Source organism: Felis catus, chromosome F1 (assembly GCF_018350175.1).
Source record: "Felis catus isolate Fca126 chromosome F1, F.catus_Fca126_mat1.0, whole genome shotgun sequence".
Taxonomy (NCBI): domain Eukaryota; kingdom Metazoa; phylum Chordata; class Mammalia; order Carnivora; family Felidae; genus Felis; species Felis catus.
Genome location: NC_058384.1, coordinates 45899633 through 47053065, shown reverse-complemented (window position 1 = coordinate 47053065; position 1153433 = coordinate 45899633). Strand labels below are relative to the sequence as shown.

General features: G+C 34.7%; 1 long non-coding RNA gene, 1 other non-coding gene and 2 pseudogenes across 3 annotated transcripts; 1 reads left to right on the top strand and 3 right to left on the bottom strand.

Annotated features, from left to right (window-relative positions):
- Window positions 1-160424: 160424 nt before the first annotated feature.
- LOC101087038 lies at window positions 160425-210327 on the bottom strand (annotated as a pseudogene).
- A 24127-nt stretch (window positions 210328-234454) lies between these two features.
- On the top strand, window positions 234455-774580 carry LOC111558377. 2 transcript variants are annotated; one of them, XR_006591608.1, is made up of 7 exons: window positions 234455-234526; window positions 269798-269931; window positions 329100-329264; window positions 527291-527349; window positions 718596-718645; window positions 740861-740914; window positions 773298-774580. It is a non-coding gene; the product is annotated as an uncharacterized LOC111558377 (long non-coding RNA). The 2 variants fall into 2 exon arrangements; XR_002739206.2 differs by lacking the exons at window positions 234455-234526; window positions 269798-269931; window positions 329100-329264 and adding an exon at window positions 516673-516952.
- On the bottom strand, window positions 551659-552545 carry LOC101090668 (annotated as a pseudogene).
- Window positions 774581-1033733: 259153 nt separating the features above from the next.
- Window positions 1033734-1033818, bottom strand: TRNAQ-UUG. The gene has a single exon. It is a non-coding gene; the product is annotated as a tRNA-Gln (tRNA).
- Between the last annotated feature and the right edge of the window lie 119615 nt (window positions 1033819-1153433).

The window sequence follows — 1153433 nt, the reverse complement described above, 5'->3', positions numbered from 1 at the left end:
TGAAGATAGACAGATAAATGAAGTACAGAAATTGACCCACATTTAACATGTTTAAGTAAAAGGCCAATATCATTATTTTATCAGGGATGTGCAAATTAGGGGCATAATTAGATATCACTTCACATACACTAGAATGGATAGAAGACTAATAATATCAAGTGTTGACAAAAATGTAGAGCTACTGAAACACTCATCTTGCTGTTGAGATTGTAAAGTGGTACAACCACTTTTGAAAATATGTTGACAATGTATTTATTAATTTAAATTTATACTTACCACATATTTCATTATAATATATGGAAGTATCTCAGAGCAATGAAAATGTATGTCCATAAAAGGACGTCTACACAATGTTTATAGCAACTTTATTCATAGCCCAGGAACGAGAAATGAACCACATGTGCATCAACAGGTGAATGTGGAAGCAAATCGTGGTATGTTTGCACGATGGAATACTAATTGGCAATAAATCAAATGAACATCTGATGACACAACAATGGCCGAGTAATGGACACCAGAACAATGTGTACCTATTGAATTATTTTATTTGTATAAAGTTTTCAAATAGGTAGTCTAATTTCTAGTAATAGCAACATATCAGTGGTTGCTTGGGGCATGGGTTTAGGGGAATTGACTATAAAGGAATAAGAATATTTTATATTGATAGAAATGTTCTATATTTATTAAACTAGTGGTTCCATGTTTGTATCCATTTATCAGAACTCATCAGACTGTCTACTTAAAATGTATGTGTGGTCTTGTATACTAATTAAAACTCAATATTTATTTATTTGATTAAATAAAAACAACCAACAACTAGTAAGGATGGCAAGTCTTTGAGGTGACCTGCTCAAAGGCAGAAGTCTTTACTAGGGTGTACCTGTATCCTCAGTATATTTAGCCAAGTTGTAATTTGGGTGCCTTATTGTGTGGTCTATCCCAACAACTTTTGGAAGCCACATGATCTTTCCATTACTGCTTCCTCACATGGGATATTAAGTAGGGACATTTGGGCTCATGAGGCCCTTGAGACCAAAGAAGAGAGGCTGGGGGCACTTGGGTGGCTCAGTGGGTTAAGTGTCTGACTTCATTCAGCTCAGGTCATGATCTCACAGTTCATGAGTTTGAGCCCCACATTGGGCTCTGTGCTACAGCTCAGAGCCTGAAACCTGCTTCAGATTCTGTGTCTCCCTCTCTCTCTCTGCCCTCCCCTGCTCACTCTATGTTGTTCTCCCTCTCAAAAATAAATAAACATTAAAAAAAATAGAAAAGAACAAAGAAGAAAGGCTGAATTTTCTGGGTAAACAACTGGAAGGCAACAAAAGGCTGGTGGTGATTTGCAGCTCTTCATAAGGCCCTGGCTGAGAGGTTATGGGAAGTCCAGGTCAATCACCACAGCACCTTTCAATGGCCTGACAGGAGCATCCTTTGGTATACCATGCATGTAAATGTCACCTCAGACAAAAAGGAACCAGAAACCTAACGGAAATAGGTCAGCCGAGGAATTGTCAGGGAAAACAGGAGTCTGAATTAGTCTCCCTTTTGTATAGAAACTTCTGTCACCTCTGTCAGAGAAACATAAACAGAGCTCAAAACTCTTGAGAGAGTTTAATGAAAGATAATTCTCTGTGAAACTTAGAAAACATGGATCCTATCAAAATTGGGGACCATAAGTTTTTCTGTTGACAATATGTTGGATGGTAATAAATATTATCAGGAAAAACTGGGAAGGGGAAGGAAATAAAGACGTTCTACAAAGGAAGGAAAAATATAGCAAATTTTCAGTAGCAAAAATTGAAACTAGGCAAAGTGGTAAATAGCTTTAAAATGCTCTGAGAAAGTAGTTGTCAACTAAAATTGTGTATTCAGCAAAAATATATTTGGAGAACAAGGAAAATTGTCTCAATAGAGACATTTTCAGTTAAGTAAAAACTGAGACCACCCATAGATCTTCACTAAAGGACTTTTTTTTTTTTTAGCGCTTATTCGTTTTTGAGAGACACAGAGAGACAGAGTATGAGCCGGGAAGAGGCAGAGAGAGAGGGAGACACAGAATCTGAAGCAGTCTCCAGGCTCTGAGCTGTCAACACAGAGCCCAACGCGGGGCTTGAACTCACAAACTGCGAGATCATGACCTGAGCCGAAGTCAGCAGTCGGACGCTCAACCTACTGAGCCACCCAGGTACCCCTTCACTAAAGGAATTTCTAAAGAAAATTCTTTTTTACTTTTTTACTTTAGTAAAAAAGAAGAAAAAAGAAAGGGAGGGAGGGTGGGAGGAAGGGTGGAAAGGAAGGAAAGAAAGGAAGGGAGGAAGGAAGAGAGGATACCAGAAAATAGATCTGAAATGCTTGAAGGATTTTTTTAGTATAATGTTACGTTAGTTTCAGGTATACAATACAGTGATTTAATAATTCTGTACATTATGCTATGCTCCACAACTATAACTACCACCTGTTACCATATGACACAATTATAATGTCATTGACTATATTACCTATGCTGTACCTCTTATTCCCATGACTTATTTATTCCATAACTGGAAGCCTGTGTTTTGCAATCCCTTTTACCCATTTTTTAAAATTAGGAATTGGTAATTTTATGGTATACATAACATGTTAGTGGTAAAAAGTATGTTCATAATGTTTAAATTGAGGGAGTTGAAAAGATCATGATCAGTGGTCAAATTTTGTTCTTAGTGTATTCTAAGATTTTTTTTTTCATTTTGGGAGAAGACTGAGATAGTGATTAAATTTTACTTTTGATAAATTAAGTTTGGAAGGTAAAATTTTAAGGGTAAATTTTAAGAAATAGGAATAGTATATAATTTCCCAAACTAGCACAGTGAAAGAATGAAAAAAAACAACCTAACAAGTAGAATAATTCTATATTCAAAAATATCCATTAGTAAAACAGAAAAAATGTGGTATCAAAAGCAAAAAGTAAGATGGGACACAGAAGTTCATACATATCAGTAAGTAAAGTAAATATACTTAATTTCATATTTTAATAATAGAAAATTTCATATTAGAGTTTTGGACATTCTATATCCTGTTTGTGAGACCAGATAAAAATTCAGATCCAAAAGTACAAAGTAAAATGATGGAAAAAGTTATAGTAGACATTTTAAAGAAAACAGTGCTAGGTTAGTTGTAGAAATATCAACAATATGAAGAAATTTATAATTTAAGGCAAAATGCTATGTTAATGATAGAAAAGTGATAAAATGTTCAGTACTTCAAAAAAATTCAAAATTTGTATTCACATAATAAACATTAAATATATAAATTTACAGTATTGAATTGCATGGAGGTATCATATTTCACTACTGAAATAGTAACCTTAATTACATAATTATTTACATGCAATTGTAAATAAATAGATATATAAAATCTCATTCTTTACATTGTTCATCACAGTAGCAGATATCAACCTAATTATTTTGATCGCTGATAAATGTAGTAGATCAAAAATTAAGATAGTTTTATAAAACATAATAAACATTCATATCTAAATATGTATTTAATATATATGTACATAGTATAAATGTAAGTCCTGTTCTTCTGAAATATATATAAAATGGATCATATATTATTAAGAAAGAATAACTCTCATCAAATTTTATAAAAGTTTATATCATACCATGTGCTCTTATTGAAGTTCAAATAAATAAAAAATCCTTTTGTTATTTTATTTTATTATTTTATTTTAATAAATATACTCATATAAATATAAAACAATGCTAATAGAAATTACAGGTGATTTATTCATCAACAGTAATGAAGAAAACACATGTCAAACACAGGTGCGCCCCAGAGCAAATAATCCGTCAAAGAGTATTTTTTACTAATACAAGGGGCAATTGTAGAAAAGAATAAAGGCTGAAGGTTAGTAATCTTGTCATCCCCATTGAAAATGTACAAAAAGAATAATGTTATATTCAATAAGTAATAAGTCTTGATAATAAGAACAGAAAAATAAAATAATGGTAGAGGAAGTGAAACCCAAAATAAGGAGGAGGAAGAGGAAAAGATGAGTGGAAGAAAGGCAGCCAAGGAGGTAGGAGGGAACCAGAATAAACTGGAAGAGGTAGAGAAGGTGAAAAGGAAGTGGTGGGATTCAGGAGACAGACTGTATGCAGGGTACAGGTTAGGCAAAAAGAGAGAATACAGAAGTGTTACATGGGTACTTTAAAGGATTTATTCGTTTCTATTCATAAATTAGGAAGTAGGTATTATGATTCTTAATATTATGATACATATATTATTTGGTTATTTAATTACACAGTAAAATATATATTAAATGTAGGAAGGCTTCCAGTTCCTTCACAACAGATCAATGAATATCTCCCATGGTAAACAGATATGAAGTGCAACGAAATATATGAAGAAATATGTTTTAGCCGTTGGGAATAGGCCTCACAGTAGTGGATCAGTGAGAGAAGGAAAACTTCACACTCTGCATATGTTATCTATTCATCTTGTGTTCCTACCTAAATGCACCAGGGGGATAGAGTCCAGAGAACAGTGACCCCACTGAGCAGAAGGAAAAAAAAAGAGAGAGTGAGAGAAAAAAAAAACTACAGAGAAAGAGCCCAGAAGTCTGCACAGGGCTCTCTTGATTTTTGGTCAACTATTAGGCTCTATATGTGCACAGAGAGACTTTTGTATATTTATTTACAAATACATATGTGTGAATAAAAACAACTTTAAAAAAGAAACACAAAAATATTTATTAAAAAATTTGTACAATATTCAACAAAAATATAATGATACAATTAAAGTATACACAAATACTGAGTTATTGGAGGGAAGCATTCAGTATTTGCAGATATAATTCTTCACATTAATCCATAAACCTAACTCAATATTCATTAAACCTTTAGAGATACTTTTAAAAATTTGACAAAAGGACTCTACATTTCATTCATCCAAAAGTCAAGAACATTTTTGGATCAAAATAATGTTGGTGGCATTTGTACTATCACAGTATCAGAATTTATTATAGTTGCCATAATTAAAATGTTGTGGTTTTGTACTCATAAATTGGTGAAATGCAGACTAGAAATGGAATTATGCGTGTATGAAAATTTAATATTTTAGTAGAGGGGATTTCAATACTGTGATGGAAGAACAGACTATTAAATGGTATTTAAATAATTCATTATGCATTGAAGAGAAGACACCTGTCTTATAATAAAACTCATGCTCTACAACTGTAGTGAACTGTTTATAATCCAGAGAAAATAATATGTAACGTGAAAAATTAAAATTATAGTGGAAAATACAAAACATTAAAGTATACAATACTTGACCCTACAATTCAATCCTACAAATTTATCTTAAAGGAATATATATATATATATATATATATATATGTATACATGTATATATATGTATATGTACATATGATTTTTTATATATGACACCAAAAACACAAGCAACAAAAGCAAAAATCAAAAAGTGGGACTATATCAAACTAAAAAGCTCTACACAGCAAAAGAAACAATCAACAAAATAAAAAGTCAATCTACGAACGTGAAAAAAAAATTTGCAAACCATATATCGTTAAGTGGTTAATATCCAAAATGTATAAAGAACTCATACAACTCAGTAACAAAAGAAACAACATAATTTAAAAATGGGCAGAGGATACATAAAAATAAATTCAAAATGGATGAAAGACCTAAATGTGAGACAGGAAACCATCAAAATCCTACAGGAGAAAACAGGCTGCAACCTCTTTGACCTTGGCCACTGCAACTTCTTACTTGACATGTCTCTAAAGGCAAGGGAAATAAAAGCAAAAATGAATGATTGGGACCTCATCAAGATAAAAACCTTTTGCACAACAAAGGAAACAATCAACAAAACTAAAAAGCAACCTGTGGAATGGGAGAAGATATTTGCAAATGATGGATCAGATAAAGAGTTAGTATCCAAAATCTATAAAGAACTTACCAAACTCAACACCCAAAAAATAATCCAGTGAAGAAATGGGTAGAACACCTGAATAGACACTTTTCCAAAGAAGACATCCAGATGGCAAACATACACATGAAAAGATGCTCAACATCACTCATCATCAGGGAAATACAAACCAAAACCATAATGAGATACCACCTCACACCAGTCAGGGTAGCTAAAATTCACAACTCCGGAAACAACAGATGTTGGTGAGGATGTGGAGAAAGGGGAACTCCACTTGCACTGTTGGTGGGAATGCAAACTGTTGCAGCCACTCTGGAAAACAAGGCGGGCTTTCCACAAAAAATTAAAAATGGAACTACCCTATGATGCAGCAGTTTCACTATGAGGAATTTATCCAGAGGATACAAAGATGCTGATTCGAAGGGACATATGCACCCTAATATTTATAGCAGTGCTATCAACAATAGCCAAATTATGGAAAGAGCCCAAAAGTCCAACTGATGAATGGTTTAAAAACATGTGGTATATATATATATATACACATACATGTGTATATATATATATACACACATGTGTATATATATATACACACATACATATAAATATACATATACATATACATATACATATACACATATACATATATATATATATATATATACACATACATATACAATGGAATACTACTCAGTGATGAAAAAGAATGAAATCTTGCCATTTGAAACAACGTGGATGGAACTGGAAGTTATTTTGCTAACTGAAATAAGTCAATCAGAGAAAGATAGATATCACATGATTACACTCATATGTGGAATTTGAGAAACTTGAACAGAAGGTCATAGAGAAAGGGAAGCAAACATAAGATAAAAACAGAGAGGGAGGCAAACCATAAGAGACTCTTAAATACAGACTGAGGGTTGATGGGCATTAAGGAAGGCACTTGTTGGGATGAGCACCGGGTGTTATATGTAAGTGATGATACACTGGATTCTACTCCTGAAGCCAAGACTGTATGTTAACTAACCTGAGAATAAAAATTAAAAAAAAAAATGAGCAGAGGAATTGAATAGATTTTTTTTTCTAGAGAAGACATTCATATGGCCCACTATCACTGCAATTATTTAATATTTTACTGTCCAATTTAGCCAATGCAGTTGAGCAAGACTAAGTAACTAGACTTATAAGAAAAAAATAAAGAAGACCTCAAATTTCTTTAGTTGCAAATTAGATGTCTGGATGTCCAGGAAATCAAAGAGTGTGGTAGAATGAATTAATGATCCCTGTATACTCCCATGTCCTAATCACTGGAATATCTCATGACCTTCCTAGCAAAGGGACTTTGCAGATGTGATTAAGAACCTTGAGGTGGGAAGATAATCCTGGGTAATCTAGGTAGGTCTAATATAATCACAAGGCTCCTTATTAGAGGGACATAGGAAGTATCAGAGTCAGATAGAAGGTGATATGACAGTGGGAGCAGAAGTACCAAGAGGAAGGGATTTGAAGATGCTCCACTGCTGGCCTGAATATAGAGGAATGAGGTTGTGAGCCAAAGAATGCAGGCAGCCTCTGTAAGCCAAAATAGGCAAGGAAACAGATTCTCCTCGAGAGCCTCCAGGAGGAACCGGTCCTGTCAACACCCAGATAGGGCTTCTCTAGTCCAGTAAAACCGATTTCAGACTCTTGGCCTTCAGAACTGTAAAGAAAGTGGATTTGTGTTATAGTAAGATACTAAGTTTATGGTAGTTTATTACAGCATCAATAGGAAACTAGTATAAAGGGAATCTATCAAGAAAATACAACAATATAATTTTTTAAGTAACAGGATATGGAACTAATCTCTGAAATAGGTAGTTATCACATACGCAAATTATATTCAGATAGAAGTCATTTTTAAGAATAAAAGCGCTATTTTCCATAATAACACAAAAGAGAAAATACGTAGTAAATACTGTAAAAGCTGTGCAAAACTTCTATCATAAAATCTTTAAAACACTCCTGGAGAGTCCCAAAGTAGACCTGAATGAATCAAAGAGGAGAGGCATCCCTTTATGAGTCAAGGTTGCGTGTATTGGTTCTTTGAAACACATTCTGATGATCTTATTAATTTTCTGTGCTTTCTGTAGTATCCTCTTAACTAGTATGGAAATCCATATATCTCTATTAGTGGCAACATAGAATGCCAACCTGGGACTGTCTTTCTGCTCCAATATCTCTTCGCTGTCAGATTCTCCATGTTTTAGCAGTTCAGGACACCTGAATGTCCACATCCATTGACTCAGGAAATTTAATACCAGAAATTATCATAATACCATGATTTGGAGTGGATGTAGGGGTATGAGTGTTATTGTGTTAGTTCTGCTGAAATGATACACCTCAACAAATTATGTAGAGTAGGGGTTTGTTCCCAAGGCTAATAAATCACTACACAGAGAATACATTACTTAACGCCTATTGTTTTCAGGTGTGAACTCTAGTTATTAAGCTCAGGAAAGAGAAATACCACTTTTGCCTTAAACCATTATGAAAGACAGAAAGACAGACACACACACACACACACACCCCTTAATAACAACTTATCTAAATTTTACATCTGGAAACTGAAGCTTGGATAAGATTATGTAAGTTTTCTAAGGTAAAATATTTATTGAATGACAGGATTAGAATTTACCTCAGCTCCAACAGGGGCATAAGCTCATGTTGTAACCCCAAACCCACAATACTTCCATTTACTATGTTCTTCCCAAACAACATCTATATGAAATATTATTTTTTTCATATACCCTGCTATTATACCTGGGTTTCAAATTCATATTTTCTCTCACTTCCATTGTGGTTTTATTCTTTTTCCATCTACTAGTTTACTTTTGTGATACTCTTACAATCACCTGCTCAAAAAGAGAGCTCAAAAGATCATGTATCAGAGATGGAAAAAGATGGAGAGACAAAGAACCCTCTTAAAAGTTTCAAGATTGGGAAACTTTAATTTTCATGATTTCAAGAGATAAATGGATGAAAATACCAGACATAACAAAAGAAATATAGAGGTAAATGCAGTATAAGAGAAAAGGTAGTATGAGATTACAGAGCCAAGAGAAGAAAGTTTAGGCAGGGTGAAGGTAGGTGATCGATGCTGTCAAAAGGAGCATTAATGTCAAACGAATGAAGACAAAAATATCTTCATAAGGACAATGTGAGGTATCTTTAGCCAGTAATATTATTTACACTATCTCTATTGATTGTAGAATACCTTCCAAGTCCACTTTCCAACTACCTTCCACATATTTAATGCACTTTTGTCAGTAAGATTTCCTGCAAAATCATTTAAAGGCTTCTCTAGGCTGACCTTATCTTCAATTGTGTTTGTGATGGAGACACTAAAAGGAATGTGAAACTGGTTACAGTCTCATTACGGAGTTAAATTATCACCAATGACTGAGTTTTATGATGCCTAATATTCCAAAATATTCATATCATCCTTATGCTCATAATATTTTGTTGGCTATAGATACATCAAATCACAAAGAGCTAATCTGCTAATCTTTATAACTTGGTGAAGAAACGAATATATTTTGGAAGTTTTACTTCTTAAGATTATGTCGTATCCTCATGGGATTCTCACAGTATTTTGAAGAAGAAATGGAGAGAGTCTGACCAATCCACACTCTTTGGGGTATCTGAAGGTCGTTATTTTATGGAAAGTGAAAGTACTACATTTTAGGTATTAACTCATGAGTGATATATGCTGACATTAAGGCTGTTGAGGTCTAAGTGATAAGACGTGAGTATATGAGCTGCTGAGTTGGTTGAGAGGACAAGATATAAATTCAGGTTCACTAAAACTTGTTAGAGCAGCAAAAGTGCTGGCTTTAGTGAAAAACTCAATGGGATTTCTTTTAGATAAACTGATAAGCTGCCCTTTTTGTTGGTAGTAAGGCATATTCTTATTTGAACCAGATGCCACACTTTCTGCTGAGTATGTTCTAAGGTTTTGCCTAAGTTGCTGACCAAAAGAGAACAAATTGCAGAGAGATTTGAATTAGTAAAAAAAAAAAAAAAGTAGTTTTGTTGTTGTTTTGTTTAGTAAAAATAAAATGTTAAGATATGGAATGATTTTACTTTAGGGAAAAATGCATTTCTTTTTTTAAACACCTTTATAGAGATATATTTCAGATATAAAATTCACTCATTTAAATTGTATAGTTCAGTCATTTTTCATATACTCACAAAATTGAGCCACTATCCCCACTAAGTTCAGAATGTTTTAATGACATTGAAGAAAAAAAAAACTGTGTCTGTTAGCAATCATACCCTATTACTGACATTTCTTCCATTCATAGACAGTCACTAATCTACTTTCCCAGCTATAGATTTACTTATTCTCGACATTTCTTGTAAATGGAATCATGTAATATGTGGTCTTTAGTGGCCTGCTTTTTCACTTAGCATGTTTTTAAAGATTCTTCATGTCGTAGTGTATGTCAGCACTTCAATCCTTCCTTCCTTCATAAATTATTGTTTATAGAGATCTGATTGACATATAACAGTAGTTTCAGATGTATAACATGACAGTTCAGTGTTTGTGTAGATTGTAAAATGTTCACCACACTAAGTCTAGTTACCATCCATCATTCCTTTTATTGCTGAATAATATTCCATTGTATGGTATATCAACCACATTTTGTTTATCCATCAGTTGATGGACATTTGGACTGCATCTACTTTTTGTACTATTATGAATAATGCTTCCATGAGCAGTTGTAAAGTTGTATACAAGTTTTTTTTGAACATATGTTTTTATTTCTCTTGGATATATGACTAAGAGTGGAATGGCTGCGTTATGTGGTTACTCTATGTTTAACAATCTGAGTAACTGCCAGACTTTTTCAGTGTGGCTACATGAAAAGAAGGCACTTCTGATAGTTTAAAAATAATTCTGCAGTCTGCAAGATAAGTCAGCAGAGTGTAGTGGAAATTAAATGGAATGGGAAAAATCTGGATCTGGTCCCAGCTCTGCCACTAATTAGTTGTTTGACCTTAAGCAATTCATTTATATTCTGTAAACCCAGGTTTCTTCATTTGTAAAATAAGTGTGTTTCTTCAAACAAGCACAACTCTTGAATATAATTATAGCTACTTTATTTTTTGTTTTTTATTGTTTCTTTAAATTTGCTCCGAGGCCTAATTTTTTCCTTGGCCCTGAATGAAAAACTTGACCAGGACCTGTGACATCTCTGACTATTATTAGGTAATATAAAGACTTATGGTCACTTTTGGTCACAAAACATGATCTCTATTCAGTAGTCAAATTGTCCATCTTTATATAATAGCCCCAAATCTGAATCTGATGTGAATTAGAGGCTTCTTCCAGTTTCAGTTTAAACAGGGAATGCTGTTGTTACTGACTCCTTGTGGGTTGGAGGGTGAAGAGGAGTATTAGGAAACAGGAGCGGGAAAGTCCTTTTTTGCTATGATCTATTGTTAATGATCTGGTTTGGGTCCTTTCTGAACTTGGCAGATGTTTAAAACTAACATTTTGTTCTGGTGATTTGCTGGCAGTCTTTGGCATTCTGTGGCTTGTAGATGCTTCACCCTGATATCTGGCTGAGAGTCTTCATCTTCACGTGACATTCACCCTGTGCCTGTATCTCTATGTCCCCATTTTTTAAAATAAGAACACCAGTTGTATCGGATAAGGACATTCGCTAATGACCTCATTTTAACCTGATTGCCTCTGTGAAGAGTCCTTGTCCCAATAAGAGTACATTCTGAGGTACTAGGGCTTAGGACTCCAGCATACATTTTTTAGCAGGACACATTTAAACCCATAATAATTCCCCAATAGATGTTCCCTCCTTGTGATAGGATTATTCTTCTGTGCTGTTTGCCATGTGACTTCATAGTACTTCCCAACAGGCCCTTCATCCTGATGACTTTGGGCTTGGCCATAATGCTGACTTTGACTATTGGCAGGGGCAGATGTGACCATGTCAAGAGTTCCAAATAGGGGCTATACAGAGCAAGTGTGTTTCATCTCATCCCCTGGAGATCTGTCAGCCATGAGAACAGCACACCCTTCATATTACTTCTCTTCCAATTTAGATTTCTGAACCATAAGACACATGGATAGAAGAACTTCTGAGCTCATATTGTCCATCCAAGCTGCAGCTGTCATGTGACCAGAATGAGAAATATGTTTTGTTCTTATAAGCTATTAAGATTTTAGGGCTATTAGTTGCCACAGAAAAAATGTGATTTGTATAGACCTTTTATTTCTTTTTGGAAATACCTCATCCCTGGGATATCTCACCTGTACTTCACTGATTCAAGTGATGCATCTCTGGGTTGTTGATTCCTTCCTCAGCCCCTGTTCACTGATCATACCACTAGTCTCTATCCTAAGTCTATGCTAGGCAGTCATCTTTGATTGATAGTATTTAAGATCAACCTACACTGCCATCATTCTCTTTCTGGCCCATCTGTGTTATGGAAAATGCACACACATCCTTTGCCAGAACAAACTCTTGAAATGAAAGACATCCAAAACATTCAGTTCTTTTATGACTCACTCACTAGCCAGCCCACTTCTAGCCCTCTGGGTGTTTTAGGCAAGTAAGAGTCAGGCATCAGCCCTGTAGGTGTTTCTAGTCTTTAGGGAATGCCTAGTAAGTGCTCCAAGTTTTTTTTTGTGTTGTCTAATGAGTCTGTGCAGATATGCATTTATGCAATGCAAATTTCCTTCAAGATAGTTTACTGTGAGCATCATAGATGGCTGGAAGCTCTAGCTATTCCCTCTTTCAGTCAGTAATGATGCTTGTATCAAGGCCCTACTTCCCACTCAGTGACTAAACACAGTGGGGGTACTAGTGCCACTCAAGGGAATTCCTATAATTAGGTTTGCTGGGTAAAAGATGGGACACCAATTAAATTTGAATATCAGATCAATTATTAGTAATTTTTTACTATAGGTATTCATGCAATATTGGGGGAATAAATATACTAAAAAATATTTTTTGTTGGTCTGAAATGTAAGTTTAGCTGTAGGGCACCTGGGTGGCTCAATCAGTTAAGTGTCTGACTCTTGATTGTGGCTCGGGTCACGGTCCCATGGTTCATGAGTTCGAGCCCAGTGTCTGGCTCTGTGCTGACAGTGTGGAGCCTGCTTTAGATTCTCTCTCTCCCTTTCTGTGCCCTTCCCCACATCACAATAAACAACAACAACAACAACAACAACAACAATAACAACAACAATAAAACTTAGCTGTGTGTTCTGTATATTTATTTTCTAAATCTACTTAGTAATGACAGTAGTTGCTTGAGCACACCTCACCATCGTGGCTGAAAATTACTTAAAATGCATGAACTCTTCCTATTCATTGTTTCTTTAACTCTCTCCTTTCATAAGTGTCAGACCTGAATCACAGTTTGAATGTTGCCCTGCCCATTCCTGCCTGTCTCGTTTTATCCTTGACAGACATCTCCCATAAAAGCTCTGGCATGTCTAATTTCATCTTGCACCTCTCAGACGACCTGAACTGACACAGCATTTGATGAAACTTGTATCTTCATCTCTGCTGAAAATTCTGTCCTGTGGATATTGAACTAGATGATTGCTAACATTCTTCCAGCTACATCTTATGTTTCTAAGTTTCTTCTTGGGTAGAGAGATCACAGTATAAAAAAAACATTTCAACTGTACTGTATGAAAATGAAAGTGAGACTTTAAGTTGTTTAAGGCTGATTTCTTATTCCTCTAGTCTTCCTCTGAAATTCTATAGAAATTAGCTATAGTGGAATGCTGTAAATGGTAGACAAATGAAGTGAAGAATCAGGTCACCTTTCTTCCACATCACAAAAGCTAAAACCTACAGACCATGTTCTAGCTGGTGCTCTCCTGACTGTGAATGCTCAGGTGATAGAACTAAGGTACTGAGTTTCTGTTATGTTGAACAGCTGCAGTCTCTGGGCTTGAACTTCAGCCTGCTGATCAAGCGAGAGGAGGAACTGGCTCCTCTTCAAACATATGACTCAAAAATCCCTTCTGTGCAAGGGGCAGGTTCCTCTCTTGGAATCTACATGCAGTCCTACTGAATACTAGTGCACTGGACATATTGGAAGTGGACGATGGGGGACAGACACACTTACTATTTTTTAAATTTCCATTGATTTTCTCCAGTAAAATATTTTCAGAAGGCTGAAAATGTGTTCTGTCTGGCCATTGTCTTTGTGTTATTGAAACTGGCAGTATGACCTGAGTATTTGTCTTAGCATCTGAAATAGGCTGCTAGAAACAAATCAAGGGACCAGAGTCAAAGTCTACCTCAGGAGTGGGAAAGGTTTACCTTAGTTGGTATGGTATTCTTGAGATGGTGTGACATTTCTATGGTGGTGTATAGTTCAGGAGATGGGAATCATGAGGAAGGGGCACTAAACCCCATGGGCCACGTGACCTCCATCATCTTTACCTCCTGATAAAGGAAACAACCTCAATGTAGAACAAGTGAGCCAACAGAGCTACCACATGGGCTTCCCTGCCAAATCATCATCATCATTGCAACAGTAACAACAGTCACTATTATTATTTTATGAAACAATTGGGATCCATATGCTATTGTCCCCAATCCCACCTAAATACTTTGACCATTTAGTACATAAGATATCAAGAATATTGGGGGAGGATATGGACAATCTGAAGGGTGGGGATGAAGAGACTCCAAAACTATGCCCCTTACATATCAGATTAGGATGTTAAAGCATCCTAATGTTGGTACAATGGAGTGACTTCTAAGGTCTAAGGAGTTGTCTCCTGGGACCCCATTATCAGGCAACACTATTACTGTCTCTCTCAGATCTCTTTTACCAAACAGTGCCTCCAGTTTCTTGCTGCTTGAGTGTTGGCTATAAATAGTTCACAGTTCTATTCTTCTGAGAATTGTCCTTGACCAGGGGGAATAAATCACCCAGAAATGCTGGAGAGGTAAATATCTCTTTCAGAGGAAGCTCATGGCCAGTTACTAATAGACACCGGCTATACAGGGTCACCTCCATTGCCTCAAGCAATTCTGTGTTGTTCATAGTGGTTATTCATGCTCCATAATGCCCCATTAGATGAGGCTAAAGTTAGACTTCAACTGAACCTACCTCTTTGACCAGCATCTTTCTCAGTTAGATCTGATTTCCCATTCCTATGCTAGGTTCAGCTGAGAGCAGTCTCTCCATAAATCATTTGCTCAAGAATACTTGCCTCAGGCTTTGCTTCTAGAGAACCTGACCTAAGACGGAGAGGCTTATACTCTCACAGCAGATAAATGATGATATAGTGGAACAAGGCAGGTCAGCTGTTTCTCAATTCATACTGCTATTGGATCCCAGCCCCTCTTATCACCAGGATTGAGGTTGGTATTTCCCCACTCATAAAACTTAAACGTCTCCATTAATTCAAGAGTCAGGATTCCTCTCCAGAAATGTGATGTCTGATAAACTCTGCCAAATTTCTTTGTGCTGCTTCGGAAAGTAATAGGTAATGGGTTAACACATATCTGATACTGCTTCTGGGTCTATGATTTTCCCTTAATAAATACTGAACCAATAAGTCCAATGAGAATCATATGTGCACTTGTTTGATCAACAGAAAAATCTCTCCTTTAACCACCAAGAAAAGGATAAAAACTGGAAGGAAAATAATGTGGAACTTTCAGACACTTTGCTTCTTTAAGAGTAGATGGAAAGCTTTTGTGGAGCTTACATTTATGAATGAAAATTCTTTTTTTGTCATTTTTTTTCATTCTGCATTATTAGTTTGTCACATGCTGCTTAGAAATAATATTCAGTGCTATTACTCTCAGTAAACAAGTGAGAACATGAAGTGGAATTTAAATCATGATTTCCATCGAGTGGAAAACATGGGCCTAGTTTTAGAAGTATAAGTTTAGAGAGAGTAATCGTGACCTATGATTTTAGTTTGAGCTTCACTAATCTGTGGACTTGTGTGTGGTAGAGTTGCTTTAGTAAGCTTTGTCAAAGGACTACTTTTCATGTGTATACCAAATAGAACCTAGCACATCTTAGGTTGTCGTTGTGTACTGTTGATCTACCGGTGGGAAAGGAAAGAAGAGAAAGGAAAATGGAACACATTTTACAGACCCGAGAGTAGAGGTACAAGGTAATCATCTTGGAATAAGAAAGGGAAAAGCACCTCTACAGTTTGAAGAAAAATCTGAAGCTTAATGTACTTCAAGGTGTATTTCATTGCTATATTTGGTTATTGATGAGTGTGTAATCTCTTCTTATGATGTTATACTTGTCAGTAAAAGGAAGATGGCCTCTTAACAATATGAACCTCATGGAAGATGCATCTTTTCTCCTTCGAGTATACATTCTTGCTCAACCATTTACTAGTGTGTAGGGAATTGACTACATTTCTTTGTGTCAGAAGTTGCCTCTTCTGTAATATGGGGATAATAGTTTTTATCTTAAAGCATTATCCATATTGAATTCAATAATAAAACTACTGGCACATAGTAATGGATTGATAAGGTATACCTATTTTTATGTTTCCATTTGCTTTTTATTGTTTTCATTTACCCAAATTCAAAACCCACATGGCTGCTTCAAAATATTTTGATATAACAATGATGAATGTTTAATGTTTACTACTGCTTTTCTTATTTTTATCATGTTTTCAAATATTTAAAAAATTAGTCATTTTTAGCACCTTAAATATTATATCTTAACCAGTAATTTTAACTCCTCTTTGTGTAGGAAAGAGAACTAACATTTTTTGAATAACTATTAGGAACTGATGCCAAAGTGACATGACTTTATTTCATAGCTTTCCAATTAAAAACATACCATATCTGTAGAAAATTTTGGCAAATACAAATGTGAAGGAAAAATATGAGTTTCCCATAACTCCACCAGTCAATGCAACCATTTTTAGACTGTATATATACTTTTTAATTTTTAAAATTAACATCATCATGGGGTGCCTGGGTGGCTCAATCAGTTAAGCTTCCAACTTCAGCTAGGGTCATGATCTGATGGTTCAGTCCCTGAGTTCAAGCCCCACAATGAGTTCTGTGCTGTCAGCACAGAGCCTGCTTCTGATCCTTTGTCTCCCTCTCTCTGCCTTGCTCATGCAATCTCTCTCTCAAAAATAAACATTTTTAAAAAATAAATATAATCTAATTATAAGACTAATTCATGTTCTATCTTGTTTACTGGTCTTTTTAAGGCTGTTTAAATTTACTTTGTAACTGCTGATTCATTTTTGGCTGGGTCTATCACTGTAACTATCTCATGTCTTAGATGCGCTCTTATAAACAGAATGTAGCTGGGTTTGTTTTGTTACATAATGTTCTAATTGAAGAATTGCATCTGTTTGTACTGTTTGTAATTACTGGCATATTTGGGCCTAGTCTTGCTAAGGCGTGTTGTACTGTCCTTTTGACTTTCCATCTCTTCCTTTCTCCTACCTTCTCCCTTTTCTTACTCTTTTCTCTCTGTTCTCTTCTTTTGGATTGGGTTGGGTTTCTCTTTCATGTAATTTTTTTAACTACTAGTGTGAAAGTACACTTAGTTTTTGGTATTTTATTTCATTTTGTTTTATTTTTTAATGTTTATTTATTTATTTTTTTGAAGCAGTGGGGAAGGGCAGAGAGAGAGGGAGAGAATGAAATCCCAAGTAGGCTCTCTGCTGATAGCACAGAGCCAGACACAGGTCTCAAACTCACAAACTGTGAGATCATGACCTGAGCTGAAATCAAGAATTGGACACTTAACCAGTGGAGCTACCCAGGCACCCCAGTTTCTGGTATTTTAAATGTTACTCAAGTGATTTAAATGTGTATATCTTAGATAACACTATACAAATGTAATCAGTAATTTTACTCCTTCATGAATAATTTTATTTACTAACTTTATTATATATGATATCATTTCTCAGAATGTTTTTTTATTCATCCTCCAAATTAAATATTATTTTTACTCTGTGATACAGCTGGCATTTTAAACATTCATATTTACCATTTCCTTTCTTGGTTATTCATTCTTTCGTGACAGACCTTCTACTTGGAGTCACTTTTCTTCTCTACAAAATACATACATATTTTTATAAATAATTCCTTTAGGGTGGATCTAAGGTACTAAGTTCCTTCAGATATTATTTTTTTTGGCGGTGTCCTTATTTAGGTTTTATGTTTGAAAGACAGTTTTTCTCAGTGTAGAATTCGAGGTTGATAGTATATTTTGTTGGTTCATTGAAAATATTACTTGTTTTATGTACATATATATGTATATATGTATTTATAAGTTTTTATATAATGATTTTTTAGAAATCATCCTGAATAAATAGAAGCTTTTTATTTGTAACTTTCCTAGTTTATTTTATTATTTTTAAATATAATAACTGTATTACATTTATTTTCTATTCTATATCTGGTAATTCCAAGATCTGTAGTCCATAGTTTTGATTCCATAGACCACCCATTCACTGCTCTCCTCCTTATGGGATCTTGCACATGACAGTTCCATTCAACTACTTAATGTGAGATTGTGAATTCATGCTTCTTGGACTTTAATTTTGGGGAATTCTTTGAGTTTTGAGTTTAGAGTGAGTTCATTCAGCAAGAATATGGGTTTGCTTTTATTAGGCTCCTAGGGGCCAACACCAACCCAAGACCAATTTCCAGAATATTTTCCTCAAGGTTTTACTGGTCACATAAGTAGGGTAAATTCTAGCCACCACCTTTTGTATTGGGGTTTCTTCTTAAAATTTCTCAGGGACACCATTATTTTATTATTCACTCTCCTTAGAGCCCAGGCTGCGAAAAGAATATTTTTGTATTCTTCCTTCTCAGAAGATGATAGGTAGATAGATAGATAGATAGATAGATAGATAGATAGATAGATAGTTTTATCTTTATTTTTTATACCTTTATTTATCATCCTTTGGGTTTTGATCATTATTTCAGAAAACTTTCAGATTACTTTGGTTTTATACAGAAGTCTCTCATCAAATCTCCCAATATATATGGTACTAAGGTTTTAACTCTTTTACCACCAACCCCATTTATGGCTTCATAAGACCAAGGATCTAGGACTGCTACAAATCTACTAAATTTTCTATTACTGAAATTGATTGAAAAGGATGGATTGTTCCCATTTATCTTCATTTTCTTGTCCACATTTGTTCCTTGCCCTTCTTTACCCTTTGATTTTCTTTAGACAGAAGACATCTAGGAACTACATCATCCAAGTTTTTTGTACATTGTTTCCTTCTTGGGTTCAGACAATGGATAGATTGGCAGTGGTTCAGAAGATTGGACAGCAGGATTCTTTCTTTTTGCTTATTTATTGCAGATTTGGGAATAATTTTTCATTCTACATTTAAAACACCTGATGGGTGGTCCTTCTTCCATGGCTCTAAACTGCTTGTAGTATTCTCTAACACCATCACCTTTTTTGCCTCTTCAGGCCCCAGGATGGAAATAGTGTGCCACTGTTGTCACTCTCTAGATTCTTCATTACCCTCTTTGTGCCCTAAGCAAGAATCACACCCCTAGATCAACAATCCACTTCATAGCCAATTTTGATTCCCTAAATCTTACCCAACTTTGGTAACTAGTATCTCCACTACATCCCGTACCTTCAAGTAGTTCATCTGTTTCCTGCTGGGATCCCTACTACTACAGTATTAATATTCCAATTGTGTTGCTGAGGGAAATGTGGTAGTTTGCATTATTTGGTAAGCTGGGATCTGTTTCCCAGAGATCCCTTCCCAGAATATATTTTCTAAGTATATTTATTTATTTTGAGAGGTAGGGTTAGAGAGAGAGAGAGATTGAATCCCAAGCAGGCTCCGCCTGTCAGTGCAGAGCCCCACGCTGGGTGTAATCTCAAACTGTGAGTTAACAACATGAGCCAAAATCAAGAGTTGGATGCTTAACCAACTGAGCCACCCAGGTGCCCCTTCCTAGAATATTTTTAGGTTAGAGTTGGCCGAATAAAAACTTGGAAAGCATGAGGAGACATTACTCCTTACTGTCCACTGTGTCATGCTTTACTTTTTTTTCTGACTACTGACTCCTTTGACAAATTGTGGTTTCAGACCAATTGGGAGATGCTTTACCTCAATCTCACAGACTAGTTGCTACACAAAAGCAAAAACTTCATTTTCACTGTGAAGATGCCTGGAATAAAAGACTGTAAGAAGAGAGAGACCCAGACATCACAGCCATTCCAACCATACCAGATGAGGCCTTAGACTTGTGAGTGAGGCCACTAGGTACCCATCAGCCCCCATCAAGGCATCCAGATAACTGGAGCCTGGAGCCACATCAGTGATCCCAGGAAAGCCCAAACAAAGAAACACACAATCAAATCTCGCAAAAAATCAATGTTGTTATTTTAAGCCACTAAGTTTTGGGATTTTTAAAAAACTCTAGACTGTGGAAATCGGTACGTAAAAGTGATGTGTTATTGTAATAATATTAAAAAAAAACAAAAACAAAAATATGTGACATAGACTTTGGGACTTGGCTAAGGGAAGAATTTAGAAGGATGGCAAACAAACTACTACTGGAGACCAGAAAGGTCCTGAGAAAACCATCAGAGGCTGGAGAAAAGGCAGTCTTTGTTATTTAAGTGGCAGAAAAGTTGGCCAAAACGTTGCCTGATAATTTGGAAGATCGAAACTAGTATGAACTGTTGGATCTGACTAAGGAGGCTTCCAGGGAGGATGTTGAAATGCCAGCTGGCTTCCTTCAGTATCATATGATCAGATATAGGAAGAAAGAGATGATACAAAAATAGAACTATACATTCCAGAGAGAGTTGATGAAATAAGGACCAATATTTTTGGTGCTGGAAAATAAAATCTCATTTCTAGTCTCCCAGCCAGAAAAACATCATTAAAGTAAAATGAAACCTAGGGCCACAAATGAAATAAAGGTATGTTTATAAGACCTTCTGTTGATACTTACAGAAGATGTGAGGCAGTGTCAGGTAAACGCCATCAGCTAGGACAGTAGCATCCCCCAAATTGTTAAGTATTTTCAAGGGGGGCCTGAGTGGCTCAGTTGGTTAAGCATCTGAGTCTTGATTTCGGCTCCAGTTATGATTTCATGGTTCATGAGATCAAGCCCAGCATCGGGTTCTGTGCTGACAGCATGGAGCCTGGTTGGGATTTTTCTTCTTCCTCTCTGCCCCACCCCTGCTCATGCTTTCTCTCTCAAAATAAAAAAATAAACATGAAAAAAAAGTGTTTGTTGTCAAACAGCTTCTTATGTTCCCCAAATATAGTGAGGTTATCTTGGACCCTTGAGCCCCACTTAAACTGTTAAATGTAATCCCGGTGATAGGAAGAATCCCAAGTGACCCCAGTAGAGTAACTACCCACATTTCCAGCACTGCCCAATAGGTAGTGTGGTTTGTTGTACAGTAATTAGTTACCAATACAAGCTACTCCTCATTATTTATAACTGGATGTGTGATTTAATCCTAATTCAATAATCTTTTTTTGTTTATCTATGAAATGCTAAATAACAACAGCTTACATTGTTAGCCCACTATGGAAAAAATATGTTAACACCTGAGCATCTTGTATTTTCTTTTTAACATTGGCAGATGAAGTATACCTGGGGAGAATTTAGAATTACACGAAGAGATGTATTATTCCATGTAAAGGAGAGCTAGATTGAATTTAGCTGAAAGCTCTCTGTTGCTTTATTTCTATTAAATATTCTATTAAAGCTCTCTATTGTTTATCTTCATTTTACTACTTTATCCTTTCTTTTTAAATCCCCTCTTCAAAAAGTATGTGTGTTTAATAGTCTTTTAGAATAATAAAGCTAATCTGACCTCCAAACTCCATCTTAGAATTACAAAATCATCTTTCTCTTATACTTAAGGTTAGTCTCTCTGGTACATTCTTACTCTTCAAAGGACTTACAATGTTGGCATCAGTTATTTTTCCTCAGCATTGTAGTATGAACCCCAGTTCAAAGAGAGAGATTCGTAATCACTGCCAGATGCCAGGGACCTGGGATAAGTACATATACTACAGATGCTACTCCAGATTTGGAAGAGGCATATTTTGACCCAAACAATATATTCATATACTCTACATGCAGTTACTAGAACCATCACCAAACAGCTGACCCTGTGTCACTGCTAGGTCTCTGATTCAGGCAAGTCCTACACCTTTTGTCCCACCTGAATTAAGGCCTCCTTGCCCTCTATGGGGTACCGTGCAATGCTGGCCATCCTTAGGGTCACACATGACTGGCAGGTCACCATCTTGGAAACATTCCCTGCTCAGTGCTGCCAGTCTCCATGTTATCTCTGCCAGCACTCTGAAACTGAGGATTTCTGCTGAAGGCAGTCAGCCTGTTTCTTGTCATCCCTGCCCACAGCTGTGGTGATGACATTCCTGGTTTAGCAGTGGTTTCTCATGGTGCAGAAGAGAAAAAAACAGTGTTTTTTTTTTTTTAACAGTGTTAGTTAGGAATTGTTGCCTTCTACCAAGCCATGCTATTTAGAATCTAAATATCAGAGTTAGTTGTTTACCTTCACTAACACAACTGTTATTTATGAAGCAGATTTGGAGTAAAAGGTAGATTAAGTCTAGAGAGATGTCCAGCCTTAGTAGGAATCTGTTTCCGGAACCTTCCCCTCTAATTAGCATTGAGCATGTACAGATTTCTTTGACCACATGATAAGTCTTGGGGACCCTTAGTATCTACTTCTGCTAAACATAAGCTATGCCATTTCCACTTGGCATATATAATCAAAAACTATTGAAACTTGAAAGGGAAGAAATTAGACTCTTGTATTTGTTGTTGTTGTTCTCAGATGGTATGTTGGTCTGTATGAAAATGTGTTCTTCCTAAGCAATACTTGTGTTTCACATCTAGGGAGAACAGAAATAATGTGGTCAGTGTGAAGGAAATAAAAAAAATGGTAAAAAAAAATTATTCCTGGTAGATAGGCTGTCAAGTATCAAAATTGATTCATTTTCTCACAAATACCGGGAGGGATAGAGCCCACTTTAAGTGTTTTATGCTTTTTATGGGCTTACGATTTTTCTATCTATATCTAAAATACAAAAGAAAGAGATTCTTCACGATTCTTTTGAAGGCAGAAGAGATGCTGTAAGGAATTCCTGTCATAAAACCTAAAGAGGACTGCTCTGTTTCTGAACTGTCAGTCTCACTTTTACTAAAACATTTTGGCAGTCATTTCCCTCAGCATTGTCAAATGTGTCATTGATAATAGTTTTGCATCATAAAGGGGAGGGGGGGATATTAAGAACTTAATTCTCAACACTTGTCAGTTAGTGGTGTCATTGAGAGTTTAACACAGGAGGTAGTCTGATTCCTCTGAACATGTAACCCAAAGTCTTACAGAGTGATAGAGTATGTGATGGGGGCAAGGGACTGGGTATTTATTGAGGGTCTATAATGTGTTTCGTGCTTCCATATTTCAAATTCTCCACAACCCTATGGGGACCAAATTAATTATCTTCCAGTTCCACAAGAATGAACTGAGACCCAAATAGGTCAAGTAAAATCTGAAGGTCCCAAATCAATCAGTGTCTCCTGGGACCGGTGTTCAAGTCAAGCTAACTCTAGAAGTAAGTGCTCTTCTCACTGAAGCATGTTGCTTAGTGCAAGTCTGGGGAATGTGTCAGATGGGGGGGGCAGAGGTACGTCATCTCTCTTCAAAAAAACGTTAAGTAAATAACAAGTATGGTAATTAAGATTATCGGAAAATGGAGTGGTAGTTGAAATCCCTTAATGACAATATTATCATGTTATAAACTATTGCATACTATAATAGTTTGGACTGTTGTGGGTAGGACTGCCGCTGCCAGCAAGACTATCATTTTATCCCCAACAGAAAATTATTTTTAAAAATGTGATGTGTTTACTGTAAAGCCCCTGGGCATATGTACAAGAACACAAACAGCATTTACATATCTATTATCTATTAACTGACACTGCATTTGCCAGGCATTTGACACAATTAAGCAAATGCTTGACTGAACAGATGGGTCTTATAAGGATCCCTAAGGGCATGTCTGCATTAACTATGCCAAGGGGGGTTAATGCACCCATTTGGCATCTGCGTGCATTTTCCCATCAGCATATACACTACTGCTTTGCATGGTTGCAAATGGGTCCATTTTTGTCCCAGAGGACTAAGTGTAAATGAATTGAGCTATTTCCAGTTTGTTCCATTTTTGTCTTCTGTTTGAAATGTATCCCCAACAATAGCAGATTACACCCTGTGATTGTTTCTTGTATTCATTTACTTGAAAATGGCCTAATGTTTTTATTTGGTTTACTAGTGTGTCAAGGAATTGAACACTTTTCTAAGGCAAAGTACATAGCCTTTGAATCGTATATTTTTGGTTTGTGTAGTCTCTAATGCCAAGTTATAATAGCTAGAGGAGGAAAAAAAAAACACAACTCAGATCTTTATAGTAATAATAAAGAATCGAACATTACTATACCTGACAAAGGAAGTATTTGTCTTTCACTAAACTATTTCATGGCCTCTGAAATGAAAACACAACCCCGGACATTATACACTTAAATCAGTAATGTTAGTCTCCCTTTGTTGTCTTTTGGATGTATATCCATCTCTCTGGGAAATGACCCTAACACATCAACTAAACTTTTTTTTTTTTTTTTTAAATTCTTGGCCGACTTTTCGTGGCCTTTTTCCAAAGCTCTCTTAAAAGGACCACAGTGCAGGACTTGCTGTGTTGTCAGTGGATGCTTCAGCATTTTGTATGTCACCCAGAGATTAAGCTATACCATGAATCAAAACAAAGATAGGATAAGTGTTAGGGTTAATTATATATGAGGAAACATAGACTGTATTCTTTGAATTCTGCATTGGTCTATAGCTATAGCAGAAATGTTTGGGAAAATGGATTTTGTGTCATCCTTCATAGCTAATGGAGCTCAACATTAAAAGCCAAGCAGCCCTGAAAGTATGTTGCACACTGGAGATCATTATGTAGGAGTATAAAATTAAACAAAACCCAAAAATGATGAAAAACTCAACATCATTTTAGCATTGTAAGACAGGCAAATATTTAAGAAATGAAATTAGCTAACAGTCTTGTCAAATCAGGCACTAGAAATGGAAATTAGGTTATTTTTACTGTTTTTCTCTTTAAAATGATTCCTTCAGCAGTGTTTTGTCAAAATATATATTTGACTAATTAAATGGGTGAGAATCTCACACTGGGCAAATTCCTTGTAACATTTCTTTACACAGCCCATTGCTTTTGTTTTCTTTATTTACTGAAAAGAAAAGAAAGAAAAGAAAAAAATAATTTTTTCTTAGATCCAGGTATAGTGAAGTAACCATAAAATCTATTTCATTTAAAAAGTACATTCTGGGGGCGCCTGGGTGGCTCGGTCGGTTAAGCGTCCGACTTCGGCTCAGGTCATGATCTCGCGGTCTGTGAGTTCTAGCCCCGCATCAGGCTCTGTGCTCACAGCTCAGAGCCTGGAGCCTGTTTCAGATTCTGTGTCTTTCTCTCTCTCTGCCCCTCCCCTGTTCATGCTCTGTCTCTCTCCGTCTCAAAAATAAATAAACGTTAAAAAAAATAAAAAATAAAATAAAAAGTACATTCTGTTGTATGTAAGTTATGAATCACTAAATTCTACTCCTGAGACTAATATTACACTATATGTTAACTAACTGGAATTTAAATAAAAAACTTGAAAAAAGTACATTCAAAAAATTATAGTGTGTGTATTTTATTTATTTACTTACTTACCTATAGCTTTTTCTTTGTTTTTAATTGAAGTATAGTTGGCATACAATATTGTATTAATTTCATATGTACAACATAGTGATTTGATAATTATGTGCCTTATGAAATGCTCACCCCTGTAGCTATAGCTACTCCCTGTCACCATATGAACTTACTACAATATTATTGACTATATTCCCTATGGTATACTTTTCATCCCTGTGGCATATTTATAACTTGAAATTTGTACCTCTTTTTTATTCAAGTATAATTAACATAGAGTGTTATATTATTTTCAGGTGTACAATGTAATGATTCAACAATTCTGTCCATTTCTCAGGGCTCATCAAGATAAGTGTACTCTTAATCTCCATTTTCTATTTCACCCATCCCCTCACTCACCTCTTCTCTGGCAACCACCAATTTGTTCTCTGTATTTAAGAGTCTGTTTTTGGTTTGTTTGTATTTTTCTATTTTCTTTGTTTCTTGAATTCCACATAGAGTGAAATCGTATGGTGTTTGTCTTTCTCTGACTGTCTTATTTCACTTAGTATTGTACCTTCTAGAATCATCTGTGTTGTTGCAAATGACAAGATTCCATTCTTTTCTATGTCTGGGTAATATTTTAAATTTAAGAGTGTTACCTGCTGAAATAGGAAAGTATTTATCTGGGATTTTCATTTTTTTCTACTTATTGTCCACATTACAAGATATTTCCTAGTGTTTGAATATAGTAGGCTAGACTTAAGGAATTGTTGGTTCTAGAGTGAAAAGAGACCTCCAACTTTTTCTACTGTAGCACAATTAGTTGAATAATCTGAAGCTTCTACAGTTTGTGAGTCAGTCAAATAACAGGTTAGTGGTAAACTTAGAATTAACTTGACTATTTTAAAACAGAGCGCTCTTTTTTTTTTTTTTTTTTTTTTTTGGCCTAGTACAGTGCTACCCTGAGTCCTAGATGAATTTGGATTTTATTTTCTTTTTTAAAAGTTTATTTATTTATTATGAGAGAGAGAAAGAGTAGGGAGAGGCAGAGTGAGAGAGAGAGGATCCCAAGCAGTTTCTGCACTGTTAGCGTAGAGCCCAACATAGGGCTGCAACTCACAAACGTGAGATCATGACCTGAGCAAAACCAAGTCAGATGCTTAACTGAGTGAGCCACTCAGGTGGCCCTGGATTTTATTTTTTTTAATTAGTTAATACATACAGCACGATATAGGTAAGAAAAAGAAATAATGTGTTTATATGAGCACCTAACTTAACAGAACTTAAGCAATACATTTAAATATGACTTTATACTTCTCTCCATCATATGAACTACAGTGTAGTACAAGTCAAAGTATACATCATTTCTCTAGAGGTATCCAGTATTAATGTCATATATATCCATCTAAGCCTTTGTGTCTATGTTTGCATATTTAATTTTATAAAAGCAGTATCATACAGTAGATGCTATTTTGCATTTTGCTTTTTTTACTTGACAATATATAATGGATATAATGTCTTGTCTGTATATTTATCTTAAAATAAAAACCTATTCTTGTCTATATTTCTTTATCCACTTATGCTAAGTACTTTTATGGGATGAACTCCTAGAAGGGACCTAATGCTGATATTACTACATTAGACTCTGCATCACAGAGTTAGTTGGCCTGGAACAGACATATGAACATCTCTTGAAGATTAAATAAAATCCATAGTGGCTTGGTTTACTCTGACAAAGGTAGTAAAAGTCGGACTATCGTTCTGCCAATACAGTCATCTCAGTTCTAAGGTAGGCTTTATATTGAAATTTAAGACCTATTTAACAAAATACTGAAAATCAAACTAACATGTCTTAAAAATATCCCACTTGATCTCTGGATGCTAAGGCCAGAACTCTATGAAAATTAATCCATAGGGCTTTAGAAGCAAGTCCAAGGAGAGCTGTCAATGCAGATGCCTAGCACAGCCTGGCACTGGGCTCTGAAGACTGCTCAGAGAGCAGAGGTTTTCAGTTATCTGACCTGCCTCCTTCCCTGAAAATACATTAAGTGTCAGTCATGGTCCTGGAGAAGACAGAGCATCCCAGAACGCAATCTAGCAAATCACACTCAATAGAATGCTGATTTGCCTTGCAGGAATTGGATGGAAAATTTGCATTTTCTCCTTTCTCTTATATTCTGTTTCTGTTTTGTAATTTACTCAATTACACACTTCTTATTTAATAAACCCTTGGCAGAGAAGTTACAGTACACAAAAACATGCATTTCTCTCTCTTACTGGTTATATTACTATAAGCTAATAATATAATATTATTATAAGTTAATAATATAACATAGTACCAAACCAGAACTATTTTTATCAACTTGTTTTCTTGTTCCATGGGTATCATGGACTGAAGCGTGATCCTCAGCACCCAGTTACCCCTGCAGTATATCACCTGCAATGCTTTTAACTGGAGAAGCTCAACTATAGTTTATACTCTGTGTTTGAACTATCACAGAGAAACTAAGTGGCTTTTTTGGTCAAGGCAAAATATTTATTATGAGTCATCAATATATACTGCATAGTAAGGCATTATTTGTCACAGATGGTCAGGCAGTGGTTATATGAGTATCTTGGGAGTACTGCCAGTAGGCTTAGACCAGCTTCTCAAAGAAATCCAGACACAGTCCTGTAAAGTTGAACTATGAGTAGTTTTGATGAGGGTTTGGGGTGATGGTGGGGGGTCTGGAGCTGAGGACCAAGAAGGAATTCTTAAATATGTCTTTCGTGCATAAAAGTGATTTTATTAAAGCAGGTACCGGGACCTTGGGCAGAAAGAGCTGCACTGGGGTTGTGACAAATGGCTATTTTATACTATGGAGACAGAGAAGTAAAGTCAAAATGGAGGGCTGCAGAGGGACTTTGATATGCCAAGGAGGATTCAAGACCTCCTGAGGTCTTGCTATTGTGAAGCTAAGGTTGTTTTCCCTCTAGTAAGGCATTAACATTAGGACAATAGGAGTTCCTAGAGAAATGTTATCTCTGTATTTGCCTCAAATACTTGTCAATGAGCTCCAGGTTATGAGGAAATTTAATTTTACTTGTCATTTCCTTCTTGCCTTTGTTTTCATATCACTATTGAGGGGTGATGTTGGGGCTTCAGGAAAATGAGTCTATAGGGTTCTGGAGATTAGGCTATTGATAAGATTGCCTTTTTCTTGTAATTTACTAAGATATTTGTAAACTAATATATGTGTAAACCCATATCCTGTAGGACTGTGATCTCTATCACTTGGCCATTTGTTTCCTTTCCTTTGTCCTTGGGTAGCCTGGTGCCTGAGGAATATCACATACATCCTACCTGGGGGTTGGTGGGGAGGAGACTGCACTAACTTGCACTTTGTCCTCAGCTTGCCTCAAGCTCCTTCATCTGTTTGTTGGGTAATCAGCCACATAACTGCTTCCCTTCCTCCCCAGTCTGTCATCTACACACAGCGCACGTGCGTGCACACACACACACACACACATACACACACTCAACACACACACATAGAAGGTAGTAGTTATTTAAGAGTTCATGGGAATCTTCTTGATTAACTTTTAGGATAGTTACACCCTGAAACCTTCTTAAAAAAAAATCCAAAAAAGAAAAACAAAAAACAAAACCAGAAAAATCCCAGTTCTTTGTTTTATTCTAATTCCAATAAATCTTTTGCTTTTTCTAAGACAAAATTTGGGGGTAATCACTGTATTATGGAAACTATGCTTAAATTTGTAATGGAAATGAATGTCCAATTAAAGGGAATTTGCAGTTTTATTTTCAGGTTTTGTTTTAGAGACATTTTATGGTTCTGCCCTGGTTAAATTCTAGTTGTATAAGAATTGCATAGAATGTCTCAGAATTGATGTGGTACAGAGGACAGCCATTGTATGCTAGATTTCTCTCCCATAAGAATTCTGAAGGATGTGTGTACTGAGACAAGGGAAAAATTTGGTCTTATGGAGCTTTTTGCACCTTGATCAAAGATATGTCTTGCCCCTTTATCACAAAGTGAGAAATTGTATATTTTGAGAATATCATAAAATACCATAGCCATCTTATTTTTGTCATCTAGTCCTTAGTCTTTAGTTTTCAGAGTAATAATTTGACCTTAATATTTTACAAGCACGTAAGTAGCACATTACATAAAATGAAGTAAGAAAATCAAATTGTTTCATTTGTTTGACTTTTCTTAGATCAGCAGAATGAAATAGGATTATGGAGGCCTAAATAAAATCTACTTATTCTTAAGACTAAATCCTATCTTTCAGAAAGAATCTGTGCCACTGCAGTGACACATTCTCTCCATAGACATTCTTTCTGCTTCCCCCCAAAAGTTTAAGCTAAAACTACTCAGTGAGAAATTTTGTCCAAATAAAATAGCAGGTGGATGGGTTAGAGCATTGCTAAAGGTAACATACAGAGATGTGATTTGTTCTCTTTCCAAAATATGATAATTTCTAATCTGTAGTTTTTTTTCTAGTCTTTAAAAAAATGTCTATACTTGAGCTTTGCGGAAAAATTGATACATTTGCTTTTAAAATAGTTGCTGTTTTTACCCCAGTACATGATATTTAAGAGACTACTAAGTTTAATGTGTTTTAATGTTGCTCCTCAAAAAGATGTGTGGTATTTTCTCCTAAGTGTTTAATATCTTTATTAATATCCTAAATGCCAAAATGAGATTTCTGGAACAGAACAGAATAGGTTACTCTTTACTTAGAGCAAATAATAAGTGTGTTAACTTCCTTTTGCCCAAATACTTATCCCTGTGGTGGTATAATGAGAACCAGATGTGATGCTCTACATAGTGGGGTCTACTGCATGTGAGGAACTCCAAACATGAACCCAGGCACTTACATAGGGAAGAGAAGCAGCTGTTCTCCCTCCGCTTCTGAGTCTCCTGGGAGACATGATGGGGAACTGGTTCTTCTCTTGGGGGAATGTAAACAAGTTTCTCCTGGAGGGAAATTAGACTAGTGTCTCCCAACTTCACAATGCACAGAATGTCTTCATGGCTCCAGGTCTTATCACCCTTCGAACATAAACATATACCTCATGGGAGGTAAATCTGGAGTTCTCACTATCTCTTCAGTCATAACTTAATGTCCAGGCTTGTTTTTTAGCCCAGATCCCAAGTTCCAGTAAAATTTTCTTAGAAAGTTCTAGTTATGTAGAAATACACAAAAAATAATATTTTTTTCTAAAGCACGTTTTCTTTTGGAGAGTAACTTTCTGTGTCTGCGTGGCTAGCAAATTTGTGGAGCAGCTTTTAAAGTCTTTTTTTTTTTCTTTTACTTACATGATTAGGGCAGATCAGTTACCATTATAGACATGACTATCAAATGTGTGGAATAATTGCATAGTTAGCTAAAAATCAAGCATGTTGAAGAACAATGTCCATGGGGCACTGGTTGATGGCAAGGGCCATCAGGTTTTAGCACTTGGTCCCATCGGGTTTCAAGGCTTGGTCTCAGCATTTTTGTCATCCAAGTAGCAAATGGTTTCAGTCAGCACAGCCATCTTGAGAGTGATTGAAGAGAGGTAGAAGGAGAGCTAGGAGCACAGTCCTGGTGTGAAAGACCTTTTTGGATAATAGTAGTAGATGTCTTTAAGAGTTATCTACGGTCATTGCTGTCATTGTACATCATGGGTAAATGGGTAAGATGAAAATAGACATTAAATGCTGTGGGAACATTTATCCTATTGACATATGACCCACAGTGAGGTCAACTATTGACCAGAAGGTAAGTTCCATGAGGTTAAGGACTTCTTTTTTGTTTTCTAATTGCTGTATTCTCATCACCCACAGAATGAGTGAACAAGAGTAGGAGGAATTAGAAAAAGTGAGAAAAACTCTAGAATTAGTTGAAAGATGCTAGTGTTTTTTTTTTATTATTTTTTTTATATGAAATTTATTGACAAATTGGTTTCCATACAACACCCAGTGCTCATCCCAAAAGGTGCCCTCCTCAATACCCATCACCCACCCTCTCCTCCCTCCCACCCCCCATCAACCCTCAGTTTGTTCTCAGTTTTTAAGAGTCTCTTATGCTTTGGCACTCTCCCACTCTAACCTGTTTTTTTTTTCCTTCCCCTCCCCCATGGGTTCCTGTTAATTTCTCAGGGTCCACATAAGAGTGAAACCATATGGTATCTGTCTTTCTCTGTATGGCTTATTTCACTTAGCATCACACTCTCCAGTTCCATCCACGTTGCTACAAAAGGCCATATTTCATTTTTTCTCATTGCCACGTAATATTCCATTGTGTATATAAACCACAATTTCTTTATCCATTCATCAGTTGATGGACATTTAGGCTCTTTCCATAATTTGGCTATTGTTGAGAGTGCTGCTATGAACATTGGGATACAAGTGGCCCTATGCATCAGTACTCCTGTATCCCTTGGATAAATTCCTAGCAGTGCTATTGCTGGGTCATAGGGTAGGTCTATTTTTAATTTTCTGAGGAACCTCCACACTGCTTTCCAGAGCGGCTGCACCAATTTGCATTCCCACCAACAGTGTAAGAGGGTTCCCGTTTCTCCACATCCTCTCCAGCATCTATAGTCTCCTGATTTGTTCATTTTGGCCACTCTGACTGGCGTGAGGTGATACCTGAGTGTGGTTTTGATTTGTATTTCCCTGATAAGGAGCGACGCTGAACATCTCTTCATGTGCCTGTTGGCCATCCGGATGTCTTCTTTAGAGAAGTGTCTATTCATGTTTTCTGCCCATTACTTCACTGGGTTATTTGTTTTTTGGGTGTGGAGTTTGGTGAGCTCTTTATAGATTTTGGATACTAGCCCTTTGTCCGATATGTCATTTGCGAATATCTTTTCCCATTCCGTTGGTTGCCTTTTAGTTTTGTTGGTTGTTTCCTTTGCTGTGCAGAAGCTTTTTATCTTCATAAGGTCCCAGTAATTCACTTTTGCTTTTAGTTCCCTTGCCTTTGGGGATGTGTCGAGTAAGAGATTGCTACGGCTGAGGTCAGAGAGGTCTTTTCCTGCTTTCTCCTCTAAGGTTTTGATGGTTTCCTGTCTCACATTCAGGTCCTTTATCCATTTTGAGTTTATTTTTGTGAATGGTGTGAGAAAGTGGTCTAGTTTCAACCTTCTGCATGTTGCTGTCCAGTTCTCCCAGCACCATTTGTTAAAGAGGCTGTCTTTTTTCCATTGGATGTTCTTTCCTGCTTTATCAAAGATGAGTTGGCCATACGTTTGTGGGTCTAGTTCTGGGGTTTCTATTCTATTCCATTGGTCTATGTGTCTGTTTTTGTGCCAATACCATGCTGTCTTGATGATGACAGCTTTGTAGTAGAGGCTAAAGTCTGGGATTGTGATGCCTCCTGCTTTGGTCTTCTTCGTCAAAATTCCTTTGGCTATTCGGGGCCTTTTGTGGTTCCATATGAATTTTAGGATTGCTTGTTCTAGTTTTGAGAAGAATGCTGGTGCAATTTTGATTGGGATTGCATTGAATGTGTAGATAGCTTTGGGTAGTATTGACATTTTGACAATATTTATTTTTCCAATCCATGAGCAGGGAATGTCTTTCCATTTCTTTAAATCTTCTTCAATTTCCTTCATAAGCTTTCTATAGTTTTCAGCATACAGATCCTTTACATCTTTGGTTAGATTTATTCCTAGGTATTTTATGCTTCTTGGCGCAATTGTGAATGGGATCAGTTTCTTTATTTGTCTTTCTGTTGCTTCATTGTTAGTGTATAAGAATGCAACTGATTTCTGTACATTGATTTTGTATCCTGCAACTTTGCTGAATTCATGTATCAGTTCTAGTAGACTTTTGGTGGAGTCTATCGGACTTTCCATGTATAATATCATGTCATCTGCAAAAAGCGAAAGCTTGACTTCATCTTTGCCAATTTTGATGCCTTTGATTTCCTTTTGTTGTCTGATTGCTGATGCTAGAACTTCCAGCACTATGTTAAACAGCAGCGGTGAGAGTGGGCATCCTTGTCGTGTTCCTGATCTCAGGGAAAAAGCTCTCAGTTTTTCCCCGTTGAGGATGATGTTAGCTGTGGGCTTTTCATAAATGGCTTTTATGATCCTTAAGTATGTTCCTTCTATCCCGACTTTCTCAAGGGTTTTTATTAAGAAAGGGTGCTGGATTTTGTCAAAGGCCTTTTCTGCATCGATTGACAGGATCATATGGTTCTTCTCTTTTTTTTTGTTAATGTGATGTATCACGTTGATTGATTTGCGAATGTTGAACCAGCCCTGCATCCCAGGAATGAATCCCACTTGATCATGGTGAATAACTCTTTTTATATGCCGTTGAATTCGATTTGCTAGTATCTTATTGAGAATTTTTGCATCCATATTCATCAGGGATATTGGCCTGTAGTTCTCTTTTTTTACTGGGTCTCTGTCTGGTTTAGGAATCAAAGTAATACTGGCTTCATAGAATGAGTCTGGAAGTTTTCCTTCCCTTTCTATTTCTTGGAATAGCTTGAGAAGGATAGGTATTATCTCTGCTTTAAACGTCTGGTAGAACTCCCCTGGGAAGCCATCTGGTCCTGGACTCTTATTTGTTGGGAGATTTTTGATAACCGATTCAATTTCTTTGCTGGTTATGGGTCTGTTCAAGCTTTCTATTTCCTCCTGATTGAGTTTTGGAAGAGTGTGGGTGTTCAGGAATTTGTCCATTTCTTCCAGGTTGTCCAATTTGTTGGCATATAATTTTTCATAGTATTCCCTGATAATTGTTTGTATCTCTGAGGGATTGGTTGTAATACTTCCATTTTCATTCATGATTTTATCTATTTGGGTCATTTCCCTTTTCTTTTTGAGAAGCCTGGCTAGAGGTTTGTCAATCTTGTTTATTTTTTCAAAAAACCAACTCTTGGTTTCGTTGATCTGCTCTACAGTTTTTTTAGATTCTATATTGTTTATTTCTGCTCTGATCTTTATTATTTCTCTTCTTCTGCTGGGTTTAGGCTGCCTTTGCTGTTCTGCTTCTAGTTCTTTTAGGTGTGCTGTTAGATTTTGTATTTGGGATTTTTCTTGTTTCTTGAGATAGGCCTGGATTGCAATGTATTTTCCTCTCAGGACTGCCTTCGCTGCGTCCCAAAGCGTTTGGATTGTTGTATTTTCATTTTCGTTTGTTTCCATATATTTTTAAATTTCTTCTCTAATTGCCTGCTTGACCCACTCATTCGTTAGTAGGGTGTTCTTTAACCTCCATGCCTTTGGAGGTTTTCCAGACTTTTTTCTGTGGTTGATTTCAAGCTTCATAGCATTGTGGTCTGAAAGTATGCATGGTATAATTTCAATTCTTGTAAACTTATGAAGGGCTGTTTTGTGACCCAGTATATGATCTATCTTGGAGAATGTTCCATGTGCACTCGAGAAGAAGGTATATTCTGTTGCTTTGGGATGTAGAGTTCTAAATATATCTGTCAAGTCCATCTGATCCAATGTCTCATTCAGGGCCCTTGTTTCTTTATTGACCGTGTGTCTAGATGATCTGTCCATTTCTGTAAGTGGGGTGTTAAAGTCCCCTGCAATTACCACATTCTTATCAATAAAGTTGCTTATGTTTATGAGTAATTGTTTTATATATTTGGGGGCTCCGGTATTCGGCGCATAGACATTTATAATTGTTAGCTCTTCCTGATGGATAGACCCTGTAACTATTATATAATGTCCTTCTTCATCTCTTGTTACAGCCTTTAATTTAAAGTCTAGTTTGTCTGATATAAGTATGGCTACTCCAGCTTTCTTTTGGCTTCCAGTCGCATGATAAATAGTTCTCCATCCCCTCACTCTCAATCTAAAGGTGTCCTCAGGTCTAAAATGAGTCTCTTGTAGACAGCAAATAGATGGGTCTTGTTTTTTTATCCATTCTGATACCCTATGTCTTTTGGTTGGTGCATTTAATCCATTTACATTCAGTGTTATTATAGAAAGATACGGGTTTAGAGTCATTGTGATGTCTGTATGTTTTATGCTTGTAGTGATGTCTCTGGGACTTTGTCTCACAGGGTCCCCCTTAGGATCTCTTGTAGGGCTGGTTTAGTGGTGACAAATTCCTTCAGTTTTTGTTTGTTTGGGAAGACCTTTATCTCTCCTTCTATTCTAAATGACAGACTTGCTGGATAAAGGATTCTCGGCTGCATATTTTTTCTGTCTAGCACCCTGAAAATCTCGTGCCAATTCTTTCTGGCCTGCCAAGTTTCAAAGGAGAGATCAGTCACGAGTCTTATAGGTCTCCCTTTATATGTGAGGGCACGTTTACCCCTTGCTGCTTTCAGAATTTTCTCTTTATCCTTGTATTTTGCCAGTTTCACTATGATATGTCGTGCAGAAGATTGATTCAAGTTACGTCTGAAGGGAGTTCTCTGTGCCTCTTGGATTTCGATGCCTTCTTCCTTCCCCAGTTCAGGGAAGTTCTCAGCTATTATTTCTTCAAGTACCCCTTCAGCACCTTTCCCTCTCTCTTCCTCCTCTGGGATACCAATTATGCGTATATTATTTCTTTTTAGTGTATCACTTAGTTCTCTAATTTTCCCCTCATACTCCTGGATTTTTTTATCTCTCTTTTTCTCAGCTTCCTCTTTTTCCATAACTTTATCTTCTAGTTCACCTATTCTCTCCTCTGCCTCTTCAAGCCGAGCTGTGGTGGTTTCCATTTTGTTATGCATTTCGTTTAAAGCGTTTTTCAGCTCCTCGTGACTGTTCCTTATTCCCTTGATGTCTGTAGCAAGAGATTCTCTGCTGTCCTGTATACTGTTTTCAAGCCCAGCGATTAATTTTATGACTATTATTCTAAATTCGCTTTCTGTTATATTATTTAAATCCTTTTTGATCAGCTCATTAGCTGTTGTTATTTCCTGGAGATTCTTCTGAGGGGAATTCTTCCGCTTGGTCATTTTGGATAGTCCCTGGCGTGGTGAGGACCTGCAGGGCACTTCCCCTGTGCTGTGGTGTATAACTGGAGTTGGTGGGCGGGGCCGCAGTCAGACCTGATGTCTGCCCCCAGCCCACCGCTGGGGCCACAATCAGACTGGTGTGTGCCTTCTCTTCCCCTCTCCTAGGGGCGGGATTCACTGTGGGGTGGTGTGGCCCGTCTGGGCTACTTGCACACTGCCAGGCTTGTGATGCTGGGGATCTGGCGTATTAGCTGGGGTGGGTAGGCAAGGTGCACGGGGGCAGGAGGGGCAGGGTTAGATCGCTTCTCCTTAGGTATCCTCTTCAGGAGGGGCCCTGTGGCAGCGGGAGGGAGTCAGATCCGCTGCTGGAGGTTTGGCTCCGCAGAAGCACAGAGTTGGGTGTTTGCGCGGAGCGAGCAAGTTCCCTGGCAGGAACTGGTTCTCTTTGGGATTTTGGCTGGGGATGGGCGGGGGAGATGGCGCTGGTGAGCGCCTTTGTTCCCCACCAAACTGAGCTCTGTCGTCAGGGGGCTCAGCAGCTCTCCCTCCCTTTGTCCTCCAGCCTTCCCGCTTTCCGAGCAGAGCAGTTAACTTATGACCTCCCAGAAGCTAAGTCGCGCTTGTTGTGGGAACACAGTCCATCAGGCCCCTCCGCTTTTGCAAGCCAGACTCGGGGGCTCTGCTTGGCCGGCGAGCCGCCCCTCCGCCCCGGCTCCCTCCCGCCAGTCCGTGGAGCGCGCACCACCTCGCCGCCCTTCCTACCCTCTTCCGTGGGCCTCTCGTCTGCGTTTGGCTCCGGCGACTCCGTTCTGCTAATCCTCTGGCGGTTTTCTGGGTTATTTAGGCTGGTGTAGGTGGAATCTAAGTGATCAGCAGGACGCGCGGTGAGCCCAGCATCCTCCTAAGCCGCCATCTTGCCGCTTCAAGATGCTAGTGTTTTGATATCACCTGATTTTGATTACTCTTGGTGCTTAACACTTTTGTCATTTCTTTCTTTATTAAAATTATATCCTTCCTTTGTTTCTTTTCAGATATTTAAAAATAAATACTCATTCTATCTCTATAGACAGCTTCTTGCTTTAATGAATTGCAACTACTGAGCTCAGTTCTTAAATTTGGGCACTATTTTCTCCCTTTACCTCTTCCCTGGACTATGTCATCCCAATCCTCAGCTTTAACTACTCACTAAATACACACACTTTCTGAACTCTAGCTTTTACACAGATGTTTCTGCTAAGTTGTCCCTTGATTCTTTGTACTCAGTTTGCATAAAGCTGAATTATCATCTTTCCTGACAATATGCGTCATGTCCTATATTTCTTCCTTTTGTGACTAGAACCAATACCTTCCTTAGTACAGAAGCCTGAAACAAATTCCCCTCCTTTCTCTTTCTTCCATTAGAGTGTATTACTCAAAATCACTTATTCTCTACTTTTCATTGCCAGAGATACTTTCTTCTTTGGTCTGTATCAACCTTGTTTTATTTTCTAGTTTTCCTTGGTTCCCTTCTATCCTGTATACTTCTGCCAAAAGAATAATCTAAAAGATAAATATCACATATCTTATTAAATTTTTAATTAATAAATTTAATTAATAAAATTATCTTTCAAGATACTTCTCAGATACTCATAGTCTGAACTCGTCTTTCTCGAAGGCAGATTTTACACTTTATCTCCTTACACATATTTTGTCTCTATCAGTAATTCCTTTATCCTTTTACTCAATAGTCAAATGTTCATTTTTTTTTCTCATTTAACAGTCATTAAAGGAGGACCTATTATGACCCAAGGGATTTATCTGGGAGCTGGAGATATAGCAGAGAACAAAACAGTCATAGTCTCTTTCTTCAAGGAATTTGCAGTACAGTAAGGAAGATTATAGATAAACAAGACAAATAATTACAGATGTAATAAATGATACACAGAAGAATTACAAACTACCTACAATAGAAATGCTTGACTATGAAGTAAGGAATGATATCCCTGTGGAAACAAAAAGTATTCTGAGCTATAAATAATGAGGAAGAGTATACTAGGTGTTCAGGGGGAAACATCCTATTAGGAAGGGTAAAAAGATGACAAAAAGACCCTGAATCATGGAAAAATATGTATACCTGGAATGATTCAAAAGACCAAGTCCATAGAGGAGAGAACAAAGAGAATGTGGCAATGGTCCACCCATGCCATGCTATTCTGTATCTTCCTTTCTCTCCTTTGTTGGACCTTTAATATTTCAAAACAGCTAAAGTGTCACCATCTCCTCTAAGAGCACTCAATTTGATTTTTGTTTGTTTGTTTGTTTGTTTGTTTTTAGTGCTCCAAAGTCACCCTGTAGACTTCCATCGTAAGCTTATTTTATATTTCTCCCTACTATGATGATGAACTCCTTGTTGGAAAGCACCATATGCATTTCTTCAGGCTCTCCACAGCCCTGGGCACATAGTGAAAAGTCCATGACTCTGTTTCATAATAGAATATATAAATGAAACCTGAACAGAAAACTACAAGGAGGGGAGCATGGGCACTGTGGACACTTGATTGTGAAGTACTATACCTACTATTAAAAACATTCTTCTAACAGTTCCTCCTACATCTTGAAATGAGTGACAGGATATGTTGCAAAAATTAATTGGTATTAGAATCATACTTGCCCATAGTTTAAACAATGCATCAGGCTGTCAATCTCTTTGTCACATTTATAAACATTTAAGCTCCCCAAATGTTCAGAATCTCGGAAAATCAACTGGAACAGAAGCACAATTCTTTGTCCTTCAAGGAACTCTATAGCAACTAGAGAAACTCCTTTATATGGATCTGCAGGGATTATATTATTTCAAATATAGTTTTACTCGGAACCTTAGAGGGCAACTGCTGAGAAAGAAAGTGCCCTGTAAAGAAGAAACCTGTCTTCTATTCAGGTTGCTCCAGCTATCATTATTAACTTTGCAGGTAGATCTTATATATATCAAATCAAACAAACAAATGAACTTCATTTATTCAGAAATTACGTTCTGTATCTCACACTGAGTTGCCCTACCTTTTGAACTCATTAATTTTAGAATTCCCTTAGCATTTATAGTGGCTTATTTCATAAATTTTAATAAAATCCTATTGGTAGTCTGCATGCATTCTTTACATGAATTTCTTCTACATTAATAGGACTTTGATTTATATTTAGGGCTCACTGACCATTTGCTCTTTTTAAGCAGGGGTATGTATTGTAATCAATCATGGACCACTCTAAAAACATTTTATAAAAGCACTACAAGGTCCCAGCATAGCAGAAACTCAGGAATAAAACAAAAAACAAAAAACAAAAAATCCCACAACAAACATTCAATTTATACTGTACAGACTTTACAAGTGAAATTTTAAGGTGTTATTTAAAGATATATATTTCAATTGTAAGTGCATTTATCTCCTTTATACTATATGTGTGGTTTTTCAATATAAATAATCATGTACAAGAGAATTCTCTTAGACTTAAGAGTTTTGTTGAATGGCTTGCATCTCTAAGGACAATACCGACCATTAACAAAGTCTGCACAGCTACAGCCAATTCATACTACAAATAAAAGTTTTATTGGGCACAATTTTGGAGTATCTGTGTCAGTAGGATCCAAGTGACAGCAATAGTGGTATGAATTCCCAGTTGGGAAGGGTAGGATTTTAATAGATTGTAGAGGCAGTACTTTTATATCACATGCATTGAATTTGATTCATTTCAAGTACTTAGAGTTACTTTTATTTTTTTCATATTTAAATATCTTAAACACATACATACCTATATGTGTAAAATATATGCACAGACATACATATATCTTTTACAATTAACTAAAATTAGTCATTTTTCTAGACTAGTGAGGAATGCACAGATCTACCTATTCCCTTATACAAAACTTACTTTCATTTCTATTTTTATTTAAAAATGTTTTATTATTATTTACTTTTGAGAGAGAGAACAGGGAGGGGGGCAGAGAGAGAGGGGGACAGAGGATCCAAAGCAGGCTCTGAGCTGCCAGCAGTGAGCCTGATGTGGGGCTTGATCTCATGAATCCTGAGATCATGACCTGAGCCGACTTTGGATGCTAAACCAACTGAGCCACCCAGGCACCCCATTTCTACTTTTGTTTTTATTCCTGTTAATGGTAGATAACATTTATTGAGCATCTGGTGTACTCAATTACACTTCCCATTTACTATTAACATTAATTATTATGACAATTGTATGAGATAGATAATTCCATGCTCATTTATAAATGTATAAATTGGGATTTGAGATGCATTTTGGCAAATGGCCCTAAGTTGTATAGTTATGTAGCAGGAAGTAGGCATAGGTTTTAGACATAGTTTTTCATCAACCACACAACCAGAAATCTTGCTACTCTTTATAATTGTTATTTTTTCTGTAGTAGGCACTTTTTCACATGTTACCTGAAGTATTATCATTGGTATTTAAGATGAAGATTGTTATTTATTTATTTATTTATTTATTTATTTATTTATTTATTTATAGATGAGAAAATTGAAGTTATGTCAGGTCAAGCAAATTTCTCACATAGATTCTAGGTGACATTGTTGGGATTCAGACTGGGTTTATCCAGTTATAAAGATTGGGCTCTTCAAGCTCTACCATACTCAGTAGATGGTTATCAAGTGTTTCCTGTATTTCTAGAAACATACTGATCACTAGGAAAATGTAGTACACTAGCTATACACATTTCTGTTTAATTGAAAGTAATCTAGTGGTTGTCACTATCTAAATAGATTGTCACTACTAAGTAGATCTTTTGATACTAATGCCCTAAATCATACCTAATTTGAATCTCAGGATGTCATTGCAGAATAAAGGAAAGGGGGGTTGTTGTTTATAAGGCATGAGAAGCTTTCTCTGATGAAGCTGAAATTAATAAAAATTCTGATGGATGTCTTTAGTCTATAGAAAGGAGGAAAGGTATGCCCATTTTGGGATTTTAAATATTTATAGAATAGCTAGCTAATTCGTGTAGTAAGGGAAGAGTGGCACACATTAACTACAGAGGAAAAATTGGAGACCAGTCGTGCAGGGTGTTTGTAGGCTATTCTCACAATCTGAATTTTAGTTTAAGAGAAGTAGAAATGAATAAATATTCATGTTTGCACTTTAAAACTATCTGCCAAAAATTTGAAGAAAAGATTGGAGAAGGATAAAGTTAGTGATTGGAATTACAATGAGGCTAATGATTTATTCCAGAATTCCAGAAGAAAGAGAATGATTTCCTAAATTAGTATGGTAGCAGTAGAAATGACTATAAATGGATAGATTAAATTCCTTTCTTAATTCAAAAAACATTTGTAGAGAGTCGACTATATACCAGACATTATTCTGGTTGCTTGGAATACAACAATAAATAGAAAGAGTCAATGGCCTTGTTTTTATGGCTTTTATTCTGGATTATTTAGGAAGCCATTAGTTTTATGCAGAGGGATGATAGGATGATATGTGACATGTATTTACTTGAGTTTTGTGCAAAGGGGTGATATGAGCAGATAGGTATTTAGTGGTACCATATCTTTTTTTTTAAAATTAATTTATTTATTTTGAGAGAGAAAGTGCACATGCATGCACAAGTGGAGGAGGTGCAGAGAGAGAGAGGGATAGAGAGAATCCAAAGCAGGCTCCACACTATCAGCACAGAGTCCAACTCCGGGCTCGATCCCATGAACTGTGAGATCATGACCTGAGTTGAAATCAGGAGTTGGGCGATCAACTGACTGAGCCACCTAGACACCCCTAGAGGCATAATTTCCTAAATAAAATATAGAACATTATAAAAGGTACACTTCAGGTAGGAAAACAATGAATTCTCTTAATTTGAGATTCCAGCATGATGTCCAAGAATATATTCACAGGAAGTACTTGATTTCATAGGTGAGAGCTTTTCAGAAGAGAGCTTTGGACTAGCAGTATCATTTAGGGGTGTGTTAACATTGGGCTATAATTAAAATCACTAGATAACTGTTGAGGGAATGTACCACACTGTGAAATAAGGATAAAGCCAAGACTGATTCCTAAAATGCCTATGTTTGAGGATCAGGTATATGAGGTAGAGCCAGCCAAAGTACATTCACTCTTGGTTTTGTGCATTCTGTGGGTTTGGACAAATGTATAATGACATGTATCCATCATAAGACATCATACAGAGTATTTTCATAGTTACAGAAATCATCTGTGCTCTGCCTATCCATCCTTCTCTCTGTGCCAGAAACCACTAGTTTGTATTGTCTCCATAGTTTTTTTTTTTTTTTTTTACCTTTTCCAGAATGTCATATATTTGGAATCATACAATGTGCAGTCTTTTCAGATAGGGTTCTTTCACTTAAGTAATACACACTTAGGTTTCCTGAATGTCTTCTTATGGCTTGATAGCTCATTTCGTTTTAGCACGGAGTAATATTAACTTATCTGCATGTGCCACAGTTCATTGATCCATTCACCTAATGAAGGGCATCTTGGTTGCTTCTAAATTTTGGCTATCATGGAAAAAGCTGCTATAAGCATTGTAAACAGATTGTTGGGTGGACATACATTTTCAACTCCTTTGGTTAAATACCAATGTGCATGATTGCTAATTCCATGGTAACAGTATGTTTAGTTTTATAAGAAACTGTCAAACTGTCTTTCAAAGTGGCTGTGCCATTTTGCATCCCCACCAGTAAAGGCTGAGAATTTCTGTTGCTCCACACCTTTGCCAGCATCGGTGTTGTCAGTGTTCTGGATTTTGGCCCTTCTTCTACGTGTGTAGTGCTATCTCATTGTTGTTTTCATTTGCCTCTCTCTAAAAATATATATTAATGAGCATCTTTTCATATGCTTGTTTGCCATCTATGTATCTTTGGTGAGGTGTCTTTTAAGGTACTTGACTCATAAATAGGGTATTTGTTTTCTTAGTGTTGAGTTGTATCAGTTCTTTGTATATTTTGGATCAGAGTTCTTTAACAGATGTGTCTTTTGCAAATATTTTCTCCCATTCTGTGGCATGTCTTCTAATTCTCTTGACACCATCTTTCACAGAGCACAAGTTGTTTTTTTTTTTTTAATTTTTTTTTCAACGTTTTTATTTATTTTTGGGACAGAGAGAGACAGAGCATGAACGGGGGAGGGGCAGAGAGAGAGGGAGACACAGAATCGGAAACAGGCTCCAGGCTCCGAGCCATCAGCCCAGAACCTGACGCGGGGTCTCGAACTCACTGACCGCGAGATCGTGACCTGGCTGAGGTCGGACGCTCAACCGACTGCGCCACCCAGTTTTTCTGGAAAACCGACTGCCCCAACAAGTTTTTAATTTTAATGAAATCTGGTTTATCAATTATTTCTTTCAAGGATCATGCATTTGGTGTTGTATCTAAAAAAATCATTGCCATACCCAAAGTCATGTAGGTTTTTCCTTATATTCCAGAAGTTTTACAGTTTTAGTTCTGTATTTTATACTTAGATCGGTAATCCATTTTGAGTTAATTTTTGTGAAGGATGCAATGTCTGTGTCTATTTTCTTATTGTCTTTCTTTCCTTCTTTCTTTCTTTCTTTCTTTCTTTCTTTCTTTCTTTCTTTCTTTCTTTTCCTTCCTTCCTTCCTTCCTTCCTTCCTTCCTTCCTTCCTTCCTTCCTTCCTTCCTTCCTTCCTTGCATGTGGATGTACAGTGTTCATCATTTGATGAACAGACTATCTTTTCTCCATTGTATTTCCTTTACTACTTTATCTAAGATCAGTTGACTATACTTATGTGGGTCTATTCTGAGCTGTCCATTCTGTTCTATTGATCTATTTTCTTCTTTCACCAATACCATAGTGCCTTGAAGACAAAAGCTTTATACTAAGTCTGGAGTCAGGTGGTATTAGGCCTCCAACTTTGTTCTTCTCTTTTTGATATTATGTTGGCTATTTTCGATCTTTTGCCTCTCCATATAACCTTTAGAATTAGTTTTTCCATGTCTACCAAATAACTTGCTGGGATGGGAAGATTGTTTTTCAAATAGGTTGAATACTGTTTTATTAAATAATAAGGACAGAAAATAATAGATTGTTTTATAAATATCTAGATGATTCATTATATTAACAAGGATAATTACATTTGAGTATTGGAGCTATAAGGCAGATTAACTTGTTAGGGAAATATAAAGGGGATGAGAAAGTGTGAAAGGAGAGTATAGACAACTCTCTGACATTGCAAAGAGTAAGTGGTCAGGGAGACATGAAATAGTTGCTAGACTATGTTGTGGGATCCAGGATCTAGATTGAGGTCTGTCAAAACTACAGTGTGCTTAGTATGCCACCTCTAAAGTACACAATAGAAAATCATTGAGTTTTCCTCTTAAAATCTAGGTAACTGACAGTCTTAAGTGACAACACAGTGTAAAACAGGAGCATTAGGTATATCTGTGTTTGAATCCTTGGTCTACCATGTGATCTTAGGAAGTTATCCGTTTTCTTTGAGCTTTGTTTCCCTTATTTGTAAATTGGGGAAAATAATACTACTTTATGGGGTTTCTGAATGGGTTTATGTATAAGTATACTTAGAAAAATACCTGGCTTTTGGTAAATGCATAGTAAATGGTAGCTTTCATTTACTATACTGTAGTGTGCCATCTTAAAGGAATATCACACATGTGTGATGCTGTCTTGCCAATGACTTTACTATTACAACTAACTAGGACCCATCTCACCTTGCAGCTGTGGCTACTCCATATTTACCTTTGGTTTGTGCACTTATCCTCGATGAAGTGCCCTGGATAGGGAGTAGATTGGTTTTGTTTAATGTAGGATATAGAAAGTATGGAACATAAGTAGTTGAGATCATTTTTTTAACAGCTTTATTTAGATACACAGTTTCTATAGATTTGCCTATTCTAGACATATTATATACATAGTGTATACCTAGAAATATACATATTCTTTCACTTAGAATAATGTTTTCAAGGATCATTCATGTTATAGTGTGCACTATATTTCCTTCCTTTTCATTGCTAGAAAATATACCATCGTATGGATACACTACATATTTTATCCAGTCATCAGTTGATGGACATTTGTATTGTTTCCACTTTTTGTCTTTAGGAATAAGCTACCAGAACATTTGTGGAAAACTTTTTTTCAAAAACATATGTCTTTATTTACCTTGGATATATACCTAGGAATTGAATTGCTGGATCAATGATAATCCTTTATTTAACTGAGCAACTACTTGACTATTTTCCAAAATGGCTGTACCATTTTAATTTCCAAAATCAATGCATGAGAGTTCCAGTTTCTCCATATCTTCACAAGCTCTTGTTATTATCAGTCATTTTTATTATAACCATCTTAATGAGTGTGAATTAGTATATTATTATTGTTTTGATTTGCATTTACTTGATGGCCAATGAATTGAGCATCTTTTCATATGCTCACTAGCCATTTGCATACCCTCTCTGGAGAAATGTCTATTCAGGTTTTTTGCCTATTTTTATTTTTTATTATTTTTAAAGTGTTTTTTGTTTTATTTTTGAGAGACAGAGAGAGCATGAGTGGGAGAGGGACAGAGAGAGAGAAAGACACAGAATCTGAAGCAGGCTCCAGGCTCTGAGCTGTCAGCACAGAGCCCGACGTGGGGCTCAGACTGACAAATCATGAGATCATTACCAGATCCCAACCTGGCACTCAACTGACAGAGCCACCCATGCACCCCTTTTACCCATTTTTCAAAATTGAGATTTTTGTCTTTGTATTATTGAGTTGTATAAGTTCTTTATGTATTATGTTTGTATATTCTAGATGAAAATCCATTGTCAGATATGTGATTTGCAAAACTTCTCTCCCATTTTGTGCATGATCTTTTCATTTTCTTGATGGTATCTTTTCCTCTGATGATTTTTAAAAAAGGATCTGTGAGTAGGACAGACAAGTAAAAGTTTATGGACTACTCTTAAGCTGGCCTAGTGTAACTCAATGGTATTAACGTTTTTTTCATGATGTGCATACAAATAAGGTGCATTTATGAAATACACAGATTTAGTCAGGACTGGAATGATTGCAGTGCCTTTCTCCTTCCTCTGATTTCTCACAGTGGCTTTGTAGGGGTCACACATGGGTATTTTATAGGAGCTCTGGTGTAAGCCCTTTTATGCCCTTTATCCTTATTCTCCTCATAATTATGTACTGAACACAATTCTGTGGAGGGAGCACAGAACTTATCACCATCACTACTGCCAGTATTCTCTATGAAAAATAGCTTCCCTACTTAGAGTGCTGTCTCCTAATTTCTTTTTTACTATTTAATGTAGAAAATGAGGAAAGTACCCTGGATATCTTGATCACTGTGTCAAGCTCGGTTTTGAGAACTACAACTGCTACACTAAGTCAAATAGTCAAGGTGATTGAAGAAAAAAAAATAGCAATATAACAAGGCATCCTATTCTAAACAAGAATATCACAAGAAATAACGATAGCCTTCATCTGAGGCTCCATCTCTTGCTCTGTTGGTCACAGTCTGAGAAACCAGATCATGAAAGTCATCACTAGTATGAATGTGCTCAGGAGAAAGCCCTGAAGTCAATCAAGAGATAGCAGTTTTGGAGCACTTGGGTGGCTCAGTAAGTTAAGCTTTTGACTTCAGCTCAGGTCATGATCTCACAGTTTGTAGGTTTGAGCCCCACATTGGGCTCTATGCTGACAGCTTGGAGCCTAGAGCCTGCTTTGGATTCTGTGTCTCCCTCTCTTTCTCTGCCCCTCCCCAGCTTGTACTCTGTCTCTCTCTCTCTCTCTCAAAAATAAATATAAACATTAACAAATTTATAAAGAGATAATCACTTTGGGTTTGGCTTGCCACTGACTTGCTTTAGAAATGTATGGATGCTTGTAGCAGGTGGTTTACACATGTGTCTCAGTTTGTTCTTCTCTAAAGGAGTAAGAATGATCTGTCTAGAGGGCAGTGTTTATGTCTGGCACAATTAACTGGTAAGCCAAAGGTTTGGGCAATGAAATGACTTGTTTTTGAAGGTAGCCATAGCCTTCTCAGTATGGATTAATTTCTTTTGAGTTCTTAGCTCAGTATCTGAAAGGGAATATGCCCTTTGTGCTTAATAGATGCTATTGATATTACTGTTACTAAGGTCTAGAATTATTGGAATGTGCTGTTTAAGTCATGATTTTTTCATTTTAAATTTTGGATTAATTAAACTTGTTCACAATGTGTCTCCAAATGAATTAATGTGAGTCCATTCTAAATCTTTAAAATACTACCCAAACATCAGGTTAGCAAAAATATAAATGCACTATAACCAGCAGCCATCAAACATCTATCACTTCTTGCCCTACCTCCTGCCTCGTTCCACTCAAATTTATTCTACTTCCTCTAAGTATGATCTCTTTGAAATAGAAATCTGATCATATAAGATTATAATAGCACCCAACTATGTATACATAGTTTAGATAATAAAAGTTTATTCATATAATCTTAGGCTTAATTTAGACTCATCAAGGAAAGTGCCTGTGTTATTTACATGTCCTAGTCAGGTTTACAATGGTATTATTTTGAAATGTCATAGAATTTTTGGATGATGAAATGAAAATTTGTTGACATTTGGATTAGTATTCCCTCTGCAAAGTTTAGGCTGCTTTTCCAAGCAAAACTCTAGAGAGTTTTAAATATCAAAGAGTACTTCAGTTATAAGTTGTTTAGCTAAGAGTTAAGCATTTTAAAATTAAATATGATTTGAATTCAAAGTGATAAATTGTTGACACTTTTTAAAAAAAATTAAATGTTTTTATTTATTTTTGAGAGAGAGAGAGAGAAAGAGACAGTGCGAGTGGAGGAGGGAGAGAGAGAGAGGGAGACAGAATCTGAATCAGGCTCCAGGCTCTGAGCTAACAGCACAAAGCCTGATGTGGGGCTTGAACTCAGGAATTGCAGGATCATGACCTGAGCCAAAGTCAGATGCTTAACCAACTGAGCCATCCATTTGCCCTAAATTGTTGACACTTTTGAAACAAGACAACTCAAATATGAATGTAGCTTTCAAGGTCAGCAATGAATAGGCTAACTTGATCGTCATAATTCTGCAAAAAAATGTCATACTCTGATATTTTGTGAAGGGTTTATTTTACTTGAGTTTGCACATTAACAAGTGTTATGCTAAGCAGTTCTAGATCTAATTGCATTCTTGACTCTTAGAGGAGATGTAGTCACAAATCAGACCACTGTAGTGTATATCACTTACTCTAACACAAGGCTGATTTGTTACAACAGAGCGGAACCAAAGCAGTAGGTGTCTGGGAGTCTTGAAGACTCTGCAGAAAGTCTCCAGGAAGTTTGAGAACAACCAAGCAAAGCATACTGGTGAAAATATAGGCTCAACATTTTTCTGCCTTCTTACAAATTTGTCTTGTGAAGTTCATTACCCTTTGTTACTCATAAGTCCAGACATTTCCCTCTCTTCCACTTTCCAGAATGTTTACTTTCCAATTCCAAGGTAAACAATTTATAAATGAAATTGCAAGATATGTATGCACTCTTAGCACATGACTATGAGGTCAAAAGGAATCCCAGTGCTTACATGAGGACTCAGAGGTAACTGTGAGTTACTTCTTATGAAAGGGATAACAGAAAAGGATCAAATCTGGGTTTTTTTTCTTTAAATTACTGAATCATAATTGTTCAAAACAAAAACTTTTATGTCAGCAGGAATAAAATTTAAATGTCTAATATTCTGGTAAAGAGAGCTTTCTCTTCATCCCATCTCTATGTCTATAACACAAGAAATACTTGTGTTTTGTTGATAACATGTTAATATTTTATAGAATCCTTGTGTGAAATATAAGTTTAGGGGTCCCTGGGTGACAGTCAGTTAAGCGTCCGACTCTTGATTTCAGCCCCATTCATGATCTCATGGTCCTGAGATTGAGTGCCTCATTGGGCTCTGAACTGGGTGTGGAGCCTGCTTAAGAGTCTCTCACTCTTTCCCTCTGCACCTCCCCTCCCTTTGCGCGCGCGCGCGCGCGCGCACGCGCGCGCGCACACACACACACACACACACACACACACACACACATGCTATTTCTCTTGAAAAAAAAAAAAAGAAAGAAAAAGAAGTTTAACTGAATCATCTAGGGAAAAGTCTACCCGTTTGTGCCAAAAGACTATTGTCAGAATTAAATTAAATATTATACAGAAAATACCTAACAGCATTTTTGCCTCAGTGAATATTTATAAATGAAATTGCAATGAAACACTGATTAGTAAGAAAGTTCTCTTAACCGGAAATCTTTCTCCCCTGTCTTCTTTATAAGAGAAACTACATTTCTGAATCTGAATTACAATTTTTTTCATTTACTGTGTTATCTTTGGCATGATAACGTACCCAAAGAGCTGTTTTGAGGATTTAGTTAGAAAGTGTAAGTACTTCCCACGTTGTTCTGCCCAAGAAATGATAACTGTATGGGACTTATTTTAATAATTATGATTATTTTATGCATATAAATTCATTACACCAAATAACAAGCTTAGAGAAAATGTGAACTTAGGAAGTGTTATTGGAAAAACCCTAGTTCAATACACAGATGATTGAATATTAAATCACAAATTTTCTTTTTACCTTTGACGTACTAATAAGGTTCAGAGATTGTCCTCAATTTATACCTTATTTCTGGTACCTGGTTACTTGCTATACATGCCTGTCTTTACAACTGTTTTCCCCGTGTTGCTCACTGATAGCCATCTTACTCAGAACCTTACATCCCATTTCGGGGCGCCTGCTCTTCACCTGCCGCCCTGGATTGCTGCATAATTCTGGCTGCTAGATTTTCTGTTGTCTGATTTAAACTGCCTGTGTGAACAGGCCTATTATTCTGAATTTCTCTCTTTGATTTTCACTACTTTTTTCTTTACCAGATGTGCCATTCTTGCCTGACTGAACTGATTTCTCTTCAGGATTTTCAGGGGCATGTGTAACTCCAGTCAGTCTGCCTTTGGGAATGCACACATGCATGTGTGTGTGTGTGGGTGTGCAAACACCTTTCCTACACACACACAAATCTGCCTGCTTTCTCATACTAGACTGACCACCAAAACTTCTTGGGTTCTGTGCTGACAGCTCGGAGCCTGGAGCCTGCTTTGGATTCTGTGGCTCTCTCTGCTCCTCCCCTGTTTATGCACTTTCTCTCTCTCTCTCTCTCTCAAAAATAAATAAGCATGAAAAAATTTAAGAAAAAAGGAAAGGAAAGGTTTTCCTTTTATCTTTAAAGGTTTAATTTATCTAAGATTGATTTTTGTAAGAATGAGAGATAGGAATCTAATTCCAATGGTTTCAGACCATTTATGAAAAAATCCACAAGTTACCAAAGTACAATAATGCAAACTAGGTTATAAGTCAGGTTTCCCTCAATGTGTGGATTTCATTATGGTCTTTGTATTCTCTTCTAGTAGGTTTTGCTTTAACATTTCTGCATAACGTTAATCTCACCCCAACTTTGTTATAAATCTTGTTTGTGATAAGGCACATTACCTCTCATAGGTCTTCTGTCTTTGATGTTCTTGGCTCTTTGTTACTTCATATAAATTTTAGTTTCATATAGTTTGTCATGTTCTACCAAATAAACAAACACATAACTTTTATATATTAATTGACGTATTGAATCTATAGATCAGTTTGGGAAGAGTTGGTATGTTTAAAATGTTGATAGTCATTGTTTACAAATATATGTTTAATACATATTTTCTTTTTGTATGGTAATGGTATAAACAAGTGCAATTGAATTTGTAAGAAACCAGCTAAATCTATAAATTCTAATTTTGCTTTCCTATATACACAATGTTATAATAATGATAGTTTGAGTCATTCTTTCTAATCCTTTTAGTTATTTTTTCTTACCATTGAGAATATGTAGAGCAAGGTTCAATAAAGTTTCTTATTCAAAGGAGCATCTATAATATGCCACCATTAAATTCTGTATTTATATATGTGTGTGTGTGTGTGTGTGTGTGTATATATATATATATATATATATATATATATATATATATTTGTATCTTACATGTACATTCATACATATATGTACATATATACATGCATATATACATGCATGCAGTTACTGAATTTCCTGTTCATTTTTAGCTTTTCTTTTAGTTTTTGAAAAATCTGTGGTTATTACCAATTATACCTACTGTGTGATCTTTGTGCTTTAATTTTTTTTTATCTGCCAGTGTATAATTGTAAGGACTAACTGCATGTCTAATGATAAATTTAGGTAAACCTAATGATGAATTGGCCATTATAACTACGGATGAATCTAGCCTGTGTTTTATTTTGCATTTTTCCATGTATCAGTGTAAGAAAGTGTTAGTTTTAATTTCTTAATCTATACTTGACTAGCATTAGTTTCAAAGTAATATTGGCAGGGCACCTGGGTGACTCAGTTCATTGAGCATCTGACTCTGGATTTTGGCTCAGGTCATGATCCCAAGGTCATGGGATCAAGCCCCACATTGAGCTCTGTGCTGAGCACGGAGCCTGCTTCAGGTTTGTTCTCTTTCTCTGTCTCTGCCTCTTTCTCTCTCTCTTTCTTTCTCTCTCTCTCTCTCCCTCTGCCCCTCTCCCCTGCTCATGTAATCTCCTTCTCTCCCCACCCCAAAAATTATATGGGCTCCATAAAATGAATTCTGGGAATGTTTCTTCCTTTTCTATTCCATGAAAGAATTTTTGTAAGGTTGGAATTATTTCTTCCTTGAATGCTTAGTAGAAAGTCACCAGATAAAATATTTTGGCCTGAGATTTCAATTGTGAGAATAATTTTGACAAATAATTCAGTTTCTTTAAATTTAATGGGAATATCCAGACTTTCTAATTTTTTGTGCTCTATTTGGTGCATTATAATTGTCAAATTGTCTTTTCTCATCTGTTTTCAAATATATTTTTTGTAATACCCTCTTATTATGTCTGTAGTGCCCTCTTATTTTTTTTTTAAATCTCTTCACCTCTGTATTTGTAGCTGTCATTCTGCATATTATATAATACTGCTTTAAATTTTTTTCTTGAGAAACTTGAACAACTATCTGTGTACTTTCCTTTATATGAGTATTTTATTTTCCTTTTCCTTTCTTTATCACTTTCTTCCTTCACCTTATTTTGGGGGAAGGTGAGAGGGGCCAATTTACACATTTTTGCCTTGTCAACTTCTAAGCTTGTATGTTTAGTTTATTAATTTTAATCACTATTTTAGTTCATCAATCCCTCATAAAGCCCAAACCTTCTATCTGAAATTACATTTATTCTATCTGAAGTGTACCCTCTAAAATTACCTTTAATGAAATATGTTCATGGAAGATTGCAACATAATTTTGCTGGCACTAAATGCTAGCAGTATTAAAGTTAGTATTCTGCTGTGTTTGGGCTTCATTTCTTGCCAGGTGTCTGGTTAATTTTATATGCTTTTATGAAATTCTATATGCTTTTTTGTTTTGTACCTTCTTCGTAATGATTGTACTTTTTTCCCCTAGAAATTTTACTTGGTACCTTTAAAATCTGCTAGGTTATTTGTTAGTTTCTGCTCCTGACTCATATTTAAAATTTTTAATTTTCACTTCTTTATGCACATTGTAGTATCTTTCATTCTCTGTCTGAAAATGTCATCTGAAGTATTTACACACCTGATTCTGCCAATGCTTTAAAATTTTACAAATTTTTAAATTGAAGTATTACATACCTATAGAAAAATGCAAATATTATAAGTACACAGAAGGCTGGTTTTTTTAAACAAGATTAGCACATATAACAGATCCTACATCAAGAAATAAGACATTATTGGCACCAGAAAAACTCCTTCAGTACTTTCTTGGCATAATCCAGTTTCTCTTCCAGAGTGCTCCTTTTCTCATCGCCACACCACAGGTCAGTATTGCCTATTTTTATTCAGTAATGACTGATGTGTCTGTATGCTTTTACCTTTTCATTCTTTTGTGAGATTTTTCCATGTTGTTTTCTGCAGTTGTGGTCCATTAATTTCTGTGGCTGAAGAATATTTTGTTATGTGTAGAGAGTCTTTTATAGTGCTGATGAAAACTTGCATACTTTCTATTTTGTGGCTATTACGAATAGTGCTGTAATCTGTATGTGTTTTTTGGTAAACTTACGTATGCATGTTTGTTGGGTATACACTAGGAGGCAAATTAATGAGACGTAGATCATGTATATGTTCAGCTTACTACATACTTCCAGTTTCCCAAAGAGGCTAAACCAATTGTCAAAAGCAACCCATACTCCCAATAGTTTCATATGAGTTCCAGTTGCTCCACAGCCTTACCAATACTTACTCTTTTCTATCTTTTTAATTTTATTATTCATTTTTTAAATAAACTTTTGTTTTAGAATAGCTTTAGATTTAAAGAAAATTGGGAACAGGTTCTGGTTCAAGATGGTGATGTAGGAAGACTCTGAACTCATCTCCTCTACAGAGCACACCAAATTACACCTATTAATAGAACAATTCCTCCTAAAGAAGAATTGAGGGCTGGCTGAGAAAATACTGAACAATCAAATACAGAGACTGGCAAGAGGACAGCAAGAAGGATGGAGACACACCATGGTTTAAAAGAGTAAATAGCATATACAGCCACAGCTCCAGCTAACCAGCAAAAGTCACCAGTCACAGTCTGCATAGTGGTCACCATGCACAATACCACTTCTTCAACTTTAAAATTAGCTAATCCATATATAAACAATCCATATAAACAAACACAGAAAGTCAAACAAAATGGTGAGATAGAGGAAAATGCTTCAAAAGAAAGAATAAGGGAAAAAAACAATAAAAGAATGAAATGAAACAGAGATAAGCAATATGAACAATAAAGAATTTAAAGTGATGATCATAAAGATAGTCACAGGACTGGAGAAAAGAATGGAAGAACTCAGTAAGACCTTCAATAATGAGATAAAAAATAATGAAGAGAACCGATCAGAAGTGAAGGATACAATAACTGAAATTAAAAAAAAATACACTAGAGAGAATCAACAGTAGATTAGAGGATGCAGAAGAACATATCAGTGATCTGGAAGACAGGATAATGGAAAGCACATAAGCTAAACAGAAAAGAGAGAAAATAATTTTTTTAAATGAAGATAGATTGGGGTATGGGTGGCTCAATTAAGTGTCCAACTCTTGATTTTGGCTCAGGTCATGTGTTCAGGGTCATGAGATCCAGCCCTGTGTGAAGCTCCATGCACAGCTTAAGATTTTTTTCTCTCCCTCTCTCTCTCTTTGCCTCTCTCTCTCTCTCTCTCTCTCTCTCTCTCTCACTCTCTCTCTCTCCAATTAATAAATTTAAAAAATAGAATAAGAAATCTCTTGGACAATGTCAGGCAAAGAAACATTTGCATTATAGGGGTCTCTGGAGAAGAAGAAGAGAGAGAAAGGTGTAGGTAACTTATCTGAAAGGGATAATAATTAAAAACATATCTAAACCTAAGGAAGGAAATAGACATCCAAGTCCAAGAAGCACAGAGTTCTTAACAAGATGAACCCAAGGAGGTCCACACCATGGCACATTATAATTAAAATGTCAAAGGTTAAAGATAAAGAGAGAATCCTAAAAGCAGCAGTGAGAGAAAATGTTACCTACAAGGGAAAACCTGTATGGCTATCAGCTGATTTTTCAGCAGAAACTTTGTAAGCCAGAAGGGAATGGCATGATATATTCAAAGTGCTGAAAGGAAAAAAAGAAAACCACAACCAAGAATACTCTCCCCGGCAAGGTTATCATTCAGATTTGAAGTTTATCATCACTAAACCAGCTTTACAAGAAATGTTAAAGGGACTTCTTTAAGTGGAAAAAAATGCTTATAATTAGACAAAAGAGAAATATGAATAAAAGTTGTAGAATATGACAACATATACATAAAATGTGGAGGAAGGAGTAAAAAGGGAAGAGAAAGTGAAAAAGAAAAAGAAAACAGATTTTTTTTTTGTTTTCCAGTTTTAGAATGTGTTTAAACTTAAATGACCATCACATTAATATAGACTGCTGTTTACTTAAAATGTTATGTATGACCCTCATGGTAACTACAAACCCAAAGCCTATTATAGATACACAAAAAATAAAGAGAAAGAAAGCCAAATAAAACACTATAGGTACTTATCAATCACAAAGAAAGAGAAGAGAGATGAAGAATAGAACAAAGAAGTAAGAAAAAACAAAACAAATCTTTAAAATGACAATAAGTACATACTTAGCAGTAATTACTATAAATATAAATGACCTAAATTCTCCAATCAAAAAGACAGAGAGTAGCAAAATGAATTAAAAAATAAATAAGACCCATCTCTATGTAGTCAGATGTAAAGACACATGCAAACTTAAATTGAAGGGCTGAAAAAACATTCACCAAGCAAATGGAAGTGAAGAAAGAGCTGGGTAGCAATACATCAGACAAAATAGACTTTAAAACAAAGACTAACAAGAGACAAAGGAGGATATTACATAATGACAAAGGGATCACTCCAACAAAAGGATATAATAATTGTATTATATATCAAGATACTAGTATCATGCTAGTATCATACTCAACACTGGAGTACCTAAATATATAAGGCAAATATTAATAAGCATAGGGAAAGTGGTGGTAATACAATAATAGTAGAGGATTTTAACACTCCACTTACATCAATGGATAGATCATCCAGACAGAAAATCAGTAAGGAAACAATGTCTTTGATTGACACATTGGAACAGAAAGACATAAAAGACAAATACAGAACATTCCATCCAAAAACAACAGAATATACATTCTTTTCAAGTGCACGTGGAACATTTTCCAGAATAGATCGCATATTAGGCCATAAAACTAGCCACAGTAGATTTAAGAAGATTGAAATCATACTATGCATCTTTTCTGGCCACAACAATATAAAACTAGAAATAAGTCCCAAGAAAAAATAAACTGGAAAAAATACAAACATGTTGATACTAAAAGTCCAATGGGTCAATGAAGCAATCAAAGAACAGGTAAAAAAAAAAAAAAAAGAAAAATATATATATCATGGAGACAAATTAAAATGAAAACACAAGAGGGGCGCCTGGTTGGCGCAGTCGGTTAAGCGTCCGACTTCAGCCAGGTCACGATCTCGCAGTCCGTGAGTTCGAGCCCCGCGTCAGGCTCTGGGCTGATGGCTCGGAGCCTGGAGCCTGTTTCCGATTCTGTGTCTCCCTCTCTGTCTGCCCCTCCCCCGTTCATGCTCTGTCTCTCTCTGTCCCAAAAATAAATAAAAAACATTGAAAAAAAATTTTTTTAAAAAATGAAAACACAAGAGTCCAAAAGTGACAGTAGTTATGAGAGGGAACTTTATACCAATACAAGCCTACCTCAAGAAATAAGAAAAAAACTAAAATAAACAATCTAACCTTATGCCGAAAGGAACTAGAAAGGGAGAAAAAAACAAAGCCCAAGGTGAATAGATTAATGGACATAATAAAAATCAGAGCTGAAAAAAATGATATAGAGACTTAAAAAAAACAGTAGAAAAAAATAAATGAAACCAAGAACTGATTCTATGAAAAGATAAATAAAATTGGCAACTCTTAGATTCTTCAAGAAAAGAAGAGACAGGATCTGAATAAATAAAATCAGAAATGAGACAGGAGAAGTAACAACTGATACCACACAGATGCAAACGATTATAAGAGAATACTATGAAATATTATATGCCAACAAACTGGACAACTTAGAAGAAATGGATAAATTTCTAGAAATATACAATCTTCCAAAACTGAACCAGGAAGATTAGAAAATCTGAATAGTAATTTTACAAATAACAACATTGAATCAGTAATTAAAAGACTATCAAAAAATAAAAGTTCAGGACCAGATAGAGTCACAAGTAAATTCTACCAGACATTTTTTTTAACCAGACATTTTTGAAGAAGAGTTAATACCTATTCTTCTCAAACTATTAAAAAAATAGAAGATGAAGGAGAACTTCCAAATACATTCTATGAGGCTGTCATTACCCTGGTACCAAAACCAGGCAAAAGACATAACAACAAGAGAAAACTACAGGACAATATTCCTGATTAACATATATGCATAAATCCTTAACAAAATATTAGCAAATTGCTAATTGCACAAATATTAGCAAATTGCACAAAATTAAAAAGACCATTCACCACAATTAAGTGGGATTTATTCCTGGATGCAAGGATGGTTCAATATTTGCAAATCAATCAATGCCATATGCCACATTAATAAAACAAAGAATAAAGATTATATCATCTTTATAGATGTATAAAAAGCATTGACAAAGTATAATATCCATTCATCTTAAAAACCTTCAACAGAGTAGGTTTAGAAAGAACATACCTCAACATAATAAAGACTGTATATGAAAAACGCACAGCTAACATCATCCTCAACAGTGAAAGACTGAGAGCTTTCCCTCTAAGATCAGGAACAAAACAAGGATGTCTTCTCTCACCACTTTATACAACATAGTACTCGAAGTCCTAGCCATAGCAATCATACAAGAAAAGTAAATAAGAGGCATCCGTATTTGTAAAGAAGGTATCAAACTGTCACTATATGCAAGATAACATAATACTACACATAGAAAATCTTAGATTCCACAAAAAACTACTAGAAGTAATAAACAAATTCAGTAACATGGCAAGATATAGAATTAATACTCAGAAGTCATTAGCATTTCTATACACTAACAATGAAGTCACAGAAAGAAAAAAAACCAATAAAACAAAAAAATAGCAACACAATTTACACCAAAAAGAATAAAATACCTAGGAATAAATTTAACCAATGAAGTGAAAGACCTGTACTCTGAAAGCTATAAAACACTGATGAAAGAAATTGAAGATGACACAAACAAATGGAAAACTAGTTCATGCTCATAGATTGGAAGAGTTAATATTGTTAAAATAGTCCTATTACCCAAAGTAATCTACAGATTCAGCACAATCCCTGTTAAAGTACTGATAGCATTTTCCACAAAATTAGAACAAATAATGCTAAAATTTGTATGGAACCACAGAAGATCCCGAATAGCCAAAGTAATCCTGAGAAAGAAGAACAAAGCTGGGGATATCACAATTCCAGATTTCAAGATATACTACATAAATAGTAATCAAAACAGTATGGCATTGATACAAAAATAGACACATCAAAAGAACTGGATAGAGACCCCAGAAATAAACTCACATTTATATGGTCTATTAACCTATGACAATGGAGGCAAGAATCTACAATGGGGGAAAAGATAGTCTTTTCAATAAATGGTGGTGGGAAAACTGGACAGCTACATGTAAAAGAATGAAAGTGGACAACTTTCTAACACAAAAATAAACTCAAAATGGATTAAAGGCTTAAATGTGAGACCTGAAACCATAAAAATCCTAGAATAGAGCACAGGGAGTAATTTCTCTGACACCAACCATAGCAACATTTTTCTAGATACATCTTCTAAGGCAAGGGAAAGAAATGCAAAATAAGCTGGGATTCATCAAAATAAAAAAACTTTTGTATAGCAAAGGAAACAAGCAGCAAAACTAAAAGACAACTTACTTAATGTGAGAAGATATTTGTAAATAATATATCCAATAATGGGGTAATATCCAAAATAAAAAAAAACTCATACAACTAACTCAACACCAAACAAAACAAAACAAAACAAAACAAAACAATCCAATTAAAAAATGGGCAGAGGATCTGAGTAGATATTTTACCACAGAAGACATACAGATGGGCAACAGACACATGAGAAGATGCTCAACATTACTAATTATCAGGGAAATGCAAATCAAGACCTCAATGAGACAGCACCTCATGCCTGTTAGAATGGCTAAAATTAAGACAAGAAACAAGTGTTGGCAAAGATGTGGAGAAAAAGGAATGCTTGTGCACTGTTCATGGGAATGTAAATTGACATGGCTACTGTAGAAAACAGTATAGAGTTTCCTCAAAAAATTAAAAATAGAAATATCATATGATCCTATAATTCCTTTATTGGGTATTTACCAGGGAAAATGAAAACACTAATTCAAAAAGATATATCCACCCCTTATTATTTACAATAGCCAAGACATGGAGGCAACATAAGTGTGTATCAGTAAATAAATGGATAAGGAAAATGTGGTATATGTACACAATTGAATAGTACACAGCCATAAAAAAGGACGAGAACACGATTGAATAGTACACAGCCATAAAAGAGGATGAATTGTGCCATTTGAGAAAACACGGGTGGATCTAGAAGGTATTATGCTAAGTGAAATAAGTCAAACTGAAAAAGACAAATACACAGGATTCCACTCATAAATGGAATCTAAAACAGTGAATAAACAAAAAGCAGAATCATACTATAAATATAGAGAACAAACTTATGGTTGTCAGAGGGGAAGAGAATGGGAGGTTGGGCAAAATGGTTGTAGGTGAGGGGGTTATGGAATGAGTAAGTCATGGGAATAAAGAGCAGAGCATAAGGAATACAGTCAATGATATTATAATAGCAATGTAATGGGACACATGGTAGCTATACTTATGGTGAACATACCCTAATGTGTAAACCCCGTCAAATCACTAATTTGTACACATGGAACTCATGTAACATTGTGTGTCAACTATATTCAAATAAAAAAAAAAGAGAACTTAGGAAGATAGTAAATTAGAATAAGGGAGCGTTTATATATACTCCACTCCTAGCAGTCTGACTTGTTTGTTTTATCTGGGTTTTGCTCTTGGCAGGGTTGTTTGTGTGTGTATGTGGTGCCTGACTTTTTTTTTTTTTTTCTTTATCTTTCAGATTTCTTAGAGTCGTTTTCATCAGAAAGGTCAGACAAGGAATCTAGTCCTCTGTGTTACTAGGCATGGACGTTTAAATTTATTCTTCAACTCACTTCAATATGATCTCAAACCTACCAGATCTTGTTGTCCATCCCAGTGAAATACTTTTCTTCTCGTATTTTAGCTTTTACTTAACAGCAGCTTTTGCTAGTCCTTTACTCCTATCCTTTTATCTTTTATTTTATTTTATTTTATTTTTCTACTGGCTACTCCTTGGCAGACACTTTTTGCTGCTTCTTTTCTTCACAATCAGATCACTAAATTTTGGAATGGATCATTCCTCATATGTTCTGTATACCATCCTGCTCCAAGTTTTTAAATAGTCTGTATGGTAATCACTTTCAAACATATCAAGCACAGATCGCTTTGCGGAGCTCCATTTTTTTTTTAATCCAACTGCTTATAACATCTTTCACTTGGATATTTCATAAACTTCTCAAATTTACTATATCCAAAAGGGAATTCTTGATTTTCTCTGGTTGCTCGGTTCAGGACTTTACATGTATTTTCCCTCTTTCCGAATACACATTCACTCTTTGACTCTCTCTCTTATCTACAGGTCTTATGTAAGATAGTGCCTGCACAGGGTGGCTTTTCCCTCCCTAACTAGCTTCCAAATATGTGCTCTCTATTCTATTGCTGTGATAGTTTTCTTCATGGCATTTCTCACAGCCTGCTGTTACTGGACCCTTTCCCTTATTTCATTATATTCTGTCTGGCATATTCCTAAGGAAGCTCTGTGGGGCCAGATTCATGTATGTCCTCATAATTGCTGTATTCCCAACACTTGCCACAATTATAATTAATAGCACCTAGTAAATACTTGGTAAACATTTGTTGAGTAAATGCTATTCTTACTTTTTAAGTCTTTTATAAGATGCAGTAAAGAGTGTCAAAGTCTTAGCAACTTTGGCAGGAAGACAAAAGCAGGGAAACTGCAGATTTCACTGTGATTTTGCTTGGAGAACTTTAATATTTAAAAAATATGTTTCTTATTCGGTCGTGGCTTACTCCAGAGTCCTAGGTTTTGCCTGTGATGACACATTATTTAGAGAACATGGTCTGGAAGAAGTGGTGTGACTTGAATTCAACTCAAGGGATATTGGAAAATCTCAGTATTGCTTTGCACAAGCCTGTGCTAGATCAACAAGAGCGGTGATGGAGGGATGTATTCTACATATTAATAAACACTCTTGTGAGAAAGCATTTTCATTGTGCATTTCCTTCAGAAGAGAATTTCAGAACTGACCAAGTGTCAAAGGTATTGTGTGCATTGCCAGGTCAAGGAAAAAATCAAAATCTCTCTTATTCCAATCATGGGAGTCTTTTACTGAAATTTAGTGTTTGAGCAGAATTGAGTTTTACTCTAAATTTACTAACACATTTTCCATTTACTTCAATTTTTAGAAGGTGGATGTTTTTTCTGTATGACCAAAAGAAATAGCTAATCTTTGTAAAGATTGGCTTAAGTTTTAGCTTTCGTAGAAAATATACTTCCAATGCAATGAAGGTATTTTATTTTAGTTTGTGTTTTGCTGAAGGGAAGAAGGGAACAGAGAAGGGGAACAAGGAAGATGAGGTGGAATGGGAGTACTATATTTTTTTTTGTAATGAGACTATCAAAGGTATCTCTCAAAAAAGAAGGGATATCACTGATATTAAACCACTTTTAGTACATCTAGTCCTGATTTTTACTATTAGCTTTGCTATATTTCAGCACATTTTTGCAGTCAGAAAATTATCTTTGACCATTAAATGTGTTTTGTTTCTCCGTGCTTTGGTTTATGGGAAAAAAAGGCATAATAACGATTTTCTCATCTGCTCTCAAAAGCACTGTTGTTAGAGTTAATTAGAGAAAGGTGAAACACCGTGCTGTCCTCAAGAATCAGTATTCGTATGTTAAATGCAAATTAATGTTATTTATGTTTGTTTTATAACAATTACTTCAGTCATGAAATAATCAGCAAATTCAACCTTATTTATAATTTCTTACACAAAAGGATCCTGTATTTTATAAAATGTCATTGTTTATTAAAATTCACAGATAAGTTCAAGTAACCTTGTTTAATGCATCATAATGCTGTTTATACTGTTCACTTTGTAAGATGTTCCCAAGCTACTTTGTCAACAACATTCTTAAGCAGGTATTCTGAGCATGAAGATAATAAAATTCTTGTTTAAAGTATTAAGAAGTCATAGATGCTGTCCAGTTTAATCATAATTGTGTAGCTGATAGGGCAGGCACATACAGAGCATGTGTTTAGTAACTTACTAAAGTTTTGTAGCTTACTAAAGTTTAGTAACTTACTAAAATAACGATGAAAACTTTCCATTTATTCATGCCTGAAAAATATGACCCATCTTGTTTCCTGATGTTTTTTGGAATAATAACATTAATTGTGTAAATTTGGTGAATGAATGGACTAATCATTTTTATCAAATGGACTAAGGATATGGCTGGATTATCCTAGAGTTCTGCCTTCATTTCTGAGAACTCCCAAATAATCTATGGAATCCTATTGACATTGCTTTATGCATGATCATGCATTTGCAAGTGCACACACACACACCTCACACAGTCTCTGAGGTTTTTTTGTTTTTGTTTTTTTTTTCCAGACTTAGCGACATGAAACAAAACTATATTGTTATATTTATATGTCATGATCTTTTTAAACAAATATGATTTAGGATTAGATTTAGTGACTTAGAATAATAACAGAAATTAGGTTATTTTTAACAACTCAACGCATTGCTCTAAGACAAATAGAAAAGGACAAAAATCTTTGTGGGAAAACGCGCATTATATAATATAGTGAAAATAAGTTCAGGATTTTAGAGCAGAAAGTTAGAAATACAGTAAATCTTTGGATTGAAATTGTCTTGTTCTGTGATTGTTCTACAAGATGAGCAAACAATTCTAGGGGTGCCTGGGTGGCTCAGTCGGTTAAGTGTCCGACTTCGCCCCAGGTCATGATCTCACGGTTCGTGAGTTCTAGCCCCGCATCAGGCTCTGTGCTGACAGCTTGGAGCCTGCTTCCGATTCTGTGTCTCACTCTCTCTCTCTCTGCACCTCCCCAGCTCGTGCTCGCACTCTGTCTCTGTCAAAAATAAATAAACTTAAAAAATTTTTGAAAAAAGATGAGCAAACAATTCTAATAAATTTTAACTTGATAAATGAGTGATGTCTTCAATATGAGTAGTACATTACTCTGGATGTCACATGATCACAACTGAGTCAATGGTTCTTCTCTGTCTCTCTCTCACTGCAGGATTGTGGGTGATCATCCCCCATGTTTGGATGCTCAGTCTCAGCCCATGGTCTTTGACAGAAAAAAGTGATTTTTTCACAATGTTGGAAGGTGCCCACAACAGGTACTGGTATATTTTTTGTCACTTTAGAGCACCTATGGACAGTCTTTTGCTTTTCCATACAACAGTAAGCTTAGGAATGCTTTGCTTCATTCTAGGTCAGGATGTCTGCAGATATAGACCCTTTCCTCTGCTACCTTATTGCCAGTTACATTAAATACAGTAAATAAGAAGAGTTCATTAATACTGTACTGTAGTCAACATCCGTTAGTGATAGTGAAAGTTATCGTACACAATAACTCTCCTCTCTCTTATTTCCCTCACACCAGCCACAAAGGTTTTCAAAGGTAAGTGCGGGTTAACTTGTTTATTTTTGTTTATATTTTATATTTTATTTATTATTTTGTATCATATTAGAGTATTGTAATCATTTTTATATGAATATTTTTGAGTTGTGAAATGATTCATCTGAGTTTCCATTATTTCTTATGGGGAAATTCACTTTGATATATACGTGTTTTGGATTATAAGCATGTTTCTGGAACAAATTATGCTTGCAAACCAAGGTTTTACTGTATTCTAGATTGGTCTTTTCATTTTAAAAATTAGGATAATGTTCTTGTAGAAATTACCTGGTTCATGGAAGAGTAGATAGCTGTCAAAAAGATTATTTGAATTTCAGTTTCATATTATTTTTCCCTATTGTTCTCTCTTGATTGACTTAAACATTTTAGAGCACTAACCCAATATAGTCTCATTCATTCATTTATTCAGTGTCCATTTCTATTAGAATATAAGTCCCTTTTGGGCAGAATTTTGTTCTTAATCATTGTATCCTCAGTACTTGAACAGTGTCCAGAAAAAAATGTGTGTTCAGAAAATGGATGTTGAATAAATTAAGTAATTGTGAATACAACTTGCCATTCACTCCAATAAATTATTGTAGCCTGACTTCTATCATGGCCACCCTAAAGAGTGTTTTCTGGCAGAGTGCACCATTGAACTTTATTTCCAAATGCAAGTATCACTTTTTAGTTTTTTTTTCCAACATAGCTTTTGCATTAAGTATTATTCTTGGAAAAATGATTTTCATAAAATAAAATACATGAGTTTTTAATTATCTCTAAGTAACCTGTGTGATTCCCTGTGTAACTACCACCCTAGTTAGGAGATACTGTGTTTATGTCACCCTGTAAGTTTTCCATATGTTTTTTCTGTCAATTCTCCTCTCACCATAGGTAACCATTGCTGTGATTTCTACTATGCAGGTTAATTCTGTCTTTTCCTGCACTTTACTTAAATGGGATTATAGATGATATATACTTTTGTATCTGTATTATTTTGATAAAATTAATATTTTTGAGATGCATCTGTGGCATGACATTGTTCAGTTACTTTTGCATTTTTATTAGAATGTAGTATATCATTGCATGAATATACCAAAATGTATTACTTATTTTCCTGTTGATAGACACCTGGGCTCTTTTGAGTTTTTCCCTATGATGATTAAAGCTGCTATATATGTTCTGATAAATATCTTTTCTGAGTATATACATTTTCTTTCTTTTCCTTTTTCTTTTTTTTTGAGGTGACAATGTCTTAATGAGGAATTCCTGGGGTATAAAATGGTTTTATATTTAAATTTAAAAGATATTGTCAAAGTTTTTCAAAAGGTTGTACCATTTTGTATCCTCACAAGCAATAGTGAGGGACTATTAATTATTTTATGTTTTCTTCAATAATCTTTTCCATTTTAGCCTCTTAATGCATGTTTAGTGCACACACACACAAGTGAGGGGAGGCAGAGAGAGAGGGGGACAGAGGATCTGCAGCAGGGTCTCTGCTGAGAGCAGACAGCCTGATGTGGGGCTTGGACTCAGGAACTGCAACCTGGGCAGAAGTTGGAGGCTTAACCGACTGAGTCACCCAGGCGCCCCTGCTGTTTTATTTTTATTACGCTGATGACAAATGATGGTGAGCAACTTTTTTGATGCTTATTGGCTCTTCGTATGTCTTCATTTTTAAGTCTGTTGTTCAAGCAGTCCAACTGTTTTTAACAGATGAGTGATTTGTTCTCTGTATTATCAATTTGTAGGCGTTCATATGTATACATATATACTTCATATGTTGATTTATATATGTTCTTCATTGTGGGTTTACTTTGCCTTTTAACATTTAATTTTAATTAACCCTATATTGTCATTTTTATTTGTCCTAGATTAGAATTTTTTTTTTATCTATTAAAAAAAACCCTTATCTATCTCAAGGGCTTGTTAAGATATTCTAAGTTGTCTCCTAGATGCTCTATATGTTTAACTTTTGCATTTAGGTCTATAAATTTACTTTAAGTAGATTTTTGCAGATGATGTGAGATAGGGGCTAAAGTAAATCTTTCCATATATAGATTTATAATGTTTACAGCATGATTTGTTGGAAACACCATCATTTCTCCACTGGGTTATAATTACACCTTCTTCAAAAATCAATTGGCCATGTATGTGTGGGTTGATTTTCATGCTTTCCATTTGGATCCATTGATTGAAATGTTTACCCTTGAGTGAATAATACAGTCATGATAGATCAGTTTTATGGTATCCTTTAAAATCAGCTATTGTAAGCCTTCCAGTTTTATTTTTCCTTTTCAAAATTATTTTGCTCTTTTAAATCCTTTGCATTTTCCTATAGAATAGAGAATTAGCTTGTCAATATCTATAAAAGAAAACCGTTGAATAGGATTGCATTGAATCTATGTAAAATTTTGGAAGGCATTTATATTTTAACAATGAGTCTTATTTGTAAATATAGACACATTAGGAACATTTTGTTTAGTTTATAAATATTTGGAGATTTTGGAGATGTCTTATTGTTATGTATATTATATTACATCTATTTTCCAAGAAACATGATCTGTGTGATTATATTCCTTGACACTTTTTGATAATGTTCTCAGGCTTTGCATATGGTCTATTTTGTTTTATGTTCCTTGTGTATTTAGAGTGAATTGAATGTGAGCCCTGCAAGTTTTATTTAAGAATCTAAGAATGAAGATAAAGTGAAATTGTTAATACAGTTGTTCAAATTTTCTAAAGCCAAACTTTTTTTAAAAAGCATATTTATTTATTTTGAGGGAGTGTGTGTGTGTGTGTGTGTGTGTGTGTGAGAGAGAGAGAGAGAGAGAGAGAGAGAGAGAGAGAGAGAGAGAGAACATACCAAAATGGGAGGATTGTACAGAGGGAGAGTGAGAGAATCCCAAGCAGTCTCAGCACTGTCAGTACAGAGCCCAGCATAGGGCTCAAACTCAGAAATGATGTGATCATGACCTGAGCTGAAATCAAGAGTCAGACACTTATCTGACTGAGCCACCCAGGTGCCCCTAAAGCCAAACTTTCTTAAACTTTTTATTTTCTACTTACTAGGAGTGGAGTGTTAAATTAAATCTCTAAATATGATTGGCATATGATAATGAATTTTTGGATTTATCCCTTTAGTGCTAACAAATTTGGCTTCATGCATTCAGAAACTCAAGCTCTATTATTAGGTGTTTCAGTATGAATAATCTTTGTTGACCTGTCTACAAGGTAAGTGACCCATTCCTTTGTAATTTCAAATCTATTATTAATCACATGCAATGAATTTTTAGTGTCACATATTACATTATCTAATTCCTAGTACTTACATTGGTTATTTAAATAATTTTCGTATCTCTCCTGCAATTTCCCATTGCTTTAACAACTAAACCTATATGTTTCTTCAAATTCTTTAACATTATGTTAAACACTATGTTCACATTAGTTAAAATAGCTATTTTAAAGTCCTTTAATTGAGGTCATTTGTGGGGGCTAATTTCTATTTGATGATTATTGTTAGTATGGGTCATATTTTTCTGTCTTTTTGGAAGTCTAGTAACAGTTGAATCTATACTCATTAAGTTGAAGAATCCAAAAATCCAAAATCTTCCTCTAAATAGAGTGCTAGGCTTTATTTTAGCAGATTCTTATATTAATGATGGTCTGCATTCTTTCACGGAGGCTTGGTTTTAGGCTTTATTGGGACAGATCTATTTTGGTATTGCCCTTGTTCCTAGAATATTCCTTCCGGGGTTTCAATGGAAAGTTCAAAATGGTGACCATACCCATCCCAAATGGCAGGACTTGAACTCCAAATGTAGTTTTCCAACCATTGGGCAACTGCTGAAATCTCTAATCACCTTTTTAAGGTTATCCACTCTTGTTTTATCCTAGCTTATAGGGAACCTTCCCTTCACAGGCATAGTTCAGAAACTTGGAATTCCTTTCTTTCTTCTTTTCTCCCCTAGATTTTTATCTGTTCTGGATGTTCCGAAATTTGCCTGTGATACCTCCGCCCAATTAGATGACCATTTTCTACAAGATCTCTATTCTTTGGGTGCCAGGGGGACTGAGGAGTACACTTCCAATAAAAACCTGGTAAATGGGATCTTATCACTGTTTTTCCTTTCTTTCACTGTTTTTGTCTGCTTCACTTTCAGCCTGCTTTTGATTGCTCACCAGTACCTCTGGACTATGTGTGCATTCATATTCCATAGTCCAGAATTTTTAACAACACGAGGGTTAGGGTGATACAAACTACATTGCCATTGTTGGAGTCTGGAAGTCAGTATGTAGAATGTGTTTTCAAACTATTATGTTTTTTTGGTTTCTGCAGTCCACAAAGCCCTTTGGATCTTTTTTTTTTTTTTTTTTTTTTTTTTTTTTTTTTTTTTTTACGATTCCCAGAAGCTCTCTTTCATCCACCATTCTTCTAATTGCTGTCCCTCAGGCTTCCATCTTTCGCCTATATTCTGCATGTTCTTTCATGGCTTTTATATTGTGCAAAAGCATTTATTACACCCAAATATATTTTCCTTTGTTTTATTCTTTACCTTGATATCAGTTATCGCAACCATTTACTGTACATCTCTATTAGATTTGTCCCTCAAATTCTTTACTGACTTGGCCCAAATTCAGTGTCAGATGAACAGTGGCCACTATCACATTCTTTGGATTGGAGCCTGCCTCAAAATCTCTGAACTCAAAGAGACAGATACGGGTTTGGGAGGTGTGTGTGGGTTTTTTTCTGTCACAGTGGCATTTTAGTGTAGGTCTCACATTGTTGATGCCATTTTAATTTTTCCCTTGGAGCATGAGATTCCAGAATCTTGAAGCCAGAGCAGGTCACAAACTCAAGGAAAACAAGCTTCACTCAGTTTTATGACCTGAAATTCCCACAGCAATACATGATTAGTCTCTCAGCAGATATCCCAGAGTCTTATTTCTGTAATACTCCTAATAAGACACCTGTCATGTTTCATTCATATCTGTAATCATTTCCTGTGTGAGGTACTTAATAGGTATTTGTTGACTAAATTAATTTATTTAACAAACATTTACTGAGCATCTACATTGCATAGGTATTTGGAATAAAGCAATCGGTGGGGGAGACAAAAATCTCTAGTCTGTGGTATAAATGACGTTTATATATATATATCTACATATATATATATATATATATCTGCATATATATATATATATATATATATATATATATATATATATATCTACATTTATGACTAAACCACAGCTTATTGTTCTGCTCCTACTTTCTTAATCATACTGGCCTGAGAGATTCTGTGTCTGATCATAGCTTTCTCTGAATCACTCATCTTCCAAATCTCATATCCATTATAAGCCCTTTATGCCTAAACATTGCTTATTATAAGCACTTTATGACTAAAAATTCCTTAAAGAGTAATGTCATTTCTACCAAAACATTCCACAATTATCATTGAGTATGCTAAGTCAGATGCATTTGATATTGCCAAATACTACATAAATGACATACCTTTACAATTGCATTTCCTATAACTGTCATTCAGAACATTCTCTTTCTAAAGATTTTTATGATCTGTAGAATGTGGTTTGAAAATCAAAGGAGTATAAAGCATTTTAAAATATTCCAGTCTTCCTTGAACATGCATAATAGCCTTTGAAAATATACATTTCTTGAAATAGTGTCATTTGCTATGAGATTTTTTTGTGCTAATACAACTAAAAGCAACTGAATTTTCATATATTTATTTTTTAAATTAAAAACAATTTTTTTTGAGAGAGAGTGAGCAAGTTGGGGAGGGGAGGAGAGAGAGGGAGAGAGAGAGAATCCCAAGCAGTCTCCATGCTGTCAGCACAGAGCCCGATGTGGGGCTCAATCCCACCAACTGTGAGATCATGACCTGAGCAGAAATCGAGTTGGACACTTAATTCACTGAGTCACCCAGGTGCCCCTTCATATATTTTAAAATAGATCCTATGTAGTTGACTACAAAGAAGTAACACGTTACTGAAAGGATCTATGAATATAGTCACTCTTTTATCAGAACGTGGCTTATACTTTAATAAGTTTAACAGAACAATTTTTTAATTTTCTTACACCAAGAACCTTTGCTATCTAGCTTGCCATCATTTTTAAATGGAGAAAAATCAGTAGAATTTTTTTTAAAGCAAAGTAAGAAAGATATAATAATAACTAACATTAATCAAGCTCCTCTAGTACACTGAGAACATTTAATGTTTTTCTCATTTTGCTGGTGGTTTAGAAAATGGGCTTTTAAAGAAAAAAAAATTGATCCAGATCTTGGCTTTGCTGCTTGCTAGCTGTGTGACTTTGGACAAGTTACTTAATCCCACTAGTTCTAAGGTCTTTTCTTGTAAAGTAGGGCTAAAATGACTTCAAAGGATTGTTTTGCTAATTGTATAGAACACCTACAAGTCACAGTGCTATACACATAGATGGCACTCAATAATTTAGCTAAAAATTATTTTTATTACAAACAACATTGAAGGTAGGGTATTAGACTCTCTTACAGCTGAGGAGAGTCATTCTTTTACCATTTAACCTGAAGAGTAGAAATATTTGTATAGGAATGGGGAACCATTTTATTTATTTAAAACATTTTTTTAATGTTTATTTTTGAGAGAGAGAGACAGAGCGTGAGCTGGGGAGGGACAGAGAGAGAGACACACAGAATCTGAAGCAGGCTCCAGGCTCCGTGTTGTCAGTACAGAGCCTGACGCGGGGCTCGAACTCATAAACCATGAGATCATGGCCTGAGCCAAAGTTGGATGCTCAATGGACTGAGCCACCCAGGTGCTCCTGAATGGGAAACCATTTTAGATTTAACTACTCAGATTTTATTTGGCAAATATTTGGTGACCAATGAGTTCAAACCTGTTCTGACACTAAGTCACTCATAGAGTCTCAAAAATAAGTTTACCATATTTGCCACTGATGAATTGTGGTATATGAATTGTGTGTATACAGAGACATGTACATACACGCACACCCATGCACACTCACACATTTTTATCTTTGGGCTGCCAAATGCACTTAACCACTTAGTTTCCTTCATTGTACTTATAAATAAACTGTTACCCACATCAATTTTTGAAGACTTCATTTTTTAGAGTAGTTTTACGTTTATAGAAAAATTGAAAAGGAGGTACAGGTGTACCCTTTCCCATACATGCATAACCTTTACCATTATCAACATCTCCCACTGAAATGGTACATTTGTTACAACTGATTAACCTACATTGTAACATCATAATTATCCAAAGTCCATAGTTTACCTTAGGGTTCATTTTGGTGTTGCATATTCTAGGAGCTTGGAAAAATGTTTGTTGACATGTATCTATTATCATAGTATCATACTGATAAAAATCCTCTGTGCTTCACCCCACATCATATTGAAATTGTAATGTGAAATTTACTTAGTTATCAATCTATTAAATTAATTAGTAATTAGGAATTAGTAATGAAACTATAGGCTGATAACTTCAGAAATGATGTTTTTCATCCTTTTAATCTTTTAATTTTAAAATAAAATTGATTTGCTTTCCGAATACATTGTATATCTTCTTTCTGATATACTGAATATAAATGACATTTTCCCCCCAAAGGCTTTGCTGGTAATGTAGAGTGTTTTTGGTTTTAATCTATATCAAAAGAAAGAGGTACAGTACGCTACTCTTCATAACCAGTTTTTGTGTTTTTTTAAACAGAAAGGATAGGTAAGAATCCTCATCCATCCTTTTTGTCTCAACAATTCAGTATAATGGCTTTTATTTGGTTCACTAGTAGAGGTTCCACCAGGCCCCATGCATACATTTTTAAATTGCAGTTTGAATCCTTCACACTAAATCATTTTGATAGCATATTTTTTTTTCCCTTCGGAGGTTAAAAAAACACAACTCTTGACTTAGTTTGAAGCAAATAATCCTTTTAATGAGAAGATGAACTCAGCCACAGCATTTCTTTGATTTTTTTTGAGTACAAGCGTGTTAATTAGAAATGAGTCAATGGTAGCAGGAAGAGTTGATACCCAATTTAATTACATTTCCTTGAATTAATAGAATTAGGTAGCTGGCACACTGTATTCTTCCTGTAATGCATTAACAACATTTTTTTATTAGTAGTAAGAATTTATAGTAGTTCAAGTAATAATTTATCTTGCATTAAATACATCTTCTCAGATTTAGTTGAAGCTAAGTATTCTTTCAGAATTTGTATGATATGTTTAAAACTTTTTCAGAAAATGCAATATTCTTGTTAAAACGATTAGGAATTTAAGACAAAAGACTTGGATTAATAAATAGAGCAGTATTTTACTTTTGTACTAGTTAAAAAAAATCTTGAAACATTTTAAAATATCAAAGTGACTGATTTAAGAGCTCTATAAAAACAGCTAAATTAGGCGCAAATAAAATTATGCCCTTAACAGGTCAAAACACTATATATAATCTGCGTTGCCTTGAGATTGCATTCGAGGAGGTAAACTTAAGGATAAATATCATCTATGAAATCTTTTAATGCTTAAAATCTTATCAGGATATCTAGTTCGGTTTTCATAATTTGATTTTGTCAATTTTTATAAGTCCTCTATTTACAATTTAGGAGAAAAATTGTGAGAACATTTACATTTATTTCTTCTTCAGAATAGCAGTTTTCACTGTACATTTGAATTACCTTTCTAATAAAAAAAATTCTCTCTTAAACCTTTTTGGTCCCAAAGTATTGCTGTTTTTCTCCTACCAAAAATATTTCTCCTAAATTAAGGAGAACTGGAGGAGGATTAAATCTCCTCTACAATGTTAGCCAACATTCCTGGTAGGATTTGGTTAAACATTAGTGATTAAAAAGATACATTGTAAGGGGTGAATGGGTGAACAGTGAATAATTTCAAATCTAAATGATTTAGAGAATCCAAGATCATCACATTAATCTTGGGTTAACATACTAATGTGTGTCATGACACTCAAGATATAATAGTTCCTAGAAATTAGTAGAAAAAATACACTTATTTATTAAATATATTTTCTTGCCTAGTATAATGTGAAAAAAATCACTTAAAATTTTTTTTAATGTTTTTATTTATTCTTGAGAGAGAGAGAGAAAGAGAAAGAGCGTGAGTGGAGGAGGGCAGAGAGAGAGGGAGACACAGAATCTGAAGGAGGCTCTAGGCTCTGAGCTGTCAGCACAGAGCCGGACGTGGGGCTCAAACTCAAACCGCGAGATCATGACCTGAGCTGAAGTTGGATGCTTAAATAACTGAACCACCCAGGCACTCCAAAATATAATCACTTTCAATTATAAAATAAATGAGTGCATAATGTGTTGCCATGAGCATTATATTAAAGATTGTTTCTTTGAATAATGTGTTCTCATCTAAAGCTGAACTCAGGTATTTCTGAAAATTGGTATGTGCTGTCAACTTGTGTGCTGGCCACAGTGATACTTTCTTTGCTTTCTTTTGAAATATCACCCAAGTACTGTATATTTGAATGAATGATACAAGTTAGAAGCAGTGATCTGACTGTGGAAGGATAAAAATTCAAAAAGAATTTATTTCTACCTTAAGGCTTAGAGAAATATGATGTATTTAGAGCACTCTTTTTCAAAACTACACAAAAGCAGGACACAAACAGCTCATTAATACATGTCAAACAACGTTGACCTACAATGAGATTTTTAGGTTTAAAAGAAACTGTTGAGAAATGTTTTATTTTCCTTGAATCATTTGTTCCTTAAATTTAATTTCTTTATTCCTAAGGCCATTTGTCATGAATAATTAAATGATAGCCATTAATTGAAATTCAGGTTCTAAAGGCAAAGAGAAATAGAAGTTTAAGCTAATTTTGTGTATTTTTTGGTTTATTCAGTTAGGGTAACACTAAATTTAAGTCCATAAGATTTTGAAAAATATGTATATAACCTATAATATGTTATTATATAAGAACTATTCATATACACACATGTATACACATAAGAACTATACATATATAGACACACAAATTTGACCATTTTAAAACTCACTTTATTTAAAAATTAATTTTCCATGATGTCACAAATAGCATTTTGCCTAACAATCAAAGAGGTAATGAAATAGGGATTTAAAAATAAAGGCAAACTTTGGCCTAAGACTGATTATGGGAAACCTCAGTAGATGTTCTCATGGAAATAATTTCACTCCATGAAATTTATGGTTTACTTATTTGTGAAAAGAGAGGTTGGATTAGATTTCTCTAACAGCATTTTAATGACATAGAGTGGTAATCAGAATTAATTAAAAAAGAAGTTTCAAAATTGTTTGTTAGGTGCCCAGTGAATACATGGCTTTTACTGTGAGTTCCTACCCATAAAAATTATAATTTACTTTGTTTACTTTGTATTTTGCTATTTTGTTTTAATATATCATGTAAAACATGAATGATAACATGTACGCATTATAAATATGAATACAAGCTGGAAATTCTAGCAAGAGAGATTAATGTCCTGTGTGTCCACCCGTTTCATTAAGAATATCTTAAAATCGCCAAAGTGCCATAAAATAACAAAATAAATTTTATAGTGGCTCTAAAAATTTAGAAAAGTATGCCTTCAGTGGAGCACCTGGATGGCTCAGCATGCAAATCTTGATCTCGTGGTCATGAGTTCAAGCCCCATGTGGGGTATAGAGATTATTAAAAAAAAAACAAATAATAATAATAAACTTTAAAAATAGTCAATTAGCACGTTTTTTTTTAAAACATATGCAGCCAACAGTACAACATTTTTTGAAGAATTCTTGGATAATCAAAAGCAAGTGGAATTATATTGCAGGAATGGGGAAAAAGCAGAGAAAACAACAGGTCAAACACATTTAGCAAAAAACTACTATAGATGTAAAAAAGCTCTTCCAAAAACATTCAAGTTCAGAGACAACATACACAAAAGAACCTGGAAGTTCAGGACCAATTGTCAGAATAATTAATTAGGATTACATTAAGGACAGATGGGTACTGTAGTCAGCTTATAGTGGCAAGCAGCAATATTTACTCCGAGGTTAAATTGTGAAAACTGCTTTCCAACTGTGAACTACTGTCTGAGAAAGGGTCCGAATATAAATATTGGGGTTTAAGAAAGAAGCAGAAGAATACCCAAAGTAACCCAAATTATAAGAAAGAAGAATGGAATGGAAAAGGGGACTCTGATTCTGCTCTTAGCCATCTAAGTAAAGCATTTAGTATTGCTTAGACTAACTCATATTCTGCTGAGACCACAGTACTACCCTTTCATTATATTTCCTTAAAGAAAAACTTTCACTCATCACAGAGAAGGAGTCAATAAAACTTAAGAAAAGATGCAAAGAAACAATATTTGAGGAAAAAATCCAACACCATAAAAATCAAGACACCAAATTCAGCAATTGAGATTTAGGAAGGAGATGGAGAAGGAGAAGGAGAAGGAGAAGGAGAAGGAGAAGGAGGAGAAGGAGAAGAAGGAGAAGAAGGAGAAGAAGGGGGAGGGGAAGGGGGAGGGGGAAGTATCACATATTCATCAGTCATTACCACACAACCTTAAATTTTCAGTGGCTTAGAACAACAATGTCTACAAATGTTCAGTTTTATCTCTGGGGCTTCTAATCTTTCTCATTCTCATTTTGGAACCCAAACTGATGGAATAGCTAATATATAGAACATTTCTAATAATATCTTTCTAATCCTCCCTCTTATCTCTTAGACCTTTATTTAGACCTTTATTTTTCCCCCATGTGGTATTATTAAATAGCATTACCTTCTTCTCTAGAAGGTTGGAACCTGACAATCTCACATCTCACAAAGACTCAACCAACAAACAAAGGCTCATGAAGGCATTTTCTCAGCAAGAGTGTTTTTCCTTTGAAAGGAAGTCTCATCATTTAAGACCAACCGTTAAGACAATTAGCCTCCTTCAGTGGACAGGGAAGCAGGGGAACCCGCTTAGAAAGTTATCTTTAACTCTATCAACATAGATGTTCTACAGATTCTCTAGGTCCAGGTGGAGTGATTTTGGTATATATACATCACTACCAGGGATTTATTCAAAACCAAATATTTACAAACCAAATGTAATATAAGGCAAGTGTTTATATTACTCTCTCTCTCTCTCTCTCTCTCTCTCTCTCTCTCTCTCTCTCTCTTTTAAGTGAGTGAGAGAGAGAGAGCAGGAGGAAGGGCAGAGAGAATCTTAAGCAGGCTCCACATGGAATCCGATGTAGGGCTCAATCCCATGCTCAGCGTGAAGCCCCATGAAGGGCTTGATTCCATGACCCTGGAGTCATGACCTGAGCTGAAATCAAGAGTTGGACATTCAACTGACTGAGCCACCTAGGCGTCCCTATATTACTCTATATAGACCAAATATAAAACTATCAACGAAAATGCTTCTGCTGACAAATGACTAACCTCATGTGATATTTATGTCAAGCTTCTTACTAATTGAAATAAATTTCTTTTATATTAAATCTCTTTTATATCTCTTTTTTATTAATTTACTTTAGGTAGAAATCTTATTCTACCATAGCATAGATAAAAAAATACTCTGTTGAGCTTTCATGATGATGGCAGCAATGGCTTATTTTACTGTTGAATAATACTTTCTAGAGAAATTATCATTGAAATTGTTCATACATTTCTGTTACTCTTCAGTCTTGTCTTAGAAAATGCTGCAACTACAAACTAGAAAACTATCTTTTTTAACAAAAATGTATCATGTTTTTGAAAAGATAAAAAGTATTTTGGAAATGTATTACAGTTCTCTTATTTTGCCTTTTGCATAGAGGGCCCATAACATCCTTACTTTCAGAGGCATCTATGTGCCTCTAAGAAATACTGGATGGTTATTGAATCATTTGAGAGTGAAAAAAATTGTGTTTAGGAACTTGAAATTTCCAAAGATAAACTCTTGAAAATTTGACCTTGGTAAAACTATATATAATTGGTTTTTATCTCAAGAAAATAAAGCAGTTCTAAGCGACATTTAATTTTATTATAATTCAGAAAAGCATATTTATGATTGATCAGGAATCGGGATACAATAAATGGAAAATTTCTACCAGAAAAGGAGAAATACATGAATGACTTAAGTACCTGTAGTTTGTGGGAAGGAGAAAGGAATTGAAGACAGGAGAAGCAGAGGTGATTCATATTGTTCTTTCCCTTGCCTTCCTGAGCTAGGGTTCTTCGTGACTATATCTGTTAGATAGGTTGAAGAGAAAACTGAATGCAGAAGTGCGTTATCATACTTCCTTTTTAAAACCCTGGAGGAGATGACCAGGCAGGGTAATTCAGTACAAATACAGTGTGTGAAGGTACAAACACATCTGTAGTGGAGGGAGATGATTATCTAGATTAACCTCAGTTATTTCCATGTGACATTGAAGGAATTGAGAAGTTCCTGCTAGTTTATTGCAAAGAAGAAAAAAGAGAGATTATTTTAAATATCACTGAGAATCTGGCTAGAGAGTTAGCAGATGTGTGGTCAAAGAGTGTACACGATAGCCCTGTAATCAAATAGTTCAGTACAGGCTATCTATACTAGAAAGTCATGGCTACACCTCAGAATATTGTCTCAGGCCAGGGACTCTCTAGGTTGCTCTAAGTTAGGAAGTGCTGAGAATGAAGCCAGTTAACAAAAACAGACTGTTGGTTCCCCAGCTACATATTTTAGGAGCAGAAACCAATAGGATTCCCAGGGATGGGAGTACACTAACCACACATCAATAAACACCAGCTGGCACTCCCCCTAAGAAGAGAACAGCTGTGCCTCAGTGGAATCCATTGCAAGAGCCAACATGAGATTCATATTGTAGGTGAGAGTAAAGGGAGGAAAGAATTTGATCTCATCCCTCTAGTTTATCTTTTTATATCTTTACCTGAGGGAAAGCTGGGAAAAGCTGAAATATCATTATTTTCAAGCTGGGAAAAGCTGAAATATAGTTAAATATTAAATGTACTCATGGGATGATTAGGTCACTTACAGAAATAAAGAAATTGCCACATACCTATGTAGGACCATAAAAAACATTTCCAATGCCACTGCAAAAATGATGATAAAAATGCGTCATTTTAAATAAACATGTGCCTTTACATTGACAATTTTTTTAAATGAATCATAAGTACAAATTTGTGGATAAACACATTAAAATAATTTCAAGTAAATTTAGTTATTATAAAATAAAGCAAAATACATAGTAAAATTTTTATGAACAAAAGTGCTGATTGTAAAAAATATCTAATATATAACATTAAATTAGTTTAAGGAAAAACAGTGATTGTACATACATATTATATAATATATATTACTAATAATATTACATATAATCAATTTATAATATATAATTATATATAATAACCAACATATTAATATATTATTGTTACAGATATATATTACAGATCAAACCACATCTCTAAATTATTAGTTAAAACAATGTAACTTCATAAGAATTTGATATTTATGTTTTAATGTAATTTTTTTAATGTTTATTTTTTTTTTTTTTTGAGACAGAGGGAGACAGAGCACAACTGAGGGAGGAGCAGAGAGAGGCGGAGACACAGAATCTGAAACAAGCTCCAGGCTCTGAGCTGTCAGCACAGAGCCTGATGCGGGGCTTGAACCCACGAACTATGAGATCATGACCTGAGCCAAAGTCGGATGCTCAACCGACTGAGCCACCTAGGCGCCCCAATATTTATGTTTTAAATAACAGTCTAGCTGCTATGAATTTAAATATATTTTGGATATATATCATAGTATTATATGTAATATATTTATTTATATATTTATCTCACAATATGTCATAATATATATTAAATTAATGGTAGATATTATTTATAGATATTTATAGATTTAATGGAATATATTAATATAATTAATAATAGATATTATATTATATATCCCAAATATATTTAAATTCATAGCAGCAGGACTTCTATTTCAAACATAAATATCAAATTCTTATAAAATTATATTGTTTTAACTAATAACTTAAAGATGTGATTTAATCTATAATTTTGCTAATTTGAGGCAGTTAACCAAAATGGGAAAATATATAGACTCTAGAACCAGATCAGCTGACTCTGCCTCTAGCTAGTTGTGTGAACTTGATTATTAACTCTTTGTTCTTCAAAGTCCTTATCTGTGAAATGGTAATAATAACAGTACTTACTTCACTGGATTGTTTGCAGACTAAAATTAGAAGTTATTCTATGCTATATAAAGTGGTTAGAATAGTGCATGGCACATAGAAAACACTGTACAAGGCTTGACTTGTATTATTGTCTTCAACTAGTGGCCATCAGAAAGATTCCATAGCAAATATTAGATTATGCAAATTTCAAAAACACTAATTTCAAAATCAGATAAAGTATTCTTTTTCTCATTTTTCATCTTAGAAATATTCAAAATTCCAATTCCAAATGTAGAATCACCAAGCCAGTGCATTATTTTTCCAGTTTAAATTTTGTTTCTAAGTGATTTTAGCCTGATTTCTGAAGTAGCTTATACAAAAATAGATGAAAAATAATCTACATATTTGGGGTAAGCTGTGATACATGTTTTCCAGACTTTTTAAAAAATATATTACTTAGAATTAAAGAAGTTTGTGAAATATTTTCATACATATAGTGCTAATTAAAAGCTATTATGAAAGCATCTTCAGCTCAGGGGTTTTATAAAGTTCACTAACAATAGGCAGAATCTGGACGCTAATAGCTATACAGGCTTACCTAGGCAAATGCAAGCTTAGAGCTCTCTGTTAATTAAAATCAAAAAATTTATAGGAGAAACTCTACTTAACTATTGAGGTGCAAAAATACTTTTCCTTACCCTCAGTAGACCTGTTATATTTGGTTAAAATATATTTTTAACTCCACTTTGACTGTTTTTGCCTCTGCTGGGATAAGATAGTGTAAGAGAACATCACTCCCAATGAAGCAACCAGTAAAGTAAGATAGTTTATAAAATCATAGCTTCTTAAAATCCTTCCCAGAACTGAGGACACAAATGTAAGTGAACAAAATCCAATAAGTGTGAAACACTGTTAGAAGAGACCCAAAGCTGCTTTGAACTCTGTAGGGCAGAAGAGAGAAAACATCCATTCATGAAGGCGAGAAAAAAACAGAAAAATTAAAAAAAAATGTATAGCTTAGTGAGGGCTAGGATGGTAATTTAGAATCCCTAAGATCTACGTCACTACGTCCCTAAGATCTGACGTCCCTAAGATCAAACGTCACAAAAAACGTTTGCAGCCAATCACCAACTCTTTACCATAGGACTTTATCAACATTCAATTGGAGTATTGGGGACAGAGCAAGAAATGAGAGAAACTCTCCCTGCCCAGGTGCTCCAGCTTTCAAGGAGAGTTGCCTATGAGTGCCATAAGAGCAGGAGAGCTCAGAGTGACCTTCCTTGAGGCTGAGGCACATCCTTGCTAGCTGAGGGTAGGGTAGCAGTGAGAGAAAACTAGATTCTGTGTGTCATGGATCACATGACAGAAACTCCAGCTGGGATAGGGGCAGAGGTGCTGAGAAAAATCCCCTGAGCAGGAGGTACGGGTGCTTCTGCTGACCTCTGAGGGCGGACAAAAGAAATGAGAAAATCCTCTCGGTACTTCCAGCTCTCCACTGTGTAATGAGTGTGACTGCTGGTGGCTGGGCAAGGGGCCTGGGTGCCAAAAGGTACAAGCTGAGGTGCAGGCATAGAAGATTGCTTATGGCTGACAATGGGACAGTAGAACTAAGGTAAGTCCCCCAGACACCCATACAGGTTCATACTTGAAGAATAGTTAAAACTTATTCCAGACTTTGATGTCTTTCTTACTTAATGTTGTAAATTACATTTGAATTTTCACGTACTGACATGTGAACTCCATAATCCTAGGAACCTGACTCCTTCACACCAATTCCTTCAACACTGAGGTCATACTTTTTGTCTTTCAAAAGTCCACCCTTCTTGCTGACTATCTAATTAACTTCTGTTTTCTGGTCTGAATAGAATCTCTAGTTATTTAATCTTGTGCTGAGCTGTCATAAATATAAGTAATTACATTTATATGTTCGTATAATGACCATAATAATGGTCAGAATGGATACTTAACCCATTTCCAGTTCAAGTTACTATCTATCTCTGCCTTCCCACATTATCTTTCCTACTTCACAAAAGATACTTTACTTTTTCCAGAGCAGTGGTGCACCAGCATCCTATATTTTCTATCTTTCTATAAATAAAATACAGAAGACTGTAAGTTCTCCAATATAAGGGAAGTGTCACTCCATCGCAGTTTTGCAGGTTGTTGTAGTATCAGATCAAAGAGTTGTGTTGAGGATGCTCTCGTGTTGGTTCATTGTAATAACAAAATAATTCTGGAATTTTTACTCATCATGGAATGTGTATTTCAAAACATTCAAGACATTCAAAGACACATTCAAGGAATGTGTATTTGCTTTTAAGGAAAAAAGAAAATACTGATTTTAAGTCCTGGTTCGGTCACACTTTCTGTTAGCCTTAGCAAGTATTGTATTGTACATTTATATGATTATAGTAATAACCTTGTCTATAAGATTTTGATGGGATAAGGAATATAAATGAATGGAATTTGTATTCTTTAAGCACCATGTCTATTAAAGATATTCTGTTACTACTCAGAAAGTTCTTCATACTGATCCTGCACTTTACATCTTTTTGTTTTATTTTATACATTTGCTTAGAATCTCCATAATGCTAGGGGACAAAAAGTGAATAAGTATATTCACTTTTCAACAAAGCAGTGTTTTTAAAGACGATTATCATACTCATTTAAGTATCTTTTTTTTTTTTGTAGCTGATGAATTCCCATATCCCCCATTGTTCTCCATGTTACTCATTATTCTGAGTTTTCTGCTTGGACTAATGAAGAAATGTTATAAAGATTGCAAAATCTTTATTGATTGCCCCTAGGTGAATTCCTCAACTATGAGTTTTTATTAACTTACTGAAAATTCAAAATATAGGTCAATTTTTTAAAAGACATTATTTTAGAGCAGACTTAGGATCACAACAAAATTGAGAGGAAGGTTCAGAGATTTTTCATATACTTTTTTCCCCATACATGCATAACGTCCCCTGTTAGCAACATACCCATCAGAGTGGTATATTTGTTACCACTGACCAGCCTACGCTGACACATCATTGTCACCCAAAGTCCATAGTTTACATTAGAGTTCACTCTTGGTATTTGCATTATATGAGTTTGCAGAAATGTATAATGACATGTATCCATCATTATAGTGTCATACAGAGTCCTCTATGCTTCACCTATTCATCCCTCCCTTTTTCCTAACTTCTGGCAAGCATTGATTTTTTTTTTTTTTTTTTTACGCTGCCTCCATAGTTGTTCCTTAGAGTTTAATTTCTGAATTCCCAGCCTGTGTTTCTTTTATTTCCTTTTATTGTCTTAGTAATATTAGCAAGGACTTCCAGTATGAATGTTGAAAAAGAATGGGGATTTATTGGATTTCATCAAATACTTGTTCTGCATCTATTTGTATGATCATATGACTTATCTTTTTTAGCTTGTTCATGTAAGTGATTGTGTTAACTGAGTTTTAATGTTGGACCAGCCTTGCACATCTGTAATAAATTATTGTGGTTGTGCTGTAAGTTGTTTTTATCAATTGTTGGATTCAATTTGCTAATATTTTGTTGATTTTTATATGTTACATGCATGGGAGTTATTGATTTGTAATTGTTTGTTCTTATAATCCTTTTGTCTGGTGTATGTGTGATCTGGCCTCTGGTGTATGTGTGGCCTCTGGCCACACATTCCCTCTGCTTCTGTCTTCTGAAAGAGACTGTAGAGAATTGATGTAATTGCTTCTTGAAATGTTTGAGAGAAATACCAGTGACCCCAGGTGTCCCTGGGGCTTTCTGTATTGGAAGGTTATTAATTATTTATTTAATTTCTCTAATAGATATAAGTCTATTCAGATTATCTAGTTCTTGGGTTAGTTTTGACAGATTGTGTCTTTCAAAGAATTGGTTATTTCATCTATGTTATCACATTTGTGGACATAGAGTTGTTTATAGAATTCCTTGATTACCCTTGGATTTCCATTGGATCTGTAGCAATCTCCCCTCTTTCATTTCTGATCATAATAATTTTTGTGCTCTCTTTTTTAAGTTAGCCTGTCTGGAGGCTTATTGATTCTATTGATCCTTTCAATGAACCAGACTTTAGTTTCATTATTTTCTCTGTTGATTTCCTGTTTTCAATTTCATTGACTTCTGCTCTAATTCTTATTATTTCTTTTCTTTCACTTACTTTGTATTTAATTTGCTCTTCTTTTTCTACTTTCTTAAGGTGGATGCTTAGATGATTGATTTTGGATCTTCCTTCTTTTCTAGTATTATGCATTCAATGCTCTAAAGTTCCCTGTAAGCGCCATTTTTATGCATCACACAAATTTTGAGACATTGTGTTTTCATTTTAATTTAGTTCAAGTTGTCTAGCTATCTCAGTTGGTAAGGCATGAAACTCTAAAGTTAGTTTGAATATTTTAAAATTTCTCTTGAGATTTTCTTTGGCCCATGCATTATTTAGACATGTGTTGTTAAATCTTCCTGTATATGGGGATTTTCCAGTTATCTTTTGTTACTCACTTCTAGTTTAATTTTGCTTTGGTTTAAGAGTAGAAATCGCATGGTTTCTTCTAAATTTGTTAAGGTGTGTTTTATGGCTCAGTATTTAGTCTGTCTTGGTAAATGTTTCTTGTACACTTGAAAATAATGTGTATTCTGCTGTTGTTGGATGAAGTAGTCTCTAAGTGTCAGTTATATTCAGTTGATTGATTCTTTTGATGAGATCAACTATGTCATTTTCTGCCTGCTAGATCTGTCCGTTTCTCAGGGAGGAGCGTTGAAATCTACAGCTATGAGAATGGATTCATCTACTTCCTGCAGTTCTATCAGTTTTTGCTTCACACACTTTAATGCTCAGATTTTAGGCGCACACACATTAATGATTGTTATCTCTTCTTAGAGAATTGACTCCTTTATCATTATGTAATGCCCCTCTTTATCCCCAGTAACTTTCCTTGCTTTGAAGTCTTCTCTGTCTGAAATTAATGTAGCCACTCATGTTTTCTTTTGATTAATATTAGTATGTTATATCTTTCTCTACTCTTTTATTTCTAGTCTATATGTGTCTTTATATTTAAAATGGGCTTCTTGTAGACAGTGTATGATTAAGTCTTATATTTTGGTCCACTCTAATAATCTCTGTCTTTTCCTTGGTATATTTAGACCATTGACATTTAAAATGATTATTGATATAGTTGGATGAATATCTAACATATACATGACTGTTTTCTATTTGTTGCCTAGTCTCTGTGTTTTTTAAAATTTAATTCCAGTGTACTTAACATACAGTGTTATATTAGTTTCAGGTGTATAATATAGTGATTCAGCAATTGCATACATCACCTGGTGCTCATTACAAGTGTACTCCTTAGTCCGCACCCCCTCTAGTAATCATCAGTTTGTTCTCTATAGTTGAGTCTGTTTCTTGGTTTGTCTCTCTCTCTTTCTCTCTCTCTTTTTTTCCCTTTGCTCATTTGTTTTTTTCCTTAAATTCCACACATGAGTGAGATTATATATTATTGATCTTTCTCTAACTTATTTCGTTTAGCATTATCCATCCACATTGTTGAAAACGGCAAGATTTCATTCCTTTTTATGGTTGAATAATATTCCATTACATGTATTATATATATATATATATATATATATATATGTATACATACACATATATATGTATACACATATGTGTATACATATATATATGTATACACATATGTGTATACATATATATGTATACATACACATATATATGTATACACATATGTGTATATATATGTATATACACACACACACACCTTATCTTCTTTATCCATTCATCTATCAATGGACACTTGGATTGTTTCATTAATTTGGCTATTGTAAATAATGCTGCTATAAATATAGGGGTGCATGTATCCATTTAATTGGTGTTTTTGGGTTTTTTGGGTAAATAGCCAGTGGTGCAATTACAGGATTGTAGGGTAGTTCTATTTTTATAGTTTCTGTATTTTTGCCTTTTCTTCTTTTTTCTTGCTTTTGTGGTTTTAATTGAGCATTTTGTATGAATTTATTTTCTTTTTTTAGTATATTAGTTATACTTCTTTTTGAACTTTTTTTTTTAGTGTTTGCCCTAGAGTTGCATTATCCAATTACAACTAATCCAAGTCCATTTTCAAAGAACACTACGCTGCTTCATGGATAGTGTGCATATCTTTTAATAACACAATAACCCTAATTCTTCCTTTTTGTTTCTTTTATTGTTGCTGTCATTCATTTCACTTATATGTAATTGTATATGTATATGCATAAAATATATATAAGCATACATAATCAAATACAATGTTGCTATTATTAATTTGAACAAACTGTTTTCTGTAAGAGCAATTAAGAATAAGAACATGTTTTTATTTTACCTTCACTTATTTCCTCCCAATGTTCTTTCTTTTTCTGTAGATCCTACTTTCTTTTTTTTTTTAGATCCTACTTTCTAATAATTTCTTTCAGTGTTTCTTACAATGAAAGTCTACTGGTGATGAATTTCCTCCATTTTTGTTTGCCTGCGAAAGTCTTTATTTCTTCTTCAGTTTTAAAGGATAATTTTGTGGGGTGCAGAATTGGAGATTGATGGGTTTTTTCTCTCAACACTTTTGATATTTCAGTTCATTCTGTTCGTCCTTGCATGATTTTTGAGAAGCTGGATGTAATGAATATCTTTACTCCTCAGTAAATATAGTATCTTTTCCTTTTCTTTCATTACTTTTTGTTTATCTTTGATTTTCTTATTGCTGGAAAATGATATGCCTTGGTATAGTTCTTTGGCATAGATTCTAGTCTAGTATTCTCTTGGATCTGTGGTTTGGTGTTTGACATTAATTTGGGGACATTTTCAGTCATTATTGTTTAACAGATTTCTTCTGTTCCTTTCTTTTCTCCTAGTATTCCTATTACATATGTCATATCTTTTGTAATCATCCCATAGTCTCCAGATATCTTTTTTTTTATCTGTGTTCTTTTTGCTTTTCAGTTTTTGAGGATTCTACTAATAAGTGCTCTAGCTCAGAGATTCTTAGCTCAGCTGTTTCCAGTCTCCTAACATGAGCTCATGAGACGCATTCTTCGTTTCTGTGACAGTGTTTTTTATCTTCAGATTTGTTGTTGTTCTTAGGATTTCCACCTTTCTGCTTACATTGTGCAATGGCCCTTGCATGTTGTCTACTTTATCCATTAGAGCCCCTAGCACACTGATCATAGTTATTTTAAATTCCCAGTTGGATAATGCCAGCATCCCCTGCCATGTCTGGTTGTGATGTTTGTTCCGCCTCTTCAAACAAACTGTGGTTTCTGGCTTTTGGTATGCCTTGTAATTTTTTTCTTCGTAGCCAGACGTGATACACTGGGTAAAAGGAACTGCTGTAAATAGGACTTTCACAATGTTGTGGTGAAGTGGAAGAGGAAATGTTCAATAGTCTTATGATTAGGTCTCAGTCTTTTAGAGAGCCTATACCTTTGGATTGTGAGGTGCACAGGTGCTTCTCATTCTCCCTCCTTATATGGGACAGGTGGACTAGAGTGGGCTGGAGTTGGGTGTTTCCTTTCTCCCACGTGGAAGACTAGAACTGGCTGGACTTGAGCATTTCCCTTCCCCCAAGTCAGTTAGGCTCTGATAAAATCCCAACAGGTAAGGCTCTGGTTAAGTAGTTTCACTTGTGGGTAGACCTTGCCAAGAGCAGAGTGCTCAGATGTATTTCAAAATGGTTTCTTTTCCTCTCCCACTCCTGGAAGCTGGAGAGGAGTTTTCTCCAATATTTACTATGAGAACCTGGTTGAACTCCTGCAGGTAAGCCTAACAGTAGGAGGGAGGAGCCCCCATGACTAATTCCCCTTGGAGTTTTTAATTCTTGGATTTATCTGCACTGAGCCTTCAGCAATTTGTCAATTATAGTTCACATTTTCCTGTTTTGGGATTTGTTCTGGCAGAGGCAATCAGCTCATGAGTTTCTGTTCCTGTAAGCTGAGATTCTCTGTATTTGTCTGTTTCTCCAATTTTGGGTACAATTGTTTTCTTTCTGACCTTGCTTTCCTTAGGAATCTAGGAAAGGTTGTTGATTTTCAGCTTGTTTGGCTTTTAACTTGTTAGGACAGAGTGGCAACTTCCAAGCTCCTTAAATGCAGAACTGAAATGCATGGAATGATTTTGTTACAAGACAGGCTGTGTTTTGTGAATGGAGGTCTCTGTCTTTGGATTTCCCATGAGATTTAGGGATCCATGTTCAAAATAAAGACAGCTGTTAGGAAAGTAGCAAGCACAAAGCAGTTTATTAACGTGGAAATACACTCTCAAGGTGGGAGAGCAAGGTTGTTTTGGAATTGGATATTACTGAGTTTGTCTGGGCTGGGAGGAACTGGGAGGTACAGTGGGGTGGTCTCTAAGGTAGGCTGCCTCCAGTCACTTGGGAATCTCCTCCCACAGGTTGGGAGGGGGAGTTTTGACCCTATAAGGTTTGCACTGAAACTGTCATGGCAGCCGTTCCACATTGGGAGATGCTGTACCTACAATTAAATGAATTATAATGAGTCTGAAGATTACCCTGTGGCAGAGGTGGAAGGGGAGAGCATTTGTTGGGCACCTGTGGCTCCTGATCTGTCAGTCGCTTGAAAGCCACAAGGTCAGGATGCTCCTATGTAGCTTCTACCTAACAATTTTAATGTTTTTCTTTATATATCTAAGATTTTAATGGATTAATTTTTGTTTTATCTCTATAGGGGATATTCAGTATTTTGAAAAATAAAGATGATAATGTGGTTTAGCCTTCTTATAAAGAACTGAACTTTATCCATTAGAAACAGAACTGTGCTTTCGTATAAATTTTTCAGGCTATAAGAATTACATGACTTATTTAAAGTACTGAAAATGATATTTGATTTTACCAGCCTTTTCAGATTTTATTTATTAAATGTTTTTCATGGGCCTGTTCTTAGAAAGGAACTGTTATTAGTGTGTTGATTCCATAATTTGAAGATAAAATTGCCTATCTTTATGGAACTTCCAGTGAGTTTTTAATTTAAATAATGTTTTTTTATTTGTAAAATTTTCCTTTTTGTTATTTAAAAAATTTCTATTTCTTTATTTACAATTTCTACCTTTTCGGGGCACCTGGCTGGCTTGGTAAGTAGAGCACGCGACCCTTGACCTCAGGGTTATAAATTGAAGCCCCACTTTAGGTGTAGAAAGTACTTAAAAATAAAATGTTAAAAAACCCTACATTTTCAGTCATCTCAAGTATTCATTTCTTCACCTCACATAGTGTGGTTATAATTGCCGCACTAACATCTTTATATGATAATTACAACATCTGAGTCATCCCAGAATCAACATCTCTTGGTTGCCTTTTCTTCTGAGAATGGCTCATGTTTTCCTCAGTATTAATGTAATAAGTTTGTGTGTTTTAAAGAATTTTTTTCTAACGTGTATTTATTTTTTTTGAGAGAGAGAGAGATCAGGAGAGGGGCAGAGAGAGGGAGAAAGAGAATCCTAAGCAGGCTGTGTGCTGTTAGCACAGAGCCCAATGCAGGTTTCGAACTCAAAAGCTGTGAAATCATCACCTGAGCTGAGATCTAGAGTCAGATGCTTAACCAACTGAGCAACCCAAGTGCCCTTGTTTTGTTTTGTTTTGTTTTGTTTTTAATTGCATCCTGGACGTTGTGAATGTTGTGGTGTGTTGACTGCATTTTGTGACAGTCCTCTGGCGTGTTTCTTTGTCAAGTTTAGGCCCAGCGTGTTTCATCTGGTGTTGTAGTGGGTTCAAATCTCAGTTCTTTTCTCAAAACTTTGGTCATGTTGATTTGGGCCTCTCTCATTTAAACCTGTGAGGTTCTGGGGTTAGGATGGGATTTTACAGGTGACTCGAATGTCAGTTTAGTTCTCAAAGTCTTTATTATACTAATTTGGACTTGTGCAAAGCCTGTCCGGTCCACACACGAGGCTGGGAGTTTTATAGGATTCAGTACAAAAATGCTAGCTTCTCTTTTCAGTCTCCTCCTCCCCTAGGATTTACTCCATGTATTCTGACCTAACTGGGCTTTATTCCATTGTTCTGTGGCCAGAAATACCCAGATATTCTGTCAGAGTTTTTGCTATTGCACTGTGCAACTGGTGTCTACCCTTGGTGCAAAGCAGTGAGAAGAAACAAAAATAAAACCAGGAAACTCACCTGTGACTGTGTTGCTTCTCCAAGTTTTGACTTCTCTAGGTCACCCCTCTGATTTTGTTTACTTTTCAGGTTCCTCGAGCAGTTTTTTTTTTTGTTGTTGTTTTTGTTTTCTCTAGTAATGTCTCCAAACGCTATCGTTGTAATCAGCGAGAGGGATGAGTGTGAGGGGCTTAGATAATCATAGGCAGAATGGATATTCCCATAAGGCATATATTTTTAGTATGTTGGCATTTCCCTCCTACAGTGAGTAATTGAGGGAGTTGTTCCTCACGTTTTGAAAAGTAATGTTTGTAGCATTTCTTAAGGTGTGTCTGATAAGTCAGTTTAAGGTATGGGCTGCTGAACCAGGATTGGATTTAGTACTAAATTGAACACACATGGCAATTAATTGGCACCGATTAGGTTAGCGTGCCTTATGGCTACCCAGCTGCTTGGCAGAAAGTAAGGCTGGGAAATCAACTTTCATGTTTGCCATTTAAAATTACCCATATCTATTATTTTTGAATCTGAGCAGCTGCTATCTTTTCTGAAAATTGAACAAACACATCTGTCTTAGCAAGCTGCTAGGTTTAAACAACAAAAGGTTTCTGTTAAAGTAAACGTTTGAAAACAGTTTAAACCCGTTGCTCTTACAGCTCTATCAGGTATTCCTATGCAGCTTACTTTTTAGCTACAAAATACTTTCACTCAAATTAAATGCAATGTTATGTTGAATCACTTATTACTAAGAGGGGGTAAAGATAATAGAATTTTCTATTACTTGAGTATCTAGTCGTTAAATGGTAACTGCCATAGTCCTATCCAAATTAATGATTAGATTTCCAAGAAATATATATATATATATATTTGCTTACTGGTGTCAATAGGTGTGGCATGTTGTACATGGATCCTGTTGTTGAACATTTTGTGCGAGCACAATATTTTAAAACACACAGCAGTAATACTTAGTATTGATTGAATTATTCATATACATTCTCAGGATGAAGATGGAAAGAGAATCACAGCATCAATAAATACAGGGTATGATTCTATTTTAGAAATCCTCGGAAAATCATCCTGCAAGTCTGTAAGAATTTTCTCATTAGTTTTCCCTTTATTTATATATGATATCCCCTGTGTTCAGTAAGTGGGTGTGTAATTGATTTTAGTCTGGTGTTATACACATTGACTTCTCTATTTTCCTTGTTCTGAGAACTTTCATCTTCATTGTTTGTTACAGTTTTTTGAAGCTCATGATTCTAAACTGAATACATTATGTGTAAAAATTTTATAATTATTAGAATTAAAATGGCATTTGCCATTTTATGTTTAGAGTTGGATGATGAAATAAAGGAATTATATTTTTCTATGAAAATGACATTTTCATAAATGAAACTTCAAAAATAAAAATGGTTTAATGGATACAGATAAAAGCAAATTTAGAATAAATGAGATGTTTCTAACCTTTGACAACTTTTATTCCTAAAATATAGCTGTTGATTATTTTATGAAGAAAATAAATAGTATTAACAGAAAGTATCTTTATCTGGAAAAATAACTAGGTTTCTAAGCTCCTGTATTGACTTGCTAGGGCTGCTGTGGCAAATTACAACTGAGTGTCTTTAAACAGTAGAAATTAGTTGTCTTACAGTTCAGGAGGCTATAAGTCAGAGATTGAGGTATCAGTAAGGTTGGTTCCGTCTTAAGTCTGTGAGGAAGACCGTTCTTTCCTTGCCTCTCTCAAGAATTTGGTGGTTTACTGGCAATCATTGTCTTTCCTTGGCTGATAGATATATCTGCCTAAGAAAGTCATCTTCCCATGGCATTCTCACTGGTGTCTGTGTCTCTTTAATCTTTAAATGGTAACTGCTGTAGTCAAATCCAAATTAATGATTAGATTTCCAAAGAACTATTTTTTCTATGTCCAAATTTTCTCTTTTTATAAGGACACTGGTCATATTGGAGACTCACTAATGACTTCATTTTAACTTGATTGTCTCTATAAAGACCTTATCTCCAAAAGGTCAGATTCTGAGGTACTGGCGACTAGGGTTCCAACACATCTTTTCTGAGGAGACATAGTTCAACCCATAGTAGTACATGAATTTTAAATCTGGGAATATGTGAGCTAGGGATTTATTAATCATTCCCTCTCTTTTGTATATTTAGATACTTTCCTAGAATATAAAAACCCACTTCTGCTTGTTTGTATTCAACTCTTACTTGTTTTAGAGAAAACACTGGTGAAAATTTAATGAAAATTATTTAATGATATAAGGGCTTATTTCAATAAATGAATAACTTATTTATTTTCTGTTCCATTCAAATAACAAATATTTTTAAGTACTCAGAGAAAACAGACTTTCATTTAATTAAAAAAAAAATTCAAAGGACTCTGCCCTCTGGTGGGTTGGGTGCCTCCAGACTTCACCTCTGCAAATAAAGAAGTCATTGTCTAAGTGCAAAGCAAATAAAAAGATAAATAAAAAATTTAATTAAAGCATGAATTTTCTTTTTTTTTTCAATATATGAAGTTTATTGTCAAATTGGTTTCCATACAACACCCAGTGCTCATCCCAAAAGGTGCCCTCCTCAATACCCATCACCCACCCTCCCCTCCTTCCCACCCCCCCCCCCCCCCCCATCAACCCTCAGTTCTCAGTTTTTAAGAGTCTCTTATGCTTTGGCTCTCTCCCACTCTAACCTCTTTTTTTTTTTTTTTTTCCTTCCCCTCCCCCATGGGTTTCTGATAAGTTTCTCAGGATCCACATAAGAGTGAAACTATATGGTATCTGTCTTTCTCTGTATGGCTTATTTCACTTAGCATCACACTCTCCAGTTCCATCCACATTGCTACAAAGGGCCATATTTCATTCTTTCTCATGGCCATGTAGTACTCCATTGTGTATATAAACCACAATTTCTTTATCCATTCATCAGTTGATGGACATTTAGGTTCTTTCCATAATTTGGCTATTGTTGAGAGTGCTGCTATGAACATTGGGGTACAAGTGGCCCTATGCATCAGTACTCCTGTATCCCTTGGATAAATTCCTAGCAGTGCTATTGCTGGGTCATAGGGTAGGTCTATTTTTAATTTTCTGAGGAACCTCCACACTGCTTTCCAGAGCGGCTGCACCAATTTGCATTCCCACCAACAGTGCAAGAGGGTTCCCGTTTCTCCACATCCTCTCCAGCATCTATAGTCTCCTGATTTGTTCATTTTGGCCACTCTGACTGGCGTGAGGTGATACCTGAGTGTGGTTTTGATTTGTATTTCCCTGATGAGGAGCGACCCTGAGCATCTTTTCATGTGCCTATTGGCCATGTCTTCTTGAGAGAAGTGTCTATTCATGTTTTCTGCCCATTTCTTCACTGGGTTATTTGTTTTTCAGGTGTGGAGTTTGGTGAGCTCTTTATAGATTTTGGATACTAGCCCTTTGTCCGGTATGTCATTTGCAAATATCTTTTCCCATTCCATTGATTGCCTTTTAGTTTTGTTCGTTGTTCCCTTTGCTGTGCAGAAGCTTTTTATCTTCGTAAGGTCCCAGTAGTTCATTTTTGCTTTCAATTCCCTTGCCTTTGGGGATGTATCAGGTAAGAAATTGCTATGGCTGAGGTCAGAGAGGTCTTTTCCTGTAAAGCATTAATTTTCTAATGGTTCCACTTCTCCAAGAAAATATCCTCATTAATGCTTTGAAAACCCTATACTGCAGAGCCAGAAATCCTGAATTTTTAAATTGTGATCTGAGTCAACAATTGTCATTATTCTTATTGTTAAAAATGATAAAATAATTAAAATAATGAAAGGCCTGAAGCCGTTGGGTTCAGTACTTTTTCTCTGCACCACAGGTCCTATGTGAGAACCTCATGTCTAGAAAGCCTCCATTCATAGGAGGGAATCTTCCCAAGATTTAACGGTGGGTAATGGTGAACATACAGCAAAAGCTTTGGGAACCAGGCATGTGCACAACAGACACAAACCAACATAGCAAGTACATTGAGAACTGAATTAACGATTTTAAACTACCACACAAAAGGGGAAGCGGGACTTCCCTTGTGAATCCACTTTGAATATGTACTGCTGAATTATAAATAGGAGTCTATACAGTATAAAATTCACATTTTCCAGGATACAATGCAAAATTATTTAGCATATAAACAACTAAGATTATGTAACAAATTCTCCGGTGGGGCGGGGAGGGGGTGGGGGACAATGAATACATACCCACACACAGTTGTCCCAAAGCTGGAACTCTCAAAGACTTTAAATCAGCTATTATAACTATGTACCCTGAGGCAAAGGAAAACATATTTAAAATAAATGAACACATCTAAGATAAACTTATCAAGAATTATTTCACATTTACAACATTTTATTGTTGTAAATGCTCTAATTACTGAATACTATACTTTGCTTATTGCAGAGATCCTCAAAGTGAGTAAGAGAAGCCCTCACTATTTTGCCTACAAAACTAAACACATCAAAAGACCAGAATACCTGTTTTAATGGCTGATAAAATAGTTTTCCAGATAAAAATAAGAGGGATATTGCACAATTAAAAAATTTTTAAGGTATAAGAATAAATATGTATGATCCTCAAAACATGTAGTAGAATATTGTAACATAAAGATAAAATTATAAAAAAGAAACCTAGATTATATGAAAAAGATTAGCAAACACTTAGTTGACATTTTAGAACCTTATATTCAGTAGCTGGAGAAGACACACTCTTTTGAAGTTCTCATTCTATATCCACCAAGATAGACCACATCGTTTGTTGTAAAATGTATCTCCATAAATTTAAAAGAATTGAACATTGAATTAGAATGTTTTCTGACCACAGCAAAATTAAATTAGAAATCCACAACAATAATGAGGAAAATCCAAATATCTATATATTACAAAACACATTTTTAACAATTCGGGGGCCAAAGGTGAAAGCAAAAGTGATATTAAAAAGTGGTTCGAAGGGAAAAAAAAATAGTGCCACATATAAACATTCATGAGAAAAAGGCAAAGCAGTTCATGGAGGGAAATTTTAAATACTTTCTTAATGCTTCTAAAGTCAGGGACCTAAGAACTTACATTACCAAGCTAGTAAAAAAAGAGATAAGTGGACCCAAATAAGTGGAAAGGAGGAAGTAATAAAGATAAGAGAAATCAATGAAACAAAAAAGCATATACGTGATAGAGAAATTGAACAAAGACAAGAGACAAGAACAGAAAAGATCAACAAAATTTATACATCCCTAAAATAACCTGACCAAACTTAGTAAAAGAAAAGAATACAAATCAATAATATTATAAATAAAAAGATTATCTAACAGAATGAGTGCAGTGTTATTAGCAAAAATAGTTTTGACGTCAAGGCTGGACATTCTGTGAAAAATCAATGTTTAGGGTAGTCAGCCTTCAATGTAATGTTTTTTCCAATGTAAAGTAGCTGTCTTTTCTATCTGAATGTTTGGTGTCCTATCTTTCACATGTCTAGGTATAGATTTTTTTTGTTCATTTAAAATTTAGGGGCTATTCTTGGATCTCATGATTTTTTTTTCATCGGTTACTAAAATCCTTAGTCATTATTTTTTCAGATTTTATCCTTTCCTTATTTCCTCCATAATTTCTTTTTGAAATTCTAGTTAGCCAGTAGTCAGACCTCCTCAATATCTTCTAAATTATATTTCACATTTTCCATCTTAGATTCCCTGTGTAGTATTTTGTGTAATGTCTTAATATCTACCTTTCAGTCTTGAGCTGTATACATTTTACTGTTTAAACTTGACACTGATATTCTAATTTTAATTATTAAATTTTTACTTCTAGACATTCTCCTTTTCCCCCACACTTGTCAACTTTAATAGTCTATTTTTACTCACACTTTCAAAAATATTCTTATATGTCTTTTAAAATATCTTTATCTTTTATATTATGGTTTTTACATACAATTTTTATAGAACCAGGGCTACAGTTTGTTGGTTTTTCTGATTATTAGATATTACGGAGCTCATATTCTTTTGTATTTAGTGATTTATTGTTTGTTCATATTCATTAAATTTACTTTTGGTATTTATTTCTATCTTGGTTTAAAAAATTTCCTCTCCAGAGGATATATGTGTTTACTTCTCCCAGTTTTATAGGATACTATTATCCTGTTACCATGTTGAGTCTAGATTTGTGTTGGGTTCTTTACGACCAAGGGGTAGTGTAAACTCTACCGCAAAACTTTGTGAAATTGTGATCAAGAATCCTCGTGGCAAATGTTTATCTTTCTTCCTCTGCAATTAGAGCCAAGACAGGTCATTTTATTCACTTCCTCCCTTATTGGGACAGGTTTCTGTTTGTTTGTTTAGGATTGTTTTGTTTCTTCCTTTCCTAAGTGACTCACAAGCGTGTTGCCTTTCGGGAATGCTAACTTTCTTGCAAAGTTGTACAATCAGATCCATTTCCTAGGTTCTGCTCTATGGCTCCAGTGCACAGCAGCCTCCTCTGTGGATTCTTTTTTGTTCGTTTTCCTTTTTTAAATGGAGAGGATGGGAGGACTGTGAGCTCAGTCTACATTATTTTTTTCCTTTCTATTTTTATGCAACCTTTTTAGGGATGAGGTAGTCAGAAGCATTTGTTTTCCCGAGCATTTAGTTTTTCATATTGTTGGTTATGGAAACTAACATTTTAAATCAACATTTATCATGGCATTTGGAAGATGTATTGGTATTTTACCCCTTGCAGGCTGATTCAGTGTATTAAAAATTTTGCATATTCTTTTACAACTTTCAACTGTCCAATTTAAATGGTTTGCTAGTTTAACATATGATTAATATATATCCATCTCGTTTCACTTTAGCCTTAACAAATTAACACCTATTTAGGAATAATATCAATATTAAATTAGGATGTAAACTTTTGGAATGCCTCATCTCCCCTCTGTTAAATCTACTCATTTAATTACCTCTGAGACCTATCAAAGCTAAGCTGTCTCCAACTTCCTAAAATATATTCCTAGAGGTAAAACTATTCAGAATCCCTGTTTCTTCTCAGGACATGGAATGGACGATGCAGAAATAAATCTGATGGATTTTTATTTACTCTTTTCCTCAGACTGAAGGAGACTCCTAAAGAAATAGATTAATATTAGCAAATTGTGGTATAATAAACAGGAAATGGGTATAATTATTTTTAGTTTACACATGTGTTTAGAAACCACTGTTTACAGAGTGTTTAGTAAGTCAAGTCTTCTAATTTCAAAAACAAATGTTTACTGAATAACAGTTACAATGTGAACCACTGTGCCCTTATGCCTATGACTTTTCACTGTGCAACAAAGTGTAGCCTTTTCTTTTTTGTCTGTGGCTTCTCCATGATCACTCTTGGTAAATATACTTCAAGAATAGAAAACCATGAGAACTCAAATTGCCCCTCACCCACAAGAAGAGTAGTTCAATTTATCCCATCTTGTATTCTTTCTGGATGATAAAACCAAGCCTATTACTCTAGCCACAGATGATTGTGTCAGTGATTCCCATGGCTGTTGCAATAATTTTATATTGACTCAGCAAAAGAAAGACCAACCAACTCAGAATTGTGAAGTGAAGGCTTTCCCAGCGTGTTAGCCCATGCTGACAGTGCAGATCTTCTCTTTGGGGAACTATGAATCGTTAAGTAAAGAGAGAGGTATTCTACCATTTAAGCTTGTTCCCTGTATGGTGAGGTTGTATTTCAGCTCTCTAGGATACAAACAATAAATTTCAGAATATCTCAAACCCAGGAAGTCTAGATGAGTGAGGAAGTGATTCTGTATAATACCGTGATCCTTCTTAATTCTGTGCCTAACACAAGAATCATGAAAGTATTAGTACTTTCTTTTCTGGGAAGAAGAGGTGCTACCTTATACTAGATACTCTTTAAGATTTTCTAACCATCGATAGTAGCCTTTTTGTTTGTGTAGATTTTTCTCTCATCCACATAAAAGTGAATTCATAGGAACCAATATTGGATTTAATCATCATGTGTGTTTACCTTAAATTATAAAATGTGTGTAATTGTTATGTGTATAATTGGAATAGCTAAAATCATCTGCATTTGAGGCCTCAGCAAAAATTCCGATTATGACTTTCTTACCAATGTGTGTGAGGTTAGTTGGATGGATAGATCAGAGTAATTGAATAGGGGTCAACAGGTAAATAATGCTGCAAGATAGTATTTATTAAATATTTAAAAATATGCCAGTCAGTGTTCTAAATGCTTTATGTTCATTAAATATGATCTCCACAACAGGACCTGGAAGTCATACTGTTTTTATCTGGGAGAGATGTATCAACTTGCCTCTTGTCAAGATTGTAGCAAACATTGAAATAGTGTGCTAACCTTCATCAACCAACTCCAAGGATTATAATCCTATGTTCTCCAGTTTTTTCTTGGTATGTCCATGCATTCTCTTCATCAGAAGCAGCTGAGAAACTCATTAAAAATGCAGAATCCTAATATCCATATCAGACATTTAGCATTTTAATCTCTCGACTTCAGTCAGGAGGTATAATAATTAATAAATAATGAGAATTCTAGGTGACTGTGATCTTGAGATTCATAGTACTATAAGTAGGTTCTAGATGTCATGAGGCTTTTTCAAAGCCAAGAGAGGAAGCTTAAATGGAAAATCTCTTATAAGTCTGTGAAATAAAAACAATAACAATTCTCATTTGAACATGGCTGCAGAAGAGAATCACTTGAGAGTTAAAGCAAATAAACACATAAATGTGGCTTGGCTCTATTCCAGACCAATTAAACCTGAGCCCTGCACATCAGTACTGCTCCCCAGATGATTTTTAATGGGAAGCCAGGTTGTTTACTAACATACAGCCCTAACTACTTTTGGAAAAGTCTCCCTTATTAAATGCAACACTTTCAAACAAACAAACAAACAAACAAATAAAGCATCCCCCCGATTTTCTCTGTTACATTTAACAGGATTTTGGAATGGTTTAGAGAGTGCCACCTGATTATTCCTCTTTTTTTTTTTAAATGTTTTCTTTAAATTTATTTTGGAGAGAGCGTGGGGGGTGGGGGGGTGGGGGTTAAAGAGAGAGGGACAGAGGATCTGAAGTGGGCTCAGTGCTGATTTCACCAAGCTGGATATGGGGCTTGAACTCATGAACTGCACGATCATGATCTGAGCTGGTCAGACACTCAACTGACTGAGCCACCCAGGTGCCCCTGATTATTCCTCTCATTCACAGTAGTTTATATAATCTGTGCATATATGACAATGTTATTACTCATCTTCAGCAAACTAATTACAATTAATATGATGATATAATAAACTTTGCTCTCCTATCTGACTTTTGAATTTTTAGAATAAATGATCTTCAGTTTATTTCCCCTTACAAAGATTTACACCATAATGCCTTGTCATTGCTCAAATTCCTGATAAGAGAGTATATTTTATAAACTGGAAATTCAGATTATAACCAAAGGTTGATCTAAGAATTTTGGGAGAGCTAAACTTAATTACCGCAACAAAACTACTCCATCCTCTCAAGTCGATTTATATGCCTAGAATGTATGAGATGCACAAATACAGGCTTTGTGATGAGCCATCCTGCTCAATTTTAATTTTCTGAAAATGTTCCATTATCTCCCCCTAGAATTTATAAAGACCGTTTGTTCTTTAGTTGGATAATTCTATACCCTTGTCATTATGGAGGGAAGTAGAGTTAGGAAAAGGTAAATTAAGGTAGCAAATGTACTTTAGAAATGACGACTTTGCTTGAAAACTCATTGTTAAGGCATATGAAATAAAGCGTGCAACCAATGATTCAAAATAATTTGGTTCTACCATAATTCACTTGAATGTCTGAAAGTTTCATGGATTTCTAGTTAGAAGAAAACTGCTAGAACTCTTAAGCAAATAAAAATGTCTTTTTAGATGAATATATATTTAGTTAATGCAATATGATTATGAATGGAAGAACAGAACTTTTGTAATCTAATAACTTAGAATACCTGTATTTTATTCTTCTAAATATATTTTATTATTTGAAATTGCCTGTAATTTATATACTTGCAATGTAGATAATAAAAGTTAATATTATCTTAGACTATTAAGATTTCTAAATAACCACAATCTAGAAAACTCGGACTTTTTTTTACTTTATTATCTTTTACAACATTATTGGACCTGTTTCTTAGAATAGTTGTATATAGAGACTTCCTATAAAAAAATCAGTCTTCAATAAACAATCATTATTATCCCAAAGAGACTACTCATAACAAATGGTCTACTGAATCTGGTCAGCAACTTTGATCTTGCTGTAGATCAAGGACCAAAGATACCACAGTTACCTGCTGACTTGCACTTTTTTCCCCAGAGATATATGAAGTTCTTTGTGATTAAACTGCAGTTGAAATTGCTTTCACATAAATAGCTCATAGTTTACTTTGCAAGGGTGAAGGTGGTAAAAAAAAACCTCATATTTTCAGAGTTGAAGATGACATAAAAACCCTTCTTTGGAATTTGTTAACCAGAAGTTTGAGAAAGACAGTGGGTTTTTTATTTGTTTGTTTTTGTTTTTTGTTTCTTGGGTTTTTTTTGAAGCTGATTTTAAAAAAGCAAATAAAACATGTTAGAAATTCTTGCTATGAAAATATTCATCAACAATGTTGATATTCAGATATCCAAGTCTTTGTCTCTGTTTTTCCATAATGCTGTTCATTGTTGGAGTTGCCTTAGCTAATTCTCAAAATAAGTCAGCTACTATTTGACTGTTTCAGTGTATTGTACATTGCATATTTTCAACTGATTTTTGTTTTTGGATGAATTCCAAGAAAAATAATGCCTTACTAGTCGATATACATAAAACTGACTTAGAAATGTCTTTGGTGTCCAGCCTATCATTATGTAGTGGTGTCTATTTTATTGGACTATACAAATACATTATTGTTTCTCTTCCCCCCCCCCCAGCTTTATTGAGATAGAATTGACATATAGAAATTTTGTAAGTTTAACATAAAACATGATGATTTGATATATTGTGTATACTGTGAAATAGTAACCACAATGTTAGTTAACTCCTCCACTACTTCATATAATTACAGTTTTTTTGTGTATGTGTTTTGAGAACCTTTAAGATCTATTCTCTTACCAACTTTCGAATACGTGTACAGTTAACTATAGTCACAATGCTCTATATTTTCTCAGAATTTATCTATAACTGGAAATTTCTACCCTTTGATCACTTTTATCTATTTTCCCCACCTGCCACCCATCCCTGGCAACCACCAATCCACCCTTTGCTATGAATTCAGTTTTTTGAGGATGTGGGGAAAAGGGAACGCTAATACAGTGTTAGTGGGAATGTAAATTGGCACAGCCATTATGAAAAACAATGTGGAGGTTACTCAAAAATTAAAAATAGAACTACCATATGATCCAGCAATACTTCTTCTGGATATATATCCAGAGGAAATGCAATGAAAACAATGAAAAACAATGTGGAGTTTACTCAAAAATTAAAAATAGAACTACCATATGATCCAGCAATACTCCTTCTGGATATATATCCAGAGGAAATGCATTCACTCTTTTTTTTTAAGTTTATTTATTTATTTATTTATTTATTTATTGAGAGAGAGAGAGAGAGAGAGAGAGAGAGAGAGAGAATGAACAAACAGTAAACAGTGGAGGGACAGAGAGAGAAGGAGAAAGAGAATCCCAAGCAGGCTCTGTGCTATCAGTGCAGAGCCCCATTCAGGGCTTGATCTCACAAATCATGAGATCATGAGCTGAGCTAAAATCAAGACTCAGAGGCTTAACAGACTGAGCCACCCAGGTGCCCCTGCATTCACTATCTTCAAGAGATATCTATCCCTCTCATACTTGCTGTAATATTATATACAGTAGCCAAGACATGAAAAAAACTTAGTATCTGTTAATAGATGAATGAATAATGACCTTGTGGTGTGTGTATAAATCTACATATAGGGGTGCCTGGGTGGCTCAGTTGGTTAAGTGTCGGACTTCATCTCAGGTCATGCTCATGTCATGATCTCATGGTTCGTGGGTTCAAACCCCGCATCAGTCTCTGTGCTGACCGCTCAGAACCTGGAGCCTGCTTCAGATTCTGTCTTCCTCTCTTTTTGCCCCTCCCCTACTTGTGCTTTGTCTCTTTCTCTCTCTCAAAAAATGAATAAACATTAAAAAAAATAATCTATATATAGATATTAATGCTACTGTTTTACGTGTGTAATTTCCAATTTAGATATGTGTGAATGTATTTTTTTATAGATTTAAGCCATTTACATTTGTCCATATGGCAGATACTCTTTGTCATTGTTGTCCTATTGTTTGGTTATCTTTTAAGTGTTTAAATTTTGAGCAAAATCTTTCCAAGTGATACACATAGTTTGTTACTGCTTAAGCCAGTATGTTTGTTCCCTACACAATTAGTTGTAAGAAAGTGTGTGTCTAATAATATTTTATTTCTAGTTTTAAATTTACCTTCTAAGATTTTTCATTTTAGTATTAATACATTCCTAAAAATATTGCCTTATTTGCCAGCTTTATATATATTTAATTTATATAGAACTGTAATATATAATTTATAAATATAAAGGTATTTATATTATGTTAATAAATATATGTATATATAAATTTAATATATATATTGCCAAGTTTTTATGAAGAATCAATAAGCCTACTACTCTTATTGCTGACTTCTTTCCCACTTCCTTTCTTAAATTTTGTTAGTTATCTACATGTTTAGGATGTGTAATGTATATATTCATCCTTGGCAATTCTAAAATCTGGGCTTCATTTAATCTTATTTCTAGAGTTAAATTTATTTAACATTCACTGTTGGTTCTTTTATAATAATTTCCCTCATTATCTTGTGTTGGATGAAGTTCATACTCTTTTAATGTCCTAGGGAAGGATTCAACAGAAGAATATTCTCTGAATTTGTGTATATTTTAATATTCGCAATCTTTGTTCTTGAAAGATGACGTATTGGGTTTTGATTTATTGCCCTAATGGCTTTACAGGTGTTCTTTCCCTATGTTCTAGTGTTAAATGAAGATATCTGAGACCGGCATGATTTTTCTTTGTGTAAATGATTTGTATTTCCTCTTTGCATGCTCAGTAAATCTTCATTTATACTGAAGAGCAATGCCTTTAATAGGACATCTTTTGTGTTAACTGTTACACATCAATATTCTACGGTATGTGGTGTTCTCTTTCAGTATGTGGAGTTAGATCACCTTTTATTTTACATAAATGTATTAAATTATACCTTGATTTTATTCTTTGGGGGCTGCAATTTTGTATATGTTGACTTGCCCTTGCACATTTTCTGTGTCTATAATTTCCACTGTAATGTGTTTTAACTCTTTAATTTATTTTAAGTTTCTATTTTTGGAGGCACCTGGGTGGTTTAGCCAGTTAAGCATTTGACTCTTGGTTTCAGCTTGGGTCATGATCTCATGGTTTGTGAGATGGAGCTCCCCATCTGGCTCCATGCTGACAGTGTGGAGCCTGCTTGGGATTCTCTTTCCCTCTCTCTGCCTCCCTCCCCCACTTGTGCTTGGTTGCTCTCTCAAAAATAAATAAATAAACATTAAAAATACCTTTGAAATTTCTACTTTTTTTCTTTTCTGTCATTCTTTTTATAATTCCTTCTCTTTTTCCTTCCTTCCTCTATTACTTCTATTTGTTTTCTTTCCCTTTCTTTCTTCTGTTTCCATTTTCTGTGTCCTTTGCTGTGATTTCTACAGTGAACATTAGTTTTTCCTCTTCTTTCAAATTGCTCTTTCTGTAACTATTTTTACTGTATTTCATACCTTAGTTCTACCAACTGGTATTTTATCTGCTTCTGTTTCTTACCATTTGTTCCCTGAAATTTTTTTTTTAAAGATTTTATTTTTCAACGTTTATTTATTTTTGGGACAGAGAGAGACAGAGCATGAACGGGGGAGGGGCAGAGAGAGAGGGAGACACAGAATCGGAAACAGGCTCCAGGCTCCGAGACATCAGCCCAGAGCCTGACGCGGGGCTTGAACTCACGGACCGCGAGATCGTGACCTGGCTGAAGTCGGACGCTTAACCGACTGCGCCACCCAGGCGCCCCTGTTCCCTGAATTTTCATAATTCTGCCTTGTGATCTTTGTAAAGGTAATTATTTTGCAAATAATGTTTAATTTTATAAAATTTTAGTTGGCCATATTTATTCCTTTTTACAGTGTTATTTAAAAAATTTTTTTTATTATTTATTTATTTTTGAGAGAGAGAAAGAGACAAAGTGCGAGTCCGTGAAGGGCAGAAAGAGAGGGAGACGCAGAATCCGAAGCAGGCTCCAGGCTCTGAGCTGTCAGCACAGAACCCAACATGGGGCTGGAACTCACAAACTGCCAGATCATGACATGAGCCAAAGTTAGACGCTTAACTGACTGAGCCACCCAGGAGCCCCTGCAATGTTCTTTTGACACGTTCTCCAAACAAGTTTCTGATTTCTTATTTGTTTTTCTTATAATATCCTTCTAACCATGCTGTATCACTTTCATTTTTATTACTCAAATCTGACCATATTAATTTTCCTATATCAGCCATTTGACAGGTTTCCTTTAGAGAGAGAGTGTGTTGTCTTCCAGGCTATTTGGGATTCACAACCCATAGTGTCTCTCCTCCTTCTTCTCCTCCTCCCCTCCCCCAAGTTTCTTTATTTAGAAAGAGACAGACAGTGTCCATAGTGTCCCTCCTCTTCCTCCTCCCCTTTCCCCTCCTACTTCCCCTCCCCCTCCAAGCTTCTTTATTTAGAAAGAGACAGAGACAGAGACAGTGCCCATAGTGTCTCTCCTCCTCTTCCTCCTCCTCCAAGTTTCTTTATTTAAAAAGAGGCAGAGTGCAGGTTGGAGAGAGGCAAAGAGAGAGGGAGAGAGAGAATTCTAAGCAGGCTCTGCATTGTTAGCACCGAGCGTGATATGGGGATTGAACCAGGAAACCATGAGATGATGACCTGAATCAAAACCAAGAGTCAGACTTGTAACTGACTGAGCCAGCCAGGTGCCCCCATAGTGTCTCTTCTTATCTGATACTTCAAATGCAGACAATATCATTAACATAGTTCTGCTGTATTTGCTTTTGCTGTAGATGGATTCCCTGCCTCCTCTCAAATTCTGATAACACTTCTGATCCCAGTGTCTGCATCTTTTTTTGCAAACAATAAATACATATTTTCCACGTCAGTGTCTTTTCTTCACCTGTACTAAGTGTTTTTATTCTAGTGTTTTCTGAAATCTTTTTTATTGGTCCCTTCTTAAGTCTCTTTGTATTTCTTTTCTTCACATCTTTTCAAATTGGCCTCTACCATTTCTTTAGCTGTGAAACAGATTTAAACTGCAGGTGATGAATGTTACCTACTTCTACCAAAATCATAATGTATTTTTTGTTTCTTTGTTACATTTTCATGCTTTATGTGAAGACCAAAGGAAAATGCTGAATTTTGAATCTGTGTGCCAACTGAAAATCAAGAAATGTACTGTTAATAATATTTACTTCACTAAAGAAAATAGAGCACACAGAAGTTAAGCCATATACACCAAATTAGGAAACCAATAAGAAGAAGCTTCTACCTAGAAAATCTTGCCCCATAAACCACACTCAAACTTATATAATATTTCTTAGAAATTCAAGTATGATTCTAGTTCTAAGCTAAAAATTATCACCCCAATTAAAGCAAAATATTTTCCTCAAATGAGATTGCTTATGATTGAAGATCTACCTATAAAACCATAACTTATTTTATTCTCTAATTGCTCTTATCTGGAAATTATATGAACTAATGCTCAGTAATTGAATATTACACAAACAAGACAAGTATGCATATATTCTCTTAAATAGGATCATATGCCTACATTTTTATTTGTGTTTTAAATCAATTTAAATCATTTTTTGACACTCTTTTACATTGGAATAATCGTGCTTATCTTTTGGCAACATACAAACTTTGTTTAAATGTTGTTTCAAAAAGAAGTATGTTTTGTTTTTACTCTGGTATCATTTCTGTAGCCTTACTAATACCCTAGTCCTTTTATTTTGCTCTTTTTTCCCATGGGGAAGAAAAAAAAACACCCTGTCACTGAGGATTTTTTCTTCTGTTTTCATGTTCTATATGTTAGATTCTCTCTCTGTTCTATTATTCAGTTTTTCTTTCAACTCTTCTTCTGTGTGTTCTAAAAAGCTGATTGAGAATTTTTCACAATTTTATGCTATGGTTTTAAAAGAAAACATTTTTTTTTTGGTGTTTACTTTTATGGCTACTAGGAAAATGTCTTTCCATTTATTGACTTTGATATTCAAGAATAAAAGTTCCGTGTTAGATCTACTTTATTGTTACTTTCCCCCCCCTCTTTATATTCAGCTTTATTACTTCTGAATAGATGTCTCCTAAGACTTCTGTGAGGTGACTTTACATAGATTTATTTCCTGTGTCTCACTCTGCTGTGACAGTTTATTCCCTTATGTTTTACAATAGGCCTCATCCTGATCTTCAAACACAGTTAGAATAAACAAGTTGCAAACACTCTTTGCTCTTTGAAAGTGAATAGGAAATAGGTATTTGCAAGTTTTTAAAAATTCCTACACCTATCATATTTCTTATTTTACTTTCTAGAGTTAAATGTATAGTGGAGTAACAGAAAACTCAAGGGGTTCTCTCTCTCTCTCTCTCTCTTGCTCCATGCCCAACAGAGAGCCCCCATCTTATGACCCTGGGATCATGACTTGTGCTGAAATCAAGAGTTGGACACTCAACCAACTGAGCCACTCAGTTGCCCCAAGGGATTCTCTTAATGTAAAGTCTTGTTATTCTATATGTGAGATTGAAAAAACTTTGCACAAATTGACTGTTACTAGACCGATTGGCTTTTGTTACCTCAATGTACTTTGTTAAATCTTCTGGAGACATTTTTATTGCTGGTTGATGTAGTCATCTCTCCTAAAACTGTATCATCTACTAGCAGCCTTATTTTCCTTTTCTTTGTGTTAGTAGTATCTTACATATAAAGTTGAAAAAATTCTCACTTTGAAATTTAATAAAAATATACCTTGACAATGTAATGTACTTATATTTAAGGCATCATAAAAATAATTATTGAAAGTGTACACAAATATTACAAAATAATGAAATATATTTATGCAGTCTCCATATAGAATAGTTTTTAGAGGTTGAAATAAGAAGAAAGTTGAAATTTTTGCTGAGGTCAGTTATACATATTTAATGATAAATGATTATGAAAGAAATAAGCATATTAAGGGTTTTAAAAGAGACAAAGTACATAATATTCATCAGAAATATGTGATGACTCAGGGATAGTCACTTAGAGTTTTTGATCTAGATTTTTGAGCTAAGGAGAATGCTCAAAACCATTTCAATTTAGTAATGAGCAACCTTGTATTCATATCATAGAAAATCCATTGAAAATAATGATTATAGACCAAATGTTATTTTAGTAATAAATTCTCTTTTGTCAAGATATTAAATATCTGAAATCTAGCATAATGCATCATTTTATTAATTCCCAACCACTGAAGTCATAATTATGATTATGGTAATGAAGTTTTGCCTAAAATTTTAGAATTTTTCATTCCAATGATAAGATAGTCTCAATATAAGTATCGCTTGTCCTTCTTTGGTTAATACTATCAGTTAATATAGCTTGATTCTTATATAATCTTTTAAGTATTTTTCAATACAAAGAGGCAAAACAGCAAATTTTAAATTTCACCTTAGAAAGACATAAACACACACATAGGTAAATGTAAATTATATATACATATTTTATTATAAAATGTACTTATTATAAAAGGTAAAAAAAAAAGTTACCAGTGGTGTCAATAACGACCCAAGATCTGACCTTTACTGCCCACCTGCTTGTACACATTGACCTTTGTCCCATATTTCTCCTTAAGCTGTTCATTCCACCTTATCTCTAACTAAGGCAAAAGACCCATGAGCATAACATCCTCTGATGGAAACCAAACTACTCCTCAAGCAATAATGACTGCCCAGGACACCTAGACCAGTTTGAACTTAGTCCCCAACTCATGCTTGAGCAGATGGACCATGGAGTGACCTCTAGAATGACTTACCTTTACCTCATTATAATACTAAAATCTCTGCTCCAGGAGGAGCACAAGCCTCATTTACATACAATGTATGTATAGCCGTGTTTCCTTAAGTCACATCTTATGGTCACCTGTACATACAGTGACAGGGCTCTCCTATCTAAATATTCATCTAATTCTAAATAAAAGGAATCCATTCACCCCTGCTCAGGGAGTCGTAGTTTCAAAAGTTATTCCCTGTGGTCTCCTTATTTGTTGCAAATAAAGTTTCTATTTTTTTCTTATGGATTTCTTATATAGTTATACACACACGTGAATAAAATCTATCTTCTTCCTCCTTCCCTACCTTTTTCTCTCTTATCTCTCATTTTTATAGTTGCAGATATGTTTTCAGTTTGTAGCTTGTCTCTTGACTCTAATACATCTTTTGTGGAGCAAACTTTTCAATTTTGAAAATAGTAAAATGTATTACTATTTTCCATTATTTGCCTGTTTTTGTTTTCATAAAAAGGCATTACTGTGTAAGTAACAGTGCAGTGATTGAGAACATGGTTCTAAGCCATTTATACTGGATTTGAATCTTCACTCCCTTCTACACTAGCTGTAGTAATCTCAGGCAAATTACTTAAATCCTGTGTGGTAAGTGGAATTCTAAAATGGTCCTTAAGATTTCTGCCCCCTTTTATGCATATTCTGTATAAATCCTTCCTCTCCCCATTTTTTTCTGATGATTGCAGAACTTGTGGATATGATGGGATATCCTACCTGAGATAGGAACTTATCAGTTGACTATTAGTCAAAAGGGAGATTTTTGCAATGGGACTGACTTAAGCAGCTGAGTCTTTAGAAGGGACTGATCCTTCCTGAAGTTAGAGGGAATGAAGTGTATAAGGGCTTATGCCTTAGGAGAAGTCCTTATGTCAGATAGACTATAAATGTGAGAGAGAGAGGCTCATGTGGGAAGGACCTGAAAGCGGTCCCTGGTCACCTGCTAGCAAGACAATGGGGACTTCAGTCATATGCCCTCAAGGAGATTATTTCTGCAAACCACTAGGAAGGGAATCTTTCTGGTGGAGCCTCCAGATGAGTACACAGCCAACCAACACCCTGATTTCAGCCTTTTGAGTCCTGGAGCAGACATTCCAGCCAAAAGTGTGCGTCGTTCCGGACCCAGAGACTCATGAGATAATATGTTTGTGATGTTTTCAGATTGCAAGCTTGCGATTATTCATCAGTGGAAAACTAATGCATCCTTGAGGCCCAGTTTGCTCATTTATAAAATGAGGATGTAGTAGTCTCTAGTTCATAGAGTTGATTGTTGTCAAGATTGCAAAAGTGCTTGGTGCACAGTGCTTGATCAAGTGAGCACTATAAAAATGACATATTTTAATGTGAGGAATATATTCTTCCATGTTTTATTCTGAAACTTTTAAAGGTTTTGCTTTAAGTTTATTTTCTACTGGATACTAATTTTTGTGGAGAATCTAAGGCAGGAATCCGTCCTCCCTCCCTCCCTTTCTTCCTTCTGCAGAGAATCAATGGTGTCAGCACCACCAGTTGAAAATTACATACTTCCCTCGGTGATATGAAATACCATCTCTTTCATTGGCCAAGTATTCATCCATGAACAAGTTGATTGTTCTGTTCTATCATGTGTTATATTGATTTCTTTATTTTTTCTTGTATCGATAACTTAGTCATTAACACAAGTCTTCATATCTGTTAGGGAAAATGCCATCATTTTACCCTTCATAGGCTTTCCCTATTATTTTTCCTTTTGAAAGAGTAAGACACCCATGTACTTTAAAAATGTTAACTATATGCACCAGTTTTTTTTTTCACATATATATCATCATGGTAACTATTATCCAGAGCAAGATGCAGAATATTTATGGTATGCATGTCATTCATGCACAATGAAAGTCTATAGAAACTCCTTTTTTTTTAGATTATGTATTTATTTATTTTTAAATTTATTGTCAAGTTAGCTAGCATACAGTGTAGTTTTGGCTTCAGGAGTAGATTCCAATGATTAATCACTTACATGCAACACCCAGTGCTCATCCCAACATGTGCCCTCCTCAATGCCAATCACTCACCTCCCCCACCTCCCCAATCCCTAACCCCCACCAACCCTTAGTTTCTTCTCTGTATTTAAGAGTTTCTTATGATTTGCCTCCCTCTCTGTTTATTTTTCCTTCCTGTCCCCTATGGTCTTCTGTTAAGTTTCTCAGATTCCACATATGAGTGTAATCATATGATATCTCTCTTTCTCTGACTGACTTACTTCACTTAGCATAATATCCTCCAGTTCCATCCATGTTGTTCCAAATGGCAAGATTCCATTCTTTTCCATCACTGTGTAGTATTCCATTGTATAAATATATCACATCTTTATCCATTCATCAGTTGATGGACATTTGGGCTCTTGTCCATGATTTGGCTATCATTGATAGCACTGCTATAAACATTGCAGTACATGTGTCCCTATGAATCAGCACTTCTGTATCCTTTGGATAATTTCCAAGAAGTGCTATTGCTGAGTCATAGAGTAATTATATTTTTAATTTTTTGAGGAACCTCCACACTGTTCTCCAGAGTAGCTGTACCAGTTGGCATTCCCAGCAACAGCGCAAGAGGGTTCCCATTTCTCCACATCCTCGCCAACATCTGTTGTTTCCTGAGTTGTTAATTTTAGTCACTCTGAACAGTGTGAGGTGGTATCTCGTTTTGGTTTTGATTTGTTTTCTCTGATGATGAATGATGTTGAGTGTCATCTGGATGTGTTCATTGGAAAAGTGTCTATTCATGTCTTCTGCCCATTTCTTCACTGGATTATTTGTTTTTCAGTTGTTGAGTTTGGTAAGTTCTTCATAGGTTTTGGATACTAACCCTTTACATCATTTGCAAATGTCTTCTCCCATTCCATCAGTTGCCTTTGAGTTTGTTGCCTTTGAGTTTTGTTGATTGTTTCCTTTGCAGTTTAGAAGCTTTTTATCTTGATGAGGTCCCAGTAGTTCATTTTTGCTTTTGTTTCCCTTGCCTCTGGAGACATGTCAAGTAAGAAGTTGCTGCAGCTGAGGTCAAAGAGGTTGTTGCCTGTTTTCTTCTGTAGGATTTTGATGGTTTCTTGTCTCATATTTAGGTATTTTCATCCATTTTGAATTTGTTTTTGTGTATGGTATAAGAAAGTGGTCCAATTTCATTCTTCTGCATGTTGCTATCCAGTTCTCCCAGCACCATTTGCTAAAGAGACTGTCTTTTTTCCATCGGATACTCTTTCCTGCTTTGTCAAATATTAGTTGGCCATATATTTCTGAGTCCATTTCTGGGTTCCCTGTTCTATTCCATTGGTCTATGTGTCTGTTTCTGTGCCAATACCATACTGTCTTGATTTTTACAGCTTCATAATCCAGGCTAAAAAGTCCAGGATTGTGATGCCTCCAGTTTTGGTTTTCTTTTTCAAAATTACTTTGTCTATCCAAGGTCTTTTCTGGTTCCATACAAATTTTAGGATTGTTTTTTCTAGCTCTGTGAAGAATACTGGTGCTATTTTGATTGGGATTGCATTGAATGTGTAGATTGCTTTGGGTAGTATTGACATTTGAGCGATATTCTTCCAATCCATGAGCATCAAATGTTTTTCCATTTCTTTGTGTCATCTTCAATTTCTTTCATGAGCTTTCTATAGTTTTCAGCATACAGATATTTTACCTTTTTGGTTAGGTTTATTCTTCGGTATTTTAGGTTGTTGGTGCAATTGTAAATGGGATCAATTCCTTGAGATCTCTTTCTGCTGCTTCATTATTGGTGTATAGAAATGCAACTGATTTCTGTACATTGATTTTGTATCCTGCTACTTTGCTGAATTCATGTATTAGTTTTAGTAGATTTTTGGTGGGGTCTGTTGGGTTTTCCATTTAGACTATCATGTCATCTGTGAAAAGTGAAAGTTTGACTTTTTCTTTGCCAGTTTGGATGCCTTTTATTTCATCTTGTTTGATTGCTGAGGCTAGGACTTCTCACACTATGTTAAACAACATTGGTGAGAGTGGGCATCCCTGTTGTGTTCCTGATCTCAGGGAGAAAGCCCTCAGTTTTTCCCCTTTGAGGATGATATTAACTGTGGACCTTTCATATATGGCTTTTATGATGTTGAGGTATGTTTCTTCTTTCCTGACTTTCTTGAGGGTTTTTATTTTTTTTTTATATATGAAATTTATTGACAAATTGGTTTCCATACAACACCCAGTGCTCATCCCAAAAGGTGCCCTCCTCAATACCCATCACCCACCCTCTCCTCCCTCCCACCCCCCATCAACCCTCAGTTTGTTCTCAGTTTTTAAGAGTCTCTTATGCTTTGGCTCTCTCCCACTCTAACCTGTTTTTTTTTCCTTCCCCTACCCCATGGGTTCCTGTTAATTTCTCAGGGTCCACATAAGAGTGAAACCATATGGTATCTGTCTTTCTCTATATGGCTTATTTCACTTAGCATCACACTCTCCAGTTCCATCCACGTTGCTACAAAAGGCCATATTTCATTTTTTCTCATTGCCACGTAGTACTCCATTGTGTATATAAACCACAATTTCTTTATCCATTCATCAGTTGATGGACATTTAGGCTCTTTCCATAATTTGGCTATTGTTGAGAGTGCTGCTATGAACATTGGGGTACAAGTGGCCCTATGCATCAGTACTCCTGTATCCCTTGGGTAAATTCCTAGCAGTGCTATTGCTGGGTCATAGGGTAGGTCTATTTTTAATTTTCTGAGGAACCTCCACACTGCTTTCCAGAGCGGCTGCACCAATTTGCATTCCCACCAACAGTGCAAGAGGGTTCCCGTTTCTCCACGTCCTCTCCAGCATCTATAGTCTCCTGATTTGTTCATTTTGGCCACTCTGACTGGCGTGAGGTGATACCTGAGTGTGGTTTTGATTTGTATTTCCCTGATAAGGAGCGACGCTGAACATCTTTTCATGTGCCTGTTGGCCATCTGGATGTCTTCTTTAGAGAAGTGTCTATTCATGTTTTCTGCCCATTTCTTCACTGGGTTATTTGTTTTTCGGGTGTGGAGTTTGGTGAGCTCTTTATAGATTTTGGATACTAGCCCTTTGTCCGATATGTCATTTGCGAATATCTTTTCCCATTCCGTTGGTTGCCTTTTAGTTTTGTTGGTTGTTTCCTTTGCTGTGCAGAAGCTTTTTATCTTCATAAGGTCCCAGTAATTCACTTTTGCTTTTAATTCCCTTGCCTTTGGGGATGTGTCGAGTAAGAGATTGCTACGGCTGAGGTCAGAGAGGTCTTTTCCTGCTTTCTCCTCTAAGGTTTTGATGGTTTCCTGTCTCACATTTAGGTCCTTTATCCATTTTGAGTTTATTTTTGTGAATGGTGTGAGAAAGTGGTCTAGTTTCAACCTTCTGCATGTTGCTGTCCAGTTCTCCCAGCACCATTTGTGAAAGAGGCTGTCTTTTTTCCATTGGATGTTCTTTCCTGCTTTGTCAAAGATGAGTTGGCCATACGTTTGTGGGTCTAGTTCTGGGGTTTCTATTCTATTCCATTGGTCTATGTGTCTGTTTTTGTGCCATCTTGAGGGTTTTTAGAAAGGATGCTGTATTTTGTCAAATGCTTTTTCTGTATCTATTGACAGGATCATATGTTTCTTATTCTTTCTTCTAGTAGTATGATGTATCATGTGGATTGATTTGCAAATATTGAACCAGCCCTGCAGCCCAGGAAGGAAATCCCAGTTGACCATGGTGAATAATTCTTTTAATATACCGTTGAATTCTATTTGCTAGTATCTTGTTGAGAATTTTTGCATCCATGTTCATCAAAGATATTGGCCAGTAATTCTCCTTTTTAGTGGGGTCTTTATCTGGTTTGGGAATCAATGTAATGCTGGCTCCAAAGAATGAGTCTGGAAGCTTTCCTTTCATTTCTAATTTTTGGAACAGCTTGAGAAGAATAGGTATTATCTCTGCTTTAAATGTCTTGTGGAATTTCCCTAAGAAGCCATCTGGCCCAGGACTCTTATATGTTGGGACATTTTTGATAACCGATTCAATTTCTTTGCTGGTTATGGGTCTGTTCAAATTTTCTGTTTCTTCCCATTTGAGTTTTGGTAGTGTGTGGATGTCTAGGAATTTGTCCATTTCTTCCAGATTGTCAGTTTGTTGGCATATAATTTTTCATAGTATTCTCTAATAATTATTTGTATTTCTGTGGTGTTGGTTGTGTTCTCTTTCATTTGTGATTTTATCTATTTGGGTACCCTCTCTTTTCTTTTTGAGAAATATGGTTAGGGGTTTATTAATTTTGTTTGTTCTTTCAAAAAACCAGCTGTTAGACCCATTGATCTGTTCTACTGGTTTTTTCAACTCTATATTGTTTATTTTTGCTCTAATCATAATTATTTCTCTTCTTATGCTGGCTTTGGGCTTTCTTAGCTGCTGTCTTTTAGTTCCTTTAGGTGTGAGGTTAGGTTCTGTATTTGGGAGCTTTCTTGCTTCTTGAGATAGATCTGGATTGCAATGTATTTTCCCCATAGGATTGCCTTTGCTGCATCCCAAAGGGTTTGGACTGTGGTGTTTTCATTTTCATTTGCTTCCATATATTTTTAAATTTTTCTTTAATTTCCTGGTTGTCCCAATAATTCTTTAGTAAGATGTTTTTTAACCTCCAAATACATTTGGGGGCTTTCCAATTTTTTTCTTGGGGTTGATTTCAAGTTTCATAGCATTGTGATATGAAAATATTCATGGTATGATCTCAATCCTTTTATACCTGTTGAGGGCTGTTTTGTGACTTAGTATGTGATCTATTTTGGAGAATGTTCCATGTGCCCTCAGGAAGAATATATATTCTGCTTCTTTGGGATGAAAATTTCTAAATATATCTGTTAAATCCATCTGGTCCAATGTGTCACTCAGAGCCATTGTTTCCTTATTGATTTTCTGCTTAGATGATCTGTCCATCATTGTAAGTGGAGTATTAAAGTTCCCTTTAATCACAGTATTGTTATCTGTACATTTATTTATGTTTGAGATTATTTATATATTTGGGTGCTTGCACATGGGGAACATAAACATTTACAATTGTTAGCTCTCCTTGATAGATAGCATGATAGATGGTTCTCTATTCCCTCACTTTCAAGTTGCAGGTGTCCAGAGGTCTAAAATGAGTCTCTTATAGGCAGCATATAAATGGGTCTTGGTTTTTGTTTTTGTTTTTGGTTTTTTAATCCATTCTGATACCCTATGTATTTTGATTGGGGCATTTAGTCCATTTACTTTCAGAGTGATTATTGATAGATATGGATTTAGTGTCATTGTGTTACCTGTAGTTTTCATGCTGGTGGTGATGTCTCTGGTCCTTTATAGACTTTGCTGCTTTCTACTCACAGAGTCCCACTTAGCATCTCCTGCAGGGCTGGTTAGTGGTCATGAACTCTTAGTTTTTGTCTGGGAAAGCCTTTATCTCTCCCTCTATTCTGAATGAAAACCTTTCAGGATAAAGGATTCTTGGCTGCATATTTTTCCTATTCAGCACATTGACTATGTCCTGCCACTTCCTTCTGGCCAGCCAAGTTTCAACGAACAGGTCTACTACTACCCTTATGTGTCTCTCTTTGTAGGTTAAGGCCCATTGTGCCTAGCTGCTTTCAGAATTCTGTCTTTATTTTTGTATTTTGCCAGTTTCACTATGATATGCTGTGGTGTTGAACTGTTTTTGTTGATTTTATGGGAAGTTATCTGTGCCTCCTGGACTTGGATATCTGTTTCTTTCTCCAGATTAAGGAAGTTCTCAGTTATAATCTGTTCAAATAAACCTTCTGCCCCTTTCTCTCTCTTTTTCTTCTTCAGGAACTGCTATGATATGGATATTATTTCTTTTCATTGAATCACTTAGGTGTCTAAATCTCCCCTCATGGTCTAGTTTCCTTTCTCGCCTTTTCTTAGTTTCATCATTTTCCATAATTTTATCTTCTATTTCACCTGTTCTCTCCTCTGCTTCTCCCATCCTTGCTGTCACTGCATCTAGTTTATTTTGCATCTCATTTACAACATTAAATTTTTTTAATGTTTATTTATTTTGAGATGGAGAAAGACAGAGCATGAGTAGGGGAGTGGCAGAGAGAGAGGGAGACACAGAATCTGAAACAGGCTCCAGGCTCTGAGCTGTCAGCACAGAGCATGATGTGGGGCTCAAACTCACAGACTGTGAGATCATGACCTGAGCTGAAGTCGGACACTCAACCGACTGAGCCACCCAGGCACCCCATCATTTACAACATTTCTTAATTCATCGTGATTATTTCTTAAGTCTTTGATCTCTGCAGCCATAGATTCTCTGCTGTCTTCTATGCTTTTTCAAGCCCAGCTGTCAATCTTATAACTATTATTCTAAATTCTTATTTAGATACATTGTTTATATCTCTTTTGAGCAATTCTCTGGCTGTCATTTCTTCCTGGAATATCTTTTGAGGATTATTCCATTTATCATTTTGGCCAGGTTTTTGTCTCTTACATGTTTTAATAGTTTGTTATATGTCCTGCACCTACGAGAACTACTATTAAAAAGTGGTCATACACTGTCTAGGGCCTGGAACCTCAGGAAGTATTTTTGGAGTTTGTTGCATGCACTCTTGTTGCTTCTTTGGCTCTTCTGTCCCACTGCTTGTAGTGGTGGATTGTTTGGACCTTCCACCAGGTGTGCTTTGATTTTTTTTTTTTCATTGATGTAACCCTGGAAAGAAGGAAAAAAAGGTATCTATCCCATACAAAGGTAGAAATGAAAGAGGCAGGAAAAAACAAAATAAAACAAACAAAAAAAAAAACAGGCAGAGAATTAAATAAACTGTAAGGTTATCCAGAGAGAGAAAGAGAATAGAGTAAAAATGCCTGATTAAACAACCAACTAGAACAAAGGAAATAATTATATATATAATTATATATATAATTATATTATATATATAGTAAGAATGACCAAAAATCAAATAAGAAACTAAGAGCCTGATTCCAAAGAGAAGAAAAAGAGAAAAAAAAAAAACAGACCAGCGTATAAAACCTCAGGACAGTTATCTGTTGGTGCCTGGGACCGGTGGCTGTGCAGGTCTGGAGGAGAGGCTATCTGGTTACATCAGTGTCAGTCCCAATCCAGGAGATAAGCAGTTACCAGGCATGGAGAGGCAGGGATGGTGTAAGAGCTGAGTGGTTTTCCATTGTGTGACTGTGCTGCATTTTGTTAATTTGCCTGTGAATAGGTAGTTTGTTTTCAGCTTTTGACTGTTTAAATATGGTGCTATGAACATTCTCTTGGAGGTCTTTTACTGATATATGCATTTATTATCTTGGATACATATATAGAGAAAAATGGAATCACTGGGTTATTAAATATATATTTAATTAGAAACTTCTAACTAGTTGTCCAAAATTTTGTATAATATTCTATTCAGTGCTGTATGAAAGTTACAGTTGCCCAATGTTTCCACTAATACTTAATTTGGGAGGTTATTTTATTTTTAAACCCATTCTATTTTACTTTAGCTGGTCATTCCTTCATGATAGTTTCATTTTGCTTTTCCCTGATAGCACATTTTCATATGTTTATATGATTATTGGCCATTTGAGTATCTTCTTAGTGAAATATCTCTTCAGGTATTTTTTTAATTGGGTTCTTTGTCTTATTCTTATTGACATTTATTTTATATTCAAACATATGCAAAATACACGTGCATGTGTGTATATACATACATATTTCATTTTTGTAAATATAATTTGTAATGATACAGATGATTTTATTGGAATAAAGGGCTTAATGTAGGGGGAAAAGCTTGCAAGTCATTAACAGAATTAGTTAGCATTTATTGAGTGTATAATGACTGATGACACAGATATTTGTTGAGCATTAACTATTCCAGGCATTGTGGTAGGTGCTGAGAATAAAGTATTGAAGAACATAAATACAATTCTGATCTCATGGAGCATAAAATGATAGACCATACACAAAACAAGTCAATATTTAATTGTAATATGTACTTAAAAAAATGTATAGGCTGCTCTTAGAGTGATTAACAGCTATGCATCCTAATCAAGGAAGGCAGGAGAATTCTAAAGAAGGACCATTGAAGTTGAGGCTTTAACCATGTCAAAGAAAAATATGGTACAGCACTCAAATTTTTTTGTTATCTGATGGAAAAGGCAGGCAATCACAGTTAATTACAATATTGTTAAAGGTAATGATAAGAGGAATTCATATAGTATATAAGCATATAGAAGGAACAAGTGACTCAGTTTGGCTAGGTATCTTTTTTTTTTTTTTTTTAGTTTATTTATTTTGAGAGAGGGAGGGAGGGAGAGGGAGGAAACTAGTACAAATGAGTGGGGAGGGTCAGAGAGAGAGAGGGAGGGAGAGAGAGAAATCCCAAGCAGACTCCACATTGTCGGCACAGAGCCTGATTCAGGGCTCAAACTCAGAAACCATAAGATAATGACCTGAGCTGAAACCAAGTGTCGGTACTGGTACTTAAACTTTAGGTACCTAGTATTATCTTTATGGTGCATTGATAACAAAAAATATTAGGCAATGGTCTTAGGTACCATGTTGTAAATGAACTTGATGAAGTTTGTGATACAAACTGTCTACAACTAGACAGCCAGGTATACCAAACAGATTATGTTAAACCAATGTAAACCGACCTAATATAAATGTTAGTGAAATAGATTATTTACTTTAGGATTTCAACATACATTTACATGTTTGTGTCTATGGCACCAATAGTTTTTGAACAAGGATAGTTTGAAGTCCATCAGCCCCCAAAGAAATTCTGCATGCACACAACATATAGGAAAAATTAGAGCCTGAATTAATCAGCTGGGTGACACACAACAATTCCTTTTTTTTTCCCACACAAGGATAGATCATCAAAAGCAGTCTCAGATTTGCTTTCTGATGTCTAACATGATTACTTGTATTTTTTATAACTTGAAAAGACAAACTAGCTGCTATTATGCAGATTGCCACTATTGGAGTTTGAAGACTGTGCTCTTTTCCTTCGTCTGGAAATTCTTTAAAATTCTATAATGCCAGTTGAGGGGCCTTCCCTCCCTACTCAACTTTGTTTTACATCTGACAGAGTGCTGATTTTTGGAAGCAATGGTTTCATAATATAAGATTTCAGATCATAAATTAATCATTTTATCAGGTACTAGAATAGAATTAATGTTATATAAAGAGAATTTACTTGTTCAAAATGGGTAGAATTTGTGTTTAACATTTGAAAATACCAAATGGCTTTACAATTCCTTGAAGAATATTTTTGTTCTAAGCCTATGTAATAATAACGGGGGAAATATAAATAAAGTACACTTTCTCAATTTTAAATGTCTGTTCTTTGATTTAAACCAGTGAAGTATAACAAGCACATAACACAGAGATGACTTCTTTGATTACTTCTATTTCCTGTATACTTACTTGAATTTTGAAAGCTGCCTCTACTATTTAAAGGAAGGATATGTAACATCCTTTTGTTGTTTATAAATTATTTGTTTTTATTACTCAATGTCAAATACTTTCTTTTGATGCCCCAAATCGGTGTTAATGTTTTATATAAGATATAAATGATGAGTTAGCTCAAAAGATGAGTAAATTTGTGGCAGCTTTCTTCAGGAAAATTGATCTGAATAAAAGTATCTTTTACCTACCATATCTGGGCCTGTATAACCAACTCATAAGTAAGGGAAAGTAGCTGCAGGCAGTCACAAGCAGATTGTTTTAAATTCTCATTTGAGCAGCCAGAGGGACAGCTTAAAGTGTTAGACCAGAAGACATCGTTGATGCAGGATTATTGGAAGGTGATCAGTACCTCTCCCATAGAAAGGAGAAAATGAAACTGATTCATATTTAGTTCAGGTTGATACGTGTAATATAAATAGTTAAGCATATTAAAGAATTCAAAAGGGAGAAGCATTAGGAAGGAGGACCTCTTCATTTTATTGAAGCAAGATTAATGCTTTTTAATCATAATAAATGGACATTGAGTAAAACACTGAAAAAGACCCATCACCTGCAGCCGGCAAAATGCTTCTGTAGCCAGAAAAAAAGGCAAATGATGCATAAGCCAGAGGGCCTCAATAAATGATTGAGCAGTTCTCAGGCTAGAAAAGTAATTTTTTTTTAACTTTTAATGTTTATTTTTGAAGGGGAGAGGGAGAGAGACAGAGAGAGAGAGAGAGAGAGACAGAGAGAGAGAGAGAGAGAGACAGAGAGAGAGAGAGAGAGAGAGAAAGAAAGCAGGGGAGGGGCAGAGAGAGAGGGAGACACAGAATCCAAAGCAGGCTCCAGGCTCCAAGCTTCGAGCTCTAAGCACAGAGCTGGACATGGGGCTTGAACCCATGAGCGGTGAGATCATGACCTGAGCTGAAGTTGGACACTTAACCGACTGAGCCACCCAGGTGCCCCTAGAAAGATAATTTAAGTAAAGATAAGGAAGTAGTCATTTCATTATCTAAATACATGGCAGTGTTAGAAATTTTTGGTAAGAATGCCACACTTGAAGAAAATATGTAGAATGGTTACAGGTAGGTACCGTGATGTTCACCTGCTGGTATCCAACTCTATGGTTATCCATATACAGTCCTGTGCTGTTTCCTAATAAGTCCACTGTGTGTATTAGTTATCGTTTTTTTTTTGTTTGTTTGTTTGTTTAAATAAGGGTCATAGTGTCTAAGTTATGTGCACTATAAATCCGAAAGGATGTCTCCTTCACCTTTATAGTATGCACAACTCAGATCCTCACAAGTGTAGGCATTAAATAGGTATTTTTTCAATGAATGAGTGGATGAATAATATTATATAAATTTTTAACAATGAGATTTTATATTGACACTTGGGTTTTAGTTCTATATTTATTTCTTTGTTTCCAAATTCAATTAAGCAATCCATTAATCTAGCATACCATTCCAGGCTTGCTTCCATTGTGTGTACAGACTGCATTTCATAAATAAGTTTACCTTCACTATTCCTCGAATACACTTTGAACTGTTACTTTTTGCTATTGTTCTATTAGAATGCCCTCATTTCCTCTCATTCTCCTCTTAAAATTCTATTTATCCTTAAAGTACAAGTCTTATGTACTCTTTCAACCATGACTAAACACTCATTTCCAAATAATGGAAGTAATCAAAATAAACTAAGATTGTGATATGAAAGCACTTTAAAATACAGTACTTTTTCCTCCCTTTATATTAACTCTACTCTCTTTTTCAAGCAAAATAGTAATGGTCTCACACGTCTCATGTATATAGTCATTCTTGTTTGTTATTTTTTTGTTGTTGTGGGCATTTTCCTTCCTTAGCATTTATTACTGTATGATAGGATAGATATTTTTTCCTAGCATTTATTTTTGTCTTCTGCTTTATCCTGTAAGTTACAGCAGGGTAGAAATTTTTGTGTTGTTCACTAATATCAACTAGTAAACTGAGTGCTTAGAAAAGAGCCTGGCAAATAGGCAACATACAACAAATATTTGTGGGGGAAAATGATTTGATTTCTTCTGCTTTCAAAGAACTCTCATTTAATGTCTCTCTCTCTCTCTCTCTCTCTCTCTCAAAAATAAATAAACATTAAAAAATTTTTAAAAAGTTGTGGGGGGCGCCGCCTGGGTGGCTCAGTTGGTTAAGCATCCTACTTTGACTCAGGTCATGATCTCATGGCTCATGAGTTTGAGCCCCGTGTCCAGCTCTGTGCTGACAGCTTGGAGCCTGAAGCCTGCTTCGGATTCTATGTCTTCCTCTCTGTCTGCCCCTCACCCGCTCGCGCTCTCTCTCTCTCTCTCTCTCTCTCAAAATAAATAAATACATTAACATTAAAAAAATTAACTCTTGGGGTGCCTGGGTGGCGCAGTCGGTTAGGCGTCCGACTTCAGCCAGGTCACGATCTCGCCGTCCGTGAATTCGAGCCCCGCGTCAGGCTCTGGGCTGATGGCTCAGAGCCTGGAGCCTGTTTCCGATTCTGTGTCTCCCTCTCTCTCTGCCCCTCCCCCGTTCATGCTCTGTCTCTCTCTGTCCCAAAAATAAATAAACGTTGAAAAAAAAATTAAAAAAAAAATAACTCTTCAATTCGTAATCTGAATGAGATCCTTGAATGCAGTTAGATGCTAATATATTGTCACATTGTATTTGCAACAGGGACCTGATTGTTATATCCCAGATTACTGCTGCTGTAAGATGTAATTCTTTCTTGAGGTAATCCTTCTTATTTATTTTTTTTTTGTAACAAAAGTCTAGAGCTGAACATTATAACATCATAAAACCAGTTAATTCTAGGAGTGAAGTAGGCTCTGGTTTTATGCAGCATTTTTTTTTCTCTTCAAATCTGTAGTGGGAGTCATTCATATTACTATTTTTTAACAGACTTCTTTTCATGAGTTTTTGTCAATTAGAAGTACTCACAATATATTCTAATTCATCAAAATTTTATAAAACATATAATAAGGAGTGATATAGGTGTTTCTGTTTTGCAGTTTTAAAGTAATTCAAGAAAATACTGGCAAATACCGTAGGACTCTGACTTTAAACAGGGAACGAGAGGTGTCAGGGTTGTGGTGTGGTGATTGCCGGACCCTTTTGCCTCATTAATGAATATATAATTAAAAGGTGATAATTGTGCTCTTTACTGTAATGAGGTGGAAGTGAATTGTAAGTAAAGTTTACCTTTTATGAAGAGAGATGAACAAGAAAGTCAGGAAGTGTATAATCAAGGATGCCATGTAGGTTATTGATCTGATACTCAATTCATACCATTTTATGAACAACATTAAATCTTTGTACCCTCTCAATTAACTGTGGATCATACATATTGACTGACAGGAAATTTAGAGTTATTTAAAAATCTATGGCTCTTTATTGAAATTCTAGACTGTTGTCATTTCAAATACACAAACAAAAAGGGTGCTCTGGAGTTTCGAAAATATAATTATGATAGACTACAAACCTCTTTGTTTCAGCTAGGACCATTCTACATACCAGAATACTCTTTGAAACTTTGAAAATGTCAATCTCATTTAGGTGTTTACAAACACCCTTTTATCCTAGAACTTTGGATATTGCTTAGCTTCTCTTCCTCGGAGGATTATGGTGGCTAGTAAGTTAATTTTATGCCTATGCCATACTATATGCAGTAGGCCAGATCCTCTAAAGTTAGGCAATTTAAAAATGATATCATTTGTTGAGCATTACTTTGAATCAGTTAAGGGGCCATTTATTAAATGATGTTTTAAAAGTACTGACAATTTTTAGGGGTTCCAGGGTGGCTCAGTTGGTTAAATGTCTGAATCTTGATCTCAACTCTGGTCATGATCTCATGGTAGTGACTTTAAGCCCCGTGTTGGGCTCTATGGTGGGTGTGGAGCCTACTTAAAAATAAAAATGTACTGACCATTTTTAAAATGTTTTTAAATGAAATAGTTGATCTAAAAGAATAGTCATTGTCTTTCTTACTTGGGCAATTAAGCCAAATAAAATTTCTCTGTAGAGAAATAATCAGCCTAATGTAAATAAAATTCATAACTAAGATTAAATAATGCATAACATCTTTAAGACTATTAATCTTCAAAATTCAAAACTATTTTTTTAAATGTTTATACTTAAAATGTTTGATATTTCAGTGTTGGTTTTGAGTGAATTTTAGGGTAGTTTAGGGGTTTAGAAATAATTATTTTATGACCATTTCACATTTTATCTTTTAGATTTTCCTGACATAAATGTATATTTTTTCGTGTGTGTTACCATATCTCTTCTCTGAAAAGTTTTAGCCTTGACCTGGGATTCATTTCCTTTTATATAATGTTTTTTTTATCTTGAGGCAATTCTTGGCTTTGTCAAGGATACCAAAGACAAAAGAATCAAAAAGCAATTAAGCTCTTGTCTTTCTTGTTCCTGAAGTTATTTTTTTGTACATTATTTTTCGTTTGATCTTTTGTGATTTGTTTTACAAAATGCATATATTGCTACTCCTGAGCAATAGACTCTCTTCAGGGGTCTTTTGGTTTCTCATAAACTACTGTGATAATTTATTGGGTGCTTTCATAATCCTCACATAAAATATTTTGTGATTTATATGTCTTCATGTGTACTGGCTTTGCCATAAAATATCTTTAACTTTTATGATTAGCTATTCCAGTGTACCTCATAACATTCAATAGCCATGCATAAAACATCTGATGATTATGCTGTTTGAAATCTAGCTTCAAAGATTGCAATTTAAATAATTAGGAAATTGGTGAAATATTTTTCTTGTGTTTGATGGATTCTCCCCCCCCCCCCAAACTACTAAAGCAAATTTCTCTAAAGTATTGGAATTGGTGCCACCCAACACATACCAAGTGTCGCTTTTGATTCTATTAAAACAGATTTCAGGGGCGCCTGGGTGGCGCAGTTGGTTAAGCGTCAGACTTCAGCCAGGTCACGATCTCACGGTCTGTGAGTTCGAGCCCCGCGTCGGGCTCTGGGCTGATGGCTCAGAGCCTGGAGCCTGTTTCTGATTCTGTGTCTCCCTCTCTCTCTGCCCCTCCCCCATTCATGCTCTGTCTCTCTCTGTCCCAAAAATAAATAAACGTTAAAAAAAAATTAAAAAAAGAAACCAAAAAAACAGATTTCAGTTAGTCACTGTAATAAACTATTCTTATGTGCAGATTCTGTGCAGTGCAATGTTTGGTTTCATAGAATGAGACAAATGATATCAGTATATTGTTTATTGGATCTGATGTACAATAAATCAGATGAAAGCTTAGCCCACATACCATGCTGCAAAAAAATGATAATCAAATTTAGAAAGTCTAGATGTCACAGAAAGTTGATTCTGTGTCTAAATCCTAATGTATGAAAATAATTTTTTGATCAACCTTAACCATGAATTTCCAATTCTTAATGTCATGACGTTGAACATGTTTATGAATCAAAATTGAGTGGCATGCTGCTGTTTTGCAAGAAGCCTACATATTAGTGTATATTCCAAGTCACCAAAGGCAGTGGTTTTAGTTGTCCACGCACTCATACAATAAAGATTGAGTGGGAAAAGTCAAATGTGATATATTTTAAAAATGAGAAGCACTTATTTAAGCTGAAATATGGCTTAGTATAATTTACATAAAAGCGAGCAATAATTTCTAGATAGAATGTTTAACGTTATTGGATTTAAACAATATTAGGCTATGGGGTGTATACCACACCTCTACCTCAGAAATGTACCCAATGATAGAAAGCTGGGGTAAAGTCAGAAAGAAATATGTGTCTCAAAATATATTTTATGGGAGTTATAGCTATAAGCACTATGATATAATGTACTTCTGAAGAAAATGTGTTTTTCGTGTATGTGTGTGTATTAGAATCTTTTTCGTCTTCTTGTTTTTTTTCCCCCCGTTCTACCCTTTAACTAGGTGTATATTTGAAAAGGGAGGGGATGCTGTGTCCTGCCAGCTTCTCAGTCCCACGTTACATGTTGTGAAGTTCCATGTGGTAGCCATGTTTGACATATGCTGCTGATGTCTTAGTGTTCCCAAGCCTGTGAATATAAATTAGTGCCACTTTTAATGTTTTTTAATTTTTTTTCTTTTCAGGTCATTATGATATGATCATACATCCTTTTCTCTGTTTTCTTTTACCCTAATATTTTCAGTCAACCTAGCATTACCTTTGCTCCTGTGAACTTTTGCCATGTGTCATCTGTTACCTAAGAAAGAGAAAATGAGACTAATATCTAGAAGCTAGTTCCCCATATAGTGATTTCAGATTGTCTTACCCTTAGGTCTTTGTTACTTTCTGTATACTGAGTGGTGAATGTTGAGGTTCAAGTGGGATGTTAGGTCACTGTTTTAGGTGCTTTGTTCAGTGCCATCAGGAACATAATAATAGGCATCTCTTAGTTGGGCTGGGGTTCTATTAAGTGTAAGGATTGCATTAGTAAAACCATTTCTGGACTGTGGTAGGTGGAATTCTAAAATCTTCCCCCAAGATTCTACACTTCCTTTTAAAGTTCCAGGCTGCGTGATGGGATATTATTCTTGTAATTAGGTTGTGTTATATGCCATGCTTGATTTTGGAAGACAATCTGGGTTGGCCAAACTAATTCACAAGAACTGTTTAAAAGCAGTAAATTTTCCCCTTGCTGGTCAAAGAAAGAGAAAAAAGATTTGAGGTATGAGAAGGGTTCAACACAGTGAAGTTTTCCATTGCTGAGATGGAGGGGTCCACATGGCAAGGATCTGAGAGTGGCTCTGAGTAGCTGAGAGCGTCCATGGTCCACAGCTAGCAAGCCTTCCGGGGCCTGGATCCTACAGCCACAGAAATGAATTCTTCCACCAACCTGAGCAACTTTAGGAGTCCATCTTTCCCTAGTGCCAAATGAGAACGTAACAGCTGATACCTTGATTTTAGCCTATACAGTCCTCAGAACAGAGGATCCAGTTAAAGTGGAACACATTGATTGACCCACAGAAACTGAGGTGATAAATGTGTATTGTTTTCAGATGTTAAATTTGTCCCAGCACTAAACAAAACAAAATAAAACAAACAAACAAAAAACCTAATACAGGCAGCAAGTGACTCCTCTTTTTCAAGATTCCTGTTAGATTTTTCATTGCCCCTGATTGTATGGTCAGTTGGAGCCATGTTGGTCCATAGGACTGATTTTGATAATTTTCAAAATCAAAATAAATAGAAAAGACCAAAAAAGTCTTCTCAAAGAAAAATACTTAGTACGTTGAATTTAAATATATTGAATAGATACACAGAAAAGGACACCACCAGTCTTTGCCTGCTTTATGGTCTAATGGCAAAGCCCCATTCCACCTCATAAACAGTGGTTGGGGTTTTGCATTGCATTTGCATCATGAAAGGGTCTTAACAAAGAGGGCCCAGAAGGCAGATATCGATTGTAAATTTCACAGTGGTAGATTTTTCAGCTTCAAATTTGTCATAAGGTTTTCTGTTGTTTGATTTCCTGTATCAGTTTTGGAAAATTAGAAGACATCTCTTCAAATATTGCTTATGTCCCCCTTCATTCTCCATCAAGTACTACAGTTCTTTTCTGAGATGCTTGCAGTATACCCCCTACATCTCTTCTTCTCATTTTGACATTTTTTAAAATCTTTTTTTTTGTCTTTCTGAGTTCATTCTGATTATGTTCTTCCATACAATTTCATTTAGCTGTGTCTAGTTGGCTGATAAGCCTACTCATTGAAACATTAATTTCTGTTATTATATTTTTCACTTCCCCAATTTGAATTTATATTTTTCTTCAGAATGGTCTGGTTTCCATTCCTGGACCTAGATTACAATACTGTCTTTTTATAGCAGGAATAGCTATTTTGAAATCTATATTTCAGTGCTTCATTATTTGGCTTCTCGATGAATCCATTTCTAGTCTCTGTTATTTCTCTTATGTCTGTATAATCTTATCTTTTTTTCCACATGTACATGCTTTTCTTTTTAACTAAATGCCAATTTTTATGAATACATGGGAGTATAGAATGGCATTATCTCCCTCAAGAGAAGTTTTACTTTTTATTTTGATGAAGCTGGATAACTTTAAAAAAAATTTTTTTTAATGTTATTTACTTTTGAGAGAAAGAAAGAGTACGAGCAGGAGAGGGGCAGAGAGAGAGGGAGACACAGAATCTGAAGCAGGCTCCAGGCTCTGAGCTGTCAGCACAGAGCCTGACGTGGAGCTCGAATTCACAAACCAGGAGATAATGACCTGAGCAGAAGTCAGAAGCTTAACTGACTGAGCCACCCAGCCTCCCCAAAACTGGATAACTTTAATCCAATTATAGAGATTGAAATGATTCAAAGCTGTTACTTCTTGTATGAACATGTCTGAATGTGTTTGCAGGAGTCTAAACTCAAAGCCTGGTTAGGAGGATGACCAAGCTATTAACATATTTTTTTTCTCAACTCATGAACCTCAACTTTGTTCCTCTTAGACTCTAATCCCTTGGGGCTATCAATCTCTCAAAATCTCCTCTGATTCTTATTCTGTCAGTTCTGTTTCTGAACTGTTAGAGAATCCTGGGAGAAATACATTACAAATATTACTTCATGTTTCTGGCTTTCTTCATACTTCTAGATTGGAACCTGAGATGTATATTTTGAATCTTGTTACAGATTTTCTAGTTTCTTATCAATAGGAGGGTTTTTTGGTTTCTTTAGATGGTCATTATCCAAAGCAAAATTAGTTTAGCTATGTATGAGTGTGTGTGTGTGTGTGTGTGTGTGTATAAATTTATATGTTATTTATAGTGTATCTAACATTTTATGCTTATAAAATATCTTTGATTATAAGTCAATGGGAAGTCCATAAGCTTAAGGTTCAGCATTTACCTGCATGGTAAGTTTGCCAAACATTTATAGTCTTTTTTAAAAAAAGTTTATTTATTTTGAGAGAGACAGAATGAACAGCAGAGGGGCAGAGAGAGAGGGTGAGAGGGATAATCCCGAGGAGGTCCCAAGCTGTCAGCACAAAGCCCAATGGGGCTTGGGCCCAGAAATATACATTCCAGTGTACATTGGAATTTAAATGTACATTGATAGGTTTATGTTGAACACCTTGAATAATGTAGTAACATTAAAATGGTTTCACTTCTTATTTTAGTGTTGGTCGATAAGAGCTAATTGGAGGTTTCTGTTTTGTTTTGTTTTTAGCTAGATCTTGGCTAGAGGCTGGAGAGTTTTTCAAAGCTATAGGTCTCTAGTTCTATATGTGTATGTATATATTATATATGTATTGCTCTCTAAAAAATTATAGTATAGTTTTATTTGATAATATTATGTGTAAAAAAGACTGCCCTGAAATAGAACCTTCTTAGTCACTCAAAATATCCATTAGATGAACAACATTTTATTTCCAGAATATAATATATATCTAAAAACTGCCATGAATATTCTGGTTTTTGTAAATGATATGCATGATTGCATAGCATCAGAGTTCAGAACAGGCAAATTCTCAGTCTTAATATTTAGGTCATTTTGGGCTTAGGGAATATATAAAATTTGCATAAACATCCATTCAGAAAAGTATTTTTGCTCCTCTTATTAAGGCACAGATAAATGAATCATAATTATATTTTAGGTAATTTTGAATTAACTCACTCTGAAAAAGCGGCTAATTTCAAAAATAATTTTAGTATGGTTATAGGTAATTTATCTAGTTGCTATCAGATAATATACACAAGGTATATTTTTGGTCCTTAGGTATTAGTTACATTCCTTCTAATGTATGGTCCAGACTAACATTTCCACTCTCCAAAACATCTTCTAAACTAAGTGCTTTTAATCAGAAGATGAACTGAATGCTGCATATAAACTAATGCATCAGTGCAAATACATCATTCATGGAAAAGCAAATAACGGTAGAGAAAAAATGGAGTATTGGGGTACACTAAACTTAGAAAATAACGCATTCATATTATAGTATCTTATCATCATTGTTATTGGCATTATGTATGCCCTGAAATTAATAGCTTATAGAATATTATTTCCTCCACATTGATGCTGTTTTATTAAAGAACATTAATTAGGGTCCCAAAACTTTCAACTAGTCTGGAAAATATTAGATATATTCTCTTATTTTATCAGAATTCATCTTTACTTTTTTTTTGTCATTTGGCAACTCTTCCTAGGAATATTTCTGTGAAAATGAATGATAACTATGAAATAAATATTTATATGAATTAAAAATAGTTATATTTGATTATCAGTAACTTCTGTTAAGACTAAAAAATAAACTAGTATGAACTGACTTTATTTTGAGAAATATTTATTTTCATAGGTGCATGCTATCCTATGAACTTTGATTATTAGTGTTAAAATATTACCCTAGTGCCCCTAGTCTCAAAAGAAAAATGCCATTATAAAAATAATAATAATAAAATTGAGGTTCTGGTGGTGCTTTGTTACATATTCATGTTCATGCCAAGAAAATTAAACATGAAGGTAGAAATACATATAGAAAGAGATGAACTCAATCAACCATAAAACGAGAGTTTTGAAATTCCCAAAAGATACAATGACATTAAATTGCTTAGAAATATGGGTCATTGGAAAAGTGGGAAGTTTTTTTTTTTTTTAAGGGTTAAGTTTGTTCTGATTTTGTATTCTCTCAAAGTACAATTTTATAATATTTTATGCTTCACTATACCAAAACTCATTAAAATTTGTATTTGTATAAAATTGGATAAATGTAAAACTAGGTGACTTTCTACTTAAGATCGGCATTTAAGCAAGAGGCAAAGAATTCTAAAACCTTCTACTCAAGACACCAGAAAGAGCTTTGCATTTTGATTTATTCATTAGTGCCCTCTTTCCTTTAACAATGATCTGTTGAACCCCCACACTTTGAGATGGACTCCTTGACAGTCACGGAAGACGCAAAGAAACATGATGGATGTGTTAAATATATAACCTCAATGATCTGAAACCCTTGACAAAAAAAAGGGCATATTAAGGAAGAGAGCAATAGAAAACTCTCCTTGCAGTGCTGGCGATGTTATTCAGAAGGCTTGTTGTGTGAGGAGGCCCCAACTGTGGCGGCTAAGAAAAGCTGACTAATGGAGCTGTGGCTTGAGAGGCTTACTAGAACTTACTTGACAAGGGGGTAAACCTTAGGAAAAGTTAGGGAGTCTAGAGAAAGCATGTGCTGAGAAGAACGAGCAGTGTGGTGGTGTTGCTTAAGTACAGTTTGAGAGTGGCAGGAAATGGGACCAAAATGATTTATGGTCAGAAAGAGGTGTCTTTTATGACACATTAAGGATCATGGACTGTAGGCTGTGGACTGATAGGGTTTGTTTTTTTTTATTCCCCAGGTAAAATATCAGGCATAACCCAAATTCCCTGTTACAATTTCATGCTATATATAAACTGTGATAATTACTGAAGGCTTCTAAACTACTCAGTAACATGGGTAAATGGTCTGTTCAAACAGATCACCCTGGAAGTTGTTATGGAGGATGACTCTGAGGAAAATAAGATAAAAGGCAGAAGGACTAGTTTATTGGAATATCCTAGGAATGGATCTCAATCAAGAAAGGGTTAAAATGACTATTACTACAACTGCCATTATTATTAGTGGCTACTTTTATGTATGTTCTGTATATGCAAGGCACTGTGTTAATCGGTTCACGTATTATCTCCATTATAATGCCAAGAACAAATCTGTGAAGGTGATATTTATATCCCCAGTGTTAGTCCACATCCTCCACAAAGCAGACACCAAAAGGGGACCAAATGTGCAAACATGTTTTCCTGTATGGAAATGCCTGTGTGGGAGAAAATGCCGAGGGATCCAGAGTAAGATGGGAAGTCTTCGGACTCTGGTGTCAGTCTGACCTACACTGGAGGGAAAGGGGATTGAAGGCTGGGTGGAAGTGATCCAGACTGCTGCAGATTTTAAAGTAGCTTTGTCAAGACTGTCAGGGAATGTTAGAGCCAAAGCCAGCAGTTATTGGAGTCCTCTCTATCCCAGGAATATGTGTTGCTTAGTATCCCTGTCCCGCTCTGGTGCTGACTGGAAGCAGCCCCCCAGGAGGCGTGGCCTCAGAGAAAACGTGGCAGTGGATTTCAGAGCCTAATGACTGAGGCCCCTGGTCAGTTATGATTCCCCTGGCTGGAGGTCTATGAGAATGATTTTTACAGCCAGAAATAGCTATACAATTTGTATAAACCGGTACAAAATTTAAAAACTGGATGTTTGTTAAAAAATATTGTTAACAATTTCAACATAGCAGCAACAGAGCGTTAAATCAAGTATGCGCTTTTCGAAGCACAGGGATATATGAGCCTGCACAGGTCATGTGCCCACGAAGTCACCTCTGCTCATAGCCACCACAATTCCCCTTAGTAGATGAGAAAGTAGATGTTAAAAAGTTTTCTCAAGCATTATTTAAAATAGCCAATAGCAGTTTTAGGTCCACAATAAAATTGAGAGGAAGGTATAGCAATTTCCAATATCTTTCCTTCCCTCATACATGCATAGCCTACGCCATTAGTCACATTTGTCACCAGAGTGGTCTATTTCTTACAACTGATGAGTCTATATTGATACATCATTTTCATCCAAAGTCCACAGTTTATATTAGGGTTCACTATTGGTGTTGTACATTGTGTGGGTTTGGACAAATGTATAACAACATGTATTCATCATTATATCATCATGTAGAGTGTTTTCACTCCTCTAAAAATCCACTGTGCTCTGCCTATTTATCCAACCCTTCCTTCAACCTCTGGCAACCACTGATCTTTTTATTGTCTCCATAGTTTTTTGCCTTTTCCAGAATGTCATGTATCCTACAGTATGTAACCTTTTCAGATTGATTCTTTCATTTCTAAGATGACTTGAAGTTTCTCTGTGTCTTTCCATGACTTGATAGCTCATTTCTTTTCTCTTCTCTTCTCTTCTCTTCTCTTCTCTTCTCTTCTCTTCTCTTCTCTTCTCTTCTTTTCTTTTTTCTTTTCTTTTCTTTTAGAGAGAGAGAGAGAGACAGAGAGACAGAGAGAGACAGAGAGAGACAGAGAGGGAGAGAGAGAATCTTAAGCAGGCTCCATGTCCAGCCCAGAGCCCAACACAGGCTTAATTCCATGACCCTGGGATGATGACCTGAGCTGAAATCAAGAGTCAGATGTTCAACTGACTGAGCCACCCACATGCCCCTAATAGCTCATTTCTTCTTAACAATGAATAACATTCCATTATCTGGATATATTACAGTTTACTTATCCATTCACTTACTGAAGGGTATTTTGGTTGCTTCCAAGTTTTAGCAAATGTGACTAAGCTACTATGAACATCATAGATTTCATGACATGTAGATTTTTGTCTGGCCTTAAGTTTTCAACTCGTTTGGGTAAATACCATGGTATATGATTGCTGGGTCATAAGGTAAAAGTATATTTAGTTTTATAACAAATTGTCAGATTGTCTTCCCATGTGGCTGTTCTGTTTTATATGTTTACCAACAATGTGTTTGCTAGCATTTTGTGTTCTCAGTGTTCCAGATTTTGGCCATCCTGATAGATGTGCAATAGTATCTCAATGTTGTCTTAATTAATTTGCATTACTCTGGTAACACATGATGTGAAGCATCTTTTCATATACTTATTTGTCATGTTCCTCTCCTTTGGTAAGGTGTCTGTTTGGGTCTCGGCCCCATTTTGTAATTGAGTTGTTTTCTTGTGGTTGAATATTAAGAGTGTTCTGTATATTTTAGATAATAGTCCTTTATCAGATGTATTTTTTGCAAATATTTTCTCACGGTCTGTGGCTTGCCTTTCCATTCTCATGACATTATCTTTTGCAGAGCACAAGTTTTTAATTTTAATGAAGTACAGATTATTAATTATTTCTCTAATGGATCGAGGCATTGCTGTTGTATCTAAAGAGTAATTGCCATATTTAAGGTCATCTAGATTTTCTCCAATATTATCTTCTAGGTAGTTTATAATTTTGCATTTTACATTTAGATATGAGATCCATTTTTAGTTAATTGAAGGGTGTAAGTTCTGTATTATGATGATGATGATGAGGAGGAGGAGGAGGAGGAAGATGGTATTTGCATGGGAATGTCTAGTTGTTCCAGCATCATTTGTGTCTTTGCTATATTGTATTGTTTTTGCTCATTTGTCAAAATGAATTGAGTATACATTTGTGGGTCTATTTCTAGGCTTTCTCTTCTGTTCCAATGATCTGTTTGTTCTTTGACCAATGCCACACTACCTTGAAGTGGAACGCTGCCTTTATGGTGGGTCTTGAAGCTGAGTATTGTCAGTCCTCTATGATTATCCTTCAGTACTGAGTGGAATCTGAGTCTTTTGCCTCTCCATATAAACTTTAGAGTCTGTTTGTTCATACCCACAAATAATTTGCTGAGATTTTGTTTGGGATTGAACTGAATCTGTAGATCAGGTTGGGAAGACCTGACATCTTGACGATATTGATTCTTCCTATCCATGAACCATGGAATAAGGATTAGTTCTAAAAAGGTATGATAGATGGCAAAGTCCATAGGAATTGAAATTGGCTGAACTGATGAATAATGTGATAGGTTGAATGATTTTTTGTAAAGAATGTGACATGAGATTCTTGCTTAACATAAATTGGTACCTATAGCAGAGACAGATAATTCAGGAAGAGAAATAGGTTTGCTGCATAGATCCTGAGAACATTTTTGGACATGCTGATTTGGAAGTGCAGTGGGACAGCTAATTGAAGATTTGAAGGACACAGCTGTGGACATGAATCAGAAGTTTGGGTGAGAAGCCTCTTCAGAAATGAAAAATGTGTATTGTCAGCACATTATCAGTTTATTGACCCATCTGAAATCAGTGATGCACAGACTCAAGGGTTTTATTTTTATCCAATTATTGCCTTTGAGAAAGAAAAGAAGTAGCCCCCTCAGCTGTCAACTGACAGCTGACCTTGCAGTAACAGCTAGGCCACAGAATTCCTCTGCTGAACAAAACCATTTCAGAGAACAGCAATATCAGACAAGGTCATTCTGTGACAGTGATGGAGTGAGACAAAAACAAGACCCCTCTGTAATCATGACTGAGCACAGATAAATGCAACAACACTGTTCATACCACAAAAATGACCTAACATCCCCCTCTCCAGGCTAACTTGAATGCCTACTTCTTTCCTATTGATTTGTACTTTTGCCCTGTTCTCTATGCTCTCCTTTAAAGAGGTACCCAGTAACGGAACAGTTCATTCTAAACGACATTATCTAATTCAGAACAACAGCATGGGGTTCTTGATGTTTCCTGGTGATGCAGACTGTGGCTTCATGGTTTTAGGGATGTCATTCCTGACAAGTCCTATCGTTGTGTGGGGTTTCAATAATATACTTCAATTACTGTTACCTTTTCATGGGCCCAAAGTCAATTCCTTGGTAGGCCAAAATGTAAGAATGTGAACTTTACTGATTCACATCTTGTTCTTCTAACATCATGACTCTTTCATTGTTTACTCTCTCTACTCAAAAGGGCAGAAAAGTCAGATCAGCTGAGCTGTTCCATAAGAAGCAGGGTATAGGAGGTATAGGCTCTCATCTCTGATATCTGTGTGTTATTTGACACACCAAATACCTGAGAATGAAGCTCCCTTCTTTGATATTAATAGTGATGGAAGGAAAATGTATGCTTTTGCCATGTGGGGAAAGGTGTGTACCTCATCACACCTTAAATGTTCTATCCAGTAAAGTAGTCACTAGCCATAAATGGCTATTTAACTTATTCAAAATTAAATGCAATTAAAAATTCAGTTTCTTGGTTCCATTAGCTATATTTCAAATGCTCAGTAGCCATTTGTGGCTTGTAGTACTGTATTAGATAGCTCATATATAGAACGTTTCTGTCATTACAGAAAATTCTACTGGACAGACTGCCCTACAGAAGAAGACACAGACTGGCTGAATAGAATAGGATAGCAGAACAGATTCATTAGTTTATTCATTTTCTATTGCTGTGTAACAAATTATCACAAGTAAAGAAGTTCTATGAACACATTTTATCCCACAGTTTTATGTGGTTCAGGAGTCCAGGCATGGCTTATCTTGAGCCTTTCCTTGGGATCTCACAGACTGCAGTCAAGATGTTGATCAAGTTGTGTTCTCATCTATAATTTAGGATCCTCTTTGAAGTTCATTCAGGGGGTTGGGAAAATTCAGTTTCTTGTAGTTACATGACTGAGGCTCCCAGTGTCTTTTCAGCTGTCAGACAAAGTCTGCTCTCAGCTCTTAGAATTCGCCTGCAGTCCCTTCCCCATGGTCCCCTGGACCATTCACAACATAGCTATTGTGTTCTTCCAGGGAGGTAGGAGTACGTTTATCTGGCTTTTTGCTCTGTGAGCATCCAGAGGAAATATTACGCTTTTAAAAGTCTCACCTGATTGGGTGAGACCCAAAATAATCCCCCCCAATATAACATAATATAATCAATTATGAAAACAGTATCTCATATTATAGGTTCCTTCCGAACTTAGTGGAATCATACAGGGTGTTTACACCAGGAGAGAGGTATCTTAGAAGTCAGCTTAGAGTATTGTCTGCCACAATTAGCCTTTTCATTTTCGAAGGGGTGTCTTAACCCCAAAGCATCGCTGCCTCCTTTATAATGTGAAATCATTGACATAAACTTATTTCAGGTTTAGAACTCATTTATCAGATTCGTAATGGAAATCTTCTCTTCAGCATTTCTTAAAGAGACAAAAGTGGTTAAGATCAAGCAGAGAAACAGGAGGAAGGAAAAAGTAATCGAGGAGGTCAGCAAATATTTAAAGGATGAATGGAGTTAGAGGAGCAAAGGAAAAGTAGCTGGATAATCTGCACAGAAATAGAATATTTTTCTGTCATGTCAAAGAAGCCAAAGGAATAAGAATTGTTAAGAGAGGGGTGCCTGGGTGGCTCAATCGATTGACTGACTGACTCTTGATTTCAGCTCAGGTCATGGTATCATGGTTTGTGGGATGGAGCCCTGCATCGGGCTCTGTGCTCACAGCAGAGTCTGCTTGGGACTCTCTTTCTTCATCTTTCTCTGTCGCTCCCCTGCTCATGTCCATGCTCTCTCTCAAAATAAATACATAATAAGAACATTAAAAAAAAAGAATTGTTAAGATATTTAAAAAATTTATAACACAGTCAAATAGTGGAGAAAGTTTGGATTTTAAGGAGAACCATTGATTTCTCAATGATTTAGACAGTGTCAAGTGTAATAGATTGTGGAGGCAAGGTTTATTAGAAAAGATGAATTAAGGACACGTACGTACAATGACTACTTGAATGAAGATGTAGTATGGAACCTGAAAAACGAAGTCAAAATAGCTTATATTTGTTTTGTATTAAATTTTTGCTGCTTGTTACTTCTAATATGAGAAAGACCTGAGGTTATTTGTAGCTATTAGGAAAGGAGCTGTGAATAATTAAAAGGTTTGAAAACCTATGAGAGAAATAAGGCATCATTGATAGAATAGGGAATCTGGAACAGAAGAATAAAAGTAGGTGAAGGATCAAAATGTAAATAAAAGGCATCCTTGGCTGCAGCAGGAGAAGGTATAAAAATGAGGATAGAAATACAAATAGGTACATTTGTAAAGTGAGTGGGCAAGATATCAAAGGAGAATAGATTAGATGCGTCTAATTTTCTAAGTGAAACAAATTCAAAGAATGTCATTTGTTGGGAGTAAGAGGTATAGGCATTGAGTAAGAAAGTTTATTAACCTGGTAAAAGTTAGGAAAATGTACTATAACCTTGAGATGATCAAAGCCACATAAAGGAATGACAGAAAGTATTAGGGCACAGTGGAAGCTGGGGGTCAGGCTTTTTATTGGCATCAGTTTGCATAAGTATGTGACTTTCTACAGCAACAGTTAATCGTATTATGTATAAAAAATAATGGAGCACAAGTGTATTGAGGGAAGGTTTACTTTTCACTATTTTGTTGGATTTTGGAGAATAGGTAGGTGACCCAAAATGGAAATAGTGAAGACCAGGGGAAAAAGAGGCTAGATCAACACTGGTAGACTGAGAGAAAATACAGTTAGAAAGATCGTGTAAGAAAGAATCAGAAAGATGGGGCACAAGTTGGATGTGAAGAGACAACCTTGGATTTATAAAAAAATAAGGGCATAATTTAATTTTGTTACAGCAGTTTTTATTGAAGAATTTTATGTAAATAGTTTTATTTGTCCACTGTATATGTGATCCTTGGAAAGTTCTTATTTTTAATTAAATAGCAATCCAGTTTCTTTAATATGCTTATAAAACATGAAGACTTACTAAAAATCACTAAAATGCTTCCATAAGAATTGAGGTAATGTGTTATTACATGTTTCAGCATGACCTTAAATATGCAGAAGCAATGAGACAAAGCATGCAAAGATAATGGCACTTCTTTGCCAAATCAGTGTAAATAAAGAGTATGGAAAAAGTGCCATTTTGTGATGACATCAAGTGGGATTTTGACGTGATGTACTGGTCCATGCTGTCAGTTTCTTTTACTGATGGTCAATCTGCAAACACTTTATGGGAAGGAGGAGCCTGACAGTTTGTGTAAATTAGCAAGCGTCAAAAATCACTAAGTGCTCTCTCTTTTTTTTTTTTCAGTATATGAAGTTTATTGTTAAATTGGTTTCCATGCAACACCCAGTGCTCATCCCAAAAGGTGCCCTCCTCAATACCCATCACCCACCCTCCCCTCCCTCCCACCCCCCATCAACCCTCAGTTTGTTCTCAGTTTTTAAGAGTCTCTTATGCTTTGGCTCTCTTCCACTCTAACCTTTTTTTTTTTTCTCTCTTCTCTATACAGTTAATGTCTTTCAAACATTATACACTTGTATTCTATTTAGGATGGTTATTACCGATTTAAGGGAAACTCATAAAATAGTGTATTTAGAAAATAGACCCTACAGTTAAAAAAAACTATTAAGATACGTTAAAACTAACAAATTATGATCCTAAGTTGACAGTGTCACATAGAGAAAGCCTATTAATTCATTGTCTTAAAAGACACTTTTATGGAAATTTCTAATGAAAAGCAAAACAACCACATTTCATCTTGACTGTGGGAACTCCATAAATGATAGTTATTTTGTATTTCAGTGAATTGGTGTCAAAGGACAACCACAACAAAGAAATTATTTGGAGGAAAATAAAAAAAATAATCTGGTCTCTGGAATAATGTAAGAATCTATTTTTGATACGAAAAGGAAGACTGCTGTTATGCAAAAGCACATTAAGTTTAATTTTGGCCTGTTTGTTTTCTAAATCAAGACACACTTAACTTACTTTCTCATAATGAGGACACATTTTGTTTGCAGTTACAGTAAACCTCTGTCTTTATGCCAGTGCCACTAATTTTAGAATAAAATGTGATTATTTTTCCAGTGTCCCCTGTTTTATAAACACATAATAAATCATATGTTTAAAGTAAAATGCAACTGACAGGTTTACATTATATTCAATAGGATATATAGTGTTGAATTTGAAGTATGCAAAATTATGTATATAAATATTCTCTTCTTTCCTACACATGTTTATTTAATGATAACAGAACATTTCTCAAGAATGGAAAGTATGTAGCAAACAACTGAAACAAATCTGGTGCAAAACTCTACACTGTAGCACAATTGTTACAGGGTTTTTGCTTAAGAGAAAAAAAATTAGTATATTTTAATTCGTTTTCTTGAAATGGCACTTGTGGTGTTTTATAATAAAAAATTTGGTCTCCCTCCCGTTTCTGGTATTGAGCCCCTAAAACCCTGGAAATTAAGTATGGTGAGCAACAAAGGTACCCTTTGTTACGTTAATGAGATAACTTAAATTTTTTTAAATGTTTATTTATTTTGAGAGAGAGAGAGACAGAGAGAGAGAGTGTGAGCAGGGGAGGGGCAGAGAGAGAGAGAGGGAGACACAGAATCCGAAGCAGGCTCCAGGCTCTGACCTGTCAGCACAGAGCCTGACATGGGGCTCAAACCCACAAACCATGAGATCATGAACTGAGCTGGTCAGATGCTTCACCAACTGAGCCACCCAGGTGCCCCTTAATGAGGTAACTTTTTGATCCCACCTTAGAATGGTGGCTGGAGAACCAACCACTTGATCAGAGGGTTAGAACTTTCAGTCCCACGCGATGATTTCCCTGGAGAAGAGAGGGGCTGGAGGTTGAAGGAATCACCAGTGGCCAATGGTTGAATCAATTCTGCCTATGTAATGAAGCTTCCATAAAAACCCAGAAGGACAGGGTTGGAGAGCTTCTGGGTTGGTGAATGTGTGGTAGTTCTAGGAGAGTGGTATGTCTGGAGGGTATGGAAGTTTCCATCCTTTCCCTGTACTTTGCCCATCTCTTCCATCTGGATGTTCCTGAGTTACCTCCTTTTATATTATAATAAACCAGTGATCTAGTAAATGAAATGTTTCTCTGAGTTCTGTTAAAGAAATGACCATGGTGACGGTTTTTATATTTGTTAGAAAAAGAGGCTATACATTTGTAAGGAATTGACAGAATAAAGAAAACAGATATTTGGGAACTGTAATTAGCAAGGAATTTGGGGTAGAATTTGGGCTGAGGTAGTAGATTATGGGGGGGAAGTAGCAAGGTTTGTTTTCTACAGCTTTGTCAGCTTTAAAGTTCTTATCTCTGATGATAAGGATGTCTTTTTACTTAGTACAAGGATGGTACCTTTCATATGGGATATTTATTTCCTGCTTTCAGGGGGACTGGCTGTTTCCCAAGTAACTTTTATTTAAAATAATCAATTTATCAATGCGGCACATTTTGGGGTGGCTGCCCTTATCCCCTACAGAATTTCTGATTTATAGCCAGCCAGTTGGTCAGAAGTACAGGTAACAATCCAGGCTTCAGGGGTCTGAAGTGAGGGGAGTGGGGAGTCTTGTAGAACTGAACTCATTCCTGTGCAATCTGATGCTACTGTGGGTAGATAGTGTCAGAATTGTTTGTTGATGTAGGGAGAAACCCTCTCTTCCATGTTGGACGTTGAGTCCAGAACCTAATTTAGCATTGTCTTATAGTGTGACTACATTTGAAGTAAATAAGGGGTTCCTGGATGGGCTCAGTCAGTTCAGCATCCAATTCTTTTTTGTTGTTTTGTTTTGTTTTGTTTTGAGGGGGGTGCAGAGAGAGAGAGGGAGACAGGATCAGTCACTGTAGAGCCCAGTAGAGATCATGACCTGAGCCGAAGTTGGACCCTTAACTGACTGAGCTGCCTAGGCACCTTGAGAGTCCAGTTATTGACTTTGGCTTAGGTCATGAGCTCATGGTGTTACATAGCCTGGTCTGGATCACCTGGCAGAAGAACCAAGGGATACTCAGAGATCTTGGAAGGCAGGAAGTTTATTTTACACAAGCAGGCTCAGAGGGGATAACTCTCCAGAGATCTGAGTCCCAAGCATAAGCAGAGGGGACAATTTATAGTATGTTCACATGGCAAGCAGGGTGGGAAGAAAAACCCAGAAGGGGAGTCTTTGGGCAGGGTCTGGAATTCCCTTATCAGTCCTGTCAGCCATCTTATAACAGACTTTTACCTATCAATGGTTTGTGGGATCGAGCCCTACATCAGGCTCTGTGCTGAACTTATTTGGGATTCTCTCTCTCCCTCTCCTTCTGCCTCTGCCAGCTTGTGCTTACTTTCTCTCTCTTTTCCTCTAAATATAAATAAATAAACTTAATAAGTGCACAACTAAGGAAGATCAACTGTATAAAAGTGTTACAATTTCTGTCTTAGCTTAAGTCTCTAGTTCAATTCAAAACACATTCATTTTCACCCATTTTTGATTTTGGTCCTCTTAACACCATTACAGAAAATCTCAAACTCATCCTTTTCTTTTTTATTATAATTTTTAGATAGATTCTTCTGAATCTTATAAAAATGAAAAATTTTCTCAAAATATCTCAATTTCCTTCCTTCTCCATACCAAACAGTTCATGCAAACCCTTTCACTGGTTGCCATTTAGACTTTAAATACTATACCAAATCTGCATTTTTATTTTTTAATGTTCATTTACTTTTATGAGAGAGAGAGAGGGACAGCACAAGCCGAGGAGGGGCAGAGAGAGAGAGAGAGAGACAGACAGATAGACAGACAGGCACAGAATCTGAAACAGGCTCCAGGCTCTGAGCTGTCAACACAGAGCCTGATGAGGGGCTCTAACCCATAAACCATGAGATCAGGACCTGAGCCAAAGTGTGATGCTCAACTGACTGAACCAGCCAGGCACCCCCAAATCTGCATTTCTTGATAAATCACATTTTTATGTATTTTAACTATTCATTCTAGATAAAGGAAAATAGTTCCTGTCTATAGCTTCTTCCCACTGATTTCCTCTAATATCCTAATTCTGCCATCTATATTTTTACTTTTAAATTCATAAAGTTTAAATTTTTAAAATATTATCTTCTGTATTATAGCTTATGCATCTGTGATATCTATAGGTTGGTCCTACAAATGTAAAATGAAATAAGTGTTCATGATGTAAAATATTTATGACAGTAGATAGAAGTAGAATTATTGATCTATAGCAAAAATGTATTCTAATACATATATTTCCTTGGAACAAAGAATTCTACAGAATGAAGTGGTCTTTGAATACAGGCCACTTTTATGCATCAGTACAACAGAAGGCAGTCAATCTTGACATTGAACTACACATCAGACTCTGACTTCAGTCCATGTAATGCTCCATTTAATACAACAGAAGATAAATAAAATAGAAGCTGGGCAAATATTTGTAAACTAAAGTTAAACACTGTAGAAGAAAAGTGTCACAATGATTTGAGAGCCTTTAAGGGCATAGAGTTTGTGATTCAAGGCAGGATTGTTAACAACAACAAAAAAAACCTAAAAATGACCCTTATATTTACTTTGCATTGCAGTGCAGTGAGTTACCAGGACAACAGTCCCCGTTCTGTCAGTGGGACAGGCTATGTCAAGCTTAGCTTCCCAAAGGAGCAGAGATGGCTCCTTATTTTCTAAAGTAGAACTCCGATTAGCCATGAACCATATGTTATCATGTATTGGGCAACTGGCTTTCTCAGATAATTAATGTGAACAGTTATGACCCAAATCAGGTGAGAAATTGGTATATTCTTTTCACTCTCACAAATTGTTCTTGTGCTATAGAACAAAAGAGAGTGCGTTGGTCTGAATGTTTGAATCCCCCCAAAATTCACATTGGAATCCTAATGTGATTACCCAATGTGATGGTGGTAGGAGATGGAAACTTTGGGAAGGTTGAATAGGTTTTAAGGGTGGAGCCCTCATAGATAGAATTAGTGTTCTTATACAAGAAATCCCACAGAGCTTCCTAGCCCCTCTGACCATGTAAAAACACAGAGAAAAGATGGCAACCTAGAAGAGGTCTCTCACTAGAACCCTACTGCTTAACTAGATGTTAGCTCTTTGTACAAAATGAATCAGTTGAAAGTAAGCACTATCAGAGCTTCTCACTCATCCTATATAAGCCTCACTTTCCTGGGGCACTTACAGATATATATACTTTGGTAAACTATATTTAATGGATTAAGAATCATTGGCAATGATTCAGAGACAGATGAATACCATATGATTTCACTCATGTGGAGTTTAAGAAACAAAACAGGTGGTGTATCCTAGGGGAAAAATGAGAGAGAGGCAAACCAAGAAACAGACTCTTAACTATAGAGAACAAACTGATGGTTACCAGAGGGAAGGGTTGGGGGATGGGTGAAATAGGTGATGGGGATTAAGGAGTGCCCTTGTCCTGATGAGCACTGAGTGTTGTATGGGAGTGTTGAATCACTGTATTGTACACCTAAACCTAATATTACATTATATGTTAAACTAACTGGAATTTAAATAAAATCTTTAAAAAAAAAGTTGTTAGCATATAACACATTGAACTAACCAGGGGATACATACCTCTGTTACTATATTTAGATACTTGGTTCTGATACCCTTCATTGTCAATGTGAAATTCATAGTTGTCTTTTACTAACAATTTAATTTTTAAAATTAGAATTTACTATTTTTAATGCTAAATATTTCATATAACACATAAGTGAATAAGAAAAACATCCAGATATTTACTGTTCACTTTAGGAAATCATGATAATATTTCCTTCTCTTTCTGAGAGATAACCACCATCAAGATACTTGGTGCTTTATTATTACTGTGCATTTCTATACATATTTACGTAAATTTTAACTAGACAACATATAGTATTTTGCATATTTTAGCAAATATCAATGTCTTTAAAAATCTATAATAGTTCCCAAACCTTTCTTTCTTTATTGATATTTTTCGATCTTTGCCACAATTTGAAATAAGTTTGAAACATGTTATTTCAATTCTCCTTCAGAGTTTATTTGAGTATTTTTGCCTTTTATGTGTTCAGAGAACTTGTGTGACAATTTTCCTTTTGGTGGCACTTTTTATTAATAGCCAAATATTTGGAAAATCTGGCAGTCATTATTTATGTTCTTGTGCTAGATGAGAAAATGAGGGTTTCAGAAGCTCAACTAGTAAATGATGCAGTTGCGACTTGTGCGTAGATGCCTCAGCTTAAAATATCTTGCCCTGAACTGGTGGTCTGCAGTTTCTTAGTATGTTATAGTTATTTATGTATCACTCTATAGCTTTCTATGTCTTTTGAGGAGGACTGGCTTTTTAGACAACTTTGTATACCCCTGGTGCATGTTGCCTTCTTTGAATAGGTGCTTCATACTTGTTACTTCCTTTCACCTGTTAATCACTTAAATGAATGGCCTTCTCATGCTTTGTTGTTCAAAGGCCAAAGAAACTTAATAGTACCAATAATCAGAATAGGGCAGTCACGTCACTCGAGTCCAACCTTGCTTGCCGAAAGATGTAAATCTGTGTTGTCTGCTTTGAGTTGACAGATCCTATACATCTTGGCCAGAGTCTGAGTATTTGGAATGGGAGAAAAACTGTACAAACATTTTAAGACACTTTTATAAGTTTCAGGTGTAAAACATGAGAACCAGTCTTTAAAAACAAGAAAAAAACATGATGAAAATCTGTATAGAAATAGACCACACACTGATTCTATATGATTAAAACATCAGTTCAGAGTGAAGAAACACCACATCTAGAATCTGAGTGAAATGATTCAACCAAAAGCCAAACGAGGAGAGATTCAAAACTCTGCCTTGTAGAGCAGGGGCTAATAAAAGAACGAAGGAATATTAAGAAAGTGTTTAGCATCTTTACCCCGAAAGGTAACAGAAAAGAAAGAAGCCCAAGTGTATGAGATAAAGAAGAGTGAATAGAGTCATTGGAGGGATGGTTAAAGGAAAATTTATATAAGTAATTGTAACCAATACATAATGTTAAAATATTTATTTTATGTAGATACAGAATATAACTTCTTTTGTATAATTGTATTAAAAATGTGGAAGGACTTCATAAAAAATTACTCTAAAGAAATACTCCTTTTAAATAATTATACTTACAAGGATAAGAGTTTAGAGATAATATAACTTGCCCAATTCGACCAGCTCTTAAATGGTGGATCAAGGATTTGAACCCTGAGGTTGGACTCATACTTACTAAACAAATTCTCCCTGTGTAGACATTTTTTCATTAGATCAAATGCCTAATTGTATACTACTCTGGACAACCACAGTGTATCTAGACATAGCTAACTGTAGATATTTGACCAGAAAGCAATTAATTCACCTCACTGGAATCATTAGGTATCCTCAGTCTCAATTCAGTGGCGGGAACCATCCTAAGTATGACCAGCTCCATTTCCTGTGATATAACATGGTACCCAGTAAACAGGCAACTTATGTAAGGAAGTCATCTAAACCAGACCCTCACCCTAGTCCTAGCAAACCAGGACTATTGCTACCTGAAGCTGCATTTGTGAGAGAATGAATCTATGAATCCTTTTTCTGATGTCTGGTTTGTCAGCAGCAATTGTCATAGCAGTATAAGCACCAAGATGTCTTTACATGGATGTTAAATTGATTAAACAGGGCCATTAGACAGAGGTGGTTCTAATACCTTAGCGGCCTACATAAGCAAAAACCAAAACCTAAGCATGTAAGTGCTTCAAGGTTAAGAAGTCAAAACTTAAGGACAATCAATCACAGTCGACTAGGTTTTCTCAAGTAAAGCAAATGCTTAAGCTATGGCCAAATCATTTCCTTGTTTTGTTTCTGCCTTTTTTCTATAAAAGTCTTGTCTTCAGCTCTGGTTGGTGGAGGGCTAATAACCACTCCTACCTTGGCTTCGCCCAATTTGAATTGATTTTTGGCCAAAGAAACTCTTAAAAATTTAATATGCCTCATTTTATCTTTTTAACAGGTGTTTCTGGCCATGGGAACTGACACAAAATTAGGCTGTAGCCAGTACTATAGGGAAAGTACTGGCATTCTGTGTGACATACAAGCAGCACGACCCCAGATCTTCCCTACATAGACATTGGCTATCCCTGGAACTAAGGAACAAGTTATTCTTGGTGCTATTAGATTTTTTTTTTCATACCGAGTAAATGTTGTTTTGAGGGAGTGAAATCAGAAAAAGGATTAATCTGAAAGCAAGAACTTCTATCCCTGAGATGGAACCCTGATACTGATCTTGACATTCACCCTAACTCAAGTTATAAATAAATTCCTAGAGAAAACTTTAAACTGAATCCTAAACAAACCTCCAGTATCACTTCTCTCCCCAAATGTAAAGCTATAAAGGCTTCAGTAGCTGATATCCCGTCTGTCAGATGGCCCTGAACAATGAGTTGTACAATAAGTAATCAGAATATGTCAGGGGACAGTGAAAGAGCAATGATTTTAAGCTGTGCCTGTCGATAACAAAAATTTTATTATGATAAAAATTAATGACTTAGTGATATTGTTGAAACACACACACAATGTTTCACAAATATATGAATTAATACATGTTGGATTTTTTTTTAAGTTTATTTATTTATTTGGGGAGGGGGAGGAGAGAGAGACAGAGAGACAGACACTCAGAGAAAGAAGGAGAGAGAAAATCCCAAACAGGCTCCATGCTATTAGTATGGAGCCTGAATCAGGGCTGGATCTGATGAACCATGAGATCATGACCTGAGCAGAAACTAAGAGTCAGATGTTTAAGAGACTGAGCCATGCTGGCACCCCTCATGTTGGATTTTTAATAAGTAATTACAGTAATATTATTTAATATTCTGAGTTATTGTGAAAAATACCCTAAGTCCTTGAGCTGAATTCATTTTGTGAAGTATCTTGACTCTATAAACGAAGGGCATCATTATCTCTCTTAAGAGATAAAGTAAAACAAGGAAATCAGTTAGTTGCATGACGTTGACTGATTTTAAAGTGAAGCAAAGACCTTTATGTAGTTCAGGAAGTTGGAAAATCACTTGGAGGACAATGGAAGCTATCAACTAATTCAAGGCATATTGCTAGAGAAACAGATTATGTCATTATATGAAAGGATGTTCAGTGTGGTTCACATTTTTAAAGTTTGGTCTGTATCAATGGTTTTCAGATCTTAACATACATCATAATCACTTGGAAGGCTAATTGAAACCCAGAATTCTAGGCCCTAACCCTAGAATTTTGGATTCAGTAGTTTTAGGATGGGAACCTAGAATTTGACTATTCTAACTTCCCAGCTGATGCTAATGCTTCTGGTCCAGGGACCACATTCTCAGAACTACTGTTTTTATTTATTCTTTTCGAATTTAGGTGAATGTAAGAATGCTTATGGATCTCGTTTAACTTCCATGGCATGGTTTCTCCCCTAATCAGTCTCATTCTGGTTTGGGTGGCTCCAACAACTTGAATGTGTATGTGTGTGTGTTTTCAAATACCTAAAGTGATTTTTATGATGAATTAAGATTGTGAAAACACATCTCAATACGTGGGGTGAAAAGGAGGAGAATAAACGAATGATTGATTCTGATAGGCATAACAGTGGATATCTATGGCCACCTGAGTGCTAATGCCGACCCCTGAGTAAATTGATCTGTTCTCATTTTTCCCATAAGACTGAATTTCTGGTAGAACTGTGGCTTATTATTTAAACTGCTTAAGTACAAAAAGTGACTTAAGAATTCAGTCTTTGGACACTCAGCAATCAAAACAACTGCTGTAACTCTTACTCATCCTGAAGACAGAAGGTTCCGGTTTGGAAGAGGATAATTGAGTTTAATATTTTTAATTAGAAATCTTCAGTTAGTAAACCAGAATTTGTATCAAGGGGAAGCATATATATTTTTTAGAGCAATTTCAATTACAAGAGATTCTTTAGACAAACATTACCTACAATTGTTGCAATTGTTTTCAGGAGTCACACATCTTTCTTTGATACTAATAGAGCACTTTTGAAAAACGTAGTGCAATGCAACTGCATTGTCTCAGGCTTAAATAGTAAGGTACTTCCATGTTTTTCCACTTCTGATTTGGATTGAAATAAGTTTATGGTGAGTAAGGATCATTTTGGAAATAATTCAAAGTTCAAATGTAAAATGGTACTTATATAATATGTAACTTGAAGGTATAGTTTATTTCTTTTCGATATCTGAGAACTGAATGCCAGTTGAGGAAGAAATTACTGTCCCCAAAACTTCACAAAAAATGCTGTAAGAGGATTTAAAATTGATTTTGGAAGATGTATGAATGATAAATTGGAAATAATGTGAAGTGTCATTAAATATTTTTTCCACCAAAAAATCTAACAGTATTATATGGTTTTTTTTTCTATTTCTTCTTAGAGCAAATGCTGAGCCTAATGTTTCTAACAGCTATGTATGTAACTCCCATTTCTAGTCATTCCCATACTTTACAACCCGCAGTTCCTGAGGCAATATCAAAGTGGACAAATAGTAAGCCTAATCAGATAGGACTATAATACAATGTTGCACAAGGCAAGCTAAGTGTGTTTTCTGTGTAAATGCATTATTTCCATAGCTCCTACAGGAATAAGTGCTTCTGATATAATACCATTTTCTATGAAAAAAAGTGTTAGTTCCTGAAGGAAATTCTTCATCATTCTGAGAAATGCCATTAAAGTCAGCAAACAGCTTCATGTAAGGGTGAATATCCATTTGAAGAAAACAGCAGAATTACAAAAAAGTAGGGGAAAAAATCTGAACAGCCCATCAATTCAACCATATAACCCAGAGCATTTTAAATACAAAGTATTTCATAGACATGCATGTTTCAAGTGGTAGAGGTTGTGTGTGTGTGTGTATGTGTGTGTGTGTGTGTGTGTTTTAAATATTTTAATGTTTATTTTTGAGAGAGAGCAGGAGTGGGGGAGAGGCAGCGAGAGAGGGAGACACAGAATCTGAAGCAGGCTCCAGACTCCGGGATGTCAGCACAGAGCTGGATGTGGGGCTCAAACCCACGAACTGTGAGATCATGACCTGAGCCGAAGACGCTTAACTGACTGATCCACCCAGGCGCCCTTGTTTTTTCTTTCTTTCTTTTTTTTTTTTTCTTTTGAGAGAGAGAGAGAGAGAGAGAGAGAGAGAGAGAGAGAACAAGTGGGGGAGGAGCAGAGAAAAAAGGAGACAGAATCCGAAACAGGCTCCAGGCTCTGAGCTGTCAGCACAGAGCCCGACACAGGGCTCGAACTCACGGACCGTGAGATCATGACCTGAGCCGAAGCTGGTCGCTCAACCAGCTGAGCCACCCAGGCGCCCCTGAATATTTTTATGTACATTTGTTGAAACATAATATTTGTCACCTACATAGCGTCAAGTGAATACTGTTCATACCTTCAAGAATGTTTTATTATAGCTTCTTTGTAGAAATGTTGACAGTGCTTCTAGACACAGTATATAGGAGTAGTTCTTATATAGTCTTGAATTAAGTGAAAAAAGGACTCCAAGGAATAATTGAATTAACATGTAATAATGGAGTTCTTGGCAAAAAAAAAAAAAAACCAACAACAAAAAAAACCCAAAAACTGGATACAATATAATTTTTATTCAGGCACCACAGGACTACAGTTCCTCAGAGAAGACAAACTCACAAAGTGAGGCCCACGATTGCCCTATTGTCTGCCTGTGGAAAACTGCAGAGAGATGGGATCTGAGTGGGCTGTTGGACCTGCTGAGCCGAGGAGGCAGAGAACAAAATCTGGGGTAGTGCAGGTTGGGACATTTTCTCTTCCTCATATTACTAACAGATAATTAGGAACGTTTTTATAACATCTACTAACATGCTATATAACAAATATTTTTGGATATTTACAATGGGAAATTCTGGTATGTAGTCATCTTCCTACATAAATTATAATTCAATGTGAGGCCCCAGTGTTAAGCAATGGGCTTCTCTCTTATTCCCTAAGAAGCAGCTTAGGTGATTGCTTTGAATCCTCCTCTGTCTTCTTTTACCATACTGCCTATTAATCCTATCTGTAGCACAGATTAACCAAACTTGATGTTACCTATAATTTTGGATCTCTATATATTACTTATCTTGTTATAAATTTTAACCTGTTGATAATTCTACTTATACATCTTGCTCTTGAACTGAACTGAGAGTGAAGGTCTATGAATATCTGGCCATTTTAACTTTCACAGTCATCCACTGTCTACAATAGTATCATTTCCAAACCTAACGTAACTCCCAGGAAATATTTTTTTTTAAATATTTTTTTTCAACATTTATTTATTTTTGGGACAGAGAAAGACAGAGCATGAACGGGGGAGGGGCAGAGAGAGAGGGAGACACAGAATCGGAAACAGGCTCCAGGCTCTGAGCCATCAGCCCAGAGCCCGACGCGGGGCTCGAACTCACGGACTGTGAGATCGTGACCTGGCTGAAGTCGGACGCTTAACCGACTGCGCCACCCAGGCGCCCCCCAGGAAATATTTTTTAATGGCCCAATCTATTATCTATGTAATTGGACAAAATAGCATTCAGGAATGAATAATTCCTAGACTTTACAACTCCTGCCCATGTGGTTTTTATTTGCTACCTTTTACTGATGCTATATACTCCATGAATATTTTCTGTATGATTGAATTTTGGACACCAGATCTCACATAGGCACCTTTGTTCTCACTTGCAGTTACTTCTCTGTTTTATCTTTATATTTGTCTTTATCCGCCCCTTGTGCTGTGTTCGACATTATCAATTTTGAATATGTATTTACTTACATAATAGTTCTAGATTACCATTCTGTTAAGCAGTGGGTAGGCAGAATGATAATTATCAACCTTGGAAACCAGTCCAAGAAGAAAATAGTCCTGGCTGTGACCATGAGATATGGGCATCAATTGCCAACATAGAGCTTCTCAGAAATGTGAATGAACATGTTATACATTCCCAACTCTTCACACTCAATCTGTGTCTGCCACTTTACTTACCCTTCTTACAATTGCTTCCTCTCATCTGCTGTTATAGATCCTGTTGCCATATTGAAAATCTGATTTAGCTCTTGAATCTTAAGGGCTGACATATCAGAAGTCAAAAAAATACACTCCTAGATATTTCTATAAGAATTCAGAAGAAGGTTAATGAATTTCAGAATGCTTTATAATTATGTAGTTATTACAGCTGGTGTTGAAATAGAGATGCCAAAAATCAGCAGAGCAACTGTTGTTTAGTCTGAACCATGTTTGAGAAGAGTATAAAGGATCTGTAATTCACGGAAATTGGTTGCAAATAATCCGGCACAAATTAGGACCAATGTTCCTTTAAAACTCCTTTGTATTTTTTTCTCTTTGAAGCAGGACTGTTACCATTAAAGTTCAAAATATCACATTCTATAAAAGAAATCCCTCTTGGGGAGTTTTCCTCTGAATTCCCATCTACTTTCTCTGTTACGTCCACACTCCTTTCCCTCCCGATTTCCTTACTGAAACACATACAGCTATAAAATTTTAGTGGCAAGAGTAAAGTTACTTGGGTCATCTTTGTATTTTGGTTAGTATTATTGGCTGTTGTGTGTGGAAGATGTAGGATATATTTTGAGGCATGTGGAATTAGACTGTGAGGACATAATGCATATTACTAGATAGAATATGTTTAGCCAGAGAGAAAGAGTTTGAAATTTGGTGATCAGGGTACAACCAGTGATCCATAATTTGATCCATATTCTGAACTCTGAAGGATCATTGAATGTGTACTTAAATCACCCAAGAAAAGAAAAATACAAAGAGCAGTGCCAACAGTAGATCAGAAACCTGAATACCGCTGTGAAGCTACCGTAATGGGATGACCTCAGAAGGCAGAAACAAAAAAGAAAACCAGGAGAGAAAGCAAGAAAAAGGAAAGGGTGTGATTTCTCCCATATTCTCTGCCTCGTGGGGCCCCTTTACCATCTTTTGGCTAAAAGGAGGAGGATTTCTTTTGGAATTTTTGCCATGTTTGCTCATGGTTCAGTCCAGCTCTACCATGTCAAAACAGGGAGAAAAAGGTGGGGAAGACAACTGTGAAATTCAACCACTTGAGGATCATAATGGTTGGACTATGGGTTCCTCTGTGATCGACCTGCTGCTGTTAACTTTTCATCATCCTCTGTTATATGCAGTTGCTGTTTGTGTTACTAAGTCCTGAATTTTTATAGTGTAATGATCAGGGGAGTTAGGCTATAGGGATCTCACCCCATCTTGCCTGGTAAGATTGCCAACCACAAGATTAATGTATCCAATACAATAGAATTTGCATAGACCAGCAATACTAACTAGAACATAAGAACATTTGGGTTCAGTGGCAGTTGGGAAACAAAATGGAAAAAAATAAGACCAAACTTCTAGTGAGTGCATTATAAGAGGGTGACCTCCAGATGAAATAAGATCAAAATATGATCTGTGAAACTGCAAAGAGTATGGATAGTGTGGGATATCAATGTATCATAGGGTGGGAAAATATTGCTATATACATGAAAAGCACACGGCATAAACTAATGACCAAATGAATTTGATTTTGAATACAATGAATTTGAATACATCAAAATTGAGAATTTCTATTCAGTAAAATAAAGCACATCTTAAAAATAATTATTAGATAGTAACACTTTGAGAAAGTGTTCTTATTGTCTAAACCTGAGAAAGGATTAGAATATATAAGGAACTCCTAAAAATCATAGAAAAGACTAGAACCCCAATAGACAAGCAGTTTTTAAAGAGGTATCCCAGAAAGCTAAAAATCATATAAATACCGAAATTCATTTTTAATCAGAGGAATACAAAATAAAATAATGATGGATAATACTTTATGCTTATAAGATTAGAAATGTAGAGAAGGAAGTATGTGTATCAGAACCTTCATGCACTGCTAGTGAGAGTGTAGTTTGGAACAGCCATCCTGGAAAGCAATCTGGCAGTATTTAGTCAAGTTAAGAATGTGCATGATTTATTCCATTCCTCAGTATATATTTCAAATAAATTCTAACACTGGTGCATAAAAGGACACATTAAAGGATATTCAATGTGGCATTCTTGTGACATTGGAAAATTGAAGTCAATCTGTCCATATTAGGAGAGTGCATCAGTTATTTATAGATCCGTGAAAAATGAAGCGGTTAGAATAAACAGATTCAATGTGCTCATACAACATGGATGAAGCATAGGAATATGTGAGTTAAAATGTGATATATATATTTAAATTATATATATATATATATATATTTAAAATTTAACATGTCCCAGAAAGAATACTTATAAATAAAAAAGCAAATTATTAAAGTCATTAGAATTATTGTCTTTGGAGCCATGGAGGAAACAGGAAAAGTGAATGGAAGTAATGCAGAATAAATACATAAGACATTTTAATAAAATAAGAAATTATACAGTATTTTTTATAATTTTCCTTGAATTCTAAAGTACAATGAGCTCAGTCCCCATATTTTTTAAATGTACCTCATATATTTTTTAAATGTACAAAAAAATAATAAAATGTTGTCATAAGGATACAAAATATTTTTTTAAATTTTTAAACATTTATTTATTTTTGAGAGACAGAGAAAGACAAAGCACAAGCAGGGGAGGGGCAGAGAGAGGGAGACACAGAATCTGAAGCACACTCTAGGCTCTGAGCCATCAGCACAGAGCCCAATGTGGGGCTCGAACCCACGAACTATGAGATCATGACCTGAGCCGAAGTCGGACACTCAACTGACTGAGCCACCTAGGCACCACTTTAATTTTTTTTTAACATGTATTTTTCAGAGGATACAAAATATTTTGGATGAGGCAGTAAACAGTGAGTGATTAACTTTCCTTAGGGAACTTTTGTTAATCTTCCCTGGAGAACTTTGATCTGCATCTTGAAAAATAAACAGAAGTTGACCATAAATGTAAGATGAAACATTCCAGAGGTAAATATTGGCACTATATCTAGGTTTTCTTCCTATTTTGTAGCCTCTCTTTCCGTATAAAGATGCTACAACTTGAGTTGTTTTTATAAAACACAAGAGTGACCATCTGATTCTTCCACAGCTTTAAAACTTCAGCAGCATACTGATTTCTATAAAATACATTACAGATTACAGTTTTTAATTTTGTGTCTCATCACAACCCTCCAATTAACATTTGTCAACTTTCTTCATGTCTCAGAATGGTAGGTTGGAATGTTGCATTGTGACTAGTATTGGATCCCATCTCTCAGGATGTCTTCTGTTAAGGACACTGATGGGGAAGGAATAGGATCCTGAAATTTAGAATGAGGGCATATGTGCTGATGAAGCTGAGGACATTGAACGCCTAAATTTTTCCGAGTCTCTTTTGCCAATAGAAGCAGCCCTTTCACTCCTGTCTGAGAGCGTTAACCCTGCTTTTCCTGAAAAGTTTGTAATAGCCTCCCATGAAGTAGTTGCCTAGGAAGACAGCTGATTCTCCTCAGGACCTACCTCTACCCTCTTTGCATTTAAGCCTGTAACTAGACTCATATCCAGAAGAATTTGAAGAGAGAGGTACAAAATGTAACCCATAAGGAGTTGTACCACACTCCAAAATAATTGCATGAGATTTTCTAATTTATATGGACAGAATACTGGATAATAGTGTAGGAATGAATATTAAGGGTATGGGGCAATGATGGAAGAAACTAAAGTTATATCAAGACAAATTTATTGTTGTGGGCCCACTAAGTCGAGATTCTTGATTCATTGTTGTAGTTCAAGGGCTTAGAAAGGGCTCTAACATTTTGTTTGGTTATTTGGCTAAAACGGTTGCCTACACTAAAAGGGGGCTAAAATCCAGAAATGATTTGGTATGTACTGTAGAGGAAGGTATCCAAACGTTTAGAGATTGGAACTTTAGGAAGGGATTTATTGTTTAAGACCAGTTCACCCACTATTTCACCATGACCTTAAGAAAGGAATTTGTGAGAGGAGCCCTAGCAGGTCACAAATTAGTTACTCTACCCAGCAGGTCACAAATTACAGTGGAAGCTACTGCCCTGGATTAAAAACTGCTGCACTGGGGATAACTGGATATCATGAGGCAGGGTCCAAGAGGTGACCTGTTTTCCAAAGGTAAGGTCATCATGGTTGTTGTAATGGACAGCAGAGTCAAAGCACTACTCAGAATAGTGTAACTCAGAGACTTACTTTGTTGACTAGTTGATCATGGATTCCCAAGAAGTGAAATAGTCTTCTACTAAATTCTTGTTTGGCTTTATAAAGGGAAGGCTTCTAGATCCAGTGAGCAGAAGTCCAATTTGAATCAAAAAAGAGTTACAGTCCCTCAGTCAATTTCTAGACTCAAGTCAGTTTCCAGATCCACACTCTGTGAATGAAGGTGAAGCAGGTTTCCTTGAGGAAGACCCACTACACTGCCAAATATTTCTACTTTAATCTGTCTTCCAACCTTCCCCAACAGGACCTTTGGCTTATTACCACAGTGAATGTGCACTTGGGGAAAAGGAAATAATCAGACTTTACAAGGGTTAATAGATACTATCTCTGAATTGACACTAATTCCTGGAGGTCCAAATACCACTTTGATCCATTAGTCAAAGTAGTAGCTTCACAGTGGTCAAGTGGGTCTCCAGACCCATAGTTTGGTCATATCCCTGATTTCAGAATGTATAATTGGAATAGACATACTTGGTAGTTAGCAGAATCCTCATAGTGATTCCCTAATCTGAATGAGGGAAATTTTGGTAAAAAAAAAAAAAAAAAAAAAAAAAAAAAAAAAAGCCAGGTAGGAACCACTGTCTTGAAAGAGTAAACCAAAAGCAACGCCACATTGCGAGAGGGATTGTAGAGACTAGTGCCACCGTCTGGGACTTGAGTGATGCAAAGATGGTGATTCCCACTGAATCCTCATTTAACTCACCTATTCGTCCTGGGCAGAAAACATATGGATATTAGACAATGACAGTGAATTATTATAAATTTAATCAGCTCCAATTGCAGCTGCTGTATTGTGTTTATCTTTATTGCTACGAATATATCCTCACTATCCTATCTCTGTTGTAGATCAACTTTCTAGGTCTGTATCATAATTTAGTAAACAGAGAACTTGACTACATTTCTCTTCCTTAAGATATCATACTTGCCCATTGTACTGATAAGATTATGCTGATTGGACCTGGTGAGCAAGAACTAGCAACTATTATGGATTTATGGTTAAGATATTTGCATGTAAGGTAGTGAGAAATAATTCCGACAAACATTCAGAGGACTTCTACCTTCAGAAAAATGTCTAGGGATACAGTGGTGTGGCGCATGTGGAGGTACATTCTTTCTGGGGTGAAGGAGAAATTGTTGCATCTGGACCATCTTGTTTTCATTTCTCTTTTTTTCTTTCTTTCCTTCCTGTGGGTTACTTGAACATTTGGGGGAGTCCATCCGAACTTATTTAGTGAGTATTATTTACTGTATCTCTTTACATACATTTTAGCATGATTGCTTTGGGTATTACATAAAACATATGTATAGTATAACATGTATACTTACAGGAATCGATTGGTAACAGTATTTACCACTTCAAGTGAAATGGGGAAATACTCCAGTTAGATACCTTTATCTTTTCCATGTTTGAGTATCATTGTCTTAAGTATCAGGTGGGATTAAACATCTTTGTTTCAGTCATCAAATATGATTATAAAATGCATGAAGAAAGAATAGTCTGTTGTATGTACTCATCTTTCTGTTCTTTCCATGGTCTCTTTTTCCTTTTCGATGATCTAAGTTAACTTCCTCATCACATCTCTTTTGTTTGAAAAACAATCTTTAGGGGTGGGTCTGCTAGTGATAGATTCATTTAGTTTTCTTTAACCTGATAATGTTTTTATTTTCTCTTCATTTCTGAAGTATAATTTCACTGGTTGTAGAATTTACCAATGACATCTTTTTAAAATTATTTATTATTATTTTTTATTTTCTTAGCTCTTGAAAAATACCGTGCCACTTTCTTATGGCCTCCATGGTCACAGATGAGAATTTACTGCCATTTTAATTGGAATTTTCTTATGCGTAAATCATCTTTTTGGCTATTTTAAAGATTTTTTCTTTGTATTCAGCCTTTTGGCCTGCTTGGTTTATCTACTGCTACCTTTGCTCCCAGTGGACCCTGCTGGCACTATGCAACGGAGCCGAAACAGGTTGCTTGGCTTCTAAGTAGGGGGGTTGGAGAGTCTGGAGGCTGCCATCCAAGTCTTCTGGCTGCCCTATGTTCCCGAGCAGATGAAAAGACTCTTGGGCTTATGAAAACAAAGTGGTTGTCTGGATCATGGTGTTTGTTGTGGTTGGGTCCCTTCTGCCTGTTCTGCTCACTTGTCAGGTATATTTGGGAAGACCAGAAGAATCTTGAGCACATAGGACTAACAAGCTTCTAGGAAAAGGACTCTTGCTATGACTGGATCACTTTTTCTTGTTCCATGGGCCTTCCCTAATACCCTTGAGTGGGGAGGAGAACCTTTTCCTGGAAGGAGATGCTTATTGACTGGGATGCTTCCTGTAGCTGGGTCTCTTTTGTATTACCTACAGATTCTAGAATCTCTTAGCTAAAAAGTGAAGGCTCACCCCTGGCAGCAAAAGAGAGTGCTTCCCTTGGCCACTTATTTTTGGGTTCCCAGTACATCTTCCCTTCCTAGTAGTGTTGGGTTCTTCTGAGGTTTTCAGAAAGATTCTCATCCAATCTGACAGAGGCATAAACTTTCCTAGCTGCCTTCTGTTGCTGGTCAGGAATGGCAAGAAGGGAAGTCTGAGTGTTCTTTATCTCTTAGGTGAAGGGATAACAAGTTGGCCTGACACCATGGTGTTTCTTCAGTCCTGAGGCTGCAAAACAGTTCACCTGCTTCTTGCCACTGTTAAGAATTTCTTCTTAGTTTTGTCTCATGTCATTTCCAGAGTTTGTAACTGTGATTTAGCAGGATAGAGCAGGGGGTAAAGGTCAACATCATCTTTTCAGACCAGACATTTTTTATTTAATTATGATCATTAAAAACATGTTTATTATTTCTAGTTAATTCTTACAGAATTTCAGTTGATCTCTGCCTATCATTAAAATTACATATTTGTTTAACATCTTCATAAATCAGTTCTGTGTTTAGTGTCTAGTTTATCTTATCTCATTTACCTTTTATAAATTTATTATGTCTTCATTTTACAATTGAGGAAAATTTAGGCTTAGAAATGTAACTTTCTCAATTTACTTAGCTAGTAAACAGAAGAGCAAGGATTAAAAGTCTAATTAGACTCAGTCCCAATACCATTCTATTTTCTTGGCTTTACATAGACTCTTTTGTGAGAAAAGCACACATAATTGGGTGTTTCTTTTCTTCACATAGAAGTAATTAAAACTCCTGTGTGTGTGTGTGTGTGTGTGTGTGTGTGTGTGTGTGTGTTTAATAAGGTCATGGGTGACACTACTGCTGTCCATTCCCCACAGATAAAATAAATATGACATAAACTTTGCGAGGGTATCATGTTTAGTATTATTAGTGTTTTTGCTTATGCCAGTATTATGCCTATTTTTTTTTTAATTTTTTTTTCAACATTTATTTATTTTTGGGACAGAGAGAGACAGAGCATGAACGGGAGAGGGGCAGAGAGAGAGGGAGACACAGCATCGGAAACAGGCTCCAGGCTCCGAGCCATCAGCCCAGAGCCTGACGCGGGGCTCGAACTCACAGACCGCGAGATCGTGACCTGGCTGAAGTCGGACGCTTAACCGACTGCTCCACCCAGGCGCCCCTATTATGCCTATTTTTGACGGTAGCATGACTGAGCTAGTTACTGGAGAGACTCGCATATTTTCTAGTGTGACAATACAATACAACCTATTCTTGGACATATGTGTATCTCAACAGATATGTTTATAAAAATGGGGAGTTATTTGCTAACCTAAGAGAATTATATTTCATGATTATATTTTCTTGTATCTTTTTTAGAGTCATGCTTATTATTGTTCAAGTTTAATCTAAAGTATTGTTATATACATCTAAGAACTTCTGTCATCTGATATTGATTTAAAAAGGTATAGAAGCCCCCCGTGTATATTCCTTATTAAAGGATACAAGTTCATCATTATATACTATAGGCCTTATTTTTAGAAAGAACTGAATTCCTGAAAAAAAAAAACACATTAGTATTTAAAGGAAGCAGCATAAAAAAGGTATCTTTTCTTTCTGTACCTAAAAACAAAATATGCAGGTCTTATCGTGAGCTGCAAAATAATCTTCCAATACTATTAATAGGAAGCATTTTGAGGAATTCTCCTTCCAGCCAAGATAGGGAAATAGGAACCAATTTATCCTTCTGAGTGAAATAATTAAAAAATAAATCAAAATGTATGAAGTAATGTTTTTCAAGCCATTGAATATTAGGTAATATAGAAGAGTGATCCTTAAACACAGGAAACAAAGAAGGTTAGGGGAGAAACTCTCCAGCTACCACCTTGACAGATTTTCCAGTCTGTGGTGCAGGGAACAGGTACCTGGGGAGAGCCTGGCTGACTCTCTAGGTTGAAGTGATGTAGCTAAGATTTTTAGGGAAGTCATTAAAGATAAAGTTTACAGGGCAGGGAATGGAAAGGAGAGGGATTCATAGAGAACTCCAAATATTTGCAGAAGGTCCCCTTCAGTAATGATGAGATCACACTTAAAGTAGTGAAGACACTCCTTGAGAATGGGAAAAGAGCCACAAGAAAGGATTAAAGGAAACAGTACTCAGTACTCACATAAGACCAAAAACTGGGCCTGTTTTTACCATATATTATGGAGTTGTGGGTATAGTACATAAAAAACTCTTGCTTAGGAGTGGAAGATGCTTAGATATAGACTAAATGCTATGTCGTGCATATATTGGAAAAAAAAAGATACAGATTAAATGCTACCCTAGACCTGCCTAACATATCTTAAAAACAAGATATGAAACAAAATGTAGGTCATAAAGATACCCTAATATTTTTGTACACTTAATAACAGTGCTTCAAAATACAGAGAACAAACAATGATACATCTCCAGGGAGAAGAAGACAAATCTACAGTTACAGTTAAATATTTTTATACCACTCTCAGTATTTGATAGACCAAATAGACTAAAAATCACTGAGGATGTAGCAGACTCACTAGCATTTTAATGAATTGAAATTTGTACACATTCCACCAATAAAAGAAGCTACATTCTTTTAAAGTCCACATCAAATATTTAACAGGACTTTCCTTCCATAGTCTGAACAATAAAACATGTTTAATAAAATTTTAAAAGAATTATGCTATACAAAGTATATTCTTTGAATATAAGAATTCAATTTAAAATTAATCCTGAATATTCCCAAATTTTTGAATATTAAATTAAAAAAATAAAATAATCTAGACATTGAGGAGGAAATGAAATTAAATTGGATGTTTAACTGTATAAAACTGAAAACGCTATTTATCCAAATTTGTGGGATTCCACTAAAACAATATTTAGGAGATGATTTATAACAGTAAGCACCTATATAAGAAAAGAAGAAAGGTCTCAAATCAAGAACCACAACATTCATTTAAATAAAAACAAAACCAAAAACAACCTAGAAAATGAAGAATAAATTAAACCCAAAGAAAGGAGGAGAAATACAATAATAAAAATGAGCATGGATATTATTAAACAGAAAGCAGAAAAGTAATAGGAAAAATTACAGTAACCAGATGTTGGTTCTTTTATTTTTATTTATTTCACATAAGGAAGCATTTACTTGAGGTTTAACATGAAATCCTACAAATAAAATTCATATAAACACAAATCTACATCCAGTTATAACAGATAGCAAAAGACAACGTATAAACAAAGAAAACTAATTGGTGGCTGTATATATTTGGACACAGTTGTGTCTTGTACAACTGATCTCAGATCAACAGATGACCAATCTTCAATGCTGTCTTACAAGATGGGTTAACTTTAGCAACCCCCTGCCATTTTCTTCAATGTCCTCCTTTAGTATGGATGGTAATTGTCTTGGTTATTGCCATGCCGTCCAGAGGCCTTGCCATATGTGCTCTGTTGGCCACTGTGGTCTGCATATCCCTGTCCATTCATGTCCATAGTTGTCATAGTTATATCCAGTATAAGCATGGCTGCCATAGCCGCAATAGATTTGATCACCACCATAGGCACTATTGTAATTTCCATATCCTTGATCATAATAGTTACTAAATCCTGGGTTCCAGTTGTGGTGCTTACCTCATCCATGATGCCTGGTACCACTCCTCCTGCAGGTGCAGCTCCAGCTGCCGCACCACTTCCTCCTTTTTGTTGTTGTTGCTGCCTATATACCTCTTTGGGTTGTGCAACTTTGATCCACTTCCCAGAACCAATTTGATGGTCTCTGCTTTCTAATGATGTCTTTACTGACTCTGTACACACGATAAAACAAAATCATCTTGTCTCATGTGTTTTTGTATCCATGGGAATTCAATATTTTCAGTCTCTCTAAAGGCTTCAGAATATTCTTTAATTTGTTCTTCAGAAGTATCTGGGCTCAATCCACTCACAAAAACCCTGATGGGGGGTTCTTTTCCTTTTAAAGCTTTGGCCTTTTGGATGTCTATCAAACTGGTCTGTCATCCAGTTTGTGGTCCTTCAGTGCCAAAACCTTATCAATGCTAGCAGCATCTTTGAAAAGCACATATCCAAATCTTCTTGATCTTCCAGTCACTGGGTCTGTTTTAATTGTACAGCCTACAACATCCTCAGATTGAGGAAAGATAGATCTTTCTTGTTTCTATCCCAGTTCAAGCCTCCAATAAACATTTTACTTTCATCCTGCTGATTTTTGCACGTTGATTTTGTTTTTCTCTATGTTGCTATACTTTTTCATGTCCTGCACTGAGGCGGCGCTGTCCGCCAGGGTGCTGGTGTGCAGTCCCAGTGGCAGCAGCAGCGGGGGTGGAGCCTGGGATGCTGCTGGCTCTAAAATAGCCGAAGAGAAAAGTTGGTTCTTTCAGGGGATCAGTAATATTGACAGATCTCTGGCGAGACTGATGAGAAAAGGAAAACATGCATGACAAATACGAGAAATGAGAAGGTTACATCACTACAGGTTGTACAGAGAGTAAAATGTTAATAAGGGGGCTGTAATTAGAAATTTTATGAGTGTAAGTCCAACAACATAGAAAATAGGCAAATCTAAAAGCCATTCCTAATAACTCTCAACAAATAGAAATACAAGGGAACTTCCTTAAAGGAAGTTTGACAAAGGGCTTCTGTGAAAAACTTAATGCTAATATCATGTGTAATGATTAAGACTAAATACTTTAAAAGGTCAGGGAAAAAGGAAGAATGTCTGCTTTCATTGCTTGTATTTCATACTGAATTGGAAGGGCTAGCAAATGCAGTAAGAAAAAAATAAAAATAAAAGCATTCTGGCTAAGAATAAAGTAAGAAGAAGTAAAGTAGTTTTTATTTACAGAATACACCCTTGGCTAAGTAAAAACTTCAATGGAATTTAACAACAACAAAAAAAGTACTAGGACTTGTAGTTGAGAATACGGTTTCTAGATTTAAAAACAATATACTTAACAATAAGTACCCTCAAAATTTAAAATAAACCATTTACAATAGAAAGAAAGTGTGGTAAGTTGATTTCAAATATTATTTGAAAATTCAGATATCCTAATGTAGGCAAAAAGACTTTGCAAACAAAAATTTTGAGAATGCACAATGTCTGATTTTAAGACTCGTTATAAACCTCTATATCCCATGTCAATGTGGAACTAACATAAAGATAGATAAAAAGATTAACAGATGAATGAAAGAAAGCAGACAGTTCAGAGATGTGTGTGTGTGTATATGTATATATATATGTTTATATACAGAGAGAGAGAGATAATGTACATAAAGAATATATAGGAAGAATAATCTTTTAAAACAAAAGTGTTGAGACATTTATATATCAGTATGCATAAAAAGAGTCTTAAATGCATACATTGAACAGTATAATAAAAATAACTCAAAATGTATCATCAACATGAAGATAAGCTACACATTTTTAGATTTCCAAAAATAAAAATTAGATAAAAACTATGTATCCTATGTGTATGCCAAAGTATGATTTATTATATATATAAATATATACATATATATATATTGAGCTTATTAAAAAATAAGAATTTCTTTAAAAGATACTATTAAGGGAATTAAAAGATAAAGAATGGGAGAAAAGATTTGAAAATCACATATCTGATAAAAGACTTCTATACAAGATTATAATTCTCAAAACTCAGTAATAAAAAATGGTGTATCAATAAAAAAATGAACAAAATATTTCTAGCAGATAACTCACCAAAGAAAATCACAGATGGCAAACAAGTCCATGAAAAGTGTTCAAAATCATTAGTCATTAGGGGAATGTAAATTAAAACTGCAATATAATACCACTACCTACACATTTGAGTAGTAAAAATAGACAGAAAAATTGGGGTGCCTGGGTGGCTCAGTCAGTTGAACAACTGACTTCGGCTCAGGTCATGATCTCACAGTTTGTGGGTTCAAGCCCCACGTCAGGTTCTATGCTGACAGCTCAGAGCTTGGAGCCTGCTTCGGATTCTGTGTCTTCCTCTCTCTCTGCCCCTTCCCTGCTCGCACTCTGTCTGTCTCTCTCTGTCAAAAATAAATAAACATTAAAAATTATTTTTTTTAAATGGACAAAAAAAAACCCTGATCATACAAACCATTTGCAATGATATGCAGGAACTGAAACTTTTATATCCTGTGGGTAGGAATGTAAAATGGTACAACTTTTCTCATTTAGGAAAAAAGTTTAGAAGTTTGAAAAAAAATTAATGTAAAATATAGTAGATCTACCATCATCTGTGTATTTCTAGGTATTTGTCCAAACCAAATAAAAACATATGTCCCAATACACAGACTTATGCATTACCATTCGTAGTATCTTTGTAATAGTAAAACCTTAAAATAACCCAAATGTCCAAAAAAAGTTGAATGCATCAACAAACTATGATATAGCTATACATTGGAATACTACTTAGCAACAAAAAATAATTATTTACTATTACAAAACACAATATGGGTGAATCTCAAAATAATTATTGTGAAAGAATCCTGACAAAAATCATACTCTGTGTTTGAATTCATATTAAATTAAATCAAATATATGATAAGAAATAAAAACCGATTAGTGGTTGCCTGGAAACAGGGTTTAGATGGGGGAAGGGCTGGAAGGAGGAATTAAATACGCAGGAGGAACCTTTCAGCATTGATGGGTATGTTTAGTAATGGATAATGGTTTCATGGATATGCCAAAGTCATAAAATTGAACAGTTTAAATAAATGCAGGTTAGTTTTGCAGATCATAAAAACACATTCTGGTTCACTTTCAGAAAAATAGAGCCAGATTTTCTCATGTCACATGTACCAACTCAAGAAAAATATTATTTGTAACACAATCTCAGTCACATACTTAATCTTACAAAGCTTCACAAGTTCTTAATCATAAGCATCTGTGTACAGGTATTTAGGTAGATAGTGTAGCTGATGTGATATGTTTATTAAGCCCTATGAGCAATGTTAACAACAATTATACTCCTCAAGCTAATAGAACATTCATGTTTGATGTTTAAATAATTTCATTATCAAGATGAATAATAGGATTGACTTTGACAACTTTGTTAATTACTGATTTTGACAGGAAGCCAACACTAATTAGAATTTCATTTTTATAAAATGAATACACTGCTTGTAATCAGCCAAACATCCCTCAATTAAGTCAGAGCTCTAATATTGCCCATGTTGTCATTTTAATTACTCCCTAATATATGTAGAAAAATAAGTATTTATGTTAATTGTAAAATATTACTTTATAAACAGACTAATTCATATGTGAATTTTTGGTAGTCTACTGCCATTTTGCTACATGTGATAGAGACATAAAAAGTATGTTTAGCACTTCAGTTATATTTAAAAACTACAAGTTTCTAAGGATTAACCTTTTATAATTATTTTAGAAATAAAAATGTTTTACTCTCCTATGGGAAAGGTAACATTGCAATAACTGCAACAAAACCCAAGTTTTCTTTGGGGTTCCTCAAGTTTGACCTGCAGGGCACAGATTGATAGTGTGTCCGAAGTGCACCCCAGCCAACTGGTAGACCATATGGTTCCTTCCCAGTTCACTTGGAATTGTTGAGTCTCATCTGTTTTTGGAGAAACTTCTCAAAGAAAGTCATTCTAGTCTGTCCTGTTTGTTCATGCCAATAGCAAGGTGACATTTCCACTCCATGAAATGACTGAGAATGAAAGTAGTCCCACTTGGGGGGTCCACAACATGGTAAGTACCCCTTTCTTTCCAGAAGTACCTTGTGTATCATTTTGTGTATCATTGAGATTGTATTTCTTGTATGGGGAACTAGGCATTAAATTTCATCCTCCTGAAAAAATAGTGATTTGCACCTTAGGGTTAGTCATAAGAATCCTTCAAGTATTTAAAATCATGGAAGACATCCAGACAGGTCAGGCTCAATTGGTTGAATTGTCTTACTTTTTGTCCAAGGTGGAGTCTGGAGATCTTTAATACAGCCTGCTGTTTCTGAATTGATGTTTCAGACCAAGTAGAAAGGTCAATACAGACACTTAGGGAGAATGCCACCTGGCTTTCTAAGCTAAATGCTGATGGTTTATAGGGTTTATTCAGCTGAGAGTGTGGGCTACAAGGTTGAATCAATAGTACAAGTTGTTATCATTTTGCTGTTAAGGTCGTATTGGTAGTAGCTTTAGTTAAATGCCACATAAAACATTTCAAACTGATTTGGTTTCGGCCCTGTCAGTCAAATCAGAATCAGAGTGGCAGACAGTATACATGTATGGGAAAATTCTAGTGATTTGATATAGAAATGAGGGTTGGTTATTATTAGGATATAATTCTCCCTAGATCTGTTTCATACTTGAATGACTTCTATTAAGTTGTGTTGTTTGAACTATCTTTTCAAGGATGTTTATACAGCAAACATCATTGGAAGACAGAGATAGTATCTCACTCCAGGGCGGAGGGCACAAGGATTTCTTTACTATATAATCTGTCTTTCCATGGCAATAGTTAGGCTGGCTTGCAAACACCCCAGTTTAAGACATTGGAGCTTTCTAAGCTTGAGGTTCCTCAGATATAATCCAAAACCTCTACATTCAGGACATCAGATGGGCCTTCTCATATTGCCTGGGGGGATGGTAGGTGGAAGGAACTGATGGTAACAGGAAGGTTAAGGTATCTATTGTGCCTTGAGTAACAGAGTTCTTTGTCTCTGACTCAGAAGTCTAATGTTTCTTGCTAACATCTATGAAACTGTGTCAGGATAACTCCTTGGTTTATAAGCAAGGTAAAAATCTCCACAGTTCTTGCCTCCCTTCCCTCATTTTGTAACCAAAGCATTAATTTCTGAGAATCAGATTGGTGATTCCTTGAACAAAGAGAAAAAAGTGATTGGGGCAGCAGTTATGGCTTTTTATGTTTTTTTGCACAGTTGTTATACTACTTCATGGAAGCTTTATTTTGTAGGGACCAGAGTCTTTATATTGTCAAAGCCAAAATTCTTTGAAAAGTTTGGGGGTCCCATTTTGTGAGTAAAGTCATTCTAGTAAATAGCCATAAGTCCTTGGGGGGAGAACTGAGGGATACATTACAGTGTATAATTGCCATAATTTTGTCTGTTCCTTCTCCTGGACTCCTGGTTACTTCTTTAGTCAGTCAGTTTAAGTTGTGAAAACTGGTTCAGATCTGAATTGGCATAGTTTGTGACTTTAAACCAAGGTAGCTATGAATTGTCCAGGCTCTATTCTTTTGTGTAGATTAAACAGTGCCTTTTTTGGTTACTTATATGTTTTATCTCAAGGGAATTCATGGTCTCTTGACCATCCCCAAGGATTTCTAAGGATTCGTTCACCTGTTTGCTACTCAGATATTGATATTCTTTATAATAATTGCAAACAATTTGCCTCTGATAGTTAAACATCATTATTGTCTCCTTTATGTCATGCCTTGTGCTGCTCAAATGGTCAAATTTATGATAATGTATCCTACCATCAGCTCTGACATACCAAGAACATCTACCACTTTTTTCCTAATAATGCCAGTACCCTACTCACCGAAAGTGTCTGTAAGGCACTTTCCTAAAATTATAGTCAATTGGTAGGTTGATGTTGTTACTCTCTAAATCCAGGAGGTTGCTACCATATTGATAACATTTTCCAACTCCGGGTTCTGACCTTTTGTTCAAATTCTTACCAGATCCACTCCTCCCCCATCAGTATGTGTGGACTAAGTCCTCCAGATCACTGAAGAGATAGTATCATTCCTCCTTTAGCTGACATTGCCCTTTCTTTGTCAGGTTGTGTAGTGACAATCCTAATTGTTAATCTTATGGCTAGGAGGTGAGGCAGAGTCAAACCTGAGTGAAGCATGTTGTCTTGAAAGATAAAGTAGGCTACTTCTGAAGGTCCTGTGAATGAAGTAGGCCTAGGATTTCAAGGGTTTTTTTTAGTGCATATACTTGGCTTTCTCAAACTCATGTCTCAGTCTCCTAGTCCTCCCAGATCAGGATGCCTACATTTTCATAGTGGACTTGGTGGGTTTGAGAATTAATATCATTATTCAGCTTAATATTCAGCTCCATTGTTGTCCAAGTAGCTTTGTGATAGAGTGTGCCAATCTTATGTTTGCCTATAAGTAAACAAACACAACCCAAAGTGGGGACAATGTGGGAGTGGGAGCTTTATCTATATACTAGTGGGAATTACAGGAGATAGAGTTTGAGTTTAGACCCCTGAGGGAGGGGCCTGGTGCTAAGAGTCTAAGGGGCCTGGTAATAAGAGTCTAAGATCAAATAGAGTTACAGCAAATAAACTTGGTTCCTTGCCAGAATTTGTTGATATCAGATTTAGGGAGGTGGGAGGGGAGGTTATTCAGATGTGGCCAGTAACTGGAGGAAGAAGGAGAAACTTCAGTGTTAACTGAGGGGAACAGTCAACTTGTCTGACACAAAGAAACACATTCTAGTAATTTTGCTGTAAAGTGAAGAGAGAGGGTAAGACAGAACTAGAGCACAGGTCTGTTACCAAATATTGGACTAGCAAGAACAAAGCAGATACCCTTCCTTTTCTTTCTGACTCTAATCTCCTATTCTTCTTCCTTTGTGGCCTGCAGGTATAGCTTCACCCTTTCCTTCTCTTTTAGCTTCCTCGTTTCTATAGTGCTCTTTGAGGGGTAAAACATGTAGCCCACAAGGTACACAGGAATAAGAAAAGGGATGGAGGTATTCTGCAGAAACTGGCTGAAGCATATTGGGCAGGTAAAAGGGATTACAAGCCACTATCTCTAATCCCTATGCTTTTGCAAATACAAAATTCTCTTATCCAGATGGTATCTTGTTGATCAGGGAGAGAAAGATTGGGCATCTAGTAGTTAGTTCCACATTTGTGAACAATTGAGAAGGAGACCAACGTTAATATGTTAATCTTAATATATTAACAATGAAGAATCTATCTCAGGATCAGGGAGAATGATGACTATGAATCTTTTTATTGAAACATATTATCAGTGGAAGAAAGTAGATACAGACCACAGAAGAAAATACATGAGAGAAGGCAGGAAACTATAAAGGAGCAGTAACTTAATTTATTATTCATTTATTAGCCAATTTGAGAGAATTAAATGGAACCAATCTATTATTTCATCAACAATAGGATGCTGATAATGGTGCTTTAAGATAAAAGAAATGTATGTTTAAACAATATTAGCAATTAAAATAAACAAAATGTTCATATAAAGCCAATATAGTTAAAAGTATATTTCCTTTATTCCTTTATTGACTTTCCCTCAGGAAAAAACTAAGAACCATAAAGTCAGTAATTGTATGAACATTTCCTTTTAATGTCATGAGGGCTGTTGAATTCTTAACTGCATTGCCTTTCTGAAACATGGTGTGTAATATGGACTTAAGTGTGATTGTTTTTTTTTCCTTTCTGAATGTACACAAATTAACTCCATATTATTAATTTGGGTGACTATTCTCCTAAAGCAATTCCCCCCTCCTTTTTTTTTTAACTAAAGCATTTCCTAATAATAGAATTCTAGAATCTGAGATAGTTTCGAAAAGAATATATGAGACTTTCAAGAAAATTGTCAACTTTCAGAAAGAAGTCTGAGTTAATTATTCTCTTTGGGAAGATACTGTCTGAATATAGAAGGAAAATAGAAATTTTGTAAACTGATATTGGATAAACAGGAACTGACTCAAAAGAATGTGTGCCATGCAACATCACCAATACAAAATGTTTAGTGAATGCTTACACATAGAACCTATTCTAAATGAGGCAAATACAAATATACAAACCTTCTCTAGAAGGAATTAATTGTTGTTGTTAAAAGATAGCATATGCTCAGTACCAAGAGCAAGGTGCCTGTGTGGCTGGAACATGGTCATCTGGGAGAGAACAGTAGAAAATGATTCCTGAAGAGTGTTGTGGCCAGATCATGTAGGGCATTTTGGAAAATAGTAAAGATTACCAATTTTATGTGAAGTATGAACTTTGGAGGATTGTAAGCAATGAAGAGACACCATCAGATCTGTGTTTTGAAATGATTATTCAGACTGATGTATGGAGAAATGATTATAAGGGGAATATACTATAGAATATAAATAAGGGATACCAATATGGGGGCTATTGCATAGTTGGATATGTGATGGTGGTGGCTTGGATTAACATGACAGTACAGTTGTTGATAAGTGATCAGACATGGGATATATTCTGAAGGCAGAGGACAGGATACTCATCTGTTTTTCTTTTTTTTTTTTTAACATTTATTTATTTTGAGAGACAGTGGGGGGGGGGGGGGAGGAGGAGGGGCAGAGAGAGAGGAGAGAGAGAGAATCCCAAGCAGGCCCTATGCTGTCAGTGCAGAACCTGATGTGGGGCTTGATTGGATGCTTAGCCAAGTGAGCCACCCAGACACCACAGGATATTCTTCTGTTTTTATCTGGAGTATGAGAAAAGAGCAGTCAGGATGCTTATAGGGTTTTTGGCTTAGGCAATTGCATGAATAGGATTGACACATAATGAAGTAAGAATTTGGGGATGGATCATGTTGTGTATGGGATATCAAGATTTCCATTTTGGACATGTGTACTTAGTGGAAGGATATACAGTAAAGCCTTGGATTGCACGTAATTTGTTCTATGAGTATTCCACAAGATAAGCAAACATTTCTAATACATTTTAACTTGATAAATGAGCAATGTCTTGCAATACAAATAGTATGTGATAGCAAACATCACATGATCACAACTGAGTCAATGGTTCTTCTCTGTCTCACTCACTCACTGCAGGATTGTGGGTGATCATCTCCCATGCTTAAATGCTCAGTCTCAGACTGTGGTGTTTGGCAGAAACCAATGATTTTTCAGAACGTTGGAATGTGTCCACAAATGGCTCTAGTGTATTTTTTATCACTTCAAAGCACCTATGGATAGTCTTTTACTTTTCCATGCAAGAGTAAGCTTAGGAATGCTTTGCTTCATTCTAGGTCATTGGGTAGATTCCTTGTTAAAATTGCACAAAAAGAAAAAGATTCCATTGGACCAATAGATAGCAGTGATTCCATTAGTGATAGTGAAAGTCGTCCTATACAATTACCCTCCTCTCTCTTGTCTCCCTCACACTAGGCATGAAGGTTTTCAAAGGTTAGTGCAGGTGAATTTGTTTAATTTTCTTTATATTTTGTATTTTGTTTTTATTTTATTCTTTATTAAAAAAATTTTAATGTTTATTTTTGAGAGAGCATGAGTGGGGAAGGAGCAGAGAGAGAGAGAGAGAGAGACACAGAATCCAAAGCAAGCGCCAGGCTCTGAGCTGTCAGCACAGATGCTGATGTGGGGCTTAAACTCACAGACCGCGAGATCATGACCTGAGCCAGAGTCAGACGTTTAACTGCCACTGCCACCCAGGTGCCCTTATATTTTGTATTTTCTTTATTATTTTGTGTTATATTACAGTATTGTAATCATTTTTATATGAATATTTTTGGGTTGTGGAACAAATCATCTGAGTTTCCATTATTTCTTATGGGGAAATTTGCTTTGATATACAAGTGCTTTGGATTACAAGCACATTTCTGGAACAAATTATGCTCACAAACCAGGGTTTTACTGTATATAGTTTGGGGAAATATTTGAACCAGAGAAAAAATTGTGGAGTCATCAAGGTATATATGCCATTAGAAGTCATAGGATTAGTCCAGTGGTAGAATTATCATTGATTCCAGACAAATCATAGTTTGAGTGTAATAGTAAGACATGAAATTCTAGGACTAAACCCTAAGACACTCCACATTGAAAAGTTGGTCTAAAAGGGAAGTAGAGTCAGAGGAAAGCGTGAGAGGAGAAGACCACGGGAAGCCCAGTGTAAACCCTATAAGTCTCTGTTAAATGTCGCCTCCTTTTCCTTCCAGTCATTTTTACAATGTTATGTGTTTATTTAGCTGTTTATATTATTAATGTCTTTATTAGAATGTAAATTCTTTGATAAATTGCTCATCACTTTATATCTAATCCATGCCATGGCGTCCACCATACCTAGGTGCTAAAAAAATATTTGATGGTTAAATAATTACTTTGTAACATTATCCACGAAATACTCTTTTTTTAATGTTTATTTTTGAGAGAGAGAGAGAATGAGGGGGGAAGGAAAGAGAGTGAGGGAGGCAGAGAATCCGAAGCAGGCTCTGCACTGTCTGAGCCGAAGTCAGACACTCAACTGACTGAGCCACCCGGGTGACCTCATGAAATATTCTTTCAGTGAGTAATATGAATGATAAAAAGTATTTAACTTCATAGAGGTTTTTATTGATTTTTTCTGTGAATATCAATATATTGAAATCCAAATATTTTATTGTACTTCTATTGCTTTCCTCAGATTATACATCTTTTTAGTATTTATAATTTTATGTATATTTACTATTTTCCATAGATAATTCCATTTTCAAATTTACACACAGAAATATTATATTAAGGGTCTATAAATACTGTCATACATTTAAAAAAATATATTTTATGGGCTCACTTGGTGAAGTGTCCAACTCTTGATTTCAGCTCAAGTCATGAACTCATGGTTTGTGAGATTGAGCCCTATGCTGGACTGTCCTGACAGCATGGAGCCTGCTTGGGATTCTCTGTCTCTCTTTTTCTCTGTCTCTTGCCCCGCTCATGCTCGCTCTCTTTTTCTCTCTCAAAAAAAATAAATTAATTAAATAATTTTATTTTATATTTATTCCTTTAATGTATCTGGAGTACATCCTGAAGAAAATTGTGATGTGAAGAGGAAAATATAATTTTTTTTCCTGTCAAGAAAATAACTCTAGCACCTTTTATTTAATAGTTATTCCTTTCAAGATAAGCATAAGACATTATTTTAGAAATTCATTCTAGTAAAACTTACTTATAGAAAAATGTGTAAGTCATAATGCATAAGTTGTATGATTTTCCACATAGTGAACATGCTCATACAACCAAGACTCAATTGTAACCAAATTCTGTTTATCTGTCTATAGATTCATGATGTTTCTATTTGCCTCATTTAAAAAAAGTTTTGTATATTAAAAATGTGATTTTAAAATGTAGATCGAGGTGTATGTGATCTAAAATGCATTGATTGGCAGAATCCAAGAAACTGGTCTTGCATCCCCGTCACTCTTTCACCCCAAAGTAACACTGACATCCCTACCTCACCCACCATAGATAGTGTTGCATTTTTAAAATAAATTAGATAATGCAGGACACGTTTACATATCTTAACTTTTTACCTGCTCAGTATTATGTTTGTGAGATCCATTCCTGTTACATGGCAATGGTTCATTCATTCTCATTGCTCGCTCTGTGGTACTCTTGTGTATCATGTTATAAGCCTCCATTTTTCTGTTAGTAACCATCCAGATGTTTATTATATTTCAGTCTTTATGATAATAAAAATTCAGTGTTTCATTGGACAAGTTTTTGTATTTCTGTTATGTATATGTGTAGGAATGTGTTGTCTACTTAGTTTCAGTAGTTATAGCCAAATAATTTTCCAAAGATGTGTATCAGGTTAAAATTTTACCATCAGTAAATAAGGGTTATACTTGCTCCATATTTTGCTTTTTTAGCAACTTTGGTTCGTTTGAGCAATATTTTGCTGTGGTTTCATTTCTATTTCCTTGATTACCAATAAGTTGAACAATTTTCCATATGTTTATCTGTTATTCAAATATCCTCTTTTTTGAAATGAGTATTCAAATCATTCACCTATTTTTCCATTGTGTTTGTCTTTTTGTTATTAATATGTAAGGAATATATATTATATGTTACTATTTAACTATTTTATTATAGCCCAGTTTATCAATTCCTTTTTTACCCTTTATATTGAGAAATTTTTGTTTCCTAATATAAAATCTTTATGTACTCCTAAGGTCATAAATATATCCTCCTCTGTGTTCTTTTATAAACTTCATTGTCTTAACTTTCACATTTAGATTTACAATCCATCTAAAGTTAATATTATGTGATATATAATCAGTTGACATATATAAATATATATATATATACATATATATGTATATATGTATATATATATATATATATATATATATGTATATATATATATATTTAGGTCATGATCTCACAGAGAATTCACGCCCCATGTAAGGCTCCACCCTGACAGTGTGGAGCCTGCCTGGGATTCTCTCTCCCTCACTCTCTGCCCCTCCTCTCCTCAGTCTCTCTCTCTCTCTCTCTTTCTCTCTCAAAATAAATAAATAAACCTAAAAAAAATCTTTAGAAAAAAGTCTGCCTCCAGATTATCTATTTTTTTTCCTGTGTTCTATTTATCTGCCGGTATCACTGTATTCTAACCAGTGTAACCTTATAATGTTATAATACCCGATAGTGTAAGTTCTCCAGTTTGGTTCTTCTTCCGGTTTGTTCTAGCTGTCGTAGGTTATTCATGTTGGCATATACATTAAAAAAATAGCATTTCAACTTAAAAATACTGTACTTTTGATTGTAATTTTGATGAATCTATACATAGAATTTGAGGTGAATTGACATCTTTACAATACTGACTCTCTAATTTATCTCATGGGGTATCCCTTCATTTATTATGTCATCTTTAATTTCTCTCAGTTAAGTTTTATAGTGTTCAATGTAGGATTATTACACATCTTGCTTTTATTTATTTTTATATTTTATATCACAAGCTATTATAATAGTTCTTTAATGAAAATGCTCACATGGTTTTTGTGTGCTCAAAAATATTATTTTACTTTGACTTTGAAAAATATTTTAGTGGAATATGACCCTTTTGATTGACAGTCAGCACTTTAGGATGAAAATTTAAAACCCATCTACTGCATTCTTAACTTTTGTTATTGTATTTTTCACTTCCAGAAATTATCTTTGACTCTTTTATGGATGCCAATTCTTTGGAGAAGTGCTCTAAATTTTTATCTATTTTGTCAATCTTATTTTTTGTTAACTAGAACTTATTAAGCATAGAACCTTAAAAGTCTTTGATAATTTTAATATATGGATCATCTGTAGGTAAACTTCTGTTGACATTTTTTGTTACCCTCATTTGTGTCGTGCTTAGTTTGCTTGGCAAAATTTTTATTAAAAGCCAGACGTTGTGACAAAAAAAAAATTAAAAATTCTAGATGATGTAAATGCCTCTAGAGAGAGATCACTCTTTTCTTTGCAAAATGGGTAATGCAGGGATTGAGCTGAGTTTAACCCAATTTCCAGTTTTAGACACTTTCTATTTACTCCTGCTTGCATTTTACATTGTGGTCTCACCTGCCCAGCAGTTTCATAAGTTGTTGTATTTATCAGGGACCCACCAGCCTGGCAAGATAAGAATAAAACTTGTCTTCTCAACACCTCAGGGCTTCAGAAAACTATGATAATTTACAGAAAATCTCTGCCTTGCATTTTAGTCTCCACTCTATACTGCTTGAAAATTCCATAATAATTTTGGTAGAACATCTGGTACATTTTTGACCTCAGTTCTCCATTTTTGTTTCACTAGAGTCCTCAGCCTTTAAGTCTCTAATTTTTTTTTTTTCTGTTCAACTAATGTAAAACTGTCAGTGCTGTGCCCAGCCACATATACAACTTCCGGTTTGCCTGGAATCAGCAAATATCCTGTAAGACAATATTGATGCAGTATGATGGCCTCCTTTTTGAGAGATTTCTCATGTCTGGGATTTTTTTTCTGCTAAAGTCGAATTGCCTCATCAATTTACCTGTGTCTTCAAACACTGTTTTTGTTATATTTTCTTTTGTATTTTATGTAGATTTTCTAGTTGAGTATCTCTCAAAAGAGACTCATTCTCACTATGTGATATATTCTTTTTTTTTTTTTAATGTTTGTTTATTTTTGAGAGAGACAGAGAGACAGAGCATTAGCAGGGGAGGGGCAGAGAGAGAGGGAGACCCAGAATCTGAAGCAGGCTCCAAGCTGTCAGCACAGAGCCAGACATGGGGCTCGAACTCATGAACTGTGAGCTCATGACCTGAGCTCAAGTCAGACGCTTAACCCACTGAGCCACCCAGGCACCCCGCCAGTGATATATTCTTAAATCTCCAAAACAAGAGAATAAATTCTATAGATCTTGGTCTGAAGAAGTGCATGCACACACAAACTCTCTGTATATATATATATATATATATATATATATATATATATATATGTATATATGTATGTATATATATATGTATATATATACAATTATTACAGTGATTACTGTTCATCAGGAATATAGTCAACTGTATTGCAATAGTGTATGGAGACAGATGGTAGCTACGATCTGAGCATAGCATAACCTATAGACTTGTGGAATCATCATGCTGAACACCTGAAACTAACGTAACATTAGGTGTCAACTATGATTAAAAAAATGAGTGCTGTTCACTTTTAATCTATAGGTAGTCTTATTTTTTATTTTAATTTTGTTATGTCCCTATAGTTTCAAAAATTTCAGACAATGAAAATGGAGAACTATCCTTAGCAGAGTTAAACTTAAATTGAAAAGGAATATGATTTATTAATGAGATATGTGTGGGTGCTATTTGGAGTTTTTAGATTATTCTTTTATAATTCAATAACAAAAATGTATTTAGTGATAAACATTTTGTTTTGATCTATCAAAAATAAATTTAAATATTATTATAACATCAGGGATAGTGATAACTGTCATTTATTTATTTTTCATAAACAGAGTTTTTATTATTATTAGAGTAAGCATGGTCTTCTAAAGACCACGTTGGTTATCTTTGGTTTTCCTGGGGGTGGGGGGAAGAACTCTGTGCCTCTGCTACTGTTATCTAATAGATTTTTACCTATGAACAGTTGAATGAGTTACAAGATTGCTTTTTAAATAATACATGAGCTTGAACCCTATGATAACATTTTCAGAGGATAATTATTTGCTAGAAAAATGTATTTGAGAGCATGTAAGAATCTTGTGAATCCTTTCAGTCACTTTAAGTGCATATCTAAAAAGCTTCCAAATTAAATATACAATGCTGGCTGATGTTCACTTGTTATTTTAACTCACACTGACAGTTATATACTACCTCTGTGTATATACTGTTTATATATGTGTTGATGTACATGTATTATATACATGACTATATACCTTGTGGCTGTTTCTGTGGTGCGAACATCAACATCAAGCAGTATGTATTCAGAATATTTAGTTTAGGTGGATTATTTTAAAGCTGTTTTTGAGAGAAATTTAAACTGTATTCTGCATTCTAAATGTCTTTAGAAGTTTCAACATTTGATGGAATTAAACACACAATTAAAAAATATGATTTAGCTTGTTTTGAAGTGTGGGGTTTATAAATATTGTTACCAAGGTGATGATTTCATTTAATGAAAACATCCCTTGACAGAATCAGATTTGGGACATGAAAAAGTTCAGTTAATAATAGTTTATGTAATGGATGAACAACAGAAGTTACCTTTTCTTATTAGGAGGTATTTATTTATTTACTGACTTAGTTACTTACTTACTGAGATGAGAGAGTAGCTTTAATGGATTCCCCAAATGCATAATAGCCAGAGAAGCAAATCGGGTCATGATAAATAAATGAGGATTCTGGTACACTTCATTTTTAAAAGGTGTAACTATTTCCTTATCTAGGGGAAAGGTAGCTGGCAGTGGGTATTTGGGGAAGATATTATTCCATTATTATCACAATTAAAGGCTGAACAGTGTAATGGGTAAGAATCTAACATCAGGAGTGAGATTGCCTTGGCTTATATCCCAGCTGTACCATTAACTAACTGCATGGTTTTGAGAAAGTTACTGTGTCTCACTTTCCTCATCTTTACAGTTGAGGAAATAATAATATTAATAAATACGGTAAGTGTTGAGGTTTAATTATTGTATGTGAGATGCTTTGAACAGCACTGTTATTATCATGGAGATCAAATATTGAAATAATTTCTGAGAAAAACAGGTAATATATTCACATTTGCATTTTATTTGAAAGAGATAACAAACTTTCTTTAATGTATTATTCTTATGACCAAAAATACATTTTGGAAAAGGTGCTGAAAACAAACATGTGTAATAGCCTACATTATCAGAGTTTGCCTTTTGAAATGTTGAGGATCAATCATATTGTTGAGACTTTATTTTTCTTTGCCCAATTAGTATTTTACATGTGGTATTTTTCTATCACGGGAGTTCATGTTTTTTAGCATAGGATATAAGTAGGATAGCTACTTGCCATTTTTTTACAATGAGAAATTCAAGCAGTCTTCTGTAATCTTTAGATCTATCTGCATCAATCTTTGGTAGTTTTTTATTCCTTTCGTACTAAGATATTCCATGATAATCTTATACTTTCTCTGCTCCACCTCTGGGATCTTCAATTTCTCTAAGAAGCTTTGCTTCCTATAACTAGGGTATAGTATTTAGAAAACATCTGGGTATTGATAATTTCATTGCTCCCAGGCTGTCATTGCTAAGTATCCTCAGCAAACATTTGTTTATATCTATCTTATCTATCAACCCACCCACTTACCTACCTGTATGTGGGTATTAAAAACCATAGACAGACATTAGAATCCTCCAATTCCAATCTAATTAGCACAAGGTTCTTCTAGCATCTCTTTAAAAATATTTGTAATTTCCTTTTCCAACAGAAAGAAACAAATCTCCCATTTCCTACATTTATCATTTGCTTAATCTTCAAATACAAATGAAGTACTTGATTCAGACTCACTAATCCACATCACTATGGAAAATGAACCTACTATCAAGAGTTCAACATGGGTTTATAGTTCTTTGATTTTTTAGCGGGAAGCACAAACACCTTTAAAGTGTCTGCGTGATATTTGCTGATATGTTGGGGAAAGCAAGACTAATTCAATGTAAATGGAAAGGAAACCTCATAAGTACATGGATATAGAGAACAGTGATGCATGGGTATGGGTATTACTTTAACAGTCCATCACATTGTGTCACTGGACCCAAATGACTCCTAACCCTTCACATTTAACGTATACTCACTTATAAGGTCCCCCAAGTCTTATCTAATCATGGATTCAGGATCATAATCCATTATTTTGTGAGCATATCAAGTCTAGATGTACACGATGTACGTCCTCTTCTTTCAAAGTTCTCTGAAGCAAAAAGACAAGTTATCCAGCCTGCATACTGTTTCCAAATGGTTACACTCTGTGGTAGGCAGAATTCTAAGATGCCCCCCAGATTCCTCCTCCTAGTGTACATGCCCCGAATAGTTGTTTCTCTTTCTGTGGGGATGGGACCAGAGAATATGATGGTCTTTCACATGATTAGATTACTGATCACTTCACTTTCAGTTAATCAAAGGGGTGATTACCCTGAGTGGGCCTGATCTGAACAGGTGAGTCTTTTAAAAGACGGTGAAGCATCAGAGACATGCTTCTTTTGATTTAGAAGGAAACACACTACCAGTTCGTAGAGAAAACCGTGTGGCAGGGAATGATAGGTGTTCTCTAGTAGTAGAGGTCCTTCATCCTGCAACCAGAAACTGAATTCTGCCAACAGTAATCTTGGAAGAGTTACCTGAGTCTCGGAAGAGATGATGGGTCTGCTCAACACCTGGAATTGAGCCTGGTGAGACTCTGAACAGAGAACATGGCAAGTTGTTGGTACCCAGATTCCTAACCCATAGACATTGTGAGATAATAAATTTACGTTCTGTTAAGGCGATGGTTTGTGGTAATTTATAATGCAGCAATAGAAAACGAATGTGTTCCCATTTAAAACAATAGAGAGGAAGAGCTTGTTCAGAGAAATTGTGAAAGTCAGGCACATGTCTCCGGTTTTCTTATCCTAACAGCAGGGAATGGTCTCTGATTTAGGCCCCAGTTTTGCTCCCTAGGAGCACTTTCTTAGCCTGGCTTTCTCTGTAGTTCTTGGCTCTACCCTTTAGACTGTCCATCCTTTTTCAAAAGAAATGGTTCATGTTTGCAGCAAAGCAACCCTCCTGCGGTGTCTGTTTCAGAAATGGGGCCAAGAGACCTCATTTAATTTCGAATTTCCTCAGCCCCTGCTTCTCAGTCCAAGCTGGCAGGGTTTTTAATAGTACCCTTATTTAAATAACTTTGTGAGTTTCCTATGACATTTTGGAAGGCTTACTCCCTGCCCCAAAAGTCACATTAATTTCATGACAAACTTCTCTCTACCTTAGGGGTGTCAGGCAACTATGTAACAATATTCATATGATTTTTTGAATTCCATTTTTGTCAAGCTGATAAGATCTATTAGGCACAGCTTAAATCTCTCTGAGATCTTTAGAAAAGCCTTTGCTACTATATCTTTGCTTTGATCTTTACCTTGAGGCCACTTATTGCTTCAGAATCTTTGCCAGACCCAGAGACTTGAGATGGAAAAGCTTTATTTTCCAAACCAGCTGATCGTGACGCCTCCATTTTTTCCCTCCAAATTGACCTTGCAACATGAATGATTCATTTTTATCTCTTCTCTTTGTTCTCATACCTTATCCTACCCAGCTAAAAGAAGCCAGCAGCTATTTTGCAAATGTGGCTCGAACATGTCCTTAGCCAGATCCTCTAGCTCCTTAGGTCCAGTTACTGTCTTTCCGGGAACTTTCATGTTGGCCAGTTGTTCTGTCTCTACACACTTGGGTCCCCACTATCCCATCCTCCACAGCAGTTTCCTCACCACTTTTACAGACACAGTAGCAGTTTGTTTGCTGTTCCTCCAGGCTTGACATTAGGCCTCTCCCTGCTGTTCCTCCTCTAGTACCAGCCTCTCCTGCTGCTGATGGTCACAAAGACAAAGCAGTATTTTAGGTTTTTGTTATGACAGTGCTCCATTTCAAGGCACTATTTCTATTCAGTCTGTAATTGTACACACACACACACACACACACACACACACACACACACCTCAAAAACCAGAGGCTTAACACACCAACAATATTTTTTCTCATAATTCTGTGGCTCTGCAGTTTGGGCTGGATTCAACTGGATGTTTCTACTACTGTTTTCTACTGGAGGTACTCGTGTGACTGGTCATTCAGTTGGGGCTGGATGGACTCACAGAACATTAGGTGGTTACTGTTGATTGTCATCTGAGCTGCATGTCTACAGCTTACTACCTGGACCTCACACATTAGAAATAATACAAGAAGCCCCAGTGAGAGATGTGTGTGTGTGTGTGTGTGTGTGTGTGTGTGTGTGTGTGTGTCTGCTTTTGTTACTTTTGCTCTTGTCCTATTAGACAAAGCAAGCCCCATGGCCAAAACCAGAATCAATGTGGAGATGACTACAGAGGACATATATACATATGTATATGCATATATATGTAATACATACAGAAAGGTTCGTTGGGTGTCATTACTCTGACACCTTTCCGTTTGTTGATAGGTCCTGTATTTTTAAAACTATGGGTTAAAACCCTAACCCTGTGACTCCCCCAAACCCCAAATGCCACAGTTACTTACAATTTTGGGTACCATGCCTGGGTTTGCTGTGTGCATTTTTCAGTGTACATTGGATCATCTGGTTACCTACATGATCATCTGGGGCGCCTGGGTGGCTCAGTCGGTTAAATGTCCAACTTCGACTCAGGTCTCCATCTCGCAGTCTGTGAGTTCGAGCCCCGCGTCCGGCTCTGGGCTGATGGCTCGGAGCCTGGAGCCTGCTTCGGATTCTGTGTCTCCCTCTCTCTCTGCCCCTCCCCCGTTCATGCTCTGTCTCTCTCTGTCTCAAAAATAAACATTAAAAAAAAATAAAATAAAACAAAATTAGTTTTCCTAAATCTCAGAGAGTCTGGTATGAATTTTTTTTCTGCCTTATTACTGAATTATTTATATTTCTTGGTTCCACTTGAATTTCCAGAGGTTCTCTTTATAGAACATTCACCTTCCATCCTGTCCTGACATCCTTTTTCTGTTCCCCTCGGGGAGAAAGCGCTTTCTTCTCTAAAGAAGAGGCAATGTCATCTTTAAGTTATACTGATGACTGTGGATGAGCTCTTTCCTCAAGTAAGTTATATTGTAATTAGAAAGGAAGATTTCTGAACAATTTAATCTTATACTAACCCTAATTTAATTTAGGAGAGTATGGTTTTGAAGAAGTAAGCTTGAAAGAATCTTCTCTTTCTGCCCTGCTTTCTTAGTAAAAAAACCATGGTATAATTATGATTTTTTCCTTAAATCTGTTATACTAGTTCATGATTTGAATGTATTTTTTAACTGACTCAGGATAAAAAAATCATTTTTTTAATAGTATAGACATTTGAATATAATCCCTGAAACTTAAATAGCCATCCTCTTTCACCCTGAGTGAAGATGACAACATAAAAAAGGAGAAAATAAAAAGAAGATTAAGAAAAGAAAGAAAGAAAAGAAAATCCTATTGACTTTTGAGTCATTAGTTCTGGTAAATTCTGTTACTCTTTTTTTTTTTTGTCTACATATATTTAATGATTATCCTCCTTTTATACATACTTAGGAATATTTTTCTCTGCCACTTGCAACTAGCACTATACTTGATTGATATAAAACCCTAATTAAAACATTGATTCCAGGATATAAATAAATATTCTAGAGAGGCTATTACAAGGAAAGTTCAATTATAACCACACATTACCAAAAATTAATGATGGCTTTTGTGGTATGCAAAAGGCATATATTTATATATAATATGTTGAATCTCAATTTATACTTTTTCTATAAAAGCCACCTTTCTGTCACCTTCCACATCATCTATTTTTTGTTTAGTCTTGCTTGTACTAGTCATTAATCCTGCAGATAGGCATTTATCATTTACTTTGATGTACATACTATGCTTTGTTCTTGGGAACAGTCATCAACAAGGTACATTTCATTCATTCAAAGAGCTTTTTGTCTACATTAGGAAAAGAGACTTTGAAATTGAAATACAACATGATGAAAGTTAGTTGGGGAGCTTTCTGGCATGATGGAAATCTTTATTTTAATTGGGTATTGCAGCTGTATGTATTTTTAAGAACCCAGACATTTACAAATAAAATTGAAGCATTTTGTTGAGTATAAATTATGCTTCAATAATGTATCCATTGTGATAAGATACAATAATAGGAGTAAATAATGAAGCAGCAGGGGTGGGTGCGTGGGTGGCTAGTGGGTTGAGTTCGACTCTTAATTTCAGCTCAGGTCATGATCTCAAAGTTGTGGGATCAAGCCCCACATTGGGCTCCACACTGAATGTGGAACTTGCTTGGGATTCTTTCTCTCTCCCTCTCTCTCCAGTCCTCTCTTGCTTGCATGCTCTCTATTCTCTAAATAAATAAGTGAACATTTAAAAAAATAATAAAGCAATAGGTATTTACTTGCTTGTTTCTACAGTTGTGCTCCAATTTTATCTTATTTTCACTTTATACATATTCTATTCTAGTTTGCCTTGCAATTATATTTTTCTTCTCTGTTTCCCTTTCTTTAGGGGTATTCCTGTGGCCTTTACCGTATTCTGGCTATGGACTTAAATTTGATCAAATGTTCTTCTAGTGGGTCATGAGCCTGCTGAGGGTGACATAATTTTTCTTAGTTCATTACACAGTATTCCTGACTATAGGAGAAACTCTACTGAAAAGAAAAACTTTAAAACATGTAAAACAAGGAAATAATTTTGCAAAATATTACAGGGATAGATGGATAAGAGTGCATAGTTGAGACTGAGGAAATAAGAGTCAGAAAAATGATGAAGTATATTAAAAACACACAATTCATTTATGTGTTTAGACTTCAGCTTAGGCTTTCTGCCATTTTGTTTTTATCTTTTTAACAGATAATTATTACTTTTTTTTTACTTGATCTTATTTTTAATAAAGAAAGCATATAACTCAGGGTAAAAGTAGAATAACTCCAAGTTAGAACTAGAGCAATTTGACTGCCATCTGGAAGAGTGACCTAGTTGCTGACCTCCACAGTTCTGAGTTACTGGCCTCCATGCTCTTTGATGTGGAGCTAGAGTCTCTCACCAGGAAGTAATTTATATGCAGAAAAATGATATCAACACAGCTCTAGGGAACCATCTTCCTTTATTTATTCACTGGGCATGTTTCTTTAATGGGAATTTCAATAAAAATAAGTACCCGATATTTAAATATTTAGTTTCTAAGTAATTTTTAAGATGCAGATTTCAACTTTTATATTCTTAGGAGTATTTTTTTTAAGAGTGCCAGAACTTAGCTTTTGGTTTTAGTTAGTAAAGCATTGTTGAGATCTTTAACATTATTTAAGTACTTTATAATATTTCTCTAGTATGTGCTTTGAACATATATTCACTTCCCCGAATATTATTGCTTCAAAAAAGCCTTAGGGGAACTTGTGAGACTTTTTTTTTTATGTATATGGATTTTTACTTTTTAAAGAAAGGCTACATTGAATTGCCAAATCAGATCTTTTTGTTCTAATTTGCCAATATCAGCTGTAGACTGAAGCAACCACATGTCCAAGGCTGTCAAAATTTAGAAGAATGAGAAGGAAAATTAGTTTGGATTTTCATTTCACCCTAGATAACAATTGATTTTGCAAACTTTTATAGATTTATGTTTGCAAGGATAGACTTTGAAAAATATTTTTCTTCTTCATAAACAATGATCGTTAAATTGAAATTGTCCGAAAGAACTATGGTACTTTTAATATTCCCTTTTGAAATATATTTTAAATTAGGGGCACCTGAGTGGCTCAGTTGCTTAAGTGTCTGACTTCAGCTCAGGTCATGATCTCGCATTCATGGGTTTGAGCCCTGCATTGGGCTCTGCGCTGACAGCTCAGAGCCTGGAGCCTGCTTTGGATTCGGTATCTCCCTCTCTCTCTCTGCCCCTCTCCCTCCCACACTCTGTCTCTGTCTCTTTCAAAAATAAATAAACATTAAAACAATTTTAAAAAGATATACTTTAAATTTGAACAGAATGATATTATTTATAAACTATTATCAAACAATTATCATATAGATCCTATTCCCTTGTTTTCAGTTTTTGAAATTATGAAAATATTTGATTACTCAATAGAGAAATGACCCTAATTTTAATTGAACTTACTAAGTATGTGTATAAAGTAACTGATTTATTAAATCAGGTATATTTATGCATTTTAATAATGTTATAATTTAGCCAAGTAGTTTACTTAAAATATTTTTATTTTTTTTATTTTTAAAAAAAAATTTTTTTCAACATTTATTTATTTTTTGGGACAGAGAGAGACAGAGCATGAACGGGGGAGGGGCAGAGAGAGAGGGAGACACAGAATCGGAAACAGGCTCCAGGCTCCGAGCCATCAGCCCAGAGCCTGCCGTGGGGCTCGAACTCACGGACTGCGAGATCGTGACCTGGCTGAAGTCGGACGCTTAACCGACTGCGCCACCCAGGCGCCCCTTTAAAATATTTTTCTTAAGAAAATGCAAAGTAACATCAAAATATAACAGAAATTTTCTCTCAAATTGATATTGTGTAGAAAGAAAAAAATAGATTTTGTAAAGAAAATAAATACTTAAATTTACTTTAAATCAAAAAACTGTCATCTGGGAGTTTTTGAAGATCAATACAAAGTGAAAATAAACTGTGAAATAGAATAATTTTATGTGACTATATAAACTGATCACTTTTGAAAAATTGTTGGCTGGAGGATTATTTTAATATTTTATTTTTTTTATTTTTTAAGTTTAGTTATTTGTTTATTTTTTTTAACTTTTGACAGAGAGAGACAGAGCATGAACAGGGGTGGGGCAGAGAGAGAGGGAGACACAGAATCAGAAGCAGGCTCCAGGCTCTGAGCCATCAGCCCAGAGCCCGACGCGGGGCTCGAACTCACAGACCGCGAGATCGTGACCTGAGCTGAAGTGGGACGCTTAACCGACTGAGCCACCCAGGCGCCCCATAGTTATTTGTTTATTTTGAGAGGGAGAGGGAGAGAGAGAGGGAGAGAGAGGGAAGGAGGGAGAGAAAATGAGTGGGGGGGGGATGGTGGGGAGGGGAAGAGAGGGAGAGAGGGACAGAGGATCTGAAGCAGGCTTTCTACTGACATCAGAGAGCCTGAAGCAGGGCTCCAGTTCATGAACCGTGAGATTATGACCTGAGCCAAAGTTGGCTGCTTAACCAACTGAGCCACCCAAGCACCCCTAATTTTAATATTTTAAACGAATGTTTTTATACAGAGTTAAGGGGCAACATGGTGATTGTATTTTAAATAGGCAAATATTTGATTTGCAAATAATGGGGAGTGCATGCAATTCTAAGTTGTATATATTCTTCTGTGATGGAGAATATAACATTACTTTGGTTGGTATCACTCAATTTGGCTATTTTCTGGTGTTTCTGTGTAACAAGCCACCCCAAAATCAAATGATCTATAGCATTTTATTATTCTTAAGTATTCTGAGTGTCAGATTCAGAAAGGGAAAGTAGGGACAGTTTTTTGTTATTTACACATTGTCTGGGGCTTCAGCTAAGGGTGGGCTAAGGGTAGCTTGTATAGATGGGGTTGAAATACTTGAGACTCAATTATTCAATTCTAGGATGGCTTTTTTTCCCCCCTGACACATCTGGCTCCTACTGGGATGGCTGAAACAGAATCAGCTAGTATTGTTTATTGGAGTGTTGCAAAAAACAGTATGGCAGCTGAATACAGCTTTACTCTGCAGCTTTCACAGTATTTGCTGGAGCACTTTCTCTAGAATTACTTCCTCTGGGAACCCTGATGTGCCATGCTAAGTAGGCCATTTACAGACATTCCAGTCAATAGTCAATAATCAGCAATCTTTATTTTACCTGCCCTTCAACTATCCCAGCTCAGGATTCAAAGCACCACATCTGATAGATCTTTAAAATGAAATTTTCTATAACTGAAATATTTGTACACATTGGCTGAATGTATATAATTGCTGAAAAGATGCTTTTAAAACTCAAATCCTAGCCATTATCAATTATTGTTATTAATTATGTTCAAAATGGCCTATAATTTCATAATTTTGACATTCTTTTAAGAAGTCAGATTCCTTCCTAATTTGTGACCATACTAATTGTTATAAATTTTGTGTTTTGTTCAAAGAATAATTAATAGTCTCTGAATGTTTTGTACTATCAATTATATGTCTGGTTATATCTGCTGTAATTCCTGCAACATCATTATCATCCAATAGATTATTTTGAAATTCCAAAACTTTCCCTGTTTCACAAAAAATTTAATACTTTTCTTTAAAAAAATTCAAAACCTTTATGTAAAACTCATTTCTTTACAATTTGGTAATAATTTAATAAAATAGAATTTATTTACAAAACACTTTTCTTATATTTAAGGATGGATCACTAACTTAAGATGAGAAAACTCATCTTTTTAATATAAAGTTGTACTACCTACATCTAAAAATACTGGAAAAAAAGTGAAACTGACATTTTAAAGAATTCTCTGCCTCATGGAAGGGAGAACTGGTACAAAATTGCCAATGGAAAACAAAATTATGAGAAGTATACCTTTTTTGGGCTTCATATGTATTTTTTAATTTACCAACTTGTATTTCATGCAACAAAATAGATGAATAGTATATGGTACCACTTAAATTTCCATTCCATGTTGATTCTAATCATTCAGAATTAAAAAAAAATAGAAATTATAAATATAGGTATGGTAATTTCTTAATTGTCAACAATTGTATATCTTTTCAAATTGGAAATGAAGAAGTCAGAGAAGTATCTTACAGAGTAAGTTGTCATATTTCATTGGCTGGAGAGAATACATCATGGCTGTGACACCACTAATGCATTGTATAGTTGCTATAACTTAATGCTTGCCAAATGAAAAATCATAAAGCAAATGATGGCACAGCTACTCTTCAGTAATACAGTAACTTGTTAAATTACAGGTTTAACTGCAAAAAGTAAGTTAGTATCTGATCAGTGGGTGGATTTACAAGTGTGACTAGGCTTGCTCTTTTTCCTCCTTCCTTCCTAATTATTCAGTTCTGTTCCTTGTTATTGCTGATGGTGTGTGTGTGTGTGTGCGCGCAGTAACAGTAAATTTCTGACATAATCAAATGTTAGGTATGTTTTTAAAAATCTCCTGATTTATTCTAGCGAAACTCTGTTAACACTTACTCTGATGTTGCCAAAGCAGTGGTATGTAAAACTGCTGGTGCCATAGCACAAATCAAGGCAGTGACACCAAAACATTGTTAGTAGTCACTGTTCTTCACTGCCATGTACTGGATCAAAAAAAAAAAAAAAAGTCAAGTTTCACCAAAGAACGTCTTTAATGAAAATGAACATTATTGAATTTTATTAAATTTGGACACTTGAATATGCCACTTGAATTTGGACTCTTTTTAATATGCCCACTGAGATTTAGTTGGCATACCATCAACTGCACCTATTTAGGGCATGCAGTTTGGTATGTTTTATCTGTGAAACCATCACTACAATCAGGATAATGAGCAAATCTATCGGCCCCAGACGTTTCCCATGCTCCAGAGCAATCTCTCCTTTCTGCCTTTTCAGGCCACCTCTTTCACTACCTATCCCCTGACAATGAATGATCTGCTTCATTGTGATTTAGTTTGTATTTTCTATATTCCTGCAAGTTTTCCATCTTTATATCTTCTTTGGGAAGTAGCTGCCTAAATCATTTGTCTATTTTTTATTCAGCAGTTCACTTTCTTATTGAGTTTTGAGAGCTCTTAATGTATTCTAAGTCTTCATCAGATGTGTAATTTTCAAATATTTTCTCTTACTCTGTGTCTTGTTGGCTTTTTATCTTCTTAATAGTGTATTTTGAGGGAGAGAATTTTCAATTTTGATGAAGTCCAATTTATTATTTCTCTTCTTTAAGAAACTATCACTTAATGAGTTTTGGTGTAGTATCAAAGAAATATATCTAAGATTATCTAAGATTATCTGAAATGACTTAAAATACTATAAGGTAAGAATTTAAAAACTGTTGCAACATGTTAAATGCAGAAGCAATACAGGAATTCAGCTCTCTTGTGGCAAGCTAGACCTTAAGGAAACTTGCAAAAATGTAATTCAATGCCAATCTTCTCATTTTTTTGTTCACTTTGGAAAATATAGTTATTTTTCATAAACATTTTATATTAAAATGTAGCATGTGTATTATTGTTGTTTTAAGTAAATTAATACATATATATTTTTTAAATACTGTCAGTTCAAATTGCTAATATGGCAAATATTAGTAGATACATCCACATAAACAAAATCTCTGAGTGGGGAGGGCTTAGTAATTTTTAAATTATGTAATTTAAATTACTGTGTAAAGAATCCTAACACCAAAAAGTTTAAGAAACCCTAATTTAAGACATATATGAAAAATATATGAATAGATATCATTCTTTCCCTTCTATACATAAGGAAATTAATTGTCAGATAAGTCAAGGAAAGCTTAGAATCTGACTCAGGCTTTGCTTTAAGAATGGTTATGGAAAGTAAAGAAAAGTATGATGAATAAGGGAAAAGGAAAAATAGGCTAAAAAAAAGAAAATGGTGCATAGAAATCTGATCCTGAGGGAGAAGAAAGGTTTATGAGTTCATGTCATTAATAGACCCTATTTTTGCAGTCTAATGTGCTTTCAGTAAATGTTTGCACTTTCTAAAACTAATTCTACTGAAATTGCTAGAATATTTTGTTGTTGTTTTGGTATTGACTTTTGGGTTTCATTGAGAGAAGATAGGCTAAAGTAAAACAATCATTTGTTTGAAAGTAATGATGCCTTCAGGAAATTATAAAGAGTCTTTTTTTTTTTTTTTTACTGTTTCTCTTTTCTTCTCTGTCATCAATTTATGTTTCATTAAAGCACTCTTCTTCCGACACACAGTGCTCTAATTTTTTTGAGGGCTCACTAGAGCAGACATATAAGAAATTTTAAATTCCTTCTCCTCTTTTTCAACATTATTCTTTAAAAATGACTTTAAAAATATGTTCCATTGTCTCGATATTGTTCTCTCTTAGTTTGGTGACTCATAACTTGCTATTAATAATTTGTTAAAGAAAAGCAATGATATGATTTCTACCTCCTAAAGATATATACATTTTTAATGCATATTTTAGGTAATACATATTTCTGAAATGGATATGAATTTTTGGATGACTTTATAATTAGTATTAATCACATTTTTTATTCATGGAGGATTCTTTAAATTATACTTATTTTTGTAAAATTTTTATTAAAGGCTATCTAATTAACATACATAGAGTTCTTATTGAATGCCAGATACTGATTAAGCATTGGAAAAACAGTAGTAAAAAGGTAGATATGGTCTCTGTTTTCAAAGACCTTACATTCAGAGAAGCATAGACAAATATCACTAAGCAAATTAATTAAAAATTTAAAAAATAGAATCATTACACACAGTAATAAGGATTATTAGGAACGTAAGCCAGAGAAGGAATGTGGACCAAATGAGAGTTTAGTTGTTCTTTTATAGGCAGGACAGAAAAGTCTTGTAAGGAATTTGAACTGAAAAGTAATCATTAAAAGGAGCAGTTGAAGGTGTGCATGGGTGCTCAGTCCGTTATGTGTCAGACTTTGACTCAGGTCATGATCTCGCAGTTCCTGAGTTTGAGCCCTGCTTTGGGCTCTGTTCCGACAACCAGAGCCTGGGGCCTGCTTCGGATTGTGTCTCCCTTTCTCTCTGCCCCTCTCTAGCTCGATCTTTGTCTATCTCTCTCTCTCACTCAAAATTAAATAAGCATTAAAAAAATAATAATAAAAGAAGCAGTTGAAAGAGAGGAAAACTTTCAAGTCAGAGTGAACCACAGTGCAAAGGTCTATGTGTGGAACTCACTCAGGTGCTCAAAGGAAGAAAAAAACTGAGTTTGCCAGATCAAGGTGGCAAGAGTAAGGGTTACTAAAGTCCATAAGCTAGATGAGTGCTAGATCACATAGAATTTTGCAGATCAAAATAAGAAATTTGCATTGTATTCTAAGTGCAGCAGGAAACCATGAGAGAAAGAATGGCATGATTTAAAGTTATATGGATTACTCAAGCTACTTTGCAGCTAATTGAGAGGGGAAGAACAGAAGCAGGAAGATCATTTAGAATATTTTCTTATTTCAAAGAACATCCAGTGTTGGCTCACATGAGGGTCTCCCTATTTGGAGGAATTTATAGTACCAGGAAGCAAGATGGGAAAACTGGAATTGGAGGCATCAGAAGTGGTGTTTGTTATTGAAACCGTGAGGTCAGACTTGTCTAGAGCAAATACATTCAGAATTATCCCCTAGAAACAAATACATGTAAGTAGAAAAGAGGTAGTCTAGTTTTGGGTATGCCCTGCTGATTATTAGGGTATGTTTACACAACTTGCAGTTTATATGATTATTTTCACATCTTGGACATAATCCTTTCTGTTCATTTCTAGTAAAAGATATCCAACTATTAGCATATTTGAACTTTTTTTTTTCCTATTATAAGAATACTTTCCAAACTTGTCCTGTACTGAAACTATTTCTTTTAAGATGAGAATATTTAGTGTTTACAACTGATTATCCCATAACATATATCTTGCAGTATTAAGCTTCCAGATATATTTGAGTCTTCAATAAGCATGTTAAATGTATTTATCATTTGAAAACATTCCACATTTTCTTTTTATTTTTAATGTAGTTGCCATGGTAATCATAGCGGTAACTTGATGTTTGCCTCAAAAAAGGAGCCATGTCATTTTAGACAGAAAGGTTGAGAAATGTAGTTTCCCAACCTTTCCGTATCTTTTTCCTTATTATTAGGATAACATAAAGTGATGACAGTTTTAAAGTTTTGAATATATAAATGCCAACTTGCTGGAGAGTTTGTAGCATGTTTTAGGTCTTTTTGCTTCATTTTGCTGTAATGTAAATAGTAATTGACTACCTGATTTTACCACTTAAGCAACAGTTGTCCTACTGTTATAGTTGTGTGGCATGAAAATTGACTCCCTGTGTGAGTTAGAGACCTTGAATCATGCTACATAATGAGTGGTTACATAAATTATTGGCAAAGCTTATAGTAGAAGTGGAACTACTTCTAAAATAATATTTAAGACTTGAGCGGTGTAATGTGCTATGTCTGCAAGTCTAAACTTTAAAATGGGTTTCCTTATGTGAGTTTTTTGTTTTATCTGAGTCAACTGCCTATTTAAGCTAAACTTTAGCTAAACTTTAAATCCTCTTTTCTGAGAAAACCTTGTATAGGAGAGAACTGCTACTTGACTTTGCAATGTCTATTTTCCTCTTAAACCAGTGAAACCTGATTTTTATTGAGGGTGGCAATACCCATGCTTTTTTATCAGGTAAAGATTGCTATAGAGGTGTATATAAAAAGTATGCTAGTCTGTAGGGCTTCTGGGAAAGCTTTTTAAAAGGTTCTAACTCAACTGCAAGATTTTCTATTTTCCCTTTTTTTCTTACATACTTTCTAGAAGTTATGGCTTATTGCTTCAGAGGCCATATTGGGCCCTAAAGTACTTTGGGCATAGGAGCTTTGAGCTAAGGATGGCTAGGTAGAAATATTTTAAGAGTAGAGTAGAGTAGAGTAGAGTAGAGTAGAGTAGAGAGGAGAAGAGAAGAGAAGAGAAGAGAAGAGAAGAGAAGAGAAGAGAAGAGAAGAGGGAAGGAAAAAGAAAAAAGGATTGTAGTTTTTATGTCATTCTGGAGCCTCCTGTATTACCTACCTGTGGGTTTCACGTTATATAGAATAAAAAAAGCATTGGCTAGGTCACTAGATTTTCTTTTATATGTTGTCAGACATACTACCTGACGCATTTACCTTACATAACAAAGTCACTTGTTTAATGTACACATTTTGGTATTCAGTATCTGCTACCAATATTCATAATTCTCTTTGAGGTTTACTTTGCTTGTTCTTTATGAGCTGATATGAATCTTTCTTTTAACCTTCACAACAACTCTGTGGAGTATATTATTATCTCCCTTATCTGATGAGAGAAGTAAATACTAGAATGGGTAAGGGCTTTTACCAAGGTCACATGGCTTCTGAGTTCTGTTGGTATTTCCATCTACCCAGCCTGACCCAGAGGCCACATTCCTTTTTTCCAAATTTTTATTTAAATTCTAGTTAGTTAACATGTAGTACAATATCCATTTTAGGAGTAGAATTTAGTGATTCATCATTTGCAGATAATACCCAGTGCTCATCATAACAAGTGCCCTCCTTAACGTTCATGACGTATTTAGCCCATCCCCCTCCCACCTCTGTCCAGCAACCCTCAATTTGTACTTTATATTAAGAGTCTTTTATGGTTTGTTTCCCTCTCTCTCTTTTTCCAATTCCCATATATTTGTCTGTTTTTTTTCTTAAATTCCACAAATGAGTGAAATCATATGGTATTTATCTTTCTCTGACTTATTTCACTTAGCATAATACTCTCTAGCTCCATCCACGTGGTTGCAAATGACAAGATTTTGTTCTTTTGATGGCTGAGTAATATTCCATTGTGTATATACACCACATCTTCTTTATCACTCATCAGTTGATGGACATTTGGGCTCCTTCCATAGTTTGGCTTTTGTTGATAATGCTGCTTGCTATAAATATTGGGATGCCTGCACCCCTTCAAATCTGTATTTTTCTATTTTTGTGTAAATACCCAGAGGCCACATTCTTAACTGACAACTCTATCTGCCTTCTAGACTACTTTAGATCTGTGCCTGAAATAGTGCCCCAAAATGGAGTTTGTGGAAGGATATTTTGTTGGCTAAAGAGAGCCAGCTCTAAACCTGGTAATAAGGTGACAATTGTCTGCAATTTTATTCAACATTTAATTAATTTATTTATTATTTAATTATCTGGCTTAACAAACATTTCTTGTTGTTGGTTTTAAACTTTGTGCTTCAAGGAAAGAAGTTAGTAATAGATAAGGAGAAGAAAGCTGTTTCTTCTAACAGGCTTACCATTAATAATCTATGAATCAAATAGGAAAGTGAAATTCATCTCAAGATTATAAAGGAAACAATGATGATATAATAAAGGGTCAAAATAATGCTGGTAATAAAGAGTAAAAATTCTAGAAAATCCTCTGTGGTAATTAATGAATGACATGGGTCCTATCAATTAATTTATTGAGATATCAGAGATATCAATTAACTTATTGGGTAAACACTATCTGCTGAAGTATATGTTAAGCTCAGTATATAAATTATCATATTTAATTCAAGCAACAATATTATGCTAGAGTGCAATACTTACTTACCCCACTTCATAGAGAGGTGGAAAAGTAAAGAAATACTAGATAATTTGGCATACTGAAACACAGACTCCATGAGAGTAGGAACAGTATCTTATTTCATGTTGTATTGTTTCTCTTAAAACAGTACCTTTCCCATAGTAGATACTCAATAGTATTGTCTGTGAATAAAAATCAGACATCTGGGAAGGGAAAAAGGTAGTTCTAAGAAACCTTGCCTTGTTTAACTCCACAGCGGAACTTTATACCACTATGCAGCATTGTTTTATTTGGAAAGTTAAAAATTCTATTCTGAAAATACAAATCTGAAGAGACAGTTCAAAAATAAATAGATACAGGTACAATTGTTAATTACTTTTTTAATGTTTGTTTATTTTGAGGGAGAGAGGTAGGGGAGGGGCAGAGAGAGAGAGAGAGAGAGAGAGAGAAAGAAAATCCCAAGCAGGCTCCATGCTGTCAGCACAGAGCCCAACATGGGGCTTGATCCCACGACGGTGGGATTATGACCTGAACCGAAATCAAGAGTCGGAAGCTTAACCAACTGAGCCACCTGGGTGCTCCACAGTAGTCATTATGTTTATATAATACTTATTGAGGAAGAACCCTTGACAATTAGAACAAAACTAGGGATTTTAATGCCCAGCTTATATAAAGCAAATTATTTATATATGTATTTTTGTTATTTTTCTAAACTCATTGAAAGAGTGTAAATATTAAGATTAATTTAAAACTTGTGTTTCTCCCTTTTCTCTATTTTATTTCTTTGCCAGGAGCATCTGCTAATGCAGGATCTGTGCAGGGATGGACTCATAGATATTTTTCATTAAGCCTAAACCTTTTACTGAAATACTAGGATTATGATTTAATATAATGTTTATTGATTTTCACTTAATAAAAAAAGCAGTAGAGATAATAGTAACTCAGAAGTACGCTTACTCTGCCTTTTCTGTTTCTCCAAACTGACTCTGATGGTCTATTGTGATAATGCATATGGAAACAGCATATCCAATTTGTGATCTAAATACCATTGTAATTATGTGTATCTGTCTGTCTGTGTGCACTGATATAATATTTATCTGTGAATGTGTGAAAGAGGTATTGGTTGAACTCACCAGATAATCGGATAATTGAATCTTAAAGTATTTATACATATACTCATATATTTAACAACTGTTGAGCAACTATGTGACATATATAGAAAAAGATATCAGTATTGACAACAATTAAATCTTGATTCTGACTGTCCTGCTAAAATTGAAATAAGAGAAATCAGTTCTTCTCAATCTTTCTTTTTTCTCTTATTGTCCCCCTAAGGAGCTTTTTTAGATGTTATTTTCCTAATCACTCTCCCATGAAATTTTAATACCACATATATACTGTATATTTGTTTATGTATTTTATGTATGCCTGTGCTTTATAAATTAAAAAATATATATATATATTTATATATAAATAAATTTATAAATTTATATTTATAAATATATTTATTTATATATTATATGTATTTATATATATTTATAATATATATAAATATATATATTATTTATATTTATATTTACATAATACATATAGTTATATATATTTATATATAATATATACATATATATTATATATACATATATATTATTTATATATAAATTTATAAATATATTTATAAATATATAAATTTATATATATATATATATTTTTTTGCCACTAGACAGATCAGATTTATTGTCCTTGGTGATACCTCTCATGAGAATGCAGGACATAAATGATCATTTGTATAGTGTCATCAGTAAGAATTCATGATAATAAAAATAAATGACTTGATGCAGACTCAATGAGACTTACTTCATTATTTAATTACAAAAGTGAAACTTAACTTTGAAGTGCTTATAAAATATGTGCACAAAGTTTTTGCTACTACTGCCTTCAGGAAGTGGAGCCTAATCCTTTTCTTAAGTGTGGGCTCGATATTTCTTTACAAGTATATATTTGAATACATATATTTGTGAATTTATCTTTACAAATTATTGTTTTTATTCTGCAGATAAATACAAAGAAGTAGAATTACCAGGTTGTATGGCATTTTTATTTTTAATGTTTTAGGAACCTCCAGACTGTTTTCTGTAGCGGCCGCACCAATTTATATTCACAACAACAGTGCATGAAGGTTCCTTTTCCCTCCACATCCTCACCAACATTTATTTCACGTATTTTTTAAACACAAAAAATGAATTCTAGTATACTTAACATACAGTGTCATATTAATTTCAGGTTATTTCTTGTCTTTTTGATATTAGCTATTTGGACAGGTGTGAAGTGTTATCTCATTGTGATTTGATTTGCATTTCCCCGATGATTAATGATGTTGAGCATCTTTTCATTTGTCTGTTGATTATCTGTATTATTTCTTTGGAAAATTAAAAACATGGGTCCTTTGCCCATTTTTTTAATCAGATGGTTTTTTATTCTGTTTTGTTTTTTGATGTTGAGTTGTATAAATTCCTTATATATTTGGATATTACCCCTTATTGGAGATATCACTTGCAAATATCTTCTACCATTCGGTGAGTTTCCTTTTCATTTTGTTGTTGGTTTCTTTAACTGTGCAAAAACTTTTTAGTTTGATATAGTCCCAATTGCTTTTGTTTCGCTTGCCTGAAGAGATAGATCCAGAAAAATATTGCTAAGGCTGATGTCCAAGAGAGTACTGTGTTTTCTTTTAGGAGTTTTATGGTTTCAGTCTGAAATTTAGGTCTTTAATCCTTTTTGAGTTTATTTTTGTGTATGGTGAAAGAAAGCGGTCCATTTTCAGAAAGATGCACATGGCAGGGAGGTGAGGTCACCTGCAAACAGCAGTATGAGTGAGCCATCTTGGCAGTGGATCCTCAAGAGCATTCACGCCTTCAAACCCTTGCAGTCACCGCCAGTATCTTGACTGCACCCTCGTCAGAATCCCATGTCAGAGCAATATAGCTCAGGCCACCAGAGAGCTACTCCCAGAATTCTGACCCACAGAAACCATGAGATAAAGTTTGTTTTAAGCTGCTAATTTTTGTGGCAATTTGTCATGCAGCAATTGATAACTAAAATACCATGTTTAATGTGTTTTTTTCAACTATTTGCTTTGTTTTGATAAAATTATTCTCATTATGGGAATAGATTCTGTGGAATTGTGTTATTACATTTAAATATTACAGCCAATTACCTCTTCTACTATCCTAACTTTTTGTGTTCAAGGATCTGCAAAACTTTAGATTTTGAGCTGTGGCAATAATAAAATTTAATTTTATGTTGGCATGTTATTTCGAGTTTACAATCACTTCATCATTACATTACCATGTTTAAATGTTCAATAATGCCGAAAGGTACATTAATCTTATTTTTCTACTTTAGGAAGTGGGATAAAGGCTCAGAGCTTTTAAATATTATGTTCCCAGAGTCACACAGCAGGTGTCTTAGTGCCAGGCCTTTGATTCAAGAATAGTGCTTTTTCCAAGGCATCATTTTGCCTACTAATGGTTTCTAATATATGACATGTGAAGATGAAAGAAATGGATATAGGCTGGCTGTATTGCCCCTAATAAAAAGTATCTATCTGAGGCAAATTATATTGGAATATTAAAATACGCATTTGTAGTGTGATCATTTTAGGCAGATTGTCAAATAACTACATTAAGTGAAACATTCTAAAATATAAATGATTAACTTCTTAGAAGTACATTATTTATTTTTAACTAAGGGTTTCACTATAAAAACAAATGGAGAAGGAATCATAGTGTCATGCTATATCATCACTGAATTATGGTGAAGTATGAGTTTGGACGTAACGTGGTGAAAACGCACCTTACGTCTTCATCCATCTGCTCCTTTGAATTTTAGATGCTTTCTTTTCCTTATAGATTATTTTTGTATTTTAGTGGCATGTTTAGGAACTGGAACAAGATTCTTATTGGGATTATTGGAAGAATTTTGGTAGTACTTACTATTTGATAGTTAAAAAACAGAATTACATAGATTCCTAAAACTGATTTTTTGAGCAATACTATTTCTTTGAAAATTACAGTACTCATTTGGGATTGCTCATTATAATGAATTAATTTAAATCATATAAAAAAGGCACTGCTATGATGGTCTCCTTTGGAAACAGAAACAGCATCATATTAATTTCTAAACAATTGTATCTAAGTTTTGTAAAAGAATCTAGCATGTATTAAATTGACCATCTGCATAGTTTAGGATCATCAAACTTAAAAATAGCATGTTATATTAAATGTTATTGTCTGATACTTCTCCTGGAGAATCTAGCATGGTGGGATGTATAAATACAATTATATTTCACTAGGATATTAAGACTATATATACTAGGCAGAAATATAGTGTGGTAGGTAAGCACATAATAGACTTAGTGTGTTTGAAACCTAACTCTGTCACTTATTTGAAATCATGGACAAGTTACTTTCAATTCTCTATTAATTTCCACATTTTTCTATATTTCTCTTAAGCCACTGAATTTTCTCTTATGTATTAACAGTAATAGTTTATAACTGATGAACTTGCTGGTATCATGTTTTATTTGCATAATTTTTTTATTCATTATTTTTTGTTACTATTAATAATGCTTAATATGAGTACTTAGAGTGATACTTTGTATAATTAAGTATTCAATAATATTATATATTATTATAAATAGTATAAACTACCTACATCCACCTCAAACTACTTGTACAATCTATCCATAGTACAATTTCTCCTAAGACTTCTGTAAATGACTTAGTATTTTATATTTCCAAAGGCTACTCTGGGAACTGTCCCAGGCTCAAAATGAAGATTTTTTTTTTCATCTTTCTAATAGGTTAATTTTTACATGTAATTCTTTTATTGTTGTAAAATAAAGATCTGTGGCTTTTTTGTTGTTGTTGATTTTACATTGTAATGAGAACATTAGCTAGCTTATGGTTTTTATTATCACTTATATATGAGTTTTAGGGAAAGAAAACATCAACAGTAATCTTGACATAATGTATTTCTTTAGCTTCTTGTAATGGAAGATGCTTCTTTAAAAGATTCTATTTTCTCTCTGTGCCATGAAGAAAAAAAATTGGGAGGAGCACACTGTGTGTAAATGGTGTGTTATATAAACATCTTAGGTTAATGGGAAGTGAATCTTCCAATTTGCTAAGAGGTTTTAAATTTTTTTTTTAATTTTTTTTTCTTCAACGTTTTTATTTATTTTTTGAGACAGAGAGAGACAGAGCATGAAGGGGGGGGAGGGGCAGAGAGAGAGGGAGACACAGAATCGGAAGCAGGCTCCAGGCTCCGAGCCATCAGCTCAGAGCCTGATGTGGGGCTCGAACTCACGGACCGTGAGATCGTGACCTGGCTGAAGTCGGACGCTTAACCGACTGCACCACCCAGGCGCCCCAAGAGGTTTTAAATTTGATATGCCTTTCTGACTTTGAAATCACTCATACATTTGGATATTTGGAAAATCCTATATTGTAGAATATAGGGATTTTTCTATGGATTTTTTGTTCGTTTCAGACCATGATCCACCTTGTTTTCATAGTCATCATCATACACCAAATGATCTAATATTTCTAAGTACCTCTCTTATGTTTGTGTTATTCCTTACAGTTTATAAAACATGCTACCTTTATATCATAGCACACATGAAACTTCTAACAATAGTCATTATTTTCATGTCATAGATGACAAATATTGTCCTATATAACCTATTAGAAATGTACGGACTCAGTACTTAGAATTGGATCTTGTTACTGTAAACCCAGTGATGCCGAGGCCATGTTATATATGGTAAATGAAATCATTGGTTACAACCCTTTGTTCTCCTCTTACTCATACACATCTGCCACAGCCACGTGATGGATGGAGTACACTTCCCTGATACTATCACCCATGTGACTTGCGTTAATAGGAAGTGAGTAGATGTGATGGTGGTGAGGCTTGAATGCACTTGTGTGCTCATGATGGCTCTCTTGCACTTGTGACACTGCCGTGAGAAGTTGCCCATCAGCTAAAGGAGTCAGAGAGACAACTAAAGTAGACCGAGGACTATGTGAAGCATGGAGCCAGGCTGAGCCCAGTCTGACTCAAAATCTTTCAACTGTCTGACCCATAGGCACACAACAGTGTTTTCTGAGCATTATTGTGGCAGTAGCTAATTAACACATCATGTGTTAAAGATGAATCAACTGTGCGAAAAACAGATATGGAGATACGGGGAAATTAAATATACAGTCTTAATTAACCCTTGTGTTATTTAAAACATAGGGGTGCCTATGTGGCTCAGTCAGTTGAGCGTCCAACTTCGGCTCAGGTCATGACCTCACAGTTCGTGAGTTTGAGCCCTGCATCAGGCTCTGTGCTGACAGCCCAGAGCCTGGAGCCTGCTTCGGATTCTGTGTCTCCCTCTCTCTGCCCCTCCCCTGCTTGTTTTCTGTCTATCTCTCTCTCAAAAGTAAATAAACATTAAAAATAAAAAAAACATAGTTAATAAAAACATGATAAAGTAAATGTATTTTTCCATTCAATCAACAGAATGATGGTGGTGCTATACTATGTAATCACGTGGCAAAGAATTGAGCTTCCACTATCACGTCAGCTCTTCCATTCCCAATGGACAAATTTTCCCAGAATGCAACCTAGAAATTTAGCTACAAAAAAGATATTCCCTTGTATGTTGGTCTCAGCATATTGATAGTGATGCTTTCAGCTTGGAATGCCTGAAGCCCTCAAGCAGGTATTATTTGTGGTGAGTCCCTATAGACATTTCCCCGATCAGAGACGGTGCTGTGTCTGGACAGGCCCTTGTCATTCTTACTATGATTGCAAGTTGCACCTCAGCAACAACCATCTGATAACTTTGAAAAAAAAAATGTTTTTACTGACAAGTTCTGGAGGCTACATGGTAGGCCCGAAGACCACGTGCCTTTATTGGGATGTCAAGAGTGGGGTTCCTAGAGTGGGGATCCTTGGGTTGACTCTTTACTGGTGAATTAATAATGTGAGCAGGAATTAGTGCAAGGAAAGGGAAAAGTGTGTCACTGAAGCTATAAGTTATCTAGATCACCCTGGATGTTCTAAAAAGGAGAATTTCATGGGTAAGAAAGGCCTGGCTCCTTATCTAGTTATTTTGCTAGTAGCCTGTCATACAGGTAACAATGTGTTTATTCAACATGGATGTCTTTGAAATGGATGCCTCAGCAATCAAAAGCTTAATGTTGCATGCACTAAAAATTATAATCAAAAAGGCTTATTGTCAGGCACTTACACTACATGTTTATATATGAAAAACATGAGAGGCATTTCTCCTTTTTTAATTTAATTTATTTTTTTTTATGTTTTTTTTTGAGAGAGAGGGAGACAGAGTGTGAGCAGGCGAGGGGCAGAGAGAGAGGGAGACACATCATCGAAGCAGGCTCCAGGCCCTGAGCTGTCAGCACAGAGCCCGATGCGGGGCTCAAACCCACGAACTGTGAGATCATGACCTGAGCCAAAGTTGCACACTTAACCAGCTGACGTGCCCAGGCGCGACTTAACCACCCAGGCACCCCGGCATTTATCCTTTAAACCACTTTTTCTTTTTCCAAAAATGATGTGTCTCTTAAAATGTCTCGGTCATAAAATGCTATAAAAAACCGGAATATTCTGAACCCTCTCCCAGTAAATTTATTGATATATATCTATATGTGTATATATATGCACATATATATGCATATATGTATACTATATAATATTTACCAGGGAAATACTTAAAAGAATAGATTTTTCAGTTCCTAAAGTTTAAAAATCATATATGTATATATTTTGTCATATATATTATATTGTATATTATATAATATATTTTATGTATTTTAAGTTTAGGGAATAGCTCAGTGCATTTGGGGAGAGATTTTAGAGATAAGAACTTCTGATCTACATTATAATTTCTTTATGATGAATATTTAATTAAATATGAAATCACACTAACATACTAATTTTTAATTGTAGCAACATTAATGTTCATGCCTAGATAAGTCAACTTCCTCAAGTATATAAACTAGATACACCTCAGAAATATTTTTGTTGTTGGTCAAAAATTAATAAATATTTTTCATTTATTTACCTTCCCAAAGGTAAATAAACCTTTGGAGTGGAAGAAACTTTTCAGTTCTACAGATTTGAGGATAAAATAATTAACATTTGAAAAGCGTTGCTTCAACTGTGAACAATTATTTTTATAACTTACGCTTAGAAGTATCTATTAAAATTGCCAAAATTGTTCCTTTTCTTTGTTTACATACCTCTACAAATTATTCTCTTTAAAAAAATTTATTTAAACTTATTTATATATTTTGAGAGGGGGAGAGAGAGTTAATTTCTATTCTGATTCAATCATGATTGTAAAATAGGCTTCGTATGATTTCAATTCTTTTAAATATTCCTAAGCTTGTTTGTGGTCCAGAATATGGTATTTTGATGGACGTTCCTTATGTTCTTGCCAAGAACCTGTCTTCTGCTCATATTGGGTGGAGTGTCCTATAAATATCTATTCACTCTATAGTTATCCATTAGTTCCCATTGGCTAGTGTTCTTCAAATATTTCATACTTTTACTGAATTTTTAAACTTTCCGTACTGGTTAATAAAACAAAGTTGAAGACCTCAACTATAATTTTGGATTTGTTCCAACTCCCCCTTTTAGTTCTATGACTTTTTATTTTATGCATTTTGAAATTTTGTTGTTAAGACACATAGACATTATTATCAGTGTGAGGTTTTTTGGTAGGAAAAGTTGACCAATTTTTTATGATGCAGTGTTCCTCTTACCCCTGCTGCTATTCTTTCTTCTGAAGTCTTTTTTTTTCTTTTTTGTCTAATATTTTAGTCACTCCAGAATTCTTTTACTTAGTCAAAAACTATATTTTCCATTATTTACTCTTAACTTATGCATGTCTTTATACTATATACTTTATACTTTATATATCTGTCATTCTCCTTGTATTGGTGTGTTCTAGAACTTTTGTGTTTAATACGATTAAGATGGTTAAACTTAAATCTACTGTTTTGCTTGTTGCTTCCCTTTGTCTGTTTGTTTCTTTTCTAAATCTCCGTTCCAATGATTTACTATATGCCTTAGGAGTGAGGCACACCAATAGGAGTAGAGCTGAACCTGATTGAAAGGAGTTGGCCTAAAGCTAGTTATTCCAATTCGAGAAGCTCTGTAATGGAGTATTACCCCTCAGGACACTTGGGAGAATACAGGCATATGGGCACCTGTTACAAAGAGGTCATCATTATCATTCAGTGGGAGCCAGAGAAAAGTGATAATTCAGACCTTAAAAAAAAAGTCAAATATAAGTGTGTCACATATTCATCTATTCATACTTTTATCATTTTGGAATATCAGAGGTGAGACAGAAGAATAAAAAACAACAACAAAACAGCAACAAAAATTGACACATTGAGGATCACCTTTTAGGGTGCAGAAGGAGGATCATATTATAATAAGAGAGAAAAAATATTAGCACTAGCAAATTCAGAATAGTACGCAATCTTACTATCCAAGCGGAGGAATATTTTTAAGAAATGAGGGTGAGAATATAAATACCACCAAGAAATCACAAAAGATGATCTCTGGATTTAGCATTTAGTAAGCCATTGAAGACAATCAGAGGTAATGACTTCTGGGACCTTATTATAGTAATATGGATTCACGAAACTTGAGTAGATGTTGTAGAAATGTATTATGACAGTAATGGGGGGAGGAACCTGCCTAATAAGCAATGGAGAGTGGCAAAAGGGTTAAGCAATTGAAAAGAGATCTGCATGTGCAAAAGTTTAAAGAAACAGGAATAAAGACTGAAGATACATCAGAAAGAGGGAATCTTTGAAGATACAAACAAGGGGGGAAAGTGGGAAAAGGGGAAATTAGTAATTAGTTCCTAAATACACCTTCCCTCTCCCTCCCCCAACCCAGCCACAAGGGAAGAAAAAGATGGAAATTCAGCTCTATCCACGTGTTGAGAATGAAATCGTAATGACCACATTATTTTAGCAATACAGCAAAACTCTTATTTTTGGTAAAGCCCACCAATTTTCTAACTTTATGTTCTCTTTCTTTGGGGGGAGGGGGTTTCAAAGGATTCCTTTGGAGTTTAAAGGATTTGGAGAAAAATGGGAGTCAATCATTTTACCCCAGCGTCAAGGCGAATAGTTCAATTGCATTGGCCTATTCAAAGCACTTTAAGAATTGCAGAACTCCTAAATGGCACAGAGGATAAACTCATCAGCCAAAGTTCTCTTTCTGATATTGTATTCAGGTTGGGTTTTTGAATTTTGAAAAATTGAACTAAAATCAATAGGAATCCCATGGGCCATATATTGTTATGTTTACTTTTTATGTGTGTGTGTGACAATAATTAATCTCCCAATGCACCACAGACAACTGTGTGTTCAAGCTGTAGAAAGTATTCCCTCATGGTATCTGCAGAAAGGGTGCAATTTGTCCTCTTAAAATAGCAGAGTTTTGAGAAGCTATCACAATTCACAAAGGACATTCAGATTCATATGGTAAGGTTAAGTGACATTTCATTTGCATTTTTACTTTCCAGGCTTCCTTTGTATGCTGGTGAGCATTTTGAAATGCTTGTAGGATCTTTTAAAAATGGAAGCCCTGTTCAAGTGTTTCACCAACTCCACTAGTTTACCATTACGGTAAAGGTAAAATACTCTCAGCTTTCCATATTTTCCACAGGGGATAACTGGCAATATATTGTTTTTCCTTCATTTTGTCCAACAAAACCTAGATTCATTCATTCCCCTGTCCCTTTCTCCCACTTATTTGAACATGCACTTGCAGGAAACGTGTGTCAGTCACTGTGGTGAACATTGACAATACCACAGAGGGGATAACTGGCAGCATACTTTCATTGGGTTTACAATCTAGCTGACAAATTTGAAACGTGAGATTTTACTTGAGATTGTATACAGAATGTATTATGAAGCATGTAATAGAGTACTTAATATAAATCTCTGGGTTCTTGTTTGCAAAACCAGAAACATGTAACTTAAGCAGCAAAGGAATCTTTTTGGAAGATTGTCTAGCAGCTCAGAGAGTCCCAGGAAAGATGGAGGGCCAGGCTCAAATAGGAAGCAAGGGAGAGAAGACATGGCCAACATCCTGGCCCAGGCACTGTTGTCCCAGGATGTCCATGTTGTCATTGTCTTGACCCTGAAGGTGTCATTTTACGTTGTCTAAAGGATCCTACAGCACTGAATCACTCCATTAGGATTCAAAGTCCTGCAACACATATGCTTTTATCTATTTGGCAAATACAATGCTCACCACCTGTTACTGGCTATGCTAAGTTCTTTATGTATTTTGACTCACTGAAAACTCATCATAACCCAGGAAGCTGGACAGTGTTATGATGTCCATTTGTTTTTTTTTTTCATTTTAGATTTGAGGAAGCTGAGACAGAAAGTATAAGGAACTTTTCCAAGGTCACATAGCCAGAAAGTGGCGCAGCCTCTCATTACGCTATATTGCCCTACCTGACTGATGTGTGACCTCTGCAACAGGCACAGGGAGAGGGGATTTCTGACCTTCTTGCTGTCCTTAGTGGGAGGGGAGCACTCTGCTTCCCATCAATTTTCAGATTCCCCTCAAGTTGGGAGTTTAGATACTGGTTAGCAAAAATGAAAAAAAAATCTTCACTAGCCAGTTTGGAAGATATTTCCATTTACCTTCTTTTTTTTTTTTTTTCAACGTTTATTTATTTTTGGGACAGAGAGAGACAGAGCATGAACGGGGGAGGGCCAGAGAGAGAGGGAGACACAGAATCGGAAACAGGCTCCAGGCTCTGAGCCATCAGCCCAGAGCCTGACGCGGGGCTCGAATTCACGGACGGCAAGATCGTGACCTGGCTGAAGTCGGACGCTTAACCGACTGCGCCACCTAGGCGCCCCTCCATTTACCTTCTTTATCTAGTTCTGACTCGGTTCTCAATCTGTGCCTTTTATTTTCCGATCTCCAGGAAGAGCATTCTCTAGAGGGTAGAAGCTCCTTTTATATGAAGCCACTGTGTCCTCAACCTAAGTAGCATTACAGCATCTTATCATTACTTAGCCCCTTGGTTTTCACATTCAGAAATACAGAAGGGATGGTTTGAGAAAAATCCTATTCTTTCATTCTTGACTTTGTTACTTAGAAAATGTAGAATCCATGTTGTTTTTCCTTGATCAGTGTAATAATTGCTGGCACAATTACAAAATGGGAGGCATTACTTTCAAATCAGTGGAAAGTAACAAAGAACACACATCAGAAAATGAGTTAAAAAAAACCTAAAAGCATAAAACAAAATAATAGAAACAAATCATACAAGTTATTTAAAAACTTTTTAAGTCACCACTCAGAAGCAAAGTAACATTAGGTTTAATTAAAAGTTGCTTCTGAGTGGAAACTACAGAATGAATCATACCTGGCATATACTAGGCCCTCTAGTTGCTGAGTGAAAAAATCTATTTTCCACTTACAAAAGATTTAGCTATTAGGCAATAAATACAAACAAAAGGATGCTATCATACTGATTAGAAAAGTTCCAACACAGTGTTTATGATTAAAATGAAAACTAGCATAACATTATTAATTTTAGACAAAGTGAAGGAACGTAAAGGAAATTAAAAAATTTGCGGTTAGTTGAAAATAATACTTGGAAATATTTAAGTGGCAAATTACATGTCACTAAATATAAAGTGAAAACTGTTAGATAGGTTCTCTAGTTGGTTCCTTAAAACAATCAAGCAAATTAAAATGTGAATATAACTTACCATAGTATGGCAGATACTAAAAAATACCATGATTTCTATCATTTTTTTCATCATTCTTATTACCCTTTTATGATCTCTTTAGAATTACAAAGATATGTAAGTTGGTAATATTAAAAATAAAATAAATCAGTAAATATTAGAGATTAAATATAGAAGTGACACAAAAATACTTGAAAACTTATTTGTGGAAAAGGCACCTGATTGCCTGCCTGGCCACTCTTCCACGTTAGAACACAATGTATCTAAGTAAAAGACATTTCTCAACATCCACTGCAGTTTGGTTTGGTTATGTAACTATTATCTGGCACATGAGATATAAACTGCACCTAGTAGACACTTGGTAGGTGACTCTATAAAATGGAGGCAGGGGAAGACAACTGGGGCAATCACATTTACCCTCACACTGATGCCTAGAACACAGCAACTTGTCTTGGGCTATGAAGATATAACCGTAAAACTGTAAGAGAAAGAGGGAAGCCTAGTTCTTGATAAAACCATTGAGCTACTTTACCAACCCTGAACTCCAATCCCTAGACTTGTTTGGCATGAGGAAGCAGACATCTTTTGTTTAATTCACTGTTATTCTCATACCTCTTAAGAGCAGTTGACTAGAATTCCTTAATAAAATAGTATATCAATAAAGTAGCCAGATATAAACACAAAGTTAGTATTTTTTATGTATAAATATATGTATAAATATGTACATATATGTGTGTATATATTAGATATTATGCACACACACACACATATATATATGTATATATGTTAGAACACGTAATGAACAAATGCGCCTATTCACAAAAGGAATATAATTCTTAGATTTGAAGAAATTTAGCATGAATTGTGCAGGGCTTACATGAATATTATAAAATTTACTCTGAGTTTAACAAATTGAAAATAATATAGTATAGACAACAGAACATCATAAATCAGTATGAAGATACAATGTGTTCTCCACTAGATTTCATTTAAAACTGGTGAAAATGACTCAACTTTATCTTGAGTGACAAATGAAGAATCATAAAAAACTGAAATACAAGATTAAAAAGTGTTTCAAACGTAACAGTACAGTTCAAAAAGTTCTTAGTAATTAGTGACTGAGTAGTATGTTTTATTAAATAAAATATTTATTTTAAATATATTTAATATTTGCTATCATGTCAGCGATTGAACTAATTCACTGAGCAAACTCTTGAAACAAACATAGGTTTGAGAAGCTATGAGCAGAATTTGTCAATAATGTGTCACTATGACAGACTCAGAACCATATAAATAGCTAAAAGTATTTTAATGCATTGTGTTAAGTACAAAATTGTGACAGATATTTAAAGTGACATGTGTTTTATGATTGATTTTCAAAACATTTTAAGTAAAAGCTTAGGTAGACAGCATAATTCTTATAAATTTCCATAATCTGTCATCTGTGAGGGTTCACATTTATAATATAATAGGTATGCTGTTTATTTGTCATCAATGTGTTTGAAATGGTCATGCCTAACCCATGTTCTTTCAAGACTGGGAACACCTTACATATATCTATCTATCTATCTATCTATATACACATATATATACATATATGTATATGTATATATATGTATGTATGTATACATATGTTTGTATGTATGTATATATATGTGTGTGTGTGTGTGTGTATATATATATATATATGTATATATATATATATATATATATATATATATATATATATATGAAAAAGGAAATTTAGGCCCTAAGAAAAAGAAACAGTACTTATACACATACACACATTCCTATATATATATATATATATATATATATATATATATATGTATTTATACATATACATTCTCTTATATAATATATATACATATACATTCCCATATATATATATATATATATGTATACATACACACATACATACATAAATATATATCTCTGTGTGCGTGTGTATATCTCACAAATCACAAGTATATATATTTGAGTTTTTGTGTGGAGAATCTATGAACCTTGAATTTAAGGAGTGGAACTTTTATTTTCCCCTAAAGTTTATTTATTTGAGAGAGACAGAGACAGTGTGAGTAGGGGAGGGGCAGAGAGGGAGAGGTAGAGAATGAATCCCAAGAAGGCTCCTTGCTGTCAGCACAGAGCCCAATTCAGGACTCAAACTCTTGAAACTGTGAGATCATGACCTGAGCCAAAACCAGGAGTCTGATCCTTAACAGACTGAGCCACCCAGGCACCCTAAGGAGCAGAACTTTTGATCCTATGTATTCCTTCCTCTTGGCTGTCATGTTAGGATTGATCTAAATCTGTCCAATCAGAATGAATCTCAAAAAGTTGTTTACTTCAGCTTGCATAGAAAAGAAGCTCTCTCAAGGAGGAGGAAGGGGTAAAACAAAACAAAACAAAACAAAACCAAAAAGCGAAACATGGAGACTGAGATCGGATGGTGTCCTATCTACCTTATCAAATTGTGCCTTCAAGTGAAACTCATGCTTGATTTTTCAGCATTAGTCAATTCCTATAAATCATATTTGTGGTTTAAGAGTGCATGATTTTGATTTTTCTATAACTTGTATCTGAAACAACTTGTATAGTTGAGTTCATACACTTTGAAAATGATACGAAGGCCAAGTGTACAAAGTGACAAAGACAGTTCATAAACGATGGAAGACCTGAGACTAGTTTTCTTGGTAGAGCTAATAGGCAGATTTAGGCAGTTAGGACAAGACACTAAACCCTCTATGGGAGACATTCCACAAGAGCTGAGTGTTACAACCAGAGGGAGATGCCAGCAGGGCAGGCAATGTGGACTACAGCTGGGGTTGGGGGCAGGGTTATGGAGAAGTTTGAACAAAAAAGAATATTCACCTAATGACTACATTAGATGGTTATAACTTGATGACTATTTATTAGTTTTGACAAATCACAAGCATGTATTAGACCTATCAGACACAGTTCAGAGCATATCACAGGTGGCTCTAAGCCTGGTGGTTGCTAGGCATAGGCTGTTTCTATTACCCTTTAATACCCAAACACAGCTGAGGATAATAATGCCTGACAGTGGTATGGATGAGGTTGGTGAAGAAACTCTGAGGTTTTCTTGCTGCTTTTTATCATCTCAGTTAATTGCTTAATGATAAGCATCTCTCTAGGTTAGTTGTTCAGCCAATTAAAGAAGCTGCAATAATGTATTTGGAGAATAAATCTGCTGTAGCCCAGCCTCACCTCTGCCATAGTTTTTTATTCCATTCTCACAATGCCCCATAAGCAGGATTAGAAAGCCAGGTCAGCCAAGAGTGAGACTGTCACCTAACTCCCACTTCTGAATGGAAACAGGGTGACTTGGTAAGAGATTAATATCACTGTCCCCAAATTCTAAGATCTGAGGTCTCAAAGATATGTGGTCCCTGTCACATTTTCATTCCCCTTCATATATGCCCATAACTTTGGAAGAGTGCTATAGGCAACATAACCAGCTGGCCATGAACAAACATATGCTCAAAGGTTTCATGGCATGGATTTTGGACCCTCTTGGCAATTAGCTTCTGTGATTTTCCAAGCCTCTTAAACAGCTTTATCTTCTGTAAAATGAGAATAATAAAAACAGTAATGTTATTAGTTTGTCTTGAGAGTTGTTTAATGCATATACAGAGTCTAGCAAAGGTCCAGAAAGAGATTTCAATTAGTGATAGTTATCATTTCTTTTCTCTATTTTAAGAATTATTCCCCAAAGATCAAAGAGAATAGTTTTATAGACCACTTGATGCGCCCCAGCTTTGGACTTTTGTAGTAGGTGGTTAGCCTCCCCAGGTGGGGACCTGGGAGTTTGTCATAGGTTGAAAAATCAGAAAGTCTTCCTCCAAAGTATTACAGTCTACTTACTGCTGGAGGAGACCTTGCATAGTTTAAAGATGATTCAGGAGGCACGTTAGGAACTTGCCATACTTTCCTGCCATCATGGAGATCAGTTACCACGTTCCTGTGAGTCTGCCAGGAAACTGCAGTGGGGAGCACTGTTGGTCCCTTACAGACCCTGTTGGATGGAGAGATTCTGTTACCAGCAGTCCAGCTAACATGCGAGGGAGAGGGGAAGGGGGGCACCAGGGGGCTGTGGGCAGGGGCCGGGGTATGGCCCTGCAAGCAGGATGGCAAAACATTTGTGGGCTCCGTTGGGTGTGGTTTGGGGTCAAGGCGATGGAGCAAGTCAGGAACGAACTGGGAGGATGCATTGTCATTTTGATAATGATTGTAATAAAAAAGACGTGCTCTTGGTGAAACACGTACACAGTAAGACGCAAACATGCCGAGCCCCTCCTGCCTTCCTTTCTTTGGACTCTTCCTCCTTCCATCCTACTTCCCACAGGTAAGCTTTGCCCACATTCACCACACATGGCAAAATGTCGCGTCCTCGGTCTTTTTAAAACATAAATGTGCGATTTGTGGTTTTTCGACATAACGTATCTTGGATATCTTCCTGTAGCAGAGTGATCTGCTTTGTTTTTAAAACGGCTTTGAGTGTGCGAGTAATACATGAATGTATGGTACTTGTAAAAATGGAAAGCGCACAGTCACAGAGTAGGTGACTGCCGTAACCTGTCCTCTCCCTGCCCTCAGAGGTGATCACTGCTGACAGCTCAGCGATGTCCTTCCAGATGCTTTCTCCTGTGTGCATGTGTAAACTGGGGAGGGGGTTGGCGAGTAAGGAGGGAAGCAGCCACAGAGTGGTATAGATAATTAAAAAAAAAAAGACATAAATAGGATCCCTATTGTCCTGAGTCTGTCCGTCTGTTTCTGTTTTTTAAATTACTTTCTACTCATTGGTAAGAGAGAACACATGGAAATCATGCCTACATGTGCCTTGTTTTATTTCTATTTAGTTGATGTTTACCATGTAAGATATCACAATGTATAATGGATCTCCAAGTAAAATTCTTGTGTTACCACTGAACTTTCAGGACAGTGAAGCAGAATAAATTGGGTTGTAATAGACTCCAGAATGTCTAAGTACATAGATAAGGGAAAGAATGCATTCCTAACAATATGCGTCTAAAATTTAACAAATGGTATTAACGATATGTTCTATTAGAAAAATATATATATATGGGGCGCCTGGGTGGCGCAGTTGGTTAAGCGTCCGACTTCAGCCAGGTCACGATCTCGCGGTCCGTGAGTTCGAGCCCCGCGTCAGGCTCTGGGCTGATGGCTCGGAGCCTGGAGCCTGTTTCTGATTCTGTGTCTCCCTCTCTCTCTGCCCCTCCCCCGTTCATGCTCTGTCTCTCTCTGTCCCAAAAATAAATAAAAAACGTTGAAAAAAATTTTTTAAAAAAGAAAAAAAATATATATATATGTTACCCTAATTGTGACATCAAATGAAACATCTTTTAAGAAATTAATAAAATTTAGAAACATATGAGAGAAAATATATAATGCTTACATTATAAAAATTGGCAAAGGAAATACACATATGGTTTACAAAATAAATGTATAAGACTAAAACAAAAACAAAGTCCAACCTTAACAATAAATTATAACAAAATTTATCATATAAAATTGATAAAAGCATTAAAATGCTGGTGGTTTTTTGTTTTTTTCAATCCTGGAGAGACTATTGTTATGCTTTCTCATTTTGTGGGAATGCAAGTAGGTAGAGTCTCTTTAGAGTAAAATTTGGTAAATTTATGTATTTTTAAAGTTTATTTTTGAGAGAGGGAGAGTGAGTACACACAAGTGGAGGAGGTTCAGAGAGAGACACGCACACAGAGTCTGAAGCAGGATCCAGGCTCTGAGCTGTCAGCACAGAACCTGATACTGGGCTGAAACTCACTGACCTTGAGATCATGACCTGAGCTGAAGTCGGATACTTAACCTAAACTGACTGAGCCACCCAGGCACCCCTAAAATTTGGTAAATTAAAAAAATCATATTTCCATTTATAAGATTATGATGAACTATTTATTTAAAAAATGCTTTCTTTTTAAGTTGATATATTTTTAGAGACAGAGACAGCATGAGTTGGGGAGGGGCAGAGAGAGAGAAGAGGAGAGAGAGTGAATCCCAAGCAGGCACCACACTGCCAGCACAAAAGCACCATGTGGGGCTCAAACTCATGAACCGCCAGATCATGACTTGAGCCAAAATCAAGAGTCAGACAGTTAATTGACTGAGCCATCTGGGTGCCCCAGATGACTATTTAAAGGAGGAGGGAAAACACATATTTATATTCCTTACTGTACTATTCATAACTGTAAAATATTATAAAAGTGGAAGGGTTTAACAATATGGCTAATTGACTTATACTTAAGGGACTATTTAGTAGTCATTAGCAAAATATCACAATGTTATCACACTGTTATCAATCCCAATGATTGTGATTGTGATACTATAACAATGTTAACAATGATTATTGACAAGAGAAACAGATCTGGTGTGATAAAAGAGAGAGACAAAGAAAGAAAGAGAGAGAGAGAGAGAGGGAGAGAGAGAAAGCAAGCAAGCAAGCAAGCAAGCAAGCTAAAACTTTCCTCTTTTAGCCCAGAGGAAAAACATGAAAACAATAAAAGTGACAAAAAGTCAAGAACCTGGTATCATCTAGCACCTGGTATCTGTTCTTTAAATGTTATCTCCGACTAAAATGTCCAGGAATTTTTGTGTAGATGTCTGCTTCTAGATCTCAGGTAAGATGTACCAAATGAGTCGTGGGTCGGGTAATGTCAAAGGGGATCAAACCGGTCTAGGAGAATGTCGTTTCAACACAAGCAAACAAACACAGCATTTCCTTAAAAAATACCAAATCTATAACTATCCGTGCGTTCATAATGACAACTTGAAAAATATTTTACTATGTGCCATTCGAACTTGATAAGGAAAAAGTCAAGTAATCAAGTAATTATCTTTGATGATCTGTGGTTATATATAAAATATGTCAGATGATGGGGCGCCTGGGTGGCTCAGTCTCCGTGAAGCGGCCGACTTCGGCTCAGGTCATGATCTCGCGGTCCGTGAGTTCGAGCCCCGCGTCGGGCTCTGTGCTGACAGCTCAGAGCCTGGAGCCTGTTTCAGATTCTGTGTCTCCCTCTCTCTCTGACCCTCCCCCGTTCATGCTCTGTCTCTCTCTGTCTCAAAAATAAATAAATGTTAAAAAAAATTTTTAAAAAATAAAAAAATAAAATAAATATGTCAGATGAGTAACCATGGATTTGTGGGGGCAAGTGGATCAATTCTTCTCAGTAGAATAATCCTACCTAATAATGCAGGAGACATAATTTTTTTAATTACAAATTTAATATCTCTTTTGAGATTCATTAATCTGATACTGCTGCAACTACGAGGTGAATGGTTAATGGCAAATTTGTAATAAAGGAATCAGGTCAAACCCATCTGGGCTCATTGACTAGCTGTAGCATATCCAGTTATGAGACATCCTGACTTTGTTTATCCTCATGTGGATATAATAGGATTGACATCACCTGGAAGGCATTCTTTCCCACAGCCTGAATTCGAATATATTCAAGCCTTTAGATTTTTAAGGTTTATTTTACCTTTATTATTTTTATTCCACTTTATTGAAGTATGACTGACATGTAAAAATATGTACATATTTAATATATACTTAATGTTTGCAGATAAGTATACATCTATGAAACCATTACTACTCTCAAGACCATAGGCATTTCTATCACCTCACAAAGTTTCCTTTCACTTTGTTATTACTGTTGTTGTCATTATCATCATCATCTCGTGGTAAAAACATTTAACATATACCCTCTTAGCAAAATTTATGTATGCAACACAGTATCTATTTTTAGGTCTAGGTACTATGCTCTAGAAGAGACCTCCAAAATGTATTCATCTTGTAAAACTGAGACTTTTTACCTTTCACTGTCACCTACCTTTTTCCACCTCCCTGCTGCAACTCCTGCCGTCCCTAAATAATATCCCATTGCATGTATATACCACATTTAATTTATCCATTCATGCATTGATGGACATTTAGGTTGTTTCCAAATCTTGGCTATTGTGAATAATCTACAGTGAAGATGGAAATACAGGTATCTTGAGATCCTGACTTCATTTCCTTTGTATAAATACTAAGAAATGGTATTGTTGTATCCTATTGTGGTTCTATTTTTAATTTTTGGAGGAACTTCTATTTTATTTTCCATAATGGTGACAGCACTTTTCATTCCTCCCAATAGTTTACCAGTGTTCTCTACATCCTTGACAACACTTGTTATCTTGTTTTTTGTTTGTTTGTTTTTGTTTTTTTATAACTTAAATCCTTGGAGATGTGGGGTAATATCTGTTTGTGGTTTTGATCTTCAATTATCTGATGATTAGTGATGTCAAGCACATTGTCACTAACCTGTTGCCCATGTGATTTTTGGAGAAATGGCTCTTCATATTTTTGCCTGTTTTGAAAATATTTGTTTTAATACTATTAAGTTGTAGGAGTTCCTTATATATTTTGAATATTAACCCCTTTTCAGAAATGTTTACAAATATTTTTTTATATCATTGGTTACTTTTTGTTGATTATTTGCTGTGTAGAACCTTTTTAGTTTGATACGATCTCCCTTATTTATTTTTCCTTTTGTTTCCTGTACTTTTGGTGTCATATCCAAAAAATCATTGCCAACGCCAATGTCAAGGAGCTTTTTCCCTTTATTTTCTTCTAGAAATTTTATGGTTTCACTCTTATGGTTAAGTTTTCAATCCATTTTGAGTTTGTTGCATGTGCTATGAAATAGGGGTCCAATTTCATTCTTTTGCAGGTGGATATCCAGTTTTTCCAACATTTATTGAAGAGTATGTCCTTTACTTATTTTGTATTCTTGTTACCCTTTTTGAGGATCAGTTGACCATATATTTGTGAGTTTATTTCAGAGCTCTGTCTTCTGTTCCATTGTTCTATATGTCTATTTTTATGCTGGGGCCATACTGTTTTGCTTGCTATAGTTTTGTAATATAGTTTGAAATCAAAGAGTGATACTTTTAGCTTTGTTCTTTGTCAAGATTATTTTGGCTCTTAGGGGACGTTTTTTGTTCAGTACGTATTTTAGGAGTGTTTTTTTTTTCTTTTTCCTTTGCTTTTTCTATTTCTGTAAGGAATTTTCATATAGATTGCATTGAATCTGTAGATCTCTTGGTATAGTACAAACATTTAAACAATATTAATTTTCTCAGCCCATGAACACAGGTTATCTTTCCATTAATCTGTATCTTCAGTTTCTTTCATCATTTTATAGTTTTCAGTGTACAGATCTTTCACCTCCTTGATTAAATTTATTCCTAAGTATTTTATTGTGTTTGATGCTATTGTGAATGCAATTGCTTTCTTAATTTCTTTTTCAGATATTTCATTGCTAGTGTATGGAAATGCAAATGATTTTTGTATGTTGATTTTGTATCCTACAACTTTGCAGAATTCATTTTTTAACTCTAACTGCTTTTTGATGGAATCTTCAGGGCTTTCTGTAAAATAATATCATATATCTGCAAACAAAGTCAATTTTACTTGTTTCTTTCAAATTCTGAGGCATTTTTATTTATTTTTCTCAACTAATTGCTTTGGCCAAGACTCCAGTACCATGTTGAATAGAAATGATGAGAATGGTCATCTTTCTCTTTGATCTTAGAAGAAATGCTTTTAGCTACTCACCATTGAGTATGAAGTTAATTGTCGAATTGTTATATATGACCTTTATTATTTTTTGATACCTAATTTTGTTGAGAGTTTTAACCATGAACAGATACAGAATTTTGTCAAATTCTTTTTCTGCCATCCTTTGAGATGATGAAAAGATTTTTATCCATTCCATTGAAATGATTATAATGTTTATTGATTTGCATGTGTCCTTGCACTCCAGGGATAAATCTCATCTGATTATGTGGTATGATCCTTTTAATGTGCTGTTGAATTAGATTTGCTAGTATTTTATTGAGAATTGTTGTCCCTGTGTTTGTCGCAGATATGATCTTGTAATTTTCTTTTTTTTGTAGTATACTTATCTGGCTTTAGTACCACAATAATGCAGTCAAGACTATATTTAACCATCTCCCAGGAAAGTAAATAGAGAAAAAGTTAAGAAAAGAAAAAGGGACCCAATAAGAATTAGTCAACCAGAACTCTAATATAGGAATTCTCTTGGACAAATTGGTTTCTTCAGCATATTTAAGGTTTGAGATGTGAAAGAGAGACCTAAAAGAAATGAAATATTATAATTAACTTTCTTTAAAACCTGTTTTAAATGTACCAACTATGAAAATATATTTTGAGATATTTGGGGAAATAAAGTTTGTTATTAGATGATATTGAGGAATTATTTTAATTTTAGTAGGTAATAAGGTATTATAGTCATGGGAAATATAAAAGACTTTATGTCAGAGAGCCATCATAAGTTATTTATGGGCGATATGCTATAATATCTAGGGTTTGTTTCAAAATACTTGTGATAAAAAGTTGTAGGTGAATAGATTAATTAGATTGGTCAAAAACCCATTACTTTTAAAACTAAGTATATAATTTCTCTGATTCTACGTTTTGTTTCTGAAAATTTCCATAATAAGAAATCGAAAATTTTATCATAAAAAGAGTTCTTTTTTACCTTCCTTAGAAATGATCTTTTTTTAAAAAAAGTATAATAATACAAGTATTCTGAGCACTGAAAGTTATAAGGCAATTATTTTTCAGATTAGGGTTGATTTTTTAATAATATTCTTAGATTTGGCAGTTTGCTCATTGCTATTGATTTCCTCTTCTTCAGACTAAAAAAATGATTTTAAAAAAGCAATTCTGCTTCTGAAATTTCTTCCTTTACATTATGAAATCTATCTATTTTTGGCCAGTCTTTAACTCTTAGTAATTTTCTGCCTCCAGCTCTCTTCAGTACAGAATTCGTATCTTTAAGTTTCATGAGTCTGTTAATGGAAAATTAAGTGCTCATTCTTTGTTTTACAGAAATTAGTAGTGTTTCCTAGTGTATCTTTGAAAGTCACTCATAATTTTGCCCCATGAAAAATCTGTCAGGTTTCCTTTCCACTGTCTCTTCTAACTTTATATCTATATATGACTGGCTCTGGGCCACTGAATCACAGCTTTTCTTTGCCTTGGCCACCGGTGGGGAAAGGGATTTTTTCATTTATGCTTTCTTGCCTTCTTAAGTGTGTAGCAGACACATAGCACTTTCTGATATCAAGCTGTAGAAATTTATAGGATTTAATGGAACCCTAAGGAAGAACAGCTTTGAATTAATTACATAACGCAGAGTAGCTTAAACCTGCTACTACATGGGAATATTTTACAGCCTTCTGGTGTAGACCCATACACATGAACTCTTAGAATACATCACATTTCCAAGCTCCACTCATGTGGCGGGCCCCAGCTATCCATCATCAGTAGTGAACAGAAAACACCCAGAAATTGCAGAGCTCACATTGCCAAAGTTTCCAAAGATGCTTAAAGTTACCTCTGTGCACCATTTCATGACCAAAAATCTGTCTGTGGGGCCTGAAATGTAGCTGGGGATCGGAAGGTAGATAGATGGAGTATGGGTGACAATAGACTTTTGCCTACATATCCTAAGTGGTGGTGACCTCTAAGACTGTGAAAATAAAAATCTTAGTGGAGGCCATTTGACAACAGGACTATGAAACCCTTAGAGAATTAAGTCAAAGGTAATATCTAATTATTGTTCTCTTATATCAACCACTTACTAGGCAAAGACAGTTTCAGTTGTTCAGATATTAGAACTTGGTTAAGTGTGTGTTATCTCCTCGTAGAATTAGTGATAATAGACATTCCACCTTTTTCAGGTGTTGATTTGGGCTTGAGAGGATTCTTTTGAGTCCATAATATTCATCAGCATCCTAAAGGCACTCAAGATTTCTAGAATATTTATGTAAAAAGATGTTCATGGAATCAAAGTGCAGCTTTGCAGTGAATATCTGAACTCCCCTTTGCTTCTCTTTCATATAGTTTGCCTTTCTTGCAACCAGAGGGTTCTTCCTAAACTCTCCCATGGAACACCTGGAGCACAGTGGTTCGTGACTGGTTTATTTTTCCAAGTTTAGAATAATAAGTATGAACACCACGTTATTTTTGTTTGGGCTGTACCGTATAAAGCGTCCTCCAAAATGAGGTAACATTTATCACTGCACATTTCTTTCTGTAGTCGTTTCCAGAACTATAACTGGAGAAGAAATACAGGTTTGACTTGAAACTCAGGGGTACAAAATTTTAAAATAGTAACTTCATAACAATCATGCATATGTTTACATTCGGATTTACATTCGGATCTTCCAACTTGATTTCTCTTAACTCTTTCTTTGCCCTGAGTTTAAGCCTTCCCTTGCCCTCCAGAAGCAACTTTGACACTTGAGAAGGATGGACTCAGTGTAAAGAGAAGTCTCTTGGTCCAGAGGCTTTTTTTTTTTTAATGTGGGTTTGAGACCATATCTTCCATTTCTTATTTCCTCTCCCCACTTTAATCCACACACATACCACAACTTCAAAGCATTTGTTTCCATTGTGCCTTTTTGGAACAAATTTAAGTATTGCTTGGCCTTCTGTAAAGTAGACAAAGATAAAATTACTGATAAGCATCTTTTATTTTTGGTAATTTAGCAGTTGCTTATAAAAATAAAATACACATCTCTCCCTAGCAATGTGTAGTTTACAAAGAGAGAGTGAACTCTAAAACCATACAGGAATTATTGCTACAGAAACCTACACCAAATCTCCCTAAACAGTATCACCAATAGTACAAAATACAGTAATGCCCTCAGATATTAAAGTCTATATCAAAAGTAACCTATAATATGTATCAGTGAACCTAACACTTAATACTTCTGACTTTATATATATAATATATAATGTAATAAATATAATATAATATAATATAATATAATATAATATAATATAATAATATTATATATCAGTGAACCTAACACTTAGTACTTCTGACTTTATTCAGATCCCTAGATCATTATTTAGTTACTGTATCTTTCTCTCCTTGATTTATTTTATGTAGTTCAGGGTTTCTTTTCTTTTTCTTTATTTTTTCCTTTTTCAGCATTTTCTCTTGGTAATTTCAATCGATCTGTTTTTTAGTTCACTGATCATTAACATTCCCTTTTTTCTCATTTCTAATCTAATATTGATCCCATCCAGTGAAACTTTCGTTTTGGTTACTGTACATTTTAGTTCTGTAATTTTTCTTTGGCTCTTTTATGAGATCTTCTATTTCTTTAAGATTTTAAGTTTCTCATTTGTTTCAAGAATATTTATAATTGCTCATTGATGCATTTTTACAATTGATACTTAAAATCCTTGTCAGATAATTCTAACATCTGAGTCATCTCAATGTTATAGTCTGTTTATTGCCTTTTCTCATTCAGGTTATGATTGTTCTTTTTGGCGGTTTAAGAGGTTTTCAGTTGTATTATATTATGAGACTTAATTCTACTTAATCTGTCCTTTTATCAGGCAATCACTTCTTTAGGTGTATTATACAGATTTGGGGGGGGGGTTGAAATTCAACTCTCTTAGATTTGCTGACACATCCAGACCAGGGAGAGGTCATTTTTTCATTAGTGTTAAGCTGGAGCAAGTCAGGTGTTGTCAAAATTATTTTGTTCTGTTAGACCAACTATTTCCCCCAACGCTTTCTTTAGAGGAACAGGTTCTTTTAGTGTGTATAGAGGTTTTTATATGTAGAAGTATCCAATGGTGGTTCTAGTTTGCTGGTTTCTCCAGTGCCCTTTATAAAATATATAGGAGGCAAAAAGAAAATGTAGGAGCTCACTGCCATGTCATTTCTCCAGTCCTGAAAGTCCCTAGACAGGTCTAATTCTTCTTACCATCTTTCAGTATCTTCATAGGCTTATTTGTTGCATCATGCCCAGTGATGTTTAGTTGTAACAGAGAGGATTAGGAAAGAATGGGGTCGGGGCGCCTGGGTGGCTCAGTCCGTTGAGCGTCTGACTTCGGCTCAGGTCATGATCTCACAGTCTGTGAGTTTGAGCCCCGCATCGGGCTCTGTGCTGATGGCTCAGAGCCTGTAGCCTGCCTACGATTCTGTGTCTCCCTCTCTCTCTGCCCCTTCCCTGCTCATGCTCTCTCTCTCTGTCTCAAAAATAAATAAAAACCTTAAAAAAAAAGGAAAGAATGGGGTCACCCTCTTTTGCCCAGCAATTTTATTTTAGTAAAACCGACACAGTTATACCAAGAATATGGGATGGATATCACTGCAATTGTATAGTCATTCTGTCACACTAAGGATAGCAACTGGATTGATGCTAACTGGTCATGCCACCCAGGTATTTGTTGGGTAGTCCTCAGTGGGATCCAGTGGTTGTATTGCACAAATCTTTGGCATGGCTTTTTTACCTAACTGGTTGGCTACTGCAACTTGGGTTTTCCCTGGGCATGGTGGGTTGGAAGGGAGAATCCACCCCATGGAAACAAACCTTGCCAACATCTCTTTCCTCATGGTCATATGGGCACATCATCTATTCCACTGGTATAATCATTTAGCTGCCTCCTTCATCCCCTTCATTGGCCTGGGGGACATTATAGCCTACTTAGAAATCCTTACTAAATTCACCCAGCAAACAATGAATGATAGCCAGCAAAGCCTATCTTTATTGAATACCAAAATGTCTCTAATGAGAAAAGCCATCCTCCAAAATGGAATGGCCTTGAATGCAAGGAGGCACCTGTGCCATTATCCAAACAAAATATTAATATCCATACCTGAGAACCTGCTGAAGTATTGTACTTATTAAATCACATGAGGCTACATAGAAGCGAATGTCCTCAATGATCCAATTTATAGCCTAAGTGAATTAACAAGTCAGTGGTTTGTATCATGGGGACTTTAATGAAAATTAAAAAAAAAAGAATTATTTATTTTAAGTATCATTTTCTTGGGTCACCTGGGTGGCTCAGTCAGTTAAGGGTCCAACTTCAGCTCAGGTCATGATCTTGTGGTTCATGAATTTGAGCTCTGCGTAGGGCTCTGTGTTGACAGCTCAGAGCCTGGAGCCTGCTTCAGATTCTGTCTCCCTCTCTCTCTCTGCCACTCCCCTGCTCATTCATATTCTCTCTCTCTCTCTCTGTCTCTCAAAAATAAATCAACATTTTAAGGAATTTTTTAAAAAGAATCATTTTCTTACTCTGTATTTTCTCTTGTATGTGCCTATACTGTGCGGGGGCATCTGTCTCCAGTGCAGCCAGATAGCTGCATTACGAACCACCTCCACACTAATGAAACCCTTGGCTCACTGTTCAGGGCACAAAGCAGAAGAGGGAGCATGTGAAGTTGTAAGAGCCAGTCCTGAGAGATGATGTGTTGGAGGTCACTGAAAGGACAGGAATACTGGTTTACCCCAGAGGGGTTGGAGATTCCTCACCAGCTCCCCTGACCTTGGAATATAGTTCTGCCACCATTCCCACAGTGGGAGCCATTTTCAAAAGGTAGCTTTGAGAGAGTAGATGGTACTGAGACTGCATGGATGGTATATGGGACTGAACTCCATTAATGCCTCTACATAAACTTTTAAGGTTCTGGCAGGCAGATGGAAAGATCGATTCTTCTTGTGGCTACCCAAAACAAGCCTCTTTGCTTTATGAGCAAGTTTCCTTGCTTATCAAAACCACCACCTACCAATCTGGAGTGGTCTGCCTCTTTCTTCAGTATCTCTTTGCCCTCTGAGCATGAGGCAGAGTTTCAGATTTCACTGGGGAAGCTCTTAAATTTGCAAACCAACAATATAATCCTACCAGCTGGGTCCTTGAAAAAATGTGACTATGAGTTAGGAGGTTTATGCAAAGCTTTAAGACACTTGGGAATTGGCATCTAAGGAGATCAAGCTGATGATTTTAAAAGAATTACCAAGCTTAGAAATTTAAATAGAGTATTTCAAGGAGTTGCTTGTTGGCTGAGCTAATCATGTTATTTCTGGTGCTGCTAGATTTGTTATAAAATTAAAATAGGGATTTGTGTTGGTTCAGTGACCTTTGGTATTTGTAGATTGGGAAATGACTATATATGATTATAGTGTTGTATGTGTGTGTTTCCCTTCTGTGTTCTGTGTGCATATCATCCTCGTGTTTGTGGTTGTATTTATTACAGTTTATTTCTCTATACAAGTGTGGTGTGCATTAGGACTAACAGAGCAACATTAATTCCTAATGCATTCCAGTTAATGATTAAATGTGTGTAAACTTTTAAATCATAGATAAAAGTCATGTGTTACTAATGTGATCTCACTTAAAATTTAAAATGAGGAATTTTCATTTTCCTTTATATTCTTAAACATATTTCTTGTATAAAATTTTTTGAAGATCTGCAGCTGCATACAATAACTATAATTTGAGAATTGAACCAATGATTAGAAACACATGCTTATGATTTAAAGCCAAGCTTGAAACTGTTAATTTAAGGCCAGTGAAGAAGTTATTTCTTCAAAAATAATTACTTTCTAACAAAATGAATGTTAGTATAAACTTAAATATTGGTGGCAATAAAGCTAAGTTACTATTTTATTGTGCACCATGATATAAAGGGGCATTTGTTTTTAAAATCTCATTCCAAAAAATTAACTTTCAGTAGTTAATTGAATTCATGATGTGACACACTGAAATATTCTATCAAATAGTCTCTAAATTACATTGACAACTTTCTGCTAAGAATGAAAGGTTTTTTTATACTAATCAATAATGTAGTACTCCTACTCTCAATTATTTTTTTTAAATCTTCTGTGATTAATAGGACCCTGCTTAATAAGACACAGATAATCAGGATGTTTAGAGTTGGCACAGCTTTTAAAGAACTACCAGTAGACCTGCTTAATATAAAATCTTATTTAAAATTTTCAAAAAGAGAGAAAAAAGAAAACATTTATTTCCTCAGCTCAACTACACATGATTATCTTGTTATTATGACGTTAGATTTTGTTCAAATATATAAACCAGTAAATAAAAGGCATGGTTTTATTCAGGATACTCTCTGACTCTTTACATCAGAGAGTGCTCAAATGTGGCTAGCGAGGTTTTAGAGGTTTCATCCATTCACTTTATGTTTGTGAGGTTCATTCATTAACACACACTTTGGTTGTGTTTCTTGCAAACATAGTTAATTCATGGATTGGAATGTATACTTCGGGAATCGGGTTTTATTTATTTATTTTTTTTCCTACCTTTCTTAGCACTTTTAGTTAGTACATAAAATAATTTCCTATCATGAAACTGTAGCTGCATATGTGGTTTCCTTAACTGAATTAGGACATAAGTAAGATCTGGTTATCAATTCTTGATTTCTTTGTGTATGTGTATTGTATGTAAAATGATCTGTCTTATGTGGATTGACTTTTTAGATCAGCTTGATTTAAAGGAGCCATGGTTCTCTAATCCATAAAGAGATAATGGATTTGTAAACAATGGATTACAAACTCTCTTTGAGATTGGTCACTTAGTCTTACTCTGATGTCACTCAGCAGTCCTCACTCAGGACACTGGAACTATAGTTATCCAGACATTTTCAAAATATAGTGAAGCTCAAGTAAATTGTAATTGTATTATCTTACCAGGCTCAAGGTAGCCAAGGCATAAAACTCAAATTCATGCAGACACAATGTTCTTAGCCAAGACCTGCTATGTGACTTAGGACCAATATTTTAGTATATTAGGGTTAAAGCCCTCTTTAAAAAATGGGATTAGCCGGGAGCACCTGGTTTGCTCATTTGGTTGAGTGTTCGACCTTGGCTCAGGGCTCAGGTCTTGATCTCAAGGCTCCTGAGTTTGAGCCTCTCCTTGGGCTCTGTGCTGACAGATCAGAGCCTGGAGCCTGCTTCGGATTCTGTGTCTCCCTCTCTCTGCCCCTCCCCCACTCGCTCTGTCTCTCAAAAGTAAATAAAAACATTTAAAAAATTTAAAAATGGGATTGACTGAATATTTCCAATATCATTGTCTTTTATGGTAATGTTATCATCTGCAATATTACTTCTTTTAAAACCAAAATATTACCTTGATATCCAGAAATTGTCCTTTGCTTAACAGATGTTAATGCTATCCTTATAGTATGTTTCATCCTGATGCTCTTGACTTATTTATTTTTTTCTAATAGAAAAAAAATCTGAGTTCATTGTGTATTCAAAGTATTAAAAATATGCAGAAATGGATTTTTATGACTCTATAATCTTATTAAATGCTTAACCACAGGAAGCAAAAAGATTTATTCAATCAAAATGACTTTATTAAAGAGAAAGTTAAAGAATCAAAGCTGCTGTTTTCTCTCAATGTCTAATAGGAATAGCATGTATTTCTACATTTTAGAATATTTTAATATACCATATTTTTTGGCATCTTAGATTTGTATCTAAGTACTACCATATGACCTAAATAGTAACTCATTTCATTTATAAATGTTGTAATTTGTGAAGACTGAAGTCCAAATTCTGATTCAATGGCTTGGAGGGTCTTTCCTCCTGTGAGAAAATTATGTCTTTGGTAAATAATACATGTTTGCTAATATGTTTAAAATTAATATTTTTTTTTCATGTAAGTACTATATGGTCTTGAGATTAGAACGTTTTTTTCTGAGAACTCAACTGGAAAGTAATAAACACTTATAACATCTGCCTCTCTATATATTATTTTCACTCTTTTAAAATATTTACTTTTTGATCTTGTGACATGTCATACTATATATATCAAATTTCTAGTATTTTAGTGAAACACAAATGAAAGTTGTTCTGTTTCTGATGATATTGCATGCAACTCTTTGCCTCTTTTTTGTTATTTATCTCACTTTCAAAATTGCCATTTTAAATTACGGTAAACACTGAATAATGTTTTACCTTTACAGAAATGTGTATTTTGGTGGTTTATAACAAAGAAGACATCTTGTGTGAGCCACCAAGGTCAATAAATAGAACATTACAAATACCTCCAAGCCTTATTTCAGTCTCTCTCTGATCACTCATAGCTTCCTATTCCTGTTCCACAAGTATACTTAAGTAACACGAAGTACACTACTGCATATATATACACACACATACATAACCATGCATATATATATAGCAATTCTTTCCTCACTCTTTTTTCCTTTTAAGTATGAATCCTAAAAACACCGTTACTTAATTTGGAATGATTATGAGTTTTATATAAATGGTATCAGACTAAATATTGTCTGTTTTTAAAGTTTTTTTTTTTTAACTTTTATTCAGTATAGAGAGCATGAGCAGGGAAGCTGATGTTTATTTTAATGTTTATTTGTGTGTGTGTGTGTGTGTGTGTGTGTGTGTGTGTGAGAGAGAGAGAGAGAGAGAGAGAGAGAGAGAGAGAGAGAGAGAGAGAGAGAATGAGAGGGAGGGGCAGAGAGAAAGAGGGAGACACAGAATCTGGAGCAGGCTCCAGGCTCTGAGCTGTCAGCACAGAGCCTGACACGGGGCTCAAATTCATTGACCATGAGATCATGACCTGAGCTAAGGCTGAACACAACCAACTGAGCCACCCAGGTGCCCCTATTCATTTGACTCTTGATGGCAGTTACATATGTCTGTAATTTGGCTACTACAAAAATGTCTTGGTGTACTGTATATGCATTATTCTTGGGTAAATACTTCAGTTTTAACAGTTCAAGAGTTGTCACATTTTTTATCTCAAAAATCCTTTACATTCTTAAAGCTTATCTTTTTTAGGGGTGCCTGGGTGGCTCAATTGGTTAAGCATCAGACTCTTGATACTGGATCATGTCATGATCTCATGGTTCATGAGTTCAAGCCCCATATTGGGCTCTGCGCTGACAGCGTGAGCTGGCTTGGGATTCTCTGTCTCCCTCTCTCTCTCTGCCCCTTCCCTGCTCATGCTTTCTTTTTCTTAAAACAAATAAATAAACAAATGTTTATTTGTTTTGAGAGAGAGAGAAAAAAAGCTCCAGATGGGGAGGGGCAGAGAGAGAGAGGGAAAGAGTGAATCCCAAGCAGACTCCACCCCCTCAGCAAAGAACCCCAGGTGGGGCTTGAACTAAGATTCAGGCACTTAACCGACTGAGCCACCCATTCTTGTTATTAAAGAACCAAAGACCTTCTGTTTATGTGGATTATTATTTTTTTTTCAGTGTTGATATTGTATTCGATATTGATAGTTACTATGTTAGGCATTAAGATGAGAATATTTAATTATATATATTTAAATACTAGACCCACAATATGTAAACACAAATAATAGATTTTTGTGAAAAATACATTATTTTCCAAAGAAACAAAATAGTGAGAAGATGGCGTTGTTTTACATTTGTGCAAATCCATCAATGTCTTGCTCCCACGTCTGATGAAGATGGGTAGGTTCTCACATCTGCTTCTGCATATTCAATCTGTTGAAATGTCACACATCATGTAACCTCTAGAAAACCTCACTGTATACTTATGAGCTATGGAGAGCGAAGAAAGAAAATCACATCTTAGAGTTATGAAAATATTTTTCACACACAGACCTTATAAAAATGTTCCAGGACCCCCCGGTGATCTCAGGGCCATACTTTGGGAACTGTTGTGGTAGCTAATGCTCAACTGATTTGTAAAGTAGTTATACTCTCATTACTACAATGCAACAGCTGTAAGGATTGTAGGATAGCAGTTTTCTTTATCACTTTTCCAATAGATTTTTTAAACCTCTCTTGTAAATTTTAGCTAGTCTGGTACATGCAGAGTGGTTATCTCACTGTGGCTTTATAATTTTCAGTTTCCTATTTATCAGTGAAGGTCAGAACTTTTTTATATGCTTATTCCAATTAATGTATGTTCTTTAGAAAGTATTAGTCCAGGTCTCTCTCTCTTTCATTTTTTCTTAGACTGTCTGTCTTTGCCATATGGATTTCCTGAAGCTAATTGCTTTGAAGATTTTTTTTTTCTTAACCTTGAGGTTTCAATAATTTTACTTTCTATGCTTTGGATGGGATTCTTTTTAATGTCCTTTGGGGGTTTATATATATACTTAAATTTCCTATTTCATGTATTTTATAAGTTTTGGAAAATTCTCAGGCATTGTTTTTTTAAATGTTACTTCTGATTCAGTAACACTACCTTCTCCATCTAAGGTTTCAATTTCACGTGCAAACTATATTCACTGCATTTTCTGCACTCTCCATAAAACTTTGTCTCCATGCTTCATTCTCCATAGTATCTTTCATGTTATCTTCTAGCTCCTGACTTACGCCTTTAGCTTTTCTTATTTTTAAACAAATATGAGTTAACCATAAGCATTTCCCTCTAGACGTGGCTTTAACATTATCTTAAATCATTTAATATGCATTTTCATTATCATTCAATTTTTCTTCTATTTAGTCAATAATTTTATTTATTGTCTTTTTTATTCTCCTATAGTTTTGATTTTTTTTATATTGTGTGTTTTATCTTATACATATTGTTTTGTCTATATGTGATAAGCTTAATATGTAGAGTACTTGTGAGATTATTCATATCTATTTTTTCTTTTTTATATATCATTTCTATTGTTATTCAGACATTCCTGATAATTTTTATTATTGGAGAGATATTATATTTGAAAAGTTGTCTGTAGAAGTTATTTGAGGCCCAATATTACGTTATTTTCCTTCTGAAAAGATTTATGTTTCTTTCCTACCAGATGCATAGTGTCATTGGCAATGAGACAGCTCAGTCTCTGACATTGACCTGTGAACTTCCAGGTCAAAACTATAAGTTTTCATCTCTCTCTCTCTCTCTCTTTGATAGTCTTTATTCTTCATTTTGTATCATCTACATTATATATTCTACTTGGACATCTTATTGTTAGTAGTAGAGAAGAATAATTCTAGATCCTGATCTTCACAATCTCAATACTATGTGAAGGCAAGGAACAGCCAGCCACACTGCTTTGGAATGCCCTGGACACCAACCGGTACCTTTGCCTTAAAATGGGGAATCTGTCAAAGGGATACTTAGCCTTTCCATCCTGCATTCCCACCATCAGGATTAATGAACACCGCAAAGGAAAAGAGTCCCCGATTTCCAAAGGAAAAGAGTCCCCGATGTTTTCTTAAGTGTTCTCTAGAGCCTGGTCAGATGATTCTTTCTTCTCTTGTTAGCTTTCTGATGCTTTCAGCAGATTTATATAAATAATATCTCTATATAATTATATATTTGTATATAATCCCAGCCTTCTTTTGTGTGTTTAGTAAAAGGGTTTGAGCTGGGGCGCCTGGGTGGCGCAGTCGGTTAAGCGTCCGACTTCAGCCAGGTCACTATCTCGCGGTCTGTGAGTTCGAGCCCCAAGTCGGGCTCTGGGCTGATGGCTCAGAGTCTGGAGCCTGTTTCCGATTCTGTGTCTCCCTCTCTCTCTCTGCCCCTCCCCCGTTCATGCTCTGTCTCTCTCTGTCCCAAAAATAAATAAAACGTTGAAAAAAAAATTAAAAAAAAATAAATAAAAGGGTTTGAGCAAATTATTCAGTCCTCCATTGGTGGAAATGGAAGTGTGATGAAAAGATTTCAAAATATCTACTTACTTGCATCCTGTGGTCACAATATTGTACTCCCTCTATAGTCACATGTTGAAATCCTAACCCCTAAAGTGATAGTAAAGTGATAGTATTAGGAGGTGGGGCCTGATAGGATTAGTGCTCTTATAAAAGAGACCTGCGAAAACTTCCTTGCCCCTTCCACTGAGAGAGGACACAGAGAGACAGTGGTCTATGAACCAAAAGGAGGCTAAAGCCAAAGTCTGCTGATGCCTTGAACTTGGAGTTCTTAGCCTCCACAACTATGAGAAAGAAATGATTATTGTTTAAACCCCCCAGTCTGCGATATGTTTCTTTTAACAACCCAGATAGACTAAGACACTGAATTGTTACAGTAGTTAATCACTCTTCTCTACTTTAAACACCTTTGTCCCTTGGATTCAATAACACTTCATTCTCTTGGTTACCATTTTATATCAGTATCTTCTTGTCAGTCTTTTTATTACTTTTTCCTCATCTCTGACTAGTCAGTATTGGAGTGTCCCAGGACTTAGTCCTTGATTCTTCTACTCTTTATATTCACATCCTTGGTGGTTTAATCCCATATGTTGCCTGAAAAAGATTTATATACTGAAGACCCACCAATTTATGTCTTCAACTCACTTTTCTCCCCTGAAATTTATGTATATCTCTTGCATGACATCTCCACTTGGATACTTAATAAGCATCTCAAACCTAACTTGTCCAAAAACAAATTTTTGATTTACTCCCCCTCCTCTCAAAATAATTTTTTGTATTTCATTTTTTTCCATGTCATAAATAGAAGCAGCATCCTTCCAGTTTTTTAGTCATCTTTTACTTTTTCTTTTTTTTTTTTCTTTCTCTTGTAACTGACATCCAGTTCTGTAGGGAATGCCATCTCTGAGTCCTTCAAAATACATCCAGATTATGACAACTTTCTGACAATCTTTTTTTTTTTAAATTTTTAAACCTTTATTTATTTTTGAGAGAGAGAGAGAGAATGAGTGAGGGAGGAAAAGAGAGAAAGGGAGACACAGAATCCAAAGCAGTCTCCAGGCTCTGAGCCATCCACACAGAGCCCGACGTGGACTGAACTCATGAACCATGAGATCATGACCTGAACTCAAGTAGGACACTTAACGGACTGAGCCACCCAGGCTCCCCAGCAATCTCTCTTAATACTAACTAATCTGGTTCAAGTCTTTCCTTCTCTTCTGCATTGTAAGATCAATGTGGCACAGATGTGTCTGCCATTCCTGGGCCACTTACCTAAGAAGTGAACTTCTGTCTACTTTAAGCCATTGTATGTTTGAAGTTTTTGTGTTCCCCTACTTATGTTTAACATGTATTCTATTTTTTTTTGTTTTGTTTTTTAAAAAAAATTTTTAATGTTTATTTTTGAGACAGGGAGAGACAGAGCATGAACGGGGGAGGGTCAGAGAGAGAGGGAGACACAGAATCTGAAACAGGCTCCACGCTCTGAGTTGTCAGCACAGAGCCCGACGCGGGGTTCGAACTCACACACTGCGAGATCAGGACCTGAGCCGAAGTCGGCCGCTTAACCGACTGAGCCACCCAGGCGCCCCTAGCATGTATTGTAAATAACACAACATTTAAATACAAAATTTTTTGTGCTCACAAATATTTAGTAAATTTGCTTTTATAGTAATGATGAAAGCCACCATATGTTACCTGCCTCTGAAACCTCAGTAAGCATGGATAATCTGGCGATTTTACAATGCAGGCTCTGGCTTAGGGCATCTAGATTTTGGCCCGGGGAATCTACATTTCTAAAAGCTCCCAGGAGATACTGACGTTTCTGGTCCTATGCCACATTTTGATAGTCATCTTGCTAGAACAAACTATCAGCCTGCCTCTCATTACGGACGGCATTACCTGCTGATTATCTAGTTGCAAACCAAATGAGTTTTATGAGTAGGTTTTCATAAGTAACCTAGTCAAAAGCATATTTCTTTCTAATTTTTCTAAGACCTTTTACTTATCCATTTATTAATGGACTGACATAAGGCCAAAGCCAAGAAGGTATTTTGGGGAAGGAGATCTACAGCTAAAATAAGCCTTAGCTTATTTTACTTCCACTCATCTGGATGAGGTCTGATATGGCCTCCATAATCAGTGTGCTTGGTATACTAATCATTTCCCAAAAAGGAGAGAGCAACAGACTTTACTCTGGAGGGACCATAAGTGCAATTAGCTGTTAGAATTAAGGCCCTATAATAATGAGCTCAGGAAAGTTCCTGCTGCTACCACAAAATCTCAACACCTGTTTTGTGGGGCTGAACAAGTGTGAATCTGGAACATCTAGAAATTTCTGTGAGAGAAAACAATTAGTTCAAATGAGGTTTTCAATAAAATCCAAACACCTGACAGTGGTAAAACTAGAGTTCTTCTGTCTCAAGAGAATGAGAAAATTAAAACTGTCATTGGGAAGCAGCAGGAAATAGTGCAATTTGCTGTGAATATCTTTCCTTTTTCCTCTTATATTTGGGAATTAAAGGGTTGTGCTAGAATATCACACTCAATCTTTCTCTGAATTTTTAAAAAAGAATTTAAGGGAGAATAAGACAATCATGTTATTTACCATTTAGGAGGATGAGTCAAATTTTATGTTGCTAGGAAATATGGAACCCACTTGAGGAGTTTCTACATTTATTTATCTTACACCTCTCTCTCTCTCTCTCTCTCTCTCTCTCTCTCTCTCTCTCTCTCTCTCTCTCTCTCTCTCTCTCCTTTAAAAACAAAAAAAGAAGGGCGCCTGGGTGGCGCAGTCGGTTAAGCGTCCGACTTCAGCCAGGTCACGATCTCGCGGTCTGTGAGTTCGAGCCCCGCGTCAGGCTCTGGGCTGATGGCTCGGAGCCTGGAGCCTGTTTCCGATTCTGTGTCTCCCTCTCTCTCTGCCCCTCCCCCGTTCATGCTCTGTCTTTCTCTGTCCCAAAAATAAATAAAAATGTTGGATAAAAAAAATTAAAAAAAAATGAAAACAAAAAAAAAGAAAAAAGCCATGTTTTTTTAAGCTTGTATGAAACATGTTTTGCAGAACATTATTAGCTCAGCAGGACATGTGCTGTTATGAAATTTCTTCTCTACGAATGGGACACATTGAGGCACTCACTACGTTGAAAAAGTTAGGACATTTGAAAGTATATGAAGCTGGTTTTCATTTACTTATAGTATATGGAATAAACTGTAGAGTGTAAGAGATTAATCAAATTTTAAAATGTACAGGTCTTTAAATCTCCCAGTCTATTGGTGCATGAGTTAGCTACTACTGTGTAACAAATCACTTCAAAATGTAGTAGTGTAAATAATAAGTGCTTTATTTACTCATGATTCTCTGGGTCAGCACTTTGGGCTTTCATGTGGTTTTCAAGTAGTCTCACCTGGAGTCAATCTTGTGACTGCAGTCATTTGGCAGCTCCACTGAGAATGGGTAATCTAAAATCCTTAATTCCTGTGTCTAAGCAGTTCATGGTGGCTGTTTGCTTGGTCAAGTACATACAGCAGGTTAGGTTGGGCTCCATAGCAGCATTCTAAGATAAGAGCCAATGTGCAGCTTCTTTTCAAGTTCTTGATTACATTGTTTTCGCTAGTGTCCCACTGGCCCAAGTAAGTCACATGGCCAACCACAGATTCATTGTAGGAAGGGGGATTACACTCAAGTATAGATGCAAGAAGAGGGGACTCATTGGAGGCTATTACTTTCAAAATCTACCACACCTCCCTTCAGGAATCAATATGACAAATCCGGTTTCCCTATAGGATTCATAAAATTAAAGATACACACAATATACCTTGACTGTAAAATCTTAATCCGTTATATTTGGTTCTTCTGTAACCTTAGTGGAGAATTCTCAGGAGTGCAAAAGTCAGTGAAAATATTACTAGATTTGTTGTTAAGACCCTTACAAATTTCAGTGGTGTTCTCCTTCTCAGAATAGCATGGATAATTTATGAACAATTTAATTTTTTATTATATTTTACTTCTCAGTAGCCTGGTTTCTTAACAATTTGGATATATTCCATTTGATGTTTCAGAATTTGAATATGAGTGCTCTGCCTTGAGCCCTAGAAGTTCTCTTTGAAGAATCATAAACATCCACTGGATTAATTCTAAAATTCTTAAGAATTAATGCTGATTTTATCTATAATATAATCTTGTCAATGATGCCTACTGTGACTCCCTATTTAAAATTGCCTTCCCCAATCTGACACTTTCACAATTCAAAACATGTTATATTTTACTTTTTAAAATATATTTATTGTCTTTTTCCATCCTCTGGAATATACACCCTAAGAAAGCAGGGACACTTTGTTTCATTAGCTGCTTTGTTGTAAGAATCAGAAAGACTGTCATATCATAGTTGCTCAGTAAATATTTTTGGATGAATGGATGTATGGATGAAAGAACAGCTCAAGTATTTTAAATGAGCACACTGCAAATGCAATATCCTAAAACCATAACCCATCAAAAACTTTAAAATATTAACAAATGATAACAACATGGTAAGTTGTGTGAAGTGGTGTCATCAGTTGGCATGGGGCTATTGCCATTTTAATTAAGTGGTCAAGAAAAGTCTCTCTGAGGAGACCCATTTAAACTTGAACCTAATAGTACAGGAGGATTTACATATACTAATTTCACTCCAGCAGAAGTCACAACAAACACAAACCTGCCCCAGATTTAAATGAGTTTAGTATGACTGAGAAACACAGGACTGTATTTGTGCAAAATGGCACAGAGAGACTAACGTGTACGAATTCTGTAGATTTTTATGGAGAAACAAGTATGTGTTGAGAATTGTGTGTAGAACAGGAAACAGGTGTCATGTTCTCATAGTGTTGAGTGGTATTACAGGGGGAAATAGAAGCAGAAGCCAGGTCATCTGAGGTCTTGAGGACAGTAGGAAGACCAGCTTTTATTAACATGATTAGAGCTTTTTAAACAAGAGAATGATATCATTTGATTTACCTTTAAAAAACCATTTGGTTGATGCTTAGAAAATGGACTCAGGCTAAAGCTCCTTTTGTATATTTACTGGTCATTTATGTGTTTTTTTTTCTGTGTATGTCATGGCTAATGGCCATTTTATTGTTTTATTATTGTTATTTTTCTTATAAATGATACTAACTTCTATTTTTATAGCTTGAATTATTTTTTCTAGTGTGCTTATTTTTTTGTTATGTGAACATTTTGAACTTCTTTTAGCTATCAACGGTTTCTTTAATGATTTTGTAGTGTCCTAAAAAGTCTTGCCTACTACATATTATAAATGTAAAATTAAGTAAAGCAAAGCATATAAATAAATGTTAGATTTTTTTTCTAGTGCGCACACAGTTTTTTCGTGTATGCTAAAATGCTGGTATATTTAGGATTTATTTTGTTTTAGATACTGATTATTGATAAGTCTTCTTTGCTCCCTCCTGCCCTCTGTTCCACTCCTCCTACCCTTATATTCCTCCCTCCCTCTCTTCCTTCCTTTCTTCCTCTCCTTCCTTCCTTCCTTCCTTCCTTCCTTCCTCCCTCCCTCCCTCCCTCCCTCCCTCCCTTCCTTTTTCCCAATGACTCTGTTCATTTGTGAAAGCATCATTTGTCTCTGAAAAGAAATTCCACCTTCATACACTATAAATTTTTGTATATATTTTGATCTGTGTCAACTATCTAGCCAGTTATATTAATCTCTTTGTTTTTCCTATTAGTCTCTTTATATCCCAATAGTAAACAGTTTATTTTATTGTAATTTAATATACATTTTCACAAAATCAGGCCCCACTCTTTACTATAGCTGTTATCTTTAAAGAAATTTTCTAGTACTTTTGTGTGTTTAATATTTTCATAATGAAATTCAGAATCCCCTTATGGAATTTCAAAAACAAAACAAAACAACAACAACAATAGGATTTTTTTTTATTACAGGTGCATTAAATTTACCTGGAGATGTCAATCAAATTCACATCTTCACATTATTGAATCTTTCTAAGACAAGGTAGGATTTTTCAAATTTTAATACTTGATATAAACTTAACTCTTCTCACAGGACCTATCTGCATGCTTATTAAGTATATTTTTAAGCTTTGTTTTTATGATAACATGTATATAAGAAACTTACTGAGTTTTGTAGTTTAATTTTAAACCAAATGACAAAGTAAATTCTCATGATTTCTATCATGAATATAATAAGAAAGAATAAATTGATTACTGTTAAGAGCTTTTATCAGAATAGGTAGGATTGTATAATAATATACATATGCACCTTATAAACATATTTTATTTAAGTATGTATATACATGTATAATTAATACCATTGCTGTTTTTACAGTAATTAGTACTGAATATTATTATTATTGAATAAAAACTTTAAAGAGAATAAATTGAAAATATATAATATATATATTTTGAATATAAATACACAAATAAGGGGCACCTGGGTGGCTCAGTCAGGTAAGTGGCCGACTCTTGATTTCAGCTCAGGTCATGATCTCAGGGTTCTTGACTTTGAGCCCCGCACTGGACTCATGCTGACAGGGTGGAGCCTGTGTTGGATTCTCTCTCACCATCTTTGTCCTTCCCCCCTCATGTTTTCTGTTTCTCTGAAAATAAATAAATGAACATTAAAATCTGTCTCAAAAAAAACATTAAAATAAATACATATATAATATATAAATACACAATATCTATGTATCAACTTACTGTTTTTTTTTCCGAAGTGTTTTTTGCATCTCAATTTACTTTCCTTTGAAGTGTTTTAAATAATCACAGCTGAACTTTATTGAAGGCTATTTCTCTTTCTCTGGAATTTTATCATAGGGCTTATATTTATGGCCTATTAGTATATGTTATCATGTTTATGAATACACAACTCCTTTGAATGCTATTTATTAGTATATTGATCTTGCCTAGTAACTCTGGAATTGAGTTTCTGATATTTAATTCATGGTTTTGCATTTGTAGTCAAATTGTACTGGTATGTAGCTGTCCTTATTTTGTACTCTTTTATTGAATTAGGAAGTCAGTATTTTGCTGGTTTCATATCTATGGTGGCTTTGTTATGTCCTTTAAATTTGGGAATTATAGAATGTAGATATCAACTCTCTTGGTTAATTGATGATATTCTTCTGTGATAGCTTCTGTAGTCAATCCTTTTTTTGAGATGGGAGTTGTTAGATGAATTATTCTTTAAAAATTTACATGTGAATTGTTGGGTTACATATTCTTTTTGTTTCTCTTAGTGCCTTTTTAAAATAATTGATATTTTCCTGAAAATCATTCATATCATGCAAGTTATCAAATCTGTTTTTATAAGTGAGATACACTTTTGTCATTCTTGGATTATCTCTCTACCAGTCATCATTTATTCAGTTTTGTATCTAATTTTGTAAAATTTTTCTTCAGTTTCTTGAGTTAATTAGCTTTTCATCAGTTTTTTTAATTTACTTTTCCTAAACCTTAATTTTTGATATATTTTTCAGATTCCATACTATCTTTTTAAAATAATTGTGTAATCTTTACAATTCTCTTTGCTGTGATTTTTTTTATTTCATTATTATATTACAAATTTTAAAAAATGTAATGGTTTTTTTTTTTTTATTTTTGAAGGAGAGAGAGAGAGAGACAGCATGAGCAGGGTAGGAGCAGAGAGAGAGTGAGACACAGAATTTGAAGCAGGCTCCAGGCTCTAAGCTGTCAGCACAGAGCCTGATGCGGGGCTCGAACTTAACGAACTGTGAGATCATGGCCTGAGCCAAAATCGGAACTTAACCGACTGAGCCACCCAAGCGCCCGTTATATTACAAAATTTTAGTTGAATGCTTAATTATTTATATTTATTCTTTCTTATTTTGAAATGTTCATGCTTCTTATTTTTTCTTTGTCCATTCAAAAAAAAACATATTCATTGATTATGATGTGTAACGATTTGACTAAATTTTATTATAGATATCTTATAACTGATATTTGATTCCCTCTTGGAATAAGAGTTGTTAAAGGTTTTTTGTGTGTAGTGATGTCACAGAAATAGCATAGAAGAGAATTTCAAAAATTGGCCCCTCCACTGAAGCAACCATCAAGTTGGCAAAAACTAAGAAAAGTTTTTTAAAAGTTTGGGATATAATTAAAACCTTAGTAAACCAGGGAAGTGTCTAATAAAGAATAAGACTCTTAAATTTTGGTAAATTAACTCACCTATCATTCCCCATTCCTCAGATTTGTACCAGCCATTGCTCATGTTCCTGGGGCAGCTTACTGATGCTGGGGAGTGGAGAGGGATAGAGGGGAAATAAATAAGTATCGTGTTTTCAAAAAATTGTTTGCATGCTTATGGTCAGTCTGAAGGTCCATGAGAGACCAGTGTAGGGGTGGCCTTTGTTTTACTACCCTTTTGGGCTGCAGCAGCTTTCATAGCAGCAGCTGTAGGGAGCACATGTAAACATTTGTGCCACCCATAGCTTCCTGGTACAAGGAAGAACAGATGGAGCGAGCAGTATTCAAATCAATAATCATGAGAAGGAAGAGGCTGAGAGGCAATATCTTGGAGGAAAGGTTAGAAGAGCCACCATGTAGATCATGGAATCTGGAGTCCCCAGTTTGGAACACTGGTCCCTGGTTTTGGAAGGAGCATACAGTGTTGGCAACCTATTGTGTATGTCTGTCTTAATCTGTGTGAGGTCTACCTGAAGGACTGGAGGAGACACCCATCTATTTACCTAACTCAGAATTTAGGTTGGAAGAGCAGTGTACACTGATCAATAACATGCAAGTGGAACTAATCTAGGGACAAAATTACAGTCTACACGTGTAATAGACCGCCTAAAGCCTGGGAGCAAAACTGGGTAGAACATCTTTGAACAATTTGGACATTCAAAAGCAAACGTGTATATAGGGAACTTTAGAAAACAATTATATGCCCAGGACAAGTTGCATGAACAAAAAGACTTGAAAAGAACTGAAGTTTCACTGTGGGCTGAATCCTAGGCTCACTACAACCATGGCTGGGTGCTGAAGAGGTGTCCTGGCACAGAGCCAATCTGTGAGACTGGACTAGAACTCTTACCTTGTACAATATATAAACATTAACTCAAAAGGAATCAACAACCTAAATATAAATGGCGACAGACAATACTCTTAAAATCTAGGGGAAATCTTCATGGCCTTAGTTTTCCATAGATTCTTACATATGACATACAAGGAGTGAGTAAAAAAAAAGAAAAAAAATAGATAAATTGGACTTTATCAAAATTTAAAACTTTTGTGCATGAAAGAACATAATCAAGAAGGTGTAAAGACAACTTGAAGGTTGGGTGAAAATATTTGGAAATTATATATCTGGTAATAGTCTAATATACAGAATTTATAAAGAACACTACAACAGCAAAAAAATAAGCAATCCAATTTAAAAATGAGCAAAAGATTTGCACAGATATTTCCCCAAATAAAATATACAAATTGCCAACAAGTACATGAAGAGATACACAACATCATTAGTTATTAGACAAATGAAAATCAAAACCACAATATAATACCCCTTTCCACACTTAACACATAACAAGTGTTGGCAAAAATGTGAAGAAATCGGATGCTCACACGTTGCTACATGGCATGTAAAATACTGTGCAAAAGAGTTTGGTAGTTCCTCACGAAGCTAAACACAGACTTACTGTATTACCCAGCAATTCTTCTCCTTGGTATAAACTCCAAACAATTGAAGACACATACTTAAACAAATACTTGTATGTACATGTTCATAGCAGCACTATTCCAAAAGTTCGAAACAAGTTTCTTATAATAAAATCAATTGGTTTATTATACTAAATGCAATCTTAAGTATTTTATTTTAAGCTTTTTAAAAAATTTTTTTGTTTTCTGACTGTCATGTGTAATCTAATATACAATTATAAATACGCCATCAAAATTATCTACATTAGATAGATAATATCATTGCCAATTTCTACCATATTAATACATTTAAATTAATAGCTTTTGTATGAGGGAATACTTACCTACTCAGCAGTTCTTACAACTTCACTTTAATTATTTCTTCTTTTGAATTAAAGTGAAATGTAAGGATTAGCTTATGAATATTACAATACTTTTTTTTGTAAAGGCATTTTTCAGTCTATTTATATACCATTTATCTTTTTTTTTTAATTTTTTTTTAACGTTTATTTATTTTTGAGACAGAGAGAGACAGAGCATGAACGGAGGATGGGCAGAGAGAGAGGGAGACACAGAATCCAAAACAGGCTCCAGGCTCTGAGCTGTCAGCACAGAGCCTGACGCGGGGCTCGAACTCACGGACCGTGAGATCATGACCTGAGCCGAAGTTGGACGCTTAACCAACCAAGCCACCCAGGCGCCCCTAAACCATTTATCTTTAAGTACTCATTGAGAGGTATTGTTATTTTTACTGAATATTAGATTTAATTATATTAGGTGACTGAATTTTGAGTGTTTTTCTCTTTCCTGCTGTTCTTTTCTAATATTGCTTGAATCATTTATAATGTTAATAGTTTTATATAAAGATTATAATTACCTTCTATAGTAAAAGTTTTACAGAAAAAAAAGGCAATATGTTACAAAGCAATTGTAAATAGCCATAATCTTTAATTTAGTATTTTCTAGAAATATATCCCAATGGGAATATATGAAATACTGACCAAGATTTATGGATACATGTGCATTTGCAGGGAAATTAGAAGGATTTTAAAAACCTATCAATAGGTAAATAATAAAATGAGATAAAATGGTTTCATTTGATCTTATACTTACAAAAACCATGCCAACTTTCTTTCTCCTCCATCCTTTCATGTTCATGCACTTTATCAGCATTTATACTTGGAATAGTCTCTTGAGTGATCTTTATCTTCTCCTTAGGCAAGCCTCAGGTAAGACACTGATTAGGTCAAGCCATTATAAGCTTCATATTTCACCAGAATGTTCTCTTTTTTAGCATTATCAGAGAATTTATTTTTTTATATTTTTATATACTTATATTTATGTAGATCTTCACAAATGATTACGATGTCCACAAAATCAAGAATTTTGTGTTTTTCTTACTTTTTTTCAATATGTTTTCACAAATTTGGTCACTCAGTCAATATTTATTAAATGAATGAATAATTATAAATTATGTCATCACCAATAAAATTACAAAATTGTGCAGGGTTCTTTTAGAAAAATAGAAATAAATTTCTTGATGCATTAAATTAAACTAATTAAAAAGACAAAGAGGAATATAATTTTTCTTTGTCAATCTTTTGATTTCAAGTATATTCAAATATACAAATTAAAGAAAAAGACTAGCAGGGAATAATTTAATAAAAGTATTTTATGAATATAAAGCTTGTGAATATTCTATTAAAAGTTAGGAGTTGGTCCTCTATTGAAAATTATTAAAGCTGATCTTCAAATGCTTTAGAAATGAAATCGGTATTAGATTAATTAAGAAACCAAGAGATGGGGCATCTGGGTGGCTTAGTCGATTGAGCATCCGACCCTTGATTTAAGCTCAGGTCGTGATCTCATGGTAGTGCAATTGAGCCTGTGTTGGGCTCTGTGCTGAATGTGGAGCCTGCTTGAGATTCTCTCTCTCTCTCTCTCTCTCTCTCTCTCTCTCTCTCTCTCTCTCTCTCTCCCCTGCTTGTGTGTGTGCTCACATATGTTCTCTCTGTCTCTCTCTCAAAATAAATAAATATTTAAAAAAAACAGGGTCTTAAAAAAAGAACAAGATCTTAGAATCTAAGTGTGAGTATAGGACCTATTATGTATTACAGGGAGGAGATACCATGCATTTTAAGAAACTTCTTTGCCCCCCAAAATAAATATTCAATAGGTATTTCTTAATATTCTGAGAAATACAGACTTTCTTTACCCAGTCTTTTACTATGAACCTGGTCAGTAAAGATCACAGAGAAAATCAGAGAACCTGTTCTGTTAAGAAATAAGAACATGTGATTCAAGTCCAGTTCTTAACTCCTCTGAGGAATTAAGTGTTGGTGAGTTCAATGTTTTATCACTTTCCATCTGAAAATCCAACTAAAATAACTATGAATACACACCAAAATAAAGATATATGGCCATTGCTCATGACTTTCTCATGATTATTAGTCTTGCATACCCTGCAGTGATTCTTCTGGTAAATAAGAATGATAGCATATAGATGTTTGGTGTATTAACTAAAAGGTGTTTAAACTTGCTGAAGCCAAGGGTGTATATTATAATAATAATGAATCTTATTTTTTGTATGGCTTATTATTTATTTCATATCTTCCTTTAGATATTGCTTAAAATAGACATAAATGTATATAATGAAACAAAATTTTAAAATGACTGTAACTCCTATTTTTATGATATAACATGCTTTCTTGGTATTATTTGAATTTAAAGAAGTTTTAATACCCTGATTAACTAGAATAACAATCTCTTCAGGTGAAGATATTTATTCAGTTTCCCAAGTATGTGGATCATAAGTTACCTGCTGTACTCAAATCACCATTGATGGGAATGATTTGCTGAATCAATGGTACATTAATAATTAAAGTGCTATTTCTGTTTCCTATAAATCACTATGGAGAAAATTGAGTCATACTTTCCATAGGCACATGTGGAAAAGGATCATAGTGAGAACCTATGCTAACCGTAATTTTACAGAAATAGATATTTTACCCATTAGAGCTAGGAAGCATATCAAATCATTTTGAATACACATGCTGCTCTACTTACATTATTTTGAAATGTCTTCAGCATAGAACAAAGAAAGAATTACCATTATGTCAACTCCTGGTTATCCTAATTACATTACAAAACCAAGATCTAATTTGTAATCTTCATTAGTTTTAGGAGAAAATAGAGTTGTGTCACTTGATGAAAATCTATGCCAAAATGTTCTGTGAAATTTAGCGTTATTCTCAATTTCCAGGCACATAAATGCTATTATTATCTAACAGTATGATGTTTCTCATATTCTAAAGTACTAGGAAAATTTTTTTTTATTAAAAGAGGAAAGGTAGATTAACTTTAAAAACACATCTTTATATTATTGAAGTAATCTTTCAAATGCTTAACTTGGATAAAGTACCCAAGAACCTCTGAGTTCAGGGTCACTGCAGAGTCAAGAATCCAGAACTACTAAAAATTGAATCAAAGCTAAATACTTTTAAAAAAACCAAGGTGAATGTTGTCCTGAGGTATTGATTCAAACATAGAATGCTATTTGAAGTTTACTTTGATGAGGTGAAAAGATGGAGGAGTATTGGGAGCGTGAGGGGGACACAGCTAGTAAAAGGTATAAAGGAAAGCTGATCTCTCTTAAGCTACCCTTCATGTGCCTAAAGTTTTCCAGGCTTTCCTGGTAGAAGGTCATGATATGTTCTGGCTTATTTCTAAGGGTGGAGTTATGCTTCTACACATGCTTTTGTGTTCTTCCCTGTTGCAGACTTTGAGACTGGAATCCTCTCTTGTCCAGCAAGAGAGTGGACACACAAATGAATACAATACAAGAGAGGCTAATGTCTGGGAGGGGACAAGAACCCTGAGTATGGGTCCTTTCTCTGTATTTATTAGGATCAGAAGGCTTACATACGTGATGGACGTGCAGAAAGAAACAATAAAACAGTAACCATTAACTCATGTGTGTGAGAAAAAAGTGGTTTTCAAAAATATGCGGTGTTAGGGGTTAGGGTCAAGACAAATCAAAATCTTGGCATTGTGCAGACAACTGTTTTACTGCTGGCACCAGGCACTGTATCTGCTTATCTTAACTTCTCTAGGGGCTAAGACAGAATGTGATGCCTCATGGTTAACAAGGCATTTTTCTTGCTAATTAACCTGAAGTGCTTTTGCCCTGCAGTGGCTTTCACCCTATACTTTGTCTTATTTAATGACTAGCCCTGGGCACTTTTGTCCTGGGCAGCTTTCTATCTCTACCTGTTCTCGGATGCTGGACACTTTTGTCCTATGGAAGTGACTTTCCACTCTCTGCTTTGTTCTACACTGAGCACTTTTGCCCTGTGGCAGCTTTCCACCCTAAACCTTGTTAACCCACTGGTGAAAGCTCAGAGAATTCTTTTTTTTTTTTTTTAATATAGTTTATGTCAAATTGGCTTACATACAACACCCAGTGCTCATCCGGAGAATTCTAACTTATTCCCTACACTTCCTATTCTCTGTGTAACAGTGTTAGTCCTGCCCTGATGAATTTGCATGTCTTTCCCACTATGTCTTCCAGTTTCTGTATCATGATGGCAGGTAACCTTGATGAATACCAGGTAGGTCTGTATAGATAGTGGCAAAGAGTCAGTATGTTGTACATTTGTAATCTTTGTACGAATGCTCTGGTAGGTAAGATAACGAAGTCACGTGTGGACTGAGAGGTTAGCAAGAACGATAACGTGGGATTTCTGTTTCAAGGCAAATAAGCAGTGCAAAGTTATAAACTGGACAAGGTTACAGGTGAGTGAGTGGGTACAGATCTTGTAGTGAGCACAGGTACTCACAGAAATGGGTTGATATTTGATGGCCAGGCAGCTTGCCTATGTAAAAATTTAAGTCAGAGTAGTTCAGTCATGGGCTTGTTGCCTTCTATAAAATTAAATAGGTTAAGAAGTAGTGCTTTATGCCACATATTTCTTACTGACTCATTTGATTAATGGAAGACCTATCTGTGAGTGGAAATGAGGAGTGTGGAGGGAACATATACAAAGGTGAACCTGAAGATAGGTTTAATGCAAATTTGTCTCCTATTGCCCATTGCCTATATGGTATTCTCCTTATAAAAGCAGCATATAACCCACACTTGTTAGAGTTTATCCTGAAGGTCCCCAAGTATTGACTAGCCTTGGCATGGTAGTGGACCATGATATAGGGATATAGCCACAGCAACAACAAAATCTATTTAATTATATATTTAGGTGGAAAAATATGTTGAAGTACTATGCTCATGATTAATACTTTAAAGTATTTTGAGCTAACAAGTTATCTACAAGATGAATAGTATAAAAACATTATTCCAGGACCAGTGCATTCTTTCTAGTCACTGGACACCAAAATGGCAAATGGAAAGGTAAATGTGGATGGCTATGGTTTGATTTGAGGACATCATTATTTAGTTACAGTTTACAAACAAGTATTGACCCCAAACTGGCTCAACTATAAAATACATTTGTTGGGGCACCTGGGTGGCTCAGTTGGTTAAGCAGCCAACTTTGGCTCAAGTCATGATCTCGCAGTTGGTGAGTTTGAGTCCCATGTTGGGCTCTGTGCTGATAGCTCAGAGCCTGGAGTCTGCTTCAGATTCTGTAACTCCCTCTTTCTCTGTCCCTCCCCTGCTCATGCTCTCTCTCTCTCAAAAGTAAATAAACATTAAATAAATAAATAAATAAATAAATAAATAATGCATTTGTTGACTTTATACAAGACTTAGGCCCAGTGGCTCAAACAGTTTCATCAAGGGCTCCCCAGTTCCCTATGTGAATGTTTTGTTTTTGTTGTTTCAACTAGGTTATCAGGCTTCATAAGGGTGACTGTTACCCCACAAGGATGTCCAAGATGTTGATTTCTGATCAGGCAAATATTGGTGGTATTCTCACATATCACATATTCACATTACATCTTCTGGGGGAAGAGAGAGGGTCTCTTCTGAGAACCTAATAGAAGTCCTATGCTCCATTCCCATTAATTAGACAAAATTGGGTTAAATTCTCATCTTTGAACCAACTATTGCCAGGAGAGAGACTGTTTGATTGTCTTAACCCATAAAACTAAAGAAGGGAAACTTAATGCTACCAAATCATATGACTGAGAATAGAGGAATGGCAGAAGGATGGGAGAAAGAGAAAAGAAAGAAGAAAAAAATGAGGCATGCCAAAAGGGCACTGGAGTTAATCTGAAAGAACTCCCAGTGGCCAAAGTGGGAATAATTTGAGCAATTCTAGAATTTGTGATGAATAATACTGAGTAATAAGTCAAAGAACAAAATAAATACCCATGATTCCACACAAGTATTATAATCAAATAATATAAGTAAATGGATAAAATGTACATCTGACTTTTTGGAAAAGAATTCCAATTAATAAATGTAGAAAGAATGAAGGAAGTATAAAAATCACTGTTAGAACTCCACAGCTGTAGGGGCTTCTCGGTGGCTCATTTGGTTAAGCATCCAACTTCAGCTCAGGTCATGATCTTGCAGTTTGTGAGTTTGACCCCTGCGTTGGGCTCTGTGCTGACAGCTCAGAGCCTGGAGCCTGCTCTGGATTCTTTGTCTCCCTCTCTCTCTGCCCCTCCTCCTCTCATGCTCTGTCTCTCTCTCTCTCTCAAAAATAAATCAACATTAAAAAATTTTAAAAAACCCACTCCACAGCTATATTTTCAACAGGCAAGATCCAAATAGTTGTATTACAATAACAAACACAAGTGAAGAAAAGGACTGTATACAGAGATATACTATGGTCACTGCTATGGCTGTTGCTATGAGTCCTTTGCCTCTGACTGAGGAGTGACAGATTCTTCTATCTTCCATGTAATTGTGACAGGCTACCTTGTTAACCTTTACCATGGTAAAAACTCAGACCCTTTATAGTTATTGACACTCACTGTAAACTACTGTTTCTTATAAAGCAAAAAATAAAGTCATCCTTACTATAATAGGATATATTAATTATCAAGAGCATCATGAGTGTTCTTAATGTTAATAAATATGACATTACATAGAACGGACACTAAAGTTTAGAAGGAATGTAAAATTTTCTAGGGAAACCCTGAAACCTGCCTTCTGCTATCACACTTCTACTCAGGCAGCTCTTATTTATAATATTGAGCTTCTAATTGTTAAATAAATTAAACAGTTTTCAATTTCTGGATCACTGGACCTGTCACATTGAACATTTTGATCACTCCATGCTACTTAACGTTTTTCTCTGGGGTCTGCAACATTTTCTTTAAAATTTTTTTAATGTTTTCTTTTATTTTTGAGAGAGAGAGACAGACAGAGCATGAGTCAGGGAGGGGCAGAGAGAGAGGGAGACACAGGATCCGAAGCATGTTCCAGATTCTGAGCTGTCAGCACAGAGCCTGACACAGGGCTGAAACACACAGACTGCAAGATCATGACCTGGGCCGAAGTCACATGCTTAACTGAGCCACCTATGTCCCCCTGGGGTCTGCAACATTTAATCTTATTCTACTTTTACTTATCCTTTCTCAATGAGATATCTCTTATCTTTTATTTTTAATTATTATTAATATATATTATATATATATATATATATATATATATATATATATATATATATATATATATATAATTTTAGAGAGAGAAAAGCCTGAGTGAGAGGGTATGGGGAAGGGCGGGGGGGTGGAGGGGGAGAGAGAGAGAGAGAGAGAGAGAGAGAGAGAGAGAGAGAATCTCAAGCACTCTGCACTCTCAGCACAGATCCTGACACAGGGCTTGATCCCACAACCTTGGGATCATGACCTGAGCTAAACTCAAGTCGGACACTCAACCAACTGAACCACCCAGGCATCCCTCTTCTTATCTTTTAAAAGGTTGCTATTTTCCTAGGATTTGCCAATATTGAAAGTTTATCCACCCTTCATAGATTTAATTTCTCAAGTTTAATTGATCACTTTTTACGCTTACTCTGATCTCTCTCTCTATATATCTACCATTCACCTAAGTTGTAACTTCTTGCTGGATAATTCTACCAGAAAACTTGAATATAAAAAAGCTGAACTTGGGGCGCCTGGGTGACTCAGTCGGTTAAGTGTCCGACTTCGGCTCAGGTCATGATCTTGTGGCTCATGAATTAGAGCCCCACGTCGGGCTCAGTGCTGACAGCTCGGAGCCTGGAGCCTGTTTCGGATTCTGTGTCTCCCTCTCTCTCTGCCCCTCCCCCACTCACACTCTGTGTGTGTGTGTGTGTGTGTGTGTGTGTGTGTGTGTCTCAAGAATAAATAAACATAAAAAAACCCTGAACTCGAAATGTCTATATTTTAACCATATTTTACCACAACTTTTTGTTTGTTTTATTAGTTGGCAGCATCACCCAATCAGATGCCCGAAAGTCATCTTTGACTCTTTCGCCTTTATATCCCAACTCTTGCCAACCACCTCTTCCCACTGAGCTTTCTCAGGCTCTCCATATCCTTTCCATCTTTGTCAGTATTGCTAGTGGTGTAACTTTCATTTATGGTTTTCTGTGCTTGGATTGTGATACTTAAAGTTAGCTTCTGTTTTGCTGCTAGAAATTCGTCTCCTTCTGGATGTCCATAGGATAAAATTGAAATTAGCTCTGAATTCAAAAACCTCTGTGAACTATGCCCTGCTCCCTTTTAGGTTTTGTTTGCATTGAATTCTATGGTCAAGCAATACTAAACTATGAATTTCTACTCCAGCCCTACTACATACAGATGAAACACTCTCTCACCTTCAAGCTTGTGCTCATGTTGTCCCCTGCAGTGCATACATGCCTGGAATAATTTCATCTTTCCGATATGTTTACAAAACAAAACAACAAAACACAAACAGGTCTTCCTTTAAGAATCAGCATAGCTTCATTTTTTTTTTTCAGAAAAGCGTCAATCCTAATAATTTAATGAGTATTTTGGGGTATTCCATTACTTATTTTTGATACTCCTATAGTATGTTGTAATTCCCTTTATTATAACCACACAGTGACTTTTGATCATCTACTTTTCTGTGCTTCTAAGTTGGTGAATTCCTTCAGGTCAGGTGAAGTCAGGAAACATGCTTTATTCATTTTTTTTTTGTTTTGTTATTTGGTTTTGTCCATTAGTGACTGGTGCAGGTTCATCAATTAAAAAATCGTTGAATAGGGGGCCTGGGTGGTTCAAAGTCGGTTAGGCATCCGACTTTGGCTCAGGTCATGATCTCATGGTTTGTGGGTCCGAGTCCCACATCGGGCTCTGCGCTGACAATCCAGAACCTGGAGCCTGCTTCAGATTCTGTTTCTCCCTCTCTGTGCCCCTCCCTGCTCACACTCTGTCTCTCTCTCAAAAATAAACATTAAAAGCAAACAAACAAAAAATAGTTGAATAGAATGGCCAAATGCTAAGTGATGTATTTATATCTATATATGCACACACATACATATAAGATCTCATCTATAACTGAAAATTGACTAAACCATTTCGGCTATTCTGAAGCTGTGTCATTTATTAAATAATACCAAAGATGTCTCTGGATTGCCCTTTAGCAAAAGCAGCAGAATTTAGTGTCTATATTTAGCAAACTGGCTGCAGAGCCTGTATGAAGCTACTTCAGACTAATTTCCAAGTCATTTATTTTAACAGCTACAGCATTTCTTTAAACCAATCCAGCCTTAATGCTTTCCTCCTAAGCAAATGTAGGCTCTGAATTAAGAAAAATACAACATAACTCTGATCTCCTGAGCACCAGTTATTTAACAAATAATTTATGTACTCTTTTATACTTTTTTGACTAAACATTACCATAATAATTTGAAGCAAACCCACTGTTGAACATGTACATAAAAAATACATATGTAATATTTTGTAAGTATGCAAAATATATATTTGTACCTTTCAGGAATTATTGGAACACATGTATATATTCTTTCCAATAAATAAGTGATATTTATCACTTTATTAAAGACGAACTGTAAGATTTTACCTAGAAATAACCATTTAATGATACCTTCTTACATTTTGAGATGCTAGAAAAGTCCATATTATCAGGTGTCTATGAATAAATAATATAAAATTTATATGTTTGTATATGAAAATATATCTAAAAACTCCATCTAGATTTCAGTCATACTTGTAACCCTATTTGGGAACAGCACAATTATGGTAACAAATAAAAATGCTACTAATTAAAAAATATATTATCCAAGCACTATTTTTTAATCCAGCTCAAATTCAGGCAAATAAACATCAACATTCATTGATTCATAATACTTGTACCGCTATGCACTAGCCCCATAAAAAAAAATCTAGTATTAAGACCAAATTGGTGTATTGGAAAAAATGTGGAAAATATTTAATAAGAAAAATTTTTGTGAAAATAATCACAAATTATAAGTTAACTATAGATTAAATGTTAATTAAATATGAATCCCACTAGAATTCTTTTTAGGTATGTATCTTTAAAGTTACTTTTTACTTGGGGCACCTGGGTGGCTCAGTCGGTTGAGCGAACGACTCACGATCTCTCGGTCCATGAGTTTGAACCCCGCGTCAGGATCTGTGCTGACAGCTCAGAGCCTGGAGCCTGTTTCAGATTCTGTGTCTCCCTCTCTCTGACCCTCCCCCGTTCATGCTCTGTCTCTCTCTGTCTCAAAAATAAATAAACGTTAAAAAAATTAAAAAAAAATAAAGTTACTTTTTACTTATAGAGGCACCTGTGTGGCTCAGTTGGTTAAGCATCTGACTCTTGATTTTGGCTTAGGTCATGATCTCACAGTTTGTAAGTTTGAGCCCCTCATTGGGCTCTGCACTGACAGTGTGGTGCCTGCTTGAAATTCTCTCTCTCTCTCTCTCTGTCTCTCTCTCTGTCTCTCTCTCTGTCTCTCTCTCTCTCTCTCTCTCTCTCTCTCTCTTCCTCCCACCCCCATCTCTCTCTCAAAATAAATAAACATTAAAAAAAAATAAAGTTACTATTTACTTATAAATAGAATATATCATTTAAAAATTAGTAACTATTACTAGGCTAATAACAAAAATAGCAGCTCTCTAATAATTTTTAAGTATAAATTCCTGCTGCTTAGATGGCATCATTTTTTGTAAAGTTTTATTTATTTAAGTAGTCCCTATACCCCACTTGAGCTCTGCTTGAACTCATGCTGGAACTCACATCCCCATGATCAGGAGTCACATGCTTCTCCAACTGAGCTATCCAGGCACCCCAGATGGTATTATTTTGAACATGTTTAATTTTTCTGAGATTTTCCTTTATATTACATGACTAGTTTTTGATATTAGGGTTTTAGAAATAATATGATTTCTTATTTTAAAAGATGAGAGTTTCTGTTATATCTAGTCCCACACTGAGCTTTCCTATGTGATTCTCCCATTAGAGTAGTATTACCATTTTAATCAAATAATATTCTGTTTTTTATGTTATGATTATATGACTATTTTAGCTAAGATACATAAAACACTATGATTGCCTTGTATTTCTTATATGACATTTGTGTTTCAATTTTTTTTTCATGTTTATTCATCCTTGAGAGACAGAGAGAGACAGGGGCATGAGTGGGGGAAAGGCAGAGAGAGAGAGAGAGAGAGAGAGAGAGACAGACAGACAGACAGACAGAATCTGATGCAGGCTCTTGGCTCAGAAGTGTCAGCACAGAGCCCAACCTGGGGCTCAAACTCACAGACCATGAGATCATGACCTGAGCTGAAGTTGGACACTTAACCAGTTGAGCCACCCAGATGCCCCGGCATTTATATCTCTAAATTAAAGTTAATAATTGTCTCATTTGTTTTCCTTTGACAACTTAATTCAAATTTTCACCCTACTCTGATTTATCTGGTTGGTTTTTAAACCCACTGCATATCTGTTCTGTAGGGAACCTTCTTAACTATAATTTGGTAATTCTTTAATTCTGTTGCAAAGGAAAAAAAAAACATAAGTGAAGAATGAACTTTACATAAAAGTGGTGCAAAGATATAAATGTACATTAGGTGAATGTCTATATGTTGAACAATTTTATGCCACATACACCCAGATCAAGAAATACTGCCTGAACTCTGCAAGTCCCCCATTATTCTATTCTCTAGTCACTGTTTCCCAGCACAACTTCTATTCTAACTTCCAACACAATAGATTAGTTTGGTCTCTTCTGTACTTTTCATTAATGAAAAGAGTCTAAAAGAGTATATGCTATTTTTGCTCTTAGTCTGTGCTCTCTAAATTATTTTTGTGAGATTATATTATATGGACTTCTACCATGTACTTATTAGTGTATATTAGTCTACTGTATGGATGTATTCCACTGTATTGATTTATTCTAGTATTGGACATTTGGGTAGCTTTCACATTTTGTTTTATTTTATTATATGTAGCCCTACTTAGATGTTTAGTGTTAGTGATTTATTGCCTTTTACCTCTTGGTGTTGCTATTAAGAATGTGTTGTCATTCTTATTACAATGTTCTAGAAATTCACAATGGTTTTGTGTGTGTGTGTGTGTGTGTGTGTGTGTGTGTGTGTGTGTGTTTCATTAATTGTATGTAGCACAGAGGAAATTATTTCATTCTCAACACTGGTACCTTCAATACTCAAAAATAATCCAGTGCAATTTACTTGGTAATTTACACCCATTTCATTTCTTCCTTCTCTTTACATTTTTATTATTTGGCTAGTTTTCCTCTTGGAAAAATTCTCTAAATTTCTTATTGATTTCAATGATATTTCATTGCTTTTAATTTTGTCCCTTGTCTCAAAGATTTCCTTAATCTTTTTTTTCCATTCCTTTTTTGAAATTTTCATGTTTTGGCAGTCATATCTTTATTCCAAAAAGTACTTTATAATTCTGATTATCTGATTTTCCTTTTTCTTTTTTTTTTAATTTTTTTTAAGGTTTTATTTATTTTTGAGACAGAGAGAGACAGCATGAACGGGGGAGGGGCAGAAAGAGAGGGAGACACAGAATCAGAAGCAGGCTCCAGGCTCTGAGCCATCAGCCCAGAGCCCGACGCGGGGCTCGAACTCACAGACCACGAGATCGTGACCTGAGCTGAAGTCGGACGCTTAACCGACTGAGCCACCCAGGCGCCCCATGATTTTCTTTTTTCAATAAACTCCTCTTTGTGTTTCAGTAATGCAATACCTTCTGTTTTTCCTTTAAGAAACTTTTTATTTCCCAGTATTTTTTCCTTTGTCCTAATATTTGATCAGATTGATTTTTTTACCATTATCTATCATGGTATAGACTTTTCAGAAATATTTGTTATTCCTTACTTTTATCTTCATCTAATCAGGGTCTCATATATGGATGGAAGTTTGTCTGCTGTTGGGAGTAGAACAAGTCACTGAAGGATGCTACAGACCTATAGCTACTTTTTTTTTTGTTTTTCCCCTTTTCGAAAGTCCATTTCTCGAAAGAGAGTTTACTTTGTTTTCTTGTTGTAAAATTTTTGGCTTGAAGCCTCCTGGGGGTTGGGGGGAAGAAAGGGGGGAGCTGGAGACCTTACCATATGCATCTTATTCAAACTTCCTGATTTCAGCACGGTTTCCACCATTACTTCATCTCTTCTCCAGCTTCTAAAATTTTTTAAAATACATTCATTTCCTTTTATTGTCTCTCATATTATTCTTTTTAACCTTTTGGTTTATGCCCATTAAAAAAAATCCTCTGGGGGAGCCTGGGTGGCTCACTACTTTAAGTGTCTTTCAGCTCAGGTCATGATCTCACGGTCTATGAGCTGGAGCCCCACATCTGGCTCTGTGCTGACAGCTTGGAGCCTGGAACCTGCTTCAGATTCTGAGTCTCCCTCTCTCTCTGCTCCTCCCCCACTCACACTCTCTCTCTCCTTCAAAAATAAATAAGCATTAAAAACATTAAAAAAATCCTCTGACTGCAATATTAGTGAGGTTCCAAAAGGAAATGGAGATGGAGACAACAAAGTGCATTTAACTCATTATGTTTAACCAGAAGATCTCCTATCACTTCTAAGTTCATTAATATTCCTGCAAATTAGGAGGTGAGAATGCATGAAAATTTGTCATGTTTTATTTCTTTCACTGATTTTTTTTTAATTCTGTCATCGCATAACTATCCCTTGACTCTTTAGGTGCTGTGCCAAAGAAAGGTCCTATAGCAGTTAACCAGAGAGAAAGACCTCTGCCTGCAGGACCACCCTTTGCATCCCCTATGGTGTTCAAAAGGGGAAAATATTCCCTGATTGAAGGTGAAGGAGCCAGCTCTTCAGTGGCAGGGTGATAAAATTTGGGCTGGGTCAATAGAGTAATGCCCTGAGGCTGTTCTTCAGGGGAAAGTTTCAAGGGACAGGCAGTGATGGTCTCCTGGGTGAATGCTAGAATACCTTGCAGCTGCCCAGAAGAAAAACTGGTCCCAAGGATTTGCATGAATGCCTGTTTTTTGTTTGTGTTTCATATGTGTTTGCATGTGTGTCTGCATGCAATTGTTTTTTTTCTCCACCTACTGTGTGAAGTATACTAAGTTAACTAAGTGCTTTGCTCTTTCTCAAGAGCAGTGTCAAGATGGGGAACCCAAGGTACCTTAGGATCAGCTGCATACTGTGTACTGGTACACCTTGGGTTCCAGGTATAAGGGCCATTAAAAAAAAAGGGAATTTAGGCCTCATGATATCAAATAAATGTGTCTTGTGATTTAAAAAGAAATAGCATGCTAACAAACATAAAGAAGAGTATTCTAATCTTGGATACCATGCTGGTTTCCCTCAGATGTTTATGGATGATTTGATACCTAAAGGGTAAGTAAAATTAGACAATGTAAATCTGGGAGCAAAAGGGAAATCTGGGTTATAAAAGCATTTTAAATACTGGGAAAACCATAATCAAAGACCCTCAGATGGAAAATAACCTTGAATGTTTCAGAAACTTTAAAAAGTTAGCATATTTGGAAGATACAGAATAAAGTACTTTGCCAAGAATGTAATTATTGAGATAGGTAGGAGAAAGATGATTCAGGATCTTCTGTTTTACAACTTACTGCAAAAGTAACATATAGGAGGGTCTTAATCATATTTACATTTATAAAAGTTCTCTTTTAATTCTGGGGAAGAAGATGTATTGAAAACTCAAACCAAGGATTAAGCGAGTGGACAGAAGAAAACCCAGTCTGTTCTGTTATCATGTATGTTTGTATAATGCAAATTATCTCAGCCAAGTAGTTAAATAGAGGATTTGTGTCAGTATCACACAGAGTTTGTATTTTTGCATACCAAATTTTTCCTGTATTTATAGCGCCAGTATAGTGGGAAAAAAATAATAACTTTAGGCAAGAGGGGAAATTTCTTTTTGGCTGCTGCACAAACGGGCACTTTTCAGCTCTAAGAAAGTTAAAATGAGTGCCTGGGATTTCTGTTTCTGGGAGGTTGGAGTAGCATAGTTTTCCCTGTTCTTTCCACCACATACAACTAAAACCCCTGGGAATTACATACAAAACTAACTTAAGATTCAGAAAAGGGGAGAAAAATAGGCAACCAACCAGGGGCCTTAGAACCTGAGGAATGATGTGGTGCGATCCCTCCATTTTCAGGGAAAAATAAAACTATCAGAGACAAAGAAGAATATTATATTATAAATGAGTCCCTCCACCAAAGATAGCATTCCTACATGTGTACGCACCTAACCCCTGCAAATGATGTGTCGCCAAAACTGATAGACCTGAAAAGAAATAGACAAATCCAAAATCAGAGTTTCGTGCATATATGCAATGAAATTATACGTATACACATGATACTGGAGCATTTGGACATTCATAGGCAAAAAAGTAAACTGGGACCTAATTTTCATACCTTATGCAAAAATTAACTCACAACAGATTACAGACGTAAATGTAAAATACAAAATTCTGAAACTTTTAAGGAAAAAAATAAACAATCTTTAGGATCTAAGGGTAGGCAAAGACTACTTATACTTGACCCCAGAAGCATGATACATAATAACAGAGATTGATAAATTTGATTTCATAAAAATTTCCTTTGTTAAAAAGAGATAAACAAGGAGATGTTAAGGGATAAAGAAACAAACTACAAGGTAAGAATTATTTATAAACCACATATCTAATAATGATCTACTATCTAGAATTTATAAAGGACTCTCAAAACTCAGTCATAAAAAGCAAATGATCCAATTAGAGTATGAGCAAAAGACATAAAGAGATGTCTTTGTCAATGAAGACTACATACAAATGGTAAATACGCACATGAAATGATGTTCAACATAATCAGGGAAATTCAGTTAAAACCTGCATACCTAACATAATGGCTAAACTAAAAAAATGGTGACAGCATCAAATGCTGGTGAGGATACAGAAAAACTGGGACAATCGTACTGGCATAATTTTAAATAGTATAGCAACTCTAGAAAATACATTGTCAACTTCTTTCAAAAAAATGCAATCATTATACAATCCATCAATTAAACTCCTCAACATTTATCCCAGAGAAAGACAAAGTTATGTTCACAAAATGCCTGTGCAAGAATGTCTATAATAGCTTTACTTATAGTAAGCATAACTGGAACTACCCAAATGTCCTTCACGGTTTGAAGGGTTCTATAATACATCCATAGCATGGAGTATACTCACCACTACATATGAACAGATAATTGATACATGTAACAACTTGCACATGCATTTGTACATCCCTAGAAAATTATCCTATAAAAAAAACAATCCAAAAAGGTTACGTTTTATAGGATTCCATTCATACAACCTTTTCGGAATCTTATATTAATATAAATAACATGAAATGTTAATATACTATAATGATATCCTATAATATAATTAAATATAGAAATATAATGGAAAATAGATTAGTGAGTGGCTGAACCCAATTCCCATCTTATATGATACACAGCTCCTGAAACAGTTGCATTCTTCCTGTGCCCACCTTAGTTGTAACTATCTATAAGCTAGCATTTCTACTATGAATGTATACATGTATGTGTGTGCAAACACACACACACACACACATATTTAATATAAAAGTCAGCCTTCAGCTATTTTAAGCTTTGCCAGCCTGGATTCTTCAAGTCATTTCCTGAAGTAGCAATTATTCATTAATTTATTTATTCATATATCCATTTATTAATACGCTTATTTGTTAATATTCTGGTAAACAAAGTTGCATAGATTTTGACTGGCCTACCACTAATCCTGTTTTCTGTATAATTTATGTTTTATCAGTGCATGATTTTGCAGAATATGGAGTTTGTCAGGAATGTCAACATTGAGCTATATGGAAATACATGTAGATATATTGTGAGATCTTTTAAAGACAAAATCAACTAAATTTTCATTGATGAAAATAAAGAGGTAGAATTAATGTTGTCTTCAAAATTCAGCCTCGAGTGCCTGGATCCAAGACTGGTTTAATAGATCAGACAAACACTAGTAGATAAAGCATAGATTTGGGGGGGGGGGGAACACCTTAAGATTTTTATATATTATTTTGTTGTGTTCTGAAGTCAAGAAAGAGTTTTGAGATAAAGGTATTAATTTTGGGGTTATTGGAAAGCATGATGCTGTGAAAATACATAAGATTAACCTGGTAGGTATAACAGAGCAAGAATGAAAGAGAATTGTTGGATACAGAGCCCTGATTAAATCCAGTATTCATCTCTGTCGTCAAGAAATTTACAAACCAGGAGAATAAACTATTATAAAAATCATATTTTAAATATTTAAAAAAAATGGTTGACTTTGTCAAATACTGCTCAGACTTTAGTAATAATGAGGATTCAAAAGTATCTCCTGAATTTAAAACAAGTCTGTGACAACTTGAGCAGATTCATTCACGTTGTGGAGGCAGGTTGAAGATTAGAATGTGTTGAGTGATGAGTGGGAGAAGAAACACCCATGAGTTGCTATCTTTTTTAAGAAATTCAGCATTGGAGTTATTTTTACTGGGTAGATTTGGTCATAAAATCCAGTTTTGCCATGCATCCGTTGTGTGAACTTAGGCAATGTAATGTTAAGAAACCAAAGAAAACAGAAATCAAGCAACAATTTCTAGTAAATATCCCTCTATTATTATTATTAAAAACTGGCACTAGAAATGTTGCTTGGGAGAATATATTTTCAAATACCTGAAGAAGCTAGGTAGAAATGTTGAAATCTCAAGAAGATGAAGATTGGCAGAAGCCCAAATAACTAAAAGATGAGCAGCACTTGTTAAAAGGTTTGAGGCATATAGGGGTTAAGGAAACATTTACAACTCCTTTGTGGCTCGTTCTTTAGTGATTGGACAAAGCACCGTTTAAAAATAATGTTATTTTTCTTCTAATTGAAATTGTGTCTATAATTTTTCTGGTGGCAATGAAAACTTTCTTGTCCTCTTTACTGATCTTCAGTAGTCTCCAGTATTCAGTTATGTTTTATGTCTGTGTAAATTGCTTAGGCTGCATTTCACATCTTTCACATCTGAGTTAATGTGCTGCATCCGAAAGTACATGTGGGAATTTGCAGAACCCATGGGGATAAATTTTGGACTCCCACAAGTTCTGTATTTCAGTGTTTACTTCAATTATATGTTCATCATAAAGAGAAAGTCTTCATTTGTCATTTGGATTACAATCTCACATGCATGTGCATCAGCTCCTTATAAGTATAATGGTAATAATAGGATTGTTTTGAGTGACTAATATGACACAAAAATATAGGAAAACTCATGGTTAGGGCAAAAATATCTTTATTATTAAATATCTAACCTATACTAAGAAAAGGGAAATGTCCCAAAGCAGCCCATTTGGTCTTTGGACATCTCTGAGCAACCAAAGCATCCTCCTTATAATAACTTCAAATCCCTAACACCAAAGTATCTATACATCAGCCCTAGTTCTTCCAACTTGAAAACCTTCATACAAGCCGATGACAGTTTAATGTGCATTTATATTATTATTATTTTTAGGAAGTTGAAGGCACCCCCTATTCTTTTCTAAATAGTTCCTTTTTTGGACTAAATATCTCCCGTTCCCTTAAATACATGATAGGCCTCACATTTCCTCATCATTATGGTATTTTTTTTTCCTATTGCAACCCCCTGAGGGGTGTGGCACAAGCTATCAGTTATATTGAGCAACTCACTTGTACCTTTTTGTCATTAACTTGACTCTTTCTTTTTTTAATATTTATTTATCTTGAGAGAGAGAGAGAGGGAGAGAGAGAGAGAGAGAGAGAGAGAGAGAGAGAGATGGCGAATGAGCATGGGAGGGGCAGAGCGAGACAGAAGGAGACAGAGAACCCCAAGCAGGCTCCACACTGTTAGTGCAGAGCCCGATGAGGGGCTCAAACCCAGAAACCATGAGACCATGCCCTAAGCTGAAATCCAGAGTCAGACACTTAACCGACTGACCCACCCAGACACCGCTAACCTGATTCTTAACAAGTTGCTCTGTTTTTTAGCTCCTTGAACACACCAAGATTTTTCCAATTTCATAGCCTTCATATACTCTGTACTATAGACTTGGAATGCTCTTTGTCCCACTTGTCAAGAGACTAGCTTCTTCTCACATTATTTAAAACTTACCCTAAATGTCATTTATTAAGAGAAACATTCACTGACAGCTAAAAGCTTGCCAGCGTTTAGTATTTATCTTGCAATCCTTTCTTTCTCTCTTTCTTAATACTTTTAACAACACTGGATTACTTAATATTGTTCTCTTTGCTTTATTTTTTATTTGTCTGCTTCCTCACAGAAATGCAATACTTCCATAAATGTAGGGGCCATAATTGAATTTAAATTGCTGTTTCTGTAATACTTCAATCAGTAACTAGCACACATGCTTAATTAATATTTGTTTAACGAGTGAATAGCATAATGAGTGAGAAAATGAAATGTGTTAATGTTTTAACTCATTATGTTACAGATAATTTACTTAATTTTTGTATAAGAAGTGTAAGTGGTATATAAGAAGAGTGGACCTACTCTTTATCAGATCTAAATATGGGCATAAATAATCTGTGTCATTCAGCTCTCTGATGCTCATTTATTCAGCTGGTGCCTTTGAATCACTCAATTATATATTAAATCTAGAATTAAATTTGCTCACCTGGATCAGTATCTAAGGTATTGATTCCATGGACCTCATATAGTTTCAGAAGAAAATAGGCAAAATTATTAAAAATAAGTTTTAGTTTCCTTATTTTTTACCATTAGCAGTAGGATTAAGGTGGATTCTACTTGATATGGGGCCATGCCTAAATTGATCAGCTTTGCCATATAAACCTTATCAACTGTAGTTAACCTATATAAACTGATTCTTAAATATTTATATATTATCTGAAGATTTTTAGAAGTCAGTGTTTGAATTTAAATCTTGGAACTTGTAATGGAAATATCAGTTACACTAGGGTTCCAACCTCCATAATGTCAGATCTGCCTTATAGCTCCTGATAGATGGCAAACGTAGACAGTTTTGTAAACATATTTATGTAAGGGAGTTTGTAAGTTTTCTCTTTTGTACTTCTTATATTGGAAAAAATGCGTGATCCTATAATTTGACATAGCGTCTGATTTGTGATGCAATGTGCAAATATCAAATTAAAAATAAAACTCCAGCCTTATGCCATATGTGTGATGTATGTGGGAATGGTGAATGGTGGTGTGTGTGCATGTGCTGAGCAGGGAAAAACCACTCGAGATAAAATGGGAGTCACCAAATTTGAGCAATGTGAAAGTATACAATCAGAATCTAACAGGCTGAGCTCAAGGGTAGCAGAGACTGATAAAGGAATGAAGCAAATTAAAATAAGACCCTGAAGAAGAAATGCAGAAAGTCATCTAGTTGTCTCTGTGTTCATTTGCTACAAAGCTCTCCCCATTCCTGGCAAGATCCACTTAAATTTCTAGAACTTCTTCCTCATCATTTCCACAAAGGATTCTTGAACTCAGAGTTCATTAACTTACATGTCTATTAGTTTCATATTACCTTCCATGCTACTAGTCACTGTATACACCTGAGATGACTCTGTTCTGTGATTAAAATATTAACCTCTCTTCTCTCTTCATATCTCTAAGTGGTACAGTCCCTATTTAAAAATGATGATCCCCATTCCATGCACTTGACGTACTTTAGTAATAATAGTGGATTTTTTAAATCCTTAAAACAAAGTATCGTGAACATATTTACAACTACTAGTGACAGCAAGAAAGTCCTTTTTACCTTATCATCCTCAGGAAATTAAAAAACTTGGGACCTCATAAATCTTGATGGTTTGCATGTTCTTAGAAGGGAATGCATACGATTTCTTCAGAGGAAGGTATCATACACAAAATGAGATGGCAATTAAAAAGAGTTTCCTGAATGAAAATATCCTGTCTTCTTTTGCCAAATTATATTTGGAATTCTTTTGGTAGTGACAGGAACTTTTAATGTTCTTCGGAGTTACTCATGCAGAACTATGGAATCGGAAGGTGAAAATGATGAAGTTGTAGGTGTAGAGAAATACTGTCACACTAAATGAGATAATTCAGAGTGTTTCAGACACTTAATCCAAATAACTCATTCTTGTAGCTTGTTTCTTTTTTGCCTTATATTCTGTTTTAGGAAGGGCAGACATGATTTTGGTGCCAGGAATCTATACTACTAAATTTCAGTCCAGATTCTACTTCCTGTCAGGATAAACGTGGACAGGCCTTCAAATGCCTCTCTAATATTGGGATTAGAATAACGCCAGACTATTATGAAATGTGCATATGAAATGAAATTAAATGTGGTGATGAGAATGTGTTTATTTTGAAGAAAAATGCATACAGCTGTTATACTTACTGATATCCATGAGCACACAATTTGGTCATACCTAGCAATCAGCTTTGCCATAATCAATGAACTAATGGAAAGTGGGCAGAGCTTAATTCTCATTTTACTTTGGCAGTTCACTTGCTAGCTTTCTGCCTTAGTTTTCTGTCTACACGTGAAGATAACTTCTGGACTTACAGAAAGTACTCTTAGGGTCAATTTCTTATTTTTAGTACTAATACAAAAGGAAGAAGTGATGTGAATTTTATAAGAAGGCAAGTCATTCAAATATAGTTCATCTCAATACTGGCATGTATTTTGGTAAGTTTTTTCACGGGGCATGTGACTTCTAATTTTCACTGTAGAATGTTAGTAATACTGATTTATCTGTTCTGTCTCATTAATGCTCAGGGGAGTATGCACAGATTTTTTTTTTTCTGGATTTCTATTCTTCTTTCAGTGGTTATTTTCCTTCTCCTTGAAAAACTTTCTGTAATATTCTTCTAGTATAGGTTGTGATGATTGAAGTCCACACATAACAAAACTCAGTTTATTATTTTGTTTTTCTGAAGACATGCTCATTCATTCTCAATATTCAATGGCATTTTTGCTTGACTTAGAATTTGAGAAAACAGTATTTTTCTTTATTTTCTTTTTATATTTCAGATTTTTATAAACATTTTTAATTGCTTTCTGATCTTTGTTACTTATGTTAGAAAGCCAGCTATCAGTCTTTTGTTTGATCTTTTTGAAGATAATATATCTTTTCCTCTGGCTGCTTTTATGATGCTGGTTTTGTTTCATTTTGTTTTTAGCTTTCTACTTTGATTAAAATATGCCAAGGTAGAATATTTTATTATGTTGTTTTTATTTGCTAGTGTATCTATATTGCTTGAGATTCTCTGAGCTTTTGTAGTATTAATATGATGTTGAAGCTACCTACTGAGTTCTTAAATATCAGGTATTGTTTTCAGTCTTAGAATATCAATTTTATCCATTAATTTTCTTTCTAGATTCAAAACCCCATTGAAATTTTCCATACTTTTATGTACTTTTGTCATGTTTTGTTTTTGTTTCCTTGAACTTACAAACCATCACTGTTTCCAAGTTTTGGCACTATTCACATCTTTTATTTATTCAATTTGTTTTTTGCCTATATAGTCTAAAAGGGAAAATATTGAGTTATGGGATCACAAGGGAGAAACAAAGTCCTGGTGAAAAAAACGTATACTTTAAATAAAGGTTGCCTAAAGCATTATCAGTCATCTCTGGACTTTTTCAGTTATGTGAGCAAAAATATTCCCTATATATTTTCTATATGTTTGGTTGTGGTATTCTGTCTGCTATCACAGATGTGTTAATAGGATGTGGGTTAAATTGGGGTTGAACATAAAGTGAGGAGAGAGAACTAAATTACTCTGGTGAAAATTGCTAGCATTCTGTGGAATTTTCTATGCCAGGATATGGAGGGTTAGGGACACAAAAAGTATTTTCTTCTTAACTCAAGTTTTAAGGAGATCAACCAGAGGGCACAGTAGTTCAATAGGATTCCCTGGAGCACGAGACATACAGTGGTTTCTAATTGGTATCTCAACAATGTAAATATAGATCTGTGAATATAGCCCTTTTGGCAGACAGAAGAATGTGCATTTCTCATCTACCAGATCTGACTTCTAAATTTTGCTCTAAAACAAGAATATTTTCCCTGAGAAATGAGTCAGTATAATAAAAAGTGGGTATTTTTGACAAGGTTATGGGCTACATAATGTCTCATTTTTCCTCCGAGAGGCAGTTTGACAAACTTGTGTTTACATTACAGGTCATTGACTCCAGATACTTCCAGCAGATTCACTATAATTCTTGCAAAGTTCAAGTAAAAATTTTTTCCTCTTTTATTTTCTCTCCATTGTGTCTCCTCCTTCGGTTGAGTACACGCTTGTCTCATAAGCCCGGTGAAGGAGCATGAAGAACTGACTCTGGAAGTAGATTTGCCTCTGTGAAAGACAAGCCCTTTGGGGCACCTAAGTGGCTCAGTCAGTTAAGGGTCCAGCTCTTGATTTCATCTCAGGTCTTCATGTCACCGTTTGAGTTTGCACTGACAGTGCAGAGCCTGCTTGGGGTTCTCTCTCTCCTCTCTCTGCCTTCCACCCCTTGCATATTCTCTCATTCAAAATAAATAAATGCACTTTAAAAAGAGAGAGAGAGAGAGAGAGAGAGAGAGAGAGAGAGAGAGAGAGAGAGAGAGAGAGAGAAAGCCTTTAACTTCCTCCCATCGCATTCCTCCCTAGGTAAATGGGAAAACTACCCTAAGGGGTTGGATTCCAGGAGTGTTTCAGGGACAATTTTATTAGTAGGGGAGTCATTGTTAAAAGGCTATGTATTTGATGTGATTCTTGTTTTCTTCATGGTGACAATACCTAGTAAAAGTAGAGAGCTGAGCCATGATGTGCTTCCTATAGCTGGAATCTGGTTACGAGGCTCTTTTTCTCATGAACACTATTACTCACTGAGTTATTGTTTAAGTCAGTCTGAGAGTGTGAAAAAAATAAAAAATGAAATCCAAAATTTGATTTAAGTTTAGAAAATTGATCTTTCTTTGTCCATATACTCCTACAGTGCTTACTAAACTCCTTAACATTGAGAAAATAATTATTTCATAGAAATGTTAACATGAATGCCATTACATTTCACAAATCATAAAGCTCTTAAATATACATTAATATACATTATTCTCATAAAACCCCATACGTTTGTATATGTAATATATGTAATATATTGTAATATGTAATAAATATTATTGACTTCTGAACATGGGTATTTAGATGAAGTACACAATGTTGAAGTAAATGCTGAATCTACCTATTAACAGAACAAGGATTTAAAATACAAATCAGGGTTTTTTTTTCTTTTACTATACTTTAAATTCAGAAGAGTTTGTTTTGTTTTTTTAAACAAGTTCATGAGATTTCAATTCTGCATGACTATGTCAGTGAGAAGCTTAAACTCCATTCATCAGATAATCGCTTGTTTGTTGGTTATTTACCCATTGAGGTGTTTTAAAAGCAGCAATTATAAAGTTTCACAAAGGAAACAATTTTTTTTTCAATACTAATGTCTTACACATGAAAAGCAATAGAATAACCTTTATGAGACTTGAAAACAGAACAGAAAGAACCCAAGAGTTGAATCAGAAATCACAGCTGTGATGTTTTACTCAGGCACCAACTCTTTCCGCAACATGTCCAGTAAGGCTTTGCGCCTGATGGCCCTCAGGTTTCAGCCCTCTCATGGATTTGGCCTGGGCAAATCTCTTGTTTTTCCTTTTGTTATTTCATGCCTCTAGGAGAATTAAAGTAAATAGACTGTGAGCAAGAAAGATTTTATTTATATACAATAAATAATATTATAAATAAAATACTATAATATCAATGTAAATAGCTAATTAATGTAATATAATACATATATAATTCTGTGCTTCTTATTCTAAATTCAATAAATCCTCCAAATAGTGTGTGATAAAAGGTTTGTAAGGCTTCATAAAACTTCACATTGTATCAATACCCTTCACTTTAGGTAAAATAGCTATAGGTGTAATTGCCTGTTAGCTGAACATCTGTTACTCAGTTTATTGAGGTTTAATTACTTACATGACTCTGGTTTGCAAAACAGTTATGTTAAAGGTGCTTTATATTTTAAAAAATAACTTTGAATAGATTATTTTTTTCCCTCAAGCAACAAATGGGGTAGATATTATTCTCAATGTTTTATCCCCTAGAAACCTAAGACAGAGATTAATAAATAAAGTCACTTGAAGTCCTTCAGCTTATAAAATCTTGAACTTCAGCTACACAGGTCTTACTTTTCAAGAAGCTGTGCTCATTTTAGCGTTCTTAATGTCACTCCCTTGTTTTGAAATTTAACAGTTTTGATCACCTTAGAAATTAAATTGGAAATATTAATTGTGAGTCTTTTCAATGGGGGAGTCGTTAGCATATTTTTCTTACTAATAATTGTTGTCATCTAACTTTTAAAACCCTTCGCTTAGGTTAAGAATTAAATCTTTGCAAACCATACCTGTTCTATACATGTATCTGCCATTCTGCAAATTACTCATTTTTATATTTTAGCAATAAAATTATTATTTTCCCATGTAAGGATATAAATAGTTATAAATTGGATTTTCTCAAATATGAAAGTGGGACAATGAAGCAAACTTGCAGAGACAATGAATTATTCTATTTTTCTATTTAAAATACTGTGTTCAAAATACTGTTTTTCAACTTCACTCCAGAAGAATTGCCCTAACTTTTTAACTGAAGCCTGTACAGAAAAAACAACAAAAAATATGTATACTTTTGACATATAGACCAGCTTTTATAATCCTTACCTAAATAATGTTATCTCACATAATTTTCATTAGACAATTTGTGACCTTTTAAATACTATAATTCTGTGGAAATTCTTATTCATGTCAGATTTTGTTATACATATCAATGATTTTAATTAGTTTAATAATTTCCTTTTAAAATAGAAGATAATTATATATATATTCTTTTTCTACAAACCAGAAAAGGGTGTTTGTTCTGATTTTTTTCTTTAATAAAGTCACCCTCATCCTTTGAAGGCAGTGCTTTGAAATGTCACCATTAACACTTCCTTTTATAAGTGTTAAAATTATAATAGGCCCACACAAATAAGAGGGAGGTGCTAATGGGCACTTTATTTTTCCTGAATGCAGAATATCTGTCAGAGAAGAGATGCTGCCCAGCTTTTAAAAGCTTGGTGGTTTCTTATTAAGGGAGATTTACATGAATGGCCAAAAAGATAACCATGATAAGCTTTTATACTGTGCAAAATACAGAGATATAGAATGTAAATGTTATAACAATTTAACATTAATTATGGGCTTATTTTTGTTGCATATGAATAGAAATTACTTTTGTCTAGATTATTATGGAACAACCTATTTCTGACCCAGTTAAATGGTTTTTGGACCCTAAACTCCTCACACGTTCTTGATATACCAGGGAAAAATCTATGCACCCATTAACTTTCATTGAAGATAGCATAAAGATACAACATGAACAATAATAGCTTTAAATTGTTTTGTGATGAACTATACCATATGTTTCTATCTGGACTTCTCAGAATCCCAATCATCCAAAAGCTTGAACAGCTGCTGCCATTTTGCAGATAATTGCCGTAAGATACATTTTGTCCTTCCATGTGTTGATTTCTCCTTGTTTCTTGAAGTCCAATTGGATGCTTATCACATTCCTTTTTCTAAATGAGTCTGCTTTCCTCCTGAGCTCACTTTGCAAACTAAAGACTTTTATCCAGGAAAAATTCCTCCAGGTGTGTATCTTTCCAAGATATATATGAGAATTGACGATGAAGATTTATCCTTTTGCTTATTCAGTATTCAACAAATATTTAGATTAGGTCTAACCTTTAAAAATGTAGTATGCTTTTCTTTCTTCTCTGAATAATGGATTGTGATTCTTCTCCAGAGTTGCTGTGTGATGCAAAGCATGGAGAGCTTGTGAGCCAAGGGGGATAAGGTTGTCTTTTTTGTTGTTACTGTTGCTTTTAAAAATTTAAACATTTCTAAATCTGAAAAGTTTTTTCTTTAAATATTAATTTTAGGGAAATAGGGTTATTGCAAAAGGATAATGGCAATATTGAGTAATTGGTGATTATCATGAAGCCTTTTTTCTTAAATGTTCTTCACCTGTAACATGTTTTTAATTATATTTCATATAAATGTATATTATCCTCTGATCATTTAACTGAGAATATCAGGTTTTTCTCTTTAAATTTCTTCTTAGCCTCTAAATTTTGCAGTTCTAAAAATACTGACTGGCATAATGTAATAGTGTGAAACGTAACTTGCTTTTCCAAACCTGTAGGATCATTAAATATATGGAGTACTGTACGTATAAATGGAGTGCTTCTTTTCCTTTAAGAAAAGACAGCCTGGGGTGCAGGTTCATCTCTGTGGTGGCAGAAGTTCTGAGACTATAAGGAGCAAGGACAGTAGCACTCACAAAGCTATGATGTTGGCAGGAATGAGTGATTCCTCCCTTCTTTTAAAAGAGTCCTTTAACATGGAAAATAGGGTGTTGTCTTCAATGACCTTTTATCAAGTATGCTTCTCAAGCATGTTCGAAAAGGTTAAATCCACAAAATTATTTACATCACAACATGGTGATCAATTTTGTTGTAATGTCCTCCTCCCAAGAGAACTTACCTGTCTGAAAGGGATATGAATCCAGAAAAGACAAGAATGTGATCTGCTTGAAAAAACAGTTGCAACTGTTTAAATCATATGGTCCAGTTAACAAGGTCTGATTTGTCCCACTGTAGTTTATGATCCTGAAGCAAACAATGGCAGGGCACACTTTTTCTTGACTGACATTTTTACTTTGTCTATGTTTCTGTTTTTTTGTTTGTTTGTTTGTTTTTAACTTACAAATAATGGTTACAGTCATACTTACTAGAAGACATTATTTTAGTTAAGGGCTGAAAATTGGAGCAAATTGCAAGCTTCCTTGTCATGTCTATTAGTTGGTAGGTTTCACTCCACCCAAATAATATTTAGACTTTAAAAGGGTGGTAACTAGGGTGGAAGGGAGAGCAAGTATTCTTTTGATCCCAAGCTGAAATATTACTACTAAACAAAACATACATTCCTAGGTTCAGAAATTGGCTGAGTGTTTATGTGTGGGAAGGATATCACAAATGTGGACTACTAGGAAAATTTCATGCAATTAGATTTGTAATACTTTATTCGATCTTATGGAGGTAAATCTTGCTAAACTCAGTGATTACCTTTTGATATTTTCTGACTTATTCAAGTGTTTAAGACAAAGACATTTCCTCTTGGACTATGAATAAATCTTTTCACTGTAGTAAAATTACATATTAAGTAACTTTTCCTGTATTATTGTTGGATATGTCATATATTTTCTCCAAATTTCTATTAGTCAAGCAACTACCTGAAAATTCTGACTTAACTTTTAAAAATATATGTCTAATATATATTGCCATTAGTTATAATTTGATCATTGATCTCTATATCTAATTCAAATAGATCATGACATGATATATGTAAATGTGTTAAAATCTTCTTATCCTTATTTTTGTGGATTTTATAAGCACAAAATTTGATTAGCTTAATTATAATCTGTGGCTTATGATTTACTATTATCATTAGTTCATGTGGCATTCAGATTTTATTGAACTTAGTAATATCTTATTAATATTATATGATATCATGTTGTGTCATATCATACCATATCATCATATATCCTGACCAAGACAGACTTAATATTTCTCTCAGCTTGGCTAAACTTGAGGTTTTTCCTGACTATAGGCCCCTGACCTCCCTTTTCTTAGAGCATTTACTTTAGAAAACTTGAGATTATAAATTCTTTTCTCTGCTCCTTTGAGATGTAAATCTTCTTACAGCCTGTTAAGGTTTTGCAACCCCAAAATATTTTCCTAGAGGACCCTGTATTGATCCTTTCCAGATGTAATCATCAAGAAAGATGGGACCCCTATCTTCCAGGCTCACTGGGAGGGGAGGAGTCTAACTTCAGTTAGTACCAGTTAGCAAACACAGATGGTCTATCACACTGACTAACCTCCTTAATGTCCTTTTCCACTAGCTCACCCAGTTCTTGAAACCTCTTGCCTTTTATTTCAACAGAATTGATTTCAATTGATTTCAATAGTCTTGACTTCTAATGTAATAGTCTTGAATAAAGTCTTCCTTGCCTAACTGTGTCTAATGCAATTTCTTCTTTGAGAGCTCCAAGAACTAAAATCTTACCTGCAATCTATGTTCTCCTTGTGCATTTCATTCCCCTACCTTCTATATAAACACAATCACAATCCTGAACTTCAGGTTTCTCCTTCCTTTCCACTTTATGTGTTTTATTTTTATTACATGTATATGAATATCTAAAAATATTTTTTATTTCTTTATCTTTTCTTGATAAGAATTTTGAATATTTGGTTAAATAGATTTCCCAAATGGCTATATTAAACATCAGTCTACCATGTATTTTCCAAAACTTGATAATATCAGTCTTTTATCTCTCATTTTTTCTCTCTCCCTTTTTAAACAAAATAATGGGAATGCCATTGAAAGATTTTCCACATTAAGAACAAGAAATTTTCTTTATCAAAGGTGTCTTATAAAATTATATTAAACTGAAAAAAATAAAATGACAATCCACAAGCTTGATGAAGACAAAATCTATAAAAACATGAGCAGGACTTTGAATGGAGAGCATATGTTATCAATAAACATATTAAGAAGTTATTGATTTTGTTAAGGATCAATGGAATGAAAATCAGGAAAAAATATGAAAATAAAAAAATGTAGCAACTCTTGAATGTAGATCCTCTACCAGTTCACATTGGTGACAGTCTTATTATTCTACTAATTGCTATGCATATTCTTTTGGATTTAATACTCAAAAAAAATCTATGTGATATTCCCAATTAAAATAAAAAGGAAAAAATTGGTGATATGGTGAAATAATTTCTGAGAGTATGTTTAAAGAATAATTCAATTTTAAACTATATTTGCTGTGCTAGAGTTACAACAAATGCCATGTTCACATTTAGTATCTAATATTATTACACTATCTGATAATATTATTATTTATCTAATATTACACTAATAATATTTACACTAATAACTAGAAATATGTTATTATATTGCAAGCAAATGTACATTTCCTAAGTGTACATTAGAAATTATATATAACACCATTGAAATGTTGATAAGAACCCCCTTTATGAAACCCCAAAATAATTACATTGAAAATCTCTCACTGTATTCCTAACAATATTAATTATTGAAAAATTCTTTTAAAACTTTTATTTGGGTAATTTTAAATATGGAAGTTTTAATTTATTGATGTATTACAGCAATTTGGAATTAAAAAAAAACTTTTATTTTATAGTAGACTAATGAATTATAAATATTTAAACACAGAAATAACAGCATATATCACTAACATTGAAAATATCTGGAAAAGTATACAATAGAGTAGTTTTAAATTATACAATGAAACATCTTGGATATGGAAGGGCATTTTGACACTTTGTCTCTTGGATCAATTTTATGTTTATAACAAAATTGAAAAGGGGGGTACGAAGATTTCCATGTACCATCTACCCCCATACATGCATAGTTTCCTCCTCTAAATATCAATATTACTCACAATGTACCCACATTGGCACACCACAATCAATTAAAGTCCACAGTTAACCTTAGGGTTTACTATTGATGTTATCCATTCTATGGTTGTTTTTACAAAGGTATAATGTCATATAATCCATTCTGATAATATCATACAGTGTGTTTTCACCGTCCTAAAATGTCTCTCCTCTGCCTCTTCATCTCTTTCTGCAGTCCTGGCAATCCAGTGACTTTTTAATCATCTTTATAGTTTTGCCTTTTCCAGAATGTTATATAGTTGCAATAATGTAATATGTAGCCTTTTCAGATTGGTTTATTTCACTTAGTAATATTCATTTAACATTCCTCCACATCTATTCATGGATTGATAGCTCATTTATTCATAGTTCAGAACAATATGCAATGTCTTAATATAGGACAGTTTACTTATCATTTCACCTACTGAAAGACATTTTGACTGTTTCTAAGCTTTGGCAGTTATGATTAATTAAGCTGCTATAATCATCCTTGCACAGGTTCTTGTGTGGGCACAAGTTTTCAATTCCTTTGGGTAAATACCAAAGTGTGTGATTGTTGGATCATATGGTAAGATTATGTTTTGTTTTGCAGACAACTGCCAAACTGTCTTCCGAAGTGTCTACACTAGCTTGCATTTCCACCAACAAAGTCTGAGCGTTTCTGTTGCTCTCCATCCTCACCAGAGCTGATGTTTTCAATATTGCAGATTTTGACCATTGTAATAGGTATGTAGTGGCATCTCATGTTTTAATTTGTATTTTCCAAATGAAAATAATGTGAAGCACTTTTCACCTTATTTGCATGTGTATACCTTTTTTTAAGTTTATTTATATATTTATTTATTTATTGGCGGGGTGAGGGAGAGAGAGAATCCCAAGTAGGCTCCATGCTCAGCCTGGAGCCCGATGGGCAGCTTGACTCATGAACATGAGAGGGCAACAAAAATCCAGATTCAGGAGGCACAGAAATCCCCCAAGAAATGCAACCCAAGATGGTCCACACCAAGACAGATAGCAATTAAAATAACAAAAATTGGGTGTGCCTGGGTGGCTCAATTGGTTAAGCATCCAACTCTTGATTCTAGCTCAAGTCATGATCCAATGACCTGATCTAATTAATTAAGTATATCTGTAAAAATTAAGAGAAGCACAAAATAAAAGTTTGTAAAATATGATACCAAATATCTGAAACATGGAAGGGAGAGGAGTAAAGGATGAGTTCAAAATTAAGCAACCATCAGCTTAATATAGACTGCTATAATGTTATATATGAACTTAATGGTAACCACAAATCAAAAAACAGTAATAGGTATGCAAAGGGTAGAGGATATCAAGTATATCACCAAAGAAAACCAGCAAATCATGAAAAGAAGGAAGGGTCAGAAAAAATTACAAAGACAACCACAAAGTAAGTAACAAAATAGCAATTGATACATACCTATCAGTTATTACTTTGCATGTAAATGGACTAAATGCTCCTAAAAAAAGATATAGGGTGAAAGAATGGATAAAAAATCAAGACCCCTTTATATGCTGCCTATATGAGACTCATTTAAGTCCTAAAAATACTTGCAGATTGAAAGTGAGGGGATAGAGAAACATTTATCATGCAAATGCATGTGACACAAAATCCAGAATAGCAATACTTATATTGAACAAAATAGACTTGAAAACAAAGTCTGTAACATTAGACAAAGAAGGACACTATATAATAATAAAGGGGCCAATTCAGAAAGAAGATATAGCAATTGTAGGGGTGTCTGGATGTTTCAGTCAATTAAGTGTCCAACTCTTGGTTTTGGCTCAGATCATGATCTATGATTCATGAGACCAAGCCCGGTTTTGGGCTCTTTACTGACAGTGTGGAGCCTGCCTGGTATATATTCTCTCTCTCTCTCTCTCTCTCTCTCTCTCTCTCTCTCTCTCTCTCTCTCTTTCCCTCTCTTTCCCCTCCCCCACTCCACTCTCAAAATAAATAAAGTTAAAAAAAATAAAGATATAAGAATTGTAAATATTTATGCCCCCAACGTGAAAGAACCCAAATACATAAAAATAGTTAATAACATAAAATAAATAATTGATAGCAACACAATAATAGTAGGAGACTTTAACACCCCACCTCCATTGATAGCTAATCCAAACAGAAAATCAACAAGGGAATGGTGGCTTTGAATGACACACTGGAACTGATGGATTTAACAGTTATATTCAGAACATTTCAACCTAAAACATCAGAATACATTCTTTTCAAGTGCACACAAAACATTCTCCAGAAGAGATCACATATTAGGTCACAAACAAACCTCAACACATTAAAAAAAGGTTGAAATCATACTACGCTTCTTTTCTGATACTACTATGAAACTGGAAATCAACCACAAGAAAAAAAATCTGGAAAAAGCACAAATACATGGAGGTTAAATAAGATGCTCCTAAACAATGAATGGGTCACTCTAAAAGAAGAAATATAAAAGTACATGGGAACAAATGAAAATGAAAACATGATGGCTCAAAACCTTTGGGATATAGCAAAAGTTGTTCTATGAAGGAAGCTTATAGCAATACAGGGCTACCTTGAGAAGCAAGAAAAATGTCAAATAAACAACTTAACCTTACACATAGAGAAGCTAGGGGAAAAAAACGGCAGAAGGAATGAAATAATGTAGATGAGAGCAGGAATAAATAAAATAGAAACTAAAAAAAAGAAAAGAGAGAAGCAGAGAAACAGAAAAGACTCAAACCAGAAAAGAAAGAGGAGAAATAACAACCAACACCACAGAAAACAAACAATTGTTAGAAAATATGAAAATATTATAAAAAAATTATATACCAGCAAATTAGACAACCTAGAAGAAATGGTTAAATTTCTAGAAATATATAACCTGAAGCAGGAAAATTAGAAAATTCAAACAGACTAACAAGGAGATTGAATAAACAATAAAAAAGAAAAAGCTTCTGACATACAGAAGCCCAGGACCAGATGGCTTCACAGGCTAATTCTATTAAACATTTAAAGATAAATTAATACCTATTCTTTTCAAGCTACCCCCCACCCCTGCAAAAAAAAAAAAAAGGAATATTTCCAAATTTATTCGGAGACTAGTATCACCCTGATACCAAAACCAGATAACAAAAACACAAAAAAAGAGAACTAGAGGCCAGTATCTCTGATGAACATAGATGCAGACATCCTCAACAAAATACTAGCAAACCAAATCCAAAAGTACATTTAAAAAAAATCATTCACCACAATCAAGTGGAAATTATTTCCTGGATGCAGGGGTGACTTAATATTCCCATATCAATCAGCGTGACATACGGCATCAATACGAGAAAGTATGAAGCTCTTTTGAGCATTTCAATAGAGGCAGAAAAAGCATTTGTCACAGGACAATACCCATTCATGATAAAAACCCTCAAAAGAGTAGGTTTAGAGGGAACATACCTTAACATAATAAAGGCCATATATGAAAACCCCACAGTGAACAACATCATACTCAGTGGAGGAAAAACTGAGCTCTTTTCCCTTAGGTCAGGAATAAGACAAGGATGTCCACTGTCACCACCTTTATTCAACATAATACTGCAAGTTTTAGCCACAGCAGTCAGACAACAAAAAGAAATAAAAGGCATCCTATGGGTAGGAAAAAGTAAAACTTTCAGTGTTTGCAGGTGACATGACATTACCACCAAAAAAACCCTGCTGGAACTGATAAATGAATTCAGTAAAGTTGCAAGATACAAAATCAATGTGCAGAAATCTGTTGCATTCCTATCCACTAATCAAGAAACCACATGAAGAGAAATTAAGAAACAATCCCATTTACAATTGCACCAAAATAATAAGATACCTAGGAATAAACCTAACCAAAGGGGTGAAATACTTGTACTTTCAAAACCATAAAACATTAATGAAATAAATTGAAGACACAAAGAAATGGAAAGATGTTCCATGCTCATGGATTGGAAGAACAAATATTATTAAAATAGTTATACTGCTCAAAGCAATATACAGATTGGATACACTCTCCATCAAAATACCAACAGCATCTTTCACAGAACTAGAAAAAACAATCCTAAAACTTATATGGAACCACAAAAGACCCCAAATAGCCAAACCAATCTTGAAAAAAAAAAGAAGCAAAGCTGGAGGTATCACAGTCCTAGACTTCAAGTGATATTATAAACAGTATGGTACTGGCACAAAAATAGACACATAGATGAATGGAACAGAATAGAAAGCCCAGAAATAAACGCACAATTATATATGGTCAGTTAATCGTTGACAAAGCTGGAAAGAATATCCAATGGGAAAAATACAGTCTCTTCACATATTGTTGGGAAAACTGGACAGCAACATGCAAAGAATGAAACTGGGCCACTGTCTCACACCATACACAAAAACAAATTCAAAATGGAGTAAAGACCTAAATGTGAGACCTGAAACCATAAAAAATCTTAGACAAGACAATAATGTCTCTGACATTGGCCATAACATTTTTCTAGATATATGTCAGGAGGCAAGGGAAACAAAAGGAAAAATAAACTATTGGGACTATTTCAAAATAAGAAGATTTTGCGCGGTGAAAGAAACAGCAAAACTAAAAGGCAACCTATTGAATGGAAGAAGATATTTGCAAATGACATATCTGATAAAAGGTTAGTTTCAAAAATATATAAAGAACTTCTATAATTCAACACCCGAAAAACAAATAATTCAACTCAAAAATGAACAGAAGTGAATAGACGTCTCTCCAAAGACGACAGATGACCAACAGACACATGACAAGATGCTCAACATCACTGATCATCAGAGAAATACAATTCAAAACCACAATGTGATATTATCTTACACTTGCCAGATTGACAAATATAAACACCACAAGAATCAACAAATGTTGGCAAGGGTGTGTCAAAAATGGAACTCTCTTGCACTGTTGGTGGGAATGCAAATTTGTGCAGCCCCTGTGGAAAACAGTATGGACGTTTACAAAAACAAAATTAAAAATAGAACTACCCTACAATCCAGTAATTACACTACTAGGTATTTACCCCCAGAATTCAAAAACACTGATTCAAAGAGATATATGCACCCCTCTGTTTATAGCAGTATTATTTACAATAGCCAAATTACAAAAGCAGCCCAAGTGTCTATTGATAGATTATAAAGAAGTTGTGGTACACACACACACACACACACACACACACACACACACACAATGTAATATCATTCAGCCATTAAAAAGAATGAAATCATATCATTTGCAATATCATGTATGGAAGTAGAGAGTATAATGCTAAGCAAAATAAGACAAAAAAAGACAAACACCATATGATTTCACTCATTTGTGGTATTTAATAAACAAAACAAATGAGCAAAGACCAGAGAGGAGACTGTGGGGGATGTGTGAAATACTTGATGGGAATTAAGCAGTGCACTTGTCATGTTGAGTACTGGGTGATGCATGGAATTGTTGAGTTACTCTATTGTACACCTGCAACTACTATAACACTGTATATTAACTATACTGGAGTTAAAATTAAAAAAAAATACAAAAGAATTTTCTGAACCATTTTGTAATTGAGTTATATTTTTAATTTTTTTTGAGTCTTAAAGGTTCTATATGCTCCCATATGTTTACAGCAACATTATTTACAATAATCAAGGTATGGAAGCAACCTAGGTATCCATGTGTCTATTGATAGATGAATGTATAAAGAATATGTCACACTAACACACATACATACACATATACTCTCACATCAATGGAATATTATACAGCCATAAAAGGATGAGATCTTGGAGCACCTGGGTGGTTCAGTTGGCTAAGTGTCTGACTTCGGCTCAGGTCATGATCTCACAATTCGTGGATTTGAGCCCCACATTGTGCTCTGTGGTGACAGCTCAGAGCCTGGAGCCTGCTTCAGATTCTGTGTCTCCCTCTCTCTTTGCCCCTCACCACCTTGTGCTCTGTCTCTCTCTCAAAAATAAATAAACATTGGGGTGCCTGGGTGGCTCAGTTGGTTAAGTGTCCAACTTCAGCTCAGGTCATGATCTCACAGTCCGTGAGTTCGAACCCCGCGTCAGGCTCTGCACTGACAGCTCAGAGCCTGGAGCCTGCTTCGGATTCTGTGTCTCCCTCTCTCTCTGCCCCTCCCCTGCTCATGCTCTGTCTCTGTCTCAAAAAATAAATTAAAAAAAAATTTAAAAAATTAAAAAAAAACATTAAAAAAATGAAAAAAAAAAGGATGAGATCTTGCCATGGCAACAACATGGATGGACCTAGAGGGTATTATACTAAATGAAATAAGTCCTACTGAGAAAGACAAATGCCATATGATTTCAATCATATAAAATCTGAAAAAAAATTAAATGTATAAAACAAACAAAAAGCAGATCCAGACTTATAGGTAGGGAGAACAAAATGGTATTTGACAGCAGGAAGAGGAGTAGAAGGGATAGGAAGAATGGGTGTAGGGGAGTGGCAGATAAAGACTTTTTTTTTTTGCATATTTTGGGTAACAGTCCTTTATCAGATGTGGCTTTTGCAAGTATTTTCTTCTAGTGTATGATTTTTCTTCTCATTTTCTTCATTGATTTTCTCAGAGCAAGTGTTTTTAATTTTAATGAAGTCCATATTATCAATTAATTTTTTTCATGGTTTATGTCTGGTGTTGTATCTAAAATGGCATAGCTATACCTGAAATCATCTAGATGATCTATGTTATTTTCTAGGAGTTTAATAGTTTTGCATTAGATATTTAGGTCTATCATCTGTGTAGTCTGTGTCTAGATTCATTTTTTGCAGGCAGATGTCTTGTTGTTCTAGCATCATTTGTTGAAGAGACTGTCTTTTCTCCATTGTATCATCACCTTTGTGCCTTTGTCAAGTATCACTTGACTACATTTATGTGACTCTATTCTGTTTCATTGATCTGTTTTTCTGTTCTTTCACCAATATCACATTGTCTTGATTACTGTAGTTTTATAGTAAGTTTGGAATGAGGCAGCAGCAGTCATTCAACTTTGTTCTTTTTCTTCAATATGATATAGCTTATACTGGGTCTTTTGCTTCTTTAGATAAACTTTAGAATTAATTTGTCTATATCTACAACATAATATGCTGGGTTTTTGATTGAGTTTGCATGGAATCCACAGATCAAGCTGGGAAGAACTGACTTCTTGACAATATTGAGTCTTCCTCTCCATGAACATAAGGTATCTCCACATTCATTTAGTTCTTCGATTTTATTCATCAGAGGTTGGTAGGTTTGCTCATGTAGATATTACACATATTTTATTGATTTATACCTAAGTATTGCATTCTGGGGGGTGCTAACATAAATGGCATTTTGTTTTTTTGTTTCAAATTCCACTTGTTTGTTGCTGGAAAGTAGGAAAGCAATTTATTTTTGTATATATTCGCCTTATACAGAGAGTTTTTATCATAAATTAGTACTGATTTTTCTCAAAGGATTTCTATATCTATTGACATGAATATGATTTTTCTCTTTTATTCCATGGATGTGATGGATTACATTAATTGATTTTTGAATATTGAAACAGTCTTGCATATCTTGGATAAGTTCCTCTTGGTTGTGATGCATAATTGTTTTTTATTCTTGCTTAGTTTCATTTTGCCAATATCTGCTGAGGATTTTTGAATCTATATTCATGAGAAGTATCAGTCTATAGTTTTCTTTTCTTGTATATCTTTATCTGGTTTTCGTATTAGGGTAATACTCTCCTTATAAAATAGGAAGTATTTTCTCTGCTTCTATCAGCTTAACTAGATTGTAGAAAATTTGTGTTATTTTCCCCTCAAATGTGGTAGAATTCACCAGTCAGCTTATCTGGGCCTGGTGTTTTCTGTTTTGGAAGGCTATTAATTATTGACTTAATTTTTTAAAGTAGTTATATTCATATTCATATCATGTACTTCTTCCTGTATGAGCTTTTACAGATTGTGTCTTTCAAGGAATTGGCCCATTGAATCTAGGTTGTTAAATTGGTGGACATAGAATTATTTTTATATTTTTCTTTTACCCTTTTAACTTCTATAGGATCAATAGTGATATTCCCTCTTTTACTTCTGATATTACTAATTTGTATTTTCATATATATATTTTTGAAATTTCCTCTAATATATATGTTCAATGCTATAAATTATCCTGTAAGCATTGCTTCTGCTGCATCTCACAGGTTTTGAAAAGTTGTGTTTTAATTTTTATTTAGTTAAAAATATTTTAAAATTCCTCGTGAAATTTTTTCTTTGACCAATGTGTTATTTATAAGTGTGTGTCTAATCTCCATGTATTTGGGGATTTTCCATTTATCTTTCTATTATTGATTTCTAGTTTAATTTCATTGTGGTCTGAGAGCAGACGTTGTATTATGTTATTTTAAATTTGCCAAGGTATGTTTTTTGGTCCAGACTGTTGTCTGTTTTGGTGAAAAGTGTATATTCTGCTGTTGAATGAAGTAGTCTATAGATATCACTTGTATCCATTTGATTGATGCGGTTGTTGAGTTTAATTAATTATGACCTTAGTGATTTTTTTTTCCTGACTGAAAGAGCTGTCCATTTGTAAGGGATGTGTTTCCCTATATGTTTAGAGTTTCCACCTATAATAGTGAATTCACCTATTGCTCCTTTCAATTCTATTAGTTATTGTCTCACAAAGTTTGACACTCTGTTATTAGTCACTTTAAGAATTGTATGTCTTTTCAGAGCAGATGAACATAAGGGAAGGGAAACAAAAATAATATAAAACAGGGAGGGGGACAAAACAGAAGAGACTCATAAATATGGAGAACAAACTGAGGGTTACTGGAGGGGTTGTGGGAGGGGGATGGCCTAAATGGGTAAGGGGCAGTAAGGAATATACTCCTGAAATTACTGTTGCACTATATGATAACTGATTTGGATATAAATTTTAAAAAATAAAAAATGAAATTAAAAAAAATTATGTCTTTTTAGAGAACTGACTCCTTTATCATTATATAATGTCCTTCTATATCCCTGATAACTATACTTAAAGTTTGCTCTGTCTGAAATTAATATAGCTCCTCCTGCTTTCTTTGCATTAGTGTTAGGATGGTTTCTTTTTCTCTACCCATTTACTTTAACCTATATGCGTCTTTATATTTAAAGTGGGTTTCTTGAAATAACATATAGCTGGCTCATGTTTTTTGGTCCACTGTGGCCAGACTTCTGTATTTTAACTGAGTGCATTGCACCTTTGAAATTCAAAATGATTACTGATATATTTGAATTAATATCTAACATATCCATTAGTGTTATCTGTATATTGCCCTTGTTATTTGTTTTTGTTTTGGCCTTCTACATTTTTTTTTTGTCTTTTGAACATTTGATTTCATATTTTCTTCTCTTCTAGTATATCAGTTACACTTTTTTTTAGTAGTTGCCCTAGATTTTGCAGTATACATTTACCACTAGTCCAAATCCACTTTCAAAAAATACTATAAAACTTTATGAATATTGTGAATAGCTTATAATAACAAAATAATCTTAAGTTCTTCCAATGCTTGCATCATTGTTGTCATTTGTCTCACTTATATATAAGCATACATGAGGTATATATGATGGCATGTTTATACACATAAGGTGTATATAATCATACTTTAATACATTGTTGCTATCATAATTTTGATCAAGCTATTATCTTTTTTATCAATTGAGAATAAGTCAAATAAAAACTTTTATTTTAGTTAGTAGTGAAGTTATTTCCTCTTATAAGTTCTTCCTTACTTTATGAGATCCAACTTTCTGAACAATTTTTTTTCCTTCTCTCTAAAGAACTTCTTTCAACATTTCTTGCAGTGTAGGTCTACTGGCAGAAAATTCTCTCAATTTTTGTTTGTCTGAGAAAGTATTTCTCCTTCACTTTTGAAGAATAATTTCACAGGATACAGCATTCCAAGTTGGTAGTCTTTTCTTTCAAATTTGTGTATTTCACTCCATTTTCTTGCTTGCATGACTGAGGAGAAGACTGATGTAATTTTTACTTTTGTTCCTTTAGAGTTAAGGTGTTTTTCCTTTGAGCTTCTGTCAGCATTTTTTTCTTAGATTTTTGTTGTTCTTGTTGTTTTTCTTTAATTTGAATGTGATATACCTAGATGTAGTTTCTTGGCATTTTTCCTGCTTGTTTTCTGAATTTCATGGATGTATGGTTTGGTGTCTGACATTAAGTTAGGGAAATTTTTCAGTCATAATTTCACATATTTCTTTTTTTTTTCTGATGATGATATTCCCATTATGTGTATGTTACATCTTTTGTGGTTGTCCACACTCCCTGGATATTTTTTCTTTCTTTCTTTCTTTCTTTCTTTCTTTCTTTCTTTCTTTCTTTCTTTCTTTCTTTCTTTCTTTCTTTTTTCTTTCTTTCTTTCTTTTTTCTTTCTTTCTTTCTTTCTTTCTTTCTTTCTTCTTACTTTGCTCTCTTTGCTTATTGGTTTTTAAGAATTTTATTAATACATTTCTAGCTCAGAGAAGCTTTCTTCATCTATGTTCAGTCTACTAATAAACTCATCAAAGGTATTCATTTCTGTTATGATGTTTTTGATACCTCTAGGTTTTTTGTTGTTGTTTTTGTTTGGTTATTTCTTAGGATTTTCTCTGCTTATATTTCTCTCTGCTTATATTTCCCATCTGTTCATTTTATTTTATTTTATTTTTTTAATTTCATTTTTTATTTTTTAAAATTTACATCTAAATTAGTTATCATATAGTGCAACAGTAATTTCAGGAGTAGATTCCCTAGTGCCTCTTACCCATTTAAGCCATCCCCCCTCCCACAACCCCTCTAGTAACCCTCAGTTTGTTCTCCATATTTATGAGTCTCTTCTGTTTTGTCCCCCTCCCTGTTTTTTTATTATTTTTGTTTCCCTTCCCTTATGTTCATCTGTTTCGTCTCTTAAAGCCCTCATATGTGTGAAGTCATGTGATTTTTGTCTTTCCCTGACTGACTAATTTCGCTTAGCATAATACCCAGTTCCATCCATGTAGTTGCAAATGGCAAGATTTCATTCTTTTTGATTGCCAAGTAATACTCCCTTGTATGTATATATACCACATCTTCTTTATCCATTCATCCGTCATTGGACATTTGGACTCTTTCCATACTTTGGCTATTGTTGATAGTGCTACTATCAACATGGTGGTGCATGTGTCCCTTCGAAACAGCACACCTGTATCCCATGGATAAATGCCTAGTAGTGCAATTGCTGGGTCGTAGGGTAGTTCTATTTTTAGTTTTTTGAGGAACTTCCATACTGTTTTCCAGAGTGCTGCACCAGCTTGCATTCCCACCAACAATGCAGTAGAGATCCTCTTTCTCTGCATCCTTGCCAACATCTCTTGTTGTCTGAGTTGTTAATGTTTGCCATTCTGACAGGTGTAAGGTGGTATCTCATTGTGATTTCTCTTTCTGTTGCTTCATTGTTGGTGTATAGGAATGCAACTGATTTCTGTATGTTGATTTTATATACTGGAACTTTGCTGAATTCATGAATCAATTCTAGCAGTTTTTTGGTGGAATTTTTTGGGTTTTCCATATAGAGTATCATGTCATCTGTGAAGAGTGAAAGTTTGACCTCCTCCTGGCTGATTTGGATCCCTTTTATTTCTTTGTGTTTTCTGATTGTAGAAGCTAAGACTTCCAATACCATGTTGAGTAACAGTGGCGAGAGTGGACATCCCTGTCTTGTTCCTGACCCTAGGGGGAAAGCTCTCAGTTTTTACCCATTGAGGATGATATTAGCGTTGGGTCGTTCATATATGGCTTTTATGATCTCGAGGTATGCTCCTTCTATCCCTACTTTCCTGAGGGTTTTTATCAAGAAAGGATGCTGTCTTTTGTCAAATGCTTTCTCTGCATCAATGAGAGGATCATTTGGTTCTTGTCCTTTCTTTTATTGATGTGATGAATCACATTAATTGTTTTGCAGATATTGAACCAGCCCTGCATCCCAGGTATAAATCCCACTTGGTCGCGATGAAGTGTTTTTTTAGTGTATTGTTGGATCCGGTTGGGTAATATCTTGTTGAGGAGTTTTGCATCCATGTTCATCAGGCAAATTGGTCTATAGTTCTCCTTTTTAGTGGGATCTCTGTCTGGTTTTGGTATCAAGGTAATGCTGGCTTCATAGAGTTTGGAAGTTTTCCTAACATTTCTATTTTTTGGAACAGCTTCAAGAGAATAGGTGTTAACTCTTCCTTAAATGTTTGGTAGAATTCCCCTGGAAAGCCATCTGGCCCTGGACTCTTGTTTTTTGGCAGATTTTTGATTACTAATTCAATTTCCTTACTGGTTCTGGGTCTGTTCAAATTTTCTATTTCTTCCTGTTTCAGTTTTGGTTGTGTATAAGTTTCTAGGAATTTGTCCATTTCTTCCAGATTACCCATTTTATTGGCAAATAATTGCTCATAATATTCTCTTATTATTGTTTTTATTTTTGTTGTGTTGGTTGTGATCTCTCCTCTTTCATTCTTGATTTTATTTATTTGGGTCTTTTCCTTTTTTCTTTTTGATCAAACTGGCTAGTGGTTTATCAATTTTGTTAATTCTTTCAAAGAACCAGCTTCTGGTTTCATTGATCTGTTCTGCTGTTATTTTGGTTTCCATAGCATTAATTTTTGCTCGAATCTTTATTATTTCCTATCTTCTGCTGGTTTGGGGTTTTATTTGCTGTTCTTTTTCCAGCTCCTTAAGGCTTAAGGTTAGGTTGTGTATCAGAGATCTTTCTTCCTTCTTTAGGAAGGTCTGGATTGCTATATACTTCCTCTTATGACCACCTTTGCTGTGTCCCAGAGGTTTGGGCCTGTGGTATTACCATTTTCATTGGCTTCTATGTACTTTTTGGTTTCCTCTTTTTCTTGGTCTTTTTCATTCTTTAGTAGGATGGTCTTTAGTCTCCAAGTATTTGTTATCTTTCCAAATTTTTTCTTGTGGTTGATTTTGAGTTTCATACATTGTGGTCTGAAAATATTCATGGTATGATCTCAATCTTTTTGTACTTACTTAGGGCTGATTTGTGTCCCAGTAGATGGTCTATCCTGAAGAACGTTCCATGTGCACTGGAAAAGAATGTATATTCTGCTGGTTTAGGATGAAATGTTCTGAATATATCTGTTAAGTCCATCTGGTGCAGCGTGTCATTCAAAGCCATTGTTTCCTTGTTGATATTTTTATTAGATGATCTGTCCATTGCTGTCAGCGGGGTGTTGAAGTCTCCTACTATTATGGTATTACTATTAATGAGATTCTTTGTGTTTGTGATTAATTGATTTATGTATTTGGCTGCTTTCACATTTGGCACATAAATGTTTACAATTGTTAGGTCTTCTTGGTGGATAAAAAAAATTAAAACTAAAAAAATATTAAAATTAAAGATTAAAAACACCCACGAACACAAAATTCGAATAGATGATGCTAGATCCTAGGTGTGTATTGGTCTGGATGTTGAAAGTGGTTTGACAGATTAGAGAAAAAAACGGGGGAAAGGAAATCGTTTGAGAATTTTAAAAAATGAATACACTGAAGTAGACTAAAATGAGATGATGGGGTAAAATAGAATTTGAAAAAATATACACAAAAGTAAAGAATATAGTAGAAAAAATTAAAGAAAAATATTTTTAATAAAAGTTAAAAATAAATATGAATTTCTTCTTTTTTTTGTATTTAAGAAAAAAGAAATGAAAAAGAAAAAAGAAAAAGAAAAGAAAAGGAAATTGTTTGAAAATTTGAAAAGGTGAATACACTGAAATAGACTGAAATAGACTGAATACACTGGAATAGACTAAAATAAAATGATGGAAGTAAAATAGAATTTGAAAATATTTACACAAAAATAAAAAATATAGTAATAAAAATTAAAGAAAAATGTTTTAATAAAATTGAAAATAAAAGTGAATTTTTTCATTCTGTAGTCAAGAAAAAGAAAGGAAGCATAAAAGGGAACAAAAAGAAAATTGGAAAGATGAACCTGCTAGCAGATTGAAGTAGGACTGAAATTACTTCATTTTCCCCTAGAAGTCAGTGTATGTAGTGCTTTATAATGTATAAGCTGGCAGTGAGACTTGTGTTCTTGAAGAGAGAGGTTGGCCCAGTTGGGCGGGGCTCAGTGTAACAGCTCCGCTCTCCACTAGATGGCGCTGCTAGGGGTGGATTGTTGCGGTGCTCGTAGGTGCCTATGTGCATGCGCGGTAGTAGTGGACCTGGTGTCACCCAGCTACCCATCCTGTTCTCCTGGATCAGCAATTGCACACCTGTCCTGTCTTAAGCTCTCATCCACTCCCTGCTTTTTCACTCTCTGTGACCAGGCCCCAGGCAGTACCGCTCTCTCGAGTTTTGTCTCAGATGCGGCTGTTTTCCCCAGCCCCTTACCAGCCCCTTACTTCTGAAGGACTGGAACGGCTTTGACCCGTTCTGCCCCTCTGCGGAGGGTCTCACAGAGCAATGGCCGAATAACAGCTGCACCCAGGAAAGCTTGCGGGACCCTGTTGCTGCCGGTGCCCTGAGACTGTGTCCAGGTGCCGGCCCGCCCCAGAAAAAGTTCGCGAGATAGTGTAGCAGCAGCTTTTCAGGGATAATGGAAAATCACAACACACATCTGGCACCAGGCTTCACCCTTAACGACATTGTTCCAGCACCAGCGAATGTGGCTGCCTCCTGGGGTCTGCAGGGACCAGGTGGCTTCAACAGTCTCTACCAAATGTCCTTCCAGCAGTGGAACTGCTTTTCCCTGTGTGGCCCAAGGACCTCCCGGACCCCACTCTGTTCCTGGGGATTCGCCCTTCCCATCAGAGCACCGCCAGGTATGGAGCTGCAGAGTTGCAGCTTTTGCGCTCCCCTTGTTTACAGTCTTAATGGAATTTAAACTTTCTCCTTTCTACCTTTTTAGTTTAGTCCCTGCAGCTGTTTCCGATGTTCCACTTTCTCTCCAGCTGCTTTTGGGGAGGGGTGCTTTACCTGGTTTCTCCCCCCCCCACCCCAGTCTCCGTCCTTTCTCCACTTGCAAAAGCACCTCCCTTCCTGCACCTTCTCGCTCCCCAAGTTCACTTCTCCGTGCTGTGTACCTGCTGAATTCTGTGGTTCAGGTTGTGCAGATTGTTGTGTTAATCCTCCAGTCAGTTTTCTCGGTGTGTAGGATGGTTTAGTGTTGGTCTGGCTGTATTTCATGGACGCGAGACACACAAAAAACTTCCATGCTGTTCTGCCATCTTGGCTCCTCCCTCCTCCCATCTGTTCTTTTATGCTGTCTGTTTTATCCATTACAGCCCTCAGCATATTTGTTATGGTTGTCTTAAATTCCCATGCTGAAATGCCAACATCCCTACCATGTTTGGTTCTGATGTTTGCTCTGTCTCTTTGAATTACATTTTTTGCCTTTTTGTCTTGGTATGTTTTGTAATTTTTTCTTAATAGTTGGATATTATGTATCAGGTAAAATGAGCTGCTGTAAATAGGCCGTTAGTGATGCAGTGGTGAGCTGTGAGAGGTGAAGCAGCTTTCTTTTTCTTCCTTTTTTTTTTTTTTTTTTGCTAATGTTTAGTTATTTATTTTTGAGACAGAGAAAGAGAGAGCGAGAGACAGAGAGACAGAGTACATATAAGCAGGGGAGGGTCAGAGAGAGAGGGAGAAAGAGAATCCCAAGCAGACTCCATGCTGTCAGTGCAGAGCCTGACTTGGGGCCTGAACCCACAAACTGTGAGATCATGACCTGAGTTGAAATCAACAGTTGGACACTCAACCGACTGAGCCACCCAGGCGCCCCAAGAAGCAACATTATAGTCTTATGATTAGGTTTCAGTCTTTTGTGAGCTTGTGCCTCTCAACTGTGAACTTCATAAGTGTTTCTCAGTTCTGTCCCCGTCTCCACTTATGTGGACAGGATGGCTAGAGTGGGCTGGAGTTTGTTGTTTCCCCTTCCTAGGTCAGTTAGGCTTTGTTTATCCCCCACAGGTCAGGCTCTGGTTAACTAGTTTCCCCTGAGGGCAGGCCTTGCTCAGAAGAACAGAGTGCTGTGGTGTATATCAAGATAGTTACTCTCTTCTGGTGGAAGCCCAAGGGGGATTTTTCTGTGATATTTACTGTAGGATCCTGGTGGATGGAGCTTCGGGAGGGAAATCTCACAGTATTGAGGGACTCCTTCCATGACCGGGCTTATCTACCCTGAGCCTCTAGCAGTTTGTGCTGTGCAGTTCAGGCTTTTCTATGCAGTGCTTTTCCTGGGGAAGTTTCTGCTTTGAGTCTTACCAGCAAATTGTGACTTCCTGCGTTCGCTGGTCTGTCTCTTTAATCTTGGCGGCAATGGCTTGCCCTGTGTCTCCACCTCTTGGATACAAGAAGAGTTGTTGACTTTAAGGTCTCTTCAACTTTTAACATGTTTTGACATGTTGCTGACTTCAAAGTTCCTTACGTGTGGGCCTGGAAACTAGAAGTCCTTTTGCTTTTTTGGAAAGGTTTCAACTAGTAAACAGGGATTCCACTCTAGGAAGTAAAGGAGAAAGAAGAAAAAGAACAGGGGAGTGGTGTGTATGCTAGGTAAGAATGGTGACTAGGAGCCCAGTATCTGGAGTTTGAATCCCAGCTTTGACAAATACTGTCCTCTCTAGGATTAATTTCCCTTGACTACAATAAACAAATAAATAAATAAAATAAAAAAAAATTCATAATAGGAGTAACTGTGTTTAGGGTGCTAGAGATTTAAGACTTAATAAACTTGCATATTGAGAACAATGCCTGATACATGTAAGTTAACTCTTATATAGAATTTACATTAGCTTTGTATTGTGTTAGTTTGGTATTACTATTTGATTTTAACTATTGAATAGTCTAACTCCCTATCTTTAAAAGTACCCTTGTAGAACCCTAGAGAGTTGTGTATCATTCATGTCTAGGATGTTCTAACTTATACTCAGTCTCAGCCTCATTCACAGTTGCTCTCTTAATTGAAATCCCTCTATGTGTTTTATAGGAAAACATAATTTTAGGAATAGAACAGGATCTTATGTTTTTATTGAGCTTCTAACCCTAAAAAGATGGACATTTTATAGTATACTGATAGATTATTGTACATTCACAATTGGAAAAGCTCTATATGATAGAATTATCTATCTCTTCAGGAAACCCATTCAATTTTGTGGATAGTTTTCATTATTTTCTTTATAACACATAAATATACAGATTTTTGTATGTTTAAATGAACATCACTTTTTAATTTTTTTGCTACTGAGCCGGATGTACTCTATCATCATTTAATACCATTTAAATGGAAGTTTTCCCCACCACCTTTGCCCTATTTAATAGTGTATGTTTTCATATTATACTTTGAGTGTTGCTAACTTTAAAATTTTTTATTCTGGCATCTAAGATACCTATATTCTTGCCAGTTTTGTGAATTAACCTGTCATATTGTCTTATAGTCTTTTCTATATGAAAACAAAGAAGTTAAGTATGACATTATAGCAGCTAAGGAAACATTTAGCAATGCAGGGGGAAAATATATGGCCAGATCAAGAAGGTCTAGTGAATTATTAAAGTAGTTCAAAGGTTGATTTCTCAAGATATAGTTGATTTTTTTTTCACACAGCCTTGGAATTATAAGCTGAAACTGCAGAGGTAACAGAAAGAGCAAGACCTTTGACTGCCATCCCTCCTGATCAAGGGCAAAAAATATTGGTTAACGATGTAAACTTGGACATTGTTACTGTAAGGAGTTATTTCTTGTTTTAAAGGATGAATCCACAGATCCCTTAGCTGTTAGCAAGAGAAAAAAGATCAGAGAAGATAATTTGCAAAAGCGGATGTATGTGAAAATTCACAAGAGAAATTCACACACAAAAGAGAGCTGAAAAAGTAGAAAACGTTTAAGGTAAAGACACAAAAACTCAGTGCATTGATAGAACAATCTAGAATGTTACAGCTGCTTAGGGAGAAGAGATGGTGAGATACTGTGTAATTTCAATTGCTATATCACCTTAATCCAAAATGTCATTCCTAAGGTATCTTTATATACTCACTCATTTCATCTCTTAATATTCCTCTAAGTGATTACAAATAATAATTTTAGTCTCTAAGTTTCTTTAATTCTGAGTGTTTAAGCTTTGTCATTCTGAGTGTTTAAGCTTTGTGTCTTTTTTTTTAATGTTTATTTATTTATTTATTTATTTATTTATTTATTTATTTTTTTATAGAGAGAGAGAGAGAGTGAGTGAGTGGGAGAGGGGCAGAGAGAGAGGGAAACACAGAATCTGAAGCAGGCTCCAGGCTCTGAGCTGTCAGCGCAAAGCCAGTTGTGGGGCTTGAACTCACAAACCCTTGAGATCATGACCTGAGCTGAAGTTGGATGCTTAACTGACTGAGCCACCCAAGAATCCCTAAGCTTTGTGTCTTTTGAAGCACATATTTGTTTATCAGGAATTAAGCTATGTGTTTGGGATTTGATATTTCCTTTCTAATAGTTCATTGTTTTTTATATTAGCCAATTAAGATTTCCATATAAACATAACTAATGTTTTTTTCCATGTAAACACATTTCCATATAAACATAACTAGTATTTTTCTCTGTAAACAATAAAATCTTTTTAAAATGATTGTTATAGGGGTGCCTGGGTGGCTCAGGCAGTTGGGCGTCAGACTTTGGCTCAGGTCATGATCTCACGGTTCGTGAGTTCGAGCCCCGCGTCGGGCTCTGTGCTGACAGCTCAGGGCCTGGAGCCTGCTTCAGATTCTGTGTCCCCCTCTGTCTCTGCCTCTCCCCAACTCATGATCTGTCTCTCTCTCAAAAAATAAAAATAGAGATTAAAAAATATTTTTAAATGATCGTTATAAAAACATATCATACATTTTATAATACTTAATGTTATTCTTAGAGCAATTAAGGTTTATTTGACATTCTAGTCATCACTATGAACATTCATCACTGTAGTTTGCAGTGACCTTATTCTGTTAACCACTTACAACATTTTTCATCTCTGATCTCTTTGTCACGCTGTCATCCTCATGTCTCCTGCCATCATCATTCTTGCTTTTTAAGAGTTAAGTCTACTTATAGAGTATTTCTTCTCACTCACAGAGTAAAAACTGTTGTCACCTGGGGATTAGTTTGAGTGGTCAGAGTTCTTTTTATGAAAAAATGAAGTTGTAAAAAGAAATTTAGATGGCCAGAAAGCTATTCTCTGAGTTAGAAAATGACTCCTTATCATTTTTAACATTTTATAATTTTTAGTTAACATTTTGTACATCAGGTGATATTAAAAAACATTATAATTTAAATAATTGTCTCTGTCTTTTAAAGTTTACAGAAATAAATATTACACAAGTTTCTTCAATTTGGAAAGAGATGCAAAAATTAGTTAAAGGATGTGAGCAGCTTTTTTATACTTCAAATCAGTATGAAATGACTCAGAAAGCTGATTATAATCTGCTTTAGCACAAAGAATATAATCAGAGCTTGTCAAATCAATGTACTTAGAATCATTTTACAGTGTAAGGGACATTTGATGACTAAAGCTGAATCTTACGTAATGGTTTAAAATAAATATATCCTTCATCAATACTACGGTAAAATGTCAATATTTTATTATAAGCATATCAAGTTATATTCAGGCATATATATCACTATACAATCACTGGATATACTTCATAGTTCCTTTGCACTTACTGTCTTTTTTAGTATTAAAATTTTGAAATGTACGTGTGTGTGTGTGTGTGTATGTGTGTGTGTGTAGTCCCCATGTCTGTGTGTGTCTTTGTGTATATGTATACATGTAATAGTATACAAATTGAACACAACGGAAGTAATTCTCCTTCCTACCCACAAACCACTGTTGCTTCTAACAGAGGTAACCACTCATCTTTGTTCCATATGCATACTTCTGGAAATATTCAGTGCTTACATACAAATGAGCACATACTGTACCACTTTTATGAACCATGTTTTTGACATATCTTGGAGATTGTTTTATTTATGCATATGTAGATCTAAGTAATTATTTGTTTTAGTCACAAAATAGCATGTTTCACTGTTTATTGTTATTAATATCGATGAGCATTCGGTTGCTTCTTTCAGTAAAATTCATATTGCAACAACATTATAAATCATCCATCTTTGTACACATACATTTGTGAAAAAAATTTTGATGTGGATTTCTGGGTCACAGGTATGCAAAACAAGTATCTGAAAGTATGCTCCAGTGATTAAATTTCATGCTAATTTGTAATCCCGCTTACAATATATGAATTTTTCTTTGTCTCCTAAACCTTTCCTACAGTGAGTACCATGAAAGTTTTTAACCAACTTTTCATTTGTCTGAAAGTCATTTTACTTTTAATGTGCACAGCTAGTTTATGTATGGCTTCCATTTTCTAATAAGTTATTAATCTGTTATTGATTTTTAAAGCTTTTAATTGTTACACAGATAATACTTATTGTATATTAAACACACGTACTTTCAACTTATCCTTGCTTACTGTTTCATAAATGGAGGTGATAGGGTCCCATCTATAGTGATGAGTTTACAGTGACCTTGACAGAAAACAAACAAAAACTCTAGACATCTAGAAAGAAAGAAAAGGTGTTCCAAATCAAATGAACCCTTCATTTCATCAATGAATCATTTCTTAAATGAATCAAATCATTAATCAACGTTTAATGTTTTAAGAAACTGATAAGTATATAATGTAGGACCAAAAAAAATGAAAAAAGAATGCCCCTTCCACAAGAAGAACAATGTCCATTTTCTTATAGATTTTATTTCTTTAAAAAAATTTTTTTAACGTTTCTTTATTTTTGAGACAGAGAGAGACAGAGCATTAACGGGGGAGGGGCAGAGAGAGGGAGACACAGAATCTGAAACAGGCTCCAGGCTCTGAGCTGTCAGCACAAAGCCTGACACGGGGCTTGAACTCACGGACCTCGAGATCATGACCTGAGCTGAAGTCGGCCGCTAAACCAACTGAGCCACCCAGGCGCCCTTCTTACAGAGTTTATTTCTTAGATACAGTGCTCTGCTCTTTCATACATATTCATGACAGATTTTCATGAAGTAATATATACTTTATGAAATGTAAATTGTGCTTTTTGGTCACTTAATCATTCTGATCCTGAAATTGAATTCACTGTTGACTTGGGGATTGCTCTGGCTTCCCTTTCTTTCTCCCTCCCTCCCACCCTTCCTCCCTCCCTTCTTTCCTTAATTCCCCTTTATCTGCCTTCTCACTTTACTTATTTATTTTTTTCTCTCTCTAACTCTTGAACGCTTGTTCTTTATCATCACGTCAGAAAGGCCATTCATGGAAAACAACATGGTTAATGTTGGCTACAGAGTTCACATTTGTGCTGACTTTGCTCAGGACTGCTGAGACAGGTGCCTTCCTTGCCATTGTCCAGCCTTGGTTTAGTCTTTACACCATTTATCAAGATGGTTCCTGACACCATTAAGTACAAGGGTGTGTTTCTCACACTGTTTTCCTCCTACTCCCTTGTTTTTTTGTTTGTTTGCTGTTGTTTTGCTTTAGAGAGGAAAAGTATTAAAGAAATTTTGCTATACCATCTTTTCTAAAATACTTATTAACATTTATTATTAATAGTCAAAACAGCAGCAGAAATATTCTTCTAACAATATTTATCTTAGTGGGTAAGATCTTCTGTAACTTCTTTTTGAAGAACAACACTAAAACAAACAAAAATTAATAGTTAATAAAAGTTTTCCCATACAGATCAAGGAGAGGAAACCATGTCTTATTAATCTGTTGTTATGTTGTAGTTGTAATATTTTAAAGGCTGCTTCAGTATGAACTATTCACAAGGCTTTAACTTCATTTTTTAAGGGTGAGAATAGTTTTAAGAGATTCACAGATGCATGCCATGCATTCATTGCACATATAAAATCCTTGCAGGTATGAAATTCAATCAATAATAATTTTGTGAAGACTACAGATGCAGTTAGAAAACATCCCATTCTATTTGTAACTTAAATATGCCTCTGTGTTTGAAACTCTGGTCTATCATTTTTTAAATACTTTCCAATGGCCCCTACCTGTTTGCATACATTGAAGTTGCCCTAGATATCAAGAATACTAGAGTGACTGATACATCTTCTATTCATTTCATGTGTATTTATCTTTAAGTTAATTTGCTAGTTTCATACCAAATATATAGAATCGTAACACCACAGTTTGAAAAATAAAGTTGTCTACAGGTTTTGGGGACAGAAACAGAATACTAGCTAGCACATATATGTGTGCATTTTTTAAACAGATATTTTTCTAGATCTTCTAAGTAGTATAAGAGATTAGTGCATACGATCATCTTATTTTAAATGTGAAGTGCCTGGTTATGAAGTTTCATTGTAATACTGGAAGACATATGGAAGACTTTAATCCTCATCTACCTCATTGACACACTAGATATTTTACTAGATACTATAATGCTTCTCTGTTATCCCTTTAAAGGTATATAATATTATTCTCACATACATATAGAAGACTTTATAAAACAATCCTAAGTAAAATTAAAACACTAATCAAGCCTAAATTTGGTAGACAGTTCTCATTAATTTAAATAGAAAAGTTTGAAATACTCAGAAAACAAAGCCCTATATACTTGTTATTTGATGATAGGTATTTATTTTTAATTTTTATTGAAGTATAGTTGATGTACAATACTATATTAATTTCATGTGTACAATGTAGTGAATTGGCAATTATATATATATATATATATATATATATATAAATGCTCATTACATGTGTACTTACCATCACCACCGAAAGTTATTATAGCTATTTTACTCACAGTCTTTAACAAATTTAATGTGATGTTTATAAAATGCTTTATAATCTGTGAGTTTCTAAAGAAGAAAAAAAATTTGAGAGCATCCAGAAGCCCATCATTTACACAGCCACTGTTATAAATATATATGTATTTCTTACCACTTCCCTTGGTGGAACATTGTAAATATAGTATCTTTTACCTGAGATCATATGATGAATTTATAACCTGAAGATGATAATTAAATTCACCATGATAGTTTCTCCTTTAATGTCAGGAAACCTACTTTAAACAGTCACATGCTGTCCTCTCTTATGGAGACATTTTAATTAATTCTACCTTTTTTCTAGTATGTCACCAATTAGTTTTTCCTCTGAAGATATAGGTAAATATATATGATAAGCTTTTACAAAATAAAATTCTGAGAAGAAGAATATGGTTATTTTAAAAACTTTTTATATATACTTTAAACTTGCTATCAGAAGAGTCTAAGTCTATATACCATTCTTCAAGCCATGAATGGAGGTCTTGATTTTGCCACATTTACTCTACTTGTTTTTAAGAAAATCTCCCCACTGATTGTAAAGATATACAATTTAACAGTGATATGGTTGGAACTGTTTTCCCATCTTACTGAATATTGGTATTTTTATGATTTCCCTCTCAGTAAACTTAGCTCGTTTATCTTTTGATATATTTGCCTTTTGAGTAAATATGCTTTTACTTCCATTGCCTTGATATACATACTTGTTATATTAGTGCTATTCCATTGCTTTTGAGAAGACAAAGAGAAGGCAAGGAGGTAGATGAACACACCTCCCTCTTTGCATTGTGTCACTTAGGTTCTCTGCTCATTTATTCCCATTTTCAGAAATAATGAAAATAATGCAAGCTGCCAAATGATTATAACCATCTATAATCAGGTTAACATAGATTATTTAGACTTCTACCTCAGGTGCTTTGTGACTGCAATTTAATTGAAAGAAAATAGCACTGTCAATTAAAAATAGAGTGAAAAGTGGGTCGTGACTGAAATGCAGGTTCTTTAGAAGCAAAGCAAGTAAGGTACAATTAATAAAATTCTAATTGGACCATGTGAAAACAGATAATTTGTCTGTTCTTTTGTTCATCTATAATTGAACATACAGCATTTGAGTAATTATATAAATAAAATAGATGCATAACATTTATTCTGATGAGAGTAATTAGTAAAAATTATACTTTTAAATTGACTTCATTTTCCTCAAGAACAATACTAAGATGGGATCTGGTTCGAGATTAAACATGAGATGTAAGAAAGGCTCCTCAGCTTTCTCTTTATAGAGGAAAAGTAAAGAGAAAAAGAAAAACTTCCCTAGAATTGTTAAAGTCAGGGATGTTAAGTCTGGCTTAGATGGGCAGTCAAGGAAAATGGGCCCTGCATTCAGCAAGCATGCGAACCACCACTGGAAAAAAGTGAGCAGGGCAAGTCGTTCTTGGGAATGTTGTTGGCATGATTACAATTCTGTAGGGGACGCTGTAGTTGAAGTACATCTGAGTGCAGTGTTTTCTCATGTGCTTTATCAATTTAAAGAATTAGAGGATTAGAAAGTGATGTTGAGGACATACTCGACCTGAGAACACTGGGGACATACCAGATGTTAGATTCTGGAAGTTGGGACATGGTTTCAGAGCTTTTTATAAGAACACATGTGTAAACACTAGCTCAAGGAATGAGAATTTGACAAGTCCACAAATGTGTTGAAGGTAATTCACAGAAAGGACAAATAGAGAGGGGGGAGGGAATATGGGCAGGAGGGAAAAAGGAAAGGTTTGAATTGTTTACTTTACCTGCTCTAAAATCAAATGCTTAAAAAGTATTCCATTTGATATGACTTCTTGCCCTCACATCATAACACAAAACTGTTTACAATAATGTACAAGTGTTGAGAGAACATTTGGATATGATTGACCAGCAGTGGTTTTTTGGGGGGGATGATTCTTTGACAAAAAAGCTGTTACCAGTATTCTCTTGCAATAAGAAAAGTAAAACAATACATCCATTCCCCTTTTCTAGTATAAGAAGTTGAAGTGTTTGTGGCCCAGACTAAACAATGGAAAATGCTTATGGTTTTTAAATTTGCTTTGAATTTAAAGTAATTAGAAGGTGACAGGTGGCTTGCTAATGTCATTGTGCTCCCCTCACTCCCCTCTTAGCTTTCCCTTTTCATTCTCCATCCCCTGAGGTGGTGCTTTGCTCCTGAGCGCTGGCAGGTCAATACCTTTTATTTTAGTGACAGAGATAATGGGCTAAACATGAAAAACAGGAAGGAGGACACTAAGTGGATCTGCTGCATTTGGAAAGAGTTAAAATCTGTAGAGTAAAAGAGTAGAAGCTGAAAATAGGGAGGAGTGGTGTACTTTTAATTTTTGTTTTCAAACTTTTATTTATTTTTTTTTTTGTAGGGGAGAGGAGAATGAAATAAGTCAGAGGAGGATTTTGTTTTCCTACCAAAGTTGACTTTTTAAAAATGTTTGAACATACATTAAGGTAAATTGCAAGTAAAATGATATACAAAAAATAAAAGTTGAAATAAAAATTTCTTCATCTCTTATCAGTAGTGTTTTTCAAATTGGAGTCTTGATGTAATACTAGATATATATTTTTTAAATAACACATTACTGTTATTCTTCTGAATAATTATCTTATATCCATGTGTCTTGAAAGCCCCTGTCCAGAAGTTAACACATAATTCCTTTCTAGCGATGTCGTGAACTAATTTCAGGATAACCTTCTATCAGGGAAATGAACTGATACATTTTCAGTGTTATAAAATAAGCCATTTCAGATGGAGCACATGCATTATAATTTTTCTTGGTTCTTGCTTCCTAATTTGTATTACTCCGAGGAATTTGACCCTGAAAATGTGTTATATTTGAGAAAAAAATGACTATTTTTAGATAAAAAAAAAACTCTTCCGAGGTAATGGTTCATTTCATTCACCACTTACGGACAAAGAATTTGTGTGTGACTTAGAAAATACAGCTAAGAGGGGCGCCTGGGTGGCTCAGTCGGTTGGCTCAGTCGGTTGAGCGTCCGACTTCGGCTCAGGTCATGATCTCGCGGTCCGTGGCTTCGAGCCCCGCGTCGGGCTCTGTGCTGACAGCTCAGAACCTGGAGCCTGTTTCAGATTCTGTGGCTCCCTCTTTCTCTGACCTTCCCCTGTTCATGCTCTCTCTCTGTCTCAAAAATAAATAAATGTTAAAAAAAAATTAAAAAAAGAAAAGAAAATACACCGAAGAAAATCCCATCATCCAGAAATAACCTATTTTTCCTGGCAGTTCTATCAATTTCATTTTCATGTATTTTGATATATTATTGTTAAGTACATATGTATTCATGATTGTTATGTCTTCTTGGAGGAATTGATCCCTTTATCATTAGGTAGTACCCCTCTCTATCCCTGATAACTTTTCTTGTTCTGAAATCTGCTTTGTCTGAAATAAACATATTTTTATTAGTGTTAGCTCCCTATAGACTGGGTGGATTAAACAACAGAAAAATATTTTCTCAAAGTTTTGGAGTTTAGAAGTCTATGATCAAGGCACCTGTAAGGACTGAGCAGGAGAGGTGATAAGGACAGAGGAGAGAACAAAATGTAGACTGAGAGAAAGGGAGAGAGAAAGTTCTGGTGTTTCTTCAGGAGGGTAAGATAGGACTGGTATTTTTCACAGTAATCTCAGGTAATTTTAATACATAAAGTCCAACTACCACAGGTTGAGACTCACTATTCTAAGGTCTATTTATGTAGTAATGTACTAGAATTTTCACAACAATCCTATTTTGTATTTGCATTTATTATCCTCATGTGTAGATGAAAAATCTGAGCCACAGAGTGGTTGAACTTGCCAAAATATGCACAGCTAATAATCATAAATAAGCATTTTAATTCCAGACGCTGTTTGTAAACAGTACCTTAGACCAATTATATGGATAATTGTCAAATGAATCTACGTATTTTGATCTGAAATAAAGATCTGAAAATAGATCTTTAAAACTTAATACAAGACTTTTTTTATTATTTACATACTAATTTAAAATTTTTTTTCAACGTTTATTTATTTTTGGGACAGAGAGAGACAGAGCATGAACGGGGGAGGGGCAGAGAGAGAGGGAGACACAGAATCGGAAACAGGCTCCAGGCTCTGAGCCATCAGCCCAGAGCCCGACGCGGGGCTCGAACTCCCGGACCGCGAGATCCTGACCTGGCTGAAGTGGGACGCTTAACCACCGACTGCGCCACCCAGGCGCCCCTACATACTAATTTTAAAAGTAAACTAAAATCTTAAAAAATGGCAATTTAAAATATTTAGATAGAGTAAGCACATGTTAAGCAAATATTTAGGTTGCTAAATATTTAAGCAACTATTGAGATATCTAAACTTTTAGATATTGAAAGGGCTGAAAGATCACATACTATTTCAGAAACTTAAGGATGGAAATGGAATTTAGTAAAAATAAAAATTAGCATAAAAATTAGATTATTACGTTAATATATGCCTAATTCTTATTTTCAATTCCAAACCTAGTAAGAACCTGCACCTTAAAACTGAAGATAAATATTGATAATAGAGGATAAAAGTGTTTCGTAGAACAATATATTTTTATATTAAAAATATTAGCACTAATGTTTTTCAGAAATTTGAATTTTCTGTACTTGCAAATTTCCAGAAAGGGGAACAACCTGCTAAGAATTTAGAGAAATAAAAATCTAAATAAGAATGGATTATATTTTCTTCACTGCAAACTGGCATGTTTGCAGTGCCAGTTCTCAAAATGGAAAATTGAGAACAATGAGTATTGGAAAGGATCTGATCAAATTGAAACTTCAAACTCTTTTATAAGAAATATAATTTGTTACAAACGATTTAGAAAATAATTCTTTCCCTCTCTTTGTTTCCATCTATTTTTTTGAATATAAATATTGCTGGTAATAACTTCCTGATAAGAATATTGACATAAGCTCAAATATTCCTCAATAATACCCATGTCAATATAATGAAGAAAATCATCACTTTGCAGAATGGTGGTTTCTCAGTATTAAGTTGTCAGAATTATCCCTATCCTGAAAGAAAATATTTTATCAGCTTTCCTAGATAACATTAAATTTAGGTCTTGTAATCATACAATACTTCTAGCAGTGTGGCACAGTGGGAAGTGGAATATCCTTTTCTTCTTTCTACACAGTGTGATCATTGCAGTGTCCTAAATTTAATAACAGAGAGACACTTAAGAGCAATTCTGTCACTCACTAGCTGTTTAATGATCAAGTTCTATTTTCCACAATTTGTGTCATCTATTTCCCATGTGTAAAATATATAATTATTGTACCTTACATGAAGGCTGTGAAAATCAATAAATTCATGGATATGAATGAATGTGCATTTTAAACTGGAGCTAGAGAGCATTATGCTAAGCAAAATAAGTGGGTCAGAGAGAGATAAATACCGTATGATTTCACTCATGTGGAATTTAAGAAACAAAACAAATGAGCAAAGGGAAAAATAAAAGAGAGAGAGAGAGGCAGACCAAGAAACGGACATTTAACTGTAGAGAACAAACTCGATGCTTATCAGTGGGTGCGCGGGGTGGGTGAAAGAGGTGATGAGGATCAAGGAGTACACTTGTGATGAGCATGGGTTCAGGTACGGAAGTGTTGAATCACTGTGTTTTACATCTGAAGCGAACATTACATTGTATGTTAACTAACTGGAATTTAAATAGAAATTAAAAAAAAAGAAACTGTAGGTCATTATGCATATTTTAGGTACACTTTTATAAATCTCTACTTCAAAAAAGTAGCCAAGAGGATAAACTATTTAATAGCTGTTAATAATGTAGCATTTGCAGACTCCCCTCTTTGCAAGGGCTTAAAAACATGATCATATAGTGTTGAGGGTTTCTCTGCTGTCAGCTGTAGTTTATTTACACTCTGCCTGGAACACTATCGCCACTTCTAAAATGCAACAATACTCAATACTCGTTTTGTTAGGTTCCTTTTGGAAGAGTTAAACATGAGAATGTTTCTGAATTAAGTATTTTTGGAAGACTATCATGATATTAATTGACACTGAAGGGTAAAATATCATTTTTGTAGAATTTACTTTTATGCTATATGTGAAAAACCTAAATGGCTAAATAGTTTTTTTTTCCTTTTTTTTTTTTTTTTTTTTAGAGAGAGAGTGTATGTGAACAAGCATGAAAATGGGGGAAAGACAGAGGGAGAGAGAGAATCTTAAGTAGGCTTCATGCTCAGCACAGAGACCAAAGTGGGGCTCGATCTCATGACCCTGGGATCATGACCTGAGCTGAAATCAAGAGTCAGATACTTAACCGACTGAGCCACCCAAGTGCTCCTAAATAGCTTCTGTCACTTTATTAAAGGCATAATTTTAAAGATATATATGAAGTTGTAGAATCTTTAAAAATCTTAGTTACAATACAGATGTGAGCTTAAGCCAATGAATATGAAGAGACAGAGAGAAGCTATCTGAATGTACAGCTCAAGTTAAAACAATGTCATGTCATAAGTGCATAATCCTGATGGTTTATAATAAAGAACCTATGTGAAAGATGTTACTATGCCTGGATGATCTATTATCCCTCTGATAGTTGTGTTTGCAAAGTTACATACAAAGAGGCTGAATCTCTTTTAGACATGAATCTTCAATTAGAATAGCCCCATACCCCTTTGGTTGGATAGTCAAATGTCCTTTGGTTGGACATTTTTGTGCATAATCCAGTCAACTATCTTTTTCTATAACATGCAGTTATCAACATAGCAGAATATGTTTTGATTTATCTCTGTCTTAATGTGTCATTAAAATTTGACTTCTTGGGGCGCCCAGGTGGCTCAGTCGGTTAAGCGTCTGACTTTGGCTCAGGTCATGACCTCACAGTTTGTGAGTTCGAGCCCCGCGTCGGGCTCTGGGCTGACAGCTCGGAGCCTGGAGCCTGCTTTGGATTCTGTGTCTCCCTCTCTCTCTGACCCTCCCCCACTCACACTCTGTCTCTGTCTCTCCCTCGAGAATAAGTAAACATTAAAAAAAATTTTTTTGACTTCTTAACCATGTGTTTCAGAATCTTGGGAATTTATTATCTTGGGTCCACCCACTTTGCCTCTGCAAATAATTCAAGTAGCATTTCCAAACTGTGTATCAAGAATCTGATGTTTTAATAAGATTCTCTGGTAATATTCAGGCACTGAAGTTGGAGGAACACTGTTCAGCTTGTATTTGTGGATAATACTTACTCTTTCAACATTTAAGGAAGTAAAAAAAATACCTCCATATATGCTCTTACCAGTCATTATTTAAACTCTTATTTTATGTAGGAGAACCAAAGAAACAGTACATCTTTGACCTTATTATCAGAAGGGTCTTAGGCTGTGATGCCTTAGGCTAATCTCTGACTTGTCCCAAGGTACCTAGGCTCTGGCTTTCCCACTAAAATTATTACCTTCCTGCTGCCATCAACAGTAACTGCTCTGCTGCTGGCTCTGACTAGAGCATCTTACCCATGCCTCTATTCTGTGAATATTCAAACTTACAGCTCTTGCATGGTTGGTTCCCCCCCCCCCCCATCACCCTTAAAAAAGTAGCTTCATGGGGCACCTGGGTGGCTCAGTCAGTTGAACATATGACTTCAGCTTGGGTCCTGATGTGACAGTTCGTGGGTTCAAGCCCCATGTCATGTTGAGCTCTGTGCTGACACCTCAGAGCCTGGAGCCTGCTTCCAATTCTGTATTTCCCTCTGTCTCTGCCCCTACCCTGCTAACACTCTGTCTCTCTCAAAAATAAATAAACATTTAAAAAGTTAAAAAAAATAGCTTCAATTTTTCCACTGTGAAATCCACAATCATAAAATTAAAAGAAAAAAAAAAAAAGAAAATCTTCCAGTTTGGGTAAGCATGTTTTGAAATGGATAACTTCATTCACCTGTGGTTGTACGTGTAAATTAAGATGTATTTCTGTTGAGCAATGTTCAATTTAAGAACCTTAACTTTTTACACTTCTAGTTATTTATTCTGAGAAAATTTTAAAGCTAAGCACAAAGTTCATATTTAAAGGGGCTCATTATAATATTCATTATAAGAAGGGAAATTAGGAAAGTATTAACTATAATAAATAATAAAGGAATTACTCAAACAATATGGTACATATATAACATAGAAAACTGCGTAACTAATATTCACATTTTTATAAGACTAATGACAAGGAAAGAAAGCTGGATATATAAGTGAATATAGATTACACTCATTTTTAAAAATATACATGTATAGGAAAATATAAAGGTAATAAGTACAGCTGACTCTTGAACAATGTAGGGCTGAGGGCCACCAACTCCCAGGAAGTTGAAAATCCGACATGTAACTTTTGACTCCCCCAAATTCAACTGCTAATAGCTTACTCTTATCAAAGCCCTAGCAATAACAATATGTATTTTAAATTTTATATATATGTATATGTGTGTGTGTGTGTATATATATATATATATATATATATATATATATATATATTACATGCTGTATTCTTATGATAAAGCAAGCTAGAGAGAAGTTATTAAGAAAGCCATAAGAGAAAGCAAGTTTCAGTGATGTACTGTATTTATTGAAAACAAAATCCACATATAAGTGGACTCATAGTTCAAACTCATGTAGTGTTGTTGAAAGGTCAGCTGTGTAACAAAATGTTATCTCTGGATTATTTATGCCTCATATCATTAATTATACCATATAATATCCAATATTTTCTAAAAATATTTAATATATGTATACTAAAGGTATGTTTAATATAATCACCACCTTTTATATATATGTATGGCCAGATGCAATAATGTTTCCATCACTGTTGGTGGCAGAGGGAGAGAACTTTAAATATTATCCTTATGTTTCTAAGTATTGCCTGCCTAACCCAACAATTCTTGTTAACTTGATTATCTTACCTAGAAACCAACAAGTAACTAACTTAATCTCAATTATTCTTCTAAAATTATTTCTGAAACCACAGTTGCAATAAAATGATTTTACATAGAATAAGTTTTATGTTATTTAACTATCATCATATCTATGAGCTTCCATAAGACTCCTTTTGAACTTGAGATTTTTTTTTCCCTTTGTGGCTTGAAATATTTTAAATGAACATATTTAAAAAGAAATAGCATAGTTTGAAGGCCAAGTTAGTTTTTCACATAGCATTTTCAAAATAAACTTAAGTATTTATGTAATTCATAGTGTGTTTTTTTATTTTTAAATATAATTTATTATCAAATTTGTTTCCATGCAACACCCAGTGCTCATCACAACAAGTGCCCTCCTCCCTGCCCATCACCTGCTTTCCCCTGTCCCCCACCCCCATCTACCCTTAGTTTGTTCTCAGTCCTTTAGAGTCTCTTATGGTTTGCCTCCCTCCCTCTATGTAACTTTTTCCCCCCTTCCCCTCCCCCATGGTCTTCTGTTATCTTTCTCAGGATGCACATATGAGTGAAACATAGTGTGTTTAAAATTACTTTTTCTGTCTTTAAAAATTGTTCACCTATCCATAGAGAAAGAGGACCCTGGGTACTTTGTTTTTCTCCTCCTCCTCTTCCTCCTCCTCCTCCTCCTCCTCCTCCTTGTTCTTCTTCTTCTTTTTTCTTGGGAGAATGGTTCTTTGAGTAAGAATATTCTGTAGATAAATATAAATGCAAATTCTGAAGTATGTATTTAACAGTTGTAAAATTAGGAGTGGGATCTGGCTTATATGAAGTATATACATGAGGCACAAAAAAATTGTGTGTCGACCATGTATCTGATCAGTTTTTATGTCTGATATCTATAACCTACATCTGTATCCTACCATCAAAATGGTGTTTGGTTTCAGAAAAAGAGTATTGTTTTCATTGGTTTTAAAAACACCACTATAGGGGCGCCTGGGTGGCTCAGTCGGTTGAGCGCCGGACTTCAGCTCAGGTCATGATCTTGCGGTCCGTGAGGTCGGGCTCTGTGCTGACGGCTCAGAGCCTGGAGCCTGCTTTGGATTCTGTGTCTCCCTCTCTCCCTGACCCTCCCCCATTCATGCTCTGTCTCTCTCTGTCTCAAAAATAAATAAACGTTAAAAAAATTTTTTTAAAACACCACTATAAAGTTAAATCGCTCTAAGGACCCTGGTTGTGATGAGCACTGGGTCTCTTATGTAAGTGATGAATCACTAAATATACTCCTGAAACTAAAATTACTCTACATGTTAACTGAGTAGGATTTAAATTTAAAAAAAGAATTAAAATTAAGAAGTAATAAAATTCAATTGAAGAGGGCAAAAAAAAAAGAGAAAATTCTTGTCACATCTGGTATGTTATGATTTTTTTTTGCAAATTCCAGATGTTATCCACAAGTGTGCACACAGTGTTCAAGCTATTTTTATTATTTTTAGGTATTTCACTCTCCAATGGCCATATCATTAGTTAAGAAATGAGCACCAGCTCCTTGGTACTATGCCTTTTGTCTTCCCTATTCCATTGTTGTATCACCATCCTCTTACAAAAGTTTGGAGTCAGACTTAACTTCTCCATACCTTTCACTCCATACCTCTTCATTAAATCTTACTGATTATATATCCTAAAGATAACTGAATCTCTGCTACACTTCCTTGTGGTGGAGGTGGAAAATAAGTCCTCATTACTTGTTTTAATTTAAGATGATCCCCAGTGCTATTGAAAATGGGTAAAATAATTACCCTTATTTTCCAAAAAGAGATGCTAAGCACATTTGTAATACTTGCTAATGAGAGCCCTCTGGCCTATCAGCATCCTTCAGGCTAGATAAGATAATGAGATAATTCATGGGAAAAGTAAGGAAATTTTTCAGAAAGAGTGTTCAGAGTAGCAGTATGCTCATCCCTGCCCTCCAATCCCCTTCCTTAATCTTAATCCAAGGGGATTAGATGTAAGCAGTCTTTAACAGACTCTTCTCAAGAGAACTACTTTGCACATCAAAACTGGAGGTGTGATTTATGTTTTAGATCCATTCCTGAAGGAGGAGTGGCGAGAGACAGTAACTCTCATGCTGTGCAACTGGCAGTAACATGCTAGGAAATGAGCAGCAAGGAGAATGTCTCCAGAACTCCGGGACGTGGCTAGAGATATCTCTGATTTACAAAACAACCCTCTAGGGAAATGACCAGCATTCAAGGCATCTGTCCTATAGACCTTAGGTGCACTTTCTCCAGATTATATCAACATTAGTCAAGTAGAATGGTTTTTGATGCTTCACCATTCCTTCCTTAATTTATTTAAATACCTAGAGGAGAGTATGACCACCCCTATCTCCCAACTGCTGGAGAATTTACTGGACAAGAAAAACTAGGTGAGCAAAATTTTATTTAGGTGAGATTGATATTTTGATATTGAAATGAACTTTTTCATCTTGAAAATTATATTGTTCTTTATCACCATAAAGTACCTGGAAAGAGATAGGATCCAACGAAGATATTTTTCAGGGTGGGGAGAAGATATGATAACAGCAAAATTCAATATATGGTAATAACAAATGAAATTATTTCCTTTTTCTGAAGTGTTGATTTTAGTGCATTCGCTTATGTAAATTTCATCATCATTTTTCTATGGCAGTGATCTGTTTCAATAGTATATCCACTTCTTTATTTTTTTTAAGTTATTTATTTATTTTGAGAGAAAGAGAGCACAAGCAGGGAAGAGGCAGAGAGAGAGGGAGAGAGAGAATCCTAAGCAGACTGTGAGATCCTGACCTGAGCAGAACCAAGAGTTGGACGCTTAACTTACTGAGCCACACAGGTGCTCCAATAGTATATCCATTTCTAATTTTCCCATGTTTCTAAGGAAAAAAACATGACCCCATTGATGACCAAGTCAGCATTTTCATGTATAAATATGGTTATGTATTAGTCCTTGTGGATATTTTTCAACCGCTTATTTTAGCTAAAAGATAAATGATCAGCTTCTTAAAGTAGTTCTTCTTCCCTCTTTAGCCTCATTTTTTTTTTCTGCACTCATCTTCCAGTTGGATTCTAACCTCCAACTATAATCAGCTGCTTTTTGTTTGAGGTGTAACTCATATATAACATTGTATAAGCTTGTTGATTTGATACATTTATATATTGCAGTATAATTATCACCACAGCATTAGCTGATGCTTCTATCATGTCACATAATTTGTGTGTGTGTGTGTGTGTGTGTGTGTGTGTGTGTGTGTGTGTGTATGAGGTGAGAACAATTAAGATCTCTTCTTTTCATTTTTTGAGATAGCTAGTCTTTTGTATAATTTTCTCTGTATGTGTAATATTTTTTTCTAATACTCTCACTTATCTAATCTGATGAACTCTTCTTACTCATGCTTCATATTTCAACTTGAATGACTCTCTCTGGGCATTTCCCTAAAGATTTGAGGCTGGATTAGATGTTTATGAAGTATGCTTCAAAATATGTACTCATGTTTTTTATATCATCCAGTAAACTACAAAGCACTGGTGACAAGGAGTCATGTGTTTCTCCAGTGCCCAACACAGTGCAATCGTAATGGTGTTTAACATGTTTCTGAATGACTCAGTGAATGGGAAACAGACAAATCTGCATGGGAATATAACCACATAGGCATTTTTGGTGTTGTTCTGCTAATAAGTATATATCAGGCATGGTGTGAGATTATTTTGTTTTGAAAATATCTTTTGCTGCATTGAGACTCCAATGAAAATAAAGTTGCATTGAGAGAATTTCCTATCATCTAGGAAAGCCTCCCAAAGGCAGATATGTTTTCTTTATTGAAGTGGCAAATTTACTTTATTATTAAAATCAACAGAAAAATAGAAAAACACAATAAAGAAGCTGAAAATAAAACAGGAAACTTTTTCAGGGAAGCCAAACTTAATATACTTTATGGATATTTATGGAAATATTGCATTATTTTTATTTCCTCTTCCACTTCTTTATAGACTTTTGTTAAATGTATAAGCTATCCCCATGCTAACTGTCCCTGCTCTTAGTTTTGAAGTCTGCTAGTTTATAGTGATCCCTTTTCAAATTAAAGATCAGAGATTTAGCAATCTTGATGCAGGACTCTTTTAATGTAATAAGGATTATTACTGTGGCTTTTTAAAGTTAAATCTACAGAGAAGTTTTTGAAGTGAGCACTAACCTGGTTCATTTAAAAAGCAAAATTAGATTACTCAGTTTACCTTAGTTCACAACACATGACCATTAGGTTTCTTAATGGATTTGGAAAACTTAATAATACCTTGCTTAGATTAGATTTTATTAGATTTAGTTGTCATTCATACTAACTTTTAAAGATCTGTAGACCATATAATCAGATTAGAGTCCCAGACTCAATGGCTTACAATGTATTATAACATTTATACTGGTTCTTCACAAGCACATAAAGTCACTTTTTATTGAAATATAATTGACATACAATATGATATTAGTTTCATTTGTACAACATAGCAATTCAATATTTGTATACATTGTAAACTGATCACCACAAGTCTAGTTACCATCTGTCACTATACAAAGTTAATACAATATTATTGACTGTATTCTCCATGATGTGCATTACATCCCCATGACTTACTTGTTTTATAACTGAAAGTTTGTATTTCTTGATCCTTTTCATCACTCTTTCCCCTCCACTACCCTCTCCTTGGCAACCATCACTCTATTCTCTGTATATGTGAATCTGGGTTTTGTTGTGTTGTTTTTTTTAGATTCCACTTATAAGTGAAATCCTGCAGTATTTATCTTTTTCTGACTTATTTCACTTAGCAAACACTCTCAAGGTCCATTCATGTTGTCACAAATGGCAAGGTTTTTCTCCCTTTTATGGCTGAGTAGAATTCCAGTGTGTGTGTGTGTGTGTGTGTGTGTGTGTGTGTGTGAGAGAGAGAGAGAGAGAGAGAGAGAGAGAGAGAGAGAGAGAGATTTTCTCTATCCATTAATATATCAATGGCAACTTAGGTTGTTTCCATATATTGGCTATTGTAAATAATGCTACGGTGAACATAAGTGTGCACATATCTTTTTCAAATTAGTGCTTTTGTTTTCTTTAGATAGAGACTAAAATGGAATTGCTGGATCAAATGGTAGTTCTATTATTTTATTTTATTTTATTTTATTTTATGGTATGGTATTTTTTTGAGGAATGTCCACACTGTTTTCTGTACTGGTTGTGCCAGTTTACATTCCCTCCAGAGGAGCATCAAGATTTCCTTCTCTTTACATCCTTGCCAACACATGTTATTTCTTCTTGATACTAGTGGTTCTAACAGATGTGAGGTAATATCTTATTGTGGTTTCGATTTGCATTTACCTGATGATTAGCGAGTTGAGCATCTTTTCATGTATCTGTTGGTCATTTGTACATCTATTCAGATACTCTGCTCATTTTTAAAATTAGATTGTTTTTGTTATTACTGAGTTGTAGAAGTTCTCTGTATATTTTGTATATCAATTCCTTATCAGATATAAGATTTGTAAATATCCTCTCCCTTTCAGTAGATTGCCTTTTCATATTGCTGATAGTTTGACATATGTTAATGGTTTTCTTTTCTGTACAGAAGCTTTTTAGTTTGATGCGGTCTCATTTGTTTATTTTTGGTTTTGTGTCCTTGCCTTTTGAGTCAGATCCAAAAAATCATCGCTAAGACTGATGTCAAGGAACTTGCAACCTACATTTTCTTTTAGGTGTTTTATGGCTTCCTGTCTTACATTTAAATCTTTAACCCATTTTTTTTTAAATTTTTTTTTCAACGTTTATTTATTTTTGGGACAGAGAGAGACAGAGCATGAACGGGGGAGGGGCAGAGAGAGAGGGAGACACAGAATCGGAAACAGGCTCCAGGCTCTGAGCCATCAGCCCAGAGCCTGCCGCGGGGCTCGAACTCACGGACCGCGAGATCTTGACCTGGCTGAAGTCGGACGCTTAACGACTGCGCCACCCAGACGCCCCCTTTAACCCATTTTGAAGTAGTTTTTGTATATCAGTAAGATAGTGGTCCAGTTGCATTCTTTTGTGTGTGGTTGTCCAGTTTCCCAACAACATTGATTGAAGAGACTGTATTATTCCCCCAATGTATATTCAAGTCTCCTTCATTGTAAATTAGTTGACCATATATATGTGTGTTTACTTCTGGACTCTATTCTGTTCCATTGATCTATGTGTCTATTTTTATGCCAATGCCATACTATATTGATTTCTATAGCTTTGTAGTTTTAAATCAGGGAGCATGATGGCTCCAGCTTTGTTCTTGTTTCTCAAGATTGCTTTACCTACTTGGGGGTCTTTGTGATTCCATACAAATCTTAGAATTATTTGTTCCAGTTTCATGAGAATGAATGCCATTGCAATTTTGATAGGAATTGCATTGAATCTCTGGATGGCTTTGAGTATTATGTACATTTTGACAATATTAGTTCTTCCATTCCATGAGCACAGAACGTATTTCCAAGTGTGCGTGTGTGTGTGTGTGTGTGTATGTGTGTTAGTTTCTTCCAACAGTGCCTTATAGTTTTAAGTGTACAAATCCTTCACCTCCTTGGTTCAATTTATTCCTAGGGTTTTTTTTATGCAATTGTAATTGGGACTGTGTTTTGATTTTTCTTTCTGGTAGTTCATTATTAGTGTATATAAAAAAGAGATTTTTGTATATTAATTTTGTATCCTGCAACTTTACAAAATTTACTTATTCTGACAGTTTTTGATGTAGTCTTCAGAATTTTCTATATATAGATGTCATCTGCAAATAGTGACAATTTTACTTCCTTACCAATTTGTGTGTTTTGTATTTCTTTTTCTTTCCTAACTGCCAACACTGTGTTGACTAAAGTGGCAAGAGTGGGCATCTTTGTCTTGTTCCTGATCATAGAGGAAAAGCTTAAAGCTTTTCATATTGAGTATGATATTAGCCGTGGGTTTGTCACATATGGCTTATATTATGTTGAAGTACATTCCCTCTATACCCACTTTGTTGAGAGTTTTTATCATAAATGGATGTTGAATCTTGTCAAATGCTTCTTCTGCATCTTTTGAGATAATGGTATGATTTTCATCCTTTATTTTGTTAATATGGTGTATCATGTTGATTGATTTGTGAATTTTGAACCATTTTTGTATCCCTGGAATTAATTCACATGATCATGGTTTGCTAATATTTGTTGAGTAATTATGCTCTATATTCATCAGGGCTATTGTTTTTCACCTAGAACTAACTCTAAAGCAGGGATTAGGAAATGTTTTCTATAGAAGGCCAAATAGTAAATATTTTAGGCCTTTTAGGCCACACATGGTCTCTCTTACATATTCTCTTCCTACACACTGCTGTTTGATGATCCTTGCTCTAAAGCATGAGGTAATTTCACTTTGCTATGCATAGTAAAATAAATGCTTAATGATTGTTTAGAATACAAATAAATAACACTCTATTACTTTTGTAAAATCTTTATTCCTGGAAAAGGTGACACATTTTCCCACATATATGCATATTTACTTAGCTTCATTAGATTTATTCACAATGCCTAGTCATTTTAAATGTGTAAAGCACCACTGGACCACCAAGCACACTTCCCTGTTAGTTTATGTATTCTTTGGATCACTTCAGTTATGTTGTGAGGAACAGGAGGAGCACAGGCTGCAGGTTCACATAACTTTCAATTCTATCCCTGCTTGGCCATTTACCATTAGTACAATCTTGAGCAAGTAAATTTACTTTACTATATTTACCTCAGACTCCTCATCTGTAAAAGGTGACTAAATGATACAACCAAGCTCTTGGTGTTGTCCCAATTTATAAAAGTGTCAAGTAGTGAACCCTCAATAAATATGTTGTTATTATTACTTTTAATCTAGCTAGAATCTAGTATGTAGTATTACAGCTGCTAGATTATTTTTTATTTCAGTTCAACAGTAATGCCCTGAACTCCAGTGATATAAGACACATGCTAATAAATGTAGGGGATTTGGCATATGTTTCTAAAATTAGTAAGGCAGTATCTCTGCCCTTGTAAAAATATGAAATAATTATCAGAGTAATAACAACATGTGACTGGATATCATGAATGCCATCGTGGTTCCAAGTCATGAGGAACCACACTAAGCACCGCTCCATTAGGTTGTTCTATTAGAACAGCAAAGGCTTTTATGGAGAATATATAATGTGTAAAATACCTTTGAAAAATTGTAAACAAAATTAAGAGATGGTAATGAGTGAAAGGCTGCTGTAAATGAAGAAATAATATCAGCAAGTTTCCAAAGCAAGATAACACAAAGTATATTCTAGCAATGAATATAAATAAAGACTAACAAAAATCATTTATAGGTAAGCAGGTTTATTAAAATTAAGGATACAGTGAGTGCCAGGATATGGTCTATGTACTTGCCTTAATAGGCTACCAGGAGACATTGAAAGTAAGTCTGTTTCTACAGTACAGAGTCCCACAATTTTAAAGTGATTGATCTAATGGGGAATGTACGATAATTCATCGCCACAGATGACTGGCTGCATGCTAAAAAGTTATAGCAACGATCTAAGTGTGACGTAATCCGGACTGAAGACAGTGCAGTAGTAACAGAAAAGATGAGATTGACTAGAAAGGATAAATTTTTTACTGATAATTCTACAGGACTACACATTTTTTTGTGTGTCTAAACCATATATAATCAAAGATGAATACTTGGTGAAAACCCTTGTGAAAGGGAGAATAGTGTACCATTAGCAGGGATGGAAAACTTGAATGGGAAAGTTTTAGGAATGGAGGACGTAATGGAAGAACGGGTAGAATGGTCGCTGGATAGAGAGGAAAAGTCGAGACATAGGGATTAGTTTGACAGAGTCATCACTGAATTTGTGGATCTAAGTAAGAACTCGAAGGCAAAGACTTAGGGAAAGAAGCAGCAGGAGTCCCCAGCACTTTTCTAGGAAGCATTGTCTTGCAGATAAGGAGAGCATTAAAAATCAGCTTGAGAACTGACAGTGTACAGCTCAAAACTTTGAAGAAGAAAATTGACATTTTTATAAAAAATTGACTAGATTTCCAAATTCCCCATCCCTGAATTCAGGATTTTGGTTGTGCTGCTGATTTACATTCTGTGACCTATTAGTTATAAATATAGAAGATACCTGAGAGTATTAGAAAACACTGATAAATTTTCTAAGAAATATCTGTGAAAGGTTGTGGTCCTCATGATATTGAAATGTAGACTCTAACTATGAATGGGCTGTATCTTCGACCTCATTTAGTAGCACTGGCAGAGTCCCTTGCATCTGTCAAACATTCATCCAACATGTATTCAAAATATATTGATCACCACATCTCAATCTTCAAAGAAATTATTCTTTTGCTATTATTCTTTTTGGTATATTTAATAATATCTTATTCCATTGTACACCAAAAAGTAAATGGACACTTTCAAAGCTATTTTATCTAAACTCCAAATGTGCAGGTTCCTAGAGTTATGCTAAATCATAGCAATCACAGGCATCATTAACAATAGTATTACTTAGCTACTGCCATAACCGCAAACTTAATTATTTCAAACAATAATTTAATTTCATGTTCAGTGTTCTGTGTGGCATTTACAACTTGACCAAAATAGACTGGATTTCAGACTCCAAATAGGAGGTTGGATTGGAATCTGTTCTTTTTATCTCCTATTTTGGAATTTCTGGAACAGCATTCTGGAAACGGAATCTGCCCAGAGCATATGGAATGCCCCATACTGAGATACTGATTATCTGGGTAGTGTTCTTATTGCAGGGTATCAGTGCAAAAGAGGTGAACCCCAAACTTGTCCTAGTCAAGCTTCCACTAAACTCACATTCATTAATATGTCATTGGCCAAAGCAAGTCACATTTCAAACCCCAAATCTAATGGTAGGGATGGAAATCCTGACCAACAGGTATATGTGTCAAAACTACAAATATATGATACTACCTTGGAGAGTGAGATGTTTGGACCAATAATTGATTCAGCTACAACATAGAAGCTCTCAGCCCCATTTCCTCAGCTTTGTTTTTTTTTTTGTTTGTTTTTTTTGTTTGTTTGTTTTTGTTTGTTTTTTTTTTTTTGGTTAGATACTTTTCTTGAATGCATCTGTAAATTTTCAACATTCTCTTGATTATGATCATCAACATGGATTAGACTGCCCTTTTTCTAATAAATAATACAGTATTCAAGGACACTTGTTAAATATCAAAACCAGCACCAATGAAAGTTTTTGTTTGTTTGCTTGTTTGTTTAATTCATGGAAATGAGCTGGCACCTAGGTGTATTTTAATATAGTATCAGTAGGATCCTGCATGTTTTCATGGCCCGTGTCTCTAACATGGAACTGTTCATGGACTTTGTCATTCTCTACATCCTCAGTGTTGAGACTTTTGTCATCGAGTATATTCTCTGCTTTTAAAATTCATCTTGTCATATGTGTTCAGTTATTTTTGTTGCATAAAAAGATAAAAGAAGTCATTAAATCATTAAAGATATACTAAGCACTTATATATGTTAGATATAATGTAAATCATTGGCATCTGAGTTTTCTCTTGATTATACATTTGTCATGTGGTGGACATTAAATGGATTCCATAGTGAGATATATACAGTTTTAAATATAAGAGCCTCTGCTTATTAGGTATGTGCCTTTGGGAAACATATTTAAACTCCCCTCTTTGTTTATGCATAAAATGAGAATTATAAATCTATTTCATAATGTTTTATGAATACTAAATAAGTTACATAAATCATGTTGCCTCACGTTCAATATATTTAGTTACTAAACCTTTTTATCCATTCATCAATAGATTTAACAATATTTTTACTGCTTTTCAACAGCAATAATCAGTAAATCCAACAGTCTATTTTATATCAAGTTTCTCCTTATGTAAGCTCTGGCTATAAATTTACCTTTTTAAAAAATTAAAGTTCCATAATATTCACTTTTTCTTTTAAAATTCTTTGATTAAAAATATTACATGTGATCCTTTTAGTAGTCTCTGAACTAGTGATCTAATGATTGCATAAAAACTATATAAAACTATAATGACTTTTTGGTAGTTCTGAATGATGTTATTTTTCTAGCTTATGTTATGCCCTAATGTTCAAATAAGATATTTATAACTATCACAAATGGCACATTATTTTTAATTAAGGTTAAGTAGTCAAATCAACTGATTTTTGGAAATGCTGTTCTATTCCTGCAAGAATGATCTTTATCAACAGTACATTATATTCTATTTTTCTTATTGTACTTTCTCAAGCAGTTTCACAGAAGAATTGAGGTACAAATAAATAAAACCTGTGTTTATCACAGTGGGTGGAAGAAAAATGACAAGTTTCATATCTTCTTTCCATGGCAGCTGTCAGACAGGGGAGGAGTCGAGACAGTCAGCAAATTGAATGACCCATCGAAGAATTGCATTTGGAAGTAATTGTTTTATTTTGCCTTTCCTAAGAAGAGTCTTAAATCATAACACAAATGAGAACAAAGACAGAGACTCTAAATGTACAGGAGCTTTTAATTATGTACACATTAAAATTTATCCATTGTAGATGGTTTCCGTTTCAGAAAAACTGAAAAAAGTTACATATTTTCCTTATATAGTCTATCATGTATACCTTTCTTACTGGAATAACAACGAATATAAACACACGTAAAGGCTCGTGTCCAATTCTGTGTGGTATTATAAGTGCATGGCTCAAACCAGAGTTAGGAAACACAATTGTAATAGCTAGATCCCTGCAAGCTTGGGGAAAATGGCCCAAGAATATAACTGGGTGCAAAGGCAATTACAATGAAAGTGTCAATGAAGAATATTTAATAATAAATAGTCATGACAAAAATTGAGTTTAAGGAAGGAACATGATGTGTCCAGTAGTGGCCAAAGATACAGAGAAGTCTTTCAGTAAGAATCATTAGTGTTAGTCTAAATAACACATTCCCATGAAACTATTTTTCTTGGATGATACTTTAAAAAAATATAATTGAAAGTATGCAATAAAAGAGAAAAAACATGTCTAGTTTATGTCAGAGAGGAAATACTTGATGGATTCTTACTCTTCCAATATATGATGAGGGTTTCAATGTAGAAAATGGGGGAGTGAAGTGATTATATTTTTATTTTACTAGTAACTGAAAATCATTGGAATTATTGATAGAAGGTTAAGTACAGTGAATGACTTAAAAATCTGTTTGGGGGACATTAAATCACCTGTAGGTACTTGGCTTTTTAACATGTATGTCAATTGAGGTAGAAATTTGCTTATTGGCAGAGAAATAAACTAAATTATTTTTCAAGCCCCTTTTGTTTTGATGATTGATCTGTGCATAAAGAAATTTAAGGCATTGTTGGATTAACCTCCTCAATTTTCTCCTTACAAATCAAGCAGTTAAGCACTTACTTTATGTGTAAACTGCAAATTTAATATGCAAGGGTACTGGCTCAGACCCTCCTAAATGTTATGAAGCTGTAGCAATGGAACTTATGGGACATATTACTAAAAAGTTATAAAAGAGAATCTGAGGCATAGCATCATACCTGAATTCTCATGAAACGTTTAAAGTTCGTTTTTAAATGACTAGAACACAAAGTGGCAATAAAACAATAGAAGATTATGCACTTTTATGAGTGTCCTGATGCAAGGTGTAGTGTGCTCACAAAGTACAGAGTTACTAGGGGTTATATATTTCCCATGGGTTTCAGGGGAGCGTCATTGATTCTGTGACTTATAAAGTTTATTAATACCTAGAGATTTTTAAATATAATCTGAAATAAGTAAATGTAAGACAAGTCAATTATAACCACTTTATTGGCAGGTGCAAGATTATTTTATGTAAATTACAAAAGGAAGTGAATATAGTAATTAAGACCCTGAAAGACTCTGGTACCCAAACTTCCATTAGGAAAAGAAAGAACACAATAAAGAGGAAATTGGGGGAAAAAAGCCTAATTATTTTGCCTCATAACATTATTAAATTAAAATTTATAGTGTAAAACTTTGTACCAATTATTATTAAAATCAGTTTATATCAACAGTAGCCAAATTATGGAAAGAGCCCAAATACCCATCAACTGATGAATGGATAAAGAAGATGTGGAATATACATACAATAGAGTATTACTCAGCTACAAAAAGAATGAAATCTTGCCATTTCCAAAGACGTGGATGGAGCTAGAGAGTATTATGCTAAGAAAAATAAGTCAGAGAAAGACAGATACCATATGATTTAACTCGTGTGGAATTTAAGAAACAAAACAGATGAACATAGGAGAAGGAAGAAAAGAAAGAGAGAGAGTTGGAGGCAAACCAGAAAACAGACTCTTAAGTGTAGAGAACATACAGCATGCTAGAGGGGACATGAGTGGCATGATGGGTTAAATGAGTGATGGGGATTAAGGAGGGCACTTGTGATGAGCACTGAGTGTTGTATCTAAGTGATGAATCAGAGAAACCAATCTTACACTATATTTTAACTAACTAGAATTTAAATAAAAACGAGGAAAAAAAATCCGTTTGCAAAATTTAAATACTAGTTTGTTTCCCAAATAAATGGTTTACACAGAACTCTGTCCTCACAGCTCTCATTCTTTCTTTCTATTCTTTCTTGATTACCATGTTTATTCTCAGCATCAGACTATATGAAGATGGTTGGCCTTTGAGTTTCATTTCCATGACATTTTCCCACATATACGTGCACGTATGTCTTCACTACCATTACTCTAGCTTGGATTTTCACTGTTTCTAATGAGCTTGAGCATGTGTGTGCATGTGTGACACACATAAGACACACACAGCACACTTTCTTTCTTTCTTTCTCTAATTAAAGACTCTAAGATATCTGTATTTTATCTGAACTAGACTTCTGTGACTGTTCTTGATCCCTCTATCTTATTATTTTAAAATCTTGAAATATCCTTTTTCTTATTCTCTGGCATAAAGTATATGAACCCCACCCATTCCTTCGGGAAGCTTTATAGGATTATTCCCTGTCTTTTGTTTTGAAACATTATTTTGCATTAAGTATTTTATTACACATTTCACATTCCACCTACTTTCAATGAAATTTGTGGTTATCTCTGCTCTTAGAGTGTAACTAGTTAAGATCATCTTTTCATCATGGTATTTACCAAAATAAGAGATACTTAGTATGTATTTGCTGAATTGATTTCAAATAACATGGTAGACGTTATAGTTTCAACTTAGTAATTGCAGTGGAAGAGAAAATTGAAACAAAACAGATATTTAGTGATTTTGGTAGAATTGTATCATTTAACAACATCAGAAATGAAGTTAAATGCTTAAATAACTTGTGTAATATTTTTTGCCATATATTCACACATATATGCTGTGCTAGGAACTGTGTCACTTTTGGAGTACAAAATGCTCAAAACTCTTCCAAATGTGGAAAATGAAGCATGCAAGCAATCAGTAACAGTGCAACGCTATAAATACAGTGATACCATCAGACATCAGATAATCTTGTGACATAGAGGAAGGAGTTTTTATCTCTGTTAGGGGTGTGAGGGTCCAAGGGAGTTCACAATGGTTTCTCATATGAACTCCTGACATTTTTAACTCCTTACCAGATAGAAATTCTGCTAAAGTCATCAATAATTTTAAAGACCTCCATAAATATTAAATCGGTCATTTTTGGAATATGGATCTTGGATAGCTACAAAAAGAACAATTCACTTGTGGGAGATATGGGGTAAGTAAAATATTGAGGATCCAAAGTATCTTAAAGTTGATTTTAAAAATGGAAAAATACCTTTTTTATACCATACACAAAAATGAACGTAAAATGGAGTAAAGGCTGAAACATAGGACCTGAAACTCTAAAACTCCTTGAAGAAAACATGCAGAAAAACCTTCATGATGCTGGTCCTGGCAATGATTTCTTGAATTTAACACCAAAAGCATAGACAGTGAAACAAAATATAGACAAGTAGACTATATCAAACTAAAAGCTTCTGCACAGCAAACAATCAACAGACTGAAAAGGTGACCTATGGAATGGTAGAAATTGTTTGCAAACCATCTATCTGATAAGGAGTTAATATTCACAATACATAAGAATCTCTTACTACCCCATAACAAAACAAAAAACAACAACAAAAAAAAACCCTCCACAAATAAACAAACCCACAAGCAAATAACCTGATTTAAAAATGGCCAAAGAACTTAGAGCTTATTTCTCCAAAGAAGACATATAAATAGCTAAAACATATATAAAATGGTGCTCAATTTCATTAATTATCAGAAAAATGATAACCAAAATCACAAGGAGTTATCATCTCACATCTATTATGATGCCTCTTATTTAAAAAATGACAAGTATTAGTTAGGATGTGGAGGGTTTGGAACCCTTATATACTGTTGTTGGGAATATAAAATGGTGCGGCTACAGAAGAAAACAGTATGGAGGTTCCTCAAAAAATTAAAAATAGAACTACCATATGATTCAATAATCCCACTTCTGGATATATAAATTAAATGCACCATAACAAAATGCATGTAATAAACATAAAACAGTATTTAGGGGTGCCTGGGTGGCTTAGTTAGTTGAGCGTCTGACTCTTGATTTTGTCTCAGGTCATGATCTCACAGTTTATGAGTTTGAGCCCCATGTCAGGCCCTGTGCTGACAGCACAGGGTCTGCTTGGGATTCTCTCTGTCCTCTCTCTCTGCCCCTCCCCTACTCAAACTCACTCTCTCTCTCTCTCTCTCTTTCTCAAAATAAATAAACTTAAAAAAACATAGAACAGTGTTTAGAAAGTAATTTATAGTTGGGGCACCTGGGTGGCTCAGTCAGTTAAGGGCCCAACTTTGGCTCGGGTCATGATCTCATGGCTTGTGAGTTCGAGCCCCATGTCAGGCTCTGTGCTGACAGCTCAGAACCTGAAGCCTGCTTCAGATTCTGTGTCTCCCTCTCTCTCTCTCTGCTCCTCCCCTGCTCATACTATGTCTCTCTCTGTCTCTCGAAAATAAACATTAAAAGAATCTAAAAAAATGAAATTTAAATAGCACTGAAAATACTAAAAAGAGAAAGATCTAATATTAGTAACATAAACTTTAAGAAAATAGAGAAGGGGCGCCTGGGTGGCACAGTAGGTTAAGCGTCCGACTTCAGCCAGGTCACGATCTTGCGGTCCGTGAGTTCGAGCCCCGTGTCAGGCTCTGGGCTGATGGCTCAGAGCCTGGAGCCTGTTTCCAATTCTGTGTCTTCCTCTCTCTCTGCCCCTCCCCCGTTCATGCTCTGTCTCTCTCTGTCCCAAAAATAAATAAACGTTGAAAAAAAAAAAGAAAATAGAGAAAAAAAGTCAATGATAACTAAATCAAGGAAAAGAAAGGAATATAATTAATATGAGAAGAAATAAGTGAAATTGAAAACAGAAAACCAGTGGAAACAAGAGCTGCTTATTTGAGGTCAATAAATTGATAAACCTCCATATTATACTGGCAAAGAGAGAAAACATCAATTATAAATATTAGGGACTAAAGAGAAGACATTATTACTATTCCTGTAGACATTGAAAGCATAATAAGGAAATGCTAAGAACAAAAATGCCCATTAATTTCACAACTTAGATGAAACGAATCAATTCCTTAAAGACACAAACTACTAAACCTCAGTCAAGAAGAAATAATCTAAACATATGCCTGTCTATTCAAGAAATTGAATCTGTAATTTAAAAACTTCCATAAACAAGGTCTCCAGCCACAGGTGGTTTCAGTGACAAATTGTAGCAAATATTTAAAGTGAAAATGTTACCAGCCCATGCAATCTTGGCTGGGCAAGAGAGGAAGCAATGGTAGGGAGTGGGAGAAGAAATAGAAGTAGGGATGGTGAGGAAAACCCAAGTGATTTAACAGGAAGCTCTCTTATTCTACCAACAGATTAAAATTGTTAGAATCTTTCAAATTAGAGAGAACTTTTCTTCATCCCTCAAATGTATCAAAACCATGGTATTACCTTTGCTCTGACTATTTGCAGTGCTTTTTGCTCATATTCAGGGGATTCAATTCCTTGTTTTATTTGGTCTATGTTCAAATGTCACCTCCTCAGAGAAGTTCTTCCTGAAACCCTCAGTAGACTAAGCAATGTTTTCTAACCACTTAATTGACTTTATTAGGATTCAGTCCACTTGTCATTATCTCAGATAATGTGTTATTATGTGTTTATGCTGATAGTGTGATTTACCTGATTTGACTGAGAGTTTTCATGTTTGTTCATCACTATTCATGTTTATCTTTCTTATTCCCACTTTTTGGTTGAAAGGGTGTAGGAAGAATATGCAGATACTGTAGGACTATATTTGGGTCAAAAGCATGTAAAAATGACAGCTAGGCTCACACAATCCTTTTAGAAAGGCAAACTGTCTTTACAAATTTATATGGTGAGTCAATATTTGATTTGGGAATCCATGGGTCGTTTTCAAAATGGGCAAACTTTGGGTAGCCTCCAAGTGCTTTTTCCCATATGGTTCTAAGAATTTGTCAAAGCAGGGGGCTAACATCTACTGAGTACTGGTCGTATGTCTGCCATTGTCCTATGTGCGTGGTAACACACACTATTTATTTGTGGTAAATATTTATTTTAACTATTTATGGTAACACTATTTTAAAAGTATACTGTACAGTCTTATTTTAGCTCACATGAAGAGAAGGATTCTGTAGGAATAAAAGAAGGATGATGCATATTAAACAGCATCCAACTTCTGCACTCATTTGTATATAAATTATTAGGAAGATAGAAAGTTGTATATGCATGTGTGACTGTGTGTGTATGTATGTGACATGCACTAAACAGCTGATCAGGTTGAACCGAAAGATATTTGAGAGAACACACTAAAAAGGAGTAGGTTCTGTATTCAGAAACAGTGCTGAGAAATGAGATGCCATTCAGCCCCAGGGATCAGCGAGTGCCAGAGCCTGAGGGGACAAGGGTTGAGGCAGAAGCTGAAGGTACTGTTTAACAGATCACCCACACCAAAACTGGAGATCATTCCTACTTTTTAGAAAAGAATGTGCTTCATGCGACTCATGCTATTTTACTCTATCAGTACTTTCTCCTAGTCATCACTGTCTTCCAGTGCTTGTATTCATTATTGTCCTTAAGTACCTGATGCCATAAATTTATCTATATTTTGAAAACTGCCATTATTTTCCTAGATTTCAACATTCATACATTAGATATGGGTGGCTTTTCATTGTCTTGAACTCTCCACGTTAAATGACTTTTCTTTTTATTCCATCTCAGCAAAATATAACCACATTCTAAAATTCACAAGAATTCAAATCTACTTCAGTATTCATTAATTCAAAAATTCAAAATTTCAAAATTGAATTCAAAAATTCAAAATTGACATTAATTCAAAAATGTCATTGTCTTAACGTCAATGCATTATTATTTTCTTATTATTTATTCAGTCATCCACACCAGACCTATTCTCCATCCTAATACGTTTTTATTTCTCTCTAAGAATGCTTTCTTTTTCAGTCCGTCTGTATGCCAATGACCCCTTAAATCTGCATCTACAGCCAGGATCCAGGATTTTTATTTTCCATTTGCATCTTTATTTGGATTTCTGATAGACACATAAAGTAAAGACATTTTGAACTGAACAAGTGTGTTTTTTCCTTTGACTCACTTGTCCTTCTGTTTTCATTTTCAGCGTCAACACCACTACCTCACTAGTTATTTAAGCCAGAATTTAAAGTAGAATCTTTGACTCTTCCTGATCGCTCACCCCCATATTCTATCTGTTGCCGAACATTTTCTAATTCATCACTCAGATTTTTCTCACCCTGTCTCACCCTGACTTTCTTATGGGTGCGTCCTATCATGGCTGGAATTCTCTAACAATACTTCAGATATTTTCTCTACACATCCTTGAGACCCTTCTGAGCTATTCAATATACTGAAGACAGTGTGATATTTTTGAAAGGCATATTTAATCCAGAAAATCCCTGATAAAACTTGGATAACTCAGATTACAATAGTAAAATTTTGTAGACAAACTAAACGTTCAAATTTCCACACAGGGCTTGGTCAGAGGGGAGTGTGGAGAAGGCGATGTGAAGACTCAGATGGACCGGCCTCCAGGCCAACTCTGTCAATTGTACATTTGCTTTAGGTACTTCTATCAGACTCTCTAAGGCTTTGTTTTCCTCATTCTTAAAATAAAATAGTACACATCGTGCTGCTAGTTGTGAGGATTAAGCCAAGGGACTTACAACCCAAAGTAACATCAAGTCCTGCTATAGTAATTTCTATTCTTACTTTGTAATAAGACACCTGTCAGTTTAGTGAAGTAGGGTAGTGTGTGTGCCAGGAGACTCTCCTTCATCGGAGTGGGCTTGCTTTGCTCTGCAGCTCCGCCCACCCAGGCTGTGCAAGAAAACTGGGTACTTTGATTGCCTGTGGTCTTCTCACAGCTCCTGACAGAGCTGATGGAGGACCTAGTAAAGTTATATCTGAGCTGAGGTATTGAAAAGGACAATAAGCTCTAGCTGAGTTTATTGCCTACTGTTCTTACCATTTCAATTTTGTAGAAAAAAATAAAGTGTCTTTCTAAGTAAAACTAAATTGGTAGGAACAAGCAAGGCCAAATAATTCTTGAGTAATATCGAATAAAATGAATGTTGGTTGTGTCTCAAGACTTAACCAGATATATAATAATGGTCCTAGAAAAATTCTTTATGTGAGGTTTAGTTAAAATATATTTGAAAATAGCATTAGCTAAAGAGAGGCTACAGTGGGCGTGGTGATTATTCTTATAATACTGATGACAGGTACTGAGCCAATACTAATGATATATTAATTTTAAGTACAGTGCAACATGCAAGAAGCCAGTAATGATTTTATTAATATAAAAAGTAACAACCAGTATTTAGTTTTAGTATTAATATAAAAAGTAACAACCAGTATTAATATAAAAAGGAACAACCAGTATATTCCATTGACTCAGCTAGGTCTTTTCCCCTTGTTTTTATAGGCTTTATCACAAACATTGACTAGAAACAACTTTTAATTAGACAGGACTACGCATGCTGTTAGTTATTTCATGCCACTATATGACCATTCTTTATTAATGTAAATTAATAATTTTAAAAGTAAAAGGTTATCTGTTTTTTTTTTAAATATTTTTTAACATTTATTTATTTTTGAGACAGAGACAGAGCATGAATGAGGGGAGGGCCAGAGAGAGAGGGAGACACAGAATCTGAAGCAGGCTCCAGGCTCTGAGCTGTCAGCGCAGAGCCTGATGCGGGGCTCGAACTCACGGACCATGAGATCGTGACCTGAGCGAAGTCGGACGCTCAACCGACTGAGCCACCCAGGCGCCCCAAGTAAAAGGTTATCTGTAACATGAAAAACTGCTCAATTGAGATTATTATTCACTTGATTATGTTTTAATTAGCCTGAATTTATATAAATTTATAGTAAGAAAACAATTAGCAAATTTATAAATTATTCTTAGACTTCAGGGACAAGTTTGCAAAAGAAAAAAATGTATACTATCTTTGCCATATTAAGAGCAAATATATATATATATTATTGCCATATAAGAGCAATATAATTGCCATATTAAGAGCATATATATATATATATATATATATATATATGTATTATGATTTACTCTTTTATAAAAATTAGTTTAAAAATGCTAATGGGAAGAACTTCAATAGATTTGTAGGTCCCATAAGGACACATATTTGATGATATAATAAGGAATTTTGCCATAATTCAAATCATTCCACTTAAAAAACTTCATCAGTAATTCACTTCATCCATTCATTCAGAATACAATAACGGGAAGTAATTTTAAGAAAGAAAAATTTCTTAGTGTTTAGCATACAGAAATTGATACATTTTTGTTCTTGTCCTTAAATATGGTTGTTTGGGGAATGACAAAGGTGTGGATAATTTATGGCCTTACAGTGGGATGAGTATAATCTCCTCATATATATAATGGCGGTAATAACAGTGTATTCCCTTCAAGGGATAAAGTGGGATCATATAAATAAAGTTCTAGTACAGAGCATATTAAGAGAAGACCCTCACTTATGGTTAATATTAAAAATGAGTGCAAATGAGTACCAAGAAGGATCACTTTCTGGGAGGCACACTAGGAGAAAACTGAATACTACACTATCACTCTCAGAAGAGAATATCCTTGGAGTCATTATTCATTTTTCTTTTCTTGTCATCGTCCAATTCTGATCTGTTGTTAAATCCTATTGCTTTGACCTTCGAATTCTGACCACTTCTTACCGTTTTCCTATTAACATCTTGTTCTGAGTCACCATCATTTTTCCTCTGGATTATTGATACCGCTGTTTTAGCTCTTATCCCTGTAGAGACTATTTTACATTCAGCAGACAAAATAATCCTATAAAAGCATAAATCAGTTTATGGCAACTTCACCAAACCAGCAAATTAATATATTCCATTTACAGAATGAAAGGCAATGTCTCCACAAATCTGTATGTGACTTGCACCTTTCTCCTTTATGGTTTGACCTCATCTCCTACCTCCCTCCTCTTTGCTTACTCTGTTGAAGTCATCCTGTAAGGTCTCCTTACTATTTCTTAAACATGAACACGCAGCCTTGCCAAAACAATAATGTGTCATTCTCACTGCCTGGATGCTCTTCTCTAGGTAGCTACAGGGCTTCTTCTGCTGAGTCAGCTTTTTAGATCTTTGTTCACTTATCACTTCCTCATCAAGATGTTCCCAAACCACTTTATTATAAATTATCAAGTCCCTCCTATCTAAAACCCATGGTGGTTTTTGTCTTCTTTCATTGCTTTATTTTTCCCATGGTACTTACTATTTTCTGATGTTTTTGTATATTTATTTATGATGTCTCTCATACTGAAATACACACTCCACAACAGCAAGGATGTTTGCTGCCATATCACCAGCAATATTACCACTTAGTGCTCAAAAAATACTTCTTAAATGAATAAAAAGGAATAGGAGCAAATGAGATTGGAGAGAGAGGCAAAGGATAGAGCTTTTTTAATCATATCAATATAATGCCAAGTCTAACCTCATTTTAGAATCAGGAAGATTGTGATAAAAATACAGTTATACACATTTTCTGATTTTAAGTGGCTGTCCTTTAGCCCTTGCCTATGGCTTACCTACGTGCTCATATTGTCTTACTAATTTGAGGAGAAATAAGTAAGCAGATATCTTATAAGCATCTTATCGAGAAACACAATAATAAATCAATAACATACCTTCCAGGTACATTACATGTAAGAAGACAGTAATGTAAGAACTATACTCTATATTTAAAGGCATTTATTTAAGATTAGTCTTTCAGAATTAGAACATATTTTTATCCTGTTTCCTTTAACTTTTAAAAATATACTGTAGAGATAAATTCATTTTAGCAAAGGTCGCCACCTAAAATTAAAGGGCACATTTTCATTAACATTTCAAGTTATGTGCTGCTATAGTTAACAAAACTGAAAAGACAGTTTAATGAAACCTGACTGTATTTAGTAAAGGCAAGTTTATTAAATGCACATTTAAAATTTCATATTTACATATCACACTCTGTAATTACAGTGATTTAAGAACTATTAGCAGCAGAAAATAACCACAGAATTTGTAAACATATAAAATATTTACACAATGAATACTGTTCAGTCACAAGAAGCTCTTTTCTATATATGCTTATTATTGACAGGAGAATTGGAAGAGGTGAATAGTACCTATGTGAGTAAAGTGAAACTTTAAGCAATTATATAGTAACCTTTGGCAAGTTAGTTTTTGCTATAATAAGCTTCTAGTTAAAATACATGCATATTTACCTCTCCCCTTCTCTCACTCTTTTTCTTAGAGAACATTATATTCACTGGTAAGAGAAGAACTTGTTCTAATTCCTGTTCTGCCACTATTAGTTGTGCAAACCTGTGCAAGTTACTAGGGTTGGTTTGAGGGAAAAAATGAGTACATGAAAATGTCTGACGATTTTTAAGTGCTGAGTACATATTAGCTTTCCTCCCTTCTTCTAGCATTCTCTTCCACTCTTTTCCTCCTCACAGTGTTCCTTTCCTCAACATCTCCCTTACAGATAGGAAAGCAATTCAGTCATTAACCTGTGATTGGTATGGCTTCGTTTTAAGTGAATATATCTTGAGGAGTGATAGGGAAGGAATTTTGGCAATAGTAACTAATAGTTATTGAGTACTTAATATTTGCCAGACACTGGTCTACATGTTTTCTCATATAAATTTTTATTTATTTTTTGATAACTCCTTGAATAGGTATAATTATTTTGACATATAACACATGAGGAAACTGAGGCATAGTAGATGTAATTATTTTTTCTCATGGTCATCTTTTAAGTGGCAGAGGAGTAATTTAAATGCATGAGATTTGGCTCTGAGGTCTATGCTTTTGAGCACTGCGTTTCCTATTGGGAAAAGGATGAATATCACCTGCTGTAGAACTTAATATATCTCGAGAGCAGGAGATATTTTCAGCGTGTTTGAGAAAAGCCATCTGGATACTCTTATTTAACCACAAGGCAGGCCATCATTGTTTATTCTGATAATACAGTTCTTTTCTTTACAGTTCTTTGATGATTCTCATCAAATTACCATTGCTGGGATGTTCTATATAATGGCCCTGCATTATTATTTAGTTGTCGTAGATATTGTGACTTCTCACACAAATCAAAAGATCTTTAAGGACAGTTTTGATACATGTTAGAGTAAATTTAAAATATTTTCCTTACATCTTATTTATTTCTCTTGGCAAAAATGATTTTGAAGGGGGTTAGGGTGCTCTGTATGTTTATGTTGCACAGAGGAAAAAAATGATTGTAAGTTCCAAATGCTTTTTGTACATCCTCCATAGAAACTTGAAAGATGTTATACAGTGTATGGGCTCAAACATATTTTTGACACAAAAATGGGAAGAAAATTTGGTGTAGAATCCTTTCTAAACTTGTGTTCTGGTTTGCTAGACTTTGAATAATGAAGCCAAGGCAGCAATTTTAATATCTATCTGTACTCTTAGGCCCTTCTCTGCCACACTGTTACAAGCAGCAAACTCACGCTCTAATCAAGGAAATGTGCTATCATGTCCAAGGCAAACCCATCTGTTTGCCCAATTTTACTCCTCATGCTCAGCCAAGTCCTAGAGGATAACAGTCCTAGGCTACAAGGAAGCATTCAGTTGCCACTGTTTCCTAAACCATACTTTCCAATATGTTGCTCATAATAGATACTGTTCAACTGGATATCTCTGGATTCAGTTTCATCTCCAGTCATGAGGTTTAACTGCTATTTAGATAAGAGACCTATTTATGCATATTAAATATATATGCAAGATGGGGGTGACACCATAGCTTATGAGTATAGTAGTCTAAATCCACATACCAGATGAACAACATGTATTAGTGAAAATTCTCTATACTCAGGCAGAGAGTTGAGTTCTAGTAATTGAGAGAGGAACTGGTAGGAAGTCAGTCCTAGGAGAAAAGAGGCACAGGCACAAGGGGAGAAGGGCAAAGATTAGGAGAGATAAAGCATAGCAATGGGCTTAGTGGCCAGCAATTAATTGAAATGCAGAGAGACTGATTCCCTCTAGTGTTGTCCTCTAGGTGGCTTAAATGTTAAGGATTACTCAGGATCTGCCTTGGGGCTGGAGGCAGTTCCAAGCATCCTGATGGCCAAGTCTTGTGGAGGGTAAAGTAAATGGACTAAAAATAACAAAAACTCATTTCATTTGGATTGGGATGACCTCCCTAATTACAGAAGGGGGAGATTTACATTTTAGAATGAGGTACCCTCAGTCTACTCTCATAAACCCCTCCATAAGAAATGGAGAGTTGGCAGGAAAATATCTTTGCAGCGTTAGAGATCCGTATTTTATTTTTAGTTATAGAAATGACAATAAGTCCATTCTGTAATTGGAATAAGACCAGGTGGGTGGCTTTTCTACGTTTCTTTGTGCTCAGGATCTGTTCTACTTTTCCCTTATCCAGCAGTGGAACCATGTGAAAAATATTCCTATCCTGCTGATATTTGTGACTATTTACAAGCCTATGTAGGCTAGGGGGAGGTCCCTAGACTAGAAAGAGTAGGAGGAAAGTAGGACTGTTAAAATGATAGGAGAAGTTAAAGGAACATAGACAAATGTATGAAAGAGAACAGAGAAATCCTTGGAAAGGCCTCACTCCACAGGGCAATAAACCTCTCTGTGAAAATTCTTGAACTAAGAAGATCCCTTCTTAATATTTAGGCAAAGGGATAGGCTAGTCAGGCTAACATAGGTACATTACTATGCGATTATTCTCCCATTGCTCACCACCTGCCTTGACACACACCCTATCATCAGCAGGCTAGTGGGATTCTTTCAGCAATGGAACAGGAGGGCTAAAATTTGCAGACTTCAGTAACCATCAACTATCATATGTGGATAGGACTGTTTCTCTGATTGCTTTCTCAGCTAGGTCACTTCCTTATTTGACCCTTATAAGCCTTTGCATTGTCACTTATTTGTCACAGCTCATAATGGTGATACTACATTTAAAAAATATGTACTTTTTTCTTTCAAGTTCCTTTGTTCAGGATTATTCTTTAGTCTGTGGAAGCATTCATTTGCTTTAGAAATAAATAGGATTTATAGCAGGAATACAAAGAGAATGAAGGAACAAATGTATTCACCTTTTGATATCTAAAGTAATATTTCAAGACTTGAAAATCAAGCTTTTTTTTCAGATTTTCTTAGTTCTTTCACCTTTCATTGACATATAATCTACGTTGTTGATTAGATCAGAAATTTAGTAAGCTTAAGCTGTAGTAATAGCAACTCCAGATATGAAATATTAAAAGCCCAATCATAAGAGAAGAGCATAAAAACCTAATAGTTTCTATCCCTGGAAGACTGTGGGAAAGGAGAAATGTCAAACCAGTGCAATAAATTTGTGCTAATCTCCTGGAAGATGGAGGTGGGTTCAAAGGCCTAAGAAAAAGTTTAGAGTAGAGGGACTTTAGCCTACTTTCTGTACAGAACCTTGGGAAGAACTTGCTATGTGTGGTGTCTTTAGGATGGGAGCTAATAGAATAGCAGTTGTAGAAACCACAGAGTGTGGCATCTAGATGTGTACTTCTGTTTCAGTGATCCTGTTCTCCACAACTATTGGAAAACAAAAACAAAAACAAACAAAAAACAGAATCAGAAGGTTGTTTATGTCCATAGAGGCCATGAAAATGTGCCTCTCCTACTTCTTCCCTTTGAAAGCATAATTGAACAATATCCCAGCTGCTGACACTTTGTATCCGCCATTGACTTTTTACCTAGACCACACATTCACGGGCTGCTCCCAGACAATAACTAAGCATGGAAAGGGGAACTAATGCAGACCCATTCATGTGAGGTATCAGACATGTCCAAGAGTCAACTTTAGTGTAAGGACTCCCCTTTGGCATTGCTCCCAAATTCTTAGAACTGCATTGTGATGTTAAGGCTCTTCCAAATAATCCCCACTTCCTTCTTCCTCTTCTTCACAAGGGTCAGATTTTCATGATAGCCTGAAGGGTCTCCTTGATGCCTCCCTTCCAAAGTAAAAGACAAAGTAAAAGATCCATGCAGCAGTCCCACTTGTGATGAAATCAACCCTGCCGTGTGGCCAAAAAAAAAAAAAAAAAAATCCCTGGTCATAAATGCCAGTATTAGGAAACAATGCAATGTGGAGCTCACAATGAATTTCAGCTCTCAGTATGTTATTGGTTCCTGGAAGAGACCAGAATTCTTGATCATAATTACCAAATGACCTGACCATTATTACTGAGGGTCTGTCAGGCCCATCAAGCCGTGAAATTGGACAGGCCTATCTACAGTTTATCCACAAATAGTACAACATCAATCGTGATCAGGACCAGAGGCATTAGTAAGCCACAGAGGCACAAAGTAGCCCAGATCCCTATGCCACCCACCAGAAATGCCCTCCACTGGCTTGTACCTATGACCCTATGGGGAGGTATCTTATTGCCAAGTAAAAGAGGAATAAAAGGCCTGAGCTTGGATTGTGGATGATTTGGCTGTGTATGTGGGTGCCAACTGAAAATGAACTGCTAGTTGCCTAATACCAGAATTTGAAGGTCACCTTAAAAGACAGTAAAGAGGGAAAACTCCCCATGGATGGAGGCAGTGACCAGAGCAAATGATCATCTACTTTGTATGGACAGAAAGCATTTACCGTGGAAAAGACATTGAGCAACTGAATTTAAAATGTCTTGGTTACTTGGCATTAGCCAGCTTTGTTGTGGCCACAATGGAACTGGCAAAATGGCACATGAATATATTGGTTATGGTTGCAGTGATAGAGGCTATATATAAGCCCATAAATATTAATTACCACTTATAAAAGCTAATTAGCTTTTGAAATTTCTGAAGATCTAATCTGCCAACAACAGAGACCAATGCAGCCATGCTGACATGACAATATATTTCAAGGGGCTGAATGGGTACTCAACAGCAAGTTAGCTACATTGGGACCTTTCTGTCTTGGAAGTGAAATTAAGCAGTTTTTCCTCACAGGAGTAAATACCTATTCTTGATATTGGTTTGACTTTTCTTCTTGTAGAACCTTAGCTGGCAGCACTATCCAGTGGTTTATGGAATACATCACCTTCAGACCTAGAATCCTACACAAAATAGTATATGACCAGGGGACAATTTCATGTTGTAGAAGTACAGGAATTGACCCATAACTGTGATATCCATTGGGTATATAATAAACCACATAATTTAGAAGTAGTTGGCCTCATAGACCACTTGGCATATTTTACTAAAGGCACAACTGAAGCACAAATTCAGAGGCAACACTCTCAAAGGATGAGTTGCCATCCATAAGTCATATCCATTAAGTCAAAGATATCCTCCACCCCTACATAATGTTCTATCCCCAATAGGAAGAACACATCACTTTGGAGACCAAAGAGTGGAAGGAAAAGCACTTCTAAAACTCCCAATGGCCCACTGTAAAATTTTGTCCATCCTGTTCACATTCTTCTGTGTTCTGCAGAAATGGAGGTCCTGTGTCATACTCTTGCCAAGAGTCACAGAAAAGGTCTCATGAGAGCAAACTATGGATGCCACTAGGGAAATTTTGATTCCTTGTATCCAGAGACCAGCAGGCAAGAAGAGTCAACATCTTGACAACGTATTTGCCCCTGATCGTCAGGATAAGGTAGGGCTGTTTTGTTTTGTTTTTGTTGTTGTTGTTGTTGTTGTTGTTGTTGTTGTTGTTGTTGTTGTTTACTTGAGCCATGAAAGAATATATATGGAATTAAATTGTCTCGCTTGGGTGCTTTTCCTTGCCCCTTTATAACTGAATCATGTGTAGCAACTTGGCCTGAGAAAAATATGATTGCCAAGGACCCAGAATTAAGGAGTCATCTCTGGGCTCTCAGTGTGAGTCAGTCTCTGCTCTAAAGCCATTGACACTTGTTTTTAGGCTATCAGCATATCATCAAGTCACTCCTGACAGAAGGACCAGTTCCATGGCTTTGCCTCTTCATTGCTGGCAAAACAACAAGAGATTTCAAGTGCCCTGTGACAGGACAGTAAATGTGATGATACAGATACTTCCCTTCCATTTAACTCCTTTTCCAAATCTGGCAAATTGAATGTGTAATAGGTCTCCCCACTCAACCTGATAAAAGAGCCACTTGAATATTGTTATCCAAAAGAAAGGACTCTAGATCAACCCTTAGTTTACTTTTCCTTTTTGGTAAATCAGAATGCAGTGATTAAAGGTCATGTAGTGGAGGTAATAAAAGGCTAATTTTTTCTTAGGCAACTGCTTAACTTCCCAGTTATTCCAGTAGAGGGAGATCGGTCTCTATGGAGGAAACTGGTCCTTTAATGACTCAACTGCAATATCCAAATACATCAAACAAATGCACTTCAGTTTTTTGACATAAGAGTGTTGTATTTTCCCTCCTAATAGTGGCCAAGGGTATTCTCTGGCTCCTATTTTGTAGGAGAACAAGGAAGAATCATGGTGCCATTTGGGCTGCTTATTTCAGTCCTGCCATTCAGATTCTATCCATTGACTGATTCCTGTTCATTAGCATGTACAACACTCAAGGATTCATTTATTACACTCCACCCCACTAACACTCAAAACTTGAACAAAAGAAATGACTGATAATTCCATGGGAGTTTTATCATTCCTGAACCTGGCCCATAGCTTGTCAGAAGGTGTTTCCAGCATGGAGTGACATGATATTTTATTGAAGGCTAGAGGGCAGCATATGCAGGTGAGGGAAGTCATTACCAAGGTCCATGGTGCCTGTGACAGATGAGTCAAGGGTTTGGTCAGCAAGAAGGCATTGACAGAAACCCAAGAACTCTATTTATGTAAAGAGAAGAGCCTAGGAGATACACTGGCCAGGGCATGCAGCGGAGAATTCTATCAAGATGCTCTTGATAGAAAGGGGGTTAGCCAAGTGACCTTAGAGCCCATATATGGGCCAGGTCAGGTACAGCCCAATGGAGGTAGCACCTAGTTGTGAGATCAGGGCATATTGCTTCCCACAGACAAGAGGACCACACTCTTTCCTTAAGACCAAACAGGGAAATGGAGAGCAGAAGATGAATAGTCTTGGGGAATGCCTGGGTGGCTCAGCCGGTTAAGCATCCAACTCTTGGTTTTTGCTCAGGTCATGATCTTGCAGTTGGTGGGATTGAGCCCCGCTATGAGTCTCTGCACTGATAGTGCTGAGCCTGCTTGGGATTCTCTCTCTCCGTGCCCTCTCCTGCTTGTTCTTCCTCTCTATCAAAATAAATAAATAAACATTAAAAAAGATCAATATTCTTGGAACTAAAATTTGTATTGAGTTAGTTGTTTCTCTTGTTTCTTTCACCTACATAAACCAACAGCCTCTTACTCTGGGGGTTAGGGTGTTCAATGAAGTTGATTATTATAATTAGAGAAAATGATTAATTGTATTTTCTTTTACAGCTATAAAGTGAATTAATTCGTAAGCTTTTTTACACATAGATTCAAGATGGTAAAATATTAGCATATATTACATGTGTATGATTTGCATGTATTTCTGTGACAGTGTCTTATCCCCTTTTCATTGATTACTACACATTTCAGATTCTCAATTTTTTTCAAAATTACTTTAAATCTTGGCTACTTTATGATATCTGTTTTCCTCCAAATATCCTGTATAAGTTTTTATTGCCACCTAACAGAGTGTCTGCTTTGCTTATATTAGTCTTTTCAGTGTCCTGTTGATGTAATGATCATAAGGTATACAGCGATAACGCTAAACTTACAGCCCAAATGCTTGGGTTTCAGTTATGATGCCTGCATATGAAAGTTGTGACCTTGGGCACTTTCTCAGAAAGGTTCCTGAGCTTCAGATTCTTTGTCTGAAGAGTGGAAATTATTTCTTATGTATTGAATTATTGTAAAGTTCAAAATTGAACAAGATAAAGCATAGGCAAACCCATTGTAAAGTAGAAAATGCTATGTAAATATAATTAATTATTATCATTAAATATTCTCCTCCAGTTTTTTAAAGTTTTGAGTACTCAATTTGTATGTCAGTGCCAAACTGTTTCACATCATTTCTGAAGACTGCATTTTTCCTCTAGACTTATTGGAAATGCATGGAGAGCTTCAAAAGTACATAGCATTGTCTTATCTCCAACAATCAGTCGTTTGAGAAACTCGGGTGGTGAGCCTGAGCAGCAGTATATTATAAATATTTCCCTGATCTCCATAATGTACAGACAGGGTTGACCCTCAGGTGAGGCCTAATTAAGAGAATTAGGAGAATTCTTTACGTGATGTAAAAATATTAATATTCCATGAGTCTTTGATTATATGACTATGAGTTCTGTTATTTGTGCTAGGAAATCAGAAAAAAAAAGTTACAGCAGAAAGCTGCATACCAATGTTATGATTAGGGTTGACATTGGTATCTGAGTGTCATAAAATTAAAATTTATATTTTTATAGTTTATATTCAGTGTTAAAATGAAGACTGATATTTGCAAAGGACTATGCTTAAAATGTTGATATTTAAATGTTTTCATCAACATCTAAAAGTCTCTACGTGCTTGTTTTACACTTTGCCCATTCAATTAAATAAATACAAACTAGACTTTAGGCCAAGCTGTTATCCAATAACAGAAATTGTGGGCTTTCGTGTCTTAAGGAAAACTGACTGCTGTTCAGACCACTGGTACTAAAATATAGAGCACAGTAGACCCCTTTATCCATTGGGGATATGTTCCAAGACCCACAATGGATGTCTGAAACCGGGAAGAGTGCCAAACCCTCTCTATTCTGTTTTTTTTCCTGTACAGGCATACCTATGATAAAGTTTAGTTTATATATTAGTAAGAGATTAACAACAATAATAATAAAATGGAACAATTATGTCAACATACTGCAATAAAATTTACATGAATGTGGCCTGTGCTAATTGCACAGATGCTGACACAGTTTGACCCTCTTACCAATTACCAAGTTCTGAGGACAAATCCGTTATTTTATGACAGACATTTTTAGCACCCATTGAGTGCCAATCATCATGCTAGGCACTAGAAAGACAGAGATAAATAAAGCAAAGTTTTTCTAACTAAGGAATTTATAACCTAGTAGAAGAAGCAAACCACAGAAAACAGATAATTTCCACATAGTGGAAATTAAGTGGTTATATTTTGTAATGTTATGTTTAGGTTACGTGGTTCATGAGGGGAACTCAACCCTTCTCAGAGGTCCAGGGAAGAATTACAAAGAGATATTTGACTTGATTCTTTGAAAATAAATAATTTTTTTTCTTGTTTGTTAAAGAAATAGAGTGGGAAAAATTCTTATTTTTCAGGGCAGTAGTAAAAAGTCACAGATATATGAAGGAGAACATTGCATGCAGGAAATTATGACCTGTTCTATATCACTTGCACTAATATAGGTAAGTGAGACCATAGAGATAGTGGGGGGAAGGTCAGAAAGAATCTTATGTCTTGGTAAGGGATATGAGTGTTATCATTTGAAATAGGATTTCATGAGCATTTGTCTGAATCTTCCACATGTCCCTGAAATAGTCTCACATTTCTTAAAATTGTGTAGGGTTGTAGAGAGGATTAGAATTTTCAAAAGACTTGTAAAATTGTGCCTTGTTTCCATCATTCTTGAAAATGAAAAACAAAATATGAGTTTGTATTAGTCATTTATGAAATTATTCACAGGAAAATTTTGTTGTCTGATATCTTACTCCCATTTTTATCACGTATTCATCCAGCTTTTTTTTTAAAAAAATTAATGTTTATTTTTGAGGGTCAGAGAGAAGAGTGTGAGCGGGGGAGGGGCAGAGAGAGAGGGAAACAGAATCTGAAGCAGGCTCCAGGCTCTGAGCTGACAGCACAGAACCCAGTGCAGGGCTTGAACTCATGAACTATGAGATCATGACCTGTGCTGAAGTCAGATGCTTAACTGACTGAGCCATCCAGGCATCCCTTCATCCAGCTTAAAACCAGTTCTTGGACCTTTTCCCTCAAGGTTGTTTTGTTTGTTTTTAATTACACAGAGTTTTTTAAACATAGTAACAACAAAGTATATTTTATAGCTAGTAATTATGTTTCTTATTTCCAAATATTGGCTAAAAAAAGGATTCAAAATATAAATGCTTAGGTTTTGTGTTAGGTCAGATTACTGCCATTAGTTGAGTTAGTATTTTCCACTGCAGAAAGGTAGAGGAAATGATTTCAAGGGAGAAACCAACTCAGAAATGTAAGAGGAAGTAATGGCAAGAAGGGATTGTATTTATGTCTGGTGTTCTTCTTCAAGCCAAAAAGGGAGGATATCAATGCACACAGCCCACTTTTGTAATCTCTTTCCCCGGAATTACCCTTGATGTTTTGTATGTTCTATTGAAAGGAATTAGATCTTTTCATTTTTTGATTATTTAGCTTTCAGTTTATCTCTTCACATATATGTTATATAGAAAAAAGTGATTGTGTCATCTACACAACAGTTTGAATTTATAGTCTGAAAACAAATAAGTTAAATAATAGTTTCCTTTACTCTTATCTGTTGTATTATTTTTCATTATCTGAAATTTGACTAAATAATGTTTCTTCCTCCAAAGTAGCTGTCACTGATAGCTTTCTTAACCCGAGTCTTAGAAAGAATTTGACAAAGCTGTATCTCTTTCTGTCTTTAAAATTTTATTTCTTTCTGTTTTTATCAGTCACTATGAAATAATAAATATTAAAAATGGCAGGCAATATATTTTAAGTGCTACTGTTAAAGCATTGTTTCCTATAAATAAACAAGCCTGTTTCTCTAGAGCTTAAATAGGAATAAAAATTTGATACACTCTCTTCCCCCATCAAGCAGCTGTGGCAAGAAGCCATTAGGGAGTTGTTAGATTTGCTGAAGTTTTCCATTATGCCAGGTATTAAATTAACTGTCGTACGTGTTCTGGAGTGAAGGGAAGGTTGTAATCTTATGAGGATGCTTAACATGCTGACATTTTCATTGCTCTGAATATAAGTAGACATAATTACTGACTCTTTCTATAGGTTTTTACATGATATGTTGACCAGCAGCAATGAGTGTGCTTGTGAAGACATTAAACATCCCCAAATAATGTCTTTTTTAATGAAGTGGATCTTAGTGAAATCATAAAATACCTTTAATTATTTTGTACCAGTAAATTAGTGTTAGGGTATAGGCTATGAATGCTACATGGTTCAAAATAGACACTGTATTGGAATTAATGCTTTTGGAATGGAGGAGTCCAAACTGAGTGTTAGCCATAGTTCATGTCTGCTGTGATGTGTTCTTATTGCACAGTGCTCACTGGCTGATAATGAGATTTACAAGTTGAAATCCTTAGTGTATTCTTCCCATAATATAACAGTTTTCCTGCTTTTACTATTATTTCTAAGCCCCCATTTGTCTAATTTTCCTATGTACTGGGATCAAATGACTACAATGGAGTAGATATTGCATTATAAGTAGTTGCATCCTACTTCCTACATAGGATATTTTTTGCTTATCTGCATCCCTCCCCACCCCAAGTCTTTTTTCCAGGATTTAAAATTCTGTTCTTGAAATCCAGCCCATTATGATAAAGCGACTTTCTACCTTTCTGGATCTCTGAATAACTCCCTTCCTGGATTTATTTGTCTGTACATAATGCTCTACCTTGGCTCTTTTCCATTTTCGTATACTTTATAAGAGAAAGCTTTGCAATTCTCAAGACAAATCAGGAACAATATGTCATTTTTTAGCCCAAAAGTTACTTCTGTAATAATTGAACTGGTTTATAAATTCAACAAATGTGTAGGAATAAAATATATTCTCAAGTTGTAAGGATTCACATATCTACATAAGTTTAAGTATAACTGCGGGGCTTTGCTTTTCAGAATCATTCAGTCATTCATTCATTCATTCATTCATACTAAAGTGACTTAGAGAACCTAATATTTGTTGAGCTCTAGTCTAGTTATTTAGGATATAACTGTATACATTTATGTAAAGCTATACAACTATAAAATATGAATATAAAATATATTTATTTTATGTATCATTTTGTTTATGGAATATTATATAATTTATGAATTCAATATCAAAAGATATATGCCCTTGTCCTTATGTTTTAATGGGGCATGCTAGTGAAAAATGTAATAAATAAGTTAACTATATACTATTTTACAAGCTTGTAAAGTCTATGAATAAAATAGTACACAGTGGAGAGTAGGTATTGTGTAGCACAGATACCAGGTAGACCAGAAGGCCTGGTGTGTTCACATGCTTTAGCATCAGCAAGGGAGCTACGTGGATGGAGTGGGGTGAGGGAGGCAACAGTTGTAGGAAATCAAGTAGAGTGGAAAGAGGGTGAGGGTGGTGCACATAATGCAGAACATTGTAAGCAACTATGAAGATGGTTCTAGCAGCTATGGAACTTCATGTGAAGAGCTGTTATAAAGTACTGAGCATAAATTTTCCCTCTCTTACTTGGGCTTTTAAAGGGATTATTCTAGCTGTAAATTTTGGGGATGTTTTGTGGGATGAGAGATAGAATCAGGGAGACATTTTTGAATGTTCCAGATATAGAATGATAGTGGAGATAGTGGTGAGATGAAGGCTGTAGCCGTGAATGAAAAAAAAGTGGTCAGATTCTAGATGCATTTTGAAAGCAAAGCCAAAATTCTTCTGTGATCGATTGACTGCGAGATGGGAGAGAAAGACCAAAGATATTCATGTAAAGTTTTGTCCCATTATCTGGATCTCACCTGACGTTAAAGACAAGAATGAAACAATGATAGAACATACTATTGATCTGCAAGGCAGTGGAAGATAATTTAATTTTCTCACAAAGTTTCACATCCTATGGGAGGAAAAGAAACATTTAAGGAGTATTAAAAAATTACATATCTAAGCACCAAATGATACATATATGTTTTATTCATTTTTTTCTAATGTGCAATACTAAAAATTATTTGCTGAAATACACACAATAATGTTGAAGCTGCCAAAGCATAGAAGTTGGTTACGAGGGCTCAAACACATAGTGTCATTACATACTTCCATTATAGCTCTTCACAGAATAATTATATAAGAATGTAACACATTAGAAACATATCAATATACTTATCAATGTTGGGGATTTTCTTATGCAATGTTTAAGACTCTCCAATAAAGAACTCATGATATCTCCAGTATATATTTATCAAAAGATATTGTTTCTAAATGCCATGAGACACAAGCTAGGCATCATTTTCCCTATCATTCTGTATTATCCTTTTGACAACGTTCACTTTTCTTGATTGAGGTTGTAGATACTCTTAATTTTATTGTTCTTAAGTGTAGTTTTGGAGATTTACATTCTAAAGCCCGAGGGAATGCATTTCTCTTACAGAATACATCTAATATCCCTATTTAAACGGTGCCCTGATCAGCATAACTAATCATATACCTAATATTCTTGAAAAACCATCCATAACACTGTTGTGTATTTGTTTTTGTTTTGTTTTGTTTGCTTGTTTTTAAATTAGAGTAGAAAATAGTATGGATGTTGTGATATTATGAGTTATAATAATTATATCCCTTTGGTCTCCAACCCCATTCCTGACATATAGCTCCTAAAACCTTTGGGATCTGATTAGTGATGAGAGCAATAGAAGTCTTTTGTTATCTTAATGAGATAACTTTTGAGAAACACCTAAGGATTGGGGTTGTTCCCTAGGAGAACTAACCATGTGATTCCAGGATTGTGTCTTTCAGTCCCACTCCTCTCATTTATGGGGAGAGGAGAAATGCTAGAGGTTGAATCAATCACCAATGGTTAATGAGTTAATCAATCATGCCTGTGTAATAAAGCTTCCATAAAAACCAAAAGGAGGGGGTTCAGAGAACTTCCAGTTTAGAAAACCAGAATGCTTTCACGGGTCCCATACTCTGTGAGGACAGGAGCTCCTTTGTTCAAAACCTCACCATATGTAACCATTCATCTGGCAGTTGATTTGTATCATTTAATATCCTTTGTAATAAATGGGTAATATACTGAGTAAATGGATTTTCTGATTTCTGTGATCAGCTCTAGCAAATTAATCAAACCCATGTAGGCGGTTGTTGAAACTTCTAATTCATAGCCAGTTGTTTGGGACGCCTGTGTGGCTCAGTTGGTTAAGCATCTGACTCTTGATTTTTGCTCAGGTTATGATCTCACAGTTCTGGAGTTCAAGCCCCGTGTTGGGCTCTGTGCTAATAGCTGTAGCCTACTTGGGATTCTCCCCCTCTCTTTCTGCCCCTCTCCTGCTCTCATCTGCTCTCTTGCTCTCTGTTTCTCAAAATAAATAAATAGACATAAATAAAATAAATAAAATAATAAAATAAAATAAAATAAAATAAAATAAAATAAAATAAAATAAAAAAAACAATTCATAGCCAGTTGGTCAAGAGTTCAGGTAACAACCTAAAGTACAATTGGCATCCTTAGTTGGGAAGGGCCCCACCTCTATTTGTAGGTGAATGATCAAAAACACATGTAACAACCTGGACGCTCCTTTCTCATCTTCTAAGTTGATCACCTGGTTCATTTTCTATCTATGTTACTTTACGATTGACTCCATCTGAACTTCTGGATTCAAATTTTATTTATTTATTTATTTACTTACTTACTTAAACTTTACTTTTCAAAATGACTTTGACTTGACTGATCCTCTCCACCCTCCTCCCCCCCCCCCCCCCTCCCCGGGCTAAAACTTTCTATATCAGCCTGAATCTAGTGTCCAGATACTTAGATAGTTCTTTCCTGATGGTAGGGAGTAAAGGTTGGGTAAAGTGGGAATGGAAATTTAAAATTTTAAAATTATCCCCCAAGCTAATGATTTCTAGACTTTGGGATTTTAGAGACCAATACATTAGTCTTTGGTGGATTGATATTAAGTTAACAACATTTATCAGTGAAGACTGTTAAAGTGGAGCACTTACCAACTAATATAATTTAGTTTTTTAAAAAAAGAAAATTTAACCTACAAAAAACCCCATATTCTCACTCATTTATTCATTTCACAAATATTTCCTGGGCACTTATTAAGTGCCCAGAATATTTTTTAGGCCCTTAGGATACATGTGCCACTCTAGACCAATCCTATAAATTAATTAAATGCAACTCCATAAAATATTAAAATTTTCCTTTTGTCTTTCTTATTTTGTAAAAACATTGACATGGAATAAACTTTACAGATTGGTCTCTGTGATTCTTTTTTAATCAATGTATTGAACTGAGTTATTTTAAATGTCAGTAAATGACACTATTAAGAAAGCACACTTCTATTTAAATTGCTTTATTATGTGAAAAGTGGACCAGATCATTGGGATTCCCATCAGCAATCAAAATTCTTTTATAAACAGCTTTCCATCTAATTGTTCTTCCAAAGTTGGACAAGAGAGCTGAAGTTAGGAAAGAGAAGAAATGTAAATAAAAATAAGGAGATAAAGAGAGACTCTTTGGAGTAGTAATGAAGGAATATATAATGCATATATTATGAAGAAGAGTTTATGTGTGCTCTGATTAAAAAACTAACAAAACAAATGATGCAATATACCAAGCATGTATTTGAGGATATTAAAATTAATGATATATCTTTAATTTAGGCCTAAATAATAAATTATTCTAGTATATTTAGAACTATATTTAATTTGCAAAAAAAATAAAGAACAAAATTCACTTTTTACTTACATTGTTTAAAATAAATCTATTTTGTAACAGAAGAGCATCTGCAATAAAATAGTTCCAGGGAAAACACTGAATATAGATATCACAATGAAAGCCTAAAAATAGATATAATATTCTTCCTTTAAGAGAAAAATAAAGCTAATTTATTCTTGCACTTGACTGTTTAGAGACACTACATCATAGCATCTTATTTATAGCCTCTCATAATGTTTTAGGAAGACTTAAGATCTCATTGTCAAAGAAAAACAACTAGCATTTATTAAGGGCTCTCTGTGTTCAAAGAGCACAGTGCTAAATCTTAGGGAAGAGATAAAAACGATTAAGACTTAGGCCCTTCTGTCAGGGAGTTCACAATATAATGTGGTAGAAAAATTAAAAGAAAAAATCACAAGAAAGGGCAGTGGATGCCAGATAGAGTAACACACTCTGAAAAGACAAACTGAGACTACTGTGTTTTCCTATGGAAGTAGCAGAAACCTAAATAGAGTAGGTGAATTTTGTGTTGTGTTTTGACAGAGCAGGAATTCAATATGGTAAATGGAGCTGCTATTAGAGTGAAAAATCTAGAAAGAAGAACCACAAGTTTCTCTGCAAGGAGTAGTGGAGAAAGATTTAATGTGAGTGGTTTATGGGCTATGGGTTGAAGATTTAAGAGTCATGTCAGAGAGTTGGTCGTTGGAGCTATCCTGTGATTTAAATAGTTGAAAGTGACTGCAGGAGGCAAGGAAAGAGGGCCGAAGATAATGTCTGAAGGACTGCCTTTTTCTTCATTCATTTTCTTCTTCTTTTTTTTAACCTGAGGAGAAAGAAGAGCCAGTACAGTGTGCGTACAAAGACTGATGGCATATATAAGAGGAGTGCATTATTATGCAAGACAAATGAGAAAAGGATTTCAAGAATAACAATGAGAAAGAAAAAATAAATATTCAGAGTCCAGTCAGAGGAGTTGGGTGCTTCAGAGGGGTGAACAGGATGAGGGCTGAGAATAGGCCAGGGGAATTGGAAACAAAGGTGGATACTGAAGATCTTGGAGAAAATACTGTCCTGAACATTGCGTAGACAGATATCAGACTTTAGGCATTCAGGTATGAATGTAAATAGAAGCAAAAATACTGCAAAATTATAGACTAATTCCCATTTGGGTATTTTATAAGATTTTCTGTTCTACAAGAGAGTTAGTTTGGATAAAAGGTGTTCAGATTTCCTCTTTAACTCAATATATTCTTACTTCTCTACCTAGGGTTTTACTCTCTCTCGTGTCATTTCAGATTATATATTATATGGGCTGCCTATTAGCAGAGAAGGCCAGTCATTCAGACAGTGACAAATGCTGACCTCTGATCCATAGAGCATTTTATTCCATCGCTTCTCTCCTCACTCACAGCTGACCTTCTGCCCAGCTATTCCTTAACTGGGGACAAATGGATGAAGACCAATCCAGCTATATTTCGTTTCCTGGTTGGTCCTTTTCTCACATATGCCTTGATCTTGTAAACTCTTGAGCCTTTAAATGATCAATTTAAGCAAAATGTTTTTCCAAAAATAAAAGTTTGACATATGCTGTCTGATATTGCAAACTGTCTCTGAGATCCCGAGATAAACACAAAATACCTTTTTTAAAATGTCTTATGAACACATTAAACTACACTTACCAAGGTTAAAAAAGGAAAGATCTTAGCATGGTTTGATCATTCTTAATTTATTTTATTTTCTGGGCAATAGAAATGCCAAATTTTAGAATAAATTTATTCTGATAGCCTGGGGAAAAAAAGGAAATTTAATTTCTTGTTTATTATAATTGATTGGCAGCAAAGAGGGTATTATGTCATTAAAATAATTCTAAATAGTTGACAGTTATCATTATAACAGCTGTTCGAAAGAACAACCAGGATGATGATGCCCTTGAGGTCTAAAAGTCAAAATGTCAGACAGCAAAGAGGCTAGTGAATATTAATTAACTCGGTTCAGAGAACAGAGAGGAAAGATAATAGCAGATACCTTTTCTAAATTTAAGGTACTTAGTGTCAGCTTTTTTATTATACTACAGATGTTAAAAATTAAAAATAGAGGGAATCCTACATTTTCTTGTTCAATCCTTCTCTTCTTCACCTGTCAATGGCATTGCTATCTTCCCTTGAAAACTATCTTTTCTGTAATATGATGCTATCCCAGCATGCCTACCTATGCTATAATTTCTCAGTCTCTTTAAGTGCTTTTTCTTTGAATTCATCCTGTAACTGTGAACATTTGTCCAAGTTCTGTCTGTCTTCTATCAATTTCCAATGAGTCAAAAGAGACAGCTAGCTAAGAGTACAGATGCTAATAAAGCCAAACCACCTGGCTATACCGATCCTGCCACGCATTAGCAGTGTGTACTTGAATAAATTACTTACACTCTCAGGATTTCCAATTCTTCTTTCACTTCCCAATGTATCTCTGTTTTTATGAGTCTGACTTAGAGTGTATCCACTGCATCATTAATAAAAGTGATAAAAATCAAAATAAGCACAATATACCTTCTACAGTTGAGTGTTTTATTGGGTAACCTTTTATTTTTCTTTGTGTGTCTTCCTTGGAAATCTCATCCTCTGTTGTCACTGTTACTATTATTCTTACATATCTTCTCCTATATTTTCCTGAGTCAATACCTTTTATACTTTGCAAATCTCCTGGAGCATGCCTCAGTGACCAAGTCTTGTTAAGTCCTCCTTCATAGTAGCTCGTATATAATCACTTTCTGTCACTTTGGATATAAATATTAAATATCTACCAAGTGCTGTCATTGAGACAGCAATGGAGAGGTAGATCAGGTAGATTCTCTTACGCAGTTCATGCTCTAGCAATGAAGATGTCCATTTACCTGTGGGGAACAACATAATAGAAAAAGTACAGGCTGATAAGAAGGACAAATAGGAAAATTATATTCTAGGAAATTGGGTGTGATGGTTAATTTTATGTCAACTTGGCTGGGTCATGGTACTCAGATATTAGGCCAAATACTAGTCTAGATGTTTCTGTGAAGGCTTTTTTTGGTGTGTGATTAATATTTAAATAAGTAGATATTGAATAAAGCATATTCCCCTCCATAATATGGGTGGGCCTCACCCGATCAGTTGAAGGCCTTAAAAAAAAAAAAGACTTTCGTAAAGAAGACAGAATTATATCATCAGGCTGCTTTTGGACCTGAATTACAATTCTTCTGTGGGTGTCCAGACTGCTGGACTACCCTGTAAATTTTGGACTTGTACCTACACAATTAATCTTGTACCTTAAATCTATCTTTCTCATCCATTCTCTCTTTCTCACCACACACACACACACACACACACACACACACACACACACATTTTATTGGTTCTGTTTCTTTGGAGAACACTGACTAATACCTAGGGCTAAAGAAGACTTTCTGGAAAGTTACTTTTTTTTCTTGTTTATTAATTTAGTACTTTTTAACAGTTCTACTGAAGTATAATTGTTAAGAAAGGACAGTACAAAACCAAGGAATGTGGTTGCTGGATCATACAGTAAGAGTGTGCTTGGTTTTGTAAGAACCTGCTAAACTGTCTTCCAAAGTGGCTGTACTATTTTGCATTCCTACCAACAGCGAATGAGAGTTCCTTTCCCTCCACACTTCACCTGCATTCAGTGTTGTCAGTGTTCTGGATTTTGGTCATTCTAATAGATGTGTATTGTTACTCATTGTTGCTCTGATTTGCATTTCCCTGGTGACAGATGATGTGGAGCCTATTTGCCATCTTCTTTAACAAAGTGTCTATTAGATCTGCCTTTTTTTTAAATTGGGTTGTTTGCTTTCTTCTGTTGAGTTTTAAGGATTCTTTGCTTATTCTGTATAACAATCCTTTATCAGACATGTTTTCTTTGTAAATATTTTCTCCCAGTCTGTGGCTTGTCTTCTAATTCTCTTGACATCGTCTTTTGTAAAGCAGAAGTTTTTAATTTTAATGAAGTCCAGTTTACCAATTGTATTATTATACTTTTGCTTGAAAAACACCTTTACAACAAAGAATTCTTTGTTGGTAGGTTGCATTTCCTTCAGCACTTGAAAATAAATCATTGCATGGTCATTTGTTCTCATTTATGTCATCAGACCACTAATGAGTCTTGTCATTATTTTTTAAAGATGTCTGAATGTTTTTAATATTCTCTCTTTCCTTTTGACATTTTATTTCATTTTTTAAAGTTTATTTATTTATTTTGAGAGAGAGAGAGCATGTGTGCATGCATACATGCATGCAGGGGAGGGGCAAAGAGAGAGGCAAAGAGAGAGGAAGGAAAGAGAATCCGAAGCAGGTTCCACACTGCCAGCACAGATCCCCACACAGATGTGGGGCTTGAACTCATGAACCACGAGATCATGACCTGAGCCGAAATTAGGAGTCAGCCCCTTAACTGACTGACCCATTCAGGCACCCCTCCTTTTGATTTTAGATGTTTGAATATAATATATATTGTATTCTTTATATATATTTAGTTTGCAGTTTGAAAAGCTCTTTAAATCTGTGACTTGATATCATCGATTACTTTTGAAAATCATCAACTATTATTTTTAAAATAATTTTTAGGCCTCATTCTGTCTTACTTCTGGTCAGACTCCGATTACATATAAGTTAAACCTCTTCATTGTGTCCCTTTTCTTTCTGTGTTCTTTCCTCTGGATATTTTTTATTTGTTTTATTCTTCAAATTTTTAATCCTGTTTTCTGCTACCTAATCTAATTTTCAATGTAGCTTTTTACCCCTCAATTTCACATATAACATGGCTTTCATTCTTTTAATTTTTTTAAATGACCATTTTCTAGAATTCAGGTCCCTTATGAAAATTTCCAACATGTTTCCATTTTCGTGAAAATACTAATTACACGTATCTTAAAATCTGTTTCTCAAAACTCCAAACTTTGACTTTCCTCAGGAAATGGAAATTTATTTTTTTCTGTTTCTTCTCTTATTATCATCATGATTATCATATTCATTCTTGTCCATTATTAGGGCATTTTTAAAAGTTGAATTCTGAACATTGTGGAAGAAAAATTCTAGAAATAATGTAACCTTTTAGATCCTCATTCTTCATAGAAGTTTTACTTTTGTTTTTCACGGACAGTTCAGTTAGGTCCACATTACTTTAATCCAGTATAAAATTAAGCTTACTTAAAGCTGGATATCAAACTTTTGGAGAGCTGTTCTACATCTCATTGACATTGAATTCCAGTGCAAGTGAAAGCCCAGTATATTAATCAGAAGCACTCCACCTCCGTAAGACATGGACTTCAATACTGCTTCCATTCTTGCAAAACTATTGATAGCTTTCTTCAGTTTCCAACCCCAAGGGCTCAATGTAGGCTACAAGTACATAACCATAATTCAATCAGTAATTGACCTCATCTTTGCTGTGGTTTCAGCCTCTGTGAAAGCTAGTCTCTTTCTAGTCTGCAATTACTTTTAGAGAATATTCCTTCAGTTCTCACAAGTGGAAAACTGAATTATTTACAAGTGCTTCTTCCCCTTGGTGGGTCTTACATTTGATTCCTATTATCTCACCTTTGAGAGATTGCAAAAATCTTTGTTCTCTATTTTGGCTTTTCACCACCTCATGTGGATTGTTAAATGCCAAGAGGAAGAAGCACCTAAGACATCCAGGCTCACTTCTGTACTTCCTTTTTTGCTCAGGATCTACTTCCTTAAAATTCTGGCAGCCTTGGGGTATTTTTTTGTTTTGTTTTTAATTATCCGTGTTTTTTAGTTTGGGGTTCAAAAACCTGTCTGATACAATCTAAAATTTAACAGTACTATAAGAAGTACTTGTTATTTACATGTAAAGATTCACCCTCTTGTTCCAATTATGCATATGATTTTTATTTTTAAGCATATGAGGATCACCAAAATTGATGCTAAAAATTATTTAAATATATTTTCTCCCCCCCCCAGTACTTAGTACTGTAATATGTAGCACTAAAGAAGTCTTTGTAATTTTCGTATATTAAGTATAAAGAAATAACTTCTGCTTAGGTTGGTAAATTTTCATTTTTATTACTAACTTCTAGACTAGTGGATACCTTAGCATTAAAAATACATTTTTTTAAGGAATAAGACTTATATAGCCTAATTAGCTCTTGGGACTTACTGAAGTCACAAGGCCAGGATTGAGCATCTTACATATTATTAATAAGTTATCTGAAGAATAATGGATATTCAATAACTCACTCCATATTGTGGTAAACATTGGGTGGCAAAAAAACTTATTTTAGATCATGGGAATAAATTCCCGACTTATTTATGACAGCCACAGGAAAGATAAGATTTATCCAAGTTTGTTTCATGAAGAATAAGTCCTTAATTAATAGAAAATCATGGTAAATGATAAGAAAGGATCAGGGCATAAACTAATCTCCTTGCTTGGTCTTTTGCTTGCATGATCATTACATATCATTATAACTCTTTGAGGTAGATATTAGGCTTTTATAGCCTAAATAAATTTCCCAAGATCTCAGAGGCAGTAAGTGAGGTAGAAATTTGACTTAAGAACAGTACTTTGTGATTTCAAAGTCAGTTTTTTAATGAAGTTCTTCTTACTCCTCATATTACTTCACAAGTTTACAATTTATAATGTATTTATAATGTAGATAGTGAAATAAAAGTTAATTCTCAATTTTCCTTTCATAGCCAACTATTTTCAATGATTTGTTAATTGTTTATTACTAATAAATACATAATATTAAATATAATAATAGGGATAAATGTGGGAAATCAAGAATTCTTGGGACACATGAAATTGACTTTTTGTTTGTTCTAACTCTGTTTACCTGTCAACTCTGGTTATTAAATCTTACTAGATGTGGATACCTAATGAGACAATATATCTCAACATTGAGGTCATTTAAATAAAGATATTTTCTGACATTATTGTAGGTAGTAAGGGGTAGCAGAATATGCCGTTCCAAAATATAGGAGTTCAGGGCATGCAAGCCCCAAATATATTACTTTAGCATAAGGGCTATTTTGAGCCAAAGGCTGTTAAGAAGAAGCAGATGCAAGAAAAACTCTCTGACTTCCCACTAAATGCCTAAAGTCAAGAAATAAATTTACAAAGGTGTCCCTCTTTCCTTCTCTCCCAGGAAGGACAAACGTTAATCCTGGGAGACAACCTTATATCCTTATTATGCACAAGGTAATAAAGACTTAAATCTGTGTAACAGAACTTAACCCTGTTTACCATGCTTTTTTCCTGGTAACCTTCCCATAAGTGGCCTCCCTGCTATCTTTTGTCTTTGGCTACAGATGTTGTTTAAGCTGGAGTTCTAAACTACCTCTTTGAGTTAATAATTTTTCTCTGCATTTCTCTTTTTTATACATGAGTGATTGATGTTAATAAACTTCTGTTTTCTTGTTAATGTATCTTGTATTACAGGAGCCTCAGCTAAGAACTCAGAAGGTTAGAGGGAAAATTATTTTTCCTGCCTACAATATAGCCTATGTTAAATTAGAATGTTTCATTTAGTATTGGTTCTGATTAGTTATTGTGGACAAACAGAGCTTTGCATATGCCATCATATAGAAGGAATATATATGTTTTAAATACTTGAAAATACTTTGTAGTCATAAATTATTAACTTGAGGTATTTGTTTTTATGTACTTACCAAATTATAGGCACTTTTTCAGTCACTGTGTCTGGCATTGGGGATAGGACAACTTGTCTCAGTGGCCGCACAGTCTAATAAAAGGGATGCACATAAGGACAATACATGCAATCTTGAGCATTCAGGGAATTAAAGCGTAAGCACCTAATTAGACAATGTGAGTGTACAGCAGTTGCAAGGGGCATAAAAATAGGCAGAGAGTTTGGATAACTGCAAATCATTTTTGATGGCTGAATGTAGAATACAGAAAGCTAGAGAAAAATAATAAAATGTTAGAAGGCTGGATAGTGTAGAGCAAGTATCCTGCCTGTAGATGGTGAAATGCAAACACATTTACTCTCTTTACTTTACCATAAAACTTACATTAAATTAAGTCTGAATTGAAGGCAATTTATAGAGGTTGGAGATCTTGATGTGTCAAGTGGTCAGTAACAAAAATGGTCCTGGCACCTACAGCTTAAGAAGAGGCTACTCTTGGGGTACCTGGGTGGCTCAGTTGGTTGAACATTTGAATCTTGATTTCAGCTCAGGTCATGATTTATGGTTCAGGGATTAGAGCCCCGTGTGGGGCTCTGCATTGATGGTACAGAGACTGCTTGGGATTTTCCCCATCTCCCTCTCTCCCTCCCCCCCTCTCTGCTCCTCCCCTGATCTCTCTCTCTCTCTCTCTCTCTCTCTCTCTCTCTCTCTCTCTCTCCCTCTCCCTCTCCCTCTCCCTCTCCCTCTCCTTCTCCTTCTCCCTCTCCCTCTCCTTATCCCTCTCCCTCTCCCTCTCCTTCTCCCTCTCCCTCTCCTTCTCCCCCTCCCTCTCTTTTCTCAAAATAAATAAAAAACAGAAAAAAAGAAGAGGCTACTTTTCTTTCTGGGAAGGACTGGAATGGTAATTTAGAATCATATCTGCTCTAAACACTGAGGCAGTGTTCTCCTTCTTTAACTTAATAAACTCTTTTTACATTTTCCATTCCTTAAAAGTGAAGAGATAATAGATTACAATGGAGAGATTGGCTACAGAGCCTAAGGCAGAGGAGTCATAGTAGACACTTGCTGAACTAATTTGTGTGTGTGTGTTCTTTTAGAATTGCCTGTTGCTAACACAATGTTAGTCCTTGTCAACTCAAGTGATTCAAGCCAGCTGGCCTGTGGATTAGTGTTTTAGGCAAAAGTTTTAGCAAGTATAAAGGAGTATTGTTTTTACACAAAATACCCTCTGCATATCTCTGTGAATCGAAGATGGCAATTAGATGACTGGTTGAAAATATGAATTTTCAGGTATTAATTGATTATCTGTCAAAATGACTAACACCTCACTAAGGAGATTTGGCTTGTACAAACAGGTGTGGAAAACACTGAAGGAATTTAAGCAAGGAACAAATATAACAACATTTGCTTACTTGAAAGATTATTCAGAAGACAATGAGCGGAGGAGAGAATGAAAAGAGATAATTCCTGTAAATTAAAGTAAAATTATAAGCCTGTAATTGTTAAGTATTAATGATACTCAGATTTTTATATTAGCTTGTTAAAAACTTAATTCATACTCATTATTTTTCTTAGAAGCTATCACACGATTAGGACTTTTCTATTAGTTTGTATAGGCTATCACTTTTTGCTAACCCTTCTCCAAGAATTGGGGGAATTACAAGACACAAAGAAAGAACCATTAGTTTTTGTTTGTTTGTTTGTCTCATTTTGATTCACTGAAGACACTAAGTAGTGAAAACGTAACTTTGTATTTTATTTCATTGCTAGTCTTTTAAAGAGAAGCAGAACACACAGGTTGGAAGCCCTGCAGTTACTTACTACCTAGTGTCAGTTTCCTTTATTGAGATACAGTGCTCCAGCTTTCATTAGAAGTCCCAACTTCCCATTAACAACCATGTGATATAATCACTTACTCCTGAGGTGAGCCATGTTAGACTCAACTCATGCTGTATAATCAGCTTCATTACAATATTAATTTCTTCCCAAAAGGGCTTAAAATCCAAATGGAACTAATGTAAATAAGGAAAGCATGCTGTGAAGCTTTGGGGAAAGAAATTTCTCCTTTGTCCCATAGCAACTAAACTAGATGCTTCTTTTAACAGGATGTAAGACTTGATCAGCACAATGGTGTTCCATGTATTATAGGTATTTATTTTCCACCCTTATACTAGTCCATATGTTTCAGAGTAAGAGAGGAGTGTGTGTGTGTGTGTGTGTGTGTGTGTGTGTGTGTGTGTGTGTGTGTGTAAATTGTAGTAGGTCATAGTCATCTTTTTTTTTTTTAAGCGTACTGACCTAAAGAACAACTGAGGGAGAAGGTTAAAATTTATCATTCTTCTGTGATTCAACTTGAAGTGAAACTCACAGCCCCTTAGTTAACTGTCTACAATTAACCAGTTACCTAGCATAGTTAACTATGATCAACAATTTAGTTTTTCTCGTTTTATTTTCAGTTACATAAATGGAACTTTTGTCAAATCATAATAAAGTTTCACTTGCTAATAAGAAGAGATATGCTATATTTGTAAGCTCTGAATGGTTAACATGAGGCACATATTACATAGGAGATATATGTGATACCCAATCTTAAACGGCTACCTTGGGATATAATGTCTTAGAATTTTATTTTATTTTTATGAAGAGTCATAGATTTTAAAATGAAATTTGCTTAACATGAAACATAAGATTTAAGAAAACAGGTATAGAAAACTTATTTTTTAAAAATTGTCACTGACCCAACTTTGGCTGCCTGTTGCCGGAAAGGCCAATACCCTAGAGATGAGTTTTGATTGGAAAGGAATATGAGCTTTATTCAGGAGGCCAGTCACCTAGGGAAAAGGTGGACTCTTCAAAAGCCAACTCTGAGGTTTCTGCCTGGTCCGGAGATTTTTAAAGGGATTGAATCAGTTAAGGCAGTACAGTGGTCTGTGACATTTCTTGGTTACATGCAGACTTGATAATGCCAGCTACAGAGTTATCTTAGTGCTTGGAGATTGTGCAAGAAGTTCTAGTTCCTTGGTGCCCAGGGGAAGTTGTGCAAGAAGGTCTGGTTCCTTGGTACCTGAAGCTGGTTGTGCAGATTACTTTGTTCTTTCTGCAAAGGAGGGCAAGATGTATAGATGTGCAAAAAGAGGTCAGTAAAGTCATTTGTGTGACCTTAAAAAATAAAAACATTTGCTCAAGGATTGCTGGGCTAATCAGACAGCTGAGGGAGCTTCTGTGGCCTGAGAAAGTTTTGGTCCTTCATTCCCCAAGACCAGTGGTCTGTGAATCTCAAAGAAAGCAAATTAGTTTTATAACACATCAAGGGCTTTAGGTCAGCAAGCAAGGAGTGTGTTAACTTGAAGCAAGTTAACCCTTAAGACTGCCGGGAGTGCTGTTATAAAATGAGTAATTACTAACAATGCCAATACCTAGAAAAAACATTACTAATATTTGCTAAATATCACTTTAGACATTTCTCTAGAAATTTTGTCAGTTATATAAAAAAAGAAAAATAAATCGGTTTGTCATATGCAGCATTAAAATTATTATATTTAAGTTGATTCTGACCCAAGGGTGAAAAAAGAATATACTGAATCTTAAGGGATTTATAGTAAATGCTTCTTTTTAATAGGAGATGTTAATTGAGGAATATTCTTTACAAAGAAATAAAATAAAGAGATTAGAAAAAAAATTAGTATCATCATATTTAAACAGATTTTATAGGGCACCTGGGTGGCTCAGTTGGTTAAGCTTCTGATTTCGGCTCAGGTCATGATCTCACAGTTTGTGGGTTTGAGCCCCACATTGGGCTCTGTGCTGACAGCTCGGATCCTGGAGCCTACTTCAGATTCTGTGTCTCCCTCTCTCTCTGCTCCTCCCCCATTCATGCTGTCTCTCAAAAATAAATAAAAGTTTAAAAAAAGTAAAAGAAAAAATTAGCTTTTATAAATCAAGATCTTGTTATAGAAAGTAAGGAGATTATATGTGCATGCTAACACTTTCCAATATTCTACCTTCTGATTGGTTACATTGTTAATTTTAAAATATAAAGGTTTAGGGGCATCTGGGTGGCTCAGTCAGTAGTGTCCAACTTAAACTCATTTCAATCTCCTGGTTTGTGAGTTCCAGCTCCACATTTGAGCCTGCTTTGGATCCTCTGCCTCCCCCTCTGTGTGCCCCTCCCTTGCTTGCTCTCTATCAAAAATAAACACACACTAAAAAAATTCACTTTATTAAAAAAAAAGTTTTATAGCATTTATATTCTATTTTCTCAGATTTTTAGTCTTTGCTCTTTTCTAAATGTATTTAATACTTAACAAATCATTTTACCTTATTTTCTCCATTTTGCTTTGTTTTGAATCGTATTCTGTCCCATGGCTTGATCTTCATATAAAATTTTAATAATTTTTGATATGTACTCCCTTTCCTGGATTCTAATATGATGAAAATGTCTGTTTTTTTTTTTAATGTTTATTTATTTTTGAGAGAGAGAGCAAGCGCAAGCACGCATGGGAGGGACAGAGAGGGAGGGAGACACAGAATCCAAAGCAGGCTGCAGGCTTGGAGCTCTCAGCACAAAGCATGACGTGAGAGTCAAACTCACGAACCCCCGAGACCATGACCTGAGCTGAAGTCAGACGCTTAACTGTCACCCAGATGCCCCGCAAATGTCTGTCTTTTACCATCAGACCTGAAAGGTTATTTGCATAATTATAACATTTTTAGTCCATGTTTTTTCTCAGATTTTTGTTGGAATTACTCCATTGTCATCCGTAGTGAATGTTGCTACAAAAATTCTGAGGCCTGATTTTCTCCATATAGGTGACTCGTTATTTGTTTTAGCTTAGACCCACATTTGATTTCCTCTTCATGATTAGGTTCACTGCCTTCACGTGGATGCTTCTTTTCCCACTGCTGACACTCAGTGAGGCATTCACTGTAACAAAATCTTTATAAGAAAAAAATTTGTTCCTAGATAGTCTAAATTTTGTTCTCTTGTATTTTTTTAAATTCTGTAGAAATACTAGTTATACCCTGCTGAATCTCATTTGTCTGATTTCTATAATTAATCAATAACCATTTTTATGTAATTATTCATCTCCATTCTTTCTGGCGTGATTTCCTCTGCTCAACATCATAGTTCTCTCAGGTTGGTTTTTGTTTTGTTTGTTGTTGTTTTGTTTTTATTTTGATGCTTATCATATGGCATGAAAACCTCTGCTGTTTAACATTTTAATTTTTCCTACATTTCTTTCCTGGGATGCCAGTCTGATGCTTTTAAGGCTTATATTTTTCCTAAAACTGTTTAAATTAGGCTTTTTAGAAGAGAACTTGTTATTTATAACCCCCTTCAGATTTTGATGAACTCTTCTGTGTTTGAACTAAGCCTTTTGTGAAGTCTCCATTTATCTGCCTCTTAATTTTGTCCTTTTTTTCCCACTTTCTTTTCTTTTTAATACGTCTTAGGACATTTCTTCTGTTGATTTATTTGTGATGATTTTTCAGTTCTGAAAAGAGAAAAAATGATTACCTTTGTCCACAACTTTGTACTTTAATCAAATTATTTCATACAGGTGACACTTAGCATTGGCTAATCTATATATTTTTCTAACCTGCCAATTTTCAGAAACAGCTCAGCTGGCTCTCAGCATGGGTCAGCCATTAGAGTGTTGGCCGACATGTGCAATATCTATCAGAGTTTGAGGTCAAGGTAATTCTCCATCTTTCTATATTTTTTTTCTCTTGTTCTTTCTGCTGTATTTTGTGGGGTACGAAAGAGGAAAATAAGGAAGAGGGTTTTATTCCACTGTCTTTAAACAAAAATTTTGTTTCATAAACTGCTATAGCTGAATGTGAACATTAGTGGCCATTTAATTGAACCATTCTGCTTTACAGATTGGAAAATTGGGTACGAGAACTTGGTGGCAGAACTAGAACTAGAAGGCAAATCGTCTAATTTATGATCCAATGCAAAGGGCATTTCTGTTGTATTCACAGGCAACAATAATTCTCGCCCCACCATTATCTCACTGATGTCACCATGGCTCCTCTTCTCTCAGAGCATGGGTTACTATTGAACTTCCTGTCTTTCTTTGGCTTTATTGGTAAAATCTGATTGTTTTGGATACAAAGCAGAAGGCACAGATGGAATCAAAAACTGCATGTTGTTTAGTTTTTCTTGGCTGGAAAGGAGCTCTTAGGCTTTATTTTTCGCTAATCCTGTTTTTTTTCAGTGGAGGAAGGAAAAGAAGTAATAACAAATGACTCAAGAGCATTCACGTTTAGTACAAAATTTATTTTTGAAGCTACAAGGTCAGTGATAGTTCTTGAATCCATAATCTAAGCAGAATGATTTTTTTTTGGTATGACTTTGTCAGAACTGATACAGCAGATCTAGCTATAATATTTCCATTGACACCCTAGGGTTCTGACCTTCATAGATGAAAACCTTTATGGTTTTTAATCATCCACATCTATCAAAATAAAGAGAATCAAATCTAAGAGGAAGTAGCCTCTGCCCTAAGACCAGAGGTTAAAAAGCCTTGTCCTCTCTTCTCTGCTTTTGACCCATTTTTCAACATTGAATTCTTTAAGTCTAACTAAGTAAACTTTACTTACTTGTTCTAATCTGAAGGTCCTGCCTTAATCTTTAGAAGTCACTGACCTTGATCAGATCTAGACCCTAGACTCACTTGCCTGCCCACGTGTGTCTAAAGCAGTGCCATTCTTCTCTCTGTATTACACTTGCCTAGGATATGATTTATTGACTGGTTAAAATGCTACTGTTTTCAGAGTCCTTCTCTATAAGATGCATTACTCCACTGGTGTTCCTTAATCTGTTTCAGCCCAAAGAACAGCATGACATGTTTCTAAAAGAATTTACTAGAACTATTTTTAGAAGTTTACATTCCCTTTGGAGATTTTTTCTTGGTGTGTACCTTTTCAGAGTTGTATCTAAACATGTTGTTTATGAAACTGTTTAATCTTTTGAGGTCTTAATTTCAGTTAAATTAATAATTGTTAAAGCTCCATTTTCTCTCACATTGATCTATAAACATTGTATAATTGGGGGGGTTCTCAGAAACTTGGATTCTAGTTTTTTACTGTCTTTACCTCCTGCCAACCTTTTATGATTCATCTGAGGCATTATCATTTCCAGAAATATTGTCCTGACTTTTTCAGGTTCCCTTTTATATTTCAACAATTCCCTGTTCATAGCTCTTCCAGTATCTTTAATAATAGTGTGATAATTTCATATTTATTTTTCCTTTTCTTACACATCACTGTACATTCCTAAAAGACTTATTCATCTTGATTTTCCTGGAAGTTAGCACAATGAGTAGTAGGGAAAGTGTTCAACAAATGTTTGATGGACAAATAAATAAATCAGTAATGTGAATTCTGCCTTTGCTACAGCAAAAAGAGGCTGAATCAGGCAAATTGTAATAATGCCCTCTCCCCATCTGAAATTATGAAATTCTTTATTTTGCAGAAGTTTGGAGTATTAAAAGAAAGAAGAAACTGGGGCGCCTGGGTGGCTTAGTCAGTTAGGCATCTGTGTCTTGATTTTGGCTCATGTCATGATCTCATGGTTCATGAGTTTGAGCCCCATGTCAGGCCCTGCTTAGAACCTGCTTGGGATTTCCTCTTTCCCTCTCTCTCCTCTTCTCCCTCCTCTTCTCTCTCTTTCTCAAAAATAAATAAATAAATAAACAAACTTTTTTTTTTTTACAAAAGAAACTTAGAATTTTACAGTTACGTAAATTGAGTAAAGCATCTAGACAAAAATCTGTATCTTATGATAAGCAAGAAACTGAAAATTTTCACTTGTTGAAAATACAGAATTTGTAAATTGCAGAATTAAAGCTGCGATCTTATTCTTCTTATAAGTGTGATATCATTTTTTAGTGACATATGGCACAGTTATGGAAGTAAGAAATGTTAAGCGATTGGGAAAAATATATATAATGGTAAATATGAAGTACAATTAAATGTAATAGATATTTAGTAAAGTAATAGGGACATGGGCCAGGCAGGATAAAAATTAGACACAGAAATTTGTAGGATTTGGATAGAAAAGGGAGTGCAGGTAGATAGCAACATTATGAAAAACATGGTGGGCATGTTTCGCTTGCTTAGGTATTTCAGAAGGTAAGTTGTGGTCAAAAGTGCCAGAGGCCCCTGGCTTACTTTGGGAGATTAAGAATTGAGAATTACCAATTTAATGTAAGCAGTAATTTTCATTCAATGCTCCTCATGTTTACCTAAAAATATTTTTCTGTTATTGTTATGGAATTCATCAGCTGCATGTAGGTGAAATCATCATCATCATCATACTGCCTATTAAAATAGATAAAATAAAATATTATTAAAATAGTATTCTACACTGAACACTAAGTTATCACCATGTTGGTAATTAGGTCTCTGTTGTTACTATGTTTTTGCCTTTCTGAACTCGTAACTTTTAGTAGTATCCTACATTTTCTAATTTTTGTTTTTGTCTCTCTGTACCTACTTTGTTTTATGGTACTCTCTCTGTTCATAGATTATAAAGATTATATAATGCCCATATGCTTGCATTTTTTAAGATTATGAGACATTTTATAAGTGTTCTCAATGTTGCATTCATAGTTTTTGGAAACCAGTGTAATTTATTTTTTTTTTTCCTTTTTTTTTTTTTTTAGGGTTAGTGAAATTTGTTTATTTATTTTAGGTTTAGTATTTAAAATTTTTTCAAGTTTTTATTTAAATTCCAGTTAGTTAACATACAGTGTACTATTAGTTTCAGGAGTAGAACTTAGTGATTCATCACTTAATGCACAACACCCAGTGCTCATCATGACAAGTGCCCTCCCCTGTACCCATCACCTATTTAGCCCACCTCATCTCCAGCAACCCTGTTTCTTCTTTATAGTTATGCATCTGTTTTCTGGTTTGCCTTTTGCTCTTTCTCTCTGTTTTCTTCCCCACGTTCATCTGTTTAGGGAAACCAATGTACTTTAATGGAAAGTCTCAAGTTTCACGACTGAGCTATGAAAGTTTACAATCCTCCTTCAGACATTTATATATAAAGACCTCACTGGAAATTTTAGTCAACCATTGAATAAACCATTACTTTATTCATTACACAATATCTTGAGCCACTGTTATTTATTTGACAAAACAGAAAGTGACTTAATCATTTAGTGTAAAATTCCAGTCACAGTAGTGGGGCACTGGCATTTTTTGTAAGTTTTTCTTCATATATGTATCAGTGGTGATGACTTTTTTTTTTGTAAACCCCTTTCCATTATTATACATGCATGTTAGAATGTAAGAATACTTGAACAATATTTAATAATCATATTTGCATATTTATGCCTTCAATATATGTATATATTCCCATTCCCATGTATATATTCCCTGCTCTTTTACTTTTATTATGTAGCCACAAATTTTTAAATGTTTCCAGATGAGAAAGACATTTAAAAGAAAATACATAAGTAATAAATTGAAAATTTGACCTGCTTCTGCTTTCAAACTTTCTTGATATTTATAAATGCAAAATTATTTACTGAGACTCCACTTTCCTATTTTTATTCAGATATCACTCCTCCTGCTCACAGTGAATTTGACTTCTTAAGACAGATAATTTTGCCCTTGAGATGTTAGGTCACTTTCTGACATCCTGTAAAAGAGTCCACATCTGTTCAAATGATGAATACTCGATCCCTTGTGGATTTTTATTTGTGGGAAAAAGATATCCTCATGGTTATAATTTTATGTTAGTATTCAACCATGGTTCTATTGTTTTAGCCCAAGTGAGGACTGATCTGTTCCCTATTCTTATGCCTAAATATACGTCTGAAGAGGAAAAATAGCGTTTATTTAAGGGGTGCATAGCCAGAAAATGACCTTTTAAAATTTTAAGTGAGTTTTAAAAGCTATTGGAGTTTCTTATTTTCTGGTTTTGCCATTGAAAATATACTTGTACTATCCCTTTACCTTCTCTGATAACTTTTGCACATTTTGTCCATTGATTTTTCAAAACTAACTGGTCTTGCTTGGGTTATTGTTGATTTTTTTTCTTAAATTATCAAACTAGGTGAAGCATACTAGGTGAAATCAGAGGCCACAAAATTTTCACGTACCTTTACTGGTATTTCTATTTGAGAAGATTAATTGTAAAGAAGTTTTTCACTTATCACCAGAAAAATCCAAATTATTATACTTACAGAAAAAATATGGGAATCAGCAAATATTTATTGAGAACATATAAATTAAAAAAATTATAAAGCTATACTATTATGTTACTCACAGTCACATATGCCTATTTGAATTTAAATTTAAGCTAATTAAATGTAATAAAATTAAACTTTCTCTTCTTCATTGGTAGGAATCACATTTCAGTTGTTCCATAGCCATTTGTGGCTGGTGGGTGCTATATTGAATAGTGGAGAAATAGAACAGTCCCATCATAGCACAGAATTCCATTAAACATCACTATGAGTCTTGACAGTGGATTTTTTTTTTCTTTAGAACTCACAATAAATAAAATTGATGAACTTTCAATAAAGAAAATATATACAAGTATAGCAAATTACAGTAGATGATAAAGAGTATTTTGATCGACAATATAATAGCAGTCTTTGTAGACATGAAAATATTGTTTATTTTCCAAATAACAAAGTACTGCATTAGCTAATTATTGTATTAGTTAAAACTGGCATTTTCCTGTGTGGCTTGTTTTATATTTACTACCTAGAAATTTATCATTTTGAAATAATTTTTGCTTACCTCTCGTTTTACCTATTATACCTCCCATTGATTTGTTTTATTTTATTATGATAGCTAGGCTCTTGAGAACAGTGTTGAATGTAATGGTCATAGCAACATTTTTTTTTTTGTGACCAAAATGAAAATGATTCAAAGTTTGACTGCTAAGTATAATTCCTACTGTAACTGTTGTTTACATAAATAGATTATATATCTACACTTAAAATTTTTAACTATTTTTATTATGTTTACAAAGTCTTTTCAGTAATTTTCAAATTATAATTAAATATTTTATGCTTATCTATAGTTTACAACCATAAGCAATAAAACAGCATTTATTATACATAGTATTACAACCTATAGTACATAATAGATACTATTTCATAAAAATAGAATGAAATAAAACCCCATTTTAAAAAAACAGAAAAAAGAAATATCTGATAGAAATAGAAATGTGATTCTGTTGCATAAAATGTCACTAGTCAAAGGAGAATGTTATAAAATTCACATTTAAATAGATTTTCTTTAATTTCATCAGTTGCTCAAAATTACAGCATATTTTCATTTGCTTTCTATTTGCACTATGAATTTTTTTCTGTAGCTTTGCTTTTGTCCCAGAGTTTATAATCATCTTCATTTCATATCTTTTGCTAAATAAATAAGCAAATATTTACACCTTCTCACAAAGATTATCCAAATTAATTTCCTTGCACCTTTTTAAAGTATAAGTAATTTTCTCATATCTCTTATTTCTAATTATTCTTTCTTCTGCTCTAAAACATTCTTCTTTATTACATTGCTGAATATTTGTTTCTCTGTGAACTAATTGCTTCTTCCCATATATGACTTTTGTTGCATTTGGAATTACCTTATTCATTTGTCACTTTCTTTTTATTCTTGGCTATCGATTTGCATTTTTGAAATAAAATTTACATTTGTGTTTGATATGGGTTTTCTATGTTGTCATTCAGATTTTTTCCACTGACCTTACCCAGAATGGGTAGGTTGATTACATTGACTTGCAGGTCTCATTTTAAGGCATTTAGGTGGAAAGCAGTCCATGAAAGTGCCCTACATCCAGTCAACTCAGAAACACCAATCTTCACTAAAATTCCTAGTGTCTTCAGTCATGCTATTCAATTTCTTTAGAAAATGCATACCTGGTTTTAACTTGGTGCCCAATATTCCTGTCTTTATGCAGGTAGGGCCAAAATTGGAAAGATTGCCAGTGGGTTCCATGTATATCCTGTGTTACCTGAACACTGTACCCAGGTCCATTTGCCTGCTGCACTTTCAGTGAGCTTGGGAATTCTTTGGAGTCATAATGAAAACCACTCACATCTCTGCTCTAGCCTTCTGTTATTAAGGTTTTGGTCAGAGAATATGCTTCTTCATTCTTCACTATGACTCTTTCTACACTCTCACACTCCATTTTGCAGAAATGTGTCCAAAATTATTGTTGCTTTTCCACACCCTGGCTTCTCAGGATTGTAAAAGGCAATAAATTTGTTGATTTAAGCAATTTTTCATTTTCATAGGAATTCTGGGAGGATGAAAAGGGAAGAAAGAGTCATATGCTTTAAGAGACATATTTAACTGCTCTTTTTTCTACCAATGATAACAAACCAATCGTTTTTAATTTTTTATTGAGGTATGATTGATACACAAAAAAGCTGTGCATATTTAAGGTATATCTCTTGATGAGTTTTAATTAAGGTATGCACTTATGAGACTATCACTGTATACAATACTTTGAACTTAACCATCACCTATAAATATTTCTTCCTTTTTTAAAAACACAACACATTAATTCTTATAGTCTCTTCCCACTCAGCAAAGACATTCCCTGCATCCACTTTCCCCTGTAATCTTCCATATATTGTGAAATCATCTAAGCATTTTTTAAACATTTTATCTCTCTGTTGAAAAAGTAATGTTTACAGTTGTATTATCTTTATGTATTTATGTATTTTAAAACACAGTTATGTTGGTTTATTTGTCAGTGTTTTCTCACATGAGTACTTTCTATTTTATCAGTACTTTAAGTTCTTCCATTTAAGAAAATCTCTATTGTGCCCTTAAACTTGAGTATTTGCATTTATTTACCATGGACAGAATCTATGTTCAAAATCATTTTGTGGTGCCTGGGGGGCTCAGTTGGTTGAGCGTCAGACTCGTGATCTACTCAGGTCTGCCTCTGCGTCTCTCCCCTGCTTGCTTGTTTTCTCTCTGTCAAACAGCAACAACAACAACAACAACAACAAAACATTGTTTTCCCTTCAGAGCTATGAAGATTTTGTTTCATTATCTAAGTTTTCTCTACTCAAAATCAGTGGTTGATATGACAGGTTTTCATTTAACAGTTAACCTGTTTTGTGTTCTCTTGAGAAATTTTAATAATTTTTTTCTGCATTATTAGTATCTTACATTTTATCATTTTGAGTTTAGGTATATGGTATATTTTATTATTTTTACTGTCTGCCAAAAAAAATCTAATTTAATGCCATTATTACTTTACCGATGTCTACGTTTTTCTTTGTATTTGAATTGTAAACTACTATGAGTTAAATTTGGGCCCCTCTGTTTTTATAATCTATGATACTCTCCTTTCACAATATGTTTGCTTCAAACTTCATGCCCAAAGCCAAACTTCAGCTGTGTTTTTCTGCTGTAAGTTTTAAATACTGAATTTTTAGAATATTTATGTTTACATGTGAACTTGTCTTAACTTTATCAAAAATTTGTGTCAGTCTGTTCTTTGATTGCAGATAAATATCCTCATATTTTTGTATACTGTTTTCCTTATTTAAAAATTTTATTGTCTATTTGATCAACTATTTTGTTTTTGGGAAAACCTTTCAAAATTTCAAGCTAATGACATTCTATGACTGGTGATTCTTAGTTCTCTACCTATGCTAGAATATCTGGACTCCACAGTAATGGTGGCTGGAGTGCATATCATCAAAGCAAGTGATGATGTATATAAGAATTTTTGGATTCCTGACTAGATAGTTGCATGAGTACATCAGATCGAAGACTAGGAAGACAAAGCTGCTCATTGAAGGCCAAAAGTTCCCTGTTTGATTTTTTCTAGACTCACCACCTGTTTTAGAAATGTCCCACCTCAGAGAGTTGATATTCTTGATTCTAGCCTGTGTGCAAACACTGACATCAATATTCAGTGCTCAGGATCAACACATTTTTTTAATTTGTTTGTTTTTGTTTTCTTTTCTTGTCCTACCATCCAAGTCTAGCATCTACCCCTAATCACACATCTGAGTGTAAAATTAATATTTTTGGCAGTTTCTTCTGATAGTACCCTTCCTTCTTTGCAACACAAGTTTGAATTTATGTTAATTCATGGTCTTCTCCCCCAACCCCGGCCCAGTGATATTTAGAAGGATAGATAGGTGAAGACAGATACTTCCTTATCTAACAGGGATTTGTTTTGTCCTCATATTTTCCTCAGGATCTGACTCATAGATAGTACATGCATAGCAGCTGAGGCAATTTGTTATTAATCTTACACTTGTGATTTTTGAATTATCAACTTCTTTTTGGGCAGTAAATTGATTCCATTAAACTTGTTTTTTGAGTACACATCCTGATTCTGAATTTTAAGTCCTTAATTATATACTTATGTTCAATACCACATTTATACCTAGGGGGGAAATTAAGCATAATAATGATGGTATATTGTTCCCCTCAAACTGCAGGGACAATGACTTATGGCTTTGGTGATGAAAAGTAATTGTTTTCTAGTAAAGGATTCATCACAATTAAATTTTAAAATCTTTCCTTGGATTGCTCTTATGAATTAAAGAGCAAAATGAATCTTACCTCATTCCATTTTCAGATGCTAATGATTAGAAGTGATTCCTAACATTATAGCTATTCCCCAATATTATCAGTGTTTTATTATTACTTTTCAGAAAGTAATATATCTACTATTGATGAGATGAAGTGAGAGAACTCAACTGAATGCTTAAAAATATCTGTTTCTTAAGCTTTTCTTGAAGCTTGCTGTTACTTCATCACTGTACTTGACAATGAGCCTTTTAAGCAGAGCCTGGTAGATATATAACATAAAAGATTGTATTTTAGTGTAAAAGTCCTTCTGACAATGAACACTTAAAATGTAGATCATGTAAGAGGGAAAAAAACTTTGAGAAATGAATTTAGCTTTGCCAAGTATGTAAATGCCTATCTGTAGTGAAAAATATACTTGAGTAAGTATTCACTCTATGATGCACATTTGTGTTTAGATAAAAATATAGCAGCTGGAAATAGGGAGTTATAAATCATAGTCTTTTTTTGCAAATGAAGAGTAATGAGTAACCTTATCTAAAATAAGATAGAAAATCAAACCAAGAACTTTAACTGATAAACTAATAGCACTAAAATGAAATGAACAGATTTTTCTACAGCTTAAGCATGTATTTTATAATATTCTCATTTTTAAAAGTGCATAAAATAGTTTTAAAAGCCAAGTAACAAAATACAAGTCTAAAGGAGTAGAATGTTAGTCTAAATTAATGGATCTTATTTTTGAAAATCTGCTAAATCCTCTCAAATATTATCTGCAACATGAGTATATATTGGGGTAGTGTGAATTCATGTAATTTTCTAAGTGGGTCAGGACATTTGTTTTTCTTAGAGTGTAGGACACTGGAAATACGCAGACTCTCCCCAGAATGTTCGGTCTGGGTAAAGTGAAATAAGGCAAGGAATTGATAATAAGGAAAATTCACAGAGGAACCTTTGGAAGAAATTGTCAAAGTTCTTGTCATTCTTCTAACCATCATCAAGACATTTATGGAGATTCAAGAGATTTCTCATACAGAGTGACAGTGCTTGTCAGAGGGAAGTCTGTTCTCTCACCCCCAAATGAATAGTCTCTAAGCTGCAGAAGTCTGGTGTTTCTGAACATAATGGAAGGTGGAGTATATCTGATCATAGAGTGGAGATATTATCATGTGACTCCTAGACTTAGGGCAGAGGAATGTGTTGGTTATTGACTTTTACATTATGACCTCTTAAAGAGACTGAGTGAAATGTCTGTCACATGGAGCATTAGTTTCCTATGGCTACTGTGATAAATTACCACAAACTTTGTGGCTTAAAACAACACACATTTACTCTTGTACAGTTTTGAAGTCCAGAAGTCTGAAATCAGTATGATTGGGTCACAATCAAATTGTCAGCAGTGCTGGCTCCTTCCAGAGTCTCTAAGAGAGAATCTATTCCTTGCTTCCTCCAGCTTCTGGCGGGGGAGCTGTCTTTCCTTGGATTGTGGCTGCATTACTCTAGTCTTTAAGGCTAGACGACTTCAAATCTTTTTCTACTGTCTTCACATCACCTTCTCCTCTATGTATCTAAAATCTCTCCCCATCTTTTTTTTCTAAATAAGAATATCTGTGATTGTATTTATGGACCAGTCATATATTCAGAATAATATCTCTATGTCAAGATTGTTAATTTAATCTAACCTGAGAAGACCCGTTTTTGCCAAAGAAGGTAGCATTTATAGGTTTCGGGAATGAGCACTCTTTGGGAGGTCAATTTGAATCTACCACATGGGGTCAGAAGAGATGACTCAGTGAGTGAAATTTTGCCCTTACACTCAAGGCCCTAATATGAATTTACAAGAATAGATTTAAGGAAGATATCTAGGATTCTGTGCTTTGAAAGGACATTCCATTAAGAGGCATTACTTACATTTCCAAATCAATTAGTCATTAAAATATGTGTGTAAAAATATTAAGAGGTAAGTAAAATATTAGACTCATATAAAACAAATTGTTTTTAAAGGAAAAACACATATTTGAAAAAAAGTACTATAGAAAAATTCTAGAAATGCAAATGTAGTAGAAATGAAAATGTAGAGGTGAATAATACCATATTAGAGGTCCTAGAGAACTTTAATAACCTACTTACATTAATGGATAGATGATCAGAGAGAATTTCAATAGGATAATGTAGGTGAGCAAACAACATGTTAGACCAAATGGCCTTAACAGATATATAGTAAAACCTAGGTTTGTGAACATAAGTCATTCCAGAAACATGCTTGTAATCCAACACTTTTATATCAAAGCGAATTTCAAGAACCATTGGCTCAGTTGTGATCATGAGATGTTTGGTGTCACGTACTACTTATATTGCTCGTTTATGAAATTAAAATTTATTAGAAATGTTTGCTCATCTTGAGGAACACTCATAGAACAAGTTACTCACAATCAAAGGTTTTACTATATACAAAACATCTCATTAAAAAGTAACAAAATAGAGCAGCCTGGGTGGCTTAGTCAGTTTAGCATCCGACTTCAGCTCAGGTCATGATCTCATGGTTTGTGGGTTCCAGTCCTGCGTCGGGCTCTGTGCTGACAGCTCAGAGCCTGGAGCCTGCTTCAGATTCTGTGTCTCCCTCTCTCCTGCCCCTCTCCTGCTACCACTCTGTTTCTAAAATAAATAAACATTGTTTAAAAAAAAACAACAGAATATACATGTTTCTCACGTGCACATGGAACATTCTCTAGGACAGGTTGTATCATATACAACAGAAAGTCTTCATAAATTTAAGAGGTATGACATGATATCAAGCATTTTTTCTTATGAGAAGTGTATGAAACTAGAAATCAATTAGAAGAAGAAAACTGGAAAGTTCAGAAATATGTAAGATTAAATAACATGCTACTTGGACAACCAATGGGTCAAAGAAAAAAATCAAAAGAGAAATTAAAAAAAAATACCTTGAGACAAGTGAAAGTGGAAATATGCCAAAATGTATGGGATGCAACAACAGCAATTCTAAAGGAAAGATCATAGTGATAAATACCCACCTCAAGAAACAAGAAAAGTCTCAAATAAAACATCTAACTTTATACCTCAAGGAACTAGGAAAAGAAGAACAAATAAAGCCCAAAGTTAATAGAAGGAAGGGAATAACAAAGATTAGAGGAGAAACAAATGAAATCGACAGTGCAAAGACAATAGAAAAAGGGCAATGAAACTAAAAGCTAGTTCTTGGAAAAGAGAAAAAAAATGACAAACCTTTACCTAGACTTAGAGAGAGAGAGAATTAAAAAAGGTAAAATCAGAAATGAAAGAGAAGTTACAACTCATACCCCAGAAGTACAAAAGATCATAAGAAACTAGTAAGTATGAACATTTATATGCCAACAAATTGGAAAATCTAGAAGAAATTGATAAATTCCTAGAAACATACAACCTACCAAGATGAATAATGAAGAAATAGAAAATCTGAGTAGACTGATTACTAGTAAGGAGACTGACTCAGTAGTTAAAAACATCCTAACAAACAAAAGTTCAGAACCAGAGAGCTTCATTGGTGAATTCTGCCAAATATTCAAAAAATTAATACCAATTCGTCTCAAACTGCTCCAAAAAATAGAAGAGTAGGCAACTTTTCTAAACTCATTTTACAAAGCCAGCATTACCCTGATACCAAAACCAGACAAAGATACCACAGGAAAGGAAAATTATAGGCCAAAATCTCTTATGAACATAGATGCAAAAGTTTCCACAAAATATTAGCAAACTGAATTCAACAACATATTAAAAGAAAAATATAACATGATCAAGTGGGATGTATTCCAGTGATGTAACACTGGTGCATCATGTACAAATAAGTCACTGGGATATATCACATTAACAAAATGAAGGGTAAACCAATCATACGACCATCTCAATGAATGCAGAAAAAACAGTTGCAAAATTCAACATCCATTTATGATAATAATCCTCAACAAAGCAGGTATAGGGGGACTGTATCTAAGCATAATAAGGCCATATGGGACAACCTCATGGCTAACATAGTAGTGAAAAGCTGAAAGCTTTTGTGTAAGATCAGAAACAAAACAAGGATGCTCACTCTTGCCACTTTTATCCAACGTAGTGTTTGAAGTTGTAGTCACAGCAAATGGGGGGAAAACATTCAAATTGGAAAGGAAAAATAAAACTACCACTATTTGCAGGTGACATGGATTATTTATAGAAAACACTAGAGATTCCATAAAAAAAGTGTTAGACTAATAAACAAATTCAATAATGTTGCAAGTTACAAAACCATTACACAAAAATCTGTTGTATTTCTCTACACAAATAATGAATTATCTAAAGAGAAACTAAGGAAGCAACCTCATTTACAACTGCATCAAATTAGGCATAAATTTAACCAAGAAGATAAAAGTCCTGTATAGCAAAAGTTTTAAGACATTAAGGAAAGAAATTGTAAAAGAAAGATATTCCTTGCTCATAAACTGGAAGAATTGATATTGCTAAAATGTCCATACTACCTAACGTAATCTGCAGATTCAGTGTACGTCCTATCAAAATTCAAATGACATTTTTTTATAGAACTAGGACAGATAGTCCTAAAATTTCTACAGAAGCACAAATGCCCTGAATAGCCAATGCAATTTTGAGAAGGAAGAACAAAGCTGAAAGGCATCACCCTAATTTAAAACTCCAGTACAGAATAATAGTAATTAAAACAGTATGGTATTGGCATAAAAATAGCTGTACAGACCAATGAAAGATAATGGAGAAAATAGAAATAAACTTGGACATATTTGATCCACTAATATTTGACAAGTAACCCAAGAATATACAATCAAGAAAGGACAGTATCTTAAATAATTGATGCTGGCAAAATTGGATAACTACATGTAGAGACGTCAAATTGGAATGCTGCCTCACACCACTCATAAATATTAACTTAAAATGGATTAAATACTTAGTACACATAGATCAATGGAACAGAATAGAGACCCCAGAAATAAGGCCACACCTATATGGTCAATTAATTAATGATAAATAGCTAAGAATATACATTGGGGAAAAGATGGTCTTTTCAATAAATGGTGTTGGGAAAACAGAATATTAAGACTGAAACCATAACACTAGAAGAAAACATAGGTCATAAGCTTCTTTTTTTTCAATATATGAAGTTTATTGTCAAATTGGTTTCCATACAACACCCAGTGCTCATCCCAAAAGGGTGCCCTCCTCAATACCCATCACCCACCCTCCCCTCCCTCCCTCCCACCCCTCCATCAACCCTCAGTTTGTTCTCAGTTTTTTTTTTCAATGTTTATTTATTTTTGCTACAGAGAGAGACAGAGCATGAACGGGGGAGGGGCAGAGAGAGAGGGAGACACAGAACCGGAAACAGGCTCCAGGCTCTGAGCCATCGGCCCAGAGCCTGACGCGGGGCTCAAACTCACGGACCGCGAGATCGTGACCTGGCTGAAGTCGGACGCTTAACCGACTGCGCCACCCAGGCGCCCCTATTCTCAGTTTTTAAGAGTCTCTTATGCTTTGGCTCTCTCCCACTCTGACCTCTTTTTTTTTTCCTTCCCCTCCCCCATGAGTTTCTGTTAAGTTTCTCAGGATCCACATAAGAGTGAAACCATATGGTATCTGTCTTTCTCTGTATGGCTTATTTCACTTAGCATCACACTCTCCAGTTCCATCCACGTTGCTACAAAGGGCCATATTTCATTCTTTCTCATTGCCACATAGTACTCCATTGTGTATATAAACCACAATTTCTTTATCCATTCATCAGTTGATGGACATTTAGGTTCTTTCCATAATTTGGCTATTGTTGAGAGTGCTGCTATAAACATTGGGGTACAAGTGCCCCTACGCATCAGTACTCCTGTATCCCTTGGGTAAATTCCTAGCAGTGCTATTGCTGGGTCATAGGGTAGGTCTATTTTTAATTTTTTGAGGAACCTCCACACTGTTTTTCAGAGCGGCTGCACCAATTTGCATTCCCACCAACAGTGCAAGAGGGTTCCCGTTTCTCCACATCCTCGCCAGCATCTATAGTCTCCTGATTTGTTCATTTTGGCCACTCTGACTGGTGTGAGGTGATATGTGAGTGTGGTTTTGATTTGTATTTCCCTGATGAGCGACATTGAGCATCCTTTCATGTGCCTGTTGGCCATCCAGATGTCTTCTTTACAGAAGTGTCTATTCATGTTTTCTGCCCATTTCTTCACTGGGTTATTTGTTTTTTGGGTGTGGAGTTTGGTGAGCTCTTTATAGATTTTGGATACTAGCCCTTTGTCTGATATGTCATTTGCAAATATCTTTTCCCATTCCGTTGGTTGCCTTTTAGTTTTGTTGGTTGTTTCCTTTGCTGTGCAGAGGCTTTTTATCTTCATAAGGTCCCAGTAGTTCATTTTTGCTTTTAATTCCCTTGCCTTTGGGGATGTGTTAAGTAAGAAATTGCTATGGCTGAGGTCAGATAGGACTTTTCCTGCTTTCTCCTCTAGGGTTTTGATGGTTTCCTGTCTCACATTCAGGTCCTTTATCCATTTTGAGTTTATTTTTGTGAATGGTGTGAGAAAGTGGTCTTGTTTCAATCTTCTGCATATTGCTGTCCAGATCTCCCAGCACCATTTGTTAAAGAGACTGTCTTTTTTCCATTGGATGTTCTTTCCTGCTTTGTCAAAGATGAGTTGGCCATACGTTTGTGGGTCTAGTTCTGGGGTTTCTATTCTATTCCATTGGTCTATGTGTCTGTTTTTGTGCCAATACCATGCTGTCTTGATGATGACAGCTTTGTAGTAGAGGCTAAAGTCTGGGATTGTGATGCCTCCTGCTTTGGTCTTCTTCTTCAAAATTCCTTTGGCTATTCGGGGTCTTTTGTGGTTCCATATGAATTTTAGGATTGCTTGTTCTAGTTTTGAGAAGAATGCTGGTGCAATTTTGATTGGGATTGCATTGAATGTGTAGATAGCTTTGGGTAATATTGACATTTTGACAATATTTATTCTTCCAATCCATGAGCACGGAATGTTTTTCCATTTCTTTTTATCTTCTTCAATTTCCTTCATGAGCTTTCTATAGTTTTCAGCATACAGATCTTTTACATTTGGTTAGATGTATTCCTAGGTATTTTATGGTTCTTGGTGCAATTGTGAATGGGATCAGTTTCTTTATTTGTCTTTCTGTTGCTTCATTGTTAGTGTATAAGAATGCAACCGATTTCTGTACATTGATTTTGTATCCTGCAACTTTGCTAAATTCATGTATCAGTTCTAGCAGACTTCTGGTGGAGTCTATCATTTTCCATGTATAATATCATGCCATCTGCAAAAAGTGAAAGCTTAACTACATCTTTGCCAATTTTGATGCCTTGATTTCCTTTTGTTGTCTGATTGCTGATGCTAGAACTTTCAACACTATGTTAAACAACAGCGGTGAGAGTGGACATCCCTGTCGTGTTCCTGATCTCAGGGAAAAAGCTGTCAGTTTTTCCCCATTTAGGATGATGTTAGCTGTGGGCTTTTCATAAATGGCTTTTATGATCTTTAAATATGTCCTTCTATCCTGACTTTCTCGAGGGTTTTTATTAAGAAAGGTTGCTGAATTTTGTCCAAGGCCTTTTCTGCATTGATTGACAGGATCATATGGTTCTTATCTTTTCTTTTATTAATGTGATGTATCACATTGATTGATTTGCGAATGTTGAACCAGCCCTGCATCCCAGGAATGAATCCCACTTGATCATGGTGAATAATTCTTTTTATATGCCGTTGAATTCGATTTGCTAGTATCTTATTGAGAATTTTTGCATCCATATTCATCAGGGATATTGGCCTGTAGTTCTCTTTTTTTACTGGGTCTCTGATTTAGGAATCAAAGCAATACTGTCTTCATAGAATGAGTCTGGAAGTTTTCCTTCCCTTTCTATTTTTTGGAATAGCTTGAGAAGGATAGGTATTATCTCTGCTTTAAACGTCTGGTAGAACTCCCCTGGGAAGCCATCTGGTCCTGGACTCTTATTTGTTGGGAGATTTTTGATGACTGATTCAATTTCTTCGCTGGTTATGGGTCTGTTCAAGCATTCTATTTCCTCCTGATTGAGTTTTGGAAGGGTGTGGGTGTTTAGGAATTTGTCCATTTCTTCCAGGTTGTCCAGTTTGTTGGCATATAATTTTTCATAGTATTCTCTGATAATTGCTTGTATCTCTGAGGGATTGGTTGTAATAATTCCATTTTCATTCATGATTGTATCTCTTTGGGTCATCTCCCTTTTCTTTTTGAGAAGCCTGGCTAGAGGTTTATCAATTTTGTTTATTTTGTCAAAAAACCAACTCTTGGTTTTGTTGGTCTGCTCTACAGTTTTTTTTAGATTCTATATTGTTTATTTCTGCTCTGATATTTATTATTTCTCTTCTTTTGCTGGGTTTAGGCTGCCTTTGCTGTTCTGCTTCTAGTTCCTTTAGGTGTGCTATTAGATTTTGTATTTGGGATTTTTCTTGTTTCTTGAGATAGACCTGGATTTCAATGTATTTTCTTCTCAGGACTGCCTTCACTGCATCCCAAAGCATTTGGATTGTTGCATTTTCATTTTCATTTGTTTCCATATATTTTTTAATTTCTTCTCTAATTGCCTGGTTGACCCACTCATTCGTTAGTAGGGTGTTCTTTAACCTCCATGCTTTTGGAGGTTTTCCAGACTTTTTCCTGTGGTTGATTTCAAGCTTCATAGCATTGTGGTCTGAAAGTATGCATGGTATGATTTCAATTCTTGTATACTTATGAAGGGCTGTTTTGTGACCCAGTATGTGATCTATCTTGGAGAATGTTCCATGTGTACTTGAGAAGAAAGTATATTCTGTTGCTTGGGATGCAGAGTTCTAAATATATCTGTCAAGTCCATCTGATCCAATGTATTATTCAGGGCCCTTGTTTCTTTATTGACCATGAGTCTAGATGATCTATCCATTTCTGTAAGTGGAGTGTTAAGGTCCCCTGCAATTACCACATTCTTATCAATAAGGTTGCTTATGTTTATGAGTAATTGTTTTATATATTTGGGGGCTCCGGTATTCGGCGCATAGACATTTATAATTGTTAGCTCTTCCTGATGGATAGACCCTGTGATTATTATTATATTTTACATTTTATATATATACATATTATATTTTACCCTGTGATTATTATATATTACATTGTATATTATATATATATACATATATATATGTATATATATACAATATACATTGTATATATATATATATATTACATTATATATTACAATGTAAAATTATATATTACATTGATGTAAGTATGGCTACTCCAGCTTGCCTTTGACTTCCAGTGGCATGATAAATAGTTCTCCATCCCCTCACTCTCAATCTAAAGGTGTCCTCAGGTTTAAATGAGTCTCTTGTAGACAGCAAATAGATGGGTCTTGTTTTTTTTTTTATCCATTCTGATACCCTATGTCTTTTGGTTGGCGCATTTAGTCCATTTACATTCAGTGTTATAGAAAGATATGGGTTTAGAGTCATTGTGATGTCCATAGGTTTCATGCTTGTAGCAATGTCTCTCGTACTTTGTCTCATAGGATCCCCCTTAGGATCTCTTGTAGGGCTGGTTTAGTGGTGACGAATTCCTTCAGTTTTTGTTTGTTTGGGAAGACCTTTATCTCTCCTTCTATTCTAAATGACAGACTTGCTGGATAAATGATTCTCAGCTGCATATTTTTTCTGTTCATCACATTAAAGATCTCCTGTCATTCCTTTCTGGCCTGCCAAGTTTCAGTAGAGAGATCAGTCACGAGTCTTATAGGTCTCCCTTTATATGTTAGAGCACGTTTATCTCTAGGCGCTTTCAGAATTTTCTCTTTATCCTTGTATTTTGCCAGTTTCAGTATAATATGTCGTGCAGAAGATCGATTCAAGTTACGTCTGAAGGGAGTTCTCTGTGCCTCTTGGATTTCAATGCCTTTTTCCTTCCCCAGATCCGGGAAGTTCTTAGCTATTATTTCTTCAAGTACACCTTCAACACCTTTCCCTCTCTCTTCCTCTTCTGGAATACCAATTATGCGTATATTATTTCTCTTTAGTGCATCACTTAGTTCTCTAATTTTCCCCTCATACTCCTGGATTTTTTTATCTCTTTTTCTCAGCTTCTTCTTTTTCCATAATTTTATCTTCTAGTTCACCTGTTCTCTCCTCTGCCTCTTCAATCTGAGCCGTAGTTGTCTCCATTTTATTTTGCAGTTCATTGATAGCATTTTTTAGCTCCTCCTGGCTGTTCCTTAGTCCCTTGATCTCTGTAGCAAGAGATTCTCTGCTGTCCTGTATACTGTTTTCAAGCCCAGCGATTAATTTTATGACTATTATTCTAAATTCACTTTCTGTTATATTATTTAAATCCTTTTTGATCAGTTCATTAGCTGTTGTTATTTCCTGGACGTTTTTCTGAGGGGAATTCTTCCGTTTCGTCATTTTGGATAGTCTCTGGAGTGGTGCAGGACTGTGGGCACTTCCCCTGTGCTGTCTTGAATAACTTGCATTGGTGGGCGGGGCTGCAGTCAGACCTGATGTCTGCCCCCAGCCCACCACTGGGGCCACAGTCAGACTGGTGTGTGCCTTCTCTTCCCCTCTCCTAGGGGCAGGATTCACTGTGGGGTGGCGTGGCCCATCTGGGCTACTTGCACACTGCCAGGCTTGTGGTGCTGGGGATCTGGCGTATTAGGTGGGGTGGATCAGCAAGGTGCACAGGGGCGGGAGGGGCAGGCTCAGCTAGCTTTTCCTTCGGAGATCCGCTTCAAGAGGGGCCCTGCGGCACTGGGCTGGAGTCAGACCCGCTGGAGGGATGGATTCGCAGAAGCACAGCTTTGGGTGTTTGTGCGGTGCGAGCAAGTTTCCTGGCAGGAACTGGTTCCCTTTGGGATTTTGGCTGGGGGATGGGCTAGGGAGATGGCGCTGGTGAGCACCTTTGTTCTCCGCCAAGCTGAGCTCTGTCGTCCGGGGCTCAACAACTCTCCCTCTCGTTGTCCTCCAGCCCTCCTGTTCTCTGAGCAGAGCTGTTAGCTTATAACCTTCCAGATGTCAAGTCCTGCTTGCTGTTGGAACACACAAAGCCCCTCAGCTTTTGCCAGCCAGACTCAGGGGCTTTGCTTGGCCGCAGGCTGCCCCTCCGCCCCGGCTCCCTCCCGCCAGTCCGCGGAGCGCACACCTCCTCTCCGCCCTTCCTACCCTCTTCTTTGGGCCTCTCGTCTGCGCTTGGCTCCGGAGACTCCATTCTGCTAGTCTTCTGGTGGTTTTCTGGGTTATTTACGCAGGTGTAGGTGGAATCTAAGTGATCAGCAGGACGCGCGGTGAGCCCAGCGTCCTCCTACGCCACCATTTTCCCAGGATCCCTGGTCATAAGCTTCTTGACATAGGTTTGGTTGATGAGTTTTTGGATCTGACACCAAAAATGAAAATAAAAGCAAAAATAACCATGTGATATTATATGAAACTAAAAAGCTTCTGCATGGCAAAAGAAGCCATCAACAAAATTAAAAAGTAATATAATTGGAGAAAATATTTAAAATCATATAGCTAATAAAGGGTTAATATCCAAAATATATAAAGACTGATAGTACTCAATAGCATAAAATAAAAAAAAAATATCTGATTAAAAAACTGTAAGATCTGAGTAGACATTTTTTCCCTGAAGACTTACAGATGACCAACAGACATATTAAAATATAATATACTCAATATCACTGGTCATTAGGGAAATGCAAATCAAAACCACAATGAGGTTATCTCCTTACACCTGTTAGACTGGCTATTATCAAAAAGACTAGAAATAACAAGTGTTGGTGAGTATGTGGAGAAAAGGAACCCTTGTGCGCTGTTGGTGGGAATGTAAATTGGTGTATCCACTCTGGCAAACAGTATGGAGTTTTCAAAAAATTGAAAATAGAACTACTATATAATCCAGCAATTACACTTCTAGATATTTATCTGAAGCAGATAAAAATTTGAAAAGATATCTGTATCCCCATGCTCATTGCAGCATTATTTACAACAGCCAAGCTATGCAAACAACCTCACTATATCTATAGAATAAATGGATAAAGAAATTGTGGCATGTATACGATGGAATAGTATTTATTCTTTAAAAAATAAAATCTTGTCATCTGTGACAACATGGATAGGTCTAGGGGTATAATGCTACATAAGTCAGACAGAGAAAGACAAATACCACACGATCACTCTTACATGTGGAATCCAAAAACAAACAAATCCATGCTCATATATATATATATATATATATATATATATATATATATATATATATATACATATACATACACATACAGGGAACAGAGTGGTGGTTGCCAGAGAGTCGGCAGTGGTGGGGTAGGGGAGAGGCATGGTAGGACAAATGGGTGATGGGTCAAAAGGCAAAAAGAAAAACAAATTAAATAAAAATGAGATATTAACAGGTAAAGAAAAAAATCTTTACAATGTACTTTACGCCTTTCTTGCCAATGAACATTCTCATATAAATGAAAAAATGTGTAACAAAACTAAAATTTCGATGGAAAAAATTCATATCGATTTTTAATATACTTTTAACTCCTTAATTTAAGGAATTGATAAAAATTATTTAATAATATTTAAATAGAAAATGAAATCTTTTTGTTTTTGTATTATTTTTTTTAGTGTAAGCTCTATGCTCAATATGGGGCTCGAATTCATGGCCTAAGATCAAGAGTAGCACACTCTCCTGACTGAGCCAGCCAGGCGCCTCAAAAAATGTTGAAATATTTACGTTATAATTGGTTAACTCTCTCCAGTAAGGAGTAGTTACACAAATAAATTTAAAACTCAAGACAGTACTGAAGCCAAAGAACTCCAAAGACAAGGAGACATAAAAATACCAAGAAAAATAAAATCATACAATTATTTGACATAGAAATCACATTTCTAGTATCTCTGTCAAGGTAAGTTTGAAAAAAAAATTCTTTCATTCCAGAAAGAACCAATAAAACAAAAAAACAAAATATAATGAAATAGTTATGTATTGAAGAGGGAATAAATAGGATAGAATGAAGAGGGGCAAAGAAGAAAGCAAAGCTTCTATACATGTACCTTGTTTTATTACTTATACTTTGAAAGAATGTAAGTAGTTTACATATTTTAGAAAGCAATATTATAGGAAAAAGAAAAACAATTCTAAAACTTGAAGATGAACCGGGACTAGATTTATATCAAGTTGGCAACATAACCAATTATAACAAATGATTTTGAAACATGTTTATAGTGACTATAAAGCTTAGCAGAGTACAAATAGATATTCAAAGAAATGTTAAACATCATTCATGAGTCTTATTTTAGTATCATCATTTTTATTGCCATTTGAAATTATCAAATGTATATTATAGCATAAAACAAGCAAGAAAATATGGTGTTTTAAGAGCCAAGATTTTTAGCATAATAAACAAAAACCAGAGTTAAAAATGTTCAAAGTTTAAGTAAATCACTGTAATCTTAAAATTCAAATGACTTTATCTTTTAGAAATAAATGTATTTCTTAGCTCTCCACTGAAATAGCTGGAAAATGATATTCTACAAAAAAAAAAAAAAAGTTTGTGTCCCGAACACCCAGATTGTGGTTTCTAAATGCCATTTTTCCTGAAAGAAATGGAGTTAGAAAATGGAAGATTTCAGATATCAGGCTGAAAAATGCACATAGAATCAAGGAATCTTGTACCAGAAGGCAAGAAGCTACTGGGATTATGTTCAAAAGGGCAGAGGAATAAACTTGAGGAAACTCTCACTATCCAAGAATGGAACAATTTGAGCATGAAATGAATAATAATTCACTTATTTAAATATATAAAATATATAAAATCCATTTGGAATTCTAGAGAATCAGTATCTTATTCTCAAAATTAATAAGGGAAAATTAAGCCTATATTCTCTTTTTTTCTAAACTAATGATAAGTGGGGAAAAAAACTCCTCTTCATGATAAATACAAAAAGATATCTTTTAAATGAATAATAGAGCTAGTCAGCCATTGTAAGTGGATGATGCAACAATCAAGTGAAAGATTAATGAGAAATTTTATAATGGCTGAATCACACTGACAAGACCTTTACGTGGTGATCAGTCATTAATGCAGGGAGAATACAGATAATCACCTGTGAATTATTTTTTATAAATAAATCCTCTTATCTAAGAAAGTCTCTAGAGCTAATTATACATGCATTTTTTTTAAATGAGAAGAGTAACAAATTTCAGGATTCTATTATGAAGCAATCACATATATACAGGAAGTATCTGTAATAGTGATTCAGTGTCTTCAACAAATGCATGACATGTAAAAAAAAAGACAATTGGTACAGATTAAGAAGTTTTAAGAGACATAACATACAAATACACTTTGTGGGTCTTGTTTTGATTCCCCTATTTGGATTAATTAACTGTAGAAAGACACTTTAGTCAGCTAGAAAGTTTTGAATATGGAATAGGCATTAAAATATGTAAAAGTATTGTTTTTTGTTAGATTGGATAAAGTCATTGAGATTATTATAAAACAAAACCAAAAACTCAGACATTTGTGAAATATATTCAATTACTTACTTGTAAAATTAAAAAAAAATAAACTATCTGGAATATGTTGGAAATTACTCCAAATAGAAAAAATGAAAAAAAGCCAAACAAACAAAAAACAAAAGCAGAAGAACACAGATTAAAAAATAAAGACTAGAAAGATGTTTATAATTCTTAAAGTTGGGTGAGAGATGTATGGGGTTCATAATTCTTTCTGCTCTTAGATAAAGTAAAATTTCCATTTAAAAAAGAAAAACTGAAGAGAGACACAGTACCACATAAAGAAGCAATCATTTGACTGACAGTAGGTTTTACAACTGTACTAATAATGGCCAGAAGATAATGGAATAATATTTTCAAAGTGCTGATGAAAAAAAAAAAAGCTGTCAATCTCAGATTGCCTAATCTTTTACATATCAATCAAAATTGAACATGATATAAAGGGACATCCCATTCAAAGACTAGGACTTTACTAATAAGTGAATGTGAGGATTTTTGTGTAAGATGTGTTGAAAAATAGTGGTTAATTATATTTTTAAATGTCTTGAAAATCTCTATCAACTAGGTGACAATTGTGATATGTCAACTGGTAAAAAATGAGAAATAGACAATAACTACAGAGGAAGAGACCTAGTTAATGCAAAAGCATGGCATGCATGGGCAGTACAAATATATATTCATAACTAGATTATAGGATGCCAGGAAGTATGTGGTAAGGGCTAAGACTGCCAGAGAAACTGTCAATCACAAATATAGTGCCTTGTCTTCCTATAGAATTTGAAAATACTGCATAGAAACAGAATATTTTTCAAAGGTAATTAGAGAGATTATTACTAAAGTCAAGGTTACATTAGAAGAGGATCCCTCTGTTAGTAGTAATATGCATATTAGATTTTGAGGAGAAAAGATAGAACTTGAGGGGAAAAAGGAAACAAAATAGGAGATTATTTCATAATTAAAAATATTACAAAATCTGCAACTAAAGTAACCAAAATGTTGATAAAAATAAAAAGACAGATTTAGAAAATATTTAGGAGGTGAGTCTGAAGAATTTGGGTAATGTTTGGTTCAGAGTGTGGATGAAGTATAAAGATACAGGACTCACTCCAGGTGTCTGTCTGGGTGTTTTAGGGGACAATCATGCTGTTCTTTGAAATGAGATATACAGAATATACAATTTTAATAACAGAAGCAAATGTAATACATTTAGCTGCATATTGTTGAGTTGGTGGTAACCTTGTGGCATTCAGGTACAAATAACCGCTGAGAATTTAACATATCTGGTGTAAAAATGAATATATTGTTCTGGAGCTTAGGAGTGAAAAGGGTAATATTTTAGGAGCTACTGTATTTATGACAGTGGATAAATATCTTCCAGCTGGAATGAGAAAAGAAGATTAATGAGCCCTGAAAAAATGGGTATTTGTAAGCTGAAAATATACAGGGGAACATTTCGTGAATGCTACGGTATTTGCAAAGATGTTATGAAAGAAACGAGGGGGTGTAGTCACATATGAGTTAGAGCTTTATCAAAGATACATATTTAAATTTTAAAAAGTTTTCTACATTACTAAATAACATTAGAAGAGCCTTTTCCAGAAGAATTCTAATGTAATAGAAAGCACAAGTAAAATTTAAGTATGGAAGGACATAAGTGGCATAATCTCCTCCTACAGTTTTGGGGGGTGGGGGCTAAAAGGAAAGGCAGGGTTTGTTTTCTTGTTTTTGTGTTCTTGTGGAAAAGCTAAGGAAAGCACATCTAAACAAAATGATAGATATGCTTTTGAAAAAATAAATAGTAGATGTTGCAAATTCAGGGAAGAGGGAGGACCAAATAATTAAATGTGTAATTTCTGGTCAGACATGACAGGAGATTGGATCAACACTTAGGTGGGAAAATTAAACTTGAACTGTAATAGCACATCTAGTTCTCAGAGAATGCAGATAGAAATGAAGTAAGAGCAAACATAGAGGTGTATTTAGAGATATGAGCAAGCGTGGAGATTGAATTTTTCTATAGAGAGCTAAGATACAGGCTACAAATGTACAGCTCAGAAATAGAGTTATTATTAAGCACTAAACAAACCACTGAAGTTAAGAAACATGAACGTGTTTTTTCTTCTGCCCCACTTCGTCAGTCCCTGATCCAAGGCAAGCGGTTTGTAGCTTGGAAACAAAGAATAGGAGTGCCAGGGTGGCTCAGTCAGTTAAGCGTCTGACTCTTGATTTCATCTCAGGTCATCATATGATGGTTTGTGAGATCAAGCCCTGTGTTTTGCTCTGCACTGACAGTGCAGAGCCTGCTTGGGATTCTCTCTCCCTCTCTCTGCCCCTCTCTAGTACACACATACTCTCTCTCAAAATAAACAAACAAACAAATAAGAAAGAGGAAAGGGATAATGTATTGAGGAAGATGTCAAAAGAGTGGCTATAGGGATTTACCTTTGATTAGAGAGTTAAATAGATGAGTATCATAGAGCTGAAAGGGTGAAGGTCATAGTTACACAAGGTATCATATGGAACTCACAAAAAATTATAATAGGAGTTTAATAAATATTTTAATATTATTTTTAGAATTTTTAGAATAGCACTGATTCTACCTTTTTGTAATGGTTTCCTATAGCTACCATAACAAACTGGCTCAAATTGGCAATGTGGCAAACTTCAGAATGATAGAAGTGTATTCTCATAGTTCTGGACACCAGAAGTCTAAAATTAAACTCAGCAGATCCATGCTCTAGGAGATAATCCTTTGTGTCTTCCAGCTTTTGGTAGCTCCTTTTTCGGCTTATTGCATAACTCCAATTTCTGTCTCATTTTCACATGGCTTTCATTACTGTGTCTTTGGGTCTTCTTTTCTGTTTCGTCTATGGACACCTGCTATTAAACTTAGGGTTCACTCTAATCCAGGGTCACCTCATTTTATAATCTTTAAATACAAGTGGAATGACCCTAATTCCAAAAAGGTCATATTCTGGGATTGTGAGTTGATATATCTTTTTTGAGGGGGTACACAATTCAACCCCTTACCCTAGGTATCTTTAAGGTAAGTTTGTGGATGTGTGGCCTTCCCTCAAAGGAAGAAGTATACTTGAGGAAAGTTAGTGCAATTCAGGTTAGGATTTAGAGGTGGAAGGAGGATTCTGTGAAGTGGTTAAATATCTAAAACCATGTGTGGTCACACAGGAAAGTGGTGGTATGAATATAGGCATACAAAATTCAGGGCACAGTAACAAGTAGAAATGTAAGGGGGGAAAAAACAGGTGACTGGAGTGGATTGGAGGATGTTTGCATTTCAGGAAGTGGCCAATGGCAATAGGGAAGAGTATCCTAGAAGGACTCACCTAGATATTATCTAGTTTCTGAAACTTTTCACAGAATTCAAAGGGAATGTTGTTGAGAAGTTTTCTGGCACATTTGAAAATAATTCTCCTGAAAGTTTTAACCAGATCTTTCCCAAGAGATATTTCTAAAGTTACAAATGGTAGAATAGGTTTTCTCTTGTTAGATTATTGCTAGTAGGTTCAGGGCTCTAAATAGAGAAGAATAGCCATGATGTCATCACTTTCTTTAGATAAAGTCAAGATAAGAAAACTTTGAATATAAATAATAAATTATTAATAAATAATTGTACAAATGTTGCAATATTTTGTTTAGTTGGAAACTATCAATTTGACATAATTGCAGGTTTTGTTAATTTGTTTCCTTGTGCATCTTATCTGAAGTACACAAAGCAGTTGCCCTATCGTTAATGAGGACATTTGTGACAGGCAGAGCTGTGTTTCAACAGATTAGGCTACCACACCAGAGCAATGTATTTTACAATCTTTCTTTGTTCAGTTAAAAAAAAACTACTTCTGATTGAAAACTTGGAATTTATTTCCAGTGAATTTCCTGTACGTATTTGAAAGTTTGAAAGAAGGAATATTAACATAGAGTTCCTGAATGATATGTGAAAAATGTTAAACATTAAATAAAAATTAAATTAACTTTCATATGGGTAATTTCTTCCTTGTATTTTCATCTCAAAGTCAATAGAGAATTTATTTTTAGTAATGAGATTTCTAAACTTCTTCATGTTTTTAATACACTCTCCCAATTTTAAATAATTTATTTTAAAAAATCACTAAGTCATTCTAAAATTAAGCATTCTTCTGAACTCTGCCATAAAACTTTTATCTCATGGTTCTATATATGAACCCTAAATTGTGTCTGATGACATTTTCTACACAGACTAATAATATATTGCTTTACAGTAGCAATGATTATATAATTCTCTTGCATTGTTTATTACTTCCAAATCTTTTCGAAAGCATTCAATGCATGATGTATAGAAAAGTAGCCCTATTTATAAATCAGGGGAAAATGTATATATACAATGGTGACAGTCATCTTTATATGCAAGTATATTTTCACAAAAATCCAAAAAAGAACTAGTAATCAACAATATTAGAAAATACAGATACTATAGTTATCTGTAGTTCTATGGTGCCCAACCACAGTGGTTCATAAATGCCAGTTACTGTTCCTAGATAAAGGATTGATTTATATGACTATTCATTAACTAGTAACTTATTAATTAATTTACTTATTAATTCCCTCATAAATTCTTTACCAACTTGCAAGTGCCAAAGATATCTTAGATACTAATTAAGACACTAAGATTACAAGCATGGATGAAGTATAGCTTCTTCAGTTAGTCCGGGTGAAATGTCTTTTCTTATTAGGATTTAAAGTGAATTTTTAAAATTTTGTTTATACTGAGAGAAAGAGAGAGTGAGAATGTGGTGGAGAGGCAGAGAGAGAGAGGAAGATAGAGAATCCAAGCAGGCTCTTCACTGTCAGCCTGGAGCCCGACACTGGGCTTGATCTCACAAACTGCAAGATCATAATCCAAGCTGAGAGGTGGAGTCAGACGCTTACCAGCTGAGCCACGTAGGTGCTCCTAAAGTGAATTTTATTAGTTACTGATACTATACACTGATATGTTGATTCACATAGCATACAGCCTCTATTTTTGTTTATTGAATCCATATAGCATCTTACTGGATGTATATCATATAAAAAGATATAAAGAATCCTGGATAGTGACTCTTAGTGACGTATAACCAGGGCTGGCAAATAGTTTAAAGTAATGAGTATGTATTTACTTCTGTATAAAAAATAATATCAATTAGACTTAAAAATCAATATAGTATGGATATTTGAGAAACATTTTTATTTCTCATTTTTAACCTATATTTCTTTATTTTTTGAAGACTTTGTATGGAAGGTACAGAAAAGTATATAAATTATATTCTTAAGTTAAAATGGCATAACTCTGTCTGCTTAGGTTTATCTGATTTAGGTATCCTAAAATATTTTCTACAGTTTTCAGGAATGACACAAAAATTATTAGTAGTTATTGCCTTTTGGAAGAGCAAGTAGGGTAGAATGAGTGGTGTTCCTTTTAAAAAATAATTTAAAAATAATTTTTAAGTTAATTAAATGATAGATGAACAGTATATTTTTATTGAGAAGCCTAACAAAGTTGGTTAATGCCTTAAAGAATTCAAATATCCCCTTTGTGTTGGAAAGAGTATAAAATTTTAGTACATATGCCAACATATATGTCATTCTAGAGATCCTTATTTCACTAGGTATTTTAGCTTGTTTTTAAAAAAATACGATTAAGATACATTGGAATAAATGATAATTACCATAAGAATTTTGATTTCTTTTCTTGGCAAGCTTTGAAAAATCTTTCCAAGCTCTGAAGAAGTTCTGATTTCTTGTGTACAGCAGTACTAGAAAATATTGGTTATTAAACCTCTTTTTAACTTAACAGGATGATTCATTACCTTATTTGAAAAGTAACTGTTGAGTAGCTATTATGGGCTAGGGATACTCTTTAATATCTGAAACTTTCAATTTAAAGATACTTAATTGAGACTGAATATTGCAGTTTAAAACATTAATGCCTCTTCACACACACATACACACACACACACACACACACACACTCACTCACAGGGGAGTCTTGTTTGGGATCTTGTGTCACCAATATATCCCTCCTTCTTTTGGGCTTCAAAATATTTCCTCTAAATTACTCTCCCTGAGTCTATAAACAGCAAATTTCAGCTGTGCTTTGAGCCTGATTTGGTCACTTTTATTGTTTCTTGCAACCTAGGTAAGCAGCAGAGCTGTTCACATAGAACATTTACTCTTCCCTATTTCCCAGTCCCCTATCAGTTCATCAGAACTTCCCATTGCATTCTACAGACACATTCTACATGTCTTTCAAAAGGTGACAAGTTTCACCTTTGGGCCAATGCGTAGAAGAGACCGCGAAGAAGTTTGCGGGTAAATTGTTCCCTGCCAGCAATGGTGCCACCCCATAACAGCTTACATTGACTTGGAAGTGACTCTGTGGATCAGGGCCTGCCATCCCAAACCCCATCACTGATACATGCTATACATGGGAAAACCAAGCCAATCTTTGTGGTATTAAGCAACTGAAGCTGCAAGATTAATTTGTTAGTGGAGCTGAATAGAATTTATCCTAAAACACCAGTGATCCATTAGTTTTCTACCCAGCGATATTCTTTTGTTGTTGTTGTTGTTGTTGCTGTTGTTTGATTTGAATAAAATCTTGATTTTATTATTCACCTAGTCCAGGAAAGATACTTAATATCCTTGCTTCTCAGCAGTCTCTTCTGTAAACTGCTAATTTTAATCACTAAACTATACCTTTGTTGTAAAAATAAAGGTTAAAGAGATGTTATTTTCTTGCTTCTTTTCCTTCAATAACCTGGCTTCTGTATTATTGAAGTCTCCTGGGGTGCCTAACCTTTTTATTTGTTCTTGTTTCCTTGAGTGACTCATCTGCTCTTACTCAGCCACAGAAAAAAACAGCACCAAATCTCTACTCTCAGAATCTCCCTTTCCTTAGCACGTATATTTTATTCCCTTAAAGCTCTCCTTTCTTTTCGTAACGTCAGTGAACATTTCTATGATCATAGTCCTGTATTTATCCAGCCAAAAGGTCTCTTCTTAACTCCGTACTTCTTTTCTAACTTCCTGCTAGATGTTATCTCGTATGTCATAAGCTCAGCATGTCCAAACATTTTACTTCACCATGTCTCCCTAGGTAACATTTTCCTTCATGGTTCTTGTTAGCATACCTATTCTTAGTTGAATTATTTAAAATGTTCTCTTCCACCAACTGATTACAAATTATTAAATCATAGTGCTATTATTTTATAGTTATTCTCTTCTTTTGATAAATTTACATTGGTTCAGGCTCTATTAGGCTTACACACATGGTTCCACATTGTGTACAGAATAAAGTTTAAAAAATATGTATAGGGGCTCCTGGATGGCTTAGTCAGTTAAGCAACCGACTTTGTCTCAGGTCATCAGCTTGTGGTTGGTGAATTCAAGCCCCATGTCAGGCTCTGTGCTGACAGCTCAGAACCTGGAGCCTGCTCGGGTTCTGTGTCTCCCTTTCTCTCTGCCCCATCCCCACTCTTGCTCTGTCTCTCTCACTCAAAAATAAACATTTAAAAAATATGCATATACACACATACCCACACACACTTTTTAGTACTATTCTTTCTCAATAGAACCCCAAATCCTATTTCCAATTCTGCACTTTAGCCACATAATTGTATTTCCCTCTTTCGTGAACATAGCACTAGAAAAGTGTGAGAATAAGATCATAGAACTTTGATTTTTCTCAATTTCCTCTCTCCAACTGTATCTGAATATAAATAAACTCCCTGTCAGCTATGTACTCTAGAAAGATTATTTCATCCAATAGAAAGTAATCTCTTCCTGACCTCCTACAGAATTTGGTTCTTGCCTTATAGCACCATCACGGTGTGCTTTACACTTTAGTAATTGAAATGTTTATGGATTCTCTATTAATACATGGCTTATAGAGAACAGCAAGAAATGCCTTAATCTTCTTCTATTTCTCATAATAACTAGAACCGTCTGGAAACACTTAGTAATGCTATAAAATTGGAGTCAACATCTTTGTTAGATTATCTGTAGAAATTAAAATATAATTCATTTATAATAATTATGTGAGCTAGGCCTATAATCTGTTTAGATTTCATCTATAAATTTTATGTGGGGTAAGATGCATGGATGTATATTTACAATCCCCACCCATGCCAATAGAATAGCTAATGCTGTTTTTGAAAACAAGTTATATTAGAACATTATACAACATAAAAATAATTTATTTTTATATTTGGAAAGTCTGCCTCTATTTTATTAGCATACTTCTGTGCATGTCTACTATTTAGCTGGAGCATATAGCCGCCTTGGTAATATGCTACACCAAAACAAATGACACAGTATGAATTAAAAATTAGGGATGCCTGGGTGGCTCAGTTGGCTGAGCATCCAGCTTCAGCTCAGGTCATGATCTCATGGTCTGTGGGTTCAAGCCCTGTGTCCAGCCATATGCACTGGAAGCTTGGAGCCTGTAGTCTGCTTCAGGTTCTGTGTCTCCCTCTCTCTCTCTCTCTCTGCCCCTCCCCTGCTTGTCTCCCCCCACCCTGTCTCTGTCTCTCAAAAATAAGTAAACATTAACAAAATTAAAGTTTATAAAAAACTTAAAGCTACTGTGAAAACTACTACACACTCATGCATTAGAATCAAAAGGGCTGGCAATAACAAATGTTAGCAAGGAGATTTCTATTCAGAGCGTATGTGTAGGCATTTCATATAAGGAATTGCTATTTTGCATATAAACTCTAGCTCTAGTTGTAGAATGATTGTGTTTATTGAATCTAGTGATAAAAACCAGGATTTATATTCTGCATGTACTTGGCATTCTTCTAGTAATTCAGTTTTACTCTACCCTATGCAAAATATTTCATAACATATTAGAATGGACAATAATATATAATGGAATACAATAACATAATAAATATAATAGTAAATATAAAGGGTAGGGCGCCTGGGTGGCTCAGTTGGTTAAGCATCTGACTTCGGCTCAGGTCGTGATCTCACGGTTCATGAGTTCGAGTTCCGTGTCGGGCTCTGTGCTGACAGCTCAGAGCCTGGAGCATGCTTTGGATTCTGTGTCTCTCTCTCTCTGTCTGCCCCTCCCCGACTCATGCTCTGTCTCTGTCTCTCAAAAATAAATAAATGTTAAAGAAAATTAAAAAAATATATAAAGGGTATAATAATATCAATAAGCCAATCCTTTAGCAATAGTTTGGAAGCACTCCTCAGAACCACAGAACACCTGTATAGCAGGGACTTGGAAATAATTATCGGAGACAGAGAAGCCTGACATCCTGGGAATGTACTGGGAGTGGTTTGATACTCACTATACATCATTAAAGGAGAGATTCATGTGCTGTGGTGCTCTTTTAATTATGGAGACAATATTTATCTAAGCAGTTTACCATGTACCTAGAAAAATTGCTCACCTTTAAAAGAATTCATAGTCAGAGACCTCTTTTTTTAGCAAATCCAGGTTTCTCAATCCCTGTCTCTCTTATCCCAAAGATGACAATGATTGAAATCTGTGTAATAGACTGGGTTAAGGTAGTGAAGAATTACAACAGATCCTAAAAGAAGAATTACTATGAGTAGTCCCACTTATCCATTTGTTAATTTTGGTGGAAGACCATGCTCTTCCATGTGAAAAGGCACTTCTACTTCCTGGCAAAAATCTAATATCACTGTACATATATGATATATGATAAACAAGCTGTAGGAGTCTCAGCACACAAAAAGATATGTGATCTCATTTTATGTGTGGTTTTGCACGATATGGTAGAATTAGTTGGAATTGAACTGCAATAGCTTTGGGGAATATGCTGGAAGGTGATGAGGAGAAAAAACCATGCTAGGGCTTTTCAAATCTTGAAGTAATTTGTACTGCCATCCACTATTCTTATTTAGAGCTTGCTGATGTGATAGATGGCCCAATTTCTTTCTATTTATTTATATTTTAATTATAGGCATTCTTTTGAAGGATAACATGTGCTCTGAATGGTGCTCTGTTTTAGTCCAAATACCCATCTTACTATGAAGGGTTCGGGATAGTGACACTCAATTGCATATGATGGCCCACTTTTAAAATGGGTCTCTTGATTTCCAGAATCAGGAGCTCTGACGATCTGGAAGTTTTGTGATTGTTGGTAGGAATACTATCAGCTGGACGTTTCAGGCTTATGTTGTTAGAAGAATAGAAAAAAGAGAGAGCTATGGTATACTCTGAATTCAAAGGATTTATAAGCAGAGGCCAATCTGTTTTATGTAACATCATCTTCATTTACTATTGTGCTGCCATTACCATAATGAAAGGTAATGGAAAAGTATTTAAATTATATGCATAATGGACTGCTCAGAATTCATGAAGATAGAGGCTAAGTTTTCTTCACTAGATCAGGGAAGTTGAAATAGCCAAATACAGGAAAAAGGCAAGAGAACCTGGAGGTAGTAAAGAAGGAGGGAGGTAATAAGATCACTGGCACTGTGGAAAATGTGGTTGTGGGCTCATATTTTATGTTAGTTTTCTTTCTGTTACTAGTGAGTGTGGTACTTAGAATTTTCAAGCCATATCCATTGCCATTTTTTACTTTTCCTAAACAGTGTTCAAAGTGCTAGCATCTCTACCATTTAATTTGCAGAACAAAATTGGCAAGAATATTGGAACTGAAAGAAATTACAAAAATACAATGACAAATGGTCATCACTAGTTCACAGGTTGCAAACCAGCAAGATACACTCAAACTAATGGAATCGCTATGATAAATGAACACAAGTTGACATTGCCATGTGATATTGGACTCTAAGACTTAAAAGGTCACTTCAAGGGACTCTAAAATATCTGTAACTTCCTGATTGAAAAACTGAATATAACTTTTGTGTTGCAATAGGGATAACTCCATAAACTCAAGACAGCTGTGTATAGAAATACAATCTAGGTGATATAATAACACTGCCAGAATAAATAATATTCTTCATTTAGAAGTATAATTTAAGAAAAGAGAAAATGAGAGTGATTATTCTCAGAATTGCTATTCTTTGTTAGGAAGTCACTTGTATATACTAACATGTAAAGAATTCTTGCACATAATTGCCTCTGCTCGGTAATTCCCTTTCAACCTCATATATACAGGCACTGAACTTTAATTGTTGTAAATGGTATGACCATAACTTTACTTTCAATTCTTAGCAACCTGGCCAGGAAGTTCATGGAATACTGATGAGTAATGCATAAGAAAGTCAGAAAAAAGGTAGTAAAGCAATTGTGAGTTTTCCTACTCATTATTTCCTGGAGGACAGGGATTATATTGTTTACTTATATTATCTGCATTTCTGAGCACTTGTCAGTTGACTTATGGTAATGATATACTTCAGTGAAAACATGGGAAATAGAACAAGTAATATAGGAGACTTACTTTTTTAACATCTGTCAATTTCCATAATGGAAGATTAGGGCTAGAGGTCAGGAAATGACTGAATTTGGGAGAAAATATATGGAGAGATAGGAAGAAAAACAAGTGCTATTGGATGCTTCCTAGTGTGTATCTCCTAGCATAATTTTAGCAGTTGACTTAAAAAATATGATTGTAGGGCACCTGGATGGTTCAGTCAGACTTGGTTTTGGCTTAGGTCATGATCCCAGGGTTGTGGGATCAAACGCTGCTCAGACTCCACATGGAGCATGGAGCCTGCATTCTCTCTCTTCCTTGATCTCTGCCCTTCCTCTGCTTCCATGGTCTGTCTGTCTGTTGTCTGTCTGTCCTCTCTCTCTCTCTCAAAACAAAACAATCAAAACACCGTTGTTTATAATTACTGTTGTATGGGAAAACAGTGCCAAGAGGAATAGGCAAGATGGCTGCTTAGGAGGACGCTGGGCTCACCGCACATCCTGCTGATCACTTAGATTCCACCTACACCTGCCTAAATAACCCAGAAAACCGCCAGAGGATTAGCAGAACGGAGTCTCCGGAGCCAAGCACAGACGAGAGGCCCAAGGAAGAGGGTAGGAAGGGCGGTGAGGCGGTGCGCGCTCCACGGACTGGCGGGAGGGAGCCGGGGCGGAGGGGTGGCTCGACAGCCAAGCAGAGCCCCCGAGTCTGGCTTGCAAAAGCGGAGGGGCCTGACGGACTGTGTTCCCACAACAAGCGCGACTTAGCGTCTGGGAGGTCATAAGTTAACAGCTCTGCTCGGGAAGCGGGAAGGCTGGAGGACAAAGGGAGGGAGAGCTGCTGAGCCCCCTGACGACAGAGCTCAGTTTGGTGGGGAACAAAGGCGCTCGCCAGCGCCATCTCCCCCGCCCATCCCCCAGCCAAAATACCAAAGAGAACCAGTTCCTGCCAGGGAACTTGCTCGCTCCGCACAAACACCCAACTCTGTGCTTCTGCGGAGCCAAACCTCCGGCAGCGGATCTGACTCCCTCCCGCTGCCACAGGGCCTCTCCTGAAGTGGATCACCTAAGGAGAAGCGATCTAAGCCTGCCCCTCCTGCCCCCATGCACCTTGCCTACCCACCCCAGCTAATACCCCAGATCCCCAGCATCACAAGCCTGGCAGTGTGCAAGTAGCCCAGACGGGCCACCCCACCCCACAGTGAATCCCACCGCTAGGAGAGGGGAAGAGAAGGCACACACCAGTCTGACCGTGGCCCCAGCGGTGGGCTGGGGGCAGACATCAGGTCTGACTGCGGCCCCGCCCACCAACTCCAGTTATACACCACAGCACAGGGGAAGTGCCCTGCAGGTCCTCACCACACCAGGGACTATCCAAAATGACCAAGCGGAAGAATTCCCCTCAGAAGAATCTCCAGGAAATAACAACAGCTAATGAGCTGATCAAAAAGGATTTAAATAATATAACAGAAAGTGAATTTAGAATAATAGTCATAAAATTAATCGCTGGGCTTGAAAACAGTATACAGGACAGCAGAGAATCTCTTGCTACAGAGATCAAGGGACTAAGGAACAGTCACGAGGAGCTGAAAAACGCTTTAAACGAAATGCATAACAAAATGGAAACCACCACAGCTCGGCTTGAAGAGGCAGAGGAGAGAATAGGTGAACTAGAAGATAAAGTTATGGAAAAAGAGGAAGCTGAGAAAAAGACAGATAAAAAAATCCAGCAGTATGAGGGGAAAATTAGAGAACTAAGTGATACACTAAAAAGAAATAATATACGCATAATTGGTATCCCAGAGGAGGAAGAGAGAGGGAAAGGTGCTGAAGGGGTACTTGAAGAAATAATAGCTGAGAACTTCCCTGAACTGGGGAAGGAAAAAGGCATTGAAATCCAAGAGGCACAGAGAACTCCCTTCAGACGTAACTTGAATCGATCTTCTGCACGACATATCATAGTGAAACTGGCAAAATACAAGGATAAAGAGAAAATTCTGAAAGCAGCAAGGGGTAAACGTGCCCTCACATATAAAGGGAGACCTATAAGACTCGTGACTGATCTCTCTTTTGAAACTTGGCAGGCCAGAAAGAATTGGCACGAGATTTTCAGGGTGCTAGACAGAAAAAATATGCAGCCGAGAATCCTTTATCCAGCTAGTCTGTCATTTAGAATAGAAGGAGAGATAAAGGTCTTCCCAAACAAACAAAAACTGAAGGAATTTGTCACCACTAAACCAGCCCTACAAGAGATCCTAAGGGGGACCCTGTGAGACAAAGTCCCAGAGACATCACTACAAGCATAAAACATACAGACATCACAATGACTCTAAACCCGTATCTTTCTATAATACTGAATGTAAATGGATTAAATGCGCCAACCAAAAGACATAGGGAATCAGAATGGATAAAAAAACAAGACCCATCTATTTGCTGTCTACAAGAGACTCATTTTAGACCTGAGGACACCTTTAGATTGAGAGTGAGGGGATGGAGAACTATTTATCATGCGACTGGAAGCCAAAAGAAAGCTGGAGTAGCCATACTTATATCAGACAAACTAGACTTTAAATTAAAGACTGTAACAAGAGATGAAGAAGGACATTATATAATAGTTACAGGGTCTATCCATCAGGAAGAGCTAACAATTATAAATGTCTATGCGCCGAATACCGGAGCCCCCAAATATATAAAACAATTACTCACAAACATAAGCAACCTTATCGATAAGAATGTGGTAATTGCAGGGGACTTTAACACCCCACTTACAGAAATGGATAGATCATCTAGACACACGGTCAATAAAGAAACAAGGGCCCTGAATGAGACATTGGATCAGATGGACTTGACAGATATATTTAGAACTCTACATCCCAAAGTAACAGAATATACTTTCTTCTCGAGTGCACATGGAACATTCTCCAAGATAGATCATATACTGGGTCACAAACAGCCCTTCATAAGTTTACAAGAATTGAAATTATACCATGCATACTTTCAGACCACAATGCTATGAAGCTTGAAATCAACCACAGAAAAAAGTCTGGAAAACCTCCAAAAGCATGGAGGTTAAAGAACACCCTACTAACGAATGAGTGGGTCAACCAGGCAATTAGAGAAGAAATTAAAAAATATATGGAAACAAACGAAAATGAAAATACAACAATCCAAATGCTTTGGGACACAGCGAAGGCAGTCCTGAGAGGAAAACACATTGCAATCCAGGCCTATCTCAAGAAACAAGAAAAATCCCAAATACAAAATCTAACAGCACACCTAAAGGAACTGGAAGCAGAACAGCAAAGGCAGCCTAAACCCAGCAGAAGAAGAGAAATAATAAATATCAGAGCAGAAATAAACAATATAGAATCTAAAAAAACTGTAGAGCAGATCAACGAAACCAAGAGTTGGTTTTTTGAAAAAATAAACAAAATTGACAAACCTCTAGCCAGGCTTCTCAAAAAGAAAAGGGAGATGACCCAAATAGATAAAATCATGAATGAAAATGGAATTATTACAACCAATCCCTCAGAGATACAAACAATTATCAGGGAATACTATGAAAAATTATATGCCAAAAAATTGGACAACCTGGAAGAAATGGACAAATTCCTGAACACCCAGACTCTTCCAAAACTCAATCAGGAGGAAATAGAAAGCTTGAACAGACCCATAACCAGCGAAGAAATTGAATCGGGTATCAAAAACCTCCCAACAAATAAGAGTCCAGGACCAGATGGCTTCCCAGGGGAGTTCTACCAGACGTTTAAAGCAGAGATAATACCTATCCTTCTCAAGCTATTCCAAGAAATAGAAAGGGAAGGAAAACTTCCAGACTCATTCTATGAAGCCAGTATTACTTTGATTCCTAAACCAGACAGAGACCCAGTAAAAAAAGAGAACTACAGGCCAATATCCCTGATGAATATGGATGCAAAAATTCTCAATAAGATACTAGCAAATCGAAATCAACGGCATATAAAAAGAATTATTCACCATGGTCAAGTGGGATTCATTCCTGGGATGCAGGGCTGGTTCAACATTCGCAAATCAATCAAGGTGATACATCACATTAACAAAAAAAAAAAGAGAAGAACCATATGATCCTGTCAATCGATGCAGAAAAGGCCTTTGACAAAATCCAGCACCCTTTCTTAATAAAAACCCTTGAGAAAGTCGGGATAGAAGGAACATACTTAAAGATCATAAAAGCCATTTATGAAAAGCCCACAGCTAACATCATCCTCAACGGGGAAAAACTGAGAGCTTTTTCCCTGAGATCAGGAACACGACAGGGATGCCCACTCTCACCGCTGTTGTTTAACATAGTGCTGGAAGTTCTAGCATCAGCAGTCAGACAACAAAAGGAAATCAAAGACATCCAAATTGGCAAAGATGAAGTCAAGCTTTCGCTTTTTGCAGATGACATGATATTATACATGGAAAATCCGATAGACTCCACCAAAAGTCTGCTAGAACTGATACAGGAATTCAGCAAAGTTGCAGGATACAAAATCAATGTACAGAAATCGGTTGCATTCTTAGACACTAACAATGAAGCAACAGAAAGACAAATAAAGAAACTGATCCCATTCACAATTGCACCAAGCAGCATAAAATACCTAGGAATAAATCTAACCAAAGATGTAAAGGATCTGTATGCTGAAAACTATAGCAAGCTTATGAAGGAAATTGAAGAAGATTTAAAGAAATGGAAAGACATTCCCTGCTCATGGATTGGAAGAATAAATATTGTCAAAATGTCAATACTACCCAAAGCTATCTACACATTCAATGCAATCCCAATCAGAATTGCACCAGCATTCTTCTCAAAACTAGAACAAGCAATCCTAAAATTCATATGGAACCACAAAAGGCCCCGAATAGCCAAAGGAATTTTGAAGAAGAAGACCAAAGCAGGAGGCATCACAATCCCAGACTTTAGCCTCTACTACAAAGCTGTCATCATCAAGACAGCATGGTATTGGCACAAAAACAGACACATAGACCAATGGAATAGAATAGAAACCCCAGAACTAGACCCACAAACGTATAGCCAACTCATCTTTGACAAAGCAGGAAAGAACATCCAATGGAAAAAAGCCTCTTTCACAAATGGTGCTGGGAGAACTGGACAGCAACATGCAGAAGGTTGAAACTAGACCACTTTCTCACACCATTCACAAAAATAAACTCAAAATGGATAAAGGACCTGAATGTGAGACAGGAAACCATCAAAACCTTAGAGGAGAAAGCAGGAAAAGACCTCTCTGACCTCAGCCGTAGCAATCTCTTACTCAACACATCCCCAAAGGCAAGGGAATTAAAAGCAAAAGTGAATTACTGGGACCTTATGAAGATAAAAAGCTTCTGCACAGCAAAGGAAACAACCAACAAAACTAAAAGGCAACCAACGGAATGGGAAAAGATATTCGCAAATGACATATCGGAAAAAGGGCTAGTATCCAAAATCTATAAAGAGCTCACCAAACTCCAGACCTGAAAAACAAATAACCCAGTGAAGTAATGGGCAGAAAACATGGATAGACACTTCTCTAAAGAAGACATCCGGATGGCCAACAGGCACATGAAAAGATGTTCAGTGTTGCTCCTTATCAGGGAAATACAAATCAAAACCACACTCAGGTATCACCTCACGCCAGTCAGAGTGGCCAAAATGAACAAATCACGAGACTCTAGATGCTGGGGAGGATGTGGAGAAACGGGAACCCTCTTGCACTGTTGGTGGGAATGCAAATTGGTGCAGCTGCTCTGGACAGCAGTGTGGAGGTTCCTCAGAAAATTAAAAGTAGACCTACCCTCTGACCCAGCAATAGCACTGCTAGGAATTTATCCAAGGGATACAGGAGTACTAATGCATAGGGCCACTTGTACCCCAATGTTCATAGTAGCACTCTCAACAATAGCCAAATTATGGAAAGAGCCTAAATGTCCATCAACTGATGAATGGATAAAGAAATTGTGGTTTATATACACAATGGAATACTATGTGGCAATGAGAAAAAATGAAATATGGCCTTTTGTAGCAACGTGGATGGAACTGGAGAGTGTGATGCTAAGTGAAATAAGCCATACAGAGAAAGACAGATACCATATGGTTTCACTCTTATGTGGATCCTGAGAAACTTAACAGAAACCCATGGGGGAGGGGAAGGACAAAAAAAAGAGGTTAGAGTGGAAGAGAGCCAAAGCATAAGAGACTCTTAAAAACTGAGAACAAACTGAGGGTTGATGGGGGGTGGGAGGGAGGGGAGGGTGGGTGATGGGTATTGAGGAGGGCACCTTTTGGGATGAGCACTGGGTGTTGTATGGAAACCAATTTGTCAATAAATTTCATATATAAAAAAAATTACTGTTGTATGATGCTTTCCCACACAATATATTCTGTATAAAAAGATCCTGATACAGAAGAGAATCCCCTCAAATAATTTTAGACTAATGGACAAACACAGGAAGAAAAGAGAGGATGGAGAGCAGAAAGAAATGAAACTGAGGGAAGCAACTATGAAAAAATTATCAGAGAAAATTCCACTGAGGAAGAAAAAAAGAAGGGGGAAAATGAGTAGTTGAAGAGCTTAGACTACATGTGATTTCATATAATATATTGACTGTCATATATTAAATACATTAACATGAAGTTATGTACATACACTCTCAGAGAGAGGAGGAGAGTAAATGAGAGAGCAAGAGAGAGAGAATCATTTTATTTTATTTATTTATTTATTTATTTATTTATTTATTTATTATTTTTTTTAACGTTTATTTATTTTTGAGACAGAGACAGAGCAGGAACAGGGGAGGGGCAGAGCGAGAGGGAGACACAGAATTGGAAGCAGGCTCCAGGCTCTGAGCAATCAGCCCAGAGCCCGACGCGGGGCTTGAACTCACCGACCGTGAGATCATGACCTGAGCCGAAGTGGGAGGCTTAACCGACCAAGCCACCCAGGCGCCCCAGAGAGAGAGAATCATTTTAAATATTGGGAATAGGGAATAGGAATATTTGATCTAATTTGGAATAAATCAGTATTGATGTTGGATTGTGACCGACTTGTACACTAAAGGTAGAATTATCACATTTTTTTAAATCTCACCTGCAGATTTTCATTTCGTCTGCCATTTTATTTTAAAATTTCCAGAAAAAAAAAGTTTATATTTTCCAAGATGAGTTTGTTGCATGGCAGTTATGTGTGTTTTGTATTATGGTAGATATGGCAGAATTGGGTGTCTTGGGTTGAGAAAATCTTTCACCGTTGACTCCTAATCTTAATTAGTTACCTGCTCCACTTGCTTATTCCTACACTATCTTTTCCACTCCGTTGCCTTGTAGTGACAAGCAGTGATGCTACATGCCTGCCCAGGGCTCTACTTGTCAAATTGAAGTCACAGAAAGCATAGCACCTTGTTTTGGATAGAGCTGGATAAGATAAATCTTGTTTTCCTCTTCTTTCTGTTAACAGCTAGCGTCTTTTGTAAAAAAAAAAAAAAAAAAAAAAAAATGGCCTTTTCAAACTGAATACATAAGATCTAGAAGGTTGGAACTGCAGAGGGCCAGCTTGCAAAGCCTAAAGCCAAATAAATTACTGAGCTATTGTGGTGTAACAGCACGTTGGGAACATAGGGACTTTTTCACCTCTTTTATTGGATTTAGGTCAAAGAAGGATCAAGTGAAACTATAGCTCTCCTGGGAGTGAAAGGATGGATGGCTATAAGTGGTTTCTGGTGTTGGCACTGATCTGACCTTAACAATCTTTGTTAAAATAATAGCCACCTTAAAATGAACATCTATTAATTGATTAAAAGTATAATGATGAAGAAAAAGTATTATTCACATGTAAAAATAGTTGTAGTACCTGAACTTCTGTAAGATTACAAAATATGTAATAGTCAAGTAGCTATTTGAATATTACTTATTGCTATGTAATGTTAACTTACTTTTATGATACATATTTTTTAATGTTATGATATATACAATGTGGAATTTTCAGTTCAGTTGTCTGAGCTTTATTCTTAACATTGGGGCGTGAATGATGGCATTGAGAGGCATAGATAGCATTTTACAGCTAACACAGCATATTCACATGCTGTCTTAATTATAATAATAAAGCTGGCACAAGACTGTGGCTGAGGCGTTTCAGAGAGCTTGTTCACGTTCACAGTTACAAAGTAAGTGTTTAACAAGGACCCACATCATGAGAATCTCTCTCTTCTTCAAACCATTGTCTTTAAATAGGACTAGTATCATTTATCACATTTTTAGTTATTCTTGAGTTTTTTTTGAATAATCTACTTTGGGAATCATATATATATATATATATATATATATATATATATATATATATTTACACACATTAAATCCATTTGGTCATTAACAAATATTTCTTAAATACATACTAAGTGAGAGCTGCCAATACCTGGCAGAGAAGTGTTAGCAAAGAAAAGGAAAGGGCACTGCTATCATGTAGCAAAAAAAGTATATAGAAATAAATATAATAAACAGAAGAGTGACTTTGGTGAAAGGTATAGTGAATTGCAAGATGCTATAGGAGTATAGAAAAGATGTATGACCTAGTCCGGAAGGTGAAAGATTTCCAGAGAAATAAATTTTGATTTGCGACCTAAAAGTGTTAGACATTACTAGAGTAGTGGGTGGGAACGTTGTTCACTCAAATGGGAGAGCATATGTGGGGAAATCTGGGAGAAAGCACGATACAATGTAAGAACTGAAGGTAAATCCACTCTATCTGGAGAGTAGAAAGAAAGGAGAGGTGAAGGGGAGATCTAAAGGGGCGAGTTCCCTCAGAGTCACAGAGACAGGGGTGCCTGGGTGGCTCAGTCGGTTAAGCATTGGACTCTTGGTTTAGGCTCAGGTCATGATCTCCCAGTTTTGTGAGTTTGAGCCCCATGTCAGGCTCTGCACTGGCAACACTGAGCCTGCTTGGGATTCTCTGTCCCTCCCTTTCTCTCTGCCCCTACCCCACTTGCACTGTCTCTGTCAAAATAAATAAACTTAAAACAAAAGATTCACAGAGCCAAAACCACAGAAGAGCTTTCAGTCAGTATCTGATAAGAGACTTAACAGTGGTGGCTGGAATTAGTTTGGGCTAGAAGTGGCTCACAGATGGCTCACACGTGTGCGTCTCTTTCCAATTGCACATTCACATTGTTAGCTTGAGATCAGCCATTGTGGGGGTATTCACACAGCAGAAATCACCACAGGACCACTCTTAGGATACTTCTGAAAGAGAATGACTGTACAATGTACAGTGAGAAACGATGTGAGAAGGCTCATTAAATGTTTATTGCAGTAACTCAGGTGAGATGTAACTTAAATTTAGATTAGGAAATTGACAGTGAGAATCAGTATAAATTCTTTTAAGTATTTAGGAATTTGAAATAGGATTTGTTGATTGATTGGAGTTGCGAAGTGAATGAGAGAAAGCTGCAAAGAACAGAGACCACATTTCTGTAGTGAACAATTTGGTGCAAAGTCCCTTTTGAGAAGGCCATAAAAATATCTTACCACAAACTGGAAAGATATTTTCTCCTGGATATTGGCTACTGAATATCCATTTGCTACTGGATAATTGTATAACTGTTCCTATTTTGTCTAATATAGATAGCTCTAGCAAACATGAATTTTCTTTTCAACTCTAATCTGTGGAGTGGGCAATAATTATTCAAAGTGGGATGCAGAAAGGGATTTTATGAACAAAGAAAATAAATATACCAGTGTTAGTAGCTATAACAAGAGTAAAATTAATACACTTAAAAAAAGGTTGGTGAGATCTTAGGAGACACAGGTCAAGCAAGGAGACAGGCATGGGACTATTAGCATTCTTTTGGCCACTATAGGGATGGGAGAAAAATACAGAGTTGGAGTTTGATGCAAGAGAGAAACAGCCTGTGGCAGAACAGATTCCCCTGCGTGGAGCCGTCAGAGTTATAATAATTATTTCATGCTGAGGAATAATATTATAAATGGAATAAGTAGTAATTTGAGCTGCTATACTTGGTGAGAAGATTTCAGAGAACTTTGGGAAGATTTTGTGATGAATAAGGATAAGGACACAAAAGGAAAAATCTGAGCAGTTCTCTTACCAGCTTGATCACAATCAAGGCCAGTAAGTGAGGTCCTAAATATCATGTCATCTCACAAGTTTTGAACATTGATGTTGCTACTTGCAAAACGGTCTTGCCAGAAAAATCAACTTCGTTTTGCTTAGTGACATGTAGGTGTGTAAAAATAATTTAGCACCTGTAGAGTTACCTTTTTGAAGATCACTCAACTAGTAAGTGATGGAGTCAGCATCAAACCTGAATTTAATTTCCCAATAACCTACAATACCACCCATGAAATTCAAAGTTATTTTTCAAATCTTATTTTAAAGATAATGACATTGTAGGTAGTGATGTTCTTAAAACCAGTTTGTTAACAAATTAAATCTTTTTTTTTTAACAAAGGAATAACTACCAACAAAACTATTTCCCCTTCCATATTAACCTGATCAGAGGCCAAAAGAAAACAATAAAAATAAAAAAAATAATAGCAGCTGCCTCTTATAGTTTACAGCCAATTCAATAAAACTATTTTTGAGATTGTACCATGTTCCTTATGGGTTCATGATTCATAAATTCTTTATTATTTGTTAAAGGAAAATAGTAAAACATCAGAATGTATCACAAGCTAGGAATGAGGCACATAAAAGGATAGTTGAAGCTCTTAATTCCATTTCTAGCATTTTAGGTTTTTATGCAGAAAAATTGTGTGAATCATTTTAATTTGAAAAGGTTCTGTTTGTTTTTTGTCCTTTTAGAATATATACAATCACTCAATATACTGCTTGTCAAAACCTGCCAGTATAATTTTGGTATGTTGTACATACAGACACTCAATGTTAAATTAAGGAAAGACTGCTTTTGGATAATTAAACGTGGAAAAGTATTGGTTATGTTTGTGTTTTGTTTTTGCAAGAAGAGGAAAACTAAAGTACAAAGAACATTTGTTCATTAAAAGTGTCTGAAACTTAAGTGAAAAAAAAGAATTACTTCCATTCTCCTGGTCAGACTCCAAATTGGGTAATTGCATTTTTGCTTTTCTTACAGTTTCTTTCCAGCTTCCAATGCAGCTGCTCTCCTTCTCTATCCTTATGCTAAACTACAGCCAGGGTGCCTATGCATAATGTGAGGCAGCAAATTGATTTACTCTCCAGAGAGAGGCGAAGCAAAGAGCAGGAGAAGGGGGATGGACTCTGCTTCTTTTTTCTGATTCTAAAAATGCTATGTAATTTAATTACTACATATTTGGGGGGAAATGGCAATGTGTATGTAGTATTTTCCCTTTGTTATCACGCTTTGTCTCTAGGCACTAGCTGTGGTAAAAAGAAGTAACATAAAACAAAACGTGGTTAAATACAGCTTTAACAAAATGATATATAGTTTAACCACACACACACACACACACACACACACACACACACACACACACATAGTTGGATAAACTATAGTGTTCATACACATGCTTCTTAGAAAAGGTTTTAAGTAAATTTTCTTTAGCATGTAGGGGGTCTCTGAGAATTGTGTGACCCTGTAATACATAGACATGATTTTTATATAGATAAAAGTGGATTAAAAATGTGTCATCTTCAGTCTGCCAAATGATTTATGATGTGGTAACATTCTATAAATATATTAAAGCTGAAGATATGTATACCGATGCCTCAACTAAATATATATGTGCGTGAACCAAAAAATATTTACATGAATTGATAATAGCAATAAAAAAAACTATTGGGGTGCCTGGGTGAGCAACCGGCTCTTGGTTTTGGCTCAGGTCATCATCTCATGGTCATGAGATTGAGCCCCATGTTAGGCTCCACACTGAGCATGAAGCCTGCTTGGGATTCTCTCTCCTCTCTCTGTCTCTCTCTGTCTCTGTTTCTCTCTCTCTCTTTCTCAAAATATATAAACTTAAAAACAATAGAAGTAAAAGAATAAATACTACATAATTCCGTTCATAAATGAAGTTCATAAAGAGACAATATTAATCTAACTTGTCAGAAGGATGAGAGGGTGATTGAGAGCAGGACTGAGGGATTTTCTGAGGCTAATAATTCTCTCTCTCTCTCTCTCTCTCTCTCTCTCTCTCTCTCTCCACGCACACATACACCTGGCTTTTGCTTACATGGCTATATCCACTGTGAGAGAATTTATTCAGCTATACAACTCTGATTTGTGATGCTTTCTATACATATTTTATTAACTAACAATATATTAATAAAAAGATTATTAACATTTTTAATAATGCCATCCTATCCATCTGCTAAAATTCTTTGTATATATTTTAGTGAGTTTTAGTAGTGGTGATAATTGCGTCTTGGGTTCCATGAATTTCTTTAGGGTGACCATGTATTTTCATTTCTGCCTAAACAGCAATTAGCATAGTGGCTAACAGAGGAAAGTACTCAATACTCGTTTTTTTAAAACCTTTTTTTATGTTCACTTATTTCCGAGACAGAGAGAGACAGAGCATGAGTGGGGGAGGGGCAGAGAGAGAGGAAGACAGAATCAGAACCAGGCTCCAGGCTCTGAGCTGTCAGCACAGAACCTGATGCTGGGCTTGAACTCACAAGCTATGAGATCATGACCTGAGCCGAAGTCGGACGCTCAACCGACTGAGCCACCCAGGTGCCCCTCAATATTCATTTTTAAAATGAGGGAGCAAATAAATGAAACTTTGGTATGTATTCCAGGCTCTGATATGTTTAGAATTAGAAAACTAAAAGTGGCTTTTGTTGTTCTACAAACAAGTGTCAGATAAGTAATGAGAGAAGGAAATGATATAAAGGAGCCAATAGCAAGGGAAAGGGAGAGTACCTGAGAAACGAAACCCAGGAAATCTGATGAAACAGAAATCTGGAACCATTTGGTCCAGGAACAGATATTCCAACATACCTCTGAGTTTATCTCTGTGTTTATCAGGTTTCACTTCTATTCTTAATTCTGCTCCTTTAAATAAGGACACATATTGGGGCGCCTGGGTGGCGCAGTCGGTTAAGCGTCCGTCTTCAGCCAGGTCAGGATCTCGCGGTCCGTGAGTTCCAGCCCCGCGTCGGGCTCTGGGCTGATGGCTCCGAGCCTGGAGCCTGTTTCCGATTCTGTGTCTCCCTCTCTCTCTGCCCGTGCCCCGTTCATGGTCTGTCTCTCTCTATCCCAAAAAATAAATAAATGTTGAAAAAAAAATTAATAAAAATAAATAAATAAATAAATAAGGACACATACAAGAAATTTATGATATGCAGGGTTTCATTGTGGTTTCTTTCATTTCTGTGTACATATAAGATTGTATTGGATGATATCTAAAAGTATCTTGTTCAAGCCGTCCTTCAAAATCAAAAAGATAGTTTATGGAAAAACAGTAAATTTTCCCAGAGAATTCTCCCAAGTTAGTAATTTTGTCTACTTTTCCCCCAATAAGTTCCATTGTGCCCGTATTTCTCCATAAATTTTTTGTATTATTTTAATGATTGATGTAATCATCTTCATTAATATAAAATAGCTTTAATAAAAAATGTTAATCTGCCTCACTGAACTTCAAATTCCTGGGCAGCAGTCATAGGCCTGTTTTTTTCAGGCCTGTATCTTTTCCTCTTAGCATAGTATTAGGGATATAGAAAGTGCTGATAAAAATGGGTTAACATAGTGATATTTTATGCTAAAATTCACAGTGCTCAAGTCTACACAGTTTTAATTATCTATAATTCTAATCCATAAGGTGAGCTTGTTCTATTTATTTGCATTATTAAAAAGTGAGTGTTGTGTCGTCCACAGGGTAGTAACAAACATGATCACTTTGGGTAAATATTTCACTTGCTATCAGATGTTGATGTTTATTAACATTCTAATGCAGTCATGTCACTATGAGGAAATGGTAAATATGTACCTAATTGAAAATGTGCACAGGGACGCCTGGGTGGCTCAGTCAGTTGAGCATCTGACTTCGGCTCAGGTCATGATCTTACAGTTGTTGAGTTTGAGCCCCGCATCAGACTCTGTGCTGACAGCTCAGAACCTGGAGCCTCCTTCTGATTCTGTGTCTCCCTCTCTCTCTGCTCCTCACCCTACTCATGCTCTGTCTCTCTCTGTCTCTCAAAAATAAATAAACGTTAAAATTAAAAAAAAAGAAAATGTGTGGACCCAAAAAACCTTAGCAACTTATTGTCAAGTGACAAAAGTAAAACAATTTAGTAATGGTTTGATGTCCTTTATTCAAGAGAAAACAATCTATGGATTAGAGGAATACAGTAACCCACATGTAATGGAGCACTCTTCCTGAGTGATGTGGGGAAGAGTGAATTTAATAGAATATGAGAAGAGTCAACATGGAAACAAACCATGATTGGCTAGGAGGTCAGGGATTTCCTTATAAGGCTTAGCAGGTCCTGTTTCCTAGGGTAAGGTAAACTATCTAAAGCAGATTTGGAGGATTGTGCTTGGTAGATGTTAGGTTTCTTCAAAAGGTGTTTTCCATAGGTGCAGGCTGACTTAGGTGAAGATTTGTGACATGGTCAGGGCAGCCGGGTGGCCCAGTAGTTTAGGCATCCAACTTCGGCTCAGGTCACGATCTCATGTTTGGAGCCCCACATCAGGCTCTGTGCTGACAGCTCAGAGCCTGGAACCTGCTTTGGATTCTGTGTCTCCCTCTCTCTCTGCCCCACCCCTGCTTGTTCTCTGTTTCTTTCTGTCTCTCAAAAATGAATAAATGTTAAAAAAATTTTTTTTTGTGACGTGGGCTGGGCCATTGGGGCAGCCTTTGTTTTGTGGGTCCCAAATGTAAATTAACTTTACTACCTCAATAAGCCAAATGATTTATAATGTTGAGACATCATCCTATAAATACATACATGAATACTTATCTGTCAACAATTCCATTCATAGATATATCCTAAGCATAGATATAGACATTTGCGCACCAAAAAATGTTGACAGAATGTTTATAACAAAAGATGTATAGAAGATTGGATGACATAAGAGAAGATATTTTCAGTTCAGCCTAGATCAAGATGGCTCCCTCTACCACTGTTATATATTTTGTTATTCTCATGTTATTCACTGCTTGCAACATGTATTTATTCTTTGTACAATCACACTTTCTCTGATCATTGTTTACACTATATTTAGTGTCATTTTTAAAAAAATGATAATTGAGTATAGGCTCTAAAGTCAGACTTCTTGGGTTTGCATTTTACCTATTCACTTACAATGCTTGCCAACTGTAAATTTAAATTCCATGCCTTGTTACCCTCACCTGCAAAATGGGGGAAATAAAAGTATGACCACAAATCTAAGATGACTATGAGGGTTGAATGAGGTGACAGTTGTGTCACACTTACTAAGTACTACCTGTAATTAATGTTCAACATAATATATATTGTTGTGGTTATTGTGAATTTTACTGACAAATATAAATGTCTATTTGAAACTATGAGTATAGAAAGAAAAATGTTGGCAAAAGAACATGGGTGAGGTAGGGAAGAACTCTAGATTTGTGTTCCTGCTCTGATTCCCAGAGTGTATGATGTCATTAAACCTAATTAACCTCTCACACCCTTAATATTTCCATATTTAAACGGGGTTGATAATTCCAATTCCATAGAATTATTGCAAGTCTTTCTTTCTTTCTTTCTTTCTTTCTTTCTTTCTTTCTTTCTTTCTTTCTTTCTTTCTTTCTTTCTTTCTATATATTTGTTCTATAAATGCAAAGATTTCTTAAAGTCAAATATAAGGCAGAGTTTGGCATGTAAAAGATATTTAAAATTGAAAAATCCCTTCTGTTACAGATAAACACTCACTATAGGAACTTAATAAATGTGTTTAAATGCTAATTGTTTATCTCCCTTGATATTCTCCATTATGTTTTCTTGATCAAATAAACACGTTTTGCTTTACCATGAAAGTTAATGACAAAGACTTAGACTCAAGGAGGTAATATGTGTAATGGATATATTCATGTAGTAGATACATTTTCCATGATGTTTGGGAGAGCTTTAGAAGACAGGCCCAAAAAAAGCATAAAATCATGTATCACAAAGTGTTGTGAATGTAATATTCAAAGCCTTATTGGCTTCATTTGAAAGAATGAGCAGAACCGAGAACTATTTTATAAATGCAGAAGAAACATGTTAATTTATTAATTCTAGAGCAACAAAAGCAAAGAAAAATGAAAACAGACATTTGGTATGAGAACTACAGAATAGAAGTATTAACAGGCTTTATATCACCAATTTACATTTTGTCTTAATTTAGTTTGACAATAACAGCAAGGAATATCAAGGAATATCTGGACAAAATTATTTAATCTATCTTTGGAAAACAGGTGTAAATAGATGATATTTAGGCAGACATTTTACAACACAATCATATGAATAATTAATAAAAAATAAATATCTCTTCTAAAAGAACGTGTATAAAATTTGTTCTGGATTACTTATACTTTATTTTTTTTAATGTTTATTTATTTTGAAAAGAGAGAGAGCAAGTGCATGTGGGAGTGGGGAGGGGCCGAGAGCAAGAGAGAGAGAGAATTCCAAGAAGCCTCTGTGCTGTCAGCACAGAGCCTGATGCAGGGCGTGATCTCACAAACCATGAGATCATGACCTGAGCTGAAATCAAGAGTTAGACCCTTAACTCACTGAGCCTTAACTGACGGGTGCCCTTCACTTTATAACTTTAAATTAGAAATTGAAATTTCATTTTAGATTGTGTAATGATGATTTTTAAAAATTATTTTAATACAGTTTATTCTTGACATAAACAGACAAAAAATGGATTCTAATTTATTTCATTTCTCTGCTGAGTGTGGCGTTTATTTTATATTTAATAAAATACTAGTACATATACCAGCTTCTACTTGTTCACACTAAGACATTTCTCCTTTTCCTATCACTGTAGTTGTTATATAAAAGATGCTGAATTCATGTTTCCTATTCAGAATCAGTACAACATAAGCATTCAATAATAAAACATTTTTTATAATATCTCTATATGTTGTCATTACATTCCTCCAAAAAGACTTTGCTTATGTTCTCATTATTATATAGCTCTAAAAATAATGATGTTACTTGAGTGCTCTGATCCTGAAAAAACAGCAAAAATTAAGAACTCTCCCAGCATTTGTGCTCTACAACCACTCTTCCCCATATGACTTAGATAAGAGTGAGGGATGTCTCCTTTGTTTACCTATGAGAGAGCCAAACACAACCCTTCAAATTCCCATTCTCTTTTCATAAATGATTAGCTGGTTCCCATTGATGAGCTGGAACAAAATGCTCATTAATCAAACTTTGTTTAAGATACGCACCTTCTCCCAGACCTAAGAACCCCTGGCTCATCCTTACTCTGAACCAGCAGAAAACCTTTCTTCAACAGGTCTTCCTGGAAAATAGGCCAGCTTTAGGGTACAGTATTCTTTGCTCTATCTGATCACACCAGTTTTTCATCCCATTCCTCCACATGCAGTTATTTTTAGCCTTGTTTACTCCTCCTTAGAAGAAAATCTCATTTTTCATGACCCTTGAGACCCTTGAGGAGTTTATTATGATCAGAGAATTCTTCCTAATAGTCCCCCTCCTCTGTTTGTCCTCTTCCCACATTGCAGTCATCCTTTTAAATGAAGTCACTTCTTACTAAGCCTGGATTAATTTTGTCTCTGTTTCTGTTTGTTTGTTTGTTTGGCAGTTATCTTATTGTTTCAGCTTAACTTAAATATGTAATTATGATATCTTGACTCAAGCTTCTCTTGAATATAAATTCTATTTTTAGAAGACTTGGATCTATTTGCTAATAGATATGATAGAATGATTATATGTTTCCAAGATTAATGAATGTAATAAAACTTTAATCATCCTTGCACATTTCATGAGAGCTCAAGTATTTTCATCCAAACTCAAAATAAAAATTGAGGGAGAAAAAAAAAAGATGCACAGAATTGTACAGCTCAAAGCCTCATTAGAATTCAACAATTCTAAACTCCTCGTTTATAGATGAGATAATATGAGAGTGCAGAGGTAAACCGTGCCACCCAAAATAATACATTTCATAAAAAGTGGAATCCTGAGAAGATATTAATTATACAAGCAAAAATTGTTATGTTCCTCATCTGGCACTAAAAATGAGCTTCCAATTTCTTTCAAAACCCGTTAGGCAGATCCAGTCAACCTCAGAGTTCTCATTCATTTTCTACTGCTTTGTATTAAAGTATAAATACATTTGGACAAGTCCACGGATCAGAATTATATAGCTAGCTAGCTGAATTTTCACAAACTGAGCACACCTGTACAAACTGCATCTTCTCTGTCCATTGTATACCTTAATTTTAGTTTTTTATTTTTTTAATTTTTATTTATTTGGAGAGAGAGGGAGAAGGAGAGAGAGAGAGAGAGAAAGAGAGGTGCATGCCAGTGCATAAGCAGGGGAGGGGCAGAGAGAGTGGGAGAGAGAGAATCCCAATCAGGCTCTGAGATATCAGCCAAGAGCCCCACGCATGGCTCCATCTCATGAACCATGAGCTTATGACTTGATCCGAAATCAAAAATTGGCTGCTTAGCCTAGTGAGCCACTCACGTGCCCCTGTATGCCCTTGATTTTAAAGCCAAATCTTGAGATTGTTAATATACAAAGCCTGAAGAAGAGCCAGAGAACATAATTGTCTGATCATGGGCTGATTTGTGTTTGAATCAGGATGTGCCACTTAGTTACTGTTTCATGCTGGAATGCTAATAACCTTTCAAAAACTCAGTGTAGCCATTTATAAAAGAGGGCATTAACCCCTCCACTGACTCCATAAGAGATAAAGGAGATTGTGCGAATTGTGGAATGCAAGCTTAACATATAGTGAACACTATGAAAAAAATCAGTTATTGGTACTAACTAGTCTAAAGACCCTCTAATTCACCTGAAGAATGACTTATATCTGAAAACAACCTCTCATGCTTTCAACTCTCTGCATCCCCTTCATACCCACCTAATGTCCTTTCAGCTGATGCTCCTGCCCCTGAGCAGTCAAGACCTAAAGAGTAAAATCACATGATAGTATTAATTGCTTCATCAAAATGTATTATTTCTAACCCTGGCTAGCTATTCAACCCTACTCTGCATTTTCTTTCTTCTTTCTTTTTTTATTTTTTTTTGTCTCTAATTGGCTTCTCTTCACATCTGCAGTACCAACTAGTTTCTTTTAACTCCTCACAAACCCTTCATCTTCTCTCAGGCACTTTACACGCATGTGGATGTTTTTGCCTCACTGGTAACTGAGAAGATCAAAACCAGCCGTTCTTTGGATTTCTTCAACTTCTCCTGGTCCCATGTGTTTGATGGCCTAGATCTTTCCCCATGGCTCTCCATTTCCCTTGCCAGATTTGAATTCACATTATTGTGTGTCTCTCAACCCTTTCCCTTAATTAACCTTGCAGGCTTCCAATGACTCATATACGCTTATATGTGATGTGTCAAGCTCTTCCAATTTGGCCTGACCCAGAACTGCATGTCTGTGCTTTTGATTTTTCTTTTTTCTTTTTCTCATTTTCGTGGAATTGATTTAAACCTATGAAATTAAATCCAGAATATTTGGAACAAAAATGGGAGCACTTTTTAAAAAGATAAGAAATTTGGAATGTTCCTTTTGGAAGTTCAGTAATTAGTCTTTAACAGCATAGCTGTCTGCTTCACTTGCCTATATAAATATTATATGTGACAAACAGGCTAGAGTTGTATGTTGATTTGAATAAAATACATGTGGTTCTGAAGCAAATACTATGATAGTTTGTTAGAATTTTAAATTGTAGCTGAGTAATCTGAGACTAGGAGGAAATTTGCTATTTCAATTCCACAGATACTGCAAGAACAGAAGATTTTCTTGGTGTTGTGCACGTTTGGAGTGACAACTGATAAAAGTGCCAGTGGGCTCTTCAGCTCCCATGATGATGATGATGATGATGATGATGATGACTATTTTAACTTTTAGATTAGTTTCATACTAGGTGTGAAATATCATTTTCTAACAGAGAAAGGAGAATTATCAGAAAGTACATTATTGGAGTTTAGACTTTATAAAATCATGATTAGGAATTTAATTTTTTAACTGTATCAAGAAAACCCACAACAACACCCGAGCATGTTTCAGTAATATAAATAGGAATTTGGAGTCATTTATCTGAGACTGCAATTACAGGAGATAAGGATAATGGGAAAGTGTCAAGGAAAGTTTGGAGTAGGGGGTGGGGAAGTGATGGAATGGAGAGACAGGTGAATAGAACTGGAAGTTTGAGAAATGAGTCCAACTCTGAAATCTCTGATACACAGGTGATGTCTACAGTGCATTACAGAAAAGAAGGGAGCAGGTAATTGAGAAACCCATAAGCAGGCTAAGCACAAAACAACCTAAAAACCATGCCTAGACATGATTTAAGAGTAAGGGAAAGGGGCACGTGAGTGGCTCAGTTGGTTGAGCATCTGAGTCTTGGTTTCAGCTCAGGTCATGATCTCACTGGTTCATGGATTGAGCCCTGTGTTGAGCTCTTAGCTGACAGTGTGGATGGAGCCTGCTTGAGATTCTCTCTCTCTCTCTGCCTCTCTTTCTCTCTCTCTCTCTCTCTCTCTGTCTCTCTCTCTGCCCTTCCCTCCCCACCCCTCAAAAATAAATAAACATAAATAAAAGAGTAAGGGAAATTTCCTAGTCATGAAGAACCATTCTTTCTTTATAAATGTCCTGTGTTAAATCCCACTTGGCTTTGAACACCATAATTCAAGACTTGTTTGAAACTGAAAGAGGTAGAATGTATTTTGTCATATATTATAATCAAAATGTTGCAATATATGTAGTTTAAAACAAATCACTCTTACATAAATATAGTCACCATAAAACGAACTGTATTTGAATTCAGTATATAAAATCTTGTGTACATTTTTCTATAATTAATGTGTTTGTAAAAATCTATTCAAAGGGAACTTGGTTTATTCTATTTTATCCCTATTTTGCCCAGTATTTGAAGCAATGAGAACAAATTTTCATGAAAGTGAAAATTGAGATCAATGGAAGGTTTTATTTATTTATTTATTTAATTTGGGTGGCAGGAGTTTGGTTTTTTTTTTTTTTTTTTTTTTTTTTTTTTTTTGGACAGGAGAAGGAATTCTCATGTTTCACATGATATTGAGTTATATGTTCAATGTTCATCTTGAAACTGTGTAATTTATAGTATTGTAACCTAAACTTCTAGTCTGATAAAGATGCTATAGAGAATTTAGAGTAAAAACGTTTTTGGATATTTATTGAATGTATGGATGGATCAGCTAAAGTTTAATCACCAAATTGCCTTGTTTTACTTAAAAATAACTTGGCTAAATGCAGTAGTGCCCTTTAACACAGTGCTGTAGTGTATTATTTAAAGAGATCACTAAAATATAACAATTGAAAACTTTCTGTTTTCAGGAAGTTTTATTGGTTGTGTTTCACTATTCCATACCATTTTGAGTGGATGAGAAGTAAATTTAAACCTGCTCTTAATTGACTTACTGCTGTCATTATCATTGTACATAATTTTTACTTTTGGTGGCAGGTCTAGCTTTTCCTTGATGACCACAACTTCCAACAAATTATCTCCTTTCTTTCTAAAATGGAAGCCATTAAAAATAATTAATTCAGTTAAAATTCAGCCAGGTTTTAGAGAACTATATATAATGAGTTTTCAGAAAGTTAGCACATCTAATGGAGAAGCGAACTTTCAAAATAGATGCATGGATAAGACCAGTTTAACAATATAAAAGTTAGCAAATACAGGCAGCATTCAGTTGGATAGATTGGGGGTTGGAGGTTAGATGAGCTAAGTGAAGACTTTTACTGTCCTAGAGCAAATTTTTCCCCAAGGAGAGTTTTCCTGACCCCTTGTATTCCCTGTGCTTGCCTGGATCAAAGAGGCTTGGTTTACAGTTTATTTACTTGTCAGATTCACTTTATGTTCATATTCTGAAATGAAAGTGGGCCTCTCTTTGCACAGTACCATGATATATTCTGTGTAATAACATTAAATATCCCTGGCAGCAGCAGCTCATAAAGCTGCTATTTAACTGTTACAGCATATGATGAAGGCTGCCCTACGTACTGTGAATACCTGAGGTTACTAGCACAAGAAAGGCTGATTGACCTGTTTAAAGGTCTGATCTCTTAAACTTTGGGGTACAGTGGTGAGAGAGAGAGAGAGAGAGAGAGAGAGAGAGAGAGAGAGAGAGAGAGAGAGAATTGTGTGTATATTGGAGGGAAACAGGAGACACCTAGGCACCATTTCAGCTTTATTAATAAAGCTGTAAAATTTCCCCTAGTTTTTAATTCTCAAAATAACATTTGTGAAGCATATCAACATTTGGAACATTTAACCTTAAATGTTTGAGACATTTGGGTAGTTTATTTACTTTTTTCCAGGTTTAATTATTGAATGTGTAGTGTGATAAATGTATTTCTAACTTGTACATAATCAACCTAAATATTATTTTTCTTTTTCCAGGCAACTTCTTAGTTATCTTAGGAACTTGATGCATGTGACAGATGGGAATGACAGAGAGAGTAGAAAGGATAGACCCCATTAATGAAAGACCCATTAAAATAAACCATTTGACTGTGATTAAGTTAAAAGAGATAATCACCTAATTGTGTCTAATTGTGCAGAAATGGCTCTATTTTTTTTTTTTTTTCATTTTTGCAAGATGGATATATTTCAAAATCCTGGCTCTATTCCAAATGCCATGCACTGTGTATTAGCTTCTGATTTTCATAACTTAAAAAACATTACTAGAGATGTGATTTAGAAAGTAATATAGTTGATATTTTGCTTCTGAACATCGTACCATAATTTCTTTACTACATGGGGGAAGAGAAAATGAAACAGTAGTAAAAGCAATTCAGTTATGTGGGTGTTTGTGTATGTGTGTCTGTGTATATGCCTGTGTTTATTTGCACACACACATAGTAGCTCCCATCTCAAAACAATTCTACAGTATGAACGTACTGTTACAGTTTATTTTTTACAGATGAAAATTACAAGGCACACAGAGGTGAGGAAACTTACCCTATTGCTAGCTAATGGCTGAGCAAGAACTGAAATGGAGCCCAGGAAATCTTGCCACAGAGACCTGGTACTGAAGCTTCATGTTGTACTGCTTCACTTGGAAACATAAGTGAAATACACTTTATCCCTTAGAAAATCTAGGTGTACATCAAAGGAAATACAAACATTAAACATGTGTTCAATGACATTATATGCATTAACATGCATATGCATGCATTAACACTTTCAAGAACTTAGAAAAAAGTCAAGATGCGACTTGGAAATGAGTCTTAACTAGGAACTTCAAGTAGCGAATTCCAAGCGTAATCTGAGGACCCTTAAGAGGTATTCAGAATATTTCAAGGCATCTGAAAAGTTTTTCCTGTCCCCATGACATATCTGTGTGAGGCTTGAGTTTTTACACTCAACCAAAGCAATATACTGTAACAAATCAAATGCAAAAGTAGATAGGAGAATCTAGCTGTCTGCTATTAAGTCAGACATTAAGGTGATTTGCAAAAATGTAAAATAATGACATTCCTGTCATTAGTTTTGGAGGGTTCTGAAAAGTATCTTAATTTTTTTATAAAAGGATGTTACTTATGAAACATATAATAGGTCAATATTGTTCTTTTAAAATTTATTAATAATTAATTTTTTCTGGTTTTAACTTCTAAACTGGTAAGTATCATTACATTAAATCCACTTAAACAACAACTTTTAGGATATTTTTTATTTTAATGAATCTTTTTAAAGTTAAAATTAATACTGAACAAAATGACAAAATATAAACATTTTAAATAAAGAATAGAATCCAACCCTGTTATTTGTACTGCTCTGCCGCAGTTGCCTTACCTTAATCCTGCCCCTGGTTTCAATCAAACTTTATAATAAATAAATAAATAAATAAATAAATAAATAAGCCAAAAAGGGACTGCAGACTGTAGTTTGCTGATTTTATTTTTTTAATGTCACATTATAATATTTTTTTGAGAAGAGCTTTTATTGTTAGGAAACTTATATGTGATTCTTACTAATTTCAACATTATAGATGAATTCTCCATGATCTTTATGTTAATTTTATGAATTAATGTTTTGGTGGCCTTTCATGTAAATTTTGTGTCATAATTCTTTTTTTTTGGTATATATTTTACTTTTTATTTTTTTTACTTTTTAAATTTTATTTAAATCCTAGTTAGTTAATATATAGTGTATAACTATTTCAGGAGTAGAATTTAGTGATTCTTAAAGTAAAAAATTGAGAATGTAATGATTTAGATAATCACGGGCACCTGACTGGGTCAGTCAGTTAAGGGTCCCACTCTTGATCTCAGCTCAGCTCTTGATCTCAGGGTTATGACTTGAAGCCCGCATTGGCACATGGTGTGGAATCAATAAGTAAGTAAGTAAGTAATAGAGCAAGGATAGGCAAGACTAAAGCAAGAACAAATAGTGGAGACCGGAGTGAGCATGGCAAATGTTGATCACATTGAGGACACCCATCTGAGACAATTACTGGAATGAATAAGCTTATGTCTGAAGATAGTGGGAATAAGATTGGTGGGATAGGGTTAGAACACTTCTGAAATATCTAAAAGAGCAGGGTTAACAGTTTAAATATGATTTCATAATATCATATTTTCTGAGGTTGCAAAATGCCCTGATTTAAATGGATTTAAAGACTGTATCCAGCTTAAGTAGGGGGCTGATAACAACTGCTATCAATGAAACTTATTAAATGGATTCTTCCATGGAGATCAAGATCCAGAGTGTCTAGGAATAGGATTAAGATGATGGGGATGGGATTATGGAAATCTGGGCTAGTACTAGGCATATGAAAAAAGTAAAATTTGCTAAAACTTGCCTGGGTACAGTGGATGCAAAAGAAAAAAAAAGGAATTAAAAGTGCATATAGGATTCTGCATATCGACTATTAGAATAGACACAAAGAGTTTTTTCTTATTCTGTGTGTAACTTCCAACATACCTCACAAGTTTTACAATATTTACTGATTCCGGAGCTGTCATTGAAAATGTTCTTTGATATTTTATTACACATTTTAGTATTCCTCTTGCCTCAGGATACAAAAGTTCAAGCAAGTTGTTGATTAAAATATTCTCTTCAAAGAGCAATACATTTACATTTTGCACAGCTAGTCAGTGATATTTCGGTATGTGAATAATCGGCCGGTAAAAGTACACAAAATGACTGGAGTGTTGAAATTCAACCTGGGGTTGTACCAATAATATTTAACAATTTGTAGAACAGAAACACTGAACAACTAGAATAGAGTTGGCTGAAGGGACCTGCATATCCATTTCAGAGAAAACAGTTGAAATTTAAGCCATAGTCTCCAGATAGATTAGTTCTGTGTCACATATTTGAGGACACTCTGTGAAATCTAATTGAAAGTGAAGTGACTAATGTTACCAAGAAAAATCACCATTCATATGACTGAAGGTTACAGTCAAATAGGCTTTTTAATGGCCCTGCAGTTAATAGTCATTTACTTTACTTTTCCTCTGCTGGTTGAAAACACGGTCACGCTCTGTGTTCAAGTTAACATACAGAAATTAACTGCAGTTTTTGAAATATAAGAACCCAATGAAAACCCTTGCTACTGTAAAAACAGTAACATATATTTTGCTTTACTTGTGTTAGTGAATGAAAAGAGATCAAGTCAGTGAGTGCTTAATCTCCTTTTAAATTCTGTCTCAAAAAGGAATGGTGTATGTTGGTGAAATTCAAAGCTGTTACGTTTGTTCACTGAAGAAAAGACCTGAGCCATATTTTGTTTTCTTTCTCTAACTCCTCTATTCTGAACTATTTATTAGTTTTAGAGTAGACTGTGGTAACCACTGGCTATCATGATTATAGAGACTACCACAACTGAGTACATATGGTTACTCTGCTTCAGTATTTTAAGACAGTTCAATATTGAGAGGTAGACATGTTGCAAGTGGAGATGCTTTACCCATTACAGACAGGCATTCAAGGCCAGCTGTACAGTACGACATTGAATAAGTCCCCTAACCTCTTGAAACCCCACCATCTTCATGTGTAAAATAAAAATGATGATAGTACCTGCCTCATAAGTTATTGTGAGAAAATCATTTATTTATGATATCTACATGTAGATATTGTTAGTTAAATATACGTATATGTGACATATGATAAAAACATTATTATAGAGCATTATTTATTTTAATTTTATTATGAAAACCATTGTATAATAATCGGTGTTGGGGCGCCTGGGTGGCACAGTCGGTTAAGCGTCGGACTTCAGCCAGGTCACGATCTCGCGGTCCGTGGGTTCGAGCCCCCCCCCCCCCCCCCCCCGTTGGGCTCTGGGCTGATGGCTCAGAGCCTGGAGCCTGTTTCCGATTCTGTGTCTCCCTCTCTCTCTGCCCCTCCCCCGTTCATGCTCTGTCTCTCTCTGTCCCAAAAATAAATAAAAAATGTTGAAAAAAAATTTAAAAAATAATCGGTGTCAACAAAATTTTAGTAAGCAGACTTGCAGCCAGTTTGTCTTTTTGTTGTTCCTACTTCTTCCCTCTTGCTCTGCCCCTCCTTCTATCCCCTTAACTTAAAGTTTCGCTTTATGTAGTGAGTATATAAATGAAATTTTCAACAGTAGGGCCTTCAGACCACTTGCTGCTGGTGGCAACGTAAGATTATTGAATTTGGCTAGAAGTACATAAATACCTAGTAGAACAACCTGCCTTCATGTGTAGTTATGTTCAACAAATCTAAAGATAATGCTACAGCAAAATAATATTAAAAATATCTTACTGACCTATTTTTACTGCGAGTATAGACTGGCAGCCAGGAAACTACAATTTATAGAAGCTCACTTAGAAAAAAATGTGCATATGTCCCTACAATGAATTATTTGTACATTATGGTCCGGTCTTTAATGTCTCCCTTGAAGGTCATCTGTATAGTTAATCTATATAGAGGAAGCAAAACAGAGAAGATACTCCAATAACTGATAAATATTTATAAAGTAAAATATTTAATGAAATAAAATAATTTTATGTAATTTGTCTTATGTAAAATATTACATGCACATTCTATAAATACATTATTTTGAATTGTATGCAATATTATATGCATATTATACTCATAATAGTTGTGTGTTAATATATAGGAATATATACACAGATATATATATATATATATATATATATATATACATATAAAAGTTGTAGAGATAGAGACTGAAAGAGTATGAATCTGAGTCATGCAGACAGATTTTCCTCACAAGTTTTTGTGTCATCATTCATTAAATAATTGCTTTACATATGAATTTTATTTTAGCAGTAGACACACATTTTAAATACGATAATTCACTATATTTTTATGGAAAGAAGTGTCACTAATAACACTATATTTGGCAATAACATATTACCAAGTTCAATATATTCAATTTATTATAGATGTAGAGTGGTACTCCAAACATCTACATTCATTTTTTGCCTTTAGGCACTTTTGCTTCTCAAGTATGTATGTATTCACTGAGAAGAACTTCACGAATTTGCTAATTCAGTTATGAAACATTAATTGATTCTCAACTCTGTATGTTAAACTGTGAACCCATATAGAAAACGCAATGATTCCTAAAAGTGAAAGCAACTGTTCTATTTTCTAAAATTCTTAAGGTGATTGGGACAGGAAACAAGATATTAAAATAAGATTTGTATTAATACTCTAATTTGTTTTCGCACTGGGATATGTACCTTTTTATCACTGAAACTCTATCATTGAAACATCATTGGCCACTCTACTGTGCTTGAGCATATTGTTTTGTTTACAAATATATCACATTTTTACTTGTATTACCAGTAGCTTATCAGCTCCCTTTTTTAGTGCAGCGGCTCCATGTTACTGCTATATCAGAGTTAAAATGTGGTACTTTAGAATCAGAAACCCGCTGCTGTCGTTGGCAATGTGCAAAAGTGTCTGGCGGGTCCTCTCTTTGAAAAACATATCCCTTCGATGTAAAAAGCCTTAAGCGAATCTACAAAAGCCAAGGAAGCCTGTATAAAAGGGGATTGTGATTGGCACAATCATGGTGAAGCCTATTCATGTGGGAACAGCATATGTGACCCAAATGATAAAAGTTAGGAGCATGCCAATGACTGCATTCTGAAAGTCAAATAAAAAGCACATACTTCAGAAGTCAGTTTTTTTCTGAAAATAATTGCATTTCATTATGCAACATGCTTTGGAATGTTTATGCATTAATAAGTAAAAAAAATTTCTCGTCTAAAGAAAAGCAGAGAAAGAAACACATATTCTTTCTTATGGGAATATATTAGTGATACTTCATGCAAATCAATAGCTAAAGGGTTAAATTAGGGCCTGGTTGCTCATGTGGTGCAAGCCTTATGCCTCAGCTCAGTCTCCTTTCTACTCAGTCCAAGCCTGGCAGAATATTCGCTTTGGCATAAGCAAACAAGATTCGTCTCTTTAATATACAGTCAAAATTCAGTGCGTGGAAAAATAATTTTACTTTTATATTCCCTTCTTTCTCTGAGGCTGTGTTAATACTGGCACGGATTTGGTAATTTTCTCTCAACTTCTTATTTACCAACAAAAAATTACACATTTTAACAGTCAGGGGGTTTTGTGTGTGTGTATAAACTTTTGAATATTTCAAACATCACTGATAATGTTGGAGGAAATAATGAATCTATGTAGCCCCCTTTTTGTAAGGAAATGTGTACATTCCATTCCATGCCTTGAAGTATAGCTGTTTGAAAAATGACAGAAAGGATTATGAAGGTAAATAGTTGTAATTTATTCATCTTTATTATGACAGTGAAGTGAAATATATTTTTCTAAGAAACTTTTCCTCAGAGGATTTGTCTGTTTTTGTTTTTGTTTTTTTTCCTCTAAGAAATTTGGTTTTCTAACTATTTTTAAGAGCTCTATTAGGTATATATCACAGGGGCAGCTGGTGGCTCAGTGGGTTAAGCATCTGACTCTTGATTTTGGCTCAGGTCATGATCTCACAGTTTATGAGTTTGAGCCCCGTGTTGAGCTCTGCCCTATGTCAGTGTTGGAGCATGCTTGGAATTCTCTCTCCCTCTCTCTCTGCCCCTACCCCACTCATGCTCCCTCCCTCCCTCTCTTTCTCTCTCTCTCTCTCTCTCCCTCTTTCTCAAAATAAAGAAATAAACTTAAAAAATATTTTAAAAAAGATATATATCACAGCATACAACTGAAGTGTATAATAGAATAATTTTTAGTTTATTCGCCAGTTGTGCAACCATCATCCCCCAAAGAAGGCTTATGCTCATTACCAGACACTCCCCATGCCTCCCCATCCTCAGCTCTAGGCAACCATGTATCTACTTTCTTTTATTTTTTTATTTTTTTATTTTTTTATTTTTTTATTTTTTTTTCTTCTTTTTTTTTATTTTTTTTATATGAAATTTATTGACAAATTGGTTTCCATACAACACCCAGTGCTCATCCCAAAAGGTGCCCTCCTCAATACCCATCACCCACCCTCTCCTCCCTCCCACCCCGCATCAACCCTCAGTTTGTTCTCAGTTTTTAAGCGTCTCTTATGCTTTGGCTCTCTCCCACTCTAACCTGTTTTTTTTTTTTCCTTCCCCTCCCCCATGGGTTCCTGTTAATTTCTCAGGGTCCACATAAGAGTGAAACCATATGGTATCTGTCTTTCTCTGTATGGCTTATTTCACTTAGCACCACACTCTCCAGTTCCATCCACGTTGCTACAAAAGGCCATATTTCATTTTTTCTCATTGCCACGTAATATTCCATTGTGTATATAAACCACAATTTCTTTATCCATTCATCAGTTGATGGACATTTAGGCTCTTTCCACAATTTGGCTATTGTTGAGAGTGCTGCTATGAACATTGGTGTACAAGTGGCCCTATGCATCAGTACTCCTGTATCTACTTTCTTTATAGATTTGCCTATTCTACACTTTCAATGCACACGAAATCCAAAAATCTGTGGTCCTCTGTGACTATTGCTGTTGTTTATTGTTATTTTTCACCTAGCATAATACTTTCAAGTTTTATCCATGCCTCCTCATTCATTTTTATTTCTGAATAATATTGCCTTTATTGACCTACCATTTTTAATTTATACCATTCCTCAGTGGGTGAGTATTTGAACTGTTTCCAGTTTTTGGCTACTATGAATCCTATCGGTATGGACATTTGAGTAAGTTTTTAAGTATATATTTGTTTTCATTTGTCTTGTATAATTTCATTTCTCTTGAATATATATCTAGAATTGAAATTGCTGGGTTATATGATAACTTTATGTTTGACTGAGGAACTGCCCAGTGCTTTTGCAAAGACGCTGAACTGCTTTACATTTTCACCAGCAATGATGAGTTCAAATTTCTCCACACTCTCACAAATGCTTGATATTTTATGTCTTTGATTATAGCAGTTTAGTGGGGGGTAGAGTGTTCTTCATTGTGGTTTTATCTGCATTTCAGGGATAGCTAATCTCAAGCATATTTTTATGTTCTTACTGGCCAGTTGTAAAATAGTTTTACAGAAATGTCATTTATATTTGCTCATTTTTAATTGTCTTTTTTGTTGTTGAATGGTTAAGATTTTGGTTCTTTAAAATTTTTTTCTGAATGTAGTTCCCTTATCAGATATATGATTTTCAGATATATTTTCCCACTTTATGGTGACCTCTGCCCTTTCTTGAAGTATCCTTGAAAGGTATCCTAAAACCTAAAATAGTTTACATATCATTGAGTGCAATTTATTTTATTCAATTGTCTGTCCTAGGAACATTTTTGCCTAAATCAAGCTTTCAAGATTTAATCTTATGTTTTTTCTAAGAGTTTTCTAATTTTGTTTATATATTTAGGTCTATGATTTCTTTTCAATTCATGTTTATTTATGATACACAGAAGGGTTCATCTTTTTTCTTTTGTCTATGGATATGAAGTTGTTGTTGCAGCACTAGTTGAAAAGCCTGCTCTTTCTCCCATCAAATTGTTTTGGTACACTTGTCAAAAATTAATTGATCACAAGTGTAAGAGTTTATTTCTGGACTCTCAGTGCTATTCCACTGATCTTCTCTTCTTTTTTTTTTTTTTCTCTCTTAACTATAATCACATTGTATTGATTGTTATTGGTTATAGCAAGTTTTGAAATTGATAAGTGAGTCTCCTTCATTCTCGTTCTTTGCTGAGATTGTTTAGGCTCTTCTGTGTGTTTTTCTATTTCCATATGAATTTTAGGATCAGTTTGTCAGTTTCTGAAAAAGAATCCACTGGAATTTTAACAGATATTGCATTAAATCTATAAACAAATTTGAATTGCTAATCAAATCACATGTATTATTTTTATTGATAGACTTGAACACGTCTACCACATTACTTTTTGTTTTCTTTATGTCTCATACTTTTATTTTAATTCTTCTGTTGTTTCTTTACTGCTTTCTTTTGCTTAAGTGGATATTTTCTAGAGTAACATTTTAATTCCCTTAATGATTTTTAACTCTGTATTTTGAGTTATTTTTTAATGGTTATCCTAGCGCTCAAAGAATAAATCTTATCAAAAACTATCTCAAATTTATAACAATTTAATTTCAGTGCACTATAGAAATGTTATTCTGCTATAACTTTATTCCCTCTTCATTTTGTTTACTATTATTATTTTATACAAATGCATACATGTGTATGTGTATGCACACATACACATGTATATATAACATAGCATATATATCTGTCATATACCCAAACATGCATTGTTAAAATATAGGATTTACATTTATTTTATAAGATTTTATTTTATTCAAAGAAGTTAGGAAAAGATAGGAGCATATGTATTTAGTATATATTTATGGAGTTTGTTATATTTACCTCTTTTTCCCCCATTTCTTCGTGTTGATCCAAGTTACTATCTGATGTTACTTGATTACTCCAGTATAGCTTATTCCCACCTACCTCCCTTGCCTTATGATTGTCAGATACGTTGCACATTTATACTTTATATGACTAACAATGCAATTATACACATACTGTTTTTTTTAGCAGCTATTAAGTATGTTGAGAAGAATATGCAATTATCCTACCTTTCGTAATTATCTGTGTAATTTATTTATTGGTACTTTTTTTTCTTATGTACCTTAGGATTACTGTTTGTGTCACTTACTTTCAGGTCAAAGAACTCCCTTGAATATTTATTGTAATATGGGCTTGCCAGGAACAAATTCTTCAGTTTTTGTTGATATGTTAGTGTTTTTATTTCACTTTCATTTTTGTTTTTTTTTTTTTTTTTTTTTTTTAATTTTTTTTTTTTCAACGTTTATTTATTTTTGGGACAGAGAGGGACAGAGCATGAACGGGGGAGGGGCAGAGAGAGAGGGAGGCACAGAATCGGAAACAGGCTCCAGGCTCTGAGCCATCAGCCCAGAGCCCGACGCGGGGCTCGAACTCACGGACCGCAGGACCGCGAGATCGTGACCTGGCTGAAGTCGGACGCTTAACCGACTGCGCCACCCAGGCGCCCCTTTCACTTTCATTTTTGAAAGACAGTTTTGCTGATTATTAGATTCTGGGTTGAGTCTGTTTGTTCTTTCAACACTTTGAATATGTCAACTTATTGTCTTCTGGCCTCAATTTTTTTTTTAATAAAAAGTTAGGTGATAATTTTCTTGGAGTTTCATTGCATATGATGAGTCACTTTTCTTTCAAGGCTTTCTTCTTGTTTATGGCTTTCAATATTTTGGCTATGATATGTCAGGGTTGCCTTTCTTTTTATGTATCTTTGAGTTCATTGAAATTCTTGGGTGTGTAAATTTTTGTGGGTTTTTTTTTTGGTCAAATATGAGAAGTTTAACCCATTATATATTTGCATATTTTCATTTTTAAAAAAATTTTTAAAGTTTATTTATTTATTTTGAGAGAGACAGAGCATGAGCAGGGGAGGGGCAGAGAGGGAGAGAAAGAATCCCAATCAAGCCCCATGCTGTCAGCACAGAGCCCAACGCAAGGCTCAAATTCATGAACCATGAAATCATGACCTGCGCCAAAGTCAGGAGTCAGACACTCAATGACTGAGACACCCAGGTGCCCCTGCATATTTTTCATCTTTTTTTTTTTTTACCCCTACCCTTCTGGTTTTCTCATTACATGTAAGTTGACATATTTTATGGTGTCCCAAATTTCTCTGAGGTTCTCTGATCTGTTTCTTATCTGTCCCTCAGATTGAGAAATTTCTATCAATTTATTTTCAAGTTCACTGATTCTTTTCTCTGCCAGCTCAAGTCTATATGTGAGCCCCTGTAGTTAAAACTGCATTTCAGTAATTACACTTTTCAACTCTATGATATTTGTTTGGATATATATGTATGTGTGTGTGTGTGTATGTATATACATATACATGTATATATATATATATATATATATATATATATATATATATAATTTGAATTTTAATGGTATTCTCTGTTCAGTGAGACATGATCATCATATTTTGCTTTCCTTTATTTTATATTCTTTGAATATGTTTTTAATAGCTGACTTTCTTCCCCACCCATCCCCCTACCTACATCCCCTCTGGTAATTATCAGTTTGTTCTCTGTAGTTAAGAGTCTGTTTCTTGGTTTCTCTTTCTCTTCCTTTGTTTGTTTGTTTTGTTTCTTGAATTCCACATACAAGTGAAATAATATATTGGTCTTTCTCCAACAGACTTATTTCACTTAACGTTAGACTCTCTAGCTCCATCCATGTCATTGCAAATGGCAAGATTTCATTCTTTTTTATGGTTGAATAATATTCTACCACCTCTTCTTTATCCATTCATCTGTCCATGGACACTTGGGCTACTTCCATAATTTGACTATTATAAATAATGATGCAATAAACATAGGGGTACATTTCTTTGAATTAGTGTTTTTGTACTTTGGGGGTAAATACCTGATAGTGCAATTACTAGATTAGGGCAGTTTTGTTTTGTTTTGTTTGGTCAGGGATGGGGGGATGGTTTTCTTCATTTATTGATATTATTTATTTTTTTAATTTAAATTTTAGTTAGGTAATATTCACTGCAATATTGGTTTCAGAAGTAGAATTCTGTGATTCATCACTTGCAACACCCAGTGCTCATCATAAGTGCCCTCCTTAATCCCCATCCACTTCCCTCCATCAGCCCTTACTTTGTTCTCTATCATTAAGAGTCTCTTGTGGTTTATTTCCCTTTTTTCTCTTCCCCCCAGCACTTCATATGGTAGTTCTATTTTTAGCTTTTTAAGGAATCTTAATATTATGCAGAGTAGCTACACCAGTTTGTATTCCCACCAATGGTGTATGAGGGTTCCTTTTACTCGACATCCTTGCCAACACCTGTTGTTTCTTGTGGTTTTTATTTTAGCCATTCAGACAAGAGTGAGGTGATATCTCATTGTAGTTTTGATTTTTATTTCCCTGATGATTAGTGATGTTGAGCATCTTTTCATGTCTTTGTTAGCCATCTGGATGTCCTCTTTGGAGGAACGTCTTTTCATTCCTTCTGCCCATTTATAATTAGGTTATTTGGTTTGGGCGTTGAGTTGTGTAAGTTCTTTATATATATTGGATACTAACCCTTTATTGGATATGCCATTTGCAAATATCTTCTCCCATTCAAAAGCTTGTCTTTTAGTTTTGTTGATTTTTTTTTTTTGCAATGCAGAATTGCAATGCAATTCATTTTGATGTAGTCCCAGTAGTTTATTTTTGCTTCTGTTTCCCTTGCCTCAAAAGACCTATCTAGAAAAATGTTATGGCCAGTTTCACAGAAATTACTGCCTGTGGTCTCTTCTAGGATTTTAATGGTTCCCTGTCTCACATTTAGGTCTTTGCTCCATTTTGAATTTATTTTTGTGCGTGGTGTAAGAAAGTGGTCCGGTTTCATTATTTTGCATGTAATGCAAAGTCCCAGCTTTCCCAACACTCCTTTTTGAAGGGACTTTTTTCCATTGCATGTTATTTCCTCCATTGTCCAAGATTAACTGACCATATAATTCTGAGTTTATTTCTGGATTTCTGTTCTGTTCCATTGACATGTGCTTATGTTTTTGCCAGGATCATACTGTTTTGATTTACAACAGCTTTTTAATATAACTTGAAATGTGGAATTATAATACCTCCAGTTTTTTTTTCATCTTCAGGATTGCTTTAGCTATTTGGGATCTTTTGTGGTTCCATATAAATTTAAGGATTATTGTTGTAGGTCTGTGAAAAATGCTTTTGGCATTTTGATAAAGATCTCATTCAATCTGTCGATTGTTTCAGGTAGAATAGACATTTTAACAAAATTTTGTTTTTCCAATCCATGAGCATGGAATGTCTTTCAATTTCTTTGTGTTGCCTTCAATTTCTTTCATCAGTGTTTTATAGCTTTTAGAGTACAGATCATTTGCCTCTTTGGTTAAGTTTATTCCTAGGTATTTTATTATTTTGGGTGCAATTCTAAGTGTGATGGTTTTCTTAATGTGTTTTTCTGCTGCTTCATTATTAGTATACAGAAATGCAACAGATTTCTACACATTTATTTTGAGTCCTGTGACTTGACTGAATTCAATTATCAGTTCTAGTATTTTTTTGTGGTGGAGTCTTTTGGGGTTTCTATAAATAGTATCATGCCATCTGCTAATAGTGAAAGTTTTACTTCTTCCTTACAAATTTGGATGCCTTTATTTCTTTTGTTCTGATTGCTGTGTTTAGGACTTCCAATACTATGTTGAAAAAAGTGGTGATAGTGGACACCCTTGTCTTGTTCCTGACCTTAGGGATTTAATAGATGTTCTATTGTCTTTTTCTGCCAACTCAGCAAGCCTAGTCCCCTTAAAGGCAATTTCTACTTCCTGCTTTTCTTCTTGTATATGAATCACATTGCCTGTTCATTTGCATGTCTTATTTTTGTTGTTGTTGTTGAAAACATGGTATGTCACATAAAGTATTATAGCAATACTAGATTCTGATCCGTCCTGTCTCAGGACCACTTGTTCTCTGCTTGTTTCCTTGTTTGTTTAGTAACTTTTCTAGACCATTCCAGTGAAGTCAATTTTCCCTGCAGACTGAAGTCTCTAATGCTGGTTTTCAAAGGTGCAGACTTGGTGTGTGCCAGTCACTTTGACCCCACATCCCCAGGGATGGCAGTGTTTTTAACAGGATTCTCTTTTCCATTATCTTGTTCCCTGATTTCTCTCTTAAGCTTCCTATTTCTATCAGTTTCAAACAGAGTTGTTAGGTTCCACTCATTTTTAGCTGCTTGCTATATGGCTACAGGAGTCTCTGTTCCCAAGAATTGCCTCTCCCCTGGCAGAAACTCTGTGCCACCGTTTGGGAAACAGATGTGAGGACAGCAATCTATATCTCTCAGTGTGTCACTCCTGGTTTATGGGCACAGACCTGGTCAGTTTGGTAGTCTCTGAGCATTTTACCATTCCTCTTATAGTGAAACATTTGACCTAAAGATAAGCTGGGCAAGGGTGATGGGAGCCCAGTATTCTGAGCCTTCAGTGACTGAGTTAAACTTCTACCTTACAAGTGGGTGCTAGATGAAGGAAGTGGGCCTAAACCTCTTATCTCCCCTTGCCTGAAACAGCCCTTTGGCCATGTATAGTTGAAGTAGATGAGAAGGCTGGTGGCCTGCTCCTTCTGGAATAAGGAAGAAATCTTCTGAACTGGAAGATTTGGTGAGTGGGGTCTCCTTCCCTCTTGGTTGTACTCTCCTAGAGTACAGTTCCAGAACTGCCTAGGGGGGAAGTGCTGGAAAGAGCTGGTTTGGTTTCAGTGTTTCTGACTCTCACTGTTATGGATATATAAGAGGATTTCTTGAGTACATGTTTCTACACTTTCTTTTTACCCTGAAGGCATTCTCCAGAGACTTTCAGAGGTTGTCTTTATGATAATTTGCATAAGTTATGGTTGTTTTGCTAGGAATAGGGTTCACAGGGCTACTAATACCCCATTCTGGAAGTACTCTCTTCACCAATTTCTTTTTGAAGATTTTCCTACATACAAAATCTTTGCTTTCACCTTCCAACTGCCCCAACATCAAACTTAGCCTCTATTTGAATATGAATAAATATTAAATAAGTAAAGGTGTATTTATATTTCGGATAAATATGTGGTATGAATTATTACTGAAAATAGTTCACTACCATCAGCCCGGTGTTTATTTCTCTTCTTAAAGCAACTAACATCCTCACATCAGTCATTTGTTCATTTTCAACCATCCTTCAAGTGGGCCTTGGTGGGACCATGAATTTTCTTCATACCCCAAATATACCTTTTTACCACATATGATTGAAAGTAATAGTTGCTAGTGAGAAAAATAAACACACTAAGGTAATAACAACATAATTCTTCTCTCTATGCTCACATGTATCCTTAGCCTAAGAAAACTTCTCTGTTTAACTCATAGGAAAATATATCCTGATGGAATTAAAAGTTTTTTTTTTATAATTTAAATATTAATATTTATATGAAGCAACTTTTTGTAATTTATATTCCCAATTCTGAGTTTTTTGCCAGGAAGTAATAATTAACAAAAATAACACAAACTTACTGGGGAAGAAAAATTCATTTTAATCTCATCCCTTTCTCTTATAGAAGCATCATAGTTTTGAAGCACAGACACTTACTGAAGTGATCTACCATTCTTTGTAAATTTGATTTTGTAAATAAATACAGTACTGAGAAATGGTATGCTACTATGACAAATACCTTAAAATGTGGACATGGCTTTGGAATTAGGTAATGGGTACAAGCTAGAAGAATCTGGAGGCCCATGATAGAAAAAGCCTAGATTGTCTTAAACAGTCTTTTGGTAGAAATATGCACACTAAATGTATATTTGGTGAGGGCTTAGAGGAATTTGGGAATATGTTATTGGGGACTAGAAAAGAAGGTAATGTGATCAAGGACTCATAAGTTGGAGTGATGTGACCATAAACCAAAAGAGAGTCAGTGGCCATCAAGAATGGCAGGGGCAAGAAATGGATATTCATCTTGGACATTTAGAAGGAGGCACCTGTACCAACACTTTGATTCCAGCCCAGTGATATTGATTTCAAACTTCTGTCCTCTATAACTGTAAGATAATAAATTTAAGCCACCAAATTAGTGTTAATTTGCGATCACAATCCCAGGAAACTATCCCATATTTAACTTGGAGTTTTAGTCTATTTGCCTCTGAAATGGGTGCTCTAGGATAGAAAGCCTTCCCACCTAGCAATCTTTGAAATATATAGTATAGAAAATCTAATTTTTAAAAATGAAAAAATAAAAGGTGCCATTGTAGGAATTTCACTTGTTCATTTATATTTTACCCACTAAAAATGTATGTGGATAAGTTAAATGAATCAGTAGTATTATTTAAATATTTTCTATATGTCAAGTGCCTGTTATATCTCAGGATATGGGCAGCAAAATATAATTAAAATTTACTTTTTCCATCATAAAGCTCACTTCTAACACAGAGTCTAACACATAAAGAAAAAAAGTGAAAGTAATGAAACAAGTTCTGTGCAATTAAAAAAGAAAAGAAAGAAAAGAAACAGTTATAATTGCAGAGGCAAAATAACTGTGTTTGGTGCTTAGGCCATTGTTCTAATGACAGGGGTATGTGAAATGTTAGTAATTACTAGGATATTTTCTCTTGATTATTTCATCTCTCTCTTTTCAAGGCAGATTGCTAATTTTGAATCCAAAAGAAACTAAAAACACAAACATATAAGGGAGGTAATGGCTTTTTTTTACATTCTGTGTACTTCATCTTAAAAAAATGTATGTATGTATATGTATACATGCATATACATAGACACAGACACATGCATGATGAAACTATCTGTAGTATAAATATGCCATCTCTGGAAGAAACAGAGCCAATATATGTAGGCATATTCCTAGTGCTAATTCAACCGATGTCTACTCCTAAAGCTGATATAGTACCTGGAAAGAAACTACTGCTTCATGCCCATGATTCTAAAATTGGGGCATCCAAAATAACACTAGGATCTTTAAAGGACTATTTAGGAAGAACCAGCCTTAAAAGTTGTAGGACAGTTTGCATTTTCTGTTAAGGCACTATTTTGTGACCAGATAGTCAGTGTTTGATAGACATACTATTATTATAATAGCTTGGAAGGCAAGTGATTACCAGCGGGCTAAACTAAGAATGGGCTACATATTTCAATATTATTATTATTTATTAAAAATGCCTTTAAAGAGCATTCTATTCACTTAAGCTTTGGAGGCATTCTCAATGATACTGAAGATCCCAAACCCGTGAGCCATCATTGAAAATTTTGGCTCATATGTAATACACTCAAAGATGATATTTGATATAGTTATATGTTTATTCTAATTTAATGAATTTCAGGGGCACCTGTCTGGCTAGGTCGGTTAAGCATCTGACTCTTGACCTCAGCTCAGGTCTTGATCTCAGGGTTTTGAGTTCAAGACCCACATTGGGCTCCACACTGGAGCATAAACTTTTTTTGAAACATTGAAACCTCACTGCTTCTTTTAATGTATTTAAGCATAAAGACTCATTTTGTGTCAGTATTAGGTTTTTATTGTGGCTTAACTCATTTGTTTCACATGTGTTAATGAGACCACGTCATTAATTTAAATCTTATTTTTCAAATAATCAGTCACATCTGTGTTGTTCCTTGGCCACCAATCAAGCAAACTAGTTCAGTCACTCCTGCCTCTCCCAAGGCTCTCTCCAACCTTCTTCAAGCATAGGGTTCTTACCTCTTTTTCACTGGAACACTTAACGCTAGCTGCTGTAAACCCAATAAAACTTTCATCTGGTCCATAGAAACGTTTCTTCACATTTTGAATAATTCTTTTCTCCTCTCCTGATTCAAAGGAAAAGGATTTTGGCTGTTGCTGTTAAATTTTATGTTCTTTAATGTATTCCCAGGGCTTAACTTAATGTCTAATATATATGGTTAGAATTCAATACATGTTTTATATATGTCCCCTTTCTTCCAGTTTTCATAAAGTATACTTAGCAAGATTAATCTTTTTCATTTCTCTTATCTCATCCTTTCCAATCTCAGCTAGGTTCTTAGTTCATCTTGGTTACTTACCCTAACATTTAAAACAACAACAACAACAACAACAACAACAACAACAACATGTAATAATGGTTAGAGCTATTGTGATAGGCTACCTGTGTTCAATTTCTAACTCCATTACTTACTAGATATATGATTATGGGCACATCATTAATCAACCTGTACTTTTGTTTTCCCATCTAGAATTGGATGTAATATCACCTATCTTACAGGGTTATTAAGAAGATTAAATAGGTTACACATGGGATACATATAAAAAACTTGGAGCAGTGCTTTGCACATAGTAAGAATTTAGCAATATGCCTGTTATTACTCATCTGTTTTACTCATTATGTTTTTCCTTTCTCTTGGCCTATCGCTTTGCTTGGGACTTTTCTTACTACAGTGCAAAATCTTCATATACATCTGATTTCTCTTTAAATTTTCTGTATATACGTTTTATTTGATTGTCAAACTTTTGAAAAATATAAATATTTTGTTTTCATTCTTGGAATTCATACCCATTAATAGAAACAACAACAATCTCATTGAAAAATGAGCCAAAGGCATGAATAGAAATTTTCTTAAAGAAGACCCACAAATGACCAACAGGTACACAAAAATATGCTCAACATCACTAATCATAAAGGAAATGCAAATCAAAACCTCATATCTGTCAGAATGATATTATCATAAAGCCAAGATCACTTTCCTGCGATGATCAACTAGGGTGTACATCAGACACAAAGATAATTCTGGAATAAGATGCCTCTCCTCTGCTAGTAAACAACAGAAACAACAAAACAAACAAACAAAAAAACAAAACAACATAATGCACCCAGGGCAGAGTATAGGATTTATGTTAAAAGTCACACACTCGGTCCTTTCAAGAATCTTGTAATATGGAGCATCTTTTATGCCACTCTTAAGATGGTGACTGCATCTGCTGATCTGTTTGAGATGCTTCTATACCATCATGTGGCCAGGGGGAGCTGTCAGCCATACCAATTTCTGCTATTGACAAACCCCTGTTTTCATTATCAACCAATAGCTGCCAATAAAACAGATTGTCAATAATAGATTGGGTCCCGGGAGCCAAGTCTGAGAAAGACATGTAGGCTGATTCTCCCTCCCTCCAAATAGACACAAACTTCCTAGACATAATGATGTTTGAAAAGACTGAAGCTGGTCTTCATCAGCCTTGTCTTCATCTCTATGATGCAGTAAGAGATACTAGCACTGTTCAACTTCATACATTTTCATCTGTCATGATGATATATGCAAATTTCTAAACGGAACTATCTGCCTCTCCTGGACTCTTTCCATGAGGACAAGAACTTTTTTGTTTGTATTGAGTAGATATGACCTGTACTCCAAATTGAGCACCTAGCTTTTCCAAGATTTTTAATTAAGACTTTCTTCTAGGACCTCATGTCAACTTGCTGGTCAAGATTTCAGGGAGTGTTCTTCCTGGGAAAGGGAAGGAGGCAGTGTAGTGCACAATTCAAGCATGAGCCTATCCCTGAGTGGGAGTAATTGAGTTCATGACAATAATATTCTGTTAGCCAAATAAGGCCAAATAGCCATTGATACAGAGCAAGACTTTGAAGCCCAGAAGGTTAGTCTGCCTTCCTTGGCATGGGTAGTTTGTGATAATAAAACCACCCTTAACTGTCTGTGGTGCACCAAGCAGGAATTTATGTAGAGCAACTCATCATGTTATATGTAGGTTAAAATAAAGAGGCTAAGTAGAAAAATCCTTGTCATGGGTATAGGAATTGGCAGAAGGTTCTCTTAAGAACTTCAATCAGTACCTTAATATCTTTCTTTCTGGGTTGATCTGGGCTGCTGTAAGGGAGAAATTCAGGGGTTACTTACAAACCTTCTTTCATTTATTCATTGCCCTTGTCTTTTACTCTTTCCTTCAGAAAGCTCAGCAACTATCCTGACAACCCTTGTAGGTTGAAATCATATGTTGGCCCATCATGAGAGAAAACACTTAGAGAGCCATCATATATTCAGGATGGATGAGCTAAGAGATATGGGTTATCTTATTCAAGACTGGCCACAGAGTGGGCCAGAGCTTCCTCCAGAGGCTCATGTAAGCATGCAGTTTTAGGTAACTCAGCTGACAGATTGGTGACAGTATGGCTGGGAGCCATTAGACCTCTCTGCCATGCTGCTACACTGACCCAGTTGTATCCCAGAAACTGTAGCAGGGGAAGATGTAGTGTACCCCCAAGAGGTGAAGTTGGATATACAGAGGCGAGTATCATGTTTCCACATCATATTTCTGCAACCACTGATTTTATATCCAGCCCTTTGCACACTTGAGGGGACAAAGAGATGCAGATATTTTTTAGTTGTAAAGTTTATGATCATACAACCCAAAGACTGTGGTCTATTTATGCAAGTTTGGCTGAGGCTCTGTTTGATACCTGAAATGCTTCAGAATGTAATGGGAACTGGGAGCCCCAGGCACTTGCTACTGTGTAGGTCTCTGTCAGTTTCCATTTGAAAATGCTTTTCTGGAAAATGTGTATGTTTCCCAGGTACTTAATCTTGTTTAGTCAATAGAAAGACACACTAAGAAACAAAAAACAATGCCATAAGAGTAAAGGGGAGGAGTGGGACTATCTAAAAGAAAATACCATTATGGTACACTATTTGATTTTGAATCAAGTAATAATGCAATCAAAATAATCTAAAAATTATTTGTTGATATTACTAGATTGGTGTTAAAGGAGCAAAAATGTACAGGACAGTAACATAGTAAAAGGAATGCAAATAGTTGATGTATATATAAAACATTTCTTAACTTTGTTATTAATCAGAAAAATACAGATTTAAAAAGCAATGAAATAATGTTTTCAACCCTAAGACAAGAAAACATTTTTAAGGAGTTATAATTTGGATACTGGCAAAAGTGTGAGAAAACTAATGTTCCCATAATCTGCTAGTGGGGATGGAAATTGGGTCAGTGATTTTGGGGAACAATTACATAATGTATTTAAAAATTTAAAGAGGGACTACCCCATATTCGTTTCTATGTTTATTTCTAGGAGTATGTCTATATGTGTTAAGCATTGCAGACAAAGGTTATTGCTATTCTGATAGTCTATGTTCTCACATTTATTCTGCTTCATCTGTTAACGTTTGAAAGAATAATGCTACATGTCTTCTACTAGGGTTGTGGACTTATACATATCTCCTGTCAGCTTTATCAATTGTCTTGTTATTTCACTGTTCTATTCTTACTCCATTTCTGAATGTATAATTTACTTACTTTTCTGTTTAATTCTTTTTTTAGCATTTTATTATTGCTTTGCTTTGGATTTCTTTAATTGCTAATAAGTTTGGGCATTTGTTCACATGTTATTAGACAGCTATTTCTTTATTTTTGGTGTTTATCTAATTTTTTCGTTTGTTTCAAATTTTTATTTAAATTCAGTTAGTTAACATATAATGTAATATAGGTTTCAGGAGTAGAATTTAGTGATTCATCACTTACATATAACACTAAATGCTCAGTTGTGTGTGGGATATCTTTTTTGGCCTTCCTCTAATTTATTTTTTCATGCTTTTTTATGACATTATTTTTGAATTCTTCTTGAAATTGGCACAGAGCTAGAATCTGTTCCATCCAACCAAAGTACCTTTGATTTTATTAGGTGGTTGAGCTATTTCATATATATTGTTTATTAATAAATATTTGACATACTATGCTATTTTATTTAATGTTTTTTCTTTATCATGTTTTATTGCTGTTTATTTTCCCTTTCTCTCAATTTGTGAATTTGGTAATTGTTTTTAGGTTTATTTATTTATATTTTGAGAGAGACAGGGAGCGCATGTGCTCATGCATGCAAGTGAGGAAGGGGCAGAGAGACAGGGAGGGAGTGAGAATCCTGAGTACAGTCTGCACTGTCAGTACAGAGTTTCATGTGGGGCCCGAACTCACCAACGGTAAGATCATGCCCTGAGCCAAAATCAAGAGTCTGATGCTTAACCCACCGAGCCACCCAGGTGCCCCTGGGAGTAGTCATATTTTCTTGGTCTTGTTCTTCTTTTAATATTTTAGAAGATATGCATTTATTTCATATTAGTAACCACCCTAAAAATTTAAAGTTCCCTGAGAATGAGTAGACTAATTAATATATGTATATTTTTACAACCGATGACTTAATTACCTTAAATGGCTTTGAGTCCTTCCTCTTATGTCTCCATTCACCTCCTGTGTTCAGATTGTCATCATTTTAAGAATCTTATAATTGTATTTTTTAACAAAACACAATTTTAAATTTGAGATATATACATAAATTTAAATTTTTATATTTAAAAATTTTTATGTATTTATATTTTATATATTTAAATATATTTAAATTCTATAAATTTAAATTTAAATTTGAGATTATATATATGGATATATATATATATATCTATATATATATATTTTGCTACTCATTATTCATTTCACTTTGAAATTTCCTTTTTCTTGCTGGAATATATGATCTTAGGAAATGAATGGAAGTCTTAAACTTTTTGAGTTTTAGTATGTCATTTTCATCTTCAAACTTGAATGTTAATCTGGTCAGAAAAAGTGTCATAAGTTTATTTTTTACTATTATTTTAACTAAACTTTTTAACATATTGGATATATTGATCTGTTTTGCATCTAGTGTTCATATGAGGCCTCTGATATTCTGATTCTTCTTGTTATTTGTATATTTTTTCTCCTCTTTACCTTGGGTTTGGCTTTTGTTTTTCCCTTAGTGTAATCATTTTAAATTTAATAATTTAACTCTAACTTACTCTGAATTAGCAAGGCGTTTATTCTTACACTTTATTAATTTAAAAAATATTCTGTTTAGCTCATACAGTATTTCATCTTTGTGTTTCTGTTTATCTTCATTCTAGAAAAGCCTCATCCAATTATTTTGTTTTAATTTAATTTTAATATAACCTCCACGAATGCTCTCTATTTTCTTCCTCCCTTCCTCTGGGATAATTAACCATATAGATCTTTCAAGTTATGCTTTTATTTATTTTTTTTTTAATTTTTTTTTAATGTTTATTTTTTTTTCAACGTTTTTTTTGTTGTTGTTTTGTTTTGTTTTTTTTTATTTTTGGGACAGAGAGAGACAGAGCATGAGCAAGGGAGGGGCAGAGAGAGAGGGAGACACAGAATCGGAAACAGGCTCCAGGCTCTGAGCCATCAGCCCAGAGCCCGACACGGGGCTCGAACTCACAGACCGCGAGATCGTGACCTGGCTGAAGTCGGACGCTTAACCGACTGCGCCACCCAGGCGCCCTCAATTTATGCTTTTAATCTCCAATATTGTAAATTTTCTTATAATATCTCCATCTCAAACCCTTTTCAGGCTACATCTTGGGAAAACTGTTGGCATTATCTTGTAAATACATATACATTTCAGTAAATATATTTTTACATTGATCTCCAATTGACTTTGCCAGCATAGAGTGTTTGTGTTTTATTGATGTCGTAACGTTCCATTATCCTCAGATAATAATAATTTCATTTATTTAAGGTTGTCTTCTGGTTGTGCTATTTCTTACTCATATGCATATTCTTCTATTTCTTGAGGTTTTCTTAAATTTCCAAAAATATGGTCATTTAAAATAATTGTAGTTGAGAGTATCTGGGAACTTCTGTCTTACATGTTTATCTGTCCTATGTAAAGAGAAGCCAGTACTTCTATGACTTGCATTTTAGCCTTTTTTTTTTTTTTTTTTTTTTTTTCATTTCGGTAAGACTAGAGGAGGGATTGGGTGTGTCATGGAAGAGCTTATGGTCTGTAGTTAGGGAGGTGGTGCTCCCCATTCGTCTTCGCTGTTACCTGTAGCCTGGAGTACTGTTGCTCTGTCTAGCCATTGGGGGATATAATGTTCCTGTCTGGAAATAGACGTTACTATTGTCCCAGGGCCCCCAGAATTTCTGAATCCAGGAGTGGAGTACCTTGTGGCCACATCCAACTTCTGCAGCATGACTATCCTGGATGTGATTTGAGTATCAAATTCTTTATAGGATCTTTTCTGATGTTTATCTTCCTAGGATGCTTCATATTTTCTTACTAGTATTATCCATGTATTCTAATATTTTTAATCCTATCTATAAACTTTAGGAATTTGGTTCGTGAATAGAAACCTTTAATAGATTATCAAGTTTCTAGAATTCCTTAGTCGTCTTATCAAAAGTCATTTAGATAAATAAAAAAACGAAATTACAATTGAAATGAGAAACCATTTAATTATATATTTAGATAATTAGGTGAATAAAATAGAAGGAAGAGCATTTTCCTAATTTTAGTTATGGTTCATCTTCAAAAGTATGTACACTATTAATTCTGTAGAACATTCAAATTTTTATGATTTAAATATTGTGACTATTTCACGATAAATAAATGTGGTAGTGATTTACTATTTACTATTTTATGGTTATGTGATCAGAAAGAGTGTTTTATTTATCAATGACACTGAAATTGTTTTATGTCATTGCATGGAAGTGATAAATGTTATCTTAATTGAAGCTGAATCCAGTGATGGTTTCTGAATGAATAAACATCATTACTGAAGTAGAATACTATTATGCGATTTATTTAGGCTGAACCACGGGTAGTATTAGTACAAAAGGTGGCTTAATCTTGAATTTTACATTAAACACACTTTCACATATACACCATATATTAGTGTTCGCTAGAGAAACCAAATGAGTAGATGATAGATAGATAGATAGATGATAGATAGATAGATAGATAGATAGATCTGTCTGAGCAGTTTTAGGGCTATGATTTGAAAGTAGTGTCTCCCCCCCCCCAAAAAAATGGTCTCTCCAGAGACTTGAATGAATCACTATTGAAATAATTCACGTGTATAGTGTATAGAGGTTTATGGTTATAAAAGTGTACAATTTGCAAAGGGATCCCTAACTAAAATATAATGAACTTACAGTTTTTTTTTCCCTATTTACAAAACCTGTTAAAATTTAGTCTTACTGGGTCATTGTCGTTTTCTTCTTACATAGGTAGATCAGATATAACCATTTCATTTATAAGGCAACTAAGACTCAAGAGATTAGGCAAAACCCGAGACCAGGAAACATCCAGGGGATAGCAGAACACACACCTGGCTTGTGTGACAGATGTACCCGCACACCATCCTTATGGTACCTAGCCTCTTCTTTGGATTGCAAAGGTATACTTGCACATTTTTTTTATCCCATTAGCATGTACTCATTTATCACATAAACCAGCTGTAATCTATTAAAGACCAAGGACAGGAGAAAATAAAATACTAAGCAGATACGGTTTTTAATGATGTTTCAGTAGCGAAGGGCTTGGGAGTTTAAAACTTTACTGCTGTTACTGAGGGTTCAGGGACACACAAGGCATGAGGCAACAAAATAGGAAGGTAGTACTAAGAAATTAAAATAAATTATTAAACATTTTAGTAATAATAATAGAAATAAAGATCCTATGACATATCTTTTCTGTTTATAATCAAACTAGTGCAGAAGTGATGACAAAATGATAAAAATATGGTGTGTTGGATATACCATATTACATCAATTATTAGTTATTGTATTCTTTTTGGAAACATGTTTGTAAACAGCTAACATGCATGTTACAATATCCATATTCTTTGGTTTTAAATCAGTAACTTCACTTTCAGTAGTATTTTTCTAAAAAAGAATGAAGATGTAACCAACCTTTTATAGGACAGCTGTTTTATGTGAACCATACTTATAAAAAATATATGATTTTATCACTTATGTAAAATCAGCAAATTGAAAATTAATAATTGGGTATTTGATTATCCCAAAATAGAATAAAGTGAATAAATGCCTAATTAAGTAAATAGTAGGTCATTACAAAAATATTCTGTGAAAAAATTGTATAGAATTATGTTTATAAGATAACATTAAGTAAAGACAAACTATGCAAAAATATGTACATATGTATCAGATACATAGAGGGAGATACAGATATCTAGATATATGTATGATCATATCAATTTAAAATTTACACAATCAACTGAAAGAAAATAAAACAAATCCAAACCTATTATATTATCTTGGAAATGAAGATAATAATAACCTTTGATGTTTTTTAAACTTTTATTTAAGTAATCTCTACCCTCAATATGGAGTTCAAACCTCATGACCCTGAGATCAAGAGTCACATGCTCTACCAACAGAACCAGCCTGGTGCCCCAATAACTTTTTTATTTTTATCCTGAGTGCTTTTCTCTGTTATTTTTTAGATTTCTAAAATGATTGTGTAAAATTTCTATGAACATTATTTATTATTTCTATAACTCTTATAGGAATTTGAGAAAGGTAAGCTTTTTCTGGATAAGTTTTCAGAAGTAAGCTTTTTCTGGATAAGTTTTATTTCCCTTTGAGGAACATTAGTTTCAAGCTAATGTTCAGATATTGCCATACTTTTTCATAATTCTAAAAATATTAGAATTGGTAAACTTTATACTGAAGCATTAATTCTGAGTGATACTGCGAGTGCTAATTACATAGGACAGTTTTTCTTCTTTCTTTCTTTTTTTTTTAAAACTTGTCCACTGTGTTTTTAAGGGAATCTGCCTTTCATTGGTTGCTAGAGTGTCCAAGTGAAGAGATTGTGGTGGATCTTGTAGGTGAACAATCTTATCTAAGCACATTTATTCTATGCAGATGGCTGTGATGTGACACAAGAATAGCTTCATGACCTTGATGTTCTTACCACCTAAATTGAAAAAAAAAAAAAAAAGCTTAAAATCACCTTAAAACCTCTGCTAACACTTGGACTGAATCTAACTCATTCTACATATGAATAGAAACAATGTTCTGGGGAATACTGAAGTTAGTTGGTGTGATTAAGCTTCATTTAAACCAGTCCCTAAGGTGATTGTTCTCTTCTTTATATGTATTCCGGAGAGAGATAATGTAGATGACTATATATATATATATATATATATATATATATATATATATATACACACACACACACACACACACACATATACATACACACACACCAGGACTGACATTCCTAGGATTGACAAAACTATGACCGACATTCACTTGAAATCTTAAAAGGATGCTATTAAATATATTAAATGTTATTGTACCCTAGGACTTAAGGGAATAATCATTATTTCCTTGGAGTTATAGTGTCTAATTTCTGTGATAGGTATTGGGAAAAGGTGAAATAATAGATGTGATTCTTGGAACATCAATTAATATGAACAGAATTACATTTTAATGTTAATTTTAGGAGAGTTTGTACTTATTCCAAAATAGAAAATTGGTTACTTAGATCTAAAGACTTCAGTAGTTTAAACTTGAAGTATTCAATTTCTGATGCAATCATAACCTGCATGGTATTTTCAAATCCAGTAATCTAATAGAATTAACATTTCCTCTGTCCTTAAATAAATGGTACCTTCAGATATTTCACAAATCGAGACAATCTAATAGCCACTTTTGAGTAGACTATGAAGGGATAGAAAAAATTTAAATTTGATTTTGTAGCTTATAAGTAAATGGATAAAAATGGTAAAATCTATAAATTCATGTAGTTTATGCATACAGAAATGCTATTTTTTAATTCTTATGGCTTATTTAGCCAACTTGACATCTCGAGGTCATTTAATTGAGCAAAATTCTTACTTTTATTTTTTGTGTCTGTAGAATATTCAATTTGTTTAAGTAGAAATAAATAAGTAGAAATAATAAGTAAACTTTAAAATTTTTTTATTATATAAACTACCACTTCCATTTAGGGTATGTAGCAAGCAAGATAAGCTATAAACAATCATAGTTAAAAACCATCAGAGTACTGAAGATCCAAAGAGCTCATGTAGTAAAATCCAGATAGATACATTTACTTCCTAGGAACACAGAGACCCATGGCTGTTTCCATTCCTGGTTGAATGATAGAAGCAACATCCACCATAGAGAGAAATAAGGGGAAAAAAAATAAGTTGATCTTTTAATGAACTCATGGTAGCATATGCATGCTGAAATGACAAATAAAATATTTTGTATAGCCTCAGCCCCAGTGTGAGTGTTCTTCCACCCACTGACACTTTCCCGTGGGCTCATACCAAGCACACAGAGAAGCAAACGAAAGGCTGGGAGCAGGGCAGGGGAGCTGAGATACACCCTCCTGGTTTGCATGGGGTATTCCCAAATTTAAGACCGCAGTTTGCTGAAGAGCTAAAATAAATCTCTAGAGTACCTCAAGATTCTTCCACGTGTACTGCAGTGAACCTCTAATGGCTGGAGCAGAGCAGAATTGCTCAGAGAAAACCCAGTAAGATACTCTGGACCTTCACTAAGTGCAGTGTACTAGCCCTCCAATGTTTGGAGTCAAGGCAGTCAGGGGAAGAGTAGTCTCCTGAGGTGCAGAATGCCAGTGGAAGGATTGCAGTGCAAAAAACCCGGGAGCACAAAAAATACAAAAGCCAAAACTGTAAAATAGAAATAAATGTTCCAAGGGTTGGAAGGCTGGTGGTTGAATTGTAAATTGTAAAGAGATCTTTGAGTCTTACAAGTTTTCAGACCCCATGCCCTTTGAAGGAAAAATGATCTCACCATCAAGATATTTTAAACAATGGCAACTGCATCTGTTTAGAGCTGCAAAAAATTCTAGGCATTTCTAAACTATGGACTAGACTTATCCAACTATAGTGACCCTATGTATAACATTCTGAGAAAAAAATGTCTTTTATTTCTACTTCTGTTGATCTTTCACACATTAGTGGAATACAATAAAACTAATATATGAAAAATACAGAAAAGCAAATAAGATCACGGACAAGAGTGGAAACAGTGAATAGAAACACGTAGAGAGACAACTGAGAATTTGAAATTATGTGACAAGGATTTTAAAATGACTATAAAAAGGTGTTAAAGGAGGCAATGGAAAATATCGACAGCATACAGAAACAAATAGATCATTTTACCAGAAGTTAAAATTAAAAACAAATAGAAATGGTAGAAAATACTTGGTAATAGAATGAAGCATTTCTTTCAGTGAGCAAACACCACATACAGTGCTGTAATCAGTGGACTAAAAGACAAGTTAATAAACATTATTCAAAATGGAATACAAGTAGAGGAAAAAAGATGGAAAAAACACAGAAGAGAGCATCTAATATTTGCACATCAAATAGTTTAGCATTGAGTAGCTCAATTGAAGTAGTGTCTCATAATTTATTATTGCATTTATCATTTCATTCTTTTTGTTGTTTTCAGATAATACTCGAATGTCATCACAGTGATGAAGCAAAGCTATAGATATCATAGAATTGACATTTGAAATATACTAACAATTTATAATTTCTTTTAAATTTTGGGTTGAGCACTATCAAATTTAATCGACTAAAGGGCAGAGGCAATAAACATATCAAATCATATTTTTACAACCGTTTTTTATGGATATAATGAAGCATTTTGGATTTATTTCCTTTGACAAATATTTATTAGATATCTTTAATTGTGCATACTTTCATGTGTATTTGGACAGGATTTACCTTGTAGCTCATCATATCTGATACATAGAATTTTTCTTCTCTTATTTCTTATAAATTGTAGAAGACCAAACTTGACCCTAAATTTTACCACTCATTAAATCCTTTATATATCCATATTTTATTAAGGTTACTTTTATTCAGTGCTCTGCAAAGTAAATTTGTGGCAGCAATTATATAATTCACTCAATCTGTTAACTTGTGTCCTGGCGAAGATGTAGATACCACTCCCAGGCCTGACCCTCCACATCTCCCACTTGCTCTCATCCCCTACCTAGTGACTGGACAAAATGAGAACATTCCCCGATCTGGGCCCAGACTATATGGGGCAGAGTTGACTAACCCTGCCTGCACTCTATCGCACTCAGTACCAATTAAAATTTATATGAAGAAGAAGTAACAATCTCCTGAATTAAATGGTTGAACCCTAGTGTATATCTATTATAGCAGCTTGTGTTACCCTGAATAATATAATACTTTATTTCTCATTGAGTTTTGTGATAAAATGAAGAACTTGGCCGTAGACAAATAACAAAATAAAAACAAAACTAAAAAATAAAAATGCATAAAAAAGGATAAACATGGTGTTCCTTATCAATTTCCACTTTTTTTGGTGGGAATTCTGTCATAGTTTTATTTGTATTCTTGTAAGAGGATTCTCCCACAGAGAGTTGTGACACTGAGACTGGACTTTGTGCCGGCAAGACTCAGTTGGGGTCGTGCCTGAAGAACTGAACCCCGGATGCCATGTGGCATAGTTTTTTATGCACTTTCTATTTTTTTTTTTTGTCTCCCACCTATGGTAACACACAACATGAAGTCTGAATAAGTGGTCTCATGGTACAAGGTGGTGAGGGATGTCACATCTGTATAACTAGGTTGCCTTGAGTTGTGGTTTTTGTTTTTTTCCATTCCTTAGGGAGGGGACCCTACCAGGTTCTAAGTCCACTGTGCTTTTGTTTTAAGTCACCTCATTTGTAAGAAGTTTTCTTTGTGTCATCTGTGGTGCTTTGCAGTACCATAGGTATAGTTGCTGGTAAATGTTATTTTGCTGGTACATGTTATTCTGAAGGAATAAATGGAATGACTAAATATTTGAATATGTTATTTATTTAGTTTACCATGTTAAAAGATTTCATTTTTTGTAGCAAGAATCATATGACTAAGCATATTTATACATGACATGTATATTGTCTTAGTCTGTAGAAGAACTCAGAGACAGGGATTTAAAGCAAATAAAAAAGGAAGAGTGTTGATAATCTTTGGCAATTATTTTTGATTGAATAATCAAGCATTTATTAAAAGCCTTTTCTATTTAAGGTGTTCTGTGAGTGCTAGTTATGTAAAGATAAAAACATTTCTTTACTAATCATATAGTCCAATTAGAAAATCACATAGGCAAAAATTACACACAATGAAAATTACATTAATAGCAAAATGTTATTATAAAGAAAATCACATATTAACGGTGGACCACTAAGAACAGAAACTAAACTGTTTGTGGTATGAAGTTAGTTTAAAATATAATCTCTGAGGAAATTAATTTTAGTTGAATCTGAGAACTCAGTGGTCAAGAAGAGGGAGTTGGATTTTCACAAGCGAATGAAAGAGATTGTGTAAAGGCATGAAATTGTGAGAGAAAGCAACACTTTTTTTAGGAAGGACAATATTTCAGAAGAGTTAGCAAAGGATGTGGTAGACATGATTAAAACCTTGATATGCTATGGATATCGTTTCAAGGTCTTTGGACTTTAATCAGAAAACTACCAGATGTAATTGGCGCGTTTTAGTCTGGTAGGTGACATAATCACTTTTACCCACTTGTCCTGCAGCCCTGTTGCCAACCATGACAATCTCATCAGAGGAATGGGAATCTTCCTAGCTCTTGTCTCCTTTATTACTTTCCCCCCTGCAGTCTACTTTTTTTAACTATAGGAGCCAGAATGTTTCACTCTACCTTTAGTCTGCTCGTATTTCTCCCATGCTTGAAGACCTCCAGCAGATCACAGTGAAATTCAAATTAGAAAATGAAATTCAAATTTGTGGCCAGAGCCGACATGAATGGGACTCTGCCTACCTCCCTGAGGCCATATCCTACCTCTCCCCTTATTATTTACTGTTTCATTACTATGCTGGCATCCTTATTTTTCATTAACCATATGTATTTCATTGAATTTTTTCCCTTTAGGTATCATATGGGCAGATTGAGAAAAATACTCCTCTAAGTTCACAGCACCTTTAATCACTGGAGTCTTTATTGTTATTATTTTATTTTACTGTGTTAATTTTTTTTAATTGTGCGTCTCCTTGCTCTACAAAAACATCATCCCACTTTTTAAGTATAGAAATTGGAGTGTATGCAAAGCCCAAGTTTGATTTTTTTAAAATTAATGTTTATTTATTTTTGAGAGAGACAGAACATGAGTGCGGGAGGGGCACAGAGAGAGGTGGAGACAGAATCTAAAGCAGGCTCCAGGCTCTGAGCTATCAGCACAAAGCCTGACGCAGGGCTCAAACTCAGGAACTGCAAGATCTTGACCTGAGCTGAAGTCTGACGCATAACCAAGTGAGCCACCCAGGTGCCCTCAATTTGATTTTTAATCAATTAGATCATTCCTTCATTCCATTCATTCAGTTTTGTAGCCAACACCCGTTGTCTATTCCCCATCTAAAAGATTCTCATGTATTTTTATTAACATCTGTTCTTGCAATAGGGGAACTGTTATTTTGTGTGCACCTTTTTGTGCTATTTCTGTAAAGTGTTTTGTTATACATCTCACACTTCTTTCATTAAGAATTCTTTTTTAAGATCCATCCATTTAGCTAGTTGTGTCTCTATTCCATTGCCTGAAAGCAATGAACATGCTCTGTCTTTCTTTAAGGTAGATACTACTTTTAGTTGCTGCTTCTCATATACTGGGCAGTTATTAGTAGTAGCAGACAAGTCAGCTTCAGTGGTTGGAAATTCGTGTTGATCAAAGCCACTTGCTTAATATTATTTGTTGAAAGGACATGTCTTTGCTTTAAAACTGTAGTGGTGTCCTCTATAACTTTGCCACAAGCCCAATAGAAAATATGACCTTCCACAGAAATTTTGAACACCAGTGAAACAAAAAAAAAATAGTCCTCGTGTTGCATCTTAAACCATCATAGTGAGCACAGCCACCCAGGAAACCATAAGAGTGGGTCGAAGGAGAGACAGCAATATGACAGATACAGGCATTTTGAAAATGTAAGAAACAGTTTATGTAACTTTCTTGGACTGTGGCACATGCTTACCCTAGGTCTATATAAACCAGACTTACTTGATGAAAAAATGGTACTAAGAATGCCTTAATTTATGGTTATATTGATCAGATTATTCACAATTGAAAGTGGAAAGTTTGGGTCCCTCTGTCATGTTACCTCATGATCAGGCATATCGTCTCAACTAGTGTCTGATAGCAAGCCAAGAACTATTTTCCATCTCTGGAAAATGCATCTTTCTAAGATCTCTACTAAATGTGAGTCATTTCCTTCTTCGGGGTTTTCATGAGGATGGTTCCACCAAGGTAGTGGACCAGTGTGATGTCCCCTGGAAGGATGAGATAGTCGGTGTTTCTTTGCACTGCCTTATAGCCAAAATTGAAGAACTGATCTAAATCTGAAGGAGGATGTTCATATTCTGCTGCCCCTGCTGTTTTTTCTGTGGTTTAGACAATGCCCATTTAAAGAGTTGCATAGGACCCGCTAGGGGCTCTGTACCATGCTCAAGTAAGGACAAAACAGCCACAAGAACAGTTTCTAAGAAGGTTGACATCTGCTTACCTTAATAATTTGTCAGGATCCAGGGGTGCCTGGGTGGCTCAGTTGATTAAGCATGTGACTTTTTTTTTAATTTTTAGTATTTATTTTTTAAGAGAGAGAGAAGGAGACAGAGTTCGAGTGGGGGAGGGGCAGAGAGAGGGAGGCATGGAATCTGAAGCAGGCTGCAGGTTCCAGGCTCTGAGCTCTCAGCACAGAGCCCAGCATGGGGTTCAAACCCACAAACCATGAGATTGTGACCTGAGCCGTAGTCAGACACTTAACCGATTGAGCCACCCAGGCACCCCTAAGCATCTGACTCTTAATTTCAGCTTAGGTCATGATCTCACAGTTTGGTTCCTGAGATGGAGCCCTGAGTCAGCTCTGGTATTAACAACACAGAGCCTGCCTGGGATTCTCTCTCTCTCTCTCTCTCTCTCTCTCTCTCTCTCTCTCTCTCTCTCTCTCCTACTTGCACATATTCTCTCTCTCTTTCTCAAAATAAATAAATGAACTTAAAAAATATTTTCAAATAATTACAAAATATGCATTCTGAAGAAACATGAAGTGATATTTCATACATGAAATCAATTTGTACATAGGAACTTTTTTTGTTAGTAAGCTCTACGCCCAATGTGCGGCTTGAACTCATGAACCTTAGATTGAGTCACATGCTCTGCTGAATGAACCAAACACCCCTCTAAACAGGGAATTTTTAAAAGAAAAAAAAAGAAAAAGAATAAATGCATAGTTTAACTATATAAAATACCATAGTTTATAGAAGATCATATGATAAAATTTTGCTAAAAAGACTTTTGTTATAATTTGAAAGGGAAAATAATATTGGAGGAGATCAGAAAGTAAGCTATAAAATTAAGCTGGATAAATGTTTCGTAACCGTTGAATAGCATAAAATCAACGATATTTTAGGATGCCCTTTAGAAACACAAACCGGATAAAACAGCAATTTCTGTTGGAAGGAAAATCAAATTCTCTGACTCTAATATAAATGAGCAGGGGATTTCTCTGAAAGCTTTTAATCCACTCCAGCAGTCAATCTTCTTATAGAAAGAGCTGTCCTATTATTTAGACATTCAAGTAAAATTCTACCTAAATTAATAGTGATTGCATTGTAATAAGAAAATAAGAACTAGTTTATGTGTGTAAAATCTCCTTTAATTGTGGAAAGAGTGTATAGTAAAGTCCATTACAAAACAAAAAGTGTTCGTACTGTTAGCAAGTCTCTTCTAATCAGAGAATATAAATAGTTCTTTCTGATTTAACTTTCGTAGTATAACCCATTTAGTGTTGAAGGGATGGAAATTTGAGAGTGGCCCCTCTCCTTTATTCAATTGATATTAAAAAAAAACAACCCAGTGGTGAAATGGCCTTTAGTCTAGACTATGAGACTACACCATGTGTAGTCTTTATTTCTACAACATGCTTTTGCGCTTTACAGACTCTCTCTCCCTTTCCTCTCTCTTTGTGTTGTGATGTTAGTTACTCCATTTCCCTCACCCTACCCCAGTGCTCAGGCATAATAGTCACTTACTTACAGGTAATTATGCTACTTGATGTATTGGGTTCATATTTTACGGGAGCTTAGTAGGGGGGGAAATAATGGACTCCTAATCTGGTCCAACTCCAGGTGATTTATCTAAACAACAAACAGGTATGTTATATTCCTAAGTTTACCCTACCGATATGCTTTTAGCTGTGGCCTAATTTTAAAATTGTCCCTATTGGATTTCCTCCTGGCCCAAAGTGCATTATCAAAATTCTTCTACTTTGATCCAATCTTTAAAGAAAAAGAAGTTTGTGAAACAGCTTTCTTGCCATATGTTTTATATAAACTTCAATAACACAAAGCAAAACTGTGTTTCTGAAGTTGACTATGTTTCTATCAGAAAATATACTTCTTTTCCAAAAGCTCTTTTTTTAATTAACTTTTTGTTGTTTATCTCACTGTTCTTCTAATTTCTTGAGATTCATGTTTTGCCAGTTTTCAGTCTTTCTTTCTCTGTGTATATGAATCTCTCAACATATATGTTCCTTATCAATCAGTTGAAAGTATTTTCTAATTTCCAGTATATATTTTTTTTCTTTAACCAGTGGATGGTTAAGTGATATATTTTATCCATCTCCTCTTCCCCTACATACTCAATATCAAGGAAAATTTATTTGCCATACCCTGAGAGTGGAGATGGGAAGGATGGTTTTTTATTTTCCCTTCACTGAGAGTTTATCTTTTTTGATTAGCAATGGAACTGAACCAATGTGAGTTTGCTCCTTGGTGAATCAGAAACTGCACCAGTTTGAGTTGTTGCACAGACATTTGCTGCAAATAAGATCATGGGGAATGGCTTCCAAAGCCATGACTCCCTGAGAGAGGGTGAATGGGTTCCTTTGGCTTAGGATTAGGAAGCATATTTAAATAGGGAGGCCTTGTCACCCTATGTAGAGGCATGTGTAAGGTCTCACATGAGCCTTAAGGAAACATGCCTTGTGCATTATGTAAATAATGCAATATCTTCTATTTTAAGAAGAGCTTAGGGGAAAATGTGAGACAGAGGTTAGTGAGTACGAGCAGGTGGGCAATAAAAGCCAGGTTTTGGGGTGTAGCTGGTGACAGCATTGGGTCTGTTATTACACTCTCTACTTAGGCCCTGGGATTCAAACTTGTTGTTCTTGTCCCAGGAATTTATCGAAACAGAAAGTGCTATCAGGCAACTGTAGATTCAGTGCTTTTCATGCCTTCCTCAGTTCTTGCCTTCACTAAAATCCTGAACTGGTAATTCCTTAATATCTTGTCATTTCTTCATTTCTCACCAAAGATGTTTGAGCACTGGGTGTTGTATGGAAACTAATTTGTCAATAAATTTCATATAAAAAAAATAAAAAAAAATAAAAAAATAAATAAAAAAAATAAATAAAAAACAAAAAAAATATGTTGTATAAAGAATTTCATTTATTATATTCATGAGATTCTATTAAAATATTCCAGTCCATCATGGTCTCCCTGCTCCCCACAGGAAATACATTTGCTTCTGTTTTGTTTTGTTTTATTTTATTTTATTTTATTTTATTTTATTTTATTTTATTATTTTATTTTTTTAGTTCTTCAAGAGATGCTGGTGGACTTGGAATAGAATGTGAGCCAAGTGATTAGACTGGGCACTGAATCAATGAGGCTTATGACATTGTATGGGACTAAGGGAAAATGGGGAAAGGTATGGAGAATAAAGTTTCAAGGGATGTCACTTTTACAACAATTATATATATATTTTTTGCATTTGCTTTTTTGGAATGCACCTATATTCTCTTCATATTTCATGGGATGCAATATCTTCTACTATTTTAAGCATACTATTCATAGTTTCATGAATCTATCCCCTGTGTCCTTTATTGCCTCATATTCATTTGAGGACTTCTTTTTTTTAATATGAAATTTATTGACAAATTGGTTTCATACAACACCCAGTGCTCATCCCAAAAGGTGCCCTCCTCAATACCCATCACCCACCCTCTCCTCCCTCCCACCCCCCATCAACCCTCAGTTTGTTCTCAGTTTTTAAGAGTCTCTTATGCTTTGGCTCTCTCCCACTCTAACCTGTTTTTTTTTGTTCCTTCCCCTCCCCCATGGGTTCCTGTTAATTTCTCAGGGTCCACATAAGAGTGAAACCATATGGTATCTGTCTTTCTCTGTATGGCTTATTTCACTTAGCATCACACTCTCCAGTTCCATCCACGTTGCTACAAAAGGCCATATTTCATTTTTTCTCATTGCCACGTAATATTCCATTGTGTATATAAACCACAATTTCTTTATCCATTCATCAGTTGATGGACATTTAGGCTCTTTCCATAATTTGGCTATTGTTGAGAGTGCTGCTATGAACATTGGGGTACAAGTGGCCCTATGCATCAGTACTCCTGTATCCCTTGGATAAATTCCTAGCAGTGCTATTGCTGGGTCATAGGGTAGGTCTATTTTTAATTTTCTGAGGAACCTCCACACTGCTTTCCAGAGCGGCTGCACCAATTTGCATTCCCACCAACAGTGCAAGAAGGTTCCCGTTTCTCCACATCCTCTCCAGCATCTAGAGTCTCGTGATTTGTTCATTTTGGCCACTCTGACTGGCGTGAGGTGATACCTGAGTGTGGTTTTGATTTGTATTTCCCTGATAAGGAGCGACGCTGAACATCTTTTCATGTGCCTGTTGGCCATCTGGATATCTTCTTTAGAGAAGTGTCTATTCATGTTTTCTGCCCATTTCTTCACTGGGTTATTTGTTTTTCGGGTGTGGAGTTTGGTGAGCTCTTTATAGATTTTGGATACTAGCCCTTTGTCCGATATGTCATTTGCGAATATCTTTTCCCATTCCGTTGGTTGCCTTTTAGTTTTGTTGGTTGTTTCCTTTGCTGTGCAGAAGCTTTTTATCTTCATAAGGTCCCAGTAATTCACTTTTGCTTTTAATTCCCTTGCCTTTGGGGATGTGTCGAGTAAGAGATTGCTACGGCTGAGGTCAGAGAGGTCTTTTCCTGCTTTCTCCTCTAAGGTTTTGATGGTTTCCTATCTCACATTTAGGTCCTTTATCCATTTGGAGTTTATTTTTGTGAATGGTGTGAGAAAGTGGTCTAGTTTCAACCTTCTGCATGTTGCTGTCCAGTTCTCCCAGCACCATTTGTGAAAGAGGCTGTCTTTTTTCCATTGGATGTTCTTTCCTGCTTTGTCAAAGATGAGTTGGCCATACGTTTGTGGGTCTAGTTCTGGGGTTTCTATTCTATTCCATTGGTCTATGTGTCTGTTTTTGTGCCAATACCATGCTGTCTTGATGATGACAGCTTTGTAGTAGAGGCTAAAGTCTGGGATTGTGATGCCTCCTGCTTTGGTCTCTTCTTCAAAATTCCTTTGGCTATTCGGGGCCTTTTGTGGTTCCATATGAATTTTAGGATTGCTTGTTCTAGTTTCAAGAAGAATGGTGGTGCAATTTTGATTGGGATTGCATTGAATGTGTAGATAGCTTTGGGTAGTATTGACATTTTGACAATATTTATTTTTCCAATCCATGAGCAGGGAATGTCTTTCCATTTCTTTAAATCTTCTTCAATTTGCTTCATAAGCTTTCTATAGTTTTCAGCATACTGATCCTTTACATCTTTGGTTAGATTTATTCCTAGGTATTTTATGCTTCTTGGTGCAATTGTGAATGGGATCAGTTTCTTTATTTGTCTTTCTGTTGCTTCATTGTTAGTGTATAAGAATGCAACCGATTTCTGTACATTGATTTTGTATCCTGCAACTTTGCTGAATTCATGTATCAGTTCTAGTAGACTTTTGGTGGAGTCTATCAGATTTTCCATGTATAATATCATGTCATCTGCAAAAAGCGAAAGCTTGACTTCATCTTTGCCAATTTGGATGCCTTTGATTTCCTTTTGTTGTCTGATTGCTGATGCTAGAACTTCCAGCACTATGTTAAACAACAGCGGTGAGAGTGGGCATCCTTGTCGTGTTCCTGATCTCAGGGAAAAAGCTCTCAGTTTTTCCCCGTTGAGGATGATGTTAGCTGTGGGCTTTTCATAAATGGCTTTTATGATCTTTAAGTATGTTCCTTCTATCCCGACTTTCTCAAGGGTTTTTATTAAGAAAAGGTGCTGGATTTTGTCAAAGGCCTTTTCTGCATCGATTGACAGGATCATATGGTTCTTCTCTTTTTTTTTGTTAATGTGATGTATCACGTTGATTGATTTGCGAATGTTGAACCAGCCCTGCATCCCAGGAATGAATCCCACTTGATCATGGTGAATAATTCTTTTTATATGCTGTTGAATTCGATTTGCTAGTATCTTATTGAGAATTTTTGCATCCATATTCATCAGGGATATTGGCCTGTAGTTCTCTTTTTTTACTGGGTCTCTGTCTGGTTTAGGAATCAAAGTAATACTGGCTTCATAGAATGAGTCTGGAAGTTTTCCTTCCCTTTCTATTTCTTGGAATAGCTTGAGAAGGATAGGTATTATCTCTGCTTTAAACGTCTGGTAGAACTCCCCTGGGAAGCCATCTGGTCCTGGACTCTTATTTGTTGGGAGGTTTTTGATACCCGATTCAATTTCTTCGCTGGTTATGGGTCTGTTCAAGCTTTCTATTTCCTCCTGATTGAGTTTTGGAAGAGTCTGGGTGTTCAGGAATTTGTCCATTTCTCCCAGGTTGTCCAATTTGTTGGCATATAATTTTTCATAGTATTCCCTGATAATTGTTTGTATCTCTGAGGGATTGGTTGTAATAATTCCATTTTCATTCATGATTTTATCTATTTGGGTCATTTCCCTTTTCTTTTTGAGAAGCCTGGCTAGAGGTTTGTCAATTTTGTTTATTTTTTCAAAAAACCAACTCTTGGTTTTGTTGATCTGCTCTACAGTTTTTTTAGATTCTATATTGTTTATTTCTGCTCTGATCTTTATTATTTCTCTTCTTCTGCTGGGTTTAGGCTGCCTTTGCTGTTCTGCTTCCAGTTCCTTTAGGTGTGCTGTTAGGTTTTGTATTTGGGATTTTTCTTGTTTCTTGAGATAGGCCTGGATTGCAATGTATTTTCCTCTCAGGACTGCCTTCACTGCGTCCCAAAGCATTTGGATTGTGTATTTTCATTTTCGTTTGTTTCCATATATTTTTTAATTTCTTCTCTAATTGTCTGGTTGACCCACTCATTCGTTAGTAGGGTGTTCTTTAACCTCCATGCCTTTGGAGGTTTTCCAGACTTTTTTCTGTGGTTGAGTTCAAGCTTCATAGCATTGTGGTCTGAAAGTATGCATGGTATAATTTCAATTCTTGTAAACTTATGAAGGGCTGTTTTGTGACCCAGTATGTGATCTATCTTGGAGAATGTTCCATGTGCACTCGAGAAGAAAGTATATTCTGTTGCTTTGGGATGTAGAGTTCTAAATATATCTGTCAAGTCCATCTGATCCAATGTCTCATTCAGGGCCCTTGTTTCTTTATTGACCGTGTGTCTAGATGATCTGTCCATTTCTGTAAGTGGGGTGTTAAAGTCCCCTGCAATTACCACATTCTTATCAATAAGGTTGCTTATGTTTATGAGTAATTGTTTTATATATTTGGGGGCTCTGGTATTCGGTGCATAGATTTATAATTGTTAGCTCTTCCTGATGGATAGACCCTGTAACTATTATATAATGTCCTTCTTCATCTCTTGTTACAGTCTTTAATTTAAAGTCTAGTTTGTCTGATATAAGTATGGCTACTCCAGCTTTCTTTTGGCTTCCAGTCGCATGATAAATAGTTCTCCATCCCCTCACTCTCAATCTAAAGGTGTCCTCAGGTCTAAAATGAGTCTCTTGTAGACAGCAAATAGATGGGTCTTGTTTTTTTATCCATTCTGATACCCTATGTCTTTTGGTTGGCGCATTTAATCCATTTACATTCAGTGTTATTATAGAAAGATATGGGTTTAGAGTCATTGTGATGTCTGTATGTTTTATGCTTGTAGTGATGTCTCTGGGACTTTGTCTCACAGGGTCCCCCTTAGGATCTCTTGTAGGGCTGGTTTAGTGGTGACAAATTCCTTCAGTTTTTGTTTGTTTGGGAAGACCTTTATCTCTCCTTCTATTCTAAATGACAGACTTGCTGGATAAAGGATTCTCGGCTGCATATTTTTTCTGTCTAGCACCCTGAAAATCTCGTGCCAATTCTTTCTGGCCTGCCAAGTTTCAAAAGAGAGATCAGTCACGAGTCTTATAGGTCTCCCTTTATATTTGAGGGCACGTTTACCCCTTGCTGCTTTCAGAATTTTCTCTTTATCCTTGTATTTTGCCAGTTTCACTATGATATGTCCTGCAGAAGATCGATTCAAGTTACGTCTGAAGGGAGTTCTCTGTGCCTCTTGGATTTCAATGCCTTTTTCCTTCCCCAGTTCAGGGAAGTTCTCAGCTATTATTTCTTCAATTACCCCTTCAGCACCTTTCCCTCTCTCTTCCTCCTCTGGGATACCAATTATGCGTATATTATTTCTTTTTAGTGTATCACTTAGTTCTCTAATTTTCTCCTCATACTCCTGGATTTTTTTATCTCTCTTTTTCTCAGCTTCCTCTTTTTCCATAACTTTATCTTCTAGTTCACCTATTCTCTCCTCTGCCTCTTCAAGCCGAGCTGTGGTGGTTTCCATTTTGTTATGCATTTCGTTTAAAGCGTTTTTCAGCTCCTCGTGACTGTTCCTTAGTCCCTTGATCTCTGTAGCAAGAGATTCTCTGCTGTCCTGTATACTGTTTTCATGCCCAGCGATTAATTTTATGACTATTATTCTAAATTCACTTTCTGTTATATTATTTAAATCCTTTTTGATCAGCTCATTAGCTGTTGTTATTTCCTGGAGATTCTTCTGAGGGGAATTCTTCCACTTGGTCATTTTGGATAGTCCCTGGTGTGGTGAGGACCTGCAGGGCACTTCCCCTGTGCTGTGGTGTATAACTGGAGTTGGTGGGCGGGGCCGCAGTCAGACCTGATGTCTGCCCCCAGCCCACCGCTGGGGCCACAGTCAGACTGGTGTGTGCCTTCTCTTCCCCTCTCCTAGTGGTGGGATTCACTGTGGGGTGGGGTGGCCCGTCTGGGCTACTTGCACACTGCCAGGCTTGTGATGCTGGGGATCTGGCGTATTAGCTGGGGTGGGTAGGCAAGGTGCACGGGGGCAGGAGGGGCAGGCTTAGATCGCTTCTCCTTAGGTGATCCACTTCAGGAGGGGCCCTGTGGCAGCGGGAGGGAGTCAGATCCGCTGCCGGAGGTTTGGCTCCGCAGAAGCACAGAGTTGGGTGTTTTCGCGGAGCGAGCAAGTTCCCTGGCAGGAACTGGTTCTCTTTGGGATTTTGGCTGGGGGATGGGCGGGGGAGATGGCGCTGGCGAGCGCCTTTGTTCCCCACCAAACTGAGCTCTGTTGTCAGGGGGCTCAGCACCTCTCCCTCCCTTTGTCCTCCAGCCTTCCCGCTTTCTGAGCAGAGCAGTTAACTTATGACCTCCCAGACGCTAAGTCGCGCTTGTTGTGGGAACACAGTCTGTCAGGCCCCTCCGCTTTTGCAAGCCAGACTCGGGGGCTCTGCTTGGCCGGTGAGCCGCCCCTCCGCCCCGGCTCCCTCCCGCCAGTCCGTGGAGCGCGCACCGCCTCGCCGCCCTTCCTACCCTCTCCGTGGGCCTCTCGTCTGCGTTTGGCTCCAGCGACTCCGTTCTGCTAATCCTCTGGCGGTTTTCTGGGTTATTTAGGCAGGTGTAGGTGGAATCTAAGTGATCAGCAGGACGCGCGGTGAGCCCAGCGTCCTCCTAAGCCGCCATCTTTTCGAGGACTTCTTTTTTGTTTATTTTGTTTGTGTTTGTTATCACTTATTAGAGATTCGTCCCGGACTGATGATCCTTGGCTGTCAGATAATATTAGAATCTAAAAAGCTTATTTTAAACTTGGCATATTTGGAAGGGGACTTATTAATTGTTGGGACTAATTAGGAGATAATAGGAAGTAAACCGTGTCTTAAGAAGCACATTTTAATGTCAGTCTCGGTGGGTTTTCTTTGTGGGCTGGCCATTTCTCCAGAAAAGGAGACTAAGTTAAGGCAAATCCCTGGATGTCTTACTGTTCTATTTGTAGGCTTTCATTCTGTCCTGCTGCTTCCGTGTGTCAGCATGCTGTGGCTCTCATGTCTGACTGGTGTCCACATTATACAAAATCTGATTTTCAAAATCTTTATAGAATGAACATTCCAAACCCTATCATAGTGGAGAAGAAACAGTTATGTGCTACACAAAATAACAGAATTCATTTAGAGTTCAAGGGATTCTTATTCACAGTTTTAACCCTTCAGTTTTGTATCTCTATCCCACATCTCTTCAGTGTCAGTGACTGCTGATAAGCTACTAAATTTGGTAAATTGGGCTTATTGATTTTCAGAATAAAAATTGCATTTTCTAGTTTTTCTTAAAAGTAGGTGTAATCTTCTATTTATATTACTAGTGAGATGCAGGTGGATATATGTGACATTTCCAAAGCATCTGTATTAAAATTGCTACTTCTGCCAGATTATGACTTTTTTGCTATGTTTTTGTTCTTCCATCTTCCAATTTGCTATGTTGATGTGATGACTGGACACTTGCAATCATCTCAAATCATGAGGTAAACCTGAGGAAGGAAGCCAGACACTGGAATGGTGGAAAAGAAAGTTGGAATCAGGATGGTTACCATCATCTAATCCCTGGGCTGGCTACCTTAGTACTAATTTTTTCAAAAAGAGAAATGAAATTTTACTTCTATTCAGTAATTTTAGCTTGAAATTGAAAGTATATTATTGAATTTAACCTAACTCAAAATTCCTTTCAATGACATTTGTTGCTTCCTATTCCTGAGCCTTTGCTCAGTTCTGTAACACAAATGTGTCAAGAGTGTTATGAAATATATGGAACCAGAGATTCAGTATTGCTTCTAGAGGGACACTTTCCATAGATTCTACCCTTTTCTTCCCAACTCTTCATAAATATCCTGTTGGTCATCCTAGTATAGTGTTCTTTGGGCACATGGAACAAAAAGTTTCATTAGCAACACAGGTGTTGTATCCATAATAGGGAGTGGAACACTCTGTGCTTCTCCTTTTCTCCTTGGCCTTACTCTATGCTCCTTGTCTCAAGAAATGAATTAATCCTCATTGCATCCACGGTCTGTACTGACTCAGGAGATTTGCCATCAGACCAGATTTCAAACTAGCCTCTCAGAAGGATGCCATAGATGACAAGTCATAGACTTCTCCTTGTATCCTTACATGGTGGAAGGTTTCTAGGGAGCTCTAGGGACCTCTTCTATAAGAGCATTAATGTTTTTCATGAGCACTTCAGCCTTGTGACTTAATCGCCTCCCATTAAACATTAGAGCTTCAATGTATGAACTTTGGTGGAGAGGAGGACACAGACATTAAGAACATAGCAGGGGAAGTGACTGCTCTAGAGTTTCTGATAGCCTAAACCCTGCCCACCCAAGTAATTGGAAATGTCTGCCCTTTAACTTCATCACCAAATGATCATTCCCAGATACTGCAGCCTTAGAGTACTCAGTTTTCCCTACAGTCATGATGATTGGTATTTCTGGAAAACACTTTCTGACCTCTCTCATACATGCTTAATCTTCTACATGAGATATATTTTTACTATATACCTTTTTTAAGTAGTAAATGGTGAGTTCTCTTTGAAGGCCCAGCTCTATGTTTTCTTCCCTTCCTGTGTTCTGCTTAAACCTTCAAGTTGAATTTATTGATTTCTTATGTGTTCTCTTATCACTTCATACTAATCAGTTAGATAGAAGTTACAGAATCATTTGGTGATACCACAATGAAACCATTATGGCCAGGATGAGGGTGGTACATTCAGTGCCCCAGACAGAATTTCTTTAAGTAAAATCCACAGAATCTGTAAGAATGTAGCAAAACAAAACCACATTTATTTAGTTTGGGTTTAAAATGTATATCACAATCTTTTAAATTTTTTTTTCAATGTTTATTTCTTTTTGGGACAGAGAGAGACAGAGCATGAACGGGGGAGGGGCAGAGAAGAGGGAGACACAGAATCGGAAATAGGCTCCAGGCTCTGAGCCATCAGCCCAGAGCCCGACGCGGGGCTCGAACTCATGGAGTGCGAGATCGTGACCTGGCTGAAGTCAGACGCTTAACCGACTGCGCCACCCAGGCGCCCCCTATCACAATCTTTTAAAGACACAATAAGAATATTTAAGTGATCGATATTGATTTGTCTGCCCCTTTCTATTATCGTCACTACCACCATTTCCCCTCCCTGGTCAGGACCTCATTTTTATTTGTGTGTTTGTTTGTTTGTTGGTTGGTTGGTTGGTTTTGTTTTTTCCCCCCTTTATCTGTGAACATACCACGGAGAATCACAGAGCATATTCTTCTTCTTGCACTTTTCCTTCTCCTGTTCCTCCTCCTTAGTTCATTTACATCCATTTGAGCCCTGGCCACCGGCACCTTACTTTTTCTTATATTTGGTGCCTGTTTTCTTACACACTCAGCTTTCTTTCAATCATATGGAATAGAGAAGGAAACGTGGGAAAAATGCATCTGCGTGTGAATTTGCCCTGATGGTGTGTTATCTTGAGGAAGATGAGGCGTCTTTAAATACTTCGCAGTTTAATAATTGTCTGGTCATCTTCAGTATGATTTTTTTAATGCTAAAAGAGTGTCAATACCTAACCGTAATCTGAATTTATACTTGACTCTAGAGGAGGGAGAAATAGGAAGCCAATAAGTCCCACTCAATCTCAATATACTAGTCAGTTGAGTTTTACCTAATGGATTGATGAGATTCTTAAAAGCAAGTACTATATCCTATTCATCTTTTCATCCCTAGCATCTAGAATGGTGTAGAAAACATTAAGCCTCTTCATATAGGTTTCCCAGAATTTAAGAAAATATTATTAGGTATATACAATACACACTTAACTAGTTTAAAATAGGTTGGGTTTATGTTAACAAATAATATCTGCGGCACTTGTAACACAATATTTGAAATTACCTAGTCAGGCATTTTTAAATACCCATTAGAGTACTTTGGAGTTTGGGAAAGAGTATGTATTTTAGTTTCTAAATATTTTATGTAGCTGGAATGAAGAGCTACTTTTCAGAATAATAAAAATTTGACATCACTTTAATGACTCAGCCAAATAGTATTTTGAGTGCTCAGAGAAAAGTTATAATTCAGTCACTAAAATATAAATTTGCCTTTTTCTCTGAAGTATGCTTACATGTCACTACGACATTTTCTCGTACTTTTTGATAGGATCACATGTTGTGATAGCATGTGCTTCAAATAATGCATTTGTATTTTTATAAGACAATTAATCAAAACATCAAGGTATCTTCCATTTTATAGTAGTGATTTCACTGTTATTCAGGAGGACATACAAAGTGTTACTCTATGCAATATTACCAACAATCTCGTTTGGTCTCTGTAAGTGTGTAGCTGACTTTTGAATATGTATCCAGAATCATGCAAAAACAATAAGAAAACAAAAACAGAAACAAAAAACATAAAACAAATAGAAAGCATGCTCCAGTGTGTTGTTCTTAGGTGTAGAGATAAAGCTCTTTACTGGTCACTTGCAAATAGTCATTGAGAACTCATGTGCTTTATTATGTTCTAGGTTTGGTTCTGCACTAAAAAGTTTTGGCCTCTATTGTGGGTAGAATTTCCTGGGATCTCTGAGACAGAGTTTTCAAATGGAGGCTTCTGTAAGGAATTCTGAATTGGGAATGATCCTACAAAGTTATACCAAATTAGGAGAAAGGAAGCAAGGAGTTTTTACCTCCAATATCAGTCATTGAATGCAGACCACCATGAGAAGGGAGCATGACCTTCAGTAAGGGTGCTCCTTTCAAAGGAGGCAATCAGTGAAAGTTGTTGATGGGTAAGAGCTATCTGCTGGCAATACTCACATAAGCTAGGGAATGTGAGGATAGATGATGTATAGATGGATAGATGGTAGATAGATAGATGGATAGATAGATAGCTAGATAGATAGATGATACATAGATAGGAGACAGATCCTTAGTAATTATTTTTTCTATTTCTATTTTAAGCAATAAAACATAAATTACAAAAATTTATTCTTATTGATAGAACAGAAAGGCCTGGATTATTCCTTAGTGGGCTATATTATTCTTTTAGTGCACTAAAAATTTTAAGGTAGAAAAAAATTCTGTCTTGGTAGTTTTATGTGAATGGTTCTATGTGAGTTGGCCAAGTTAATGGATTTGACCCTTCTTACTAAAGGTAATGGACTGATATGGAAGCTTAAGTAGAAATGAAAATCTAAATGTCTATGTGAAATACAGATTTGAATATCCAGTTGGTGATAATATCACTCTAAGTTAAAATTAGTTCTAGTTCCTCAAAATGTATGATTTTGACCTTCTCCAGAGTTCCCTTATGCAATTCATTTTATCTTTAATGAAAGAAGAATGTTAGACAATTTTTAACACTCAAGAATCATAGATTTATGTCTTCTACATACTTTACTTTGTAGCTCAGCCAAAACAGGCAAAATGATTGAGTAAATTATTTTTATAGTTCTAACCTATGTAATTATTTTCTATGAATTTTAATCAAGTATATTATGTGATTAATTATATTGAATATTATTTTATTAGTAACCCTTTTAATTTTATGAATTTATTCAGAATCAGGGGGACACATTGGGAGTAATAAGCCAATGTTATCACTAATCATTAAAATAATTTGTATTTTATTCATTAATACTACAGTTCCTTAGTCAGTTCAGCATAAGAGCTGATGTCCAGGCCGTATCTGCCATACAACTTGCATTTTTGAAGTGCAGCATTTAAACACAGGAATGCGAGTAAGTGTATTATTTGAAGCCAAAACAGTAGTGTTAATAAATAATATTAACCTTCAAGTATGTTTGTAAAAAGAGGAAATCCTAGGAAATGGTGCTGAAATTCAAATAGATATAAATTACCAGTTACTTTCACTTAAAGTTTTTTCCTTTAAATTGCTGTTACCAAAACTTGAAATACATAGCAGTAGATGAAAATATATTCTCTAAAACTTTCTTGATGCCAATGCCCAGAATGGAGAACATGGTAGATTTCCTTTCCAAACTCTAGCAAACATATCTGACAGGCCTGGCAACCCAGACAAATTTTGGAAAGCGCTCAAACCCTCTCACACACAATGGCAGTCAGAAAACGAAAGCGTTCTGCAAGCTCTTTTTCATTGCTCTTGCCAATGTGCAAATAGTCCCTTTTTATAGATATTTGGAGTTATCTTTGCATGCAAAATTTAAACATTTTTGAGAACATGTATGGTTTTTAATGATACTTCTATGAAAGACTGTAATTAGGACCTCAATTCTATGATGAAAAGTAAAGGTAAATACGTGCTTATACGTTATTTAAAAAAAAAAAACTGTATTAATAGCCATCAAATTAAAGTTACTTAAAGAACATATCAGTGATATTTCAGATCGCTAGTTTTAAAGCACTGAATTTATGACAGTATACTTAGACTGTCTTAGAAAATGAAGTATTCACTGTTTATTTTGTGTGTTGACTGTTATGTCATTCACAGGAATAACAAAGTTCTGTAATACTTTTAACAGATTTAGATGATATTACTTAATTTATGAGTGTACAAATATGAACCAGTCTTCAAATATATTCATAGAAATTAAGTCCATATCATCTTTATATCAAAAAGAGACATATTAAATTTTAATAAGAGGTTTATATACTGAAAGATTTATTAGAAAATGCTATTTGATATTTGTTTTCAATATGTAGCTTTATGTAACATATACTCTTGGGGTTAAAAAAAGAAACTATCTGCACATAAATAAGCATTATGTAGTATTTCCCATTTAATTCACAAGTTATCTCCAAGATTTTTTCTTTGTAATCAATTGATGTTTACCCCAAACTACAAATTAAAATATTCTCCATCACTGACTTATTTTTTACAGTTTTCAATTAGGTTTCAGGGATGATTAAGCAAAATAAATTGCCTCTACCAAAACTCAGTTTAAGAGCTTTTTTCTTTCATTTTCTAGTAAACAATAAACTAAGTATTTGAAATATAGAAAAGGTGAAAACAAATAAAAACATATGTAAGGTTATCAAAAATAAATTATAACTCATATATTAAATGTTCACAGAAATAAATGTTCTTTAACAAACAAGAAACTCTGAAAGACTGGAATTTCATTTTAAATGAATTCCTTGAACAATTATTGCTGTGACATTAATTAACTTACATTTTAATACAGAAGTTTTACAAAGAAATACTGTGTGTGTGTCTGTGTGTGTGTGTGTGTGTGTGTGCATGTGTGTGTAATGTGTTTAAATTTTATCATGTCTCAACTTCATAGAATTTCTTGGATCTACAGATTGATGCTATTGAAGTTGTGGGAAAATTCTCAGACATCCTGTCTTCAAGTCTTGTATCTATAAGAGATAGGGTTGTGGGACTAATCCCTGGTATGTGCTGAATGTGGAATCTGTTTAAGATTCTCTTCCTCTCTCTCTCTCTCTCCCTCTGTCCTTCTGTCTGGCTCTCATGCTCTCCCTCTCCCTCGAAAATTAAAATAAATAAATAAATAAAAGAGACTATGGCTTTTTGGCTTAAAATGGCCCTGGAGTCACCCGTTATCTGTAGGCAAAAAATGAACTCATAAAATTGCTCAGCAGTTAAGAAGGGCAAATTTTCCAATGTCTGATTACTTTGTGGCAAAAATGGCAATGAAGGGGGGCGCCTGGGTGGCGAAGTCGGTTAAGCGTCCGACTTCAGCCAGGTCATGATCTTGCGGTCTGTGAGTTCAAGCCCCGCGTCAGGCTCTGGGCTGATGGCTCAGAGCCTGGAGCCTGTTTCCGATTCTGTGTCTCCCTCTCTCTCTGCCCCTCCCTCGTTCGTGCTCTGTCTCTTTCTGTCCCAAAAATAAATAAACGTTGAAAAAAAAATTTAAAAAAAAAATGGCAATGAAGGAAGATGACTCACACAGAGGTGGAACAAAAAAATCTACAGAGATAAATTAACCATGTTGCTCTTTCAAGGTACAAAAATAACTCAAGAAATATGATAATATTATTTATTTTTATTGCCAGGGTAGACGTCCCCTCAATATCTCTTCAGCAGGACTTTGGGACCATTTTACGTGGTACTTTCTGTTACTGTTACAGTGTTTCTATTTCTCTAATTACATGAAAATCCATGATACAGTGCTTCATACCTTCATGTAAGGAATTTTTGTTTTTCTTCCCCTGTGAGGGGATGAGTGTACTTTTTTTCCCCTTAATTTAACCCATCCTACACCTTCCTCGCCTCTTCCTCGCCATCAATTTGTTCTCTATAATTAAGAGTCTGTTTCTTAATTTCTTTCTCTCTCTCTCTCCTTCTCTTAGATGAATGTATTTTTAATGAGAAAAGGAAAATTAATTAAAGGGTATTTAATAAATTGAAAGAGGGGTGGGTGGAGACATTAGTACTATGTACAAACATTTCTTTTCTTTTTTCTTTTTTATGTCCAAGTATGAGGTAAGATTGTACTTCCCAACTCCCCAGACATTAAGTTTGGCTAAGTGATTTACTTTATCCAGTGAAATGCAATTGGAAGCACATTATCCCTTCTGGTAGAATTTTGAAGAGTCAGTACAGGGTTAGGTGTGTTCTACCTTTCCTTCTTCCATAATCAATGGCTATATTTCTAGAATAGGTTGCTCTCAGAATCTGGTTACTAAAAAGAGAACAACACAGAATATATACCTACCTGAATTGTATATGAACTGTGAGCCAGAAATACATCTTTGTTTTAAAACACAGATTTGGGGTGGGAGCCTGTGTGGCTCAGTTGGTTAAGTGTCCAACTTCGGATCAGTTCATGATCTCATGGTTCGTGAGTTTGAGCCCTGCATCAGGCTCTCAGCAGCATGGTGTCCACTTCTGATCTTCTGTCCCTCTCTCCCTGCCCCTTTCTGCCTCTCAAAAATAAGTAAACATTAAAAAAAATAAGCAGATTTGGGATTAGTACTTACTACAGCAAAATATAACTCATCTTTACTTGTTAAAATTATCTCCCTGTTTTTATCCTCAACTTTCTTTAAACTTAAAAATTTCCCTAGTTTTTGGTATATATTCTGTTGTTATTCATTTAAATAGAGCTTATTTTTTAATCAATACCTTAAGTATATAAATACAAACACACACATACACATATGTTGAAATACATGTCTGAAATAAGAAAAAAAACTACAGTTTTATATAAAGTAAAAATGTATATATTAAAAGAATTATTTCTTTGATAGTAAATTATTAGGTATTTTAGAGCATATTTATATTTAAGCACAAGTTTGATTTTTGAAACAGGTTTTCTCCAAAAGTGTCAATTTCTGTCTTGTGTTCTCTGTAAATAAGATGAAACCATTTTTTCCCTTTTTTGTTTTATTCTGTGTACAAATTTTTAAAAAGAAGATAATCAGTAGAACTATTTAAGGGAATATTTTGGACTAAGCTCACATTCATAATTCTCTCTCCCCTTTAATTTTCCACTGTGATATCTCAGCAAGAAAAATAAGCTTAACCTGACCTTGACACCAAATAATGTCATTAGAAAGGTTTGCCGTATTGATAGAGCTTAGGGAAAGGACCATCATTTTCTGGATTGTTTTTTCAAGATTTTATTTTTAAGTAATCTCTACACCCAATGTGGAGCTCAAACCTATACCCTGAATATCAGGAGTAACATGCTCCACTGATTGAGCTGGCAAGGCTCCCCAGGACCATAATTTTTCACACTACTTGTGAAATCCTAACACAGATGTGAGAGCACCTTAGCACTACACAGATGTAGCTATCCTCACTAGATCCCTGCAATTCACCTTCAGAGTGGTCATCCAACATTGATGTTAGAGAGAGACATGATGGGAGAGTATTCAAAGTAGCTAAGAGATGACTGATAATCCCAGGTTTCACTTGTAAACTCCTGACAATGGTAGCCTCTCCACCTTGTACTACAAATACATACATCTTAGCAGAATTTCTCATTGACTCCCCACCTTTGCACCAGCCTACTTGATCAAAAATGTATTTCTTGTCAGATAACATGTTTTAATCCATTAGAAATTAAGCCAATGAAATATAATCACCAATAAGATAAATGTAAAATAGGACCACGGTAATTATAGAACCTTATTTCAAATATCCAAGACAATTGTGGTTGGAAAGAAAACTAAATAAAATTCCCAAATATTGAGACATGGACAAAATTACATGTCTAGGTAAATGGTAAAGCTCAAATAAAGTATTACACATATTGAGAACATTTGGCAAGGCTTTTTAATGAGCTTTTATTTCTTATACTTGGAATTAATAGTTATAAATGGAAATGGAAAACAACCATTAAAAATTCAAACAATAAACAAAATAATAAAACCTATAATTATAAAACCTATAAATAAGTAAAACAGAAGAGCGTAAGAGTCAGAAAAAAACTCACAATTTAAGAAAGGGCATAAAACCCAAAATATCAGCCTATCACATTACTAGTTGGGAAATTATATCATAAACATGTCATTTCTCATGAAATTAATATATTTTGCAATTTAAATCGGAATGCCAACAGAGAATTTTCTTTGATGGGAAGTGCATGAAAACCTGACTCAAAAATTTTAAGGATTTTTGAAGACGAAATGTGAATATTTTCCCGTACCATGTTGCTAGTTACTGGGTCTGTTTTGTCCTTGGTAATTTGATGCTAGCGTTCTTGCCCTAATCACTACAGAATGTAGGTCACCTCGTGAATAAAGTTTCCGCTGTAACAATTGAAGAAATATTATTAAAAGATAAAAATTGGTCTTAAAACTTCATCATCATTATCATTATTTTAAAAAATACCAAATATCCTTTCTAAGTATAATATTGGTGGTAAGAGATAGATTTCCCATGCCTTTAGTTTTTCATTACTTTGGCGGAAGAATAATTGTTCCATGGCCAGCTTTATAGCTGTCCCCCCATCTCTCCCAAGTCTTTGCCCTGCTTTTCTTGGCACACAGCCGCCCAGGAAGAGACTACATTCTCCAGCTTCTATTCACTTGGGTGTAGTCATGTGACCATTTTTTTCTCCCAGGTGGGCATGAGCAGGAGTGAGCTCAGCCTCAGGATTATTTTCTAAAACAATATTTTCCCTAGATATACTCTACCCTTTTCTTCACTTGGATGCACCTGACTGTGTTAGTTGTGTGTATAAGGCTGAGATGTTCTGCTTAGTTTGGATCCCCAGATCTTTGTGTCACACAGATCCACATTGGAGAGAAAACTATAGCCCGTGTAAGGCACTGTATTTAGGCATGGGTGTGCAAAACAGGCTAATTTAGTAATTACTCATTGATATGTGCAAGAAATTATGAATCCCCTCAGAGATTTTTATACATTTGAATACTTTCGCTTGTCCTTGAAAAATGGCAGCTCTAGAACAAAGGTATACTACAGTTTCTTAAGTAGAAATGTGCAGAATTTTCAAGGGAGCTTCTAATAGAGTCCATTTATTCATTATTGTGAGGTTTGATTTCAATTATGTAATGTAATGTCAGCCATTTTCTTAATTGATATTGATATTGTGATAAAGATTTTAGATGGGCTTTAAAATTTTAATTTTTGTGAGAACATTCAATGCTCATATACTGAACTTAGATATCATTCCTCCTTTTTTTGCTTGTTTTATGCTAAGCAATATAACATTTTTCTTTAAAAAATAAGAGTTTTTTTTTAAGAAAATCATGTTTTCCTTGAATAAGTTAAATTATGTTGAGGGGTGCCTGGGTGGCTTAGTGGGTTAAGGCCTGACTTGGCTCAGGTCATGATCTCGTGGTTCATGAGTTCCAGCCCCACTCTCGGCTGTGTGCTGACAGCTGGGAGCCTGGAGCCTGCTTCAGATTCTGTCTCCTTCTCTCTCTGCCCCTCCCGACTCACGCTCTGTCTCTGCCCCTCTCTCTCTCAAAAATAACCAAACATTAAAAAAATTTATATATTCATAGAAATATAAAGCATGGTATGGAATAACTCCATTCTTACCATGGATACAAATTATTTAATATAGCATTTAGCAGTAGCATGATAGGCTTACAGGTTATTTCCTATATTTTTACTACTAAGTAAGTTTTGTTATAATGAGAAAGTGTTGTCCGGGTTTAGCAGTTATTATAATTTTACCATATTCATTATCACCATTAAACTGAGTCAAAATTGCTGAAAAAACATCAGAATCACATTAGACTTGTTATCAAAGTAGATAATACACAAGAACCACAATGAGTAAGCTAGGTTTATATATATATTTTTAAACTTTAGAAACAAAGGTCTTCTATATAACTTTAGAAGTCATTTTAATTACCTTTGATTTGTTATTCCTGTAACCTGTCTCACGATTGGCAGGACTTTAGCACACACAACCTGAGACTTCCACAGCTATATGCAAGCGGTGTGGGAACAGCGAGTCCTGAGCTATTTCTGAGCTGCTGCTTCTAGGAAACATCTAAGAGGGTGGCACAGGAATTCCTTGGTGTGACAATCTCTATTTTTTGTTTATTCTCCTTTTTATAAAGAAAGGTTTTGAACCTTCATACTCACGCATGTCATAAAGAAGAAAGTGATTCCGTGGAGAAAATGTAGCTACCTTAGTAAGGGATCAAAGAGAATATAGATGTGGAGGATTCAATTTAGTGAGACAGAATAGTAGTACTCATTACATAGCCGTAGACAGTATTTGGTATCACATATTGGAGGCGGAAGATTCTGAACAAAACAACTGATAAAGATCCATTGCTAACCCTGTATTTTGAGGGGAAAAAAATCAAAAAGCAAAAATATAAAGCACACAACAAAGGTTTCAGAACTAGAAAATAATGTGGAACAATAACAACAAAAAAAACATAAGACAGAAGTAAATCTAGTCAAGAACACAAAAACTCTTTCATTGACACCCGGTTCAATATTTTTGACATGCCCTTATTTATTTATTTGTTTTTAATTTTTAAGTTTATTTATATTTGAGAGAAAGAGAGAGACAGAGACAGAGAGAAAGAGCACGAGTCGGGAGGGGGCAGAGAGAGAAGGAGAGAAAGAATCCCAAGCAGGCTCTGCACTGTCAGTGCAGAGCCCAATGCAGGGCTCCACTGACGAACTGTAAGATCATGACCTGGCTTAACTGACTGAGCCACCCAGGTGCCCCTTAATATGCCCTTATTAAGGAGTCGGAGTCCTACATCTACCTTTTTCAGATTCTTTACCTTTTTGCACATAAGTGTATTTAATAAACTGTATACAATTATTTGGACAAGGAGAAGTTCAACATTCTTAACAAATTCTTACGTGTTTGATACTCTTAATGTTTATTAATGATAAGTAAAACCTATTAAATGACTTAATGATCAAATAAGTGTGGTAGGATGTATTCTTGTTTCCCACTACTCACTGCTGTTCTCAAAAAGGATTTTACATTCCTACCTGTTGATGTGTGACTTTCTGTGCTTCCTTATGCTATTGGCATTAGGCTTGGCTGTGAACTGTCTTTGGACTGATTGATCAGTGCAAGGCAGGCCAGTTCCAAATAGAAACTTTAAGAAACATTGAAGAGTTCCATACACTCTTGTTTTTTCCCCTCTCGTGTAGGAATTACATGTCACAGATATGAGTGTTTCTTCAATCTATTCTAGACTGAAGAAGATACGTGGCATGTAGCTGCACCTGTAGCAAACCAGTCAATAAGTAGAGTGAGAAAAAGATAAAGAAATCCATGTTGTTAAAAGAAACTGATCCTTGGCATTATTTGATACAGTGCCATAGCCTGGGGTAAACTCAGTGAATGAGTGACTAATTGGGATCGATATTTAATGGTGTTTATGCACACTGCTTCTGAAAGATATCAAGTAAAAATTTAATCTGCACATTTCATCCAAACAATCTTGAAACATTTGATTTCCTTTGAAATCTTCCCACTTATATTTTTAAGAAAACAGCTTTACTAAGACATTACTTTAGTTCAAAAAGAAAGATAGAAAGCTGTAATGGAGGTTTTTGGTTCCCTGAGAAAACGTGAAAGAAAACTGCTCCAAAATCAATCTTTCCATTATCACTCTGTTTGGCAAGGCACCATGGTAAGATTCCAGATACATGAGGAGCATGACTTTCTTTTCTGAAAGAGAAGATGACTGTTGTTGAAGGATCAAGAGGAGATATAAGAAGGGGTGCAGGGACAACCTGTGGTCATACAAAGAATAATGTCCATTTATCATGCCAGTAGATTTTAGAACTAAATATATAGGAAAGTTGAATTTCTAGAAATGTGTCTATGTGTGTTTATGCCTGGCAACTGTTTGGAAGTTCTTAAAATCTCAGGGGTATGGACCCACTTTAAGATTCCTAACCTAATCTATATATTTAGGAATGTGATAACTTGGTCAAAGAAAATACAGATGGTCTCCCAATTTATGATAATTTGACTTAGGACCTTTTGGCTTTGTGATGGTGTGAAAGTGATTTGCATTCAGTAGAAACTGTACTTCAGATTTTGAAATTTGATCTTTCCCAGGCTAGTAATAAACTGTAGGACACTCTAGCAATTCTGGGCAGCTCCCAGTCAGCCACATGATCACAAGTTTCAACAACCTATATGCTTATAACCAATTTGTGTTTATACAAGCATTCTGTTTTTCACTTTCAATACGGTATTCAATGAATTACATGATATTTTCAGCATTCACTATAAAACAGGCTTTGTGTCAGATGATTTTTGCCCAATCTTAGGCTAATGCAAGTGTTCTGAGCACTTTGAAGGTAAACGAGGCTAAGCTATGATGTTTGGTAGCTTAGGTGTATATTAAATGAATTTTCGATTTATGGTATTTTCAACTTATGATGGGTTTATCCAGATGTAACCCCATTGTAGTCGAAAAAGACCTGTGCAAGTCAAATAGTATTTACTTACTTGATATATAAAACAGTTTTCTATGTTGATATTCATTAGAACAGCAATTCATGAAGACACCTTTTCCTCCTAGATAACTAGGTTTTGTCAGTCTTTCAAGAATTTCAAAGTTGTTTGTAAAACAATATCTCTTTGTGGTTGTAATGTATTTTAGATTTTCTCCAATTCTCAAAGAATGATTCTTCTTGTGGTTATGGTTTGGGTCTAGGCTATCCTGCCAATTTGCTTGCTATTAGTTTGTTGTCTTAATTACTATAGTTTTTAAGTCAAAAGCTTGTGGGTTCTTCTATAATGTCTGGATTTTGAGGGACTTAAGTTATTTCTAAAGCTGCTGTCTCAACGCCACAATTTTTCCAAGTATAACCATCTTTACTTTTATTTTAATGATGAATGTAAGTAGTTCTTAACCCATCACCAAATGTGAAAAGCAAAACAATGCCACTAAATTGCAGCTACCTATGAGTTTCTCTTCCATCTTATCAACCTGCCTTCCTTTACTGAAGATATAATTACTTCTTAATTATCCTTAATTTTTATCATGCTCCTTATATTCATATATGTCTACACACACACAACATGTGCTTTCATAAGCTAAATGGATTACTAAAGTATATATTATCTGCTAGTAGTCATCTTAAACTCAATATAAATAAAATCATATTAATAAAAATTTATTTTACTATTTACTATTATATTATAAAGATTCATCCATGTTTTTGAATGTTGTTGTTTTTACTAATTTTCAAGGCAGTTCCCATCTATTTCAATTATGTCCCAATCTATTTATACATATCTCTGTTTCTAGAAGATTTTGTTTCCAAACTTTTGCTATTACAGTGGTACTAAAAGCATACTCATCTACACACTAAAAGAGGATACCACCAACATTAAGATATTTTCTTAACATTTATTTATAACATTTGTGTATCTAAACATTGACATAAAATAATATATTTTGAGTGTATAAAAATTCAACAGAGAATCAAAACGCTAGAATAAAGCATATGAATTAGTAAATTGTTTTTCAAATATCAAATTCTAAAATCACTACATTGAATAATATTAGTGATTAAATTTAGAATAACTTATAATGTTAAGATTTAGAATAACTTACAGTGTTAATATTTCTAGCACAATAACCGAAGGAAGAGAATTATAACATAATCCAGACTTCTAAATCTTGATTTTATGTGATCTGTTTACAACTCATTAAATATAATACACTGTCAGAGTTACTAAGAATAAGGAGATGTAGTTTGTTTTGAGTAATACCTTTATTTCAGTGAAGCTGGTTGGGTCTGGGTAAGTTACCCCAATAATTGTAATATGGTAGATATTGAAGGATTCTGGGAAGATGATGGAATAAGAAACAGCAGGAATTTCTTTCTTCACCTAAGCAACAGTTTCACTAACAGAGTGTGTCTGATGTCCATATTTGGAACTCTGGAGTGCTTTAAAAATTTGCAATTTCCAGGGAATGGTTTGGATGGTAAATTATGATTAATTTCAGTCAACTTCATAATAAAACATAGTATCAGCAACCTATTCCCCACCTGTCAGGTCTGTGGCAGGAAGCCTTGCACTTGTTCTAGGATCAGTTTGCACACAACTTGTGAGACCCAATTGGGCTGAAAGGACCTTGTTACCAAATATTAAAGATCTGTGCGCTGTTCCCGGATTGCTTCTTCTGATATCAGAGGTGCAGACAAAGAGGCAAGTAGCCTTTGTTGTTATATCTGCGTATCAGCAATCAAATATAATGGATTAATTCCTTCAGTTAAAAGACAGAGATTGGCTAGATGTATGTTTTTCTTTTCTTTTTCTTTTCCTTTCTAAAGAAAATTTATTTATATTTTAGCTAGCATACTGTGCAATATTGGTCTCGGGAGTATAGTTCAGTCATTCATCACTTACATACAACACCCAGTACTTATTGCAACAAGTGCCCTCCTTTGTACCCACCACCCAAGTAGCCCTTCCTCAACTCATCTCCCTCTGTCAACCCATAGTTTGTTCTCTGTTGTTAAGAGTCTCTGGTGGTTCATTTCCCTCTCTTCTCTTTGCTCCCTTCCCATATGTTCATCTGTTTTATTTCTTAAATTCCACATATGAGTGAAATCATATGTTATTTATCTTTCTTTGATTGATTTGTTTCACTTAGCATAATACATTCTAGCTCCATCCTTGTCATTGCAAATGGCAAGATTTCATTCTTTTTAATGGCTGAGTAATATTCCATTGTATATATCTACTAGCAAAATGAATTTTTAAAAACTGATACAACTATATAGTATCTATATGAAACTCACTTTAGATCCAAAGACACATAAAGGTTGAAAGTGAAAGGATGGAAAAAGATATTCTATGCAAATAACAACCAAAAGAGAGCAGGGGTTACATATCAGCTTACATTAATAACAGACAAAATATAGATTTGAAATAAAAAAGTAATGAGATAAAAGGGCATTATATATTAATAAAAGATGTCATACAGCAAAAATATTTATCAATTATAAACATTTACATATCCAATAACAGAGCATCAAAATATATAGAGCAAAACTTGACAGAATTAAAGGGAGAAACTGATGGTTCTACAGTAACAATTGGAAACTTGAATATGCTATACTTGACACACTATATAAAAAGCAGAGGATAGCTAGTAAAATAGAGGACTTAAATAGCAAAGAAATGAACTAGATTTAACAGAAATATACAAAACATTCTACGTAACAACAACAATACACATTTTTCTCAAGTTTATAGGGACATTTTCCAGGATAGACCATATGATTAGCCACAAATTCAGTCTTAGTAGATTTTAAAAGATAGCTGTCATATAAAATATCTTCTCTGACCACAATAGGATGAAGCTAGAAATGAATAAATTAAGGAAAACTGGAAAATTAATAAATTTGTGGAAATTAAGCAAGAAACTCTTAAAGAACTAATGGAGAAATAAGAAATCACAAAGGAATTAGAAAATGCTTAGATATTAATTTAAAAAAAACCCACAGTATTCCAAAACTTATGAGATGCAGTGAAAACTGTGCTAAAGGGGGTATATATATATATATATATATATATATATATATATATATATATATTTACATTAAGTTATAAGAAAGATCTCAACTCAGCAACCTAACTTTATAACTTAAGGAACTAGAAAAAGAACAAACTAAACCCTAGCTAACAGAGGAAAGAGAATATAAAAGATTGAAACAGATATAAATGAGGTAGGGAATAGAAAAATGATAGAGAAAATCAATGTAACAAAAAGTTTATTTAAAAATATCAACAAAATTGACAACCTTCTATCTATGTGGACTAGGAAAAAAGAGAGAAGTCTCAAATTACTAAAATCAGACATGACAGTGGGACATACTACCAAATTCACAGAAATAAAAAGAATTATAAGAGAATACTGTGAACAATTGTACATCAATAATTTGGGCAACCTAGATGAAATAGACACCTTCTTAGAATCACAAAATGTATTAAGACAAAATCATGAAGAAACCGAAAATGTGACTAGACCCATAGCAAATAAGGAAATTGAATCTATAATAAAAAATCTGTTTCCTCCCACCACCCCACCCCCAAAAAGCCCTGGACCAAACGGCTTTACTGGTGAATTTTACCAAATGTTTAAGAAGGAAATAACACCCAATTTTTTCAAATTATTCCAGAAAATTGAAGAAGAAAGGACACTTCCTAACTCATTCTTTGAGGCCAGCATTACCATAATACCAAAGCCAGACATAGACATTACAAGAAAAGAAAAGTACAGATTAATTTTCCTTATGAATATTGATATAAAAATCTTCAGCTGAGCTTAGCAGCATATTAAAAGGATTACACAGTCTGAGCCAAGTGGGATTTATTCTTGGAATGTAAAGATCTCTCAACACACAAAATCAATAAATGTTATACATCATATTTACAGAATAAATGGGAAAATACACAAATGATGTTGAAAAAGCATTTGACAAAATTCAACACGCTTTCATGATAAAAAAAATATTCAACAAAGTAGGAATTCAAGGAAACTTACTCAACATAAAAACAGCTATATATTAAAACCTCACGTTGAGTTACATTCAATAACGAAAGGCTAAAAGCTATTCCTCTAACATCAGGAACAAGGAAGAATGCCCAATTTCACCACTACTATTCAGCATAGTGCTGGAAATTCTTGCCTGAGCAACGAGGCTAGAAAATGAAATAAAAGGCACCCACATTGGAAAGGAAAGAGGAAAATTAACTATATCTGTTCACAGATGATACGGTCTTATATGAGGAAACCTAAAGATTCCACACACAAAATCTGTGCTGACACCTCAGAGCCTGGAGCCTGATGCAGGGCTTGAACTGATCCATGACCTGATCATGACCTGAGTCAAAGTCAGAGGCTTAATCAACTGAACCACCCAGGCACCCTGGTCAAATGATTTTTGACAAGGATGTCAGACCATTCAATGAGTCTGACTTTTCAACAATTGCTGCTGGGAAAATTGGATATCCACCTGCAAAAGAATGAGATTAGACACTTATCTAACATTATATTCAAAAATGAAAATGGATCAAAGACCTAAATATAAGAACTAAAGTATAAAACATAGGGTAAAAGCTTAATATTGGATATGGCAACAATTTCTTGGATATGAAAACAAAGGCACAAGCAACAACAGAAAAAATAGACTTTATTAAAGCTTTTTTAAAAATATGCATAAATGACCCTGTCAACAGAGTAAAAGGGCAATTTACAGAAAGGATGAAAATATTTGTGAATCATGTATGTGCCAAGCAATTAGCAGAATGTACAGAGAACAACTAAAATTCAACAACGAAAATAGAAACAACTCAATTCAAAATGAGCAAAGAACTTGAATAGACATCTCTCCAAAGAAGGCATGCGAATGGTCAATAAACACAATAAGTACATGAAAACATACTCAACGTCACTAATCATTAGGGAAATGCAAATCAAAGAGCTACAGTGAGATACCACCTCATACCTATTAGGATGGCCATTATTAAAAAATATATAGAAAATGACAAGTGTTCTTGAGATTGTGCAGAAATTGGAGCTCTTGTGTACTGTTGGTGGGAATGTGCAATGATATAGCCACTATGGAAAACAGCATGGCACCTTCTCAGAAAATTAATAGAATAACCTTCTGATACAGAAATTCCACTTCTGGGTATTTACTCAAAAGAAATGATAGTTTTGAAGAGATATCTGTGCACCCATGTTCATAGAAGCCTTAATCACAAAAGCCAAAACATAGAAGCAACTCAAGTGTCTATTGGCAGATAAATGGATAAGAACATGTTACACACACACACACAGACACACACACACACACACACACGCACACAGTGGAACATTATTTACCATTAAAGAGGAAAGAAATTCTGGTATATGCTATATACATGGATGAACCTTAAGAACATTAGGCTAAGTGAAATAAACAAGTTACAAAAAGATGAATATTATATGATTCCTCTTATATGATGTGTTTACAGTACTTAAAACTATAGCAATAGAAAATAGAACAGTGACTACTAAAACCTGAGTGGAGGGGCAAATGAGTTATTGTTTAAATAGGTATAGATGGGGCGCCTGGGTGGCGCAGTCGGTTAAGCGTCCGACTTCAGCCAGGTCACGATCTCGCGGTCCGGGAGTTCGAGCCCCCGTCGGGCTCTGGGCTCATGGCTCGGAGCCTGGAGCCTGTTTCCGATTCTGTGTCTCCCTCTCTCTCTGTCCCTCCCCCGTTCATGCTCTGTCTCTCTGTGTCCCAAAAATAAATAAACGTTGAAAAAAAATTAAAAAAAATAAAATAAATAGGTATAGAATTTTAGTTTTACAGGATAAAAAATAGTTCTGGAGGTGGACAGGGATGATGGTAACAATATAATGAATATTTAATACCACTGACCTGTACACTTAAAAATGGCTAAGCTGGTAAATTTTGTGTTATGCACATTTAATGCAATAAAAAACTGGGGAAAATAGAGTAGGTATTAATTTCTAATCAAAATATATCTTATGTTTTACAAAGAGAAATGCACTTTTTGGGACAGTATGTTGTGATCTATCTAGTTCTTATTGGTGAAATATCTTCATATTCCTCATGTTCTGTATGTTGCCAACATAGAATGTTCTGTACAAATGACACTTAAGTACTAATCATATACCAACTGAAAAAGAGCATATGAATATACATGTCTTGAACTATTTTTCAAAAGCAGGCTGTAAATTCTTTCAATTTTAGTGGCAACTGTTTGGCGATTGCTTCCTCAGGATGATTGAGAAAAAGTACAAATACTGTAATTAAAATGAAAAATGGGGGCCCCTGGGTGGCTTAGTCAGTTGAGCATCTGACTCTTGATTTTGGCACAAGTTATGATCCCATAGTAGTGGGATCAAGCTCCGCATTGGGCTCCACACTGAACATGGAGCCTGCTTAGGATTATCTCTCTCTCTCCTTCTGCCCCTCTCCCCTGCTTGTGCTCTCTCTCTGTAAAAATAAAATAATAAAATAAAATAAAATAAAATAATAAATAAAATGAGGTGGGTGTTTGGGTTCAATTTGCTTAATTTTAGACTCATCAACTAAGCTTCAAAGTACTTTGTCTAGAAATAAGAAAAAATACTTTTTACAGATTTACCAAAATAAAATATTTTGAGATTATTTTATGGTTTGAAGTTTTCTAACAATAGTAATAGGTCAAACTGTATATTTGTAAACTCTTTTGACTCGATTCTTTATGACTTCCTGGAGAATTTGTGACAAGGTTATGGTACATTCCTCTTCCAAGCTCATTATTTTATTAAATCATCTAAACTCTCACATACTGTATTTTTTTTTCAGAAATGAGAATGTCAGCAGTTTGTTCCATTTTTATAATGAACTACAATTATCCTACATTAGAAAAAGATTTTTACTTTCTGATGTCAGATTATTTTTTACAAAATGATTCCCAACTGAACACAAGGGTATAATTTAATTTCTGCTGACATCATAAACTACGAGTTTAGCATAAGTATTTCATGAATGACAGAAGAACAATTAAGTTAATTTATATCTTAAAGATTTATTCCAACAGAATGAAAGTTTTTAAAAAAGCATCTTCTATTGAAATTCAAATAATCCATTTTCTTCATAAAGGGCAGTAAGGCATAATATGCTCCCCATAGAGTCATTATTTCATAAGTAAGATTTACATAGCATAAAAGATTTTTATGTTATAATATGAAAAATTAATTTTCACATAATTAATATATGGTCATAGGTTATTTTAAGTATTTTAAATATACTTCTCTTTTCTTAATTTTTCTTTGCTACTCAGAAGTCTTTGTAAGAATCACAGAATGTATAGCATTATTTTTCATTTTGTTAATTACAAACAAAAACACTGTAACACTCATATTGAATTACTCTGACAATATCCTACATTGTGATAAATTGTACATACATCATGTGAGATCCAGCAAAAACTTAAATCACATTATCATGTTCTAAATTAGGAAAGTACCTTGGCTCCTTTAAAGATTATGTTAAATATATATGATTTTACAATTAGCAGTGAGCACTTTCCCACAGCGTTGACGTCAATTTATGAATATACTGACTGCATATTTTCTTTGTGTATAGCAATTCAGCCGTCACAATGAATCAGAAACCTCATGTGTCGAAGCTTCCTAAACATCTTTTAATTCTGCACTTTCCTCTTTATTTCCATTTCTGGCCCTTAGTGTGATCCACAATAACTCTTTCTTTGTCGAATCTTATTTACTTTTCCCTTCATTGTTGCCGTTAGTCTTCCTAACATACTATCACATCTATTTAAAATTCATCACTGGGTCTTCATCCTTTGTGTACAAATCTAAACCTTGTAGTAGGTTATACAATATTGTTAAAGATATGTTTGTAACTTCTTCTCAGGTCTGGTCTTTCTTTAATCCATGGATGGGGAAAAAATGCAAGCTAACGACAAGTTTGTCAATGTTATGAGTCTTGGTAATTAACTAGTAGATGCTGAATACCCTGGACCCTCTTCATTTCAAGGTTGAATACATCTTAGGTATTGCAAGAGCACAGTGGCCAGATAAAACCAACATTCATTGTATCCCTTTTACATTCAGTAGGTTAACGTGAAATTTACAGATTGCCAAGCACTTCTACAACTTCTCACTCATCTAGCCCCAAATTCTACATGATGCTTGTAGAACTTTTTGGGATAAAATGATGAAGCAAACACCATTGTTTCTAATCTGCATAATTTAATTTCAAAGTATTGTGGTTTTAACTGCCCAAGAGTTTTTATTTCCTTATCTCTTGGTGGATATTGTGAAGAGTTGTGTTGAACATGAAGCAATCCAGACAAGATATTGTTTATAGCAGACAGAAATACAGTCCTGTAGCCACGAGAATGTTGTTAGGAATGTGTACCATCCCTTTCTACTTTCCTCATGTTATAATGAAAATAGGGCCCATTTTATTAAATGTTCCTCTTCCAATCTATATCCTGAATCTCCACCTGTCAGCATCACACCTTTGGTTATCTTTTTTTCTCTGTGATATTTAGTATGTTTCTTTCATTCAGTATGTTTCTTTCATCTTTCATTCATTCCATTCAGTCATTTCTATTCTCATTGTCATTTAAGTGTACATGAAGTTCTTTTGTATGAAGACTTGTTTTTATTTCTATATGCCACTCTGGTTGTGGATATTTGTCTTATTTCTAATTTAGAACCAAATTTCATAGATAGATTTTCCACACTCTGTTTTTTTCCCTCTTATAGCCATTCCTAAATCTGCTAAATCTAGATATGCCTTCTATAACACAGTGACTATGCTCCCTGAATCCAAACACTTTCTACTTCCAATTTGTTTGACTTTGTTAATTGTAGAGCTTGGGAGAATACATAATTCTTGAATTAGGATACAAACATGCACACACACACACACACACACACACACACACACACACACAATGTCCTTCACAGTTTGTATTAATTTCTTACTGCCATGTCACACTCAAAGTAGTCAAAATTGAGTTGATTATTGCCATAAGCTGAATGTTTCTGTCCCCTTCTCTGAATTTGTATGTTGAAATCCTAATGCCCATGTGATGGTATTAGTAAGTGGAGTTAGGTCATGAGTGTGGAGCCCTCATGAGTGGAACTAGTGTTTTTTTTAGTTTAATTTAATTTAATTTAATTTAATTTAAAATTTGAGAGATAGAGTGGGCAGAGAGAGAGGGAAAGAGAGAGAATCCCAAGCAGGTTCCTCACTGTCAGTGTAGAGCCCAGTGGGGGGCTTGAACTCACAAACTGTGAGATCTTGATGTGAGCCAAAACCAAGAGTCAGTCGCTTTACTGACTGAGCCACCGAGGCTTCCCAAGGGATTAGTGATTTTCTAGAAGAGACCCTACAGAGCTTATGTCGACCTTCTACCATGGGAGGACATAGACCGAAGTATTAATCTACAGCCAGAAAGAGGATTCTCACCGGATCATGCTGGTATCCTGATCTTAGACTTCCAGCCTCCAGAACTGTTAGCAGTAAATTTCTGCTGTTTATGAGCTCCACCAAGTCTAAAGCGTTATAGCTGCTCCAATGGACTGAAACCGTTATCTTCCCATTACAAATATGACCTTCTGCCATTTCTCTCCATTTCAGTGATTCTTGCTGTCCTCTCTCTAGTCACTGAATTAAGTAGCTAGAGAGGACAATTTATTCCTATCACTCAGTTACTAAAACATACACATAATTTAATCTTATTATTACTTGGATATATTCATTTTTCCCTATTGAGACACCACTATTTCTTTTCAGGTCATTGTCAACCCTTGTCTAGATTATGACAAGAGACTTGTAATCGTTGTCCTATAATTTATTGTTCACACTACAGACTCAGTAATTTTAGTAGCATTCACATATAATCATGTCACTCCTCTAGTTAAAATCATGTAGTGTTGTCCCCAAAACCAATGATAAAAACAATTAATAGTGATTATATTAAAATAATAATGAAAACAAAATCAAATATTTGTATATCAAGTATCATATAGCAAGTACTAAGTGAATTGCATATATTAACACATTTACTAGTCAAAACATCCCTATGAAATATGTACTGTTGTTATCCTCTTTTTGTCTTTATTTTGCTATTTTTGTTATTTATTTCTTCATTTAGTTATTTAAAGATAAAGAAATTGAGGCAAAGACATTTGCTCAGCATCACACACAGCTGAAAAAAGCACTGTCCAGTACAAGAGACAAAGCTCACAGTACTGTTCACATGGCCTGGACTACATATTTCCTCAATCCTCTTCTGACACATTAACCTTAATGTTTAGCTCTAAATAATTTGAGTTGCTCCATAAGTCTTTATCTTTTTACTTGCAGACCTTCTTATCTCCTTTACACTAAAAAAACTCTTTTAAAAAAAATTTAACATTTATGTATTATTGAGAGACAGAGAGAGACAGAGCATGAGCGGGGGGGGGGGGGGGGGGGGGGGGGGAGGGGTGCAGAGAGAGAGGGAGACACAGAATCCGAAGCAGGCTCCAGGCTCTGAGCTGTCAGCACAGACTCCAACGTGGGGCTCAAACTCACAAATGTGAGATCATGACCTGAGCCGAAGTCGGCTACTTAACCGACAGAGCCACACAGGCACCCCTAAGAAAACTCTTTATTTGGCTAATCTTGTATCCTCCTTTAGTCTCTCTTTTAGGATCACTTCCAAACAGAGACTTTTCTTACTCCCCAGATCAGGGTGCACCCCACAATGTGCATTGCCAGAGCAGTCTTTACTACCTCTATCACAGCATTCTTATGCCTTACAATTACCTAATTATTTCCCTTGCTGGTGTACAAGCTGTTTGAGGCCAAAAACCTTCTATAGCTTGTTCATTGTTATACCTTTAGCCCTGGGTAGAATCTCTTCTCTGACAAGCACTGAATATGCATCAGTTGAATAAATAAGGACTCTAAATAGTAAGTATACACTATCAAGCGAAACTAAACATTTACGAACCTGAATACAAGGTCATGGTTCTTCATTCTATACCTCACAATGCATATCAAGTAAAACTTTATTTTCGCCATAGATTATAATTTATCATTTAAATGGTGGTTAGTATTTTAGGGTACCAGTCAGAGCCTTGTACTCCTTCCACTTGACTGAGTATCAGTTTGGCTGTATTTTATGTAGGGTGATGACAAAAACACCTTGTTTAAAGTACAAAATAAAATGACAGTTCCTCGCTTCCTTATATGTTTTTGCCAGCAGATGTGTGTTACTACACATTCTCTCTTAACCTGAACTACGAGTCCCTGACACAGTTAAATATGCAAATACTCATAGCTATTCTGAATTTTAAAATATTATTTAAATATTGAACTGAAATGAGCCACATGAAGAGTAGAATGATCGGCCATTCTAATGTTGAAGAAGGAAGCAGAAGGGAAGTAATTTAGGAATGTGGTTCACCCATGGAGAGAAAGGCATGCCAGGAAAATTATAGGGATGATTTTAAATAATCAGAGTAGAGATACTTGCTTCATTTTTCGAAAAATTATTTTTAATAAAAGTTGTATATGCTGGGGCACCTGGGTGGCTCAGTTGGCTAAGCGTCTGACTTTGGCTCAGGTCATGATCTCGTGGTTCATGAGTTCGAGCTCCATGTTGGGCTCTGTGTTGGGAGCTCAGAGCTGGGAGCCTGCTTTGGATTCTGTGTCTCCCTCTCTCTGCTCTTTCCCCACTCATGCTCTCTCTCTCCTTCAAAAATAAATAAACATAAAAAACAAAATTAAAAAAATAAAAAAAATTGTATATGCTTAAGGCTTATTCACTATATATAGTAGTGACACAATTACTATAATCAAGCTAGTTAACATATCATCCCCTCACCACAGTTGCCATTTTATGTATGTGTGTATGAGGAGAGCACCTAAAATCTACTCTCTTAGTAAATTTCCAGTATTTGACCCAGCATTATAAACTGTAGTCCCCATGCTGTGTATTAGAGCTCTAGACTTATTCATGCTAAATAACTACAACTTTGTACCCTTTGGCCATGTCCGATTGCCCCACACCCCTTGTCCTGGTAACCACCATTCTACTCTCTGTTTGACTTTTTTAGACAGGGAGATTACACAGGTTTTTTTTTTTTTTCCTTTTTCTGTGTTTGCCTTATTTTCCTTAGCAGAATGTCTTCCAGGTTCATCCATGTTGTTTGTTGCAAATGACAGGATCTCCTTCTTTTTTAAGACTAAATAATATTATATATACACACACACTTAGTATTATATATATTCACATATTTTTGACATTATGTATCTACATATATATTTAACATTATATTTAGTATTTCATATATATTTTTTCTTTAATATTTCATCCATTGACAGATATTTAGGTTAATTCTATATCTTGGCAACTGTGAGTAATGTTGCAGTGAACATGGGAGCACAGATATCTCTTCCAAGTGCTGATTTAATTTCTTTTTGGTGAACACCCAGAGGAGGTATTGCTGGATCATATGGTAGTTCTATTTTTGTTTTCCTAGAGACCCTCCATACTTGTTTTCCATAGTGGCTGCGCCGATTTACATTTCTACGAACAAGCTACAAATGATCTCTTTTCTCCACATACTCACCAACACCTGTCTCTGGTCTTTTCTAAGATAGAGTCGAAAATTAAAACTGAGTTTATCAGTTTGAAATCTCAGTCTTCCAGCTAACCCTAATTGATTTTAAGGACCAAACTATAAGATATAATAGGCACAAACAGTACTTTTCTTTTCTAGCAAGACCAACTTAAATGTAATATTATTTACTTATTTGCCATATATGATGTCTCAATGCAAAGGGAATATGAAACTACCCTTGTACTTTAAGTTCAATTAAAGTTTTTAAAAAGTCAGTATCCAGCTAAGAAGCCTTTGTTGCGTAGTGTTTCTTTTGTGAGCTACTTGAGTGTTGACTCGTGTGCGTGTATGTGTGCATATTAATTATTTGAGAGACTTCTCTAACCTAATTGCTTCCAGAGAACTTTAAATTACACAGTTTCAATAAGGATTCACAAGCTTCTATGGGACACACCATTCATTTGTGTGGATGGGTTGCTCCAAAGCTAAAAGTTAACACATTAGATACTGCCTATGGTGAAGCACAAACAGCAAAGATGAGTGTGGTAGCATAAGACAAATGTATATTGAATAAGAAGAAATTTTAAACTTCGACCTGTTGACTTTCGTGTCTAAACTAATACAGAGAAGCTTGTCCAGTGAGAAACATAAACACAACTTAAACAAAACAAAGAAACATACACATGAAATAATAAAGGCAAAGAAAATATGATTTACTATATATGTGATGGGCACTTCATGAATTTGCTAACTGGGGCTAACATTATTTCATATTTTGACCCAGATTGCTGTGGTCAGATGGATATGTTGTGAGTTAAATACTTGTTGGCATTTAAAAACATATTTCTTACATTATTCATTTTTAGAACGCAGAATTCAATGTGGTGATCACAGAAACTATTTTTCATAAACTCCTAAACTCTATCACTTTTATCTGCAAACACTTCATGAGTTCCAATATAATATTGTAGTAGAAGAGGAATGATAAAGCTTTTCAAAACTGGAAATTCTTGTCTGAACAGAATCCTTTATCTCTGCTTCGTCTACAGGGAAGTGTTACAATGATGAATGGCTTTCAATTCCCCTACTTTCTTCTCCTTAGCATTACAAATTTTCATTCAGTACCCAACTCTCCTGTCTGACATATTCTGCTTTTCAGATTGAAAAGTCCCATTATGGGAGCATTTGAACCTTCCTTTCAGTAGTGATTTGGAGCAAGTTTATAGTCTGTTTATAATTTCTGTCATTTTCTAGTTTGTATAGTGCATTCATGTAACTAATATTCTGACTTCAATAATGTTCACATCACCATCATTTAAAACTTCCCTCACTTAAATGACAAATATCTCATCAGAAACATAGAAAATTGCCTTTGGTAAAGTTAGGAGCCATCAAGGATTAAAATCTAAGAATCTAAATTTCTAAATTTCACTCCCTGAGCTTTAATTTAAATTTGGAGTAGCTAGCTGTCTTTTAGCCAGTAGTATAACAAATCCAAGATAAGGCAGATTTTTTTGCTAAGCTAAAACATAGATGTAACAAATTTTGCCCTTCCTTCAATTTCACACAAAAATCAAATAATGTGGGAGAAAGATGTGCCCTTTCAAACTTCCTTAAATAAAAAAACTGAAGATAATAAAAAGGCATAGATAAAAATCATATACATGTATACATATACATGTATAGACAGATATATGTATCAAATACTTCCTCATTTTTCAGTCACTTCCGGCAAAATCAATGAGGTAAATTTATTGAGTCAGTGGGGAGCCTGGAAAGCAAGAGTTCTGCTTGGTGTACTGGAAACAGAACACACGTCTCAGGAAGTAGTCGTATGTTTCTCCCTTTTGGAAAATAGCTTGCATAGAAATGAAGAGACTGGCAGTACTTACGTGCATGGTTCCCTCCCTAAGAAACATGATTAGGTATCCCAAATATCCCCCTTAATACCTGTGCCCTGGTAGAGAGGAACCATGAATAGTTCAGGTGATCCATTTGGGGACCTGCTGAACCTAGAGCAGGAAAAGCAAATGAAATTTCATGCTAAGTGGTGGGTTTAGCTTGCAGAAAACAGAAAATGTTGAGAAAAATGAATGTGCATATGTAATGAATAAATTCTCATGTATCAGTAAAAGCGTGAGGAAACCCTGTTTTTATATTCACCTTCATGGATTATGCCTGGTCTGAGCAGAATTTCCTTCACCCAATAACCTCTTTCCTCACCAATTTCAGTTGAAATAATTTGAAAGCAACAGCATGTAGAATATTCAGGTAGAAAGATTATTTTGGACCAGGACCTTATCTATGTGTGCAACAAAGCCATCATTGAAAAACAGAAAAATGCTAATTGTGACATAAGCTTCCCTTTATATTTGGACCAGAGTGATAAAATGGAGTAAGAAGACATATAGTAACTCCGGTGCTAAACAAATGCAAGTTATATTTTGGGTGCCCTTGTGATAAATGCCTTTTCCTCTGAGATCACAGTTCCAGAACAGAGCCAAGAGTAGCCTCTCCAACATTGCCAAACAGCAGCTCAGCAGTGCCATAGAATGCAACTTGACCCCTTGTCTTGATCACTGTGACAGCAGCATAAGGTAGGGGAGAATGTTAACCTTTCTTTCCAGGTGGCAAGTGCCTCTGGAAGAGGATTTATCAGCCCAAGCGTTGGATGTACTTTTGTGCAGATTGATTAATGTAGTTGCAACCACCTCCTGCCCTAAGGTGTTGGGCCTGTGTTTGTTGTTCTACTTATTGCACAGGAAAGTGGATTTTCAAAAAATTGACTGTAATAGTTTGAAAAGGGGCATTTATAAATAAAGAAGTTTCAGTTCGTACAAGGAAGGACTTGCAGCAGGGGGATTATTTCGGAGGCATTTATAATTAATAATAAAAAGATGAGTTTTGAAATTGAATAATATATTTACATAATAATTTCATATGGTAAGTTTTCTGTGTTCTCCAGAGAAGTCTTTATTTATTACTACACATATAGACACTGAGCAGATGTTAAGGCTCTGGATTAGGTTCAAATCCTGGCATCTCCATTAATCTGGGGAAATTACTTACTGCCTGTACCCTCATTGCTTGTCTCATCTGTAAGTGTAGATCATAATATTTCCCCCTTCATGTGTTTGATGGGAGGATTAAATATGTTAGTGCATATAAGCTTTTCAGCAAACGTTAGTATTATTGTAATTAATGTTGCTGTGTCTAATAGCTTTTTGTAAAATGTATATTGTCCCCAAAGTGCTCATTATTGAGCATTATTATATAAATACAAACACAATAAAAGACAATAGCCTATATTCATGTCATCATATTTTTTTAAGTTTCTTTATTTTTTTGGGGGGGGGGAAGTGCAGAGAGAGAGGGAGAGAGAATCCCAAAAGCACGGAGCCTGATGCAGGGCTCAGTCCCATGAACTGTGAGATCATGATCTGAGTCGAAATCAAGAGTCAGATGCTTAACCAATGGAACCACCCAGGCACCCCATCACATATTATTTTAATTATTTTAATATGCAACGTATTGAAATATCAACATATTAACAATAACCATCTGAGCTATGTGAGTTTAGATCAAATTAAAAACTTTTGTATATGGATATAATTTCCATGTTCCTAATTACTATAATCATGTAAAAATAGTAAAAATTATATAATCACTATTAAAATCATGGTAATATATATGCTAGAGTACAATGATTTATCCACATTAAAAGTATAAAATTTCAATGTAAAAATTAAAAGAAATAATATGTACTTGGAAAAATACTTGCAAAAGATAGGGCAAAATGTCAGTTTTTTAAACACAAGTAATGATTTCATATAATTACCTTAAAAATCACAATATTCTTGGGGCGCCTGGGTGGCGCAGTCGGTTAAGTGTCCGACTCCAGGTCACGATCTCGCGGTCCGTGAGTTCGAGCCCCGCGTCAGGCTCTGGGCTGATGGCTCGGAGCCTGGAGCCTGTTTCCGATTCTGTGTCTCCTTCTCTCTCTGCCCCTCCCCCATTCATGCTCTGTTTCTCTCTGTCCCAAAAATAAATAAAAAACGTTGAAAAAAAATTTTTAAAAAATCACAATATTCTCAAGTATTAAATAGACAAAAAGATAAATTGCACATAGAAAATATAACTAGACACTAGTAGGTATTTACTTAATGAATACAAAAATACTAATTCAAAGGGTTCATGCACCCCAATGTTTATAGCAGCATTTTCTACAATAGCCAAATTATGGAAATAGTCCAAATGTTCAACCGATGAATGGATCAAGAAGTGATATCCATATTATATCTATATCTATTGACAGATAAGTGGATACATATAGATGATACATGTTGAGATATATATAATGGAATATTACTCAGCCTTAGAAAGAATGCAGTCTTGCCATTTGCAATGACATGGATGGAGCTGGAGAGTATTATGCTAAGGAAAATAAGTGACTGAGAGAGAGACAAATACCATATGATTTCCCTTATATGTGGAGTTTAAGAAACAAAATAAATGAGCAAAGGGCAAAGGAGAGAGAGAGAGAGAGAGAGAGAGAGAGAGAGAGAGAGAGAGAGAGAGAGAGGCAAACCAAGAAAGAGACTCTTAACTATAGGAAACAAACTGATGGTTGCCAGAGGGGAGATGGGTGGGGGGTGGGTAAAATAGTAATGGGGATTAAGGACTGTACCTGCTATGATAAGCACAGGTTGATATATGGAAGTATGGAATCACTATATTGTACACCTGAAACCAATATTACACTGTATGTTAACTAACTGGAATCTTAGTAAAAGCTTAAAAAAAGAAAACATAAAATATAAAAGAAAATATAAACATGTAGACAATCACCCTTATTATTATTAATAACTAACCTATAAAATAACATTTTATTTCAATATTTTGATAAACAAAAAGAAGACTACTTTTCAAGTTCGTATGTGTGTTTGACATGGTTTTATACTATTGTGTTTCTGTTAGACACATGATCCCTATGTGTTACTCACATATAGATTTCTGCAGTTTTATGCATACTCTTTTATCAACCCTATTTCACAGCCGTAGAAATTGAAGCACAGATATATTACACTATCTTCCTAATGCCTCATAAATAGTAATTTATACTGCATAAAATCTGCATACATGTATTATGGATATATTGTACACATATATATTATATATTTTTTTGCATAAAATACAGTATAAAACAAGGGCAAGGATGGGGAAACATTTTCTATAAAAGACCAGATGATAGTTTAGTCTTTGAATACCATATAGTCTCTAACAACTACTCAACTCTGCCATCATCAGAAAAGCAGACATAGACAATACCTACAGGCATGACTATCTTTTGTGAAAATGTTATTTACAAAAACAAGTGGCAGACTGATTTGGCATATGGACCATAGTTTTTTGACCCCTAATCTATGGCGTATAATGTGGGTGTAATGATGAAAGGTTTGAATAGAGAAGGAATAACTGAAGTAGCCTTGGGAGCCAGGTGATTCCATCCCCACTAATGGATACTGAGGTCTGAGGAAGGATTAGTAGTTAACCATGCATTGAGGGAGGGGCATTTCAGGCACAGGGAATGGGAAACAAAGAATATACTGCTGCAGAGCATCTTAATTTATGAAATAGGAAGGGCACTAATGTGACTGGAGTTCAAAGCAAGAGACATAAGAAAGGAAAAATCCATGCAGAGCACTGCAAACCGCGCTGAAGGATTCTTACAGTTGTATTAAGAACGATGAAATCGGGGTGCCTGGGTGGCTCAGTCAGTTGAGCGTCCGACTTTGTCTCAGGTCATGATCTCGTAATCTGTGAGTTGGAGCCCCACATTGGGCTCTGTGCTGACAGCTCAGAGCCTGGAGCCTGATTTGGATTCTGTGTCTCCCTCTCTCTCTGCCCCTCCCCTGCTCATGCTCTGTCTCTCTCTTTGTCAAAAATAAAACATTAAAAAAAAAAAAAAAAAACAAAAAAACCATGAAATCAATTCAGTGGTTTTCCTTCTTATAAATAAAGATGTCTTAGAATAGTTTTCTGGAAACACACACAGAGATGGAAGGTTGTAAGCAGTAAGTTTTTTGGGTGTGCTCTCTAGGGATACCCTATATGAAAAGAAAGGTGGGTTTGGCAGAGGAAGACGGTGATCCATGCAATTCCAGCCAAGGTCACAACCTAGTTTACAGGGAACTTGGAGATGGTCCTTCTGAGTTGCCCCAAATGGTGACAAGAGGAGAGGGCTGGTGAGATTTGTATCAATCAGTCACTGGCCAGGGTTTGCCCCATGGGAAGGGGTTTGTCCCTTGGGTAGAGCCCAAGATTGGTTGAAGCACTTCATGTAGACCTACAGTAATTTCTTTTGTGGGGTCAGCATTGTGCTGAAAACAGCAGCTATTCCTAGTGACTGGAGAATATCTTCTACCTGTTTCACCATAGGAGAAGGAATCTGGGAGGATCACCTTAGACTAGACTGGATTAATGTTTTGATGAGATTATTCTGCCTGTCAAGTAGAAAATGTATTGGTAAGGATCAAATGAGAAGCGAGAGAGACCTGATAGGAGTAAATACAGTGGTTCAGGTCAAAGTTAATTAAAATTGAATGAGAACAATGGTGGTAATAGACACAGAGAGTAACTATCAGTATGAGATATAATTTGCGAGGTACAGTTCATGGATTTAGGAATATCTTGCGTATGGAACATAAGAGAAATGGTGAGTCAAGGACAATTTTTGGTTTCTCATCTGCAGAATGTGGGAGTGACTGATCTGTTTCCAAGGATTTCAAATATTGGAAGAGAGGCTGGGTTAGTTCAAAAATCATGAAAAAATTTGGAACATGCTGAGACTGAGCTAACTTCAAAGGGTGGTTATGAGTAATGCATAGGATTTTGCTTTTTAGAGTTTGAGGCTGACAATAAAATGTAGAATGTATTGGTTTAATCCATGATAACTAAAGTTATGTATGTGAATGTGGTTGGCCTATGTGGATCATATAGATTTGAAGACGAGTAAACTTTGGAAGATGTCTTCAGGCACACCAGTATTTAACAACCCAGTAGAAGATATAAGAACAAAACAGGAGGGACTCAGTTGGTTAAGCATTAGACTCTTGATTTCACCTCAGGTTACCATCTCAGGGTTGTGAGACTGAGCCCCGAGTCAGGCTCTGTGCCAAGTGTAGAGCCTGCTTGGGATTTTCTCTACCTCTCTCTAAGCTCCTACCCTGCTCATGGGCGTACGTTTTCTCTCTCTCTCTCTCTCTCTCTCTCTCTCTCTCTCTCTCTCTCTCAATAAATAAATAAACTTAAAAAAACAAAAAACAAAACAGGAGATTTGTAGTTTAATTGAAGTTAATTTAAGGGAGTATTTTAAAAATAAATAATCAACACTGTTGATTACTACTACGTTAATACTGAGATACACATTAACTAAAGTAAGACAGAGCGATTTCACTTAGACTTAGCAACAGATTGACAATACAGTTTGGAAGGGATTGGATAATTAAAAAGTACATAAAATGCTAACAAAATGAAGGTCAAAACAAAACCACACAACAAAGAACAGCCTTCAAAAGCAGTTTCAGGAATTTGATTTTGATGCAGAGGGCAGAATATTATATGTATCATAAGAGTACAGTTATTTCATACATTAACCAGAACATGAATCAAAACATTACCAGCAGATGAGAAACTCCCTTTTCTCTTGTTCAGTCACTGCTCTTACTGATAAGCACTATTCTGATTTCTAAAAGCATAGGTTAATTTTGAATGTGTCTGTACATTGCATGAATGGAATCAAACAGTACATACTCTCTCGTATCTGCCTTTTTAAAAAATCAACATTATATTTGTGAGAAATGTTCATATGGTAACATTTAGTTGTATGTTATTTAACCCAGGAATAAACATATCCCATGATATGTTTATCCATTCTGCTGCTGGTGGGCACTGGGTGGTTTGCAGCTGGGGGCTATTATGAAAATCACTGCAAACAACAAGCTAACACAAATATTTAAGTGAACATATATGCATTTCTGTTGGGTATATAGTAATCCAGAATGGAATACCTGTATCATAAATTATACCAATGTTCAGCTTTAGTAAGTATGGCCAGTTTTGCATTGTGATTTTATAAATTTACACTCTTACCAGGACTGAAGTAGTTTCAGCTGTTCCCTATTCTTATCCATACTCAGTAGTTGCTCTGTCAGTTGTTGAGTGGAGCGAAATTACATTTTGCCATCTCATTTCCTGGAAAGGCACCTAATCATATGTTTATTCTCTGTTTGGATATCATTTTTTGTGGTTTTTTAAAAAGTATTGTTCCCCCATTTTTCAGTGGAGCTTTCTGCCTTTTTTTCTTACTTGTAGAAATTTATTATATTTTTGAGATCTAAGTACTTTGTTGAATAAATGTGCTCGGGATTTCTTCTTTCACCATTTGAGTTGCATTTTTTTCTTTATGTTAGTATAATTTAATTTGTTGTATTTTTATCATATGATTACCACTTGTGTGTCCATTTATAATGCATATTCCAACATCAAAAGATATTTTCCTATATATTCTACTAAAAGCTGTATTTTTACCTTTCAGTTTGGAATCTTGCAGTCCGTCTGGCATTATTTGTGTAAGCTAGGAGCAATATACTTTTTTTTTTTTTTATCCTATTGATTCAATAGCATTTAAAAGAACATTATCCCCTACTCCCACACTGCTCTCCCCTACTCCTGACCCTGTACCACTGTGTTGCGTTTGTCATTGTTTAGGTAAGATATACTTGTGATACCACTTTTGTACTCTCTCTTATATTTCATTGGTCAGTACCGTTACTTTGTAATAGGCCCAGTGTTTGATACTATAAATTCTCTAGCTTTATTCTTTCTGTCTTTTCAGGATTGCCTTGCTTATATTAGCGCTCTTCAGTCTCATATACATTTTAGATTCTGCTTATGACTTTTAGTAAAAAAAAAAAAAAAGGAAAGATAAAAACCTTGGAATTGGAATGTATTGTACCTATAGATCAATTGAAAGAAAAATAAAGTCTTCCAACCACAGACTTATTGTATACCACCACATTTAATGTTTTAGAGTTTTTAGTGTATAGATCTTATATATTATTTGTCAATATTTTGTTTCTAGACTAGATGATTTTTTTCATCCTATGTAAATAGTAACATTTTACGATACTTTGTTTAATGATATTATTTATAAACATTTTTTTCTATTGGCTTTATATCCAGTGACATTGCTAAGTCAAATATTTATTATGTTAAGTTTGTCTGTAGATTCCTTATTTAATTGTTTTTTTTAGGTATCTAATTGTATTCTTTTATTTATTGTTATTTATGCTATTCATTTATTTTCTTGGCTTGTTATATTGGGTAGAGATTCCATTACAATTTTAAATAGAAGGGGTAATAGTGGGCATCCTTGCTTCATTTCCTATTTTAGGTTTTCTATTTTGGAACACTCTCAATAATTCAGCATATCACCATTTGGTAAAAGAAAATTACAGTAGGTTTTATACATAGTCTTAATTAGATGAAAAAAGTTCTCTTCTATTTCTAGTATGGTTAGAAGCTTTTTTAAAAATTATTATTTGCATGTTGTATTTAGTCAAATTTATTTTCTGCATAGGTCAGGATATTTTTTTCCTTATTTTCTTTGTAAATGTGGAGAATTACACTGAGCAATTTTCAAGTTTTAAACTGATAATGTATAACTAGAATTAACCTCACTAGGTACCTATATAATATTTGATACTATTTCTTGAAATTCTCCTGTATTAGGTCATAAGAGAAATTTTCATTAAAAGTTTATTTCTCGTTCATATAGTATCTGACAGTATCTATCTGTATTGATAGAAACATTGTGTTCTTAGTGAATTGGAAATCTAGGCTCCTCCCCAAGATTATATTCCCATCTGAACACATGGATTGTAACATTAATGTGGCAGAGTAAGCGAAATTTAGGAAACACATAGTTCTTAGCTCTGTGAAACCAAAAGTGACAAATTTCAGTAATAGCAGAACCCATGGATAAAACGAGGTACAATACTTAACTGCAAAGAAGGGTTGAGAATATAAAACAGTACCTGGTACTACTTACTGCCTCAACGATTAAAATTATATTACAAGAATATTATTCCCTTTTCCCACTCCCTATATTCAGCCCAACTTCTGGTCGAAACTCCTGTTTAGGACATCCCACCAATATTACTGAGTTTGCTCAGCCTTCACATTTAAATTTTTGGTTTGTTGGAGTGTCATTTTCTTTAGCTAGCATATTTGAACTCATTTTAAGTAGCTGGATATTTACAGTGATGTCTTTTTTTTTTAACGTTTATTTATTTTGAGAGACAGAGAGAGCTCATGTGCGGGCAGGGGAGGGGAAAAGGGGGGAGGGAGAGAAAGAGCCCAACTTGTGGCTAGAACTCAGCATCTGTGAGACCATGACCTGAACTGAAATTAAGAGCTGGACGCTTTACCAACTGAGCCACCCAGGAGCCTCTACAGTGACTTCTTTACAGAGACATTCAATATATATTTAGTTAATGACTAAAACAGTGAATGAATCCTGAGTTTGAATTCCTTATTTAGCATGTATTCCCTATACTATATACTTTAAAATCATTTTTCTTGGATATACTAAAAATGCAACAGAAATCCCTTTTGTTTTTAAAAGTATCTTATACACTTAAAAATAAATGTAATAAAATATTATTCCCATCAATGTATTGTAGTGCAGTATATAATGCATTGATTTCAAGAAAATCATATTATCAACAGATTATTAGGGCCATGAATTCCTAATAACCTCTTTACTTAATCCTGAACGTTATTATTTTTTACTTCATTGGAATTATATTTGGAGGATTAGACCTCTTTCTGTTAATCCTACTTAGTAATATATTGGCTTCTTTAATATGAGTCTGTACCATTAAAATAATATGTTAACTTTAATGAGCTTGTTGAAGTCAAGTTTTCAGTGCTTTTGCAAACCATACTTTCCCAAGGAAAATATTCCTTTTGCACTTATATAATTATTAACATATGACTTCTTTTAATTTACAATATTCCACAATGAGGTACAAACAAATAAACAAGCCAAAAAATGAGAATGTATAGCTGCCTTGTTTAAATAAATGAAATCTATTCTTAAAAAAACAAGTCATTTTAGAAATGAGCTTTTAAAAGATAGCCATTCTCCTTTCCTTTTTTTTTTTTTTCTCATACAAAAAGCACTGACGTGCTTCAGTCCTTTATTCAACATTTATTGTGCTGGGTACTCTGTTGGGCATGAGAGTCACAAAAGAGAGAGAGAGAGAGAGAGAGAGAGAGAGAGAGAGAGAAAGGGGGAGCGAGAGGATCTCTGCCCATAAACAGAAAATAATCTAGGAGGAAAAATTAGACTTGATCACAGAGACATTAATTTAAAGCTGTCATAAATTCTGCACTAGAGATACAGAGAGCCCATTAGAGTAAAAGCTTAAGAGACCCAAAAGGATAAATGAAGAAACACATTTCCTTTATGACTTGGTCACAGTTTAAAGTTGCATTTTTACTTTTCTGCATTCAGTGTCTTTATGAACTTTTCCATCACTTCAAAGAACTTGAAGTTTCAGGGCAATTCTTAGAGTCACTTTGAAATTCTTCCCATGTATTCAGCTTTTATTGCAAGTGTCTGCCACTAGGTGATTAATGATTGTTCATTAAGTATAGTTACTATGGCCAGACTTTCCATGCATAAACAAGAAAGGGGAGACAGGAATATTACTATTTAAAATTTTCACTGATTACTTCTTATAAATTAAAACATGTATTTTATATGTGACACAATTTAGTTGGCTTAAGTTTCTACATATATTATGTAAAATGTATATTATAAATGTTAAAAAGTAGCAAATAATTCTCAGAAGAGATTATGTACCTGTTACTAATCTATACTGGGATCAATTGTTTATGTATTCAGTTGTGTCTTTCCCTAATCCTCAAACTCCCCCAGAATATATTTTGTTTTATTTTATTTCTGCTCTTTTTCAATGATTATCATCGTTCAACAACATTCATCATTCAGCAACATTCATTCATTAAACCTTTTACAACTAATATGTACAAGATATTGTAAACTGTTTTTGAATCCCTTTATTACTTGCTGTTTATATTCTTCCAGGAAATCTTATCTTGATACTTATTGAATTGTCAAACTCTTCTATCCTGAGCTTCCTGTTTAAGGACAAATAATTCACATTAGTTTGTGCCCCATTACTTCCTAATTCCCTAAACTGAAGCTGTTTCCTTGACTCTTTTCAGTGGGCTAAATTGGCAGACTTCAAACCTTGATGCGTGTTAAAATTATTTAGGGTATTTATTAAAATCCAGACTACTGGCATCTGTTTTCAAAGGTCTCATTTGTTAAAGGTAGGTGTGGACTCAGGGGCATGATCCAGTACAGGTGATTTTGATGTAGGTGATTTGCATGATACAGACCATCCTGAAAGAAATATGAAGATAAGTTAAGAATAGTTATGTGTGAATGTTGTTAATTAAGCATATTATTTTAATATTCACATTGAGTAATAATACTATGTGAGACAAAATAATGGCTTTCTCCAAGGTGCCTACATCCTAATCCCTGTGAATATCTTAGTTTATGTGGAAAGGAGGAATTAGGTTGCTGTTCAACTGAAGATTATCCTGTGTTATCCAGGTGAATCCAGTGTATCACAAGGTCCTTAAAAGTGGAGGAGAGAGGCAGAATAGTAGAGTCCAAAGGAATTATGACTACTGAAGGATGATTAGAGAAATACAACATTGAATGCTTTGAAGATGTAGGGAGGGGACCATAAACCAAGGATCTAGGGAAGCCTCTAAAATCTGGGAAAGGCAAGGAAACAGATTCTCCCCCAAAGCCTCCAGTAGGAGTGCAGCCCAGTCAACAACTTGTTTTTAATCCACTGAGGCATGTTGGACTTCTACACTGCAGAAGTGGAGGATGATAAATTTGAGTTGTTTTAAGCCTCTAAGTTTGTGGTAGCTTATTATAGTAGCAATGGAAAACTAATACAAACACATGGCAAAGGTGTTTGGAAAAATCAATAAGAAGACATGAAAAGCAACAATCTCCTTCCCAGTGCTTCTCTACTTCTAGTTCTGCTCCTAGAAGTAACTCTTTTTAATCAGTGGCAGGTTTGTTTTTTTTTTTTTTTTGGTTTTACTGGTATTCACTTTCAAAGATTTAAATATTATCTTTATGCTCCTATTTCCTGATATTTCTGAAGTAATATATATCCATTTTTCACTAAAACATTATAAGAATTAAAAGATAGATACTTGTTTCCAATTCCCCATTATCTCTCCACTTCTGAGAAACCAAAAGCTTTATAGTATATTTCTTGTTGGATTTACATGTCTTGTCACATTATATTCGAAAAATATCACTAATCATTTCTATTTGAGATAAATGTGTTAGTATTCTAATTTAATACTCCACCCTTCCCACTGCAACCTTCTGTCAGATTTAACACTATATGTATTTATAATATCTCAGTTGTTAACATTTTTATCATTTGCAGAACTATAATAATAATTATGCTCCATAGATAGATAAATTATAAACGTTAACCACAGAATTTATATTATCAAGAGCATCTAAACATTTTCCTAATGGATAAATTTGTTCCTTCATTTTCTAATTTGTATTTTCCCCTAATTACTTACTATTAGTGTTAAATCGGTATTACATGCTCTGAAAGCTTAGAGTTTACAATATACATTATAATGATATATTTTACATTATATATATTGATATGCCATATATGACAAAAATAGCACAGAGTGTCAGAGGGTAAAATAGATATACAGCTTACAAGGTATTTATTTCAAATTATAAGTACAAAATTAACTCTAAATAGACTATAATAAATTAAGGATGCATATCCTAACACCTAATAGGGAAAAAAAAATTGATGCAAAGGTGTTAGCTAAATTGCCAATAGAAGAAATATAATAAGAAAGAATACTCATTTAAGACAATGTAGGAATGAGAGGCAGATACAGAAAAAGAAAAAAAAATGTTGCACAAGTAGAGGAGAAATAGTAAAATGTTAAACTGAACTGCAAACCTATCAATAATTTTGCTAGGTATGAATGGTTAACTGAGATTTTATTGCTATTCCAAATGCAGACATATTTTATTATAAAATATTGTGTCACCACTGTTTTCTCCTGAAAGTCTTTAAGCTATGGAGTATATCAAAGTCACGGTGGTGGATACAAGTTGCCAACAATTGTAACTTCATCTTTGAAGCCTGAATTTTATCATTGGAAACACATATTACCAATTTCCTTGAACTGACAGATGCAGTGCCTTCATATATAAGAAAATATCTGCCAAATACTCAAGCCAGAGTCACCATAGTTTGTCTGTCATGGATTCTCCCAAGCAAAAATATTCCATGAAAAAGCAGCTAGTTTTCATACTTCAAAGAAATGTACAAGTGCTTCTTTTGAAGACATTCATCATACCTCTATATGCATCAGAAGAGCTATATACCTATTTCCCACTTCATCATACAGAATATTAAAAAGAAGTATATTCAAAGGCTGGGATTTAATACATTTAACAATTTTTATTGCTTCATCAAGGACATTCTTAAGTAAAATGGACTTTTTTTTTCTCCCTGCAAATTTATGGTAGTGGAGAATACAATGATTACTATTACAGTTTGGTGCTACTTCTTTGATTTTCTGATGAGATACCAACAATGTTACTCAGTATCACGTTTGCATTATTAATATAAATGTCAATACAGTGAAAAGGCCAGTATTGTTTTATTATCATGAATATGACATTGATTTCATCATACTCTCAAAAAGTTAATTATACATATAAACTACATATGTGTGTCAAAAATCCAGCAAAAGGAAAACTAAAAACACCAGGTTAATAAAATAGTAATTAGTAAGAGTTTACTGTGCACACAAAACCAGTGTGCAACCTTGGAGCTGCAAACCAACAGTGGAATGAGACTCAGAGATATATTTTTACAAGGCAGTGAAAATACAGAGGCTGTTTGTTTTTTATAAAATGATTGGTTATAGCATCAAAGTTTTTCTAGTGGCAGGTTATTTAGTGATAGAATTGGTTAAAAGTGCTTACCTTATGCCATTTTGGGGGAACAGATTGTTTATGATTTTTAGAAGCATTTATAAGAAGCAACCCAGTTAAGTTTTACTTATTTTGCAGAATAAGCTAAATTAAGATTTGCTTATGTGACATAATTAGTTTTGTTTGCTCAGGCAGTTTTTGAGTCTGCTCTTCATTTTGTATTTAATTTTAATATATAATATATATGAACTGTATATGTGTGTGTGTGTGTGTGTGTATTTCTATGGGGAGGGGCAAACATAAACAATCCTGGTTAAAGGGTATACAGGAGTTTCTTATACTATTCTTGTATCTTTCTGAAGACTTCAAAGTATAGCAAGATTAAAAATTGACACCAAAGTTGGTTAAATATCATGAAGTTACAAATTGTCAAATCAGATGCATGAGAATCAAAAATCTTACCAATTCCAAACATTCTAATAATTTTATTGATATGAGTAATTGCAAAGGACAGGGAGAGCACAGAGTTCAGTATTTCATTGCCCTCTCCCAGATTTTTTCTTGCCGTGTTTGAATGGTTTTTGGTCCCGGTTTAACATAAGAAGTTTCTGAGAGGCTATGTAGTACTCACTTACACAAAAAGGATCTATCTCAGTGATAAGATACTTTCATTTTTCTTTACTCCAATAATCACATAGCTTACACAAAAATTTTGGGAAGCCATGCCCCATAAATCCAGGGTTGGTTTAACGTAATCTAACCTAGACAGACCAGATAGGGAGCTCTACTAGTAAATAACATTAATGTTTTTCAGGAGGTGTATCATTAGCATCTTATAAGGGGATTTGACTAGATCATCTTTCTTACTTTACCTGGCTGTTCCTGATAAAGGAAGAAAATGGATTGCAGGACTACTCCTAATACTTTTGTTCCCAACCAGAAGGTGAATGGGGGAATTCTAACATATCTTTACAAATAGTTAAATCCATATTAATGTAACTAATCACAATTAGGGATATTAATGGAAACCTTCCTAATTAAATTTATGAAAGAGAGAAATCTGAACATTAGCTACGTTTTAGGCTTAGGTATAAACATGTTTTGCTTGAAATGTATTTTTCATAAGGATCATTTTGTTCCTGAAATTCATTTTTTTTTACCAAAATAAGTTCAGAAGCTCAAATAAATTGAAGCTTCTACATTTTTAGTAGTATATAAGACAAAATAAGTTGGTGAGCAATTAATCCACTCTGCTGACATTAAAATTGTGAAGGAAATCTTTCAAAAACTGGTCACTGTGTCAAATGCTACAGTGAAGTAAGTTAATGTGAAAACTAAGAAATAACTATGGGCATGTCTGGGTGGCTCAATTGGTTGAGCTTCATACTTTGGCTCAGGTCATGATCTCATGGTTTCTGAGTTCAAGCCTGTCATCAGGCTCACTGCCATCAGTGCAGAGCCCTATTCAGATCCTCAGTCCCCCTCTCTCTGTGTCCCTCCACCACTCGTGTGTGCTCTCTCTCTCTCAAAATTAAAGATTAGAATGACTATTGAATTCAACAACATACGACTGACTTATCCAAAACAACTTCAGTGGTGTATAAGGGAAAATACAGATTTCTATAGATCCAAAGGTGAATGGCATCAGAGAAAGTCAAAACCTTAGTTTAGTAAAGCCCTTCAAAGTGTTTTACTATAAGGAGAATAAGAGCAGTAAATGGAAGAACATATGGATTCATATACTTTATTTTAAAATGAGAGATACAATACTGTATTTCTATTCTGATAAGGATGATCCAGTAGACAAACAAAAATTTTATAATCTGAGTATAGTGACATTAACTGAAGGATCATAATATTTGCGTAGGTCAGGGAATAGGTTCTAGTACAGAAATGAAGAAGAAAAGAGAGTAGCAGAAATAATTTATCCATTGTAACTGTAAGGAAAATGGAACATGGAGGTAGAGATTTATGGAAATTTTTGCGAACATGATACAGCATATGTCTACTGATAGCTCCCCCTGACACACACCTCTAATCCCCATCCCCTGCCCAGTAAAATAGGAACCAAGATTATTAACTGGTAGTCAAGACTGGGAGTTTTGAAGTCTGAAGGAAGAATACAAGGGTGAATAGGCTAAGTGTAAGAGAAAATTTCTCAGCAAAGTGTAAAATAGTTGGGTAGTTCTCTAACCAACAGAAAGTTTGTGGTTATAAATAATAATTGAAATGATTCAGCATGTTTGGCATGTCTCAGCTGCTGAAGGATAGTGACCTTGCCTCTTTCATTTCCTTGTATTCAGGATCTATCATGGATGCTTATGGTTAACATGAAATATTTTGGAATGAAATAAATATATTATATTGATAGATGCTGATAGAAATTTTAAAACACATTCTAATTAAAAGAAATGAAAATATTCAAATAAACTAAAAATAGAAGGAATTTTTCTCAATCTTATAAAGAATATTTATTCAATAATTTATTCAATGGCAAAAATCTTACACAATGCCAAAATTCTTATTTTAAAAATGTGGCTCTCAATTACTTGACAATCACCTCATCCAGAGGTGGGATCTGTGTTCCTTACTATGAATGTGAATGAACTTTGATTGTTATAAATAAAGTTCTTTGGAAATGATATGACCTGTCTTTCTTGGCTAGGTCATGAAAAGTGATAGTTTCTGCCTTGCTCTCTGGAATATTCATTCTTGAAGCCACCAGGTAACAAGTAAGCAATCCAACTGTTCTGAAGATGCCATGCCTAGAGGAGCCCAGAGTAGCTCATGCTGAGACCACACATAGAGGCTATAAAATAGAGATATGTAGCCAGCCTTCAGCTAAGTACTTCCCTGCCCCCACTCGTCCAGCTCCTGGGCACCAGCATCTGGCTGCAACCACATTAGATAATGACCTAAGACAGAAACACCTGGTCAAGGCCCTCTTGAATTTCTGGCCCATAAAGATTATGTAAAGTAATAAAATGATTTCTTTATAGTTTTAAACCACTAAGTTTTAGGGTGATTTGTCATGGAGCATTACATAAACAGAACAAAATTATATATGCAGAAATAAGACAGTGTTTTTTAAGCCTATTGGATACTGTTCTCTCATTTAAAAAGTGGAAAAGGTGATTATATGAAAATATATTTATCAACATGTAAAAAAAAAAATATATATATATATATATATATATATATATATATATATATATATATGAGAGAGAGAGTGATTAGAAATAAACATGTCATTGCTTTCAGAAATTAGGGAATTTTAAGTAGAAAATCTAAAAAAAAAAATCAACCAGGAAGAAAACTATTCAAACAAAAAGGAAGCTAGTAAGGTGACCAGATAAAAGAAACTAGATAAATGCATTTAAATCAGTTTCAGTTTTCGGAACTGGAAAACCTCATGACAAAATATGAGAAAAAGTACCTTTTAAATAATACAATTGACAGAATGTTTAGGAGTAAATAAGCAGCAAATATCTAAAAATTTTATTAGGATATTAATGAAAACATAAAATAAGATCTAAATCAATGGAGAGAAAAACATCTTCCTAAATGTTAAGCTCTGAAATTCTGAAGATTTTTAATATGTCAGTCAATATAATTTTTCAATGTAAATTGATAAAGTGATAATAAAATTTACTTGGGTGAATAAACAGAAGAAAATACATCAAAACTTATTTTTTAAGTAAAAAAATATGGATAGGCTTTTCTAACAAAATTGAAATTGTGATGCTATATTTTAAAGTAACAAAGGATAGAATACATTTTTTATTAGGTCCTAATCCTATAAAAGAAGAATTCTTTTTTGGTAGAATGCATTTTCAATAAACAATAAGATTAAAGTCAGTTTGTTGAGCGCCATCAAAACACATTACATTTCATTGCGTGTAAATAATGATAAAGTATGGAGCAAAGCTTTCAAATTTTTAGAATTACCTTTCAGAGAATCCTATGGCTAATGTAAGGTACTGTCCTAAACACTCACAACTTTCTATTGTTCATTGTTAGATAATGCTGAATAAATGGAGAAGGGCAGCGAGTACTCAGATATTCGTGTTAAGCACTATCCAATAACTGGAGTAGAGAAAGGGGCAACTTAGAAACAAAAGCATTATGTTTAATGTTGAAAGAGCCCATACCCTCCCTATCGTGGAACTATGTTAGGTTAAATTATTTGAATGCTACATATTAAACATGTTTTCATATTGATAGGAGCTTTGTTTCTGTGTGAGGTGAAAATGAGCGATAGACATTTATTAAATATAATCCATTAGATACTAAAGAATGATCAGTAATTCTTGTCACTCAAGAATTTCCAGCCTTCTCAAGTACTAGCTGCTATTTCTTTAGCCTCATAAAATGTTTGGAAAGGAATTTATGACTTTAACTCCTGTGAAGTCACATTTATGATGATGCTCCTGCGACTATTTTATTTGATGCCTCATAAACGACAGTGGAATGTTTATTTTTAAAACATGGGTTTTAAAAGTTAACACTGCATTTTTATTTGATTTAATCTTTCATTTTATGATGAAGAATTTGCATTGCCAATGACTTTGCATCATAGTGTATTAATGAGAAACATGAAAAAAATTGTGTAGACCTTTCAGATATTATGTCAGTTGAGTTATATTTTGATCCACAAGTGCTGGCATGTGAAATATTCATAACCTCAATAATCTATTATTTTGTGATTCATGAAGGCAGGTAAATCATTATATGTCCATCCTGAAAAAAATTTATGTTTTTCAAATAGAAACACTTTTATGCCAAGATTTGAATCATTTTAGAATGGGAAAAAATAATTATTATATTTAGAGCTGGTGTTGATGGTATCCTATTATATTGGTACAAAAACCTACTAGTAGGTTAATTCTGAAACCTGGTGTGATAGAGAAAATACTTACTATGTACCTCCTCTGTGCACTGCATCACTCACTGGGAATTCAAAAATGGCAATGACGTGGCATCTAATCCCTGCCTTCATAGTGTCATTTTCTAGTTAGTTTATATAATAGATCTACATACATTATGTCCCATAAAAAAACATTTCAAACAATCTGTGTTTCCTTCTAATTATTTATAAATATGTATGTATATACATACTTGTATCTTTGAGATGTTCTAAAATATTGTATAGATTTATTATATTTAAACATTAATATAATGTGCTAAACAATTGTATGTGTGGTATATGTATATATAAATATTTATACATATAAAATTGAAAGGTTCAGTCTCATTGATATTTCTTCAACAGTCATGAATTACTGATTGTAATGTAATGGAATCATTATAGTTTTACTATTGATTGAATATTAACTTATTAATTTAATCAAACGGTGAACTAATGAATAAACCAAAATGAACTAATTTAACTCCATTGGCAAGACACATTACATGCCATGAGGTAAAAGTATTAAATTTATTTCATTAAATGTTGTAGAAGCTATTTTTCATCTATGATTAACAGCAAACACTATGGCATTCTTTTAATGTAGACTATATGACAAAGGTCAGAGTAGAATTAAATATTTCCAAAAGCTATACTTGATGTAAAATTCAGTTATGAAAGCAATAGCTTATGAGTGAATTTACTAATAGCAACATAGGAAAGGATAAGACCATAAGAAATATTTTTACATGATTGAAACTATTAATAATGAAATAAAAGAATGAGAAAAATACAAGAAAACAAGATTTGGGAGTTAAAACGGAAAACATCAATTCCAGAAGAGAAAAGACATTTCCATGCTTAGAAAGAAACTTATGTGAAGTGAATCCAATATTCAGCATTACCAATGGGGGAAAATATTTTGAAAAACTAATACAGAAATCCTCCAGGTAGAAAAAAAAAGCAACATATTGATGAAATTCTTGGCTAATATTATGTTTCTTACTAGAAAGAAGGGTTCTTCATTACCATAACATTTTCATAATCTCATTTTACATATTTAATATTCTAATATTTTATTAGATTTTTATACTTAAGCAATATGCATGAGAGTTTACATTTATACAACATCTGGTTATCTACATTGGATTAGATCATTAATGGGCTTCTAAAAATTATTGACATGTGATATCTATCCCAAAAAGAAAAAGATTAAATCAGAACATTTAGAGGTATTTTCAAAAGCTTCCTATGTGATGATCATGTTTAGGGAGAGTTGGGATACATAGCCATAAAAGCTCTTCAGATTCAGCCAACCAAATGAACTCATGTTTTTCCAATACAATTTAGTTGTTTTTTGTTTGTTTGTTTGTTTTGTTTTTTTCCAATAGCCCCTGCAACAAACAGGACACCATCTTTCATCTTGTTCTACAAGCCAGCCGGGGAGCTATTTATCACACTTCCCTTCTTTCACTTCCTATGTCTGATACAACATCAAATCAGCTTTACCCTCTAAATATTTTGCATGGCTGGCACTGGTTATGTTTCTACATCCTCTCATAATGATCTATGATGATAGTGTCCCTAAACTCCCGTTCCACCTGTTAACTCACAAACAATTCTCTGCACTGTAGTCAAGGCTACTATTTTAAGAAAAAAAATCTAATCATGTAGCTTTCTTCCATAAAAACTGTCTTACTAGCATAAATAAATTTCAAATGGATCATTACAAATAATATTAGTATTATAATTAAGGCATACATTGATTCATTTTCAGGGCAAACAGTGATGCCTATCTTATGATTATATGAACAGTTTATGTATCAAATATTATATTTAATACAGAGTTGTGGTAGGCTACTAAATTATTTCCTACTGAATCAGAATTAATATCAAAGTAACTTGTTGCATATGAACACCTACATTTATGCACAAGGTTTCTATGTATTTTAAGTGACTGGGTTCTTAAGCTTGACGATTATTACAGTATTATGAATAAGTACTTGACAAAAATGGAATTAATAGACATTACCATTTTACATAAAATCAAATATTTTGGCTGAATATGTTTTTATAGTTCATTATCAATTCACAGGGGACATAAATGTTTTTAGATATACACCAAGTAGCCATTTCCTCCTAGATTTTTTTTGTACAAAAAAAGGTATTTAGTGCTAAATGTTTTTTTAAGTTGGCTGTTTTTATTTTTATTTATTTTTAATAATTGAGATAATCATGCCTTAATGTTAAATAGGCATTTACTCCATGTAAAGTATATGCTTTCTACTCCATAGATAGTTATTTGCCCTTATCATCTTATAAGCCCTATGGTTCCAGGATTTGAAAAAGGTAATTAAATATAAAGCAGAGGGTACTTTTGTGGAGAAGGCACCTAATAATAGAGGTTAATTAGCTGCTTGAATGGCAACAGGGCTATAATGAAAAGCCACAAAGGACCACATAAGCAATTAAAAACAGAGCAAATACCTTAGAATCCTATTGTATTTTTTACACACCAAATTTAATAAACACCACACAAGTGTTTTCTAGGATTTACACGTTCAGTTTTAAAATAAAGACACCACAATTTTATTTTATTTTTTTCTTTTGCAAGTTTTTCTTTAAATTACAGTTCATTTAATAATAGTTTTATGTGTAGAATTTTGTGACTCATCACTTACACACAACACCCAGTGCTTATAACAACAAATGCTCATCACCCATTTAATCCATTCACCTGCCCACCTCTCTTCCTGTAAACTTCAGTTTGTTCTCTGTAGTTGGGTTTCTTATGGTTTGCCTTTCTCTTTTTCCCCTCTATGTTCATCTGTTTTGTTTCTGAAATTCTACATATGAATGAAATCATATGGTATTTGTCTTTCTCTGACTGACTTATTTCACTTAGCATAGTACACTCTAGCTCCATCCATGTTGTTACAAATGCCAAGGTTTCATTCTTCTTTATGGCTGAGTAATATTCCATTATATATATATATATATATATATATATATATACACACACACACACACACACACACACACACACACACACACATACCACATCTTCTTTATCCATCCATCAATTGATGGACATTTGGGCTCTTTCCATAATTTGGCTGTTGTTGAAAGTGCTGCTATAAATATTAGGGTACATGTGCCCCTTTGAATCAGCATTTCTGTAACCTTCGGATAAATACTTAGTAGTGCAATTGCTGGATCATAGGGTAGTTCTATTTTTAACTTTTTGAGGAAACTCCACACTGTTTTCCAGAGTGGCTGCACCAGTTTGCATCCCCCACCAACAGTGTAACAGGGTTCCCATTTCTCCACATCCTCACCAACATCTGTTGTTTCCTGAGTTGTTCATTTTAGCTATTCTGACAGGTGTGAGGTGGTATCTCATCATAATTTTGATTTGTATTTCCCTGGTGATGAGTGATATTGAGCATCTTTTCATCAGTCTATTAGCCATCTGCATGCCTTCTTTGGAAAAATGTCTATTCATGTCTTCTGTGTATTTCTTAACTGGATTATATGATTTTGGGTGTTGAATTTTATTAGTTTTTAATATATTTTAGAAACTAACCCTTTATCAGATATGTCTTTTGCAAATATCTTCTCCCATTCAGTCAGTTGCCTTTTAGTTTTTGTGTTTCCTTTCTGAGCAGAAGCGTTTTATCTTGATGAAGTCCTGGTAGTTTATTTTTACTTTTGTTTCTCTTGCCTCAGGAGACATATCTAGTAAGAAGTTGGTATGATAGATGTCAAAGAAGTTGCTGCCTATTTTCTCCTCTAGGATTTTGATGGTTTCCTGTCGCACGTTTAGCTCTTTCATCCAGTTTGAATTTATTTACTTATTTTTTTGTATGGTGTAAGAAACTGGTCTAGTTTCATTCTTTTGTATGTTGCTGTCCAGTTTTCCCATCATTTGTTGAAGAGACTGTCTTTTTTCCATTTGATATTCCTTCCTGGTTTGTTGAAGATTAGTTGACCATGTAGATGAGGACACCACAATTTTAAAATGAGAAATCTATGTCTTATTTTACAGCTCAGTTTATTTTTTTAATATGTTCTCTCTTTACTCTGTGATATTCAGTAAATATTTGAATCTTTTGCCATTTAGAATTACAGATCTTCTTGCCTTAAGTGCAAACCTCTTTATATTCTCATTTTAGAAAGAGTGACAACATTTCTGCAACACCAATGATTGTAGTATTCAAATTAGATTTTTTTTGAGAAGAGCAAGAAAGAGGGAGAGGGGCAGAGGAGAAGAGAGAGAATCTTAAACAGGCACCACACTAAGCACGGAACCTGATATAGAGCTTGATCCCACAGCCCTGGGATCATGACCTGAGCCAAAATGAGGAGTCAAATGCTCAACCAACTAAGCCACCTAGGTGCCCCTCAAATTAGAGTTTGTAAAAGTAGCACTGTTTGACTTCTTCTCATATATTCATTGTTTTATGTTACAGTTCATGTTACTGGTCTATTACAACAGTTCGTATTCAACTGGAGTTCAGCCAGTGTAGATGCAGGATTTTTTTCCCCTCTTGAAGCAAAAATGTGATTACAAAATATTCATAGATATAACAAGATGTGAAAAACAACACTTTCTCATCCAAAATAATGGTAAGGAAACAATCATTGATTGTCTTTTCATTCCAGGCACTAGGTTAAGCATTTGCCTCATAAGTTCTTGGGGAGACAGACTTGCAAATACAATACATGGATGCCAAAATTCATCCCAGCATTGCAGAGGTTGTAAAACTGTATATCCCTTTCAGAACTTTCTAAATTAACCCTGGTCAGATGTGGTTAGTGGTTACTGGACAGGGAGGAATCCCCCAAAAGACAGAGTCAGAGAACAATGAATAAGATAATTCTCCTAGAAAACAGAATCTATTCTAATGAAAATTTCCCCTTTGCCAGAGCAAGGGTTTTCCTGATATCTCCATCAGGAATTTTTTTTAAGCTTCTAAATGAACCAACTATGACTCATTGAGCTATCTGACTATTTAGTGAGGAATTCCTGAATCTCCCAACTGGTCCTTCATCTCCATGATAGAATGAAAATAAGATTGGAGCCAAGTATTTTCGTTGAGAGACTTGTTAAGGGTTATACCTGGTTGTTAAGTGATCAGTGCCCTGATGTTATATTATCAAATTAAGGTCATAAAAATCTAGCAATACAGAAAATGATGGTATAGAATAGGCCTCTTAACAGTTAGTGACTATTTGTAGCAAGCTTTAATACAACATCCAGATCCATAATAGACTGTGAAACTTGCCTTAAACTATTTTAACCATGTTAAGTCCTTCCTTAGCCACATAGATGCCAACTTTGATATCCTAGAAACTGTAGTACAGTATGATAAAGAATAATAAAATAGACTAATAGATTTTCCCATCCAGGGTGCATGAGAATTAGACTCATAAATTGATAACAAATTATAATTTCTAGCCTTAAAACCTTATATTTCAGGGGGTATTTTTGGAAATGTGGATGGATAGCACTAATCTTACATACATACTTTTTAAACTAAATGGAAGGTGATAGTGGCTTTTTATAAAAGGCAATACAAGTTTCAATACTGGCTGCATAGCAAATGTCATGAATAAGAATATGGATACTCTTTCCTAATAGAGTCACATGTAGATAGTTGAAATTATTCTCTATGATGAGGTCAGGCATTTTAGGATTGTGAAGAGAAATAGATAATACTCCTGTAAGGTCCTTTGTCTTGAGTTTGGGGATTACCATGAAGCAGTGCGCAACCCAATAATTAGTGACTGACATAGATTGTCATGACCACAGTTAGGGGTGAAAAGTGATGGAAGTTACAACATGCTGTGTCTAATTGTAAGAAAGTGACAAAGGAAAAGAACCAGACTCCTGGCATTTGAATTTGAATTCATCTACTTTTTACTGAGGTTTTGTAATAAGAATAATACTAATTTTCATTGATGAGGTTTTTTTTTTTCTTTAGCTTCCCAGGTCTAGACTCTGAGTCTTTGAGGGAGGCAAAAATTCTCAGACTTGACCCAACTAAATTAGATTTCCTCTCTTTAGATTTGGGCCCCAAATCAGATTATTCTAACTGCAATAGACTTGTTTCCTTCTTTCCGCTTTTCCCTCCTTTCAGGAATCCACAGACCACACAGCAGCTTCTTGACACTTTCCTGTCCTGGAAGTAAAGATCTTATCTAATTGAAACTTTTACCCACAATGTTGGAAGGAAGAATGTGAGATGTGGAAAATCACAATCACTTAAACCTTTCTAGCACTCTGTATTTGTTTTACCTTGCTACATTCAAAAAGCATCTTTCAAATGATAGCATCATATATCTTTTCTCTCAGCTAACCTTCTGAGAGATTTTATTTTTCCATAAATTAGTTGTCTGAATTGAAGATAGAGGATAGATAGACACATATATTTCAGATGTCTTCCATATAAACATATTTTATCAGATTTATGTTTCTTATTTCTAGATATACACATATTTTCAGTTTAAGTGAATGGTAAATAAGCTAAATATAATCTTCGTATATAAGTTATATGTTATAAAAATGATTGTTCAAAACCTACTAAAAAGAAAAAAAAAGAGAATATAAGTAGCCTCATTTGAAACAATGCTAAAAATTTAGCAAATATTCTAATATTTAAAAAATCTATAAGGAAATCTATAAAAAATCTATAAGGAAAATCTATAAGGAAACAATATTAGTAAAATTGTTATATGGGAAACATACTATGAAATTGATATTAAAATACATATAGATTCTGTAGAAATGAATCTAAATAATATGAGCAGATAAATTTTAATATCTGATATTCTAAATATATTACAGTTACATTTTCATCTATACAAGTCAGATATCTCTTAACATTTCAAAACTTAACAAATTATTTGCCATAGGGCTTTGGTGTGAATTAACAAAAAATATTGTTCCTTTTGTATTAGTATATGCAGATTTTCATGTTCATATGTGGTTAAATAAAATATTAGATTCCTTCCTATTAGAACTGTGGTTTAGAATACCATGTTATGAATTATTTTCAAAGAAAAATGGTAAAAGCCCTGATTGTTTTTTAATAAACCATGTTAAACGGAAAGATGGGACCACCGCAGATAAAATTTCACAGGGTTGGGAATCTAAGGCCCTGGTATAATTCATGGAAAACTGCTAATGCTTCAGAAGAAGACAGGTGGATTTTATAGTTCCAAAAATCTATTTCTCAAGAGTATAGAAATAAGTAGACCTTATGGGTGATCAATGATGAGGATAAATGGAATAGAAGGAGCTTAGAAGGTTCTTTGGAGATCACAGTCATCTGTGCCCTGAAGAAGAATATATTCAGAATACTGAATTTGTTTTCATAATTAATACTTTTCCAGTTCCAGTGCGTGAGAAAAAAGGAGCAATAGAATCCTTTTCTGAGAAGTCCAGAATAGAGCAAGCTATTATATGAAGTTTTTAAATATTCTGGTAACTTCTAGGTCATGAATTAATGACTACTTTATCAGAAAGAACTGAAGACAATTTAATAGATCCATTTCTAAACAGTGTAATAAGACTATTTATAATGGGAAAACATTGTAGCTTTTCTTTACTATAGTTTAAAATGATTGTCTTGTCTTGGACAAGAGTAAGCCCTGTTGGGAATTTAGGACATTATATATAACAGAAAATTTTATTTATTTATTTATTTATTTATTTATTTATTTATTTATTTATTTAAAAATTTTAAAATTTAAACATTTATTCATTTTTGACAGTGAGAGAGACAGGGCATGAGTGGGGGAGGGGCAAAGAGAGAGGGAGACATAGAATCCAAAGCAGGCTCCAGGCTCCGAGCTGTCAGCACAGGGCCCAACACAGGGCTCCGGCTCATGGTGTGCGAGATCATGACGTGAACTGAAGTCAGACGCTTAACCTACTGGGCCACCCAGGCATCCCCATAAAAGAAAAAGAAATTTAAATCAAAGAGTTAAAGATCATGTAAATGATCATTAATTTTTTTTAATATATTATTGTTTGATGGGCAAAATCAGTTAAACCGACAAAGTGAGAGATAAACAATTGCCTCTGATATTAGAAAAAGGGTTCACATAATTAATTTTGAGGTAATCTGTAAAATACTAATCAGAGATGTAATTAACAGTTGGTATTTTCTCTTCATTTTTAAAACAACTGCTTCAGTGAACATCTTGAAATCTAGTTATTAGTGTAGCAAAAATTTTGGTGGGGTGCCTGGGTGGCTTGGTCATTAGAGCATGTGACTCTTGATCTTGAGGTTTTGAGTTCAAACCCCATGTTGAACTTAAAAGAGATTACTTAAAAGAAATCTTTAAAAAATTGATGTATTAAAAAATTAATGTAAATAGACTTTTATTCAAATATATACTTCTTAGTTTGTATAAAATACATCCGAGTTTGGCAATTGGATGGCAGTCTTTTCAAAATCCTCTCTTCACTTGAAACAATTCTATTATTAATGTACCTCTTCTAGTACAAAGTAGGTCTACTAATAAATATTGTGTACCTATTTTTATTTCTCTTGTTTGCTGATTTAATGAGTTTTCAAACTTTATTGAAGAAAAATTGGCAAATATATTGTATATATTTGAAGTGCACAACATGATTTTATATTATGTGTAGTTTACTACTATATATTTATAGATATATAGATGGATAGATACATACTTTCCCCAAATAAAAAGTATATGTGATTTTCTGTATTCCTTGACCACAAATCATATTGCATACTCATATTATAGACATTGGCTTATTATAGCTCGCAAAATTTTGCTATTCCAACGTGTTACTCAAGAGGTAATCAACTCAAAAATCAATTCAAGAAATAGTCTCATAATTTGATGACTAAATACTGAGGAAATTTTAATTTAGTTATATTTGTATAAAATATTTATTTTCACTAAAGTACATGTGAGTTCATATAATGACAACAGCAACAATAATAATAATCCTTCCCAAATAATAAATTCTCTGAAGTACTGAACTAATTATATCATGAGAAAGTTGATTTTCAAAATATTGAAGTAAAGTATCTAAATATCTTCTCCTTTTCTCTTTACTCTGTATCAGTTGGTCACTCCCTGGTCTCATTTATTTACTTTACTGTGTTGTAATAGAAGGTAAGCCCCCTGAGGCAGGGACTTTGTCAATTTATTCACTCAAATAGCTCCACTTTCTAGGAGAATACTGAAAATAGTGGAGTTACAATAAAATTGTCCAATAAGTAATTGATTAAATTTAAATTTTTTCACTCTTTATTTCAGGAAATTGTATTAGTTAATCTCCTTTTGTCTGTGAAGTAAAATTTGTTTGGAAAGTTAACTGGAAGCATGTAAGCAATTGTAATTACAGGGTGTGTTTATAAACGTTTACTATCTAAACTGAACTACACATTGTATTTGGAACTTTTTTCCATCTAATATTGGTCATTCTTCCTATCTGTGTGCTCTCTTAGCTTGTTTCAAGAAATTCTGTGTATGTAGCCAGACTCAAGAGAAATTGTTCCTTCAGAATATCATGCTACTGTGGGATCTCAGCCATACTTGCTTTAGTTTGTTTTTGCCAATGTTAATTCTAATGAGTACTATTGTTACTCCTCCTGGTGGAATCTTTAATAACTTAATTATTTATATAAATGAGTTTGGTTGTCTATGGATAGACAGTTATGTAACTAATTAGATAAATAGTATGCCAATCCTTTTTTTTTTTTTTTAATATTCTCAGCCCTCTAATGTCCATAATCTGGGTCTTATTCACATTTACCTCTTCTGTAGTTACTTAGGGCTCGACAATTTTGTTAGATGAATGCATAAATGATATATAGGAAAAATTTTTACATAGAAAATATCATATAAAAGCTTTTTTGAGGCTGTTGTTGTTATTTAATATGGTTACTGAACTCTAATCTGAGATTCTGGTCCTGCAGAACACAGCAGGAACTACAAAAGCTAATAATACCAGTCTATGAGTTTTATGTGTACTCTGTGAAGTAAATTATATTAAAAAAATCTCTTCCAAATACCAAATAATTATTTTTCAATAATCAGAAGTGACTATTTTATATTTATTAACATTTTATGCACAGCTTAAATATTACTAATTTCTGTAAAACATCCTTGTCCCAATTATTGTTAAACTCCTATGTAATGCAGTTTTTACAAAGTATTTCATTATCTTAAATTATTTTCAGTTCTGATATGGAGACCTGGCTAAATCAAAAACAGCATGATTACTTTCTCTAGTCATAGACTTGCAAACATTCATATCTCACAAAAGTATGCCATTTATCACAAAAGGAAATGGATGTATGAATTAAGTTTGCTCAGGGCAAAACTTTCACTGTTACTGACAAAACAAGTAAATGCACTTGCCCAGTTAATGGCCAGTTAATAGTGTTACCATTATACACCAAGGACAAGCTATAAGATATAGACAGATTTGATATAACATAAATAAAAATACTTTACCAACAGAGTAGAACTTGCATAGATTTTGATACTAAAACATATATGTATATGGTTTTTGCAGAAAACTTCATTAAAATGGAAATTGGATTTTCATTGAGAGTAGAAAAAAATAGCAATTTGGGACAAATTCATTGTTGCATGTATCTATAATGTGTGTCTGTAGCATAATTTTAGCTATATAATTGGTTTTCTTACAAAAGTCAAAAGCCCCAATTCTTCCTTCAGTACAAAGCAAAAAAGTATACACATATAATTATGAATTTTATATGAAAAACAAATGACAGAATTTTGCTTAGTATGTTTATTTCACAATGTTAGCTACTGATAAAAATGTACAATATGTCTAAAGCCAAGCAATATGATATGAGTTTATGTTTAGTGGGAAAATAATAAACACATTTGGTTTTGTGGCTTTCTATATAATTATCAATATTTTATAGTAATCTTTTCATAATTAACTATTTTGACTTGTTTGTTGATCAAACTACCATAATAATGAGTCTAAAGTTACCAGAGTGAGAAAAATAAAAACTATTTTTATAAATGTTTGTTGTAAGCCCTGGATCATATGCTTTATATAAATTTATGTCACCAAATGTAATGATGATTCTAAAGGCAGGGTGTATTACTTCCATTTTACAGATTAAAAATACAAATAAACATTCTTAGGAATGAAATGATTTTCTCCAATAAATCTTGCTGATATCTGAGACTCAAACCACTTATCAGGAATTCAAACATGGTTTTTTAGACTCCTGTGTCCTGGTACTTTTTCCAAGATACAAATCGCTTTTAATTTTCTGTATATTTTCTGGCAAAGCTCTGAAGTATAATGGACCTATGTTAGCAATATGGATTATCAGATCATTAGAAAAAGCTTATATTCAAAAGCTTAACATTTTCCCCATATTTTTGTTAATGTAATTAAAAAAATTTCTCAGTAGGTAAAAAATAGCCACGAATCAAAATTCAAAAATTCCAGGGACTAAAATTTCAAAAGTGAGTCCCCTTTTATGCCCTTGCCACCTGCTATACTATTTCTTTACAAGAGTCAGCTATTGTTAATGTGGAAATGTTGGGGTTCAGAGTGAATGGACAAGAAAGAATTCTTGAGACATCTTCAGTACAAATAGGTGGTTTTATTAAAGTACGGGGACAGGACTTGTAGGCAAAAAGAGTTGCACTGGGGTTGTGAGAGTTGTCCGATTATATACATTCAGGTTGGGACGGGGTCAGGGATATCTTTAAATCTCTAAGGAATTTTGGAAGCAACTTTTCCAGGACCTTGAAAGGGCTGGTTATTGTTAGGAAAAGGTCATTTATTACTGTCTAATAAAAAGACCCTTCAGATGTAAATCAGTAGACCATATGCTTGGAGGATGATTGCTAACATATATCTTCAGGAGTGAGATAAACGATGTTTCCAAAGGAATTTTCATATGTTAAAGGAGACTTATGGTATCCTGGAGGTCAGGCTAATGTTAAGCTAATATTGCCTTTGCCCTTAGCAAAGTATCAATATCAAGGCAGTTGAGTTCCTGGAAGAGGGTCACTCTGCCTCTCTCATGGACTTGTCAATAGGCTGTAAGTTGTAAGGTAATGTAATTTTTTCCTTGGCCTTGGTCCCTCACATCAATTGTTATCAGTTCTTTCTGTATGTAACTAGATATAATTTATTCATATAAAAACATGCATTTATATTTTATTTAAACAACTGGCATGATGCATCAGAAAAATAATTTTGTCTAATCTTCAGAAGTTAATTTAATTTTAATCTGATGCATATTGGTAATCAATCAGCTAAATAATAGAGATACTGAATATTTGGATCTCCCTATGTGGTATATTTATTGAGAACATGGTCTATGAAGTAGGACAGATTTGGGTTCAATTACCAGATGTGTCATGTGCTTAAACTTTATAAATCTCATGTTCTTGATCTTTAAAATCTGAATAAACTTCTCAGGATTTCTAATAGAATTGAATGAGGTGACAGATCTGAAAAAAACAGTAATAATGGTGAACGATAAATATTAATACATGATACCTATTATAAATGTTAGTCATGCTGATTAGTTTTGTTGATAAAGTGTATGTTTAACTTTTTTTTAAGGAAAATATTTTAGGAATTTGATCATAAAATATAAACCTCTTTGTTCATTTAAAATCATTTTTCATCAGGGAAATATAAATCAAAGCCACACTGAGATACCACCTAATACTGGTCAGAGTGGCTAAAATGAACAAATCAGGAAACTACAGATGCTGGTGAGGATGTGGAGAAACAGGAATCCTCTTGCACTGTTGGTGAGAATGCAAAGTGGTGCAGCCATTCTGGAAAACATTGTGGAGGTTCCTCAAAAAATTAAAAATAGAGCTACTCTATGATCCAGCAATAGCAATGCCAGGAATTTACCCAAGGGATACAGCAGTGCTGATGCATAGGAGCACATGTACCCCAATGTTTATAGCAGTGCTTTCAACAATAGCCAAATTATGGAAAGAGCCTAAATGTCCATCAACTGGTGAGTGGGTAAAGGAGATGTGGTTTATATATTCAATGAAATACTACTTGGCAGTGAGAAAGAATGAAATCCTGCCATTTGTAGCAATGTTGGTGGAACTGGAAACTATTATGCTTAGTGAAGTAAGTCAGTCAGAGAAAGACAGGTATCATATGTTTTCACTTATATGTGGATCTTGAGAAACTTAACAGAAGACCATGGGGGGAGGGAAGGGAAAAAATAGATACAAATAGAGATGGAGGGAGGCAAACCACAAGAGGCTCTTAAATACAGGAACAAACTAAGGGTGGATGGGGGATGGGGAAGAGGGAAAGTGGGTGATGGGCATTGAGGAGGGCACTTGTTGGGATGAGCACTGGGTGTTGTATGTAAGCCAATTTGACAATAAATTATATTCATAAGAAAGAGAAAGAGAAAGAAAGAAAGAAAGAAAGAAAGAAAGAAAGAAAGAAAGAAAGAAAAAGAATATTTTTAAACAGATTAGGAATCAAGTCTTTATAAAACTTAAAACTAAGTTTGTCTTCAAATAAAAGATACTTGTAAAATTTTTCATGCCAGTATTTAGATAATTACATCCTATGTTCTCCTATTTTTAAATTTGATTTATTTATTTTGAGAGAGAGAGAACATGGGCAGGAGAGGGTCAGAGAGAGAGGGAGAGAGAGAATCCTAAATAGGCTTTGCACTGCTAGAATGGAGCCCGATACAAGGCTCAATCTCACGAACTGTGAGATCATGGACAAAACCAAGAGTCAGATACTTTACTGACTGAGCCACCCAGGCACCCCATAGGCTATCTTCCTTTACCTATTTTAATGAGTTTATTATTTAACAGATAATATAGATATATAATATGTTATATGTATAATATATATGTTATATATATATATATTATCTGTTAAATAATATATTTATTTTATAATTATTTTTAATAATAAATATTTTTTTAAAAATAATAAAATTATTTTATAATATATATTTATATTATATATTCCATATGGTAAATATATTTATATTATATATTATATATATTTATATTATATATATATATATTCCAAATATTAAAACATGTTTAATGTAGTCTATGTGGTCATGGCCATTAGGTTATGAATGTGTAATAGGTCATTATTTCTCAACATTTTGTTTGGGATTTACGCAGGTTCACATAACGGTTTGTTTAAATCAAGTCAAGTGGTTATTCATGCAGAGCTATATCAGCAAAAAGGGACCAGTACCTAATCCTATCTCTTCAGGAGCTGTGAAAAGATATTCTGTCCTCAGTACCTAGCATAGTGGCCAGAATATTTGTTGAATAAATGAATAAAGAAGCAAATGACATTTAAACACTGATGTATACAGTGTGAGGTCCTAGAATACTTGTCACATCCTGCTTCATTTGTATCAACAGAAAAACTCCATGCCAGAAATTCAAAAGTTAGATTGCATAACAGGGCACCTGGGTGGCTCAGTCAGTTGAGCGTCTGACTTCAGCTCAGGTCATGATCTCATGGTTGCTGGGTTCGGGCCCCGCGTCAGGGTCTGTGCTGACAACTCAGAGCCTGGAGCCTACTTCAGATTCTGTCTCTCTCTTTCTCTCTCTGTGTCCCTCCTCCACTCATGCTCTCTGTCTCTCTCTCAAAATAAATAAACATTAAAAAAAAAGTAAAATTGCATACTAATAATTATCTGGTCATTGTAAGACCTTTTAAATAAAAAGAATAGGCTGAACATATGGAGGAACTCTGCTTTAAAATAAAAATAAATATTAAAATATACATAATAATATTTTTCATGACCTCCTCTATAAGAAACTTTGATCATTTAAATAGACAACTATAATTCAAGGGTAAAAGGAAAAATCTAAAGGCTCATTGTGGTCATTTAGATACTGGCTGCTAACTGAATTTATTCCTAGGACTATAGAGGGTGATCAGCATCTAAGAGGCCTGTGGGAGCAAGTGATTTCCTGACTGAGACCTAAAAATTACTGTTACTGTTCCTCCAATTTCACATGTATACATTATATGACTTGTCTTAATAAATAATTTTTTTTTTTAATTCCCCTTGTCTTTGGATTAAAAATGAGTTAGGGGAATGGAGAATAGCATCAAATAGTGTTGACTGGCTGCCATTCAAACATCAAAATAAATCCATTCCATTGGATTCCATGGAAATCATGGGCAAGTTTTTGGAACAAGATAGAGATGAAAATAAAAACAAACATTAAGAGTCAGAATAGAAAGTAGAAAAAGTAAGTTTACCAATGTATTAAGAGATGACTATGGAAATAAGGAAAGGGTCAGTGTTCCATTTACATGGAAAGAGGGTTTTGTTAATGTTTTGTTTATTATTTTGTTTTTTTTTAATTTTTTAATGTTTCTTTGTGAGAGAAAGAGAAGGAGAGAGGCAGAGCATAACACAAGTGGGGTAGGGATAGAGAGGGAGGGAGACACAGAATCTGAAGCAGGCTCCAGGCTCTGAGCTGTCAGCACAGAGCCCAACATGGGGTTTGAACCCACGAACCATGAGATCATGACCTGGACTGGAGTCAGATGCTCAAGGACTGAGCCACTCAGGTGCCCCTGTTATTTTGCTTCTTTTTAAGTGAGAAATGTTTGAAACTTTCAATGCCCTATAGTGAAGTAGAGTACGTGAACTGCAGGAGGGATAAAGGCTTATCAGGTGGCTCTGAGCAGGACAAACTGGGAGAAGTTCACATGTTGGCCTTGCAAATAAGAGACATTTCTTTCATTGTGATAGTTTCGTCAGAGTGTGCTGGTTAACTATTTGTGGAATATTAATTAAGATGTCACAAGTCATATTAGGATAGTTTTGAGCAGACAGAATTAATCGTACATCGGAACTTATCATCCAAAGTGATAATAAATTTGCTGACTGCTATGATGGCGTGGTGTTCCACAGAACGTGTAATGGGCAACCCCGCCCATCTGAGTGCTCAAGAATGCTTTCCATAATAGTTTTTTGTTTAATTAAAAAAATGTTTATTTTTGAGAGAGAGTGAGCATGGGGAGGGGAGGGGCAGAGAGAGAGGGGGACAGAAGATCCAAAGCAAGGTCTGCACTGACAGCAGCAAGCCCGAAGAAGGGCTCAAACTCACAAACTGTGAGATCATGACCTGGGCTAAAGTCCATGAGATCATGACCCGAAGTCCAGTAATCAACTGACTGAGCCACCCAGGTGCTCCCTGATGAAGTCTCTTTAAAAGGAGTTGTTCCTACTTTTTACATTGAGTAGAAGTTAGCTCAGCAAGGATTTGAGAGTGAGGCTAAAATTTCAGTCATTGTACAAATCCCTGTAGGTAGAAAGCAATTGTTTAGACACCTCAAAGGAAACCAATATGGATAAAGAGAAAGGTTTGGAGGGCGAGGTGGCAAGAAGGAGTATTTTTTTAAGTTTTTTTTTTTTTTTTAAGGTTTTACTTATTTTTGAGAGAGAGAGTGAAAGTGGGGAAGGGGAAGAGACAGAGGGAGACACAGAATCTGAAGCAGGATCCAGGCTGTCAGCACAGAGCTGGACGCGGGGCTCGAACCCACGGACCGCAAGATCATGACCTGGGCTGAAGTCGGACGCTTAACTGACTGAGCCACCAAGGTGGCCCAATGAAGGAGTATTTTAAAGAGTTAAGTTTGAAAAGTTTTCAGTGTCCAAATAATGCAGGGTTTCCTAAGCCATGTGACCTATTTAGATGGCATTTAAATGTTGTGGAAGCCTCTTATTAGGATTTTAAAGCAAAGGGAGTGATGTGATTTGAGGTATGTGTTTAAAAGTTCACAAAATAGTGAATTAATGTTAGTGTGAGAGACGAGAGGCAAGAGTGGAAACAAAAGACTAAATAGGAGAATGGATCCTGAAAAACTTAACAGGAACCCATGGGGGAGGAGAAGAAAAAAAAAAAGAGGTTAGAGTGGGAGAGAGCCAAAGCATAAGAGACTCTTAAAAACTGAGAACAAACTGAGGGCTGATGGGGGGTGGGAGGGAGGGGAAGGTGGGTGATGGGTATTGAGGAGAGCACCTGTTGGGATGAGCACCGGGTGTTGTATGGAAACCAATTTGATAATAAATTTCATATATTTAAAAAAATAAAGCTGCCATAAAAATAAAAAAAAATAGGAGAATGGTATTACAGAAATTCAGGCATAAGATGATGTAAGCCTTTACAAGGTAGCAGCCTTTGGCATGGAGAATGGAAGTTTTCAGTGACAGGTAGTTTATTTTTTTTTTAATTTTTTTTTTCAACGTTTATTTATTTTTGGGACAGAGAGAGACAGAGCATGAACGGGGGAGGGGCAGAGAAGAGGGAGACACGGAATCGGAACCAGGCTCCAGGCTCTGAGCCATCAGCCCAGAGCCCGACGCGGGGCTCGAACTCCCGGACCGCGAGATCGGATCGCGAGATCGGACCGCGAGATCGTGACCTGGCTGAAGTCGGACGCTTAACCGACTGCGCCACCCAGGCGCTCCACTGTGACAGGTAGTTTAAATCAGTGGGCCTGATGATGACCAAGTGAGAGCTGTGTGCAAGTGGCTTGTACTTTTTGACTGACATGCTTGCTTCTACATGTTCTGGGAAGAGAGCAGAGCAAGGTAGTTCATTACATACAGCAATAGAACACAGAAGAGTTTGTCTTGGTGAAACAGGTTGCACTTTAGTTTGCTTTCCTTGACTCAATCCATGCAGTTCTTTAAAAGAACGGTCATCTGAAGTTTTTTGCTTATAGGTGAGTACCTAATAGCTAGATTGATGAAATAAGGTAGAATGCAATAAGGAGATTGATTAGTTCATGTTTTGACTTCTGATTACTGGAATCTTTCATTTAAACCCTGGTCTCATTCCTTCCAGCCACTGTATCATATATTTCCAAAATGCAAGCCTGTTTTGGGTTCTGCAGTCAAATTGTGTTTTTCCTTTGCTACCTTAGGCTCTAGAGATACTCTCAGCTGAATTTTTGTCTATTCTACTTTAAAATTTCTGTTACTCTATCTGCTTTGATCTTCCCAAGCATGGTAGAGAGATGGCTAGAAGCTTATCAAACACTTATTCTCTATTACGTCTCTTTTCTTTTATGATGAGTCCTGTTATATACATTTCTGCATGCTGGAAAGTCGTGCTGACATTCCACAATATTGCACTGTAGGAGGATTCTCTCTGTGAGTCCTTATAAGCTGGTATAATAATAATAGTGATAATTATTATTTTATGCTGTAATAGTAATTATTATTATTATTATATAGTATTTGTAACTTTTACTATCACCAGTACTGTTATTATTTTACATTACTTTATAGGCTATAATTTCTGATACAATATTAAAGAGGACTAGAGTATTGGGATAGTTATTTTAATACCCATAGCTGTAAGAAATCTTTCAAAATATAACCATTAAGAATAATGTTTTCTAGGGGCACCTGGCTGGCTCAGTTGATGGAGCATGTGACTCTTATTTTCAGAATTATGGGCTCAAGCCCCACATTTGGTGTAGCGATTACTTAAAAATAAAATCTTTAAAAAATAATGATGATTTTCTATGGGTTACTTTTGTAGATACTCTCACTCAGGTTAAATATATTTCATTTCTAGTTTGCTATGAACTTTTTGGGTGTATCTTATAACACAAATAGGTATTATATTTTTATAATTAAAAAAATTATTAATTTTGAGGGAGAGAAAGAGAAAGAGAGAGAGAGAGAGAAACACAAGCAGGGGAGTGGCAGAGAAGGAGGGAGAGAGAGAGTCCCAAGCAGGCTCCACACTCAGTGCAGAGCCTGACCCAGGGCTCTATCTCACAACTGTGTGATCACGATCTGAGCTGAAATCAGGAGTTGATGTTTGACCGTGAGCCACCCAGGTGTCCCTAACTTTTTTTTTTAATTTCAATTTCAGTATAATGAACATATAATGTTATGTTAGTTTCAGGTGTACAATATAGTGATTCAACAACTCTATACATTACTCAGGGCTCATCAGTATACTCTTAATCCTGCTCACCTATGTCACCCACCCCTGTCCCCCATGTCCCCTCTGGTAACCATCAGCTTGTTCTCTATAGTTAGCAGTCTATTTTTGGTTTGCCTCTCTTTTTCTTTGTTCATTTACTGTCTTTCTTAAATTCCATATCGTATTTGTCTTTCTCTGACTTAATTCACTTGGCATTATATACTGTAGACACATCCATGTTTTTGCAAATGACAAGATTTCGTTCTTTTTTTATGACTGAAAATATTCCATGGTGTATATATACACCACTGTTCTTTATACATTTGTATATCAGTGAACACATGGGCTGCTTCCATATCTTGTCTACTGTAAATAATGCTGAAAGAAACATGAGAATACATATATCTTTTTGAATTATGATTTTTGTATTATTTGGGTAAAAACCCATGAGTGGAATTACTGGATCATATGATAATTCTATTTTTAATTTTTTGAGGAATCTCCATACTGTTTTTGAAAGTGGTTACAACAGTTTCTATTCCCACCAAAAGTGCATGAGGGTTCCTTTTTGTCCATATCCTTGCCAATATTGTTGTTTTTTCTGTTTTTAATTTTAATCATGTGAAGTGATATCTCATTGTGGTTTTGATTCACATTTTCCTGATGATTAATGATGTTGAACATCTTTTCATGTGCCTGTTGGCTATCTGTATATTTTCTTCCGAGAAATGCTCACTTTTAATTGGATTATTTGGGTCTCTTTGGTGTTGAGTTGTGCAAGTTCTTTATGTATTTTGGATATTAACCCCTATTGGATATATCATTTGTGAATATTTTCTCCATTCAGGAGGTTGCCCTTTTGTTAATAATCTGTTTGATTTTTATTAGGCATATGGTGTAAAATATTATTTATATAGTACATAAAATATTTAGAGATTAATTTAGTTACTCGGTGAGATTATCTTCTTCAAATCTAGATTTTTTTTTTCTGATATTAGCAAACTATTAGGGTAGAGACAGGTATCCTTTATTGAATAGCTGAATGAGTTTATTCACTGGTTTTAGTTTTAGGGTAACTTGGTCCATTTTGATTTCAATTTTACTTTAGAGTGTAACCAAGAATCATGCAATGTTTACCAGGTTCATGTTCCCTAGTGGGTCATTAACTCCATTTTTGATGTCCACATAAATCTATAGAAATATCTAAACCTTGTTCAAATTCTTAGACTCTCTTCAGTCAGAATTAGTAAATATTTTGATGATAAAATGAAACCAAGTATTTTCCCTATCTCAGTACTTTCTTTTCTTCTTTTCAGGACCTTGGCCCCTGAAATACTTGTTCTGTTGGTAATTCACTGATAACTTCAAATAACAGTGTTCTTACTTTTTCTAATTTTTCTAGTTTTTTTGGTGGGTGGACTGCTCAGTTGCAATGTTGTCTGCTGTAGGCAGAATTCAATATTTTCTGTATTGCTATTGCTTTTATATAGTTTAGTTCACTATATTACAGATGCCTTTATGATCGAAGCCATAGGACTTAATTTTAATTTTTCTTTTCTTTCTTTTTTTAAGTTTGTATTTAAATTCCAGTCAGTTAATAAACAGTGTAATATTAGTTTCAGGTGTGCAATATGGTGATTCAACACTGCTGTGCAACATTCGTGCTCATCACAGCAAATGTACTGGTAATCTCCATCATCTATTTTACCCATCCCCCCACCCACATTCCCTCTGGTAGCCATCAGTTTGTTCTCTATAGTTAAGAGTTTGTCTCTTGGTTTGCCTCCCTCTCTTTTCCCCTTTGTTCATTTGTTTTGTTTCCATTTGAAAAAAGATAATTTTATTTTATTTTTTATTTTCAAAGGAAGAGAGAAAGAACGAAAGCTAGTGGGGGAGAGGGCCAGAGGGAGTGAGAGGGGAATTCCAAGAAATCCCAAGAGATAATTCCCATGCTGAGCATTATATATACATCACAATTTTTGTTTTGTTCATTTCTATGCTTTCTTGATTTATATTTGCTTCTTTCTCTTTACACTATATACTCAGTAAGTGACTTAATTATTTTAACCTAATTATCTGGAAAATACTCAACAATATTTTGTGTTATGTTGTTTTAATTCACATTTAATGATAATATTTTTGTCAATTGAAATGATTATCTGTGCCAAGAAATAAGTGCAAATGGATTGGCAAAATAAAAGATTGTAATTTTTTTAAAACTATTTTCTATTATTTTCCTTTAGCATTCTGGAAATCCTGTTTTTTTTTATATTTCAAATAGTAGAGTTATAATTTAAATTATTACACCTATATTTATATATTTTTAATTGCAAAGAGAAGATATCTATTGGAAATCACCCATATATTTTCAAAATATATGTACCTTTATTTCCTATGCCCTTCCAAAACTCTTATTCATTGGCAATATGTGAAGCTTCATAGCCAGATTTTTAATATTATTTTTTTTGTTTTGGTTTCACATATGTTTATTTAAAAATTATTTATGGCTTTTCTCTGTTATCTCTACATTAATAACAAGTATTCAAGTAGAATACAGTATTAGTTCCTTTCAATGCCTACTGTATGTCCTTTTATACTATAATTTTCCATTCTATAGTTCTTTATTGTAGCCTATTCTTGTAATTTGATGGATTAATTTTTTTAATCATTTTCCCATCAGGAAGCGTATCTGGGTGCTATTTTTCCTCAATTATTGCACCTATGATCAAATATTTCTGTTGTTTCACACATGGGTGCTCTGTGGCTGAGTTGTAAAGCTGTAGCTCACAAATCTTTTTTTTTTCCCCTAATTATTCTATACAGTTATTTTCTAGTGTTTAATATTTGGACATGAGGTATGAAGATTTTCATTTTTAAAAAATTATTCACTAATCTGTTTTCCACCCATGGATGCTTGGATGATTTTGTTCTGTCTATTTTAATTTCAACACGTTTAATCTCTAGTAGGGAGATTTCTTTTGTCAGATCTAAATGTGAAAATTATAGCAATTAAATTTGATAGCTATTCTCCTGGGAGTCAGGTGCACCCTTTATTTTTACAGCATCTACTGTAAATATATTTGAAACAATAATAGGCCTGGCAGAGGAATGTGAGAAATAGAGTTTAATGCTGAAAATAAAATTATCTCTTAACATACCACAATAGGAATCCCAGAGAATCTCTCTCTCTCCTTCTTCATGGTGAATTCCTACTCTTGAGGAGTTTGATCTAAAAGGTAGAGGACAAATTCTACCTCTAATTGTTGTTGTTGTTAGTAATTCTTAAAGCCTATTAATACCTACATCTTTCTTAAATGAATCCCATAGCAAGTCTTGGGCTTTATGCAAATAAGCCTTTGACAGCTTTGCTGAGCTATTTCAAACTCCTAGAGCACTAGTCTTTTTATACCATGTTCTCAACTTCACTTATTCTGCTAAAGTCCCATATATTATCTAATTTAATAGACATAAAATATAATAAAATGTAAGCTACTTTTGAATAAATGTCAACGCCATGTGTTTTCATGCCTTGCTTTTCATTGGTAAAGACATTACATTTTATTTTCAACACATCTGTATCCTTTATATTTCTGAAGTACTTATTGGACACATGCATGGCCTGGGATCATTGTGGAAAACAGGCTCTAAGGTTGGTCCCATTTATCTTTGCCCCCTGGCATACTTGTTAATCCTTCCTGCTCTCAGTGTTATCTAGACTTATTGCTTGACTTCTAACAAATAAAATATGGCAGAGTTTGTAGAATGTCATACTGAAGTTAAGTCATAAAAAGGTGGTGGCTTCTGTCTTTGTGTTCTCTCAGCTTTGCCTTGCATTGTCCTGGGAAGCCATTTACTGTGTCATTAGGGAACCTTATAGAGATGCTTGCATGAAGAGAAACGAGGGCCTGCTAATAACTACATGAATGAGCAGGATCTCACTCTCAGCCAAGGCTTCAGAAAATAACACAGCCTTGGTTTACAGCTTGCCTGCAACCTCCTGAAAAACCTTGAACCAGAAACATATAGCTAACCTGTATCTGGTTTCCTGTACCACAGAAACTGTGAGCTAAAAAAATTGGTTGTTTTGACTGGCTGAGTTGGAATAATTTGTCCCACAACTGTAGGTAACATATAGTGTTTTTCTTATTTGTATTTTTTCTCTTCACCTAAGCAATATCCATAGTCTCACATATTAAGGTGGGGAACCTAGGAAAATAAACAATTATTCATTTAATCATTATTAAAAGATGCTGCAGAGGGAAATTGTATTTTTTTTCTTCACCAAATACACAATTTCAAGAATGAGTTCCACAAAAGAATAAAGGCAAAAGTGATACCTTTGTAGTGAAAGTAATTACCCATATTAATCATGGCAATAGATAATGTCCTAAATCATACGCACACCAACTTGAATTCTGGCCAGTTTATTGAATTGACTGTTTCTCCTTGATTTGTCTTGGTTCTTTACCATTTTAAAACGTTACATGTTATTTTTGCTGCTATTGCTGTTGTTATTTTATTTTACAGAAATTCTCCAGGAAGTAGGCTTTATTTACATGAGGCCAAGAACTAAATTTGGGACAATTAAGTAATCTTAACAATTTTATTGATAGTTTTTAAAAACAATAATTGCTATGATATATTTCAGGATACAATTTCTTTCATGTCAATAATAAAAGATTTAACTCATGTATTTTTTGAGGATCAAAAACATGTCATTTTTGAGGATTGAATGCACAGACAGTAGCTAGGTCAATCTCTTTTGGAAGCAACACTAACGCTTTGAAGTCATCAGGAAGATCATGCAATGCCAAAGGAAAAGAAATACTGTGATTTATGGTGATTCTGTATTTCCAAATATATTTTCATAACCATTTCTCTATCCTAAATTGCCTTTGACAAACAGATTTTTTTAAGTGTTAACACTGTTTCTTTAAAACAGTCCAGAAAGTTATCATGATAACAGCTTTCAAAAATGTCATGAAATTTTAAAATGTAGTGTCAGGTAGGAAGCTCATGAAGTCAAAAGGTCAAGATTCTAAAAACTGCCAGGGACTATGGTGATACATGTTGTTATATTGAGTGAAAATAATTTTTGCAGCTTTTTATTTTAGGTTAATTTAAAAACACTTACATACGTTATTATTATTTATTTCATGTGAACTGCAGCAAATCGAACTCTCTAATAGAAATCATGTTTCTAACCACAGAATTTTACAAAGAAAGCAGGTCTTAATTTAGGTGTAATCTGAAAGCTTCTAAGATCTGTTACATTCTTTTAAAAACCTTTTGGAAAAGTTTCAGCATCAGAGTAGTCCTTAAATCTTGGTAAAAACCATAATATTGTGACTTATCTCCTTATAGATCACTGCTGTATAATAGACTAATGTTTTCATGTATAAAACAAAATAAAACAGATTTGAGTATAAGAGAATCCCTTTCCTCAGTACATAGTAAAGATTTTCTGATTGATAGTGAACTGACTATGGTAGCTTGCATAAAGCGACCAACATCCTCAGTTCTGGGCAGAGTGGTAGGAGTTGTTAAAAAGAAAGGAATTACATATTCATTACCAAAATATTTTCCTCTCTTACTAATCAAGTTTACACTTGGAACTGTTTAGCAAACTCTGTGACAAATATTTTAAACCATAGAAGTGAAGAAATTATAAACTTCGTATCAGTCCATTGTTAAAATATTCTATTACATGGTAGAAAATATTGTGGACTTACTTCTGGAAGGGGCCTGAGAAAGCGAATATTTCACAAGTGAATTCATTCCTTATTTGTTTACATATTGTTTAGAGTAGTGTTTGTGTTAGTTTCCTAGTGCCTTCATAAGAAAGTACCACAAACTGGTCAGTTTAAACAACAAAAAATTATTTTCTCTAAGTTCTGGAGGCTAAAAGTCTAAGATAAATGTGTTGACAAGGCTGGTTCCTTCTGGAAGTGATGGGGGAGAATCTCTTCTAGCCCCTTCCCCCTGCTTCTGGTGATCACTGGCAATCTTTTGTGTTCCATGGCTTTTGCTGTATTGTCCCAGTTTTTGCCTTCATCTTTACATGTCATTCTCTGTGTGTGTGTCTGTGCCCAGATTTCCCATTTTTAAAGGACACCAGTCATATTGGATTAAGAGCCCATCCTATTCCAGCATGACCTCTTCTTAACTAATTACATTTGCCATGACTCTATTTCCAAAGATGGGCACATTCTGAAGGACTTGGGATTATGACATCAACAGACGAATTTTGGGGTTGTAGAATTCAATCCATAACAGTGTTATTGATGGGCAATGAGGTGGTGATGCAGCTGCATGGGAGGACCCTTAGGGGCCAAATTATATTCATTTTATTTATTTTTTATCTTGAAGACTAAATATTTTTCTTCTTATTTTCTCTTCAAATCTTCCAGTCTCTCTACTTTTTACTTTTGAATATTTCTCCTCCAGCTTCACTTATTCTGATCTTAGTTTTGAAAAAAAGGAATAAACAAAAATTACCATAAAAAAGCAAATTCTGCAAGTGCTCATGGAAATTTTTTCTGTTTTTCACTTTTCTGAATAGCAATTCATTTCTATAAACTTTTATTACATGGAGACTTTATGAAATTGCACTACCTTTTTCTTATTTTGGTCTAGGTAGAGTTTAGGGGATATAAAATATTGACCTTTTGGTACCTTTGCGAGAACGGAAGATGGTGGAAATGTAGAGAAAATACATATATTAAGGAGTGAATATTTATGTCCACCCAAATTCATATGTTGAACCCCTAAACCCCAAGTGATATATCAAGAGATGGGGCATTAGGAAATAATTAGGTCTAGATGAGATCATGAGAGTCAAGTCTTAATGGTGGGCTCAGTACCCTAATAAGAGGGGAAAGAGACCCCAGGGCTTCCTTCTCTACCAGGTGAGGATACAGTGAGAAGTCAGCCATCTGGAAACCAGAAAGAGAGCTGTCACCAGAACTCAACCATGTTGATACCCTGATCTCAGGTTTCCTAGCCTCCAGACCTGTAAGAAATAAATGTCTGTTGCTTAAGCCACCCATTATATGGTATTTTATTATAGCAGCCAAGCTAAGACAGATTGATCTTCAAATATAAACCTATCACATAGCATTTAATTGTATATCAGAGAATGTTGCTGGGAGATCTTATGTTCACCGTCCTTAAGTGTTACTTGTTGAGGGTATCTAATAGAACAGAAGGAGCTTAGTTTAGCTGAAGAGCCCTTGGTGACTTTAAATAATTATGTTGCAGATAATGACATCAGGGTACAGCAGGGTAAATATTTTGTTCGAAGAGACACCTGGGATGGTTGAAACTATGGTCATTGTTTCATGAAATCTTGTTCAGTGTACTATAGTAATGTCTCAGTTAATGTCTTGAAATAAGAGTGTGATTACTTTGGTCATTTTTTAAAATTACAAAATAGACGAATTCTATTTCCAGTTTCTGATGAAAGAAGCATAATGATGCTGCATTAGCAAATGGAAACCCAATTAACCAAATACATGTAACATCTGAATAATTACTTCTAATATTAAAATAATTATTACATAATTACAAGCTTCCAATGGACTAAACTGCATTTTATGGAGCCCATCAATTAGCGAATGTCATAACATCTTACTGCGTATAAATAAAACCCAGTACAACATTTTCATTTTATTTATAGACCACTATATGTTAGTATTTTATTTTAACTGCATCCATCATAGTTTATAGAACTAGCTTTTGGTGTCAACAGATGAAATGTTTAATGAGTTATGATCAGAAAAAGGAATACAGATGTACTGTATGTCAAATTCTCTTTTCCTCATTAGTACAGCAGCTGTTTGGCTGACAGTGTGAATGATGTTTTAGTGTTGTTTCTAGATTGCTTTTATAATTTATGGAAGTTTTGGATGGAACTTCCCAAATTCTTCTTTCACTTATTTTTCAAAGAAGCAAGATAAGATAACCTTAAGTATATTATCTATAATATTATTAAAACATGATTATATACACAATGACCAAATAACCAAATAGTATAAATTATATGTTATAACTGAACCCACAAAAAAATGAGATACAAAAATTATATTTCAACATTTAAATATAATATGATTTGTAAAAGCATAAAAATCTATATAACACTTTATGAAGAATATAAAGACCTATACATCTTACTATTTTAAGAAATATATATCTCAGGAATATTCCTGAATGGAAGACTTAAATTCTCCCTCAGGACACTCACATAATTAATTTAGTTCAAATAAAAATAAAATTTGAAAATATTAAAAGAATATAGAATAATTTTTCTTAAAATATTATTAAGCTACAATATAAAATATTAGTTACTGGGCAGGAATGGGCACACATATTAAGAAATGATTGACGCAGTGGTGGTACAAATAAAATTGGCTGACATTTAGATAATTTGTTTTCTAACTAAAGAAAATTGAAACAGTTTGGAAATGAAGGAAATGTAATGTACAAATTGATTAAACAAGTTGAATGGGGTGAGTGAAATAAAGATTATGGACTGGGTATATAAATCCATTACAGAAAAACTAGTTTTAAAACCCCAAACAAAGAAACACTGTATATGCCATGATTATGCACCAAGCTTAAACACATGACTGGCAGAAATTTCATGTGAAACATTTTAATTGTCTAAATGCATAGCAAATCAGACTTCATTCTTAAAAATAATGATAGTAATTATTAAATATATTATTTCAGAGTGTTCATCTAACAACAGGCAAAGATAAGTAGTCATGGTAGTTTATTAGAATCCTAAAGAAAAAACTCACAACACCCCTGTTATTTGCTCAACAGCCAAAGAATTCCTATGTGAATAAATACCTAAGAGTCACTCTTTTTGTAAGGTGTTATGATGGTGTTTTTAAAAAATTCTTTAACTTTATACATCTTACTCTTTTAATACTGAGATCACTTCGGCCATTAATAGTGTTATGAATTATAATATTTTAATTTTATTTACTAGAGTTCATATTTGAAGTGTATAAATTTCTACATAATGATATTGAAATATTACCCCATCTTAATTCATCACAGGAAATGGTGAATTGATGTTGAACAAACATGATAAATTGTTAAATTTTAATTTCAGATTCTGTCTTTGCTGCAATCAAATTTGTATCCTGATCCAAGATGTTTTGCTTCATTCAGGTGGGTCCCTGCATTTTCACACAATTTAGTAATGTGCACAAATTTAAACAAAGCCCGAAGCTCACATTAACCTAAAAACACTAACTCTCACTGGAGAATTTCCTGTGTATTACAAAATGACATATATTGCATTACTTAATTTATTCTTCAATTCAAGCCATTTTAGTACTTTCTTTTTAAATGTTTTGTAGGCAAATTAAACTCTTAAGAAAAATGTATTGGCTTTTCTTTTGAAAGAAGTAACCTAGAACAATTTGAAGAAAATTAGGAAGGTGAAAAGAAATATAGAGAAAGACTATAGTATATAATACTATTATCAATTGTCTCTGCTTAGTTTTTAACTTTCTATGACTGTAGAGATCAAGGTGTTTACTGATTGCTTAGTATTAAAGCACTCATATGCTTTCATTTTATTTGCATTCGTATATTAAAGATTTTTCCTTTATCCTTATACAGTTTAAAATGGTCTCCTACACATAATCCAGGATAGGTATCCATGTTACATATACACTTAATTTGCCAAGATTCCTCTAATTACTTTGCCATTGTGAAACCCATGAATTAAAACCTTTATTCTCTTAAATTTTTTTTTTTTACATTTATTTATTTCTGAGAGACAAAGAGAGATAGCACATGGGTGGGGGAGGGGCAGAGAGAGAGGGAGACACAGAATCCAAAGCGGGCTCCAGGCTCCGAGCTGTTAGCACAGGGCCAAAGCGGGACTCCAACTCACAAACCAGGAGATCATGACCTGAGCCAAAGTAGGACGCTTCACTGACTGAGCCACCCAGGCCCCCTAACCTTTATTCTCTTTAAAGTAAGAGGATGAAGGTTACTTCCAATCTCAGATATCTGGCTAGGCAGAGAAGGTCACGTCCTTTCTTTTGTAAATGAATTAAAACAGATAAGCAGACAAACAAAAAGAATGGTAGGAATTACCTATCCTGATCCAGGTTGCCATGACTGTCCATATTGGTGTATATGTCGTCAGATGCCATCATTTTTATGTCTGGGCATTGTTTTGAAAGAGGAATTTAATTTATGGAATCTCTAGTATGCAGAATATTAAAATGTATTCACAGTATATGTATATAATTACCCATTTAAATAAAAAAATAAATGGGTGATAAAGAAATGTAACAGGAGAAAAGTAAGATATTTTAGAGTCAGTGAAAAATGTAATAGTGAGGTAATAATAATTTTTATATTATATATTAATTCATTCTGCTTATATCAGCAGCAGGTACAAAATCCAAAGTTTGCTTACTATAACACTGTAAGTATACTAAATAACATTTACTTTTGAAGAGTCTCAGTTGTCCTTTTTTGGATTGTCCTATTTTTAGATTTAATTCATTGTTATATATTAGAATATCCACCTTTATGGCCAAAATTATGGCAAAGAGCATGGGTAATAGCGGTAGTGGAAAATATTTAAATATTAGATGAAAGTACATCCCCTATTTTAAACCTATAGGATCCCAGGGAACCTGGCTGTCTCAGTTGATTAAGTGTCGACTTAGGCTCAAGTCAAGATCTCATGGTTTGTGAGTTTGAGCTCCACATGGGACTCTCTTCTGCCATCTTGGGATCCTCTGTCTTGCTCTCTCTGCCCCTTCCCTGCCTGTGTGTTCTCTCTTTCTCTCTCAAAAATAAAATAAACATTAAAAAAACAGAAACTTTAAGAGTATCCCAAGGAAGTATTTTGTATTGTAAATATTTTGAAAGTAACATACCATCGAAATACACTGCATTATAGATAAGCTAATTGTTTTTCTGGGTTAGAGAATTATTTCTGAGTATCGTCAACAACTCCCTTTTTCCTAAAAATATGTCTGAAAAATATGCTATGTTTTAAACATAAAATATCATTACCAGCTGATACTCCCTTATAGTTTCATATTTCTGCCTTCCATTAATTTCACTTTACTCTTTGTATATGTTTGTTCTTAGAATTATGAAAAATCAGAAATATGAATTATTAATAGTTACTACTCAATTTTTCCCAAGATAATTTATCATTGATGCTTTTGCTCCCCTTGAAATCTTTCTAGAGTATTTACTAGCAACCAAATAGCAGCAGATACAATCATCTTCCTAAGTAAATAAAGCAAAACAAAAAGTAAAATGTTCTAAGAATCTGCTAGCAGCCACACACCAAATTTGGCCAATCTGTTTGTTATTATTGCCATCTTCAATTCCTTCTTCAGTTATTACTTAACCATTTGCCATTTCTATAACCTATGTCCTATAACCATATTCAAAAGGCTAGATTTTGAATATTGTTCATAAATATATGTAACTATGAATTATAGCAAAATTAAGGACTATAAGAACAGGAATTTTGACCAATAGTATATTATTATTATTAATTCAGTCACTAACAAAAATAATGTCCCATAATACATGCATGTTTTAATAATTTTTTAAAGTTTATTTATTTATTTTGACACACAGAGAGAGGAGAGAGAGACAGGGGAGGGGCAGAGAGAGAGGGAGAGAGAGAATCCCATGCAGGCTCTGCACTGTCAGCACAGAGCCCTACGTGGAGCTTGATCTCATGAACTGTGAGAGCATGACCTGAGTCAAAACCAAGAATTGGACGCTTAACCAACTGAGCTACCCAGGTGCCCCAATAATTATTTTTCTTTTCTATGGATTAGTGACTATATATATATATATATATATATATATATATAGTCACTAATCCATATATATATATATATATACATATATATAGTCACTAATCCATATATATATATATATATATATACATACATACACACACATGTATATATACACACACACGTATGTATATACATATATACATATATACATATACATATATATATACATATGTATATATACATATATATATACGTGTGTGTGTGTGTGTGTGTGTGTGTGTGTGTGTGTGTGTGTGTATGGGCTCTGTCTCTCTCTCACAAAAATAAACATTAAAAAATTAAAAAAAATAGAGCTTACAATAGAGAAGAAAAGAACTATTAAAATCCAATGTAACTTTTTTTTTACTTTTAAAGGAGAGGTAAACACATACATAGAAATAAGTCATATGCAGAGTTAGATAACTGAGAAAATAAACTAGGAGGTAATAATTTTATATAATTGTAATTGAAAAAGTTCTAAGTTACTGTGGATCATGAAATAACCTCCAGGGAATAATGCAAGTTTTTAAACAATGAGAGTTAGTTAGTATACATTTGAATGCTATCTCAAGGAATTTTCTTTTAAGTGACTAGATTTTAAGAGATTGTTTTACTCCAACCAAAGAAAGATTATATGCTTATAATTGCCTTGAAATCCAGTGAATCTGTATACAAAGTTTAGATTTGTTAATTTTCACTTTAGGAAATAAACTTTTTGTTATTGTGGATAACACATTTTCGTATGTGTATGTCCTTTTACACATAAACACACACATATAATAAACTGTTCATCAATGTTACTATTTATACATTTTCACATTTATTTCATATTTAAGTGACTTCTAGGCTTAACATAATTTGTAATTCAATGCACGCCATTTTAAATAAATTGGTAAGCCTTCCACTGTTGGTCATAAGGAAGAATCATTCTTCAAACTTACTCTAAAATAATCAGCTTTTAGATAATTAAGACGTCATTTATGTATAGACACACACCCATAAGTACACATAGGTCTATAAGTCATGGTCCAAAGAAGGATTGGGGGTATATGAACTGGAACAACTTCTATTCAAGATAAATGTAGAAAACACGGATACTTTGGTGTTACCATGCTGGGCACACAGAGACAAAGCGTCTAATTATTGAACTGGGAATCAGTGAAAATTAAATGCACCAAGTAGCTTCTGAATTGGGCCTGAGATTGTATAAGGCTTTGTAATGTAATGTGTTATTTGTGAGGAAGATTAATTGCACTCTCGAATCGCATAGTAATTAGATGATATAATGGATTAATAATATTTTTCTGACAAAAACTCTGAAAGCACTTTGAGCTTCATAGGTTCTGTTGAATATCACCACAAAATGCTTAACAACGTGAATGGCTCTATGGCTGGTGCTATTGAATGAACTTGCTTTTAGAAAAATATTGGATATTTTGATTCGGGCAAAAGTGAATATATTTTAAAGAAGCACCCTTATAGATGGTTTAAAATAACATCAGTGACCGAATGTATCTGACCTTTGAATGCCACAAAATGTCATTCTAATCTTGAAGCATAGAATGAAAATAAAGTTTCACTTACCATGGTTTGAAAATGATGCATTTGGTTCTTTGCTTATATATTACCATCAACAGAACACCTAGTAAAAGTCTGTTTTGGTGTTAAACAAAAAGAACCACAATTGCTATTCTTTTAGTATAATGAATGTTAAATATTTTCATTGTATTGGGAGTTATCAAATATTGGATCCAAGGAGAGTATACTGTCATCGCCATTGCCTCATAGAGGTATATATACCATCACGAAATAGATCACTCAATTTTTATATATGTATGGATCATATATTTTGCATTGAACAACATTTTATTTAGTGAGAATAAGAACAAAGAACTGGAAAACAAGGCTTCAGATGAACTTAAAGTGCAGATGATAAAGAGAATAAAGCAAGACAAAACATGCATTGCATTATGTTAGAGGATGTATGAGGATCTTAGACTGTCAGAGAATAAATAATTATATACAGGGGGAATTCACTATAAAAGGAAATAGTTTGAAAATGCTGCAAATTGTTGGATATAAATAGGTAGAAACCAACAAGCGTGTTGTGTGTTGGAGACAAACAAGTACAAGTGTTTAGGGAAAAAATTCAGTGCAAGGCTATTTTAAGAAAAATGGTGCAGAGTATGATTTAATAAAAAAGGTGAAGGGAAAGCAAAGTGAACTTACTACTATACCGATAGTACCTACTGTATCCATAGGAAACCTTAGTACCATAGTAACCATAGTACCTTGGGGATTGTTCTTTACTATCACTAAAATCTTCATGCATCTTCCAAATCCACCCACCTAACATGTAACAGGTTTCCACTATCAGAATTAGGTTCATTACTGAGTTGTGAATCTGTAAATTCTTATTTTACAAGTTGCTCCAGGTTGTGTTTATATTTAAAATGGAATGGCTGTGATTATGAAGAGATTTGTATCATCTCACAAACCCATTGCTTTGTTTTCACGATTTACATTTACTCTATGTCTTTTGTTTTGTTTAGTCTTTGTTTACAAAAATTTCCACAGTGTAACAATTTATACATTCTTATGTACTCACCAATTGGGTATCTGTAAGGCCAGTCTTGTCTTTAGGATAATGTATCATTGTATCTCGCTCATGAATAATAACTTAAACAATTGTAGATAGAAATGGACCATAAGATGTTACAGTAGTAGAGTGAGAAAAGGCACAGAAGTCTGAAAAAGCTACACTTTCCTGGGATTAGGGATTTTGTAAATTATCTATTGCTGTGTAATGAATTACTTCACTACTTAGCAACTTAAACAGCAAATGCTTATTATATTAAAGTTTTTGTGGATCAGAAATCTGGTAATAGTTCAATTGGGTGGTTCAGCCTCAGGTTCTCTGATGAGGTGGCATTTAAGATAGTGGGTTTTCAGTCATGTCAGAGCTTAACTGGGGTTAAAGAATCTGCTTCCTGCTTCACTTCCATGATTGTTGGTAGGGCCGCTTACACAACATGGTAGCTTGCTTCCCTCAGAGCAGGTGATTGAAGAAAGAGAAAGAGAATCCAAGATGGAAGCTATGGTCTTTTTATAATACAATATTGGCAGTGACATACTATAATTTCTGTCAAATACCATTAGTATTTGTGACCATTAGTCACAAAGACTAACTCTGGTACAGTGTCAGAGTGAAGTAAACAAAGATGTGAATAGCAACAGGTGGGAATCATTGGGACCCTTTGGAGACTGGTTGCTATACAGTGCAGAGAATTCTACACAACCAAAGACAATACCCCTTTCCCCTCCCAAGGAAACATTTGGCAACATTTGGAGATAATTTTGGTTGTCAGAACTGAGACTGTTGTCTCTGGTATCTAATGAGGAGGGCCGGAGATGCTGATGGACATCCTATAATACACAGGACTGGCCCCCAAAACTAATTTCTATCCCCACATGTCAATAATGCTGAGGTTATAAAACACTGTTGAGCCAAGCTAGAAAGTATACAGGAGGCTATTAATAAAAATGATTTGTGACATGCAAATTCTCCAAATATTATTTGCATATGATATTCCATGGAAACCAACGAAGTAGATACACAAATAAAACAAGAGAGGAAAAAATACTAAAAATAAATAAAATGATCAGAGAGAAAAAAAAGGTGTTTGTGTCAGGTCTTCTAACCTTCTGACAAATGAACTGAGAAAATATCTTTAAGAGTTGCGTTAAGAACTGCTTTTATATAAACAACAATATACCACTCACAAAGAAATATATTTTCCTGCCATTTTGGTTTTTCTTTCCTCTTTTATCCAATAGTTAAGAATGTTCCCATCAAACCAGGAAGTGGTTTCTGTTTTTCTAATTTTATTAATACTATTTAGATTTATCACTGCCTAGCAGAGATTGCCATCTGCATGTTTCTAAATTATTTTAGAAATTATTTTATTATTTTATTTTAAATTTATTTAGAAAGTTTTCCTTTGTTGTCTAATACGTGCTCAGTTTTATAATTTTATATTATATTAAAAGCATCTTTTGTGTGTTCTTATTCTCTTTAGGATTATTTAATATTTGTTTTAAAACATCCATCAATTTTCTAAACTATCTTCTCAAAGAATCAACTTTGGTGTTGTTATTTCATTCTGTTTAATTTTTGGTTTCTTGTTTCATTAATTTTTGTTTTTTATTGATTTTTTTTCATTAGTTGAATCTCTTATTGTTACTCTAAATTATTTAATTTATAAATTTTTCTCTGTATGTAATTAAACCAGATGTCGGTGTTTGGTTTATGTTCTTTAGACCAAATTGGTTACCATGTTCTTTAAGTCTTCTTCATTTTGAGTATTTTGTAATTTGTTTTTTTTTTTTTTTTCAACGTTTATTTATTTTTGGGACAGAGAGAGACAGAGCATGAACGGGGGAGGGGCAGAGAGAGAGGGAGACACAGAATCGGAAACAGGCTCCAGGCTCTGAGCCATCAGCCCAGAGCCTGACGCGGGGCTGGAACTCCTGGACCGCGAGATCGTGACCTGGCTGAAGTCGGACGCTTAACCGACTGCGCCACCCAGGCACCCCTTTTGTAATTTGTTTTATTTCCAATTACTAAGAGGACACGGTCACTCTTTAATATTATTGTCCTTTTATATAAATTAGAATACTTTATTTATATATGTATTTTTGTTTACTTATTTATTTACATGCATTTTTGTGGTTCAGTTGTTATAAATTTATATTATTAAATTATCCTGATTCAATAAGTATTAATCATAATTTTTTATTAATGTTCTTTGCCTTAATGTTTATTCTTATCTTATGTTAACATAACTTTACCAAATTTCTCTTTGCCTAATTATATTTTCAGTTTGTTTTTTCACAATTTTTATAATCATTATGACTTAGTTGTGTCTTTGAAAAAGATACATTTATGTAGGCGTGAGTATATTTGTATATATACATATATAGATATATATTTAATATGTATTCTTAGAAATATAGATATATGCATATTGTATATATGCAAATTATACTTATATATATTATATATATAATTCTTCTTTTAGTTTATAAGTATATTCTATTTTTCATGTTAATTGATATGTGTTTATTCACTCTCCTAATTTGAACATTCTATTTGTGTTTTCTATGGTATTCTTTTTCTAATTTTTCACTGTTTATTTGAATGATTTTTTTTTCCTGTTTCTTTTTTCCATCTGTTGTTACAAGTGTGAAACACTATTAATGTTACTTAAGAGGATACTTTGCAAAAATTTCTGTGACTGTAGTTTAGAAAATCTATAATTAATCATTTGGATGGTTAAAGAACTCTGGTGTGCTCTATCTCAGATTATCTCTTCTTAGAATCATGTCTATATTAACATCCTATTATTTTTTTCACTGTTTTCATTTCATGTCAGCTTTATAACTACAAGGTTATAGTGAAAATATTTTAATTATTCAACATTTATTTAGAATATCCACTCTCTCTTTGCTTACTTTTCCTTTCACATCTCAGAAATCTCTGTGATAATTTTTTTTCTTAAAATGTGAACTCTAGAATTTCCCATTAGATATTGTATTTTGAATGGGATATATTATTTCTTTGAAAAACTGCTTACTTGCTCTTACCATTGAAAGTTACTTTTGTTGATTGTATAATTAGAGGTTGACAGTAATTTTCTATCAAAAATTTTGTGATATTTAGTAATTTTTTTTGTCTTCCATTGTTGTTAAGAAATCACTTAAATTTGGGATATTCAATTTAGTTAATTTAATTAGATATATCTAATTAGATAAATGGTTAGGCACTCCTAGCTGCCATGATTTTTTCTTTCTTTTCTGTTCTCTATATTTTTGTCTCCTTTTGTAACTTGCTGGTTTTCTAGTACAAACTCAAGTGAGAGAAGTCCTGAAATTAAATATTTTCAGTATCGATGTTGATGTGTCATGCAAAGTGCAAAGGATGAGACAGATTTCCTTTGCCAGAGTTTGGGTGTGCTTTTTTTATGTAGGTTACACTGTATCTATATCTCTGTCTCTATCTTATGTATGTCTGTGTGTCATGTCTCTATCTATCTATCTATCTATCTATCTATCTATCTATCTATCTGTCTACCATTTGTATATTTAGGTTATAGACCTATGTGGATTCAAGCTTTAGAGAGGGAGAGATGGAGATATCAGGAATTTACCCTTAAGGTAAAGGGTTTCACTGTGTACCTAATATCCTTTATTTCATTTTTACACAAATATAAACCCAGATTTCTATTTGTGATGGCAAAGTACCTAAGTAAAAGAGTACATATTTCATCATTCTGTGATATAGTTATTTAAAAAAATGTTCATTTGGTGCTATTATAAGATTTGGGGAATAGCCCTTTCACACTTGGCATACATTTTCTTTCTATTTGGAATACAATTGAAATGCCAGGATTTCAACTAGTCATATTTAGACCTTCTGGAAGGGTACTAAGTATTAAAATACTGATAAACACTAAAGATTGCTTTTGCCTAAGGCTCAGAAGACTACTTATACTGTTATATAATAATTGGTTGATGTCATTTTTTTTTTTCCACCAGAACTTTCCAGATGTTGCTCCCTGTTTTTCTAGTTGGATTTTTTTCTAAAAAGATATGAATGGCAATTTTTATTTTTGTCACCTTCCAAGTAATATGCCTCTTTTTAGGGGGGTTTATAGTAATTTTATTATTTTATGTTTTGATATACTTTTCTTTGTATTTATTCTCCTTGGGTTTCATTGAGCTTTGTGGAAATGTTAATTTATAATTTTATGAAATTGAGAAGTATGGATTCTTTAATTGTCCAACAATTTTCTCTTCTGCTGGGTACTCTTGTTATTCTATTGTAATTATACGTTTTAGACAACTTGATGTTTTTCCTCACATAAATGAAACTATTTATTTTCTTAGCTAATTTTTTCCCTCTATTGTCAGTTTTTTTGTCCTGTCTTAAATTTCACAAACTTTTTCTTCTTTAGTATCTGATTTCCCTTCAGCCTAACTGGTAAATATATCATTTCAGTTATTATATTTTTCAGCTCTAGAAGCTCAAATTGATTTTTTATAATATCTGTTCTCAATATTTTCATGTTTTCATTTTTATCGATTAATATATATTCATAATAGTCCTCTTAGAGTGCTTGTCTGTTGATTCCATAATATTTGCCATTCCACTGCCTATTTTATTAATTAAATTTCTCTTGATTTTCAGTCATATAGACTTCTTCACATGTCCAGTAATTGTGTCAATTGTAGGACCATGTGATTTACATTGTTGAATGTTTTATATAATATATATTTTCTAAATATATGTGTGTGTATATATATGTATATATACACATATATATGTATATAAATTTAAATCATATGTGTGGATTTATTTTTGGTTCTTTTGTGGGGGATTTTGTTGTTGTTGTTTATCACATACTTAATGAACTTACAAATAAGCTGGACTCTTCAAAGTTCTTTAGGGCTGATCTGCAGTTACCTTTGCTCTAAGGCTGCATTAGTCCTATTTTAAGGGTGTAACTTCTCTGGGATTTCTACAAAATTGTCTCTTGTGTTTAAAAATATCTCTTTTCTCTAGGTGATTTGCTCTAGCGTTATGTGAGCATTGAATATTCTTCCACCTATAGCTTTCCTGTGGTTTTACATTCCCTGGTAGATTTTCTTTGACTGGGTTTATGGATTCTTGCCCTTTTCTTAGTATTTATCCTAAGGCAAAAGGAGCCTTTATGCATGTTTTGAAAATTTGAAAATTTGGTCTCTGAGTTTCTTCCTTTTCTTTGGTACTCTGTCATTAAAGTTTCAGCCTCCTCCACTTTCCTAAACTCTGATATACGTGTCCTTAAGTTGGCGAAATTACTGTGATGTTCTTGTGTTTGCCATCCCACAGAAGGTACTGTGTTCGGTAGAGTCTCCTCATGCAGAATGCTCTGATGATATCAGAACTTACTTGATTCTCTTCTGTTAGAGATCACAGTCCAGTGATGCCCCTTATCCAGTGTCTGAAACAATTGCTCGTCCCATGTTTTAGGTGTCTATGGAGGTCGGATATGTCTGGTACCATTTACTCTTTATGGCTGAAACCATGTGATGGTTTTGCAAGTTCTATGTTACATTTTTGCTTTTTTTTTTAAGTTTTAACTCTCAGTTCTCAATTTATGGCCATTCTCTAGTAATATGCTGAAAAATAGGGGCACGTGGGTGGCTCATTCGGTTAAGCATCTGACTTCGGCTCAGGTCATGATCTCACCATTTGTGAGTTGGAGCCCCACATCGGGCTCTGTGCTGACAGCTCGGAGCCTGGAGCCTGCTTTGGATTCTGTGTCTCCCTCTCTCTCTGTCCCACCCCCTACCCCCCTCCCCCCCCACACACATACTGTCTGTCTGTTTCTCTCTCAGAAATAAATAAACATTAATTTTTTTAAATATGCTGAAAAATTGACCCATCTTTGAGGTTTATTAGTATTTGGCTGTTGTACAGCTGTGTGATAGGTCAGGAACAAGTATTGTTCTTTTAATGTTAGTTGTTTTTGCATTTATAAATATAAGTCCTGCTTATTCCTTTTGTTTGATGATTGTTTTTTGAATCATCTGGCATGACAGAAATTATATAGCACTATATATGACTTTGAAGATCGTTGTGGCACAAACACTAAAGAAAGTATTCTCATTAAAGTTTGGAAGGTACTTCCAAGCCATAATCCTAGACATAGGATCTAGACTGTGAAAACCTGCTCCATCATCTATTTGGATCTGCCTTACATAAGCAAGTAGCATTGTCCTTTTAGTTTTGTTACAAATTGCCTAATAATGCCAATTTCTCTAGAATTCATCTTATATCTGGTGTTAAAGATCAACATGTTGGAAAGAACCAAATGTTAAGAACCATCATTAAAAAGATCAAACCTCAGGGGCACCTGGGTGACTCAGTCAGTTAAGCGTTCGACTTTGGATCGGGTATTGATCTTGCGCTCTGTGAGGTTGAGTCCCTGTTGGGCTCTGTGCTGACAGCCCAGTCCCTGGAGCCTGCTTAGGATTCTGTGTCTCCAGTTCTCTCTGCACCCCCCACCCCCTGCTTGCGCTCTGTCACTCTCTCCCTCAAAAATAAATAAACATTAAGAGAAAAATAAATACAAAGTCACCCCCCCAACTCAGCAAAGATACAAATTGCCCAGGGGCGCCTGGGTGGCTCCCTCAGTTGAGCGTTGCACATGATCTCGCGGTCTGTGAGTTCGAGCCCCGCTTCGGGCTCTGTGCTGACAGCTCAGATCCTGGAGCCTGTTTCGGATTCTGTGTCTCCCTCTCTCTCTGTCCCTCCCCGCTCATGCTCTGTCTCTCTCTCTCTGTCAAAAATAAATCAGCATTAAAAAAAATAATAAAAAAATTGTCGGTAAAATAGAGAACAGAAGTGTAAAGGAACACAAAAGCCTGTAGCAGTCCATGGCTCCAGCACAGAAGATTTCCTGCTCCAATGGTTTGGGTTACAGATTAACTTCTATTTTAGAATAAAGATATATAAAATTACAACTTTATGTTCCATATGTATTATTTATAAAACATTTTATGGGAAATGATTCACAAGCCTTTTTTTGTCCTTATGAATATATTCATTATATTTTACCAACTTTGTCCAAATTTCCAAACAATTTAATAGATTCTTTCCATCTTATTTTTGTAGGTATCATAATCTTACACAAGTAGTTTATTTTTCATCATGCAGTATGCTTATACCATGCTTCCAACTTTCTGTTTTAGAATCTTTTATTTTGGAACAGGTGAACACTTTTTGTTTTAGGACAAAATTATTCTCTTTTGTTTCTTTACAAACAAAATCACACTGATGACCCTTGCATACATCTGCTTCTGCCTTTTACGTTCCTTCAGAATGAGCACACATATTTACATAATGCAAATGCACTTACCCATCTTTTTACCTATTAATTTATGGTTATTTTATAATGTATTAAATACAAACAGGGATATTGTAATTATTTTTGTCTGGAATTGAAAATTATTTCTCAGTTAATTCAATGTAGTATTAGTTTGAGGACTTTAAGGATGTTGAGATAACAATTCAAATTAACATTGATTTTCACTTTATAACATTTAAAGAGATTTATAAGATTAGACATTTGAAAAAATCCATTGTGATAATTATATTTAGTTGACATAGTTATATATATTTGTAGTATTAAACAATATATGTGAAAAGTGTTAATTTACTAGAGATCTAGAAAGTTTAAACATGAGAAAAAACTTTAGGCATAGACAAAAAATATTATTGAGCTATAATTAGGGAGAAAGAGAGTTGTTTGCAAACAAATATTATTAACTCACTGTAATTTTCTTAGAGATGGACCTTTTTTTTCCACTCAATTTGTAAGTATCTCTATTGATAGGTCAAGTATTTACAGACATTTAAATCTTGCTTGTACATCCCAAGTATTCTAATCTCCTTCTTTCCAATAATTTTATTATAAGGTCATTAGCTTAAATCACAATTAAGACATTCTTTACAGGTTGATGTTTCAATGAAAAAATTTACCCTAGAGTAATTAAAACATTTAAAATATTAGTAATTACTTTCTGGGAGAATTTATGAAAAATCTTTCCTATGTTAACATTTTTCCATAATGGTAACTGAAATTTATAATTGTGCTTGAAATTATTCCATATAGAAAGATAAATACAAGAATGAGTACATTATCCAGCCAAGAGGAAGTGCAAGTTTATCAGCCAGTGAATCTGTAAGGAATTGACTGGTAGCCAAAAATGGAACATCACTTGAGAATGCCTTGGTACAAGAATCAGCATACTCCCAGAGAGTAGAATATATGGGAACTAGCTCTCTTTCAAAGCAAAATTCTCTTATACAATAAAGAATAGAAACATTTTTGTAAGGTTTTAAAAAGGTTCCTCAGATAGTTTATGCAAATGATACCAATCTCAGGGGAACTTCTTAAATTGGTATTCCTTCAGATGAATTCAGACTGATATATTGGCTCTTTGTCTGTTTTTTGACTTATGAATGTAGTCTGATAGATATATAGTGATGTAGCCAGTAAAGTAGACAGATAGAATGGTTAGTAGCAAAGCAGTGTTCATACAGATATTCAGCTAGGAAAATAAGTATAATTATGATCATCCCACCAAAAAGCCATGGGGATCTTTATTCCTAAGATAAAGTAAATAAATTCAACACTAAAAGTCACAATGGCATATCCAAGGCTTTGACTCAGCATAGAACATGTGATGAATAAATTGGTCTTGGCTAAGCTGAGATTTGCAAACATAAAACCTATTACTGAGTTTATGGTAGAGAGAATCATGGCCAAATCTTGTAGAACTTTCAATTATTTAGAAGCCCACCAGCCAGTTGCCACAAAGTTAAGTTTCTTTAGTGAAGCAATAGAAAATATATACCAAGAGAACTGGGGAGTGTTTCATAAGAAAGGCATTTGGAGAAGAGTACTTCAAGAATTTGATGAACTAGAGTCAGTCACTGAATGGTCTTGGCAGGGTGGATCAGTTTGCATCCTAGGGAACTGCTTGAACACTAAGTGGAATGCATGATGCTGAAGTGTTGATAGACCAGTTTTCCTGTAGTATTCTAGAAACATGGGACTCAGTGTGCTACTTAAATGAGTTTGAATTTAAGCATTTGTCTTACATTTCAGGCTAACTTTTTTTTAAGTCGTAGTATATTTTGCAAGTTTTGATTGTTTCTGTATCAATTCTTATGTGTTTTATCCAACATTCTTATGCATTATGTAGTATAAGTTTCTTTCTTTTTCAGTATATGTCATGTCAAATATTGCTGGAAATGGAAATGTCACATTATTTTGAAAATGACAAAAGAAAAAAATTAAATATATGAAAACTTTGCATTTATCTTTACTATCATGAAGTTCCCTGGTGACTGCTTTTAGGTGTATCCTCTTTCCTTACATCAAGGCATACTTGGATAAGTAGGATTGTTAATATCAACCAAAGGTAGATCATTTTGAAGTAAACATAACACTGAACATCCAGCATCCCTGATGCTAGAAAGGTTATTCCGTATTGCATGGTGTCAGTGATTTTGCATATTTTTGAAAACTGTCTTGCTGTGCATTCAACCTAAAAATTGTTCTATTCTTGCCTAGGTTCAATCCAGAATAATATATATTTTCTACTTGAAAAGAGCATAGAGAGAGAAGTCATTATCAGATGTGGATAGGAAATGATTTTCTAGAACACATTTTCAAGAAAAGTAAAATTTACTGCATGAAACTATTCAATGTTTAATAGTTGTATAATAATTGGAAAATATACATAAATCTGAAATTTTATATTTTAGGTAAAGGTAATAACAATTTTCTATTCTTGGAATATCCATTCTATTAAAACTTGAGTCATTTGGACAACAGATTACATTTGCATTCAGAATTTTGGTGGTCATTAAAAGTATATTCTGTGACTGTCATCAATTATAGCAGATGATTATTTCTTTTTGAAGTGATCCAAATGACAGTTCTGATAGAGAGCTAAGAGGAAGGGACTTGATGGATTTATATCTGTGTGCGTGTGTTTGTGTGTGTGCGTGGGTGTGTGTGTGTGTCGAGTATTTGCACATTACATAAGACTGAGAAGGAAGTTCCCTTGGCTAATACCATCTGATCATTTGTGAGGTAGATGCTTGTCACAAGCCCCATTATTCTGTCTATAAATGACATGGAAATGCTAAGCAGATAGTTATGATATGCACTTATAATAATAAATAAAAAACAAAACCAAACTTAACTAATGTCCCAATTCAATTTACGATATGCTTGATATAATTGAAATCCATGCACATCAAAAATTCAGATATGTATTTGTAACTCTGCATTTCTCTAAGAAATATACTAGGGAATAAGCTATAATTTATTCATTAGAACATAAGAGAAACAATTGAAAGTAGAGTCATTTATTGTTTTTAGGATTATGCTTTTATGTTTATTTCTTGAAAATGTTTTATTACCTATAACACAAAATAAACACCGGACTTACAAATAGAAAATATTAGAATCAACAATAATGAACTTCCCAATAATTAAAAAGGCACTTTAAAATTAACACACGATGAACTTAAACATGTGTGTGACAGATTCATGTTTTATTAAACTTGGGTGCACCAAAGAAACACAAAAATTTGAATTGAAGTTGCACACACACCAAAAAAGAGAGAAAGCCCATAATGAGAACCTGTACTGGGAGAGATAAGCTCAAATATGGAGGGGAAAACAGTCTGGATTCCTTTGAAGACTTGTTTCTCTTCAGTTTCTAATTGACACTCTGAGGTACATTTCACCAAACTGACTAATGTGCTATAGAACAGAAAGTAAAAGTGCCAAATAAATTTTTCCTGATTATGTCAAAATTAAAAATAGCATTTTAAAAAACTGCCCTATGTGTCTGCCAGTTGCAAAATGTCAGCTTCAATACGGCACATTGGATAAAAAAAAAGAGAAAACAATGGCACAAAGCAATGGCTTGACAAACGGGAAAAATAACTATTTGATATAAAAATGCTGTTGCTCATTTTTAAAATACACGGCATCATCCATCCAGTATTGTTACCTACAATCTAATTTTCAGTGTCTCTATTAAATTTCTGAAGTTAACATGTGAAATGTATATTCTTAAAGGCAGGTATAATAATTATACTTAATACCTCCATGGTTATTTAAAACATCATTCAAGCTGTTTGTAATAAGGTTTGGTGATCATTTAGTTTGCATTCGTTAAATGATGTAGAGGTTGACAAGAGAGACTGATTTTAGCTTTGTGATTCTTATATATCCAAATCAGAGAAGTTAAATCAGTAACTGAGATGATTTATCATACCACAATGATTTCACAGACGTATTTTGTAGAAAATATATGCTATTATTAATGCACATTGTGTTTTTATTATATATGGCCAAGTTATAAATGACATTTAATACGTTTGATTAAATGTAACGTTTAAGACGTTAATAAGTTTTTGGGTGCCAAACTTATCTACTGAATATTGATTTTACATATTTTCCAAAGTGTAAGTTTTGGGAGGTGTTTCAGAGATGTAAATTAGTTACTTAGAACAGCTTCTGAAAGAGAGAGAGAGAAAGAACATTACATTATGATTCCCAATTCTTTTCAATAATTTATATTTACACAGCAGAGCATGTAAACTTGTTTCAATGAATGATTAATATAAATGAAGAGGGAGGTTAAAAGAAGAAGGGATGTTAAAAAGCACAGTATCAGATTGGTGCATATTTTATAAATATTCTGATATACATTCTAACTAACTTTTGGAAATAAAAAAATATATTTACTCTCAAGTAGTGCCTCAAGGTTTACAGAAATGTTCACTGGAAAAGCGAAGACTATGTTAGCTAATTATGTACTTTTTGATTTTTCTTCAACTTTGCTACAAGGCATCCTCTTTGAAATTACCTCTATAAAAATCTTCCTCTCTGTCTTATGTGACTCCAATACATAGACTGTCTATCTCATCACCAGATCATTTATTTATTTCCTTATTCAACACACATGTATTTGGTGTCTCAAAAAGGCTTGACCTCATGCCAAGAAGTACAAAGGTGAATAAGGTAGATGCAGATATCAGTATCGAAAATTCACATCTTCACCTGCTAGATACAAAGTCCACTAAGCTAAAGACCACTAGAATTACTTATGTTTCCAAGAAAGAACATGACATTCATTTCACATTTATTATGTGATCGGTAGTAAGTGAGGATATTTACAAATAAATTATCTCATTTAATCTCCAAAACATGCTGTTGGCTAGTTGTTGTTAGCCACAGTCTCAGATGAGGAAACCAAAACTCAGAGACATAAAACAGTGTTCCCAATGTCCTCAGGTTGGCAAGTAGTGGACTCAATACAAATTCTGTTTCAAACCCATGTCAAACACAACTTCATTAGATCCAGAATCAATATAAGATGGTGGTCTGTTATTCTTTATTTGGCAGATAATTTCAGCCAAATTATAACTTCTCTGAGATTTCCTTTTTAAAAATGATTCTCCCCTCACCTCCTAGCTATTGTGAGAAAAAATATAAGTAAGTTATCTAAACTCTAGAGACCAAACAAATTAAATGTTCCATTTACCTGGAATAATATCAGCTTATTATTCTATGGCTATAAATGTGTTCATCTCTTCTCAGTCATAAAGTTCCTGGAGGGGAGGCCAAACCTCAGCAAGCTCATGGGGAGAAGCATATGAATTAAAGCAGACCCCCCAAGGTTTCTCCAGATTTGAAGATTTATGAGAAGGGTTACTCAGACTCAACTGAGTTTGCTTACACTTTATTTTATTACTGAGCCAACAAGCAAGCAGTGCAAAGGAGAAGATCAAAGATAGATGTGGTTGGAGTAAGTGAAACCTTACAGTGCTCTCCTTTACATCATTAAAATTTGTGATAGCAGCAGATACATAAAGTGAAGAATATGCCAGTTCAGAGGAGCCCAGGAGCCCAGTGACTTTTATCTTGCTTTAAATTAAAGTGGGTTGTTTTAACCCTCCATGTTTACTGTATTGCCATAAATAGAATTTCACTTTATATGTGCTCACCCGCTTTTGGTTTACTTTATGCTGCACCATTGAGCTTGCTCAAGACTTCAATGCAGCTAGCAGGATGCAGGCTGTCCCAGTTCAGATAATTGATATAGCTGCTGGAATGTAGCAGAGAGGAGCCAAGTAGATAAGGAGCGTGAGTGACTCCAGAGTGAAAGAGTAAGGAGGTTGCAGTGGCTTGCCTCAAGAACTGGCAGGTGCCTGAGCAGAGAGGCAGATGCTTGGGGTGTAGGGGCAGTAAGGAAGAGAGGCACACAGCAGACACTCTTCTATCTACAGGTAAGCCAAAGACAAATCGGGGTGTCCTGAACTCAACGGATGACCTTCCAAGGCACCCGGCAGAGCTAAGCCAGGGCACATGAACTCAGTGATGGGAAAGATTCCCAGAAGCCAGGCAGCTAAAATGGTTCAATCAAGAATTTTCCAAGTTAATACAAAGATTATACCCGGAGTTGGAAAATGAGGTTAAAGCAGGACAGGGAAGAACAATGTCATGTGTGCACAATTGTCAATATAAAATCCAGCCAAAGAACAGGGTGTTTTCTTGTTATGTATTCTTTTATTTCTCATTAACGCACATGGGTATTATGAGTGGGAAAGCATTAACTAACTTGTTAATGATTAATACATTAGTCTTTATAATCTAATACTCTTCATCTCAATGTGCCTTTTCATTTTTCATAGGTAGGCAGGCCCTAAGAAAGGCATTAATCATTTGTATTAAATGAGAACTTTTGTAGTCCAAAAGATGGAAATACATGCTCAGAAAGTTGCTATATATATTTTTTATAAAGTGGGAGTGGGAAGTCAGAGTTATTTCAGAAGGAACAGTGATTGTATCTGTTGAAGGTATATTTTGTGTTCATATTTGCCTTAACATACTTTTGTATGTAATGAGGCTGCCATTAAATAAAGGTTCAATGCTACCTCCTCAGACAATGTCTGCAGTTTGATGCAAACCCCACTCAGAGAAGTGAAGATATGTCATGGTCATATATCATGCCCCCGACTTGCTAGAATTCCACCGAAAGGAAATTAGAATGAATAGTTTGTATATTACAGTTGTATATAATATATTTGGAGAGCTGGAAAGATATATTAATGGGGTAGATAATGTTTACATAAGTGATTACTTTTGCTAGGCACCTTTTGAGCATTTAGCACACAGAATTATAGACATGCACACATATATTCATACACATATATTTTTCAACATTTAATATACATACAACTTTGTGGCATACATGCTTTTGTTTTATATTTTTAAGTTTCTTTTATTTATTTTGAGAGAGAAAAAAGAGCAAGCAGAGGAGGGACAGAGAGAAAGGGAGACAGAATCCCAAGCAGCTCCGCACTGTCTGCACAGAGCCCAATGCAGGGCTGAACCCACAAACCATGAGATCATGACCTGAGCTGAGATCAAGAGTCAGACGCTTAACTGACTGAGCCACCCAGGTGTCCCTGTTATCTTTATTTTAAATATGAGAAACTGAGGTTCAGGGAAATTATGTTCCCTGCCCAGAGGCAAACAGCTAATTAGTGGTAGAATTGTTATTTAATCATTGTCTGTGTGGCTCCATAAACTTGTTCTAAACCAACACCTTATGCTGCTTTTTCTTAGATATGGATAGATCTACAGATGCAGATAAAACTGAAAGTATAAAACATAAATGTCCGTACGAGACAGAAATATTCCAGTACCACCCCCCCACCCCACCGCTTACTACATTATGTAGGACAGTCAAGAAAAGATGGCTCAGAGGGAGACACAAAAGGAAACTCAAAAAGAATATGTAAAAAAGGTGTGAGGGCTGAAGTGGGGGGGAAATAGATATTTCAAAAAATAAATCGTTGAATTTATATGTGTGTGTGTTCACATGCACACATATAACAGATTTTAATAAAATTTATGGTTTTAGGGAATTTACCAAAAAATATTAATTTCTTTCTGTTATACATTCCATTGAATAGATAATATCAAAGCTATGTATGTGTTTAATATCTTGGTCCTATGTGAAAACTTTTATAAGATATAAAAAGTGATATCCAATTTTTAATTACATTCAAGACAGAAGAACATATGCTCTTAATAAAGGTATGTGTATTCAAACTGTGAAATCACTCGGAGTTTTGTGCTATTCCCAGAGGTTTATGGAACAGCAGTTGCTTACATTTCATGATTTTGTTTTTATTGGTTCAGGAGAATTTTCCCACCATTTTATAGAAGATCATTTAAAACGTATGATACTAACTTAAGGCTTTCCATTTCTTTGGAGATTGGAAAATACATGTTCTTTTATACATATTTTACTGCATAATTACTATTTTTATATACACCAGGAGAACGAGCAAAACAAGTTTATTTTATTTACCACTGTATATTCACTAGCATTGATCCTGGCAATAAATATTGAATTAAGTAAGTTAATCAAGTATATTTGAAGGGGGAAAAGTACAGGAATAAACAGTGTACCTAGATTTTCATTGTGAAGGGAGTAGATGCCCTAATTATGAGAGCTATTAGTATCCATTTAGGCTGATTCTTACCCATACTTACTAACAATCATTTAGCATGACACAAAAAAGAAAGCAATTACACATTTGCTTACCAATTTGTTTATACTCTAAATAGAAAAATAGAACATGAAATTTCAAAGTATTTGATAAATTAAGACTTCTATGTGGCATATCTTGTGAAGAATACAAAAAAGCCAGCTATAACTGATGGAATATACATTTTAAATTATGATCTAACTATAAGAGGAAATATTTTATAAAAGAACTAAAGTGAAAACTGAAGGAAGTTAAAGCAACATATGTTTGCATTTTTAATTTAAATGTAATGAAATATAAATATAATGATATTACTGGATATTTTAATTTTTCCCATTAGAGGTTCTAATTTTCCAGTAGGTTTAAGATAATGATGATAAAGGAACAAAAGAAAACTTTAGAGTGGAAAATAAAGGCACATATATTCTACAGCTAAAAATAGCAGGTAAAATTCAAGTGGATTGTTAAAACATGCCAAAGTCCTCTTTTATGTTTTATTATTAATAACTCAACCCACTTAAATGAATACCTCTATATACATGATATATGAGCAGTTTGATCGCATACTTTCTCCTGATGAGAGCTAAAGTTTACAAAGATAGCTTTTGCTTTAGAACTTCTAGAACTTTGCTTTTCGTGGGTTTTAGCTCTGCTTAACAAGCTTATTCCATCTCCACAGACTCCCAGCCATTGCCCCATTAGCCTCACATCTGGCAGGCTTTTCCCCTTTGTGCTGCCTTGGTTTCTTTGATTGCTTCATTTGGGCATAAAATCAGGCCAGTGCTACTGTCATTGCTCAGGAAACTCCTGTCTCATCTCACTACCAGGGCTGATGGGCTGATATCAGTGCAAAGGAGAGGCCACTGCCCTATTGGAACAGAAAGAGAGGTGAAAAATGTGTCTTTGCTCTTCCTTCGTGTTTTAATGTAGAAAGTACTCCTCCCTCCCACCAAATCTATATAATGTGTTATATATAATAGATCAAAGGGAAGTCTTCTTTGGAGGAGGTTTTCACATAATTAATCTCAAAAGCATTTCAAAAAAACCCAAATTATTTAATCTTCACAGCCATGTCAAGCTTCCTCCATCCATATTCCTATGACATGAACATCTATACCATCCATTTAGGGAGCCAAGTTAGAAAATATCTTCCAAGTATCTTCCTTGGCTGCTTTCCAATAAAATTATTACCTTTGTTAAAATGATATACTATTTATTATAATTAAAATTAAAATTAAATCTTAAGGGACTCTTAGGTGACTTAGTGGGTTGAGCTTCTGACTCTTGATGGGTTCAGGTGGTAATCTTGTGGTCAGGGATCAAGCCCCACATTGGGCTCTGTGCTGAGTGTGGAGCCTGCTTGTGATTCTCTCCCTCCCTCTCTCTGCCCCTTCTCTGCTCACACAGTCTCTCTCAAAGTAAATAAACATTAAAAAATAATTCTTGGGGCACCTGGGTGGCTCAGTCGGTTGAGCCTCCAACTTCGGCTCAGGTCATGATCTCGCGGTTTGTGAGCTCGAGCCCCGCATCAGGCTCTGTGCTGACAGCTCAGAGCCTGGAGCTTGCTTCAGATTCTGTGTCTCTCCATCTCTTGGCCCCTCCCCTGCTCGTGTCTGTGTCTCTCTGTCTCTCAATAATGAATAAATGTTAAAAAAATTTAAGAAAATAATTCTTACATTTTCTGCACTAGTCTGTATATTTTTTTATGAAAAGCCAGTGTAATTCCTCTAGAGACTAGTTCTCAAACTTCAGTGTTTTGGGCCCTGTATAATTACTGTCTCTGCTCTTACTGTTTTCACTGTAAAACGACTTTCTTTTTATTAATTTAAAACGGTTGCACAGGAATGAATGGGAAATAAGCCATTTGTAATAAGTGAAATTTAACCATAGCATAATGTCCTTACTCTTAGCTGCAGAATGCTCTGATTCTCCTTTTGAGGGGTAGTAAATGTCAGTGTTATGTGAAATACTTTTTCCTTACTGATATAACCAGAAATACTGAAAAAAATCTAAAAAGTGACCAAGTTTCGGTTTATGAAGTTAAATGTTTTGCAGTTTCTCTGCATTTGCAACAATTTAAATTCTTGCTCATCTTCAGAGAATGTTATCCCACACTCTGTGCTTCATACAGACAAGACACCTGTTTTGTATTAACGATTATATCCATAAAGCATTGAATTAGACTGCTAGTTTTATTGATTTAATTACAGTTTTGAAATGTCCTAGAGTAGAGCTTACATATACACACAGTCTGAAGGTAGGCATTAAGAGTCTAATATGTTACCTCTTATTTATGAAGGGATCCATATATTCTGTATCTTTCTGTTTTCATGTGCATGGCTTTAATTTTTAAGGCCATATCATGATCCATAACAGTTTCTGGAATTCATTCACATCATCTCTCATGGACAGCAGAAATGAGAAAGGAAAGACAGCCCCCCACCCCCAAGGCAACTTCCTTTCAGCATCTTTGGACTTCCAGACAAGGTGTTTGTTTATGTCTCATTGACTAGAAAGTATAGTCATATGGCCACTCCTACTTGAAAGGGTGAATGGGAAGTATCCTTTGGGCTAAGTGCAACCTCCAAATAATATCATTGTTAAGATACCAAGAAACAGAGGTCAATGGCTGCAACTAATGTTATCTAACCTCGTAATAACTCCTGGCAGGGCCTAACCATATTTTAAAAAATAAGTCCACTAATGTATAACAAAATAACACATTATGTCTAAAATGGAAATTTATCCTGTGAATCCAAGGTTGGTTTAAAATTAGATCAATTTAATTGATCACGTGTAAGCATTAACACATATATATGTTAATGTTATGTTAATATATAAAGTTGATATGTTAAACTTTCCCAATCTTGTAAAGAACATGTAAAAGGTGCCATGCAAGCATCAGACTTAGTGGTGAATATTCGAAAGCGTGCATCCCCTTGAGATGCGGAATAAGACAATTATGTCCTCTATCATCAATTCAGTTCCAAGGTGTTTTGGACAATCGATTCAATACAGTTAAACAAGTAAATATTATAAAGTTTGAAAAGAAATAAAGGAGAAAGTATCCATAGATACATTATTACAGTTAATAAGAACTTGAGCAAGATTAGTGGTATAAAATCAACATATACACTTCAGTATTATGCCAGCAAAGTTTTAGAAAGTGGAAATTTATTTTTAAAATACACTTTATTTTTATTTTTTATTTTTTTTTCATAATTGAGTTTTTATTTGTTGTTCTGAGGATCAGTACAGACAATTCAATTTGTACATAATTCTTAACGTACGTACCGAAAACCTACAAAAACCATGTAGTTGTGGTTCTTTTCTCAAAGTTATTCCAGTGACCTTCCAGCTTAAAATTTGGAGGCAAATTTCCCTTAACGGTATATCAAGTACCGGTATCTTCAAATGTTGATACGCTGTTACACTGTTAAGTCCCATTAATTCACAATTTAATGTCATATACGCTACATACTCAAATTTTCAATCTCGCACAGCACATTAGCAAAGTTACTAGGAAACTGGACTACCACGACCAAGATGTTACAGAATGCACAAAATTCTGACAGGGAGACAGCCAAGATCAAGGAGTGGTTTTCTTTAGCAAAGAATTCTACCAAAAACAACATGGGAATAGAAGTAATTTAAAATGTTCAAGACATATTAAATGCACAACTGACTCCAAATTGCCATTTAGTATGCTTGGTATTATAGGATATAAAAACTACCCCATCTATGGAATGTTAAGCTGACACCCAAGACGATCAAAGCCTCACATATTCAATATCCCACTATTTTCTGGTTGTACCAAAAAATAAACAACCAGCAAAAGATTTCACCTCTTAAAAAAAAAGCATTTACCCTTAAAAAATGGGATGAGATGGGATTCCCTCCTTCTTAAAAATGTTTTGTAGAGCTACTAAAAAACTTGCATTTATAAAATAGTTGATAAAAATATTCCTCTGGATTGTACAAGAAGGGAGACAGGGACCACTGGTAAGACATGGGATATGATACTAAACAGACTTGGCTTCTTTCTCTCCTGCTTCATCAGAGGGTGGACTCTCCTCGTTTTTTGTTTCTCCGTTTTCTGCAGTTAAGTCTTCTTTTGTTTCTTTGTTAGCCACTTCAGCCTGTTTTCCCTTTGCTCCCCTTTTCCCCTTTGTTTGCACTTTTTTGTCTGAAGATTTCCCCTTTCCCGCCGCCTTTTGTGGCTTCGCTTCCACTTTTGCAGAAGCAGGTTTAGCTGACAACCTCGCCGACCTCCTCTTGGGCTCCTCCTTCGCCGCCCCTTAGGTGGAGCTGGCCTTCCTCTTGGGCATCTTGGGGGCGGGGCGGGTGCGTGCGGGTGCCTATGGGCCGCCACTCACTGAGAGCCTTCGAGAAGCTGGTCTGCCTCTACATTTTATTTTTAATTTTTTAATTTTAATTATTATTTCTTTTGAGAGAGACAGAGACAGCGTGTGAGCAGGGTAGGGGCAGAAAGGGAGGGAAAGACATCGAGTCTCAGGCAAGCCCTACATTTTTAATTATTCTCAGCAAGAGTTCTAAAGCTATGGCAAAGATTGGGCTATTTCATTGGTGTTCAAATCAAGAGTCTTTTGATGAAAATGAAAATGGTTAGATAAAGCACTGAAAATAATACAAAAAAGGATCTATCTCTGAGAAAATTGAGAATATGGAGTGAATGCTTCAGTTAATGGATGAAAGAAAAGCATATGACTCGGGAAGAAGGAGCCAAATGGAGGAGATTGGATTCTTGTTACTGATGGAGAGCTTAAGTGAGTAATCATGGAATCTTGCTTAATGGTTCCTTGAATTGTAATGAATTTAGGTCTGCTCTCCACAAAGCCCTGGGTAATTTGTTCTCTTATTTGACTAATGCATGCTTTCTTACTTTACCTGCCCATACCCTACCTCACTCTTGAAGTAGCTGTGGAAGAGTATATGTTTAGCAATAGCACATATTTAAAAGAGTCTATGCCTTTAGTATGGTTGCTTGGGAAATAGAATTTATCCAAAAACAGAAAATTTGAACTTGATTATGGCATTACTATAAGGTGAAAAATACAATTTCTATACTCAACATGGGGTGGAAGTTGAATTACTTACCACAGGCATTAGTGGAACAACTTAAAAATCCTATATATTCTCTTATTACGCAGGAGTGTGGTCACGGAGATAAAAAATGACAACTACAACTGTGCACCCTAGAAAGCAGGGCAAAATAATTCAAGATTGACCTCAGAGTGCTCTTCCTAGGAGTTCTTACCAGCTAAAAACGCAGCATGGTGGGTGTTAGCCCTCATCAGGTTGGCAATCATATTTATAACCTAGAGACTCACATACAAAAAGGAAACAAAAAGTAGCCTATCAGTAGAGTAACGCATAAGGTTCATAAGATTCACTAGTCTTATCACATACTCCACTGTGCAAGTGTGTGGTAAAGCGCCAGCCAGGGTCATCATATTAAGTGGCTGCAATGCTGCCTGGCAGTATTTCTGAAATTTTGATCTTTACCAAAAGATGGCACTGCCAGTGTTCTGTTTGTACCACTGGTTTTACATAGGTTACGTTGGTAGTGATCATCTTCTCTAGACTGAAGACTGCTAAATGATAATATCTAGACTGGGCTGGGAATAAAACTAGAAGACACATGGAAAACTGGAGTTTGTGAATTCTGAGGCTAATCAGAGAAAGATAAATTTGGCCATAGGATACACCTCTGGATGATTATTTTGAAATAGCATTGGATTACTCTCTGGATAGAGATTTAATTATTGGGTTGTTGTATTTGTGGTTGCTAGGTAATATTAGTAGGGAATATTGGAAAATACATGTTTTGGATGAAAAATGTGTGCGTATTTACAACTAACAAGGTGTATAATGTATAATATTAAGAAAAACTGCCTCAGCTGTGGTTTATTGAAGAGATAATTTGTAATACATTGTCTAAGGTATTGTTTGAATATGACTTAAGTAGTTGTTTGTTCATTTTGGGTTTGTGTGTGTGTGTGTGTGTGTGTGTGTGTGTGTGTGTGTATCTTGTGACTCTCTTTCCAAAGGCCAGGGATGATTGAACTATACATAGCTTCCTTATGCAAAATAAGAGCTCACTTGTTGGCCAGCATGTTAGGACGTGACATAGTGTGAAAACACACAAAAAAGGTTTTGAAAAACAAGGGCTCAAAATATCTGTAAACAAGGATAGAGTTAACAATCCTTGTGAATCAGTCTTCTTGTTTTTGGAACTTCAACTTACAGTATAATGAAACTCTTAACCTTGTAACAAGAATAGGAATGAAAAAGCAAGAAAAAGCAGATTTATGGAGAGTTTTTTAGCTAAGTTAAAAATGAAATGCTTGAGGGGTGCCTGGGTGGCTCAGTTGGTTAAGCATAGGACTCTTGATTTTGGTTCAGCTCATGATCCCAAGATTGTGGGATCAAGCCCTGCGTTGGGCTCCGTGCTGAGTGTGAAACCTGCTTGAGATTCTCTCCTCTCTCTCTCTACCCTTCTCCAGCTCTCTCTCTCAATAAACAAACAAACAAACAAACATTAAAAAAAATAAAGTACTTGACAGCCATTCTCAACATGGCTGTGTTATTAGAATCCCCTAGAAAGATTTTAAAAAGTACCAATGCCAGGGCCCCTTTGCAGATCCCTTTGGACCTAGATGTGAGAATGTATTTTTTAAGATCTTCCTGACGTGACATGCAGCTCACATTGAGAATAAATGCACTACACTCAAATTCCTATAGTAAAAATCCCTGGATCAGTAGACTTACGTTTAGTTTGAGTTCAGAAGGCCTGCTGTATTGGAATAAGTTTCAGCTGTCTGTAACAGAAACCTCCGGAAATCTAAACGTCCAAAGCTAGTGAAGTGACTCTGTTGTTGTCAGGAACTTGCTCTCCCTGTTGAGATCCTCTTACGGAGGGAAAAGAGAACAGATACTGAGGAAGCAGCCAACATCACAAGAGACTAAGAAGTGCTATTTTCTGCTCTCTGATTCCATGAGAGCCCCTTCTGAAAGGCATTTGAAGAATCTTGTGTAAAACAAAGTTAAACACTTGCCTTTATTGCAGAAGTTTTCAGTCTTTAACATATAGAAAAGCAACTGAATTTCCAAGAGAAATCGACCATTTGGTGATCTCCACATTTACTTGAGAAGTTTTTAAGAATAAAATCTAGTATTCTCTCTCCCTCCTCCCCCACCCCACGCACAGTAAAAATAAACAGAAAGTTCCTTTTGAGAAACACTCCAATACACATATTCATCATACAAATACAGGTTTCTCCCACTATCCAAAAGTAGAGCATTCCTATGAAACTTTTTATAAGCCTAAATGCTATAAAGCATGGAAGCAATTTCCATTAATGGACACATTTCGAGCATTCCCAGACCCCCAAAATAAACTCCTTCTTTGGCTTTTAGGACACATCTTGCTAATGGATGCACAGAAAAAAATCGAGATAAAGCACAGATGCTCACAGAGTTCAAAGCTCTGACTGCTAGTTGCTGAGATGCTGATTGTGGTTCCTGGGGAACTTGCTGGCTGGGGCCAGTCTCTCTGTTGGCAGAACGTGCTCCCTCTCTAAGGGCTAGCTGCAAAACAAATGCTGAACACTGCTTTTGCTTTTTGTATTTTTTCATAAAGGCAAAAATGCTCTTTGGATTTCTTTTGGTAGGTGAAAATAGGTGCTGACAGTAGGGCTTCAAAGTGAAGTAACGTGATGTGAACTTTCGAAAAGCAGGAGTAACTGTATATGGTAGTTATCCCTGTTTCCTCATATCGGTCTACTACTACTTTCTAAGTAAAGGAGAGATTCTTGGACTTAGATATTTCAGGATATCAAAAATAAGTTTTAAAATATATAATTATGTTAGTTATTTTATATTTAGTTTTACTTTTATAGGAATCTATTATTCCTGCTCCATTTTCAAATAACCCCAGGGAAAATGTGGCAGTTAGTCATGCATCATCCCATGCTTCGTTCGTCCCTAATACTGCTATTTGAACAGAAGTTCCTGGTTAATAAATTAAATAGGAGAGATTATGATATCCTGTTATAAGGAATTAATTTTCATGTTATGCCTCAAAGGAGAGATAACTCTTCCCATAGAGAAGAATTTAAAATTTCTCTTCTTTTATAAGAGTCAGGTTCCTGGTGCTTATCCCAGTGAAAATGTTCTCTAATATTATCATAAAAGTACTGTACCAATATATGTTTAGGGAGCCTAAAGGCTTGGTCGTTTGTACTCAAGTAAAGTCAGAAACTAACATTTCAGGAGCACCAGGGTGGCTCAGTCAGGTGAGCATCTGATTCTTGATTTCCATTCAGGTTGTGATACCAGGGCTGTGGGATTCTCTCTCAATCTCTCTCTCTCTCTCTCTCTCTCTCTCTCTCTCTCTCTCTCTCTCCCTCTCTCATAAAAAAAAAGATAATTAATCACTGACAGTGTTAAGCAGTGCTACTTACATGTATCACAGACTATTAAAGGGAACAAAACCTCTACTGAACTGAGCACTCAGTAGAGAAAAGATGGTATATTAAGCAAGAGTAAATCCTAAGTGTTCTTACCACACCAAAAAAGAAAAAAAAATAACTAATATGAAGTGATGGATATGTTAGTTAGCTCTGTTGTGGTGATGATTTCAAAATGTCTGTGTATACTAATTGAACATTTTATATGCCTTAAATATATGTAAGTTTGTCAGCTATACTTACTAGTTCTGGGGGAAAAAGAAAAAGAAGAAAAATTTGAGGAAAGTTAATTTGCCAAACTTGTTCACTCATATAGGTGTAAATCCTATGGAAATGTTAATAATGTAACATCTACAATCAGACAGGGTTCAGTGAGCTTGCCTCCAGGGGCTCCCACACTGCACCTAAAAGGGTCTGGAGACCCATCACTGGCCATTTCAGGTTCACAGCTGACCCCAAAGTCTGTGGGCCTATCACTTGAGGCACAAGCGTGCACGACTCTTCCAGGATCGGAGGACCACAGAAGCTGGACAGGCCTGGGCCCAGGCCTGCCTTGGTGATTTTGGACTTCACAGGGGTGTCACGGGTTCCTACCTGGATCCCTGAGTACCCATAAAGGCACGTTATCTGTGGATTGCTGCCGAATCATTGTTGCTGAGGGGAGGATATGAGTAGGAGAGCTCTTAACTTTTGTCTTGCTGACATCATTCCTCTTTGTCTTTTAATATCTCTGCCAGATTTTGTTATCAAGGTAACGCTGACAGGTGATTAGTTAGAAAATTCTCTGTGGACCACATTTATTTCTGTATGTCTGATGAGTGAGGCTCTGATGAACTTTTATTCCAGACAACCTTTACAAGTTCTTCGTACAGTGAACAGCTTTGGCAAATAGACATATTGTCTGCCTTTGGGAGGTTACTGTCTGGTAGGAACAGGTAATATCTCCCTCTAAAGCAAGGATTAGGTAGGCTTCAAAAAGATCTGAGTTCCCTAAGCCTGATGTCCTTGACCTGAAAATAACTTACTGTGTGTACTAGAGTCAACTGGCTCTCTTTATATTACACTAGGATGATGGCTTATGAGTTTAAAATATATATAAAATTAAAATACTGGCAAACAGGATAAAATTTACACAGCATATAAATGGAGTTATACTATTCTACATGCCTTACATTTTAGAGGGAGTTTTAAAATCACGAACTTTTCTTAAGTAAAAGCATACGTTATGTTCTTACATAAAAGTGTGACTTTTGTAATTCATGTAGCCACAAAAAGAATATCAAGTTAGTATACAATTAACAAGCTAATTGAAAGAAAAATGGAATAGTGAAATATTAGTTAAAAAATGTTGAGAGAGAGAAACACATTATTTATTTTTTTATTTTTTTACGTTTATTTATTTTTGAGAGAGGAAGAGAGACAGAGCATGAGTGGGGGAGGGACAGAGAAAGAGGGAGACACAGAATGGGAAGCAGGCTCCAGGCTCTGAGTGCTCAGCTCAGAGCTCGACACAGGGCTTGAACTCACAGACTGTGAGATCATGACCTGAGCCAAAGTCGGACGCTTAACCGACGGAGCCACCCAGGCGCCCCAAGAAACACATTATTAAACACGTAGTAAAATAGTAGACTTAGCTAAAACATAATGTATTAAATGTATATGTACTAATATATCCATTTATTTATTAAAAAAATAATGTTTATTTATTTTTGAGAGAGAGAGAGACAGAACGCGAATAGGTAAGGGGTAGAGAGATAGGGAGACACAGAATCCAAAGCTGGCTCCAGGCTCTGAGCGGTCAGCACAGAGCCTGAGGCAGGGCTTGAACCCAGGAAACATGAGATCATGAACTGAGCCGAAGTTAACACTTAACCGACTGAACCACCCAGGTGCCCCAATATGAGGCTAATATATTCATTTAAAAATCTCTTAAGTTCACCTGATGGCTCAGTGGGTTGAGCGCCTGACTTTGACTCAGGTCACCATCTTGCGGTTCCTGAATTTGAGCCCTGGATCCGGCTCACTGCTGTCAGCACAGAGCCTGCTTGGATTCTCTGTCCCCTTCTCTCTCTGCTCCTCCCCTGCACTCACTCTCTCTCTCTCTCTCTCTCTCTCTCTCTCTCTCTCTCTCTCTTTCTCTCTCTCTCTCTCTCTCAAAAATAAAAAAAAAATACAACTTAAAGAAAATGTGCTTAAAATCTGTTAACCTCGATCAAGATGGACAAACATTTTCTGTAAAGAACCTGGTATAAATGTTTGGATTTTGTTGGCCATATAGTTTCTATTACAGCTACTCAACTTTGCTGTTGAAGCATGAAAGTAGCCATAGACCATATGTGACTGAATGAACAGGGTTGTGTTACAGAAAATTGAGTTTACAAAATAAGGGGTGGGAAGTAGTCTGTTGACCCCAGGTCTACAACTTAAAACACTATTTAGTAATATATTCTTAATTGTTAATAAGAAATATTTAAAAATATGCATAAGAAAGCTTGAAAGTAGTAGGATAAAAATGGCAAGTATGAGGTGTGCACATATTGTTTAGCTATACTAATGGCATGTAAAACACACCTATAAAATGTATTACCAGAAACAAAGAAATCACTCCCAAATATATTAATGTCAAATAACAGAAAAACTAAAATGCTAAATTTCTATAAACCTAAACATATAATTTGAAAGTACATTAATCAAAACAACCGGACAAAAACAACAGGAGAAACAAATTTAGAAATTGGGAGATTGATCATAATTCTCTCAGTAACTGACAGGAAAAAAAAGGGCAACGTTTATTAAAAACATGAAAATTGAAATACATGAAAATTATAAAATACATTAAAATAAAAATTGTCTTAATTGACATTCACAGAACATTGTATACAATTGTTGCTGTGAATTTTGTCTTAAATTTTAAATCATTAAGATGCTATTATTATTTATAACTATCAATTTATATTTATGTTTGTTCATATATTTCCTCTTCCATTGCTTTTCATTTTTTCCTAGATATTTGTGCTTCCTTATGCCTCAAGAATGCCCTTTATTACATCCGTCAGCAAAATTCTTTTGGTGACAGTCTTTCTATTTGGTTTATCAGAAAATTTTTTGTTACCTACCTTCATTTTATAATTCTAAGCCAGTAGTTGTTTTGTTTTGGTACTTTAAAGATATAATTCCACTTGTTTTGTGGCTCTTAGTCTTTCTCTTGAGAAGCCAGTTGTAAATCTTAAATCTCTTTCCTTTAAAGAAATATGTTCCCCTTCCCTTGTCTGTTCTTTATCTTTTTGGTTTTCGGTTACGACTTGACTACCTGTTATTTTTTGTTTGTTTGTTTGTTGTTTTTTGTTTATTTTTGTATTCATCACAGATTCATTTCATTGAACTTCTTAAAATTACAGCTTTATGTCTTTTTGCAAATACTTTTTTTTTTTTTAATTTTAGAGAGAGAGAAAGAGAAAGCATGGGGAGGGGTAGAGAGCAAGGGAGATAGAATCCCAAGCAGGCTGCATGCTCAACCTAGAGCCTGCTGCAGGGCTTGACCTCATGACCCTGGAATCATGACCTGACTTGAAATCAAGAGTCAGATGGTCAACCGAGCCATCCAGGAGACCCCGTTTTGAAAATACTGTTTCTGTTATTTTTGGAATCAATCATAATATGTTAGATCTTTTCACTATGTTCCATAAATATTTTATGTTATTTTTGTTTCATTTTCAAATTAGCTTTCTCTGTATGTTTTAATCTGGATATTTTCTGCTGTGCTATTTTACAGTTGATTTTTTCCTTCTTCAACTATATCTCATCAACTGTTAAATCTATCCATTGAGTCCTAACTTTTAGATGTCATTTTGGGTTCTTAAATATCCATTTGAGAACATCAATTATACTCCAACTATTTCATTATATTCTCCAGCTTGTTATTAATTTGTTGAATTAATTAATCACAGATATTGGGCCTGCTTGAAAATAAGTTTGAGTTTTTGTAAGACCTGTTTTTTTTTTTTATAGTTTCCTCTTATGCCTGTGCTATAGCCTGTGGTAGTTAAAACTGAAAACCCAAGTTATTTATCAATAATCCTCTTTTTTGCTGACCTTGGAACTACCCATCCCTTGTGAATGGCTAAAGCTCTGTTCAGCCTCAAGGGAGAGAGTAAGCCTAAATATTTTGCTTCCCTTTTTCTTTAAATTCTAGGTATTAGAATTCCTTGATACCTTACTAGAATTTTGACACTTTCATGTAGGTTTTAGTTCCCAACTGTGTCTATTTTTTCTAGGTGTTCTTAGTGGGAGTGCATTCACATTAAGCTAATCCATGATCACTAAAAGCAAAAGTACTCTTTGCCTACATTTTTGGTATTGACCTTTACTGGGATGGGAAAAACTAGAAGGGAAATAGTTTGGTGTTTATAAACATTTGACCTTAAACAAGATAGAGTTGAGATGCAAATGGGATACATGAATAAAATTTTCTGATGGCAGTTGGATATACAGATTTATCATTTGGATGATTTTAGTTATAATTTTGATAATTAAATCCAGTGAGATGTAAGTTCTTCTAGGAATAGAGCTTTAGATACCAAGTATAAAAGAGGGTTTAGATAAAAGTTCTATGGAATTGCAAGATTCAGATTATAATGGAGAGGAAGGATGCTGTTAAGGAAAATCTTAAGCAAGCAAAGAGGAAGGAATGAAGTCAAGATAATATGTTGATCTGAAAACTAACAAAAGAAAAATATTTCAAGAAGGAAACAATAATCAATTGTGACAAATTAAGCTGTACATTTCATTAAGATGAATCCAAAAATGTATCAAGTGGACGTAGAATTTGTAATGAAGTTTTTCTATTAGAATCATGGGGTAAAACAAACAGAAAAAACAGCGGAAATGGGATAAAAATGAATGGAATACTATAATTTCCAGTAATTTTATGAACTAGAAAGGCTTTTAAAAACCTCCTACTCTAAAACAGCAAGTAATATTGTGCACAGTATAACAAGGAACATTTTACATGCAAAAGTAAGTTTGCAGAAACATAAGAAAAAATCCCTAGAGGCTAGAAACAAAAAAAGACCTGTAAATAAGGCTATGAGTTGAAACAAAAATTTCTGCTGCCCATCTCTGCAACAAAAGACTTACATTTGAAACACTGCATAATAATATTACAAAATATAATAGACATATTAGACAATTCTTGAAAATAAATAATAAAATCACCCAAAAATGTGTTAGGTGGTGCTAAAACATAAATTAGAGTAAATATTTTTAAATGCATATATTTAAATGGAAATGATCGGAAATAATGGGCTGGACTCAGACATAGGATATAAGAAAAGGATAAACAACAAATCTAAAGGGAGTAGGAACGGGAAAATATAAAGTTCAAAAACAATATATGGAAAATAAATTAAAAGACTCAATATAGTTTAAGGGTGATTATTTCAGAAGATAAATACAAAATTCTCTCTGAAATTGGCAAGAAAATGCACAAGAAATGTAGAAAAAGATCTTTTAAAAATTAAAAAAAGAAAAGAACTATTAACCAATGGATTTGGAATGTTGATGGTTAAATACATTTGCAAATTGAATGATTTTATCAAAAGCTAGTAGTTACTAGAATTTATTAAAAGAAATAGAAAGGCTGAATAAATATATAATGATTAGGAAAGTGGATTCATGGGGATCTGGGTGGCTCAGTCAGTTGAGGGACCAACTTCAGTTCAGGTCATGATCTCAGGGTTTGTAAATTCGAGCCCTGCATAGGGCTCTCTGCTGTCTGTGCAGAGACGGCTTCAGATCCTCTGTTCCTCTCTCTCTCTCTGCTTGTGCTTCCTCTCTCAACAATAAATAAAACATTTAAAAAGAGTGGATTCAGTAGTAAAATTATCTACAAAAGTAAAATGAGTACACAAAATAAGTAACAACAATAAAACATCAATCAGATAGTAACTTTATAGTATGTTTTCACTAACATTCTAAGGACATATTTTTCTAAACCTGTGCAAATTCTTTAAGATGATAGACACAATTTTATTAAGATTGTATAACCTTGATTACAAAAAACAGTGTTCGAAGTTTATAAATTTGTAGATTACACTGTTATTAGTTATTAGCAGATACATCAATATGAAAAGAAAACAAAAGCAACCTAAATCCACCAAAGTATAAGAAACCTAGTATATAATGTTCAAATTGGGTTGTTTCAAGGAGTAAAAGACTGTTTGAGACTTAAAAATCTATTGATGCAAGTTATCACATTAACAGAATAAGGGTGAAAAGGATGACAAATGATTCTTCTCAATAGATGTAGAAAAGGACTTCAGTAAAATTTAAAAAGTCATACAAACTTTAAAATTTTGGATCAAACAAGGACATCCCTAATTTTGAAAAGAGGTATTGATCAAAAGTCAATAGGATCTCTATACATAATGATCAAACATAAAAGACTTGAGTTTGAAAACATAAATAATTTAAGGTGCCTAGATAATCACTTCTTTTTCAGTATTGTCCTCCAAACCCTCCAAGTACAGCAAGAAAGAAGAGCATAAAGATTCATAAGGGTGAAGCAAGAAAAGTATTATTTTCAGGTTATCAGTCTTTTCATATAAACATAAAAGAATATATAGGCACATTTTTTTGTATTAGCAGTGTTATTAAATATATAATCATCAAAATAAATTTCAACTTATATACCAGCACCAAACAATTATAGAAACATACTTAAATAAACTATAATGTCAGCAGAAACAAATTTGATGAGGATTAAATCTATCAGAATATAGTCTAATAGGCATACTTGTGAAGAATGGAGACTACAAGACAGTCGAATAGATCTATCAAAACTTGAAAATTACAAAATTAGCATTTCAGATCATGAATGATCATTAAATAAATAGTTTGGTACAACTGAATGTACTTTAACCACATATCTGACATATTAAAAATTAGTCCAGAATTAAATCTTAAATGTAAAAGTAAAATCTTTAATATTAAAAAATATATTCATCTAAATATCTTTATAAAGGAAGGACTTGTTCAACAGCACATTTGGTGAAAGCAGCAAAAGATATGATTGACACATTTTGTTACATTTATATTAAAAGGATAAAAGGGATGTGAAGGATGTGAAAATACAAGTTTACACACAAATGTAAAGACATGAAGATACCATGTTTAAAATATAATAGGCAAACATCTTCAAAATAAAACCCGATTGTTAAAAAAGTTCTTTTTTACATAATCTGCATAATCAGAAGATAAATATAGAAACTAGTTATAAATCTTTAGACTATACAAAAAAAAAACTGTGTTCCAAATGCTAAATACCAAAATTACTTGCCTGTGTGTGTTGTGTGCATGTATCAATTTTTAGCAAAACTGAAAAACTATTCTTGCACATGCTGATGAATATGGAATACCTTCTTGGAGTACCTGTCTAAACAAGACCTCAAGAGTAATTTCTTAACAGCATTTTAAGAAGAATGAAAAAGTCTGAGGATGTCAAAAGTTTTAGTGGAGATCTAAAAACTGTTACCTATTGTATAAATTAGTCTAATGAATGAAAAATTAATTACTTTTTCACTAAGCTTATAAAACTAGCACAACCCAATTTGCAGCAAAGTACATAATACAGAAAATACAAACATACAAATGTTAATTCACACTTCCCCCCATGATGGTAGCAAATTAAGTACAGTGAATTCAGTAACTTAATACATTAAACATATAAAAACCTGAGATTGCCAAATGCAATTTTAATGTATGATTTCAATATTGTATTCAACACCCTTATGTCAAAATATAAAAATAATGATATGATAAAGAAAATAAACGTCATACAATCATGCCTTCTGAGTAAAAATACCTTTAAAACTAGAAATAAAATTATCCTTTTTAAATATTAAAAGAAATGGTATCTACTTTAAAATATCTTATGGTGAAAATTGAAGAAATATGAGGTAGCCCCATTGTTTTATACCACTTGACTATTCAGTTATTTTAAATGTTATTGTACAAATGTTTTAATGCCTTCCCTTTTCTTTTCTTTTCTTTTCTTTTCTTTTCTTTTCTTTTCTTTTCTTTTCCTCTCTCTCCTTTTCTCCTCCCCACACTTCTCATTGGTATCTTTTCACCCTTTACACTCTACTTGGGCAACCCTGCTCATAGCCTGATGTGTGTCCTTTCAAACAATGTTAAATAGGTTTTGTCTCCAGCTCTATCTCAGTCTCTGTGTTTATCTCTACAGTTAAAGTACTTACCTAAATACTTATTAAGTTAATTATCTGAAAACATACTTACCTGTTTGTTTCAGAGTCCAGACAGGAGACAGAGACTATATCAGCTATTTTAACACAGAGACCTTAATATCAATAACTGTCAACTAAAGATACAGAATTATGAAGTTAAAAAAATGCAATGAAAAGAATGTTAACATAGAGAGGTAGTAACTACAGAAAACAGCAGTCCTAAAGCATGGGGAACAGAGGAAAACTGTGAAAATTAGTAAGGAATAGACTCTTTGGCAGAAGAACACTGTGCAGAGCAGTGTTGGCTGAGCTTGAAGAAAGGGTCTTTTGAGGCTTGGACCAGGTCTGTGAAGGGATTGCCAGCTGGATGATGTCGTAGTCCCTAAGGTGGGTGAGCCTGATTTCCTGAGCTTTAGAAATCTGCAAACTGTGTTCACCCGCTGATACAGAAAGGAACTGCTGATGCCAGGGGAGAAAACATGTACTATATAGTCAAAAACCAACAAACAGAAAATATATAAGGAACAAACAAGAAGGTTCTATCTTTCATTGGCCAACCCATCACAGGACACTTGGCACACTAGAAATGCAGTTTGCAGAGCCCAGCTCTGAAGTCGTAAACTTTAGAAGTTTAGCTTCGGAGCTGAGAGGCGATAACTTCATAAATGGCACTGTCTATCCTTTTGGCCACACAACATCTATATGCATACTTCCCTTAAAAACAAACAAGCATGTAAGCAATTCTGTCCTTGCTTCGGGCCACTTCTTTGTCAAAAAAAAAAAAAAAAAAGACCTGAACAATCATAGATCCAGGTCTAAGTTCTGCACTGCAAAATTTTCTTTACCTCTCTTCCTCAGGGCCACCCATGAGTGAAGGTATAGTGTGGCAGCCATTTACTTCTGGGTGGTGCTAGCAATCTAAGTAGAATGCATTTGAGAATTTCTGTATAATAATTTAGGAAAAGTGCAAATGAATAAATAATGATTACTAGCAAAACAACTAAGTTACAACTCAAAATTATGCAGAAGAGTTGCAGATAAACACTAGTGTATGTGCAGATTTGAAATACCATTTACTGTGGACAATTATGAGGTTGAGTAATAATATATACAGAGTGCCTCAAATTCTCTTTTTTCTCCTACAGTTTAGGTTAGCATAGATCATTTGCATGCATAGTGGCCAATGTCTAGTAGAGAAGATTCCCGCTCTACATATGCTTAGCACAGCAGAGAGTGGCTGGGGGGAAGGGTGGGGGGCACCCATAATCATATAACAATTGGAGCAGAGAAGTGGCCTTATTAAAGAGAGGCAGGCTGGAGACCAGAAGCAGGATTGAGATAACTTACATATGCTGAATCAGTTCTTGTTAAATTACCTGGAGGAGGAGGGGATGAACCTACAGAACCATCCAGATTTGATTGTCTTAACGATGCCAAATGCACATAACACTTCAGTGAAAACAAAAACAAAATAAAATAAAAGATAAAGGTACTGAAAAAAATAATAAATGACTACTTACATGAGTGGGAAAGAACTTTGTGAGTATAACACATCTAGGGAAGTAGCCATGTGAAAAAAAAAAACATTCTAAATCAGTAGATACCTTCTTTATTAGAAGAAATATTGTTAGTATATACTGAAATCTGTAATGGCACTATGTCTTTGTGGTCCTTTTCTCTAATTTTACTAATTTTCTATGACTAGCATATATTTCTCTTTTTATCATGGAAAAATAAAATGGGAATTGTCTTCTGTATGTTTTTAATTGACCTATTAAAATTATTTGTCAGGTAAGTATTTCTTTTTGCAAACTTTAAGAGAATTAATAATTCCTGTGTTGCATACACTAAGCATAATTTCAAACCTTAAAATGATCAGGATATTCCAAAAATGGCAATTGCAAAGGAAGGAAAAGTTAAAAGCAATATAAATTGGCATAGTTAGTCTATTATTTTAGAATCTGCCCAGCACAAATTGGACTGGTATTCACTCCTTGGAAGATTATCCCTGTTTCTTCCCACTCCAGCCATATGGGGAGAGCCATATGGTTGTGATTGCCTTCAAGTCTTTACTTAAATGTCGCCTTATCAGGGAAGTCTTCCCTGACCATCTTATACTGAACATAACATCTCTCCTTTGTTCTTCATGCCCTTTACAGTTTTATTTTTTTGCAATAACAGATGACAACCTGACTTAGTGATTTTATTTGTTTCTCATCTTTGTGCTCCACTAGCTTATAATTAGAGCAGGGATTGAAACTTTATTTGCTGTTTTATCCCAAATAAGTAGAAGACTGCAATGGATGTGATAGGGGCTTACCTAATATTTTTGAAGATTCAATGAACATGATCACATCTCTGTTTTAGAGAAGTCAAATAAATCTTTCAAAGTACTTCCCAAGGACTTTACTCACCTTATTAGGTAAAGAAGGGCTGTCTAGTCTTGGGATGGCAACAGAGTGAGATGGTAAGCTACTGACAATCCACAGCTATGTTTCCAATAATACGGTAAAGGACAGAATAAAATAATGAGAATGATGTACGCAAAAACTAAAGATGATCGATTGCAGAGAAAGTCCGAGAGTCTAGTTTCTTATTCCAATAATACTTAAACTGCGCTGTGTGTGTCATTGCCATGGTTTATTTATATAAGCAACGTATTTCCTTGTGCCTAAACTTACAACATTTGGGGTTCTGTCACTTTCAACAAATAGATTGCTGACTGATTATGTTAGAATTACATAACATACTACAGAATGTAAAGTTTAGGGCTTTAAATAATTCCTAGTCGATTTTAAAAATTAAAATTAAAATTAATTGAAATAGCCAGTGAGACCTATTAGACTGAAGAAATAAAGGAAGAATATTGAATTTGTAAGAAATAAAATTACTATTCTCTGGAGTTTGATTTGATTATCAATTTGTATTTCCTCATTGTTAGTGAAAGAGTATAACTCCAAAGCAGCTTTGGCCGAAGTTCTAGTAAAAGTTCCAGTCCTTTCTGTACTAGTTTATGTAAAGGTCATGAGAAGCACTAAGCAAATGTTATTTATTTTTATTACAGCTTCTTCCTTGTTTAAGTATTTCTTCAAATATAGTATGCACTTGTTCAATTTTTACTCATTTATTTTATTAAATATTGCTGTTTTCAATTTGTTTTGCAAAACATCAGCTATTAGAGTTAGTTTTTAGAGGAAATATCTGTACGATGGTATTTCTCTTCCCACCCCTTTTCTCCTTCAAAAGGTAATCTGAATATAGGAAAACTGAGGATATGTGTTCTCTCTACGAGGTATGGAAAATAACAGTAGTTTAAGTCCTTTATGGTGAATGATCTTTTCCTCATAAAACCAGAGGTGAAAATAGCTTCTTCATTGATCAGCACGAAGATATTTTGTAGAACATTAAACATCCCAATTATCAGCAATAAATGCAGAGGTTTCCTAATTACACTCTTAATGCGAGTTGCAATTTACTCATCAAGACACCTCATAATTAAACTAACAATCCTTCTAATCATAGGATACTTGATTTACCTTTGTAACTGAGAACTTTACATAGACTATGGCACACAGTAGGCATTTGGGAGATGTTTCTTATGACTATCGTTCAGCTGAGCTGATCCTTAACAGATTAGAATTTTTTTATGAACTTTTAATTTTAGAACAGCTTTTGAATTACAGAAAAATCTAATTTAATAGTATAATGGATAGTATAAATTGTTCCCATATAACTCCATTTACTTCTATTTTTATTTTATTGCCCAAAGTTAATTATATAACTGTGAACAGATCAAATGATTATCATATATTTTGAATATTGTCCATCTTTCTCACCAGAAAGCAAACTCAGTTAAGTAGGAAGCTTTCTATTCCATTCACTCTGATATAACCTGTTCATAGAAAAGTGCCTCACATATAGTGACCTCTAAATAAATATTTGCTTAATGAATATATTTCAATAGGTTGTTCATAAAATAAAATTAGTCAATAATTTAAAGCATTTAGAACATGATCTGGCACATAGAAAACATTGAATAATATAAGCTACTCCTATCCAATAAAACAAAGTTATATTAATAACTACTGTTTATTTACTTAACCATAACTATTTACTATCTTCTGTCTGTAGGTAATGTGGCGGGCACATGCGTGCATGCGTGTGTGTGTGTATGTGTGTGTGTGTGTGTGTGTGTGTGTGTGTGTGTTTCTAGCTCTATTGAGGTATTATTGATAAATATAAGATTGTATATATTTAAGGTATACAATGTGGCATTTTGTTATGAGTATACCTTCTATAATGGTGGTCTGAAAGATTTTTGTATATTGATTTTTCATTTCCTTCAACAGGAAGGTAGTATCTATTTCCCTGACCCTTGAACTGACCCTTCAGTTCAGATGGGGTTTGTGACTTAATAATATGTGTCACAAATGACATCGTTGCAATTCTACCCCTACGCCTAAAAAGACCTTGCAAGCTTGTCTCGTTGCTGGAATCTTCCCCAGACTAGTGTGAGGGGGAAGTGAAGGAGAGGTGTACGGGCCAGCCTGAAACCAGCCAACCTCCAAATATGTGAGATAATCTACCCTAGGTTGAATCATGTAGCCCACTGACAGCGCACTGCAGATGCATAGGATCAGCCAGACGTGACCAAAAAAATAGCCTAACTTACCTATATATAGTGAGCAAAATAAATGGTTGTGGTGTTACGCCACTGAGTTTTGAGATAGCTATTATGAAACAGCTAGCTATATTTATAAATACAGTAGCTATATGATGCCCTGAGACATCAAGCAGGAACCTGGCAGTACAAGGTCAAATCAGAGAATGGGACCCTTGGCTCTTTGGCTCTAAGATTTTAAGGCTCATGTTTAGAAAGAGCTCTAGCCTGTCTTTTGTTGGGATAAGAGATAAGGTCCAACTGAATTATGACATAACCGTTATCTTCGCCTATAGTTGAGTCTTACAACCATTACATCATTGATGGGAGTGTACCACCCCCTATCATTTTCAATAAGTAGCTTGAAGCCAATGCATCTACATAATGTGGAAGCTTTGGATATGGTCCAATATCAATGTTATTACTAATACTGAAATCATTGGATTGATGTTAGGACATTTTATACATTATTTTATCAATAAATTTTTTACCACCTAAAATATATTGGAAGTCTGTGGTAATTTTTAGTGTGGAAAGAGTAGTAATTATATTTTAAGATCCTAACAGTGTTGAAATAGATGAGAAAGGAAGACAAACCTTAGATTTTTTTCAGCCAAACCTTAGATTATTAAAGATTGCAATTTCAGCTTAATATTTTTCAGCTAAATACAGGATTTCAGAGTAAACCCTTGATAAAAATATTAAAAAATTCTGGTGTTACGGGGATTAAAAATGGATATGTATAAAATAATATAGAAAGATTTTTTTCGTATAAAAATTAATATACAAGAAATGACTGTACAGTATGACCAAAATTGGCTCCATGATTTAACTAATTTATTTATTTATTTATCTTTTAAAATTTTTAAATGTTTATTTCTGAGACAGAGAGAGACAGATCATGAGTCAGGGAGGGGCAGTGAGAGAGAAAGAATCTGAAGCAGGCTCCAGGCTCTGAGCTGTCAGCACAGAGCCTGACGTGGGGCTCAAACTCACAAACCATGAGATCATGACCTGAGTTGAAGTTGGTCGCTCAACTGACTGAGCCACCCAGGCGCCCCACTAATTTAGTCTTTTAAAACCCTAGAGGAATATTATATATAATTCATAATTAAAAAAAATGAAGAACCAATCACAGAAAGGATATCACAAGACAGAAAGGAGGGCATGCACAAAGAAAAGAGAAAGGGACTGTGGAGACAGAGGGAGAGAGATATTATATTATGAAGCCAACAATAACTTAATTCTGAGTTAATGAAATTGGAATCACAGAACTTACATAATCTTGGCGATTGGATTTGGGGGACTTGGCATATATCATTTTTATAGTGATATTAGGTATAAATTCAATACATGATAGAGTAAAAACAGCTGGAGAAAAAAATAGCACCTATCTTAAGTATCAGTAGACATAAGGGTTTTTAAGAGTCTGTTCAGATTTTTAAATGCTCTTATTGTTAAAAGAGTTACTTTTGGGGCACCTGGATGATTCGGTCCTTTGAGCTTCCCACTTCAGCTCAGGTCATGATCTCACGGTAGGTGGGTTTGAGCCCCACATCTGTCTGTATGCTGACAGTGCAGATCCTGGAGCCTGCTTTGGGTTCTGTGTCTCCTTGTCTCTCTGTCTCTCTCTCTCTCTCTCTCTCTCTCTCTCTCAAAAATAAACATTAAAATTTCTTTTAATTAAAAAAAAGTTAAACTTTTACAGAAAGAAGCAGAGAAAGGTTATCTAAGACATTTAGCATTTTCAAAAATAGCCTGAACAACAAGTGAATAAGAATGAATATAATAGCAGACATTATAAAACATTATAAATATTATAAACATTATAAAAATTCATAATTATCTTCAATCAACTTTTATTTTCCATCTATTATTTTCCTTTTAACTTTATTCAATACTTGAAGTTAAATTTTAAAGGGAGAAATGGTATTTTGAAAATAACTTTGTGACTTTAATGGTGTATTTTTAAAAGAACTTCTGAAATCCTGCTCATCCAATTGCTTTGTGATAATAGAATTGTTCTCTGTTATAAATGATGCACTCTTTCACAAAATACATTATTTCCTAAAGAAACTGGTTTTTGCCAATAAGAGAAGCCAGGTTTATTGCAAAGCAAAATACATATTTCTCTGAAAATTGTTTTTACATACGGAATAGAAAAGTGTCTTAGTAAAAGATCATGATTCACTGGATACAGTAATTACATGACTTCAAAGGACATGCCAGTATTAAAAATATGCTGTATTTCCTGAAAATGAACAATTTTTATTTTATCTTATTGTCACGTTAGACACTTTTTTTGTGTGAATTAGAGGATGTCACGTAGTAACTGCTGAATTTGCAGATGTTAAGAAACTGTGTAAATTCGCAGTAAGCATTTTCATCAAGCTGAATAAATGCGTCATTTCTGTTTAATATAGAACAGGTTTGCACCCATTCCTGGTTCATTACTGAGCTGAACATTTTATTTCATTAACATCATGTACTGGCATTTTTGTGTCTTAGCATAAATTTTGTAGGTCGAATAAAATATAAGTGATTAAAAATAAAGACCGAGTTTAAATCAGTGCCTACCACATTGCCTGGCATTGGTAGACATTCAATAAATTTTGAATATTTAATTAATCACCAGAATTACACTCCATTCTTAGTCATGTTATAGGAACTATATATCTCTATCTTTATGTTTGCATTCCAGAAAATGTTGCCTTAATTAGGAAATGTGACATTTCAGCTCTTTGTTTGTTTAATCCTCCCAAAATATATTGTATGAAAGCAAAGATAAATAAGCAAAAATAAATTTGCTTTTTGTATATGTTATACCTAAAACATAATCACATCCTATTTTATAATTCTTATTCCTAGAGGCAATTTTTATCCTTTATTTTACAGCAAAGGATCAAACAAATTAAATGATTTGTTCAAAAAGATTCACCCAGTTATTTTAAGGGGAAGACTTGGGATTTGAACCATTATTTTTTATCTCTAATACTTCTTACTGTTTATAAAATAAATCGTTTATATAAGAATTGGAATAAGAGTATATCCAATTCTTTTAAATTATAGATAAATAATATATTTAACAAAGATATACGTAAAAAATCAAGAAACTAAGAAATGCTGAATATTATAAACTCTCAAATTGATTTTAAAATAATTATGAATTTTTATAATGTCTGCTATTATATTCATTCTTATAAATGCATTTGGTGTTCAGGCTATTTTTGAAAATGCTGAATTTCTCAGATAACCTTTCTCTGCTTCTCTCTGTAAAAGAATTTCTAGGCTTATGAAAGGAGAATTGAGTGAATTATATTTTGTAACAGCATTAGGGAAAAAGGACACACCTAGACCCAGCTTTTGGTGTGACTTAGCTGGAGTGAATTTATCTCTTGTGTGAGTTCCTTGATCCATTAATCATTAAACATGCAGCTTACCTCTAAAGCTGATATGAGCAACAGTTGAAGTTATACTCTGCTATTACGAAAAAATAACCATCCTCATTTCCTTTATCTCTCACTAACTTAAGCCAACATGGCCTTTGCTATGTACTGTGCCATTAGATAAGCCATCACAGTCTATGTCCCCTGCAGTGGGGTGAAAATTTACCATGGAGAGCACCATAGTGAGAACATTGGTTCTTTTAGAGGAGGATCAGAAATCAATTACATCAAAAAGAAAGAAACACTGTCCTCATCTCCATATTGTACTAGTACCTGGCAGAGTTTGAAACTACAAATACTTTCTGGAGAAATTAATTGGATGTGGATCTGAGCTTAACATCTAAAAGGATACTAGCATTAAAGAAAATAAAGTATAAAAATGCATAAGATTCTGTCTAGTCTAATTTGGCAAAAAAAAAAAAAAAAAAAGAGAGAGAGAGAGAGACCTGAATTTGAGGGATGAAGATTAAAATGCTGTTCTTTGGGATTTATACTTGAGGATGTAGAAGTTGAGGGTGTAGAATGATAAAGAGCTGTAATACCAATATAGAAAAGGAATATTATAATTTAAAGTGAATGTTAAAAATACAGAAACACACTACTATGACATTGCCCTAAATGAATTCCTAATAATCTCTTAATTTCTATTTTTCCTTTCTATTTTTTGTTGTATTTGTGTGTATATCTGTGTCTGTGAATCCATGCTATAAAAAATATTATAATTTACCTTTGGAGATTCCTTGATAAAATATTTTTATATTTTACCTTCCTCAAATATGTGTAAGATGAACTTGTTAATTTCATAAATTTTTTAACATGGAAATATATACTGTGAACAGTGGCAAAGGATATCTTAAAAATTGGTAGATTGTTCTTATATTTTCATCTTATTCATAATATTTATTTGGCAAAATTGATATACTCAGTACATAAAAAGATACTTTTAATGATTAATGTATGTAAAACCCCTTTATAAAAACTATACCACTCTGAAATTGGCATTGCTATTATAATTATTAATATGTAAAAAATAAAAGCATATTTTATTACCAAGTCTGTTTCAACACGTCTAAAGTTGGAATTCATACTTATTCTTTCTAATGTCAGCTACCAACTATTTACAATTTTATTATTACATATTTAATTACCTGTTTTGGATTATATTAGTATGTATTCTATATTTTATATGTTTTATGTATATATATCTATATATTCTACATATGTACAGAATATTCTGTTATATAAATATACACGATATTCTAGTACATAGAATATATACATATATTATAAATAATATATTAATATATTACATATATAACATCAATATATACATATCCCAAATTTTATTATATTCACACTTTGGAACTCTGTTCAGCAATAAAGTGAACTCCAAGTTTGCACCAAAATAAGGAATAATCTGAGAAGCATAGTGATGAGCAAAAGAAGACAGACACACAAAAAATATGCTACCATATGATTTCATTACATAAAGTTTAGAAAAGCAACTAAAAGTAGTCCGTGCTACCAGAAGGCAAGATAGAATTCTCCTGGATGCAGGTAGAGGGGGTGGTAAACATGAAATGGAAGAAAACATGAAAGAGATTTCCGGAATGATGATATATTCTGTTACTTGATCTGGGGGCTGCTTACACGGGTGTGTTCTGTTTATGAGATTTCATCAAGCTGAATACTTTGGTATGTGCACCATTCTGTATATAGAAGATTGAGAAGGGAGAAAGTGGAGAGAATCACCATCACCTTAAAGATATGATTTGGAAGTTGGATGTACCGTCTAGCATCATGACTATAATTAGGTAGAAGGAAGGGTGAGAAATGTGGTCAGTTTTCTAGCAGCCTGGTATTCAGCTAAAATTTGTGTTCTAATACCAAAGGACAAAGGAGCAAAATGGAAATTGAGAGACAACCAGGATTTCTGCTGTAATGAGTCAGGCTTTATTTCCTGAATGGTGTTAAATTGATAGTTCAGTAATGGTGCCTTTCCCCTGAATTAAAAATATATTAGATGTTGAAGTGAAATTTAAGGAGCAATGAAGGAGCAATTTTCTCAGTTGGAAAAAAAAATCTTGGTAAGACATTAGAAAATTGCTTGAGATTTTGTAAAAATGAATAGTCACAAAAAATTCCTGACATTTTACCTATATAGACATATTCTTTTGTTTGAATCGTACTAGAAAATTGCTTATATTTGAATTTTTTTTGTATACGTACAAATATTCTGGGAAATTATTTTGTGCAGATCATTTAAAGTCAACACCATCTCAATGGAGATCTGACAACTGATCTGATTGAATGAGGCAAAAATGTGGACAATGCTGAAAGAACTTAGTTTAAGGGCTAGGACTAAATCAATCTTTATTATTTGACAGGGTAAGGCTATGTTGCAAACTGTAAGTCATTGAGTGGCTTTTTCTTATTCATAGTATATAATATTAGATCTGAAATATTAGGTCAGAACCACTTCTTATAAATTAATTTAGTCACTATTTGGTCAAACAAGCACTACATAGGGAAAAAAGAGGACTTCTATAATAGGAAGGGAGTGGTAGGAAAAGTGACCATCTAGGAGTACCTGGCCCACAGAGAGGGATCATCCTTCCTTCTGGTCAGTTATCAATATGTTAGGAAAGGACAGACACCAGGTTCTACAACAACAAAAACAAACAACCATGAACTGAAAAAATACCCTTAGATACTAGTGCAATATCCCTCCATAAAACAAACAAACAAACAAACAAACAAACAAACAAACAAACAAAAACCACTAACAAGTTGGTTTTTAAATGGCTAAACTATATCTAAATGCTAAAAGTGATCTGTGGACCATTAATTGCAAACTTTGCATTACAGCTTGAAATGCATATTAAGGTACTGCAAATTAAGTATATCATTCCATCAAATTTGAAATACTGATTTTCATTATTATTTCTTAATTTTGTTAATGCTAAGCCATCATATTTGAGGAACATTTTTAGAAAATTTTTATAGGAAAACTAAAAACAATTACAGAACTCTTTATTATTTGGTGGATAAAAAGTGGGTAAATGGCAGCAAACCCAAATACTCTTAAATAGAAATAAAAAGGACATAAAAGAATATAGATATCACATTGACAAATTTTTATAAGAGTTGATACATTTTTACACAACTGAACAGTGGGATATTTACAAGAAAGATGTCGTGTTTTAGTGTCCCACTGTATCTAATTAAGTTTTGTAGGTTTAAAAATATTTAAAACTCAGACTTAAATGTGGGATGACAATTTCAAGCAAGCGTTCAATAGTTAAAACTTTTCAATAATTTCTTGGATAAATAGTTTTTTTTCTTAACCTTGTTTCTCCCCTCACCAAAGATAAGTAAAATATTTACCTATGCAGAATATGTAAGCCAAAGAGAAAAGCTTCCCTACATGTACCTGTACATATTTTTGCCTTTCCAAAATTCTATATATGCTCACATATAGACTCTAGAAGTGATCTATTAGGAAATCTCCCGTTCCTCTAATTGTGCTGTTAAAATTTTGAAATCTAAGGTATTTTTTCTTTACCACTGAAATTCATCTTCTGAGTTTTGACTCAGTTTTGCCTGGTGACATATTTTTGAATTATATTATCAATGAGTTTATTTAGCACTATTACCTTTGAAAGACTATTAATTGTTTTAGCTTCATATTCATTTTTTTTCTTCACACACACAAAAAGTTGAAGTGTTTATACATGTAAGAAGTAACAGATCATGGAGGCAGGTGGAAGGACTGGAACGAGGAGAGTGGAATAAACAGCATTAGGCAAGAAATGGGTTAGGAATGAGAAGAGGCTAATCCAAATCAATGCTGTAGTAATGGAACCAAACCGAGGATTAAAAACAGTCAGAAAATCCATAGAAGAAAGCGGATATTAGGTATATGTGATAAAAAAAGAGGCCCAAGAGGAATTCTAGGAACACATCAAGACAAATATGATTAAAGCATCAGGACATGTAGTATCTCCAGAGAGTTGACGTAGGCAAGTATTGAAGAATCTAGCAGTTATGAAACTCATCTCACAAGGGGTCTACAATGTATAAGGGAAATCTGCACTTCACAGATCAGGTCCTCAAGCGCTGAGGTTCATCAACAGATTCAAGACCAATAATGCTTATTGATTGCCAATAAATGCAAAGAAAAACAATAGCTAATGTTTCAAAAGTGCTTGCACTATCATTTGGCAGATGGATATCATACATAATCTCATTTAAAATGACACTTCTGACAGGAAGCTATCTTTATCCTTATTTTATATTTGAAGAAATTCAGGCATAGCGATTTTAGGAATCATGCCCCATGTCACTAAGTTACTAAGCGGCAGACCTAAGAACTCAGTCCTGGTTCAGTAGATGATGTATCAGTTTCCACTTTCTACTAGTTCGTGCTGAATTCTACTATTAACTGCTGTTCAGTTGCTTCCAACAACACAGATCTATTCTCTTCCTGTTCTGGAGGTCAGAAGTTAGAAGTATACAGCTTGGTCTAAAGTCAAGCTGTCAGCCAGGCTACTTTCACTGGGGAAGGCTCCAGTGCATGGTCCATTTCATCCACTATGTTGGATGCCTTTTTCCAGTTTCTATAGGATGCTTCTATTTCTTGGCTTGTTGCCCATTCCTCCAGTTTCAGGGCCAGTAACTGTGGGCTAAGTCCTTTTCATACTGCAACATCTAAGGTTCTTCATAGTCAGAGCCTCCTCTAAATCTTTTTAGGACCCTTGTGATTATGTTAGGCCTACTTGGATAATTCGGGCTGATCTTCCTTTCAGAACATCAGCTGATTAGCGAAACTACTTCCACTTGCATAGTTACCTCAGCTCTGCCATGTAATGTAACATGTTCACAGGTTCCAGGCACTAAGGGTGAGTGTCTTTGGGGGATGGGAGGGGCATTGTTCTGCCGGCCACAGACATCAAAGCCTTTATTCTTAATCCTGACCTTTAAGGCTTCACCCAGGCAGGGGAATTTATATGGGTAATAAAGTTATGAACGCAATGTTAGCTCCACTCTCACCTCTTTGTCTGAATATTTTCTAGCTTTAACTCTGAATCAGGACTAATCCTCAAAGGTATGTAATCTAGAAGCAAGAGCTAAAGACAAGTATGAGCCTGGTTAGAAAAGAGAACTTTTATGTTCTGTTTTGGTTTGGGTTTGGTTTTGTGCTGATGAAAAAAAGTGATGGATATGACATGCCAGGAAAGTGTTCAAAAAATAAAATTTCTATTTTCTTATGTACATGTTCAAGTAATATATTTTTAGGGGAAAAAAGGTAGTGAGAGGAAATATAGAAGACAATTTTCAAAAATTAAGCTCTAGATAGATGAAAGGGCATTGTGTTAGAAACATGTTATAATGCTGGTCTACTCAGATTTCTCTCTAGGAAATTCCAGCATAAATTATGTGAAAATGATAGTATGATAGAGAAAGTATTTTAAGGTAATTGTGAGAAAGTCTTTTGAAATATAAAAACATAGAAAATGACATTAAATACATAAACTTATAAAATCCAGCTAAGAATCTAGAGATTCTTTTTTTTCCTTTTTTTTTTAAATTTAAGTATAGTTGACACACAGTATTACATTAGTTTCAGGTGTATAACATAGTGACTCAACATCTCTATATGTTATGCTATGTTCACTGTAAGTGTAGTTACCATCTGACAGCGTTCAGTGCTGTTGTAATAGCATTGACTATATTCTCTATGGTGTGCCTTTTACTCCTATGACTTCTTCATTCCATAACTGGAAGCCTGTATCTTTCACTCCCCTTCACCCATTTTGCCCACTCTCCCACCCCCCTTTTCTTTGGCAACCATCAGTTTATCTCTGTATAGGTCTGATTCTGTTTCTTATTTGTTTATTCATTTGTTTTGTTTTTTAGATTTCACAGATGAGTCAAATCATATGATATTTATCTTTCTCAGTCTGACTTTTATCATTTAGCATAATATTCTCTAGGTCCATCCATATGGTCACAAATGGCAAGATTGCATCCTTTTTATAGCTGTGTAATATTCCATTGCACAAAATAAAAGAAAAAAGTTATGATTTAATAGAATCTAAAGATTCTTAAACCTTTTGTGAATGACAAATTTGAGAAAAATGAAAATTTCCTCTATATTATTCAAGAGCTGTGGTCAGTTGGGAGTATAAATTGCTTGGCAACAACTAATAGGTCATCTCTAAACAATAAATATTTTTTGTTGTTCCCCTCCTCTTCCTCCCCCTCCCACTCCTCTCCCCTCCCCCTCCCCCTTCTTTCTTCTTCTTCTTTCTCCTCCTTCTCTTCCCTCTTCTCCTCCTCCCCCTCCTCCCCTTCTCCTCCTCTTCTCCTCCTCCTCCTCCTGCTGCTGCTGCTTCTTCTTCTTCTTCTTCTTCTTCTTCTTCTTCTTCTTCTTCACTTGACCAAATAGAATTATAGGAAATGAAATTAGATGGTGATATGATGGAGAGAGGGATGAAGTGAGGTGGAAATGGAGATGGTCAGCAGTGTTCAGGCAAGCACAGGGACACTCAGATCGATTATATTTTAAAAACAATGCAACAATTTATTATATAAAAAGAATGTGCTTAATTAACATCATCTTCATGGAGTTGGTGTGTGTGTGTGTGTGTGTGTGTGTGTGTGTGTGCATGTATGTGAGAGAGACAGAAAGAATGAGACAGAGTGAGAGGAGAGCACCTGGAATCTACCCTCTTAGCAAATTTCCAGTGTATGATGTAGTAATATTGACTATACTCATTGTGCTGTACATTAGATCTCTAGAACTTATGTATCCTATATAACTGTAACTTTGTCCCCTTTGACCAACATCTCCCCATTTCCCCCACCTTCCTCTTCCGTTAATCACTATTCTACTTTCTGCTTCTGTGTATTCAATATTTTTTTAATTTTTTATCATAATTTTTATTTTATTTTACTTTTTATAATTTACATCCAAATTGGCATATAGTGCAAAATGATTTCAGGAGTAGATTCCTTAGTGCCTCTTACCCACTTAGCCCATCCCCTCTCCCACAACCCCTCCAGTAACCTTCAGTTTGTTATCCATATTTATGAGTCTCTTACGTTTTGTCTCCTTCCCTGTTTTTATATTATTTTTGTTTCCCTTCCCTTATGTTCATCTGTTTTGTCTCTTAAAGTCCTCATATGAGTGAAGCCATATGATTTTTGTCTTTCTCTGACTGACAAATTTCACTTAGTATAATACCCTCCAGTTCCATCCATGTAGTTGCAAACGGCAAGATTTCATTTTTTTTGATTGCCGAGTAAACTCCATTGTATATATATACCACATCTCCTTTATCCATTCATCTATCAATGGACATTTAGGCTCTATCCATACTTTGGCTATTGTTGATAGTGCTGCTATAAACATGGGGGGTACATGTGTCCCTTCGAAACAGCACAAATGTATCCTGTGGATAAATGCCTAGTAGTACAATTGCTGGTTCGTAGGGTAGTTCTATTTTTAGTTTTTTGAGAAACCTCCATACTGTTTACCAGAGTGGCTGCACCAGCTTGCATTCTCACCAACAATGCAAAAGAGATTCTCTTTCTCTGCATCCTTGCCAACATCTGTTGTTGTCTGAGTTGTTAATGTTAGCCATTCTAACAGGTGTAAGGTGGTACCTCATGGTGGTTTTGATTTGTATTTCCCTGATAATGAGTGAAGTTGAGCATTTTTTCATGTGTCAGTTGGCCATCTGGATGTCTTCTATGGAGAAGTGTCTATTCATGTCTTTTTCCCATTTCTTCACTGGATTATTTGGTTTTTGGGTGTTGAGTTTGATAAGTACTTTATAGATTTTGGATATTAACCCTTTATATGGTATGTCGTGCAAATATCTTCTCCCATTCCATTGGTTGCCTTTTAGTTTTGCTGATTGTTTCCTTCTCTGTGCAGAAGCTTTTTATTTTGATGAGGTCCCAGTAGTTCATTTTTGCTTTTGTTTCCCTTGCCTCTAGAGATATGTTGAGTAAGAAGTTGCTACGGGCAAGATCAAAGAGGTTTTTGACTGCTTTCTCCTCGAGGATATTGATGGCTTCCTGTCTTACATTGAGGTCTTTCATCCATTTCAAGTTTATTTTTGTGTATGGTGTGAGAAAGTGGTCCAGGTTCATTCTTCTGCATGTCGCTGTCCAGTTTTCCCAGCACCACTTGCTGAAGATACTCTCTTTATTCCATTGGATATTCTTTCCTGCTTTGTCAAAGATTAGTTGGCCATTCGTTTGTGGATCCATTTGGGGTTCTCTATTCTATTCCACTGATCTGAGTGTCTGTTCTTGTGCCAGTACCATACTGCCTTGATGATTACAGCTTTGTAGTGCAGCTTAAAGTCCGGGATTGTGATGCTTCCTGCCTAAGTTTTCTAAGATTGCTTTAGCTATTTAGGGTCTTTAATGGTTCCATACAAATTTTAGGATTATTTGTTCTAGCTCTGTGAAGAATGCTGGTATTATTTTGATAGGGATTGCATTGAACATATAAATTGCTTTGGGTAGTATCGACACTTTAACAATATTTGTTCTTCCTATCGAGGAACATGGAATCTCTTTCCATTACTTTGTGTCTTCTTCAGTTTCTTTCATAAGCTTTCTATAGTTTTCAGTGTATAGATTTTTCACCTCTTTGCTTAGATTTATTCCTAGGTATTTTATAGGTTATGGTGCAATTGTAAATGGGATCGATTCCTCAATTTCTCTTTCTTTTGCTTCATTGTTGGTGTATAGGAATGCAACTGACTTCTGTGCATTGATTTTATATCCTGCAACTTTGCTGAATTCATGAATCAATTCTAGTAGAAGTTTTTTGGTGGAATCTTTTGGGTTTTCCATATACAGTATCATGTCATCTGTGAAGAGTGAAAATTTGACCTCCTTCTGGCTGATTTGGATGCCTTTTATTTCTTTGTGTTGTCTTATTGCAGAAGCTAAGACTTCCAATACTATGTTGAATAACAGTGGCGAGAGGGGACATCCCTGTCTTGTTCCTGACCCTAGGGGGAAAGCTCTCAGTATTTCCCCATTGAGGATATTAGCGTTGGGTCGTTCATGTATGGCTTTTATGATCTCGGGGTATGCTCCTTCTATCCCTACTTTCCTGAGGGTTTTTATCAGAAAGGATGTTGTATTTTGTCAAATGCTTTCTCTGCATCTATTGAGAGGATCATATGGTTCTTGTCCTTTCTTATATTGATGTGATGAATCACATTAATTGTTTGTGGATATGGAACCAGTCCTGCATCCCAGGTATAAATCCTACTTGGTCATGGTGAATATAATTTTTTTAATATATTGTTGCATCTGGTTGGCTAATATCTTGTTGAGGATTTTTGCATCCATGTTCATCAGTAAAATTGGTCTATAGTTCTCCTTTTTAGTGGGGTCTCTGGTTTTGGAATCAAGGTAATGCTGGCTTCATAGAAAGAGTTTGGAAGTTCCTATTTGGAACAGCTTCAAGAGAATAGGTGTTAACTCTTCCTTAAATGTTTGGTAGAATTCCCCTGGAAAGCCATCTGGCCCTGGACTCTTGTTTTTTGGCAGATTTTTGATTACTAATTCGATTTCCTTACTGGTTATGGGTCTGTTCAAATTTTCTGTTTCTTCCTGTTTCAGTTTTGGTAGTGTATGTTTCTAGGAATTTGTCCATTTCTTCCAGATTACCCATTTTATTGGCATATAATTGTTCATAATATCCTCTTATTATTGTTTTTATTTCTGTTGTGTTGGTTGTGATCTCTCCTCTTTCATTCTTGATTTTATTTGGGTCCTTTCCTTTTTCTTTTTGATCAAACTGGCTAGTGATTTATCAATTTTGTTAATTCTTTCAAAGAACCAGCTTCTGGTTCCATTGATCTGTTTTGTTTTGTTTTTTGTTGTTGTTGTTTCGATGGCATTAATTTCTGCTCTAATCTGTATTATTTCCTGTCTTCTGATGCTTTGGTTTTTATTTGCTGTTCTTTTTCCAGCTCTTTAAGGTATAAGGTTAGGTTGTGTATCTGAGATCTTTCTTCCTTCTTTAGGAAGGCCTGGATTGCTATATACTTTCCTCTTATGACTGCCTTTTCTGCGTCCCATAGGTTTTGGTTTGTGGTGTTATCATTTTCACTGACTTCCATATACTTTTTAATTTCCTCTTTAACTTCTTGGTTGGCTGTTGCGACCGGCACAACAAACACCGAGATCAGGGTCCTGAGGGTAGGGGAATGTAAGAAAAAAAGAGAGAAGAGAAGACAGTTTGGGAACAGGAGGGTCCCCTGGGCTGATGGCCCAAGTGACGGCTTTATTGTTGCTGTACACAATCCTTTATATCCAGATTCTTATGGGTCAGGCCATTTAAGAATAAACAGGTTTCACATAATCTCTGCCAACCAAAACATTTAGTTCTGTGTTTCTTTTGAATTTTCTAAACGGGTCACAACAAGACCTTGTTGATAAGATTGCTAGCAAAACACAATTCCCATGTTTGTTTCTATATGACTCGGGGTAGAAAAAGGGAGGTAGCATTACCGCCAACACCTGCAGACCACAGGCTTCAGGAATTAACTTTCTCAGCCTTGACAAGGCTTTTGTATGCCCTTGAAAGTGGGGGAATGGGATGGGGAACCACCAGGTTGGCTGAGTCAACAGGGAACTGTTGCTCAACCCGGTTTCAGCTTGGCACCGGGGCCCAGCATCCCACAGTTGGCCCATTCATTCTTTAGTAGGATGTTCTTTAGTCTCCAAGTATTTGTTACCTTTCCAAATTTTTTCTTGTGGTTGATTTTGAGTTTCATAAGCGTTGTGGTCAGAAACTATGCACGGTATGATCTCAAACTTTTTGTACTTGCTGAGGGCTGATTTGTGTCTCAGTATATGGTCTATTCTGGAGAATGTTCCATGTGCACTAGAGAAGAATGTAATTTTCTGCTGCTTTAGGATGAAATGTTCTCAATATATCTGTTAAGTCCATCTGGTGCAGTGTGTCATTCAAAGCCATTGTTTCCTTGTTAATTTTTTGATTAGATGATCTGTCCATTGCTGTGAGTGGGGTGTTGAAGTCTCCTACTTCTGGTATTAGTATCGATGAGTTTATGTTTGTGATTAACTGATTTATATATTTGGGTGTTCCACATTTGGTGCATAAATGTTTATAATTGTTAGGTCTTCTTGGTGGATAGACCCCTTGATTATGATATAATGCCCTTCTGCATCTCTTAGTACAGTCTTTATTTTAAAGTCTAGTTTGTCTGATATAAGTATGGCTACTCCGGTTTTCTTTTGTTGACCATTAGCATGATAGATGGTTTCCATCCCCTTATTTTCAACCTGAAGGTGTCTTTAGGTCTAAAGTGGGTCTCTTGTAAACAGCATATAGAAGGATCTTGTTTTCTTATCCATTCTGTTACCCTATGTCTTTTGACTGGAGCATTGAGTCCATTGACGTTTAGAGTGAGTACTGAAATATATGAATTTATTGCCATTATGATGCTTGTAGAGTTCTAGTTTCTGGTGGTGTTTCCTGTCCTTTCTAATCTTTGTTGATATATTTTCATCTTTTCTCCCCTCAGAGAGTCCCCCTTAAAATTTCTTGCAAGGCTGGTTTAGTGGTCACAAACTCCTTTAATTTTCGTTTGTCTGGGAAACTTTTTATCTCTCTTTTTATTTTGAATGACAGCCTTGCAGGATAAAGAATTCTTGGCTGCCTATTTTTCTGATTCAGCACATTGAATATATCCCGCCACTCCATTCTGGCCTGCCAAGTTTCTGTGGATAGCTCTGCTGCAAACCTGATCTGTCTTCCCTTGTAGGTTAGGGACTTTTTTTCCCTTGCTGCTTTCATGATTCTCTCCTTGACTGAGTACTTTGTGAATTTGACTATGATATCTTGTTGATGGTCGGTTTTTGTTGAATCTAATGGGGGTCCTCTGTGCTTTCTGGATTTTGATGTCTGTGTCTTTCCCCAGGTTAGGAAAGTGTTCTGCTATGATTTGCTCACATAAACCTTCTATCTCTATTTCTCTCTCTTCCTCTTCTGGGACCCCTATGATTCTGATGTTATTCCTTTTTTATGAGTCACTGATTTCTCTAATTCTTAAATCATGCTCTTTTGCCTTAATATCCCTCTTTTTTTCTGCTTCATTATTCTCTATAATTTTGTCCTCTATATCACTGATTCTCTGTTCTGCCTCATCCACCCTTGCCGCCGCTGCATCCATCCCTGATTGCAGCTCAGTTATAGCATTTGTTATTTCATCCTGACTAGTTTTTACTTATTTAATCTCCGCAGAAAGGGATTCTAGTCTATTTTCGACTCCAGCTAGGATTCTTATTATTATGATTCTAAATTCTGGTTCAGACATCTTGCTTGTATCTGTGTTGGTTAAATCCCTGGTGGTTGTTTCTTCATGCTCTTTCTTTTGGGGTGGATTCTTTCATTTTGTCATTTTGAAGGGATAAAAGGAATTAATGAGGTTGAAAAATTAAAATTAAAAAAATTAAATTAAAAATATTATAATTAAAAATATTAAACACACACACACACACACACAAACTGAATAAATGATGCTAGGTCCTAGGTGTATTTTTGTCTGGGTGTTGAAAGTCGTTTAATAGATTAGAGAAAAAGTTGGAAAAAAAAAGGAAATTATTTGATAATTTGAAAAATTGAATACACTGATATAGACTAAAATGAAATGATGAAAGTAAAATGGAACTTGAAAAAAATTACACAAAAATAAAGAATATAGTAGAAAAGAGATAAAAGAAAAATATTTGTAATAAAAATTAAAAATAAAAATGAATTTTTTTCTCTTTCTGCATTCATGAAAAAGAAAAGAAACAAAAAAAAGGAAATCATTTGAAAATTTGAAAAAGTGAATACACTGTAGTAGACTAAAATAAAATGATGGAAGTGAAATAGAATTTGAAAAAATTTACACAAAAGTAAAAAATGTAGTAAAAAAATTAAAGAAAAATATTTTTAATAAAAATTGGAAATAAAAATAAATGTTTTCTCTTTCTGTATTCAAGAAAAAGAAAGAAGGGAAAAAGAGGGGAAAAAAAGAAAATTGAATAGATGGACCTGCTAACAGATTGAAATACGACTGAAATTATTTTGTTTTCCTCTAGAAGTCAGACTATGAAGCGCTTTATAGTCCATAAACTAAACAGGCAGGGAGACTTGTGTTCTTGAAGTTTGAGTTGGCCCAGTTGGGAGAAGCACAGTGTAATGGCTCTGTTCTCCACTAGATGACGCTGCTAGCCTACTGGGGTGGATTGTTGAACTGCTCATAGCTGCGTATGCGCATGTGCGGGAGTGGTGAAAATGGCGCCACCCAGCTATCCAGTCTCTAGTATGAGAACTCTGTTCTCCCCAATCAGCAATTGTGCACCTGTCCTCTGTCTTCAGCTCTCGTTCACTCCCCTACTTTTTTACTCTCCATGACCAAGCCCCAGGCAGTACCTGTCTCCCAAGTTTTATCTCCAAAGCAACTATTTTACCCGGCCCCTTACTTCTGAAGGACTGCAGCTTTGACCCATTTCACACCTCTGCAGGAGGGTATCACTGAGCAATGGCCAAATGCCGGCTGCACCCAGGAATGCCCGCTGGACCCTGCTGCTGCCAGTGCCCTGAGACTGCAGCCAGCTGCCAGCCTACCCTGGAAAAAGTTCACGCGATAGGGCAGCAGCATCATTTCAGGGGTTATGGAAAATCACAACACACATCTGGCACCAGGCTTCACCCCAATGACCTTGTTCCAGCACCAGTGAATGTGGCCATTCTCTGGGGTCTGCTGGGACCAGAGTGCCTCAACAGTTTCTACCAACTATCCTTCCAGCAGTGGAACTGCTTCTCCCCGTGTGGCTCAAGAATCCCCCAGACCCCACTCTGCCTCTCAATATTTGCCTTTCCCACCAGAGCACCACCAAGTATCAAGCTGTGGAGTTGCAGACTTTGCTCTCCCTTTGTTTACAGTCTTAATGGAATTTAAACCCTTTCCTTTCTCCTTTCTCCCCTTTTAGTTTAGTCCCTGCAGCTGTTTCCAATTTTCCACTTTCTCTCCAGCAGCTTTTGGGGAGGGGTGCTTTTCCCATATGCTCCCCACCATCTCCATCCTCTCTCTGCCCTCAAAAGCGGCTTCCTACATGCTGTGGCTTCTTGCTCCCCAAATTCACCTCTCCACGCCATGTACCTGCTGAATTCTGTGGTTCAGGTTGTGCAGATTGTTGTGTTAATCCTCAGATCAGTTTTCTAGGTGTGCAGGATGGTTTAGTGTTGGCCTGGCTGTATTTCATGGACACAAGACACACAAAAAACTTCCATGCTGTTATGCCATCTTGGCTCCCCCCTTCTGTTGTGTATTAAATATTTTTAGATACTACATGTAAGTGAAATCATGCAGGGTTTCTTTCTGTGTTTGGATTTTTCACTTACTGTAACATCCTCGTTTTATCCATTATGTGGCAAACAACAGGATCTCCCTGTTTTTAAGGGCTGAATAATATTCCTGTGTGTGTGTGTGTGTGTGTGTGTGTGTGTGTGTGTGTGTGTGTGATTGTGCTTGTATATCACAATTACTCCTCCATTCATCCATTGACAGATTTTCATATCTTGGACATGGTAAATAATGCTACAGTGAACATAGGAACACAGATATCTTAGGTAATAATTTCATTTCCTTTGGGTGTGTACACAGAAGAAGGATTGCTGGGTCACATGGTAGTTCTATTTTTAATGTTTTCATTTCATTCTGTAAGTGTATATCAAAGCATCATGTGTATTTTATTTTTTTTTAATTTTTTTAACGTTTATTTATTTTTGAGACAGAGAGAGACAGAGCATGAACAGGGGAGGGGCAGAGAGAGAGGGAGACACAGAATCTGAAACGGGCTCCAGGCTCTGAGCTGTCAGCACAGACCCGACGCAGGGCTCGAACCCACAGACCGTGAGATCATGACCTGAGCCGAAGTCGGACCCTTAACCGACTGAGCCACCCAGGCGCCCCACATCATGTGTATTTTAAATATATATCTTTTTTTTTAAATAAATAAATGATATGGGGCATCTGCATGGCTCAGTCAGTTAAGCATCTTCAACTCACATCATGATCTCGTGGCTTGTGAGTTCGAGCCCCACATCAAGCTCTGTGCTAACAGCTCAGAGCCTGGAATCTGCTTCAGATTTTGTATCTCCCTCTCTCTCTGTGTCTTCTCTGCTCATGCTCTTTCTCTCTCACTGAAATATAAATGAACATTAAGAAATTTTTTAAATAATATTAAAAAACTAAAAAACATAAAAACAAAAAACATGCTTAAAGATACAAAGAAAGGCAAATTTAAAAAAACAAACAAAGAAACATATGAGTCATACATGAACCCAAATAAATTCCAGGTATCAATTTAGTTGCAGACAACTAAGACTTCTGAACATAAAAAGCATTATAACAAAAGGGAGCAATTTTATGTATCAGTAAATCAAAATAAATCAAGTTTTTTTGCAACTGTATGTCACTTGACAAAAGTAGAACCACCACCAACAAAAGGATGGTAAAATTACATATATAGAAACTAAAGTACAGTCTTTTAAATTGCCCATGGTAGATATAATCTAGGGTGCCCTGACTAGGTTATGTTGAAGGGCAAAGGTGACAGAATATCACTACCTTAGTTATGTTTCTTAACATATGATTCTGTTTAGCAGACTCAAGAGAGATAGTCTTCTGCTGGCCTTGAAGAAACAAACAGCCAAGTTGTGAACTAAGGAGAGGGTCATGCATTGGTAATCTGCTGGAGGCCCCTGAGACTTAAATGTGGCCATTGGCCAACATCCAGCAAGAAAATGGGGACCTAATTCCTGTAAGCACTAGAGGATGGATTCTGCCAACAACCTGAGGGAATTTGGCAGATGATTTATTCCTAGTCAAGACTCTGGTTAAGACCACAAATGCCAACATCTTGATTGCAGCTTTGTGAGACCTTGAGCAAAGAGCTCAGCTAAGCTGTGGCCAGACATGTCCCAGAAGCTATAATGTAATATATGGGTATTGTTTTAAACCACAGTTTGTGATTATCTTTTTTTGCAGCAATATGTGCCACATATATGTGTGTGTGTGTGTGTGTGTGTGTGTGTGCACATATATATATACACACACACATATATATGTATGTATGTATATATCCATACACACACACGTGTGTGTGTGTGTGTGTGTGTGTGTGTGTGTATCTTGATTTAAATAGTGAAGGATGAGATCTATACATAGCTTAAGAAAGAATTGTCATCATCTCCTGAGATATTTGAAAAACCACTTTCATATATTGAAGATAACTCCAAGTTCAGGATATGTTTTGATCTGATTCTACTAGCATGGTGAATCTAAATATGATAGATAGGACTGTGGTTATGACTGATCTTACTGCAGCTTGTAAGCATTTGTGAATTTGAGCACATATTCAGATATATTAAAGGAAACACCTGGGGAGTGGTGATTCTGAATAAACTGAAAGAAAAATAATCCAATTAGTTATTTATATTAATTTTTAAATTTTATTTTTGTTACTAAACCCCTAAGAGATTGTTAAATTGGTATAAGACAAAGTATTGCAGAGAATATAATATAAAAATTAGCACTGCTAAACTTTTAAGTACTGCTAAAATATACAAAAAGTGGAAATGCAAATGTAATGAGATTTAAATAGAACACTATCAGTTCTGACATGAAATAGACAAAAGCATACTTTAAGGACTTGAGCAGCATAATTAATAAAATGGGTGTGATCTTACAGTAGAAAGTTGGTATTGTCTTTACTTTCTCCTTGTTTTTAGATTTTTTTTATTAGACTTTATTTCTTAAGGCAGTTTTAAGTTTACAGAAAAATTGAGCAGAAAGTAGAGAGTTCTCCTATACCACCCCTCCCACTCCACACAGTTTCCCCTATTTTTAACATCTTCCATTAGTGTAATACATATGTTACAATTGTTATTCATAATTGGATTAAATTGATACTGATAGGTTATTACCAAAAAAGTACATTGTGTAAATTATGATACACTGTATGCATTCTACATTCTATGTGAGTTGACAAATATATAATGCCATTTTTCCATAATTTGAGTATTCTAAAAAATAGTTTCATTGTCCTAAAAATCTACTCTATCTATTCATCCCTCCTTTCTTCCCCAATCCCTGGACACCACATATTTTTTATTGTCTCTATTTTCTAGAATGCCATATAGGTATAATCATACAGTAAGTAGCCTTTTTTGATTGGCTTATTTCACTTAGTAACATGCATTTGGTTTCCTTTATGTCTTTTTATAGATTGATAACACATTTATTTTAATCATTCAATAATATTCCATGGAATGGGTACATCATAATTATTTTTCCATTCATCTGTTAAGGGCATTTTATTTATTTCCAAGTTTTGGCAATTGTGAACAAAGCTGTATAAACAATTATGTGCAGATTTTTTGTATGAACATCAATTTCAACTCATTTGGGTAAATACCTAAGTGTGTGGTTACTGGATCATATGATGACACTATATTTAGCTTTGTAAGAAACTGCCAAACTCCTCCAAATTGGTTGTGCCGTTTTGCATTACTACCAACAATAAATGAGAGTTCCTATTGCTCCACATGCTCTCTAGCATTTGGTTATTGTCAGTATTTGGTATTTTTTTACTTTTAGCCATTTTAAGAGTTGTATAGTGCTTTCTCATTGTCGTTTTAAGTTGCAATTCCCTAATTACATCTAACGTTGAACATCTTTTCTTACGCTTATTTGCCATCTGTATATTATTTGGTAAAATGCTTATTCAGATCATTTTCCCAATTTAAATTGTGTTGTTTTCTTATTGTTGAAAATTCATCATATATCTCATATGTAAGTCCTTTATCATATATGTGTTTAGCAAGTATTCTAGTTGATGGCTTATCTTTTCAGCATTTTTCACAGAGCAGAAGGTTTTCATTTTAATAAAGTCTAACATTAGTATTTTCTTTCATGGAGGAGGTTTTTGGTGTTTCATCTAAAAACTCAGTGTCAAACCTTAAGTCATCTAACTTTTCTATTTTGTGTTATAGGAGTTTTATATTCTTGTGTTTTACATTTAGATCAATGATCCATTTTGTGTTAGTCTTTGTGAAGGATATAAGTTATGTGTCTCGATTAATTATCTTGCATGAGGATGCATAGTTGTTTGAGCAGTGTTGTTGAAAAGGTTATCTTCTCTCCATTGAATTGCTTTTTGTGTCTTTGTCAAAGAACTTCTGACTATATTTGTGTGGGTCTCCTTCTAGGTTCTCTATTGTGAGCCAAGTTTTTAAGTGTTCAGGCAAAACTTATAAACACTGAGTGTGTATCAAGGAAATGTGGTAAATTCCCTGAGCAGATTAATATTATCCCTTTAAAAGCAATGAGAAGTTTAAAAATTTAAATCAATGCTTTTAGGTAAGTGTTATGCCAAGAAAAAATATTTTTAAAAACCTAATATAGTTTTTAAATTAATGGGCTTAATAGTTTATTATTAAGAAAATATTATCAACATTCTAATGAATCCAAAAAGGATATTAGCAATTCAACAGAAAGGAGAAGGAAAGGTAGAACATTACTGGATTTGAAAAAAAAATATCGGGGCGCCTGGGTGGCACAGTCGGTTAAGCGTCCGACTTCAGCCAGGTCACGGTCTCGCTGTCCGTGAGTTCGAGCCCCACGTCAAGCTCTGGGCTGATGGCTCAGAGCCTGGAGCCTGTTTCCGATTCTGTGTTTCCCTCTCTCTCTGCCCCTCCCCCGTTCATGCTCTGTCTCTCTCTGTCCCAAATAAATAAATAAATAAATAAATAAATAAACGTTGAAAAAAAATTTTAAAAAAAGAAAAAAAATATCCGAATGAATTGTATTTGGAACTGTATTACACCTATATATTAGGAAAGAACTGACACCATTTGTTGTTATTTATTTTCTATTTGGGTACATAGTATTGTCTTTCTAATCCAGTTTATTAAATCAAAAGTTTTGAGAACTTTAATATATATGTAGGTTTATATTGCAATAAATATACAAATTTTGTTTTTGTATGATTATTTTCTAGCTGAGTGGTTGGGGGCATTTCCTCATAGGACCAGATTTTCTGAGTGTAATTTAGTTCTGTTTTCATTATTTTCAGGCCCCTGAAATTGCCTATCTATGAAAAGCACAGAATCTTCCCTGAATAAAAGTAAAAAGAATTTATTAACTTTTTGATTTACTAATGGCTCTCCATTATAACATGGGTAATGAAGTCTGAATTGTGACTAGGCAGCAGTCTGCTAATACTTGCTGGTTTCTACTTCTAACATGAATTTGCATTGATTTACTACATACAAGACACAGAATAAAACTATTAGAGACTTATCTTAAATCATAGCTGGGAGTGTGAAATAAATTAGTTAAGAGTTAAGGAAAATAACAGTATGATTGGACATTATAACATGAAGCTTTTTAATGTTTGAATAATTGTGTAAATGATTCAGTGAGAAGTCGTGTGTTTTGATAAATTAATCTTGTGGAGTGAAACATAAAATGTACACAGAATACTAAGATATGTTTCAAATGAGACTTGTTGCATAGTTAATTTATTCTCAGTAGATTTATGTATGGATTGTTTACCACCAAATTAAACATGAATGATTTAGAGACATTCTTATGAACTTCAAAGTGGTAGATTCCCTGAGCTTGCTATTTTAAAGGCTCAACAAAATTATGCAAATCTACTACTACTAATAATAAATATAGTAGATATAGAAGCACAAGCAATACCTTTTTCCTGCACTAGTAGCATGGAAAAAATAGTATAAACTGAAGAAACTACATAGAATGTCCAATAATAGTGGTCATTTTGCTTGTCATAGATCAACTGATTACTAGTTACAGATAGCATAAAATCTTTCAACATAAAATAAAATTGGTGTTTTTCTCCTTGGAATATTATAAATATGCATGAAGTTCAGAGAAAATAACTCTAAATTATTTTTAATGCTAAACAAAAAAAGAAGACAATATCATTTCCTGAGAAAATTGTGAGAAAAGAATTAAGGAAGTCATTTATAGAACTTTTAAAATCTCTCTCTTAATATTCTCTACCAATCCGAACATTTGATGTGTTTTTTCCTAAGGAATGTTTTGATTCATATTTCCAAACATCTTTTAGAGCATTTCAAACTTCAGTGTTCCATATCATTTACAATGAGCATTTTATACAAAGAATTGTTTAATTTTAGGGGTGCCTGGGTGGCTCAGTCGCTTGAGCGGCCGACTTCGGCTCAGGTCATGATCTCACTGTTAGTGAGTTCGAGCCCTGCGTCAGGCTCTGCGCTGACAGCTCAGAGCCTGGAGCCTGCTTCAGATTCTGTGTCTCCCTCTCTCTCTGCCCCTCCCCAACTCATGCTCTGTCTCTCTGTCTCTGTCTCTCTCTCTCTCTCTGTCAAATTAAATAAACATTTAAAAAATGAGAATAAAAGAATTGTTCAATTTTAAATGTATGCCTCTTTTTCTTGTTCTCCAAGGCTCTCTCTTTTATCTCTCTTCTCTCTGCCTCTCTTTTTCTCTGTCTCTGTCTCTCCAACTAGCCTGACAGAATACGTCCAAGTTAAAATAAAACCATAACTTAGCAATAATCAGTCATCTTTCAATTACAAATGCTACATCTGCATAAATACCCATTGCCCTTGTGATGTAAGAGCTTTGTTAATTGAATACACAAATAAATATTATTTCTTTGGAGGCATATTAAAGATTACATGGTAATCGTAAAAAAAAATTATTTGCCCAATGTCAATGACAGTAAATAGAAAACAATAGCAAGAGGTAAGTAACAGGAGCAATGAGGTGAGTTTATTGTATCCAGTTGTGGAAAATCAACGCCTCCACCAGCCTACTTAGCCTCAAATAACACAATTTCCTTTCTTTTCCTGATAAAAAGATAAATATACACCCAATAATTTTTTAAGAAGATATTCTTTAGGTAAGGACAATCCCTCATTATTTTTTCCACATTCTATTGGGCTGATGAAACTGATTAGAAAAACATCTGGACCCCTCATTCAAAGTCCTCAGATCCTTTACATTTAAAAGTTTTATGCTGAAGGGTTTTGAGTGAAGTTACAAATCCAGCATTGATTTGTTTTGTTTCCCACACTTTAGTCAGCAATATCAATATCTGGAAAGTAATTGAATTGATTACTTGTAAACATGCTTGATGGCAAATTATAGAGAGTTGGATGCTGGATTTTATTAGCTAGTAGAGGCTGGCACATAAAACCCCTTTCTAGTCTTGCACCAGTTTATTTTAGATGCAAGGGATTTGGTTCCTAAAGAACAATTTGACCATTCAACAATGTAACTACACTTCTAGAAAATTTCAAATAATTTTGAATGTCAAAGTCGACTGGAGATATGTTCTGGTAGATCAACCACTCAGATAATTGAAATTAAACTCTCTAAAGGAGGCAATTCTAGTTTACAAGCTTAGAAAATAAAATGCACAGTCAATAAATAGTAAATAATGTAATGCTTCCAGTAGCACATGGCAGTAAAAAAAACCAAGAAGTTGATAATTGGTTATAAAGCAATATCTATTAATTGACATTTCAATTAGCAGAATATCTAATATTTCCTGAGTATATTATAAAATTAGATCTCTAATGTAAGAGTGTTTCTAATTACTATGAAAGTCTGAAAACTATTACCAAAATAATATGGATTCACACTCAAGCACAAACTTAGTTACAAATTAAAGGGAAATATAATTTACCATCAATACTATTCTTTGTGTGCAGTGTTCCAAGTTAAAAACTCATGTTGATGGCTGTGTTTGTACAGACTTGTAAATAATGAACAATTATATTGTTTTGCTTTTGGTTATAAGCATTTAGAATACCTCATTGAGATTTATCTTTTTATCATACCATCACTAATTTTCACAATGGTTAAAAGTATAAGTTTAAATATTGACACAAAATAATATTTTTATTATAACAATATATATATATGTATATATATATACATATATACATATATATATATATGGATTACAAAGGTAGAAAAAGGTGGCTCTTGGGCCAAGAGTTGGTCAGTAGATAGGCATCTAGGGGCCAAAACTTTGCTTTAACTTAGAAACTAATATGCCTTTAATCTGGTATATACTTTCTGTTTGTCAAAGAATCTAATATTTTCTGTTGTCATATTTGACCAGACTTGCACTTTTATTTTGATGTCTGATGCCTGTAGGCATTTGATTTCCCTAAAATGCATGTTTTTTAATGGTCTCTGATTATCTAGTATTGGTATTACCACCTCATGTTTGATCGAAGTGGAAGGTATATGGTATCATGGGCCAAAGAGCATTATAGATTAATTCTAGGTTGATAACTCAGCCCCACACATAAAAAACTTGTTTGTTTTTAAGAGAGTAGCATCAGCACAGTAAATGGGGAGATATGGTAGAAGTTTACACTGACTTAATTTTAAGGTCGTCATATAAACTCACTCGATAGAATTGTCTCATTGACTTCTTCAGTTGCATTTTTTCCTCTTCTGGCCCAAAAGCCATAGGTTCTTCTGCGTTATATAAACAGGTTTGATACTGATCTCTTCCTCTCTCCCAGCTCAATCATGACATTCTCAGGGAATGGTCATTCCCATCAAATCTATCAAGGTATTTCCTCCTCCAAAAGATTATTTTCCCATGAAAGATATTGTTTAACTCTATGTTGTAATGACTGATTTTTTTTTCACATTGATACTTCTTTTAGAGTTCAACAACTAGGTAATAATCTCACTTGGATTTAATTTTCTCAAAAATATTTATGTATAAATCACAGACAAATTTGAGCAGATTTTCACCCAAATAATTGTAGAAATGAATGGCACAAAAGTATGTGACAAGTTATAAAAATTTTGTATGGCTGTAATTATATAAAACAATTTGATATAAATGGGAAAAAATTAGCCAGATCAATAAATATATCTATGCCTTTGAACCAATAATTACAGGATTGCTGGAGATTTATCTTGAATAATGTATTTTAAAAAGAGCTATTAATCAAAGTGTACCCATCAACATGATCAATACTAATAATAAAATAGAATGAAATAGATTTTAATCATTCATATACTAACCATAAATACTATAGAAATATCAACATATCAATTACTAAAAAATGTATAAAAATCAGAAACATTAAAAATTTATGTAAGGATAATATAACTTCTTATAGTAATATATTAAGAAGTATAGCTGCTAAGTAATATCATAATAAGTCTATATATTTATTAATATAATTATTAATAATCCCACTGAGAGGAAGAAACATACTTGTGAAATGATTGGTACTTATGAAATCCTATAAAGAATTCCCCACAATATGGAGTTGTTTTAGCATTATTTCTCATATTTGACTTTGAGAATCAGGGAAAGGTTTTTTTTTAATTCAGCTTTAAGTTGCTTAGCATTCATAGGAAAAATATGTAATTCCTCAATAGAATGAAGAAATAGTTAGAAATGCAATATTTTTCAATAATAACTAGGTAAAATATGGGGAAAGGTAAGAACTATGTGTTTGTTCAAGCTGCAATCAACAACTATATTGTGCAGAATTCAAAGCCACCACTGATTTATTTGCCATATAAAATAAGATATTAAATTTTCCTTTTCATTTTCTTTCACTTTCCCTCCATTTGTAGAGTTGTTATTTTTAAGTGCAAGGCATGTGGTTCTCATTAATTTGGTCACTAGGAAGTTTCTAAGTGCAAGATGTTTCTTTTAATGCTTTAAATTACTTTTTATTGCTGCTAAGAATGAAAAGATAAACTTGTCTTATCAAGGAATAAGGATTGCATAGCCTACATTCTAAAACTTTTTTGAGTTTAATATAAAACATTATGAATGATTTAATTCTGATCACCTTATAGACAAAATCTAGAAAAATACAGGTAAATTTTAATTTAATGAAGATATTAAAATCTATTCACACCCATAGAGAGAACAATGTTATACACTGACAAAATTTATAGCTGCACTGTACATATATTTTTTAGTCAGATTTACTGAGTTAAAATTTATATACTATCAGGTTCATCATTTGCATCTGGTTCTCTGGATTTTGAAAGAAGTTGTTTAATGACCACTGCAATCAGGATATAATATCTTGAATACCACAAAATTTCCGTCATGCTCCTATGTAGTTTATATCCTTCCCTTAATTCGTGTACTGGACACAACTAGTATATCTTGCCCAGTACTTTTGCTTACTCAAACATGTCTTAAAAATGGATCGTATGGCATCTAGTCTTTTAAGTCTGGCTTCTTTCACTTAACGCATTTGAGATTCATCCCTGTTGTTGAATGTATCAGTAATTCATTCATTCTTTTTACTGATCAATAGCATTCCATTCTATGCCTGTACATAGTTTGCTCTACCATTAAAGTCAAAGACATTTTGATTGTTATCATTTTGTGTTTAAACCACTGTAAACAGTTGCATGCATGTTTTTTGGTGAACATATATAAACTTTTGCTTGGGAAAATAGCTAATCAGAATTCATGGTAGTAAGAATAAGTTAGTTTATAAGGAACACTCTCAATGAATGTATCATTTTATAATTATATCCATACGTCCTCTGTATCTTTTTCAGCATTTAATATTCCAGGTTAAAATTGGAGTCCTGTGTTGTGAATATTTTCTTCTTTCATGTTTTTAATGCTGTTTTGATAAACAGATTTTTTAAATCAATGAAGTCCAATATATATCGACATATATATCGACACTTGGTAATGCTAGACACCAGGATGTATTTTATTTTATTTTATTTTTAAATTTTAAGTACAGTCTACCTCCCCCCACCCCCAATGTGGGGCTCAAACTCACAACCCCAAGCTCAAGAGTTGCATGCTCTACCAATTGAACCAGCCAGGCACCCTACACTAAGATATTTTAATAATGAAAATAAATTTGTCCTAATTTATAGATCTGGCTAATAATACTGTATATCTATATCTATATCTGTTTTTATCTACATCCACTTATCTATACAAATCTAATTAACATCTTTAGTTGTTGCTTCATAGACATCACAGAGCTTTTTACAATGTGTGGTCCCATCAACCAACCTCTTAATTTCTATCCCTTCCTGACTCAGTAAATGATATCTTAATCTATGCAATTGCTCAATTAAAACTATCTGGGTCCCATTCTTTACATATCATTTTTGGTTTTTGTTTTCTGTTTTTTTTCCTCACACAGCATATCTCACCCATAAGCGAATACTGAGAATTAGAACTACAAAATCGGTCTTGATTCCTTCCATTTTCTTCTGTACTCCACTGTCACTTCCATGACCAACTTCCACCGTTTGCCTCCCACATAGTTGATAAATTTCTTACTATTTCCACTGCATTCTTTTGTTTAGAATCAACTTTCCATACAGACTCATGAATGATACTTCTTAAATATTAAGTGGACATTTGTTCCACTTGGAATGAACTAAAACTGTATCTCTACCAACTAGTTCAAGCTCAAGTTATATGGAACTCTTTTCATTTACTCAGCTGTAGCCTCACTGGGTTGTTAGTTCTTTAAAAATGCCATGTTTTTGTTTGTTTTGTTTTGCTCTCTTCTCTGGTCTTAACACATGTTGTTATATCTTACCAGAGGTTGTTCCTTCAATTTTTATTTTGCAAAAACTCTTCCTTCAAGTAGTAGGTCAAATGTCTCTTCCTCATCTGAGACTTCCTCCACTGTTAATATTTTGATGACCATTTGTATCCTAGTATTCCCTTGTATAACTTGATTACCACAGCTTTACCTAACATCACGTGTCCCTAAAATACTTGCAAAGTAACTTAAAAGATGCAAGAGTGATGTTTTCAGGAAATGACTCATTAACCCCAAGAAATAGTTTGCACTCATTCATATTTTTTGAAAAAGTTTGAATTTGTTCATATTCCTTTTTACACCATTGACAGCAAGCTTAATTTCTCACAAATAAAAAAATGCCAAATATAATTTAAATGCTGAAAAGATAAGACAATGGAATATAAACCAATATAGAAAATATTGAAACCAATATAGAAACCAATAAAAAAGAAATACACATATATATTTGTATATATATATTTGTTGCTGTAATTTCTGTGTGTGTATATATATATACATATATATATATATATACATATATACATATATATATACACACATATATATATACACATATATATATGTATATATATATACATATATATATACACATATATATATGTATATATATACACATATATATTTGCTGCCTCCTCCCTGACCCTACCAGTTTTTACCAATCACATAAACCAAAAACACATTTTATCAATCATACATATAAAGTAACAGTATTTTATACCCATACTGTGCACAGGTGACTTAATAACAGCCAAAGGGATAAATATTTTAATTAACTTGTGAGCACTCTGTTGGATTTAGTACAGCATAGTAGTAAAATTTTATGTTTTCTCCACAAACAGTGGTGACCTTTCCATAATTTCCTCTTGGAAGCAATTGTAGGATAGTTAAAAGAAGTAAAAGAATCATTACCACATGTTCACAATTTTAAGGCAGATTATTGCTCTCTGAATATAACCTGCTTTATCCATCTATTGGTTGTAAATATTAATTCACACGGACAAAAATTTTGAATACATTTTACTTATGAAATCTATTTCGGTTTTATGACAGTAGTCATAAAAATGAATTACATAGAAATTCCAAATTGATTATTCTATGTAGATGAAAATGAGAATAAGTACAATTTAATCAGCTCTATCTATCCTTAAATTTATAATGTTCAAGCAGGCAGACTTGTTTCACAACCTGTAATAAATGCTTATGGAACATTTGAATGGGTTTGTATTTGACTTAAGCAAGGAACACATGTTCACATACATTTGAGTTTAATATCTTTAATTTCTCTATACTTGTCTGTTTTGCACCAAGCCTTTAAAGAAGATAAATCATCACAAAAAGGACAAAGTGTCTTCCACTTACTTAAGCAGTCCCGTTTTTTTAGTTTCAGCTTTCCTACATCTCTGTTCCATATACCTTCCTTTTTTTTTTTTTTCCTATCTTTTTGGATACCTATTCTCATTTTACCCTTGCAGTCTGTACTTCTTCTTGGACATCATTTGGTAAATATTTTGCCATCTATTTAGGCTGTATGGGACAGACACCAGGTAGCTCTATCATTCTGAAAGGGACTGAATGAGATTCCATATATCTGAACACAAAAGACATTGAACTAATGCACAGTATTTTACCATTATGCTTCTTACTGCTGTCAAGAAAGAATGTTTAAGAATCTGTGTTCAGGGGCGCCTGGGTGGCGCAGTCGGTTAAGCGTCCGGCTTCAGCCAGGTCACGATCTAGCGGTCGGTGAGTTCGAGCCCCGCGTCAGGCTCTGGGCTGATGGCTCGGAGCCTGGAGCCTGTTTCCGATTCTGTGTCTCCCTCTCTCTCTGTCCCTCCCCCGTTTATGCTCTGTCTCTCTCTGTCCCAAAAATAAATAAAAACGTTGGAAAAAAAAAGAATCGTGTTCAGTTTTGAAGAACAGTTTCATGGTTAAGTCAGGGTAGGTACAGGCAAGGTGAGAATATTTTCCTGTTTTGCCAGAGAGATGTAATTATCTTAATTCTACAGTAGACAGAAAGGAAAACTAGAATGCTTCTTCAAGAAACATCTTTACTCTCCTTTATCTTCCCACAAGAGCAACATAAAGCCTTGGGTATCTTTTCTTCTTGACAATCCAGTATTTCTTAATATATTACAAATCTAAGCTATAAAACAATTACTTAGTACCAGAGGAATGCTTTAATTATTTTCACGTAGTACAAAATAATACAAGTAATCAAAACAAAATAAACACTCATACATATTTAAAACTTCTTTTTAAAAAATTTTTAAGTTTATTTTAAGAGAGAGAGAGAGCGCGCGAGAACAAACGGGAAGGGCAGAGAAAGAGGGAGACAGAGATTCCCAAGCAGGCTCCACTCTGCCAGTGCAGAGCCCAAACACTTGTATATATTTAATAACAAACTCTGCAAGAGAACAAGAGTAGCCAATTGCAAATTAAAAAGCTAAAACTAAACTGTGGAAATTTTTATTCATGATAAAGAAAGTCAGAGTGAGCCAGAGGAGAGTAACATTGAAGTGGCAGGCAGTGGGGTGCCTGGGTGGCTCAATTGGTTAAGTGACCCACTCTTGATTTCAGCTTAGGTCACAATCTCACCATTGGTGAGATCAAACCTGCCATAGGGCTCCCTGCGCTAACAATGTAGAGCCTGCTTGGAACTTTCTGTCTCCCTCTCTCTGTGCCCCTCCCCAGCTTGTGCCCGTGCACGTGCACGCTCTCTCCCTCTCAAAATGATAAATAAACATTAAGAAAAGAAGAGGCAGGCAAAGTCATATAGAATTTTGGTTCTAAAATTTAGCTACATTTCTGTCCAGTTAACTACATTACTGTATACTCCCATGCTTTTAGGGATGAGACTGCCTAGATCATTACAAATTATACCAAAGTAGAAAATTAGTGGCAGTCAAGATATTCCTGATAAAACAAGAGCAATTACAAGGAACAACATAAAAGTAATGAACAATACTTTGTTTTTTGTCATTAAGAGAAATCTGCATTATGAGAATTCTGTTTTATAATGAAGGCAAGTAACAGTCCATTGGGTCTTGTTAGAGACAAAATATTAGCTTTCCCCTCTGAAAGGGTGTGAAATAAAATAATGGTAACTCAAAATAGTCAGTACTAAGCTCTCAATTTGACAGATTTAAAAGCAGCAACTAGAAAATATACGGAGAGAAATTCAAAACTGTAGCACTTAAGAACAGCATGCCTAACAGATGACTTGAGTAAAAGTGCTCTCCCTACTCAACACCATCTAGTTGACCCCAGGGCCACCACCAACCACATACAACAACTATCCAAAGCAAACCTCAGACATCTCAATTCTCAAATATTCCTCAAAACTGTTGGTAAAATTGTTTTCTACCAGATAGTTTCTGGAATTATATATTCATTTTTTTCTGTATACATTCTTCATTAATGATCACCATCCAATTCTTGAACTCTATATATTTAATTTGAGCTGGTTGAGGTTTTTTCTTTTGTCACATTTTTTGTTTGCTTGTTTAATTTTTTGAAGATTTAGTTAACCATCCACTTCATTTTTCTCTTCAACTTGCTTTCATGTTCTTGGGTTCAGACATACATTTCATTATTTTGGGGAGACAACTCACTGGGATTAAAATCTTGCTTCTAGTTTCTGGACTGTGTCCTTGCTGGCTACATCTGCCCTACATCCCATCCCATCCACAAGTCTGGATTCGGATATCTACAAGGAGGCACTATGACATCACTGGATTTTTCAGAAGGCCACAATTGAGAGTTTAGTATTGATTATTTCAAGTTACCTTCTGGCCTAAAACTTTATGCTTCACATTAAAATTTAATAGTGATAATAAAATTACTGACATAATAATAATAATGACTATCTATATTAAATCATCCAAGTTTTCCCAGTATGCGTCAATGTATTACACAAAGAGAAAGTATATGCCTCTTAACCATGTAATAGGAGCTAAATGGAATTAAAAGTAGGCTTAATTAAATTAAAATTAATTATTTCAAGTAATTTCAATATGTATTTGCAACACTAACCTTTTAAAATACCAACATAAAACAAAGAAATATAATATCCCTGTAGCATAGATTTAAATTGCGAATGGAGTTACATAAATCTCTCGTGTGGGTATACACGCATGTTTGTACATGTATATGTATATATTTGTTTGTTATTTTAAATTTTTAAACAGAATAAAAGGACTAGTGATTAATTTTTTAACTTTTTAAAATTTGTTCATATATTTAAGAATACAGTTATATTTAAGGTATGTCTTAGAAAACTTGTAATTTAAAAAAAAATTAAAAATCGATCCCAGTTAATTATTTCACCAGTTATCAGATATTTAAGTTTCTGGTCCCCTGGTATATATGCCCTGTATGATCTCCTACCCTTTTGTGTGGATAAGACGTGTGAATACTTGTGATTATGTTACCTTATATTGTGGCAGAAAGGATTTTAAAAGTGTGATTATGATCTCTAGTCAGTTGATTTTTAGTTAATCAGAAGAGTGAATGTCCTGGGTGGACCTGACCTAATTAGTTGAGCCATTTAAAGATGTCAGAGCTATTCAATTTGTAATGAGATGCTCTTGCTGCCCCTGCAGGAGAAAAAAATCCTGTGATGTAGAGAGGGTCAGAAAGTATAGAATGACAGACAGTCTCCACGACCTGAAACAGACTCAGTTTATAGGCAGGAAGAAAGAAGTTCTGCCACAAGTTCTGACAACAACTGGTGAATCTGGAAGAGAACTATGAGCATTAGATGAGCTCTCAGCCCCGGTTGACTGTTTGCTTTGTCCCATGTGAGATCCTGACGGGAGAACCCAGCTATGCTATGCCCAAACTCCTGACCTTATGCAACTGTGAGATAATAAATGGATGTTGCATTAAGCTGCTGCCTTTGTGATAACTTATTATTCAGAAAGAGAAAACCCATACAGTTCAAACTAGGCAAAATTCTTGGATGGTTGAAATTTGTACTCCCTGATGTACCCATGATGCAACCCCGTCCACCACCCTTGTAAATAGAGCATGTAAATGAATGTAATGGGACCTGTGACTAGATGGAGGTCACTCCTCTGAGGAGGAGGGAAGGGCAAGGGGCCTTTCCCATGAGATTAAGATGCTAAATTAGCTGTTTCTGAGTTACTAAAATGGAGGGCTATACTGGGTAGTTGTGAGCTACTAGTGGAAGCCCTTAAAGAGGGACTTGCCCTTTCTGAAATGATTCTCCTGCTTGCTTGAAGAAGTAAGCTGCATGTTGTGAAGGAACCTGGGAGGAGTCATGTGGCAGGACCTGCAGCAGCCTTAGTTTCTGAGAGCCACCCCCAGCTGAGGACTGGGGAAAACGATTGCCCACAGTTCAACAAACACAAAGACAGGAATTCTGCCAACAACCACATGACTTGGAAGAAGAGCCTGAGCTCCACAAAGGAATGGAGTCTGGCAAAACCCCTGGTTGCAGCCTGGGAGACCCTGAGCAGGAGATTCTGATACGTGGTGCTCAAACTGCTAAGTATATGGCCATTTGTCATGCAGAGATAGAAAAAGAAGGTGTATATTGAGATTACAATGAAGATCTATGAGAAAAATTTAGCAAAAACCTGATTATTTCGATTAAAGTTATTCACACTGCTTAAATTCCCCAGCTGTAATGTAATGTAATGTAATGTAATGTAATGTAATGTAATGTAATGTAATGTAATGTGATGTAATGTAATGGTTCTAACTTTATTTATATAAGCACAGATTTATAATTTTAGAACATAGAAAAATAATTTTTCTTTCAAACAACTTGGTGTGAATATGACTAGTCTTTCCTGCATACGTTCGTACAAAGGAATGCTTTCCTGGATACTTCTTTTTCTTCATTTCAAACATCTTTTTGGATGAAGATGTAAACCATAACTTGCATGATTCTGAATTGCAATATTTAACGCTACCTGCTTTTCTTTTTTTCTTGTCCAGTGCTGATTTTTTCCTTAATAGATTGTGAGTATAAACTTGCCAGCTACGAGAAAATAGTTGTGTTTTATTCCATTTTCAGATTTGAGAAAATAACTATATAACCACATTTAAGTCATTCAGCAGTGAAATTAATGCTCTGTTCACAGTATCAACAGTTTCCAGACTGCCTTTCTGATTGGCAGGACTCAGATATGGCCAAAGCTGAAAGCTTCAAATCTGGCAGAATTTTGATTCATTTTGAAGAAGATAATTCAAAGTAAATAATAATGTGTGTGTAAGCATCTCATATCAAATACACTTATCCTTTTGAATATTCAGAGCAGGAATGGTTGACAACTAGAGCTAAATTTCTTATTTTTAAGTGTAGTTATATATAGTGGGTCAACTGGGACAGTCAGTAACTTCATAGATATATATTTGTGTATGTAAATAGTGAGAATACACACAATGCATATCTCTCAATGAATACTGATACATATCTATTTATGTAATTATGTTCCTCATCAAACCCTCTCATTAGTCTTAGCGCCCATTATAATTTATAAATACATTATTCCTTCTGGATTTAATAGTTGTTAATTAGTTTCTGTACCATTTATGTATTCCTGCATATCTATATCTATATTTAAGCATCTCTGTCTCCATTTGAGTGCAAAATCATGTATTCTTATTTAATTTAAAGAAATAAGTGATATCATCCATTGCTATCGTACTCAACACATACAGAAACAGAGCCGGTCCTCCTACTGACATCCTTTGGAGCTATCTGTTGCCCCAGTCATAGTTCCCTCTAGCATCATGCATTTCATTCAGTTGCCAAGTCTTTTTATTCTCTTATAATATGCAGCAGTCTCACACTGTTTATCTCTGTGTTGCTTAAAATTATATTTTAAGAGCGTACAGGTCAGTTATTTTATAGAATGCCTCTCAAATTGGGATTGCAGAGTCATTAGATTCAAGTTTTGTAACTTCAGGAATATCAATGAACTGATTTATCCTGCACAGTAGCTCTGATTAGGGAGTATGTGATATTGACTTGTCTCAGTAAGAGTGATACTAGTTTCGGTGACTTGTTAAGGTAGTGACCATCAGTTTTCCACACTGAAAGTTACTGTTTTTTCCCATTTGTAATTAATAATTAGTTGGGAGATACATTTCTGTGTCTATGTAATATTTTGTTACTCTTCAAATTTAACTCATTAGTTTTATCATCCATTATAGTTTCAAACTGCATTAACCCTTCTCTATGTACGAATCCGCATATTGCTTCTATCTCATTTATGTATTTATTGTTTATGTATGTATGTATTTATTTAACATATACATTATAGAATACAGAATGATAGATGTTGAGGTTTATGTTAATTGAGGTATAACTGGCAAGGTTGTAAGATTTTATTTTATTTTATTTTAAGTTTGTAAGGTTTTAAAGCGTACAAATGTGAGGATTTGATGTGCGAAAGCATGTGCCTCGTTGAGTTACTTAACGTGTCCATCACTTCACATATTTGCTTGTGTGTGTGTGTGGGGGGGGAATTAAGTTCTACTCTTAGCAAATTTCAATTATACTGTATAGTGTGATGAACTAAGTTCACCTTGTTATATATTAGATCCTCAGAACTTATTCATCTTACAACTGAAAGTTTTGCTCATCACTAAAATTTTATATCTCGGTCATGTAAATGCTGATGTGAGTCAGGCAGCCCTTCTTCAATCTATATTGCTGCTGTCTGAGGTCTCAGGGTAGACAAGAGGCCAAAGGATATAGGAGAGACACTAGCTCTTAGCTGCCTCAGAGGTGGCACGAATGATTTTCCTTCACAGTAGCGGAACAGAGTAAGCTCAATCTAACAGCAAAAGAGTCTGTGAAATGCAGGATAGCTGAAGAAATATTTGTGAGTACTAACTATCTCTCAGAGAAAATAATAAACCTATTACCACATCTATTTCGATCATGCCCACTGGACAGTTGTTAAGGTCTTGCAGACATCCTAGCAAACAATGTTCAGTGTCTAGACAGGTTTATATCCAATCAGCTCTTCTATTGGTCCTTCAGTTCTGGGGTATTCTGTCTACACAAGATATGTGTTTCACTTGGCCTTCTGAACACTCTGCTTTTCTGGAAATCCAGGATTTCTAAATTAAAATCATTTCACTGTTTTTGGTTTCTTGCTCTTCAACACAAGACTTAGAATTTTCCTTGCTCACTCATAATCTCACATCACAGCACAGTCTCCCAGGATACAATACAACAAGGAATGATGTGAACTGACCTCTACCAAAGGGAATTTAAATCATAATTGTGTGGAAAACTATTTTCCACAAAATTGAACATATATATTATATTTCCTGTTCAAGTTTAAAAGTCCTGGCTTAGAGTTTAAGGGCAAAAAATGCTTTTTAGCACTTTGCAGATACATGAAAAGTCAGGAAAAAACAAGAATTTCAGATCATGATACCATGGCTATGCTCTTGACAGAGTGAAGAGAAAAATATTTCATTGGTTTTGATGTCTACCTATATGAAAATAGAATGTTCAGTTTTCAGTCAGATTACCACGTCACATTACTTTTGATAATATCTTTGGCACAACTCTGAAAACCTATGGGTGACCCTATGTTTAAAATTCACTTTGTAGCACCCAGGTAGCACTGATGTTTTACTCATTTTCTTGAAACATAGGCATGCATTCAAATTTTCAAAGCTTTCTACTTTGCCGAATATATAGGTATACTGCCATAAATGCTCAGTCTTAAACTTTTATGTAAAAATTGGCCCATAATATTATCTTTCCTTTGGCATATACCTTATCTCCTTGTGTATATTCGGTAGTAATCTTTCCTTAAAAGAATTATTTGTGGAGCACCTGGGTGGCTCAGTGGGTTAAGCATCCAGCTTTGGCTCAGGTCATGATCTCACAGTTTGTGACTTTGAGCCCCGCGTTGGGCTCTGTGCTGACAGCTCAGAGCCTGGAGCCTGCTTTGGATTCTGTGTCTCCCTCTCTCTCTGCCCCTCCCCCACTCATGCTCGCTGTCTCTCTCTCCCTCAGAAATAAAAAAAAAAAACATTAAAATTTTTTTAAAAAGAACTATTTAAGTTTATTTATTTATTTTGAGAGAGAGAGAGAGAATGAGTGTGGGAGGGACAGAGACAGAGAAACAGAGAATCCCAAGCTGGTTGCACTCTGAGCTCGACACGGGGCTCAATCTCACTACCATGATGAGATCATGACCTGAACTGAAATCAAGAGTCAGATGCTTAACCAACTGAGCCAATCACATGCCCCAAGAATTATTTTTAATTGATAAAATAGTAAGTACTCAAGACAAACACAATTCAAATAGTACACAAAAAATATTTAATTTAAAATCTTAGTCTAAATTTGCCACCTTGTCCACACCCCACAGAGTCACCTATCCATTTAATAAGACACACTTATAATCTTCTCTTATGTCATCTTCTATACATTTCCCATAATCTTTTCCTGCCACACACACACTTTGTACCCCAAGTGGAATTATTATATAAACTTGGTCTTAATTTATATTTTTAAATTTGTAGATATATGGGTCTTTATGCTACATCAATGCCCCTAGATAGCTTTGCTTCAAGTTTTCAATTTTTATAATGTTGCAAATGTTCTATTTAAATGATTACATTAGTATCACTTCACTTCTCAGCTTCTTGTGACTCAATCATTGTACAATGACTTCCCTAAACTACTTTCTGCTTCAAGCACACAATCAAAACTAGAAGAGTTGCAGGAGAAGAAAGGGAATATGTTATCATTACATTGGAGATAGTAAGATTTGACTACTGGCTGGGAAGGTAATTTTTTTCTTCTCCTATATCACCCAGAGAATATTTCATCTCCTTGGCTTTCCCCAGTGACTATCAACTTTGTCTTCCAGTGAACAGTAAAATTCCTGCAAGGTTGTTTAGGTAATAATTAGTTGCTAGCTCATTAATGATTTTATTATTCTAACCATTTTGGAAACTAAAATTGTTGATTTTTCAAAAAATTATATGAATAATAATTATTCCATGTCATGAGTATTATCAGTTTAAAGACAAGATAGGGAAGTGCTTAAAACCTTCAGTAGCTTGTTTTCAAGTCCATTAATCCCATTAAAAGAAAAAAAAAATGAATGGGCCTAAGTTCCTGTAAGACAAGTTTAATAGGATCAGTAGGTCAAGACAGAATATCAATTTCTGTGCCTCTCCTTCCTTGTTTTTCTTTGAAATACAATAGGTAGTGAAATGATATAAGAAATCTTAAATAGCCGATCCTCAAAAGAACATGATTGAATCTGTAGCTTTTATGGTGGTCTGTCCCCCATAGACTAGGACATTCATTTGCTGATATTTAATTATTTCACTTAACTCAACAGGCTTATTAAGTATTTATTATGCCATGAGAATAATATCCTGCCTTAACTAATACTGAATTCACCCTTACCAGAGATGTTTTAAGCGTTGGATTTATCATCACTTAAGAATGTGTAAAGAGAAATAGAATTATCAAGTGAGTGACTTAAGATCCCTTGGAACATGGGGTGCTTGGGTGGCTCCATCAGTCCAACTCTTAATTTTGGCTCAGGCCATGATCCCAGGGTCATGATCCCAGGGTTGTGGGATCAAGCACTGAGTAGGGCTTAGCAAAGAATCTGCTTGAGATTCTCCCTTTACCCTCTCCACCTCTCTCTCTCTCTCTCTCTCTCTCTCTCTCTCTCTCTCTCTCAAAACAAACAAAAATATACCTTGAACCTTAGAATTTTAAGTGACAACGATGGGTTCTAAAGGGGAAAAATTATAAAGGTATGGTATAATCCCTGACTTACAGTATCCGACAGTTAATGAATCCTGTTATCTGTTCCTATGCTTTCCTGCACGAATACGTATCTTTTTTAAAAAATTACATTCTGTTAAAAACATTGATTTGATCCATAATATCATTATTCTTAATTTTGTTGATAAATAAATAAAACATTTAATATATTATTAACTTTGTACAAATAAGAAAATACCAGTGATATGGACTACCTGCTTAATGATTCATATCAACTCAATTTTCAGAAATGGTACAATGTTGCACACAATTATTAGAGGTTATCAGGTTATGTTAATGACCATGACCTAAAATGCTTCTTGGATTTCACATTGTCATGAATACCAGAAGATAATTTATCCATCTGGAACCACAGACTACATCAAGAATAATAACACAATGCTTATTAACAGTAATCTAATTTAGATTCTGTTATCAACAGTGTCTCTCCATAGCTGTATTTAAATAAATACAAACTACTAGATGGTATTTTAAAATTAATGAGATTTTGAGTTCTATGCCTGCCATCAAATTTAAGACATTAAAGATAACACTTATAGTTTAAATCCTAGATTGGAGACAAAATGATTATTGGAATATTTTTTCCATGGTGATGGTAATTTGCTTTATTGATTTTTGTGACTTAACAGAGAGCAGCAAGGAACTTTGTAGCAAAAATGGGGCAAGCTTCACATGGCTTCTAAAGAGAAAAGTGTCCTTTACATTGGAAAAACTATTTGCACATAGAGTCAGAATTTATCCTATTTATACTATTTGCAAATAAATATCCTATTTATACTATTTGCAAATAAAACTTTACCACTTCAACCTGAGCAAATATACATTATATATAGGGAAGTGGTTAGGAGATTATACTGAGAATGAATATTTGCATGAAATCAGGCCCAATCATTTTGTACATTTGTTTATTAATGAAATTTTAATTAATATCATATGAATTCTTGAAAGTCCCATGATATTCTTATCTCCTTTAGATAAAAAATATGTTTGATAAATGATCAGAGTTCTTCATTATCATTTAGGGGTACGATTGACTTACTATAATTATACTCTAATTTGCTGTTAAATGGACTTGTATTCCTCAAAATAAGGTATTTTTTCTTTTTGTTAAACTTTTTATTTTATGTTTATTCATTTTTGAAAGACAGAGAGAGACAGAGCACAAGCAGGGGTGGGGTGGAGAGAGAGGGGGACTGAAGCAGGCTCCAGGTTCTGAGCGGTCAGCACAGAGCCGACGCGGGGCTCGATCACAAACCATGAGATCATGACCTGAGCTGAAGTCTGAGGCTCAACCCACTGAGCCACCCAGGTGCCCCATTAAGATATTTTTTTTTCTATTAAATAAATGATTTGTTAATTTCTTGAAGGATAAGGGGCACCTGGGTGGCTCAGTGGGTTGAGCTACTGACTTGGGTTCAGGTCGTGATCTGGCGGTTCGCGGATTCAGGCATAGAGTGGGGGCTCTGTGCTGATAGTGAGGAGCCTGGAGAGTGCTTCTGATTCTATGTCTTCCTCTCTCTCTGTTTCTCCCCAACTCGAACTCTCTCTGTCACTCTCGAAAATAAATAAAGATTAATATGGTCAAAGGCCAGTTCTATAAAAAAAAAAATTCTTGAAGGATAAAATAGCTTCAACTTTGTGGTAGTTTCTGTTAAAAATAAGGGCAATAATTTAATACGTGGTAGGAAAAGGAAGGTTCATATTGAACCCTTGACTAAACCATTGTTTGGAATTAATGGCAAGCACTGCATGTCAGAATATTTCAAATCTGTTTTAAAATATATTATGCATTTACTCTCACAATGTTTGTTTTGCATATTGAAAATGTGAAATGAGGAAGGCAAAATGTCATGTCCAATGCATGAGGCACTGAATAAAAAGCAGATAGCCTGATTCAAATTCTAAACATTTATTTACTAACCTACACTACCACTTTTTATGAACATCTTTTAGCATAAAAGTATTTTTATATATCTTGTCATTTACACTACTTTTTATGAACATTTTTAGCATAAAAATATTTTTATATATCTTGTCATTTAAATGGAAACATGAGAGCAACATTTTTGAGGTTGAGTCTTTTTTCTTTGTTCATATAGTTTATTAGTAGATCATCTTTTGAAACATTATGGTAAAAATAAATAACTTCAGGCAAATCAATATTTGAAAAAATATTAATTCTACTAACATCTCCTCTTTGTATTTTTATGTTTTAGAGATACTGAAAACTCATAATAAAAGCTATTTGATTTAGCTAAACATATTGAATTAGCAAACACAGAAGACAATTTCCAAGGTTATTTTTCTTCCTGCTACTTGTATCCTCTTATCTAAATGCATACAGCTTTCAGCCTGAACAAGCAGTTGAATTCACTCTTCAAATTATGTATGTACACTTGACTTAGTCCAATATGGGAATGTAACATAAACAAGAAAATCTGTACAGCAAACTAGAGCCATCCAAAAATGTATACTTTCAGTATCCTAGTATTCAAAAAAGAAGCATGGTAAAATTAAAAGTTAGCAATATTCATTAAATAGTTTTTAAATATATTAAGAGTATGTTTTTCCTCTAAATAATTTTGCATGTATCACAAATGGATGATATATTTTAAGGAGGTCATGATTTTTAACATTCTGAAAACTCATATTAAAATAAAAGAACCCAAGTAGTGTCCTATGAAATGAAATTTTCTTCAACAATAATTAGATAATTCAATTTTAAAACTTATCTATTCATGAGAGTGCTATTTTAAGGTAACTTTGTATAGACATAAAGTTACTTTGTAATAACTTCAGAAGAAGTCACAAAGTGATATAATTGGTAAGTGGTGTTTCTAAAGGTCATGATTATAAAATTTCTAAACTTTCTCTGACTGCTCATCTGTTGACTCAAATCTGTTAAGGGCATTTCTCCAGATCCGTATTAGCAATACATCTGTTACACTTGATCAGGTTGAAATAGAACAGAAGTAAACAGCATGTATTTGCCCAAAGAAGGTTGATTTTAAGTTGTTTTGGAGAAAGGCAGTCAGTTTGTGAAGTTTTAGAGAAGACAGTAATTTTATTTACTTTAGTGAAATGTTATCTCTATATAGTATCAAGTTATTTCATAACAAATTTTTAAAAAGAACTGAAATAATTAAAAAATACTCTACTGTTAATAGTTAAGACTGTCTTGATGTAAAAAAAGTACTTGTAATACAATAAAACAAAATCTTTTCATCATAATAATCTTAGTAAAAGTAACTTATTTTGCCTAGCACTTTTTTTTAAATAGAAAAGTAAAATATAATGGTATAACAGTCACTATAAGAAAATGAAAACTGTCGGGAAATATGCATGCAGCTGAACATGTATATCTTCAGAGTCTAAATACATCGTAAAAGCTCCATACGCATTTAGATATAGAGAGTCACGTAGAAGGTGACTAGATCTCTAGGACCATGCATTGAAAGCACATTGACTGAATTGACCTACAAGGAAAACTTGCTTTACCTGTGCTTACAACTCGGAATAAAGCTTATAATAAGGCTTAAGCTTGTGTATGCTAAAATTGCTCTAAACTGTGCTGCAGAACATACAGGAGCAATCATACTTGGGAGAAAACCAGAAATCAACACACTTTCAGGCACAGAATGTCAATGCCACTGCCTCTTTGCCCACTTGCTTCTTCCACTTGGCGAATTCCAATACCTGTGTCCCAGACTGAAAAGGAATCCGTGAAGTTCTCACAATGACCCACTGTGGTGCTAAAATATATGAGTTCAATATTTATTTATTTTTGTCTGAAAAAGAACAACAGACAACTTTGCTTGTAATTAATGTATGGATTGACATTGGAACCCTTCCCCCTCAGTCATACATCCAGGCCACCCTAAGCCACTTACTGGATATAGGGTATCCTGAAAGAAGGGTGGAACTTCCCCAGCATTGGGAATGGGGAGGTAGGGAGACCGTGAGAGAATGAAGGGGGTAGAGGACTGGAATGGAGAGTATGAATTATGCAATTCATAATCAGAATCATGACATGTGTGAGAGTGAAATGAGGCCCCCCATTAGTACTTGACCAGGACACAGCATAAGCCAGCACCATTTTGGCAAAGTGACTGATATTGTAAGAATGGGCAGAAAGTTTTGTATTCAATGCCAGCTTTTATTGGGATATATGGAAATTTAATGTACGAAGTCTAATGTAGTTAAATTTATATCAGAGATATTTAGTTATTTTTAAACAAATAAACTATTGCAAAATAGACAGTAGGTATATAAATTAGTTTGTTGGTGTTCGTGTCTACAATTGCTTATGAGAACCTCTCCAGGCAGATGTCTTACAGAATTCAAAATTTTCAAGTTTATGAAGTTAATGAGTACATATAATCCCAGAAGCTTTGGAGAAAAATTTAAATTAACATATTTTCAACAAAACATACGTGTAGTTACAGTGAAATGCATAAAGATAATGAATAACCTCATGCTAATTAACACCAAGTTTTCCACTAATGGATCACATGACTATGTTTACTTCCAAAACATTTGGGATTTAAGAGTTTTGGAAAAAGGAATTATGGATATGTAATACATATAAAAGGTCTCTCTTAGCGAAACTTTACATAGATTTTCAACATTTCTATAATAAAGTAATTGATTGGCTCCTTAGTTTACTAATTAGACATTGATCTTTGCAGAACTTCTGTTTTGCCTGGTCTTGTGCTTAAAATTGAAAATGCATTTTTTTCCTGTAGTTCTGATGGTCCATGTTATAAATTTATGCAAGACCATCATCCTTCTTTGAGCTTTTGCTATTAATCAAAGTGCAGATTTTCTAATTACTATTGTCAATCAGCAATAATATCTAACATTGCTTATATCTTTTGTATATCAGACAGAATGAGTAAGTCTATCAAATTTGAATTTCTCAATAAAGCGAGATTAAAATTCTAATCCTATTCAAGTGCAAGTTATTGCCACAATGTTTAGGATGTTTTCACACCCATCCAAAGTTTTATTCAAAATAGACTTTCACCATTCATTGTCAATCGTGATGCATAGTGTAATTAAAGGCTCATAAATGACAACCACGTACTCAGAACTGATGGAAGTGGAAGGATAGATTTTCTTCTTTTATGACATCATTTTTCAATTCTGAATCATGCTATTGGATAGCTTCCCTAAATTATTATAATGTTTTGTATGTGGTGTATGTATGTATAAATAAAATATATATATATTCTATCATTTAGATATCCTTCTCTCTCTTTCTAAAAAAATATTTCTTAACCTACCTCTACAGAATGACTTAGATTTTATGTAGCATATTGGGAGTTAAACAATGCCTGATAATTTTCTATCCTCACAGAGGATAGACAAATGGAATAAATTGAAACATAAAGAGATAGAACAGATACTTAGAATAATTTATTTAGAGACAGTTAAATTTGGGAATAAATGTGTAAGTATTCAAATCAATTGATGAGTGAATTATAAATTTCTTCTATAAAACCTTTAAAAATTTCTATGACTTTCTGATTCAGTTGACTTTAAATGTGCTTTAAAGCTTTGAAAACTTGTTAAATTTGTTAATGAGTTTTTTAAGGCCAAAAGGAGAAATAGCTTTCAGTACATTTTGGCAAAATACATGATTGCAGTCTGAAATATTATATTTGCCAATATGGAAAATATGATACATTATGAGTCTTAAATTTGAAAGATAAAGGGTTTAGGTCTAGGTATATGAATAATCCATAATTGTTATTTATAAATTGACTAGTAACACTATGATCAAGAATAGAAATAAAGGAATTTTTTGGGTTAATCTGTTATTAGAGTAATCCTCCATGAAGGTTACAAAGGCAACTGTGTATAGAAATACATAGGGAATCAAATTAACAGTTGGGATATATATAATAATTAGCCATTTGTAGAATATGCAAGGAGAGTGAAATAAACACATTGAACAGTAGAATAAAAAGACATGAGATAGTGTGTGCTTTAAAAAAAAACCAAAAAACAAAGTTAACATATACTGTAATGGTTTCAGGAGAAGTTAGTCATGCATCACTTACATATGTCACCCAGTGCTCATCCTAACAAGTGCTCTTCTTAATGCCCATCACCCATTTAGGCCATCACCCTACCCAACACTCCTCTAGCAACCCTCAGTTTGTTCTCCGTATTTAAGCGTCTCCTATGGTTTGCCTCTCTCTGTTTTTATCCTATTTTCCTTCCCTTCCCTATGTTCATCTGTTTCTTAAATTCCACATATGAATGAAATATATTTGTTTTTCTCTGACTGACTTATTTCACTTAGCATGATACATTGTAGTTCCATCCATGTTGTTGCAAATGACAAGATTTCACTTTTCTTTATGGCTGAGTAATATCCCAGTGTGTGTGTGTGTGTGTGTGTGTGTGTGTGTGTGTGTGTGTATACATATATAACACATCTTCTCTATCCATTCACCAGTTGATGTACATTTGGGCTCTTTCCATAATTTGGCTGTTGTTGCTAGTTCTGCTATAAACATTGGGATGCATATGCCCCTTCCAATCACCAGTTTTGTATCTCTGGATAAATACCTAGTAGTGCGATTGCTGGATTGTAAGGTAGTTCTATTTTTAACTTTTTGAGGAAACTCCACACTGTTTTCCAGAATAGCTGTACCAGTTACATCCCCACCAATAGCATAACACGGTTGCCCTTTCTCCACATTCTTGCCAACATCTGTTGTTTCCTGTGTTAATTTTAGCCATGCTAATAGGTATGAGGTAGTATCTCATCATGGTTTGATTTGTATTTCCCGGTATTGATTTGATGATGAGTGATGTTGAGCATCTTTTCATGTGTCTGTTAGCTATCTGAATGGATGCCTTCTTTGGAAATAATGTCTAATCATGTCTTCTGACTATTTTTTAACTGGATTTTTTACTTTTGGGGTGTTGAGTTTTATAAGTTATTTATATCTTGTGGATACTAACCCTTTATCAGATATTTTGCTAATATCTTCTCCTATTCAGTAAGTTGCCTTTTAGTTTTCTTGTTACCTTTGCTGTGCAGAAGCTTTTTATCTTAATGAAGTCCCAATAGTTTATTTTTACTTTTGTTTCTCTTGCCTCAGGAGACATAGCTAGTAAGATGTTGTTATGGGCAATGTCAAAGAGGTTACTGCCTATGTTTTCCTCTAGTATTTTGATGTTGCCTGTATCACATTTAGGCCTCTCATCCATTTTGAATTTATTTTTTTGTATGGTGTAATAAAGAGGTCTAGGTTAATTCTTCTACACATTGGTGTCCAGTTTTCCCAAAACCATTTGCTGATGAGACTGTCTTTTTTTCATTGGATATTCTTTCCTGCTTTATCAAAGATTAGTTGACCATACATTTGTAGGTCCATTTCTGGGTTTTCTATTTCATTCCATTGATCGGAGTGTCTGTTTTTGTGCCAGTACCATACTGTCTTGGTGATTACAGCTTTGTGATGTAGCTGGAAGTCCAGAATTGTCATGCCTCCAATTTGGTTTTCTTTTTCAATATTACTTTGGCTATTTGGGGTCTTTTGTGGTCCCATACAAATTTTATAATTGTTTGGTCTAGATCTGTGAAGAATGCTAGTGTTATTTTGATAGAGATTGCATTGAATGTGTAGATTGCTTGGGTAGTATTGATATTTTAAAAATATTTGTTCTTCCCATTCATGATCATGGCATGTTTTTCCATTTCTTTGTGTCTTCTTTAATTTCTTTCGTAAACTTTCTATAGTTTTCAGCATGCAGATCTTTTACCTCTTTGGTTAGGTTTATTACTAGGTATTTTGTACGTTTTGGTACAATTGCAAATGGTATCGATTTCCTGATTTCTCTTTCTGCTGCATTATTATTTGTTGTATAGAAATGCAACTGATTTCTGTACATTGATTTTATAACCTGTGACTTTGTGGAATTCACGTGTCAGTGTCTAGCAGGTTTTTTAAAAATTTCTTTTTATTTTCTTTCCTTTTTTTTGGAGTCATTTGAGTTTTTCACATAGAGTATCATGCCGTATGGAAAGAGTGAAAGTTTGACTTATTCCTTGTTGATTTGGATGACTTTTATTTCTTTTTGTTGTCTGATTGCTGAGGCTAGGACTTCCACTGCTATGTTGAACAACAGTGGTGAGAAATAGACATCCCTGTCATGTTCCTGACCTTAGGGGGAAAGCTCTCAGTTCTTCCCATTGAGGATGATATTAGCTGTGGGTCTTTTGTTACATGACCTTGTTATATGATCTTGAGGTATGTTCTTTCTATCCCTATTTTGTTGAGGGTTTTTATAAAGAAAGGATGCTACAGTTTGTCAAATGCTTTTTCTGCCTCTATTGAGAGAATTACGTGGTTCTTAGCCTTTCTTTTTTATTTTATTTTTTTAAATATATGAAATTTATTGTCAAATTGGTTTCCATACAACACCCAGTGCTCATCCCAAAAGATGTCCTCTTCAATACCCATCACCCACCCTCCCCTCCCTCCCACCCCCCATCAGCCCTCAGTTCGTTCTCATTTTTTAAGAGTCTCTTAAGCTTTCTTAGCCTTTCTTTTATTAGTGTGATGTATCATGTTGATTGATTTGAATTGCAGATACTCCACCAGCCCTGCAGTTCAGGAATAAGTCCCACTTAGTGGTGGGGAATAATTCTTTTAATATATTGTTGGATTCAATTTGCTAGTGTCTTGTTGAGAATTTTTGCATCCATGTTCACTGGGAAATTGGTCTATAGTTCTCCTGTTCATGGAGGGTTTTGCCTGACTTTGGAATCAAGGTAATGCTGGCCTCATAGAATGAGTTTGGGAGGTTTCTTTCATTTATGTTTTTTGGAACAGCTTCAAAAGAGTAGGTATTAATTCTTCTTTAGATGTTTGGTAGAATTCTCCTGAGAAGCCATCCAGCCTTGTACTCTTGTTTTGGGGAGATTACTGATTCCATTTCTTTACTGGTTATGGGTCTGTTCAAAATTTCTATTTCTTACTGTTTCAGTTTTGGTAGTTTATATTTCTAGGAATATCTATTTCTTCCAGATTGCACAATTTGTTGGCATATAATTGCTCATAATATACTCTTATTAGTATTTGTATTTCTGCAGTATTTGCTGTGATCTCTCCTCTTTCATTCATAATTTTATTTATTTGGGTACTTTCCTTTTTCTTTTTGATCAATATGGCTAGGGGGTCATTAATTTCAATTCTTTCACAGAACCAGCTCCTAGCTTCATTGATCTGTTCTGGTTTTTGGTTTTGTTTGTTTTTTTAAGTTTTGATACCATTGATTTCTGTTCTAATCTTTATTATTTCCCAACTTCTGCTGGTTTGGAACTTTATTTGCTGTTCATTTTCCAGCTCCTTTATTTATTTTTTCTCTTATTTTTTTTAGAGAGAGAGAGCATGAGCTGGGGAGGGGTGGGGAGGGCAGAGGATTGGAAGCAGGCTCTACACTGACAGCACAGAACCTGATGTGGTGCTTCAACTCATGAACCATGAGATCAAGACCTGAGACAAAGTCACATGCTTAACTGACTGAGTCAGACACCTCCCCCCCTTCCACCTCCTTTAGGTATAAGGTTAGGTTATGTATTTGAGACTTTTCTTCCTTCTTTATGAAGGCCTGGATTGCTATATACTTCCCTCTTATGACCACCTTTGCTGCATCCCAGAGGTTTTGGACTGTTGTGTTTTCAATTTCATTGGCTTCCATATACTTTTTAATTTCCTCTTTAATTTCTTGGTTAACCCATTCATTCTTTAATAGGATGTTCTTTAATCTCCAAGTATTTGTGGTTTTTACAAGTTTTTTTCTTGTAGTTGATTTCAAGTTTCATAGTGTTGTGATCTGAAAATATGCATGGTAGGATGTTGATCTTTTTGTACTTGTTGAGGGCTGATTTGTGATCCAATATGTGATCTATTCTGGAGAATGTTCTATGTGCACTCAAGAACAATGTGTATTCTGCTGTTTTAGGATGAAATGTTCTGAATATATCTGTTAAGTCCATATGGTCCAGTGTGTCATTCAAAGCTATTGTTTCCTTGGTGATTTTCTGCTTAGATGATCTACCCGTGGTTGTAAGCAGGGTGTTAAAGTCCCCTACTATTATGGTATTATTATCAATGTGTTTCTTTATGTTTTTGATTAATTGATTATTTGGGTGCTTTCAAGTTGGAGGCATAAATATATACAATTGTTAGATCTTCTTGGTGGATAGACCCCTTAATTATGATATAATGCCCTTCTTCATTTCTTGTTACAGTCTTTGTTTTAAAATCTAGTTTGTCTGATATAAGTATGGCTACTGTGGCTTTCTTTTGATGTCCATTAGCATGATCTCCATTCCCTTACTTTCAATCTGCAGGTGTCTTTAGGTCTAAAATGAGTATCTTGTAGGCAGCATAGAGATGTATCTTTTTGTTGTTGTTTATTTGTTTTTGTTTTTGTTTTTCATTATGATACCCTGTGTCTTTTGATTGGAACATTTAACCGATTTACCTTTAAATGTGATTACTGAAAGAAATGAATGTAGTGTCATTGTGTTTGTTGCCTGGAGAGTTGGTGTTTCTGGTGATGTTCTCTGCTCTTTTCTAATCTTTGTCATTTTTGATCTTTTTGTTTTGTTTTGTTTTGTTTTGTTTTCTCTAAAGAGTCTTCCTTAAAGTTTCTTGAAGGGCCAGTTTAGTGGTCATGAACTCTTTTAGTTTTTGTTTGTCTGGGAAACTCTATCTCTCCTTCTATTTTGAATGATATCCTCGCTGGATAAAGAATTCTTAGGGGAACCTGGGTGGCTCAGTCGGTTAAAGGTCCAACTCTTGATTTCAGCTCAGGTCAAGATCTCATGGATTATGAGGTCAAGTCTCCTGTCGACAGCATGGAGCCTGCTTGGGTTTCTTTCTCTCTCTCTCTCTCTCTCTCTCTCTCTCTCTCTCTCTCTCTGTCTCTTTCTCTCTCTCTGCCCCTTCCCTTCTCATGCTTTCCCTCTCTCACACAAAACAAATAAGTAAATTAAAAAAATAATTCTTGACTGCATATTTTTCTGATTCAGCTCATTGAATATATCCTGCCAAGACAATGTGTGCTTTAATCTTTGTGGTAAAAAGTTGGGCCCAATTAAGAAAGAAAGAAAGAAAGAAAGAAAGAAAGAAAGAAAGAAAGAAAGTCTAGAAAATGAAAGAATTTCAGAATCCAACCACTGAGACAAATTGAAAATATGAAATATTTTAGGATGTTTATAACCTATATTTAAGTTGCTATTACTAAGAAGAAACACCAGAAAAAGATAAGGAAGAGAAAATAAGCAATTTATCATGATCAAAATGAGAATAGAAGGAACTGGAGAAAGATCTCAAATTAGTCTTAAGTGGAGGATTAATTTTTCTTCTGAACCTAATGTAAATGAAATAAGGAAGAATGTTAGTGTAAAGATCACTTCTCTTAGAATATAAAATCAAACTCAGCTCTGCCCTATACTAGTAAAGATTGGCTAAGAGGACACTGTAAATTTTTTTCCACTCATTCTTCTCTGAAACATATGCATTACCAGGAAAAGGAGGTGTGAGAAGATTCAATCACAATTGCTTCCTACAAGTCTCTGTCACTGGTTCTTTTTCATCTCTGCTACTCTAGACAGGTCCCCGTGATACCTGGTCACAGTGATTCTGTCCTTGATGACAGTGGCTCCTCTCAGCTATTTTCAACTATAGCCCTTGATGTTTAGCCTCCAAAGGCTTATATATGCTTTTGAAGCCTTACTACACATGAGGGAAACAAGTGTTCATCTTTTACAGAACCTGAATGCTATGCATCTTTCATGGATACTGACAAAACATTTTCAGATTCCAACTTTTTTCATACCCTCGATACCAACTGTATTTTCTTCATATCTTAGATTATTTAAACTAGTAAAATCAAATGCTTACCAAATCTCTCTGCACAAAGAAATGGGTTAACTCAAGGACTATAATGACTGGCTAAACTTGTCTTAAAGAGATTTAAATTTTTTAAAAAAGAAACACTATACATTTATTTATCCTTTGTTATGAATCCATAACATCAATATATAAACACATATTTACCCCACACATTTTATGCCCACATATATATATAGAAAGGAGTTCAATAGTCAAGGAATAGGTATCAGATAAACTCCCATATTATTTTGTGATTAAAAAATGTTATTTTGGAATATTTTAGTTTTGTGACCAATGATATTTTCACTGAGTCAGAAAAAACTTCATTTGTTATGTATAAGTTTAAGTTAGCCTTATGCTTAATAGAATTATCATACATAACCTGAAATCGTACACAGCCAAATGATTATAACCATAAAACAATTACTACCAATTCACTATATACTATTATAATTTGTGGCATATATGTTTATAATTCCTGCCATGAAGATTATTTAATTAAAATTGAAAAAAGTAAAAGATTAGACAATATTCTATTTATTAAAAAAAAACAAACAGAAGACTGAGATAATGGGAAATTTAGTAAAGTCAATAGAATTCCAAAGCAATAGGAAAACAAAACTATAATATAGGTTATTTATCTTATCTTATGGTTAATAAGAATATGTAGAAATTCCTTCATACTTAAGGAAAACAATAGTCACATAAATAGCACTAATGATATTTTCTGGTTCATAGAAAGAAAGCCTGTGTTTTCATCATTAACAATAAGGGAGAGCTTAATTGACATGTATTTTAGGTACTATTTGGGAATTGCAGAATTTTTCTGTCTTTGTAATTGTGTGTTGTGGAAATTCCTCTGTGTCTTTTCAGCTGTATTACCTTCATATAAGGAAATTCAATCCCAGGAAATTAGCTTAAATTCGGTTATAGTCTCTATTTTCTATGAAGTTATCTATGATAATAACACTGTCACCAAGATACCATTTATTCTGATATACGTGGAGGAAAATTCAATGTTCATTGCATGAAATCAAGAAGGTATTAAATATAACTTTGTTCTTACTCTTAAAAAGATGCCCAAAGGCAAAAGTGCCATTTTCTGTCAAGTACAACTCAATTGATAGTTCAGTCTCCATCCTGCACAAATGCCTCTTTTAAAATGATTCAATTCCTCTACCACCTCATCTTCTCTGGTCAGGCAGGAGTCATCGAGAGGGAAGATTGGCCTATTATCTTCCCACTCTGTCACAAGCTGCAGCGGTAATGGTCATGATTCTGTCATATGCTACCAGTTCAACGCTCCATAAAACACATGAACTATGCTATCTAGACTTAATTGTGCCTAGAGTAAAATAAAATGAAATGAGGTGAGTCGTTAAATAATATGTTGGTATTATGTTATCTCTCTATGTATATATTTTAAGTTTTAAAAGCTAAATTAACATGTGACTGGTTATCTTACTTGGCAATCACATAGTTAAAATTTTAATTTGCATTTTATCTAAAATTTGAGTTGGTTTGGATATTTTTACAATAGACAACCTAAACAGAAGTTATGAAACATCTACAGTTCACTTTGTTAGCCCCCTTGTAAATGGAAAAAAAAAAAAAAAGATTACCAGGTGCTATTTGTCTCTTAGATCAATTAATTTTTGAACATATGGACAAAGCTTTAAGGATAATTGAATGCAGCTCTCCCTCCCCCAACTTTATTTTTCCTGTTAACTTTTGAAAATGTGATTTTATGTATGCACGCGTATGGCTGTGTCTGCATGAGTTCAGAAGCCAGCTGAAGTAGAAAATATCCTGTGTGATAGTCTTCTTTTCATGGCATTTCTGATCTTGCCAGTTAGAGAGTAAAAAAAAACATTATGTGAAAGTTTATTCCTGTCAGATTTCCAGGCTGTTTTCAACTAAAATTCTCAAAGAAATACAGATGAACTAGAGAGAAAAGAAAGAAAGAAAGAAAGAAAGAAAGAAAGAAAGAAAGAAAGAAAGAAAGAAAGAAAGAAAGAAAGAAATCACATACTGAAAATAAGTGTATTTCATAATCTGGGAACCCGTCAAGTCTCTCATTTTCACATTTTAATGATTAGCCTCAGTAAAATATTAATCCCTCAAGCAAAATTTACCAATACTCTAGTGTGCTCTATCCCAAACCCCAGTCATGTAGATAGATATCAACAGTAGGAGGAATATGGTACACACACACACACACACACACACACACACGGTAAAATTGGGGTAAATCTACAGAGAGATTGAGAGGTGGGGGCAAACCTCTCTGGGAAGAAGGAAAAATCTGAACTAAGGGCAAAGTGGAAAATTTCCAAGAACAATAGCAGAAGTCCTGCACTAGGTGAGGCAAACAAAGGTGTTATCAAATAAGTGCTCCTGGAAATAAAGAAATTGATCCCATTTACAACTGCACCAAAACCCATAAAATACCTAGGAATAAACCTAACCGAAGATGTAAAAGACCTGTATGCTGAAAACTATAGAAAGATTATGAAGGAAATTGAAAAGACACAAGGAAATAGAAAAACATTCCATGCTCATGGTTTGGAAGAACAAACATTATTAAACTGTCACTACTACCCAAAGCAATCTACATATTCAGTGCAATCCCAATCAAAATTGCACTGGCATTCTTCTCAAAGCTAGAACAAATAATCCTAAAATTTGTATGGAACCACAAAAGACCCCAAATAGCCAAAATAATATTGAAGAAGAAAACCAAACCGTGAGACATCACAATCCCAGACTTTAGCCTCTACTACAAAGCTGTAATCATCAAGACAGTATGGTATTGGCACAAAAACAGACACACAGACCAATGGAATAGAATAGAGAACCCAGAACTGGACCCAAAAATATATGGCCAACTAATCTTTGACAAAGCAGGAAAGAGTATCCAAAGGAAAAAAGACAGCCTCTTTAGTAAATGGTGCTGGGAGAACTGCACAGCAACATGCAGAAGAATGGAACTAGACCACCTTATTACACCATACACAAAAATAAATTCAAAATGAATGAAAGACCTAAATGTAAGATGACACCATCAAAACCCTAGAGGAGAAAGCAGGCAGCAACCTCTTTGACCTCAGTCGCAGGAATTTCTTACTCAACACATCTCCAAAGGCAAGGGAATCAAAAGTAAAAATGAACTATTGGGACCTCATCAAGATGAAAAGCTTCTGCACTGCAAAGGAAACAATCAACAAAACTAAAAGGCAACCAATGGAATGGGAAAATATATTTGCAAATGACATATCGGATAAAGGGCTGGTATCAAAATCTATAAAGAACTTACCAAACTCAACACCCAAAAAACAAATAATCCAGTGAAGAAATGGCCAGAAGACATGAATAGACACTTTTCTGAAGAAAACATCCAGATGGCTAACAGACACATGAAAAGATGCTCAATATCACTCATCATCAGGGAAGTATAAATCAAAGCCACACTGAGCTACCACCTCACAGCGGTCAGAGTGGATAAAATGAATAACTCAGGAAACTACAGATGCTGGAGAGGATATAGAGAAATGGGAACCCTCTTGCACTGTTGGTGGAATGCAAACTGGTGCAGCCGTTCTAGAAAACAGTGTGGAGGTTCCTCAAAAAATTAGAAATAGAGCTACCTTATGACCCAGCAATAGCACTACTAGGAATTTACCCAAGGGATACAGGAGTGCTGATGCATAGGGGCACGTGTACCCTAATGTTTATAGCAGTGCTTTCAACAAATGATGGAAAGAGACCAAATTTCCATCAAATGGTGAATGGATAAGGAAGATGTGGTTTATATATTCAATGGAATACTACTTGGCATTGAGAAAGAGTGAAATCATGCCATTTGCAGCAACATGGATGGAACTGGAAGGTATTATAAGTGCAATAAGTCAGTCAGAGAAAAGACAGATATCATATGTTTTCACTCATATGTGGATCTTGAGAAAATGAAAAGACCATGGGGGAAGGGAAGAGGGAAAAAGTAGATACAGGGAGGGAGGGAGGCAAAAGAGACTCTTAAATACAGAGAACAAACTAAGGGTGGATGGGGAGGTGGGGGAGAGGGATAATGGGTGAAGGGCACTTGTTGGGATGAGCACTGGGTGTTGGATGTAAGCCAGTTTGGCAACAAATTATATCCAAAAAACAAAACAAATGAGTGCCTCTGGGTGCAAATTTGCCAGCTTGTCTGTTCGATAATCTGTTGTAAATACAACCAAATGGTGAATGCAGCCAAGGGATAATTGCCCTTGGAAAGGAGCAGCAGTACATGGGGGCATGTTAATAGTTTCTGTGGGGGTAAGATCAGCAAATTTGGGCATTTAGCAGTTAATTGTGGTTCAGGGAGATTCTACCCAATGGAGGCAACTGCCTTAAACCTTAACCTACCCAGGGGTCACAGGTCGAATCATTAACAACAGCTGTTCCTCCAGGGAAGTGTTAGTAAGGTTTGCTGAATTTCTCAATATACTACGAATGATAAACAGGTAATTACATTTGAAATACATCTAAATAACTTCTTACACAATTTTTTCTAGATCCAAATAGTAAAATTCCAAGTATCAGAAAATACATTTTATTTTAAGGGAGAAGTGAGAAACATGACATAAATGATGTTTGCTCAGTTCATTCAATAACACTATTTTTTAAAAATTTTTTAATGTTTATTTATTTTGGAAAGAGAGAGAGAGACAGAGGGACGGAGAACCAGTGGGGAAGGGGCAGAGAGAGTCAGAATCCTAAGCGTGCTCCACGCTCCCAGCTGACAACACAGAGCCTGATGCGGGGCTTGAACTCACAAACCATGAGATCATGACCTGAGCCTAAGTCTGACACTTAACGGATTGAGCCACCCAGGTGCCCCTAAAGCACAAAAAAATAAAAATATAGAAAAATGTCAATTATAAATGTTCATATAAAATTCTAAGAAATTATTAGCTAACTAGTGCACTGGTAAAATAGTATGGTTTCCTATTCTGGAAATTGCAGGCTATATTTTCTAAAACTCACAAGATTCAAATTAAAAGTAATGTAAAAGTCTGGATGAAAAAAAATCTTCTTAAATGAATAGTTTTTAGTTTTCATGAGATATAGGAATATTGTAGGAATATCCAGGAGTGGGTGTGGGGAAAAGGAAGCTAAATTGGTAGCACAAACTGTAATTGTCTTGAAGTCATTTGATGAGTTATGTAGGAAGAATCTTTTTTTTTTTTTCTATATGTGGGAAGAATCTAACTATCCATGGATAGCACAAGTTGAGAGGAATGGAATAGTAAATGAAATCTTGGCTCTAATTAAAGAAAAATTACACTAAAATAAGTATGCACTATCCTCACACACATCTTCAAACACAATACACAGAGAGATCTGTGAACGGTGACTTGTGGCCTTGTTTGGCTATGATATAGGGCTATATTTTAATCTATGTTAATGGTTAAGTGACTTACAAACCAAAAACTAAATATGGTGTCTTGAAGTTCATGTTGGAAGTAGATTTTTTTTAGAGCAAATTGTGGCAAATCTTGTTTGAAGAGATAATCTCCCAACTCAGACTAATTGATTTATAAGTATCAAATAAAGTTTATTGGTTGTAATTTCTTTCATCAATAAAACAAAACAGAATACTGCAGTTCCCCATTGCTTTACTACTGTATTCTACCAGATATTCAGGAAGAAATATTTTTAATCTTATCCAAACAATTCTAGAGCATAGAAAATAAATACACCCAGCCTGATCATATTGTATGAAGGTATTGTATTGTTTGGTGAAATCTCAATAAAGATAATATAAGAATGAATATTCACAGGGTAATCTCAATAAAGAATGTAGATCCAGGGATGCCTGAGTGGCTCATTTAGTTTAGTGTCTGACTCTTGATTTCTGCTCAGGTCATGATCTCAAGGTTCATTGGTTCCAGCCCCATGCGGAACCTGCTTGGGATTCTCTCTGTCTCCCTCTCTCTCTCTCTCTCTCTCTCTCTCTCTCTCTGTCCCTCCCCTGCTCTCTCTCTCATTCTCTCTTTCTCTCAAAATAAGTAAACAACAAAGAAAAGAATGTAGATTCAAAATCCAAATTAGTATTGAAATATAATTAGCAATATAGAGAAAAAAACAAGATATAACGAAATTGAATGTATCTCAAAAGCCATTTAACATTGCTTTAAAAAATAAAAATGGTTAAAAGTGGTACCTTAAAAATCAATGGTGTCATATCAGCAAAGGTGGCAAATGTATTAGTTCTAAGGACCTGTTTACACACAAAAACAATGAAAAAAAAGCAAAAACTGTCAGAATAAATTTTATCAGAATCTAGAAAATAGACTAAGGTCTACAGCAACCAGCCAGCATTTAATCAAGAAAAAAGGTGAATTAAAAATGATACAGAAGGCTTTATAAGGCTTTTGCTTGCTCTCCCTTCCCCTAAGCCCAGTGTGGGGGCAGTTTTCACATGGCAGCCAGCATCTCAAGTGTGGGACCTGGGTTACTGGTTGGGATGGAGCAGAGTAGTCCTTATTCTCAAGAATCAATTGTATTTGTTTAGATCTGTCTGGAGGTTAACTGAAGAACTGACACAGGGCACTGGCTTTTGCTTCCCCTAATTTGAGCTCTTTCAGGCCAGAAAAGTGGTTATACTTACTTGAAGGGGATTCCTCAAAAACATTCAAAGGCAAATGAACAATCTCAAGAAATAACACTTGAGGCAAACAATGGGGAGACTTCAGCTTGAAGTCTGAGAGGAAACACATAAATCACCATGTCCTCCTTTCTTATAAAAGTTCACCTCACCTTGGTCTTATCAAAAAGGTGAGTGTATAACTTTAACAAACTCTGCTGTCTCTCCTTAATGTATATCAGTAAAACCTCCTGCTCAACTAACATCTTTAGATTTCCCAAACAAGTCACAGAAATCAGTCTCTAAACTCATGTGTAGCTAAAACCTTCTTGGCATAAATGTTATCTGCCTTAGAAGTCACTATGCTCCCTTCCAAGGGGTAACCCTCACTATGGAATGGCTTCCTTCCAGTAGCATCTCAAATATCGTTTAACCAAGAATGAGATCCTAGTATCCTAAAACGTAAACACATTCTCTATGGGTCTCTTACTTAGGTTGATATGAGGTAGTGCTTCTGTCCATGTGTGTAAATCATTTTTAAGGAAAAAAGTATGAGCAGGATGAAGGAATAAAGAAATGTGGTATTAAACTACAGCTTGAAAACAACTCATTAGTCAGGCTAATGTCCTCAGAAATATAATAGCAGGAAAAAAGAAGATTTTAGGCAAAGAAAGAAATATGAAGATTAAGGTTAGACAGTTTTGATCAATTCAGAAAGCTAAGCAGTTATAGGAAAGACAGAAAGCAACTGGTGGTATATAATATTGATTTATGTTATAATAAAAAAAAGAAGCTTAGGGAAAAGTAATTTTAATTTGAAGTAATTAAATGAACTTTTATGAGGATATTGTTTTACTTAATTTAACTTCATCTGCACATGTGATTTATTCTCAATTTCTTATTTCTGATTTATTAGCTATTTATAGTAAATGTTTTTGTGAACAGATGATTATTGAAAAAAATTTATGGGACAATTTCATATATTTTTATGTTTAAAATACAATTTTATGTATTTTTGTGTTTAAAAATTTTATTAGGCCTATATACCATAATGATTTATATGTGATTATTCATATGTATGCAAACAGAATATTCAAATAACATTTGTATATATTTCTTGGGAATTTTTACAATAATTTTAAATTTGGATCTTCAAGCTCATGTTATAGCAATAGGAATTGATAAAGACATAGAAGGAAACAGATATTAGGAAGTGTTGGGTATATTTCTGTCATTCAAGCACTTTAAAATATCTTAGTTAAATATTTTACCTCAAATACATTTCAGCTTATGCAAGTTGAATTTTATCTGCTTTGATTTTAATACCAATTAATTAGGTGTGTATGAAGATTACAATGTCACATTCTGGATTGACTATATGAGTGGTCACTTTAGGTGTTAGTATCAGATTGCCATTTTATATTTGTAGTACAGATCTTCCTTTGCAAGAATAAGAAATAATGAGATAGTATGATATTTAATGAAGGGGGTGTCTCTGCTAAATTGTCAGTACATAACAGAAAATCTATTGACAGAGAAACCAATGTAATAATTTTTATAATGTTAATATTTTTACATAATATAATACATACAAATCATAAGATAAAATGGGAAGGCATATAATTTGGGGTCTAATTACTGGATCATGTATGTGGAATTACAGATTTTATATTGAAATTATTCTTTTCTAAAGGTTATAGAAAAGCAAGGCTAGAAACGGCCTTGACTCTCCCTTCCCTCAATATTCAGGGAGATTCAAATCCAATAAAGACAAAAAACTTTATTCATGAATAAAATGGAATACTCTGGGGCACCTGGTGGCTCAGTCAGTTGAGCATCCTGCTCTTGATTTTGGTACAGGTCATGATCTCATGGTTCATGGGATCCAGCCCGTGTTGGGCTCCACGCTGATATCATGGAGCCTGCTTGGGATTCTCTCTCTCTCTCTCTCTCTCTCTCTCTCTCTCTCTCTCTCTCTGTGTCCTTGGCTGACTCACATGTTCTCTCTCTCAAAATAAATAAATAAAATTTTAAAAAGTGAAATAACCTAACCAGTAAGACAATGTGTTTTTTTTGTACTTACATCATTTATTTCATACCCAAAAAAATTTTGATCACTATGTAGAGTTTTTATGAGTTTTATCATTAAAAGCACTCTAAAATTTATATACTGAAGGTGTGAAAAGTCTTGAGAGTATAAGTGGTCTTTATAATTAATAGAAAAAGGACTTAGGGGATCTAGTGATTCATAAAAAAATGAATTAAAGAGGTATGAAGTGTGAATCTCAATGGAGTTAAAAGAGCATGCCCAATTTTTAGGTCTTAATTGTGTAACCTGTGGGAAAATGCTTGCACTTTGTAGTAGTTTTAACCAGATGGTAACGTTGATTTATTGTTTATAATGGCAAATGTAATGTTATTACATATTCTTAGGAATTTTAAGATGTAAATCTAAATAATATTGAAAATGATAAATCTGTTATTCAATTAGAGACTGCTAGGTAAGGTGACTATAATCATGAGAAAAGAGAAAATTAGAATGTTTTTGACTTTATAAACAACGTTCCCCCAACCAATCAAAATTAGGTGTCCCTAGCATTTTACTGTAATCAAAGGCCTTCACTGCTCCAAGGAGAAGTTGTAAAACAATTGTAGTTTTGATAGAACTGTAACTTTGCAATAAGTTGACATTTGCAAAATAGAATACTAAATTCATTTATTTATAAAGCTATAATATTTAAAAATAGAATTCATTAAATCCTTGGTGAGCACCAGGTATAACAGTTCACTTGCAAAGTATTATTATATAATAAAGATGATATTTCGATCATTATTCAATAAGTAGTGCTAGAATATTATTAATTATGAACTTGTTTTTAATTGAAACACAAAAATTATAACAAAGCTAATTTCTAGATGGATTAACATGATGCTTCTAAACTATATCAGGAAAGGAAAAAGACAACAGCTATAAATTTTTCAGATATACAGGAGGATGATTTCAGCCTTTCAAAACAAGACAGATAAAAATAATATGTAGTGTTTTGCAGAGTACTATAACAGTTCTCTCTTCAGGTTCTAACTGCATATCCTTTGCACATCACAAATCTAAACACTTGGTTAGAAGTGTGTCATCTTTAATTACAGGCATACCTCATTTTATGGAGCTTCACTTGATCAGCACTTTTCACAAATCGAATGTTTGTGGCAACCCTGTGTTGAGCAAGTCTATCAGCATCTTTTTCCCAGAAGTATTTGCTCATGTCATGTTTCTGTGTAACATTTTGGTAATATTACAGTCTTTTGAGCTTTTTCATCAATTAATGTATTTGTTACGGTGACCTGTGATCCCCAATTACAACTCACTGAAAGCTCAAATGATGGTTAGCATTTTTTAGCAATCAAGTATTCTTCAATTAAGGTGTTCACATTATTTTTTTAGACATAAGGCTGTTGCACGCTTGACAGACTGCAGTATAGTGTAAACATAACTTTTATATGTACCAGAAAACCAAAAAAATCATGTGACTCGCCTTGTTGCAATGTTCGCTTTATTATAGTGGCCTGATACTAAGCATCCAATCTCTGTGAGATATGACTGCATAACTCCAAAAGTTGTAAATTAGTGGTAGTATTATCTTCACTTTCCACAAGAGGGAACCGAGGCCAAGAGAGCTTAAATAATTTACACAAAGATACACTAAATTGAACTGGGATTTAAATGTAGGTTAATTTTTTATGAGAACTTTTACAAAGGTATATTTATATAGGAGAGAGACAGAGAGACAGAGAGTTATAATACTCCTGCATTAGGAAAGGCTTAAACAACATTATTTCATTATGCAAAAATGTCCTATATTCCTCGAAATTACCTCATTGATATTTAAATGTGTTGTTGTTATAGTAACAGATTGTAACATTTTCTTTGTATTATGTTTTTAATTTTTTTACATTTAAAATTGTTTAAACATTTTTGTTTTTTAATTACATTTTTTAAACATTATTTATATTTTTAAATATTGTATTGTTTAAACTGTCTTCTTCCAAAATCGGGAAAATCATATGATCTGCCACTGTAGTAGACTTTATTGCTGTTCAATGCATTTTTTTAAGTAAAAGCAAAGCAAATTTAGCAGCAAATCCCCCCCACAGAATACACCATGTATAGACTTAAAGAGTTTATTAATTAGTAATATTTTATTTGGTTTTTACACTCTACTGAAAAGATGAAAGAGAGGAGCCAAGCTAGTAAACAATGATTGAAGGCACAGAACTCTGATCGGACTTGAATATTCACTATTTTAAAAACAACAGTATAATATTGGCAAGAATTAAAAGGTGGATTTTGAGTCTTACACAATCAGAGTCAAATATATATATTCTTTAAGGCACTAAATAAAATGCCTCTTAGTTAAGGGCCATTTTAGAAGGAAATTGTCCCTGTGACTGAATTCAATTGATAAAAGTATATTCATTCCACATTTAACAATATTATCAAATAGCTACAGAGCAACAGATACAATCTCTGGCACTAAAATAAAATGGCAAGCTAAAACTGACATGATCTCTACCTATATGGAGAATGTCGGAAGTGGTTGCAAAGTGTGTGTAAAGATGCCCCCTTGCAAACCTGTGAAGTAAGGTTGCCTGGTTCTGTAGCAGCACGGAGCATGTCACATAAACAGCGCGTACAACGAAGCCCTTGGGGCTGGAGAAAACGTGAAGAGGGCTGGGGCAGGGGGTGTATGTTGTTGCAACTCAGGGCTGCAGAGATCTGGGAGGCCATCCCTTTTAAAGGTAGGAAAGCAATTTTAAAGTTATTTGTCTTCATAATGACAGATTAAATTAAAGTTAATCAAGTAGAGAAAGTCTGTAGATGGGAGACTGGTATGATTCGTTTTGCATGTTCAAAAGGTCACTCTAATGTGAACAGTGGATTGGAGGATTTCCAGGCAGAGGGAGATTGGCAGGTCAGAGAATGTGTCCAAATCTGCTGAACACAAAAGTGATGCAAAACATTACCTGAAGAATCTTTTAAAACTGCATAGACAATCTTTCCAACTTCACTGTCAGTACAGGGAAATGGAATTTCATGGCAGAGTAAGGTTCTACTGTAGCTATTGCCTAGCTAATGAGAAAATGAAAACTCGTGGTGTCTAAAGGATGTGTTTGCTACAAGTGAAGACACACACGATTTGCTGAAGTAATGAGTGTTGCGTGCATTCAACTAGGCTCGAAGGAAAAAGTGGACTATATGCACTTGCCTAACTCAATTCTTGTGCCAGGCAGTCTAGGGAATGTACACTTGGTGAATATTAATTAAAATTGAGCAAAATGAGATTGTCAGTATATAAACTGGTGTTAATCTGAATGTACTTTCTCCCCTCTTTTGTCACTATTTAATATATGTTTTTTCACACTTAACAGTTTACATTTTTGTTGAGGAAGTTTCTATGTGTATGCAAATATTTTTCAAAGGATTTTATGTGACAATAGATACATTTACATTAATACCTAAAATGTCAAGATGATTATTATATATTTTTTTTTCCTGCAAGGGGCAGGAGTTTGTTTTTCTTTTTGCTTGTTAGGGCTTTGCTCCAAGCTATAACAGAAAAATACCATTGTTTAAAACAGAGTCAACATTTTTAAAATAAGAAACTAGTTTAAAATTCACCTTTATTAAACGCAATGAGTATGTAAATTATAAAAATAAAGGTAATATAAAACAATGAAAAAATGGCACCAGAATACTCTTAGGAAATTGCATCTTTATTAACATGAATAAAAAATGATTTCCATTATGATTATTTCTACAATAGTTCTCATTAGCTAATGACAAAGCTAAACATACATGGAAAAAATATGATCTAAAAGATAATGAAAAATTGCATCTGAATACATAAAAGTAGCGTCTTTTTTCTAAACGATTTGCTCTAATTTGGAAAATTCAGAGCGTGTCGAATATCTGTCAAAACAATACAAAACTACAATCTTGTGCTGTGGGTCGTGGCCCAGTTTTTTAAACCGTAACCAAACGAATCAAGTGTATTGCAATAACTGTGCTGAATAGAGAATTAGATGGATGGCCTGTATCCTTTCTATTGGTTTTACCCAGTTTTAAAATCATCATGGATTTATTTGGCCCCACAGATATTTTTGTCAGTTAAAGGATTAAATATAAGACTGGTGGCTAAACTGTTTTGATTGTTTCAAAGCAATATAGAACACAAATGACCTTATTTGCAATTATCTCAGTAACTATCAGATTGTACAAGTAATTTGACCAATAGGTGAACTTTTAAGTGACAAAAATCAATTAATTTAGAGGATAGGTCAATGAGATATAAAATTTTAGTTATTGTTATGATGATGCTATGCTCTTAGGAAAAATAAACACCAAGAATTCTGATTATGAAATAACCACCCAAATAATGTTTTTATTATAGTATGTACTATTTATGCAATTTAGATGCCACATTTACACTTTAAGCATTTTTCCCTGATATAATTTTTAAATGTCTCCTTATTTTACTGAGTTACCAAGATAGTGTCAAACAAACTGTCTGCTAAGAAGAAAAAAACACATAAAGGATATTATAGCATTATGAAGGCAATCGATTCATCTCATGGATTTCTTCAAGCAAAGATAACAGATAGAGGAGCTTAGAAATTAAAAAAAAAAAAGAGTAAGAATTGGTAAATAAGCATAACCAATTCCAAGTATCTATCATAACTGAGTAGCTTTTTAGAATGATATGAGATATTTTTATTTTCACCTGGTATAAAAGAGCATTTGTAACTAGCTTTTGAAAGATAAAAATCAGAGAGTACTGAAGTAGAGTTTGTATTTTTTTTCCTGTAATCTAAAGGCTCTTATTGTTAGAGGTTACTTAGATTTAGTAAACTAAAGTAGATGTTTAACAAATTGAAACTTCATTACATAAAACAATCTCTATAACTGAAATTACATAATTATATTTTTCCTGTCTAGAGATGGTTCTTTCATTTTCCTATTCCTTGTTGCAGTTCTCTTATTAATCTCCTATACTCTATATCATTCTATAAAAGGGAAACAAAATAAATATAATTAGTTTTTACTCACAAAAATCTTACAGTCCATTTTGGAAAACAGAGAACATTAAATTTCCTGAGAACAACATAAATAGTAAAATCAAAAGTATTTGTTACTGCATACTAAATTTTGTAACACAAAGCTCAGGGACATTCAAGTGAAAGGTTTCTATATAACAATTTTCTTTATAATAAAATTTTAAAATCAGATATGTGTGTAAGAAAAATATAATCTATAAATAAAATTTTATGAAAGGAAATTTGCAAGTATACAGAAAAATAAGCAATACTGAAATTTTAAATATAAAGGTTTTGCATATTATTTTCTGCATCATATATTCATGCCTTTAAAGAATCTTTGATGCATTCCAATTGGTTAACTTTATATGTATTTGTCTCCACATGACACACTTATCAATTTACTATTACACAGCTTTCTGAGTTGATTTTAAATATACTAGATAAAACTATCATTTTCTAAATCATTGGAAGGGTTTTAATGACAGTTTAAATTTTATTTCCGATACTCTTTTTTCTAATTTATGCTTTAAAGTCAGTAACAATTGCAAATTTATTTGCCCAGCTCTGACCTCTCTTCTGATCCCCACAGGGGTGTATTCATTCTCACTTGGATGTTTAATAGGAAGCCCACTAAAACCTACAGAAATAATGATTTCTACTGTTTCTCAAGTACAAAATGCTGTATATTTGAACAGATAACAAATCCTATCATTACCACCTCACTAATATTTCTCCAGATGATCTAATTCTCTCATATTTACTGGCATCACCTTAGCCAAAGCTCTTTCTCTAATTCACTCTCCATTCTGAGCCTGTGTGACAATTTTTAGGCAGAATATTATCCTGGTACTACTCTGAAAAAAATCTCGTTAATATGTTACTATTGCCCTTAGGTGAAGGGGAAAAAAATGATGGTTAAAATTGTCTATAGGACTTAGAATAAATTTGCCCTGCTTATCTCCCCAAACTCACTCATGCTACTCTCTATGTCTTCTGCCCTGCTGATATGTCTGTCCTTTGTTATCTAGATATATTTATTACAATATTTTTAAATTCATCTGAATCTGATGTGTAGAGATCTTCACATATTCAATTCTGTCTCAGTTCCTGAAATATTCTAATTCCTACTACACCTGGTTTCACCTTCAACTTCACTGAATATTTTCTTTTCTCCAAAGGTCAGTCTCACCATGCATGCTCCAATAACATCTGTCCCTTTTTGTATCATCTTTAATACTTAAATTACTTTTAATATAGCTCTCTTCCTTCAAGAATGAAAGTTTAAAGATCTAGAGATCATGTCTCTCATTTATCACTGAATATCTCAGAATTCATCATGGTTCCTGTAATACAGTAGTTTTAAAATAATCATGTAAATAATCGTTCGCTGAATGGCTGGGTGAGGAAAAATGTGTAAGTAATATTGTTAAAATATTGTTAAAATGCCCATACTGCCCAAAGTGATCTATAGAATCAATGCAATCAGAGTGAAAATTCCAATGGCATTTTTCTCAGAAATAGAAAAAAAATTGTAAAATTTGTATGAAAGCAAAAAGACCGGTATGGCTAAAGCAATCCTGAGAAAGAACAAAGCTGGAGGCATCCTATTCTCTGATTTCAAATTATATTACAAAACTATAATAATCAAAGCAGCATGGTATTTTCATAAAAATAAACACATAGGCCAATGAGATAGAATACACACACACACACACACACACACACACAGTCAATTAATCTTCAAGACATGGTGCTGGAAAAACTTAATTGCCACATGCAAAAAAAAAAAAAATGAAACAAGGTCCCCCATCTTACACCTTACACACAACTCAACTCAAAATGACTGAAGACTTGAACATAAGACCTACAAATGTAAGTCCTAGAAGAAGACTTATGATATTAAGCCTTGACATTAGTCTTGGCAATGACTTTTTGGGGATTTGACACCAAAAAGCAAAATCAAAAACAAGCAGGACTACAAACTAAAAAGCTTCTGCATATCCAAGGAAATCATCAACAAAATGAAAGGTAACCTATAGAATGGGTGAAAATATTTGTAAAACACATATCCAATAAGGAATTAATATACAAAATATACAAACAACTCAAACAGCTCAAAAGAAATAAACATCCTCATTAATAAATGGAAATAGGCATTTTTCCAAAGAAGAAATACAAATGGCCAACAAGTAACTGAGAAGAGGGCAGTGTCCCTGACCCTCAAGACTTTTCTCAGATTGTAGCAATGTAACAAACTGCATGGCCTTTTTGTTAGAGTTAAAGATCTTTGTAAAAAATTCTTCTGTGAAACCAAAAGCAAAACCAAAAGCCTTCTATGTTTGGAGACTTTAATGATAAATCATGTAATTTAATCAATTATATACATATACATATGCATATATATGTATACATATATTTCCATATATGATGTTTACAGGCACTCAATTTCCACCGTTTTCAGTTTTTTTCTGTGTGAGCTTTATCCCAGCTGAAGTGGCAAGAGAGTGTGAATATTCATCATTTGATGTAAGATTAATCTAAATGAAAGAGAAATGCCAGTTGTGTGGTGAATTTAGAAATCAATGACTAAGCTCAAAAGCCATCGAAGGGTGTTGTTTTATTGCATAAAACTTTAGTTAATTTTTTTCTGCTACTACCTGAATTTAGATGGTACAGTAAAAGAGTTGAAAAAGACACATTTTGTACTTAAGGGGTTGGGTTTGTTCCCAGGGGAACATTTTGGCAATGATTTTTGCAAAAGAAAATGACTAAGCATTTCAGAATCTAATGCTGCTCTGTTTTTTGTTTTTGTTTTGTTTTGTTTTGTTTTAATGTGCAAGAGACTTGAACAGTTTGACTGATTGGGATTTCTAGGGCTTAGTTGAAATGCCTAATAAACTGCATTTCTACTTAAAAAATGTAAAGAAAAAACACTTTCTGATACATACCAGTTTCATTTTTTAGGCAGCTTGAAAGAAAGTTAATTCTGCAATTTCTTTCTATGTATTTGTACATTTTATTATATCATTTACATTTTTTCTTTTCTATTTGTATTCATAAGCAGTATCTTTTAGAATTTTATGATTAATTCATTTTTTATTTTTATAATTTAGTAAAGGAAGACACATAAGCAGTAATTGACTTGATACCACATAAAATCATTTCTGCCAATTCTCAATTTATTATCTTTTCTTTGAAATGAAATTTTCTACTTAATATAAAACAAAAGAGAAAGAACAGAAATCCCTTATGATATTTTTGATTTCTGTGGTATTGTAATTTGTTCTCTTTTTTTTAATTTATTTATTTTTGAGAGAGAGAGTGCGCATGTGTACAAGCATGAGCAGGGGAGCAGCAGCAGCAGAGAGAGAGAAAGAGACAGAGAATCCCAAGCAGGATCCCAAACTATCAGCTCGGAGCACAATGCAGAGCTGGAACTCATGAATGGTGAGATCATGACCTGAGCTGAAATCAAGAGTCAGGTGCTTAACCAACTCAGCCAACCAGATGCCCCTTTTTTATTTCTACGTGGTTTATTTGAAAAATCTCTCTGTCCTCTCTTTTTCTAGTATAGCTAAAGTCTTGTCAATTTTTTTTGTCTTCAAAATACAACTCTTATTTTTGTTGATTTTTCCTATTTTTTTTGTTTGTTCACTATTTCATTTATTTCTGATCTAATCATTATTATTATCCTCTTTTGCTAACTTTGGTCTTAATTGTTCATCCTTTTTTTCTAATTCCTTAATATATAAAATTAGTTTGTTTATTTGTTTATTAGTTTGTTGTTCTTTTTTTAATGTTTATTTTTAAGATCGAGAGGGAGAGACACAGATCATGAGTGGGGTAGGGGCAGAGAGAGAGAGACGGGGGCACAGAATCCCAAGAAGGCTCCAGGCTCTGAGCTGTCAGCACAGAGCCCAATGCAGGGCTTGAACTCATGAGCTGTGAGATCATGACCTGAGCCGAAGTCGGATGTTCAACTGATAGAGCCACCCAGGTGCCTCAATTGAGATTGTTCTTTTTAATGTAGGAGTTATTGCTATAAATTCTTACTGCTTTTGCTGCATCCTGTGTTTTAGCATATTGTATTTGCATTTTCTTTTTTTTTTTTTTCACCGTTTTTATTTATTTTTGGGACAGAGAGAGACAGAGCATGAACGGGGGAGGGGCAGAGAGAGAGGGAGACACAGAATCCGAAGCAGGCTCCAGGCTCCGAGCCATCAGCCCAGAGCCTGACGCGGGGCTCGAACTCACAGACCGCGAGATCATGACCTGGCTGAAGTCGGTCGCTTAACCGACTGCGCCACCCAGGCGCCCCTGTATTTGCATTTTCTTTTGTGTCAATGTGTTTTCTGATTTCACTTTTGAATTTTTCTTTGACCATTTGTTGTTTAGGAATGTATTGTTTGGTTTCCACATATTTATTAATTTTACATTTTGGCTTATTTTTGATTAATAATTACTGACTTCAAGTTTCATACCTTTGTGGTTGGGAAACATATTTGATATAATTCCATTATAAAAATTCTAACAAACTGGATAACTTAGAAGAAATGAAAAAATTGCTAGAAATGTACAACCTACCATGTAACCATAAAGAAATAGAAAATCGAACAGACTAATAATGAGTAAAGAGATTGAATCAATAATCAAAAAGTTCCCAACAAAGAAAAACAGGACCAGACTTCTCTGGTGAATATTACCAAATATAGGAAAAGAAGTAACACCAATGCTTCTCAAATTCTTCCAAAAATTTAATGAAGAGGGAACTCTTCCAACTTACTTTATGAAGTCAGCATTACCCAGATACTAAAACCAGACTAAAACACCACAGGAAAAGAAAATTATAGGCTAGTATTCCTTATGAACGTAGATGCCAAAGTCCTTAACAAAATACTTGCAAACCAAATTCAACAGCCTATTGAAAGGATCAAATACCATGAACAAGTGACATTTATTCTTGGGATGCAAGATGGTTCAACTTATGTAAATCAATAAATGTTATACAGCATATTATCAGAAAGAAGGATAAAAGTCATATTATTATCTCAATTGATACATAAAAAAGCATTCAACATCCTTTCATAATAACAACCCTTAGCAAACTAAGTATAGAAGCAATGTACCCAAACGTGATGTCATATATGACAAGCCCATAGCTTACATCATACTCAACAGTAAAATCTGATTTTTTTTTACTAGGGTCGGTAGCAAGACAACGATGCCCACTCTTGATACTTTTACTTTTTTTTTAATCTTTTAAGTCTTTATTTTTGAGAGAGAGAGAGAGAGAGAGAGAGAGAGAGAGAGAGAGAGAGAGCATGCACAAGTAGGGGAAGAGTAGAGAGCAAGGGAGACACAGAATCTGAAGCAGATTCCAGGCTCAGAACTGTCAGCACAGAGCCTGACACAAGGCTTGAACTCATGAACTGCAAGATCATGACCTGAGCCAAAGTTGGAGGCTCAACCGACTGAGCCACCCAGGCGCCCTCTTGCTACTTTTATTTAACATACTACTGAAGTCCTAGCCAGAGCAATTAATCAAGAAAAAGAAATGAAAGGCATTCAAATTGAAAAGAAGAAGTAATTTATCTTTGGTGCCAGATAGGATCTAATATATAAAAAATGGTAAATCACCAAGAAAACTGTTATAATAAACAAATTCAGTATAATTTCAGGATATAAGATTAACAACAACAAAATCAAATCAAATCAAATCAAATCAACAGTAACAACAAGAAAAGTCAGCTTCATTTCTATACCCTAACAGTGAACTATCTGAAACAGAAATGAAGAAAATCCCATTTGCAAGAACATTGAAAAAATAAAATACTTAGAAATAAACTTCACCAAGAATGTAAAAGACTTATGCACTAAAAACTATAAATAATGGATGAAAGACATTAATGAACATGCAAATAAATGGAAAGACATCTCATGATCATGGATTGGAAGGCTTAATATTAGTAATTTTTATACTGTCCAAAACGATCACAGATTTAATTTTTTTAATGTTTATTTATTTTTGAGAGACAGAGAGAGACAGAACACGAGCAGGGGACGAACAGAGAGAGAGAGAGGGAGACACAGAATCCGAAGCAGGCTCCAGGCTCTGAGCTGTCAGCACAGAGCCCAATGTGGGGCTTGAACTCACAAACCGTGAGATCATGACCTGAGCTGAAGTCTGACGCTTAACCAGTTGAGCCACTCAGGCACCCCTGATCTACAGATTTTAAAATCCCGATGACATTTTTTAAAGATATGGGAAAAAATTATTTAAAATGCATGTGGAAACACAAAAGAACCAGAATTCCCGAAGCAATCTTGAGAAAGAACAAAGCTAGAGGCATCATACTTCCTGATTGCAAAATGTTTTACAAGGGTGCAGAAACTAGTACAGCATGGTATAGACACAGAAACAGACATAAAAATTAATGGAACAGAATAGAAAGCCCAGAAATAAAACCACGCATATGTAGTCAAATGATCTTTGGCAAGGTGGCCAAGAATATAGAATGGTGGAAGGACAGTCTTCAACAAATGGTATTGAGAAAGAGTATACACATGCAAAAGACTGGAATAGGACCTCTATCTCACACCATATACAAAGGTCAGCTCAAAATGGATTACATACTTAAAGGAAAGACTTAAAACCATAACGTTTCTAGAAGAAAACATGGATTAAAAGGTTGATGTTGGTCCTGGCAGTGGTATCTTGAATACGGCAATGAAACCCAGGCAACAAAAGGTAAAATAGACCAATAGGACTACATTAAATTAAAAAGGATCTGCATATCACAGCAAAGGAAATAAGAGTGAAAGTCAACCTGTGGAGTAGGAGAAAATATTTGCAAATCATTTATTTGAAATGGTGTTCATATCAAAAATACGTAAGAAAATTCTATAACTCAACAGCAAAAAAAAAAAAAAACTAAAACAAATAATCCATATAAAAATGGGCAAAGGACTTGAACAGAAAAAAATGACCAACAAGTATATGAAAAAGTGCCAATAAATTCTGGAGATCTTCTATACAACATAGTAGCTATAGTAAAGGACACAGTATTGCACACTTAAAATTTTGTTTGAGAGTAGATCTCCTGTTAAGTTTCTCATCACAAACACAAAAATAATAAAAAGGACACAAACTTGTGGAGGCAATGAATATGTTTATTATTCTGATTGTTGTGATACTATCACAGATGTATGCAAATGTCCAAATCCATCAAGTTGTATATGTTATACATGTGCAGATTTTTGTATATCAGTTAGACCTCAATAAAGCTGTTGCTAAAGAGAAAGTAAATTTGTAAACATGTAAGCATTTGTGTTATCACTTAAGTCTTTATTGAAAAATTATTTTCTAGAAATTCTGGAAATACTCATGAAGTCTCCTAAGTGAAGCTCTACTTAAAAATAATCTGAAGAATTACTTTGCTCTCAAAGATCACCAGGGATTGTTTTTGCGTTCCCAATGTTAAATGAAGATTTTATTACACACGGACTTCCATTTTCTCCTTGTTTCTCTGCCTAGCTTAGTTACTGTATAGGTCAGAAATGAAAACTTGCCCATAATTTTATCCTGAGAAATTTTCGAAGTTTGAGGAAAAATTTTCCAGTGGATTTTTCTTTTTTCATCCTCCTGTCTATAACAGCAACATGCACGCGCGTGCGCGCGCACACACACACACACGCACTCACATACCTTCAAATCATTCCTTTTAGGAACTGTCACTAGAGAGAAAAGAAGTAGTTACATATGTTTCCTCTTCTCCATTATTTTCACTCCCCCTGCCATAACTGGCAAAAAAAACATTTGATTATGCCGGTGTGCAGTCTTCTGCCTTTTTCTCTTTCCTTCCATGGATTTAAAATGTTTGGAAAAAGGGGCGCCTGGGAGGCTCAGTTGGTTGAGCCTTCGACTTCAGCTCAGGTCATGATCTCACAGCTTGTGAGTTGGAGCCCCGCGTCAGGCTCTGTGCTGACAGCTCAAGAGCCTGGAGCCTGCTTCAGATTCTGTGCCTCCCTCTCTCTCTGCCCCAACCCACTCGCATTCTGTCTCTGTCTCTCTCAATAATAAATAAAAAATTAAAAAAAAATTAAAAATAAATAAAATGTTTGGAAAAAATGTCATGGATTCATTAATTGTTTATAAGGTTAGAAGAATATAAACACTAAAAATATAAATAAATAAAAGCATAAGGGAAAGGAAAGCAAGATGCTAGAAGAAAACACATAAAAGAGACTCAAAAAGTAAAAGATAATGTAAAATGGTAACTAAGAAACCAACCGGGTTTCATAGTTGGGCCTGGGAGGCATGTAACTGTGCAGATGACAGAGTGGTCAGTCAGTCTCTCACACTGTCTTGTTGAGTGTGTCATTTCTGTACTTTATAAAGACAAAATTTCTGGCCCTCATCTATGAAGCCAAAACCGTCACAGATGGAAGTTAGATGTAACTGTGAATCTGTCCCTTTGCCCATGTTCGGGAGAACAAAGTTCCTAATAAGGAATATAAGATTTGATGTCATTTTCTTTTGATGACACCTCAAAAAAAGATCAGATTCTGAAGATGCTCACTTTAATGGACTGAGTTAGAAATGAGATGCTGTGAAGTCTGTAGGAAAATGACCTTTTATAATTTCTCCAAAATTACTTTGAATGTAAGGTTGCCTAGAACTTAAAAGCAGAAAAGGGTTCATGTTGTTATTTAATTGCAAAATTACATTATAGTGCATTATATGTACTTACTGTGTTATAATAAAAAGAAAGTGATATTTTTAAGCTCAAGAACTCCATTTCAGGCAAGCAGAGGCTAGTTAGACCTGGAACACAACCATAGAAAATCTCCTAGTCTTTCTTAATCTTGTCCTATAATTATTAATTTTGCTAATACTTATAAAAAGAAGAGGGGTGGGGGAAGTAGGAAGGTATTGTTCAGTGGATATAAAGTTTCAGTTATGCAAGATAAATAATTTCTACTGATATGCCATATAACAAATTGCCTATAGTAAGCAATATAGTATTGTGCATTTCAAAATTCATTAGGAGTGTATATTTCATGTCAAGTGCTCTTCCTGCCAAAACAAACACATAAAGAACAAAACACTCTAGAAGGCTGTGGAGGTGTTGGATATGTTTATCCTCTCTACTATGATGGTATTATGGATTTTTTGAACATATAAACCTATCAAATTGTACACCTTAAATATGTACAGTTCTTTTTATTTCAATTTATAATCTCTCAATAAAGATGTTAAAGATTAAAATAGATATCTAAAAATCATAAAATGTATTTAAATACATTATATTGATATTTAAGTCAGACTACTTTACACAAAAGTTTACTATCCATTTCAACACACTACGGTGGGCTATTTTAACACAGTAATAATGGTGAGTAAGTATTTGAATGTCAATTACACTAGTGTCTATCTACAAGGCCCTGAGCAAGAAACTGAAACTTTCAAAGCTTCAGTTTTGTTATCTGTCAAATATGTGATTAATAATACCTTCTTCATAAGAATGCAATTAGAGAGAAATGGTACACAAGAACTCAGGACATTTTCCTAGCTTAAAGTGAGTGTTCAATGAATGTTAAGTACTATTTTATTCTTGAAAAAAGCATTGATCTACTATATGGCTTCTTATTCACTTTGGATTCCCAGCATTGAGCTGGATCCTGGAAAACATTAGGTATTCAGTAATTATTTATGGATACATAAAAACACCTTGAGTTACATAAATCATGTTTCATATATATTTCTAGAAAATGGCATTTCTAAATAATAATAAGTAGCAGAAAAGAGAAAACCGTAGTCTAATGTAACTTCTCACTTTGAAGGTCACCATTTAAAATAAGAAATACCTTACACTAAAGGAAAGAAAATCTGAATTTAGTAGATTGCATTGTGATCTCATTGTTTTGGTTACAGTTACCATTTGAGAGGATGTTTTCAAAGTCAAGCAACTTCTGATTTGTTTTAATTTTATCATCCATTGTTCTGCTTGCTTAAATCAACTCTAAGATAGGTACTATTATTATCCTTATTTAATAGCAAAGGGAAATTAATGAGGTTAAGATATTTTTCCCAAGGTCACTCAGCTGATATGTGTCATTTTGAATTTTTAATATTCAAATGCTATATGAGTACGTATGTGAGTGTGTGTATGTTTAGGACTGTTGTAGTTTAGTTATATATGTGTATTGGAATTTAATTTATTAACCTTATAATGAAATTGACAACCTATATTATTTTAAGCTTACAGTGCAAATATGTAAATCATGTATTATTCCCCTTGTGATTTAATATACATTCTGTTGAACAAGTTAAAATATTAAATTCCCCTAAATCATTTTCCATTTACAAATTTAGCTAATTAAATTACCATAACATTTTATTCTAAGTTTCTACAGTTAACATGATATTCTAAAGCACTTTAATACTTCATAGAATATTCTTAAGATTTACCAAGCAAACCATTTCTAAGCATTTAAACAAATCTTAAAAATATAAGTCAAAATAATAAATATAGTAAATTAAGCTCTCTTAAATATTCCAATATCATTTACAAACCTTATACCTGATTATACTATACAACCTCATTTCACACATTTAACAGTTCTGATTGCCTCTTTCAAATTAAAATTATGCCTAATAGTCTGAGTATTCTTATTTCATATTCCCATAAAGATTAATCTTCAATAATAAACACAGGAAGTATACTGAAATAAAACAACTTCTCTCTAGGCTGGAAACACATTAATAGTGTGTGTTGAGTTATTCCAATGTCTTATTTATAGAACTTACTTATTTCTAAAATATCTAGGGTTATAAAGTCATTCACATATCTCGTGATACAGTTTTACCATTTTCATTGTTTTGAGCTTACTGGGACAAAAATTAATAGGAAACATACATATCAGTAATGTAATGGTTGATTGAATGTTTGGTTGAACTCATGATTGAAAATTAGGACCAGTGTACCACAGACTATCACACTGATTTACCTGAACTTTCATTCTATGGGATTATTTCTTATAGTCATATTCTCTGCTCTATCTGCCACGTCAACGATGAACTTTGAGCAAACACCTTTTATTTAGGATTTAGTTTCACAACTGAGTGTACCATCTATCCCTTGAATAATTTTAACTATTTAAATCACTTTATTAATTTTGTAATTTTTCCCAATTTAACACCTAATTTGGATAGGTGGAATTCTACCTATCACTGCCATGCTAACTTATGTCCACACCCACACATATATACATGCACGCATGTAAGCATGTATACGGAAAAATGCAATTAATATATTTTCTGCATGATTAGTTAACCACTTTCTCCAGTTACTAGGTTGTAATTATAATAGTAGTAATTATCTCTTATTTGAGAATACTATCTCATCTGTATCATCTGTTTCATTGGCAGTGAGTCTATGTTTTTAAAATTTTCAATATAGAGATACATAGTGAGCAGAATGCCAAATAATATTAATAAAATATTTAGGAAATGGCTATTACCTATTGAAAGAACTGTGCTGAAACGTGATGACAGGTGATCTTTATTTCTGAGCATGCTCTCTTATGCATTTCTCTTGTTTACACTAATTCTTACACTAATAATCCAGAGATTTCCTTGTATCTATTTTCTTCAGGAAGCTTTTTTGCAGTTTAAAATTGGGATATTTATCCTTCCAGTGGCCTTCTGCTAATCCTATCTTAGGGACCTACCCCCTTCGTTGATTGTGTCTAGTTCTGCTAATATACTGTGGTCTACTCAAAAATAGAGTTACTGATTGGCCACCACTTTATATGTAGAAGCCAATATAAAGACTGAAATATAATAAATTATCAAAATATTTATTCAATAATACCACTTATTAAATTATTTATTAAATAAATGTAACTGTACACAGAGTGTACTTAGTTACATACTTCACCTCAATTAAATAATTATCAAACATTTTGTAAGGGAATCTAAAAAATCTACCTGGAGTGGGAAATTAGTAACTTTTGCTAATGAATAAGTTTTTGAATACACTTACTAGCCCCTCCTGACCCTAGTATTTATATGGGTCATAAGTATAAATTAGCAAATACCTGTTAATGTTTCAGATCCCTGTAATAATATGTTAATTATCCTAGCTGAAATTTCCAATACCACAGCCGTTAGAATATGCTCACAGGAAGCCTTTCCAAGGGTGAGAGTGGGAACAAAGATGATACTATAAAAATAAATTTCCACATCTGTAATTTCCCTATAGTCTCTACTAAGATTGATCTGCCTATGGACTGACCTATGTATGCCCATAGGTTCTCCTTTCTCACATACCTTTCTCTAAAACTCCTACTCAAAAATGAAATACATCCTCTTGCTGTCTTGAATTTTATTCTGATGTATTGTTCCTGGGTGTAAAACCACCTACAATGCAAAAAAAAAAGTGTCAATTAGAATTATTGGTTTTTGTGGAAGCCCCTCTTATGATTTATTATAGCATAAATATTCTTGCTTTTTTTCATACATATTTTTGTTTGAGTTAATGAGGCTTTAAAAGCAGAGTATTTTGGCACTTGTTGAGATATTTTAAATTCAAATATATTGTAGGGAAGTTAGTGACAGTGATATTTCCTCTTCCATCTTTCAACAGGTTTTGTCAAATAATCCATGGCTCCTTAGGAAGAGAATTTTGAAAACAAATCAAAGAAAGTACCGAAAGATACAATAATTAAGCAGTGTTTAAAGTTAAGCAATATTTTAAAGCTTCCTCACCACTCATCGTTAGGATGAGTGAGTAGCTGGAAAGAAAGCTGTGGAAAAAACCAAAAAGCTAAGTTTGTTTATGATGCCAGTTCTTTTCACTGTCACTGGAGTGCTTCCCAGGATGGCCACAATTTTCAGGATGCACTGAGTAAAAAATGTGTTTTCTTTCAGATACAGTGTTCATAATTCAATGAAATAGGTAATAATTTCATGAAGTCTTTGTTCCAATCATGGTTATTTTATTTATTTTTTTATAATATGTTGTATATTCTACTTACTAATACTGAAGTAGCTTTTAGTTCATGTGATTTTAGCAGTATATAATTTTCTCTTTCATTAAATACAAGGGAAATGATGGTGAAAGAAAACAAAGTGAATGGATTTATTTCTTATTCTATTCATGTTCTTACTACTTAGATGTCAATCAAAATCAGAATGCTGTATACCCATACAAACTCAGAAATAATTCCCTTTCTTCTATCTTACACCCTCATAAATAACATAATTTTAACCACATATTAGACTATTGCAATTTAGATAACAAGAACTTGTATCATCTTATTTTATAAATCATTTTAAACATGGAAAACTTAATTACATTACCTGCAAATGATGTTTTTCATGACTTAAAAATTGTTTTTCATAATTTATATCTTGGTTTTAAAAATATTTCTTACATATGTATCAATATGTTATTTGAATTGAAAAAATGGAAAACATTTTCTGGAGAAATTAATCTGATTTGGCTGATTGGCTTGACAACAATGGCTGCTTTTGTTATAAAAAAATAAAATAGAAAATAGACATAAAATTCAATTTTAAGTTTTTGACAAGAACCATTTAAACATGAGACATTAAACACATTTCATTTGAAAAATGTAATTTGTATAATGTCCATATTATAATTATCATTTTACTAAATTGTTTGAAAATCTGATAAAATTAAACTTATCCACACAAAGGTATAAATCACATTTCAGTCTCCAACTTTTTCTCTCTACTTCATCTGTAATTATCTCTTATATATATAATATACATATATAATTACTAGTCATGTGATATAACTTACAAAAACCTTTGTAAAATTTTAAGAAATTGGAAAAGCAGATGTATCTAATGATAGAGAAACGAGTTCTATTACATATCAAACTGGTTTCTGCTCCTTTGATTTCAACAAAGTTGATAAGGGACTAGTTATCAGATCATTAATTATAGTTTGTGATAATAGATTGTTATATAAATTATGATTTATAACTTGACGTGGGCTCAAATAATTGTGTGCTATAGGTATATTAAAATTCCTTCCCTGCCACATACTCCTTTATGTGACCCAGTTTTCTCAGAGTTATTGTAATCATTATTTTGCAATTCTAAAAGTCTGTAATTACATAATAACTATAACACTAGATAATCTATGAGGGCAGAAGGGAAGACTTGCTGTGTATTTCTTTCTTTCTTTTTTTTTTTTAAGACTTGCCCTATATTTCTAACCAACTTGCTACTTAATAACCCTAAAGAATTCATGAACTGGTGAAGTTGGGAGTTCAGAAAAGGCAAATTAGAGTTGATAATACTTGGGCTGAGTCCAAAGAATGAATAGATGAGGAAAGAGTTTAAATATTTGCAGGTAAAAGAAAGTCAAGGTGTTGTATTGTGGAGTATGTCAAGAAAAAAAAGGAAGTCAGTGTTAACAATGGTAAAGTGAAAGCTAGAAATGCCCTTTAGAAGGCACAGAGATATCCAGGCATCAGCTCCCTTTTACTCAGTTGAACTCATTAGAGTTTATGTTGCTGCCAATGTAAAGATCCTAATGGAATAGAAAAAGAGCAGGAGTTGGATATATTTGGATTGTTAGAAAGGTTGGTACAGCTGATCTTGCCAGGTGGACTTGCATGGAGGGAGACTGTAGACCAATAACGGTAGACAGTGGTTACCTCCTACACAGATTTGGACTCTATTCATTTAGCGCCATATTCACCATCATAACCCTTGTCCATTCCATTTTGAGCTCTCACTGGAAGTGTTGCAATATACTTCTATTTGGTTTTCATCTTCTGATCTTTTCCACCTTTTCGTTTCTTCATTCCTCACCAATACAATTCCACATAGCAGCCAGTGTTGTTGTGTTTGTGGTTGTTTAAATTAGGTCATGCCAGCCCATTGGTGAAAACTTACAAAAAATTCTCAGTCAACTTATTGTGCATGCTATATGCCAATCTTTGGATGTATCCTGTAAGTGGAATGATTACATAATTCCTTGTGTAAAAGTTTCTGAGGGTGAAAGAGGGAACTATTGATTATTACACCAAAACAAGAGTTATAACCTCATTTGGGGCAAGCTGGAATGTATAGTTACCCTCTTTATAATGGCCCATGTCATCTGCCTCCTAACTATCCAGCAACCTCATCACATTTCAGTCTCCAACTTTTTCTCTCTACTTCATCTGTAATTATCTCTTACTTATTTGATACAATCATTTGTATTTTTTCAATACAAGTGGTATTATTATTCTTCCCATTGCTTCACCATCCTCACCAAAGTTTCCTCTGCTTTCCCAGTTACTTCCTACCATATCGTATTTGAATTTTTTACATATTACTTTTTACTCTCTGACTGAATTTGTCTATTTTCATGTCATTGGTCTCTTCTCACAAGAATGAGGTTGTTTCAAAGAATGTACTTTGCCTGACTTATTCATTATTCTGTCCCCAGGGCCTAGAACAATGTCTGGCACATTCAAGGAAATTAAATTTGTTCAGTAAATACCTGAGTAATGTAATTCATGCAACATTTCATAAAACACTGCATTAGAATAGCCAAGATATCCTGAGATATTGAAACAGCAATTTGTATTAGGGATCAAAAATAAATAAATATATGAAATACTGCAAAAGTAAAAGAAGGAGGATTCTAGATTGACACACTGTGGATAACACACTGATTTTGAAGCAGGTAATATTGACATTTTCGGAGGAATCCTTTGTTTATTATTATCTACTATATTGTAGGATTTTAGGAAATCTGGCTGTGGTTTACTAAAAACCAACAGTAATTCTGTCTTTGTGACAATGAGATGTGTTCTTATGTACTTTACTCCTTAGAGAGGTGATAAAGGTTGAAAACCATCGAATTAAAAAAAATAAAAAGCTTAATGACATTCATATTTATGGCATGAAGGTAATATAGAAGCTGGTAAAAATCTAATAGAGGAGAAGGGACACATTTCCCTTGAGGTTGCAAATAATAAGAAGAATTGGGGCACCTGGGTGGCTCAGTTGGTTAAGCGTCTGACTCTTGACTTAGGCTCAGGTCATGATCTCATTGTTCATGAAATCGATCCCTGCTTGGGATTCTCTCTCCCCCTTCCCTGCTCATGTGCTCATGCTTTCTCTCAATCTCTCTCTCTCTCTCTCTCTCTCTCTCTCTCTCTCTCTCTCTCTTTCTAATAATAAATAAATAAACTTAAAAAAATAACTAAGGTTTCACATGTGTCTGAACTGTCCAAGCATTTTTTAAAAGTAGGTCCTCTACTGAGCTAGAAATAGATTTGAATATTACCCATATTATAACATATGTGAGCAGATCACCTTCTCCAGTGAAAACAGAGAGAAGAAAAAGGCAGTAGGCTGAGTTCATAAATCTAAGGATCACCCAAACCTAGGAAGCAGGGCAGAGAAATTCCTATAGAAACAGAATAAATAAACTTGGGTAAATATCTATGAGATTAATCACAAGGTTTTTTTTTTATCAATTATAAGTTATTTCAATATTCTTCTGAATTAGTTTTGAATTAAGAGAAAAAATGGGAACAAGACTTCTGATCTTTGATCCTTTCCTCTATTAATCTTAATATTGGATGATTACTTAATAACTTACTGTCATATGACTGGCTCTGTTAAAGAATGAAATAGATAAAATCATGTTTGAATAAATTCAAGTTAGCTAATTTCCTAAATGGAAATCCAATGTGCAGTGTTTTAAGAATACTAAAAACATAAGCTAATAAGAATGTGATATATAAAGTCTTCAAAATATCGCCATCTGGAAGTGTTCACTGCAGCATAATATAATTCATGAAGTATTATTTTAAATCTATTTGATTACTGATCATTTTATTTCTATATAAGTTTCTTGAAATAATTTATTATTATGGAATATTTGTGTTCATACTTATTGTGCTTCTGAAATGGAAATATGATATTAGCATGTTATTTTGAAGAAAAAAAAGAGCTTTCAATATGGATAAGTGTAGTATAGACTCATTTCAACTCTCAATCACAATAATAGTATAAATTCCTTATGATTTATGTATGGGCTTCATATTAGCAGGGTGTTTAATGACCCACCTTAATTCTGAATTTTTCAATCCACTAAAGCTTATAGATCAAATGATTTTGACATTGAAACCAAATTCCTAGAGTCAGAAATCAGCTGAAACAGCCTCTTTAACAAATGGTGCTGGGAGAACTGGACAGCAACATGCAGAAGGTTGAAACTAGACCACTTTCTCACACCATTCACAAAAATAAACTCAAAATGGATAAAGGACCTAAATGTGAGACAGGAAACCATCAAAACCTTAGAGGAGAAAGCAGGAAAAGACCTCTCTGACCTCAGCCGTAGCAATCTCTTACTCGACACATCCCCAAAGGCAAGGGAATTAAAACCAAAAGTGAATTACTGGGACCTTATGAAGATAAAAAGCTTCTGCACAGCAAAGGAAACAACCAACAAAACTAAAAGACAACCAACGGAATGGGAAAAGATATTTGCAAATGACATATCGGACAAAGGGCTAGTATCCAAAATCTATAAAGAGCTCACCAAACTCCACACCCGAAAAACAAATAACCCAGTGAAGAAATGGGCAGAAAACATGAATAGACACTTCTCTAAAGAAGACATCCGGATGGCCAACAGGCACATGAAAAGATGTTCAGCGTCGCTCCTTATCAGGGAAATACAAATCAAAACCACACTCAGGTATCACCTCACGCCAGTCAGAGTGGCCAAAATGAACAAATCAGGAGACTATAGATGCTGGAGAGGATGTGGAGAAACGGGAACCCTCTTGCACTGTTGGTGGGAATGCAAATTGGTGCAGCCGCTCTGGAAAGCAGTGTGGAGGTTCCTCAGAAAATTAAAAATAGACCTACCCTATGACCCAGCAATAGCACTGCTAGGAATTTATCCAGGGGATACAGGAGTACTGATGCATAGGGCCACTTGTACCCCAATGTTCATAGCAGCACTCTCAACAATAGCCAAATTATGGAAAGAGCCTAAATGTCCATCAACTGATGAATGGATAAAGAAATTGTGGTTTATATACACAATGGAATACTATGTGGCAATGAGAAAAAATGAAATATGGCCTTTTGTAGCAACGTGGATGGAACTGGAGAGTGTGATGCTAAGTGAAATAAGCCATACAGAGAAAGACAGATACCATATGATTTCACTCTTATGTGGATCCTGAGAAACTTAACAGGAACCCATGGGGGAGGGGAAGGAAAAAAAAAAAAAGAGGTTAGAGTGGGAGAGAGCCAAAACATAAGAGACTGTTAAAAACTGAGAACAAACTGAGGGTTGATGGGGGGTGGGAGGGAGGAGAGGGTGGGTGATGGGTATAGAGGAGGGCACCTTTTGGGATGAGCACTGAGTGTTGTATGGAAACCAATTTGTCAATAAATTTCATAAAAAAAAATTTAAAAAAAAAGAAAAAAAAGAAATCAGCTGAATCTATATTAAGGTGTTCTAATTATACACCCATGTTTTTATTCAATAAATGTTTATTGCTATGTGTAATGACTGAAATAGACAATGAAAGACCATCATTACCAAATGATAAACAAGGTACACATACTCCTGCCCTTCCGATCTAGGGAGTCCTACAATCTAGGGAGTCTTACAATCCAGGGTTTCCTACAATCTAGGGAGTCTGTTAGAACCTACAGGAAACTAAATAGACAATTTTTAATTTTCAATGTAAGAGCTACGACAGTATTTCAAATGTATGAGGGCAGCCAGTTTTATAACAATCATATGTTCATAACAAAGGCCAAGACTCCAGAGGTTTTCTAATCCCTACATAAACAATGTCTCTGAAAACAAATGACAGAAATTTGTAGCCCATTTCAGACAGCAAGCTTTTGTTAAATTTTCTAATACTCAGTTCATCCATCTACAGTATAAAGATGATAGTAGCACCTATACCATAAGGTTTTGATGAAAATTAAATTAGGCTTTACTTGTAATTCATAATGCCTAGAATGCATGTGTATGATTTTAATATATTACTGATATTATTATATGCTTACTGAAGTTCCCAGTGTAATCCAGGAGAGAAAGGCTAAATAGCAGACAAGAGGTAAAAAGGAGAAAAAAAGAGAACAAAATGTGAGACTCTGTTGACTCTGAATGATTATAAATCCCCATTAAGTGGGTGGACAAAACAAATTTAAGTGTAATTTTTATTTAAATGCGATGTTTGAACCACTCCACAGGTCCCCAGAATCTTCACAAATAACTATTACTGTTTTCAGTGTTTGTGATATACATGAATGAATATATATATGAGAATATATATATGTATTAATGAAACTTGTGGTTAAGGAGGAAATGGCACCAGAATTTATCATGAAATACGTGATGTTTCTGTATTTCTTCCTCCAGGAATCTTCATAAATCTCGGTCTTGTGTAGGACATGTTTCTTTCATACAATATGCAGTTGGGTATATTAAGTCAATACAAGGTAGATTTTGAGTCCAAATCAAAATTTCAACTCCCATCTCCTTTTCATGTATTTACACCATTTATGAAATCAAAAACCCTTTTGATAATACATGTTAATGAAAGAAAAGTTTATCATGTTGATAAATTTCTATCACAATATACATTGAGTGAAAAATAAAAAACAGAATGAAATTAATTAAAATAACTAAGTACCCTAGGGGCGCCTGCGTGGCTCAGTCCATTAAGCGTCCGACTTCAGCTCAGGTCATGATCTCGTGGTTCATGAGTTCTAGCCCCGTGTCGGGCTCTGTGCTGACAGCTCAGAGCCTGGAACCTACTTTGGATTCTGTGTCTCCCTCTCTCTTTGCCCTTCTCCCACTCTCTCTCTCTCTCTCTCTCTCTCTCTCTCTCCCTCTCCCTCTCCTTCTCTCCCCTCTCTCAAAAATAAACATTAAAAAATATAAAAATAAATAAAATAACTAATGTACATTAGAAACAGGACTTCAATTTGGATATATATTCATGTAATAAAAGCCTCCCCCAAAGAAAAAAAATGAGTTATACATGTTTATATTTTTAAAATGTGAAAAACATTTTGATTTATTAATATGCTTTATCATATTCTTTTTAAAAAAAATACAAGGCCCAAATCATTACAAAAACCGTACTTTGCATTAAAACATATTCAGTCTTTTTAAGGGGCGCCTGGGTGGCGCAGTCGGTTAAGCGTCCGACTTCAGCCAGGTCACGATCTCGCGGTCCGTGAGTTCGAGCCCCGCGTCAGGCTCTGGGCTGATGGCTCAGAGCCTGGAGCCTGTTTCCGATTCTGTGTCTCCCTCTCTCTCTCTGCTCCTCCCCCGTTCATGCTCTGTCTCTCTCTGTCCCAAAAATAAATAAACGTTGAAAAAAAAATAAAAAAAAAATAAAAAAAAAATAAAACATATTCAGTCTTTTTAAAACAATAAAAATACAAAATAGTAGAATTAGTAAAAATGTTACTATTACAAAAGAAGCTTGGCAAATACCTGTTCATTCATGTCATTAATCATGTCTATGATATGACTACTGTATTCTAATCAAAGAACTGATGATATAAACACATATACGATGAATGATAAGGAACCATGAAATAAGAGCAATGATATAGAATTTGGAGAGTCAATAGATGCATGGGTTAATTTTTTTTATTACTAATCAGAATTGTTGATTAGATATAAGATATAGAAGGCAGTATGTCAAGGATATAGAATAGCACTATGGAGATAGATTTCAGAGTCTTCATAAGTTTAATGGTGATTATAGATTCAGATGTAGGAAATACTGTTTAGAAGAAGTATTTTAGATATTTGGGGTTTTTGATTCAGCATTTGAATATTTTTTCATATATTTAAGAAATTGTCAACTATTATATAAGATAAAATTATTGGCCTCTCAGCTTCCAATGCAATTCCCTAGGGCCAGGCTCATGAACAAGTCTCTATTACGTAGAAGTTGTTACTGATGAATCTCATTATTCTACCTTTATGATAGGGTGCTTTATTTTTTTAATTAAATTTTCCCCAAACATGTTGCAGCTAGCATTTTGGTATAAAAACTTTCCAACAAGTGCATGTACTTCTGATTTCTGGCAGTTATAAGTAAAGGAGAAATAAAAAACAATTGTCTTCCTGCTTTTTTAAGGCTGTCAGTCTGCTGAGTCAAACAAGACGGAACATATTCTAGCCAGTAGGAAAGATTTAAGTGTAGAAAAGAAAATATGTGTTACTTCCTAGGTGTCTTAAAATGTAGTGGCAAGCATTGCTTCTCTTTGTATCTTATTTGTCAGAAGTTAGCCACATATTTTCACCAGTTTTCCAGGACAAAGTCGTTTCTGTGCCACATGAAATCCAAGAGTAGTATTATCGCAGAAGAGTTCAATACATATTGGAGGGCTCTCTGCAGATGCATTAGCTGCAGGCTTTTTCTTGTAAGCCATTAATTCCAGAAACATGGAGATCAGAATACACTCCAGCAGTGGTTCTGCTAACTGTTGCTGTGAATTTTAGTTTCTATCTCGTAACCGACAGTGGTGCATGGTTCTAGCGCTTGGTGACAATGGCTGTGGTTTATTACCAGACCGGTTTTGCATGGTGGTCAGGGCAGTGCTCCTGGCTGCTTTGCCTCCGGGCCTTCATTGCCAGACTGCTCTGTGAACTACACAGTATCTCTTGTAACCCACTCTTTGTCTCTTTAAAGCAGCTGGATCCAGCTCTTCTTGTGACTAAGAATTTTCTGACTCTTGTACAATGATTATGCAGACAGATGGTAAGAGATCTGATAACAGAATCCAGAGGAATGCCATCTTCTTTTTTTCTAAGGAAAATTAGGTACTAGGTATAGAAATCCATCCACACCAATGTTAGTTAATATATTTAAAAGATATTTGGATTATAAAGATAATGTGAGGGACTTCAATTTTAGGAATCTCAGTTGTAGGAGTTTTTTAACTCTCCTATACAAATTTTCAGGTGCACCCACACAAACAGTTATTTTCAGTTCTGCTGAGTGATTTAGAATTTCAGTGTCTCATTTCTAAATTTCTTACAAAAAAATCAGATTAGCTTAGCACACGATTTTTGGCCAATAGTGTCGGGTGCCTTTCTCCCTTCTTCAATCATTTCTGACACTGAGTTTCAGGTCTGCACATCTTTCTCTCTATAAAAAACACCATCTGCTATGACACGAAACCCAAAACTTTAAGTGACTAAAAAACAAAGCTGTATTTCCCACTTACAACAAGTCTTATGTGAATACTATTTGTCAGATGGCTCTCTTTGGTGGCTCTTCTCCAAGTAATAAATTTTAAGATTCATGCATCTTTCATTGTATATATATATATATATATATATATATATATATATATATATATCTAGTAACATAACATCTTTAATTGCCAGTCATGTAGACCAGGACAGAGAGAGTGGGAAAGATCATGATCAAAATAATTTTCCCCCAAAGTCCTTTGACCAGAACTCAGTCATGAACTCACAGGGGTGGAAGACAGGTTAGGAAGTATATCTTCTATGTGCCAAGAAGGAAAATTACTTCCTTTAATGGTCATACATTTGTCTCCACATTATCCCAGGGTTAAACTTGTTGCGAGTGGTCAGTTTCTCTGAAAAAGATAGGCGAATAACATACCCTACAAAGCATTTAATATAATCTTTTAGAAACAGGAAGTGTCCACAAAATTTCAGGAGATACTGTTTTCATTTTATAAGTTAACCAACCAGGCTCAGGGAAGCTAAATAATTGTCCCATCATCTCACAGCTGATTAGTGAAGGGCCAGATTTAAAATGATAGTTTATCTCCAGTGTCCACATTCTTAAACAGTATTCTCCATTGGCCTTTTATTCTGAAATTTCAAAAATTTTCTTTTGATATTAATTGCATTTATGTATTTATTGTTATATTTTAACCAAAATCTTCATGTCTTAGAAAATAAAAAGTAGGGATGTCTTCTCATTTCAACTTAGTCTGTCAAGTCTAAATGGAAGGAGTAAATAATTTTTAGCTAATAGGGAAATTAAAACAAAAATACAAAGAACAAATTATCTACTTAATAGAATAAATTAAGAATGTAGTGAGAAATAGCATAACAATTTCATAGAAAAATTACATGTTTAAAAAATCCACACACATAGTAATATATTTTAATATCTATATTAGTCAATGAATTTTGACAAATAGATTTTTAAACTTTCATGAATAACAAAAATTTTGCTCAAAGTATCTATAATAGAAGTATGTGACAAAACAATTGATTGGTTTAGCATCAATTTGTAGCCACTAGGATTTTGAGCATTATACAATGAGACATATCACACAAAATGTGGGACAAGGGAATATTAACATATTGCTAGTGGAAATATAAGTACAGTATTTGGGAACTGGAAAACTGTTCCATGCATCTAAAACCACAAGTAAATAGGTGTGACTGATATTTATTGACTTGTTTGGTTTCCTCTCGAATTATTTCTAAAATGCAGAAGCTTGCATTCTTTGATATTTGGGATTAAGGTAGCATTTAAGATGTTAGTTGGATACATTTGTGCAGGCTTTGAAGTAGAACCAAAGTATTCAGAGATAAGAGCATTCAAGAAGACAATCATTTTGCTGTTCTTGATGATAGGGAAATCAGCATGGTTCTGATGTCTGAAATTATAATAGGAGTTTCCTGATTCAGGATACCAGATTGCAGAACTGGGAAGGACAGGTCTGTTTTGTGTTGTGAAATCTTATTTCTGGAGACAGACTAGAGAGATTTCAGCCCTCCTCAATAATCCTGGAAAGCTATTATATGTGTGTACACACACACACACACACACACACAAACACACTTCCTTCATTAAATTCCCTTATATGAAAAATAACAAGGTATTTCTGTTATCTGTAATTAAGAATACTGCTCAGTAGAGTAATTGAGATCATAAACATTTAAGGAATAGGTATATGTATAGGTTTCATACCAATTAGTTTTGTAGGCAGTGAGGATCTAGTTTCAGTAAAGTGACGTGGAAAGCCACATCATTCAGTGTACAGAAATGAAGTACCTATTGAAGAAAAGAGAAATAATAGACTAGCATGAGTTAGGGATCATGAGGAATGTAAGGACTGTGGCTGTCTGCTTCTGTTTACCCTGGAAAAAGAATAGATTTATGTTTTAAAATTTGCATCTTAAGGCATGGACAAAAAACCAACAAAACAGTTTCTATAATTTCCTTAAAAGACCTCTTATATCACAGCCAAACAAAAACCCTAAGGGCAGACACAGCTGAAATTAATGAGCCACTGCTAATCTTGTGTGTTGGAAAATTACAACACAGGTTTAATGTATAACTTCACAAGTTTTTGTTTGTTTCAGACTTAGAGATCTGATTGGGAAAGAATAGGAAACAAGATCTTACTGGTGACATTTAGGAAGAAGGAGAGATCTTGCTAGTAGAAAAAAACATTATTCTTGACTTTGTTAAAGAACAATAGGGCAAACTTTATTTAGGAGGTATACCAGAATGGGGTTTTGCAGTATGGGAGAGAAATTGGGCTCCACTCCATATACAGTAAGGAAAAGTGGGAATTTATAGCCAGAAAGCAAAAGGTAGTTCATGGATGTTTTTGATGGAAATGCATTATAGAGCCTATGTAATTCCTTCATTACACTAGAGGCTATTTAAGATTTGGAACAAATCTCAGTTCTCTGTAACGAGAAAATATTCCCCATTTTAGAATCATTACCTTGGTTTTGGAATTCGGCAATGACTGATTATCTGGTTTATGAAAGGTTTTGCATTGGATTTTTTCCACAAGCAGGAATTGAAGATTTTAGCATCACAAAGGAATGCAGAGGTGACTAAGGAGGAGAGTAGGGTAGGGAGCCCTTGTGGCAATGTTTCTCTCATCACATATTGTTGTGCATTTTCCCTGCAAGGCTAGGTGCTTTATTCTAAAATGCAGAGATCCATTCAAATGTAGAGGCAGTGGTTAATGGTATTGTTGGGACGGCTGGATGCGCAGGGACAGAGTGAAACCGGTAATATTGGAAGGTTCTTTTTAAAAAGATGTTGGAGGGAAATATTGTGAAGGAGCTTTTGGAACAGATAATGAGTGTGAAGATGCTTTTCTCGAATGTTATTTCTCAGGCAAAACCCTTCTGCAATGACAGTTCTTAATCTGGGGGAAAGTTAATCTATTTAACTCAGTGAACCTCTTCTCCAAGTCAACCCAAGAATAGTTGATCAAAGTATCCAGGATGGCAGTGATGGAAGTTGTATGTGTGTGTGTTCTTTTAATTTAATTTCATGAAGCTGATCAGGCTACTGTCAAGTTTAATATCGACTCAGCCAGCAGTAAAAACCAATGCTTAATCTTCAAAAAAAAATACTATATATCATCAAGGATACCAGTTAATCACTGGAGCCCTTCTAACATGGAAGAGGTAGAATGTTTTCTTCACAGAACATACTAACTCAAGATCTAGAAAGGATTTGTTGAGATAAAGTAGGAGAAATGAAAAGATAGGAGATCATCAAAATCTGACGAAATATTTCAATGTAATTTTAGTTTTAAAAAATTAATAAAAAATTCCTTAGGAAGCCAACATGAGCTATTATTTATTTTATACTCTATATTGTTATTGTATTAAATACTTTGCTTTTTTTAAAAAGGAGAGATGAGGAATGGAAGTTAACAGCACTTAGATTATAGAAAATTGGGGGTGCTTGGGTGGTTCAGTTGGTGAAGTGTCTGACTTGATTTTGGTTCAGGTCATGATCTCATGGTTTGTGAGATTGTGAGATTGTGCTGACATCACAGAACCTTCTTGGGATTCTCTCTCTTCCTCTCTGCCTCTCTCTCTCTCAAAATAAATAAAATTTAAAAAAAGAAAAAAATGGTTGAAATTTCTTCAGTACTTTTCAGTGTGACAATACTTAATATTCTTTTTTATTGTTATGAAAAATTTAGTCATAAAATTAGCAATAAACCTTAACTACAAAGATGCCAAGTAAGAGATATATTTCCATAATCTATAGGAAATTCTGTCAATATTTTTGCCATAGAAACATTTTTTAAATACCTACTCTTTTGGGAAACATCATACAGGCTATGGAAAAAAAATATATCTAAAAGTATTCAGAGTCTACTTGGATAAGACAGACTGTGCAATGTTTGTATAACGGAGAAAAGTTTGGCCATGTTAACATTTATTTAAGATTGTAAGTAGTTTTAGATTATTTATCACTGTTCTTTTGCTTTTCTTCTCCAAAAGGTGGTCTTAAGTAGTTTCAGCACATTCATGGGGAAAAAAGCAGTAAATATAAAATAAACTTCTCAAATGACAAGACAACTAGAGCATGTAAACCATGATTACAGCAGCCAGCTGGAAACTCAAGGGTGGAACACGAATGTAATCCATTGATAAAATAATCTCTTATCCACAAAGATAATCACTGTAGCCATGGCATCCTAATACATAAATGGAAATAAATATCCTCACCCTGTGAAAGGAAGAAGAATCTCTTTGAATTTAAATACTTCTTTTCATCTGAATGCAATGGACTGACAGTTCCACAGAAACATAATGAGGAAATTTCAAACAAAAAGCAATTAAGCATATATTCTATATAAAATTTAGAAGTGGATTGGAATTCATCTGAATTTTATAGATTTTATCCCACACTTAAGTATAATTGATATTAAATACATGTTTGCATACGTGTATTTAAATATATACTGGTGCACTTCCATCTGACCATTTCATGTTTCTCCTTTAATTGATTCACCTTTTGCTTCTTCATTGTTTAAAAACTCAAGAAAGAAAAATGATTATAAATAAGATAAACTTCTGTTGACAAAAAGTTGTATGTAATTAAATAACTTTTAATAGGAAGTATATCTTCCAACATCAGTGATTACATTCTTAGTTCCAATATTGTAGAAAAATTATCCTTTGTATCTAATGAAAAATCAAGGTGCTGTGGGGCACCTGGGTGGCTCAGTTGGTTGGGTGTCTGATTCTTGGTTTCTACTGAGGTCATGACGTCAGGGTTGTGAGATCAAACCCTGCAACGCCCTGTGTGGAGCCTGCTTAGGATTTTCTCTTCTCTTCCTCTACCTCTCATGCTCTCTCACTCTCTCAAAAAAAAAAAAAAAAAAAATCAAGCTGCATTTTGAATAACAAAATTTTGCTTGGGACTTATATTTCAAACACCACACAAAACTATGGTAGAAAAGAGTTTATATGCTAAGCCATATGAAATAATGCTAGTTTATTACCTGAAGTCAAAAGTACCTTTCCTAACTTAGGAAAGGATCAAATGGAAATGGAAATAAAAAATCATCTCTATTAACTTGGGTTTATTCTTTGTAATGTTATGGATATATTATTTGGAAAAATACCTTCATGGATATAAACAAGTAAAATCAAACAGCATACTTTTTGGATTTGTTTTAATATTTTCATTGAATCTTCAACCATTTCAAGGTATTGGAAATTATACTGCAGAAAGGTACTATTGCTCTGTGTACCTTTTGAAAGGTTATGCTAGGTAGGATGCTACTCTAATATATTTAAATTTTTGACTAATTAGAACCAAATTAATTTAGGCAAATGACAAAATATATCACATGATTAAAATGTTTTTCTTTGATCTATCTACTTGCATTTTGGTATCTTCATTAATTTAATTGTTAATATTTTCCGGAGGGTTACACATGTTCTCAAGCATCTTGCTAATTATTAGCAATACCCACATAATTTACCTAATTAATGTACTTAATTGTTCTCATTTTAAGTATAACTGGGATATTTCTTGTTTTTAACAATTATTTTAAATTTTCAAATTTTTTGTCCTTTGATTTGACAGTTTTAACTTTGGTAGTGAAGTTCCTATATATTTGACTTTTCTATTATCAAAACAATTAATTTTGACTTTATTTTTAGGAGTTAATTCTGTTGTATTTATGTTAAATTTTATTTTTTAATTATTTTCCAGGTTTATTGAGATATAATTGATATATAACCACAAATTAGCTTAAGGGTACAACATAATGACTTGATATGTGTACATATTGTGAACTGATTACTATGATAAATTTAGTAAACATCCATTACCTCACATAGTTACGAAATTTGTTTTGTCATGAGAACTGTTAAGATTTACTCGTAGCAGCTTTCAGAGTGTAATACAGTGTGTTGAGTATAGTCACCTTACTGTATATTACATTGCCAGAACTTCCTTATAAAAAGTTTGTACCTTTTGAGTGCCTTTACCCATTCCCCACATCCCACCCTTTCCCACTGGTATGTTCTCTCTGTTTCTATGAGTTCAGGGTTTTTCTAGATTCCACATGTAAGGGAGATCACACAATATTTGACTGTTTTGTTTGACTTATTTCATTAACATAATGGCCTCAAGATCCATTCATATAGTCACAAATGGCATGATTTCCTTGTTATGGCTTTATAATATTCCACTATGAATGTTATGAATTATTCCAATATTATTCCATTATGAATATCCCATTATGAATAACTCCATTATTATATGTGAGATGTATATGTGTGATATACATATTACATTTTTTCATTCATTTATCTTTTGATAGACACTTAGGCCATGTCATTAGATGTGCAGATAATCTCTTAGAGATAGTGATTTTATTTCTTTTGGATATATCTCTTTGAGATAGTGATTTTATTTCATTTGGGTCTATATCCAGAAGTGGAAATGCAGGACCATATGGTAGTTCTATTTTTATTTTCTGAGGAACCTCCATAATGTTTTCCATATTGGTGGCCCCAGTTTACATTCCCATCAATAGTGCACAATGTCCCCTATTATCCACATCCACAATAACACTTGTTATATCTTATTTTGGATGATAATCATTCTAACAGCTACGGGGTGATATCCATTGTGGTTTTATTTGCATTTCCTTTGCATAGTGATGTTGAACACTTTCTCATATAGCCATCTATATTCACCTTGGAAAAGAGTCTATTCAGTTCCTCTGCCCATTGTTAATATGGACTGTTTGCTATTTTTGTTAATGACTTGTATGAGTTCTATTTTGTATATCGACCCCTTATCATATGTGTGATTTGCAAATACATTTGCTCATTCCATAGGTTGCCTTTTCATTTTTTTAAGTTTATTTATTTATTTATTTATTTATTTATTTATTTATTTATTTATTTATTTTTATTTTGAGAGAGAGAGAGAGAGAGAGAGAGAGAGAGAGAGAGAGAGAGAGAGATAACGAGAACAAGCAAGGAAGAAGCAGAGAGAGAGGGAGAGAATCCCAAGCAGGCTTCGTGCTGTCAGTACAGAGCCTGATGCAGGGTTCAAACTTATGAACAAGAGATCATGACCTGAGCCAAAATCAAGAGTTGGGTGCTTAACTGACTCAGCTACCCAGGTGCCCCTGCCATTTCATTTTGTTGGAAGTTTCCTTTGCTGTGAAGAAGCTTGATTGTTCGATATAGTCCCACCTTAGTTGATTTTTTGCTTTTGTTGCCTTTGCTTTTGAAATCAAATAGAAAATCACTGCCAAAACTGAGGTATTGAAGATTAACCCCATGTTTTCTTCTAGGAGTTTTACATTTCCATATTTTATGTTCAAGTTGTTAAGCCATTTTCTGTTGATTTTCTGGACAGTATGATATAGGGTTTCAGGATCATTCTTTTCATGTAGCTCTCCAATTTTCCCAACACCATTTGTTGAAGAAACTACCCATTCCCCATTGGGTATTCCTGGTTCCTTTTTTGTAATTTAATTGACCATGTTTGAATAGGTTTACTTCTGGGCTCTCTATTCCTTGTAATTTGTCTATGTGTCTTTTTTTTTTTAATGTTAATACCAAACTGTTTTGATTAGTACAGTGTGATTATACAGTTTTAAATCTCGAAACATGATGCCTCCAGCTTTGTTCTTTCCCAAGATTGCTTTGGCTATTTGGGCTCTTCATGGTTCCATACAAATTTTACGATTATTTGTTGTATTTATTTCTGAGACATGCTATTATAATTTTGATAGAGATTGCATTGAATCTGTAATTTTTTTGTGTGTAATATGGAAATTTTAAGAGTAATATGGACATTTTAAGAGTATTAATTATTCCAATCCATGAGTATGAAATATATATTTAGTCTTCTTTAATTTATTTTGTTAATGTCTTACAGATTTCAGTGTACAGGTCTTTTACCTCCTTGGCTAGATTTATTCCTGGGTATTTTATTCTTTTTTATTTAATTATAAGAAAGACTCTTTTTTCTTGATTTCTCTTTCTGATAGTTCATTGTTAGTGTGTAGACATACAACTTTTTTATTTTTTTAATACTGATTTTACATCCTGCAACTTTACTGAATTTGTGTAGTTCTAACAGTTTTTAGTGGAGTCTTCAGGTTTTTCTATATATTATATCATGTCCTCTGGAAATAGTAACAGTTTTCTTCCTTTCCAATTTGGATGCCCTTTTTTTTTTCCTTTTTCTTCTCTAACTGCTCTGGCTTGAACTTTCAGCAATTGAATACAATTTCAGCAATTGAATACAATTGGTGAGAGTGGGAATCCTTGTCTTTTTCTTGATCTTACATGAAAGGCTTTCAAACTTTCACCATTAAGTATGATGTTAGTTGTGGGCTTGTTATATGTGGTCTTTATTATGTTGAGGTATGTTTCCTCAATACCCAGTTTGTTGACAGTTTTTGTCATTAAGGAATGTTGAATTTTGTCAAGTGCTTATTCTGCATTAATTGAGATGATCATATGACTTTTATCTTTCATTTTGTTAATGTTGTGTATTGTATTGATTGATGTGTGGATGTTGGACCATCCTTGCATCCCTGGAATAAACTCCACTTGGTCATGGTGTATGATCCTTTTAATGTATTGTTGAATTTGGTTTGCTAATATTTTCTCGAGGATTTTTAGATCTATGTTCATTAGGGATGTTGACCTATAATTTTCTTTCAGTGTCCTCATCTCTTTTTTCTTACTAAGATAATGCTGGACTTTTGAGTTTGGAAGTATTTCCCCCTTTTCTATTTTTTTAAGTTTCAAAAAGATTGGCTTTAATACCTTAAATGTTTTGTGAAATTTACCAGTGAAACCATTTGGTCAGGGACTTCTTTGTTGGGAGGTTGTTGATTACTGATTCAATCTTGTTATTAGTAGTATGTTCAAATGTACTATTTCTTCATGATAGAGACTTGGTAGCTTGTGGAATTTCTTTCTTTCTAGGTTTTTTGGTTGGTTGGCTAATTACTGTTTATAGTAGTCTCATGATCTTTTGTATTGAGTAGTAGTATTTGTAAAATCTGATTTATATCTAATTTTGCTTACTTGAACTCTATTTCTTGCCACATCTAAGTAAATATTTGTCCATTTTGTTTATCTTTTAAAATAACCACCTCTTGGGGAACCTGGGTGGTTTAGTTGGTTAAGTGTCCAGCTTCAGCTCAGGTCATAATCTTGTGATTTGTGAGTTCGAGCCCCCCCATCAGGCTTCCTGCTGTCAGATCCTCTGTCTCCCTCTCTCTCTTTGTCCCTTCCCCATTCTCTCTCTCTCTCTCTCTCTCAAAATAAACATTAAAAAAAATAACCACCTCTTACTTTTTTTGATTGTTTTAGTCTTTATTTCATTTATTTCCACTCTTCATTGTCTTTCGTCCTACTAACTTTTGGACTTAATTTGTTTCTTTTTCTTTTTTCTTATTCCTTTAGATGTAAAGTTAGGTTGTTATTAGAGACGTTTCTGTTTTTTGAATGTAGTCATTTATGACTATAAACATCCCTCTCAAAAGTGCTTTTGCTGCATCCCATAAGTTTTGGTATGTTATATTCCATACTGATTTGTCTCAAGATATTTTTTATTTCTTTTTAAAATTTCTTCGTTCATCCAACGGTTGTTCTGTAGCATGTTGTCAAACATCCACAAATTTGTAATTTTTGAGTTTTTTTTCTTATTAGTGATTTCTGGTTTCATACCACTATTGTTGGAAACATGCTTGATATGAATTTTTTTTCTTTTTCTTTTTCTTTTTTTTTTTTCTGAGAGAGAGAGAAAGAGAGCAGAGGGAGAGAGAGAGAATCATAAGCAGGCTCCACACTCAGCATGGAGCCAACGTGGGTCTTAATCCCATAACACTGGTATCATGACCTGAGCCAAAATCAAGAGTCAGACACTTGACCAATTGAGCCATCGAGGCACTCACTTGATATGATTTCAATCTTCTTATGTTTGTCAAGACATACTTCTGCTCCAGCATATAATCTACTTTGGAGAATGTTCTATGTTCACTTGAGAAGAATATGTATTCTGCTGGATGGATGGAATGCTTCAGAAAGAACTACTAGGTCTAACTTGTACTTTAAGTTCAATGTTTCCATATTGATTTTCTGTCTAGATGTAATTCTTTGTTGCAAGTAGGGTATTAAAGTCCCCTACTAATAGTGTGTTGCTGTCTCTTTCTCCTTTCAGGCCTGTTAATATTTGCTTTACACTTAGGTACCCTTTGATGAGTGCATTAATATTTACTTATGTTATCTGTCTTTTTGGATTGACTCCTTTATCACAATATAATGACCTTGTCTCAGACCCTTTATTACTCAATGAATATGCAATTGACTCATTGTTTATCAAAGATTGTCACTTGTATATGACACTGCAGTATGACCTTTGTCATAATTTAGGTCATTATATGCCAGTGTTTCATTTCTACACATTCAGGTGTCTTCCAATTATATGTGTATTCTTATATCAAAAACAATTTGAATTACCTTAGCTTTGTAATAAATCTTGATACCTTATAGTCTAAGTCACCACTTTTTTGTCTTTAAAATTGACTTTGCTAAGTTGGGCAAATGTATTTCTGTATATGTTTTAGAATCAGTTTGTCAATATTCACAACAAATTAGATCTGGGATTGTAGTTAATGTTGCATTGAATCCTTAAAATAATTTGGGGAAATTATCTATGTTACAGTACTGATTTCTCCTTCAGTGAATATGATATATCTTTAATTTCTTAAGACCTTATTCATTTTTTTTTATAAAACTCAACACCCAAAACCCAAATAATCCAGTTAAAAAATAGGCAGAAGACATGAATAGACATTTTCCATGGAAGGCATTCAGACACATGAAAAGTTGCTCAACATCACTCATCATCAGGGAAATACAAATCAAAACTACAATGAGATACTACCACACAGCTGTCAGAATGACTAAAATTAACCACACAGGAAACAACAGGTGTTGGTGAGGATACAGAGAAAGGGGAAACTGTCACACTGCTGTGGGAATGCAAACCAGTACAGGCACTCTGGAAAACAGTGTGGAGGTTCCTCAAAAAGTTAAAAATAGAACTACCTGACCACCCAGATATTGCACTACTACTATTTCAAAAGATAGAAAATTGCTGATTCAAAGAGATACATGCACCCCAATATTTATAGCAGTATTATCAACAATAGCTGAATTACTGAAAGAGCCCAAACATCCATTGACTAATGAATGGTTTAAAAAGATGTGGGACAGACAGATGGATAGACATAGATATTGATAGATAAGGGAATATTACTTAGCCATCAAGAAGAATGAAATCTTGCCATTTGCGACAATGTGGATGGAACTAGAAAGTATTCTGCTATGTGAAATAAGTCAGTCAGAGAAAGATAAATACCATAAGATTCCTCTTATATGTGAAATTTAGAAACAAGAAATTTAAAAAAGAGAGAGAGAGAGAGAGAGGGGCAAACCAAGAAACAGCCTCTTAACTGTAAAAAACAAACTGTTAGATACTGGAAAGGAGTTGGAGGGTGGGTTAAATATGTAATGAAGATTAAATAGTGCACTTGTGATATGCACGCACTGTTGTATGTAAGTGATGAATCACTAAATTCTACACCTGAAACTAATATTACAATATATATTAACTAACTGGAATTTAAATAAAAACTTGGGAAAAAATAAAACAATACAGTTATATTAAAATAAAAAATAAATAGGAGCTCTTTGGTGTCTTAGTCAGTTAAGTGTCCGACTTCAGCTCAGGTCATGATATCAAGGTTCATGGGTTCAAGCCCTGCGTCAGGCTCTGTGCTGACAGCTCAGAGCCCGGAGTCTACTTCGGATTCTTGTCTCCCTCTCTCTCTGCCCCTCCCTTACATGAACTCTGTCTCTCTGTCTCTCAAAAATAAGTGAAAATTAAAATAAATAAATACATACATACAAGTAAGTAATCAAAAAAAATCTTATGTATTTTTCACAATAATAGTTTTATATTTTAGTGTAGATGTTTTACACATTTTTATTTATATTGATTCCTAATATTTGCTACAATGATGTAATTGAGATATAATTTTAAAATTCAATTTTATATTGACTTATTGGTAATACTGACCTGATTCCACTCTCATCTATAAAATAACCTAAATTGTTTCAAGATTCAAACTTTGGTGACTTAACTTTATTACACAGCATATGGTCTTTTTGGGTAAAGTTTTACAAGTACACATAAAAATATATATTTATTATATATAATGTTTTCCTTTTCACAATAACATAATCATTTTAAAATCATTGGGTTAAACTACTTTATTTCCATTTAATGATATTTGTAGGTTTTTTATGCAAGGCCCCATCTGAATGCTTAGATTTTAGTGAGATTGTTTTTCACCTATAATCTCAGAACATTAGTTTATCCTTTGCAAGATGCCTTTGTATTTCAAGAATATCCATTTATTTAAAAAAAAGTTTTATTATAAATTTTGAGGTACTTCATATATCAATCAATATACATGTATTCATAGCTATGCATATTATATATAATGGCTATACATATCTGATATATATATAACTATAAATACATATGCATATTTATTTAATTATGCATAGTCAATATTTATTGTACTCTTTACTTAATAGTTTTTCTCTTGTCTGTTCTTTTAATCAGCAGAGCTTAGGAAAAAATACTTTAAATATGTTGTGAAAGTCACTATTCGGATTTAGAAATTTATCTTTTGCTTACATTTTTTAGTTGGATTCTTGTGTTCTTTCTTTCTTTCTTTTTTTTTTTACCATTTATTTATTTTTGAGACAGAGAGAGACAGAGCGTGAATGGGGGAGGGTCAGAGAGAGAGGGAGACACAGAATCTGAAACAGGCTCCAGGCTCTGAGCTGTCAGCACAGAGCCAGATGCAGGGCTTGAACTCATGGACCGCAAGATCATGACTTGAGCCGAAGTTGGACCCTTAACCGACTGAGCCACCCAGGCGCCCCTTGTGTACTTTCTTTAAAGGAATAAACAGTTGTTTTTATTTTCTGAATTTTTTTATATCTTCAAATGTACCTTTTTTCAATGCTATGTGAGTGAATGATATCTTGGTTAAGAAAAGATTTTGGGGCTGTGATCTCATCTTTTAGAAGTTTCCAGATGCTATTCCCTACTTATCTAGCAGATGAGGATGCTGGCAATATAACTTTTAGTCATTTGTCAGTCATATGTTAAATCTCTGGAAATTTTGTACATTAAGCTCAGGAATTTTATGAAGTTAAGCCTCATATTAATATCCTTCCTATCATTCTTGCCTATAATTAAAGGGTTGAATTCTTCCAATCCTAAAGGCAAGGTTTAAATTTTTTTTTTAATTTTTTAAACATTTATTCATTTCTGAGAGACAGAGAGAGACAGAGCACAAGTGGGGGAGAAGTAGAGAGAGAGGGAGATACAGAGTCCAAAGCAGGCTCCAGGCTACGAGCTGTCAGCACTGAGCCCAATGCGGGGCTCAAACTCAAGAACCATGAGATCATAACCTGAACATAAGTCAGACGCTTAACCGACTGAGCCACCCAGGTGCTCCTCAGATTTTTTCCTTAAATTAATTTTACTTAAAATATTATTCATATGAACAGAAAAGACAAAAGAATTTGATGTACAGCCGTAAACTGAAAGCTCAACTTTGTCAAATCTTACCATCTTGTCAGGTTTGCTCCGAGTATTATTTTGTTGCTACTTTAAGTGAAAGGAACTTACATATAAGGAAGATTCTTATGTATTCTTCCACAATCTATTCATCTTCCTCTTCTCCAGAAGGGACTCCTGTCATGAATTTGGAAATTCTTAAACAATAGAAAGATTGAAAAATGTTTTTCTTGTGATAAAATATCAAATAAATGCTATCTACTTCTGCAAATGTTTTATACTCAGCATAGCTTTTGAATTTTATCAGCTGATGCATATAGAATTTGTTCATAGATTTTAATTGCTATATTATATTCTAATATATAAACATATATATTTTTATGCATTTATATTTATATATACTTTGTAAGTTATGTTCTGGTGTTTATAAGTATGCATATATATATTCACACATACACATATATATATACATTCTTAAATTATACCTGTATATTTAGCATGCATTTTCATTTTAATGTACTTTTAAGATATTTGAAGTATTGGGGCATCTGGGTGGTTCAGTCGGTTGAGCATCTGACTCGATTTCAGCTCAGGTCGTAATCTCATGGCTTCATAGGTTCAAGCTTCACATCAAGCTCTGCACTAGTAGTGTGGACCTGCTTGGGATTCTCTCTTTCTGCCCCTCCCCAACTTGCACTGCCTCTGTTTCTCTCAGAATAAATAAACTTAAAAAAAAAGATATTTGAAGTATTGCTACCTTTTAAAATATTCTAAGCATCATTATAATAAAATAACCTTGTACAAAAACAATTTTTATCTTCCTGAGATATTTGCACATACTTTTCAAGAATATTTCCTTATCAGTGGGAATTGCTAAATCTTGAGTAATATTGTGGTGCAAAAAGTATAAACTATATTCTTCTGCCTTTTATGCTTTAGTCTGCTGTTAGATATCCTTTTCTATAATAAATCTATAAGTATATTTTCCTGAATTTAATATAACATTTTAAAGTGTTATGTTTGTAATCAAAAAACACTTTCATGTTTTTCCATATTATTACTTGAGATGCATATTTTCAGTAGAAACATCAGAAAAGGATTAATAATATTTAATGGAAAAGTTTATGTTACCTGGAATTTATATATGTGTATGATGTTAGGTGGAACACTCAATTTTAAAACACCATTTATTATTTCATTGTTGTCCAATCACTACCATTAGCTAAGATGATAATGAGGACACTGAGGATGAGGAGGACACAGGGTGCTGGCTTTGTCTCCAGGAACTTCCACGAGTGCCAGAGACCCACATATACCTGGGACATCACCAACAGCACTGACACCAACATTAAATGACTTGCTGAGACCAGCCAATTACGTACATAATTCCCTCCGGAAACTAAGACTAAGGAACTTAATTTACTCCTAAGAACATCCTTTATTAGACTGCAACTTCTATTAAGACGATGAAACAGGTAATTCGACTGAGTCCAGAGGTGATCCTGTTTCTCCTGAAATAAATAAATAAATAAATAAATAAATAAATAAATAAATAAACAAACTAACTAACTAATAATTAAAATAAGTAAGTAAATAAATAAATAAATAAATAAATAAATAAATAAATAAGACTTTTAAGGTTAGATTTTCACTAAGTTCCATGTGTCCTTGAAACTAATATAAAATTTTATTTTCAGGTTTGTACTAGATTTTCAATTATTTCTACTAGGTAAAGGCTATTATTGTAGTCTTTGTAAGGTTTTGCTGGTCATTACCTGCCAAGTGACAAAATAGCTAATTAAGGAATAGATTTTTTATAGTGACTGTGGATATATAAAAATTTTACTTGTCTTCTTTTTCCTCTATGTAACTGAGAGTACATATTTACACCCATCTACCAAAAATGTTAATTTCTTATATCCTCTGTTTTTTTTCATTTTATGATTATGTGGTATCCCTTTATATCATCAATAATTATTTTTTCCTCTTTTGCCTGATATGAATATTGTTGTGCCTACTTCCTTCACGTGTGTGTCTCCACTGTATATATTTTAGCATTTATATTCAGAAATTGTAATTTTCTCAGTAAGAGCTGACAAATGGAGTTCTACTTATAGCCAGGATGTAGAAACAGGCCAGAGGTGTTACCTTCAGCTTGAAGCAATTAAAAGACCAGACAAAACATAGCAGTGGTTTTGAAACATTGAACATAAGGCAACCCAGGACAGTGATCCTTGCAATTGGGAAACAAACAAGTTGAAATCTAGGTTTGCCCCCAGGATAGCATCTGGAGAGATTTTTCAAGCCACAACAGAAGAGGGGACTCTGGTGGAGCAAGGTGCCTCCCTGTGTTGAAAAGACTTGGGAGAAAGGGAAGAGCAAGGCAGCTAGAGTTTGCAGGACAGACAAGAGAGAACTACACTGAGTAAGAGCTTTGAAAATATGCAAAGGCATCAGCGTCAGTCTTCGGGGGGGGGGGGGGGTCTATTGTGTAGGGTGAAATAACAAAGGCTTTACTACTTTATATAGGACTAAATAAGAGTAAATCCTGCATCTTACTGATTTGCAATGGAAGCACTGATCCAGTGGTTTAATGAGACTTACATTCGCCTTTTTAAAACACAAGATTACCTGTAAAGTCTGTGTCAGGGCTAACTATGTACAAAGGGTTTAGTCGATCCATGCCATAACATTTAATATTGTAAAAAGGGAAACTTACATAAATAATTACAGAAATAGTTTATGTAGAGCTATGTTAAAATGAAATCAATATGGTTGTTTTTAACAGGAAGCCCACTAATCATTATTGTGTGAAGCACAACTCCTCTAAGTAGGAAATATTCATTAGAAGATAAGTTTTAACCCAATTAGCTGAGTGGTTGTTTTATGGCCCAATCAATAAATTCAAAGCTCCCATTCAAATCAATTAAAATGTAAGTTGTGTGCTGGTGAATAAATGCATTTCTGATGCATTTGTTTGTTTAAAGGAGCATGCAATTCCATAAAGATCAAGGGATAGATAAAACATTGTTTTCATGGAAAGAACTGACATATACACCATTTAATAGAACCTAAAAAATAAATAAAAGATTCTGAACCTGATAGAAGCATAAAGCTTTCTCTATCTGTTCGGGAAACTCCACACTAGTTGGTCCCCACCCTCTCTCCCATTTGGATGTAATGCTAGGAGAGCATTTTGGAAGAATATTTAACTAAGTGGAATCTCATCAGGAAGCACTTCAAAGAAGTGCTGTTTAATGTTCAAATATAAATGTACTTTGATGACCTTCCTTTTATCGAGCCCACTATTAAAATGCTTTCCTAATACTTCCTTCCCCAAAAGCCTGGGCTGGTTATCATATGATCTCTTTGCATAACCTTTGATCCTACTAGGTGATTAAAACCAAATTTGAAAAGAATAAAGCATTGAAGCAAATTTGACCTTGGTAAAATTATAAACATTGTCTTCAAATACCCTCCCATCTGAATGTCATTTTCTGTTTTAATTTATTGGTTTTCCTCTTATTACTTATGCTATCCCTCACTTCTTCATGTCTTTTACAATTTTATTGTAGCTGTCTACAAAAGTTGCCTACCTCTGAAAACGTGAAATTTGTGAGAACACATAATTCTGGAGAAATCCATATTTAAATTCTTCATTGTTATATTAGTTACCTTGAGCCTTTCTGAACTCCAATTCACTTATGCACAAAACTGGGAAAAAAATCTGTGATGCCATACAGCATTTAGATGGAATCAACTGATAATGTAGATTGATTTTTCTTAATATAAAATATACTATAAATTGGTATATTATTATATTTAACGTTATCCATGGCATGTTTTTCAATGAAGACACTAATGTTTCCATTAAAGAATCACTTTTTGCTTTATTTTACATCCTGTGAATAATCCAATTTGAAAAACACATAGGCTAATAGGACTTAGAAGTCTTTAGTTTATGTTAAATTAACCTACTGCACATAAGGACCAGTTAGGTGATGCATTACAAGTAGAAAATGAGCATCAGTTAAATGGATAACTAAGGGAGTATTATGTCAAGTATTGTGAACAGCCTGTCTATGGAATCTTCATAATGGAAATAATTCTCAAAATATCTTTCCTTTTATATTCCTTTGGATATACTATTCCTGATGGAAAATGAAGTACAATCTCATTGATTTTCATGTTTGTAGATGAATGTTTTCTGGTATACTTCCTAGTAGCCAAATGAGTAGTTAAACCCAAATTTGGTATTCAGAGAAGAATAGTCATTCATTCATAATTTCCTGTCTAGGTGTATTAAGTATTCTAATAAGTGGTATACATACCAAGCAATGGCTGGCTAAACTCCAAAGTTCCTACTGTGCAGTGCACAAGTTCCAGTTGTGTCTTGCAAAGAGCGCTTTCTCATTAGTTATTCATGGTGTTATGGTTATGACATGGTATGGTTTTCAAATGTGAAATTTTTGCTACATATCTATATCTTTATCTATATCTATATCTATATCTATATCTATATCTCTATATCTCTATATCTCTATCTAATTTGATCTTACTTTTGTTTTAGTATAATTAGTGTAATTTACTAAAATTAGTACACTTTGTTGTAACTTTTGGTTAGGCCTACATATCATGCTGATATTTGTAGCAATATTCTTTGACTTAAAATTCCTTAAAAAAACACCAAAAGCATGCTTTTAATATGAACAAATAAGTAAGATACATATTACCAAGCAGATTAAAACTGAACATTTCAGAAAAAAATGTGCTCCTAAAATTTACAACACATAATATAAAGAAGTATATCAACTAAGATTCTTGAGAAGCATGGAATTGAAGAAAGCAGTAAAGGAGCAAGGGGAAAAAGAGAGAGAGAGAGGCCCGCTGGGAGACAGATTCTTAACTATTGAAAACAAACTGGTGGTTACCAGAGGGCAGATGCGCAGGGGGATGGGCAAAATAGTTGAAGGAGATTAAGGAGGACACTTGTGATGAGCACTGGGTGATGGATGGAACTGTTCAATCACTATATTGTACACCTGAAACTAATATAACACTACATAAACTATACTGGAATTCAAATTTAACAGAAGATTCTTGGGTGGCAAGAAATGGAAACTACAGGATAATTTAAAAGAAAAGGAAATGTACTGGAAGATAGGGAGTAGTTTACAGAATGGAAACAAATCCCAAACAGCCTGGACAGAGTAATTCCGGAACTCCGGGCATCAGTCATTACTGGCAAACTTGTAGGCATAACCTAAGGAATGACTTAACTATTGATAGTTTGTTTTGTTATAATAATTTCAAGTGTAGTTAGCCAGAGTTCATCTCCAGTAAACATTAAAAGTATTATTTGGTAGAAAACTTACATTATCCATCAGTGAATCACAAATTTGCATTGTATGCACACCACTGTATCAGCCTTTTTGATTTTCTTAATATAGTACAACGTATGATTTTGGATAGGAAATCTATTTCATGATTTAAAATAAAATGTTTAAATATAGTCAATTGTTATGGCTCAACTTTAAAGTTTCTAAAATTGGATAGAAATATAATGCTTCTTGAAAGCATAACTTGAAGTCTTAATGGCTCAGTTTTAGATGGCCCATCCTAAATTTTTTAAAGTTCTTTTCTGGAGATGGTACATTTTAAGGTATATTTAAGAATGAAGGAGAGGGATTGATATATATTAGATGTCTGGATTGTGAGTCATTTTTAGAAAGGAAAAAATAATAGTTTATTTTCTACATTTTAGAAGAGGCTGTAAGAAAAAAAAATTGGCAATGGCTGCTTGAGGGGGGATGTTATTTTCTTTTAAGAGAGCACTGTAAAGGCCCCAGGCAAGTACTTTAATTAACACCGATTCCATCTATCATTTGAGTTCCCCCAAACTCAATTATCCACTTGAATAGTTCCAAACTTCCAGAATAAACCTTTGAACAACACAGTGGAATTATCAAAAGTGAGAAAAGCAGATTCATGGCTTACCCCCTTCAACATGGTTATTTATTTTATCACAGCCTTTGTGCAAACAATAAATTCACTTTTCTTGACATAAAGTGAATGACATTATAGTTATAATCCTGAAATGTATTTCACTACATAGACTATTAACTCACATTTATTAATCTTTGAATAAACATTATTTAGAATAAGTCTTATTTAAGAACTAGTGATTAGACAAGAATGAACTTAACCACCTTACCAAAAATAAGTCTCACTAATAGCTCCTGTCTCATTTGAAATTTTGCCATAATATAAAGACTATAAATATCGATAATTCACAAATTTATCCATAAACTTATAAATTATGGTGGTTAAGAGAAAGGCGTAGGTGTGAAACTGTTTTGATTTTATCTCTGGTACCTCTAAAATGGGTGTCTCGCTTAAACAGTTCAAGCATGTATTTTTTTACCTAAAAAAATTGCTGAAAGTGTTAAATGGAAATAGTTCTATAAAGGGCTTACCATAGCATCTTGTACATAGAAACATTTAAGAATTTAGGGGTACATTGGTAGAACCTACCTAGTTAAAATTTATTTCTGACCATTCATTCAAAAATAATCGAAGGCATTTTTTTCTCATTTGATCAGCATGCAAATATTTTTCTAAAGTTCTAGTGCATCAAAGACACATCTTTGTTTATACTAGAATTGAATTTCACATCTGTGAAATACATATAATTGTTTTATATATAATTTTACATTTGAAAGATAAAATGTAATATGAATATTTTATTAATGTCAAAACTTCTAATTCTGGAATAGAGATGGGAAGTGATGATCCCCTAACTTCTATCAGTTTTGGCTTTCACATTCTAGATTATTTTATATGAAATATAACCACATTAATTTATTTTTGTGCTAAAATAAATCTATATTTTACAATAAAAGAACCAAACTAAAATTGTAGAACAACACAAGCTGTTCCTATCCAATAAAATATAACATAATGGGGTTAATTTCTGAGTAGCTGTCCAGCATCTATGATTTCCTCTATCTATAAATCAGGGTTATTAAAAAAAAGGACTAATCCAACATCAATTTTACAAAAAGGATTATGCAATGCCAATCAGCACACACTATGTTTTAAAAATGGGAGCCACATAGGATTTTAGAATTGCATACATTTGTCTTCTGAGTGTTGAGCAATTACAGACAGAGTAACAATGTTCTGTAGTGGGTCACTTCTGACCAGTCAATAATTGGACAAATGATAAAATATTAAATAACATCAGAAATCAACCAGTATACTATATAGGAAAAATAGGTAAAGAGCAGAGAACCAGGACATTAAAGAAGAGGATAGAAAGGACAGATCCCAATGTGCACAGCCTGCCAAGTGGTTCTATCAAATATCGAGTGAGAGGGAGGCTAGTCTGGGGTGCAAACTGTACACTGTTTATATTGTGTCATGATTAAGAATGACAGTATTATTTTTCACCTCAACGTTTATTCACTATGTTTTTGGAGATCGTATATCAATTTTTCTCTGAATAACTGTCCCCTCTGTCACTTTTTATTCATACACTTCAGATGATTGACTTCATCCCTGATTTTAGGATTAATCACTCAACTCTCACTGGCCAAAGCCAAACATCACATTGCTGTGGCTATGAGAACAGTTTAGAAATGGTCAAGGGCCTTTATCTTACTAAGGCAATGGAGTATCTTTATGTGATTATTTAGAAGGAGGTCCATAAACACATTCTCTATTTTCTGCTGGGTACTATCAAAGTAAGGTTGCTGGGACTTTGTGACTGAAGGCTGTAGAAAGCAGATCACAGAGATGGAAAGAAAGACAAGTCATATACTATTGTTTGAGCTTGGAATCAAGCCATACCTTAGTACAAGAACTCCCCTTGTTTTTCGTATTTAATTAAGTCAACATATTACCTTCAAAGAGTTTATATCTGTCCAAGCTGAAAGAGTCCTAAATGGCACATGTATGTGCAACTATAAACACACATTCATGTGAACACATGCACATACAAAAGAAATTATGAAATATTTTCCAAATGAAATATTTTTTTCCAAATAATGCACTTTGAGTTATTTAATACTCTAATGTAAGCTGTCAAACAACACAAAAAACAGCCCCTGATTTAAAAAAAAAAACAGATTTTTCTCATCTTCAGCATGTGTGTCTTAGAAATCTCATGGAACTATGAATATCTATGGAATATGAAAAAGAAATGCTTAGAAATTTAAATGTAATTCTGACTGCTGCATACTTCTTTTCTGATGATAATGAATAGTGATGTGTTTATTCATTCCACTACCTGCCCAAGAATATCACTCATTAGACTTAGGTTATCACTTTTGTTCTTTATAAATAGTCCTAATTTGTTCAGTAATCAATTACTCTTTATTTTTTTATGTGATGGTTGAATGTTAATAGTTGCAGTATTGGTTTATGGAAAGTATAACACATTAACTAAGTGAATATTGAATTTTGCCATATCTATTCAACAACAGGCATAAAAAATTCTCTATTTCAGAATATAACATAACTGCACAGAGGAGACTGGCACCATTAATCCTGCTCAGATCATTTTTCCTATAAAGTAGAACTTGACACAGAAGGATTATAAAAGATACTTCATACCTGCATTATATTTTGGGAAAGAAAATATGAATCATCTTGTCCTGTATTGATTTCTCGATGATTTTCCAGTTTCTCCACTGGACTGTGTGTCAAGTTCCCGCTGGATATTTTCACGTAAAAAGTAGGATAGGTATGCTGTTTAACTCCATTTCAAAATTTGATTTCTTTAAAAGAGATATTTTAAAATAGTTACTTTCATTAAAAATTCTGTTAAAAGTTACTCCTAGCGTATTTAGTGGGGAGAAACAGTTTCAAAAAAAACAATCTTATATCTTATTCCACAGTAAGATACTATTGTCATAAAGTCTTGAAAATATATAAGATATTCAGAAAATTATGTCCATATGGCAAGATGGCTGGTGACTCATGGCCCATAATATTGCTCATTTTGCATGACTAAGCAGCTAGCCAAATGTGCAAATATAATTAGCCACACGCCTCATCTGTGAAAGGGTGTCTTTAAAATGAATCCGGTTCATGAAGAATATCAGGTTCATTAACTCTTTGGGGCCATTAGGGTGCCATTTAAAAGGCATTTATTCTCTCTGACATAATTTTCTAAATCAGACTCTAGTGGCTTGTCTTGGGGATTCATTTACTTGAAGATACCTAGAGGAGAGTGGAGGGGAAAGGAAAAGAATGAAAGGAGGAAGGGAGGAAAGATTTTTGTATTCATACCATCTTCTCAGTTTGATGTTTCATTTTTCTCTAACAAATCTATCATTTTGATTTTAAAAACATATACACATTATTTATAAATATACTAATAACTAAAATGGTACAGCTTGTTACTTGAGTCACCATAATTAAGTAGGAACAGTATATCTTTTAAATATAGATTTCAGTTATCTATAAAAAAATATTATCTGTATACCTAAGAAACAAATAACTTTAATAAGATCTTTGCACTTTTTAAAATTAGCTAAAACTCACCCATCAGGCATGTGCTATATTGGGGGAAAGTATGTACCTTAAATATATAGAAAAGCTTCATTGGAGTTATATTTCTTATTAGAGACTTCTAAATTCTTACCTACTTAAAAGTTAAGTAAGATAACTTAAAAACTATAATATTGACTTATAAATTATATAAATTTTTCTAATAATAAAAAATAAAGTACAGCCACTTTATAAATTGAGGAAATGAAGGGGTGCCTGGGTGATTCAGTGGGTTGAGCGCCTGACTCGGTTTCTGCTCAGGTCATGATCTCATCATTGAGATGGAGCCCCACGTTGGGCTGTGTGCTGATGGTGCAGAGCCTGCTTGGGATCTCTCCCTCTCTCCCTCTCTCTCTGCCCCTCTCCCACTCGAGCTCTTTCTCTTTCCCTCAAAATAAATAAATAAACATTTTAAAAAATGAAAAATAAAAAAAAATGAATTGGGAAAATTAAAATTCTATTCTGAACAATATTTTTGTGTATTTTCCATAGAGGCAAATAGGAATTTCATTACTTTTATTTAATTAAAATTACTTAGAGGGAAATATTAACACTTTTGTGTATATATATTTATTTTTAAATTTTTATTCATTTATTTTTGTAACAATAAACATGATACTACAACCAAAGTTATTATTACTTTTTCAAACTGGGAAACATATATGGAATATAGGGCAAAGTCCCTAACAAGTGCTCTCTAAAGATTATGTGGATAAATGTCTAGACAGTAGAAATGAAACAGATCAATTTTTATTTCACATTACTTACCATTTTTAAATCACATAGCTGTTAAGGGGCATCTGGGTGGCTGAGTCGGTTGGGCATCCAACTTTGGTTCAGGTCATGATCTCACAGCTTGTGGGTTCGAGCCCCATGTCAGGGCCCCAGCTCAAAGCCTGGAATCTGCTTTGGATTCTGTGTCTCCCTGTCTCTCTGCCTCTCCCCCTTTGCACTCTGTCTCTCTCTCTCTCTCTCAAAAACAAATAAACATTTAAAAATGTTTTAAATTACATGGCTGTTTTTAAATTGTTTCCTGCTAAAATTTCCCTGTATGGTTTCAAATTCCATAAAATTATTTGAACCTATATAAAACAGATCTATCGTGTAATATAACATTTTGGAAGGAATATCACCATCATCTTGTTGATACAGACATGCATGGAATATGGAATAAATGATAGTGCATGTTTGGCTATTTGAACAATGTTTCCAGAGGAGTTTGTTTTTTTGCCTCCTTAAAATAATTGAGATATAATTGACATATAATAATTGTCTAAGCTTAAGGTATAGAACATGCTGATTTGATACATCTATATATTGCAATATGATTCCCATTATAGCATTAGCTAACATTCTATCATCTGACATAATTACCATTTCTTTCTTGTGGTGAAAATATTTAAGATCTAATCTTTTAGTAACTTTAAAATATATAATAAATTATTGTTGACTATAATCACTATGCTGTACCTTAGATCTCCAGAACTTACTATCTTATTATCTTCTAATTTTAAGTCTGCGCCCTTGGAATATCCCCTCAATTTTCTCATCTCTTCAGCCTCTGGTGACTACCATTCTACTCTATTACCACAAATTTGGCCTTTTAAGATTCCATATATAAGTGATAACATACAGTATTTGTCCTCCTCTAACTTATATCTCACTTAACATCATGTCGTCAAGGTCCATCAATCTTGTCACAAATGATAGGATTTTCTTCTTTCTTATGGCTGAATAATACTCCATTGTAAATGTATTCTGTTTCTGTCTTTGTCTATTCATCCACTGATGGACAATTGTTTCTATTTCTTGGCTATTGTGAATAATGCTGCAGTAGACATGGGAGTTCAGATATCTCTTCAATATCCTATTTTAATTTTCTTTAAATACATACCCAGAAGTGGGATTACTGGATCATATAGTAGTTCTGTTTCAATTTTTTTTTAAGGCAACACCATACTATTTTCCATTGTGGCTGTACCAATTTACATTTCCACCAACAGTGAATAAGAGTTCTCTTTATATCCTCAACTCTTGTTATTGCCTGTCTTCCTAATGATAGCCATTCTAACATGTGTGAGGTGATACCTCATTATGGTTTTGATTTGCATTTTCAGTATGATTAGCGATATTGAGCACCTTTTTTAGTACCTGTTGGCCATTTACATGGGGTGTAAATTGCTTTGGAAAACTGTCTATTCAACTCCTCTGCCAGATTATACTCAGATTGTTTGTATTTTACATAATTGATTTTATGAGTTCTTTATATTTTGGATATTAATTTCTTATCAGGTATATGGTTTGCAAATATTTTCTAACATCCCATAATTGGCCTTCACATCTTTTGATTATTTCTTTTATTGTATAGAACATTTTTTTTAATTTTTTTTTCAACGTTTATTTATGGGACAGAGAGAGACAGAGCATGAACGGGGGAGGGGCAGAGAGAGAGGGAGACACAGAATCGGAAACAGGCTCCAGGCTCTGAGCCATCAGCCCAGAGCCTGACGCGGGGCTCGAACTCACGGACCGTGAGATCGTGACCTGGCTGAAGTCGGACGCTTAACCGACTGCGCCACCCAGGCGCCCCTGTATAGAACATTTTTAAGATTAATGTAGTCCTTGCTCTTATTGCTGGTCCTTGGGTGCCATGCAAAAAGTCATTGCTAAGACTAATGTTGCAGAGCTTTATTTCTGATGTTTTCTTCTAGGAGCTTTCTGATTTCAGGTCTTGTGTTTCAGTCTTCAACCCATTTTTAGGTAATTTTTGTGAGTAGTGTAAGATGGATAAATACAATTTAATTTTTCTGTGTGTCGTTATCCAGTTTTCCCAACAGCATTTATTAAAGAGATTATCCTTAATTTCATTAAATATTCTGGGATCTATGTCAAATATTTGTTGACCTTAGAGGTCTATTTCTGTGCTCTGTATTCTGTTCTGTCAGTCCATATATCTGTCTCAATGTCAGTACCATTTTTTAAATTCCCCAGGCCCAATGTTTGCCCTTCAATTCTGCCACTTTTGTTGTTCTGTTTTGTTTTGGTGGACTGTTCTTGTGATTTTGTTATGACAGATTCAGTTATTGAGTCACCTGATGCATATGTATGACAGACTATGAAGTGCTAATTTCATTCCAAATGTTAACCATGTCATCACCTTTTAATGCTACTGATCATTGTATTGCCAACAATTTTAAAAGTTCCTTGTTTAGAAAAAAATCTTGGGTTTCTGCCATAAATAATGCTTTAATATACCCTTTTATCATATGCAAAACTAACCATGCATACTTAAATATTCTATCTTGCAGCAATACTAAAGATGCAGGTTCGAATTTTTGACATCTCATGTTTTTGCCTTTAATTCCATTCTTTTGACTGTTAAAAGAAAAAAAATACCTTATATGCAACTACAATTTTAGAGTTTGTATTTTTGAAATTCATGAAATCTTCCTTTTTATTTGATCTAATAACTACAGTACTGACTATAAACACCCCCCCCCCACCACACACACACCACATATATAATCACTATCTAAAATGACATCAATTTACTGGCTGGATAGTTTCACTTAATTTATTTGCTTACACATTTTCATAGCGATGACATAAAATGAACAAAACAAACTATCTTCAAAACCTTTTTCTCTGTTGTATAATACTCTATTTAAGAGACTAAGAGATATTTTCTTTATATGAACAGCCCAACAAGATACCTCAAGAAATTTTTATGCTGGGTAAGTATGTGTGTGTGTGGCCGTGGAGTTGGAGGGTAGGGAGAAAGCCCTGTGTAAAGATGGAATACCAAGGATTGTTTTCCTATATAAAACTTACTATGAAATGTAACATAAATTATTCTCTTTAAACCAATATGGTTGTTATATTTTAGTATCTCAAGCAATGCAGGTGAGAAGAGGTGGTTGTTTTTCCATGTGACAGATTTGATCAATGTATTAAATGCAGCCTGAGCTGATTTCAGGGCTTAGTTTAAGCAGCTAAGTCTAGAGAGTTAACTGGTTGAAGATATTTTTAATAATAGAAAAGCAGATAATGATCGAATAATCCATTATAGCTCACTTTTATGTGTTTTCTTTTCATTTTTCCCCTGTAGCATCTGAGCAAATAAATCCACTTCTTTATTTCCTTATTTCCTTCTTTTTCTCCCTCCCTCCCTCCTTCCTTGCTTCCTTCCTTTTTCCTTCCTTCCTGCCATCCTTCCATCCTTCTTTAATTATCATTTTTTACATTAACCTCTTATTTTTAAGATCATAACTGCATTTTAGGTCCAGAGTCTGATTGTGTCTTCAGTTTCAACTAATTTTAGCTTTAATGTGTTTTAAAGCTTATAGGGAAATTAGAACCTTCTTAGTCCTAATGTCATCTTGGAAATAATCTCAAAATGGTACTGATCTGCGGCTAATGCCAGGCTAAAGAGTAGGCCTCTGGTCTCTGCAGTGGCTTCATTTTATTTTATTATTTTATTTCATTTGTTTAAACAGTTTTTTCCTATTGAGAATAGCATTCTTTATATTCTTGAATTTAAAGCATTACTATTGTCAATAGATATAAATTAGTATAAATGATGCCTGATGAAACAGTAAAAAATGATAGAGTCAATTTTTCAAAAATGTCTTGGAAATATCTTAAGTTATAAAATATTCTTAAAGCAAGACAGTTAAAATTCTGAGGTTGTACAAATATGATAATTTTATAAACAAGATTAGCATATTTAGTTTCTCATTATTTACCCTATGTAAACTTGTGTCTTAGTTACTTATTAGTAAAACATAGGAATTATATACTAAATAGAAAAATATATATTGTTAAATATATATTTTATTAATAAGTTACCAAGATATACATACACACACACACAGCACAACACACACACACACACACACACACACACACACGTTTATATATTCCTCCAAAGGCAAATTACCTCTCTAAACACAGATCAATGGCATCATCTCATTTTTGAAAGTCAGCTAATCAGTAAAGAATACAGTGCAATAAACACACCTCTGATTGCTAATCAATCACTCATTCTCCTGCAAATAATGTCAATCTACTTTTACCTCTGAAAGTCTACTACTCAGATTCCTAAGCTTAACAATAACAATAACAACAAAATACAAACATACATACATACATACATACACACATTAAAATCAGCACTCTGCATTAGTTGGAATACTGTACTTGAGCTGCATATAATTAACCATATATAGTAAGCATATATAGTAAACATTTTAGTAAGTTATAAAGTCAGCTTTATCCTTTCATTTTGGATATTAAGCCATGGTCTCACTATCCTTTGACAATTCTAGAAGTGGTCTTGAGGTTATACAAAGTCTCCCAAATCTGGATAATTGAAAGGACTCATCTGCCTCCATAGGACATACTCATAGAAGACTTCATTTAAAGGCAAATGATATGGTGCCCCAAGATAAAAAGAGTGTGTGGGAAAGCAATAGGAGGTTCTAGAAACAGACCAAGAGCAAGCTCTCCAGGGTCCTCATTAGTGTATGGATTCTTGTCTATTTCTAAATTGAACCCCCAATATCTATGTGTAGAATCTTAGTTTTTAGAAGAAACCCAAGCAGAATTTTTTAGTACAGTTTTTATGTAATTGTTGTCATGTAACCCTGCCAGACTATCTGGAGTCAGGTAGGTCAGTTGAAATACCAATAAAGAAATTCACCCTGGAGGTTATTTGTGGAAATTTGGCTTTAAGCAGCATATCATAAATCCCTCCATCCTAACTTTGGTCAAGAGTCAAAAAAAATAATAAGAAAACACCCAGACATCTAGGAACTCCCAAATATTTTCCAGTATAGCTATAAATCAATTCTACCTCTATACATGGCATGAAAGACCCTTGGTGGGCAGTCTTCCAGAGCTTCCTTGCATCAAGACATGTACTCATTCAGTTGCGTAAGCCTAAATTCTATTTTTTTTTTCCAATTTGCCACCAGGTGATTTGAATGCAATAATGATCTGAACTTTAGTAGTTTGATTTAGTTCTTGCCAAATTTAGTGTGCTTAGCACACTATTTCTAACAGGATAGATCTTTGTAGGGGTCTTTAGACCTATGTCCTTGTATAATATAATTGGAACACAGATGTTTGTAGTATAAAGTAATTAGATCTTTTCATTTTAAGGTGTACAACGTGATAAATAATTTGACTTAGTTCTTAGCATAAGGTAGGCAGACCTAGGGTTTTGTATTAAGTAACTTGAGTTTTGATTTGAAGGTGTAATATTTGGTAAATTACTAGGCTTAGGTCTTTGTATAAGGCCATTAGACATTTTGTTTTGGAAGTATAAAATTTAGTAATTATTTTGACATTAATCTGCTTTTCTCTTGCTGTCAACAAAATTAGCTAATAATAATAATAATAATAATAATAAATACCTATTGCTATTGTTTATCTATGTCATTGGTTTTCAAATTTTATTGTCAGGGACCGCATAAAATATTTTAAGCGTTTTTGGCTACACACAATCCCTATGGCAAATTCTTCTCTTGTGATTTTACAAACATTTATATATGCAAAAATCTTCCTTGGCTCAAGGGCCATAAGCGAAAATTCATGTCACCAGTTAGGTTCATTGGCCATAGTTTGATGACTACTACATGTATAAGGACATATTCCATGTGTTTTTGTTTTGCTCTTAACTTCCTTATTCCACCTGAATTATGAGAGACTCTTCCACAAGGAAAAGACCAGTAAGGGTCTAATCCAAGTAGTCCCTAAGAGCTAATTGTTGCATGTCTGTTAGACTTATGACTAATTTGGAAAACCACAGTTAGCCAAATTTTGCCTTGGGCCCTGCAACATCTTTATGAGCACACTTCCTGTATCATTAATTGGTAAAATCAGAAAATCTTCATCACAAGAAAATTACCATATGAAGCATGCAAACTTTTGGTCAAGACCATCAGAACTACAATCATCTCTATGTCACATACATTTTTAAATTATCAATTTGGTCATAATTTTCCTCTTTATAGCTTTAAGTTTGCATATTTCTCAACTAGTCTTTCTTGTTCAGTTCAACAACAATAACTTGTCTAAATCTAGTATATGATAGAGAAAATCACCACACTAACTATATAACCCAGTTCTTTCCAGCTATCATTAGCACAACCAATTTAAAAAGTGATATAAAGTGATATACATTAGTCTTGCCAATAATGATATGTTTTTTGTAAGCAATGGATAAATTAAGAAAAATAGTCTTGTACTAGAAGAGTAAGAAAGGTGCAAGAATATATCCACAAAAACAAAACAAAACAAAACACAAAAAAACACCCAGAGAAAACATTCCTACAGTAAATCAATTATACATTTTGTGAGACTCGTGGATTCTTCACTTTAGGTATGAATTGAGCTCTTGGTGTCAATCTAAGACCAAGTCTAATTGCTTTGTGAGGCTATTAGTTAGATAACTCCAAGGATATAACTACCCCAAATACTCAATAGGATATATATACTTATAAAACTCCAAAGGGATGAAACACTATATAGCAAAATATTAACAATCAAAAACATTCATTCTGTCAGTAAGAGTTGGAGAATTTAAGATAACCATCAAAAATTTGTCACTCCCTGTGACTGCCATATTAAATAAGTATACCCAAACCCCAGCTGGACAATGATCATATTATACTTATTTTAAGTGTAGATAAGAAGATAAGCTTATAATTGGGGGATGGCCATATATGAACCATCTTATATATAATAGTTCATGAGTCATTGGGATTTGTCTTCTGTTATAGGCATATTATGCCACATTCATTAATTGTTGTAATTTCCTTATGTTTCACAGTGATTTATTGTTTATACAGCAATTATTTTTTGTCAACAAAAGATATGAATTTTAATTTCAAAACCATGTGTAACTCAAATTTTTATCCAGTTCATCTATATTCACTCAATATTTTGACCAAGGAATATGGTCTTAAATGAGTTAACTGAACACATAAATGCAGTCATTAGTATAACTAATCATGACATTTTCTCATCATTACAAGTTGTAATCTTTCAATTTTAGTGCAGATTTTTTTTAATATGCTTAGACTTGTAACATTAACTTGAGAATTTATTTTTACTTATAGTACTAGATATTAGTGCCTTATAACTAGACAATTTCCTGCCAATTCCACATCAGTCTTAATGGGTATTAATTTACTTATTCTAATCTAAAATCTGACATTTGGTCTCCTATGGGGTTAGATAAATTTCTTTTTCAGCATTTGAAATCATCCTATCTTTGATCTTATGAAGAGAGACTAACAATATTCTTTAATGTTATACCACTTTGATCTTGGTAACATTTTCTGTGGAATTCTGCTTCGAAGAGACAATGGGTATGAATTGGAGATTCTAATTTATAATTTATACTGAAATTAAGTCAAGGTGTAAACAATATGCAATTGTAGAAATGTTTGTTTCCTGGTACTTCAGTAAATGTTATGATGTAATTAAAAATGACCCATGAAAACGGTACTTTATTCTAAGTTTGTATCCTTGTTAGGTCCTTTTGCAAAATTGCTTTTGGTATATTAGGCAGTATATTTGGCCTATTAGGCAGTATATTTGGTATATTAGGTATTATTCACTCTGTACAAATGAAATAGGTAAATATTTCAAAGTATAGTAGTGGAACACATCAAAGTATTGAAGCTTGATGATTTTAACAGTTATGATTGTTCTATGTGGGAACTTCTCATTCAGAATGGTTTCTGACTCAGTCCTTGCTGTTGTATTTCCTAGAATTCTACTAATGACACATGGGGTGCCAAAAAAGAGAAAAATAAGAAACATTAAATTTATGTCCGACAGGAATGTTATTATTAGAGTTGGTGAAAAAATGCAGGAATAAAAGTGATGGGACAAAGGAAATTACTAGGGACCTGCCCATGCTTAAGCAAACAAAAACAAGCCAATATCTGTCTGTTGAAATAAATAAAGTATATTGAAATAAATAAAATAATATCTCTAACTTTTGGCTCAGAGTGTGTTCACCCAGAAAATAAAGTCCTTATTCCACCACTGAGGAGGTTCAGTCCCTATAAGTATTTGCCCACTTGCTGACTCCATAATTCAAAATCCACTTATAACCATTCCTTAGTTTTTTCCAGATTTTTTGACGTATAATTGACATGTAACGTTGTGTAAGTTTACACTGTACAATGTGATGATTTGATACACACATATATTGCAAAACAATTACAACAATAAGTTTAGTTAACATGTTTATTACCTAAAATTGTTCCTTTCTTTTCTTTTTCTTTTTTGTTTTCTTTTTCTTTTCTTTTTTCCTTTTCCTCTTTCTTTCTTTCTTTCCTTCTTTCTTTCTTTCTGGTGAGAACACTTAATATCAACTCTCTTAGCAACTTTCAGTTGTATAGTACAGCATTGTTAACTATAGTCACCATGCTGTGCATTAAATCCCAAGAACATATTCATCTTATAACTGGAAATTTGTACTCCTTGACCAATATCTGTCCATTTCCCCCACTTCCCAGCCCCTGGCAACCACCAGATCAGAGGAGATCATAGAGAAAAATGGGCAAGAGAGTTCTTCTAAAATAACACAATCAGAGACTAATTGTTTGGACCATCTTTTCAACCTGTTGGTGAAGGAGGCATTTCCACTCTAGGGTTTGGGAATGACCATATACACAACACGTGATACTGGACAGATGGAATCGTGGAAGTTTATTACACATATATATTACATAATATATAATTATAATAGATAAATACATAATAGATAATATGTAATTATATGTATATTTATTGTCATTTTATTAGTCACATATAAAACTACAGGGCAGGAAGACACCATGCCATGGAGTGTAACTTAAGGTTTGTACTTAAGACAAGAATGGAGGGATTATGGGAAGCAGGTTTTGTAGGAACAAGAGAATGGAGTAATTTCTATTTCTCAGGAGAATGTGATTATCCCTTTTGAATAATGTTTGGTGCTGGCAGGGAACTAAAGGTTGCTATATGGAAGAATGCAGGCACTTTGTTTGACTATAGGACCTTATTCATAGGAGTAAAGTTAGGGAGGGGAGTATGTGGTTTAGGCGATGTGTAGTCCTTCAAGCTTCTGATCAGAATTGGCAACACATAATTTTGAACCTTAATTTCAGGTCTTTCACCCATCAAAGAACATTCTATATCCAAAAGGATTACAGTATTTCTATGGACCAAAACCTGATATGTCTGGAATTATGTTGCACAACCTCCCCCGGTATAGAGGATGTGTCAGAGGATAGATAACGTTTTCTTTTTAGTTGTGCAATCTGCAGATAAAGACACATTGTATCCAGAATATAAAATTACCTTATGTTACATCATGGTGAAGAAATTGCAATACATTACCAAAAACTGTTAGACCTTGATCTTGATGAGGTGACTGTGTGAATTATTGAGTTATTTCCCCTGCAAAGAGCCTGAGTGCATTTTATAGGCAAATAGAAAGTGAATTTGGCATTTGATAGATTCTAGTAGCTAGCTATCAATGGTCTTCAAAAGCACTTAATTTAAAGCTAGCTCTGGACCATGACTTGTTTCAGCCAGTGAAATATGACAAAAATATCTTATTTGCCACATTATTTTCTCTCTGCTATGGTAATATGAAACATTAGATATGGTGAAAGCTCAGTTGGCTGGAATCCTTGAGGGTTCCATGACCCATACGGACAGGCTACCTCTGATTTCAGCAGCGCTGTTGTAAATATTTTCATTAATACTAGCATGTGCAGTTGCATTACTCTGTTTTGTTTCCTGTGGACAAGCAATAGATATGTATATAGCTTGTATTACACACGCACACACACACACACACACACACACACACATTTTGTTACTTTAAGGCAGTGAAGTTGTAAGTTTTTGTTTTGTTTTGTTTTTTAATGCAGCTTTACTGAAGTATAACTAACAGACCAAATTATATATGGAAAGTGTACAATTTGATGTTTTGATATATTTATACATACCCTTGAAACCCTTACTTCAATCAAGATAAAGAACATATCCCACTCCCAACAGTTTCCATGTATGTCTTTGAAATTTCTCCTCATCCCTACATGACCCCTTCCCGTCCTCAGAAAGCCACTGATCTATTTTCTGTTACTATAGAAAGTTTGTATTTTCTAGAATAATTACAAAAATGAAATCATAAAATATGTGCTTCCTTTTATCTGGCTTTTTTCATTCAATATAATTATTTAATTCAACATTACTATTTTGAGATTCATGGCTGGTTCATATGATAGGCGTCTGTTTAAATTTTTCAGAAACTGACAAACTGGGGCACCTGGGTGGCTCAGCCGGTTGAGAATCCAACTTCTGCTCAGGTCATGATCTCACGATTCGTGGATTTGAGTCCCATGTTGGGCTCTGCCCTGTCAGTGTGGAACCTGCTTGGGTTTCTTTCTCTCTCCTCTCTCTGACCCTCCCCCACTTGTGCTTTCTCTCTGTCTCAAAATAAACTTTTATTTTTAAATATAATTTATTGTCAAGTTAGCTAACATACAGTGTATGTTAGCTAACATACAGTGTATACAGTGTGCTCTTGGCTTCGGGAGTAGATTCCCATGATTCATTGCTTACGTGTAACACCCACTGCTCATCCCACCAGTGCCCTCCCCAATGCCCATCACCCGTTTTCCCCTCTCCCCCCCCCACCAACCCTCAGTTTGTTCTCTGTAATAATTAACTAAACTTAAAAAAAGAAATCTTAAAGAAACCAGCAAACGAATTTTCAAAGTATTTGCTATATTTTATACTCTGACTAATGGTATATAAGATTTCTAGTTATACACATCCTTGACAGCATTTGATATGGTTAGTCATTTTAATTTTTCACGTGTTAATATCTCTAATAGTAACTAATTGTGTTTTTAATTCACTGTTCCCTAATGATTGTTTTTTATCCTCATAGATCATATTTCCCCTTACTTTTGCATGACTCTAGACAATGTGTCTGACACTAGACAGTGTAAGTTTTTCCTACTTCTGTGTGATGGATAATTTTTTTTATCCCTAAAGTATTCTTGAGCTTTGTTCAAAGATATCATTAAATCTTGAAAATAGTATGCTCCTTTTAAATCTTGTTCTAATACTGTGGTAGGCAGAAGAGAGGAGCATTTAGTCTAGGGTCAATTTCTCTCCACTACCAAGTCAAAACCTTAATTAATGATGAGATTTCCAATATGGCTGGTGATAGCAGGCAATTTTCTGGCACTTTGTGAGACCCAGATGTTGTTTTGCTCTAATACTTTCTTGTCGCCCTTTCCACACCTTTGGATAGTTTCCTCCCAGGCATGCACTGATCAATACTTAAATGAATTCTTGAAGGGATTCCCTGAAGATGTCTGGGGTTCTCCTCCTGTGCAGCAATTTTATATCTGATGTATTTTCCTGCAGTTCTGGCCACCATAGCCTGACTGGGTTTCTTTCTCTATCTTATCAAGTCAGGGAGACTTTCTGGCTCTGCTTGAGTTCCTGTTGTCTGAGCCTTGAGCCACAGCCTGGAAATGTCTTCAGGCAGTAAACTGGGGGAAATAATAGGATTTACTTTGTTTCCCATTTTCTCAGCAATCACTCTCCTTCACTGCCTGATGTCCAATGTATTGAGAGTCACTGTTTCATATACTTTGACCAGTCTTTTAGTCGTTTGAGAAGAAGACAGTAAATTTTGACCCTTTAGTGCATCTTGACCAGAAATGGATGTCATTGTTGTTTTTTAATTATATCATGAAATAGCCTTTTTCCCTATTATAGGGAAGGTTATATTAGAAGCAATATATTAAAAAATTGTTGCAGGACAAATAAAAAAACTCCATTCATTCATTCATTCATTCATTTATTTCTAAATAAGTTCTGAACAAGTTCTGTGTATGAGTGTGCATGTTTCATATGACAAGACAACAGCAGTAATAAACAAAATCAGTATATCATTCAAGATTCTGGCAGAAATACCAAGAATATGTTTACACAATTTTTGGCTGAAATGGTGCAGTTAAAGTCACTCAGCTACCAGTAAATTTTGGCTTTAATTTCATACCACTGCAGCTAAGATCAAGAAGCCAGAACACTGCTTCTGCCCCCCAGAGTTTAGGAAACAGTTTCTGACTCTTTTAAGAATGATGCCACAGCCATCATTTTCTTGAAAAATGAAGCTGGTAATCAGACATTAGGACAAGGAGTCCAGTTTCTGCTAACACTCATTGTTTTCAGAGCAAACTTATCCACCCAAAAATATCGATCTGCCTCACTTTCAACTTACAAATCTAATACCCACTTTACATTCAGAACTCTAGCTTTAAGGGTGCCTAAAAAATGCAATGTTTAGCTTTCCAACCCTAGAAATACAAGGCAAAAGAAAGGTTGTGAATATTATTCAACATCTCCATCATACTCCATCAGTTTGGCTATTCAAATTCCACTCGTAGCTTACTATATGTAATAAATGTCTGTCTTCACTGTAAGACAAGGCCAAAGAGGAGCCCCAATACACCATCAGTCATGATATCCATCTCAAAGTGATAATCATTCTCTGCTTATTTGGTCAAAATTCTACCTTGATTTTCTGTAAATGGAAAACCAACTTATAAGTCGACTATTAAAAAAATACACCAAATATAAAGTATTAGGGAAAAGGAAGAGCAAAGCCTACATCCATAATAAGGAAAAGGAGAAAAATATTCATAGTCACAGTTTTAGGAAATTCATAGGGAAATGTAACTCTTTTATAGCTACAGAAGCATTTGTTTTATTCAATATATGAAGTTTATTGTCAAATTGGTTTCCATACAATACCCAGTGCTCATCCCAAAAGGTGCCCTCCTCAATACCCAATACCCATCACCCACCCTCCCCTCCCTCCCACCCCCCATCAACCCTCAGTTTGTTCTCAGTTTTTAAGAGTCTCTTATGCTTTGGCTCTCTTCCACTCTAACCTCTTTTTTTTTTCCTTCCCCTCCCCCATGGGTTCCTGTTAAGTTTCTCAGGATCCACATAAGAGTGAAACCATATGGTATCTATCTTTCTATGTATGGCTTATTTCACTTAGCATCACACTCTCCAGTTCCATCCACGTTGCTACAAAGGGCCATATTTCATTCTTTCTCACTGCCACGTAGTACTCCATTGTGTATATAAACCACAATTTCTTTATCCATTCATCAGTTAATGGACATTTAGGCTCTTTCCATAATTTGGCTATTGTTGATAGTGCTGCTATAAACATTGGGGTACAAGTGCTCCTATGCATTAGTACTCCTATATGCCTTGGGTAAATTCCTAGCAGTGTTATTGCTGGGTCATAGGGTAGATCTATTTTTAATTTCTTGAGGAACCTCCACACTGTTTTCCAGAGCGGCTGCACCAATTTGCATTCCCACCAACAGTGCAAGAGGGTTCCCGTTTCTCCCACATCCTCTCCAGCATCTATAGTCTCCTGATTTGTTCATTTTGGCCACTCTGACTGGCGTGAAGTGATATCTGAGTGTGGTTTTGATTTGTATTTCCCTGATGAGGAGCGACGTTGAGCATCTTTTCATGTGCCTGTTGGCCATCTGGATGTCTTCTCTAAAGAAGTGTCTATTCATGTTTTCTGCCCATTTCTTCACTGGGTTATTTGTTTTTCGGGTGTGGAGTTTGGTGAGCTCTTTATAGATTTTGGATACTAGCCCTTTGTCCGATATGTCATTTGCAAATATCTTTTCCCACTCTGTTGGTTGCCTTTTAGTTTTGTTGGTTGTTTCCTTTGCTGTGCAGAAGCTTTTTATCTTCATAAGGTCCCAGTAGTTCATTTTTGCTTTTAATTCCCTTGCCTTTGGGGATGTGTCAAGTAAGAAATTGCTATGGCTGAGGTCAGAGAGGTCTTTTCCTGCTTTCTCCTCTAGGGTTTTGATGGTTTCCTGTCTCACATTCAGGTCCTTTATCCATTTTAAGTTTATTTTTGTGAATGGTGTGAGAAAGTGGTCTAGTTTCAATCTTCTGCATGTTGCTGTCCAGTTCTCCCAGCACCATTTGTTAAAGAGACTGTCTTTTTTCCATTGGATGTTCTTTCCTGCTTTGTCAAAGATTAGTTGGTCATACATTTGTGGGTCTAGTTCTGGGGTTTCTATTCTATTCCATTGGTCTATGTGTCTGTTTTCGTGCCAATACCATGTTGTCTTGATGATGACAGCTTTGTAGTAGAGGCTAAACTCTGGGATTGTGATGGCTACATAGGCATTTGAAAGGAAGAGAGAACATGGTCATTAACATCGACATTTCGGTACACAGGGCTACACTTGGTATTTACGTTCTTCTTCTTTTACCACATATTCCATGTCACTTTTCCTTCAGCCAGCATCTCAGCACTTCAACTTTTATTGCTTGGTACAAGTTTTGAGTACTAATGAGAGTTTCTGTTCTTTCTATTATTACAGGTTATGAAGGAGTTGGGCAATTTACCTGAGCATCTTCAGTTTTCAAACGCATTCCTGCCTACCTACTCCTTCTTGATAGCCAGAATTAAGCATCTCAGTATAATAAGCATTTCTTCTTGTTGATTTAATGGCATAGAGTGGCGTGATGGCTGTATGGAAACAATGTTTTGTTATCTGAGTGAATTAATTTGTTGTTATTGTAAAATGAATTATTTATTCAAAAGCAATGTGCATAACAGTGAATTAGAAAATCTACAATTTATAGTGCTTAGAGAAGTGTTATGGTCAGAGATGGCACATCCATATCCAGCATAATTTTTATCTGGTGAAAAAAGTTGCTTACTTAGCAAAGACGGGGGTCAAACAATCAGAATTTCACTAGGTGATTTCCCAATCTTCCAAGGAAATGGTGTTTTATCAAGTAATAACAGTATCTCTGCAGTTATGAGACTGCGCGCCACCAATGGCAGTGGTTAACTTAGCCTTTATAAGGTGAAGTCCCTGCTATTTGGTACAGGGATTATCTCTGTCCTAATTGCTTTGTGAGCCTATTGATCAGGTTTATGGTAATTAGTGAAAGAAGCTGACCGGGATGGGTAAGCTTGTCCCTCTGATAATTGAGTGTCTCCTCTACAGCACATACTGTTTTGTCAGCATTCACATAAGAAACAAATATGCTCTCACTTGATTCTTGTTCTGAAATTTCTCTACCTATGATTCTTCTCCAAATTCCTTTATGAGGACTACAGCAACTGTTTTTGTTGTTGTTGTTGTTGTTTTGTTTTGTTTTGTTTTGTTTTTTAATTCCTCTTCTTGCCATGTGGTTAGCCATTGCTCATAAATCGTTGAAGATTTGTACCTCTGGTACTTTTTTTCTTTAGGAAAAATATATTTCTAGATATACTGTTCAAAGTCTGTTCACATGGGGGATTGATCTTTTCCACTAGCCTTCAGGTCCATCCTTGAGTGTGTAAGCAAAATGAAGTAACATTTCACTTCTAGCAGGAGCCAGTCAATGAGACAAAGCAAACTGTGAATCAGACATGAATTTGATTTCCTGAGTTGACCGCTCATCATGATCTCTTCGTGGATCCATAGATGTGTACAAAATATTAGTGGCTTTAGGACATATAGTCAGGCCTCCCTCACTTGTAGCACTTCTAACTTGAAGGAGTCCTGCTGTACAAGTGTAGGAAGCCAAGACTATTTTTCACAAGAAGAATGGTTCTTAGCATAGCTTCCTTTCATAAGCTAGTGAGACCACTGTATGTGCTTCTCTGATTGAAGATTTCTTCATGCTCTGACCAGAATCCTGATATAACAGAGAAAAATCAATCCTCTTTTGGATCTGCTGGATCAGCAGCAGCATTCACACAGCAGTGTGAACAACAACGAGGACAGCAGCTAAACTTTCTCTTATCCTTTATTATTTGATTCATGAGTTAAAATACTCAACCAAGTATTCTATGTGATCTCTAAAATCTAAATAGAGGGGCACCTGGGTGGCGCAGTCGGTTAAGCGTCCAACTTCAGCCAGGTCACGATCTCGCGGTCCGTGAGTTCGAGCCCCGCGTCGGGCTCTGGGCTGATGGCTCAGAGCCTGGAGCCTGTTTCCGATTCTGTGTCTCCCTCTCTCTCTGCCCCTCCCCCGTTCATGCTCTGTCTCTCTCTGTTCCAAAAATAAATAAAAGTTGAAAAAAAAATTTTAAAATCTAAATAGATTGAATAAACATCATGTGTTCTATTTGCTAAGAAGGCCATGTCTTGTAACAGATAAACCCAAAATCTCGATGAGAAAAATAAAGCCATAGGAATGAAGAAACAAAAACTGTTAATAATCATAGGTTGTATGATTTCATGGATACAACATCCAAAACAATGAAATTAATAATAATTAATAATTATTAGAATTAGCAAGTGATTCATAGGATGGCTAGATATACATTAATACACATATATATGTCTTATTTTATTTTTTAAAGTGTATTTATTTCTTTTGAGAGAGAGTGACAGAAGGTATGAGTGGGGTAGGGGGAGAGAGAGAGAGAGAGAGAGAGAGAGAGAGAGAGAGAGAGAATCCCAAGCAGGCTCCATATTGTTAGGGCAGAGCCTGATGCGGGGCTCGGACTTATGAACCATGAGATCATGACCTGAGTCAAAATCAAGATTTGGATGCTTAACCAACTGAGCCACCCAGGTGCCCCAAAATGTATTATTTTAAAATAAAAGTAACAAAGAGTTTTCATTTCCTGATTCTAAAATTTATATGGAAATCAACTGCCCTGTCATGGTCAAATGCTACTGAAGAAGGAAAACATGGGAGAAGACATACACCGTCAGATGTAAAGACTTATAGAAAAAAATGGTATTATCTCAGGAGTTAACAACATAACAAATGGGTCATAAAAGCAAGTCCAAGAATAGACAGACACATATACAGAAGCTTCATATGTACATTGTGACTTTCCAGGTAGTAGGAGGAGAGAAATTTTAATAATTGGTAGTAGGAAATCTGTCTATCCATATAAGGAAAAGAAATGATATTGGACCTCTACATCACACAACTAAAAGGGAGTCAATGCTAGGTAAATTGAAGACCTAACTGTGAAAGTCAAATATATAAAGCCTTTAAAAGATAATATAGGAGACGACCTTCATGACCTTGAAGAAGAGAATGATTTTTAGGATAAAACACAAAGGAGCTAATTCAAGGACAATATTGACATGTTGTATATATGTTAAAATTAAGAATTCAAAAAAGTTGTGATGGGTGCCTGGGTGGCTCAGTTGGTTAAGCATCCCTCTTTGGCTCTGGTCATGATCTTGTGGTTCATGAGTTTAAGCCTGGCATCAGGCTGTGTGCTGACAGCTCAGAGCCTGAAGCCTGCTTTGAATTCTGTGTCTTCCCTCTCTCTCTGTCCCTCCTCTCTCTCTCTCTCAAAAATAAACACTAAAAAAGATTTTTTTAAGTTGTGAAAAGATAATCTAAAGAATGGTGACTATATAGAATATATAAAGAACTTCACAAATCAATGATATAAATTTAAAAAGGCAAATAAATAAATGGGGACTTTACTAAAGATGGACTCCAAATGGACAATGAATGTGTGAAAAGGCACTCAAGGTCTTTAGTAACCAGGCAAAAGCAAATAAAAGCCACACTATGATGTTCCTGCATCACAGATTGTCTGGCTAACACAAAGTCTTGCCAATATCAGTATTGGTGAGGGTGTGGATCCGTGAGAAGTATCATACACTACTGGATATCATGCAGATCAGACAAAACTTTTGGGGAACATGTTGGCAACTTCTACTAAAGTTCACCATATGCATATCCCACAATTTAGCAATTCTACTTGCAGCTGTAGACCCAAAAAAAACAAGTGCATATCTAGTCCAGAAAACATGCATGGGAATATGCATAGAATCATCATTTCGAATTGCCAGAAATTGGACACAACCTAAATGTTTGTCAACATTAGAATAAATGAATAAAGTGTGGTATAAACACAATGGAATATAGAAAACAATAAAAACTGATGAACCCTAGCTATAGACCATTGAAAGGATCTTGAACACTTAAAAAGGTAAAGAAAAACAAAACAACAACAAAAAACATATATAAGACAGAAAAGAAGGTAAAATGTGTCAACAGATAAACATATATATGTTCTTGGGAACTCCTAAGGAATTTTTTTCTTTGTTACTTTTTGTCTGTCAGGGTATTGAACATAAATCATAAGGACTGTATAATCCGAGGAGTATAGGTTTTAAAGCTACTGTTATCACACTGAAATCTAACAAGCAGATTTAATTCTGCTATATTTCACCTTAATCAATAATTGGCCAAAATATTTTATCCAGTGAGGTGTAAAATAAATTTTCATTAAGCTTATAAAGAAAAGGAGGAGAAAATGAGACTAAACTGTCATTTCACAGCAAGAAGATGCTTACTTTTAATATTTCTGCTAAGGAAGATACGGTTGAAAGCAAATGTTTTTATTTACTCTTTGGTTCTCAATTTTTTTTCTCTCTCAAATCTGAAGATGTTCGTACTCATAGACATTTCCAAGATCAAAAAACTATTAAGTGAATAATACTTTGTGGTGTTATTGCAAATGCTAATGTAATGTCTTCTCTCAGCCCATTTTTAACAGAATAAAGTCACAGGAAGCTCCTGCTGAAGAGACAGCAGTAGATGTGGTCTTTAAACTCATAAATCCACTCTCTATGGCCATGGTGAATAAAGTGAGGGTGAATGGCTGAGAGTAGAGCCTTTAATCCACAAACTGGCCTGAATTTATGGAGAGGCCTACTGAGAAAGATAACGTGAGTCAAACTCTCATCTTGGGGAACATCCGTAGCTTCTGGGATTTAAATAATGCGCTATGAGGAAAGATGGGGGTGAGCTGAAGTTATTACAGCCTCTAATGGGGATTTTAATCTTTCTGACTCCTTAGGTTCTTGGCAATGTTTTTCTAATATTATCCATATACTTTTAAACCCATCTAGTGTGAATTTATACCTCAACCTCATTTATGCTTTTGGCTTTGTGCTCCCCCTTGGTGGAGGCCACATCTTATAGCATTCTAAAGATGCAGATCAGTTTACTAAATTTCTCTAATTCTCAGACTTTTGATTTTTCTCAATATTGTTTTTCTTTTTCTTTATTTTGTTCTTTTCTATTGTATATTGTTTATCATAAGCCCATGATTTCTTTTTCGAGCCTGGGAAAACTATATGAGAAGCATGATAAACATTGATATGCCCTATTACTTCTAAATTTTCAGGACTGGATCTGAATATGCACAGTAAGGTAATTTAATCATAATTTAACCAATTTAAACATATGAAATATGCCAAGACCTCAGAGTTCTAGAGGGCAATGTGAATCACTTATTTATGGGTAAATCAAAATAAGACCTGCACAGGAATTTTGAGTAAAGTGAAGCCAGGATGTGGACAAGGATGCAAGTAGAAGAGGATGAAGTTTCGTGTTCATTGTAAAAGTCTAGACATAATGGCAGACGAAGACAGGATGTATGGGATGGCTGCTCTTCAAAGCTTCTGTGGACAATTTCAATTGTATTCTAGTCTCTGAAGCCTGTTTCTGTGTTATCACTGACTTTCCATGAAGTCCAACCATAGAAATATTAATCCAGGTTTCTTATTCTCTACTGTTATGGTACATAATTTTTTTTCCTATTTCTTTTCTTTTTTCTTTTTCTTTTCCTTTTTCTTTCCATTTCCTTTCCTAAATTTCCTTTCCTTTCCTTTATTTCCTTTCCTTTCCTTTCCTTTCCTTTCCTTTCCTTTCCTTTCCTTTCCTCCCCTCCTCTTCCTTCCTTCCTTCCTTCCTTCCTTCCTTCCTTCCTTCCTTCCTTCCTTCCTTCCTTTCTTCCTCCATTCCTCCCTCCCTCCCTCCTCTTACTTTCTTTTAGATTTGTTTTTCAGATCTTACATGCTCTCTAGAAATTCTTAAATTTACACCAAGGAGGAATGCTTTCTTGGCAAAGAATAGCTTTCTGAAGGATGGACTACAAAAACCCTGATAAGGCTTTTTATAATACATCTTAACCTAAATACTGGAAAAGTAGGGAACATATTTAGGGTAAAATATTTACACAAGAGCATAGCTTTACATTTAATTATTTCTGTATATTTAATGGCAATGCAATTCAATAGAATATAGAGAAAATATTAAAGTTTATAAAAATTGCAATTTAAACTTTTTTGAGAATTGCTTCAGTCTTTCATCAATAAGAAGGACTTTGGAGGCAACTGGGTGACTCAGTCAGTAAAGTGTCCAACTCTTGGTTTTAGCTCAGGTCATGATCTCATGGTTTTTGGGTTCAAGCCCTGCATTGGGCTTTGTGTTCACAGCATGGAACCTGCTTGGGATTCTTTCTCTCTCTCCCTCTCTCTCTGCCTTCACCCTGCTTGCACGGATGCTTGCTCACTCTCTCTCTCTCTCTCTCTCTCTCTCTCTGAAAAATAAATAATCTTTAAGAAAAAAAAGACTTTGCTTTGCTTTGTAGGTAACATTTATTCTGTGACTCTCAGTTCTTTTATAGCATCAGGCAGTGAGTGTATGAGATCATGAATAAATACTTTTAAGTTCAACTACTTTGCACCATTTCCCCATTAATTAAAAACAATTTCTCTTCAAACACATTTGTATTTCTAATATATTTTATTTCAAAGTTGGGGAACTTATACTATTTTTCTGCAACTTTAACTTAGTAATTACTTTTTCTCTTCCAAATTAAGAAAATAGAATACACTTCTAACTTCTAAACACAATGTAGAAAGTTGGACAAAATGTGACTCTCACCCCAGTAATAAGAAGAAGTGAGATAATCTACAAACTTTGAACAATTGTAAACTCATCAGAAAGCTAACATTGTAGGAATAACCTGGTCTAAAATGTCAGGAACAGAGAAATTTCCAAGAAGATTTGAGCAATCCTCTTTACACAAACAAAAGGATAAGAGAAATTCACTAAAATGCCTAACAAAGTGCCAAAGGCTAAATGTGGGCAGGGAGTACAGGAAAATACCTGTGTAACTTCAGACGCAAGGAGAGCTCACATGTACTTGAAGTTCTCCATAGATCTCCACCTGGCCTGAATGAGAAAGGTTGGGGACATGGAGGGAGAAATGAGAAAAACATCCACAGTACACACTTAAAAAGCAGATAATGTCTGTGGAAAAGATAGAAAGCCCTGCCCAAATCTCTTCTTTTCAGAACAAAAGCTTTGGGGCATCTGGGTGGCCTAGTCAGTTGAGTGTCCAGCTTCGGCTCAGGTCATGATCTCGAGGTTCATGAGTTCAGGCCCCACACTGGGCTCTCTGTCGTCAGCCTTCTTTGGATCCTCTGTCCCCCTCTCTCTTTCTGCCCCTCCTCCACTCATGCTCTGGCTCTCTCAAAAATAAATGAACATTAAAAAAGAAAAACAGCAGCTTTAACCCACTGAGGAAAAGACAACAAACCATTTTGCCCCCAGGCACAAGTGGAGCCCTACTGTAGAAAGGCTACCTAACACTGGGGAGGGTGGGAAACCTGAGAAAGCCCCATCCCTGAGACCGAGTGTCACAAGGCTGTCTTTGAAGATGGCCTTAGCTATCCCGCATTCCCTGTGTCCATCAGCTGGTTAGCAAGCACTGAGTAACATGAATTGCTGTCTGTCACTGGGAGGAGGACTGGTAAAATCCTAGAGCGACCCTCTTCCAGGCTCAGGAGCACAATAAAACCATCACTTGAGGTAAACATGAAACCTGGAGTAAAACTCCAGCATATCAGCCTCTATCCTCAGTATTAGTTTATTCTGGTATAAATGAAAGCTTCTGGTCCATTGAAAGTAACCATCACAATAAAACTTAAGCCCAGTTTAAACACTAACAAGATTCACCCAATACTCACATTAAAGAATAGCAGAAGAGACATAACCGTCTCCAGGCTAAACTAATATTTATTTCAGACCCAACTGTCTTGCACATCATTAATCATCAGAGAAATATAAATTAAAACTGCAATTCTAATAAATGGCCACTAATACAGCAAATATTAACAAGAAGGATTGAGACTAATGAGGCCAATGTTGTAAGGCAAATGGCTTCGTCAGAAATAACTGGTAGGGATGTAAATTAATTAATTAAATTAATAAAATTGTAACCTTACTAATGTGAGTTTTCTCCTTGGTGAATTATAGGTACAGACTATACCAGGTGGAGTTGTACACAAAGGAAAGTTTGCTAGCAGCAAATAAGGAGATCAAGGAGAATAATATCCAAAGCTGTGACTCTCAGAGCAAGGAGGAATAGGTTGCTTTTTATTTAGAGTTAGGTGGATATTCAGAAAGGGGAGTTTTGTCATCTTGTGTAGAGGTAGGCATAAGGTCACCCATGTGTCTTAAGGAAACATTCCTATGCACATATTATATACTATGTTCATGAAGTTTGTGCTCCTCCTCAAGCAGAGGTTTTAACATTATAATGAGGTAGAGGTAACTGTCCCTCACTCCATGGTCTATCTGTGTTGGCATAGTTGGTGGTTGAGCTCAAACTGGTCTGGGTGGTCTGAGTTGCCAGAGTTCTTCCTCTGGGGAGTTGTTATTGCTGAGGGTGGGGGGAGGGTAGCTCCCATTCCATCACTGGATACTTTGACCATTGGGTCTTTTGCCTTAGTTAAAGGATAAACTGGAAAGAAGAACTTAAGAAAAATGTGGGATAAAGTTCAGTGGGTACATGCAGGTGGCAGAAAAGGTCAGGTCTTGGGGTCTTACTGGTGTGGTGACAAAATCAATTTGAATGCTATTTGGAAGTATTTACAAAAACTAAACTGTGACTCAGTAATTATATGCCCAAGGAAATTGTGTACATATTTATAACCAAAAGACATATGTGAGAATGTTCATAGCAGTATTATTAACAAAAATGCAAACTGAAAACAACAAAACTTTCTATAGTTTGATGGATAAATGTATTATCTTCATGGAGTCAGTACTACACATCAATAAAATGAAGGAATTACAAGTAGATGAATCACTGAGGATGGTCTCACAAACATAATTTTATCTGAAAGAAGGCAACACAAAAGTATATACAGTAAGATTTCACTCATACTAATATTGAAAGATGATAAAATTAGTTCATGGTGATTGAAATCAAATCAGCACTTCCTCCTGGGTGATGATTATCAGCCGTGATGGACATTTCTGGGTAGCATCTGGTTAGTGTTCTATATCTCATTTTATGCTATAGTTACGTTTCACAATTCACCCAGCTGTATTATTGTGAACGATGAAAATTTTTATAAATAAACAAGGTACCTAATCCATTACAAAGATTCAATCCATCTCCACTGAAAAACAGAATAAGTAAAGACGTTTTGAAAGAAAGCAGGTGTTGGAAGATCAGGCCTTCAAGGATGGGGGCCGTGAGAACCATGTCCCCTGGCAAGCAGGAGTTTATTACCGACAGTGTTTATAAGTGCCAGCTTGTCACAATAATTGAAAGCAGACTGAATTTTAACTAGTATATTATTGTTGTTGAGTCTCTACAAACAATGCACTCCCTTATTGTCTACAGTCATGACGTACTATCCTCCCGGCCCCCTTCAGTATAAAGCAAGCGGGAATCACAATTTCAAAATCAAGCAACATATTATTGTAAGCAATAAAGTAATCATTTATATTGAGAAATGTGTATTGATTAATACACACTTATATTGTAATGATCAAAGTTTGTAATGATTATGAAAATACACATATTTTGAAGTGCATTTTTCAAAATACATAATGTAAAATTATATCCATTTGAAATCAACAAGAATTTATTAAAGGCTGCTTTGTGTCAGGGCCTCTTCCAGGCACTTTGAAGACATCGGTCACTAAAAGGTTAAAACTCTCTGTGCATGTGCAGCTTTTATTCTAGTAGATAAAACAAACAAACCAATTCAGCAATAATTACACTTGGAAATATTCACACATCATTTTCAAAAGCTGCTAGATTAATAAGACAGATAAAAACAAAAGTAAAGAAGACTTGAATTATGTGATTAACAAGTTTAGACCACATGTTGAATGTTATACAGTAAAATCATAAATACATTCTTATATAGTATACATAAAATATGTACAATGAAGTCATTATGTATTAGTCTACCATGGAAGCCATAATTATCAACCTATTACAAAAATATGTTCATATGGACAATAATTTTTTACTTCAGTGAATGTAATGTAGAAATCAAGAAAATAGGAGCACCTTGGTGGCTCAGTAGGTTGAGCGTTAGACTCTTGATTTCGAATCAGGTCATGATCCCAGGGTCGTGGGATTGAGCTCCACATTGTTGGGCTGTGCAATCATCATGGAGCCTTCTTAAAATTCTCTCCCTTTCCCTCTGTCCCTCTCCCCCAATCTCTCTTTCTAAAAAAAAATATGTATATATATATATATATATGTATATGTATATATACATATATATATACACACACACACACACACAAATATATATGCATAGGTAAAAAGTTCAGTATATCTGAAAACAAAACAACATAGTTAAATAGCTTTTAGATTAAAGATAAAAGCTTGGGGGTGCCCGCGTGGCTCAGTCGGTTAAGCATCTGACTCTTGATTTGGTTCAGGTCTTGATTTGGTTCAGGGCTCTGTGATAACAGCGTGGAGCCTGCTTAGGATTCTCTTTCTCTACCTTTCTCTCTGCCCAAACTTCCTTGCGTGTGCTCTTTCTCAAAATAAAAGTTAAAAAAAAAGCTAAAAGCTTGGTCTCCCACTCTAGTCTTTGGAAGGTAAGTGATAGAGGGTGACTGTCATGCATCCTTCCTCCCTGGGTGAGATTTTTCTCAGTTCTGCTCCTCCTGCCCTTCCAAGACTGTTACCTTGCATGCTGGGGAGTCCTCAGGAGCTCCAGTGCATCTCTCTCATTGCTCTCTTTGCTCTTGCCTTCAATCGGCTTGTGCTGATGCCCTGCAATCAAAAAGACTTCTTGCACCTGGGGACATCTCTCCTAGGTCTTCTGCCCTGCCCACCCCTCTTGTAAGTGGTATAAGTCCTTGGAAAATAGTGGGTGCATGAATGCTGTCTGGGGTTGGGACTTGAACTCCTCATAATTCTAGCCATCAAGTCCTTCCAGTGACATTTAAAGATTTGTTAAAAATTCGTCTAGTTTCTCCACAATTCTCAGAATAGCAGATTCCTTCTCACCCAGGTTTTTTTTTTTTTTTGTTTTTTGTTTTTTGTTTTTTTTTTTTACAGTGCTGAAAGCTACTGGACATTTTGTCCCGTAAGAATGGCTAGCCATTTTTTGGAAGTTAATTCACATTTCTTTACATCCCCAGCTCACTGTGATTCTGTGGCTCATTTGGCTTGTTCTCATATTTTAGGGAGGAAAAATGATCTACCAACAATTTCTACACCCTACACAGCAGCATTCCATATGATTTTAAACTAATGACTACAAACTACATGACTACAAGGTAATAATTGGATTGCAAACAGAGAATATTATCTAAATCTGAAACCAGTCATTGTCTTTAATTGGTTCAGCTTGGAAGTATTTTCACACCTGGTTTCCTCTCAGAGATGGCATCCAGTTATTTCTACCACACTGTTCCAGCTACTCATCCATCACATTCAACCAAACTCAAATTCCACTGGGTGTCTGTCTTGGCACGTACCTCCACCCATTATGGTTCTCCTTGTATTCTGGAGTCAGCAGAGTGGCTTCCATCCTGCTGCTGATGGTCCCCCATGCCCCCTCCTCTCTGTTTTATGTAAACTCATTGTCCTTCATATTTCACCTCATTCTAGAATATTTTCCTCTTGCCTCTTAAGTTACCTTGGACATACCTCCCTCTGCTATATAATCATGTTCTTTGCAGTTTCTGAAGATTTCTTATTGTGCTGTTTCTTATGAGAAGTGTTGCAGATGGTGCACCACCATTTTTCTTCCTCAAAATTACTTCTTTCCTAAACATGACATTTTTGTTTTTAGGAAAAAATAACCCATTTGGAGCCCATACATCCCTGCATTAATCTGGTGCCAGTTCATGTTCCCCACCTTTGTGATCTGAGACACTTCAGTAAATAAGTGCCTTTCTCACAGAAAGGATCATGTACTGGCCCCTGAATCCTCTAACCCACTGATTTTCACCTCCACTCCATTAATCTCATTCCATGACTATACCCTGCATCCTACCGTCATCTTGAACAGCTCTGCCTCTGAATTAAACATCCAGATACCTGACAGCAGTCCTTTCAGCTCTCATTAATTCCCATATTTACTTACCCTAATGAATTCATTACCTTCCCATTTGGTCCCTATTTATTCTCAATTATTTTCTATGCTTATTCTCCCTTCTAATCTAGAGAGACCATAGAAGAAGACTTTAATTTCTTTCTCAAGACTCCTCCCATTCAACACTGCTACTTCCTTTTCTTAAAATTGCTTTACATTTCCTCTTGTGAAAAACCCTAAGTTGAACTAAGCATGTCCTCCTATTTCATTCACCTTCAGAAACTGATAATAAATGTAATACTGTAGAAAGTTGTTTATAAGTATCATTTTTATTAACAAATTTTAACTTGACTCTGATGTACTTGTGAATTTAATATTTTCATGATAACTTGATTAACAGTTCACAATACATTTATTTTAATGATAGATCCTAGTAGAGTAACATAGAATGTAAATCTGGAGCTACAAAGTTTTATCATTTTTTACTTTTTAATGTATCTGTAATTACATTCAATACACTGGATATATTGAGAAATATTACATTAAACTATTTTTGGCCCTGATAACAGGTGTTACATTTTTATTTTTATTATTTTTTTCAAGAGAGAGAGAGAGAGTGAGAGCAGGGGAGGGGCAGAGAGAGAGAGGAGAGGGAATCCCAAGCAGGCCCCATGCTGTCAGCACGAAGCCTGATTGGGGCCTGAACTCAGGAACCATGAGATCATGACCTGAGCGGAAATCAAGAGTCAAATGCTTAACTTACTGAGTCACCCAGGCGCCCCCTGCTGCTATATTTTAAATGAAATGTTTTCCAGCTATTATTTTAATCTTGATCATATGTTTTTCACATTCAGGAGGAAGTATTTATATAGATTGAAAAGAATGATTTTTGAAATAATGAAAAGCAAAACACCCTCGATTTTGCTTATGTATAGCACACAGGAATATTAAAATAAATAAAAATATCTGAATTTTTAATTATTATAAAACTAATTTGGAAATGATAGTGCTATTGAATACCTGCAGTACATTGGAAGTCGAATATCAACAGGCTAAATTTGGAACCACTTGATTAAATACATGGCAAGTAATTCTTGATCTACTTGAATTGCTTACATTTTAATATTTGAGTTAAGTTGTAAATTGGTCAAAATATGTGAATTAATAAATGTTCATACGATTTGACATGCAAACCCTGACCTTAGCCGGAATTAGGGGACTGATAGAAAGCTACTGTGCCAGAACTTGCTGCAGGGGACAAAATGGTAGTGATCAGTAGACATGCTCTTCAGTTAATCATTGAAACAAAAGTTAAACGTTTATAAGTGACGTTTATAATGAATTTCAGGATCGAAAACAGTTAGATGTGGTAGTAAATGAGAAAGACACTTGTGCTTTGGAGCATTACTCTTCCCAATGCTTTTAGTCTTTAATGATCTATGGCCATAGTCCAAATGTGTTCACATTTGGTACAGTCCCTAATTTTAGGATCCTTGAAGGTCACTAAAGACGCAAGTGGGTCATATACAGAAATGTTAGATTAGAAAAAAGAACAAACTATCAACAGGAACTTGACTTTTACCTTTGGTAGTTTTTGCACACTACCACATTTTCCAACCAATGGCTCCTATAAGCAAGTGACTCTGCACAACAGAGATTATAGATGTGTTTTTAAAAATTGGGATGAAAACTTATATTCAACGTAAAGGAACTGAGGGCCAAAGATGAGTAGGGAAAATATTTGACTTGTGACTTGACCAAAAGCATCATAGCATTTTCAACTTTGGAAAAGATAGTGTATAGGATTTCTTTTAGTCTTCAAAATACTCTTACTAGATTTTCTAGAAGTGATAGTAATAGCATTTCAGTAAAGATTTTAAAATATGTCCTCTTTTGTGTCTTCTGGGGCAAATAAGCGTATCTATTACTGATAGTGTATATATATATATTATTATTATCATTATATCCTTGCACATAAGGACATTCCTTTGCATTCTCCATGTCTGCTATTGCATTAGTTATCTATTACAATATAATAATTATCCTAAAATCTAGTTACTTAAAGCAATAAACATTTCTCACAATTTTTCTGGGTTAGGAATCCAGGGACAGCCTACTTAGAACCTCTGGCTCAGAGTGTCTGTAACCAAGATTATCACCTGGAACTGCAGTCATCTTAGCCCTCAACTAGGAATGGATCTACTTCCAAACTTACTCTTGTCGTTGTTGATAGGACTCAGTTCCTTGCTGTTTGTTGGATGAAATCCAGATTCTGTTCTTTGCACATGAGTCTCATGAGAGACATTACAATGACATAAATACCAGGGAGAAGAGATTATGGGGAGCCATTTCTGAAGCTGTCTACCGCAATCACCTTATTCAGGTTCTGTAACATAACTGAAAGTGAAGAAAGCAGAAAGTATTAGATTTATTACAATTGCTCAAAATAATGTTGTCTTCGCGGAGGAAAGAAAGGCTAAAAATTATCCAAGCCAAAAAAAAAAAAAAAACCCCAAAACAAAAAACAAACCACAAAACAAAACAAAACAAAACGAAAGAAAAAGTAAGAACAAGTATAAGAGTAGATAATTATAGTAGGGGCACCTGAGTGGCTCAGTTGGTTGAGGGTCAGGCTCTGAGCTGACAGTACAGAGCCTGCATGGGATTCTCTCTCTCCCTCTCTCTCTGTCCCATCCCCACTCTGTCTCTCTCTCTTTCTCTCCCTCTCAAGATAAATAAATGAATTAAAAAAAAAATAAAGTAGGGGTCCTGGGTGGCTCAGTCGGTTAGGCCTCTGACTTCGGCTCAGGTCATGATCTCACGGTTCGTGGGTTCGAGCCCTGTGTCGGGCTCTGTGCTGACAGCTCAGAGCCTGGAGCCTGCCTTGGATTTTGTGTCTCTCTCTGTCTCTCTGCCGCTCCCCTGTTCGCTCTCTCTCTCTCTCTCTCAAAAATGAATAAACATTAAAAATTTTGAGGCAAAAACAGAAAAAGTGTAAAAAATTATAATTTAATCTTCAAAACCAGTTTTCTCTAAAATGATGCTCTGGGACTCCTACTAAAACATTCACTATTAACACAGCCTGTCATTCTTGCTGAGTTGTTCACATAACCTTAAGTGCTGTTGACTATGGCAACATTTTCTCTTCAAAAATTTTTGAGTCAAGTTTTGTAGAGTATCCACCAATTCCCTGTAAATCAGGAGTGTATCATATACTCTTTGTGTCACTTATATTTTATTGGTTCTGAGCAAACACTCATTATAAAAGAAGACTGCCAAACATTTACTTGCATTTTAGGCATTCAAAGTTAGCGGAATATGTGACTACTAATTTGAGAATTCATAGGGTTAACTGTAGAGACAAGAAGTATATAATAGGAAAAAGTATATATAAAGTTTCAAAGCAACATAAAAGTAGGTGTCAACATGTAATAAATTAAATGTCTTTAATAATGTGAAGTAGGAAAAAATAGCATTAGGTGGGCAGCTGATATTATGTATTTAGAGTATTTACTTTCATCAAATAAAGATAATTATTTGGCAGGATTTACCTCAATATTCAATGGAAATAATGCAAAGTATTTCTTTGAATGCCTTTACAGAGCCAAAGATGTTTGGTTAAAAAAAAATGACAAGCAAAGAAACATACAAATACATACATACATACTCTCATATATACATGCATATGCAGACACATGCACAAATGAGTGAAATTTAATTAGTGAAATTTAATTAGTGAAATTAATGAATTAGTGAAAACCTGAAATATTAGCTCCAACTTTACCAATTTTATAAGGTAAGAGAAAAAATCCAGAAAAAAATAGAGTATCTCTGGGTTTTGGCAAGTCTAAAAGCAATATATGGATAAATGTTATTTTTTCTTTACTTATTTCTATTTTTCCTAGTTTCAGCAATGCATATGCCTCTCTCTAATTTAGAGAAAAGTCATATTATTTTTAAATGCAACAAAAATAAGTAATAATAAGTAATAAATAAAAGGAGATGTCAATATCTCTTCTTTTTTTTTTTAATGTTTATTTATTTACTTCTGAGAGAGAGAGAGAGAGAGCACAAGCAGGGGAGGGGAGGGAGAGAGAAAGACAGGGAGACACAGAATCTGAAGTAGGCTCCAGGCTCTGAGATATCAGCACAGAACCTGACGTGGGGCTCGAACCCAAACCGTAAGATCAGGACCTGAGCTGAAGTCAGACGCTTAACCGACTGAGCCACCCAGGCGCCCCTCAATATCTCTTTTCACATGCAGCTTGAAAAAGTTTCCTAAGCAATATATTGCTTTCATAGTATAAATTGAGAAATGCCCTTTATAATGTATTTTGTCACTCAGGATTTTTCTGTTTTGTGCGTGTGTCTCATCCATAGTCTTCTATTTGGTTGCATTCCACTGCATATGTTCAATTTAGCTTAGTTTTACACCATCTTCATTTCTATATGTGAAGAGCAATAGTGAAGGCAAAGTTCTTATCATAGATAACTTTTCCCTCTGAAAAAAAGGTTAAAATATTCTGTATATTTCTTGTTTCTTCTATTTTTAAACTGTTCTCTATTCACAATGATTCTTACATCAGCCAGAAAGGGCAAACTTCAGCTATGATTTACTATCTTCTGATTTCTGACAGGCTTTGTTTATCCACAAAAGGACTGGTTTTACATATGCATTTACAGGCTGTCTTACTGTGTCTCCTGAAATGCTAACCTCATCAAGGAGGGGTTGACACTTCTCTCTCCATCAGCATGAAGACTTCTTTTTGCTCCCATTGGTGCTGCCCTTGCCCTTGTTTTTGCAAAAGTTATGTGTCTTTTCTTTCTACTATAGAAAATCCATTTACCATAATATCATTTTAATGCTTATATCCAGTATTGACACAGATATAAGGCAAAAAAGAATAGAATATATTTCACAATAAGCATGCCCGCATCCTGATTCCACCATTCACTAGTGATGTAACTTTAGATACGTGTTTGAAAACTCTGTTTTAATGGTGGCCAACTTAAGATGGCCCAAGAGTATGATCATATTGAAGGACTGAGACAAAACAAATTACTAACCAGCATAACAAAACAACTGGGAATTTTCACAACCAAATGCCCACCCAGACAATGTAATGGCTAAGAGCAATCCTACAAATGAGTTAAATATTAATGGTTACGAGGAACAAAGTATCACCCTAACCAACTCCAGGCAATAATGATAATGTATTGGTAACAAATTTCTTTTCACCCAAATTATGGGAATTGAATATATTTGCTATGTACATACATATTAGAAATTATGTGCCCTTTTAAATAATTCCTTTGTTTATGGACCACATTTTAGAATACTAACCCACTACCTTCAGCCATGAGTTAATATTAATGCATGCCAAAACAAACTTTAGTAACTCTAATAAGCTTTCACTTTTATGTGCAAATTAAAACATGCAAAATTTTTAAACAATTATCCCATGAAAAACAAAAAGAGGCCTTGAGTTTTTAAATTAGTTTCTAACTAAGCACAGAGTTTCCATTAGTCTGGTTATATAGCACACAGCATATGTTGGTAAATGTGTTTTAAAAAATTATTAAATTTATATTTAAAAGCTAAATTTTTTTATATGCAGTAAACTCATCACACATAATTCAAGTCAGTTTCTTTTACTAGAACTTAGTGAAATAAATCCTTTCTTAAGTTGCTCTATCATGTTCCCTCAAAGTGTATTCCATGGAACATCCGTTTTCCTGAATTCAGACAAGAATTAAATATAAATATCCTATTCATTTAATCTGGGAAACACTGTATTTAATGATTAAAATTTTTTAAAGTATATCTTATCTAGTAATATAACAAAATGCACAGCATTTTACAAATATATTTTATCACATGGCCCTTATTTCCAAAGAGACTATTGTGAATCTAGAGTAGCATTGTCTGACAGCCATTTCTGTGGTGATTGAAATGTTCCATATCTCTGTTTTCCAAAATCAGAAAGGGTAGGTACTCATCACAAGTGGCTAATGAATATTTGAAATGTACCCAGTATGACTGAGGAATTGAATTTTAATATTATTTAGTTTCAATCAAATTTTAAATAGTCACTTGCAGCAAATGGTTACTTTATTGGGCAACTCAAATCTAGATTCATGAAACACACAAGATATGCAGTCCTATCATTATATTTTAAGAGTAATTTTGTTAGTTGGAAAGTCCCTCTTGGGCACAAGTATGAATGTGGTGATTGTAAATATTTCCATGGGTCATGACTAGTAAAGAGCATTAATAAGTGTACTCAAGGTGAAACCAGTAGGCGAAGGTCGGGGTGGGGGGCGGGAAGTGTCTGCCAATAGAAAAGATGGAAGGGTCAAGAAGGGAAGTTGGAGAAGCCAAAGGCAACTATGAATTCTAGATTGTATTATTTATTCCAGCTTTCTCAGAGGCACCTCACTTATTCATTCTTTCAAGTGTTACAAGAAAGGGCAAATAGGAACGAATAAGTGAAAACGAAATGTTATGTTCATGCTGCAGAACTACTTTTCAGAGACCAGCTTAGAATCCTGCAGTTACATAGAATTACAATGTATTTTATTCTAATGCTATTAAATTACCACTTATTTATGATGCTATATACAAACTTTATATGATTATGAGGACTGGCTTACTTTGTAATTTTATCATTTCCACGAATTCTTATTCAAAGCTAAATGACGATATAAGTCCTCTGGTATTATCTTAGGGTGGAACTTTCTAAACTCAAGTATACTTATTAGTCTTTACCATCTCCAATATTTTGTTTAACTGTATTATTTCTTTATTGTCAGGGTAAAAATTATATATATCATTTTTTCATTTATCCACATTTTAAAAATTAGTACTGTAAATAAAATGTTCATTGTCACTCTCCGATATCATGCCAAAGATTTTGATTTGTTTTTTGGTGAGCTGAACTTATTCCCTGGTAGATATTCTTGGAAATATCAAGGGAAAAATAGTCCCTGAGTCTGTTTATCTCCATAACTATTTTCCTGTGGCATTAACTTGAAGTTAATATAGCTGAATGAAGGTTGACTCATGTTTTCTTTCTTGATGATCTTAAAGTATTGATGAGTATATAAATGTTGCTGTTGAAGGGGAGGGAAAACTCTTCTCTACCCTCAAATTCTTCCAGGTGGACTAAGAATTAAATCTGTATGAAATGGATTAACAAGAGAAAACACACACACACACACACACACACACACACACACACACACACAGAGTTTTATTACCTGTGCACGGAGGCCCGATAATGGAATTGAGATCTAAAGAAATGATCAAGGCAGTTTTTATATTTTTTAGACAAAGAGACAACAAATCTATGAAGAATTGACAGGAAAAAGCAAACTTAACTTTGGGAGCTTCGAATAGTAAAGAATTCTAAACAGAATTTAAGCTAGGGTAGTAAATTACTAAAGAGTAATGTGTTGGCAGAGGTAGGGTGGGATGGATGGTATTATAATTTTCAATAAAATCTCTTCTGCTTTTTATTTTGTCTTTTGGAGCCCAATTTTATAGATATATATTTTTATTTATATGTATTTATTTTATTTATATATTAATTATGTATTTTAATTTAATATATATTTACAATTTCTAAATTTGGTTAGGTGTCATTTCATACCCTACTTTTTCTAAATATTATATTTGAACATTTTCCCCCACTTTTTTTATTCTAAATAAGTTGTCTATTTTAAAGTTTTCAAATAAAAATTAAAAAAAAAACCCACAAAAACAAAATGGGTGCCTGGGTGGCTCAGTCAGTTAAGAGTCCTGCTTCGGCTCAGGTCGTGATCTCATTGTCCATGTCCTGAGTTCAAGCCCTACATCAGGCTCTGTCTTGAAAGCTCAGAGCCTGGAGCCTGCTTCAGAGTCTGAGTCTCCCTACCTCTCTCTGCCCCTCCCCAGCTCGCACTCTGTCTCTCTCTCTCTCTCAAAAATAAACACTAAAAACAATTTTTTTAATTATAAAAATTAAAAAGTTGTTTTCAAATAAAGTTTTAAGTCAAACTTTTCAAATATTTTTGGTCATTTTATTGTCCCTTGAGACTTATTCACTCTATTTTCATTTTTATTTCTTGTAACAACTGTATATTATTTTAATCTTCACTTGCATCCATTCTTAAAGAGATGAATTTTTTCTTGCATCCTATGTTTATTTTTGTCTGGCTGGAATTGGCTGGGCTTTGTCTTCTCGGTGAGCCATTTCCCTATCTTCCACTTTTAGACGAGTATTCTATTTTGCTCATAAATCTTTGCTTGTGTCAGTTTTCTCTACCCATCCCTTCCATTAGATCCTTTTCTTTCCCTTAACTGGTGTTATTAACTGCTCAAATAAATTTGCATTATCTTTTCTTCAGAGAAAGCCTCTGCCCTTCTGAGAGCATGTGTTTGCCAGATCTCTTTTCAAGGTCTTGACCATTATGGTATCACCTGGTCTTTGAGTTTCTATTAAATTTTTGTGTTTGTAACCAAACTGGAACCTTAGAGAATTTCTCCAGAATTCCCTGGTCACATACAGCCTTGTTTGCTCAGACTTTCACTAAAGATGGGGGAGCTACCCTTTTTTGACATGTGTATTTGCTGATAATTTTTGGTCTCTGCATTTACCTCCTACCTCCTCTCACTCTACTGATGGGGATCCTGTGCTTGCTTTGATGTGACTGGTAATTGTCATTACTAGTTTGCATGGTAGTCTTTTCCTCTTTCTTCCAAATCATACAGACCACCAAGAATAGTATATTAATTTTAAAATGCTGCTGTAACAAATTGCCACAGACTTGGTGGCTTAAAACAATACAGATATATTCTCTTATGGTCTGGAGGGCAGAGGTCCAAAAGCACTTTCAATGATTTTCTGAAAGTCAAGGTGTCAGCCAGGTTGGTTCCTTCTGGAGCCGGTAGCCAAGATTCCATTCCGTGCCTCTTCTGGCTCCTAGTGGCTGCATTCATCTTGGCTACGTTACTCCAGGTACTATTTCTGTGGTCACATTGCCTTCTCCTTATAAAGACCCTAGCAATTATAGTGGTCCACCTCTATAATCCATGGCAATCTCGACATCTCAAGACCATTAGTATAATCACATGTGCAAAGTAGTGTTTGCCATATAATAACACATTCACTGTTTTGAGGTTTTGGATGTGGAGATTTATTTTATTTTATTTTATTTTATTTTATTTTATTTTATCTACTATAGATAGCCAAGAATAATTGGAAAAAAAAACAGATAAATTATAAAAAATAAAATCCATCGTAAGACATAAAAAGACCAAATTCAAACATTACTTGAGAAGCGAAGATGCCAGAGAGAAGGGAACTCCTCAGAAGAGTGTTCCAACTTAACGTCTTAGGAAAAGGAAGGACTTGGAGGAGACAGTTTTGTAAGTGATAATGCTGAGGACTTAGTATTTGGAGGAACTCTAGTGGAAGAAAAAGTGCCTGACAGCTACTGTTTGTCTGCACTGGTTTTTACAAACTGGATGAATAGTTTGAGCTGTTACTACTGTCTTTGTTACAGGGCAGGCCAACAAAAGTGCGACAGCAACTAAAAAGCTTAAACAGGTTTCCGCTGGCTGATCTCTAACCACCTCCCACCCCATTGCACTGGGCTGCAGGCACCTACCTGCTGCAGATACCAGAGCTCAAATCAGGCTTCAAACTCTAGAGGGGGTTTTAATGTATCTTGTTGTCATTAGTTCCAGGGCTCCTTTTATTATGTATTTCTGGCTTTTGGAAAACACATTCTTATTTCATATATTTTAATACTGCACATTACAGGAATTACTAGTATTGTATGAAGATTGTCACACATTTTGGAGAATGTAGTTGAGAAATCTCTTTGCCATTTGAACTTATTCAATGAAAGAGAAAGAAAGACAGAGAGACAAATACACATGTACACAGACAGAGGCAGCGGAGGGGGGGGGAGAGAGAGAGAGAGAGAGAGAGGTCTGCTACACTAATTTCTATTGTTCCCAGATTAAAAGACAAAATTATTCCTGAAATTCTTTTTTCATTTTTTTTTTGGCTTTGTGAGAGAATGCTACCATAAAGATGAAGAAAAATGATAAGCAGAGAACTCAGGAAAAAGGATTCCAACTGGACAATATGGGAAACATTATAGATGTGTGTTGAAAGTTCGAGATTCATTCTTTTACTCTCAATGAGCAAGTAAATGTTTTTAAAAATAATTATTTATGGGGCGCCTGGGTGGCTCAGTTGGTTGAGCCTCTGACTTTGGCTCAGGTCATGATCTCCTGATTCATGAGTTCCAGCCCTGTGTCAGGCTCTGCGTTGAGCAGAACCTGGAGCCTGCTTCAGATTCTGTGTCTCCTCTCTCTCTGTTCCTTCGCACTCTGGCTCTGTCTCTCTCTCTCAAAAATAAACATTAAATATATTTTTTAATTACTTAATCCCTTTAATAAGAAATAAAATAAATATATTTTTTTGTTTAAGCGTAATTTTATTTTACTGGAAGGTATCATATTGTATGTTAAAATGTTAGATTTTATTTTAGCAGGACAGCCTTAGCAACATTTCTAACTTGTGGTGTTGCATTTTAATTCTTACCTTTCAGTTTACAACTACATCAGCATCTGCCATGTGTAAACAGTATGATCAGCATAGGTAAGTGTGTAACTGTTTATTGTCCTCTGGGGTAAAAAAATAATAAAAAATGGATGATGTCACTTGCTGTATAAAAAAATATATCATTGGTAATTACACACCGTAGTATGCATGAATCTGAAACATGCATGCTAGCAAAAGAAACAATTTTATGTCACGAGAAAATTAGATTAGCTAATAAGCTAATATTCCCTTGTATAAAACAACATGAATGCAGTGTGTGTAGAAAATGGGTATATTTACAATGCTAATTTTTTTGCTATGGATTTGGCTGCTTGCAATATATTTGATTTCCTAGGACAATAAGACCTGAAGGAATTTCCTGAGGTCATCACATCCATTTTTCTGACTTAGAGAAGGTCTGCAACGACCCAAACAAAACAATTACTCACCCAGACTGTTTCTCATCTCACCTCGGAGAAAGACAAGGCTTGGAAATAACTGCCATGAAACCACAAAAGAACAACCCTGTATATAATAGAACACCAAAACGCATGCAGTGTCTATTCTCAGGTCCTCAGGTGCTGAGCCTGCTGACATTACAATATTCCAGAGGTGTTTGTGACTTTTTCATTTAGATAGTGTCCTTCTTAAGCCATAGATATTTTTATAGCATCATTAGCTTTTGAAGCAATAATGGCCATGTGCACACGATGAAGTATGAAAGACAATTTGAGGAATAGTGTTATAAATTAATAAGTGATTAGACAGTCCTGTAACCTTTGGTCACTGAACAGCAGTTCTCGCTCGTGCAGCAAGAGAAGGGAAATGGGGGTGAGTGTAGACAAGAAAGTTGTGGTACAAAGGGAGCACAGGACTCAATCTGATAAACATAGCCCTCCCTGCCTGCACCCCACTCTTCCTCCCTGCCTCAGCTTTGCTGCCATCCCCGTCAAACATATATACTTTTTTTTATAACAAAGGGAAACAAAAAATGCAATTTTACACTCTGTTGCAATCAAATCAAATTACATGTGGTTTCACCAAATTACACCAAAAGTGAAAGGTTAAAAAGTGATAGATTTTTAGAAGCATAAAGTATTTGAGTTTCTTTCCCTTGAAAATGTGCAGCATGAACCTGCTGACCCTGCATTTGTCCCCTGATAAGAAGAGACTTCAGAGGCATCCCAAGTCTGAAATTCAGTCACTGTAGGGTTCTGATATTTCCACGGTTTAATGTTTAAGAAATACGAAGTAGAAAGAGAGAGGAGAATTGGGGACTTTCTCTTGCCGACTGCCATAACCTCACCTTACCTTGTCAGATAGTGCCTGGGGCAAGGCTGGAGATAAAATTAAAATAGCCCATATTTTATCTTCATCCCAGACATTTTGTTTCCATGTTGTTGTAGTTCCTCAATGTTTTTACAATAATTATTGTTCCCATTTTAGCTAAAAGGTATTTTGATAATTATTTCTAAAACAATTCTGTAAGTATTTTGACAAAATAACTGAGCTTGGGAAGGTGAAATGATTCAAAGACTTTATGATGCTTTTTGCTGATAACGTGATTTTAAAGCCTAGAATTTGACCTATACAAAACACAATGTAAAGAGGGGTGGGTGAATGATGTTCAGGCGGAGAGGGAGAGACAGTTTTGCGCAGGCATCTGTAACTACAAGAAATAGTCAATGAGATAGGTGATTAAAATTGACCCTTACCCTGAACAGTGTTCTTCTCATGTTCTCTACTGTGATTATGATTTCCCTTATGATTTATTTTAGAGTTTTAATTAGAAAGAAGGTTTTCTAGGTAAAGCGAATCAGTGTCTAAATAGACGATAGTTAAAAGGAAATCATGCTTGGTTTCTTCATGAAATGGTGGAACACAAATTCACTAATATAAAAGTCTCTTTCATATATACCATCTACACTACTGGGATAGAGTGCGATTTCTGAAAAGCACACCAGGACTGAGAACATAACAATACTTTGCAATCTGTTCATGAAATATGAATATTTTTCTTTAGCCCTTTTCTTGTCCATTACAGCTTACGTGCATTTATACACATATATATATATATACATACATGTATGTGTAAATGTGTGTGTGTATATATATATATATGTATATATATGTATATATATATATAAAATATGTATTTGTGTACACACACCATGACAAGATATTTTCCATTCTGGTTAATAGTTTAGATTTCGATGGACAGGGAAGAATTTCATGCACAAATATCTGTATAATAATATGAAAGTGTGTATTAGAAATATTGAAGGTGATATTCTTAAATAATTGGAGCATATTTTCCAGACCTAAAAAAAAAATTAGAATTTGCAGATGAAAATACACTATGGAAAGAAATAGTATGGTGTTATTGGCTGAATTGTGCCCCCCTCCCAAATTTATATGATGGAATCCTAACCCTCAATACCTCAGAATGTGACTGTATTTGGAGTTTGGGTCTTTAAAGAGATAATTAAGGTTAAATGAGGTTATAGGGTGGTGTCCTTTAGGGGAAGGGGATTAGGACACAGCCACTCACTGGGGGAAGCCCACGTGAGACACAGGAAGAAGATGACCATCTATAGGCCCAGGAGAGAGGTCCTCAGAAGAAACCAATCCTAGCTATAGCTTCATCTTGAACATCTGGCTTCTAGAACTGTGAATGAATAAACTTCTATTGTTTAAACCACTCAGTGTGGCACTCTAGTAAATACATATGGAATATCAGATCAAACAAATAGGAAAAAAAAATCAGCATATTGACATGTAAATTAAGAACATTTTCATTATTTCTATTCAAGGACAAAGATACATTTAAAAATTTTTTTCAGTAAAACAATCATTCAAAAATAAACATTGGACTACACTCAAATGCCCTGTTCTCAAACTCAAACTTCCCTTTTATTGCATATTCTCTCCAAAAAGTAATAAAAATAACCAAAGTAATTGGTTTTTTTTTCCATTTTGAAGGGAAAACAATTATTTCCATGCTGTTTCCACTGCCATTAAGGCCCAAGACCTTAAACTTGGGTTGTTGTTGTTTTTTTTTTAGACCTGAAAAATTAGTATTTTTTAACAGTTGAGAGGAAATAATTTGTATAGGATCTTCCTTGAATGATTCCCCTTTATTTTAACTTATTTATTCTACATCACTCTTCCTCATATGGCTATAGCTCACATGCTCACTGATCCTTACCCCGGCACAGATTGACCCTTAGAGTTTTCATTAGCAAGGGGGTCTAAACACCACCTGTCACATTTTTTTTTCCTTTACCCTCTTTTTCCCTCTATATGAAGAATTTCTACAAAGAAAAGTTTATTACCTCCTAACATATATACAGCTATGCTTATTTGTGTTTTTACACGCATGCGCGCGCACACACACACACACACACATTTAAGGAGATAAGGCCTTGTTTTAGTCATATCGTATATTAATAGTAGAGATTTCTGGAATGCTGTTGTTATCAATTAGATTCACAGGGAAAGTACCTGTTACTTGCATATACTGGCCCATCTTTCTCTGGATATTGCAAAATCAAGAGCTGTTTTGGTCTTTGGAGAAATGAATACATATGTATTCCAGGGCCCTCCAAAAAAAGTTGGAAAGGCTAAACATCTTTTGCCCTGACCTTAGGAACTCCAGAGCCTGGGAATTTGGTGATTTAAATCAGAATTGACTCCTCTCTGACCCCATGCCCACCTCTCCTGGTCCTGGCCTGGAAGATGCTATAGTTGTTAAGTTTCTTCTGTTTTTTAATAAACAGATGTGTTCCTTTCAAATATTTAGAAGAAAAAGCATAAACAAAGAAAACTTAGACTCAGAAAGATAACCCAGCTCTGATTAGATTTTATTAAAATTATAAAGGAAAGCATAATTTTTTTTAATTTTTTTTTTCAACGTTTATTTATTTTTGGGACAGAGAGAGACAGAGCATGAACGGGGGAGGGGCAGAGAGAGAGGGAGACACAGAATCGGAAACAGGCTCCAGGCTCTGAGCCATCAGCCCAGAGCCTGACGCGGGGCTCGAACTCACCGACCGCGAGATCGTGACCTGGCTGAAGTCGGACGCTTAACCGACTGCGCCACCCAGGCGCCCCAGGAAAGCATAATTTAAAAGTAAATTCTTCTGATTATTCTTCAGTGACTCCCATTGGTCTTTTTTTTTAATATGAAATTTATTGTCAAATTGGTTTCCCTATTTGTCACTTTTCGGGCAGGAACCTCTCTAGCAACTGCTTACTTAGAAATCCATGTTCTGTCATAAGTAAGAGTTTGTGTGCCTGGAAAGTTGCTTTCCCCCCAGTTTGGAATTTGTAAAATGCTTAAACTAGTATTGTACAATTGCACACTTCAATTGATGAAGTCTTACACAAAAGCAGAGGTTGTGAGATTGGAAAAGAGAATAATTCTGAGTCTCTCAAAGCAGGTTACTGTTTTTCAACATGAATTTCAGCAGAATAATTATATATTAGCACATATTGCCCTGGGCGGTACCTTGCATAGCATTTTTCCATGGGAGGGTTCAAATGCTTCCAAGATACCTAATACTTTTAAAATGGAGATGATAAATGCATGCAATTGTTCTCCAGACACTTGTGCACAACAGTGTAAAATTTAGGGTAATCAAATGAGGAAACACAGCTTTAAAGCAATTTCCTCAGACTTATGGTCACAACGAAAGCAATATATTCCTGATTTCAACAGTGTGCTCGTGCATGACGTGGGGTCTTCTGCCTAGTTAGCTGAGTTATGCTTTCCCATATTAGTGGTCTGCCACAGGCTCGGGGACCAAAGATGGGAATGGCAGTCCTCAAAGGGAGGTCTTACAAACAGTTGAAACAGTGAAAAGAAATTAAGTAAGACAAAACAATATATTTTGCTTAAATCAAGTAGTAGTTCATATTTTATATAAAACCATGACTCTAGCTTCCTCCTGTATTAAGTTTTTAAAGTGCTTAGGAAGAGGGATAGGAACAAAATTGTACATTTTATTTCTAATTTTATTTCTGTATGAGGATGAAAGGGCAATAACCAGAGAAGGGTATATAAATACCCGCTTTTGTAGGAGTTTAGGCTTTTTACTGAGGTTAGATGAAGAGTTAGGGCAAGACTAGTGTTGGTGGCATTTTATTCACAGATCTCAGTGTCTTTTGACACTAGATGCAGCACATTCCAAGAGTAAGTTCCCCCAGGAAGTCTTTACCTTGTATTCTTGCCAAACTAAAGGTTCCTGTGCTCTAAATAATTCCAAATGTGCCCAGATTTTTAAAGTGCGTGGCTTTCAGCACTGCATCAAAAAAGCCTGATGCGGCAGAATTCAGTACAATTCACAGTATTCAGATCTTACTTTGAATTAAACAATGTCACTTAACAAGTACAAGTTATTGAAAAAATCTGTTCACATTGCATTTTTCTACAAGTGTATATTTAATTTGGTTCATTTTATTTAAAAGGAGAAAAAAAAATCAAGCTTTAACACTAAAAAGGAGGAGATCATCCAAAAAACACATTAGAATTTCCCCCAATTTAAAAGCAGAAGTATTGGTGGGCCTTCTGGGAACCGAAAAATCATTACCTCTGTGTCTTCTGCCTGGGGCTCCAGTGGGCTAGATGCTCTGCTTCTCTGCATTGTTTCATTTAATCCTCTCTGAAGACTACAGGCCCACTCGCTCATTGGCTTTCCCATGATCAGTCATATCTCTTTCCCTAGATGGCATTCTTAGCTCCTTAGCCCACCTAATCTTCTAGCTCCTCACAAACAACTAAGTTTTTTATATCCCATTTCCAAAACTTCATTTCAGGGAATCCAGTCAGCCTGGTTTGTCTCCAGGTCCCACCCCTGGTTTAATCAACTCTGGACAGTCTAGGGTCTTCTGGGACACAGGGCAGGAATTCTTGGCTCTGCTAGGATCATTGCTAAGCATAGTGATATATAGAATTCCCATACTGGCAGTCTCTAAAATCTCTTTCAAAAAATTTCAATTTACCTTCATTGAAGGTATCTGCATTATGTGACTGATGCTTCCCTTGAATGGCGGATAATGTGATATTGTAACTATTTGTTGCTTGTTATTATTAGTTGCAGGGTGTAAGAGAATCTTAATTTTTTTTTTTTAACGTTTATTTATTTTTGAGACAGAGAGAGACAGAGCATGAACAGGGGAGGGCAGAGAGAGAGGGAGACACAGAATCTGAAACAGGCTCCAGGCTCTGAGCTGTCAGCACAAAGCCCGACATGGGGCTCGAACTCACGGAGTGCGAGATCATGACCTGAGCCGAAGTTGGACGCTTAACCAATCAAGCCACCCAGGCGCCCCGCGAATCTTGATAGGAGTTTAAATGACTTGCAACAGGTTCTGAGTGCAATTTATTTAGTCAGCAAACTTTTATTCATTATTTACTGTTCACCAAACAATGGTAACAGGGCAATAAGAATAAAGCACAAACGAACGAATGAGCAAGGATCAGTAGAGACAGAAATCAGAGATTTTGCTGAAATTTAAATCAATCACCAATCAATCAGAATATCACCTGGAGGTGCTATTCTTACTGTTAGCTTCCTGTTAGCTAGAGACAGTATTAGTTTAAAACTGCCCTTATAACACACACAGCTATATAATGTTTATGTCTATGAAAAGTTTCTTTTTCTTATGAAACTCATTTATAGATTTTCAAAGGAAGGTGTGAATATGTATTTTGTTCAGTTATTTTTAGCTTGGTATCAACACTTTTTTTTAAATAAAATTTTTATTTACTTAACATCAGGACAAAAACAATGAACTGTAATTAAGTCACATTACCTCCTGTTTACCAAGATAACCACAAAGGCATTACTGTAACACTTTAGTTATCATTGCCCAATTCCAAATTCATAGAATAAGAAATTAACTCACTCAAATTGGGAAAATGAGAACACGTGAAATGCATTAGCTACATCTCAATGCTGTGCTGGGTTGAATTTAAAATCACTTCCAACAAAGCCACTGCTTATTAGTGATAAAATTTTAGATAATGTACTCTTTTGAATGTTGTTTCAAATTTTATTGAGTTTTATATTTAGTCCTTATTTTGACAAGCATGATAATTATTGCTTTTTCTGTAAATTACAAGTCTTTTAAAAAGTGACATTTAGACTCTCCCCTCTGTCTCTCCTCCCTCTTGCATTCCCTTTCTTTCTCTCAAAATAAATAAACATTTTTCAAAAATGGGGAACCTGGGTGGCTCAGTTGGTTAAATATCCAACTCTTGATTTCGACTCAGGTGGTGGTCTTGAGATTCTTGGTTTCAGGCCCCATGTTGGGCGCTGCACTGACAGCACAGAGCTTGCTGGGATTCTCTTTTCCCTCTCTCTCTCTGCCCCTCCTCCTGCTTGTGCCCTCTGTATCTCACAAAATAAATAAATAAACATTTAAAAAATTATTTATGGAAAAATTTATAAAATTCCCAGTTGGAGCAGTCCCTTACAAGGTTTTGAATATCATGAAAATAATTGCAATCTGCTTAAAAGGAGATAATCCGAGATGAAGTTTGTGGCCTCTCCTTAACAAGAATAATCTATATAGGTTAGGGTTACATAAATTCTATTGCACTTGGGACCCCAATCAAGCTATAGAGTCAACTGAAAATTAAACTATGTATTCCCAAGTTATTATGATATCTTGACATACTGTAAAACTAGATATTAATTTATATATATTTTCCAAAATGCAGACATCAGGAGCCACTAGCAATGGACATATAGACTGATCTGTATGTTTATTTTCAATCCAACATTATTTTTCCTTTAAAAATATCCTTACTGGGGGGGGGGAGATAATTATTTTAATTCAGTGGAGAAAACAAGGTCTGTCTAAAGTATGGTAATGAGTGCCATGATTAAGAGAACAGGTTTTAAAATTTGTCAGATACAAACTTTCCTCTATTTATCATGGCTCATAAAGATACTTAACATATCACAGATTACTGACATGGAATTAAACTAAAGATTTACATTTGAAACGTTACCAACATTCAGTCTTAAAATAGTGACTCAGGCCAGAGTTTAAGATGATGGAATGTAAACCATAAAAATATTAAACTATAGAAATATCACATTTTTATTTAAAAAGTCCCACTTTGGGGCGCCTGAGTGGCTCAGTCGGTTAAGTGTTGGACTTCGGCTCAGGTCATGATCTCGGGGTCCGTGAGTTCGAGCCCCGCGTCCGGTCTGTGCTGACCTCTCAGAGCCTGGAGCCTGTTTCAGATTCTGTGTCTCCCTCTCTCTCTGACCCTCCCCCATTCATGCTCTCTCTCTGTCCCAAAAATAAATAAACGTTAAAAAGAAAAATAAAAAGTCCCACTTAAAACACACATACACACAGAGAAATAAAAGTGAAAACGTGATAGGGAGCAATAGTGGCTTCAAAACCAACTGACATTTTAAGACCGATTGTATTATACTTACAATTTAGAATATAAAGCACACAGGGAATAGAAATATTGCTTTTGAATTTATCTGATTTTCAAGTTCGAAAAGTGGTTCAGGCAATCATTCTCTACTTAAACTCCGTTTGGATGGTTTGTTAAAGGTTTTTAATGGAAAATAAGATATGGAAAACTTTGCTTATATCTATGCGTATTACGAATTAATGATCCTCCATCACCAAGTCACGGCCTGGGTAGATTGTTCATTAGTGTTCTTGTGTTGCCTTGTTCTGTGGGCTCCTTCACTCTTGTCATTCACTCATTAATGACACCTTTGGTCAAGGACAAAAATTGTATTGGTTGTTCTCAAAAAGAACAGAATTTCAAAGAAAAATCACTCATGTCCTTCAAACTCAAAATGGAAGGAAAATTGTCCAGAATTTAATCAGTCACAAAGTTCAAAGTCTTTCTTCTTCTAAAATTGAACTTATTTTAATTATTTTCTTTAATAGATTTATAGGGATATGTGAATACTTCCTGATAATGCTGCATTGAAAGGTTTGCAAGAAGGAAAAAAAAAACTCTACACACAAAATAAAAGTGTTATAATAGAGGGTCATGGAGTTTATAATCTATTGTGGCAGTTTCCATAGTGATTTCAGAGAGAAATACTGTGTGCAACCCAGGATAACCTCTATTACATATAAAGAGACACACCTTTCATAAAACTGGATCATTTTAATGGATCTCAGGATGACATAGCTCTTTTGTTTTTAGATTTCATGCTTTTTGTATAGCTCATTCACAACCAGAATCTCATCCAATGACACTTTGATTTTTATCACTTTTACAAATACGTGCCGAGATTTAGAGATAAAAATTTGAAGTTATTAAATCAGTAATCATGCTATTCATACTTTATTTGGCATTTCTTTCACCTAGAATAGTGCCTGAAGCACAGTAGGTACTTAAGAAATATGTGTGCAAAGGATCACAAGTGTCTTCATTTATTTAATTAAGAGTGTTTCCATTTCACACTTTCTTGACGTTAACTGAGGACTAGTACAAGAAGGAGTGTTGGTCAGTATGATCACAAGTCTGAACCATTTAGTCCTCTTTATCATGGGCCCATTCCAAACCTTATATATGAACTGAAGATGCATCTCTGAATTCCAGTGACCGCAGTATTATTTCATTTTCTGCATAGCTTCTGAGAAGAGGTTTAAAGAGGAAAAAGATAATTATTGATGCTTATTATTGTATTGTAATTGTATATGTTTTCTCATTTAAATTTTACATCTCTGTAAGGTAATTACGACTACTGGAATAAGACTCCCATTCTGGATTGTAATCATCTCTCCAGTTCTGTCAGAACAGTGTAAAGATAAGGATACTAAAATGTATGCTAAGCAATTGTTATTCATCAGTTGAGTCTGTACAGCCAACTAGATACATTTATAAAGCAAACATTTATTAAAAATTAAGCTGAGACATGAATGATAAGGCAGCAGGCTCTTAAATATTTTGTGGAAGAGAGCATTTCACTCAGAGAGAACAGCTAATAGGCATAAGGGGAGAAAAGGAAGGGAGCATTTGAGGGGCAGCAAACCGGCTACATCTACTCGAGGAGAATGAGAAGAAATGAAAAGTAGTACGCAGATAGCAGCTGAATGACCAATTGCACAAGGTTAGGTGATGAGAAACTACTATTATTTCATAATACTTAGATAGACTGCCTTTGGATAGTTGTAATTGTGTCTGAGATCCAGGTAAGGGATGATGGTGGTAAAAGAAAAACAAAGTAGAGTCAGGAAAGCTCTTGAAATAAACCAAAATAAAAGATGATGCCTAGATTAGTACAGGGCATATTAAGAAGTGGCTAGATTTGAACATGCTTTGGATATATGGAAAAAGGCTTCTTAATGGGTGGCATGTGGATTGTGCAAGAAAGAGAAAAATCAATGATGATTTCTTATAGATTTGGTGCTATACACCTCAACTTATTGAAGGTTGTGTTGGGAGTCATTCCAGTCCCACAATGTACTAATGGCTCAAGATTTTTATAAAGGTATCTTTATAACCATATTCCTTAAGACATTCCATCATAAAAGTTTGCAGTGCACGTACATAATGTATATATTTAGCCATTGGATATTGGAATCAGATTTGGGAACCAGAACCTATATAAGTGGGTGATGACGAATAACAAACTTGCGTAAGAATTCAAAAAACATGACACTAGAGAAGATATTCTCAAATTTGGAAGATCTAAAGATTCAGCAAACAGTGTGATCACCAGTTGAAGGTACCATTAAAAATAAATAAATGGATATTAGTAATAAAATTATTGTTCTAGTTTTCAGTCATTAATCTAAATGCATACCTTAAGTCATAGGTTAGATTACAGTTATTTTGTTGTTGTTGTTCTTGTTTTTGCTTCACACTTTAGTAGAAAACAACTCATAAGAGATTGTTGGGAATGGCATCCTCTGTTTGGTAATTGTGCCATATAATTCTGAATATTTGAATCAATCCTGGATCCTAACTTAAGGAGTGATTTCTAATTGAAGGCTATTATTTATCACTGCTAGATTTCTGGCACATGTACAAGTCAAAGTTAGGATTTATTAATATTTGAGGTAGTAAAAGGGACGTATAATTTGCTAATGACTGAATTCTGTCCTGTATAGTGTTTGTTACTATGTTGCCCACTTTGAATGTGGTTTTTACATAATTATAATAACTTAATTAATTTCTATCCTTTACTCCAAGAAAATAATTGAAAAATATTCAACCTCAGTGAGCAAGTTCTTTGTGCAAGTTTGGTGTCACAATATTCACAGCAATACTAAAACGAGGCACTGAAGTGATCAATTTATTCAAGACAGATAATCAATAATATTACTTTATTGTATCTGTCTTATTGTCACCCAATCTGCAATTATTTTTAAAATGATGTATTTCCATTCTCTCACATTCACAGAAAATTTTGTAGTGATAATCTTACATATAGTGGTATGCTAGATCAGGCCAAAAATCAGTTGTCAACATTCCAAAAACTTTGCAAACAATTATTAAGCATAGCAATTTAAAAAATTTAATTATATAATCTTACAATTAAATGGTTATATTAGAAACAAAGGTAATAAGTGACCCAAACTCATCACTTCTTAATTTTTATATTGTATTTTGCTATTAGCTGTGATCCAGTAGGTTTTTTTTCATGTTTATAGTATGTGTATAATAAAAATTCTATGGAATGGTTTATTACTATACATCTCTCCCAAATCCCCATTCAGTGGTGCTATATTGATAGATTGAATTAGGCCATTGTGAGTATATTTATACCATAGACATTGGCAAACGCTACAGATAAGACTCGTCTCACTGTTTTTATTTCATATTTAGATTTAAGACCATAAAGGAAAATGTTAATTATGCAGATTAAAATAAACTGAGTTGTGTGTCGCCTTTATGTTGTATGGCACACAATGTGAAGAAATGTTCTTCCAATGTTAAAAACTATTCTCTAATTCAGCAAAGAAGTCGCTCACCAGATTGACGAATGAGGGTAGGCCCTGCCATCAGTCTTCTCTCACTTTTTTCTTGCTTGTTAATATAAACAAAAATAATAACTGAAATTTATGTTGGTATAATACTGGGAGAGCCGTTTGCCTAACATTTATCAGCACATCAATACTTATAAATGTCTCTGCATACATGTGAGAGATTTTACCAAGTATAACTCCAGAGAATCAATGGAAAATTTATTACATGTTGCCAATTTGTTCTCAGGAGTGGTTGCATAATATATATGTTCTATCACTGAACGAAATTCCTTATTGTTGTATGTCTTCAGGTACATTTGATTTTTTTCACATCTTTTAATTTTTCTAATACAATAGCCTAAAATGACATTACATAGTATATACATATACGTATGTATATAATTAACAAGGCAAATTATGAGGATGATAATACATTTAAATATGTATTTGTTATTCAAACACCCTTTATATGAGTTGGCTGTTCATACATTTTATACAAATTTTTATGGGGTTGTCTTTTTCTTTTTAATTTGTCAATTATGCATATATTATACACACATTTATATGTATATATTGTTTATATATTATTTTACATTGAAAAATATTTTTCTGTATAGTATTTTAGCTTTGGTTGTAATATTATTTCTCATACTTTTTATATTTCTTTATAAATATTTAATATATACTCATATTTTCCTTATAGGTTACTGTTTTTTTACTTCAGGCATTAAAAAATAAATATGAAAATCTCTTCCACCTTGAATTATTTGTCACAGAAATTTTCATCATGTTGGAATTTATCAGCATATAGGAATCCATCTTTCCATTTTTGAACTGGTTATCTAAATTTTCCATAACATCAACTCCATAATTTCCATATTGAATTGTAATAATGTCATTTATTTTCTATACCAAACTCATATATATAATTACACACACACAAATGTATGTTTGTATGTATATATACACACATACCTACATCCACCCATGTGTATACACATATACATATGAATATGAATATAATCTGATTTTAGTCATACTCATTGCTATTTATTCACCTAACTTTTGACCAATGTCCTACTATTTTTAATATTCTGTCTTTAGAATAGAATCTTTATATCCAGTAGATCAAACACCTACTGCCTCATTTATTTTTCTTTTTCTTGTCTCTTCCTGACCATCCAAACAGATATATGAGGGAGGAGGAGAGAGAGAGAAATTGAAAGTGGAGAGAGAGAGTGTGTGTGTGAGAAAGAGAGAGAAGAAGAGCAAGACAAATTTATAAAAAAAAAAAGAAGAAGAAGAAGAATTGGAGTTTGATTGAATTTTAAAAACAATTTATGGAGGGTCACCTGGGTGGCTTAGTCAGTTAAGTGTCTGACTTTGGCTCAGGTCATGATCTCACGGTCTGTGAGTTCAAGCCCCACATCGAGCTCTGTGCTGACAGCTCAGAGCCTGGAGCCTGCTTTGGATTCTGTGTGTTCCTCTCTCTCTGCCCTTCCCCCACTTGTGCTCTGTCTCTCTCCCTCTCTCAAAAATTAAAAAAAAATAATATTAAAAATTAAAACATTAAAAAAAGAAAAAAATAAAAAACAAGTAATGGAAAAATGGTATTTTACATAACTGATTTTTACCATGCTTAAACATAATATATATCTACATTTATTTCTGGCCTCTTTTATATACTTAGTATATTTTCTTTATGTCTGGCTATAGATGATTATCAATGTTTAGATAATTTTTCCTTTGTGTTGAATTACATTAGTCAATTATTTAATTTTGGGCTTTCTATTCATTCCTGCAAAATATATATTTAGATCATAGCATAATATTTTTAGCACTGCAAATTTAATTTGCTAATATTAGATTTTGGATTTTTGTATTTCTAAAAATATTTTACCAATTTAGAGTTTTTCTTTACCACTTAAGTGAGAGTCACCTTTCTCTTATTCAGAATATTTATATTAAATTTGGTAGGATTTATTGACATTTCCCAAAAAGAAGTATCTATCTATGGCTGTTGATTTTTAAAGGGAATATATTTGAACTACACTTGAAGTTTTTAGTCTTTAATTAGTCAGCTTCTACAATTTATGTTTATATAACAATATAGTTCATTAAAGTTTTTTAAAAAAATTGTTAATGTTTTATTTATTTTTGAGAGAGAGAGTATAAGCAGGGGAGGGGCAGAGAGAGGGAGACACAGAATCCGAAGCAGGCTCCAGGCTCTGAGTTGTCAGCACAGAGCGTGATGTGGGGGCTCAAACTCATGAACCGTGAGTTCATGACCTGAGCCACTTGGACACTTAACCGATTGAGCCGCCCAGGCACCCTTAGTTTATTAAAGTTTTAAATCCTATAAGCAATTATGCTTAGTGTATTATGCTATAATTTTTAAATTATCCAGTCCACCAAAAAAGATTCCCTTTTCAATCCATATGTTTATTTCTATTCATGTCTTATCTCTTCTTCCCAACCTTCTTTTTCCTTGATCAATCATGTAAGTTCATTGATGTCAAAGCTATTACAAATGATATTGGAATAAAGTGAAAGGATATGTGGAAGGTGAAGTCAGTTAATGTAGACAAATCTCTTGTGAATATTTACTATAAAATTAAAAAAAAAAACCTGGTAATGGCAGAAGAATGTCATGAGAAAGATTGCTTGTTCCTCTTTTGATTTCTTGGATCACGTTTGGGTTTTGATTAGGATGAGTGGTTTTGAGACAGAGAGGGAACTGGACTCAGGTCCCCTCAACCCTCACCACAGAATCCAGCATTTCTTCACAGCTGAAACCCTACACTTCTTGAGTAACACATCTTGTGGGAATGCAGAAGCAGGGTACTTACCAAAGGAGGGACTCAACTACAAAGAGTGGCAAAGACCAAACTAAAACAGTCTGAGCCAAGCTGGCCCCCTGTGCTGACCTTTCACTGACTTTTTCCTTCATTATAATAGTAAAAATCATGCCCAGGGGTGGAGATTTGACGTGTTAACGAGACATGCAGTGCAAATTCTGTCCACTGCACCTTTGTGACCTAGTGACGACTTCCTGTATCTCTCCCCAACCCTTGTGTTTACACATCACTCCTTTCTTGACTTCGTTCTTTAAAACTTTCCCCTGCCTTTGTTTTGAGAGCTAGCATGGAGGACCCTTTCCTTTGTGCTGACCCCTTTGTGATGGAGCGTAAGCCCCAGTAAAAGCCTTGACTGGAAATTCCCATTTGGCCCCAGTCAATTTCTATTACTTAGAAAGCCCAAGGACCAGAGTTGGTAACAATTTTAGAGCATATTTATAGACTAATTGGCATATTGCTCTAGAGTATACAGAAAGAAATGGAAATAACTGAAAATGGTGAGTGGTAGTAAATTTCAAAGTATATATGAACAGACTGGAATTTGAACAGAGGTATACTTCTTCACTTTTAAAGGTGGAAAAAGAGAATATAAGCTCAAATGAAAGTAAATTTGTGGATTTGGTGGTGACAAACAAAATGGATTAGCTGAAATTTAAGAAAAGGATAGCAGCTAAAATAGAGGAAAGGGGAGGGGGTAAACAGTTTCAAAAGAAAGAAAACAGAAACCTTAGATTTGCAGAGGCAGAGTAGGTTTACTGCACTGATGAGATTTTAATTAATTTTTAATAAAGACATGTATTTGAATGATTTTTTTCTGTATAAGCATTATACTTGATTATATACATTATTGCCACTTTTCATATTGAGACGATGGCGCTTCCACTTTGGGTCATAATGCAGTAAGCACTAATGGACTTGGGCTACCACTAATTTACCTGTATTTGGAGTTCCAAAAAGAAGAGACAGTAGGGCAGAAAAAAATTGAAAATACAGTGACAGAAATTGCAGCAACTTTGGTTAAACTGTCAACATTTAGATCCAAGAAACTGAAGGAATCCTAGCATAAAAAGGAAAGAAAAATGATATGTAGGGTCATCAGAGTGAAATCACTAAAAATCGCTGGTAAAGGAGAAGTGTTAAAGGAAGCTAGAGAAAAGGACACATTATATGCAGATGATCAACTTTACAATGACATCGGACTAGTCTTCAGAAACAATAGAGTTTGGAAAACGTTGAAATGACATCCTTAAATTGCTAAAAGGGAAAACTGTCAAAAAAAAGATTCCTATATTTAATGCAAATATTCATCAAAAAAGGAAAAACAAAGATGTTTCCTGATTGAGAAAAGCTGAGAGAATACTTTGCCAGCAGACCTGGTCTGAAGGAAATGTTAAATACAGTTTTCAGGCACTCAGGAAATTACATCCTATCTACACTAAGGAATGATGAACAACACAAATAGTAAGTATGTGGTTAAATATATCTGTGTTTTTTCTGCTTTTAATTTTTTTTAATGCAAGAAAAGGTAGATTACAGTGTTTCCAAGGTATGAATGTAATGATGGATGCTAGAGTCTAAATAATAAGACTGAAAACTTATCAGTAGAAGGCTTATATACGATGTGAATGATATATTAAATTGGTCAGAAATCATAATAAAGTTTGTAAAATGTAGTGGGTTACTCAAGTATTAGTCTATAAAAAACAATACAGACATCTGTAATTTTGGAGATTTGCAATTTTTGTATGATTACTAATTTCTACCTTATAAGCACTTGTGTTGATGGTTGACTTAAGGAAAGCTATTTGTGGATGTAGACATTACATATAATTAAGGCAGGAGATCATTAAAGCCAGGTCTCATGGTCTCTTTGGCGATGAAACCAAAATCCTAAAACAAAGGTTTTAATGAATAAGATAGGGAGGTTTCAACCAAGAACCCCCCCTATTGACTGCCCATAAAATGGAAGAAAGGTTCACATATTCAAATACCTTCAGCCTCAAAGGAACAGGAATTTTGCAAGAGAAAGTTGAAATAATAAATAAGGAGGACATCTTCTGATCTGAATGTACCTGTGGTATAAGATACATTTCAGTGAATTATAATATCTTCATAAAAAACAGCCATATATTTGCACACATACATACATATATTTATATATATTTTATTCTGAGATGAGTGGATAGGTTAGAATTCAGGATTCTCTTGATTTCCTGTAATTAGACATTTAATTAAGGTTTTACCTGAGGTATCAACATACAGTGGATTTTAAATGCTTAAGGGTAATGCCAGTACTCCAAGCAACAAGTTAAAGGAAATTATTAACATTAAAGGAGGTGAGAATCACTTAGACAACTCTTAAAATTCTCAGGATCGAAAAGGTTGATCATGTGTAAATCATGGGAGTATCCCATGTGGAACACTTGGGGAAAATATTTGCTCTAGGTGTACATTCTGAACAAGGAAGTTTTATCAGAAGATAATGGGATGCTAATAGAAAACATTGATATAATGTAGAGTGAAAGGAAATAGTCTAAATGGAGAGTAGATAAGGCTGCTGAAGGAGAGGAATTATATCGCCCCAAGTATCTCGTCTGATGAGTGTCAGTGGATCCTCAGAGGAGCTATATGATGAGCCAGTGAAAGAAATAGTTTTAAATATCACGCAGGTCTAAAAAGAAGGCATCTTTCAATCGTTCCATTCAAGTAAGAAATTCAGTTCCAATCCCAGAGGCGTTAGAAACTGTAGCTAGCCAGAAGATTGGGAGGGGGCAGAAGGAGAGGTGAGCAGGAAAAAGAAAAGAGCCAACCACACTCCCTTCCATGAAGGTGTCAGCTCCACTGATGATAGGTTCTAACTAGAGGAATAAAGAGGAAAGTGATACTTGTGAATGAAGAGTAAAGTTTTAATTAATATGTTGAAGGGATCATTTAAAATGCTGAAATGAAGCTGGGCTTGATGAATGAAAGTTACCAGAGAAGCCTTGGGCTTTGCCAGAGTTTTCATTTAGTTACAAGAAAAATAGTTTTCTCATCATATAAATATTAAACAGAAAGAGTGGGAGAGAAATACAAACTGTATTTTTATTAGGTGTCACTTATTGTCCTTGTTCAAAGTACAAATTACATCCCTTTAATGCATTTTCCCAGGATTTCCAGATAGCCCGAGGTATTCATTGAATATATTGGAAGGCTCCCACAACTAATTTCAGTTACAGATTTAGTACACAGTTAGAGATTGTTATTTTTCGGAAAGATACCTTTCATGGGTTTATACAATTATTCCAGTGAAAATAGAAAGTGCTCAGATTTCATAGTGAGTAGCATTAGGGTGAATAATCTAAACCACACTTTATTCACATACAAATAGAATGACAATAATTACCTGGTAGAATTGCTTGAGGTTTCCAGATAATTAATCCAAAGGAATTAATACACTTCTATTATTTAATACACGCTCTTATCATTGTATTGTTATAGTTGCTTTCACAATCAACATTCTCTACTCATTGTCATGAATTACTTAGATACATATGGATAAAATATGAAATGATCTTCAATTTTACTTGATTTCACGTTTGCTGGTATAGGGGTGCTGACAACACTGATTCTGTCTTTAGCCCTCCATCTTGTTCATGCCCTCCAAATGACCTCCCTAAAGGCTACACGTTCCAGGCCCACTGCCCTGACCAGAATGCAGGGAGGCTGACCTTCCCTAAAGTGGAACACAGACGACTCCACTTTAGCTAACTAGCAGAGATCATTTGGTGCACAGATGGACCCATTTAGGTAACTACCCTTTGACCTCACCACAATGCCCCTTGCTCTGTAAACGCTGTGGGTTAAGGTCTGGACTTGGTGGAGAAAATTTGAGTAGTGCTTGAATCGTCCCTTTGCCTGATTCCCTCATCAGTAAGGTACCCTGAATGAACTCTGTGTAAATTGTATAGAGTAGCTTGCTTCATTTTTTGGTTTCAAAATGCCTTCTCAGTCTGGAGGATACTTTATGGTCCCTCCTCCACTTTCTAAGCTTGATTACAAAACTTTTTTTGTTTAATTTTTTTTTAATCTTTATTTATTTTTGAGTGAGAGAGACACACACACAGAGTGTGAGTGGGGGAGAGGCAGAGAGAGAGAGAGAGAGAGATACAGAATCTGAAGCAGGATCCATGCTCTGAGCTGTCAGCACAGAGCCTGATGTGGGGCTCAAACTCACAAACAGCAAGTTCATGACCTGAGCCGAAGTCGGACACTTAACTGACTGAACCACCCAGGTTCCCATTTTTTAAATTTTTTTAATCTTTATTTATTTTTGACAGAGAGAGAGAGAGAGAGAGAGAGAGAGAGCGAGGGAGGGGCAGAACAAAACTTTTAATTTGCTCAAAATAGGGAGATTTTGGAATGTAAGAATGTAGCCTATTAAATATTAAACGATTGTGGAAATTGCATAACATAGCAGTATATTTTTTAAATCATGAATTCACTAAACAACGTTTACTTTCTCTGAGGTATTTATAAAAGATATAAAGGTAAACAACATATTTTAAAAATAATTTATTGAGGTAAAATTCACCTAACATATAGTCACTATTTTAAAGTGTACAATTCCAGGGTGCTTTTTTGGCTCAGTTGGTTAAACATGACTGTTGGTTTCAGCTCAGGTCATGGTTAGTGAGATCTAGCCCCACTGATCGGGCTCTGCACTAACGGCGGGGATTCTCTCCCTCTCTCTCTGCCTCTCCCCTGCTTGTGCACTGTCTCTCTCTCTCAAAATAGATGCATGGATGGATGGATGGATAGACAGGAAGAAAGAATGATTCCATGGTATTTAGTCTATCCACAAGGTTGTGCACCCACCACCCCCATTTAATTACAAGTATTTCTCACAGTATCTTTATTTATTTGAAACAGACAGTACTGTATTTTTAGTTTTATTATTTGATAATTCAAGTAAGCAAAAGAAAAAAATTAAATCATCATGGATTAAGATATTTTAATAAATATTTAATCTATTATCATCAACTGCTTATTAATGTATGGTAGCAAAAATATTTTTTAACACTGGAGAGAAAAACTAGATGCAATCTTTCAATTTAAAGGAAGTGTGTTTTATCATGAAAAGTATTTAAGCATCATATGAAAACGAATTTAGAAGTGAGTCACGTGCATGTCATGAACATTATAGAAATAATAATGCTTGCTTCAAATTTAAAATCAAAACCAATCATAATTATATTTACTTTGAAATGCTACATAGAAAGTTTTGTTTCGAATGCTTTTTGATCTCTATGACTTTTTATTGCCGGTGCAATGTACATTGGCGGTGTACATTTATTGCCGGTGCAATGTACATTGGCGACATGTGTCCTCTTTCAGTATCTGAACTAGCCTAACTGATATTGAACGAGGCAGAATGTATCCAGGGATGGTTTGCTTTTATAGGATAGAGCAGTTAGAGGATGACCTGAATACCATCGATTTCAGAAGTTGGATGGAAGGGAAAGTAGAAACAAAGTGCGACTAAAGGTTTGCGTTGCTGATAAATTTCTTTAGTAGTTGGCATTTTCTGGCACTGGGCACAGGTTCATACTGCTGGTTTCTTAGCAGTATGCGCTTTGTTTCGTTCGTTGGGTCGTCGTCGATTGTTGTTGAGTGTGATGAAAGATTATGGAGGAAAGGGGAAGAGAAAATAACCTATGGAAACAGAAATTCTAAATAGCAAGAATGTTGTAGACTTGGAAATGAACTATGGGAATCAAAAAGATAGGCAAAACTGCCTGAATTTCAGGTGGTCTGTAACTAAACATGCATTACACAGTTTCTATAGAGTCTAAGAAGTGGAGTTACAATTCTGAGGATGGATAAAGTTAAAACAGAACCTGAAGCTGAGTCCCTCTTTTTCTGTGCAAAAGTACCTTAAAGTAGGGCATCCTCCAGATGAGAATTTTTTTTTTAATCAGAACTCTGAGCCAGCACATCACATAGCACACACTTCACACTTTCAGGTTATAGTTTATTAAACATGGGATGCGTTGTAAAATTAAGGACAGCTATATAGAAAAACTTGCTATGAATAGGTGAAAAACTATTCTATTAACTTGCAATGTTACCTGCTGAATAAGGGGCATTCTTAAATTTAATCTATGTTTGCACACTTAAAAACACCTCTTAGGAGTAATAATGGCAATTGTTATATTATTTAAACAAAACTGAAGGAAATGTTAACTTATTATAATCAAGCTGAGTGTTACTGCTGTTCAAGCATCAGTACGTAACTGGGTATTCATTATGCACTTTAATGTTCTGTACAATAAGAAAATGTACTGTTTGGTTGAATGGATTTTGCTTAGAGACACCAACTTCATATGGCAGCAAAATTAAACTCTGCGAACATGGCAAATTTTGTTTATTCAGTTGTCAGACTAAATGACCCCATAATGACAGAAAGGTATTCTAACTTTGATTTCACCAAAAGTTTTGTGACTTTAAAAATATTTCAAATGTTATATTATTAATCAGAAATTTTTAAGTTTATTTATTTTTTGAGAGAGAGAGAGAGTGTGAGTGGTGGAGGGACAGAGAGGAGGACAGAGGATCCGAAGCAGACTCTGTGTTGACAGTAGAGAGCCCAAAGTGGTACTCGAACCCATAAACTGCGAGATCATACCTGAGGTGAACTCAGACGCTTAACTGACCGAGCCACCCAGGTGCCCCTAATTAATCAGAAGTTTTAAAATTATTAGAGGTATATTTGTTCTGCTGATATGAATTAAATTATAAGTAATATTTTTAGAAAATTGCTTTTATCACTTTACATGACCATGGTAAATTTCCAAAAGGAATATTTATAGACCTTTTTTGTTTATTTTTAATGATTTTATAGCATTTTACTTATGTTTCTAACTTTACTTAAATGGTTCCATATGCATTATCTTAACTACACAAATGCATATACCTCACACATTAACACACTCAGCTTATATCTTTTCTGTTTTATCTTTCCTATAATTGAAATGTTTATTAAAATATATTCATATCTCATGGTTATGATTGACCCATAAAAAGTAATAGATTTCTAAAATATTAGTTCTGAGAATCTTAGTTTTTATAATTTTATAAGGAATTATAATTTTTTGGCTGCTTCTCAAATTTTCTGAAATATAATCTGGTGCTATTTGAGAGGATATTGCATTAGCTAGAATGGCCATTATAAAGTTATAAAATAAGATTTTTAATAGTAATCCTAAATCATTCCTTGTTTAATTGGCAATGTCTTTAGAAATTTACCATGTTCTATTACATGTACTGTGTTGATCTGAAGTCAATATATGTATGACATTTCTGAGTGAAAATGAGAGTAAAGGAGAAAAATAGAGCAAAGGAGATTTTACTGTCCATACTCATTGGTGCTCTTTCTCTTCTCACCAAATATCCCTTCTTTTCCCAGAGGGAGAAGCCAGTGAGAAGAAAGAACATTTTTTCCACAGATAATTCTGAAAAGGTAAGTGTTCTTTTTTCTATGTGAAAAGAAATTGAAAGAGTGTAAGAGATAAATGCTTGGCTCCTAAATGTTATTTATTCATTCAAATAATAGCTGGTATATATTAAGGCAGTGGAAATAAGCAATGCACATACGAGACAAAAGTTCTTATGTTCACTTTGTTTTCATTCCAGTGTATGTTTATGTGTGTGTGTGGGGGGGTAATAAGTACATTTAACAAGTAAACCATATAGCATGATAGATGGTATTTAGTTGTGCAGGAAAAAGGAATTAAGAAGGCTAAATGGGGGCACCTGGGTGGCTCTGTTGGTTAAGTGTCTGACTTTGGCTCAGGTCATGATCTTGCGGTTTGTGATGTTGAGGCCCACGGTGGGCTCTGTGCTGACAGCTCAGAGCCTGGAGCTTGGTTCTGATTCTGTGTCTCTCTTTCTATCTGCCCCTCCCCACTCATACTCTTTCTCTCTCTCTCAAAAATAAACATTTTAGAGATTAAAAAAAATAAAAGATAAACAGGGAATGCCAGGTGGGTATGGAGGATGACACTTTGAGTTGAGTGTTTTGGACAAGTCTTAATCAGAGGTGACATTTGAACCATGAAGTTCAAGGGAAGACCCTCTAGGGAGACAGAATAGTGCATGCAAAGACTGTGAAGAGGATGCTTGTCTGGCATTTTCCAAGAAAAGCAGGGAGGTTGGTCAGAAAAAAATAACTGCCTTAACGTTTGATAGACATAATCTGTAAAACTCTGGGTCTGGTTATCCTTTGAAAATCTTTATTTTCATTTAAACCATCTGTTCAGGTTGTCCACGTCTTTATGAGTCACTCTTGGCAATTTGTATTTTGATAGCAAATATGCTATCAATTTGAGATACTTACTAGAATAAACTTCAGCTTTTGTCTTTAAATTGCATTCACCTACTTTTAGGGTTTAGAAGTGTCTTCCTTTGAATTTTTCGTGTGATTCTCCTGCCGCATTTCTTTGCAGAAGGCTTTAACTGAATTTTTGTTCAAAATAATTTATTAAATAAGTTGTCAATATACTTCAGTAAAGATGTTAAATAAATAAAAAAAACACAAAGTTCCTGCCACATGGAGCCTCATAGTCTGGTGCAAGGATAAAAAACAAACATCAGTAAAATATGAATTATGTGAAATAATGACAATGCACATGAAGAAAATAGCTAGAGAGCCTAAAAAATTGGTAAGGATAACTTGCAGTCTTAGATTGTATGGCCAGGAAAGACCTTTACAAAAACCAACAGAGTGAACTGTTTGGATATCTGCTGAAATTGTTCTTGGTGATTACCCTGACACAACAATGTGAATCTAGGGTAAGGCCACTAATAATCTATTTGTTTTAGTTACATAATTATTCAGTTCATTCACAGCTTTTCTTTAAAATGTGAATGATACATTTATTTATTTCTCAAATTTTGGCATCCTGTAACTTCGCATTAATAGGATTGTTTAAAAATATAATAATACTAATTAATTATAAAATAGTAAACATAATGTATTACTGATAAGTTATAGTGAAAAATAAGAAATGTGTAATGAAGTATGTAATACACATATATAAAAACAATTACATATAATGACACGTAAATAGTGAAAACAGATAAGAGTGAAATATTCGAGAGAGGAAATGAAAGTGTCAAATGCTGTGCAATTCAACAAAAACTCATTCAAACAGAGCATTTTCTCTCCATTAGTTTTTTTAGACTCACCACATTTCCATTCATATCTAGTTTTAAAAAGTTCTTTTATAAGCAAAGCCCTGCAACATTATCTTAATGTTATGTTTATGCTGATGTTTGTTCATCTGCTACATCTTTTGGTTAGTTGTATTAAATAAACATTTAATGATAGAAAAGTAATCTAGAGAGGTAGTTTATTTTGTGAAAGCTGCATTGAACATGAACTATTCTGATGACTAAGACGATCTTTTTTAAAAAAAGAGGAATCTAGCATGTTAGATTGAATGAATCTGCCAAATATTTTATCACAGAAACCAAATGTTCAGAGTTTTCAAAAGCAACAAAAGAATGCGGGCATGGAAAATCCATCATCAGCTAGTGTCTCAATTCTGAAAGTTTTATTAATCAGGTGCATAAAGTACACATTTAGAAAACTGATGTGGATTCAACTAGACTTATTCTGATGATAATTTCAATATATACAAATATTAATCATTATGTTGTACATCTGAAACTTATATAATGTCATGTGTCCATTATGACTCAGTTAAAAAAGTGATATTTGATTTTGTCAAGGTTCTAATAAGTGTACAGAATAATGCACGCATTTCCCTGATCATGCCGCTGCATAAAGTTCAATTTCCTAATTATATTTCAAAGAAGGCAAATCACAGATTAAAAAATTAATTTAGAAGCACCTGTTTACTTTAATAAGGTAATATGTAAAACTGATTAAATTGGTGAATTTAACATAATGTACTGAAGCATTTGTTCACTTTTTTAGGTGAAAAATATCCCCATTGCCCAACATATCCAGACTTCTCCCAGGGAGATTCTTGAGAAACATGCTGATTAATTTAATTGTAGGTGATTTTTTATTGTCACAGACAATTTTAAATTAAAACTTAGTGTTTTATCATAATTACAGATTCACATTCAGTTGAAAAACATAATGCAGAAACTAATCCTGTGTATCATTTACTCAGTTTCCCACAATAGTAACTTCCTGCAAAACTATCACACAATAGCACAGCCAAGATGTTTATACTAATACAGTAAAGGTGGAGCTTCTTTCCATCACCACGAGGATCCCTCATGTCGCCCTTTTATGATCACAGCCACTTTCTTCCCACCCACACTCCCCCCTTAGTCCTGGGCAACCACAAATTCTTCCTCCAATTTCATAATTAGGTTATTTCAAGAATGTGAAATAAATGGAATTATAGAATATGTAGCCTTTTGGGACTCAATTTCCTTTACTTAATTCTCTGGAGATCAAACAGGTTGAAGTGTGAAGAATTTCTTTTTCTTGCGGAGCACTATTCCGTGTTAGGTATGCACCAAAGTTCCTTGATCTATTTACCAACTGAGAATATTTGAGTTGTTTCCACTTTTTGGCCACTTCAAACGAAGCTGCTTTATACAAGTATTTGTGTAAGTTTGTATGTGAACTGAAGTCTTTGTTTCTGTAATAAATGCCCAGCATTGAAATCACTAGGTCATACATTAGTTCAAGTTCAGCTTTTTCGGAAATTTCCAAGGCAGTTTCCAGAGCATCTGTGCCATTTTACATCCCTGCCAATGACGCGTTAGTGACACTCATCAGCAGTTAGGGTTGTCACTTCTTTTAGCCATTCTGGTAAGTGTGTGGTAGTACCTGATTATGATTTTAATTTACATTTTCCTAATGAGTAATGATGTCGAATATCTTTTTATGTACTTGTTATATGTATATTTTTGGTGAAGTAGTACTTCATGTCCTTTGTTGATGTAATTGTGTACTTTTTAAAATTTTACTTTGAACTTTGAGAGTTCTTTATATGGTCTACATACTAGCCCTTGGATGGATAGGCTGTGTGTCAATATTTTCTCTCAAGCTGTAGCTTGTCTATTTTTCCTTTTCATAGAGCCTTTCACAGAGGGGAAAAATTGTTTTGATGAGCTCTAATTTTCCGTGTATGGACTGAACTTTCAGTATCAAATCTAAGAACTCTTTACCTGGCCCTAAATTTTCTCTTATTTTTTATTTCTTTTTTTTTTTTTTAATTTTTTTTTCAACGTTTATTTATTTTTGGGACAGAGAGAGACAAAGCATGAACGGGGGAGGGGCAGAGAGAGAGGGAGACACAGAATCGGAAACAGGCTCCAGGCTCTGAGCCATCAGCCCAGAGCCCGACGCGGGGCTCGAACTCACGGACCGCGAGATCGTGACCTGGCTGAAGTCAGACGCCCAACCGACTGCGCCACCCAGGCGCCCCTCTTATTTTTTATTTCTAAAATGCTTTACAGCTTGACATTTTACATTAAGCTCTGTGACCTATTATGTGTTCATTGTTGTGAAAGATGTGAAGTTTATAATGAAGTTCATTTTTTTTTTACTTTTTATTTTCGTGTTTTTTTTTTGTTTTGTTTTTTTTTTTTGTCTATGGATGTCTAATTGCTCAACCACTTTTTTTGAAAACATTGTCTTTCCTTGGGAATATGTTTTTAGGTCTGTCTCCAAGTTCTCTAATAAGTTCCTTTCATCTGTGCTCTGTCCCCCTAACATTACCAGAATATACCTTACTCTAGATGTACAAGTTATGAAAACAGGTAAAGTGATCTCTTCTATTTCCTTTTTATCGAGTTTTTACTTTGTTCTTTTAATTATTTTAGCTATTCTAGTTCCTTAGCCATTCTATTAAAACAATAGTATAATCTTGTCTATGTCTATAAAAATTCACTTGGGGGGCGCCTGGGTGGCGCAGTCGGTTAAGCGTCCGACTTCAGCCAGGTCACGATCTCGCGGTCCGTGAGTTCGAGCCCCGTGTCAGGCTCTGGGCTGATGGCTCGGAGCCTGGAGCCTGTTTCCCATTCTGTGTCTCCCTCTCTCTCTCTGCCCCTCCCCCGTTCATGCTCTGTCTCTCTCTGTCCCAAAAAAAAAAACAAACAAAAAAAAACAAACAAACGTTGAAAAAAAATTCACTTGGGGGTTTTTGGCAGAAACCATATGTGATGATTAATTTTATGGCCACCTGGATATGTATCTGTCCCATGGATATGTACCATGCATATCATATGCAAATACATATCTTATAATTTTCCAAAAATGAATCAAAACTCATTCTGAATATGCATTTAAAGAAATGATGATTCTAAGGCATTATATCTAAGATTACCCAGCTAGATATTGACAGAATTGTCACTGAACTCTAGCTCTCTCTTATGTCAAGGTGCCTGCTCTTACTTTCCATATCAGCCTATATTCTATATACTATCTGCCTAAGATGGACCGATCTCATATATAGTTGGCTGAATAATTGCCCCCCTCAAAGATGTTTTTCTTTTATTAAGTTTATTTATTTATTTTGAGAGAGAAAAAGAGAGTGCATGCACCAGGGATGGCCAGAGAGAGAGAGGGAGAGAGAGAGAGAGAGAGAGAGAGAGAGAGAGAGAATCCTAAGCAGGCTCTGTGCTGTCAGCGCTGGAACCCACAGACCCTGGGGTCATGACCTGAGCCAAAATCAAGAGTCAGACTTGTAACCACTGACCACCCAGGCATCCCTCCTCAAAGACGTTTATGTCCGAATCTCCATAACACATGAATGTATTACCTTGCATCATAAAAGAGATTTTACCTATGTGATTAAGTTGAGGATTTTGAAAAAGGAGAATTATCCTCTTTGTCAAGTGAGTCCAATGCCATCATAAGGGTCACAAGGGAGACAGCAGAATCAGTGTCAGAGAGAGAATGTCTTAGCCCTGAGGCAGAAGTCAGAGAAGAGAGAAGATGTTAACTGAAGGCATGATGATGAAGGAAGAGGCCACTAGCCAAAGAATGTAGGTGGCTGCTTGAAGCTGCTAAAAGGCCACCGTTCTCCCGTGGAGACTGTAGAAGGAATACAGGCCTCCAGATACTGCTTTAACACCTCGGATTTTTCACCCTGACTTCCTGAACTTTAAGATGCTAATCTGAATTGTTTTAAACCACTAAGTTTGTGGCAATTTATACAGCAGCAATGGGAGACTCCTATATCATGGTAGCCCAATTGTCTTATTATATAAGTGTCAGCTTTTTACCCTAGCATCCCAATGCCACCACATTCTGGGGTCGTATGTGTATAGTCTTCTATAAAACTTTTTCACTGATGCTGGATGCACTATCCTTTGGCCTTTTTTTTTTTTTTTTTTTTTTTTTTTGCATTGGAGTTTTTGCTTACATTCACCCTTAACCATACGTACATTCTCATCTCTGTTTCAAAGTCATTCATCAAAATTCCATTGTAATTTATAATTCACCTAGATGTTTCCATTTAGTTATTATTGATTTTATCTCTTTCCCTCTGTTTGAATAATAAGTGCCATTCCCCATCTTGTGTAGGCACCTGTTATATATGGGCTGCTGCTAAAGTCTTGTGTGAACTTCTTGTATTCCATCCATTTTCATGAAATGAACTGCAAGCATTTGAGAGAAGTCTTGTTCACATTTTAGCCTTGAAGAGCTTCAGCAATGCCTCTAAAGCGTGGGTATTACAAAGAACAGAAGCCACTCAAATTATTTTTGATTTAAGGGAGATAGTTATGTAAATAAATATTTGCTTAAAATCCATTCAAGAAGAGACAAAAAAAATAGAGTCAGGACAAAACAGCTAGCTGAACATCATGAACTAAGAACATTTTCTTTCAACAAATGGCTCCACGGTGGGTCATCTTATTTCCTTTCATCACCAATTCCTCCAAAGTATTTGCCTTCCTCTCATATTACCAAACATACTGCTCTAAATGTAACTTTTAAAGGCCTTTCAGCTCAAATGTTTCTAATTACAGGCTCTATGGCTTTAGTTCAAACTATCATTGAGTGATAAAGAATCTGATTAGTCAATGATTTGAATGTCTATAGTAAGGTGCAGCCCTGGTTTCAATTAGCTTTCCATATGGGTGGGGATGGGGTAAAGCATAACATAGTATGAACTTTTACTTGAGTGTGAATAGCAAAGCTTAACTGCCAGATGAATGGATAAGTACATGAAATTTGACAAATGTCTACTCCAAAGTACAAAATTAAATGAAAATAAAAATAGTACCTGCCCTCAAAAGATACTTTTGTTCCTAGTTTCCTGATTTGGATAGTCTGTTCTTTGGATTTCAAATTAAGTTTTAAACACATGAAAATGTCACTTTGTGTTATCTTGTCTTCTTAGCCACTATCAGAGACTGCATATAAAGCTGGTGTATTTAAGTCAGAATTTAGCAGTATAATCTGGGAGCAGTATAATACAAGAGCTTATGATGAAAGTAATTATACTTTTATTTGCTTTTTAAGTTTATTGGTTTAATGATATTAGCCCCTATTTGCTTAGTTATTTTATATTAGTGTGATACCAATAAACAATTAGGTAACAGAAATGATCATTTTATTCACAGACATCCTTATAGCTAAAATATAACAAAAATCTATGAAAGGTTTTATATGCACTTATTTCATTGAATTACCTCCATTTATTAGCTGTATATTTGGATCATTCAGAACCCTCTTTAGGCTTATAAAAGGTAGGTACAATATAAGTAACAGCTTTTAAAAATACACAAACACATTTTTTTATGAAGCAAGGGATTATAGAGTCAATTTGAGTTATAAAAATTTATTTAAAATAAATAATATTAAAGATTTTTCTGAAGTACCATGCCTAACTTTTATTTCAAATTGCAATGTATATATTATTCATTTATTCTAATTTCAACAAATTCAATAAAACATCATTAAAGTTCTACTAAGTCAATATTAAAGTGAATTACAACTCTTGTTTATTTTTTTAAGTTTATTTAATTTTGAGAAAGAACAGAGAACAAGCAGGGGAGGGGCAGAGAAAGAAAGACAGAATCCCAAACAGGTTCCATGCCATGAGTGCAGAGCCAGATGCGAGACTCCAACTCATGAACTGTGAGATCATGACCTGAGCCGATATCAGGAGTTGGATGCTTAACTGATTGAGTCACCCAGGCGCCCCACAACTCTTGTTTATATATCAAAGTTCTGGTAATTGAATCAGCCTAAAAATGAAAATCTTGGGTTTTGTTCGTAACTATGTTGCTACCTCACATATATGTCCCCATTCACTTCTTTATTTGTACATACATATTAGTGTTCACCAGGGTACTCTTAGCCACAGTACCACTGTGGATTGCTTCTGATTGAATTCACCTAAATCATGATAACAACTACTGAATTTGTAAATCTAAAATCTGTTATCTTCAGTCCAAAGTTCTCTGTTGAAATCTTGAATCCTATCTAAATTCCCCAAGTACCTATACTCTCCGAGTTCACATAGTTCACTCTGAAACTAGGGCATTAAAATTGAACATAAAGTATTTTCCTTTACTTCTGCTCTAGGTATTCTGCCAGATACTCCTTTTAACTCTCTCTGAGGTGGATTATTTGATGCGCCACCACATCGGGCATCACAACTGAGAGTTTATTTCCCCATGACCGGGAGTGCTGCTAACAGTCCCCACCCAATTATCAACTCTCCTTGGAAAATGCCTTTTCTGAAAAAGGCATTTTATCAAATGCCACTTTTTCCTCCTGGGAAGCTCACACCTACTGACTGTTTGATGTGGGGGTATGAATATCAGCCTCTTTACTGAAATGGAGCCATTCTAAGGGCTTTCTCAGCTTCAGAGCTCCATGTGGGGTCAGCAAAGGTTTTGACTGGGACCACAGCTTAGTTCAATTTCTCCCTCTACCCAGTCCTATTCCAAACTCATCCTGCAACAGGATGACAAAGTAGTCACTAACAGATAAGAGTGTGGAGTTGCATCACATATTAACTTGCCGGTAATAAGGACGCCATCATCACTGGAATGAGTATACATAGTACCGGCACAACAAAGCATAGTGATTGTAAATTTTTTTATTGTGTTATGGTGAGATGGAGTTCCTATTGGGAGTGTACTGGTAGGTACAATACATCAGGTTTTGGAAAATATGGCGAGAGAGTAACTGTAAGGATAGTGGGATTATGTGATTATTGCTGGGTGTGAAGGATACATTTAAAAAAAGATAAGGAAAAGCTGAGAATGATTAATCACAACTATTTGCTAAATGTGAAAGTCAGGGGCCCCCAGTAACATTTAAAAACCTTTTTTAACATTTATTCATTTTTGAGAGATCATTTTTGAGAGAAAGCGAGAGAGAGACAGAGTGTGAGCAGGGGAGGGGCGGAGAGAGACAGAGACACAGAATCTGAAGCAGGCTCCAGGCTCTGAGTCGACGCGGGGCTCCAACCCATGTACTGAGAGATCATGACCTGAGCCAAAATCAGATGCTTAACCGACTGAGCCACCCAGGTGCCCCAACCTTCAGTAACATCTGTTGGGATGCACACTGGGTGTTGTATGGAAACCAGTTTGACAATAAATTATATTTAAAAAATGAAAATAAAAAAAATAAAGAGGTTCTTATCTGCTGCAGCTGGAAGGAAGAAATCTGAGTACTGGGCATCTATTCTAATAATAAAAGTAGCAGATTCCCAAGGCACTTAAACTCATAATTGAGGTAGATCTGTTATGGCTGGTGAGATGATTGGTTGGGAAAGAATAGGACCCTCATACATGGTATAGAAGACTGGGTTTATGTACGTGAAAATCTTGAATCTTCAGATAACTCAGAACCCTCCGGGCCTACAGAAATGGACCACATTTCCCTATTAAGGACTGTATTGCTTGAAGGCAATGCAAAGACTTCCCCTTGGTAGTGCAAAGTAAGCCTTCACCCACCTTCCCTGTTAGCCACTAAGCCACTGGCTAGAGTTAAGTCACAACATAATTTCACTGTGGATATAGTGAACTTGATAAAGGATTAAATAAATTTTACCTCCAAATACCTGCAGATCTAGCCAACATGTATTGGCAGGAGCAAGAAAGTGTGCATTGAACTTTATCTAGTGGGCAGAACATAAATTTAGATGAGGGGATGTTTATTGATTTAAGAGCACACTTACAGAATTTAGGATAACACTCTCCAGAAAATGACCACAAAAGATGATGCAAGCACATTGCTAATATGGCTCCTAGCAGCATGGAAAAGGTGCAAGTCTACATGAAGTGTTGTAGAAACACTGAAATTGCCATGACAGATAATGGGTTAAGAGACTAAAAGTTTTAGAGAAGTGAGCTTACTAAAATGGGTATATTATGTAAAACTGGAAGACCCACCAGATTATTGTATTCTATAGGAGGGCACAGAAAAAAAAAATTTGTAAGAGGATTACCAACACCATGAATACATTCAGTGGTGGGATTTCTTCTGCTGGATGGGCTGAGGGAAATAATACAGAACTGTACAAACTGTTAACAATGAGGGCAACTGGACTCCAAAACAACAGTAGGGAGTTGATGATAGTTAAGAAGGCAGGTGGATGCAATTATTGTAATTAGAGATCAGGAAATAGTAGCAATCATGGGGGCCTGACCCACAGAGCTATAGAGATGAAAATTGAATGCAGCATTCCTAGGGAATGGATATATGGATAGTCATATGACAGAAGGACTCTTTCTCATCAAGCTTACATATCACTGGGAAAGACCAAAAATAAGTTGGTAAGAAAACACAGAAATAACATTACAATGTTAGATTATAATAATATACATAACATATATAATAACATAAAATATATAATACATATCTAATGTAATAATGTTAGAGTAGATATAATGTTATTTCTGTGTTTGATACTATGAAGTAAAAATGGAGTGTATGGTAGAATGTTCATGAGAGTTGACTTCACTATTGTGGTCAGGAAATCTATCTGAGAAGAACTGAACCATGGTAGGTAGTTTATCAAAGAACCTGAGGATAAAATGTTTTGAAAGAGTAAACAGGAAATTAGGGCAAAGGGAAACCAAGCAGATATATTATGTAAACAAATAAAAAAAGAAAGAAAAGAAAAGAAAAAGAGAGAAAGCAAGAAAGAAGGAAAGAAAAGAAACATGAAGAGTCAATAAATTATTTCAGGTACCTGGGATTAAAACATTAGGATTATGTTTTTTTGAGACTATTTCCTTTAAAATCTCACTTGCCTTACATTTGTTTTATGTTTATATTCTGCATGTGGGACCAAAACCTAATAACTTCTCAAACATATAATGCCTATCTCAAATTTTATTTTAAGAGGTTTAATGTGAAGTTCTGGGAGGTTAAAAAAAATATACATATATATATATATATATATATATATATATATATATATAAAATCTGTTCTATCTATAAAAATATATATATATAATCTGTTAATTCAGCAATTTAAAAATAGATTTATATTATAGCAATAACATGTAAAGAATATTAAGTTGTTAGTGTACAATATGTAATACAATTTAATTGAAGATTTATACTCACAACTTTAACAGTGTAATACAAACCATCCCTGGATGGGATGACAACTCTATTATGTTTAATGTATCTATCTGCTTGTTCATTTTGTCATCAACAGTCATTTGTGTCGCACTTGAGATGTACTATTTGAGAATAAAGGTGTACACAAGTGAATCAAAAATACATTACTCACTCTCATGGGCTTGCATTCTAGTAGGGATAGTGTAGTGAGAAGTAATATGGGGAGAATTCACATAAATTAAAGGATCACAGGTATAGGAGTGGGTTGTGATTTTATTTAGAGTGCTGTGGAAAGACCACTTGGATAAAATTATGTTTGAATAGAAGACTTTTAGAAAGTGAGAGACTGGTATATAGGGAAAGAACATTCCAGGCCAATGAAGAACTCAAGCAGATGTTGAGGTGAATGTATTTGGAGACTGTCAGAGAGCAGAAGAAGAGTAGGGGAGGAGGTGCACTGTCATTGGTGCAGAATGAGCTGGGGGAAAGAGAAAATAGTTGAAGTAAACCAGGCAGTAGGTAGGTACCACACAACTTAGGGCTTGTAAGCCATTGTCTGGGTTATGACTTTTACCATATCCTAACCCAATAAGATGATAATGGGGTGAAATTTATCTGCCTTTGATTTTAAACGTTTTATTTTAGCTTCCTTGTGGAGACTAGTCTCTGCATGTGTAAAAATGGAAACACATCATGAATTCAAGTGAATGATTATGGTGGCCTGACCCAGGTTTGTAGCAGAGTACTTGTGGGGAAGCCGATCTCTCGGTATATTTGAGGACTAAGAAAACATTTGTTGATGGGAGGTTGAATTTGGAATTGGGAGAAACAGTGTTAAGGAAAATGGCAATGTTTTGGGCTCAGACAAGTTAAGGAATATAGTTGTCATTAATTGAAAGGAAAAAGATTTTTAGGAGAGGATTTGAAACAGAGCATAGTTGGTGAGCTTAAACACTGTCGAGTTGAAGATGCCTGCTGATCATAAAAGTAAAAAACGAAATAGGCTCTAGTACATATGAATATGCAGTTCAGGTTAAGTTTTCAAATTAAAATTAGAAATTTGGAACTCAATTATCCATAGAACTCAAAACAGTGACTATGAGAGACATCCCATTGGCAGTGCTTATAGCTACCATTTTCATGTATTATTGAGAAACTATATAATTCTTACAAAATAATATCAAAACTCTATTATTAACCATAAAATTGCAGAGGCTAATATTTAAATGTGAGGAACTTAATATGATTAAAGGAAGTAGTAATGCCTCTCAGAGATCAAATTGATAATTCTCTTCACTGTTTAGTCTTTCCTTGAAAACTAGGAATGTAATGCACAAACTTTTAAAGCAATTTTGTCAACAGCTTTTGTAGTGAATATGTCTGTGCATGCCTTCTTGTGTATGTGTGTGAATTTTTCACTACTTGCATATATATTCATAGAACATATAGTGCTTTCTCCTTCCATAATTTAGTGATTGTTAATGAAAAAACAAAAACAAAAAATAAAACAAAAGCAAAACCTACTTTCACATAATTTCATATCTAGCAAAACTTTCAAAATAGATTAATATACATTCAAGGAAAAATGTGAAATTAATGCAATCCTCATGATTTTATTTATATATTTCTGGGTAGTTATTCCTCTAATCTGCAGTAACACAGATTGGTATTATAACTGAGGATTTTAGCCAATGACTGCCTGAGTTCAAATAAAGATTCATCCACTTACAAGTATCAACCTTAAGAAAATAAGTCAAGATCCCTGTACCTCAGTTTCCTTGTCTCTGAAATGAAAATACTCATGGAACCTACCTTATGAATTTTGTGATGATTAAATGTATTAAATCTATAGGCTGAATAGCATAGGGGCTAACACATATTAAGGATTTAATCAATGTCAACAACTTTATTAAAAAGGAGATTCTTCCATTATTATACCGATAAAGACACTAGATTGTGATTGGTCTAGAGTCACCAATACCAACTAACTCTATACCTAATAATTATAGAATCTAATTATTTTTTTTCTATAAACCCTATTTATTAGTGTTAATTACACCTAAACAACCACACTATACCTCCTCATATCTGCAACTTAGGCATTTAATTAAAAGGCAGAGAAATAGGAACTTAAAAAAAAAAAAGCCTAACAACTTTGTCAGGGTACTTTAAACTTCATCATACATGGCACATTAAATCAGAATGGATAGAACAAGGGACGCCTGGGTGGCTCAGTTGGTTGAGCGTCCGACTTAAGCTCATGTCATGATCTCATGGTTTGTGAGTTCGAGCCCCACATCGGGCTCTGTGCTGACAGCCTGGAGCCTGCTTTGGATTCTGTGTCTCCTCTCTCTGCCCATCCCCCACTAGTTCTCTGTCTCTCAAAAATAAATAAATAGTGTAAAAAAATAATAATGGATAGAACAAAATAAATCAAATGAAAAATTCATAAACAGAATTTTTATATCATTTTTGCTGCATTATGGTTCTGTAGCTCAGAATGACAGTTGTCCAGACTATATACAGTTGATGACATTTTTCGTTATTTAATGTTAAGGCATTTGTCACTTTTAGGATATTATGTAGAATTGTATCTGTAATAGTATATTTTCAGTCACGTCATTTACTTAGTATTTATTAAGATATCATGCTAGGAGGATGTAAAGTGATATGTATTGAACATTTTAATTTAACAGTACAAAAATTTCTGGCTTTACTGTTGGTGGGATAACTTGCACACCAGAAGAAAAAAGGAGAGCTCCAATATCTGGTTTTCAGTTTGCTTGAACTACTATAGTTTATTAGAGGCCTATTTGAAAATATATAATGTTATTTGTATGACTATCATTGTGGGAAATGTTTCTTTAAGAATCAGTATGCCTAATTTTCTCTGAAAATCCAAATGCTAGAAAGCAAAAATCTGGTTTTTTTCTTCTTAATTTGAGAGGATTTGTGGCCTGAATCTGAGAATGGAGGAAAAGTCTAATTTCAAAAATTAAAAATTATATCTTCTAGTAGAATTTTGGTCAAAGAATACTTGATAATAAATACCTGCTGTAATTATTATCATTAAGATTATGTTGATTAATGATTGGAATTTTAGTTTGATTTTTAGACAAACAGTATTTTTGATATGTTGTAATAAAACTTAAATTTTATTCTAAAGCAAAGACAGTAAATCTAATGTCTACTTTGGCCAAATATAATTATGAGTAATTTTCGGTAACAGAAAACTTAATAGGCAGTGTCTAGTCACATACTGTATAACATGGCAAATAGCCATGGAAAAGAGTGAACAGTATCGAACTTGGACATAAGCATAGATTTCAAATACAACATGTAATCCAGGGAGAATGCAGCAATTGAAACAAAATCAATTTCCAACCTAAAAATTTGAATAGTGAGATAAAATTATGCTAATCTAATGTATTTGCCTTATTGTGGTTTTCAGTTCATTATGCTGCATGCATAAATATGAGATTGTTATTTTTCCTTTGGTAATACTCCTTAAGCTATTTGCTTTAGCTTGGTTGGCCTCCTTTAAGTACTGGCACAGCTTTGTGAAAGAGCTTGTTTTCAAATGAGCTCTCATTGCCCGTTATATTTTATTTTTATTTAGTTTTGTTTACATCATGTAAAGGGCATTACCAATTATTTTACTTACTTGCATTATGAGACTATAGTACATAAGTATTCCAAATTGCCTTCCATTTTCCTTCCAGAATTCTATGCTTAATAAGAACATATCAAGAGACTAGGATACTGTCTCTGGCAGTAAATACCTCTGATTTTGCAGTGGTTCGGGTCATTGCTGCCCAAGTTCTCTGACCCGAATTGATGTTTCCATTGTCCTACTTATTACATAACTATTACATCTTTTTCCCCGTCACATTAACCATTTTCTGATATTTCACTCTTAAATAATCATTTCTATTTCCTTTATGTGTATGTGTCATTTTACTGAGTGCTTTGTGGTTATGCCAATAAATGAAAAATTGGACAGAAAATATAAAGTGATGCATATGATAAAAACATATGCTTATTTTGTCCAGATTTACTTGTCTCTCATTTCAAAATTTCTAATTTTGAGTATAGGCATATTTCGGAGATATTGAAGGTTCAGTTCCAGACCACCACAATAAAGCAAATATCACAATAAAGACAGTCAAATGAACTTTTTGATTTCCCAGAGCATTTTGATTTTTTAGACACAATACCATTATGTCTAAAAAATGAATGTATTTTAAATAAAAAATATTGCTGAAAAATGTCAACCATCATCTGAGCTTTCAATGAATTATAATCTTTTTGCTGGTAGAGAGTCTCAATGTTGATTATTGCTCCTTGATCAGGGACGTGGTTGCTGATGGTTGGCGTGGCTATGGCAAGGTTTTAAAATAAGACAATGAAGTTTGTCACAATGATTGACTCTTCCCTTCACTAAGAATTTCTCTGTAGCATGCAATGCTATTTGATAGCATTTCACCAGCAGTAGACCCTCTTTCAAAATTGGAGTCAATCCTTGGAGTGCCTGTGTGGCTCAGTCAGTTAAGTGTCCGACTTCGGCTCAGGTCACGATCTCACACTCAGTGAGTTCGAGACCCACATCAGGCTCTGTGCTGACAACTTGGAGCCTGGAGCCTGCTTCAGATTCTGTGTCTCCTTCTGTCTCTGCTCCTCACTCACTTACTCTCTTTCTCTCTCTCTCAAAAATAAACATTAAAAAAATTGGAGTCAATCCTCTCAAACCCTGCCACCACTTTATCAACTAATTTTATGTAATATTCTAAATCTTTTGTTGTCATTTCAACGATTTTCACCGCATATTCACCAGGAATAGATGCCATCTCAAGAAACCACTTTCTTTGCTCATCTATAAGATGCAACTTCTCATCTGTAAAAGTTTGACCATGAGATTTCAGTAATTCAGGCTTCACTTCTAATTCTAGTTCTCTTGCTGTTTCCCCTACATATGCACTAAACTTCCTCTGACTGAAGTCTTGAATCCCTAAAAATCATCCAGGAACATTATAATTCAGTTCTTCAAACTCCTGTTAGTGTTGATATTTTGACCTCCTCCCATGAATGTTCTTAATGGTATCTAGACTGATGAATCCTTCCCAGAAGGGTATCAGTTTAATTTTGTTTTCAGACTCATCAGAAGAATCACTATCTGTGGCAGCTAAAGCTTTATGAAATGTTTTTCTTAAATAATAAAACTTGAAAGTCAAAATTACTCCTTATCTATGGACCACAGGATGGAGGTTGTGTTAGCAGACATGAAAGCAATATTACTCTTTGTACATCTCCATCAGAGCTCTTGGGTGACCAGGAGCATTGTCAATGAGAAATAATATTCTGAAAGGGTTTTTGTTTGTTTTTTGTTTTTTGTTTTTTTCCTCTGAGCAGTAGTTCTCAATAGTGGGCTTAATTAAACTATTCAGTAAACCATGTTTTAAACAGATGTGTGTCATCCAGGCTTTATTATAGAGCACAGGCAGAGTAGATTTAGCATAATTCCTATAGGTCTTAGGATTTTCAGAATGATGAATAAGCACTAGCTTCAACTTCAAGTCACTGGATACATTAGCCCCCTAACAAGAGATTCAGCCTGTCCTTTGAAGCTTTGAAGTGGCATTGACTTTGAAGAAGGCCTTGACTTTTCCTCTCTAGCTAGGTACATCCTAGATGGCATCTTTTGCTAGTAGAAGACTGTCTGGTCTACATGGAAAATCTGTTGTTCAGTGTGGCCACCATCATTAATGATCTTAGCTAGATCTTCTGGATAACTTGCTCTACCTTCTACATCAGCACTCGTTAATTCACTTGTACTTTTATGCTATAGAGACAACTTCTTTCCTTCAACTTTATAAACATTTTCTAGCTTCAAACTTTTCTTTTGCTTCCTCTTCACCTCTCTCAGCTTTCTTAGAATTGAAGAGACTTAGAGTCTTGCTCTGTATTAGGCTTTTATTTAAGGGAATGTTTTGGTTGCACACAGTGCACATCTTCAGAAAAACATAAAACAGTAATTCAAAGCAGTGGTTTAGGATTTGTGCTAACATGGTATCTTCAACAAAGAACAATACATTTGCAGAGAAATGACAAGACAAAGGAAAGCAGTATTAGGCATCCAAGGGTGGGGGAGGGTAAATACATGGGAGGGAACTAATGGAGTGAGATTTCCTTGCAGTTCCTCTGGTGCCATTGCTGGGCTGATAAGAGTTTGTCTGCAAAAAAAAAGATTTTATGTCTTGCCTTGAGGCTGAAACAGGGAAGCTTTTCTCTGGCTTTTCTGCTTCTTAATTGTCTTTACGCTAATAAGTGTATGCCAGAGAGACATATTTTGGGGTTAAATAGTCTAGTTTCAGTCCATAGATAGAAAGACCAATATTTCTTTAAATCTCACAAGGGATCTGAAATTGTCATGCTTTGTACTTGAACAAGCTTTAATAGCATCTCAGGTAACATTTTGTTAGATAATTGAATATACTAAATTGAGCACTAGAAATGTAACTTTCAAAACAAGAACTAGCCTCTTAAAACACCTACTATGGAAAGATAGCCCTCTATGACTTTACAGTAAGCAATCAAATAAAACATGAAAAAATTCACTGCTTCATGTTCTCAAACAGTTTGAAAGCAACGGCCACCTGACGGTTTCACCCAAATGTTACTTGTTACCCAAAAGTTACCTCTACTCCCACCCATGTTCTCCCAAGTCCCAATCTAAGCCACAGCCCTTGTTCTAAAATTGTCCTCTGAACTTCCCCTTCTGATAGATTTATTAAGACTTAGCAGCCGACTTATATGCTCATAAAAATAAAGATAAACACAACTTGTTTCTTTTATACCTGTTTTTTGAAATTACTTTTCAGTTACTTGAAAAATAAAATCCAAATCTAGGTTTGGTTTTTAAATATAAATTCACATTAACACAAAAAATCAACTCATAATATGTTATATACATCTTCTTCACCTTCCATAATTAACTGAAATGTGAGTTTGTATTTCTTGGTACTATGGGCAAATTTTTTATCTTAATTAAATTTAAAAAATCCTCATTTATATCTATGTCTTAAATATATGTAAGATATATATATATATATATATATATATCTTAATAAACCTTAAATAAATAATTATATATATTTACATATATATATTTAAATAAATATATATTAAATAAACCTTAATATATATATATTAAGGTTTATTTATTTTGAGAGAGAGAGGGAGCATCAGCCAGATACGTGAGAGAAAGAGAGACAGAAAGAGAGACAGAGTCAGTCCCAAGCAGGCACCCTGCTGTCAGTGCAGAGCCCAACACCAGGATCATTCTCACAAACCATGAAATCATGACCTGAGCCAAAATCAAGAGTCGGATACTTAACCAACTGAGCAACTCACGTGCCCCTAGACAGATATATAGATACAGATTAATCTAGGCAATTCTCATAATCTCTATATAATATTATGTTAAAATTAGGCCAGGTACATTGAAAACAAGTGTGCCTTCCTTAACAGATGTCCTTTTAACTCCTTTTCCCCTAAAGATTCGTCTGACTTTCCTGAATAGCTCTCAATACTAGTCTCTTTTTGATTATGAAGCATGCATAGCCATTGTGACCCTTTAACATCACTTCTTCCAGTATTCCTGTATTTGTGACACAACAGTGATAGGCCACTGCAGATGCCCACCAAATTGTAAAGACAAATGTTTTGTTTGGAGAAAGTGGGGAAACTGTATGCAAGGTCCATGAGATTGAATGTTCATTTGGCTCATGCCCCAGAAATCTTAATTCTGAGTATGTACTTGAGATAAATCACATACAGACTCATAAGGAGATGTGGGCAATAATATTCATTTCAATGCTATTTGTGTTAGGCAACAAGTGGAAACTCATTAGATGTTCATAATTATAGAAGTGGATTAATTAAAAATGTGGATACAAACTACAATATAGTTTACAGTTAGAAACAACTATAGTTATAGTTAATATACATATATACAGATAACACACATATGTACATATATACAAATACACACATACACAGAAATACATACATACATACACATACACAGTAACATGGAATACTAGAGCAAAGACTAACATAATACCAATAGGCAAACTTTTAAAAGGCATACGCATAGAAACAATACTACATATTTTGAAAGTATAGGTAATATTAAAGGACAGAGGAAATTTGTATCTGTGGAGAATGGGACTGAGGTGTAGTTAAAGGGGAAAATTATAATTTAAAAACAAAAATAGACAACACAGAGTAATGATGCAAATATGAATTTTAGCATATGGCTAATTCCACTTGAGGCACAGATTCCCGTAAGAAATGCTAATATATAATCAAGTGAGAATTGCATAACACATTTCTAGTTTAATTGGTCTTGTTTTTGCTTTTTCCTGTCCCTTGGATAGAGATGGTAGTGTTTTGGGTTGGACTGTTAATGACTGATGTCATTGTACGAAGGAAGAAAAGAATCATAGTTGCCTATTTTATTTGAGGTATGGAAGATTTATTTTTTATTTGCTGTCCAGAAGAGTTGATTTGAAAAACTTACATAAGGGTAGCTGGACAGGCCATGTTAACCAAACATACTGATTCAACAAAGAAGGCATGCTTTTCATTTTGACCTATAACTATTAGCTGTTAGATATTTTGCAGTATTTAGTTCCAATGTATAACATTGTAAGAATAGACATGACTAATAACCAAATAAGCAAGTACTCCACAGCACGTAGTGAAATTTTAAGAAGGAAAACACATGTTTTACATGAAGTGAACAATAATTCTGATTAAATTGAATTCATGCCAGTAATTTTAATGTTGACCTTAGAAACAGTAAGAACTTTGGGGACACCCAGGGGTGGCTCAGTCTACTAAGCCACAGATTCTTGATTTCCGTTCAGGTCATGATCTCACAGTTCATGTGATTGAGCACCATGTCAGGCTCTGAAATGAGAGTGTGGAAATATGCAAATATGAATTTTAGCATATGGCTAATTCAACTTGAGGCACAGTGCTGCTTAGGATTCTCTCTCTCCCTCTCTCTCTGCCCCTCCCCCACTCATGTTCACGCTTTCTGTCTCTCTCAAGATAAATAAACAAACAAACATAAAAAACATGTTTTTAAAAAAAGAAAAGAAACAATAAGAGCTTTACATGTGCCCCAGATCATATTTGAACTTGTAAGATGACTCTGGCTGCTATATGTGAAAAGTTATGGGAGAGTAGAAGATACAGGCAAGGAAATAAGAGAATATCCAATTTAAAGGAACATATCCCCATTATATTTTGAAGTTAGAACCAAAAGGATTTGACTTCAGTTACTTAAGGATAACAATGTGTTATATTTATGTTCTAGGATTCTTTGCTGTTAAAGTGAGTTAATAACCACAGAGTTTCTAGCATTATGTTCAATAACTGGTAATGTTGAAATCCAGATATTTCTATCCTTTCAAACACTAAATTATCTGCATATTTTTAATAATAAACCATTTTTATCAATTAACCTAATTGCATTTACTTTTTTCCTTTAAAATATCTAATTACATAGATAGAATACTACTATCTACTTACAGAGAAAACTAGAAAATCTTAACTTTTCTCCCTCTACATTAATCAAAACAATGAGTTAATTCCCATTCAATCGATTTAAAGCAGTCCTCAAATGTATGTAAATTTTCCAATTTCAATTAATGTCTTAGAGTTTCAGGAATAAGGTGTCTTATGTCATGCTCCATTCAATGTTTTTATTTATTTTTGAGACCGAGAGAGACAGAGCATGAATGGGGGGGGGAGGGGGCAGAGAGAGAGGGTGACAGAATCTGAAGCAGGATCCAGGCTCCAAGCTGTTAGCACAGAGCTTGAGATAGGGCTTGAACTCACAGACTGTGAGATCATGACCTGAGCTGAAGTCAGACACTTAACCGACTGAGCTACCTACGCACCCCGTGTCATGTTCCATTCAAATGCTAGCTTTATTGCAGATGCTAGTCAATGTTAGATGTGGTTTTCTGAGACTTCTTGAAGTGTGCTCTGGTATGATCGATCCCAGGTATGGTTACCCAAAGTAAATTGATTTGGCTCATCTATACTCAGAGGCAGTAGGGCTTGATGTACTAAGTAAAGTAAAATGTATGTTTTCAAATAATTAATAAGAAAAATCATAATGATTCTTGTTTGAGAAAGGTGTTTGAATTAATTGCATTTTACCCAACTTGTTAATTTTTTGGCTCATTAACCAAAACCTATCTTCTCTTTTGGGACCACTAATAGAAAAATGATTAAATTGACACAAAATCAAAATATGTGAGCTATGAAATAATATTATATCTTATATAGGCTTTATATAGCAGAGTAACAAGTACAATATAGTTCTTTATACCATATGAATGTATGCAAATTAAAGCTCGTTCCACTTTCTTATGCACCAGTAAAACTCCTTAAGAGCCTGTACATGTTTTTGACACTTGCTAAAAGTGATTGGAATTGAAGCATAATGTCATGAATACAGAATTCCATCAATTACCCGGAATAAAATAGGAGTGTGTTTGCTGATTTCCCTGGGCATATGCATGATTTATATATTTTGCTTAGTTTCAATGTGAGAAAAGTTCTAAAATATGGATACAAAAAAGATTGTTGATGATTAATTCTGGAGTAATAACTTAGACATCATATGACCTATTGGGCCTAAATTTTTATCCCATTTAAGTTAAAGACGATTTTTACAGCAGTGTGAAGTTTACAACAAAAATGAGACAGCGACAGAGATTTCCGTACCCTTTTGCCCCCACGTATGCATAGACTCCCCCATTATCAGTATCACTCACCAAAATTGTACATTTTTTACCTAACTTACACTGGCACATCATAATTGCTAGAATTCCTTTGTTTACCGTAGGATACATAGAGATTTCAGTTGACCTAGATCTCAATGTGTGTCATTTGTTTGAGTTAGCTCTCAAATAAAATTTGATATCAACTTCAGCTGTATTAATACAAGTATAAGACCAAAGAGAAGGGGACCCTAATATCTGCTTAAACTGTATTTATCTAGCTACATGTGAAGAATTATATTCATTGCTGGATATAAAGTTTTTAGATGTATCTTTATAATGTGAAGTGGAAAAATCTTAACATTTGACAGTAAATGTTCAGAACAAAACTACATTAAAAAAATACTTAGGATAGCACAATAAGCTGAAAGAAATTATTTGATAGTGAAAATGTGCTTACTTTGTCTTTCCAAATTGCTATTTATTAGGGTCTGTGACTGTACAACACGAGTATCTATTTAGTGCATGAGACTTCAATTTAAGCTTTGAGATGTTTAGAGGGTAAAGGAGAGAAATACAGACTTCAATTCTTCATGAATTGCCTTGTTGTCTATTACCTATATCTCTGCCTGCAGGCAATGTTATGAAAAAAAAAAAGGAAAAAAAAAAGATGCAGAGGAAACCAAGAAAGCCATGCCTCTGTTTGGAAGGACCTTAGAGTTTCACAGGAAGGAGACATAATGAATACAATTAAATAATATTTTGTAATATGATGTTAGGAATGACGTAATCAAAGTATTTTAATAGAGGGTAACTTTGTAAGGGCCTGCATTGCATATGGAGATTGGAGGCTCTCTCTAATAATGTGATCTTTGGATCAACTCTTGTGAGATTAAAAAGAAGCCAGCCAGGAAATAAAATGAAGATCAATATTCCAAACAGAGTGGAGTAGCATACACATTTAAGTTCCAGGGAAAGAGCATGTTCTAAAAGTTTACTTTGGGAGAAACATGCATAACGGAAAGACTGATTTGTAATGAGATTGGAGATAGGTGGATGAGACCTGTAATGAGCTGGGGATGATGGGGACATGGATAAGAATGGCATCAATAGAGACAGAGAGGTAAAGTGAGATAAGTTAGTTTGGAGTCTGAATTGATATAACTTACTTGATGACTTTTTTTTTTTAGTTGTAGGAGATGAAGTAAAGGAAAAACACTGAGCCATCTCTAAACATGTATGCATGTTTCATGCCATTTCAAAATAAATTTACTATTAGGCACTAAAATCACATAATAAAACTATAAACTTTACACCTAATAAAGTTTCATCAAGAAAGATGATGGTTAGGTCATATATAGACACATATATTAATGGTTGCTATTAAATACTGAAACAATGCCTTTTTAGTACTACTAGAGAGTAGAAATGTTTGAATAATATGAGCAAAAGAGATAATGTAGAAAGCAACCTAGTTAATATTGTCATCATTGTGATTTTATTATTTTCAATTTCATATTTATTCTTACCACATTTTTAAAATCTTTTATTCATAAGAGTCTCATTACTTTGCACATATGTACAAATATATATTTACACACACACACATACAGACATATTTTTGGTTTCTTCATGATCAAGATGACATTATCAATAATTTCTGTATACTCTCTATTGATGAATCAAAGCATTGATATTCCATGAGTGTATACTATTTTTATGTAAGGAATTATAGAGTGACTACCATGAACTTAATATATTTGTCCAGCAACACATAGCTGATCCTGTTATGCAGTCTTCTCATTTAGGAGTAGAAAGTCACTTAAGAATATCCCAAATTATTTGATATCAGAAGGATTTCTGCAACATTATTAGTAACTGTACTTTAGCTAACGTAAATCTGAATATTTTATTTGATATTGTAGATGCAAACACATTGATGTAGTTTCTTAACTGCCTCTGATTGGTTTTAGTGTTTTGATCATTTATACAAAAGGTTTAGCTTTGTGTTGTGGAAATAATACTGGCCTTGATGGCAGCATACCAGATTTTTTAGCCTATGTGACCTGAAATAAAGACCATAATAATTAATGCTGGTCAGGTCTCAGCATATTCATTTTAATGTGAAAGACTAGTTTATTAAGAATATATTCAACACTAAACTCATGATAAGTACTGAGAGTGTACAAGGTACTATGCTCTATTGTGAGAAACTGAAAATATGTAAAATATGCTTTTCTCCTAAAGGATTTAAAGGAGAGCAGGAAGGAGGGAGAGGGGACCAGGAAAGAGAGATTGAGAGAGAGAGAGAGAGGAATGTGAAGTAATGTGATCAGCATAAAGGGGCTTAACCATGAAGCTATGTTAGAGGAGAAACCAATTATATAACTCTCTATGGATGAGGACTTCAGGTTTCTACAATTAAATCTTCAGGAATGAGAAGATCTACTTAAGATATTGAATGGAATTTGAAGGAAAAAAGGAAGAACATGTACAAAGATTACAGAGCATGAAAAGTCATGGCATTTTCCAGGAAATATAATTAGGTCAACATCATATCGAGAGGTAGAAGATAAGAAAGGACATATAAAACAGTGCTGGGTGGTAAAGAACCATATCAGTCATACAAAGCAGTGTGGTATTTGTAAATATTTGTTATTTTTGTTTGTCCAACACCCAAATGTCCTTCTTAATTAGGAAGAATTCCCTAATAGCTACAACTTAATGAGAGACAGGTCCCCACATTCAACTATAAAAACTGAATGAACTTAGAAAATCCTTTCTCCTAACTTCTATATTGGCCTAATTACCAAAGAGCATTACAGGGAAGAGATCCTTAAGAAAATGTAAGAAAATGCTAGGCATTCCCATTTCTCAATAGGAATATCATGAATCTTGCTCTATGGCTGGAGGAGAAAATTGAATTTTCCTTAGTTAAATTTAGATATCCTTAGTATCTAGTAAAGAACCCACTGAGATCTAAGATTTTAAGGACTGCATTGTCATCTCCACTCAATGGTGTGAACAAATGAGGAATTAAGAACTGTGAAGTGGGGTGCAGCCTCAAAATCAGGAAACTTTAAAAAGAGAATAAAAGTTCAAATATCAGCTCAAGTCATTGGCAGAAATCAAGAAAGTTTCTATGGTAGCGATAAAAGAATCTCTTATCTCACAAAGCTGAAAAACTGAGATACCTGATGACCCAAATCAAACATTGATCTATTGATCCTGCTGGTTGCGAATTACAATGTCAGTTACATTTACAGTCCTGCCAGGTATCACATGTGAAAAGCAGGACATTTATAGGATAAGATTGGAATCTTCAGAATTGTAATAGTTTAGGTAGCATGAGTACCCAGATGGACAGCTCTCACTAAATCTCCCTTACAGATTGCCTTTTCTTCTTCACTTACTGATAAGGCTGATGATGATGCTTGTCATTGGCAATTTTCTGAAGAGGGGGAGGGTGCAGATCGCCCTCATTTCCTGTGACTATCACTTTTCAATGTTTAAAAGTCATTTAATAGAGTTGAGTTACCTCATGGAGGCATGGGGGAAAGAAAGAAATGACGATCACAAGTCAACAAACAAGAGGAAGTGTAAAATAATGAATTTTAGGACTTTTCTAGTTTATGCAGACAGTCTAAATCTAAAATTGAAATCTAAAGTATAGGTGAGAAATTAATTCTATATATGCATAGCCAATGAGAAAGGAGAAAGATATATATAGAACTGGACTGAGAAGTTTCACGAACTTTCATCATATCCCATCCTGACTTACAGTCATCTTTTACTCTACCAACACTTGGGGTTTATAAGGAATTTTTTTGTCCATTGGACTTGGCAGGATAAGTTTGAAGCCTCCTTTAAAAATGACTTTACAGGACTTGCTGGCAGAAATCCTAATAGTACTTCTGTGCCACTAGATCATCGCCCCGGATATCCAGGAATGGCTTTAGAAAAGGCATATATTTCCATTGGGAAACCATTAATGGTTTCTGGAAGAAATTATGGCTTAAGTTAGGGATAAGCAAATATCCTTAAGGAAAGTCTGTGTCATGTAAAGCTCCCCAGAAAGACTCAATAATGACTACTAGGTATGAGCTCAAAACATAGATATACCTTTTCCAAACTTCAAATTTTCAAAAAGCAACAAAATTTGATGCTCAGCATGCTAATCAGTTACTGAAAGCAGATTGACAAAACCTTAGCTCATTTCACTATGAGGAGGCCAGTGATTTGTTTTTACTGAATATACATTTCTCTTCTGTAATGCTTTTTTTAGTGCTTAATGAATAACTTATAAATTGTCATGATATACTACAGAATATTGTTATCAATAGGGAATTCACTTTACAATAGAATAAATGAGTTAATGAACTATTGACCATGTAATTTCTGGTCATATAAGATATCCCATCTTTCATCCAAACACCTGGATGTTTGGAATGATGGGATGGCCTATTGAAATTACAATTAAGTAATTGCATTGGAGATAATATCTTGAGCATTTGGCGCAATAGTGTAAAGGAAGTAGTATTTTCTCTGAGTTGGCGGACAAGATGTGACTTGAGGTAGTTCACATTTAATTGCTTCTATAGTCTCTAAAAGAAAGAAGATTCAGCAAAATGAATGTGAAGAATCAAAATGATGAGAGGTGACACAAAGAGAATATTGAAGATTGAAATAGCATCTGAGTCAAAGAGAAATACTATTACTACTGAGCATTGCTGTGGGCCCAATCTAGTTTTAATACTATTTAGTAGTTCATTATTTTGTTGCAAACAGTATTCTAGGCAGTGAATCAAACAGATCAAGTCCCTAATCACATGGAATTTTAATTCTAATGTGGGGAGAAGTATATTAATAAAAATAGCAAAATATTAAAGACCAAGCTGACAAGACTTGCCAAAGGAATTGACTGGGAGGAATCAAGAATGACTCAGTAATTTATGGACTGAGCAACAGCAGTAATGTGGTGGCTGGTTGCTAAACACGAAGCCTTGAAATAAGCAGGTTTGTGGGAAGAATCATATATTTTCTTAAAGTGATTTTATTATCTTCAGGGTTCTAGTATTTCCTGTTGAAGTGTTCTTGAAAGCAGATAAAAGTGAGTAAAGAAATTATTTGGATTAGTTTCTCCATGTTTTAGATTAATTAGTTATCATGACAAAGAACCTGAGGGTTCAGAGTAAATAGTGAAGGGAATAAAGCCAAAGGAGACTCTATGAAAAGAAATGAAAGAGACATGGTAATGGATATCTCTGTGAATTCAACTAATAAATATCAAGACATGGAACCCACACAATAAACTGAGGTAAATATCATTGCCCTCACAGTATTGAGATGAAGCTGAGGCTTAGAAAGTTTAATAACTTGGATGTACTTGGGTCACCCACCCAGTAAATATTGGCTATTAAACAGCCTTTCTGACTGTTACGTAGTGTCTGAACTACTAAGCCATATTGTTGTTCAACAATTAACAATATTACTAGGAATTTTCATTAAATATGGCCAAATTCTTACATAAATTATATACTTATATAATATTATATTATATAAAAATTCATATGTATATCCATTCTTCCCATGAAATTCTAACAAAAATCAGAAGCATATGTTTTAGACACATTAATTAAAATTCCAAAAAAAAGAATAGAAATATTAAAACATAACAATAAAGAGATATGCCAGAAAGTAAACTAAAGAGAAAAAGAGATGGGAAAAGGAGAAGGAAAAAAATCTAAGCATATTATAATATAAACCCAGGAGTTTCAGAAAATGGCATATAGAAACTAGTAGGAAATTGTCAAATAAATAGATCAGTAAAAACTCTAGATCTGAATAACCTATTCTATAGATTAAAAGAAAAAACAAGCTCCCTCCCTCAAATGCCTAGACAAATCTGTGCTAAAATTGCTCCATGAAGCACATTATTAAGAATTTCAGAAAAATATAAATTTAATGAATATCTTATGGGCTTTAGGATATATGTGGGCAAATAGAACAAATAAGAACAATTAATACACTGAAGCCATTGCACTTTTTAACAACACCACTTGGAAACACAAAGATCATGCAAAATAACTTTAACATTTCTGGGGGAAAATGATACAGAAACAGGATTTGTATAACCAGCCAAATTATATATCAAAAGTGAAGATAAAATAAAGATCTTTTAGACAAGCAAAGACCCAAAACTGTAGTTCCCCAGTACCACTTCTTAGACTCTGAAGAGCTATCTGTGCCATCAAAAGGAAGTAGTAAATCAAGAAAAGTAGAGTATATGGCCTTCAGAGGAAAAAAAAATAGAGGATGAATGGAAGACCCCAAATGAAGGCAAATGGAGATACCAGAAAAACAGTAATGCAGTAAGCCTAGAATCAGGAGAATAATCAACTAAAGATCTGTCTCCAAGAAAGAGTAAACAATGAATCTGACAAATGATATATTTGATACTGTTGCAAGTAGATTTACATTTCAACCAGAAAGTGTGCACAAAATAAAAAAAAATGGGAAAATATAATCATTAAATATTCCCAGAAAGAAAGAAAAGTGGTATTATAATGAAATTATAGTATTCTGTTATTCAGTATATATATTGAATTTGATATATGCATGCAAACAGGTATGTATATAAATAATAAATTGAATGTCGGCAATGGTAGTGTAACAGAACTAATGTGAGTTCACTCCTTTGTGACTTACAGATAGAGACTATGCCAGGTGGAACTGTCACACAAAGGAAACTTTATTTGCAGCGAATAAGGAGATCATGAGGAATAATTTCCAAAGCTGTAACTTGTACCTTGAGAGCAAGGGTGAATGGGATCCTTTTATTTAGAGTTGGGATGAATACTCAGAAAGGAAAGTTTTGTCATTATGTGTAGAGGCGGGTATAAGGTTGTGTATGTGCCTTAAAAAAGCATGCCTATTTATATGTTGTACATTGTGTCCATGAGGTTTGTGCTCCTCCTTGAATGGAGATTTTTGTATTATAAAGAGGAATAGGTAACATCAGTCACTTCATAGTCCATCTGTGATGATGTGAGTCAGTCATTGGGCTGAGCTCAAACTGGGCTGGGTGGTCTGGGCTGGCCAGAGCTCTTCAGAAGGGCATTTGTTATTGCTTGAGGGAGTAGTTTCAGTTTCCATCACCAGATGCTTTGCCCATTGGGTCTTTTGCTTGAGTGAAAAGATAAACTGGAAAGAAGAATGTAAGGAAAATGTGGGACAAATGTCAGTGGATACATGCAGGTGGGAAGTAAAGGTCAGGTATTGGGGTTGATCTGTAGGGTCGTGCTGGTGAGAGTACATTGACAGTGAAAAGCATATGTGAAAGCTGGAGGTCAAGTGTATGAGAACTAAGTCATTATTTCTATAGTAGGAAGCCAAGAAATATTGTTTAAAATTGAAAAATAAAAGAAATTATAATAATATTTTTTGGTAATATCAAAGTAAAATCACAAGATAGGGCTAAAACCTTTGAGTGTTATAATCCTTTTAGAACTGGTCTTTTAAAACCTTGAACATGTATAACTTTTATACAAAAAAGAGAGAGAAATACGGAGAATGGGAAGGGAAGATCTAGAGATAGCCCTTGTATTTTAAAAATTAATTAGTAGGCTCCAGAACGATTCAATGCGTGGCAACTTCCAAGGTTACCTGTGGCAAAATAGGTTCAAGAATTCCTTACACTTACATAAATGGGTTAAAAAAGCTTAGGGCAGAAAGTTGCAGCCACAGGGTGAAAGCACCTAAGGTTAGTTAGCGAGATATTATATTGGGATCATAAGTAACTTGTTATGTCACCTGCAAGAACTACTTTCCATCTGGACCAATATACTTCGATCAAAACTTCAAGCTCCACTTGCCTCCCAGACCCTTTGCTTCTTACACATACAAGTTAATGAGTACTGTCTGATTGTTTTCTTCTGCATGTATACCACGTGTGTAAGATCTTGGGCGCTCAATAGATATGGAGATGAATCCCCTCCTGTTCAGGGCTCTTGTCTCCTCCCAGACATTAGCCTCTCTCCTATTCAATTCTGCATCTGTCCTCTTGCTGGACAAGACAGAATTTCAGACTCATAGTCTGCAACTGTTGACCAGTAAGACTTTTGTTTTACTGAGCATTATTATAAACATTGATTTGAATATGTTTCATGTAATTTTGCAATGATTACTCTTTTAAATGCTCCAATTGTCCCAAGCTAGTTGATCATATTATTGCCTGAGAAGAAACCAAATATGATAGGTCTTCTAAGGTAGTGCAATAAAAAAGTATAGAACTCTTTTTTCCAGTTTTTATGACTATGTACGTGAGTGTGTGTGTGTGTGTGTGTGTGTGTGTGTGTGTGTGTGTGTAGATGCTCTCTGAAAATATAAGAGAGAACAAGAGAGTAAAAGTGTGGATAGTTACTAATTTTGCTATTTGGGATGTGTGGAAAGGGACAGCCTAACTGGAGTAGGTAATGTCTGAAGTATTAATTAAAAGGAAAACAATGTATTTGGAATTTAGTGTTATTTTATATTCCTTATTATAGCAAATAAATATATTTTACCACGAAAAAACCTCTAAATATCATATAGTTTTCTCTTTGCAAAATTTTGTGTGTTCAATGTCTGAGTATAATCAGAAGTTTAAACATAAATACCACTGTTATTTCTTCAGTGCTTTAAAGCAAATTTGGATGCCAAACTGCCTGTTCATATCCAGTGGAGAAGAAACATTTTCTTCTCCTGAGAAATAGCCATATAATAGCAGAATTGTGTTTCACAGATCTCACAAGGAAATTGCAGCTTTGTTGCCCAAACAATTTCAAAAATCTATTATTTCCTGACAGACCATATTAATATATTTGCAAAGCCAGCTGCTTGTTTACTTATAATCTACATATTGTTTTATTTGGTAAAACCTTTTTATGTTCCTACCCTAAAGGAACACATTCCCATTTCATATAATTGCAAACATGGGGTTTTAAAACCATGGGGAACCAAAGAAGATATATGGATGGCAACCAAGCATATGAAAAGATGCTCCACTCAAAAGACATGAAGGAAACTTAAATGCATATTACAAAATGAAAGAGGTTATTCTGAAGGGGCTACATACTCTATGTTTCCAACTATAATGACATTATTTTTAAAAAGGCAAGACTATGGAGACAGTAAAAAGATCAGTAGTCAGCAGGGAATAGAAGAAAGAGAGGGATGAATATGAATAGCACAAGGAATTTTTAGAGCAATGACAGTATTCTCTATGATATTACAATGGTGGATACATATTGTCACACATGTGTTCAAACCCATAGATACACAAAACTAAAAGTGAACCATAAGGTAAATCATAGATTAGGGGTGATTATGATGTATCAACATAGACTCACCAATTATAAGAAATGTTTCACTCTTAGGAATAATGTTGATGATGGGGGAGATTGTGTGTGAAGGTGGATAATATATGGGAACTTTCTGTACCTTCTGTTCAATTTCACTGTGAACCTAAAACTGCTTTAAAAATAGCAAAGCAAAAAACAAAACATTAGAGATACAAGAAACACTTGAATATATTTTAAATGTTCTGTTTCTTAATCTCAACCAGGATACAAGTGTGTTTAGTCATTATATACTTTATATGCAATATTTAGATATTTTATTTGAAATCTTTTATGCCATGTAAGCTTTACAGACTAAAAAATTGTTTTCAATATTGGTAATTGTATGTTTTGTATAATCTGACCTAAAAATAATTTCTATGGTACTTTTTGTGAATTAAATAACAACTGATTGGAAATCAGTTACAAACTCAATCATAACAGCTCAAGTATAAGTAATAGAATTGCTTTCAGAGTATTAGGTTACCTAGAGGTAGAAAACCATGCAATCTCTTATCACCAACTGTTTCATACTATAGTATTTTTAAGTGACTGTAATGCTTTATCATTTGCCAACTTCAAATATACCCTTTACGTTGTTACTATTATGTCTGTCATTAAAGTTTCTACTCTAAAATAAAAATGTTTTCAAGGAGTACAGTTTTTACAGTGAAATATACATTGCCAATATGTTTAATCAAATTCAAGTATATAAAACCTGGTTTACTAACAGAAATGTTTATGTTTGAAAGCATTAATATAAATGAGGAAAATGTTCTCCAAAATTACTGCAAATATTATGCCACTTTGTTGAAACTAATCAAAAATATCTAAAGAAACAAGCAATCATCAGACACATGCTATGATAAAAATGATGATCTAACTAAATTGAGATTTTGATTTGAATGGAAAGTTGAATTAGGGATTTTGAAAATATAATTTTTTTATAACATTCCAATTTTATATGGAAATATAACATTTAAATGGAAAGTTTTATTTACTTTGATACAGTGTTAATTAACTTGCCTTCAGGTGCCAGGTAAGGTTATTTCTAGGATTATATATTAAATGTTTGAAACAGTTGTAAAGTTTACAAAAGTGAAAAATAATGCCATTTTATTTGTAATATTGTAGGTCCTCATCTTTATCCTTCTATAAATCTTCCAATGCTAAAATACTACCATAAAATTTAACAAAGGCACTTTGAAACCTATATCTGTTATCAGAAATACTGTTATTTCAAATGGATCCCATTTCAAGGTAAATAAAGAGTCATTTGGTAAATCCAAAAAGTGTTAAGCTTTATAATGCACTTTTATTGAGGTTATAGTTCCCAAACTAGAATGACTATGTGTGACAATATTTTCCCTCAATATAATGTTTTATGGGAAAAAATGAAAAATAGTTTGAGCTTTAAAATAACCAAGCATACTATCAAAGTTATTACCTTGTGATACAACATCTCCTCTCATTTGATTTGTAAAAGCAGTCTAAAATTTTCTTATCCATTCCAATGACAAAAATGTAAGGTTATCAGTGGTTGCACTGGTTATAAATATATTAACTTGAATTAAGAACTCAATAAAATTGCATGTTTTATTTTACATTATAAATTAGTAAATTCTTGTACTAAATTGGAAGAGCTATTCATTTCGTCTATGCATAAATTGTTATAATCATACATTCTGCAAAATTGTTACTGCTTCCAGTTATTATATTCCTTATCAATGAGGAGATAACTTATTCATCTTTGCCATACCATTAAAAATTCCTTAGTATTTGTCCTTTAGCTTTGAATTAAAATAATATTGGTATTTTAGAACATAATTTAGGTATTAAGGATTTTGTAGGAGCAAATAGGCAGCCCTAAGAGGGGCCACGTCGGCATGACCATTGTTTTGATTTAAAAGCAATCAAAACCCAGCAGATTCAGGAAAGGCTTTTTACCTCCCTGTCATTGCCTACTCGTACCAGGAAGAGAGCTATTAATAGAGATTCCTCTTTACTTAGGAAACTCGCCTGTATAATGTGGAAACATTTATCTTCCAAACATCTCCTTTCACCTTCCTGATAATAGTCTTTCTCCCTTTTGTATTCTCAGATCCTACCCCTCTCCTTAGCACATATAAACATCTAATTGGCTGACTCTTTGGAATTTCTGTGTCTGCATGGATCCCCTATACACATATGCCATTAAATTTTATTTTCTCCTGTTAATCTGTCTCCCGTCGATTTGATTCTTAGTCCAACTAGAAAGACCTTGAAGGGTAGAGGGAATTCTTTCCCCAACACCTTCATAGCCATTGCCAAATTTTCTCCAGAAAAGCATTTAAAATTAACATTATAATCAAGAGTTGTCTGTTCTGCTACTTTCAATAACACTAAGTATTGAAAAATATACAGACTAAAAAAAGTAAACACCAGGGGCACCTGGGCGGCTCAGTGGATTAAACATCTGACTATTTTGGCTCAGGTCATGATCTTAGAGTCGGGATCAAGCCCTGTGTCAGGCTCTGTTCTGAGCATGGAGCCTACTTGGGATTCTCTCTCCATCTCTCTGCCCCTTCCCTGCTCTCTCTCTCTTTCTCAAAAAAAAAAAAAAATTTAAAAAAGCAAACACCTGATACCATTTGTAATGAACATAAGGAAGGATGAAGAAGAGATGAAAAGAAAAGGAATAGAGAGAGGAAGAAAGTATAATAAATAAATCTGACATTCTACAAATAACTCTAATCCATTAAATGCTCAAAAAATACAACTTGTTTTGTACAATCATAACTATAAAATTATTTAGTAAGTTATTTAATTTGTGACATTTCCTCTAGATTGTAACTTCATGAGGTACAAAATGTTTCTTTCCATGTTTTCAAGTGTTTCTGAAGAGTCTAGCACAGTGCCTGGTACAGTAGGCACTCAAGAAATACATGTTGGATGGATAAAAATTGCATCTGTTCACCATTGCTATATAAAATAATATTGTATTTTGTTTGCCACGTGATTTTGTTTAAAAATTTTTAAATGTCTACATCATCTTCAGTAAGTACCAAGCCACTTATACTGTGCTATAGCTATGTCTTTCAAAGAGTTTTTTTAGGCATTGCATTTTCTAACAATAGGGCTTTAATTTATTTAATGTGTTTGGAACACACAGAAAGCAAGAAAGAGTCATGTTAGGTGGTAAGAGACATGTTCAAAGAAGTATAAAGCAGGGATGTGGCATCTTCAATATTGAGTATAAGGGAGCAGGGGTGCCTGGCTGGCTCAGTCCACAAAAGATATGGCTCTTGGTTTCAGGGTTGTGAGTTCAAGCCTCACATCCGGCATAGAGCTTACATTAAAAAAAATAGAAATAGGGGCGCCTGGGTGGCGCAGTCGGTTAAGCGTCCGACTTCAGCCAGGTCACGATCTCGCGGTCCGTGAGTTCGAGCCCCACGTCGGGCTCTGGGCTGATGGCTCAGAGCCTGGAGCCTGTTTCCGATTCTGTGTCTCCCTCTCTCTCTGCCCCTCCCCCATTCATGCTCTGTCTCGCTCTGTCCCAAAAATAAATAAACGTTGAAAAAAATTAAAAAAAAAATAGAAATAGGAGTGCCTGGGTGGGTTAGTTGCTTAAGTGTCTGACTCTTGATTTTGGCTCTGGTCATGATCTCATGTCATGAGATTGAGCCCATGTGGGGTTCTGCACTGGGCATGGAACCTGCTTAAGATTCTCTCCCCCTCTCTCTCTCTCTGCCTCTCCCCACTAGAGCACATGTGCATGCATGCTGTCTCTCTTTAAAAAAATAAAAATAAAATATAAGGGAGCAAGTTTGTGCAAACCAAAAACAAAGGTATTAATTAATTCCAATAAAGCAGCTCCATTGGTTATAGCCCTTATTGGAAAAAGTAATGGCCATAATTATAATGTCCATGGGTTCTACACTGAGTATTTTACATATTTACATTTCCTTATTTATATCCATTGCAACCTTAAGGCCTCACTGTTATTATTACAGATGAGAAAACTGAGCGTCAGAAATCTGAAGCACTAGGAATTTTAAATGGCACCATTACAAATCAGATTGGATTTAAAAAGAGAAGAGAGGGCTTTTAGTCATTAAAATATATTTCGGCTAATAATTAAGATACTAAAGTATTTGGTAGAAATTGACACATTAATCTTTGAATCCTACACTCAAGTGCACGCGCGCACGCACACACACACACACACACACACACACACACACACAGTCACACTAACATATTTAACCATAGTTATAGAGATCAGTGCATTTTCAACTAAATGTTACATCAGAATCATCTGAGGTTGGTAGAGCACAGATTTCTAGGTAGCAGTCCCAGAGTTTCTGATTCAACAGGTTGGAATGGGGCTTGAGGATCTTCATTTATAACAAGTGCCTATTTGATTCTGATGGATGACACTATGAGAAGCACTGATCCAGGGGTATTATCCCTACACATAGTGTTCTTTTGGTAAGTGATAACATGGAAGAAATCTCTATTATCTCAGAGGACGAGCTTTGTCTTTGCATTTCATACAGGCTCACAGGTAGAATGTTTACCACTGTCATTAGGCACGTGGGAAAGCATTGCTATATGAGTATAGACAGAGGCAAAGTGGAAATAATTTATTCCCTAGAGAATTTAACTTTTTCTAGATTCTTTGAGACTTTCTGAGATTGCCAAAGGATTATAAAAAATTCTTATACATATTTCTCTTCCAAAATGGGTGAGTTGCATTTTCCCACATTACGTATGTGATAGTGGGGAAGAGTAGAAGAGAGATGAGGGTTATCAATTAAAGGTGATTTGGGCTTTCAGCTACTTTTCCTAAGAGGGCAGGATTGATCCAAGAAATTTTATTTATGACATGTAATAACTCCAACCGCTTCAGTCTGGGATGAAAGAAGAATGCTCAAAATATATATCTGAGACATTCCAGGCCTTTACAGAATATAGAGCATTTCTGTTTAAAGACTAAGGGCAAGTCAGAGGATGGGTAAAGATGTCTAAAGGCACAGAAAGCTGAGAAGGGACTTAGAGAACAAGGAAAACTCCTCTGTGACCCAAAAAGCTGCAGCTGGGCTATAGGAAAGATAGAGAGAGTAAGTTAATATGCTGAGGACTTGGCTAAAAAAAACCCACAGAGATCTCAGGGATCATGCAAAAATGCAGGTTCCAAATTTTTCTGAAGGAAACGTTCTGATTCCTTGTCAAAACATTTGAAGGTATGTAGCAAATGAAATCAAAGTTGCATAGGAAGCCTAAATGAAACTGAAACACATATGTGCTCAACATCTCACGTCAATGATGTGTCAAAAGAAGGGGCATGCTCTTTTCTGAAGGTAAATAAAGAGCAAACAAAGTAAAATAAATATTCGAGAAAAATACAAGAATTAGAGCATATTAAAAAATGAAAAACATCCACCCACAGATTCGAGAAGTTCAATCTTTTTCATACTTTTGTGCAATATAGCTTAATAGCCAAAGCCAAGACGTTAGGGTATTTCTTAACATATTACATTACTCATACAGAAGATACTTGATGTGTAATATATAATTTTTAATATAAATATATTTGTAAAATAGAATATAGAATGTTTGCAAAATTTATATTATCCCAGCACTACCCGATATTTAGTTAATTCAATAAATTGAGACAGGTTGATTACTATTGTAAATATGGATCCTTAGAGCTGAAAAATAAACCTCAGTTGTCATGTATTCTGTGTTCAAAATCACAGGATCCATGCTGTTTCTAATTGAAACTAAGTCCCTTCTCTCCTATCCTTGTGTTATGTAGAAAAATTTCTATAGAAGTGCAATGTTTGGTCAATTAAACTATAAAGCATAATAAGCCAACAACATGAGTGACCACATCAACAATTTTCCTATAAATTAAAATAACAGAATTTAGAGATATTTTAGAGGGGAATATTAGATTCAAAGTCACTGCTTACAGGGTTTGAAATTATAGAGGCTAAAGAGGTTACAAGCAGCCAGAGTGAATTAATGCAATTCAATAAATTTGCACACATACAGATACACACACATACACAAACATACTCAAAGAATGCTAATAAAATGAAACAACTAGACAAATTTAAGCAAAATTTTTGTCAGCTTTTCAACCACTAACAAATTTAAGTTATTGGTGTATGGGTACGTGTTAAATGCAAATTAAAGTTAAATTATTTTTTTTCATTTTATTATCAGTACTGTCACTTTAGCCCAGATCAAAACATCAGCACTACACCAAAAAACAAGCAAACAAAGAAAAAAAAAAAAAAGAAAAAAAAAAACAAGAAAAATCCACCAAAACAACAACAACAACAAAACCCTTGGGGCAGCCTCACCAAAAAACAAAACAAAACAAAACAAAACAAAACAAAACAAAACAAAAACAGCAACAACGTCTGCACTGCAGTGAAACATTACAGCTGCCCATTTTTTAATTGTCAATGGAAAATATTAATTCTTTTTTCTTTAACATAGATTTACTATTTTCCTATGGAATTTTAAGTGTATTCCTGATGAAGTCACTTCAAAATGTTATTGAATCTTTTGTTTAAATTCCAATTATATCTTTCAACATTTATCAAGTGTGCCAAGAATAACAGGTTGTGCAAGGGTTTTAACCAAAGTTATTGGGTCTGTAATTGTGGACTCTATGTCATTGTTGTCAGGAAAATGAGGGGAGTATGTGTCATTTTACATGTTAAGGATAGCTAATACAACAGGATTTTGTGTAGGAACAAGGTAGAAAATTGTATTTCGAATGCGTTGTCAGCAAAATTTCCAGTGAATTTTTGTAAACATTTAATGTGTCTCTTTACCAGAGAATTCAGGAAAGATTTATGCTTGTAAGTTTCAGGAAAGATAATTAAAGGTTCATATAAAAATAACCCACACCACTGAGGAAGAAGGATTCATAAAATAAGTAAGCAATAACATTATAATTTTTGATGCTCTTCGTGTGTGAATTGCCCACAAAGGTATTCAGTAGGGCTGTTTAATTTAATAGCACTTACTCTGCAGTCCTTACTGAGGGGAAATTCCCATACATTGAAAAGAAGTTGTCCATTTAAAAGATGATTTAAGATCAGACTAACAGAGGCTGTTTTTTTACTTGCTTTAGAGCCCATGCTTCTTTTATCTCATTCAGAATGAAATGCTTAGGCATAGGATTCACAGAAATTGATCACTTTTCATGAAAATTGACAAAATCACGTTCATTAGTTATTTTACTATTTTGTGAACTATATTTATTAATAAAGTGAAAGAATATTAAGCTAATATTCCTCTACACATGTTGTTATTTCAATTTATATATATATTTTTTAATTTAATGAAAATAAAAACTGCATTCCTCTGTTTCACTAGTCACATTTCATGTGCTGATGTGTTCCATGTGGCTAAGGACTACCAAACTGAACAGTGCAATATTAAAAAAATTTCCATCATTTCTTTAAATTAACTTAATATCTATTAGACACAACTGGCTTAGAATGACATGTCTTAGATAAATTGATATATAGTAATGATAAGCAGCTTATAGGACTTCTCCACTATGTTTTCAAAACTATATACCAATAAATGTATGTCTTATCAAATATTACATATTTATATTGTTTGCAGAGAAGTTATTACATATTTTGGACCATGTACTTATAAGTAATTGGATTTTCTGTTAAGTTATTTTATAGCAAGCAACCCAGGAAAAATTCTAAATTTAATAAAAGTGTACCCTTTTCTGATTTTTTTTCCTGTTGAAAGTATGATTATTTTAAAATGTTTGTTTTTTTACTACTTTTAAATATTGATGGATTTTATTTATAATTTTTAATTTTTTTCACAGTAGGTTTTTTTGCATCATTAATTTATAGTACTTATATTCAAGCTAGGACAGGGCACCTGGGTGGCTCAGTCTGTTAAATATCTGCCTTGGGCTCAGGTCATTATCTCTCACCAGTTCTTGGGTTCAAGCCCCACATCGGACTCCGTGCTGAGAGCTCAGACCCTGGAGCCTGCTTCAGATTCAGTGTCTCCCTCTCTCTCTGCCCTTCCCCTGCTTATGCTCTCTCTGTGTCTCTCAAAAAGGAGTAAATATACATTTTATAAAAAAGATTTAAGTTAGGTCAAAAGTGTATTACTAAAAAATCACAAAAATTTGGTTTTCTCTGTTTCAAACTGAAGTATACTATAAATTCTACAGAAATAAAAAATGATTATGAGACTTACCATTAACCAGATTATACACCATTGAGATTCCAAATAATCATCTTTATTTTTTATTTTATTATCATCATATTTCTTATGAAACAAATTAATATGAAATAGAAAACATGGAAGGGAAAAACAACGTAGAGGTACAATAATTATCAGGCACAATCATGCCATAAGTGCCATAAGACACAACTTAGATATAAATTGAAAGCAATTTAAACACAATCTGATTGACTCACTTCCTTGATATATACTTTTTCTGTTGTATTATTCAGTGTTGTTGTTTTTTTTTTTTCTTGAAAATGCCTCTCATTCTAAAGTTTAGTCCAGGAGTCTACCTTTTTGGAGCAATAATCCGAATAACAGTATTGACCAGTGTGAACAGTTATCCTGTGCAACTTAATTGGCCACAGTTATAAAGCTTAGGTTTGTGCTCCCTTTTCTGAGGTATTTGTTGATATTTTTATACAAAAGGATAATGATTAAGTCTAATTGCAAACAGGACATTTTGATAGTAGAGAAGATAATGGTCTTTTAGCATTTGCTTCAAAACATCTAGTAGCATTCATTGAGTAGTAAGGAGATATCCTTCTTGGAAGCATCTAGATAACATTTGTTTATTCATAAGATATTTAATGAGCTCTATTATGTGAGGGAATTGTGCTAGATTCTCCCACACAGTGAGACTAGTATATTGCTCAGGCCATTAGGGATGGGTGGAAATGTATTGTTTTTGTGATTGCCCAATGACTTTCAAAGATGAGTACAAGATTTCAGCAGGTTTTTCAACTTCAGCACTATTTAAATTTTGGACCAGATAAGTCTTTATTTCCAGGATTGTCCTATGCATTGTAAGACAATAGTATCTTTGGCCAATAGCATTCTCACTGGAAACTAAAAATGTCACCAGATTATTTCTTAAGTTCCCTTTTGGCAGGGCAGGTCAACTGCCCCCAGTTGATAACTACTGGAGCAGACTACCAGTTTTTGGTAACTACCAAGGTGAAGATTTTTACAAAATTGCTCAACAGTCATCATCTTTTTGCATAGCATATAGTCTGCCAGATGGAGATGGAAATCGCTCCTCTCAGGATTTCAGTGGAGCAATAGGGTGGAAATCAACTCGCTATATGCAATATAGAGAAATGGGAATTGGAGATTGGAAACAATAAATGAGACCCAATATGCCTAGATGCTTACATATGAAGGTGCTTTACATAAAGAGCTTTATGGAGTTGAATGGCAGAAATATCAAGTAGATAGTTGGTAACACAGACCTGAACCTCTGAGAGAATTCTGATTTGAGCTATTCACCTATGGTAGCATTAGCGTATTGTGATAGGTTAGCCATAAGAACATGGCACTTTTATTTATGCTATTTATTTATTTATGCTAGCCCTTTTTAAATTTTGAATTAAAATTTACAATCAGTTAAGACAATTATGGGACATTCTACAAAATATCTCAGCAGACTGTTTAAATGTTCCAGACCCCTAAAAGACAACGGAAGACAAAATTGCCCCAGATTGGATGGTACCAAGGAGATATTTAAACTAGATGCAGGAGGGAACCCAGTTAGTATTCCAGAAAAGAAAAAGAATACTACTAGAGAGAAAGTTTCTAGAATCCAAATGCTTGCTATACTTTAGTAGTAATAATACTGTACCAAGGTTCATATTTTGGCTTAGATTAATATATTGGCTAAATATTTTATCTACATCATTTGTCTTTTTTTAAAAGTTTATCTTTTATTAAGCACCACAGTTATGTTTCAACCAGTGTGTTTTCTTTTTTTATTTTGAAACAAAGGTTCTGCTCTAATGTGTATATCTTAAATAATTTCTGTATGTTATATATATTTTATTTCAATGGAGAATCAATGGTAAAATTAATATTTGTTTTATAATATATCCTTTTCATGTCTGTTAAAAATGCTACTTGCATGACAAGTACAATATATACAGGTACATTTTTTAAGTTTATTTTTGAGATAGAGACAGAGCGTGTGAGCTGGGAAGAGGCAGAGAGAGGAGAGAGGGAGCTCGACCTCACAAACTGTGAGATCACTACCTGAGCCAAAAACGAGAGTCAAATGCTTAACTGACTGAGCCACCCAGGTGCCCTACACATCCATTTTTTAATTTTACTCTTCATGAACTTATCTTTTTAATAATGATATACTTTATGTTTTAAACAAGTCTGAAAAATATTATAATAAATTCTTTCCCTTATTGCTTTTTTTTAACAAAATTGTGTTTATTACTCTTGCTCATTTAATCTTCCTGATAAACTTCAAATTTAATTTACCATGTTACCAAAAACATGTGTTTGTACTTGAAGATCTAAATTAATTTAGAAGAATTGAAATCTTGGATATATTTATATATTTTTATATTATCTCTCAAAAAATAATATAATTCTCAATTTATTTAGTTTTTTAAGGTTATTAATTATTCTTTTATATTTTTCTTTTCATTGTCTTGAATAAAATATGTTGTTACACTGGAAGTGGGTATTTTTCATAGCCATGCTAATTAGTTCATATATTTCCATAAGAAGTTACTGACTTTCATATACTAATCAGACACCTAACTAAACCCCTTTTAACATAAAGTTATATTTCAGTTAATTCTCTGTGGTTTTCCAGATAATGAATCTTATCGTCTACAGATAATGATGGAACTTAAAATCTAAGTTTCACTTACCACATGCTAGCCACTCCTTTGAAACTTTTGTGAATATTAGTTCATTTAATATAGATTTGTAGTTTATTCTTCTTGTGTCATTGCACTGTTTTATACACCTTAAAATAATGTTGAATAGCAGCACTGACAATCAGATTTCTTATTTATATTTTTATTCAACTATAATTAACATATAGTCTTATATTAGTTTCAGATATACAATGTAGTAATTCAACAATTCTATATAGCTCTCAGTGTACATCAAGATACGCATACTCTTAGTGCTCTTTATCTGTTTCACTCATCTTCCCACTCACCTTCCCGATGGCAACCACCAGTTTGCTCTCTGTATTTGAGAGTCTGTTTTTTGTTGTTTTTTGTTGTTTTGTTTGTTTCCTTTTGTTTCTTAAGTTCCACATATGAGTGAAATCATATGGTATTTGTCTTTCTCTTACTGACATATTTTATTTAGCATTATACCCTCTATGTCCATCCATGTTGTTGCAAATGATAAGATTTCATTCTTTATATATGTGTATGTATTTATGTATATGTATCTATATATGTGTGTGTGTATGTGTATATATATATGTGTGTGTATATATATGTATATATGTATGTATATACATATATACACACACACACACATACATACATACCACATCTTCTTTATCCATTCATCTATCAGTGGACACTTGGGTTGATTCCATATCTTAGTTATTATAAATAATGCTGCACTAAATATAGGGGTGCATACAGCTTTCTGAATTAGTCTTTTCATTTTGTTCGGGTAAGTACCCAGAATCAGTGATGTCCATATATTATTGCTTGTCCTCATTTTTAGGAATTCTATCATATGCTTTCCCTATTTGCTGTATACATCAACACTTAGAATTGAACCATGATATTTGTGAATCTATCATGTCACCAAGCTACCCAGTTTGATTTGTACTTCAGTGAGTTTCCTACAGCGAATGAAATTGGAAATAAAATAAAAGTCCCTTGCCTATAAAGATATTTATATATAAATAAATAAAGATATATTTATGTCACTGCTTCTTAGCAAAGTGCTAATATTCAATATATCTGTCTTCTGTAAAATTATGGAATTTTATGAGAGTAAATTAATTTATTTAAGTGTCAAAATACACATATATGTATATATGAGAAAGTATATATAAGAAAGATATCTATAAATATTTTCAAACTTAAAAAGGCGATTTTTTGTTGCCCAAAGATAATTGATATTTTCCATTTTCCAGAGAAAGTTAATTTGATAAAAGAAAATTAAAGGTATAGTGACAATGGGTATGGTTTCTCTTTATTTCTTGAAAAAAGATGAATTTCAGGCTACATATACTGAAAATGCTTGTAAAGTCCTAATTTTCCTCTCTTGTTATGGTTACCAGCACAGAGCTATAATATATGTAATGAAATACTATTTTGAGGCTAATTTTCAGAGTTGAAACTCAAGTATAACAAATCAAAGCCTTAGCTCTGGTAGCATTTTCTTTTCTGACACTACAGAAGATACACATTCCCCAAGTGTCTAATATTCTGGCATATATAACTGAAATGATCACGCCCCTGTCAAAACATTTAGTGCTTAGGTTATAGACACTGTGTGTACTACCTGATTTGTGAAGTTCTTCCTTAAATTCTTAATTACTTTCTCTGTAGGAAGATCTTGAGGTTGTAATATAGGTATAAACCTCCAGGCCCAATATCTGGAACGTTAGGTTAAAAATATACTTCAAAATACAGTACCTTTTACTTTCTTACAAGTTGGACATGTTTCCTCTCTAAGTATTAGGTGAACGGCCAACTCAAACCTTTTGGCCATAGTTATGTTTGGCAGATGCGGCTTTCTTTGGATTTAAGAAATCATAAAGAGCCAAGAATAAAAGTGAAAAAATGTCTTGGAAGTATGGAGGTAGGCTCCTTCTCTAACATTGGTCTTCTCTGGAATGAGAGTCAAGAAATATAATGTTTCTGCAGTTGTTAAAAGTTAGAAGTGAAACACCATTTCTCCCTATAAATATTCAGGGCCCTGGTTTTTGGAGGACAGGGTCAGATAGGAAATGATTTTGTAATTTCTTATATTCTACTGATGTAATATGGTAAAATTTCAAGTGTGTTAATTAAATACAGAATGTAATTTTCAAACTGATTAAAGGGCAAACAGAATGAGGAAAAACCTTACACAAATGAAGACATATGAATAAACAATAAGTGGGAAGAATGGAATGCCAAAAATAAGATGGCTGAAATATACCATGAACTATTAATAACCACTATAAATATGAAAATCTCTGTAGGGCTACAGATAATATGATGTTATAAAAGCAAAGATATGAGACAACATAGAGTTTAATTCAAAAAGCATTCTGAAAAATAAGAAAAAGAACAATATTGAGAGGCTTAACCCTCTTGTGTCTTGATAGATTGATTTATAAAAACTCAAATGCATTTTGATATACCAGAAGTATACAGTTAGACAATGCACTTTAAGATACAATAAAGCATCAACCAAATATTGTTTTAATAGATTCCTTGTTTTTTCTAGAAATATTGTATTTCTTAACTAGTAAAATGACATCTACCAGATCATTTTTTCTATGTACTTTGCCATTTTCCTACAAATCTATTAAACATTATTTTATTATTATTTTATTTATCACTTTAAACAGTATACAATTTTGTGATAATAATTATAATGAAATTGATTATGCATATGTTATAAATAAGCAGAGTATTTGGGATATCCAGTGAATTTCCTCCCTGGCTAATATCTTCATTTTCTGAGTTATCTTCGCTTTATCATTTTCCTTGGAGATTTATTTCAGTTGAGCCACAATTTCACTGATCTGATTTTCTGATTATACTGTTTATACTCTTTTAATGGCTTTTTATAGCATGAAAGTATGCCCATATTCCTGTATACAAGGCCCTTCCCATGTCTACTGCCTACCTCTCTAACTTCATCCTAACCCCCTTCATTCATTGCCCTCACACATAACAAGGCTACTTTAAAGTTTTTGAACAATCTACCCTCTTTTAACAGCTCCTTTACAACTTGGTTTTATCATATCCTTTATTCTTTTCCTTAGAGAAAATCAAATAACAACCCAAATATACATAGTAAGAACTAGTATCTGGAGCTAGTGTCAGTCACTAAATTCCTGATTCATGTTATAAGGAAAATGACCATCCTTTAGTTTTATAATAGACTAACTCTAAAATATGTGTGGGGAGAAAGGGTGAACAGAAGATTCTTAGGTCATTCCTCTCACTTCAACACCACCTTAGGACACAACTCTTGGTCAATATCTCTGGACAGTATTAACTAAAAAATTTGTTAGGAATTTTCCGGTCCAAATTGTGAGGTTCTGGCCAAAGACTACCTACAGGATTAAGCACCTTTATTCTATTGTGAAGGTTTGGAAATAGGTATCCAACATTTCTGAGAGGCAGCTAATGTAGAGAATAGGCCCAGGCTGCTGTGTCTGAAGGCTATGTAATTTACAAGATATCAAAGTGGAAAGAACCAATACTGATGGCTTCCAGGATCTGAGGCTCTACACACACTCAAGCCTCTCATGTTTATACATGTCTTCAGGCCATCAAAATTCTACCTGAAATCCACTGGATGTCTGTGACCCTTTTGCTATGTATGCTGTTTTGTTTCCTGCCAGTATCCTTTCTTATAACTCAGTAAACTTGGTATTGGTTGAAGCTTCTGGTGAAGCTTGTTTCTCTTAAATTGTCAATCTGCTCTTACCTAAGAGTTGATGCTGCTATATGCTGGTGATATACTAAAAACTACAGAACCCAGATGATACCAAAACAATTCTATTCAAGTTTCACTGAAACTCTGATTAAGTTTATCCTTACACTACCTGATACAAGTTGTAAACAGCTATTTCTCTGGGTTGCGCTAATATCTACACTAAATTCTACAATACAATAGGCACCAAGTACAATATGATTAATCCAAAGGAATGCAAAATTTAATTTCTTTTGAACTTATACTACACATTAAGATAGTTAATAAATGTTTCTAAATGGTTTTCTACTTATATCCTCACATGCTTATACTCTAACCATAGATTTGTCAGAAATTCAATCTAAGAGCAAAGAGTTACCTTTATTTCCCCAGACATAGAAGATTAAATTACATCTATGCTGAAGTTTTTAGAAATATTATATTTTTAGATGTTTATTTTACTGGTGATGTCTGAACAGTGTATTTCCTTAATTTTCCATTTAGTCGATTTTGGCCAGTCAATAAACTGTCATTTTGTTAGTTTACGCATATTCAAGAAAGAAAATACATTTGAAGGATATAGACCTATGTAGCAAACTCTTTTTAAAGTAAGAAAGTGATAACCATAAAATTTTAAACAGCAGTTACCTCTGTGAAACAGGCAGAGAGATACAATAAGAAGGAGCAGTCAGAAAACTTCAAAGTAATGCTGCTATTCTAGTTTTTAATTAGGGTGACTAGGTCATGGCTGCATTATTATGCTTAATAGTATTCACATGTGATTTTGATTATATAATTACATTTGAGAAGTGTAAGTGGGAAAGTCCTTGGGACAAGATAATTGTCTATGCTTACTAAATGTAAAATAACGGGAAAATTACAGTGTGTCTTAAGTAAAAGTTTCTTTGACTTATTGTTTTAAGAAGCCTAATCTAAGCCACTCTGTAAAAAAAAATTTCAAAATGTAAAAATGATCTGTGGTTTATATTTAACTTATATAACTTACAGTGTATAGAAAATATATCTGTGTTTACTTCCATATACATTTCATAATCAATACTAATGTTTTATTTTGCATTTGAATGTGTAGTGGTGAAATTACAAGATACCATTCAATAGTAAAGAAATAGTTTGACTTATAACACTGCAAGGTATATTATTCTAACTTGGCATAGTGTATTGTTATTTACTGCTGTGTTGCAAATTGCCCCAAGATTTACTGGCTTAGAAGAACACACATTTATTATATCATACTTTCTGTGGTTCAGGGATCTGGGCTGGACTTAGCTGGGTCCTCTGCTTCACAACTTTCTCACAGAGTTGTAATCTTTGTCAGCCTAGGGCCTGTAGTCTAATCCAAAGGCTCAAATAGGGAATGATCTCCTTCTAAGCTCACCTAGTTGTTGTTGGCAGTGTTCAGATCCAAGTGGATTGTTGGCTAGCGGCTGTCCTCAGTTTCTTGTAACATGATCTCTCAAATGTGACAATTTACTTCATCAAAGCTGTACACTGAGAAGTCAGTAGAGTCCACGTGTAAGACAGAAGTTATAAGCTTTTATAACCTAATCATGGAAGAGACATAGAACTAGCCATGTTCTATCAGTTCCATTCCCACTTAAGGGCACAAGATTACACAGTCTGCCAATACTAGGTGGCGGTGGTCATTGTGAGCTATCACAGAAGTGTATCTGGTACATATAGAAGGCCAAGATTAATTAAGGCTTGGAATAAATCAGTAATAAATATATATAGTTGGAAAGGTGTGGTGTGTGTGAATGTGAAAATAAGGCATGCCAACTGACTGCTTATTTGTAGCTACAAGCCTACTGAGATTGAAGGCATAACCTTCCCTTCTGGTAGCATTTTATACAGTTAAATTTAATTCATCTGACTAATTTTCCTCTCAGGCAGAGAGTCAGACACAGGAGAGACATGGTCTAAATTACAGTCATTTACATAGTATAGGTAATTACATCTGGTAGGATACTGAACATTTTATATGCTTTGATCAAATGCTATGGTTTTTAATATCAATGTAAATAATCAAACCACTCATAAATATGTTCAAATATGTCAACCTCAAGTATTAGCCATAGAAATTACTATTTATGTTTACTGTGTGAAAACATGAAAATGGTTAAAATTATTATTTATAACATTATTGAAATATGTGGCGCAAATCTATCCTAAAAGTAAAAGATATGGATTTTAAATTAAAACAACTCAGCAAAAGAGTGTAAAGAGATAATAGGTATGTGAACTCTGTAACAATAACCAATACATCTTTAAAGTATCCTCATGATTAAAACTTGGTCATACCACTTAAATATATAGAAAAGGTAGCAAGAAAACTTCAAACACAGTTACCTATTTAAACTTCATGGCAACTTCATGAGATAGATGCTAATATTAATCCTATAATAAGGATTATGAAGTATAGGCATACCAATTCATTAACTTGATTAAAGTTCACGAATATTGAAAAATAGCACAGCCATATTTTCAACCCAAGTAGTTTGGCTTCAGAATTTGTGCTCTTAACCCAATGCTGGGTTTCTTTAGAAAACAATTTTAGTATACCTACGTCTCTTAGAAAACAATATAATTTCAATAGAAATGTTTTCTATAGAAAACAATTAAAACCTAATAAGAATAGCAACTATGTTTGAGATATCATACAATTAAAAATTAAACTTACACATAGAAGTAGACAATTATTACAAGATTGTCGATTACAAGATTACAGCTATTTCTAATTATTATTTCTGTATTTAAAAAGAATGTTATCTTCTATGAGCTGTATTCCCTGCCTGTCCACTGATTCAGTTTCATACTACCTGAATCATTAATAAATGATGATAAATGTATGCATCTCTAATAATGTCACAACATTTTAACTGACTCAGCTAAATGTCCCTGGTAATTTCAAACTAAAAACTCAGGGAATAACAAGGCCATTGTCTAAATTCTCTGTCTCTTTACTATTTTGTTTAGAAGGCCAGTAAATTTCCGGGGTGCCTGGGTGTCTTAGTTGGTTAAGCACCAGACTTCAACTCAGGTCATAATCTCACAGTTCGTGGGTTTGAGGCCCGCGTCGGGCTCTGTGGTGACAGCTCAGATCCTGCAGCCTGCTTCAGATTCTGTGTCTGCTCTCTCTAACCCTCCCCACTCATGCTCTGTCTCTCTCTTTCCTTCAAAAATAAACATTAAAAAAAATTTATAAGGCCAATGAATTTTCAATATTATCCTATTTTCACATGCAAGATTCTAACCAAGACTCGAATTCCTCAGTTTAGTACTGTTATATAGGAAAAGTATAGGTTTTCATATAGTGATACAAAAATATGTTCACCTTAGGGAACTATTTTCTTTAATTCTGATAATATTAGTGTTGTATCTCCTAATTTTTTAAAAAGATAAAATTTTGTCTCATGCAAAAAAGTAATACAACGATGTGGGGACAAATCACCTGGATTAGCATGGTACAAGAACATCATATTTGATTAACCTTCATATGGAAAAAGGGAAAGAATAGGAGGAGACTGGATGCCGTAATGTATTAACCAGGTGACAAGGAACACTGCAGATAGGTTTAAAGCACGGGATATGGAGCTGGATTATTAAGATATGAACCCTGGCTCAGCAGGGTTCCTTAAATGCTCCTTAAATGCTTTAGGAGTTTGGAAATGCTAATTGCTTTTTGTTTCATCTTTAAAATGGTGATAACAAAAAATACCTACTTTATAAGAGTTTATACACATTAACTCATTTATTGTGCCCAGACCTTGCTTACTCAGGCCGTCTCTTAATTCTACAAGCTTTCTTTGGTTTCCTCAGGCCCCATTTCTGAATAAAATAAACTTCAGTCCTTCTGAGATCCTGTGTGTACCCACCATCTACACGTTACACATGCTGAAACACCCCGCCCCGCCTTGCTCCTTGCTATTGGAAAGCCCTGCAAATTCCAAGTCTTGGCTTATTTTTGTCATTTCCAGAAACCATCCTTGATCCTTTTCAGACCATTGTTGACACATATCTTCTGAATAACCACATTGCAGCTGGCTTATTTCATAGACATTTCCACATTGTTGGCAGTTATTTATTTATCTCTCTTTAAATTTCATTTATTTAATTTTTTTACAGCGAGAGGGTGCATGTGCATGCACGTGCGCAAGCAAGCGGGGGAGGGGCATAGAGAGAATCAGGCAGACTCCATGCTCAGGACCAAGCCCAATTAGGGGCTCAGTCTCAGGACCCTGAGATCATGACCTGAGCCTAAATCAAGAGGTGAATGCTTAACCAGCTGAGCCACCCAGGAGCCCATTTGTTTATTTTTATGTTAATCTCACCAACCTGTGGGTTCTTTGATGGCAGAGACTAGGTCTTTTAACCCAGTGTCTCAGGTGACATCCATTGTGCCTCATACATCATAGATGTTCAGTAAATACTGGAGCAAAGGAAAAAGGAGACAATGGTTTTTCTTTCTTTTTTTTTAAATTGTTTTTAAGTTTATTTACTTTGAGAGACAGAGAGCAAGCAGGGGAGAGGCAGAGAGAAAGGGAGAGAGAGAATTCCAAGCAGGCTCTGCACTGTTAGCTCAAAGCCCGATGTGGGGCTTGAACTCACGAACCGTGACATCATGACCTGAGCTGAAACCAAGAGTCAGTTGCTTAACCAACTGAGCCACCCAGGTGCCCCAATGATTTTTCTACATGTGTGGCACTATGTGTCCTCTACACATTTTCTCTTAATTCTCACAACAAAGTTGTCAGGCAGCATTTTCGTCTCCATTTTACAAATGATGAAAGTAAAGTTTGAAAGAGTTAACTCCTTTTCAAAAGATCACACACTAGTAATTATAAAGCAGGGAATGGTTCCTAGACCTGTCTAGTCTAAAGTTCATGCTCTTTTCACAACCCCCTGACTGAGTGAATGGTGACTAAAGCTGCATTTAAAGAAGGATGCCTGGTGTCTGTGTGCATTATTCAAGGGCTAATAAGAGCTATAGTTTGCTTTATAGGAAGGAAGGGCTATCTAAGAACAAGGGAGGCTATTAGGGAAAAGAGTGGCAGAGAAAAAGAAAACTAATGGCAACACCAAATAGACCAGAACCTGGAAAGAAAGACTGGGAATCAGTAAAGATTATGTTCTGCCTGGTCACAAGGTCACTTTAGGAGTGATTACATTGTTTACCTAAGGCTATATCAAGTTATCCTTTTTGTCTAACAAAACCCAATGAGAACACACACACTTACTGACACCAGCAAAGTAAAGGGAGAAAGAAATGCAGTAAAGGGAAAAAGAAAGTTTATTTTTCGAACTTTCAGGGTAAAATGAATTGAAAATATAAATCCTTTTCCTATTTGTCTACTATATAATTACACATTACAAATACTGTAATAGCAAATAGCTGTCCCTTTACTCTGTGTGATGATTAGTTTCATATGTCACTTTGAGTGGGTCATGTGTGCCCAGGCATTTGATTAAACATTCTCCAAAGTGTATCCATGAGGATGATTGTGGATGAGATTAACATTTGTGTCAGTAGTTCCAGTAAAGCAGATTGCCCTCTCTAACGTGGATGGGCACCATCCAACTGTTGAACAAAAAGATAAGTAAGAGGAACAAGGGATTCCTCCTCCTTGATGTCTTTGAGCTGTGGCACTGGTTTTTCCCTGCTTTCTGACTGCAACTGAAACATTGACTCTTTCCTGGGTGTCAAGCATGCAGACCTTTGGAACAGAACTACACTGTTGGCTCACCTGTATCGCCAAATGCCCATTGCAGATCTTGGGACCTCTATAATCACATGCATCAATTGTACCTTTATGTGCCTACCATGACCATCATAGTAAAAACTGAAAACTGACCTCACCTTTTTGTTATCTGTTTTCCTGATACATTTTTTGTTGTTGTTTTCATTATTTATCACTGTTTAACAAGCTCATTTATTCACTGTTCCATTTTTGGATTGTTATATGACAAAAGACCCCAAAATTCAGTGGCTTAAAAAGTAAACATTTTTATTATCACTTATGGCTTCTGTGGATCAGAAATTTAGGAAAAGCTTGCATAGTGTGGTACTGACTTAGGGACTCAGTGATTGCAGATAGATCAATACCAGAGCAGCAGAAGTCTGACCAGAAATTTCCTTCTTCATACTGTCTTAAAGCTTCTCCATGGTGCCTTTCAACCAGGGCTTGTTTGATCTTTCTTACAATATGGAGGACATAGGGCAACTGAATTTCTTAACAGTTCAGGGCTTCAGGGTGAGTGTTTTGGCAAAGAAACCAGAAGCCTTTTTTTTTTTTAATCTTTTCTGACCTAGCCTTTGGAAGGCATACAGCATCACATCTTTCTGATTACAGTGGAATTATAATTTTGCCCAGACTCAAGCAAAGGTTTCATGGTCTCCACTATATCAAGTTCACATTATAGACTAGCATATAGTCTATATAGTAATGGGAGATATTGTTAAGCTGTCTTCAGAAAATACAATCTAATATTCTCATTTATTAAATATGGATGTCTATTGCACCCCTCAGTACACACATTTGAACGTAAATTACACAAGGGCAGAGCTGTTTGTGGGTTGTCTTTGTATGATTTTTAAGAAATTACTGACTTTCGAATAAGGTAACTTACTAAACTCTTTATGACATAAAATAGTATTTCAAATGATTCTTTGGGGCTTTCCTGGGTAGTGCATCCTGACATCAATAAATAATGATGCCACTTGAAATCTCTTATGTAGAACTTACATACCCAATCTTGATACTTTGTAAATATTAGTTCATATAATATATATTTATAAATATATATATATTTATAAATATATATAAATATAAATCATATTTATTTTTCTTGTATTATTGTACTGTTTTGTATACCTTAAAAATAGTGTCGGCTACTAGTGATGGCAACCGTATTATTTTCTTAACACAATGCTGTCCATATATCCCTCAATGGTAAACACTGTACTATTTTTTAATGGTTTTATCCCCTGTTTTTAGGTACAGAATAGTTTCTTTATGAATTTAAAAATTTATTTTGTATTTATATGTGTGTCACTTTGTCAATGTTAAAATACAAATGTCTGTGGACCCAGGAATGGGGGAGCACTTTGAATTCTTCAGATTTGTATATGTGTGTATATATCACATAGTAATAATTAGTATGTGTATGTATCATATATTAATAATTATTTTAATAACAATGTATACATACATTTTATATGTGCATATATCATATATTAATAATTAATTAATAATTAATAACACATAGTATATTAATAATAAATATATCCCATTAAATAATTAATAATTAATATGTGGGGCACCTGGGTGGCACAGTTGGTTAAGCGTCCGACTTCAGCCAGGTCACGATCTCGCGGTCCTTGAGTTCGAGCCCCGCGTCAGGCTCTGGGCTGATGGCTTGGAGCCTGGAGCCTGTTTCTGATTCTGTGTCTCCCTCTCTCTCTGCCCCTCCCCCATTCATGCTCTGTCTCTCTCTGTCCCAAAAATAAATAAACGTTGAAAAAAAATTAAATAAAAAAATAAAAAAATTAAAAAAAATTAAAAAAATAATTAATATGTGTGTTTATCACATATTGATAACAAGTGATTGAGTTTAATAACTATAGATTTATTTTCTAATTATATGTAATATGTTTATAGCATATTTTATAGTACATGATATATAGTTTTTTAAGTCATGTACATTAAATATGATAGTACTTAGTAACTGGTTGTTAAATTGCCTAACACACTGGAAATAGATGATCTACAAAACCTATTGTCCACACACGCTTCTTTTGCAACTTGCACTCAAATGTGCCAGATGTTCTAGGGATCTGATAAACATCAATGAAGAAAATACACAAAGATGCCTGTATTCATATAGCCAAGAAACTAGTATAATTAATTTTTTGTACAGAATGAAAGTATAACAATTTAAATGTAGAATTCTACATGACTTTAGGAATACATAATATGTCAGTAAATAAAATAATTTAACTTTAAACATGTTTATCTCTATTTATAGGTGATGTAGTGACAAATATTAAATGCACAATAAAAATCAGCTTTTATATTACCATTTAACTGTTGATATGGCACATGAGATAATATTTTTCAGAAATAGAGTTCTTTCTTTACAAGAAATACTATTTTTGCAATAACAATAGTTTTTCTGTATTAATTTTGGAATTGTTATTAGAAACAATACACAGGATTATGGAAACAGTAACAAACATTCCATTCAGAATGGAAGACTAGATATATTAGGAAATAAATAACCAAGGTTTCTCTCCTGATATTTTTATTTACTTAATAAATATTTACAAAATGCCTTTATTTTTCCAGACACTATTTCAGACATTGTAGATAACATAGCAAACAGGAAAGATATTTTTTTCCTCTTTTAAAACATTTTTTAAAACTTTATTTTTGAGAGAGAGACAGAGTGCAATCCAGGAAGGGAGGGAGACGCAGAATGAGAAGCAGGTTCCAGGCTCCGAGCTGTCAGCTCAGAGCCTGATGAGGCGCTCGAGACCATGAACTGTGAGATCATGACCTGAGCCAAAGTCGGATGCTTAACTGACTGAGCCACCCAGGTGTCCCAGGAAATGTATTTTCTATCACATGATAGAGCTTATAGTGGAGTAGAAGAAAATAAACACATAAAAAAATAAGAAATTAAATTAAATATTTATAAATTGTACCAAAGTTTTGATATGAAAAATACAGCACTACATAAGAGAATAATAGGAGCAATATATTTTCAGTAGCGTGGCAGAGGCTGTTTGATATTTGACAGACATATTTCCATCTCCTCTGGAGTAGAACTCAGATTTTAGATGAATACATGAGCTGTAATAGATGAATACATGAGCTTACATGAGAGTAAGTACTGACTTACTAAAGTGTTCTTGATATTAGCAATGACCACCTGACTAACTTCCAGTCAGTGGAAGAAAAATAGAACTTTCTCCTTCCTGCCATTCGAATGTGATGCGAGGACTAAAAGCCATCCTTGTGCACCATGAGATGGCAACCATATGTTGAAAAAGAAGGAAGAACAAGAGAGAAGGTTGTGGTTAGCAGATGATTATGGAACTACTAGCAGCATTTCCTCTGGGGAATTTTATATGAGAAATAATTAATTCCTTGAAGCTAAAACCTAAGGGATTAAAAAGGACCAGTCTTGTGAAAATAAGTTGGGTGAAGTAATAAGAGCAAGGAAAGATAGAAAACAGAATGGCAAGGAACTGTTTTGCCTTAAAGGGAATAAAATAAGGGTAATGTGGATGAAACTGAGGAGATTAGTGAGAAGATACTAAAATACAAAGTGCAAAAATGGTTAGAAAGGTCCACACCATGCATTGATTCTACTCTCTACTTGCTGCTGTTTTAAGCTTAAGAATATGGCAATGATCAGGTCAGAAAAGGTCCCTTTTTCTCATTGTACTATTTTTCTGGAAGAAGATTAGAAGATAAATAAGCACACAAGCAAAGCAATACAAGCTATACAGAGTTTGATCTGTAGGATACAGGGGTTTTTTGTTCAAGTAGTCAAGGAAGGCTTGTTGGAGAAACAATATCCTAGCTGAGACTTGTGCAGAAAGAATAAAACAACCATGTCAAGAGGGATAAGGGCAAACATTTGTAAACTGGGTTGGGAATAAATGGTAATCAGTGGTATATGACATCAGATAATTATACAAGGATTAGATAGGGTTGTCTATTAATGCAAGGTATATTAGATCATATTCTGAATTCATTGGGAAACCCCCAGAGAGTGCTAACAGTCAAATGACATGACTTAAGATAGTATGGTTATCACTTGGAGGATACATTGGAGAGGGTAAAAATGCTATTAGAGGCTGAACTGTGTCTTGATAAGAGATATTTGCTTGGCCAGAAAATTGACTATAAACATAGAAAAAAAATGTGGGGATTCAATATATTTTTGGATAAAAACACAGAACACTGCCTTCTGGTTTCAGCTCTTGCAAAGGCTCAATGCTTGGTTGTTACCCCTACCCTTACAGTAAGAAAAAGACTGACCTTCAGGATTTCCCTTGATATTACTTGTGACAACCTGACAAACCAAATATCAACAAAGATTCTTGAATGCATCAGAGAACTGAAACTGTTGGCCAACTATCAACCCTAAATCTGGAGATTTGGTATATCTGGATAGTCACAGCTGGAATCTGCATACCTGACAGATCCCATATGCTGGCAGGAATGTTGAAATAGCATATTTGACGTATTGCTGGAAGTGGCGTGCAGACATCACAAGACTGAAAAGTTTCTGAGATTTTGCATTGGGAGTTGTCCATACTTTTGCAAGTCTTTTCCTCCAGGTACCTCACCAGGTTCTCAAAGAGAGGATCAGAGAAGGCTCCCCAGGGATAATATCAGAGAAAAGGGGGAAAGTAGCCATTGTAAAACCTGCTCAGACTCTTGGGTTCAACAAAGGCTTGCGCACTGGGGTAGGGAATTGACCAGAGTGCAACTCAGAAACCTTACCCACACCAAGGAATGCAACACACCGAAGCAGCTAGCTCTAACCTTGGTGCATCAATGAATCCATTCATATATACATACATAATTATGAAAATAAAAATACACAAACATGTAAATAAATAAACATATAAGGAAAAATAAATAATAAATGATAATGAATGAGTGAATGACATAGTCTAAAAGGGGCTGTGAGGAAAGAGTCTGAGAACACTATCACCAGGGAAGAGACTAAGGGATAAAAAGGTGGGGAAGCTTTACTTCTGGAGATGGGCAGAAATATTTCTGAAGGGCACACTCACCAAACACAGGCCCCCCTAAAAGACCAAAAATTAGAGAATTACGTAATGCCTTACTCTCCCACATCCTACCTTCACATTGAGAAACAATGCAGAATAATAACAGTGGATTAGGGCTGTAAGACATAGACTTTCTCTGTGCACTAGCAAAAAGAGAAACTCCAAGGCCAAAAGGTGAGAAAAAAGAAGCCCACTAGAGCAGTTTGAAGCCTCTGGTTCCTATAATTATATGAAAAGAAACGTAGTCCAGCTTCCAGAAAGATTAATATAAAACTTAACTCTAAATGTCTATTTATCTCAGTAAATATTAGTCCATACAATATGTCTGGTTTGGGACAAAAAATGTCAAGAATGCCAAAGGCCAGAACAAATATGAAGAGACAAAGCAATCATCAGAGCCAGGTTCAGAAATGTCACAGATGTTGGAACCATCAGAAAGAGAATTTAAAATAACTATGATTAATACATTGATATTTCTGATGGGAAAGGTTGGCAACGGGCAAGTCTAAATAGGTCATGTTAACAGAGAGAGAAAAACGATAAGAAAAAGGGAGGAGAGGAAATCCTGGATATCAAAAACAAAACAAAACAAAACAACCAAGCAAACAAATGAAATTCTCAAAAATTAGAGACTATCAAAAGGTCATAGGGGCCAACTGAGGTGTACCCAGTGGCCAGAGATGGAACAATTTGAACAAAAAATAAATTACTATCAGATTGTAATTCAACATATAAAAATGAATAGTCACCACCCTAAGCAAATACAAATAAGTAATTGAATAAACAAATAAATGGAGAAAAGATAAATCTCTTATGCAGGCAAATTTCAAATAATTTATGGAGATGCTCCTTCCTGAAGGAGGATGAGCATATCACATTACTCCTTAAGTGTGGCTGATGAATAATGACTTTCGAAGAGTATTATATAGAAAAGGAGGATAAAAGGCTAATTTTATAGTGGAGAAACCTGAAGAACACTAGCCAGGTGATCAACATTCACATTATCAGAGATTAATAATAGCATGTGCTATTATCAAAATAATAGCATGTGCTCTTGATATATTGTATCAAAAATTGTACTTCACTTCTGTGCTCTCCTATCCCAAACCCAAAAATCCAGTCTAACCATGAAAAAGATGTCAGATAAATCCCAACTGAGGAATATTCTACAAAATACTTGACCAGTGCTTCTCAAAACTTACAAGATCGTGAAAAATAAGAAAATTTTGAGTAATGGTTACCAGCTGACAGGAAACTAAAGAGATTTGATAAATAAAAGTAGTGGGACATTCTGGATGGAATCCTGAAACAGCAAGAGGATATTAGGGAAAAACTAAAATAAATAAATAAGTAAATAAGTAAGTAAGTAAGTAAATAAATAAATAAATAGTGAATAAAGCATGGAGTTTAGTTAATAATAATGTATCAAATAGGTTCATTAATCATGACAAATGTATCATGGTAATGTAGGAGGTTAGCAATAAAGGAAATTAGGAAAGGCTGTATAGGAATTGTCTGTACCATTTTTGTTACTTTTCTATAAATCTAAAATTAAAACAAAATTTTAAAACACATAATTTTATAAACAGATTATGCTAACATAATGTACATTGTATGTATGAGTGTGCATGTTATATATAAATGTTAATATATATATAAATATATAAAATATACATGCATGCATGTATAAATATGTATGTATGTCTATATAAAATATATAGGCATGTATATATAGAATAAAGCATAGAGTGAATGGCTATGAGTGATTTCCAAAATTTGGGGGGGAATCAAGATTATTTTCAAGTTTTATCTACAAGTTCTATACAGACTACATAATATTCTCTACTTGTTCTTAAGCAAGGTTACACATTTTAATTATCTGTGGAAGTTTTTAAAAATAGTGATATCTAGGTCCCCACCTAAGAGATTCTGATTTAAGTGTTCTGTGGAGGGACTTCATTATTTTGTCATTTCTTCAGAGTTTCCATGTGCTTTTATTATTGAGTTATAACTGAACAATCACCATCTAGTCCATTTGTTCCAAATATTTATACTGGAAGATCTATAAAAATTATTTTAGCAATGAGAAACATTTCACTAGATGATTAAATATGAAGTCTAAAAGATAAGTCAATGTTCAATGTAACTAAATGAGTTTCATTTTAGGAGCAGTTGATAAATCAAGTAAGTTATGTGTGAGACGAAAGCACGTGACACTACTTGAATTCAAATACTCTCCTGAGGCAGAATTCTGGGTTTTCCAGTATACTTTCTACCCAGGCTGCACAGCACTATCTAAATTGAAGAAATGTTCTGTAATCTGCGCTGTCCAATATGCTAACCATGAGCTATATGTAGTTACTGGGCATTTAAATGTTTTTATTTATTTTTGAAAGAGAGAGAGACAGAGCATGAGCAGGGGAGGAGCAGAGAGAGAGGGAGACATAGAGTTTGAAGCAGGCTCCAGGCTGTAAGCTGTCAGCACAGATCCTGACGCAGGGCTCGAACCCAGGAACTGCAAGATTATGACCTGAGCCAAAATCAGACGCCTAACCAACTGAGCCATCCAGGTGCCCCTAACTTGCTAATTATTTAAAAGAAAGTGCCAGAATATATACGTATCATTTCATCCGGAGATATGAATCTCCCCATTTTTCATTAACATGGATCATACATTATTCCTATGCACTGTAACAAAATTCTGTACTTTCCCAAGTATTAAACTACACATCTTTGGAAAGTGCCTTTTTTGCATGTTACACACACCAGATTATACAACTGCAAGAGTATACATTGCTTTCATAATATTTTAAAGTAAGAGCTAATTTTACATTTATTGACTAAAATTGAATGGTTATCTTGTACCCACTGAACTTAAATGTATCTTTGCTTTTTTTTTTTTTAATTTTTTTTAACGTTTATTTATTTTTGAGACAGAGAGAGACAGAGCATGAACAGGGGAGGGGCAGAGAGAGAGGGAGACACAGAAACTGAAACAGGCTCCAGGCTCTGAGCTGTCAGCACAGAGCCCGACGCGGGGCTCGAACTCATGGACTGTGAGATCATGACCTGAGCCAAAGTCAGACGCTTAACCAACCAAGCCACCCAGGCGCCCCTCTGCTGTTTTTTAAAGTCCCGATTTATGACTATTTTATTTTAGGTAAAATCAGAAAACTTCAATGTGTCCTGCACATGTGATAATCCATCTATTGTTTGCAAATCACCATTTACAACACAGAAAAAAAAAAAAAAAACAACATATGTTTGATTCTGTTATATCATCAGACCTTTTCTGTTTCCTTTGTGGTAAATGAGAATCCCTTCAGAGAGGTCTCCTGTTGCTTTAAGCATACATGCCTGTTGATACTATGGCTTTTAAAATGCATGTAACAAATTGTGAATTACATAATATGTAAACAATTAAGGTGGAGATTAAGGGTTCTTAGAACATTACTGTCAGCAAGGGCATGATGTTTTATTTTAGAGATATTCAAAGTAATATATTAATATTTATGACATTTACTCAAGCCTTACAATCTGTTACAATTTGTCTCTGGGACCAAATGTTTCCTTGTTATAAATCTGTTAAAAGAAAAAAAGTAGTATTTATACCTAGTAACATCTAATATTGTTTGACTAGTGAAAAGATCTAGTCTCTGCCATATGTAAATAACATCAAGTAGAATATATTTCACATGGAATACTTTACATCTTTAAAAATACATTTTATCAGTTATTCTTTCTTTAATTCAAACATGTATTTTTGAATTTTACCGTGTGCAGTATAGAGTGGTATGCACTGTGTAGATTCAAATGGCAGAGTGTCAGAAATGAGTGAAATCACATGCTGTACCCACCAGCTTTCAAAAGAGGAATAGTTTTGAAGTTCAGGCCTAGCTAGATCTGCCAAAACTGTGAGCACTTTGGCAACTAAACTTATGACGAAAATTCATCGGCCCAATTTCTTCCTGATGTTTTTTTACCCTGAGAGGAATATGTTTGCTAAGGTTAACAATCTTTATGTCTTTATACTAGTTGATAAAACTTCTTGTTTTTGTTTTCTTTTAGATTTTCAGCATTGCAGCTTTGGTTGGGTTAGTGATCATAAAAAAAAAAGAGGATTATAATGTACATTGAAAAGACTGTGCCTTAAACTAATGTCCCCAAGAAAAAAATTCCACAGGATATTAATAGCTATGTAGCACAAAAATCAGAACAAAAAAAACCCACAAAAAATAAAAAATAAAGCTCCAGTATCTAATAATTTTGAAATACTGATGCAAACTATATTATATATTTTCTTGATGAAAAAATGATGAGAGCATTGATGATAAAATTATGTGAAATTACAAAAAGAGGGATTTTTCTTAGTGTGTGTGCCAGTGGGGGGGTACGTGTGTATATATGAGAGAGAGAGAGAGATGAAGAGAGAATTACTGACCCATATACATATACGTATTGGACAATGTATAAAATCATTTATGTAAAAATGTATATAGCAGCTATATCTAATACTTTTCCAATGCTGAATCTACATTTGACTAATCATGTTTCAATTATCTACATAGTATATTGCATGTGATAGGGATTATTTCTAAACATAGGCCGACTTAAATTACTAACATGTTCTTTTTAAAAAGTAAATCAGTTTTAAAGTTTGTCGAGTATCTGAGCAATATAAAGAACATTTCAAAACCATTTGTGGCAAAGCAAAATCCTATGCCAAAAATGATGTCTACATTTTTTAATTTGAAAGTGTTTTTGAGAATTGAGTAATTAATTGGTATATTCATATTTAATTGGATGCCTACCACACAAAGAAAAATCAACTCCAGGTGCATTAAAGAACTATAATTTAAACAACAAAACTTTAAAATATTTTAAAAAATAGAGGTCTATAACTTTCTCACCATGTTAAGGGTAATGCTTTTATTAAAAGGAAGCAAAAGCACCAATATTTAATTTAATTATATTAAACTTAAGAACTTTGTTTCATTCAGACACAAAAAATCCCTCAAACTGGAGAAGATTATTTGTTACATATATAATTAGCAAAGAGGGACTCTGATTATACTAAAAACTCACAATCATGAAAAAGAGACAATTCTAGAGAAAGGAAGTAAAAGATAAGAGGGAATAGGAATGACCAGTAATTATGAAAAATTGCTGAACATCATTGTTAATCAGAATATTAAAATCACAATAATGAGATCTTTTACACAAACTAAAAAAGAAAAGAAAACAATTTAAAGTCTTAATCTCAAGTGTTGACAAGGATTTGGCTCGTTGGGATCTCACAGTGTGGAAAATCTGTAATAAATTAAACTATGCTGTTGGGAAAGAGTGAGCCTTAACCTTTTAAAATGAGCAAGCATGTCTTCCATTTGTAAGATCAAGCATTTACACTAGTAGGTTTATATCTTAGAGGAAGTCTTAACCATCCAACAAGCATGCATAGAAATCTTCCCATTGCCTTGTTTTTAAGAGCTAGATAATAATCCCCAAATCTAAACAGAATAATGAAAAAAAAATAATTTAGAAAGTGTTCACACAATGGAATATTACAAAACACTGAAACTGAATAAACTTCAGCTTTATGTGTCTGCGTGGATTTATCACCTATGTATAATGTTGAATGAAAACAAAAGGAAGTTTTAGAAGAATTATAATAATTATAAGATTCTAAATAGTATAAAATCTAGTAATATGTTAAATTGAGCTATGTAAATAAGTGGTAAAGTTTAGGAGATGTAGGGTGATTTTTTTTTTAATTCAAGATCCTGGCTATCTGGGGCAGGAGGCAGGAAGCTGATTTTTAAAAGTACACACATAAATTGAAAAATATATGTAATATATTTGCACATATATATGTATACGTATATAAAATACTCATAAAGCTTCTTTCACCAAGGAAATAAAGATATATATCTGTATATCTAGATCTAGACCTATACATCATATTATTGTCTATTTAAAAACCAAATAGATTACATATATTCTTTGTATATATAAAAAGTTTTACAACTTCTTAAAGGAAAAAAATTTTTATTGAAAATTTTAAGGAAACTAATTCTAACCCAGACAAATTTACAGATCAAGGGAATTCAATGTTTATTTATATACTACATCAGAAAATCTGCTGTCTGACATGAAACATATTACCAAAGATTAAAATATTACTAAATGTATCTTTTAAAGAATGATTGTTATACAGTTATATGATCTATAGTGAATTCCACTCTCAATATGAGCCTGCAATGTTAGCTGTATGTCAAAATCTATAGTACCAATCCAGATCCTTTAAAATACTGAAGATCTTAGTCCTGTTTAACTTGGAGAAGACGGGACCACAGGAAATACCTGTGAAAGCCTCCCTTAACAACCAGATATATATTCACTGTACAAGTTTCAGGGCATAAGAAATATAATTTGAAATATGGATATAATATAAGGTAAATATTTGAATATAAGAAAAGGATTTAAGAATGACAGTCTTATGAGGCCGGAGATTTATTTTCAGCAGAGCAAATGACCATCAACTTGGGATGGAAGAAAAAGTTCTGTGTAACTTCTTTTGTGGTTATATTAAATAAATTCAACATTTGATAACTACTGTACCATGAAAGTATATAAAATCACATCACTGCTTTAAACATTTGTTACCTCCATTGGCTTTCAGTCATTATAGATTTATTATATGTGTTCCCACAGTCTTTCTTTCTCTTAAAGTTTAAAAGTATTTCATGTTATTAGGGCAAATGAGAGAAGAGACTTCTTCTATCCTTTTCCACTATTTCAGTGATGTTCCAACTTTAAACATTAGACAGTAAGGAATAAAGAGTATGTTCAAGCTATAAGAAAACAAATAACAAGAGAATTTTCTACGCATAATGAGACCCTTCCTACACACACTTGTTTAAATAGAAAATTCAGGTTGGATACACCATGGACTCATCCAATCTCACCAAGTTGCCAAAGCGCAGTGGCGCTCCTGAAAGAAAAACAACAGAGAGACAGAGAATGCTGAACTGGTGCCACAGCAGACCATTAAAGCAACAAGTCAAAAATGAAAGAAGTCTTTACTCGTGACGAAATAAGCACGTTCTAAACCAAAGAAAGTGCTAACTTCTCCTGTTCCACCTCCCTCCATGAAAGGCGTACCTTGTTCAGAGTTAGGTGGGTCAGTGCGGTCCTGGGGGTTGTCTCGCTGTTGAGAAAACCCCAAAAAGGCTCCATCAATGTTTTGGGCCCTGGGGTAAAAGGGAGGGGGTGGAGTGAGAGCTAGGAGTGTAAAAGTACTGGGTACCGAGAATGAGGAAACGGGTCTTCAAGGTTCCCTTTCCTACAGCCTCTCCATCCTCCTCATTCTTGGGGGAGGAGTCAGAAGAAGACTCCTGCCCAAGGTCCAGGACAGAAGACCTAGAAATGCAAATATCTGGAAAGGAGAAGGATGAGAGGGTCTTGAGTTCTTGAGTGAAACTGCCTTCAGAGATTGCAGTGTACCGTGGAGAGGACAGCTTTAGGTAAGGTCTTTGTAATTGCCAGAATCTGGCCTGAATAACCACACAAAGGTGTAGAATCAGGACCAGACTTGTCACAGGAAGTTTTTATAGTTAGGTGGGGATTAAGCCAGGACCAGAGGTAGGTCCACATACAATTTTCTTTATCTTCTTTGATAAAGAGCATATATTAAATCCATTCCCTGATTTAAACATTGTTTGATAATGACATTCAGCTGTTGGATTGCCATATGCTGAGAAATATCTATATGTAGTTAAAATATAGCTGAAACTTGTCTGTGGATGTTGAAAAAATAGAACAGAATGTTATATTGGCACAAATATAGTGATTTCCTAATTAGATGTGTTCAAGGAGACAGTCATATAATTTTAGACTTGGAAATAATCTGATATATCACAACCAATCTATTGATTTTAAACAGGCATATAAAAAAGTAGAACTTAAAAAGTTTGTCTAAGCTCACACAATAGTGGCATATCTGGGGCTTAAAGCTAGAGCTCTTGATTCATAAGCCCATGAACATTCTCCTGCATTACACTATTCTAAAGTCCAGAGGCATACCATATACCATTACAGAAATAGTATGAAATAATAATAACACCAGCAGAATTTGGACTACTTCACTTGGGAATTCCTTTTTCAAACTGCGGAAAACCAAAAGCGAAGAGAAAATGATGAAAGAATCCAATCTCCCAATTTATTAAAATTACTGTTTCATAAAACCCCAAATACATTATTAATATACGGACCAAATACCAAGAAGCTTGGCTCCCTGAAACAAATATTTTAGAATAAAAACACCACTAACTTCATTCACAGTTTAATAGTGATTTGATTGGTCATAGCATTTTGCTCTCTGGGTGAAAACTAGTCTCCATTTATTTTTCATAGTCACAAATGAAATACCCAGCTACTGACAAGTAAATATCAGTAACATTGAGTGACTGAGACATTTCATGTGTGAAAGGGGCATATGCAATTCCCTCAGAATAATTCTACCAACAGTGATATAATGATTGCCTTTATGATAAAAGTGAAGATTTAAGTAAACATTGATGGCATCACATTTAGTTGCTCCAAAATTGTCAATAGGTCACTTACCTTGAGAAGGCTATTTTTGCTGTGTTGTTTTATTTTGACAGTCAGTCACCTGGGCTTACTTGAAACTGAAAAATGTTAAGAAAAACTCTCCACTCTTAAATAGCTTCTTTTGTGATTCTCTATGTAGTTAATTGTATTCAGGAATTCCCCAATTCCTAATATACTTTTCTTTACAATGGCAAATCACCTTACATATACTTAACCTTTAATTTATATTCTAATATTGCTATTTAAGGAGACTCAATATTTTAAATTTGGGATATTTTCGTATCTTACACCGCTAGGTCTTATCACTTTAACTCAAATGTATCTAATAGTACAATCTAAGAAATCCAAGTTAGTAATTGACCTACTTTATGCTACAAGACATAAACTGGCAGTTGTTTTATTCCCTTAAAAGGAGCAATAAAACTGCTTATAGACAGCAAAATGAAAAGAAGCTAGTATCAGAGAAATTATTTTTGAAGAATCTGTTATATCTCATGGGAAAATTGATTAAATGTCTGCTTGTAGACTAGGGTGCCTGTATGACTCGGTTGAGTTTTTGAAAGGATTTCAGCTCAGTCAGGTCAGGATCCCAGGATTGTGAGATCGAGCCCCACGCTGGGCTCTGCACTGACCATGGAGCTTGCTTAAAATTCTCCCTCTGCCCATCTTCCCCACTCACTCTTTCTCTCTATATATAATAAAAATAAATAAACAAATAAGTGTGTGGTTGCAGATGATTAAAATTTTTAGTGAACGTTTTTCAGAATCCAAGTGAATTTTATAGAAAATAGTTGGGTTTAAATATTAGTTCCAGTTGTTTCTTATGTCTTTTACCTGTTTAAAAAGACATATATTTAATTATTTCTTAGAAGAATTGTATTTTAACTTTTAGAAGGAAACATTGTTTAAAATAAGATATTTTGGCATACCCATCAGAAAAAAAATAGAATCCATAATTGATTATAAAGTAAAAAGGGGAATCAAGTTTATATCAAGTATCCATTTTTAAGAAGTATGTTTCTAGAGGATGAGGTTTTTTTTTTTTAATTAAAGTGTAGTTTATATACGATATATTAGTTTCAGGTATACAGCACAGTGATTCAACATTTATATGCCTTACAAAGTGACCACCATGATAGCCTAGCTACCATCTGTCACCATACAAGTTTGTTAAATATTATTAACTATATTCTCTGTGCTGTACCCTGGGTCTTATTTATTTTATAAATGAAAGCTTGTACTTTTTAATTCCCTTCCATTTCCCCTTTTCCACTGTCCCCACTCCACCTCCCTTCTGGCAACTACCATTCTGTTCTTTGTATTTGTGATTCTTTTTCTGCTTTATTTGTTCACTTGTTTTGTATTTTAGATTCCATATAAAGTGAAATGATACAGTATTTGTCTCTTTCTGTCTAAATAATTTCACTTTTAATATAACCCTGTGACCTATCCATACTGTCTCAAATGGCAAGATATCACTTCTTATTTTATGGCTGAGTGGTAATCCTAGATAGATGGACAGATAAATTTATTATTTATATATTTATAAATGTATATATTACATATATATGTATATATGTATACACACATATACCACATTTTATTTATCTGTTCAACTATTGATGGACATTTAGGTTGCCTCCGTATCTTGACTATTATAAATAATAACTGCAGTAAACATAGAGATGCATTTATTTTTTGAATTAATGTTTTCATTTTCTTTAGATAAATATCCAGAAGTGGGATTGCTGAATAGCATGGTGTTTCTATACTATTTTTATGAGGAAACTCCATAGTTTTTCCTAGTGACTGTACCATTATGAATTCCCACCAACAGCCATAAGGGTTCTCTTTTTGCCCACATCTTTACCAATAATTGTCATATCTTTTTAAAATTAATGTATTTATTTATTTATTTTATTTATTTCTATATAAATTTTAGTTAGCATACAGTGCAATATTGGTTTCAGGAGTAGAATTCGGTAATTCATCACTTACATAAAACACCCAATGCTCATCACAACAAGTGCCTTCAATGCCCATCACCCATCTAGACCATCTCCCACCCACCTTCCTCTGGTCAACCCACAGTCTGTTCTCTATCATTGAGAGCCTCTTGTGGTTTGTTTCCCTCTCTTCTCTCATATGTCCATGTTTTGTATCTTATGAGTGAAATCATATGGTATTTGTATTCCTCTGATTGACTTATTTTGCTTAGCATAATATATTCCAGCTCTATCCACATCATTGCAAATAGCAAGATTCCACTATTTTTATGGCTGAGTAATATTTAATATTCCATTATATATATGTACATATATATGTACATACATACACATATATGTATATATATACATATATATACATGCATACATATATATGTACATATATATACATATATATGTATATATACATAGTGTGTGTGTGTGTGTGTGTGTATGTACACATATATATATATACCACATCTTCTTTATCCATTCATCAGTCAATGGATATTTGGGCTCTCTCCATAGTTTGGCTATTGGTGATGGTGCTGCTACAAACATTTGTGTGCATGCACCCCTTCAAATCTGTATTTTTGTATCCTTTGTGTAAATACCTAATAGTTCAATTGCTGGATCTTAGGATAGTTCTATTTTTAGTTTCTTGAGGAACCTCCATATTATTCTCCAGAGTGGCTGTGTCAGTTTGCTTTCCCACCAGCAGTGCAAGAGGGTTCCCCTTTCTCTGCATCCTCACCAACATCTGTTGTTTCCAGTATTGTTAATTTTAGCCATTCTGGCAGGTGTAAAGTAGTATCTCATAGTGGTTTTGATTTTGATCATCATCCTGATGATGAGTGATGTTGAACATATTTTTATGTGTCTGTTAACCATTGGGATATCTTCTTTGGACAAGTGTCTATTCATATCTTTTGCCCACTTCTTCACTGGATTATTTCTTTTTTACATGTTGAGTTTGATAAGTTCTTTATAGATTTTGGATACTAACCCTTTATCCAATATGACATTTGCAAATATCTTCTCCTATTCCATCACTTGCCTTTTAGTATTGTTGATTGTTTCCTTCACTCTGTAGAAGCTTTTTATACTGATGAAATCCCAGTAGTTCATGTTTACTTTTGTTTTCCTTGCCTCTGGAGACATGTCTAGTAAGAAGTTGCTGTGGCTGAGATCAAAGAGGTTTCTGCCTGTGTTCTCCTCTAGGATTTTGATGGTTTCCTGTATCACATTTAGGTCTTTCATTCATTTTGAATTTATTTTTGTGTATGGTGTAAGAAAGTGGTCTACTTTCATTCTTTTGCGTGTCACTGTCCAGTTTTCCCATACCATTTGTTGAAGATACTTTCTTTTTTTCCATTGGATATTCTTTTCAGCTTTGTTGAAGATGAGTTGACCATATAGTTGGGGGTCAGTTTCTGTGTTTTCAATTCTCTTCCATTGACCTAGGTGTGCCAGTACGATATTGTCTTGATAGCCGAAAATCCAGAATCATGATGCCTCCAGTTTTGTTTTTATTTTTCAGTATTTCTTTGGCTAGTTGAGTTTTTTTCTGGTTCCATACAAATATTAGGATTGTTTGTTCTAGCTCTGTGAAAAATGTTGGTGGTATTTTGATAGAGATTGCATTAAATGTGTAGGTTACTTTGGGTAGTATAGACATTTTAACAATGTTTGTTCTTCCAATCCATGAGCATGGAATGCTTTTCTATTTCTTCTTGTCTTTTTCAATTTCTTTCATAAGTGTTCTATAGTTTTCAGAGAACATATTTTTACTTCTTTGGTTAGATTTATTCCTAGGTATCTTGCAAAAGGGATTGGCTCCTTGATTTCTTTTTCTGCTGCCTTGTTTTTGTTGTGTAGACATGCAACAGATTTCTGCACATTGATTTTATATCCTGTGACTTTGCTGAATTCATGTATCAGTTCTAACAATTTTTTGGTGGAGTCTTTCGAGTTTTCTACAGAGTATCATGTCATCTGCAAATAGTGAAAGTTTGACTTCTTCCTTGCTGATTTACATGCCTTTTATTTCTTTTTGTTGTCTGATTGCTGAGGCTAAGACATACAGTGCTATGTTAAATAGTAATGATGAGAGTGGACATATTTGTCTTGTTCCAAACTGTAGGGGAAAGTTTCTGTTTTTCCCTGTTGAGGATGATGTTAGCTGTGGGTCTTTTATATATGGCCTTTATGATGTTGAGGTGTATTCCTTCTATCCCTACTTTGTTGAGGATTTTTTTATTAAGAATAGATGGTGTGTTTTGTCAAATGCTTTTTCTGCAGCCATTGAGATCACTTGGTTCTTATCCTTTCTTTTATCAATGTGGTCATTGATTTGTGAATATTGAGTCAACCCTGTAGCCCAGGAAAAAATCCCACTTGATCATAGTGAATAGTTTTTTTTTTAATGTACTGTTGAATTTGATTTGCTAATATATCATTGATAATTTTTCCATCCATGTTCTTCAGGGATATTGGCCTGAAAATCTCCTTTTAAGTGGGGTCTTTGTCTGGTTTTGGAATCAAGGTAATTCTGGCTTGATTGAGTTTGGAAGTTTTCCTTCCATTTCTATTATTTCGAATAGTTTCCAAAGAATAGGTATTGACTCTTCTTTAAATGTCTGGTAGAATTCCTGTGGAAGTCATCTGGCCCAGGACTCTTGTGTTGAGAGATTTTTTATTACCGGTTCAATTTCTTTACTGGTTATGTATCTGTTCATATTTTCTATTTCTTCCTGTTTCAGTTTTGGTAGTTTGTGAGTTTCTAGGAATTTGTCCATTTCTTCCATATTATCCACTTTGTTGGCATATAATTTTTCATAGTATTCTCTAATAATTGTTTATATTTCTGTGGTGTTGGTTGTGATCTCTCCTCTTTCATTCATGATTGTTATTTCTTGTCTTTTTCATAATAGCTATTCTGACAGGTGTAAGGTGATATCTCAATGTGGTTTTGATATTCTTTTTTCCTGATGATAGTAATATTGAGCACCTTTTCATGTGTCTATTGGTCATATGTATTTCCTTTTTGGAGAAATCTCTATTCCAGACACTCCTGTTTTTAATTAGATTGCTTGTTTTTTTAAACATTGAGTTGTGTTATTTTTAAAATATATTTTAGATATTAGCCCTGTGTTGGTTATTATCATTTGTAAATATCTTCTTCCATTCAGTAGGTTACCTTTTCATTTTGTTAATAGTTTCTTTTCCTTTGCTAAAATTTTTTTAGTTTGATGTGGTTCCATTTTTTTTCTTTTGTTGCCTTTTCCTTGAAGAGACAAGACAGATCAAAACAAATATTGCTAAGATAGATGTTAAAGAGCTTACTGCCTAAGTTTTCTTCTAAGAGTTTTATGGTTTCTGGTGTTATACATCAGTTTTTAATATATTTTGAGTTTATTTTTGTATCTGGTGTAGATAGTGATCCAGTGTCATTCTTTTGCTTCTAGTTTTGCTAGTTTTCCCAACACCATATTGAAGAGATTGTCTTTCCCTATTGCATATTCTTGCTTCCTTCATAAAAGATTAATTGCCATATATGTGTGGATTTATTTCTGGACTCTATTCTGTTCCATTGATTTATATGTCTGTTTCTGTGCTACTATTATACTGTTTTGATTACTATAGCTTTGTAGGATAGTTTGAAAACAGGGAACATGTTACCTCCAGCTTTGTTCTTCTTTTTTAAGATTGCTTTGGCTACTTGAAGTCTTTTGTGATTCCATACAATTTTAAAATTGATTATTGTGTTTTGATAGACATTGCATTGAGTGTATAGATTGCTTTGGATAGTATGGACATTTTTAAAAAGTACTTATTTTTGAAAGAGAGAGAGTGCAAGCAGAGGAAGGGACAGAGAGAGAGGAGAGAGAGAATCTTAAGCAGGCTTTAAACTGTCAGCACAGAGCCAGTCACGGGGCTCTATCCCATGAACCATGAGATCATGACCTGTACCAAACCAAGAGTTGGACGCTTAACCAACTGAGCCACACAGTCAACCCTAGATTGTATGGACATTTTAACAATTTTAATTCTTACAATCTATGAGTACAGTAGATTTTGCCACTTATTTGTGTTATTTTTAATTTTTTTCATCAATGACTTATAGTCTTCAGAGTACAGCTCTTTCACCTTCTTGGTTACATTTATTCCTGGGTATTTTATTGTTTTTGATACAATGGAAATGGGATTGTTTTCTTAACTTTCCTTTTTGATAGTGCATTATTAGTATATAGAAATTCAATAGATGTATGTTTATTAATTTTGCATTCTGCAAATTCACTGAATTTGTTCATTGCTTCAAATAGTTTTTTGGTGGAGTCTTAAGGGTTTTCTATGTATAGTATCATGTTGTCTGCAAGTGACAATTTTACTTCTTCTTTTTCAATTTAGATGCTTTCTATTTATTTGTTCTTGTCAGATTTCTGTGGCTAGGATTTCCAACTCTGTGCTGAATAAAAGTGGTAAGAGTGGGCACCCTTGTCTTGTTCCTGATGTTAAAGTAAAAGCTTTCAGCCTTTCACTATTGCATATGATGCTAGCTGTGGATTTGTCATGTATAGTCTTTATTATGTTGATTTATGTTTTTTTTATATGCACTGTTGAGAGTTTTTATCATAAAAAAGATGTTGAATTTTATCAAATGCTCTTTCTATAGATGATGGGTATTTTTGATGATTTAATAATCTCTTAGAAAGAAAATAGTACACATAACATAAATGAGGACAATACAAACTACTGATGTCATGAGTAGTTCACTTGCATACAGTAGGTTTGTCCTTTATATATGGCAGGTCACATACAATATATCTTCTTTCTGGATGGAAGAGGTGGATGAAGCAGCACTGAGAACAAACATAAAGTTGTGTTGGCTTTTTTTTTAACATAGTAAAACAAGGAGAGAGAGATTTCGAGTTACACAAAAATGAAATTTCCAATTTATCCTTATTCATTTAGTGGTGGACTAGATGACAATCAATGGTTATTTGTGTACAAAGGTGATTAGTAGCAAGCAAGCCGGTGGTGCTCCCTGCATACTAGCCATTAATGTTTAGATCGCTGAATTTTTTTCTTTATTTTTTTTTTTTTTTGTGAATTAAGAACATAGGCTTCCCTTAGAGGATTGCCTGCAGTGAATTTATGTTCATATGTTCACTGTTTTTAATCTTTCATCTAATTCTTTTATATCTTTAAAATGGCTTCTCTTTGCTTCTCAGGGAAAGGAGAACTCTAAATAGAATGCTTTCTTTTAGGTGAATGTGAAGAGTTCTATAGAAATGGCAGCTAGAAAAAACCAATACATGTCAAAAAAATCTACATGGCCTCATATTGGAAAAAGTAAGTCAGATAATAGCTGAAAATGTGGAACAAAGGAAATGTTCCAAATGCTGGTGGGAGTACAAATCTGCCAAAACAATTTTCATGTCAATTTGGCAATACCTCACAAAATTAAAAATGCATATAGCCTACTCTCCAGCTATTCTACCCTGATTGTTTACCCTTGAAAAGCTCTTATACTATGCTCAACGAGGCACAGGACAGTGTTTAGTGCAGCCATGCTTTTTAGTATCAAACTTAAAACAACCTAAATCTCTGGTGATATTAACCCAGTCGAGCCAGACACATCGGCAAAGACGAACCTCCTAAACATAATCCCGAGAATCAACAGGCAATGAATAAAGTGCATGTCATATAAAACTCTTTGAAGAACATCTTTAAATGTGTAATACCTCACCATCCCTTTAAAATGTATGTATGATGAAAAAATAAACATATATATACACACACATATATATAATTAAATATATAATTTAATTCTAATGCAACTAAAATATTTTAATAATTGTACTTATTTCCCTTCATCCCTCCCTCTATCCCTTCCTCACTCCTTTCCCAATTATGGAAAATATATGCTAAGAAGCATATATTTTAGAGAAATATAAATTTGCATTGAATACCAACTCAAAAAACTTAATGTGTAGTGTTGGGCTAATTGTGTGACCTCAATGAACTAAAATTCCTTCATCTGTTTCTTCAAATGTATTGTAAAATTTAAAGGAGAAAATAAACGTGAAGTTGCTAATATAGTGTCAATCTAAGGACAGATATGTCTCTTTCAGATATATCTATTTTTATTCCCTAAACACAATCTTTGTGTAATTGGTTATAAAAATACAATTAAGCAGGCACTAGAAATTTTACATCTTAATATTTAATTTAAATACATTAATTAAAAAAATGACAATATGAATTTTCAGCTTTAAAATAATAATTCACTGGAAAAACTTGAACATATAATTGTTGCTAATTCAATTTATTTCCTAATCTGAACTTTATTTCACTTACTATTTCTTTGTCATTCTTGCAAGGAGAGAGTTTTGTTTTGTATATTTTAGTTACAATTAAAAATCACTTCTCTGCTTTCTTTGTTGAGTGAATGTGGATTAAAAATAAAAGGGCAAATACATCAAAAACGTACTTCTTCATAGCTTTTGAAAGACTTATTGAAGTTATTATTTCACATATTCTTTCATTCAGGCATAATACGAGGCTTCTCTACTCTGTTACTTTGTTAAATGCTACAGGAAACACAAAACTGAGTAAATCAACTCCTATCTTCAAAAAACTTAAGCTCATTTTTATCAGCAATTGACATACCTAGGAATTAACACAAACAAATAATACTCTCGGATTAAAATAAATAATGACCAGTGGGTCACTTTGCATATAAAATAGTTACTATAGCCAAGTTCACAGTCCTTTTAAGATACTATAAATTATATTTTTCCCTTCTGAATATATGTCCCATTCAGGAATTTTCATCTGTTCTATTACTGCTCTATCTCTCTGCAGTGCCAACAAAAATGTCTGTTATAGATTGAGTGAATGAATGAATGAGTGAATGAACATGTCCATTTCTGTGCAAGAATGTCATCATTTGGTGCTTTTTAGTGTATATTGCTAACAGAAGCACAGCCTTTTCTTTTTTTAATGTAGAACCAGAGAGAGAGAGAGAGAGAGAGAGAGAGAGAGAGAGCGAGGAGGCTCCATACTCAGCATGGAGTGCAACAGGGGGCCTGATCCCACACCTCTGGGATCATGACCTGAGTCAGATGTTCAATCTACTGAGCCACCCAGCACCCAGGCACCCCAGAGATTGTTTTTTTCCTTTTCAAAAGGGTGCGAACTATTCTTTTATATTTAATTTTTCAAATAAACTTCAGTATCTTTGCCAATTGCCCAAAAGTTTACATTTTTATTTCAAATGAAATTGTACTACATTTTAAAATTAATCTGAAGCTATGTGCTGTTTTAAATACATTTGTTAGCTCATTAACTCCTTAAAACAACCCTGTGAAATATATACTGGTTTTTTTCCCCTCTGTTGTATATAAGAATATTGAGGCACATGAAAGTGAAATAATTTCCCTCTTGGGGTAGATTGATTCTGGGATTTGAACCACGAAGTATCTCTTCAAAGTTTGTGTTCATAATAGTTACACTATTTTGTCCCCATACAAAATTAGATATATCTCTCTATAAAGTTGATACACACACACACACACACACACACACACACACTGCAAAAACTTAAGAAATAAACTTAAAAATAAGTGTGTAGAAATTATACATTTATATCATGAAAAAGCTTAAAAATAAATGTGCAGAACACACACATATTATATATTATATTTGTATATATTTATACATATTTATTTTTAAGCTTTTACCTACATTGTTCTAATTGTGAAAGAAATCTTGCATCACAGTTGACCTTAAGATAGATTATCCAGGGAGACTAAATCTAATAAAGGAGACTCTAACAGCAGAATTTTCTCTGGCTGGAAGCAGAAGAAAAAGTCAAAGAGATCTAAAGCTTAAGAATGATTCACCTACAGGTGCTGTCTTGATGCTGGAGGAGGCCAAGTGAGAAAGAATGTGGGCATTCTTTAGGGGCAGAGTGGCCTCGCTGACAGGAAGGAAATGGGGACCTTGGATTTATTGTTACAAAATACAGGATTCTGCCAAAGACTAGTAAGCTTGGAAGAACCCCAAGTCCCAGAGGAGAACTGTGTAGCCCGAGCCTACATCTTATGATATGCTGAGCAGAGAAGCTGGCCAGCCATGCCTCCCCAGATCTGACCTAGAGAACTGTGAAATCATAAATGTAGTTGTTTCGGGCACTATATGTATGATGATTTATAATAGCAGCAATAGAACAGAGTATTCACTTTCCTTTGTGGTTATTTCTAGAATGAATGAAAATCATAGAAGTACTAGCCTGTCATACTGATTCGAATAATTGTTCTGTTCAGTGGTTTCTCTTGCATTTCCACCTGTGGATATTGATGATACCTTTTTAACATCTCTACTGCTTTTTCATTGTCTGGGTAATTTAGTACCTGCAGAAAGGATACTAAAAAATAGCAGTGATGAAGACATCACAATTTTTTCCTGACAATGGTAGCAATTCTTTTATCACCTCATCCTCATGTTAAGCATTGATATTAAAGGATGTACTTTATTAATAAATCATGATACATTTTCCTCCTTTTAAAGAATGTAATCACAATTGCTTATTAAACATTATCAAATGCATTTTAGTGTCTTTTGAAATATGTAAATGGTTTTCTTTCTTTTAGTTGTTTTTCAAATTGAATCATGTCAATGGTTTTCCCAAGGTTGAAACACCATCTTCCTTTAATGGAACAACCATTATTATACCATTTTTTATTTTGTCACTGTATTTGGCACACTTATATCTTATTAAGTGTCTGTGTGCCTATATTTGCATGAATGAAATGAATCCTTTGCTTTCTTTGTGAGAGCAATAATATCTGATAGAGTTATACATTTTATGCTACATAGAATTATAAAACATTTTCTATTTTTCTCTGTTTTGATATACCTGGAATTAAAACTTTTTCTTTTCCTTTTTAAAATATATTCTGAGATTCTTTTCAGTTAAAGCCTATTCAAGTGAAATAATGCTTGTGACTTAACATTAGCAATTCTTTCTTTAAAATTCACATACTTCATTCAGTTTCTTTCAAATTTGCTGATAAAAGTTTATGTTATGTACAAAATTTCCTTATGTTTAGTTACCTCTGAATCTGTTAGTATACTCTTTTCTGTTCCTAATGCTTAATATTTAGGTTCAGTTGTCTTTTAGCATATGCCCTAATCATATTAGACTTAAACACAGTCTTCCTTTTTATCATCTACAGGTTTTTGCTTTTCATTTAACTACTCTGTTTTTCTTCATTTTTCCATTCACTTTCTTTGAATGGTGATATTTTAGCTTCTTCAGTTGGAACTTGAACTAATTAATTTTTAGACCCGTTTGGTTACTAATGTATATATATATATTTATATATATATTTATTTATATCTATTTATATCTATTTATATATAATATTTATATATAATATTTATATATATTATATATTATATATATTATATATAATATATAATATATATAATATATATATTATATATAAATATAAATATATTTATAATTAATAAATAAATATAAATTAAATATAAATATATATAAATATATATTTATATATATATATATTTAAAGTTATGAAGTCTCCTCCTAGCATTGCTTTCTTCCCACCTATTAATTGTGGCAGGGTGCCTTTGGTTGTTCAGTTATTGACTCTGCACAGTAACATACCATCTAGGTTAATGCTATTCACCATGTTAGACATAAACTTGTATGGCAGTGTGTGAGGAAACTTGGTCTTTGGTCTTCCAGTAAAGTCTTGGAGCAGCAGAAGTAAGCCCCCTTGTAAGTAAACCCACAGTAGCACAGCTAGCTGATGGCAAGGCGAAAGGCCACACAGATCTACCTGTGACCACGTGTTGTCCTTGGTGTTCTCTGAGATGCTCTTGGATCTCTGGGCATCTCTTGAGGTTTCTTTTCCCTGGGCAACTTCTTTCTCAGAGGCCTGGATTCTCACCATTGGCTCCCCTAGATAGAAACGGATCCTGCATATGAGTGTCTTATAGTAGCAGGAACTTCCCCAGATTTATAACTGGGGCTTGGGCCACTGATTTTCAAAGTTTACATACTATTTTTATTAAAAAACTAGTGGCTCTGGGTAAATTCAATCGGTGTGCTCGCCATTGAATCCTAGCACCAGCATTGTTCTTATACTTTCCCTACTCCTGTTTTTTTCTTCTTTCCTTTTCAAGCTGACACTCTTCAGGGTAACCTAACACTGCTGAAATGGGGAGACCCCTTCATTTTTTTATTTTCCCACGTTCAGTAATATAATATTGTATGACATATCACAACACAAAAGATTACTTTGAGGAGTAAGCACTTTTTCTTATTTTGCATAAATGCAACTTTGGGCCAGTAGCATCCCTAGGTTTTATAATACAAATTATTTCAGTTTATAATTTAAGCTCTGAAATCTTCTGTAAAAAAAGCCATTATATTAAAAAAATTGTGTATGTTGGCTTTGTTGCCAGTCTAGAATATATTTTAGAATGCTTTATTTTTTTTATTGAAGTATAGCTGACCCAAAATATTATATTAGGTTCAGGTGCACAATACAATGTTTGAACAATTCTATACATTACTCAGTGACCACCACGATAAGTGTAGTTACCATCTGGCACCACTGTAATAATATTACAGTATTATTGACAGGTGTCCCTCTGCTGTACTTTTCATCTCCGTGATCCATTTGTTTACAACTGGAAGTTTATACCTCTTAACCCCCTTCCTCTATTTCACCTATGGAACAGTTTTCATTTGTATTATCGCCTAATTTCCTTTTTGTAAATGTCATGGCTTCTTAAAAACTTCTCTGTAAAGTAACAAGTGAGTGGATATGCATATATGTATACTGATTGTAGTTTGTTGGCTCTTTGAAAGAAGAAATCAGAGGTGGACATGAGGTCGGGCAATAGTTCCTTTGGATATATGGAAAACTTGCTTCCTGGGTTCAAGAATGTATTTAGTAAATATTTCCCATATTGCCTAGGGGCACTGCTTCCTTTCTCCTTGTGGCGCACAAGTCTCCACAGTCTGGCAGATCCTCCAGTCAACTCTCCTTGGGCTTCAGTCTTTTTTTTTAATTGTTTTTAATGTTTATTTATTTTTGAGATATAGAGTCAGAGCATGAGCAGGGAGGGGCAGAGAGAGAGGGAGACACAGAATCTGAATCAGGCTCCAGGCTCCTCACTGTCAGCACAGAGCCCAACGTGGGGCTCGAACCTATGAACCATGAGATCGTGACCTGAGCTGAAGTCGGATGCTTAAACGACTGAGCCACCCAGGTGCCTCTCCTTGGGCTTCAGTCTTAAAACAAACACTGAAGTCAACCATTCTGGGAACCAAAAACAGGAATAGTCATAACAGAGCAATTAAATAACTGTATTGAAGACCCATACCTTATTCCTTGATAATATAGGTAGTATAGATATTCAAAAATTCTGCTGTGGAATCTGGATTTTATGTCATCTCGATTTTCACCTGTATTTCTTTGAAAGATTTTCAACACTCTTTCCTTTTATATTAATCTGATTCCACCTGCTTTGTGTTTTAGAGTAATTTCTCATTAATAACACATGTCCTGATCTGAATCACACTGTACTCTTATTTCACATTCCTTCAATTATTTCAGTTGGACTTAGCGAAGGAAGAGAAGGAACCATTCATTTATACTTCATGAACTAGATTTCTATTCATTTGTAAGACATCTTAATGGAAAAGAAAGTATTATAATTATACATAAAATTATGTATGTTTAACTATGAATATGCAAGTTATCCTGACAGGTGTCAAAGAAATTTATGACAAATTTAAAGATACTAATAATAGAAACATGGCTGTTAAAATTAATTTCAAATCTTTTATCACCAGCAACATGACACCCAGAGTAAAAGAACTGTCTAAAGTCAGCAGAATGAACCACAGTGTGGCAGAATAATCGTTACTCATATTCTCATCTAGAAGTTACCTCACACATTGTTTTTCCAGTTCCCCTAAGGCAAACCCATCAATATGTAAGCTATATTCTCACTCACTGATTGTTCTTGGGTTTTTTACTTTATTTATGTTTTTGTTTATTCGTTGGTTAGTTGGTTCTTGGTTAATTAACCCAAAAAGAAGTGAAAAACGATTTTGTGAGTGTGTATGATTTACTGATCAAACAGAACATTTCTTGATCATTGTATAGCCATCCTGGAGATCGTGGTCACAAAAATCTGTCCCGTCAATGGCATATGATCATCGGGGGTGAGTATACTGGTGGAAGTAATATCTTATAGAAAGAAGACTACTTACACGGATACTAAGTGTCAAATCTTTCTCAGAAGACAAAATTGGTCCCTATTGTTGTAAGGACTCTTGTTGGCATTCCAAAGGATCCACATTGTAACTGGAGGATGAGAGTCACTTCCTTGTTATGCATTGAATTGTTGACAAACATCAACCAAAACCTGAGCTGTCTTTTTCACATATCCATGAATCCCATAGGACAAATGCTATCAAGCACAAAGATGCCTGTCAAAGTGCTTTTTTTCTTCCCTCCTTTAATGTGCTCTTTAATTGTATTTCGTTTAATGCAAGAACATTTTTTTTTTAAATTTTTTTTTCAATGTTTATTTATTTTTGGGACAGAGAGAGACAGAGCATGAACGGGGGAGGGCCAGAGAGAGAGGGAGACACAGAATCAGAAACAGGCTCCAGGCTCTGAGCCATCAGCCCAGAGCCCGACGCGGGGCTCGAACTCACGGACCGCGAGATCGTGACCTGGCTGAAGTCGGACGCTTAACCAACTGCGCCACCCAGGCGCCCCGCAAGAACATTTTTTTAATGTAGAATTTCATTCTGACTCTTAAGCATATTTTCCACAATAAAATATTCCATGAATGTTTCAAGTCGGGAAATATAAATGCTGAGAACAGAGACCAGACTTCATTAAAGAATGCTGTAATCTGGCTAGAATCATTGCCCACAGTTCCGATATACCTGGACAATAGCTACCACATCACTATATTCAGTGGTTCTCTCAACTCATCTGACATCACCTACAGGCAGCTTTTGACACAGTTGAACATTTCTTCTTCCTTAACAAACTTTTTCCATTTGACTTGTAGGGTGGGCCTTTCTTTTTTCCCTCGCTGATTTTTCTTTCTTTGTTAGTTCTTTTGGATATATCACTAAACTTAACGTTGGTGGGTCCCAGAGCACTCAGTTTTTAGTTCTCTTTTCTTTTCTATCTATAGTAATCCCTGTGACAATATCTTGTGACTTTAAAAATCACGTAGCTGCTCCATCACTCCCAAATTTGTATCTCAAACACTAATCTCTTCTCTGAACTCCGAAGTATAGATCCAAATGCCTATCAGATATGTCTTCTTGTATGTTTAATGGACATTGCAAACTCAACTGATCTGATCTTTCCCTGAAAGTTCCTCTATCACCTTCCTCCTTACTTTCAGCTGAAGACTCCATTCTTTAATTTGTTCTGATTGGACACTTCCAAGTCTTCTTTGATTCTCTGTTTTTCTCTCAATTCTTATCCAGTTTACATGCAAATCTTGTTGCCATTAACTTCCGAAAACTATCCACTACTTTGCTCAAACTCATTCAGTGGTACCTCATGTCTTTTAAAGAACTTATGATGACTTCCAAGGCCCTACATGACTCTTAACTCTTGGCCTATACTCATATTTTTTTTTCCTCTCATTCACTTCTCTGTGGTTATGTTAGTATGTTCTCTGAGTTGTATACATACTAGATATTCCTCCATCTCTGTCCTCTGTTACCAACTTCTCCCTCTGCCTGGAATGCTTCTCCTGTAGATAACCATATGATTTACTCTTTCATTTCCTTCAAGTGTTGCTGAAATGTCACTTTTTATTCAAGGGCCACCTTGGCCATGCAAGTTTAAATCACCATCCCATTACTCTATCCCGTGAAAATATTTGCTATAATCTTATTTGCTATAACTTTTCCCCATTACTTTTTTTAATGTTTTTTTTTAAATTTATTTTTGAGAAAGGGTGGGGGAGAGAGGGGCAGAGAGAGAGGGAGATACAGAATCTGAAGCAGGCTCCAGGCTCAGAGCTGTCCGCATGGAGCCCGATGTGGGGCTCGAACTCGTGAACCACAAAATCAACCGGAGCTGAAGTCAGATGCCCAACCCACTGAGCCACCCAGGCACCTCTCCCGATTACTTTTACTTCTAATATGCTGCATTTTTTTAAAGATTCACTGCTTTCCTCATTAAAAATAGTCCTACCCATTAGTAAACAATTTTTGTTATTGATATATCCCAATGCTTAGAGTACTGGATATAACATATTTGTTAATGAATGAATATAGGAATTCATGAGTGAATAAATTAACTACACATAGCTACATGGTGCCTACTTTTATTTTCTTTCCTTCATATTTTATTCACCTGGACTAATCCACTCAATCTTTGTTTCCTTGCTAAACTTTAGTCATAATTCAAATATAGATATTACAAGTACAATCTTTTTGTTTTACCTTTTAATTATAAATAATTCTGTACTGAAGTGCACAGTGGTGAAGTTTTGATTAACTGATGAAGTGATGATGAATTTTTGGTGTGATGATTTTTATAACTCCCAAACCTCCATGAAATTACAGTCTTGGTGGGGAGGATGAGGAAGTAGTGACAGTCTTCCAGAAACCTCTCTCATGCTTTATTCCAGTCATTATTACTTCAAGAAAACTAACCTCTAACATCATAAATTGGTTTCCTGTTTTAAAACTTTATAAAATTGAAATTCCTCTTTATATAATCTTTTGTATCTAGCTTGTTTGTATCTCTCCAGATTTTTTGTAAGATTCATCAGTGTTATTGCATGTAATAACAATAGTTCTTTTTATTGCTTTACAGTATTATGTCTATAAAATGCAGGATCCCTACAAAACTTAACCTCTATTTTTCCTAGTCCACATTTTTCCATTGACTTGAATAATTTAATTTAGTTTACATTTTAATCTCCAAAGGTTATGGTTTTAAAGATTGTATATTCCTTAATGTTTACCAGCACAATGTTTTCTGATCCTATTTATTTTTTCTGGTAATGGTGTCATCCATTTAATATCATACCTTGGTTTACTTTAGTCTTTCTTTTAGTCCAGGCCTCTGTCAGAAAATATCTCAGTTTCCATTTACTAAATTAAAAAAAATTTTTTTTAATATTTATTTCGAGAGAGAGAGAGAATGAGCACGAGCAGGGGAGGGGCAGAGAGAGAGGGAGAGAGAGAGAGAGAATCACAAGCAGAGCATGAAGCAGGGCTTGAACCCATGAACCATGAGATTATGACCTGAGTCAAAGTCAAGAGTCACACATTCAATCAGCTGAGCCACCTAGATACCCCTAAAAAATATTTTCAATGGCTGCAGAATCTAGGATGTCATTTATTTTATTTCAACACTAAAAGCTTTCATTCTTTTGTTTTTATGCTTGCATGGTTTCTTTTGTGAAATCAATAGTCTTCATTTCTCCTTTCTTTTGTTATTATTATTTCTTTAATGTTTATTTATTTTTGAGAGACAGAGAGAGACAGAGCATGAGTGGGGGAGGGGCAAAGAGAGAGAATCTGAGGCAGGCTCCGGGCTCTGAGCTGTCAGCACAGAGCCCTACATGGGGCTCAAACTCACAAGCCGTGAGATCATGACCTGTGCTGAAATTGGACACTTAACTGACTGAGCAACCCAGCTGCCCCTTAACTTCTCCTTTAAAAAGAAAGTGTATTTTTTCCATATGGCAGTTATTAATATTTTGTGTTCGTCTTTGATTTTCAGCAGTTTGCTAGGTCGTACTCAATGTGCTTTTGTTTGTCTTTATCATGCTTGGGCTTTATAGAACTGTTTGCATATGTAGACTGATCTCTTTCAAGAGTTCTAAAAAATTCTCTGCCCAGGTCTTGCCTTCTATAACTTGAATTACATATATATTGTACTTTTCTTTTTTTTATGTTTTTTATTTATTTTTGAGAGAGAGAGAAAACGTGAGTGGGGGAGAGGCAGAGAGAAAGAATAGAGAGAGAGAAAGAATGAAGGAGAGATCTCCAGCAGGTTCTATGCTCAGCACAGAGCCTGATGGAGGACTCAAACTCATGAACCGTGAGATCATGACCTGAGTCAAAATCAAGAGTCAGACACTTAACTGACTGAGCCACCCAGGTGCCCCTATAACTATACTTTATATCATATTCTATAATGGTCTTACACCTTTTCCTGTATTTATAATCTTGTTTTCATCTTAATGTTTTACTCTCAGCATTTTGTGACATAACTTCCAGTTTACTAATCCTTTGTTCTGCTCTGTTGTGTCTATTCTGCTCTTTAGTCCCATGTATGTAATACTTAAGTTTAGTTATTCCTTTTAAGTTCAATGTACAATGTCCCTTTTTTAGTAGATTTAAGTTTTTTGGTAATATTCTCAACTTTTCTCTGCTATCCTTAATATATTAATCATAGTTATTATCATAATAATCATGATTGTTACCTTGCATGGCAGTAACAGTTATGAGTCAGTTTCCATTATCTGCTTTTTAATTTGGTTTTATACTATTTGATACTCTTTTCTAGCAAAATCCCTAACCAAAAATTTTAGGTAATTTTTGGTGAAATGCCAGTCATTGTGTATGGGGGCTGGTACAGTCTGTGGATATTCCTGCAGAGGATTGAATGGTTTTGCAACAGAGCCTATGATTAAGTCACAGCTTTCTATAAGTCCTCTGTGCCTCTACCAGGCAAATGAAAATATGGTCTGAATTTAGGACTCATTTCACTATGCTTGCTTTTCTTTCTTTTCTTTCTTTTTTTGTTTTGTTTTGTTTTGTTTTTTACTTGCCTTTCATCTGAGATCTTAACACATTTTAACATGGCTTATTTCATTGATTTCCATTGGTTTTTGTTTGTTTTCATTGAGATATAATTGACATATTACATAATATTAGTTTCAGATGTAAACATGGATTCAATATATATATACTGCAAAATGATCACCACAATAAATCTAGTTAACATCCTTCAACATACATAATTACAAGGCAATTTTTTTTCTTGTGATGGGGACTTTTAAGATTTACTTTCTTAGCAACCTTCAGGTATGTAGTACAGTATGATTAACTACAATCACCATGCTGTACATTATACACATATGACTTCCTTATATTATAACTGGAATTTTGTGCCTTTTGACCCCCTTCACCCATTTTGCCTACCTTAATCCCTGATCTCGGGAAACCACCAATATGCTTTCTGTATCCTTGAGCTATACTTTATTCCTTTCGTGTTTTATGCATTCTGCATAGTTGTCTTGGTTGCAAAAATAAGCTTAAGAAATAAGCTTAAAAGCTGCTACCCAGTGACTTTCTCATATACAGAAGTTTGAAATCACATTCTATTTGACTGTTTTCCTGATATGTGTACCTACTTCTATGGTTTGTTGGAGTAATATGAGATACTGTGTATAAACTTCTCAGTACTCTTCTCAGACATAAAAACTATCAGAGATAATAACTCTCAGTAAATAGTAGCTAGCATTATCACCATTTTCATGACAATTATGATTGTGATCACGATACTAATAATCAGTATCACATACTAACTTTAACACAGATTAAGATTTATCCTTTGGAAATACCTGAATAAGCCTCAATTTACTAATTTGCAATATAGACATGGCGATGCAACTTTGGAGGTACTTTAGTGGGTGTCACTCATCATCATTGTTTACCCTTTTTCTGATTATGTTACTCATTTCCTTGAATTGTTGATGCATTTAATTTCCAAACATTCAGCACTTCACACAGAAACAGAACCATCATAACTGTTTACTTAGTAATTTTTTATACCAATCACAAATGTGTATTAAAAATCATAGCACTTTATTAAAAATTTACCATTCAGGTATGTTCATTCAAAATCAAATTATTTATTACTTCTTTAAAATCTAAGAGCATATCTAGGGGCACCGGGGTTGCTCAGTCAATTAAATGTCTGACTTTTGATTTCAGCTCAGATCATGATCTCACAGTTCATGAGATCAAGCTCCATGTCAGGCTCTATGCTGATGGCATGGAATCTACTTGGAATTCTCTCTCTCCCTCTCTCTCTGCCTCTCCCTACTCATGCTCTCTCACTCTCAAAAATAAATAAACTTTAAAAAAATGTGAAAAGAGCATATCTAGTAAGTAATAGACACCCAAATACAGCAAAGCACAATACAATGGGTTTATGCAAAGAATTGATAAAACATTGGCTGTTTCATTCAAAACTGATAAGCACATGTAAATCTGGATGCTCATCTGAGGTCTACCAGCACTCTCTTTGGGTTTTATGATCATGTTGGTAACCACATGATCATGTTTCAGGAGAAGTCAAAGAATACAATTTCTCAGAGCCAGTTAAACTTGAAAGGACAATGTTCCAAAAAATAAAATTTAGGAAATAAATCTCTTCCAATAAAATATTAATCAAAGGATTTCTTTGAATTAAAATATTTTGTAGAAGCAGATATAAAATTGCTTTGACCTTTCATGTACAATACAGAACAAACATTTGCATTTACAACAGTAAAATACCTCACCTATAATAGAATGGTTTGAAAATCAGAAGAAAGTTCAATTAAAGTTTTTCTTAGATTTAAATCTGAATACTAATTTTAGGTTAATGTTAATAGGCATTTTGCATTATGTATTTCTATTAATATAAAATGGTAGATTTCTAACACAGATATCCAATGATAAAGAAGAAAAAATGACCCTACCTGCTTTTCAGTTGTTGAAGTCATAAAAGGACATTTTGTTTTGTTTTGTTTTGTTTTAATTTTGTTTGGTTTTTAAGGAGTAAAAGGGACAGATGTGGAATAGAAGAACTGAGGTGGCAGAGAGGGAGGAGAGAAGGACACCAGAATCAACATTTTTAAACTTTTATAGCTTTGTCTAGGACTGGTCTTTGTCCCACATAGTTGCCTCAGTTTTATAGTAATTTATACATGTACTGCTATTGTAGATGTGAACTTTGAATTTCCAGAGGCAACAAAAATAACGAAGCAAGAGAATGTTAGTGGAAACGTATTAATGGCTATACATAAATGTGGCTTTTGTATTTTATGTTCATACTAGTATATTCTACTTTAAATTTCTGTAGTTTTTCCCCCACATTTCAGGTTGGTGGAAATTTTTTGCTATTCTTATATGCCATTAGTAGATTTGTGGGAAAAAAAGAGATTTTATTTTATTTTATTTTATTTTATTTTATCTTATTTTATTTTTTATTGAGATATAAATGATGTACTACATTGTGTAAGTTTAAGGTATACAACTTGTTGGTTTTATACATTTATACATATTGCAATTAGATTACCACTATAGCATTAACACTTCTATCAACTCATATAACTATCATTTCTTTTTCTTAGTGGGAACATTTAATATCTACTCTCATTGCAGTTTTGAAGTACATAGTACAGTATTGCTGACTATAATCACAGTGTACCCATTAGATCTCTAGAACTTATTCATCTTCTAATTACCAGTTTGTACCCTTTGAGTATTATCTCCCCAATTCTCCCACACCTCAGGCCCTGGGAACCACTATTCTACTGTCTGTTTCTATGATAATGGCTTTTTAGATTCTATGTATAAGTGATATAATACAGCATTTATCTTTCTTTCTCTGACTTATCTCACCTAGCATAATTCCCTCAAGGTTCATCCATGTTGTCACAAATGGCAGGATTTCCTTCCTTTAATGGCTAAATATATATAATATTAGTTTAAGCTATACATTATATATATAATATACACAAACTGTATCTTTTTATCCATTCATCCATTGATGACATAGTTTTTTTTATCTTGGCTAATGTAAATTGTTAGCTATTTTAATAATTCTATATCTTGGCAAATATAAATAATGTAAATATTCCAAATCTTGGCTAATGTAAAAACAACAACAACATGAGATTGCAGATAGCTTTTTGCTACTGTGTTTTCATTTCCTTTGAATATATACCCAGAAGTGAGATCACTGGATCATATGGTAATCCTATTTTTACTTTTTAGAGAATAATGTTTTCCATATTGGCTGAACATATTTATATTCTCACCAATAGTGCCTGAGGGTTTCCTTTTCTGTACATCTCTTGTCTTTTTGATGATAGCCATTCTAACAGGTATGAGGTGATATATCATTGTGGTTTTTATTTCCCTGATGGTTAGTGATGTTGGGCATCTTTCCATGTACCTGTTGCCCATTTGGATTTCTTCTTTAGAAAATGTCTATTCAGTTCCTCTGCTCATTTTTAAATTAGGTTGTTTTGTTTTTTTATTTGTTTTTTGATATTGAGTTGTATGAGTTCTTTAAGCATTTTGGATTTTTTTTTAATGTTTATCTATTTAAAGAGACAGAAAGAGGGCAAGTGGAGGAGAAACATTTTGATTATTAATCCCACAATTACTATATGGTTTGCAAATATTTTCTCACATGCTATACATTGCCTTTTCATTTTGATTTTTGCTTCTTCTGCTATGAGAAGATTTTAGTTTGATATAGTCCCACTTTTTGATATTTGCTTTTTTGGTGCCATATTAAAAAAAAAATTGCCAAGACCAACGTCAAAGAGCATTTCCCTGTTTTCTTCTAAAGTGTTACAGTTTCAAGTCTTATGATTAAGTCTTTAAACCTTCTCAAGTTAATTTTTGTGAGTGATGTGAACTCGGAGTCTAGTTTCAGTTTTCTGCATGTGATTACCCCACTCTCCCAGCACTATTTATTAAAGAGACTCTTGATTCCTCATTGTATATTCTTGGTTCCTTTCATAAATGAATTGACCACATATGCATGGGTTTAATTCTGGGCTCTGTATTCTGTTCCATTGACCTATGCCTCTGCTTTTATACCAGTACCATACCATTTTACTTACTACAGCTTTGTAATGTAGTTTGAAATCAGGAAGTATGATGCTTCTAGCTTTGCTCTTTCTCAAGATTGCTTTGGCTGTTGGGGTCTTTTGTGATTCCCTACCAATTTTAGGATGTTTTTCTATTTTTCTGAAAAATATCTTTGGATTTTTTATAGAAATTGCATTGAGTCTGTAGGTTCTTTAGAAAGTATGGACATTTTAACTATTTTAATGATGTCCATGAACACAGACTATCTTTCCTTTGATTTGTGTCATCTCCAATTTCTTTCATCACTGAAGTTTTCAGTACACAGATCCTTCATGTTCTTGGTTAAATTTATCACTAGGTATTTTTTGGTTGCAATTTTATATAGGATTGTTTTTTTTTTTTTAATTTCTCTTTTTGTTAGTTTGTTATTATTGTATAGAAAAGCAACTGATTTTGTATATTGATTTTGTATTCCACAACTTACTGAATTTGTTTATTAGTTCTGAGTTTTTGGTGGCATCATTAAGGTGTTCTATATATAATACAATGTTATCTGCAGATAGAGATATGTGTGCCCCCTTTCCCTCGTGGGAGCGGTCACAGCAGGCTAGTTCAGCTTTACGCTGTGCTACCTTGAGAGAGAGGCAGCACTTGCAAAGTCCTTCTTCCCCTCTCCAGTGTGTCCAAATTCAATTTTGTTTTTTTCTGGTGGAGTGTTGGAATGTCTTTGGCATCCACAAATGCTCTTTCCTGTGGGTGCCTTCTCAAGTCAGCAATATCCAACTGTTCCCCAACCATGGCAGAGAGAAGCTGAGGCCAGTTCACAGGCTCTGGATAGTTCGACAGCCCATCCCGAGACCAGTATACCACCTGATGCACAGGTGTGCAAAACTCCATCCAGGTGCCTTCACATATGGCACAGAATTCCACAATTTCCACATAGACACTTCTGTTCATAGATGGATACCAATTTTTAATTGTTAAAAGGGGATATGGAGCACCTAGGTGGCTCAGTAGGTTAAGTGTCTGACTTTGGCTCAGGTCATGATCCCACACTTGTGCTCTCTGTCTCAAAAATAAATAAATATTAAAAAATACAAAAAGAGAAAAATTTCTAAATAATTGGGTAGGTGAGTTTGAGACAGCGTAATAAAATTATCTATAATGACTTTGGACCTTTGTTAATTATTTTGAATAAAATAGCAACTCTATTTAAATATTTAAGATCTTAACATATTCTTGTATCAATTTTATACTTAAGTATATGCATTTTGAACATAGTTTCAGGTTGATTCCTGTTTGGTTTTAACACGTACTATTATTTATCATAATGTACTGAATTTTCCTTGATGATTTTTTTGCATATCCTTGCCATATTAATAAATAACATAGAAATGGAGCATCAGCTTGAATCAAACTTTTAATGGTTTGCTATTATTATAAGAATCCATAATCACTGACAGTAGACTTAGCTACCTCCCTGAAAACATATTTTATATGAAAAGTAATCTAAAGAATCTGAAAAGAATAAACAAACAAGCAAGCAAGCAAACAAACAAAAAAAGCTTGGTTGATAAATTCCAACTGAAAACCTTGTAAGGATGTATCAGTAATGAAAATGATAATGTGAACTTAACGCAGCTAAAATTTACTTAGCCTTAAATCCTCATCCTATACATCTAGATAGCTCTATAAATAGAGGAGGTGACAGGTTATAGGGATAGTGAAAAACATATAAATTAAGAAGAATAATACTCCTCTCAATTGATTCTAATATGCCCCAGTGTTTGTGTGTGTGTGTATGTGTACGTACAAGTATATGCATATATTTATATAGTGTTTCTGCATATTTTATATGGTATATGGAAGTTCACTACAATTCCTTAGGTTTAGCACTTGAGAATATTCTTATTAATATTAAGAGTCAACTCAGGACTAAGCTTTGACTTTTTGACATTTTGAAATTTTTGTAAATGAACCAGGTAGAAATACCAATATTTGAATTAAAAAAAAAAAAACATATTGCCTCACAGGGCCATTGGAAATTTACCTGGGAGCCCTGTAGGTATTCATTGTCAAATACATAAAATTTAGCCATCTTCAACTCAGTCTTTCAACCTAGTGTTCTTATAAGATTAAAAATAATTCTAGTGGCTTTCCTTGTGAATAAATGAATGAATGAATGAATGAATGGGAAAATCAATGTTCCATTCCTATTTCCTTTGCCTATTTGATGGCATCACAATAAGAATTGAAAAGTCACAGGATGCCTAGATGGCTCAGTAGGTTAAGTGTCCAACTTTGGCTCAGGTCACGATCTCATGGTTTGTGAGTTTGAACCTTGTGTAAGCTCTGTGCTGACAGCGCTGGAACCTGCTTTGGATTCTCTGTACCCCTCTCTCACTGCCCTTCCCCCACTCATTCTTAATCCCTCTCTCAAAAACAACCTTAAATAAACATTTTCAAAGAGGATTACGTAGTCACTACTTGTTAATCTGATGTTTACTTCTATAAAAAGCATCTTCTACTTAAAATAATAATTACTTTAATTCATCATTGAGTAGAAGAATTCAGCATGATGGCATGATGTAGTGGATACAGCACAGGGATGAGAAACAGGGAAATTTAGGATTAATCTTCTATCTGATTCTAAAAATATTGTTTACTCCTTCTCATGTAATGTACTCAATTTCCTAGACCCCCCGATTAGAAAATAAAGACTTTTTATAACATTCCTAGAGTACTATTATGTACTATTTCTATCATCTCTAAAAATTTTATGCAAAACTGCATCCCAAATTTTATGTATGTATGTATGTACGTATGTTTCAATTTTTTCTTTAAATTCTGGTTAACATATAGTGTAATATTGGCTGCAGGAGTAGAATTTAGTGATAAGTCACTTACGCATAATACCCAATGCTCATCACAAGTGCCCTCCTTAGAAAAGAATATAAGAGTTGTCAAGAATCTAGAATATAGTGTTCAGAGATGTTACATTGCCATGGAAATTCATGGTACTGAGAAAAGGCACTGAACTACACTCTATGTAAGATATTCCCAAAAGGCTCTTTATCCATCTCCAATCACCATCACAGGAAGGACCTATAGGAGTTAAAAAATGATTCATTTCTAACATTAAAACTAGATCTGAGTGGCAAAAATGGTAATTCTTCCAGTGGAAAGGCTCTGTCCCATGGTTTCTTCTAACACTTCATAATTTCTGTTAGATCACTATGTCATGAGCAGCTTTACAATTCTAAATTAAATTAGTTTACACCTATTTTATAACAAAAAATTTAAAAGAGCATATATAACACAAAAATAAAAGGTAATAAAAACCCACCATATGATTTTCTAAATATACTAAAGTCGGTAACATCAGTTAAGCTTTAGAACTGAATGAAAATGTGAATACCGCATATTGTTTTCCCTAGAATTTAATAATTTATCAATTTCTGGTTTGGAGTTCACAGGAAAAAATTGCTGCATTTTATTTATGTTGCTGTTCTTGGTTTGTTTTGTGTGTATATTTTTGGTGATTAGATTTCAATATTCCTCCAGTAACAGGAATTAATTGCTCATGAGAATAAAGAAAAATCTATATTTCTTTCACTGCAGTTTCCTCAACTTGAAAGTTAGTTAAATACTTAAGTGAGCATGCCTTATTTAAAGTAACATTTTTCAGGGCATCTAGTGGCTCAGTCAGTTCAGCATCCAACTCTTGATTTCGGCTCAGGTCATGATCTTGCAGTTCTAGAGTTCAAACCCCATGTCAGGCTCCACGCTGTCTCACTCTCTGCCCCTCCCCCCATACTCCCCCCCAAAATAAATAAACTTTAAGAAAAAATAAAGTAACATTTTTCATTTTGATAGGATAGATTTTAAAAAATCAGAAGATTCAGGTACAATGCCAAATAAATTGTATATTCTCTGAAACTGTAAGGCTATAGTTGCATAGTAATAAATATTTTAATAAAAGTCAGGAAGAGTCAGCTAATTATTATTTAGATAGCATTCATTTTTAAATACTTGGAAACTAAAGACTCACTATTCTTATCATGGTATTTATCCCAGGATTTTATTTTCACGCATCCAAAGAGGACTTTGTTTTTTAATCTTTGACGTTATTGAGAAAAAAGATTCCATTCTAGACAGGAAATACAGTAGTTCCCCTTGGGTAAGGGGGTGGGGGCGTGTTCCAAGATGCCCCTCCAGATACCTGATACTACAAATAGTACCAAAACCTATATATGCATTATGTTTTTTCTTATACATATAATACCTATGATAAAGTTTAATTTATAAATTAAGTAAAGTAAGAGTTTGATAATAATAAATAATAAAGTAGAGCAGTTATAACAATATTCTGTAATAAAAGTATATGAATGTGACCTCTCTCTCTCAAAATATCTTACTGTACTGCACTCACCCTTCTTGCATCAATGTGAAATGATAAAATGCCTACGTGATGAGATGAAGTGAGGTGAATGACATAGGCATTCTGATGTAGCGTTGGGCTACTATACTTTCTTTCTGACTGTTTGTCAAAGGATGATCATCTCCCACCATGGTTGACTGCAGGTAACTGAAACCATGAAAAGCAAAACAACAGGTAAGGGAGGACTACTGTAAGCGGCCAAGCTATCCTTTCTCCATGGCTCAGGCCCAAGGCATAATGTTTCCTTTCCAACAATTTAAAAATATTACACATACATACACATACAAACACCGAATTATGTAAGAATCAAGGGACGGGGTTACTCCACCTAATCTTTATACAGTTATTTTACTATTTATTTGTACAGTTTCCTTTCACTAAATATAGAGCTACTGATATGTGAAGGATGAGGCTTTAAGACTGAGAAAATCTTAATTGTATTAAGTTGATATTTAGTATCATGTTTTAGTGTGTCCCAAATTTCCAGTCATAAAGAGTACAGAAGAGGAACTACAAATATTCAAAAAAATAACAATAAACTTTGCCACCTTCACATTGAGACACAATTATGGCTGATTCTCTCCCTGACCCTAAAAAAAAAACACAAAACACTGTTATATTTTCTTTAACTCCTATTATTTTATTCTTCCATTGTAATCCTTGGAAATTAAACAGGAGTAAAACACTCATAACGTAACGTGTTGACAGTATAAACTTACATATACTACTATGTTGGGTTTTTTTCTCAAATAGGTTAGCATTTCACCCTTAAATGTCTTGATTATTGATAGACTCATGATAATTATATATGCTATCGTTTAATAACTAAAAACCAAAGTATTTATCTACTTGGTAATGTGCAATTTGTAAAACCTTTTCGCAGATAATACTTTTAGGCTTTGATTTTGATCTTGGAAAAATACATCTGAGTTTTTCTTTCTAGGATATGGTGGTCAAATAGAATCTCCAGAAACAACTGAAACAGGTTAATGATATCGTATGAACAAGATCATTCATAAATTTAGAATGTCAATCAGGGAGCTAAAAGAGTTCTCAATACTTATAAATTCTTCAGAAGCTTTTTTTCTGTAACAGATATCTACATGATGTTCTGCATAATATTCTGAACATACTGCTGTGAGTAACTTAGTACACAGTGGAAGGACTTGTTTTTGCAAAACAGACTACACAAAAAATGAAATTTATGTCTCCCTTTATTGTCAGTTACCAAAATGTGGAAGATTATTCTTATGTTTTTGAAATGTTTCTTTACATATCACTCATAATTAAAGCACTAGTCAATTTGTTTCTTTATCAAACTGAGTCCCATTGCAAGAATTTCTAGAGATTTAACATCAAGGAAAATACAGCAGCCAAGAGGCCAGGCTTCTCACTATGAATCCTTTAGAAAGTCAGTTCCTTGACCTGTATGTACTCATCTGTTTCCCTGATGAGTTTATGTGTGAATTTCTGGAACTCTCAGTGATACACAAAAAGGCTTTCAGTATTTATATTATTCCTAAGCTATTAAACATAGTTATAGTTAGAATGTAGTTGTTTTTAGTGCATTGACAAAATGATTTAAATGCTTGTGCATAAGACATTTGAGACACATTATTATTTATTATTTTATTAGATTATGTTTCTGTCTGAAAATGTTTAAAAATGTATACTACTTTCAGATAATTGAAAATAAAATGGATTCAACCTATACAGACCTGATAATATGTGCTATTTTGGTCTGTTTTATGTCAGAAAATATTAACATATGAGTTTTTTGCCTGAATTAGACATTGGGATATTAAAACACAAGGACTACATTAGAGTAGTAGGCACTGTGTGCTAACTGTATTCTTGCTTTGTAACAGCTTATTGTCCTTGCAAATTGCCCATGTTATCAAGTGGCCTTCTCAGTAAAAAATAGAAATATAATCACTTGGTTTTTTATAATTTTTGAAGTTTATTTTTAAGTTTAATCATGAGGTTTAACTGATTGCTATGTGGAAGTTTCTGTGGAAGATGATCCTGAGAATCCTGAGAGTCAAGCCCTCTGTCAGGATGGTGAGGGTGTGAGAGACAGGGCTTACTCTCTCATAACCACCCTTCTAAATTAATGTCCCATGTACCTCAGGTTATGTTTTATTTTTACATTATGAGTTAAGATCATCATTCATTAACAATAAAAATGTTGCTAATTTAATATGTTCTAAGTGCATAACTAATGAAGAATCTGCCATTTTATACATAATAAATAAATGATTGTGGAGGAAAATTTATAGGCCAGCTCTTTCTTTTTTTTGATTTTTTAAATGTTTATGTATTTTTGAAAGAGTGAGAGAGAGACAGAGTGTGAGTGGGAGAGGGACAGAGAGATACACAGAATCTGAAGCAGGCTCCAGGCTCTGAGCTGTCAGCACAGAGCCCTATGTGGGGCTTGAACCCACAAAATGTGAGATCATGACCTGAGCCAAAGCCAGATGTTTAACCAGTTGAGCCACCTAAGTGCCCCAGGCCAGCTCTTGTGATAGGTGCTAATACTCAGGTCCCTTAGTTCTTTTGCACCAACTGTGACTCATTCTGAACCATAATAAACTAAAGAATCCAAACAACAAAGATCATCAAATGAGTGTGTGAAAAAAACTCATTAAAAATTATTTAAAGCCTAAGTTTTCATAAAGAGTGGAAATATTATAATATTTTATTAGGGGAAATGTATTTATACTTTTAAGGAAAGAATGGGAGACTCTGAAGTTTAAGAAATGTCTCAGATGTTCAATCAACAAAGCTTACTGAACAGACTTAAGACATTTTCTGTTCCCCTTCTCAAAAAACAGTTCTTTATGAATCATAACATTAAAAAGTAATCAAGGGGGAAATCTCCATCTACTGATATTAGAAGGGAACTCAAAGCCATACTTTGCCTCTTGGCTTTTATTATCTCTTTGAGCACAGTGACTTTATACAGCAGGCACGTAATAAATGTTTGTGGATAAATAAATTAATGGAGACCCTGTTTCCCCATTGGTAAAATAGGGGTAGGGTGGGACCTCGAGTTTTTTTCTGCTCTATACCCCTATACTCTATTATACAATTTCCATGTATGATTATAAATATTTTAAGATTTAACATAAAGTTGTAAGAAAGAATGTAATTAATTAAATCCTACTGAAGTTTTTATTCTTTTGGCTTAGGTCCCCTACAAATGTTAAGGAAAACCTATCAACCTTCAAGTAAGGAAGATTTTAATCCTCATTCCATCCTTTGAATCTTAATGCCTGGTCATATTCCAGCATTAATTGCTTTATCTCCAAACTAATGAGCTAATTTGCATTTTTTACACAGAGTACTTGCTGTCAAAACATGTATATGAAACTGAAATTTAGTCAATCATCCATATATGTATCCTCATGCCTCCAAACATCTGGCTATTTAGAAACTGCAGGATGTTTGAAATAGCATTTTAGTATTCATCTGGAGTATTGTTCATAAACTTTTGGGGTCAAAGGACTGTTTGGCAATAGATGATAGCTATCAGCCTAATCCTCAGGGGGAATTGCTTATTCACACACTCATAAGATTTTGCATGCAATTTCAGAGACTTGAATCATTTGAAGCCTGTCCACAATCTCAAGGCTAATTATCCCTGATCTTGAAGTTTACTGTTTTATAATCAATATTTTAGTATAGATTATGTTAGTGTTGAGAAAATTTCAAGCCTATATTGTTTTGTACTCAAATATTTGCACATGTCTATAAACTATTGTATATTTAAAGCATCTTTGCCTATCCTTTGCTTAATATCTACCTCCTTTGTTAGTATACTCCCTGAGGTCAGTTATTCTTAATTTTGATTTCCCATTTACCATCAGCATCTAAGATATTTCTTATTCCAACAGAGGCTGGTCATTGAACTAACCAAATAGTTTATGAGTGGTTCAATTACTCATGCTTGAGAATAGTAGACATTTTTCACTGCAGGAACAATTTTTCTTTCTCTGTCTCTGTCCCTCTTCCTTTTTAAGCCCATAGTTTCAAACTAAGCCTTGTAGATATCTATCACAGAAGAAAAGCAGCAATAATTCAAAAGCTCTGTTTAGACTGTGAAGAATCAACAAAACTATAGTTGTAGAGAATATTAATTTTCCCAAGGAGGCTGAGATTTAGAAATTCATATGCATCAGTGCATCTTCCCCATATATAAGGTGACAGGAAGACATCTTAATCCAAATCCTGCTTACTGTAAATGTTTATTAGCATTTGAAACAACATATTATTCCTTTTTGATATATTTCCTTCACCGAGGTGTTTGGACCTCACATCCTCCTCTCTTACTGTACCTCCTTTGCTGCTTCCTCCTATTATTCATGAAAGTTAATGTTGAAGTGCATCAGAACTCAGTTCTTATTTTCTCTCTTCTATAGAGTAAGTATCTATACTTACTATTTTGGTAATCTCTGCCCAAAAACTTTTAAAACTTACTGTATGCAAAAAAAAAAATGAATAAATCCAAGATATATATCTCCACTCTTCTCTTTCCCAAACTCCAAACTCAAACTGAATAAGTCATTAAATGTGATATGTTCAGCATTAAATTCCTGATTTTCTCTTAGTCTCTTGCCAACCTCACCCTTTCCTCTCCCTGTTAATACCTTCATTAGGCCAAAAATAGTGGATTCCTATATGACTCTTGCTTTCATATATACCTGACACCTTAAACCCCATACTCAACCCATTGTGGGAAAATAATATTGGTTCTACCTTTATACTATACGCAGTACCTGAGCATTTTTCATTGCCTCTGCTGACAACACCATGGTCCATACTCCATAGTCTCGAACTGGGATGGCTGGAACAAGATCCTGCTTTAATAACTAAAGTTTGTTCTTCATACTGAGGATGGAGTCATTCTTTTAAATAGAAACAACATGATGACATTCCATTTCTGTAATCTTGCATAACTTAGTGTAAATGTCAAAAATCTAAATGATGGCTAAATCCTCACATGAGCTGGCTTCACACCCCCTGCCTGGATGTTTCTCTTTTTACTTTTCCTTGGTTTGCTCCACTGCAGTCAGTATGGTCTTGCTGTTTCTTAAAGAATCTAGGCATACTTTTGACTTCAGATTTTTATTTCATCTACTTGTAATCTACATCTACCTCTCAGCCATCTCTGAAAGTTTTTGCTCAAATCGTACCTTCTCAGCCACTGCCCTATTTAAAAATCCCAAATATTTGCCTAAATACTCAGCCAAAATACTCCTTATTCTCTTTATCCTAATTTTTCTTTCTTTTTCCCCATAACACCATCATTTTCTAGCATATTAATTTCCTCACTTATAACATATAGTTCAGCACATAAACATCTTTGCATGAGTAGACTCTGAGAATACGTTTTCTTATTTATTTATTTATTTATTTATTTATTTTTATCTCTGATAGACTACTTCAAAGAAATTTTGTCACCTGGGATGGCACCCAAGAAAGTGATTAAATCAGTGTATGCATAGTTGTGTAGACATCAACCAGAATTAAACAATGTTTTGTTTTTACTGGAAAATAATGCAATGAATCAGTTATAAGGATAATGACAAAAATGTTTCTAGATTGGGTGTACAAATATAAAATTGTAAGAAACACAGAGTGATTTTTTTAAATCTGTGCTAAGTAGACAGGAAAGAAGACTAACAGGATATTAACGTTTTAATTATGTTAACTTTATCAAGCTAAATCGAGTACTGAAAAATGCTTGTAATTGTGCATTTACGTATGGTTATTCCCAAGATACGCGTATGCTTGAGAAAATAAATTTTCCCCCTCTAAATGATTGAGTCCATTTGTTATACTGAAAAAGGAACTGTAGGAGTGAGATATGACACGAAGTAAAATGAAGAGTTTCAAAATGAACTATTAATCTAAGGACAAAATTGCCTTTATTTTTCCTTGAAATGTGCCAAGATAAAGTTGCCTAATGGAGTAAATGGTTGGATAGTCAGCTATTTGGGAACCACCATTATCCTATTTACCAACAATTCATCCTTTAGCATATAAAACTTCTAATATTTCCAACAAAAGCCCTGTTTTCTTCTAAAAATCGAGTTGTAGAAGAGAATAACACAGACACACACACACACACACACATACACACACACACGATTTTACCATCATGATATTGAGTTATTTTTATTTAAAAACATAAAAAGGGAAATTATTGCCATGCAGGTAGTTTTAAAAAATGAATTTAAAAACAATACTCTAGTTTATAGAGAACACTTGAAAGTCTAACAAAGAAAACAAAAATTGTTTTAGAGATTAAATGTTTTATTTAAAGAGTTCACATAAATATCTCTTTGGTCTAATAAATAGAAACAGAACATCTTCCAACATTACTTAAAATTTCCTTTAGAATTTTGTAACAGCTTTACCAAATCTGAATCTTAGGGGGATGATGAAGGGAGAATCTTTTTAGCTATATTATGAGCCTTCACAAATTGGTTGTGGGTGTAAGGATAGAACAATATATAATAGAACAATGCATTTAAAATCTCAACATTTCATGTAAATAAATATTATATCAGTGGAAAAATAGAGAATGATAAAAATATATATATAGTTGGTGGATACTACATATTGACTAATAGTATACCACTAGTTACTACTAATTAACCGAATATGTCCCAAACATCAACAATCCACAATACAGCAACTTTCTAAATACTGGAAGAGTAAATATGAGGGACAAAAACTTGGTAATTTGTGGCTTTTTTAGTTGCCAATGTATTTTCAATGACAATTCATAACAATCTCATAACTATATTTGAATAAAATTATTTATGAAAGAATGTACTAATAGAGGACTACATAAGAGGTAAGTGATCTGCCATGGGGATCTTGCCGACTGCTCCTGTTGTCACTATTTCCCCAGAAGTCAACCTACTTTACAGACTTCTCACCAAATCCTGTTTGATTGACTAGTATGTAGATATGTAGACAATATTAAATGCATTCTACTGTGCCTAGAACCTACTGTGTTAAGATACTATGGATGTCCCCAGTTCTTCCTCATTTGCAGCCAAGTTCATGCTTTTATTTCTGCTTATCCTTGGTTTTCCCTCCTGTGTAACCCTCAAACATTTTATTTGCTGGGATTCCTGCACATGAATCACCACACACCTTTTCCTGATGTAAAAGCTGATCCCTTCATACCCTATCTAAGTTCTATGATGTAAAAGTAGTGTGTTTTCATTTTCAGTAAAGTCCAGTTAGGGTATTGACCAAACTTCAACACCTTACGCAAAAGATGTACACTAGAATGTTCACTCAACATGGACACCATAAAAACTTTACAATATATATGGTTTTAGTGCTTATTAAAAACTTGACTAAAAATTCCCTAGTTTTCAATTTTTCAAAGGCTTTTTCCAATGAAATTGCATCAACAATGTCTGGATGATACACCAAAATAAGATTTCTCCTGAACCAAGCAGAGATATTCTATATTTCAGGTAGAAGTAGGAGCTAAGGAAATACTTTTTAACTAGAGAAAAACAGACAAAATCATAACCCGTAAGGATAATAAAGAGATGTCTTCTGGGTAACATATGTGCGATCTATCTATTGATGAAGTAGCTGATAGTATGTGTTAGATTAATTTTGTATTTCTAGTATTTTCTGGTTTTCTTATCATTATTTGTTCTTTCTTTCATTATATAATAAAAATGTAGACTCCCCTCTGCAATGATTATACACCATAAAGAATATAAAATTTAAAGAAACTGAGCAATGAAAATAGTGCCCCATTTGAAAACAGCTATATTTTTAAAAGACAGTTTTAAATGTGATTAATAAGTTCTTTCTCACATAAGCTAAAGTTTGTACATGGTGTATTATAACTTTCATTAAATCATTTTTAATCAGCATGGTTTTAATCAGAACATTTGTTGATGAATCTGTGAGTGGGTGTAGCAGAGGAAACAAGTAAAAAGGATATGATGAGAAAAAAAGTAAAAGGTTAAAACACATGTAATCTAAATTTCATGATTTACTTTCTTTGGTTTATTTTTCTTTCTTAACATTACATTCTAAAGGATATTTTAGCCTAGAACAAGTGTAGTAATTTCATCATTTATATTGTGATTAAAATCAATAAAATTGCTTTACTTATATACCTTATAAAATTACTAACTGTTTTGAAGTAGAATATAGTATATGAAACACATTGGAAAAAAATTAAAAAGCATACAAAACAGAGATTTATCTCAATAACCCTATTTGTAGGTAAGGATTAATGATCTTTCATGCATATGTATATATGTATTCTATCTATCTATCTATCTATCTATCTATCATCTATCTATCTACTATCCATCATCTGCCTATCATCATCTATCTATCAATCATCTAGCTATTCATGCTCCTGTCCTTCTGTCTACCTAAATATCTACTTATATATTTACTAACTCTAAATAATTATATTTTATGGATATAGTGTTCTTGTCCATTTAATATTCTGTGGATTCTTCCAAGCCAATATGGAAATAGACATCCAGTGCATGCATGATCATTAACAGTTTTAAAGATACCATTTTTACCATAAAAAAATAAAAAAATTCATGATTGTATAATTATATATAGTAGGTTTACAGATTTTTCCTGAACTCCTAGTATGGGATCCATGAAGATACACTCGTCCAGAGTTATAACTGTTCAGTTATTCGCTACACAAAGGCATCACATCCAATAGGCATCATTCACATTAGAGACATCAATGATTATTTTATTTATAATGATAAATTTCCAAATGATGAGAATAAAGTATCTTGAGGAATTGTTGTCACTGTTGTTTTAGTTCTTTTCTTCTAAAAATACATTTGTTTTTAATTTTCACAAGATTTTCTGTGGGCTAGCAATGACCTTCGGGCATTTTGTTTGCTTAGACTCCTACATAAAAATCATCACATAATACTTCTGATTTAAGAGTAGCTAATACTTTAAAAAATTCTTTTTAGTGTTTTTATTTATTTTTGAGACAGAGAAAGACAGCATGAGCAGGGGAGGGGCAGAGAGAGGGGGAGACACAGAATCTGAAGGGGGCTCCGGGCTCTGAGCTATCAGCACAGGGCCTGATGCAAGGCTCAAACTTGCAGAGTGTGAGATCATGACCTGAGCTGAAGTCAGAGGCTTAACCAACTGAGCCACCCAGGTGCCCCAAGAGTAGCTAATCCTTTTAAGCTACTTCTCTAAGTCCTTTGGTGGAAAAGTAGTGTATCATTATCTTTTGAATCCTTTCTACCCTTACTTAGGGAAATTATGTAAGCTGTAAACTATGACTACTTCTTCATTAATGCCATAGGAGTGGTATGGTAAGGAAAATAGGAAATAACTATATTTACATGATGCTGTACAAGGGTTACATGATGTGAGAACAAAAGCCTATCAAAGTTTTGTAGACAAACATAAAATTAGTAGTAAAATCTCTTTGGTATTATCTCAGGTATGATTGCTTATTTTGGTCTAAATTATTTTAAGTGATCAAAATGTTAAAACATAAAAATAATGATTAGACTGAGTATAAATTTTATATTTTTATGTTTCTCTTAGAAAGTAATATAGTGTAATCTGTGGCCTATATTTTAATGAATATAACACTTGTTAAATGTAGAAGTTAAGTAATTTTAATAATTGTAAAACATTTGTCCTGGTTTTATCTTTCCTAATTAAACAGCTAAATCTTCTTTAAAAATAGTAATACAGATAAATGCTAGAGTTACTAGAGTTAATAATTAGTAACAGTTTGTAGACAATAACTCTTAAACATCAAGCTTAAAGAACAGGGATGTAATTGGATATTGCAAACAATTTTACATACTGGGCAAACAAATCCCATTAATGCATCACCACAATCCCAATACATTTTACACTTTAGGGAGAAAGTCAATTGAGTTAAAACTAAAAAGTCCTTCTGTCTGTGACACTTGTCATCCAGGGCAACAATCAAATGTGCTCTATACTGAGTTGACATTTTTGTTCTTTTGGATCTAGCTAATTTGTAGTAATGCAGAGTACCTAGTGTTAAATATTCAATATTTATATACAATTTTTTCTGCTTCATAATATATTGAAAAATGAGTAATTCGCCTAGTAGCACACTAAAAGTGTACATACACACACACAGACACACACACATGCACACACACACACATATATTTACATATTTATATTTATATACACACACATATACACGTATTTTTTTCACTCAAACTCCATGACTAAATTTGCACTCTTCTCAACCTTCCCACACAGAGTCCTGAATAAACTTTGAGAGCATGAGAAAATGAAAACAACCTCTGCTTCATATATTCAAAGATTGTTAAATTTCTTAAGTGAGATAACAAAGCTCTTGAGTCCTTTTAAAGGATATGCTGAAAGGAGGCTTGTCAAACTGGTGATAAGTTAAATGAAAGGGCAGCAAATTTAGCAACCTTGGACAAAGTGAAAACATATGCACAGTGCATTTTGCACTGATGATCAATGACTGAATGATACACACATTATATTTTTCAAAAATCTATCACTCGCAAACACACACACACAGACACACGTACACACACACACGTACACACACACTACTTTTTTTTTTCCTGTAAGGAAAATAGCCAACATTTACTGAAAACCTCAACTTTATGAAGTCGGTACTCTTTTCTTCCCATAAGGTATAGAGATTAAGTAAATTGGCCAACTTAAATTAGACTTCAGAGTGCATCTGTATGACAAACATTTTATCCTGTCACGTGCTGTTTTATATGACTTTTCAATACAGCAAATCATGCCAAAAGTCTCAAAATCAATGTTATAAAGACACTGAGAAAAAATTGAACACTGCCTGGGTGGCTCAGTCAGTTAAGTGTCTGTCTTTGGCTCAGGTCATGATCTCACAGTTCGTGAGTTCAATCTCTGCATTGGGTTCTGTGCTGACAGAGCCCAGAACCTATAGCCTGCTTCGGATTCTGTGTCTCCCTTTCTCGCTGCCCCTTCCCCACTTGTACTCTTTCTCTTTCTCAAAAATAAATAAACATTAAAAAAAAAATAGAACATATACATGGGATCCTTATGTGTTATCTTAGCATTTGCATTAATGCTTTTGATGTTTTCTTACCATATTGTTAGAATGAATAACTAAATGTTAATTATTTGCTAAAATAAATTAAACCTTAGTCTTATGATATGACTAAACAGTAGGATCTAGGAAATATACCAATAGGGCTTCTGAACCAAGAATTAGTCAAACCAATCTGTAATTGAATCCTGGTTTGTCAAGGAAAAATATGTTAAAAGTACATTTCGAATTATTTTTTACTTTATCTTAATAAATTCACATTAAAAACTTGAAAATTTTGAATTAAGGCAAAATATTAACATATGTTTAAAGTTTTGTGTGTTTTATCAACAACTTCTATTAGAAAAACTATGTTAGATTCATTTGTATTTGTAGACCTAAAGACAAGGGAAATAAAAGCTAAAATAAGCAAATGGAACTATATCAAATTAAAAAGCTTTTGTAGAGCAAACAAAATGATCATTAAAGTGAAAAAACCATATATTTAATGGGAGAAGATATTTGCAAGCCATAATTTGATTAAAGAGTTAATATCCATAATATATAAAGAACTCATACAACTAATCAATACCAAAACAAAGCAAATCAAAAGCCCTCAGTTAAAATGTGGGTGGAGGATCTGAATAGACATTTTTCTAAAGAAGACGTACAGATGGCCAGTAGGCAAATGAAAAGATATTCAGCATCACAGGCCCAGCCCTCAGTGGTGGGCAAAGTCCCAGAGGGCCTAACATTTCTGAAACAACCCTCTTAACAGAATATTCTGAACCTAAGAGGCTCTCCCGTCTTCTTAAAACTTTCTCAAATGAAGATTTATTTTTAAAACAAAGTTCTGCATTCATTTCTTGTTTATTGTCACCATAAAGCACATTAGCACAATGAGATTCTCTGTTAACCTTGATCAGGAATCGAATGAATGGTAGCTGTATTTGGTAAATCAGAAGAAGAAAAGTATAAGTGAGGACATACTTCAACAAAGATAAAAGAACTTCTTTCAAAAGAGCAAGCCTCAGTGAGCAATTAAGGAAGATTAACAAGGCAAGAGTGTCCCTTTAGAATAAGTGAGATTATGGCGGGTCATAAAGCATAGATACTTTTAACAGAACTTTAATGGAAATTATATTGTGTAATTTAGTAATGAAACTTGATATTTAGCTGAGATGTCTTTTAGAATGTGATGCTATAAACTTCAAATGACATTAGTTCAAACCTGGGCCTCCGTCTTGAGCTTTCTTCTTCCTCCTGACAAATAAGGAAGCTACTTGAGTTTGAGGATCACACAAACTCACTTTTCAGAACAGTTTAGAGTTAAAAATATCTTTCCCACATTTTCATATACATGCTTAAAGGAAGTTTTGAAAACTCTTAAATGTGGAGCACCTTTGTGGCTCAGTTGGTTAAGTGACCAACTCTTAATTTCAGCTCAGGTCATGATCTCATGGTTCATGATACTGAGCCCTGTGTTGATTCTGTGCTGACAGCCCAGAGCCTGCCTGGAATTCTCTCTCTCCCTCTCTCTCTGCCCCTCTCCTTGTCATGCATACACTCTTGCTCCCTCCCCACCTCACCTCCATAAATAAATAAATAAATAAATAAATAAATAAATAAATAAATAAACAAACAAATAAATAAATAAATAAATACATAAATAAATGCATCAGTGATTAATGGAAGATGGAAATTAAGTCCGGAATAGCATTCTTTTTTTTTTTTCAATTTCATTTTGAGTTCTTTGGTATAGTTGTCTGTTTACAAAGTGCAGAGAGGATTATGAACTTGACTTCTATTCTCAAAGTGTCTTAACCCACAGTTTTATGAAGTTATATAAGCAATGGTGAAGACCAATAGTGGAATAGATTAGTTTGGGCAAAAATGAAAAAGAGGTTTTTATATTGTGATAGAGAATACATTTCCACTATCCTAAGTCGATATGTATGTATCAGTGAAGATCTTTTTGCTGAATCTTTTTGCTGAAAAGTTTGATCTTTTACCGAATATATGTATCATTCTAAAAGGCACCATAGCTTAATCACTGAAAGTCCATGGTCTTGGAGTCTGACAGACTGCTATCAAACTTCAGCTCTATCAATTGGAGATTTGTGTTCTTAGTCAATTGCTATAAATTTTTGAGAACACTCTACTCATTTGTAAAGTGGGGATCTTGATGCCTCCTGGACAGAATATTAATGCAGTATCATATTAACATGATATAGATAGCGCACTGTAGATGCTCAGTGGCTGAGAGGAACTAATATTATTAACTATTGCTTTAGGACCATGTGAAAGTCAGTGAGTGCCATTTAAAGGAAAATGTATTTGATGACATTCAAAACTTTTTGTTTGTTTTCACTCATGTAAAATGTGTCATCTTTAAGATAATATTCATCACTTTCTTTATATTTTCCTCAAGTTGTTTTTTATGTTGTTTGGCTCAGAAACAGAATTGGCTTGGATTTGGACAGGAAGCCCGTGTGAAGTTACACCTGTCTCTAAGTCACCAGATGTGTCATCCCACCTGGGTAGGGGCTCGATCACCAGCAGGATAAGCCCCCACTGGGAGGTGCGGGCTAGAATTTGTCTGGATGCTGTGTGATTGACTAGGACACATTACTATTTTCCTCCTTCATCCCCAGTGAAGTGTATCTCTTTTTGACAGTGTCACCCATGCAGGGACTTTGGGAATCATGGTGGATAACAGAAGCCTCATTTTTTAAAGAAAAAAAAATTCTTGACTCTATTGAGAATTTCTCTAGAATATACAGTCCCACTTGGCAAAATGGATAATAATGAACATGAACTCAGTGTACTCAGGGGAAAGATCAAGTATACTGTCTTCAATAGAAATTCCTGTATAGACACTATACTAAATATGAAGACTTAACTTCATGTGCTAAATAAAGATATGCAGGCTTCTTTGTCAAGAAGTCTATGGAGTCCAGTGTTCCACATTTCTGCAAGGTTTACATTTCTCACCTAAATCAATGTAATATGGTTTCCTAAAAATATATAGTATTCTAGATAATTATCCTTATCTTAAAAGTGTGCAGACAGGGGTGCCTGGGTGGCTCAGTCAGTTAAGGGTCCGACTTGATTTTGGCTCAGATCATGATCTTGCAGTTCATGAGTTTGAGCCCTGCATTGGGCTCTGTATTGACACCATGGAGCCTGCTTGGAATTCTCCATCTTCCTCTCTCTCTCAGTCCCTCCCCTGCTCACACAGGTGCGCTCGCTCTCTCTCTCTCTCTCTCTCTCTCTCTCTCTCTCCCCCTCTCTCACAAAAATCAATAAATAAACTTTAAAGATGTGCAGATAATTCAAGTTCATCAAGCTAATAAATTACTAGCATTTTCTATAAGGCACTCTATTAAGTACTGGAAGTATATAAATACATAAACTGACAGTCATGCCCTCTAAGATAAAGTAGTATAATCTGAGAGATTCAAATACAGAAATAAACAAATCACTAGGAGTACAAAGAAGAGATCCATCCAGATTACATGAATTGGGACCCAGAATTTGAGCATTTAAGGCAAGATTTTTAAAGATTAACAAAATCATACTTGATTTGGAATGGCAGCAAAAAAGGGAAGTGTTAATTTAGCGCATATAATTAGTATGTGTTTCTGTGTTTATGTACCAGCGTTTAGTTCCATGAATCACCTGTGAAACTCATGAACATTCATTTCTACCTCATGTTACATAAATATGTCACTTTGTCTGGAGGCTTTTTTTTAAACTTCTCCCAATAAACAAGAGCCTTTGTAAACCAAGAGCTATCAAAATGACTAGAGGGTCAGAGAACATAACACTATAACAGGTTATGTGGTGTCACTATGATTGTCCTTTACAGGTGACATTTAAATATCATACTCCAATGATAAGAACCTCTTTGGACAGCAAAGGGAAATGACATAAGAGAAAGCTATTTCTGTGACAGTGATTTTGGATAATATGCGAAATAGTACCTTCCTTCAATACTAGCTTACAATAAAATATGGTTTTACTTGTGATAATAAAGCAAACTGCCCAGAAATAGTTTTTAAGGTATTGGAAACACAGTTCATAGACTCATACCCAGCAGGTAATAATGTTTTTTGTACAACTAGTTGTAATAAACTGCTGGATTCAAAGAGGGTTAAGTGTAAATAAGCTGATACATAGTAAAATTTGCCATACAACAATATAAGTGCAATATTTCAAATGGTCATTTAATTACTAGGTAGCTAAAACTAATTAAAATTATATGTTGGGACGTCTGGGTGGCTCATTCCGTTAAGTGTCTGACTCTTGATTTAAGCTCACATCATGACAGAGCCCCACGTTGGGCTCTGCACTGACAGCATGGAGCCTGCTTGGATTCTCTGTCTCTTCATTCTTCTCTCTCTTCCCCTGCCCCTCCTCAAAATAAATAAACTTAAAAATATATATATGTTAATGTTAGAATGATCTCAGAAGTTTGCTAAGTAGTACATTTACATATATGCATTTATACATGTCTACTGACTTAATTCATTAACAGTTTTTAAGCTTTTTTTTGCCAAGTATTATTTATTAACATAAAATCTTTGGAACAGTAGTAATGAAGATATATTTTGTAATTGAGGAAAAGAAAAGCAAACAGAAGAGAGTAGCAATTATCATAGCCTTTCAAAAAAAAAGAAGTGGAGATAATTTTGTCCTTCTGACAATAAGCAAATAACTAATTGGTACACTTAATGAAAATAGTCCAGAGAGGTGGTTACGTATGGCAACTGAAAGTCATTTTTATTTGTGTCTGCTGATAGCTGTGTAAAGAAAGTACTGTGTTTATCACCATTACTAAAGAATTTATGAGGCTACATCTTTAAAAGCCCCAAACTCTCTTTCAGTCTTTTAAATATTATTATTTCTGGGGTGCCTGGGTAGCTCAGTCAGTTACGCATCTGACTCTTGATTTGGGCTCAGGTCATGATCTCACAGTCGGTGAGTTCGAGCCCTGCATCGGGCTTGACGCTAACAGTATGGAGCCTGCTTGGGATTCTGTCTCTCTCCCTCTCTCTACTCCTCCCCTGCTTGCTCTCTATCTCTCTCTCTCAAAAATAAATAAATAAACATTAAAATAAATAAATAAGCATTATTATGTCTTTGATGTTTGTTATTTGCTTTACTTTTTAAAATGGTGTGTGTGTGTGTGTGTGTGTGTGTGTGTGAGAGAGAGAGAGACAGAGAGAGAGAGAGAGAGAGAGATTAATTGCAGTAGTTAGTGTTGGTAGTATTGTCCTACTTTACCTCTTGTTTCCATTATTATACCACAGGATGTGATCTGTGTTCTGTCCACTAGGAACTAGATTTACTTCCCACCGTTTGATTTGAGACCACTCATGTAACTTGCTTTATCTCCTGGGATATTAGCAAACATGACACAAACAAGTTTGTTAGATGAGCTTTCTCCTTTGTGTTTCTGCTCTTGGCATGAGAATAAAGTCTAGTACGCCACTTCTTCAAGAAGATGCACTATCATAAGGAACAGACTTGAAACAGAACCTAGCCTAAGGTTTATCACCCACACACAAGCCAAACAAGAGATATATGAGCAAGATGGATAATTTTTTTTTAATCTCGGGCTATAGAGTTTTGTTATGAAGTATCCTAATGCCAATAGTTAACATACATAAATAAATACAATGCATATATACACACAAAAATCATCAAAAATTCAAATTATTTTATGTTTTACTTTTCAAATAGCTCTATTGAGATTTAACTCATAAAACACGTTATTCATCCAAGCAATCCAAGTATACAATACAATGGTCTTTAGCATCTTCATAGAGTTGTACACCCACCTATCATCACAACCAACATGTGAGCATTTTTATCACCTCAAAATGAATCCTGGCAGTCATTGCCCATTTCTCTAACCCCAGAAGCCTCAGCCTTAAGAAACCACTTATCTACCCATTGCAAGAGCAACTCTGCAATACCTTTTAAGTGTTGCTTTTCAGATAACTTATGTGTTTATCAAGTTACTCTTTTCCTTTTTTAAACGTTCTATTGATATATATACATTTTGAAAATAATCTCACCCATCCACTGAGTTGCTTTTCACCTTCTTTTTTGAAAAAGAAAGCTTCTAATTTGGGTGCGGTCCAGCATATGTGTATTTGTCTTTTGCTGTTTGTACGTTTGATGTGACATATAAAAAGCTTTTTCCTATCCAGTTTCACCATGAGATGCTTTTATATATTCTTATTCTTTTTTGTTTATTTATTTATGTTTAGAGAGAGAGACAGAGAGCAGGGGAGGGGAAGAGAGAGAGGAGAGAGAGAATCCCAAGCAGGCTCTGCCCTGTCAGCACAGAGCCCAATGTGGGGCTTGATCCCATGAACCCTGAGATCAAAGTCCCATGACCTGAGCCAAAGTCAAGAGTTGGATGCTTAACTGACTGAGCTGCCACCCAGGAACTCTCCTTATATATTCTTCTAAGTCTTGTAGTTTTGGCTTTTACATGTTTTCATGCTTTTATATTTTTGTCCTTCTGGCAATATGACAATGTGCTCATTAAAACAACTATAAATAAGTCCTAACATATGGAGTTATAACTATACATTCTTTATTAGATTCTTGTACATCATTTTAAATATTTACTCACACATAATGTATAATCTTTATACTATTATACATGACATTTGTACTTTTAAGATATTTTCTAATTGTTTGATACTAAAATATATTTTATATTGTACATGTAACCACAAACTTACTAAATTAACTTATTCTAATAATTTTCCTATAGTTTCCTTTTTATTTTCTGCATACAAAACCATTTCAACTGAAAATAATGACATTTATTTCTTCCTTTCTAGTCATTACTTATTTTATCTCTTTTTCTAGACTCATTTTGTGAGCTAGATCCTCCAGTATGATGATGAATAGAAATGGTGATAGTGACCTTTCTTGTTTCCAATTTCAATATTTCCCAATTCTGTAGAGATTGGCAGAAAATCTTAAGTAATTAAATTCCATTCTCTTCTAAATGAGCATTGAGCTTTTCAAATACTTATTATATTGATAAGATCACATAATTTTTCTGTTTCAATCCCTTAATGTGGTGAATTGTAATTCATGGTTATAAAATGCTAAAATAAATTTCTTAGCATAAACATCATTTGGTTATAAGGTATCCTCCTTCCTGCATAATGCTTGATTTAATTCGTTAACTGTTTCAGGTTATTTGCATCTAAGTGTATGAGAGAGAACAGCCAGTTATCATCTTTTCTTATGGTATGCTTGCTGGACCCACTTGAAGGCCATAATTGCCATTTCTTATAATAGGGAAGAAAATGAGAGGAGAACGTATGTAAGATACATTTTATGGTAGGAACAGATGAGAAATTTGTTTATAAGTTTATTAAATCAAAGTTCTTATTACTTATCCAAGAGAAGATGACAAGTAGAAAATCAGATGTCTAAGTCTGAGGCTCACTTCAGTGTTTGAAATTAGAACTCTGGAAGTTGTAGGCATTTATGGTATTTAACGTCAAGAGACTGTTCATTCACAACCTAGGTAAAGAAAAGTCTAAGGACACATCCCTAATAAGATAACACTTAAAATTCAATAAAAGGAGGTGGGAACATAAAAGGAATTGCCATGTGGGGGGGAAAAAATAAAAACAAGAGACAGAGGAGACCTGAAAGCCCAGGGAAAAAAGTGGTTTGTGCACCAGAGAGGCCATGTGGATAAGGTCTGTGAAATGACCTAGGAGCTGGAAGCATCCGGGTCAGCGGTAACTGAAGAAAAATGTTGAAGTGTAGTCATAGAGCACGGAAAAGCAAATCTTACTAGATTTTAGTCCAAGAGATGGTAGAAATAATGAAACAAGGAGTTTCGTACAAAAAAAAAATGCTTTTTGAGGAGTTTGGCTGTAATGGTAAGGAAAGAAATGGTGAGTTATCTGAAGGGGGATCTGGAGAGAACAGAAAGCTTTGTTTTGACTTGCTTTATTCCACAACTGCAGTGAATATAACCCATCTGTATTTGTATGCCAATGATGCAGTAAAGAGGGGAAACTGCAAAATTGGTGACAAAAGGGTGATCATTGTTGCTGTGATGTCCCTGTGTGCTCAAGAGTAGATGAGATCCCATGAAGGAGATGGTTTAAAAGTCACTTTCGCATAGTATTCAACTCATGCTTTAATTCTGCCTGAATTTGTTCACTGTTATACACATAGTCTTTGATTAATGACTTCACAATGGTGCAAAATATGCATTCAGTAGAAACTGTATTTCATATTTTGAATTTGTGTCTTTTCCCGGGCTGGCGAGATTCGGTGTAATCCTCTCTCCTGACGCTGGGCAGAGGCAGCCCGCCGTAGCTTCCGGTCATCCCTGCGACCACGAAGCTAAACCACCACTATGCTTACAATCGTTCTGTACCCAGGCAACCATTCTGTTTCTCATCTTCAGTGGAATATTCAGTAATTACTTGTGATATCAAGACGTTATTATAAAATGGGCTTTGTGTTAGACGGCTTTTGCCCAGCTATAGGCTAATGTTAAGGACTTTGTTAGGTAAGCTTTGAAGAATGAATATATGAAAAAATAAATAAATAAGGGAAAATGAGTGTAAATCACAAAGGGAATGTCTTCATATTTCCTCAAAACAAGTATTTTATAATTAAAGTCATTTTAATCAAATCATTCATGTTATAAATAGAGGCATAAAAGAACCCAAAATTTATTGTGTGATATTGTGAACATATCTTAAATATATATATAACTTCAGTTTAGTCACTGGAAAGTGTGTAGAGATTGCAAGCAAAAGGTTGAGGGATTAAACAGCTACTACAAGAATGCAGGCAGTGCATAGAAAGAGGACAGTGGTTTGGCAAATGTTTATAAATATACAAAAAACAAAAATTGTAAAATATAGCACCAGTAACTTAAAAACCCCATAGTTGTTTATGTAGCTATTTATAAAGTGTATTGAATTATCATGTTTAGCCATATAATCATAAGTAATTGATAGTAATTATTTTTCCTTGAAAAAAATCCACATGGTCTTTCTCAGAGATTTCTAAAACTTATTTTGCATTAGAAACTATTTTCTTTAAATAAATGTAAACATTTTATTTATTTTAATTTGTTTAATGTTTATTTAATTTTGAGAGAGAGAGAGACAGAGGGCGAGCAGGGGGAGGGGCAGAGAGAGAGGGAGTCACAGACTCCAAAGCGGGCTCCAGGCTCTGAGCCTGACAGGGGGCTTGAACTCACAGATCGCGAGATCATGACCTGAGCCGAAGTCGGATGCTCAACCCAATGAGCCACCCAGGCGCCCCGTAAACATAAACATTTTAAAATGTGTACAGCCTCATACAAAACTCCTTTTATAATTTTTAATATAATTTTATTATAATTATTTAGTAAGTACCTGATAATGCTGGCCCAGGTAAAATGCTAGATATGCAAAGTATGTGGAAATTAATAAGGCAATTGCTAGTAAGCACATTTAAAAAACCATAGAGTGTGTGTGTGTGTGTGTGTGTGTGTGTGTGTGTGTGAGAGAGAGAGAGAGAGAGAGAGAGAGAGAGAGAGAGATAGAGAGACAGAGAGAGAATGTCTGGAGAACTCACAGACATTTACTGTATTCATTAATTCTAAGCAAGGCTATGAATAAGTTCTTCCATGATAAATACCTACCATCACTTTAGGTATTCATAGAATTAAAGTTACAACGAGTTGTAGAGAACTTCAGAAGAGACTTCATAAAAGAAAAATAATTTGAGATTGATTTTATTGATTTGATCTTGACAACCAATGACTGGTGTAGGCAGTAGAGGAAAGGGCATTCTGGTGTCTAGATCATGTGATTAAGTCATGGAGGTTGGGCAGGTGTCTTTAGTAAGTAGACAGTCCAGTTTTCTCAGTAATTAAATCATGTGGATTGTCAAGTGTGTGATCCCTTTCCCAAATATATTGTACTTCTATTCACTCATTAATCCACAAGCATTTATCTATCTTCAATTACATTCCAGAAAGGGTAGTACAATCTGAGAGTACAAACGTGGAGGAACTTAAATTACCACAAAAAAGAGAAGAATTTAGTAGGCAAAGATGATTCATTAACAATTTATTGATGTATTGTGTGAGAACTACCATTACAATAACATTATTGCAAGTTAGAATAGCAGCACAACAAGAGGAATAGGGAGGGTGGTATTGTAAAACACATCCTGATTTATGGTTCTGAAATTGAGTAACATCTTGTACTATTCTAAATATAGAAGAACCAGCTCTCTGTTAACTGTAGGAGTGTACTGGAAAGCACACTGAACTGGGATTCACAACTCTACAATTCAAATCATAGCTTGTTTATTAGGTAAATGAACTCAGCCAAGTGAACTGACTGAGAGGTTGAGAGGTCCAAGAAGCATTTTTGTTTTATTAAATCAGCAATTGGAATCTTAAGACTGTGTGGTTAATAAAGCCATACTTTATGCAAAAGGGGCATGTTTAACCCCTTCATACATTCCCTGAGGGCATAGTAAATATCATCCAGAAATGTATGCTATCTTTAATTGGATCACATATGACATTTATGGTTTCAAAGATTTTACAGAGCCTTATTTTTTATCTCTGTAGTTTTAAATTGTGTAAGAAAATCAATAGAGCTCTTTTCATGACAGTTCAAATTGTTACCTCTGGACATTAAATTTTAGGGTTGTTCTATGAATTTTAATACTAATTAATACTAATATAAGCACATTTATCTTTATATCCAATGCCATAATATTGTACCAGGATTTTTATTTGTTATCTAAGAGCTCAAATATTAATGCAAATAGAATTTTTAAAGCTTGTATCTATTAAGATTCTGTACAATAATTGGATTCTAATATTCTTCACTTAATTTTATATTTCAAATTTATGTCTTACAAATACTATTGTAGGGAGTCATTTTGTATTAAAATTCTTCTACCTTTAGATCTATTTTGAGCCTATGAAATCTGTGTTTTATTCAAAATCAAATGATTACATTGAAAAATTGTCTTTTATATTTGAAAACCTATAGAATATAAATGTCATCTCTAAGTTATCACTTCTATTATGTATATTTTAATCCTCATCATTTAAATTTATGCAAATTATTTCCCCATTACACTTTAGAACAAGTCATTAACATTGGCAATAAAATAAATAGGCAGAGGCACAAAGTCACCTTATATAGTTTCAAAATATGTACACACCCATAAAGCATAATTAGCACTGTATCTAAATCACCAACTCTTGAAAAATAATATATTTTTATCAATTTTTAATTTTCCTTTGGTAGCATAAGTATTAATTATAAAAACTGATATCAAAATTAATTTCTCTTCTAGTTACTACTTTTGTGTTAAAACATTAATTCTTTTTAGCTCTTCATAAATGGGTGGATTATTTTACTGTTTTCAGTACCTTTCTGAAGAGGTTAAATTCTAACTGACTTCCACTGACTTTCAAAGTTTTCTACCTGCTAAGAAAAAAAAGAAAATTTACATCTCTGTTTCTATACATATGTCCCTAGAGGTCCCCTGCAGCATTTGATGAGCTCAGTCCCTAACCAAGAGGTGACATGAAATACATTTTTGTTGTTACTTCACTTTTTCACCTACGTGGCGTGGAAAGAGCAATCCAAATCCCATTCCTAACTTTGTTCAATTGTGAGAATCAAATGAAATAATATTTGAAAGTGCTTGAAAACTATAAAGCATTGTGAAAATATAACGCACTGGTATTGGTATTAAGGGAAGGACATTTTTCAGCCTTTATTATTTTTTCTCTTCATCCTGAAAAGTCATTACTTCTAATTGTATTCTCACTACCTCTGATTTCTATTCATCATGGAAAATGTGCATTGAGTTGAGAACATATTTTGGAAAAACAATCAATAGGCTGCTTTATTTTCAGTTTTCACATGTGGTGTTTATAGAACTTTTGCATATTGCAGTAGCAAATATTGAATAAAAATTTAATGTATTTTACTCGGCCTGACCCATTTGATTAGCAGCCTCCTCAGAATGTGTGTGTTGGTGTGGCCTGGGTGTTTGCTGTAATACAGAATACTGGGCCCCTAGTAGATCCACTGAATCAAATCCTCAGGAGTCTATGTTTCTTAAGGTACCCATGTGATTTTTTTAATGCTAAGTTTGAGAAATTTTGTATTGGCAAAGTTAGTACTGAATATTATGAAATTGTAAACATTTAGTACAAGTATTTTAAATAACCTGTAGCTATATTCTGATCAAACACATTTTTAATGGCAAACAATATTGGAGTAAGTTTTATGGTAACAAAGTTAAGGAGTTAAAAATATTTCTACTGAAAATAAATTTCAACAAATTAAACTAATTAGAAGGATTACAAAAATTCCCTTGATTATATTGATTATTTCTTGTTTGAAATATAGTCATTGGTATGCCAAATTATATTTGAAGGTCGTATTTTAAGGATTGCTTAAATAATAAGAGATCTAGAATGGTTAAATAGTAAAACCTGGGATGCTACAGCTAGAGGGATGCTTGATATCATTCTAACTGTCATATCTTAATATCCATGACTACAGAATGATATAGACTGATCCTGGAAAACATTTACTCCCATAAAAACTAGAGCAGAATCAATCTGTGTGTTTCCTAGCCTTTTCCACCCACTGCAAAGACAGAACTATAGAATTCAGAGTTGAGATGCTATAGAAAACTGATGAGAGTTTGAAATTGAGGATATTGGCGTTTGATCAGAGAATCACAGCCACTTAGAGCAATAGAAGTTCAGGAATGCATTGCACATACTATCCCTTTTATAATTGTGGATTTGATTCAGTAGTGTATGTAAGAACGTTCCTTCTGTATCTTGTGTTTGGCTTGAACCAAGCAGAGTCAGAAGATGAAAAGGGAATATGGACGTAAAAAGGGAAAGAGTAAGGACACGCTGGAACTCACAATGACAATCTGGAAACAAAAGAGCAGATTGGAATATGCATCTGTCTCTCACTATCATCAATTCCAGTGGTACAAGTGGCTCATAAGCTAAACTGATACCCTTCCCACTGAGTTGCCATGTGCTTGGCCCACAATTTTGGAGAAGCCAAATCTGGTGGGAGCTATGGATCTGTGAACATGGCTGTTACCAAAAGTTTAGCCAGCAGATGAGTGGCACAACATAGGAAATACAGTAGGATCTGGCCTTCATCAATCTTCAGAATGTAAAAAGGCTGCTACTTTTTTACCACATTCCAAACCTCATAAAAACTTCTAATGGGCCAATTCTAACATAGGGCAGTGTGAGGAAGGGCATTCTGGGAAATGCTGTTACAGCTTAGCAAACTCAACAATGTTCAAAGCCAACATCAAAGCCAGTGCTTGTCAACGTGGCACCAATACCCAACACTTTTAACCATAACTTAATGTTCATATAAGGAAATAGAAAAATTATACTTCTGCTTAACTTGGCACAGCTTGGCTACATATAGACAAAAATGTAGTAATCCACTCCTCAAGAAGAATACAAATGTTTGTTCTTCCCTCCAGGTGATATTCAAATGTTCATCCCTCTGCTGAATTATACTCTCTCTTTTAATAGTCTCTTAAATATTTGATATAAAATTACTCTCTTAAATACTAGATATAAAATTACCTTAAATGTACAGTTTTAAATGAATTGGTAAAAGGAGAGAAAATAAAAAGAACGTATAGAATATATGTATACATATATAATATATACATATATTCTGAGCATATATCGGGGCGCCTGGGTGGCGCAGTCGGTTGGGCGTCCGACTTCAGCCAGGTCACGATCTCGCGGTCCATGAGTTCGAGCCCCGCGTCAGGCTCTGGGCTGATGGCTCGGAGCCTGGAGCCTGTTTCCGATTCTGTGTCTCCCTTTCTCTCTGCCCCTCCCCCGTTCATGCTCTGTCTCTCTCTGTCCCAAAAATAAATAAACGTTGAAAAAAAAAATAAAAAAAAAAATTTAAAAAAAAAAGAGAAATTTTGTATTGGCAAAGTTAGTACTGAATATTATGAAATTGTAAACATTTAGTACAAGTATTTTAAATAACCTGTAGCTATATTCTGATCAAACACATTTTTAATGGCAAACAATATTGGAGTAAGTTTTATGGTAACAAAGTTAAGGAGTTAAAAATATTTCTACTGAAAATAAATTTCAACAAATTAAACTAATTAGAAGGATTACAAAAATTCCCTTGATTATATTGATTATTTCTTGTTTGAAATATAGTCATTGGTATGCCAAATTATATTTGAAGGTCGTATTTTAAGGATTGCTTAAATAATAAGAGATCTAGAATGGTTAAATAGTAAAACCTGGGATGCTACAGCTAGAGGGATGCTTGATATCATTCTAACTGTCATATCTTAATATCCATGACTACAGAATGATATAGACTGATCCTGGAAAACATTTACTCCCATAAAAACTAGAGCAGAATCAATCTGTGTGTTTCCTAGCCTTTTCCACCCACTGCAAAGACAGAACTATAGAATTCAGAGTTGAGATGCTATAGAAAACTGATGAGAGTTTGAAATTGAGGATATTGGCGTTTGATCAGAGAATCACAGCCACTTAGAGCAATAGAGGTTAAGGAATGCATTGCACATACTATCCCTTTTATAATTGTGGATTTGATTCAGTAGTGTATGTAAGAACGTTCCTTCTGTATCTTGTGTTTGGCTTGAACCAAGCAGAGTCAGAAGATGAAAAGGGAATATGGACGTAAAAAGGGAAAGAGTAAGGACACGCTGTAACTCACAATGACAATCTGGAAACAAAAGAACAGATTGGAATATGCATCTGTCTCTCACTATCATCAATTCCAGTGTTACAAGTGGCTCATAAGCTAAACTGATACCCTTCCCACTGAGTTGCCATGTGCTTGGCCCACAATTTTGGAGAAGCCAAATCTGGTGGGAGCTATGGATCTGTGAACATGGCTGTTACCAAAAGTTTAGCCAGCAGATGAGTGGCACAACATAGGAAATACAGTAGGATCTGGCCTTCATCAATCTTCAGAATGTAAAAAGGCTGCTACTTTTTTACCACATTCCAAACCTCATAAAAACTTCTAATGGGCCAATTCTAACATAGGGCAGTGTGAGGAAGGGCATTCTGGGAAATGCTGTTACAGCTTAGCAAACTCAACAATGTTCAAAGCCAACATCAAAGCCAGTGCTTGTCAACGTGGCACCAATACCCAACACTTTTAACCATAACTTAATGTTCATATAAGGAAATAGAAAAATTATACTTCTGCTTAACTTGGCACAGCTTGGCTACATATAGACAAAAATGTAGTAATCCACTCCTCAAGAAGAATACAAATGTTTGTTCTTCCCTCCAGGTGATATTCAAATGTTCATCCCTCTGCTGAATTATACTCTCTCTTTTAATAGTCTCTTAAATATTTGATATAAAATTACTCTCTTAAATACTAGATATAAAATTACCTTAAATGTACAGTTTTAAATGAATTGGTAAAAGGAGAGAAAATAAAAAGAACGTATAGAATATATGTATACATATATAATATATACATATATTCTGAGCATATATGGAAGAAATATTCATAACAATTACATTCTTCATTTCTGCAACTGGGCACATGGTCACAGCTGATATTTATGACATTCTTTTTTGACTACTCTGTATATTTCTTCGTCTTCAGCAAGTAACTCAGTGGTCATAAATATTTGCTTGGTGGGCTGACCCAAAGCTTCCTTCCTAAAGAGTCTGGGCCATTATGTGTACTCCTGGTAGTGAGTTTTTGTAGTTTCCATTTTCTCTGACCACAGGACTTAATATTGTTTGGAAACACCCTATGGATTATCTGAATTCCAGACTTATTTCTCATCTTCAGTGTGTAGTAGCAACCCAACTTCTTTTCAGTTAGGATAAGTCACTCTTTTTAGTACAGTAGTCAACTTCTGCCTATTGGAAAGTGAATGTATCCAGAATGTGTCTTCTCTTCAAGTTTAATGGAACTCTTGCTGGATCTCCTGATGGAATCATTTGGGAACTAAGATCTTTAGACCAACAGACTTGAGATGAAAAGATACATAAAAACAGTGGTGAAAAGATGCACTCTAATTTCTACTTCTTGACTCATGGTCATATGAATCCTGGTTATAAAAAATATATATCACATATATTAATGATGATTTTCTACAACATCCCAGAGGGTCTTACCTCAGGCCAATCAGGCTTTGCCACCCACCTGGTATGTATGAAAAAAAGTTGTTCCATTAATTTATCAGAACAGCTACTTTATGGTAATGGGAACATAATAAGACCAGTAAACTCCATAGTTATCAACCCCATCGCCATGCTTCACTTGCTGGGAGATTATTTCCTTGGTCAGAAGTTATAATGTGTGTAACACTAAGACAGTGAATAGGGTGTTTTGTAAGTCCATAGATTTTGGTTTCAACAGAAGGATTAAGTAAGAGAATACGAATCTATAACCAAAGTAACTGCCTATTTCAGGGAGAACAATGTTTTGACCTTTCCACGAAAAAACCACTGTTATCAACCTGCTACTGGGAAGCTGTTTGATTCTACTAGGGAATAGTAGAGTACGGAAACTCAGTATTGTTTTCTGATATTGGCAGGTTTAGCACAGAGCAGTGGTTGTAGCTGGGTAGCTCTTGGTGATTAAAGGTCATTTTTCTTACTCCTTATATAATATCCATCTCTGCCTCACTGCCCATTTTATATGTAAGTCTATTAGGCAAGAAAAAAGGATAGCTGGAGAAAATCTGACTGTCATCCACAGGGTGATTTATCTTGTTTAATTGTTAATCCTTCTTGGACATTTACATGGAACACAAATATCTTTATATTCTCTGCCCCTTCTGAATGGCCTATGTACATACCTCTTTGCCAGACCTCTTTGTTACCAAGTTTCTGCCAATTCCCTGCCTAACCATTAGATGCATACCTCTGGCCATCTCTCCTTCCAGGCAAAGTGAACAACCAGATGCAATGTCCAAACTCTTGTCCACTGGGAAGGATAAGCTGTTGCCCTTCATTATGAAGCTTCACACATGCTTGGTTTAGGATTAGAGGAGTTAATGGAAAAGACCTGGCCATTCTGGTGAAGCTGCAGACCAGCTGCTGCCCCACACCAACAAGAAGAGCTAGAAGGTCAGTAATACTGTGTAAGTCAAACACTTGGCATAACACTGGCATTCAGAGCATAAAAATAGATGTTTTCCATTTCTACTTCCAAATCTCACAGACATTTCTCTTATGGGCACTCAGTGAAGGGAATTTTGGGAAACATAGTTTAGCTAATTGACAAGCTGGAAGCTGTCACCTAGGGCAATGATACTATGGATGAAGAGAACCATTTGAAAATGTAAATTGAAAGTGGTGGTAAGGAAGGTAGCTGTCAATTGTGATGTTAGTTCACATGATTGAGTGAATGGTTGTATCACCAACTGAAAGAGATAATAAAGAGGATAGAGATGCCTATCTTATTTCTGACAATTAAGTTTCCATTACAACTTAAAAATCCCATTCTTACCACTAAAATTAGGGAATAATTCCCTTGTAACATCACCATTATCTTCTCTACTATAGATGGATAGCCCCCGTAGAGCTTTTGAAGTATACCAGTATTCCTATGACTAATTAATTTTTGATGATGGTCAAAGGAATGTCCTAGGGGGCCACCCATTATGGTAAAAGGGTGGTTCAACTATTTGCTAAAAATAGATTTATTCCAAAAATTTCATCTCCCTGAGCATTCAGACTCTCTCTTCTATACATGATGTCAAGAATATTAAAAACACACACTCAGGTGGAAAATTTGAAGAATGTTTAAGAAAGATAATTTACATAGCTGTGAGGGAGGCGTAAGGAAACCAAATACATTTTGGAACACCAGTGTTAATATCAGAGAAGAACCATGACCAGTCTGTGATGGTTGATTTTATGTGTCAATCTGACTAGGCTAAAGGATGTCAAGATAGTTGGTAAAACATTATTTCTGAGTGTGTCTGCGATGGTATTTGTGAAAGAGATTAGCATTTGTGTACAGATTATACTGACCAATGCAGGTGGCAATCATCTAATTTGCCCAGGGACTGAGTAGAACAAAAATGTAGAGGAAGGGCAGATTTGCTCCCTGCTTGAGATGAGACATCCATCTCCTCTGCTCTCAGACATCAGTTCTTCTGGTTCTTGAGCCTTTGGACTTGTATCATCAATTCTCCTAATTCTTAGGTCTATGTACTTGAACTGAGTTATACCACTGGCTTCTCTGGCTCTCCAGCTTGCAAATGGCAGATAGTAGGACTCCTTGGCCTCCAAATTGTGTGAGCCAATTCTTATAATAAATATATATTATATAAATCCGTTTATTTATGTATAGCTACTTACATCTATAGTCTATATATAGCTACTTGCATCTATATTCTCTCTTTTCTCTCACTCTCTCTCTCTCTATATATATAGCTATATATAAATATATATATATATATATATATATATATATATATATATATATATATGTATATCTTCCTATCTATCTATAATCTATCCCCTATTCTGTTTCTCTCAAGAACCATAATACAGAGTCGTAGGCCTAAAACAGTGGTTCTCAAAAGGGGAATATTTTGCCACTGAGGGACATGTGGCATCTGGAGATACTTCTGATCATACAGCTGGGGGTTTCTCTTGGTATGTAATGTGTGGAGGGCCAGGTATGCTGCTGAGCATGCTACAATGCACAGAGTAGCCTCTTTTGAGAGCAAAGAATTACATATTCCCAAATGTCAATAATGCCAAGTTTGAGATACCATGGCCTCAAAAGCTTTAAAAGGTAAAGGAGACTATTTAAGTAAGTTGGAGAGGGTAACTATGGAGAGGAATGCCTGAAAAGATCAATGATTCCCAAGTAACCTAGCACTTCCAGAGCCCAGAAAATAAAAACCTGGTATAACTTCTTTCCTGCTTTCCTATGCCCTGCCTATGCTTTCAATAGGGTGAATCCACCTGTGTATCTGATGACAAGAAGGCTGAAAGATACTGACTGTAAAATATAGCTTCTTAGCACAGAGAAAAGAGAAGCCAGGTAAAGAATGGATTGGAGTGGCGAATGGAAAGTACCTACTTGATGTATATGACTTGAGGATATACATGACTATCTAGGAAAGGACTGTGAATAGAAAAAAAAGTTGTAGGATAAGACATTGAAGGACAACATGTAAGTGATGTGGGAGGAAATGAACTTTACAAAATATCAACTAATAAAAAAGCAAAAATATTAGAGGAAATACAAATGGCTTTCTTTAATGCTAGTACCACAAATCCATATGGATAGTCCAAATGGGGGCCGATGTATTTCACTTCTCTTTTACTTTCTTTTCTTAACGTTTGGCTGTATATAGCATCCAGTAAGCATCAGATATTTTGCCTTGTTCAGATAATTGGTTTCTTATCAATCAGTAGCTTTACAAGTGTTTTCACTAGATATAAAAGCACTTTTTATGGAACACTCAAATCATACTTTCTCCCCAAACAAATCAGAACATAATCAAACAAGCTCCACTTTATTTAATTTGTAAGATTTCTATGGGAAGAAATGTCTAAAGGCTAAATTTTTAAAAACAAAACATCCACTTTATTTTCTTTGTTTTTCACTCTTTGGCTAAAATTTTAAAACCATAAAGGGACATCATCTGAATGATGTATATGTAGAACACTTGTGGCTTTTGGATTTGATATCCTTGGAAGCACTGAATATGCCATAGATATATAAAGAAAGAAAAGAGCTGTTTGTAAAACAAATTTTTTCTGCATGCACAACTTGAGAGTAATAAGGCAACTTTCAAAAGTAAAAATTTAAGGACCTTTAGATCACTTTTTAAAATGTGACAACAAAAACATATTTTCAATATCCTTGATAAATTAAAGGCACTATTCAAAATCAACTTTATTAACTTTTTAGTAGTATTGATTTTGTGTTGTATACACATATTTGCATTTGCTTATGACTTTGAGCAATTTTAGTGAAATTATCTCATTTATATGCATGTCCACCATTTACTTGCAAATGTGAACTGATGAATCTCATAAACATCTGAACTCTGTATTCAGGGGAAAATAACATCTGTTTTAAGGAAAAAAAGTTTCACAACTGTTTCAAGGGATTTAAGGTTATATTATCTTGTATTTGCAGATTCAACAGTTAAAATATATGTGTGTGAATATGATATGTGTGCGATATTTTGTAGATATTCTTAATATCAAAGAGGGGGAGACAGAGGGAGAGACAGAGAGGAAGAGTACTTGCATAAAAAAGGAAAACCCTTATTTTTATTTACAGGTTCTGTTTTGTTATTAATATGGTATAATGATTGGGAAGCAGTAAGACAAAAAAGGAGTACTGAGACTTCTAGAATTAACTAATCGTTATAGATTATTTAGCCAGGATCTCAGATGTGTGTAGAAATATTTAATAATATTAATATTATTATGGAAGCTGCCTCTGGAACATGACCCTAGTATTTTTTTCCAAGAAATTCTTGTCCAGGAGGATTAGACTATAAACCAATAAATAACTTCATTGCTCACTTTAGGAACTTCCTAAAAATCAATTTATCTGATGGTTCAAGTAGCAACATTCTTAGGGCAAAAGGTTGATGGCGTGGACAAATGACATACTTTTCAGAAAAATAGATCACCTAAGTGGGCAAACCATTGACTTATCAAAAACAATTTACTTTAACAAGAGTCATGTCTCTGTGTCCGTTAGCCCTAAACTTCATTCAATCACAACCACATCCCCACATTAAAATACCCAGCTAAAGCCACCATCATACAGAATGTAAAACCCTTTAACCTATACTGCTGATGTTTCTCTTCTGAGCCATTGTAACACTCTACCAAGTTGATGATCTTCCTTATGGCAGGAGATACACTCAATTTTTCTTGATCAGCAAGATTCTTGTCAACTCTTAGGGAGTCAGCAGTTGAAAAAGTCAAGGGGTTGGTTATGGGGTACAGCAGTATAGTATTTAAACATATTTATCTCTATGGTCATCTATTATTTTTTGCTGTGGGTAATCAATGCTTTAGAAATATGCCATAAAGTTATTAGCTACACATCACTGAATTATTTGTTTCTAATGTAAAAATTGGTAATGAATTCCCCCTACTCGGTAGATTTCCAAATTACAATTATTCATGCAGCTGTGTTATACTCAGGAAAATCAAACCAAAGTTATAAATTTAAGCATAATTAGGGCTATAAAACTGTTACCAAAAAACTCAAATGAAAGTCTGTGGATTATGCTCCATTTTAGGTTTTTCAGGAAACTCTTGCCTTCCAGTATGTGAGAAAACTCTACCTCATACATAGTTTCTGGGAAACAATGTAAAGGTTGAGGAATCATGAAGTGAACAGTAATGAAGGTATGAAAGCATAGAAGTTGAAGACACTTTTATAAAATGAATTTTAGGGAAGCAGTTCAGTTTGTGTAAATCATCTTATATAATGCCTGAATTTATCAGTTTGAACTTAAAATATGTTAACAAAGTCTGAATATAGAATGCTCTACTGCATCTGACCAGGACAGCCTTAAAGTTCCCCTCAGGCTCCTGATTTCCTTTTCCTTAGAGCACTTACTTTAGAAAACCTTCAACTATAAATTCTTTGTCCCTTTGAGATATAAATCTCCTCCCAGACCCTTGTCAGTTTTAAAACCCTTGTCTTGCTCAGTAGTCTGGGAGTTATCCCTTTGAAATGTAACCATCAAGGAGGATCTAGTTTCTGTGGGAGCAGCCTAACTTCTACAACCAAAAATTTGCAAATTTGGTTGGCCTTTATCACAGAGAAAACATTTGCAAACTCAGGAATAATGACAAGATTAACTGCCAGTCAGTGTTTTGACTTTGTTTATGTGATAAAATTCTACAAGAGTAAAATTTCTAAAACAGTTGAAAATTAAGACTCATCTAGGCATGATGAACATTCAAAGAAACCCAAACCAAAATCCACAATATTCTAAAAAAAAAATAAGGCTACTCATTCATCAATATATCCCAAGGTGACAGTAGGGTGGATTGTATCATCCTTTATTTATTTTTCTTTAAATTCTTTAATGTTTACTTATTTTTGAGAGAGAGGAAGAGAGAGACCAAGTCCAAGCAGGGGAGGGGCAGAGAGAGAGGGAGACACAGAATCCGAAGCAGGCTCCAGGCTCTGAGCTGTCAGCACGGAGCCCAACACGGGGTTTGGACCCATGAACCGTGAGATCATGACCTGAGCTGAAATCAGACGCTTAACCAACCGAGCCACGGAGGTGCCCTGTATCACCCTTTATAAAAGTCCACTATAAATATATTTCCTGGCGCACCTGGGTGGCTCTGTCGGTTAAGCGTTAAGACTCTTAATTTTGGCTCATGTCATGATATCATGGTTTGTGGGATCAAGCCCTGGCTAGGCTTATGCTGACAGAGTTGAACCTGCTTGGATTCTCTCTCCTGTGTCTCTGCCCCTTCCCTGGTCTCACTTTCTCTCTCTCAAAATAAATAAACATTAACTAACTAAATAAAATTATTTATGTATATATATACATTGCCCTCTATCCAAATTTCCCCTAGAAGTTCCATCTTCTTCTTTACACTGTTTTTGTTTTGTTTTAATTTATTTTGAAAGATAGGAAGATAGAGCACTCCTGCATGTGAGCAGGGGAGGGGCATAGAATCCCAAACAGGCTCCAAACTGTCAGGAGGCACAGAGCCTACCCCACACCTCTCATCTGACTGTGCCACCCATATGCCCCTAAAAGCCACATTCAACAGAATATTTAACAAAAGAAAACATGCTACTACTATGATTTCAGGAATTTTAAAAAGATAACAATAATGTATATAGTTTGATGACATTTTGCATTGGAAGAAATGTCTGTAAAAATACACAAAAGTAAATAGCAGTTACCTATGTTTACTGATAGTTTGAGTGGCATTTATTTTACTTTTATTATTAAATGTGCTTTCAAATTTGTACAGTAATCATGTCTCTTATGACAAGAAACTTCCTTTTTTAGGCAATAAAAATCTCAATACACATTAATAAAATGAAGGAACAGAAAACCAACCAATGACCTATACCAAGTCATACACAAATTTGGTAACAATGGAAAAACAAATATTAAAGCATCAATATTTATTAAGTCTGGTTATATTTTTCTTGTATTCATACAGAATGTATACTTCTAAACTGCTTTTAAAACTCACACATGGCTTCAGATATAAATGGCGCCATGTCAAAAATAGTTGCCATGTGTATGTTTTATGGAATTGAGAAAAAAACCCAGAAGCTATTTATTCAGAGTTTGCTATATAGTAAGGTAGTTCAGCTGCAACCACTATCACTGGCATTTGCCAGAGACTTGAAGGCAGGCAGCAAAGTGGAATCGTTTTATAGTAAAAAATCAAAAAAGGAAATGCTCCAGATATGTTCTGATTAGATGTCGTTGGCACGGTGTAGCCAAAGATGGGCTAACTGGAAATGGAGTATCTTATGTAATTAGTTTTGTGAGGTTTTTTATTAGTTTTGTATGACTGTCTCTGGTTGGTTCTGAGTTGGAAGCTATCTTCAAATACAGTCACATTGGGAGTTCAAGTTTCAAAACATGAATTTGGGAGGTCGGATACATCTCAGTTTATAATACTGTATTTATGTTTACTCTCTAGTGTTTAGATAGTTAATAATCTCCCATAAGTGCTATACATTAGTCCATCTAGGCTGGCTTTACCTCAGGTGGAGGACTATATTCTAAATGAGAACTTAAATGAGCATATTCTGCTTGATAGCCTCCAGTTTCAGTTTTGAGGCAGGGTCCGTCAATAAATCTAGATCAGGGTTCTCAGTGAAAATCTGTGAAAAAAACCTGAATTTGGTATAGAAAGTTTCCTGAGGTGTGACAATCACATATTCCCCCATCTTCTGATTCAGAGGTGAGATAATGTCAGGTCAGGGTGTTGTGATGGTGAATAGTAATGAGAGAGGGAAAGAGTAAAGATCTCCCAAGAGGTTAATTGGTTTGTTAAAAATGTGTTGCAGATTCTCAGTCAGTAGTAATGTCTGTACTGAAGGAGGAACCATGAGATCAAGCAGGGAGCCTAGAACTAATTCAGCAGAAGTATCAACAAGTTTTATAGTGGCAATTATTGGCCAAAGACAAGGGAGATAAGCCTTTGCAACCAGGTCAATGGTGAGGCTACAGTAAATGATAGGCATTTGATGGTTTAAAGTTGCACTAAAACTCCAAGGGCTTTCCCAGATTTCTAAAATACAAATAGACAAAGGAGCTTTTTGTTGTTTAGAATGGCTAGAGAAAGAGGCTACATAAGAGTTTTATTTGGGTTACAAAAGTCCTGATCATGTTTTGGTTATCAGAGGAGAGCCTTCTTACTGAAGACTAGTCAATTCATAAGGGGATGTTGCCATCTTGGAAAAATTTAGCACTCATTGTTTGCAATGTTCAGTTAAACCCAGAAATCTTATTAATTGGTGTTTTGTGAGGATCTAGAATAAGTCTGAATAGTCTTTAGTGTACTTAGAGAATGTTTTCCCCTTCTTAGATATGTCACACACTAAATAATAAGTATATTTTGGCTAAATTGTAATTTGTTTTTAGAAGTTTTATGTCTCTCTTCTACTAAGGCTGAAAGCAAGTAATTGGAATGCTTTTTCAGATACCTTGTTTTCTGAACAAACTAGAAGGTCATCTACATATTATATCAGAATTGAATCACAAGCAAATTTAGTTGTTTTGGTTTTTGAGAAGAGATCCAGGTAAAATAAGAGGATATTTCAGTGAACCCCTTAGCCATGTCTGTCCATGTGTATTGCTGTCCTCCCCAAGTAGAGGCAAAAAGGTATTGATTATCTTTTTCTAGAGGCACACTGTAAAAGGCTGAGCAAAAATTCACTAGTGAAGCAAGTGGCTTCAGGAATGATTGTTGTCAGTATGGTATTTGGTTTAGGTATTGCAAGTGAGCAGGAGAGAATGAATCTGTTGATGGCCCTGAGGTCTTGAAAAAAAAAATAGTATCTTCCTCTATTGGTTTCTTTCCTGGCAAGATGGAAGTACAACCAGGGCTAATGCAACATACGAAAAGATATTTGGATATAAGGCTCACAACTATGGGTCTGAGCCCTTCCTTTGCTTCTCTTTTCAAGGGAGATTATGAAAGTTTTGGTAATGGTTTGGTAAGATGCATCTGACCTTTAATAGATCCTACTTAAATTATTGTTTCTATGTCATTAATGCCTAAGACAAATTTTTTTAAAAACAATTTTTAAAACACTTTTAGGTTTACAATAAAATTAAGAGGAAGGTACAGATTTCCCCATATACCCCTACATGTGCCTAGCCTCCCCCATTATCAACATCACTCACCATTATCAGCATCATATATATATATATATATATATATATATATATATATATATAAAACCAAAAATGAACTTACATTGTCATATCATAAGTACCCCCAAGTCCATAGTTTATCTCAGAGTTTGCTCTTGGTGTTTTATATTCTGTGGGTTTGGACAAATATGTAATGATATATATCCATTATTATAATTCATACAGCATATTTTCAGTGTTCTAAACTCTTGTGTGCTCTGCCTATCCACCCCCCAAACCCAAACCCATGGGAACCACTGATCTTTTTATTGTTTCCATAGTTTTACCTTTTCCAGAATGTCATGTAGTTGGAATCATACAGTCCGTACCTTTTCAGATTATATTCTTTTACTTAGGCCTTTGCATTTTCTCCATGTCTTTTCATGGCTCCATAACTCATTTTCTTTTAGCACTGAATAATATCCCATTGTCTGAATGTACCACAGAATATTTACCATTCACCGCCGAGGGTGTCTTGGTTCTTTCCAAGTTTTGGCAATTATAAATAAAGCCACTATAAATATCATTAAAGAGGTTTGTATGTGAACATAGGTTTCCCTCTCCTTTAGGTAAAAGGAGCACGATTGATGGATCATATATATCATAAGAGTCTCGTGTTTCAGTTTCTATTTTCCTGATGACATATGATATGCAACATGTTTTTATACCCATATTTGCCATCTGTGTGTTTTCTTTTGTGAGGTGTCTGCTAAGGACTTTGGCCTGTTATTTAATCAGGTATTTTGTTTTATTATTGCTGAGTTTTAAGAGTTCTGTGAATATTTTGGATAATAGTCCTTTCTCAGCTGTGTCTTTTGCAAATATTTCCTCCACAACTGTGGCTTGTCTTCTAAGTCTTTTGACATTGTTTTTTGCATAGTAGAAGTTTTTAATTTTAATGAGGTCCATATTAGCCAATTATTTTGTGCATGGATCAAGCCTTTGGTATTGTATCTAAAAAGGTGTCATCATATCCAAGATTGTCTAGATTTTCTCCAATGTTATCTTCTAAGAGTTTTATAGGTTTGGATTTTATTTTCTTTCTTTCTTTTCTTCCTTATGCCTTTTGAGGGAGAACAAGCAGGGAAAGGGAAGAGAGAGAGAGAGAGAGAGAGAGAGAGAGGATCCCAAGCAGGCTCTGCACTTATAGCGTGGGGCTTAAACTCACGAGCCATGAGATCATGACCTGAGCTGAAATCAAGAGTTGGACACTTGACCGACTCAGCCACCCAGGCGCCCCTATAGGTTTGCATTTTATATTTAGGTCTGTGATCCATTTTGAGTTAATTTTTTGTTAAAGGTGTCATATTTGGGTCTGGTTTCATTTTTCTGAACGTGGGTGTCCATCTGTCAAAGAGATTTCCTTTGAAATCAGAATAAAATATACACTTTTACCTTTGCCACCAAATTCCTGCATAATTTAGCCTTGTTACATTCCAAATTTCACATCTTACTTTTCCTTCCTTGATCACTGTTACTCAATCAACTAATCTTATTTCTCTTTCTAGATCAAACCAAATTCATTCCTACTTTATGACTTTTGCACTGTCCCACGACTTTTCAGGAGCTTGCTGTTCCTCTAGTCAAGTCTTACCTCAAGTGCCACTGCCATAGAGAATGTACTTCTGACCCACCCAGCAATTATTTTCTCTCACATTAAACTGTTTTATTTCATCCACGGCCTTTATCAAAATTTGAAATTATCTCTTTAGTTTTGTATTTTCATTTTCATTGTCTGTGTTCCTCAAGAACACATTGATAAATTTATGAGGGTACTTGCATTATTTTTTATATTACTGTTCTCAGTATAACCATGCAGTAGAACCTCAGTAAGTTTTTATTTAATAAAGGAATGAGCATTGTTGTCAACAGTATGAAAAACAAATCTTACAACCTCCAAAATAACCAAGTTATATAATAATGAGTTATGTTTAACAGATAGTAAAAATTGCTATCTCTTGAATTTTCATTTCCAGTAGAAATTCCAGCAAGTCACGCTGTAATAAAGTTTTACTTGTGAGAAACAATTGAATAGATATTAGCGGAGACAAGTGAGATAAAAATTAGCACCCCTGAAATCTATACACAACATTGATTTTTAAATGGTGCCTAAACTACATGTAATTCTCCTTCACAGGATAATTATTCAGACTGAATGGTTGTTCACTGAATCAAAGTCTATTCATATGTTCCAAATGCATTGACTTTAGAAATGATTTTGAACATAGTTACTGAGAGTCAAAAAAAGGGAAAAAGAAGGCAAGATTTCAAAATGTTCAAAGCCTTTGTAGCTCTACCCCTGCTTACCCTTCCCCACGCTGCCCTCCCCACTCAGGCTGGATTGAAAAAGAAAAGAAAAAGGATTCACGGCGTTAGAAATACACATTTTCATCACTCCATGGCAACCAAGTGAAACATTTAAAAATCAATTGTGGTTGATTTTTTTCTGCACAGAAGTTGATAAATTTTATAGATTGCTTTTCGTATTGCCTTTGAATAATTCACAGTGGCAATATGTGGTAGAGCCCCCATATATTCAGGGTTCACTCTGGGCCACTAACTTTTCTCATTTAACCCTGACAATTATTTAATGACATTGATTAGAATAATCAGTCTTACAAATGAGACCTTGAAGTATAGGAAAGTTAGACAACTCATTCAAGGTTACACAAATCTGAATAATGGTGATAGAACATATTCTCAAGTTTATCTGACTATGTAAAGCCTGTGTTTTACCCATAAACAATTATCTCGTATTTTCTCACCTACAGACACATGGGTAGCAGATCTTTTAATACTTATTTATCAACTCTTTCTAATATTTAGCATCAGTATTATGTATTATTATTTTAAAAGATACTTTTATTGTTAAGTTTCATAAACACTTATTTTGGAATAAAAAAAATGTTAGAGTTGAAAATGGACCTTCAGGATGTTCTCATTATAATCTGCTCTTGGAAGTATACACTGGTAAGATCTAAGTGGAAAATAATACATTTTAAAAGCTTTAACTGTCACAGTATATCTACCTCAAGAAATACAGTCTTAAAGAAAATCCTTAGGGGTAAATTGAATATAATTTTATTATATGACTATATGTAAAGGAGGAATCATGAAAACCTAAGAATAATCAACTACTTCATAAAGGATTGATTAAACAAATGATGGAATGTTATGCTCCCATGGAAATTGTGTTTTTGAAGAATATTTAGTACACAAAATATTTGATTACATAGGAATGCAAATTTGAATAAAGGATAAAATCCCAATTTCAGTACAATATGTGGAACTGTGTTTTAGAATGGAAGGAAATAAATACATATGTGTGTTAAAGATAAATTTTCTAGTCCAAAAGAAGAGTTTTAAATCAGTGAGTATTTTTTGTGTTTCTTTTTTTTCTTAGATGAATGAAACTTTACAGAGAATCATAGAAGAACAGAGTTTTTAAAAAACATTAAGTAAGCACTAATGTTGCCTCAAGTATGCTGACACAAAGTGCGAAAGACCTAGGTGGATCCTTAGCCAAAGAGAAGAATTGAATTACTACTTCTGTACTAAGCAGATTCTAGTGCCTTCCTATAGCTGAGAAGGGGATTAAGAATTTGGTGTTATTTAAGTTATATGGGTATCTTTAAAATGATAAATTCTGTCTCTGGCTAAATCAAGGGCAGGCAACTCCATCAGGACATTTTAGCAGTCAGAACAGCAAAGATAAAAGAGAAAGGCACTGTGTTCTCAACCTATTCTCTTCCCTCCCACCCAAACACAAAGGTGACCTAAATGGACGCGCTGGGTATCTTTGACCCTTTTCATAACACCAAAGCATTTAGGGACGAACACCTTTATCTTTCAAAAAAATGAGCATTTTTAAAGAAGATACATATATCTATATAAACAGGGGATATATCTATATCTATCTATATATCTATATCTATATCTATCAATGTATCTATCTATATCTATCTATATCTATATCTATATTATCTATATAGTAAAAACAGTAGGCTGGAATTATAGGAGGTGGCTTATGTGTGACAAGCTGGCTTCCTCTGAATTGGGTGTCTTGAATATTTGCACAGGCATAAGAAAGAAATGCCTGTCCCTAGATGTTTGACATCTGAGATTTATGACAGTTGGGTGTGTGTGTTGTAACCAAGGAGTGAGAGTCTAACTCAAAACTGGGTCAAGACAGCACTTGTGATATATGATAGTACAGTCTCTCCAGGAAAGTACATTTTCTAAAACACAGTCAATAATGTACCAAACATAGCTTTGATTCCTAAATTGAAACTGTTTTACTGTAAGTTGCATCTATAGGTCTGTATATGCATGTGAGTGTGTGTAAGTATAATCCTTCAACCTTTAGCTGCTTTAGAGGCAATTATCAAAAGGAAGCAAGTTATTTTTCAAAGAAGTTATTGGGAAGAAATAGACTAGGCCCCGGAAATTGATTTTTTTCAAAGTCCTTTTATAATGACATTCACTGATATTGTAATGTCAAACTTAAAAATCTAATGGCCGGTTATTTTAGTAGCAAAATGAATTGGTTCCTGAATAGCAGAGGAACTGCAATTTGAAACAAGCAAACTATGGTGAACCATAACAAAGTCCTAAAAGACCAAAGGAAGGTCAATTTTGATTAGGTTTTAGGTAGAAATTGGAGAGGGTTGGTTTGAACAAAAGTTCATTGGAAAAGACCAAGAATTCGAGATTATGATGGTTTCTCATTTGCTACAATGAGTGGTTAGTGCTGTGCTGCTGGGGCAAGGAGAGATCTTCCTTCTTTCGCTAAAAAGCAGGAGATAATATTTCTATGTGAAGAATGTCCTCCCTTGTCAAATAATTCTGATCTTTTCCTGCTGGTTATGTAGGCTGCAACACGTGGTATGTGTGGGAGAGCACCCGCTTCAGGGTTTTCTGATTCTGTTTTAATGAGGCTTCTTTTACTCATTTCACAGTAAAAATATTACCATTGACTATCTTACATACTTTTTATTTTATTATTTTATTTTATGTTTATTTTATTTTTGAGAGAGACAGACACACACACACACACACAGAGAGAGAGAGAGAGAGAGAGAGGGAGAGAGAGAGGCAGAAAGATTCATAGAATCCAAAGCAGGCTCCAGGCTCCGAGCTGTCAGCACAGAGCCCAACATGGGGCTCAAACTCACAAGCCTTAGAGCCATGAGATCATGACCTGAGCTGAAGTAGGACACTCAACCAACTAAGCCACCCAAGTGCCCTTTATTTTATTTTTATACATACTCATTTTTATGAAGTTTTCTGCAGTGTACATGTTAATCTTTTGTAAATGCCGAAATAATCATTATAGAAAATATCAGCCACTTTAAAAGATTATTATATTCAGATGTACTCTGGATAAAGAATCTACTAAATATTAGCTTTCTGATATCACATTAAAAAGTTAACGTTTTGGGGATGCCTGGGTGGCTCAGTCAGTTGAGCATTTAACTCTTGATTTTGGCTCAGGTCATGATCCCAGGGTTCATGAGATTGAGCCTCGTGTCGGCTCTGCACTGAGTGTGGAGCCTGCTTGGCATTCTTTCTCTCTCTCCTTCTGCCCGTCTCCCCACCACACACAATCTCTCTCTCTCTCTCTCAAAAAAAATATATATATATATTTTAAAATGTTAATGTTTTCTAAAGGACTATGCTTATTTTAAAATGAGATTATTTGACATTCCCATCATCTTTATTATTGTACTATTTATTAAACATTTCCCATTGGCATACACCCTGTTCATATGGACAGAAAATAAAAATACTTCTTGGGGAGCTTACTTTCCAAGAGGTTTGGCTTTTTTTTTTAATGAAAGTTTTATTATTTGGACTTCTAGTGTTATTTCTCAGTTGATCTGATTGTGTGATGACCTTTACAATTTTCTTGCTTACATATCCTACTCATCACCATCTCATAAGTTGTTTCTCACAGGAGAAGCACAAATATAAGTAAGGCAATAGGATATAGGGAGAGTAGTGAGTTTTTGTTGTCCCTTCATGAAATAAGGAAAAAGATCTAATATATGTAGGTGATTGTCAAAATGAGGCAAATTTAGTTGTAGCATTAAAAAGATTGAGGTAACTGGATAATTTGAAACAGAGTGGATTGATTGACTTGTAACATTTTAAGTTCTTCCACATACAAAATGGAGTGGATATTGGATGATTATCCTTGGGTATATTTCATAAGGAATTCTTATATTGAGAGAGAATAATTATGACTTTTAAGATCAATTCCAATTGTGCTATTTTGCATTTTTTAAAGTTTAGATACTCTAGAACCAAAGTAAAATAAAATCACTTAAAACGGGGACAAAATGGAGATAGTCAATGCCATGCATAAAGAAGAATGAAACTTAGCCTCAGCTAACAGGAATATACAGTGGTTGTCAGAGATTGCAGAGAACCATCAGCCCATTTTCAAATGCCAATTCTATTCACGCCATCTCTGGGCTTTGTTATTCACCTAATTCAGCTACCCTAGTGGAAGACCACCAGGTAGCCAATCAACTGAAAAAGCCAAATAACTTCCATATTTATTCCATAAAAATCTATTGGTCTATGAGCAGCTTGCTCACGACTCTTTGCTCCCATAGTCTTGTGTTTCCCAGCTTGCAGGTTGAAACTTTTGTGATAAACTCATCTTTCTGCTTTGTTTTATTCAAGTATGCAGTTCGGTTTTTTATAAGAGGTAAAAATGCTTATCCTTTGAAAACAGTGACTCTTTCATTAAGACATAAGCAATGATTGGGGCTCCTGGGTGGCTCAGTCGGTTAGGCGTCCTACTTCAGCTTAGGTCATGATCTCACAGTCCATGAGTTCGAGCCCTGCGTCGGGCTCGGTGCTGACAGCTCAGAGCCTAGAGTCCTCTTCAGATTCTGTGTCTCCCTCTCTCTCTGCCCCTCCCCTGCCCATGTTCTGTCTCTCTCTGTGTCAAAAATAAATAATAATTTTAAAAAATTTAAAAATATATTTTAAAAGAAAGACATAAGCAATTATTTAGCTAATTGGGTTGTTTGTTTTTAAAAGTTTCTACCCTAATTATAACGGCAATGATTAGATCTGCATAGAGATCCAGAGCAGTAATAATAACACATCAAGTGCACTGATATAAGCTCATATTTATATCATCTAAGATAGCCCTCAGGAAACCAAATGTGAATTCTGCATTGATTCTGCAACTAGGTTTATTTTTAGTTTTGTGTTTTTTTTTGTTTTGTTTTGTTTTGTTTTGTTTTGTTTTGTTTTGTTTTGCTTTTGCTGTTGTTCATTTGATAGTTTTCTTATATATTCATATACTAAGGTTAAACACAGTGATCTTACAATATAATCTAAATATTGTATAAATCACTGATTTGCAGACCTGTGTACAACATTCATTATGATTTCACTGATATTGAATTACTGTCCACTTACCATGTATTTTCAATGGAGAAATCATGTTGTACAATTATATCTTCAAGTATCCATCTCATTGACTTGTAACTTTTTCTTATCTGATTGGAACTGGAACAAAAACCAAACAAGATTCAAAATATATCATATCTAACTGCCAGATGAAGATTTTGAAGGTATGTGTGCTGGGTTGGTTTTTCTCTCTAAAAGAAAATCTGATTCAATGGCAACTTAAACTGTATGAACTATCCTTTGCATTTCTTCATGATAGTAGTATAAGTTTCCACATCATGACAGTTCCATGGCAGATATTAAGATTTTTCATGAGGAATCCCAAATACACTGAAGAAGCACTTACCAATTTCTATTCTCCCACCATGGCCAGTGTCAATCTGCCATGGTGATGTCATTGATCATGGAGTTGGCAGGAAACACAGTTACCTCAAGACATCTAAGACATCTCCAGCACACATACAGCAGGATTTGAATTACCTTCTATATTAATCTTCTATATTAATTCTTGCTTATATGTTTTTAATGTTCTGTTGTGTGGGGAATGAAGAGGTATATATTTGTCTTCTTCTTCTTGCTCTATTCTGGTTATTACTCACCAGTAATAGTAATTTGTAAATTATGTGTGTGTGTGTGTGTGTGTGTGTGTTTTAATCTCAGTCTGAGTTTTATGGTATTGTGACTCACTGCTGTTTTTTTAAATTAATTTTTATTAATATGTTTTTGCCATGTTTAAGAAAGGCCTTTCCTCCCCCAAATCATAAAGATATCCTCCTATATATTCTAAAAAAAATTAAAGGAACTTTTTTTTGCATTTAGGTTTTTAATCCAAAGAGAATTGATTTCTGTGTTTGAAGAAAAGGAAATTTATTTTGCTTTACTTTCCATGTGGATAGCCAGTTGTCTCATTTATTGTATTGTTTATCCATATCTACTTATCTACAATGACATATCTGTAATATATCAAGTTTCCATAAAAGCATGTGTTAGTTTCTGGGTTCCTCATTTTGTTCTTTTAGGTCATTTATTACATCTTTTTCAATACTAGACTGTCTTATTATTCATAATGTTTATAATAAGTGTTGAAATCTGATAGGACAGTCAGCTCAGTTTTTCTTTTTCAAAATTTTCTTGTATATATATTTTTCTAAGGAAAAAAAGAGTAAGTTCTTTTCCACATGAAGTTTAGACTCATTTTGTCAAGTTCTACAAAAAAGCCTATTAGGAATCTTTCCAGAATTATAATGAAGTTCCCTATTGATTTAGAAAGAGTGAACATTTTTATGTGCCATATCTATAGACATTATGAAGTTCTCATTTCGAGGAGTCTTCTTTAATGTCTTTTAATAAAATACTATATTTTTCTCCATAAAGATAATATAGATACATTTCTCAGCAAATTATAGGTTTGCTATTACTTCAAACAATATGTTTTAACATATTCCATTTTTACAACTGTCTTGTGCTTGTATAAATCAAGCAACTCTCCTGAACTTACTACTACTATTATATATTTACAGAGTTTCTTGGGGCTTGAGGAAAAAAAAATCGTATTGCAAATAATGACAAAATGGTCCCATTTAAGTCTTAATTAGGTCTAATGATTTTTCTTGACCCACTGCATTATATAGGAACTCCAGTAAAGTTTTGGGAAAAAGCAGTAATTCCTTTCCTTGCTCCTGGCTTTAAAAGAACTGTTCCTTAAGTTTACTATGAATGATGTCTACTGTAGTATTGTCTATTTATTTTGTTACAATTTGCATTACTTTTTAATTGCTGTATAACAAATTTCAACACATATTCATCATCTTACAGTTTCTGTGGCTGAGATGTGTAGCATATATTAATTGGGTCCTCTGCTGAGGGTCTCACAAGGCTAAGATCAAAGTATGACTGGTCACATCCTCACCTGTAGACTCTGCTGGAGAAAGGTCTTCCATGGTCATTCAGATCATCAGAATTCAGCTCTTAATAGTTGTAGACCTCACGACCCCATTTTCTTGCTGGTTTTCTGCTGAGCAGGCCTCCTGGGGTGGGTCTCAGTTCCTTGCTACACACTCTGCTAATTTTAATCTCTTCCTATAGGAAAGGCAAAGTCTCCTTTTTGAAAGCTCCCCTGAAAACTTCAGGCTCCCTAGGATAATATCTTTTTCTCTTACTTTGACTCAAAGTAATGGATTTGGAATCTGAATTAAATCTACCTTCTTTGTCATACTAGTGAACTAATCCCAGGAGTAGACTTTTTTCTATCCACATTCAAGAAGAGGGGATTATACAGGGTGTGTGTACAAGGGGGCAGGATTCTTGAAGGCCAACTTAGATTTCTGTTACCACATTATTCCTTACAAATTAATATCATCCTTTTCAATTCTTGGTTTACTGTGATATTGCATTTTTAAATATAATTATCCTTATACCTATTCCAGAAGAATCAAACCTAGCCTTAAAGTAAATCTTTAAATCAGGTAGTATATACTGCAATTTTTTTTGTCAAATTTATTTTGAATATGCTAAATCCAATGTATGTTAATATAGATACAATTGACTTTTTTTTTTTTACATAGAGACCTGATATACTCTGACCTTATGTATAATTTCTACCACCTTTATAGTGGAATTATTAGAATTTTCAATACACACAAATGGAAATAAAGATGGGTTTTGTTCTTTATTTCCAATTTGTATACCTTTTATTCATTTTCACACCTAATACATTGTTTATATTTTCCAATGTTTACTAGAAAAGGTGAAAACAGAAAACTGCGTCTTGGTCACAATCTTAGAGAAAAAAAATTCTGTCTTTTACCATTGAAGAAGTTACCTGTAGGTTTTTCATAGATTGTCTTGATCAGATTGAGGAATTTCCCTTCTATTTCTAGCTTCTGAAAAATTTTAACATGAGTGGTGTTGAATTTTATCATATATGCATTCTGTATCTATTGAGATGATTATATGGTTTTTTTTTTCTTATTTTCTTATTTCTTCTGGAGATATGGTAAATTACATTGTTTTATTTCTCAGTGTTAAACCAATCCTCAATTCTGGTATAAACTTCATTTTTTCCATGGTGTTATTTATTTGTTTGTTTTTTTTTTTTTTTTAGTTTGTTTATTTAGAGTACCCAAGCAGGGGACTTGGGCAGAGGTAGATAGAGAATCTTATTCACAAAGCCCTACATGAGGCTCAATCCCATGACCTGATGCGGAAATGCGGACCATGATCATGACCTGAGCGGAAATCAGGAGTAAGACACTCAACCAACTGACCCACCCAGGCCCCCCCAAGGTGTTAATTTAAAAAAAAAAATTAACGTTTATTTATTTTTGAGACAGAGAGAGACAGAGCATGAACGGGGGAGGGTCAGAGAAAGAGGGAGACACAGAATCCGAAACAGGCTCCAGGTTCTGAGCGGTCAGCACAGAGCCCTACGCGGGGCTCGAACTCAAGGACCGCGAGATCGTGACCTGAGCTGAAGTCAGACGCTTAGCCAACTGAGCCACCCAGGCACCCCCTTAAGGTGTTAATTTTTTTAATACACTGCTGAATTTGGTTTGTCACATTTGTTAGGAATTATTGCATTAATGCATTTGTGTTTGAGAGGAACATTTGGCTGTATTGTTCTTTATAATTTCTTGTCTGGTCAAGTTACAGAATGTTACTAAATGACTAAATAACAAATGTTACTAAATGACTGGGGGTGGGGAGTGGTTATTCATTCCTCTTGTATTTTCTGAAAAAGTTTGCACTGAAGTAAAGTTTGCATTGGGTATTATTTATTTTGTAATCTTTGAAAAATCTTTGAAAAAATTTAATCTTTGAAAAATCTTTGAAAAAATTTACCTGTGAAATCATCTAGGCTCAGTGGTTTGTTTAACGGAAGTTGACACTAAACCTGGAAATTGGAGAAGAATTTGGTTCAATTTTGCTGTGGATGTTAACATGTTTGATGCAAGTAAGTAATTATTTACTGAGGCATCTGTATAGCTGAAGTATTTGGCAGAGTGCCAGGCAAATAAAAGAGGTGGTCCTTGTTCTTTAGGTTTGCTTGAGGCATAAGAAAGATAACATTTAGAAGAATAGTGATAATAAGGGTGACTTGTACAGGTAAAGGAATAACTAAAGTATTAGAAGTAAGAAATTTGGAGAGGGGCACCTGGGTGGCGCAGTTACTTAAGTGTCCGCATCTTGATTTCCGCTCAGGTTATGATCTCACGGTTTGTGAGTTAGAGCCCCGTGCTGGGCTCTGTGCCTACAGTGTGGAGACTACTTAAGATTCTATTTCTCTTCCTCTCTCTCTCTGCCCCTCCCTGCTCTCACACACACACTATCTCTCTCAAAATGAATAAAAAACTTAAAAAAGAGAAAGCATGGAGAATATATAGAGGAAAGAAAGTAAGTTTTTAGGATGCATAGTTCTTAAAAGACAGTAGTTACCACATATAGTCGAATATTTCAGTATCATGTTAGGTGGCCGTATATTTTTTTTAATGTTTATTTATTTCTGAGACAGAGAGAGACAGAGCATGCGTGGGGGAGGGGCAGATAGAGAGGGAGACAGAATCAGAAGCAGGCTCCAGGCTCTGAGCCGACAGCCCAGAGCCCGGTGCGGGGCTTGAACTCATGAACCCTGAGATCATTACCTGAGCTGAAGTCGGTAGCTCAAACGACCGAGCCACCCAGGCGCCCCTTAGGTGGCCATATTTTTATACCACCTGTATCAGAATCTACTTCAGAGTTTTCTTTAATTCATCAATTTTTACTTATTGACTTACATATATATGAAATTTCTTTATATATGTACACACACACACATCTATATGTATATATGTGTGTATGAAAATGTTTATCTGAACATCACCTACAAATAATGTATGCACCATCAGTGACACAGCCAATAGCATCTTTATGACACTCTGTGAAATGCTGAGGATAATTATTCATGAGAAGCAAATATGAAGTACATCGTAATTATAATGCAGGCAACCTTCAGTCCCATACTAAAGAACTTGTTATTGTTTCAGCCATCTGTGTAGACCCAGGAGCCTTTCTCAACTGAAGATTGCCATGATCACAAGTTTGCTTTAGAATGATTTTGAAAGGATCTATAGAAGAATAACTGGATAATGAGGATACTAACAGGCATGTAGCTTTGCTGTTATAATGGACCATCTGATTTTAAATCTCCATTAACCTCTGTCCCTTTATGATACAGATTTAAGTAAATTTGTTGATTATATGCTCAGAAAAAACTGTTGGTTTGGATTTGGTTTTATTTACTTCAGGGCAGAAAGTTTAATAGTGGATTATTATATTGTTTGTACAACACTCATTGTAGACTTAACATGACTTAAGGAAGGAAATAAATAGCTAAAGTAGGTATTGCAAACCCTCATTTTAGACAATTTTCCTGAGAATTTTCTTTAAGGGAAGGGTAAGTGTGCCTATCCTTTTAGTCAAAGAATCATTTCCCAAAGCATAGTTAAATGTCATTTCTAAATTTTTGAAGTTATATAATGAAAATTTTTTTGATTGGAATGACATGTCCTTAAACTAAAAGAGTAGCAATGTAGGGGCGCCTGGGTGGCTCAGTCAGTTAGGCGTCCGACTTTGGCTCAGGTCGTGATCTCGTGGTGTGTGATTTCAAGCCTATGTCGGGCTCTGTGCTGACAGCTCAGAGCCTGGAGCCTACTTCAGATTCTGTGTCTCCCTCTCCTTCTGCCCCTCCCCTGCTCACACTCTGACTCTCTCTGTCTTTCAATAATAAATAAACGTTAAAAGAAATTTTTTTTAATAAAAAAAGAGTAAGCAATGTATAGTAAAATGTGCTTTTTGGGGCACCTGGGTGGCTCAGTCAGTTAAGCGTCCGACTTTGGCTCAGATCATGATCTCATTGTTCATGAGTTTGAGCCTTGCCTCAGGCTCTGCTGACAGTGCAAACCCTGCTTGGGATTCTCTTTCTGCAGCTCTCTCTGTCTCTTCTCCTCTTGTGCTCTCTCTCTCTCAAAATAAAAAAAAAAAATTTAAAAACTAATTTACAAAATAGGAATGATTTTTAAGATGTGTGCAATATCTATATAGAACAAGTAGGCAAGTTTGCAGAAGATCTTAAAGAGACTTGAATAACCATATTTCTCACTTAAAAGTGCACCTATGCTAAAGATATCACTTACCTTAATTAAGATATAATTTTATGAAATTTCAATAACAATGCTAAATTGAAACTTCTTACAAGCATAATAATTCATGGGAATATTTTATATGAATACTTTAAATCATTTTAAATCTGACATAATTAAATGCATGTGTTACTGGCAATATGACAAAAATATAAGTTTCAGTAATGAAACAAAAAATTACATATAATAACTTATTTGATCATAAATTGACATGCAAAACTGGTAAAACTAAGTAGAATTTTAAGTACACACTATTGATATAAGAGGCTAAGCTTTGGGTAAAATATTATATTCATGTTATCAATCAACAAATCAAAATAAGTCTCAGTACATGACATATTATATGGAAAAAAAGAGACCATAAGAACATTAGAATTCTCTTGTAATGTAAAGGTGAATTCTCTTGTAATATAAAAGTACAGGGCTTTATAAAGACAAAAATCATATAAAAAAATAATGATGTAGGTGGATCTGACCAACATAAAACTTCCAACATAAATAAATGAACAACAGACAAAAACCCAAGAAAAATATATGTGGCATATATGGTAGGTTAATCAGGAAGAAGATTGCTGTATTTAGAGGCCAATGTATACAAATGGAGTGATTAAGAAGATACAGTCTTCTGTCACACAGCACTAGGTCATATCCCAACAACAAAGCTTAGATTTCAGGTAATTTACTTAATTTCTCTTTGATTCATTTTACTTATCTAAAAATTAGGGATTATAATATTTACTTTACAAGGTATTTTTAAACATTAGATGCTTTTAAAGATAACATCACCAAGTCCAGCATATAATAAGCCCTCAAAATTGAACATTGCTAATACTGACTATCCTTTAAATCAGCTTGTTTGGATTTTTTGTCACTTATTTTTAAAAGATTTATAAAATATTTAGAATGTAATACTTGAAGTTCGGGTGGAATAATTACAGACTAAAAGATAGAAACAATGGAAGGAGAGAAGGAGGACCACTCTATGTTGGGGTGAGAAGTTAGTGAGCCTTGTAATGCAGGCCTACAAAGTCTAAACCATAACCTATTTTAATTTGTGACCTAGGTGATGTCTTACTTAGTTTGTATCGAAGGAAAACATGGTAGCACAAACACGTTTTATCACTGTCAAAGACAGTGCGAAATTGAGACATGTGCCCAGGTTGAAACTGGTTCCCTGGAAGCAGAGAATAAGGAAGATTTAGCAGATACAAACTTTGTTGTCTTTTTGCTTTCAATCCATAAACTGAAGCCTTGTGGAGGTTGAAAGAACTGGATTATCACTGTATCACAATTAAAAATGATCTGAACCAAAGCAAAATACAAGGAAAGCATAAGTGGTAAAGTGGGGATCTGGGGAAACCCTGATCTCCCAGGCCTGTCCTAAATGCTCATTATCATCCACTTCCGGATGAGAAATGTGACAAAACTCTACATCACAAAGCTGCTGCTGATTCTTTATCGCAAAGCCTATTACAGGGTCTGCCCATCCGGATAGTGTTTCAATTGTGCTGAGGCAGAGGACAATTTGGGGGCGATTAAGATGAAATTTAGAGAGTAGACAGAACATAAAGGCTTATTTCTAAGACAAATTCCCAAGCCAGATTCCCAACAAAAGGGAAAAAAAAAAAACCTGTGAATCAATACGATATCTTGTTTTAGCCATTAGACATGAAAGTAGCCTGAAGTAAATTTTTTAAAAAGCCAGTCACATATATGGGGAATTGTTTCCAAAGTAATGTGAGCTCTGGAGTAGAGAGTTTCTTCAAAGCCCGTCTCATAAATAGCCTTAAGCCTGCACAGGAAATGTGATGTGCAGGATCTGGTGTTTTGACTTCTCACAAACACCGTACCACAGAGTGTTTGTCACTGTTTCTTGAAAGTTTCCTTCCTGACCCCAAAGTTTTAACCTGGCTGGCCATGCGGGAATAATGGGAAAGGGACATGATCAGGTAGGGGATGAACAGGAGCAGGATGAGAGGGGACTCATGAGCCCATCGTGTGCCTGGAAGAAACATCCTACTTTCTGCTCAGGGAAGTAAAGCAAGAATTGCTTTTGTGTCAAGTTAGCAACCCTAATGCACCCCCTCCCCATATGTGTTCAGGCAGATTCTGTTTCCAAGCTAACTGTGTCCTCTTCCCCACCACTTTTTGGGTTGTATACTCATGCTGAGAATTGCCTAGCATTCCTGCATAGAAGATTGGAGGCTTTCAGACCCCTTCCTTGGGCTGAGGAGTGGAAAGTGGGGGGAGGGACGGTATTTAAATTGATCTTTTTTATCAAATCAGCTTTTATAGTTAACTACGTAATTTATTTGTACGGCCAGCCTAGAATACACTTAAATGATGTAAAACCAGAAAAAAATACAAAATGAAATATTCTTAAATCCTTCAGTTTTAATTATTATCCATCTCTTTTTTTTTAATGAATCTCATTTGTTTGTTTTGTTATAACATTTTTATTTTTCCATTCCTAAAATGGTTTACTTGGAATTGTAATGTGTCAAATCTGAGCATACATTAGGTTTCGGAAATTGTCCCAGTTCTGCCCCTAAATGGCTTGGTGATCTAGATTTCGACTAATATCGCCTAGGCTCTTAGACATCAGTTACATCATCGGTAAAGTAAAGGAATTGTACCAGGATATATATTAAGGTAAAACGGACCCTCATAATCAGAGGCTAAGGAGAAGATGCTAGTAAATGGGACAGAGAAGAACGGTTATGTATCTCACTCTTCTAAACATTTGCAAACCAATCAGTAAAACAAAAAAGAACAAAACTGATTATACAAACAACTGAGCATAATACTCATTCTGCTAGTGTATTATTTTATACTAAATTATCACAAGTGATCATGAAAACATTATGTGGCATATTTTCACTTGGGTTTTTATGGACTAATTTCTATAAAAATCACAATTTGATAATTCATAAGTAAAAGATTCAACTGTTTATTCAAAATGTAAAACTGAAATTGTAAATGATGTCCCAAGATGTACCTTATTTTTATCAAGATACTTTCTTCTTATCACCATCATATAGCAAGAACCCTTAAATTGAGCTCTGTTGACACAAAATATTTCATTAAAATGGGAGTTATGAAGACAAAAGAAAATGTCTGTAATATGTTTAACTTATAATATTAACGTATACAGTAAAATATATTTGTGAGATGCATTTGAACTATTTATTATATGTGTACTTTACTATATCTTTCAGGATTATTTACTGAAGGATCCTAAAACAGAATTGGAGCACTTATGACTCTATTATTTAGATAATATCTCAAAGTCTCATAATGTATTTTCAATAGCCATTAAATTTTAATAGAAAGCAGATTGCCTGGGTGGCTCAGTCGGTTAAGTGTCTGACTTTGGCTTAGGTCATGATCTTGTTGTTTGTGAGTTCAAGCCCCACGAAGGTCTTTGTGCAGAGCCTGGAACCTGCTTTGGATTCTGTGTTTCTCTTTCTCTAGCCCTCCCCACTCAACAGTCTGTTTTTGTCTCTCTCTCTCTCTCAAAAATAAACATTAAAAAAAAAACGTTAATAGAATGGTAGTTTTTCAAATGTGATATGTTTTAATTAGATATTCAAAATTATATGTAGCTCACCAGTTGATATTTCCTTTCACTGGATATTTTGCTTGTGTATATTGCAACATCAGTGAGAATGTTATAAAAGCAACCAAAATGCAATTCGCTACTGAAAACATCTGACTTTAAAGAATCAAACACAAATGAACTGTTAAATGGTGCATCCTATAATTGACCTTGCCTTTTAAAAATGTATATAGTAGCAATATAAATAATAGAGGTATGGAAAACATGGATATCAGTCGAAGTGGGTTTAGATGTAATTTTCGGTTTTCCTTCTATATCAGGACTTAATATGAATCTTCCTTTTCAAATGGAAGTTTTCTATTGTGGAGTATATTACTATTTAATCACTTGTCTTTTAACTGTCCTGAGGGTCGAATAGAGGCTTATTGAAATATACTGAAAATCAAATTTAAAATAATGATTTTTCATTGTTTTTTTCTTTTTCTTGAAAGACATTTTCTAACCACATGAGCCTTCCTGGCAATGTATTCAGAACTTTGAACATAAACAAAGAAAGCTATTGTCTGGCTATCATTTAGAAAGGGCTTAAAAAGTGTGTTCACAGTCTCAAACACATTAATCAGAAATATCCTGCTGTATTCTAGAAATGAAGTAGAAGGAAACTGGGCAAAATACTTTGTTTCTCTAAATGATTATCATAGAGCAATCCATTTAACAATGTCACTTTCAAAATGTGTAATTTTGAATTTTTTACATGATTAGTGTACACAATTTTGAAGTAGAAAATTGGATGCCTATTGATAATTTGCTTAGCAACAGAATGAAACCCTGAAACCAAGGTATACCTTCAAAGAGCTTCTAAAAAATATAGAAAATATGTTCGTTTTCATTTGGGAAGTGAAGAGTGATCTTAAATTTTCAAATTAATGCTAGCAAAGTGAAGCACAAAAATTTAAACAGAAACTCAAAGAAATGACATAGAGAATATCATATGTACTAAAGAGAGGGAAGTTTAGATATTTTCATTTAGCATAAAAAATAAGGGGGGTTTATTTTAAAGACATTGCTTCCTTTCCCCATAAGCATCATTCCTTCTAAATTTGAAATTTAGAAGAGGGAAACATACAGCTTTTAAATAATTCTCACATCATTAATTTTAAGTGCTTAGAAGTACATTTAAATACTGCATAAAACTGATTAAAATAATAAATTCTATACTACTAATGCAGTATTTTAATCTTCCTTCTTGATAATTGATATTTAAAATCACCTCAATTCATCTGAGCTAACTCATTGTATAACAATTTAAACAATATTTAATGTAGCATTGTAATATCTATGGGGAAAGAAAAAATTCATCATGATATTTATTCAACTGCTGCTCTATTAGAGGAGAAATGTATAGACAAATAGTTCTAAAAGCCTACCTATCAGTTGCAGGTGCATCATCTGTCTCAAACAATATCTTCTGGAAGAAGAGCTTCTTGAGCTAGTCATGCATTTAAATTGCTTTTTAAATTCCATAAGACACCTTTTTAGTAGAGTAAGTTTATCCATATTTTAAGTGTTAGATAGTACTATGCGGATTTCATTTTTTTGTTCCATACACCACACTATGTGAGAAAAAAAAGATGTTAAGGTGGACAGTGTATTGATCTGTTTGAACTCTTGTGGATTTGCACTCTTTAAAGCATTTGCATTGTATAGATGTTTTTCAGGGACCTTTGGTAGAACCCTTGTGAAGACCATGATTAGCTAAAACAATGAAACATTTTTTGTATCTATTTTTATTTCATAGGTGCAGATTAAAACTCTAGTAAGTTTAATTCATAATTCGATCAAATTTAAGAAGATTTATTTTTCAGGCAAAACTAGCAGGGTAAATATTCTAGTTTTCATATGCTTTATTTTGCAATTGACCTACGTGGGTCTATTATAGTTCGGGTTGATAGTTTTAGTCACTTAATTTTTAGATATGTCCATAGCTGGGTAATAGATTAGCAGTCCCAAATCAGTGTTAATAAACAAACACCTTTGGTTTGTTTACTCTGACACTGATTTGTTATTTATTATTTCCTCCAGAGTGACTTAGTTCTCATTCTTGCCAACCAGTGTGAATAGTAAATTTGAGAGAGAATGGGTGCAACTGTTAAGTTTTCTTAATGAGCTTGTCATTAATCAGTCCTGTGGAGAAATAATCTGCTCTGAAAGAGATCTGGCATAGCCAAAGTAGAATCATTTCAATCACTTTACTTTGTGTCACTAACAGAGACACATTTTCCTGATTTCTATAATGGGAGTTGGGGAGAAATATGAAAATAAAAAAAATAAATGCCAATATTCTTTTTTTCTCTTTATGATCAACTTTGGCATACAGTAAAAATCCTATTTCATTCACATTTCAACCACGACCAAATATATGAAGTCCCACTATATTCATTCAATGTTGATGGATATGTCAAGAGTAGATTATGAGAGATTGTATAGTCTTGTCTTCTTTGCCACCTAAATGACTGGGGAGATCCAAATAAATTATATTTAGGCTTGCATGGAAAATTTAGATTTGTGTTAGGATGGACTTCTAAAAGGAAGAATAACTTGAATATCATAAGTGCACTTAAAATTATTTTCTTTGATTACCTTCATTTGCTTGGGCTCCATTGCTATGCAAGTGTATCCCATATTGAAATCTTCAAGTCACATTTGACATTCTCCTTTCCTTCAAGCTATCTAATTGATCATGAGTCCTGTTGAGTTTAGCTGTGAACTATACTTTGAATCTCTTTCTTTCAACCTACCATCATTAAAATAGCTAAATTTTGGTTTTATCCATCTTAAGATAGTTTTTGTAATTGCTAACCCATCCATGTTCTGTTTTTGTATTCCTTCAGTGTATATTCCACACATTAAAAAAAATATTTGCTATGTAGCAAACCACTTCTAAAACTTAGTACCTGAAAACAAGCATTTATTAAGTTGTGATTCTGTAGATCAGTGGAGTAGTTTTTCCTGGTCTGGATCCATTTGACTGAGAAACTTTGGATTCTTTCCTTCATCTGTTGTCAGGTCAGTTGGGTAGCCATAAGATTTAGGATGGCCTGACTCACATATCTGGCATTGAGCAGATCATCCTGGGTTTTATCTCATGGCATCAGTCACAAGATTCCAAAAGCAACAGTGAAAGCTATCCTTAATGGTGCGAGCAGTTTTCACGTCTCTGCTTTGGCCAAATTAAGTCACATGGCCAACCTAGATACAAAGGATGGGGAACGAAAAAAAAACGATGAAAGAGAAGGAATTTGAGATGGTTGTTACAGTCCACCACTGCTTCCCTTTTTAATAGCACTCAGTGACTCCTCATTGCAGAAAGCTCTGAAATCTTTAGCATGGTGTATGAGGACCTTGTGTCTCCAGGCCCTACACTCATCCACGTCAATCTGTTCATCAGCATTATTACACCCCTCTCCATGTGCTTTATCTGTCAAAGAGGATTTAAATTTTCATGCAGTCGTTACTCTGCCATGAACACCCTACCCCTACATTCTTGATTTTCTAAATGACCATTCTGTACTAATTGCATGTGGAATCTGAAATACAAAACAGATGAGCAAGTAAAGCAAAACAAAACAGAAACAGACTCATAGATACAGAAAACAATCTGGTGGTTGCCAAAGGGAAGGAGAGGGAGGACAATCAAAATAGGAGAAGAGATTAAAAGGTACAAACTTCCAGTTACAAAACAGATAAGACACAGGGTACAATGTCGAGTATATGAAACAGAGTCAATTATATGTAATAACTTCGTGTGGTGACAGATGGTAGACAGGCCTCTCATGGTAATCACAAATATCGATGCTAAATCTCTATGTGGTATACCTGAAACTCATACAATATTGTGTGTCAAGTATATGTAAATTTGAAAAATAAAAGCATCAGTCACTTCAAATAATCTCTGAAGTTCCAAAGAAATTTCCAGTAAAAATGGTTAACTTCACTTTTACAGATCTTTATATTTAAAACACCATATAGTATTGGGGCACCTGGGTGGCTCAGTCGGGTAAGCATCCAACTTCGGCTCAGGTCATGATCTCATGGTTCAGTTTGTGAGTTCGAGCCCCACATCGGGCTCTGTGCTGACAGCTCAGATCCTGGAGCCTGCTTCAGATTCTGTGTCCCCTTGTCTCTGCTCTCCCCATCTCGTGCTCTGTCTCTCTCTCTCTCTCAAAAATAATTAGACATTAAACAAAAGTTTTTTAAACACCATATTGTATTAAAGTTATTTATTTGCTTTAACAATTTTCTTTACTGCCACAACACCAAATCCAGAATACCAACTACTTCAGACAGGCATGCTAATGTTGCTTCTTTGTCCTCAAATCCTAGGATGGTTTGTCTCTGATGTTATGTGATGAGTGTTGTGAAACTAGATGTACTGAGATATTATTAATCCTTTGTATGTTATATTCATACATGATTATATGCTACCTAAGTTTTATTTTAAACTAATGGAGCTATATATAAATATATATATATATATATATATATATATATATATATATATATATCTTGTATACACATTTTATTTGTATTTTTTCTTTTATAAAAGGGTAAACACCTTCAAGGGGAAATGAACATTTTTATTTTTGTGTGTGGTTAATGTAGGTCTAGAAACAAAGCAAGTGTTCCAATAATAGGTTTTGAATTGAGAGTAAAAATTTCCACTTGCACATTAAAATTATACCTTAAATATCAATTTTAATTCCTGTGTCTGATAACTAATCAACTTTATTGGGTTTTTAAAACTGTAAAAGAAATTTTCTTTTTTCACTGTTACAAATATTTGACCTTAATTCTATCCAGTTTATACAACTCTGTGTAGTTCAAACCACTTATAAAAAACTTTACGGATTTTTTGCTTTCAAATACAGAAATAAATATGTGGTGGAAAACATATACAAAGCTATTTTTTTAGAATTATTAATGCCTCATAGTTCAATTCCATGAATGATGAAATCTCAGCTCAGATTATTTAAAGAAACATCTGTAATCCTAACATTTTGAATTAATGCTAATTTTTGTAAAACAATTTTAATTAGGTCCTTGAACCCATTTATTTAGCTAAAGCTTGTGAAGAATTTGGTCACTCGGACAAATAACTTGTGAGTGAAAGACACCCAGCAATGTGATTTGGTTGAGTGAACTTTGGGCTGCAAGCTAACACAAGGCTTGACAACATATTTCTGTTTAGCCACATTTTCTGTTTTCTCAACCGCAGTTTTTTCTTTTTTCTTTTTTTTGTCCTTGTACTACTTGACTTTTTAATCCTTCTCTTATGGTGTATTATGTAATTTATTTTGTATCAGTAAATTATAAATTATAGGTCAGCATAAGCAGATATGCATGTCTCTACCTGTCTCCTACTAAATTTTCTACAGTGATAAAGATAGTGGTGATTATCAATATATTATTCAAATATATATACCTCAGTGCTTGTTTAGTTCACACCCCTGGTGAAAAGGTCAGCCCCTAAAACAAGCAAGTAGTATGTATTCTTGCCATTGAAAATAGTATAACTGAAAGAGTCATATCCATGAAGAACAGTATTGTTTTCATTTTCTGGAGCTGGTTACACTGAGATGCTTATATGAAAATTATAAATCAATTACAAATCAAAACTTGCAAGTTCAAGAATCTATATAAACAATTTAACATCAGACTCATATTTAAAATCATGATTTTTTTTCTCCATAATTTCTTAGTACATATGACATGAACTTTTCATCTGGAGATCAAGCAATCCTCTCATACCTGTGGTACTGCACTGAATTTGTTAAGACAATGATTGTCTATTTTTTAAGTGTCTCCAAGGTGTCCAAAAGAAAATTTTGCAAGTCACCTAACTATCCTAATCTGTATTTAAATCACAGTAATACATATATTCACAAAATATTTTGTTAAAATCTTCCTGCACTCCCAGCCTTTCTTAAGGAAGATTCTAGATTTTTGAGATGCTTCTTCAAATTAAAGAATGAATATATACCATTTATGTGATATACCCTACTGGAAGTCACATCAACTCAAACATATCCTTCTAACTAGATGAAAATGTGTCCTGTTTCCCCTACCCTGAAGAATAACTTTTCATTTCTGAGTGGTATTTTCCAGGACACCCGAAGTGAATTTTGTAATCATCACATGATCTGTATTTTAAGAAAAAATATTCCTAAAACTCAGTCTTCAAAATGGTTCTAAATGTATCTAGCTATTTGCATGTATTGTGGACGTTTACTTTTATTGTGTAACCATAAGTTTTATTTTAGATTATTGTTTAAATTGAGAATTTAAGTATAAAATGAAGCAGAAAATCCTCAAATTATCTGAGAAGATGAGGTTACATTATAAGAACACACAGGATTTCCTCCTTTCTTAAGGCTAAATAATATTTCACTTACCACATTTTCTAGATTCAATCATCTGTTGATGGACATTTGGGTTGTTAGAATACATTGACTATTGTGAATAATATTGCCATGAAAAAGGGACTGATGGTATTTCTTTGAGATACTAATTATCCTGACATTTGAGACAATATTGATAAACCCGGAGGGCATTATGCTAAGTGGAATAATCCAGTCACTACTGGATAAATATTGTGTTATTCCACTTATATGAGATATCTAAAATAGTTAAACTCAAAGAAGCAGACAGTGGAACAACGTTACTAGAGGAAGGGGTGGGGTGGGAAGCAATGGAGAGCTGTTAAATTGGTATAAAGTTGCAGTTATGTAAGATGCATCTATGTTATCTAATTTATTAGTATGTAGTTCTTCATAAAATTTACTATTAATCCTTTTTTATTTCTGTAAGTTCACTAGTAATGTTCCCACTGTCATTTCTGATTGTGATGATTTGTGTCTTCTCTTTTACCTTTTTCAGTCCAACTAAAGGTTTGTTAGTTTTGTTGATTTTTTTCAAAGGGCCAAATTTTGATTTTGTTGACTCTCTTGTTTTTCTGTTATTGCATTTATCTCAATTCTAATTTTTATTATTTCCTTTCTTCGGCTAGCTTTGAGTTGGTTGCTTTCTTTTTCTACTTCCTCAAGCTTATTGTTTTGATATTGTTTTCTTTTTTGATGTAGATATGTAGCTATAAATTTACTTTACTGCTTGTCACAGTTATGATACACTGTATTTAATTTTCATTCGTCTCTAAATATTTTTTATTTTCCTTGCAATTACTTCTTTGGCTCATTGGTTGTTTGAATTTGTTGCTTAATTTCCACATATTAGTGCATTTTTCAGTTTTCTTTCAATTGTTGATTTCTAGTGTTATTCCATTGTGGTTAGAAAGATACTTAATATGATCTCAATCTTTTCAAATTTATTGAGGCTTATTTTCTGATTTAATGTACGATGTAACCTGGAGCATCTTCCAAGTGTATTTGAGAAAAATGTATATTCTGCTGTTTTGGTGTTGAGTGTTCTATATTTGTCTATTATATCTACTTAGTTTATGAAGTTGTTTTCTGTTTCCTTATAGATTTTTCTGTATATTCTATCCATTATTCAAAGTAGTGTCTCGAAGTGCCCAACTATCACTGTAAAATTGTGTATTTCTCTTTTCAATTCTGTCAGTGTTTTCTTCATATATTTTGGGCTCTGTGGCTTTGCATGTATGTTTATAAATGTTACATCTTCTTGATGATTTAATTCTATTAATCCTACATATTTAAGAAATGTATAATGCCACTTTGTTTCTTATAACAGTTTTTGACTTAGAATCTATTTTGTCTGATATTAATATAGCCATTACTTTTCTCGTTTGGTTACTATTAGTATAGAATATATTTTTCTTCCACTTAATTTTATCTTTGGATGAGAAGCGTATCTTTTGTAGATAGTGTTTAGTTGGATCACTTAAAAATATCCATTTTGCCAACCTATGTCTTTTGCTTGGAGAATTTTTTTCCATTTACACTACTGTAATCACTAATAAGGTAGGACTTCTGCCATTTTGCTGGGGTTTTGTTTTTTTGGTATATCTTATACTCTTTTGATTCTGGTTTCCTTCATTGTTGTCTTCTCTCATTTAATTGAATTGTTTGTAGAACTGTTTGAACTCCCATTACATATCCTTTTTTTGGTATATTTTTGAGGTTATTTTCTTTATTATTACCATAGAGGTTTTTATTTAACACCCTAAATTTATAAAATCTAGTTTGAATTGATACTAACTTAATTTCAGTGACCTAAAACAATTCTACATCTAGATAACTCCCCATTCTCCCCATGTGGAGCTATGCACATTGAACTTAAGCAGGGTATCCTGTTACTCAACTGAAGAGAGCTGGATCATCTCCAGACCACAGCAGAGGCATGTCCATGATGAGTTATACATAAATCCAGTTGTCTAGGTAGAAGTTAGCCTTGTAACTTAGTAGAGGATTAAGCCTATTCACAAGTTTCACTGCCTCCAATTGTTATTATTTTAGAAAAGAAACCTTAGTTTTCTTTATGTTACACTTTTACACTTCATGTTCTGTTTGTTTTAATTTTGTTCTGATGAAACAACACTATTAAGGCTATAATATATTAATCCATGGATCTTAAAATGTCACAAAATCATTAACTAATTTTCCCTGCTAGAGTGACCATCTAACCAAATATCTCAGGTAAAACAATACATTTTGATTAAGTACTGTGAATATTTCCAAGTCTTTACAATGTAGCAAAGAAATGATGTGTATAGTACTTCTGGTTGCTTTAAGAAATATTTTCAAAAATCAAAAAGGGGAATATATCAGAAATGAAACCTATCTTTTTAGTCTGTGCATATAAACTAAACATTACTATGCAGTAGAATTTAAAGTCAGGATAAATATTCAGCATCAACTGTATTCAACTCCTGTTAGAACTGTTTAGCATTACCGCTATCCATCATCGCTAGAGTTGTTGGCCAGCATTTAAACACGTATGGCCAAAATCAGTTGGCAAGAGCATGACATTGTCAGTTAAATGCATGTTAGTGACTTTTCTATTATGATTTGAGTCAAACATGTCTTTTGTTACTTCCTTTTAAAGTTTCATGAATTTGACTTGTACAGTCCAAAAATATTGCATTTCTAGAAAGAACTTTCATTTCCTTTATAACATTTGATTTTATGTGTCTCACACACACACACACACACACACACACACACACACACACTCCATCACTAGCACACTGCCACCAAAACCAGAAACCCAAATAATTTTTCTTTATGTTTAAGTTTCTATAATTCAAACTTTTTAAATATTAATTATTTATTAGTTATCAATTAAACATTTCAAATAAATGTTATTATTGTTCATTTTCAAGGATTTTATTAAATCTAATTTTGAATGAAATTATTGAATCAAATCTTTTGAATACTATAATTATAAAGCAATAGCATGTCCTTTTTTTAGTATAGCTGTTATCCAAACATATTCCTCTAAAATAGGATCCAGGAGGGTAGGTGATGGGTATTGAAGAGGGCATCTTTTGGGATGAGCACTGGGTGTTGTATGGAAACCAATTTGACAATAAATTTCATATATTAAAAAAATTAAAAAATAAAATAAAATAAAATAGGATCCGTAAGTATATGTAAATATAATGTCTATTTGATAAATAACTATACTGAGGAAATTAAATATAAGTTTTAATAATAACCTATTTTATATGCCAAGATGTAACTGAATCTAACAGTTCCCAACACAGTGGTATTATAACAGACCATCTCAAAAATACTATGTGATGCCATACCAGATCATTTGAGATATAGTATCACAAAGTGGTTAAAAGTTACAAAAATATTTTAAAAGTTAAAGGTGGGGTGTCATGGTTCAGTGGGTTGAGCTCAGTGGGTTGAGTGCCCGACTTTGACTCAGGTCATGATCTCATGGTTCGTGGATTTGAGCCCAGCATCGGCTTCTGTGTTGAGAGCTCAGAGCCTGGAGCCTGCTTCAATTCTGTCTCCATCTCTCTCTGCCTGCTCAAACTTTGTCTCTGTCTCTCAAAAATAAACAAACATTAAAAGAAAATTTAAAAATATTAAAAGTAAAACCCTACAAGTTTTTTTTAAAACAAAACTGATGAAAAGCTGAGACTTTGATTTGTTTAAAAAAGATTTAGATACTTCCATACAATTATATTACTACATAATTGCAAAATAATTTGCTTATTTTATATACTTTAAATGTCTTAGCACCTAAAATTAATAAGTAGGTGAACTTCTGTGTTTTATATTGTAGATTCTATAATTTCAATATAACAAGGTTGTATTATGAAGTTATGTAAGAGTTGTATTTCTAATGCAGATTTAAAGTTCATTGTGGTTAGTACCCTTCAAATGCCAATAACAGAAACCAACAAAAATTGAGCTTAAAAATAAAACAGTACAAAGTTTTTATACAAACTCTAAATGCAAACATCCAGTTGTACCTTAAAAAAGGCACTAGAACCAGAACAGGAAAAAGGGTATTTTTCAGTCTTGTGCCTGTTTTCCATCTTCAAATGACTTACTCTTTCCTATTAGCACACTTTTTTCTGTGTAGTTCGGAAAGTGTGGTATGGCTTTCCCTGTCTCTTGTATCGGCCTAGATTCCTATTTGCACAAAGAAAAGAAATATACTGAAAAGAGATTGGGTTCTTGGTGGAAACTTTGGGAACTGTTTTGAGAGACTTCAAAAAGGAGTAGGAACACACTGGGGCACCTGAGTAACTCAGTCAGTTGAGCATCCAACTTCGACTCAGGTCATGATCTCACAGTTTATGAGTTCTGGCCCCGCATGGGGCTCCCTGCTGTCAGCCTGTCAGCACTGAGCCAGCTCTGATGCTCTGTCCCCTCTCTCTGATCCTCCTCTGCTTGCACTCTCTCAAAGATAAATAAACATAAAAAGAAAAAAAATAGCTTACAAGCAGGAACAAACACAAATACATGAAGTTAATGGTGGAGCTGAGTTGATCAATGAAGCTGATTTGGTGAAGCCATCACTGCTACTGCCATTTAATATTGGATTCTGCTAACTCTGGGTATTGCCAAGTACTTTTCCTGTTTTGCTCCTGGTAATGGATGTGACAATTTCCTCGTTATAATAATCCTTAGTTACAAGTTCAAAAATCATCATGTAGGTATCTCTTCCTAATTGAGCATCACATATGTAATAGGTATATCTGAGCTTCTCAGAAAGCTACCAAGAATACACATACTTTGCCACTCTTAACAATTCAAACTGAGCTCTTTCTCCATGGTGACTTACAGTTTTGGAAATATCTAATCAAGAAATGGGGCATAGAAATCCTTACAGACTAAGTCGTGACATATTTATGTCTGTTACTGTGTTCACATGATAAACATCTAAGTTAATGGAAAAATTGTGAGATAGTTACCTGGTTCCTATGCCATGTCTTTAGGAGAGCAGGTACAGTGGCTCACTGGGAGAAATGTGATCATGTAGTCACTCCTGTCACATCTAGTTGACTGAGGCTATTGGACAGGGGCAGGCAACATAAATTTGGGCAGGCCTTCCTCTGTATTAGGTGGTTGTGGCTGCTGTAATAAATTATCACAAATTTGGTGGCTTAAAACAATAGAAATTTATTTTCTCATGGTTCTGGAGGCCAGAAGTTCAATATTAGCTTTACTGTGCTGAAATCATGGTGGAGGCAGGGCCATACACCTTCTTGAAGCTCTAGAAAAGTAGTCTTTGCTTCTTCCAGCTTCTGGTGGCTGCTGGAGTTTCTTGACGTATGGCCATACCACTCCAATCTCTGCCTCTTATGATCACATCACTGTCTTTTTTGTATCAGTGCCTGTCAAATCTTTTATTTGCTACTTCTCAAAAAGGATACGTGTGATTGCACTTAGGACCCACAAAGATAACCCAGGATAAGATTATCTCGAGTTAATTTAATCACATCTATAAATTCATTTTTCCCCCTTCTTCCCCATATAAAATAATATGCACAAACAGCTCTGAGGAATTAGATCACAGATATAATTTGCAGGGGTCAGCATTCATTAAACAACTATAGTCTGCCCTCAACCTTTAAAAGTCTATTTTATTTTATGTCTAACCCATATGCAAAATACATTAAACCCAAAGTGTCCAAGAGTTTCAACCCATCAGAGCATGAATTCAGAGTCCAAAATCTAGTCCAACTATTGGCACAGACATTCCAAATGTCCACCTAAATCAAGTACGGTTAAATCTCTGAGTATGATCTATCCTGGGGCAAATTTATCTCCAGTTCTGGTCCCAAGAAGCTAGAAAACAAGTTATCAACTTCTACATTACAAGAGTGAAACAAGCATAGAATAACAGTTATAGACATTCCCATCCCCAAAAGGAGAAAATATTTTCCAAGGAAGGGAAAAAAGAGTCCTTCATCTCAAGTTATTTCTAACTCCAGCAGGGAAAATTTCATTAGGTTTGAAGGAATAGAAAAAATCCTCTCTGGCTTCATGTTCTGCCCTCTGGGCTCACAGGGGTAGAAGGACCAGTGTTGCACAGAGAGAACAGATCCCAGAATTTTTTTTATGATTTGGAGGATATATCAAAACATATAAAATCACAAAAGAAAATGCTGGTAAACTTAAAAAATGTCTTTGAAAACATATTGGGTACTCTCAAATTGTCTTATCAGGGATAGGATACTCTTAAGTTGTCTTATCAGGGTAAGTGTTAATAAAGCATACAAGTCTTTCAAATCCCCATCTATTCAGTAACTCATTATATGAGAAATTCAGAAAATAGCTCTATGTTGCAACTTTTTTTTTACTGATATGCTTTTGTAAATTAACTGTGGATTTGTAAAAGTATATTTAATATATATTTTTATATATAATATATAATAATAAATTAAATTAATATAATATACTTATTATATAATAATAAATTTAATAAATAAATATAATACATATTTAATATAATATAATATATATATAAAATTCTAAGTAAAGCATTTTATTTTCTTGACTACTTCAGTCGAGAATTTTTTAATAAGCCTCCTCAAAGCAGAAAGAAAAGTAAGGTTTACTATAAAAGGTAAACATTTCTTAAAATCATGGCTTTCTTGAAAATTTATCATAGCTTTTGTTTGAGCCTTTTTATAATAAAAAATCTTCTTGCCTCTCTATTCAAAATCCATTGATGTAGATGTGCTATTCAAAGTGACAAATAGAGTCTTTCGCAATGAAAAGAAGTTAAGCAACCAAACAATGTGTCAAACTACTTTTCTTGTAACTTTGCATTTGCAAGACTGCCTGGTTAATGATTTGAAAAAAAATGTTCCACAGCCCCATTTGACCGGTGAAATGAAGCAACATTGTTATACTTGACTGCATTTAGGCCTAACAACATGTCACATTTTTTTTTGAGATAAACTGCAAACCACTTACTGATTTCCCCCCCCCCCACCCCAGCAAACCTTAATTTTGGAAACAATTGCCTGTTATCTCCAACCCTTCTCATAGAAGGAAGAGACAACTTTTACAAACAAAGTAATTCTAGAGCATAGATATGAAACTGCCAATTTCTAACATATTACATGTTTATTTTGTTCATTTTGTGTTTGGGTTTTTTTACCTTTTTAGTGTCTAATAATATGAAGGGTTACCATTTATTTAGCACTGCTGTGCATCAGGGCATATGCTAGATATTTCATTTTCACAGTGAAAGAAAGAAAGAAGAAAAGAAAGAAAGAAAGAAAGAAAGAAAGAAAGAAAGAAAGAAAGAAAGAAAGAAAGAAAGAAAGAAAGAAAGAAAGAAAGAAAGAAAGAAAAAGAAAGAAAGAAAGAAAGGAAGGAAGGAAGGAAGGAAGAAAGGAGGGAGGAAGGAAGGAAGGAATTTCTTTTTCAGATAATGAAATTGAAGTTGAACAAATTAATTTTCAAAAAGCCATACTGTTATTAATGGCAGGCTAAACAAAATATTATGTTTCTCTCCTTAAAAACTACAATCATTCGATTATAACTCATGGCCTCTTTACCAATGTATAAACACAAAAAGAGATTTTTATCTATTCACATTTTTATATCCACTTCTTACCTATGAGAAATATAGAATTAATTTAAGAATAAACTTATTTGAGGGTTAAATGGAAGAGTCTTTTTGGATCTTTTTGCACAACTGGAAACCTAAGGCTTTTGCCTTTGGGCACAGTAAGGTTATTAAAGGCAGATATAAAAACATAATCAACAGTAGTCCTGTGGCCTTCAGTCATTGTCCACTAGCCAAAACGCACCCTGTTCTGTGAACATGAAACTAATCCAATTCTCTGACCAAGCCTAGAGGGAAGCTGAATGAAAAAAATCTCTTTAAGGACTGTAAGACCTCGATGTCGACTGACCTGGAACATTTTGTTCCTCAGTGGAGACTGACCTGGAACAGATAACACCTTCACTGATTAACTTCACTGTTTCTAAATGTCATGAGCTTCTAGCTACCATTTGCAACTCTTATAATTTTCTGTAGTCCTCTTTATGTCTATTTTAGGACCAGGGATAGTGCTCCTTTGTTCTTTCCTCTTGGACATTATACATCTTACAAAGAAGCAACTGGCATACTGCTTTATGCGTATGGGAGTCTCTTCAATCAGTTGGCTGAGGCATTTTTACTAATGCAAAATGGTTAAGGAGAATAACTGCCCACATTGATTCCCAAATTAAACCAAGAGTTGTAGCCTTTTTGGTCTCTTTACCTCGCTGAGGTAGTTTCTATCCCCACATGTTCCAACATTTTTTTCTACCCCTTGGTAGATTTCCCTTAAGTTGACCTTTAAAAATTAGTCCATTCGGACTATTTTGGGGATTGTTCCATGCATGAAACAAATGTTAGTTTCACATAAAAGAGAGACATAGAAAAAGGAAATTCAGATTGTTGACTGGTGAAATTTTATAGAGAAATATTCAGTATAATGCACAATTTGAAAATAAAGGGTTTTGCTTGTTTTTTTTTTTTTACTGCATGCAAGAATAATATTTATCTCACAAAATTATTTGCAGTTTATTTTTTTTTATTTTTTTTAACGTTTATTTATTTTTGGGACAGAGAGAGACAGAGCTTGAATGGGGGAGGGGCAGAGAGAGAGGGAGACACAGAATCGGAAACAGGCTCCAGGCTCTGAGCCATCAGCCCAGAGCCTGACGCGGGGCTCGAACTCCCGGACCGTGAGATTGTGACCTGGCTGAAGTCGGACGCTTAACCGACTGCGCCACCCAGGCGCCCCAATTATTTGCAGTTTAAATGATACAACTTTTTAAAATCCTCATCTAAAATAAGGCGTAAAAATAGACATCATTACATTCATGATTATGTTAACAATCATGTCAATAATATGGAAGATAAAACCACATACAGATATTATCATGGCAAGAAACAACAGGCATTACATAATTATCATTACATAATGATAGCCTTCCAAAAAACCCATTAATCTTTTAAATAACTTTTATTTTGGTCTACATAAATCAATACCACCATCAGTAAGCTTTCCAGTAAGTAGCGTATTTTCCAAGATAGTTCATTCTTGAAGTTCTTGTCTTCTTTAAGTTCCACTGTATAAGTCTGTTGGTAGCAAATCCAATTGGACACCTGCCAATTGGATTATTATCATTTGTTCTCTGGAAATATTTTCTATTTTCCATCTGATCACTTAGCCACTGCTGAACACAGCAGTTACACCATCTTCAGTCGGGGAGATAGTTTCTTTTATTCTGGTGATCAAGCATAGATGTTTCATTCAGATGTGCTATTATTGAAATGGATGTAAAAAAAAGAAACTATCAAAAATTTCCTGATTTTAAAAGTAACACAGTGCCTGCCTGAAATTTGAGAAAATTTCATGTGTGTGAAATAAATTAGAAGTATCTGTTATCATAATAATTAGTGTAAACATTTTTATTTATTTCTACTTGGGTATATTTTAATACATATTTAAATAAAAATTACTCTAAACCAACTCCAACTATAAGAAAGTTCAAAATGTTGTTTTAAATATAAGCCTAATTTTGTAAAAAATAAGTTATAGTTTTTGTTTTTGTTTTCACTTTTGTTAAGTTTTTTTGTTTTAATTCCAGTCTAGTTAATCTATAGTGTTATATTAACTTCAGGTGTTCGAGATTCAGGTGAATAAAGTGATTCACCAGTTCTATACATAACTCTCATAGGCTATAGATAGACAAAACTCTTATCCTCCTCCTATGTAACAGACGATCTCATAGGCTATAGACAGACAAAAAAATGTAAAATATGACAAATTGGGAACATTTTTTTACACTCAATTTTGAGTCTTCAAATTGTTAAATTTTAAGAAGAAACTTTATCTGAATAATGTAGTAGTAAAAATACCTATAAATGGAGAAACATGCCAATATAAATAAATGGTGAAAGTATAAGGAAATTAAAGCATTTTAAATAGAAAAAGTATGAGCTCTTAGAGCTGAGCTGCAAATTTCAATACCACTTCTGATTCGCTGAATTATCATGGCCAAATTGTTTGGCTTCTCTGACTCTCAGTTTCCCCTTTGTAAAGGGAAGGTAATATTAATACCTTACTCAATGGAGTTTTGTAAATTTAATGAGATATTTATGTACTCAATAAATGTTAACTGTTACTATTCAAAATAAATAAATCAGGCAGTTTTCCGTAGCCTAAAATTTCAAATTACCTGGAATTTTTATTTTTTGATTTATTTTTTAATGTTTTCATTTATTTTTGAGAGAGAGCACAAGCGGAGGTGGTGGGGGGACAGAGAGAGGGAGACACAGAATCTGAAACAGGCTCCAGGCTCTGAGCTGTCAGCACAGAGCCCAATGCGGAACTTAAACTCATGAACCACAAGATGATAACCTGAGCCAAAGTTGGATACCTAACTGACTGAGCTACCCAGGTGCCCCTACATGGAATTTTTAAAGTGAGAAAAACTGAACCATAAAAGTCCAGAGCAAAGAAACAAAAAACCTTCCATTGAAGGTTCATGAAGGCCATGAAAAATGAAGGATTTATCCTTAGATAATTCTCATTTAGAATTTTTATATTTTGGGCAGGGGGCTGTGATATTTCTATATAATATGGCATTCTACATTATATTTTATGTCAAATTAGCAAATTAAATGTGTTGAGTATTATGTGCCCAGAAATTATTGGTATGTTTTAAAATGTACTTTTGTGGGGTCCGTGGGTGGCTTAGTCGGTTGAGCATCTGACTCTTGATGTCAGCTCAGGTCATGATCCCAGGGTCTTGGATCGAGCCCCACATCAGGCTCTCCACTGAGCATGGAACCTGCTTAGTATTCTCTCTCTCTCTCCCTCTGCCCTTCTCCCTTGCTGGAGTGCATGCTGTCTCCCTCTCTTTAAGATAAAAATAAATAAATAAAATAAACATCAAATTACTGTTAAAAAAAAACAACTAAACTGTACTTTTGTTATCACACAATAATAAACAACTAAATTTATAAGTTTATAAATCATAAACAACTAGGTTCATAAATTTAGATATATTAAGATTTTAATAAATTTTCTTTCATTCAGAGCACAGTATTTTTTATAAAGACTGAAACTAGTTTGGCACAATATTCTTGCTTCTTTTATTTCATTTTCAATGTTTAAAACATCAGCAATAGCCTTGTCAATTTCCTTTCTGTAAATAAATGTCATCATTGTACTTATTTTCTCTGTTGTCTCAATTTTAATGATATCCACCTTAAAACTGTTTTGAAGTAAAAATGAATAACAGTTTCCTGTTAGCTCTTTATAGGATTGCTTTGACTACTACGTTGCTGCAAATATAATAACATTTATTTTGGCTCTGCTGAACAATTCAATTCAATGGATTCATGAATATAAATCAGTTATTTAGTGCTTGCTTAGCAGGTAGTAAATTCATATATATCTGTTTATATATTGGTTTGCAAACCTCAAGTCCATATCTTATTACATTTTTCAGATAATCCCATCTCTATTTACATAACACAGTTCCAGTTTCAAAATTCAGACATTTATTTTTGTCGTACATGATCTAATCACATGCTTATGAAGGAAGGCTATTCAACTACTTCGCATTTGTTGTTCTTCTTTGCATGATACAAAATGCAATATCAGATTGATTATCATGGTCAGAGTAATAGCTGTAGCCAGTGTCCTAGGCCTGTCCAGTCTACACTTCTTTTTATAACTCAGCAAAACGTGATGACATTCAAATTACTATTATTAATAGGTGTGCAGATCTCTTTAGTAGGTACGGTGTATTTTCAACAGAATCTGTTATTGGTTCATTTATTTCTCTTAGTTTGCAACTTGTTTTCTCCTTTACCTGTTTCCTACTTTTGCTTACATTTTAGTTTACTATTTTGTCTCTGGCCATTACATTCTTAAAAGCTTATCATTTATTTTAGTAGAAATATGGGATAAATGGGCTTCTCTGTATTTCAAAAGAAACAAAATACAAGATACAGGCCTGATTAATTAGCAATGTTTCCCTTTTTTATCGTTTATCAAAAGGATCTCTTTTCCTAATATCCAAAGTCTTTCGGGCTTGTTAGTAAAAAAATAAATAAATAAAAAATAAAAGACATGCTTTACTTTTAGAATATACACCATCATAGAAGAATAAAAAATTACGTTTTTCCTTAATTTCAAAGTCAAAATAAAATTAATAACCTGATTGAAAACAAATTAAGAATTGAGACAAACCATAGTTTGTTTTTAGGGCACATTTTTATTTGGCTACACTATTACTGAAAGTTATTGTGACTTACTTGTATTATTTTTATAAGTTAAATAATAAACTAAATTGAGGTTTCAAACTTTAAGGAGCAAGTAGTCTATAGGAGACCAAATATAAAACAGCTTTATGCAGCGTACCCTCACTCACAAAACAAAATTCAGTATCCTAAACACAGTAGATATTCAGCAACTATCTTTAAATTTAATAGATTATGACTCCATTTTAACTATAAACTATCAAATTAAAAATGTGTCCCTTAAAGATTGTGGTTGAAAGGAACATATTTACACTGACATTTCAGGAAGTGAATTATGTTGCTCTTATGTTTTAATTCTCACCCCTAAATCATGCTAAAGAGATATTTCAAAGCCTTTTGTGTTCTCTTGTTCTTTTATAAATCTTTACTAATTTTAAGAATTACATAATAAAGTCATCACATTAGTGCTCTAATTTCAATATTATTCTGACAAATTTGAAAAAAAATCTAAAAAATAGCATGTACAGGTTTTTTATGGTCAAGTGACAGAGCATATACTCTTAGGGAGAAGAAAAAAACGCCCATCCTCTTACCCAATAAGTAATATATGGGATTAGAGAGCAAATAACACTGGCCTGGGAGTCAAAGGGTCTGGGTTTAAGGAACCTGTGATAATTTAGGAATGCGTTTAAGAGTTCTAGATGGTTGGTATTCTCAGCTGTGAAATGAAAAGATTAGATTATGATTACCTAAACTAATTCAAAGTGTCAATGTCTACAGAATATAAGATGGATAAGCTTGTTTTTGCAAATGCTTAAGTTCATGAGAAGAGGGATAATAATTGAAGTGTTTACTTTTGTATTTAGCAGAGTGCCTGACCTATGGTAGGTACTCAATAAATATACTATGACTAAATAAGTGAGCTGCATATGAGTTAGTAGTACCATGCCACTGCAAAAGAAAGCTTAATAGCACTAAAATGATATCACACTACATCTTAACACATGATTCTTCTACTCTGTGTTCTCCACTTTCTATAATATGTTTATTTAGTCTAATGTGCATTAAAAGGATCTAGTGAAAATAGCAGTCAACAGGGACAATCCAGAAAAATCCTCATTTGTTTTCAAACCACACTTTTAATTTTTTATATTTTATGTTATTGGAAATCAAAGTGATGATAGAATGTATGTTCATTTATTATGTAAAGATATAATTTAGAATTGCATACACTTGAGGGTTTAAACATACCAGTTATGACACAATGACCCAACCAAAGTCAATCTTTTCAACATGGTAGCCATGGCCCCATTATTTATGCTTAGTAAGTAAATGTCCTATCTCTAAAATGGAAATACAATGCTTATTTCTTATTTCATAGATATATTTTAAAGGAGTTCTTCAATAACTTTGCATTTCTTCTAAAGTCATACCTTAATTATTTTCTCAGAACACATGAGACTTTTGATACAGAGGATAATTAACAAACATAAATTAGTATATTTGATTCTGGAAATTCATCTCAGAATATGAAGCATCAGATGTTTAGTTAAAGTTAACATGTATATTTCAATTATCTTCATTTTTTATGTTTTAAATTATATTTATCAATATTGTGATTTAGGGATAAGATTCAAACACATCTTCTGTCTCATCCCACAATGCAGTCTATTCAACTAAACTGGATTTCTTATACATTCCAAAGTTCTCTGTCATTTCTCACTTCTCTCTCATGCTCACTTTTTTTGTCCTGACAAGATTGCATCATACTTGTCAGACTTTAAGTTTATATTTATTATTTCAAACCGAATTCTGAAGTCATTTTATGAAAGCCTTTCTTGACTTCAGCAAGAGAGTTTGTAATTCTAAATAAATATTTATTTCTATTACAAATTTTGTAATTTTTTTTAGCAGTTAGTGCTTTCTAGTTATTTTCATGTTTATTTCTCTTACTAAGTTGACAGCTTATTGAGGAAAGAGCTTAGTGTTGTTTTACTTGCTGTAACAATGGACCTATCAGCAAGGCTGACCCCGAGAGCCAAAAAATGCTTACTGAAGAGATGAAAAAAACAAATGAGTGAATGAGAATTTATTACCATTTGGTTTTGCTTTCTTTTATAGATAACTACGTAAAGCAAACTTGGTATTCATCACCAAATTGCAGAGTCAAAATACGTTGATATGACAGTTCTTACAACAACAAAAAAGTTAGAGTGACACTATATACTATGGTCCCTAGTCCGTAATTGTTTTTAAGGGTTTGGTTTATTCATTGAGATGTCCTAATGTTTGCTTATTAACTTGTATGAGTAACTACAGACATTTAGTTAACACAAAAGCCATTACTACTGCATACTAAGAAACATTTTATAAGTGAGACAATGTACACATGGAGAACCATGAATCTTGCCTAAGGTGATAGATAAAACTGATCATTGATGTAGCAGGAGAGTTCACAAGGTAATAGTTTATGATCAAGGTGTTACCACTCATTATTTACTGCATAGACTAGATACAATCAAACCTGTACATGTAAACATTTATAAAAATAGAATGTGTATGACTTAAGCAGAGCAAATATATATAATGAAATACTTTTTTTATTTTTTAATTTTATTTTTTTAATTTACATCCAAATTAGTTGGCCTACAGTACAACAATGATTTCAGGAGTAGATTCCTTAATGTCCCTTACCCATTTAGCCCATCCCCCCTTCCACAACCCCTCCAGTAACCCTCTGTTCTCCATATTTATGGTTTTATGTTTTGTCCCCCTCCCTGTTTTTATATTATTTTTGTTTCCCTTCCCTTATATTCATCTGTTTTGTCTCTTAAAGTCCTCGTATGAGTGAAGTCATGTATTTGTCTTTCTCTGACTAATTTTGCTTAATACCCCCCAGTTCCATCCACGTAGTTGCAAATGGCAAGATTTCATTCTTTTTGATTGCTGAGTAATACTCCATTGTATATATATATACCACATCTTCTTTATCCATTCATCCCTCGATGGACATTTGGGCTCTTTCCATACTTTGGCTATTGTTGAAAGTGCTGCTGTAAACATTGGGGTGCATATGTCCCTTCAAAACAGCACACCTGTATCCTGTGGATAAATGCCTAGTAGTGCAGTTGCTGGGTCATAGGGTAGTTCTATTTTTAATTTTTTGAGGAACCTCCATACTGTTATCCAGAGTGGTTGCACCAGCTTGTAATCCCACCAACAATGCAAAAGAGATCCTCTTTCTCCACATACTCACCAACATCTGTTATTGCCTGAGTTCTTAATGTTAGCCATTCTGACAGGTGTAAGCTGGTATCTCATTGTGGTTTTGATTTGTATTTCCCTGATGATGAGTGATGTTGAGCATATTTTCATGTGTTGTTTGGCCATCTGGAGGTCTTCTTTGGAGAAGTGTCTATTCATGTCTTTTGCCCGTTTATTCACTCGATTATTTGTTTTTTGGGTGTTGAGTTTGACAAGTACTTTATAGATTTTGGATACTAACCCTTTATCTGATATATAATTTGCAAATATCTTCTCCCATTCTGTCGGTTGCCTTTTAGTTTTGCTGATTGTTTCCTCTTGCTGTGCAGCTTTTTATTTTCCTGAAGTCCCAGTAGTTCATTTTTGCTTTTGTTTCCCTTGCCTTTGGAGACAGGTTGAGTAAGAAGTTACTGCAGCCAAGATCAAAGAGGTTTTTGCCATCTTTCTCCTTGAGGATTTTGATGGCTTCCTGTCTTACATTTAAGTCTTTCATCCATTTTGAGTTTATTTTTGTGTCTGGTGTAGGAAAGTGCTCCAGGTTCATTCTTCTACATGTCGCTGTCCAGTTTTCCCAGCACCAAATGCTGAAGAGACTGTCTTTATTCCATTGGATATTCTTTCCCACTTTGTCAAAGATTAGTTGGCCATACTATGGCCATTAGTTGGCCATAGTTTGTGGGTCCATTTCTGGGTTCCCTATTCTGTTCCATTGATCTGAGTATCTGTTCTTTTGCCAGTACCATACTGACTTGATCATTACAGCTTTGTGGTATAGCTTGAAGTCTGAGATTGTGATGCCTCCTGCTTTGGTTTGCTTTTTCAAGATTGCTTTGGCTATTTGGGGTCTTTTCTGGTTCCATACAAATTTTAGGATTATTTGTTCTATGTCGATGAAGAATACTGATGTTATTTTGGTAGGGATTCCATTGAATATGTAAATTGCTTTGGGTAGTATCAACATTTTAACAATATTTGTTCTTCCTATCGAGGAGCATGGAATTTTTTTTCCATTTTTTGTGTCTTCTTCAATTTCTTTCATAAGCTTTCTATAGTTTTCAGTGTATAGATTTTTCACCTCTTTGGCTAGATTTATTGCTAGGTATTTTATGGTTTTTGGTTCAACTGTAAATGGGATTGATTCCTTGATTTCCCTTTCTGTCGCTTCATTGTTGGTATATAGGAATGCAACTGATTTCTGTTCATTGATTTCATATCCTGCAACTTTGCTGAATTCATGAATCAGTTCTAGCAGTTTTTTGGTGGAATCTTTTGGGTTTTCCATATACAGTATCATCTCATCTGCAAAGAGTGAAAGTTTGACCTCCTCCTGGATGATTTGAATGCCTTTTATTTCTTCGTGTTGTCTGCAGAGGCTAAGGCTTCTAATACTATGTTGAATAACACTGGCGAGAGTGAACATCCCTGTCTGTTCCTGACGTTAGGGGGAAAGCTCTCAGTTTTTCCCCCTTGAGGATGATATTAGCGTTGAGTCATTCATATATGGCTTTTATGATCTCGAGGTAAGATCCTTCTATCCCTGATTTCTTGAGGGTTTTTATCAAGAAAGGATGCTGTCTTTTGTCAAATGCTTTCTCTGCATCTATTGAGAGGATCATATGGTTCTTGTCCTTTCTTTTATTGATGTGATGAATTACATTAATTGTTTTGCGGATATTGAACCAGCCCTGCATCCCAGGTATAAATCCCAGTTGGTCATGGTGAATAATTTTTTTAATGTATTGTTAGATCCGGCTGGCTAATATCTTGTTGAGGATTTCTGCATCCATGTTCATCAGGGAAATTAGTCTATATTTCTTTTTAGTGGAGTCTCTGTCTGGTTTTAGAATCAAGGTAATGCTGACCTCGTGGAGGGAGTTTGGAAGTTTTCCTTCCGTTTCTATTTTTTGGAACAGCTTCAAGAGAAAAGGTGTTAACTCTTCCATAAATGTTTGGTAAAATTTCCCTGGGAGCCATCTGGCCCTTGTTTTTTGAGAGATTTTTTACTACTAATTTGATTTCTTTACTGGTTATGGGTCTGTTCAAATTTTCTATTTCTTCCTGTTTCAGTTTTGGTAGTGTATATGTTTCTAGAAATTTGTCCATTTCTTCCAGATTGCCCATTTTATTGGCATATAATTGCTCATAATATTCTCTTATTATTTTTTTATTTCTGCTGTGTTGGTTGTGATCTCTCCTCTTTCTTTATCTTCTCTCTCTTCTCATTCTTGATCTTATTTATTTGGTTCCTTTCATTTTTCTTTTTGATCAAACTGGCTAGTGGTTTATCAACTTTGTTTATTCTTTCAAAGAACCAGCTTCTGGTTTCATTGATCTGTTCTACTGTTTTTTGTTTGTTTTTTTGTTTGTTTTTTTGGTTTTGATAGCATTGATTTCTGCTCTAATCTTAATTATTTTCTGTCTTCTGCTGGTTTGGGGTTTTATTTGGTGTTCTTTTTCCAGCTCTTTAAGGCATAAGTTTAGGTTGTGTATCTGAGATCTTTCTTCCTTCTTTAGGAAGTCCTGGATTACTATATACTTTCCTCTTATGACTGGCTTTTCTATGTCCCAGAGGTTTTGGGTCGTGGTGTTATCATTTTCAGTGGCTTCTATATACTTTTTAATTTCCTCTTTAACTTCTTGTTTGGCCCATTCATTCTTTAATAGGATGTTCTTTAGTCTCCAAATATTTGTTACCTTTCCAAATTTTTTCTTGTGGTTGATTTCGAGTTTCATAGTGTTGTGGTCTGAAGTTATGCATGGTATGATCTTGATTTTTTTGTACTTACTTGGGGCTGATTTGTGTCCCAGTATATGGTCTATTCTGGAGAACGTTCCATGTGCACTGGAGAAGAATGTATATTCCACTGCTTTTGGATGAAATGTTCTGAATATATCTGTTAAGTCCATCTGGTCCAGTGTGTCATTCATTGTTTCCTTGTTGTTTTTTGATTAGATGATCTGTCCACTGCTGTGAGTAGGGTGTTGAAGTCTCCTACTATTATGGCATTACTACCAATGAGTTTCTTTATGTTTGTGATTAATTGATTTATATATTTAGGTACTTTCACATTTGGTGCATAAATGTTTACAACTGTTAGGTCTTCTTGGTGGATAGACCCTTAATTATGATACAATGTTCTTCTTCATCTATTGATACAGTCTTTATTTTAAAGTCTAGATTGTCTGATATATGTATGGCTACTCCAGCCTTCTTTTATTGGCCATTAGCATGACAGATGGTTCTCCATCCCCTTACTTTCAATCTGAAGGTGTCTTTAGGTCTAAAGTGGGTCTCTTGTAAACAGCATATAGATGGATCTTGTTTTCTTATCCATTCTGTTACCCTATGTCTTTTGATTGGAGAATTTAGTCCATTGACTTTTAGAGTGTGTACTAAAAGACATGAATTTATTGCCATGATGTTGTTTGCAGAGTTGGGAGTTTCTGGTGGTGTTCTCTGGTCCTTTATAAACTTTGTTGCTTTTGGTATGTATGTATGTATGTATGTATGTATTTTTCCTTTCATCTTTTCTCCCCTCAGAGAGTCCCCCTTAACATTTCTTGCAGGGCTGGTTTAGTGGTCACAAACTCCTTTAATTTTTGTTTGTCTGGGAAACTTTTTATCTCTCCTTCTATTTTGAATGACAGCCTTGCTGGATAAAGAATTCTTGGCTGCCTATTTTTCTGATTCAGCACATTGAATATATCCCGCCACTCCATTCTGGCCTGCCAAGTTTCTGTGGATAGGTCTGCTGCAAACCTGATCTGTCTTCCCTTGTAGGTTAAGGACTTTTTTTCCCTTGCTACTTTTCTGATTCTCTCCTTGCCTGAGTATTTTGTGAATTTGACTCTGATATGCCATGTTGATGGTCAGTTTTTGTTGAATCTAATGGGAGTCCTCTGTGCTTCCTGGATTTCGATGTCTGTGTCTTTCCCAGGTTAGGAAAGCTTTACCCTATGATTTGCTTACATAACCCTTCTACCCCAATTTCTTTCTTTTCCTCTTCTGGGACCCCTAAGATTCTGATGTTGTTCCTTTTTAATAAGTCATGGATTTCTCTAATTCTTAAATCATGCTCTTTTGCCTTAATCTACCTCTTTTTTTCTGCTTCATTATTCTCCATAAGTTTGTCCTCTATGTCACTGTTTCTCTGTTCTGCCTCATCCATCCTTGCTGCCACAGCATTCGAGATTGCAGCTCAGTTATAGCATTTTTTATTTCATCCTGACTAGCTTTTACTTCCTTTATCTCCACAGAAAGGGATTCTAATCTATTTTCAACTCCAGATAGTATTCTTATTATCGTGATTCTAAATTCTGGTTCAGACACCTTGCTTGTATCTGTGTTGGCTGAGTCCCTGGCTGTTGTTTCTTCCTGTTGTTTCTTTTGGAGTGAATTCCTTCGTTTTGTCATTTTGAAGGGAGAAAAGGAATAATGAGGTCGAAAAAATTAAAATTAAAAAAAATTAAAATTAAGAAAATATTAAAACTTAAAAATTAAACACACACACACACACACACACACACAAATCGAATAAATGATGCTAGATCCTAGGTGTGTTTTGGTCTGGGTGTTGAAAGTGGCTTGAAAGAGTAGGAAAAAAAGGAATCGTTTGAAAATTTGAAAAAATGAGTACACTGAAGTAGACTAAATTGAAATGATGGAAGTAAAATAGAATTTGAAAAAATTTACACAAAAGTAAAAAATATAGTAGAAAAAAATTAAAAATATTTTTTTAATTTTTTTTAACATTTATTTATTTTTGAGACAGAGAGAGACAGAGCATGAACAGGGGAGGGGCAGAGAGAGAGAGAGAGGGAGACACAGAATCCGAAACAGGCTCCAGGCTCTGAGCTGTCAGCACAGAGCCTGACGCGGGGCTCAAACCCACGGACCGTGAGATCATGACCTGAGCCGAAGACAGACGCTTATCTGACCAAGCCACCCAGGCACCCTGAAAAATTAAAAATATTTTTAATAAAAATTGAAAATAAAAACGAATTTTTTCTTCTATATTCAAGACAAAGAAAAGAAACAAAAATGAAAGAAAGAAAGAAAGAAAGAAAGAAAGAAAGAAAGAAAAGAAAGAAAGCAAGAAAGAAAGCAAGAAAGAAAGCAAGAAAGAAAGAAAGAAAGAAAGAAAGAAAGAAAGAAAGAAAGAAAGAAAGAAAGAAAAAGAAAATTGAATAGATGGACCAGCTAACAAACTGAAATACATCTGAAATTACTTCGCTTTCCCCTAGAAGTCAAACTATGAAGTGCTTTATAGTCCATAAACTATGCAGGCGGTAGGACTTGTATTCTTGAAGAGCCACGTTAGCCCAGTTGGGTGGGGCTTAGTGTAAAGGTTCCTTTCTCCACTAGATGGCACTGCTAGCCTACTGGGGTGGATTGTTGTGGTGCTTGTAGGTGCATATGCGCAAGCAGGGGTGGTGGTGAAAATGCCGTCACGCACCTACCCAGTCTCTAGTATCGGAACTCTGTTCTCCCTGATCAGCAATCGTGCTCCTGTCCTTTGTCTTCAGCTTGTGTCTACTCCCACTTCCACACTGTTCCTGACCAAGCCCGAGGCAGCACCTCCCTCCCGAGTTTTGTCTAAGATGCGGCTGCCTTCTCTGGCCCCTCCACTACTGAGGGACTGTGGCCTTGACCCGCTCCATCCTTCTGCAGAGGGTCTCACCGAGCAATGGCTGGGTGTCAGCTGTACCCAGGAGCACTCATGGGACCGTGCTGCTGCCAACGCCCAGAGCCTGCAGCCAGGTGCCAGCCCACCCCAGAAAAAGTTCTCGAGATAGTGTAGCAGGAGCGTTTCAGGGATTATGGAAAATCACAACACGCATCTGGCACCAGGCTTCACCCCCAATGACCTTGTTCCAGCACCAGCGAATGTGGCCGTTCTCTGGGGTCTGATAGGGAACAGTTGGCCTCACAGCCTCTACCAAAGATCCTTCCAGCAGTGGAACTGCTTCTCCCCATGTGGCCCGAGAACCTCTCGGACCCCACTCTGCTCCTGGGGATTCGCCCTTCCCACCAGAGCACCACCAGGTATCGAGCTGCAGAGTTGCAGACTCTCCACTCCCCTTGTTTACAGTCTTAATGGAATTTAAACCCTCTCCTTTCTCCTTTCTCCCTTTTTAGTTCAGTCCCTGCAGCTATTTCCAATTTTCTACTTTCTCTCCAGCTGCTTTTGGGGAGGGGTGCTTTTCCTGTATTCTTCCCTCTCCCCACCCTCACCCCCCCCCCCCGCCCAGTCTCCATCCTCTCTCTGCAAGCAAAAGTGGCTCCCTGCCCTCAGCGGCTTCTCTCTCCCCAAGTTCATCTCTCTGCGCTGCATGCCTGCTGAATTCTGTGGTTCAGGTTGTGCACATTGTTGTGTTAATCCTCCAATCAGTTTTCTAGGTGTGCAGGATGGTTTAGTGTTGGTCTGGCTGTATTTCATGGACGCAAGACAGACAAAAAACTTCCGTGCTGTTCTGCCATTTTGACTCTTCCTCTATAATGAAATACTTTTTAATAATATAGTTTTAGATTAAGATTAGCTTCATAAAATTTGATTTTCTTAGTTCACAAAAATTTATGGTTGAAGAAATCCTAATTTAAACAGTATGCTTTAGAATATTAGGGTATGGCACTCTGAAGATAAAATATTAATAACAGTTTTTTTTAAAGAAAAGCAATCTATTTGTTTTATAGTGCTATATATTGGGAGAGGGAGAGAAAAAGTGAGAAGAGAGAAAGAATTTCATTCTGTTTTTGTTCTATAATAATACCTTGTCTTGAAGCAGCTTGGCCTTTATAACTCTAGTTTATGGCCTATATCTTAAAAAGCCAGTTTAGTATTTAATTTACTTCAGACAATATTATAAACATAATTGAAAAGTTAAAAAATATCATGAAAATAATGCAGAATCTTGTTCAGAAAGTAGCTTATGCTTTCTCAATATTGCTTTAGATCTTTATTTTTGAATATTTCAGCTAACAATGGGAGCACACATCTTCAGCATCCTTTTGATTAAATTATGATACAGCATACTTGAAATGCTTATATTGGTAAGATTAGCTTTGGGGGGATGAATATTGTATATCTTAGGATAGTACTGCTTGTATGTTTTATTAGTTAATAACAAGAAAATAAATCCAGATAAAGTTTGACAAGTTAAAATATTTTGTACTTATTTTAATAACATAAAAAGCAGCATAGTAGAGTTCACAGTATAAGAGAATTAAAAAAAAAATATTTCGAGGGACACCTGGGTGGCTAGGTCGGTTAAGCATCCAGTTTCAGCTCAGGTCGTGATCTTGCAGTCTATGTGTTCCAGTCCCGCGTTGGGCTCTGTGCTGACAGCTTAGAGTCTGGATCCTGCTTCAGATTCTGTCTCCCTTTCTCTCTGCCCCTTCCCTGCTCCTGCTTTATCTCTGTCTCTCAAAAATTGATAAACGTTAAAAAAAAGTTAAAAATAAAAAAGAGGCAGATACTTGAAAAAATAATACTTCCACATTTTAACATAAATCTCCCTGAGAGCATGATCTTAGCACTGGGAGGACTTTCAAGCAGTGGAAGAGATATCTTCATCTCTGGGGAGGCTTCCAAGAAAAGCCCATGCTCTTTGAAGACCTTCCTTGTTAATTTTACTAGAACTAATTTCACCTATATTTGTTACCATGCTTAGAGATAGAAATCTGAGAAATTAATAAAAATAAATAGCCTTAGTGAGAATGTTATTGAATCAGGATACTTGTTAAGTGGGAGAAAAAAAAGAAAAAGAAAATGCAAAATTGCTGTTGAAATTCTTTTAGGGACACCTGGGTGGCTCAGTGGGTTAAGCATCTGACTTCAGCTCAGGTCATGATCTTATGTCCGTGACTTTGAGCCCCACATTGGTGTCTGTGCTGACTGACAGCTCAGAGCCTGGAGTCTGCTTCAGATTCTGTCTCCCTCTCTCTCTGCCCCTCCCCCGCTCACACTCTGTCTCTTGGAAATAAATAAACGTTAAAAAAAAACTAAAAAAATAAAAGAAAATTCTTTTAAAAATGTCTCAGTAATAAAGAACTTTATAAACCATGATGTTTTGAATAAAACTTCAGGTTGTAAATGGTCTTGATATTCTGAGACAATGTATCCTTGTCCAGGACCAAACTGAAGGATTATTTTGCTGGAGGACTGAAAAGTACTACAGAGATATTTAATAGCACAGCATTTCTGGAAGAAGGAAATGAATCATTTTTTTTTAGATTTAGGATTTAAACTTTTGTTTTTCCCTCGTACAAGGACTTTATAAAATATGCATAGTATTTTAGGGGATTATTTTATATACAATGTAGGAAATTTCTTCTGTACTTCAATGCATTTAGACCCAAAAATATACAATAAAATGCATAGAGCATGAAATTATTTTCTATTTTTAGAATGTTGGGAGCCTTCCATTGTTCGATACAATAAAAGCCTTTTCTTTCCAAAAAAGAGAATATTAATGCAATAATCGGTTGACATTTAAGAATGAACTGACTGATGCTGTTAATATGAAGAATATTAGAAAATCAATACACTTAGCATTTAGCTTATTCACAGCTACTTTTATCAAGACCCATATAATTCCTCCTTGTTGTCCTCATCCTCTACCTCCTTTTCCTCCTTTTCTTCCTCAACAATATAATCTAAATAACATTTGTATAGCAAATTTGCAAAATTTAATATATGATAATACAATTTAATACATTTTACAAAATGAATATACACGTGTAAGCAAAAAAACACACAAAAATCTCGACATAAAATATTGCTAGTGTCCCCCAAATTTCCCTCATGTCTTTTTTATGCCATAACCACAAACTTGGTATTAATAGATTATATTTGTTTATTTGAGAACTTCATAGGGATAAAGTTATATAGTGTGTATAATATTTTTAATTTCTTTCATTTAGCATAATGATTTTGAGATTTTGCCATAGTGTGGTGTGTTATATATATATATATATTTTTTTTTACATATATATTTATATGTTTTATATTACTGAGTAATATTTCATTATACAGATATACCCCAGTTTGTATTTCTATCCAATTGTTGAGGAACATTTGGATTGTTCCAGTTTTTGCATTTTTGCTGGAAAAGCTCCTAAGAATTTGTGAGTGAGTAGAAGACTGCCAAGCTGTCTTATTTAGTGGTGCATCATATTTTCTTTTTTTGTTGTTTTAAATATGAAATATATTGTCAAATTGGTCTCCATACAACACCCAGTGCTCATCCCAAAAGGTGCCTCCTCAATACCCATCACCCACCCTCCCCTCCCTCCCACCCCTCCATCAACCCTCAGTTTGTTCTCAGTTTTTAAGAGTCTCTTATGCTTTGGCTCTCTCCCACTCTAACCTCTTTTTTTTTCCCTTCCCCTCCCCCATGGACTTCTGTTAAGTTTATCAGGATCCACACAAGAGTGAAACCATATGGTATCTGTCTTTCGCTGTATGACTTATTTCACTTAGCATAACACTCTCCAGTTCCATCCACGTTGCTACAAAAGACCATATTTCATTCTTTCTCATTGCCACGTAGTATTCCATTGTGTATATAAACCATAATTTCTTTATCAATTCACCAGTTGATGGACATTTAGGCTCTTTCCATAATTTGGCTATTATTATATTTTCTATAGCAGTAGAGAAGTTTTCTGATTGCTCCTCAACCTCATAAACACTTGGTGTTATTCCTCTGTAAACTTTAACCATTCTAGTGCTGCATAATAATAGTGTCATATTGTGGTTTAAATTTACTTACTGTGATAGTTAATATTTTCTTTTCATGTGTCTATTGGCCATTTATATGTCTTGTCCATACTATATATCTCATACAGCTTCACTTTTGAAGTGTCTATTTCACTTTTGAAATAGTCTATTTTGACTATTTTTAAATGTATTTTTATTTTTATTTTTTGAGGGGAGGGGAGGTTCAGAGAGAAAGGGAGAGAGAAAATCTTAAACAGCCTCCACACCCAGCATGGAGCCTGACGCAGGCCTCAATATCACAACTGTGAGATCATGACCTGAGCCGAAATCAAGCATCAGATGCTCAATCAACTGAGCTAACCAGTTGCCCCTATTTTGACTATTTTTAATTGGATTGTTCATTTGCCTTATTTTTACTTAGTTATATATCACACGTTTATAAGGAGCGTTGAACTTGCAATTATGATAGTTCATTTGTCACTTATCATTTCAGTTCTATTAGAATTTGTTTCAAAATGACTTGAAGCTCTGTTATAAGGTGAAGATATGAGAATTTCTACCTCTTTTTGAGAATTTGACCCTTAATCATGAAATACTCCTTGTTCTGGGTTGAATGGAGTGCTTCCAAGAAGATATTTAAGTCCTAACCCCTGTAACCTAAAATGTGACACATTTTGGACATGTTTAGTCTTTGCAGAGGTCATCACTTTAAAAGAGGGTAATTAGGAACCTCCATACAGTTTTCCAGAATGGCTGCTCCAGTTTGCATGCCCATCAACAGTGCAAAGGGTTTCTCTTTCTCCACATCCTCACCAACATCTGTTGTTTCCTGAGTTATTGAACCAGCAATTGCACTATTAGGAATTTATCCAAAGGATATAAAAATGCTGATTTGAAGGAGCACATGTACCCCAGTGTTTACAGCAATGCTATCAACAATAGCCAAATTATGGAAAGAGCCCAAATGCCCATCAACTGATGAATGGATAAAGAAGATGTGGTACATATATACAATGGAATACTACTTGGGGATGAACAATAATGAAATCTTGCTGTTTGCAACAATGCAGATGGAACTGGAAGATATTATGCTAAGTGAAATAAATCAGAGAAAGGAAATATATCATATGATTTCACTCATATGTGGAAGTTGAGAAACTTAACAGATGAACATAGGGGAAGGGAAGGAAAAGTAAAATAAAAACAGAGAGGGGCGCCAGATGGAACTGGAAGATATTATGCTAAGTGAAATAAATCAGAGAAAGGAAATATATCATATGATTTCACTCATATGTGGAATTTGAGAAACTCAACAGATAGACATAGGGGAAGGGAAGGAAAAGTAAAGTAAAAACAGAGAGGGGCGCCTGGGTGGCTCAGTTGGTTAAGCATCTAACTTTGGCTCAGGACATGATCTCACAGCTTTGTGAGTTCGAGCTCCATGATGGGCTTGTGCTGACAGCTTGGAACCTGGACTTGCTTTGGATTCTGTGTCTCCCTCTCTCTCTGCCCCTCCCCCACTCATGTTCGGTCTCTCTGTCTCTCTCTCTGTGTCTCTCTCTCCATGTCTCTCTCTCAAGAAAAAATAAACATTATTTTTTTAAATAAAAACAGAGAGGGAGGCAAACCATGAAGGACTCTTAAACACAGAGAACAAACTGAGGGTTACTGGAAGGGGAGGATGGTGGGGGGGGGGTGGGTTGAATGGATGATGGACATTAGGAGGATACTTTTTGGGATGAACACTGGGTGTCATATGTAAGAGATGAATCACCGGGTTCTACTCCTGAAGCTGAGACTACACTGTATGTTAATGAACTTGAGTGTAAATTGAAAAAAAAGGGGGGGGGGGTAATTAGGACAGTCTCTGATCCAGTATGACTACAGTTCCTTGCAAGAAAAAATCTGAACATAGAGACACATACAGAAAGAAGATGATATGGAGACACAGGGTAAATGCCATTTGAAGATGGGAGTTATGCTGTCACAAGTCAGAGGATGCCAAATTTGCAAGAGAACTATGAGAAATTAGGAGAGAGTCATGCAACAGATTCTTCCTCCCAGCCCTCCAAACACCAGTCCTGCTGACACCTTGATTTCAGACTTCTAGACTGTAGCTGTGAAACAATATATTTCTGTTGCTTAAGCATCTACTTTGTTAGGCAGCCAGGAAGCTCATGCACCCCCTGAATCTCTTGACAACTTTTTTTTTTTTTTGCCCTGGCCTCTATCATATTTTATTAATGTAGTCATTCTGGTTTATTTAAGACTATTTTGCACAGTCTATCTTATCCTATTTTTTAACTTTTAATCGGTCTTCTTCTCTATATTTATTTTTCTTGTGGATAAGATATGAATGTTTTTTCACTTATTTAAGGTAATTATCTGCTTTGAGTGTTGATCTTATTTACATTTAATCAAATTTTAATCCAATTCAGTTAATCCTTCCATCTTGCTTTTTGTTTTCTACTTGCCCTATCTCTTCTTTTCTGCCCTTTTCTTCTTTTCTGCCCTTTCTTCTTTTTCTAATTTATTTTTGATAGTTTTATTTTATACTTATTTTACATTATTTTGATTATTCAATTTTAAACACTCAGTTTTACTAAGGTTAAGTATATACACCTTTTTTTTTATCACGCTCCATCTTCAAATAATCTTCTAACACTCTATGTATAATGATGTGATAGGTGCTTACTTGGGTGCTTGGCTCCTTTCCTTTTCTGTCCTTTAAACATGCTGACCATGTTTGGTTCCTTGCATATGCCAAGCTACCTTTCACACAAATGTATTTGTATATGTTGTGCCCTCTGCCAGCATACCTCTCCCCTGCACACATATATAGTTCATTCAAGGATAGAACATGTGTTTACTGATACTATTACAAAGAATAGTTCAGTTAGAGATGGTGATATGTATATTTGTTGTTTTTATTGTTGTTTTCATTTCCTGGAATTAACACATCAAAAGAAAAGAGCACAAACACAAATGTTTTATTGAAGGAGATAACCTAAACTCTTCTTCCTCCTACCATATAGAGATATGTTTTCAACGATGATGGTGGTATCTCTAATCCACCAAAAGTTTAAGAGCAATTCTGTTAAATTAGATTCCCTGGAAATTATCTTCCAACTATGTTCCAAGAATTCGTATGTGTGCTTGTGTGTGTGTGTATGTGTGTGTGTGTGTGTGTGTGTGTGTGTGTGTGTATGAGGTAGCCTCTAAGTTACATTTATTTCCAATAGGTAATCACATTCTGGAGTGTTTTTGTCTTCTTCCTTTCATTTCCATAAAGATTATATAAGGAGTATTTTTTAAGATTTATTTTATTTTGAGAGGGAGTGAGAGAGAGCACAAGCTGGGTCGAGAGTGACAGAGGGAGACAAAGAATCTTAAGCAGGCTCCATGTTGAGTGCAGAGCCCAAAGCACAAGCTCAATCCCACCACCCAGGGATCATGACCTGCAGCAAAATCAAGAGTCAGATGCTCAATGAGCCACCCAGGTGCCTAGGAAGTAGTTTCTTCCTCTTAACCCATTGTTTCTTATTGTTACGTATAGCTTGAGGGAAAAGAAAACGTTTATTTATTTATTTTGAGAGAGAGAGTACAAGCAGGGGAGGGGCAGAGAGGGTGACAGAGAGAAAGAGAGAGAATCTCAAGCAGCCTCCATGCTCAGCACAGAGCCCAATGTGGGGCTCGATCTCATGGCCATGAGATCATGGCCTGAACCAAAACCAAGAGTCGGATGCTTAACCCACTGAGTTACCCAGGCACCCCTTGTTGTTAGGTAGCTTTAATGGAAGATGACAAAAAAAGAAACTCTGTTTTCCAAAATGTACTATTTTCCTTTAATTTTCATAAATACTGAACTTTCAGAATCGATATATCCTAAGAAAATATTAGTATTAAACTATTAGAAATTTGTGATATGTAATTATTGTCCTTAATTGTTTACTTTAGTTAAATGTGTTATGTATTCTCACATATGCCAAAATTTTTTCCATATATAAAATATTTAAAATGTTATATATAAAATTTTTTTTAATGAGTTTAACAGAGATTCCTACTTATCTTCCCTCCCCTTCCTCATTTATAATACAACCCCTGTCAAAGTTTACTAGGTTAAGTGCAAACAAAAATTGAGACTGTATTTCACCAGCAGCTAAATGAGCCAAATGACTAATTCATGGCCAGTGAGATATGAAAAGCTTTCAAATATGTAATTTCTCAATCATGCCCATGAAAACAATTAGAAGCCTGCTTCGTTTACTTTCTTTTTGTCCCCAAGGGCTAGAACATAGCAACAGAGTGTCAAAACTCACTATGCGGAGAAAAGCTATAACTTAGTGGCAGACTTATAACTTATAGAGCTAAGTTGCCTATCCTCCCCAAACTGATGATCTGCATCTAGTTCATTACATAAGATGCACCGTGTAATTTTGGTTACTTTTATTACCTTAGCTTGGCCTGTTCTCCATTACAAGTACCTAGCCTGTACTTGATTTTTCATTTGTAAAAAGCTGGAAGTAAAGTAGCAACTACTATATATTTCAAACACAGAATGAACAAATTACTTATTTGCATTCCTGAGTTTGCTGTTTTAGTATATACTAGTATATATTTTGGCAAATCCTTCCTGCTAAAACTTCTAAGGACAACAGACAGTATATTAGTATACTTTAAAATACATTTTTTATAGAAAAACAACCATTTTAATGATTGCAATAAAATACTTTACCCCTTTGGAAAAAAAAACTCATTAAGAAGTAGATAAGGTATACTTTGTGCTGTTTTGTCATTGTTTTTTATACTTCTGACTAAAAATTATAAACCAACACTGTCAGGATGAATTATGAACTGGATTTGATTGCCCTGAAAGCTGATTTAGAAAAGCCAAGTTATAGAATTTTAAAAAGACAAGTTATAAAATTTTACTTCATTTGTAGCAGAGAATTTATAGTTTACACATTTAAGAATCACCACCCATATGTTTTAATATGTTTAGAAGTATATTTCATTATAAATATAGATTTATATTTTGTTTTGTCAAGAGATAAAATTATATATAATCATATAAATACATATCTAATTTTTTCTTCCATATGTAGAACAATGTGAGTATTTTTTTAATTGCAAAAGATAATGAATTTTTAATGCAAGCATATTGCTCTTCACAATATGTCACATATTTGAAGGAATCCGAGATCTGTAAGAAGTCCCATTGTATTGTCTTCCATTAGTTTGTGAATTAGTAAAAGCTTTTATTGTAAAATTGTAGTACCATGCTGTACATTTAATTGTGAAATAAGGTAATTATTTTATTACCTCTTTTCACTTTTCTCTTTACAATGATCATATAGTGTGCCTCTGAAGACCGCTGCATTCACTGAAAGCTGTTCAACTAATTTAATGTTGGTTTTATCAGCCCCTACCTAATATATTTTCTCTTGAGGATTAATAAAGACATGCTCATTCCTCAAAGGGTGATAAAGTCTGGGTCTCTTATAATTATTTATATGTAATGGAGGACACAAACACAGCATTAGATAAATATAGCAATCAATGTGGGAGTAGTTTCTAATAAGAGAATAAGTATAAATGTCAGTGTTCGTCTGCCTACTTTTTTTACACACAGTTGGTTTCTTTCACCCGTGTTCTTTCTTAGCCATTTTAATGGCCCCACACTAGGAATCCTTAATTCCTAGTGAAAACTAAGAAGTAAGCAATTGTGAACTGGCAAATTGACAAACTAACTACAGGTTGTTTCTGTAAGATTTTGCCATTTTTTTTGGTAGGTATTTACATCTTCTGAGGCCATTGTTCTTCAATACAAAATAAGCAGGGGTGGGGCACTTGAGTGTCTCAGTTGGTTAAATTTCCGACTTCGGCTCAGGTCCTGATCGCCAGGGTTTGTGAGTTTGAGCCACGCAACGGGCTCTGTGCTGACAGCTCAGAGCCTAGAACCTGCTTTGGTTTCTGTGTCTCCCTCCCTCTGCCCCTCCCCTGCTCACACTCTGTCTCTGGCTCAAAATTAAATAAACGTTTAAAGTTTTTTTTTTTTTTAAATAAGCAGTTTTGCTGAAAGGTGACATACTCAGTTCTTTAAGACTTGAGGATCCCATTTCTTCAGCTAAACCTTGGGTCTCTTTGAGCCAAATTAATACCTAGGAGGGATGTGCCACTGGGTTGAGGACTATGTGGTGTTTTACAAGGTACCACCTATTTGCAAGGAAAATTTCTTGATGCTGGCGGGTGATCTGGGGTTAATCTAACCCATACTGTGACCAATTTATCCTAAGGTGGGAGTCAGAGATAAGTGGTAAGCACTTTAATAGCTTTTAAGTGATCGACTCATGCCCATTGTATAATTTTATGCCCTTTTGATTCCAGTAGGCAGTGTGGAAAAACAAATTTACTGAGATCAAAAGATCCTAAACTGTCTTTTGTTACATTGTGCCACCTAGACAAAAATAGAGATGAACAAGAGTTCTGGAGAGACTCGGAGCCTCTTTAGTTTGGCCAGACCTCATGATGGTAGAATGCACCAGGCAGAAACAAACTTGCAGTCAGGCTCAGAGGGCTATCAACACAGGGAAGCACAGCCCAGAATCCAAGAGACCTTACCTCCAGCAACTCCAGATGCACTGCGGAGATTGTGAACCTAAAGGGCTTAGTGGGTACCAGTTCCTATGTCTGACGTCTGAGGGAAGTAACTATAGATGCTGCTTTAGATGCCACTTCCAAAGCTCAAAAACGTCAAAAGCCAAACTCTGCATACTGAATAAAACACAACAGAAAGATGAGTTTATTGCAAGACCTTTGACCTGCAAGCCAGGAAACTCAAGGCTATGGGAGCAATGAGTTTCAAGTTGTTCACAGACTGAGGGACTTTTATGAGGTAAACACGGAAGTGAGTAGGCTTTTTTTGTTGTGGTTGTTGACTGTTTCCTAGTCTTCTTTCTTTGGATCATAGTAGCTGAGCGGAGAGCAAGGAAGTCAAGATGAAGTGAATATACTTAGTGCTTGGCGATTGGCTGGTGTCCTCTGCTGATTTCTGAGAAGAACTGTAAATTCCTGTACAATTAGGTTAAATTTCCTTTATGCACCTGCATGGACCACCTCCATTTTGTCCTTTAAATAAGTGACTCCATTTTAGTTTGGAGGTCTAACATAAGTTAATATTTGCTTTAGCAAAATCAAATGTAAATCCCATAGATTACAAAAACTGTGAGTAATTAAAAATATCTCAGAGCAAAACACATGTTATTTACATTTTATATTAGTAAAAGGAAAATAGTCATAGCTTTTTTTATGTAATTTTATATTTGACAATATCTTGAAAACATATTTTTCACCAGAATGCAAGTGATGAATAGCATAAATGTAAGTTTTTCTATGGAATAAATATTTTGGGCCTCCATAATTCTTTTATATTATGATGTAATTATGTGATACTTTACATTTGTTCCCCATTTTATAAGAATGTCTAAGATGGTAGTTAGGAGAGTATTTTGCATGAGAAATTGATGCAGTCTAAAAATAGAAAACTTTAGGCATTTTTATGCATAAAAATGTCACCTTCCTTCTTTCAAGAGTAGTTATATGCCCCCTCACCTCCAATAAAATGTCAGAATTAATTAAATATTGGCTTTTCCTGAATAAACATTTATAATAGAAAACTTGTGCAGGAGATTCTGCCTTTCATTTCTCTTGTACCAAACTTCAAATTCTGGCATCATTTTTGATTCCTTGCATTATGAATCCCAGAATTTCCACTTCATAACAAAAAGTTTTCTTCATCTGAACCAATCACTGAACATTTCCATATTTTCATGCCTTAATAAAAATGAGGTGATAATATTTTCTCCAGTTGTCTTATATGTAAAGTGCTTATTCTTACTGAACCTGTTTGTTTGTTATTCAGTTTTTCTTTATTTATTTTTGAGAGAGAGAGAGAGAGAGAGAGAGAGAGAGAGAGAGAGAGAGACCATGAGCAAATGGGGGAGGGGCAGAGAGAACAGGAGAGAGAGAATCCCAAGCAGGCTCCTCCCTGTCAGCTCAAAGCCCACATGGGTCTCAAATTCATCAACACTGAGATCACGACCTGAGCATTAATCAAGAGTCAGTCACTTAACCAACTGAGCCACAGGTGCCCCTGAACCTCTGTTTTTTTAGGGAGGTAAACTTGGTTTCTTTTTACTCATCAATTCTATCACCAGACAATAATTATCTCACTATTTTAAAGATTACTCTTCCTATTGTACTCTCTATCCCTCTTCATTGCTAGATTCTGTAAGTTAACCAAACACCTTTTCAATCATTGATATTTGTCTGTTGATTCACAAGTCTCTCTCTCTCTCTCTCTTTCTCTCTCTCTCTCTGATACAATTTTTGCCTTCATCCTTCATGAATTCAACATCTATGCTGATAAATCATATAACAACCTGCCCTGTCTGATCTTTAGTCACAGATCCTGGGATTAGATTAAAATATTCAAAGGTCCTCTTTGCCACTCTTTATCAGTTAGCATTCCCATGGTCACACCCTAGAATCTATCATTGATAAGTACTCTTTAAGCTCTGATTATCTGTATGTCAAGATGTCTCACTGTCTGAGGAGAATCTTATGTCCATACTGTTTCCATGTTCAACTACTCCCATGCCAACTCTACTTTGCAAGTTAGTCAATTTTTCCTGTCCCTTAGACCTCTGTGATCTCATTTAGCTAAGAATTCATGGTTTACCTGAATGTATCCTTTGATATTTACTAAATTTCCTTTGCCCTTTTTCCTTTTATTATACTTACAAGGCAAAAACTTCAAGTTTATATCAATATACCTGGTTTTTTCAGGGTGCCCGGGTGGCTCAGTTGGTTGAGCGTCAAACTTTGGCTCAGGTCATGATCTTGTGGTTGGTGGGTTTGAGCCCTGCATTGGGATCTGAGCTGACAGTTCAGAACCTCAAGCCTGCTTCAGATTCTGTGTCTCCCTCTCTCTCTCTGCCCTTCCCCTGCTTGTGCTGTCTTACTTTCTCTCTTCCTCTCAAAAATAAATAAAAACACTAAAAAATTAAATATATATCTAAATATCTCTATCTATCTATCTATCTATCTATCTATCTATCTATCTATCTATATCTGGCTTTTCCTATCCTATTTTGAATTTTCTCTATTCTTAACCAGATATCTGACATTCTTATTCTTTCTCCAGTCTCAGCTAATGATCTCCTTATCTAGTTAAAATTAAATAAAATAAAGTCAAAGACCACCAGGTAAACAAGCTACAAATAAATAACATTGATCTCTTCTTACTTCTGTCTTCAGTGAATTCCACTGGGTACAATGACAACATTTCATGAATTTCCTCATCATCTTTGGCTAATGCCCTTTGCTTCTTTTCTGCTGTCCTCTCTACCCAGCTATTATTTGTTGGAGTTCTTCAGTAATCTCTTATGTGTATATTTCTGTCACACAATTCATACATCATCTTTAGATGACTGTATTGACTCCTGTGATCCCAGCTGTCTCTAACCTTGGTCACTTTTCTCATTCTCAGATTTACACGTCTGACTTGCCACCAGATTATCTCAACTTGGATGGCTGTTGGGCATTTCACATTTACCAGATTCATAGATGATGTTAATACCCCTTTCACAAATTTGCTTATTTCTTAGTCTTCCCAATCTCAGTGTGTAGTACCACTAACCATGCTTATGAAAAAGGGAAAAAATGGCAGCTACATTTTTCAAAATCTGATCTCTTTCTAAATATAAGTAGTCAATCAGTCTCCAAATTAGATCAGTTCTACTCCATATCTGTCTCTTTTGCTTCTCTCATTCTATCCTCACTATCACTAGAGCAGTCCACATCAGAACCACCCCTACCCTAGAGTCTTGAAGTAACTTACTTTCTGGTCTCTCAACTCAATTATTAACCAATGCCAACTATTTCACACTGAAAGTAGGATAGCATTTTGAAATTCAAACTACATTACTGAATTCACTTAAATGTGTTTGCTTCATGTTTTTCTTAAGATAGTGTTCAGAAACTTTGCTGTGATCCTTAATATCCTGCATGATTTTGTACATTTGTTTATGCCCGGTATCCACTATAGCCACAGCCTTCAAGCTGTTTTTGTTCCAGCAATATGAAACTACATTTGTTTCTTGAAGACCAAATTCTGTCCTGCTTTAGAGCCTTTACAGTGCAACTTCTGCTCTCTTTCCTCTTTTTTCCATTGTATCACTTAATTCCTCTATTTCTTATAACTCAGCAAAAATGTTGCTACTCCAGGCAACATTCTATCACATAGGTGCTCCACAGCTCTCTGTATTTCTCTTATTTTGTTGATCATGCTAACATTACTAGTTTGTCTTCCAGATGGTCAATGCCTTGCTGGATAGGAGTGCATTTGTCTTATTCATTTCAGTATCTGGCATTTCTTAAAATAAAATATTGTTGAATGGTACATTTCTTGGAATGATGTCTAATTGCAATTTTGTTTACTTGGCATTTTTCTTTTCCGTTGTAAGTTTGTGTGTGTGTGTGTGTGTGTGTGTGTGTGGTATAGTGTATTATTTAATTTTCCTTTTCCCACATATTAGAGTTGTGGCAAATGATGGTCTAATTTAGCTCCCTGAGTGAGGCCAAGTATATCCTCTTGCTTCTAATCATTTCCCCAATATTTACATTCATGGGAAAAACTTTTACAATATCCGTTTGATTTTTTAATTATTTAAAATACAATTCTTAGTAAGAATTTTATACTCATCTTTCTATATTTGTGTTGACTTGAACATACCAGGTATTAAATGGATTTTTGAGTAATTCAGTACTTGAAATTACATATCCTGATTGGTTTGCTAAATTATATTTCCTCAGCATGTGTAAACCTACTTTATACTACTAAATAAGAGAAAATGTAATGTTAAGGTAAATTCCACATAGCATGGGGTGGCTCAGTTGGTTAAGCCTCCGACTTTTGATTTTTAGCTCAGATCATGGTCTCATGGTTAGTGATTTGGACTCCTGTTGAGCTCTGTTTTGATGGTGCGGAGTCTGCTTGGGATCCACTCTCTGCCTGTCTTTCTGCTTCTCTCCTGCTTACACTCTCTCTCTTTCTTTCTCACTCTCAAAATAAATAAACTTTAAAAAGTCTACATGGCTTGGTGTATATTTAATTGCATGTGATAGCAAAACTTGACAATTTTTAATTCACCCGTACATCATCCTGGTGATATGTATGTGGCCAATATGGTGTATCTAACCTGATGTCAGGTAGAACAGTGATATTAATAAGCACCTATAAAGCAAATGGGCCACATATTTCCCACCTGTTTAGTTAGTTCATCTTTAAGTATATATAGATAAAAATATGTTTCCCCCAAGATATTATAAATTATTTTAAGGGTTATCTTTAGAACCATTTACCATAATATCTATTTTTTAATAAAAGGAATAAAAATATGCATTCTTATAGCACTGCTAATCCCTTAAACTTTAAATTGTTATTTTAATTTGATTAAATGGCAAATACATGGTATGATTTTTAGGACTATATATATATATGTATATATATATATATATATACATATATATATATATATATATAAAACATTGAAATAAAAGTGTTGTTTTTTTCAGTAGAATGGCTTGGAAATAGAAGAGGAATAAAGAAGGGGGAGGAGGAAGAGGGGAAGAAGAAAGAGAGGAGGGGAGGCTTGGGGACAAGAGAGGGGAGTGCCTGTCACATAACAGGTGCTGAAAATATGTTTAGCAAGTTAACTGTCCCTGCGCATATTTAATGTTCAGTAAATATTTGTTAAAATACTAAATGAGGGTGAGAATTCTGGTAAAGTCTCTCCTAACAAACTTACATTGCCTCTGGGACTATCCAAATTAAAGAAAAGTAAGTATGTATAGATTTAATATTTCTGGAAAATAAGGTATATTGGTTTTAAGTACAATAATTAGCTTATAAATATTTATACTACCAAAATGTAAAGTCAGTTAAAACTATTTTGAAATTTTTGCACTAAAACCAGTGTATTAAATTTAAATAATTTATTAGTACTACTCTTATCAATTACATTACTTTCAACATTTTTGTACACTCTTAAAATTTTGATAAATATTTAAATTAGCATTCAAACCCTTATCAATATCCAGTCATTTGTTACCACTTCAAGTTATTTAATGCACTATCTATAATATTATGTGTTTATATACCCTAATCTCAAAAACATAATATATACAATGTATAATGTAAACAATATATACATATATATAATATATAGGTGAATTTATCCATACATGAGTTTGGATTATATTAAAAGAAACAATCTTTCAATGAATCTTGTAAGATTATTTAATGAACCTTCTGTCCATTTATCCTCACCTACTTCCTGTCTCTTCTTCCCAATTCATGAGAAAGTATTAACACTAAATATGTAAGAATCTCCTGAAACTTTGTACATTTCATCGGCACAAATGGATGCTCACAGAGTGTTACAATACGGTGATTTGATTTGAAACTTCTTGTCAGCCCTTAAATCAGAATATAATCTCTAGAGATCTGGGGGACAAAGAGTTTAAATGGGCTTTTAGAAAGCTAAGGGAAAAAAAGCAGACACACACGCACACACACACACACACACACACAGGCACTTCTTTTGACCTTAGAAAAATCTTTGGAGGTTGCATAATGAAGTCTATTGTAAAATGAACAACAGTTAAAAGGGCATTTATGATCCCAAGTGACTTCTTTTGTGACGGGGATTCCATTGTCTATTCTATATTAATTACCCTTTGATTTTCTCTCTACATAGAAGAGTACTTTTTATTCTGTGGAATTTCTATGCTTGAAATTGAACATTTAAAAAATATCTGGGCTTCAGATATATTTGAATTAATGTAAAACTGCTTTAAAAAAGGGAAATTGATGATGTGAAGACTGTTAATGAATAAAGACTATAGCTATCTTATATTTAACCAGATACTAGATTGGTGTATTTAGATAAGTCTTTGTTTCCCAGGCTGCCACCTGTTGGATTTATACTAAATAGGATCTCATTTTCTGTATTTAGTCATGGAACTGCCTACAATCTATTAATACTGCTTTCTTCTTAGGGAATGTCTTCGGGTTCCCTAGAAAACAGACCTGAAACAGAACTTAGTGTTCATGTTTTATTTATTGTGTGATATGATCCCAGGTCAGGAGAAAGGGGAAAAGGAAGTAAAGCAGAGGAATCTGGGAAGCAAATATAAAGTGATAGGTTCCTGAGCTGTTAATTAGTGAAGCAGCATTGTTCTGAGGCTTTTTTTTTAATATATGAAATTTATTGTCAAATGGTTTCCATACAACACCCAATGTTCATCCCAAAAGATGCCCTCTTCAATGCCCATCACCTCCCCTCCCCTCCCTCCCACCCCCCATCAACCCTCAGTATGTTCTCAGTTTTTAAGAGTCTCTGATGCTTTGGCTCTCTCCCACTCTAACCTCTTTTTTTTTTCCTTCCCCTCCCCCATGGGTTTCTGTTAAGTTTCTCAGGATCCACATAAGAGTGAAAACATATGGTATCTGTCTTTCTCTGTATGGCTTATTTCACTTAGCATCACACTCTCCACCTATCATAGTACCCTCTTGTCTTTAAGCAGTAATTTGGCTGGTTTGAGTTTCTTGATGGTGGTGTAACCCACAACTTCAACTCTGAATGGTCGGTCTTGCCTTAGTTGGATTGTGTATACTGTGAATGGCCATTGACAGTTATTACTAAGCATGACACTAAGTAACAGCCCCAAGCAATCTACTGCATTTCAGACATATTACCCTTGCCCTGTTTTGTGAGTAAAACCCTAGACCCATATTGCAATTCAGGGTAAATACCCCAGCCAATAATGTGACTCCTTTTACCTATGATTGCTGGAGTTCCAAGTAGTTAAATGGTAGCCTAGTAGTTGCAACTCCCAGGCAGTGCAACTCTTAAGGTGTCTCTTTTCAAGAATGTTCACTTCTAGGAAACAGGACTTTTAATCCAGCACAACCTAATATTGTGGGACAAAATTGCAAATAGACATGTGAGTTTGTGGATGATGGGTTCTTCTCCCTTGATACTCTTTCCTAGGTAGTATGGCACATAGCACCATACATATTCTGTATTCTAGATACTCCAGCCCCGTCTAGTGATATTCCAAAGATGATATCTTAGCTGAGTCTTTGGCAGGACTTTCCATAATTCTACCAGGGATGCTGCTTCTGAAAAAGATGAGTGAATCCTGTGTCATGAACAAACTTTCATGTTTTGCTTTATGTTATTACTCTAATTAAAAAGTTTGGGTCAGAGTAATCATAGGTAGTCTGAACTCTCCCATTTACTTTACACCAGCCTCATGTAAAGCTTTTTATGTGAAACTAATGCTCAAAATGTGTTTGCCCCATTTTGTCCTCGCTCTTCTAGTCCTTATTCCAACAAAAGAATCATCTTTCAAGGACTTCAGAACCTTCTCACAAATCTACCAAGAAAACAAAAATGATTATCAGGGAATACTATGAAAAATTATATGCCAACAAATTGGACAACCTGGAAGAAATGGACAAATTCCTGAACACCCACACTCTTCCAAAACTCAATCAGGAGGAAATAGAAAGCTTGAACAGACCCATAACCAGCGAAGAAATTGAATCGGTTATCAAAAATCTCCCAACAAATAAGAGTCCAGGACCAGATGGCTTCCCAGGGGAGTTCTACCAGACGTTTAAAGCAGAGATAATACCTATCCTTCTCAAGCTATTCCAAGAAATAGAAAGGGAAGGAAAACTTCCAGACTCATTCTATGAAGCCAGTATTACTTTGATTCCTAAACCAGACAGAGACCCAGTAAAAAAAGAGAACTACAGGCCAATATCCCTGATGAATATGGATGCAAAAATTCTCAATAAGGTACTAGCAAATCGAATTCAACAGCATATAAAAAGAATTATTCACCAGGATCAAGTGGGATTCATTCCTGGGATGCAGGGTTGGTTCAACATTCGCAAATCAATCAACGTGATACATCACATTAACAAAAAAAAAAGAGAAGAACCATATGATCCTGTCAATCGATGCAGAAAAGGCCTTTGACAAAATCCAGCACCCTTTCTTAATAAAAACCCTTGAGAAAGTCGGGATAGAAGGAACATACTTAAAGATCATAAAAGCCATTTATGAAAAGCCCACAGCTAACATCATCCTCAACGGGGAGAAACTGAGAGCTTTTTCCCTGAGATCAGGAACACGACAAGGATGCCCACTCTCACTGCTGCTGTTTAACATACTGCTGGAAGTTCTAGCATCAGCAATCAGACAACAAAAGGAAATCAAAGGCATCCAAATTGGCAAAGATGAAGTCAAGCTTTCTCTTTTTGCAGATGACATGATATTATACATGGAAAATCCGATAGACTCCACCAAAAGTCTGCGAGAACTGATACAGGAATTCAGCAAAGTTGCAGGATACAAAATCAATGTACAGAAATCAGTTGCATTCTTAGACACTAACAATGAAGCAACAGAAAGACAAATAAAGAAACAGATCCCATTCACAATTGCACCAAGAAGCATAAAATACCTAGGAATAAATCTAACCAAAGATGTAAAGGATCAGTATGCTGAAAACTATAGAAAGCTTATGAAGGAAATTGAAGAAGATTTAAAGAAATGGAAAGACATTCCCTGCTCATGGATTGGAAGAATAAATATTGTCAAAATGTCAATACTACCCAAAGCTATCTACACATTCAATGCAATCCCAATCAAAATTGCACCAGCATTATTCTCAAAACTAGAACAAGCAATCCTAAAATTCATATGGAACCACAAAAGGCCCCGAATAGCCAAAGGAATTTTGAAGAAGAAGACCAAAGCAGGAGGCATCACAATCCCAGACTTTAGCCTCTACTACAAAGCTGTCATCATCAAGACAGCATGGTATTGGCACAGAAACAGACACATAGACCAATGGAATAGAATAGAAACCCCAGAACTAGACCCACACACGTATGGCCAACTAATCTTTGACAAAGCAGGAAAGAACATCCAATGGAAAAAAGACAGCCTCTTTAACAAATGGTGCTGGGAGAACTGGACAGCAACATGCAGAAGGTTGAAACTAGACCACTTTCTCACACCGTTCACAAAAATAAACTCAAAATGGATAAAGGACCTGAATGTGAGACAGGAAACCATCAAAACCTTAGAGGAGAAAGCAGGAAAAGACCTCTCTGACCTCAGCCGTAGCAATCTCTTACTCGACACATCCCCAAAGGCAAGGGAATTAAAAGCAAAAGTGAATTACTGGGACCTTATGAAGATAAAAAGCTTCTGCACAGCAAAGGAAACAACCAACAAAACTAAAAGGCAACCAACGGAATGGGAAAAGATATTCGCAAATGACATATCGGACAAAGGGCTAGTATGCAAAATCTATAAAGAGCTCACCAAACTCCACACCCGAAAAACAAATAACCCAGTGAAGAAATGGGCAGAAACCATGAATAGACACTTCTCTAAAGAAGACATCCGGATGGCCAACAGGCACATGAAAAGATGTTCAGCGTCGCTCCTTATCAGGGAAATACAAATCAAAACCACACTCAGGTATCACCTCACGCCAGTCAGAGTGGCCAAAATGAACAAATCAGGAGACTCTAGATGCTGGAGAGGATGTGGAGAAACGGGAACCCTCTTGCACTGTTGGTGCGAATGCAAATTGGTGCAGCCGCTCTGGAAAGCAGTGTGGAGGTTCCTCAGAAAATTAAAAATAGACCTACCCTATGACCCAGCAATAGCACTGCTAGGAATTTATCCAAGGGATACAGGAGTACTGATGCATAGGGCCACTTGTACCCCAATGTTCATAGCAGCACTCTCAACAATAGCTAAAATATGGAAAGAGCCTAAATGTCCATCAACTGATGAATGGATAAAGAAATTGTGGTTTATATACACAATGGAATATTACGTGGCAATGAGAAAAAATGAAATATGGCCTTTTGTAGCAACGTGGATGGAACTGGAGAGTGTGATGCTAAGTGAAATAAGCCATACAGAGAAAGACAGATACCATATGGTTTCACTCTTATGTGGACCCTGAGAAACTTAACAGGAACCCATGGGGGAGGGGAAGGAAAGAAAAAAAACAGGTTAGAGTGGGAGACAGCCAAAGCATAAGAGACTGTTAAAAACTGAGAACAAACTGAGGGTTGATGGGGGGTGGGAGGGAGGAGAGGGTGGGTGATGGGTATAGAGGAGGGCACCTTTTGGGATGAGCAGTGGGTGTTGTATAGAAACCAATTTGTCAATAAATTTCATAAAAAAAAAAGAAGAAAACAAAAATGGCACTGTTCTGTTTTTTCAAGAGTTTGCTATACATCAGTGATATTCATAATCTTAGTAATTAATTTAAAAATTCAACAAATATATTTTCCAACCCTGGAAATAAATTTGATGTTTTGTTTTTGTTTTATTTTTATTTTTTTTAATTCTAAAAATGATCCATATGTTTTCTGTTTCTTATATTCATCCTAACCCACATATTGCGTCATATCTGCTTAGACCAGCTAGGAATTTAAGTTTAATACTCTGGTTAAAAGTACTTGCATCTCAATATTTTCATTTTAATCAGAATCAAAGCCTTAAGTTAGAAGTCATGAAGTAAGGATAATGGAACATTTGGGGGGCCCTGAACATTTCTCTTTCCTACTACATTTAAATAAAATATCTCTTTGTTTAGGTTTCTCCTAATGCCTACAAGTAAATTCCAATCTTTAGGTTTCTATAATCTGAAACCTTATACAGACTCAATCTGAATTAAATTAACTAATATGTTTGATACCATGAATAACTAATAGATTTCTAAAATCATGAATGGATAAGGAAATAGTATGTGTCTTTAAATGCTTTTCTTATCTATTATGCAGAGTAGCTATGAACTTAGTTTTACAAATATTAAAACTGCTGACTGCGTATTAATATTTATAGGGACTATTATGTTTGTCTTCTAAGAACTTATATTTTAAATAAGACAATCCCTGAAATCATTCCATTTTGTCCAGGCAATTGTCCAATTCCATTTGTCCAGGCAAACTTAACCTGGACAGAGGTATTGGAAGCTGCAGAGTGATCTGTGGACATTTACTCAAATATCTTAACTTCTAAAGGTTTGCTCCTACCATAGTTTATAAACCTCTAAAATAGTTTATGTTATATAAAATATATTGCATGACTAACTACAAATATGTTTTTAGATAGATGATAGATAGATAGATAATAGAGAGATAGATAGATAGATGATAGTGCATTAGGCTAGAAGTAGAATAAGATCCAGAAACGTGGTAACAGTAACCACTATAATACTAATATGATGGAGGCACCTGGGTGGCTCAGTCTGCTAAGCGTCTGACTCTTGATTTTGGCTTAAGTCATGTCCAGCTCTGCTCTGGGGTAGAGTCTGCTCTAGATTCTCCCTCTCCTTCTCTGCCCCTCCCCTGCTTGTGCTCTCTCTACTTCTCTCAAAGGAAATAAATAAACATTAAAAAAAAAGATGATGATGATTGTAACAATAATAGCAATTGTGTCTATCCGATTGAGTGTGTAGCACATGTAAATACTGTTCAAAGTGTTTTGCATAATTGATATGTCTACAATATAAAAATGGCTGAATATAATATCTTGGTATTTTTCCCCTCAAAATAATGTGCATCATTTTATTCAAACTCTTTACAGAAAGAGAACAAATAAAGTCAAAGATGCAGGGTGATTGAGTTAAGGTCTCACAGTATAATTTACTTGCTCAAATTATGTGCTTTCTGGCCAAAAGACTGTTATTTCAGTTCTAATTTTCACAAATGTATTGGAGCTAAAATAATCTATATCTTACTGAATTTTAGAATTTTTAAGGTAACATAATGGTAAAATTTATAATATATAACAAAATGTAGGAAATCAACATTTATTTTATTATATTTTAACCTATAATTAAATAATATACCATCCATATGTTACTGGATTATATATAAAATATTATACTGTATATAAATAATAATGTATTAGTCCATCATAAACACAGCAGTATACTTATTAATATATAAGTATGTAAATAGGGAGGTGTATGGTATATTCATGACATAGGTCATAGTGTGTTATCTGATATATATTAATTACCACCAATATTAACCAGAGTTGAAATGTAATCTTTGTAACTAATAACATCTGCTATTTTTATATGACATTATAACTCCCAAGAAATATAACATGCATTTTAAACTTCCTTTTATTTACTATTTTCTATCGTTAACATGAGAGAGATTAATTATATTGCCTTTGAAGATATTTTTTGCTATTAAATTTGGTGGAATTTTTTTTATGTAGAATGTAACACATGTTTTTATTTGTCTTTACATCCAGGAGTTTTAAAGTTTTCCATTTACTTTCATTTAAATTTTGAAATAAAAATTTCTATTTAAGTAACTTTTTAAAAAATTTAATTTTTGTTATAAATAATGACTACTACATTTGACATTTACACAATTTTCTGGAAAAATGTGAAAAATTGTCTTAGCTATTCATAAATCACTGTATTTTTAATATTTCTACTTTTGCTTATTTACCTTGAGGAATATGTTATGAATCTAGCATTCTATGTTGAGTCTTTTGGTCATACTGTATAATTTTGAGTCAATGAAAATATAAATTTCCAATTCACTTGTGCATTATTAAGGCTGACTTTTTAACCTCTAAAATGTGGTAAGGGATTAACTTTTTGACGGAGAAATATAGTTCATGTCTCAAAGGCTTAATCTTCTATCCTGAACTTATTTTTATTCAAGGCAACTAGGCAAAATCTCAATGTTCTTTTCATGAGCTGTCTATCATTTGCATTACATGAATAGATAAATAAACATAAATCTGGAAGAATGTACAAAAATCAATTAACCAAACAAATCATGCATAGAACCCAAAAGATGTAAATTCTAAATGTTAAAAATGTTTTCAACCAAAAATTCTAGCAGTTAGCTAACATAATGACTATTTTTTGTAATTTAATATAATTTATTTTTATTATGACCTTTTAACCTGAAAGTCAATTTGAGTAACAAGGAAGATAAATGTAAGCATTCCAGTTCATAATTATTCTTTAGTTTTTAAAAGCAAAAAGTCTAAGACTTTCTTAGATCAGTGTTTATACTAATACATAGCTCAACCTTCTCAAATATAATGAAAAATCACTTTAAAATAAGTATAAATTGAATAGTGTTTGCTTATTCAGTTAAAAAATAACTTTTAAAACTATAAAACTCCTGTACATTTGAAACTATTTAATACAATAGAATGATTCCTAATAAAAAGGTAGAGTGTTGGCCATTCGAATCTTTATTAATAAAATAAATTATTTACCATAATTTTCTTACAGAATGATATTAAACTAGAAATTTTGATTGCTCTAGAATTTAATATCAATATACTTATTTATGTGGTAAATACACCTTTGCTTTTGTACAATGACCTTGTCTCAGACTTTTAGTTGTTAAACTTTACAAATGAATGGATTAAGGAAAATCAACTCCAATGTCAAAATACTTAGCTGTTTCCCCATTTAGCAAACAGTAACTATAGATCAGTCTGTAGAGGAGGCAATTTTAATATTTAAGACTTTCTTGAGCCTTCTATTCAGTACTTTCTTGGTCTGATTATCTCCAGCATGACTACAAGTTTAACTATCATATACTGTATGAATCAGGGCCTTGAATAAATATTTTTTATTTTAACTCTCCTCTAAGATACTTGCTTAGCAATTAGGAAGTGGCCTCTGCCTCCAGCTGAGTTACAGAGGTTGTTAAGTGGCCATGAATCTAGTAAGTTGCCAACAAAAATTCCCAATACGCTCTGGAGAATTTGCTCCTTCGCTGAACTGGGATTTGAGTTTCTGAATAATACAGTAAGCTCTCAGTTCAATAAATTATGAATAGGGACATCTTATTAATAATAAGAATATCTTGTATTTGAGACCTCTTTCAGCCAACATAGAAATAAGTTCCCACTAAGAAAAGAAAAGAAAAGAAAAGAAAAGAAAAGAAAAGAAAAGAAAAGAAAAGAAAAGAAAAGAAAAGAAAAGGAAGTTTCCATAGACATGTCTTCCATATTACTTCATTTGACCTTTGCAACCTTTTATAGAAGACTGGATGAGAGCGACTATTTACCTTTCATTTCCCTTTAACACGATGATCAAACTAACCAGTTTTAATGACTGAAACTAATTTCTTTATATTGTTGTCCTATCCCCTTCTTCATTGCTTCCTTGGGATTAACAGATTTATTTCATTCTTTATCATGCAATATTCATTTCTTCCAGTCATCATTATGTTCAAGGTCCACTGTTGAAGATCTTGGAACATCACCTGACAGATTAATACCGTTGCAAGTTCTAAGCCAAGTCCTTAGGTGGAGGCAAAACTACCAGAGCCAAGAGAAATAGGTTTTGAACCTGTGACTCATTTATTTGAATGTTTTCAATTTCGTTGTTTGTGTGCTGCCGATATTATTTATTCTAGATTTGTAACCATTTGTTCACACTTGCTTGTTTGTTTGTTTTTCAAATCTCTGCCATAGACACTTGCCTGTTTTAATACATTTGTGTTTTATCTACCCTTACCTTAGCCTTTATATATGCTCAGTTTTTCTTGTTGCCTATCTCAAGTCCATGTATCACTGCCTGGCTCTCTTTGATATTAATTTAGCATGATTCAAGCTGTGCAATAATTTGTCCAAGGCTTATGTCAACAACTGTTGATCTACATGATTTCAGATGCCTTTGATACCATTTTTGAATAATTAGTGATTCAGTTGTTCCAATTCCAACAGTAATTGCTGGCCCAAACTTTACCAAATGACTATTAAGACTGCACCTCAGCTCAGGTCATTATCTCCCAGTTCATGGGGTCCAGCCCTACATCCGTCTCTGTGCTGTCTGTCTGTCTGTCTCTCTCTCTCTCTCAAAAGTAAATAAACGTTAAAAAAAAAAGACTGCATCTCATGAGTTTTATGTGTGTTTCTATTATCAGAGATCTTCTCTGATATTCTTTCCAGCCTCAGTGGAACTATTTTTCTGTTTATTAAATTGTATGTTATCATATATTATTGTGGATGTACAGAAATGGAAATATTGTTTCCATTTCTATTTAAGTACTCATACTCAAGGGAGTGGGAATTAAGCTCTACATCCTAGTGATGGGATTATTATGTAATATATGGACTTGTGTTAAACACCTCAGAAACTAATATATCTTTTGGGAGAGATACTTTGAAGCTATGCAAATATGCTTCTTCTAAAATATTTCTTCACAAATTTATCATTCATCATTGGTCTTGCCTACAGCAACTATCATTGTGCTATTCTAATGGTGATTTTCTATTTCCCACATTCCTTCCATGTTTATTATTTGGACTTTTTCCGTAAGAAAGATTTGATTTTTACCCAGTTATTTAAATCAGATGTGTTTATGTTATTGTATTAGTTTTCTATTAATATCTTAAAAATATTGCACAAATTTAGCAGCTTAAAACAATACTCATTTATTATATCACAATTTCCATGTGTTAGAAGTCTGGGCACAGCACAACTCAGCTGGTTCCTCTACTCTGAGACTCACAAGCTAGAAAACAAGGTGTATACAGGGCTGAATTCCTTTCTAGAGTCACTTCCAAGCCACTCAGATTGTTAGCAGGATTCAGGTACCTGTGGTTGTAGAGCTAAAGTTTACTTGCTGGATGCTGTTGGGCCTCATTCTCAGCTTCTAGAAGCTGCTTGCAATCTTTGACTCATAGTCAATTTCTGAACCAGCAATGGTGGTACAGCCCTTCTTACGCTTTGAATCTCTCCTCCTCTGGTCCATCTCCTCTGTTCCATCTCCCCATGCCACCTCCTCTGGTGCATCTTTCGACAGAGCCTAGCTGGAGAGAAATATCTCTGCTTTTAAGGGCTCATGTGACTCGACTGGGCCCATCTGGAGAGTTGAGGATAATATCCTTATTTCAGGTTTCATAACTTTAATTATATTTTCAAAGTTATTTCTCCTATGTAACAATCTATTCCAAGCAACAAAGATCAAGAGAGGCCAAATCCTCTCTATCACATATATTATTTTCATTGATTTATAAGCAAATAATTTGGGTTTGTGTTTTGTTGCTCACATTCTTCTAGCTTTGATCGTTGGGGGCTCTTTCCGGTTGGTTCTTATATCCATGCCACTCCTCCTTGTGTTTTTAAAGCACTTTCTTACTTTATGGCATACTACTGAATGTCCCAGGCTTGTATAATATTTTCCCTGCCTCAGCTCTATGGTAAGCAGTTTCTGTAAGGACCCCTGGTTTCTTTTATTCTGAATTGCTTAACACATCCTCAACAAATGCAAAATATAACAACACCACAACTAAAAAACCCAGTCAAACATGAAATAAGAGGGAAAATGCAGTATCTATGGGAAACACACAAGTAGGAGACAGAGAATGCCACAATTACACATTATCTACAACCAGGTAAGGAAACACTAATCTTTGAATGGACTCTGGAGTCCACATCTGATTGGTGAGTCAGGGATTGTGATTTAGATTTAAGTGCTAATGTTATTCCATTGCTACTTCATGACTTCCTTACAATCTAGGTCATTCTCTGACATTATATCTTTGAATATTGTCTATTTCCTATTCTCCTTGTTTTCTCCTGGAATTTCTGTTGGATGTCTTGAATTACCACGTCACCTACCTTCTTTTTTATATTTCCATTTTTAAGTTTTCTATAATGCGTTTCAAATCACTGATTTATTGCTACTTGCATTTTCAACTATTGCTTCATTTGCTGTTTAAGACATCCATTGAGAATTTTTTATATTTGTTGTCAGAATTTCAATTTTGTAATTTATCAAATATCAGTAAGGGCAAAGATAGAAATAGTAGATTATGTGCTGGAAGACATAATAAAATTAGTTTTACCCTTTATCACAATATACATACAATCATATATGTACAAATTTTGGTATTGATTTAAATATGTCTCCTCTAAGATGAAAATAGGGTTTTTAGTTCTTTTTCCCCTAAAATCACTCATGAAAAATGCAATTTATTAGCTATAATCTGTGGGATTGCCTACATTAATATCCTATGGGATATATCCTACATCAATAATTTGACTGTGGGAATATCCTACATCAATAATTTGACTACCAGTTTAGATCTTACCAAACCCTGAATCCTACCTAGCTGAATGTTTGGTGATTCCCATTTTAATCACAAGAATTCTGAGACATTGAGAGGTTAACTTTCTAGATTTCTATGGGTTAAAGAATAAGTAAAGTGGTAAAATTAGTATGCAAGCCCCCTGGTAATCTGATTATGGAATCTGTGTTCCTATGCACGATTACTACCTCCATTTCAGTGACTAAATACTTTCTGCTAACTTTGTATCATGTAGGATAGCTTTTGTAGTCCAAAGGGGTACATAAGAGCAAAAAGCATATTATATCTGCCTTCACAGAATTTAGATCCTATTTAGAATATTGCTGGCAAAGTCTAATTAACTTATTGAATAAAATACTATTATAGAAGACCAAATATAAAACTCATACTATACTCTATGAACAATACAAAGATGAGGTCAATGTTCATTACTATCAAAGAGTTTAAAGTGGGCAGATTGCAGATTATATGTAAATATATATATATATATATATATATATATATATACACACATATATGTATGTATATGTATATATGTATATAATGCAGAATGGAATAGTTAAAAAGAGAGAGAGAGAGTGCTCCTATACTTTTTCCAGGTATCAATTTAATATGCTTCTAAACCTTTTTTCTCCGAAACATTCTTTGGCATTTGCAGGAATGTAAAACTCAATTTATAATTTTATAGCACCTATCAACTTCTCAGACTACTTATCAAATTTATTTTAATTGTGGAGACGTGCGAAGAACGTCTATTCTCCCAATTACACATAAGCTCCCTGACAGCAGGAGCCACGTTTACTGTAATATTATTTTTTGTATCTTTTCTCATGACATTTAGAAGCCAATAAAATGATTATTTCAAAAAATAAATTTAAAACCTCTTTTCCCTAAAATACAATTTAGTCAATGTCTCATGAGAAAAACTGAATATACTGTAGTTTTTAAATCATGATTTCCCCCACTTTTCCACATGAGATTCTGTTTTATATAATTTGTCATACTTCTCAGATTCATTCAGGAAAGAATAGGAATCTCTTATTAACCCAGAATATTAATTTCAAAATAAGGATTCCCTAATTTAGAATGGCCATCCTTTGTCTTTCTTATCTGAAAATTTATTTTTTAGTATTAAAAGATGTATTCCACTTCTATTACCATAAATGAAATGGAAGAATATTGGAATGCATGAAGCTGTTCTTATATTTAGGATTATTTTCTTGGGCTAGATTCCCAGCATTGTAATTGCAAGAACTGAGAGGGAACATTGGCATATTGAAATAGGATGATTTTCAGATTATGTAAAATGTTTCCTGAAGGCACCTCACATGTAATATTAATAAGGCAGATAAGGTTTATAATTATAGTATTTTGCCATAGGAAACATGGAAATGCTGTATGAGAGAAATTACATTTTTTTAAATTATATTTTTATTGCTATACTTTCTTGTATCTGGATGTAGCATACATGAATTTTCGACTGATTTATTAGCAAAGCAGTTCATTCAAAGGAAAACCATTCATTCTTCTATGGAGAACCGTATATGCAAACATGAAGTGAATAGCCACTCAGGTTTCTGGCACTGTGTCCCTTGTTTATTTCTCATGGGATATCAAAGAATAGATTGGAAGAAATTTGCTAAATTTGGGGGTCCAACAGTTGCACACTTAAAATTTATAGTTTTTTTTTCTGTATTTATGTTATATGAGCTCTTCCCTTGTGTAACAGTATAAACAAGTGGCAGAAAACAGAAACATTCTAGGTATAAAAAGCAGGAATGTGGTTAATAAAGGAAGTATATGCCTTGCAAATCAACAGATGGCCTGTAGGAATGAGAATCAACATCTATCATTGAAATTAATGAATTCAGGAACAAATAGTCACAAAAGTATGAAAACAATAAGAAGATTAGTAGCTGCCAGCAGTTCGAGTGGGGGAGATAAATAAGCAAAGCCCAGAGGATGCACACACACACACTCACACGCATTAGACATTTCCACAAGAGATATCTGAATATCCTTTTAGTTACCTTATCCATCTGTGGGTGATTACTATTATTGTAATTCCAACATCATGAAACAACATCTAGCATGTGAACTCTTTAAATGCTGTGTGTATAGTGGGTGGCAGGGGTGGGGGGGGCGGTATAGAGAACAATTGCTACAGTCCTCATTTATACACCTGGTCATATTTTGAACTTCTTTCTTCCACTATACTTACTATGTGTCATTAGTTTTTCAAATGGCCAGAGTTGTTTATTTGGGGGTAGGAGAGATGAGAATCTCTATTCCTGGAGTCTAGCTGTCTTGATAACATGCCTATATTAGGGTTTGTAATTATTCATTTTCTTTTATCATCGGGCATAGCAGTTAAAAAGAAATGCCTTAGAATAGTGGTCACCAAGCATTGTCATCCAGGTACACTATAGAAGAAATTTGAAATGAAGTGTCTTTCCAAATTTTGCAGTAATGTGTATATCATTTTAAATTTGACATCTGAAGATTTTTCATAATTGAAACAGTATGTACTTTTTGAGGTCCTGTAATTATTGACATTTAAGTACAAAACTTCTTCTTTTGCTTAGGTATAATCACCAAACAAGTCTCTTACACCCTGTTGTTACATGGAGATAAAATCTGAAAGCTTAGTGGGCAAAGAATCTAATTAACTACAAACGAAAAAGTGGCGAGTCTATTTTGGGGAAGGAGGGACCCACAGCAGTTTCCATTCTCGGCAGAGCAGCAGGAAGCAACAGGAACTGCCTGATACAAGTAAGAACGCTGATGAAACTGATCAAATTTATAAAACCTGAGGGTGGTCTGGCATGATAGTGTAGAGTCCCTGGGAGGCCCAGATGCAACAGGAATCTCCATGCAATTTCCACTTTCCAGCACAGACTCCAGACAGCTCTTGTGATGATTGGCAGCGTAGCGGGAGGTGGAAAGAGACCTCCTCCGAGGAAAGAGTGCTGAAGTGTGAGGGTGGAACAGAAGAACCCGGAGACAGTCCCCAGCCACTTGCAGCTTCACACTGAGTAGGAGGCAACAGCTGTCCCCAGTTTGGAGGGCTTGTGGAGGAAACCTGGGAGAGTCCTCCACGGATGAGTGCTAAAGAATCCTGCAAAATCTGATATCAGGCAAGTGTGAGAAAGTGATCATTCTAAGCCATCTGCTGATGAAAGCTGGTCAAGGAAGTTGAAAAAATCTACCCACGAAAGATGAAGCACAGAATATCACTAAGGTCTAAAGGTAGAGAAGAGCCAAGAGGCCCCATGGGCATTCTGGGCCTTACACTGAGTACCAGGCAATGGCACACTCTTCACTGGGGTGTGTAGATGGCCTGAAGGAGACTCCAGAGGTGCAGGTACAGAAGCCCACTGGTGGCTGAGCCTAGGGCAGGACAGCTGCAATTTCAATCACTCCCGGGAAGCTTTTGCTCCCAAACTGCAAAGCCCAGACCCAGCTCAGCTCCAGACGGATTGACTTTACCACACGTACTAATGGCCTGACAGATAGCCATGACCTGTTCTGGGGATAATATTATTATTATAAATAATATATTAGTATCATTTACTTCAGTCTCCATTGTTCCTTTACTACAAAACCTTACATTCAATCCAAATGTTAGAAAATGTATTCAAAAAAAAAATGATGACAATGTGACACAGTATGAAGAGAGGAAAGAGCCAGTGAAACCTAATTCAGAGATGAAACAGAGTTTGGAATTATCAGACAGAGATATTAAAACAAAACAAAACAGTATATTTAATGATACAGTGTGAAAGGGGAACAATCAATATGCACAGATAAAAAAAGTCTGTAAGATAGAACCAAATTCGCCGATTAAAATGCTGATATTGAAAAAATATGTTATATGTAGCAGAAATGAAGAATATTTTGATGGGCTTATCAGTGAACTGAACAAAATAGAATTAATAATCAGTATAAACAATCAATAGAAATTATTCCATCTGAAACACAAAAAGAAAATGAGTAGAAAAATAAATGTAAAAGAATAGTCATGGTATTGAGACAATGTAAAATACTCTAATGTATGTGTAGATGGAGTACCTGAAGAAAAAAGAAACAGAAAAAAAAATATTGAAGAGATAATGTACAACAATTTCCTCAAATTAAAAGCATAAATGGGGGCACCTGGGTGGCTCAGTTGGTTGAACCTCTGACTTTGGCTCAGGTTATGATCTCACAGTTCATGAGTTCGAGCCCTGTGTCAGCTCTGTGCTGATAGCTCAGAGCCTGGATCCTGCTTGAGCTTCTGTGTCTCCCTCTCGCTCTGCCCCTCCCCTGCTTGTACTTGGTCTCTCAATAATGAAAAAACATTGAAAAAACTTAAAACAAAAAGCATTAATACATTGATCCAAGTGGTTCAGAAAACCACAAGAATAATAATTATCACACACACACACACACACACACACACACACACACACACACACACCTCTAAGTACATCCTTATCAAACTGCTGAAAATTGGTATAAAGGAAAAAAATCTTCAACCAGTAAAAAAAAAAGATGAATTACATACAAAAAGGCAATAAAAATGGTGTCTGAGTTCTTGCCAAAATTAATGGAAATCAGAAGGCAATGGAAAACGTGTTTAAAGTATTTAGAATAAAGTAAGAACTATCAGTCTAGAATTCTAAAACCAGTGAAAATATACTTTGAAAAAAGACCTAAGTAAAAATAGTACAGATAGACAAATGTTGAAATTTCATTTCTAGCTACAAGAAATACTAATAGTTCTTTATACCAAAGATAAACGTTACTAGTTGTAAATGTTATGGCAAAATGAAATGAAGATTTTCAGAAAAAATAACGTTTCTTTCTCTCTCTCTCTCTCTCTCTCTCTCTCTCTCTCTCGCACACACACACACACACACACACACACAGTTCTTATAATTACTCCATATATATTCAGTACATATAATTAAATTGCTTTAATGGCTATGCTGATTGCTTGATATAAAAATAAATAGCTATGTGTTTATTCATGGTTTAGCATCTCTCTACGTATTTCCTAGTTCTGTTCATTGAGAAGAAAACATCACTAACGAGGAATGCACCTTATGCCTAGATATTCATTTTTAATTAACATTCTCCAATGAAAGGAATCAGGGATACATGAAGAAATAGCAAATTCTAGGGCTGGAACACGGGAAATAGAAGATAAGTCTGGACCATCTTATATTGATAGAACATAGGAAATTTTGTGAAATAGAAAAATGGATGGAACACGTCGAAAGACAAGGGAAGTCAATGTGGAAATTTCCCAATGGTGAAAAAATAATTTGAACAAGGATTATAATGGGATTATAATATTGGATTATAGCCCTAAGAAGGACACATTTGCACATTTAAAATATTGCTTTTACATTCATAGAGAATATCTGAGAGTGTTCTAATTTTTTCTTTAGCCATCAAACATACTTGAAAAATTCAAGAGGAGAAAGGATGTATATTGCATATTTATCATGTTTTAATCTTTTTGACCCATCAGTTATGTAAATATATATATATATTATTTAGTTTCCACTTACTTGTGAATTTCCCAAATTCCACCATTATTTATTTCTTTAAACATTTTCCAGATTTATTGAGATATAATTGACATGCAACATTTTATAAGTTTAAGATGCACAGTGTGTTGATTTGATACATTTATTTCAAAATGATTACCACCATAGCATTAGCAAATACCTCCATCTTGTCACAAAATTACCATTTCTTTTCATGGAGAGAACATTTACAATCTCCTCCCTTACAAACTTTCAAGTATATAAAAGAGTATTACTAGCTATAATCACCATGCTCCTGTCTTCTTGATGGCAGCCATTTTAACATGTGTGAGGTGATATCTCACCATGGTTTTGATTTGCAGTTCCCTGATAAGTGGTGATGTCAAACATCTTTTTATGTACCTGTTATCCATGTGTATGTCTTCTTTGGAAAACTATTTTTTGTTTCACTGCGTTTCTAAAGCTTCCTAAATAGATTCTGGAGGTCTCTCAGAACTGTTTTTGTTCATGGATAGCTTGTCCATCATTGATCTTTATGGAGAGATGGGAAAGCTGGGGGCTAGTAGCCATTTTTTCCCCATTCCTCCATTATTTATTTCGAATTTAATTTTATTATATTTGGAGAATACATTTTATTTGATATCACTTCTTCTATATATATATTGAGACTTATCTTGTGGTCTTGCATATGATATCTTGGAGTGTATTCCATGTGTGCATAAGAAAGAACATGAGTTTGTGATGGTTGTATGGAATGCTCTATAGATGTACGTTAGGTCTGATTGGTTTATAGTGTTTTCCAGTTTTCTGTACCTTGTTAAGATGCCTGCTAATACTATTTGTTATGCAATATGGGGTATTTAAGTCTCCAAATCTTAATGTTGAATTGCCTATTTCTCTTTTCCATGCTATCAGTTTTGCTTCATGAGTTTTGGGGTGCTATTATTAGGTGAGTATATGTTTATAGTTGTTATTCACCCTGATAGGTTGACACTTTTATTATTTTAAATATCTCTATTCAAGTAATCTTTTATATCTATCTTGCTTAATGTTAGTGCAACCATTTCAGTTCTTATGGTTTCTCTGTGCATGATTCAATCCTTTTACTTCAATCTATTTGTAACTTTGAAGCTAAAGGATGTCTCACTTTAGACACTATATAGTTTTCCTCTTGGCTATGCTACCTGAAATAGTTTCTGCAACATAGAGCTGGGGGTGTGATAAAAGATGCAGGTGGCCTAGCCCTCCTAGAGCAAACATGTAACCTTAGACCGCAATCTAGTGGGGTGGGGGAAGCTCTGTGTTCTTAGATGAATCTTCCTGGAGTACAGCTCCATCATGCTGAGCTGGGGGTGGGAGCATAAGGAAGGAGAATGTGTGGGTCTCACTGCTGTTGTTGAGATTTAGTCAACTTTTGTGAATATGTTCCCCTATTTGTTGTATGCTCCCAGGACAGTTTTCAGAGACGTCAGTTTTATAGGTGTGTATTTTTTACCCATTAAATGTTCCTTTTACTGGGGAGAGGGTCTGTTGAGCACCTCCCACTGCCATTGTGAAGATCTCTGTTGTTTTCAACATAATGCCTATCTGCTCCAATCCTCCCCATCCTATCGAAAAGCAGAGACATTGCTTATCTTTTCAGTTTCTAACCTTTCACATTTTGCTTTCTTTATTAGACTATTGATCAGCAAAGATGAAAATATGACAAAAGCTTAGGGACAAAGTAAAAACACCATAGCAGGCTCACCTTTCAGAGGCTCCATGGTCTGAGGCATCTTGACCCCTAAAGTCCAGGGCACCTTCATGTCCTTAATCTCCACTGTTTGTCCAGCTACATGAGACTGGTTATAGCTCTGGATAGATCTCCTTTTTCTTGACCTCCAAGCTGAATACCAATTAAGAACCAGCAAGTATCTGAAGGAAAAAGCAGCAGCAAATATTGGGCTCGTCTCACTACATTTCCTTTGTGCTACATTGACTCTTAAATGCCAGCTGTTTGGATGCTTTCTAAGGCTTTCAAATGTCAGCACGTTTGTATTTCACTTAGCTTTTATAGTTGTTCTCATCGTGGTGTTTGTATGCTACTCGGTCATAGCCAGGGTTCACTTATTTGTCTAAAACTTCTTGAGTTAAAAGTGTATCTTGAAGCATGCTTAGGGAGAATAATTTAAAATACTGGTGTCCACTCTGTTAATGTACCTATTATCCTTGGACCAGAGATGTTTTTATTTTTTTTTTCTTTGAGTATGTCATATTACAATTAAATTGATGCTTGATGTTTTGTGGGAAGTTGTTTCAACGGTCGCTTTCTATTTCTGGTAATATTTTCAGATGCATGGCTTTGGTGTTATGATTACCTTATGTGTTTGGAGAATATTGGGATTTGGGAAAGAGATGTCTGTAGCAGATACAGAAACAGATAATGTGTACTTTAGTTTTATTTAATATTTGAAAAAAAATGTAGCTCATGTGTGAATGTGGCCATGGTTCTTCACATTGTCCTCATTCCAATTGAACTATATTCATGGTTGTCAATCAAAATGTTACATTGAATTTCCATTTAAGTCTTCAACAAGGTTGGCCTATTTTAGCAATGTCATAGAAAACTATTGTATAAAAAGTCAGGAAAACAGAGCAGAGAAGGATAATTTGATAGAATAGAAGCAAACATTCATTTAAAAAAACTTTTTTTAACGTTTATTTATTTTTGAGACAGAGAGAGACAGAGCATGAACGGGGGAGGATCAGAGAGAGGGAGACACAGAATCTGAAACAGGCCCAGGCTCTGAGCTGTCAGCACAGAGCCTGATGTGGGGCTCGAACTCACGAACTGCCAAATCATGACCTGAGCCAAAGTCAGACGCTCAACCAACTGAGCCACCCAGGCACCCCGCAAACATTCAGAGTTTAGAGAAATGACTAGAATCTGCCCACACACACACTTTTTTTTTTTTTGAAAAGCAACCACTAGCAGCTCTGTAGTGACTAAGAAAGAACACTCAGAGGTAGATGAAGCTGGTTTATGTTTTGTGACTGAGGTAAATGCATTGCCTATCACGTGTTAAGCAATGCAAATCAAGCAGGATGAATTAGCCCACAGTATAAATATTTAAAAATTCATAACAGTGAGGGGCACCTGTGTGGCTCAGTGGTTAAGTGTCCAACTCTTGGTTTTGGCGCAGGTCATGATCTCACAGTTTGCAAGTCTGAGCCCATGTCCACCTCGGGCTCTGCACTGACAGTGAGGTGCCTGCTTGGGATTCTCTCTCTCTCTCTCTCTCTCTCTCTCTCTCTCTCTCTCTCTGCTCCTCCCCCATTCATGCTGTCTCTGTTTCTCTCAAAATAAATAAATTAAAAATGTTTTTTTCATAACAATGAGAAATAGTCACTATTCACTAGTTGGGCAGAGTTCTTTGCATTGTATCATATTTTAACTGAAGGATTTTTCTAGGTACTATAAAAAATAATGGTGCATCTTAACAATTGATAACACTCTCAATAAACGAAATGTGGTAGGTATTGATCTCTATTTTCTTCAGTGAGCTTGTTCATGATGTGTTGCATATACTACATCTCGAATAAACATTTGTGCATGTTTAAATTTTGAGGTTTCTTGTTTATATATTAAAGTAATGACTTTATGCCTAATGTTTTGAAATAATTTATATTACAACTATGTTTTATTTTTTTTATTTTTTTTAACGTTTATTTATTTTTGAGACAGAGAGAGACAGAGCATGAACGGGGGAGGGTCAGAGAAAGAGGGAGACACAGAATCTGAAACAGGCTCCAGGCTCTGAGCTGTCAGCACAGAGCGCGACGTGGGGCTCGAACTCACAGACTGTGAGATCATGACCTCAGCCGAAGTCGGATGCTTAACCAACCAAGCCACCCAGGTGCCCCACAACTATGTCTTTAAAATTTTTTAATGTGTATTTATTTTTGAGACAGAATGAGAGAGCAGAAAGAGGGAGACACAGGATCCAAAGCAGACTCCACTCAGTGAGTGCAGGCCCAATGCAGGGCTTGAACACAGGAACCCTGAGATTATGACCTGAGTCGAAATCAAGAGTCGACCACTTAAATGACTGAGCCACCCAGGTGCCCCTATTGCAATTATGTCTTATTTGAAAATTTTAAGTGATTGATTTTTTTAACTTGTTAAGTTTTTACACATGAAATTTTACATGAAATTTACATTCTCTGTTTTATAAATGAGTGATATTTTGAGGTCTAGTAGGGTTTAGATTCATTCAATAATATATCATCTTTGAAGGATGCCTGGGTGGCTCAGTTGGTCGAGCATCTGACTTCGGTTCAGGTTATGATCTCTTGGTTCATGAGTTCGAGCCCCCATGTGCAGAGTCTGCTTCGGATCCCCTGTCTCTCTCTCTCTCTCTCTCTCTCTCTCTCTCTCTCTCTCTCTCTCTCTCTCTCTTTCTGTCTCTCTGCCCCTCCCCTGCTTGTTCACTCTCTCTCTCTTTCTCAAAAATAAATAAACACTTAGAAAACATCTTTCAGGTTTTCAGAAAAAATATTTTTGATTATTTATTGACAACAAAATTGGTTGCTTTTAGCTGTTTTCACAGAAGAAGCATATCACTAGAACTTTCTTTAAGTTTCAGTTTATAAATGTTGAAAAGCTAACTATTGATCAACTGGAAACTGGTTGGAGAGTCAACATAGTAGAAAACAATGAATTTTCCCATTGTGTTTAGGTAAAATATTTTTCTATGATATTTCTTCATATCTTAGTTGGAGAACTTCAGCAGGTGTGATGGAATTTTTCTCAGGTTATGGTTTGAACAACATGACTCTATGAGATAGGTTCTAGCTTTAGCTTACCTATTCATCAATGAGGTGATTGTAGACAAAAGCAGCCTCTTTAAGATTTTGCATGCTCATGGAAAAACTAAGCTGATAACTGAGTTGTCAACAAATTTATTATATTTGCTGTTCTTTTATTATAACCAGAATACGGTGATTAAATTCTCATTTTGCATGTCAGGAAATACATTGATTTTTTTTCTAGTAATTAGATTTTGGGGCAAAGGTGCCGCAAATGAAAAGTGATTGTTTTTAGAAGTCTGTTGAGAGAGCTATCCATTACTATGTGAATGTGGTAACAGCAAATAATTTTCAAAACAAAGATATGTTCATTGTAAAATTAGATGATATTTCTGCTTTAGAAAATAGAATAATATTTAAAAACTCAAAGGATAATTTCACTCAAATTATACTGTGCAGGGGCCCTTGTTATATTTCTCAGTGTAAATTTAGGTACAACGTTTGGTAAAAATTGGCAAAAAAAAGTCCATTTTAATATATTTCATTCCCTTTGACTACCTTAAATGAAACTGTTGTTAAATCACAAACAGTCTGTGTCCCACAATGTATATTGGTCTTATTACTAGTCAGCATCTGCTTTTGATATAGGATAAAAAGGCACAGTGATCCTGACATGATTTCATATCAATCATTAGGAGCCCTGCATTGGACCAAAATGGGCTGTTCAGGAAAAATACTTAGCTTGCATGCAATGCCTGATACAAAAGTTTGTCTACCCATAACAAATAAATCACATAATCTGAAGAATCATTTAATGACAAATAGCCAAATACTTTGTGTATTGTATTCTTATTTCACTTTTGTAGATGTAGTGAGGCCTACAACCCCCACTCCCTCCATTTTCATCTGTGTCTAATAAACTTTGAATCCAGAAGACCTAATTTGAATAATTTGTCCCTCTTCCAGACTAAACCAAATCACTGCTTGATAAAACATGAACATAACTCCTTAATCAATATTGCATACAGTTGAACATGGCACAATGATTTTGAAATGTCTGATTATGTTGCACCTGCCATGATTCAGTTGATTGAAATAAAATGTATGCATTTTTTTAATGCTTTGGGAATTAGAAATTTGCTACCCTGTGTTTTCTTTCTTTTCTTTCTTCTTTTTTAATGTGGTAGGTTTAGCTTAATGAAATTTATTTGAGTAAATGGTAAATTGAATTCATTCATTGCTATCAATTGTTTTATTCATTTAATCAAAGCATGTTTCTTAATGGCTTTGTTTTTGTAGTCCCTGTGATAATATAAAAACTAATAAAGAATAAATGATTAGGGGCGCCTGGGTGGCTCAGTCGGTTAAGCGTCCAACTTCAGCTCAGGTCATGATCTCGCGGTCCGTGAGTTCGAGCCCCGCATCCAGCTCTGGGCTGATGGCTCAGAGCCTGGAGCCTACTTCCGATTCCGTGTCTCCCTCTCTCTTTCTGCCCCTCCCCCATTCATGCTCTGTCTCTCTCTGTCTCAAAAATAAATAAAAACATTAAAAAAATTAAAAAAAAAGAATAAATAATTAAATAAACATGTCACTTTTAAGAAAACTAAAACAATATATGTAAATAATCTGAAAACAGCACAACTTCATTGTACTTACTAAATATAAACCTCTGATTAAGGTCTCTAATTGTGAATAGTAATCAATGATGGGTAAAAATCTCCAAAAATTGCCTGCCTTTTATAGTGACACCTTCAAATGCAGAACTGAGCTTTTGATTCCTTTTAATAGATATTTGAGTATAAAGCTTGGTTTTGACCAATACATCAAATTCCAGTGAAATACTGCTGGGTAAAGTAAACTGTATAGAAGCTTTCTTCATTATATTTATTGTGGGAAATAGGAAAAATATTGATAAATGAAATTTGTATGATACATACTAATTACAAGGACAATGGCTTTGGAGTTTGGCCGTTCTCAACATCTGGCTTCTTTCTGTGTGCCAGCAGCTGCTCTCCCTCCTCCCCAGCCAAGAGTAAAGATATAAGTGACCAGAGAAGTGAGAAGCCAGTTATTATAATTATAATTATTAATTTTATTATAATTATAATTATTAATATTATTTCATTTTTTTGATTTTTTTTCTTTAATGTTTATTTTTGAGAGAGAGAGCGTGAGCATGGGAGGGAGAGGGGCAGAGAGAGAGTGAGACACAGAATCCGAAGCAGGCTCCAGGCTCTGAGCTGTCAGCGCAGAGCCCAATGCGGGGCTCAAACTCATGAGCTGTGAGATCATGACCTGAGCCCAATTTGGATGCTTAACCAACTGAGGCACCCAGACACCTCTTATTATTTTAAAGAGAGAGAGCACGAGCAGGAGAGAGGGGCAGAGGGAAAGAGAGAGAAACTTAAGCAGGCTCCATAGTCAGCATGGAGACGATGCAGGGCTCCATCCCACAACATGACCTGAGCCGAGATCAAGCATTAGAAGTTTAACGGGGGCACCTGGGTGACGCAGTCGGTTAAGCGTCCGACTTCAGCCAGGTCACAATCTCGCGGTCCGGGAGTTCGAGCCCCGCGTCAGGCTCTCGGCTGATGGCTCAGAGCCTGGAGCCTGTTTCCGATTCTGTTGTCTCCCTCTCTCTCTGCCCCTCCCCCGTTCATGCTCTGTCTCTCTCTGTCCCAAAAATAAACGTTGAAAAAAAAAATTAAAAAAAAGAAGTTTAACCAATTGAGCCACCCAGGCTCCCCAAGAAGCCAATTATTTTAAGAACAAAGCCTTCATTGTTTCTAGTCACATTAATCGATTGTCAGCAATTAGCCTCATAATCATTCCTAGCCACCAGAAAAGACAAAAATGGGAAGATTAATGATTAACCCAACAAAATTTGCCATATGCTAAATTTCTTTTTTGTGAAAGAAGTGGAGAAACAAGGTGAGGACAGTGTGTCTGTACCAAGAACTGAAGGGCTGCATTAGTATTTTCCCCACAGTTAAAAAATGCACAGGAAATTCTATCCCTGATTCCAATGGAGAAGTTTGAGGGAATAATTATGTAATAAATAAACACATTATTTTTCTAAAGAATTTTGATATTTCAAGTATCCAAATATTGGAGCTATAATTATTTTTAATACATTTGTTTTTCACTTTTAAACTGGAGTTGAAAGTGATTTACACACCACCATTACATTACAGAATCTGATTTTCCTGTACATTTACCTTTACCCGTTAGTTTTATACATTCATATGGTTTTAAATGTCAATTAGCATTCTTTCATTTGAGTTTGAAGGACTCCCTTTAGTATTTCTCACCAGGCAAATCTAGTGGTGAATTATTTCAGCATTCTTTTACTTGAAATGTCTTTATCAGACCTTCATTTCGGAAGGACAACTTCACCAGGAATATTATTGCTGATCGGCAGTTTTGGTGGATGTTTTTTGATTTTTTTTTTTTTCCCTAGCATTTTGACTACACTATCCTACTTCCTCTGCGCCGCAAGGTTTCTGCAGTGTTGTTTTCAGTTCAGCCCTTGTATGCTTTAGCTCTAGGATTTCTGTTTTGTTTTATTTTTTATGGTTTCTATTTATTTGTTGAACTACTTATTTTTTTGTTCATGTATGGTTTTTCTATTTTTTTTAGTTGTCTACCTTGTAGTTCACTGAACATTTTAAAGAGGATTATTCCTAATTTTTTGCCAGTTGATTCATAGATTTTTTATTCTTTTACAGTGAATTATTGGAGTTTTCTTACTTTCTTTTGATGGTGTCATGTTGCCTGATTCTTCATGATTTTTGTATCCTTGCTTTGTATCTGTGCATTAAGGAAGCATTCTCCTCTTCCAGGTTTACCAGTTCACTTGGGCAGGGAAAAACCTTCAACAGTCCTCCCAACCTGGGGTTCTGGGCCGGCCAGCTGGTAGCATCTGAAGGCAGGTGGGGCCGTCAGGTGGGGCCTACAGGTGGTAGGCATTTCTATTTGTAGAGGGCTGCTGCCCATGCTTGAGGACTGGGAGTGGTGGGTGGGTGGGATCTCTTGCCCTGCTCCCTAATTAGGTGGGGCTGTGGGCTGGTCACCACACTCAGGCAGGACCACTAACTGAGTTTCACAACCACCACTGGTTGAGCTGACCCTCAGGCTGTGTTGTGTGATCAGTGGGGCTGCAGACTACGCCCTGCAATCCCTGCAATCGAATGAGGCTGTAGGTGGGGCTCCATGATTGCACAAGGTTGCCGGCCCACATTCCTGTTTAGGTGGGGCTCTCAAATGTGGTAGCAGTCAAATGGGACTAGAATCTGTGCTCTGTGGTCAGGCTAGCTTGCTGTCCATGTTTGCCGGTGGAGTGGCATTATAGGCTATGCTTCGCATTTGGGTTGAATGTTAATAAAATCATTTACATTTTGTTTTTCATGGAAATAATACTCTTAAAAGTGAAAATTCTTAAAAATTTCAAGTGATCATAATTACATTATTAAAAAGGAATATTACGAATAAAAAACGATATGGAGAAATGCTCATAGATGCTATTTCAGAATTCTAATTAAAATTTTTGAAAACAATTTTTGGAAGTTTATACACATTCAAGATTTAATAAGGTGTAATATCTCTTATTCTCTAAGTGTATAGGGCATATTTTAAATATTTAGCCAAGTTTATATAACAATGTAAGTCCCCTTACAGTGTGTCCTCTGTGCTGTGTAAATGTTAACATTATCCATGTTTCCCACATCTGTAAGTTTAGGAAAAACTGCTGTTGACACATCATTACCAGTAGCTGTCCCTGCTGAATAATCTCACCTTCGGGTATCTTACTATCTGACTTTAACCTCTATCTTTCCTTTTTACTGCTTATAGTACCACAAATATGAAAAGTTTAAAATTCTAATGGGACCAAAAATCTATTGATTAAAACAGTGTATTAGAGACATTCATTCCACATACCCTTACCTGCTTCCTACCTGGCTTAAATTGCATGTTCAATATTATATAATAACTCCCTTTAATATACAATTAATTGTGTTCATCCTTAGCTCACATTTTATATATATATTTTTTTAATTCAAAGAGATCATATGTATAAATGCATGACTTAAAACACTAAAATTTTATAATTAAATAATATAGAAAATCTTAATGACTTTAATTTTGGAAAATATTTCTTAATACATCACACAAAGCACACAGTATGAAATCAAAAATATTGGGGACCCTGGATGGCTCAGTTGGTTAAGAAACCGACTCTTGATTTTGGCTCTGGTCATGATTTCATGGTTTGTGAATTCGAATCCTGGGTCAGGCTCCGCACTGATAGTGTGGGCATATTTATAAAACATATATCTGATAAGGGCTTAGTAGCTAGGATGTATAAAGAACTCTTAGGACTTAACAATGAGACAAAACAACCCAATATAAAAACAGATGAAAGATTTGAACAGACATTTCATCAGAGAAGATATATGCATGGCAAATAAATAAATGGAAAAATGCTCAGAGTCATTAGGAAAATGAAAATTACGATCTCAATATGAGAGCACAAAACACCCACTAGATAGCTAAAAGTAAGAAGATAGTCCATATTTTGAATATTTTATATACATTTCATGTGATTATTAGATTATCACTAATGTGATAAAGGTTTTCTGGGATCAATATAATGATTTTCTTTGTTTTTATGTTCACGAAAGAAGGAACTAAGGTTAATATAGCAATGATAAGCCAAAGTTCGATATCCTAAGAATAAATGGGTTTACTTACTTTTTTCTAAAGGTGTTTGTGGATAAAGACTATTACCAGAAAGGAACTTCAATAGTAATCACATTTATGACTTTTTAATGCTACCCTTCATCTAATATATGATCATAAGAATGGCATGATCAATCAGTTCATTTATACCTTACAGATTTCTTTTTGGACAAATTAAGAACTCATTATAATAAAAAAAATATTCACAGACCAGGAAAGGAGCAAATTAACATTATTTTCATTCTTACCTCTATTAATGCACATTGGACTCATATAATTTTAAAGTTTCAAAGCCAAAGCTTTTCAATAGTACATTACCTGCCAGCATTGATTTAGAAAATTAGTAGGCAAGAAAAAAAATCACCAGCAAGAAATTCCAATACCAATACAGGCTGTTAAAATCAAGTATCATCTCAGTGGTGGCAATGCAGCCTAGTTATACCTTAGCAGCAGCTATATAATATACAGTATCCCAAATTACATGCCATCCCTTTTTCCACATTTTTGCCAAAGAATAACTCTTCTGCAAAGAAAGAAAATGTGATTAGAATTAAAAATATCTTGAATAGAGTAGAATCTTCATAATTTGATAGGAAAGAATAAGATGTCAGTGATCCGAGGCATTATCACTATATGTTGAGGTTACAAGTGCTTTATACGTTAAGAAGAAGAAAGCCAATAATGTTCCTTTTTTTGTTTAGATGCTAGCATCAGAAATCCATTTATTATTGAGTTTTTGTCTCATGATCTTTAGGGATTAAACTTCAGGGATGCTGAGAACAATCACTGTAGAGATGTGTAACATCTCTTATTGCTTGACTGAGCACAAAAGCCTTAGGAATAACCCTAGGGGGATATTCACTCTCTCACTGTGTACTTAAAAATCATTTATGCTCCCTGGATTCAGCACTCAAGCAGGCCATGCTAACAGAGCAATGCAATTACCCTTTCCTATAAATTAAATGTGCAAGTGTTCTACGTAGTACTTGCTTAGAATAATTTTCCATCATTTGTAGGATGTGTTGGAAAAATAATGTTTTTGCCAATGGATAGGCAGTTTGAAGATTAATTACAGATTTACTTTTTATTTTTTAACAACTTATCTATTTTTGGGGGAAAGAAAATGGCAACGTGTGTGTGTGTGTGTGTGTGTGTGTGTGTTACTGTTTCTCTTCTTTATCACATTTCAAAAAACATGCATGTCGTCTCAAGAAAATGAGATTTAAATATCTATGTTTTAGAATATACTTATATTTTAATGATGTTTGTATTAATGATATTTTTATTAATATAATTTTTAAAGTAGTTTGTCTTTTTTTTTTTTTCAACGTTTATTTATTTTTGGGACAGAGAGAGACAGAGCATGAACGGGGGAGGGGCAGAGAGAGAGAGGGAGACACAGAATCCGAAACAGGCTCCAGGCTCTGAGCCATCAGCCCAGAGCCCGACGCGAGGCTCAAACCCACGGACCGCGAGATCGTGATCTGGCTGAAGTCGGACGCTTAACCGACTGCGCCACCCAGGCGCCCCAGTAGTTTGTCTTTTTTAATTCAATACATATTTACTGAGCACCTTCTTTTATATTGTATCACTGTGGTAAGAACACAAAATTAGATTTTTCCCCCTTTAACAAAAGTTTAAATAAAGTATTGAGTCCCTAGAACTCATTTATCTTTCATAAGTGAAACTTCATTTGGTTGGTTAGTAATTATTAACTATATTAGTATGTGCATATATGCAAAAGGAACATGACATACCCACAGAGGTAAACACTATTTTTGTTGCTTAGCTATTTGTCCACACTCAACCTTTAATCTATAAAATATACTTCTTTTTCAATAATTGATGTAATAGTGCATAAAAACAAGACTCTACTAAAATATATTAATCCATAACTTGGTAGGCTAAGATAAAAAAGCTAGATAATACTAACCCTTCAGTGATAAAGAAAGGCCTATATATAACTGTTCTTCACATTTGCTCTTCTAAATGAACTAGCAGGAATAAAAATTAACATAGGTAGATGGAGTGAGATTACCAAGTTTATTTTAGTTGATAAACAGGGCTGTTGTGAAGGAGATCTAAATCAAAACATCTTTTCTAAAAATTAAAAAAAAAAGTTTTTTAATGTTTATTTATTTTTGAGAGAGACAGACAGAGGGTGAGCGGGGGAGGGTCGGAGAGAGAGGGAGACACAGAATCTGAAGCAAGCGCCAAGCTCCGAGCTGTCAGCACAGAGCCCGACATGGGGGCTCGAACTCACAAGCCACAAGATCATGACCTGAGCCAAATTCGGGCGCTTAACTGACTCAGCCAAACAGGCTCCCCTATTTTTTTTTAATGTTCATTTATTGTTGAGAAAGAGAGAGAGAGAGTGCAAGCAGGGGAGGGGCAGAGAGAAAGGGAGACACAGAATCTGAAACAGGCTCCAGGCTCCGAACTGTCAACACAGAGCCTGATGTGGGAATCGAACTCATGAACCATGAGATCATGACCTGAGCCGAAGTGGGACGCCCAACCGACTGAGCCACCCAGGTGCCCCAAAACATCTTATCAATATAGCACTGTGAAAATAAATCCACTGAACGTCATCATCATGAATCCAAAAGGAAAAAGCACATGAAGGTAAAGAAAATATTATAAATTTAATCATAACAGTAACTTCTGTATGAAATTTTTTCTTATATGTCAATAATGAAAATAAAGGAAAACTGCTTAGGGAAATTCAGAATATTTACTGACACTGCATCTGGAAGTACTAAAGTTTATCACTGGATAACATGGCATTGTAAATCATGAGATGCTGTGGAACATTAATTAATTGTTGCTAATTGTGCAAGAAAAATTATTGCATTTGACAATGTGAATCTTCAAAGGACTGAATTTTTATTTTTATTGCTGTGAGAAATATACACAGTGGAATAAGAAATTATTTATTAATTAATGTATTCACTAATTAACATAGAAAAAACTAGCTCATTTCTATTATTAGTAATACTTCTCTAACCATGTTAAAATCAAGCAAGCTCAAAAATATAAAAAAATTGAATCAGAAGAGTATATGCTACACAAATATAGTATTCTGGCTTTCATATGAAAATGTACTGTTTATTTAAGATGTTTAGTGAAACATGCATTCACATAACTGAAGGATAATGCAAGGATATTTTCAAATTAATATTTATTTCATCACAGCTATTAAAAATACATTTATTCCATTTCACCTCATTCATTATTTATATAGTTCTTTCTAGTACTACATTTTGTCCACTTTCTAAAACTGAATACATCCACTTCTAAGACAATGAGTTGATATCAGTAGATATGTGGCCTACAATGATGATTTGTCTAAATAATATAATGCATAACAGAATAGGAGTCAGATACCTCATTTTAACACAGTCAAGTTAATTTTCTATCTGGTTAAAATATATATCCAGGATGATCACTGGGGCAAATCAGAAATGGAAATGCCATGATGCTATTGCTATATTTTCCTCTAGTTTCACCTTACAGTTCTGTTTTCACATTATATATATGGAAATTTTTTTATTTTTCTTAGATTTGCTGGGTTTTTATTCTTCTGCTTACTTTGTCTTGTCATCCACTCTTCCTTTCCCTTCCAAAATGCCTTTTCTGTCTTCCTTGGGGTTTTCTAATCAACAGTTTGTGGGTTTTTTTTTTTTTTCATTTTATGACATATTCCTGGGATACTGCCTACCCCCTATAGCCAAGTAGTATGGTTTGATACTTATATATAATATATGAAGTATTTACATTTTTTCATGGTATTGTATACAAATAAATATTTACCATTACCTAGAAATAAGTAAATTCTTCAGATTAAGAATGAATACTAGTCTACTTGACATAAACACATCATAAGATATGCATCATGTTTCTCTAATAATTTGGAAGAATGTCAAAATAAAGTCAATAAAAAAGCATCTCAGAGGGGGACAACAAATATATTCTACATTAAATGATCATTTTATTCTTACTGATAAAAAATAAAGTTGCAACTTGGAGAAAATTAACTTTTAGCTAAAATTTATATTGATAAGGAATAAAATTATTAATTCACCAATCAAATGAATAATCGTTTTTTACTGGATCTTCATGTTCTATAAATATACCTGTATTTTACATTATAAATGAGCCTCCAAGTATTTGATCTTCACAGGCAAAATAAGGTTCAACAATAATTATTAGAACAATTCATCTCAGCAACTTTTCTTTGTCTATCTAGGTCATAAGAAAAAATAACTTTTGTTTTAATTAGCTAGATAATTTCCTTAATTCTAAAATTATTTAGTAGATGTACTGGTGTGAAAACAGTGTGAACTCAACTCCATAGGAACAAAGATTGGGAGAGTTTTAAGGTGGGTTGGATTATTAGCCATCTATGTTTGCTAATGGACCTTGTAGGAAAAGAAAACTTTCTCAAATCTTCACAACAGGAAGTATTTTTTCAAGTTGGAGAAAGGCACCCAGTTGCAGCAAAATACCAAGAGTTGTTCTTGAGGACCAATTGTAAGGAATAATTTTCTGAATTGGTTCTGGGATTTCTGGAATTGGCAATTTAATCTGATTAGATTTTAAAGAAGCTGATGATTTTATTTCTAGTAAAGAGAATCTGAAGGTCCTTGACAATAACTGTTTATAGACATACACAAAATATCTACATTGAGTATTCTTTATCAATCACTTAAAAGGAGAAAGGAGATAAGTGACTCTATATGATACTTTGCACACTATTGGAAAACTAAGGAATATAATGGCATTGGTTGGTTGCTCCCAATGCTCCTGGACAAAGTGGTGAAAGAAAAAGATGAGCTCAGGAATTTGAATTCCCCACTAAGAGCTCCATAAATGACCCGAGAATGTCTAGGTATGCCCCAAAGGAGCACTTTATTTCCTGTAGTGTCAGAGATGAAATTGCTAAAAACCAAAGTCAATCTCATTCTACAACTGGCTGAATGACAATGCAAATTGGATCTCCAGACTTTCAGTGTGCCTACTGCTGAAGTGTGGCCACTGATTGGGAAAGAATTAGGTCCTGTAAATCGGGATGGGATGGTGTAGATTACCCTGATAAAACTGGCAATATTGAGCCCCTAAATTCTGATGAATCCTCTTTGCCAGTAGAAGAGGACTTCCTGCACCAAGAAATTGGGCTCCCCACACAGAGTGGTATCTGTTTCTCTAACCTCAGTCATATCTGCACCCACCATAGTGTTGGCTTTTCCACCTCTATCTGAGGAGATTAACTCTGCATAACCTGAGGAAATGGTAATGGCCTCCCTAGTTGAAATTGCAAGACAATGCTGATTCTCCACAGGAACCACCCTTATTGTCCCTCTTTGTTCCAATTTATAAATTGTCTCAAGTCCTAGCAGGCCCTTAACAGTGAGGTACAATATAACTCATGAGGAGGTATGCTATGCTTCAAAAGAACTATTTGAGTTTTCTAATTTATACAAACATAATCTGGGGAATATGTGTGGGAATGGATACTATGGATACTAAGGATATGGGATAATAGTGAAAGGTATATAAAGTTGGATCAGGTCAAATTTATTGATGTGGGCCCACTAAACAGAATTTTCATTTAGTATTGTAGCTCAGGGAGTTAGAAAGGGCTCTAACAGTTTGATTGGTTGGTTTTTCCCAATGCTCCTGTTTGATTGGCTGATATATGGACCAAAAATTGGCTCACCATGAGAGAACTGAAAATGCCCAACCTTCCTTGGTTAATGGAGAGAAAGGCATTCAAGGCGTAGGGATGTAGGTATATTAGAGTGACTTTGTCATTTAAAACCTACTCATTCACACTGGGAGGATCCAGAAGACATACTTTTCCACAACATTTTGAGAAATAAGTTCATTAGATGAGCCTCAGCATCCTGAGAGATCTATGGTTGCTCTTTTCTGTGGGCTAGACCTTAGAGTGCGACCTGCAGTCACTCAATTGGAAAATCTAAATGCAATGGGACTAATCAGTTCTTGGGGTGGCAGAGACCAAATGGTGGCACTCAACCACCAAAGACACAAGATAATTGTATCATATTAGGTAGAATTATGACCTCACTATTGCCTTTATTAGGAAATTGGTTTAAGGAAATGCATATAGGTGCTAAATTGACATAATGTGAACTTTTGATAGTTACTTTTATGTCAACTTAACTAGGTTAAGGGATATCCAGAAAGCTGGTAAATATTATTTCTAAGTATCCATGAGGATATCTCAGGAAGACACTAGCATTTGAATCAGTAGACTGAGGTAAGAAGATTGGGCTCACTAATGTAGCTAGACATCATGCCATCCATTTAGGGCCTACATAGAACAAATAGGTGGAAGAAGAATGAATTCACTTTCACCATGTGAGCTGGGTCACCCATTATCTCTTGACCATCCCCACGCCCCCACCTCACAACATTGGTATTACTAGTTCTCAAGCTTTCATACGAGACCAGGACTTATACCACCAGACAGCATTGTCAGACCTTAGGACTTTGACTGAATTATTCCACAGCTTTCCTGGTTTCTCAGCCTGCAGACAGAAGATCATGGGACTTCTTGGCCTCCAAAACTACATGAGTCAATTCCTATAATAAATCTCCTCTTATATCTATCTATTATCTATCTATCCATTATCTATCTATCTATCTATCTATCATCTATCAACCATCTATTATCTATCTATTTATTATCTATCTATCTATCATCTATTATCTATGTATCTATCTATCCATCTATCTCTATCATCTATATTCTATTGGTTCTGTTTCTCTGGAGAATCCTGACTAATATGTCTTTCCTAGAGATGGGAAAAAAGGGCACTATCTTCTTTCATGATTATATTTCAAAGGGATAGCATCTAGGTCCTTAAGAAAGACAGTCTTGGGTGTTAAAATAGGCAAGATGCTTTTAAAAACTTTGCATCTGTGGTGCCTCGGTGGCTCAGTTGGGTAAGTGTCCAACTCTTGGTTTTTGGCTCAGGTCATGATCTCATGGTTTGTGAGGTCAAGCCCTGCATCCAGCTCTGTGCTGACAGCATGGAGGCTGCTTAGGATTCTTTCTCTCCCTCTCTACCCCTCCCCCACTCTCTCTCTCTCTCCCTCTCAAAAGAAATAAATGAATTTTTAAAAATAAAATAAAAGCTTTGCATCTAAAAAGTGCAAAGAAAGAAATAACAATTACAAGTTTTCTAAAGTAAATGCTCTAAATAAAGGAGAGGGATCAGGGGCCTAGAGGTAGGAAGAAGTCCTAAAAGTTTGGTCAAGCTGAGGGAAACATTGACATTGTCTTGGTCACTAGAGATGGCAATACAATCATACATACTAGCTCTTCCATTAATAATAAAAAAATAATCATTTCTATAAAACGTTTACATAATAACCTTTACATATTAGCCTAGGTCAGCTATTTTTTTTAACCAAGCTGTTTAATTATGTCCCTATAAGTACATTCATATTTATGATAGCTATCTATTTTAAAATACTATAATTTGATACTTCACTATTATTGTCAATAAAATCTTCAATTATCTATGAAAATATCTTTGCAATATATTCTTATTTTATTTTGGCCCAATAAATTTTCCACTTAGCATTTAATAATGTTGCCAGGTAAAACCAAAATTTTGTTTTTATTTTCTCTATAGATTTTTCATGAAGCATATCACATCCACCAATAAAAATATGCTAATTTTTCTGCATGTTTGATTTACTTTCCCTACTCTTGAGTAAACTTCAGAATGTATATAAATTTTTAATTTATTGTGTTTTATTCTTAGCTTGTCTGTTCTTAACACCTGTTGGTTTATCAACTGAAAGTAATGTGCTCCAATTTATTGTGTGGGTAAAATTGTATTAGGTTTTTTTCACTTATGTATCTCTTTCTTGATGCAATTGAATGATTCTACTATGCCTACAACATTAATATACAGAGAAAATCAGAAATTTACTCATGTCCTTAATAGCTAAGCTTAAATAGATAAATATTCATGACATATGTAAAATGTTTATTGTATTAAATTGAATATGCCATTTAAAAACGATAATGAAATTCCAAGTTTCTAAAAGAACAATATAATCAAATGCATTGCACTCTGTGACTCACTTGAGTTATTCAACAATGTCTTTTGAAACTTCATGGTTGTAAAAGTTATCTAGTCTAAAATTGCATTTGATTTTATTCAAGATCCATAAGTTTATTTTTAAATCTTTATATAAAAAGGGAAGAATATGTCTAATATTGTCATCCTCTATTATCAGCTTCATATCATACTCTAGAGTTAGAATATTTGTGTTATGAATGTAACATTTCACTGATATAGATCATTAAAAAAAGATAACTGGTTCCCTTCTATATTTAGGTAGTGAAAAATTCCCTAGAATAGCCCCAATTTTATGAAGTCCTCTATATTAAATTGCCTGAATTGATTAAAGTTAACTTCTAAATAACTAAGATTAATCATCAGGGGCTTCTTGTTGAAAATAATTTTGGCATTTCTGACAAGTCAAGAAAAAAATTGACTTTGGGACTGTGATTTTCTTGTGTTTACAAACTTCAGTTATTCAATGAAAAAAATAGCTTGAGCTCATGGTATAACAACTATATTCATAGTTCAGCTTTGACATTTAGCTTCTGAAATCTGGATTCTTTCATCCTGTTTTTTTTTTTTAATTTTTTTTTAACTTTTATTTATTTTTGAGATAGAGAGAGACAGAGCATGAATGGGGGAGGGTCAGAGAGAGGGAGACACAGAATCCGAAACAGGCTCCAGGCTCTGAGCCGTCAGCACAGAGCCCGACGCGGGGCTCGAACTCACTGACCGCGAGATCATTACCTGAGCCGAAGTCGGCCGCCCAACCGACTGAGCCACCCAGGCGCCCCTCTTTCATCCTGTTTTTAATATGTATTAGCTTTTAATCATCAAGGTTAAGTTTTCCATGTTGATCATGGCTCCTTGCTTTCCTAGTTTCTTTAATTTTGTTACACTTGTAAATGTTTTATTGAGCTGAGCTACCCATTCTGACTAGTCATACACACATGGCAAAAGTGATTTTTAATATAAAGCCATCTGTCCATTAGTACACATTCATCCATTTAACAAGTACTCCCATCATTGGGTAGGGTGTCTGGCCCAAAAAGGAAGGGTGGAGGTAAGAAACTGATAAAATTTACCTGCTTAAAAGACCATTTATTCAAAATTGAATAAGACTATAAAAATATCAGAAAACAATTACTTCATGGGCACCTGGATGGGACGGTAGATTGGATATCCGACTTAGGTTCAGGTCCTAATCTCACAGTTCATGAGTTCAAGCCCCGCTTCGGGATCACTGCTGTCAGCATGCAACCCACTTCAGATCCTCTCTCTCTGCCCCTCTTCACTAGCTCTCTCTCTCTCTCTCTCTCAAAAATAAAACCTTAAGAAAAAAAAGAAAACAATTACCTCATAATTACTTTAACATCTAAAAAATAGTTATATTCAATTATCAAAAACATTAATATGTGCTCCATGCTATGTTAAGTAATTTACAGGCATGGTTTAATCTGTTTCTCATAAGTAATATTTAATAAATATATGAATTCATTTCTTATGTATGAATTCACATATACTTGATATAATACGAATTTGAATTTAATTCATACTATTTGCATTATATTTTTATTTTGTTTTGTGATTCGTTTGACAAGTTACTTAAATTATCCCAGGTTCATTTTACTCATTAGAAAAATAGAGATAATAATACAAATCTTGTTGGGTTGCTGTAAGGTTTGGAGATAATGTAAATAAGTTAGTAGACTAGCTCTGTGCCTGGAACATGAGTAGGGCTTAGAAATTAGGCTCTGGGAATAGGATTTCTGAGTTAATGAAGTGAGTAGTTTAACAAATCTACTCCCCAAGAAACAATAATAAAGTTGGACTAAATATTTTATACCTCTGGAAACCAACCAAGGGATACATATAACTGAAAAGTGATTATATATTAAAAACTATTGAGCTTTGAATATGAACAGTAGCAGTCGTTAGTGTTTTTGTGTGGGGCTGCTCCCACTCCCCAAGCCCACCTGGTCAGCATAGTTGTGATATCAGGGTAGAGTAAGACACGAAAACCAGTGGCTTCACTGCCACTGGCTGCCTTCATTTGGAGCCAATCATGCAAAACTCTATGTCCAGCAGCATCAATAACACTAGAGACCTATGTGGCAAATGAATGGGTTAACTAGCAACTTAATTGGCCTAAAGCTCCTGTCTTGTTGGGGGCAAGAAATTGAGTGAAAGCCTAACCAGAAATTTCCTTTATCAGGAATATATGAGAAATAAACCATATTGCTTAGGCAAGCTCTCCATATACCTGTTTTACCATGATTTAAACAATGCCTGAACTTTGAATATACCCCCTAACACCATACAGTGCCATTGGCAAGTGTTGGAAGTCTTACCGGCTCAAAGTGTTGAGCACAACTGCTCATCAGTCATTGCTTGATGACAAGTAAGCTATGCTGGCTTCTAGGAAGTTAGACATTAAAAAAAAAAAAAAGAAAGAAAAGAAAAGAAAAGTATGTAACCAATTATACACGAAAGAATAATGAGACTTAGAAAGGTTAAGACAGTTGTTATCAACAGACTCCGTTATGTAAAACTATAAATCCAAGTGGTAAAGGCAGAGATTACCTGATGATAAATTCTGAGTATATTTGTAGAGACTCAGATTGATTTGTTATGCTTGTTTTTTTGTTGCTTTACTTATACTGGATCTAAAGGAAATTGAAATCATCCATGGAAATAAGTAAAAGGCTTGGTTTCATAGAAAAGCTAGAAAACATCATATTTGCTCTTTAGTAATGCATGATAGATACCATACGATTTTGTGTGTTTTGTGTGTTGGTTGTTTAGTTGTTTTCCTCTCAGACTTATTTCAAATGAAAGGCTAGGTGTGACTCAGACACAGGCCAAGAGTTTGTGTCTGAAATGGAGAAGAAACAAAAGATAGTAAAAAAAATGTTGAGAGAGAGAGATAGGAAAGAAAATGAAATGCCTGGGCCAATGGAAAATATACTTTATTTCTTTATACTGAATTATCTTTGGAAATATTTAGATTACAGGAAAGTCAGCAACCCAAATACAGTCTTCTCTTGTTTATTAAATAAAATGTATCAGAATACCAGCACACCCATTCCTTTTTTATAGTGTCTCTGGCTGCTTTTTACTACAAATGGTAGAGGAGTAGTTACTAAAGAGACCATGTGGCTCACGAAACTTAAAATATTCATTATTTGTTATTACCTTTATAGAAGTTTGACAACCCCTAATTCAGATTAAAGACAAAATTTATGTTGGATTTAGAATTATATAAAAAGGCATATCATTGTTTTACAGTATATTAGAATTAACTATATATTTCCCTTACTTTACAGATGGACAGATAACACTCACTGAGGCTAACTAATAAGCCTAGTGTTCAAAATTAATAGTAAAAAACTTCAGTATCTGAAAGATTATATGAACACATCATTTTCTAAACACAGTCTCAAAAATGAAATAGAATATCAAATATCATGAGGAGAAAAAAGAAAATAAGAAAATCTAACTTGCAGTTTTACATAGTGTTTTAAGCACTATATGTTTTAGAATATAAATAATTTGTGATGAATTTCAAAAACTAGCTTTGAAACTTCTTTAAATCATATGGAGCTACAGGAGCTATAGGACTTCAATCCAAACAGTTTAAAGTAGATAATGTTTAAAGAGAGTTTGGAGGGCCTGGATGGCTCAGTTGGTTAAGTGTCTGGCTTCTGCTTAAGTTATGATCTCACAGTTCATGGGTTTGAGCCCCACATCGGGCTCTCTGCTCTCAGCACAGAGCCTGCTTCAGATCCTCTGTCTCTCTGCCCCTCTCCCACTTGCTCTCTCTCTCTCTCTCTCTCTCAAAAATAAAGAAATATTAAAAAATATATTAAACAGAGTTCATTATGAATATACAATTTTTGATTTCATTTTCTTTAGCCCCTCTAAATCTTTTCAGAAAATTAGTAACCAAATGTTCACCCTCAGTTTTTTAATTCATTTTTTCCATGGTAAAAGAATATAGAGGGGTGCCTGGTTGACTCAATCACCCCACTCTTGATTACAGCTCAGGTCATGAGCTCAAGGTTCATGAGTCTGAGCCCCGCGTGGGACTCTGCACTGACAGCATGTGCCTAGCCTGCTTAGGATTCTCTGTCTCCCTCTGTCTCTCTGCTCCTTCCAGTTCACTCTCTATCTCTCTCAAAATGAACAAATGAACATTTAAAAAAGAATATATGAATTCAAGCACAAAAATACATTTTGTGACAATGTACAAATTTTGAAAATAAATCTAATCTATATCAGTATAAAACAAATTTGCATCTTACAGAAAGAGGGAATTGATATAAAATCCTTTATATCACAAAACAAGATCAAGATTAAAAATAAAAAATAGAGTAAAAATGCAAGATTAATATATGTCAGATACATATACATATTGTGTATATTATACATACATTATATTCTTAAGATATATATATATCTTGAGAATAGATCGTGACCTTCATATTCCTCTGGGAATAATATTGTGGTTCCCTTGTAGGGTTGCAAGATAAAGTATAGGCTGTCTAGTTAAATTTCATTTTCGTAAACAGCAAATATATTCTTTTAGTACAAATATGTCCTCAAAGCATTTACATGGTATAATTACACTAAACGAAAAAAAAAAAAAGTTGCTCATCTGAAATTCAAGCTTCACTGGGGATTCTGTGTATTTATTCCCTGTAATCTGGCAACTCTATAGTCCTTGTCCAATGCTGCTGGTGTATTTATACTTTATCAGCTCAGTTACTGAATAGTTCCCCTGCTCCTTTGCAGAGCAACAGGTGTTCTGGAACTCTCTGAGTCAGCCCTACCATATGTAAATCTCATTCTACTTGCACCCCCTTTACTAAAGTTCTATGCTAATTGGTTTCATTTTCCTCTTCACTATGCTTATCTAAACAATGGTTGACTGGTTCTTTCCAAGGCAACGAGGGAAGGTCTCTCCTTAAACTTTATATCTGGACTTCACTGTTTTCTTAAAATTTGTGTAATCTGCATTAATTGTCTTAAAATTTCAATGCCATAAATTTTTCTTCAGTTCTAAAAATCAGTGTAGGTTCCACTTTTTTAAAGTTTTTATTAACTTACCTCATTGAATTGGACCATGGACACATTTGAATTTGGAAAGAGTGAACGGGAGAACTATCGTGAATATACAGTTTCATTTCAGATAATTTGAAGTATATTCATGTATTAAATGCTAATAAGTGCCAGAAACTAAGTGAAATGTTTTACATACACAATCTTACTATATTATGATTCACTTTTATGAAGTAGATGGTATGTCTGTTTAAAATATGAGCATTTGAGATGTTAGATACATTGCCCAAATCACATATGTAGTATAGGTTTGACACTTAAGCAAAGTCAGCTACCTGTATAGTTCATGCTTTATTTTTTTACACCATGCTACATACATTGTAATCTTCACATTTTTAAGGACAAAACATCTGGGAAATGAGAATGTTCACTATAACAAATAAGGTATTTCAATGTTGAAAATTATAATTCAGACAATATACTCTGAACTTACTTTCAGAAAAAAAAAAAATTTAGATTACTCATTAAGTTCCCTAACTAGCGTAATAACAGAAGCTGTGTGGCCAAAACTACATAGGAATTCCTATAATTGAAAAGGTATATCACAATAGGAAAAAGTACAAAAATGGGTCAATGGTAGCAAAGTTACAGAAATCTTGTGAGAATGTTTTGCGGTATTGAAGGTATCTTCTTATTAGAGAATAATTTTCAGATGCATCACCACTGTAGTACTTAATACTCAGAAAAAATAAAAATCAAATATTTTGATGTGATAAGCTCTCTTCTGTGAACTAAAGAATGGTATCTCTCTGTGGCATCACATAATACCAAGTGGTTGTTGAATTTGGGATGTAAAGGATCTGGGGACATAAAAGAGGAAGCAATCGATTATAAAACCAAATATAAAAGTATGGTTAGAGATCATCAAATTAAAACCCTGTCTAGTTTTTCGATTCCCTTTACTGGGCTATCTTTTGAGTTTTTAATATTCACCTTAAGTTAACAAAGATGAATATTAAAAGCCCAACAGATATATAAGAAGATTACAACATTTCTGCCAAGCAGTTGTCCCACTCTTGCTTGAAGGTATCCAGCGATAGTCACTCAGCTATTTTGCAAAAGCAGTTCAGGTTTTCGCCTAAAAATGACTAATCTGTTCTCTCTACTCTTATAATAATGCTGAACATTATACTTAGTTACAAATCATCTTAACTATTATTTGGGATAAGCTAACACAATTTCTTCAAGTTAAAAAGTTGAGATTCAGAGTTTAGAGCTCGAAGTTTACAAAAATCGTGTGAGAAGAGATTGAAATAAAACAAAAGTCCCCTTAAAGTAAATAATCTATCAAATAAATATATCAAATGCCTACACAAAATGGTTTTGACAGGGATAAATATTTATAAATGAACATGTAAATATAAACATACACAGGATGATAAATATGGTGATATTTCCACTATCTTTTATGACATATCGCTGCCCCTATATTTACATTTAACTATTATACTGTCGTAGTATTTTTGTACTTTGAATTGTTTCTAATATTATTATTTAATTTCTATATATCTTGTCACTTAAAACAATTATACTTTCTGTACAGTTGGGGCACCTGGGTGGCTCATTCAGTTAAGCACCTGACTCTTGATTTTGGCTCAAGTCATGATCTCACAGTTTCTGAGATCGAATCCTGCATCAGGCTCTGCACTGACAGCAAGGAGCCTGCATGGGATTCTCTCTCTCCCTCTCTGTCTGGCCTCTCTCTCTCTTTCTCTCTCAAAATAAATAAATGAACATTAAAAAAAAATTATTTGGAATAAAGTCATGTATCATGTGACTTTTGATTGCTCCTAATTCATAACATTGTGCAAGACAATCTCTGATATTAAAAGGTGACTGACCTTGGAAAATCTTTTTTTTTTCTTTAAAATTTTACCTTTACTTATTTATTTTTTTAATATGAAATTTATTGTCAAATTGGTTTCCATACAACACCCAGTGCTCATCCCAAAAGGTGCCCTCCTCAATGCCCATCACCCACTTTCCCCTCTCTCCTACTCCCATCAACCCTCAGTATATCCTTAGTGTTTAAGAGTCTCTTATGGTTTGCCTCCCTCCCTCTCTAACTTATTTTTCCCCCTTCCTTTCCCCCATGGTCTTCTGCTAAGTTTCTCAGGATCCACATAAGAGTGAAAACATATGGTATCTGTCTTTCTCTGTATGACTTATTTCACTTAGCATAACACTCTCCAGTTCCATCCATGTTGCTACAAAAGGCCATATTTAATTCTTTCTCATTGCCAAGTAGTATTCCATTGTATATATAAACCACTACTTCTTTATCCATTCATCAGTTGATGGACATTTAGGCTTTTCCATAATTTGGCTATTGTTGAAAGTACTGCTGTAAACATTGGGGTAAAGTGCCCCTATGCAGCAGCACTCCTATATCCTTTGGGTAAACTCCTAGCAGTGCTATTGCTGGGTCATAGGGTAGGTCTATTTTTAATTTTTGAAGAACCTCCACACTATTTTCCAAAGTGGTTGCACCAGTTTGCATTCCCACCAACAGTGAAAGAGGGTTCCCATTTCTCCACATCCTCACCAGCATCTATAGTCTCCTGATTTGTTCATTTTGGCCACTCTGACTGGCGTGAGGTGATATCTGAGTGTGGTTTGGATTTGTATTTTCCTGATGAGAAGCGACGTTGAGCATCTTTTCATGTGCCTGTTGGCCATGTGGATGTCTTCTTTAGAGAAGTGTCTATTCATATTTTCTGCCCATTTCTTCACTGGATTATTTGTTTTTCAGGTGTGGCATTTGGTGGGTTCTTTATAGATTTTTGGATACTAGCCCTTTGTCTGATATGTCATTTGCAAATGTCTTTTCCCATTCTGTTGGTTGCCTTTTAGTTTTGTTGATTGTTTCCTTTGCAGTGCAGAAGCTTTTTATCTTCATGAGGTCCCAATAGTTCATTTTTGCTTTTAATTCCCTAGCCTTTGTAGATGTGTCAAGTAAGAAATTGCTGTGGCTGAAGTCAGAGAGGTTTTTTCCTGGTTTCTCCTCTATGGTTTTGATAGTTTCCTATCTCACATTCATGCTCTTTATCCATTTTGAGTTTATTTTTGTGAATGGTGTAAGAAAGTGGTCTAGTTTCATTCTTCTGCATGTTGCTGTCCAGTTCTCCCAGCACCATTTGTTAAACAGACTGTCTTTTTTCCATTGGATATTCTTTCCTGCTTTGTCAAAGATTAGTTGGCCATACTTTTGTGGGTCCAATTCTGGAGTCTCTATTCTAGTCCATTGGTCTATGTGTCTGTCTTGATGATGACAGCTTTGTAGTAGAGGCTAAAGTCTGGGATTGTGATGCCTCCTACTTTGGTCTTCTTCTTCAATACTACTTTGGCTATTCGGGGTCTTTTGTGGTTCCATACAAATTTTAGGATTGCTTGTTCTAGCTTCAAGAAGAATGCTGGTGCAATTTTGATTGGGATTACATTGAATGTGTAGATTGCTTTGGGTACTATTGACATTTTAACAATATTTATTCTTCCAATCCATGAGCATGGAATGTTTTTCCATTTCTTTGTATCTTCTTCAATTTCCTTCATAAACTTTCTATAGTTTTCAGTATACAGATCTTTTACCTCTTTGGTTAGGTTTATTCCTAGGTATTTTATGATTCTTGGTGCAATTGTGAATGGGATCAGTTTCTTGATTTGTCTTTCTGTTGCTTCATTATTAGTGTATAAGAATGCAACTGATTTCTGTACATTAATTTTGTATCCTGCTACTTTGCTTAATGTATCAGTTCTGGCAGACTTTTGGCGGAGTCTGTCGGGTTTTCCATGTATAATATCATGTCATGTGCAGAAAGTGAAAGCTTGACTTCATCTTTGCCAATTTTGATGCCTTTGATTTCCTTTTGTGTCTGATTGCTGATGCTAGAACTTCCAACACTCTGTTAAACAACAGCGGTGAGAGTGGACACCCTATCATGTTCCTGATCACAGAGGGAAAGCTCTCAGTTTTTTCCCATTGAGGTTGATATTAGCTGTGGGCTTTTCAAAAATGGCTTTTATGATGTTTAAGTATGTTCCTTCTATCCCAACTTTCTCAAGGGTTTTTATTAAGAAAGGATCCTGAATTTTGTCAAATGCTTTTTCTGCATTGATTGACAGGATCATATGGTTCTTATCTTCTTTTTATTATTATTATTAATGTGATGTATTACACTGATTGATTTGTGAATGTTGAACCAGCCCTGCAGCCCATGCATGAATCCCACTTGATCATGGTGAATAATTCTTTTTATATGCTGTTGAATTCGATTTACTAGTATCTTGTTGAGAATTTTTGCATCCATATTCATTAGGGATATTGGCCTGTAGTTCTCTTTTTTTGCTGGATCTCTGTCTGGTTTGGGAATCAAAGTAATGCTGACTTCATAGAATGAGTCTGGAAGTTTTCCTTCCCTTTCTGTTTTTTGGAACAGCTTGAGAAGGATAGGTATTATCTCTGCTTTAAATGTCCAGTAGAATTCCCCAGGGAAGCCATCTGCTCCTGGACTCTTATTTGTTGGGAGATTTTTTATAACTGATTCAATTTCTTTGCTGGTTATGGGTCTGTTCAAATTTTCTGTTTATTCCTGTTTGAGTTTTGGAAGTGTGTGCATGCTTAGGAATTTGTCCATTTCTTCCAGGTTTTCCAGTTTGTTGGCATTTAATTTTTCATAGTATTCCCTGATAATTGCTTGTATCTGAGGGATTGGTTATAATAATTCCATTTTCATACATGATTTTATCTATTTGGGTCATCTCCCTTTTCTTTTTGAGAAGCCTGGCTAGAGGTTTATCAATTTTGTTTATTTTTTCAAAAAACCAACTCTTGGTTTCATTGATCTGCTCTACAGATTTTTTTTTAGATTCAATATTGTTTATTTCTGCTCTGATCTTTATTATTTGTCTTTTTCTACTGGGTTTGGGGTGTCTTTGCTGTTCTGCTTCTATTTCCTTTAGGTGTGTTGTTAGATTTTGTAGTTGGGATTTTTCTTGTTTCTTGAGATAGGCCTGGATGGCAATATACTTTCCTCTCAGGACTGCCTTCACTGCATCCCAAAGTGTTTGGAATGTTGTATTTTCATTTTCATTTGTTTTCATATATTTCTAAATTTCTTCTCTAATTGCCTGGTTGACCCATTCATTCTTTAGTAGGGTGTTCTTTAACTTCCATGCTTTTGGAGGCTTTCCAGACTTTTTCCTGTGGTTGATTTCAAGCTTTATAGCATTGTGGTCTGAAAGTGTGCATGGTATGATCTTAATTATTTTATACTAATTAAGGGCTGTTTTGTGACCCAGTATGTGATCTATCCTGGAGAATGTTCCATGTGCACTTGAGAAGAAAGTATAATCTGTTGCTTTGGGATGCAGAGTTCTAAATATATCTGTCAAGTCCATCTGATCCAATGTATCATTCAGGGCCCTTGTTTCTTTATTGATCCTGTGTCTACATGATCTATCCATTGTTGTAAGTGGGGTATTAAAGTCCCCTGCAATTACCACATTCTTTTCAATAAGGTTGCTTATGTTTGTGATTAATTGTTTTATATATTTGGGGGCTCCTGTATTTGGTGCATAGACTATTCTAATTGTTAGCTCTTCCTGATGGATAGACCCTGGTAATTATTATATAATGCCCTTCTTCATTTCTTGTTACAACCTATAATTTAAAGTCTAGTTTGTCTGATACAAGTATGACTACTTCAGCTTTCTTTTGACTTCCAGTAGCATGATAGTTCTCCATCCCTCGCTTTCAATCTGAAGGTGTCCTCAGGTCTAACATGAGTCTCTTGTAGATAGCAAATAGGTGGGTCTTGTTTTTTTATCTGTTCTGATACCCTATGTCTTTTGGTTGGCACATTTAGTCCATTTACATTTGGTGTTATTATAGAAAGATATGGGTTTAGAGTCATTGTCATGTCTGTAGGTTTCATGATTGTAGTGATGTCTCTGGTACTTTGTGGTCCTTTCAACACTTCACACATGGAGTTCCCCTTAGGATCTCTTGTAGGGCTGGTTTAGTGGTGATGAATTCCTTCAGTTTTTGTTTGTTTGGGAAGAACTTTATCTCTCCTTCTATTCTGAATGACAGACTTGCTGGCTAAGGGATTCTTGGCTGCATATTTTTTCTGTTCATCACATTGAAGATTTCCTGCCATTCCTTTCTGGCCTGCCAAGTTTTGGTAGATAGGTCTGCTACTAACATTATGTGTCTAACTTTGTAAGTTAAGGCCTGTTTATCCCTAGCTACTTCCAGAATTCTCTCTTTATCCTTGTATTTTGCCAGTTTCATTATGATATGTTGTGCAGAAGATCGATTCAGGTTACGTCTGAAGGGAGTTTCTGTGCCTCTTGGATTTCAATGACTGTTTCCTTCCCCAGATCAGGGAACTTCTCACCTATGATTTGTTCAAGTACACCTTCAGCCCCTTTCTCTCTCTTCTCCTTCTTCTGGAATTCCTATGATACAGATATTGTTCTGTTTGATTGCACCACTTAGTTCTCTAATTCTCCCCTCATACTCCTGGATGTTTTTATCTCTCTTTTTCTCGGCTTCCTCTTTTTCCATAATTTTATCTTCTAATTCACCTATTCTCTCCTCTGCCTCTTCAATCTGTGCTATGGCCATCTCCATTTTATTTTGCAAATCATTAATAGCATTTTTTTAATTCCTCATGACTATTTTTTAGCCCCTTGATCTCTGTAGCAATAGATTCTCTGCTATCCTCTATGCTTTTTTCAAGCCCAGCGATTAATTTTATGACTATTATCCTAAATTATTTTTCTGTTATATTGCTTAAATCATTTTTTTAAATTTTTTTTCAACGTTTTTTATTTATTTTTGGGACAGAGAGAGACAGAGCATGAACGGGGGAGGGGCAGAGAGAGAGAGGGAGACACAGAATGGGAAACAGGCTCCAGGCTCCGAGCCATCAGCCCAGAGCCTGACGCGGGGCTCGAACTCACGGACCGCGAGATCGTGACCTGGCTGAAGTCGGACGCTTAACCGACTGCGCCACCCAGGCGCCCCAATCATTTTTGATCAATTTGTTAGCTATCTCTACTTCCTGGAGATTCTTTTGAGGAGAATTCTTCCGTTTCATCGTTTTGGGTAGTCCCTGTGGTAGCTTCAAACTGCAGGGCATTTCCCCTGTGCTTTTAGGAGTAAGTTGTGTTGGTGGGCAGGGCCACAGTCAGACCCGATGTCTGCCCCCAGCCCAGCCCTGGGGCCACAGTCAGACTGGTGTGTACCTTATCTTCCTCTCTCCCAGGGGCAGGACTCACTGTGGAGTGGTGTGGCCCCTGTCTGGGCTGCTTGCACACTGCCAGGCTTGTGATGCTGCTTCAATGGGATCTGGCCAAGGGCCAGATTAGCCAGGGTGGATCTGCAAGGTGCACAGGGGCAAGAGGGGCAGTCTTAGCTTGCTTTGTCATTGGTGGTCCCCTGTGGGAGGGGCCCTGCAGCACCAGGAGAGAGGCAGGCCCATAGGAGGGATGGATCCACAGAAGCACAGTGTGGGGCATTTGCATGGTGCAAGCAAGTTCAGTGACAGGAACTTGTTCCCTTTAGAATTTCAGCTGGGGGATGGGAGAGGGAAATGGCACTTGCCAGCACCTTTGTTCCCTTCCAGGCTCTGTCTTCCGGGGCTCAACAGCTCTCCCTCCTGGCGTCCTCTCGCCCTCCCTGCTCTCTGAGACAGAGCTGTTGACTTTTAACATTCCAGATGTTAAGTCCCACTGGCTGTCAGAATTCACGGAGTCCGGCCCCTCTGCTTTTGCAAGCCAGACTTCAGGGGCTCTGCCTTGCCAAGCGGGCTGCCCCTCCACTGCCCCAGCTCCCTCCTGCCAGTCCGTGTAGTGCCCACTGCCTCTCTGCCCTTCCTACCCTCCTCCGTGGGCCTCTTCTCTACACTTGGCTCTGGAGAGTCTGTTCTGCAGTCTTCCGGTGGTTTTCTGGGTTATTTAGGCAGATGTGGGTGGAATCTAAGTGATCAGCAGGACTAGGTGAGCCCCGCATCCTCCTATGCAGCCATCTTCCTTGTCTCAATGACCTTGAGAACTCTTAAGGGATTGAATGACCAATGATGGTAGGAAAGATACTGTAGAGAAATAAAGTTTCCTGGATTTTGAATGTTCCTGTTGAAATCCCTAGCTTTCTGGGACATGGAAACACATGTGCTATATAAAGACAAAGACTGGTTTCACTTCCCTTAGAAGTACCTGTACACACCTTGGGAATTAGATCTGTAGCCATTATCTGGTTAATGGCTCTGATTCAAAAGGATCAGATAAGAATTTACCTCTTCCTAAAAGGGCCAAATTCTTACAGCCTGGCTGGACAAAAGTTCTGGAGCACTAGGATACTATTTAAGTATTTATATGTCAAAATGGATAAAGTCCAGAATATAGAGACAGAACTTGGTTGTAAAAGCTAGAGAAGCCTGGGACTACCTGGCTCCTGGAGATAATGTTCTTATCCCAGAGGCATGGAAATAAAATTCAGGCCCATTAATTTCAAGGGAGATTTGGTTAGAAAGAGAAGGAAACTGGAGGCTTCTTGCTTTATAAACAGAGAAGAATCATTTTTCTTTATCCCTTGCCTAGAGGGTGTCCAGCTGTGGGTGTAGGACAACTGACCTGGCTCTTATCATGTCACCCTACACAGAAGGACAAGGGCTAAGGGAAGCTGACACATGTAGTATTTAACTGTGAAGTGTTTAATACAAAATTCATCGTTGATACAGAACACCATCGGATGAATACATTTAGGGTAACATTAATAAAGGTGAATATTAAAAACCAACAGACAAATCAGAAAAACTACAAGAAGAGCATCATGCAAGATGCTTAAACTTAAAACATGGAAGCTTGTTTTTTCAAAAAGTGATTAAAACTACAAATACAGACATTTTATATGGGTAAATACCTCATATTTAATTCATCATTGTTCAAAATGTATATATTTCTGTATTTTTTATATTTGTTGATGTCTTTTTATAATATCATTAGGTCACTTCATTAGGCTGACATGGAAGAGTATAGAGACATGAGATAATACAATGATTAAATGATGTCCTCACTCTCATACTTCAGAACACTGAAATAAGTTCTGAAATATAGAGAAGAAAATTGAAATCGGTAACATTAAGGAAAAAGTTGTAAATAAAAATTAAATATATATTAGGGAAGAATTGTTACATCTAAATTAAAGCTGTAACACCTTACAGTCTGAGTGGCTCAGTCAGTTAAGCGTCTGACTTCGGCTCAGGTCACGGTCTCACAGTCCGTGAGTTCGAGCCCCGCATCACCGCATCATGTTCTATGCTTACAGCTCGGAGCCTGGAGCCCACTTCAGATTCTGTGTCTCCCTCTCTGTCTGTCCCTCCCCTGCTCACCCTCTCTCTCTCTCTCAAAACTAAATAAAAATTAAAAAAAAAAAAAGCTATAACCCCTGTACTGTTATTTGCCCACAATTTAGTTCTGTGCTCCCAAATAATATCAGTAATAAAAAACACTTTCAACTGTAAGATTTACTTTATTGGTAATCTAAAAACTATACTGGATCCTCAAGAGAGACACATATTTTCTTTGGAGCGAGGGTTGTACTAAGGAAGGAGACTATATAGTAAAGATCATACAGCATTTCTCTCTTCTCCGTGTTTAAAATTTATGAGTGCTTTCTTAATAACCATGGAAGACATAGAATGAAAAATTGAAAATGCACAGAAAACAAACACACAAATCAATGACTAAGAAGAGTTTAGATGTTAGTAAGTTGTTTGAAGTACATAAAATTGAGTAATGAGATAGAGAATGTCTATGGAGTTGTCTACTGGCAAGCAAACTGGAGCTGCCTCTTATTTAGACAGAAAATTTGTATAGATGTTGGGGAACTGAAAGAATTCCTGAGAAAGCATACCCAGAATATGAGACTGCTTGTGCTGGTCTCAGCCTATCAAGAGTAATGCTTTCAGCTAGAAATATCTGGGGGCACTCACCTGCGCCCCGAAAATCTTCCTCCAGACATCTCCCCTTTTCCAAACCAGTGTTACTCCTGAACAGACCTTTGTGTTTCTTATGATGGTAAGATGCTTTTCAGCAACAGCCATCAGAAAACTTTAAAAAGATGAAGTTTAATATTTACAAGCCCTGGAAACTACACAGCTCACCTGGGGCCACCATAGGGTATGGCAGAAGAAGAGAGAGATCACACAGGCCAGGAGTTCTTGTTTTATTTGGGTCAAGGGTAGAGCCTAGGGTTTTGAGGACTCACTCTTTATTGCTGAAAGTAAAACACAAGAGCAGGAGCTTAAAGCACAGAGGAGAAAAAAGACAAGTGGCCGACAAGATCAGTTACTGAAATCAACCAAGATCTCTAAAACAAAGGAGCCTCAGGAATCAAAGCTGACTGCCAGGCTTATACTCTAATGACTTAGAAACTGTGAGAGAAGCTGGTGGTAAACAAGGAAGAAGCCAAGAAGAGAACTAGTTTTTGGAGAAAAGTAACAGTGATGGCAAAGGTTTTTAGAGGCTGAAAAGATCAGGGCATTGGCTATCCAGTGGGTTTTGAAAATACAATGTATTTGATTATTTGGTAATAATGTTAAGGAAGATATGTGAGTTAAAATATTCTATTCAGATGAGTTGAACAGGAAACATGTAGGTTTGGCAGGAAATTCTTTGTTCATCTACATCGTCCAGTGATACAGAAGCTTAGTTAATTGAAAAATACTTGGTGTTGTTAATTATACTTTATTGATGTTTCCATGGCATAATCAGAGGTACACTGATGCTTTCATTCTGAGACAGTCTTGGGGGTAGCTGTAACAGGGGCAGAACAAATTTACATGCAAACTTTTTTCTCATGTGGAAAAAATAAATTCAGAGCATGTGGTTTAGCCTGGTTTTCACACTCAGTAAGTGGCTGATCTAGAATTCTAGCCTAACTGCTATCTTTCTAGGTCTAATGTTTTTTTCTACAATACAATGCTACAATGCCTATTGTTATTAACAAACATATCATTTTAGGACATTATCTTAATATAGTGCAATGTTTTCAAGAGGTCAATAAAGTGGCCTGATTAAGAGCTTGCAATCTGCCATGTATGATTTCCAGATGAGCTGTTAAATTAGCTATTTGACCTTGGAAACACTTGACCTCTGTTAAGGATTGGTTGCCTCACCTGTGAAAGTAGATGAGCAATATTTACCATATGGTATGACTTTAAGGTTGAAATGAGATGCCAGTATGCCACGCAAGACCATTCAAATCAAAATTTAAAAAAATAATGAAATAATACTTATTTAATTAATAGTTATTTAAATAATAGCTATTTAATTCTAAATAGTTTATAACATCTTCTTTTTAAAAAATACTTAACAAAGTAATAGAATTTTAGAAGATCATTTCCAAATTCAAAACTTGGTCCCTAAGTATTGATTATTTCAGCACTGACATTAAGAATATTATTGCAATCACAAGTTCTTCAGAAATGCATATTTTTAAAGAACAAATTCCAAGGCTGTTTTAATGAAATGTTTTTATAGACTGTTATTGAATACATTTGGAATAATTATAATTCTTAAGATGTTTCCTTACTTATGAACCCAGAAACATTTGTTTTATGCCATAATTAAGCAATAAAAGCTGAACTGTAACGATTTAAGTTCAAAGGTTATGCTCTGTATGGTAATTAAATTGCATTGGTTCAACATTCTGAACATGAATTGTAGCAACTAATGATATTATTTCTCTGCTCTGTATATTAGGTGATTATATAATAGATATCACTTATAACAAATTATTTAGGGAATTCCTGTAATTTTATTTCCAGTCAGGATATTTGAGATAATTAAAAGTTTACCTGCATTCCAGAATAAAAGTGATAGCAGATGGGAATTAAGAGACTGCTTTTCTCTGAAAATGCAACCATTATCTCAATGAGAAGATGCTATGTCAATTGATGCTTTGATTGATATAAAATTATAGCATATCTATTTCCCAAACACCATAATAAACACTGAGTCAAGAAAATCAATTGTTTTTGAAATGCTGTTTGGAACAAATGCTCCAAGGTCATCTAAACAGGTAAATATGACTAGTGTGGGACACATAGATCATGAATTCTCAGTTTCTTAATGTTACTCTATATACTTCAAGAAAGAAGTCCAGAAGAGTGATAATAAATCATCTCTTGGGATTATGTATTTCGTATCTGTACAGAACACAATCAAACTGGTATAACAATATGAAGTAAAGCACATCACAATCTCTTGCATGCACACATGCAAAGATTTTCTCATAAGATCCACGATCTAACTGCCAACCCCCTCTATGTGTTCATCCATGTGACCTGATATCGCATTGTTGCCACCGCCCATCACTATTCCTTAATCATGAGATTGCTATTCAATCTTTGTTTTCCAGTGCTGTTACCATGTAACAGTTCATGTAGTAGAATTGCTTCCCACTCTCAAAGGAAATGCAAATCATATCCTTGCATGTTTTTCAATACTTTCACCAGACATATGTCACAGTCTTCTCCAAATTAACATTCTCCACTATGTTAATTCTATCTGTGCTTTAGTTGATGCAATAGCAGAAAAAAATAAGAATATTTGAAAACAGCCTAATGAAGGCCAAGAAAATCCCAGAATAATGTAGTAGAAAAAAAATGGTTCTCAGCATCAAATATACTCATCCTTTTGCACGTTGTTCAGTCTTACAAACATCAGTAGTTATGTCTATAGAATATGTAACAGTGATGATTTTTTAATAAAAGCTATGGTATGAAATCCACTAGTTCAGATCTACTCCACAATAAATATGTGATAAATGGTGATTCTCTGGCTTCTTTCCTCTTTTCCTCTACCCCCATGTTTTCCATGAGCTGAATATAAGAGGAAGACCATTAGAAAACTAGAAGACTTTGGGAAAATTTAAGCAAAGAAGGAGTTTTGTTTGCTTTTGTTTGTTTGTAAAGACCTTAGACACTTGGAAATTACATGAAGAGTTAAAGATGTGAATCAACAAATTATTAGTAACATCTGAGAGTATTTATATTCTTTCCTGTCCAATATATAAAAAAAATGTTAAAATTAGTGGGGGAAGAGATTAATTTTACTCATTAAAAAATATAATGCTTAAATATTTTGAGATTTTATGTATTTTGTTTTGTGTCTATAAAATGATATTCTTTGAGAAAATTAAATAACTATGACCTATTACTCATATACACAAATAAATGAGGGGACTGTCTTCAAGAATGAATGATTTTCTAAAGAAGTTTCTTAAATAAAATTAGAGAAAGTTCTGTAGATCCCCATGTTATAATAATGACACTAGAGATGTAAGGTCAAAGGATAGGCACAATTTAGCTTAGCATTTAGTGTCATTTGACTTCTGGGAACATGAGTTATCTCTTTCAATGTGGAATTGGAGTTCGACACAAAATAATTCACTTCACCATGTATAGTAACACTCTTTACTTAAAGCAATACAACTCAGTATCTAAAATTATATAGCCTTTTTACAACTGTATCTTATGCTAACCTTTACTTAGTTGTGAAAAAGTAATGTTTACATCATAAAACTCATGATTACTATCAGATGCTTACATTTTTTTTAAATTTTTTTTTAACGTTTTATTTGTTTTTGAGACAGAGAGAGACAGAGCATGAACGGGGGAGGGGCAGAGAGAGAGGGAGACACAGAATCAGAAGCAGGCTCCAGGCTCTGAGCCATCAGCCCAGAGCCTGACACGGGGCTTGAACTCACCGACCGTGAGATCATGACCTGAGCCGAAGTCGGACGCTTAACCAACTGAGCCACCCAGGCGCCCCAAGATGCTTACATTTTATGACTTACCTTATAAAATAATTTTGCAGAACCCCAGCTATTGTAAATCACAAACAGCTCATGTATACTTATGAATATATTTATTTCGAAATTCAAAATAGCTTAATCTGATAAGCATAATACTAAAAGTGAAAGTAAAGTAAACCTTCAGTTACTTTATCACTTTCAGGAAACTATACGGTATTTGGTAAACAAATACAACAATTTATTTCACAAAGGGTACGAATTTCTAGTTACAAGGTGAGTAAGTCCTGGGGATTTGATGTACAGGATGCTGACAGTAATTAACAATACATGTATTGTACAATCGAAAGTTGCTAAGAGAGTATTTCTTATAAGTTTGCACTAAGAAAAAAAAAGATAACTACATGAGGTGATGGGTGTGTTAACTAATCTTATTGTGGTAATCATTTCACAATATATACATGTCAAATCACCCGCTGTACACCTTAAACTTACACAACTTTATATGCCAATTAGATTTCAATAAAGACGGGGGAGGAGAGAACTGTATATATGGGACAAGGCCTGTAGAAAAATTCTTCTCATAAACTCTGAAAATATTCTAAAAGTGGACAATAAAACTGAAGAATGCTCTGATTCCATTTACCATTTGATAACAACTAGCAGACTGTGTGTGAAAGAAATTGCAGTGGTCAGAAGATAGAGCATTTGATTAAAAGTGGAAAACAAAGAGTTTGTTCCTTTTGCCAAAAGGAGGGTTAAGAACCCATTGCACTCTATCCACAGAACAATTGACTTTCTGCTTTTATACATCAGACATATGTGCTTGGTCAATGCAAAAAAAAAAAAAAAAACAACAAAAAAACAAAAGACCTTTTGCAAGACACACAGTACATATTGATTAATATATAAAGTATGTGAAGAAATTCCACACATCAATGAAAATATAAATAAATCAATATGGGCAAAACTCAGGAACATTTTACTAAAACATGACTAATATCTTCATAAAGGGATATAATCAAAGAAATGCAAACTAAGACTACAAGTAAAATAATATCTCTCAACCACTAAACTTGGCAAACATTAATATATCTGATAATATTAAAAATTTAAAAATATATTTGACTTGTGATATTTCCCCCAAGTTCTTAAAGCAAATTGGGTGTGTCAAATGACAAAAACGATGCAATTTAGTAACAGGTTTGGTGTCCTTTATTCAAGGGAAAATAACCCATGGATTGGGGGAGTATGGTGCCTCACACGCCATGGGGCACTCTTCCTGAGGAATTTTGGCAGGAGTGCGTTGTATAGAGCATTGGAAGAGGCAACATGAGAACAGGGCATGGAGGGCACATGAATGGCTAGGAAGTCGAGGATATCCTTATGAAGGCTATAGCCTGTCCGGTATTCTAAGGTGAGATAAACCAGCAAAAGCTTACTTGGAGATTATGATTGATGTTAGGTTTTCTTGACAGGGAGATGTTTTGTAAGTGACTTAGGGTTCAGCTTTGTGGCATGGGCCAGGCCCCTGGGGTGGCCTTCATTTTGTGGGTCTTGATACATGAATTAACTTTATCAAATGCGTTCTTGTTAAAATTAGGGGTGAGTGGAGGATTTGGGGGCAGGATCTCAGGTGCAATTATAATCATTCTGAAATGTTCATGCTAATTCCTAATTTTAATATTTTATAATAGAAAACTTTGAAAAGATTTATTAAGATGTTAACATATATCTTTCAATATCTTTTTATATGAACGTATAATCTCAGTGACATTGTTCAAACTATTTAGGCATGATTTAGCCTTGCAGAAATCACATCATTGAGACTCTCAATGTGTGTAATGTGAAAGACTAAGTTTTGCTATAATGCTCAAAAATATATAATGTAGATACGATATGACAAAAATATCTGTTGAAATATATGCCTGGAGTTTGCAAAAGATGAGGAAATTCCCATATTTCAAAAGAAAATTAAGAGCTGAAAACCTTAGCTGTGACTCATGAGCTAATGATTTTCCAACTACCCCAGGGAGTTACTGCATCTAACTTAGTGGCTTGGGTTTTACTGCCCACATGGGATTGGAGCAAAGATTTTGAGACTCAATCTAGAATTGTATATGCACAGTCCTAAAATATCATTCTAGGGTAAGGGAAAAATAAAGACCTGTGATACTTAATAACCACAGTTGGCATTTGAAGGAAACATTTAAAGATATTTTTTCTGGAAAAAAATGCAGGAGTGGAATGCAATTAGGGATAGTGAGAAACAAGGGGGAGAACAAATATGTTGACAAAAATCAATAGTGATAATGATTACTTAGAAGCTGTAATGCGATGATTACTTGGGGATTAAAAACAGATGTAAATAAGCAGCAGTAAAACACAGGATTGGAGAGAGTGAGTAGAGGGACAGGCTTTTAAGAGCTGTGCATTATTCAAGAGATGCTCTAATGGAACTTAAATCTCCCAGCTGTACCTTGTGTCATACTCTATCTGTGTCCCAAACCCAGCTGTTCTTTCCTTTAAGTTCTTTTAAAATACCTTTTTCTCTTCCATTCCTTTATGGTCTTTACACATAATATTCACACTGCTTGAAATATATTAGCCCATTCTCTTACTAAATACTTTCTCTTCATCTTTCAAATCTACTATTTTTCAAAGAAACATTCACTTATGCCATCAATCAAATTTGATGCAGTATCGGGTCATTGTTAAGAACTCAACCTCTGGCCTCAAATGCCTGGAATTTGTTTCCAGTTAAGCAGCTTACTAGCTATGTGGCCTTGGGTAAATGCATTAACATTTCTGTATTTCAGTTTCCCTCATAATATGGCTGTTCTGAGATTAAAAAAGCTAGTGCATCTAAAACGCTTTGAGTGGTGTTTGAAACACAGTCAAAACTAAATCATAGTTAATGTTATTATTACATACCAAGTATCTTTATACTGAGACCACAATTATGTTCCTCTTGTAACACCTAGAAAAGTTATACAGTAAAACCTTGGATTGCAAGTAACTTGTTTTATGAGTGTTCGTAAGATGAGCAAACTTTTCTAATTAATTTTAACTTGATAAACAAGTGATGTCTTGTAATATGAGTAGTACAGGATGCTGAAAGTCACATGATCACAACTGAGTCAATGGTTCTTGAAATTAGCTTTGATACACAAGTGCCTTGGATTCCAAACATGATTCCAGAACAGATTATGCTCATGAACCAAGGTTTTACTGTAATTGTAATTCTTTTGTTAGGTAATTTGATTTCTCTCTGCCTTGCTCACCAGCAGTAAAACCTCCATGAAGGCAGGTACTCTGGATGCTCTTGGTCACCATTTTATCACTGCCCATAGCATTGAACAAGATCCAGCTAAAGAATTAAGTTAATTAATGCATAATTTAATTATTTGTCTTTCTCATAATCTTTTCTATCATCATTTAGACATTTAGAAACTGGGGAGGTGACTGGGAATAAAAATTATAGTTTATCGTAAAGCGATTAAATGCTAACTTGGGCTACCTCTGCATATACCACAGATGCAGACCATGGAACACTGCACATAGAAATGACATACAGAGATTTCTGAACCTCATACTTACCCCATTAGACACAGTGGATGGGATGCTAATGCTCTAGATGCCCAATGTCTTCTGGGAGAGGTCAGATGACAAAACCTAGAAATATAGGGAAGTTAAGGACCATGAGAGTGGATTTTTCTCAATTGGATATTATATTAGTTCTTTTATTGCTAAGTAACAAATTACCACAAACTTAGTAGCTTAAATCAAGAAAAACTTATTTTTCAGTTTTAATGTGTTAGGAGTCTGACCAGTTTAGTTGAGTCCTCTGTTCAGACTCTAACTCTAACAAGGTGGTAATCAAGGTGTTCTATGGTTTGTACTATCATCTGGAGGTTTTGCTGGGAAAGAATCTGCTTGCAAGATCATTCAGTGAGGGTCTTCACTTCTTACTGGCTCTTATCTAAAGACCACCCTCAGGTTCTGGGGGCTATCCTCATTTTTCTATAATGGGGCCCTTTTCCTAAGTAGTTAACAATTGCTGTTTGTTTGTTTCTTATTTTATTTTTTAAATTTTCTCTTCTTTTACTGTTTATTCTTTTTTTTTTTTTTTTTTTTTTTGAGTGAGAGAGACAGAACACGAGTGGGGAGGGACACAGAAGTGGGAGACACAGAATCCGAAGCAGGCTCCAGGCTCTGAGCTGTCAGCACAGAGTCCAACTCGGGGCTTGAACTCAAGAGCCATGGGATCCTGACCTGAGCCAACATTGGATGCTTAACCAACTGGGTCCCCCAGGTGCTCCATATTGCTGTTTTCTTCTTCTTAAGGCCATCAAATTAATATTTTTCTATAGTCTACTAAGATGGAGTCTTATATAATTAAATATAATTATAAGTGTGGCATCCCATCACCTTTGCCATATAACATAATCTACTCAAGAAAATGACAATCCCATCATTTAGTTAGAAGCAAGTAACAGATTCCACTTGCATTCCAAGAGACTTATATAATGAGGTGTCCACCTTAGGGTGTGTCCACCACAAAAACAATAGATGAGAAAGAACTAGCAGATAAAATCTTCCCCTTTCCTATGGGTCTGTTCTAACACAAAGAAAGCTATCCTATGCCTATACAAAGAAGTCTCTTGAAAGGGAGTAATCAGCCACACTTGTTAAAAAGGTATGGCCAGTTCAGGATGGCACTTTCTTATTTTTTTAAAATATATATTTTTTAATGTTTATTTGTTGAGGGAGAGAGAGAGAGAGAGAGAGAGACCGAGCATGAGCGGCAGAAGGGCAGAGAGAGAGGGAGACAGAATCCAGCAGGCTACAGGCTCTGAGCTGTCAGCATAGAGCCTGATGTAGGGCTCGAATTCACAGGACTGTGAGATCATGATCTGAGCTGAAGTCAGATGCTTAACCAACTGAACCACCCAGGCACCCCTGCACTTTCTTATTTTTAATCTCTCTCCTTCCCTGTCTCTAGTCCCCTTCCTTCTTAATTCTTTCTTTTTGTTTTTCGGATCATGTCTTTTTACCATATTAAAACACTGTGAAAATGAAAAAGACAAGCCAAAGACACAGTTGGTTGCCCAGTTACAGAGTGTTCTGGATGCCAGAGAACTTCAATGACAGTATTAAAGGAGATGCTCATCTCCTGCAGCTGTGGGGCTGACTTTGCCAAAAATCATGTTTAGAAACTAATAATGAGGGTGACAGAACTGCAAATGAGAGAAAATTTTCCATCAAAATATCCTCCTATGTCTCAGAGCCTTCATATGGGACCTGCAGGTTGCTGAAACACAGCATGGCAATGATCAAAAGCATTCAAGTCCTCAAATTCACCTGAATGCTCTTAGATGGTAGAAATGGTCCCCTTTGCCTTGTAGAAGAAAACAGACACCTTAACACCTTATGCCAATAAAAATATAAAGCCAAGCTATTTCAAGGCATTTACTCCCTCCCCCAACCCTCAACCCCCACCAACACTACTTTCTATATGTTCACAGCCAGGACAGTTTAAATGAAGCCCAAGCAGAGAAATGCAATCCCTGCTTCAGAAAGACATACCTTACACCTAAAGGATTTATAGGACCTAGCCAATAGCCTGAAGAACTGAGAATGTATTTTGATGGTATTTGACTGGAGGAGTGAGGGGTTATGTATGTATATGGGAAGAATTTGTTGATGTCCATTATTCCACTGTGATTCAAAATTTAATGTTGTAGCAAAAACACATTGAATGGTCCAAATTGTGGGGGAGAAAAAAAGCAATAAAAGTTGTAACCTGACATTCATAAATTTATTTAATAAACTAATGACCACATACTACATGCCAGGCATTGCTTAAGACACAGGGCAACATTATTAAATGGATAAAATTTGCCCTAGTTGAGCTTACATTGTATAAAGGGAGAGTAGAAAATAAGATGTGCAATAAATGAGTGCATTATATTTTTATAAGGCTATTAGTATTATAATATTAAGGCAGAGTCAGGTCCACTAGGAGTGCTAAGGAAGGGCTTGGGATTTCAAATCAGGTTGTCAAGACAGTAATTTGACATGAACATTTGAGGAAAATCTCAAATGCAATGAAGGAGTTAAGCAATGAATGGGAAAAAAAAATTCCATGAAGAAGTAAAAATGAGTAAAAAGACACTAAGTTTAGAGTGTAAAGGAACAGCAGGAAGGCCAGAGTGCCTGAAGCAAAGTTAGCAAAAGAGAGAAAAAAGAAAGATAGGGTCAGAGAGTTAATGGGGCCAGGCCAGGTGGGGCCAGATCTTTGTCATAATTTTGCTTTGACTCAGCATAAAAAGGACAGCTCCATGGAGGGTTCTAAGCAGGGGAGTGACTTATCTTATACTTTAAAGGAATCAATTCAGCTACTATGTAATAATGGATAATGTATGTACGGGAGAAAAAGTGGGCAGGGAGAGTGAAAGTGAGACCAGTTAGAATTTTATCACCAGGTGAGATAATAGCTTGAGTCTACGGGTAAAAAAAAAAAAAAAAAAAAAAAAAAAAGATGGCTAGAATGGTAAAAGGCAGACAAATACTTTTTCTTCATTATATATTTTCTCAAGAGAAAAAAATATATAAAAGTAATGGAACAAAAGCTTCAAAATATTTGAATATATAACATCATTCTAGAATTCTATACCATGTGAAATTATCTATCAAAAATTAAGTCAAATTAAACATATTATAATCCAAACAAGAGCTGAGAAATTTATTAACAGTAGACATTCACTAAAGAAGCTTCTAAACAATGAACTTCATATAGAAAAAAATAACCGTCAATAAAGGTCTCTACTGCAAGAATTAATGTTGAAAAATGTAACCATGTTGGTAAATCAAAACTGTTTTCATGTGTATGAAACAGTAACATTATGTCTAACACTTAGATTTATAAATTATTGTGGAACTAAAGTGAAAAAAATAGGTCAGGAGGGAATATTTGAAATAACAACTCACATTTTAACATGATATTAGCGACGATAAAATAAAAAATGGAGTATGTAACATCCAAAATAGTAGAAGAAAATAGAATTAGAGTAATATATAAATGAAATCAATCCAAAATATGACAAAACACACCACACATACATACACACCCAAACACACAACATGCTAAGCAACAAAAGAAATGCCAAAAATCAAATGAATAGAAAACTAAAACAGACAATTAATAAAATAAAGAGATTGGGGGAATGGATTCTAACATATTTGAAATCAACTGTGTAAAATGAATACATTATCTGGGTAAAACATTATTGTTTAACTTAATTAAATTAAAAGATAAACAGTTTTTGCAAGGGGTAAGTTTAGGTCCTAAAACTTACCATAAAAACATTTAGAATTTGAAAGTTAAAAAATGTACAAATAAAACAAAATTTAAAATTTTGATGGTACATTTTTGTTCATGTCAAGCAAATCATACTTTAAGGAGTACTGGGTTAAGAATTAAAGTCATCAGTACGATTACCTATAAACACGGATGCACTTAATAATAGCATCACAGATATCTAACACTGTAGAAATGTCAGGAAAAAAGGATAAATCTGAGTCAAGAATACTAACAACCTGTTAAAAATTAATAAAGATATAGAAGATTTAAATTAAACAAAATCTTGTTATAATCAATATTGATGGAACACAGCACTGAGCAAATGTAGAAAGTATATTATTTTCAAACAAAATATTCACAAAAATTGATCAGCTGCAAAGCAATAAAGCAAGCCTAGTTATATTCTCAAGAATCAGTATTCTAAAGAGCACATTCTTAATCAAATGTAATGAGGTTGGTAATCAATATAAAGAGATTATGAGAGAACAACCATGTCATGAAGTTAGAGAAAAATAAAGCCATTCTTGTAGGAAACCATTAGAATAAATGATAATCCAATTTAATGGTAATAAAAATACCGCACAGTGGAACTTCTCTATTGAAGCTAAAGTCATATTTTGTACAAAATAAAAAATATATTTAATTAAAGGAAAGATGAAAAGATCAATTTGTTACTCAAATAAAAAAAGTTAAAATAAGACTAAATGAAATAGAAGAAAATGTTAACCATAAGAGCAAAAAAATAATAAATACTATTGAAATACAATAGTTAGAATAAGTAAGCAAAATTTGGTTTTCTGAAAAGACTAATAACATTTACAAAGTTCCAGCAAATAGTTAAATGCAAAGAAAGGAGACCAGCAAACAATATTAGCAATGGAAAGGAAAACATAATGGTATACTTGTTGTAGAAATAATATGATGATGTTGCAAACCTCATGATGCAATGAGTGAAATGGCAAAATTCCTAAATTAAAAAAAAAAGCAATAAACCTGATATGGGATGAAACAGAAAATCTAGTAAATAACAAATAAATTAAAATAGTAAGGTTTTTCTCTATAAAGAAAACACAAACCACAAGGTTTTATTAGGGAATTCTAACAATCTTTCAAGGAATAAGTATTTTAAAGAGTATTTAAACATTTTTTAAAGAATGTAAAAAATGCTGGTTATTTTGTAATTCCAATGTAAACTTAACACTAACAGCAAATAAATATGTAAAGTCTCCAAACAAAATATTAACAAATTGAATGAAATGGTGTCCAAAAGTTTGTTATAAGTCTCTGTTTTTGAAATGCAACATTATTCAATGTTAGAAAATATATTATTAACTACATAAACACAGAAAGGAGAAAAACTACATACTTATCTCAATAGATGCATTTTTTTAAAAAATAAAATATTGTCTTGAATACTTGTACCAAACTAGGAAAAGAAAGAAATATATAAGCTGTGAAATGGGAATTTACCGAAGAATTAGCAAACAATATATTGAATGCTAGAAAGTCAAAATTTTTGCTTTAAGATCAGCAGCAATGCTAAAATATTCATTGTCAGCAGTTCTATTCATCATTTCACTGGAGAGTATAGCCAACCTAACAAGGTGAGGAAATCTATGGGTTTGAAAGAAAAAAGTGAATTCATTATGATTTGCAGAAAATATTACTGATGTCAAAAACACCAAATAATCCAGGGCGCCTGGGTGGCTCACTCAAGCGTCTGACTTCAGCTCAGGTCATGATCTCTCAGTTCGTGGGTTCAAGCCCCACATTGGGCTCTGCACTGACAGCTCAAGTCTGGAGCCTGCTTTGGATTGTGTATCTCCCTCTCTCTCTGTCTCTCCCCCACTCGTGCTCTGTTTCCCTCTCAAAAATAAATAAAACATTAAAAAAATTTAAAATCCCACAAAATCATCAATAAAATGTTAAGCAATATACCCAGAATCAAGATAAATTGCATCAATATGCAATCCAAAAGAAAATAAATTACTTATGTAGGAACAAGTCTAAGACTAGATTGCACGAGATCTATTAGACTAGATGTGCAAGAGATCTATATATAAAATTATAGGAGGGCCTGGGTGGCTCAGTCCATTAAGCATCTGACTTCAGCTCAGGTCATGATCATGATCTCGCGATCTGTGAGTTCCCGCCCGCCTCGGGCTCTGTGCTGACAGCTCAGAGCCTGGAGCCTGCTTGGGATTCTGTGTCTCCCTCTCTCTCTGCCCCTCCCCTGCTCATGCTCTGTCTCTCTCTCTGTCTCGAAAATAAATAAAACATTAAAAAAAAAAAGAAAAAAAATTATAAACCTCAGTTTAAATATAAAAAAATCCAAATAAATCAACAGATTTATATATTCATGGATATGAAGATTGTGAATCATTATGATATATATTTTCTTCAGTTAATCTACTGATACAAAAAAAATTGGAATAAAAATCTCCAAAGTATTTTTTTATTGAAAAATACATGGAAGGCTTACTCTAAAATGTATAATGAGTATAAAGTAACCATTATAGCCAAGATACAAATAAAGAAGTATAAAATGTTCCAAAAATCATTCTTTCTGCTATCAAGATACTTTGTAAAGGCTATATTGTAAAGTATGACAGTTAGATATTTACCTGAGACTAGGATATTACATCAAGCAACAGAACAGTGAGCCCAGATACAGATTCTGATATGGCAAGGATAACAGGGAAAATAAATGGAAATAGTATAAACTATTGAACAGTAAGAAACTTGTTTGGGGAGGACATTAAAATGGATCCTTCTCTTTATGTTACCATACACACACACACACATACACACAAAATGAATTATTGATGAATGAAAGATTTACACATAAAAGAGACAATTTTAAAACTTTCAAACGAAAAAGTATTAAAATGCTTTTATGATCTCATGGTAAAGAATTTCTTTTAAAAGACACTTCAAATACATGGCAGAAAAATAAGAATTTCCGTTTATTAAAAGACAAGAAAACAGAGATGAAAGTATCCACAGAATAGAAGGTATTTACAAAATATATAATCAAGCAATGATCCAGCAATTATAAATAACTTCTATAAATCAAAAGCATAGCAAATAAAAGCAATTGGAATAGATCAAGTACATAAAAGCACTTTTCACAGAAAGGGAAACACGATTATTCAGAAATTAAGAAAATATTTACATCATTAGTAATTAAGATAAAAGAAGTTAAAACCACAAGTTCACTGTAATCACATTGGCAAAATCAAGAGGCTAAAAACATTATGTGATGATAAAGATGAGGAACAGGAACTCTCCTGTAGGGCCGATGGGAAAGTAGACTGATACACTTGAAAAGAGTTTTGATGTTATACAGTGCACTGAAATATAAACACCCACTATGGTCCAAACTCTCTTCTTCCAGGAATGCACCCTTACACACATGTACAGGTAAGAATTTTCATGCGAACAGTATTTGTAATAGCAAAAATCTGGAAAAAAAATAAATGACCATCACAAAAATAAATACATAAATAAATACATACATACATACACAAATAAGTAAATTGTGGAATATTACAAGTAATAAAATCAGGTGAATTACAGCAATATATAACAGCTTGTTTGCCTCCCAAAGAGAAAACATGGAGAAACAATAGCCACAAATGAATCCACCCATTGTATTTTAAATATATTATTTAGGTAAATATACCTGTATGGTGAAAGCATGGAGAAAGCAGAATAATTAATAAAATATTCAGGAAAGTAGATGATTCTTTTCAGGAAAATGCCATCATGTAAGGACCCAAATGGGCTCCAAAGATACTGGTATTCTCCCATCTTTTAAATGTGGCGTTATGAGTAGATGGATGTTTGCTTATATTATATATTGTTTTTAAAGATGTTCACATTGCGTATGTGTGTGTTTATACATTTAGCATATTCAATTATATAATTGGTTCATTCATTAAGAAATTGATTTTCAGCAAGTTGACGAACTTTTGCTATATCTGGCTACAGCATCAGGAGCAGGAAATTGATACAAGAGAATATTGTTAATCTTTACAATCCACAGGCTTTAGGAGTGTTTGGATGGCTCAGTTGGCTGAGCATCCGACTTTGGCTCAGGTCATGATCTCGCAGTTTAGGAGTTCAAGCCCCACTTCAGGCTCTGTGCTGACAGCTCAGAACCTGGAGCCTGCTTCAGAATCTGTGTCCCCCTCTCTCTCTGCCCCTCCCCTACTCATGCTCTCTCTATGTCTCTCTCTCTCTCTCTCTCTCAAAAATAAATAAGCATTGGGGCGCCTGGGTGGCGCAGTCGGTTAAGCGTCCGACTTCAGCCAGGTCACGATCTCGCGGTCCGTGAGTTCGAGCCCCGCGTCAGGCTCTGGGCTGATGGCTCAGAGCCTGGAGCCTGTTTCCGATTCTGTGTCTCCCTCTCTCTCTGCCCCTCCCCGTTCATGCTCTGTCTCTCTCTGTCCCAAAAATAAATAAACGTTGAAAAAAAATTAAAAAAAAAAATAAGCATTAAAAAATTTTGGTAATTTTTTAAAAATCTTGATTATTTTTTTTGAGACTAAAGATCATCTTCAAACTTATCACTCTCCTATAAAAGACACATACATCGAAAACATACATATACAAATTATAGTCCTGCCATACCCAAATTAAAGATGAAAATAGCATGTTACCCTATAAAGTGGAGATCACAAAGCCAGCCATTACTGTTTGCTAGGGAAAACAGCCAGTGAAAGTTAAAATGTGTTCATTTATAGTTAAGAAGTTGGGTAACAGATGCCAAGATAAATGGAGCATATCAATAGTATGTAAATTTTTGACAAACATAGTAAACATAATGTTTCCAAAATATAGCCTCTCGGCAACTTTTTATCTTAAGAAGTTTTAATTAGTAGTTTCAAATCTAGGCAATTTAAAAAGGATTCAGATGAACTTACATTCATTCGTATGTAATGGAATGGGGAAGTTGCTGGGTAAACATAATAAATACAGAAAATGTATTCCTGATGAAGTATAGTGACAGAAAATATTGCAAAAAGAAGGTGTATAGCTGGCAAGCCTACAACTACAGAGGGCATAAAAAAAATTCTCCACTGTCTAAGCATCAACCAGTGTGGGAGCCAAAAGAAATCTGGCTCTCATCCCAGCTGAATATAAATGAAATTAAAGGAATTACAAAGCACAGGATAGGGCTCACCAATAGACATGCATTCAGTATCAATCACATGAGAATATATATAATTGCTCCTACTGGGATACAAAATTATTCCAACCAATATGTTCTTACTCTCAGAGATGTGAATTATGAAGAAAAATCGAAGAAGTTAAGCTAGTTCTCATAAAAAATAGAATGGTAGTCACTTAATTGAAGTTTTAAACCCAGCAGGGATCAACAAAATCGTTCCAAGTGAACTCCTCCTATTTGTAAAATGGAGTGACAAACAGGATGAAATGTTACCAAGATGTTCAATCAAGATTAATTGTTTGATAAATCAAGAGAAGCACATTATTTGGCCAAGTATCCTTTATTTCACTAAATCTATTTCTTAATTTTATATCATGCCTGTTATCCAATGTATTTGAAATCATTTACAAGGTTACTGTGTAACATAATTAGGGAACCACATGAAACAGACAATTTGAAGTGAATACATTGAAATGCATGTTACAAGTCATGTAGAATGAACTAATTATTACAATTGGGATCTAAATAGAGACTAGAGTGTGAGCACCTTGAATGCAGAACTAATGTTAACATTCCTTTTTGTGTCTTCATTACCAACCATATTTCCTGCACTGAAGAGATCTGAATTAATGCAGTTAAAATAAAAAATAAGACATGATAAATTTTATCTTTGAATTTAAAAATAATATTTCTTCAACAGAAGTATTGAGTGTGTTTTTGTGTCAAACATTCAGTAGAATGTAGAACAAGGCCAGATCTCTTTCTTCAAGAAGCATATATCTCAGTGAGTGACAAAGTCAAGAAAATAGGTAATCTCAACATATTGTAAGAGGTTCGAAGACAGGGCAAGTTCACATGCTATATATACACAAAAACAGGACCAAAGCAAGAGTGTGGGACTAGAAAATTTTTCTTGACACATTTTGTGTGATCAATAAATAAAATTTAACCAAGTTATGAAACAACATTCTGATTAGGCAGTCTAATAAATTTACTTGCAAAAGCATTTCTTTCCAAAAACTTGTTTTATGACCACATATTGAATGACAACAAAAAGTGACAACCTATTTTTCTTACTTCATAATTCTGTGAAAATAAATAATTTTAACTAGACTTGGAACCATAGTGAAGTTTGATCTACTTCAAGATACAGATTATTGAATCACCTATATTGAACATGTCTATATTTACATCTCACATTAATCAATAATGTGCATTTCTTAATAAATCTAACTCAGTCTTGTTTTCCCCCTATGTTGAAAGAGATAAATTTGGCTTAGTTTGAACAATAGATGATGCTACTAGTTTGTGTTTACAACCATATTTGACACAAAATGGCTTTCCTTAAACAAAAAATCAGTCTCAATAATCTGTAAAGCTCATTCTGTGAAAGTGGTGGAAAATGAGAGCATCTGAAGGAAGTGAAGTCTCATCTTCCATGATATTCTCACATTAAGGTAGAATTTTTCTACCTTACATTACATTACATTGGTAATGTACAATGGTACATTACAATTGGTAATGTACAATGGTACTACCTTACCATTACATTTCTACCTCACATTAAGGTAGAAGCAGAAGAAATTGTTAATTATATTTATATGATTTAACCCCCACCTCCCTTATCTCTCTCTCTCTCTTTTCCTCTCTCTCTCCTTGTCCCACCCTTTTTACTGTTCCTCTAAGTACATGCATTAGTTTTCCATTGCTGAAGAAAAATTCACCGCCCAGTTCATGATTTATAACAACTCTAATTTATGATTTTACAGTTGTGTAGATCAGATGACCAGGCAGTGCGTTGTGGAGTCTGCTGCTCAGGTTCTCAGAAGTCTAAAAATTGGAGCATCAGCCAGGCAACATTTTCATTTGGAACTTGGATTCCTTTTCCAAGCGCACATGGTGGTGACAGAATTTGCTTCCTTGTTGAATTTTACAACATGATCCTATCAAGTTACATTAAAATGTTATGCAAGTATGAAGTTTTTTGAAACAAATTTCTGAGTTACTACTTCCCATGAACCTTATTTTTTTGATGAAGCTCATTGTTCTTTCATCCATTTATACATGACAAATATAAATGGTTGTTTAATGATTTTTAAATGTCAGAAACAGTGTTAAGTCTTTGAAAGTTGGTTGGAGGGGCAAGGGGAAGGAAGTTAGAAATTTTAAGAAGCCACAGTGCCTGACAATAGGAATCTAAAGACACTGTGGAGTAGCCACACACACACAGAGTACAGGCGAGTGCACTTATGAAATGGGAGTTCAGTATTTTTTGATAAATTCACAATTAAATGAATATGTTGTTAGTAATCACAGAGGAATAAAGGAAAACAACAAAACAGATCTTGTCTAAGGTGAAGGTAAGGATTATAAACGATGATTTTTGGAAGTGATGGATGAGTTTTATCTTTTTTTTTTTTTTAAATGTTTTTATTTTATATTTGAGAGAGAGAGAGCATGCAAGGGAGGGGCAGAGAGAAAGGGCTGTCAGCACAGAGCCCCACGTGGGGATGGAACTCAAGAGCAGTGAGATCATGATCTGAGCCGAAGGTGGATGTTTAACTGAGCAACCCAGGCGCCCCAGGAGTTTTGTATTGAAGGGCGAGAAGAGTTGAAGGTGTAAAAAAGGTATGGGAGCATCCCATAAGGAGGAAAGATCAAGGGAGGAGTTACAGTGATTAGGCTCACAACTAGGCTGAGCTCAAAGAATTGAGCAATGGAGACCAAAAAAGCCAACATAGCTGTTAAGTTTCTGTTATGAACTCTTAAGAGGCAGCAGAATCAGGCATCCTCAAGAGACACAGCAGGAAGATTAAAGCTGTCACTTCTCAGAAATCAAATGTATTTCTTTAATATAAATTAGAGAAAATTTGCTTTTCTCTAATAAAAACAGAGATTTGAATGGCAGGAATATAGTGACTGGAGCTGGAAATTGAAGTCACAGAGTTAACACTTGTGAAAGTAATAACATATACTTCATTAGAACTTTGAAATTCCAGACACTAGCTGAAGCCCATTATTGATGCTTGCTTAATCTTGTAAGACGAGGTGCAATTATTCTCCATCCCATGGGATGCATGTGTCAGGCAACACAGCTTCCCAACGCAAGCCAAATACTTCTGATACTATTAACCTCCATATTTTTGCTCTATAACGCTCTTTGTTTCAACCAATTCAATATTCCTTAATGGCAAGTTAACCTAAAGGTGTTATTTATGGTATAAGTTTATTATTAGGACCTATCATTTGTTTACTGAGGTTACTTAGGTTATGTTAGAAAACCAGGATGTTTCAAAAAGACATGGTGTCTGTAGGAAGGAGGACATTATTTTTGAGCATATTTAAAGTTATTTTAATGTGCAAATGTGTAAGAAAAGAGTCATAGCGTATTCTTGGTTTACATCCCTGAAAAGATTTTACGCTTATCAATTCATTAAGAACATTACAACTGATTCTGATTAAAGCAGTATTAAGGAACAAAATCTGTTAACACTACGTATAATGGAGTATTATTACAGCAAAACTTGTAACAAACATATGCCTTTAATGTCAAAGTCTACAAAGCTACAAGTAATTTAATTAGCTCTAACATATTTCACTGTGTTGGATATTATATTTGAATAGTTGAAGTCTGAAACCTGGTTTCTTCAGCAGAATATTTTTGATGACTTAATTTGCAATAATTTTAACAGAAAATTACGTATATTTTGCTGGAAAATTTGATAAGATAATATTAAAATTGAGGATAAGACAGTATGGCATTTAAAAATGAACTATTAAATGAATCAAATTAAGCTTGGCTCTACCATTAGAGCTAGTAAAAAATAAAAACAATTGGAAAATTAGAAAAACAATCTCGAGAAACTCTGAAATGCTAAGTGATAAGACATATCCTTCAGCCCACTTCTTCTGTTGAGTGTTTTAACAAGCTGTACTACATGAGAGAGTGTTAGAGAAACACTCGAAATGCGTTCTGAAATTCACCACATTAGACGCAATTTACATTCAAGGTATTAACAAGGCACATTCATGAGGAATTTTTTTCTGTAAGAAAATATTTTTCACACACAAAAATAAGAAACATATGACTCAAGACACAGTACTTATAAAACAAGTTCTAGTATAAATAATTATTAATGGAAAAAAAGAAGCAGTTTCTTTCAAAAATACAAGATAAAATACCAATCCTTTGTTTAGTAATGAGTCTCAAAAATACTTTGAAAACTCCTCTTTTAATATTATTTTACTTGGCCTCTAATACTTCCAGCCTAAGCATAAATGTGCATTGCCTCCCAAACAGCATTGTCAAGGATCGTAATAAAGGTCCGCAATAATGATCCTGAGACTAGAGATAAATAGAGGGCAAGCTAAGTATGATGTACCGGCACTCCTTGGCAACTGAGGGAGGCATTCTTGAAAAATGCTGAACTTAGAAAGCTTGTCAAGAGCAATTTTCCATATGAAATAATGGCAAAAGATTTCATTACATACTTTTCAAGATGCCAGCCACTACAGCAGATTAATGGCCAGTCTGTGGGCTGTGGTAGAGTTGCTGAGATTGTCCCCGCCTCTGCCTACCGTGGAGGGAGGAATTGATAATGTGCTCGGAAAAGACCTAAGCACAAGCCACTCCCGTGCTCCTTCCATATTCACGTTCTCCCTACAGAAGGCTAGGGACTAAAAACAATTCCAATGAATGGCTTTCATGTACTTTTGTCACCAGTTTCCCAATCACGTTTTCTTGATGGGAGGTGAGGGCAAAACACAAGTGGTCAGAAACTCAGAGTCAGCTTTCACCACTGCTGATGACCATAACGAGCTATTCTAGGCACAAGACAAAGTGGAGCCATTGAAGGTGGTGACGCTGCATGTTATCTGTCATTGGTGATGACTAGTTATCATACCTCAGGGTCTGTTAATACCTGTGTTTTGAGATGCAGCCTATGATTATACCATTGGAAACATTGTTATTCCAAACCATGTGTGGCAGCCTTCTGCTAGCTGGGATCTAGCAGTGAACAAAATGGTCAGATCTTGCTTTCAGAGGAAATGCAGACAAATAAGCAAATAAACATGTAACATAAAATGGCTGAATTATTCGTGAGGATTATAAAGGAAATGAAAACATTGTAAGGAGAGAAAGATGGACAGGAACTACTACACTGGGTAAAAGAGTCACGGCAGCTGCATAAACAACTGTTGTAAGAATAACGCAGTATGAGTAAATGCATTGCTCGGGGTAAGGGGAAGATAGAGTAACTATGGTTAATGTCTCATTTGCTTAGACAACAAATCTTCCTCCCATGTCTCTCAAATTCATCTATGCATCTCCAGACTGGTAGTCTAATGCACCGCCACTTCTCACTTAAAGCATATTTTAATATTGGCCCCTCCTCCCATCAGAATGCACACCTATGATTTTCAAAAAAATGTTGTCTGTTAACTTTGTGCTTTCACTCAAAGAGTTCGCTTTGCCTGATCCATTTTATCCATCCATCATGGCCCTTACATTGAAAAGATTAATTACTCGTATCGCTTCACATCTCAATCAGCTAAGTATTTTCATTCCTTGGATAGTCATCCTTTTTTGTTTGTTTGTTTGTTAATGTTTATTTATTTTTGAGACAGAGAGAGACAGAGTGCAAGTGGGGGAGGGGCAGAGAGAGAGAGGGAGACACAGAATCTGAAACAGGCTCCAGGCTCTGAGCTGTCAGCACAGAGCCCGACATGGGGCTCGAACCCATGAACCGTAAGATCATGACCTGAGCCGAAGTCAGACGCTTAACCGACTGAGCCACCCAGGCGCCCTGGATAGTCATCCTTAACAGTGCAATGATTCCAGTTGAGATCTCTTGATTTTGTCTGCCCAGTTTCCTTTTACCATTTCCTTCGCATGATACAGTCCCTCTTTCCCACTCATGAACTCTGCCTCCCTCACTTACTAGGCTTCTGGTGGATCTGTTAATAATGAAGGGTTTCCTATTCCACCAGGGGAAGCATATTTGCTGGGCTACTTTTTAGAGTTTTTTATTTCTCTCCGAAGTCATGATTATTATTTCAAGAAGAGATACCAGGTCCATGGGAAGGCAGTCAAAAGACTTTGTGCCTTTTTTACCAAAATGATAAAGGAAAATTTGGCAAAAAGAAATCAACCACAGAAAGCAAAATGCAGAGATAAAGAGCAAGTAAAAGACAGAGTCCTGACAAGATCAGATCATTCACTGAATCCAGTCTTTCTTGAAACGAGCCAATTCTTAGAAATAAGAGTTACATGAAGAAAAACAACATGCAATACTTGAAGCAATTTGAGGATTTTAAAAATTAAATTCAAAATTAAACTTTCTAAAGAATATTGCTCACCAACATTTAAGCGTTTCAGTTGTAAGTGCTTACTTATCTGTATTTCTCACTAGACTGTAGGATATAGTAGGAACAGGATGATGTTGGCTAGTTCGCTGTAACATTCCCAGGGTTAATGAAAATATCGTTCACATTGTATCATTTGGAAAATATTTCTAAAAATCTGAATCAGAATGCAACAATCTCTATCATCTTTTCCACTGTCATTTGATATCCAAACACTGAGGTTGACAACTGTGGGTCTAGGTTGAGGTTCTTTTCTTTTCCTCTCATTTTTCCTTTTCTTTCAATGGAATTATTTTTTCCCCTGTCACCTATCACCACACATTTCAGGGCTTGCAAGTTATTCTCCCTTAACTCCAGGGATAATTGGTGGGGATTTCCAATTATTTTATAACATGTGTGGTAAAAGCAAATTTCTGATTATTTAGATCACAACCAAAAAACAAGACAAAACAAAAACAAAGCAAAAACAAAACAAAAAAACAAACAAGTAAACAAAAAACCACAGAGCAATCTAGTAACTTACTCATCCAAGACTTCTAATGGCTTTGTAAGTACCAATTTTCTATATTAAGTGTATTTTTAAGTTTATTTATTTTGGGAGAGAGAGAGAGAGAGTAAGAGAGAGAGCAGGGAAGAGGCAGAGAGAGAGGAGAGAGAGAATCCCAAACAGGTTCCTCACTCTCATGGGGTTCGAACTCATGAACTGCGAGATCATGATCTGAGCTGAAATCAAGAGTTGGATGCTTAACGGGCTGAGCCACCCAGTGCTTCTGCTTGAAGTACAGAGAGTACTTTTTGGTTTCTTCACATAATTATGAGTGAAATAGAATAGAGCACTAACAGTGTTTCCACGAACTAGACCTACATAAATGGCAGGTAGAAAGTGTTGATCTCTCCAGGTTGTTTTGGAATCCCAAGTGAAAAATGTATACTGGCTTTCCATGGCATAAGATTGCAAATAACTCCTTAAGTTATCATGAATACCTGAATAAAGCACCCTTTGATGGCAAGGCTTAGGGAGACTAACTAGCTGTTACCAAAACAAGGCTTAGGGAGACTAGCTGTTACCAAAACAGAGTATAAAGGATTAGTCACGGTAAGACTGCTTTTGTCTATACACAGTAGCCTATAGATAAAAAATTACTAGTTTGAGACTTTAAATTCTAAGTCCAAGCATGATAAAAAAGGCTTCCATACCTACTTTTAAGTGATCTTTTACACTTTATAGTTGCAGAATATAGCTTTCTATAAGCTAGACCCTCCTAATCCTATAGGTTCCAGAATCAAAAGGGGAGTGATCAGAGAATCTTTTACATGAAAGTTAGAACGTTAATTAGGAAAAAGTTTCATCTTTGAATTTCAACTGGATACATATGGAAGAGTTTAGATTTAGTTGAGCATTGAGATAACTTGCAGGATATTTTGGAATTCATGTCTCTGAAACCAACAGGCAATGTTATGGGTTAGTATGTTGGCTGGAATGATTGATTCTTCTACATAATAGTTGTAGAGGCAGGTATCTGAAATCCAGAAAATTTCCAATGGCTACTTCATTGTACTTCCTTGTCTTGTTAGTGAAGACTACTGAATCGAATACAGTCGAGGCCACCAAGAAGTATCACCAAGTAAAGAATCATGAACAACTAAAAACGATGGCTAAGGGCAAAGAAGAGATGGACTAAGCAGTGGAAGAAGAAAATTAAAAACACCAACACCTTCTGACTAATTGCAGGCATTTAGTATTGCTAGGCATATTCTTTCATTTCTATTGGCATATATTAGCTTACTACTGCCTCTCTTCCTAAATATTACATTGAAGATATGTTGGTGCTTATTTACCTCATCATGTTATCTGTGATTACTGTAAAACAATATATCTTAACTAAGGAACAAACAAACATGTCATAAGAGATGGATATAGAGAGCTTTAGGATATCTTCACTTAAATGAGGAACCTGTTGTGTTATGTCAGAATAAAGCATGCTATTGATAATTGTGTCATTGTTCAAAAGTTAAAAGGTAAGCCATTGGGATTAACTATGGGGAATGATGGAATTCTGGCCATGATATCGATTCCAAACTCCTACTCTGTTCTCTCTTCTAGTGTTAGGAATGTAAGTTTGGGAATTACATATATTCCCTCCCTTCCCTGCAGAATTCCGGATGTTATTTAGGTTCCACCACTGAAATAAACTTACTTGAGATTCAGAAGGAATCTTCCTCTAGAGGTGGTGAGCAGAAGTTAAGTGCTTTTATAAAAGTGAGGTCTTGGGTTCTTTCATTTTTTATTTTTGTAGCAACTCTAGGTCATTCCTCTGCCATTCACTTGCCAGTATTACAAGGCAAGAATAGCAATCTGTGACAGTGTCTTGACAACACAGGGAGGAGAGGAGCAATAATTTTCTAATTCTCTGGATAAAAACTCATGAGCAAAATCTGAAAACGAAACCATCTTCCCTTGCCTTTCACTCCTATAATTCTTAAACCATTGTATATGTGTCTGACCCTCTGCATTTGATACCTGTTGCCTGAAAAACCTTTAATATTTCTCCTTTCCAGAATAAATCCTGATTCAGGCGGCCATTTAGTCAGCCAAAATTTCTTTCACTAGAGACTGATACAGTTTTGAAATTCTGTGTATGATACAGTAATATTTCTAAAATCTATACCAGTTTCATGCTTATATTACTGAATTACATATAAAAATACATACCTATATCTGCATATTTAATGTTACCAGTTATTTTTGTTCCATGGGAAAAAGCTCAGTTTTTGGAAAATAAATAGGAACACATTAACATGATCTTTAAAATGTCAAATTGTGATTTATTTCTTTAGCTTACAATCTTTCCATAAGCACTGATCTCAGTGAAACAGTCAACTGTGCATCTGGTAAGTTGAATTTTTCAATTGGCAAATCCCTGAGTGCTTTGCATCAGATAAACAAAAAGATTCTTCTGAAAACCATTATTGGGGAAATTGTAATCTGTCAAAGAGTGAGACACTGGGGAAGTCACTGACTGTGATCCCTTCAGACTGCGCTATTGATCCTCGAACACCCAAGGTATCTCCACTTGCTGCTCCCTCTGTTCTGACACATTTCCCTTAGATATTTGTATGACTAATAACTAAAAATGGGGTTCAAACTTCCTTTTTTGTGTATGACATAAAATCTCTTAAAAACCACCCTTCTAGCCATGTTTCATGACTTCTGTTTACAAAAATCACAGAATGGAAAGAGAAATATAAAAATAAAATCTGTTAAAATTAAAAAAAAAATGAGGGACAGCTGGGTGGCTCAAGTCAGTTGAGTGTCTGACTTTAGCTCAGGTCACAATCTCACGTTTTGTGGGCTCAAGCCACGTGTTGGGCTCTGTGTCGACAGCCCAGAGCCTGGAGACTGCTTCAGATTCTGTATCTCCCTCTCTCTCTGCTCCTCCCCTGCTTGCACTCTGTCTCTCTGTCTCTCTCCCTCTATCATAAATAAGGAAACATTAAAAAAATTTATATTAAAAAATGAAAGTAGAGTTTAGTCAGCCACAGAAATATAAGGATAATCAGGTAAAACAATTCAATGAAAAAGTTAAAATAAAGTCAGTGTTTAGGGAGGTACATAGACTTATAAACACCTGAATACGTAGGTCTACACACCAGATACCTGCAAAACATCTCCACGTGGCTGTCTAAGAGACCTCTCAAATGTTACGTCTAAAGCTGAGTGCTCTCTTCCCCTCCGCTTCAAACTACAATTAGCTGCAACTTTCCCCATATTCATCTTTTACTTGCTCAGGACAAAACTTGGTGCCATTCTTGATGATTTATTCAAATATACACCAACATATCCCCTTAGCCATCATCATCTATTACCTCGAATATGCAAAATCTTCCTAATAGATTTCCTTGACTCTGTTCCTGCCGCTCTAAGTCTATTCTTAAAAACTACCACCCAGAGTGATCTGGTTCAATAGAACAAGTCCTGTCAGCTCCCTATTCAAACTGGCAACCCCTTCACTCAGAGTCAAAGTAGTGGCCCTCATGATAGTTTCATAGTGATCTAAATATAAAGTATTAGCCTCTTTGCTGATTATGATGTGTTCAGACTCCCCTGTTGCTCCTCAGACTGTCTAGGTATTTGTACTCGCTCTTCCTTCTGTTTGGAGACGTTTCCTTAAACATTTGTATGGCTAGTAACTTCACACTCTTATTTAAAAAAAAAAAAAAATTAACGTTTATTTATTTTTGAGACAGAGAGAGACAGAGCATGAACGGGGGAGGGTCAGAGAGAGGGAGACACAGAATCCGAAACAGGTTCCAGGCTCTGAGCCGTCAGCACAGAACCCGACGTGGGGCTGGAACTCACAGACCGCGAGATCATGACCTGAGCCGAAGTCGGCGGCTTAACCGACTGAACCACCCAGGCGCCCCAACACACGCTTATTTTTAAATGTCATGTTTTTATGGATTTAATCCTGACTGTTCTTTTTAACTTTTCAATTTTCCAATAATAGCTAAATCAATTCCCAGGCTTACTTTTCACTATTACACTTATTCCTCACTAATGCAATTTATTCTATTAACTTACTTGCCATCTGCTTCCTTTTCACCCCCATTTGAGTATAAGCATCATGAAAGCAAGGATTCCTGTTTATTTTTTATGTTTCTCTTTACTTTGTATTCCTCAAGCTGAGACAGTGTCTGGCAAATAGTGAACACTCAGTTGTGTGAATCAGGACTTCCCTCACAAGCTTGGGGCAGACTCATAAGACATCCCAGGGCTCTTCTCAAACCACTATTGTTGTTTTGTTTGTTTCAACTTTTTATTTAAACTCTAGTTAGTTAACATATAGTATAAGATTGGTTCAAAAGTAGAATTTAGTGATTCATCACTTAGGTATAACAGTGCTATCTTACAGTGGGTCCTGGTTACCTCCTTCCTCCATGTTGAGCCCTCTCAAGTTCAAGTAAAGGTCTTTACCTGCAAATACCACATGTTGGCCAGATTACTATGCACTTGCATTCACAAAATCATGCCTTTCTAACTAAAAAGAAAATAGACATTAAAAATAATAATAAAGACAGAAACTGTAAGCCAATATTCGTTTAAGACATTTTACTGAATCTGACAGGATTCAGGCTACCTTGGTTGTATCCCAACAGCCATGAAATGAAGAGCTTTAGGAAACAGTGCAAAAGAGCAGTGTCCAATGCTGAAGCTAGCAGCTACACTTGCCATGTCGACCCTTCCCAGTACCTTCTCAGTATCTCAGCACCATCTAAGTGCCAAGCCTCCTAGGGCACTGTACGACATCTTTAACTTGAAATAAAATGCAGTGAAATGAAAATATACAAAATAAATAAATAGTCCTTTTTAAAAGGCCATATTAATATTTTAACATAGGAGATGAATTCTCTATTTGACTATGAAAAAAGCCAAACCCAGACCATCCTTAGGAAAAATAACCTTTTTTGTGCTCTTAATCAGAAAATAGAAAGTAATGCCTAAAGATAATGCCTAGCATTATCGTTTCATGGTAGTACACGTAATTATTGATGGCATTGTTATTTCATTAAAAAATATCGATCAGAGGACTATAAAGCTTTGTTCTAAATTCTGAACTCCATTCTTACGTTATATTTTAGTAATAATATTTTTGTCACAATATTTTAATCACAACATGTTTGCCTCGAATTTTCCAAAAAAGTCAATTAAAAAATCAGTATATATGAATATGTATTACAGCTATTTCAATCATATCTAATTATTAATTAGATAAACTTATGTTGGCAGTATATGCCAAATTTTAATAAATAATTACATACATAAAATGTGTGAGTGTACTTGAGACAGCAACAACCAAAACAATGTGAATAATAATAAAAATGTCCTAAAACATGTCTACCCAATTAAAGAAATATTGAGCCAAAATTGGGGCACCTGGGTGTCTCTGTCAGTTAAGCATCTGAGTTCAGCTCAGGTCATGCTCTCACAGTCCGTGAGTTCAAGCCCGGAGTCAGGCTCTGTGCTGACAGCTCAGAGCCTGGAGCCCGATTCGGATTCTGTGTCTGCCTCTGTCTCTGCCACTCTCCCACTCCGCTCTGTCTCTGTCTGTCTCTCAAAAATGATTAAACATTAAAAAAAAAAGAAATATTGAGCAAGAATTACTAAAAAAAAATCTTGTACTAGTACTATATATGAATGTGTTAATAATTACATTAAATATATTGAGTAACATTAATACGTTTTCAGAATTGGAACATTATTGTAAACCACAGCATGAAAAGTCTATTTCCTGAGTATTGTCTATGGTAAAGTAATAATAGTGTTTTCAGCAAAACAAAACATTAACTCAAAATTCCATTTTTTTAGTCTCTTTAATTATTTCTATAAAATTAAATTTAAAATAGGCAAATACTGTGAAAAGGCTAGATGTAAGTGACTGGCATTTCAATGATAGATTTTTTTAATGTTTCTTTTGTATGGTTTTATGCATATCACAATATTTAAACATCCATTTTTGCATATAAATAAAAAAGTAAAAGTAAAGTCCTATCAAATTTCAATGTTTTTTTTATCAAGGACAGTGATTTGCATAAACATACATGCATATTCTCATTTATTTTTTACATGATCAAAGAAATGACAAACTCAAAACACCAACAGCTCTTTGTAATAAAGTAAAAATAAACTGTGGTTTCACTACGGGTTTATACAAACTTCTCTTCAAAACAGGTGCCTAAATTATATGATACAGAGAGAATGTCAAGATAGAACTTTTCTTTCTGTTAAGTAAATTTTGCCAATGACACAACCATTGCATTTTAAAGTTAAATATATATTGATTAAAGATATTAAAATAAGACATTAAAATAAGAAATAATAAAATTACATTGGGTGTGTACAGTGAATCTGTACACTTGGGGTAGTATAGACAGTTTGATCATATTAATTCTTCCAACCCATGAGCATAGAATATCTTTCCACTTATTTGTGTGGGTTCAATTCCTCTTACCACTGCCTAACAGTTTTTGGTGTATAGTTCTTTAGTTTCCTTAATTAAATTTTATCTTAGTTGTTCGTTTGTTTGTTTTGATGCAATTGTGATTTAAAATCTATAGCTCAGGCTACTTTTTCAGCTGATTTTACTTCGATTTTATTGGATAGGTCTTCTAGTTGTTAAACAATATATCAAAGGATGCTCACCAGACCAAAGTCATACTGTTTCATGCTGTTTTGTTCAATATAAACTCTTTAATAAGTTGACTTTTTTATTAAGATAGAGTTCCAAATTTATATATGTTCTGTTTTTAATAAAAATCATTACTATGTATTTAAATATAAGTATATATATTGTACAAATATATATGTATATATTATAATTAGCATTTACATAAATCTTATTTAAAACTCAGAACATTTATGGAAGTAGGTGGTATGAGTACTTCAATTTTACATATTAATACTCATGCATAGAAGCATTAAGTAATTTAAATTACAGTAAGCAATAATTTTTAGATTTAAAACTGAGACCAAGACCTTTTAGATTATACTTTCATAGCTAGCAACTTATATGTATAACTATATATATAACTATATATATATGTATATATATATATACACACACACACTACGTTGGTGTGTTAATATTAAGAATCAAATGCTGTCCTTTTGGCCTGTTAGTTGACAACACTGGGTTGGTTACTAACATTTACTCTACTTTGATTTCCTTCATGCTGATGAGATGAATGCAATTTTCCCATTCTAGCAAAATATTCAGTGAATTTCTACCTAAGACAGTTCGTTTTCTGCTTAGGAAAGTCACAAATATTTTTTTTTATTAATCCTTATTTCCTTCTGCCATATTGGATACTTCTAAAATTACTATAGTCTATAATTAAATTACTATACTAAAATTACTATAGTCATGACTCCCCAAAAGAATAAAGTGTTATCCAAGAGGGAAGTATATTATGTCAATGGTAAGCTTCTCATAAATATTCTCTCTGGTTTTACATCTTATAGAGCAAACTTCCTAAGAAAGAGCCTGCCATTTGCTAATCAAGAAGGGAAATACAAGTCCTTACTAAAATTATTCAAGATTTTCTATGGAATGTTACAGATATCATAAATGATTTAAAGACTATACCAACCTTATTACATGTAAAGGCAACAAACTTGAAATAATAGCATCAAAAAATTAGCTGTCTAATCACAAAATCATAGTACAAGAAATATTGTGAAGGTATTGTTGAGTATTGTTACTACTACTATTGCTGCTGTTGTCATTGTTATAACAGCTAGTTAGCTCTCACATATTGAGAACCTAATATGTACTAGAACTACAATTAACTTTTATATAAAGTCTTATTTAATACAACATTTATGGAAGTAGGTGGTATGATTAATTCAGTTTTACATATAAATACTCATGCATAGAAACATTAAGTAATGTATACAGTTCACACAGTAAGTAATAATTTTTAGATTCAAAACTGAGACCAAGACCTTGTAGATCACACTTTCATAGGTCGCAACTTGTATTATACAAAAAAATTTTTCAGTGAGAAATAAGTGATGCCAGGCACTCATTAATGGATTTGGTTATCATTCTATTAACATATAGCATATAGCATTATATCTTAATAATCTTCCTTCAGCTTTACCCAAGCCAATATGGTTGAACATAAGTAGTAAGCAGTCATCTATATGTCTTCAGAGCGTAATTATCCCTGGTCTGGGTGGGACACAAGCCAATAGAGGAAGTCTGGTAGGCTTGATGTTATTTGCACCCCCTCATACTGTTACCGTTATGAGAATAGTGATTATAATATATAATACAATTATAATTTATAAAAACATCCAGAAGATGTAATTTGTGGTTATTATTTCACTTATTACTCATAAAAATGCATAATTATAAATCATGTATTAATAGGGAGGTATTATGGGGAACGCTTAGGGATTATTTTTGCTACTTCATTAATGCAGATGTTCCTGATGAATAATCCATAAGGTAAAATGATCAGCAGTACATTTCTTATCACCTCGACAGATTTTTGTTTGTTGTTTAGTTTTGCTGTCTCTCAAGGTTTTTTTTGTTTTGTTTTTGTTTTTTTTTTGGTTTACATTATTGTTGCTGTTCTCACTTTTCTTTTTTTTTATATATATGAAATTTATTGACAAATTGGTTTCCATACAACACCCAGTGCTCATCCCAAAAGCTGCCCTCCTCAATACCCATCACCCACCCTCTCCTCCCTCCCACCCCCATCAACCCTCAGTTCTCAGTTTTTAACAGTCTCTTATGCTTTGGCTCTCTCCCACTCTAACCTCTTTTTTTTTTTTCCTTCCCCTCCCCCATGGGTTCCTGTTAAGTTTCTCAGGATCCACATAAGAGTGAAACCATATGGTATCTGTCTTTCTCTGTATGGCTCAAGTTTTTAAGAGCAAGAACAAGAACTAAGAACTAAACTTCATGTAGGTTTCTTCTTGATCGCCTTATTTACTTTGAACAACTTGCAGTTGTGAATTCTTTCTCTACTCCCTTGAGCTGTAAATCAAGGAATGTCTTTCTCAAGCATCTGGAAGCTGTCCCTCTGAAATGTCATCATCAAGAAAGATAGGACCTCGGGGCACCTGGCTGGCTCAGTCAGTGGAGCATGCAACTCTTGATCTCGAGGTTGTGAGTTCGAGCCCCACATTTGGTGTAGAGATTACTTAAAAATAAAATCAGGAAGAAAGAAAAAGAAAAAGAAAAAGAAAAAGAAAGAAAGAAAGAAAGAAGAAAGAAAAGAAAGAAAGAGGGAGGAAGAAGAAAGAAAGAGAGAGAGAGGGAGGAAGAGAGAGAGGAAGGAAGGAAGAAAAAGAAAAATAGGGCCCCGGTCCCTGTCTTTGTGGGAGGGAAGGAGTTTAACTTCCATAAGTGCTAATAAGCAAGCACAGACGGACAACCTTCAGACTCTTGTCCTGCAGCACATTTTCATTAACTCACATCTGTGTTTAAAAATTATCTTCCTTTTCTTTCAGTGTAATTGAGTTCAGTCTCTCCCCTTGGCAATATTTGAGACCCTTATTGCAGTAGTATTGGAAGACATCATCTTTGCCTATTATTTAACTCTGTCTAGTGCAATTTTTCTTTGAAAGATCTGTGACTGTTTTCTATTAAAAAATAACTAACCAAAGAAATAAATCTTATTCTCAAAATCAATAACGATAGTTGTCTTAGTTTGGGCTGCTGTAACAGAATAACAAGGTAGCTTAAATGACAGATATTTATTTCTCACAACTCTGGAGGCTGGAAATTCCAGATTAGGGTGCCAACAAGTTCAGGATCTGGTGAATGCCCTCTTGCTTGTTTGTGCATTGTCATTTTCTCATTGTATCCTCACATGGCAGAAAGAGAGAAAGGGTTAGCGCCTTCCTTTTCTCCTAAAAACTCCAATCACATCTGAGGACTCCTTTCTCATGACCTAATTACCTCCCAAAGGCCCCACGTCCTGTAGGTTAGGGTTTCTCTTCTGGAGAGACACATAGATATAGCCCATAGTAATAGCTGATGTTATTTATGATCAGCAAGTTTTTTTAACATAAAAAAAATTAATGTTTATTTTTGAGAGAGAGAGAGACAGAGAGAGAGAGTGAGCAGGGGATGGGCAGAGAGAAAGTAAGACACAGAATGTGAAGCAGGCTCTAGGCTCTGAGCTGTCAGCACAGAGCCTGATGTGGGATTCGAATTCACAAATCATGAGATCATGACCTGAGCCAAAGTTGGATGCTTAACCATCTGAGCCACCCAGGCACTCCTATGATCAGAAAATTTACTTAGAATGCCTATGGCACTCTTCATTTAAAGAATAATATTCTCCAAATTGATTTTACTTTATTAGTTTTACCCATTTTGCTCAAATTAATTGCTTTAAAAATTCACCAACTTTTTAAAACTTTTGTTGAGTTAACTATAGGAAGACTGTTAGAAAACCCATATGTTGTTTGGCCAAAGAAAATACCAATCTACTTGGCAAATGAATCTATATTAAAACTGTTAATTCTCCACTCTTGAGGTCAATAATAAGACATTTACAAATTTATTTTAATCACAGATTTGTTCAATGTTCTCTAACTTTCATTGAGGATGACCCCCTTTATTCTGCAAACACCTACAAGTTCATTATCTGATGAATAGATACACCATAAATCTAATCTATTCAAATGAATAAATTATTGATGCACCATCATTATCACTTCCAAAATGTTCTGAGTTTCTGTTTGATATATAAGTTATAACATGTGCTTTATAAAAAACACTTAGCTTATTTTATGAATGTACTAGGATAGTTCTGACTCACATATTGTTTCTGGGAAAGAAGTTGTGTCCTTATTCTAAAATATTCATTAACATTTCTTGACATACATCTTCAGATGAGAGAGAGAAAGAGAAAGAAGGAGTTGCTATATATATGTATATATTACATATGAATATATAGTCATACACATATGGATATACATATACATATGAATATGCATATGTGCATATACATTATACATGCATTCATATACATATGAATGTATATGAATTACTGATTATTTAAAAATGAAATTAAATGTTTACATGGTATAAGTAGAAGTCACTGTAATAAAGACAAAGACAAATTAGAAAAATACTTGAATTACACTTCAAAAACATTAACTTTTATGAAGAGGAAAAGCTGAATTTATAGAACACTAAGTGAAAGAGCACAAGTGGAAGCTAAACATGAAAAAAAAAACTATTCTCATTTTTTTTAATTTTCTTTTATTTATTTATCTATTATTTATTTATTTTTGAGAGACAGAGTGAGACAGAGCGTGAGCAAGGGAGGAGCAGAGAGAGAAGGAGACACAGAATCTGAAGCAGGCCCCAGGCACCGAGCTGTCAACACAGAGCCCGATGCGGGCCTTGAACCCACGAACTGTGAGATCATGACCTGAAGTTGGCCACTTAACCAACTGAGCCACCCAGATGCCCCGTAAACTATTCTTATTTGTAATAAGATTTATAGAAGTTAAATTTACATGACATATTCCTATTTGTAACCTATTGTAAGGACAAAAGAAATGAAAAGTTAGTAACAAACAGTGATGTTATGGATGTAGAGAAAGAGTCACTTCCACATTGCTGGTGGGGGTGTAATTAATACAGCTGATTTGGAGGATAATTTAACTATGTAAAAATTGAAAATGCACATATTAAGTCAAGTTTCACTAGGAATACCATTAACAGTCTCATTCTGAATTTTCACCCTTCTCTGGAGAATATGGTATAATTCCATACCTGGCAAGCTCTCTCTTTATATCTGAAGAAGGCTGACTCTTGATCAAGATAAGAGCACTGGGATTTTGACATTAAGTCCAAAACCCTCCTGGCAACCACCAGGAGCAGTGGGGTCACTGACTGTTGTCATTGTCCTAACCAATTGGATAGCCTGGCATGGGTATACAACCAGAAGGGCATTAACAACAATAAGAAAATAACAGTCCTGAAGATTTATACTTTAAGTTTTCTCAAGCTAAGATCCCTTGTATAGACTTCATGGTCCCATGTAGAGACAAGCATTGGCTTACATGAATGAGCACCCTGGCGAGCTTGCACCTGGACCTTGCAAACCTTGCCTGCACTGTCTCTTGCTGCACTGTAACTCTGCCTTTCAGTGAAAGCCTTATGTGTTATGCAGAATTCAAGTATTCAAACTTGGGAAACCTTCACAATTCCCTAAAAACTATTGAGGCAAAAAAATAGAATAAGAAACAAACTCCCAGGAGTATATTTTCAGTCACCTTAGAGACAGAAAATCCTAGTGCTTATGAGTACTGCCATATGGGCACTGGTAAACTGTCTCTGAAAGAGCCTCTAAGGTGCAGAGGCTCATGAATCTCAAATGTCTGTGGATTTATTGAGAGAGGCCCAGCCTCAGAAAGAAATTCTGTAAGCATCACCTAAATTGAGTAAATTTCCCTTCTCCAGGGAGCCCAGAGAGGGTGATGGGAGAGCTTTACTGGCACATGAGTAGGCAGATGACATGATCAGGTGAGAATGTCCAGAAGTACACCAGATACAGATGGGAATGTGTATGTTAAAGTAGCATTTTCTTTCAGTGGGGTAAATATCAGCATTTTAAAAGTCACAATGGGAAAACTGATTGCTATTAGAAAGAAGGAAAAGGAAAGAAGGAAAGAGAAATTGCATCCATATCCCACTACATAAACCAGAAAAAACAATCCCATAGTGATCAGAGAGCTAAATATAAAGCCATATAAATATTAGAAGAAAACATGGCTAAATTCATGTATTACCTTAGATTGAAGTGGCCAATCTAAATGCAATATAAATAGGATTCAAAATTCTGAAAAATGTAGGGGAAAAAGGGCACAATTGACTTTATAAAATAAACACTTGAACAAAACACCAAAGTCTACAAGTGAGGACAAAATGGAGAAAAATGAAGAACATAGCATAGACAATGAAATCATTCTACTTCTATTTATCTTTAGCACTTTAGAATGTAAAATAATGGTGAACTGTTTTGTTTTGTTGTTTTGATTTTAATAGTGAATTGTTTAAACACAAAGACCTACTATTTTGAGCATTTTTTTTTTGTAGAGACTTGGCCTTTCCATGTAAATATTAAGTTTTTTTCCTTCAGTCTCAGACTCTGTCATCTTTGAAACAGGATCTATAAAGCTCGCCTACGCCCTTAGATGTGAGTGCCTCTCATTAGTGTGGCAGTATTTAATGAAACTTGTATTATAGGAATAACTTTATTTTAATGGGGGTTTGTGTGTACACAAAGGCATACATATTTGCACTGTAAAAACCCAATTTGACATTTTTTTCTTTGTGTTGTTTAAGATTTTTTGTAGAGCTAATGAGGCTCTTTAAAGAAGTTGTTTCTTCTAGAAATAAAGAAAAAGAGATGAGAAAAGAAAAGCTCCTAGAAATAAAGAAAAGGAGATGAGAAAAAATGGCAAAAAGTATAAAAATAGTTCACAGAAAAGAAAAGGTCAATGGCTTTGAACATAAGAAAAGAGAAACCTGGGGTGCCAGGGTGGCTCAGTTGGTTATGCATCCGACTTTTGGTTTCAGTTCAAGTCATGATCTTATGGTTTTGTGAGTTCAAGCCCCTTGTCAGGTTCACATTTACAGTGAGGAATCTTCTTGGGATTCTCTCTCTCCCACTCTCTCTCTGCCCCGCTCGCACATTCTTTCTTCAAAATAAATAAGTAAACATAAAAAAAGAAAAATTTGCTAATAATCCTTAGATTATATATAGTAAAGTCTCAATATCATATTGTCAGTTACTGACTAAAACTACAATTATATCTGAATTTGTAATGATTTCAATACTAACAAAAATGACTGGCTCCTTAATGTAAGATTGCAACGGATTATATTTTGCCAGAATATATGTGTATGAATATAAGGAAGCACTATCTGGGGAAGAATTATGTTAGTTGATGCAGAAACATTCTTTGAAGATTTTTGTTTTCTTGTTTGTCTGTTATCTAATCCCATTTTGCTAAAGTTATACTTTGAAAAAGTTAAAAGTCATTATTTCCATTTATGTATGTTTTTCTCATTGCTTGCCATCTTGTTAGTCGATTTTCCACTTCTTAGTGGGTTTCAGGCATTCAACAGACAGCTTTGCCTAGTACTTGCTCTCATCAATTGCACAAATGCTCATTTTCCCTCTCATGGTGCATTGTACTTCATTTTGCCCTATGAATCCTGTAATTGTAAACTTCTTCAGTATTGGCATTCTCGTCCTCATGACTCAGCCTCAACTCCTGTTCTGAAAAAAAATATGTTGGGGGATGACTATGGGGGGTTGGCCCTCAGAGTTTCCTCTTGCTTTTTCCCAGCTCCTAATAAATACTGTAATACCACAAGACATATTTGTATTATGGATCTTGCCAAGTAGTAGGAAACATTAAATTGATTAGTGCTAAATAAATAAAATAAAGCCCTTCCTCAAGGTTAAAAAATTAAAATATGAATGTTTATTTTTACAATTACTATTGAATTCACTTATCGAATATTAAATATAACTAAAAAAGATTTTTGTAGGGAATATCTTTATAGATTAACACATTTTCAAGTTTAATTAATGTATAGTTTAATAGGTATTTAAATATTTGAATTATCTTTATGCCACTTACACATGAAAGAAAGTAAAATTCTAATAAATGCAAAGAAGTGTTCTCCAAAGTAGTTACAGTTTACATGAGTCTATTGACGACGCCAGGAGATCCTGTTTCACAAATTAATTTTCAAAATGTAATTTACTTTTGTTTGGTTTGAAGATTATTTCTGTTGTCTTTTCAAAGGCTTGGTGATTGAATAAACACATACTTTTGTTAACAGTATGTTTGTCTCCAATAACATTATGCACTTTCATCATTAACAACTCTAGGCAGAAAACTGATTTTTTTTTTTTTTTTTGGTATGCCTTTCTTGATAAATCAAAAGACATTCTTCAGCTGAGAATATGGCCATTTTCAGATAGAAATCCATATCCACATCTATTGAAGCATTTTGGGGGTGATCCTGATATTCAAAGAGTATGATTAGAAGCTATTAACATAAGAAACTATTAACTATAGAGAAACGTAAACTTTAAGTCTTGGTTTCCTTAATAGTGCTTTATCTTCGCTGTTCATCCTTACTTAAACTTTTGTCTGATTTGGTGATAGAAAACTTTAAATTTGTTGATTTCATAACAAGTTGCATGGAAGAAAGAGATATTTTGCTGCTTTGTCCGGTGACAAGCTGTGTTATAGATCACAGACTCTTAATTTCAAGAATGCTAGAAGAGAAGGTGGAGAGAGAAGAAGGAAAAGAAAGTCAAATCAAGGAAAGGAAATTGTAAGGGGAAAAAAACCCATATTCAAATTCACCAGTGTAGTGGGAAAAAAAAACAAACTTGATTTTAAAGGGAAACTTCATGTACGGTAAAATATACAAGCATACTCATTTAAAACTTCGTCTTTGATTTTCTGCCAGCAGATTTGTGTATGCAGCTACTACCCATTTAGTAAATATCAACGGCTTGCACAAAACAGCCCCCAAACTGATTTTTCTTGCATTTATTTCCTGGCTAGCTTAAAGAGGAAAAGTAGTAGAAATGTTAAGTTTGCTATCAAATCTTAAGTTTAATATAGGAAAAAAAGCACTCTAAATTGTTGGAAATAATTGTTGGCATGATAATACTTTTCTTAAACTGAATGGGTTCATAAATTCAAAGAGTTTGGGGATGAAGTAGAAATTTGTAATAAAAGAAGACCTTTAATAAATAGAAAACTTAGAAACTAAGTCTCGTACTGTATTTCACGAGTTTGAAAACTAGCCTGTAGACCTAATCTGGCCTGCCACCTATTTCTTTCTAAAATAAGTTTTATTTGTAATACACACTTGCACATTTGCTTACATATGTTTACATATCATCTAAGGCTGCCTTTGTGCTATAAATGCTGAGTTTTGTAGTGTATCAGAGTCTGTATGGTCCACAAAGCCAAAACAATTTTCTGTTGGACCCTATAAACAAAAAGTTTTTTGACTTCTGCACTTATTTAAAACACGCATATCATTCTATCTTCAACTTGAATACAATGCCTTCTAATTATTTTTCTTTTGCCATATTGCCTGCCCAACTGTCTTTGCATGTATGAATTGTTACAGTTAAAGGCATATCCATACCATTCACTGCTCACTTTTTCTCTATTTTTTTATAACTATTTGCAAGCAATATAAGGGTTGGGACTATACTTCTTTGATATTTTTTATTGCAGAGCCCATTGAAAATACTATATCACTGAAAGATATTGTTAGTTACTCATAAGCATCTTTTTGTAAAAGTATATATGATAACTAATTCTACATCCTCAAATCATGAAAAGTTTGTCATTCATGGTATTTTACTTTAGAAAATAATTTCTAATTTTCAGAAAGTGTCTCATGGAAGAGAAAAATTTTAAACCCAAAATTTTTAAAAATATTTTTAAAGCCTTTTTAACATTGTTCAAGAAATATATACACTATCAACAAACCACAGGTTGCACTTTCTACTAGCAGGTATGTGTTATTAAAAAAAAAAAGTTTGTCATTAGATTAAAGCATCATTTAAAAGTTTTCTATATATGCTCTAATAATAGTTTTTGTCAATTGTTTTCTGTTAACTGAAATCAAAAGATATATTAGGTATAAGCAAAAATTATGCATTATTACTGATACATTAACTAACTAATGTCTTGGCAGTCTCTCCCTTAGGGTGATATGCTGGAAATCCATTCTTGATTAACTGAATTGATGTGGAAGTGTCTTTATTCAAGCAAATGGTTAACATCTTGGTTTTATGAATAAACTTGAAGGAAAACAATGACAAATTTTGAAAATAATATTATTTCTGAGGAAACAGTGCATGTTCAGTAGTAAAATTCAAGCAATAAATAAAGAAGCACAAGAAGAAAGAAATTCTGCAAATTTGATAATGAAATAACCACTATCAATATTTGAAGAGATTCATTTAATCCAAAAAATGCATAATCCAGTTTACAGCATGCCGAAGTTTCAGAAAATTAACCCATCCTTCCATCCAGCAGCTTCAGATGAAAAACAAATATTGACACACCCCAAAAATACCTTCATGTCACCTACCAGTCAATATCTTCCAAGGACAATCACTATCTTGAATTCTACCTATATTGGAGCTTTACATAAAATGAATCATAAAGAATATACTTTTTTGTGTTCAATTTCTTTCACTCAACATTATGGTTTTGAATTTTATCTATACTATTGGCTACTTTTTAGTGTGGAAAAATCTCATACTGTTCTATTATTTCAATGAAATATAACTTGTTTATCTGTTCTATTCATGAGAAACATTTGGACAGTTTCCCGTCATTAACTATTACTGATAATGTTCTTATAGACATATGAACATTTTAATTTAGGTAATTTTATTATAGGTATGCATACGTTTAATCTTGTAGACAATACCAGTTTTCCAAAGGTGTTCTATGAATTTATACTCCAAAACAGTAATGTATATGTATTCTAGTTGTTCAACACATTTATCATCTCTTGGTATTCTCTATTTTATTTTAGCCATCCTATTGAGTAGGGAATGAATTTCACTTTTGCTTTAATATACATTTCTCTTGGCAACTAATGATGTTTTGGGTCATTTTTGGCTTTTTTTGTTGGACTATTTACCTTTTATTATTAATACATTAAAATTCTTTGTAGTTAGGGATATGCGTCTTCTCTTAGCAAAAATCATGTATTTCAAGTACTTTCATCCATACTTTCTTTGACTTGTGCATTTATTTTTATAAAATATCTTTGATGAAGAGGAGTTCTTATTTTTAATATAGCCTAATTTATTATGCTTGCTTGTATGGCTACTGCTTGTCAAGTCCTGACTGAGAAATAATTTCTACTCAGATTTTGGTGATATTTTTCTATGTGTCATCTTCCAAGAGATCATTCTTTTTATATTCACACTTAGATCTGAGCACTATTTTGAATATATTATTATGTTTGGCATGAGGTAGGGGTCACAACATTTTTTAAATTTGTCTTATGGCTGTTTAAGTGAACTAGTAGTATTTCTTAAAACACCACTTTTGCCTCTCTTTTCACTGCAAAAGCAGATTTGTCACACATCAGGTAATCATACAATGTGTGTCTGGTTTCTCTTCTATTTCATTGGTCATCTTTTTGTATTCTTGCACTAATACCTCACTGTATTGTATACCAATGCTTTATAAGAGTCTTGATATCTGGTATTTGATGATGATGATACTAATTATTGTGGTACCATTTTTTGTTTGTTTTATGCAATTCTTCTTTATGTTATTAAATGGAAGGGCTACTTTATTTTCCTGGTGAACATATTATCATTAAATAATGGCTTTCTATCTCACTAGTAATACTTTTTGCTGTAAAATTATTTTGCCTTATCTGCTTTTTGTTTTCCAGTCTGATACCTAAACTCAACTTTAAGATGAGAAAGTTATTTTCAGTGGAAATACTTTACTGAAAATGCCATGCCAAGGGTCATAAAATGTAACCACATCAAATCCAGGTGTAGTGACCAGTTATCCCAGATCTGTTTACTTACATCTTTTTTCTTTAATGTTATCCCCCAAAAAAATACTTACGAGATTTCTTTCACACTATCTAAGATCTATGTGACAGCTCAGTTCCACTGTTATATTACTTGGTAACAAATGGATTAATAAGCTTTATGATTCCCATATTTAAGAAATTGTTCCTAGACTTGGGGAGCAAGGTGAAAGGAAGATCTGGGTTTTTTCTTACAGTTACAAGGAGAAAGGGAACTAGAAGCCCTGGTCACATGGAAATTTTTTTAAATTTATATTGAAGACCTGTTTAATATGTCATACATATAGTTTATTGAATTTAAGCTATCAACATTACTGTAAATCAAGGAGAAAGCACATTAAGCTTAAATGGGTGAATGTTTCTATATCACTTTTATAATTAAACATTGACAATAAGAAATATGTCAATAATTTCAAGATGACTCACCTCATATTAGTTACCGAGTTCTGCTAATTCTGCATATAAATATACATGTATTGTCCCCGTTTTCCATTCTTAAAACTTGGCATATTCTAACTTTCCATCTTCACTTTCACCACATTTTTGTGCATATTATACACATAAGTCACTATATACACCAAACAATCGCAAAGACATCGTATTTTCTTTTCTCTCTGAACTTTTTTTTCTTCCGAGTTTTTATTTAAATCCAAGCTAGTTAACATACAGTGTAGTATTGGTTTCAGGAGTAGAATTTAGTGATTCATCACTTACATATAACACCTAGTGCTCATCACAAGTGCCCTTCTTAATTCCTACCCCCCATTTAGCCCATCCCCCCACCCACCTCCCCTCCAGCAACTCTCAGTTTGTTCTCTATAGTTAAGCCTCATGATTTGTCTCCCTCTCTGTTTTTATCTTACTTCATTTTTCTTTCCCTTCCTCTATGTTCATCTGTTTTGTTTCTAAAATTCCACATATGAGTGAAATTATATAGTATTTGTGTTTCTCTGACTTACTTGCTTAGCATAATACAGTCTAGTTCCATCCACATCATTGCAAATGCCAAGATTTCATTATTTTTATAGCTGAGTGTGTATATATATATATATATATATATATACATATACATATATAATCTTCTTTATCCACTCATCAGTTGATAGACATTGAGCTCTCTCCATAATTTAGCTATTGTTGATAGTGCTGCTATAAACATTGGGGTGCATGAGCCCATATGAATCAGTATTTTTGTATCCTTTGGACAAATACCTAGTAGTGTAATTGCTTGGCCATAGAGTAGTTCTATTTTTAACTTTTTGAGGAACCTCCATCCATATTTATACAAGACCTTTTCTTTGTATGAGTTGATTTTTTGTTTGCGGTATCTTTCTCACTATATTCACATGGCATTCTTGGTTACACTTCAAGAATAAGCTTGTGCTTCACTTTTATTATGAACACATCTACACTTCACATTGTCCTCTCTGGCACAAAAAGTAATTTCCATAATCCAACTGTCCCTTTTTCATGGACTTTTGGGTTCTGATGTCATATTTTGGGATTGGACCTTATCCTTGCCTTCTATTACTACTAATGGGAAAATAATTTAATTTTTTAATTTCCAACTGTGTAATGGAAATAATAGAGCCTACCTCATACATGCATTATAATGAGGTGGTGATGATAATATGCTTAGGTTAGTAGCGGGACCATAAGAAGAGCCTTTTGACTATTGTTAATAGTGTCATATATCTCTTGTTTACTGCAACGTGATTGGTGATTTTTTCATCTTGCATATCTGAAATAGCGTGAGCTCATTAATGAAGATTGTGACTTGTCCATGACTTATTAGGGAGAGATCAGTTTTTATGTAATCTAAACCTAAGCCAATGTCTAATGCTAAAATTGTCTTTAATAATCTTTAAAATAAATAGATTATCCAATCAGATGGTTGTACTGAAGACTGAGATTACGTGTTGATTTCTTGTCAAACTATAAAGTGTTATACAAGTATAGGTTGATATATACACATTAATATAACCAAATTTACCTTTGCACCTTTCCTCTTCAGTATCTAAAAAGAAACTCGTTGTGAAAACTGGTTGAGTAATTCTGTCAAATTTAAGACAAATTCTGAAAAACTTTAGAATGAGCTCTCTGGAGAAAATATGCAAAGCCACCATATGTTCTCTTGTTTTTACCTTTCATGATTCATGAGTCCAGAGGTGGTTGTTACAGACATAAACTCCATATGAAATGAGACAAATTATTTATTCTCAGTAAGAAAAATGGTTAATGCCTCACATTAGCAGCTTTTCAGACTTTTTTTCAGCAGCTTCTAAGACTTTGAGGAAATGTTTTGAAAAATCAAACCTCACCAAATGCCTATACTCACCTGTGATATTGTAAGGAATACATTTAATAATATTATAATATGGAGTCATAAATATATGATGATTTTAAAAGTCACATATGTATTTAGATATCTTAATAATATATAGATTCAAAGTTTTCAAGCAGATTGAAGGTATTTACATATTACTGCTTATATGGCATTAACTAGACTTTTATGTACCAAAAAATTATATAAATAGAAATTTTAATGACTATATTTGACTAACACATTTGGAGATATCCAGGGCAGCACAGCTGCCTAGCATACATAAAATAGATTCTTGTGCCAAGTTCTGTAATATACTATGGAACTACTGCTAGAAAAAGAGGCAGAAATCATAAGCAGGTGGTATTTTTACTGTTTTATTATATTATTCTCTAGTTTCTTCCCTTTGGCTACTGTTGCCTACCAGATGTGCTTTTTATCTTTCCTTTTAATTAAAAAAAAAACTTTAATGTGATCTGTATCTTTACTTGGCTTTATACTCCAGAAAAATATCAGTTTAAATACTGTTTAATGACCAGGATTAAAAACACTATACAGTTAAAATAAATAAGACTAGGTTAGTTAAATATGTAGAAAAAAACTCTTCAATAAATATTGGGCACATTTGCCATTATCTAGACAAAAAAAGAAAATAAATTTTGGAACCATATAAACATTTTAAAATTTCAGGATACAATATATTTAACAGTTATATATTTCTAATAGTCAATAAAAATAGCTATATCACTGTGTATCAACCTTCCAGTGGCAGATGGAATACATTTTCAACATTGAAACATTCTCAGTATCTGTACATGATATGACTCTGAAATGTGGAAGTTTAGTATTTTATTCCCTTTGGGAATTGGTTTAATGATGAAATCACAACATGATCCTTTCTCCTAAATAATGGAAGATTAAGAAAAAATTAAAGAGAAGTCATGGTTTTTAGTAGGGTTTATTTCCTATTTAGATTTTAGATAATTTAGTCGTTATTTTAATTATATGCTTTTATTCATATATATTTATAAAAGAGAAAAACAAATATAAAAAGTATAGTATTATAACTGATGCCAACTGTGTTAGACTCTATAGTTGTCCAGGAAAAACAATAACCATTCCTTTCCCAAAGAAAACTCACAATATAAAAGGAGCCAGAGGAGAGGTAGATGGAGGGAAGGATTACATATATAAAACTTGAGTAGAATGGTAATAAAGGTAATGTCCAAGTGTTATTGAAACATAAAGAAAAATGTGACCCAAACCAAAAAGGAAAGAGAAAATATGTAGAAAATAATCATTTGATCTTGAAACGTGATTAAAAATTGTCTAATAAAGTCATGGAAGGAAGCCAATATGTGAGGGAGTTCTGGAGGAGGGCATTCCTGGAAGTTGATGGACCTGTTAAGGTCTAAAGGAGTTCGTATGGATAGGGAAAGAAGACTCTGATAAAATTCCAAGGGTGTGTTACAACTCTTACACACATGCACAAACACCATTCACACATACAACCACCTCCCCTTTATTCCGTGATCAAGAAAAATGAGCAACTGGGTAGAAGTAAGAAAGGAGACTTTCTTGTGGTTCAGACACTGGGATATAAGGGGAATTGAATGAGGAGTATAGATGCTTACCTATGTCTGGGTGGCAATGGCATTTTATCAAACTAAAAAAACTCCACATTCTTCAAAACAATAAAAAAGCATAGTTTTCATTGCCCTGGAAAAGCCATGTGGTTTCCAAAATATTCAAAAAGCATGAAAAACATAGTCAAAAAACCTTCTGTCATGGTGCAATAAACAATCCTGCCTCCTTGTAGAATTAACTTCCCCTCCTCTATCTCCCCAGTACTTCAAAATTAAAAATACCCACTGCCTCAGACTGTCTTACGTAAGTTTGAAAGGAGGCCACACAAATCTGTGGAATCCATATAGTACATCTGGTTTATAGGCTCACCTTACAAAATATCAAGATTCTTTCAGAATACATGATATCTCTTCTTGGATAAGGCTTTTTATTCAATGTTTTGCGTTCCACTGGAATCCTGTTCTAGCTACAAGTCTGGGGAAATGAGAGTTAATGTTTCCTGAAAGAATCAGCATCCCCTTGAAAAAATCTGCCTCAGATAAAGGCATTAGAGACTTTTGAAGAGTCATCTATCTAATCTCCCCAAAGGTGAGAAAGGCATGCAAGTGTGAATATACTCTTGTCCTCAGATTAATTGAAATCTACCAAATAGAATTACTACTCTAATTCTCAGGACCTTACATTTTCCCAATTAATACTATAAATTTCAAAAAAGAGCATTTTGAATTACATTATAGTTTTGCAACTTGCATGATAAAATTCAGCCTTTTTTTTTAATGCTTATTTATTTATTTTTGATACAGAGAGAAAATGAGCTAGGTAGGGGCAGAGAGAGAGAGAGGGAAAGAGAATCTCAAGAAGGGTCTGTGCTGTCAGGACAGAGCCCAATGCTGGACTCAAACCCATGAATCGTGAGATCATGACCTGAGCCGAAATCAAGAGTCGGATGCCTAACCGACTGAGCCAGCCAAGTGCCCCTAAAATTCAAAGTCCTGATTTCAGGTAATATTTTCTGCATATTCAAGACATAAGAGATTCTTTTGAGCATTCATAGAAGTACTGTGGTTCTCTGCCTTGTGCCAAATTTTTCATTTTCTTTACTATATTATCTGGAAGTTAGTGAGGAGTAGCCATTTCACCTAACAATGCTTCTCATCTACAATTTCATCAAAATCTGTTACAACAGTTATTGTTCTAAAGCTGTAACATTAATAGATGCTTCATTTCAGAAGACTTCTGGTGATAATTTAAGTAGCTATTTGCCACTGCCGGCCCTGAACTTCCAGTATCCTAGTTCCATTAAATTAAAACCATTAATCTCTTTGAACCTAACCAAATCAGATAAGCAATTCCAGATTCCTATCCATAAAGGGTGTATTTCCTGGAACCACTTCTGTTCCATATACTTTCTATTTTTATATTCTTTTTTATTATTAATTTTTCAAGAAAACAAAATGTTAGTGGCACCTGGGTGGCTCAGTCAGTTCAGGGTCTGGCTCAGGTCTTGATCTCACCATTTGTGGGTGGGAGCCCCATATCGGGCTCTGTGCTGACAGCTCAGATCCTGGAGCCTGCTTCAGATTCTGTGTCTCCCTGCCCCTCCCCTGCTTGCGCTCTGTCTCACTCTGTCTCTCAAAAATAAATAAATGTAAATAAAATAAAATAAAATAAAAGGAAACAAAATGTTAAATACTTGACCACATTACTTCTCATATATCTTACACCACTTACACCATAGTTGTATAATATTTGTTCTTATTGTTACTTCAAATACATATTTCAATGTGGATATTTATGTGACAACTCTTTTGAGCAAGGGCATATCTGAGAAAAAAAATATGTGAAGTATCCTGTCATATTTAAAGACAATTCAGTTGATAGAATTCTAAGTCCAAGAATATTTTCTCTAAATACATTAAAGATATTATACTCCTATATCCACTATTGCTACTGGGAGCTAGATATCTGCCCAATGCTCATTTCTTTGTTGATGATCTCCTCTCTTCTTGGAAGCTTTAATATTTACTACAAAATTTTTATTTGCTCAAATTTTGTTCTGTATTTTCCTTTCTTTTTCTTTTTTTTTTTTTTAATTTCTATTTTCCCATTCTACCTCCACCTTGGAACTCCCTGTGGCTCTTTAATGTGCAGTTTTTCAGCTGTTTTTTTTTTTTAATATGAAATTTATTGACAAATTGGTTTCCATACAACACCCAGTGCTCATCCCAAAAGGTGCCCTCCTCAATACCCATCACCCACCCTCTCCTCCCTCCCACCCCCCATCAACCCTCAGTTTGTTCTCAGTTTTTAAGAGTCTCTTATGCTTTGGCTCTCTCCCACTCTAACCTGTTTGTTTTTTTCCTTCCCCTCCCCCATGGGTTCCTGTTAATTTCTCAGGGTCCACATAAGAGTGAAACCATATGGTATCTGTCTTTCTCTGTATGACTTATTTCACTTAGCATCACACTCTCCAGTTCCATCCACGTTGTTACAAAAGGCCATATTTCATTTTTTCTCATTGCCACGTAGTACTCCATTGTGTATATAAACCACAATTTCTTTATCCATTCATCAGTTGATGGACATTTAGGCTCTTTCCATAATTTGGCTATTGTTGAGAGTGCTGCTATGAACATTGGGGTACAAGTGGCCCTATGCATCAGTACTCCTGTATCCCTTGGATAAATTCCTAGCAGTGCTATTGCTGGGTCATAGGGTAGGTCTATTTTTAATTTTCTGAGGAACCTCCACACTGCTTTCCAGAGCGGCTGCACCAATTTGCATTCCCACCAACAGTGCAAGAGGGTTCCCGTTTCTCCACATCCTCTCCAGCATCTATAGTCTCCTGATTTGTTCATTTTGGCCACTCTGACTGGCGTGAGGTGATACCTGAGTGTGGTTTTGATTTGTATTTCCCTGATAAGGAGCGTTCAGCTGTTTTTAATTCTGGGCAAGTATTCCAATTTCTCTATCATTACTTTTTTCCTAGAGTTCCTACAGCCCCAATTTTGTCACTTCTACCACTATATTCTTTATGTATGATTTTATCTTTTCTATCATATATCTATCTCTTTCTACTTTCTTTGATGGAGTTTATCTATTTTTCAAGTTCAAAAAATGCATTCTTTATCTGTGCCAAATTTTCTATACTTTTAATTCTCCTTTTGATTATGTACTTGTTTTCACACCTACTTGATATTACTAATACAGTTATTTATCTTCTTAAGTAAATATTTGCTTTAATAAATTAGACCATTTTTGTAATTATGTTTTACATAATATTTTATTATTTTTACTTTTAAATAGAGTCTCAGATGTCATGCCATCCCTGGGAATATCAGTCATGTCGTCTGAAATTATAGATAAGGAAACAGTTGCCGGCAAGGCTCTAGCTGGTCTCATTTCTAGTTTATGTAAAAGTAAGTAACCAGTTTAAAAGACATCTCCATTATTTAGTGGAAACCCCATAGGACCTTTTTTCTTTTTCTTTTTCTTTTTCTTTTCTTTTTTCTTTCTTTTTTTTTTCTTTTTTTTTTTTTTTGGCCAAAACTTTGAAGGTGACAGTTTATTGGAAAATAAATTGAAAGAGTTAAGTTACATCTCTTTTCACATTACTTTTTTCTTCCAGGTAGCAGAAGATTAAGATCCTAATTCTCAAAATTACACTGCTCAGTGGTAAAATTTAGGTACTCTGTATAGAAAGACTTTTTCCAGTTAGGGTTTTTATATTATAGTTGATATTGACAAGAGGTTGAACACTGTCTATGACTTCATAGACAGAATATATATATTCTTAAGAGTTTCTTTTGAGTATAAGTTGGAAAGTGAATGTATAAAATATTTGAGAATGGTACAGGCCTTCAATTTTAGGAGTTATTATAATGTGTTGAAAGCTGTCAGGGCAACAAATATAATCTCAGAGTTTGTGTGTAGACAGAGGTTCTGGCCTTATATTTGGTGCCATTAACTGGAGAATTACCCAGTGTGATTCGTAAGGATTCATATGGTTGTGATAAAAACTTATTGCAGACATTTAACTTTATAGCTAAGGTGGGTTTTTGTTTGTTTGTTTGTTAACTAGAAGCTCACATTCCTTTGCTCTTTCCCCTTCTGTTACACTTTGTAACTATAAAATGAATACCATACATGACACAGGAGACCCATGAATCAGAATAGTTCTTTAGAAACACATAACATGTTTTAAGATTTAAAATAAATTTGGATTCACTTAGATTGGCCATACGTACCTATAAATAGGCATGTTGATGAAACTATTTCTATGTTATTTGATTTAATTGTTGTCATTTGGCATTCATGCATGTTTCTCTATCCTATCCCCAGACTGAATGGTCTGCACTTAATATAGCATAGTGGTCATTGAACAGAATGAAGATTCTGGCACTCCTAAATTCTCATTTAAGCACCTATGAATTTGGGTTAACCTTGAAAGTAGTTCTGCTACTATACTGCATTGCTTCCTAGAACTTCCATCAGACCATTTTTAATTACTTGCACATCCTACCACTCCACTGGGCAACTCCATTAATAACAACTGGAGACGCATTTAATTCATGGTGATTTAGAGACAAGAAATAAAGAGAACTGAAAGTCCAGGGACATCTGGTTAATCTACACCAATATTCATTTCTTCTGATAATGCCCTGTGGCTACAGAGACCAGGCATCACTGCCATTTTAAAAGAAAAAAAGAAAGTGATAGGGAACCAGAGAGAAACAAGCACTCTGTAACATTCCATTTAATGCATAATCAGTTAGCTATTCATTGTAATGAAACGATGGTAGACCTCTTCAAATTGCTTCCTTTTTTCCCTAAAGGTTGCTTGTCTGAACATTCTTGTACTAAGGTCTTTGCATAAGAGTAATTCTAGGGTAGATACCTGGAAATTGAATTTTAGGCTCATGAATTCTCAACTTTACCACATATAGACAAATGCAATCCAAACGTACTATAAAAATTTGCTATTTATATGCCACACATGTGTAGAGTTCCCTTGATTTTCCTTCTTCATAGGAAATTAGTATTGTCAGTCTTTTTATTTTAAATCAACTTTATAGGTGTATAATGGTATTCTATACTGCTTTTAATTTGCATTTTCCTGATTGTCAATGAGATTAATTATATTTTGTTTGTTTGCTGACTATTTAGGTATTCCTTTTTGTTTTTGTTTTTTTTATATTTGTTTTTGAGAGAGAGACAGAGCGTGAGCAGGGGAGGGGCAGAGAGAGAGGGAGACACAGAATCTGAAGCAATCTCTGAGCTGTCAATACAGAGCCTGAGGTGGGGCTCGAACCCAGAAATCGTGAGGTCATGACCTGAGCCAAAGTCAGATGCTCAACCAACTGAGCCACCCAGGCACCCCTGACTATTGAGGTATTCTTTGAATTTCTGCCAACACAAAGATTTTATCAATTGAATCATTGGTCTTTTTTTTATTATTTATGCATAAATATTTAATATATACCTTTGGAAGTAATATTTTCTGATAATATACATTGAAATATTTTTGGAGGCTTTCTAGGTCACTTATTTTTTCTATAATTTTGTTTTTGTGACAATATTTTAAATTCAAATATAGCCATAATTGTTGATTAATTGCCTTCTATATCTTTTTGATTTTCTGTCTTTTCTAAGAAATTCTTCCTTATGTACAGGATCATAAGTATATTACCATTTATCTTTGAAAATATTTAAAATGAAGATTTTGATTTTTTATAATTTTGTCCACTTGAATGTTTTATTGCATTGTGTATTCATTAGAAGTCTAATTTTTCTAGATGCTTTTATTAATATTGTTTCTCTTGATTAATGCATGCTATCTATCATAAATTGTTTCCATGTTTTATTAGTTACTTTCTGTTCTTTTTTTATTTAATGTTCTCTTTATAATTTCCAATATCAGTGCTATAATCTCTTGATTACCATACTATTAAAATGTCTTTATATTTTGTAAAAACAAATGATTCTTCTCTTGTCCTTCTTCTTTTCTTTCATGATTGGGATTATGTTTCTTATAGTGATTTTTTGAGGAAAATTGACACTATCATATTATCATGATATGATATCCACTGATCCTATTGTTTTTTGCTTGAACAAATTTTTTTCCTCACATTAACATAAATTCTGAGCTTCTTAAATTTAGTATTTTAGTGTTTTATGTTTTTTAATTTCCCAATCCCTTTTTTTCCAGGTTTTGAATTCAGAAGTTATGGAGAACTAACCTGGCATATTTTTAATACATTTGATCCATGGCTAACAATAGCTATAAAAATAATTGCATAACAAAACTTATCTAGGATTTTTTTCTTTTATTCTTTTCTTTTTATTAACTTTAAGGTAATATATTTATATAAATGAATTATAAAGAGTAGTCAGAAAATGAACGTCTACCAATAATTTTAAGAACTACAAGATTAACGGGGCGCCTGGGTGGCGCAGTCGGTTAAGCATCCGACTTCAGCCAGGTCACGATCTCGCGGTCCCTGAGTTCGAGTCCCACGTCAGGCTCTGGGCTGATGGATCAGAGCCTGGAGCCTGTTTCTGATTCTGTGTCTCCCTCTCTCTCTGCCCCTCCCCCGTTCATGCTCTGTCTCTCTCTGTCCCAAAAATAAATAAACGTTGAAAAAAAATTAAAAAAAAAAAAAGAACTACAAGATTACCACTACCATTGAATCTAGATCTTTGCTCTAGCATAATTTAAAATTTTACTTTCCAGAGTTTCGCTCCTGATAATATTGTGTGTCTCGCATTCTTGCAGTTTTATTTTCATATCAAAGCATTTATAAATAGTGTAATATCATCTTTCATTAAATCACTTTCTGTTCTTCAGGTCTGTGTTTATCTTCCTTCGATGACTGTTTTTCACTTCTAAAATTTCTGCGTAAAATTTCTGCATAAAGTTTCTATTTATTTGAATCTCTATCAATATTCAACTTCACCTTTTTTATTTCATAATATATTTTCCATTTAAATCTAAGTTATACTTTCCATTATAATTTTGAACATCTTTTTTCCCACTTACACCAAGTCTTTTAAATATTATTCTTTAAAAGTTAATTTTATCATGAATAAATTAAATTTTTGACTGTGAACTTTGCTGGAATTTTTAGCATTCCATTTCTTTTTTTTAAATTTGTATTGAGAGTTCATTTTCAGTAAGAGATTTTATTTCCTTTTCCCTCGGTTTAGCAGTTTTAAATCATTTGCCTTCTGAAGAACTATGGTCTTACGATGTATTTAATAACATTTAAAAATCTTTTCTCCTTCTGTTCACTGCTAAAAGTGGAAATACTGGCTGCAAGTACTGAGCTAATCTCACGTCCCCAATTTTGTAAAGAGTAATTTAGGGCACTTACCAAACAGGAGAAAATCTATGTGAAAGACGAATTTGCTGTCCTCAGAGGTTTACCCGGCATACGAACCCAACATGGCTTTTTTAGTTTTCTTCACATATGTAGTCGCTCTGGGTTTAGAGCAAAGGACAACATCAAAGCTGACAGTAAGTGTGCCATATTGCCTCAGCTGTTTGGGCTGTGTCAACATTGCTTGGGGGTGAGAAAGAGCATGCACACTTCAATTATGACAAAGAAGTTCAGTGTTTCTTGAGAGCACATGAGGACTGGGTGGTTATTAAAAAACAATAGGTAGGGTGCCAGGGTGGCTCGGTCGGTTGAGCGTCCTACTCTTGATCTGGGCTCAGGTCATGATCTCACGGTCATGGGATTGAGTCCCACATAGGGTTTTGCGCTGGGCTTGGAGCCTGCTTCAGTCTCTCTCTTCCTCTCCCTCCCCCTCCCCCTGTCCTTCACCGTCTCCTTTGCTCTCTCCCTCTCCCTCTCCTCCTCTCCTTCTTGCTTGCTTGTGCGTGCCTCTCTCTAAAAAAAAAAAAAAAAAAACAATAAAAAAGAAAAAAAAAGAAATAAACAAAAAACAATGGGTAACCAAAGACTGTAAAAGACTGTATAATGATGATCATTCTATGTCATATTAACTTCGTCTTTATAATTGTGAGGAACCACTGAAAAATTTCAGGTAGCATTAGTAACATTTTTATCCGTGCTGTTTGATCATTTAGATAAGAAATTGTACATGTTTTAGGTTTGTATATAACTTCCTCAGTAATATTGTTACTGTAATCTTGTATACTAATATGCATACTGTATCATCACTTTTCTCCTTTGAACTATTTTGGCTGCATAGTCTGCTCTTTTTTTCATCCTGGGGAAAGTTACAGTAAGTGATATAAAGATAAATTTACTTGTACATAATGCCCCATAGAGGCCACATAATTGGTGACTTTCTCAGTTTGGCTTGTAAAGACACCACAGGAGATTCAAATAGTATGGGAAACAAACATTCTTGGGAAAGGCACTATGTAAGCTTTTAGCAATCATTAGTGTTCATTTGATAATTGTATTCAGCCGTTCATGAATTTTGATCTATTTATTTAATATGAATTAAGTTCTGTTCAGTCCAAATATCATATCTTACAGTTAAGACAAACAGGGAGAACATTTGTTTGTGTTTGTTTACAAAGTCTCACAGTAAATTGGATTTTATTATTGAGACATATTCAAAAATTTATAAGTAATGTGATGGAATTTTGACATTAAGCATTGTAAATAAATGCAAAATTCCTACATAACAGTTAAAATTTATAATTGAATTAAGAAATTTTGTTATACAATTTTTAACCTAATTATTTCTTACATACATTGTACCCTGCAATTGGATACACAGATCAGATACCTGTTTTAAGAAAACATAATTTGATAAAAACCAGACGATATAAAAGCTGCTTCTATGCACTGTTTTACTAAGGCATTTAAATGTCTCTGGGAGGAAAATTCACTTTATCAACATGATAGCTTGATGGTACATAAATTCCTTTACTCTTTGACTACAATGTCAGTTATGCTGACTTTGCTATTAACATAATTCTTCATTACTTACAACAGATTTTGATCTATGCAAAACAAATTATATATTCTGCTACCTCACCATCATAAACTAATGTCAGCCATAAAGTCTCCGGCATAACAATTTTTAACTTTGTTAGGCAAATTAGGTAGGATAGCGTTATATAGCCAAGTTAGTGAGCAGTATATAATAACGTGTTTTATTTTGGTTGGGCTATGTGATTTTACAAAGCAAAGCTTTAACCATAGAGTGGCTATTTTCTGCATTATAAAAACACTCTCAATTAAAGGTTTGGTCACAACTTTTATACATATCAGATTGAGAAATATAAGGAGGACTTCCACTTAAAAATGGAAGGTTAAGTATATGAATTCAGTTCTACTTATCCCCAAACCTAAGTGTAATAAACATAATGAATTTTTTTTAAATGCATAAGCCCATAAGGACAAAGTGCATGGAAAGGGTAAAAATCTTGATCCTCGATATAAATGAGTACTAGTGACAATTACTAGCACAGTATTTGTTGTTTTTTAAAAAATACTTTTAAATTATTCTCCATTGTTTTATGTTTCTTTCTATGAAAATGAGAGGTCTTGTATTAAAATATTCTTCTCTTTTCCCCATTCTTTGTTCTTTCTCAGAGTTAGAGTGGCTTGTATATAACTCAGGTGGTTGGAACTAACTTACCAATATTAGTGAACTCAGGGTACTTGGTCTGTTTCTTTCTCTCTCTCTATCCTTTATATGATGTTTTATAAGGATTCCGTTAGCTTGATGAACTCTCACATCAAACCATGCTCTAATTTTATAGTGATACAAGCAATATTCTACTCTTTTACCATGATATTTTTGTCTTATTTCAATTGTTTCAGAACTTGAGGGATTAACAGAATTGTTACTTATTGTGACTCATCAATGACTTTTTGATCATAAAATGGATTTAATTATATTTCAAAAGTTACTTTGTCACATGTTTTCTATATTGAAACTGTAATTCTGTAATTTCTCCCCTTTATATTTTCTCTGTGTACAGAAATGGTATTTTTATAGCTATTAGATTGTTCTGACTCTTTTAATACACACACATATTTTATACTTCACAACCACATGAAATAAATATTATGACCCTCATTATGCAGATGAGGTACAAAAAGTGTAGCTAGCTTTTCTTAGATCATAAAGGTAGTAAATGGTAGAGTAGGGCTTCACAGTCTGTCAGTCTGATTCCAGAATTCTAAAATTTCTTCTATATCTCACATAGTTTTTACTAGTTTCTTCATTAAAATTATGCCCAATAAAATATAAAATGAAATATATATATTTTTGAACCACCAATGCCATAGGTATTATTAAAAGCCAAGGGACAAAATTAAATTATTCTTTTTTTTTTTTAATTTTTTTTTCAACGTTTATTTATTTTTGGGACAGAGAGAGACAGAGCATGAACGGGGAAGGGTGAGAGAGAGAGGGAGACACAGAATCGGAAACAGGCTCCAGGCTCCGAGCCATCAGCCCAGAGCCTGACGCCGGGCTCGAACTCCCGGACCGCGAGATCGTGACCTGGCTGAAGTCGGACGCTTAACCGACTGCGCCACCCAGGCGCCCCAAAGTTAAATTATTCTTACAGCAAGTCAGAAAATGGCATTAAATATGAAAGAATTCATAGAAAGTACTTTGTTTTGTAATTTATTGGCTATATTTCATGCACACATAATAACTACTTTAATATAAATGTACTTGGAAAAATAAAACATGGATTTAAAAATCTATCAAAAATCTCACTATCAACAATAAAAAAAATGTAAAATTTACTGAACTACTAACCTATATGTTAATTATAAGTGTGTGTAAGACAAAAAGAGTGAGGGAGCTGTTTCCTGAATTAATATATAATTAAAAATTTATAAAATAGATCTGTGCTTCTGACCATGGTACAGTAAGATTTCTAGACTTAACTTTCAACATAAATAATAAGAGAACAGGGGGAAAAGCTCAAAGAAAAGCAAACAAAAGTAAACCTTGGATAACTGAAAGCATAAGATTGTGGTCCCAGAAAGCAGGAAAATCAGTGATGTGAGAAATGAAGTTGCCTAGAGAAGTATTATGAACCACAATGCAGAGACAGCGATCCCAAGTAGAGCACAGTACTATCGAGCTAAGAAGGTAGAGATTAAAGCCGAGGGACACTAAGGCTTAAGTTGCAAGGCAGAGTTCAACATAGTTCTACACAGGAAGAGAGTGAGAATTCTGCAGATCAACTGCACTGAGTCTTTGCTGAATGCTAAGTGGCATGTATGTTGAAAGGTTATGATATTAGGACAGATGACAGGGTGATGATATAAACTGTTTAACTCCTAGGGCTCTCATAAAGTACAGAGATTTATTTTCAACAAATGGTGCTAGAACAATTAGATATTCACAAGAAGAAGTAAAGTTGAGCCCCTATCTCACACCATCTAAGTAGTAACTCAAAATGTAGCTTAGGTATAATAAACATAGGACTAAAACATTCTAAACTCTTAGAAGAAAATGTAACATACATAGTAATGATCTTTGATTAGGCAATGGATTCCTAAGTATGGCACAAAAGCAAGAAAGGAAAAAAAATGATAAATTTGATTACATCAACATTTTAAAATGTGTTTTTCAAAGAACAGTATCAAGAAAGTGAAAGGCTACCCAGAGAATGGGAGTAAATATAGGTAAATTATATATCAGGTAGTGGACTAGTCTCTAAGATACTTAAAGAATTTTACAACTCAATAATAAAAAGACAACCTAATTAAAAATTGGGCAAAAGATTTGAGAAACCCTTCTTCAAAAATACAAATGGCCAATAGCACATGAAAATATGCTCAAAATTAGTCATAGGGGGAATGCAAATCAATACTACAATGTGATACTGTTCACACTGATGAGGACTGCTTCAATCCAAAAAGCACATGATAATAATAAAAAAATAATTAAACTGTTGGATTGGGTTGGAATACTTATCTGCTGCTGGAAGAGATGGTGGAGATGCTCTTTCTGGTAGTCCATCAAAAATGAAGCACGGAGGGATCATATAACTCAGCAATTTTAATTATAGACATATACTTAAGATAATTCAAAACAAATCCACACAAAGCTTGCAATAAATGTCTATAGCAGCATTATTTATAATTAGCCAAAAAGTAGAAAAAAAGACAAGTTCCCATCAGTTGAAAATGGATCAGTAAAAGGTAATATATCCATATAATGGAATATTATTCAGTAAAAAATAAAATGAAGTATAGTTGTCTTCTACAACATAGATGTGTTTTGACCATATTATGATAAGTAAAAGCAACTAGTTAAAAAAGGCCATATATTATATGATTTCATTTATATAAAATGCTCACGATACACATATACGTATATAAAGACGAAGAGTAGATTAGTGGTTGCCAGTGGGGGTGGGGGAGGGTATACAAAGGAGGAGAGATGTTAACGGATACAAAGTTTCTTTTGGGTGTGAAGAAAATGTGAAATTAGTGGTAATGGTGCCACAGTGTTGTGAAGATAGCAAAAACCACTGGGCTGTACAGTTCAAAAGTGTAAACACAAGAAAATTGCCAATCCATATCTACAGAAACAGATCAAATATTTAATACATTTTAGCACAGATTCACTATAAAAATTCTCAGCAAAGTACGACTAGAAGATAGAGTTGGTGTTCCTCTAAAATCATGCCTACCCTGAACATCAGAATGTGACTTTTTGGAAATCGGGTCTTTGTTGATGTAATTAGTTAAGATGTAGATTAGAGAGGATCCTAAATACAAATAATAGTGTGCTTATAAGAAGAGGAGAGGACACACAGAGACAGCACCCACAGGGGACAACATAATATGAAGAAGAAGGCAGAGATAATAAAGATGCATGAACAAGCCATGAAACACCATGGATTGCTAATAACCACCAGAAGGTAGGAGACAGCCATGAGATGATTTGTCACTCAGGGCCTCTTGAGAAAACCAACCCTACAGACACCTTGATTTTTGACTTTCAGGCTTCAGAACTGACAGAGAATAAATTTCTGTTGTTTTAAATTACCCAGATTGTCATACTTTGTAAAAGCGGCTCTAAAAAAACTAATACAGAGGGGGCTCTGGGGTGGCTCAGTTGATTAAGTGTGCAACGCTTGGTTTCAGCTCAGGTCATGATCTTGTGGTTTTGTGAGTTCAAGCCCCATGTTGGGTGCCACTGCCTGCTTGGGATTCTGTGTTTCCTCCCTCTCCGCCCCTCTCCTGCTCACGCTGTCTCTGTCTCTTTCAAAATAAATAAACTTAAAAAAAAAAAAAAAGAAAACTAATATAGAAGGAAACTTTCTCATCTTAATAGAAGACATCCAAGTACAGTATATCATTTTGAAATTCCAACAAGGATCAAGATAAAATCCTAAAAGTTTTTTGAGAGGCTATATAAATCCGATCACATGCTAAGTCAGAAATTATAAATATAGTATCATCAACAGAATCCATGAAACCAGAACACAATATAACAATGCTTCCAATTTTCTGAGAAAAAAAAATGGAGTAACAGCACAGAATTCTACATAAGCTAAAACATCTCTTAAGTTAGGTTTTCTAAGTCATAAATTCCCAAATATTTTACCCCTCTTACATTTGTTCTAAGATAACTGATTGAGAATGTGCTTTCACAAAACAGATGAAAAGGAAGGCATAGAAAAGGAAGGCATGGGACTGTTAACAGGGTACCAGACTCAGGAGAAAATGATTAAAAAATTGAAAGTACTATCTTATGGATACAGAGACATGGGGATGGTATTTTGTCATTACAGTCCTGTGGTAAAATCTGACTCTTAAAAGTGGATGAACATATATTGTTTTCATTATAAAATGTTAAAAATAAAATAAAAGATCCTAAATTTGAGGATTAAAAAAATCATTTGATATAAATTATAATGTGTTTTAGTTTAATATTTAGTAAATAGCTTCCACATCTAATGCTCTGTTTCAGAATTTATAGAATAAATAAAATGTAAAATACATAATATATACTTGCTACATGTGATTTGGAATAGTCTAATAAAGTAGCAGCAGGATTTGGACACTGAAGTGAGGAAGGAAAGTATAGAACCTATTGGTAAAATGGAATTGAAACAAAGATAGCTCAATATACAGTTCTCAGGATAAAAGTAAATAGAGATGAATGTGAAAATGAGGTGAAATTAATACATTCTGATTAAATTGGTCCAAGTATGATGTTATTGGCTAAAAGGGAAAACATTATTATGGTTTAAATAAGGGAAGTGGCAGAAGATATTGAGAGAGACATTTTGAGAAAAACAAAAAATCATGTTTCAGGAATGCTAGCAAACATGGTTGATAAAATGATTGGAAAGGAGAAAATGAACTCAATCTGTGTGCTTCATGAAAATTTTGAGCAGGGTAGGATGTATAGATGATAGGTAGATAGATGATAGATATAAGATATATAAGATATAAGATATAAGAGATATAAGATAAGATAGGTATAAGAGAATGTATATATGGCAAATAAATTGTGTGTAATAGGCAAAATTAAGGCTTTGAATAATAACAATGCAGCTATGAGAAGAGTAAGTTACTGTGTCACTAATAGGAATTCTATTAAACATACCATTAGCCTACCACCAGTTACTTCTGTAATTGAAGAGACACTATTATAGCATCAAATTAAAATATTTTTTCTGATAAAAAACAGTTTATGATTTATAGTTGATCAATAGCTTCTAAGTTAAGTGCATAATGTACAGAGTTTACATAAGTTGTTATAGGAGTGTATCTTAAGAATAGGTACAAATTTAGTTAGGTTTAAAGCAATATAGGAATGAATAAAAATCTGTATTACTTACATCAGGGTGAATGAGCTCTGATCATACAGCAGCTTTTGCATTATAATTAGAGGGCTACACTTAAATAGTTTTCATTTACTGCCTGAGCTGAGTGCAGTGCATTGGTGGATTTATCACTGTAAATGGACTTAACTGAGTGTCAAGGAGATTTTCATATATACGATAGTTAACATTTTGAAAATTTAATTAAACAAATGTAAATAAAGTATAGATAGATTTACTCAGTGAGGTAGAAACAATATCAGAAGTTGTATACATATATTACTATTAATTATTATTATTAATATTTTAATTTCTTTATGAAGATACACAAATAATTTTGAAACAACTTTTATTTATTATGCTACCCATAAATAGAATTAGGTAAAAATAAAACTGGGGGAGTCAATATTATTTGTAAAAGCAAAAGAAATTTGCAAATAAATTCTATGAGAAATGCCAAATGACACAGAACTAATATTATTGTTTAATTTCCTGCATTTTATATGGTATTTCTAAGTTTTCAAGGATTCCTCATATATTATATACAGTCTCACAGAAGTCTTCTAATAGTACTAATCTATGTGCAAATAAATGAAAATTTCTGATCCTTGTCATAAGCATCAAAAATACCTATTAAAACAAAAAGAATAAAGATTCAGGAAGCATAAATACTCACTAACACAATGTGATTATTGAAAATTGATAGAATAAGTTTTAGCCTTTGGCCCAGTTACTTTGCCAAAAGCTTGGTTATTAATCAAACCAAGTATGAAAGGTGTGTGGAGTTCAGCCAGATAATTTATTAGCTCTTCAATTGAGCCATCAGTCCGTTCAAAGGCTAATTAGACCAATCTGTGAATGTATCAATCCCATAATTACTCAGACTAATTATATTAATCATCTAAAATATGTTCATGAGAAACAGCTAATGTATAACCTTGTGATTTTTCAATGACCTTAGTTCAACTAGGAAATGGTATGCATGTAGGATTCACTAAGTGTGGCTTATGATAAACAGACACAATAGGAATTTTAAAGTGGATGTATAGATAAGTGGGTATGATATTAGTGAGATAACATGATTTCAAAAATCTTCAGTTATCAGGGACTTAGCCTAAGGAAAGAGTATTGAATACAGCTTCATGTGGAAAGACTGAATAAGTAATTTCTTCCTTCAGGACTCTGGTTACGTGAATGGCTATGCACATGTGTGTGCATGACTGCGTCCGAGCAATCTGTATATGCATGTGGATAATTATAATTATCAGAAATATATATGAAATTCAGATGTACTCAATAAATTTAAAATGCCTACTATACAACAGGCATTAAATGTTAGATGGTTGTAAAACTACGGTTAAAAAAAAAAGAACATCCTTTTCACTGGAGGAGCACTTGTGTGCTTGAAGACAGGAACAGATAAACATGTAATAATAATTAAATTCAGAAACATTTAAATATCTTGCTTCTACTCACATATTAAGGCAATATTCATTAACATTGAAGGAATATTTGTCATCGGGCTGACTCTTAATACCCACAGACAGGCAGTTCAGAAAGGGCAGACTGCAGCCCCTGGGGCACTAACCGAAACTGCTCTGCCACTTGAGCTGTAGGAGCCAGAAAAGCTAATGGTACTTGAAGCATTATTGGCAGATAGAGACATTGTTTGGAGCCATTGGCAAGTCCCAATAGGTGAAACGCATCTCAAATCCTTTACGGTTTTGGAGTAAAGCCCAGAGATTGTATGTGGATAACTAGTGTCCTTTTTGAGCAATGGCTTTTGGCTTTTGGGGCCTTTAGTAGAGACTAAATGTTTAATTATAGGCCACCAAACTACCATGAAAACTAAGCTGTCCATCATGAAGTAGAATTTTCTGATGTACCAAGGCATGAAGTTGGGCATATATGACAGCACTCCATTATCAAATGGAAGTGCTATATATGTGATGGGACTTGAACAAGTACAGACCAGAAAAGTAAGCTGCATAAAGAAGTAGCTCAAATGCCCATGGCCCCTACTACTGATATTTCACCTTCTTGAGAAAAGTGTAGACACTACTGCACAATATGAAAGTACTACTCAAAAGTTGACAGCAGTAACACTGTAGTCTCTTTTTAGGGGCATCTCTGAAGGACAGTTGGGAAGGGAAAATCCTGCAATTTCTGTCAGTGAAACTGTATTCAGTTTTGCCTAGAAAGAGAGATGCCAAATGGCCGAGTCAGTACCAATTCATGAGATATGGCCAATGGTTTGGCTGAATGGACAGAGATTTAGAAAATACAGAATTTGAAAATTGATGAAAATATTCTTGGGGAAGGTATGGGTATAAATCAATAAACCTTTTTGGGCACAGGATATGAAGATAGTTGTGTTCTATGTGAATTACCAAAAAAAGAAAATAATAATAAGATGAGTTTATCAGAGGGGTATTTTAATATACAAATGAACAAAAAGGTCTATTTTGTGGATACCTATTAGTATCTTCTGTAACCATTTCTGTCATTGCCCAGTGACTCATGAACAATGTCCCTATGGTGGCAAGGATGGAAATTTGGCATGGGCTTAGAAATTTTGACTTCCATTCACCAAGGCTGTCCTGGCAACTGTTAAATGTCCAATATTCCAGTAATAGAGACTGGCCTCAGTCCTCATATGGCACTTTTGCTGGGGTGATTCGCCAGGTACCTGGTGGCAGGTTGACTATGTTAGAGAACATTCTATATGGGATGGATAAGACCTTGTTTTTACTAGAATATAACTTCCTCTGGAAATGTATTTGCCTTCCTTGCCCACCATGCTCCCATCCAAACTACCATGCCTGCCGTGTCCACTATCCTGGTATCCCATGCAGTATTGGGCCCATGCTCATGGCGTTTAATCTTACCATGTTCCCTACTATCCTGAAGCATCTGGCTTGCTGGAATGGGAAAAAATGGCCTTCTGAAGTCTTAGTCATGATATTGGCTAGGTAGCAAGACCTTGCATGCCAGAAATAATATCCTCCAGAATGTAGTAAATTCTCTAAACCAGCATCCAGTACATGATGCTGTTTCTCCCATCACCAGGATTCATGGGTTAAGAATTAAGGGCTGGTAATGGAAATGGTATTACTTAGTATCACTCCTGGTGTTCAGCTGATAAAATTCTGTCTCTTATCTCTATGACTTCAGCCTCTATTGGTTAGAGAATTAAGTTGAAAAAAAAAAAAAGCAAAAACGATTTAATTGAACTGAAAATTGTGACTGCCACCTGGTCATTTTAGTCTCTTCATGCCTCCGAATAGGCAGACAAAGAAAGTGGTTACTGTACTGGTTAGTGTGGTTGATAATTACTACGAAGAGAAAATAGGGTTTTTGCTGTACATTTGATAGAACTAAGATTAGTTTGGAATACAGGAAATCCCTAAAGATGTCTCTAATTATGACTATGTCCTGTGATTAAAGTCAAGGGAAACTACAAAAACATAATTCAGGCATGATTGCTAATCATCCAGATATTTTAGAAATCAAGGTTTGGGTCACTTCATCAGGCAGAGAACCACAACCAATTGAGATATTTGCTTAAGACAGAGAATATATGAAATGGGTAATTGAAGAAGATAGCTGTAAATAACAGATGTGCCCAAGAAAGAGTTGCAGAATGAGGACTGAAATATTTATAATTTGTTCTTTCTTGTCTTTATATGAATGTGTTTGCAATCTATCCCTGTCTTTTTTTTTCTATCTCTGGCTTATCTTGATTTAGATCTAGATCAATCTAGATACCTGTATCTATCTATCATCTATCTATCTATCTATGTGTTTATATTTTTTCCTTTGTTCTCTCTGGTATCCCCTTATTATCTAATATGAGAAGTGTTATTATTAATAGTTAACTTTATATCTCAGTATTAAAATTATAGTACATTAAAGAGAAGACATCTAAGGACTTTGTATCTTTATAGGGGAAATGCTGTGGTGTTCTGGGTTGTGCATGGAGTAGTTTTTATTATGTTATCCAGGAGTATTACTTGCTTATCTTTGTTTGGAGCCTAAATATATGAGGATATATGTATGAATGGCAAATTACTAAAGTGTGAAATGTGGAGCTTTTTGATGAACCAACTTGACTTGGCTGACCTGCATCTTCCAGAATTCTTTTTCTAGTATATTTCTACATAGGTTTGGCTACACAAATATATTATTGTGAGAATTCAAGGAGGTTCAAACCTACTTTTGTTGAGTACATGCACCTCCCAATTATTCAATCACACACGAACTAGGAGCTACTGTAAAGAGACTTTGCGGCTGCAATTATCATAGGAAAACAGATGATGAATTCCTTGTTTGGATTTGTTTTGATGAAATTGACTATGAAGCTACGTGACAATGCTTTTAACCTTTAGTTTACCACTTTACCTGACATTTTAGTCATTCCTTGACATGCCTGCATCTCTTATTCACACTTCAAGGATGAAGACCAGAATGAAGACATAGAACAGCACTACCACAGAATAATAATTCAAAAATATGTGAGTTGATTTAATGTATGGTTGTGTTACAACCTAATCCTAATAACTGTGTCCATAAACCATATCAGAGACAGAAGGCAAGTTGAGGTTTTTACAAATGTAAAGCTCAAACAGATTGAAGGTATACCAATTTAAGACAATTATTTAAATAGCAACCTTTCTGATTGCTTTTGAAATCTTTTTGAAAGCAAAATTTCCGATTAATCTCATTAGGAAATTATCACGACAACCACATGTTTTTGTATTTCTTTCTTTCCTTGTTTCTTTCTAAATTACATTTTGGTATATTATGACTTTCTTGCACTCAAAATACACACACACATATACACACAAATATGTATGAAGAAACATATTCAATGATGCCTGACTAGAAGTGCCTGATATACCACACTTCCCACTAAATTATAATATGGGTGAAATAAAGGATAAAAATTACAGTGACCTCAAAAGCTACCTTTATACTAAGTTATTTTCTGCAATTGAGAGGATATTTTGCAAACTCAGAAAATCAATGTCAAATAAAAAAAGGTAATAGGTAACCTACATATTCTTTGCCAGGGGAAACAAGTATAACTGATGATATTATAATAAATGCCAGGAAATTTTTGGGATAGGAGGAGTGAAATTTGAAAAATTATATATAACATGAGGGAAAATTAAAAGATAGTATTGAATTTTATAATAACTTATTATTATTTTTATATTTTAATGTTTATTTATTTTTGAGAGAGAGAGGGGGGCAGAGGGAGAGGGAGACAGAGAATCCCAATCAGGCTCCATGCTGTCAGCACAGAACCTGATACGGGGCTTGAACTCACGATCACCACCTGAGCTGAAATCAAGAGTCGAATACGTAACGAAACTGAGCCACCCAGGTGTCCCTGATTTTTATAATAAATTACTTAAAAAATACACCATAAAGAAAATTTGCAGTGTAATTAAACCTAGTCATAGGTAGAATTGAAATCCCTTCATATCACTTTGCTTAGAAAAATTAAAATTTATTTATATATTATGAAATAAAAATACAGTAAATATATATGTATGTGTATATTTTTTGGAACTGAAATTGGAGAATAATGCTTAAATTGACAATTATAACACTGACTACATTATTAACTAATTATAAATTTATATATGTTTTTATCACTCATTAATATATATACTTAAAAGTATATTTGAAAATAAATGGACATTTAATTACACTAAATTGGTGTTTTGATGTATCAATGAGAACACATAGACTTCTGCCTCTGGAACGTTTGTTTCCAGTGTCCCTTCAAATAATGTTACATTTTCGGGGGGCCTGGGCAGCTTAGTACTAGGTGTTATTGCCCATCCAATTCATCAACCAAAGGACTGAACTACTGTGGATCTGACCATAAAAGGGCATAAAGTTCATAGACTTAATTATTACAACCAGTATGTGCTCTATTTTAATTTCCTAGCAGAGTAACTCTGGGTCATACATGCAAGGAACTGACTTCAGTTTATGCCCTTGAAAAAGGTTGCCACCTGAGTTTAAATTTGAAAACATTAGCTTTGACCATTTTGGGAACACTCTCCGTAGTCATATGTACTAATTTGACCAGTTTCTATTAAAATCATTAAGACATGGTTTAACACAGAGCTAAGTTGCTTGCGATTGTCATGACACCATGTTTAAGAGCTTTTCTTTCACATCAAAATTTTCATTGACATCACCAAATGATAGAGCTAATTGGATGGTGCTATATATATATCTGAGCCCTTCAGCTGCAATAGAAAGTGCCATAAATGATTTAACTTTTTCATACAATTTGTCCTGTGAGTTGTCAGCCTTACCTTCATTACATTATACTCATTTTGGTTACGGTTATGTGAGGCTAAATTTCCTCCTACATTCAGAAGATATTCTCTTATAAACTCTCCTTTCTAAAAAAAAAAAAAAAAAAAAAGTCTTAATGAAGAATTTGAAGAGTTTTATGAAGAGAGAAGAGAGGGTAGTTTTCCCTTCATTATGTATATTGTGTGGGAGGCAAATTATACTCAGAGACTGTTTGTTACGATTTATTTTTTCCTTATTTTTTAAAAGTTGTTTTTTTAATGTTTATTTTTTTGAGAGAGAGAGACAGAGTGCAAGCAGGGGAGGAGCCAAAGCAGAGGCTTAACCAACTGAGCCACCCATGTGCCCCTGCCACAGTTTATTTAAACACAGATCCACTGTGGGAAATTCATAAGCCCAAATTTTACAGGATGTTTCATGTTAACTAATAAAGAAATTGTTGAAAACGGACCTCTGTGTTTGGAGCCAAGATATAACATGAAGACAGAGTTTGGGGTAAGGAGGAATGATAGTTTTATTGTTTTGCCAGGCAAAGTATAGCAGCCTATGGCTTTCCAAGAATTGCATGCACACCTGAAGAAAGCGGCTGGGATGGTTTATGGGGAAATAACAGGATCAAGCCAGTTTCAACAGGAACTGTGTTTCTGCTGCCAGCAGCTTTTTCAGGGTGGTACTGGATTCCTGAAACAAAAGGCTAAAAAGGGAGAAGGGGAGATTTGCAGAAATGAGGAAATGAGGAAAAAGTTTCCTTTAAAATCCAGCTTTGCTAAAGCATTAGTGCAGCCATTTTGATTTTGTTTGCTTTTAAGCGGTTTCAAAATAACATACTCCAAACCAGTGTTAGATTAATCACACCACTCTTTCAGGCAAGGGGGGAACAAAAGGAATAAAGTCCAAATTTAGTGGAGATGTAGCCCTATAGGAATTGGTACTAACAGTAGCCCCCACATCCTCTCTCTCTCTCAACATGAAAATGGGGTCATTTTATGTTTAGGTTACCTTCTAAAATAAAACCTCCACCATGGGGGCACCTAGCTGGCTTAGTGGGTAGAGCCTGGGACTCTTGATCTGGGGTTGTAAGTTCGAACCCAATGTTGGGTGTATATATTAAAAATAAGATCTTTAAAATAAAACCTGTACCATTTAGCCAGAATATGTTCAATATTTTTAACAAACTTTCTTTCACTTGTCCAGATGGTTTCATATTGAAACCATTCCTTTGTTCCAATCTCAGCATCTATCAGTATATTCAATGCACTTGTAAAATGTTTAAGTTTTCTTATTATTCAATAGTTTGTGTTAGGGCCACTCAAAGTATATTTGTAGGTATTAAAGGACATGGAAGCCTTGACCCAAGGCTTAGAAATTTCCAGAATTCTCTAGTGACAAGATTGATTAAAAGATATCACATTTACAGAGATGAAACAGCCTTATTTATACATCACAATAGCCCTAAAAAGCAAATGATTTTTTCTATTTTACAGATGAAAAACTGCAAATTAAAAGAAATTAAGTAGCCTACCTTTGTGAAGCGATCAATAAATAACATTGCTGAGATTTTAATCTAGCTGTATTTTGAAGATTGCTATTTTCTCTGATTGTTTGAACTTTAGCTGATTCAGAGCTGATGCCTAACTGCCAGTGCAAAAGTAAAAGATTGATGTTGCTAGAGCACATTGCTAGGGAAGGAGGGCACCGGTGTTGATAGGCAAGATGATCTTTGAGGGGCAGCTGCAGGGCTTTCTCCACTGCCGGGAAAGGTGTCCTCTTTACCAAGTGGGAGCTAATTGCCCCAAGATAATGGAGGAAATTCGGGCAGGGAAAGATACTTTATGTTGAGTCGACAGTTGACTATAGTTCAGAAGGTCGGAGAAAATATACATTCAGGAACCCCAATAAACTGGTATTTAATGCTCTGAGGCAAAAAAAAAGTTTCATTAATTGCTTATACAATAAGATGAAATTTTCTTCATTTTATATTTACTTATACTCAATAGTGTAAATGTAAGATATGATAAGGTGTTATTAGTTTTGAAATTATCACCTTAGGAGAAAAAAATTGTGCTAATGGATGTATTCATCAAGAATAAGATTACCAGAACTTGAAGAAAATATAAATAAAGTAAAATGTTATTTCAATAATATTTTGTGAACTTTCTCTAAATGCATTTGCCTATTAACTTCTTCTATTTACTCTGCCCTTAGAGAAAATGAGTTGAGTGAGTGGGCAGGAGTTTAGTGAATGGTAATTAGAGTTGGAAGTCAGAACAAAAACACAAGAGGGGGAAATATGATTTATGAATATGTACATTATTGCACCCTTTAGATTATTTTACTTATTCCTCAATATAGTCCATTATAAATAGATAAGGAAAGTAAGATTCAGAAAGGCTATATAAACTTTTTAAATGTTATTGTCTTAGTTTGTTAAGGCTGCCATGACAGAAATGCCACAGACTGGGTGGTTTAAGCAACAAATTTCTCACATTCTGGAGGCTGAAAGTTCAAGATCAAGATGTCTGCGGGGTTGGTTTTTCCCAAACTCTCTCTCCTTGGCTTGAAGATGCTGCCTTCTCATTATGTCCTCCCATGGCCTTTTCTCTGTATGCAAATGTTCCTAGTGTCTCTTCCTCTTCTTAGCAGTCATATTGGATTAGAGCCTACCCATGTGACCTCATTTAATTTTAATTACTTATTTAATTGCAAAAGGCCCTATGGTGAAATATAGTCAGATTCTAAGGTATTGGGGGTTAGGACTTCAATAAATTAATGTATAGGAGAACACAATTAAGCCTATAATCTCTCATGTAGCTATTAAATAATAAGACTTGGGCATGCCTGGGTGGCTCAGTCACTTAAGTGTCCAGCTCTTGGTTTCAGCTCAGGTCATGATCTCCTGGTTCCTAAGATGGAGACTTGAGATTCTGTCTTTCCCTCTCTCTCTCTGCCCCTTTCCCCCTCTCTCAAAATAAATAAACAAATAGCAAAATATAATAATAAAACTGGGATTTACTTCCTCTCAGACACCAAAACATATGCTTTTTCCACTTTACCACATAATATTTGAAATCCAAACTAGGCCTGAGACTAAAGATAGAGGTAGGAGGAGTACACAATGAGAGGAGGAGAAAGCATTCAAAGAGGAAGAGGAAGATATACAATTTTTATACATAAATTAGTGTTCACTTCACCGTGGGTTAAATTGCCTATATTCCACTGTTTAATTAAAATATAAATGCTTCTTGCTGGAGCGCCTGGGTGGCTCAGTTGGTTAAGCCTCCAACTCTTGATTTTGGCTCGGGTATGATCTCATGGGTCTGTGAGTTTGAGCCCATGTCAGGTTCTGTGCTGACAGTGTAGAGCCTGCTTGGGATTCTCTCTCTCTCTCTCTCTCTCTCTCTCTCTCTGCCTCTCTCTCTCTCTCTCTCTCAAAATAAATAAATAAACTTTAAAAAATAAGTAAAAAATAAATAAAATATAAATGCTTCTTGTAAAAATCCCTTGTCTTTCTTCTGAGAAAGAAAAAAAAGTATATATATATGCAGCACCAGTGTAAAAGATTGCAAAATTGACCATCATAATTAAGCTATAGTGATGTTAAACTTCTCTTCATTCATAAAGATAATTTTAAATATTTAGAGCAAATTAAAAATTTGTAATAAGACAAATCCTTATCAAAACTGTAAGATGTGCTCTGGGCCTCCAATATCCTCATCTTTTTTTTTCTTTTCATGCCTTCATGACATTACTTCTTTTATTTCTCTGCACAGTGGATTCATCTTTATGCTTTAACCTTTAAGATAATATCTGCAACTGTTTACACTAAACAGTACATGATGAAAACTAGCCTTAAAAATATATATTATAAAATATAAAATATTATATATTATATATAATAATAAAATAATAAACTTATTTTATATATTATTAAATACATTACATATAATAATAAATGATAAGGAATAAAGACATAAATAATATATAATATTTCAATGAATATAGACCTAAAGGAAAAATTCTGGTTTTGTCCAGTAGATAAGAGTAGGTATTTTGAGAAACATGAGATTTTAGTAAATTCCTGATATTACATAAAGCTAAAAATAAATTTTAACATCTGTGTTCAATGGTCTTTTCCTCTTTAGGACATGTAAAGAACTACAGATTTAGATGTAGATATGGAGATAGTGTGACAAAGGGGTGTCTGGGTGGTTCAGTTGGGTTAAATACCCAGCTCTTGATTTTGGCTCAGGTCATGATCTCACTGTCATGAGATTGAGCCCTGCTTTGAGCTACACACTGGTGCATGGAGCCTGCTTAATATTCTCTCCTTCTCTTTCTCTGTGTGTCTTCTTCTCTCTCTCTCTCCCTCTCTCTCTCTCTCTCTCTGTCCTTTAGCCACCCCCTGCTTGTGCACACGTGCTCTCTCTCTCTAAAAAAAAAAAAAAAGAAAGAAAGAAAGAAAGAAAGAAAGAAAGAAAGAAATGGTGAGACATACATTTATATTCTTTCTTAAGATATATAGATATATTCATCCATGTATCTATATATCTTATAGGAGCTGCTTTTATTAAAGATGAGGATTGTATGGTTAACTTTAAAATAGAGTTTTCTACTTTTGATGACATAATCTTCCATGCATAGAACTAGTGTGGCTTTAATTAGAAAATTTTTAAAACGTTAAAAAATTAAAAAAAAAAAAAGGGCAGGGGGAGGTGCCTGGGTGGTTCAGTCAGTTAAGTGTCTGACTTCAGCTCAGGTCATGATCTCATGGTTTGTGAGTTCAAGCCCCACGTTGGGCTCTGTGCTGACAGCTCAGAGCCTGGAACCTGCTTCGAATTCTGGGTCTTCCTCTCTCTCTGCCCCTCCCCTGCTCATGCTCTGTCTCTGTCTCAAAAATAAATAAAAACATTAAAATTTAAAAAAAAGAAAGAAAATTTTTGCACAACTTCATTGCTCAGGAAATGAAGTGACATGAGGGACCTATTCAGTAGCATAACACTAAATAACAGACAACTGAAACAAAGTGAACACCCTTAGAATAATCAATATTTTTTAACGGAACAGCAATAACAAGAAAAAATTGCCAAAAGTCCTTCTCTAAAGATAGAAAAATCTACCTAATAGCATCCCTCCATTTTTCTGAGAAATTTAATACTCCCAATAGTGAAGTAAGAAGTATTTTCTTTTGGCTAGAAGCCTAAAAAAATGTATTCCACAAAATAGATTCAGGTAATTTTTATTTTTAATTTCTCCAGTTGTGCAGCCTTTCCATCAGTATTCTGGTTGGTTTTTCTTTTTCTTTCTTTTTTTTTTTTTTCAGCGTTTTTATTTATTTTTGGGACAGAGAGAGACAGCATGAACGGGGGAGGGGCAGAGAGAGAGAGAGACACAGAATCGGAAACAGGCTCCAGGCTCCGAGCCATCAGCCCAGAGCCTGACGCGGGGCTCGAACTCAGGGATGGCGAGATCGTGACCTGGCTGAAGTCGGACGCTTAACTGACTGCGCCACCCAGGCGCCCCATCTGGTTGTTTTTTCAAATTCTTCTCATATTGGTCTTGCTTTTTGAGATGAAAAAATTTGTGAAGCCTGAAACAGATGCAGTTCATTAGCACTGAATTTGTTTTGTTTAGAAATGTTATCTATGCCCTTATCTGAGAGAGAAGAGAACCCAAACACTATATATGTAGCAATATACAGTTCTTGTTTTAGAGAGTACAACTGAAGTAGCAGTCCTAACCTAGACATACAAATAGCCCTGGTGTATTTTCAATGCTTTTGATGTTTACAACTAATTTATTATTACATTTTTTAATTAACCTTATTTTTAAGGGACTCAATTTTATATAGCATCTGTTTCATACACCTTTAATTGAAAACTATATGTGCTTTTGTAACTGACCTAATGTGAGTTTACTCCCCAGTGAGCCCCAGATAGAAACTATACCAGGTGAAGTTGTCACACAAGGTAGGCTTTGTCTGCAGCAAATGAAGACATCACAGGGAATAACTTCCAAAGCCGTGACTCCAAGCAAGAGGTAGTGGGTGCCTTTTATTTAAGGTTAGGATGAATATTTAGATAGGGGAACATTCTCATCACATATGGAGGCAGGTGTAAGATTGCACAGCAGCTTTAATTAACATGTCCGTATATATATTGTATGTTATGTAAATGAGGCTTGTGCTCCCCTTTGGATGGAGATTTTAGTATTAAAATCAGGTAAAGGTAATAGTTGGCCATTCCAGAGGTCACTCCATGGTCCATCTGGGCAGGTGTGAGTCCAGGGTTTAGCTCAAACTGGTCTGAGTGGTCTGGGACACCAGGGCTCCTCCAGACAGTTGTTATTGATTGAGGGGTAGTTTTGGTTTCCATCACTGAGATGTTATGCCCTTAGGGTCTTTTGCTTAAGTTAAGAGATAAACTGGAAAGAAGAATTTAAGAAAAAATGTGGGACAAAGTTTGGTGAGTATAAGCAGGAAGTTGTTAAAGATCAGGTCTTGGAGTCCAGCTGGTGACACTTTTTTTTTTTTAATTTAGAAAACAAATATTTAGAACCAAAAAAAAAATGAAATTTCATGTCATCCAATTAGATATCACTTCCTCCCAAAGATATGCCCTAGGTGCTGTGTGTGTTCTTGTAGTCCTTTGTCTGTGTGTTTCCATGAGTAACTAAAATGCCGTTTATGTTCATAAATGTCATCATGCTATACACAACTATTGTTACTCTGCCTCCCTTTAAGTAGTAATAACACTAATTACACATTTAGTGTGTTATCTTAAAAAAAAAAAAAAAGAAAGAAAGAAAGAGGGGCGCCTGGGTGGCGCAGTCGGTTAAGCGTCCGACTTCAGCCAGGTCACGATCTCGCGGTCCCTGAGTTCGAGCCCTGCGTGGGGCTCTGGGCTGATGGCTCAGAGCCTGGAGCCTGTTTCCGATTCTGTGTCTCCCTGTCTCTCTGCTCCTCCCCCGTTCATGCTCTGTCTCTCTCTGTCCCAAAAATAAATAAACGTTGGAAAAAAAAAAAAAAAAAGTAGAACTACATGGTATTGAAATTAAGATGTTCTGATGTTGCAAAATGCAGGAAAAGCAAGGCCTAAGGAAAGGATTCTGGAGATTCAGAGCTCTAGGGACCCCGCCCTGGAGGCTGGGTCTGGGTAATTGCCCCAAGCAGTGAGGAATAATACCTATCCCTAAAAGAAGAGCAGTTCTTGCTATGGAGATCAGACATCAGGGGAAGAAGATGAGACCCATACCTTTTTCTTGAGTTTATTCAATGAAGGCTGTCTTTATACAGGGCCCATTGATTTGAAAGCCTTTTACAAAGTTGTAGGCACTGACTTCTTATCTTTTGTTTTTGCTAATTTTGCTTACTTTTCTGTTAATGCCAAAAAATGTCAAGGAAACAGCCTCAACCAATAAGCACAGGATGATAAAATGTACTCTTCTTTCTTCCCGGCCCTCTTTCCTTCCATTTGAGAACATTATTCCATAATTTCTACAAGTAAAGATTCACTTGAGTTGATAGCGAGTCCTGAGTATTCATACAATTAAATGAATACCTTTAATTCAAACCATTTAAATTCAAACCATTTCTCATTAAGTAATGCACTCTATTTTAAACATGGTATTTTTTTATTAAGTTATCACAAATTCAGTTAGGATAACTTAAAGAAAAGAGAGTAAAAAGGACTAAAGATGATGAAGAAGACACTAGCTGCCTCCATAGGCTGTAGGTTTAACTGACAAAGCAAAAAGTTAATCAATTGCTCCCACGGGGCTCTCCAATCAGATGAGGGGCCACCAAATGTAGGTGTGCCAAATGGGTGGGGGGCCAGCAGCACATTGGTGAGAGAATCCACTGAAGGCAGAACAAAAGAGATAGAAGTTTACTGAATACACTGCAAGTGTGCAGCAAGCTGGACGGCAAAGGACAGACTGTCCGCGACAAGGAAGTGGTGAGAGTGTTGTAGGATTTCTTCTTACCTCAATACCCAGGATTTGTTGTCTAGCAGCTTCAAAGAAGCAAGAGGTGGACACAAAATGAGCAGCAGGCAAAAGTTTATTAGAATCAGAAAAGAAGAATAGTAGGAAAGCTCTCTTTACAGAGAGGGGACATTCGAAAGTGAATGCCCTAAGACTATAGACAAGGGTCCTTTCGAAGGTTCTGGCCAGCCCTTCCCCTCCCCTTCGCCGTTGACCCTTCTCAGGTTCTACCCTTATTGGCTTGATAACTCTAGGTGCTGGGTTGTCCATTCCTGATTGGCTTATTGCCGTTGTATGAGGGGTGGCCTTTGGCCATACTTAGGTCTTTTGTCAAATTCATGAGGGAAACCTGAGGGAGCATAAGTGGGGTCTGTCACATTCTTAAGAGGAACCTTACACCTGAGGGGGTTTGCTGTGGTCAGACACTCCCAACATTGTTCCAAAATAGGTATTTTCCTCCACCCAAAGACCTCGGGTCCTAATCTTTCCCACTCTGCCTACTGAATCCTATCTTCTCCTATCATAAGGGGCCACAGTTATAGGGCAGAGGGAGGGAGCATGGGGACATATGGAATTTTCCCTTTTTTGGTAATCTTAGAAACTGCACCTGGTTAATTGATCAGTTAGGGCCTATGGCTGTTTCAAGGTGGGTAGCTTAATGCACCTATTTGCAGTCAGCCCCGTGGTCACTGGGACCCCTTTTGCCTTGCTCAAGTTTCCATCGCCCAAGCCTGTGGCCTAAAAGCAGCCTCTACAGCTTCCAGGAATGCAATGATGAATTTCAAACACTCTTTCCCATTCATCATATGCTATGGGAAATTATCCAGCAGTGATTCAATGTGAATATTCCACTAGGGGACATATCAGATGAGTTCTGAAACATATAAGCATTCGGAGAATATTTAGCAGAATAAAATCCCAAATTATCACTGCACATAAACACAATTCTTCATGCTGAGACAGGGAAACTGAAGGGACCCCACGAAGAAAGCTCTTTTTTTCTTTGTTCCTTTTCCTGCTTCTGATCTTGCTAGGATCTGTATCCCCCTGCCTTTCACATGCCTTATAGAACAGATAATGTATGTCCTCCTTGTAAAGGTCAAGGAGTTAAGGATTTCTTTGGTGTCTTCCAGAACAAGAGACAACATCTAAGAAGTGACCCAACAGAGTCCTCACGAAGGTTTTCTAAGACCAGCTCATCAAGATCCCTGGTTCCAGGGCATAAGTGACTTATGGAGAACATCTAAATACTTGCGTTTGTTCCTGGATTACTGAAAAGAGCACAAGCACCAGACCACAATCTTCGATAAAAACCCCAGGCCCCAAGCAAACATTAAGACTCACTCTCCTTTCCTTTCCCAGTCTCCTGGACAATTTGTATCTACACCCTCACGCTGCCTTTAATAAATTCTGCTCTCACTTCCTCTCAGCTTGCATTTGATTTCTATCCTGAATGAAGCCAGAGACCCTCTTGGCTGATCCCACAGGACTTCATCGCGTTGCTGGACCCAGCCAGCCTGCATCAATGTCTTTAAAACATTCTCTTCGGGGCGCCTGGGTGGCTCAGTCGGTTGAGCATCCGACTTCGGCTCAGGTCATGATCTTGTGGTTCGTGGATTCGAGCCCTGCATTGGACTCTGTGCTGACAGCTCGGAACCTGGAGCCTGCTTCAGATTCTGTGCCTCCCTCTTCTCTGCCCCAACCCACTCACTTGCTTTCTGTCTCTGTCTCTCCCAAAAATAAATAAGCATTAAAAAAAAACACACAAAACATTCTCTTCAAATATGTATGTTTGTCTTTCTACGATAAAATAATTTGTTTTGCTATTTACCTCATGCTACAATATTTTGCTGTCTGTGGTCAATTATGAGTCCTCCTTTCAAATGTACAAGTCTGGAGTCATAGCAAGAGCAAGCTGTACCTTACTGAGCTCTTTGAAGACATAGAAAGCTTTGAAATGAAAAAAAGATGTCTAGAGAAATGTCCTGATAAAGCAACAATGAAAAGGTCATGCCATTTCTCATGCAGCATTTGTCTTATTTAATAAGAGCTGTATACCAAAATTAGTTTCAATTACTGATAATTAGAAACATTATATTTAAAGAGGAAATCAGAATTACCTTAACACTAGATTAATCACACTGGTGTAAATTTTTTATCAAAATGACATCCCTTTGATACTAGCATTCAGATTTATTCTCAAAGCTTTTTAACTTTTCCTAAAGATCAAGGGCATAGAGTTTCGCGGTTTCTATTTTATTGTAACTTGAGGCCAGTTTTTAACTATTATTACTTTAAGAATCATGGCTTATGTCTGCAGGCTGGAATAAGAACAGATCATAAGCATACCAGAACGCCAATTTAAATGAATATATGCAGAATATAAGCATAGAGCCTACCATAAAAATAGTAGGGTATTTATTGAAATATGTCAACCCATTTCTTTCAAGGATAAAATATCTAAATTTTAAGTTGTATGACAGAGAAAAACAGAATGGAAAAGCCATCACCTGTTTCCCATTGAACCTCCTTGCAAGAGTTAATTTAAATATCATAATGTGCAGCTGAAAGACAGCTAACATGGCAATGACATTCTTATTTCTGCTGAGGACTTATTTTGAGGAATATTGCCGCCAACCTAAAACAACTTCAAACAATCAATCAGAGAAAATAGCAATCTTCAAAATACAGCTAGATTAAAATCTCAGCAATGTTATTTATTGATCACTTCACAAAGGTAGGCTACTTAATTTCTTTTAATTTGCAGTTTTTCATCTGTAAAACAGGAAAAATCATTTGCTTTTTAGGACTATTGTGATGTATAAATAAGGCTGTTTCATCTCTGTAAATGTGATATCTTTTAATCAATCTTGTCACTAGAGAATTCTGGAAATTTCTAAGCCTTGGGTCAAGGCTTCCATGTCCTTTAATACCTACAAATATACTTTGAGTTGCCCTAACACAAACTATTGAATAATAAGAAAACTTAAACATTTTACAAGTGCGTTGAATATACTGATAGATGCTGAGATTGGAGCAAAAGAGGAGTTTCAATATGAAACCATCTGGAGAAGTGAAAAAGTTTATGTTAAAAATATTGAACATCCTCTGGCTAAATGGTAGAGGTTTTATTTTATTTTATTTTTTAATGTTTATTTATTTGAGAGAGAGAGTGTGTGAGAGGGGGAGGAACAGAGAGAGAGGGAGACACAGAATCTGAAGCAGGCTCCAGGCTCTGAGCTGTCAGCAGAGAGTCCAATGAGGGGCTCCAACTCAAGAACCATGAGATCATGACCTGAGTCGAAGTCGGATGCTTAACTGACTGAGCCACCCAGGAGCCCTGATAGAGGTTTTATTTTAAAGATTTTATTTTTAAGTAATCTCTACACCCAACGTTGGGCAGAACTCACAACCCCAAGATCAAGAGTTCCATGCTCTACCCACTGAGCCAGCCAGGTTCCCCCATGGGGTAAGTTTTATTTTAGAAGGTAACCTAAATATAAAATGACCCTATTTTCATGTTTATAGAGAGATGGGGATTCTATTAGAAGAAATCGATTTCCTAATGTTAGTTTTTATTAATTGATTTAACTAATTAATTATTTCTACTTAATGTGTATGTATATTTTCTCATCAAAAAAGATAAAGAATAAGAGCTTAAAATATTTAGTATATAGTTAAACTTGTGATACATAAATATATTATTATATACTATTATTTTTTAATAAAATTAGAGATTCTTTACACTATTATGAGTTTCAGATATTTCTTACCTGTCCTCATCAATTGGCTTTCAATTGTTTTACAGATTTGATAGACATACATACACACACATCTATATCTAAATTTCTTTATCTCTCATTTTATCACCTATGTAATCATTAATTTATAAAATAAAAAACAAAGTTCTTAGTCATCTTAAAAAAATGAAAACTCTTCAGTATAAAATTTAACCTTGAAAGGTATTTTTTCTCTAGTGAACAAATGGCTTACAATACTCAAATATTATGCTGTTCTTATCCATTAGTCTCAAAAACATCTCAACCAAGGACAGACTTCAAGGGAGTTCTAACCTTTCAGTAATGCATGGCTCAGGTTATGAGTTCAATGGCATCATAAATACACCAGATTACAATAAAAAGCATGTAAAAAAACCTTATGACATTCATGTGGCTGTCTCATGAATTTATAATGTGTCAGAATATATGCTAAGTGAATTATTAAAATAAAGTACTTTTCAATGTATTGAGAGCACTTACTCGAATAGAAGAAAAAAAAAGTGTCCTTGCTAGAGAACTGTATGAGAATACATAAACTTAGTAGTATATGTATCCCAGAAAATGATGCATGATGAGATTTAACCAACACTCAAAAAAAGAATGAAATAATGCACACAAGATTAACATTGATTATAAAATATTACAAAATATTTTATAAATGTATAAAAGTACATTGCAGAATTAAATGTAAAATATATTAACTTTATGTTATCTAAAATATAGTCAGTTCTTTAGTCAATATTTTATTTATCACTGAGGCTTTTATATCTTCCAGATAGTTTACTAGTTTCCAAGAAAGAGGGAAAAAATAGTGGTTCTTCTATTCAAGATGTAAGAGTGTCATGATAGCACAGAGATGTGGAAAAAAAAAAAAAAGCAGTGTGCTGAAAAGTGAAAAGGCTGATATATGCACAGGAAATTACATATTTACAGTGATTGCTATAATCACTGATAGAAAAAGGTGTACTTAAATATGTGAGGAAGAGTCAGGGGGCTTTTTCATAGGCTGAGTTCTTCACACCGGATGGCCAAGTTGACAAAACAGAAAAAAAAGTGTTTGCAAAGGTATTGGGTAACTGAAGTAGTTCAGTGTTACCGGATCAAAAAGTGTGTGTGTATGTGTGTGTGTGTGTGTGTGTGTGTGTGTTTACATGGGCACATGTGTATAAGATGTGGAAGGAAGAAAAATATGAGCTCTGACTGAATTGGTAGGCAATAAGGATAACAAAGAGTTTTTATGTGTGAATGACTTTAGAAACCATCTTATGGAAATTTAGGGGGCTACTGTACATTTGAGACCACAGATCAACACTTTCAGAATTGTATTACAAATAGATACCTTCAGAAGCAGTGACAAGGTTGGACTGTAGGATAACAAGGTTTGAATAAGGAAAGAGAAAACATGTGGAGACTATTGAGGCAGACAGAAGACATGTGCTTAAATAATATTGACAATGGTTTAGATAAAGAGAAGAGTACTGACCTGAAATAAGGCACAAGTAATAAGGATTGGTGATTGGGTCTGGGGAATCAAAGAGAAAAGATACCTTCAGTAAATCAGTTTCCTGACTAAGGTGAATGAAAAGATAGTGAGTCCATTCACTAAGTTTGAGAATATAGGAAAGATAATTTATTTGGAAAACAGCTGCATTTGTGATGCAGATAGGGACATCACTAAAAATGTCCAGGAACAACTATTATGTAATATATATATATATATATATATATATATATATATATATAATATTATGCATTAGTATACATGTCCAGGAGTTGAAGAGAATTCTGAAACAGAAAGATGGATTGCTGATATAAAGTATAGATTTACAATATAGATGAGAATTAAATGCTTTACATGGATGAGGGGCATCTGGATGGCTCAGTCAGTTAAGCATCTGACTTCGGCTCAGGTGATGATCTCACAGTTTCGGTGACTTTGAGCCCTGCATTGGTCTCTGTGGACCTTGGAGCCTGCTTCGGATTCTGTGTCTCCCTCTCTCTCTGCCTCTCCCTTGCCCATGCTCTGTCTCTCTCTCAAAAATAAATAAACATTAAAAAAAATTTTAAATGCTCTACATGGATGAAATTTTCTAGAGGGAGTGTATAGAAAATAGAAGATGGTCCACCAGGGAAAACCAAAATTTAGGAGTTAAGAGAAGAAAGATCAAGCCACAAGACATCCTGAGAATAACTAGCCATTAAAGTTGGAAATGATCTAGGAAATCAGGGATTTATTGAAAAAATTATATAAGGAGGAGAGATTTAATTTTTTTAATGTTTATTTATTTTTGAGAGAGAGACAGAGAGAGAGAGAGAGAGAGAGAGACAAAGGGGGAGGAACAGAGAGAGAGGGAGACAGAATCTGAAGCAGGCTCCAGGCTCCGAGCTGTCAGCACAGAGTTCAACCCAGGCTTAAGCTCACGAGCCTTGATGTCACCATGACCTCAGCTGACATCAGATGCTTAACTGACTGAGCCACCCAGGTGCCCTTCCTTTTTAATTTTTTTTTAATATTTAGGAGAGAAATCTAAAAGATGCATCAGTCAATACAACTGAGCAGAGAGAATGATTTAACAGGGTCAGGCATAAATGGAAAGTGAGCCTTCTCCTCTTTATTTAACATTTTTGATACACAGACTATAGAATACAAAGTAAATTTTACTTAAATCTACAAGACAGAAAACATAAACTAAAAGTTTTAGTCATAGAATTTGTAATTTTATAAATTCTGAAAATTCTATATACTGACACATCATATTAAACTGGAAATACAGTCTTGATTCAGTGCTTGGTGGAGTCGAGAAACATTGGGTATCTCCAGTGTGCACAAAAGAGAGAGGGCAGTAAAAATCTTTTTTTATCCTAGAAATACAGAGGATGATAGGTATTTTAAAAATCATCTTTTGGGGCACCTGAGTGGCTTATTCGGTTAAGTGTCCGACTTTGGCTCAGGTCATGATCTTGTGGTTAATGGGTTTGAGCCCTGTGTAGGGCTCTGTGCTGACAGCTTGGAGCCTGGAATCTGCTTCAGATTCTGTGTCCCGTCTCTCTGACCCTCCTCCACTCGTGTTCTGTCTCTCTTTGTCTCTCAAAAATGAAAAAAAAAGAAAAAAAATAGAAATCATCTTTTGATTTCCCGGATAATATCTCTTATTGCAAATAAAGATATTTTTGCTAATTTTCTGCTTGTTTCTCCCCTCCCTCTTAATTTGTGGCACCATTTCTACAGTCTCAATTCTACCACACAAATTATTTTTATTAACATAATTCTGTAATGAGAATTTGTGCATTATAAATAATTCAAAAACTATAGAATGAATGAATAGCTTTGAGTATTTTTATAGAAGCTTAATAATACTCTTTTATGACATCTAGATACATTTGGGAAATTATCTTGTAATGTTAAAATCCACTGTCTTCCAACTGTGGGTACACAGTATAGACCTGAAACACATATATGAGAGTTCTGGAATACCAGCAAAATGTCTCATAAGGGAATCCTTGATGGGATTGCCCCTACTGGACAGTTGGCTGCTGAGTGTGTTGTTGCTGAATAAAGGACAATCCCCACCTTTCTAGAAATCCTGTTGCTGGCAGGTACAGGCCATGGGATTGACATTATGAAATGCCTCAAACTCAAAGACTAGTTTCAGCTGCAGAGAAGCCTGATTCAGCATAGCTCCTAAGTTATCAAACCATGATGCTCACAGCAATTTTCTAAGATCACTTCTCTGGTGTAAAGTCCTTGACATTTAATTATCATCTCATTTGCTGCCTATTTTTCAATCTCTGTAAAATTTCAATCCCGTAGATTCCTGTCTACACCTCCCTTATTTTGACTATTTGTTGACTTTATAAAAATCTTTTGTGGGCAAAAAGAAAATAGCTCAACTGAAGTTTAAATTTATAAAAGACATGTGGCAAAATTATTAATAACATTTAAAGAAAATCTGATGTTACCCCCTTTCCTCTTGGACTAGAATGGGTCTGGTAAAGGTTTTTTAAAAGCGAAAAGACTAAGATTTTATTCCTAAAAGCGATGGGTATTAAGCAGATGACTTTATTTCTGTATAAAGCTCCCTATCTGCACACAATAAGGGGCATTATCTTGTGATTATATTTTTCCCAAGGCATTCTTATTTACTATCTATTATATACCATAAGCTCTTGTAGGCCATCCAGATACAAAACAAAAAGCATTGAAGAAACTTGCTTTTTCCTAAAGGACAGACAAATAATGACTGAGGACACAAATAATATCAAATATGAATAAATATGATAGTGATAAGTACACTAATTACTGCTCATTCCCCAAGGAAGAAGAGGAAGACATTGATGTAAATGAAGTAGCCAGGAAAGAACTCAGTGGAGATCTGAACTATGAACGCAGTATAAAAATACAAAGCCAGTTAAAAATAATAGAAATAGAAAAAACTGAGGCAGGCCAGATATTTGTGTTTGCAGAACAACAGCTAAAAATGTGTAGGAGCTAGGTGACAAGGAGCAGAAGCCAGACAAGTGTAAGGGACCACAAGATCACGTATTGCTCTGAAGTTTAGGGCAGGAATTTTGGATTTGATCCACCTAAAATGAGAAGGCCTTCAAGGGGTTTCTTCATGAAAGACTGGGATTTACTGATCTTTATATTTCAACCAATTTTACTGAGGTGTATTTTATATACAACAAAATTCATATATTTTAAATTTAATAATCAATAGGTTTTGACAAATGTAACCATCACCATAATCATGTTTTCTGTCATGTTTTAACATTTTAAGATCACTGGCTCATGAGGGAGAGTGGATATATAAAAACAAAAGTGCAAGACAGTAGACTGTTTTGAGAAATATTATAGTAATTTAGTGCAAATAGTCATGATGGGATGAGAATGTAGCAGTGAGAACTGTAGATGTTCTCAAGATTTATTTTGTAGATAAAACTGGCAACTTCTACAAATTGATTAGATTTGAGTAAGTGAGGAAAAGGGAAAATCAAACAATGGCTCTGTGGCATCAGTACAGATTGACTAATCAATATCCACTGAAACTCCTTTCTACAGTCTTCCTACTGGATAGGAAGCTGAAGTACATTTCCCAGTGTTCCTCCATCTGACCTATGTTCTGCCAGCCAGGATCACTGAACATACTACAGGAGAATCATACTGCAGTCTGACCAACATGAGGTGGCGACCATGACAAGGAAGACCAGGTCTGTAATGGAGAAATCATCTTCCTTGGGGGAGCTGTAATTGAGGTCTTCTTTTCTAGACCTTTCGCATCATAGGGCTTTCTGTTAGAAAAAACCTGGGCTGCAAGTGTTCATCAGTAGAGGAATAAAGAGGGTGTGGTACACACACACACACACACACACACACACACTGGAATAGTACTCAGCCATACAAAAGAATGAAATCTTGCCATTTTGACAATATGGATGGATCTTAAAGGTATCATGCTAAGTGAAATAAGACAAACAGAGCAAGATAAATACCATATGACTTCACTTATATGTGAAATCAACAAAACAAAACAACAACAAACACCAAATATGTTTTTAACTATAGAGGAAAAACTGGTGGTTACCAGAAGAAAGATGGGTGGAGAGATGGTAAAATAGGTAAAGGTAATGAAGAGGTACAAACTTCCAGTAAACCAAATAAGTCACAGAGATGAAAAGTACAGCATAGGGAATATAGTCAATGATACTGTCATAATAGTCAATGGTGACAGATGGTGACTACACTTACATGGTGAGCACTGACTAATGTATAGAATTTTGAACGATTATGTTGTACACCTGAAACTAATGTAACATTGTATGTCAACTGTACTTCAATAATAAATTTAAAAAATAAAAATAAAATATTTGAAAAAAAAAACAGGTCATTTTCTAGGCTGTGTGGTTCCAAACTGTGTAGTATCCATGCTTGAGTCCCTGATTTTTCCAGAAATCTTGAAGCTCCCTAACGTTCTCCATAAATCTCATTCTGCTTATGCTAGAGTGAATTCTGTTATGGGAGATGGAGTGGAAACGAAGACATTAAATAATATAGAAATAATACAGATTGTATGCAAGATTGGGTGATAGAATAAATTTTTTGCCAAATGCTTGATCTTACCCTGTGTCCACATTTTTTTTTTACCATGAAACTTTCCAGTTTCTTCCAAAAACAATGGAATGTATTCTTCAATCTTTCAGATTTGTCTTGACCATGTGTCTTGTTTTGGCTCATTGGGTACTGGTAGACATGAAAAAGCAGGTCCTTAATACATTTTGATGCAAATAAGGCTTGGTCTCTTGCACTTCTAATATATCATAAAAAGTGGCTTCTAGAGGCTAGACTTCAAATTCTGGAGTAAGTCCCTTGAGCTGATCAATCCATCATTCTGCATAAGAAGCATGGTCACTTCACATGCCATAGCTTGAAGTGGATATGTTCTTCACTGGCCATTTAATCCACAGATCCATGAAACTGATGTTTGTTTGTGTGTTTGTGTGTTTTTAAGTAATCTTCACACCCAACGTGGAGTCCCATGCAGGGCTTGTACTCATTACCCTCAGATCAAGACCTGAGCTGAGATCAAGAGTCAGATGCTTAATCCACGGAACGCCAGTGGCCCCCAAATAACTATTGTTTTAAGCCACTGAATTTGGGTACTATTAATGGTGATAGATAGATAGCTCATATTATATTTAGTTGCAAACTACATATATAATCAGCCATTGAATTTAATTATTCAGGTATTTTTATTAACTTGCTTACTCAGTCAACAAATATTTTTCAAATGTCAAGTACTAAAATGAGCAGTGAAATAGTGACCCAGAGAGCTAACGTGCCTGCTGTCGTGAGGCAGCAGTGAGTGAGATAAATTATTAAATAAATAATTAAAAAGTTCTTAAATTAACTACTCTTCAAGAAGAAAAGTCATGGGGTCTTACCAGAGACCAGTTTCTATAAAAACTTATAGAAAGTTTTTATGGAAGGCTTTTTTTTTTGACAAGTGATATTTATGCTAAGAATCTATAGCTGACCTCTCTTGTTATTGAGGAGAAAGGGGTATCAAGCTACTTTCCCACCCCAGAATGAATGGAGTGCCCTGGGATAGTTTATCTGACATCCATTTCTCACTTTCCTTCCTACATGAATTGTCCATACACAGTTTCAGATTCTGTTTAGACTAAAACAACCAGCTCAGGGAATCCCAGGTGACTATTATTAGTTCAAGGATGGACATTTGACCTAAGTGAATCATTCACACTGATGGAGGGGTCTATTATTTGAGCTTTGAGGAAGGCTTCTTCCCCCTCCCCTTACCTAAAATACTCATTTGCAAGAATAAAAGAAAGAGAAGGAATTTGTAATCTGAGAAGATTAGAGAATATTTCTAAATGGTTAAGTCAGATATTCAAATTATACCTAATGTTGGACTTTCTATACTAGGTATACATTAATACTTTATATTGGTATGTGGGGGTGGAGAGACATCATGAATCTGATATTAAACTCACTCTGTATGGTATGAATTATGAATGTGAGACTGGCACCTGTATAGTCACCTTCACAATTATGTTTGCATCTGTTGTCACACTCCTATACCATCACTTGCTAGAATTTGTTTAGTTATACCATTTGAAGCTCAATGATTCAAAGCTAATTTGTTTTTTCTGTGTGAATTTTTATTCTTCACTGTCACAAATATTTCCTTTGCTTTTGTTTGTATCAGAGACTTTAACTGTGCTATTTTTGGCATTTGTATATTACTAGTAATTTATCATCTTACAAGTAGAGGAGTGCATTATGCAAAAGACAGAGGAAAAACCAGTAACTTATTTCTTGAACTCAGTTTGCTTGATATTATACTCTACAAGGGTGGAAACAAGGATAGAATTATTATTTATCATTTATATAGATTGTAAATATATTGTCCTAAGAAAATCTCAGCACATAATCAAAATTCACAGTATTCTTCTCTTTATGTGTCAGTTGTAAGGATATAGCTTGAGATTTAATATCTCACTGGGCAAGAAAAATAACCATATCTCATACAGAGTTCTTCAATTTGAAGACCTTAAATCATTTAATGAGTATATATACATATATATATATGTATATATATATATGTATATATATATATATAATATGCTTTGTTTAAATACATTGATACAATATAGTTTTAGAACAAATGATCAGAATTTTAATAAAAAAGTTTAGAAAATGATGCTTACTCTGGGATATTATTATAGTATTTATAACAGTAAACATTAGAAACAACTAAATATCAAATTTAATTTCGTACCAAATAGTTACTGAAGATTATTTATCTCAGTTAGTATTGGAACATCTTGGTTACAACAGCAAACAAAAAAAGTCCCATTTCTCCAGAGTTGAGTTTATAGGAAGAAATAAATAAACAATATAAAAGAATATGTCAAATAATATCCAGTAATGGGTTAAGTGCTCCAAAGTAAAATGAGACAGGATAATGAGTATTTTTAATTTCATTTAATAAATTTCAGGTTTTTCTATGAAAGGAACACAATCATAATAACTCTATATTTACAAATGCCAAATTTAGCGAGGAATGTATCCCAAATTTGGTAAGAAGAATGTTATCTGGTAAGTGTTGACTGCTCTTTCATCTTCTAATGCATATGGTGCACCAGTATCAATTTCAGAAATTTCAGAACAGAGATTAGCTGCAGTGAGGAATATAAAGAAGCTACAAGAATTAAATGACCTTCACAATGTTTAATTCTCAGTCTATATTTGAAGAAGGACACCAGGAATCAGTGACAGGTTTTAAATGAACATAATCAGGTGGTCTAATTCTTCAACTCAAAATTATTTTAATCTAAGGCTTTTATATCACTAAAAACAAAAATTCTGAGTGGTATATTATTTGAATGCATAATGCTTTCTCTCACCTAGTATAAGACTACAGACCACACTGTAACCAGACATCTAAATGCTTCATTGGCTAAATAGATTAAGTAAACAATTTGTTTTAGGAAGTACGTATGTATTATATACATTGCTTACCTGCTAGTTTATAATATCACCTTATATTTCTGTTATATTTTGAAATAAAAGAGGTATGTATGGTAATGATACTTATTTTTTCAATCAATATTTAAATTCACTCACATGTTTATAATAATAATTTAAAAAGTTGAAAACGAAATAATATTACATATTAGATTATTTAATATATCTAAGTAAGACAGGAATAGGGAAAATATGTCAATGGGAATATCTCAGAAGCATATTATTATTTATTTAAATTGGAAGTAAAGTACAATGGCTGTGTTAAAGGTTACTCTTCTCAAGATGAACAGTAAAGTTTTATTTCCATTAATGCTTCTTTCATTCTTCTATTGTAGGTACTGTTTTATTTTCTACATTTTCACTAATAAGAGATTCAACATTCTATAATTAGTGCTTTTATCAAAGTCAAAAAAGGATCCTTATTTTCTCTTTCTATCCAAAGAAATTTTACTTTCTTGTTAGACCTTTTCTGTTAATCTTAGTGTTAGTGACACCTTCCTTCCCTTGAATATTTTCTATCAAAACCCAGAATTTATCATGCTTAGTCATTATCCATTTTCATAACCTAGCCCTCCATGTTGTTCAAAATTGCTATAAAAATTGACCTTCTCTGGTACCCTTCATGGAGTTGCAACACATTATTTGCTCTTATTTTATTTTGTTTAGTTTTTGTTACATAGGAAAAGATAGACATTCATTTGTGCTTTTATGTTTGTGATTTCATTTTGTTTTACATTTGGAGGCCAAAAGAAAGTACTTGAGGTCATGTATTTTTCCTGAACACTACTGAATAATGAATATGATTGATTATATTCTACAAAAAATTCTAGAGTATAATTGTTAGAAGTAAGGCTTGTAGAATCAGACTGGCATTCTGTTTTGAATTTTTAACTCATCTGAATTTAAAATGCTATGGGCACCTGGCTGGCTCAGTCCATAGGCCATGTGACTCTTGATCTCAGGGTTGTGAGTTTGAGTCCCACATTGGGTGTAGAGATTACTTAAAAATAAAATCTTTACACAAATGAGTTACTTTAAAATGCTATCCTTACTTATGCATTTATGAAATAAGGATAATTGTAATACATTCTTCATAGGATTTTTGAGAGAATTAAATAATCATTTATGCAGATCCATATAAGGACATGCTCTATATGGCAATTGTGAACTTTTGCCTTTACTTCCTCCTCTTCCTCCACATTTCTCCTGCCTTCACATCTCCTCTTCTTCTCTCCTTTCTCTTCCACCATGATCTTGTCCTCATTTTGACTATCCTCCTCCTCATTATTATTGTCAATGTCACCACTGATATAATGGATACCTCAGGATAGTTAGGGATCTCATCGATTCAGCAATATGTATAAGTAACTATCAAAAGCAAAGTGTTCTACTTGATCCTAAATTTAACAAAAAAAAAAAAAAAAGAAAAGAAAGAAAGAAAAGAAAAGAAAAGACACAAGATATAAAATTATCAGTGTTTAAGAAGAAGCCTAAAACATATTCCTTCATTACTTATCTGTTTAGAGACATAGAAGTAATCATTTTACCTGAAATTAATACTAGAGTTTCCCCTTTGGGGAGGGGTGCTTTCATAAGTGGCTATACTGACTTTGCTCCCAGATTCCTGAAAGGAATGGATGGCCAGATTCTTGCTGTTCAGTTCTTCCAGGATGTCTTTCCTTCTTTTTGATCTTTTACAAGTTCTGGTCCTGATCTTTGTTTCTCCAAAGAATCAACTCTGACTGTTTAGCTAAATTAAAATCCTCCTTGCCACTAAACCCCTTTCACTTTAAACAAAAGTCACACCAATCATTCATGTCTTTGTTATGAACTACCTTCTATTTTTTACTGATTTGCCCTATAATTCTATAAAATCTAGGACCATATCCCCACTAGCCTGGAGAACTAGGGGTTGTATATTTCCAAATATCAAATTGTCTTCTGTGCTTTGTAATTGTTGCTCAATTATTATTTATTATGTCATTCAAGTCACAGTGACATGAGCTCATAATAAAAATTATACAAATGCACATAAAACATCCTTCTTGCAATCTTTAATGATAGGCTTGATTTTCTAACCAAGTCAGTTTTGTCTTTCATAGACTTTCAGAGGCTATTTATGTTAACTATAATGGTTAGAAATGGATTCTCTACATACAGAGTTTTGTGACTTGTTTTGGCCTTATTTCATAGTTATTTTCTGAATACTTTTATTTATTATTTACAGATATACCTATATAATATCAAATACAAAACAAAACAAAAATTCTCTCTCAAAAACACCTTGATTAAAAGTTTCTCATGCAAAGTTTAACATATACATAATTCTCTTTAGCATATATATTTTGCATATATGTCATATATTTTCAGTAGAAATGTGCCTACAATGTATAGTCATGCATGTTAAATGATATTTGATGTGTGAAGCTATCTATATTAAAGTGACAGAGCTAATTTTTTTTTTATTTTTAAAAAAATTTTTTTTAACGTTTATTTATTTTTGAGACAGAGAGAGACAGAGCATGAACGGGGGAGGGGCAGAGAGAGAGAGGGAGACACAGAATCGGAAACAGGCTCCAGGCTCTGAGCCATCAGCCCAGAGCCCGATGCGGGGCTCGAACTCACGGACCGCGAGATCGTGACCTGAGCTGAAGTCGGACGCTTAACCGACTGCGCCACCCAGGTGCCCCTGTGACAGAGCTAATTTTTAACTCAGAGACAAAGACATTATTATAAGAGACAGGCAGAGATGTGTGATATTAGTGTCATTACATAGCAAATAGAGTAAGAAACATCACTGACTAGATAATATTATGTGAATATTCAATATTGGCAATAACATGCTCAACCTTAATGTTTTTAAAATTTTTTTAACGTTGTATTTACTTTTGAGACAGAGAGAGACACAGCATGAACGGGGGAGGGGCAGAGAGAGAGGGAGGCACAGAATCGGAAGCAGGCTCCAGGCTCTGAGCCATCAGCCCAGAGCCCGACGCGGGGCTCGAACTCGCGGACAGCGAGATCGTGACCTGGCTGAAGTCGGACGGTCAACCGACTGCGCCACCCAGGCGCCCCTCAATCTTAATGTTTTGTTGAACACCTGTGTTCTCCCTTTTTTGCTTTTTCTCAAATATTCTCAGAAATACTATTTCCTTATAAAATGTTCTCCTTTTTGCACTTCATATCTACATAAACAAATTAGAGCGAGCAAAATGTACTATAAAGAAAAAAATCACCAGGCATACTTTTGAGGGCCCAAGCTGCATGTGGAGATAAAACTAAAGAGTCTTATAGCCACATAATTAAAGTATCTATTCAGAAAACACAGAGCTGTTCTAGAAGCACACACTTACTTTAAAGGACTTTGGAGAGGTGTTCTTTTTAAAAGTTTTCCTATAAAATTTAGGGTAACTTCAGAAATTTTCTTTAGAGACTAGAAGAGACTATCAAAAAATACATGGAGGAAAGTTTTAGTGAAAGATAATTGTAGCAAGATATTTTTCTATGGTTCTTCTTGTTTGTATTATTTTTATTTGTTTCTTCTCACTTGCGCATTAACTTTTGTTTTCCGGAAGAGTGAAGAGAAGATATTAAACTGAATATAGACTTGGCAAAAGCAGCTATTACGACCACTGATTTTTAAAACATGTATGAAACTGGTATCATTGTTGCAAAGTTTTGGCAAACAACTCATAGAGAATCAATTCTACACATATTACAGCCTAGCTATATTTTATATAAATTCAATAATATTAACCTTCAAAATTGTACATAATGAAGATAGGAATATAATATGGTAAAAGATAGAAATAGTGATTTTGCTTTTATTTTTATAGATACAGGAATAATAAGGAAAAAAGTACCAAAGTGACATGGATTGGGAAGGCTATTTAGAAACTGAAATACAAATTGAGATAATGAATGTACACATGATTTGCTCAGAGATAACTGAACTTGAGCAAGTTGGCTAAAGCCTATAAATACCAAGGCCAGAGATTAATTAGGCTTTTCCTTGTACATCCTGGGATAAGGTATGTTTTTCCAGGAAAAGAGGCTGTGGTGTATCGCTCATGGGCAATTTTCAATGGCCTGATAGCATAGAAATATCCCTTAACTGCTTTATAGAGGTCATCCAATCTGCCAAGGACTAATTAAAACTAGATATGTGTAAGTTATTAAAGTTATGACCCAATAGTCTTTTCCCACTAAGTAGTCTGCTGAATCCTTATTGCTCAGGGGGCCTTGACGTCTGCATTACCATTTTCTTCTTCAATTACTACTGATGTAGCTTCAGTAGAGTGAGGATGAATGTCATTCTGCCTTTGAAGCTTTGAAAGTTAATTTGTTTTTAAACTTCAGATTTAAACTCCATGAACCAGAAGTGTCAGAAATAAATATACATTTATATATTCTTGTGAGATGATCCAGCTCATCAATACTGTGCATAAACACATATGATGAATCCTCAAAAATGACTGACTTCTCAATTTGCTTCTACATAGTGTCAAACAGAAAAAAGAAAAGAACTTGAAACTTTTAGTAATCTAGGGAATGCCAAAACTCAGTTACTTTGACATTATAAACAGAATAACCAAATAAATAAGAAATGTGTCTTTTCTTAAAAAGTATGTTGTCGAATATAAGATAAATGTGTTGGCTTATTTTTAAATTTATATCCATAGAACACTGCATTTTGTCTATATTAAATTGTTTATCTAAGTGATCTCTTTTATGTAACTATGTGAAAAGTCTGATAAACGTAGAGGATAAGGAAGGGGCATCTTCCCCACTCATGATGGATGTGGCTAAACTTGCATTGAGAAACAGGAAACGTTTTTACAAGCACAAACTACTAGGAGTTGGGAACTCACAATGACATTTGTTTATCATCATACTAGAAGATCTAATCATAAATAAAATTTTCTAAGAAATATTTTCTATATTAACAATCTGATGCAAAATTATAGTGACCAATAAGACATCTTTTTCTCGTTTAAACCTTTCCAGTAACAAAAATCAGCACGCATTTTACAAACATTAACATATACATTATATATGTATATATATATATATGTATGTATATATATAATCTCTTTCAATTCCTGTTAATATATGGTACTTTCTATGAAAAATAGGAAAATTGTTCCCACTTTAAATAATTATCCTGTTACACATGAAAAAACTACTAATATTCCATAAACCATAATATTTTACCACTATATAGATTTAAAAATATACAATATTTTTATATATATTATCATTATTGTCTGTCAGGATGGGGTTTTGATATGACTTTTGTGTATCTTTCCACGTATTATCTTTGAACAATGTTTTCTATATTATGAATGAATTTTTATATTCATTCGTTATCCAAATACACTTTGAATGCCTATTAAATATCAGGTACTGCTCTAGGTTCAATGGATACAGCAATAAAAACAAGAAAGTACTTATGCCTCATAGACTGTCTAGTATGTGGGAGGGAGGCAGACAATATATCAATACCTAGAATGTCACATGGCGGTAACTGTCTTAAACACAAATAAAGCAAGGCAAATTAGATTAAAGATAACTACATGAATCGAGAATGATATTTTCTATAATGTGCTCAAGAAAAGTCTCTCTTATTAGGGGACAGAACCATATAGTAATTTGAGCAGAGAAAAAATTCAACCTTAAGAATTATTAACTATAAAAGGAGACTAAAGTAACAAGGACTTAGCAGCTAGGAAGTGAAGGAAACTAAAGAACATAGGGATTGTACATTTTGGGAGCAGCCACCTGACCTCTAGGACTGAGATTAGGCACAAAAGGAAGAGGCTTCTCCCTCTTCCCCCCAAAGATTGAGATCCAGTCCCTGTTGGACAGGCCATGGCTGTGGTGCATTGGATGGCAAATAGGTCACTCTGGTGCCACACCAGTGGAATTTCCTGCAAATCTGTCCTCTGGGGTGCTGGGAAAAGCTGTTCACTGAGATGTGTCTCACCAAAGACATTTTACTACAAAATCACCTTAGAGGAGTTCAGGGGAAGTTGCTGGTTGCTGAGTGTCGCTGGCCACCATGCTGGTGCAGTCAACATGCTGCATGCGCTATGAAAGCCATCTGCTTTCTCATGTACCACAACAGATCCAGGAAGCATACAAGCATCAGGAGGAAGATGGCAGAACACACCAGAGCTAGGAAGCAAAACCCCTTTCCACTTCTCTTCAGTGCTCTCTATTGACAACGTTTAACAGACAGCTGGCGAGACAAGGGGAAATATTTAATGGGCAAGTTCCATTGAAATAATGAAATGATGATATGGAGCCCAGAGGCAATAAATGCTGATTTGGAACCCAAAGGCAATAAATGATTATTCATACTTATAAGAAAGTGAGGGAAGGCAGAGGGCCTAAAGGAAATAAGGAAGCAGGTCATGCAAGTGGTAGGCGAAGAACATTTCAGAGAAAGGAAACAAGTGCAAAAGGCCTGCCTCAACAGCATACTCCACATATTGCCAGGTAACAAGGATGCTGGTTTGTCTGGAGCAGGCAGAGGGAGGAGGTAGGTCATAAAACATGTCAGTGAAATAGCAAGGGCATAAATATGGCCAAATATGGACTATATTTTACTTTCACTGAAAAGGAAAGCAATGAAATAGCTTTGAAAAGAGAATTGATACGCTCTTTTTTTTTTTTTTTTCCTGCTAAGGATAACCTGGTTGCTTTGTTGAACAGAGAATAAAAGTCAAAAATAAAAGAATGGACAGACATTATAAGTCTATTATAGTAATCCAGGGAGAGTTACCGGTTAACTTGTCTAAGATGTTAATGGCAGAAATGGTGAACAGTGGTCAATGTCACACACACACACACACACACACACACCCCACACAAACATACACACAGGCTTAAAGAGATAGAGATATTGTATTGTATAAAAGAAAATAAATGTTAAAGAGGACTAAGTTTTGGCCTGAATAACTAAAGTAACAGAGCTGTCGTTTCTGAGTTAGAAAAGACTTCATGAAAACCATGCTTTATATGAAAACCAGGAGTTCTCTTGCCTATACTGATATGGAGCTCACAGAAGAAGTATGGACAATAGGTAGATATTTGATATCCATAGGCATGAGAAAGTATTTAAAATCATCCAAATGAATAGTAGCATGTGTGGTAAGAACATAGTCAGAGGAATCAGAACGGAGTTCTAACATCAGAGAAGTGAGGAGAAATCAATAAAAACAACAGAAAAAACAGGCAGTAAAGTAGGAGGAAAATCAAAACAAAGTGGAAACTAATGAAGAAAATATATTTTAAGAAGGAAGGAAGGGGCGCCTGGGTGGCGCAGTCGGTTAAGCGTCCGACTTCAGCCAGGTCACGATCTCGCGGTCCGGGAGTTCGAGCCCCGCGTCGGGCTCTGGGCTGATGGCTCAGAGCCTGGAGCCTGTTTCCGATTCTGTGTCTCCCTCTCTCTCTGCCCCTCCCCTGTTCATGCTCTGTCTCTCTGCCCGAAAAGTAAATAAACGTTGGGGAAAAAAAATGAAGGAAGGAATTATCAACTGTGATAAATGGTCTTTATAGACCCAGTAAAATACATCCTAATAATTGACCATTGGATTTAATAATATTATGATTATAGGTGATCTTTAAAAGATTATTTTGATAAACATGAGGTGGGGAAAGGTTGGTTTTGAGGTAAATAATAGGGGTAAGAATACACTGATGATAGTAATTTAGCAACTGTTTAATGGTAAAGAGGGTAAATAGCTCTGGATTGCACTGATGTACCACTGAGAGATAAAGTAGGTAAATAATAAAGGATAGATTCAAAGTGGAGATAGAGGAAATAAAGTTAAAGAAGACTGAATCAATGAACTGAAGGTCCCAGTGTACACAAATGTTTGAAATAATAGGAAGAGAGGGATGATCTGGAAAGATAAATTATACTGGTTGAAAGGAGAGAGATTAGAAACTGATACTATGGACAAACTGACATTAGCAGTTGTAGATAATCAAGGCAGAAGATATAATCATTATACCAGGGTACATCAAGAACTGAGAAGTTCATATATTTCATAGACTCATCAATGGTGTTATTGAAACAAACACAAATTATGAAAAAATAAGTTTTTAGATATGTAATCTAAAATTTTCAAGTAATGTTGTGACTACATGCTTTTATAATTAATATCATGAATCATAGATTTGTCTGGAGGTGGAGAATACGAATTTACATTAAAATATTTTTAATGTTTGTTTATTTTTGAGAGAGAGAGAGACAGAGACAGAGTGTGAGTGGGGGAGGTGCAGAGAGAGGGGGGGGGGAACACAATCTGAAGCAGGCTCCAGGCTCTGAGCTGTCAGTACAGAGCCCAATGCAGAGCTTGAACTCACAAACTGTGAGACCTGAGCCAAAGTCCGACGCTCAAATGACTGAGCCACCCAGGCACCCTGAGAATTTACATTTTTATTATGTATCTTAAATGGTTACTATGTAAACCCATGGTCTTCTAATATACATACTTCCGTTACAATTGCTGAGTTAGTCTGATTCAATCAACAAAATATGGGGAATGAATGTGGTTTCAAGACATCTATTTATTGTCATGAGCATAGAGACACTGATACATAAACATACAACAAAAATGAAGTTCTTTTGTTATTTTTGTAGAGTCAATTTTGCATTTGTTCTAGTTTCTCAGGAAAGTTAAATGCCATCAAAATGGTAGAAATGAGAACAAAATGAGAGAAGGGGGATTCTGTGACAGAATTTCTGCCTACAATGACATTTGGGTTTGCATTTGCTACATTTCTTTCTTTTAGAATCCTAAGTCCAAAATATATTTCTTTTTCTGCCATTGCCTTGTAAACAGGAGAAGAATTAGCTGATAGCACAACAGCCATTCCAAACTGTAACACACAAAAAGTCACTTTTAGAATGAAAATGCAAAATTCTTATTATTTATCTTCTTCAACCTGATAGACAATGAGAGTTGTGAGGAAGGAGTTAAAACAGAAAACATTTATATTGTTTGCAATAACAATAATGTTAATTATTATTTTATCATTATTAATCTTCATAGCAACTTTGCGTGTCAGGTATTTACTTTCTCCTTTATAAATATTGTGCAGTAGCAGAAATAACCTGATATTTAAAGAGTTTGTGTCACATATTTATATATCTATCTGTACACATATATATGTACACATTTATGTAAATACCATCACAAAACTGTAAGCGACAGAGCCAAGATTCAAAATCATGTTCTGCCTTACTCCATCTCTGCTCTTTTTACTGCACCATTATAATCACATTGTCCCATATTTGTAATATAATTTTACTTAAATTGCAGCTCAGGTCTGAAAAGTAAAATCACTGTGTTGTAAGAACATGAAGAAATTTCTAGAAAAATTATAAAAAATAAAAAGAAGAATATCTTAAGATGTACAAATTTAGAAATCTCAATGTGTGATATTTAAATTGAGAACAGATGGCACATATATGTTAATAAGTTTTAAATACTACATAGTGTTATTGAAGTTAGTGGGGAGAGGTGCCAGATTAATTTTTGAATAATAAGATATGAGGAGGACATAAGGTCCTAAAAAGTAAAAGCGTGAAAAAATAAACTATTAAAAACTCAATGGCTTTAAAGTAGATTTTTAGGAATATATCAGTTAAAAAGAATGTGAAAAATTATATTCAAAGGGAGAACCTAAATTCACATTTAAAAAAATTGAGTATAATGCTTGAACATCTCAATGTACATCAAAATTTAAGAAATATTTTTATGTTTTAAAGATAAGTGGTTTTTAAGTAAATAAATACAGGGATATATGTAAATTAAATAAGTAACTATGAAAAAATAGTTACTCTGGGAAAAATAGTTACTCTCTGGGAAAAAATAATCATTAACTTGACACAGCAGAGCTAATATATTCCAAAATTCAACCTCTTATTGAATGATAAGCAATAGTAATAAGAATATGTTAGAATCAGAAATAGAAGATAGTAATTTAACCACGTGATATAGGTAGGTCATTTCTTTTTAACAAAACCCCAATAGATTCTAATACCTAGTTTAGGGGTGTATAATTATATACAGTAGGCATAAAGAATAAGAGCATCATTTTTATAAAATCTTAAGTATTTCTAATCTATTACTTGAAAAACAATAGAAATTTTTCAGGTACATTACCTCCTGTCATGAGCTTTTGAAAAGGACGTTTTATAGCCCGAATACCTACTGTTTGGGTTTTTTTTTTTTTCTCATTTTTTTAATGTCTATTTTTGAAAGAGACAAAGAGAGATAGAGCATGAGTGGGGGAGGGGACAGAGAGGGAGAGGGAGACACAGAATCTGAAGCAGACTCCAGGCTCTGAGCTGTCAGCACAGAGCCCGACATGGAGCTGGAACTCACGAACTGGGAGATAATGACCTGAGACAAAGTTGGATGCTTAACCGACTGAGCCACTCAGGTGCCCCTATCTACTATGAGTTTTTAACAAGTTGTAATTATTTCAATTATAATAAAAATAAAGTATTTTGATAATATTCTGATTATTTATGTAGTATGAAACATGACCCTGATAAATGTGCTATTTATACTCTATGTTCACTATTCATACAAACTATTCTTATTTGTAATTTAACATTGAAAGAAGCCAACACGATCTTGTTGGAAATACAATCCTTGAACTGAAGCTAATAAATCTCATCGCTGGATTTCTTCTGGTTTCTCCTTAAATAATAGAATGGGATATATAAAAGGATGAGAATGAAAGCAATAAAGCTAGGATTTTTGCTCCTGCCAGATTACATAGTGTTGAGACCTTCCCTCCAATTCAAATACAGCTAAAAATTTCATGAAATAAAATGTCTTTTGTTACTGGGTTTTTGCAAAGTAAGATGAAGCTCTTAGGGGACAAACGAATTAAGAGCAATAAGCATTAACTTGAACATAAATGATACTATTTATCTAATAGATGGACATATTTTTGTGCCACTGACCAGGTGGGGGACTTGAGACCAGGTGGTCCCCCTGGTTCCCCTGGGGACCCGGTGTTTGAACTTGAGAGCTGGCTTGATTGAAATATAATATTGATAAGGATTAAATAATTTCATTTTATGAATATAACACATTTGTAAGATAGGTTTTCCAAATATTCTTGCATTTGTCTCTGAGTTCTCTATTCTCTATCAGCCTATTTGTTCTTTGATATGACAATTTGAACTCTTTTTATGATTTGCATCTGCCTATAGACAAACAATTCTCACAAATATACTCAGGTGAGATTTTAGCACTCAATAATAATGTCCATTCTTCAAAATTAACATTGACTCTTGTGCAAATCCTTTCATATGTGATTCAGGAATGTGTAATTAACACATTAATTTATATGCAGATAATCATCTAAATGCCAAAACCTTTTTTAATTCAACACATTCTATCTGACTTTCAAATGAGAAGAGACATATGGCTCTAAATGTATATTAAACTCTATAAAATGAGAAGCATTGGAACAATTTCAAAGACATTTTAACTCTTTTGAAAACATATACACCACTCTCTGTTTATTATGAACAGAAGACAAGGTTAGGATATTAATTAAACTTTTTTGACCAATTGGAATTTTATTCAAGCACTGAAAGTGATTTATAAATTAGTTCAGATGACTCTTCATACTCAAACATTTTTAAAATTAGAGAAATGCATGTAAACATCCATCAATAAATGCCATAGTATTAATCACTGCCCCTCACTCCCTGGTCCCATCACTCCTTCAGGTGCTGAGTCCATAATTTGTAAGCTCAGCCTCTGCCAGTTTCACAGCCAGTTCTGAATATGCCTGGCATTAAATTATGTCTGGGCTATACCTGGCTTATAATGAGGCATCTGGAGGTTCACCAGCATTTTTTCTAACTTTGGAGATGTAAAAGAACATATTACTCATGACATTTGTTAAAACAATAAGGCTGACTTTAGTCAGGGAGGCTGCTGCACTAGATAAGGGACCTACAATAGGGTTTTGAGAATGGGAAGAGGTTGGGCTCAACTCAGATTTCCTTCCTCAATAAAGAAGAGTAGGAATTTATAACCAAGGAAGGGCTGTGGAGTGGGGTAGTCAGTGAATGGAGAATTACTAAGAGGAGACATCAGGGTGGGGTGGGGGGGGGAAGGGGGAGGTGGCAGGGGATTCTGGCTAAACCCATCTAATAGGATTCTTACTGAATGCCAGAGTGATCAGACATCACCTGGGAAAGGTTGGGGATGAGAAAGTTGGTCAGATATTTGGGGTAATCAGATATTGTAGGTGGGGTATTCCGGCTAAACTGACTTAGCAGGATTCTTAATAACATTGGGCTCTCAAAGACAAGTGTAGCGATGGGGCCTCTTGGACTCAGAACTCAGGGAAGCCTGACTCGAGTTTGATCAAAGAGAGAATCTTTGTCTGAGAGGAAAGATCAATTTCATTCTGAGCTATTATCTCCTTAGAAATTCAATTTCTAATTACACTACTTCTTAAAATGTCAATAATTTGGACTATGATGAAAGATGCAATAGAAATAAATAAATCACTGTATCTTTTCAGGCTGGCAGAAAAATAGCAGTTATTCATTCACGTTATCTTGTGGTTAACTGTTCTTCACCCATCACATTCATTTTATATTGTTGAAATCATCAAATGGAACTGTTATTTCAAATTTGAATTATGTTTTTTCTTTTCTTTCCAATATGTAGTTTAATTGCTTAAAAATGGAGGAGAAAAACACAAAACTGATACAGAGCTTATCTTTAAATATGACATAAATAATAAAAGGTCATCAAGGGTGGAAACAGTAAGAAGAATTAGAAAATAATTAAAAATATGAATATTTCAGGATTTGATTCAAAAAGAAACATTTGTAGTATGCTTATTAGTAAACAGAATATGATCCTTAGTATGTAGAAACTATATTATAACATAAAGAAAGATACCAGGATCTCTTAAATACATACATGCAGAATGTTAGAAGGATATAGTATCTCAGGATCTCAGTCTGGAAGGTTTGTTTGATTATAGTGTGTGTGGTGGGTACAGGTTGCAGCATTAAATATGGTGCCAAGGCACCTGGGTGGTTCAGTCAGTTAAGTGTCCAACTTCGGCTCAGGTCATGATCTCATGGTTCATGAGTTTGAGCCCTGCATCAGGCTCTGTGTTGACAGCTCAGAGACTGGAGCCTGCTTCAGATTCTGTGTCTCCCTCTCTCTTTCTGCCCCTTACCCACTCACGCTCCATCTGTCTGTCTGTCTCTCAAAATAAAATAAACATTAAAAAAATTAAATATGGTGGTCAGGGAAGACAAAATTGATAAAGTAGCATTTTGCAGGAAGGTTCCACTAAGAAAGAAAACTAGAGGCCAATATCCCTGATGAACATGGATGTCAAAATTCTCGATAAAATACTAGCAAACAGAATCCAACAATGCATTAAAAAAAGCATTCGCCACAATCAACTGGGGTTTATTCATGGGTTGCAAGTGTGGTTTAATATTTAAAAATATTTGCAAATCAATCAACATACACCATATTAATAAAAGAAAGGATAAGACCATATGATCCTTTCAATAGATGCAGGAAAAGCATTTGACAAAGTGCAACATCCATTCATGATAACAATCCTCAACAGAGTAGGGTTACAGGGAACATATTTCAACATAATAAAGGCCACATATGAAAAACCCACAGCTAATATCATCCTCAATGGGGAAAAATGGAGATCTTTTCCTTTAGGGTCAGGAACAAGATAGGAATGTTCACTCTCACCGTTATTTAACATGGTACTGGAAGTCCTAGCCACAGCAATCAGACAACAAAAAGAAATAAAAGGCATCCAAATTGGCAAAGAAGAAGTAAAACTCACTATTTGCAGATGACATAATACTCTACACAGAAAACCTAAAAGACTCCACCAAGAAACTGCTTAGAACAGATACACAAATACAGTACAGTTGCAGGATATAAAATCAATATACAGAAATCTGTTGCATTTCTATATACCAACAATGAAGCAGCAGAAATAAATTAAGGAATCAATCCCATTTACAATTGCACCAAAAATAAAATATGTAGGAGTAAAACTAACCAAAGATGTGAAAGACTTGTACTCTGAAAAATGTAAGACACTGATAAAAGAAATTGAAGATGACACAAAGTAATGGAAAGGCATTCCATGCTCATGGATTGGAAGAACAAATATTATTTAAAATTCACTCTACCCAAAGCAATCTACATATTTAATGGAATCCCTATCAAAATACCACTAGCATTTTTCACAGAGTTAGAACAAACAATCCTAAAATTTGTATGGAACCACAAAAGACTCCAAGTAGCCAAAGCAACCTTGAAAAAGAAAAGCAAAGCTGGAAACATCACAATTCTGGAATTCAAGTTACATTACAAATCTGTAGTAATCAAAATAGTATGGTACTGTCACAAAAACAGAAACATAGATCAATAGAACAGAATAGAAAACCCAGAAATGAACTCACAACTAACTATATGGTCAGTTAATCTTCAATAAATCAGAAAAGAATTTTCAATGGAAAAAAGACAGTTTCTTCAACAAATGGTGTTGAGAAAACTGGACAGCAACACGCAGAAGAACGAAATTGGACCAGTTTATCACACCATATACAAAAATTAAATTCAAAACAGATGAAAGACCTAAATGTGAGGCCTGGCTCCATAAAAATTCTAGAGAACAATATCAAACACAACTTTGACATTGGTTGTAGCAACTTCTTTCTAGATATGCCTCCTGAGACAAGGGAAAGAAAAACAAAAATAAACTATTGGGACTTCATCAAAATAAAAAGCTTCTGCACAGCAAGGGAAATAATCAACAAAACTAAAGAAAACCTACTGAATAGGAGAATATATTTGCAAATGATATATCTGATATAGGGTTAGTATCCAAAATAGATAAGGAACTTCTAAAACTCAACACCCAAAAAACAAATAATTCAGTTAAGAAATGGGCAGAAGACATGAATAGGTATTTTTCCAAAGAAGACACACAGATGGCCACATAAAAATATTCTCAACCAACCTGATCATCAGGGAAATACAAATCATATTTGTATCATATTTGTGAGGTATCACCTCACACCTGTCAGAATGGCTAAAATCAACAACACAAGAAACAACAGATGTTGGCAAGGTTGTGGAGAAAAAGGAACCTTCATGCACTGTTAGTGGGAATGCAAACTGGTGCAGCCACTCTGGAAAAACAGTATGGAGGTTCCTCAAAAAGTTAAAAATAGAGCTACCTTATGATCCAGCAATTTCTCTATTAGGTATTTACCCAAAGAATACAAAAATACTAATTCAAAGGGATACATGCACCCTGATGTTTATAGCAGCATTATCTATAATAGTCAAATTATGGAAACAGCCCAATTGCCCATCCACTGGTGAATGGATAAAGAAGATGTGGCATATATACAATGGAATATCACTTAGCCTTAAGAATAATGAAACCTTGTCATTTGTAATGACATGGATGGAGTTAGGGAGCATTATGCTAAATAAAATAAGTCACAGAAAGACAAATACCGTATGATTTCATTCTTAAGTGGAATTTAAGAACAAAACAAGTAAAGGGAAACAAAATACAGAAAGAAAGATAGACAAGCCAAGAAACAGATTTAACTACAGAGAACAAACTGATAGCTACCAGAGGGGTGGTGGGAGTGGAATGGGTTAAATAGGGGATGGGATTAAGGAGTGAACTTGTGATGAGCACTGGGTGTTGTATGGAAGTGTTGATTCACTGTACTGTACACTTGAAACTAGTATTACACTGTATGTCAACTAACTGGAGTTTAAATAAAAACCATAAAAAAAAAAAAGGCTTGCAGAAGGGCGCAAGCAGGAGCAAGTAGGTTTAAAACTTCATAGCAAGCTGCCTTGGAGCCTTCTAACTGGTCTCCAGGCACCTACAGTTGGCTCACTACAATATATTTTTCTACAGCAGCCTGATGGGGTTCAAGACACGCTACCCCAAAATACCGTATCTTGGCATACTGAATATTTTAAGTAGAGAAGGAATTTGACAAAACAGCAGAAGCAGGAAGGGCATTTTGACTTCTCCCTTACCTTTCTCCCCTGAAACCTTCATGTGAGAGGTGCCTTCTCAGTAGCTGGAGAAAAGGAGCTTCCCTATCTCCTAACAAAAAGGCCTTGCTAAATTTCCCCCAGTTTACCCTAACCTTGTGTTCTCTGACCTATCGTATTCCTCCATGACTACCCACTCTTCATCAAACCTAGCATAATGGTGCTGCACTGAGCTCTGTTTGTTCAGCCTTCCTTACGAAGACTCCTGTGCCACATTAATTTATATTAATTAAATTTGTATACTTTTCTCTGGTTAAGATGTCTTTGTCAGCTTAATTTTGGACACAGTCAAGAACCTTAAGAGGGTTAGGAAAAATTTCCTTCCTTACAAGCTTAAAGGTAAGAGTTTTTGTTCTAATTTTGTACAAACATGATGTGGAACGAAGGGATGAAGCTAACAAAATAATGACAAACTTCACTCCATAAACCTAATTTCTTGTTATAAAACACAAATTTTTGCACAGATTATGATAAACTCTATTTTGACCTGGCTACATGTACTGTATCCATTTCTGTCTGATTGAGATGGTGGTGTATTGTGAGGGAGAGATAATTTATTGACGTTATAGTCTTGGTTTCTTTGAAGAAGATTTCCTATTTATTTCAACAACTTTGACTTCTTTATTTTTCCCATACAATGCCAATCTCATATAGGTTTTCAACTCTATTGGTTTTAAAGTTATTTACAATGTATTTTAAAATAATCTGATTTCTTTTGTATTTACAGTTAAATGCTTTTTAAAATTTCCTAAAGCTATTTATTTGTACATTGTGTCTTTTTTTCCTTGAACTTACTTGCCAATATATTTTTTTTAATTTTTGCCTTCAAAAACCAGCTTTTAGCTTTTAAAAAAAAGTTCTATTCTGGTATTGTGTTTTTTTTAATTTTATCAAATTATTAGTTCATTTTTAAAATTCCTTTCTTTTTTTTTCTTTTTAGTTGTAAGCTTAGTATATTACTTTTCATATTTTTGCTTACTAATCACGTTATAAATTTCTAAAGACCATATATTACTCAACGACTACCTTGTCAAAATCAATGTTTTAATATCTGATATTTGTGTTTTCATTACTTTTATCAAAATAATATTAATATGACATTTCACTTTACATTTCTTTGTATAATTTTACACAGTTTTGTTTTTGTCATGATGTTAATAATGTTAAAGAATTGGCAACATATGTGCACTACAATTTGTTTTATATCAATTAATTTCCAAATTTTTGCAACATTTGTAATTTATAATTACAAAATGTGTTGTATGTAAAAATATTTCTATAAACTATATTTTCCTACAGTTGATGAAGAGAAAATTAGTATTATTTTGCATGTGTTTGCTTAGCAGAGATGCAAAATGTAGTTGTCGCATTGAATAGCCGTGTGTGTACTCGTATATTCATTTTAATGGAATTACTTTGTTTAAAATTAAAACGTACTCCTTCTCACATTTCTCACAAACATGGTAATCCTTGATATTTAACATGTTTGATGAAAAAATGAATATGTGAGCCAGACTAACAATCCTTTCCGTTTTCTTCAAACGTAAAGCCTATTAATTTACTGTTACAAGAGGCTTTACCTTTAGTATGTACTGATGGAATTGTCTCAATCACTTTCAGTAATTATTTACCCAAACAACTTAAGACAAATTGTTTTGTTCATTGGTATTGTTTCACAGTTGTCCTGAGCTTCCCAAATCTCGGTTTTCTGTGAAAAACCTTTAAGTATTTCTTCTACACTTCCTGTTTGCAATTATGCAGTTTCAACTCATGTATGTCACTGTCTGTCATTCATTTATCAAGCTTGTCCCTTCTACTAGTACTGTGTTTTTAGAGGCAATATTTCAATGTTGATTCATGGGCTATGTTCCAGGACTTCTTTCTGGTTAATATAAATATAGTTGAAGTCAGCTGGTGAGGGGAGAAAGCAATTTCCAAACTAAGCATCTACGCAAAAAGGCATTCCTCGTCACAAATCCAGACACGTTTTAAAAATAATTCCCTCAAGGGAAAAGGGTAAAGACACTTACATAATTATGGTATATTGAAACCTACAGCACTATTTCTTTTTCTATGCTTTACTGTTTTAGAAAATGTTTAATTGTATCTTCACTAATTTCTATCTTACTCAGATGTGACAAAAGAAAGAAGCTGTATCATTGAAAGCAATATTAATAGAAGGTTTAAGGATACATATTATTAGATAAATAACAGAGTTATGACAAGTTTTCAAACTTGTTTGCACTTAAGGAAAGAAATATTTGAAAGACTATGCTGATTCTTTCATATTAGTGAAAAATGCTTTTATCATTTTCAACCCTCTTTCAAGCTAAATTTAAAATAAAGAGGCCAAAATTTCTAAACTTTTTTTGTCACCACTCTTTGGATTGTTAAAAGTGCTTTCTAGCCAACAGCTATTACCTGCTTTTAATTGATTCCCTCTCTGCTTCATTGGCTTCTGGGATACATAATGAGGACAACCTATGTAATAGAATGTGGAGTTGAATTCCTTTTGCTCCCAAATGTGTAAGTAAGCCCTAAAGCAGACAAAAAACAAAACAAAACAAACAAACAAACAAACAAATAAATAATTAAAACCTCTATAGGGTACATTCAAAGGAAAGCTATAACTACTTTGGCCATACTCATGTTAGGGTTTATAAATAAGTGACCGGGAGTTCACATAATTACTCCTGAGCCTCATAGCACACCAAAGATTCTTTCCCCATCTCTTCTCTGCTCACTTGAGTTCAGTGTCTGCTATGGTGGAGGGTTTAAACCATGCGGACAGATCTCCAACTTTCCTTTTCTCTTCATACCTGATTGATTACTTTCCTTGTCACTACACAACTTGCTGGGCAGTGAGCAGGACTAACACTTAACTTTTGAGGAGTTTACTATCTTCAAGGGATATCCTCAACCAATATAGAAATAGAGTTGGAATCTTCAATGGATTCTCCATTCCCACCGTCTCCACTGGGGTTGAGCCTTAATTGTCCACAATGGTCAACTTCTCAGTGACACCCTCTCTATTGGCTTTTCTCTCTTCCCTTTATTTTGTTCCTCCCTTCTCATTTGTGTGCTCCGGGGTTATCTTTCAACTAAACTTCACCTAAATTCCTGTCTCAGGGCCTTCTTTTGAGGGAAAATCAAATTAAGACAGTCCTGATATTCAAAAGTATATGTAAATGGAATATTAGATGGATAGAGGAAGGAAATTGTGGAAAATGTAAATAAAAAAATCTAGTGAGAGAAGGCTGTGCCTTATCCTTCCCAATTCACTCGATTGGAGAGCATGTTTCTTTGCTCAGGCCAAGTAATGGCAGCTCCAGGAAAATCTCTGGCAAGTGTTCAGGGTGTTTGAAACTGGGGACCAGTATTTGACTGATTAGCAAGAGAATTTCTGTTTTCCCTTCAGTACCCACCAATTGAAAGGGACAACAGAAAATAGAGTGAGATGGCAGGAAACGAATGGGATAATGGTAGAGCAATTTACATTTCTGTTATTTCCTGTGGGATAATGGCATCAGAGAATGTCATTGTGTTTGAGTTACCTTTTTAGTGCTCCATTCAAGTTAACTTCTCCTGGACTATGGGACTTCAGTAGACAGAGACTTTAAAACTTAACAGGGTGAGAGTTAATAAATCTAGAAGGCCAAAAGGAGGTAGGTTTCCCATGTCAAGGAATTCCCTTGCAGATTATGTGAAGACCTTATGCGTGCTGTCCTATGTTAAAAGCAGGATTTGCATTTCTATAATCCAGAGGGTGTTGATAAACAGCCAGCATAAGCTAAAAAAGCAGGGACATTTGGAAGAGGACAGAATCTATGAGAGGCAGGATGGAGCCTAAAAGTATGCTGTATACGTCATCTTTGCCAAATCTATTAATACAAACCCTGGCTCATTTTGGAGAAAGGGAAGAGAATAGACGAGGTTGGAAAATCACATGGGATGAAATTTAAAATTGGTTTGACTGGGCTTTTAAAAATTTGAACTAAGATGATCATAAAATACCAAAGGATCTGACAAAATTCAGCACCCAGTTATAATGAACACACTCAATAAAGTGTGTACAGAGGGAGCATACGTCAATTAAAAATAAAGACCATATATGACAATCCCACAGTTAACATCATACTGAAAGCTTTTCTTCTAAAATCAAGAGCAAGACAAGGATGCCCAGTCCCACCACTTTTATTCAAAATAGGATTGGAAGTCCTAGCCAGGGCAATTAGGCAAGAAAAATAAATAAAAGTCATCCAAATTAGAAAGAAAGAAGTAAAACTGTCACTATTTACAGATGACATGATATTGTATTTAGAAAACCTTAATGACTTTACCAAAAAACTGCTAAACTGGGTGGCTCAGTTTGTTAAGAGTCTGACTCCTAGCTTAGGATCAAGTCATGATCTCACTTTCCATGAGTTTGAGCCCTGCATCAGGCTCCATTCTGCTGGTGTGGAACCTGCTTGGTATTCTCTCTCTCTCTCTCTCTCTGCTCCTTCCTGACTTGTACACATTCTCTTTCTCTCTAAAAAACAAAACAAAACAAAACAATACAAAACAAAACAAAAGACAGAAAAACACAACTCTGTTAAATTATTAAGTTGCAGGATACAAGATCAATATACAGAAATCTGTTGTGTTTCTTTACACTAACAAGTACTAGACAGAGAAATTAAGAAAACAATCCCATTTACAATGACCTCAAAGCAGAATAAAATACGTAGGAATACATTTAAACAAGGGGGTGAAAGGCCTATATGCTGAAAGCTTTAAGCCATTGAAGAAATAAATTGAAGAAGACACAAATAAATGAAAAGATATTCCATGGTCATGAATTGGAAGAATTAATACTGTTAAAGTATCCATAATACTCAAGGTAATACACAGATTCAATGCAATCCCTATCAAAATATAAATGGCATATTTCACAGCAATAGAACACATAATCCTAAAACTTGTATAGAACAACAAAAGACTCTGAATAGCCGAAGTAATTTTGAGGAAAGAAAAACATAACTGGAGGCACCATGCTCTCTGATTTCAGACTATATTACAAACCATAATGAGATATAACCTCATACCTTTTAGAATGGCTTTAACAAAAAACCAAGAAATACGTTGGAGAAGATGTAGAGCAAAGGGGCCCTTCTACACTCTTGGTGGGAATGCAAATTGGTTTATTCACTGTAAAAAAACATGGGGTTTTCTCAAAAAATTAAAAATAGACTGACCATATGACATAGCTATTTCACTTCTGAGTATTTGTCTGAAGAAAAAACCCCACTAAATCAAAAAGGTACATGCACCCTTATGTTCTTTACATCATTATTTACAATAGCCAAGATGTGTATATGATGCTAAGTAAAATCAGTTAGACAGGGAAAGGTACATGCCATATGATTCCCCCATATGTATAATCTAAAATACAAAATGAGTAAAGAAAACAAAACAATCCTCAAAGGTACACAGAACAGATTGGTGGTTATGAGAGGCGAAGGGGGGTGGCAGGTGGAGGGAAAGGGTAAAAACGGTCAGTTGTATAGTGATGGATGGTAACTATTCTGGTGATCACTTTGTAGTGTATACAAATATGGAATTATTATATTCCACATATAAAATGAATATAATGTTTACCAATTTTACCACAATAAAAAATGGGGGGAAAAAAAGATGTCCATTTAACTGTTGTCACCTCTGCTAACGACGATATTCAATAAGCAGCCGTCACAAGCAGGTCAGGAAGTACTTTACTGTGTTTCTGACATAGCTTTATGCAGTTTGCTTTTCAGCCTGAGAGCTCTATAGTTCATCAGAACTCTTAATAAAAGAAAGTGTTAAATCATAAGAGACAGCTATATTTAATTGTTTCTGTACTGCAGCAATTCTAACGTAGTTTAATCTAATAACTGCTTCCAAGTTGTGAACACCAGAGAGACTTGTTTTTTGTAAACTATCCTTCACTAAATTTCCATTAAGTGTATGTAGGTTTACAGTACACATATATTTGTTTTTCAACTACATTTTTCATTTCATTATAATTATTAAAAATATGCTTCTTTTTCTTACCAAATTATGATACAAAGTACTCCAAATTGCATTATTTAAAAATTTACTTTTGTTTAAAAGAAACAACACTTGGGCTACTGAATTTTCTAGACAATAGAATCTATAAAAAATAAAAATATGCATAATATTGTTTTAGTGGAAAGGACTACTTATTCTGTTAATTTTAAAGTGGAATGCCATGCCCAAGTAGGAATTAATAACTGCTAACTCATGAAAATAAAGTGGGCATCCGTTATAATAATCATGTAATAATGGCATGGGAAACTCAACTAAAATAGAAACAATTATTGTGATTATTTTCTGACTTCAGACACAAAGTTTATTTAGTCACATCATTTACCTTACTGAATATTTCACAGTTAGTTCTGGACAAGTCCATGCCTAATTTTATTCCTTATTTATTCACATTTAAAATATTCACGCTCTCGGGGCACCCAGGTGGCTCAGTCCGTTTAGCATCTGACTCCTGATTTAGGCTCAGATCATGATCCCACAGTTCCTGGAACTGAGTCCCACATTGGGCTTTGTCCTGAGAGTGTGGAGCCTGCTTGGAATTTTCTTTCTCCCTACTGCCTCTCTGATCCTCCCCTCCTCTCTCAAAATAAATAAACATTAAAAAATAAAATATTCACACTCTCCTTCCTTATCAAAGTTTGCTTAGAAATATATTTTTTTAATTTCTGTTTTTTATACTTCCAAAATGTGTGCTGTTGTTTAGAATCCTTGCACTTTAAAATCTGCATAAATAGTACTGGGTCATGTATCTCTTACCTCTTCTGTAGCCATAGTCAGAAGTCACCCCGATACACTGTATTTTTCTTACATTGTTTTTTGTTTTTTGTTTTTAACATTTACTTAAAGAGACAGAGCATGAGTGGGGGAGGGGCAGAGAGAGAGAGAGAGGGAGACACAGAATCCAAAGCAGGCTCCAGGCTCTGAGCTGTCAGCACAGAGCAGCACAGAGCCCGACATGGGGCTCAAACCCACAAACCAGACCATGACCTGAGCCGAAGTCGGACGCTTAACCGACTGAGCCACCCAGGTGCCCCTTCTTACATTGTTATATGAAGCAATAATTCATCTCAGAATGAATTCATGTCCATCTTTTCCTCTAGATTGTGCATTCCTGGATTAAAAGTCTGTAGAATCATAAGTCATCCCTGTTATTTTCCATGTCCAGTGTTTTTTTTTTTAATGTATGAAAGAAATATTCACAAAATTTAAGAATGTACCCTGAAAATTTTGTTAATAGTTGGATATTTGTCCAAAGAGTCCTAGAAGGTGCTCCATGAAAGTGAATTTATAAGACTGTATGCAAAGGAGAAGCCATGCAATGCTCCAATACGCCACTAGAGCAAAATATAACAATCCAGAGAAATTTTGAAGATATTAAAATAAAAATGTTTTTTCAGTCAGAATATGAATATTTAAGGACAAATTAAATGTTGGGGCTGATTAAATATATTTCAGTTTTACTTTTGTTACTATTATAGATCAAAAAGCTATTTAGGAATATACATTTTAATTATTCATAATTCAGTTGGCCAGGGTTTGCTAAAGATCATTAAAATTGTATTATGTGTTAACTCGGCTTGCTCATGAAATTACCATGTTTTGCATATTAGAATTAGTTTATTCAGACAATAATAATAAATTCTCTAATTTAATTTTTTTAATATTTGAAATTTTATAATAAAAGAAGCAAAATATGTGTGATGGCAAGTAATCTGAAATATGTTGGCTTCTATTTGATGAAATTGAAAATAGGTAACAGCAGTAACATCAATTATTACAATAAAACATTGTAAAATATTATGTGTCCTGAAACCAATATTTTCCTCATAATTTAGCAAGCAGTCTCCTTTCCAAAAAATTAGTTTAGGTTAACAAGTCTTTAAAAAGTCACATAAGTGTCAATATAATTTTCTCTATTTCTCTATGGAATTTATCTAATCAGTGCTACTTTATTAGCCTTCACTACTGCTTAATTTTGTTTTGTTATTTTTGTTATTTCATGTTTTATTAGTTTTTTTTAATTTTTAATAATTCGTTTTCTTAGATATTTTTCTTCTATTTAATTCATTAATCTATTGTATCTTAATTTATTCTATTACAATTTTCTTTGTAAGAGAGCTAGAATGTAAACAAATGGAAAAATGTATTTTTGTTCAGATTTCATAGAAACTTCCTTTGGGGGATCTACCCAACAACAGCAACTATGAAGTCAAGTCCTAATCTACAGTTTCTTTTGAGGTTCTTGTTTTTCTCTGTAGTCTCAATATATTTCTGTATTGTGTCAGCAATTATGCTAAATTACTTAATTTATTTATTCATTCTAATTCTTTTTTCAGGAGTTCTTAGAATCTTCTACATATATATATATATATATATATATAATGTCATCTACAAACAGACATAATTCTATTTATTCCTGTCAAATACAAAACTAAATTGTGTTTCTACACACTAACAATGAACTATCTGAAAAGAAATGATAACAATCCAATTGACAACAGCAACAAAAAGCATAAAATACTTAAGAATAAACTTAACCAAGGTGGTGACAGTCTACAAATCAATGATAAAAGAAACTCAAAAAGACACAAATGGAAAGACTTTCCATGTTCATGAATCAGAAAACTTAATGTTGTTAAAATATCCATACTACTCAAAGCAATCTACAGATTTACAGATCTACCAAAATTCCAATGACAATTTTTATAAAAATGGAACAAACAGTACTAAAATTCATATGGTACCACAAACGACCTCAAATAGCTGAAAAACAAAACAAAACAAAACAAAACAAAACAAAACAAAAAAGCTTATATGCAGAAATATGGCTATTGATGACATTAACCTAGATGATCTCTTGGACACAATTATCATGTTTTGTCTAAAAACAGTGATGGTGGTGGTTGTGGGGAGGTATTCTTGGGGAAAGCAAAGAGTGGGGTAGGGTCTCCTCTGTTGTATGTCTGATGATGTCCAGGCCAGAGTTACTAGTATTGAGTAGAGCATTGTGGGAATTTTCTGTCAGTCAGTTCAATATATATGTTTCCCTCTTAGTAATATATTTATATATGTATGTATCTACATCTCTGTCTACATTTCCACTATATATTCTGGTTATATAAATACATTAGTGAGTTTCTTTAAAAGTGATAGATAAGTACATATACATTCCATATACATATACAATATACATACAAGAAAAATAATATTATACATATTTACTACAATGGTTATATAAGTCAATAATAAGGCTTACTAATATAATTACCATTATTGTTTTACCAATATTGAACTATATTTATATAGTTTGTCTAGGTATAGTGCTTTAAATTTCTTTGGGGTTCAAGATTAATGTGTCTTATTGTTGGCATGGAGGCTTTGCTCAATTTGATTAGATAAAAATGTATTTCACATATTTACACATCCACTTTTCAAAATACAAATACAACAATTCCAAATCCCCTTTAAAAAAATTTTATTGAAACTAATTTTATTAAAAAATACTCTTCTTTATCAATATCAATAAAACTTAATCTCCAAGGTATATTATGTGGGCTAACATACAAACAAATAAACATGTCATCTCTTAGCTTATCATTTTCCATAGCCAATGTGTAAACTTTATAATTAATTATATTTGTTCCTCCAAATTTCCAAATATCCTAAGATGACATTTTTTTTAAAAAATCTATTTTCAGATATATTTGTTACTCAAAATTGTTTTAGACACCTTCCTACTTTCTTATACTTTTAGCTACAGGCAAAATTTCATCTTGTTAAAGATGATACTTGTGTTTCTTATTTGGGGATGCTATAACAATTCAGTCTCAAAGTATCGTCCTAAATATTCTAAGTAGCTTATATTACATACCTTTCTATTTACTGATGTAAATAAAAATGAGAAACAATGTAATATGTTAGTCCTCAACTTTGTATTTTTGTCACATTCAAATATTGTGTGTATATGTGTGTATATGTAGGTGTGTGTGCATGTGCATGTTACTATGTAGGCCAAGTTGGGAGAGACTGAAGTCAACTATTTCTTTTTTGATTGAAAAAGTAACCATATAACTATTACCAGATATGAAAGTTGATATTCATGTATAACAGCTGAAAGCCAGTCAAAATGCTAGAAACAGAAGTATTTATGCAAGAGAGAGTAATATTTTTCAGTGAATAACTATATATCAGATGCCACTTAAGCCAATAAATTATTAGGAGCTTATGAGAGATAATTCAAATGTCTGAACACATTTTGAGCTTCAGTTATTGTTAACAAAATTTGGTGTACACCTCAAATGAATAAGCTCTGGCTTATCTGAAGTATTCTTTCTATGCTCTTCGTAAAGATGTAGATTTCTGAGTCCAAATTTCATTATGGTGATTAGCACTGATTGCACAAATATTTAAAATGAATCAAAGTACATTTGTTTCTGTTTTACCACAAATATTGACATCATCAAATTTCATTCTATAATTCACATATATGTTTCATTAAATATGGAAAATGAACAACTGTTAGAAATTTTTATTCAAACTCTGCCATTATTGGTATTGACTATATGTGATTCTGATTGATTTTGAAGGGTAATAATATATTTCAAAGTCTCATTTTAGATCAGCAGTGTTCAAAGTGATATTAAAAAAACCATTTAATTTTCATGTTATACCTTTAGTTAAAACCATTTTTATCTCCTTTGGTGTAGTAAATGATCCTATTCCATTATGCATCATTTTACCATTAAAGCAGCTGTGCCATAATTAGCACTTATATTTACATTTGTATTAGAGTTTTTGAGTTATACTTAAGCTAACTAAAATTTAGAGCTCAAACTATTAATAAGTAGAATAAATAATATATTCACCAGTAATCATGTGTTTTTAATTTTATAGGGATTAGCTGAAGACACACGTTGATGCAGCCAAGTCTACACATCATTAAGAATATATGCAAGAGTTGACATTCAGTCAAAGGGATAAGTATCTTTTTAAAAATCACATGACCAAAACCAGTATCTGACACTAAATTCTTGAGATAAAACTGAGAACCAATTCCTTTGTAGAAATGAGATAGCCAACTTCATAATACGCATTTTGATTCAAATGGACACTCAGTGTTCTTCTGTTTAATATCTACCTGCCTCTCCAATTCCATACAGACACATCACTCTCAAACAATCTCTTGCCATAACATTGTTAAAACTTTTTAGGCACAGCAAATCAAAAGACAATATATTCTCCTTTAAGTTCTGCATACATTCACTGTGATTATAAACACAAACCTATGTTGCTAATGTTGTCATTCATATCCATTTTTCTTGAAATAGAACACGTCCATACAAATTAGAATATATTCCATAGAATTCCAAGGATACTTTATATTTTGTTTATCTTACCAATCTTGGCTAAGTAATAATTTGTTCATGTTTTAAAATGCTTATATATTATACATTTATTGGTTTTCAGATATTATCATCAATGTTATTTTATTCAATTATTAACATACTTGAATATATAGGAACATAAACCGTCTTATAAATTTTAGGGAAGTAGACATTCAGGAGTACATAATGATGAGGGGCTTATAGACAAGTAAATGGAATTTTTTTGTAATAACTCATTGTAAATAATAAGGTAGGGGTTGTACATAGGAAGCTAAAGTTATGAGAGTAAAAGTATATAATCTAGACTTGACTGACAGAAAAATATTCCAGAGAAGATAGTTCATATAATGACTCTTGAATGTTGTTTGGAAGTTACTCATGCTGATGTGTTTTTTTTTTAATTTTTTAATGTTTATTTTTATCTGAGAGAGACAGAGAGATAGAGAGACAGAGAGCATGAGTGGGGGAGGGGCAGAAAGAGAGGGAGATACAGAATCTGAAGCAGGCTTCAGGCTCTAAGCTGTCAACATGGAGCCCTACGCGGGGCTCAAACCCACAAACTGGGTGATTATGATCCCAGCCAATGTCCCACACTTAACCAACTGAGCCACCCAGGCACCCCTCATGCAGATGTCTTTAAGAAAGAACATAACCAGTAGAAGGAAAAGCTACATGATCAGACATGAAGGTATCACATAGAATATGGTTCTATATTCAAATATTTTAATATGAATGAAAGGTAGAAAGATGTGGAAGAGAGGCTAAATATAAGCCTTGAAAGATTTCCAAGAGTCAAATTATGAATGGCCATAAATGACAAAATAAAAGTTTGGATTCATTCCAGGGTTAATAAAAATTATAGGGGCACCTGGATGATTCAGTGGTTTGAGCATCAGACTCTTGATTTCAGTCAGGACATGATCCCAGAGTCATGGGATTGAGCTGTGTGTTGGGCTCTGTGCTAAGCATGGAGCCTGCTTGGGATTCTCTCTTTCTCTCTCTCTCTCTCTTTCTCTTTCTCTCTTTTTCTCTCTCCTCCTCTGCCCCTCTCTTTGACTCGTGCTCTCTCTCTCACTAAAATAATAAATAAACAAAAAAATCAATAAACAAAAAAAATAAATGAATAAATAAATAAACTATAGAAAGATAATAGTGGTATCATATAAGGATGAATTAATAGAAGTAGTGGAAATGTAAAATCAATATTAAATATAATTTAATTTATTATTAAGAAAATGTGACAAACTACAAATCTGAAGCATGTCATTGGAAGCAGGAGAGCTGAGAGATAAGAATAACTTAAATATGGAGCATATTTGGGAAACAACAAAGATGAGTTGTTGTTTTTTTTAATTTGTGAATTTTAAGATGCTTATGGAAAAGCAAAGTAAATATATTGCATAGGCACTTAAATAGTGTAAATGGTTCATAGTCATTGTCAACATTCAACTGCCATAACACTGAACTCTCCTATTATTCTCTCCTCTCTGTGGCAGGGGAGAGATAAGGGGAGATTTTTGCTTCTGTGGTTCTGGATAAAGCTTAGAATGTTTCAATGAGCTACATACATGAAATTATAAAGGTGGTTGGAGGCATGTGTATGCATGAGATTTAGCAGAAGCGGTTTGCCACTGTGTGGTCACTAGTCTTGGGCAGATGTGATGTTACTAGTGTTTTTCAGCATTTTACTGGCCTCTGGTTTCTGCTTCCTATGGGCCAGCACAGTGATACTTTTGATGAGATGGTAGGTATTATATTTTGAGACTCTATGCAAGATATAAGAATTACTATTTCAAATATGTAGAAGTTTAGAGCAAAAGACAAATACAAATTGCCATGAGGCTTTATAGTAACATAGGAGCTGTGAATATAAGCCTAGCCATATGCAACTAGTCAACACAAAAGGAAAGATAAAATGAACAAAGACATAGTACCCCGGTGCTGATTCAGCTCTAATCCAAAATCTTGGAAATGTAAGAAAGACTATTGGTCATTTTCACTAGTTTCTCCATAGAATTGCAAAATCTCATTCACTATTAGGTCTTTATACAAAGTATTCCAATTCCTGGAAGCACAGCTTCCAGAGAATTCAAACCCAAGCCAAATCCTAGTCCTTGAAATTAGGCTTTATAATGAATGACATGGGTATGAATTCTGGTAAAATCCTTATTAACTGTGTGACTTTGAGAAAGTTGCATAACATTTGACCCAGAGTTTTGCCATTAATCAAGTACACGTAATAGCACTTAACTCATAGGGATATAGAAATGCACTGTATTTTACATAAAAGTTACTTTAAAAACGTTAATCTCTATCTTCTTTCTGGCTCTATACTGGTGTTTTATCTGCATCCAGTCTGGGCTGAGTAATTAACATGGAACCTGACTGGATGGGTGCACTTAGGCTGTTAAACATTATGTTCATTTCAGTCCTTTATCTAACAACTCCATATTGCTCTCCTATTGAGAAAAACTCAACCAGGAGTAGTTATTACTATTCCTTTTTGTACAAAGATGATATCCTCTATGCACCTGAAAAACAGTTTGTTTCTGGCACATTGAAAATGAAACACCTGCTTACAAAACGCATATGGGAAGTCTGCAGCGGCTCGTGTATTGGCAGCACATTCTGCCTGGCAGTTTCTTTAGGTGTAATGAATTGGGAAAATGTGTCTTTTACAGAAACTAAATGACTTTGCATAGCACAAGTAGGTAGAAAAAATATGAGGAAACTGATAATTTTAGCACCTGTGTTTGTTTAATTCTAGCCAAAGCAGCAACCTGATATGTGTTTGTGAGGAAAAGTAGAAACATTGCTTGCGAGAAAATAAATGGCAATCTGTTTGATTCCAAATTCCAAAAAAAAAAAACCAAAAAAAAGTGCAGCGAGGTTTGAAAAAATAAAAATATCTCTCGAGGGCACCAAATGAATCCCAGACATGTCCCTCTTTTAAACATTGTCTTGCTGAAGATGTTTTAGACAATTCCTCAAACTTCCAACAGATGCAATTGTAGTCTGTGGTGCCTAATGAAACACTTTGGCATTTATGTGTCAAGGTTTAAAACTGTGAATCTATACAAAAAAGAATGTGGCAGAGAAAGATATTTAATTTCTTTAATGTATTCAAGAGTAGATAATATTACGCTACTCTTCTTAAAAATTCTTATTAAAGATTCACAGAGATTTGTGGTACTTCCTACACAAAGTGTCTGCTTTAGAATCAGACATACCTGGCTGAGCTGCTAATGAGGTGTTTACACTCTGACAAGTTAGTTACCTTTTCCAAGCCTCAATTCTTTCATTTCTTTTTAACAGCTTTTTTTGAGTTATAATTGATATACAAAGAACTGCACATATTCAATGTGTACAATTTGATGAGTTTTGAAATAGTCAAATCTCTTCATTCTTTTTAGACAGCTATTCTCACTTCATAGTTGTGTGGTGGGTGTGTTGTGGGTGAAGATAGAGAAAAATGTTTTAATATAAAAAAGTGCATGTGTAAGATACCTAATAAGTGGATACAATTTTTAATCCATTAGAAAAATCTGAAAGATAAGCTTATATATTTAATTGGAAAAACCATGTCAGATATTTTGAATAATAAACATAATAACTGATTTTTTGGAAAACATTTCTTTTTACATTCAAATATTCTTCCTATCTATGGTTTTTTTTCTTAATTTTTAGTGTTCATTTATTTTCGAGAGAGAGAGGCAGAGGCAGAGACAGAGCATGAGTGGGGGAGGAACAGAGAGAGAGGGAGACACAGATTCCAAAGCAGGCTCCAGGCTCTGATCTGTCAGCGCAGAGCCCAACATGAGACTCGAACCCACGAACCATGAGATCATGATCTGTGCTGAAGTTCTGCACTTAACTGACTGAGCCCCCCAGGCGCCTCACTATTTATGTTTTAATCAACCAACAAAATAACCTATAACCTGCAAGCTGGTTTGAGGGGTATAAAATTGCATCATTTATGTTTTTATCTCTCAAGGATGGTATATTCTTGTTGAAAAGACAAAACTGGGACTCATTAAAGAATGAAACAGCAAGACAATATGACAAAGCTATGGGCTGTTTGAGATAGGAAGCGCAGGTAATGTGAGCCAGAGACTAGTAAAATTCAATGTAGTCCAAGTCCCTAGGGAGGGCTGCTTTCAGTCAAAATTAAAATATTTGTAGTTTATCAATATATTCTATTGCCTCTGTTCTTGCTATTTCTTATAAAAATACATCTATTTTAAATACAGATTTTTAGACTACAACATGTAGGTGGCTGAACTTGGAGTCATTGTATGTGACTACTGATGAGACAACTGTCAATTAAATATGGTAGTCTTATTAGGAAAGGGGCAATTTTGACAATGTGTGTGTAACCAGAGACATGTTACGGACCCCAGTGGTTGACATGACTTAAGAAAAAAGTGGTGACATATCAGCATGAATAACTTCTGTAGCATCCTATTTCTCAGTGGGGGTCACTATTTGCAGTTTGGATTAAGTAGTTGTTGACTGTGAAGCTGGGTGCCTGCACTGTAGGTCTTTAGCCTCCCTGGTTCACACTCACTGAATGCCAACAATGCACTCCACCATTGTCACAATCCAATCCACCCAAGAGGGCTCCAAATACCTGCATATGATTCAGTGATAAATGAATGATGTATGAGAAATCTGTCCAAATACATTTTGAGGACAACCTTGAATACATACACATGCACACATATGATATACACACACAAATCTTGCTGCTTTTATACGAAATTTAATCCATCATCTATGACCACATTTCCCCCTCCATAACACCCAAACATTGAAATAATATCTTCCAAACAAATAGAAAAGATTCAGTTGAAACACTTAACCTAAAATATTATTCTCTCTTGTCAGCCTTACTTATTACTTGAGGCCAATATAGTTTTAACCTCTGTGTTTAATACAGAAAACTTTATTTACAAGACATCAGTCACATAGTGTCTTCTATTTAATTTTCATATTTTTTTTCTGTATCACTCATGGTGGTGTGTTTGCTCATATGGTTTTAATTTTATTATTTGAAATCATCATTAGGGAAGTTTTGGCTTTGTATTTTTGGTGTTTTTTGTTTTGTTTTGTCTCTGAGAGCCCTATGTGTCCTAGAGTATGGAAACGTAACTGCATAGAAGTTTCAAATATGCATCTGGTAAATTTTGAGGTATTTTACCAGGAAAGGGTGGCTATTCATGTTAAATCCTTATGCTGAGTAACTTTAAGAAGCAAGGGGTGGGGCGCCTGGTTGGCTCAGTCGGTTGGGCGTCCGACTTTGGCTCAGGTCATGATCTCGCAGGCCGTGAGTTCGAGCCCTGCATCGGGCTCTGGGCTGACAGCTCAGAGCCTGGAGCCTGTTTCCGATTCTGTGTCTCCCTCTCTCTTTGACCCTCCCCTGCTCATGCTCTCTCTATCTCTGTCTCAAAAATAAATAAATGTTAAAAAAAAAAAAAAGAAGCAAGGTGTAACAATTCAGACCTTACATCTCAGGATTTAGAATCTCCAGAAGATGATCAGTTTCTTTACTTCCTCAGAAATCTCTCTTATGAGTCTGTCTTTATACAAGGACATTCATTCCAGCTTGGTATTACATTGGAAAAGAGAAACAGTTTCCTGGGTTTACCTAAGAGATAAAAGCCTGTACGCAATTTCAATGACACATATCTATGTCTGATGCCACATTGATTACTAAACATTCAGTTCCCACTTAATTCTTAATTTTTAGTTCACAAAAACCTATAATTTTTATGTTTTGATCATCTTAAATACATGTGTCTTGGTATGATAGAAAAGAGCTCTAAATTTTTAGGGGAGTATAATCACTAGCAAATGTTTTAATATGTGTTAGTTTTTAATTTTTTTAATTAATGTTTTTATTTATTTTTGAAGGAGTGAGAGAGACAGAGCATGAGCGGGGGAGGAACAGAGAGAGAGGGAGACAGAATTCAAAGCAGGGTCCAGGCTCTAAGCTGTCAGCACAGAGACTGATGCAGGGCTCGAACCCACAAACTGTGACATCATGACCTGAGCCGAAGTCAGAAGCTTAACCGACTGAGCCACTCAGGCACCCCATAATATGTATAGTTTTTTACCTCATTCTTATGGTTATCCTTCTTGGAGAAATTTGCTCTCTAGCTTTAGCTATACTACATATATATATATATATATATATAACATATATATATATATATTATATATATATATATATATATATAAAACATAGTAAAGTAATATAGAAGACTCCTGATTCCAGATAGAATGCATATAAATGTTAAAGACCTTCATTCCCATGGCAAAGAAAAAAAAGGGGGGAGTGGGATAATGTAAACTAAGCTCATATTTTTTATGTTCCTATTACCTGTGACCTGAATTTCAAAGCCTCATAGGCAAGTAGAGAGCCATGTCAGCTTCTACTCCAAGGACAAATTGTCTGGAGATGGACAGGAAGAAGAGAAGTTCTACTATAAAGCCTTTGTCAGAGAAGTTAAAAGCAGCTGAATCTCTAATGACAGGCTGGAGGTACGGATTGGAATCTGAAAGAGTTCGATGTTCAAAAATAAATCAATATGCTTGATAATCAATCTCTCCCACCACCACACACACCCAAGAAAAAATGCTTAGAAGACGGTTGTGGGGGGAGGATCTAGAAAGGATTGAGAATTTGGAAAAATCTTAATGTGGGCTATGGGTTCTGGACTCAGCTTAATAGAAAGATGACCCAAAACTATTAAAAATAGGGGTCTAAACCTCCTCACTTCAAAAACTGACAAATTAAAAGAAATTAAGTCCTCATTGGTGGTTTTCTTGGAAGTTAGGGGTTAAAGTCACTATAGATTAACTCATTTTAATTATAACTGTGGCATAGCCCCAGATTTCCCTCCATTTCAGGTGGCTTCAGAATAATCAATCAATACCTCAACCTAGCTGCCAAAGAGGGTGCACTTGGTACCCTCTGTAACAAACAAGAATATAACAACTATATTTTTGGTTTCCACTGCACCTTTAAACACATATGAAAAATATGAATAATTTGCTACATGCAAAAGAAAGGAAAATGTGACACATCATACAGAAAACGCCATCAAGAGAAGCCAATAGTTAGATGGCCAAGATATTGGAATTACCAAGTGAGAACTGTAAAATGGACATTTAACATGTGAAATAATTTACTCTAGAAGATAGACATAAAGTATAAGAGAATGGAAATTTTCAGGAGAAAAATGTACCCTCTAAAAAAGAAACAAATAGGAATTTTACTACTTAAAAATAAAATACTTGAAATAAAAATTTCACTGTAATGAACTTAGAAACCTATTCGAAATCATAAAAATAAGGAATAGAAAACTTGAATAAAGGTCAACACAAATGATCTAATATACAGCACAGAAAGAAAACATTTCATACAGCGTATCATCAGTCACGTGCAAGGCACAATAAAGTGGTCTAACATAAATGAGGCCCAGGACAAATGGAGAGAGGGAAATGAAGAAGAAAAAAATATTTGAAGATAAAATAGATGACACCTGTCCAATTTAGATTAACGACAGAAATTCACATCTCTAAGAAGTTCAGGTTTGAACAAAACAACAACAAAACCCAGAATAACTACTAAGAAAAGCCTATGAATATAATAGTCAAACTTCAGAAAAACTGTAAAGAGGAACTTTTAAAAAACTAGGGGAATAAAAAAAACACTTTACATTCAAAGGAATGGTAATTAAAACAATGAAGACAAAGAAAATTTTTTAAATATATATTTACATGTACATTTACATATATATATTGATATGTAAAATGATGAAAGAAAAAAGTAAGCTCTAAACTTAGAATTCTATAGCCAGTAAAACAAATAAGCAAACAAATAAATAAAAATAAAGCTTCAAAATGAAGGCAAAATTAAGAGGGAATTTGTTTTCATTAGACTCACCCCTCCCCCCCCACACAAAACTAAACACTAAACACTAAACACTAAAAACTTGCAAAGAAATTATTGAGAATAGAGAAAAATTACAGCAGATGGAACTTTGATACAATGTAAAGAATAAAAAACACTGGCTATCCTATGTATGTCAGTAAATATAATTTACTTAATTTAAAAAATTAAGTGAATTTTGTGAAAAAAATAAAAAGAATGTGGACTAAAGTGTAAAGAATTAGAATTATATTATTTAAAAATTTTAATATATCAGCATTTGTGGGCTGAATCTAAAGCAGTACTTAGAAATGAGCAAATTCACATGTATTTTTAGAACAGACTATAATTAATTTAAATGGCAAATTTTCACCCCATGAAGGAAGGGATTAATGAAATAAAAATAGAAGTAGAGGGAATATAAATAATTAAAAATTGAAATAAAGAAATATCAGGAAGGCAAAAAATTGTTCTTTGAAATGATAAATATAATTGATAAATTTTAGCAAATAATTAAACAAAAGATAGAAAATACAAAATTTATCAATATCGGGAATGACAGAGGAAGCATCAGGAGGAAGCTGGTTATAATATTAACATAATAAGGAGATCTAATGGAACTTTATGTCGATTAATTCACTAAACTTAGAAGAAATAGATTAATTCAAGATCACTACTTTTAAAACCTGGGAAGAAAAATTACAAAATGTTTGTGATCTTGTATGTGTTAAATAAATTATCAATCAAAAATATTTTCACAGATAAAACCTGACATCTAGATTATTTCAGTTATGAAATCTACAAAACATGAAAAAAATACTAATAATCCTACAGAAATTCTCTTAGAATTTCTAAGAGGAGGGTGCATGTACAGAGAAAACAAACAATGGTACATTTCCTTCACATTCACTGAAGGTGCTAATATGGTAAGAGATTTTCCTTAGTGCTAATGTGAAAGATATCATTCAATGATAGCACTAGGTAAAATTCCACCAAGTCAAGGGACACCTGGGTGGCTCAGTCTGTTAAGTGACTGACTTGGGCTCAGGTCATGATCTCATGGTTTGTGTGTTTGAGCCCTGAATCATTGGTCTCTGCACTGACAGTGAAAAGTCCACTGATGATTCAGTTAACTAACAGTTCGTCAGTTGGAGTGATCATTTGACGTATGGTTTTGGGTCTGTGTTACATTTTTTTTTCCAAGTAACATGAGGGAAATATAATGTTTAAACCACAAACTTTAGTGTGGTTATAATGCTTTCAAATAAAGGGGAAATGATACTCAGATGGTTTTAGGGAGTGATATGATAACTACTATTCACCGATGATGTTCCTTTTGGGGGCACTTATGGGAATGATAGCCAGACTGTGGAATATGCTAAATAGAGCTTCAAGGAATTACCATAACTTTTGGTGAATGCTGTGTATTTAAATTTACCAATGTGAAAATTGCTACATCACATATGTAATGTTATGATGAGAAGAATTGTTAGGCAAATGTGGATGATAGAAGAAGTAATTTTCCAGTAGATTGTTTGCAAATAGAATTTAGTACAGGAGAATGATGAAGGATTTGTGAATGGATAAGAGAAAGAAGCCTCATACCTGAAAGAAAATTATATGCATTAACAATGATGAAGGAAGGTTTATGCCATTTCTCAGGGAATGGAATTGGGAAATCTAATCACTGTGAAATTTCATCTCCTTAAAGGTCATTGGCCAGGTGTATTAGAGGTTTATGCTAGAAAGATACATTTATGGTGACAGTGTGGCCTTTCATTATTGTTCTTGAAGTACCCAGGTACTACATATAAAAAGTAATGACTTCCCTAATGATTCAAATTGTCAGGAGAATAACATACAGACTCACCATGTCAATCACAATTGGGAAGAAAATGGGTAGAACTACATAACATTATTTGAAAGCCTGTGTTAGTAAGAACTTGTACTATGTGAGAAATAATGTTACGGTTATCTTCAAATATCAGGTCGAATCTGGAGGTTTTGTATTTGTTTGGGGGTTTTTGTTTATTTTTTTTTGAGGGGGAAGGGATTCTTTTTTTGTTTTTGTTTTTGTTTTTAAATGGCTTCCAGTAACCACCCCAGGTATTGGAATTATGTGTACATATGATAAGTACACGAAAAAGAAATGTATAATATAATTTTAATTTATGCATGGTATGTCAAATATTATGTTAAAGTCTCTATTTTACTCTATTAACTTTAGTAGTCAATAAAAGTCAACTTCTTGTCCCAATCAGAATGAGAAAATATTTTGGGATTTATTTGAGGCCCTTGATTAAACCATTGATGTTGTACATATCAATATGATGGGTCAGAAGAATGCTTTAGAAAAATCACACATGTTTCCATGCACATATGCAAATAATGTGTCCAAATAATCCTTGATGACAGAGAAAGTGAACAATCAAGTTGTAAAAAAAATCAAAAGACCTATGAAAGGTTATAGCCATGACTAAACTGCTTTATAACAAGAATACTTCTCATTTTCCATTAGATGGTTCAAATTCTATTGGTCATCAGAATGTTTAGAGACTCGTTTGTATAGGACCTTGCAGGAAATATTTTCAGAAAACTGTTTTAAAGACAAATTATGAAATGATACATAGAAAAGTTTGCCAAGCAGTTAATGACCAAGATCTGTGGGTGGGCTGAGAAGGAAAGCTAACAGTTGGGCTGTGATTTATTGCCTCCTACTTTGGGAGTGCAGAGGCAATAATTGAACTAGAGCAGACCTCTTAGTTACTAAGTTAATGGCATTCACAAATGGAAATGTGTATGCTGAGAGTTCTTGCATTTTGGCAAGAAATGGTTTGTCTATCTGGCTTTCTTATGGTAAATAAGCCCAGAATTTAAGGATTGATAGAACTTGGACAGCTGGAAAGGAAAGTTAGTCAAGCAGATGGAGTAAGAATACTAAAAGTCACCCCAACTAACAGTAATTTTGTGGACACATGGTTAAGTGCTCATGTTGTCATCATCCCAATGTGGGAGACAGGAACACTTAGAAACTGCTTCTGATGGGTTTTGGCCTCTCCAGAAAGAAGGTGGTATTCTATATTGTTTGAAATTTTTGAATAGTTCCTAAAGTTTGGCGTTACAGATGATTTATGATTTATGTGACAATTCAATCATTTTATAGTAATGCAGCAATGTTGGTTTAATGTTCAAAAAACCCAATGTGAATTAACACATTAATAAAATAATGAAGAAGAAATATGCAATCATCTCAGTAGCTGAGAGAGAAACTGACAAAATTCAACACATCTTCATGATAGAAATATGTATATCAGGAATATTGAAATACAAAGGGACTTTTTCAATTCAATGAATATATTTTAAAAATCTATAAATAACACTTAGTGGTTAAATAAGGTATATTTTCCCTTAAGATCAGGGGATCTTATTAAACAAAGTCTTTAGGATTATAAAATATTGACTCAGATAGGAATAAAGTATTTATGATGTATACACCTGACACACTGCTTGTATCTAGATTACATAAAGTAAGCCACACAATTAAAAAAAGATATTAATACGATTGCAAAAACAGAATGGTTTAAGATTTTTAATTCACAAAAATGGTATACAAATGGCTAAAAAGAACATGGAAACACCACTAGACCATTAGCTCCCAGAAAGATGCAACTGAAAGCAGTAATGACATATCACATACAGACTACGATAGCTCAAATCTTCAAACTCTCACAACACTAATATTTGTGAGGCTATGAGACCACTATTGACTGGCACGTTTTATAAAACTCTTTGAAGAAATATCTAATATATTTGTTTAACCTAAACATACACTAAACCTATGTATGACCAAATTATTTCAATTCTATGCGTTCAGCAAAAATAAATGAAAACAAATGTCCACTAAAAAGAAATAAACACACAAGATCACAAAAATAGATTCACAAGAAAGTTTTTAGCAGCTTTATTTATAATATATACAACCTGAAAATGCTCCAGATACCCAATTAATAGCCTACTGGATAAACAAAATGTTCATAACAGATACTTTGTTCTGCTACTACTCCTATTACTATTCTTCTTATTATTGTATTGGGCAGTCAAGGGGCAATATTTCTTTATTTTCAATGTTCAATTCTTTCACAAAGTTAATATATTATTATATGTGTAATTTATAAACAAAATACAAAAAAATTAAAAGACATGTACAGTGATTTATTTCAAATGTTTACAAAAGTTTAAAAGAAGTTGTGTTCCACTATAATTTAGGAATCAATCTAGTTGCAAAATCAATTGATTTATGAATACTAAAATATTCTGGCTTATCTGGAGACTAATGAAAAGATGCAAGGTTAAAAATGCTGTATTTCACTCAGATGTGGAATTTAAGAAACAAAACAAATGGATGTAAGGGGAGAAAAGAGGAGAGGCTAGCCATAAAGCAGACTCTTAAGGATAGAGAACAAAGGGAGGGTTGCGGGAGGGGAGGTAGGTGGGGGATGGGTTAAATAAGTGATGGGCATTAAGGAGAGTACTTGTGGTGATGAGCACTGGGTATTACATGTAAGTGATGAATCACTACGTTGCACACCTGAAACTATTATTACCTAGTATATTAATTAACTGGAATTTAAATAAAAACTTGAAAGTAAAATAAATAAATAAATAAATATGTTTTCTACTGATGTTAATCTTATATTCACTTAAATGATGTTTATTTAGATTTATTTAGAAGTAAAAATCAAAATATAAATAATACATTAATGAATAAGATTTAATCTTAAACCTTGTAGTAGAACAGAAAATGTAGAAATATTAAGTCATTCTGCAATGATTCTGCTGTAGCTTACTTACTCTGGCAAGCTGAATTCATGATGTTAAAGACATTTGTTTCATGAAATTCTCCAAGGCTCATATTTACTCTATTAGAAAAACTTTGAAACCCAATGCACATTTCACTGCCCTAAGTAAATTTCATTGTATCTGATATTAAAAATATATTCCAAAAGACACCAATACCAACAACAAAGTCAAAAGAAGCTGATACAAAATATTCAGTGTGCATTTTAGATATCTTTTCCAAAAGTTTCTATTTTATATTCAATTTCATGGAGGATGGTTTCCTTAGCAACTAACACTCTTGCCACATATTTCTTTAATAGAGCATTACTTAAAAAATAATGGCTAAGTTTTTTACGTGGATGAAAATGTGAGATTTTTTTGCCACTCATTAAAGTTATTATCCATTATTTTTAAATATCACTGAAGTAATTATAATTTAACACCTGTGGGTTCTTAAACCTGGTGTGGTGTATGCTGAAGAAAGTTATCTCCTAAAATTGTCACCTTTAGGAAGAATGTAGAGAACTTGGTGAAATTATGAATGGAATTTTTCTTTATTGTCGGGATTCATAGCAAAATGTATTGTAAAGGAAATGAATCTGCTGCTACAGCAGGCTTGAGTTATGATGATAAATAAGGCTTCTTATAAAAAATGAAAATTCTCATAAATACACCTTGACTGTGTCCTAAAATATGTATTATCCTGCAGCCTATTTGAATAGAACTGTAGACATAAATGTATAGATATGTGTTTATATATATGAATATATCCATATAATTACCATTTTATTTATTTTGGAAATTGTTTCGTTTGTATAACATACTGCTTTTTGTTTTGTTGCCTTAAATATATAAACATCTCCAGTGTAAAGTCTCTACATATTACATATTCCTTGGAGAATGTATATATATATATATATATATATATATATATATATATATATATGACAGGGGGAAAACAAATGTTATTTTGGACCACCAGAAAGTATTTTAGAATGAATCTACTTCATTCATTTTGAGTCTTTAACTTAAGGAAGAAAATATACCAATCATTTACTTGAAGTAATTTAAAAAGTGTTTTCCTTTTTGTGTTCATATGAGTAAAGAAAGGATGGCATTTTCTTTCATCTATATACAAAGGTTCTTCCTTTTATTTTGGAACTCAAAATTACCATGATAGAGATCATTGATACTAGAAATGAGGTACTGATTCAATATTAGGTTTCTACTATTTTTGGCTACACAGTCACTAATTCTATAAATATTTTGTTTTATTTTTATTTAGCATTATTCTGTAAAGATTGACACTACAATGATTATTATAAGTTTTGATTGATTACCTTAGTTAATAAAACATTAGAATTTTTTTTAAAAAAAGAAGATGGAAAAAGAATGTAAAAATTCATAAGAATAGAGAAACAAAGATATACAGGTGTAGAAATGAAAAAATTTACTAAGAATCCCCAAGGAGTAGTAATCAGAAACTGATATGAGAATCCAGAGTACATAATTTGTGATAAAGTGATAAAAAGTGAAGTGAATGAAAAAAACAAATAATATGCACATTGTAAATTAAGAAAAATTTTCCCACAAACCAAAGAATCTGATTCCATACATTTTGTAAAATCTGTCAGATTCTGATATTTAAAGAGACAACACAGATATAGTTAGGCTCAGGTTCATTAAAAATTATTTTTCATGTGAAAATTTTAATGGCATTTCAAACCACCAAAGGAAAGAATTAAATAAAAGTGACATGGAAACGTTAATTTTTTTTACTACATATATAAAAATATATTCTATATTAAGAAAGTATTTACACCATGACCAAAATAAAAAATAAAACAAAAAGAAATTACTAAAAGTACAATGGGTAAAAAAAAAACCCATTTTTTTGTTTAGACATTTTTCTAAATATACCATATAAATCAGAAGCCTTAAGAACATGAATGATTTATTGAACAGATATAATTACAAAATTGTGTAATATAAGATATACCATTAGTAAAGTTGACAAAAAATGAATACTTGAAAATGAGTAGAAGAATAATGGCAAATGGCTTAGTTTTCCTTTTCATTAAAACAAAAAATAATATCATTGAGAATTGTACAAAAAAAGTATTAGGTGGAATTAAGTCAAGTAAAAAGAAGAAATGCAAATCATAACTATTAGAAAATATACCTATTTACATTACTAATTACTGCATAATACAAATGAGATCTATTCTCCCATAAGATAAACCAAAGTTTAAAATACTGAAAACCACCACTACTTTATGGGACTTATTAGAATATATATTCTTATGCATTCTTTGATGTGTAAATTTATCTTTTTTGAGCATCTCAGGAGTCTCCTATACCATGGGAAAGTGAAGGTAATGGCAATAATATTAGTGACAAAAGTAATAAAAAAGATTTAAAAAAATCTTATCATTTATTGAAGGCTTATGCAGTACATTTTTACAAGTATTTTATCTTTATTAACTCAATACCCGGAAACACTTGATGAGGCAGGTGTTCTTATCATCTCCATTTCACAGACTAGGAATCTAAGATACAAAGTGTTTAAACATGTTTTTCTAAGGTCACACAACTAGTAAGTGACAGAAATGAGATTTTAATTGAAGCATTTGACTCCAAAGCAAGTTCTGCTAACCATTATATCACACGGAGGGAATGTAAAAATGAATTAAAAATGCACAACAGCCACAATATTTTGAAAGTAGAAATCAACCACAAGATAAAATCAGGAAAGTATACAAATATATGGAGGTTAAATAACATGCTATTAAACAATAATGGGCCAACCAAGAAGTAAAAGATTAAATAATGAAATACATGGAGACAAACGAGAATGAAAACATAACATTTTAAAATCTTTTGGGTGCAGTGAAAGATGTTCTAAGAGGGAAGTTTATAGCAGTACAGGCCAACCCCGAGAAACAAGAAAAATCTCAAATAAATCTAACCTTACACCTAAAGAAGCTAGAAAAAGAAGAACAAACAAAACCCAAAACCAGTAGAAGGAAGGAAATAAAGAACAGAAGTAAACAGTGTACAAACTAAAAACACTAGAACAGATCAATAAAACCAGGAGCTGTTTCTTTGAAAAGATCAACAAAATTGATAAACCTTTAGCCATATTATCAAAAAAGACGAAAGAAAGAAAGAAAGAAAGAAAGAAAGAAAGAAAGAAAGAAAGAAAGAAAGAAAGAAAGAGAAAGAATTACTCAAATGCAATCAGAAATGAAAGAGGAGAAATAACAACCAATGGCACAGAAATAAAAGAATTAAGAGAATATTATGAAAAAGTACATGCCAACAATTTGGACAACCTTGAAGAAAGGGGTAAGTTCCAAGAAACACATAACATCCCAAATTGAGACAGGAAGAAATAGAAAATTTGAATGGACATTACCAGCAATGAAATTGAATCAGTAAACAAAAACTCCCAACAAACAAAAGTCTGGGACCAGATAGCATCATAGGTGAATTCTACCAAACATTTAAAGAACAGTTAATACTTATTCTTCTCCAATTATTCCAAAAATTACCATAGGGAGAAAAGCTTCCAAATTCATTCTATGAGACCAGCATTATCCTAATACCAAAACCAGACAAAGACACTACAAAAAAGTAGAACTACCAGCTAGTATCTCTGATAAACATACAAGCAAAAATCCTTAACAAAATATTGGCAAACTGAATGCAACAATACTAAAAACAAATTATTCCCCACGATCAAGTGAGTTTTATTCCTGGCATGTAAGGGTGGCTCAATGTTCACAAATAAATCAATGTGATACATAGAAAGATTTTAAAAAAATCATTTCGATAGAATCAGAAAAAGCATTTAACAAAGTACAACATCCATTCATAACAAAAACCCTCAATAAAGTAGGGTTAGATGGAACATACCTCAACATAATAAAGGCCATATACGAAACCCACAGCCAACATCATACTCAATGGTGAAAAACTGAGAGACCTCCCCTAAGATCAGGCATAAGACAGGGATGTCCACTCTCACCACTTTTATTCAACATAGCACTGGAACTCTTAACCGCAACAATCAGACAAGAAAAAGAAATAAAAGGCATCCAAATTGATACGGGAGAAAACTTTCACTATTTGGCAGATGACATGATACTAAATATAGAAAACCCTAAAGACTCCACCAAAAGACTACTAACACTGATAAAAGAATTGGTAAGGTTGCAGGATACAAAATTAATATACAGATATCCATTGCATTTCTATACACCAATAATGAAGTAGCAGAAAGACAAATTAAGTAAACAATCCCATTTACAACTGAACCAAAAATAATAAAACACTTCAGAATATATTTAACCAAAGAAGTGAAAGATCCATACTCTGAAAACTATAAAACATTGATGAAATACACTGAAGACGACATAAACAAATGGAAAGATAGTCCATGCTCATGGATTGGGAGACAAATATTGTTAAAATGTCCATAATACCTTTTGAATTAGTATTTTTGTATTCTTTGGGTAAATATCTAGTGGTGCAATTGCTGGATTGTAGGGTAGTTCTATTTTTAACTTTCTGAGGAACATCTGCACTGGTTTTGCAGAGTGACTGCATAAACATAGGGGGAAAAAAGGGAGAGAGAGGCAAACCAAGAAACAAACTCAACTATAGAGAACAAACTGATGGTTACCAGAGGGGAGGGTAGTGGGAGGATAGGTTAAATAGGTGGTGAGGATTAAGGAGTGCACTTGTTGTGATGAGCACTGGGTGTTGTATGGAAGTGTTGATTTACTATAGTGTGTGCTTGAAATTAATATTATACCATATGTTAACCAACTGGAATTTAAATAAAAATTTTAAAAAAAGTCCACACTTGTTGGTTTACTATAATGTACACTTGAAATTAATATTATACCATAAGTTAACTAACTGGAATTTATTTATTTATTTATTTATTTTTCAACGTTTATTTATTTTTGGGACAGAGAGAGACAGCGCATGAACGGGGGAGGGGCAGAGAGAGAGGGAGACACAGAATCGGAAACAGGCTCCAGGCTCTGAGCCATCAGCCCAGAGCCCGACGCGGGGCTCGAACCCACGGACCGCGAGATCGTGACCTGGCTGAAGTCGGACGCTTAACCGACTGCGCCACCCAGGCGCCCCACTAACTGGAATTTAAATAAAAAATTAAAAACTTGAAAAAAATGTCCAAAGAAATCTACAGATTTAATTCAATCCCCATCAAAATACCAACAGAATTTTTCACAGAACTAGAACAAATAATCTTAAAATTCCTATGGAACCACAAAAGATCCTGATTAGCCAAAGCAGTCTTGAAAAAAAGAACAAAACTGGAAATATCACAATCCCAGATATCAAGATATACTATGAAGCTGTAGTGAGTAAAACAGTAAGGTAGTGGCACAAAAATAGATATATAGATCCATGGAAAAGAATAGAGAGCCCAAAAATAAACCCATGATTGTTTGGTCAATTAATCTTTGACCAAAAAAGGCAAGGATATGCAATAGAAAAAAGACAGTCTCTTCAACAAATGGTTTTGGGAAAACTGAACAGCAACATATAAAAGAATGAAATTAGACCACTTTCTTACACCACACACAAAAATAAGCTCAAGATGTATTGAAGACCTAACTGTGAGACCTGAAACCATAAAAATCGTAGGAGTACAGATAGTAATTTCTCTGACATTGGACATAGCAACATTTTTCTAAAGATGTGTCTTGAGGCAAGGGAACCAAAAGTACAAATACATTATCGGGACTACATCAAAATAAAAAACTTCTGCACAGTGAAGTTAACAATTAATGAAACCAAGTCAGCCTATGGAATGGGAGAAGATATTTGTAAATGACATATCTGATAAAGAGTTAGTATCCAAAATCTATGAAGAATTTATCAAACCGAACACCCCAAAACCAAATAATCCAGTTAAGAAATGAGCAGAAGACATAATAGACATTTTTCCAAAGAAGTCATCAAGATGGCCAAGAGGCACATGAAAAGATGCTCAACATAATTGATCATCAGGGGTATACAAATCAAAACTATGATGAGATATCACCTCACACCAGTCAGAATGGCTAGAATTAACAACACAGTAAACAATAGGTGTTGGCAAGTTTGCAGAGAAAGGGGAACCTTCTTACACTGTTGGTGGGAATGCAACTGGTGAGCCACTGTTGAAAACAATATGTAGGTTTCTCAAAAGTTAAAAATAGAACTACCCTACAATCCAGCAATTGCACTACTAGGTATTACTGAAAGGATACAAAAATAACAATTCAGAGGGATGTATGCACCCCAATGTTGTACCAGCATTATCAACAACAGCCAAAATATGGAAAGAAACCAAATGTCCAGTAACTAATGAATGGATAAAAAAGAATGGATAAAGAATTCACCACAGACAGTTCAAATGAAGAGACTTCATATGAAGTGCAAATGAATATTATTCAGCCATAAAAATTTGCAATGACCTGCATGGAGCTAGAAAGTATTATGCTAAGCAAGATAAGTCAGTCAGAGAAAGACAAATACCATATGATTTCACTCATATGTGGAATTTAAGATGAAAAAAAAAACATAGTTGGGGAAAAAAGAGGCAAACCATCACTCATTGTCAGGGAAATGGAAGTCAAAACTACAGTGAGGTATCACCTCACACCTGTCAGATTATCTAAAATCAAAAATAAGAAACAAGTGTTAATAAGGATGTGGAGAAAAAGGAATCCTCATGCCTTGTTGGTGGCAATGAAACTGGGTGCAGCCACTATGGAAAACAGTATTGGGTTTCCTTTAAAAATTAAAAATAGAGGCACCTGGGTGGCTTAGTTGGTTAAGCACTGAACTTTGGCTCAGGTCGTGATCTCACGGTTCATGGGTTTGAGGTCCACGTCAGGCTCTGTGCTGACAGCTCAGCGCCTGGAGCCTGCTTCAGATTCTGTGTTTCCCTCTCTCTCTCTGCCCTTTCTCTGCTCACACTCTGTCTCCCTCTCTTTCTCAAAAATAAATAAACATCAAAAAATTTTTTAAATTAAAAATAGAAATACCATATGATCCAGTAATGTCACTACGGGATATTTACCCAAAGAATATGTAAACACTAACTTGAAAAGATGCATGCACCCTATGTTTATTGGAGCATTATTTATAATAGCCAGATTATAAAAGCATCCCAAGTGTCCATTGATACATAAATGGATAAAGAAGAGTGTATATATACAATGGAATATTACTCAACCATAAAAAATGAAATATTTCCATTTGCAACAACATGGATGGATCTAGTGAGTATAACACTAAGTGAAATAAGTTAGACAAAGACAAATACCATACGATTTCAATCATACGTGGAATTTAAAAAATAAAACAAATGAACAAAGCAAAAAAGAGATAAACCCCAAAACAGACTCTTAACCATAGAGAACAAACTGATGGTTACCAGAGAGGAGGTGGATGAGGGAATGGGTGAAATAGGTGAAGGGGATTAGGAGTACAGTCATCATGATGAGCACTGAAAAATGTATAGAATCGTTGAATCTGGGATTAATACAATACTGTATGTTAACTATACTGGAATTAAAATAAAAAAAATAATCCAGAACAGATGGTTCACCTATGTATAGCTATAGAGGTGGAAATATAGTGTGTATAAGCACAGAGAATATTCACCAAAGTTTCAAAAGTTGTTATTTGAAGATATTTTAGACTGAGTTTTGACAGAAATTAGAATTCACCACAAACGTTTCAAATCAAGAGACTTTGTGGACACACTTCCCTCAAAAGTTGGTGAATATGTCATCAGGGGTAAAAGCAAACGATTAGAAGAGGCGCCTGGGTGACTCAGTCGGTTAACCATCCAACTTCGGCTCCAGTCATGGTCTCACGGTTCATGAGTTCAAGACCCTCATCAGGCTCTGTGCTGAAAGCTCAGAGCCTGGAACCTGCTTTCAGGTTCTGTCTCCCTTTCTCTCTGGCCCTCCCCTACTCATGCTCTGTCTCTCTCTCTCTCTCTCTCTCAATAATAAATAAAACATTAAAAAAATAAATTAAAAAAATAACAAGTGGATGAGAAGATACCTAGAAAACTACTACGGAGGAACTATCACAGCCTTTTGCTGAAGAGACAAGGATAGTAAATATTTTTACTGGAGCCCAAAGACTATTGGCAACACAGAAATGGATATATGTACTGAGAGATGGCACAGAGGGAGTGGGAGAAGAATTACTTCAGCCTCTAGCAATTTTGCCTTCCTTTTTCTCCTCCTCCACCCCACTTTTTTTTTTCCCTCCTATTGCTCTAACCTGGCCAGAAGTGAGCAGCAGTATTGAGGTGGCTTGTGAATGAAAATGTAATCAGTAGGGATTAGTCTTTCTGAGCACAGAGCAGGGTGGATGTGGGCAGAAAACTCTGTCTGGGAGATAGGACGGAAGGGGTATCTCAAACAGAATATCCAGCACACTAATCATTAAATAATTCCATTTTTAAAATGTTTATTTTCTTAAATATTCTATTAGATATTTATTATAAAATTAAAATAAGTAACATGCAGCAACATTCTAAAACCACCAAGATGTTGGAACTCTGTATAAATATACTGTAAGCTCATTAAGTGACAACTTTAGACGTATTAGTTTCACCGATATAGGATTTTTCTGAGATGCACTTATGATGATAAGCATCAGGATCTCATCAATGTCCAGAATTACTGATAGCAGCAAATTGGCCTCATTGATATTCTTAGCTTGATTATGAATCTATGAAGTATAAGAATTTTTAAATAATTCTCAGGTTAATGGTGAGCATTTGGAGTCATCTCTTTATAAGTTATGATGTTATTTTATTACCTAATGGATATAATTTCTAAATTAAAATGACAATTATATTTTTCTCCATTACTAATAATCCTCATCTTTCATTTTATCTTTTTAGTATTAGTATCACTTTGTACCCATCTGGAATTACAACATTTCCCATTTGAAAATTTTTATCAAAGGTCTTAGAAATATGAATTATGTCTTTTTCTTAGGGATTCTTTTTTAGCAGCTATTTTAATTGATTGGTACCAATTTCCCAAATGAGGTGATTTATCATCCAAAATGTAGTAATCTCTTTGGTTCAATATACACTTTTAATTATGGTTCATCTTTGGATGTGTTCCATTGCAATCTAGAAAAGTGGAGGGCTATCTATTACTTGATTGTCAGAAAAATATATTTGCATATATTGTAATGGATAAAATGAAGCATTAATCAAAACCGTGATATACTTTTTGTATGCAAAATTGGCTATAGAAGTTGCATAATGGCACTTTTTGCTTTAAAATGCATACACCCTTATAATACACATAATATTGTTTCAATGTGAGCAGTGATTTTAATGAATAGCATAAAACTTAATTATTTTGTGGATCATAACATGAAACCAAATTATTACTTTGAAAGTCCTTTTTGCTTTCTAATAGACACAAATAGCTTATACTGAAAAAGATTAGTGAAAATGCTCAAATTATAACAACAAAAATAATACTTACAAATATTAAAAATCATAAAAATTACCAGACAACACTGGAAAAATTGAAATTGTCATCAAAGATATTTAAATATAAGGTGAAAATGAAATCACATGGAAGCAAGAAAAAATTACTGCGATGGTTTAAGAATAAAGACTGAAATTAAGTGTTTGTATTTGTTAGATGTGTGACTTTGGGAGAAGTGGTTAATATTCATCATACCAGGTTTCTTATCAGATGGTAGAAAAATGCTTGAACACATTTTATGTTTATTTATTCACTTGACTGTTTTATTAGTTAATTTTTGGAGTATCAATGTATATAAAATATATAGTATAACCTATCGTTCTTAGAAAGTGGTCAATAGAGGTGAGTTGTGATTGGATTATTTTACTCATATATTTTAACATACTATTTTTTGATTAATGGTACTAATTAATATACATCTTTTCAGAACAATGCTACTAATTCAATAAGGAAGGCAAATGCAAGTATGTTGCATTTTCTCATCATAGGTTATGGATTTATTTTTAGTAAAGTATATTTTTCACCTTGTCTTCCTTAAAATCAAATCTATGTCTAGAGCATAATAAATTATGTAGTTCTTTCAAGTAAGGTGAATTAAAATCTACTACATTTGTTGCCTTCTTAACATATTTCAATTTGTTTTCTAGCAGAAAAGTTTACGGGAACATCTAAAAAATGTTTTATATGTTATATTTATTAGTGTTTTATATATATATATATATATATATATATATATATATAAATTCAGGAAGCTAGAATATACACTTGTTCTGTTACAAGCTAGAATTTATGTTGCTCTGTAAATACACCACCGAGCTTCTTTTGTTTTGCCTTTGAAATACATGCACATCTTGTTGGTCTGTCTTTCATCAATGCTACTGTATATGTACATGACATCAAACTTCTCATCTATTTCTAATGAAATAGATGAATTACATTATTGTAATTGCCTCATAGCAGGAATACGTCTATTGCCTCATAGCAAGAATTTGTTTTAAAAACTAACTCCCAGAAGGCAATGCTATGGAGATGATAAAATGATCAGTGGTTGCCAGGTGTTTAATGTTGGGGAGAAGGGTTGAATACTTGAAGCAAAAGCAATCTATTTAGAGCAATACAATGATTCTCTAGGATACTGTGATTGTGGATACAGGGCACTGTGAATTTTTCAGTACACAGGGAACTTTACAGCATGAACCTTAAGGTACACATAGAAAATGTCTATTCTAGGATGGAATGCAGAAAGTGATAAAACAATAACCATATTATAAATATATTGAACAACCTCACTGAAGGGAGTGTAAGAAAAAGCACTGACCTAAATAACTTTGAAAATGAGTGGAGTCTATAAAACTAAAGAAAAAAGAAACTTGCATAAGCAGTGTACTCTATTTAATAAAGTTTTTTCCCACGAGGGTATAGATTTAGGATACTTATGTGCTATGCACATATTCTGGGATTGAACAATTAGGTAAATGGATGATGGTGGGGCATGGGAGCCAGAGTTTTCACTGTTGGCATGAGAATTTACAGATAAGCAAAGAGAAAAACTAGAATAATCCACGTCATGATGGGTAAAAGCTGGAGGCATCAGTATGAACTCATATTTAGCTTACTAAATATATTCAGATACAGATATATACACATAGAAATATGTATATATAGGTGTATATACACTGGGCTTTACATTCACATACATTATTCTCCACAGATAGAACCTAAACGCAGTGATCCACAGTAACATGCACTGTGCCCATATCTTGGTGTCTAATAATAGTCCCTAAGCAAAGTCACCAGTGCAACTCAAGAAATGGTTGATTTTAGGACTAGGACAGGAAATATACATGAGCTTGCTGCATCTATGTTAAAAAAACAAAAAAAAACAAAAACAAAAACAAAAAATCAACAATGATGAGGGTGCACCAAAGTAAATAAATAAATAAATAAATAAATAAATAAGTATTGGATTATACCCCGAAGTATAAAACAAATACCCGTGGGTCTGTACTTACATAAACAAATAATTGAATTAATACGTAAACGGGAAGAAGGGACAAAACTCCCACATTGAACAATCCCAAATAATTCATAGATAACCTGCCATTGAGAAGTTGATGAATATTCACCATTCCCATTCAAAAAACAGGCAGAAAAAGAAAAGATTATGGTGTAGACCCTGACAACACTACCTCATCCAGATGATCAAGGTTAACATCAACAGTGATAAGTCATGTTAAAAGTGTACCCCTCGATATGATGTGATGAAAATAGTACTCTTTGTGTTCTTCCTCCCCAAACATAACATAGTCTAATCATAAAAATCAATTTACACACTTATGTATCACCAAATTCCTAAGACGAATCTACGATTTTCTACAGGTGAGAAACCTGAAGCTCAGAGAGGTTACTTGCTAAGATCAATTAGTACTGAAATCATTTATTGTTAGCTCAAATTAAATATTCTATTTTCTACAATACTATACAATGTCACCAGTGTAATGAAAAATAATATTCTCAAAAGTATTACCCCAAAACACTGCACATTCCTTTGTCAATAATACATATATGTTCAGTATTCCCCAAATAAGGGGCAGGAAAACTATAATAACATATATTACAAAATGTTGTAAAATATCCAAACCCCTATGATAAGACAATAGTTTATAACAAGAATAATTTAAATAAGAGAAATTACTTAACATGTGGGCTACAATTAAGGAAAAACTAAAATGATTTGACCTAGAACAGATAGATTGGCCTACTTTTAGAGAAAATATTTCCTATACCAATAGGAAAACTTGACTCCAAAATAACAGAGAGAACTGATTAATATTATATAATTAGTTATTACAGAGTTGTTTTTTTTGTTTTTGTTTTTGTTTTTTTTTCAACGTTTATTTATTTTTGGGACAGAGAGAGACAGAGCATGAACGGGGGAGGGGCAGAGAGAGAGGGAGACACAGAATTGGAAACAGGCTCCAGGCTCCGAGCCATCAGCCCAGAGCCCGACGCGGGGCTCGAACTCACGGACCGCGAGATCGTGACCTGGCTGAAGTCTGATGCTCAACCGACTGCGCCACCCAGGCGCCCCATATTACAGAGTTTTTAATACAGCGTAGATATCTCAATTTCCAGTCTAGTCCCAGTATATCATATAACACAATGAAATGTTAATGCCACATTTACTACAAAATTAGACATTATTCCTGGAAGTAAGATGGCAAAATTTATTAAAAAGTGTATATAGATGCAAATATATAAACTAATATTTATACATAAGTACATATATGCATGTATATGAATATATAGACAAATGAAAATAAATAAAAACCTTGAACCATTTTAAAAGAAATGACAGCAAAATATTTATCAGTGTGTATGCATCCCAAAACATATCATTTTTTTCAAAGCAATTCTATGATTGTGCCAATAATTGTTTGAGCCAGGTAAAAGCGATTTTACACTCTTTTCATGATAACGTATTTTAGTTGCCAATGTATTCAGTTACCAATGTTTTATAGGTAGCTATTTGGTAATTAACTTTCCCCTATGAAAATATTTAAAAACCATTTATTTTCTTAAAATTCTAGCATAATTGGGACTACTTCTAGGTAATATATTGAATTAGAAAAATCAAAGAGGCATATGGTGCTAAAAATACATCGATGATTTCTGTTTAGCTTCCACAGACTTCTTAGGCTTTTTCTCTGGGTCTGGTATATTGCATGACATCTATAAATTAATTCATTCAGGAAAGACTTTACAGGGTCTTTTTTTTTTTTTAGTTTATTTATTTATTTTGAGAGACAGAGAGAGGAGTAAGGGGGAAGGGACACAGAGAGAGAAAGAGGGAGTGAGAGCATCTCAAACAGGCTCCCCACTGTCAGCACAGAGCCTCATGCAGGGCTGGATCTCACAAATCATAGACCATGACCTGAGCCAAAATCAAGAGTTGGATGCTTAACCAACTGAGCCACCTAGGCACCTCATTCACAGGGTATTTTTTAAAGCTAATTCTTGAAGCATCTGTCAAAGCTCTGGCTTTAAAAAGCAGAAAAGTCTCCAAAGTCCAATTTCAAAATGTGCTGTATACAAAAGGATAAGCCAGTTTCTTAAACTTATTAAGATTTTGTTGACTTAGTTGCCAAAAGAACCTTACCTATGATGTAGAGACTGGAAGATATTAAACAACCCCATTTTTCCTTCCTGTAAACACTACTGTACTATTTTTCAAACCTTTTTGCAGTCACACATAGCACCGAATTGAGTTATAGTCAATGGACAATGAACCAAAGTGATGTGCAATACTTACAAAATTGAGTCATATACACAACAAACAAAGCCAAAACCCATAGACAATCCTTCATGAGCTTTTTCACCTATGGGCTGGAGGCCATAGTCCAGAGTAAACTTGAAATCCACTTATAAAGTATATATGGCAGCCTCTTCATTCGCACTTATCCCTAAATAACTGTGTGAACAGCCACCTCCATGTTCACTATGTAGTCTGTGGACAGAAATTTTGAGTCGCTTTGGTCTTCTTATGAGAACAAGAAACACATTTCTTCTATTTGAATTACTGTTTATTTTGGGCTGTTTTTGTTTCTGCTGTTGTCCTACGCTGAGAAATGTGACCCATATGGTAAGGTGATTAGGTGACTGAATAAGAAAATAGCAAGATTTTAGCACAGTAACTGACACTAGATGTCAATAAATGATAACAGGATCTGCGCAAATACACAGAAGATCTGTAGGTATATAACAAAAATATCCACGTTGGACAGAAAACTTGTCCATCTGGGTGAACAAATTAGAAAAGGGACCCTTCCTCCATACTGATGTAGTCTTTGGTTAATGTACTTGGTTCAGCAAAGGGAGCTAACTTTCCCCATTATACTTCCCTTAGGTATCTGTTTGAGGTAAAAAACTGGACAACCATTTGGAGTTATTTTTTTTTATGCTTCTATTTAAATTCAAGTCAGTTGACATAGAGTGTAATATTAGTTTCAGGTATATACCATTGGAGTTATTTTTAAATAGCAATAAAAATATTTGAGGTAGGCTCAAGCATGAGAAAAGTATTTGTAAAAGTGAGCGTTCTGAAAAAAAGTGATAAAGTATCTGACGGATGGTGTGAATGGATGAGCAAAGACACAAGAAAAATGGATTGGACTGTGTGAGGAGATGACACTGAAAGGACACAAGACAGTATCTTAACATCCAAGCTGTTAATAGTCCAGTGCTCGATGTAACTTATAAGAGAACATGTTGGACGATTTAGGTAGGAATCAAACTACAAATATAATGCACAAGAATCATTGGGGAGCTTGATAAAAATTTATTTTCTCCACACAAAGAGATCTTCTTATAGAAAGCATGTCTTGTGACACATGAATCTGTGTATTTTATAAATACATCAGCTCTTTCTGGAGCTGGTGATTCTGGAAACACACTTTAATGCTAATTTTTAATGTTTATTTTTTTACTTTTCAGAGAGAGAGACAGAGCACGAGTGGCGGAGGGGCATAGAGAGAGGGAGACACAGAATCTGAGGCAGGCTCCGGGCTCTGAGCCATCAGCACAAGCCATCTAACGTCAAGGTAGAACTCACAAATGGTGAGATCATGACCTGAGCAAAAGCCGGACACTTAACTTACTGAGCCACCCGGTCACCCCTGGAATATGCTTTTAAAAAGCTTCTTAAAACTCTCCTCAGATTCTACTTCTCAATAAGAAGCCCTATGTTTGTGAAGTAAATGATTTGTCTAATATTGACCCTTTGCTGTAATTTATGTAAGATACCAGGGATATAACCACAACTAAATCATGATTTTCCATCTCAAGGAGATGTACATATAAGAAGGATCACACAATTCTAAAAATTTTAAATCTGTGATATACACAGAAATAAAATGTAGGCACAGATTAGCGAAGTAATTTCGAGGAAGAGTAATGTAACTTTGCTTTAAGTGTAGGGATAGTCAGAGAAAGTTTCCCAAAGGGAAAAAAAAAAAAACTAGTAAAACTCTTAAATGGTAAAAATAAGAATTGACCATTTAGGAAACAGAACAAAAAGATTTGGGCAATAGAAAGAACTTAGGGAGAAAATGGCTATTTGAAATGCTTTCTGTGTTTACCAAACTAAATGCAATCTAGCCGTGCTTGTATTGCAAACACCAGGAGGGTAGAGTGGAATACAGAAAAACAATTATTTTTGAAAAGGAACAGATTTTCTAAATGTAATTTGATTTCTTGAGAACACAGTATTGCACTGAAGCGGTAACAGTGCCTCAGCACCTTTGCCATGCATAGACTTGTCATAACCAAGAGAAAAGTGTGTTTTCATATGTTCTTTGCTATTAGATTGGTTGCAGGGTGTCAGATACAGCAGTTTGACTTACATCATTTACACCATTTCAGTTCCATGCACACAGTTTTTAAGCCAAGTCTTAGTTTCCTTGTCTGTATAAACTTCACATAACTATGATTAGGGTTGAGTGGGAAAGAAAAAAAGTCATGAAATGTGACTGGCATCATGTCTGTGACCTTGTAAACACATCCGGATCATTTATTATTGTAGGTGTTGTATAAGTGATGGAAACCTGATACTAAGCATATACACTCCTAGAATGTTGGAACTGTCAAATTTGGGCATCACCTATTTTGGGAACATATTATACAAATTTTCCACAATCTCTTACAGAAATGAAAAGCAGAGAAAATACTTCCTAACGTTTTCTATAGGACCTGCATTATCCTAATAACAAAAACAGACAAATCATTATAAGAAAGGAAAATTATAGACCAATATCTATCACAAACATAGATGTAAAACAAAATGTTAGAAAATCCCATTCAATAATGTAGAAAAAGAACTATGCACCATGACCAAGTGGAACTTATTCCAGGTATGCAAGGCTGGTTCAACATTCAAAAAGTAATTAACATAATCCATCACATCAACAGATTAAAAAAACATTAAAAACATTATAATAATAGGTGCTGAAAATGTATTTGACCTAGTGGTTATGAAAACTCTCAGCAAAATAGGAATGGAAGGAAATTTCCTGAGCTTGATAAAGGACATCAACAAAAATCTACAAATAGCATCATACTTAATGGTGAGAAACTAGATGTTTCCTTACTAAGATCAGAAACAAGGCAGGGATGTTCTCTTCTGCTACTCTTATTTGACACAGTAGCAAAGACAATTTGAGAGAGAAAGACCGTCTTTTCAACAAATGGTGCTGACATAACTGGCATCATCATACAAAATGATTAAACTAAACATAGACCTTCTACCCTTCACAAAAATTAACACAAAATGAATAAAACACCTTAAAGTAAAATGCAAACCTATAAAACTTCTAGAAGATAACATAGAAGAAAACTGATGTCCTTGGCTTTCATGATTACTTTTTAGGTACAACACAAGAGCACCATTAATGAAAAAAAATGTATAAGTCAGACTTCATTAAAATTAAAAACTTCTGCTCTATAAAAGACACTATTAAAAGAATAAAAAGACGAAGCGGCAAGATGGCGGCTTAGGAGGACGCTGGGCTCCCCGCGCGTCCTGCTGATCACTTAGATTCCACCTACACCTGCCTAAATAACCCAGAAAATCGTCAGAGGATTAGCAGAACGGAGTCGCCGGAGCCAAACGCAGACGAGAGGCCCACGGAAGAGGGTAGGAAGGGCGGCGAGGCTGTGCGCGCTCCACGGACTGGCGGGAGGGAGCCGGGGCGGAGGGGCGGCTCGCCGGCCAAGCAGAGCCCCCGAGTCTGGCTTGCAAAAGCGGAGGGGCCTGAAGGACTGTGTTCCCACAACAAGCGCGACTTAGCGTCTGGGAGGTCATAAGTTAACAGCTCTGCTTGGAAAGCGGGAAGGCTGGAGGACAAAGGGAGGGAGAGCTGCTGAGCCCCCTGACGACAGAGCTCAGCTTGGTGGGGAACAAAGGCGCTCGCCAGCGCCATCTCCCCCGCCCATCCCCCAGCCAAAATCCCAAAGAGAACCAGTTCCTGCCAGGGAACTTGCTCGCTCCACGCAAACACCCAACTCTGTGCTTCTGTGGAGCCAAACCTCCGGCAGCGGATCTGACTCCCTCCCGCTGCCACAGGGCCCCTCCTGAAGAGGATCACCTAAGGAGAAGCGATCTAAGCCTGCCCCTCCTGCCCCCGTGCACCTTGCCTACCCACCCCAGCTAATACACCAGATCCCCAGCATCACAAGCCCGGCAGTGTGCAAGTAGCCCAGACGGGCCACACCACCCCACAGTGAATCCCGCCCCTAGGAGAGGGGAAGAGAAGGCACACACCAGTCTGACTGTGGCCCCAGCGGTGGGCTGGGGGCAGACATCAGGTCTGACTGCGGCCCCGCCCACCAACTCCAGTTATACACCACAACACAGGGGAAGGGCCCTGCAGGTCCTCACCACGCCAGGGACTATCCAAAATGACCAAGCGGAAGAATTCCCCTCAGAAGAATCTCCAGGAAATAACAACAGCTAATGAGCTGATCAAAAAGGATTTAAATAATATCACAGAAAGTGAATTTAGAATAATAGTCATAAAATTAATCGCTGGGCTTGAAAACAGTATACAGGACAGCAGAGAATCTCTTGCTACAGAGATCAAGGGACTAAGGAATAGTCACGAGGAGCTGAAAAACGCTTTAAACGAAATGCATAACAAAATGGAAACCACCACAGCTCGGCTTGAAGAGGCAGAGGAGAGAATAGGTGAACTAGAGGATAAAGTTATGGAAAAAGAGGAAGCTGAGAAAAAGAGAGATAAAAAAATCCAGGAGTATGAGGGGAAAATTAGAGAACTAAGTGATACACTAAAAAGAAATAATATACGCATAATTGGTATCCCAGAGGAGGAAGAGAGAGGGAAAGGTGCTGAAGGGGTACTTGAAGAAATAATAGCTGAGAACTTCCCTGAACTGGGGAAGGAAAAAGGCATTGAAATCCAAGAGGCACAGAGAACTCCCTTCAGACGTAACTTGAATCGATCTTCTGCACGACATATCATAGTGAAACTGGCAAAATACAAGGATAAAGAGAAAATTCTGAAAGCAGCAAGGGGTAAACGTGCCCTCACATATAAAGGGAGACCTATAAGACTCGTGACTGATCTCTCTTTTGAAACTTGGCAGGCCAGAAAGAATTGGCAGGAGATTTTCAGGGTGCTAGACAGAAAAAATATGCAGCCGAGAATCCTTTACCCAGCAAGTCTGTCATTTAGAATAGAAGGAGAGATAAAGGTTTTCCCAAACAAACAAAAACTGAAGGAATTTGTCACCACTAAACCAGCCCTACAAGAGATCCTAAGGGGGACCCTGTGAGACAAAGTCCCAGAGACATCACTACAAGCATAAAACATACAGACATCACAATGACTCTCAACCTGTATCTTTCTATAATAACACTGAATGTAAATGGATTAAATGCACCAACCAAAAGACATAGGGTATCAGAATGGATAAAAAAACAAGACCCATCTATTTGCTGTCTACAAGAGACTCATTTTAGACCTGAGGACACCTTTAGATTGAGAGTGAGGGGATGGAGAACTATTTATCATGCGACTGGAAGCCAAAAGAAAGCTGGAGTAGCCATACTTATATCAGACAAACTAGACTTTAAATTAAAGGCCGTAACAAGAGATGAAGAAGGACATTATATAATAGTTACAGGGTCTATCCATCAGGAAGAGCTAACAATTATAAATGTCTATGCGCCGAATACCGGAGCCCCCAAATATATAAAACAATTACTCATAAACATAAGCAACCTTATTGATAAGAATGTGGTAATTGCAGGGGACTTTAACACCCCACTCACAGAAATGGACAGATCATCTAGACACACGGTCAATAAAGAAACAAGGGCCCTGAATGAGACATTGGATCAGATGGACTTGACAGATATATTTAGAACGCTGCATCCCAAAGCAACAGAATATACTTTCTTCTCGAGTGCACATGGAACATTCTCCAAGATAGATCATATACTGGGTCACAAAACAGCCCTTCATAAGTTTACAAGAATTGAAATTATACCATGCATACTTTCAGACCACAATGCTATGAAGCTTGAACTCAACCACAGGAAAAAGTCTGGAAAACCTCCAAAGGCATGGAGGTTAAAGAACACCCTACTAACGAATGAGTGGGTCAACCAGGCAATTAGAGAAGAAATTAAAAAATATATGGAAACAAACGAAAATGAAAATACAACAATCCAAACGCTTTGGGACGCAGCGAAGGCAGTCCTGAGAGGAAAATACATTGCAATCCAGGCCTATCTCAAGAAACAAGAAAAATCCCAAATACAAAATCTAACAGCACACCTAAAGGAACTAGAAGCAGAACAGCAAAGGCAGCCTAAACCCAGCAGAAGAAGAGAAATAATAAAGATCAGAGCAGAAATAAACAATATAGAATCTAAAAAAACTGTAGAGCAGATCAACGAAACCAAGAGTTGGTTTTTTTGAAAAAATAAACAAAATTGACAAACCTCTAGCCAGGCTTCTCAAAAAGAAAAGGGAAATGACCCAAATAGATAAAATCATGAATGAAAATGGAATTATTACAACCAATCCCTCAGAGATACAAACAATTATCAGGGAATACTATGAAAAATTATATGCCAACAAATTGGACAACCTGGAAGAAATGGACAAATTCCTGAACACCCACACTCTTCCAAAACTCAATCAGGAGGAAATAGAAAGCTTGAACAGACCCATAACCAGCGAAGAAATTGAATCAGTTATCAAAAATCTCCCAACAAATAAGAGTCCAGGACCAGATGGCTTCCCAGGGGAGTTCTACCAGACGTTTAAAGCAGAGATAATACCTATCCTTCTCAAGCTATTCCAAGAAATAGAAAGGGAAGGAAAACTTCCAGACTCATTCTATGAAGCCAGTATTACTTTGATTCCTAAACCAGACAGAGACCCAGTCAAAAAAGAGAACTACAGGCCAATATCCCTGATGAATACGGATGCAAAAATTCTCAATAAGATACTAGCAAATCGAATTCAATGGCATATAAAAAGAATTATTCACCATGATCAAGTGGGATTCATTCCTGGGATGCAGGACTGGTTCAACATCCGCAAATCAATCAATGTGATACATCACATCAACAAAAAAAAAGAGAAGAACCATATGATCCTGTCAATCGATGCAGAAAAGGCCTTTGACAAAATCCAGCACCCTTTCTTAATAAAAACCCTTGAGAAAGTCGGGATAGAAGGAACATACTTAAAGATCATAAAAGCCATTTATGAAAAGCCCACAGCTAACATCATCCTCAACGGGGAAAAACTGAGAGCTTTTTCCCTGAGATCAGGAACACGACAAGGATGCCCACTCTCACCGCTGCTGTTTAACATAGTGCTGGAAGTTCTAGCATCAGCAATCAGACAACAAAAGGAAATCAAAGGCATCAAAATTGGCAAAGACGAAGTCAAGCTTTCGCTTTTTGCAGATGACATGATATTATACATGGAAAATCCGATAGACTCCACCAAAAGTCTACTAGAACTGATACATGAATTCAGCAAAGTTGCAGGATACAAAATCAATGTACAGAAATCAGTTGCATTCTTATACACTAACAATGAAGCAACAGAAAGACAAATAAAGAAACTGATCCCATTCACAATTGCACCAAGAAGCATAAAATACCTAGGAATAAATCTAACCAAAGATGTAAAGGATCTGTATGCTGAAAACTATAGAAAGCTTATGAAGGAAATTGAAGAAGATTTAAAGAAATGGAAAGACATTCCCTGCTCATGGATTGGAAAAATAAATATTGTCAAAATGTCAATACTACCCAAAGCTATCTACACATTCAATGCAATCCCAATAAAAATTGCACCAGCATTCTTCTCGAAACTAGAACAAGCAATCCTAAAATTCATATGGAACCACAAAAGGCCCCGAATAGCCAAAGGAATTTTGAAGAAGAAGACCAAAGCAGGAGGCATCACAATCCCAGACTTTAGCCTCTACTACAAAGCTGTCATCATCAAGACAGCATGGTATTGGCACAGAAAGAGACACATAGACCAATGGAATAGAATAGAAACCCCAGAACTAGACCCACAAACGTATGGCCAACTCATCTTCGACAAAGCAGGAAAGAACATCCAATGGAAAAAAGACAGCCTCTTTAACAAATGGTGCTGGGAGAACTGGACAGCAACATGCAGAAGGTTGAAACTAGACCACTTTCTCACACCATTCACAAAAATAAACTCCAAATGGATAAAGGACCTAAATGTGAGACAGGAAACCATCAAAACCTTAGAGGAGAAAGCAGGAAAAGACCTCTCTGACCTCAGCCGTAGCAATCTCTTACTTGACACATCCCCAAAGGCAAGGGAATTAAAAGCAAAAGTGAATTACTGGGACCTTATGAAGATAAAAAGCTTCTGCACAGCAAAGGAAACAACCAACAAAACTAAAAGGCAACCAACGGAATGGGAAAAGATATTCGCAAATGACATATCGGACAAAGGGCTAGTATCCAAAATCTATAAAGAGCTCACCAAACTCCACACCCGAAAAACAAATAACCCAGTGAAGAAATGGGCAGAAAACATGAATAGACACTTCTCTAAAGAAGACATCCGGATGGCCAACAGGCACATGAAAAGATGTTCAGCGTCGCTCCTTATCAGGGAAATACAAATCAAAACCACACTCAGGTATCACCTCACGCCAGTCAGAGTGGCCAAAATGAACAAATCAGGAGACTCTAGATGCTGGAGAGGATGTGGAGAAACGGGAACCCTCTTGCACTGTTGGTGGGAATGCAAATTGGTGCAGCCGCTCTGGAAAGCAGTGTGGAGGTTCCTCAGAAAATTAAAAATAGACCTACCCTATGACCCAGCAATAGCACTGCTAGGAATTTATCCAAGGGATACAGGAGTACTGATGCATAGGGCCACTTGTACCCCAATGTTCATAGCAGCACTCTCAACAATAGCCAAATTATGGAAAGAGCCTAAATGTCCATCAGTTGATGAATGGATAAAGAAATTGTGGTTTATATACACAATGGAATATTACGTGGCAATGAGAAAAAATGAAATATGGCCTTTTGTAGCAACGTGGATGGAACTGGAGAGTGTGATGCTAAGTGAAATAAGCCATACAGAGAAAGACAGATACCATATGGTTTCACTCTTATGTGGACCCTGAGAAATTAACAGGAACCCATGGGGGAGGGGAAGGAAAAAAAAACAAAACAGGTTAGAGTGGGAGAGAGCCAAAGCATAAGAGACTCTTAAAAACTGAGAACAAACTGAGGGTTGATGGGGGGTGGGAGGGAGGAGAGGGTGGGTGATGGGTAATGAGGAGGGCACCTTTTGGGATGAGCACTGGGTGTTGTATGGAAACTAATTTGTCAATAAATTTCATATAAAAAAAAAAAAAAAAGAAATCCAAAAAAAAAAAAAAAAAGCTACAGCGCTGGCTTCTGGACCTGATTAGAAGAAATGTTCTAATATAGCCAGTACTGATAGAAACTTCATTCCAGCTGAGAATTTTTAAAAACCACATCAATTACGGAAATATAAAGTGCATGAGCTTATTCAAATATTTTTGACTTTCTAAGTGAATTCCAGACTCTTTTCTTAGAAAACTTGAGGGGCGCCTGGGTGGCTCAGTCGGTTAAGCGTCCGAGTTCAGCTCAGATCACAATCTCAAGGTCCGAGGGTTCGAGCCCCGGGTCGGGCTGTGGGCTGATGGCTCAGAGCCTGGAGCCTGCTTCCGATTCTGTGTCTCCCTCTCTCTCTGCCCCTCCCCCGTTCATGCTCTGTCTCTCTCTGTCTCAAAAATAAATAAACTTTAAAGAAAAAAAAAAATAAAAAAAAAAAATAAATAAAAGAATAAAAAGACAAAGCCAAAGACTTTGATAAAAGCTTTGTAAAACAAGTGACTGATAAAGTACTACTGTCCTAATTATACAAAGAAATCTTAATATTAAATAATAAGAAAACAAACAACTCAATTAAAAAATGGGCAAATGATGCAAAAGACACCTCATCAAAGAATACACACAAACACATACACAGGATAGTTGGAGAATTGTCACCTTTACTACTATTCAATGTCCTCCTTTATCCCTAATAATATTCTTTACTATAAGGTCTCCTTCTGAAATTAATCTAGCTAATATAGCTTCCTTTGATTAGTATTTGAATGGTATCTCTTTCTTCATCAATTTACTTGTAATGTACATATGTCTTTATATCAACCACTTTTTTCTTTTTGTAAACAACATATAGTTGGGTCATGTGGGTGTTTTTGTTTTGGTTTTTGTTTTTTTATCTACTCTGATAATCTCTGTCTTTTCATTGGTGTATTTAGAACACTGATATTTGAAGTGATTTTTTTTACTATAGTTGGAATAATATCTACTATGCTTTATATTGTTTTCTACTCCTTTTTCTTTATTTTTTTGTTTTCCACTATTTTTATGCATTTTTTGGTTTTGTCCATTTTTCTCCTATCCTATCATACCAATTATACTTTATTTCTCTTTTTAGTGTATCCTTAAATTTGCAATATGAATTTACAATTGTTCCAATTCCTCTTTCATATAACACTATAGCACTTCATGGGTCATGCGTGTAATAATACTCCTATAGAAGAGTATTCTAATTCTTTATTCCTGACTCTTACTGATTCTTTCATATCACTTATTCATTAGTGATAATTACTGAATAAATTGTTGTTATTATTTTGAATAAATTGCTATTTTTAGATCAAGAATAAGCATGAAGAAGATCTTACTTTATCCTCCTTGATTCCTTCTATAAATCCCTTCCTTTCTTTGGGTAAATCTGAGTTTCTGACTTATTTAATTTCTTTCTGAAAAACTTGGTTTAACACTTCTTACAAGGCAGAACTATTGGCAAAAAACTCTCTCATTTTTGTTGTTGTTCTAAGAAGGCCTTTATTTACCTTTCATTTATGGAAGATAATACACTGTATACAAAATTCCAGTTTGATGGTTTTTTTTTTCTTTCAACACTGTAAGTATTTTGCCCACTGTCTTCCCTGTATGGTTTCTGATGAAAATTTCCATGTAATTCTTACCCTTGTTGCTCTGTAGGGAAGGTGTTTTCTTTTTTCTGACTTCCTTCTAGATTTTCCTCCTTATCTTAGATTTTCCACAGTTTGAATATGTTATTACATGTACACATATACACATATATGTGGGGGAGCTTTATTTTAATATTTTAAATAAATTCCTTAAGCAATTGTAGGGGTGGGTAACTTCAAAATCGGTAGATCAGGCTAGAGGCTGGAAATTCAGGCAGAAATTTATGTTTCATTATTTCATTTTTGATATCACATTGCTTTATTGCTGTCTTGAGAATTCCAGCTTTGTGGGATACCTCAGTCTTTGCTCTTAAAGCCTTCCACTGGTTGGATGAATCCCACTCACTGTAAATAGAGTAATCTGCTGTCTATTGATTTTAATGTTAATTATGTCTAAAAAATACTTTCATAGAAAAAACTATACTAGTGTTTACCTGAACAATTGGGCACCACAGGTTAGTCAAATCGACACATAACAGTAACCATCATACCTAACTTAGATGTTTTTAAATATTTATTTATTAGTTTTGAGAGAGAGAGAGAGAGAGAGAGAGAGAGAGAAAACAGGGAGCAGAGAGAGAGAGAGAGAGAGAGAGAGTCCCAAGCAGGCTCCATGTTGACCGTACAGAGCCCAAAGAAAGGGTTCAAACTCACAAACCGGGAGATCATGACCTGAGCCAAAAGCAAGAGTCAGATGCTTAACTGACTGAGCCCCCGGGTGCCCCAAATTAGATATTTTTAATATTTTTACTGCTTGGTGCTCTCTGAGCTTCCTGGATCTGTGGTTTGCTGCCTATAACTAACTGGAAATTTTTCATTCAATTTTTTTTTCTATTCCCTCATCTTTCTTCTCTGTCTAGCATGCTCATTACATATATGTTACACTTTTTTCTTAAGTGTCCCACATCTTTTGGATATTTTATTCCATTTTTTTTTCTTTTCATTTCAGTTTCAGAAATTTTCCTTGATATTTCTTGAATTTCACTTATACCTTCCTTGGCCATGTCCTAATGATGAGTCCATTAAAGGCATTTTCCATTTATGTTACACATTTCAAAATAGCTACTTTCCTCTTCTTTTTCTCAGGAAGGGAAGCACAGGGCAATTTTCTCAGATCTTTATTGTGAGAGTCTGATAGGACTCCTAGAGGCACAACCCACAAAAATGTGTGAATGTGTGTGAGTGTGGTGGGAGGCAAAGACTGGTCTCCCCTAGGAGTTTTTCATTCTTATATTTGTCCACACTTGTAGTTGTCAACAATTTCACCAAATATAGTTTAAGTTTTCCCATCCTGGTGCTAGTTCCTGAAAAGGTTTTTGCCCTTGGTCTTCTCTCCAGATAACCTGTGATTTTCTGTATCCAATTGTCTGTCTCTCCAATTGTGGGGGTAGCAGTTTGCCTTGTGACTTAAATTTTCTACTGGAGCTAAAAAAAAAATAATGTTGATTTTTAGTTCAGCTTTTTTACAGTGTTGATGAGGAGTGATGGCTCCCGTTTCTTATATTCTACCCTGGAAGTAGAAGACTTTCACCTTCACTTTAAATGAAATCAAAAGAAAATCTAACAAACAAATCAACAAACAAGACATGTCTTTGGCTCCTTATTTACTCCAAACACTCTATTTTCTACATTTACTCCCCATTTTACTCATCCTCAGCCTGTTATCTGCTTCCAGATGGCCTCAATCTTCAGCCAAGAGTTGAACTGCTCTCACCAAGGTCACACTTTCCTAATTGTGAAACCTAAATGATATTTCTTCTCTTTTTATTTTGTACATATCCTGTAGGTGACCTCAACACTTCCTAAAAGATTATTTACTAAAACAGCCTCCCCCAAATAACACATCAGTTCCTCCACATTTGTTAGTTTATCTCAGAGAATGACATCCCCAGTCACCAATTACACTAGTTAAGAATCTGAAATTCATTCATTCTTTTTATAGGTGTGTGTATATATATATATATGCACATATATCCATTCTATTTACAGGTGTGTATTATATATTTATACACATATATATATATACATATATATGTGTATATATATATATATATAAATTCAGTCCCCTAGCATAAATTTTATAACACATAAAATGTGCAAAAATGATACATCATATTTTACTCAAGTTTATGATCATTAAATTTACATAAGTACTTCAGATGCTCTAAATAATGTGCATCCATAGGCACAAATTTCATTTATTCCCTATATTTATTATTATGAAATTATTGTTAATAATTTACCTAAATACTAGCATATATATGCAAAGGATAGAGCAACAAAAAATAGAATTCAAAGAAAATAAATAACAGATCCACATAAATAAAACTTTTAACGTTAAGCCAAAACTCTATTATAATAAATCAAAAATCATGCACATGTTCCTCAAGATATAGACTTAGAGAAGAAAAGCACAGTTTGGGCTTGGCAGGTACAATTCAAATATTAAAATCCAGCTTTCATTTTTCTGTAGAGAAAAACCTTTTATAAATGTGAAAGGTGTTTTTGCACACCATACAAAATGGGACCCAACTGTAGCATGAAATGCCATGGATTTGAAAGACTTTTATCATCAAAATCTGTATTTTTTGTTTCCAAAAAAGGTACTAGTCCTTTGCTATAGGTTATGTTTGAATTCCTGATAGCTTGAAATAATCCAAGACAGAAACACTAACAAAAACAAAGTCATCAGTAAAATAATATATTTCATTGTGACTGTATTTATTACAAGTACAAATTATAAAATTAACTATATAAATTACCTTAGTGTATGCTTCTTGTAAGCCTGATGCTTTGGTCTTCCTTTGTACCAGCATCACTACCTGAATGTTTTGCTTGTCTGCATTCTAACTCAAAAGCAAAATTTGAATATACATGAGAGATTGTATAGATCTCATGAATCAGATTCTTTATACAGATAATACCATATCTTCCCATGCAAACACTTTAAAAGTATATTATGGTATTGATATTACGTTGAAGATACTTTGGACAGAGACATAGTTAGGTTTTGGTGGTGAGTGAGGATACAGAATATTGAAATGTTTCCTGCAGTAAATGCAGAATCCATTTTTAGAAGTTCACTGATAGTCGGGTGGAGAATAGTTTCAGGAAGAGGCAACTGAAATTGGGACCCTAGGAAGAGACTATTGAAATCCCACCACTGGAAATGGGAAACATTATTTAGAAATATTCTAATAGGGGATGGCAATATGAAGACTTTACAAAGTAAAATTTGGAGGTGCAAGAAAGACAGGAGTCAAGAGTGATTCACAGCCTCTTTTCCAGCTGGAAGCAGAGTGAGTTTAAGAGTTAAAAGAAGATTCTAGCTGTGCCAGATACTCTGAAGTTAGAAACAACTTAATTTTCTAGAACTAAAGGACAGCCAACGAGAAGTTTGCACAGAAGCTAATTAAAAATAAATAAAGTTTAAAAAAGGAGGCAAATTTTCATGAGAAGGTAAAGATAAGCACCATCCTAAGGAATATAGGTAAATATTCTGGAATAAATCAGATGGCTAGGATGACTGTTTAGGAAATCCAGCAACTTTGGTATACTTCTGGAACCCACGCCAACATTTGTCACCAGGATGGGGGTATGCGTAGTGTGAGATGCAAGGTCTAAAAATTGCTACAGCACATTAGTTTTGCCAAATATCCAATGACACTTTGTTAACCTCAGCAACACTTTAGTTAAGGTGCTAGGCATTGTGAAATCATAAGTTGCATGGAGTTACCCAAACTTGAGGTTGGCAGATACACGTGTGTGGTTATGGGAAAATGAATTAAAGGACAATTATCCTGAAAATTTTGTGTGCCACCCAAGGCTTTCTCCATAGACTGATAGAAAAATCTAATGTATTTATTTTATCTTTATAATTCCAGCAATGATTTTATTGATCTGAAATGATTAATATGTGAATTAATAAAATTAATGTAATTATTTTCATGTTATATTACACTGGTAGCCAAAGACATTGAGTTATTCAATAACATTATGGTTTCAATAAATTAAGTAAGCATTTGTTTCAAATAGATATTGTAAATAAGTCTTTTTCACTAATATTCTCAAAAATATTACTTTCTAATATTACTTTCTAATTTAGCGACTAACCTTTGTGTACTATGAAAAGCCCTGATAACTACCTCTTTTACTTTCAATTAGATTTAAAGTTGTATTACATAAGTCTCAAAATAAAATAATTTGAATTTCTTTCTTTAGAAATTAGGCTCTTGACAAAGCGATATTTCTCTTTCATGGGTTTGCTTTAATAGATTTAAAAATTTTTTTTTACCTTTTAAAAAATATCTTTTGCTTATAAAGCAAAGATGGGAGAGTGTGTTTAACTATGCAAATTTAAAGGACAAATCACTGAACACCAGCAAGCACTCATTCTAGAGAATAATAAAGTAAACAAGTAAGACTCCTAGGTTAATAAAAATGTCACATGTTATTAAGGTTGATGGCAGTGTAGATATAAAGTACACATGATCAATTTCTATTTTAGTCTTAAACCTCATTATTGTTTATTAAAGTGTCAAATCAACATGATTCTTGTTTGCTTTGCATGCACCTCATGAGTTATTGGTAATTTTAAAATGCCTGAAAGGACTGAGCCTATTACCGAACTAATTTTCTTATTATGTATTAATGAAAAAGATAAAATATTCAGAGAATTTTTGGTGATGCTATGCTATTGATATTTCACCCTCCTAAATGTTGTAAATATGGGTTTGCTAGAACTCAGCCTAAGCTTCAAGAATGGGAGAGAGAGATCAGATGGACTCCGGGCAGGATGAAATACTGGATGCCAAAAACGTGGCAAGAGCCAGCTGTGTGTCCTATTGAGCAAATTCCTTCAATCAGAGCTAGACCCTAGCTCTTCAGCAAATTAATATCCACAGTGTGATTCTACTGTTTGACCAGGCAAGGACAGAGCTTCATTTCTGGATGTGTTAACAGGTAGACTCAGGAGAGACTCAAAGAGGGCCATGAGACAATAAGCATGGCATTTTTCTCATTGTGGGAAGAGTAAGGCCTTTACTCCAGTTGTGAAATCAGTGACTGGGAAAATTTACCCAAATATGAGGAAGCACAAAATTTCTAAATGATGTGTTACTTTCTCATACCCTTTGACATAAGGTGCTTACCATATAAAGTCATTACCATTGAAGTGAATCAACAATGCATTTCCCCCATGATTTCCAAACCGCTAGGCTCAGTCTAACAACAGAATGAGAACTTGGAAGCAGATGTACAGCAAGAAAGCCCATTGAACACAGTGTAATGTATCTCTACCACAGAGCAATCTTTTTTAGGGTAAACTGTCTTCCAAGATTGCATTGTAGACATAATTACAGACCCTACTATTTTAAGAATTTGTAGCTCTTTCTGGAAGGTAAAAGAGGTAATAATTAATTAGGTAATTCAAAATAGATTATTGAACACTTAGTATGTGTCAGCTACTGTCCTAGGTGCTAAGAATACATTGTTGAGTTAAACTGGCAAAAACCCCTATCTGCCCACACGGAGTTTATATTCTAATGAGAACAAATAAAAAGTATAATTCTTAAGTAAGTAAATTATATAATAAACTGTGATAAATGCCTTGGACAAAAGTTAAAACAGAGATCAAAAATACAAGGTATAATTTATAGAGTTATGTAAAGCAGACCACACTGAGGTAATATTTGAAGGGTGAAGAGAAAGAGGTGAGAGAAATAACCATACAAATATATGGAGGGAAACATCCCCAATTTAAGGGTTCAGTCAGTGAAAAGTTCATGTGGCAAGAGTGTTGCAGTGTTTAAGGAACATCAAAGAGGCTGAATTAACTGGAGTAGAATAAAAAAGCTACAGAGTTAACATGGATCCAGACTGTGTAGAGCCCAGTAGGTCATTATGAAACTTTTGGTTTCTACTCTGAGAAAAATAAGGATCTACTGGGGGGAAACTGAGAGGAGTCTGGTATCATCTAAACTAGTTATTAATAGGATCATTCTGAGTGATGTGTTGAAAATAGTCTCTATGGAAACAAAAGCGGAAGAAGGGCAAACAGTAGGAGGTTATTGAAATAATATACATCAGAGACGATGGTAACTAAGACCACATGCTAGCTATGGGATAATGGAAGGCAATCAGACTCTAGCATTGTTTTGAAAATAGAGCCCACAGGATTTTTGGACGGATGAATTAGAATTATGGGAGAAAGAGTAATTAATTATAATTGCAACTGTTTGGCCTATAAGGATAGAATTACCAATAACTGAGATGCTGAAGATTGTGAGTGAGGGATTTGGAGAGACATGTAGAAGAAAACGAGAAATTCAATTTGACCTGGTATGTCTGAAGTGCCTACTATACATTTGAGTGGAACTATCAGATCAGGATTTTCATGGAGAAGTGGGGCTGACGCCAATCATAAAGCCTGTCAACCCAAGAATCTGAATAAGATCACCAGCACAGTGTTTGCAGATAAAGAAGAAATATATAGAAGTTGAGCACTCTACCGCTAAGAAGTCTGGGAGAAGAAGAAAACTGATCAAAGAAAATGGAGGTTTTCTTACTAGGTTTCTAAGAAGAGTCACATAGGATGTTAAATAATACTTACTGATAGTTTAAGTAAGATTAAGACTGAGAGTTCACTGTTCATAGCTTTATAACCCTGTGGTTATGGTGACCACAAAAAGACCATTTTCAGAGGAGTGTTTAGAAACACCTGAAGATTTAAGAAAGAATAGGAGGAAAATTTGGAAACAGAGAGACTAAACCACTCCTCAGGAACTTTGCTGCAAAAGGGAGCAAATAAATGAATTGATAACTTGGGGGATAAATGTAGGTTAATTTTTTTCTTGTAATAAAAAACAAAATACATTTCTTGTATGATAATTCATATGATCGAGTAGAGAAGGAAAAAATGATGGGGAAAAAGAACTACTTAAGTAACATCCTTAACTTGGTATAGTTGGCTGAGACTTATTCGCAAGTTAAGGGATGCGGGAACAGTAACTACAATAAGAAGGAAAGGTAGGTGGATTGTTTGATTTGGCAAGGTGGCTAATAGAAGTGCTTTTATAATTGCTTCAATTTTCTCCTTGACATAGGAAGCAAGGCATCTGTTGAGAGTAATGATTGAGGAGTGATGTCAAATATTTTAGAAGAGAAGAGTCAATTAGGAGAGAGGATGAGTGAATGGATTACAGAAATAGGCCATGATTGCCTTGCAATGTCAGTGGCCCTGAGGTTAGAATTTGTTTCTGCTGCAGCAAGAACTATTTTGATGATTTCACAGGAGATTGATATTGAGATCAAGTAAGAATACATTTACAGGGTCACATAGTAAGTGGGTGAATCTCACGTGATAGCATTTGCCCTCTTCAGGTTGAATTCTAAAGAAGAAAATGTTAACCTGAAGAATGTACTATCTAAATAAAGCAAAAACAAAGTGCAAAGCAAATCTGACCTCTTGAGTATAAAAGTTCACTAGTACTGATTTCCTTCCTGTGGAAGACACAGCTTCTGGAGAGAGATTCTAAGAAGTCGAGGATCCCACCAGAAGATGCCACTTCCCAGGCAATAGAAGTCTCAGACACTTGATGAGTCCTATCTGGGAGGACAAAAAAAAAATTATGACAGACCATTTAAAATCAAAATTTATTATGCCTGCCAGCATAATGACACTGTTTTTTTTTTAATTTGACCCTCCACATTTCATAACTACTCAAATATTTCTAAGTGCTTCTTGTGATGCCGAACAAGCACTTGCCGGTTGTGCTAACATATGAGACCAAATGACAGGAACTAGTGCTCCAAAAAAGGGACTAGAGCATTTTGATTTATGAAAGACATGAGTTCAAGCCAGGAGGCAATCCCCAAAAATGAATTTAGGAAAGAGAAAGTTTTTTCCTATTCTTGAAAAACAAAACAAAACAAAACAAAAATAAAACAAACAAAAAACAAACAAACAAAAACCTAGTGCTTAGGAGAAGAAAAGATGAGCCGGATGAGTGCATTTCCAAGATTGAAGTTATCTAGATTACACAAATTAATATGTAGTGTATATATTTTTTTCTTATTTCCTCCTCCTCCCTATAGAGAACAAGGTATTGGATAGGAGACTGAGTTTTCTTGGATTGGCTGTGGTCAAATGAAGAAATATGGAAGTTCTAGTGAAATAGTGAATAACTCCAAGATCTAGGTTGTGAACCCTCTCTCTTTTGCTTTCACTCACTCTTTAACTATAAACCATTTCATCACAAAGCCAGTTATAGAACTATTTTCTGGAAACAGTTTAAATGTTGAAATGTTGGTGCTTCTCCCCCTTCTTCTTGAAAAGGGCAGAGTCAATTGACTTCAAAGGACCAGAGAGCACAGTTAACAGATATCATGAAGGTATGTGTTGGAAAATTCACAAATGCAATGTAGAGATTACTGAATTCACCAAGTTATAAAAGTAGAGGTTCCATCTAGGTTAACTAATATCTCAAAGAATCAGAAAAGACTCAAATTTGGGGTTATTCTCAGTTCTGTGAATTATTCAAACATCTTATTTTTCTTTCTTCTACCCTCCCATACATTTTTGGACATTTCCTACTCATGATCATCTAAATTAAGGAATAATATGGGAAAGAGAAAAAGTAAGATTCAAGTTAGTTCTGCTATGGCTAATAGCTCCATTAATAACTTTCTGATTTAGAAGTTCCCTGAATAGTAATTATTACCCCAGGGTACTGAATAATTTTTAGTTACCTAAGAATAGGAATGTAGCAGTCTAAGTGGCCTTATATGATTTGGTATATAATATAAGCTTTTAGAATTCATGTTTGTGATTATCTAACCTTGGCTGCAAAAAGGTTGTCCAAACAAATGTCAGCTTTTGTAGGAAGAGCTTCTTAGGTCAGAATAGTGCTATGTGGCACCCACCAAGTATCTAGAAAAAGAGAAACCCTGGCAGAGTAATGTTCAGAGTTGTATCTGAGTACGTTATAAATTTAACTCGAACAATGCACCGCCGGCGATTTTGTCCTAATCAAGAATATCAGGATGTAAAATTAGTAGCATTAGAGATATTGCCAAATTCTGGATTTCAAAGTAATTTAATAATGAAATACCATTCTCTTTTAATAAGCACTTATATATTATGGATAAAGGAACTCTTTTCTGAAGTATGTGCTGATAGGAGGGGTAAAGGTATTATAAAAAACTAAGATTTATTCAGTGAGTGGTATTATTGTGATGTATACTTTTTTTTCTGATGATTTTAAGGCTTAATTCAATATTCTTGCCTTGAGCAAGCAAAGCAAATGAAAATATGTGACACTAACAGTTAATTGTTGGACTAAACCGGCTGTTAGCATTTTAGTTGTTCCATTCCAATGACTTCCATTCTGTGGAACAACCAAATTAATCAACCTTAATCTATTTTGTGTGTGGTGGACGATTGGTGCAGATTCTATATTTTGAGTTCTCAACAAAACACAGGTCCCTTTTCTTTTATACTTTCCAAGGCCAATGTGTAGGTTAAAAACACATAATCAGGTTAAAACATGAAGATTGTTTAGACAGGATAAAATAAAATCATCTGTAACATAAGAGTTTCCAAATCAGTGAAGTAACATAGGTGTTACTTAGGTCCAAGAAATTTATTTCATGAGAGATATATGTTCTCAGGACAAGCAAAAACAAACAAAAAAAGAATTGTATTGATAAAAGTCTGATTATCAATTTTTATAACATTTCAAAATCACGTGAGCCATACAGATTTTGGAAAAAATAGTAGAAACAATAGTGGAAAACAGTGGCATTGGCTTTTCCTTATTTAACAATATGCTCAGCATAATTATATTATTTAAGGATTAACTAAATATTATCACTAAGAGATTAATTCACCACAGTATGACTGAAGCTATCCTAATGTTTTAACAACTTGTTAATTTCAAATAAGACTTGCAAGAAGCTGCAAGAAAATAAAATAGGAATTTCTTATGTGCATCTTTCACTCAGCTTCCTTCAGCGATATATCTCACATAACCATATTTCACTCTCTAAATGAGGAAATATACGTTAATGCAATTTTATTAACTCACATACAGATCTTATTTTGTTTCAACAGTTTTTACATACTTTGGTTTTGTTTCATTTTGGGTTTCGTTTGGTTTGTTGTATAGTTCTATAAAAATTTACCACACGTGTAGGTTTGAGGAACCACCAGCAGAATCAAGACACAAAAACATCCTATCACTAGAAACTTCCTGTGTCACCCTTAATGGTTGTGTCCTTCCCTCAAACCAAATAGCCAAAATATTCTCTATCATTATAACTTGGTCACTTTGAGAAAACTATAGAAACAGAAATATACATGATGTAACAATTTAGAATCAGCACAGTTCTCTAAGATCCATCTTCTAGCTAATTAACTGCTCATTCCTTTTTCTGGCTGAATAGTATTCCATTGTATGGATGCACCACAGTGTCTTTGTCCTCTCACCCAGTAGATGATATTTGTATTTTTTTTCTAGTTTGGGGCTATTACAGGTAAAGCTGCCATTAAAATTCATGGACAGATTTTTATGTGAGCATAAATTTTTATTTCTCTCAGGAAAATACCAAGGAGTATGATGTTAGGATCATATGGTTATGTGTATATTTAACTTAAAACCACCAAACTTGTTTCAAGAGTAACTACACCATTTCAATCTTCACCAACAATGTATAAGAAATCCAATTTCTCTGCATCTTTGATATTGTCATTAACTTTGACTATTCTAAGAGGTATGTAGTGATACATCATTGTGATTTTAATTTACATTTCTTGAATGGCTAATGGTGATGAACACCTTTCAATGTACTGGACATTTGTGTATATTCTTTAGACAATTATCTCTTCATTTTGACATTTTTTTAATTGAATTACTTGCTTTCCTACTATTGAGTTTTGAGAGTGTTATAAACTTAATCATGTTCCCTCAAAATTCATATATTGTAATTCAGAAGGTGACTGTGTTTGGAGATAGGATCCTTACAGAACTAATTAAAGTGATGTCATGATGTCATTAGGGTAGGCCTTAACCCAACATGACTGGTGTTCTTGTAAGAAGAGAAAATCTGAACACAGCGTGTGTAAAGAAAAGACTGTGTGAAGACACAGAGAGAAGACAATCGTCTTCAAGTCAGGATGAAAGGCCTCAGAAGAAACCAAACCAACAAACAGCCAGATCCTGGTCTTCTTGGCCTTCAGGCTACAGTGAAATAAATACTTGTTTAAGGCTCCCATTCCATGGTACTTTGTTATGGCAGCGTTAAAATTAATACAGAGAATTACTGACACACTCTGAATGCAAATCATTTGTCAGATACGTGATTTGCAAATAGTTTCTCCCAATCTTTGTCTTGTGTTTTAACTCACATAACATGCTCTTTATGAAGAACAATTTTTTTAACTTTGATTAAGTCAATTTATATAGCTTAAAAATTTTAGTGATCATGCCTTTGGTGTCTTGAGTGAGAACATTTCCCCTTGTCTTATACACCAATGGTTTTCTCTTATGCTTTCTTTTGCATTTTTATTGCTTTGTTTTATGCATTTTAGTAATATTTGAATAACCAGTGAATTTTGGGTTGTTATTTATTCTTATTTATCAATATTCAAAACCATTTGTTGAAAAGACCATATTTATTCCACTTAATTGCTTTTGCAATTTGCCTAAAATCAAATGTTGACTATTTTGTGGGTGTCAATTTCTGGCTTCTTTATGCTAGTCTTTTGATCCATGTGTCTTTTGCCCTGCCAATACTATATTCCTAATTACCATGGCTGTAGATTTTTTGTTTTGACTGTAGCTGTAGATTAAGTCTTAAAGTCAGTTACCATAATTCTTCCAAATTTGTCTTTTTCAAAATAATCTTGGTTCTTTTATTTTATAAAATATGGAACTTATTTACATCTACAAAGCATTGTGTTTGTATTTTAGTAGGAATTGTTTAAATTTATAGATCAACTTAAAGAGAATTGGCATTATTACTAGTTTGAATTTTCGAACACACAAACATGGCATGTTTCTCCATTTATTTAGGTCTTCTTGGATTTCCTGCATTAGTTTTTGGTAGTTTTTTTTTGACATTCAGGTATTGTACGTGTTTTGGTATGTTTATCCCTGCATATTTTATTTTTTTGGAGTAAGTAATGACAAATGATACTGTTTTTAAATATAGTTTTCCTATAGACTTTGTTAATATATAGAAAATCATTTGCTTGTATCCGTTTACCACATATTCTGCAACCTTGCCTAACTTACTTATTTGTCTAGGACTCTAGAATTTTCTTTTTGGGAGATTCATTAGTATTTTCTATGTAGATATTCATGTCACCAGCAAACAGAAGCAAATTATTCTCTTACTCTCCAATCTGTTATACTTTTACTTCCTTGTTTTCTTATTGTTCTGGCAATGTGAACAGTCAGTGCTGTAAATTTTTTTCTCAGCATTGCTTTCACTCTATTTAACAGATTTTGATATATTGTATTTTCATTGCTATTCAGTACAATATATTCTTTTGGAGTTCTTAAACATCCTCTTTGACCTATGATTATTTAGAAGTGTATTTTTTCTTTTAAATTTACAACTATTTGTAGAATTGTCTATTATCTTTCTGTTGTTGATTATTGATTGAAACTCAATTCTTTTATTCATATACATATACTTAAATTGAGTTATATCTTCTTGGTGGATTGACCAGTTTATTTTTATGTAATCACCTGTTGTCTGTAGTTTATTTTGCTCTGCATTTTGTTTTCTAGGGTACTCACTTAACCATTCCAGCTTTATTTTAATTATTGCTTGCATTTGCTTTGTGATTTACATGACCGCTTTCAAGTTTGATTGTGTTTGGTTGTGTTTTGTTTTGTTTTATTTTGTTTTGCTAGAAAATCTCACAAGGGTCAATAACAAAATTAGGGTTTATTACAGTAAAGGAAACAAAAAAACAAACAAGAGAAGAAAGATTTATACTGCCTGAAGTCCAGAAAAATCAAGAGTAAACTTTTAGATTTTCCCCCATCAGGTCACACAGGATGCAATTTTCACTCTAGTGAACCATGGGAGCATATGTGAAATGTCCCTCTCAAGGGAAACCCAGTTAAGTCTTATGTCTGAGGCTTTTACAGAGAGCTGGTCATGTAACCATTCTATCTGTATGAGCAACCACAGTGAAACTCAGGACTCCACGTGATACCACGTACAGATAATCAATCTGTCTTTCTTTCACTGGATTTATTCTTCTCTTACAGGTAATATGTCATTGGCATCTGGAAGATTTTAAGCTTATTTCTTTGACTTTAGTTTTCCAAGTTTTGACTGTGACATGTCTGAGTGTAAATTTCTTAGGGTTTATCCTGTATGGGGTTCACTCACCTTTTGGAATTTGTGTAGGTTTTTGTCTTTCATCAAATTTAGAAAAGTTTTAGACATTTTTTTTTTAAATGTTTATTTTTGACAGAGAGAGAGAGAGAGAGAGAGAGAGAGAGAGAGAGAGAGAGAGAGCATGAGCAGGGGAGGGGCAGAGAGAGAGGGAGACACAGAATCTGAAGCAGGCTCCAGGCTCTGAGCCTGATGCGGGGCTTGAACTCACAGACCGCGAGATCGTGACCTAGCCAAAGTCAGATGCTCAACCAACTGAGCCAACCAGGCACCCAAAACATTTTTTAAGTATATTTTCAGTCTGATATTTTTGTTTCCTCCCCTGGGACTTACCAGACATGAATGTTAGAATGTTGTGTTATGGTCTCATAAGCCCCTGGATCTCAGTTTACTTTTTACATCTATTCTCAATCTATTTTTTTAGATTAGATAATTTCTATTCATCTATCTTCAAGTTCTCTGGTTCTTTCCTCAGTCATATCCATTCTTCTATTGAGCTCTTGCATGAAGACTTATTTTGGTTATTGCATTTTTCAGTTACAATACTTCCATTTGGTTCTCTTAGATATTTTATGTTTCTTTTCTAATACTTTATATATTTGACTATCTTTTGAGATTTTTTGTTTTACTTGTTGAGCTATTTTTAGTTTAAATGCTTTAAAATGTTTGTCATGAAACTTGAAGTCTCTTATGTTGACTTAGACAAAAAAGTTTGCTCAGACAGCATGACCTGTATTAAGTAACTTTGAAAAAGATCATTTTATTTTATAATTGGTTTATTAATTTCTAATAATATTAAAACAAACGTAATTTTTAGTCACTTTAAATATATATATTTAATTATATATAATTATATATAAATTATATATGTATGTGCTTTTCCATAAGTTACTTTAGAGTATATATTAAATACAAATATATAATATTACATATTAAATAAAAATATATGTATAGGTTTCAAATTGACTAAATACAAAAAGAAAAGAAAAAAGTAGTATTCAACTTTCTCTTCATATAAAATTAACATTTATAGATTTTTTTCCTTTTCCATCTGGCTAAGCCATATTTTATCCTCCTTCAGGCAATTTTCAAGGCATTATATCCTCTTACTTCTGACTTCCTAAATTTTGAAATATTTTTTTTCCTGCTTTGTTTTTGGATAATTATTTTGAGACTACATTCTGAAAGCAACCTGAGTGTAAATTACTTTATATTTCCCTGGGTAATGAACAAAAAAATATTGACCCCACAAGTTAACTTTTCTCATCTCTCTAAGGCATAGCACATTAATCAGCATCTATATAATCTCAACTATGATCTTGCCAAAAGAAGAGAAAATCGAAGCAAATTTACTCATTTGCTTAGTATATGAGTAATCATTTTCAATGTATGGATATTGCCACCTAACTCTGAAACTTGTACTTCAAATAGTAGATGTGGAAAAAAATTACAGATACTTTAAAAATGGTAATCAAACTAAAGAGATTAGTTCAATGATATTTTCAGTATCACTTAACATATGACCATAATAGCTACATTTATCAAATTTGAGTGTTTTTTTAAATTTATTTTTTAATGTTTTTATTTATTTTTGAGACAGAGAGAGAGACAGAGCATGAGCAGGGGAGGGGCAGAGAGAGAGGGAGACACAGAATCCCAAGCAGGCTTCAGGCTCCAAGCTGTCAGAACACAGCCCGATGCGGGGCTCGAACACACAGACTGTGAGATCATGACCTGAGCTGAAGTCGGACGCTCAACAGACTGAGCCACCCAGGCGCCCCTTGAGGTTTTTTTTTAAAGATTTTTTTTGATGTTGGGGCACCTGGGCGGCTCAGTCAGTTAAGCGTCTGACTTCAGCTCAGGTCATGATCTCACAGCTCCTAAGTTCGAACCCCACATTGGGCTCTCCAGCTCGGAGCCTGGAGCCTGCTTTGCATTCTGTGTCTCCCTCTCTCTCTGCTGAGGGGCAGAGCACAAGCAGGGGAGGGGCAGAGAGAGAGGGAGACACAGAATGCAAAGCAGGCTCCAGGCTCTGAGCTGTCAGCATAGAGCCCTATGTGTGGCTGGAACTCGGGCTGTGAGATCATGACCTGAGCTGAAGTCAGCTGCTTAACTGACTGAACCACCAAGGTTCCCCCAAATTTGAGTTTTTAAGTACACTGTTATTCAGCACTCTGGAACCCCCAACTATTATTTTGACATAGTCTGTTTCAGCTTTCTCAGTTATTTTCTGTCCGCATCCAGAATGCTTAAGCAATACCACCATTGTCCAACTGATACAACAGGCTTATACAACATCATTTCCTAATAAAGATCAGGTAAGGAAAAATAAAGATCTTCAATTTGTAAATAATCATCAAGATAATATGATTGGGTGCCTCAGTGGCTCAGTTGGTTAACTGGCTCTTGATTTAGGCTCAGGTCATGATCATATGGTTCTTGAGATTGATACCCTCATGAGACTCTGTGCTAACAGCGTGGAGCCTGCTTGAGATTCTCTCTCCCTCTCTCTCTCTCTGTCCCCCCCATTTGTATGTGCACATGCTCTCTCTCTCTCTCTCTCTGTCAAAAAAATTAATTTAAAAATATAATATGATTACTAGGCATTATACAAGTACATATTCAAATAAGACTATTAAATTATTGTCTTTGCTTTGCTTTTTTTTTTTTTTTTGGTATTTGTTTTTGGTCAACTTTCTTTTATTTTTAGCCAAGAAATAGTCTCAAGCTAGTTCTATCACATTCTGGAAAAGTAACTTCTCTTCCAAATTTGATTTGTATACTGCTATAGACAGGGAGAAGACATTATGTCTTCTCCAATCTCCTGCAATATAGAGTCGGCTGCAATATAAATTAAGAACATTCTATAATCCAACATAATTATCATCACATTTTTAAAAATTACATAATTTTCTAATTTCCACAAAAGTTTTTGCCATTGATATTATGCTGAACTGGAAAGATTAAGTCGTTCTATCTTGGTAATTTTATATCTCAGATTTTAGGAAATATTAAACTTTAAGACATCTTAACTATCACTTTGACCAGCTCTGGTCTTTAAGGCAATGGAAGTAAATATTGTTGTTGGTTTCTTAAATGTAAAGCATTCTAATTTATTGTAAAATTTAATTTAGCATTCCCCTTTTCTGGTTGGACCTTCATGATTAGAAGTCAGTTTTGGTTATCTGATATCCCTTGATAGGTTTTTGTTTGTTGGCTGCTGTTGTTTTGCTTTATTTATTTAATTAATTTATTTATTTTTTGTTTTGTGGGGAATATAGGCCTAATGTTATTCTCTAATTTCATTCCTCTGTCTGTCAGTAGAGACTGGTCCAGGAGTCGACACAGAATCCAACCTGGTACATAAGATCAAGCTTTTCTTGATACCATAAGAATCAATACTGCTATTGCCTGATGTTTGTGTCTCCCCCAAGTTTATATGTTAAAATGCTAACTCCCAAGGTGATAGTATGAGGAGATGGGCCTTTGGAAGGTGATTGCGTTTATAAAATAGGCCTGGAAAGTTGCTTTCTCCTTCTAGCATGTAAAGATACAGCAGGTAGGTGCCATGTATTAACCAGGAAGTGGGCTTTCACCAGACACTGGATATTCCAGAGTCTTGATCTTGAACTTTCCAGCCTTCAGAGCTGTGAGAAATAAATTTCTGTTGTTTATAACCCACCCAGTTTATGAGATTTTTTTATACCGATTTGAATGGACTAAGATAAATAGATAGCCTTAAAAACTGTGAATGAGAAAGTTTTTCCTGTTTGAGTCTCATAAATATCCTATAATTAGGAAGGGAATGAGAGTTCACAATAAGCCAGTGCTGTGGGTGGCAGAATGAAATGATAGGAAGAAATGGGATCCCTCAACATGTCACTTACCTGTAACATTGACCAGCTTTACAGCCAGTCATCACTCTAGATTTTCCCTTTTGTGAGACAAAATATACTGCCATTAAGATAATTCTTGTTGTTTTCTGTTTCATTTAGTTAAAATAATCCTAACTGATTCAGAACTTAACAACTTTAGAACAGATATAGCAGGAAACAACTTGAGAACACATGCTAGTACATAAAAGTGTGACAGATTGAAAATATCAAATGTTCAAATTCATAGTATTGATATTTGTGAAATGCTATCTATGGTATATAATAAGAGGAAGATACAGATGCCCACGGATAACTGTGAAAAGCTAAAGAAGATTGAGGTGAAAAGCAGAAAAAGTCAGGATTAGATGAGAACTGGAGAACTGCTAAGAGCTGAGGATTGGGTTGAGAATATATTGAGTATTGAAGAAGACAGTAGAATAAAATATAAAGACAGAAAATATACCCTAAGAAATTACCCCTAGCACTAAGATAATGGCTACTGATAGCATGAACATAGTTTAGAATGCATTCTATATTTTTCCCCAAAAAGATTTTACAAAAATAATGTGGACATAGTCCTAATATTACAGTTAGATTTTGTTTTTAATCTATCTTAATGTGTAATATAAGAATGATCCTCAATACTGATAAAGAACTAGAAATTGTTTATCCATTGTATGC